This window comes from Radiomyces spectabilis, assembly GCF_025331425.1.
Source record: "Radiomyces spectabilis strain NRRL 2753 chromosome Unknown BYT42scaffold_1, whole genome shotgun sequence".
Taxonomy (NCBI): domain Eukaryota; kingdom Fungi; phylum Mucoromycota; class Mucoromycetes; order Mucorales; family Radiomycetaceae; genus Radiomyces; species Radiomyces spectabilis.
In genome coordinates this window covers 2141991-3075038 of record NW_026251926.1, presented here as the reverse complement: position 1 = coordinate 3075038, position 933048 = coordinate 2141991, and the positions used below count along the sequence as shown (strand labels likewise).

Here is a 933048-nt window from a genome sequence, read left to right as displayed (position 1 = left end):
TCCATCTGCATTTACAGAAGCCAAATGCAGACACGATCGTCAATACGTTGGGAATGGCGCTCATCAATATCCAGCCGCAAGTCAAGAAACGGTTGATGATGAAAAGGCAGGAAAACGGTAAGAAAAAAAGTGGAAAGAAAAAAAACCAATAGAATACCCGCATAAACAATGCGTGCAGATTTATTTGCATCACTTATTGAATGACAGTCGTTGATTCATTCCAACCCTCCTTATTTTTCCCAGGCGCACCTCACATCCCCAACGAAGCGCTGTATTCCCTTTTACAACGTCCTGATGAAAAAGAACCGCCTCATGTCGACCCATCTTCGCCCCAGCAACTCGAACGCATTATTGACGTGTACTGCCTCATGACCAGTTTTATGACAATCTATCTCCTCTTTATCGAGATACTGCTGCAAGATCTTATGGATGGTCATGCCCACACATTTGAAGGTTACATGCAACTCTTTTCCGTGCAAGACGATGTGTTTTACCACCAAGACGATATGTTTATCTGGTACTACTTGTACGCACGAAAGGAGACATCCATCCTCCATGATATTCGTACCAGCATTCGTAAAACCGGGATTCAGTTTCGGTCGCTGACGCTTGTCGACACCATCTTTTCCCGCTTTTATACCCATCATTTTCTGGAATTGGCCGCTCAGAAACATCAAAAAGACCATGGCCAGTTTTATACGCCGCAAAGTGTCGTCCAATTCATGTGGAATCGGTGCCTCGATAAGCAGCAATTGATGCAAAGTGCAAGTGCTGGTCACGTGCCACGGGTCTTTGATCCATGCATGGGCATCGGCTCCTTCCTGTGCGAATTTCTTGCACGACAGGTCGAAAGCTGCAGCGTGATCTGGAATCATGCCGATGTATTGCTACGCTTACTGACCACTGTGATACCCCAGCATGTTTGGGCAGTAGAAATCGATCCGTTTGCTCATCATCTCGGTAAACTGAACGTCATGGTCCATCTCTTTCCATTCTACCGACGTCTCATTGAACTCAAGACACCTCTTACTCAGCGCATGATTGATCGATTACGTCTTTTTCGCAACGATACCTTGAAACTCGATACCACACTTCCAAATATGGATGCCTGGGAACAGCATCAGCTCCACCGTTTACGCGACGCGACCGAATTGAAGTTCGATTACATCGTAACCAATCCTCCCTACATGATTCGCAAGACAGGCTTTATCACCGTCCCTGACGCCGCCTTGTACGATGAACGTGTGTTGGGTGGACGAGGCACACAAGCCTACCTGTATTTCATGTGGATTTGTCTTCAACGGATCGACGATCACCATGGTCAGTTATGTCTGATTACGCCCAGTCAATGGATGGTACTAGAATTTGCTGAACATCTCAGGTAACCCTGTCAATAGCGAATGCTTTACATTTTACCCACCATACTGATGGATTCGCGCTGTTTCTACGACGAAAAAAAAAAATCGTTTAGGCTTTGGATCTGGAAGCATTGTAAACTCTTGGAAGTTTTCCAGTTCGAGCCATACAAAGTGTGGCGCAAAGTGCAGACCGACTCGCTCATCTTTTTACTCTGCAAACGATCGTTTATACCACGACAAGGACACACCAATACGCACGCAACATTATTCTTGCGTCACTTATCGCGTCGAATAGGGTTGGAAGCCATCTTGCACTCGTATGAAGCATTTGATCGTCTCATTCCTTACACCCAGGACCCATCGATCGCCTCCAAGATTGTACCGACGGATCCACTCGATCGGATTCATGAGTCACCCCACGCTTCGTTTGCTTTTTTGTATCCATCCACTTCCGTTTCCGATCAACTGATGAAGTCCACAGCTCACTTTCCGCGTCTCTGCGATGGCGAATCACGACTTTCCGATGTAGCTTCTACCCACATCCCGCTTATCTGGAACCGTGGTCCCAATACCAACCCTGTCTATGCACTCGTTGTTCGAACAAGCTGGGCTATTCGAACTTTTGGTCAGGCTTGCTGCGATCGTTGGTTACGACCCGTCTTTTACTGGAATGGCAAATCGTCAGCAAGGACGGGAAAAGAAACATCCGTGAGCAAAGAAGTGGCGTTTTGGCATAACCGTGACTCGGGTCGTCTCACAAAAAAGGAGAATTCGCCTGCAGAAGCGTACGCTCCCTTTTGTCGCAAGGATCCAGAAGCGGGCGATTCTTTTTTCTCCTTCTACTCATTGATCCTCGTGGATAAAGAAGGAGCCGAAGAACTGGAAACCGATCAGCGGACCTTGGGTGAAAAGGCCACAACCTGTGCTTTGTATCACTATCTGAAGGAAGCACGTCAAGCCCTTCAGCCGACGAAAAACGACCGTACGCTAGCTTGGTGCCATTACAACAAATGCGGCCTTCAGATTCCGGTCAAAATCGTCCACCCCATCAATTTTGGCTACTTCAGTCGAACTCAACCGCGACAGCGATTCTTTGTCGACCGCACCTCCCAATGTGTCACCAACCAATGCATCTATTTCACGATCAAGCCCGACAGTCCGTGGCAATCGGCTGATTATTTTGCGGCCTACTGAACTCGAGCACCATCCAGTATTTTAATTCGCGCTCACTGTTATTACGATCAGCAAGGTCGAACCCGATTCTTTGGAAAAAACATGTCCAAAATCCCATTTGCTCCTCCGATCCACGCCGATGATGTGGATACGATGGCCGCGTTTGTCCAGGATCTTACCGTGACACGCTTATGGATCTACGAAATCATTGAAAAAACACGGTTACGGACGGTCATGGACAAGGTGCGTAACTGCATGTGGGATATTTCGACGACCGACCAAATGCTACTGAAAGAATATGAGAAACACCAAGGTGGAGATTGGTGGTGGGATCGCGATCCACACTCGGATCATTGGGTCGATGCGAAGATACGGAGCATGCGACCACGAAGTATCACTCTGTGCGTTCTTTTGACGCGACTGCTGATGATGGCTTCCTTACTGCAATGTTGCATCGACCATCTCACCTATTTCATGTACGGTATTCCACCCCAGTTTCAAAAGGAGCTTGAGCTGGAACTTGAGCTCTCATTGACGGAAACATGGTATACCCTACTTGGTGACGATGTCTACCTCTTGGAAAAAGATCGTGAAAAATGGCAGCAGAAAATGACTTTCCTTCTACGGTCTCTGTGCACGGATGGCCATTGTGGGGCGTCTTTTGCGACTACAACTTTTGAACCATCATAAATTTCTAGACTCTATAGTAAAATTAATGTATTAGTCGATAGGCAGACTTGAAAAAATGATAATAAGATGATGATAAAATAGGCTCTCTAACACGGGGGATGAAAACAAGGGTAAAAAAAGATATCAATGCACATGGAATATGAAAGGTATTTTCAAGAGTATCGAGGTGGCGAAGAAGAAAGATGAGAGGATGATTCGATCGCAGCGGAAGAGGGTGAGGTAGTCGCTTCCGAATACGTGAGTTGAGGAGTGTCGTGTGATGCTTGGGATGCGTCAAAAAGGATGGTATCTCTAATGTGGCCACCGTAGGCGGGAGGTGGCGGCAGTGCGTCTTGTCTGGGTGCAAATGCAGCTTCGCGTAGATTGGCTAAACGCACAAAAATAAAAAATATTAGATACTTTTTGATCTGGGATAGTCATCTTGACATAGGCAACTTACCGGCCGCATAAAGGAAATCTATTTTGGTATAACGCGATCTCAAAGTTAGACACGATTGGATTTTCTTTTTCCAAATAATCTTAATTACCTTGTTGGCCAAAATTGACTGATACTTGGCATGTTCCTCGAGCCCCTATGGCTGGATAAACAGGAAACTTGAATCCAATCAATGCTTTGCCAAGATTCTAAAAATATAAAAGAATGAGGAAACTCATTAAAAGTTTCATCGCATTCGCTAAATGCGCCAAAAATCCTAGATCGTACCTGTCCGTTGTGCGTGAAAAACACGCAAGCAAACTGCGAAAGAAAACCAACACCAACCACATCACCTTGCTGGATGCAAGGACCATACGGCCGACCTGTCTTTGGGTTACTGGCATGCACTGCGCCTGTGTGGGAGTGATAAGCGACCGAATGCCGGTAACATCCTACTCATTGTGGATCCCAATATTAATCTATCAACGGCCTACTTGCGGTGATTGTATTTCTAAGCGACCGTTTCAGTTTACCTGGCAAACACCACGTTGGATAAGGTTTGGTTGCCAAGCCGATCGCCAAATGGTCTTGGTCAGTGAGTTGCAATATCTTGACTTCCCAATAAACGAAATCTTGTAGAGGAATAGGAAGATTGGTGAGAATGCAGCCTTGACCGTCAGCAAAGACGATTGTAGTGCGATCAATCACGGCAACATTGCATTCTTCCTCCGCGTCCTCTGTGAATTCGTCCTCTACAAATGTCCATGCTGCGACTCCGCGTTCAGCGACCAAGGCGATTTGACTGGCGTCCACCCAGGTGGTGGTGTTCGGAGGATGCTTTCGTTGCCACCCTGCCAAGTAACAAATAGCCAGGAATTAGATCAGCTCGCGTCACAGTAAATGCAAGGTAGTTCCATTTGTACCTATTGTTCTGTCGTTGATTTCATGTGTGTCTGGCGTAGGTACGCTTGGCGAGAACATGGAGTCCATGGGTTGCCATTCTTGCTGGATCGAGGTTGGATTGCCAGGCACGGTAGCTCGACGATAGATGCGAATGCCGAGACCGCATACGATGGCAGCCAAAACAATGATACAAATAATAATCACAGCATAAAATTCCTGTCCAGCCATAAAATAGGGGATCACACGCACGCGTTTTTTGTCTGATAAAGTGGTGGCAAATACAAAAAAGAGGCCCACTGCCAAATTGTCATCCATTCTTTCCTTTTCTGTCTTCCTCATTTTACTTTTTGGGATGCCGCTCAGAAACACGGCCTTGGCCTTAATTACGATGATTATGCAATTTCAATCACCACGATGCTTACTGCGCGATACCCAAGCTCACCTATACGTATCATATGAAAATAGCATACAGCAGGAGCTGGCATTTATAAAAGTCGTCATGTTACTTTTTTTGTACTTTACCTGTATCATGAACACTCGACTGCAGAAAAAGCTGTCATTTGCAGGAGTGTGGGGAATAAAGTCACTGAAATATTATTTGCGGCATATTCGCTAACCGGAAGAGACCATTGGGTATATAAACGTTCGGCTAAAACCGAGCATTTGTTGCGTTCCTTCAGACCTCGGTGAACCTTGCAAGTGTCCATCCAAAAGATATGCTAACCAGCTTCTGCAATAATGAAGAATAGTATACCATACAGGCAGTAAGTGAATGGGTAGCAATATGGAAGATCTAAGGATGAGTTCGCCAGTGTAGCAGCTGAGCAGAGCGTGCAGAAATTATATGCGGTGGTGAATGTTTCGGTATGTGCCTTATACCCCATATGCCTCGGACCCATCGCTCGCATATAAACCCTGAAGATCATTCTTTGTAATTCACCATACATCATGCCGGAATGTACACGGATCCATCCATTATCAAAATATTTGCTTTGCCATCCATCGTAACAGAAGCTATGCTATAAATGATCGATTTTTCCAATACTTTGGATTTTTTTTGGATATTTGAGCCGATTGTAATTGAAAACATTACAATCGTCACAACCAAAAAGGTCCAAGCCGTACCAAGGCTTACTTGCAGTTCTATTTGCTCAATGCCGATGGGAAGACATACTTTGGTAGAGCGGCCCATCTTGATTGGGAAGATCCGTTTGATTTTTTAACGGGTTTGGCGATCGGCAGCTCTTTCCGATTTCATACGGAGAATGGTTTCGGACAGCAATGTTTCATGCATCCAAGCAGCCATGAGCAGCGATTAGGTACAAACTAAAACCAGTATATGGTTACTGTAGCATAAATTGATCCATGCAGCAGCAACATAAACTGAGATCCGCGGGACATTGTGATATGACATTTGACTTCCAATTTGTAGTTTCAAATCTTGCTTCCCCATTTGTTGCAAAGGTAGCAAGCCCAACAATACAGGATTATCTTTTCAAACCCTTCCCAGCCGCGCCAACTAAACTAAGGCCAAAGTGGAACGGGTAAATACAGCTGGGAACCATCCCATGCTTGTCTCTTCAGTCATGTATATCGTTAACTAATCTTTGGACTTCGAACGATCGAAGAAAGGACGATCCTATCGGTCAACTCTAATGGGTCAGATACATCGCTTTCGTTGTAAGATAGAGTGCTTTTCACTTTTTCTAGAGAGGTACTGGGATTAGTAGCCCCCGTGATTCCTTAAAAATTATCATTTTTTTCTTCTTTACATTTAACAAGCCGTACACCCGCTGTGCAATGGATGCCACCTGCTACTGGATGCCGCACTCTTACATTGAGCGACATTCGTCAGACAAAAGCCTAACGCAATACGGCATAACCTGGGCGAGACTCTTGATGGAACTTTGGTATATTAATGTCAATACTCTGGCATACCATGAAACACTTTTAATGAACAAAGCAGCACTTATTGACCCCCTCCGTTCTGTCCCGCCCAAGGTTATGATAGATCTACAAAGATGTGTGGGAATGTTGGGTATTTAAAAAAAATGAGTTAGTAAGCTCTTTGGTTGATTCAAATTTCGTTGAGATATTTTACCTTTGATGTTTGATGCAGCAGATACCGAGGGCTTCCCGACCGAAATAAAGAAAGGATACAAATATAAAAAAAAAGTAAATACAATAGGTACGTCTGTAAAAACCCCCTAAAAACCCTGTGGGAAAAAAAAGGAGGAAAAGACTGCAAGAAGACTATTCACTAAAATACAAAATACATACTACAACTACAAAATAAAATGGTCGGGAAGAAATATCGAAGGCGATACCACGGGCAGCAATCCATATGAGAGGAACCTGGGGAGGACGCGTCAGCGTTTCCCGATGAGAAAGAGAGCCACACGACCGAAGATGTCCTTTGACGACAAAAACCGGATTGGCCACAATCTGGTGCCCGAACAAAGTAGAAAGGTTTTGGAGGGATGGATGACTTGCCAAGCGAAAAGAAAACCGGAGAGAAAACCAAAAGCTAAAGAAGGGGTAGAGAAAAAAGAACGTGAGTTTTTTCTTGTCGAAAAACGAATAGTCACATCACACAAAAGGTACCTTTTTTCATAATAATCGAATCGACCGGATCAGATACACGCCATAGTCTGGATGATGGATGATGGATGCAATGATAGTGAGGGATTTCCAGGCAAACAGAAGAGATGCAAAACTAAAGAAGAAGAAAAAATTCGGACAAAAATATGTGATTTTCCATGGATGAAACAATAGTCACCTCACTGATGCATGAATGATGAGCTACACAGATCGAAGCATATCTGCTCCATGTATCATTCGATTACTGAAGAGAATGAAAGGGCATATACAGTCTAACTGACAGATAACCCAAATTAAATGATGCTACAAAACACCAGATCGTCGTATCGTCAATCACCTTTCTTCAAAAAAGAGCTCCACTCACAATTTATGTGAACGGCGACGATGCTCTGTTTAACCACAACTGGCGCAAACGGCATCTTGCTGCTGATTGTTTCGCCTATTATCGTGAAAGTGGGCAGCGAGGCATGGTTGAAAGATGAAAAAAAGGTTTAACAGGTCTTGATAACTTAGTGTAGATCATGTGATTTACAAAATCGCTAATTTTTCAAAGATTTTAATTATTAGACTAGGTGGAGCCCGTGATCTTCAAGATCACAATTGGGGATATTTATTGGTAGACTCAGGGTATGCTACCATGGGTGTGGTTAGAATGGCATGAAGGTGTGCCAGTTCTAACGTATGAGGTAGAGGACGCAGGTGGAGCCCGTGATCTTCAAGATCACAATTGGGGATATTTATTGGTAGACTTCAGGGTATACTATATTTTTGGTGAAATGTTCATTTGAAGTTTGTAAAAATGAACTTTCTTTTTTAAGCATTACCTTTAGTGCAGATGGTTTTTTGACTCTGGAGAAAGCAACGTACAACTGTCCATGGGAAAATACTGACGCCGGCAAATATAGCCCAACAGCATCCAAGGTCTGACCTTGTGCTTTGTTAATTGTCATTGCAAACGCTAATCGCACTGGAAATTGGCGTCGTTGAAATTCAATAGGAGATTGCATTTCTGTGGGCTTGAGCTTGATTCTAGGTATAAACACCAATTTTCCTGCATGTTTCCCGGTTGCAATTTCTGCCTCGATCACAAACTGTTGGAATGAGCGGCATATAAGCCTCGTTCCGTTGCAAAGACCGTTGGATGGATTGAGATTGCGCAGCAGTATGACAGGACAACCTATTTTTAGTAGGAGTCGGTGTGGTGGAAGGCATCCAGGATTGATCGAATTGAGAACCTCCACGGTATGCAGCATTTGTTGACTTTCATCACAGACGCTATCTGCGCTTAGATACTCTGTTGCCTCACCTGGAAACTGTTCCAAAAGGAGATCATTGATTGTCTCAACGTCAGAGTTTTTCGGTGTAAGGATAGCGCGGGATGTAAGGTACTGCGAAGAAAGATTCTCTTCCCGAAAGTCATGAAATATAGCTGAAGTCAAATTTTGCAAGTTTTCGCCAGGAATTACCATGCTTTGGGGGATGCTGATATAGCTTGTATTCAAGCGTGTAGGCTCTGTCCCATTACCGATACGTAGCAAGTATTCACTGAACTGTTGAAGTTCCTGTGGACTTTCGTTTTGTTGTGGTCTCTGAACTCGCATATTGGTCGTCAGGCGTAATGTTTGCACATGCGCCCAAGAAGCAGAGCGGTTGATACACATATTGACGATATCGGGACGCGACCCTCGGGGAACCACAGGCAGGACTTGTCGAAAATCACCTCCAAACACTACCAACTTTCCTCCAAACGGTACGGATTCCAGACGTGGGTTTTCAGCTTTGAAGAGATCTCTAAATGTTCGATCTACTGCATCAAATGCAAACCGGTTTATCATCGATGCTTCATCCCACATGATTAGCTTAGTAAGTTTCAGTAAATGGGCAAGCTCCGTTCTGTGAGACACGTTACAAAAGGAATGTTCGTGCGTAGTCAATGGTATCTTAAACCGTGAATGGGCGGTACGACCACCATCCAAAAGAAGAGCAGCTGTTCGACTGGATGCGACGGCTAAAGCAATTTCTCCATTACGACGGACATGGGAAAGTAGGGCATTGAATAAAAATGTTTTTCCAGTTCCTCCAGGTCCATCAACAAAATATAGCTTGCTCCTTGGTGATGCATCGTCAGCTGCACGGATGATAGTGTCAAAGATGATCTGCTGGTCATGGTTAAAGTCCAGATTGGCTGGGTTTGGTAACCTTTGTGCTTCTTCGTTAAGTGACAGCTGTTCTTGAACTAAACGTGGTAGACGTGGTAAAGATATGGAAGTTGGACGGCTATCAACCTCAGGAAGAGAGAATCCAGCAAAATTTTGCAAAGACAATGACTGTGATTGCAGATAATCCTCGATATCCATGATACAGCGTCCGTACATTGTTTCTGTTGGTTCCAGAGATGCATCATTCTGTTCAATTCTATCAGCATGGAGATGATCCTCCACCATATGTTGTCTGTGGCGAAGCCAAAGTGCGTAAGGGTCAGACGGTTCACAGAAAGCCAAAATTGTGCCAAATAGCATCCTCAAGGAGCTGGGTGCTTGATAGATCTCGGCATTTTCCAAACAGTGGTCCCATTCGTTATCGTTGGTAAGCAATCCACGCCTGCGTGCAGCTTCTTGGAATGTCAAACAAAGTTGGCCGTTGACCGTTCGCAGATCCTCAAAGCTAGTTGCTCCAGGAACATGATAGAGAAGGAGGCGAAGATAATATTTTTCCGCTTGCCGCGGCGAGATGTTATATATGCGCCCAATAACAGTATTGTGTCCTCTAACACGAACTGTCCATCTTCTTCTTCCACTTGTATTCCAAACGTAATGTCTTGGGAAATCAGAGTATAAGATGGTTCTTGCTGATGGATCAATCTGGTTTGTTTCGAACCATGCTGTTAATGTCGTCAAAGGTCGGCGGCTTGCAACATTTTGAGGACTCTCATCCTCATGGAAAAAAATTATCTCTTCTCCTGGAAGATGTACTGCAAGTCTTTGATGTGCTGGAAACTCGTGATGCATAGAGAATGAAAAGATTCTCCAACAGGCTTCAGACGCTGACACGTACCGAGAATCAAGATACTGACGGATTTCATCATGGTTTTCGGGCTGGAGTACAACGGATGCACGGTCGTGTCCTTTGAAGACATATTTGTAGATATACTTGACTGATTTAATGGTTGTGCATATTTCGACATTGATGTGTGCGTCATATTTCGAGCAGAGGTAAATATTATGCGGCACAACCCATCGGTTGTCAAGTAAAATCCCATTTTTGCGTACGGTTCTTCCGTCATTGCGCCTTCGGTACAGAGGATACCCATTTTCGTTGCACGTTGTCTCTTCTTGAAATGCACGCGGGAAGTGCTTTGTGCACCGACCGTTTTCCATGCATGGCGATGGATGCGAGGCTGCTATTCCACATGGGCCATGCATCATATGGTTCGTGACAGTTGCATGAGCAGATGGGAACTGCTGTGGATCAGGTATCTCCGCCGATACGATAGAATCGTAGTGCTCTGGCGTCACAGGTTTATCGGCTTCTTTTAAAATGAGTAGAATATGCGCATGAGGCAATCCTCTTTTCTGGAACTCGACGGTATAAACGTAGCCAATTACTTTTCCAAGTGTATGATTTTTTGTCAGATCCTTCAAAAGAGCTCTGAGCTTGAGGTTGAAAACTCGTGCTGTCAAATCTGGCCGATCAGATACTGTCTGTGAAGCAAGAAGCTCATTCCGAATTTCTGGCCATTTTGGATTACACGTGAATGTAATGAAGAGGTCAGGCTTTCCGAAACATCTGACGATACTCATTGCATCTTGGTACAGCTGTTGCATGTTTCGAGGGCTGCCAATGAATGACGACGGAAGGATGACAGGCTGACCGATGGAATTCATATTCATATTGTTGTCGTCAAGTTGGAGAGCATCTTGTACGCCTGAATACACATCAGCACGCAGTCGGGCCTGGTTGAGGCGAAGGTAATTGAGGCGGTTTTGTTCCATCTTGGCATACATATCTACGATATACTGCTGAAAGAGTCGGCCAAAGAGGTGCAAGTGGTGTCCATCATTTCGATACATCAATCTGAAACTGTAGTAGTTCATCACGGTGACTTTCTCGTTTCTGGTCGATCGAGTTTCAATGTTCCACCCAGGGTCGCCTTCAGGAAACATCAGCACGTAATGGAGTGGGTCATACAGGCGATGCATCTCACTGATTGATGTCAGTTGGTTACTACGCGTACAGATCACAATATCCCTTCCAGAGGCCTCTGCGTTTTCACCGATAATGACACCAATTTCAGAAGCATTTGGTGCATTATAGCGTCGTGGATCTGGGACATCGTCAGCTCGAATAATCATTCTGATGTTGGAAGCACCACCATTATCCTGTATGTATTGGGCCATTGTCTTGAAAAGATGGACGAAAGGATTGGTTTCATGCATTAATTGCTGAAGTACTTCCAAGGTGTCTCGCGCGAGATGGCTTGCAATTGCATGTCGATTTGATATTTCGTTGTCAGTATCATGGACGTATATTTGTGCAAATGCAGGTCGTTGGCCATTAGCAGGAAGTAGCGATCCCATCAAATGGTAAACACTTCCATGAATACGGAAGCAGTAAGCGCCCCGTCTGCCATTCATTACACTTTCGTCTAGATTTATACCAAGAGAAGTAAAACTGAGAGCACTACAATAAGCTCTGATCTTGAGCCGGAAATCTTTTGCTTGCGCCCCAGTCCCTGTCAAAAGCGAGGCAATCAAAGGAGGGGTGGGTTTGAGAGGAGAAAGTACAAATTGACCATTTCCACAACAGAGCTGAAACTTAGGATCATTCATAGTACTTCCAGCAGCTTTTTCTCCACTCCACATTCGTGCCTGACAGTGGCTGCAGATGACATTCATGGCTCCTACATTATGAAGATTTGGCATCGAGACATTGGGATCGCGAGCCACATTGGTGAAATTTTCTGTATTTCCGTCTTGATTATGAAGGGGACAATGGCGGTTTGAGCGACGACGATGTCCTGTTTGACCACAACTGGTGCAAACCGCATTTTGCTGCTCATTGTTTCGCCCATTATTTATAGTAGTGTTTCGTGGAGAGAAATTTGGGCAACGACGATTGGTAGAACGCTGGTGATCGTTGCCGTTGCAAGATGGGCAGCGAGGCATGGTTCAAAGATGAACAAAAAAAAAGGCACCAATCGAAAGAATCGAAAGAATTGAGATTCTAATGACTTGGTGTATTGCAAAAAGATATTAAGAAGTTCTGATAGCTTAGTGTAGTTGAAGAAGAAAAGAAGGCACAAAAAAAAAAGAATAATAAGAGGTTCTGAAGAGAGAAGGCACAAAAAAAAGGTTCCGATAGCTTAGTGTGCAAGTCATGTGATTTACAAATTGCTAATTTTCAAAGATTTTAATTATATAGACTAGGTGGAGCCCGTGATCTTCAAGATCACAATTGGGGATATTTATTGGTAGACTCAGGGTATGCTACCATGGGTGTGGTTAGAATGGCATGAAGGTGTGCCAGTTCTAACGTATGAGGTAGAGGGCGCAGGTGGAGCCCGTGATCTTCAAGATCACAATTGGGGATATTTATTGGTAAACTCAGGGTATACTATATTTTTGGTGAAATGTTCATTTGAACTGCTGTGGATCAGGTATCTTCGCCGATACGATAGAATCGTAGTGCTCTGGCGTCACAGGTTTATCAGCTTCTTTTAAAATGAGTAGAATATGCGCATGAGGCAATCCTCTTTTCTGGAACTTGACGGTATAAACGTAGCCAATTACTTTTCCAAGTGTATGGTTTTTTGTTAGATCCTTCAAAAGAGCTCTGAGCTTGAGGTTGAAAACTCGTGCTGTCAAATCTGGCCGATCAGATACTGTCTGTGAAGCAAGAAGCTCATTCCGAATTTCTGGCCATTTTGGATTACACGTGAATGTAATGAAGAGGTCAGGCTTTCCGAAACATCTGACGATACTCATTGCATCTTGGTACAGCTGTTGCATGTTTCGAGGGCTGCCAATGAATGACGACGGAAGGATGACAGGCTGACCGATGGAATTCATATTCATATTGTTGTCGTCAAGTTGGAGAGCATCTTGTACGCCTGAATACACATCAGCACGCAGTCGGGACTGGTTGAGGCGAAGGTGATTGAGGCGGTTTTGTTCCATCTTGGCATACATATCTACGATATACTGCTGAAAGAGTCGGCCAAAGAGGTGCAAGTGGTGTCCATCATTTGGATACATCAATCTGAAACTGTAGTAGTTCATCACGGTGACTCTGTCGTTTCTGGTCGATCGAGTTTCAATGTTCCACCCAGGGTCGCCTTCAGGAAACATCAGCACGTAATGGAGTGGGTCATACAGGCGATGCATCTCACTGATTGATGTCAGTTGGTTACTACGCCTACAGATCACAATATCCCTTCCAGAGGCCTCTGCGTTTTCACCGATAATGACACCAATTTCAGAAGCATTTGGTGCATTATAGCGTCGTGGATCTGGGACATCGTCAGCTCGAATAATCAGTCTGATGTTGGAAGCACCACCATTATCCTCTATGTATTGGGCCATTGTCTTGAAAAGATGGACGAAAGGATTGGTTTCATGCATTAATTGCTGAAGTACTTCCAAGGTGTCTCGCGCGAGATGGCTTGCAATTGCATGTCAATTTGATATTTCGTTGTCAGTATCATGGACGTATATTTGTGCAAATGCAGGTCGTTGGCCATTAGCAGGAAGTAGCAATCCCATCAAGTGGTACACTTCTATGAATACGGAAGCAGTAAGCGCCCCGTCTGCCATTCATTACACTTTCGTCTAAATTTACACCAAGAGAAGTAAAACTGAGAGCACTACAATAAGCTCTGATCTTGAGCCGGAAATCTTTTGCTTGCGCCCCAGTCCCTGTCAAAAGCAAGGCAATCAAAGGAGGGGTGGGTTTGAGAGGAGAAAGTACAAATTGACCATTTCCACAACAGAGCTGAAACTTAGGATCATTCATAGTACTTCCAGCAATTTTTTCTCCACTCCACATTCGTGCCTGACAGTGGCTGCAGATGACATTCATGGCTCCTACATTATGAAGATTTGGCATCGAGACATTGGGATCGCGAGCCACATTGGGCCTAGAATTGAAATTTTCTGTATTTCCGTCTTGATTATGAAGGGGACAATGGCGGTTTGAGCGACGACGATGTCCTGTTTGACCACAACTGGTGCAAACCGCATTTTGCTGCTCATTGTTTCGCCCATTATTTATAGTAGTGTTTCGTGGAGAGAAATTTGGGCAACGACGATTGGTAGAACGCTGGTGATCGTTGCCGTTGCAAGATGGGCAGCGAGGCATGGTTCAAAGATGAACAAAAAAAAAAAGGCACCAATCGAAAGAATTGAGATTCTAATGACTTGGTGTATTGCAAAAAGATATTAAGAAGTTCTGATAGCTTAGTGTAGTTGAAGAAGAAAAGAAGGCACAAAAAAAAAAAGAATAATAAGAGGTTCTGAAGAGAGAAGGCACAAAAAAAAAGGTTCCGATAGCTTAGTGTGCAAGTCATGTGATTTACAAATTGCTAATTTTCAAAGATTTTAATTATATAGATAAATCTATTCCTTGTTAAGCGGCAGGTTCTCGTCTGTGCATATCCTCCCCCCAAAAAATAATGGATTGCAGTTATGTGACCTCTAAAGAGATGATGGATTTATTACGTAACTGTAGAATATCTTGGTTGAGGCAACAGAAAGAAGGAAATCCGATGTGACACAGCGATATTCATGCATCATGGGCGGGAAAGAGTACAAAACACAATGGATGTGTCTGTAAATGACACGGCGTGCTCTGATAACAAATCTTGTCTATCCTTTGGATATTCTATCTGGATTGCATGTTTTGTCTGCAAGTCATGTCTCGTTCTTAGTTATCGACGACGGATTTGACCACTTTGGCAGGATTGCCGAATGCTACGACATTGTCCGGGATATCCTTGGTCACCACAGCACCGGCTCCAACCGTAACACCGTTGCCAATGGTCACACCAGGACAGATAGTAACACGACCACCAATCCAGCAATCGGTACCGATCTTGACGTCTTTACCATACTCTAGTTGTTTCTTTCGCTCTTCAGGGTCCAATGGATGGTTGACAGCATAAATATGGACGCCAGGTCCGAATACGGAGCGATCACCGATGGTAATTTTTCCAACGTCGAGGAACACACAGTCAAAGTTGATATCGACATCGTCGCCCAAGGAAATGTTGTAACCGTAATCGCAGCGGAACGTGGGACGCACATTGGAGTTTTTACCGACATGACCTAATAACTGCAGCACTACCTCTCTTCGAGATTCGGCATCGGGAATGACATTGAGTTTCTCCTGCAATTCAGCAGCCCGGTCACGGTCAGCATCCAATTCGGAATCATAAGGACAGTACAGTTGTCCAGATAACATCTTCTGCTTTTCGGAAGCCATGGTTACTTTTAGTTGAATGAAAGAAAACCAGGAAAAAGCTCACAGGCATTTTGCACAGGTAGAAATTTCGGTAGAGCTCCGTTTGCCAAGTTAAATCGGAGCTTCCAATTCTCGTACACAAAAATGAAGCTGAGCTGCCTCTGCCATTCGCCACAAATGACGGCCAAGATGAAGATATGGCAATTGACGTTTGGGTTACAGAATATAAACATCAATATGTGAGTAAAGTGCCCTAGATGGAGCGCCATTCCTGTATTCTTTGTATGCGCTTATGTCTGGCATCGACACTCAATCAAAAATTCTGCACATGAAATTGTTCTGTATTCTTCCAGTTTCCCTGACTGGGACGAAATTTGATAGCATGCAATAGGGATCGTAAGCTGAAGGATGATTCAATAATAGAGCTTTCAGATAGTGAAATTCGTAAAATTAAAATAAAAAAGAAAGAGTGAAAGTTCTCGATGCGTTCTACTATCTTGTATCCAAAACTCCTATGGTTGCTCAAATCGCTGAAGGCTTTAAGAAAAAGAGTATAGTTTCTATATCAGAGATGGACGAGAGAAAATGTATACTTTATTGTTGAAATCGAATAAAAAAATTTACAGTGTGCAGAGTCTTAGCCTACTCTGTTTTTGCAGAGTAGTTCCCAGGAACCACCACGTGGAGGTGCTCTGCTTCGGTTCCCGCCACCCTCGAAGGGTCGCTTCCATATAGTATATGGGTCCGCAGTAATCAATCATACGGGTTTCAAGCCAAGTTACGGAGTCGCAGTCGGACAAATACACATATCCCGCGCCTCAATGTCAGGGAAGTACCATCATAGGGTACCTTCAACCAAATTACAGAGTCGCTGCCCAAAAGTACAGTACACAACGCAGACATCCGAGATTAGGCGAAACAACATCTGCAAAGCAGAACGCAATATGGACATATTAGTTGTCAAGACATTTTCATGCACAATCCATACACCAGTGCTCTAGCGAGCAACTGTCACAGTTGTTCCTGTGGTAAAAGACAACGTCTCTCCTCAAGTCAAAACCGATCGGAAATCGGGACTTGGGCATCGAAAAATAGGGCGATAGGCAGTTACATTGGGACGACGCCAGCTAAATATAAAAAAAAAGAGTTGAGCTTCGAGTTCCAAGCATGTTGAAAAGAGTTCCTTTTTACTAACCTGGGCCCGAGAGTCAACGTGGGCGGCTGACAACTGAATGTTGACATCTCGCTGCCAAACCTCTGAGTATTCAGCTTTTTGGGTAAACCCGACAGAGTCAAGACCGCCTTTCATCAACGCGACGCGGGGTAAGCTTCTCCACAGTGCCGGGAGCAAACCAAGGAGAGTAGCCATGGGCAGCCATTCGGATCTTCTCTGATACATTCAGGCCATAAATACCACGAGCAGAGCGATAATCTTCCCCTTGCTTTAAAATATGCTGATCAGCACACTTGTGAAATTGACAACTGTAATACTTAGTACTTACCACCAATCGACCGTACGAATAATGGGTCACACCATCGGTGAGGCAAACGGGGTGGGTTGAGGCGGTTAGACCCGGATCTTCTGCCGTGTTGGCCGACGTGCCTGGACCATTTATAAAACCGAGTATTTTCGCTGCTTCTTTTCACCGCCCACACCCAAGGTGCTGGCCATCTGGATAGTTTAAGCACATGGGCCCAGGCATGCTTCGGTCACAAGCTTCAAAGAGAATGTTAGCCGGTTATTGGACCATCGCAGCAGCGTAAAAAGAGGGAGACCAAATTTCCATGGGAAGACCCTGATGGTCGACGAGCACAACAGATAATGGCGGGATTAATTGGCCGTGAAAAAGAGGGTGGCTGGAGCGGGATGTTCAAAGTAGAGAGAAATGGGAAGAAGGTGGATGTTGAAATTGAGTGAAGAACTTCCGGCTTTTTATATTTGGCTCTTTCTTTTTCAAAACCATGTCTGAGAGACAGTCCTGATGTCGGTTCTGATTTGGCGAATATTTGTGCATTTTTGATTGGTACTGAGGTCTGACACCATATGCAAGGTGATATTTCATTGTTTTTGAGTTTCTTATATCCAGTTTGTTGGTCGTACTTTTGTGTCACCTTCATGCACAATAAAGGAATGTGGTAATGATTTATCAAGTAACTCAATAATGAATCAATATATCAGTCATTGCTTTCGAATCCAAAGTATTGGTGTTCTTTTGAACAGGTTGTTAAACTGATCGCTTTTCGGATATGACCTGTGGGAAGCATCAAGCAATCAATTGCACGGCAAAAGAAAAAAAAAGGGGGGGGGGGGTTGAGGGAGAGACAAGGGCGGTAATACAGCAGAAGTACAAAGAGCAAACAAGACTCGAACGAGAATGTTTTGCTACTTCCAAATGAGAAGCTTGAAGACACCAATTGCAACGCACAGTAAAAATAGGGTTGGACATTGAGTAGAATCCTTAGACCGAACAGACATCATTGTTTACATTGGGAAGGTACCTGATCCAGGCAAGCTTCCAGATAGAGCTTTTCAGCTCCCAGGATTTCCTTCTGCATATGCCAGCGAGCATGAAGAAAGGAGGCCAGCATTATCCATCACCCGACTCACAAAGTTGGCAAAATGCGTTTGTTTGGTAATTCGGCATTTGCCAAAAGGCATCCCGGTATGTGGTCTTGCACTTGTGGAAAACCTGATAAATTACGTCAAGTTCGACAACAATCCCGCTTGGACTTTTTACCGCACACGAGAGGTGATGGTGAATCCTACAACGGTCGTTTCCTGGAATAAAAGCATTATCATGGAGTTACTCTGGACAAATCGCTCAAGGCTATGGATCCATCAGTTGGGGGATCTGATGTTTCAATCTACTTACAGCACTGCCGATGATCACACAGCGTAACAGGTTTCATCACCATCCCCTTTCTTTATCATTATGATTATTCGTCTATGAGATCGTGTATATACAATCAATCTTGCGTCAATAATGTTTCCGAAACTGGATCAACCGGCTTGCTGTATGAATTACATAATGAGATTCTCATCGATCTTTTCGCTTTCAAATTGATGTTTGAACGTTGTGTATGAGAAAAAAGCGAGATGGTTACACTGACGAATCCACATATCGTCACCTTTTTCGCATATAGGTAGTAGATGTTATGCCCGTGCAGGAAGCCCATAGGTATTATTTTATTTTTTAGTCCTGTACAAATCTGTCGACAGGATATCTGACGTACCTCTACTCCTTCTCTAATGCTAATTCTTTTTATGACCGATACTATTTTCATTTCGGTTTTTTTATTACCTTGTCATACGGAAGTAATCACTTAATCAGTTTGTTTTTCGACGCTAATCATTGCAATTAAACTATGTGGAGACCTAATGTGTAAAAGTTTTTGTGTCATGTAATATCTACAGCATTACAGGATAAGCTATAAATATGAATTACAAGGAAGACATAAACGATAAAGTTGTCAAAAGTAAAGAAACGTCACACGAAGAATGGCATCATTCGGCTAAGATTGAATGAAAAAGGCAACGTATTTGAGTGAAAAAGTTGATCCATGTAGTTGGAAGACAGACGATCCCAAAGATATCCACATTGTAAGGCAAATCCACATCCTGATTCCCGAATATAACATTTGACAACGCAATGTCGATTGTTTGAGCATGTGGCGTTGACTAGTGGCTACATGGCACTCCGTAGTATGTCCCGCCCACTTGGTTTCCTTCTGGCAACAAGGACCCATCCTCGGGAAATTCCAACTGTCCTGATCTACTGACATAAGGACCAGACTTACTTCTACTTTTTCGAAAAAAGGCAAAAAGCAAAAACAAAAAAAAGTTTTCACTACGACTTTGGTATTATTAGAAGCGTTTAGCAGATCGGGTGCTTTGGGTGATTTTTTTCTTTCTCCCCTAAAAATCCGGCTTTCAATGACCCACTGATCCCAGAAAATGAAATCGCTCCATAGGTACATCGAGGCCTAAAATATCAGCTCTCTCGGCACTGTTCCGAGGCACAAACTTTGGGTAAGTGGTCATATATTTTGCTCTTAGGCTCAGGTAGGTTCTTGAGGGATTCATTAGACTCGGTGACCCGGTAGTTGCAATTAACTATCTTCCCTTCTTTTGAAACAAACATCAAATGAGCACATAGAAATGTTTAAATCAAAAAGCAATATTTGTTCCTGTCACAAAATTTAGTCAGGAATATTTACTATCTTTTTTTTAACTATATATTCATACAATGATTCTTTCGATACAGCACATGCATGGATTGTGAATCATTGACAGGGGAGCAGGACTCAATAGAGGAAGGGTGGTGGTGGTGGTGGTGGTGGTGGTGATGATGTGGGCCAATTGGACCGAGCGGATGAGGTTCACTGTGGAGGGGATTATGCCGTCCCACAAACGGGTGGGATTGAAGAAAGGTCAGGTTGGACGACGATTGAGGAGGATAAAGAACGGGATCAAAAGGCGGGGTGATCGAAGGATATACGGATGAAAAAGCAGCAGGAGAGGATGAAGTGTATCGCGAAAGCGGATCATAGCCAGAGCTCAACAGATCATGTCGGGGTAAGATATCCAATTCCAACCCTGTCGAAAAGAGCGAGTATCGACTTGGACACTTTAAACCATGATGTGATGGTTGCTGAGCAAACGTAGGCGGGTCCTCTGATAACAAAGAAGGCGAACTTATATCTGTACCTTCATCATCGCTGCTGACAAGAGTGGATGAGTTGTCTTTTTCTTCCGGTGGCATATCGGTGTGAATTGCTTTGTCATGGTAGTGCGTGGATATCCGGGCAGGAACAGGGGACGCTCCCTTATTGGTGGAGTGTGTTTCGGTGGGGAGGGAAATGGGTGGATTCGTGTTACCAGGAAGAGCATCTTCATCTAGCGCTTTATCCGTGGAAGCGTCTGTATTCGTATCCGCAGCAAGAAGGGCTATATTATTATTTACATGTAATCCCGGATTCCCGAGAGAGGGCGGAGTACAAAGGATCGCCGATGAATGATCAGAGCTCTCCTCCTGGGAGCGCTCGATGGCCACCGGTGAAGCTTTCAAATAGTGATGATCCGCGGGTATCCGTTGCTTCTTCTTTGGCTTTTTGTGTTTCTTGTTGATTATTGGAGCGTCGGCATCGGCATCGGCTGTTGGCGGCTGGGGATGATGCCATTTCACGAGCTCCGCCATTTTATTCCGACAAGCACGAATGGTCTGGATGAGCTGTCGTTGAATCGATTGATATTTTTCCACATTAAGCTGTGTCAGAAAAAAAAAATTAGATGTAAGCATCTCTGATCAACCAGCCAAGAAAAAAAGGAAGGCACTGGCACTGGTCGTCATTTTTTTTTTTTGTTTTCTCTCCCTGCTGTCTCCATGGTCATTTAATCCTTTCTTCCCCTGGCATGTTTTTCTTTTCTCCATTTCGGTAGTTGATTTTGCCGCCCAATGCAGATTTTTTCAAATAATTTTTTTTTCAGGCGGAGTGAGCGATCCCCAGGCCACTTTATACTTTTACGCGGGTGGATCCCCAAAAATAGTAAAAGAGGAAATGAATGGTTATTTACCTTTTGAAAAGAAACGGTTAAAACAATTGAGCCAATGACATATGTCCAGGGCGAATATCGCCACAGTGTTCGATCTTTATGTGAGCTGTCGGACCATGGCAATGGGCTAGTGTGGGGGTACGTGACGGTAGTCGTGGTCGTTGCGGTTGTGGCCGCTGTGGCGAATCTGCTCATGGACCGGTGATGCATAACCATCGGTTTACTGTAAATGCCGCACCATTGTTTGAGTTGAGAGACAATGGCGATGGTGAATATGGTTGTCAGCGATAACGCGATGAGAAGGATAGGCGAAAGAACCACTAACGATGTGATTCTGACACGAGACGTTCGCATATGAACAAAGGAAAAAGGAAAAAAAAAGACAGGATAAGAAAAGAAAGATGTGGAATATCAGTAATCGAAAGGGCCAAAAAAAAAATTGGCGCTAGTTAAACCATGCTGTCCCTGCTTTGAATTTTTTTTTCCTTATGTGGGAGGTCAACCCCAATCCTTTTGGCTTTCCGCTGCCTATGTGTCATGTTCACTGTCGCACCAAGATCGCAAACCATGCCATATAAGCTTAACACATGAACGTTCTTTTTTCATTTAAATGGGAGGGCACTCGACCTAGATCATCTTTCACTTCACGGATCGGGTAGCATTAGAATCTATCTTGTTCAATCCACTGTCTGAAACGCCCCGTCACATCATCGGAGGAAATCTATTTTACGAAAGGAACTCCTCAAGTCCTCCCCATTTTATGGGTAGACAACTCACTAAGCAACAAGGCGGATTCCTCGAGTTTATTTCATTAATCATCCAATGTACTTTCTCACCAACCAAGTATCACCGAAAAACAAATTAGCATCCATCGTTAATGAAGTTGCTATTATTATCCTGCACCCACATCATGGTTCCCCCATTTTCACATATTGAGCTGCGGAAAATGTTACTTGTTCTATTTTCTCCGCTGTGCATTTTGAATGTTGTTTTTATCGTATCCATGAATGCAACACACTTGTCACCTTGATATTCTCCGGGCCGTAGCACAGACTAGCTTGGATATGAATCAAAAGGGCTACTGCTACCTTGCCAATGGAATGGACCGACAAATAAAAAAGAGGTACACAGCGAGAAACGTTTCGCCTTGGAAAGCATGCTGTATTGACCATAGATTGGCTTCTGTCTCATTCTCCGCGTCCTTATGCTTTTACCGTGGTGACACCTTGCCATGATGTACTTGGTTAGGCTAATCACATGTAAATCCCCATCATTCCACGATTTTTTTCATGCTTATACCACAAGAGATAAAAAATTCATACCGCTGTTGAAGATTTCACAAGTTTGCAAAGACACAAATAAAAAAAAACGCAATCAATACCATAAAAAAAAAAGTCATATTGTTGTGTTTGCATTATCCTTATTTTCGTCTTTTTTGTTTTGTTTTGTTTTGTTTATGCATAAATGTGAATTCAGATTGTTGCTATAGTAAAAAAAAAAAAAAAAACGGTTCGGTGATGAGTTAGCTGTGATCGATGGAAGGTTCGTCCATAATCCAAGCACCATATTTGTGATGATCCATTGGAAGATCGCTGCGAGAAAATGCATTCTCCGAAAGCGGCAAAGGTCCCCCGTAATCCACTGCTGTGGAATCCTGATTTGCATCAGTCGTCGCCACAGGAGCAGTATACAACGAAAAAGGATCGCCTTTGTCGAGATCGTCATATTCAAATAGTGGGCTCATGAAAATGTCTTGGTGCAGTAACGGAGCGCTCACGGCAGTCGGTGAAGGTGTAGTACAGGGAGAGGATGGATGGGAGGAAGAATGTTGTGACAGATCATCACTCAATGACTGTTTGTATTCACGAATGAAGTTTTTTGTTTTCTGGTTAGCAAACCAAGGAGAGCAAAGGATCTGCGCAAAACATAGAAAAAAGGAAAACGAAAGCAAACCTTGGATTCTAGTAGAGGCGAGATAAGAGCGTCCATGACGGTGTCCAAAACGGAGGGAACGATGCATGTACGTAGTCGTTCATACACTTGCATGTCTTCCGAATCGGTGGACTGACTTAGCTTGGCCATCATATTGTACTTGGCCATGGATAGATTGGCTCGCAAATATCGACTCATATACAGGATATCGGCGGCGGAATAGGGAATGGAGGAAGGTGGAAGATCGGATGCATGGGTGGTCTCGCCATCGGGCGAACAAAGTTGGATGAGGGAGGAGGTATCATGATGATGAGAAATGCTAGTATGGATGTTTGTGTTTTTGGGTGCAGATAATTTTCCCAAATCGATCTGCCGACTGAGGGCCTTTAATTCATCGACGGTCATCTTGACCGTCTTGGCTTGTTTGGGTTGGGGGCGGGTGGCGTGTTTTCTTATCCGTCGACGGTTGGGATCACTTCGCTGGGATCGTTTTCGGTAGGACAGTGCTTGTTCCATGTTACGAGGTCCAGTGACTTTGGAACACGAGGCCAAGCGGGTATTGGTTGACGACTGAAGAGGAGGCGAGGATGGCTTGTGGCTTTTGAAAACTTTTTTAGGCTCAATGCATAGCGGAGTATAGTTTTCATCAGGGATAGGCATAGCAAAGGTTAGATCCCTGGCATGAGGATAAAACGACAAGAAATTGATAAAAAAAAGGTGAGCAACATGGACAATGAACGGTCAGGCTATCGTGGGTCACCCTGAGATCATTTTTTTTGGTGTCATGCAAACGTGTGGCTTTACCTGACAGGCGATTGGAAAAACTGCAGCATGGACAATAATGAAGCTGGAGGAACTGATGCATGTTGATTCATTTGTATGTATGATGTATGTATGTAAGTGAAAGATCAATGAAGAAGAAGTGTCAAGAAGAAAAAGAAAAGCAAACAAATGAAAAAAGAAAAAGGATCAATGAGGGAGAGGAGACAAAGAGGAATAAAAAAGTGAGCAAAAAACACAAATTTATTTTATTGCGAGTGGAGTCTCAAGAGAGTCGGGACATCCCCGAAATGGATAAGCTTTTTTGAATTCACGAATTCCTGGTTGCGGGACGCATACATCATTTGATGTGGAATGAGGATTTTCAATTGATGCCGATGATGGTATCCTTGATTGGTTTTCTGAAAAATAAAAAAATATTTTTTTTCAGTGCTGCGGTAATATTTGTTGGATTCACCCGGTTGCCATGGTGATTGTCTGAGCTTCGTCCTCGTGTGCCCTGACTGCTTTTTTTTTTCTCATCTCTTGCCATAACAGTGCCCTGGCAAAACCTAAGTAATCCCGATGAATTCATTGACTTTTCTAATGTTTATTTTCATCTTTCAATACACTTTTCTCGGAAAATGAAGAAATGATAATAAAATAAATTGCAAGGAAACAAAAAATCATGACTTGGCCCTTTATTGGCGGGAGTGAGGTGGATCCTTCATATTACTTTGGCTTTGTAGAATAACTGCGTAATCTAATGGGGAATTTCGCTGAAACTGACTTTATTATCAAAGAGAGGTCGTCTTCTCGAGGATGACTTCTATTTTTCAATAAAGTTTATCACACGAGGTGAAAGATAGTTTAACGTGCCAGTCATTACTTCTGTACCAAAGCTATGTGCACCTGCACCTATGTATCCGACCGGCCGATATATGGACACTTGAATAATGACATCCCGATCGATCTTTAAGCGTACCTATCTGAGACCTACTTCATGCAGCTATTTCATGCGATGAGGCCACATTTTGTTATCAATGGATAAATATGACGTGAAGCGATGAGAAAAGACACATGGCGTCTTTTTCTTGCTTGATTATTGGACAATAAAGGTTTTAGCTACAGTCGAGGGATCGCCTCTTTCATGTCTATGAAAAACGACGCATCTTCCATCCGTTTTATTTCCTCTTCATCGCTCATCTATTTTCTTTTTTCTTTTCTTGCGAAAAACCACCCATCTATCGCGATATATATTCTCATTGCTTATTTTATCAATTTTGCTCAAATCACTCATCCTGTACGTATACTCATGATGACCACAACTGTGATATCAAAACGACTGAACCTCTACATATGGCTTGCGCGCCGAAACCCTTTTTTTTTTTTTGACGGCAACAATAAAAGCTTTTTTTTGGCAAGGTAATGTATTTGTGCTCAAGTGCCCTTACTTTTTTGAACGTTATGCCGAATCACTCACTTGTTGTGTGTGCTTCTACAGTTTAAGAACTTGTACAAAGCCCATGCCTTGGCGGTGTGCGGTGGCGGCTCCCACAGTGTGGTGACAACAGATTTCTTGTAAGTAAAAACAAGAGACGAGTAAGTGTGGCTTGTCTAATGCACCCATCTTTCTTTTTTGTATGTCTTTGTCCTTTGGTTTTTTCTCTTATTTGATTAACTTTAACTTAACTACATTACCTTGTCTCTTTTTATAATTTGATTTGTAAATATTTTTATCCAGAATTTTTCAATTAAACTGTACGAAATCGACTCCGCTTCAATTCTTTTGCATCCATGATCAGTCGCCATAGAAAATAAAAAAGTAACCTGCGGACAACTCTAGTTGAAGCGGAGGCTCTCTGATGCGCTATTTGATGGATAAATGACAGGACGAATTGGCAGCTCCCTGGAAAATAGTCTAACTGTGATAAGCGTAGAAAGGTGATATCGGCCTTTCATCTATTTATCCATCAAAACTTGATAGTCTGTATTTTGCAGTGATCCTTTGCAAATATTGTTGGCATATGAACTGCACAACAGCATTGTTTGTCATATTTGCCATTACAGTTTTAGAACGTAAACTTTAATTTCTCGTGTGAATATATCCATGTTCCTTTGGACAAGTGACAATGATGGCATAATTTTTGCTTTCGCTGCTTCAGAGCATGCACCATCCATGTACGTTGTGTTTACAGAGGGACATTTTATTCCATACCTTTTAGACGTTGGTGGAAGGATCACAAGCTATGACTTTAGCCTCAATTTTTTACGCCTTTGAGGAGTGGGCAAGCAAGATTGCGACAAATAAGCTCTATGCATCCATTTTTTCCAAGTGTAACATCACCCCATTCTATCGTGCAACAGACATCGATGTCAATAAATATCGCTTGTGCATCTCTCCTATTTTTTATTTTATTTTTTATTGTACACCTTGGGTGTGTTTTTTTCTTTTTTGATTTCACATCACTATGATCAAAATCACTCTTTGCAGGGCATGCCAGTATTGAATTTTACCGGAATGATAGACCCTTCAAGTATTATTGATGGCAATTTTGATCACGTCTGGCAGCGCCTTTGGGATGTGGAGATAGAAAATCATCAGAGCTCTGTTGTTGAGATGTGACCAATTTGATATCCATCCATTGTTTTCAAATTTGTGTCCTGGCTTTTGTCCACATTGATTGACTTTGCAAGATAGAGAGATACGGTTGCCACGGTGAATAAAAATTCAGTAACGTGTTCCATGGGGTTGGCTTGGCAAATGATGCACTCACCCCACCTTGACGATGGGTGAATGACCCTTACAAAGTCCGATATGCAATTCTCAATCAAAAAAAAAGGTCACCTTTTAGGTCTTGTTGGTATGGATGGGACATGTTAGCGCAGGCGATCTGGTTTGATATTTTTTTAAAAAAAAGTAATCAAGATTAAAACTGATCCGACCAATGGGAAGGATGGATGGCGATCATCCCTTCAGGCAAAGTGGAGCAAGTCGTGACTGTGAGCCGTAGAAAATCCTCCGTGTAACTTTGTGGGCAGCCGCTCAATTGACAAAGCTGGGCCCACGTTTCTGGGATTCGGCCCTTGATTTGACTATTCTTTTGCATCCCACAGAGAACTTGCCCTTTCTTTTTGACCGCCCCCCCACCCCTCAGCCCTTGATCAAGATGAAGTCGAACCTTTTAAATCGCATTCATTTCCTTTCTTCGTTCCTTCCAAGTTGCCCACATCAGCCTCAATGGATCTGTCCAACTTTGAATTAGAGGACGCCATTCACTCCATAGACGTGCTGGCTTCCTTGCAGGAAAAATCGCTCCCTCAAATCGATCCGACACCGGAACAGGGTTTCAATGAATTTTCTGACCTCTTTGTTCCATCCAATCATACCGCTGATCTGTCCGTTTTCTTGCCATTTCATGCTCCCGCACCTGAAATGGCGCAAAAAATCAATTTTGCAACGCAAATGTGTGAATCTTCACCTCAACCTACCCACACTGTCTATCCTACTTCGCATTATTCTTCTCAGCAGTTCACTCCAACCTATTATGCAAGCTGTTCCGATCTCACTGAACAAGAGGTACACTTTTTTTTTCAAAACAATATGCTTTGTCTTTAATGCTGACTCGAATACTGATCCAACAATGTCTTTCGTTGATATTGCGTTTAATCGTTGAATAGCAAGAAGTGTTTACTCCGTTAATTTCGCCGGCCATGACACCTTCGTTTGGGTTTCAAGGGCAATCCAAGTTTTCTCCATGCGAATTGGACTTCTCCCCATTGACTTCGCCTGCCATCATGCCTCATTTTGATCGTCGATATCACGAGCGAAGCATGTCGTCCTTGTCTGGCCACAGTTTTTCTGGCTCGCTGACCCCCGGGCAAATCTGTCAGCAGTATGAACAGCTCGAACAAGTCAAACGTATGATCACACGTAAACTTTCCGAACTGCATCAAGATGATCACCACGAACAGACCTCGCCTCGGCCTTCCAGTAACAATACAGTCTTGCAGTCTCAAATGTCGCCATCCGCTGAAAGTTCAGGTATTTTTTTTCTTCACAGTACCTTTTGGAAGAGGATATAATAATCTGATCCACATCCTTATGAACCCAATCAGATACAAAGAGATTGCCGACTCGAACGGGCTATGGGGAGAACCCTCCGTTATCGGCTTCCGTGAAACGTGCCCATGGACCTGCGTCGTCGTTTTCCGCGAACCCTGCTCCACTTTCACCAGGGCAATCGCCTTGTCTTGCACCAGTGACCCCTGCGTCATTGATGAAAATGAGAGTCGTGAATCCTTGTAACAACAATAAAAAACTTCCATTGACCAAAATGTCAGCCCAAGTGACACCGCCGCTGGATTCCCAGCCCGACTGGGATTCTCCTGTTTCTGTATCGAAAGCATTACCTGAAAAAAGAGCTCATGCGCGGAAAAAGGAGAATCGCTCCACCCATACCAAATCTCATCCTGCCAAACGAACCCGTCGCGAATCCTCTGCGGCTCAGACCTACGCTTCCTCACGTGCATTGAAGCCGCTACTGATCAGTCCTACCCTTGGACCAGGGGTGAATGCGAATCAGGAAGCCGAGCGTATCTTGGCCACTCGATCCAACTATCAGAACCTGATGGAAGGAAAAGCGGCCGCTCTCGGGATCGCTTTCTCGCCTCAGATCCGAAGCGGGATTGAAACGCGACGTACGGCTCACAAAGCCGCTGAACAAAAACGGCGCGATTCACTCAAGCTGTGGTTTGAAAGACTACGCTGTGAAGTTGAAGAAGGCTACGTGAAGAAAAAAGCCTCGTTGACTTCCAAAGTGATTCGAGAACAAGAACGTGAAGCCAACCACAAGTCTTTGCACGATGACGATGATGAAGATACTTCTCTCGCGGACAATTCCTCGACTTCGCCTGTCTCTATGCATGAGACCGACGAGATCAGTCATGATAATCAGCATTATGCCAGTTCTTCAAGCCCGGCGGCCAAGGAATTGAAACCGTTGTCCAAAGTATTGCTTCTTCGTTATGCCTATGAATACATTACCATGTTAAAGACCACCCTCAACGAAAGAGACGAGCGTATTGAAGCCTTATCGAAAGAGAATCATCAACTTAAAGACCAATGTCACTGCGACTAATTATTTTCGTGCTTCATGACGTCTCGACCCACGCAATGCCCCTTATGACCATCATTCTATACGCTTGCTGCCACTACTGCTAATCCTCCCCTCTTCATGCCATGCTTTTTATGACTAATCTTTTTTTTTTTTTGTGATCAAATTGTCATTTTTAAATTAATTTATGCCCCGGACCCCTCGCTTCCATGCTTCCCTATGTTTCAATCACTTTGGTATGCCTCCATTTGTTTCTCTTTGTAATCCCTCTGTTCTATATACGTTATTCTTCATGTATGTATGTATTGGAGGCTTTCTTGACTGCGCCCATTAGTACCCTTTGCGCTTTTTTTCCATTCCCTTTCTTTAAATAAAAAGATTACTATACATATAGCTTATGACTTTATGTGCAAAAAAAAATCTGATTATTTGTGTGTTTTCTGTCAAAGCGCTTTCAGCAGTCCCACAGATAAATCGGTCTATGTGAAAAACGAAGCATAAACGTACATCCGAAGAAGCAAGCTGCGCACGCTGTTACTGCGTCCGTCTGCCTCATTTGTTTTATTGACAATGCTGTTTGTCTAGACATGTTGCTGACAATGGGTACCAGTGGTGTGCCAACGCAATAAATTTCATGCTTGAAACTTTGCGTTCCGTTGCATATTGTGCCGTATTTTCACATGGTTGATTTGCTTCACTTGAAATTGTTTTTTTTTTCTCTGCCCGAGACACCAGCGACCCCAAAAGAGCAGAATCGTCGGTGATCGATCGAATTGCTGCTCTTAGAGTACCAGGTGCTCCTATGGGAGGATGTCTTATCACTGGACGAATGATTCAATAGCAATTTCTGATGGCCCATTTAAACAGGCATCCAATCCCAAGTATTTCATTAAAACATGTGCATGGGCGGATCTTGGGGATCTCACCCACTGCAAGTTGCGGATCTTGCGGATTTGGCTCATTGTGCATGTGCGGATCTTGCGGATCTCACCCACTGTGACTTGCGGATCTTGTGGATCTGGCCCACTGTGAGTTGCGGATCTTGGGGATCTGACCCATTGTAAGTTGCGGATCTTGCGGATCTCACCCATTGGGAATTCGACTGACACGTGGCCGTGCCAGTTCGTTCCGCTTGTTGTATATCGCTTAACCGTGTCCATTTCAACACGCGTAGCTCCACAGCCTATAGATGATTTCATTATGCATCTGTGTACTTACTATTGCTTCACAATCTACCTTATATTCTCGACACAAAAAGGATGAATGGTCGTCGTCAGATTAGTTTTCGTCATATAATGATTCACTTTAAGCTATATCCCAATTTCTTTCGTCTCCTATTTTCTCGGGTTATTTCATGCAAATTTTCGTCTTCCCCTTTTTCTTCATCTCGGGGTTTGTAAATAGGCGGTCTACGATAAGCTTCGCAGGTATCTGAATGCTTACAAAACCTATAATTTTGCATTCTTGATTCATGAAATGGCGCGCGCGCTATGTCTCTCCTTTCTAATTAGGCATATTTTTCACATTGGTTCATCATTCGATTTTTCCATTTCTCTGGCATTATAACTGTATCATGAGCAACAAAGTAAAATATTACATTTCTTTTTCGTCTGTTATCCCGCGTCTTCTGTAGGAATTTTCAAACAACTTTGTCCAGGTTCCTTTTGCTTTTTTTTCTTTGCCTGATTGCGTTTCACGTCCATCTATCATGTTGAGAGAAATCATTGAAGACCCGTCCGAAAATTCAATAGTAACCATGAGCCTTTTACGTACGATGGATAAATTATCGGAAAAACCAATGAATGGTCGCCAAGCCCACTCGCAGCGGGTACTGCGCGTGAAAGATCCACCCATGTTCACGGGAAAATTGGAACATGTGGCCAGCTTCATTACGCACGTCAAACTCGCCATTGCTATGAATCGCGATCAGTTCCGGGATGAACTGGCCAAGATATGCTATATGTGCTCCTTCATGTCCGACGATGCGTTTGATTGGGCTCGAATCTATCTGGACGAGATGGTTTCCGACGAGATGCACCCAGACAAGATCTCATTTCCGGCTTTTTTGCAAGAATTTCGCTCGGCATTTGGTGAGCTGAATGATTCCGTCAATTATGAACATAAACTGTTGCATCTTCGCCAAAGCTCCTCGCCCATCATTGATCACGCTACCACCTTTCGACGGTATGCAATGCGAACCAAGTTCAATGAAGCCGCATTGATTGCTATCTTTCGGGAAAGTCTATCGCATCGACTCAAAACTGAACTCGCTGCGCACAAGATGCCTATTACGCTTCGAGATTATTTGACCAAGACCATCGAAATTGACAAGCATATCCGTGAACACGAAGAATCCCATCGCGCTCACACATGTCAGCACCAGAAACGGTCTATGACGAAATCCACCTCTTACCACACTTTAGCTTTGAACAAGTCCGATCCGCAATCGGTGTGTCCCGACGAAAACAAATACTCCAAATTCTCCCCATCTGTATCTGAAGAAAAGCCGCGTCACCATCGACAGTTGTATCTGTGTTCCTACTGCGGCATCACCAACCACCCCACCTCCAGCTGCCCCACCAAAGACAAAGAAAACCATCGGCGCATGTAGTCATACACAGCCATTCTATAAATTTTAAATTAACAAAAAATGAAAGTGCTTGGTAAAAAATACATGACTAGTTCCCATTTTTTCTTTTTGCTGAAGCTTCTTCCGTGAACAGGTGTCAGATTTGAGTACTCCTTTAGAGTTCCGTTTAAATCTGTAGTTTTGTTGATTGATTTATTTCTACCATAACATGGTCATATTTATATTTTCTATTAAGATACGTTTTTATGTCTACAATCTTCAGGAAGGTTCTCGCCAACTTCCTGCACAGTTTTCTACTATTCCGAAACATAACCAATCAAGAAGTATTACTGTCAGATTTGAGTACTCCTTTAGAGTTCAGTTTAAATCTGTAGTTTTTTTCATTCTTTATTTCTACCATAACATGGTCATATTTATATTTTCTATCAAGATCATTTTTATGTCTACAATCTTCAGGAAGGTTCTCGTCAACTTCCTGCACGGTTTTCTATTATTCCGAAACATAACCAATCAAGAAGTATTACGGACCACTTTAATGCTAAACGGATTCGGTCTATATTTCTTCCGTTTTCCAGGCAATACCTTTGGTATGCCTCGTTCATCCATTGGTCCTTCATACCTTCTCGAAGGTTCCTCCAGACATCGATCTGCGGACGAGCCAATGCGCTGTCTTCCGTATTTGCTAAACTTTGGTATAGCAAATCTAATCGGCGCAAAAGAAGAACCGGCGTAACTGACAATACCCCCCCTCTTGCCTGAAGTCCGTCCTCGGGCTTCGTTATCGAAAGAGGCATCCGAGTCAGAAAGGTGATACTGGTCAGGAGGTGGCACGGTAGAAAGATCCATAGGGGCATCGATGGGTTCGTCCAGCGTAGGATCTTGTTCCAACGGTTCATCCAATGAGGGTGCCATCTCGGTATCGTAGGGAGTCATTTCTTTGATCGGTTCTGTCGTCTGCAGTGGAACTTCGTTAACTGCCGTGGGTTCAACGGTGTCAGCTTCGTACATAGCGGGGACATCTTCAAGTTCGGTGGAAACCACGTCGTCAGTGATGTCGGGATCGTTCATGAAGTCCAAAGCGGGTTCATAATCCGAGCGGTCATGTTCGTTAGGGTCAATCGACTGAGACATTGGGGACATCGGGTCTGTCGATATATCAGTGTCGTCGAGATCTTCATCACAGATTGTATCCTCTTGATCGATTGTTGCGTCGGGTGAATCGATAACTTCGTCAACCATAGAATTTTTGGAGTCATTTGGCAGGGCAGGTGTTTCGACGGCATCTTCAACCATGGGGTTTTCGGGAGCAACGATTTCTTGCGCATCGTGAGTGTTGGGCTCGTTCACGATGGCGTCAACCTTTTCGTGAAAGTCGTTAGATGGCGGCGAATCGCGTAATGCACCAGCAGGCCATTGGGAACGGGACGTTCGCACATCGAACCAGGGTCGCGTTTCGAGTAACTGTTCGACTGTGTTTGCTTGCTTCAGGCGATCGACATGTATCCAATCAGGTCGAACCACGCCATCGAGACTTTCCAATAAATAAACATCGTTGTCGTCGTTCTTGCGTCGTACACGATAAGGTCCTTCCCATGAAAATTCCAATCCAACTTTCTGTTCCACACGCAACAAGACTAAGTCACCAATTTCGAACGTAATGGGCTTAACCGTAGCATCCCATCGAACTTTGTCACGTTCGGCTTGCGACTTCAGTTGTGTTTCGGCGTCTTGACGGGCTGATTCTAGCTTGTCCAGCTCTTCAGAAGGTCTGTTCGGGTCCACAGGAACATCAGGTTCAGCTAGATAAGGTCGTAATGGGTCACCAGGGAGCACAGGTTCTCGACCGTACACCAAGTAGAATGGGCTATGTCCAGTAGTAGCGTGTTTACGAACACGTAAGGCCCATACGGCTGCGTCCAAGTGTTGATCCCATTCATGAATTCGTCCACGCAAGTACTTGATGAGCATCGACTTCAGGGTTCCATTCAAGCGTTCGACTTTTCCGTTCGTTCGAGGATGATAAGCCGACGTAAATCGATGCGTTGCCTTGATTCGTTTCGTGTATCGCTGCAAGATTTGGGACATAAAGGCAGCACCACGATCCGAGAGAATCTCCTTGGGGCAACCAAAGCGCATGACGATTTCTTCGTACAAAAAGTCTGCTACCGCTGCTGCAGACGCCACTGGGACAGCTCGAGCAATTGACCAATTCGTCAAATAATCCACGGCAACAATGATCCAACGATTGCCTTGACGAGTCGTAGGTAATTGACCAATGAAATCCAGATGCCATCGTCCAAACGGTTCCGGGACGTTAAGAGGATGCATCGGCGCTTTGCGAACAGATCTTTGAGGTTTACCGGCTAGTTGACACTCTTGACACTGCTGTAACCATTCTTCGATTTCCTTCTTCATCTGGGGCCACCATACACGGGGTTGTAATACGTGTAACATGGTTGATAATCCGGCATGTCCAACGGAATGGTGATAACGAGCAAGCAGGTCGGCACGTTCAATGTAAGGAACAAATCGGGTCCAGTGTTCATCGTTTCGGTGGTAGATTACGTCGTCCTTGATCATAAACGTATCGCGATTTTCCTTCAGCTGTTCTCGTACGGACTCAGGAATGGCTTCTTCGGCGTACATGTAATAAAGAGGCCAATCTGTATCATGCACCACAGGCATCACCGTGTCCATTAAGTATAAGTATTCGGGCACTACGGGCTTCTCATCATGGTCATCGTCAGGGTCTTGAACGATCCGAGAGAGTGCATCTGGTACTACTTGTTGTTTGCCTGGTCGATACTGAATATCGGGGTCGTACAGTTCCAGCTCGTTAATCCAGCGTACCAGCCTAGGGGTCGGAGTCTTCTGCGAACGTAGGTACCGAAGTGGCAAATGATCCGTGTATACCACATACTTGGTACCGTCCAAAAAACATCGCCACGTGCGCAAAGCATGAAGGATAGCAAATAATTCCCTTTCTTGAGCAGGATAATTTTGCTCAGTCTTGCTAAACTTCTTGCTCTCATAGGCGATCGGATGTTCCAAACCATCGTCGTCATCTTGAACCAGTACAGCACCACAAGCGAAATCTGAAGCGTCTGTATACACCTTGTACGGACGATCGAGTCGAGGAGCCACCAACACAGGAGCAGAGGCTAACTGTGTCTTCAATTCTTCGAAAGCAGCTTGACATTTCGGCGACCAAACGATCTTTCGGCGTTTCGGTCCAGCACCTTGCGTGAGGTCGGTCAATGGTGCGGCGATGTGGGCGTAATCCTTGATAAATCGGCGGTAATAACTTGCCAATCCAAGGAACTGTCGCACCTCCTGGACATTGGTGGGAGTGGGCCAAGTTTGCAGCTTCGCAATCTTCTTGTTATCCGGCAGGATACCGTTCTTAGTCACTCGAAATCCAACGAACACCAATTCGTCGACACCAAATTCGCATTTGTCCGGGTTCAGAAACAGCTTGTGTTCACGCAATTTTTCCAACACCATGTGCAAGTGCTTCTTGTGTTCTTCCTCGTTACGGCTGTACACCAGGATATCGTCGAGATAAACCAACACGAATCGATCGATATATTCTCCGAGAATTCGATTCATCATTGCTTGAAACATTGGTGGAGCGTTCGTTAAACCAAAAGGTAACACCTTGAACTGATACTGTCCATATCGAGTGTTAAACGCAGTTTTCGGTCGATCCTCGTCACGTAATCGTACTTGATGATATCCGCTTTTGAGATCCAAAGAAGAGAAAATACGTGCGCCAGCCAAGCGATCCAAACATTCGTCAATTCGTGGCAATGGAGAAGTGTTTCGAACCGTCAGTTTGTTCAAAGCTCGATAGTCAACACACATACGCATGCTACCATCCTTCTTTCGTACGAACAATACTGGAGCACCCCACGGTGACTTGCTGGGTTCGATCAAGCCTTTGTCCAATAACGCCTTGATCTGTCGCTGAAGTTCATCTAGTTCACGCGGACTCATCTTGAAGGGGTTTTTCGATACGGGTGTTGCGTCGCCGACGTTGATCACATGCTGTACGTCGCGTTCTGGAGGCAAACCAGGTAACTCGTCTGAGAATAGGTCTTCGTATCCCTCGATCCACTTAGCAGCTTTCTTCGATAAATCGGACACCACCTTGATGTCGTTCTCGCTGTTGACCAACAACAGGACTACTTCTTCTCGCTGCTTGATCGACTTGACCACTTGCCTCGGGCAACACACAAAATTCAGTTCGTCATCGTCCGTTCGTTCGTTAGGGGAGAGCACCATCTCGCCCTTTGCCGTCTGGATCCGCCATGTTTTCGTCTTCCAGTCTACGGACGGGTTAACCGTTTCAAGCCAATCCATGCCCAAAATGAGATCGAATCGACTGGGAATCACCAATGCCTCGATGTGATCTTCTTTCTCGACTTGTCCAAAGGAGAAAGGCACCTTGACCACCGTATCCACCATGATCGTCTTGTTACCAGCAGACTTAACTGGCAGAGCGCATTTCAACTTGCGTTGCGGCAAACCTTTTGCCAGACGTTTGGATACATAGTTCGCTGAGGCTCCCGAGTCGATAATAACTTGCATAGATTCTCCGGCGATATAACCTTTATATGTCGGCAAACCAATTGCACCACGTCCTTCGTTGGCCAAATGCTGTAATTCTTCCAAATGGTCGCGTTCCTTTTGCCAACGGTCGTGAGTTTCCTTGTCCTGGTACCACTTGAAAGGGGAAGAAGCTTTCGATTTCTTGACACCACCGCCCTGCTTCTTCCCAGCACCCTGATCCTTGCTTCCAGGACCTAGTTCCGGTAGAGGGGTGGTTACATCTTCTTTGCGCAATACGGCCCCCTCTTGACCTATTGCGCGTTGACTTTTAAAGCAGCTTTGGCCGCTTTAACCACTGGGCAATCCTTCACGAGGTGACCTTCCTGGTCACAGGCATAGCACTTCGGGGTCTTGACGTGCTTCTTGCCGTTGGGACGTCGTTGTCTCCTGGGACGATCCAATTCATGCAAGTCCAGATCCATCGGTTCGGGTCCATTGAACCGACGTTGAGCTTGCTGGGGACGGAATACGGGACGGAAATTACCACGGCGAGCATCTTCGTAGTCCATAGCCAACTCGATGGCACGATCCAGAGTCTCCGGTCTATAAGTGTACACATATTCCTGGATCGGAATACGTAAACCACGAGTGAAGCGGTCCAAAGCTTCCGCTTCCGAGACATCACCAGCGATCGCTCTCAAGTCCTGGAATTCTTCGGCATAACGTTGCACGGAACCAGTTTGTCGTAGGTTGTGCAACTTTCCACGGACTTGTCGGTACACACCAGTTGGGACAAAGTAGTGCCGAATGGCATCGCATAAATCTTCCCAGTTATCGATCGTATCGTCACCACTAGTCTGCTTGTGACGTCGCCACCACATCTTCGCCTTGTCTTCGAGGAGCATAACAGCAAAGTTGAACCGCTGTTCCTCCGGCATTTTTGTAAAGGTGAAGTATTGGTCGACATCATCGATCCAGTTTTCCACGACGACGGGGTCCTTGACACCTCGGAACTTCGCAGGCAGAGGAACCTTGACTTCTGCACCTTGGGTCTGCTTTCCGGCGTTTTCTTCCTTCTTCTTCTCGCGTTCCAGAAGGTAAGCCAAAGCTTCGGTGAGAGTCTTCATTTGTGCGTCCATAGTTCCGGTTTCGTCGTAATAGTAATTGGGCTCAGGTCGGGTTTCTTTTCAGCCGCTACCAGTTGTCAGATTTGAGTACTCCTTTAGAGTTCAGTTTAAATCTGTAGTTTTTGTTCATTCTTTATTTCTACCATAACATGGTCATATTTATATTTTCTATCAAGATCATTTTTATGTCTACAATCTTCAGGAAGGTTCTCGTCAACTTCCTGCACGGTTTTCTATTATTCCGAAACATAACCAATCAAGAAGTATTACGGACCACTTTAATGCTAAACGGATTCGGTCTATATTTCTTCCGTTTTCCAGGCAATACCTTTGGTATGCCTCGTTCATCCATTGGTCCTTCATACCTTCTCGAAGGTTCCTCCAGACATCGATCTGCGGACGAGCCAATGCGCTGTCTTCCGTATTTGCTAAACTTTGGTATAGCAAATCTAATCGGCGCAAAAGAAGAACCGGCGTAACTGACAAGGATGGTTGTACTTAGCAAGATGCTAAGCTGATTACCATTTTCGGACGTTATCCGCTTCAGCCACGACAATAGATTCAGCAAACCCCGAAAACGACACAAAAAAGGTTACGACACAAAAAAATGTTATAAAAATGATTCCTGCCAGATTCGAACTGGCGACCGTCTGTGTGTTAGACAGACGTGATAACCAACTACACCAAGGAATCACTGGTTATTCCGTTATTCATCACTTTTCTCGCGGATAAACGTTTAACCGGATTTAGTAATTACCTTGACAACTACAGAGAAAGACACAACAACCGAACCTCCCGATATCCTACCTCCAACGCACTGCCCACCACCAGCTGCGCAAGATCTATTAGAACCGCAGAGCGAAATAGTGCATTTCTGCCCCGCCATTCCGACATCCGGCCATCAGCCTAAAAAATATTCTTTAAACAAACGGCGGCGGTCATCGTTACTCCCATCTCGCATTTCCCGTATCCCCACGAAAAAACGTACCCGCGTCACCCTTCCTGAACTTATTAGCTTCACTACCAAGCGTGAACACACTATGGGTGCGGTCAAAACCATCAAAAAAATTGAAAAAAAAGCCCAAGACCCAACGGGGGCATCGAAACCTCAAAAAAAGATTTCTCCTGAAGCCCTGGAACAATTGAACTCCGACTTTGAGAACATGCGCAACACAGATCTCAAATGTCCCAAATGCCACACTCTAGGCCATATTCGTAAAAACGGCCATAATAAGAGCGATCCTCCCATGCCTCTTTTTCTTTGCCGCTGCGGAGAACGGTTTACGCATCTTACGATGCAATTTTTAATCGCACAATACCGCGCACGAAATATATCTACCCTAGAAAAAACTGACATGCTGATGACCGATGATTCAGAAGCTGACATCCCTGCTCCAACTACCCCTAGCACTCCGACTATTGAACCACCGGCTACCTCAGGAGAACCCCAGCAACCTGCGCTTCGTTTTGAACATCACGATGCGCTCCCGGATTTTATGAAAACTGTCCTCCATGAGCTCAACACCCTCCGTAGTCGTATGGATAAATACGATGAGTTGATCGCTGAAAACCAGCGATTAAAAAATTTCAACCAGCAGCTCCAAGACTCTCTGACTGCTGCTGAAGCTCGCATTGCTCAGCTTGAATTTGTTTCATCTCCTGCTGCACCCACTGGTACCATGGCCTCCAAGTATGCCCCAGACACACCTATTGCACCCCCCCCAACTCAGGATACATGGGCTGCCCGAGCCAGCAAACATCGCCCCAAGAAGCAACAGCCTTCTGCTAAACGGATGGCCACTACCGCTCGCGCTTTCGATACCAGTGGAAATAGTGGCTTCCAGTACGTCTATATCCCAAGCAAATTCCGTATGAAAACAAAAGAGCTCCGCCAACGTCTTCGCATTCTGGGCTTCGACAATTCACGCATCCTCGATGTACACTATCCTGACCGTCAGGTAGTTGCACTTTTGCTCCACAATGATTACCATCCTGCTTTTCTCCAAAACCTTGAACGTCACAAAATTACTTTGATCTCTGATTTTAATCCTCGTAACCCTGCTCATCTCCGCGATCCCAAATTTGCAGACTTGCCGGCAAATGAACGTCAAACCAAGGCTAATGAGATCCATGCACAACGCCTTGAACGAGCCCTACGTTTTATCCGACCACCGGTCAAATACGCAGTTGCTCGTTCCTTTTACCAACAACAATGGATTGATGAAGACACGCTCCGGTCAGTTCTTACCTCACCTCAACCTGATACACAACCCTCTCAGCCCACCAACCCCTTCGTCACCGATGATGATGACAATGATGTTGAAGATACCGACATGGTTACCGGCAGCACCCCTCCCACCAGCACTACCCCCACCAACCTCCCTTCCCAATGAATAACACGATTACACTGACATTATGGAATGCCAATGGCTTACAACGCCATCTCATTGATACAATACTCTCTTTCACTGCCGAATCCTCCCTACTTTTTATTACTGAAACCTGGCTCCTCCCCCCACACTCTTTTCCGACCCATTGGCCCCAACACCACAACTATGGAAAACAATTACCAAACGCATATGCTGGTAGTATGGGCATCTCGCTTCTCATAAATCCTGCATATCCATACCCAGTCACCGTCCTGCCACCCAACTCACCCTATGTCTTGTCATGTACTACTGCCGACCTTCTTCTCCATTGTCTCTACCTTCCACCATCTCTCTCTGCCATAGAGGCATACACCATTATCTCCGATCTCCCGCTCTCTACACCCAACACCAGCAATACCATTATCTGTGGCGATCTCAACGCTCGTATTGGCTCCTTTGTTGGCGACCACGAAACTACCAGACGGGGTACCTTATTTCTAGAATGGATACATGAAAATGGTCTCACCCTCTGGAATGCCTCTTTGGCCTATGCGTCGCCCACATACATTAGAGGCAATGGCTCCAGTATTATTGACTGGTTCCTAAGTCCCCTCCCCCTCATTTCACCTTCCATGCGCATTGACTCAGAAAATTCCCTTGGCTCTGATCACAAACTCATCCATCTTACTTTCATCACCTCCCATCCTACACCTGCTCCCGGAAGTACACACCCAAGACAACTGTGGCATCTCAGTAAGCTGACAGACCCTAACACATTGGAAAATCTCAACGACAAATTCCGCTCCTTACTCCAACCACTTGCCGATGACCTTCCTAAACTCCTCACATCCAACATCCCACCCTGTTTCGAATCCCTTCACACACGTCTGTCAAATACTATATACGATGCTTTCGACCATGCAGTTGGCCGCCGGTCTCCTCCACGCCGCTCTTGCCGTTGGTTCTGGACTCCACAATTACAGACAGCCTTTGATCACCGCGAAAAATGCTACAGTGGCCATCAAAAGTGGCTCCATGTTTGCGATTTTTAGGTTTACATCATCATATCTCAGCATCTACCAACTATAAAAGGGTCATTTTAGGCTCATTTGAAAGCTCTTTTAATTCTCTATTAACATGCCAAATTTCATGCAATTCCAATCATTGGTTGCTGAAAAATCTGAGAAACAAAAATTTCGGTACATGGAGCCACTTTTGATGCACAGTGTCAATTTTTAAAAAAACTTTATTTAATAGTCTGTCCAACTACCTTTAGCCTTTATAACTGCTTGACAACGTGCAGGCATTGTTTCTATATACTTCTGAACAGTTTCTTTGGAAATTTCTTTATACCAAGTATCATGGGTACGTCTCCATAGTTCAGTCATACCCTTGGGTACAGTTTCATACTGAAACAACTTCTTTTTCAGTAGTGTCCATACATTTTCAATGGGATTAAGATCAGGAGACTGTGGAGACCACTCCATAACCTTAAATGGCTGATTTGCAAGCCATTCCATCACCAAATGAGACTTGTGTTTTGGATCATTATCTTGCATAAACTCCAGCTCGGTAGGATTCAGATGGTATTCATTGATTGTCATCCACAATTCATCCCTCAAAATGTCTCTGTAGAGTTCCTTGTCCATGATAGAATCAATTTTGGCCATATAGCCAACTCCTTCCCAAGTGATGCAGGACCAGACCATGATATTACCACCGCCATGTTTTACTGTTTGCTGAACATGCTTAGGTTGTAATGATTCTTGAGGCTTCTTCCAGTAATACTGACGACCATCTGATCCATAACGATTGATTTTGACTTCATCAGACTAAATCACCTTCTTCCAATCATCCATAGTCCAGTGTTTGTGTGCTTGAGCCCACTGGAGACGCTTCTTTCTGTTGGCTACACTAAGTGCAGGCTTCTTTGGTTTGACATATGAAGCCAATCCAGCCTCCTTGAGTACTCTACGTACTGTACTGACACTTATAGTCACTCCAAGATCTTCCTTTAAGGCCTTGACCACCTGGGCAGCATTCTCAAGTCCATCCTTGGTAACAGCACGCACATAATATGCTTTTGTGCGCTTATCCATAAGTGAAGGGCGACCTGTTTTTATGATATTGCTAGGAAAATCATACTTGGCTCGGATTTTACCAACTACTTTACGACTGACAGAGAGTTCTCTAGCAACCTGGCGGGCTGACTTCCCATTCTGGAGATGCGTGACAATGCGATTTTCGAGATCATTGCTGATGCGATGCATGATGTTGAGATTGCGATGCGGAATTGCAGATGTAGTGAAATCAGGAAGTAAAAATGTGTGAGAGTAAGTAAAAATGAAAGAAGAATTTGTCTGAAGCAAAACAACCGCCATAAAATTTATTGTGACGGTTTTTTGGCCACTTTTTAAAAAATTGACACTGTGCATCAAAAGTGGCTCCATGTACCAAACTTTTTGTTTTTCAGATTTTTCAGCAATCAATGATTGGAATCGCATGAAATTTGGCATGTTAATAGAGAATTAAAAGAGCTTTCAAATGAGCCTAAAATGACCCTTTTATAGTTAGTAGTTGCTGAGATATGATGATGTAAACCTAAAAATCGCAAATATGGAGCCACTTTTGATGGCCACTGTATAAGCTCTGGCGTAGGGCTTCTGGCACTAGTAAAATAGCCCGTTGGATTACCCATCAAGAAGCTGCTGCAAAATTCCGCCGCCTGACCAACCAACGTAAACGCCAAACCTGGCGTGAGTTCTGTGACAAGATGGGCCAAGGCGATCTCTCGGTTGCTGCAGCAACCCTGGGAAAGCTACGACGTAATCGAAAAACTACTGTTCAGTTTACTGATCCTACTGGACCCTCTGCTGCTGCTGACCGCATTGCCGCTCACCTGCAACAAGTGTATGATGGTACTCTCCTACCTTCCTCACCGCCTACCAATGCCCCACCATCCTCTGTTCCTTTTACGGAATCTTGCCCCATTACTGAAGCACAAGTCATAGCAGCCATCAAACGTGTCGCACCGCGCAAAGCCCCTGGGATTGATCATGTGCGCGCTGAAATGCTGCACGCCGTTGCTGAACCATTGACCCCAGTGCTCACTCTCATCTTTGCTCTATGCTGGAAATGGGGAAATAGTCCCTCATGCTGGCGCATTGCCCAGGCTGTTCCTATTTACAAAAAAGGCGACCCCACCGATCCTGGTAACTACCGCCCAATTTGTTTGACATCCATGTTCCGCAAAGTCCTAGAATACTGTCTTGCCTCACATCTGGAAGCTGCTACACCCCCCCTCGATATAGCTCAAGGAGGATTTCGCCATGCCCGCAGTGCCATGGACCAGGCACTATGTCTCCATGAGCTTAGTGCCATGCATCGAACCATCCATGGTCAACCACCAGTAATCGCATTTCTGGATATTAAATCCGCTTATGACACAGTAGACCGGACAGTCATATGGCAAGAGCTTGAGTCCACCGCTCCCCTCCCTCTCCTTATCCTCATCCAGAACCTATTTGACCATGTTTTCATTGAAGTCATCCTTTCCGGTGCTACTTCCACCCGCTTCCACCCAACCACTGGAGTCCTTCAAGGCTCAGTCCTTTCCCCATTTCTTTATTCCCTCTATATCAACACCTTACCGGGAGTCCTACGACTAGCCGAAGAAGCGTTTCTCAATGACGATGACGATTTTGCCATGCCCACGGACTTCCTGATCAACCACCAACGCATCAACTGCCTCCTATACGCAGACGATGTTGCCATTATCGGTACCTGGGATACCATGCCTACTCTTCTCGCTGCATGTGAACGACACAGCCGTCAACTAGGCTACCGCTGGAACCCTGACAAATGTGTTCTCATCTACAATGGCTCACCTATATCTAGCCCCTCCCACCGTTTGACCTTGTATGGTACCCCACTCCCAGGCGCTGACTGCTTTCCTTATCTTGGAATCCCATTCAACAACAAAGGTATGATTGATGCTGATCGCCTTCTTCACCAGAACAGTCGGGGCGCCCTTGCCACCATGCGTACGTTACATAGCCTAGGCGTTAGCCCTACTGGCTTTCCCCGTCTGCTTTCTGCCCGCATTTACCAACAATTTGTACGTCCTAAATTTGAGTATGGCCTTGGCCTCCTCCGCCCCTCCATGAAACAGCGTGTACAACTTGACCGTGCTCAAGACCAATGTTTACGGCTGATCTTTGGTGGCCACCGTACTGCCTCAACTGTTGTATTTCGTCATTTGACCCGGCTCCCAACCATGACCCAACGCCAAATCATTCTCCAGGCGAAATATCTTCATCGCTCCCACCATTTACCAGATGATTGTCTACTGCGTACCCTTCAACCACACATACGCCGCTCCCACCATCATTGGATCATGCTTCATAAAAACCGGATCTGGATTAATCTCTCACGACCGCGTGCTGAAGCTACCTCCCAAGATCTCAAGGCGGCCATACAAGCATTCCACAAAGAAGAATTTGAACTTCGCCTTAACTCCCGTAACAGCACTCTCCTCCGCGCGTGCCGCCCCACCCTCGGCATTGATCCGATCATGTTTCTGCCCATGACTAACAAGGAACGCAGCCGCTGTATCCGATGGCGTATGGGTTGGCTCCCCGGTCGTCCTCACCCATGTTGGTGTCAACACGATCATACCAGTAGACGCCATTTAATTTGGTGCCTGAACATGCACCACCGTCTTCGAGTTCCCCTCGATACTGACCATCCTGATCCTTTATCTTTCATTCTGAACCGTCTACCTAAATCGCCTCCCACCTCCCCTTCACGCATCACATACTGGAAACATACCTGGCCTGTGGTCTGTTGCATCCTTCTTGAGGTAGACCAAGCTTGCCACCCTGATCCTGAATTCCTTCTTTTCCGCGACCCTGATCCTGGCCGTCCTCTCTTGAACTGGCTCTCCCCACCACCACCACCCTCATTGCATTCTTCAGAATCATTGAGTAGCTCCGACTGAAAGTAACTCAGGCTACCCTTCCCCTATACCTTTTTCCTGCTTTGCAGGTTTTTCATGACCCTCCCTCCCTTCGATCTGGCGAGAGCAATAGTCCCCATGCGGACAAGTGTTCATAGCCGCCTTTTATCCTTCTTTAATAAAACTTTAATCTACACCAAGGAATCACTGGTTATTCCGTTATTCATCACTTTTCTCGCGGATAAACGTTTAACCGGATTTAGTAATTACCTTGACAACTAGAGAGAAAGATACAGCAACACAACCTACCGATACTTCGCCTCCAAAGCATTGCCCAGTGCCCCGCCAACAAGTTCCGTTAGAACCGCCAAGCGAAATCGAGCATTTCCATCCCGCGATTCCACCATCAGGCCACCTGCTTAAAACATATTCCTTAAACAAACGGCGCCGGTCATCTCTGCTTCCGCTACGCATTTCTCGCCTACCTATTCAAAAACGCACCCGAACCACACTTCCTGAACTCATTACTCCATCCACTGAACGCGAACCTCAGATGGGTGCGATAAAAACAAACAAAAAAATAGAAAAAAGCCAAGAACCGGCTGGGGTGGCCAAATCTCTTAAAATTTTTTCACCCAATGCCCTGAAAAAACTGAACTCCGATTTTGAGGCCTTGCGCCACACTACCCTCAAGTGTCCGAAATGTCTTGCGCTTGGCCACATCAACAAAAATGGCCACAGCAAAACTGATCCCGCAATGCCACTTTTTCTCTGTCGATGTGGACACCGCTTTGGTCATATCGATATGCAATTTCTTATCGACCAACATCGTGGTCGCGCCGACTCCGCTTTGCTACCATTGGACTCCCAAATGTCTGATGTGCAACAGGATGGTCCTGTGCCTGACAACGCCTCTGTCACACCTTCTGCCCCTGGTGAATCCTCAGTTTCCCAACCACCACCTGCCCTTCGTTTCGAACACCATGAAGCCCTACCAGAATTCATGACGACCATCATGGCTGAACTTAACCAGCTTCGCAGCCGCATGGATCAGTACGACGAACTGATCGCCGAAAACCAGCGATTGAAACAATCATTGGCTGCCGCTGAAGCCAAAATCGCCCAGCTCGAGACTCAGCGCTCACCTCCCACTCCTTCTGGTGCCATGGCATCTAAATATGCTCATGAGAATGATTCGACTCCCGTTCCAACCACCACCTCACCTTCTGACGAAGACACTTGGGCAAAGCGTGTTCAGCGCGCCAAAAAACTAAAGGTGTCCCCCAAACGCATGGCAACCCTCGCTCGAGCCTTCACCCCCACTAGCGAAACTCATGGTTTCCAGTATGTGTACATTCCCAGCAAGTTCCGCATGAAAACCAAGGCACTTCGCCAAACTCTCCGCACTCTCGGTTTTGACAATTCCCGAATCCTTGATGTCCACTATCCGGACCGTCAGGTGGTCGCCTTGCTCATCCACAATGACTACCATGATACACTGGTTGCCTCTTTTGCTCGTCACAACATTAACCCACTCAAGGACTTCAACCCCCGCGACCCATCACACTTGCGTGACCCCAAGTTTGTTGGTCTGTCCTTAGAAGATCGCCAGCGTGAAGCCAATCAGATCCATCTTCAACGTCTCGAACGCGCACTCCAGTTCATTCGTGAACCTGTCAAATTCGCTGTCGCTCGCTCCTTCCACAGCCAACAGTGGATTGATGATGATATGCTTCGCTTCTTCCTCCAATCGCGCACCCAACCCACTAACACTGGCCTCACCAATCCTTTCGGTACCAATGATATTGAAGATGAACACATGAATCTCAATAACAGCACTCCCACCAGCACCTCTACCCCTGAAAACTCTCATCAATGAATGATCCTATAACTATCACTTTATGGAATGCCAACGGGCTCCAAAGATACCTCATTGATAACCTCCTCTCCTTTACACCTGATTCCTCACTCATTTTCATAAGTGAAACCTGGCTCCTCTCACCACACTCATTTCCCACCCATTGGACCCAACACCATAATTATGGCCAACGCCTCCCCAATGCCTACGTTGGTAATCTAGGCATCTCACTCCTTGTCAACCCTTCCTTTCCCTATCCCATCACAATCCTTCCGATCACCTCACCCTATGTCCTCTCATGTATTACCGCCGATCATCTAATCCATTGTTTGTACCTACCTCCATCACTCTCTAATGCCGATTCCCTCACCATTCTCACTACCCTCCCTTACTCCGCACCTGGCACCACAAATACCATACTGTGCGGCGATTTCAATGCTCGTATCGGTTCCTTTGTTGGTGACCATAACGTTAATTCCCGCGGCACTTTATTTTTAGAATGGATCCATGAACATGGACTTACATTATGGAACGCTTCCCTGGCCTATGCCCAACCTACCTACCTTCGTGGTAACGGATCTAGTATCATTGACTGGTTTCTAAGTACCCAACCGCTCCTTACCCCATCCATACACATCGATCATGACGTTTCCCTAGGTTCCGATCATAAACTCTCTCATCTCACGTTTATTCCCACTATGCCTCCTCCTCCACCCGCTACCAACCATCCGCGTCAATTATGGAATCTTAGCAAACTTGCTGACCCTACCGATCGGGACCGCCTCATTCACTCATTTACCTCCAATGTACGCTCCCTTCGCCATGAACTGATCGCACTTTCCGATTCCCCCACCGTTCCTTCCCTTGACTCTCTCCATCATCGCCTATGCGATGCCATTTATTCCTCCCTCGACACCGCTGTTGGCCGACGCAATCCCCCACGACGTTCCTGCAAATGGTTCTGGAATTCACAACTCCAAGATGCCTTTGATTACCGTGAACAGTGCTACCAAAAATGGCGCCGTGCTGAAGGCCTCAGCAAAATGTCCCGCTGGATCGAACACCAAAGAGCCTCTGCCCAATTCCGCCGTTTAGTCAGCCGACGCAAACGACAAACCTGGCGTGAATTTTGTGATAAGCTGACCACTGGCAATTTTAGTGATGCCACTGCCATGATGGGGAAATTACGGCGCAATCGTAAAACCACACCTCAGTTCACCGACCCTGCTGGCCCCACTACTGCTGCCAACCGCATTGCTTCTCATCTCGAGCAAGTATATGCTGGTAACCTTCTCGCCCACTCCACTCCTTCCGACGATCCGTCTAATGTTTCCCTTATTCCCTCTTCTCTCGTTTGCCCCATCACTTCCACCCAGGTTGCCGCCGCTATCAAACGCCTTGCCTCCCGAAAAGCTCCTGGTGTAGACCACATTCGCGCTGAGGTACTCCAAGTCCTCATTGATCCACTCTCTCCACTCCTTTCCCACCTTTTTGCACTCTGTTGGAAATGGGGGACTAGTCCCTCTGACTGGCGAGTTGCACAGGCCGTACCGATTTATAAAAAGGGCGATATTACTGACCCAGGAAATTATCGACCCATATGCCTCACCTCCATGTTCAGAAAAATCCTGGAATATTGTCTTATGCCAGAAATCGAACGTATTGCCCCTCCCCTCGACATCGCCCAAGGTGGATTCCGCCCTGCACGTAGTGCAATGGACCAAGCCTTATGTCTCCACGAACTTTCCGTCATCCACCGTACCATTCATGGACAAAGTCCTGTTATCGCTTTTCTAGATATCAAATCTGCCTATGACACCGTTGATCGGAACGTCATATGGCAAGAAATTGAATCTACGGCCCCACCTCCACTCCTTTCTCTCCTCCGTAATTTATTCGACGATGTTTCCATCGAAGTCCTGCTCTCAGGCACCAACTCCTCTCGTTTCCAACCTAAAACCGGTGTCCTTCAAGGTTCCGTGCTCTCTCTATTCCTTTATTCCTTGTACATCAATACCCTCCCTGGTGTCCTCCGTCTTGCCGAAGCATCACTCTTTCCAGATGATGATGACTTTGTTGCTCCTTTCCAATTCCTTGTCCGCGGTCAACGCATCAATTGCCTTTTGTATGCTGACGATGTTGCGATCATTGGTACTTGGAATACCATGCCTACTCTCCTTGCCGCCTGTGAAAGGCATAGCCAACAACTAGGCTATCGATGGAATCCGGAAAAGTGTGTCGTTTTATACGATGGTTCACCTTCGGTTTCCCCCTCCATTCCTTTAACACTTTACAATGTTCCCCTTCAATCCGCCTCCACCTTCAAGTACCTCGGTATTCCTTTCAACAGCCAGGGCTTGATCGATCCGACTCTCCTCATCCACCAGAACAGCAGCGGCGCCTTGGGTACCATGCGTGTCTTACGTGGCCTGGGTGTCAACCCACATGGTTTCTCTCGTTTGCTTTCCGCTCGCTTGTACCAACAATTCGTCCGTCCCAAGTTCGAATATGGCCTTGCCCTTCTTCGCCTTTCTGTGAAACAGCGTATTCAGCTCGATCGTGCTCAAGATCAATGCTTACGCATGATTTTTGGTGGCCATCGCACCGCATCCACAGTTGTTTTCCGTCACTTGACCTGCTTGCCCACAATGGCTGAACGATACAGCATTCTCCAAGCCAAATATTTATTCCGATCTTACCACCTTCCTGACGACAGTCTTTTGAGTGCTCTAAAGCCTCACATTAAACATACTCCACACCTTTGGCCTTCCTACTACAGGAATCAAATCTGGGTTAGCCTCCCTCGACCCCGCTCTCACACGTCTGCAAAAGACTTTAAATCCGCCCTCTGGACGTTCCTTCAAGACACTTTCCAGCATCGGCTGGATAGTCGTAACAGCACCCTCCTTCGCGCCTGCCGTCCCCGTCTGGGCATCGATCCCATCATGTTCCTGCCAATGACCCACCATGAACGAAGTCGTTGCATCCGATGGAGAATGGGTTGGCTTCCTGGCCGCCCTATTACCTGTTGGTGCAAGCATGACCACACAAGCCGGCGCCATTTAATCTGGTGTTTGAACATGCACCGTCGTCTCAACGTTCGCAATGATCCTGATCACGCTGATCCACTCTCTTGTATTTTGAACCAGCTCCCAAAAACCCGCCCCACCTCATCCCATCGCATTGCTTACTGGCGCCGTACCTGGCCGATTGTTTGTCAAATCCTCCTTGAGGTAGATCAGGCTTGTCATCCCGATCCTGATTTCATTGCTTACCGTGATCCCGATCCTGATTTCATTGCTTACCGTGATCCCGCTCCTGGTTGTTCCCTCGTGAACTGGCTTTTGCCCCCACCTGTTTCTGTTTCTTCGGAATCAGACATTAGCTCCGTTTAGATTTTTTTTTATTTTTATTTTTTATTTTTTATTTTTCATGCATTTGTTTCCTTTTTCGTTTTTTCCTGCTGTCTAGTACAGTAGGTTTTTTCATGACCTATCTCCCCCCTCGATCTGGCGAGAGCAACGTTGCTTCACTCCAGAAGTCTGTGCTCGGCTTCGCCTCGCTTTAATAAAAAAAACTTTCATCTACACCAAGGAATCACTGGTTATTCCGTTATTCATCACTTTTCTCGCGGATAAAAGTTTAACCGGATTTAGTAATTACCTTGACAACTAGAGAGAAAGATTCAGCAACACAACCTTCCCCAAATTTACCTTCCACGCGTTGCCCAGCACCTGCTAAGCAAGATCCATTAGAACCGCCAAGCGAAATAGTGAACTTTTGCCCCGCGATTCCGACATCTGGCCGCCAGCTGAAACAATATTCTTTAAGCAAACGGTGCCGCTCATCTCTGCTCCCGCTACGCATCTCCCGCCTACCGATACAGAAACGTACCCGAACCACACTTCCTGAAACCGTTACTGCATCCGCCGAACGCGAACTTCCAATGGGTGCGATTAAAACCACCAAAAAAATAGAAAAAACCCAAGAACTAGCTGAGGGGGCAAAACCTCTTAAAAATTTTTCGCCCACTGCCCTGAAAAAACTGAACTCTGATTTTGAGGCCTTGCGCCACACTGCCCTCAAATGCCCGAAATGCCTGGATCTTGGCCACATCAACAAAAATGGCCATACCAAAACTAATCTCGCCATGCCCATTTTCCTTTGCCGTTGTGGCCACCGCTTTGGTCATATAGATATGCAATTTTTGATCGAACAACATCTCGGTCAAGCTGCCTCTGCCTCCCAAACCATGGACTCCCAAATGGGCGATGCTCAACAGGAAATTCCCTCCATTCCCACCACCACGGTTACACCTGCTGCCGCTAGTGCAACCGCGACCACCAAGCCATCCTCTGCTCTCCACTTCGAACACCACGAAGCACTCCCTGAGTTCATGACCGCCATCATGGCTGAACTCAACCAACTCCGCGGCCGCATGGATCAGTACGACGAACTGATCGTGGAAAACCAACGGTTGAAAAAATCATTGGCCGATGCTGAGGCCAAAATTGCCCAGCTGGAAACTCAGCACCCGTCTTCTACCTCGTCTGGTGCCATGGCATCCAAGTACAGTATGCCCATGACAATTTCCCGTCCATCACCACCACCGCTCCCTCCACCATTGTGGAAACTTGGGCCCAGCGTGTTAAGCGCACCATAAAATCCAAGGTCTCCCCCAAATGTATGGCTACTCTCGCCCGCGCCTTTACTTCACCTAGTGAAAACCATGGTTTCCGCTATGTGTATATCCCTAGCAAATACCGAATGCGAACCAAGGCCCTTTGCCAAACTCTTTGTACACTCGGTTTCGATAATTCTCGCCTTCTTGATGTGCATTACCCCGATCGCCAGGTCGTCGCTTTGTTGATCCACAATGACTACCACGAAACCTTGACCAATTTGTTTGCTCGTCACAACATCTCACCCCTCAACGAGTATAATCCCCGTGATCAATCGCGTCTGCGCGATCCCAAGTTCGCTGAACTATCCACGGAGGACCGTCAACGTGAGGCTGATCAGATCCACCTCAAGCGCCTTGAACGTGCTCTCCAGTTCATTCGTGAACCGGTTAAATTTGCCGTTGCCCGTTCCTTCCACAGCCACAAGTGGATCGACGATGAGATGCTCCGTTCTTTCCTACAATCGCGATCCCAACCCACCACCACCCCTGCCAATCCTTTCACAATGAATGATGATCATGACGAACCGATACAAATCGCCAGCTCAGACTCCACCAGCACCTCCACCCCCGAAAATATCCATCAATGAGTGACCCTCTAACGATCACTTTATGGAATGCCAACGGGCTCCAACGTCAACTTATTGATAATCTACTTTCCTTTACCTCAGATTCCTCACTAATCTTTATTACTGAAACCTGGCTTCTCTTCCCACACTCATTTCCCACCCACTGGTCCCAATACCATAACTATGGCCAACGCCTCCCCAACGCTTACGTCGGTAGCATGGGTATTTCACTCCTTGTAAATCCTTCCTTTCCTTACCCCATCACAGTCCTTCCAACCACATCACCATATGTCCTCTCATGTATTACTGCCAATCATCTAATTCACTGCTTGTACCTTCCCCCATCCCTCTCCGATTCCGACGCCCTTGCCACCCTTAATGCCTTACCTTACTCTGCACCCGGCACCACAAATACCATACTGTGCGGTGATTTCAATGCGCGTATCGGTTCCTTTGTTGGTGACCACTATGTTAGCCCTCGCGGTACAATATTTTTAGAATGGATCCACGAACATGGCCTCACCCTATGGAATGCTTTGCTGGCCTATGCCCAATACACCTACCTCCGTGGTAATGGTTCCAGTATTATTGACTGGTTCCTAAGTACTCAGCCGCTCCTTACACCTTCCATGCACATCGATCAAGACATATCCCTGGGTTCCGATCATAAGCTTTCCCACCTCACTTTCGTTCCCAACATACCACCTCCTTCCTCCACCACTCATCATCCACGCCAATTATGGAATCTCAACAAACTTGCCGACCCCCATCATTGCGATCGCCTCCTCCAATCATTTACCATCAACATACATTCATTACAACAAGACCTGATCGAAATATCCGATTCCCACACCACTCCTTCTCTCGATTCCCTCCACCACCGCCTCTGTGATGCCATTTATTCATCACTTGACAGCACCGTTGGACGGCGCCGCCCTCCTCGACGATCCTGCAAATGGTTCTGGAACCAGCAGCTCGAAGATGCTTTTGAGTACCGTGAGCTCTGCTACCGTAAATGGCGGCGAGCTGAAGGTCTCAGCAAAATGTCTCGCTGGATCGATCACCAACGAGCCGCAGCCCAATTCCGCCGTTTAGTCAGTCAACGAAAACGACAAACGTGGCGTGAATTTTGTGACAAGTTGACTGATGGTGAATTTAGTGCCGCAACCGCCATGATGGGTAAATTACGCCGCAACCGTAAGACATCCCCACAGTTCACCGATCCTGCTGGTCCCACCACTGCTGCCAACCGCATTGCTTCTCATCTTGAGCAAGTATATGCTGGTAACCTCCTCACCCAATCCGCTCCTTCTGACAATCCGTCCACTACCTCCCCTGTTCCATTTAATCCTGCCTGTCCCTTTATCTCCACCCAAGTCGCTGCTGCCATCAAACGCTTAGCCCCAAGAAAAGCACCTGGAGTCGACTATATCCGCGCCGAGGTAGACGGATATCTAAGGCTAGTTAATTTAGAAGGTGTGAAAAAATAGGGTAAATTTTAAAAAAAAATCATAAAAAAAAATGACCAAGTTAAATTGGACAATTATTATTATAACACACAGTTTTTATATTTTAAACTCAGATAAATTAATTTAAAATTGAAATTGAAAAATAAAAGGTTTAATAATTTATTATTAATTATAATTTTTTAAATATTTAAATTAATTAAAAATTGAATTAACTTATAAATAAAAAATAAAATATTATATTATTTATGATATTATTATGTATAAGCTAAATTATGAATATGTAAAAAAGAAAAGACGAAAAATTAAAAATTAAAAAAAATAACAGGAGCTATTATCTATATTTAATTAAGATTTAAATTAATTATAATAGATGCTCCACTACGACTTTTTTTAAATAATATAAATAATATAAATTATATATATAATTATTATAGTTAATTAATATATAATAAAATAAATTATAATAGTTAATCTTTTTTAATTCTAAATATAAATATAAAATCTAGAAAAATAGAGATAAATAGAAATAACTCTTTTTATATCTAATTTTTTAAATATATTAGCTATTATATAAATAAATAAAGAGTATTAAAGATTAAAATTATTATTGAATTATATTTTTAAAATGCTTTATAATTATTAAATTTTAAAATTTTAAAATATAATAAAAATTCCATAATAATGTAAAATATTGTAGATGAGTTTAAAAATAGATTACCATATATAGTATCTGTGTTCTATAGTAATATTTGTCCGTTAAATTTAATAATAAATGATAAGAAATAAAAGATTTTAATAAATAAAATATATTAAAGATATTTAAAATAATTTTGGATATACGAAATAATTAAAAAATAATAGAATAGATGTCACACAAAAGAGCAAATATGGATAACCGTCTATATTATTAAAAATTAATAAAAAAATATCAAAAAATGTCCCACCGGGAAATTTCTAAAAAGTATATGTTACACAAATATTTTAATTTTATTCTTCTGATTAATATATCTTCATCATAAAATTTAAATATTTATGAAAAGTGAATTTTAAACTAATTTAAAAAATGTCTTGGCAATATAGTTTAGAAGGTTTTAAATGTTTAATATTTGAATTAATAACTTATCGAAATATATATGATATAATATATGAAAATAAAAATTATATAAAATATAAAATAGATTTTAATAAATATAAAAATATAATTAAAGAAATATATGATGAAAATGAATTTGATAATGAATTTTTTATAATAATTAATAATAATAAAATAGAAAATATTGAATATATAAATTATATAAATATTTTAAAAAATAAAATAAATAAAGAAAATATATTAAATTTATTAATAGAAAGTGATATTAAATATGAAATAAAATTAGATAATTTCTATAATGAAAATATTATATATGTTATTGAATATAAAAATTAATTCTTAAAAATTAAAATTAAAAGATATATTCTTATAATTATATATTTAATTCCCAGTATTCATTTATACATTCTTTTGTATTTATATTTGTTTCTTTTTCCCATGATGGTTCATTATAATCTTTCCATTTAATTAAATAATATAATTTTTTATTTATAATTTTATGTTCTAATATTTTTTCTACTTCATATATTAATTTATTATTAATATCAATATCATCCATTATATCTAAATTTTCTACTATATTAATATCATTATTTTCTAAATTTAAATTTAAAAATTCTCGCTGTAATTTTAATAAATTATTAGTATCTTTTATTTTATCTATTAAAGTAGGAGATTCTAAATAATTATTTGTATCTATTTCTATATATTGAAAATCAAAATTATCGTGTAACCAATATGAATGATAAGGTTGAGGATTTATATTTCCTAATTTAACAAAATTTTTAATATTCATTAATAAACAACATATCTTAAATTGTAAATTAAAAATATTTCTATTATCTGTTCTTATAGGTTTTTTATTATCTAATCGTTTAAAAATATTAATTAAATTTGCAAATATTGTTTCTATTTTAGATCTAAATCCACCAAAAATATTATTATAATTTTTTTCTATATCTGATAATTCTTTATTTTTTTCTTTTCTAATTGGAACAATAAAATTTTTCCATGTTAAGGTATTTGATTCATTAATAATAGAATTTAAAAATAATGTATAACCTCCATCTAAAGCAATACAATCTAATTCATGTAATTTATTTTCTAATTTCATATTTAAAAACATAGTACCATCAGCATTATTTTTACATGGTTCAGAAGAAGATATAAATAAAATCATATTATTAATATCAATACATACTTGCGTTCTAAACCCTGTTTTTTTTAATTTATAAGAATAATATAAACTTTTATCATTACATCTAATTTCTAAACCTCTAGTATCATGCCCATCTAAATATAATGTAACATGAGAAAAATCAGAAGGATTATATTTAATAGCACTATATATTCTAATTTTAATAGTTGAAAACATAGTAGCTAATGCTATAGTAGTTATTTTATTTAAAATACTATATCGTTTTCTAAAAAATTCATTATAAATATCATAAAAAGAACTTTTAGGTATATATGTTTCAAATTCAATCATAGGTATATCAACTACTAAATAATATAATATTAATAAACCTTTTTCTATATTTTTATATGGTCCACAATAATCATATGCTCCAAATAATACTGTTAAGAAATAATATACAGGTATAATACCTAATTTTTCTAATAATATATTTTTAATTTTATTTATATTATCTATATTTTTAATTTTAGTTCTATTAAATCTTTTTTTTTCAATGGTAGGCCAGGTATTTTGAAGAAAACCCCATTGTTCACTTAATAATTTTTCAAATTCTTTTATTAAGTTGGTATCCATTTTAATTATTATTAAAATTCAATTATTAATAGATTTAATTTAAATATATAATGATAGAATAATATAACGATTTCTACCTTTAAAGTCTAGACTTTTAGTTATTCACTTAATAATTAATTCTCTAGACGGATATCTAAGGCTAGTTAATTTAGAAGGGGTGAAAAAATAAGGTAAATTTTAAAAAAAAATCATAAAAAAAAATGACCAAGTTAAATTTAATAATAAATGATAAGAAATAAAAGATTTTAATAAATAAAATATATTAAAGATATTTAAAATAATTTTGGATATACGAAATAATTAAAAAATAATAGAATAGATGTCACACAAAAGAGCAAATATGGATAACCGTCATGCGACTATTGATGTGTAATTGTGTGCTGGGAACATAGTAGTCCCAGTCTTTGCCAGCACCTTCTATCTTTTTCCGCAAGATATGTATCGTTTCCTGTACATGTCGTTCAGCCACACCATTCGCTCTTGGATGGTAGGGTGTGGTCAGCCGATGGTCAATTCCCAGGTGTTCAACAAACTTCTTCATGAACTGATTCTTGAATTCAGAACCATTGTCAGATTGTATAACCTTGGGTATTCCAAAATCACAGAATACTTCGACAAATGCTTTGACGAGTGTATCTGATTGTTTGTTCGGTAAAGCACGTAAAATGCAGAAACGAGTGCAAATATCCACAAGTACCAGAATATAGTTGTTACCGGCATTTGATGTCTTGTGAAAATTGATAAGATCAGCAGCCCAGTGATCTCCAGGAAGGTATGCATAGATTGGTCTCAAGGGATTATAGCCTTTCTGCCCTATGTTGTAGCGTTGACATTCAATACATGACTTGACCAATGTCACAGCATCTTGGAATATATTATTCCAGTGGATACCATCTGCATGGATATGTCGTACGATATGTTCAGCTCCTTCATGACCTCCAAGTAAATGTGCTTTTTCCAAGATACCGTGTCTTTCATTCTCTGGTGGACACATCGTATCATCAGTTGAAGCAACGGATTTAATCCTGAATATTTTGTGTCCATCAGTAGACTTCTTTGATACAACTGGCTTCGGTCCTTTGACGACAATACCCCCCTCCAGCTTGTCATCAGGGATAAACAAGCGAGAAAGAGAGTCAGGGAGAACATTCTGAACACCAGGTAAATGGACAACCGTAAAGGTGTAATCGAGGATAGTGTCCAACCAGGTAAGCATCATGGGGTTTGCAATCTTCTGAGTGTGAAGATAAACAAGCGCCTTATGGTCCGTATAAAGTGTGAACGGATTACCCCAAAGATACTGGTGAAACTTCTGGAGAGCATAAACAATGGCCAATAACTCTCTCTTCGTAGTTGAGTAGTTGCGTTCGGACTTACTGAGAGCTCGAGCCATGAAGGAAATGTATTGTTTCCTTTTACCTTGCATCTGAAATAATACAGCACCAATACCATAGTTGGATGCGTCAGTTGCGACAAGGAATGGCTTGTTGAGATCAGGATATTCCAGCAAAAGCTGTTGAGCCAGTATATCTTTAAGCATCTGGAAATGCTTAGTGTGCACATCGGTCCATAGGTTCGTTAAACTACCAGCCGAACGAAGTGCATCGATAGAAGCACTGATGGTAGCAACGGTAGGAATATGATCGCGGAAATAATTGATAACACCCATAAATTTCTGGACCTCCTTACCAGTACGTGGAATTGGCCATGACATCACATTGGTAAGTTTGCGGCTATCAGGTACGACGCCTTCAGCTGAAATGCAAAAACCAAGTAGGAAGATGCAAGATTGCGCAAAATGGCATTTTGCAGGATTGAGCAGTAAATTCACGTCGGTCAGAGCCTGAATGGCTGTTTGAACATGTGTGATATGCTCAGAAATCGATGGAGAGAAGATAACGATATCATCCACAAATGTCCGCACGAATGGCAGATGTTGATAAATCAAAGACATCACTCTCTGAAACTTGGATGAAATCGGCTTCAAACCAAAGGGACATCCTTGGAACATATATTGAATACCATCGTGAGTGAACGTGGTTTTATGCTGGTCCGCTTCGTGGATCTTGAAACGATGAAATGCGCTTTTTAGATCCAATGTAGTGAACACAGTGTTTCCTCCTAAGGATTGAAAAATTTCCTTGATCAATGGTAAAGGGTAACGATCATCAGGTAAATGTTTGTTGATATGACGGGGATCCAGGCAAGGTCGTTTGCCAGTCTTATTGCCATATGCATCCTTCTTGTCAGCCAAAGTCAATGGACTGTTCCAGGATGAATTCACAGCAGCACGGACAATAATTCCCTCATCCAACCAACCTTGAACAGCCTTATCAATGACTGGTCTCATGGTGAACGGCAAAGGGTACTGTCTTTGGTATGCAGTAACTCCTTCGGGCGTTGATAGATGAATAATAGATTCAGGTAAAGTACAAAAACTTCCCTTAGGTATAGCAGCATTGGCCTTAATAAACGGCTGAACAGATCGCATGAAGTGAACATGTTCTGTTTCTGTACCTGCTGGTGATTCATTGGGTTGATATGTTTCGGCTTTTGGCACGATTGCCATCTCCTCTTTGGCCTGATGGGTTTCTGATGTATCCCAATCAGTCGCGACGCCAGTGAGAGCAATTCCAAGTTGCGGCAATAAATCAATACCCAGAATTAATTCACATTCATCTGCTAACTCCATAACTTCAAAGCTATGACGGATGTTACGACCATTGTAAATAATATCCAGTGGAGCAGTAGTTCCAATGCGCTTCACTGTGTCTCCTCTACTAGCATACAAGATAGATCCTTTGGCATTAAAGATTGGCCATTTATTTAACGAACACAAGTTTTTGCTGACGATGGACATTTCTGCACCGGTGTCCACGAGACCCAAGATTCGTTCATTCTGAATCATGATAGGTGTCTTTAGCATACTTGAATTTTGTTCGTTGCGGATACTGTATAGCTTAAGAGACTTACGTTGTGCAGTTCGGCTGAGCTCTTCTTCTTCAAGCTCGGTCAGGATGGTATCAATAACCTCCTTGGCAGGGTGGTCGTCCTGCATCTGCTTACGTAGTGCTTGCTTAGCACCAACTTTGGCTTTGCCGGATTTTTCATCCAGGCGCAAACGACGGAGACGTTTTTCTTGGCGCTTAATCTTGTGCGCCTCCTGGTAAGCCTCGCAACGGTGGCCTTGAAACCAGGCTTTCTTGCAATACAGGCAAGTCTGTGGCAAATTCGGTCGGCTGTTTTCGACCTTCTCCTTCTTCACGTTCTCACCCTTAAAGGGCCGCTTGCGTAAAATGGGAGACACAGATCGGTGGTAACGCTTACCCGCCTTGTGTTTGTAGTCACCATGGTGACTATCACCCTCCGTTACTCTCTTGTCGACAATGAACGGAGCAATTTGGAGCAAGGCCTCCACAGAAGAGATAGGCTTGGAGCCGTTACGTTGGGTCCAAGTGTTGAGCACTTGATTCTCCATATATGCGGTCATGTTTATCTGGAAAACACCAGCAGCCAGAGGACCGTCAATGAGTTTGCACTCTTTCAAAGCGCGCAAAAAGCGCTCACCAAAACGAGTAAGGGATTCGCTCCCATTCATTTTCATAATGGCAATTTTCTTGACCGCTTTGTTATAATGGTCGGGATTTTCATAACGTTCTTTAAAGAGAACGCATGCCTGTTCCCATCCCAAACCACGGTTCGCCACATTTGCGTTGAACCAATCATCTGCTTGGTCCGGAAGCGCAAACATAAACCATTCTTCCCAATGCTGGTCAAGCTCATAATTGGCTTGAACCAACAGGCGACGGAAATTGGCACAGAAGTGCTCCACCGAAGTGAAAACATCTCTGTTCTTATTCAAGGTCCAGGGACAACCACGCCATTGGAACAAAGGAATGTCCCTAGCAGTAATTTTAGGGCCCTTGATACCCTTCATAGGATAAGAATCCCCAATCTTACTCTCCCAAGCAGAGGACTGGAGCGGATTCCTTATATCCGGAACGTCATAACCGGCCAGGAGTTGACGGAGAGAGTCTCTCTCTGCCAAGAGTTTGTGGGCCTCGTCTCTAACAGCGCCTGCTTTGTCTGCAGGATGTTGCTGAGTACCCAACTGAATAAGTAACTCCTCCAGTTCCTTTTGGCAATCCTCTAGACGGCGTTTGAGCGCGGCAGTCGGAGAAACATGCTTGGATGCCCAAGTTGACTGGGCCATAGGGGAACCCTGATCGGTGGATGCATCCGATGCATCCGTCATTGGCACGTCCTTGGATGCGTGCATCTCGGTCAAATTCTCGTTGGCGGGGTTCATCTTGGTAGTATTCACCGTAAAAAATGTGATATAGATGGATCGAGACGTTGAGTACGGTGAGACTGTTGTTTATTCTCGAAAGAGATGATCTCTTTAGTATCTGGTATTCAAAGATAATAACTGGTATCGGGATTTGAATGTACAAATAGTGTGTAACTACTCTAGTGTCTCTTATCTGCTTAAACCGAGGTAATTCTTATGTAGTGGTATATGAACCCTATCTATACGACAAAAGCAGCTACAGTTTTCTTTAAGCTTTTGCCATTCAAAAAGATATACTTTAATGCTGTTAAGCTTATCTTCAGTTAGTTTTTGGTGCATGTTATGGTCATAATTATAAAATGGTGATTAGAGAAAGGTGGATTCAAGAATGCTAGTATAAGAATACGTTTTAAGGACTTCTGTTTTACTTACTATATCAAGATGTTGTTATTTATCCATTTTTAAAAAAAATGTTCCTATGTTTTGTGTGTGCATTTCTGTAATAACATTTGCATCTCCACTAAAGATACTGTAAGAATGGTTCTCGAGATGCCTCCATGAAATAATTGAAATGAAGATGAAAAGAACTGACATGAGATGACTGAAAATTCACACCATAGTAAAAAAGAGCTCGCTGATTATGGGAATGGAAAAAAAATTGCAGATTTTATGTGGAAAATCCGCCCAGCCATAAAAACGTCAAAAAATCACAATTTCGAGAATCATTTTTACCTCCACTGTAGATTAATCATAGATGACTAAGTGATATGATGGAGTGATATCATATAGATGAGAGATACTGTAGAGATGGTACAGTATACAGTAATGATATGTATAATATGACAGGTCTGACCTGATCTGATCGATCCAATTCTATGAGGAACCTCTTTGCTAGAATATACTTCGTTATTAAAGTTTATCATAGATGATAGACAAGCACTACTGTAGCATATCACAATATCATAATGATAGAAATGTACTACAGTAAGCACTTCTTTTCTTCCTCCAAAGATCGGACACCTGAAAAATATTGCCTTAAAAGATTTCCAGCCTGTTACTTTGATTAGATACACTTCTTTACTAAACTCTATCATATATGGTGACCCTTTCAAGTGTACAGGGATGTTATGTCAGTTAAGCGGGAATAGAGCTCCTTAACAGGTCGCCGCGTCAGTGATCCAAACTAGCTTGAACCGATAAAAACTGAGTCGGGTCGACTATTTTTGAACTGGTAGACGGTTCGGGTCAGAGACTGACCCGAACCAATGACCCGACATCTGATTCAGCTGGTAATGTGAGAAGCGCAAGGTGTCATGCGGATGAGAAAACGAGATGCGAAAATAGGACGTGTAATAAGAAGTGAAGTATAAGCGAAGCAGAACACGTTCAGGTGAAGTGACAACCGTCATACAGTAGGAAGAAGCAAAAATATTCGCGTCATTTGAGCATCGTTCCTAATGACGATCACAAGCAGAATTGGCAATGGCAGTGGAATGAATTGGAGTACGATGCCCCGAATTTCGGGACAGTGTATAGAAAAGAATACACTTTTTATGAATAGCAAAAAGTCGCGGCACTATGAAAAACATGCTCAAAAAAAGTTGCAGTGTGATGGCAGTCTCCAGCTCCACCCATTATGCACTGAATGCAAGAAGATGCTAATTGAGCTCATGAGTTGCACGATTCTGCCCGAAATGCTTTGCATATATGTTTTAGTGGACGTTGCCATAAAGATACTTTATTTCGCCAGCGTTTTTCATATCGGCAAGGAAGAAAAGTGGGTGAACAACGCTTTTTCTTATTTTCGGATTTACCGAAAATATTGTCAAACCGACCGCTCATGTTGAAATGGTGAATGCAATGAGATAAATTGCATTGCGATCACCGGGATTTCGCGACAATGTAGAAAAGAGAATGTACTTTTCATACAAAAAAAAATGGATGGAACATATAGCAAAAGTCACGGTATTAATGAAAACGTTAAAAAAACAGCATAGGTTTGGACCATTTTTTCACCACTGTATCATAAAAAAAATGATGTGACAACTTACAGAGCCAAGATGGTGTGTTTGAAGGAACAGAATGCATAACTGTAAGCATTTACATAAAAAAAATCGAAGGAAGTCCGGTTAGAATGAAGCTGAACTGGCACAGCTTTTGACTGACCCGAATGACCCGACCTGAACTGAAATGCTCGTCGAATCGGTTCAGCTCAGTTCACAGGTCGTTTTTAACAGTTTGGGTTGGTCCAGGGCCTGACACGACCAGACCCGACTCGATAAGGAACCCTAAGCGCGAGTTTTTATCCAACAAATATTGGGCGACTCAGTGTGCCACTTACCGTAAATGAAAAAATTTCTTTTCAGAGCGATGCAACTGGTCCCAACTTTTGATATCATACGCTTCTTTACGCCGACATAAATGATGATCATTATGAGTGCATCGCAATTCAATGAAATTGACCATAATACTAAGCGGATTTCTTTCCAACAACATCATAATTCAACAACGCCAGTTTCGTTTAATAAATTTCATTCCCAAGGCGATTCGACTGAGCAATTACCTTGATGGCATACATTTTTTTTACTCCTCTATCGAAGAAGTACTGTACATCAGCAAAGCGAAGTTCATTAAAAGGTATCGCTCACAAATTCGCTGCCCATATTCATGAAGATCCACCATGAATCGATATTGCTCCCGTCCCTCAAGGAACTGATCCACGCTTCCGGATAAGTTGTGACTGCAGCCTTCATTGCTGCCGATGAAGTGCTTTACAAAGAAGCGACATTCGATTACTTCCACATAGCCATTCAGTTATTTTGGAAGGGATTCGAACAAAAGCAACACTGCCTGCATATGAAGTGGATGGTCCGGTGTTTGAGCATAAATAGCAAGCTGAATGGTTTGGCGATGGAAAAGATGGGGAGGCTCAGTTGACAGTGGATTGTTCGAAAGAATAAAATCGGTATGAACGGATGCGAATTAAAAAAAGTCCGTGTCCAATGAATAAAGGAAAAGTGCGAGTCAATGGAGTTAACAAGGCGATGAAGCTGTCTTTATTGTGTGGACCGCGATAACGGAAAGAAGAATATATAGCGAAAGGAACCAATGGGACTAAAAAAAAAAAAAAAAAAAAAAAACGAAGAACAGCTGTTCATGTGACAAAAGATGAATTTTCGGTAGTTTGCGTGATTTTTTGGCGAACTGAGGCCCCGTTGTCTTTCTCTTTCGCAAGCGCTTTCGAACGATGATTATTGTCGATGCTACTTTTTTCTTTTCTTACTGGTGCTCTTCTCTCTCTTTTCGTGTTGCCGAATGGAAGCTTCGGTAAACTTCAAAGTCATGTGATGAACGACGCTCCTTTTTAATTTTATCCGTTTGTTATGTTTCCCTTGGCCTTTTTTTGCTAATTACGTGTCATTCTAGGCCGACTGTTGAAATTCTTTCGTCAATGCTGCCCACGAAGGCGTTTTGTACTGAATGTTATATGTAAGTACTTCTTCATAAAGTGAAGAACTGGATACTGATGTGCTTTTTTCTTTTTAGTCAATTCAAAGCGGAAAAGCTCACGCGTTCGACTTGTGTGGCAATCTCAAACTCTAGATAAGTCCTTTGCTCATTTCGTTGTATTCTTTTCTTTGCGGACAAAGAGTTGTTTGCTGCATCCCTCTGGCTCTACGACGATGGTGACTAGCTGGCGCAGGTGGGAGTGATCTTTAAGGGTTGGGTTGGCATCCCTGGTCGTTTCCACGCTGTTCAACTGAGAACGCAATCGCAATCGGTGTTCACATATAACGTCGAGCTGGGGGAGTCAGGTTGTAGTAGGTTAATAGCCTCTCTTTTGTCCGCTTGCTTGTTCTTTTTCGTTGCAAAGACTGACTCCGGGAACTTTCTTATTCTTCCAAACCGAGAACCTTTTTGCTTCTTTTTTTTGGATTCGTCCAACGGTCTTTCCCATCGGCTGTTTTTTTTTTGCTAATCAGTTGTTCTATCTTAGGTCGACGCTGTAATTTACGTGTGGTCTTTTTGCTCATGAAGCTGCAAAGAGCATGCGGTAAAAATAAAAAATAAAAAAAGAGGAAGGTGAGAAAGGTGGGCAGAGTAATTAAGAATGAGTTTTGTGCTTGGATATTTCAGCGGACGTTTACCTTTTCCATTCGTCTGTTCGCCTTCCTTCTGCTCTGATGTTGGCATTATCGCCATTGTTCCATGTGAGCTGATTAATTTCTTCGGAAGCGCTTCCACCATTTCGGTTAAGTTCCTTCAATGTTGCTTCAATACTTTGCTTGGATGATGTTGAAGGATTCATCGTCCTAGTCTAGATGCTTTTCCTAGACAAAAATTTGAGAGGAAGAATTTGCAGATGGCCGTTAGAGGGGAACTTCTGAGGATGCCGGTCACCTATGCAACTAGATCCTATGAACTTCAAAGCACTTCTTATTTGCACAGGTCGTTATGCGCACATATCATTTGCCTTGCCTTTTGCCTTCTTATTTTATTTTCCACCTGCAGATCAACGGAAGGAGCATTTTTGCCTTTGCAATCTCAAGATCCGCTACGGACATTTTCATCGTACCAACGCGTCTGTCGTATGGATAGGGCTTACATGCCACTACATAAGAATTATCGCGGTTTAAGCAGAAAAGAGACACTTAGAGTAGTGACACATCATTTGTACATTTAAATCCCGGTCCCGATTATTAATTTTCGATAATAAACAACAGTCTCACCGTACTCTCAAGTCTCTACCTACTCATTCTTATCCCACTGCTGCATCAACACTGGATATTCCCAGATTCCTGGATACTGCTTTTGAGATGGCCGCTGAGATTGGTACACATTATTTGGTGTTCTGATTATCCAATCTATTGTTAATCCTTGCTGTTCTTTCAGATCCGTCCTTCGATGTAGTCCGGGAAGTGGTGGAATCGGTGGAACATGCCAGCACCCATGAGCGAGGTAAATACATGGCACTTATCCATTGTGAATACACTAATAAAATGAAGCTATATGATAGCTGTCATGTCTCTGATGACTCGTCAAGAACGCACATCTGCAATGGGGATGGGTGAGTAAGTCGAAGAAGTTGTCGAAACAGTAAACTTTGAAGACTTCGACTTCTGTGAAGTTCTGCCTTCTTTAGCCGGCGAAAATCTGTTCCGTGCTGCCTTCCTGGGTTCTTACCCCGATGCTTCTGGGTTCCTCTCCGTCGGCACTCCAGTGTCGGAACAGCCAAGTGAGTTGCGATATCATTTTGATATTGATTCTGCTCACTTGGTTGGTGATCATATCCCGTCCATTGGTCCGTTGGCTTTGTTTACGCTGGCCAACTTTTCCTTCACGTTATAGAAGCCCAATCACTTTGGCGTTCCCGTTGCTAGCCTACACGAAACTGTAGAGTTGTGCAAAATTCCCAACTTCCGCTTGGGTGAATTTGGCTTCAACGGCCGTTGGAAGGTAATATTCCGATAAAACTTTGCTTGATCATTGCATATTGATCCACCTATTAGGTCAGCATTTTTTTCCCTTTGCTCGGTGGTTCTGCCACCATGCTGCCTTCACAAGTGGCTACCTTCGTCGACTGCGTTCTTTTGCCCGCGATTGAATTGGCATCTCCTTTTGAGTGTCAAAACTTTGGCCTCGATTATCAAGCTGAATCAGAACGCCTAAGAGATGCAAACGGCCGAATTGTAGCCAAGCCAGCCATGCTCGATACCATGAGTGTACCTGCTCTCATTGAGGGTATGCGTGCACTGGTTGCTGAAAGCCAGCGTCTGAAAGCACTTTTTGGAGACTTTTTTTTTGACACCTGGTGTATGGGCATCAAAGGCCCATTCAGGGAGTCTCCACAGACCTCCCTTACTGATATCAACTGGGATTTGGTAACTGTCATCTTTGTGATATATTAATAAACTCTTTACTAACTAACGTTAACATAAGGTCGATCCAAATACCTCCTACATCGATGTGGGTGCAGAAGTCCTGCCGGTTTCTGATGAATTTTTGGTCGGTGTACCGACAGACAGCTCGCATGAAGAGCTTATTAACCAGCTATCCGGTCCCTTGGGTTCGTCTGCTTATCAGTACAGGTATGGTTATGATACAAGTCTTATTTATGTTGGCTTCCGTTAATCATCTTTTTGCACTTTTGATCACCATCATCATAGATACGATCGACTTTCGCATTTGCGAGGCGTGGGTGGTTTTGCGCTGTACCTGAAAGATAATACACCAACCAATGACTTCGGAGCCGTCTACGCACAGGTATGTACTGCGATGAAAGGAAAGGATACGTAATACATATCATTCATCATATGATTTTCAATCCAGGCGTACAGCAAAGTAAAAGTCCCTTTTTACAACCTTGCTGCAAATAAGGACCGAAGTGGTATTGCCATATCTCCTTCCCAAATTTTCTCAAATTCTTTCTCAGGTTTTAAAGTAGGTTAGCTTGAAAATTTTAGTTGGTGCAGACCTGATTCAGTAACACTGCTAATATTATATAGACCTTTGTAAATGCAACAATGGCAGCTCTGCCACATAAATCTTTGGTGTCCGTTCAGAAGTGCGTGTCAACCTCTTCAACTTTATTGACACCCAAGATATCGTACTATTTGTTATGCGGTATGCAAGCATATTATATTTTGATTTGTGAATTTGATTATTTTGACAGCCTTTACAGACATTACCTTGAAAGCAAGGGCAACATCTGCTGGCTCAGATCGTCTAATCTCGCTTCTCTTTGGTCTGGTTTGTTTGGTGGCCTTTCCTGGGCTGCGAACCATATTGAGCCCTCAGATGGTTCCAGCCGACAATCCTATATGCGACGGGCATCTCTCGCTTGCCTTTTGGCTGTCCACGTCTCTGGTTGGTTTGCTCGTCCTGAAGACAACCACCGAGGCTGGAAGCAAGCCTACGAGACCTTTGCTCTGAGTAGGGATATGCAGTCAGCTTTCTTCCTATTTAATAGAAAATTGGTTTTGACTGTATTGAACTATGTCACGACGCGACAATGCCTTCAGGAAGGCATTGTTGAAATGTTGTTGGGTGTGTCATTTAAACCCCCACAAGGTTCGCGGACAGTTCCTGCCCAAATGTTGGCCAGGAATCGAAGAATTCAGGTCGACCTCCCCGTGCGAACTTTGGCGACACCTCTACTTTCCATCCCAACAGAGTAAGTTCAGTCGATAAAAATAATGACGTGACTGTATTTACCAACTCGTTTTTTCTTATAGGCAACAATCAACTTGCGTCGGCCATCCAAATGAACATCCATTCCAACTTCGGAAGTGAACTCATCAATCACCTTTACTCGTTTCTTTCGTCGTCGCTCACAGATTTCGCTGTACAAACAGCTAGTCTATTTGTTCAAGAAACAGCGCAAATTCTGTGCAGCCAAGCTGCTGGATGGCTCACAGTGGAGCAAACTCGCGAGGTTAATCTGTAACTATTGCAGATTTCACTTCGAAGAATGCTTTGTGTTCCAAACTTGATGTAAGCTTTTTCGGTTTATTCTTGATTGTGGTTTTTAATGGGTTATTGATTTATTCTTTAGCCGACCATCATCCAGTTCGGAACCTCTCGCTCTGGATCTGGCGTTAATTTTGTGGTGGAGTACCTGAGGAAGCATAGCTTTCCATCTGTGGTGGAAATTCTCGCTGCAGATGATCTCTCAGCCTTGGTAAACAAGCCCCAAACTGGAAGATGTTGAAGTTCTGAAGAACTTCAACTATTGTACTTGCCAGGGCCTTGGGTGAATCTGCTAGTTCTGAAGCAGCCACCGAGCTGTATTGTAAGGAATTGCGACCGAACTCTATGTGGGAAAGAGTTGTCATCTCATGAAAGTGCTTATTTTAAATTGTGTTTCAGAGGATCGCAGATATCCAATTGGCAATTGTATAATATAAACCGTTCGTGCAGTGTGTTTTATACAGGACAAAATCTACAGTGGAAGTTAGGATGTGACGCGTGATATGATCCAACTTTCATTTGAAATTAGCATATATGCCTGCCTACATATGATTTTTCATTGTCTGGATTAATCGTTACGATGAGATACATTTGACAATGGCATCTTCAGGATCAAATACGAAAGAGGAATGACAGTGGACTTACTCATGCTTATGTTATTTGGGATTACCAGTAGCAGCTGTTGAAGAATGTATAATCAATGGTCATTTGATTTGAGAGGGATATTCATCGATGGAAAATCTTGAAGCGCTATTGCGGCGTTGTGGAAATCGATCGCCAAGTTTGTGTGCCTGCCCTCATGCACAGATGTCCCTGTTTTCAAGTCCTGAACACCGCACCATCGTGCCTTGCTATTTGGTACTTCAGGTCTTGTTGGTCGCTATTTCTTATCTTAATGTCGCTCCCTCCTGCTCTGATTCTCACTGGCACTTTTGATTTCTTCCATTCACCTGGCGATATTTGATTTTTAGTATAAATACCCTCAGTTTCCGATCCAAAGAAACACAGTCAATAACATATCAACATATCTCCCCTACCTTTCGATGCTTAGAAATATTGCACTTACTTTCCCTTCCTTTTTCTGATTCGATTTTAATTCCGACGCAACGTGTCTATTTTTTTTTCCTTTTCCTTCCATTTAACGAACGATACGCATAATGATCTGATATATGTCGATCTTAGAATATCTGGTGCTCACGCAACAAATTAGAGCAGGTTCGGCTGCCTTGCTCAAAACCGTCAATGGCCCTAACGACAGGTATGGTATTAATACGACATAACGTGAAACAGAACAACAACAGGAATATACTGTAATAAACTAAATAAATGAAAAGCAGAGCGCAACATGAGGCAAGGGTGGATAACTGAAAAACAACGTTAAAAAAGGCGTGAGGACAAGCATAGCATGTAAGCGCATGGAGCAGCATTGCAACTGTAGGTGCGTGCTTGGACCAATAAACGCACATGGTCGTGCACTATGTCCAAGACAACCTTTTTTTTTTTGTAGGGGGCAGGTAGTCCGAGGTTTTATTTGCACGAGTGTCAAAAGTATGGCCAAGACAACGTGCGTGGCCTAACTAACAGCGCCGCGTGGGGAAAAAATGGCCTCCTTCACATATATCCTGTATCTGCTCCAATGTTTACCTTCTGCATTTGTGGCGATTCGTAATCAAACCCAGCTACAAAGCCTTCAGAGCCACCAAGAAAAAAAAAGGAATCCCATTGATACAGCAATGTGTTAACTTTATTCCTTTTAAATTACAGTGTTTCCTTACAACATGACATATTTTTTTGCTTAGTAAGTTCGATAGCAACAGTTGTTGCTATAATATAATATTGGTAGGGGAAAAACAAAAAAAAGGAACAAAAAGAAGATTTGAAAGAAATAAATAATATGCACGAAAAATAAAGGAAAATAAAAACAACAAATCACCTCATCGTAGCTCAGCGAGAAGGACAGATACGAATGTCATTGTTAGGCGATGCTAGCGTACGAGGCACTCAGACAATACCGAACAGACGGGAACTTGCTTACAAGTTAAATTAAGAACTGATCCCATGGCCTACTGTATGACCAATTCTTTTTGGGGTGATGAATGGAAAGGATGGATGACGAGTATAAACAGTTATAGGCTACGTCTGCGGTAATAGTTTGGGTTGATTCATTTACAGTAGATAGTACGAATAATTCGATATGCAGAGTCAAATCTTTCGTAAATATCCAGCTTCATTGCGTACGTTGATTACCAATGTGAACTTTGTCGTAATCTTTTATTGAAAATCCATAAAAGAGTGGTTTCGGATTCGATATGAGTTGGAATGGACATGATATGTAAAACGAATAAAAGTGAGCGAATGGGTTCATATAGTGTACTTCTCTTCGCCTTTTGTATTTCGGCTACACTCAGTACATTACAAAATTCATTCCAAACATTAAAGAAATGATTCCCAGAGAACGTAGAAGGAATTTGCGTGCTGGCAGTAACGCCATATTTGTGCTTCAAAGCGGGCCTTCGTTCTTGCGTTGTAGATAGGCAGGAGGGTTCGTTCCGATCCTTTTCAGTGGTTGAATGACCGTGCCTACGAAGGCGCAGCAACTAAAGCAGGAAGGCGAAAAAGGAGACGCGCGGCCAATGATGACGTGCGCTGGCAAATTCATTGTTTCTTGAAGGAAATTGGAGTGAGTTTTGGAGTGTACCAAATGTTGGCCTTTTTTATTTTTCAAGTTAAAAAAAGAAACCAATTCCCTTACCGTACTCTTGCTTTGCTTTCTTAACATCAGTCTCCGAGCAGTTGGCCCTATTTGCCAGCTATTAGGCTTTCCTTCTGGTAACTTCTTCGGACGATCATCGGCACTCACTATCAACTTGGGCCGCCTCATCCTCTGGAAATTCAACACCGGTGGTTAACAAGGTTACAGAGGGAGATACTTCAACACTTATGGACAAAGAGGTCACAAAAAAGGTCAAGGACGCCAAAAGACGGTCGATGCGTGCTGAAAAGGTGAGCTAATAACGGTCAACTTGCAGCAATGTAACTTACCTCCTCCATAGAAACACGACTCTTGTAAGCATCCTTACGGATGAAGAAGCAAAGGAAGTGCTTTAGTTACTTAACCGTCATGACTCAATTTTTTTCGATCGTTTCCGGCTGCAGTCAGTATTCCCAAGCCCATGAAAATGTTTGCTGGTCTGTGTTCTTCTATGCATAAGCATCCACTGGGGCTCCTTCGTACTCTTCTCTGTGCGCATCAAATACGGCCAGCATCGTTATCACCTGCAGCGTCAAGCTATATGGTGACGCTAGTTTCCGCATCACTGATGAGAAACACAGGCTTACTGGTGTCCACCGTCGTTGCGATTGCAAGCCTTCTCCTGGACCACGGAAGGGTCAATACAACGTTGATTGTCCGAGGTAAACAACCACTCCACGTTTTAACACATTGATCGTTTTGCCAAACTAATTACAAAAATTTAGGTGACTCCAGTGTCAGTTCTTACATGAATGACAACAACCGTACGAAAACCCACATTACTATGACACTGAATTTTATTCGCGAAGGCTTCGCGATGAGAACTGACGGGTCTGTAGTCCTTCCCGTCAGTCGGCCTCTTCCGAGGTCCTGTACATCACGAGGGACGCCCCTTCTACCATGAATTTTGTGTTGATACATATCAGCGGATCTCGCATCTTCCAGACGAAAGACTGCTGTTATCCGGAGGGCTACGATGAAGAGCTTTCGGTCCTTTGTTAACCAAAAGGCATGCAATTGGATGGGCAGCCGCCCGGCAACTCGTGAAGAGGATGCCTCTGTGGAGGACTCCTCCTCTGATGCCAGTTTCAGCTTACTTTCTCAGCAAGTCTGGACCGCAGAACGCGCCGCACGGAGTGCGCAAGATGTGACCGGGCATGAAGAAAAACTATTCCGCCATTTCGGATGTTGTTTGACAGACTTCTGGTCCACGTGTTTTGCTTTGGACTTCTGCAAGGAAGAAGAGAGGTTTTTCTGGGTGGAAGGTGTTGTTCCACTTTTTAAATATCTTGGAAACACCTCGGGCGTTGTGTTTCTTGTTAAGTAGCTATTGCAGAATATGGGTGGGTCATAGATCCTAAATTGACCATCTTAGTTCTGTAGGTGCGAGGACCGGGCTTTAGCCCAACAACAATGTCAGCGTACTCCGGATATTTGGAATGAGACATCTGCTTTGTACGCGGATGGCCTTGGACGTTTGAAAGCCAAAGAACTCATTCACATGGAATCGTCGTTTAATGACTCTAAGGGAAGATTATCAGCATTCCATGGATGACACGGAAAAGCTCATTGACGAGATGGCATCGACACTGAAAATGGATTTGCTGCGCAATCAAAATGCAAAGGCGGTCACGGCATATCGATAAGCAACGTATGGCGTCCAGTGCGTGCGAAGCCGTGTGACACTGATCAAAACCACTGTCACCCCGGCCAACAAATACCAAGTGCTATACATGCGGCCTGCTACCATTCCTGTCAGTTGAGAACAGCGACACAATTTCATTAAGGTCTTTGAGCTGCTGACTTGTTTGCTTGTGAGTGGGAAGTGACAAGATCAAGAAAAAGGCATTTTGTTGACCCTTTCATTATCAACCCTAGGTGGAACTGCATGAACAAGACCAACTGAATCGCCAGATTCAACCCCAACAGAATCAACTCGAACCAGTGGTGTTTGAAGAAACTTTCAAACATGCATTAGACAATTTCACTTGGAAATGCTGGTGATGCTTGATCGGTACTCAAATATCGAAGTGGTTAGCCACTAAAATAAATATCATGCCGTCGCGCTCTTGACCATACATGCTTTGTATTGATATTTCTTTTGATGCCACCATCAGTACCCTCTTTGTACTGTACGTACAATAACAGGGAGGTTCCATCGGAAAAGGGCTCACTTCAGGTTAATCTTGCATTTTCGGTTATAAAGTTGCGTCATGCAATTTTTCCTGATGCTTAGACTGGCAAAGCCGCTTCCGTCAAATTTATTTCTACTCATCTAGCACACAAAGCTTCTGTCTGAATTGATAAACCTGCTTATTTCACATTAATTTACGTAGAGAAAGATTTAGACATTTATTATTCAGTTTGCGAGACGATATTGTATTTGAAGAATGTGCTGTAAGAAAGGACAATGGATGATGCTCGCCCCTCCAAAGGCAAATGATCTGCTGAGTGGTTGAAAAATTGAGCTGCGCTTAAAATCACAGACTGTGTTATGAGACTGCGATCTGTGTTATTTCGCTCCAGGCACCATTCTTGTCGAAACTGAAGCAGCTTGCCGTTCTACAAACGTTTCTTTTCTCATGAAACCGGAGGCTTCGACTGATTTGCCACCGGAAATCCTGGAAAAACTTCGTAACCTCGAATTAGAGCTTGAAGAGGGCGATATTACACCAAAAGGCTTCGAAAAGAAAAAGGCAACCTTACTGGAGCAATGTAAAGCACCATCTACCGCAGAAGAAGAGGAAGAAATCGACTATGGTCCAGAGCCGAGTGCAGCCGATGTCGTCGATTTCTTAGACTATTTGCCATCACCTACTCATTCACCTCCACGACCTGCCAGTGGTGCTTCTTATATGGAAAGGAATCATCAACAAGGCGGAATGGCTACAGCATCTCCTGACCCATCCATTTACAATCATCCTTCATCTGCCGCCCCTCGACCGCAATTCACCTATCGTCCATATCCTTTACAGCAACCCCAAACACATCCTCAGCACCTACCTTTGCAACACCAACGTCAGCAACAGTATGATGGCGCGTATGGTTGGCATGGCGCTCCTCCAGTATCTGATAATTATTATCCTGCAACGATGGCATCTCAACGGCCTAACCGCCCATATATGGCTCCACGGGGTGTTTTACAGGGGCAACCAATCCAATCATCATCAGGTGCTCGATACCCGTATCCTCCTAATTATCCAGCCCGACCTACTATACCTATTCAGACGCCAACCACAGCACCCTACAGAGCGCCATATCCAACGAGGCCAGTCTATGGAGGTAATCCAGCTTTGCAACACACTGAAATGCATAGACCGGTATATAGACCCGTATCTCAGCATCAGCATATACCGATGAGGCCACCACCTAACTATCATCCAGCTGGTGCTCAGGTGACGCCTGGTCATTCTGCGCCAGGTCAGCACATACGAACATCTTCCTTGGATGCCCGAGCAGATGTGCATTATGTGAATCGTGGTCCCAGTTTCAGATATGCAAATGAGCGTATGTCCAACGAAAATATGATTCATCGGCAACAACATGAATAAATACTGTTTGTATGACAATTTCATTGGTGCCAGCATTTGGTGACGGCTTTATGAACTTCAATAATCGATCAATGATTTTTTGATCAAACCAAGTAGAGCAACTATGCGACCTTATATAGACTGTTTACAGATGAATGAACCTGAGAAATGGTAAAGTGTTTGTCACTGTGTCGATAGTATATTTTTTGGCATTCCCTGTTGTGAAATGAATTTTATCATATTTTGACGACACCAATTTGTTCACGTTGTAAATATGACACGCTTTTTGATCCAAAGCACATCTGACTTAAGCAACCGATAATGACAACCGCCTGATTCTTCGATAGAATCAAGATTTTTAACTAATGTTGTCGACCCCTTAAACACCCGATAGTATGAAGATCAAAGCATCCGTCTTGTTGAGAATATTTTCACAAAACCTTGAAAGATAACAGGGATACTCATAATCGTGAAAAAACCATGTGGGACACCCGCTGATTTGTATAAACTTTCATTAAGATAAAAAGCACTATGACTCGTACATATTATACTGAATCATAGAAAAGAGCATCTGAGCAATGGCCCAACAAAGCGAGGGTACAGTTTAAGATGACTTGTCCACAGTTTCCTTGTTTGATTTTTCCAAAAATTTGGCCGCCTTTGTCGCGTCCTCTGCTTTTGCCATGCGGTCAAAGTAAACGTACGCGAGAGCAATGGCAACAACGCCTGACCAAAACCAAGGATTTCTAAACATGACACTGTGTGAACAAAGGTCAAACGTTTGGGTCGTCTTTGCAGAATTTACCGGAATGGGCTGTCCACTTTCAAGCATTCAACGTCGTAAATTACCGCTGTATTTGCTAAATAGAGTGTGAGTACGGAGCATCAGTCAAATATCGATATACATACCTGGCACTTGACCTGGAATGCCAAAATCTCCAAAAGCTACAGGAAATGGTCAAACTTTGCTGCCTTGCTCCATTTTATAACAAAACTCGTACCCAGTTCGGCCGGAATAAGCAATCGTCGCACTTCGCCGACACACATACCCTGAATGCCGTCCTCAAGTCCTAGAAGCTCACGGTCAGCATTTTATTTGCTGTTCAATTCAGCCAAGGGTACCTTTCATGATTTTATCACGTCCTGATATCAGGGTCAGTTATGATGGAAGCTGCAACGAGATACTCTTACACCTACCGAGATGATACTGCACTGGTTCACCGCCATAAGTGTTCTCAAACACCTTTTCACTACCCCAAAGCCGAGCAGTATAATGTAATTTGACTTTTGTATTGGTCGACACCGTTGATGAGCACTTGGAAGGTTTATGAAGGACACCTACATATGGATTAGTTACGGTATGATGGCATTTTGCTAAACATGGACGCGACAACTGTACCTCCCATAAGCTTTGTCGGTGGTTCGGGCGCTGATTGCTGTAAGGAGCTAGAGACGAGAGCTATGCACAGTAATACTTTGAACCATAAGGAAGACAGCATCGCGAAATGGTGGAGTGAAAAGTCAACTGGAACCGTTTTCGGAAACCTCAACCTTTATTTTGAGCGGACTGAGCTTTTTACCGCTTTGGGAAATTTTCGCCCGATCCGGCATGATGTCCCAGGTTGTAATTTTCTTTCTTTTGACATTCGACTTGCGCATAATTGGCCTTTTTATTGCTCAATAAAATTCTCAACATTGGAGTGAAGTTCAGTTTTAACACATTACTTGTTGGGTCGCCGCTTTTCGGGCAAGCAGAGATATATAATGTAGCGTGTGGAGCTAATGAAGGTTGAAAGAATGGGCTGACCTACAATAAACGTTGCAGCATCGTTGCCGTACGAAGCAATAATGCAGTGTATCCAACGGCGACAGGACTCTTTCATGGGTTCGCTTGTTTTGGGGAAGGCCATCCAGAGTACAGGGTTAGATTCAACGTTTTAGAATTTGCAGGAACCCTCAGTCTTGAGAACCAGTAATGAATAGGCGAGATTCGCTTCTGTTGTTATGACACGTCAGCATTAGAATATCTCGAGCTAGCTCTACCATGGTACATGCGAGGAACTACAGTGGAAAAAGGGAACCACACCGTGGCATTTTCTTCGACGGATCTACAAAAGGGTCGAGCACAAATCAACAGGTACGAGAATTACGGAGTTTCATTGTGCCGGGCGACCATGTAATCCATTACAGGTCTTCCGTTATTTTGACGTTTCCCACATGAGCACAATCAAACTCGGTTCATTACTGATACGGTATGTATTTGGCGTTTTGAATCTCATCACATATATCTAAACTAAAGTTATCCGAAGAACTTTGGCAAAACCCGTAGCCAATTCTATCAAAACACAAGCCAAGCAGCATCCTAAGTTTCGAGAATTTTGCATCGATGTGGCGCAGGTAAGTTTGTCAGATGGCACTATTTCGCAAAGCATGTTTTCACACCTTGCTAGAAATCGCATCGCTTAGAAATGACCCTGAAAATGAAATTCCTCGGTTACAAGAAGGAAGTCATTCGACCTCTGAATGACGCAAAGTGAGTCAAACCTCTGTACTTGCTATTTCGGAACGCTACTTTAACATATGTATAGAGCCATCGAGAGTGGAGCGAATTTTCTAAGCGAGTCCTTTGTTTTTGGGGTGGCAGCAAGTGTAATTCTAGCCGAGAGCTGGCGGTAACTGTGGAAATTGACGTCGCAGATGTGATTTATTCCTGACTTGCTTTGATACCCGCAGATCACGATATACAGCGAAAAATCGACGCAATTATGTGGATGATTCCCTGGAGAAACTGGAATCCGAGAATGCGAACTTGAATGAAGCGCTGGAAAACATGCGTCAAACGCAGCAACTCACCGAAGAACGGATAAAGCAAGTGGAGGATGATAATTTGCAACTGCGAAAATTACTGGACGATGTAATGTCAGATACGCACTGTGGCAAAACCATATCTAACGTTAATTCTTCATAGATCTTGAACATTAGCCTAGGTCTGGCGCGGCATACCAAGTAAAATACTATACGCAATCTCTATAATATAGAAAGATTATGGAACGAGGCGGGAAAATATGTCTCGCTGTAGCATTTGACTGTAATTAATTTTGTGTGGAATGATTGCAAGTAAAAGATCATGACGGGAAGAGTTCTAAATCTAATGGATGACCTCTTGTAATCACGCATGATGATACTCTTTGGAATCAGGAAACGGTTCAAAAAATAGGCCGAACAATTCTTATGGTAATTTACAAAATACGAAAGCGCGCTATTTGATCTTCTTTTCTTATCCGCTCTCTGTGCTTTGGTTTCATATATGATGTTTAAATGTCGTTCGATGGTTGAAAAAAGTTTAATAAAGAGAGCTTTTTTGACAAAGCGGTAGGGCAATATACTATTTTTAAGCGAGGTATGTTGGTTTTATTCTGATGCATTAGAATACCCAATAGACCGATCTAGATCTAATCATAAGCTGGGCGGAAAGGAACGGTGGGGGCCAATAAGTACTTGTTTGTGCATTTTGCATGTTGCATTGTACCCAGCGTATTGGTAATAATATACACCAACTTTCTGCCAAGATTCAAGTCATGTTTCATACGCGTTAGACTTTATCTGATACAAGGCAGTCAATGCAAGAGTCTGATTCCAGGAATGGGTGTATGGCTTGTTAGCGAATATTGGAGACCGGAAAAAAAACAAAGCGACATAGCAATACACAGTGTTTCACAAGTATAAATATATGAAGGATGCGGTTATCATGAAGTCTACAAGAGAAAAGACATGATACTATTGAAAAAATCATACTTCAACGGTCATATCTCCGCCCATGGAAGTTATACTAGCTAACTGAACGACGGACGACGAAATAGGTTCGCTGTTTCCATGCGCAGAATTACCGCCGATCACTGAAGATGTAAATTTTGATGACAATAACCGCGAACGTCCTACTTCAAGAACAGCTTCTTCAGGAACGGCCTCCAGAAACTCTTTCCGTATGGCAGGAGGTGCATCCAATAACATATTGGATTTCAATACTGATCCGTAGTTGCGAAACATAAAATCGAGTACCAGTAATTTCAGCCCAGTTTCCTCGGCAATAATCGCTTTTTCGAAAATGATACTGCAGCTGTCCACCGTCAAATGCCGACGGTATAATCGTTCGCAGCACATTTTTTTCAGTCGGCTGAGCATGTACATGTTTGCCATTACAAGTACTTCACAAATAATGGTCCATGGCTCGTTTTCGTCCAATTGATCGGTGTACAGATACCTGAGGAATGCAATCACCACATCAAAGCTCTCCGGTAGCTTCATGCAACGCTCCATGACCTCCAGCATGCCGCTCTGGTACATGTTCCGAAAATGTGCCCAACGAGATATCAGGATCACTTGGTGAACATAGATGGGCCGGCCATCTGCAGGGATAATTTCAAAATCGGAGAACTCGGGATTGTTCAGCAAGTGAGAAAATTCGCTCATTCTCCGACCGCATGGAACATCGTATAAACCAAGAGATTCGCCATCGATCATTAAAGCGTCTCTAACATAACCGTATGCAAGCTCACTTTAGATTCCTGTAGTGATGATTCTTTTTCAAATATGGTTACCTGAAGTGATCGTAGCCCTGTGGCCGATATGGATCCGTGTTTCCAAGGAATAGTAAATTGTTGGTCCGCACTTCAATATCCTTTCCATCTACGGAAGAATACGTTTCATCACTGATTATTGTGAAATAATTCCATCCGCCGGTGTCGAATTGAGCATCGCACTCCTGGCGTTTCCATTTCAAGGTATCTAGATCCAGCATCCATAAGCTGTAAGTGGACTCGGCATTGCTTCCTGCTATTAAGCCTTTAGCAAGATAGCGTCCGAATACGAGAAGCTTGCCACAGGCCGTATCGCAGAAATGCTGACTTTTTAAAAGGATCATCTTGGCGTTAATGCTTGACTGAGATCCGCTGAGCACAAGATGTAGGGTATATGGTTCCGATAGCAAATTAACAGCAAATAGATCTGATACTGTGTTTCCGTGCTCGTCCTTGCCGGCATAAATATACATTTTATGACCGACAAGCGTCGCTGAGTGATTGTATCTTGGAGGCACCTCATGATATTTGGACCAACGCATTGACTTTAAATCAAGAACGTTCAGTTCATCCAACACATATGTGCCTTGAAAAATAAAATTAGAACCAGCTGTGATACTTGATACATCAGGCTTACTTACAATCTGAACTTTTCGCAAAACCGCCGTAAATGAAGAGCTTGTCATTGAAAACGACGGCGCTATGTAAATAACGTGCCGAAACGACACCGGTAATCTGGGGCTGGCTCCAGGTAAACGTTCGCAAATCGAAAATATGGACGTCGTTGCAATAGTCTTGAAACTCGTTACAGCCACCTACGAGATAACGAAGATTATCAGCACATAGGTCTTCGACCATTTTAGCAGGCAAAACTTGCCAAATAAAACGATGGAATCGTTCCATCGGGTAGCGGTGTGTCCATATCGCTTACTCGGCGGAATTCCGGAAGATGCCTGTATATATATATGTATTTTTTAGTTATAAATTTACAGAAGACTAAAATGCTGTTACCTGGACACTGTCCCACCGTAAAGTAATGAGATCGAGTACATGAAGATCGTTGATGACATTTCCGCCACCGCCAAACGCAAACAAGCGTTTATCGACCTTGACGAACGATGGCCTCCAGAGGCCCGCTAAATTCTTTCCAAATGTTTGAACAGCTTGACCTGATTTCAATAGCGTCATATAAGGCGTAGAAGAGAGCAAAAGAAATAAGAAATGAACGAGAAAAACTTACGATGAATGTTCTTGAAGAACAAGTAACAAAATTTCCGTAAAGGTAAGGAGCCCATTTGATTATTCTTATAATTATCCGATGATTTACCACGGCTCATCTTAGTGGAAACGGGGAAAAGTCTTGCTGTCATTGTAGTAGACAGGTAGATGCAGTTCAAAGCCATAGATAGGGAAAGTTCAGACTTCCTTTATCAACGGAGAAACTTTTCATTAGCAATGGTGGGGGCGCTGAAATTTGGGATGTCTGTTATGAAAGCATATGCCATCTGTTTGTGTCTTTGACAAGTTTTATCATAGGATCCACGATTTTTGCCCAGTGCAGATTGAACACGATGCTACACATTACTTTGCTTTTGTCCAAGATGCTAATAGAACCGTCTACTGTAGCTCCACAAGGTATACAAATTATTGCAGCATGGAGCTTCAGCAATTTACAAGCAAATACTGAAACCGCGTGGCATATGACATGTTTCAAACGTATACTGAGTTGCTACGACGTGATCTGTGTGGATCTCACATAATCATCGAGGTGCATAGCCTCAAAGAGCAAAGAGCTTAGAATTTGTAGAAGAAACCAACTATAGCTGTTCAAGTTCGATATTTAAGTTTTTCGATTTTGCATGTTACTGTAACGACCGAAAACCGATCGCATTAACTTGCGATATTGCAAATCTCGCATTGGCTCAAGACAAATATCGAAGCTACTCTTCGTAATATAACACGCTGCAACATAAGAGAATCAACCGGAACCTGATTTTCTGGAATTGAAGCAAGTCAAGTGGAAGAAAACCTCACGTATCAACATCGGTTGCTTAGGAAACCACCATTTCCCCCAAAACCGTTGTTGAATCGGCATAATTGTTGCTGAAAATTGTAAAGCACTATGGAACAGAAAAATGCTTTACAATAGCTCCAATAGCAAAAATATCACTAATTTCAGATCAAGCCCATTTGCCGGTATCGACGTCCGGTGAACGGCGAAAATTTTCCGTCGCTTACTGAAAACATCTTCCTGGTCCGCAGCAACAGTAACCTCGCACTATTTTGGGAAGCTTTTTTTTCATTGAAACTTCATATATCAGGTTAAGCATATACAACATTTCGCGCTGTACAACGTTTCAAAAAACATTGTACGCTTAAAATCGGTCCATGTCGACTTTCTCTTTTTGAAGGAAATCATCGATACACTCCACGGATGTCGGAGGATGATACTGTCTAGAATTCAAATTGATATTGAACCAATAATAGCTGGTAGGGAATTTCAATTTGACAATCTCACCATAAAGGGTGAATTGTGGGATACCAGAAGATGTTTGACCGATAGTTATGGCTAATTGCTTCTATGTGGGAATCATGCAATACATCACTAAATAATACGCACATTTTCAAAGCTACTGAGGAAACAAGATTTAGCAATATGAATTTCCCTTATTATTTATGCCGAAATCATTGCGAGTCGATACGAATCCTCTATAACACATCATATCGCAACAGATGCTTGCTCTACCATCAGCGCTTCCGATGTCTTTATGTAATCTATTGAGCAAAAATCGAAGTCCATGGTTTTTGGCAAGTGATATCCATTATGTGCAGGATGAACCGCCATTCTATTATTTTGAGAATCAGCATAAGGTACAATAACATTGTGGCTTAGCCTCTGGCAGAGTTCACAGAAGGCAGAAATATGCATTGAAGGACGATTTTTCATAGACTGCTTTATCAGAATGGTCAAACTTGCTCTTGAACAGCTGTTAAATAACAGTAAAAACTCCTCATTTATACTTATCAATGACAGCGTCCAGTTTGGCGCACTTCCGCTATTGACGGAATTTACCCGTTGCAGTCTAGCGAACAATGGCACAGTTGTAGTACTTCTGACCGAGACATCACCTACTGCGTGGTTACAGCGATTCACTACATCAGACACTGGCAGAATGCAAATCATCGATGCTTTCACGGATCCTGAGGGTTGGGATGAACCGACAACCAATGTGCCCAATATCCATGTTGTACGCGACGTCCGTAACGTTATGGGTTCACTATTGTCCACGCTTGCCGAAAAAGTTCAAAATCAACCTCAAACTCTGATCCTGATCGATTCATTAACGCCTCTTGCTCAAATATCACAATATCAGACATACCAACTTGTGAAAGTACTAGAATCGCTGACTTCAGGTAAGTCTAAATGAGCAATGTTTATGCCCACCGTTATGCTAAAGTCATGAACAGACGCTTGTCGCCTGGTCATCGGTTACCATGCTGATATCTATTTACCCTCAACAAATGGCATCATGCTGCAAGGAGCATTGAATCGCTTAGCATCCGTAGTTCTCAGTTTGGAAGCGTTGAAAGAGCATTCGTATCATGACACACAGGCGGCGCTCACTGGCTTCGTTATCCAAGATGCCTTTTCCTATATGAGGCCCACCAACAACGTTATCTCAAAAGGAGCGCTGGCAAAAATTGAATGGCGACGAAAAAGTGGAAAAGTACAATATGAAACGAACGGTTTCTTCGTGGATCTCAACAGTAATACCCTGAAGATTGTGCCTGGTAGCCAATTGACAGGCAAAGAAGTCGAGGAAAAGGAAGAGTCAATTGAGAGCGATCTGCCGCAAGGCATGGCCAACCTATCCTTCAATTTATCATTAACCGAAGAGCAAAAGAAAGCCAAGGAAAATCTGGTGCTGCCGTATATGAAGGTGCAAAATGCGGATGCTTATTCAATAGAAGTGGATCAAACGAAAAAGGCCGAAGGTACTATTTATTACGAACCGGATGCCGCTGATGATTTCGATGATGAAGATCCAGATGATGATCTTGATATTTAGCTTTTATGTTTTGTAAATAACACGTTGGAATGATTGACAAAAGTACAGCAATTTTGATGTTTTTATGTTGCGTAAATTTTGTGAAAAAATGGCATTGGATGCGTATTGGTTATTGTGATTAAGGTTTTACAAGGCTGATGGTCAGCTCGCCGGGTTCTCGATTATCGCTCTCCTTGTCGGAAAGGTGGACGCCCACGATGCCTTCCAGTTTTTGGTATACAAACTGTAGCACTGTCTGTTCGTTTGCTTCCGGTTTTATGACGACTTCAATGGTGCCGATGCAATTCAAGTAAGAATTCTGCCAGAAATGAACGCGATCAATGCTTAAGACATCCGGATTATGGCGAATCTACCGACGATTACTGTGTTAAAACAGGGCAATGACGTACTCTTATAAATGCTTACCTCGCGTAATCGACTTTCGATACCAGTACAGACTGTGTCCGGTGTTGTTTGCAGCAAAATCTTTGCTAAGGCACTCGCAGTAGGTCCACCCAAGTACGCCATCATCGAGGCTATGCCGAAAGCCATGAACTTATCAATCGCAGGGGTGACAAAACCCAACATATTGAACAGGAACACGATGCTGCCACAGACGGTGATGGAAAAGGAGTAAATGTTGGACATCAGCACATGGATCGGATTGCCACGAGATCGATTGATGACATTGTACGAAAAACCGTTCGCTGTTGTTAGAGTACCTCGGAAGACTATAATATGATAAGATTCATATGATTTTTATGCATGCTGCAATGCCATTTCTTACTTCTGACAAGGTATTCATGATTTTTCAGCCCAACGCAGGATACAAAAGTAGCTCCAATCGCCAACAGTAAGATAAAGAACGAGCCGAAACCCATTTCACTACAGTTTATGAGATGATGAGCTCGTGTTCCACTTTTGCAACCTCCCGCTACATACTTTTCATGATGATCGTCCCCTTCCTCATCGCCTTCTAATAGTAAATGCTCCAACGACTCCTTTGTCGTGTACATGGTGGCAAATAGTAAATAAATAATGATTGCCATAGCGACCACAATTTCCAGTCTCTGTGCTCTACATGACGCGTGAGATTGCTATTCGCATGTATTCATTTGTGCTCACATACCCAAAAGGTCTTTTCGTATTCGAAGCCAGGTAGGCAGGATTAAGGCGCACAATGCTCGAAATAAAAGTGTTGAAAACTCCCAGCGCATCAAAAATCACAAAGTATGAGAAGGCAACCGTAGCTACGAAATGAATCATTCATCAGCTCGCGGCACATTACGTAACGTCAACATTCTTTCAACTTACCCAAATTATCACTGGACGTGCCAATCCACCACACAGTTAAACCGATCAGCATATGAATAACAAACCAGGTGAATAATGTCTTTTGCATGGGTAAAATATTAGTAAATGTCTCGGACCAGGAGGGCAGTGGCGGGACGTAAACCGAAGGAAAGGAATGATGGTGGCCGTGATGATGGTCGTGGGCATGGTCATGGAAGGAGTGACCATGAGCATGGTCGTGATGGTCTGGATTGTGAGCGTGTGTGCCGTGCCCGTGATGGTCGTGGTGGTCGTGATGATGATCGTGATGACGATGATGACCGTGATGACCGTGATGGTCGTGGTGGTCGTGGTGATCGTGGGGAGCGTTATAGGATGGCGCATAAGTATTATAGCCATGAATATGGGTATCCACTTGCGGCACGTATCCATTTGTGGACAGTGAAGGGTCCGCAAAATTATTCGTTATGCCTTCGGCTGACTAGAAAGTGAGATACATATAAGGAACAGATAGCGAGATAAGAGTTTTGCACATCTTACAGCAGTGTCACCAAGACCGGGAACCAAGTGCTTGTCAGCATGACCTTGCCAGTTTTCGTGTGTATGCTCGTGTGCGCCGTTCATGTTGTTCAGCAATGGTGAACCTTTGTTACTGACATGCTGAGAAAGGAGCGGAGCTGCACTTTGGATTGCAATGCCAGAGCGAGCAGTTGCGATAGAGCTCAAGGGTGAGGGGGCGGCAGGCTCGGTGGAGTTGACCTGCTGAGGAAGAGGCGACTGTGGACGTCGCTTGACAAATTGATTCGTGGACATTGGGCGGAAAGCTTCCAAAGAATAACAGGCAACCAAAAGGAACAAGGATGTGACGTGCTGCCGAAAGATTATTTTTTTGTGAAAGATGATGGCGCTGGTTCAAATCGGATCTTCCCACAGGACGGGACGAGTCCAAGATATTCCAAAGTTGGAAATTGATGAAAATCACAGACAAACTCTCAGTCCTGGTCCAAAGGAACCGGGGATATGCGGTAACGGCTCAATTTAGAAATCGTCTGTGCCTATTCTCTCAAGTCTCCCGCCAACGATTTCTGTCATTAATGGAACTGACACAGAACCGGTCGGTACACTGATATCGATAGATGCATGGGTCTACTACTTGTAAGCGCATATGATAAGATGGTAGCTTTGCCATGATAGCGTGCTATGCTCATTTGACACATTATACTATCGGCAAGTGAGCCTCTTAGGTTACGGATATGAGAGTTCTGCTGTAATCCATGTGCAACTCTTAAAATATCTTTTGAAGACTGTGGAAATTTTTCCACCAGGCGGTAAAAAATTCATTTTCAGTGGGGGGGAGCGACCGAAAACAAAAGAAAATAGGAATATGCTTGGATTAGCAGCACGCTCTCCTGTATTGCTCCGATCGTTACGCTCAGGCTTGCCGCGATTGACACACACAATGTCAATGGACAGACGAACGGAAATTATTGAGAATCTTAACGATGTACGCGCCAGGGTAGCCGCTGCGCTAGATGGTGAACGAACGGTTGGTGTCACTTGCCTATTTCTGTGTTCATTTGGCAGGCTATTCATGCATAGCATTAGGCGCGACTCGTGGCTGTAAGCAAATATAAGCCAGCGGAAGATCTCATGTACGCTTACGATGCAGGCCAACGCCATTTTGGTGAAAACTATGTACGTTAGTCGAGATGGCCGAGGAGAATGTTGGGATTGACAAGGATGTTATTAGGTGCAAGAATTAGTAGAAAAAGCAGGCAAGGTAAGTTATAGAAACCACTTGGCTAAGGATATACAATATACTCAAGAAGCTCTCCAATAGTTGCCTCGGGATATTCAATGGCATTTTATTGGCACTCTCCAGAGCAATAAATGTAAAGCCGTGGCAGGTAACTGATTTCGGCTAACGTGAAATGAAAATGTGTTGTCTCATAAAATCCCATCTTTGAATATCTTAGCTATTCCAAACTTGTTTGCTGTCGAGACAGTAGATAGCGCGAAAAAAGCAGACACGCTCAACAAGGCATGTGTCTCAGTAGAAAGAACCGAACCTTTACGTGTGTTTGTCCAAGTCAACACGAGTGCTGAAGAAGGTATACAGGCTTCATTCCTGTATATAACTTAGCAACCACTAACTGATTCAGTTTGACAGTTAAAGGAGGCATTGCTGCCGCTGACTGCGCCGAAGTGTGCAAACATATCATCGACAACTGTCCGCAGCTGAAATTATGTGGATTGATGACCATAGGCATGTTCGGCCGTGATCCAACTCAAGAAAACCCTGACTTCCAAGTATGTTTGTAAAAGATCTCAACGAATACGTCAGGCTGATATTTTTGGTTCTTTCTAATATAGTGCTTGGCGGATTGCAAGGCCCAAGTGCAAAAAGTGTTGCCTGATCTCGATTTGGAATTAAGTATGGGCATGTCTGAGGATTATGAGAAGGCTTTGAAAGCTGGCTCGACGAACATACGTGTTGGCAGAACCATCTTTGGTGAAAGACCAAAGAAGACTACCAAAGCATAGACATAGAAAAAAGAAAACTTGTTATTTTTAGTATGATGTTCAATGATAAATGTACAAAAAGTATCACCGTTGACTACGTGGTGAGGAATGTCAAATCTTTGCCAACACTTTGCCAGATGTTGTTGTTAATTTTAGAAAAACCAGAAGAAGTGTTCCACTTAAATAAGCTACGCCCGTGAATATTTTGTAGGTATTGAAAGCAGTAGATGCTATGGCAGCTTCCATGGCTCCTGCAATGTTCGGACCGAACATGGATATCACTGTAATCAGAAGAAATAGTGAATAAGCTGATGCAAAGTTCTCAGTGCCCGAGACGATCATAGTGATAGAAGGACCTAAAGACAACAGTTATTTTGCGTGGTAAATATATCAAATATTGCTGCATACCAAGGGCAATAAAAACGCCTCCGAAAAAGCCAAAAACAGCAGCGAATATGCAAAGGATCGTGAAATCGTGCGCCATAGTCCAGAGTAATAGCGCACTCATTCCACTGACGAAGCCTGTGATGATAACAGTATTTAAGTGGCCGATCTTGTCCGCGGTCCATCTACACACAGGTAAGATGAGACTGAACGACTTGTAAAATTTTAGCTGTGGTTGAAGCTACCCTGCCAGGATCCGGCCCATCGAATTTGTTGCCGACGCGATAGAAATAAGTGCTGAACCGTACGAGTCAGACAATCCGAGATAGGTTGCATAGGCTATACAGGATAAATGTGAGAATACCATACTCCGTTTCATCGATGATCGGATCTTACATGGCAGGAAAAAATATGGTACGTAGTAACCCATCTCCATCAGGATGTCAGCAGTGCACCAAAGCGCAAATTTTGCATCCTTCAATATACTGGTCTTGATGATTCCCCTGATCGTCTTGCGCTCCTGTTTCCGTTCAAGGTATTCTTCTTTTTCTTTGAATAGCAAACAGGAGATGACACACACGACGAAACTCATGTATCCCATGATGCGGTAACACCTATTTTATCAATGAGAAACACTTCCAATAGATCTAGCATTTTGTTCGATTTTTGCACCTTACCATCCTGAACCGAGGGATCGATTTAAAGCTGACATGAGGAAAGGAATCAACAGCCCGCCAACACAGGCGCCACTGGAGACGATTCCTAAGGCAACCCCTCGGCGCTTATCAAACCATTCAGATACGCTGCTCATGCCAACCTGAGTATAACATCAATGCACATGCTCTTCAAAACATTCATGCCTGCGACTCACGTAAAAGATAATGGAACAACCGGCACCGAAGAGGACGCCTTGCGTAAGATACAAATGCCATATCTGATAGCATAAATTACTAATGGTCACAACAATCGCATAGTCAGGGACTCACTTCGGTGCTCAAGCTGGCCAATTCCAAACCACCCGTACATAAGATGCCTGCAATGAAAATACCAGAGCGCAGCCCAGTGTATGAGATGAGAATCTGGACAAAGATCCCCAAGAGATTCAAAACGAAATTTGCGATAGATCCAACAAAGCTGAGATAGATTACAGTGGCCGGATCTGTGCCAAATCTGTGTTGCTCGTAATAATCTTGCATTACACCTGATTTCATGTGAGCCCATAATAGCAACATGGTAATCCGTATCGTTCCTTACCCCTTTTAATTGGGTCAGTTTGTTTTGCATCTGTTGAATAAAACTTTTCGTCATTCACTTACCAACTAGTGATCGTCCCCAAGCCAGTCACCTGAATCAAAAACGCAGCCAACACAACGAGCAATTTTCGGCGATCGCATCTTTCTGCAATTGTACGTTCTCCATTGCTAGAGACATCATCTATATCTGCGCTCATCAGCGTCAGTAAAGCCAGAAATATATTCCATATAAAAACCTTTCTTCGTTGGCGATTCTGGATCCGTAGGATATTCGATATTCAATTGAGGATGGTTGATGCTTTGTTTTTTCTCTATATCGATGGAGGATATGGAGAAACTTTTGGTATCAGTGAAGGACGTACAATTATCATGATTAATAGATAGTGGCATCAGGAATAAAGAAGTAAGAAGAGGAAGCGTAAAATAAAACACAGCATTTTAACTAATCCGATGCACTGCAGAATTCGGTAATTTTTTTTCTGATTTTGTGTGGCTCCATGCGCGGCACAGTAATGCATTGAAGGAAAATTTTGCATTCCGGAAGCCCGAATCCTCTGCAGATCATGGTTATTGAAGCTCACGGATACACTCTTTTCCGAAATCAACTTTCGGCCCAGCCGATCTTCAGCTTCCGCACCTAGCAAAATAGATTTTATCAGAAAATTGCATTTTTACTATATTCTGCAAAATCAAGGCTCCTCACTCTGGACTGATTTGTAATCAAATACTATGACGATGCTTATTCGTAGGCCCTTCGCTATCCATATCGGGAAACTGACCCTGAAGCTCGCATGGAATTCGGTCCACTAATTCCGTATGCAAATACATTTATCAGTTTAAGATAAGGTTGGGATAGGTGCCGGTATTGGATCGTTGAAAACGTTCAGAATGTGTCACTTGCTGCAAAGCAGCCGAAAGTACATGGTATCGCCACAAACATTCGTGTTTACGGGACAAAAAAGTTCCCCACGGTGTTTTGCAAACTAACAACAAAACAAAGATTGACTGGACCTGGTTTATGCAGAATCCAAGATAAAGAGTCCAGATCCTACACACCTTTCCAGAAGTTCTATACTGTAGAAACTTGAAGAAAAGTATTGACTTCTTTGATTGCGCAAGAAGAAAACGTAGGTCACATCCATCACAATAGCGATCGCTTCAGTTCCGACCTCGGACGTGGCTTTAGGCTTCTGCAATTGATTAATTTAATTAACATAAATGCGCCACCTGTCGCCTTCTTCCATGAATCAGTATTCATAGTGGTATCGGCGCGCTTAAAAGCGGTAGTCGTTCGTTGTGATTGCGCACCATGAACGAAAAGCTGGACCGAAGCCTATAACATGTCCGCTCCACGTCTCGTACTAGATTTGTGGGCGGGATATAAACGCGGCATTAATATGGGACGTATCCTTGGCTTACGTCAACTCTGATTGCGAGGTTAGCTCTCGCCCTGTCTCTCTAGTTGGCCCAAGCAGCATTAAAAACCTGCCCAGCGGTCAAATACTCCTCAATTGAGCATTTCGATCTATGCCTGGTAAGCTGTGCCTGAAAAAAAAAGCAGTACAATTGGCCATTGAAATTAAGGGCGTGGATGCAATCCAGAAAACCTCAGCAAAAACAGCATTATTCAGGTTGTCTGTCTCCACTATAAAAGAAACTACGATCACAGTAACAATAAGTACGAAACCATGGCGAACAAACTCTTGTACTTTACGGCCAACGCGCAAACATCATCAGCTCCATCGACTGCTATTTTCTTTGGCACTGCCAATTCAGTGGGTGCTTTGACCAATCGCTACCGTAACCTACAGATTCCTTATGTAAGTGTTGCAAAGAAGCCGTCTGTCAAGCTCATCAATACATCCAAATTAACGTACACGCTATCCAGCCGGGAAGGCGAAGCCATCATTTACGACCGTCAATAGAAGAAGGACTTTTCACGTTACATTGGCAAAGGCCCTCGCCATAAGGCCAAATATTGCTCAAACGTCGAAGACACAAGCCTTATTGGGAAAAGGTAAGAGGAGTAGGAACTGGAAGGCCTACTGTCTAAGAACCCTTGATACTGAACAAACATTAACGCGTGATCAAAAAAATGCAGGTTATGCTAAGGAGACCGGTAACGATAGCCGCCAATTTCACACAGTGAGAGGATTTAAAAGAGCGGAACAACAGTGGGGTAGCCGAAACAAAGGGCGATAACGAACGTAGCCGAATCCAGTGAAGTCACGAAAGAGAAGAGACTAGGCCCTCTACTCCGTGACTTATGCAAGTTGTGCCGATCGACATATGGAAGACCATGTGATCAAGTAATAGAGATAATGATATATCGGTACCGCCAGTCATCGCAATCTACAAAAGAATTGCGAAGGAGTTATAGATGGAAACCGATATCGGAATCAAAGCCAAGTCTCAGCGTGCAAGCATCAGTTTCAGCCAGACACAGCCGATGATAGCCAATCATGCGATCATACAAAGCACACAGCAAAGACAAGTTTTGATGACAAAGAATCAAAAGTTGACCGAACGAGAAGCGATGAACACTTCGAATTGACTCCGAACCGACTCGAATATATCCATTTCTGAGGAAGACGGTTTGAAAACCACGAAATCCAGAGCCATCACGACTGGGAAGGCTTGACACCATTTGTCATACTTGGCAACCAGTGAGAAGCGGTCGCGGATACAGGAGCGTGTGATCTTAGTAATCAGCTCGCAGTTGGTAAAAAAGCTGTTATCCATCGATTACGAGAAGACCTACACAATAGGAACATGAATGAAACCTCGACGATACCCAGTGGGATATGCAAAGAAATCCCTATCTGTGTTTTTGCTCTGAGACGAAAAGGAAACTTTCTTGCGCAAGAACGAGTCGACGAACTATAGATTCTCGATATATCATGATTGAAGCAATACAAAGCGGTAGCCTTACCGAAGTAAGAATATTCGAGTACTTAGTCAAGGATTACGGCTGTCCCAGCTATTTGTTGAATGAACGGGGCAGTAACTTTACGAGGTCAAATACTTTTTGAAACGGTTTGGTTGCCGCCATCTCGCGACGACCACATTCAGGCCCTAGAACAATGGTATGGTAGTGGAGAGAACGAATCAATTGTAAATATAATCGTCTAATTCTCCACGAGACAGGGGCGATCTTAAGAATGGGACGAGAAATTTGTCAGAAGCCGTTTTAGCCATAGGTAGGATACCTAACGATTCATTTGCTTAGGGGAGTGGGATTTTTGTGATTGATGCCTATTGCAGTTTATAGAAACTTCGAGAATTTGTTATTACATTCTCTACCAGAGATCGACGATCCGAATGAAGATGCGTTATAGCAGACCGAGATCGCTGAAGGGGATGTTATGTGCGAATATCACTTTAAAAGCTGATCAAGCATGTCAGTGTTTTCGTCGCAGTATTCATCAAGTTTTCAAGTAACCTATCCGATCTGCTCGAGCGATTCACAACCTGACGATGCAGATCTAGGCTGCGACCTTTGCCCTCATCCTAGCTCGTTTGTACACGCAACGTCTGCTTCGCAAGAAGAATGAGAACGTCAAATACGTTTCCGATTGGGACATACCGTGCGTCTCGTCATACGCATCGACGACTGAATGGTGGGCAATACCTTGCCCGGAATTTTTGAAAATGGTGCCTTCATCTTGGTATTACCATATAATCCACGCATAAAGGTCTTCGAACACTATCGCCGACTTCGAATCTCGTCACTCCTACCAGAAAGTAACTGGATCCTTCATCATCCAACATCACTTCGGCCAATGATTCCGCTGATATCCACAGCACACCAAGTGATCTGTTTCCGTTCGCTTCAAATAAGGTGAATATTGGATCAGAGTGGTAGACATTGTATTAAACAAACACGCAATTTTTTAGCTAAAAGGCAAAAGCTTGAATGAATGCCGATGACCGCCGAGCCATCAAATCTTTTCTGATCCGGTCATGACCGTCCATACGATTCTGACCGACCCTGGCTAAGCATTCAAATGAACCAGTGAAGCAGCCGACTGGTGGTAACCCCTTCCACGTATCGTGCATGTTGACGTCCTCACAACGTCATAATACCACACCCATAGGTAATGTTTAATATTAACAAGAAGAACTGCCATTACAACTATCTTACCAGTCGTTTTTGCTCTTATCTTCTGCAGACCCTGCTCCACCTTCGGCAGATTTTGCTCCATCTTTAGTTGATCCTGCTCCGTCTTCGGCTGATCCCCTCCATCTTCGGCAGGTCCTGCCCGTCCTCAGCAGATTCTGCTCTGTCTTCCACAAATCCTGCTCCATTTGTGGATGTCTTGCTTCAGGAAGTATATCTGAAAAAAGGTCAGGAAACTGCAGCGGGACGGTCGAAAATCAGAATTGTTCAAGGCACTCTTCATGCTGGAGATGAGGTAAGCAAAAGTGCTGCATGGCTTTAAGTTTCTTGCTTTCTTAGTCTGATTTTTCTTGCTCTCCAGCGTTTTTTATCTCGATCAGCCATTTTCAAAGGCATCCTCAGAGCAAACCTGTTACCGACGATTTGCTATGTTGTTGGACATTCTGTTTTCAGGCACTGACATCGTCATTAAAGAGTAAATGTGAGAATGCAGTGATTTTTTTTCTCGTACTAACCTGATTTGCACTACCGTCACTGCTAGTGGCGAAACAGTCTGCGAAGCAATCAAGGATGCCATGGAACTGTCCATGTATGGACAAGATGATCCCACTTTTGGGCGCAAAATTGACATGCTTTTGACTCTGGAGGGTTCATGCGAAGAACTATCATCCAATGAATGGAAATCGCTGAAGACGGACAACCAGCGCTTCATCCAGCAGTCAAAAAATATTCGTACCAACTGCGCCATTTTAAACAAATTGCAAATTGACATGGATGATGCTGAACAAGTTCTTGCTATGGACATGACCGGTAAACCATAATGCTGACTGATTCATTAACCATGTGACTAAAAGGAGCCATTCTTATATAGGTGACGTTGGTTATATTTACCGCCTTCAACGAACGGGTGATGTGGACCCTGCCACAGTCAAATCGGTCTTTATCTTGTCGAGGCCCACCTTTATCAAACGTCCAAAGACTAGTCGGGTTGAATGGAAGAAAGATTCGACCTTCGTCCACCCTTCTTTCGCCTGTGGTCTTGCCAAGCGACACCAACTGAAGCTTTGCTCAAATGGAACGGATTTCTAGGGCCCAAGTTGAACGAGTCAGGGTCGCAATGGCCAAACAAAGGATGACGAATGTTGCTGTGCCATCTGGCTTGACCCCCTCGCCAGATTCTGTCCTCCCGCATGTCTTCTTCGGTCCAAGAGCCATTCCCACAAAGAAAGCGCTCGGATTTGAAATCGATGAGTAGCTGCTGCTTTGCCTCATCTATCGAGATCTTTTAACTTGTTTTTACAATTGTATATTTTTTCTTTTCACGTCTTTTTTTTTATTCTTCATCGCAAATATAAATATCTTATCTTTTCACGTCTTTTTTTTTGAATCCAACATCTTCCGTGGTATGGGACCGCTCATTCCCAAACATTGACCATAAAAGGAAAAAAAAGGCATATCTTCTGACAGAAGGGTCGTGAATATTTTGTGGCAGTATAACAATTTTAAATCAAGCAGAATTGGGAAAAAAACCTGCTCGCGACCGTGCACCCAATGGAATTCTTTTTGATTTTTAGTCAGAGAGCTTCTGCCCAAATCCAAAATACGTGGGTGTTACTGTAAGTGATTCCTATCCTGATGGGTTTCCGCTCAGTTCTGAAGTTCCACAGGTTGCGTTCAAATTGGATATCTTTGAATTGATTGATTGCTATAGAAATGGTTTTATTTTTCATACGAAAAGGAAAAAGGGTTTGCAGAGCATTAGCGTACTCAGTTTTTGCAACAGAGCGTTCCAGAGGAACAACCACGTGGTGGAGCTCAGCTTTGGTTGTCGCCCACGCTCGAACATCAGTCAACTCCATACTCAGGATGAAACTTACACGGGCTTCTCTGCCAGTTGACTGGTAAGATGGTACTACACTCAGACAAGCCGGGACCATGGCACTTGAGTAATCATCCGTTGCTAAGTTTTTTATTTGCAAATTTCGTCTCTGCTTATTTCGCAAGTAATTGATAGGTTTTCAGTATTATGATTTCAACAGCACCTTGCTTATGATGATAATAAAGTGATATAAAGAGTCTATATTGTTCCTCCATCCATTATTCTGATTCAAATTTGTTTCACCAGTGAATATAAGCCATGATACAAATAATGATACAGTAAGAGTGATAGAGATATTTTAACTAGATCTTTGCAAAAATGTTGCGGTTGAGACGAAGCTTGAGAAATGTAAGAATACATGCACCGACAAGGTATGCGACTCCGGAAAAGAGCTTATAAGATAAAAATGGTTCGGCCGAGACACCATTTTCGATAGCACTGGCGATATTGGGTCCGAAAACCGCTATCACGTTGAACAAGAGGAGCACTGACAGACCAGAGGGGAATTTTTCCATGCCGAGAATGAACGCAGTAACAGGAGAAAGAAGGGCAAAGTAAGAACCACAGAAGAGACCAAAAACAACGGAATATGCCATGAGTGAACCATAGTTGGTAGCAAAGGTCCAAATCAACAATGAACTGAGACCGCCAATGATTGTAAAGATAATGTTGGTATTGAGTTTGCCAATATGATCTGCGCAGATACCCGCCAGAACACGTCCAATAAAGTTCATGGCTGAACTAACAGCAACCAATGCTGATCCTTGAGACGCCGACAGTCCATGGAAAGTAGCATAAGCTATAGACATACATTTCAGGTTAGAACAAAGGGATATAAAAAAGAGCTATAAAGGAAGCGAGATGCAACAGAGATACGTACATGGCAAAAAGAAATATGGCACAAAATAGCCTAGCAACATGATGACCGAGCCAACACACCATAGAATAAAGTTGAAATTGCGCAATACGTTGAGCTGCACAATATCGCTCAATTTCTTGCGGCCCTTCTTGCGAGGGAACTTTTCCTTGACGAGAACCACAGCAACCAGATCACATGCAAGACAGATGAAACCAAGAATTCGGTAGGTCCTATAGTCATGATGAGTTTATTACCGTTGCAACGGAAGATTTATCATATATAGGTACTTACCATGCATATCCAAGGCTACTGTTGATAGGGGTCATAATAAAGGGAATCACCAAACCCCCGATACCGGAGCCACTGGCCACCATACCAAGCGCGAGACCTCGGCGGCGAGTGAACCATTGCGGAGCCACTCCCATGATGGTCTGACAAATACAAAACCAATTAGTGACTCCGCTGAATCAGATCAGCCAAAAAAAAAAAAAAAAAAAAAAAAAAAAAACCACAAAGTAAACACTTACCACATACATCATCGACGCACCGATGCCAAACATAATGCCTTGGGTTAGATACAAGTGCCAAATTTGGGAGCTGAACCCTGCTACGATTAATGCAAGCGTAACCAACACGGTACCCGTCATTAGCACAATACGGGAGCCAAACATCGAAGTCAGGATTTGAGTAAATGGACCCATTAAATTGGTGAACACAAGAGCGAGTGTTCCGACAAAACTAAGCTCCAATGCGGAATTGGGGAACTTGTTTTGCTCAAAGTAATCTTGCATGACACCTGCGAGACGAAATGTCAGTAACTGTCCCGGGAAACCGAGATCGAGTTCGAGATCAAGAATATAGACTTACCCCTACATATGTGAAAAAAAAAATTATTAGCACATCAATCGTACGTCGATCGCTACACTTACCAGCTGGTTGCGGTACCAAAGCTCGTCACTTGCACCATGAACGCACCGAGAATAATAAACCACCCGTAACCACCATCAGGAAGGTCTTCTTCTGGGGTGGGTAATCCATGTGCTTTTTCATGGTCACCTTCAACTATCACAAATTGAGTTAGAAAAATAGAAAAAATAATTTTTCAGCAACGGTTTTAGTGTCTTGGAGCAAGCATACCATTGGTGATATCGGTTAGATCAGAGTGACGATCATTTCTTAGATCTTCACTGGTTTCATATTTCTCGGAATCATCGTTGGGAGTCCTGACTGTATGAATTGCATGCTCGTTTATCTTGTTTCCTTCTTGACTGATCATGATGATGTTCACTTTTTGTAAAGTAAACAGAGAAAAAAAAGGTAACCTACGCGGGCAAAAATATTTCGACTTGAAAAGGTAGCAACACCGTTCTTCAACAAGTAGGGAAGAGGAAAATACAAAACAAATAGGAAGAAGAAGAAGAAGAAGAAAGAGATCCTGGCGATGCTCGAATTGAATTCAATTTAAAGCGCTTAATTCTATTTCCGTTCTCAAGCAAATGAAACAGCGGAAATATTTATATGGCCAAGAAACCAGACGTAATTCTCAGGCTTTCATCTCTCAATGCGGAAATTCGTCTAATTTCTCACATTGACAGCCCATTTAAGTAAACTAAACATAAAAATGTAACATTCCCTTACCTTTTTCTGCCTATTGCATGAGGAAGATGTTGTGAGACATGGCTATTTTTCGGGATTTTATTATTCCGAAGTCAATGTCCTGCCATTTGCAGATCAAAAAAGCCAAAAAAAGTTGATGGCAGCAGAATATGTGATGCGTCGGATCAATTTGGGAAATGAGATAGCTGGGAAAATTACCCCGCCACCTACGGGATTCTTTTCCAAGAAGGTATAACGGCAACGATAAGCAATATCCGAGAAAGCCGCGGTATTACAATTCGAAAAAAAAGTTGACATTTTATACCATTGTGTGACAATTGGCCAAATTTGGAAACATATCCAAACGCCGACCTTTATCTCCAGAATTATATAGCTTGTGGGGATGACACATGACATGAGTGAAAAGGAAGAATTGTTTTTATTTGCAGATGAGTCAATTAGGTGTAGTATGTACAATGAAGAAGGAATTAGATCTTGGCAAAGATATTCTTATTAAGGCGCAGTTTAAGGATGATGAGGACTACGCCACCTAAAATGAAGGAGATACCGGTGAATAATTTGTAACTGAGGAATGGTTCTGAATCCACTGCGCCTTCAATGGCTGAGGCAATGGATGGACCAAACACGGAAGCAACATTAAACACCAGTAAGAGAGAAAGACCAGAGGGAAACATCTCCATTCCTAAGATGGATAACGTGACGGGTGATAAAAGGGAGAAATAGGTACCAGCAAAGAACCCAAGAATAACAGAGAAAGCGACAAGAGTACCATATGAATAGGCAAAAGTCCAAATCAGCAAGGAGCTTAGTCCACCAATAAAGGTAAATATGGTATGGGTATTGAGTTTGCCGATACGGTCAGCTAAATAGCCAGCAAAGACACGACCAAGGAAGTTGCAAGCTGAACTGATAGCCACCAGTGAGGATCCTTGAGAATCGGACAGACCAATATGAGTGGCATAAGCTACACAGCGCAATCAGTCAATGCGCAATGGAAAAAAAAAAAAAACGTGCCAATTTCGTGTAACTTACATGGCAGGAAAAAGTAGGGAACATAATATCCCAAAACGCATAGATCAGCTGAGATCACCCAAATGATGAAGTCCACATTTTTGAGCACCTTCAATTGAATAATGTCTTGCAGTCGCTTGCGACCTTTGATTCGAGGGTATTTATCTTTCACCAGAATACAGGCGACGACATCACACAGTAGGCAAACAAAACCGATCACACGGTAAGTCCTGAACAAAAATCATTAGCGTCTGTGCAGAAAAATTCAAATTGCAATAAATGGTGTAAAACCTACCATGGCGCACCAAGCTTCGCATTGATTGGTTGCATGATGAATGGCATAATGAGACCACCGACACCTGAACCTGAAACAATAATACCGAGAGCTAAACCTCTTCGACGGTTGAACCATTGAGGAGCAATGCCCATGATCGTAACGTATAGCATAGATGCTCCGAAACCAAAGAGCACACCTTGGCTCAAGTACAAATGCCAAACCTGATTATATGTGTTAAAGAGTTGTAATTCTGGAATGGAGTAAGCATACTTACTTGTGAGCTAAAACCGGCCATTTCCAATGAAAGAGTGATGCAAAATGTGCCAAGCAGCATCACAATTCTGCTGTCGAAGATCGAAGCGAGAATCTGACCCACAGGGCTCATTAAATTGAAAAAGACGAGAATGATGGTTCCAACAAAACTAAGGTTGAGAGCAGCATTTGGATCATCATAGAAAAGGTTCTGCTGGTAATAATCCTGCATCACACCCCTTTGAGATCGTATTAGAGATAGATGTTCTTTCGTAGCAAGTCTTTAGAAGAAGATAACGTACCAACTAATAGATACACCAAAAGTGGTAACTAAAACCATGAAGGCACCGAGCACGACGAACCAGCCATATCCGCCATCTGGCAAATCATCTACATCTGGTAGAGACTTTACAGATTCATCGCCCACTGAGATAACGATGTATTAGCGGAAGCGCTTCAACAGATCAATGATGGAGGCTTACCCTCTGTTGAGCCATTTACGCTGACGGTGGCATTGGAATTTCTCCAAGGACTGTTGTTCTTTTCATAATTTGGGTATTGTTCGTTTTCAATTCCTGCCGCACGTTCATCAATGTGTAGAGAATCAGCGGTCATGCCAATAGATCGTGTATATATGTGTATTATTTAGGCGACCTATACCAGTGGATGTAATGGCGGACGCCTGCAAATCACTTTTTTATATGGCAGGAAAATTTTTTGACTCTCAGATGATCCGAACATTGTCAGGTTTCAATCTGAAGAAAGTATATCCACTGCAGCAAACTTAATCGCAAATTTTTACACGTCCGTTGCTTCGGGCCAACTAGCGACTTGCTTTTTACAGAATTGTGGACGCCAAAATAGATGCATAATTGAAATTCCGTTGCTGCGGTGAGCAGAGCCGATTCAAACATAGATCAAGCCAGAGCATATGGTATCCTTTGCAAGGATGAGAATTTATGGCAGCATATCATCGCTGAAAGCCAAACTTTTACTGTGAGAAAAGCCATCGCCTCGTAAGGTATACAATGAAGATCCTTATGAGCACGAATTACGCAGTTACCAAATTTTACATGTCTGAGATTAAATGCGTGGGAAACCAACGGTGACTCAGGTCCATTCATTCCGGTTGAAGAAGCTGCACGATCTATTGAGAGAGCCAGAAATTTATCCTCTGATTGGTGATGGCGGAATCTGGAATCCACGTTTTTTTTTTCTTACCCAAGCCGTAGATCCGGAGGCAAAAGCCTATCGTATCTGTGCCCAATTAAAACAATTAGATCGTCCAATTAGTGATCGTACCAAGTCATTTTAGGAGAGAGCTGATAAATTCAGTTGAGCAAAGCCTTGGAGGTTTGCATGGATTCTCATCGGATATGATTCAGATTTAGCGTAATACTACGCTGAAATAACCGCATATGAAACCATCATGTAAAGATCATCAGCTTGCATCAACCTCAATGGCATCCTCTTCTCTGATTTGCATAGAGCGAGGAATATTTTATTATCTAATCCAACTCTTTTGTCGCTTGATGTTGCATCTAATACCAACAAAATGTTGGATATAAAGGAACAGCTCTCGTTGAACCTCAAATGGATTCTAGATGATAGCAAGATTTTTCGATAAAGTTCAAGATATTCCACATGTAGCAAATACTGTTGGTCTTTTTGCCACCCATATCTTTTTAATAAACTACATAAACTAAGTTTTAAAGATCTTCCAGATTTTATGACTGTTTCTAAGCTATGGTTGAAACAATGTGAAATGATTGATGTGTGATTTGCCGACTTTTCGGCCTTCCTGTTTGACATTAGAAAATTTCGGCCCGAGACAACGAGCAGAGTGTATGAGTGAGTCATGATATAAAACAACTTAGACAATTGATTGCGGAACTGCAGAAGAACTTTGTTTATGGTTCTGGATCCTAATGTTATGTGATGAGAGAAAACCGGTATAGCCCGACTGCATATCTTTGAAAATAGCGAGCATGCAAGTGTCACATTTACAGCCAATGCAGAAGCTTCTTAATGTTTTCGAGATGCTGATGGATACCCAATGCTGGATGCATGATCCTGGGAACTTTTGACAATGTCGCATGCAGGTTGAAACTTCTCCCGGAATTCGCAACATCGCCTGCTTTCGGATCAGATACAGACATTCCCGAAAAGTAAATTCGCTGGTGTTGCAGCAATAAAATGTCCAATCAATCCAGATCCAGAAATAAGTCATTTCCCCCAAGTTGGATGAATTTTTGTTTACTTCCTCATGTCGGATGTGCAATATTCTTACAAATGTTGTTGATGAGGATGGAGCTGTGGCCATGGGCCTTTGTTGGAGTGAAAAGCTATCTATCGAGACAATAAGTTTTTGTTAAATGGATAAATCCCCAGGATGATTTATTCCTACAATGATCCCGTCAGGACGAAAAAATGTGAAATATGTTGATATGACGTTATGCAAGAAGCGACAATACACATTCACTCTGATGATGAGTTAACTAGATCTCTTTTATTTATTTTTTTAGAAAATGGTAGAGTGGCTATGCTACTGCAAGAACACCTTATTTTCGCGTAAGTTACATCTCAATATTTCAGTGAGGCTCATGTCTCCATCACAGCATATCAATTGTGTCAAATCGATTCCATTTTCTACTTGATCACGGTCAAGTAGGAGTACATTAGCAACTGATGGCGATACGTAAATCTTGGAGCAATAGTTGTCTCATTTAAGTCGGTAGATCATTCTTTGCAAGGGTCGTTTCGATAAGGTTTGCTTTCCTCCTGAGCGCTGTCCGAATCAGTGGAAGAATCACTGCTCCATTCGTCAGTCTCTTCGTTTGGCTTGTCTTTCGGTGTCTTATATTCGGCTGTATGCATGTAAGGTACGTAAGATGACTGCCGTTCCATTTCTACTCTGCTTATAGCTGATGGATGTCGAGGATCACCATTGGCAGTTGGCAGGGTGTCAATCCAGCTGCTTCCAATCGTGGCAACGCCAATTTGGTATTTTCATCGTTAATGACATAGCCATAAATCGCACATGCTGCTTGCTCGTACGTTATAAACTGCATTTGGTGAACAAAAAGAAATAAAAGGTAAAAGAAGTGTGGTCAAATCCAATACCGTATCCCTGCTGTATGTTGTCAAATTATTATCGCGGCGAAGGATCACATAGTCGGTAGCGTATTCTTGCTGGAAGCAGTTGAGGAGGATATCCCAACCGAATTGCTTAGCGTGAGGTAGGATCTTCTGATTGAAGATAATGCCAGCGCATCCGCGAAAGTGGACGCGCAAAATCTGGGCCTTTCGTCCTTCACAGTGGACGGTGTCCAGGACAGAGACAAGGATCCGAGTGACTCTTGGCAGTAAAAGATATGATAATGCAACGTCGTCGGCATTTCTCCAAAGGAAAGAAGAGTATGATCGGGAGAAACAGTGACCGATGTAATAAAGGGGAGTCGGTGCAAGTCAGATGGTCTAAGAAAGTAAGCCATTCCAAGAAGATAACCATTTGAATTGGAGTCCCGCTAAGGATAAGGTAGAAGTACCGCGCAGGTATTCAAACATTCGGTGTAAACTACTAGTCGGTTGATAGATGCGAACTGGAAGCGAGTTGTGAAGCAGAGTTGCGACGAACTTGTTGATCTCGTCATTGGTGCGAAGCGTACTTGGATTTGGGTGGAGATGAGTTATCGCGGAAGAGTTGAAGAGTGGAAACCGCATAGGCATGTTGTGTGGCATATCACCCGAAAAGATGGTTAAACCAGCTGGAGTTAAGGGAGTGGTGAAAAAGGCGATGAAGCGGGATGGATCGCGGAACTGGTGGAAGTATTTATCTTCGTAGCCTTGAATTTCCATTAATTTGGGACGGTAAACATTGGATTCATAAGGGAAGGCGGATTTCTGGGAACACGAGTTCGTTGTGGGGTTGGTCAATAGTCATTGTTGGTTGTGATTTCATTGTTTGACCTCTTAATGATTTCGGAAAAAACGTCGAAAACTTCTTTTTGGACTTGCTGGATTTGTCGAAAGGTCGTCGTTCTGTTGCGGATAGTGGTTGGGAGTTGTAGAAACTCTTGTTGATAAGATTGAATTGAGAGCTTTCTCTGTACATTTGAGCAGGTTGGTTGGCTGTTAAATTAGTTTTGTCGAAGTGTTTCGTCAGAAGATCGTACTGCTTTAGGAAGTCGGCACAAGACTCGTTTCGTACTCCTTGTCATTTATGGCCTGGCTTTCAACAAGATTTGCTTCAGATAATGAAAGGCGCTGCGTTTCGACAGGGGTTGGTTTTTCTCCTGAGCGATGTTCGAGTCGCTAGAAGAATAACTGTCAATTCCTCAGTTAGCTGCTTGTTAGTACGTTACAAACTGCATTTAGTGGAGCCACTTTGGATAATGCTCCCTCTCCATAACGCAAGACGGCTTTCGCATCGTTCGAGTCATGCCAGCCCCGAAAGGATTCCCAGAAAAGGTCATTCGCATCCTCTGCTTGTATTAACGCCACCATGCGATTCAAATGGGCCCCTTCCTTCTTGCTTTGCTTTGACGATAGGCATGGGCATGAGGCTTGTTACGATCCTTCGTTCGTAATGGCTGAACGAAGGAACACGCTTACGCAGGCGCGAAATCAAAGCAGAAGAAAAAGGAGACGCGCGGCAAAGGATGACGTGCACTGGCAAATTTATGTTTCTCCAAGGAATCTTGGAGCGCACCAAGTGTTGGCCTAAAAAATGTGATCATGATCCCTCATGCAGTGATTCCCCTTTTCTCTCCCTCTGAACATCGCTTTTTCACCTTTTTGGTGTTCGCTCTCTCACACTTACGCGTTCGCTTACTCTTTGATTGCCTTTGTAATAGACTTCATTTAGCCGACTGAATCCTTTAGCATAGATATTTCTGAGTATAATGTCCCTCAGTTCTGATTTAATAAACACAATGGATAGCACCAGCAGCAGCATCTAATCTCATATTTTCAACACTCAGAGTAGCGCACTTGTTTCTTCTTTCTGTTTATTTATCGATTTTCGATCAGACACAGCGTGTAATCTTTGATTCTTCAATTCCCAAGCTTTCTCTCTTGATAGGTTGAAAGCGGCAAGCTAATTTTACAAAGTGGGTGGCAAATATTGTTCCGAAAAGCTTTGCTTTCGCTTTAATCGTTGGCCCTGAAGCAATACATGTGCACAATGGCTAGAACTTTCATGCTCGATAGCCAATCTTCCGGAAAAAAAAAATGAAGTTTTTGGTCTCCGATGTGATCCGATCCATGCCTGTTCCCCGCGCTTCACTTTATTGGAAAAGAACTTGGTTTTTTGGCTTTCATGACAAATTTCCTCTAAACTGGTGCCGTACACCTATTGAGTTCAATTAACCTTTACTCTATGGTTTTTTTAACATGTCTGAGTCTCGATTATTGCAGGTCGTGAAAATCTTCGAAGTAAAAGTTTGTCTGCGTTCACATCCGTAACAGGCCAAAATTCAAGTACCAATGGCAATGAAGCTTGTAGAATAAAGAAGCATAAAGTGCATAATTGCTAGCGGAGATCTATCCCATTCATTTATATTACAAGCTATTCACCACCTTGTACCGAATTTTAGACGATATAGCCACAATCGGACAATGTTACGCTTGTAAATGAAATGTGCCAGCATTAACGTGTTAGTTACACTACCGTGGAGATTCTTTTGTAGCAACGCGAAAAGCATGCTTCTTAGATCGAAAATATGAGCCATGTATCGTGAAGCTAGCAGATATTAATAGGCTTCCGCACGCTCGCCATTTTGTCTACCCAAGACAGCCCGCAGGGCGTTTTCCTTGGGATAACTCTTTTACTGGCTTGAAAATAATTTTCCCTAAAATGGCTTATATAATATGCAGAGGGAATAGTTGCCCATACTAGCTTTGATGGGTTGTGCCTCTGAAAAAGATGGTTCAAGTCAACATCCATTTTCAGAGTCTTCATAGCTCGAAGCGCATCTTACCTTATAATGACAGTTGAAATGATGATATTATGTAGATTGCAAGGAAATCAGTTCTTGCTGCTACAGCTTACTGGTGTAAAATTCTCAAGTATACCGTACATGCATGCATTCTTTTGGAGCATTGTTGTAATGCAGGGAATTCCAGGTAACTAGGTTGTCAGAAACTTTGGCCAAATAACTAAAAGATGTCGTGCCCGTCTCAGCATTTATGATTGGTGCTTCCGGACTAAACTCCCAAATATCGGAATTGGCGGACCCACATGGTTATGTTGGCGATCGAGATGAATCTGTCAATTAAGCATGGGAATTTCGGTTCTAAATTTCATACAATGCCTAAATTTGGGAAGGCCGGATACGTCTTTATATGGAATGTATGTATGGTGAATATATTTTTCTTAATAGATCTGGCAATATTTTGTGTGTCTTTGTCTACAGGCATAAAGAGAACGGTGAAAAGAATAAAGCATACATCAAAGATAATGTGGATAAGTAAAGGAAGTTCAAAAGACTATTGTGGATGTGTATGGTTTGGGTGCATGTAAGTGTGAGTGTATGATTGTATCGATTCATGTGCGTATGCGTGATTTGTTGATGATGTATGTGTAACAGTACCATCTGGTGCATAGTCTAGGCTAAATATAGGCGAAAGAAAAAGGTCAACAGCAATAAAAGAGTGTGTGCAACTTTCGTGATGCATAAAGCTACATGAAAGGGAGAATGATCAATCAATAGAGAAAAGAAAAAAAAACAATGAAAAAGAGCGGATAAAGAGCAAATTCGGTATCAAAAGCGATCAGGTTCAACGAATACACGTTAAAACGGTACAGATCGTTTGGAGCTGACATCCACTGCTTTCCAAGGCCGTCGACAAAACCTAGGCTGCTGATTTTGTTTCAGATTGATCAGATTTTTGTTCTGAAGCGTTTTGAATCGACCCCAGCAGCAACCTCGCGATCGATGTGGTAAGTAAGTCGAGGAAATCATGGCCCAAGATAATCCCTGTTCATATCCTTGCTGCAGCAGGTCGTCCTCAAAAGGTGTCCATGGCGTTCTAGTCTGCACCGACGCATGACCTGCAGCCGATGCCGATCGAGGTCGGCGTAACGAATCATCTCGCATCCAGGCCGTTCCTCGGCCATACGTTTCGCTAATTACTCGTTGTCGTCGCAGTGGTGGACTGGGGGCGCGGATTTGCGTTGGCGAGCCGGTAAGGCTGCCACTGCTTTCAGTGCTGCAGCTGCTGATACTGCTACGACTGCTGCTGGTGCTCATGGATCGCGCGTGTTTCCAAAAATCGAATTCCTGAATGTAGGGTACGTCTTCTTTAACGATGGGAGGACATGGGTCGCATGGTTGACACAGCAAATGTTTGATATCCATGACACCTAAAAGAAAAAATAAAAAAGAAACATCCACCGCGCAACAACGTGTCAATAAACTTGTTGATGTTACTATGTTTGGTCAACTTACTGGGCATGTTACTGATGTTTACTCTGGTAAAACGGCAATAAAGAAAAAAGGTAATAAAACACAGAAGAAGAAAAAGAATAATCCAAATAGTATAGCAAAAAAAAAAAAAAATGATAATACAAAGAGACTGGGCAGCCACTTATTATAATGTCACAGAAAAAAATTATTCGCCATCGAAAGCATCGAGACAGGAGTGAATCAAAGTCTTTATAAAAGTTTGCAAACAGAGTTTTAGGGGGAAGAAGGATCAAAGGAATGCAAAGTGGCCGGAGTTACACTAGTGATATGCATTTGTCCTGATGAATATAAGACCATTTTTGGTGCTTAAAATGACAGAATGAGAGTTTGTCTGCCGCCAAATCTACAATTGGTGACCCCTTTTTCTTTCTTTTTATATAAAATCTCTGTTTTAGGCCATGCTTACTGTCACGAAAATACAGTAACATGACATATAGACTTTGCTAGGACCCGTTTTTTGGTGATTTTGAGGATCCAACTTGTACAAGACTAATTCATGACCGTTATCCCACGTAATGATCTTTATCAATCCACTTTGTGGCACGCCTTATTACGCTGGGATCGTCGAAATAGAATAATATACCGACGACTCCGTGCTGCGTGTGTGACTAGGAATCTCCTGGCGATAACAGCTTAGGCGATAGGTGGATAAGACTTGGTTCTCAGATCATTTATGTGGTTTGTGCTTTTTTTTTTCCTCAAATCCCTTTTTTTTCCTCTTTTTATAACTAGTGTTGTCCTTTTAATAAAGTTTGAAGTATTGGGCAAAAACCACTCAAATGAACAGTCTGTCAGCCAATCGATTTTACCCTCATCATTGCGTTGATTTTATAGAGGAGCTATTCAATGAGAAAAGGTTTCTTCAAACAATTTTAGTGTTTATGGCCAAAAAAAAAAAAAAAAGAAAAAAAAATTCAGATGGATGATATATTCTATGTGATCAAGAATCCCATCATTCCCGGAAGAGATGCGCTCTTTTTTTTGCAGACCGAGAGAATTTATCTTTTGTTGGGTGTCCCTGAAGCTCCTTGCTGCAATCAGACCTAATTTGCCCATGTAAAGATGAACGCCGAACATGGCGCCACCTGGGCCCTTTTGCCGTCATATTGGAAACGTCCGCTGATCTCGGACTTTATTGTGCGAGGAATGCTTTCCAGTCACCGTTCCCAAATGGAGTAACCCGCATTTGAGCGGCAGAATTGTTTCCCTTTTTTTATTTGATTTTTTTTCTCGCAGCCTATCTGCAGACCCAACATGAGCGACGTGGTATGTTAGCATGGCTTTCCGCATATTGCATTCTGCTAATGACCGTAGCATGGTCGAAAACGGGTGAAAGACCCTGAAGAATCCATCAAAGCTCGCCGCGAAAAGGAGGCCAGCAAAATTACGGAATATCGAGATCTGGTACAGCAGTGCCACGAAAAGGTACTTTAGTAGTATACATGGATTCGTTTTTCGTTTTCATTATTGATTTTGTCGGCTTGCACAGATGAACGCGAAAGAATATACCCAAGAAACATTGGCTGTTATCACACAAATCCTACGAAGTAATCCCGATTACTACACCATTTGGAATATGCGGCGCATTGTGCTTTTGGAAGGCATCTTGCCTTTGCAGGAATCTGAGGATCAACGGAGAAAGATTTTTCTCAATGAGCTCGACCTTTTCATGCAACTCATTCGCATCAATCCGAAATCGTATTGGCTGTGGAATCATCGAAGTTGGTGCCTAGAAACTATGCCAAAACCAAACTGGACGGGAGAACTCGAACTGGTGAGCAAAATGTTATCCTTGGATGCTCGCAATTGTAAGTGCACAGGATAAGATATCTACCCTACCGTGAATCGATAAACTGACAATAATCGTTTCAGTTCACGGTTGGGGTTACCGACGTTACGTTGTGGCCCAGCTTCGAGCCTCGGCTGACGAAGCCGAGACCGCGCAGATTTCCCAAAGAGAGTTTGAATTCACCACGCAAAAGATCAATCAGAATTTCAGCAACTATTCCGCTTGGCACCAGCGGTCGAAAACTTTGCCTGAGATTGTAGAAAAGATGAGCACAGAAGAACGGAATGCAGTGGCTCAAAATGGTAGCTAAAATACGTACGTACTCTCTGAATGGATGGCTAAACAGCTTTGGATAGAATTGGATATTATCAAGGCTGCTGTTTACACCGACCCTGACGACCAATCGGCATGGCTATATTACTGGTGGTTGATCGGACGAGGTACGACAATGTAAGGGTGACATACGATGCAAGACTAGTAATAACCATCCTGTGGTGTTACAGCTCCTGAACGCGTGCATTTACTGGGTGCCTACTGTCTCAAGAAGACGCAGCATGTTCTCGTTGCTTTTGACGATGTAGTCAAGTTTATCAAAGCACCTGTTGTGCTGGATCTGCATCAGCGAGCTATCAATGGCCAATGGCATCCTTTTGATTTTTCAGACCAGGGTTCTATTTGGCTCTTTGTTCCTACAGAAACCGATCAACAACCTTCCGTTATACATAGCATGGCGGGAAGTGTTCTATCGAGCGATGGATCAAAAATTGCGACAGATACAGAATGGTCGACAGAGATAATATCGCTGAAGGAGGCACCAGGTAATATGTGCAAAATTACGTAAAATCGGCTGGAAACTCAGTGGCATTTAGATTGGACGGTTGATCGATGCAAACAATGTCAACGGCACAAGTGGCAACCTGCAGTGGTTTTTGTTGATCCGATTGCTTTGAATCAAAAGACGTGGTTTGATCTGGACCGTGTGGCTCTCCTTAAAGATGAAATCAACGCAGTCCGTGAACTGATAGAACTGGAACCTAACAGTCGATGTAAGTTTAAACTATTTTTCCGCGCTTAGGGACATGGTCTCACGTTGGCTGTAGGGGCTCTACAGACATTGGCTCATTTCCTGCAGCAATTAAAGCTATATATGGATGATGCGGAGAGTTCAGAAGCTTTGGATACTGAAACGATAGCAATTTTTGAAAAACTCATGACGCTGGATTCGTACCGCTCAAATAGATACAAGGAGCACAGTATGTAACCTCGCAACTTGTGGGCAATATTCATGGTATTAACGACGCGTGCTTCACAGAGAATAGGATTATGTTTCACCGGGCAACGAAAAATCTGCTTAATGGCGATGGCCACAAGTTAAAAACCGATTGGGTGAGTGAGAGGAGATAACACTTGTGGTATGAATAACAGGCTAACTTTGCAATGCCTAGGTTGAATCTTTGGATTTAAGCAATCTAATCACGTATGATATTGCTGTTCCTTCTATTTTGTTATTCGTTCGTCATTTACGCGTTCAAACAGGATCGCAACAGCAGTCTGACGCTTTGCTCCGTCGATTGCCATTCTTGGAGGGCTGTTCCTCACCATAAAGCCCGCTGTATATAATTATGATCTTCATGTGTTTAAAGAATATAATAGACAGGCTAGCCGTTTTGCCCTTGATGTGGCTATGCAGTCTAGTGCCATATAGCTTACTTTATTTGCCGAATATCTGTGATGTTGGATGTTCCTTGAGAAGTGATTGCGACTGGCCCAAAATGTACACGCACTTATTTGTGCTGTCGGACGAATACAAAAATAGGATATTGCACTTCACTCAAGAATTCCCAAATCATGATCTACATATGCGCGTTATCGTAAATTCATATGAGATGGGTGAAAATCCTCGGAGACGGCTGTTGTGACCAACAGTTTTACAAAGTATGTTAGCTGACAATGGCAGTTATTTATTTGGCTTGCTTCGTTGTATCCCTCTTTGCATGAGCGGTCAAAAAACTAGCTAATCGTTACCGATTTTCACATTGGGTCCTGAAGGGTTACCGGTGTCAGGATCTACATAGTCCTTGGGCTCAACGGCAAGCTTTCCAAGGAGGAAATCAATGAAGCGCTGTATTAACCAAATGTCCTCCATCTCGGGGCCTTCCGTTCTGAGCTTTTCAAGCTGTTCTTCTGCAAATTCTTTGGTAAGGATGCCAGCCTCTTGTCTGATCTTCAATAGCATTTCCACAGCTCCACGCTTATATTCCGGATGACCCTGGATCGTGAGGCACTGATTATCATCAGACACTAATGCATGAATAGCAGTATGCGGAGCTGTTGTTGCCAGACTGTGGAATCCATCCGGCAGATCGGGTATATGATCTTGGTGCACTTGATTCAAACGCTATACGTTGTTCAATCAATTTCACCCCGTAACATTTCTCTGGTCAACCGCAACTTACCAAATAGGCTTTGTCCGTCTTGAAGAATTGTTTTCCGAGTTTCGTCAATTGCACCTGGACATGACCAAACTATGTTCTCCCATATAAATATACCTAACATTCGCTGTGATGGTCTTGCCGGTTTTTTCTTCTCTTTTACCTCCCAACCATTCTTATTCTTTTCGCAGACTCCGCCACTGCTGCGTGCAAGGATTTGATGACCGAAACAGACGCCGATGATTCGCACGGTGGATCGATAAGGCTCCGTTCGCATAAGCTTGACGAAATCCACGAGTTTCAAAATCCATTCGTCATTTTCGTAAGCAGAATAAGCCGAGCCAGTAATGACAATGCCGTCGAATTTGTGATTCTTCAGGTCTTCTAGAGAAGGGTATTGCATCGCGTGAACCACGTCAAAATGTTCCCATGTAATGTCGACATTGGGCTCGCGGGCCTTGTCGAATACTTCGGCAAACATATATGGATAGTCTCCATATTTATCGACAACAGGTTGCTTTGGTGTGTCGCATACTAGTAAAGCTAAGTGTAACTTTTGTGACATGTTGACTTGAGGGATACAGCAAGAGAAACCGGGTGGGATAAAATTCCTCTAATCTGATGACACGTGAGCTTTTTTAATTTTTCCCAGACAATTTGGGCCGACTCTAAAGAAAAATTTTGAAACCATTCATCAGTTCAATTTTCTGGTGCTGAGAGACCTGCTTCAGTAAAGGTAACATAACTATTTTATATCGGCAAGTCTATATTAGAGCTATTACACTATCCAGCAGCCGTTCTGGCATTTAGAGCCATGATAAGGACCTCGCAATGGTTGATGGCACCCCGCTACCATATTCAATCGATTCAGAACAAATATTTTAGTGGCGATTTTGGGCATTTTCAGTCACTATAAGCCAATGCTCATATTGATGTTTGTCATGATCAATTTCTGTTATTATTACCAAGAAATTTTGGAATAACAATTACCCTGCTTTTGATACGTGAGATTCGCCGACATGGTTACAATATTATTTCCGTGATTCGTCGAACGAACCATACATTAACGACGATCCGAGTCAATGAATAGGTCACCAAGCATGCATGTGACAGTGGAAGCGATCTCTCCAGAAAGAGAATAGTAGGTGATGGGATCTATTTAGATCGGCAAAACATTAAAACACAACATCCCGGCCGGCCGAGGTTGACTTATTATTCTCCAGATGGATCTCTGTTCCCGACATGGGAGCAAATGAACTGCTGGTATTTTTATCCCATGTTTTCATGCGGCAACATCCATCGAAAGTTTTACTATGCATGGCAGTGCATCCCTTACATTCCTGCATAATGGCGTAGATCAGTGTCATTGTTTTACAAGCGAGTAGAATGGCTACGCAACCGCCCGAGAACGCACAACCCCCGCCCAGCTCCTGTTGTTGTTTCTATGCTGCAAAAAAAAGGGTAATGGCGGCAACTGTGATGTCTAACAAGACCTCACTTACTTACTTTCAAGGTGGGGCGAAAACGGTGTTCTCATGGTGAAGCTAAAATAGCGGACTGCAGTTTCGGCAATGCTCTTCAAAAGTTCGCTTCAGAGTTTACACATTAGACGGGCCGTTGCTCCTCTGTACATGATCGCCATTGCCATCCTCATACATAGCCTGCAACCAAAAAAGGGCGAAAAACAACAGGAATTAGAACTTAATTCGAATTTGTTCAGTTTCCCCCTTGACAAATAGATACTATCAAATATTTATTTACGGCCCCAAGACATTGAATAGCAATACTCCCAGTTCATTTGAGTCACACTGTAAGATTACACATTATTGGTAAAAAAAAAAAAAAAAAGGCGTATGTAGGCATACAGTTCTTCGTGGTTTTCGGCCAAGTGTGTTAAATTCTGCTGATGGTGGTACAAGCAGCCACGCAATAGCTTTTCGCCATGCAGGCGTTTGCATCGTTGCTTGCTGTGTTGCTTTGTATGGCGGCAGATTTCGTACATTACCCACCCAGACTATGCATCTTTCGAACAATGTGTTTTGTGTGAACCAATGGAGTTCACCGTATCTATCAATTTACGTGTTCGCAAAATCGCTAAAAAAGGCTAGTTCTGTAAAATGCGATGACCCGTCTTTGGGATTCCAAGTGTGTGAACAATTCACTAATGAAAAGGAAGCTAACGAACACAATGGCGGAAATGCAGATGTTTTTGATGTTATCTTTCATCTGTCAAGGTTTGTATGACAAAAAAAAGTGTCCTGATTATGCGACATCTGACGATGAGAAGCACATCGCTCCATTTTTGGAAAAAGGAAAGATTAACCATTGCGCGAAACCCACCCCACGCAAACATATGAATCGAGAATAATGATGTATTCTGAATCCGTGGTTTCCTTGAAAATCATTGAGTGTTCAATAAAGCTTTCTAGTCCATTCAACTTTTTTTTGAGCTAAAACGATGAGCTTTAACCTCCTTCTGCAGGCAGAGGAGTGCAAATATTGAATTTGCTGCATGATGCATGTGACCCGCTTATTTATAACACCCAAACAAAAGAAAAAAATTGCTTACTCATTCCGACAATTTCGAAAAAGCAGACTTGCCGTGAAAAGGATGAACCTGTCAACTTTTTTTTATATCATGCAACAAACAAAGAAAAAACATTCCAAGATGTGTACTTTTTCTTTTCCAAGGGTTTTTTCATCACATATTCCAAAAGTTATTCACTTGCATATACTCGCAACTTCTAATAAGGTAGAAGTACATGAATACAATAAAAAAAAAGAAACAAGAAAAAAAAAAGATACAAGGAGACTTGTTTCTGTAACACCAACAAATATGATGTTGACCGAAAATCCGAAAATCCGAAAAAGAAAAAAGAACAATCAAACACAAAAAAAGACAACAAAAAGATGAAAAAAAAATCGGAAACCGAAAATAATAAACCAAACAGCCCAAAGAAATGCGATGGAGAAAGAAAAAACTATGTGGAATGGAATATGTATATGAGCGTGAATATGGATTTGTATGTGTAGAAGGATCCATTTAAGGGATGTCTCGGGTGTATTTTGCATTGTTTATGCGTGCAAGTTGTGTTGCTTTGTCTGTGAGTGTAGAAGAGTGGAATAAGTGTGGGCGTGAGTGAGTGATGGAGTGATTGGGTGAGTGAATCGATAAACATGTAATATGTGTTGTATATGTGCGGTTTTGAGGGTGATGGAGACGATGACTGTAGATAAACAAAGAAGAAGTCGGGTATTGGGTGGTATAACATTCTGTTCGTGTCGATATGTAAGAGAGGTTGAGAACAAGAACAGAGCGAGAATTATTTGGCGGCTCGACGCTTCAACCTTTTGTTACTGCGTGATTGATCCAAACGTGACAATCGGTAATTGCCTTCTGGTGTTGAAGTTGACGTGCTGTTGCTTGAAATGGACGAGTTGGACGATGCACGTTTGGGGCAGTAACGGTACTCGGGAAATGCTTCCTTGTGAGCCTGCTTTTCCTGGTCCGCTAGTTTGTGCCACGGTCGCTTTTCGACTTCCGTCAGTTTGGCCCAGCGGCGCGAAGCACGTCTATTATGACATGTGAATCACTTTTTGTATATCTTGAACGATTTTACTTTTTCATCATTGATCGTTGCCTTACTTTGAAATTTCTTCAGCACGAAGGGTAGGGTCTTGAGCCTTGAGTGCTTGTCCGTAGTGACAACGGAACTGAAAAAAAAATTTGGTAAATTTGAAATGAGCAATCTGTTTCACTGTCATTTTGTTGCCTGGGAATATTTCGTTTTCCTTACATGGATCCAAGCGTTGCGAGGCCGTTTAATATGCGCATTTTTTGTCAAAAACATGCTAGGCCCGGCCGTGCTAGAGTGGGATTTCCCATGAACCATGAAAGTCGTTCCGGAAAGCGAGCGGTGTGCATCTGCGGAGGCTGAAGCTAGGGCTTCGGCAGCAATATGATCGTCATCACTGTCATCATCCTCCGTAGACGTTACCGTACTATTCATGACAGAGTCGGATCTATCCTCGTTGCCGGTATGGGGTAAGATGGCTACAGGCTTGTTCGTGATAGTGATAGTGAGAGACGATTTTCGCAAACTACGGGGCTTTTCCACCATTTCGGCATCAGCGCTCGGTATCACCGGAATTTTGGGTTGGATCAACGCTAATCCATTTTCCCTGTTTTGCATCGATGACGGTGGCTGTTGAGATAAGCGTCGTGGTATAGGGACATGCAAAGGAACGGCCGAGGGGATCGTTGCCCGCCGATCCATCGAACGTGGCCAAACGTACTGCACTTTCAAGTCAGAAGTAAAGTGAGGCCGAAAGATAGACGAAACATAGGTATAGAGTTGCGGAACAGGTTCAAGAAAAGGCGCCGGTCCGCTCATGGTGGAAGTAGATGAACTCAAGTCATCTGTCGCCATGGCCTCAGAAGAAGCAGGTGACGGTGGTCTATTATCTGGTAGATTTTTTTCATGGAAAAAAAAACGGTTGAGAAGCTTAATTTTTTTTGGTTTAAAAAAGTTTTGAACGAATAAAAAAGAAAAGAAAAAAAAGACAAGCACATACCCGTCGTCGTAGAGGAAGGCGATGATTCGCAAATATCCAAAATTGGCGGTAATTCCACTGGTGAAGCGGATGGTGGTGGGGTGGGAACAGAAAACTGTTGGCATTGGTCTGATTCTGTTTGAGACATCGGAGCAATTGAAGGTTTTTTCAAAGCAGTAGTGGTGGCAAAGTAAGACATGGACAAGAAAAAAAGCAAGTGATAACAATAAAACCAAAAAAGACAAATGAAACAACCAGAAAATAAAGTCAAAAAAAAGGATAAGAGAAATGGAAGCGATCACAGAAAAAAAAAGACACACAAAAAAAATCGATGAAAGCAAACGCAAAGAAATGAAGGAGGAAGAAGTTCAAAAGGAAAACGAAAACGGCAACAGACGTTGATAGCCTTTTGGACTGGGCTCAACTGACTTTCAAAATTTACACTACTTGTACAATGGCGAACACAAACAGAACACGCATTGCATCTCGCAATACAATTATGATCCTCAAGCAAACTATTATTTCATTGTTCTCCAAACTCGCAAAGCGTCGCCACACCAAAGATCAGCATCATTTTCATACATTCGCCGGTCGGTTGCCATCAAGATGTTCTGTGCAACCAATTACGTCCGTTACTCAAACAATGAACTACATTACTTTTTTTTTTTTGTTCTTCTTGATTCGCTTTCAATGCCTATCGTCATAATCAATTTAAATCCTTTGAATCTGCCAATACTTTCATCATCATGGACTCCTCTTATTGTCCTCGTTATCTCTTTCACAACGCCTCTCGAGAAGAAAAAAAATTTTGGGGATGCCCCTGAAAAAATACACCTTATTGAGCATCACAGTCACAACTGCACATAATCCCGATACGCTTTGGTGGTTATGGTAACAGACATTTCATGCATGCCCTTCCACACATCTAGGGTAAATTCAACGCTTTCATCCACCTACTCCATTTCCCTTTGCTTGGTTTATTTCGTGCAATCTGATCCAGTCTGACCCATCGATGTGGAGGAGCTGTGAGTAAGAGCAAAAAAAAAAAAAAAAAAAAAAATAGTAAAAAAAAAAGATTCAATCAGTCCCGCGTTTTTAGCGTCATCAAACTTTGTTTCCTCCAATAAGAATAGCATTTTTCCGTGCGACCACAGGGGGAACATCAATTGTGTCGTTTTCTCCGAAGGACGCGCTTACAATGGCGGCTGACCGTGTATGGGTGTTTAAAGTTCAAAGTGAGGAAGGTCAAGACGAATATGACACACAGTTACGGCGCCATGGATACCATCCCATCTTCATTCCCGTGCTGGCTCACAAAACGGAATCGCACAGTCAACTCCGCGACATTGTCATTCATGGTCCCCGTTACCATCACATCGCTGGTCTAATTATCACTTCTCAGCGAAGCGTGGAAACGCTGACGGAAGTTCTCCATAACCTATCCCTTGATTCCGCCACTGCATCCGAGTGGCATACATTACCTGTATATGTGGTGGGACACAAAACCGCCGAGAAGTTGCAACAATTACCCCTCTTTCAAGGCCTCCATTCCAACTGGATTATTGCCGATCGTGCCGCCGAACTGCATCCCGCCATCATTGCTCAAGTAAAATCTACTATCGGTGACCGTCAGCTTTTATTTTTGGCGGGGGATAAAAGACGGGACGAGTTACCGAATCATCTCGCCAAAGCCAATATTGCAGTGAAAGAGATCCGATGTTACAGCACCTGTGCACACCCGGAATTGGCCCAAAAGTTAGGCGAAATAAAAGTTATGCCAGATGACTGGACGGTATATTTCAGTCCCTCAGGAATTCGTTATATTCAGGAAACTACGCATCCGTTCACCGCAAAAATTGCTGCCATTGGTCCTACCACAGCCGACTACCTGGGAAAGCTTGGCATGAACATAAACGTGGTGTCTCGAAAACCCGATGCTGCGCATTTGGTTGCCGACATGGTCACTTACGATCGATCTTTATCATAAATAAAAAGACGCTGATCACGGCTCTATTCAATGGCAATAAAAATTGTTCTTCTACGTCATTTTGAAATAATGGTTCCTGGCCTGATCACCCTTTTATTTCTAATGAAGTACGTTTCCCATGCTTATGTTATCTGCTCCCTTTTTTGTGCCGGAAGTGGAGTATAACGCCAGGAACCCTCATTATGAAATGATGACAATGGTTTATCAGCAAGAATAAAAATAGGGCATGCGGTTTTCATCTATTCGTGAAATCGGCGAACGAAAAATCCATTGGAATTTGTTCTGTAAATAGATAAATTCTCCATCGAGGGATGGTCTACGTTGAACACGGGTAAAAAAAAACACGACGGTGCACGCCTAATGCTGCACAGACTAATGCACCGCGAAATGATATCACCGGCCAAGCTAACACCGTCCCATAACCTACTTTGCTTTGTGAATAGGAATTGCAGTGTTTCCAGAGTTCCAAACCGGCAATGAACGGTTCTTTCGGCTATAAGGATCTCATCCGGAAGATAGTTAAAAGATTAAATGCACAATTGTATGAAAGCTACGTAACTGTTACTGTCGGCATCCATCAAAATCAGTTTCTGCGTTTTAATGTCGCGATGAATTCAAGCTGAGATGGGCATCCGTCGTAAGCCATTGACCCTGTCTGAAACCTTCTATTTCAGACCCACATGTTCAAATTGCACTCCGGAGCTAAAGCCAGTTTATTATAACGTCGGTTCACAGTTTATAAATATCTAGACGCCTTCTGTCGGCGTTCCGGTTTAACCGACACCTCCATCCATTGAAACGAATATAAAAGGGTCGTCAGAAATCAACCGGGAATTCCACTCCATACAACTGTTACTGTGGTTATTTTTGTTGGACCATGTACTTTTCCTTGATATCGGCCGCGCTCGTTCTCGTAAGCGGTGATTTCGTGTCAGCTCAAAGCGCAACCGCATCAGGTGCCGTCGGCGCTTCTTCCACTTCGCCTTATTTACCCCAGACCTCGCCTGCTTATCTGTCCAACATTACCAAACCATCCGGTGTGGTCGACAGTTACAACTTCGGTCCCTATAACACTTCGGCGACTCTATCTCATGAGCCCCTCAATTTGAAGAACTATCCCAAGCCGTGGGGCAAACCTGACCCCAAGCACCCCGAAGTTCAAGCCGCCATGAAGACCATCAATTGGGACAAGGTTCCCAAAGCACCTACTCGCAAGGGAAAGAGCAATGGCGACTTGATCACCGACAACTATGACGAAGATAAAGATCCTTACTGCTGGTGGTCCGACACTAACTGTGTCAAGCCCAAGGTCAGCTATCTCCCTGAAGATATCTACATGTGTCCCAACGTTGGCGATTGGGGTCTGACCTACGATGACGGTCCATTCAATCCCAATCACGAAAAGGGACCTTTGAACGACGATAAATGGGCCGAGCCTCAGCTCTACAACTGGTTAGCCGAACACGGTAATCAAAAGGCCACTCTTTTCGTAAGTAGGACATTTGAATTCATTATGTCTTGTTAATTGACTCAGCGGTCATTGTTTTTTAGTACATTGGTTCCAACGTCGTTACTTTCCCTGAGGCTGCCAAGCGTGGTTTGAACCATGGTCACTACCTCTGCAGTCATACTTGGTCGCATCCTCAAATGACCACCATGTCCAACGAAGAAGCTGTGGCTGAATTTTACTGGACGCTCAAGGCCATCAAGGAGGCTACCGGTGTCACTGTTAAATGCTGGCGTCCTCCTTACGGTGATGTGGATGATCGTATCCGTTCCATTGCCTGGCAGATGGGTATGCGCACCGTCCTCTGGAATCTCGATACTAACGATTGGGATATGCCCGGAGACGGTGGCGGTGATCTCGCTCCTTCCAAGGTCGATGGCTACTTCCAAGGCTGGATTGACAAGCAGAAAGCCGGAAAGTACAAGACTGGTCACATTCTTCTCGAACACGAATTGAACAACTCTACCGTCAGCATGACCGAAAAGTGGTTGCCCAAGCTTCAACAAGTCTTCAACGTCGTTCCTGCTCTCGCCTGTCAAAACATCACCCATCCCTACTGGGAAGAACAATTCGTCTACCCTACTGAAGCTCACAACACCACCAAATCCCACAACAGCAACAGCTCCCAATCTCAAGTCTCGGCTTCAGGAGCCGCATCTAGCGTACACGCAGCTTCTATTCAACCTAGCGCTCAGGCCTCGGCTCAGCCTTCCTCCCAAGCTTCCGAAAACGTAGACGCCGGTAAAAACAACAACAACGCTGCCGCCCAAGGTTCCGATGTCAAGAATCTCGATTCCGACAGCTCTGATGCAGGATCATTGGTCATGCCAACCATGCTTACCTTAGGTGCAGCGGCCTTTGCTAGCATGGCTATTGTCAATTAAACCCATTTTGCTATCATACATTTATATATTTCAATACTATCTTGTTTCCTTTTTCTTTTCAATGTATACATGCCCTGTGTGAAAATCATCGTTCTAATTGTAAGACTTCATATTTCAATGAAATTCATCGAATCCATCAGGAAAGCCTGAAACATAACCCTGTGAACGCAACGGATAGCTAATTGTGTTTACCGAATTCTCAAAAAATCGAGAAGGTTTTTGATTGCCGAATCATAGAACATTCGATCTTAAGTTTTACGGTGAGCGGTTCTATTACCATAGAAATAAAGTAATCTTTACTGCTATCATCAGATATCCGTTATATTTTACAGATAGTATGTAATGGAAACACTACGTCAAGGGGTCATTTTGCCGCAGCTCAGAGCCAAAAATATCGAATGCTATTGATGCTTATAACTGTTTATCCGGCCATAAAGAAGACTCTATACTGTGTGCTGGCATGACACCTTTAAATAGAATGCCGCCAAGTTGAAAGTAAACTGTTACTATGGTGGCAGATAACGGGGTATTGGTTAAACATTTCGATCTGAGGATTACGGCATACAAACTATCCAATGCAGCTGCGAAAAAGGGGGCAAGCGTTATTCTTGACTTAACCGGTGTCGGGTTCTAGAAGTCCGGTTCAACCATTCAATGGGTATCGCCGACGCGGCGAATATTGCGGTTGTCAAGAAATGAAAGATAACACTTGAAGCGGATACACACTGGTTGTTAATAAAACTTTTTACATAATCTTGATCAGATAATCGTCTCATTCCGGACAAGTTTAGGGTCGATACGCAAAATTGCGATATCAATACCGTCCGCTGATCAGCGTTATCGACGATCGATTAAGAACATGTTGGTCTCTCAGACGTGGTCGTTTCCAAGCAATTGGCTTCTTGCCACTTCTGGATGTGTAACATTAGCAACCATTTCGAGATGTCTCCATGACGAGTTTGAGCATTTAGTGCGACACTTCTCGTAGTGTTACGAAATGCCCACGGCCCATTATTTTGGCAACATGTAAGATATGCTGCAATATGTTACCTATTGCATCTGATCATTAAGCTTATTTTAATATCCATAAATATATTTACACAGTGGATGGTATGACAAAGACTATGAAAAAATTGTGGTTTTCTCCTTGAAGACTCAAAATGATACAATGCGTCGCCCATGACACAGCAACGTTTCCAAACTCAGCTGTGAATGCTCCTGTCTCACGGGCTTCCGACGATTCCTTCCCTTCATCTTTCCGTCTTCCAGCATCATGTCAATAAGCCCATTAAGATCCGAGGTGATTGCGTTATATAAACAAGTATGTCTCTTAAGCTCGTTATAAGTCGTCCAAAGACGTGATGCGCTTTCGCTGTTAGCCATCTGGCGCACTGCTCACAGGACACGATCTGCTAGCTTGTCTACCTTGGCAGAGAATACCCGCTAGGCTATCATAATTTCTTCCGACCGAAACTGAAAGCGGCTTTCATGAAAAATCGCAACCTTACAGAAGAAGCCGACATAAAAAAAGCTCTGGCATTTGGCGAATATATCGTTAAAGGTAATATATAACCTGGATTGGCAAAGGTCCGGAAGGATCATCTCTCAACTGAAATGCAACAGAATTAGAAATGATGTACTACCTCAGGAAATACCGTGCACTGAGAAAGAGATATGTAGCAGGATAAAACCATGTGCAGAAAAGCCATAAAAATGCAAGTGGCAGGCCAGCACAGAATAAACGACCTAATTATGATGCTTGTTACACACATCAAGTTTTTCTGGTTTCATACGATTTCATTTCAGGCATATCACCTAGTTCCTTTTTTTTTTCATTCACCTTCCTCTTCGTTCACCAATATAATACATGTTACCTAATTCCCGTATGATTCCACCCTCATCTCAAGAAAACCGTCCAAGATCTTTATCAAGCACAGCCGTTCCTTCCCTTTACTTATCCTCGGAATGGTCGTCATCCCGATCCTCAAAAACGTTTTTGTCGCGATTCCGAGCAACGCCTCCATCCGTGCAACAACAACGTTCAGTTACTGACCGATCTCTTTCTCCTCCAATCACCAGAACAACGCGTTCCCAATCGTCCTCCACACCGCGCTCAAGTCAAGGTTCAGAGTACCTTGTCACCTCTCAGGGGGACTTGCCCCATATAAGCCATCAACATGAAAATCCGATGGCCCTTAAACGTCACGACTCTAATTCTACACCTACGCATATGAAAACCATCGCATCACATCATTCCTATGTAGAATCACCAGGATCATTCATGGATTATCCCGCTCAACATGGTGCCTGGAAAAAAGTACTGCACAGCAATAGCATCCAATCATCATTTTCAACTCACGCATTGCACTTTCTAGACACCCTCAAGAGGATCCATGAAGAGCTTTGGTAAACTTTTCAAAAAGCTGAGCAAGGTAAAGCCCAAAGTTATCAAGATGCAAACCATTTGATTTGCATCGCGACCGTGACATGCAAAGGGCCATGGCCATTTTCATCTAATTTGGGATATTAGTCATCGGATGAAGATACAGTCGACGATCAACCCCAGATTCGGCCCATATCTGCGAGTAATAGAAGCTCAGGCATCCGTGCCTCGCATAACATACCGCTAGCTCCCCCGCCCCCTCCTTCCGCTACAACCCATCCCTCCTTTCTTCCACAACGACCTGAACCATCCATTTCGCCAGATCAGCTGCTCACTGGTATCCCAGAAGAGCTTTTAGCCAAGCCCGCCTTTCACCGTCCTCATTTACCAAAGCACAGACAAGATGAGGATCATCCTTATAAATCTCGGCATGCGTCGTTTGTCCTTCCATCAACACAGGGTGACGGTGCAGGTTCATCTCACTGCATCGCCAATGCAAAACGTAGCCAATCAGTGCTTCTCTCCAAGGGAACAGATCCATCCAAATCCATTTCCGCCCTACCGCATCGAACAACAGATCCCGCCTACGTTGATCAGCCAAGGCCCAGAATGGAAGAAGAACAAAACTCATCGCGTATCTCGAACGACGGATCCACACGAAAATCATCGGGTTCATATTCAATATACAGCACATTTGGATCCGATTCCCATCATTCGAGTGAAAATGCTCTGGATGTCAGGATACATGACGACGACACAATTCATCATGCCCAGCCTTGGAAACTTATGAGATCTCGCCATGATCTACATGGCCACACTGCGGATCAAATGACATCAAAGGACCGATTATCTCAACATATAGTGTCTTCTGTAAATGAACTACATCTAGGCGGCATTCACCCACCCATCAGCGATCTACACGAGACAGAAAGTGTGGATTCTTTCAACACCGTAGCTTCTACGATGGATAGCGCAATTGACAGGGGCGACGAGGATAATGACGACGACTGTGACGATGCACGATCCATGCTATTGAAGGCGACGATCCCGTACGAAAATTCCTCGACATATCATGATTCGAAAGATGGAAATACAAGTACAGATACAGAAACATATAATGATCAACATACGGTAGACTCTGACGATGACGACGAGGAAGAAGATGATACCGATGGCGCTGTTTTTGTTGACGCCACAGGCCTTTCTCAAGAGGATATTGAACGTGAAAAAGGAGAAGCCAAGCTCAGCAAGCGTTTAAGTGGCGGTCACTTTGGTAGTGCAGGAGGCCTCGTGCTAAGTATTGCACCTCCATTGCCTTCCACCAAGTCACCGCATCGTCGAAGCCAACCTCCGCCCGAAGATTTAGCCCAAGCCATGCTTAACTGGAAACGACATAGCGGCGGAGCAACCAAGAAACACAGCAAGGACTTTTCAACGGTTAAATTCGATAAACAAACAATGGCAGGTTCCATCATTGGTTTAAAGGAAGAAGACGCCGAAGAAAACGAAAGATCACCAGATGATGTACGAAATTTCCGCGAGCAAGCTGCACAAGCGTTATCCGGGCCGCCAGCCAATACCGAAAACCTACGACGGGGACATAAGCCCAGTGAATCTTTGACTTCGTTCACGGATTCGATTTCAAAAGCTCTCGATGCTGCGTGGAACGCACCTACCATCGAGGATATACACGTACAAGATCCACGGCACTTAGAGGATGTGTCTACCAGAGACCATTTGAATGTCGAACATGCGGAGGTGTATCAAGAAGCCAAGGACGCAGCGCATCGGTTGTGGATGGAGGACGAGACCTTTATCACCACTGATAAAATCGCCGAATGGTTAGGCCAAGGGTAGGTATCATTTTCGTCGTTGAAATACATCATACGATTTATTTATTGATTTATTATACATTTTGCTGTATATAGAAAGACATTTAATTCAGAAGCACTAGTTTGGTACATCAAAAACTTCTACTTTGCCAACATGCGTTTGGACAGCGCCTTTAGGTACAATGGACCTTTCCTCCAATCAGCGTGCACCATTCTAATCACAAGCCATCGTGCCTTTAGAAAACTGTGTAGTAAACTCTATTTCCGGGCAGAAGCACAACAGATCGACCGCATTCTAGAAGCCTTTGCCAATCGATACTGGGATTGTAATCCTCAGTCTTTATTCGGAAGTGCAGGTAACATCCACACAAATGCGTAAAAGCTTTGATCGACTCGGATTGACCGTAAAAATTGTGAAACATTGGCAGATGTTGTCTATGCTGTCATTTATTCGTTGCTACTGCTTAATACAGATCTTCATGTGGCACAAGGGAACCACAACCGGATGACGCGGCAGGAGTTCATACGCAATACGATGATGGCCATCCACGACCAGCAGCAATCCCCGAAAGATGGATCCGAACCACTATGGCAGTTTTCCAAAGCATGGGAAATGGAAATGGAAGCTCATTTGAAGGTGAGACATTAACAACGGCATTTTTCTATCTGGCCGTCTCACCCCCATTTTTCGTTGCTAGGAACTGTATACTTCTGTGAAACAATACCAAATTCTGCAACCTTTGGCTCGACGACCGAGCACCAACGGGCAGCATCTTGAAAAGCGTGGCAGTATCCTGGGCGGACGACGCGTAATTGGCCTCAAACGCAGCGTCAATTCGATTATTCGAAAATCAGCAAGAGAAAGTATGCTGATCTCTGAAGAAAATCAGGTAAACCTTGAATAGATGAAATGATCAGAAAAAAAAGTGGCACAGTGTTGACATTAAGAACGACTGCATGTGTAGCCACGAAAGAGCACAAGCTCAGGCCACTCACGACCGTCTTCCCCTCAGACGCGACCGTGTCGACGAGAATCGATCTCTTCGTTAACCTCTGGAAGCTCCTCTTTCTATTCCCGCAGCACGAATCTATCATCACCGCAGCCGTTCAACAACTTTTCCAATTCTCTTGGTTCTGACTCCTTCACTAATCGATCGCCTTATCATAAAGAGGGAATTATTATGCGCAAACATCTATTGGAAACAGCGGATCATAAAGCCAAACACCGCGAATGGCGAGAATGTTTCTTGGTGGTCGGTCATGGGGAGCTCAAGATGTATGCCTTGCATCACCCGAATGAAGTGCATGACCGCAAAAGCATTTTCCGTCCAACAAGCGCCACTTACTCAGACACCGGACACCGCTTCAGTCAACATTGGCCTTCCTTTGCTGATGTACACGAGAGTGACCCTCAATGGATGGTAAAGCGAACAACGTCGGATTATTGTATCGTGCAGTATCTAATGTCTGTCTAAATATCTATATCAGCAATATACCCAACTGATCGGTACTATCGAACTCAAACATACACTTGCCAATGTATTGCCGCCGCCCGGTTACAATCGTCAACGTCCGCATGTATTTGCTATTCAGCAGCCGCACGGTGGTGTGTACTTGTTCCAGGCTAGCTCCATCGAAAGTGCAAACGAGTGGGTATTCACATGCAACTACTGGTCCGCACGTGAAAGTAAAGAACCGTTGCCGGGTGGGGTCAGCAACATGGAATATGGATGGGGTCGTTGTTTGAATGATGTCATTCTGGACTTGGATGCTATGGATAATGGCACTATTCAAGGAAACTGTATCGGAGATCCTGACGCTGTCATCATTTACGAGTGGAAACCCCCCGTGCCTCCTATGGTATCCAGTACGATGGATGAGAAAGAGCAATACGCAGCATTCCAGAAACATCTGCAGGCTTTGAATGAAGAAATCAATGATCACCGAGAACTCAAGTCGAAAATCTTGGTCAAAGTAAGTTGTTAATGCGGATATCAATGTGAAATAATGATATGTTAACATCGAGTATCCTCAGTTCCCTAGTAAATGTGATAATCACACAAAGGTGCTCAGTAACTGGGAAGCCAAGTCGAGGTACCTTCTTCATGACATTATCAAATATCAAAACTATTGTGACGTGCTAGAAAAATCCATGGAGCGGCGCCACCAACTAGAAGAAAAGAGACAACGACAAGAGAAAAAACAGGAGAAGGAACAGCTCACATTTGTGGGAACGCCTGTCGATTTAGTCAAAGAAATTGCTGATGAGCTCCAACTAGCGTTTTAATCGAATGATCCCTCACCATCTACTAGAATTGTACATCCTCCGTATTTTCATACCGATCCCTTATCAACATCATTTGTCTGCGATATATAGCAGTTTTACCATTAATTCATAGATTACCACTGTATTTTTTCCGCCACCTCAATAATATAATAATAGTAAAATCTTTTTGCACACCTTATTATACAACTGCGCCCCCGGTCATCATTTATCATAGCCGAAAAGTTGATGATGTATATCCCGTTGTTTTATGTTACAATCTCGAATAATTAGCACAAACTTTATTATGCAAGGAGGAGGGTGTTTAATGATTCCTCTTTTGATTTTAGGTAGGCTTCATACTTGTGATCGGTTTTACCGACGCCCGTCTAGAGGAGAGCATCGTTAAGAAGTCGTTGGATAGGAAAATAAAATAACATCATATTATCTACCTTCATTCGCAATGCGTTTTGATAAGCGTCTTGCAGTACCAGTGGAGAAATACCGGCTTCTTGCAATGTAGTTATGGCAAAATCTTTCGGACAGTCGGCTCTTTGATAGCAATATTCCTCAAGAATAGGTACAATGAGAACTATAAGCACAAAAGAATTAAGTATACGTTGGAGCACATAGTCGGCTATGACAACTCACGGGTTGAGAACACATTTTCCGATGGATACAACTGCTTTGTAAGTTCCACGAGGGTGGATTGCAACAAGGAGAATGTGGAGGTTTTCTCGGCTAATGCTAACAAGGATGTCAGATTATTCGATTCATACCAGTCATCACAGTAGAACTTACTATTATGGATCAATCCTCGCCATGCCTTGGCGACATAAGGCCAGTCTTTTCTGCCAACCATACTCATCAATATCAGCCCTTCCTTGTAAATGTCGAATCGACGAGCATAATTATCCAAGAGATCACTGGTAGCCACAAGTCGTGTATTCAGTTCGTCAGCAGCCGTCTTTTGTAAAGTATCAGTTGTATCCAAGGCGTTCATAATATGTAACTGAATGTGGGCAACTTCTTTTCGTCGTCTCATGACGCTTGTCTGCCCGTCCAGGATCAAACCTTCTTTCAGAGCAATGGACATGTACTCGATGCGTTGACGCAGATGAACATCGTCGGTGCGTGAAAGTTCGTCCAGACACAACGCCGCTTGGTCGTTATAGCCAAAGTTATGATGGTGTCGCCAGAGACAGTCCAAGCTATCAATCGGTGGTAAATGACGTTGCAGGAAAGGAATGAGATAGGGTGTGTTCAAGCGCAGTAATTCTGCCTTTTTCTCATTGCCGATAAGCCATTCATATAAGAGGTAGTGGAATAGCGTATCATTTGTTCCCAATACAATCGGCAATACCGTGGTGAAATCGTCGTTCAACGTCGCAAAAATAGTTTCATAGTATCGAGATCGGTCTTCGTAGTACCTCGCCCGGCTGTCGTTGAAAGGCTCAGAATCTTCATAGTATTTCAAACCTAATTCCTCGGGGTCTGCCTTTCGAGCTGATTCCAGAGCAAATCCAATGGCGGCGACAAGATCGTTCATTTCACAGAATTCAGAGTAATATTTCTGGAACTGTTCAAAGGATAGCTGATCCGCAATGTCTTTTAGGATAGTAAGCGCCCGCTGAAGCACGGATTTTCTCTCGTTGGATTCGATCGCATGCGCTTTATTCAAGATTTCGATAACCTAGACATCATGTAAATAGCATTAAGAGGGAACTATGACGACGTGCAATTGATGAGAACAAAAAATACCTGGAATAGCGACAGTTCCAGAGGGTCAAAGTAAGTTTGGCACTGATTCTGGAGCAATTCGCTAACAGTGTCGATAGAATTGTGTGCATCAGATGGAGCATGGGCAGCAATAGTAGCAAGAACAAGTTGCTCCGCTAATTTCTTTCCTTCGTTATCTTGCAGCAATTTTTCAATGGTCATCCCGAGAACATCGTCTTTGACGGTGGCCGGTATGCTAAGAGCATGATACAACCGTGTAAGAAACATACTAGTATCACGGCATCGCTAAAAGTAGCACTTACCATGATTCTACAGCACCCGTTCCTACAGATACGACTAGAATGAAAAACGCCAAGAAACCAATGGTGTTTTGCAAAAGTGGGTACAGTTTTTCAATGTCTCCAGGGTCCGTCTAAAATTGCAGATAGCACTGAATTGTCACTTCTTTTGGTTCTGATTTTTCATTTCTTCAACTGCTTACCTCGTTGTCTGATGCACCATGATGGCGGAAGATGTGTTGCAATTCCGGGCGGCTATGATTGGCTTAGACATTGTAAACTTTATAACGCGAGTGACAGCTTACCTTGATATAAATTCTCTCAATTTGGAGAACCGTTTCAGGATGATGTTCATATTTGAGGCAGTACTATCATTAATATACATCATTTAATTCGGTTGTTTCAACATGCCACAGCAGATAGGGAGTGATAGAATACTTTTGCTCGAATAATTTAAGCCGCCACATTGGAGAGATTGTCCTTGAGTAATAGAGAATCATTGTAGAGTCGATGAGTTCACGCTGTTCGACGAAAACCTGCACAGCTTTGTTGATCACTAGGAAGGAAAGGTATCTTTGTCAATACAGATGTCGCGAATTATATATGGATCGCTCGATAGGTTACCAATTTCAGAGAGAGGGTAATCAGCGCAGATGATGCTTAAGGACATTGCGGAGACTTCTGCTACGCCATAAAAGTCGATGATGTCCGCAATATAGGTTTCGTAGGTTTCGGCATCCAAGTCGAAGCGAGCGAATAGCTGTTCTAATCGACTGACAGGAGTTTGTTTGCCGTAGAAGGAGACACCATAATTTGTCAAGACAACAAATGACGGTTTCTTGGTGCTTCTAGCCACGGCGCATACGGTGCCATCCATCTCGACGCTTGCGCTGGATTCCAACAGCTTCTGTTTTGTCGCATCGTTTTCTGAGCATATAACGAATAATGTATCGTGTGTGTCCCGTGATTCCGTGGCAAGGAACACGTTATCCCCATAGAAACAAGTGTGTAATTTTCCTGCAACACTGTACTTTGGCGGTCGTTGCACGTAGATCAGTTTGATAATGTCATCGTTTACACTAAAGTAAAGGCGCGATCCGTTGGCGGTCACGGCCAGCAGCTGTATTTGCTTCGATTCCTCGGGTGAGATCGCGTGCAGTGAAATCACTTCCAAATCCTGTTGCGTATATTCTAGTTTTGACTCTTCAAAATATTTTTGAGCAGCCAATGTAGCATTGCTAAACTGAATCCTTCGAAAATGCGATCCTGAACGTACTGTGGGTCGTAACAGCTGGGCATCGCTAGAGCGTAAGCGTCTGTTTTCATACATTGTTACCTCACAAATTATCCTACCTCGATATCGGATTGCTTATTCAAGGTATACAGGATATGTCGATCATCATCCCACGATAGTGAAACGATTGGAACTAAGCGGCGGCAATATCCGGTATATGAGTATACTGTAACGACCAAGATTTCATGAATGTGTACCTTCAGGCGCCTTGGTCAACCATCGAGAAAAATAGCTTAACCAAGAGCTTGCGGTATGACAGATTAAATGACAGGACGAGGACGGACGTGCATGCTATCAAGCATTTCTTCATATCAGTATTTTCGGACGATGCTGATTAAAAAGATCAAAACGTACATCATAGGCCAGTTCGTAGAAATGACCGTCGTTGCCAATCATATAAATCCCTCCACCTTCCATTCCGACAATATTAGACATATGCACACCGTGGGTCTCGGCATGCATCAATTTGCGTGGTGCTAATACGACTTTGCCGTGCAGTAGGGATAGTTCAAAGACGTTGATATGGCGCGATGTGGCAGTGATAAGGGCGTATTTACGGTCATCGCCTGGACGGCCCACTACAACCAAGCTGATAAGCACTAATACTAAGCATGCACGATGCCCGTTGTCCGCTTACTGAGTGGAGCTAAACCAACATCGACGATCTCTTGATCAAGGCTTTCGTGAATGTATACATCGGTGCTGCAAAAGAGTAATGGCTGTGGTAAGTCTATGTACGTTTGCAACGAAATGCAATATGGTGGACCGGCTATATTACCCTCCAATAAAATCCCATAACAATAAGCAATGGTCATAGATCAGCCAGACGCGTCCGATCTCTGTGAAAAGCCCAATCTTGCACTGACAACCTGCACCTGGTTAATGCCGTTCGCATTAACGTCTGTAAAACTCATAATTATCCCGTGTTGTTGCTTACTGTCAATCTGTTGCACAACAAAGTCAGGGAAGGCAACTTTCTTCTCCTTTAGTAAAGGCGCCTGTGATCCATGACTTTGTAAATAGCGTTGCCCTAATCGGTTGGTGTGAGTTTCAATGCCATGTTCAGGGTCGTGTTCGCTTATTACGTTGTAATGTATCAAGTAGATCTGGCTGAAGAGCAAGATCCTGAATGACTCGGTCGATCGTGTCTGCGATGACCTGCATGGCAAAGCTGTGGCTAATTACTGCTGTCAGAGGCAGGAAAGTTTTGGTTCCTCAATTCAATCAATTTCCCGCGATTTTGTGACATCAGTTGCTGAGTATGAAAGCTACTGTGGCAACGAGGGCCATCCGAAAACAGGTTACCAAGTGCGCAGTAACTTTACCAAGTCAAATTGTGGAAACATACCAATCGTTTTCCTTTGATTGCACTGTTACCGACGCGTGTCGAAGGAAGGACTGAATTGAGCGAAGTCAATTTCAGAGACAATCTGCTTTAGCTTCTGACATTCTCTGTGACTGTCGGTATATCTGTTTTTCACTGGGCATTCTCGTAAGCTTTTTCAATTACCAGTGGATTGAAAATAGAAACATCGTATCAATGCAAAGTTACCAACTCGACAGTAATGCTGTTAACGAAAAACGCTGAAAAGCCAACGGAAATTGAATTAAATGCATCATGTTGTTTTCTGTTTTATATGTATGAGATATCTACGGTTGATCTTTCACTTGAGCTATGTATATGTAAAATTCATTGGGTCATCGATGGAAAAAGAAATTCGCTGTCCGGAAAATACAGGTTTGTAAGGTTAGGGTCAGGGATGTTTTACAGTTTAACCTTGCGTTCGAGCTTGAACTGTCCCATAGGGAGGCGGCTTTCGTCCAATTTGGGGAAGGTGATCTCACCAACGGGAGAGATCTTGTATTCTCTGATCAAGAGCGAGATGATGGTCATGATTTCTTGAAGAGCAAACCAACGACCAGGGCAAGCGTGTCGACCTAAACCGAAGAACAAGTACTCTTCGGAAACCTTGGTGGCCTGCTTGTCTTGACCGAGGAAACGCATGGGCACATATTTGGAATAATCCTCGTTGCTGTTCTTGGAGAAGTTTTGCTTATGGTTTTGCCAAACGTTGATAAGGACCTCCTCACCTAATAAATTAAAAAAGCACATCAGAGATGTCAGTCGAAAGTTGATGAATAAAAGAAGAAGCAGAGATACGTACCAGGCTGAACGAGCACACCGTTGCTCAAGGTGATTTGCTTATCGCCAGTGTACAAATGAGGCAGACCGATAAAGTCGTTGCGCATTCTGAAAGCTTCACGGCAGGCGCTGTCAAGCTTGACAAAGTTCTTCAATAATTCGCGGTTGAATACTTCGGGACCGACGTCTTCAGAGTAACCTTCCTGCTTCAAAACTTGTTGTTGCTCTTCAAAGAGTTCGTCAACCAGTCCGGGAGTATCCAATATACGATACAAGGCAACAGTGCAGTTTTCACTGGTGGTATGCAGAGCGGCAAAGATGAGCTGGGTAATCCAATCCACCAAGTAGGTGGTGTAATCGATACCGGGAGGGCAGCTGAATTCATCCATGATATCTTGCAAGATATCATTGGGCTTGACCCAGTTAGGGTTCGTCGCTTTTTGACGCAAGCGCTCTTCCACAACAGGTTGCATGGCCTCTCTCAACTGCTTGCGGTGTTTCTTCACATTGGGCGAGGTCTTACCAATGAACCTAATAGATTGGATCTGTTTAATGCATTTTCCTTTTTTGGGCCGAGATTTGGAGCTGAGGTTAAAGGGACCAAATACTTTACCACATGCGCCAACGATTGAGACGAGGGAAGGGTTCCAACCATGGTTTAGGAACGAGTTCGGAACCCACTTCCAGTACCATATTCTTGAAGGAGTCGATCAGCAATTCATTTTCGCAGAGCTCGACACCGCAAAAGATGGAAGCACTGGCTCTGGCAACAATGTGTTGCACGAAGGGGTAAACGTGATAGAATACATTCGACTCTCCGGCTAGATTAACGTTACCATATAAGTGATCCATCTTCCAATGTAATTAAGATGGCAAAGACACCCACCTTTCAACTGATTGGTCTGGTCAATGATACCCTTATAGATCTATTTACATAAAAGTTAGCATTTCTTCAATATCTGGATACATTGCTGCTGCTATTTGTAGCACATTACCTGCTGAACGACACGATCTGTGTAAAACTTGAGTTTGGGGGTTAAATGTTTCGTGATAATAACACGGAGATCGTCCACCGCCAGTTTATCTTCACCACAGGTATTAGTCAAAAGTCTGGCATCAAAGACCTAAACGATTTCGTCAGTATTTGGCATGGACGATTTGCAGGGTCAAATGTTATTACATTGTCTAAGGCTTTGAAGAAATTGAAATCGTTGTTTAAAAAGATCTCACGGACATAAGGGCCGGAGATAACCGTAGTAGGCTAATAATAGATCAGTCAACCAACTCTAACAGCAACGTGACGATACTGCAATACCTTGCCAAATAAGTGTGCGCGGAAAACAGGGCCGAGCTGCTTTGCCCACTTTTCAATGAAGGCTTGGGGATCTTCGCGGTATTCGGTAGTGTGTCCAAAGAAGAACGAGGGGTTAGGTACGTCGGGGCATCCATGATTACCCTGTTCAAAAGATAAGCATATCGTTTATCATGCCTTGGCATGGTCACAGAACGTGGGTCTCTCCTTTGTTACCTTGATCGCACGACGGCGATAGGCCACAGCTGACATGAGAACCACAGCGGTGGCAATACCGATGACGCCTTCCTTGGTCTTCAAGGCGGCCTGGCATCGTTCAATGTTTTTGGCGTTGATTTGGTGGGAAAGTTTGTCGAAATATTGGACCAGCATTGTAAGGAAAGGGTTGCTGTTCTGGATATGTATTCTACACCACCTTATATATGAATGAATAAACGACCTCGGTTATTCGGCCGCCGACATTAATTATTGGTCTGCATTCAGAATCCGTTTTACGCCCAGCCATTCGGAAATTGATCCCGAAAGTTGCGTACGGTGGGCGAAATGAATCATGTTGCCGGGGAAACGTTCCATCGGTGATCCTTTACTTGCCGGATCGACGCGAGTTCGCTTGGCTTCTCCAAACGTCATCCATGCGCCTGAAACCAATTGCGTAAAGAGGATTTAGCCAAGAAATACAGTGCAATAACTATCAGCGATATCATGGTTGAAACGTCGAATTGTTGAAAGGAAAATCTATTCTATTTCCCCTTTGAGGAGTTCCTTCGTCTTCAACGCAGCTAAGCACAAAGCCCTCAATACTCCAGGTTTTATCATTGTCATACATCTTTGCCAAGTTCAGGTCCCGCAATTAACGTTTCGGTGATCACGGTTACAATTTTCCCTCCCTCATTAGCCAATCATCGTTCGAATTCTGTAGGATAAGTTCGATAGGTTTCCTTTTTTGGACAGAAATGGCCCGGTCCTTTCTTCTTACTGCAGATTACTGCGCCATCCGGGGCGCATAAGCCCATAAGCAATACCACCATCCGGCGACTGAAAGGAGTGCTTAGATAGATAGTTTTTTGCTTAAAGACGCATACGTAATTCTGTCGCATAAGAAGTGTCTATTAAGCGATTCACATCCGACGTGGATCAATAAAAATCGATATCTCACAAAAACCGTTAAACAACTGATACAAAATGTGATCAATAGGAAGCCCTATTTATAGTTAGTTACGAGCTTCAAAGATCTTTTTATTCGAAGTAGCATTAACACGTATCCGCTCTTGGCATTATCACATAGCAACTGATGATGTGGAAATGTTACGGAACCGCCAATGGTTGGATTAAGCTTACTGAATTTCTTTAGAGACAACGGATTCTGATGGTAAAGGGGGAATGTCAGCAACTATATGTCGAAGCGTTGTCGTCGGGAATACATAGATTATAGTCGTTCAGAACACACAGCTCGTTGGTGGAACAAGTGGTAAATGTCATGCCGAAGAGAATGACGGTGACTGACATGGGGGAGCGCTTAAGGGAATGGTCTGAGGAGAAAGTAAGTCATCGATGTCTCTGGTGAGAAATGTCAAAAGATCTGACTGTTCCCCTTGATCGGACGATGGACTTTTAGGAACACTTCTCGCCTTCGAATTGTGTGAAAGTTTCGGTCGACTAATCTGTGTATCACGCAAATGAGTTGCAACACAATTGCAGTAGTGGACAATGGAACAAGAACATCCGTTGATCGGATTAGGCGCTGAATAAAAGAATTTTGCATACAATGAGACATGATCGGCATTGAGGGAACGACGACTGAGCAACAGCAACTTACCACTGGCAATGGCGCAAGTACATTTCACATGAGTGCCGTTGACTGCTCGTAAATCTCGACAGTGATGACATTGACTGACTTGTCTCCCTCGTTTTGAAAGTGGCACCAATTCTCGATCATGGTGCTGACAACTTTTTACACGGTGACCTCGTATACAGGCAGCACTATCATCATTTTCATTCAGTGTCTATACATTCGATGATATTGTAACTTATACTGCGTTGCTTACCAAGCATACTTTAATCCGTTGCGTTCAATAGCCATTAGAGCAAAGGGAGGCTAGGAACGAGAGAAAAGAAAGAATAGAAGAAACAAGGGAAAAAATTGGACCATTACCCAAATAAGTAAAAAAAAAAAGAGTCAATGGAAACCGAGGAAAAAAAATCATTTGTTATGATTCACGATCACGATAAAGTGAGCTAATTGTCATGGCGACATTTCATGGAGAGAAATAACAAGAGAGGATAAGAATAGTAAAAGCGGAAACAGCGAGAGTATCTATATTATGCCAATGAGGATGAAGATGGTTTTTCGGTGTGGGGTTCGACACCTTTGGATCGAGAGAAAGCGGTCCGTGTTCTGGAAAATAATTCTCTTGTCCATTGTGCCAAACTCTTTTGATCATCTTCCACAGGGTAATTTTCTGATTCCCCATTGCGATCCGCTGCCGTGGTACCAGGCCTTAAGTTCATCATCACCCCGGGAGCCATTCCAGCTGCAGCGGCAGTGTGCGCTTGAAGCTGTTCTTGCAGTACAACGATTTGCTTCTGGGTGTAGGACCATAAACATAGTGCCCAGTAAATCTGATGTAGGTGGTTAATCGAAGTTGTATAAATTATTTCTGCAGCCAGCCAATGATCACTTACGTAACATATTGCGATCATGATGATGACAACGACAGCAAATTTAAGCTCGTCCTGCCACAATTTATGACAGTTGTAGAGATCGGAACCCGCTTGGCTCGGAGTGAATGACAAATGGAACTGGGTGCCATTGAACAGAGTTGTCGATACTTGTTCATCCACCACATCACGAGACTTTCCAACACACCAATCATCGAATGGTTGACTTTGCACACCAAAGACAATGATATTCACGAAAAAGTCCACCAAGAACACCAGTACAATGAGCCATGTCATTCGATGACCTAGTCGTAGGATAACTGGTTTATTCTACAGAGAAAAATACGCTATTACATATCATGGCGACAGAAAAAATTCCTGGCTGACAACAACCTACCACAAATAGAGCGAAGAGCGAGAACAAAGCAACGAGGCAGAATATTAAGCAGATCGTGCCTTGGATCATCAATGCATTGCGGTTCAAATAAGAATAAATTGCTAAGGGTAGGTACGGAACGTTAGACGGAAGCCGATTAGTATTTTTCTGCAACGGTTCACTCACGGCTTCGGGATTGAAACGACATCACTGTTCCGTACAAGTTTAAACCCTATTGAGTATCGGCCGAAGAACATTAGCCATTATCGATGTTTTCAATATGATCCTCAAAAGGACGTTGATTGATGAACACTTACAAGCCAGATGAAACAAGCAAGGACACCTCCACCTCGAAGTGACATACAACCGCACCATTTCCGTACGTAGGCATGTTTCGCATGGAGTGTTCGTGTGCGTAGTTTTGGTTCAGGATACATCCATTGATTGTTCATATTTCCGAGGACTTGTATTATATTGGGATTGCCGAAAAAAAAGAGAAGTATACGAATTCAAAGAGAGAGGTAAAAAAAAGGAAAGCCGAAAGAGACTTATTGTTGGAAATGCGAAAAAATATATCGGATCAAACCACGTTCCCCGATGCAGGCCCATCCAGTTTTCCCGTTCTTGCCTTTTTGTAACACAAAAACATCTTCCCAATGCGGATCAAAGACTGCGTTTTTTCTTCTCACATGAACACAAAATAAGTCAAAAAATCCATGTCTGCCCGTCTAAAAAAGTTTATTTGGCGGATCTAGTATTTCAGTAACGGAATGAGGTAAGTAGGCTCCTTGCTGTTGAACTTTTGACATAATGCTCGCACTTGTTGCTTCAATTCCTCTTCTTCTTGTTGATTCAATTCTTCGCTGTGAACTCCTCCTATAACCATGGCAACATCCAAGCCTGCTGAGGTAGCGCCTAGCACATCGGTAGCCACGTTGTCTCCGATGCACAAGACTCGACGGTCACTGGCATTATGCATTTTTTCGTCCGAGACGTTCATGCGGAGTAGAAAGTCGTAAATACTGGCACAGGGCTTGCCAAAATAAAGAACTTGGCCGCCCATGTTTTCGTACATTTCACCAATGTATCCAGGACAAATCAACAGTTTCTGGCTGCCGTCTGCATTGAAGCCATACGGGGCCCACACATCGGGATTCGCACATAGTAAAGGCAACTGACGGCGTAAACAGGCTTCCAAAAATGGTGTAAAGTAAGCAATCACACTCTTCTCGCTGTATGGATCGACCGTTTTCCCTTCAAACAAAGGGAAATCCATCGTAGTGACCGATCCCAACAGGATAAAATCAACCTCCTCCAGACTGGCCTCGTTCGACGGTTGAATAGTAGGCATGACATTTGAATATAATGGAGCGTGCCAATCAGTGCTACCGAGCAACACAAAGCGACCTGTCTTTAAATAATGTTGTGCAAAACTCAACGGCCCTATGAGCTTATTTCCTTGCATTGTGCCTTCACAATGTTCCTGCACGATATCGCCCGTCCGGAGATACTCCGCACAGTCCTCCAAATAAAGACGAGTTAATTCACCGCTGGATAAAATGGCTTTATACGAGTCGGAAGGAATGTCGAATCCGTCGCTTAAATGCTCGCTGAGGACATGACTCAATCGGGTGGAATTCGACAGTAGGATAACTTGTTCACCAATCGTTACCAGTGACCGCAACGCTTCTTTGGTATATGGATAGGGTTTCTCGCCATTATGAATGACGCCGTAAATATCAATGGCAATAGTATCGTACTGCTGTTGTGCCAATACTTCTGACAGTGATTTGATGACTCGCATGCTGACGCTGAAAAACCCGAAAAAAGGGAAGTTCCAAATCTTTGTGTGCGAGCGAAGTCTGACAATATACAGTGGCTTGGATTTCACTGAATTGATGTGAGACAAGCGATAAATAACCTATGAGCGGCCATTTACGATGAAGCTATGGACAATGTTTCTGAACGTAGTGTCATGTGCCAATGCTTTTTAAGTGACAGTGAAAGAATGTTTATGAGATAACCCCCAAATGTGTTTATTTGGTGGCGTATTTCTTTGCATTCCCGACATGAGGCAAAGACTATCTATGAATGCGACAAGAAAATGCCATGACAAAAGTCCTTTGTCTCAGTTCAGGCCAAAGCCGTTTCTGTTTTGCGTGACAAATACAGTCAATTTTAGCATTATGAAAAGCAACTGGAGAGGTACGATTTAATGATAAATTCATGTATAGACGGCGTTTGATAATTTAGGGAAGGGATCAATATTCGTACGATTTATTGCCCAAAAAAGGTGTATGGGTTTTGTTGGTAACGGGGTGACTGGGGTTGCCTGGATGATAATGATCGGGAGGGATATTGTGAGTTGGCGATGGCCGGTTGCCGACTTGAACTTTGACCATCTTGCAACATCGGTGTTTGCTCTACTCCATTCACAGTAACACGTTGATTTCCGTTGCCATAATCTTCAATTACTTTCGTGCCCTACATTCAACAAATATCAGTTACATCCTTCTTCCTCTCTGCAGTTCAGTGTCTCATCAAACTACCGTGTGTGGATCTTGGATCTTGGTCACGGTGACTGTTTCCGGTCGACCGTTGACTATGCGTGTTGTGGTGGAGACACTTCGAGAACTCATTCCAGGTCCGCCAAACGAAGAGGAAGACATAAAAGATGATCCGCCAAACATATCACCCATCATCGGTGGAAATCCCATAGAAGAAAACGGGTCCCGTCCACCGAAACCTGAGCGGCCTCCCATCCAACCTTGGTTGAAGAATGGATCATGGGCAAACATACTTCCACCGCCGAAACCGCCCCCGAAGAACATATCATCTTTAGATAAGATATATAGTGAGCAGGTACGCCTGATAAAGATAGATATAAACTTAACATACCTAACGGATTGCGTCCGCCGAAAAATTGTGAGAAGATGTCTTCTGGTGAGTGGAACTATGGTTGAAAAAGAAACCAAGTGATAAGGGCCGTTAGAAAGTGAGTAAAACTTTTTTGAGTGCTTCTTTTATCCACATACTCTAAATCCAGCAAATGGATCATGATAGCCATAGTAATCGTCGTTAGCAGTCGAAGCGCTGCCTTGTGTATCGTATATGTGTCGCTTTTGAGCTAAATGACAGCTCGTCAGCATCATCACCAAGCTTGTAGGGAAATCAACTTGTTGTACTTACGATCCGATAAAATCTCATAAGCATGGCTGTGAAGTAACAGTATAACGAATTAGCATTTCCACAATGGCTCTCATGATGGTTAGCTCGTCTTTGCAGTAAAGTACCTTATTTGTTTGAACTATACGATTGCGTTAAATTCTACATACTGATCAAAGTTTTACTGCTGCTTTTTTGATAAATACCTTTTCGGCTGCTTCGGGCGAAGGGTTTTTATCTGGATGATATTTCAGAGCTAGCTTGCGATATGCTTTTTTTATATCGGTTTCTGTAGCTTCTGCAGTGATTTCGAGCACTTCGTAGTAATCGATGGACTCCATGGCCGTGAAAGAGATAACGGTCCAAACGAGGAAAGACACCCAAAAAATTAGTTCATGCACTGAGTTTGCAACTTCTTTCCAAGAAATTCTTATCCAATCAAAGTCAAGAATCTCAAATTATGTCATTCGGAAGGGATATTGAGGCGTTTCATTGATAGTCAAAAAAGCAAACCGCATCGCAGCAAATTTTCACATAATTCATGATTGAGGAACATTGGGCGAAATACGTTAATTCTGGACAATTATTCAGGTCTCGTCAACCCTCAACAAAGGAAACGCGATTCAGATGCCAAACTGCGTTTAGCTCCTATCCATCAGTATTCTGCTTAGAGACATCTAAAGCTGCATCCAACATTCTTATCAGATAACACCAGGGATGCATGATTGAACTTTATGAGCTTTCAATTGTAGCTGTTATGCGGCAGGTATGTGTAAACAATGCATGAAGTGATATTGCAGCCACAGTAGATCCAAGAATCGAGGCAGCACTCAACTAGACAATGCTGATGATGCTTTCAAATGAATGATAGCATATTTCAATGAAGTATAAAATAGTCTGTGAGCCCGAAGATTAGTATGATGTTATCGAATGACCGTCGTTTTTTGCGTCTGTGAGTGCTCAATTTTTTTATACGTAACCTGCCCAACAGCATGGTTGTCATTTCATACGAGAGCTTGGATCTTGTTTCCAAAGAGTTTGCTATAAAAGTTAACTATGGCTTTAGTCCATAGGACAAGCGGAAGTGGATGGCATACAAGGGAGATAGTAAAAGGGAAGAGAAAGTGTTCAAACCGTTTTGCACGCTCCTGGCGGAAGTAGAAATAGCGCATGACCATGTCGGTCTTTAAGTTTACCGGAGGTTCTATACAAAGCACAATCGGCCTGCACTGTGTACGACCGTTTCACATCAAGTGTCCCCAACAAACCACAGTAACCATAACAGGACCAATTTCACTCCGAGCACAGACCTCTTCCATGTGACTCACATCGTGTGTACACCCCCAACGGTCGCGACCTCTGGAAATTCTTAAAAAAGTAAATGCACAGCAACGTGAGAGCATAAAAAATTGGTGTATTAAATTAGCGTAGTAAAGCTGCTAAACGCAAGTATAATGCTAGTAGTGTGTATGTATGAATGGAATAATGAAGCGATGAAAGATATGGATGATAGGATGGAAATGAGAGGGTATGGATGTGGGAAGAACTGATACAAAGGTGCCATTTACGTTACGCACAAGTGTTCATCATAGGTTGGAAGTCGTTCCGACGCCCAGGGCTCGTCTCCCATAGCACAGGAAGCCGCCAAGAGCTGTCGATTGTCCTGTTGTTGACCGAATAGTAATTGAAGCATAAGAGCAGGATCATAAGGCAGCGATTGCCATACTTCTTCGTATGAAGGTAATCCGGTAGTTGTAGGAGCGCAAATAGTGACAGGCATGGAAGCGCGCAATTCGGATGTTTGCCCTTGAGCATTTTCAACGCATAAAGTGAAATTCAGTTTGTGGCGAATCCGCACAATGTCGTTTTGTACATCGCATTGCACATCCTCAATCGACTTGGGCACCGGAACCGTAAGTGTTTTGGACCAGACAAGGAACGAATCATCGCCACTCGCGTTTTGTTTTCCGAATTTATCGTCGCGTATGTTGTAGAGAATACGGCCGTGAGCACGAGGTCGACTGTTGGACTGGTTGGCATGACAAATCATGTATTCTTTAAATACGCATGTTACGTGTCGAAGGCGAAGTCCAGCCACTTGAGGCGTGATGCGAATATTGACAGGAATTTCTTCTCCGTGGCTGTACATTTTTGTAGGGAGTGTAATTTCGTAGTTCAGTTTATCGGACCATTGATTAAAGACTGAAGCCGGTTCCATGAATTCGGCAGAGAAAGGAAGCACTTGGCGAGAGAGATGAATGGCACGACGAGCCGTGTGATTAGGCATAAAAGTAGGTCGTTCCACAACAGCTCGGAATCCGTATTGGACCGAGTAAACATCGGCCATGTGTGTTGATTCAGGGAGGTCACCAGGTAAAGCAAGTTCAAACTCGTACGTGTAGTTACCGGGGCCTAGTTGATGAATTTTGTCCTTGCGAGGTAAAAAGGCCCATGTGTGATCAATGACCTTGCGCTCTTCGCTACACAATCGTTCTTGACCATTGCTCAAGCCTATAAAAGAAAGGAAAGGAAAAGGGAAAAAAATCCCGAAAACATGCAATGAGTCTACTTTATCCAATATAGAAAATATGAATTTATCCAACCACGTACATTCTGTCCAGGCAAATACAACTGTTCCAGTAAAGGTAAGAGAGATCGATTTGATTTTGCTGGGTTCGTTTAGAGTAACATTCAGCACACCGCGCAGAACACAACCCGCCGACTCGTTGGGAGTGCCGTACATGACAACATTGTCATTTTCCAAATGGATCTTCACTTTGGGTGTGCGAATTCGGTCCATTGGTGGGGATAGATGATGGATGAGAGGATTCTGGAAAATGCAGACAACAGAAAGTTTTCAATTGTGGAGAAAGAAGGATAAAGAATCGATTTCTGCCTTATAAATCAATGGCGGACCATGGGGTGATTTAGACGTATAAGGAAAAACTCTGAGCAGAAAAATTTTCTTCTTTTTTTTTTTTATTTTTGGCACAGTTTCAACGTCCGCTAAAACGGGAAAAATTCAAACCGACGATCATTTTCCCTTGGGAAACGACTAGTGAATTATGCATGGATGCACCAAGTTTTGCCAACGGTAACCTCCTTGCTTTCTCAATTCATCGATATTCAACATGCAGTATTACTTCCTTGCCCATTGTTGCCACACAGGACGGGATACTAGGTTTTTTTTTCGGGGCGCTGGAGCAAGAAAAAAAAAAATTAAATAGTTCAACTCGGGTCAACAGAGTCAAACTGACAGCTTGGGCGCCGACCCAAAATGCCAACTATGGAACTTCACAAGGCCTGGAACGTACCAATGGTAAGCGTTGTGCAACAAGTTATGCTGCACAAACTGCACTACCGACATTGTGATGGTGCCAAGTAAACTTTGCTGTATTCGGTGCATTTTTTTCATTTTAGCGGGGGGAAAGCGCAACGAAAAACCCGTTCATTTCATATGATGCCGACAAGACATCATGATTACTGTTGCCAATGTGATGGTGACTCTCTCTGACACATGTAAAACTATCGCAACTTGGCTGAACGTGCTTTCCCGCGTTAATCATTCATATCCCATGTGGTCGGCTATTTTAGCGGCCTTCGTATTCCTTGCATTGTTCCACCGGATCGTCGTGCACTCTTGTTGTAGTTGGATAGTTCAAGTTACACCGGGAACCGAATATCGGTACGAAAAAAAAATTCATCGATATTACAAATGCTATCTTTCGATATCTTTCTGTATGCTCCTTTTTTGTTCTTCTTTTTTTTATTGTGTTTATTTTTTTTCTCAACGATAACATTTGAAATCCCCTGTTCCGACGACATACCCGTGGCTGTTTTCGCTGCAGACCATGAATCACATGGATTGACCAATCGATTCTTTCAAATTTTTTACTCGCATTTCGGAACATGACGGTCATCAACTCATGTTGTTGTCGTGCTATGCGATATATGAAACAACGTTTACGTTTCGCGGTTGTATTGCCGCTTTTGTTGCTTTGACCAAGAAAGGAAAATATGGGTACGCGAGTACATATGGTCCTACCTACAGAACCATACACCTCGAGGATTCGTTGGATCCAGAACTTCACGCTCCTTCCCCTGAATTAACATCTGTTGCCACGCTGCGCATCACGCAGATACTGTGTGGAACGTGAAACAGCGCTGCAGATCAACTGAGATGCCACCCTCACCACCCCAGTTTCATGTCCCATGTTGCGTGCTCGCATAAAGAGGACCCGCTTAATCGATATTCTCGATGTCTCGTTCACTTCATCTGAACTCACGACTGACGGTGATCTCATTATATTAAGCGTTCACAGCGATTTGGCCGACAAGGGATTCTCTACTTGTTACCTTATATCTATATCACATGATACCTAACTTTTTTATCGACTCATTGGCATTGCAAAAGTTTATGGTTATATGAGCGCAAAAAGCATTCGATGTTTTTTGTGGCAATATTTTTAGCTTACGTTCCAAAATGAACCCAACGCCCAATGAGCATATCAAGGTCATCGCAATGTAAAACGATTTTGTACTCAGGTTACAGCGGCAATATCTTAATTCGTGTTAACATAATCTATATTCTGCATGTTTGAGGGAAATGACAACGCAAAGCTTTTTTTTTTTTTTCATTTCAGAAACACTCATGTCGCTCTGCCACTGGCTGTCATTGCCCAAATTGGCAACTTTTTCTATTGGTTAACCTGGTTCGCAGACGTTACACCGCATGGGCCAATTCTAGAAAAACTACAGGTTACGCGGGAAACAAAGTTTGCTTCTTTCAAGGATCACGAACTATTTTGTGAACCCCAGGTCGTCGTCTCATGTTTCTCAGTGCATAGTCGCAGTGCGCGTAATGACACAGCATATCAGCAGAGGGCTCATATCGCAAGTCGCCTCTGTTGGTTAATCCGACAGGTTCGAGAAGTTCATCTCGCATCGTAACAGTTCACTGATGAGTAAGCACGCATAGTATTTAACCGAGATTCCAAACATCCTATAACACTCTTGCTTAAATGCCCTCCGGCGCACTAAATTAACTTTCATAAGTTGCGCACCCGAGATCACTTCGATATTTATTCGCTTTTTTCATGAATCATAAAGTACGCTGCAGCAGGTCAGGGAGAAGCTACAAGCAAACGAAGCTTTATAAAGTAAACAGCAGCTGCAAACTTGGAATCATGCAAACTACGTCTGCGGTAAGGTATTCCGGATATCCTTTGAGATCTAATGAAGCAACGTCGCGGTGTTTGAAGAGATAAGAATGATTGATCTTAATAGAAACGATATAAACTATGTTGAGATTTGGTGAAAAAAAAAAAAAAAGATTGGGAGAGGAAATAATAAAGACATGAGTCGTTAGTTCTACGATCTATACCTGCCTATAGTCGACGACGGAACGTTTATGTATTGATAAATTAAAACCATTTATTCATTATGTTTATTTGGCTGTGTCCTTTGTGATCCTAGCTTGGAATATTGGTTGAATAATTCCTGGCAAGATATTCATGCCAAGATCATCATCACCGACGGGAAGAAGGCCAGTACTTTCTTGGGTGACGGTTTCCAAGTAACAGCCTCTGTTCTTTCAGACAGGTAACAAGATACGCCAGGAGCTCGAAAAAGGCGGTCCACGATGCTCGGCTATTGTAATTCAATGGTATGTCGGCAGATCGTACGTGTGTATGGATGTATGCGTCCGGTCTTCGGAATCCAAAGACGTTGTGGACAAGGTAATGCTTGTCCACACGCATTGCATAGAGAAAGATTGGATCAAACAGAGGCTTGGAAGTGACGCAGACAAATGGCGTCGGATGTGCAAATCGAGGAGTTCGAGGGAAGCGTGAATGATCGTCGTCTTAATGCTGAACGTTTTTCTTGTCAATGCATCGCCTTGAGCCTTCCCTTATGACTTATTGCGGTTGTTGTTGTCATAACCGAGTCCATCATGGAATTTGTTGGAGACACCGGGTTTTTCACATTGTTGGGTTGATCGTAGATCCAGCATGTTTTTTAGTGGGTGCTTCACACCATTGAAACCCTAATGCTTGAAAAATGGTCACAACTCGATCCACCCAGAAAGTTCTTTCGCACTTGGTTGACACTGGCTGTAAACATCAGTGAGGATGCACCGAAGATATTCACGAATATCAAGCGTCACTGTTGGTAATGGCTTAAAATTTCGGGGCCAATACTTGGTAGACTCCAAAAATCGATTATCGTGGACTAGCTGAGCTGCTTTGGATAAGACTCGCTCTCCATAACGCTAAGATGGCCTCCGCATCGTTCGAGTCACACCAGCCCTGAAAGGACTCCCAGAGAACGTCGAAGCAATTCGCGTGCTGGCAGTAACGCCATCTTTGTAATTCAAAGAAGTCTTCCTTCTTGCTTCGACTAGTGGCAGAGATCCGTCCCGAGCTTTCTTCGGAATTGTTGAACGAAAGAAGTCTACGCAGGCGCAGCAAGTAAAGCAGGAAGGGGAGAGAAAAAAAATGGGACGCGCGGCAAATGATGTTGTGTACGCTGGCCAATGATTTTTCTCGAGTAGAATTTTAGAGTGTCCAAGTGTTCGTCGAGGCAAACGCTCAGCAAGCGACATGGTTTATAGAATACGACTTATTCAAAAAGTAGACTTATTTTGATGGCTAGCGACTTTAATTGATTGACCTGCGACATATTGTTTTGATAAACTACGACTTTGCTTGTTGGAAGCACGTATAAACCCTTATGGAAGAGGCACGCATCCAACACTTATACCGTCTCGCCAAGGAAATCCACGACAGACATATGAAGGCGGATGAAAGTCAACTGGCTGCTCTGACGACGATCTGTGAAGCCACTTAGTACCAGTCTGCGAAAATCGCAAATACCATTCGCACGGAATCCACCGAAGCCTCCCAATACGCTGAAGCCGGGTGCTTATACAGCGAACGCAGGAAACGCGAATATGCAGATGGAAGAAAGTGAAGCCTTAATCACCAACGGAGGCACCAGCTGGTATTGTCACTGTGAAGCCACGGAAGCGCGCAGATTTCAGCGAATCCGACGATTCCATCCTCAGTTTCGTCAATGCATTTAAAGAGTCTGATAACGGACGAATGAATTGGAATACTTCCTGACAAGAAGGACGTAACAACGGCTTTTTCAAGGAATACAGCAACGACGCCAGCCTCAAATTGGTTTACCACCGTATATTGAAAAACACTAAAAACAAAAAACAGTAACCTATATCTCTACATTCTTCCCTCTTCATCTCTTCTCCTAAATCATTTCCCATTTAGGCAAATAAAATGGCAAGCATACAATAAAGCAGACAGAATAAGTAGTAAACATCATAAAAAAAATCGTGACCAAATTGGTAACATCAGTGACATTGAGAAGACAACAGTGATGGGGTACCATGTAACTTTAACATCTTTCTTGGGGTTTATGAGCACGGCCGCTCTTATCATTAATTTTGGGAAAATGCACTACGGTGAGCAGAGCACAAATACCTGCTTAACACATCCTTCTTATACTGCACCATCTTTGCTCGAACACTAAACAATGGATCAACACAACAAACCCGTGTATTTTTCAGCTACCGCTTAACCAAAGCGGTAACCCATCGATAAGCGACATTATCGCAATGGCGTTTCTAAATGTTTCCCGATGGGAAATAGATAGAGAAGGAAGTGGAACAGTGCCTCGCGAATATTGTCACGGGCGAATCCAAGACAAAATTTGAGCAAGAGAGATAAAACCCTTTTGGTCAACAATGAACGGATATTGGATCTGGTGAATCCACGCACAAGTTAAATTTGTTGAGTGAATGTCCTTTTTAATGAAAAAATACATGATATCCTGCGAAAAAAGGAGCCTGTTAACGTAAGGCGCTATTATCGTTTATGAGCCTATACACTATGTCAACATTATCCTATAGAGAGATGCCCAGCAGATCAAATAACCAAGCTCATGAGAATGAATAACGTTCCTTCGTTAAGATGTCATGGACGAATGAGATATGCAAGGCCGCTTGTCACTCTCAAGAACTCATTTTCCACCCATGGCAGGATCACGAGAGTTTCCACAAATTTTCTACCGGTTAATCGATATTTGCTTCGACAACGAATGTGGCCTCGTCGGTAACAAGATGCATGGATCCAAACTCATCCGTGTTCATAAGATCGTCGTACTCTAAATCCTTCAGTTAGAATCTCCCCAGCTAACTTGTCAGAAAGTTACATGATATGCACCACTGTTGCTTTCCCCATCCAAGGATGAACAAATTCATGTTCCAAGAACTTGAGATATTTGGACCAATCACACGCGACCTTTGAGATGTGAAAATCACTCTGCACCAGGTTTCAAAAACAACGACCCACTGAATCGTTCAATGAGCGTAAAATGTAATTTCAAATTCAATTGCAGCTCGACATTGTGGAAAGTTCTTAATGAATCCGGTATGAAGACATTAAAAAATAATGAAAGACATTAAATAAAAGAATTATTATTTTGTACATAGAGATATCTTGCAAATAATTGACAATTACGACACCATTTGGTAAGGGAATGGCCATGAGCTGCATGTCGTTACACAGCTTTTTGTCCCAGCTCATGGCCTCCGTTAGCAGCACGGACATAGGCGACCGATGGCTCTGAAGATACCGGTAATACACGATACAACGGCGGAAACAAGAGAATTCAAAAGACCTGATGAGAGAGAGAGAGAAGTTAGTTGGTAAGCTCACACTGCATCTAGTTTCCGGTTGACCTGTTCAGGGACACTTTACCTGCAATAGCACTAACAATGCCACTGATCAGCGATGCCACCGAGGTGACAAGGCCGCTCAAGCATGACATGATCGACCCCATATTAAATAGATAGTTGTAGAACTTGTCAGAGTAATGAAAAACTTGGGGAAATGTCGATCAACATACCTTATATACTTTTTTTTTTCAATATGATTTGAAACTGAGTGGAAAAAAATATAATTTGTGATTCAATACGTCATGACGATGTAAGGATCGTCTCGGAACTTTTGTCGAACCTTTTTTCGGGCTCCGCATGACGCTCGGTTAACTCACACTTGGTCGTTGCTCGTCCCCTGACAATCAACTAAACCGACAAAAAAAACATTCAAGAAAAAATCATCTGATCTATGTCCATGCGTTAACTGTATAAAGAAAAACAAACGTAATAAGAGCATAAATGGGTCAATGTTGACTCTTTTAGGGTAAAAGCAAACAAACTGTCCATCATCATTATACACGATGTCATTTATGTTTCTAATGAAACATTCAATCTTTTTTTTTTTTGGTTTTTTATTTTTGGACCTTAATTCCCTTGGATGGTTGATGATGATGGTAAGAGTCTAAATGGGAGTGATGCAATTTAGGACGTGGAGTTTTCTTCTTGCCCGATTTGACAAAACTACGCAAGGAACTGTCAATGAGCGATTCACATTTTTCCTTGATTTGCAGCGCTTGGTCTTGTTCCGTCACAAAAGTCTCGGGGAATCGCAATCTATGGAAAGAATAACATGTTTCCAAATCAATCACAAACCATATGACGCTAATTGCCAGAAAAAAAAATGGAACTTACGCTAGCCACATGTACAGCATAATGGTTTTATGAGCCAGTTCTAATTCTTGTAAAGATTTCGGCTCGCGTGGAGGTTGTTTAGGCAACGTAACGACGGTATCCAGCGTGCATGTATCGCTGTGGCTGTGCATCTCTGCAAAGCGGGCCACAGTATCCAATAATTGTTCGTTCCGAGTGCTCACTGGGGCTGTGGAAATAATGTACCGGTCCCGCAAATTCAGATCAACGTGATTGATGGCTTCGGCAATTTTCTAATTGCATGGATTCAATACCCGTCCTAAAAAAGGGGGAATGAAACCTCGATCCACCACTTACCTTCTGATCCCCGAAATTACAGAGGAAATAAGAACTTTCGACTGATGCCATTTCTTCAAATTTTTGCTGCAAACTCAATTCAGTGGTCTGTGTTTGAAACCTTTGCATCATCGGTCCATGGGAAAGAAAACCACAGAAACTTACCAACAGATTGGGGAAGGATTCTTGAGGCATCTGAACAGCAAAAAATTCCAACATGTCCACCGTAGGTTGTAACCCAGCCAACTGTTTATTTTCCGTTATTCGCTACTCCTTTTTCTTTCCGTTATAAAAATTAAGAAAACGTACCTTTAGATAATGGATCGGTGCCTTCATGGCCATCTTGACATAGTTTAAATCTTGTGGATACATGCTATTTTATGCATGTTAAATCCATCTCATGACCCAAAAAGTCTCTGTATGCAAACTCCTTACGTGGTAACTTGACCGTTGGCATAAGTTGTACCAAAGCGACCTGCTCGACCAGCGATTTGCTTCAGTTGAGGTATACTCATATAGCGATTGGCATGTCCATCGAATTTCTTGACAGTCGAGAAAATGATACGTTTAATATTTCTGTCATGATTTAATGAGTATCATCATCATCACTATATCCGTCGAAAATCTCTCATTTTCTCCACACTTACAAGTTGAGACCCATTCCTACAGCATCAGAAGCGACAAGCACATTCACATCGCTTTCCGGGTCATTGAAAGACCTGGCTTGCATCGCTCGCGTCTCTGTGTTCACATATCAGCGATCATTTTGATCTTTCGATACAAATACGTTTCATCGTTACCTGGAGGAAGAGCGCCATACGCGACGGCACATTTCAGTCCTGTTTCCTTTTCAATTTTCGTTTTGATCTCAAAAATTTGACTGCGAGAAAATGCAACCACGCAATCGCCTTTACGGATTTTCGTCCAATTGCGATTTAATGATGCTTCGTTGATAGTGACGGGAGTCAAGCGCTCGTACTCGTTGACAACGACTTCCTCGTTGAGAGACTCGCAAATGGATTTGATCAGAGGCACAGCGGCAGGTTCGCCGCACAGATGGATTTCTTTGGCCTTTAAACCTAGTAATGCTTGGGTCCATGCCCAGCCGCGAAGCGGATCGCCTATCATCTGGATCTCGTCAATGACCGCCACTTCCATACGTCGACCAAGATTAGCCATTTCCACCGTCGAACTTGTCATCAGGCAAGCTTCATCCATCACCCGTTTTTCTTCGCCGGTTAATAAATTGCAAGTGATGCCTTTGGCGTTCATTTTTTCGAACACTTCGTGAGCCAACAAACGCAAGGGACCGCAATAAATGCCAGATTCGGCTTCTTCCAGACGTTTCAACGCACGATACGTTTTGCCGCTATTTGTCGGTCCAACATGAAGAATGATTTTTCTAAAGGACGCAGAATACTGTTATGAGATTTCGAGGTCTCCCAAGCTCATCCAATCCTTCCATTGTTTTATACCTCTGCATTTGTCGTGCTTCGGGGAACCATTCACCGGGAAAGCGCAAATCACTGAGTTTGCGCATAGATCGGTAATGTTCAATGACGCTCTCAGGAACGTACGGCTCTGCATATTCATAGAATGAAGCTAAAATGGCCCGATCCACACCCTCTAGAAAGAGATCCAATTGTTAGATTGCAAACAACATTGAGGCGATCATGAGATCTGCTTTGTCATGTCATTGTCACGTACCATGGCCTTGGTGTACACCGAGAGAGGTACGGATATACGAAACACTGCACTGTTGCATTTTTCCAGCCAGAACCGCTTTTTCGAAGCCAGGATAGATCTCGTCAAACAGAGCTTTATCAATGCCCATCACCTTTAACTTTTTCGAGATCCCCGTGTCACGCTTAAATCTCTTTAAGCGATTTTCCAAGACTACACCATGAACGTCAATACCGATCCTTTCATACCCTTCAGCAAGGTCGTACCTTTGATCGTAGCCTCCTCCGATTTTGGTTTTTTTGATAATGTATGGGGTTGTGGTATCCGTTGATCGATCTGCGGTCGAGCAATACGACAGATTGCTGGGGTGGTAGCTATGGATCGTCGTACCAAGATTGACTGTCGTGACCCATGGTAGAATGTACAGATGCTCTGACGAATCGGAATACGGAGGATGCTGTTGCGCAGCATTCTATGTGATCGGTATCGTGCTCAGTGCAGTTTTTTTTTTTGTTCCCGGCTGTTCTTCCTGCCATGAAAATTGACGCAGATATGTCGGCACTTGTGACCGTCTCTTGGGATTTTTCGAGTGCATTTTTTTTTTTAGCCTTGCATGACTCGCTCTCGTATGACAAGAATTTCTGTATTGCTTTAATTCATGACAAAACAAAAAAGAAAATTAAAAAATCCATCTCTCCTGCAGCGTGTCAAAGTAAACATGTAACAACGTTTTTCACGTAGCAACGAGTAACTAGCGCAAATAAGGCAAATGGTTGCATACGAAAAAAAATAAATCGTGGCAACGCTCCTCTTCATCTTCGCCCCTTGAAAATTTCTGTGACTGAGGCGTTACGGGGGGCGGTTTGACATGGAGCTGCAGCTGAGATTCAGTTACCAAGGATCTTGTTAAAAATAGATGTTTAACATCTCGGAATAGATGGATATGGTTTAGGGGAGAAACCATATCGGATTAGGCAGTCCAATGGTAACTAAGCAAGGTGATGCGGATGGAGGTACAAAGATTACTGAAAGGTATATATTCAAATCATCCTTCATGCTAACCTTCTTCTTTTTTCTTATTATAGTCATGCATTCCATTAGCTACTTTACTCTTCTCGCTGTCACGCTTGGTTTCGTCTCGCTTCCTGGAGCGTCCGCCGCTTCGGCCAAGGTGTACGATAAATGTGTTACTCCTGGTACCTTTGCCTTGACCTTTGACGATGGTCCTTACAAGTACTCTTGGTCACTGGCTGAAAAATTGGAAGCCGAAGGCATAGCCGCAACTTGGTTCGTCAATGGCAAAAATTGGGTCAACGTAGCTACCGACAAAGTCGAAGTCAACGGCGAAATGAAGACCTACAAGCAAGTGCTGCAAAAGGTCCACGATTCTGGCCATCAAATTGCTAGCCACACCTACAGCCACAAGGAACTCGCCGGTCAATCGAACCAGGTGATTCGCCGGGAAATGCAGAAAAATGAAGACGTTATCCGCTCGGCAATTGGCAAGCGACCCACCTTCATGCGTCCTCCCGCTGGCAGCCTCGACAAGAACGTTCTCAAAGTCTTGGGTAGCCTCGGCTACCACGTCGTTCTTTGGGATATTGACTCCAACGATTGGCGTACGCACAACTTCGAGTCAGAGCAAAAGGAATACAAGTCTGTGCTGGATAATGAATCGGAAAAAGGAGGTCATATCGCTTTGAACCATGAAGTCTACGACCAAACCATTGATGAACTGGTCCCCTGGGTCATTGATTACGTGAAAAGCAAAAACTATCGATTTGTCACCGTGGCTGAATGTTTGGGTTTCCCCAAGGAAAGCGCCTATAGAAACTAATTTTTGTTTTTTTTCCCCTCAACTATCATTGTACCGGCAAGACGCCATTTTCCCCTCATCGTCTTGTTTCCTACCTTTTCTTTTTTTTAGCCGTTCTCCTTAGTTTTTTAGAAATCGCATCTATTCAGACAATTAAACATAGTATTTATTTCAGTGACAATAATGAAAAGGATGAAAATTTATTCTTGAGCATGCAAAGTATAGTCTACAATATAAGATTGTGTAATAAGATCATCGATACGTTGATAATGGCGATCGGTGTAGGGCAGTAGTGCATCGAGAATCTACCAAAATATGGCGCAAGTCAGAATCAATGTAACATCCCCCATGGGAGCGTGTTATGCAATGCATTTCCCCCCTTACCTCTTTGGCATTGGCGATTTCCACTAATTCTTCTGCACTGTGGGAAGACAGTAATGCATATAATACGGATTGCGCGATATCTGAATGTTTAGCATTGGTATTCCAGTCGCGGATGTAGCCCAGTAATTTCTCGATTTGTTCTTGGGTCATTTCTCCCACGATGGAGTCCACTTGTGAAGAGCCAGTGATACTGCTGTCCCCTTCTGGTCGCGATTCCATCACTTCGCGGAAAATCTTTAGCAGTCGGAAAGGTTGGTTCAATGACAAGGCCAAAAGAATGGCATTCAAGTAATCCTTTTTGCGCATAAAGTTTTGTAATTCTTGTTCTCTATAAAAATGCAATAGTAGAGTAAGCCACTAATTTCTTGCTTGCAAAGAACAAAGAAACGGCCAGCGATTTTTTTTCCCTTTTTTCCCTCGGCTATATGATTCAATTACCCCGTACTTACTTGATGATAAACTCTTCCTTTTCTTTCAATTCTTCCTCCTGTTCTTCCAAGGTGACGTCCTCCCAGAAATTGACAACGGAATCGGCACCACCGGAAACCACAAACTTTTCGTCTTTTCTGGTCGTTAACGCCCAAACTTTCTCGGTATGATTGTCAAGGGTATTCACACACTCATTGGTCTTGATCGTCCATAATTTGACTAAACCATCCGATCCTGCCGAAACGAGCTGAACTCCCATGGTTAAAAAGTTGACTCTCAGAACCGAATTGGTGTGGCCCTCAAATGACTAGAATAGTTCCAAATTGGGTCAGTTCATCATAATAATACGCTATTTATGGTTACCCGTTTATGCCAAATAAAGTTTACCTTTAAGCATGAAAAGTCTTTTAAGCTCCAAATCTTGATCGTCTTGTCACTTGAACTTGTGGCCAGGACCTGATCCACAGGCGAGAACTGCGCACACCAAATACCGCGCTTATGGCCACGACAAGTGCCCACCAATTCGCCAGTGTCGACATTCCAGATCTTGGCCGTCTTGTCTTGCGAACCTGTCGCAAAGAATTTATCGTTGGGAGCTACGCAAATAGTATTGATATCTTTGTCGTGCGCTTGATGAGTGTATAATGAGCGTGGATGAAAGTCGTCTTTAGGCTGATCCCAGTTGATCTCGCGTAAATTCCAATATTTGATAGTGCGATCCTGACTACCGGTGATCATAAAATTTCTCGATCTTCGGGACATTGCTACTGCACCGATAGGGTTGGTGTGACCTACACAAAGACCAGCACAGACATATCTGTTTCCAACAAAAAGAAGAAAAAAATAAAAAATAAAATTAATGGAATGCATATAATCATCTGACATCAGGCATCCATACCGTTCAGTGGGATCTTCTGCTTCTACATTGATCTTCCACACTCGTGCCGTTTTATCCTTTGAACCCGTCACTAAAACTTCGCCGTCGGTTGATCGGGCCAAACATATGATCATATCTTTGTGACCGTAGACCAGATCACAATCTTGCGTTTCCACATTATAGACTCGGAGTTGCTCGCTATTGGTCGCTGCAGCTAAATGGGTCTCGTTGGCGCCAACATACACCAAATCCACAATTTCGTCATTGTAACCGACGATTTGCTTGACACGTCGCATTTGGTTCTGAATGGAGTAGATGAGGATATTCTGATCGTTCGTGACCGCAGCGAGATTTTGTGATCGTCGACAGTAGCTAAGTTACAAAAAATGAAGCCAAATCAGTCGATTGATTTCCCACTCATCACCATGGCAGAAGGTCAACTTTTTTGTCAACACTTACATGACATCTGAAATGGTATGTTTGCTGTTATTTTCCGCGGTTTGCTCCTGAACAAGTTCGCCCGACTTCAAGTCCCATAATCGCACCACGCCCTTATCACCCGCTGTGTAAAAGATTTCGGCATCCAGCCACTTGGCATCGTAATGACTCAAATCCGTATTCTGCGACAAAAAGCCGACTGTTTCAAGCGTCTCGTAGATAGGATGAGTCGCTTTCAACTTGCTCGCTTTCCAATCCCAAACGTTGACAACTTTGTCACGCGAACCCGAAATCAACAAAGATCCATCCGCCGAAAAGTCGAGTCCTCGGATAACGCTAACGTGGCTTCGCAAAACAGCAATGCAGCTAATGCAAGTCAAACAAGTTAACAAGATCGTTTCCCACCATCAAGTGTACACTTTTTTTTTGTTACCTTCGCTTTTGCAAATCCCAGATACGAATCTGACAATCGTCCGCACCGGAAGCCAGGTACCATTTGCCTTCAAAATGATGAAATTTCACAGCCGACACCACGCCACCGTGACCCTTCAAGTTATGCGTACAATAACCCTTATCAATATCCCACACTTTGATGGTAGCGTCTGCCGAACCCGTAGCCACCAATGTAGAGGAGGGATCAATATCCATGACGATGATAGGCGCCTCATGCGCCTTCAATGTACGAACGCATTCTCCGCTTTCCATATCCCAAATACGCATATTTAGACTTCGACTTGCGCTGACGAGATGCTTTCCGTCGGGTTTAACCGCAAGCGTGGTGACAATCTCGGTATCCTACACATCCATGTCAGTTTTCCGCTGGTGCACGATCGTTTTCTCTTCGTAAGCAAATGAAAAACTACATACGCCAGCCAATCGATGCACATTCTTGCCTGTAGCAAGTTCAGTCACTTCGATATCTTCGTTGAGCGTCGAGATAATGAGCTTTTCGTCGGAAGTGATGACCACTTTGCCACCGGTGTAGATCGATTCGATCGTTTTGACCGATTTGAAACTAGATCACAACACAGATTGAATTGGTAAACTTCCCGAGTGACCCTGTCATTTGAGTAGAGTCATACCTTGTCTTCAGCATGGGTTTTTGTGCAATATCGTCCGCCATGATGTTAGAATTCAACAAGTTTGTGCTTCAAGCAAACCACTGCAAGTGAAGTGGCATCCTTTTTCTTTTTGCGAAATACGAAGAAAAGCAGTCATCGCAGGCTTTTCGCTTCCGCCTAAAAGCGGAGATCAAACGTCTCAAGTTCAAGCGTAACATTATCCAATCAAATGCAGCTTTCGCACCCGCAGAGGTTGCGCGGCCCACATTATTCTACGTTGATGCTGCCAGGACGACGAACTCGCTGTATAAAGGTATAGCTCAACTGGCCGAGAGGCAATGGTATTATGATTTAAAACTCAGTCGAGGTCATATCGCATTCTATGTCATTTAGAAAGTAAAGAACGATATTTGTAGCTTGTGAATAAGAATCATTCTGTATCACAGGCAACAACTGCCTTTTTTATCATTGAGGACTCCATGTTTGGATACACACCATCTACGCTGTTGATCTGCTTTATCAATATTAAGAATTCAGTGACCAGATGAATCAAGTTGCTATCGTGCGATAATTGATCTTGGCTGTATTAACGTCGCGTGCCGATTGCCACCAATTGCAGTTCTCTCCTTAACACGTTCGGAACATCAATTAGGAAAGTCCGGATACATGAATGTTTGTTTTGAATGGCAACAACTGAATTCTCTTCGGCAGAATCAATTTAACCGCTAAGGTGAATGAGTTTCTCTCCAAAAAGACTTCATTCTGAGTGACTCGCCAGTTCATATAGTGTCGTGGTAAACATGGATTGCAATACGTCATACTCCTTGTAGCACTTGTGTAAAGCAAGTATCCCAGTCCAGAAAATTGTTTGAATATCTCGACTTTTGTACCATACTGTCTACTTATATTTTCCGGCATTGGTTGGATAACCTGCCGGACGATGGGTTATCAGCAGCAAAATGCCAGCACACTCTAAATAACTCGAGTAAAAAATAATGATAATACAAACGTCTATAAATTAAATAATCGTATGTGTATGTTCAGATGGGTGTCATGATCGAGGGAAGAGCTTCAACGAATGCTGTCGTCGTCGTCCTTGGCAGAAGAGCTGGAATGGTATGAAGGCGGGTGATGTTCCAATGATAATTGGTATGCGGGTGGTGGTGGATTATATTCGATACTGCTTCGTATCGATGGTAAAAAATTGGTAGGATCGTGGACCCTTAGTGTGGAGGGTATGGAACTTGGACGCGGTTGTGCTAGAAAAGAACTCGGAGGGATTCCCATTGTGGATGGATTATACGTCTCCGCAGTGGATGCTCTCTCAATATCTTGGTCCTCGCTATTTTCGTCGCTGTGGTTACTGTTCTCGCTTTTACCATCGTGTTTCGTGTCGCGCAGTGCTCGTACCCACCATATATAAAGAATGATCTTTTTTTTTCATCGTAAGTCTTACTCGTGCAACGGTGTCTCCAAGGGAACAATGACCTACCCAGTAGACAGCGTAAAAAAACAGCAACGTGCCCAGTAGCGTCCATATAAACCACAGAGGAGGATAACCTGTGCGACTGTATAGCAACGGCAGCAATATCGTCAACAGAATGAAAAAGATCACGTATGCATAATGGAGCGGTAAATGCCAGGCAGAACACCGTGCCTTTTTTATCATAAAAAATGACAATAGCAGAGAAGCGAAGAAAGAAACAAAATGAGCATTGGAAAGGAAAAAGTCATATTATCCCCCCAAAAAAAAGAAAAACTTTTGGCATGAAGGCCACTCAGGTTTTTTTCTAAAATCACGAGATCGGCATCTAATATCCTCTTCCTTCTCCTATCCCTCCTTGAATTTCATCAACAGACCGATAGAAATCGTCCGTTCTCCCTTTCAATGCCATGATAAAATATTTCATTCTTTCGCTTTCCCGCTGAGCAAAAGATGTATTTCGGGAAAAATAGGTCGGCCGCCAATATTTCTAGTATGTAATACACTTGTTGTCAACTCGTAGTCGGGGGACGGTCGAACCAAGCCCATCCGCTTGTTTACCAACGGTGTTTTGAAAAAAGATACACAAGTGGGTGAAGCAAGTAAAATACATAGTACAGAATACACAGTCGTCTTTTTCTAACAGTCGTATAAAAATTCACGACACAAGTGTCATAGCAGGGCCAATTTATCGCGACGGCGGCGGTTGGCTGGACGATGAAGGTTCTTCTACTGTGTCAGTGGACGAAGGAAGCAATGGTTGGCGCCACATGGCTGGATTTTGTTGCTGCATTTGCTGCTGATGGTGAAACCAGAATGCTCGCATAGGATCTGTCCATTCGTTATTCCAGGCCGAGGTGGAGGATGAAGGGGGATGGCGACGCAGCCTTCCAAATGTAAAGTGCGGATTATTGGGAGTAAAATAAACAGGCACCCACAACGGTGGCCCTAAAGCGTTTCTATGATCGGTCGCATTCGTCTCATCTTCGTGGTCGTTGGAAACGCTGGCAGAGACACTGGAATCGGTTTCGCCGATTGTTTGTATACCGCGAATTTGTGTAACAATAGCATGTTCGTATTTCGGTGGAGGCGGATCAGGATGGTAATAGGAAGGCGGCGCTTCCTGTTGTGATGAAGGCTGCTGTGATGAGGAGGTGGAATGGCTTAATGAAGGACGGCCCCATGAATGATCGGTTTGCGCCATATCAGGCGCATTGGACGAAAAGGATGGTGGAGCCGTGCTTGGCGTAGATGAAGTGGACGGAGGGCGCTGTGAACCGCCAAACAATCGAACACGTGGCCAGAACTCCGATTGTTTCCACAGTTTGCCGATCCAAATCAGACATCCTACAAATGTGCAGGAACAAGCGATAATAAGTGCAATAGCCGCAGGGGAATGCACGGCGAAATCATAGCCGTGACCATCTTGTCGATGTGGATGGTTGCCATGGTCCGGTCTAGCGTAAGGATGGGTTTGGGTTGGATCCGGCTGGGTGTCGGGCGGCAGCAATTGACCCGGAACTGGAGGAGGCAACCCATGTTCGCTTGCCAGCATACAAGTTGAAGGATCACAAGTGAGGTTCTGCCACGCATAGGTAACAGTTGCGTTGGATGTTTTACGGTATTGATAGCATTTCGAACTGGTAGCACAATAATCTGCATTAAGAAACAAAGGATCAGTGTTGACTTCTCTTCTTCTTTAAGGGCGCAAAAAAACATACTGCCGCTGTTATCATTGCCGCTGGACAGACAATAGTCATACCAAGCATAGATGTTTGTTGTACCGAACTGGGTGGTATTGCAAACTTGATGCGTATTGGAGGAACCGCTTTTCGGGAGAAGAGGTGGGATATACTTGCTTAAAATACAGGAACTTTGAAGACACATGGCACAAAATTTGCAGACATCATCCGCTCCACATGTTTGACTGGAAATGAAAGCGCAGCTATCATCGTCGTTATCGTCTCCATCATCTGCAAAGTCCTCTTGAGCGGCCGCCCCCTTTATCCGAACGATTCCATACAGAAGCATCCATGTTGTGGAACGATAAAAGTCAATGAAGGAAGGCATACGGTGGGGTGAAAATAATGGGAAGGTGCACGGTGGCGACGCCTTTTTACTTTTGGGTCAAGCAAAGAACAAAAAAGAAAGAAACAAAAAAAAGGAGATGAGAATGCTCAAACTGAGATACTATGCATAAAAAAAAAAATTCCTGTTCGCAGCTGAGCGCATATCACGCTAAAAGACTCGGTCCTTTATGTGATATTCCATGTTCACTGGATGACTGGTGTAAGATGAGCAGGGAAAAAGATGAATAGTTGAAAACGTTGCTGTCACCTAAAGTTATTCATCTTTTTGGATCCTTGTTTTTACCAGTGGTCGTGATCAATGGCGGAACCAGTGTTGATAATGTTTCATCAATCAATTATCAAATCAATAAAGGACCACTGTTTGAAAAAAGGTCATATGATTGAACCGATAACGAAGATAAAGAGGTGGACCATCTCATCTCGCTGTCTATGTGTTCGTTATTATTCCTGTGGGTTCATTTTACTTTAAGCTTATTTAGGTAATTGTTCCAAGCGCGACATGACCATGAGATGCAAGGCCTAAAATGAATTCAAGCATGAAAAGGGGCTTGACATACGTTGACCCACCGCATCAGCGATCTATTTTAGCTTCTGATACCATGGCACCCCTCATCTATACGTCGGAAAGTGTCAATGAAAAACCATACCTGGCTTATCTTTTCGTCACGGTGAGTACCAAGATGAAACTTCTACGAATTTGAGTACGATATTTTTCTGATAGATAGAGATGTGGCCTAGAGATAATTAGGTTAAAAAAACCAAATTCGCAAAAAGACATCATCTGTCAACTAAGAACGCACATCAAACAGCGTGCCGGAAAGTGCAATGCAATAAATTGTTAGTCACTCCAGAAATAGCAAACCAAAATTTCAAGGTCTGATAGCCTGTTCTTTTGCAACTTTCACTCACCGGATAAAAAACTCTAAATACAACGTATAATAAAAGTGATGATTGAAATTTTCAGAATTTTGACTCCAAAACTGAGTGGTGAATATTTCTCTAAAGGCAAATTATTGTTGCTTACTTTATAAACTGATTTTTGTGAGACAAGCGTTGAGCGTAACATCATCTCAAGTCGTTTGTGCCACGCTCATGCAAGCAGATTTTAAAAGCTTAAAAATTGATTTCATACAGCAATAATCGCTTCATTACCAGTAATTATCAGCAGATAGTAGCTAACTAACTGACAACTGGTCTTATGAAAGAGACCATGGTCTCCAGGTTAGAAAGTGTTGAAGCCAGACCCCCATGACGGCATGATTTCCGCGGAGTGAGTTTGTGACTACGATCCCCAATAGGGTATGCAACTGCAGAAACGGTGCTCCTTCCTGTGTCAGGTATTCTTCAACTACAGCAGACCATGCACGATGCTTTCCAAGTGACTACGGTGGTCGATAAAGTGAGCCGTATCGAATCTATCTTTGCTCACGGTAAACCCATCATGCAACACCATGCGAGGCACGTTCGCCAAATTCATCCAACTTTCCTTTTAGGCGACCGATTGCTGATTGGCACCGGTCTTGGCCACTTGCTCGTTTACGATATCAAGGAACCTCTTGGTAAGTCCAGCCTGTGATGCATGGCAGCGTTCTCTCAAATCTCATTGTTCCCCCGAAATTCCCTGCAGTGGCCGATGATAACGAAGTGCCCGAGGTGACGTTGGTTCAGACGCATAAGACATTTTCAAAAAAGCCCATCGAACAACTGGATATTATCAAAGAAATCGATATGCTCGTCTCACTCTCCGGTATCTTTTCGAAACCAAAGAATATGGAAGAAAAGATGGAACTTTAACAGAGGTTTCGGTAGACGGTTTGGTCAGTTTACATGATCTTCGCACTTTTGAGCTCAGAATGGCTTTGGGCAAGACAAAAGGCGCCAACTTATTTGCCATACAGACCATGGTGGAAATGAGCCCGCAAGAACATATCCCCATGCTGATTACACGCCTCGGCGTCGCTGTCCGAAAAAAACTACTTGTGTTTGTATGGAAAGATACCGAGTTCTTTGAAACAAAGGTAAGCATCATCCAGGAACGAACCATGTTATTTGAGAAAAAGTGATTAATTCAAATACATCGGCCATCATGGGCATACTTTTTATATATATAGGAACTGAATATACCCGATCGAATCAAAACCATGGCTTGGGTTGGAACGACCAAGATCTGTCTTGGGTTTGCCGCCGAATACGCTCTCATGGATGTTGAGGAAGGTCAACTCACCGAACTATTTGCGCCCACCGGCCCGGCTGAGGCCGGTCCTATGAGCACGCTGAACAGCTTATACAACATGTCCATTGGATCTCGTGGTGGGAAACCGCTGGTCACAAAGATTCCCAATAATGAAATGTTGCTGGCACGCGATCGTAAGTTAACAGAACACTGACATACCCAAAAGTGATCAGAAAAAGTAATTGTATACCACAGATGTCAGTATATTTTTGGGATTGGACGGAACGCCCACACGAAAAGTCGGTATTGAATGGTCGGGAGCGCCCGAGCAGATGGGTAAGCGGTGCCTTGGCTCTGAAATGGATCGCGTAACTTTTATTGATGTCCATCTTTTTTGTTTGTAGGGTATTCGTATCCTTACGTCATTGCCATTCTTCCAAAGCACGTGGAAGTGCGCAACATTCAGACCTTGGCACTTGTGCAGCAAATTGACTTGCCCAATGCAAGATTTCTGAACCAAGGAAAGCTCGTCTATGTGGCAACAACATCCCAACTATGGCGTTTGACGCCTTACAGCTTCTCCTCGCAGATCGACCAGTTGGTGGAAAAGCATGAATACGAAGAAGCTGTAAGCTTACTCGATCAAATCGACGCCGTACTGATAGACAACAAGGAAGAAAAACTACGATCCACTCGTACTGCGTATGCTCATGACCTGTTCCAACATGGAGAATACGATACGGCCCTGAACTTGTTCCAGGAACTCGACACTCATCCAGCCGAAGTCATTGAACTCTATCCTCAAATGATTTCCGGAAGCCTCGCTAGCGAGCCCGCCGGAAAAGAAGATGAAGAAGTGCTCACGGCGCCTGTGCGTAAGAAACGGCCGAATGAAGATCTTCAACAAGAAGACGCAGTGGCACGTCCTGAAAGCCGCTCTTCCATGCGAAGCAAAGCCACAACAGCAACGGCGTTAAGTTCTTCTCACAAGCATGAAGTGGTGCCTCTCACAGGTCTTAACTTGCACGACGCTGTCACTTATCTGATCCGCTTTCTAACCGATAAGCGACAGAGATTGTCCAAGAAATTGATGGGATCCCCTCACTCTTCACAACCCCTCAGTGAAGACGTTCGCAAAGAACTACTCTATCAAGCCTCTCTTGTCGATACAGCTTTGCTGAAATCTTACATGATGACCAACGATGCGCTTGTAGGACCACTGCTCCGTGTCCAGAATCATTGTGATGTCAAAGATTGTGAGACTATTTTAATGGATAAAATGGTACGTGAAAATGCTCGTTTTCGCACGGTTTCTCAATCACTTACCGCCCCTCTTTCAAAGAAATATAAAGAGCTTGTAGACTTGTACAACTGCAAAGGCTTACATGCAAATGCTCTTGATTTGTTGGCCAAGTAAGTACGACGAGTTCATCTCATGAACGAACGTTGGATGATTTACCTTTTCTTTTTCTTTATGAAAAAGGCTTGGACAGCAATCCGATGGTCCTTTACGTGGGGTTTTACCAACGATTCGATACCTGCAACGTCTAGGTCTAGAGCAATTCGATCTCGTGCTGCGTTATTCAACCTGGGTTCTTGAAAAAGATCCCAAATTGGGAATGGATGTAAGTGATGTAGACCCTCCAAAATCCTATGTGCTTCAAATCGTATTCAACGTGATGCTCGTAGATTTTTATTGATGATTTAGCCGAAGTGGAGACGTTTCCACGACAGCAAGTGCTGGAACATTTGGAATCCATATCCAATGACCTTGCCATACAATATTTGGAATATATTATTGATGAATTACGAGATACATCGCCTGATTTCCATAACCGACTCGCCATTGCTTATCTGGAAAAAATCGCTTCAGAAACATCGGCGGGTATGTAGACATGATTTAAAATACAGGCTTGATGCTTAAGCTTACATGTTTTGGGTTTCTATAGAAAACAAAGAAGCTTTGCGTGGCCGTTTATTGGCGTTCTTGACAGGATCAACGTACTATCGTGCGGAAAAAATCCTGTCTCGACTACCAATGGATGGTGAGCGGATTTTGCTATAATGCTGTGAAAACATATAGCTCACAAGTGACTGGACAGGTTTATTTGAGGAACGGGCTATTCTATTGAGTCGGATTGGACAGCATGATCAAGCGCTTGATATCTACGTGTACAAGTTGAAGAATTATGCCATGGCAGAAGAGTACGTTTTCATCCGCGTATTGTTGCTGTTGAATGCATTAACTTATGATTATGTTTATAGATATTGTACAAATATTTATCGCCAAAATCCGGAGCAAGGCGAGAAGATGTACCTGACGCTGCTCCGCGTTTATCTACAGCCAAGTAACCATCAGCAACCGTTACTGGAACCTGCGCTGGATTTGCTGTCTCATCATGGCTCCCACATTAATGCATCCGAAGTTCTCTCTATTCTTCCTTTGCCGACCAAATTGCATGGCCTATTTCCCTTTTTTGAAAAATATATTCGTCAAAGCAATCGAAGCAGAAATATGGATATGGTCGTAAGGAACTTGCTGAAAGCAGAACAAATTCAGGTAAGATGAACGATTTTTTCGCGACTATGCATGATTTTCATCTGGTTTTGTGAAAAAAATTTTGGCCCCCTGGCTTGTAACTTCACAGGTTGAAGAACAACTTATGCATTATCGATCGCGCGCTGTAAAGATCACTGAGGATCGCATGTGTCCGCAATGTAATAAACGCATCGGGAATAGGTAACGATCAGTTAACTTTCATCCACTGCTGCTCCAGAAAACACTAACATCGATTCGTGTTAGTGTGTTTGCGGTGTTCCCCAACGGCATCGTCGTCCATTATTCCTGCAAAGAAAAGATAGAGCAGACACAGTGGAAGCTCGTATAAACAAACAATCCATAATGTCGATTCTAGGTGATCGCACTGTATTTCTTGTAACGAATAATAACGTATCCATATCCTCATATCGATAATTACATTTTCTTTGATCACTGGAAATCCAACCCTCTTCCGAGAGATTGAAGACACTCCAAATAAATAGTGTGGACAACATAATGGTATACAATTTACATTACAAGGGGGGGGGGGGTTTATTAGAGGCATGCATGGTTTCAAAAATAAATGCATATCATTAGATGCGAAAAGTTTTGTATCTACGTTTAGAAAAAAAAAGAAAAAACTATGCTATGTGGTGATGATTTTTACAGTAATAGTACACTTTGTATAAACCCTTGCGTCGTCTTTTTTTTTTTAGTTATCGGACAAAGTTCCCAACAAGTCAACAAGCTCTTCACTGGTATTAATATGCCACTTGGCAAGCGTCTTCTTATCGGCGGGGCCAATGGTGATGGTGAAACTGAGCATGTTCACACCTCCAGCATCGACCTGTTGAAGAGCCCGGAACATGTCTTCATCCGTCTTGTCGTCACCAGCGCACATGGTGAACTCAGCATTGGGATGCTGGGCAACAGCACGCTTGATCACTTCACCCTTATTGATCAGAGTCGGACGCACTTCCAGATTCTTCTTTCCAACCAAGGTCTCAATTGGTAACTTGCCAAGGATACTCTGTTCCAGGTGGTTTTGCAATTCGTTGGCTTGGAAGGCGCCGAAACGAGGTTCGGCCTTGCGATAATGCCATGTCAGCGCACATCGTTTCTCTTCAATGAAACTGCCAGGCGTACGTTCCTTGTAGTATTCAAAAATCTCCTTGACATCATCCTTCCATGACATATCGACCTGATCAATGACACTAATCCAGCGATCGCTACCGGGATCCTTGATGAAACAACCGTGTTCGGCCGACAAGCCCAAGTTGGGAATATGGCCCACCCACGAATCCAAAGTGTCTTGATCTCTTCCAGAAACAACCCACACGGTGTTATGAGGATCCTCACAAAGCTTGGTAAGGTACTTGATCATCTTTTCAGACGGTCTGGCGTCTTCTGGTGTCTCGACAATAGGCGTCAATGTACCCTGGAAAAAAAAAACGTGAGTACAAAGAAGTTTCCCTTCGTCTTGTGTAAAATTCCTCTTACGTCATAGTCAAAGAACAAGAGACGATGCTGGGCTTCCTTGTATTCCACCTTCAATCGTTCTCTGTCGATTTCGCTGGTGGGACCCCAGTTCTGGTTCAAGCTGCTGATGACGAGACCTTTGACCAAGGATTTTGCCCAGTAAGCGGCGGTATGCGAGTACACAAAGCTTTGAAGTTGCTTGTACTTGATGAGTTTCTCTTCATCACTCATGGTCAAGCATTCGGAAATAGCGCGCGCAACACCAGCGTAATCCCAAGGGTTAACAATCACCGCCGCACTCATACTGCGAGCGGTGCCGGTAAATTCGGACAGAATCAAAGGACTGTGGCGTTTTTCTTGCGCGACCACGTATTCCAAGCTGGCGGTATTCATTCCGTCGGTGATGGGCGTCACCAAAGCAATGTCGGCGACTTCCAACAAAGCATAGTACTCATCGCGATCAATGTGTTGATGGAAGTGAGCCACAGGACAAAATTCGAGCGAACCGAACTTGCTATTGATACGGCTCACCAATTCAGCGGCCTTGTTTTCCAAACGAGCAGCATCAATGACGCCAGGGGAAGTGACTTGAATAAGAACAACCTAATGAGAAAATTTCCAGATGGTTAAGAATACAGAGGGCTCGATCCAAAAAAAAAAAAAAAAAAAAAAAAAAAAAAAAAAAAAAAAATTCACACACTGCAGCGTGGTGTTTGGTTTCCCAATTTTTACCTTATCACGCCATTCGGGGTAATCAGTGAGGAACTTTTCAAAAGATTCCAATTTCTGCACGACGCCCTTGACGGGATCGAGTTTATCTCGTCCAACAATGATTTTCTTATCACCGTATTTCTCACGGATGGCCTGGGCCTTGGGAGCGACACCGGGACGGGAACAATTGTACTTTGTACGTTCGACATCAATACCAATGGGATAGATGCCCAGAGCGACCATAACGCCATTGGCATCAATACCGGAAGGTGTGTATTCGTAGCCCAGAATACGAGTACAGTTGGAAGAGAAATGACGAGCGTAATTGTAGGTCTGGAACGCGATCAAATTGGCTCCCAGCATACCTGAGAGAATATCCTTACGACCTACACACAGGACCGAATCCACTTTGTGAATAACCTGTTTTCTTTTTCCTTTATTTACCCACAGAAGAGCAGCACTTACGAGGCAAGCATCTGAAAAGTTCGGAACTTGGGAACGGTGTATGGATGAAAATGCCGATCGGAGCGTCGGGCAATAATTCGCGAAGCATGTGTGGCACGAGCAACAGATGGTAATCGTGGATCCAAACTTGAGATCGATGACGACAAGTTAAAATCGAGCGGAGATTGATCAGTCCCGATAATTATGACAACTTACCAATATCGCCCTCTTCATAGTGTTCGGCAACTTCCTTGGCAAACACCTCGTTGACAGCAACATAGTACTCCCAGAATTTCTTTTCGTTGATAGAATCGTCCCACATCATGTAATGCAAGAGGGGCCACAAAACTGAATGGGTTTCAGGTGAAAATGCGGTCACGTTAGTTACTCCATTCCCCTTGCCACTTATTAAAATTTATTGGATCCAACAAAAATTTACCTTGCTTGCAGTAACCTTCATAATGACCTGCAGCCATATCGCTCTCGAGGAAGATTGGTATCATGTCATGTCTTGAGCGTAACAATTGTCGTAAGCTTTCACGCTGTTGGGGACCCACATCTTCAGCCGGGATAGTATCCTTGTGGTTGGTCAAGATGTTGCCGGTACCGCCAATGTACAAGGTATTGTAGTTCTTCTTCAAAGCGTCCAAACCAGCATACATGGCTGAATGACCTCTTCTTTGAGCGAGTCGCCACATGGGAGATTCTCCCAAAGCTGGTACGGTGGATCGTCGTCTGGCCAAATGGGAAATAGGTGCAGCATCACTGAAATCTTCACTTCCACGTGCGCCCTTGGATTTTAACGCGCCAATCTGATGTAATTTGTCGGCCGCCGTCAACTCTTCACCTTCGGTGTGAAGGATACAATCAAAAGGCACCTGGTTGACCACATGGATCACCTTGCCGGAAATAGGTGGAGCGTCTTCACTTTGCAATTTCAGCACCTTTTGCAGACGATCGATATCGTTTGTTCCCTGAGCCATAATAGCGATTCAAATTAAAAACGAGGTAAAAGCTTGAAGGAAAAAAAACAAGAAGAAGAAAAAAAGGAAAATAGAACTGGAGTTTTGGTGAATCGGATAAAGTAAAAAGACGAATTTCTATGGAAGATGATTATATAAAAAAAAAAAAAAAAAGGGATGACGATGGATTGACAGAATGAAACCCCAAGGGGGCTTCCAATTTCATTCTCCGCATACGGCTGTGGGTTTTTTTTTCTTCGAACGGGATTCATTTGGAAGCCGGCCGAAAAAAAAAAAAAAAAACCAGAACAACAGCGTCCAACCATGATGACCTTTACCAAGACTTGCAAATCATCCTTCATACCATCAATGCTCTTTCGAAACCATGATCTGGTTGTAATCAGGATAAAAGCATGTGTATAAAAAAGAAATCAAGACCCTTTGGTGAGATGATTGTTGCGAAGTAGGCTTATTTCCCCACTGAGTGCATATTGTTTGCCAGATTTCTATGATATGCGTTCCATGAGATAAAAAAAAAAAGAATCTCAGCCCGACATAACGTAATCAGCTCATGCTAATTAAAAAACTCAGTCATCTAAACAAGACGACGGCTGTTTTAGTATGCTCAGCTTCTTGTTTTCATAATGATGTTAATTAATACCAGGCGTAGTTCTGCTTGCACATCAAAGAGAATAAGTATCCTTCAGGCAGATCCGTATACTCGAAATGGGCAGTGATACAACCTGTTATACACATTGTTACACTTTTGTTTAATCCTGTTGTGATCGAAATTAAAAATCAGTGAGTGAACCCTTAAAACACACTCGTTTGTGTCAGGAGTGTAATAAAACCCGCACAAATAGAGCCATAAAAACATCACGTCGGAACAACTTGCAAAAAAGAAGCTTTTTGCGCAGAGGCCACTACACCACTATCATCTCCTCTGTAACATACTGCCTATCAAAACCTGATGTTAGATCCGCCGCGCTCGCGCACACATACACATGCACATAGTAGTAGCCTGGTACCATTTGGGACCTTTCAAACTTAGAATTCTCCCATCATATTTGGATTTGTCTATATGACAGCATTTGTCAATCCAAAATGTACACTGTAACGATATATCAAATGATTGATCCATTTTGATTGGGTGAAAATAAAGGTCACAAAGAAAATCCGAATGCGGAGTTTGGTTTCGCGGTTCATTGTGTTGTGCGTGTGCGTCTGCTGCTTTCATCCTCAGTCTCCTCTTCACCCTGAGCTTCTCTGAACTTCCTTTTTTATTCTTTTTCCAACTATCTATTTCATTCTCCCCCACCCTCCGTCCTTTATACTAGGATCATTGTGTGTTCTTTGACTAGAGGTTAGTTGTGAATCCCTGTAGAGGTGTTTTTTTACATCATTCCGGCTTTGTTTTGTTTTGTGCTTCTGTTTTAGTTGTTTTGTTTCTTGTATTTTTTGTGAAAGATGCCTGTTGTGATGTTGTACCATTATGCTATGGAACAGCTGTAGGAATTTCTTCTTCATTCGACTGTATATTGATTGGCGCACCAACTAAGTGTCGAGGAAGAATAAAAAGAAGAAAAAAAAAAGAAATAGCACAGGGAAAAGCCCAAAGATTCAGAAGCTCAGATTGCTGGCATCGGTCCCTTTTCATTCACACCTTTTTTCTCTACTGTTCTTTCGCTCTGTGCCGTAATCATTCCTTGCTAAGTTTTATCCGTAAAATAGGGCTTCTTTCTTTTTTCCCATAATCTCATTAGTTGGCACTTGCACATCATATTACTATGGCGGACGAATTTGATATTTACGGCGACGACACTTTCGACCAGGTAAAAAAAGAAAAGAAAAAGAAAAAAGATTTCATATACCCCTCCGCACCCTCATTGCAGTAACACTTACATTGAATGGCCAATCTATCATCCTTCTCCACTAGACGGACGATATCCTAGATGAGATTGTCGGAGAACCTTCAGCAAGGGAATCAAAGCGACGTAGAACAGCACAACCTCCTCCTCGTGGGGCCGACGATGATCTTTTCGACGATTTTGGCGCTAACGTAAAGGTAAGTGGATCCGTTATTTGGGCGCAAGGAAAAAAAGGCAAAAAAACTAATATCGATCCTTGTAGGATGACAAGCCCCAGAAACAACACAACGGACGAGCAAACAGTGTACAGTCAGGTATGGAAACGACGGACGGAATCGGACCACGGTGCTCACGCAACCATCGAATAGACGATTACAAACACGAGTATAAACACAAACCGCCACATCACATGCATGATGGTAGCCGATCACAGGACGCCTCACCTCACAAATCTCCAATGTCTTTACCCCATTCCTCCAGCAGTCATCGTAGCTACGTAGATCCCTTATCCGCCAAACGCGAACCGTCACTGGCATTGGCTAACTTGCGAAACGTGGTCAATACACCTACCTCATGCATTTATATCGGTGAATTGGCTTGGGTAAGTAAACCGCCATCCAGAGCAGAGGAAAGCAATGATTCTCCTTATAATTGACCTTTTGCACGGATCTAGTATATTACGGACGAAGATGTGAAGGCTCCTCTGAATAATGCAGGCATCGGGGCAGAAATGAAAGAACTGACCTTTTTCGAACATAAAGTCAACGGCAAATCACGAGGGTAAATGGATGCTTATTTTTGGTCCAAAACATGGATTATAACCATATACTGACATTCTTTATAATCCAGTGTGTGCTTTGCTGAATTCACGAGCGCGGAAGCCGCTTCACAAGCCAAAGAGATTTTGGAGACAACGTAAGTTCGTTACTCAGCGATGATATTCTAACATGGTGCTGACAAAGTTGCTTCCTTTACAGAGAGTTCGGTGGGAAACTTCCTGCCGTTAGTTTCACGACCTCTACCAATCCTTTCAAACATTTACCAAAAGGTACGCTTGGATCATGAAAAGGGACGTGTAGTCTAGAAAAAATGACGAGCTGATTTTTTGTTTTGTAACAGAACCCGTGTCAAAGACTCAAAGAGTGCAGCATACACCTCGTATGAATAATTCGGTACCAATGATGGGAGCCAATGGTGGCTTCAATCCCATGATGGGAGGATTTAATCCTGGATTTGGCGGTGCGATGAATATGGCTTACGGTGGCTTCCCGATGGCTCAAGCTGGATATGGTATGATGCAGCAGAATGTCCGTGGACGTGGCGGCATGCGTGGTGGCAATCCATACATGAATCGTGGGGCCAGTATGATGGGAAGAAGTGGTGGAAATTACATGAGCGAAGGAGCTGGCTTCGGTGGTAAGTGAACTATCTTCCATGACCTGCACATGGCGTCCTTTGCTTCAAATTATTCCCGCTTGCTAACTGTATCCTGTCCCATCTCCACATTTAAAATACAAAAAGGCGGCATGTATATCAATCCCGCCTTTTTCGAACAGCAACAAGGAGGCGGAGGTTTTGGTGCCCAATAAAATTACCATGTTGAATTTGCAATCTCTTTTTTAGTATACTGAAGAGGTATCTGTAAGAATGCAGAGTTCTCTTTCTTTTATGAATATAAGGGCTCGATAGTGAGGATCGTCATATCTTATGGAGCAACAATATGTCCATTCGCAAAAAGCTCTTTTTTTTTTTCCGTCGGATACAATGTCAATCCCTGAAATTCGTCAACAATACTTCTCATGCCCAAGATCGTCAACTCTGCACAGTGTGCATGATGCGCGAGAATCACTTCGGAATTGACTATCGTGATCGATTGCCACTCATTTTTCATTCACACTATTACCCACAGTTGATGAACAGGGATTTGCTTTCCCATTTCGAGTAAAGAGTCGATTTATCGCATGTCGTTGACGCGAGATTTTTCATAATCAAAAAAATTGAAATCGATCATACTGCCGTTGGTCCTTCATCTTTGTCTTATGCTGCTATCGAGTTGTCGAGAAGCGGTACAATTGTCGCGTTCAGGACCTGAGTTAGGTCCTTTAGCGAGTTTTACATGGAGCCGTGTCAGAAAGTGGATAGTGACCCGAGCATACAAAAGCCTTTTCCTCACAAAGTGAACGTAGGGAGTATAAATATAATATGTCAGCGGACGACTACCCCAAATAAAGCCATTAGTAAAGCGAGTTTGATGGTCTTTGGCGATTGCTCTTTCAAAGGACTCTTGATCCGCCACAGCGGAGAAAGGGACTCCATAAATAGTGAGGACGACGATGTGTTACCGTTTACAGGTTCAAAGCAGTAAATGATGAATCCTTGGTGTGGTTTTTACCGAATCGGCTGATGATTTGTGTCTTCTGTGCGACTGATAATCAATAACCGCATTGACCTGTTTTTCCTTGATGATCGGACATGAACTCCGAGCTCGTGTGGTACATCCAAAATCCCCTATTGGCGCGATTATTCTTCGGATAAGAGTCGTCCAGTCAGCTGACGGACGTCGGGAACACGCCATGGGGTAGGAGCTATCTTCTTTTTGTTCAACCTGGATTCCAGCTCAGGGGACCAAAACGTGGGAAATCGCGTGGAAATCATCCTCAGCTCCGTGTGTCCGCAAACCCAACAATTCTATTGTACTGCACCTCTTCCGTAATACGGTCTAGAAACGGTCTTTCCAATGCGGTGGCAAAAGGTCAGAGCTTGCCTTTTGGTTCTCGGCAGAACAAGTTACCAAGGACGACTGGGAAAATGTTGGATTACGAAGCCCACCGAATGTTGCGGGTGATTATCCCTGAATCATTGACATGGGCGCCACACAATTTGCTAAAGAAAAACATTGGGCATTTTACCATAATTCTACTTTGTGGTAGATTGTTCGGGCATATGTGACACACAGACCTAGGGCTATACTACAACTAGGTGATGTCAGCGGTGCATATTTTCAAATGCACAGCAGGCTACTACAATTTTTATAAGATAGAATACGGATAACATGCGAGTTTAAGATATGATGATCTAACAATGCGAATTCAGTAGTCATGATGATGGGGACCAAGTTCACATGATATAAAAAGACAAGCAGCAGCAGATTGGCAGAGGCAGTAGGAATCGGTAAGCAAGGCTGGAATATTCGCAATGAACGGATAATACCAAGCCATTTGCTGCTTTTATCTCATTTTCCTGCTAGCCTCTATTTTGGATCGATGTAGCACCAAGTTCTCCGGAGTCACCTTGCTCGTGGATATGTGCCAGCGCTAGAAATGGACAAGAAAGTTCTTCACAATGTCCGGCACATAGTGTCAGCTTTTCGGCCCCGAGCATGAAAGCGGTGAGAGGGCCATACTGTGAATCGGGAGCCCGACGATAGCCAGGAATAGCTTTTGGAGGGACCGAAGATAGGCCAAGCTTTCATTTCTGCACATGTTTAGATGGTAGAACTCATGTATCAGGGTTTAATAAATTACATACGTTTTCGCCATAGTCTACTTCCCAGATATTTCTAACTCCAAAACACCACTTAATCTTATAACGTTTTGAAAGTTATATCGAATGCTATGTTCAACTCTAGATCCGATCCATGAAGAGCATCACCAAATCTGTTATTTGCAAGACTACATTGAATTTTCCATCCTGCTTTTATATTCTAGAATTTTAATATATATTTGATTCATATCATAGTCACAATTGGCAAGAAAACATATCATACCGTATAATGTCGGTTCGACAAATGAATCAACTGGCGACGCAGTTTGCTGCATCATCGTAGTTTAACTGACGATCATCAAATCATTGCTACTGTTTCTCTGTACCAATGTCGAATAATAATAAAAAAGCAGAACCGGAAAGAGCGAAAATGGCGACGACGTTACCTCCACAAAAACTGCTGTCAATGCAGAAAGTTGCTGGGTTACCACCGACCCCCAAAAAAAGAATGGTCACTCGGATGCGGAAGTATAATATACATTTTAAGAACATTGCAGAAACATGGGGATGAAATCGTGACACCATCATCAAAATGATTAAGAGCTTCCGCACGATAATCTTCATCAAATAAAAAAAAATCATCGACTGTTGTACAAAGAAATAGGATGTCTGCCATGAACATCATCCTCGAATTTACAAGTATCTGTTTTTATACAGTACAGTCGATAATAGTATTCCAATGCTTTGAAGTTCATTTTCTGGGGACCTCCTGGTGAGTGGCCCAATTCTCCTTGTTTATATGTTATAATGACGTACATTTCGGATTGTTATACCCACTTTCATAAGAATATGCGATGTCATCCTGTGTCATGATGTGTAATACCCTGGAAAATGATTGTTCTGACCTAAATATCCGGATATCTTGCAAACAATGACCCCACTAGCATTGACCGCTTTTTCTTTCAGCACTGAGAAAGGTGTGTGGAGGGCATACATGTTCTTAACTATGCGACTTTTAATGTGTTTTAAGACGATATAAGCAGCAGAGATAAAGTAATGCGATAGAAAAAGATGGAAAAAAGCTTGGAGTTTACAAAAGCGGAAAGGGAAGCAAGAGACGATCCATAGCTGATAAATATGAAACAAACCAACCGTTGGCGAGTTTATGTTGCCATCACCACCATCCCACAAAGCTAGTCGATTCCGTAACACAAGATCTTGCCTATTTAAAGTTACACAACCGTGCATTAAATTAACTTTTTGACGCAATGCTATTTTACGAAAGACTAAAATGTTTCGACCCGAGTAACTGGACTATATGTGTTTCTAAAAAGTTAGTCGGACGAAATTCGCTTAGGAGGGTATTTTCCCAAGTGAAAAGTCTATTGGATTGACCAGAAGAAAAAATTTGATGTATAACCATTTTTTTTCCGAAGATTCCATGTACTTTTTTTTATATATAACATCATTCATATGTATTCAAAATTTTCATAGAATGAGGTAAGTGATGATATTATGGCAGGCCAAAAGACTAGAAAAGGGTTAGTGGACAGATGGATTATTCTGGCATTGGAGCTTTATTTTAAAAAAGAACCAACTCCGTCAATGGTTATTGGTAAAAAAAACAAAATAAAAAAGGTATAGAAAATACCAAAGCATCAAATGTAACAATAGAAGGGGAAGGTTACAAAAAGGGTTCGCAAATGAAAATGCTTCATGCGAAGTAGAGTAGTGCCAGAATTCCGATTTTCCTAAAAGAGCAGGAAGTATGATGTCAATGTTGCTTCGCCTGATTTGACAAGGGGAGCACACTGAACCTAATTTGGATGACCCAACTTGGATATTAAAAGGGTGCAGCAGTTTTTTCGGCCATTGTCGTATCGCTCACTCTTCTTTATTTCAACTGGTCTTGTTGTTGTCTTCTTTTTCTTTTATTGTCTCCAACTGTCTCTCCATTTCTCTCGCATTATACCATGCCTAACGGTTATATGTCTATTGACGCACTTGTCTCCTCCTCGTGCAATAACGATCCATCGCCATCGTACTCCCATCTGTCATCGCCAATCTACCAAGATTCCTTCGACCAAGCCTCGACGTTACCTTCGCCACCCGCTGAACATTCTTCTCTCCCAAAGAAATTATCCATGTCGTTGGACGAACGACGGCGACGAAACAAAATTGCGTCGGCAAGATACCGCGCCAAAAAGCAGGAAAAGGTCAAAGCAATGTCGTCCAAAGTCAATCAGCTCATGGCTGTCAACGCCAATTTACAAAAGAGTCTTGAAATTGTTAAACTGGAAAATGGGGCTCTGCGAAGGCTTGTGCAATCATTGATGGCGCAGAAAGAAGCAAGCACAAAACATTTACCACAATCTTAAATCTAAGTTACTTCGCCACTGCCATCTCCATGACTATCATATACCCCTCTCCCATTTCCTGAATTCATCTTTTTTACGGAAGCAATTGCAACACGGAACAAAAAGAGAAACGAGCTGTATGCTTGTCATTTGCCACCATAAGAAATAGGTCGTCGACTGCGTGGGCCTTTCTTGTCATATGCACGCCTGCTTATCCAACCTAGCCCTTTCAATCATTTTACTTTCTGAATAAAAAAAGGTCACCTCACTTGATGAAGCCATAATATACCATTAGATATCTTTTTTCCCCTCTTATTTTTTGCTATTGTTATGTCACGTCGATAAGAGTACAGTACAATCTAAAAGACCAGAAATAAAATGCTCTTTTCCGCTGTTGAACCTTAACAAAAGTGGAAGGAACCATCGTATCATTACATTCAATGTTTGTCGTTTCTATTTCGCAATCTACCTGACCGTTGACAATCCTTAAAACCCGGCCATTGCAGAATACAATGACTGTGGGAAAGCAGGATTCATTTCGTCAGGTCTAGATGAAGTGATATTCCTTATAAAGTATGATGGTGTCATTGATGACGAGCCGCTTTGTTGACAATGAGTTCAAACTGTACAGAAAAAGGTATGCTGTGTTGCGTCATAGCCGATCGATTTCAAAGTCTATCATATCACACCAACCAAGGTCTACCTCTTCCATCTTCTGTTAGCTTCCATGTATGCATTCTTTTTTTGCAAGATGGACAACATAGAGAACATATCACCAGCGCGCATCACTACCTTGTATTATTATTGAATTCGTACGCCATTTAGTTCTGTACGATGTGTAGCCGAGCTAATGATAACAAGGGAGAAAAAAGTACACTAAAATCGCACCGATCGATCGATGTGATGTGCGTTACCTTAAAAAAAATTGTCAAACGAAAAAAATAAAAAGGAAACTGGAAGAACCGGCTAAATCGGTGGATGTATGTCATCAGAATTTCTTATTTTGAGTGCTGCATACACGGGACGTGTTTTTTTTATTCCATTTGCATTGCTGATATTATGATAAGGAAATGGCAAATGCTTCTTCATACGCCATTCAGCGCCATTCCACAGCGGTTATCATGTTCTTATTATACCCATCCGCAGCTGGATGTTCTACAATATTGGATCCGTGAAGAGTGCCCTTGTGTGGCGTACCATAGACTGTACACAGTACTACATTAAAGAATTACGTCCATCAACGAGTTGAAACCGATTCTTTTGGTTTCTATATCAAAAATTCTACATTGTTCTATATATTCTACGTCTGTCTGGTATAACTGTGAACATGTGTTACTAAAAATTGCAATTTGAAAAAAGCATGTCCCAGATTGGTTGTCAGTTTGACCAGTCAAAATTCTCAGCATGACCAGAAAAGATTGGCATTCGTCGATGTCCTCTTGTTTTTTGAAACGGTCAACTTTAATTCATGTAACCTTTCGATCAAAGCGTCAAGGTTGCACATGGCTAAAACTCCTGCATTTCTCTTCTTGTTTAGAACCACATGGAAAAATCAGGCAAGGAGATTAAGAACCACAAAGACGCATGTACGTTTTACTTTCCAATCACTGGCGTTATCCCAGAATTTTTTTTTCTTACTGCATCTCACCTTCCATCACCATTTGCCCACTGTCCATGTGAACAACAGCCTATCCCCATGCATCGTTGCCCCTCTCCTCCTTGATCAGTATAATGAAATAAAACTTTCATAGTAACTGAAAAAAAAGGATATCATAGCCTCTATGGATGTTAGGTACAAGGTGTAATGCTGACCACTATAATCGGGCGGATCGACCGAAAGCCAGAGAAAACGGATGGCTCAGAATCGGTTACACTTTTTATTTTACGCCGATCAGGATACAGGGCGAGTAACCAGGCAACTATTCATATAACGTTGGTTTGTTATTATTTACGGTCTTGATGAGCTCTGATAAACCATAATGCAAAAGGCGGATATCTATCAGTCGTTATCCTATAAAGTCATAAGCATCGTTTTTAGAAAGAAAAGTGATAACTCCATGAGTTTATTTTTATATGAGTTTTTATAAAGATGATGGTAACTAGGTATCCTGAAAACCGATAAAATCATTTGGTGGTCGCAAGTGAAAGAGGCATCACCTTTGAGTTATGATCTATTCCTCCTCGTCATCAATTCCCTTATCATAAGACAACGGCAGACATCTAAAAGGACGTTATGGTATAGATGTCATTTTCGACGCCTCGATTGCTTGAGGCAGGCGATAGTGGACCATCGGACGTGTAATGTCCAATACCATCATGGTGTCCTATTGTACGATTGTAGATGTTATGATAAATCTTTTGTATTCTTCTTAGTTTGCCGGCATTTTTTCACATAATTGACCTCCCCATTATCCATGCAGAATGCAGCTTTAGTCTTACTACTCAATTACATTTTTCTCTTTCGCCGCTTTTCCAGCACAAGAATCCAGTGATACACACTCTCTGCGCCAATGCTACCCCAATCACTCTCCGGAAAATCCACTGGATCAGACGATTACGAGTATCGATCGTTCACCATCCCTTCAACAATTTCGAGCTGCTCTACATCACACAAGTTCCCCCAATATCTGTGTAGCTGCTTTCCTTTGAAAAAAACCCAAATCATATCTGCATTATTCAAGAAATCAATCAAGGGATAGCTGATAAATTTTGCAATGAAAGTTTTTCAAACATGATGTTGTTGCTTATTCCAAAAGTACATTTAGAATCTAAGCTTGCTGAAGAACCACTTGTTCTTGCCAGTCTGGTAACGTTCTTCGAAGAGCTTCTTGATGGTCTTCTTGGCATCCTCACGCTGGGTGGGTTCCTTGAAGGTTTCAGCAGAAACGGTGCCCTTGATCTGTTCCAACTCCAAGCCGTAACGCGTAGGCATCATGTGGTTGTAGTTAACGATCTTGACGAAAGGCTTGACCTTGGAGCGCTTGGCAACCTTCTTCTTGCCCATGGCCTTGGTGACCTTCAAGGGGTAACGTTCAATGCCAGCAACAACAGCATAACCATAAGGTCTGTCCTTGGTACCCTCATCGTGGTCTATTATGAAAATGGTCGCGATTAGTTTTTTTTGGGTAACCTAATTGGCTTAAGGTGAAATCCATGACAACGTACTTCTAACGACAACGGCCTTCTTGCCAGCGTAACGACCCTGAAGGATCACGACAACCTATAAACGTAACAAATGATGGAGTTAATTCATCAGCCTTCATAAATCTCGAGATTTCGGAGGACGACAGCGATGAACAACGGGATGAAGCTTTTTTTGGAGGATGGTCATGGTTCTTTCATCTTTTGTTTTTTTTCTCGAGTAGGAAAGCTGGGTCATCATCGATCATCCATCCTTGCATCCATCCCTTGAAAGATCGTTTTCGTCGTGGATCAGTACCTTTCCGGCTTTGATAAACTTCACCATGGCTGACTAAATAGTGAAAAGAGAGAACGTTCAATGGCTTCTGGATTCAACAAAGATGGCCACCGGGCTGTCACTTCCCGGTGGCTGTGCCGCGCTCATCGTTTGATTGGCCGATATTTTTCTGCGGTCGGAGCTTCCTTACGGTCCGGCAAACGTCACGACGCCGCACCTTTTTAACTCCCGCTCCGTGTCAACTCGCTTCTATTTCATCCAAAAACGATCGACAGTAAGCTCTTGTAAGGACTATTCTCGTCTCAGCCATCGACCAATATCTAGTCTAATAAAGTCAAGCATGCGATTCCAGGAGGATTTTTAAAAGTCAAAGACAATGATGGGCATACCGCATTATAATGACCCTGCTTCATAATATGAGTATGCAAACGCGCGTTTCGCAGAGTACTTGCTTGCAAGTCTCGCCGCCGATTCTCTTATAATAATTGGAGTCCGTTAACTCTGACCAACGCGCAAGAGCCAAGAGCCACTCTTTAATTGTCGTTGCAAGCATTGGAAGAACTTGGACAGCTATTCATGTATTCCGTCAAAAATAAGCAGACAATTGGACTTTTTTTGGGGAGATTTGCTGTAGGAGCAACTATAGCAAAGATAAGCGCCCACATGTATCCATGTTGTTGGCTCCTTGAAAATACTAGTGGATACGGTCAGTCAGTCCAACTAGGCGCACTTTGTCACAATCGTCCAAAAAGTGGCCGCATTGAGGTGAGGCGGGAACAGGGGGATTCAGGTTAATGATGGCCTGGGTGATTTCATACTCAGACGAAACATAGCCTGTTGCACGATGATGACATTTTTGTCAGTGATGAACCCACCAAACGGGAAATATCTCGAGGCGCAGAACAGTGTGAACTCTATTTTTGCTTCGTCTCCGCGTGTCTGTCATGGACAGATTCTTTTCAAGCACACACGATCCAGCACAAATTTTATACGGTACATCCAAGCCCATGTTTTTATAATTGTGAATGCGTCATAACACTCATTTTTTCTCTTGTTCTGTTGAAAAAAGATTCGAACGATGACGATGATTCCCAAGGCAGCACAACTGAATCGTTGCAAAGTTGGATCACCTGGTTCTGCTCGTTACCTGGACACGAGTTTTATGTTGAAGTGCCCGAGGATTTTATTGAAGACGACTTTAACTTGACCGGGCTCAGTGCTCTCGTACCCTATTACAACGATGCGCTGGAAATGGTGCTCGATCTCGAATACGACGAACATCTCGACGAACTCGAGTATCACGGCGAGGACGATTTTGACGACGATACCGACGAGGAGGATCAGAATAACAACAAAGATGCAGACGACGGGTTTTGGAAAGAAGGATATCATAAACTTCGAAGACGTGGTAATTCCGTCAATCTACGCATTATCGAACCCTATGCTGTCATGCTTTACGGGTTGATCCATCAACGATATTTGTTAACTCGCGACGGACAACGCATCATGGCAGAACGATATATTGCTGGTCAATTTGGTGGTTGTCCGAGATACTATTGTAACAACTGTCCCGTATTACCTTGCGGTCGCTATGACGAAACAGGAAGGGAGAGTGTTCGGATGTATTGCCCAAATTGTTTCGATCTGTACAGTCCTCCCGCTTCAATACATCATTGCATTGACGGTAAGCGAGAAGAAAAAATTTATAAAGGAGGGAAGGGCAATATGACTGACATGTTCAATTCCAAAAAAAGGCGCTCATTTTGGCACATCATATCATCATCTCTTATTGTTAAATTTTTCGGAATTACCGACCATGAAAAACCACATCTATCAGCCTCGCATCTTTGGTTTCAGAGTCAATGAAAAATCCCGAGCTGGTCCTCGAATGCAGTGGATACGAATGCGTCCACCGCTCACCATCGATTATGAGGATGAGGATGAGGATGAAGATGAAGAAGACGACGACGATGAAGAGGAAGATGAACAAGTCCACGACAACAAGTTTCGAAATGTAAATAGTACGGAAAAACACAATCACCAAACATCAAGGGGTTTTTCTGGAAAGGATCCTGCAAGTGTAGTAGTAACCAAGGTAAGTGGGTGGTAAATAAGACACTCCGATGGTCATTTGTATCTGACATTTTGTGTAGAACCAGGCATCGTCATCGCAACGCGTACCAGAACCGACCTCACCACAACCGGAAGAAGCTGAACGGATAGCCAACTTGACACGCCAAACAGAAGGATGGCGTATCCGAGATTCTAGCATCAACAGTTTCTTCCGGCGGTGGTTGTAAACTGGGGCATTGGGTGCGAAATGAGAATCTCATGATAAATTAATAATCTCTGGTGTTTGGTTTAAAAAAAACGACCAAATGCCAACGTTCTATGTATATGAAAATAAAGAAGAAACCCCATTTTGTATTATTATCCACATGTCATACATTAGATCTGTCATTCCCCTCACTCCTCTTAGCTTTCAAGCCCAACCACTTCAAAAAGCTGACACATTTTTTTCTAGTGTTTCTACTGTGCATACATGCCGTACTTTACAGTAAAGATCACCATCCCCCGAGGAGGCAAGGGAACGCCTCCGTCTGTGAACTCTAATGACAATGATGTTTACAGCGGAAGTTGTGCATCTTTGTTTGTTTTGGTAAAACGCTCTCATTACAAAACTTTCCTATGCGCATTTTTCGCGGGCTTTGGGAGAAGGTTTTTATCATTTGACTCTTTTTCCTTTTTCTATTGTTTGCAGCGCTGTGATCCGTTCATTATCTTTTCAGCTTATGATAACGAACTGGAATAAAGGCTGCAGTTGACGCACCCATCGCATACAGTAGAATGCACAGCCTTCTATGGCGCTGATGCATGTTCTGTGTTTCTTACAACACCGGCTGTGTTTGGAAGATGTTTTGCATTGACCTATATAAAAGGTTTACATGAAAAGAGCTCAGAGATCCTGTTCGTGAAATTTAGTTGGCGCAAAAAAGAATCAGTGAACAAAAGTAAAATGATATGAACAACAAAATGGGTTTCTATTAATACTCTGGAGTTGATGTCACTATGAAGATATTATAAAATTAATGATGTGCTTTTCTTTTTTACATGAATTGAAAGATGACAAGTGAAATATCCTTCTGGATCGACGTGCATTATTTAAATTTGATTGATAGATCTAAAGAGGCAAAAATGAATTCACACATTTTTTGCCTAGACATTTCAACTCTTTTTTTACAACACTTACCTAGAAACACTTTCAAAAAGGCGCTCGATATCCTTCGCGCAACGAGTGAATGAATGACTCCAGAAATTGTAGCGTGGATTCTTGATAAGTTCCACAAAGGTGATCAAAAGTCCCCATGGATGCGGTCGATTCACAATAAGCCGCTCCAATAAGACTCGTGTAATCTGCTCCTTGATCCTTTCCTCGGAGCATTCCGCAAACAAATATAAAAGAACGCAGCTAAAGTAATGGGTATGACTGTTGGGGAATCGTAATTGATTCGCGATCCCGCTAATGAAAAAGTATCGACCTGTCCCAACATAAAGATTAGTGGTTTGGTTCGTTTTACGCGTGTTAATATTCATTTTTCTCTCATTACCTTGCGCATTCAAATCGGACAGCAATCTTTGGAATATTTCTTTGGGCGCGCCTTGATTGACGGGAATTCCTTGCTCAATGCCACGCAAACCAACATGCAAGATCAAAGCGTTCAACATCGTGGCGTTGTAGGTCACGGATCCGTCCAACTCATCTTTGGAACAAAAACGTTCTTTCAATTGCTCCAAAAATGCCGCGGGCTGTTGCGAGTCCAGGTAATCATCCAGGTCTTGCTTGAACGTATCGACAGCTAGAGGTTCAAGGTAATTCGACAGAATGCGGGGGGCTTGGTTGATTTCAGGCAAGAGATCGACTTTCAGGTTCGGCGTGAAAGGGTCAGGTAAACGCATGTGTCTTGGAAAGGCGCTGAGGATAAGATTGCGAAGTTGAATACAAGTATGCGGAATCACATCACACAAGCTGGAATAATAGTCGCACAAAAATTCGGGGAAATCATGCAACAGGACAAGCAGAATACGCAAAGTGCCGCGATATAACATGCGTGTCGTATCTTGCAATACTGTTCCCTGCAAAAATGGAGCCAAAAATTGGAATAGATCAATCAACAGACGTTGAAATGCTGGCCATCCCTAAAAAACCGACACAGATCCATTATTTAGCTGATCCGCATAGATAAGCTGTCGCTTTTTGTATTCCCCCCCATTTACCTTTTCATTTTCTGCAAGCAACAGCTTGGGAACGAATAACCGATGAGAGATCAACTGAATCCAGGCAAAGGCAAATCCCGGCAAGTTGGACGGTCGTAATGTGTGGAACATATTGCTCAGTGTCAGTAGTAAAGAGACACCAATGGGTTGCAATTGCTGTTCATTGGCGTGTAAATCGGATAGCAAGCTGCTAAACATTCGCAAAAATGGACGTTGATCGAATGGTTGTTGTCGCTGCTCATGATGATGCGCCAGGACGAGGACAATCACAGATACCACCTTGTCGAAAAAGACGACTTTGTCTGCATACAGACTGCCTTCCATGGGCACTTTCAACAGACCGACAATCAACTTTGAGAAAGCATCAATGGGCTGATAGGCCAATCCGGGTGATTGGCCAGGAATCGGTTTGAAATTTAATGCGTGCTCGATGGACGCTTCAACACATACGCGATAAAATAAGGAGGCAGCATCTTCCACTTTGAAAATGTGCTGCTGGGCGAGTTGAGTGATGAAGGCGACATGGGCTTTCTCTGTGGTAGATGGATGCTGATACAATCGCACCCATTCAGCAAAGAGGAACTGCACACGTTCACGAAGACCAGCTTCTTCTTCTTCTTGCAACGAATGGGAGGGAGTCATCTTGGTTCTTCGTCGCTTCACTTCCTCCAATAACATTATCACACTTTCGGGTGGATTACCAGGCAGACGATGGAACGCTTCTAATGACATCGCATACTCCTTCTCGGTCGCGATTGGTGGTTCTTCCGACAAACAGCTCAGAATTAACCGGGCCGCAAAGTCAATGGCGCTCGCTCGTCCCGCATCGATCAACGTGGCGAGGACTTGATCCTGCTCAGAGAGATCGACCAGGCCTGCCTTGATCAACGTCACCGTCACAGGTACATTGTATTTGCGTTCGTCGTCTGCATGCGTGAGCCACGAAATCACCAAAGCCGCCACGTTTGCCGAGATTTCGCACAGTTGTTCCAAAAGGACCACATACATTTCGCGTCCCAGCTGGGTTTCACTCTTGTACAGCAATTGAACCACTTTTTGCGCAAACGTTCGAGCCGCTTCCGTCTTGTCAAAACTCGATACCGCCAGGACCAAGATTTGTCGTATAATTAAACGGATATCGTGCCGTGCCGGCAGTGATGCAAAGCTTGCCACATTCGTTTGACTCACCAATCCTTCCAGTTCGCTGATGTATTGAGCAAATCGTTCAAGAATTTGATGCGCACTCACTTGGTTAGGCACCCCGTTCATTCCAGTCGCAGCAGCTGCAGGTATCGTCACGGGAGTACCATTGCCACCGTAACCATGACCGTAGTTGGGATATCGATTTTGTCCCGGAGCCTCCGCGTCTGCCGAACCAACGACGGCGGTCGTTCGCGGGATTCTGGCAAAGTCCTCATAAACACGCAACTGAGCCAATTGAAGACCGTTGGGAGCTGCACGCAGAGGACTAGGTAACGCTGTAGGGTATCTTGACATGCTCAACATTTCCATGTCGTAAAAAGCTTGGCCAGGTCGCTGTTCCCGATGTTTCTTGCGCATAAGGAAAGCCGCCATCAACGTTTCATCCACTTCCATCACGGCTCTATCCATTGCCGCCTTTTCAATCACGGCACAAACCAAATCCAAATTGTCCGCCACCGTGATTAACGAGGCTTGTCCAGCCACAGCCTATAAAGATACGAATAAGCATTCTCCAATGAACCATGTCAACTGCACACAACGCGTTTTGGCTTACCTCTGACAGTCCATTCGCCATAAAGATGGTTCGCAAGTTTCCAGTCAAACTGAGACGCAATGGTTCCTTGCAAGTCACCATGGCGAGCGATCCTGCCAAATTTTGAGCCATCAAATGAGCGGCTTTTCTCATCTTGTTCTCATCGCCTTCCATCACAAAGTCCTTGTTCACCAGCTCACGGGTCGATACTGAAGCAATCGCCACGGATCGTTCCACCACAGGATCGATAATCTAGGGTGTGAAAAATACAAAGATCAGTCTTGGTGTTCTTTTTTTTTGCTTTTTAATTCGCTCTTCAAATGCTTACTTCGCGGATGGTTTGGGTAATGGCTTGAAGAACCCAGCGTTTCGATACAGGTTGTTGAGTATAAAAGATGATTTGAGGATTAAACTTGATGTAAGGTGCTAGGTTCGGAAGAGCGATCGGCGATTCTTCCACAGGTAGATTAAGCCCCGTTTCCAACGCTGACACCGAAAGCAGTGGTTTCGCACTGCCCAATGCATTCATGGCCGGCAGACCGTGCACGGGTCCATTGACGAGTTTCTCGTCGGTGGCCATAAAAGTCGCCTTTATTTTATCTCTTGCCGGTCGATCTTGCAGAATGGAGGTCGCGTCAATATCTGTCAAGAAGTAATCAGTCGGTCAGTCGGTCCGCCTAGTTAACACATAATATGGACCACACTCACCTTTGAGCTCGAGACTCAAACTTTTGCATAAAACTTCAATTTCAAACTTGAGATTGAGTTTAAGATCGGCAGACTCGTAGAGCTCCACAAGTAATCGCATGATCGCCATCAACCATGGATTTGGCGGCTTGAACACCCTGCTTTTACTGCATTGCTCCAGCACTTTGCAGACAAAAGGAATCACCACGATCAAACGATTGTAATCAAAACCTTCCAGTAAAAGATCCTAAAGCGAATTAAAAACCGTTAGCTACATGGGGTTCGTGATGGCGGGTCTCTTCTAGTTCATACTGTACCTTGAAGGCAATGTGTTTATGCTTGATAGGCTTGTTCCTCGCGAGCGTCAATGCACCTAGCCATGCACCCAAATTCTTTAGCAAGCTTCGTTCCGAGGAGGAAGAGGCAGTTTTCTCCGAATTCAAGAGGATTTGGATATTGACAATGGTTTCGCGTAAGACATGCTCAAACAAGAGCCGACTGCCTACACCATCGAGTAGCAGCAGATAAAGATCATGATAATTTGGTTCGATGCTAATGCGTTTCACCACGAAGTAACTGCTGAACCACTCATACATGGAATCGGTGAGTGATTCCAGCAAATCGGCTGTTTTGGTTTTCAAGTTGTTTCGGGCCACATTGTTGATGATGAAAAGAACCTTGTCTTGAATAGCTTCCGAGGGGGTAATGTATTGCACATCATCGCTCGACTTGATCTTGGGAGGAACATGCACGGATGCAAATACGACCGTTGGCTGGACCGGAACATCGATGGGTGTTGGCACAGGACTGGCAGTGACAGAAAGATGCGGAAGGCTGGGTAATCCGGGCGAAGCTTCTTCTGACACTGGTTGCTGGGCTTGCAACGCAGTCCGAATTGACTGGAGTAGTTCTGGATCGGCTTGTTGCAAGTTGGGAATCTGCATTAACCGGGTACAATACTGTGGCCATTCTGATAATCGACTGCGGAATTGGGTGAGAGCACCCACGCCAAAGTTGAACATCTTGCTTCCAGGTGGGTTGCGAAGTGCATCCAAAATACAACGCAAAGCGATCCCCAGCGGAACATACGATACCAACTGATGCTGAATCAACTGACCGAATAAAACGCTGGTAATGGCCAATTCTTTCTCTGGGTACTTGGGAAAGAAATGGTATTCGTCAAACAGATTATGAATCATACATGCAAAAACGTCTTGATCGCGCGCGTCGTTGGAAGTGCTCAATGTCTTGAAATGAGTAATCATTTGGTCAATCGTCATTTGGCCGTTATAAATTCGCTCATAGTTTGAATTGGCTTCCTCTTCAACGTCTGGTTTGAACGATACATTGCTGGTGTTTCCATTTTCATCCTTATTGGGCGCCGTGTTCGTAGCCGAAAGCTTGGGTGCATAGAGTTTATGAATCCCATTGAATACTTCGGTATTGTCGGGCGACATGGAGCTACAAATAAAGCAAATGTTAGCAAAATGATGCGACACCTATGATCTGCACACAGTCTCGTCATGAATTTTACCATTCGGATAGAATTCGCAAAAACAAGGTCGCCGTTTCTGGAGCCAAAGGAACGGTCGTCAAGGGGGCATTGGTGTTGTAATGGGCCACTTCGGCTGAATGTTTTTGATGCAAAAATGTCAAACAGGCATAGATAAAGGCATCTTGTTGTGCTTGAATCTTTTCTTTCAGCCATTTTCCCAAGTTCAGATACTCGTACCGAGATGCAAGCGCCGCTAAATCGATATTGAATAGCGAAGCCGACACATCCAGCATCGTTGGCAAAATCTAACAAGTCAAGAGGGGTTGATATCAACGTGAGTTGCTCTCCCTCCCCCCCACCACACATCCTACAATAGCCTTTTACAAAATGATGTACCTTTAACTCGTTTGTGAAATCCAGAATGCGTGTCAACGAAGTGGCATCTTTTGTATACATTTCTAGTATGGTTTGTGTATAAAATTCAGGATTCAGTTGCCAGAGCTTGGTCATGACCAAAAGACTCGCGCCATTGCCGCTTGAAAAAAAATCCAACAATTGTATGACGAACTTCCGATGTAGGGCCGTTGTGATAGGCTAATGATACAACAATAGGTTGATACACATACACAAAAAAAAAGATTACAACAGTCATTCATTGTTGAATAATTTACCTGGATTTGGAAAAGGCTGAGAAAGACCAACTCTGGATGTCGTTTCGCCATCAATTCCAAGAAAACTTTCACGTCGTCCGCGACCACGCTGTCTGCCATGCCCATAACACATTCAAATAGATCGAGCGAGTTCAACTGTTCCTGGACAAGTAAGGCTGCCTGGGTCTGAATGGCGTGGCTGGACGAAGCAAAATTGTCCATGGCGATCACCGGTTTTGAATAGCACGGCAAGGACAAGAGTGTCGAGGAGGAATTGGCGAGCTGATACAATGCACTCAATTGACCTTTGAGATTGGCCCATCGACCGAAAAACACATGCGCAGGAAACGGTTCGTTACCCTGTGATGAGAATCGTGGCGTTGAATGTCAAGATAACTGAAAAAAAAACCCTCCAATTTTCCCATTGCAGATCAAACAAACCTTGGGACTGCATTTCCACGCTTCAAGAAGGATTTCCAAGCCTTTCGCATCGTAGAGAAAGAAATGCTCATAGTCCAAATATTTCATCACTTGCGTCCAATCCAAATGAGGTGCCTAAATTTCCCGGTTGCACCAGCGAGTCAGCACTTCCCAGCAAAAACAAGTAAGACCCTCGATACCGACCTTTTCATTCAGGGCCCCCATAAAATGAGTGATATTCCAACTCGGCTCTTCGCTTGATGGTCCTGTGCCAACGCCACTCATGTTCGTATACGTGCGTGCCATACAACCCAATGTCTCGGCGACATCCGATTCCTCAATTTCTCGTGGAAATTTTGATAACAAATCTTTTGCAGCCGCCACCGAATGACAACATTCGTAACCAGCCTCTAAAACCATCTTACTAATGGCCACCATACTGGATTTTGGGTCTTGGGAACGATCACTGTAACAAAAATGGTTTTTAATTGGGCTGTGGTTTACGACTCTGTGATCTTGGGATACTTACTCTGTCATACTAGGAATGGCCGACGGGTGATCGATTTTGGAGCGCCCCTGAAGATGAATGGTACCGTTATCGATAAAAGATTGGATATCTTGGTCAAGAAAGATGCCTGAATCAGCTGTCTGCTGAATAGCTTCCAATACCCAAGCTAAAGCCACTTCCGGAATGTAGTCAAGCTTTTTCAATAACTCGTTGGCTGCTCGAATGTTCTGCGCAGCAATTATTTTGGCTAAGGTACGGTCAGTCTTTTTCCCTTTTTTCTTATTACACTTTTCCGGGCACCAAAAAAAAAAAAAAAAGAAAAAACTCACCTTGACCTGAGAGATCGACTTTTTCGGAAGTCAAAAGGACTGCTGAAAGAATAAATTTATCGAGTGCGTCGAATTCAAGTGCGTCAAGAAAAGGCTCAAGACGAATATGATGAGCGGATTCCGATTGAGTAAATGCACGTAAAGCTTCACCACAGCTGATCAGGGCTTCGGTTTTTGAACGACCTTGGGTTACAGCGACGTTTTCTTTGAAAAGACGAAATGAAGCTGATGTCGTATCTTCCGTAGGACCTTTTTTATAGCGTTCGGAAAGAATAAATCGTAATAGATGCTGACGAATATCTTCCCCGTGCGTTTCAATAAGCTAATTTCGTTAAAGGAAAATACGATTAACAATGCACAATCGTGACGAGACACATCCATTGAAAGGAAGACTTACTGATTTGATTTCTGCTGCGTTGCGAGTGTAATTGTCGTTGGTTAAACTGGAAAGGAGTAGGATGACTTGAGCTTTTACAATTCGCGTCAGACTTGATTTTTGAGATTTGGAAGTAATGCGTTCAGAGACCGATGACGATCTAGGGGTGCTTGCTGTAGGGGAACTCGGAAACTCTATATCGCTGCTCATACTTGCTGAGCGTTGAGCATGATGGTTTGCAGAGAGGGGAACAATGGTAAAAAAAAAAAAAAAAAAAAAAAAAGACGAATGGGCTAGGCTCAAGTCGTGTTTGGTGCCTTATTCGGAAGAAGCGTACCAAAAAAAAATACGGGCAACGATCCCGTGACGAAAGCATACTCCTACTGGGTTTTAAACGGAGTTGTAACTATGGTCAATTTTCAAAGCATCCACTGGCTGCACAAAACAACGTAATTTACCATTGATCCCATATTGAGCTTCATCTTTTCTTTTGGTGATGAAACAAAAAGACAAATGATGAGGCACCATTATACCATTAGTTTTATTGAAATCATCACTTCTAAGTTTTGAAAATCAGGAGTGTTGGGGTCGGTCAGTTGTGATCCCTTTGACCGTCACGTGGCCGATTGATCAAGGAGGAGAGCAATTGTGGCTTATATCCCGTAACCATCCATGCACGGTGTCTTACATTCACTTTTGCGCGCAACGAATTTTAGTTATCTCAATTTCTTTATCATATACTTCCGTTACCATGTCCGATGCAGAATTGTCAGCAGCTGCCATCAATCGTCATTTCACAGAGTCGGGTCACAAAGCAAAGTAGGAAAACCCTATGTCCCAGCAGCTGGTGGAAGGAGCTGTATTTCTGAACCTGAGTCACTTGTTACCATAGGCTTCTTCAACTCTTGAAAACTCGACTTGTAGAATCCGGTTGGAACGATTCTCTTTATGCTCATTGTCGAGGTTCGGTATTCAAACAATGATAATGTGGACATAGCTTGTGTTTCACTAAAAAAAAGGTGTGCGTGCGTACAGAAACATTGAAGAATCGCAAACTTGAAAATATTACCCTTGAAGAACTCGCTGCAGAAACATCCGACTTTGGGAGAGGTATTTTGTTACATTGTTTGATTTGTTGGATGCGGATATTCACAGCAGAGCAATTCTTTTATTCTAGTCACAGTCAATGAGTCCATTAAGAAGGAACTTTTAACGCAAATCAAGCAGTATCTTGATGATACACTTGAGTAGAGGAGGGTTTTGCAAAGTTTTTTTTGACTGATTTTTTGACTGGCTGTCACCTTTTTCGCTATAATTTTCTGCTTGGACATCAATTCATATCTTTTCATCACAGTTCGCACTATATCAAATTTTTACCACACCCATCACTACGTACGTACGATCATTACTATTCACATCTTTTTATTGTAAATAAAACAAATTTTTATGCAACAAACTACGATTTACAAGGGACAATTTACATGGATAAAAGGATTATTTCTTTTTTTAGGCCATGTAAGTGGATGCAGAGACATCACCACCACGACCGGTCCAATTGGTATGGACCGCTTTGCCGGGATTATCCAAAAGCTCATAGGTGTGAGCACCAAAGTAATCACGTTGAGCTTGCAACAAGTTCGCGGGAAGTTTCTCGTGACGAAGACCATCATAAAAGTTCAAAGCTGTGGAAAGAGCGGGGGTAGGGATACCTAGAACGACAGCTTGGGAGATAACGTGTCTCCATCCATCTTGAGCCTTGGCGATGGCTTCTTGGAAGAAGGGGTCGAATAACAAGTTTTCAAGCTGAGGGTTGTTGTTGTAAGCGTCCTTGATCTTTCCCAAGAAAACGGAACGAATAATGCAGCCACCGCGCCACATCAATGCAATACCGGCGTAATTCAACTTCCATCCGTAATCTTTGGCAGCTTGACGCATCAACATGAAACCTTGAGCATAGGAAACAATCTTGGCGGCGTACAAAGCTTGACCCAGCTGGTCAAGGAATTGCTTCTTGTCACCATTGTACTTGGCATCCTTGGGACCCGCGAGAATCTTGGAAGCGCGGACACGCTCGTCCTTTAATGAAGACAAACATCGAGAATATACAGCTTCACCGATCAATGTAGTAGGGATACCACGGTCAAGCGAGTCGATACCGGTCCATTTACCAGTACCTTTCTGGCCGGCTGTATCACGGATCTTTTCCACCAATGGTTTACCATCGGTATCCTTGAATTTGAGAATATCGCGAGTAATTTCAATCAAGAACGAGTCCAAGTCACCATTGTTCCAATCTTCAAACACGCAGGCCATTTCATCTTCCGAAAGTCCAAGACCTTCTTTCATGATTTGGTAAACTTCGCAAATCAATTGCATATCACCATATTCTACAAGCCCGGGAAAAGATTTCGGTTAAACTAATCTTGTAAATAATTATCGAGATGTGAGTATGTAATCGCTTACCAATGCCGTTATGGACCATCTTCACGTAATGACCGGAACCGGTTTCGCCGACCCAGTCACAGCAAGGTGCACCATCAGGAGCTTTGGCGGCAATGGCTTGGAAAATGGGTTTGATGTGTTCCCAAGCCTTGGGATTACCACCGGGCATGAGCGAAGGACCGTAACGTGCACCTTCTTCGCCACCAGAGACACCAGAACCGACGAAAAGGATTCCCTTCTTTTCGAGATCCTCGCAGCGGCGAATCGTATCGGGGAAGTGAGAGTTGCCACCGTCAACAATGATATCACCTTGTTCCAAGTGGGGCACCAATTGCTCAATAAAGTTATCAACGGCACTACCGGCCTTGACCAAAATGACAATCTTTCTTGGTCGCTTCAATTTGGAGCAGAATTCTTCAACGGAATGGGCGCCAATGACCTTGGTTCCTAAATTGAATAGAAATGGCGTTGCGTTAGCGCGAAATACAATGACAATTGTTGGCAATATGTGGTGTTATGGCAACGCACCTTTGGCTTCATTTTCGAGGAAATGGTCGACTTTGGATGTGGTACGATTGTAAGCACAGACCACAAAGTCGTGATCATTCATATTAAGAATAAGGTTTTGACCCTATTTGAGGAAACCAAAAATTTTAAGTACATCTCGGTCTTTTGTTGTATCCCAATGGGATGGTGATAATTACCATGACGGCCAAACCGATAAGACCAACATCAGCACTAAGAAAAAGAAACAATTGAGTATCCAAGTCATCGGTTCGTTGTCAATTGCTGATATAAAGATTTACTTACGTAGGTTGACTCATTGTTAGAAAATGCGATATATGTTAAAATGTTAAGATGAACAAAGTGAGAAAAGAAGGATGGTTGACTGGGCAGACCTCTTATTGTCTTGGGGAGGGGAGGCAAAGTTTTTTCATGCATTAAGTGAGAATGATGTAAGAATCGCGATGGAAGGGGTTTTGCTTTTTTTTTCTCCGACCGGCTGGGTTCATTGCATGAATTTTAGGCTCCGTGTGGTTACCATGCTTGTTTTTCCATTGACACACGTAAACCCCATGTTTTAGATCTCATAGGATGGGCCTTTTAATGACGCGCAAAAAGCGCAATTGCAACAAGCAAAATAAGAAGGTGAGTCTCTTGAGTAAGTCTGGTTATCACTGTATGCTATTTTTCTCTATGTTATATAAAAGCACGGCAAAAAAAAACTTAATAACGACAAGGCTATTAAAAGTCTCTGGATTTTCCCTTTTTTTTTGATTAGTGATGGCTGACAGATAATCAGGATTTCACATTATACGCAAGGGCTTTTTTGTTTGGAATTATAAACATGTTTTGTCTTGATATTTAAAAAGAAAAAAATAACATAAGCTAAAGATTAAAAGGAAAGACAATAGAACATAGATAGAATAAGCGATTAAACTATAGGCGTAAAATGGGCGGATATGGTTTTTTTACGACCTGAATGATTTGAACTACTCTTTTCCTCCAAAGTTACCGCCCGAATTTGGCAATGGCATAAAGATGGTTTTGGGACCTTGACCGTTACGACTCATGGCTGTTAATGTTTCGAGATAACGGATTTGCATTGCTGCCGGTGTGTTGAGAATATTGGCCGCGTCGCGCATCAATTTGGCCGACTCGACTTCAGCCTTTGCAGTAATTACACGTGATTCACCCAGTCGCTTGGCCTGTGCAGCGGACGACAGTGACTCCTGCAATTGCCTGGAGAAGTGAACGTCCTTGACCAGAATAGATTCAATCTACCGGAAATAGGTGAGTTTCGGGATATTATTTTTGAAAAAGCGTGTGGGTAAGTTTTACCTTTACACCCCATGCTTTAGCAGGGGCATCAATGACTTCCTGAATCTCATTCGAAATGGCTTCTCGATTTTCAATCAGATCTTGCAAGGAATGACCACCACAAACATCGCGAAGTGTGGTGCTGGCTCTATATTAACGGCCATATCAGTACAGCAGAAAAAATCATTGTGAATATTTTATGAGTCTCACCGTTCAATAAGTGCATGATGAACATTGGCTACACCGTAGACGGTTTCATAAGGATCGATCACGTGCCAATACAGAACCGATTCGATGGCGATACTGACATTATCCTGCACAAAAGAATTTAATACCATATGTTTATCGTCATTAAGTAAGAAACGTCGCATGTAACGGACCTTGGTAATGATATCTTGTTTCGGGATTTCTGTGATCTGGATAGTAATGTCGACTTTGGTGATACTTTCGGTCACTGGATTAACCTATTTTTTTTTTTATTTATGGAGCAGAGCGTCAGATCAGCAAAATAAAAACTTGGCTTTTCTGCAAGGGTTTGTTTTATATACCTTGACAAGTCCAGGATCGACGCACTTGTAGAATTTACCAAATCGTGAGACAAGTCCGACTTTGCCTACAGGTCCAACGTTGTTCGATCGTTTAGCAAGCGTACATTTTTTGTCCCGTGAAATCACACAAAAAAGTACCTTGTTTGACACGCTTGTATGGATTAGGAAAGCAGATACAGCAAGGAAACTACGGAACGTGATAAGAAACGTTTTGCCTGCTTATGACGATCCAAATCAAACAATAAAAAATATGTCAGATTATTACCGAACCGAAGAATCCCAAGCATTCGCCGATCGCGTTCATCATGCCTCCGTAAAATCCCTGTATCAAAAATCACATTCTTCGTTAGTTCAACTGCTCAAACTTTTATATCAAGAAACTCTCAAATCATGGACATACGTGAGGGATATCATCACCTAGAGGAAGTTCTCTTGCGTAAGTAGGTTGCATGCCGGCTGTGCCGATACCGGTGTCAACTTCGGGGATGTCTATTTGATCCATATAAGCCTGGTGTATCAAAAGTTTTTGGGGGAAAAAAGGTACCATTGGTATAGGAGGAACTCATTGTTTTATCAAAAGTCTTTGAATGAAATGAGAAGGAAAAAGATGTGAAAAAATCGGAGGCCGTAATTTAGGCTTTTGGATGTCGTGCGGTTCCACACGCTCAGCATCTGCTAAGTTTGCTAAGCTGCTAAGCTACTAAGCCTTTTGTAGACTTTTTAGCTTGTTCTGGAAATTCTTTTTTGCTCAGCCAGTGTGGGCTGTGCAACTCAGATTTAGGTTTTTTTAACCGTCATTCGATCCCACACATAAAACACATCATTCTCTTTTTATTTTCACCACTTTAAATAATCTTATCATGTCGACTTCAGACGATTTTCGCCCACTAGCTCAGCCATCCGTCAATACAACCATTCCTATGAAAAAAGGTCAACTTGGCTCTCAACCAAAGTTCGCTATGGAGTACGATATCAGTACCATCAAGCATGTAAGGCAACAATACCTTGCGCATGAATCATTCATTCGGATACTCATTTACTAATATCATGCAGGGATGGTATGGTACCATGATGAACTGTCTTGGTGATATTTTTGGTGCACTGGGATCGGTAGGACACCTTTTGATAAATGCAAACGTTATCCACTCCGCTATATCTTATCCTCTCTATATTTTTTTCGTAAAGATCCCTTGCTGCGTATGCTGTCCAAATCCATACAAACCTGTAGGTCAAGGAAGTGTCGGTCTGTTGACAAGATTTGGCAAATTTTATAAATGTGTTGATCCGGGTCTTGTCAAGGTACAAAATGAAAAGCCATTCCACCAGCAAAAAAGCGCCCGTCAACGTTTCGTCTAATCAACCTGGATAGATCAACCCATTCACAGAATCAGTGATACACGTGGATGTGAAGATGCAAATTGCAGATATTCCTCAACAAATTATCATGACCAAAGACAACGTGAATGTCCAGATCGATAGCGTACTCTATTGGCATATTGTAGATCCTTATCAAGCTCAGTTTGGTGTACAAGATGTCAAGAAAGCTTTGATTGAAAGGTAAACCTGCCCTCATGCTGTGTCGTCACACATTATTATTACAAGAGGGTTGCTGATGTAGTACGTGTCTTAGAACACAAACCACATTGAGACATATTCTAGGTGGCAAAGTGCTGCAAGACTGTATTGAGAACCGCGAAACCATTGCTCATGAAATTCATGCTGTAACGGCCCGAGTTGCTGCTCAGTGGGGTGTAAAGGTAATTTACGCATGTCCCTATCGATCGACGAGACAGAACCGCGATTGAACGTGTATGCTTTTTTTTTCCCTCTAGATTGAATCGATTCTTATCAAGGATATCCAATTCACCCGCGATCTTCAAGAATCGTTATCCGCCGCCGCTCAAGCGAAACGTATCGGAGAAAGCAAGATCATTTCTGCCAAAGCCGAAGTTGACTCGGCCAAACTGATGCGAGAAGCCGCCGATATCCTGAATACACCTTCAGCTATGCAGATCCGATACTTGGACACAATGACCAACTTGGCCAAGGCTCCACAGACCAAGGTGATCTTTTTACCATCAGAATCCTCCGGCAACAAGTCAGGTCAAGCTACTTTTGGCAACCTTCAAGCAGCCAATTATGATTGGATATCGCAACAATAATCTGTATTGCCATGTCGCATTTCTCCATCACTTACCATCGTACTTTTACGCTATTTTTCACGATTTATGTAATTACTTGATCCCAGTTACTTATCGACGCGATCGCCTATTATAGTTTTACCCAATAAAAACTTTTTTTATGATTTCCACGATGAAACGAATTTGACGAAATGCAGAGAATATGTCGAGGTATGGCTGTAAAATACAAGGGTTAAGGGGACCCGATTTGAAGACGGGTAAAATGGATGTTACTGTATGCGATGTTTTGATGGAACAGTTGGACTTGTGCGTGGACTTGATGGTTTTGAGGTCTTTTTGTTACCCGATCGTTTTTTGATAGCGGCGTTAAGCTCCTCAACGAGGGATTCCATTTCTTGTATCAACTTTGGCCACGGTTCAGTCACAACAGGTGCCAAAGTGGTGAAAAGGTAATCGTAACCTTCAAGTACTGGTTAATCAAAGAAAGAATGGGTCAAAACAAAACGGGCTTTGGAGCAAAAATGGTACCTTTGGGGACATTGGGAAGGAAGACATTTGTAATGGCTGTCTTCAGTCGACGTTTGGCTCTGTTTCGATGCACAGCGAATCTGCTTATGGCTTTTTTTCCAGTGATGATCCCGATACGCTGATCGGGTATGTCTTTCGTATGCCATTCCGGTTGAGGAAACACTTTGACGACAAATGTCTCTTTAGCAAAGAAAAACGGGGCCTTTTTAGTAAACAGTTTCTCAACATTGAACGCAGGTAACGAGCAGATCTTTTTAAATGTCGTCAGCGTTGGAAGCATGCGAATGGCAAGAACGGGTTGTGCTTTGAACAAGCGCCAAAAAAAAAATTACACTGGGCGAAAAATTTGGTCTGAGTGAGTCGCTGGCCCCTCTTGGCTCGCCGAATGAAAAATCAGCTGGCAATGTTGTAGTTGGCTTGGCAAGGAACCAGTTTAGTGTTCTTTATACCGATAAGAAATATTGAACCAATCATACGTCAGTAGCAAAGCAAATAGTATCTATCAATTTTCGAGGACAACAAGCAGCAATATAATGTAACGGGAAAACGGTCGCCTAAAAGCTTCAAGAGTCAAAGAAACTTCTAGATCCATCCGTTCCTTTTTCCCATTCATTTTCCTCCTGCGGGCCAAAAACAGCATTATTCTCATTCACAAAAATCTCGTGCAAACAACAAGAGATAGATTGAGGATCCATTCTCACGTAGTGTTGCAATGGGGTATATTGCTCCTTTCTGTCTACCCTCAATTACTACATATACCAGATTTACACTCGGTTATATCATGCAGCCACTCTGCACACAAATAAAAAGCGACTCCACTAGTAATAGGCGACTCGCAAATGCCACTCATATGCTACCCTAGTTATACAATACCTGAACACTCATGGAAGGGATGCATAACAATCATGAAGCTTGCTCTCATAAGCCGCACGGTATCCCGTTCTCCGATTGTGATGCTCCCTGGTCCTGTTAAGCTCATTTCAGGTCTCGGTAAGAACACGAACAATATATATCAAGTGAAGTGAGGGAAACTCTAGCAATATCCAAAACTTGCATAACATCATAATTGATATTTTTTATCATATCCCAATTAGCTTACCATTTGCTTGTGCTACAAGAATCAGCATTTTTTAAGTTGTGGTTTCGTCCTATTTGTCCAGAGACTTTTTATCTACTGTGACGTGGAGGGTCGCATGGCTATGTTTTATCGGCCCCATTCCATACCCTTCAAAATTGTTTTCCCCCAAAATCCTGGCCAGATACCCTTTTATCATCATGGTAAATAATATCCAAAGAGCAATCGTGGAAGAGTGAACCGGTATCATATACACAGCCTTCAACGTAATCTCTAAATAATTGGCGGTGCCAGTCGTCAGTTTTTCTGCTTTATTATGGACAAATAGACGAGGTTTTAATCTACCAGGAACAGTTTTTAGGTCGAGGTCTAAAAGGTACGATATATCTTCCCATCCATACTTTTCTCTCCATCGCGCATTTTATCTTTTATGCTTACCACAAACTCCAATATTAACCATCTCTCTTTGTTTTCATAAATATCTTGTTTTGTACCTACATTATGCGTTAGTCTAATTTCTTATGCTTAAAGAATCTCTGGACATATACTCGGTATATCCGCCCACTCAATAGGTTGCACGCCAAAGACTTTTTCAAAAAGATAATGTATTGCGCTCAAGTGCCTTGCTCTTTTATGCCGCATCACTCAGTGTAAGTAACCGATATAGCGTATTGTATATAGGTAACAAATCCCATGCCTGGTTTGGTGTGAGGAGGCGTCCCCCCCCCGTAGTGTGGGTGGAAGCGGTTTTTATTGGCAAGTGAGAACCAAGGAGAGTGAAGCCTCGCTTGTGTAATGAATCCATTTTTCCTTTGAATTCCTATCTCCACTTGGGCGTTTCCCGGATAACTTGACTTTACCTTTTTAACTCTATTAAGAATTTAGTTGAATTTTGTATAATGTATAAAATTTTCCAATAAAAATTGTGGGCCTGGATAGAGACAGAGACAAAAGGGAGGGATGGGGTTGGCAATGTGGCTTTTTGCGTAGGAAATTTTTTTTTCCTTATCCATCTTTTTTTTTTCCAGAAAAAAAAAGACTTCTCAATTCTCTCTTTCCTTTTACTCTTTTTTTTTTCTATCTCTTTTTTCCTTTCGTACGGTCAAGGCTTCTTTTTTTAAAAGAAAGTCCATAAACGGCTGAACACTTTTTTTTTACGCAAGGACCACTTCGCGGGAATTTAGATTGAGCTGCCGATTGCTTGATCCAAACCGCAACTCCGCCCTGGTTGGCCTTTTCTCTATTCTTCCGTTCCCAACCTTAGAACAACTCCTTTTTACAGACGCTTCCCACTTCATTTTTACTCTTGTTCATTATATCAGCCATGAATATATCAATAGAATATCCTATGTATCGGCAAGAAAAGCAGGACTGTTTGACCTTGCCTGCTAATCTTCCGTCACCGCCCAACTCATCTTGTGGGGATGAAAGCAAGGAGATGGAAGTCGATTCCCCATCAGACAAGAGACCTAGCCAAACTTTATCTGATATCTCCTTGGCACCGAATAAGGAATCCTTGCCAACCCATTTTGATGCCCTCAGCGTCGAATACTGTTCCTCGCTGCCGGAAAACTACACCATCGATCATTCGTCACCAGCTTCCAATTACATACCCCGCCGCCCAACCCAGTCGCCACAACTCGATACCGCACCGTCCCCTCATTCATCAGCTGAGATCCCCGCTGATACCCACTCCTTTGTTCCCTCTTCTTCCTTGGTGGATTCACAGAGTTCTGATCGACCATCCTCTGCTATCCGTTACAAGTTTTCCCCCGCCAAATTTGACCAAATTCATCGCTGTCAACAGTGCGGCAAAATATATAAGCACCGGAATTGCTTGGCCAAGCACCTCTGGGAACACTCCGAAGGTTGGGAACTTACAAGTAAGCTGATGTTAACCAAACACCAGCAGGTCCAAATGCTGGAAGCGGCTGCCATCCTTATGAGTATGGATCATTCTCACCGTCCACCAACGGATGTGTCCACCTCAAACATGCTCATCGATACCAAGGATGAGATGACCGACGGTCGGTTTATCGACAGCGATGACGACGAAACCATATCCATTGTTTCAGTTGCCTCCCATGATTTATCTGTTTCCGATGAACTCCCCATTCTATAACTCACATCATATACATTCCACAATGCTTTTCACTTCTGATCTATTGTATAATACCTTTATTCTTTTTTTTTTCTAGTTTCCATTGGTGGCTTTTTTGTTTGTCTTCCTTTTCCATTTAAATATGTTCTTTTTGATATCTTTGATTGCATCTTTTTTGATCAGAAAAAGCCGGAATAAAACCTTTCATTTAAATCGAACTCTCTGATAGTTCATTAGAAAACGGAGCTTTGAGTGGAGTAATGCTTCAATTTCATTAAGTTCAAGAGTCTCATCATTTCTGCATTGTGCATGCGCACAAGCAAAAGGTATGAAACTGTATGTCATTAGTAATGCAAGGCATGCATCATCTTTTATTTTGTTGCAAAACAATGGTTCCAGCATGAGCTCAATCACAAAAACACACTCTATGATTGTAAAGTACCGTTGATAAGCTTCATAATAACCAGCTCCATCGAATACGTATTATCCCTATAAGAAAAAGAGGCCGCCTTTCATTCTTTTTGTAAGCTCAAATAATTTTATTGACAAAGTGTAAACGTGTTCAATGTGTAACATAAATATCGAAATCTCCATGTGATGCATTGTTTATAATGATCGACTGCTGGAATGATTCGGGAAAAGCCGTCATCGCCATTCCTTGGAGTAACAAGATGCAATATCCGCATCTGAAAGACGTCTACAATCGCCATTCAGCACCAGGTATCATCCCCCATCGTTGTTTATATGCTTGAAAGTGCTGCAGGCACAATCACTGATACAGCATTTTTTTCATTCCTCCCGTAAAAACCTGATATCATAGAAAAAAAAACCAGTTCTGCGCAACGGTCACCGTTGATGGTTCCCAGGTCTTCATTGCCATGATTGTCGTGGTTTGAATTCCAAAGATTTGGCGTTCTCTTACTAGTGCATATTGTTAACGATCGATGGCAATTGCCTACAGCGTACAATACCATATCTTTTATATTGCTATTACTGCCTCGATCATAAGACTTTTTGAAAAAGTCTTTCCTTCATGGAATAAGTGGGGCCCTTAGAATTTGCTCCCAGACTTGCATATAAAAGTCTTATCCCGGAGTAGGGAGGAGGGGGACAAAAGCGAGCCGTGACTTTTTGGCGCGGGCAATGGAAACGTCAAGGTCCGCCTGTCTCTTTGAATTCGGTCAAAAAAAAAGGGTGCTGTTGAAGCTCTTCTCTTTCGAGATCGACGTTTAGAAATTCTTTTTATTCCCAATCTTATTTGAATCCGCTTCCACTGTTACATCAGCGTCTTGTAACTCTCCTGTTTTCAATTTTATTTTTTACGGATTCGAACCATTGTCGTCATCATGGCATCTGGTTCCTCGACGTCTTCCAAAACGCCATTGCATAAGGGAAAAGATTCACAGTCGTTTCTCTCACTATCCGATTTTCTCTGGCAAACCCCTCTTGTTTACAACTGTCGTCTCGATGAAACTGCCAAACAAACTATCCTCACCCGATGTTACGAATCGCTGTGGCTCGGTAACGACGCGATCATGCAGCAATACTTCTTTCCATCCAGAGACGCCCTGCAGAAAGCCATGACCGCTCAGTTCCATCGTCATGATGGCAAAGAGTTTAACATTAATAAAGATCCCACATCCTGGCACACCAACGGCATAGTCGCCGAAAAAGATCTGGCCAGTCAACGAGGACGACCATGCGGTCACGTCTTTCGTAAAGGAGAACCCGTCTATCGATGCCGGTAAGGCCAGCATAATCATCTCGAAAGGGTCGTCGTAAAGATACTTATTCAAAGGGACGGGAAATCGTTTTGGTTTTAGAAATTGCGGTCTGGACGATACATGCGTTTTTTGCTCCACTTGCTTTCACGCCACCGACCACGATGGTCACGATGTCTTGTTCTCCATTAGTCCAGGTTCCGGTGGTTGCTGCGATTGCGGTGATGCCGAAGCATGGAAGGTTCCTTTGCAATGCAAGGTTCATTCACTTGATGCCGCTGCGGCGGCCCATAACGCGGCTGAAAACACAGGACGAGTTTTGATTGAACCGGCGCTAGTCGACGGCATCCGACACACCATTGCCTCCGTGTTAGATTTCCTTTTAGAAACGTTTGCGCTCGCACCAGATGAAGTGAGTTTACCTTCATCCACCGAAGACCTTCTCAAGGAAAACCGAGAACAACGTCGTGTATTGAGTCGACTCGGTATACCGTCGCAATTACCGCATACCCAACCGCAGCAGGGCATGATGATGGAGAGCGAAGAATACACCGCCATGGATGCTTCCATCATGGACGAAGAAGATGTAGATATGGACAAAGAAAATAGTGAAGCATTCTCAGCCGATGCCGGCGACCCGCAGCAAGGACACAGTAAAGAATCTTCCACCGACGAAGGAGATGGCGATCTTTATGCATGTATCGCTTGGAACGATGAAGCTCATGCATTTTCCCATGTGCTTGAATCCATCATGTCAGCTACCAATTGTGACTTTGAAAAGGCAAAAGAAATTGTCGATGTTATTCATGTCCATGTAAGCGACAGACATCCAAAGATGTTATTTGATTCATCGCATCATCTAATACTGACTTTTTTTTTTTGTAAGGGACGCGAAATCATTGCCACATCCACCAACATTGAGGAACTTCGAAAGATCGCCGCTCCTCTTGCCGCCATTAATCTCGGCGTCACCATTCGTCCCGCTCGAGATACATTCCGTGAACAGATATGTGGACTCTTGGTGGATTGGCTGAAACAGCTAATCAATGGTCGCACTCGCTTCTTCCCGCAAGTTGCTGGAGGCGATGCTATTATTCGAACCATTCTGTGTGAAGAATTATGCGCGGAATGGGAATTGCGATTACCGATGGCTCTGTTAACAACAGGTCCTCGTACGACCCAGATCACAGCCGATGACGTGAGTGATGAGGAGGATTTGATCAAAGAAGATATGACCGTCACTGCGAGCAACGAAGATATCGAGATGTTCGAACCTGACGTTTCTTCCCATGCTCAACAAAAATTCGGGTCGCCGGAATCCTCGAGTTCGAGTCCCGTCATTTATCGAAATCAATGTGACATTGCCAGCATCGACTGGGATCCCGCCGCCATGGTACGCGAATTTCAGCATATTCGAGAGGAGGAAGTCAATCTCGGGGACATGGTATTGGCAATGGCCGATGGCAATAAGACCGCCGGTAAAAAGGCGGTAACCATGCCAAAGGAATCCTCCCGTATGGGATTGACCATTCAAAAGGAATTCGAAGACAAGTTGCGTTTGGACTATTTCATGTTGTATGACCTTAAGCTATGGAAAGAAGTGCGCGTATCTCTGCGAGAACTGTACATCAACTCCTTGATCACCGAACCTGGGTTCAAGAAAATTCTCGGTAAAGTGTACTTCTTTTGGGCCAAAACTATGTCCAAAGAAGGCCAATCACCACTGACAAAGTCGAATGGTATTGACTGCTATTGAATTTTTTTTTAGGCAAACGCCTTGCACGAAATTACGCGCGCTTGGCGGAATCGTTCCTGTTGAAAGATCGCGAACCCGAAAATTCCATAATTCTTTTCTCTGTCCAACTTCTCACAGTACCTACAGTTTCCGATTTGCTCGTCAATGAGTACTATTTCTTTGGACTCATTTGTTCCACTCTTGCCGCCTTCTTCCTCACCGACCATCTTTATCTCCTTCTCCCTTCCGAAAGAGCGCGACTTCCTTCCCGCATCAACTGTGAATCGCGCGCATTTCGTACGCGCCGATACTTTAACGCTTTCCATGACTTGCGTTACATCATGAATGTAGACATGATCAAACGTGTCCTTGCCGAAGATCCGTTATACTTGCGTCAATACTTGGATCTCATCAGTCTATTCCAAGCCATGAATGCTCAGCTGTGCCAAAAGAACACCCACGTGGAATATGAATCCGAAATTTGGGTCAACGCTTTCAATGTCACCTTACAAATCGCCAAGTGCTGTCGCCAATTCGCGGACTGTTACGGCACGCTGCCGGTCGCTACGTTTGAAGAGCGCGTCGCTACGTCCAAGACCCTGATTCGATCCGTTGCTCGTGTACTGAAAACGATTGAGGAATGGGGCGGGGACGAAGATGAAAACATGGAAGCGGCCATGTTGCGTTCGTCTACCACGGATCCTTCGGTTGTAGTGGCCTCGGAGCAAAATTTCCACACCGTGACCTTGCCTGACCTGCCGCCGTTTGAAGTGGTGCAATTCAGTGTACACGCCGAACCTGTTTCTTTCCATCATCCCCTACATTGGCTTCTTGCCGGTCTTTTGGAACATGCCAGTATTTTGGACGAGGAGGTGCTTCACGCCGCTGGATGGTCTCACGGTTTATCGCCCGCCACCTTTCTGGTCAATGAAGGTGATAAACCACCTTCGCAACGACGCTTACTGGCAATCTTGGACTTTCCTATCCGAACTATTGTCTTTTCTTCGCAAATCCGCGCAGGCGTTTGGGTACGAAATGGTTACGGAATCCGGAATCAGGTACAGTACCACTAGGGAATCTCTTTTGACGATCTTTTTGTCACCTTGGACAAAAAGAGGGAAGCGAATTGATACTGATTGGCTAACCGCATCATTTAGGCTCATCACTATCGCGACATCTCGTTGCGTGAAAATACTTACGATGCTGATATCTTCCTTTTGCAATTCGGTTTTATTATGGTGGATCCCGAATTGCTGCTGGTGACACTTCTTGATCGATTTGATTTAAAGTCTTGGTTCCAGGGCGAAACGACCCATGAACAGTACGATACCACCCAAACGGTGTTTATGGTAGAAGAACTTCTCAACTTATTGATCGTGTCGGCGTGCGAACGCGCCAATGCCACGAGCATGTCCATTCAGGAAAAGATTCGTCGTGAAATCATTCACAACTTGTGTCTGGGACCGACGGCATGCTCGGAACTTGTCAAGCGGATCCCTGAACGACTGTCGGAGCATCCTGACTTTGATCGCGTATTGGCGGAAGTGGCCTCCTTTAGACCTCCAGGCGGCATCAATGATCATGGCATGTACGAATTGAAAGAAGAATACCACGATCACGTCGACACCTATTTCTGGCATTACAGTCGCAATAATCGCGAAGAAGCGGAAAATGTATTCAAAGCGCGATGGAAGAAGGCTAATGCCGATAAAAAGGAAGAAGATTTCTTTATTATCCCCAAGACAAGCAAGATCAGCTACGGTCCTTTCAAATATCTGGGCGCTTTTCTGCATACGCGAGTTTTTACTCAGATGATGACTTACGCACTGTGGAACGTAAGAATGATCAACAATCATAAGAGCGACACCATTCTCGATCAAACGCTCTACCTTATTTTATTGGCGTTATTGGATGAAAACAGTGATATTGCGGAACAAGCCAAGCTTCAAGGAAAATACACGGGTGGTTTCTATCACCATATTTGCAAGAGCCACTTTTCACTGTCAAACGGACAGCATTACCAGGAACTGACGCTATTTGAGATATTGACGATCTTCCGACAAGCCGATCAATACAAGGAAGCCCACAGTCAGCTGGACTGGATCTTTGACCGTTTGCAAACGTGGGGAACCGATTCTACTTGCCATATCGTACGCACCTGGGTGAAATGTTCCGGCAGTGCTCCCAATGCCATGGAAGGTCAGACCAACGAATTGTCAGAGTACGAAAAGAAGAAAAAGGCAGCCAAAGAGAGGCAACAACGCATCATGGCCCAATTTGCTCAAGCTCAATCTCAGTTTATGGAAAATAATGAAGGATTGTATGATGAAGATGAGGAGGAACAAGTCGAAACAGGAGCCGAGGCTGGTGATTCAGCTGCCGCCGTGTCCGGCTTGACAGATGAAGACGGTGCCACCCAAGAAGACATTCAGGAGAATGAGGAGATGCAAACAAGGTTCTATACGTACCCCACAGGAACATGCATTGTCTGTCAAGAAGACGTCAATGAACGTTCCTTACCCTATGGCCTGCTTGGATTCTTGCAGACATCCAATGTACTGCGCGAAACACCCATGGACGATAAATCCGTTTTCCGGGATATCGTCGACATGGGTTGCAACCTCGATGTGGACTGGCCAGACAAGCAAATGCTTCCGGACGACGCCCCCTCCTTGACCGGTTTACCGGCCCAGCTGCACAAAACCGGGCTCTACGCATCCACTTGTGGTCATCTGATGCACATCAAATGCTTTGAAGTCTACTGTACCTCTATTGACGCACGCCATTCGGCTCAGCTTACACGCAATCACCCAGAAAATCGTACGCGCAAGGAATTCATGTGCCCTCTATGCAAATCCCTTGGCAATACGCTATTGCCTGTCTTCTGGAAAGGCAAAAAGGAGGTGTATCCGGGTGTGCTTGTCAAGGCCAACGACGCCAGTCACCATCATTTCCTGGAATCCACTGTACCGGAGGCGATTGACAGACTAAAGTCTGCTATCCTCTCCAGTCGACCAGCTTTCAACCAGCGACGTCGTAGTAGTGGTACCAGTAAACTCAAGGAAGCGTTCAATACTTGGATGAAGCCATCCACCTTGCGTCCAACCGCCACGGGACAATCCATGCTTATTGAAGACTTTATGAATCGTGGATCCACTGGATCGAGCAACACACCATCCGATGCGGGTTCGCAGAGTGAGTCATCGTTGCAGCTTCCAGGTACTTCGCCTTCCAACGACCGTTTAGGCCCGTTTGACTCTGAAACCTTGCATGGAACAGCCATGGCCAATGTGACTTCCATTCGCAAAACGTACAGTCGTTTGTTCGACGTGCTATCGATCATCTATCAAGAAATCTGCAGCGACGAATCGCGACGCGAGTTGTCGACATTGAGCAAGAACGTTGATTTGTTGTGGGGATTACTGGGTTACACCATTGCTGGCGTGGAAATTGCTGCGCGTGGCATGGCAAGAAAAGAGCATTTGAATCCCGCCGAATGTGCCACGGGAACGATGTTTGATCAAATTCCACCGCAAACTCAGATTCTTTTGCGTATTCTGAGTGACACCATTATGGCGTATACGAATGTGATGGGAATGCAAGATATGGGCACTTCCGGCGGCATGACGGGCAATTCCAGTCACGTCATGACCCGCGTGAATTTGCTTGCCCTCGGACGTTTGGGCCAGATCTTTGTCGACGCACCTTTGGAAGACATGGCTCAATTCACCAGTTTTGGTCAAGACAAGATCGTATTCTACGAAAACCCCCCTCTTTTGGAAGACGATCCGTTCATGGTGCTCGTCGAGCTTTCGTTACACCTGATACCCGACATGAAATTGGATGTGCATTCGCTCATGCGAACACTGTTATTGGCCGAGTTGAGCAAAACCGTCATCGGACTTATTCAGGGCACCATGGTTCCATTGACTCCGACAGCCCAGCCGACGGCCGTTCCAGAAGAAGTCGAGGCGGCCAACAAATTTGCGTTCTGGATCATGGAGAAACTAAACATCTCGCAGGAGAATGCCTTTGCCAGCTTTGCCAAGTTTGGATCGCAGGAAACCTTCTGGGCGTTGCTGAAATTCTATGCATTACCTTTCCTGCGTCGGTGCATGATACTAATGATTACTCGATTTGGTTTAATTGTGACGCCTTCCGAGGACATGTCCTCCGGTGCCAGCAGCGAAGTAGACCGGTTACTGGATGCATTGCAGTTGCCGCGACTGGATGTTCTGTTGCAGCGAACCGACGATACCGAACGCTTGGTGGGCGGATGGTGTCGCCAGTTTGTCAAGGAATCCGAACGTCGCATGCAGATTCAAGAAACGGTCACCGAAGGATTACCCATCATCGCGTTGGATTTACCGACTCCACTTTACTTGGTAGCGCTTCCACGACGTTTGGATCGATTGTTTGATGAGAGTCTGCAACGTGTGTGCCAAAAGTGTGGTACCATTCCCAGTGATCCTGCATTGTGCCTGTTTTGTGGAACCTTTGTTTGTGCTCAAAGTTTCTGTTGTGCCGAAGAAGAAGACGGCGAATGCAATCTACATACACTCGAGTACGTAAACACTTAGTTCAATTATTGTATACCGGTCAGAACCATGAATTAATGACCTTTTTTTTTTTGAAAACGCGTAGGTGCGGAGGCGAAGTGGGTATCTTTTTATCTGTGAAACGATGTGTATTGATCCTGCTACATAATGGCAACGGTTGGTTTATCAACGCGCCGTATTTGGATCCCCATGGTGAGGTGGATCAAGGTCTTCGACGAGGCAAACCGCAATACCTCAGCCTAAAACGCTACGCAGAAACTCGCAAACTGTGGCTTCAGCACAACATACCCATCTACGTAGCACGACAAATTGAAGCAAATTATGATATCGGTGGATGGACCACACTTTAACTGGATGGCATAGAAAAAAATGCCAATGACTTGTTTGATTATAATGAAAACTACAGTAAAAGAAAATACAAGACTCCTTTCTGCATGTAAAAGAAAAATTCCCAGCGGATCAACCTTTTGTAAAAGTGAAATGAAAGTAGACGGCTTTAAATTTTTCAAAGCCGACGACTACGACGTCATTGGACTTTTTTTTTGCGGGCTTTGCGTGAAATTTCCACTTCCAGCACATACTGTATGCATTTGTATCCTTTTTGCTATTTCTTTTCGTGATCCTGTACCATGAGCTCTATAACCCCTGTCATTCTCGATGAAGACACATATACTGATGCCATTGGCTTCATTATTGAGAGAGATTTTTTTCCGAATCTGGCCAAGATGAAAGCACATACAACTTATTTGGAAGCCCAAGCCCACGGTAGCTTGATCGATCTACAGCAAGCTGGAAAAGCGCTTCATGATCTCGAGACTGGTTCTGGGAGACAACAAGGTATAGTCTCTTCTTCCGATTTCTAACGAAAAACTTGCGTGATTAATTGAGTGGTACGAATGATGTAGGAAAATCCACGAATATCAATTCCCTACAACAAGCTCAGAACTTCTATAATGCAGAAGCACTGGATCTAAGCGAACGAGTGAATCTCAATCTATCTCTGGACCAATTCCAAACACTTTATACGAGGTAAGGGAAAGCAGTAGCTTTGTTCTTGCGATGGCAGGCGAAAACTGATCGGTGTTTTCGCCAATCATTCAGTGAAGACAATGCTTCGTTTGCGGATTTGCTGGAAAAAGCCAATGCGAAACGCAAAGAAAAATACCAAAGGATCTTCCACAAAGAATCTAAACAACTGAGAATCACCGATGCTCCTCACGAACAGAGTTCGGTCAAGCTGGTAGAACCTGGGGATATTGCTCCTGGTACTTGGAAATACAAAGTCAGGAATGCTCTCATGTATTTACCCGAAGGCAAGAGTGAATCTTGGATAAACGAAGAATCAGCGAGAGGCGCACCAAAAGCAATTGCGTACACGAATACCCAGTTTGAAATCGCTGATACAACAGCAGAAGGAAAGAACCTTGCCCCTTCGGATCGAATCATACGACAAGGTGGAACGGCCACGCCATGGCATCAAATTACCAGTAAGCACGCTCAAACGACATAAGAAATATTTGAGTCACTCGCATATTGACATTGGTTCAAGGTACTGGCAATGGTGAGGCAGGATCGACACCAGGATTTCGAGGCTACAGTTTGGTAGAAGCGACACCGACAATCACACCCGGACAGATGGGGACCCCCATGATGACTTGGGGTTCGATCGAAGGAACACCAATGCTTATTTCAGGATCAGAGACGCCAGGTAGCCTAAATGATTACCCCCATCATACCATAGCGCTGCCGTTTGCTTACACCGTGATTGCTCTTTACCTGCAGGTCCTCAGTTTAGTATGCCAAAGACATCGCGGCGTGAAGAAATTGGTATGGCCTTATCGAACAAGGCCTCGAAAGCATATCGCAAAAAGATCAATGACAAAGAACGAGCGGTACGAGGAACACCGCGGACTGGGTAAGCCAATTATCTCCCCATATCACCCAAAGAGGTTCCAATTTTTTATAACATGGGTGAAATTTTCATAGTGCCGGTTTAATGTCACCAGCGGCTCAGCATTTGCTTCGACGAAGTAAAACACCCTACGGTTTCGACGCGGCTCTTCGATCCTCCTATGTTGGTTCTCCAACACCATGTACGTATAATATGCTTGATGAAACACGACCGCAGCGTACTAAACCATCCTATTATTGACCATGTAGCAATACACGGTGGTGCTAAAACACCAAGGACTCCTCTATTTCGCGCCGGTGCAACACCATCTGCTACTCGCACACCTGCCAAGAAGTAATAATTATCCATGTATTCTTACCCAATCTATAATCCTGCATCCAACCTCAAAAACTCGCGTATTATCCAATTTATATTCTCACTCATATTCTCATTCCATTTTTTTTTTTTGATACATTTAAATAGCGTTCGATTTTTGCATCTTTTTGTACACTTGAACGCCTTTTTTTTAAAAAAAAAAGAAGCTGTCAAACTCTATCATTAACAGGCCATTGAGAGTGGTGCCATTAAAAAAAATGAATCTGTATTTAATCCGTTTTCATGTGGTGCAACTTCAAAAAGCTTTTTTTTATATATATGTATACCATCTTCTTGTTGAGATTATGACTTGCGTGTATTATTCCCAGGTAAATCTTGTTTTAGTCTTCATCGCTGCTGTCATCGGACGAATCATCATCATCCTTTGATCCTTCCTTCGTATCCTTCTGTCCGCCAGCCAACGCGGAGGCCAATCCTTGCTCGCGCATCAACTTCATTTGTCCAGCAATAGAGTCATCTTCCGGTTCAGAAATGGTATCGTCTACTTCTTCCTCCGGTGGCAGTTCGGATGGGTCTTGAATCGTCAGTTTAATATCTTGAAGAATATCCGTACCCGCATAGGTATCCGACTTGACAAACAAGGAGAAAGTGTAAGTGCCTGGTTTGGGAGGACCTGCAAATGGGATACGAATCGTCTGTTCGTCAACGATATCGGTCACCTTTCTCGGCGGCACAAGAATACGGTTCACCTTGGGATCACCCAAGAAAATCCACCAATACGGCTTCTTTTCCTGCAAAAATTAAAACCAAAATGCCAACCGTTAACAACATTTGCAAACATCCTCAAAGCAGACGATTGACATTGATGAAAGATACATACGCCAGGATAGTAAGGAGTATGAGCAAAAGGCAGGCTAGCTTCGGGTTCATTTTCAGGTTCAAATTCATCTTCTTCTTCTTCCTTGTCCAATTGTTCTTGAGTCTGTTTTTCCTCCACAACAGCCTTGGCCTCGGGTTCAATACCAACAACGTGGCCATTTTTAAGCTTCAAGATAAACGTGATAATAGCACCCGTGGTAACAATCTTGTCGCCCATCACTGACAAACCCGCGGTTAACATTTTTTTTTCCTTTTTACTTTCGAATGTCAAACGGTATTTTTACCTTTGAATGCAGCTTTCTGGACAGATAACTTGGGAACGCGGTTAGCGACTTCCATGACATCCAAGTATTGAGAATCGGTCAATGGCTTGAGCAATGTTTTGCGTTCGACTTCGGACATTTGCAACAACTGCTGAACGCTGTGAATATGCTTCTTCTTGGATCGGAAGTAACGTCGTAACATAATGGCGGTGATGTGAGGAAGTTCTTTAATAGAAGCTTCGCCAGGGAAGATAGCCTGCATCAAATGTTGTTGCAAATCCATAATGTCCATCGCCACACCCAGCCACTGCTTCACAGTAGCGATTTGTAGCAGGCCCTGAAGGAGATGGATAGATTTTTCCACAATAAAACGTTGATCTGTACTCAATGATTGGGGAGGTTATTGCCATGTTGGGAAAAAAAATGGTCATCATCATCCCACTACTTGCCTTGTAAGATGGCGACATTGTGCGATGCAGTGACCTTGGCTGTCAGATCCAAACGCAACAAGTAAGCATAAAGAAGTGTACGAGCCTTGCGACGATAAGCTGGTACAGTCTGTGTGTACAAAAGAAAATCGTATTAGTGGGCGATTTCCATCACAAGATGGGTATAAAAGAAAAAAGACCATGCAACAATGAAAAAAAAAAAATTACCTTGTCCATGCGTTCGTATTTTTCACCAAATCGATTTTCCATGGCTTCCGCAATCAATCCATCAATTTCTTTCAAAAGTTTGTCTTCGCTGGAGCGAACATCCGCATTTTCCTTGAATTCTTGAGCACCAACAAGGATCTTTACAAGATCTGTGAAAAGGAAGGATCATCAGAAAACAAAAATTTCGAACGCACAAAATTTTACATTGAACTACCTTTGAAACCCGCATCTTCTTTGAGGTTCTTCACAAAACCGGCCATCGTCTGATTGAGAATTTTATCTTTTGTTTGTCTTCTGGAATTGTACCACCAGCTTGCCTGAAATAATAAGAATTTTACCCAAAACAATCGTGAGTGACATGTGCAACATATCAGGTGCCTGAACCAAGAAAAAAAAAATTGGATGACTTACAATGTAATAAGGCAGACCGATACCAAAAATGAGAGCGTAGAAAGCGAGAACAAATTTACTGTTGCTGCCCTCCACCAAGCCTTTAGGCAAAGCAACGCCCATGGAAAAGGATTGCTTTCCGTCAGGATGACCATACTGTTCATAATTTTTTCGAACATCCTCGTCTGTCAATCTAATAAAACAAGTCAATATTCAATAAATATGCATGACATGATAACCGGATTACAAACGTACACTTGATAGGCTTTGCTGATTTGGATAAATTGCTCCTCGTTCTCCTTTTCACTACCAGGCTGAGCTTTATCGGGATGATAAATAAGGGAAAGCTTCTTATACACCTTTTTGATTTCTGCCAAGGATGCACCCTGCAAGAGAAAAAAAAAAAACAACAGGGTAAGAATTAAATAAAACACGGTCTGAGCTCAGAAGGAGTGTGCGGCATGATCACGAAGCACTTTTTCACCGAAAAGAAACTCAGGATCATTGGACAAAGGGGATTGTCGGGGGGGTGAGGGGAAGGATCAAAAATAAAGGACAGACGCCTTCGGGAAGGAGGAGGGGGGGAAAAGGTAGCCACTGGCAGAGAATGCTTTGGGTTATGTATCCCTTACCTCGCTGATGCCCAAAATTTCATAGGGGTCCCAGCTGGCCTTGGGTGCTTCGGCGTGAGAGACCTGGTAAGCCAAAAGAGCAACCGTAACCCATCCAATAATAATAAACAGCGTCCTTTAAGAAAGAAGAAGAAACGCAAAGAACCACCAGGTTCTAGACGTTAATATTCGATTCCTTTTGCATTTCATATTGGCTAGTCATCATTTATGCTATGCTTGAATGATGCTGTCAGCCACTTACTTTGGCTTTGTCAGCTGAGCCTTGACACGATTAGGCTTGACCTTTTGCGCCTTTGTTCGTTCTTTTTCGCATACTTCACAGTGGCAAAGATTGGTTTTGGTGGAGTGTTCTGTATCATGAGTCATCTGACGGTTAATCATACAAGCACAGATGATTCAAGGTGATAACGAGCCCAAGATACTTGCTTGTACAGCTGTATAAACGGTATACTGAGTGAAGAGTGACAGGCACCAGACACAAGGATAAGACTGACAGTAGGAAATAATAGAAATTAAATCCCTGCTCGTCGTACGTATACTGAGCCATGGTTCAGGGAAACGTCTAATTTTTTTATTCCTTCAATCAAAGCTGCCTATTAAAAAGAGATAAAAAAATCTCAGGTTCTTTTGTCATGTTCCGATTGGTGGAAGCCCAAACCCAATTCGTCGTCACGAAGACGTACGTCACATTTTTTTTATAACACTGCAAAGTGTGCGGTTTTCCCACATGAACGGGACATTCCCGACATTGCGTGTTTGCCACTCTGAATTGTTTTTCTGTGCAACTTGGCCACATTGTCCCGTACCGCATTACCAAACCACTGGAAAAAGAGAGAATTGAATCATATTTTCCATATGAATCATTCGATCGCTCTTTCCATTTATTCTTGCTTTCTTTTTTTGTCTTCTTGGATGTTTCCATGACGTCCCTTTCTTCGGCAGCCTTTTCCCACTATACGACCAATTGGAGTGTATATAAACAATGACAGCCAGCAAACGAGACAACACCCATCAAAGAGCTCTTGGCCTATCTTTTTGGGGTATAATGCAGCAATGTTTTGAATCCCACAAAGGCGTGATCGAGAATTCCACAAGGAGTTCAATGATGATGATCATTTATATGGGGAGGCATGGGCATAGCTGGAAAGTTCATAACAATCGTAAAAGGGAAAATAAAAAAAAGAAGAATGAAATGGGTCTTTTTTTTATGTATAGGCATCTGGAAAGCGGAGAACGATGGAAAATCTCTGCATGACATACCTGCATCATCTGCAGAATGGGTGAAAGTCCAACTCCCCAATGTTGGCCAAAGCTGATGATTGGTTCCACTTGAAGGATGTATAGCAAAAAGTTTAAAACAGTTCTGCCTTTTTCATCAAAAGCAGTTCACTTGGTTGCGCCATGCCCATCAAGGAAAAATGACGGTAAAATCCGTTTGGTTCTTTTGGAATGACACAAGCTACACCGTCCGTCTGTGCAAGGTTACTTTCGATGAATGATTGCCTTTTCGTGATTCTCGTTTCTTTTTTTCATTTTGGACGTACAGCCTGCATCCAATCGGATGCATGATAATTGTTAAAGTTGTCATGGAGTTGTCGCAAATTCTAGAAACTCGGCTATTGCATGGCATCGAACCTACACGGTTCCTGGAATAAATGCATCCAGGCCTTTACAGAATGCATATTGTTTGTTTTCTTTCATCTTTTACACGCATATGTATCTCCGCATCTATGCTTTGATGGTCTGCTATGCTTTTATGACGTTCGTTGTAGAAATGTCATCCAAAGTACCGGGAAAAGCTAAAGAACAAGACATCCCATCGAATCGGAAAATTCCATATCCCAATCCAGGCACATGATGATTTCATATTCCTATTGTATAAGCCGATGTCATGGATGCCGTTTTCAGCCATTGGAACCTCTTGTCATCCCCTGTAGAAATTACCCCGACGGTAATGCAACCATGTAACATCCCTAAAATAGCAGGTTTTCCTGCCATGGCTTCCGCTTCCTAACAAGCATCAACTACAAGATATTTGCATTTGCGGCAAAAAAATATAAATGAGTCAAGGCGCCAGGCCTAAAGATAAATGCTTTAACAGTTACTATGATACAGGCAAGATATGTATGGAAAATAACGACGATAAAAGAAAAGATATAAGAATTATGGAGTAACAAAATGTGATGTGAAAAAAAAAAAGAAAACGATCAACGATTGAACATATTGCAAAGTAAAGAGGGCCACTAAACAGTATTCAAAGGGCTGTCCTTTCCTCGTGAGTCTCTCTTGCACATAGGGCATCGAGAGTTTAAAGCCAGCCATTCATGAACGCAAGCTTTGTGAAAGTGATGCATACACCTACGATGAGGAAATGAAATAGGGAACCCCATGTATCAGTGTCTTGAGAACGGAAGACCACGTGAGATGCAAACTTACCATAATCTGCAAAGAATATCTCCATCTTCATAGGTGGACAGACAAATGGCACACACTTGGTCCTGTTCGTTGGAAATCTTTAATTCTTCGTAATCGGATTCATCCGTTCGACCTGAAGGTTCTGTGAGCCCTAATCGAAGCCACAGTTTATCAAGAAATCCAAGAGGAGGATTAGGAAGATTTTTCAATGCCGTTTCGGAAGGAATAGTGTGGAGTTCTAGATCAGTCTCTGGGAGATTCGGACGTTCGGACGGATGGGATAAATTCGAAACAGAAGTGGCTCGGTCTTTTTTAAATCGATAGCATGGAATCCTCGCAATTTCTTCACTGGTGGCTCCGCCCATATCAATGCCCTCGCTTACGTGAAGTAAGCGCATGCCGACTACATACAGACCAGTTTAATTTCATAAAACCAACCTTGTAACATATGTTGCCCCATTCCCACTTACCCAAAACACACGGTAAGCAAAAGATGACAGAGGTGCATAAAAGAATAGGAACAGTAATGATGATGTAACCATAGACAATGATGGCCAGCGATAAGTAATACAATGAAACCGCGGTCTCCGAGCAGGTATTGGATGTAAATATCATATAATTGCCAATGACAAACCATAACACCGCGAACAGGTCAAGAGCTGACTTGGCACTATCCCAATTCCAAATTGATACAATGTGAGAGGGCTTTTGAAGGCTATATTCTAAAAACGTTGTTTTGTCTTACCGATCAATCCAAGCTGTCAGTGTGGTATCGTTGGCAGCCATGGGGTTTGTTATGGAAGGTAATGCGGGACGTGCAGAAGTTATCGTAGAGGGCGCAAAAGCGGGTAACGATGGATTCGTGGGAGGTATCGGATTAGGAACGCTCGTCCGTTCAGTCATGATATAGGATTCGCCTTGTTCGGCCCTCATGATATTGTTGGTGGTTTGGCGGCGACTGGGAATCAAATGAAGATATATACTTAAAGGAGAGGATAAAATAAGGCGTAATATGTACACAACGATAAACACTCGAAGGGGTTTATCGCAATAAGCGTCCCAGGAAAAGGTCAGCACCGCAGCACTAGCGATAATCTGTGGTTATAGTCAATGGACAGTGTCGGGGCAAAGATCAGCTTGGATGGATTACCTGTACGGCCACCAACGTCATGGAAAATGAAAGAATGAATTTCGACGCACGGGAACTTCGACGCCAGTTGAGAGCAAAGTGAGTGAACCAATGTGACCTCACTCGTCTCGATGTCGGTGCTGTACTTCTAGATATATGAACCGCATTGGACGCTGAATGGGTGAGGATCTGCGGTAGAGCGGGACGGGTGGATGACGACGAAGAAGCCGAAGACCCAGTGGATGAGGTTGAAGGTTGATGACGATGGTTCAGCCTTATTGGATTCAGCATTTACGGTAGGCAAAGCATGTACGCGCAAAATCAACTTAATTACAAACAGGGAAAGACAAGGAATAAAGAACCAAACTTCCTCAAGAGGAACGGAAAAAAGGCAAACCGAAATAAAAAGGATAAAAAAGACACAGCTTTTTGAAATCATATTTTTTTCTTGTGTCCATGTCAGTGAAACATTTCTTTCAACGAGTTACTGGTATTTTTTTTTTTTTGCTCTTTCTCTCTGATTTTTTACAAATCACTGATTCATGATACATTTATATACAATATAACAGATAAAATTGTGGGTCGATTTCTCAGATCGACGCTACGCTGTCGATGAATGATCACAAGGTGTACGGTTAAAGAGCGGCCTTACCCTCCTATTGGAGCGGCGCATCATCTATGTGAAAAAAAGGAAGTCTTCTACTGATGGTTTTTGTAAACTTGATGGTTGATAGGTCACTGTTGGCATAGATAATAACGGCAATGCTATTGCGACGAGATGAAGCTTTGTCATTTCTTTAGAATCAATCATGAACCATTGCTAATTAGAACCATTTGCAATTCATGCTAAAAAGCCTGAATTTCTTCGGTTAAACTTGCCCTTTTACGCCGAAATATCTATCGTGGCAGCCTCCGATCCGTTTTGTAAAATGGCGCATTTTCTCGCCTCCCAATGAAGCCGTCCCAGCGCACAAATAATCTATGTATCAGAAATTAAATAAAACTGTATGGTTTATTTATTCACGGGATTATCGCCAACGAATGGTATCGATGAGTAAACCGAACCCAGTGTATTTATCGTACAACTTGGAACAGTGATTTAATTGTAGTGATTTAATTGTTGAAATACTCCAGCGGGTCATCCCTTGACCAGATAGCGTTATCGATCGTGGTATGTAACGCGTAGAATTCGACATTGCCATCAGGATGCTTATGTGCTCTATGCTCAGGTAGCATGGTTAGATTTTTCATCGTCCGCTGTTACGATTAACCCTAACAGTAAGTTACCTAGCATGAACGAATTTGCCTTCGTCTACTTTGATTTTTCCAAAATAGTTGCATCCGTAAGCTGCCGTCTCGACAGCATATTCCTGAAGCTCATAATATCGGGGTTTCTCTAGTTGATCCGTGCGATGCATATTATGGACTCTGTCTTCATGACGCAACTGATGGGGTTGAACCGTGAATGTTTAGTAACAAAACAACACACTCAATGTTGAATCGCTTACTTCGCTCAACTGCAAATTTCGATATCAACAAGTACGCCAAGGAAATTACACTCATCTTGTAAGTTGGATGGCCGGTTGATCTGCTATGACTGCTTCGCTTTTACATACCTTTTTGTAGACTTGGTCTTCCACTTCACCAAAGACCTTATTGTCGGATCGCGCGTCAGTATCATGATACCAATTCGAGTAGGCTCCAAGGCTTACCTGTCTAGCAGTATCATCTGCAGGCTTGACTTCACCCATCGAATTGCATTGTTCGCTCGACATTGGTTATAAAGATTTTAATATCGCAAAGAAGTAAAAGAGATGTATGAGAAAACAACTAGAAAATCAAACCCGCTTAAAAAGGCCGGATTTTGCATCGTACAGACGCATAACCTAATTTAGTTTTTATCCCGCTTTGATAGCTGTTATGGCTGGCGCAACATTTTTTTTTTTTTACCAAACTGCATGATGTTACCGATGGAACTCTAGATTCAACCTTAATGTTGCAAGTAGAAAAAAAAGTGGTAATATTTTCCATTTCTCGACGCTCAAAAGTGAGCATGATGTCAATATCACCAGTTACCAAAATGCCGGTGGCATTGTATCCAACTAGAAAGGCTTACGTGGATTGACATTTTTCAGTGGGTTACTTGCATTTGCTTATGTATACGAACTATAGTATACGACTGAATGATATCATGATGTTGTAGTTTCAATTTTAAATACCAAACTATTTTGTGGCAAAGCATTGTAGGCCTTTCCTTCTTTGTAACTTGTTCTAAGTCATGAGAGATGAACGGGGAGAAACATAAAGAATGAACCGCGTGGTTTGTGGTTTGTATTAGGATGCGCTGCAGATCAGTCGGGCTTGGTTACTATTTCTAAAAGTTGATGGCCAAGCATTCCCGAAAGAAGGGCTTTCTCGACAAATACAAGATGACAGTGTAACACTTTTTACTTGCAAATTTCCGTGGCGATTGTCACCAAAAGAAGTAATGTGATGGCTGTCATTTATTTATTCCAAATGACCAATCGTATGGACAAACTGCCTGTAATGTCACGTTTTTCTCTTTAAGAAAACTTTCCTATCAAGTGTTCAAACCGGTATTGTCTATTTGTCTGGACAAAGCTGACTTTCAAAGGTTGGTCTTTATGTGTTTATCAGAAAGCGCTCATCTGCCATATGTCTGCTTCTGGCTTTTTTTTTCTGCGGTGGACAGAATGGATGAAGATTTCACTTCACATACACAAATAGACCTTTTGTTCTCAAGCCATAGACAGCCCTCGATTATTGGCATGTGCCGCGAAACAAAACACTGTTTTTTTTTCATTTAAGAGATACACTTGATCCATTCCACAACTGACAGAAAAATATCACATTCTAAACAATATCAAAGCTGATGGGAGTGAAAATAACTATGTATTGCGTCCGTAATATTCCGCATAATCTAATATGATAGACGGCTTAACTTTCAGCTCTAGGCAAAACAGTTTCCCAATGCCCGGAAACGGATGGCATACTTTCCCGAGAAACTGGCACGAAATGCACTGGTCTTCAACTATGATACCAGCAACTTCCGTGTTGTGTATCAGCTTTTGAGACCTTGCCTTTGCTCGCCGCAAGCTATTGCAAAAACACACTGAAAAATGCAACTCTTGATATCGACGCAAATTGAAGCGCAAAGTAGGGACTTGAAAAGAATGGGTAAATTATCCAACTCAAGGCTTTGTTGCTTCAAGTGAAAACTCTTTTGGATCATCTCTGCTTTCATACGTAAGGTACTGAGCCACTGGTCGAAACGACTGTGTTGTCGATGGTGAAGATATCACTTTCAGAGTATAGAACAAGAACGGCGCAAAAAGTAAGCACAGAACGGGCGATGGAATATCAATCGTCTGTAACGTACGGGCGAAACTTGCATTTTTAGAGGCTATGGGGCTCAGCGGCGATCCTTATAAAAGTTCTTTACTATCATAACATGTTGATCGAAAAACGACAGATTTGGTTGCTCGTTTGTAAGAATAAACAAATAGTTGCCCTAATCCCTGTATATGGAATACACGGCTTGTCTGACAGACGCCAACATTTTATTCTCTGCCTTATCAAAATGTTTGTCTCTGAGTTGCCATATTTGGATATATGTCACCGTCAAATTGTTTACCGACAAAAGACCGTTGATGATTGGGTAGCTTCAAAGTCAATGAACGTTGATTGGATAAATTTGATGTAATCACATGATTTACGATAAGATCTGAGCGGATGTTGAATTATGGCTCATGATTTGTGCTTCCTTTTGTGAACAGACAGATCGTGTTGTTTTGCATTATCCAGGTCTGTTCCTTTTTTCTTTCTGCTTCTTCTGTAAAACTAATTCAATGTCATCTTCAAACGTTTATTGTGCTTCTTGAAGTTTGCCAGGACATGCTCGCTCCACCAACCGCAACTGCCCCAACAACCCCCGACGTGCCCAACAAAGTAGAATTACTACAACCGAAGGACCAAGCGAAGTTCGTTGCGGAGCTTAGACAAGGTTTGGAATTCCATTGAAAGTTGATCAACGCACAATGTGTCGAATAACGCCATAGTCACCAGCAGTTCTGTTATCGCAGCAGAACACAGTTAATAGTATGGGATGAGGCAACCATGGTCAGCCGACATCTTATAGAAGCTGTCAATCGCACTCCTCAAGACGTAATGAAGATGGTAAATCCGGCTCTTCAGCATGTGCATTTTGGTGGGAAATTGATTGTTTTTGGCGGCGATTTCCGTCAAGTCCCTGTTGAGACACTGTTCAACAATTTGGGGTCTGGTTGCTTTGGGGATCACTGGAAGAACTTGACGGAAATTAGTAGAGCGAGCATGGCCTGCTTGACGGCAACTTGCACAAATTATATTCATCATAAATGGTAGTTGAACTATAAAACATAATCATTATCGGATTCTTCCAGTGATCCCCAAAGCAACCAGGCCCCAAATTGTTGAACAGTGTCTAAACAGGGCCTCTTTCTGGCCATCTGTAAGGGTTCTTCGATTAACGACAAACATGCGTGTAGAACAAACTCGCTTAAGCAGTGGTGTGGATGCTAACATATTGGATCAATTCGCCTCTTATCTTTTGCGCATTGGTAGTGGAACGGAACCGTACACAAATGGGAACTTGGTGTTACTTCCACCAGTGATGCTGGTGCCTTCTTCTAATGTCAAAGATCTGATATATGCAGTATATGGCCATTCTTTATCAGAAATGCCCTCGAGAGAATTCTTAATAAGCCGTACCATCTTGGCTCCAAAAAACAGACATATGGCCTCTCTCAATGAGAAGGTGCTGAACAGTTTCCCTGGAGATGTCTGCGAATACAAAGTGCAGACAGCATGGACACAGAGGAAACTCAACTGGAGCACACTAATTGAAATTTTGAACTCTATAAATTCAGCCAACCTGCCACCGCATTCTCTTAAACTTAAGATTGGCTGCCCAATCATGCTGCTTAGAACATCGATCAAGCAAATGGTTTATGCAATGGCACACGTTTAATATGCCGATCTTTTCATCTGCATATTATCGAAACAGAAATTGCCAATGGAATCAACATTAGAAAACATGTACTGCTATCGCGCATAGCAATTATCAATGATTCTGATGAAAAAGCAATTCCATTTAAACGAGTCAATTTCCTGTACGTCTTGCCTTCGCAATGACAATAAACAAAGCCCCAAGGTCAGACCTTTGACTCCATTAGCTTATTTTTACCGGAACCGGTATTTTCCCATGGCCAACTCTATGTTGCCATGTCCCGAGTTAGAACCCGAGCTCCATCAAAGCCATGGTCTCTCATGCGTCCCATAATATTGGCAACGACACTTATACAAATAATATTGTGTATACCGAAGTTTTGTGATATTCAAGATCACACGCGCAACTAGTTGGAATTTTAAATCTGGGGGAAATTAGCGATTTGTAAATCACATGATCTACACTAAGTTATCAGGACCTGTTAAACCTTTTTTTTATTTTTCAACCATGCCTCGCTGCCCACTTTTACGATAATAGGCGAAACAATTAACAGCAAGATGCCGTTTGCACCAGTTGTGGTCAAACAAAGCATCGTCGTCTTTCGAATAAAAATGTGAGTAGAGCTCTTTTTGAAGAAAAGTGGTTGATGATACGATGGCGTTCTTCTGTAGCATCATTCAATTTGTTTTTTTTTTGTCAGTTATACTGTATATGTCCTTTCATTCTCTTTCAATTTTCAATGAATCGAATGGCGGGATGGAACTGAGGGGGTCAATCAATGCTGCTTTGCGCGTGCTCAGAAACAACTCACCTTGCAATGTATGCCATGAGGTTGTCATTAATATACCAAAGTCCGTCAAGAGTTCTCGCCCAGGTTATGACGTGTATGCGTTAGGCTTTTTGTCTGACGAAAGTCGCTCAATGTAAGGGGGCGACCTCCGGTGGCTGGCGGCATCCATTGCACAGCGGGTGTACGGCTTGTTAGAATTTTAAAGTGCCACAATAGTTTTTTGTTCAAGCATCCTAATGTGTCCACCGCCACCCGTTGATTGGGGTGCCTCTTTTTGTTATTGATAACAACAAACACATAGTGCTAAAACATCATGGAGCAATAATATCATTTCTCAATTTTTTTAAAAAAAAGCTTTTATGATCAGTGAATAATTAACATGGCTTAAACAGGCAATCTCTTTGCTCTGTCCATCAAGGCGGACTAAGCTATTCTCCAAAGCACTGGGGAAGATGGGAGGAGTTTTTTCTTTGGTCAGGGACTTGCGCCCCGCCCCCAAAAAAAATTAAACATTCACGTGCCTTTGTACTACCTGCATGCAGGTCCGGGATTTTGGTGGACAAAGAGAGAAAAAGAAAAAGATACTGAACCTGTTCTGCTTGACGTTCTTCTCGCCTTTTTATTTTTATTTTTGAACATGTCGCAGGGTGAACTACGTCAGCGTAACCCTTCCAAAAGACGTGAATCCGACAGTTCCTCATCCTCCATTAGCAATGACTATAATCTGACCAACGATGTATGCTGTTCTTCTTATGGCAGAACACCCAGCGGAAGAGGTAACCCGATCATAATCGTTCTTTTCTCCTTTCAAAATGCTTAAACGAGATATTTAGTGTTCCGCGTGCCGCTGACGAGAGACATGGTCACTTCACTGTTCAATTTCAAACAAGCCAAAACCTTTTTTGACTGGATAACGCTGGGCATCATGGCGATTGAAATCGCGCTGTTGTATTTCTTGCCATCCAGCTTTAAACGTATTTTCTTCTGCTTCTTGTTCGCGTTTTGGCGTCTGGCTTACAATGTCGGTATCGGGTTTTTGTTGAAATATCAGAGTGAGAGTCGCGGTCTTGTTCGTTGGGTCAAGAAATACAAGATCTTTGATCAAAAGGCGAACCCCAAGATCTACCAGTGGCTCGAATATCAGCTGAGCTTGAAAATGGGTGATGATTACGATTTTGCAGTAAAGTATCTCGCATAGCAAAAAGAGAGAGGGATGGGATGGAAGTTAAAAAAAAAAAAAAACTGATGACGATTTTGGAATTTTAGACATCGCCATTGGAATATAATACGTGGATGCTTTACCGTCAGTTGGTGGATATCATTTTGATGAATGATTTCACTTCTTACATCTGCTTTGCTTTGTCATGGTTCAACCCATCACCGCGTTCCACGTTTTTCATGGGTGATACTCTACGCTGGCTTGGTGGATTGTTTTTGATCGCTTTCAATATCTGGGTCAAGATCGATGCGCAACGTGTTGTAAAAGATTTCGCATGGTGTAAGTTTCGGTATAGGGAAAGATGGGATGGAAAAAAAAATCTCGGATGCTGACGATGGGTCTGACAGATTGGGGTGACTTTTTCTTTTTGGTGGAACAATCACTTACATTTGATGGCGTCTTCGAAATGGCTCCTCATCCGATGTATTCCATTGGCTACTTTGGATATTACGGTATTTCGCTCATTTGCGCAAGCTACACCGTCCTGTTTGGTAGTATTGCCGCTCATGCCCTTCAATTTGCCTTCCTCATCTTTGTCGAAACTCCTCGTAAGTCCACTTTTCTTCAAAAAGCCATCATAACGATTGCTCATCTCTGCGTTTGCAGATATCGAAAAAACGTATAATCCTCCTGCAACGCCGAAACGACAAGTGCCTGCCACCATGGCGGCATCGGCAGATACTCAAGTTTTGGAAACCACCTTGGATCAAACGGCCACCTACGATTTTTACGCAAACTATTTCCGGCGCGATCTGATAGTTTTCAAGAATTTCGACCTGGCCCGATCGACAGACTTGGTTTTTGCCATGGTCATGAGCTACAGCTTGCTGCTTACATTTTTGCTTCCTGGTAAAGCCGGTGTTGTGTTTGCCTTTGCTCAAGCTTTGTTTTGGCGCATCTTCCATTCGTACGGTCTCGGATTCTTGCTACACGCTCAATCAAAAGATAAATTCTTTACAAGACATTTCGTCAAGTGGGGCGGCGGCGTACAGGAAGCATTCCAGAACTGGAAGAGGTATACAATCCTACTTAGAGTCTTTTGCGTTGGAAAGATTGGATGAGTAACGCAAAAATTGGTACTTTTTTTTTCTTATTAGCATCTACAATTTGTCGCTCTGCATGACTTATGTTTCTTTTGCGGCGGTGTGCTGGAAAGTGTATGCTTTACCTGAAGACTGGACTTACGGAACCACGCTCTTGAGACATACCTTGGGTATGGTTTTTATTGGTCTTCACATCTGGACCTCGGTTTCCATTTATGAGGTGCTCGGTGACTTTGGATGGTAAAGTAGTTGGTAAAAAAAAATTGCACATCATTTCAACGGTTTCTAATGGTGAGTTTCCCCAATGGCAGGTTCTATGGCGATTTCTTTATTGACGGTCAACCGTCGGAACTGTTGTATTCTGGCATTTACCGATTCCTGAACAATCCTGAAAAGATCATGGGCCACGCTGCATTTTGGGGTTTGACTTTGCTAGCCAACAGCTGGGCTGTGTTTGGATTGGCTTTGTTCTCGCAGATCTCTACACTGATCATTATTCATTACGTGGAAGGGCCCCATATGCGCAAACTGTATGGTAATCAAATTCGCAAAGAGGCAGGATTAACCAAAGTGTTGAAAACGGCGGCGACGGCCATTCCTTCCAAGATTCCCGATAAACTTCAGCATGAAGTGTCCAAACTCATTCGAGAGAAGCAAGAATTGCAAACGGCCATGAACACGACGAAAAACATGGAACGGATTGTCAAGGAAGCGGTGGAAAAAGTGGAAAAAGCAGTAGAAGAAACCAAACTTCACGTGAATGACATGGTAGATGCAGCCCGACCCAAGTTGCAAGAAGTGTTGGATGAAACACGATCGTTGCTTGAAGTATCACGTTCTCGACTGATTCCTATTGTTGGCAACATTGCCACATATGACCTGTCAAAATATGCTATCCGCACCAACGTCGACGCTTCGGTCGTACTTGGCCATCCGATCAAAGTGAATTGGAAAGCCCCCGATTACCATGGTCCACGTGACTGGATCGGTGTGTACAAGGTATCGGCCAACAAACAAAGGCGCATCACCACGGTCAGTTCACGAGGCTTATGGCGATGGACCAATGCTTGTGTCAACAAAGAGAAACCTGAAGATGCCATCTTTCCACCCGAGATCGAGCTCAAGACCGAAGGGACCATCGAATTCTCCGGTAACTTGTTACCCTGGGAAACGGGAACCTATGAGTTCAGATATCATCACGATGGGAAACATAATGTCATGGCAGCGAGTCAGTCATTTGAAATCATTGGTGAGTTGGAAAAAAAATAACAGCATCCGAGAATGTGATAATCGATTTGCCGGTATTGACGAAAATGGAAAATAGCGCCATCTTCCCAGGATGCACATGACGCAAAGGCGGTTCAACGGACTGTATTAAAGTTTGTGCAGAATGTGCTGGGTAATGATTCCGAACTGATGCCTGTATCCTCCATGGAGGAATTTATTGGTATTGGCGAAAACGAGGCGAAACATCTGGTGCGTCTGATCAAATTGACTTTTGGCGTGGAGTTTGCCTGGGAAGTGGTTCTCGTCGATAAGACGGTTGCGCAATTGACAAAAAGGGTAAGTGCCTCTGGACACAAAAAGATAAAAAGTACTCGTCATTCATCGTTTCTTTTCCACGTCGTACAGATTCAGCATGGTCTAAAGACGTTGACACCCTTTCCGAAAATGCAACCAAGTGTGTCCCTGTCGTTGAGTAACTTACCGTCGAGTGTATGCAACCCATTGACTGCGCAGCAGCTGACAACTACCGAAACTTCTGCGGTTGTAATATAGAAACTTGTATATGATACAAAAATTTAGATACCGGGTAAAAAAAAAAAAAAAAAGACACAGCAACTATGGCTCTACAGTCATATTATTATCGGTGTGAAATAATTGGAAACATGCTTGTCTGGAATACCGTGTAATGAACATGAATACTACGAAAAAAAAAAAAGGTGTGGGCGTCTTTTGATGTAACGAATAATACGGGAAAAAGAGAGCGTGAGAGGATCCAATATGTTAGGAATCGGTGCTTCAAAAACCAAAGGCATCCAACTTGGTGGCGTTTACCGCAAAAATTTGTCATCTCCGGGATCGTTTTTGGGATCAATTGCCCAAAATGTCCGATTTGGAGTGTATCAATTTCCAGGGGAAGTTTTTTTTTTTTGGTTTTTTAATGATATTGAAATTTTGAAGGAGATGGTACGGCTGAATCAAAGGCCGGGGGGTTACACTGTACATTTATTCAACCATTAGGATTGCCCGCTGCTGTTGTTGTTGCTTCTATCCCGTTATACTTCTTCTTCAGGGTACAAAAAGGATTTTGGGTGAAACGATTTCATATTGTCATGTCCTGTTCCCTTGACCCCACACAACTTTTTCTTTTTTCATTTGATCATCGTGTAAAATATTGGTGGAACGTCTGAAAAAAAAAAAAAAAAAAACTAATTATATCTTCAGCGAATGATAGCTTGCTATTTTATGAGCATCATTTGGTGATGCGATGCAGTTTACCAGGATGGTCTCCTGTTTTATGCTTTCACCTTTTTTTTTCTTCCTTGAGTCACTAACTAGAGTATTTTCACAGTAGGGGAAGCACGAGAGGAGGGGAAAAAAGTCCCCATTTTATATAATGCGCACATATTTGATATTGTTACACAAAGCGCACGATCCTACCCATGGCCCACCGAAACTCCTTTGCAGTTATCAAAAACTATAATTTTTTTTAAGCTTCTATCTTTTTTTTTTATTATTTTTTTTATTTTGAACACTATTATTTTTTTTTTGGTTCTCTTTTCTCTCTCTCTTCTTCTTTAGGTTGCTTCTTGGCTGCCTTGTCCTTTTATTTCTTTGTTTCTTTTTCTTTCTTAACTTTGAACCGCTTAAGTCTACGGGCTTTTGGTTATCGGAAAAAGCTTCACAAAAAAAATATACCTTTCAAGTCCATGGTGAACTTAGGCCGTCGTTCGACTTCGACATTCATTGCTCATTTATCTTTGCATGGCTATCGACCCAAAGTTCAACCACGCTCATCCGCAACGAGACACTTTAAACCGTCCCTCATTTCAACCGACTACTTAGAACATGCCTCTATCGATAAAATGGACGCCGAAGCAGGCCGCATTCTCATCCGCCTAGCTCACGATCAGCCCTTCTATGATAATATTGACAACACACCATTAACACTTAAAGTATATATTAGCTTCTGTCAAACGATGACCCTTATCACTCATCTATTTTTTTTTTCTTTCATTTGATTACAAAGTTGGCCGATGACGATAATATCAGCAGCAGTAGCTCGGAAGGAAGCACTGTTAGCAACAACAACAGTCATTCCATGTCTATCAGCAGCTTACTGGACGGTAAGGCAGGGTTCTATTCCAAATTGAGGCGAAATGGGGGAATAGGAAAAAGATTGACTATCCTGAGGAAGAGACTGAACTTTGTTATCATCTTGTATAGCACATTCTCCTTCAACCCCTGCATTGGTATCTGTGAGTTGACGTCCGAAGCTTCTTTAAAAAAAAACGATGATTTGACCCAGAATCGCTCATGATACCAAACACTGGATGTAGCCGCCAAACAGTGCGTTAACAGGCATTCCTAAACGGTCGAGATCTTCTGAATATTCCAATCCTGTGACCACAGAAAAAAGTGGGTTGATCCGAAAATGTTTTTTTTATTATTTTCACTTTTTGGTGCATGCCACTCGGTTTTTCTAATTTTTCTCTTTCTCTCTCAATGAAACTGAAATTTTAGCTGTAGAGGGTCGACATTCTGCAGATCCTATCATGATGTTGGCGGCTGCGGCGGATCTGGTCACAAATGAAGACAAAGAACGAGAATCAAGAACCTCCTATGGTATGAAACATCGTCATTGTTTAGTGTTTTGTGTGACGAGAACTAAAAAAAAAAAAAAACTGGGTGTTTTCTTGCGCTCCCGAAGATGAGTCGTCTGCCACACCAGGGCATTTTTCATCCAAACGAAAATGGCAATCGCCTTTTGAACCGCATGGCCAATCAACGACAGTATCGGAGGGCTATCCTGATGATAGCTATCCCAGAAAACGATATCAAACCGATTCCCTTCTTTCGGGGAAAGACTCATATACCGAAGCTTATCAAGAGGTAAATGCCCCATTCACTTTACCTTACTTTTTTTTCCGTCGCATGCATATTTTTTTTATATGGAGTCTAACCATTTTCATATTTTCCAGAATGACACATTCTCGAAACAATACTTATCAATGGTAAGCATTGGTAGCCCTGACCAGGTTGAACCATCCTGTGCGCTGACACCTCATTACTACTGCTTCAGAAACAAAATCCGAAAATCAAACGCAATGCCATGCACGCTTATATTACTTATATGATTTACACCGATCTGGCTTATAAACACTCTGTAAGCAACGAAAAAGCAAAACACTGCAGCCTCACGCATATTATACTCATTCATGCATCCATTTTCGTTAGCGCTCACATAGTCCGTTGCAATTGACCCCATCTTATGCAACACGTGATTCAGCACCTTCCGCCGCCAATCAGAACACTGTTTATAACCATTTGCCGGGAGTCTATAACCGAGGTAGATATCCAACAAACAGCCAGGGAAAAAAGGTGCCTCATCTAACCCATGCTGCCGCTTTGTCAATAGATATGATCGCTTCTGAATACCAGTCCTCGATTTCTCCTAATCATCCTACATCCTCCATACCACCGGAAAGACCATGGTATTCATCCACCTCGCTTCCCACTGCACCAGCCGATCCTTCAGCTAGCTCCATCATGGCTCGACCACTGACTGCCTTCTTATGGAATGATGCTTCTTCCATGAATCATACCAAACGACGTGAAACGACCACCATGTTACCCCCTCTTGCTTTGGCCCCCTTGCACTGATCGTATCCTATATCCCGTCACCGTTACAGCGAGCCCAAAAGCAGAAAAATGACAAAAATCAAACTATTGTTTAAAAAACAGATTCTCTGAAATACCTTTCATGTACAGTGCCCTGGCAAAATCCCGTGAACAAAATAGGGCAATCGACCTTTTAAAAGATTTGCAATTTCCCTACCTCTTATATTCTTGTTTTTCCTGATTAATGTTAAACCATATGACAAAGTTCACTTGCGGTGAAAAAAGGTCTATACTCAAGGAATGCCAAACAAAAAGAAGGAATGGCTGCGGCACAGATTGGATTGGAACTCGGACGTTCCCCTTTAAGGGGTCTACACCATTTACGTATCGAGAAACAATGAAAACGATGTAAAACCTCGAAAATTGGTTGAACATCTTATGAAAATAACAAGACATATTAGGTCGTTGACGATGATGCGAAAAGACGGAATGGCGAGTGACTCGAGAGAGATCACGAAGGGCCAACCGACGAATGCGACCAAATATCGACAGTTCGACAACCCATTACATAATGCTGGACGGCATAGCAGAGTGGCAAAATCGTCCAGGGACTTGGGAAAGTCACAGAAGTGCATACACATTACAATATACGATGGGTCAATGAAAAGAGGAAATTAATCGACCATGTCCTACCTCGCACCTATTTCAGACAATAAAGACGACGTCTTATCTACAGTATCAGGAATAGTTTTCGGCAGTATTGCCTCATTTTCATGTCTATAAAATACAATGCACCTTCCATTTGATTTTTCTCCATTGCACGTCTATTTTCATATTTTTACAGATCCATTCATTGCCATACATATTTTTCATTGCATAACTCTCAGCTTTGCTCGAATCAAGTGTACTATAATCAAGTTGATTGCAACTGTCATCAGCCTAAACACATCCACAATACAGTATAACTGTATGCCAAAAGAAAATGTCTTTTCTTTTTCTTGTGGTCAAAGTCGGATACATATATTTTGGAAAAAGTGATATGAGATCCTCAGCTGCCTTGCTCCTTGAATATTATGCTGAATCATCCACGTATGATAAGATTTTGCGATCTATAGTTAAAAATTTGTAGAGCCCATGCTGTGATGTTGTGGAGTGTCGTCCCTTTGCAGTGCAGTGACAACAGCTTTCATTGGTTAGTGAAAACAAAGGAAAAGAAGCTCTATTTGTCTAATTAATCCTTATTTTTACGTCTCTTTTTTCATTGGGTTTCTCTCGTCACTAAACTACTATCGACTTGATTATGTGGTTTATTTTTTTCAACGTAACTGTAATGACAGTTAAACGATCTAAAAACACAGCCTTTTTCAGACACTCGTTCTTGAGTTTCGACGAGCTGCTCTTTAGGTATAACAAGTGTTTTCAACAAGGAAAAGGAGACTTCTCTGGAGCCTTTCCATTGTTTTGATTTCTTAGCATAGAATACTGAATTGTTCACAAATGCACAAACAAATTCATCACTGCTAGTGTCTGTATTAAAATTGGCATCGAGACACCACCCCAAAACTAAACGCACTTTCACTCCTCGATTTTGCTTTGATGCATGAATAGCGTTTCAATGAGTTTTCTTCGCACCTACGCAACATATATCCGAATAATTTCCTCAACCCTCACACGCTATTCATACAATCATTCACTCATGCATTGTTCTCTCATTCTTCTATGAGTGAATTGGACCCCTTGAGATCATTTTTAATATTGTTGCAGAAAAAAATACGAATGGTAAGAGAGTAAAAGGGAGTATTTACTCTTCGTCTTCGGCGAGAGTCATGGCGATACGATCCAAATCACGCTGACCATCCTGGGTAATTCTGCGACCACTGTAAAAAAAGAAGAAAAAAAAGAGCGAGTCAATATTCAGATCATTGTCCATTATCACTGTAGGATCCAAAACGTACCCCTTCTTGTCCTTTTCCAAGACACCAATCTTTTCCAAAGACTGGAGAACCTTGCGGTTGACGGAGCCGGAAGCATCAACGTGATGGGAGGGACGGGAACCGTGGTTGACACGGCCACCGTGAACCTTGTTCAAAGCACCAACACCGACGCTCTTGCGGATGTAGATGTGGCGAGCAACGGAAGCTAACGTTCACACATTCATAAGCCACTGATTCATGTATCTATGGATCATATTCGTCGAATGGTTAAAACTTACCGGCACGGACAAAGTACCAGTCGGGGTCATAGGGAGCCAATTCCTTGAAGGTACCGGTCTTGACAAGATCAGCCCACTTGGGGACATCAAGCTTACCGGTACGCTTCAAATAAGCAGCATAGGCCTTGATAAAGGCTATAGAGGGAAACCGCAAATAAAAGAAAAATGGTGAGTATAAATTCGGATATGCCAAGCCACCCAAAAACCCAGTTAACTTCACTCCCCATTTTTCCTTTCCCATGCCACTGAATCCAGCAAACGCATGACCATTCGATCAAAGGAATTCAGACGAGAATAACCGTCGAAAACTAAGGTCAATTGACGATGTTCGATGCACAAGCCAACGTCATGCAAATGTGAAATGGACCGAACACGGGCCTTCCATTTGTCCAACAATCGTGGCTGTAAAAACTCGTTCCCCCATTGCTAGCTTTGCACTCCCCGATCTACGTAGAATAAGGAAGGGAAAAAAACCATACCATGAGCATTGACGTCCTTGACAGTGATACCAGCCATCGTCGAATTCAAGAAACAAAATAAGAGAGGGAGCCACTCGATTGACACGCTTTGTCCATAATAATAGAAAAAAAATTTTGCCCGAAAAAAAAAATTGGAGTCGACGTCACAGTCCGAGCAATGTTCGACTCGGGATTACATGCACCAACGTCGCCAAAAAATCTTGGGCGGACCTTGCTCTGTCTCCACTGACTGATGCACTCATCGGCACGGTGACCAAATCGCCAAAATGCACAGTCGTAATGATAAAGACCCCTTTTTTAATGATGTTTCTGGTATCCACCAAGTAAAGTTGCGAACAAGACAAAAAAAAAAAAAACATTTCATGATCTCGAGGCTCTCGACCGTTTCAAAGAGGTCCAAAGACACCAAGAAAGCAAAAATTGGTTTATTTTGTGATCCAATTTTCTATTCAGGCTTTTGTATCTCCCAAATGCGGACAGCGGCATCTTGACCCACACTGGCGATTGTGAGTTGCTCTGTTTTGTGTAAGAATCTCACACTATTCACAACATCCACATGGGCATTCTTGATAGCGACCTTCTTGAAGGGCTTGTCTTTGTTCCACACATAGATATTGGTATCGACGCTACTGCTAACCAGGAAACAGCCACATGTTGACCAGTCAAGAGCAGTGATACGACCAGAATGGAATACCCACTTTTGATTGACGGTTTCGCCGCTCTCGACGTCGTACAAGTAGATACGACCACCATTGTCACCGACTGCGAGAATATTCAGTTCCGGATGGCTCGCCAGCACAGTAACATTGCCCGCACCATGCACAATTTCCTTGTTCAACGTAAGCTTGCCGTTGTCATTGTCCAATACGCGAATGTTGTTTTGCTATCATTTTTCGTCATCAGCCTCGAACATGAGAAACACACTCTGTCATGCAACTGTTCTGCTTACCCCATCACTTGTAAATACACGTTTGCCATTGGACTGAACATCAACAACAGAGCTGGCGGTATCTTCTTGACCAATCTTCTTCATGTCAGCGTCATACACTTGCATATTGTCACCGGTGGCTACCACTGTGATCGAATTGTCAGCGCTGGTGGCCAACGAACGAGGCAGGCTTCCGGTGGTAACAATCTTGCCACTGGACAAAAAAAAAAAAAAAAAAAAAAAGAAAGAAACACTCAATAACCCATTTACCATAGCATTCTGATCACTTTGGATGAAAACATACTTGTACTTTTTATCGGTTGTGGCACCTTGACGCACAGTATCGTCCATGCCTGCAGAAATCAAGGTATTGTTTTTGATTGCGATCGAAGTGACTTGATTTGAATGGCCGTCTCCTTCCATATGCACAGCCATCGTTTTGTCCCCGGCACTGCCGTAATTCCAAGCATATACACGTCCATCGTAGGAACCGGTAAACAGTGTGTCATCGGATGACACGGCAAGAGCAGTAATGGCTTTCGTATGTCCGTCGATCGATCGCGAGATCGTGCCGCTGTTCTTGTCCAAATAGTTGATCTCGCCTGAAAGCGATACACTTAACAAGTGATCGCCCTGCCACAAGTTGCCGACTTGCTGATTGTCCACGGCATTGGGTGCGGAGTTCATGGTAAAAGTCCTGTTCCCCGAAGCATGATTCAATATTTTTTTTCCCGGATTCCAAAAATTACACATTTTTTGATCCACTTACTGGACAACCGATTTCGAAGACACGTCCCAGATTTTTGCCGTGCAATCAGCAGCAGATGTCAAAAATTGCGTACTGTCAGGAGACCATGCGACCGAAAAGATACTGCCAGTGTGTCCTCCTTCGGTGAATTCGTCAATTTTATCGCCGGTTTTACCGTCGTACAAAAAGATCTGCAAATGGTTCGTCGATCAAGTAAGAAGGGACGCACATCCTTGATACTACCATGTATGCATCGACAACGATGACGTTACCTTTCCATCTGCACCAACGCTGACAAAGTAATCGCCGTTGGGTGAAAATTCCACGGCATTCACGAAACGAGTATGATCTCTGATCGTCTTTTGATATTTGAAAGGCACGCCATGGTAAAAGACAACGGACATGTCGTCGGCGCATGTCACGGCACGGAAAGGACGTTGTTGGCGAATACTGACATGATTCACCACTTTGGAATGACCGGTAATTTCGCCCGTAGAAGATAAAGAATCAAACATGAAAGCGTGTCCGAAACTAAGTAAAAAGTATGAACGTGATTATTACACGTTGTTGTGATTGTTTCATTTCTGAGCAAGTTGGAAGAAAAGAGCAGGTATTACCGTTCCTTGCCTTCACCAACGGCAATGATGCGCTTGCTTTCGGAATCCCAAGCAAGGTCCGAGATTCTGCCCGAGATGGGCTGAATGGTGCTTTTCAAGATGTGTTCCTCATTGACAGTATCCCAGATACGGATGTTGCCGTTGATATCTATCCAGTTCACCAACGTTCATGAGGCTACTGCTCCAGTGGTACTGCAAAAAGCATTTTCATACCTCCAGAGGCGATGTAAAATCCACTGGGAGAGTACCGCGCTACGGTCACTCGTGCAGTATGCTCGGCATATTCCGTGGCAAGGGCAGGATTCTAGCAACGTTTGTCAATTTATATATATATTGTCTTCTCCATTTCCGCAATGACCACCAAGGGGCCTACCTCAATGTCACGGATGAAGACAGACTTTCCGTTGGTATACAGGAACGTCTTGCCCTTTGGGTCAGCACTCAACTTGACAGCTTCACCGCGGTTAGTTTGAGGAAGAGGAGCAAAAGTATATTCTACAAAATGAAGATAAAAGGTCAACGACTATTCTACTAGCTTTTTCTTCGTTGTATATCTACTTTTGGTGTATGACATGGTGAACAACCGGCAAAAAAGTCTCAAGATAAAAGACAGCGATGCGGAAACATCAACCCGACTGGGAAAAATGAGGTCATTTTGGTTTTCGGGCATTGAATTACTTTCTGGCCGCTGTTCACCCAGATCATTGCACTACAAAAAAAAAAAGAAAAAAAAGCTGCAGGAATCTATGCATCTGCCCATTTGTAGTTTGCAGAATTATTGTCACTAGCTATTAAAAAAAGTAGTAGACATATATTAGTAATAAGTATCTGAGGTACTTATACATTTCAGAGGGAAAAAGGGAAACAATTTCTGGTGGAATTTGACCCATAACTCAGCTGAACTGATTTTTTTACTTACTTATAAGTTCAAGGAAATCTGGGGCCGGGCGTCAAGTCTTCGGACCTCTGACACATATTAAAATTGGAACGATACAGAGAAGATTAGCATGGCCCCTGCACAAGGATGACACTAAACTTCTGAGTTGGATTGGTTCTACGGAACCGCATTTTTTTTGTTGGTTGTCACAATAAACGTTTTTTATCCTTTTGTCATAAATTTGTTGTAACGCAAAGCATCTATGGCAGCATAATATGATTGCCTTTCTATTTTCGATAATCAGGCATCGTGGTAGAACATCATGGTTACCACTTGCATGGTGATTTCTATCAAAAAATGACTTCTTATAGTTTGGAATAGGTGCATAGTTCGTCGACGACACTCTCTTTACAGAAAGTCATGGGAGGTAGTAAACTATACGAGCTGTCCAAAGCCTGACTAAATAAATAAGAACCCAAGGCACGGGCCATGATTTGAACCAAGGAAACCGCTTCTTCTCGCGACATTGGGGTTTTGCTTTTCTTGAAAACATATTGCTGGCCCTTTTTTTGAAATTTTATACATCTGCAATTCTTTGGCAACAAAAAAAGAAGATAAGACCTTGATATTTTCGACGGCCACTTTAATTTCAAACAAGCTCAAGAACGACCTTCTGAACCCTGAAGATTATCAATGTATCGTTTGGTAATCACGATATTTCAGCAGAAAAACTGTGAGAAATTAGCCAACTGCTTCTACTTCCAGCGCGCATTACTGTGATCGGCCACTGCATTTTTCTTTTGCCAATTTTGATCATATCAACTTTCATATTATTTTGGGTTAATGATAAGTAAATTTGTGCAGAGATTTAATATTACTGTAGCATTCAATCCGCTCAGTTGTGTCTGATAGAGCAGTGAATAATGGCTGCTGTGGTATAAACAGTATTCACCGTTCTTACATACAAATATTCTCTGCAAAGTAATTGAAGAATCAGCCTCCACATCGATGATTTGAACTTTGTAATTAAAACTCAGTTCGCGTTTGAAATTTGCTCAAAGCCGAAAACGCGTGGGACCGCGTATCACTGATGCCATGTATCTGGAAGAACTGATCATTGAGGGTTTTAAATCCTACGTGTCGCGAACCCACATTACAGGCTGGGATCCGGAATTCAACGCCATTACGGGTCTCAATGGTTCGGGAAAATCCAACATTCTGGACGCTATTTGCTTTGTTCTTGGCATTACCAATCTCTCGCAGGTACCCCACGCCTTTGATCCTAGCGTTAATTCCTAATCATACTGAAACCGACTGTGTTTGATTTATAGGTACGAGCCAACAATTTGCAAGATCTTATCTATAAGCGAGGACAAGCAGGCGTTACGAAAGCATCCGTCACCATTGTTTTCAATAATGAAGACAGAGATAAAAGCCCTTTAGGCTTCGAAGCCTACAGGCAACTCACCGTAACACGACAGGTACAGCACAGATTCAAATGGAATTCGTTGTTTCTTCACATTTAGAATAACTGATATCGCAAAATCAGGTGCTCATGGGGGGTAGAACAAAGTATATCGTCAATGGTCATAATGCACAACAGCAGACAGTGCAGAATCTCTTTCAATCGGTTCAACTCAACATCAATAATCCACATTTCCTGATCATGCAAGGTCGCATTACCAAAGTACTGAGCATGAAGCCCATGGAGATATTGAGCATGGTGGAAGAAGCAGCAGGCACCAAGATGTTTGAAGATCGAAAACATAAAGCGTTTGCCACAATGGCGAAGAAAGAACGCAAAGTGGAGGAGATCAATAACGTAGGGCCCTATTTTCCTGTGAACCGACCGCCAGACATTTATGTAACACTATTCTTTAATAGATTTTGCAAGAAGAAATTATACCACGCTTGGATCAGTTGCGCACCGAAAAGCGAATCTATTTGGATTATCAGAAAACGGAATCGGACATGGAACGCTTGGACAGACTCATGATTGCATACGAATATCATCGGCATCAAGTGAGTCCTATGATTAGTTTTCGAGAAAAAAGAAATGGATCCCTGACAAAATACAAAGGAAAAATTGGATCGTTTTGAAATGGAAAATCATGTGCGGGAAGCGAAACTGCGCGAGATTACACAAGCTATCAATGTCCTCAAGGCTGAAGTGGCTTCCATTCAGGAAGATAAGAAGGCAGCGGCTGAAAAGAGAAAACAGGTAAAGCAACAAAGAGTTTGATGCCCATAGATTAGATTGCAGGTCTAACAAGGATCCATTAGGAATCTTCCAACACAAAATTAAGGGAGCTTGAGCGAACTGTGAAAGAATGTTCGACGCAACTAGTGAGATTGAACACCAAGCAGAACCTGCAACAGGCGTCAACGGCAGATGAACAGAAAAATTTGTCCATGCTCGCATCTTCCAGAGGAGAGGTGAGTGCCTGACAAAGGAATGAAAAGAACGTGAATCTGATATCATATGATGACAGATGGAACAAGCGTATCACGAAAAGAAGGCCAATTACGATAAGATTAATGCCGAATACGAAAAATTCAAGAAAACCTATGACGAGAAATTGCTCGAAATGCAGAAAACGTCAGAACTCATCCAGACATTAACCACCGGTATTTCCACAGAAGAAGGTCATGAAAATGGATACATGGAACAGTTGCAAGGTAGACGATGCTTTTTTTTTTTACCTTACACTTGAGTATGCTTTGATTGGTAACCGAGTTTTTCGTAGTCTCTAAAAACCAAGCCAACGAAGCATCGACAGCAGAAGAGCAGGCTAAGCTCAAGATTGTGCATCTGCGTCAAGAATTGAAGGCAAAAGAGCCCCAAGCTGCCAAAGCAGCTCAGCAGAATCAAGGCTTGGCGCAGGAGCTAGAGACGAAGAAGAAGGAAGTAACGGAATTAGAGGTAAATTTGGTGTATCCGAAACTAGGCAAGGATAACAGGAGGATGAGGGTAGCTAATTGTACACAATAGCGACAGTTGGGATTACTTCACTGGAACGCAGATCGAGAAAACGAATTGCATTGTCGAAAGGCCAAAATCCAGGACGCTATCGATGATCTCACTGAGGTAGGAATGACTGTAGCGAATTTTGTCGATGAAACAAATCAAAGCTAATCAAATAATTAGAGAGAAGGATCGTTATCAAGAAAATTATCGAACTTGGATTTTGTTTACAGCAAGCCATCACCGCAATTTGATCGATCCAAAGTGAAAGGACTGGTGGCCGAACTGATCAGTCTTGATAAGGACAACTACAATGCATCTACCGCACTGGAAATTTGCGCAGGCGGTCGATTGTACAATGTGGTGGTGGAAGATGAAGTAACAGGTGCACAGCTTTTAGACAAAGGGCACCTCCGACGTCGATGGACCTTGATCCCTCTGAACAAGATCCAGAAGTTTAGAGCATCAGCAGAGGTAAAAATAGTCTGCAAAGAGATTATCAATTATAATGGCGGGCTAAAACGTTGGTATTTTCCAATAGAAAGTAGCCACAGCCCAAAGGATTGGCCCGGGACAAGTGGATCTTGCTCTTTCACTCATCGGATACGAAGATGAAGTGGAAAATGCAATGGAATGGATCTTTGGTAATACTCTTGTTTGCGAAGATGCCGAAACAGCGAAGCGGGTGACTTTTGACCGGGCAGTTCGCATGAAATCCGTAACGTTGGATGGCGATATCTATGATCCGTTTGGCACGCTGACAGGTGGTTCGAAACCATCCTCTGCAGGTGTCCTGATCAAAATTCAAGAATTGAACGAGATTCGAAGAGATCTTCAGGATAAGCGACAGCAATTGCAATCCGTGTTGAAGGAGATTGATGCTGCTCAGAAGCTGATCGCTCAATACAATCAGTGCAAACGACAGCTGGATCTGCAATCACATGAAGTTCAGCTTTTGGAAAACCGTATCAGCAAGAGTACACATGCCCAGGTAAAAAAAGATTTTGCAACTAAAAAGGCTGTGAAGGCTGCCCTTCTATTAATTCTCACAAACATATATTATTGGCTATATCATGTAGTTGGCTCAGCGGGTAGATCAACTGAAAGAACAAATCGCAGAACAAAGTACGATTGCTCAGAATGCGCGGGAAGCTTACCAAAAAGCGATGCGAGAAAGCAAACGTATCGAGCAAGAAATGCGTGAATATAATGATAACAAAGACATGAAGCTAAAAGAAATGACGGTAAGATATAGTGCCAAGGTGTTATTATGAGCGCTTTATCATTTATACCTATGCTTTCTTGGGCAGAAAAACGTCGATCATATCAAAACGCAGCTGGGTAAAGACGAACAGAAACTGAAGCATATGCAGCGCGCAGTACAGACCTTGGAACTGGAACTTGGTACGTACAGAACAAACTTTGATGATGCTTGTAAACTAACGTTTGGAGACCTCGTTTCCCAGAACAATTGCAAGGGGACATTAAATCATGTGAACAGGATATGAAACGAGTTCGCCAAACCATTGATGAATATAAGCAAGCAGAAAGAGCGATGGTAGAGGAAATACGACAACTTCAGGTAACAGATCACATTAATGGGACATGTTGTACACTGAGACATTCATACTGAATAAAATGATGCTGACATCATAGACTCATCTTCAAGAAGCGCAGGCCGACCTTCAGCGAGAAGAAGATACATTGAATGCATACAATGAAGAAATGCAGGAATTGGAAGCTATCCATAAACAGAAATCGGCCGAGGTCGTCGACCAAAATTTGGAATTGCAACGTATAACTCATGATATCGAGCGGCATCAAAAGGAACAGCAGGGCGCGCGTCAGATGGTCATTGATCTTGAAACACGACATGAATGGATTGCCGATCAGAAACAGTAAATAATGACAACATGAACATGCTGAAGCTATATGAACTAATTGCATAATGGTAGATTTTTCGGTCAACGGAACACACCTTATGATTATCACGGTATCAACATCAGTGATACTCGAAAAACGTTGCAGCAGTTGAGTCAGAAGCATGATTCTATGCGAAAGAAGATCAATGTTCGGGTTATGAATATGATTGATAAGTAAGTTTGCAACAAAAAGAGCCACGGGATCACTGGCCGATATCATGGGGCACTTACACTGCTGTTAGTGTGGAGAAGAAAGAAGCTTCCTTGAAAGGGATGCTGGCAACCGTACAAGGCGACAAACAAAAGATCGAAGACACCATCAAATCCTTGGAAAATTATAAAATGGAAGCGCTGGAAAGAACATGGACTAAAGTCAACAAGTAAGCAAATGAAACTAAAAAATATACGGGATATAAGTGCACTAATAAAACCATCGCAGGGACTTTGCCGAAATCTTTGGTGACCTGCTGGCCGGAAATACGTGTAAACTTCAAGCGCCTGAAGGCAAAACCATTTCGGAAGGGTTAGAAGTCAAGGTTTGCCTTGGCGGCGTATGGAAGCAAAGTTTAACAGAGCTCAGTGGAGGTCAAAGGTAAAACTTAAAATCTGCTACATTGAGGAATGTTAGACAAACATGCGATGAAATGGATAATGCATTACTGACTTTTTATTTTTTCATTAGGTCTTTGATTGCGCTGTCATTGATTTTATCGTTATTGCAGTTCAAGCCAGCCCCCATGTATATTTTGGATGAAGTAGATGCTGCTCTCGATCTTTCGCATACTCAAAATATCGGGCAGCTACTACGCAACCGATTCAAGGGATCACAGTTCTTGGTTGTATCTCTCAAGGATGGCATGTTCAACAACGCCAATGTACTGTTCAGAACTCGTTTCCGGGATGGCACATCCGTCATTGAGGTAGGGAAAAAAGCAAATTATCGTACAGTATTATGGACTTTTTGCTTAACAATTTGTCACAACATCATAGCGAACAACATCTCAACCTGATAAACTTCCAGTTTCTAATGCCTCCAGTAGCCGTAAACGCGGTCGTGATAAAGAAAATCGACCTGTAGTATCCTAATTTCCTAGTCATTTACTCGCTTGTTTTCCATTTCTCAACCTCCTTCTTTGTTTCAATCATCCTATGACTTACTATGAGCCATTTATCCCCACTATAACAGCCAACCAGCAAATGCATTGGAAGTTTCCTTTTTCGTTTTCATATTACACCTTTGACACTATGGCAAGTAACAGGAATAAAAGCTTCAGTCGCTGAAATTTGAAAGTATAATACCTCAAGACTTTATTGTAAGCTACGAGCAAAGGCAGTTGATATTTCAATGGGTCCATGAGGTGATTTGCATAATGTACTTTTCACTGCATGTCCCACACTACTTGATATTTATTCCGGAGGGGTCAAGGAGAGCTCTTGCATGAACATGATTCCGCAAGAACGCTTGGGAATTTTCGAAAAATTTTGTTAACACTGCTCGCTCTTTCTGATACAATTGGTCAATGGATGTTTGTACACAAATATGATCCGTGCACTAATTGCAGCTTCGGGCTTCCTGCAAGAGTTTTTCTTCTCTAGTCGGACGACCGGACCGAAGCATCCCATACAGCTTGCGAGCTTTGAATCGTCAGTCATCTTAAACAACAGGATACTAACGATGCTGACTCCCAAGTTCTTGTTTGCAAAATTCGTTGTAGCGAGTTCTTTACCTATCTTTGGTATTTAGACAGTTTGAAATTGTGGTCGCATCGTTTTTGAATGCGATACTGTATTGGTGAGTGAGAGAAACCTGCTGTTGCCTCTTGAATTCCGTGGCATGATTGGCTTTATGACGGAAGATTACATTGATACTATTCATAGAAACAGAGAGATAGTAAAAGAAGAGTAGCGTAAAAAAGTTTTCTTGCCTTGTTCTATTTTGTGTGAAACTTAGGCAGCAAACTTATTTTATTATAACAACGAGTCAATTGGCCATATCAGCTACACATATTAAACAACGTCTGCTTATATAATTATTCACTCATAAAAAGGGTTCGCTTTCAAGACATTTCTTTTATGCATTCACATGCAAACGAAGAGATCGACGCAATCGTACGGTTAGGATAAAATTCACACGGTTAGTGTTATTTCGAAATAGACTGAAATAGACTTTTATACGTTATATGGCGAATTCATGCACCATCTGATCGATCCGGAACGTTATCGGGACAAATATAGTTTTGACAAGCAAATAACTAGATTTTAAGCAAGCTTGGAAATAGGGAAAATGTTGTTTTCTATTTCTTTTCCGCAGATATGACACTCGGAATTCATTTTAAAGAGCTCAGCTACGGTTATATTAATCAGCAAAAACGTGAACAAGAAGAAGAACGCGAAGAAACGGCACAGACGGCTATCTCCGAGTCGTTACATGTGTTATGGCAGGAAATTATGGCACGCGGTAAGCTTAGTTTAACCATAAAAAAAAAGATTTTGAAGCTGACAATAAGTTTATATTGCGGGCATATTGAAGGGTTGGATATAGAGGGAATCTTTCGACGTTCTGGGACTGCAGCAGCAATGAAGCAGCTGCAAGGCCAGTTGGAGGATATGAAAAGACGTTCAGGCGATGAAAAGAAGCACGCACAGGTCGATCTTTCAGCCGCACCAATTCATTGCGTAACAGGATTACTGAAACGGTATCTACAACAAATGAGCGAGCCCGTCATACCGACCTATTTACATGATACATTCTTGGAACTGTATGGTAAATACAAAAATTGAAAAGTTTTTTATGGATCATACATTAATCATCTCAATAGACGAACATGACTCGGTGATTGAAAAGAAGCAGAAGCTGAGAAAAGCTGTGACGTTACTACCATTGGAACATTTAAACTTGCTGCAGTTCATCCTTGAGATATGTGATTGCGTCTGTCAGCACCCAAAAAACCGTATGACGCCTCAATCCATGGCCATTATCTTTGCTCCAACGTGTACGCGACTTGATGGGTTGATGAAGATTGCTGAGTATCCAATCAGATCTCGTAATGGTTTGACGAGAAAACTATCTAATCTCCTCGCCACATTACGGCGACGACATCGCTTTGATATGCAAGAAGCAGCTCTTCCAGAGCGATTTTCACGGGATGATCCGCTTCCAGAACAGAACATCATCAAAGCTACGGTAGCATGGGTTGCCCTGTTCACTTTTATGATTGAATATGCACCAACATTCCTCAACTTACAATCAGACATCGAAGTAAGTTCTTATCTCCTCGGCCAACGGAGTTTGTTACTGATGTTTCTTTGTTTGTTTCCATAGGAACCAGAGTTGTGGTCTGTATCGACATCGCCACGCGCATCGGAGGAAAAAGAGCTAAACATATCAGCCTTTCTGGAATCAAGAATTTTCAAACATTGGAAATTGTGGGATCAATCAAGGCGATCCAATCGCCACGTTGCTTCCGTTGTTTTGCATTAAATAACTGTTAATTCGTACAATAAAAAATAAAGAGGAAAAAAGTGCCAATTTTCTTGTTTTTTCCCTGATCCCATCGGAGATGAAACTGACAAGTAATCAGAATCAGAGTCACACCCTTTTTCAGGAATGGGGGAAAAAAAAAGTACTTCCACGGAAAAACACAGACCGCTTTTCCGGTTAGACTTGAATTTTTTTTTTCTTTCTTTTTGGCCACACGATGAACCGCGGACCCGTTGTTCTGTAATTTTATCATGACACGTCTCTATCATAATATAACGAGTTACTAATGACCAACTGTTGTGCAGCACCATTGACGAAGCCGAATGGCTGCTTGACCAAATTCCTCCGCCTGACAAAGATGAAGACATGTTGGTCAAGAAGTTAAGAAGCAAATTAAGTGAATTGCTTACGGAATTGCGAAAGGGTGCTGAAGGTACGTCAACGGCAGTTTGACCATGGTTTTCTTTGTTTCTTACATTTATATTACATGAACTTTCATTTTAGGCACTGGCAAATGATCGAGACTCAAAATTCCATTCAAAAGAATAAAAAAGAAAAAAATGGAACGGTGTTTCCGTTTCCCGCTTGCATAAACCGTTTTGCAAACGATGCGTTTTGATTGGTTAATTTCAGCCAGCCGGCTCCTTGAAAGTAGGTGAAGCCCACCGGAAAAAAAAGAGTCCAGACCCTTATCGCTTCTCGATTTTTTTTTTCCCTGACTGAACAAAAAGTGAGGCTACATTCGACCGTCAGCCACTTCGTCATCCTTTTATTTCGCTTCACAAATCCACTCTTTAACACCTATTCGGTTGTCTATTTTTCTGTTGCTTCTTCTTTTGCTCTTTACTTCTCTTTTTCGTTTTAGGTCGTGAAAACGGGCTAGAAAGACAAATCACAAACCCGGTTTCGCTATCTCCTCTTTTTTTTTTCTCTGTATCAAAATCTTTTCTTTTTATATCTTTTTCTCGTTTGATATGACTCTACTACACTACCTCATTCAAAGCGATGCCATGTTCTATCGCAATTACGCTTTGCCGCTAATTGCGACGCATGCTGATCTGTTTGACCTAGACGAATTCCAATCTTATATTGCTCCCAACGATGACGCGCAAACCTGTCGGTTCAAGAACTTCAACGATGCGTTCGAGCATTTTGAACGAGATACAAGTGCACAGTATGAACTGCACCCGAAATATGGACGATATGCAAGTTGATATTTCCTTTTAGTTGCAGTCATTTAAAGGATGATTTCTTGGGAAGGTCGTCTAATGTAAAGCACAAAAAAAAAAACTTGTGAATCCGTCGATATTTTATTAGGTGTGGGATATTGGAGATCAGTGGTATCAGAAATGGAACGTCGTTTTCTCTCTAGAACACATGTGGAATTGGACTCCTCGACAAAAGCATACCTCGACAAATCATCCATCCCTTTCAACTACTACTTCTCCTTCTTCTTCAACTACCAAATCATCCAACGATAATCATGAGGAACCTACTACCCCCACGCCGCCCGAACGACCACTGACTGTAAGCAGTATTCAACCGTGGCTTGATTTTATTACACTTCGTCATCATATTCGACCCGATCATCGACAGCTATTGGATAAAATTTGCAACTACCTTGTAAGGTGGCATCAGACCAATCGACCGCTTGCCCTCGTCGGTGCCTGTAAATTGAATACAGTGCCCTTCTTTCCGCCTTCGTGGTTCGTCGATAAACAATTAAAAAATCATGGCGACAATGAGGGGCTAGCCCCTTCTTACATTGCACGCTTCGTGCCACCGTACCGCCTGACACATGCAGCCGTCCCGGAACGCTGGGACGTCGTTTTTCTTAAAGGCTTGACAGAAGATCCTGACCATCAGGTGAGTCGAGATCATCGGGTCTATTTTTACCTATTCCTGTCTTGTTTGTCCTCCCAACCAAGCAACCTAGAGTTTCTTCCGCCTTCTTTATTTTTATTTCTTATGCTATTGGGTCCGTGGGTTGTTTGAATGCGCCAGACCATGGGTCCAACTGTTTCATGTGATATCATCCTTTACTTCCTTTTCCCCGCTTAACCCTTCTTTTTTTTTTATCACTTCCTTTGTTTCCTGCACTGCCCTTATTGAGCATTGTTTTTTCAAGCCTTCACTGTGTTGTATATGAGTGACTCATGCAGCTTTTTTTTTGTGGTGGATATAGTTCGATATCGATCCGGGGTTAATCGTTTCATCGATCATGATTTACGGTTTAACGGTCCATTACGACGATAAAACGGGCTACAGTCAACTGATGATGGTAATGAAGAAGGCGACTTATGGCAACCTGGAAACCAGCCTTGAAAAAGAAATCCCCGAAGATTATGCTAAACCTCGGAGACTGGCATTGAGCATCACCAAAGGTTTGAAGGACTTGCACTGGGAATATGTACATGGCAATGTTCATCCGCGCAATATTCTTCTGAACTTTGCGGACTATGTGGGCGAGTTGGTGGATATCACATTTATGCAACGCAATCGGTCGATAAAGAAACGGCACATGTCCTGTCATGGCGGAGGTCGTTGGCCTTATGTAGCTCCCGAAGTAGCATCGACTCACACAAGACTCAGTACAGCGGCGGATGTTTATGCTTTGGGGATCATTTTATGGCAACTGATTTCACGCGTCACTTTCCCTGACAACGTATTGGTCGATCCGTATGTGTACCGTATCGAACCTATACCCGGTGTAATGAAGGAATGGGAAGATCTGTATACGGACTGTCTCAACACCGATCCTTCCAAACGACCTAATGCGTACACCGTTTATCGCCGTTTGGAAAAAATGCCTTCCAATGTCAAATTCGAGCGAAGCACTTTGGATTACATTCAGCAGAGAAGACTGGAAATTCAAAAATTCTTATCGGAACAGCATCGTCAATTCGCCGACGAAAGCAATACTTCCAACCAGATGCCTCGACTGGCTCAGGTGGGCGATCATGTTCTCACCGCGTCTGTCACCCGCTTAGTGAACCAACAGCTTGAAAGTTATCCCACACTCGTTCAAAAATTCAGCTTTTAAATCGTTTCCATTCCTTCTTCTGATGTCTTTTTTGCTTCAAAAAAAAAAAGGCGACCCTTGGTGACTTTTTTAATCCTTCCCCTCTTGGACACCCACACCCTGTTATGATCGGTCCACCCTAAAAACTACTCTATTTCTATCATGTATTGCTTCGTATCGGTTTTTTTTATGGTTTGCTCTTTACTCTTTACATTCTTTTGCACAGTCAAGATTCTCTTTGTGTTCTTTCGGGCATTGCTTTACTCATACGGCAAACAGTGACTAAAAAAATAAACAAGTCAATGACTTCACGTCATCCTTTCATATCAAATCGTTGAATTTGTACAAAAAAGGGGTTTTAGTCCTTTTTACGTTACAATACATCCTGTTGTGTTGCCCTGACAGGGTGATACTTGAACCGAAAAGTTGTCTTTGCAACGCGAAAGTTTGTAGGTATCGCTTTTTCCAAAAGCGTAAATCACCATCCCCGACGGTACCACCTCCATTGGTTTATGACGTTCGCACCATCCAAATAGGGGCAAGCGCTTTCATTTCGGCACTTCATTTTCGGTCAATGGCTCTATCAAGATACACATTGGTCTAATCTGTTTCTTCGCACCTGTCACTGTACCGCCAGGGTGCAACAAAACGTTCATTGACAACCGTTAATGTCGGAGGAACAGACTGAAAAGGGAAACGCTAAATCATTCGATAACGTAATTTGCCATCGACTTGGGAGTCGTTGCTCACGAACTATACCAGAGGGGTTCTTGAAGCCAGAAAGATATAAAAGGGCACCAAGTTAAATGGTCATTGCAACTATCATAATCTATTCACCTACATATTTTTTTGCCAACATGTCTGCTCACGAACAAGCTTACAACGAAATCACTTCTGTCGATGTTCCCGAAGAAGAACACAAGGCTGCCTGGACTCATGAACTCTTGGCGGGAGCCGCTGCTTTTGAAGCCATGCATCTGTATAACAAGAAGAAGGCCGAAGCTGGCGATGAAGATAATCATCAACTCGCAAAGGAACTTCTCGCCGGATTGGCCGCCGCCTCCGTGGACGGTTTTGCTGAATCGAAAGGCTTGGACTGGATCGACCGGCAGAAAGCCAAGCACCGTGCCAAAGAAGAAGCCGAAAAACTATACAGCGAACAAACCGGTTATTCTTTTTAAACGTAGTATTTCCCGTGTTGAAGATTGTTTCAACCAACCGATATCCACTGTTTCTTATTCCCCCAATATCAACCCAATAAAATGTTGATTGGTTTATTTGACTTTCTGGCCCCCATTGGCAGGACGAAGATGATTATGTTCTGAGAAAAGAACGAGACTTCAATTGAATCTTGTTATGCTGGACTTTAGATATACCTAAGCATCAACAGCGTCATATGCAGAGTAGTGTTACGGAAACGCAAGTTTTTTTTATTTTTTTATTTTTTTATTTTACGGTCTAAGATAGATCAAAACCGGCTTCGGCTGTAATTGCATAAACCAACTTCCTATAAATTTCAAGCTCAGTGCTGTTGGACTCACAGACAGGCAATAACAAAAAACTGATGGCACTTACTGTCTTAGGATGCTGTAGGAGCTAAATGGGGGTAATTTAAGCAGATTCACACACGTTGAGCTGGTGGGTAACCGGTTATCATCCGCTTCACCGCGGCGAATACAGAACTGAGGTGTGAGTTCCTTAAAACCCAGGAGTGGAGGCCGAGAACACGAAGTAACAAATTTGACAAATTTCATCCGCTCTTCATTATTGAAGCTGCACAATGCCCTCCAGAAATCTTGTACCACTCGATCCTTGTCTGTATAACCTGCATATACCGTATGTAGGCGAAGGTCTTCCAAGTCAATGGGAACATAGGCACCTCCTAGTAACACTTGCAATTCTTGCTGTAGGTTTCAGTTAGCGTATAATCGCAAAATCGTTCACGAAATTCATGTTACCTGATTAAACATTCGCAACCATTTGATATCAATGATCGTACTAAGGCCTCTATGGAAAGCTTTCGATTGCTTGGCAATCTGCACGTTCAATCGATAATCCGCCACGAGATATACGTATCGGATCCGATTGGTATTGGTGACTGGAATATGGGTTCCGCCGGGAATTAGTTCGACCGTTTCTGATTGCCCGAGTTCTGCCAAGCATCATATAGAATTGAGTCATGGTTCGATGTAAAACGGTTTTTCTATAATTGACACGATCTCAGTCTTACCATCTCTGGTTAATGTGAAATCGAGACACAAGTCTTCGACATCGCCTTGGAAATTCTTCACCTGGATAAGACCATTATAGAGCTCGGGATCCAGCGACGGCAAATCATCCACTATGATATATAATGTGAGAAACAATCAATAGGTTGAGAAAACACCTCATTGTGTCAAATTAGCTTTACAGTAGTTGACTCGTCCGAGGCATCTTTTCAAAAAGAAGTCCGCAAATGCCACGTCCAGAAGCACTCCTTCGTACAACGCCTTGCCGATAATCAGACCCAGAAATTCATAGTAAGCTAATTGATCGGCTGTGGGGAAAAAGTGGTGAGTATTGCATTCCATTTTACTTTCTTCAAGTGGATCTATTACGTTCTGTTGCATATCGACTTGAATTTGGGTAGAGCATCTGATCAGGCGTTGCCAAAAAGAGACCATAGTTTGTGTCAAATGCTTCATGACCGAGACTAAAAATAGAATAGAAAATGGTACAGGGGCGATGAGTAAATCTTTTAGCATTCCATTTTTCTCATTTTTTGATGAGTTATTACCTTGTCAGGAACTCTTTAAACACGCCGCCACCATCAATGCCGGCTTCTTGCAAACCGAATTCGTCCACAAATGTAATTGCAATTTTACGCTTCAGTTCCGAACCTGAAATTTTGATTCGAGGCACAAAAAAATTAGGAACATTATTCCGCAACCAACATCCGTCATGTCTTTTCGTTTACCTAATCCATACAAGCTCGCAAAACCATCTTCAAATACATGATGACGGCGAATTTCTCTGTCGAGGCTTATACGACGAAGATCATCGATACCATTGCGTCTTCGATCATTTTCCACAAACATCCGGAATATCTTGACTCTATCCTCAAACGGAATCACAAAAGGTATATTATTCAGCAGACCCAACCGCGGGCTAATCATCGCCAACTGCGACTTGGAAGGTTGCCGAACATTTGCTGTGCCGTCATTGGTGCTTTCCAGTGAAAATTCCTCTGCTACGGCCTCCGTTGAGAAACTGTCCGTGTCCAAACCAGGAATCAACCAATGGCCCAAGGGGCAGAATACGCGTCGTGAACTGTTGAATCACATGCTATGAATATTCCTTATACTCATCCCTCGTTCGTTACCATCCAGAAAAAACTTACTCCCGCATATGAATCTGTTGTAATAATGTGGTCACGGCTGTCCTCAATTGTCCCAGATGGATCCCCGTGGTTGATAAAGGATGATCCATATCAAGTGCACCAGCACGCCAGAAGAGAACAAAAGCAATATTCTACAGAATTGATTCGATCAGTATTTCCTTGGCAGCATGGACTCCACGGATTTCCTATGCATACCTTTAGTTGGGTGCTCAATTCCACCATTTGGCTCAAAGATAACTGATTGGTTGAGCCGCTTTTGTCAAAAAATTCATCATCGCCAATGGTTAGCAGATGACGAGCGAGAATTTCACACAGTAAGAAAAGCAGGGACCAATGACTTGCAGTCACCTCATCTATTTCCATGTCGCATTAAAAAAATGGGCATTCAACTATGAATTGCTTGCATAAAGCACGTACCTGTCAATTTTTGGGCCGCTTCGTTCAGTTTGGACATGATGGGTTCATCATTGTTAAACATGGAAGAGGTTCCACTGTTCTGCCATGCTTGCCACACAATGGAGGCGAATGATTCTGATAACTGCGGATCAGCGGTTCGCCAACGATGATACAGTAAGCTGTTCAGAATCATGTCCTTCTTGGATGGCCAACGGGTCATGATCGTCTGAAATAGGTTGGCAAATGGACCCACTAGTTCGGCAACATGGTCGTGCGACGATTGTTGGGCTAATTGGTGCCTTAGCCACGTCATTAACGTACCCATACTTTCTTTATCATACAGTGAGAATAATCGACTGGTGATGCCGTCATCCACTTTGATGCTTTCTATCATGGCCACGTCTTCTTCATCGGAATCATCGTCGGAATCACTGTACACTGCATAGCCCGCCCATCAGTTTTTCTTTTTCAAGATACTCCATCCGATATCTTTTTCCCCACTTACTCATTCGCATTTTGTCTGCGGATTGGTGCTCCGGATCCACGAAATAAATCGAAGGTAGAGCGGCCAAGAGCAATTGGACAGCATCTGTATAAATTGACTGACGTGCAAGGGATGAGTGGACGGTGCGCACACCGGATGTCTTCCCTATGTGAACTCACTGGAGAGAAATCGGATTGAATGGGAATCATTTGATTCAAATTGACAAGGAGGAGAGCAATAGAATCAGGATTCATATAATCTTTCCATTCCTCGTTGTTGTATGATACGACGACGGTGTTGAAGATGGTGTCCAAGGTAACATGCCGCAAAATTTGTGTGATATCATCTTTTGGCATACGATCCATCAGAAAAGGAACAGTGAGGATGTGGATGACTAACTTTTCTGCGAGCAACTGTTGTGAGATTTCCGTATGCTTGGATGGTGGTGTGCGGGTGGATTTTGACGGTGTATAGCTAAATAAACCCATCGCCGACGGAGTCGGAAGTGGATATCGAGAAAGGATGGCCGAATGGTAAGTGAAAGGCGGTTGGGCAGACAAGAGATGTGATAAGATAGTTGTGACGGCGTGACAACGTTCTGGTGGTATATTGAATGACAGGAGAAGATGTCGCATTACGTGAAATAGACGAGTGTTGAGAGTGCAGTAGGTGATGATTGAGACAAAAACTTCGTGGCTCGAAAAAGCCGCATCCTTTGATTCGATGGAAGCATATACATCGGGATCCATAATGGTCGATAATAAATGTAAAGCAGGACAAGTATAGTCGGATTCTCTAATAGCGTTTTTTTTTTCATGTTGGTGTTTTTGTGGTGTTTTCCCAAAGATTGGGCTGTGCATACACACAACAAGCACTTACTCTGTCAAGGCCAGCGGCAAAAGTACTTTTTTGATGAGCAATTTGAAAAGCCATAGGGTTGAATCGATTTCTTCATCCTCGTCGTATTGCAAAAAGAGGTGGATAAAGACGGTATCTTGCATTTGCCATCGTTGCAATAAAGCATGAATTAATTGTAAAGCTTGCGCGCAGTCAGTGGGACACTGAACGTCAAAAAACATGAGAAGCAACCGGGTGCTTTTGATAATAATGCGAAGAAATACATCAAGTTCGGATGACCGAGTCAAGCTCGCTATTTGGGATATACTGTCGCCAAATTCGATTCGTTGACGATCGTGTAAAGCAGCAGCCACTTTCCGTCCGCGGTAGAATGACTAGCGAAGATAAATTGACATCAGCAAATCTGTACCATTTATATAGCGGTCAAAATGGAGGTAAAAATGAAGGCTAAACAGAAACGATTAGTGAACAGACCTGAATCTTGGTAGCACCTCGTAAACGTAGACGTTCGCGTTCTCTCAATTTTCGTTCGCTTTGCGCCTTGGCCATCAAGGCCTGTTTATCGGTTTGAGTTCGCACCCCGCCGAGGTTAATATTACGTCTAGGTTTATAGTTTCCTTCAAAGTTGAAATTCATGGCGTTATGCAAAAGGGATCTCTGCCTTGCTTCAGCCTTTCCCCTCTTGACCTTCGAAGTCCCGGTTCGCCATTACAATCGACAGTCACACACTTCGCTTTCCGCCATGCATTGAGCAAAGAAATAACCGGAGACTCAAAAACACCTCTAGTCGGTTGAGAGTCGATCATTTGTCTTATCCAATTGTAACACAAACATTTTTTATCGGCCTTGATGTATACTGCTAAACTCATGCTGTTCTTTTTCTCTGAATGTCCTTGTCACACTCATTGCATTTTCTTCAACTTGATAAAAAGATGAGCACTTGACGTAAAGAGCAAGACTTATCAGGTTCTGCCATCAGAATGACGGTGTCATAGGATGATGAGTTTAGTCATTATTATCCCGTGGTCAAATCGAATTAATATGCTCAGCGTGATAAAATTTGGCATATTCTATTCCCTCTATTTTATGATCATTCGATTTTTCGCTCCAAGATAAAGCTAAAATTTCGACCTCAGATTTTAAGAGAACTTGAGAAAAGCCACAATAACATACTAATAGACACTCTCATAGACGTGGCTGTTATAACGGACGTTGAACATTGCGATGGCACGGCTTTGGATTGCACCGAGTCATATGAAAGCTTAGCACGACCGATGAAGCCGAACTTTTGGGTCCTGAAAGGACAAGGCCCCCAAGGGCAAAAAAAGTCCGACATACGCTGTCACAAAAAAGAAAAATTCCCGTTTTTTTTTCTTTTTTTTTTTTTTGAAGAAACCTCATTGCTGTGCCTCAGCCGGTCCTAATCCATTTGACAGCCCTGCCATGTCCTCAATCACCCAAAGACCGTTTGTGCCCTTGGAAACTTCACAAAACACTCTTGCCGTCAATCGTGCCATGAAGAAGGATTCTCGTTCATACGTTCATTTCGTGGCTGGCGGGTAAGCTGACATTCAACCAAGTTAATAATCCGATCCATATACTGATCGACTTTTGATAAACATGAATCTAGTGTTGGTGGTTTGATTGGTGCTGTATGTACTTCTCCCTTGGATGTGGTCAAAACTCGTCTACAGGTTGGTTGTATGAAAACCTCTTCTTACAATGGCGCAGACACTGATCTAAACTCTGATAGACTACTTTTTATCAACAAGCGAAAGGACGCATGGGTGGTCTGAATCAAACTCGATTCCTGTTAGGACACTTTGTTGAAACTGCGCGTATATTAGTGTATGTATATTGGGCTGTTTAGCTAGGCAGCAATGGTTGCTAACATGCGTTACTGGAAATAGTCGTATCAGACAAGTGGAGGGTATGCGAGGATATTTCAAAGGTCTTGGACCGAATCTCGTCGGAGTTATCCCAGCACGGTACGCATTGGCAGAAAATAATTCCCAGTCGAACCTGTGGGAAGGAAAACGACGAGATCAATAACTTACGGGGGTTTTTTTTTTTTCGTTTGTGTACGTTCTAGATCCATCAATTTCTATACCTACGGCAATGGTAAAAAACTATATACCGAACTCAACCATGGAAAGGAAACCGCGGCGGTGCACCTGGTTTCTGCAGCTACAGCGGGTATTGTGACAAGCACAGCTACCAATCCCATTTGGGTAGTGAAGACGCGATTACAATTACAGGGCAACGGTGTGCGTCGTTATACTAGCAGTTTGGATTGCGTGCTGCATATTCTTAAAGAAGAAGGCGTAAAAGGATTATACAAAGGCATGAGTGCATCGTACTTGGGCGTCGCAGAAGGCACCATACAATGGGTAATTTACGAGCACCTGAAGCGAAAATGGGCTGTCAACAGCGTTGGTACTGTGTCTGGCGAAAAGAGATTTGGCGGTAAAAGTGTCCAAGGTAAATATCAAACGAAGCAAATAATATGTCTGGAGGGAGCCGTTTCTCATCTATTTTTTTTGTTTTTGTTTTTATTCTGTATCAGATTGGATGGGTAACTTGGGAGCAGCCGCAGTATCAAAGTTTGTCGCCGCTTGTGTATCATATCCTCATGAAGTTATCCGCACACGTCTTCGACAACCTGCTGAAAACGGCGTACAAAAATACACAGGATTATGGCAATGTTTACGTCTGGTCGCCAAGGAAGAAGGCGTGGTCGCTCTTTACGGTGGAATGACAGCTCATTTACTTCGTGTTGTTCCAAACGCGGCTATCATGTTCTTCTGCTATGAAGCCATTGTTCACCGATTCGGCAACGAGCAGCAACAACAACAGCACCAATAATCGTTTGAAATATTTTGTCACCTGCTCCTCCAACATACATCGCATCCCAATATTTTCTGTTCTCCCTCGACTGTAGATTCCCCTCTTCTGGCTTTCCCATGTTCGTTTCTATTCTCCCAGAGATGTATTTTTCCCCGTTCTTCCTTTTAATCGCATAAGCTTCTAGTGATGATCTCCTCACTATTCTACATCTTACATTTCTTCTCCTGTTCAAATAGTTCTCCCTTCCCGTAAAACTTATTCATTATCATTCAAATCAGCATTGCATGGATATATTCTCTCTAGTTCATTAAAACAGCTAATTTGCTCATTTCTTCTAGTGGCGCCATTGAAAGTACTTTCGATATTATCATATAAACGCGCTTACTTTATATTGCTCTTAAATACCTTGTATGCGTCACGTTGGCGTTTTCGTACAGTTGTGCATGCCCAGGTCGTCATTACATATGCGAAAGTATAAAATTTTGGAAGGAGTGGTCGGAGTTTACGACAGTGCAGCAGGTCGTTTCGTTTTTCTCACTTTCAGTTTCGATTCGTTTCACTGCTGCTTTTTACAATGCCGTCGACCATTAACTCTGGTTTGCCTTCTACGACCGATGGAAACGATATGGATCTGCAAAAATGGCTAAAGGAAATAGAAAATGCTGAAAACCTTATGGACGATGTTGAAGCGAAAACAAGCTCTTTGCAAGCCAAAGTCGATGCTCTTTTGGCCCAACTGATGAACGACAGCGAATCGTCGCAATCAAGTGACGATGTCACCAAGCAAAACGCATCCGATGCTTAATCGGACCATTTTGTTGATAGCATGTTGCATGGGGATACTGTGCGCAATGCATATTGCATTGCACTTAACTTCCCTTAAAATCTGGTAGTTGACTTTGTTTTTTTTTGTGTTTTGCCATTTTTTTTTCCTTTTTTTTGTCTGTCTCTTCATTCTATTCATTCGCTCCTTCATATCCTATCATTTTCATTCCCATGTCGTCACTACAAAAACAAATATTTCGGAAATCTAGACTTGCTCCTCTTGAAAGTGTTTTGGAAGATGATGCAGCGTCGGAAAGGCAAATAACCTCAAATGACACTTGCCAATTAAGCTGAAATCTCATTACGGAATTTGTGTAGTTCTCAGTCTTCGAGAAGATCGTTCTGTGATGAAGCAAAATATCTGCCCTCATCGTGGCATGATTGTTTTGATACTTTTGTGGACGTGAAGATGAACTCTATGGAAGATATATCCTTTCCACACAAAGTCAGAAGGCTTTTTGACTTTAGGCCTTGTAGAGTAGTGCCCATCGTTTCTATTAGCCTTAACCGCATCTTCACGTCTTTCGCGTATACCTTAGTAATATCGACCATGCTGATACTGTTTTCGCTGTGCATCACGGAGCGGGACATTCCGGCTTGTCTTTTGCGTTGCTTAGCAAACATATAAAGGAACTATCAGGTGGACGATGCGGAGTTGTGGCTCTTGATTGCCGAGGTCATGGTGAGAGGGTACATCAATGTAACGATGTTTCTGACAAATTAATCTGATACCGTCGTATATAAGGTGATACGGTTACCAAGGATGCGTTGGATATATCGTTGGATCGGCTGAGCGACGATTTCGCGAATGTCGTTGGGTATATTCTCCAGGACACACCTCGCAATATCATCCTTGTTGGTCACAGGTATATATTAAAAAAAAAGAGATGTATACAACGATGACACATGGGGTGCATATTTTTACTCTTTGTTTTCGCATGATAGTATGGGCGGTGCCGTTATCGTTGATGTTGCGCGACGAAAAAGACTAGAGAATGTCATTGGTGTGGTTGTCCTCGATGTCGTAGAGGGTTTGTGATCTGGACATTCTTTCTGATGCGAATTTGTTGCAATTATATAACTAATTTTTTATATTCTAAGGTTCAGCGCTGGACTCTCTTCCATCCATGAATCAGTTTTTAAGCACAGTACCAAAACAGTTCAACTCGGTACCGGCAGCGATCAAATGGAGGTAAAAATGAACAGAGCAATAAATCGGATAATGGGACTAAATAAGTCATCGCTCAGTGTCAAGTGCTCCACCCTGAAGAATCTTAATTCAGCGAAAATTTCCATTCCACCAATCATCAAACCAAGTCAGGAGGACGAGAGCAAATGGGTCTGGCGTGTTGATTTGGCAAAAACCGAAGCTTTTTGGCAAAGTAAGATTATCGTACCGTATGCCGAAAAATTGGTGAACTCTATCTCACGTTGATCCTGATAGACTGGTACACGGGTCTTTCCGAGAAATTCCTTTCATGTACGGGTGCCAAACTCCTTATCCTGGCAGGTAATCCTTGGTCAATGAAAGCTGTCTATTATATGTTCTTCTGAATTTTTCTTTATCTTTTTCAGGGACGGATCGTTTGGACAAAACTTTGATGATTGGCCAAATGCAAGGCAAGTTACAGAAAGACATGGTACAAACGATGGGCGGTGGGTAACCATTGATCAACTACGCATATAGGCAAATTCCAATTGAATGTATTTCCTGAGGCGGGTCATTTTCTGCATGAAGATGTGCCAGAGCATACAGCAGAAACGTTGATTAGCTTTTGGGAGAGAAATCAACGTCTCGTTTTGCCTCCTAAAGTGAGATCCTAGATCATTCCAATGTTATCGAGGGACTTTGCCTATTTCAACGCAAATGAGATTTTTTTTTGTTCCATGGAAGGAAAATAAAGCCAACCACTAGTTATTCATTATCGCATCATATCATTACTGTTATATTCAACATGGTACATTTCCGACGCAGATATATGACCTATTCCTCTAACATGGAAATTCATCTTTTTACAGGTCCAAATGCTCTTTCTATTTGTCATCCTCTCCTCAATGTGTCAGACATCTATCACAAGCCGATATCCTGTGAAATGATGAGAACAAGGCATAGAATAGATTGGGCGGAAAGTATGAATGGCATGGGACTTGAACCATTCGCTTTGGAAGATGTCAGGTGTTTCTGGGATGATGAAACGCAGAAACGGACAGAAATTGATCGCGAAAAGAACCGACGAATAAAATTCATTGAGACTGAGATACTTTATTCAGATTATCATTGATCTGACAAATCGCCTGTTCAACAGTTATTTTCTCTCATTAGAAAGAGTTGGTGGAGTTGGCTATTCTTAGACGGAAAAAGTATTACCTTCAAAATACAATTGCAATTCTCATCTTCCCGGGATGAACCGGGTTCCAAAGAATGGATAAAGATTACACATGAAAAGGTAGTGCTATACCACAAGCACGTCAGGGTTTTGGACAGAAAAAGAAAAAAAAACGATCCATCAATACAAAGGAATTGAAAATAAAATTTCAGAATTCGAGCGAAATCTCCGTTTTGTACTGTTTGGTCTCAAGATTTATACTCCCAAGGTACAGAACTGTTCCATAATGGTCTACTCTAACAACACCATGGTGAACAAATTCAACTTGTGAGGGACGACGTCCGTTATACTTTAGGAGTTCGCGTTGGAAATTCAAAACATTGGTAACCTAAACAGTCTGCAAATACAAATATACACACATACCCGGAGTAGAAAGTAAAATAGCAGACCACCTCTGTCGACGACCAATACCTCTGTATGAGAAGTCATATCAATGCTGTAATTCAAGAAACTGGCCCACTCTGGGACCATGTGATGAAGACCGACGCCTTCGCAGCGCATCATAGCAGGAAACTTTCAACGTTTTTGGAGCTTGAATATGGATCTCGACATAGTGTTCCAACCAATTGGGCCAATGCCGAACCTATTCATGCATTGTAATGAGCGGACAAGACTAGAGGGCGCGATAAAAATAAGGGCGGACGAAATAAATATGAAAGCAGACAGAAACAAGACAAATCAAGACAAAAGGCCCGGATCAGGGCTGGAAAACAAGGGCATACAATCATGGCTGACACAAGTAGTCAAGATAATGTTGCAAACAAATCCTCCAACATTGCCTGAATTATACGATTTCCAAGCAGTTGTTGACTTCTTTATCGCCAATAACCAGCTACCTTACCCAACATTCAAGGTACATCGTTCGTCGGTTGCCATCAAGTTCCTACGCCCTCACTCGATATCAATTGGCACATACGCATTGAGCAAAATGTGTTTCAAAGCCAAGATGTGATCACCACTTCCATGCATATGCTGTCTTGGCATGCCCATGTGTATTTGGTCTTGCGGTGTTTGGGAGTCTATAGGGCAGGTGCCTAGTAGCAACAAAATAAAAACAACAGTGTAAGACACCTTTTCAATTTCTCGAGAGAGTTGAGCATCGAAATAGGAAGAAGAATAATTACCAAGAGTGGATATGGACACAAGGTATTTTTTGATGTGAGATGATCCGTGAGAGAATAAAGTGTGATTTGCTTAGCTAATGATCGATACAGATTATTATTTTTTTTATATATACTGGTGAATGGAGCGAATAGATGACGGATAAACTAATAACAGGCTGTGTGTGCAGTATGGGTTTGGAGATGAGCTTGATCCACACGAGAGAAAATGAGAAATAACGCGATAATATCTTGGCCAGAGCCTCCTCTAGAATTCGATAATAGATTATAGAATTCATGCCACCATCATCAATTTTTGTAATGTAGCCAGAGCCCTGTGCAGTTACACAGATACAAAGCATGCAATATTACCATCGCTATACTTGTATATGATTGCGCAAAGGGTTCTCCATTGTTATACCATGTCCATTCCTTTCCATCAGATCCTAATCAGTTTACTTTAGTTTCATCACTGAAGATAACCAGCTTCCAAGCACATAAATTCAATGTTGATGCTTTTTTTTTTGGCGAAAGCAAGACGAGTTTTTCTTACCACTAGCCATCAAAGGGAAGTGCATCACGTTTTTTGCGGAACTGATAACCAGAGTTTTTTAGGTGATTACGGATGGTTTCAGCTGATATATATGATACTCATCCGCCTGTAGCTCCCTGGAGGCGTGGAAAGAGGTTTTGTATTTACCAGAATTGAACTTGTGCAGTATGATATGACCGAGGGTCGTCCATATGGAGCATCAGTGCTGATGCGATCGATGGAGTGCCGTTAGATCTCAAGGTGTCTCGAAATAGACCAAATAGACTCTCCAGAGTTCAAACGAGCCTGACTATTTTTGGTGGGTGGTGTGAGAGATTGCAGACGTGCTGGTAATTCAATGCGAAATTGGGATGACGACTAATTAGACTGCAGACGAGGTGATTGCAAAATCAGGATGCAGTAGAAGGGGCAAAGGTCCCCTAACAGCACTCTTTTTGAGTACCAAAAGTTGGAGTCCATGTATACTGTGACACTGGTGGGAAAAAAATAATTCATTGCTGATCTCATGAAGGTAAAAACTATAATGAGTGTTATCTCTTGATCTACGGCACCTAAAAATCTGCAACTTCTCATGAATGTCTCTATATCAGCTACCATCCTACAAAAATAATATGGGGTGAATGGGATCATCATTTGTCCAGCAATCGATACAAGTGGTACAATAAATCAGCATCTCCTCATCATCTGTCAATGGGATTGCTTTCGTCTATACCTCGGCCATTTCGCAATAAAATAACGCCTTTTTTTCCGCAGTTGCTCACAGCTATTTGTAGTATATTTCATTTAAATTTGGTGTTAATCTCATCATTAGATGTTGAGCTATTGTACAATGCGCTTTGTGGTCACTCATTGATTCAGCGAACGTGCGTAACTCAGGAACCAATGGTTGGATCGGCATCCAAAACTTTCATGCATATAGAAAAGCTCTAAACAGTTTCTTTATGCTGAAATCAACAGTTTGTGAACGGTTGAAAGTTATATATTGATCAGATCTGTATCCCCCTGAAGATATTGATAAGAAAGCCCTCTTACTTGCACTTTTCTATACTTCTGTCAACCGTGACTTTAATAAGCTCTGTACTTTTCTTAACTCACTAATCCTGCTCTCTGCACATACTGCAGGTCTTGATCCAATCCTTTTCCTACCGATGTCTCACCATGAATGCAGCCCTCCCCTTTGCTGGTGCTACGGATACCTTTCTGATACACTACGCCCCATGCACTTCTAGTCACCACCATTTGATATCTTGCTTCTACCTTTTGTGGTGTTTGTGAATAAAAAGAAGTGTAAAACAGAGAAAACCTGAAATCTTTTGAGACTCGGATTTATTGAGAAACAAGAGAAGGGAAAAAAAGCCCAGATTAATTCTTCATTCTATGTCTGCTTATATACAGTACTTTATGACGAATCGTCATCTAATTGATCGTATTATAATAAATTGTTTATCTTGTAGGTATTGCCATAGAACGTACTGTGGATGAATGACAAGAGTATACAGTTGTTCTTATGACTTTTTGTTGACAAGGAGACGGTGAATTTGGGAATGTGAATCGCATGATTGTTTTATGAGGTTTATCTTCACTGATTAGGATTTGGGTGTGGTACAACTTAGCATATTTGAACTGCGAACGTTTTGAGGATGAGAATTATCCATAGCCATGCCCATAATGCGAGGAAGGAGGACTTGATGTATGTGAATACATTATTTATACCGAATATAACACTTTTTATCTTGGCTTATTAATTTCCTCTGGATCCTACTCCAGATATAGTAAACCATCTACTCAACAAATTGCTAAGCAAAAAAAGCTCTCTGTCCTAATAATCATTCTGCTCATTACTTCTGACAGCATAACTGGCTCACTTTGTTTCTCTCTTTGCTTGAAACTTGATAAGTGTTATTCATCCCAAGGATGATTTAATTTGACTTATTTTGCCTCTCCTGCTCTGGGCACTGGTTTTTTATACTGGCTCATCCCACTAAATGATTCTGGATAGTATTGCATTTTTCTTTCTTTTCTCTTTTTCTTTATTTTTTCTCCTACAGTATTTTTGACTACCTGCCACCCTATGCTTCCTGTGCACAATTTTACTCTTGTTTTCTCAAATGGGTTTTTTGCATTAGTACTAGGCCCTATAGATCTCAAGGCAAGCAATAGTCCCCAACAGATGCATTGTCATGACATTAAAACGATGTTTCTAACATGCAAAATCTACTCTAATCACCTCTACTATCCTATTCATTAGTCTCAATATAATTATCTCTCGCAATGTATAAATACTTTCATATAAAAATAACAAATATATTGTCATAAAAATTTATCTTCATGACTGTCATTGCCGATTTCTGCTGCTCTGGTTATTCCTCGAACTCTCTTTAATTTTCCTGCAGCTCTGTTTGAGTTTCATCTACTGACATACTATTTTCTCTCAATCAATGTATTGTTTTCCATTAGTCAATATACTGAGCTCCATTAAGCAATTTATTATTTTCCATTGATCAATCAATCAAAAACCATAGCTAGAGAACAGTGTAGCTTTATGTCATGACCATTCCTACACACACATTGTCTTGGTGATAATGCATGACCATATACATTATTGAGCCAAGCACACTCCTTCACTTTTGCCATGCTGGTGTCATGACCATTCCCGCACACACATTGTCTTGACGATAATGCATAATCATGTGCATTATTAGTCCAAGCACACTCCTTCACTATTGCCATGCTGATCCATGCGCTTGCGTCTATACTTACTCTTATGTTCTTCTCTATCGTTGTCCTTCCTCCTTTTATTGATCTACTATACAGTGGGTGTCAAAAGGGTTCGCATCGTCGTAGAAAATTCAGTTTTTTGCCTGTAACTTTTGAACTACGAATGCTAGTCACAAACGGTCACAACCATTCAATAGACATTGTTTACTTCTATTAGTAAGCCAAATTTGAAGTTCATAGCTTTGTTATTGGATGAGTAAACTCAGATCAAAGTTAATTAGTACATGCGAACCCTTTTGACAGTTATATTAAATGATCAGATTTTCTGAGTTTTCTTATGATAATCTAATCTAAAAAAGAAATACAAGTATCATTATGAGTCATTTAAGTCACAAAAAGATATAAAAAGAGATTAATTTTTGTCTTCTACCTTCATTATCTTTCTTTATTATCTCATTATGAAATCCATCTCTTCTGATCTCAAGAACTCCATTCTCACTCTGCTACAACAAGGTGTTTCGGTTAAGAAGACTGCTACTCAACTTGGTATAAGTCAGGGAACAGTTTCCAAGTATAGAAACAAGCATCTCCCTACTTTACCTAAGGTTGCTACTGGTAGAAAGCCATTAATCTCCAAGAAGACTAAATCTTTCATCAAAAGAAAGATGATTTCTGGTGAACTCAAGTCTGCTGTTGATGTGACTAAACATCTAAAAAGCTCTGGTGATGAAGTCTCTTACTCTACTGTGATCAGAACTTTGAAGATCATGGGTTTTGAAGCTAAAATCAAAATTAAAAAACCATTTTTATCAGCAAGACACAAGAAGGCTAGATTACAATGGGCCAAAGCTCATCAATATTGGACTATTGATGATTGGAAAAAGGTTGTCTGGTCTGATGAAACCAAGGTTAATGTCTGGGGGTCTGATGGTAACAAGTACTACTGGAAGAGGAAGACTGATGCTATGCAAGAGCACCATTTAGATCTTACTGTTAAACATGGCAATGGATCTGTTATGATGTGGGGTTGCATGACTTACTTTGGTATTGGCTATGCTTGTCAAATTCTGGATGATACTATGAAGAAAGAAGACTATATTCACATTTTGGATACTCATTTGAGGCAATCTTTAGATTACTATGGTATCTCCTTTGGTGGTGAAGATAAGATATTTCAGCAAGATAATAACCCAAAACATACTGCCAAATTAACTAAAAAATGGATGGAAGACCATAACTTGCAAGTGTTACCATGGCCAGCTCAGTCTCCAGACTTGAATCCCATTGAACTTCTATGGCATCATCTGAAACTCAAGCTTAGTATGTATGAAACTAAGGCTAAAGGAGTGACTGAGTATGAGAAAGAATAGATACTGAATGGAATCAATTTACAGCTGAAACTTGTAAGAAGTATATAGAAAGTATGTCAGATAGAGTTCAAGTAGTTTTGAAGGCTAAAGGAGGACATACAAAGTATTAAATAAAAAATATTCACATCTGTCAAAAGGGTTTGCATGTACTAATTAACTTTGATCTAAGTTTAGTTATCCAATAACAAAGCTATGAACTTCAAATTTGGCTTACTAATAGAGGAACAGCCACTACCTCTAAAACGTATCATGAATATTGACGACCTCACAATATCATGATACCACACCCATAGACAAGTAGCAACACTTCGTTTATGCTACCCACGTCAGCACCCCCTCTGACCTTTTTAGTTATTTAGCAATACAAACATATCTTTAATGATACAATGCTTTATTTTTAATTTAAATCTTATATTTGTTAAAAAAATAAAAAAAAATTGTATTTAATGATATAATTTACATACTTTTAGGTTATTTAAAGCATACTATAGATATTAATAGTTCCTCATAGAAGTAAACAATGTCTATTGAATGGTTGTGACCGTTTGTGACTAGCATGCGTAGTTCAAAAGTTACCGGCAAAAAACTGAATTTTCTACAACGATGCGAACCCTTTTGACACCCACTGTATGTGTTACCTCATGTTATGCTCTGCATTTTATTTATTTATTTTATTATCATTGTCTCTTCTGTTTTGCATCTTTTAGTATAAATATCTAATCTCTTTTATGAAATAAACCTAGGTTAAGAATTGTGTATTCTCTTATACTATCTTGTTCTTATCTTGGTTCTTTTCCTGTTTCTATTCTTGTTCTGATTTTGGTGGATGCAAGGAAGGAATCGAAAGCAGCTTGGCGGTACGATCGAAGCCAAGAGGGAAGGCGGGGAGGATCATCATCATCCGCAGGGTAGTCCAAGACCATTTTCTGCTGACGGAGATGAGAGAGCAAGGAAAGACGGACAGAAGAAGAAAGGAGCGACAAGAGGCAGTCATCCGGGAGATAGGAGACGCGAAGGTGGTATTTGAGAACGAGTGTATTGGCACGGAAAGACATGGAGGGAAGGTTGCAAATATGGAGGAGAACTTTGGTAGAAGAGGTTCAATGGCCACCGACCAGCATGCGAACGCAGCAATCTTGGACACGATTTAACTCTCGGTAATCGGTTAGGCGAAGAGGGGCAATGGCGAGGCCATATTCCAACTTCGGACGGACAAAAGCAGCATAAATGCGGGCGGAGAAAAGAAGAGGGAAACCATTGCGATTCAAGCCCATTTGGGCGAGTTGAGCCATGCTTGCCAACGCAGCAGAGGAACGAAGTTTGATCAGCACTGGTACCGAAATACCTTTGCTGTCAAAAGGGACACCCAGGTAAGTGAACTCATCGACCGAAGGAAGAACCTCGTCATAGAGACACAACTGGTTGATGGAATGAGAAAGAATGGAAGGGGCATTGAGCACAGCACACTTGGCTGGACTCCATCTATACCCGAGGGTAAAAGAATGGGTTTGCGCAAGGGCCAGCATGTTGGAGACATCCCTAGCAGAACCAACCAGGGCCACATCATCGGCATAGAGCAAGCAATTGATGGGTGTAGGTGTGGGAACTTGGGAAGCAGTGAAGGGGGACTGGCACGGACCATAAGGGAGACCAATAGGTGCTGGCGCAGTATCACCGTGGGATGAACCAGGTGGAGCAGAAGGAGACAAAGAAAGAACGGAGGGGGTTGAAGCTGTAACAGCGGAACGGAGAAGAACAGGAAGGGTGTTGATGTAAATCGAATAAAGGTGAGGACTAAGGACGGAGCCTTGGAGAACACCAGTATGTGGATGGAAGGATGAGGAGGTGTGGTTCTGTAAGAGAACGGAGATGGTGACATCGTCGAACATGTTTGCCAGGAGAGACACAAGAGAAATGGGGGCGGAGGAAACAAGCATGGATTGCCATATGATACGTCGGTCGACAGTATCATAGGCTGCTTTGATATCCAGGAACGCAACAACAGGATAATGATTGTGGTGATCGCAGTAGGCGCGCATCAAGTCATGTAAGCAGAGGGCTTGATCCAACGCGCTACGTTGATGCCGGAAACCGCCTTGGGCTACATCAAGGACAGGGGAACCACGTTCAACAAAAGGAATGAGACACATCTCAAAAAGTTTCGGATGACAGAGGTGAGGGAAATTGGGTGGAAATTTTGAGGAAGGGTGGGATCGCCTTTTTTATGGATGGGCACCACTTGGGCATGGCGCCAGAGAGAAGGAGTGTAGGACTATTGAAGGCAGATTTCGAAAAGTAAGGAAAGGAGTGGGGCCAGATGAGAACGAAGAGGCAGGAGCATTTCTGTATGTAGATGGTCAGCACCAGGTGCTTTACACACAGGAAGTCGTTGCATGGTGGATTCAATTTCATCGGCAGGGAACAAAATGGGAAAGGACTGTGATGGGCCGGTAAACGGAAGTTGGCGCGAGAAGGAGGGAAGAGGTAAAGGTCGGGTGAAAGGAAGAGAGAAACCCGAATAAACCGATGCAAGATGATCGCACATGGCTTGTGCGCCCGCTGCAGGGCCATCTGGATGGGAAAATCCAGCTTGTTGGCGGCGTCTGTTTCGGATCATTTTGACCTTTGGACATAGCGCGGGAAAATTCACCTGTGGCCAGAGTTTCGCAAAATTCACGCCAAGATCGGCACTTGGCTGATTTCACTGCAGCACGGAAACGTTGGTGAGCTTCTTGGTGGTCATCCCAGAGGGGTACCTTATCCAATCCACGAGCACGATGCCATCGACGATACGCTGTATCGCAGGCATCAGCAAGGGCTTGGAGTTCGGTGGACCAGAAACTTTTCCAGTGAGCAGGACGAGGAGGACAGGAACCAACAGAACGATCAAGAGCCGAATGTATGGCATCAATGAGGGATGCATTTAATGAATCGATGTCTGGGCGGGAAGAAGGAGGTTCGGTATGAATGGAAACAAGTTGGTCAAGGAGTGGAGCAGAAAATGAGTGGAAGGAGTCTTGATACAGAGAACGGACATCATCTTCACGCAAGCGTGAGAGATTCCAAAGGCGACGAGTAGAAGTGGAGGGTGGAGGCGCAGGATGATCAACAGGGATCGTGTAGTCAAAAGACAAGGACATCAATTTGTGATCAGAGCCTAGTGAGAGATCGGAGGAGATGGTGATGGTAGGATTGAGGACGCAAGGGATGTTGGTGATGAAATAATTGACAATACTGGAGTACTCTATATTGTTGTGGAAAGTAAGGAACGTGGGGAGGCCATAGGCAAGAGATGAATTTAAGATGTTCAAAGAACGCTCTTCAACCCAGTCTCGGAGAAGGTAACCACGGCTGTTGGTGATAGAATCACCAGTGTCATCACCAAGACGTGCGTTCAAATCACCACAGATGATGGTGTCGTCAAAAAGAGGGAGTGAGTGGAAGATGGAGGCAACTTCATCATTGGGTAATGAAGGCGGGATATATAGACAGATGAGATGGAGGAAGCGACCAATGCATAGCTCTAAGGCATACTTATTGTGGATGGGGAATTGGGTAACAGGAAAAGGAAAGAAAGGAGAAATGAAAGCGGAAACACCTTGGGAACTATGGTAATTACCATCGACGGGACAACCGTATATATGGTGTTGTGGCCAGGTAGTTTTGATTCTGTTGGGCGGTAGCAGCCAAGTTTCGGTAATAAAGATCAGAGAAAAATCTTGGCAGTGACGGAGGAGATCATCAACCAGGGAAGCTTGGAGGCCATTGGCATTCCACAGACCGATGTTGAGAGGGATGGTTGGTGGAAGGGAGGATGCGGTTGGGAAATGAGTGGCAGGAGAAAGTGGGGAAGGAGTGGAAGTATTAGTGTGACGGACCATCATTAGAGAGCATTTGTGACCATGTCAGTATCCTCGTCTTTATCTTTACGGGCAGAAGCATTAATGTCGGGAGGGGAAGCAGGCGCACCACGGCAGGAGCGCAGAAGTTGGAAAACATTCTCCTCAGTAAAGACACCAGCTTCAAGGAAGGAACGAGCAACAGGGGAGGCAAGATGGTAGGGGAGACAGATCACAGCCTTTTTACATCGGCTGAAGTGGAGGGTTTCAGCGAACGTTTCTTGTTCCTCAAGAGGTAGACTCTTGATTTCTGGATCCGCGAGGTGTATAGGATCAAGGGGGTCAAAGTCAGCAAAATGTTTGATCGTATGCTTTTCCAGGGAGGCAAGGACAGTGGGACGATACTGGTTGTGGACAAGAAGTCCAACAACAGAGTGGGCAGGAAAAGTGATGTCGAGGATTCTATATGGGTCAATCCCAAGGCGATGGAGATGAGAACGGGCTTCTTGACGGGTCAATCGGTGGGAATGGGGGATATACAGGTACTGAAAGCCACTAGGGCCTTCAGTCTCCTTGAAAGTGCACACGGATGCAGCCAAGCTGTGCACGGCCCACTTTGGGTGAACAGGTCGGTGTTTTTTGGACACAGCGGCCCAGGTGGATTCATCAGAGCCCAAAGGGCTCGGCGAGGTAGCCTTAGCAGTGGAGGGGGCAGCAGGAGGGGCTGCACTAGCATTGGCACCAGAGGTACCAGCTGAAGCTGCAGCGAGACGGGCTTTAAGAGCAGCATTCTCAGCACAAAGTGTTTCCACCTCAGCGAGGAGCGCACTGAATTGGTCAATTTTCGCAGCATGCTGCGAAAATTGCGTGGTCAGGAATTCAATTTGGGCTTGCATGGCCTCAAATTGTTCATTGGAAAAAGGTGACATAGAGGGAACGTATGCCGCCATCGGTGTTGGAAATAAATTTGGATCGCGATGCGGTCCGGACAAAAGATTCAACTCGGAGTTCGAAGAGGCAAGCGGGGAAGCGGCAGTGGCAGCGAGAAAAGAGTTATTGGTGCTTTCGTTAGTTGGATACACTTTTTGAAAAATGGTAGTATCTCATGAACGAGCAGGTGAATAGGGCTGAAGATTGGTGATGTAGGTCCAGTCAAACAGATGTACGCTGTAGCAAAAGATGACTGATGGATGGAGGGTGTGGATGCGTGAGAAGAGAGCTTTTTTTATGACGGGAAAAGATTTTTCCGATGTATAAAGGGCAAAAAGTTATGGAAACCGGAAAAAGAGGTCCCGGCTTTAGCTCAGTTGGTAGAGCGGAAGACTGTAGTGCTATAGGAATCTTTAGGTCGCTAGTTCGAATCTGGCAAGCCGGATTTTTTTATTTTGTCGTATTGTCATTTGTCTGTCGTATGTCGGACCTGTTAGCGGTCCTCTAAACGTTTTGTCTTAATGACTCACGGTTCGTAAATATCAACAACAAAGCTCAGTATGAGTAATAGTCGATATATCATGAATAGATAGCATTGTCATAATAGAATATAAAAAGAAACCCCAAAACATTGAATAAACATCATCATTCGTTTTATTGTCAATCCTCGTCTATTTACTTTGGTGATCGTGCAGTTTATCAGATCCAGTAAATACGACATTTGGTAGCGGCTGTCACTTTTATTGTTTATGGAACCAACCGATTTGCCTGTGACAGACATCTCCCTGATTACTGAAGACGACAAGAAAAGATTTGAAATCGAAGACCGTGTAGCCAATTTTTTGCCCGTCGATCTTATTGCCGAATATCAGAAGTATCGACAAATTAAACACATCCCCGCCAAAGACAGACTCAAATCGACTCCAGCACGTGAAGAATTCTGGAGTAAGCACGCAAAGAACCTCGCTGATAATTTCAAGACTCGCCTTATCACATCCAAGACCCCTCATCACGAAATGAGTGACGCCGCCCCTTTGACTCCTTCGCAACCCGCCGCCACTTCCTCTGACTCACTGCCGCCCCATGTAGCTGATAGCGTTCCCCATGGTATCAAACTACCTCCGCCTGATACCTACCACGGTGATCGTGTCGCAAGTGTACTTGACAGCTGGCTCCTTTCTATCACTCGATACTTCCAACTCAACATGCTTCCTGCCGACCGATGGGTACCCATGGCTGTTACTTTCCTGCGTGGACGCGCCCTTGTTTGGTGGAATTTGCTCGAGACCCAACGCTCTGCTCCTTCCACTTGGATCGGGTTCAAGAATGAACTGATCGACCAGTTCCGCCCAGCATACTCCCAGCAAGCAGCCCGTCGCCGTCTCCGTGAACTTCGACAAGTTGGCTCCATCTCGGATTTCGTGGATACGTTCCAGTCCATCCGCCTTGAACTTCCCGGCATGACCGATGATGAAGCCACCGACCGATTCATTTCCGGTTTAGAACATGATGTTGCCGCCCACGTCATTCAGACAGACCCGGTCAGCTGCTCTGACGCTATGCGTATTGCCCTTGCGTTCGAAAATGGCCGTCGCCTTGGTTACAACGCTTTTCCCCAACAGTCGATGCGCACAAGCCCCTCTAGTTCAGATGTCACCCCCATGGACATTAGCGCTGTCGTTGCCGCCACCATTGCCCAGTTGAACTCCAACTAACATCAAGGTTTCCCCAATCGTTCTGGTCCTCCCCGGCGTTCCTCGATCAAATGTTACTGGTGTCGCCGTGAAGGCCACATCCAATTCCACTACAAGGAACGTGCTCATGCCATCCGCGAATTAGAACGTGCCCACAAAGCCAAATTTTCCCATAGTTTACATCATATCGAATCGTGTAATGATCATTCTCCGGAAATAAAGGAATCATCTTCTGCCCAGTACTCTCCCGAGATTTTATCTCTCCGCCATGATATACACCCACCTTCGGAACCTGGTCCCGATGACCTCCCTTCATCGGACTTGCCCCCAGTTCCCGACCGTCATGACCCTCCGGAATTTTCTGACTCACAATTCTTCCAGGCTATGAATGCCAGAAGTGTCGACCGCCTACCTCTGTATCCCGTCACCATTCAGGGTCACCGTTTCCTTGCCCTCATCGATAGTGGAGCTAGCACCAACTACGTCAGCCCTCGTGTCGCGCCTTTCGCCTCCCGTTTTACCCCTTTCACAGGTGGTCAAACCGTGGAAACAGCCAACGGCCAGCTCTCTGCTATTGAAGGCCAAGCCTCCATTACGGGTACGCTGTGTGATCTCCCCTTAACGTTCGATGCATTGGTCTTTGACTCTAAGTTCGATGTGATCCTTGGTACCACCTGGCTTAAAGATGCTTCCCCTATTCCCGATTGGACTGATCAGACTTGGACTGTTCAGACGGACGCTCGCTCCTATATTCTTCGCCCTAGTACCCATTCCGAATCCACTGATGGTGCCCATTTGCTCCTTTCTGCCAAGCAAGTCGCCAACCTTCTCCGTCGTAATGAAGCCCGCTGTTTCTTATTGCATCTCAAGCATGACCCTCCGCCGAACGACGACAATTCCGCCTGGATACAGCAACTGACGAACGAATTCACCGAAGTCTTTAGCAACGATATCACTGGGCTACCCCCAGATCGCAACGTGGAGCATATGATCGAAACTGGTGATTCCAAGCCTGTCCATCGATCTCCCTACAAAATGAGCCCACTTGAACTCGATGAACTCCAACGACAACTTAAGGATCTTCTGGCAAAAGGACATATTCAGCCGAGCTCATCACCATGGGGTGCTCCTGTCTTGTTTGTCAAAAAGAAGAATGGCGAGATGCGTATGTGCATCGATTATCGTGCCTTGAACAAACTGACAATTCGCAATAGTTATCCTTTGCCTCGCATTGATGAATGCCTAGATCGACTCCGCGATGCCCGTTTTTTCACTTCCCTCGATCTCAAGTCTGGATACCATCAAGTTCGTATTCGCCCTGAAGACGTTCCAAAAACGGCATTCAACACTCGCTATGGCCAATTCGAGTTTCTGGTCCTTCCATTCGGCCTCACCAATGCCCCTCCTACTTTCCAACGCCTCATGAATTCCGTGCTCAAGGATTGCCTAGACAAGTTTGCCATGGTCTATCTCGACGACATCCTCATTTTTAGTCCGACCATCGAGGATCACCGCGCCCATGTACACACCGTTTTGGAAAAGCTCCGCGAAGCTCAGCTCGTCGTTAACCCGAAGAAATGCCATTTTGCCCAAACCCAGCTCTCGTTCCTAGGTTTCGACATCTCCACAAATGGAATTCTCCCCTCGCGTGACAAGGTGAAAGCCGTTCAAGACTGGCCGGTACCCACCAACGTACAAGAAGTACGCCAATTCATCGGTCTCGCCCAACATTATCGTCGCTTCATCCCCGGTTTCGCCCACATTGCCGCTCCGATCACCGATCTCACTCGAGGCACTGGTGCCAAACAACGTTCGATCACTTAGACGCAAGAGTGCCAGCATAGTTTCGATCTCCTGAAGAGTAAACTCACTGAAGCGCCTCTCCTTCATTCGCCCGATATGACTCGTCCGTTCCGCATCGAAACTGACGCTTCCGATTATGGCGTGGGTGCTGTTCTGCTACAACAGGATGACACTGGTGATTGGCGCCCCTTGGCCTACAAATCGAAGAAACTGTCCCTTGCCGAACGACGTTTTCCCGCTCAAGAATGCGAACTAATCGGTGTTCTTCACGCTCTCCGTACCTGGCGCTGCTTCATCGATAGTCGAGAACGAAACTACTCCGTATTTGTTGATCATCTTTCCCTCAAGTCGCTTCGCTCTCAGAAGAACCCTACGGCCCGCCTGATCCGCTATCTCAACGAATTGGAATCTTACGACCCGGATATCCAGTACAAGCCTGGTGCTGACAACACGATCCCGGATTTGCTTTCGCGTGTCGGTGGCCCAAATTGTGAGCCAGCTCAAGACGATATCGAACCCAAGTACCTGTACACTATTGAGGCCGAAGACCCCCATGTCGACCCACAAAACGACTGGCCTCGTTTCTACACGCTCGATCCTTCCAACTGGCCCCGCCTAATCAAAGAAAAAATGGAAAAGAACAAAGAGCATTTCACAGTTCGGGACAAAATGGTGTTCTATCGTCCTCACAAGACCGGTTCTCAAGAGTTACGTTATGTCATCTTTTCCCGCCGTGCCGATCTCGTCGAAAATTTCCACAAGAGCTTCGGTCATTCTGGTGTCCAGACGCTTTATCACATCATGAAATCTCGCTGGTGGTGGCCAGGCATGGAAGCCGATATTAGATCCTGGATCAAAACTTGCCCTCAATGTCAGATCGTCGCCAATGAAAACCGCTCGATGCACAAGGCTCCGATGCATCCTCTGGATGTCCCTAGTGCTTTTTCCCGATGGCACCTCGACTTTATTGGGGAATTACCCACAACTAGTGATGGTAACCGATGGATTCTCGTTGCGGTGGATTACTCCACCAACTGGCCTATTGCCCGCGCTGTTCCGGACGCCACAGGTGAGGCCATCGTCAAGTTCATCTACGAAGAAATTGTGCTTCGCTTTGGTTGTCCGGATGAAATCCTCACGGATCGTGGCGCGAACTTTATGTCCAACGTTGTCTCCCGTTATGTTCGATTACTCCGTACTCACCACACGTTGACTTCGGCATTCCACCCGCGAACGAACGGTAAATGCGAACGATTGAACCAGACCTTGAAGAACATGCTCAAGAAATATATCAATGGTAACGTCTACGTGTGGGACCAACACTTGAACCAAGCACTGTGGGCTTGCCGCGTACGAAAACATCGGACGACAGGGTATAGTCCCTTTTACTTAACTTACGGCCGACATCCTCGACTGCCAGGCGACACTGCATGCCCTTAGATCCAACCGACCGAAACGGAACTAGCTCCGGAACTATTGGCCGACGATGCATTCACTTACCTCCGAAAGTTGCGTGAAGCCCGCGAGAAAGCCGAAATTCGAATGAAACGTAATGCGGAAGCGGACAAGAAAAAATGGGATGATGCCATGAGGACCGAAACCCAAATTTTCGAACTTGGTGACCTTGTTCTACTACGCCACGAAAATCGCAAGACCCTAGAACCCTCCTGGATGGGCCTGTATATTGTCATCGGCCGGAACCTGGACACCGACACCTATCAGATCCACGAAATCCAAGGAAAACAATATGCATCCTGGGTACATACCGACCGTCTTCGCCCCGCTCATACGACTGACACCACGGCCAACCAATCTTGGTACATCCCTCGAACGGCTCGTGCACAAACCCAAACCTCAACCTAGTCGGCTCTCCAATTTTTTTTCTCTCCTTCTCTTTTCCGTCTCGATCTCCTCATGGTTGTTCGCTGCCTTCTGTTTCTTCTTCTTTATCTTGCTCGAGGACGATCAAGCGTTTGGGAAGGGGATAATGTCGGACCTGTTAGCGGTCCTCTAAACGTTTTGTCTTAATGACTCACGGTTCGTAAATATCAACAACAAAGCTCAGTATGAGTAATAGTCGATATATCATGAATAGATAGCATTGTCATAATAGAATATAAAAAGAAACCCCAAAACATTGAATAAACATCATCATTCGTTTTATTGTCAATCCTCGTCTATTTACTTTGGTGATCGTGCAGTTTATCAGATCCAGTAAATACGACAACACCTGAAAACGACAAAATGATTAAAAAAGTGGGTCTCTCCGGGAATCGAACCCGGGACCTCTCGCACCCTAAGCGAGAATTATACCACTAAACCAAGAGACCCTTATCTTTTTTGTCAGATCGCGATATATCTCCTGGCCCCTATTGGTTCGATATATCCACTACACATAATTAGCGGTATCCACCGGAGGAAACGAGGTGGAAACTGTCAGTATCCACCGTAGTGGCGGAGGAAACTTGCGGTATCCTCCCTTTTTCCACCGGGAGATTCGGCCGGTTTCCACCCCAGTCTGGGGGTGGATACCGTTAAATTCTATTACCGACATCCAATTAAAATGATGCATTAAAAAATCTTTGGTCCATTCACAGACGAGTATTTTCTACTTTGTGTACATGGTCTTCCAATTAAAATGATGTGTTCATGGTTTTTGGTCCATTCACAGACGAGTATTCTTTTCCTTAAATAGCATGGTATTTCAATTAAAATAGTGGTATTTTTTGCTTTCAGATTATGGCTCTGATTACTGCTATTGATTCGGTGGCTTTGAATATAGGATTTATTGCAGTATGGTTGTCAGAATGAATGCTATTTACTACAAACAACAGCTATCTAGTCTATCTATACTACTGGAAGCTTACTAGGTCATGGGAGAATATGATTGTGACGAAATAATATGACTAGCTTAATCACTTATTGTTGACAAGACGTTGCAATACAACATGAAGCGCTGTATAGGCAAGCAGAAAGAACATGATATCACTGCTGAAGTGCTTAACAGAAAACATCGGTACCTGCACTGTACTTGATATTTTCTGTTGAGTATCAGGTTCAGCAATGATATCATATACTTCTGAAGGCTACTGACAGCGGGACACAATCATTCAGAACTTACTTGAAAGATAGCCTACCTGGCGACAGACCAAAATACTGTACTTCTGAAAGCAATTGAGTGCAGACATAACCAACGAGAAACCGACTTGAAAGCATCACCTTCTTGGCAATAAAACTAGAAATAAAGGAAGTTGTGATTAGTCGACAACTCAATGAAGTACTAGAGAGCTACTCACCTGCAACTTGAAGAAAGCAGCAAAGAAGGCATGTACCTATTGATATTTGTGGAAGAAAAATGGTGGATACTTGAATATGATACAGTACGTGCCTAAAAATCATTATTCTTTACAAAAGAAAAAATTTAAAAAGTGAAAAAGGAAGAATTGTTTTGCTTCGAAGCCTCCCCCCTGTTTAAAAAATAAAAAAGACACTGTGCAACCGATCACAAATAATCATAACAGTTACCTTATCGAGTAGAAAAACCGTTTATACCTGATAATCAATTGATCCGGGACTTACCCTTTTAGTTCCCTTAACAAACCGAAAATGCAAGCTAACCTCAACGAAATCCCAACTGTGGTGCAAAGTTTGAAGCGCAAACCAGTGGTGAAAGAGCGCACTCCAGTACATGCTCCAGTGGATCAGTTTGAGCGTCGCTTTGCTGCTCTGGAGCAAGGCTTTTTGCAGCAGCAGAAACGGGCTGACGCTCAAGAAGCCATCATCGAGCAGCAACAGCAGGAGATAACAGCACTGCGCAGTCAATTGCAAAAGGCGTCAGCTTCTGTTATTGACAGACGCGATGACAAATTGACGGTAAACATTATTTCTGCTTCGTTTGATTTCACATATTCATACATCTCTTTACCTGTAGTTACTCCTTCGCAGATATTACAAGGGCCATCTGTCGAAGGAGGAGAAAACAACTTGGGAGTTTGGCGTGTTTGTGAACGATGGCCGAAATCCTACTGTCATTGCGGCCCTTCAGGATTTCATCCGGCAACTCCTAGAGGAGGAAAAAGAGTCGTACTGGGTTGATGAATTTGTTTACATCAAATGCAGAACCCAATTCAAGTCGTTGAAAGCCGAGTACAAGCGCTCTGAGGAAGAGCGCGAGAAGGTGAAGAAGCGAAAAAGGGACTACAAACGCCGTTCCGACATTAGTATTTGGAACTGGAAATGACAAAGACTCGATAAGTGACATGGTCCATTATATAGAAATGCCAGAAGAGGAAGGCTGTATTTCATCAGCAGCCTATCCTGTGGGCTTACTTTGCTGGTGCTGAGCATCTCCTAGATGTCAGCTTGATGTCCGACGAGGAGGACGTCATGGAGGATGACTATCTTGTGGGCAAGATAATTTTGCGGCCTCACTGTCGAAGTGATCGCGTTAGTATTTCATGAAAACAAGCAGTGACAATAATATACACCAGCTCACACACTTCCCATAGGCAAATGCGTTTCTTGAGCAGTTGTCGGTGCTTGGGGAACGGTCGAGAAGAAGCAAACGTGCCAGACAGGTGCCCGTTCCCCAGGAAATTGTCCTTGTCAATAAGGACATCAAGAGATCAGTTTTGGCGCGGCTGCCAGCAGAGGCCAAGCGTGAATAAAAAAAAATCATCATATTCAGTGCAAATACTATGCTAGAGCTACCAATGTTGATGTGTTAGTAGGGACAACATCATAAGCACAAAAGATAGTGATTTACCTTTTCTATATATTGATCTTGCGTGGGAACGGGATGATGATGATTTTATCATCCAACCAGTTGTGGATCCCCACCGGCGAGTAAATCCGATGGATGGGCAGGATGGACCTATGATCCAACGGCTGGAACTGTTTCTTCCACACCGAAAATCCCAATTCGTTGAATGAATTGGGGGGAAAAGCAGCCGGCTCAAACCATCGTACAAAAGCAAATAGATGCTCGAAATCATCCATTTGGTCTTCGCCCTCGACAGGTTGTTTGATACTGTGACGGAAGTAATATTGCACTTCACCTGGATGCAATTCAAAGGTACCATCAGAGCAGCGGAAGTAAGCCTGGATATGGCGTCCCCTTTCGGTTCTGCCAGACTCTTTACTCTTGTAGACTTGCCCAGAGATCGTCACACTACGAAACTTCTTGATGGCGTTCACGACCATCGTCAACTGCATATTGTCAGTGTGGCCATGGGGCCGAATGCCCTCATAGAACTTCTCATAATGGCGGTAGAGGCACATATAGTGCCTGGGATCCATCGTGACAGTGTGGCTCAAGGCAGAAAGACAAACAGAAGAGGGGATAGACTCGTAGCCAACTATATAATCATCTGCATAGATGGCTTCTGCATACTTGATAAAATTGCAAGCGTCCACGAAATCGACTGCTGGGTGGAAGCTGGTAGTCAACTTGTCCAAAGACGGTACCAGTGTTCTTAGCACAGTAAGGGCAGCAGGATACGCTGCAAGAGGCTCGCAAAAGGTGTGCAGTGAATCAACTAAAGGGCATGGTTAGCTTTCAAAAAAAAAAAGCAGCAATTGAGTAGACGGACTGGTATACATACTGTGAGAGTGTTCAATAAATTTCCGCATTAGGGTAACTTCGAAACCATCTTTGCTGTTGACCGCGAAGCTCTTGAGCAAGCCATTCAGGCGCTCGAACCCAAACAACCAAAAGGCGTACACCGGGCCAAAGTCCAGAACCGTCTCGCGGAGATGCATATGCAAATGCATGTTCGCTGTCACTTCTTCGCATTCGTAACGGCCTTCATACAACTCGCAAAATTGGCGAAGTGTTTCATGAGCAGAATTCAGTTGCGATACGGTGATTGAAGGATTGCAAAGCAGTCGAATGGCGGCCACGAATTTCATCCAAATCGACATATCCTCTCCAACGAGCTTCTCCTTCAGTAAAATTGGCGAAATAAAAACCCACGTTCGCAACTCGTCTGACGTCAACGTACTGCAACCAGACCTGATTTTTCCGCTAGGTAAATCATAGCCAGTTGGAAGCAGAGTTTCGGTCATCCGAGTGCTCATTTCTCGAAACTCTCTATCTCCCAGAACAAAGAAGCCATTGGAGCCACGTAATGTCTTCCACAAGTTGATACTGCGCTTGGAAGTGCCCGAGAACAGATTGTGCATGGGGTCGACAATGGTGCATCGGACAAGGTCCAGGTAATGTAGACGGTATAGCTCCGAGTATCGGATGCCATGTTGTCTTTCGATAACCCGCCGTTCTTCCAGTGTGGCCGCCGATCTCCAACGCTCCGCACATTGAACGTTTTCATGCCCATTGCGTTGCGGCCACTGCTCCACATCAACAAAGCCAGTGAAGTCTCGTCTTAGATGATTGCCCGGCAAAGCATCAAATCGGCGGTTACATTTGTAACACGCACGAAAAGAGCCAATACCTAATAGATAATGGATTGTATGAGCTTCTGTAAATAATGCACTCATTAAATTACACACCTGTAAATCCAGACACTTTACGTGCTGCTGGTATATCGCAAGCGATCATCAGCAGAGCTGCGCGGATCCGTCCATCACCGAGAGCGACACCAGTGTAAAGGGATTCCAGTTCGTCAACGAGCGGTCGCAAATAATGATTCATTGCATTTTTTTTGGGCTCGTGACTCCCTGGAATAACGCCGACCAACAGCACATTTTCAGGCTTGAACCTTTCGGTGCGAGGAAGATTGTTAATTGCCAGGTAAATGGCGCCAACGGAATGCATGCGCCCAGTATCAAAGGGTTGGAACCAGTCAACATTCAACGTGAGAAGAAGTGAGCGACGATCCTGATTGAAAACAATGCCATCTGCATCATTAAGTTCGTTCCACATGCGTCCGTCGTAAACATCGTATAAATGGTGCTCTTCATCTGCATCATGAAAGAATTAGTATGGAAAATTTTATGAATAATATAGATGAAAGATATTTCCTACCTGCATTGTGCAAAGCTTCAGCACGATGTCTCCAGAGATTGATTGATGTCTCAAAATTGGGACGTTGAAACATAGTTGCCAAAGTGCTCACGACGGAATTATATGCGTATTCTTTGATAGGAACAACACGGTTTCCGGTTGTACGTTTGAAAAGTACGTTTCCACACGAAGGACGACGCGGAAATTCGCGGTGTGTGCAACGGAGTTGTTCTACCGGATCGGCATATTCTTCAAATCGATAATGATCAAAACGAGTGGTACAGTGGCAGGACGGACAAACGACGAATCTGACAACGGCATCTCTGGCTGACATGCAAACATGGCTGCGAAGTGTCGATATCTTTGCTGGCAAACGAAGAGAGATAGACACCATTTCAAACAAGGCATTCAAAAACAGCATCAACGTCTCTGCTGCCGTCTCTGACAGGAAACGAAGCTGGAAGTAGACAATAAAAATTGCAACAAACCAGTAACGCAAGTCAGTAGAGTTGACGGTCACAGAGTCATCACCGTCCGAAATGATCTCTTCGTTTTGGAAGTAGTAATCGTCATCGCCGAATTCTTCCCACGAGGTCGCCTCGGCGGTATCCACGATGTCTTCCGCGTCGAGAATGTTACCGGCATCGTCCGTCGTTAATACACCAAAGACGTCGTCATCCGTCGTATTGATAACGTCACCTGAGATGACAACACTTTCGCCTTCATCATCGCCCATTTCAACATCAGAAATGTTCTCGAAAACGGGTTCTACAGCATTACACGTTTAAAAAATGATCAAAGCTATTATTATTTATATTTTGCAATACCTTGAACACGAAGCAAATGAGAGATGCCTCGCTCGCGAACATGAGCACCTGATTGCTTGCGTGTCTGTTGCCGATGGTGCAATTGACCAGAAGGCAATTGCTCGGTGCAATCAACGCAGGGACAATCAACGTAATTCAACTTGAATTCAATGTAGCTAAAGTTGGACATTTTAACACAGTTTGGAAGATTGTAAGCAGATGATAGAGAATTAAAAAGAGCAAGAAGTAACGGTCCAAAAAAAAACTTTTTTTCTTTATTGCTTAAAATGGCAAGCGTATGAAAAGTCTACAATTCTTTTTTTTTGGAATCCTCCAAAAAGAGAGGGAGGATACCATTCAAACCGATAAAAGAGGGGATTAAAAATAACAAGAAAGTGAGCGGACCCAAAAAAAATAACATTTAGTGCTTTAAAAGGCAACAGATACCAAGAAATTGGTATCCACCGGAAAAAAGGGGATGGATACCAAAAGTCGCCTACCGCTAAGATACGAAGATACCTCAAATTATGTGCAGTGATCACTACACATAATTGGCTGTTTTTACCGTTTTACCGGTAAAATTTAACAAAAATTTACCGGCGTTTTTACCGGTAAAAACTGCTTTGCATTGCAATATTCTGGAGCTGCGATTGTGATTGGTCAATGTTTAGCCCACCTATTCCCCCCCCTTTTTTTAGTATGCGTTTTTTTCTTCAGTATGGTGTCGTCGTCATGGATACTTGAGCTTATTTTTGGATATTGGCTTGCTTCCTAATTCAAATGCTTACTCAATGATGAATCAATCATATCATGCACTTGTCACTCATACCTAGGGTTCCGCAACTGTACGGGTCGGGTCGGGTCAAGACCTGAACCGACCCGACCCTAGGTCGAGAGAAAAGTGAACCGACCTGATCACGGGTCAATGAGAGAAGTGAACCGACCCGATCACAGGTCATGAGAGAAGTGAACCGACCCGATCACGGGTCAATGAGAGAAGTGAACCGACCCGACCTATAAAGAAGTACGGTTCGGTTCGGTTCGGTTCATACGGGTCAGTGACAGTGAAAAAAGACCTTGGAAAAAATTGGTGGGAAGGCAAGAGGTTTATTTACATCTCTTTCAACTCTTCATTACTTCCATTCCATGTCATAATTAACTGCATGCCCTTCGAGAATATCTTCCTTGCAGTTAAGTAAATAAATCGGCCGCGCAAGCCAACGTTGTTAGTCAGTTTGTTTGCAGAAAGGACTATATGGCTTAATGATGCAAAGAAATGGTCGTCATCGTTGGTCCGTATTTTTTTATTTGGTAAGCGTGGAGATGGATTGAATGTCGCAAGTAAGTTGACGAAAATAAAAAGAAGCGAACGCGTTAAATAGACTAGCGGAAGAAGTGGTCGTCATCGTTGGTCCATAATTTTTTTATTTGGTAAGCATGGAGATGGAGGGAATGTCGCAAGTAAGTTCATCGAAAAACAAAGGGAAAGCGTTCAATAGTGAACTAGCGGAAGAAGTGGTCGTCATCGTTGGTCCATAATTTTTTTATTTGGTAAGCATGGAGATGGAGGGAATTGTCGCAAGTAAGCTAATGACAAAAAAAGGGAAAGCATTCAATAGTAAACTAGTGCAAGAAGTGACCGTCATCACTGGTCTGTATTTTTTTTTTTTTGAATGGCAAGCTCGAAGGCGGAGTGTATTCACAAGTAAGTTATTGGCAGTAGCGAAATGGGCGAAAAGTATTATAGCGAGATGAGATGCCGGCGATACGGCAACTGACCGAAAACATTTTTTTTATAGCGAGATGCGGTAGCGCCGATACCGAAATAGTCGGAGTTCGCTGTAAGTTCCTGGGCCAGCAAAACTATAAAGAAGAGTATACTGACTTAGGGTAAACAGCATATCTTAGGAAGTGGAACTACAACGCAAATCTAGGCACACCAGGAATCATACTTGGGAAAAAATTATGGTAAGCATTGAAGACGGAGTGAATGACGCAAGTGGTTAATTGAAAAAAAGGAAAGCTTCAATAACGAATTAGCGCAAGAAGTAGTCGTCATATCTGCCCATATTTTTCTTTAGTGGTAAGCATGAAGACGGAGTGAAATATTACAAGTAAGCTAATCGAAAAAAAAAGAAGGCGTTCAATAGTGAAAATAGCGTAAAAAGTGATCGTCATCTCTGGTCTGTATTTTTTTAGAGGTAAGGCACTAAGATGGAGTGATGACGCAAGTAGTAGTTAATCAAAAAAAAAGAAGCTAAGCATTAGAATGGCAAAGGGTGCAAGAAATGGCCGTCATCGTCAGGTCGGTAGGGAATGAAGAAGCTAAAATAATGTGGCTAGAACCAAGAAAGGGAAGGCCGAACTTTTTTCCAAAATTCAGTAGCGCGGTAAAATTCTCACTAATCCAATTTCTGTAACTGCTTTTTGTCGTTTGCAAAGACAAAAAAGATATATATATACGGACGAAAATACGATGGTGAAAGGAAAGTATTACTGTATTTTTTACATATAACAACTATCTCACCGCTTGTCCATTCAATCACCATGTCCAGCTTTTCCAGTTCTTTCGATACCGACGTCTCCGTGCTCGCCAGCTCTCAAGAAGAGTTTACTACCGTTGATGTTTTGGAGAGCCAACGAACCAAGCGTAGTTGGATCTTCACCAATGATCTTGCTCGCCGTGAAAACCAGGAAGGCATTCCGCACATTGTCTGCCAGGTAAATTGACTTGATCTTACAGACAACAACTGTCGCTCACCCTTTTTTTTTATAAGGTGAGGGGCTGCCGAAAAGTTTACGTCAACAGAGACTATTCAACTAGCAACATCCGCCGACATTTAAAAAACCAGCATGGCATCACGGAAAGTAATGCTGACAGACACTCCAGCGCAGCTGTCAGTGGACCTTTGGACAATTTTGTTGCTCAAAGTAAGTTTCTCTCAGGTGTTTTTCATTTGACAATTTAGTATGCTTACCTGAAAACGTTCCTGTTGTATCTTTAGGCCAACCTGCGACTGAAATAACGAGAGATACCTGGCGCAGTCTTGTTTCGCGCTTTTTGGTGAAGAGCCAGTCTCCGTTTACGCTTGTCGAATTGCCCGAGTTCCGTCAACTGGTTGCCACTGCTTCTTCGGTGCGCAACGGTATGATTACTGAGCCAGTCAGCGCCGACACCGCCAAGAGAGACATTGCGGCGCTTTACGAAGAGAAGAAGATCGAGGTAATGGAGCTCTTGCAGCAGCAAGTAAGTCTCTCATTTACCCTCGATCTTTGGACATCAGAATGGGGGCAAGATTTCTTTGCAATCACGGCCCATTTTATTGACGACAACTGGCAGCAACGGGAGCTTCTGATTGGGTTTGAACACCCCGAAGATCGTCATACTGGTGAAGATCTGGCTGATATCTTCTTGCGCGTTCTCGAAGATTTTGGGGTGGTGCATCTCTTGTTCACCATAACCAGCGACAATGGCTCGAACATTGCCAAGATGGCAAAGGTGCTGGAGGAACGATCGATGCAGGATGGCAGATTTTTTTTTAACAAGGATCACCATCACTTACCTTGCTTGGGCCATATTTTGAATCTTGCCGTCCAAAGTGCCTTGAAAGATGGGTTGCATGCAGAACCGTTGGCTGACAATGAGGAAGAGCATGGCCAATCCAGCAATGTGGTGTCAAAATTGCGAACCGGGATCAAGATGATTAGGTATGTGGAGTAATACAAAAAATGAAAATGGGCTTTTATCAGAGAACTAATTTTACTTGTAGACGATCGACCTCGAAGTACCGAAAGTTCTATATTGATTCATGCAAGAGTTTGTACCATGAGGTCAAGCAATTGAACCTTGATGTGAAGACTCGGTGGAATTCCACCATGGTGATGGTGGAGCGAGCGCTGGAAGTACGAGAGGCATACAATGAAACGTGCCGTTATTTTTCTGAACTTTCCGAATTTGCGCTCTCAGATGAGGATGTGACCTATTTGCAACGAGTTGTTGTCCTTTTTTCGATGTTTTCGGGGATGACAAAGGCGGTTTCTTCGTCAAGGTATGAAATATAGCTTGAATTTTGACTTTACACGACTTTCTGATGGTTTTGAAAATAGGTATCCTTCGATCAACATCGTAGTCTTTGCATACAATGTATTGCTCGATCAGATCGAGGATTTCCGCGATGAAAGAAATCCGCCTGAACTCTCCGAAGCAGCAAGAAGAGCACAGGAAAAGCTGCAGCAATTTTATGCTAAAACAGACCAAAGCCCTGTGTATGCGACGGCAACAGCATTGGATCCGCGATTAAAGTACGCGTACTGGACGGAACAGAACTGGGAGCCAGAGTTCATTGCCGATGCGAAGTGCAAAGTTCAGTCAGCTTGGGCGGAATGGAAGGGCCCTGATCATGTTGAGGAAGACAGAAGTGACGACGTGCGCGATGTGTACCGACCGAAAAGACGCCGGGTGCTTGACTCGTTGCAAGCATATGTGGAGGCACCTTTGCTGATTGAGGCCGGACCCAGCAATGACGATGAAGACAGCTGTGAGCTTTTGTTTTGGCGAACTGTGGGGCAAGTCCAGTACCCTCAATTGGCGAAGATGGCACGCAAGTATTTTGCCATTCCAGCAACATCGACGCCATGCGAGCGGTTTTTTTCTCGTGCGAAGCATTTCATTCCTGCTGTGCGCAATCGGTTGCAACCTGAGCCGTTGAAGCAGAGTATCCTTCTGAACTCGTGGCTTTAAGCTCCTCCTCCCATTCCCTTCGGTTTTTTTTTTTCGCCTTTGTTCTCCTTTTTCCTCTTCCGTTCACTTTTCTTCTCTTTTCTTTTTTTTTTCCGCTCTTCCATTCTCTTTCTTTTTTTTTCTCTTACGTTCTCTTTTTATTTCCTTTTTTTCTTCCTTTTTATATCTTCCGTTCTCTTTATTTTTTATCCTCTGTTTTTCTTTTTTTGTCTTTGCCATAGATTTTCTTTTCATTCGTAATAAATTCTGATTCTGATTCTGCTTCTTTAATTGCGTCCTCATTTGGAATCTGTGCCATGTCATCACCATTCTAAATCAGATTTACGGGTCACTAACGGGTTACCGGGTCGGGTCAGCGGTTGACCCGTGATGTCAACGGGTCGGGTCAGCGGTTGAACCGTGATGTCAACGGGTCGGTTCAGTCATTGACCCGTAATGTCAACGGGTCGGGTCAAGCCTTGACCCGAACTGGTGGGCGGGTCAGAAAAGGTCAACCCGAACCGTAAAAAAAACCAGTTCGGTTCGGTTCGGGTCACTGACCCGCCGACCCGTTAAGGAACCCTACTTGATACTATCAGAATCCCAGATATTGATCTTCGTCTCATCTGACTAAACAAGTTGCTTTCAGTTGTCAATAGTTCAATTTTGATGGGCTTTTGTCTACTCCAGTCTTGCTTTCTTGTGTCTGGCAGTAAGGGAAGGCTTCTTTATCTTAAAGTGGATTCAAAGCCTAATCTTTCATCAGATTACAGATAAATGAGTAGTGGCAATCAATACTGAGACCAAGGCAGTACTTGTATACCTCAACAGCAATTTTAAGTTCTCTTGTGAGGACTTTTCTATGATTAGAGACGGCCATAGTCTTCGAAAAAAATGATAGCCACCCAACATCTCCATTAGTACAATCAGAGAGTAGTTGTTTCATATACTTTGAAACAATACTAATAGACAAGTGCAAAGCAGCTACAGTTTTCTTTAAGCTTTTGCCATTCAAAAAGATATACTTTAATGCTGTTAAGCTTATCTTCAGTTAGTTTTTGGTGCATGTTATGGTCATAATTATAAAATGGTGATTAGAGAAAGGTGGATTCAAGAATGCTAGTATAAGAATACGTTTTAAGGACTTCTGTTTTACTTACTATATCAAGATGTTATTATTTATCCATTTTTAAAAAAATGTTCCTATGTTTTGTGTATGCATTTCTGTAATAACATTTGCATCTCCACTAAAGATACTGTAAGAATGGTTCTCGAGATGCCTCCATGAAATAATTGAAATGAAGATGAAAAGAACTGACATGAGATGACTGAAAATTCACACCATAGTAAAAAAGAGCTCGCTGATTATGGGAATGGAAAAAAAATTGCAGATTTTATGTGGAAAATCCACCCAGCCATAAAAACGTCAAAAAATCACAATTTCGAGAATCATTTTTACCTCCACTGTAGATTAATCATAGATGACTAAGTGATATGATGGAGTGATATCATATAGATGAGAGATACTGTAGAGATGGTACAGTATACAGTAATGATATGTATAATAAGATAGGTCTGACCTGATCTGATCGATCCAATTCTATGAGGAACCCTCTTTGCTAGAATATACTTCGTTATTAAAGTTTATCATAGATGATAGACAAGCACTACTGTAGCATATCACAATACCATAATGATAGAAATGTACTACAGTAAGCACTTCTTTTCTTCCTCCAAAGATCGGACACCTGAAAATATTGCCTTAAAAGATTTCCAGCCTGTTACTTTGATTAGATACACTTCTTTACTAAACTCTATCATATATGGTGACCCTTTCAAGTGTACAGGGATGTTATGTCAGTTAAGCGGGAATAGAGCTCCTTAACAGGTCGCCGCGTCAGTGATCCAAACTAGCTTGAACCGATAAAAACTGGGTCGAGTCGACTATTTTTGAACTGGTAGACGGTTCTGGTCAGTCTCTGACCCGAACCGATGACCCGATAGTGACCCGACATCTGATTCAGCTGGTAATGTGAGAAGCGCAAGGTGTCATGTGGATGAGAAAACGAGATGCGAAATTAGAACGTGTAATAAGAAGTGAAATATGAGCGAGATACGTTCAGGTGAAGTGACAACCGTCATAGGAAGAAGCAACAATATTCGCGTCATTTGAGCATCATTCCTAATGATGATCCCATGCAGAATTGGCAATGGCAGTGGAATGAATTGGAGTAAGATGCCCCGGATTTCGGGACAGTGTAGAGAAAAGAATACACTTTTTATGAATAGCAAAAAGGCGCGGCACTATAAAAAACATGCTCAAAAAAAGTCGCAGTGTGATGGCAGTCTCCAGCTCCACCCATTATGCATTGAATGCAACATGAAGCTAATGGAGTTCATGAATTGCACGATTCCGCCCGAAATGCTTTGCATATATGTTTTAGAGGACGTTGCCATAAAGATATTTTTATTTCGCCAGCGTTTTTCATATCGGCAAGGAAGAAAAGTGGGTGAATAGACGCTTTTTCTTATTTTCGGATTTATCGAAAAAAATTTCTTCCTCAAAAAGCTATGATAATAGTAAGCGTTGCCCTTACGTTGAGCATACTTGATCGTTGTTGACAGCGTTGTCTTATAATTGTGTCCCAAAAAAAAACCATTGTAAAGTTGAGTGTTTGGACAATTGAAAAGGCTGAACATTTGGTCCAATCATATATGCCCATTTATGATCCGTTAGAAATTCGACCTTGCTTTTTCCCAAACTCGGCACATCCGCTTTGGAAAAAGGCGGGGGCACAAATGGAGCGAAGGATGAAATATTTGGTGGCTGAGCACACAAAATGCTTTTTGCATAGACTTCCCCTTCGCCTTTTTTATTTCTTTTTGAAGTGCTGACATTGCAGTATATTGTGTCCTTTCAAAAACATCCCTATCGTATGCTCAATATGACTCGACTGACATGATATCTTTCTGTTTCGTGGCAAAGGGCCGTAACATTTCGAATCATCGGACTCGATATTACAAGTTGAAGGTACGCCCTCTGGTGTACTGTGCTGAGTTCAGTGACGTCAGCACGCTATTGAGATCAGAGAATGGAGATGATATTTGATTATTGATAATCATATAAGTCTAGTGCCGTACAATAGATTGAATTCCTGTGCTAATTCTCCTGAATTTTCTTAATCGATCCCTAGGCGTTACTTATCATGAGTGATTCAGAATCCTCAAGAGATTCTATCGACGACTTCTCCTTTACTTTGCCTGACAAGTGCAGATCGGGGCGTGATCTCATGAGCAAGTTAATATTAGATGAGAAACGTGTCAATAATATCCTTGTCAATGAAATGATTGGTATGAGCTCACATCTTTTGCCATTGCTTTATCTAATATCTAGTTTTCTTTTCGTTGCTAGGTCAACATGCTGTCGATCAATACGTGTCAAGGCCGATCGACTGGAGGAACTTCTCGGAGTCCAATGTCCTTTACATCGCCTCATCTGCACGACAGGACAAGCTTCTGCCTCCTGTTCTTGTGAAAGTCCTGTACACAGCGAATATGGCATCCTACCGTCGCTTGATTTATTACGGTTTATCTATAATTGAGCGATACTCGGCACCACCAGTTGTACTCGTTATCGTCATTCATAACACCACTACACAGTTGGCCGATCTTGCTGCCATATCGGAGAAGCAACCCTATCTTTTGGAGCTACCTTGCGACGGTTGGGCAAAGTCGTGCAACATACTCAACGCGTCTTCCATTTCTGATCATTTACAACACACTCCTTTGAATCCTCTTGTCGCGCTTGGCCATTTCTTAATCCGACAAAAACCATTGCTACGGGATATTGATCGAAACGACGATATCACCATTCAACAACTTTATAATATCGCGAAAGAAATATTCGGTAATGATTTGCAAACCGCATCAAACACGACGGATGTTCTACGACAAATTTATGATCAGTGCAGCAGGGCAAGAACGGCTCTGTGCGAGGATGTTTCCGATGTTTCCTTAAGAAAGCGGACGATCGATTGCTTAGACCAAATTCTAATTATCATCAACGACCAGCAGGAGCCATCAGCAACTGCATTGCCAAACAACACAAATAATTCTAGGACTAAGGACTGGCAGTTTGTTGAAAAGTGTCTCAATGATCACGGCTCCTGCAACTGGGAGAGCATCTTTCAACTGGGAAAAACAAAAGGGTTATTTAAAAGCTATGCAAAATGGACGAGCGCCAAGTCGGCGTATTATCGACAAAAAAAACAGAAGCAATAGCTTTTCTTCTTCATGTATATATTTGTATTAACTATGTCAATATCATTGTATTTCCTTGTCACTTTTTATGCTGTATGCCAAACTATGGTAATACTGACCAATGATGGTTTCACGCAAACGGTGGATCTGCAGGGTCGAAAACAGCGTCCACTCAAGGTTGGTATCAGCGCGGAAATAAGATTATGGTACTCGTCGGTAGCTATGTTACACAAAAGACGATGTGTTGACTTAATACTAGCTGTTTACCTGTGCAATACAAAAGCAAGGCTTTGATTCTTCTTTCATACTTCGTTGTCCCGTGTTCCTAGGACAAATTCCGCCGGCTCCACTTTTCCGTTCCGATGTGGTTGGTTAACCCAAAATCGAGGAGTGAAGTTTCGAAATATCGGCACAGCACAAACGCAAATGTAGAGGGGAATACTGGCGTAATTATTAGCGAACAAGTGTCAAATAATTCTGTCGTTTGTCGTTGTATTTATCATGATGATAAAAAGTCTCGCAGAGAATAGTATATATATATATCATACTTGAAAGAAAACTAACTACGTATATAGACATGAGGTGAGCTTTTATAGCTCGTTTATTACGAAGGTTTACGCTTTACGCAATCATCCAACTTTGAAGCAGAATAGCCAGAAAAGCTGTTCAAATCCAGTTTTGATTTTGGACCCTCTGGCTGCTATTTTTTTTTTTTTTTTTTTTTTTTTGGAAGAAGGTATTGTTGTTGGGGATCTAATTGATATTTGAACAACACTGAAAGGGGAAATGGCGATCTTGTCTTGGCACTGTTACTGTTCAGTACCTTTAGTTAACCATGTAGAGTTTCGTTTAGATTAGTGCGAAATGCTGATTCGTCAATGAAATCACAGTTGCTGCAAGGATTTCATGTCATTCTTCAACCATGCATCACCCGGTTGAACCTTTCCTCAATCTTAGCAGGTAAATCTCGAGCGATTGATTAGAGATGTACTTTCTTAAAGGTTACTTTGCACTTCCGGTCGTAAAGTTATATATTAGGGCAGTTATCGGACACTTCTAGCCCTGCTCGTTTTCGCTCTCGGTTTTCCTCAACACCCGCTGACACCCTTCTCAGGTTTCTAAGGTGGTTTCATGTACACGTATTCGCTAAAGTTAGTAATAGAATCAAGCGGGTCGGTTTCAAAATTAACGTCCAGTTCGACAACGGCGACTACATCATCTTCATCATCGACCATGTTGCTAGGACCATGTTATCGATAAACGTAGTTGACATCATATTCAAAATAAAGCGACAAGATTATATGACACTTGTGCGTTAATAAGTACGCCAGTATTCGCTGTGACATGCGTCCGGTGCTATGCCGATATCACGCCTCTTACTCTACTTGTGTAACTTCACTTCCGATCCTGAAGATGTACCAGCAATTTCTCAATATCTGAAAAGAAAATCGCGGTTTGCGTTAACCAACAACATCGGGAATAAGGTCAAGTGGAGCGGACGGAGTTTGTCCTAGGAACACAGCACAACGAAGTATGAAAATCAAAGCCTTGCTTTTGTATTGCACAGTATACAGCTGGTATTAAGTCAACACATCGTCTTTTGTGTAACATAGGTATCGAGGAGGTATCATAATCTTATTTTTACGCAATGATACTAACTTGAGTGGACGCTGTTTGCCACCCTGCAGATCCACCGTTTGCGAAAAAGCATCAATGGTCAGTATTACTATAGTTTCGCATACAGCATAAAAGTAACAATGAAGTACAATGATATGGATGATAATTGTCGATAACAAGTTTAATATGCATATGACCAATAATAGACGTTGAAAAATTATTTGCCTTTTTTTTCACGATAATATGCTGACTTGGCGCTTGTTCCCAGTTCAAAAGCGGTTTCCCAGTTGAAAGCGCCGTGGTCTTTGCGATACTTTTCAACAAATTGCCAGCCCTTGGTTCCGGTATCATCGATTTGTTGGATAAAGAAAAAAAAAAATAGCCCAGAGCGACAAGAGGATTCAAAGGAGTGTGCTGTAAATGATCAGAAATGGAAGACGCGTTGAGTATGTTGCACGACTTTGCCCAACTGTCACAAGGTAGCTCCAAAAGATAGGGTTGCTTCTCCGATATGACAGCAGGATTGGCCAACTGTGTAGTGGTGTTATGAATGATGATAACGAGTACAACTGGGGATATCGAGTGATGCTTCAGTACAGATAAACCATAACCAATCAACCGACGATAAAATGCCATTCACTTCCACATAAACAGGGTGTCAGAGGAATTATCATGTCGTGCAAATGAGGCGGTGTAAAGGACATGTGCTTTCAAGGAGTTCATTCATTTTGTGGGCCTTGACACATATTGATCGACAGCATGTTTATCTAGGAACGAAAAGAGAACAGGAATATTAGATAGACCGATGGCAAAAAAAAAGGGGGCCTATGCCATTGATCTCATTGAGAAAGAAATTATTGACATGTTTATCATATTGTATCAGCTTGCTCATTACATTACGCCCGGGGTTGTACAGTACTTGTTAGGCAAAGTGAAGGAGAAGTCGCCGACAGAACTTCTTGAAAAAATCAAATCAAAATATAAGTGACGCCGAGGGGATCGATTGTTTAAGTTCAACGAAAATTTTTGATTAACAACTTTCTGGATGGTGATGTTATGCACTGATTACGGGAGGATCAGTGCAAGCTGGACAAGAGGGTGGTGTTAAGTGCTTTCGCAAGACAAGGACAAGACAATACAAGAAAAGGAATAAAACAGAAATAAGAACGAAATCGGAACAAGAATATAAACAGGAAAAGAACCAAGCCAAGGACAAGACAAGATGGAGAACAAGATAGTACGAGAGAATACACACACACGCACAATTCTTGACTGGGGTTTATTTCATAAAAGAGATCGGGGTATTTATACTAAAAGATGCGAAACAGAAGAGACAACGATAATAAAATAAATAAATGAAATGCAGAGCATAACATGAGGTAACGCATAGATCGATAGAGGAGAACACAAGAGCAAGTATAGGGGTAAGCGCATGGACCAGCATGGCAACAAGTGTGCTTGGACCAATAATGCACATGGCCATGCATTATCGCCAAGACAACGTGTGCGCGGGAATGGTCATGACAGGTGATGTCAGTTGCAAAGCAAAATCAGCGAGGATTCGGCTGTTAATGAATATGGTTGTTAAGACCATATTTGGCGCTGAAGCCAAGAACGATATACACTTTGGCCCACGGGATGGTCTTATCAGACAATACCTGGCGTTTATATGTCCTCAACTTGCAAGAAAGCCAACTCATCACTTGTTCTGATCGTCGTTCAGCATACAAAGCTGATAACGACTTTGTATGGTGCCAACGGTATTAGGGAGGAAATCAGACAATGAGCGATCACTCTGAGCTGGTATCAGCAAAGTGACAAGTGAGGTGCCGCGTTCAGCAAAATGAGCCAATGAAGGCTGGATATCATAGAAAAGCCAACCAATGAAGTTCCGAGTTGCATTTCGAGTTGCATCCAGTGTAGACGTTACACATTTAGCAAAATAAGCCAATGAGAGCTGGGTATCGAGGAAAAACTAACCAATGAAGTTCCGAGTTGCATTTCGAGTGCAGCCAGTGTAGACGCTACACATTTAGCAAAATAAGCCAATGAGGGCTAGGTATCGAGGAAAAACTAACCAATGAAGTTCCGAGTTGCATTTCGAGTTGCATCCAGTGTAGACGTTACACATTTAGCAAAATAAGCCAATGAGGGCTGGGTATCGAGGAAAAACCATCCAATGAAGTTCCGAGTTGCATTTCGAGTTGCATCCAGTGTAGACGTTACACATTTAGCAAAATAAGCCAATGAGGGCTGGGTATCGAGGAAAAACTAACCAATGAAGTTCCGAGTTGCATTTCGAGTGCCGCCAGTGTAGACGTTACACATTTAGCAAAATAAGCCAATGAGGGCTGGGTATCGAGAAAAAACCATCCAATGAATTTCCGAGTTGCATTTCGAGTGCCGCCAGTGTAGACGTTACACGTTTAGCAAAATAAGCCAATGAGGGCTGGGTAACGAGAAAAAACCATCCAATGAAGTTCCGAGTTGCATTTCGAGTGCCGCCAGTGTAGACGTTACACATTTAGCAAAATAAGCCAATGAGAGCTGGGTATCGAGGAAAAACTAACCAATGAAGTTCCGAGTTGCATTTCGAGTGCCGCCAGTGTAGACGATACACATTTAGCAAAATAAGCCAATGAGGGCTGGGTATCGAGAAAAAACTAACCAATGAAGTTCCGAGTTGCATTTCGAGTGCCGCCAGTGTAGACGATACACATTTAGCAAAATGAGCCAATGAGGGCTAGGTATCGAGGAAAAACTAACCAATGAAGTTCCGAGTTGCATTTCGAGTGCCGCCAGTGTAGACGTTACACATTTAGCAAAATAAGCCAATGAGGGCTGGGTATCGAGGAAAAACCATCCAATGAAGTTCCGAGTTGCATTTCGAGTGCCGCCAGTGTAGACGTTACACATTTAGCAAAATAAGCCAATGAGGGCTGGGTATCGAGAAAAAACTAACCAATGAAGTTCCGAGTTGCATTTCGAGTGCCGCCAGTGTAGACGATACACATTTAGCAAAATGAGCCAATGAGGGCTAGGTATCGAGGAAAAACTAACCAATGAAGTTCCGAGTTGCATTTCGAGTGCCGCCAGTGTAGACGTTACACATTTAGCAAAATAAGCCAATGAGGGCTGGGTATCGAGGAAAAACCATCCAATGAAGTTCCGAGTTGCATTTCGAGTTGCATCCAGTGTAGACGTGGTAATAATAAAATAAGGTATTCCACATATACATATTCCTCTTTCATCGCATTATGTGCATATCCACGGATATGTCTCATCCTCAAGACAGTGCAAATGTATCGAGTTATACCACACTCAAATCCTAATCAGTGAAGATGGACCTTATGACCATCTTTATCCAGGGTTCGACCTTTGACATAAAACAATCATGCCATAAAATAATCATGCGATCCACATTCACAAATTCACCGTCTCCTTGTCAACCAAAAGCCACAAGGACAACCGTATTCTCTTGCCGCTCGTCCACAGTCCGTTCTACGGCAATATCTACAGGATAAATGGTTGATTATAATACGATCAATTCAAATAACGATTCATCATAAACTATACAAGCAGACATAGAATGAAGAATTGATTTCCCTTCTTTTGTTTCTCAATAATCCGAGTCTCAAAAGCTTTCAGTTTTCTCTGTCTTTACATTTATTTTTACTTACAAAAACCACAAGCACTACTCAACGTGTGCAACATTCTGTTGCCTTTTTCTTTCAGCGATAAAAGCCACTTGCTCATCAAACCTGTTCCAGGTGCGTAGCGCGGTGGCAACTGGGAGGACAAATCGCTTTTGCGTTTTAAGGCCGGACCCGAAGCCCAAACCCTTCATCAGATTTCGGATTGAGGAGTAGCGGCACGCAATCCCGAGGTCAGGGCAGTAACTTGCGCATCTTGAAAGCGGCCTTGAGTTCTCCTGTGAAGATTCCCTTCGAAGTGAGGCGGCACAAAGGGATGGCCGCCCGCCATCGCCATTAGCGCGATCGGGAGCCAGCTGTTTCGCAGACTTGAGGGCAACACTGACGGATGGGTGCAAGGCAGTGACGGGTTTCTTCAAGCTTTTACCGTCTAGAAGTTGCGGTTGGAGGCTGTTAAACATCTCTTGGGTCAAGCTTTGCTACATGATGAGGTGGCAACTACAGAGAAAGGAGGATTCAGTAAAGCTGGCTTTGAGGTTGCCTTTTTTATGGCTTCTGTTTTGCTTACCATTATCGGTATGTTGTCATCAACCATTCTCAGACGATGCTGACTTGCAATACACGCACACTTTTGCCATGGCGTTCGCCATTCCATCGTGCCAAGAAAAGGTTCTTGGGATGCCTTCAAGAAGTAGTTGGAATGAGAGTGAAATGAATTGACAAGAGATGCCAGAAAATTCGCGCTGCGGTAAAAAAAGAGGTCACTGCTCCCAAAAAAAAAAAAAAAAAGACTGGTCTCTTTATGCAGCAAAATTCGCACACACAAAGAACGCAAACCCCCCCCCCCGTTTTTTTTTTTTTTTTACCACCACTATATGTCGTTATCAATATGGACATTTCATCATACCTTTGGTGACAAGAAAAACACTAGTGATTATGATGGTTCCCGTTGATCCGGGTGATAAACAGCGAGGTGGCAGCGAAAATAGGCGGACTATGGACCACCGAACTGAAATCGAACCTGAACATAGACCCCGATCCTCGAAGGGAAGGGGCTTATCACCTCATTGAAGAAACGGATGCAGTCCAAAGAAGAAGCAGCTCTTTTACTTTCAGATGGTCGAACTTACAATAGGAACAACAACTTTATTTGTCGCTAGACTAGCTACCTCTTGTCTCGTTTCACTTAGACTGAATGAACCCCTACGCTTCGTTTCGGGTCATTCAACAGAGTTCGCATCACCAAGGTGGGTCAAACCCCTGAATCCCCGACTGCCTAATTCGAGTCCGACGAGCGTCGTTATCATTACAGGAACCATGTTTTCGCGATCATGCTTGTTCTCCACCAACGATGATGTTTTCTTTTTTTTTTTTCGTGAGCTGCGACTTTATTACATTGATTTAATATCGAGGAAAAGCCTCATGGTACACAATGTTTTTTCGTTATTGGCATCTCAACGTGTTCGGGTGCCAGTGTTACTTCAAGTTTTGCCCATCATTTACCCGCGAAACTGCCACGTATAACTGGCCATGGCTAAACAATAGCACCGGAAGGTGTAACCCGACTTTACGCAACGACTGGCCTTGTGATTTGTTAATTGTTAGAGCAAACGCCGGATGTACCGGCGTGAAAGCGTAAATGGAGATAGGCCTTTTCATAATAAAGCATGATCCGGGGTATAGTAACTTGCTGACCCACATAATTTCAACAGTTAATGGTGGCCGTCATGAATGTTCATGTAAGGAGTTGAGAATCATGCGGGCATCATTAAAAGTCTAACTTTGGTATCCAGATTGCGCATGAACACCAAAGGCATGTTCACTTTCAGCGTCAGCCTGTGTTCTGGCAATTTTAAATTGAAGGTCAATGTGGTTATTCAGTATGCATAGCGGGTGATGTAGCATACCTGGGAAAGATAGAGCGGCCAAAAATTCTGACTGGATCTTTCCCTGGTTGCAGTAAATGACATACCAACATTACTTCTTGGGATCCGGTATCTTTCTCGTCTTCCCAGCCTTTTGTTCTACAGGAAATACAGACCAAGGCCATGCTGCCATTGTTTATTACTCCATCAAAGCTGACGTTTGAAGCATGAATTGAAGCGCCTGCCTAAAAAAATCTTCAAAGAATATGCGGTTGGTATCGTGGGCTGGCCCAACTAATAACGAATGCAATGTCAAATTTAAGCTTAAGGCCTGCAATCTCAAAAAAGCTTGGAAGAAAGCTAACTGGCCCCAATAAGTCCTTGATGTGGCAACTTACCTTGGGATCGAAAGGTAAGACGACTGGAAATATTGAAAAAGGAAAGGGTACTGTTGTAAACAAAATCTGAAATAAAGCGATTCGGGTTGGCCAACTGCACTGGAACGAGAAGAGGTGCAGCCAACGGAGGTTGTGTTGGGAACACAGCACGGATGAAAGGAAAATCGATGCCTTACCTCTGTATTGCACAGGTACCAACAGCAAATATTCAAGGGTGTAAGAACAGGTATCGAGAGGTTTCACTAACCTTGAGTGGACGCTGTTTGCGACCCTGCAGACCCACCGTTTGCGTGAAAGCATCATTAGTCAATATTACCATAGTTTCGCATACAGCATACAACTAACAAGGAGATACAGTCATACTAATGGTACTCGTGACAAACTTCTTATACAGATGGTAAATAATGATACATGAAATGAGCTATTGCCTTTTTTTTTCGTTTCGATAATATGCCGACTTGGCGCTTGACCATTTTGCATAGTTTTTCAACAGGCCTTTTGTCTTTCCCAGCTGAAAGATGATCTCCCGGTTGAAAGAGCCGTGGTCATAGTGATATTTTTCAATAAACTGCCAGTCCTTGGCCCGAGAATCATCATTACTTTTTGGCAATTCAGTTGCTATTGGCTCCTGCTGGTCGTTGATGATATTTATTATTTCATCCAAACAATCGATCGTACGTTTAAAAAAACATTGGAGACGTCCTCGCACAAAGCCGCTTTCGCCTTGTTGCATTAGTCAAGAATTTGTCGTAGGGCATCTGGACTTCCACAAGCACAGGAGGCAGAGGATCGTCATGTCGTTAGAAGGGGCGGTGTAAAGGACATCGGACTTCGAGAAGTTCATCCATTCGGTGGGCCTCGACACATACTGGTCAACAGCATGTTGATCTAGGAACAAAAAGAAACCGGTATATTAGATAAAGCGATGACAAAAAAAAATCAGATATGAGCACATACCAGTAGTTTCGTTAGTGAGGATATTGCTGACACGTCTGTCATCCAGTATCAGATTGCTCATGAGGTCACGCCGGGTTCGTATTAAAGGTAGCAATGTACAGATCGGCCCCCACCCTTTGACATCGATCACCGCTTGCGTCCTCTTTGGCATCGACTCGATCAGCTTGTTTCAGTCTGGAGGTTCCAAGCTTTCCCAAACTTCCAGGATTACGCGCCGAAATTGCTCCATCGTCATCCCTCCTTCGAACTTTAGACTGACACGGGTCTTCATCATTCGCCACAAGTTCTCGACAGGGCTGAGGCCCGGAGATTGGGCTGCTCCATACAGCTTTTGAATGCCGTGCTAGCTTTCCAAGCTGGGGATGTGTTCACCGAGGGTGGCCAATGCTGCTTTCGCAAAGAAATAGTGCATCTTCCCGATAATCGCCGTTATCGGCTACCTCTTCTGTAAGAAAGTGTCGTGCAATCGAATACAATAACTGCATGGTAGGGTCAGCATGGTGAGGACTGACTAAAAACGACGGATGTTGTTCCGTCAAGAAGGCGGACAAAGCGACAAACGGTACGACCGGTGATGATAACTTCGCCTGTAAGGAGCTGCTGCTTACAATATAACAAGCCCGAGCCCATGGTTCACTTGGGTACTTGAGCAGGAAGTTCAATCTTCTGGGCCGTTTCGTTCTCTTGTTGACTTGATATTTAACGGATGAAATAGCGAACACAATGACGACGGGCAGAATTTTATCGTAATGGCGATAACAGAAATAGCATAGTTCATTAACCGCAAGATAAAGTCGTTGTCGATTGTATGCTGAACTTCTCCTAGGACAGGCGGTAGATTGTTTTCTTCCGACTTGGGTACATATAGAACATCGGAAATTGTCCGCTCAGATCTGCCGACACTCACTTGCTCATGAGGTCCGTTCCATGTGCATAACGCGCTGGCAACTGGAAGGACAAATCGCTTCGTTTAACGCGGGACCCTAAGCCCAAACGCTTCATCAGAATTCGGCTTGATGAGTAGCAGCACGCAAGCCCGAGGTCAAGGCAGTACTTGCGCACCTGGACAGCGGTCTTGAGTTCCCGTGTGAAGATTTCTCTTCGAAGTGAGGTGGCACAAAGGGATGGCCGCCCGCCATCACCGTTGGCGATCAGGGGCCACCGTCTAGAAGTTGCAGTTTGAGGCTGTTAAGCATCTCTTGGGTCACATTTGATGCATGATGAGGTGGCAACTACAGAGAAAGGAGGATTCAATAAAGCTGGTTTGAGGCTTCCTTTTAATGGCTTCTGTTTTGCTTACCATATCAGTATGTTGTCACCAATCATTCCCAGAAGACGCTAACTTGCAATACGCGCACACTATTGCCATGGCGTTCGCCATTCCACCATGACAGAAAAAGGTTCTTGAGACGCGTTCACCGAGTACTGTAGTTAGGTTGAGAATGAGAAGGATTGACATGAGGTGGCAGAAAATTCGCGCTGCGGTGAAATAGAGGTCACTGACTTCCAAAAAGAAAAGACTGGTCTCTTTATGCAGCAAAATTCGCAGACACATAAGAACGTCAAAAATGGAATCATTCCAAATACCGGGGTTGCAAGAACTGTTTTGATTTATTCACTCACTCTGATACATCAATATCCGCCTTTACAAATACCACTTTGAGAAATTTGCGATTACAATCGCTATGGCGGGTTCGAATGGAAAATAGAAAGGTCATTTGTACGTTACGTGTGTTGAAAAAGAGTCATTCGATGCGCTTTTTAACACCAAGCAAAACAAAGAGGAAGGGCGCTCGGCGGGTATTTGTCAAAAAGTATTGGAAGTCGGGTGAAATCGGCCCACGAGCGCAGATCCTTTACATGCGCGTCGAAGATGAGGGATGCTATTCTATCATAACCAAAACTCATTCCCGTGGAATTATCGAGACTATCATCGTTTTTTCCCGAGTGCTTGAAAAAGCTCAATATCTCACCCTTTGGCAAGGTGGTACTCCCGGCTACAACCACAGCGGCTACTCACTATGGTCTCATTCGTACCTCCATCAAAGCCAATGCTTTCGGTCCATCCAGGGCTCCCGATCAATTAATATACTCATGATATGCAAGACTGCAGAAACCGCCTAGCAAGGCTCAATCATCCCACAGAGTGCTCCAGCAATGATCTGCTCATCACAACTTGGTTTCTGCATTTCAAAACATGTTACTGTAGTCTTGTTTCGTCCACCAGCATTTCATCATGGGCAGCTGTATGTGACATCGGTCCGCAAACAAGAGTTGATCATATATAAATCTAAAACTAAAAAGAAAAAGAAAAAGAAAAAGAAAAAAAAAGCAAATACTGCAGGCGGGAATATAAAGCAATAAGTATGTGAATGAAGAAAACTATTTATACATGCGATCAGAATAAGGACGAGAATGGGTCCAAATCACAGATATGCTTCGAGTGGAATTCTTTTTTAGCTTGTACAACTTTGGCTTCAACATGCTATCCGATGGGACATCGACGTTTTCTACGCTATAAATAGCCTCTTCATCTGACTGTCTAAGCTTTAATAAAGCTTGTACACTACGCGCAAGTAAAACCTGAAAGGGTGGTTATGGAGATGTTTCTTGATAAACATGCAACCTCATTATTGATTGCCTTCAAATCCATAAAAAACTTCATGACCTCGATTATGCTTCTTCTGTCTTCAGAGTCCAAATTGATTTTCACTTTCCCGTGTCTTTCGAAGGAAATGAACTCTCCCTGCATCACTGGTCGCATGACCCATACGCGGATGTAATCATCTCTAACAATGTTTGATTCCTTTTTCTAAGCATATGTAGAAAGAAAAGTAAAGACTATATGCTAACCCTTAGCGCTTGTATGGATAAAAATTGTTCGAACGTCGTTCATTAGCGATGTGTCCGCGTGTTGATAAGTAGACAAGATTTTGGCAAGCATGCTATAACAGCCGAATGCACCTTTTAAATGGTCGAAAACATGTCTACTCTTATCTCGCGTGCCATAGGCTCCAGATGCTTCGAGTAACAGAGGTTCAAGTCCGCTCTTGGGGATAAATACGGTGCCATCGGCATCATACTTCCATCCGTCATTGCTCTCAAAAGGGTCTCTCCAACACGAAAGCCACATGTAAGGCCCTCGAGAGCACCCACAGCCAGACTAATCAATGGTCGAAACGTATAACGGCAGTAAGTGGCTTCTGATTCGCCCAGATCGCAAGGTGGTGATCTGTTATGAATGTTCTCCTAACTATTTAGCAATGCGACAGTTGAGAACAATGTAGTCAGATAAACCTCTCTCTCTGCCTCCCAAAAAAGCTTACAAGACATAGAGCATTTGTGAGATTACGTTGAAAGTATCTTTATCGTATCCTTTCGGAAGACCACCGGTGGAAAAATACCGTGGTTGGGCAGTCAAAACGTTCCCTACTTGGAAAAAGTCAATGCATGCATATATTTAATCCCGTGGTTATGCCCATAGATTACATGAATATTGTGACATAGAACTGCCGAAACATAAGGCTTCCAAAGCGAACAGTCCATTTTCCAGTACCACGGCTTCGTATTCAATGAGCCTATACACCTTGTCGGGAATGTATTCCTGTTTCTGGAATGATGACCGCCTTGGATTATGCTGTATTTTTCCAATCTACATGTCAGATCTGTGGTATATCCACGACTTGTCGTATGATCAATCCTAAACATGTGTTCCAAAACAGGATGGATCGGGATATTGACGTGTTCCCATTCTGAGTGAGCTTCTCCATTAGAACACCGATTCAGTTTCTTCATCCATAACTCCTATTGCCGATTGAGCTTCTCCGTCCATAACTTCTCAACACCGATGGATCAGGACATAAGAGTAACGCTGTCACATCGCAGCACATGGATCCTTGTAAATATACCTTGTAAGGGTGGACTGCTCACAGATAGTTATCAGTTCCGATACAAGGCTAAAGTATAAATAAGCAGATTAGATCAATTGAAATAAATTTGTAGAATAAAAGAGACAATAAGAAACCTTTGAGACTGTTCAATATCTTTTCTCATATATTACAAGATCTATGATGATAAATTATCCGTATGTTGGATGTACCTGTAATGGAGCGATTTGGAGAATTCTGTATGCGCCATGGATTCTGCATATGCTTCCAGAAGGGTGCAAGCAACCTATGATGTAAGAAAAATAACGTCAGAGAGCGCTGCTCGAGTAGGCGACATGGTCAAATATTTATTTACTTCTAACGTCGTCAATTGGCGTGAATTGTGATTCGTCCGACCAAGTCACGGATCTCCACTGCTCCAGGTACAGCCGACCTTTTCTTGGCACCATTTCAGGCGGTTTGTCTTTTGCTTGACAGTGAGAGCTGGCTTAGAGTAACAAGACAACCGAGTTCTTTCATTCTTCGGTCCAACGTGGGCCTTGACATCTTTTTCCTCGCAGCAACAAAACGTTGAAGCCGGACCGAAACTGGGTGCAAAGGGTGTAAAGCGGCATGCGCGCACCATCGCACTTTTTGTATACTCAGTGAACACTTTTGGTCTTCCTGTTGTTTGTCTGGGGGGTTCGACACCGTGTTTGGTATTGGTATACTTTTGAACGATGTATGGTGGAAAGTGGGAACACAGGTTTTCATGAAATGTAACCATAACTCTTGTGGCTCTGATAAAGACCGATAACTTGGCCTCTATCGAAGTCAGAAACATGCTTTCTTTTTGCGGCTGTGTTGGAAAGCTGAAATATTGGGTTTCGATGAAGTTGTTCTGAATAAAATGAATGAAAGAAGTGCCAAAGACATTCGAAATTTTCCAAATGGTTTCGGAAAAAGAGTGACACAAGGGGCGTGCCTCCTGAGTTGTTGGAAGCCAGATTTATGATAAATCACTCGAGGTCCAGACCGCACCCATGAGTTCTTTTTATAAGGCAATCCTCATGAAACTTGAACCATCATGAACTACTTCCTAAATCACAAACCCGACGAATATGGCCCCTTCTGGGATTCTCTCCGACTACCGAATAAAGTACCCAGACCTCGACGACGCAGTAATCAACGACAAGTTCAAGAAAGCTCTGGACAAGTTCAAGCGAATGCTTGCAAAAGTCGGACGAAACGAGGCTTATCTTAGAAACTGGAAAATATTCAAGGTATTCACTTGCCATTATAAGAAGCATCAAGTTTTGATAAATATCATGCAGGCCAACAGCTGAAAGGAAAAGAGCTGCTTCTTTTTCGACTGCATCCGTCTCTTCAATGAGATGATAAATCTTCTCTTCGAGGATCGGGGCCTATGTTCAGGTTTGATTTCAGTTCGGTGGGTCCAGAGTCCGCCATCTTTCGTCGGCACTCTCACTGTTTGGATCACGGGGTATCATCAAGGTCAATGGGAACATCACGATCACTTGTGTTTTTGCATGTCAACAAAGGTATGATGAAATGTCCATATTGGTCGACGACATATAGTGGTGACAAAAAAAAGGGGGCAGGGATGGGATGTTTGGCGTTCTTTGTATTTGCGAAGTTTGCTGCATAAAATGATCAATTTTTTTTTTTGGGAGCAGTGACCTCTTTTTTTACCGCAGCGCGAATTTTCTGGCATCTCTTGTCAATTCATTTCACTCTCATTCCAACTACTTCTTGAAGGCATCCCAAGAACCTTTTCTTGGCACGATGGAATGGCGAACGCCATGGCAAAAGTGTGCGTGTATTGCAAGTCAGCATCGTCTGAGAATGGTTGATGACAACATACCGATAATGGTAAGCAAAACAGAAGCCATAAAAAAGGCAACCTCAAAGCCAGCTTTACTGAATCCTCCTTTCTCTGTAGTTGCCACCTCATCATGTAGCAAAGCTTGACCCAAGAGATGTTTAACAGCCTCCAACCGCAACTTCTAGACGGTAAAAGCTTGAAGAAACCCGTCACTGCCTTGCACCCATCCGTCAGTGTTGCCCTCAAGTCTGCGAAACAGCTGGCTCCCGATCGCGCTAATGGCGATGGCGGGCGGCCATCCCTTTGTGCCGCCTCACTTCGAAGGGAATCTTCACAGGAGAACTCAAGGCCGCTTTCAAGATGCGCAAGTTACTGCCCTGACCTCGGGATTGCGTGCCGCTACTCCTCAATCCGAAATCTGATGAAGGGTTTGGGCTTCGGGTCCGGCCTTAAAACGCAAAAGCGATTTGTCCTCCCAGTTGCCACCGCGCTACGCACCTGGAACAGGTTTGATGAGCAAGTGGCTTTTATCGCTGAAAGAAAAAGGCAACAGAATGTTGCACACGTTGAGTAGTGCTTGTGGTTTTTGTAAGTAAAAATAAATGTAAAGACAGAGAAAACTGAAAGCTTTTGAGACTCGGATTATTGAGAAACAAAAGAAGGGAAATCAATTCTTCATTCTATGTCTGCTTGTATAGTTTATGATGAATCGTTATTTGAATTGATCGTATTATAATCAACCATTTATCCTGTAGATATTGCCGTAGAACGGACTGTGGACGAGCGGCAAGAGAATACGGTTGTCCTTGTGGCTTTTGGTTGACAAGGAGACGGTGAATTTGTGAATGTGGATCGCATGATTATTTTATGGCATGATTGTTTTATGTCAAAGGTCGAACCCTGGATAAAGATGGTCATAAGGTCCATCTTCACTGATTAGGATTTGAGTGTGGTATAACTCGATACATTTGCACTGTCTTGAGGATGAGACATATCCGTGGATATGCACATAATGCGATGAAAGAGGAATATGTATATGTGGAATACCTTATTTTATTATTACCACGTCTACACTGGATGCAACTCGAAATGCAACTCGGAACTTCATTGGATGGTTTTTCCTCGATACCCAGCCCTCATTGGCTTATTTTGCTAAATGTGTAACGTCTACACTGGCGGCACTCGAAATGCAACTCGGAACTTCATTGGTTAGTTTTTCCTCGATACCTAGCCCTCATTGGCTCATTTTGCTAAATGTGTATCGTCTACACTGGCGGCACTCGAAATGCAACTCGGAACTTCATTGGTTAGTTTTTTCTCGATACCCAGCCCTCATTGGCTTATTTTGCTAAATGTGTAACGTCTACACTGGCGGCACTCGAAATGCAACTCGGAACTTCATTGGATGGTTTTTCCTCGATACCCAGCCCTCATTGGCTTATTTTGCTAAATGTGTAACGTCTACACTGGCGGCACTCGAAATGCAACTCGGAACTTCATTGGTTAGTTTTTCCTCGATACCTAGCCCTCATTGGCTCATTTTGCTAAATGTGTATCGTCTACACTGGCGGCACTCGAAATGCAACTCGGAACTTCATTGGTTAGTTTTTTCTCGATACCCAGCCCTCATTGGCTTATTTTGCTAAATGTGTATCGTCTACACTGGCGGCACTCGAAATGCAACTCGGAACTTCATTGGTTAGTTTTTCCTCGATACCCAGCTCTCATTGGCTTATTTTGCTAAATGTGTAACGTCTACACTGGCGGCACTCGAAATGCAACTCGGAACTTCATTGGATGGTTTTTTCTCGTTACCCAGCCCTCATTGGCTTATTTTGCTAAACGTGTAACGTCTACACTGGCGGCACTCGAAATGCAACTCGGAAATTCATTGGATGGTTTTTTCTCGATACCCAGCCCTCATTGGCTTATTTTGCTAAATGTGTAACGTCTACACTGGCGGCACTCGAAATGCAACTCGGAACTTCATTGGTTAGTTTTTCCTCGATACCCAGCCCTCATTGGCTTATTTTGCTAAATGTGTAACGTCTACACTGGATGCAACTCGAAATGCAACTCGGAACTTCATTGGATGGTTTTTCCTCGATACCCAGCCCTCATTGGCTTATTTTGCTAAATGTGTAACGTCTACACTGGATGCAACTCGAAATGCAACTCGGAACTTCATTGGTTAGTTTTTCCTCGATACCTAGCCCTCATTGGCTTATTTTGCTAAATGTGTAGCGTCTACACTGGCTGCACTCGAAATGCAACTCGGAACTTCATTGGTTAGTTTTTCCTCGATACCCAGCTCTCATTGGCTTATTTTGCTAAATGTGTAACGTCTACACTGGATGCAACTCGAAATGCAACTCGGAACTTCATTGGTTGGCTTTTCTATGATATCCAGCCTTCATTGGCTCATTTTGCTGAACGCGGCACCTCACTTGTCACTTTGCTGATACCAGCTCAGAGTGATCGCTCATTGTCTGATTTCCTCCCTAATACCGTTGGCACCATACAAAGTCGTTATCAGCTTTGTATGCTGAACGACGATCAGAACAAGTGATGAGTTGGCTTTCTTGCAAGTTGAGGACATATAAACGCCAGGTATTGTCTGATAAGACCATCCCGTGGGCCAAAGTGTATATCGTTCTTGGCTTCAGCGCCAAATATGGTCTTAACAACCATATTCATTAACAGCCGAATCCTCGCTGATTTTGCTTTGCAACTGACATCACCTGTCATGACCATTCCCGCGCACACGTTGTCTTGGCGATAATGCATGGCCATGTGCATTATTGGTCCAAGCACACTTGTTGCCATGCTGGTCCATGCGCTTACCCCTATACTTGCTCTTGTGTTCTCCTCTATCGATCTATGCGTTACCTCATGTTATGCTCTGCATTTCATTTATTTATTTTATTATCGTTGTCTCTTCTGTTTCGCATCTTTTAGTATAAATACCCCGATCTCTTTTATGAAATAAACCCCAGTCAAGAATTGTGCGTGTGTGTGTATTCTCTCGTACTATCTTGTTCTCCATCTTGTCTTGTCCTTGGCTTGGTTCTTTTCCTGTTTATATTCTTGTTCCGATTTCGTTCTTATTTCTGTTTTATTCCTTTTCTTGTATTGTCTTGTCCTTGTCTTGCGAAAGCACTTAACACCACCCTCTTGTCCAGCTTGCACTGATCCTCCCGTAATCAGTGCATAACATCACCATCCAGAAAGTTGTTAATCAAAAATTTTCGTTGAACTTAAACAATCGATCCCCTCGGCGTCACTTATATTTTGATTTGATTTTTTCAAGAAGTTCTGTCGGCGACTTCTCCTTCACTTTGCCTAACAAGTACTGTACAACCCCGGGCGTAATGTAATGAGCAAGCTGATACAATATGATAAACATGTCAATAATTTCTTTCTCAATGAGATCAATGGCATAGGCCCCCTTTTTTTTTGCCATCGGTCTATCTAATATTCCTGTTCTCTTTTCGTTCCTAGATAAACATGCTGTCGATCAATATGTGTCAAGGCCCACAAAATGAATGAACTCCTTGAAAGCACATGTCCTTTACACCGCCTCATTTGCACGACATGATAATTCCTCTGACACCCTGTTTATGTGGAAGTGAATGGCATTTTATCGTCGGTTGATTGGTTATGGTTTATCTGTACTGAAGCATCACTCGATATCCCCAGTTGTACTCGTTATCATCATTCATAACACCACTACACAGTTGGCCAATCCTGCTGTCATATCGGAGAAGCAACCCTATCTTTTGGAGCTACCTTGTGACAGTTGGGCAAAGTCGTGCAACATACTCAACGCGTCTTCCATTTCTGATCATTTACAGCACACTCCTTTGAATCCTCTTGTCGCTCTGGGCTATTTTTTTTTTTCTTTATCCAACAAATCGATGATACCGGAACCAAGGGCTGGCAATTTGTTGAAAAGTATCGCAAAGACCACGGCGCTTTCAACTGGGAAACCGCTTTTGAACTGGGAACAAGCGCCAAGTCAGCATATTATCGTGAAAAAAAAGGCAAATAATTTTTCAACGTCTATTATTGGTCATATGCATATTAAACTTGTTATCGACAATTATCATCCATATCATTGTACTTCATTGTTACTTTTATGCTGTATGCGAAACTATAGTAATACTGACCATTGATGCTTTTTCGCAAACGGTGGATCTGCAGGGTGGCAAACAGCGTCCACTCAAGTTAGTATCATTGCGTAAAAATAAGATTATGATACCTCCTCGATACCTATGTTACACAAAAGACGATGTGTTGACTTAATACCAGCTGTATACTGTGCAATACAAAAGCAAGGCTTTGATTTTCATACTTCGTTGTGCTGTGTTCCTAGGACAAACTCCGTCCGCTCCACTTGACCTTATTCCCGATGTTGTTGGTTAACGCAAACCGCGATTTTCTTTTCAGATATTGAGAAATTGCTGGTACATCTTCAGGATCGGAAGTGAAGTTACACAAGTAGAGTAAGAGGCGTGATATCGGCATAGCACCGGACGCATGTCACAGCGAATACTGGCGTACTTATTAACGCACAAGTGTCATATAATCTTGTCGCTTTATTTTGAATATGATGTCAACTACGTTTATCGATAACATGGTCCTAGCAACATGGTCGATGATGAAGATGATGTAGTCGCCGTTGTCGAACTGGACGTTAATTTTGAAACCGACCCGCTTGATTCTATTACTAACTTTAGCGAATACGTGTACATGAAACCACCTTAGAAACCTGAGAAGGGTGTCAGCGGGTGTTGAGGAAAACCGAGAGCGAAAACGAGCAGGGCTAGAAGTGTCCGATAACTGCCCTAATATATAACTTTACGACCGGAAGTGCAAAGTAACCTTTAAGAAAGTACATCTCTAATCAATCGCTCGAGATTTACCTGCTAAGATTGAGGAAAGGTTCAACCGGGTGATGCATGGTTGAAGAATGACATGAAATCCTTGCAGCAACTGTGATTTCATTGACGAATCAGCATTTCGCACTAATCTAAACGAAACTCTACATGGTTAACTAAAGGTACTGAACAGTAACAGTGCCAAGACAAGATCGCCATTTCCCCTTTCAGTGTTGTTCAAATATCAATTAGATCCCCAACAACAATACCTTCTTCCAAAAAAAAAAAAAAAAAAAAAAATAGCAGCCAGAGGGTCCAAAATCAAAACTGGATTTGAACAGCTTTTCTGGCTATTCTGCTTCAAAGTTGGATGATTGCGTAAAGCGTAAACCTTCGTAATAAACGAGCTATAAAAGCTCACCTCATGTCTATATACGTAGTTAGTTTTCTTTCAAGTATGATATATATATATACTATTCTCTGCGAGACTTTTTATCATCATGATAAATACAACGACAAACGACAGAATTATTTGACACTTGTTCGCTAATAATTACGCCAGTATTCCCCTCTACATTTGCGTTTGTGCTGTGCCGATATTTCGAAACTTCACTCCTCGATTTTGGGTTAACCAACCACATCGGAACGGAAAAGTGGAGCCGGCGGAATTTGTCCTAGGAACACGGGACAACGAAGTATGAAAGAAGAATCAAAGCCTTGCTTTTGTATTGCACAGGTAAACAGCTAGTATTAAGTCAACACATCGTCTTTTGTGTAACATAGCTACCGACGAGTACCATAATCTTATTTTCCGCGCTGATACCAACCTTGAGTGGACGCTGTTTTCGACCCTGCAGATCCACTGTTTGCGTGAAACCATCATTGGTCAGTATTACCATAGTTTGGCATACAGCATAAAAAGTGACAAGGAAATACAATGATATTGACATAGTTAATACAAATATATACATGAAGAAGAAAAGCTATTGCTTCTGTCTTTTTTGTCGATAATACGCCGACTTGGCGCCTGTCCATTTTGCATAGCTTTTAAATAACCCTTTTGTTTTTCCCAGTTGAAAGATGCTCTCCCAGTTGAAAGCGCCGTGATCTTTTCGATAGTTTTCTGCGAATTCCCAGCCTTTGGCGTCAGAATTGTTTGGTTTGTTTGCAGTTGGAGTTGTTGGTGCCTCCTGCTGGTCGTTGATCATATTGATAATTTTGTCCAAGCAATCAATTGTACGTTTCCTTGAAGTGACATCGGTGACGTCCTCGCACAAAGCGGTTCTCGCCTCGTTGCACTGATCATAAATTTCTTGTAGGACATCCGTGTCTGAATCGTGTTGCAAATTATCACCGAACATCCCTTTCGCAATATTATAAATCTTTTTGACGGTGATATCGTCATTTCGAGCGACATCTCGCAGCGATCGTTTCCGTTGGATCAAGAAATGGCCAAGAGCGACCAGAGGATTCAAAGGAGTGTGTTGTAAATGATCAGCAATTGAAGATGCGTTCAGTATATAGCAGGACTTTGCCCAATTGTTGTCGCAAGATATCTCCAAAAGGAATGGTATGTTTCTGCGAGATAGCAGCACGATCGGTCAAGGTTGTAGTGGTATTTTGGATGACAATAACTAGCACAACTGGTGGCACCGAGTGCCGCTTAATGACCGATAAGCCATGACCATCAATCGACGGTAGAAAGACATATTCGCCATGTGCTGTACTTCCACAAGCACAGGAGGCAGAGGATCGTCATGTCGTGTAGAAGTGGCCGTGTGCAAGATTTTTCGGACTTCGAGAAGTCCATCCACTCAGTGGGCCTTGACTCTCAGTGATAATACCAAAGTATAAACGCTGGCATATTGATGTGAGCCATCTTTTATATTATTGGCAAAAATACGTAGAACTTACCAGACACGAAGGCTTTGCCTTTGTATGCAGGTTCTGTCAATGTTCGTTGCCTAACCAGATGCTCCTAATCTGTGCCACGTTGAAGGCGTTCTCAAAGGCGCCGACGATAATGTATTACTGGTCTGGATAAACGTTGTGCTCATCGTGCGAGTATTTCTTTCGTTTTTGTGATCAGAAGAGGGAGGAAGATTGAGAAAGAGACAGGAAAAAAAAACTGCGATGTGAAGACGAGGTCAAAAGATGTATTTATACTAAGGCAATCGAACAAACGAAAGCCACATCAAAAGGCAAAATCCAAGATTAACAAATGTGAGACGATTCGGTCACACGCGTACTTTTTGTCTCAAAAGTAAGGTTATTACAGTGTCTCCTCTGGAAGATGTTCTGGTTACATCCATCATAAGCGCATACTTGCAGTTTCGCTTACTGGTTCCGGACATCCTGATTGCATTCACCAAAAAACATATGATGAACTGGTTTTGAACAACAACTGGCATTTTTGATGGTAGCTACCGTAAAACAAAAAATGATGAAACGGTTTTGGTCAGCCTCTGGTATCTTGATTGAATCATCGAAAGGAGTGGTGAAATGAGTTCGAGAAACCAATCAGTTTAGTACATATTGATTGCAGTCACCACAAAAAAGAAAAAAAATGATGAACTGGTTCTAAACAGCTTCTGGCATCTTGATTTCCTGAACTGATATCCGCATTCGTTTATATTGCTAACGCCCACAGCCAAAAAAGCTGGTGTGAGTAAATATGAGTCGATGTTTGAAGTCAAATCAGGCCAGCAATAACCTGATCGTTTCATGGTGCTGTCGAGCATTTATTCCGAAACTTATGGGGTGACAATGCATGTGTGGTCATCTTTTTTCGTTGGATTGCGCAATGCCGATCATGACCTTCTCACGGGTCCGAAAAAATTGGTATGCTTCCAATACATGGTACAGATCATTTCTCTGATTTGCATTTCGAAAGTTCTAGCAACTTCAAGGTAAAGAAGATACAACAACGGCAACCTATGGATGATGTCGACTTTTCCGATTTTCGAGCGGCCCACAACGGCCGAAGTTTAACTTAACGTACAGGTATGAAACAGATGCTAGGACGCACTTTTGATGCATACTGCCTGCAGTTTGTAGCGAGAGCAACGAGGGTACCGAAGAAGATTTGGTATTCGAGCCTGCACCATTCTGCAATTTTCGGCCTGGCTTCACACGTGGTGGACGACTATGGTCTATACTCCCTGTGGGATTGCATCGAATTGATTAACATCTATTTTGATACGGTATGCTGTTTTGTATAAACGAAACTAGTGCTGTATCTTCAATTCGGTAGAGTCGACACTATTATACTTTATTGGATCCTTCAAGAAGCCATAGTGTCAACAATGAAGAATTACCAAAAAGATTAATGGTAAGGTATACAGTAACCTATCCGTAAAATTAAGAACGGCTTTTTTACACAAACCTGGTAGCGACCTAATGGGATTTCTCGATAGAGATAATTTTGAAAGCAACATCTCCCGGGATGATGTCACGAGAGAAGCTTTTGGGACTATATTTTGATACCGACATCGTTCAGAGAAAACGGCGCAGACATCAAGTACAGTAGATTACATTAATAACCTGATTTGGCTCGACCTAACATTATAATTGTCAAAGAAGTTGCCAATGACCAGAGCCAACTACTCATCCAATTTGTCTCTAGCTTTCAATCCGACGGGGTCATGATTTTCGATGCGCTTTGTTGTCCGTGGACGTTGTAAGAGATATCGATACGCGATCTCTCAAGAGGTGAATAAACCGGACCATTGTTGAATGGTTGGTTTTTGAAACGATGAATAGGCTGACTATTGTTATCTCGACGGATCTCGGTAAACAACAGATGGATGGCTTCTTCATGTGACTTTGACCCATGATCATTTCCAGCATGAAAATCGGTTATGCTTTGTTTTATACTGTGTACATCTTTGTTGTTATCCTATCAGCATGCGAAATAAAAGATACCAAAACTATTTCAAGCAAGATGGCCGTATTTATACTTGTAGTATCTGTCATTCTCAGTTACTACGGCACGACGATATTGTCTCACGGGCCTTTCAGGGACGGGTAAATCGAAAAGATTTCGATATAGATAACCATAAAGCTCATTTCTCTGTTTTAACGATTAGCACGGCCCAGCGTATTTGGTGGATCATGTCATCAACATTTACATAGGCGCCAAGGAAGAGCGTATGCTGATGACTGGAATGCATACCGTGGCCGACATCTATTGTTCCATATGCGAAATGAAATTGGGCTGGAAATATCTTCACGCCTTTGAAGAATCCCAAAAGTATAAAGAAGGCAGATGCATCGTTGAGAAGGCGAGAATCAGCAAAGAAGTCGTCTTCGATTTCTGAAGTAAAATAGGAAACGATGGCAACCGTGTCACGTTGCGCCGCTTCTATTTTCCGCCCCACTGATCGGTTATTGCAACTCCTCATCTTTTTCCTACTTGCTATTTTATTCGCCAATCCTTTATCGCGAAAACTACAGTTAGAATAAAATACATTCATTATATGAAAATGTTTTATCGACAAACATCATAGAAAAAGATATTCTACGATATATACAGAACAGTATGCCGCATTTAGTAGAAGCTAAATTGTTTGTTTCGAAAGCAAATTACAGGAACACTAACGACGTAGCTTTTCGGATTTACAAGTAAACTTCCCCATAACAAGCCGTACATCCGCTGTGCAATGGATGCCACCTGCTACTGGAAGTCGCCCCCTTACATTGAGCGACATTCGTCAGACAAAAGCCTAACGCAATACGGCATAACCTGGGCGAGACTCTTGATGGAAATTTGGTATATCAATGCCAATACTTTGGCATACCGTACAGTCATGATTTCCAAACATGTGTGCAGCAGCACTTATTGACCCCCTCAGTCCCGTCCTGCCCAAGGTTATAGGTATTTAAAAAAAATGAGTTAGTAAGCTCTTTGATTGATTCAAATGTCGGCAAGATATCTTACCTTTGTTATGTGAGGCAGCAAATATCTAGAGCTTCCCGACCGAAAAAAAAAAGATACAAATATAAAAAAAAGTAAAACAATAGCTGCGTCTGTAAAAACCCTCCTAAAACCCTGTGGGAAAAAAAAGGAGGAAAAGACTGCAAGAAGACTACCAACTAAAATACAAATATACATACTACAAACTACAAAAATAAAATGGTCGGGAAGAAGATCAAAGACGATACCACGGGAAGTAATCCAGGTGAAGCCAAGCTGAGAAGGACGCGTAAGCGTTACCGATGAAAAAGGAAGCCACACCACCGATGATGCCCTTTGACGACAAAAACCGGATTGGCAACATTTGGTGCGCGAAACAAAGTCGAAAGATTTGGAGGGATGGATGACTTGCCAGGCGAAAAAGAAAACCGGAGAGAACGCCAAAAGCTATGGAAGAATAGAATAAAGAACAGGTAAGTTTTTTCTTGTTGAAGAACTGATAAAAAACCATTTGATGGTACCTTCTGATGGTGATGGTCGATTTAACCGAGTCAGCTACACGGGAAAGCCATAGTCTGGGCGATGGACGCAGCTAGGAACTTGATGAAATAAAATAGTACCAGGGCTTCTTAGGTGAACCGAAGTGAGAGAATAACGAAGACAAAAAGAAGAAAAGAGCTCCAAAAATAAAAGCTTTAAATATAAAAGCAAAAAAGAAAAAGCTTCAAAAATAGAGCTCCAAAGAACAATGAATTCATCCTTTTTCAGGAAAAAGTCCAAAATAAAAACTGAAGAAAAAGACTGTAAAGATAAAAAGCAGAAAGAAGCTGCATAAAATTTAAAGCTACAAAAGAAGTATGAATGACCATTTTCTAAATGAAAAAAAGCTCCAAAAATAAAATCTGATAAAAACAAAAAGAAACTGCATGAAAATAGAGCTCTATAAGTATGAATGATTACCTTGACACACACCAATGAATGAACAATGAGCAATGTCGCCAGATCAGCTACATTGGTAAAGCATTTCTGCTCATGCACCTTTAATCACCGAAAACTGGAAAGAAAAAAATCAAGGACACACATTTACTGACAAAGACAACTTATTAAATAATGCTACAAAGACGCGAGATCGACATTGACAATAGCCCTTTACAGAAAGTTCTCCCCTTCCATTGAACTTTTCCAACATCTTTGAATGAATAAATAACACCAAGCGAAGTAGCTGCTAAATCCATATGATGAAAAGGAACACCATGTGGCTGTTTTTTAGCTCGCAAATTTTGGCGTGCGGCGACTGGTTTTTAGTTTGGCAAGAATTTTAAAATATTAGAGATAATCGCGCCAAAAGACCCGACTTACAATGTTTCTACATTACTTCAAAGAGAGGAGGGTATTGACAAACTTCTCTATCTTGTCTGCATCTTGTCTTGCCATTTCAATAATCATAAGCAATTTCTTGATACCAATGGCCAATTTTTCGTCCATCTTCGCATCTGACAAGATGGATAAAGTGCGCTTACGTTCCTCGTCGGTAAACAGGCCAAGTTGCTGTGTTGTTTACGTTAGTATATAATCAAATGAACAAAAAATACCAACTGAGCCGCAGCCATACCTGAAGTACAATATCCACACCCTCCAATGAGGTGATGGTAGGCACATAGATCTCAGAATCGAAAGCATCGGCCATATCCATTTGATCCAAGATGTGTCGTTGTGTTGTTGTCGCCAGTATAAGCAAGCGTCGGTCCTATGAATCTCAAATAAGCATACTAATCGTCATATATTCTCGGTGAAAAAGGATCTTACCTTTGGCGGCTTTCTCTGCAAAAGTACCAGCAAGGTTTGCAGGACAGCGTTCGAAAAGCGAGGACCAATAGGTACCCAATCTATCATGCAAGCAATCAGCGTTTTGAATTCGATATACACACATAGGTCATCAACATACCCAATAATCGCTCGATGTTATCGATTACAATGACACTCAGGGGAGATTTATACGAGTCATTAAACACCTGTCACAGAACGAATTATGAGCCAAGGAACGGAAAACAAAGATGAAGAGAAAGAGGTACATACCTTGTTGATTTCGTTGATTTTAGCACTTTCCGTCATACCAACCATGGTTTCCGGCGAGATCAATTTGATGAAGGGGAACTCGCTCTCCATGGCAACAGTAGCTGCCAAAGCCGTTTTACCACTACCAGCTGGGCCATGAAGCAAAAGACTAACAAGAGGTGTGCGAGTCGACTGGCGTACTTGATCAACGTATAGTTTGCCATCTGCCAAGATTTGCTGAAATCGAACCAGAAATTAGGATATGATTAAAAAATATGGTTCATCGCTCCTATTTACCTCAATATGCGGTGCAAAAGGAATGATGCTGTTTTGGACACATTGCTGCAATTCTGTCTCGGAAACACCAAAAGCTGGAGGTACTTCTTCCAAAGCTGCCAAAAAGTCTTCCATTTGGACTTTCATGTTCTCAACATCTGGTGCTACACCTGCGACTGTACCAACCTACGCATTATTGTGCCTTGTGTTAAAATAGCGGTCCTTTTTAGGTCCTCATCCATATTCGAGATAGCTTACCTTGATGTGACGCGAAAATGCATAGGACGATGCTGCTTTGACCACACCAGCAATTTCAGCACCACTATAATTCTTGGTCAAATCGGCCAGCTCTTCCAATGATACATCGCTGTCCAGAATATTATTTTGTCGCATCTATAGATTGGGTGGTTTAGTAATAGTCTTTACAGTTTGTCATCGGCAGTTATAACCTTGTTGGTGTGAATCTTCAAGATTTGTACGCGACCCTTTTCATCAGGCAGACCGACTTCCATGTGTACTTCCAGACGACCTATACAACCAAATCAGTATCTGATATGTCTTTCCGTCATCATGTTGACTGTACCTGGACGAAGTAAAGCCTCATCGATCATATCCTTGCGATTGGTCATACCGATAATCAGGATATTGTTCAGTTGTTCCACACCATCCATCTAACATGTAGTGAATTAGTGATGCCTCGTCTACCATAACCATTACTCCGCATTACGTACCTTGGCGAGCAATTGATTGACGACCGAGTCACCGACACCGGTGCTGTCACCGCGGCTACCACGTTGCTTACAGATAGCATCCAATTCATCGAAAATGATGATATGCAAGCCTGAGTCTTCGCCCTTGGATTTATATTCTGCTTCGGCATCCGCAAAGAGTTTACGCACGTTTTCTTCACTCTGACCGACAAATTTGCTCAAAACCTCAGGACCGCTGACGATCTTTGGATCGCGAGCATTCAACATTTTACCAATCTGTCGAGCCATCAATGTTTTGCCGGTACCGGGAGGACCATACAACAAGAGACCTTTCACGTGCTGCACACCAAGCTTCTCGACAATCGACGGTGGGAAAATACGTGAAGCAAAAGCACGGCGGAAAATTGCGCTGAATTCCGCATCCAAACCACCAATACCCAGATCCTCAAACTTGAAATCGGCTCGAATCAAAGCTTTGGCTTGCGAACTTGAAGCGGTATGAGCTTACATGCATCATTGATGGGATTCATTAAAGTGGTTACTCACCTTTTCTTGGCACCTTTCAAACGGATGGTGGAATCACCGGATTTACCAAAATGAACAACAGTCTGGTTCATCAGTACACCGCGTTCCGCGTTGGAATGGCTCTCTGCTCGAGAATCGATTTCACCCTTGAGACCGCTCTTTAACTTTTCCAATTCTACCACTTCCAGTTCGACAATCTTGCAAGCTAAATTCACGCCTTGATATTCAAAGACAAGCATTTGACCAACGGTGAAAATTTGGTTATGGAAAGTCTATGTATAACACTGTCAGATTCGCAGAAAAGTCCAAGGCCGATTCCTGAAAACTTACCAGGGAGAAAGCTTTAGCCATTTCTTCGGTATCAAAGTCATCCGTCATTTGAGTGCTCTTGCGCAAGAACCCGACTTCCACTTTCAGGGAAGCAAGATAGATATCCATGCCTTCGGAGAATGGATCGTAAGGCGCTACCACCACCTCTTGATTAAGCGAGAACTGAGCCCAGCGACGATGCATGTTGTTCGTAGCCAGGAACCCTTTTTGCATGGTATTATCGGATCTAGGAATATCATTAGCTACTTTGTGCTTACCATCACAACAATCCCTTTCGTACAAACCTGACAGAGAACACAAATTGATCGTTCACAATAACATAGTGATCTTTGGGTTGAATTTGACCGGGAGCAATAGATACATAGTTCGAAAGGGCGAAAGCATCGGTAGAGCACATTGTGACTTTCATGGTAAGCTCGGTTGTGGATGAGCGGCGTGACGCATTGTATGAAGGTGGGCCACGACCATCAGGACCAGAGCGTGATGGGTAATCCATGGTATGAATTAAGCTTAAAAGAGAACTGTTTCAACAGAAGTTGATCCTGCAGCTGCCAAGCATAAGTTTGATTCCCAACGTGCGTCACACCGATGGGGATGGCACTGATTGGATGATTACAGAGTCGGTTGCTGAATTAGTAAACTATTCGAGTTTCACGAATCCGCCCCAACTCGTGATTTCGATCTGAATTGATTTGCATTGTCTGTGTTCTCTTTCGTATTTGGCAACATCAACCATGGAAGAAAGTAAATAGAAGTACTTTCTCATAATTGATATGCGCATTTCCTCAAACCCTTCTAGAAAATATAGACGATGTTCTGCTGTCTTCACAGTCAAGTCGTTCTTCCGAACACGGACGTTCTTCTGCTCCACACCACGTAAGGCCGACTTGTACCACAAATAATACGGCAACCGACACTCTAACGTAATAATCCTATATAGGAGTGCGTAATGGCGATGAATTATCGAGGTGGTTCCTTGGGCTCAGTTTACTACAAAGCAGGTTCCCGTGAACTGCGTATCATGCAAGACATTACCATACGGGACCCATCCGATTACATCCATCAACGTACGTAGCACGGTTAATCAGACTAATATTGACGCTATCTAATTAAGCCAAATATGTCAGTATTGGAACAAATTTGTCCACAACTGCTGATTATATCCTCTACGGGAAACGTTGACTACGAAGCCATTGTTTCGGGTCATGGTAAGCCTTCTTGGTCGATGATTTTTTCACAGCCGACCCGCACCATTTATGTGAACAATAATTGATCATTTTTTCATGCTCCAGATATTATCATTGAGAAAATGCCAAACAAGGATTTTGCTTATAATAAGGGAAGATACTCCCTTCTCACTTGGTACCTCGAAACCATAGACCGACAGAAGCAATCAGATATCCTCGAGAGTTCAACCCAGTCATTACCAAGCACAGTTAGTGCAGATGGAGCAGACAGTGCGAGAAGCATGCAAGCATATTTGCGCCTCAATTGTCATGTGGATTTCAATAGCAGCACAACAGTGAGTATATTCTCTGTACTATATGCATCGGTCATTTTATTGATTAGAGATAGGTCGGGTGTGTTGGTGCCATTTTCAGCTACTTGCAAGGACTGAGGAGCAATACAAACGAAGCGGATTTTTCAGCAAGCAGCTCACGAACACAACCACTACAGCTGCGAGCCTTTTCTATGTATTTGTCTCTTCAATTTTTTTTTTTTTTTTTTTTTTTTGTTGTCCATGCCATTCTGCTTACGAATAATTCTATGCTTGCTTTAGCGACAAAAATCTACAAGCTGTAGGTGACACTATAAGGTAAAGAAAAGAAACAGACCGGTAACAAGATTAGTACACCTTCACTTAATTTTATTCTAGCTCGCTGGATATAATTGATATAAATAGTACGACGACTGCGCAAGAAAAAAAGTTCAACAAGAAAAGTACATTATTTGGTAAGGAAATTCAACACGGACAAAGCGGACCTTCTGATTAACAGGTTATTGCAATAGATGTGCTGAACAAAACCAGCAGCTTACCTGGAAGTCATAAGATGAAACAATGGGTGCTCCAGCCTGTGTACGAAAAAGAAATACTTGAAGAGCGTTATCGTTCGGTGGCATTCTTCAAGCATGACGAACAGAGACAGCTGTCAAAACACTTACAAATATATTTGAAGCAGCTGAGAAACATATCGACTTTGCTGGATCAACTGCAGAATAATCGAGCTAATGCTAATGAGTGGAAGCAGCTACTTCAGGTAAATTACTGATTAGAGCACATATAACGAGAATTTGTATTAAATACTGCTCAGTGTGCATACTGTATGATTCAAGTCTACGGCGTTTTTAATGCATTTTCGGGTGCCGATTTACCAGCTATAGCCGTCCAGGTACCATTATCCACGATAAAGTCTGGCCCACAAACCGTTCTCACATGCTTGCAGTTTCAGCAGCATGCCGACATTGATTTGTTGAAAGAACTCGGAATTGCTGTACATCGCATGGTAAAAGCTTTATATTTTTTTATTCTTCATAACATGGGAGCCTCATTCGAGAACTAGATCAACTTTGAGCTCAGCAACAACGAAGGTCGCATCGTACTGAACAAGCGAGTAGATGATGTAACGTGCACGGATATGTTATTTTACATCGTATATTGACTCGCAATATGACCTAGCAACTGAATGCATTACACGAGCGATATGATGGACTCGATGATATATTGGTAAGTGCTATTCAACACTATTTTTCGAAAGGTCACCTGAGTACTAATGAAATATATAGGCACAAGAAGCCGAAGAAATCAGTCATATGCTAGCTGATCCTCTTGGCTCCACCGTCAACGTCGTTTATTTTCCCCAGCTGGGATACCTGCTGACATGGCCGGTTGCCATTGCTTCCGTTCATATTGTGCCAGAGCAATTCCCTGATTTCACGTTACAGGTAGACATGGCTGGTTACATCACACAATGAACGATTGATTCACCTTATTCAGTTCACATCGTGTGAAAACGCCTACTATAAAAGCGACCATATGCGCGGTGAGTCCCCTACATATTGATCTGCTTCTGCATGCGTATACTAAGCATGAACACTAGAGCTCGACGAGCGGCTTGGTGATATTCACAGCTTAATTATTGGTAGTGTATCGCAGCGGATGTCTGGCTAACGAGTGATTCTCACGCATGTGGTGTAGATCGTGAAGTGAAATTACTTCATGATTTGGCTGAAAAATGGTGTGTCCACTCAACGCTATTAATGGATTTGGCCACTTTACTTGCAGAAATCGATTGGTAAGTTGCAGATACACAATGTAGCAATACGCTGAAAACCTTTGCTTCAGTTACAACGCTCTAGCAGTGGTGGCGAAGCAGAATAAGTACGTCAAGCCTGAGATCACGAATACCAGTGTTCTTCATATTTTAGGCGGAAGGTTGTAGCGTGCCCCTCATAAATCACGTTTCATATTTAATATTGGCTGACTATCTCGTAGACATCCCATGTGCGAGCTAGTGACAGAATCCTTTATTCCCAACGATACATATCTCGTTGGTGGAATCGGAGACAGAGCCGAGAGAAAGATTGAATGCGATTCGTTCAAGAATATGATGTGTCCTCCGGACGGTGATGCGCAGGATTTGCAAGAAGCACGCAGCGTCATGCTGTTAAGCGGAGCTAATGGCTCTGGTAAAAGTGTCTATTTAACTCAAGTAAGTACACCCTCGTCAATTTCATTGGAGCATCTAATTCAAAAATCATACAGGTCGCTTTAATCATCTATATGGCGCATATTGGCAGGTAATTATACAAAATAGGGAATAGATGATAGCTCGGATGGCTCAGTTTGTTCTTTTTGCGGATCCAAGCTTTGTTCCGGCCGATCATGCTTCGATTGGGCTGACTGATAAGATTTTCACAAGGTTGCGAACTTCAGAGACAAGTGCAAAGGTATAGTTTAGCAATGTAAATCGAGTTCCCACCGTAAACTAACCACCGCAAAAGATGCAAAGCGCATTTACGATCGATCTTCAACAAGTACTACAGGCGATTGACTACGCCACCGATCGAAGCTTTCTTATTATGGATGAATTTGGAAAAGTAAGTGATTGCAACTCTAATGCTATGTTGTCCTGTGCGTTATTGAGTACTTTTTTTTAAAAAAAAAATTTAGGGAACCAATGCCGCCGATGGCGCTGGATTGTTTTATGCAGTGTTGAATCATTTTCTATCCAGGAAAGAAAAATGCCCAAAAATCATCGCAAGCACGCATTTTCATGGCAAGTAAACATGGCAAATAACATCTCTTAACAGTACTAACGTTCCAAAAAGATATAATCGCTAGTCGTACTCTTACCCAAAATCACTTTATCAGCCTTTACACAACGGAGATAATGTTCGTTCAGATGGAGCAAAGCTTGCAGGGTATTTCACGCAGCGAAGTTGAAGTGATCGAAAACGAGCAGCAAGAAGTGATTTTTCTTTATCGTGTTGTTCCCGCTACGGATTTGAGTGCCTCATTTGGGATATGCCAAGCCAATGCTGCCAATATGCCTCTCCACCTCATCAGAAGAGGTATGTTTCCGATTTATTGTTTTTTTTTTCTGACTATTGAATTGCCTACAGCTATGTTTCTCTCTGAATGTTTGACGAATCAAACGCCCATACCACTGTCGACTGAAAGCGACGACATGTTTGATCAATTGGAACGCTTAGCTGAGGCGTTTACCGTCACGCCTGCCGATCACATCAGTGAACATCAGTCATTGATGAAATCCGTTCTTCGTGTTATAAAAAATTGAAGCGCATTCGCATTAGGAACGCATGTATACTTCTTTTATGGTTATGATAAAATATTTGCAAAGCTAAAAGAGTACGTCTAGAATATACTATCAGAATAAACCTCTATAAATACCGTGACATTTATGAGCCAAAACTCAAAATCTAATCGAGAAGATGTGAGTCGTCATCATCAAAAAACACACAGAAGGGAGTATCAAGTTACCTCTGTCACAATGCCTGCTGCTACTGTTTCTCCTTCTCGTCGGAGCATGACACGGCCAAGATTTTTGTTGTCTTTGAAGGTCTCCAAAGGAATCGGCCGTAATGGCATGTTAATTCTCACTTTCGCGGTGGCACCTTTAGACAAATGTCGTGGATTCTTTTTGATCATCTCGCCCGTTGACTTGTCCAAGGTCATGAGCAGCTTCGAAATAATTGCCGGCTCATCGGCGCTTTGATGGTGGAGCACCACCTGTAAAGTTTTAATCACTTAGCAAGCCTTTTTTTAAGAATCATGTCCGAGTATTACTTACTGAGAATCCGGAAGTAATAGGCACTTTTATGTCAAACACGACAATTTGTGCAATAAATGAACTTGTCACTGGCACAGGATGCTGAGGCGAACACAGAACGCAGCCGTTGCTATGGTAAAACGTTGAGATGGGCGATTTGAAATTGATAGTCATGGTAAATAATCCGTACCTCAGATTAAGAATATCCAGGTTACTTAAGGTCATGAGGATGGAATCCCCTGCTACACCCCAATTGACTACTTCATCATTGACTTGCATGGCTAGCAGAATTTTTTTTAGCATAACGTTGATAAATTCCTGGCATTCAAAGTGTCACCTTTTACAGCACCAATTTCATTTCCGGGAACCACCATCACTTGTTCTCCCACTTGAAGATGGCCCGAATCTATCGATCCTGCTACAGAGACGCCGCCACTGCTTCCAATACCGCCTTTGAAAAAGTCGGTGACGCCCATACGGAAAGGTCTGTCTACAAGTCGTGTAGGCGTCTCAAAAGCATCTAAAGACAAAATATAGCGTTAAGGATGATACGATGCGATAGGCAAAGTAAACGGAAAAAAGAAGGAGGACATACCGATAGCCTCTAATAAACTAGGGCCTTTGTACCATGCCGTGAGCTCGGCCATAGTGCTTCGCGAGGTCAAGTTTTCGCCTGTCAAACCAGAAACAGGGACAAAGGTCAGTTTGTTTTTCCGGAAACCGGCTTGTACCAGGAAAGCAGTGAGCCTCTGAACAATCTCTTCGAATCGAGCTTGATCCCAGTTCATCTACACAGAGATGGTCAGTTAAGATGTTCTATAACGGCTGATATGGTGAATCGGCCAAAATTACCGCATCCAGCTTATTCACCGCGATGACCAGCTGTTGAACACCTAAACTTCTTGCTAACAAGGCGTGTTCTTTTGTCTGACCGTGAGCATCGAACCCAGCTTCGAAACTTCCTGTGGTTGCATCTGCAACTAGAACTGCAGCGTCAGCTTGTGCCGTTCCCGAGATCATATTGGGGATAAAATCGCGATGACCGGGAGCATCCAAGACCGTAAACTTGTGATGCTCTGTTTCAAAACCGTTCGTCGCAATGTCCATCGTAATTCCACTACCATACATCCGCTGTCCATTAGCTCATCAGTAGCCTCCACCGCAACGCCCAAGTACGACTTACCGCGCTCTTTCTTCCTCGGTTTCATCCATAACCCAAGCAAATGCAAACGATCCTTTGCCAATTTTCTGAGAATCACGTTCATATTTGTGCATTGTTCGATGGTTGATTTCTCCAAGTTGATACATGAGATGTCCTACTATGGTGGATTTTCCAGAATCGACATGACCTATATTACCATGGTTGAGCATATCAGTAATCAAGACTACTACATGCACTGTAATCAAATTCGGTATACCAATGATGCAAATTGTTGTCAAAGGTTTGCCCATGGATCGCTTGGCATATTCTTCTAAAACATTGATGCGTTTCGATGCAGGGATTTTGGCCAAAGGTTCTACGGGTTTTTGTATGACAGATGGCGCTGCTTGATCTGATGGAGATGCTCCATTGGCCACAGTTTCCGTCTTTGTTGATTTGGCCGATCCTAGCCCAAGAGCTTGCATGTCCTCTGACAGTTGATCCCGCGATGAATCCGTATCATTCACCTTGGCAGGTGCCCTTGACGTTGACTTGGTGGCCTTTTTCTTATCAGTCTCTGCGGGATGAGCTGCGACAGTAGAAATAAATCAATAAATAGAGATCATGATTAGTTAGAGAGTGCCTTCATTATTTTGTATTGCTGCCCAGCCTGGAAACAGGATTAGATTTTGAAAAGATTATAGGGAAAGGTAAGCGAGAGCAAATAAAAAGGAAGTAGAGAATAGAATTTGCATGGTATATCGTCGTAAGGCCAAAAAGAAAGTGGAGGAAAATGGGCATGATTTCTTCAAGAAGATGATTTCGACTTTGCACTGCCTCCGCCACGTTGACTCTGAGCTTTCAGCACGATATCGTCCGGACTCGGCACATCGAATGGAAACAGCTTTACATTATGTGCGGAGGATTGCATTGCTTCATAAAAAGCTTGAGAAAGCGATGTTGGTAACGATGATGCCAACTGCTCTGCGTAACGCACTGAATGAGCGGAGGGTTCCGGTTTCATAAACAAGAAAGAAGCGGCTGCGGAAGGAGGAGCGCATAGTGCGTTGGAAGAGACTCGCTTTGGAGGAATAAACGTTATTTCGTCATCAGCAGATACTGTCGTGGTAACTGGTTTCTCAGTTAAGCATGCTTCGTGACGAGGTTGCTTTGGTTGCGAGGATAAACCATCGGAAACGTCAGCATTTCGCGCATTGGCAGAGTGGCCGGACTCGTCAGTAATTCGATCTTGCACTGCAGCGTTCGTCATTGATTTAGCTGGCGGTGACCCATCTTCTTTGCTCTGCCGCGATCGCGATGCTAAAGCAGCTAAACTCGAATGACCCGATGTTGCCTTTGAACGATGTGCTAGTCCTGCCAAGACGGACCCTCCTGTTGATGTGGATTTTTCTTTTCCTTCGTTCTTTGGTTGATTGCTTTGTCGTGATGCTAAGCTCTGTAGAGCGGACACGCCTCTTGGTCCGGATGATTTTTGTGCAAGAGATAACAAGGAAGAGTTTGGCTTGACATTCGCCGCATCTTTTTGATTTGCGGAAGATTGCATGCTGCGCTTGTCGGTACTTTTGGCTGCCAATGCGCTTAAGCTTGAGAAAGTTCGTCTGTCTGGAGAGGCGGATGGCGTATTGTTGTTTGAGACCTCGTTTGGTTTGCGAGCCAAAGAGGCAAGTGAGGATTTTCCGCTTGGAGTGGATGGGCTTGCAGCCTGGTGTGCTTGTGTGGATGCCATCCGTTGTCGAAGTTGTGACAGGCTAGATGAGTCGCCTGGAGATCGCTTATTAGCCATATTGAGGAAAGATGACTTCTGGGCGACTGCTGGTTTCGACTGAGCGGGTTTATCTTCACGATCATCTTCGCTATACATCGGCAACGGCGGTCGTCGATATTTCGGCTGTCGTTCCGCTGGTTTTTCTGTATCTGGATAATAGGATCAGCTTGAGCGTAGCATTAACTAATACTACCTGTTAATACATTTCATTAATAAACAAACAGAGCTTTCACTTACCTTTTGTAACGCGCCCCATTGCATTTCTCCCGCGAAATTGCCATTACAAGTGTATGAACAAAAGTAAAACATAAAAGATTTAAGCAATATGGAGAAGAAGCAGATCGACTCATCTCAATAAGAAAAGAGAAAACTAGCAAAATTGCAAAACTGATCCTATTGACAGGCTTTGGGCAACGGGACAACATTGACTCAAACAATGAAAAACCATAGTTACCTTGTGCAGCGTTTTTCTTGGCTTGTTTTGCTTTTTGCTTCTTCTCTTCTGCTTCATATTTAGCAATTTTCTCTATAGAGAACGTGAGCTTTTTTTGTTTCTATTACGTGGAGGGTTTGCCATTACCGAGCACCCAATTCACGGTTTCTTCTCTGTCGAAATAATAATACCACAGTGCTTCTTTTATCTCTGTGGCGGATACAGGTACGTTTTCGCCCACCACACTGTAAATATAGGATAATCCTTCCTCTAAATTATCGAGGTCCTCGTTGGATAACTGGGTCTCGTCAACTGCAAGTTTTTGATCAGATTTTAGGTCATGCAAGCACAGGCTGTTTCCACCTACGCTCGTTCTCATCGTAATCGTCCACGAATTCATCCTCATCGAGAACCTCTATATATTTTAGGGTGAGTATTATATATTTACTTTGATGCTTGACCCGTTTACCATCGATATCTAGGTTTCGAACGTTGCGATGTCGCGACATTGTAAGTTGTTCGTTCTCGGGGAAACTGGGAACTGCAGCAAAAATATAAAAAAAATGTCGTGACCGAAGGTTACGTCAAAAATGGAACGTTTCATACTCCGATACGGATTGTTCGAAAACCTGGGGTTCAATTTCTCGACTGGGAAAAAGAACTGCACAACCATGAACAAGACGTTTCCAAATAATACATCATGCGATGAAAATGAAAGAACCGGTACAACACGTAAAAAGAATTTATTATGAGCAATTACAACTATAGGAACCCGGTTCAAAATGCCAACTATGTAACTAGCTGCGATCAAGTCATTCCCAAACCCTTTGTGCCACACAAAAAGGATTCGACCGGGCAACAAAATGATTGCGTAAAAGGTAGGTTGCCACCAGGCAGCTTGATAATATCAACAGCCTCGTTTTTTTTTTTGGACACTTCTGAAATATGTTCGGAGCGTGTTTGTTAAGTTATTCTCGTCAACGAGCAACTATCTATTTGTCATTCCAGAAAGGTAGGATAGCTAATCTTCGGATGCTTCTCTGGGTAATTGTAAGAGGCTAACAGGCTACCGGCTCTATTTGTGCAAACCTTGCAACGAAATTGGCTTTCTTGCATGCACCATGGATCGGCACCTAAATATTTCCGCATAATGAAAGCTCAAAAATAGCAGTCACTTACTTCGTAAGACTTGCCATGCCTGAAAGAAGGGCTCCATCAACGCATGCTTTCCGTATGACAGATCCAAGAACTTGGTCAGTGGACCAAGTCTGCGATTGGGCACAGAAAACCTTCAGCGATAATATTGCCCGCCTAATTCGAGGTATAATTACAGTAGTTACGACATATGGAGATGGCTAAAAAGTGATTGCACACAATAGATCATCATATCGATGGGAAGACTCTTGTACATAACGTGCTACATAACCCTCCGTGGTTGTCTCTTACGCTCAATATTAAGGACAAGGCTCTTCGAAAGCGGATACGGACTAGGTTAAGAAGATTAAAGGACAAGTGGCCGGATAATGACGCTACCGCAGCTGTCAACACCGAAAATATTACGCCACACAAAAGTACACATCCAGCTCCCAGTAATCCCTCGTCTTCCGTAAAACCGTCAGCAATGGAATCGTTTTCTCACGATAGAACAGAAAAGAAAACTGATCCGCCATCCAGGAGACACCATTCTACGGCATCGGCTGAAACTTCTTCGCATCATCATACGGAAACAAGTACAAAAAGTACCCATGCGTCATCCAGTACATCATCTTCTACTTCAAAAAAACTGTCTAAACGACCTTCATCTCATGCGGAATCTTCTTCGCCTCGTGTGGAAACAAGTAAAAAAAGTACCCATACATCATCCAGTGCATCCTCTTCTACTTCAAAAAAACTGTCCAAACGATCTTCATCTCACGCTGAAACGAGAAAGACGGTGGACCATCCGCACGCTCGATCTTCAAAAAATGTCAGCAGGCCGACAGTTACAGAGTATATCACTCCTTTTTCGAATCCTCATCCCTACGAATCAAGAGGCAAGAATCGATCCAATTCACCATCAAGATCGCATGCAAACGACGGCAGCAAATCACCAACATATACCTCGAAGCTGTCTTTGGTGAACGACGTAGCTTCACACAACGTCATCAGCCCAGCACCAGCCTCGGATTCTAGTAAAAAGCCTGTGTTCAATGTCGAAACCAGCAGAGCCGCACACCAGCTCTCGCTTCCTGTTACAGATAACAATACATTAGCAACGACCGAGTTCCGAAAAGGGAAGTTGGGAAGACCAATTGACCCACCTCCTCTACAATCGTCAACCTCCCACCTCCCTACTTCTTCGACACCCTCCAAAGAACCAGTGACAAAACCTGATGCGATGCTGCATATCCAGATGGTGGAAGGCGAGTTCCGAAAAGGGAAATTGGGAAAACCAATTGAACCCCCTCCTTTACAATCGTCAACCTCCCACCTCACTACTTCTTCGACACCCTCCAAAGAACCGGTGATAAAACCTGATGCGGTGCTGAATATTCAGACGGTGGAAGGCGAGTTCCGGAAAAGAAAGATTGGAAAACCAATTGAGCCACCCCCATCACGACAGCCAGTGCTGCACGACACTAGCTCTCGGATTCAAGCTAAAGAAGCGGCAACAGAAAGTAGCACGACCTCGAAAGTCCAGACGGTGCAAGGCGAGTTCCGAAAAAGAAAGATTGGAAAACCAATTGAGCCACCCCCATCACGACCACCAGTTCTGCACGACAATAGCTCTCGGATTCCCGCTAAAGAAGCAACAGAAAGTGATGCCTCAACAAAAGCCCAGATGGTGAAACGGGAAAGCGAAAAAGTGCACAGGCAAGACGCAGGGGTAAATGAATCTTCGGCGATCTGGATTGATGACGAAATTGAGGAAAGGAACGTGCAGGAGATTGTGGATGATACCCTTCAAGTCGAAGATATAGACTTTACTACGCCAGTTATCGCGACCAACGCAAACCTACCTGCATTCACAGACGAGAATGTTACCATAACGAAAATCCATAGTCCACCTATCGACAAGAGGGAATCCGAGGCGGCCAAGGATTATTTAGAGTTCGACGAGTTGCACGCGGAATCGCCTTTAAACTATTTATCATTTGACAATTATCGATATCGGTTGGACACTCGTGGTACTAAACGCCGTCGACCCCTGCTCTTATACGACGATGAGAATCCCTCCGATCAAAGAGGGTTGATCGAAATCTCTGTACCTTGGCCCACATCTCTGAAACCCACTGCCGCCACACAACGTCTACCGACCATAAATGATGCACCAGTTCCATCGCCCGAAAGTCACGAGAATAAAAGGTAATAACGTTACATCGATATGTAGAGCGGTTAAACTCATGTCATCTACAGGAAACGTTCTGTAAAGGATGAGGACGAGGCGGTAGAGTTATTATCTCCAAAATTGCGATTGAGTGACATGGCATCGAAGCCGCAACCCGAACCAGAAAATGAACCTGATCCCTGCCCGATCAATCTATATGAACTTTTGCCTGAACGTATCGCCTATATTCATCCTCAGTTGGTCAAGAAGATGAAACCGCATCAGGTGAGCAACAGAGTAGGTAACTCGATGGGATTTTGAAACTGATTGTAGATCACAGCTGGAAGGTGTGCGGTTTCTCTGGAAGCGGCTTATTCGCAAACGCGACGGAGCTGTGCTTGCTCATTCGATGGGACTCGGTACGCTTCTGACGAAACAGACTCGTAGACCGTATATTTAACGTTTTTATAGGTAAAACATTGCAGGCAATTACCTTTGTCACAACTTACCTTCAAGAGATCAAGAATGAAAATCCCAGTATTCCTGAACGCTTAAGGGTTCGTTTAGATTGTACCCATTAGAGCCGCATTTCAACTCATCTAACAAGTGCAAAAACTATAGTCAAATCGGATTCTCATTCTCGCTCCGTTGATCACTTTGACGAATTGGGTGACAGAGTTCTATCGATGGGTGCCGTCAGATCTGGAATCCACGGTTGGACACATTTACAACTTCTGTGGTAAGCTTAAGGAATGCAGTTTTACTTGATCGCAGCCGGCTAAATATTAGTCGACTTTACAGATGTTAGTACCGAAGCTAGAGGATCAATATCAGCGCAGATACATTATTTGAAAAACTGGTTCAACGAGGGTGGCGTACTGTTAATGAACTATGACCGTTTCCGTACTTTACTGGTATCACCAGCTTACATCAATTATCGAGACCAGCTACGGACGATGCTTCTGAATCCTGGCCCAAGCATGATTATCCTTGACGAAGGGCATCGTATCAAAAGCAAAGACTCGCAGATTACGAATCTGGTGAACAGCATTGCCACTTATGCTCGTGTCAGTATGACTGGATATCCTCTCCAGAATAACCTGGCGGAATACTATTACATGATTAATTTTGTGTCTCCTGGTGCTTTGGGCGACATGGAAAGCTTCCGACGAAACTTCCAAAGTCCCATTGAAAACGTATATGCCGAGTCGCCACAATCTGTCCGCATGCTGGCCAAAGCACGTCTGCTGGAGCTACAACTTATGGCAAGCTTCTTTGTTGACCGGTAAGTACTGTCTTCCTACGTCGCTTTATGATAGGCACAATCGAAACTGACCGTTTATCACAGAAAAAATAACACGATTTTGAACCAGGAGCTTCCTGGCAAAACCGAGTATTACATAGCATGTCGATTGACAAGTATACAGTTTGATCTGTATCAGCGATTCCTAGAGTCCGTGTTGAATAGTCAGAGGCCCCTGATTGATATCATCCTCTTTCGAGCAATTTGCAATCACCCAGCAGTCTTTGAAAAGGTTTGTCTATAAAGTTCGAGTTTCTACCCTTGGAGTCGATTCTGAAATTAAATGTTGTTTGCTTATACAGATGCTACGAAGACGTCAACTTATGCTTCAAACACAGCTGGATGCCATCGCAGAACCTACACAGCAAATAAATACCGAGAGTGCCCCCAACCGGCCACATGATGACTTTGATTATAACCCTACCGAGGTGGTGGACGAAAACGAGCTGAAAGCGCTTGAAATCCTGGTCAAAAAATGTAACCTGGAGTGGGCTTTCAAGTTTTTCGAAACTATATCTGGTAATTTATACCTGCGGGCACCTCCGGAATGGAAATTGAATGACTGACTTGAATATCATATAGATGTGGAAAACTGGAAGCATTCTAGAAAAGTACTTGTTTTACTTGAGATCCTCCACGCTAGTCGCGAATTAGGCGATAAGGTCGTTGTTGTGTCTCACAGTATTATATGCTTAGGTACGCCAACTCGACTGTAATGCAATGCAGCTTATTAATCTGCTAATTTGAACTGGATAGACTACCTTCAACCGCTATTAGCCACGTTGAGTTATTCGGTGTCACGCATCGACGGCACCACTCCACAGGAGGTTCGAGAATTGAATATCTGCACCAAATCATTCGCGTACTTAAACCTTCTTTTACCCTTGTTCTCGTCTCAATAGGAAAGACAAACTATCATTGATCATTTTAATGGCCCGGCAGGAGGAAAGCATGTCATGCTATTGTCCGCTAGAGTAAGTTGGAAGACATTGGCGCCATGTGTGAGCACGAGATTAACCAATATCATAGGCTGGAGGTATTGGCGTCAATATCACAGGCGCCAACCGGCTAGTATTGTTTGATCTCGATTGGAATCCATGCTATGATGAGCAAAGTATAGGGCGTGTCTATCGATATGGTCAAAAGAAATACGTTTACATCTATCGCTTGACGACGTATTCTTCCATCGAGCAGACGATCCAAACAAAAAATGTGCACAAACGAGGTATATCAAGGTAAGCGTGTATTCACTCGGTATTCTTGCCGCGGTATTGACCGTCTCCCACAACTTGCATAGTCGTGTCATTGATAATCGTTTGACAACACCTCAATTGCGTAATGAAATGACAAAATACTACCACTTACCTATCGCAGACCCCGTCTCAAAAATCGGAGAGATCGACTTTGAAATCACAGATCCGGTCATGAGAAGATTACTGGAAGATAACAACAACATCGTGGAAGTTTCAACTGGCGACATGGTAACCGATACAAATATCCAACAAATTGAAGAAGACCTGGACCAAAAAACCATCTACGATATCAGAAACCATGTGCTGCAGCAACAAAGAGAACACAACAGACGGTTAAGGGGTTAAACCATATTTATGAAACGACATCTTTTCTTCTCATCGTCATTTCCATCATCATTTCACACCAATTCATACAGCAGCATATCAACTCATTCATCTATTCTATTCTCATTCGTTTATCATTTGCATTGTTCGAATACAGTAACTTTATTTCGAGTACTCGAGCTTCCTATTTGTTATTTCCAATCTATGCTCACTAGCTAATTCGCATGATGTTCTTGCCAATACTGTTTGATCATATCAGCGCATTGATCAGGTGTGCCTTCGGGATGCTGGAGCTGCCAGCGCATCATGACTTGGAGTAGCTCAGCAACAACAGGTCCTGGCCGAATACCCAACAACGCTGCGGTAGCATTACCCTAATGACAAAATTCAGTTATCACCGTTCAAATCAAAGACGGGATCAGCAGTTGTACTAACATCTACTATATGTTTCCAGTCGTAACAATCCTGAATACCGTATGCTTCTGCTTGTTTTGTTAGGGCCTCATATTTTTGACAAATGTCTTGCGCGGAATTTGCTGAGAAGTAACCGAATGAGGATATAAATGCGAATAAAAATGTTGATGCTTGATTGATTACCTGGAAGAGACTCTGGCTGTTCCCATGAGATATCCGCAGCATTATCCAATAAATCTTGTGTAAGCGCCATCTTCACCGCTGTTGGCCACAGTGAGCCTATACGTCTAATGATCATTCCTATTCATTCTGTCAATTTATCACAGTCTATAAGCCATTAAAGTATGGGAGACTTTACCGAGATCGGAGCGCGAAATACACTCTTGCTGATGTCGTTGAGCAGCATCCCTGAATTGAGGGATACCTTGGAATAGCGTGGTAATGGCATTGATATCAACATTTGATGACTGTTGAGAAAATATGTGAGTCCAATTGTTGTGAGCCGACCAGTAGATAATGTTCTCTTACCCTAATAGAATCTCGCAAAACTATTTGAATTGCCGGAATTGGTCGCTTCTTCTTTTCGACCACTAGATCCGAAAAGGGTAATACAGTCGCTCCAAGATAAAGTAGCCTTTGTTCATCGAGTGATTTCGGATATAATTGTGACTCTTTCTTCGAGGTTAACCTAAAGCAAAGCGGTTAGATATCGCCACTGGACACAGGTATAAAATGAAAAGAATTCGTGAGATACCATACCATTGGATGATACCTGCAGCCCTCACACTCATAGAAGAATCCTTGACTGATCCTGACACAATATTTGCAGGTGGGGCGAAAACTACGGGATATAGATCGAGGCTGTATAGCAGTTTCAAGGAATGAAGAGGCGACGGTCCACTGAGCATTTTATCCAGTTCGATGCCGATTCTCTCTTTACTGATTTTGGTGCTCAAAGCGTCTTTGATATCAGGATTTTTGGCAGCTTCCCCAAGTTCAGGCACAATACCGAATCCGAAACGACTTGCGAAACGAATACAACGTAATACACGTAATGGATCATCGCGGAATGTTTCATAGGGTGCCAACGGGGTTCGAATGAGGCCGTTGGTCAAATCAGGAAGGCCCTATGCAGTATATGTTAATGTGCCTGTATATATCATTGGAAGATCAAACTTTGATTGACAAACCTGTTGTGTAAAATCTTCTACTAATTTTTCGCATACATTATAGAATAAGCTGTTAATGGTAATATCTCGGCGATAAGCATCTTCAGAAGGCGTTCCGAATTTCTATGAAAAAGGTTGTTATGATATCGCACAATGATCTATTGTTTCTGCAGAACCGATACTTACGATTTCTGTTGGTATCCTGCTGTTTTCGCTGTATACTTCTGTTCGCAAATTACAGAAATCGATTTCTTGACCATACAATTTGGTTGTGGCAGTTTCCAAGTGCTTTGATTTTGCTGGGTTACTGTTAATTTTGGCGATGTAGTGGGTCGGATATCCATTCAATTCGAGATATGTATTGACTGTTTGCGCAAATTCGTAACCCATAATATCGTTTACTGCGATGTCTAGATCGTGGCACTCTTTCCCCAAGAGCTATACAAGTCTCGTAAATAAGCGTCTGACTCGTAACACCATCGAAATCATATGCGTTACCTTGTCGCGTACCCAACCGCCTGCGATGCGCGGCTCAATACGAGGTAAATCTGGACGTTCTTTCGCAAGATAGTCCGAGACATTATGCAACAAATCGCAGAGTTTGCTTTCCTTTTTTGTGAGAACAATTTTCATCTCGACGCCGTTCTTCGCGACTCCGTAGCTTTTCTGGGCATTTTGTTGGCGCTGAGAGGCCGACGAATGCGTGGTTGCATCTGCCATTCGGGGTCGTTTATACGTTCGCAGGGCCGACACTTTAAACCGAGACGAATAGAACCTACAAAACTGGAAATCAAGAAAGAATCTTGATTGACGCATGCAGATCGCTGTCCAAGAGTTTCCTTTTGGGACTTCCGGTCCTTTGGGCAATCGGCCAATGCGGAGTATCGATTTCACACTTCATTTTTTTTTATTTTATTTTTTTGTCCTGCAAATGATCTGCTTCTACTTGACAAAACATGCCTCACCCTACTAAAAAGCCTCCTGCCACCATCAATATATTATTTACCAATTGGTACATTTATCTCAGCAGCACTTGCTGCTCTTTGCATGGTTGAGGCGCTTTCAAAGGTTCTCATGGGTCAACAGTATCTGCTTTCGGAGTTACCAAATATGGATTCACCTTCAAATGGCGCGGGTGGCTTTGCTCGGTTGCCAGAAAATTGTTTTTTTAATCTGACGGTGGAAGATTCTCTCTTCTGCATCTAATCAAATCATAGTTCAATATGGGTCGCATGGTGTGTTCATTAGTTGTTTAATCAGCGTTTGATTTGTTGCTCATTGCGTTTTTGACTTTTCTCTAGCACACTCCTGGTAAGGGTATCTCTGGTAGTGCCCTCCCCTACCGCCGCACTCCCCCTTCGTGGGTTAAGACCACCACCGAAGAGGTTGTCGACATCATCTGCAAGAGCGCCAAGAAGGGTATGTCCCCTGCTCAGATCGGTGTCATTCTCCGTGACTCCCACGGTATCCCCCAGGTTCGCAGCGTCACTGGTAACAAGATCCTCCGTATCCTCAAGTCCAACGGTCTCGCTCCCGAAGTTCCCGAGGATCTCTACCATTTGATCAAGAAGGCTGTCTCCATCCGTAAGCATTTGGAACGCAACCGCAAGGATAAGGACTCCAAGTACCGCTTGATTCTTATCGAATCTCGTATCCACCGTCTTGCTCGCTACTACAAGACCTCCGGTCAGTTGCCCCCCAACTGGAAGTACGAGTCCGCCACTGCTTCCGCTATGGTCGCTTAAGCGCCTGGAGCATCATTCTAATTTTTGAATGCTACATGGAAACCATCATTTTATGTCTCGAACAATAAAATTGATGCAACCTCACAGATCACATGTCTTTTTTGCTTTGATATTGTATGACATCCTAAGATGAATGTTTCCTATTATGCGCACGTAAAGCAACCATGCTCAACCTGTGTTACGGCTTACGGAATATTTAAAAATTGATTTATATTGAATATGAGAAACCATCCATAGATGCATGAGAATATGCATTGACCAACATTCAGAATTGTAAAGAAGTGAGGACATTTTGGAAAGAAACCATCGATGCTTTCGACGCATTTTATTTTTCTATTTTAGTTAGAATAAACGTCGACTCTTGTTTCTAGTGTCTCGACCCAGTCAAGTCACAGCTCAACATGTTCGATGTCTTCGACAGGAAGCTCGCCACTTTTAGCGATTATAACATCCACCTTAGGCTTGTCACGGAAACTGTGTAATGTGGCAAAATTAATAGCAAGACTTTTAGAGGGCGTTGATATTGTACTTACCCAGTAGCGGTTTTCTCAATCTTGGTCACAACATCCATGCCTTCCAAAACCTTGCCAAAGACGACATGTTTGCCATCCAACCACGAGGTCTTGACTGTAGTGATGAAAAATTGCGATCCGTTGGTGTTCTTACCAGCATTGGCCATGGACAAAACACCCTAATGATAGCTGGTGAGAAAACCATTCAAGATTAGAAATGGGGAACAACTTACAGGACCGGTATGAGTCAGCTTGAAGTTTTCGTCCTCGAACTTTTCGCCTAGCAGATATGATGATCATTTTAGTAAACCGCAATGTTGATTCGATGGCTTGGTCTTAACTTACCATCATAAATAGATTTGCCACCAGTACCATCACCTTTGGTAAAGTCACCGCCTTGAATCATGAAGTTCTTGATAACACGGTGGAAGGTCGAGCCTTCATATCCGAAACCCTTTTCACCAGTGGCTAAAGCTCTGAAGTTCTCGACGGTCTTGGGAACAGTCTATCCATGGTCAACATTAATAACAGCCCGCCATACCATTTGCCTCCTTCCTATTACTCACCTTGCCATACAATCCGATGACGATGCGACCCAAGTCTTTATCACCTTGCTTGATATCAAAATAAACTATAGTTCCATTAGCAAGACGTACAACGGAAGCTTCGGCAGATTTATTTACCTTTGTTGGTAACCAAAGGACCCTTCTTTGCAGAAACAAAGGTAAATGTGGAAAGCACGACCAACAGCGTGATCAAAAAAGTGGAGATTCGGAATTGCGCCATTGGAAATTGGTGAAAGAAGGGAAAAAGACGTGGCAAGCTGAGCGGCCAAGGCATCTTTGCAATTACACAAATTTAAATTCCGACTCTGGGAACACCGAGCTGTTGCCTTTGTCCAACTTCCCATTCAGCGGTTTGTTTGTTGACTTTTCCGCCGTTTGTTTGTACTAGCAAATATTGGCGCCAATATTTGGAGCGGTTATTATTCCTTGACGTGTGCTGCAACAGCCATGCTTTTTTAAGGATGGTGTCGTTGGGAGCCTCATATCGGGGAAAAATTCGTTGTTCTTTATTTACGGAACTGTTGATTCTAGTGAATTTATAAATACAGGAGTTCTTCTATTACTATTTAGCATTCATCGGTGAGCGTTCATTCGCAAGAGCGCACATATCCATCATAATCTTCATGAACTCCTCTGCATCAATGTTCGTAGCTACATTGACTTTGGGAAACGGGAAACGGTTGTAAGTGTCACAAAGCTATATATGACATCGGGTCGAGTAGCATTAGTACACTTCATCTGGTAATTTTTCTGCAATAAAAAGCTGGCTTACAGTTTGTCCCAGAGTAGCACCGTTGTCAGTGATAACGTCCACTCCCATACGTGTGAATTTGAAGAGGTTAGGACAGCACAAAGCAGCCACGGCGCAAGGATCATGAAGTGGAGGACAATCAAAACCAAAAACATCCTTATAGGTCTGTTTAAAGAAACACATCAGCTCCACAATGAGGCGAGAGAATTCGCTGTCATTGCAAGCAACACTTAGGTCGGCAAGAGCTTTTTCAGTCACCCCAGCCATGTGTGTGACCTCAAGTGGCACCATATAAACGTCCAGACCTGAGTGCATGACAATATTAGCTGCTTCAGGGTCGGCTAGTATATTATATTCAGCGGCTGGAGTCCAGTTGCCCTCTCCGACAGCACCTCCCATAAATAACAATTTTTCGATCTTTTCCTTCAATTCGGGAAACAGCGTAATCAACAGCGCGTAATTTGTCAAGGGTCCGGTGGCCACAAGATTGATCTTTTCTTTGGAGCTTCGCAATAGTTCAGCCAGGTGCAAAACAGCATTGGCTTTGAGGATAAGGCTTTCGTCAAAAGCTGGCATTGCAAATGTTCCGTCCAAGCCTGACTCGCCGTGAATACTAGGTGCTTCAATAGGCTCTCGCATAATAGGCTTAAAGATACCAACAGTTGCTTTTTCAGTTTCTTATTGCCGCAGAAATGGATTACAGTTTGTACATACCTTGCTCTGCCCTGGAACAATGTCTACCGTAATTCCAGCTGCTTTGGCAAAACAGACGGCGTTTCGTAGTGTCTTTTCATGACTCTGATTTCCGTAACACTAGAAACTGTCTAAGTAAACATGGCACGCACAGGATTTTTTATATTGTAACATTTACAGTAGAAATACCAAGCAATCTCAATTTTGGGTGATAAGCTGCATCATTTTGGTTAGTTACGCAGACAATCCAAGTAAGTTACATCTTACCTGCCAAAATCATTGCCATGGCATCGTCATGACCTACAGGTTGCTTAACACAAATAGCCAAAACGGATCGTTCAAATGATCTTCACTCACCTGGATCGCAATCTAGCCATACTGGAATCGTGGGTTCGTTTTCAGAGATTTTATCTTGTCCCAAATTCATAATTGCACACTTCAAATGGAAGAGATACTTATCTGCAGAAAGCAATGTCCGGAAATTCATATATCAGCTGCAAAATCGATGTTGCACAAGCTCCGACTGTCGCCCATTGTTTCCCGCAGGCGAAAAAAAATTGAACTTGCGAAGGCATTGCTCTTCAATCGTTGAACGGAAAGGAATCACTCCACAGGGCACCGTCCATACCAATTCCTAATTTGCAAATCGGTTGCCAACTGATTAGTGACGACGTCTTAACTCTAAGCACTGCCTTACGAAACGATCACTTTTTTAGTGTAGCCGCAGCTCCCTCATATCCCGCTATTTCTTCCCCAAACGTTCCTTTTTTCCTTATTGTTCCCCGATCTTGTTTCCGTCGAGCGTGGCAACTAAAACCTTGGAGCCCCGCTCTCCGACATAACTTATTTGTTCCCGTTTCTGCATGTTTTGATAATGTGTGTGAATTTTGAAGCTTTTTTGTCCCTTGATTTGATCCAAGAAACAGGCTGCGTTATTAACGGATATACTTTTACGAGATTTCCCTTCAATTTTTGGATTTGTTCGCAAATGGGGCAATTTCCGATTACCCCACACTGTCACAGACGATTCACTAGTCACCGCGATTATCGACGACCAGTCACATGACCTCGATTTTGCGACCGATCAGGTGACACGCTCACAACCTTGACGACCATAGACCGCCTGCAGCAATGCGAGAATCAGGCCGGCCTTGGTAAAAATGAGTATACTTGTATACAAGTCGGTTTTCACCCTGCTTCTGTACTTACTTTCTGACTTATTTGTGGTGCAATGGATCATCATAGATCTGATAATAACAAGTAGATCCGCTGTATATTTGGTCTTTGAAATCGCCATTTGCTCGAAAACAGATTTGATATCCGTGGGATTTGAAGACAAGTCTCCTCGCAAATATCGATCGTAGTGAAACAGAGCATGTTCGGATCTGCTCGTCTAATCCTTGAGATGGAGATGATGTCGCGGCAGCTGAACTTTCAGCCGTAGAACTTCCGGCAACAGAGCTTGCAGCAACGGACTGCCTGGCTTGCACACTGAGTTCCGAGAATTGATCCAAGGCATTTCTCCAAATATTGATAAAATTGAACTTCTTGTGGTATTTGCTGTGAAAAGACCACGTCGAACACCTGCTCTGTCTTCGATGCCTTGCAACAGTCCTCTGGGCAGATAACTTCTCTGTTGAAAATCAGCGAGTAAGGTCTCTAAAGCCGCCTCATAGCGCTCTACATCATCCCAAAAATCGTCGTCGTGTTTTTCGTTATACTTGATAGCCAGTGTTCTAATACTGCTCAAAATAAACTATGTGGATGCATTTGAGAGAGCTTGCCGTGCTTCTTCAACCGACGAAATGGGTACAATGGTTTGTGGGAGAGGAATATCTTCATCTTGTATGCGGCGTCTTTCAGGGGGCATGAAAAAAAATGAAAATTAAAAGATGAAAATGCGGGAGACATGAGAAAGCCTGGACGGCAGTCGTTTTATATGCCATTCTCATGGAAAAATAATGCCTACTACTGCACTGATGAACAATGAAATCGCTGATGGGATAAAATGATGCATACAGTGCTCCTTTACTGATTAAAATAGCGAACATCGCTGATGGAAGAAAATGCATACTACTTTACTGATTAAAACATGTGAATCACTGATGGTACTGATTAAAACAGTGAGGATCACTGATGGGAAAAGTGCATACTTCTTTACTGATTAAAAAGTGAAAATCACTGATGGGAAAAAAATAATGCCTCTTATTCTTTTCCAACCCTATTTCTTTCCTCTCTGGATCAAGGATGATCCACTTCCAAGCACTGCAGAATTCCCAAACCTCACTTTTTTCACAAAAAAGATCCGGGATTATGATATTTTATTGGATTCTCAAAAAAACGTCCAACGTAGTCTGTTTTGCTCCGCATTGTGTTTACAATTTCCGGCTCACATCTTTCGAAGAACCCTACAAAAATCCTCCTTTGTCAAAGTTGTCCACCACAATCTGAAGATGACGAAGTACTCAATTTCACTTTCAGACTCAGGCTCAGGCTCAGGCTCTTCACTCTTCATCCTGGGCTGTTTGGACCGCTTGACCTGTAGCGTCGTTTGAGAGAGACGGGTTTTCTTCTTCAGAAAAGTGGACATCGAGAAAGATTTGCCTTTCATGGTCTAGCATGCTTGACCGTTTAAACTTCTTCAATACACATATTTTCGCCACCAGTCGGTTGAAATTTACACATTTAATTCACGCATGCAATTGCGCTGATCTGTGGTGAGCAAATTGCCGAGATTGTCATAGGTTGCTTATATAAAGAGTTAGGCTTAGTGCAAGATATTGCTGTGTTGGTGTTTTCATGAGACTGACAATTGATGGTCATGTAGGAGGCCCGGTGGAGGAAGCTGCCTTTTAGGTATGTCGTTGCACAGTAAGCTGAATATAGAGCCAATGAGCTTGACGCGCGGTATATGTACACAGTCACTGTTATGGGCAATACTCACAATCTTGGCTCCAATAAAGAGTCATGCAACGATCGGCAAGACGGCTTTGTTCCATTACATGAATCTCTTCTGACGTAGAGAATGAGGCAATAAATTTACCGGGAAAAGCTTCATAAGCAAGCGAAGCATTATAAAGCAAAACAGCAGCTGCATTATGCAACTTGGAAATCCGTGCAAACTGCGTCTGTGATAAGATATTCCAGATATCCTCTGAACTCTAATGAAATGTTTGGTGAAGAAGTAACAAAAATTGATCGTAATCAGAAAGATATAAATTGTTGAGACGACATTTAGTAAGAACAAAAGAAAAGAGGAGGCTGGATAATAAAGGAATGAATCGTTAGTTCTGTGATTACACCTGCTTATAGTCTGTGATGGATCGTTATATCTGTTGATAAAGAAAACATTTTATTCAATATGCTTTTCAGCATTTGTGACCTCGACTCGTAAATATGGGAATATGTGGACAGATTTCGGCCAATCAAATAATTCGGCGAAGCACTGTCAATAAGGGTATCACCACAATCGGCGCGTCCACATTTTGTCCCATAAAATTTTGTGTCTTTAAGCGTGCAAATATTCTGATCAGTTACGTGCTTGAGAAACGAATATAAACCAAAGAGAACTATTCTTTGTTGTTACGGCTGTAGTGTGGTATGTATCTCTATATGTGTCATATAAATTTCCAAAAAAAAAGGAATAACATTCTACGTGTGACCCAACCGAAAAGCATGTTTGCTGATCACGGCTTCGTATCATTACATTATATGTTATGTATTGGTTACCAAAGAGTCAGCATTTCGTTTGGCCAGTCTCCACTGTTTCTAGCTTCCCAATATCCGCCTTTGTATTGCCACGATTCGCCAGACGATGCTGCAGGATCATTTTGAGGTTCAAACCATAATGGCAACCAAGCCTTGCTTTCCGCCTCGAACACTTTTCTTCGATCGCGTTGCAATTGCTCGACCCGTAACTTTTCATCATCCGCTCTGGTGACTTCCCCTGATCCAGAGATGGTATGAAAATCTATAACATGTTGCATCTCTCCCCTTTCGCTGAAAATTTACCATTTTCAAATAAACGCTGATCCGGCCGATAACGTGTGTCCGTTACAGGAATCATGTCTTTTTCGATTTCTGTTATTTCATTCAATTCCATGGCAAACTGGGTGAACCCATAATACTCTTGATGATTGCTTGAACTCGGTGGATGTGCTCTCCATAATACGATGTACTGATCCTTGTCAATCACTTCTGATAAACTTTCGCTCCATTTTCCTGTGATCTCTCGTAATTTGTTATGCTGGCTATCGAAGAACTGAGCCACAACGCAATCTCGATTTGAAGGTAGTCCACCAAAGAGTCCGCCGCCAGTAGATTCTTTGAAGGTGACGACTGCATACTCGCCAGTTGTATGATTGGTGACTCGCATTTCGCCCACATGTTCCAGGTATTTCGAGCCAGCAATCATATTGCGCATCCAACTTGACGGCTTGTTGTAACTAAAGTCATTCCCTCCCAAGGATACGTGGATGATACCTTCCGATATTAACTCCATCGATTTACCTATAACAAAACATATTGGCTTGAACTATTTTCCATGGCTCATTTGCAGTGACGTTTGTTACCCCAAAATTTCGTCTTGCCCTGACATGTCTGCCAGAACTTGAAATTTTTGGACTCTGCATGACACTGCAATGTATAACAACAAGAATATATGAGAACTTCTGCCAAAAGCGCAATAAAGTATTTGTGCAAAAGATTTCTTACCGCTATAATGTTTGGATTATGGCATACTTTTTCTGCAATAAATCGAAAGCCTCGATCTGGCCGTATGCACTCGTACGTCTCTGACATGAGCGGATTCCAGAATTTGCGACCCAAGCGGTACTGGGAGGAAGCATAGCCCGATATGGCAAATGTAGCAACGTACACCAGTTGATCCATGGACGACTCCATCATAGACGCTTTATCAAGTAGTTCCGAGTATTCCAATTCTTCGCATAGTCGTTGTAACAGGTTGAGTGGCTCATTCAGACTGACAGGCATGGCAATGGTGGATAAATCTTTGCCGATATTTTTACGAAGTATCGATAACGCCGAAACGCTGTGTCCTGCCACAGGATGAGGAAGATGGGTACGTCGTTGCACTTGCTGTCCCTTTGAAAGGGACATAAGCTGTAATGAATGCATAGATGGCAATGGATCTATCCATACACATACCATAAGAATTTGCAAGGTTTGTAACCCTCTGTGTAGTTTTTACGTTACCATCAAATGACCCATCTTCGTCATCTTCGCCGTCTGTGTCAATGATGCTTCCGTGCACATTGATTGCTTCTTCGTCCGCATCTTCGTCGTCATCATGGCTCAAGATAAAATCCTGCGCGTCGTAGAATAAATCAGAATGCAGGGACGCACAAAAAGAATAAGCGCTGCTGGATGGGTGTAACGTGAAATCGGATTTGGAGTTGTTTGTATAGCTGTGATAACTGCATTCTATGTGCACGTGTTAGCTATTGCATACATTGTGTGCTCGTTTTTCCTTGTAAGTACCAGAGCTGTCATAACTGCATGTATGCTGAGAATTGATACGCTGTTGTAAAATATAGCCTGCTAGCAATTCGTCCCGGGATCTTGCAATAACTTCGATTGATTTCGTAAGCATGTCCATCAAACTGGTCTGCGACGAGATATCGCCATTCTCTGCTTCAAGGCAGGTGTTATTTGAAGGGGGCATCACACATGGCTGTGAGACGTTGCGTTTAAACGGAAATCGTCGCTTTGGTACGGTTGAAGGTCCTACTGGGCTCATAGTTGCAGTAGATGGATGAAGGTCGCCCGATGGACTGGTGGCTGCCCATTGTTTGAGTTCTGTCAGCACCCTCAGCTCGGCCACCGCAGTACGCATTAGCTTGAGTTCTTGATCTATACTCTCCAAGCTTTTCATAATTGTCTTGTCAGCGTGCGCTCTTTCGCTTTTATCCGATAACGATTCCGCCATTAACCACGCTTCGTCGACTACGATATCCGGTGATGGATTACACGACATCGTCCGACATTGGCGCAGACCTGTGACCCACATATCGAAATTTTCTGCCGATAAAGCTTTCAGATGGTAAATAGTAGCGCCGGAATCCACATGTAACGTTCTTTGTCGAGGATAAATAGAAATGGTGGATAGCATGGTTTGAATGGATCCACGTTTCATATCGTTTGGTCTCATGGAATATGACAAGACACCGGACGGCGATAATTCAAACCAACGTTTCGCCCATCCTGAAAGAAGAGTTAGTATTAGCTCTTGTACCGTTTATTGCATATGTCATGTAGTACTGTATTACCTTGCATACGTTTTCTACGTTTCTTCAACAGCCATCCAGATACATCGCAGGGTTCACCTGGTTTGAATGCCTCTCTGATGGTCTCGTCACTTGTTACTGTAAATGACAATATCTTTGAGGTATTTTTCGAATAGGTATTGTCTAATTTAAATTATTAGCTCGGTTTTTTTGCATCCCTTGGTAAAGCAGCTTACCAAACAACAGTACATAATTCCCAGGTTCTCCCACAGTATATATGCCGACAATTTCCTCGGAAGCCGAATTCACATGCTCAATAGGCAAAATTTCTTCGAAATCCTTGTCTCGCAAATTGATGGATGCCACCGATTTACGCCTTCTTGCCGCTGCAACTGCTGCAATAGCATGCGTTGGTGATATTGGTGTGGAACTACGCCGCCGTTCTCGCATGGCAGCCTGAGTATCAAGGGAAGGGATACCATTGGCGCTGAGTGGATCCTGCAGGGACTCCGAAACAGGCGATGAATCTCGCTTGTCGTCGCTCGAGGATCGCCGCCAAGTAGAGACCGTAGATAACTGACCGTCAACTTCGCATAATGTGAGTCTTTTTTCTTGTGAGGTTACGACCGATTCAAGTTCGGCATTCTGTAAATGGGTCACGGGCGGCCCTGGTCGAAAAAATAAACCGAAGGATATATTCTTTTTCTTTGTAGAGAATCGCCACTGCAAAGTGGTATTCTTCCTCTCCACATACACATAATGCTCGTAGACATCACGAGGTTGTATGCGAATCTCTGGCATAGTATATGCTGGTTTGGTAAAATATGTGAAAAGAAGGGTGCATAATGGTGGGCAACCGTGATTCCAGTTTTATTTTTATTTTTTAGGAGAGCTGAAATACCCGCATTTGACCTTGAAGTGTGCGATTATCACCTGAACACTGTGGCACAGTTCCACGATGTGTGCCAATTGTGTAAACAGATTTCCATTGATGTCGTCATTCCCTCAAGCTTTAGAATTACAATTTTAAAGCTTAAATCCGTTGATACTCTCCTTTGATCTTCTCCTCTGTCACCCCATTTCGGCTGTTCCTCGGATTGCGGTGAAAGCAAATTTCGGTCTACATATACTGCTCCGCAATTCAAGGAGCGTTTTACTGTAAATACCTGAACACGCTTTGCTATACCCTCCGTTTTCATCTCGACAGCCAATAAACGGGAATTCTTCCATCTACCATGGTACGTACCATAGCACTTGTGAAAGACATTTGCGATCACGGTGACGTTGGAACCGATGGCTATATTACAGACAATAGGAGTCATGCTCACTATCTAACTCGCACCTTTTTCAGGAGAAACTGCGGCGTCCCTTGAGCCGCTGCGGAAGTGCTGCAGACGGTGATAACGAACGCCAAAAGTTTGATAACGCGTATTCCGCTATCCCCTCAACTTCTCGCGAAGGTCCTTTTAAATACGAGACCGACGAAGAGTGGGAAGAAATGATTGGAAGAGAATTATTGTATGACGAGCAACATGATAATAAGAAGACGATGGTTGAACCCTCGAGCAAGAACATGGACCGACCTCATTCCTTGCATTTGACTCCCAGTATTTCTTCGAGCTCCGACGGCAACCTGAGCGTTCTCTTAACGGACCATTCGGAAGCGGACGGCTATTGTTGCGACTATTCACATGCTATCATCCCTCATAAACAAGACACATCGATCGGCTTTGATCGCGAACGGTCTTCTACACCTATACCCTTGAATTCCGCTGCGCAATGGAAGCCAGGCTTCGAACTAGGTTTATCTCGTAGTCTCGATTTGTATGAAGATCTCTATCAACCACCTTTATACGCTTCATCGGCGCCAAGTCGTTACGATTGGGAAGGCCATTCCTCGGATACTTCTCTCCATGATGATTACAACGACATACTCTCGACTATGTGGAGCCCCAAAGCTTGCTCGCCACCGGTGACGATTTCGTCAATGGTAGAAAGCAAATCGCTGCATACCACTTTGATAAATCTCGACGCTATGCAATTACGAACGCGCTCTAGCCCCTCAGAAAAGACCCCGGTTCAGAAACCGGCTCTCGTTACCGCGGTCTCTGATTCGAGAAATATCAATCCATCATACGCAGATAACCATATTTCGCCTTTGATACTGCCAGCCGGCTCCACCAGCAATAATTCTCGACAGTATGGTAAAAATGAGCAAGTAAACGGTCGAACCACCAGTGGCAAACGTGTATCGCGACTGTATCAACGTCGAATTACGATAGATCATACTCCGTATGTCCTATCTACGCGTCATCCGAGAGATCATGAACGTTCAATGGCTTTGATGGATCCGCCTGAAGAACAATCTTATGCAATGAACGCACAGAATGCGGTAATTATGTTGGTGCAAGGTATCAGCCCAAACGTCAGTTTCAAAGAGTTGCAACAGCTATTTTATCATCTTGATATTCTGGTAAGTCAAAATACGGCTTGACATGCGTGTCATAGAATTTGGAGTCTTTAAATCGCTTCCTTCTTAGCAAATTCGTTACCTTCGATCCGTTCATCAAGCTTACATCACTTATCGCACTTACGAGTCTATGATCAAAAGCATATGGCAATTTAATAACACAGGCTCGTAGAATAGAGTATCACGATGAACAATTGATCATTTTCTCTGACCGCACTATGTTGAATAGCATTCCGTGGAAGTATCTTGCGATGTATTCCGTTTGTGGTAAGTGACAATGCAATAAGTATCAGACACGCAGCTAATGTGTATCATATGCCTCAGCCTAGCACACCATCACCACCACAGCAAGTCTCATATGGATATTTCAGCGAAGAAGAAAGACCAGAAATCCATTCCGGTACATTGGCGAATGTCACAGTAAGTCTGTTCGTTTTGATGGCATGATAAAAGAGTTATTTTGGCTGACACGTGTTGTTATCGTCCAGAAAACCGATAATGGGCAGTGTTTGCCCAAACAGATGGTCGACTACACAAACGCGCCAGCTTGCATGCAATCAGGATGGTACCAACAGGGCTACTATGTATGGCAGGATAGCTCTGCGGCTCCGACTTACGGTCCCATAATGGCAAATTGGCCGAGCTACTACCCTCCCCGAGTCCGATACTTTGTCCTGAAGCCATGGGCACCACAAGATTTAGAGCACAGCATACACATTGGTTATTGGTCAATCCCACGCTACAAGATGCATATTCTTAACTCTGCATTTGAGGTAAACCCGCTCTTAGGCCTCAGTAGTCACAAAGGTCTCTTTAATTTACATGATCCTTTCGATTTCACAGTCGAGCATGGAAGTGTATCTAATTTTCAGCATTACAGGCAGCGGTGAATTCTGCGGCTATGCAAGGTAAAATAATCCTGATTATTACCGAAACGAAATAACAAGCCATCTATTTTTTTTTTCGATGCAGAATGCTCAGCCCTGTTGTGGATGTTGAGGCACAGTCCCTGAGTGCTGGGAAAGACGCACTCAAAGGTACACCATTCGACACAAGACGCCATCGAAAGCCTCGTAGGCGGATTCTTCCAGAATATTTGGGCTGGAACGAAACTTCCGACAAAAGGAATCTAGTGAGTAACATTCACATATATGAAGAAGATCGAAAGCCGCGATCTTGGAGATTTGTATTCCGTCTTCAGTGGGAGAAAATGTAAAGCATCCATTCATCTCTCCCTCCATACCACATTATTGAACGGAGAATAACCCAAAAATAGTCACAGGATCCCTTTTCGACAAACGAAAGCCATCATCAACGCGTGGAATTATGGCAATACCGTGAGAGAATCCATGGACTGCACCGAACTTGATGGCGTCGCGGGTGAGCAACTTATCCACATTTTCCACCGGCGTAAGTGATGAAACAGTGAGTCGACATGTGAATTATGGGAATGTCGCCTACGCGAAAAAGAGCATCTTCTCTATCGAAATGCACCTAGCATAGTATGGGAATATAATCGATTAGGGAGTTACATCATTTAATCTAGCTTCATCAGTAAGTCATAGTTGGCTCTGTAAAAATTTCACCAACATGGTATTTTTTATTTCTCATGCTAACCAACATGGAATCATGTTTTTATGATGTATTGATCATACCGTAAATGTATTTTCTATACATGACGTGAACAATTAAGTAACAACCGGAAAACTGTAAGCCCGGCTGGGTCACAGATGCGAAGTGTCTAACATGTCAAATGAGGATGAACCAGCGGAATTTGAACGAGAGCGTTCGCTCGAGGTTATGCTTCCCACACCTTGCCAACTTTCTTCAGAATCAGAATTGGAATTGTGCTGAGCACTTTTTGGATACCGGAGATGGAGTGAATTGTCTTCGTCGTTGTCCGTATCTGCCCAATATTCGTCATCCAAGTTTTGTATTTCTGTTTCTGGTAAAATTGGTTTCTGCGGAGGGTTCCCAGGAGCAGACACGGCTGCATGGTCCGTAGAGTCAAAAAGCGTAAAGTGATTGGGTTCTGGTTGCAAACCACGGAAAACATCATCACCATTCTCTTGATATTTTTCCTGTTGCGGAGCAGGAACTTCGGTCATGCTGGATTCGAAACTTTCGTATTTATCGTCGAAAGGATCAGTAGCACCTGCAATGTTGTCCATCCGATTTTGAAGGTCTTGTTTTCGCCTTAGAAACTCCAGTTCTGCCTCAGCCAGTCGTTGCTGCTCTGCCTCCAATATCTTTTTGCGATGGTGTATCGATCTTTCAAGTTCCTCAAGTTCGATGTCCGAAGAACGGTCTTCCTCTTGCCTGTTGGAAAATGGGCGTCTTTGGCTCGTATTCTTCTCTTCTCTTCTCGCCGTCGTATGGCTTTCTTCATGATGCTGATAGTCATGATTCCACTCATTTTCTTGCGAGTGCTGGCCTTCGTGATGGTGTTCATGGCAATACTGTTCATACTGTTTTCTGTCGGCACGCTGCTGCCACCAGTCCTTGGCCCAGCCGCAGCCGCCCCATATAGCGATGATGCTTACTACAATCACTGCGGCAGGTACTGCAGGATGTACCATGAAGAAGGAAAAAGTGCGAGAAAAAATGGAAAGAGAGCAATCAAAGGGGTTTGCATGTGACCATCTATCATTCAAAAGAAAAAAAAAACCCGCATCACAGGTGGCGGTCACTGGGTTGTAGGCAATGGTGCTGAATTTTCTTATCTCCGGAATGGGGCTTCAAGTGGACTGACTTTTAATTTTGCATTGTGAAAACTCTCAGAAATTTTCATACAAAAGTCACTAATCATTTGCGTTCAAGTTGATGGTGTATGCAATACTATCTTTTTGTATAGAATCGTTGTTTTGACACATGTTTGACTAAGGTCAAGTTGGGCATTGGCGCCCCAGTGCCACGTAATAGGAGGGTTACTCAACGATTTATTACAAGGTCCGATCACAAATAAACCTAAATAACTGCAGTTATAACTACTGCTATTTAAGCTGTAGAGATCATGTTAAATTTCAATTGCCGAGTTATTAACAGCAGAGAATTTTGTCTTGGCACAGATGTGAAGGCGTTGAAAAAAAAACGTCGTTGGATGCGCATTATGGTGCTTTCGAGTTACTTCATCTTTACAAAGTACCTCCCTAAAATGGCAATTGGCGTTTCCAAACTCAGTGCGAACGGATGATGAAACGACTCCCAGGTTTCTGATCAACGTCGCAGAAACTCCAGTCGGGCAAAATGAACGTCGCTTGGCGGTGGATATTGATTGCATTCATCGCTTGTCACAACAAAGTTCATGGCTATCAGCAGTTTTATATGGAATCCTCAGAGACTTACTTGACTTACATTTCTGGCACTTTACCACTTATTATCGGGGCTCCCCACGGGGGAACGTTGAAACCCGCGGATATACCTGATCGCAGACATAATGGCAGTTCCTTTGTGCGTGACATGTATACCGCAGAAATTGCGTCGTCAGTAGCGGGAATTGTGGCCAACCATTACCAGCAAAGGCCGCACTTAATCATGTGCAATGTCCACCGATCGAAAGTTGATCCCAATCGAGCCGTCGATGTTGGTGCCGATTCTGACTCAGGAAGAGACATATGGAAGGTATGGGCTGAATTCTGAAACCACGTAGTTGAAGTTTTTGCATGATACTAACGGATCCAAAGCAATACCACGATTATATCAAATCCTCTATTGTCACTGTGACAGAGGCGCATACGTATGGCTTATTGGTGGATATTCATGGTAGAGCAACTTTTTTTTCCCACCTGTGGATCTTGTTACTTATATAAAGAATATCTGACTGTCAGGACAAACACACTCTCACGAGAAGGTGGAGCTCGGTTACCTACTGGAGCAACCGGATTTGGCGCTGCCGGAAAATTCGTTGAACCATGCGATAAGGACTCGATCATCCATTCAGTCTTTGGTGTCGCGATATCCTTATATCAGTCCTGTTGAATTTGTCGCAGGAAAAAAGTCTTTTGGCATGTTTCTTTCCAGTTTTGCCAGTGATGTCAATGTCATGCCGTCGCCTGCTTTCTCTACAGTTGGATATAACGAATCGTTTTACAGTGGTGGATATGTTACCGAGACATACTATGCCAAGGCCAACCAGCCCGGCGTAGACGTTATCCAGATTGAAATACCAAAGCATCTACGTTTAGTGACCGAAAATCGCGACAAGTTCACCTTTACTCTTGCTCAAGCAATTATCCACATGCTAGATCATCACTATGTGAACCGTCTAAAGCTCTGATAGCATATACCATGATAACAAATAAAACTTACTACGTGCCTGAATTATTAGCTTGAGAATGCGTAGAAGGTTTGTGAAGACGAAAGCACAAGGTTTTCTATTGTTGATGTAGTCGGATTGTCATGCATACTGTTTACACTAAATATGAAGGGCGTCGTCAAGCCATCATGTCGAGTAGCATGTGCCACTCGGTGTTTGGATTAAATTAGGTGCATATGTTTGTGGCACGGCCCACCAATTCTTAGATTTTCCAGAAGAAAAAGATAGCGCGAAAAATTTGGATGCGAGTAAAAAACACTTGTTATGCTTCCTTAGTTTGAACCAGCCAAAAGGGAATTACAGGATGTTAAAATGAAAAACTAACTACATTGACGAATGCTCTGCATATCGTTCAATCAAAAAGTTTTAATGCTAGAGTATGAATCTATTCAAATCGCCATTTAACCTTGAGAATGCCGGTGTCAAAGTCGCCAAGTTTGGCGAAAGCAGCAGGCGAAAGATCGAGATGTTCATCAGAACATTCCGGGCAACCATCAGCGACCTTGACAGTGATTGTATTACCCTTGGGGCCTTCGATTTTAATCTTCTTGCCGCACAACTTGGATTCGCTATCCATATCACCATAGACACCAGGTCCGAGAGCAGCAATCATCGAATGATCATCGTCCCACCAACCGCAGGCACCTTGATTGGGAGTGAAGAAAGTAACCTTGCCCTTGACCCAGCCGCTGGAGGAGGAAGAGCCGCTATCCTTGTCATCATCGTCGTCGTCGTCGTCGTCGTCGTCGTCATGCTTCTTGTGCTTCTTATCATCATCATCATCATCATCATCATCATCATCATCATTATCGTCATCATCGTGCTTCTTGTGCTTCTTATCATCATCATCGTCGTCGTCGTCATCATCGTGCTTCTTGTGTTTCTTATCATCATCGTCGTCGTCATCATCATCATCGTGCTTCTTGTGCTTCTTGTGCTTCTTTTCATCATCGTCATCATCATCATCATCATCATCATCATGCTTCTTATGCTTCTTATCATCATCGTCGTCGTCATCATCATGCTTCTTGTGCTTCTTATCATCGTCATCGTCATCGTCATCGTCGTTCTTCTTCTTTTGATTCTTCACTTTGTGATCGTCACCACTGTGCTTCTTCTTTTCATGATCATCATCATCATCGTCAGAGTTGTTGGAGTGCGATGGGGTGGAAGGGGAAGATTTGCCATCAGCAAGTTCGATGATGGTCTCAGAGGTCAAAGGCAAATACAACTTGAGTTTCTGGGACTTCTTGACAGGGTAAAACCAGTGAGGCACGGTGATTTTGAAGTCATCGCCCTTGTAAGTCTTCTTGGAGGTATCCTTCAGGGTCACGGTGTTCTTGGTATGGACGCGAATGATACTGGCGGGACGCGATGTCACGTCCCAGGCGAAACAGTCTTCGTTGCTCACAGCCGATGTTCCTTGGAGGGTCAAGAAGGTGCGAGTCGAATGCAAGTTGGCGTTTCTGAATTCCATGATACAGTTCTTGGGATTGCTATCCGAGCCAGCGCTCACGGTGGCGGCAGCAAGAGCGATAAGTGCGATGCCTTGGCTAATCAATTGCATTGTTCCAGCAATACAATGGGTAAGGAGTGTGATTGAGAAAGGTAAGGTAAAAGTAAAAGAATGGAATTGAACAAATGAAGATTGCTGAGAACGTACCGAAGCTTGCAACAAACGGTGCCCTATTTATTATGTTTGTGAGGTTTTCTTTTTTTTTTTTTCATCTGATTATCGAAAAATGTCAGCAGCATACATTCTTATTTTGTGTCACCATATGCTTGCCTACTATACAGACACCGTTAATTAACAGACTCGTACAATGTTACACCTAACGCAGCTTTCTGTAACCCCGTTCGGCGGCGGTCCTTTCTGTTTTGGCTCGATCACCTCACGTCGAAAGGCAATATTTACTGAAACGGTTGAGATATAGACCTTTGATACGGCCAAGGGGATTGTTTCACGCTATAAAACCCTGTTCCAGACCCATTGTAGCAATTGCATTTAACATGACCGTCCAACACTCCATAACGACGATACATGGTAAGTTTTGTTTGCTCCCCTTGATGATCAGGAGCTGAGTAAGTTTCTCTGCAAATTGGTGCGGGATCCAATCATTCGCTGAGTTAAAATTTCTGGCATCTGTTTTCTCAATTGCGCGCTTGGACAAGGTAAGCAGAAAAAGAATGGTAATCTTGAGGTAGGACGAACATTAAGCCCCAACAACTTGTTAGGTCCCGACCATCTTACCAATGGCATTCTTCCTCTTTAATTGGCATGGTTCCTCTTTCCTACAATGTCCGAACAGGGCTCTTTTTTCTGGTTTGGATGTCGGGGAGCGCCTTTTCGGGCAAAAAACTTTATTGCTATCCGATTCGTCCTTCCTAAGCAGAAAATTTTTTACCACTTCGAACCAGATGCAATTATCTCCACTCAAATCAAGGGGGGAGTGGGGTGGGGGAGATGCTCTTAATGCATGACTCTTATGTAGAATTTAGAAATCCACCCTGCGCTTTTGTTTTCTGCAGGTACTGTCGTCTCAAACAGCCGACTCCAGAACAACCGAAATACTCTTTTCCAGACAAAAGTGGTCTAGTACTTCGCGTAACAGAGCCATTTTTCATATAAAGTTTTTTCGTTGGGTTTTCAAAGCCAGTTCTCATCAGTAGAACACTGTCAACTTGACGGGCGCATCTACCAAATATCTGGCAAGTATAGTTTTTCTCTGAATATTAAATGAGGAATATTGTTGGACCGATCAAATTGGAAGGCAGTCCGCTTTTTAGAGGGGTGCATATGTGTCCTTAAGCAAAAATGGCGCGCTCACTCTACGGGATTCCACATGAACGTTTTACTCATCTTTTTCAAATCTTGAGACGGCAGGCCCTTGATCCCAGCGCCATTTTCTGACACCGACCCTCCTCCGAAATGTATTCAGATCTTTTGATACAATAACCGGCAAAATGGAAGTAGGCCCGTCGTTTGCGCATCTTTTGTTCTTTTCTGTTACCGTTGCACCGCAGACCAGCATTGTACTCCGTATCGAATCCGCTACAGTGCTGGGGATTACTTGATCCGATCCGACGACCGAGTCAAGTTATCTGCACCAAGGTGCCGGGATCAAAATAATGTTTGATTTCCAAAGTCGCTTCCATGGAAATTTGGGGCCTGGGCTTTTCGTCGTTACGCTAGAAACTCCTCATTCAGTAGACCTATCCTCGAAGCGTGTCTGCAGGCAGACAAAAAATCCCGTTTTCTTTTTTTTTAGTTCCACCAACACATATTCAAGTCAATGGTTTTATCGGCGATCTCAAAAATCTCAAAGAGCTACAATGACTTCCCTGAGGATATCCTTAGAAGCGGCCACGAACACCCCAACTTTTGCTAAGGCTAACTCTTTGTAATTTATTTATTTGCAATTATTTTACAAATTGATTTCTATCGAAAAGACAATGTCCTTCGATCCTCGTCCTTCACGTCGCTGCTTGTACGGTGATATTCCGGCTGAATATTTCACCTCGTCCCATCGGCAACAATCCGCTCACACGTGCTTGACGAATTGAGCTGGCACCAAACATTTGTTATACCGGATTCTGATCTGATCAGAAAAACGCTCAAGGTAGGCTCAGCTATATGTTGATGCTGGCTAAACGCATCCATAATTTCTCTTCTTTTTTTCCCCTTCCCTCAACGATTTTCGGGACGATCTCATTGACGGTCTTGAATCACGTATTTCCCTCTTGCAACTTGCCAAGTCCAGAAAGAACCCTCAAGAAATGTCATCTTGGCCATTGAATCCTTGTAAGTGGTTTTGCGATTTAGACCAAATTATACATTACTAATGCATTCTTGAAGGATTTTTGCGCGTAAGGACTTGGATTTGCCCAAGATATCCTCGGAAAACGATCTAACGGCCGCTTACGCCCATCCTGTGATGCAGCATCTCTTCCATTACAATCCCTCGCACACTGGACATTAGGAAGAAGCTTGCAGTGGCGCTCATTAAGTTACTCTTTTGAGTAATTGACTCATCACATTTTCCTTTGGTTTTTTTCCCGACAAAATGACGAAAACAGACGAGCAGATTACGCTGTGAATTTGTACAAAGAGTGCCAATAATACGCCCCCTCTTTCTGCTTCGATTAGGTCAAAAGGCAGCAATCCACAGAAACTGCGAAATCAAGCACTATTACCGGTTGGCGTTGCTTGCCAAAGCAGGATTAGATAAGCATTCTTTCAACGAGGTGATATACTTTCGAACCGTCCGAACATGTCCAAACGGCAAAGCGACATCGACAAAAAAGAAAAGCTTTCCTCACACTTGTCGACATGGTTGTTTCCATTGTCATTCCCATAAACCGGCTTTCATTATGCATGGTTCCGCTAGGAATTTAAACTCCATATCTGTTCTGCCCCATACATAATTTCATTCCCTGACCCCAGCTTTTTTTATTATATGCGTTTCTGTCGGGCATTTTCATATTTGATGATCGATCGGTCAGTTGCCGGTTTAAAAAAGTGCATAGGCTATTCACAACCAACAACGATTGCCGTGACAATTTCAAGACGACTGGGGGTTTCACCTGATTCGGGCTTCGTTTCACAATGAGTAGCGTTACATATTCAGAGTCACTTTTGGTCGAGAGAGTTGCGAAGGCGTAGAGACAGTTGCCGAGGGTGATGGAGATGACATGGATTACAAATGGTATCGGATAATAATCAACGGCATATTAAGACTGAGGCATACCTATAGCCAAGTTGCCAGTCATGATGGTTTCCATGTGAGCACGACGATTTACCACCTTTTTTTTCCTGACTTCTTACCGTCATATGAATAATTACTTTGCGCGAAGTTCTCGATTATCGTCTGTATGACAAAGCAATTGAGGCGTGTGATATACGGCGTTTTCTGGGAAGAGTCTTATGCCAATCGATGTAATGGTATGGAAGTGTTGGGAATATGGAGTTGTTGGCATCATTTGTCTTCAAGGAAAGGTGGAGAACCGCTAGGGAAAGGAGATCATCCACATGTGTTGAGAGTCCCATCGCATTCTGCTCCTTGTCTGGGATTACGATCGTTGTCAATTCCACAAATACCAGTACACCTGGCTTTCGAGTCATATAATAGTATGTAATTGACGTCCCTATGAACTGTACCGAGGTATCGTAGATGCGGTAGAACTCGGCGACAATGACCTCCAAAACGTCGGGCAAAGGGTCATTCTCCCATCCACCTTCATTGGCAGCCCGAGACACATGCGCCAACTTTACCATGATGCAATGAATATCGTACGTCGATGCGGGCAGCCGGATCTCTTTATTACTTTCACTTGCAATCCTCAGTGGATGGAAATTCAGGACGAGTTGGCTCCACTCCAGACAGCTGTTGATCGGCCCGACCTTTGCGCTCGAGTTTTTAACATGAAGTGTAAAGCTCTCATGGAAGATTTGACCAAGAAGCATGTTTTGGGTAGGGTGGTTGCCCATGTCCATACTGTGGAATTTCAAAAACGAGGATTACCGCACCTCCATCTGCTTTTGGTGTTACATCCGGACGACAAGCCACAAACGCTCGATGATTACGATAATATCGTGTCAGCTGAATTGCCGGACAGAGAGAGATATCCAGATCGCTATAATACCATTAGCAAGTGGACGATGCACGGTCCGTGTGGAATAATGCATCCCAGGGCTCCATGCATGGAAAACGGCTCCTGTAAGAAGCGTTATCCGCGTTCCTTCAACAAAGCAACTATCGAAAATCACAGGGGTCACCCTTTATACCGTCGCCGCGACAATGGTGATTTCGTGGTCAAGAACCATGTCGAACTGGATAATAGATGGGTTGTTCCCCACAATCCATACCTCTGTGCAAGGTATAACACTCACATCAACGTCGAAATCTGCACTTCTCTGGAAAGCGTCAAATACCGGTACAAGTATGTATACAAGTGTCACGATCGTGCATCAGCAGCAATGCATCGTGTTGATAACAATCGAAATGCTCAAGAGCAAGTGGACGAAATCACACGTTTTATCGATGCACGTTAGGTTTCAGCTGCCGAGGCTCTCCATAGATTGCTTTCATTTTCGATGGACCGTGAAGACCCAAGCACGCAACGCCTAGTCGTTCGTCTTGAAAACGAGCAGGCTGTGCAGTTCCGAGAGGATGAAACCCCTCAAGTCGTTGCCGATCGCCAGCGCGAAACAACGTTGACTGCATGGTTTGCACGAAATCGAATGGATCCTCAGGCACGACTTCTCCTGTATCCCGACTTTCCCGCTCAGTACGTTTACCATTCGAGATCCCGTAGATGGGAACCCCGACAGCGTGGATTTGGTGATACGATCGGGCGCGTGTATGCGGTTTCACCTCGCCAAGTAGAGAAATATTATCTTCGGACGTTGCTCTATAGTGTCCCCGGAGCTCAAAGCTTCGAACACCTCCGAACAGTGAATGGTGTCGTTATGGCAACTTATCAAGCAGCTGCACGACGGTTAGGACTTCTCGGAGGGAATGAAGAGTGGTACAACTGTCTTCAGGAAGCGGCCACCTACCAGATGCCGTACGCTCTTCGGTTTTTGTTTGCCGTCGTTGTCAGTGAATGTCAGGCACCCAATCCTTTTGAACTATGGATGCAGTTCCATCAGCAATTGGCAGAGGACTACATTGATTTCTGGAGAACCCAAAATCCGGGCGACGTCGATCAAGTGGAGGCACCGCAAACCGTGTACGGTCGCGCGTTGCTTGACATTGAAGATCATCTCAACCGTCAGTCAAGTTCTTTGCTCAATTATGATGGTTTTGTTCTCCCTGATCGCCAAGAAATTGACAGAATGGGACGCCGTTCTCAGCTTCGACTCATAAGAGAACAATACGATCTTATCGCAGATGCCGCCAACGTAGCTGGAAGTCATGAACGCTTGAATGAAAACCAACGTGCCACGATGCAATCATCCACAGTGTCTCGCATGGAAGCAATGCATCAGCCCGATTGTTCTTCGTTGACGGTCCTGGTGGCACAGGCAAGACCTTCCTCTTCGACAGTATCCTTACTGCAGTACGTCAACAAGGCAGAATAGCTCTTGCTGTGGCTTCAAGTGGGACTGCTGCATTATTGTTGCGTGGTGGACGAACTGCTCACTCACAGTTCGGCATTCCGTTGAAAGTAGACCAGCATTCAATGTGCCATATCCCGCGACGATCCGAAAAAGCAGAGTTGATGTATCAGGCAGAGTTGATTGTCTGGGATGAAGCTACAATGATGAGCCGACACGTTTTCGAAGCCGTTAGCCGTACATTGCAAGACTTGATGGCAACCAGAGATCCCGCTCTGCAGCATGTTCCATTCGGAGGAAAGACTGTCGTTTTTGGTGGCGATTTTTCGTCAGGTTCTTCCGGTCATTCCGAGGGCAACGCGTCCACAAACTTTAGAGCAGTGCTTGAACAAAGCTTCTTTTTGGTCTTCGGTCGAAATCCTACGCTTAAACACCAACATGCGCGTTCAACAGGCACTTGGTCAATAACGAGGATGCAGAGATTCTAGAGAACTTTGCCACATACCTTCTGCGCATTGGCAACGGACTGGAACCGAACCATGGAAACAGGGGCATCCAAATCCCAACAGAAATGTTATTGCCATCCTCCGATTCGAGCGACCTCATCAGGGCAGTATACGGCGCCAGCATTCGAAACGTTCCGGCAGCCGAATTCTTGATTGAACGAGCTATCTTGACACCAAAAAATTCAGACGCAGCTTTTCTGAACGAAAAAGTTATCGAGAGGTTTCCAGGTGAAGTGCGTATCTATCGAAGGGCCGACAGCATGGACTCTGAAGAAGAGCAATTATTTCACCAAGTGGAAATTCTGAACTCCATGAGTCCGGCGAGCCTACCACCCCATCGATTGATCCTCAAAGTCGGTTGTCCTATCATGTTGCTACGCAATATCGATGTCACAAAAGGGCTCTGCAACGGAACCCGATTGATTTGCCGTTCATTCCAACGCCATGTCATCGAAGCAGAAATCGCAACTGACGTGAATGTTGGAAATCGCGTGTTCATCCCTCGAGTCACTTTGACCAACGAATCGGACGAAAATGGACTTCATTTCAAGCGGCGCCAATTTCCCATCCGCGTCACATTTGCAATGACAATAAAAAAGGCACAAGGACAAACGTTCGATGCTATCGGACTATTCCTACCGGTTCCGGTGTTTGCCCATGGGCAGCTATATGTTGCTATCTCACGCGTACGTAGACCATCAGCGATAAAAATCTTGATCGTTTGGGATGCAAACGATCGATCTACAGAAGTATGCACCAAGAACATTGTCTACCGCGAAGTGTTTGACAGCCAACAGCTGGATCGTTAAGTCCTTGAATCACGCACTGCGCTATGATCCTATTTTGTATCCTCATTTATGTATTTTATGTTTCTTTATGCCTTTTATTTTGTGTTTTTCATTATTTCAGTACGTTCTATTGTATGCTTTTTTTGCCTCATGTTCCTTTACTTCTATCCTTATGTCTATGTTTTTTTAAAAATTATCCTTTACCCCTATGTTGTGTTTCTATCATTCTTTTATGTTTTACTGTATGCTTTTTGTCCTTATGTTCCTTTTGATTTTATCCTTATGCTATGTTTTTCCCAGGTAATGATTTTTCTGTTATCTATTGTTGTCTCTTCCATTTAATATTATATGATGTCTGACTATTTCCGTTCCTGACTTTGCATACATATTGTTGTTCCTCTGTCGTGGATGAAGAAAACGATCGTTATGTGGCGGTGGGTCAGGGAGGGCAAGCCCCCCGGGAAAAAGGAAAAGAGACTGAGCTTCATTGAATGCGCAAAGATGTATGAGCAGATCAACTAAATCTCACCGAAAAATCAACCCGAATGGAGGCTTATTGACAAAAGATTAGAGTTAAGAGAACACCATCAAGCGGGACCTTTGGATACACAAATTCGAGTGCGGAGTTTTGAATATTGCAAATGGAATATCCCATTCCAAACACATCTTTAATCAGCTACTATTCCCACTTCCCTAAGAGCAACATCCCTACTACACATCCAAAGAACCAAACTTTGTGATCTTCAAGAACACACGCGCAACTAGTCTATCTATATAATTAAAATCTTTGAAAAATTAGCAATTTGTAAATCACATGACTTGCACACTAAGCTATCGGAACCTTTTTTTTGTGCCTTCTCTCTTCAGAACCTCTTATTATTCTTTTCTTTTTTTTTTTTGGTGCCTTCTTTTCTTCTTCAACTACACTAAGCTATCAGAACCTCTTAATATCTTTTTGCAATACACCAAGTCATTAGAATCTCAATTCTTTTGATTGGTGCCTTTTTTTTTGTTCATCTTTGAACCATGTCTCGCTGCCCATCTTGCAACGGCAACGATCACCAGCGTTCTACCAATGGTCGTTGCCCTAATTTCTCTCCACGAAACACAACTATAAATAATGGGCGAAACAATGAGCAATAATAAATAAGTTTTAAAATAACTTCATCTCTATATTCGAGTGTATGCGTTAGGCTTTTTGTCTGACGAAAGTCGCTCAATGTAAGAGGGCGGCCTCCGGTGGCAGGCGGCATCCATTGCACAGCGGGTGTACGGCTTTTTAGAAATGAAACATTGTTGAAAAATAGGGACAGGGGAATCGACAATCACGAACCGTGGCAGTAATTTTCACGACGACGTTGCCAGATTCACCATTTTATCGTTTCAGATTTCTGAACTCATATTACACTTTTATTAACTCTACCCATATTCACTCAGGCTCCTTCTCAACACATTGGTTTGTACAAACAATGCGTCCACACCGCATGAAATTTCAGAAACATTTGTTCCCAAGTTGAAGAGAATTTTAGTAACCCGAGGATTATTTTCCCATTCGTTTTTAAATTAATAAGTTGAGTGACCCTTAGCTTAATAGCAGCCCGTTCATCCAAACCAGAAGACAGTGAAAGACCATCTTCCACACTTCACACAGTCAGATTGTTGAGCTTGTCGTCCATACTCGCCCCAATTCTCAACAAGTTTAAGATATCAACGCCGCCCCCTTCTCAGTCTCGCCTACTATAGTAATTACAGAATGAAATGAATGTTGGGTGAAGGTTAATGAGTGTTGAATTGTTATGCACAGACTATGGGACGGTCAGTGTAATTGGACAGGAGGGTGGTGTTAAGTGCTTTCACAAGGCAAGACAAGAAAGAAAAGACAAGGATAAGGAGAACAAGAAATTAAGATAAGAAGCACAATTCTTAACTGAGGTATATATACTAAATGATATGACGATAAAATAAATTTATTAAATGCAGGGCGTGCCATGAAGCAAAGCATGAATCAACAAAAGGGAGAGAACAACGATAGAGAGAAATGAGAATAAGTGTAGAGGTAAGGGGCATGGGAAGATGGATGAAGGAAGGCGGAATTTTGGATGAAGGAAGGCGGAGTTTTGGATGAAGGAAGGCGGAGTTTTGGATGAAGGAAGGCGGAGTTTTGGATGAAGGAAGGTGAAGGTGGATGAAGGAAGGTGAAGGTGGATGAAGGAAGGTGAAGGTGGATGAAGGAAGGTGGAGGTGGATGAAGGAAGGTGAAGGTGGATGAAGGAAGGTGAAGGTGGATGAAGGAAGGCGGAGTTTTGGATGAAGGAAGGCGGAGTTTTGGATGAAGGAAGGCGGAGTTTTGGATGAAGGAAGGTGGAGGTGGATGAAGGAAGGCGGAGTTTTGGATGAAGGAAGGTGAAGGTGGATGAAGGAAGGATGTAGGTGGGCTAGGCTTGGCCAAGGTTCCCAATCTTTGGTTATGGATGTAGGCTTACTGAAATTTTTGTGCTCTTCCCAGGTATCAATTTCAGGTCTGTATCCTTCTTCATATCTCTTTTGGGATCTATGTTTTCACCTTGTGTTATGAGACTGAGTCGATATGGTGGATACTCAGGACTTTGACTTATATGTATAATGTCATAAGTGTTTGGTCGGAATTTGACTATTTTCTTTTTATAAACAAACTTGCCCTTCTGTTGTTTGACGACCGCTTCAGTTTATTTCTATTACAGCCTGGAATAACGCTGTCCTGACATGTGCTCTGTTCGCTTGAGCAAGTCTTTGCAGCTCATTCGTAGTATTTTCTCTTCTTCCGTGCTGTAGCCTCGGAAATCATTAATTTTTTGCTCACGAGCACCAGTGGGAACAGTGGTGCGTTGGGAGTCTTCTGGCACTTTTAGTTCGCAGCCAGCTGAACATTGGGTACATACATGTCCCGTTCTTGATGGCTCCTTTAATGCTCTTTTTTCCAATACTGAGTATGGCGATTTGCATACATTGTGCAACGCCATTAGCGTGTGGATGATAAGATGTGAGAGTCGATGTCCGAACCCTGAAGCTTCTTATTTTTTTCATAATTGCATTGACAAACTCTGCGTCAGATTGCACACGCGCGAGTAGTCAGTGTCCACCAGTTGTACTTGTACGATGGCGTGCCATGGTTATCAAGTATAGGGCGCAAAATGCAGAATTTTTTGTAATAAATGTCGGGCAGGACCAATATATAAAATTATTCCCATTGTTGTGGTGGTTAGACTACCTCCAATGGTCAACGGTATATGATCACGAGAAGTCGAAGTGGATGGTATCCTTTTTGTACAATATGGAATGTGATGTTTCATTTTTCACATTGGTCCAGTGAAGTCCATCATTTTTGGGTTTTTCTTTTATTTGATTATGGCTTTGACACCGAAAATGACCGAAGAGATGTATATTTTCTCCAGATGTCTTTTTCTCCCTTCTTCGGGTGGTTCCATTTTGATTTGTCGCATGTACAAATCTTCTTTGGTTGGACTACATTCTCATGGGCTATGTTTAGTATTTTGGTTAGTATGTTTGTCTTTATCCCCCTCCAGCTTGTTTGCCACGAAAATCGGCACTGAAGACCAGCAGTCAAGTGGGCAATCTCAAAGGCATAGTCCAAGATGGTATCAAGTTGATTATCATAGCGTTGAGATGTTTTTGGATATGTATGCACACAAGAACTTTGTGATCGGTATCTAATGTAAGCGTTGCACCCCATAGATACTCGCGGGATATTTTCAGAGCAAATAAGAACCACTACAAACAGCTACTGTAAAAGTTCTCTTTTATAATGGAATATAGTCACCGCTCGATTTTGGAATCAGCCCTGAAAGAGCGAAAATTGAATTTTTATCTTCGCATACAAAGCATTCGGGAATTCCAGAAAATGATTCCAAAATTGAGCGGTGACTGCAGTTAACGCTGATTTGGTGATTTCCCGGGCCATAAAACCGTTGAGATAATTGTGTCCGTCATTTTTTAGTATAATTGCATTCATTTGGAACATAAAAAGGGGAACGAACCGTATCACATGCTTCAGAGCAGGTACCCTAACAACAAAGCATTTTAAAAAAATTTCAGCATTGGGTGTGGTTACGGGTCCCTATAGAAAGTAAGGAATGCGTTACGCAAAGCATCCAGTGGTGCGGTCAATCGGGACTCATCGGATATATGGTCTTGGAATTAGCTAATAGCTTTGAGGAATATTTGCACATCTTTGCCTGTGCGCGGTATAGGCCGTTCTTGAACCTTTGTCACTTTGAGAGGATCAAGTGAAATGCCTTGTCCGAATACAGAGAAACCAATAAGATACACAGATTGTTGTGCGAAGTGGCATTTTGTCTGGATTTAAGATTAGATCGACTTCAGTGAATCTGTCAGTCACCTCGCAGACATGATTTTTGTGATCTTCTGGGTCTGTCTAGTACACAGCAATATTATTAACGAAGAGCTGCTGCACATGAGTCATCTTCGAATAACTGTCTCAACGCTTATTCAAATTTGGATGATATTAGTTTTAGACCAAACAGAAGTACCCAGCCAACATCGACAATATGTGGAATAGTCCGCTGATTTTTGCGCCAATGGAAATAAGGTTGGTCATCGTTTCTGCCTTGATCTATGATCCATGCTAAGTCAATCGATACTTGTCATGCCACAAGTATCCGCTTACCATTGGTTTGAAATGTTTCCGCGAAGTTAGCTGGATTTTCCTTTTTTTCCTTCCGGCAAGGATTTTCAGGGTGATCGTATTGGCAACCTTGACTCACGTATTGCGCTCTTGAAGCGTGCCAAGTCCAGAGAAGAGCCCTCAAGAAATGTCTTCTTGGCCACTGAGTCATTGTAAGTGGTTCCATATTATATAATTCTAATGGATTTTGCTGAAGGACACCGACGCTTAAGAACTTGGATCTTCCCACATTATCATCCGAAAGTAATATAATAGCGGCTTACGTCCGTCCCGTTATGTAGCATCTCTTCGGTCACAACCTCTCGCACGTTGGACATTAGTAAGAATAACTTGTAGAGTAGCGTTCATTAAGTGTCTCTTCTTTAATTAGCTCGTCACGTTTTTCTTTAATTTTTTTTCCGATGTAAACATTCTCCACAAAATGAGGAAACGAGACGAGCAGATTACGCTGTGAATTTGTATAAAGAGTACCAATACGCCCACACTTTCTGCTTCGCTGAGGTCAAAAGGCAGCAATCTACAGAAACTGACAAACTCATGGACTAGTACCGGTTGGCGTCGTTTGCCAAAGCAGGTTTGAGTAAGCATTCTTTCAATGGGATGATATGCTTTCAAACCGTCCGAGCTTGTCCAAAGGGGCCAAGCGACATCGGCAAAAAAAAAAAAAAGCTTCCCTCACATTTGTCGTCGTGGTTGCTTCTATTTTCATTTCCATAACCTCATCTTTCATTATGCACTGTTCCGTTAGGCATTCATATATATTTCATCAACGCGCTTCTATCTGTTCTACCTTCCATACATCTTTTCCATGGAATCTTTTTTCTTACATGCATTCTATTGCGAATTTATATATGATAATCGATTTCGATCTGTTCTGCCGGGAAAAATTGCTGTGGACACCCTTTCCTAGACAGCTGGGAATTGATCGTCTGACTCCAAGTTCGTTCGATAATGAGTGGTGTTTGAATATTCAAGGCCTCCATTGGTCGGCATGGGTTGCGAAATTGTGGAGACGGTTCTCGAAGGTAATGATGTGGAATTCGTGGTGCTATTTGTTTCCAATAAAAGGTGCAGAGCCGCTAACGAAATGAGCTCATCCAAATATGTCCAGAGTTCAATCGCATTCTGTTTCTTGTTTGGGAATACAAATGTCGTCAATTCCACAAATACCAGTACATTTGATTTTCGAGTCATGTAGTAGAATGTAGTTGACATCCCTAGAAAGACCAAAATCAAAATCAGGAGAAACATTCAGTACCAATACCTCACCTGATCCTACCGATGGTTTGAAAGCATATCACCCCATTCAAAGAATGCTTATCCAATTCTGCTTTGGCAAACAACGCCAACCGGTAAAAATGCTTGATTTTGGCAGTTTCTGTGGATTGCTGCCTTTTGACCTTACCGAAGCAGAAAGGGCAGGCGCGTTGGTACTCTTTATACAGATCTGTGGCGTGATCTGGTCGTTTACTGGTTTCGTCACTTTCTGGAGGAATATTTGCACTGGAAAAATGAATCAATAAAAGGGGAAAGTGATGAGTTAAAAAAAACCACTTAATGAACGCTACTCTACAAGTTATTCTTACCAATGTCCAACGTGCGAGAGGTTGTGACCGAAGAGATGCTGCATAATGGGATGGACGTAAGCCGCTATTATATTGCTTTCGGATGATATCTTTGGAAGATCCAAGTCCTTAAGCGCTGGTATCCTTCAAGAATGCATTAGTAATATGTAATATGGTCTATATCGCAAACTACTTACAATGATTCAATGGCCAAGGTGACATTTCTTGAGGGTTCTTCTTTGGACTTGGCAAGTTGCAAGAGGGTAATACGTGATTCAAGGCCGTCAATGAGATCGTCCCGGAAATCCTTGAGGAAAGGGGAAATAAAAGAAGAGAAATTATGGATGTGTTTGCCAGTATCAGCATATGGTTGGGCCTACCTTGAGCGTTTTCCTGATCAGAGCAGAATCCGATATATCAAATGTTTGGTGCCAGCTCAATTCGTCAAGCACGTGTGAGCGGATTTGCTGCAGATGGGACGAGGTGAAATATTCAGCCGGGATATCACCGTACGAGCAGCGATGTTGTAGGACGAGAATCGAAGACATGGCCTTTTCAATAGAAATCGATTTGTAAATCAGTTGGCAAAATAAATAAAACTACGAGTTAGACTTATCAAAAGTTGGTTGAAAGACTGATCCAAACTCGTGTGTTCATGGCCGTTTCTTATGACATCCTCACGGAAGTCACTGAATCTCCTTGAAACATCGAGATCGCTGATAACCCATTGACTTGAACAGCTGTGCAGTGTGTTGGTGAAACTAAAACAACGAAAGCACACGTTAGCAAAAGAGGGACGACACGTAGTTGTGTTGTTCGTCAATATGCTCTCGAAGCACTGATTTATCATCCAATAAGTCAAGACAACATGGGCACTTGAACTTCACTGGAATGTCTGGAAATGCCGTGTAATGCATCCGTATACTTTTTCGAGTGTCTTCGTGGTTGTTCATTGGAGCGCGAAAGTAAAAGAACGGAATGTTTATGCCTACTGACGTTTGAATGCCCGTATGACAAAACATGCTTTAAAAAACATCCATGCCAATCCTTTCCAGATCCGGTCTTCTTCCCTATCCTGATTTGGTAACACATAAAATAGTTATTGGACACACATACACAATTTATTTGTTTGAATAATATTCTAAAAAAGAGAAAGAGAAACACACACTATAAGACTAGAAGAGATATAAGAAGAAGAAAAATAAGAGATGCAAAAAAAAGATAAGAGAAAATTAAAGGAATTTACTGAGCCAATGCAACGGCTACGCTGTAGGCCCCACTATGGCTGATGGAAACGTTGACAGAGTTGATGCCTGCAGATTGAGCGGCAGCTTGGGCCTTGCCAGACAACTTGACTTCAGGAGCACCAACATCGTTGGCTACAATTTCGATTTCTTTGAGGGGAGCAGCAGCACCTTCCGAGGAAATACCACCGTAGGAGGAGATAGCCTTGAAGACGGCTTCCTTAGCAGACCAGCGACCAGTGAAGCTTGCTTGGGGATCAGGACGAGACAGACAATATTCGATTTCGGCAGTGGTGAAGTTACGTTCCACAAAGGTATCATTGTCAATGTTGACCGCCGATGTGAGTTCGACGTCAACACCCACACCCTTCTTACCAGCTTGCTGTTCAGCCAACGAGCTCAACACCGTTTGAGTGGTTTCGGCGTCGCCAAAAGCGGGAGAGGCGGTAGCAGCGGACTTGGCACTGAACTCCCAGGTCTTCTTCTCCTTGGAGTACTCGGCACGAGCGTTGGGGTTGAGATAGACCTTGTGTTCAAGTTCTTCGGTGTATGGGGGAGCATTCTTGACCTGGATCAAGTCATTCACACCAGTCAAAGAGTCGTGCAAGTAGCGGTAAGCCTGAGCGTAACGTTGAGCATTCTTCTTCTTGTAAGCTTCGTACTCGTGTTCTTCAAGAGCTGCGAGAACGTAGTCGGGATGGATGATAAGAATTTCACCACCAGCTTGACCGAAACCGAAGGACTTGAGAAGACCAGCCTTCAAACCATCGGTTTGAATGCTGCGAGAGGGATACACAATGTACTCAAACTCCTTGAGCACTTCATCAATGTTGTCGGCGTTACGGTTACCGGGAACGATACCACTCAAAAGAGTCTGCATCACACCGTTGGCCATCCAGGAAGCAGCAGGACCCTTGGGGTGACCTGTCAAGTATTTCTGAGTAATGGCAAGCAAAGCGTTACCCTTGGAGCGGCCAAGATGCTTGAGCTGTTCATTGAGCACACGAGATTCGTTCTTGTCGTTAGCCTTGGTGGAAGTTCCGTGGAAGGAGGCGACGTTGATATCATCAACAGTAAGGCCGTACACAGCGAGAGCACCGCGGAGAGGAGCGATGGTAGAATCTTGTTGATAGAAGTTCATGCCCCAGGTGGACAGAGCTTCCTTTTCTTGACGTTTGGCTTCCTTGTGGATGAAGGTGGTGCGCTCGGCAATCCATTCCTTCTCGTCTTCGATTTCACCGGCGGCCTTGAGTTCGTTGAGCTCTTCATACAAGGCATCATATTCTCCCTCGACCCAGCTCTTGATCTGAGCACGGCGCGACTTGAGCTGTCTAGCACGGTACTTGATGTTCAAAAGGGGCGAAGCATTCTTGGAGGATTCACGAGCGGTGGTCAACACACCAGCACCAGGAGCGGGCACGGATCGGCCTTCCTTGTCGGAAGCAGTGTTGGTCAAGGCAATAATACCATAGATGGGAGCACCGATTTCAAGAGCAGTGGCAGCCGTCATCAAGATGTGATTAGCAGCACCATGGGCTTCCATGAAACCGTTACGGCTGGTAGTAGCAGGACGAGACATCTCAGCAGGAGTACGGCCATGTTCCATTTCATCGACAGCGTTCGAGGTAGCCTTCATGTTGGCAAATTCATAGCTGGATTCTTCGGTAATGTCTTCGGTAGCACCGGCAATCATGATCTTGGCCTTGCCGCTCAGAATAGAGTCGACAGCCAATTCAACCGAAACGGCAGAAGTGGCACAAGCGTTGACAGGCGTCTTGATAGGACCCGAGGCAGAAAGCAACAACAAGTTGATCCAGGCAGCCATCGTGTTAATGAAAGATTCTTGAAGGACATCCTTCTGGACAGGCTTGTCAAGGAGACGATCACGGAACAAAGCACGCTGAGAAAGCTGACCACCGACACCGGAACCAGTAACGTTACCCACTTCGGAGACGTGGACGTACTTGTAGAACTCATAGGGATCAGTGATACCAGAAGAAACAAAGGCTTCCACCGTAGAAACGAGGTTGAACAATGTCACAGGATCCACTTGATCAATGATGTCCTTGGGAACACCATAGCGAGCAGCATCCCAGCCAGTAGGAATTTGACCGGCAACGAGACGGTCGAAACGAAGAGCCTTGGGCACATAAAGAGTGGCACCCTTGCGGAGAACCACAATCCAGTCACCAGTAGTAGATTCGTAGATATCGGCCTTGTCACCTTGCTGATGCTTGAACTGCTGAGCTTCTTCTTGACTGCATTCGAAAGGCTCCAAGTCGTGGTCGACAACGATTTCTTGCATCAACATCTTCTTCTCGGGATCGTAGCCGCGCATCACAGTAGGATCTATATTTTATCACCATTAACTTTTACTGAAATCATCCATGGCGTATAACCAACTATACTTACCAATCAAACGGATACCGGAGTGTTCCAAGATCTGCTTCTCGTACTTGGCCTTGACATCCTTGTCTTCGACGGGTTCGTTGGTCTTGGCGTCCACCCAGCCAGAGTAAGGAACGTTCTTCAAGTTACCGTGGTGATGCTTGATGTAACCCATGATCCAGGCCATTTCAATGCAGCCTTCCAACGAGAATTCGCCATAGGCTTCCATCTCCCAACGGGTACGGGCGTTACCCCAAGGAGACACTTCACCGAAGCCGGTACAGACAATCACCTTCTCAAGATCGAGCATACCCTTGAGATGATTCAAGTGCTTGAGAGCTTCATAGGGCTTGAGCTTGGGGAAATCGAACTTCATGTTGGCACGAGGAGTGACCTTGTGAGGCTTGTTCTTGCGCTCGGCTTCCTCACCGCAAACAATCTTGAAATCCAAAGCGTTATCAGCAGCAACGGCGCTACGAATTTCAGCAGTTTCACGGATTTGTTGACGCAAGTTGTTGCTGACTTCTTGTAAGTTGGGAATGAACTGAAGACCACCGTTGAGATCGGCCCAGACGGGTTCGTTCTGACAAAGTTCAACAATGCTGGGATGCATAAGACCCAAAATGTTGAACGACATCTCGACAGTGGAGAAAGTACGAACACCGAAAGCTTCGATACCCTCAGCAACCATGTTGTTGGCGCTCATCAAACCGGTACCACGAGTCCAGCTGTAAAAAAAAGTTTGAAAAATTAGCACCACAAAAGCAAATGACAAAAGACAGATGAAAATACGTACCCGATGACAGCACCAGCAATCACAAGATAGCTGGACCAGCTTTCAGAGAACCAACGGTTGAACAAGGTTTCAAGAGAAATCTTGGATTCACCATAAAGACCATCAGCACCGAAGGTACCGTGGTTAGGAGACAATGGCAAGATAACCTGAGCAGGACGAGTGTCGGAGCCAATGGCTTGCTTGTGAGTCTTCACAGCACCCAAAAGACGCAACAGGTTAGTCAACATGATACGGTGAGCCAATTCGGACTTGGAGTCGATGGAATCGATTTCACGACCATTCTCGGGAATAGCGGCGAAAGGAATGACAAAGTCGAGATCCCAGTTCAAGCCCTTGACATCGTAAATGTAGTCGAGAAGACCTTCGACATCTTGCTTGGAACCTTGGTTGAAGGGAACAACAACCAATTCGGAACCACGGGAACCGTAGGCTTGATAGATACCTTGGAAGTATTCAGTGACTTGACGGCTGAAGCGCGAAGTGGTCACGATAACCTTGGCACCACCGGACACGAGACCCTTGAGGACTTCGGCACCAATCGAGTCCTTACCAGCACCAGTAACCAAGACACACTTGTCGGCAAAAGTGATACCTTGCTCAGCAATTTCGTTAAGCACATCAAGGTAAGTGCTGGTCAAACGGTTGCTGAATTCCCAGCCAGTAGGATCGTTCTCGTTTCTCTTCTTAAGATGCAAGAAGGGGATGGTTTCCGACTTGGCTTGCTTGGCAGACACACGCTTGCGATCAGGGATACGGCCGGTGGTGCTGGACAAGCGACGTTGACGGCTGCGGGGTTCCTTGACAATAGTACTGGACATGGCCATGGAGCGGAGAACATCGCTGTAAAGTTCCTTGATAGCGACCTTGGTGGTCTTCTTCATCTTGTTCTGGCTGCGGATGATCTTATAGATACGACCCAAGTTTTGTTGCACCTTGAGGCGGTTAGAATATTCAGACAAGTGACTGCCTTGAGTCATATCCTTGACGTAGTGCACCAACTTGCGGCAGCCAGGACGAGGAACTTCCTTGTAAAGGATGTCACCCTTTTCAGTCACAGTCGTGCTAGGACCCTTGGGGAAGGCAACTATAAAAAAAAATACAACGAAAATCATATGAGTATATATACATTCGCACTGAATCATTCAATTGTCGCAACTTACCGTCCTTGTAAACAGGGCTTTCAGCGAGTACTTCGACACAGTTCTCAATGAGAGCTTGGCCGAGTTCCTTAGCCAAACGGTAGGTTTCACCCTTGTCACCAGCGCAGTTTTCGACGTTGTAGCGCATGTAGTCAACCAATTGAGGATAAGCACGGTTCATGATACGCAAGCACTTGGCAGTAACTTCACGATCAACAATGGCCAACTTGCCAAAGATAATATCGTACCACATCTCGAGAGCATCTTGGCGGACCCAATTCCAGTACGAGTCGTAGCGACGAGCCTTCAAAGGAGTGAAGACAGGCTTGATACCTTCAGCGTAGATATCACCGTGTTCAATGAGCCATTGATCGAGCTCAGCTTGCAACTTGGCAGTCATGGTCTTTTCTTCTTCATACTTCTTGTGACCATCGCGGAGGTCCTTCTGCAAGTAGCGAGCATACAAGTTCAGCTGCTGGTAAATGAGATTATCTTGCTTGGCCTTGAGAGCATCGAACTCTTCAGAGTTGATGACAGCCACAGCACCGCCAGCAGCACCGCCAGCAGCACCAGCACCAGGAGCATTCAAAGAAACACCGGCCTTCTTGGCATAAGCCTGAGCAACGGAATCCAACCAAGCCTTGGCATCGGCTTCGGCGCCCAAACGAGCAGCAGGTTCCATGGTAAGACCCATCAACAAAGCACCGTCGATGCGACCGGGACCGAGACCGTAAGAAGCAGTAAGGTAAGATTTAGCATTAGCCAAGGTGAAACCACCGGGCATCTTGCTGGAGATCATCTTGGCCACCATGGAGCTGGAGTGTTTACCAAGAGTACCGCTGAAAGAGCCATCGAGCGAAGCACCGAGTTCATCCAAAGGAGTCTCTTCAGCCTTCTCGGGAACGCCATTACCGAATTCCTTCTGCAAGTCACCGAGGATTTCGTTCTGCAAAGTGGATTTGCCGCCAACCAAATCCTTGATCGATTTGGACAATGGAACTTCATCCACGGTCTTCTTCAACTTTTGAGCAATCACCACGTGAATGACTTCCATGGCCGTGACAGGCGCATCACTAAACAAGAATAAAACTGAATTAGCAATTGCGAAAGGCAAAAATAAAGTATACTTAAATGACGTACCTCAAAGGTGCAGCAGGTCCAGCAGAAGCCGCGGGAGCGGCAACGGGAGCGGCAACGGGAGCAGCAGCTGCAGCAGCCGGTGCGGGAGCAGAGGCGCTGGGAGCAGCAGCAGCAGAATCACCAGCAGCTTCTTCCTCGGCAGCGTTTTCAAACTCGTAGTAAATCTCCTTGGAATCCTTGGCGATACACAAGTTCTGACGTCTGTTGCTCAGAGCGTTATCATATGCCTGATATTTGAGGTTGAGAGTACGTGTAGCCATGCCACTGAGAGTAGGAGCAGGACCCACTTCGATGAGACGTTCAATCTTGAAGTGCTTGAAGAGTTGATCTTGAGTCTCGATCCAACGAACAGGCGAAGCGAATTGATAAGCCAACAATTCAACGAGCAAAGTGTAACCAAGACGTTGTTGCTGAGCAGCCGAGACGTACTTGTCATCACTCCAGTTCTTCAACACCTTGCCGAGACGAGGGCTGGAAGTCAAGTTGTACACACTTTCAATGTACTCCTTCTTGGTACTGAAAGGCTGGGCGGTCAAGTTAGGAATGTACTTGCCGGTCAATTGAGCCACATCGATATCAGTGGGATTGAACTTCTTGGCCAAATAGGTACGGAAAGGAGCGACACCGCTGAGCAAGAAAGACGAGTGGAAAGGCACATCAATACCGGGCAAAGGAACAGTAGCGTGACCACGTTCAAGTTGGATACGGCCCTTGGCCTGCTTAGCCTGGGTCTGCTCCAAAGCACCATCGATGATTTCGGACAAATGCTTCTTGACATCTTCAAGAGGCATGGTTTCCATCAATTTCTGCAAGTCAATGTTGGAGACCTTCAAATAGTTGAGTACATTCGTAAGCACATCCAAGTTGGGGATGGAACCGGCAGCGACGTATTGCCAGTTTTCGACGTTGAAGTTGACAATTTCCAAAACATCGCCACTCTGGCGAGCAATCGAATCAACCACGTAACGCAAGGCGGTGTCATTGAAAGACTTGGAGACACGGGCAGGGTTGACGGCAGCCATACCATAGTTGGAGCGACCTTCAGCATCACGCTTCACAGCAGATTGCATGGTCATACCACGATAGAAAACGACATCCACCAAAGATTCCAAAGGCAAGACATCGCCGACGGAAGCCAATGCGGCATATTCACCAAGAGAGTGACCAGCGAAAGCACAGTTGGCTTGGATCAATTCCTTCGAGCGCATGTCTTCGAAAGCGGCATTTTCCATAAGGGTCAAAGCAGGCTGAGTGAACTGAGTAGCCGACAAAAGACCAGTGGGCGATCGGAAAGTGTAGAAAGCAGTACGTTCGGTGATGGTAGGGAACAAAGGCAAAGTCTTGATGCTACCGTCAGCATCGACGACATCGTACGACATGCTCATGTATTGGTTACGAATCTTCTGACCGCGGGGACCACCAAAGTGCACCGTCTTGGCCTTGGGATTTTCGCGCACAATTTCCAAGATGGAGAAACCGTAGTTTTCCATGAAATGCTTATCGGCTCTGTCCCAGATATTCTTGGCAACAGGAGAGCTAGCGTACAAAGCCATACCCATACCCTGTTCTTGAGAACCTTGACCAGTGAACACATAAGCACTGACAGGCTGTTCGACTTCGGCCGTGCCTTCAACCACCTTTTCGTTGTTCTGGTTCACGGTTTCGATCTTGATGATCTTGCGACCATTCTTCATACCAGTGTGGGATAACTTGGTTTCGAGACGATCAGAGGGCAAGACCATACCAACAAACTTGACGTCATAAGCGACCACACGACGAGGGGCGTTGTCGGCAGCGAAAATTTCGACAAACTTGCGAGTCGAGGCGCTGGTCCACATACCGTGAGTAATGGTACCAGGAAGCAAAGCGAGATCAGCAAAGTAAGGGTTGACGTGAATAGGATTGAAATCACCCGAAACGTTGGCATAGGGTTCGTTGGATGCGGGAGCATGCACGACCGACGAGTAAGTGGATTGGCTAGGCATGACAGAGTAACCACCATTTTCGAAGAAATGAGCCTGTTCGATCTCTTGACCGTTGCGCTTCAAGTATTCAATAACAGGGTTGCCATGGCTCTCACCAGCTTCGTAGGACACTTTGCCAACTTCGACAAATTCCTTGGTGGAGACCTGCATGGTCACAGTACCGACTGTCTTGACACTGGAGAACACCTTCTTGTTCTTATACTTGAGTTCGGTGTTCAAACGGAAGATAAGGGAGGAGCCAGGAGCCAACTCGTAGTTGTCCAATTCCTCGGTCCATTCGATCCACTTCTTGGATTTCAAAACAGCGATGTCCTTAACAGCGTTCAACTTGACTTCCATAGGAGTCTCCATCTTGCGCTCGAAAGTGTGTTCAAAGTCATCGAACTGACCGCGGTACAAGAACTGGGAAGTCACTTCCAAAACGGGCTTGTTATCACGGACGATAACACCCTTGACTTCGATGAGCTTGCCAGAGTCGGTGTTGACAATGGCATTGATCTCGGCGTACGTATCGACGACATCACCAACGGAAAGAAGATCACCGCCTTCCAAAACACGGAATCCATTGGACAAATGCACAAGCTTGAGCAAATCACCATCAATAACCTTGGGGAAGATGGCCTTGATAATAGCCTTCCAGCCAACAACGATGGCAAAGTCCATGGGAGCATTGACCTTTTGACCACGATCAACGTAGATTTCCGCTTGGTTACCGACAGCTTGGCAGAATTCCTTGATCTCTTCAGCCTTGACGACCTCATCCTTGCCCATGAGTTTCTCGGTCACAGGAATGCTCAAGAAATCATCCTTGTTATCCTTGCCGAACCACAACTTGTAGTAGAACTCCTTGATGCGGTCGTTGCGACCCTATTAAATGGAATAGAAAAAAAATTGAATATCTCAATGTTGGAAGCAAAAAAAGTTAGCTCCTGCTACATACCTCCATGATCTCGTGAATGGGAGCATAGCCGAGTTCAGGCTTGTACTCGAACTGCAAGTTCAAAGGAATAAGATCATCACCGCGTTTCTCATACAAGGTGGTGCTGATCTTGTTGCCGGAAACGGTGGCTTCAACAGAGACAACAAAGTCCTTGGTCTTTCCGGTAGCGCTCCAAAGACGCTTGTCTTCGACCTTGATAGCACTGATCTCGTCACCCTTCAAAGAAACTGTCACCTTTTGACCAGCACGGGGACGGAAGATACGCTTGAGCGGGTTATCAATGAACTTCTTGCTTTGCACGACAAAGGTAGAAGTCAACAAAGCGCGCAACCAGGTGTACTTGGGACCACTGATGGCCTGGAACCAAGCATCTTCCTCGGGAACCTTGGAGCCGACCTCGTAGACTCTTTCAGTAGCGGAAGAGGAGGTTTCCTTCACATGAGTAGAGGCGATCTTGACACCGCCGAGGTACTCGATCTGAGGAATTTGGTCGTCAGAGTTGTTGTAGTAACGTTCCTTCAAGCTCTTGATGTGGCTCTCGTAGATATCGCCAAGAATTTCACCAACGGGTTGATCAATGCGGTTAGCATACTTGGCAGCGACGGGACCGTGCAAGATACAGGTACGTTGGACATCCTGATCGACAACGGCGGCGAGATCTTCGGATTGCCAAAGGGAATCCTTCTTGAACCAAACGTCAAAGTCCTTATCCATGACAGGAATGAAAGGAACGGGCTTCTGGCCACGGCGCTGGCACAAAGTGACAAAGTGCAACACATCAGCAGAGGTCAAGAGCTGTTCATCAGCTTCGGGGAATTGAGCCAAGAATTCTTCCACAAAATCGAAGGGAGGATCGAGCTGAGCAAAGTTTTGAAGCTTCGAGGTAGTCTCTTCTGTGGTGAAACGTTCTTCAATACGGCGCAAGAAATCACCGACAAGGTTACGCAAAGAAACATCGATCCATCGGCATTCGTGCTTGATATACAACAACTCCACCATGCGGTTGACGACTTCGGCGTAGGTCATGTCTTGCAGATCAACGACATCGCCATTCTTCTTTTTACCGAACCAAACCTTTTGGAAATCAGCATTAAGGCGTTTGATGATGTAATCCTTCTTCTTCAACAAAGCAGGAAGACGCTTGTCCTTTGGCAAATTGAAAATGCTTTCGTCGAGTTCTTTCCAAAGACGAACACCGCGGGTAGCGACCTTGTGAATGGGTTCACCAAGTTCCGAACGAACGGTAATGATACCACCAGCAGGACCCTTGTAAGTTTGTTCCCAATCGGCATCGTCAACACCGGGAGCATCCACCATAGCTTGCTTGGCAGCTTCGGAGGCCAAACCTTCCTTGGAAACCATCATACGAGAACCGAAGAGGATACCGTCGAAGGGCATGGGAGGATAGTCGAATTTAAGAGACCAGTCACCAGTGAGATAAGGAAGAGTATCGTCGGCGCCACCGAAACCAGAACCTGCAACAAGAACAATGTTGGGCTGACGACGAATAGAAGCGTAGGTCTCGAGAATGGGTTGATGAATATCTTCGAAACTGTGATGGCCACCAGCGCGACCACCAGTCCATTGCATGATAACAGGCATGGTAGGGTTGGCTGCAGCAATAGAGACGACCTGTGCAAATGATAAGGTGAGCATTTTTCAACATAATGAAAAAAGACCATGTCTCTACTATCAGACTTCTGATACAGTTATGTGAAAAAAAATTCTGTGAATGAAAATAATTACCTGACGGATGGTGTCGATGCTACCTGGCTTGAAGGCAACGTGGCGAATACCAGCGGCCTGCAAGTTGGCCAAAATCTCATTGGCGACGTCAAGACTGGGAACACCAGCAGCCACACAAGCACCTTCCATTGGCAAACCTTCTTGGCGCATGATTTGAATCAAGGGATACTGGAATCCCCACTGACGAACGTTCAAGAAGAGCATGTTGAGGGTGATACCTTCACCGGGACGAGTCAAAGCCATGATCTTGTCGACCTTGCTGCGAAGGGCCTTTTCGTTATAATGGCCACCACCAGCCAATTCGATATGGTAACCGGCGTTCATCACAGCGGAAACGAAGTTTTCATTGACAGTCGAGGGAGTCATACCAGCCACCATCAACGGAGGCTTACCCAACAAACGGGACATACGAGTATCAACATGGATGCGGTTGTTGCTAGATAAAACGATAAAAAAAAAATCAATCAGTACACCGTAAACATCCCAGAAGAGTACAAAATCGGATCTGTGGAAGCACAAACATACCATGTCGTCTTGACCAACTGGGGCTGGAACATCTTGGCCCAGTTTTGAGAGTAAGTGACAGCACGCAAGTCGGCATCGAACAAATCGGCCTTGTAAGACAAATCGCGGTTATTGCCTTCCAAAGCACCCGCCAACATGACCTGAACACCCGTTCCTTCCTTGTTGCGATGAGTCAAGCCACCGATACCGGAAGTGGCGCCGGGGCCGAAATCGATGATGTGAGTAAGATCCTTGGGGGCAATAGCCTTTTCCCAATGGACATGGCGTTCACAGATAAGCGAGATCAGGTCCAATGTGAGGTTGGTGGATTCGCGAAGATCAACGCCTGCGTAACACGTCAGTCAGTAAATCCGGTTGCCATATTGCCCCAACGCCCCATCACCCAAAACATAAACTCCGCTCCCCATACGTTACCTGAATCGGTTGCATACACAGGAACTTGCAAATCCTTTGCGTTTACAAGAAGACCGCAGCGCTCGGCATCGCTTAACAAAATCTGGGTAGCAGCCTTAAGATAAGTGCTGTGGAAAGGAGCGGTAATAGGCAAGAAGCGAGATGAAAACTTGATCTTGCGCTGAGAGAAAGGCACGCGTGACTGTTCCAAGCCGGTCGGGGCTTTCAATTTGCGCAAACTGAGATTGAGACCATACAATGATTGTGGAGGGCCAGTGCAAACAAAGGAACGCGGTCCATTATGCAAGGTGATTTCGATTTGACGATCGGGCGAAAGATGAGCATTGGTAGCCTCGAGATGCTTGAGAACCTGGGCTTCCCTCAGACCAGTAACCGCCAACATGGGGGTAGGAGTACCCTCGTTATTCAACAAGGAATCTTCGAGAACGGTGGGGTTCAAGGTGGTAGGAGGGAACACCTGTTGGGCGCGGGTACCCATCCAGAACAATAAACCAAGTGCCTTTTCGGTATTGCTAATGAACTCTTCCTCGGTAGCGGAAGAAGCAATGACCACCGATGAAATAATACCCTGACTGTGACCGGTAGAACCTAATAAAACAAAAAATTGGTTATTCATCAGTCAAAGAGTTCGATCTTCCAAACACAAAAGGAATTGTGCGGATGTAAACCAAAAACGTACCTGCAATGAGTTGTCGGATATCAGCGGGAGAGCGATCCAACACACGCAACATCACATAGTAATGCAAGAGTTGAGTAAGACCGATCAAAGGGAAACTGACGGGAGCCGAGACGAGGTACTGAAGATCGGGTCTCTGTTCGGGATTTTCGAGCCAGCGAAGAATATCCAAGCCTTTGGAATGGAAGACACTAGCTTCGGAGCTACGTGCGTAATCGGCGAGAACTACAGCCATACGTTCGACAAAAGGCTGGACAAGACCTCGGTAGATGGTCCAGATATCAGCCAATTCATCAAAATATTCCTCGATATTGCCCTGACCACCAAAGATTGCAAAAATTTTAGTATCACCACGGGCAGCGGCAGCAAACAAAGCGGACTGAGCGGGTTTCGCTTCCTCGGGTGTCAAAGCACGTTGTTCCTTGAGCACCACCAAGGCTGTAAAGTATGCTTGAATGACAACAGTCTTGGATTCAGATTCCAACGAACGGGTGATGGCGTGAACATCGTTTTGCTTCAAGTACTGATCCCGGAAATTCAAGAACACCGTTCTCGCCACAGGTAAAAATTGGGATTCCTTGGCAGCTCGTTCAGCTGCAAAGTTCATGAACCGTGCGGCCAACTCTATTTCGGACACTTCCTCGGATTCATTTGATGTAGGGAACTCTTCCTTCAATTGCTCGGCAGATACCCAAATATCGGCGGGAACGAGGACCGAGACTTCGGTCTGGTTTTGCTTGACGGACAAGGGACGCAAAACTTGTTGGGTTTTTTGATCCATTTTGATGTATAAATGTATGAAAGTTTTGAGTGAGGGTGAAAAAATTATCTAAAGGAATCATGTTTGACATCGTTAGCCTTTTCTCATGATTCATAACCACAGAAACCGATAATATCAAACATTGACAAAAAAATGCCAGCTTACAAACCTTTGTGGGTGTAATAGACAGATGAAATGTATAAAAAACAGAGAACGGAAGGCTTGGATATGTGTGTGTGTGTATGTGTGTGTGTGTGTGTATCCAAATGTAAAAGCCTTTATGATCTCTAAATGATTATGTATTCGTCTAGTGGTCTTTTCCCCCAACAAAGAAAAAAAAAAAATTGAAAAAGAAAAGAGCAAAAAACCAAGAAAACAGAAACCGCAGAGTCACCAAAAGTCTTGCTTGAAAGAGTTTTTTTTTTTTTTTTTTTTTTTTTCTTTAGACCCCCATTCCTAATATCTCGACCCATTTTTGGCCTTTTCGTAGGGGCGGATGTGGTCGGTGTGACTACTATAAAACAACGTCCTGTTTGTATAATTGTATTGTAAAATATTTGCTTCCAAGATTTTCACCCCAAAAAACTACCAAGACAAAGACACCCAGTTCAACTCAGCCTTCATTCACCTTGCAAGTTGGCTCACCTTTCTTTGTCCCCAAAATTGTATTCCCGCAGTACGGTCATTCACTGAAGCTGGTCTTCAACAATTGTCTGGAAAAAAATAAAAAAAACTTTTTTCAAACTGAGCTCTTCTCTGAAACATGAAACAAAGTCAAAGATATCAACCCTCTTTTTTTTTGCTTTCCAACATTGTTCTAACCCACTGGGGGAACGGTTCAATCAATATAATTTTAGCATTGCCTTTTATTTTTTTCGTTTCGCTGCAAAAAGACTTTCAAAGTGGTGTAGTTGATCTTTTTCGGAAAAGCTTAAACAACAACAATGTGTAACAATTCAATGCAAAGATAGCTTTTTGTTTACATTGAAATAAAAAGCACTGCAAAATATATTCCCAACTTTTCGCGTCAATTGATCTTGCTACAACCTCTTGAATAACCTGGATCAATCCTGTAAGAATGGTTAAATGCGCTATTTTGCCATCGTTGCTGCTACCTTTCATTGCCATTTCTGTTATTGAGAAACAAAGCGTTTCAAACACTTTGCAATTTACCAACAATTTCTCAGTCTTGATGAATGAATGCAATAGCCCATTGTCTATTCATAGTAGATGTCCTCATAAACGAAAGCTTCGAGCGATACGCGCATGCGCTGTAAATGGTTAAGGTTGTCTGCTCTTGTCCGACAACGCAAACAGGCGCTCGCACAATGCCCGCTGGTGGTTGCTCAGATTATTCTGGGTTTGAATTATTGGCTTTCGTATGGAAACTTTTTTTCTGAATAAGCAACCCTTGGATCTTTTTTGTCAAAGGCAAATTATTTAACCGCAACAGTGCTTGGGTCGGCAACTTATGGCTGCTCAACGCAAGCACTCCTAGAAATTAGACAACAGCACCCCGTTCGATCAAGCTTAATGCATAGCCTTTTTTAGAAGTAGTGATACCGAATTCTGTAACTTGGATGCAACTCTGATTCTGATAGTTCGAGCTGATTTGTTCTGTGGCAAAAAAGAAGGGTCTGTGAATTTTCGAAAAAAAAAAAAAAAAGGTCGCCAGCCTTGATACAATGCCTTTCGGTTTTTGAGACACCAGCAATCTTTATTTCTTCATTACTTCTATACCAGTTCCCATGGTTTTTTTACGATTGATTACTCTTCTCCTAGTTTTTGTTGGTCATATATGCTCAATAACTGTTGCGGACCCTGATAACGCTGCTTTTTGGCAGGCTGATGTGGAACTCAATGTCTCTCAAGCCGCCATGACCGATACCGAAATCAAGAGCCAGGAATACGTTTTTTCACAGGACTTCCAAGCGGTTCAGATCAATCCCAACGCCATTGTAGAGCATGCCAATCCATCCCTCCTGTTCGATTTCTCGTACTGCTGTTCCTCGACGAATACATCTTACTCCTCACTTCAGGAACTGAACAACTACGCACTGTCACTTCCCGTTACCCAGAATAAGTACAAGGTCGCTCTCATCAAGCGCGGTCACTGTTCATGGAGCGAAAAAATGTCACTTTTAGCCAACATATCCGATTCCCACCATCTAAACGTAACCTATGCAGTAATCTACGACAACAATGTTTACAATACCTCTCGACCAGTTGATTACGAGCAACCATCGTACCATGTCTCCTTTCGCTCTTATCAAGACCCATTACCCCACGACCAATTAGCGGCCAACATGCCCGACAATGACCTCGATAACCCGTCGTCCCGGTCCGTTTACTTTGTTTCCAACAGTTACGGTGAAAATTTATTATCCAAGGTGGTGTCGGCAAAAAATTCCACCCACGGTGATTTAAGAACATTCTGGCTTCTACAAGTTCACCTGAAGAGTTACCACGATGGGAATAAGGATGGAAACCCCTTACTTAATGCTCTGACGACCGGTCCCTATTATTTATCATATTTGATTGCCTTATCAGCCGTTTTTCTTATTGGTAATTTTAACAACACGGATACAACAGAAAAACAGCTACTAAACGTACTCGTCATCTCCTAGGTATCGTGTTTTTACGTTGGTGGCGTATTCGCCGGATGCGGGAGGGTATGGAGGATCCTTTATTTGCTGCCAATGTTTATGTGTTGCAACAACGTAATCGCCCGGAAGCTAATCCTCTCCCTGTGGATATCGTCAATTCCTTGCCTACCGCAAAATACAGTATTGAAGCTGTGAAGAACTCCAGTTGCGTTATTTGCCTCGATGACTTTGTGGAAAACAAGACAGATATCCGTATTTTACCTTGTGGACACGGTTTTTGCGTCTTGTGTATCGGTAAGTTAAAAAATTAAATTTATCCAGTCGCGTAGGAGAACATACCTAACTAGTACATCAGATCCTTGGTTGACTCAAAAGTCCACTCTCTGTCCGATCTGTAAATGGGATTGTCTGCCGGCAGAACGACGAGAACAAACGGCGGCGGACCAACCCGCCGATTTACCTCCGGCAGGGAATCCAGCCGTGCCAGCAACTGGTCATGAGGCACCTGAAAACAGCACAGAACGCAGCCCGCCAGAGCATTTGGTTCACAGAGAAACATCAGCAACAATCACTGCAAACGATGAATCAGTGCAGCGAAATCCCCGAGATCCTCATGATACTAATGAGACTCTGTCAAATCCTACAACAAACTCAACACCATCTCCGTTAACGGATAATATCTCCACATCACCGTCAGGTCATACGTCTGCACAACATGCGAAGCATCAATAGACAATGGTTTTATACGTGGATCATATACTACGCATAATAGATCCACAGTTTCGCCGAATTTTGCAGGACATATTCGTGCAAATATTCACCACTTCACTATTTATATTATGCTGCTAATTCTCCTTATTAGTGTCTTTGTACAAGTCTTTAATATTCTTCTATTATACTCTTTAGTAACTGTATTAAACTCTAAACCTATGTATCATAGCATGTGTATTCTGGATGTGATTTTTCAATGATAGGTTGAAAAATCTGGCTAGTCTTTTTAGAAAAAGACAAAAGGGTCGTTTGAGAGAGAAGAGAAAATAAGCTTGGTTAAAAGCGAATGACAGAAATCAAAATTTCACATTTTCTTCATCTGCTATTCGTAACCTGGCTGAAATGAACGCGATACTGGTATTTGATAAAACACCACCTTTCTGCTTAAGTAAACTCTCCGGCAGTCCGCTACATTTCCAGTGATTCGATGTATCATCACTTTTTATTCACTTTATTTCACGCCTTTGCTCGATTATTTATCATTATTATTTATTAATCGGCTGGCAAACTCTCTTTTTCCTTTCAGTTCACACAATAAAATGAAAAAAAAATCTCAATCAACAATTATATAGCCTCATTTATCGGTAGAAAATGAAGAAGGCATCGACTGAAAATTATATGCATCTATAGAAATACACTCAATGAATATCCACTATAGTATTAAATATCTAGCAAATCCCAGCTTGAAATAAAGCAACGAGTTATTGTTCCTTTTATTAACCTATATTCGATCCCTTGTTTTTGGTTGTCTGTGTCAATCTTTTCTCATCGATTCCATTATTCTCATCTCTAGCAATATTTATCTTCTTTCTGCACTTAATACGGTTATAAACACCTAATGACTTTTCATACGGACCACCCCAAATGTACTTAACTGACTACATGCCTTTACAAAAGACGTTTTCTATGAACAGGAAGTCGGGATAAGCTCCTCAGCCCGGATATTGTTTTGCGACGAAGCGTACAAAAGATCAAGGCGTCCCGGTCCGCACCTAGCACTTCAGCCACAACAAATCACATAAGAATCCGGTCCGGGCTGCGCTGTTTGATGATATAATTCAAGTCGGTTTTAAACAAAAAGATTCCTTGGTGTAGATGAAAGTTTTATTAAAGCGAGGCGAAGCCGAGCACAGACTTCTGGGGTGAAGCAACGTTGCTCTCGCCAGATCGAGGGGGGAGATAGGTCATGAAAAAACCTACTGTACTAGACAGCAGGAAAAAACGAAAAAGGAAACAAATGCATGGTAAAAAATAAAAAAAAAATCTAAACGGAGCTAATGTCTGATTCCGAAGAAACAGAAACAGGTGGGGGCAAAAGCCAGTTCACGAGGGAACAACCAGGAGCGGGATCACGGTAAGCAATGAAATCAGGATCGGGATGACAAGCCTGATCTACCTCAAGGAGGATTTGACAAACAATCGGCCAGGTACGGCGCCAGTAAGCAATGCGATGGGATGAGGTGGGGCGGGTTTTTGGGAGCTGGTTCAAAATACAAGAAAGTGGATCAGCGTGATCAGGATCATTGCGAACGTTGAGACGACGGTGCATGTTCAAACACCAGATTAAATGGCGCCGGCTTGTGTGATCATGCTTGCACCAACAGGTAATAGGGCGGCCAGGAAGCCAACCCATTCTCCATCGGATGCAGCGACTTCGTTCATGGCGGGTCATTGGTAGGAACATGATGGGATCAATGCCTAGACGAGGACGACAGGCGCGAAGAAGGATGCTGTTACGACTATCCAGCCGATGCTGGAAAGTGTTTTGACGGAAGGTCCAGAGTGCAGATTTAAAGTCTTTTGCAGACGTGTGGGAGCGGGGTCGAGGGAGGCTAACCCAGATTTGATTCCTGTAGTAGGAAGGCCAAAGGTGCGGAGTATGTTTTATGTGAGGCTTGAAAGCACTCAGAAGACTGTCGTCAGGAAGGTGGTAGGATCGGAATAAATATTTGGCTTGGAGGATGCTGTATCGTTCAGCCATTGCGGGCAAGCGGGTCAAGTGACGGAAAACAACTGTGGATGCGGTGCGATGGCCACCAAAAATCATGCGCAAGCATTGATCTTGAGCACGATCGAGCTGAATACGCTGTTTCACAGAAAGGCGAAGAAGGGCAAGGCCATATTCGAACTTGGGACGGACGAATTGTTGGTACAAGCGAGCGGAAAGCAAACGAGAGAAACCATGTGGGTTGACACCCAGGCCACGTAGGACACGCATGGTGCCCAAGGCGCCGCTGCTGTTCTGGTGGATGAGGAGAGTCGGATCGATCAAGCCCTGGTTGTTGAAAGGAATACCGAGGTACTTGAAAGTGGAAGCGGTTTGGAGGGGAATATTATAAAGAGTTAAAGGAATGGAGGGAGGAACCGAAGGAGAGCCATCGTATACAACGACACACTTTTCGGGGTTCCAGCGATAGCCTAGTTGTTGGCTATGCCTTTCACAGGCAGCAAGAAGAGTAGGCATGGTATTCCAAGTACCAATGATCGCTACATCGTCGGCATACAGGAGGCAGTTGATGCGTTGACCGCGGATAAGGAAATGTGGGGGAGCAGCAAAGTCATCATCATCGGGAAAAAGTGATGCTTCGGCAAGACGGAGGACACCAGGGAGGGTATTGATGTACAAGGAATAAAGGAATGGAGAGAGCACGGAACCTTGGAGGACACCGGTTTTAGGTTGGAAACGAGAGGAATTGATGCCTGAGAGCAGGACTTCGATGGAGACATCGTCAAATAAATTACGGAGGAGAGAAAGGAGTGGAGGTGGGGCCGTAGATTCAATTTCTTGCCATATGACGTTCCGATCAACGGTGTCATAGGCAGATTTGATATCTAGGAAAGCTATAACAGGACTTTGTCCATGGATGGTTCGGTGGATGACAGAAAGCTCGTGGAGGCATAAGGCTTGATCCATTGCACTACGTGCTGGTCGGAATCCGCCTTGGGCGATATCGAGGGGAGGCGAAATGCGTTCCAGTTCGGGCATAAGACAGTATTCAAGAATTTTTCTGAACATGGAGGTGAGGCAGATGGGTCGATAGTTTCCTGGGTCGGTAATATCGCCCTTTTTGTAGATGGGTACAGCCTGTGCGACTCGCCAGTCAGAGGGACAAGTCCCCCATTTCCAACAGAGTGCAAAAAGGCGGGAAAGGAGTGGAGAGAGTGGATCAATGAGGACTTGGAGTACCTCAGCGCGAATGTGGTCTACACCAGGTGCTTTTCGGGAGGCAAGGCGTTTGATAGCAGCGGCAACCTGGGTGGAATTGATGGGGCAGATGGAGGAAGAGGGAACAAGGGAAAAATGAGACGGATCGCCAGAAGGAGTTGAATGGGCGAGAAGGTTACCAGCATATACTTGCTCGAGATGAGAAGCGATGCGGTTGGCGGCAGTTGTGGGGCCAGCAGGGTCTGTGAACTGAAGGGTGGTTTTACGATTGCGCCGTAATTTCCCCATCATGGCAGTAGCATCACTAAAATTGCCAGTGGTCAGCTTGTCACAAAATTCACGCCAGGTTTGTCGCTTGCGTTGGCTGACTAAACGGCGGAACTGGGCAGAGGCTCGTTGATGGTCGATCCATCGGGACATTTTGCTAACACCTTCGGCGCGGCGCCATTTCTGGTAACAGGATTCACGATAGTCGAATGCGTCTTGAAGTTGTGAGTTCCAAAACCATTTACAAGATCTTCGAGGAGGGGTGCGGCGGCCAACGGTGGTGTCTAAGGAAGCATAAATTGCATCACAGAGACGTTGGTGGAGGCGATCAAGAGAAGGAGCGGTGGGAGAATCGTAGAGTTCGATCAGGTCATGGTGTAGGGAATGTATGTTCGATGTAAAGGAGTGGATGAGGCGGTCGCGGTAAGTGGGATCAGCGAGTTTGCTGAGGTTCCATAATTGACGTGGATGTGGGATGGCAGAGGAAGGAGGAGGTGCTGATGGGATAAAGGTAAGGTGGGAAAGTTTGTGATCGGAGCCCAAGGAAATATCGTGGTCAATATGCATAGAAGGTGTAAGGAGTGTGTGGGTGCTGAGAAACCAGTCAATGATGCTAGATCCGTTACCGCGGAGGTAGGTGGGCTGAGCGTAAGCCAGTGAGGCATTCCATAGGGTAAGACCATGTTCATGTATCCATTCCAAAAATAATGTGCCGCGGGAATTAGTGTTATGGTCACCAACAAAGGGACCGATACGAGCATTGAAGTCGCCGCACAGTATGGTATTTGAGGTGCCAGGTGCGGAGAAAGGGAGGTTGTTAAGGATAGTGAGAGCGTCGGCAGAAGAGAGAGAGGGAGGAAGGTACAAACAATGTATGAGATGGTCAGCGGTAATACAGGAAAGGACATAGGGTGATGTGATCGGAAGGATTGTGATGGGATAGGGAAAGGAAGGATTGATAAGGAGCGAGATACCCAGATTACCAACGTAGGCATTGGGAAGGCGTTGGCCATAATTATGGTGTTGGGTCCAGTGGGTGGGAAATGAGTGTGGTGAGAGAAGCCAAGTTTCGGTAATAAAGATGAGTGAGGAATCTGAGGTAAAGGAGAGAAGGTTATCAATAAGGTGTCGTTGGAGCCCATTGGCATTCCATAGAGTAATCGTTAAAGGGTCACTCATTGATCAGATTTTTCGTGTTGGGAGGTGCTGGTGGAATTATTGCCAGAAAGAATCATCTTGTCATCATCATCATCCGTGGTGCGGAAAGGAATGGTGGAGGTGGCAGCATTGGATTCTGTCTGGGTACGGGATTGTAAAAAGGAACGGAGCATATCATCATCAATCCACTTTTGGCTGTGGAAGGAGCGGGCGACAGCAAATTTCACAGGTTCACGAATGAACTTGAGAGCGCGTTCAAGCCGTTGGCGGTGGATCTGATCGGCTTCACGCTGACGGTCTTCCAAGGATAAAGTATTGAACTTGGGATCACGCAGACGCGATTGATCGTGGGGATTGAAGTCTTTGATTGGGGTGATGTTGTGACGGGCAAAGGAAGCAAGCAGCGTATCGTGATAGTCGTTGTGGATCAACAGAGCAACGACCTGACGGTCTGGATAGTGGATATCAAGGATTCGAGAATTGTCGAAACCAAGCGTACGTAAGGTCTGTCTAAGGGCCTTGGTCTTCATACGGAATTTGCTGGGGATGTACACATACTGAAATCCGTGAGTTTCACTAGTGGGGGCAAAAGCTCGGGCGAGTGTGGTCATGCGCCTAGGGGACACTTTGGGTTTTTTTGCGTGTTGCGCACGCTTAGCCCATGTGTCATCAGTCGCGGGGGCGGCAGGGGTGGGCGGCGGAATGGTGTCATGGGCATATTTCGATGCCATGGCACCGGACAGAGCAGGGAAAGAGGTCTGAGCTTCAAGTTGGGCGATTTTGGCTTCCGCAGCAGCCAATGACTTTTTCAATCTCTGATTTTCAGCAATTAGTGCATCATACTGGTCCATGCGGGTGCGCATTTGATTAAGTTCAGCCATGATAGTGGTCATAAATTCAGGCAAGGCTTCATGGTGTTCAAAACGCAGAGCAGACAGCGGCTGGAAAATCGGAGTTTCACTGGGAGCAGAAGGTGGCACAGAAGCCTGTTCAGCTTCGGTCATTTTGGAATCCTTGGGGAGCAAGGCAGAGACAGAGGCAGCACGACCATTGTGTTGGTCGATGAGAAATCGCATGTCGATATGGCCGAAGCGATATCCACAGCGGCAAAGGAAGATGGGCATGGGTGGCTCCGTTTTAGTATGGCCATTCTTGTTGATATGGCCAAGATCCAGGCATTTCGGGCACTTGAGAGCAGTGTGGCGCAAGATCTCGAAATCGGAGTGGAGTTTTTTCAGGGCATTGGGTGAGAAAATTTTAAGGGATTTGGTCACTCCAGCCGGGTCTTGGGCTTTTTCTATTTTTTTGTTGCTTTTTATCGCACCCATCTGAGGTTGGCGTTCGGTGGATGAAGTAAGGAGTTCAGGAAAAGTAGTACGGGTACGTTTGTGAATTGGTAAGCGTGAAATGCGGAGCGGGAGCAGAGATGACCTGCGTCGTTTGTTCAAAGAATATTTTTTAAGCAGGTGGTCAGATGTTGGAATCGCGGGGCAGAAATGCACTATTTCGCTCTGCGGTTCTAATAGATCTTGCGCAGCTGGTGGTGGGCAGTGCGTTGGAGGTAGGATATTGGGAGGTTCGGTTGTTGTGTCTTTCTCTCTAGTTGTCAAGGTAATTACTAAATCCGGTTAAACGTTTATCCACGAGAAAAGTGATGAATAACGGAATAACCAGTGATTCCTTGGTGTAGATGAAAGTTTTATTAAAGCGAGGCGAAGCCGAGCACAGACTTCTGGGGTGAAGCAACGTTGCTCTCGCCAGATCGAGGGGGGAGATAGGTCATGAAAAAAACCTACTGTACTAGACAGCAGGAAAAAACGAAAAAGGAAACAAATGCATGGTAAAAAATAAAAAAAATAAAAAATCTAAACGGAGCTAATGTCTGATTCCGAAGAAACAGAAACAGGTGGGGGCAAAAGCCAGTTCACGAGGGAACAACCAGGAGCGGGATCACGGTAAGCAATGAAATCAGGATCGGGATGACAAGCCTGATCTACCTCAAGGAGGATTTGACAAACAATCGGCCAGGTACGGCGCCAGTAAGCAATGCGATGGGATGAGGTGGGGCGGGTTTTTGGGAGCTGGTTCAAAATACAAGAGAGTGGATCAGCGTGATCAGGATCATTGCGAACGTTGAGACGACGGTGCATGTTCAAACACCAGATTAAATGGTGCCGGCTTGTGTGGTCATGCTTGCACCAACAGGTAATAGGGCGGCCAGGAAGCCAACCCATTCTCCATCGGATGCAACGACTTCGTTCATGGTGGGTCATTGGCAGGAACATGATGGGATCGATGCCCAGACGGGGACGGCAGGCGCGAAGGAGGGTGCTGTTACGACTATCCAGCCGATGCTGGAAAGTGTCTTGAAGGAACGTCCAGAGGGCGGATTTAAAGTCTTTTGCAGACGTGTGAGAGCGGGGTCGAGGGAGGCTAACCCAGATTTGATTCCTGTAGTAGGAAGGCCAAAGGTGTGGAGTATGTTTAATGTGAGGCTTTAGAGCACTCAAAAGACTGTCGTCAGGAAGGTGGTAAGATCGGAATAAATATTTGGCTTGGAGAATGCTGTATCGTTCAGCCATTGTGGGCAAGCGGGTCAAGTGACGGAAAACAACTGTGGATGCGGTGCGATGGCCACCAAAAATCATGCGTAAGCATTGATCTTGAGCACGATCGAGCTGAATACGCTGTTTCACAGAAAGGCGAAGAAGGGCAAGGCCATATTCGAACTTGGGACGGACGAATTGTTGGTACAAGCGAGCGGAAAGCAAACGAGAGAAACCATGTGGGTTGACACCCAGGCCACGTAAGACACGCATGGTACCCAAGGCGCCGCTGCTGTTCTGGTGGATGAGGAGAGTCGGATCGATCAAGCCCTGGCTGTTGAAAGGAATACCGAGGTACTTGAAGGTGGAGGCGGATTGGAGGGGAACATTGTAAAGTGTTAAAGGAATGGAGGGGGAAACCGAAGGTGAACCATCGTATAAAACGACACACTTTTCCGGATTCCATCGATAGCCTAGTTGTTGGCTATGCCTTTCACAGGCGGCAAGGAGAGTAGGCATGGTATTCCAAGTACCAATGATCGCAACATCGTCAGCATACAAAAGGCAATTGATGCGTTGACCGCGGACAAGGAATTGGAAAGGAGCAACAAAGTCATCATCATCTGGAAAGAGTGATGCTTCGGCAAGACGGAGGACACCAGGGAGGGTATTGATGTACAAGGAATAAAGGAATGGAGAGAGCACGGAACCTTGAAGGACACCGGTTTTAGGTTGGAAACGAGAGGAGTTGGTGCCTGAGAGCAGGACTTCGATGGAAACATCGTCGAATAAATTACGGAGGAGAGAAAGGAGTGGAGGTGGGGCCGTAGATTCAATTTCTTGCCATATGACGTTCCGATCAACGGTGTCATAGGCAGATTTGATATCTAGAAAAGCGATAACAGGACTTTGTCCATGAATGGTACGGTGGATGACGGAAAGTTCGTGGAGACATAAGGCTTGGTCCATTGCACTACGTGCAGGGCGGAATCCACCTTGGGCGATGTCGAGGGGAGGGGCAATACGTTCGATTTCTGGCATAAGACAATATTCCAGGATTTTTCGGAACATGGAGGTGAGGCATATGGGTCGATAATTTCCTGGATCGGTCATATCGCCCTTTTTATAGATCGGTACGGCCTGTGCAACTCGCCAGTCAGAGGGACTAGTCCCCCATTTCCAACAGAGTGCAAAAAGGTGGGAAAGGAGTGGAGAGAGTGGATCAATGAGGACTTGGAGTACCTCAGCGCGAATGTGGTCTACACCAGGAGCTTTTCGGGAGGCAAGGCGTTTGATAGCGGCGGCAACCTGGGTGGAAGTGATGGGGCAAACGAGAGAAGAGGGAATAAGGGAAACATTAGACGGATCGTCGGAAGGAGTGGAATGGGCGAGAAGGTTACCAGCATATACTTGCTCGAGATGAGAAGCAATGCGGTTGGCAGCAGTAGTGGGGCCAGCAGGGTCGGTGAACTGAGGTGTGGTTTTACGATTGCGTCGTAATTTCCCCATCATGGCAGTGGCATCACTAAAATTGCCAGTGGTCAGCTTATCACAAAATTCACGCCAGGTTTGTCGTTTGCGTCGGCTGACTAAACGGCGGAATTGGGCAGAGGCTCTTTGGTGTTCGATCCAGCGGGACATTTTGCTGAGGCCTTCAGCACGGCGCCATTTTTGGTAGCACTGTTCACGGTAATCAAAGGCATCTTGGAGTTGTGAATTCCAGAACCATTTGCAGGAACGTCGTGGGGGATTGCGTCGGCCAACAGCGGTGTCGAGGGAGGAATAAATGGCATCGCATAGGCGATGATGGAGAGAGTCAAGGGAAGGAATGGTGGGGGAATCGGAAAGTGCGATCAGTTCATGGCGAAGGGAGCGTACATTGGAGGTAAATGAGTGAATGAGGCGGTCCCGATCGGCAGGGTCAGCAAGTTTGCTAAGATTCCATAATTGACGCGGATGGTTGGTAGCGGGTGGAGGAGGAGGCATAGTGGAAATAAACGTGAGATGAGAGAGTTTATGATCGGAACCTAGGGAAACGTCATGATCGATGTGTATGGATGGGGTAAGGAGCGGTTGGGTACTTAGAAACCAGTCAATGATACTAGATCCGTTACCACGAAGGTAGGTAGGTTGGGCATAGGCCAGGGAAGCGTTCCATAATGTAAGTCCATGTTCATGGATCCATTCTAAAAATAAAGTGCCGCGGGAATTAACGTTATGGTCACCAACAAAGGAACCGATACGAGCATTGAAATCGCCGCACAGTATGGTATTTGTGGTGCCAGGTGCGGAGTAAGGGAGGGTAGTGAGAATGGTGAGGGAATCGGCATTAGAGAGTGATGGAGGTAGGTACAAACAATGGATTAGATGATCGGCGGTAATACATGAGAGGACATAGGGTGAGGTGATCGGAAGGATTGTGATGGGATAGGGAAAGGAAGGGTTGACAAGGAGTGAGATGCCTAGATTACCAACGTAGGCATTGGGGAGGCGTTGGCCATAATTATGGTGTTGGGTCCAATGGGTGGGAAATGAGTGTGGTGAGAGGAGCCAGGTTTCACTTATGAAAATGAGTGAGGAATCAGATGTAAAGGAGAGGAGGTTATCAATGAGGTGTCTTTGGAGCCCGTTGGCATTCCATAAAGTGATAGTTATAGGATCATTCATTGATGAGAGTTTTCAGGGGTAGAGGTGCTGGTGGGAGTGCTGTTATTGAGATTCATGTGTTCATCTTCAATATCATTGGTACCGAAAGGATTGGTGAGGCCAGTGTTAGTGGGTTGGGTGCGCGATTGGAGGAAGAAGCGAAGCATATCATCATCAATCCACTGTTGGCTGTGGAAGGAGCGAGCGACAGCGAATTTGACAGGTTCACGAATGAACTGGAGTGCGCGTTCGAGACGTTGAAGATGGATCTGATTGGCTTCACGCTGGCGATCTTCTAAGGACAGACCAACAAACTTGGGGTCACGCAAGTGTGATGGGTCGCGGGGGTTGAAGTCCTTGAGTGGGTTAATGTTGTGACGAGCAAAAGAGGCAACCAGTGTATCATGGTAGTCATTGTGGATGAGCAAGGCGACCACCTGACGGTCCGGATAGTGGACATCAAGGATTCGGGAATTGTCAAAACCGAGAGTGCGGAGAGTTTGGCGAAGTGCCTTGGTTTTCATGCGGAACTTGCTGGGAATGTACACATACTGGAAACCATGAGTTTCGCTAGTGGGGGTGAAGGCTCGAGCGAGGGTTGCCATGCGTTTGGGGGACACCTTTAGTTTTTTGGCGCGCTGAACACGCTTTGCCCAAGTGTCTTCGTCAGAAGGTGAGGTGGTGGTTGGAGCGGGAGTCGAATCATTCTCATGAGCATATTTAGATGCCATGGCACCAGAAGGAGTGGGAGGTGAGCGCTGAGTCTCGAGCTGGGCGATTTTGGCTTCAGCGGCAGCCAATGATTGTTTCAATCGCTGGTTTTCGGCGATCAGTTCGTCGTACTGATCCATGCGGCTGCGAAGCTGGTTAAGTTCAGCCATGATGGTCGTCATGAATTCTGGTAGGGCTTCATGGTGTTCGAAACGAAGGGCAGGTGGTGGTTGGGAAACTGAGGATTCACCAGGGGCAGAAGGTGTGACAGAGGCGTTGTCAGGCACAGGACCATCCTGTTGCACATCAGACATTTGGGAGTCCAATGGTAGCAAAGCGGAGTCGGCGCGACCACGATGTTGGTCGATAAGAAATTGCATATCGATATGACCAAAGCGGTGTCCACATCGACAGAGAAAAAGTGGCATTGCGGGATCAGTTTTGCTGTGGCCATTTTTGTTGATGTGGCCAAGCGCAAGACATTTCGGACACTTGAGGGTAGTGTGGCGCAAGGCCTCAAAATCGGAGTTCAGTTTTTTCAGGGCACTGGGTGAAAAAATTTTAAGAGATTTGGCCATCCCAGCCGGTTCTTGGCTTTTTTCTATTTTTTTGTTTGTTTTTATCGCACCCATCTGAGGTTCGCGTTCAGTGGATGGAGTAATGAGTTCAGGAAGTGTGGTTCGGGTGCGTTTTTGAATAGGTAGGCGAGAAATGCGTAGCGGAAGCAGAGATGACCGGCGCCGTTTGTTTAAGGAATATGTTTTAAGCAGGTGGCCTGATGGTGGAATCGCGGGACGGAAATGCTCGATTTCGCTTGGCGGTTCTAACGGAACGATTCCTTGGTGTAGTTGGTTATCACGTCTGTCTAACACACAGACGGTCGCCAGTTCGAATCTGGCAGGAATCATTTTTTGCCTCCGGCGAAGGGGAGTATGAATTATTTTTCAACCAATCAGTGCCTTTCTTTTTTTTTTTTTTTTGGCTACAATGGGTTTGCGGACGTTATAAACATCACCACAAACTTAGACTAAGGATAGAGAGATACCCTTAATTTTATTCCATGAAGTATTCTCTTTTTGTCATTTTTTTTAAAAGGTAAAGTAAAAATATCTCGTACCAAAGGTGAGCGAACACACATCTGTTGCAGGCTATTATTCGTCCAGGGATCAATGGAAAAAAATGTCCAGTTGTTCGACACGAGAGAAACAACAAACGTAAAAACAGCGCGCAGAAAAGAGTGAAGCGGCAGACAGGTATTTTATTCTAAAGTTGAGACACGAAATAACGAAGATGTTCGACGCGGTCACTGCCACATTACCTGACTAATAATCTGCCAAGAAGTAACATTTGATAGTTCGTTTTCTTCCTATTTTTTTGAAGACGTTAAGCTTTATAAAAGAAAACGCTGCAAGTTCTACCACCGGCGGACACAAAAACCTTGCTTTGTGACATTTCGAAGGGCCTTTGTATTGATTGGTTCTTAGTACACATCAATAACGAATAATCGTGAGGTATTATGGTAGAAATCAAGATACTTTTTTGTCTAAGCTGACACATTTTGAAGTAGGACTCTAAAAAAAAAGTGGGAGAGACAAATAAAAACTGCGCCGAAATCGGCACACTTAAAAAATATCCCAAACTCAAAGCTTTGAAATACTCTATACTTCAACAACCAGAAGCCCTATACCCAGAAAATACTGGAGCTAAAAAGTCAAGATGCTAAGCTTTTGATTTATATACGAGTAGACCATTCATTTGTTTATCTAAGTTTTGAGAAAAGTGAGTGTTTTTACTGTGCGATTTCGGCACAGTCGGACCACATTCCACCCATTTAATAAACGCTTACTTTTTTTTTTCGAGTTGGTTGGAACATGCGGATCATGGTTTAACGTAATACTTTTCCCTACATCAACTTTCCGCTTTTTTTTATTTTTTTATTTTTTTTATTTTTTTTATTTTTTTTTTGTTTTTTTATTTTTCTTTTTTTGGTTGAGATCCATGCTGCATATAATGTAATTCTTCAGCCATTGCGGCGAAAATATCACTGTATCAATATAGTCGGACACGTCAACGAGTCCTCTGATTCTTCCTTTTTTTGGCGGGAAGAGACTACAGAGCTATCAAATTGTGCTCAGTAATACCAAGTTGAAGGAACGAAAAACCAAAGATGTGATACTCACGCGCGTACGGTACCACTTCTGGCAATTATCTTTCTTGCATCATTTTTTAATTTCCCTTTCCCCTTCTCAAAAAAGATTCCTCCGCCCCCTCCCCCTCGAATTGGTAAATTATTTCAAACCTTTAACTTGGAAAGATATGAGAAAAGAAAAAGCTTATTGTTAGCGTTATTAGCTGAGATGAGGTTGTATCGCATGTTTGGCATTCGTTCCATCAACAATGGCATTTTTAGTGTGAGGATTTCAATATCCGCCATCGCGCGAATTGTGTCATTGGATAAGATCACTTCGGATATTACACGCAGCAGTAATCGCCATCGATCATCGTCTCCGTTCACTTGCAACCGTAATGACAGAGCAAAACCTATCGTCAATTATGCTATCTGTACAAGAGTGGGATATGAACCAAAAGCTAGCCATTGCTCGCTTGGCAGGCGAAGCATTGACTGTAGTGGAACCGATCGTGCTGCCGAGTTGGGGTCGAGCATGGTGGTCGCGAATGCTTGCCTATATGAATTTATCGCAAAGCGATTGTGGTTAGTAGTAACCTGGTTCTTGAAATAAGATAGTCTTGGTAACATTTTTACAGTTGCTAGACCACTGGACCATGATACTGCTGTGGCAATCCTCAGCGATAAAAAGGATATCCGTATTGCCATACTGATCGACCTATTGGCAGTTTCCATGAACCTCGATAAAACCAGCGATGATCCTATGTTTGTCATCAAAAAATTCTACTGTATCAATATTTTCGATGTTCATACCATGACATTGTAGAAAATCGTCGTCCGATAATCTCACCATAACATATGATGCGCGGGCGCGTCGGTTTCTCTTTGAAATGACTCGTCAACTCGGACTGCAACCTTATGATATGACCGCGGTTGAAAGAAGTATCAGCCAGCAGATGTATTTTGCAATTCAGCAGAACAGTCTCGACGGTCAATCCTCACATGAAGGGCGCACAGCAAAAATGGATGCTTCAGCTCGGCATACGATTCAAACTACAAACAGCAAAAAGAAAGCCATGCGATGGCTTGCTACCGGTGCAGGCGTTCTCGGTGGAGGAGCTATCATAGGTAAGAAGAAAGTGTTAACGAATGATTAACATGCTAATCCGGTTTACAGCGTTGACCGGGGGACTGGCAGCGCCTCTTCTCGCACCTTTGATCGCTGGTAAATACCACTTTCTGTTGTTTGCTTTTCGTGATCGCAGCTGACGCCATTTTTTACAGGATTAACTGGTGCTACCTTTTTTGCAACCGCTGGAGGAGTTGCTCTCGTCACGAGCTTGTTTGGTTTAACAGGTAAGTAGACTATGTTCAACATTATCTGCCATGGTATGGTACTTACATTGTGCGTACTATGTAGGTGGCGGTTTGACAGGTATGGCTCTATTCTTTTTTAGTACCCCTTCCCCCGCTCTTGGATTCATTCAAAAGGACATTTCGTGAAATATTGAACGGTGACTTAGGCTGGAAGATGCATCGACGAATGAAAGGGTTACATGAATTCGAGTTTAAGCAAATATTGAATGACGCTGATTTACCGCCTATACCCGCATTGCAGGTAAGGCTTACGGGTTGACCTGGGTCACTTTATATTGATATTAATTTTTTATAGTGCAAGATTTGTATTTCTGGATTTCTGTTGGAGAGCAAAGATGAAACCCAGGTACGTAGAAAGGTTTGGTTGCTATTCATAATCGCTTTATCTCATACTGTTTAATGCCAGACCCCATGGGAGGATGCCTTTCATGAATCCAAGACTGTCAACGACATATACTGCCTTAAATATGAGAAGGACGCATTATTCGATCTTGGCACTGCATTTAAGCGGTTCATCACCACTTATGCTATACGTTACGCCGGGTTAGAGGTGGCTAAAAAGACGGCTTTGCATGCCTTTTTCGGTAATATCGTTACTCTTGATCATGCTTTGACAATTTATTTAATACCTAGTCAAACAGCTGCCGTCAGCTTGCCGGCTACGTTATTAAAAGTATCTGACGTTATTGATAATCCCTGGCAAATCGTGGCTGATCGGTCGGCAAAGGCGGGAATCGTAATGGCTGACGTATTAGAACAACGTGTGCAAGGCAACCGTCCGTGTACTCTAATAGGTTACAGTTGCGGGAGTTTGGTCATCTGGCATTGTTTACAGGAATTACATCGGCGTGGCTGCCATGGTATTGTGGACCACGTGGTTTTGATGGGTGCACCCATATCAGTTGAAGATCTATCAGAATGGCAACATGCAATATCAGTAACCTCGGGACGTTTTGTCAACTGTTATACCTCCAAAGATTGGGTTTTAGGTAAGTTTTCGAGTGTCTTTTTAGGAAACTCGAGCATTTACTCATTGTAAAAAAAGCTCTTGTATACCGTATGCACTCTCTGGCTACGTCAGTAGCAGGACTGAGCCCGGTGCCACTCGATCGTGTTGAAAATATCGAGCTGGAACTGGAAGGACACACCTCTTACCCGACGGCAGTTAAAGACATCATCGCTCGTATCAATCTTCAGTAAAAATTGGTAAGTTTTTATTTTTGAAAAATTCATGAACAAGTTGAAATGTGTTATTTCGGCATGTGTAACAATGTAATGATGCTTGCTTGTTTTCATGACAGGGAAGAAAAAATTGCGTATGTGTGAGAGTCGTCATCGACGTTGAATGCATTTGGCGTGCTTGTGTCGTACATGTGTATAAATAAAGAAATAGTGCTTTGGGAGTGAAGTGCGAATCAATGAGGAAAAGAAAGAAGAATCGTGTGGGCTGCAAGAATCATCTACAACATGAGAATTAAAAAGTCGCATGGGTTGATGGAGTAAAAAAAACACAATACGTATAGGATAATAGAATAAATAGAAGAATGCATCAAAATTAGGTGATAGAAAAAGGAAACGGAAAAGAGATGTCATATGTGATCATCGCTTCTTCCACCGAAAGCTTGTTGAGGCCGAGATTATTGACACAAACCACAGGTCAGTTTGGCCAAAAGGCCCTGCTTCTGACGAGGGGCTTGATTCGCTCCATGAGTATCTTGCCTTGCTGTTTGGTTAGCCGTCGTATCTTTAGGATGATGCTGGTGAGCTTGTTGGCTCTTGTCAGCGATTCTTTTAGCAGTAGCCCCAGTAGCTTGATGATGACGTGCCGGTTGACGTTTTGACATCGTCTCCCAGCCTTTTCCGTTGTTGAGCAGCATCCAATCGTATACACCATCTTCCTTCTCTCCAGTGTTCTTGAGAGCTTTCGTGAACAGCTCGCGCAAAAAGTCGTAATCGGGAGTTTCTTCAAAGCCTAACCTCCGTACATACTGCAGATAAATTCCGAATTCCTCTAGATAACCCTTTGTAGTTAGAATAATAATACACTTTTTATCAGGTAGACAACCATCATGGATGATCGATGATCGAGGGTAGGGTTGATGACGCTCAAAAAATCTCGTCGTCCACCTTACCAGGGTAACCATCGCACAGATCTTTCACGGCTGTTGTTTGTTTCTTTTCTCCAATTTTCTCGTACTTTTGTTTGTTGGTGGCGGCCTTTAAACCTTGCCACGGAAGCGATCCACGGATAAAGTACATGAACACATGGCCTAAAGCCTCGAGATCATCGCGACGAGATTGTTCTGAGAAAATTTTTTCTGTAAGTCAAAAAAGTTACGTTCCGGGTGTCGTAGTATCTGTCAACCTACCGCGACCCAAGTGGGTATTTATGCTCATGTAGCGTGCTGTACCCGATAAGCTTTTGCGTTCTCTATAAGGAATGTGCTGCTTGGTCTTGGGGTCACGGTAAAGCTTTGCCATGCCGAAATCCACCACAAAAATATTATTAGCCATTTTCGTCCCAGGTCGACCAATGAGAAAATTGTCAGGTTTGATATCGCGATAAATGAGATTTTTCTCATGGATCGTTTGTACACGCGTTAACTACAATGATAATAAGCATCCATGGATCATATCCATTTCGCATCGCCGATTTTTACCATCTGCTTAGCCAGCATACAGGCCGTCTTGACTGAAAATTTGCGACCACAGATATCAAACATATCTTCCAAGCTGGGACCTAGCAAATCGATGACAAGAATATTGTGTAGTCCTTCTTGACCAAAATAATACGCCGTGGGGATTCCAGCTATGCAAGCGCCAGACAAACGTTCAGTATATCATGCTAAGAAAAGAGAAGGCACACACAGCACCCAAAGTACGTACTGGATCCGGCCATGATCTTGTACGTTCGATATTCATCTCGCAACTGTGGAGCATCACTCTTCCTGGGCTCAAATTTGATAGCCACCTGTTGATTGTTCAGCAGATTGGTTCCTTTGAACAAAGACATGAGCTTTCGTGATGACATTGGACTTTTGCTTTTTCGTACGGCGGACTGAACATTTACCCTCATAGATAATGCCGAAACTTCCTTCGCCAATCTTTTTGCCCACTCTGTAGTGAATGCCAACAATATTGTGCGAAGAGGAAGAAGGATGATTGGAAGCAGCACTGGCGTGATGGGTCATAGGGCAAGGGCAGAGGTATTGTATTTCGACGGAAAAAAAAAGAGCAAACTGTCGGAGTGAAAGATTTCTTTTTTTCTTTCGGTTGTTCTCCCGAAGGGATTACCCTGATTGGATGTTTTGGACCGCCTATCGAATGATAGACAGAAACAGCAGCTTCATTCCCGAAATGGAAACAGAAAAGGAGCTAATCAATCATGGTCAAACGGGCTTCATCCATTGAGGAGTTCTTGTACTTTTGACACGCATAGAAGATGGAGAATGATGAAAAAAATACAATAGGAGTTAAATCTAGGAGATTGGTGAAAAAGGGGGGCATGGTTGGGGAATTTCTCTGAAAGCAAAAAGTTCAAAGGCAGGCAAAACAGCAGTTGCTTGTGCCACGGCAGTAAGATAGTATTGCAGAATCTACTTACTGATAAATCAATGCCTGTCATTATTCTATCAAGCAGCAGGTTAAACGGCTAACGCCAATTCTTTGCACTCATTTCTATGCTGATAGATATGCTCTTCCGAATGAAGTCAAGAAGCACAGGTGGCGGGACAAAAATAACAAAGTATCAAACCCAAGCAAAAAGGTTAGTCATTCCGATAAAGATTTTAGGAAATGAAGTTTCTGTGTATTCACCGTCAATGGATGTTTATACCACTTGTCAAAACCATCCCACTGGTTTCCTACTATGGTATGCTACCCCTTTTGGTATGAGTTTTTTTTATCACTCAATGGGTGCTTCTCTCTATCATCATCTCTATCGAAAAAGATTGCAGAGCAATTTGGCAGACGCTTTGACCGGGATAATGGAGGAGAGAGCCATTCAGTAGTTGTAAGATAGCGAGTTTCCGTCGTAAGCACTATAGGTGAAATCCTGTTAAAAGCATGTGCGTAAGCCGTCCTTGGCAGATTCACTTACGGTTTCTCACACGCTTGCATGCAGGCTTGTTTCACAGTCGAGACAATCAACACGAAAATCTTTATCTTTGCCACACTTGGGACATTGTAATACTGCATCCTATTTTGCGTCTTTCAATACATAACTTTTTTTTTATTTAGACTGAAAAAATGATAACTGTTGAAAGCAGGTCAGAATGATACTTTAAACGTAGCTTAGTTAGTAACCATGGGTTGCTGTGTCTCAGTTAATCCTCGTTTTCGAGCACCCCTGGCAAAATCGGCCATTGGGCGTCCGATTCTGCAATATGGTTTTCTTGAGAGGCTTGGAATTTTTCGGATGTGTCCATGATGGGGGTACTCATATGGATGGGCGAATGTTCTTCTTCGTGCTGTGGTCCTGCGTTAGGAAGTGACATGGGCGAATCTCGGCTACTATCAGAATAGGACGACTGGTTGTCATTGTCTCCGTTACTGTCATCGTTATTCGCCAGTCCTGGAAGATCAGGATAGTTTTGCAAGTCATCGTATTGTACTCCTGTAAGTCCACGTTTGGTATCCCGTGAATATTGTTCCTCCTCTTCTTGCTCTGCTGCTCTGTATCCGTCATACGACGATGATGATCCTGAACCAGATGCAGTATTGAAGTCGTCGTGCCTTACACCAGTCAACGTCCCAACATTGAGCAAATCCTTGACCGGTTCTTCTCGGTAGTAATTACCACCTTCTGGAACAATGCCAACCAGTGAGGTTGGAGACGATCCACCGCGTTCTTCCATATCCTCCATTTCTGGTGAGTAATAGTATTGTCCTTCATCGTTTTCCTCTTCGATGTCGCTTTCTTGTTTAATGGAACCCTTGATACCTGTTAATGGCAAGTTCTCAGAGGTGAAGTGGATACTTTTAACGCCAGTGAGGCCGCCTGCGAAAAGCGTAACGGGACTGTCATTCGCCACACTGTCAGTCGTTTGTTTGCTGACGCCAGTAAGGTGAGGTTGTAATGCCATGGGTGCTGAAAGCGAAAGGGAGCGAATGTGCTGAACTTGCTCCAGAATAAACGAAGTATACGATCTCGGTAATTTTTGCAGGAACCCGTTGATATGATCTTCGAGGGAAACAAGCGTCTTTTGAGGAATTTTTATGCCGGATTCGATCAAGGGAATTTTCTTCTTCTTGTTGTTGCCCGTGTTTTCAATCGCTGGTCTGCCGGTGTTGCTTAACCGATAGAACAAAGATCCCTATGGTTATCATCACTTGAGACACTGCTTGCTTTTCAGAGCTTTTTTGGACATACGGAAACGGAAAGCAAATCCTTACGTCATATGCAGCACGCACGTCTTCCTTTCGTAGAACACCCTTTTGCCCAATAAAAAAATAGGCTGTGCACCACTCCAAAATAGCATTCGTCCTAGCTTTCAATGTTGGTTAATCCATATCACCCTCCTTGTTAGAAAATTCTGTCATACCATGCGGTAGGGTCTTTTCCGAGATTCATATTTTCGTTTGTCATCTGTAGTAATTCCTTGAAAGTGATGGTATTACCGCTAATATCTGTTCTTGCATACTTGGCGAACAGTCGTTCAAAGTTCTCAGCCTCGAAATTGCCGTCAGCGTCGTAGATACCGTTAGCATTTGGCTTTTTCTAGATAATTGGATATGAATAACCCAATACTAGTCGAGTTTTAATCAGATATCCAACCTGTGTATGTTGAATCAGTCTATTTATGTCTACCCGACAGCGTGGATCGGGTAACCATGAATCTTGCGATGCGTAAGAGAATACCACGCCGAGAAAAGTGCCAATGGTAACACTGAACAAGATACCATAACCTAAATTCATGAAACCTGTGCAAATGACTTGGTAAATAAAACGGTCATGCGGTTTAGTTGTCTTGTCGCAAATTACCTGCAACCGAATCCATCGGTGTAATGTAACCTTTCTTCCTCCTATCCCAAAACTGCGTATGTCCTTGGATCGCCTGGCATACCAATGTTAGCTTGACAGACGACTGAGCAAGGTGAAATATTATATTACATGTCGAGGCGCTGAATGGTTTACAATACTGATAGCAGACATAGTGATCAATGACTGCACGCCCTGTCTTTGTCCGGGTTTTTTTTTTTTTTGGTTTTGTGGAAAATGAAGGGAAGAACACGAATTTTAGGGCTTTTAGAAGCAAACAGTTCCTTTTATACTAGTAAGGAGCTTTTTTTTTGTCCGGACTTTTTTTTTTTCGCATCATGCTCATTTGAAACAACAAAGTTAAAAACTTTTACAGCTAAAGCCTTGTTGACATGCAATATCGTTAACAAATAAAGCCATAAAAGTAATTATACCAGTCAACGCAGATTTGTGCATCGTGTAACAGTCTGATGTCCGCTGATCGTACACTCGAAAAGACGAATGTCTTTCTTACCTGCCGATTCCCTCCTGAAATCGACAGATCCAGATATCATTTTTATAATTGCAAAAAAAAAGACCAAAGCAGTAAAAAAAAAAAACTAAAAAACTATTGTGACCTTTGCTTCCAAATTATGCTTTTTAAAAGCTGAAAGGCCGGGTCATAACAATACTGTAAAAAATTGGAACGTCGTCAATGACGGTTGTAAACATTCTATAGACTAATGATGCATGTCATTCTATGAGCCGTTTATTATCGCTTTCACATGAAATATTTTCCTCGTGAGGGACCCTTTTTATATACATTGTTGTCTTCTTTTTTTTTCCCGTTTCCCCCTTATTTTTTTCTAGAACATCTGGACGACTTTGAAAGCTCAACGACGCCGATACAGAACGGAAAAAAAGATTGAATTCTGACAACTCTGATGCAATTTCGAGTTTGTAAAAGTGTATTATGATCGAATGGAAGTCTATACTGAAAGATGATGTACAAAATGTTGCTTACTTCTAAAGTGCATGAATTTTTTTACCGTGAGACCTGTTGTTCAGTCATCGGTAGATCGAGAACGGGAATCTTTCCGTCAGGTAGACAGCCAATAGGACAGGCGTTCCATTGGTCAGCATCATATATTCTCCAAGTGCAAGTTTCTTCGGATGCGGACGCATCAGAGGATGCAAAGTTTGTCTGTGTAACAAACACGCTAAGTAAAATAAGCAATTTGGTATGCAAGTTTTTTTTTACCTTCTGTTTCAGAGAAACCATTTGATTGGCGAGATTTTCTAATTCTTGCTGTAACTGATCCTCTGTTCCATGTGCCATTTGTGAAGTCTCCTAATCATCATATAAACAATCTCGTAACGATTAACATTTTCACATGCTTGGAAACGTACAGGGCTCTGACTATTCCTTAACAGGAGGTCGATGTATCGTAAGAAAGGCTTAAGGGACTCTGCAAGTTCAGGTTGGTTGCTTAAAATCGTGTTCAAAACAATACGCGTGCTAATACGATAAAGTTAGTCTTAGGATTTGCGAAAATTTCGGTCATGACTCACTAATAAGTTGGTTTGCGCAGACATAATTCCAAGATATCGTCAACCAAAACGTCTTCAAAGGTGCAATCGAGGGTATTGCATTCTTTGACGAAATACTTTAACCAACAAGCTAGTCAAAATATCAGCACCACATATCCTTTTTTTTGATTCTTCTCTCTCTTGGTTCCAACTAACCTAATGTTAGTAGATAGCTGGCGCTGTGGGTAGGGCTATTCAACGGCTCCACAAAGGAATTCAGCTAAACCATTAGTCAGCAAATGTCCCCCTTCGAAATTAAAAGCATGATTCAGTCTTACAAACATAGGCCTCGGTTGAATAAACTTTTCGTCCAGAGTAAATGCTGTAAAGTTTTCCTCGTCAGTCCTGCAGATTTCCAGATGGTTACCAGTTTTTGATGCACTTACAGTCTTGAACTCCGATTGTTTGTACTATCGCTGCGATCAAGTCATTACCAAAGCCAGGAAACGCTTTATCCAATTCTTTGAGTAACGGTGTCCACAGTTGGATCAAATCATCCGAGACGGATAAATGGTCTAATGTAGCATGCTTTCTGTGGAGAGAAACCGCAATGTGAGAATCCAGATAGAGCTGAACATATTTGACCATTGACCTTACTTTTTCCCTACAGGCACCAGGCCTCCAACATTGAGCAGCAGCGGTATCACACCATCGCGGATAATTTCAGGTGAAATGCTGTGAATTATCTTTTGTATAGCAGAAATGTAAATCCCTCGGTTTGAATTTGCCGATGCTTTGAGGTCTATATGATACGAAAGTTTAGAAAGAGCAATATGTAGGATGCAGTTTTTGACCTACCCTTCAGATATGATTTTCTTGCGTCTTTATAGTTGCTGACCAACGATCTAATAGTGTCCATGACTTTAGGATCCACCACCGCGTAGCCTTCCGGCTTTATGGACGCTGACCAGAAAGAGTCGTGTAACCAGTCGATAGCCTAATCCAACATTGTCAGCTATTCTACAATTGTTATCATGAAACAAGGTGCACCATACCTTTTGGCTGGCAGATCGTAATACAGCAAGACTAGGCAAGTGTTCGTGAGTGCCGGCATGACGAAGTTCGACAAACCAAAGAGGCAAACCAAGTCGATCGGCTAATCCAGCAATAGATACAGCAAAACTGCCTGTCTGCTCAGGATCAACCATGCCATTAACGAATCTGCAGAAAACGCAGGCTTAACAAAACAGCTTGACAAAGATGATGAGCTTTTTTTTTTCTTTTACCTTACGATGGCCATCGCATACATGAGACGCAACTCTTGATGTGAAAGCCAGCTGCCGCCAAGCCCGCTATGATCACGTAGTTGAACTTGCACAAAGGCAGCCGTACTTTCAACGGCTCTAGGAAGTTTTCCTCGGCTGGTCCAGGCTTTGACCTAGGGTGACAGGTTTAGATCAGAAATACCATCGAGTGTCTGCGACAAGAAAAAGACCGTACCCGATCGATGCCTCGCTGTACTAATTCTGGGCATTCGTCCACATCAGCATGAAGCCAATGATAAACTTGCTCGAATTCGTGGTAGTCTGTCCACGGAACTATGCGAGGAATACGCGGCATAAAGAAAAAGATGGGAAATCGAAGCAGGAAAGCGGTGCCAGTTTCATGGATTTTCGCAAGCCACATCAAATTTGGCCTGAGCTCGATATTTTCCCTTTTCTCATCTTTATTCCTGCATGTCTAAACGAACAAACACAGACGATCCCGTCGCCGAAGGTGCCACAAAACGAATTCGACGTGCTGATGCTGATAATCACACTGCCGATTGCAATGATCCAGAATGTGAAGGTTGCGATATTGGCGATATCGACATTTCCTTTGTGCGACATGACAAAGATGGAGTAGGAAGCGCGGTGGAACCAAATGGACACGATCTGCTAGCGATGGCGCTTGACGAATGGGAAGACGGTGGAGAAAATAGTGAAGTGGCGAAACGTCTCTTTGACATGGCATTGGAGAAATTCAAGGACGACGACGATCGTCTCGGATATGCCTGTGGCCTGGTGCAATGCGGTCGTTGTTTACGAATCCAAGAAAGCATAAGAGAAGGATTGGATATTTTTAGACAAGAGGTCAAGAACAATCCAGATCAAGAGGTGCTCCTTCGATTAATCCAAGCTGCGTTGACATTGGCTGCCGATATCCGAAAGCAGAAGATTGCGACATTTGATTCATTACAGGAGGAACTTGAAAGCGATGAGGAAGACGAAGTTGCATATACCGAACTTTTGCAAAAGTTAGATCTAACGAAAGAAGAAGTAAAACTTTGTGGAGAAGCTACTATCAACGCCGATAAGGTAGATACAGACAGAGGATTTCCATAATTTCCTACATCTAATACTTCCCTAGGTATTCAAAGAAGCAGACAAGTTACCAATTGGTTCAGCATGCCGGATTCTCCAGGATATGCGAGTATACGCTGAACTATTAGATCAGCCATCACACTCAGAACATTGTATGTCGATGGTGAAGACGGCAATTCGCTATATCAAGCTACTCGAATTTGAGAAGAATGAGGAACTCCTCACTATTTGGGCCGCTTTTATTTTAATGGAACTAAAACTGTTCGAAGACTTTGACAAGCAAAAGGTAGGTCGGTACATTGATCCAAAATGAGTGGTTTGCTAATGAAGCTGGGTGTTTCAAGCCATTATGTCAAGAGGCAGAACAGTTGCTCGAAAAAAGCAAGCAAATTCGGGAAGAGAAGGGATTAGACGATGATCCATGGAGGATGCAGTTGGTAAGTTACTGTCATTTCAATTTTTAGCAATGAAGTAAAAAGACCCGAGACTAATATCAATTTTCAGGAGGGTTCTCTGAAACTCACATTATCAAACTTGGAAGATGACGAAGATAAAGTTTTGGAATACTACGACCAAGCCTCTGCGATATTACAAAAAGCTCTGGAACTGGCTCCAGGTAACTACAATATTTGAAATACATGGAAATATCTACTAACAATCTTTGCATCCAGATAATAAACCCTTGAAGGATATGGTCGATATGCTGGCTGCAGTTACAGAAGAAGAAGCAGAAAATCTATATAATTAAAATATGTTGCCATGTCCCGAGTTAGAACCCGAGCTCCATCAAAGTCATGGTCTCTCATGCGTCCCAAGATACTGACAACGACATTTACACAAATAATATTGTGTATACTGAAGTTTTGTGATCTTCAAGGTCACACGCGCAACTAGTCTATATGATTAAAACGAGAACACTTGATGACTATGATCGTATCGTGTGTAGGTTGTCTATGAATACGCAAAGATTTATGCGCACATCAACTAAATCTTACCGAAAAATCAACCGCTTATTGACAAAAGATTAGAGTACCATCAAGCGAGACCTTTGGATACACAAATTCGAGTGCGGAGTTCTGAATATTGCAAATGGAGCATCCCATTCCAAACGCATCTTTAATCAGCTACTATTCCCACTAGCCTCAGATTAACAACAAACTACAGACCGAAAGAGCATAACTTTGTGATCTTTAAGATCAACAGGCGCTACTTGTCTACATAATTAAAATCTTTCGGAAATTAGCGATTTGTAAATCACATGATCTACACTAAGTTATCAGGGCCTGTTAAACCTCTTTTTTTATCTTTCAACCATGCCTCGCTGCCTACTTCCACAATAATAGGCGAAACAATCAGCAGCAAGATGCCGTTTGCGCCATTTATGGTCAAACAGAGCATCGTCGTCTTTCGAATAAAAATGCGAGTAGAGCTCTTTTTGAAGAAAAGTGGTTGATGATACGACCGGCGTTCTTCTGTAGCATCATTCAATTTGTTTTTTTTGTCAGTTATACGTATATGTCCTTTCATTCTCTTTCAATTTTCAATGAATCGAATAATACATAAGCAGACGTGCTTCGATCTATGAATTCATGCATCAGTGGGGTGACTATTGTTTCATCCATGGAAAACCATATATTCTTGTCTTCAATTTTATCTTTCTTCTTTTGATTTTCTCTCTCTCTTTCTGTTTGCTTGATAAACCCTCACTATCATTGTATCAAGATCCCATCCGCATCCATCATCCAGACCATTCTTATCCCGTGTATCTAACTTGGTTAAATCGACCACCATCCTCAAAAAGGTAAGCGTCGAGTGGTCTACCATCGATTTTGCTCCGGCAAAACAGACTTACCTCTCCTTTACTTCCATCCTTCTTCCAGCTTCCGGTTTCCGTTTTCTTTTCGCCTGACAAGTTCTGGATACTACAAGTTGACTTTCTCTCGCCATCCATCCATCCATCTGGCGAAATCGGATGACGTCAAAGGCCATCGTCGGTGGTGTGCTCTTTTTAATCAGCAACGCTTACGTGTCCTCTTCATGTTCCTCTCCTTTGGATTGCTTCTCATCATATGGTATTCGAGATGTCTTCCCGATTATTGTATTTTTAGTTTTTAGTTTGTTTTGTATTTTATATTTCATGTACATATTCTTTTCGCAGTCTTTCAAGATATTTTACCTTTGTTATTTGAGTTTTCGATAGCCATTGATCGCTTGACATGACTTGGATTATATGACATTGAAAAATTTTTGAATTAGTATACGTTTATTACATCATAGCAAAGGAAAAGAAATTGGACTTGCCTTTGAACCAAATGGTGTACCGGAAAAAAAAAAACGATGAATACGGACCGCCAGGTAAGCTTCTTCTTCGATGCGGAAAATAAAATTGCTTCCAGGGACAGTTAAGCGATGGATCGGTGGTGTCAGCTTGAGCAGGCAAAAAATATTGACGTGGCCAGAAGTGACGGTAATTTCGAGTTGGATTCCAGATATCGAGAGTCCCCCGAATGGAAAGAAAGAAAAACAAATAAAGTACATGATGATAAAAAAAAAAACAATGGTCGCGTCAGTAAAAACCTCATAAAAAACCCTGTGGGAAAAAAAGGGGTGACGAAAATTTGAATCAATCAAAGAGCTTACTAACTCATTTTTTTAACTACCCAACATACCCACACATCTTTCTAGATCTATCATAGCCTGGACGGGATGGAACTGAGGGGGTCAATCAGTGCTGCCCTGCGCGTGTTCAGAAACAAATCACGTTGCAACGTATGCCATAAGGTTGTCATTAATATACCAAAGTCCGTCAAGAGTTCTCGCCCAGGATATGCCGTGTATGCGTTAGGCTTTTTTGTCTGACGAAAGTCGCTCAATGTAAGAGGGCGGCCTCCGGTGGCAGGCGGCATCCATTGCACAGCGGGTGTACGGCTTGTTAGCTACTGATCACTTTAATAAACGAGCATGGCATTTTTTATCTTAACCCGTATACATGTGGTATTATAGTTGCTACAGATCTATCGGGTTACTACGGTAGAAATTACAATCATAGCCGGGCGAGGTATCATGCCACAAAAGGGTATGTATGGATAAGTCAGATGTTATGGTCTCAGACCTTGGGGGTTTCTTCATCATGCCATTCCCATACTTTGGTTCGCATATCCTCCATTTGAACATCGCATGCAGTACGGACCAGACCGTCTTTCTGTAATTTTCTCAAATGAAGGACAATGCCTCCTGCAGCTGGTAGATGTAACGAAGGTGGGTAATCCTTGTACAATTCTTCAACGATATCCATGACCGTCCAATTACGATCACGATTTGTCTTCATCAAGTGAATAACTTGTTGCTCTCGGTATTGTCGATGTTGGATATATTCGTCAATCTTTGCAACGCCGTTTTCGATAACAGGACCGTGACCAGGATACAATTTTTTCGGTTGTAGTTGTCTCAGTTGTTGCAAACCGTCCATATAACTGGAAAGATCCTCAAATACTGCGCTGCCATGACCCAGTACACAATCGGCAGTAAACAAACTCTGTTCTTCTTCCAGCCAAAAAGTGCAATGGTCCTTTGTGTGACCCGGTGTGTAAACGACACGTAAGGTGACTCCGTCTGCAGTGAATATTTGACCATGGTGCATTGGCTGCAAATCGATATCGGAAGGAAAATGTTCCATGTGACCCGAGCAGCTCCCTGTCGACAAAGGGAACTTGTGAACTCGGATATCGTTATCAGGATTCAAATCAACGGAAGACAGGATATCACGGATTCCGCCCCAATGATCCCGATGACCATGGGAAATAATAATGTCTGAAATGGCGGCATCGGGAGAAGACTCTTGCAATGTCTGTTTCAAGAGCGAAACATATTCAGGCACACCTTCTCCGCTGTCTATCAGTAGCTTTTTCCTGCCTTTACCGAGTAAATAAGTGTTGGTCCCTAGATGCCATGACAGTGAGCCACTTCATTCATACATTGCGAGCAGTATATTGTTCCTGCCTTGAAGAGTAAATTTTCCTGGGTTAAGGCCTAAAATTCGCCAGACACACTCTGACAATCGAACCGAGGAAGGTAAGGTTAGCAGTGCCTCTGTCATGAAAAAACTAACGACGCTCTACTTTTGGAAAGCGAAGAACAATGAAGTCAAATGCATAACGCGAAACAGCCAATCAAATCGCAGATTGGTCGAATTGATGACGCAAAACGGGGCGGGCGGGGCGTGAGCGCGCGGGAGCGATCAAAAAAATTCCTAAAGAAAAAAAAAGGTGGGCCTTCTGAAATTGCTTATGCCACAGCTTGCATGACTTCTTCTCATTCCATTCCCCAACGGCAATCGAGTACGTTATGAGCTGTGTATAATGCCCGCAGTTAATTAATCGTTTTGATAGTGCAAATATCCCACGAAGAATCTGGACTTCCAGTTCGGAAACGCATTCGAGGGCCTGCAGAGGGTCGATACAGCACATTAACGTCCGCGGCATTATCGCCTTTACCGTCAACCAGATCACGTCCCCGCCATTCCGTTTTAAGTCACGATGATCGTCAACTTACGCAAGATCGCTTTTCCATGGTAACGGAAGCCTTTAGCGAACTCGAATCGTTTCTGGAAGGCTACGTTCCTGCAAATACAACAGATCAAATGAGATTTTATCGCCAACTAGAACGCTGCATCAAACACTTGAAAGGCAGACTTATTGAAGCTTCGCATCAAGATGTCACATCGAGCAGTGTTATGGAAGAAGTTAAAGTTCAAATGCTCGAACTACACTCGCGGGAACAGAGAGCCGAACGACGCGCATCACAGTTTGCTTTGGAACGCGACGAATTGGATAAAAAAATGCAAGAGTTGAGCCGCTCTCACAACAATCAACTTTCTACGCTTATCGAAAAGCTTGCAAAACAAAAAGAAATCATGGCGGAATATGATAAACTCGGAGGGTTGGAGTCGTTACACGAGGAAAGAATGCGATGGAAGAAAGAAACCGAACAGCGATCCAAGGCGGATGCCGATAAAATAGCCCAGCTTGAAGAAGCGTTACGTGCCAAAGAGAAGGAACTGGAAGAATATCAGTCAAAGGTGTCGGAAATAGAGCGAAAGACAGCAGAGCTGATGTTATCAAACGATACCGAGACCCAACGTATGCAAGAGGTGCGAGCAAATCTTGCTGAAAAGGAAGACTTACTGGCGGAACAAAGTCGCGAACTGAACAACGTGAAATCAATACTGGAAGATACCGAACAACGTTTATTGGATGCACAAGATCAAAATATGAATTTGGAAGATTTAATCAATGAAGCGAAAAATGAAATTCAAGTGAAAGCAAAGGAGAATGAACGATTGCAGTCATTGATGACGGACAAAGAAGCTATGATCAAGGATTTAACGTCAGCGCGATCCAATCTGGAGCACAGCATTTACGAAAACAGAAACAGTATGTCATCCGTTGAAAGGCAACTGCACGATAAGGATGCAGCGCTGCGTGATTTGCAAGACAGACTGTCGCAAAAAGAGAAGACGATCCGCGACCTGAAATTCTCACAAGAGGATGCAGCAGCTGAGTTGGAGATGGTGAAAACACGGCTGATCTCGACGGAAGAAAAATTACGAGACAGCCAGTCATACGTCACGGTGTTGAAAAACGAAATTAAAGAGAACGAGAACACCATCTTCCAACTCAAGAACACCCAGAGCGAATCTTCTGACGAGATTAGCAAGATACAAGAAGATCTGAAATACGTTGAAGATCACCTATTGCAGAAAGACTCTAAGATCAAAGAATTACGCGACACGGTAGCCAAGCAAACAAACACGATCAACGAGATGACGGATTCGCGAACGCATCTGCAAGCCGAAGTCGAGACGTTGCGAGAAAAAATAACCACATTACGCCAGGAAATCGACGACAAAGACGCGAAAATCAGCGATTTGAATGTCATCATCCGGAGCAATGATAGCAAGATTCGCGATATGGAGCAAACTTATCAGCATTCTGAACATGATTCGGTGGCTCTCAATAATCAGATGCGCAATCTACAAGGACAAATAGAACAGAAGAGTCGCACGATCGACGAGATGATAGAATCAAAGGCCCATTTACAAGCTGAAGTGCAGACGTTGCAACAGGAATTAACGACACTACGCCACCAAGTCGACGATAAAGACGCGAAGATCAGCGATCTGAATGTCATCATCCGGAGCAATGACAGCAAAATTCGAGATATGGAGCAGAGTTATCAGCATTCCGAGCACGATACAGCCGGTCTCAAGGATCAGTTGCGCAGTCTACAGGAGCAAGTTGATAATAAGAATGGGATGATCAAGGGATTGCAAGAAGAGATTGCGGAGAAATTGAAGATGATCCTGGATACCGAATTCCTCGTTTCCAATGCCCAGGACGAGATCGATAGCGTGCGCGGCCAACTCCATACGCTGGAAAACGAAATCGAAGACAAGAATGCAATGATTCAAGATTTGGAGACCGAATTGCGTAGAAAGGACCATGCGATTGAACAGCTGGAGTTGACGCAGAATACTTCAAAATCCCTTGAACGTCAATTAGCCGAGAAAGACTCGTTGGTAGCGTCGCTAAGATCCGAATTACGCATTACCAAGCAACGCTTGGAGTCAGTACAGTTGGAATTGGAGCGCAATCAAGAGCGTATGCGACACTTGGAACAGAAAGATGACATTATCTATGATCTCAAGGAATCGAAGAGCACACTTTCGCATGAACTCCACGATGCAGGTCGACGTTTGACGAAGATGGCAGATGAAGTCGCGGTCAAAGAACGTCACATCGAGGAACTGGAGAGCATGCGATCCAATGTCCGTCACCGTTTGGAAGAAGCACTTGGCCAGAAGAAGGCTTTGGAGGAAATGATAGATACGATGAAGGTTGATATTGAAACCAAGGAACACGCCATCACGCAGCTGGAAAAAGACCGTTCCGACTTACAAAAAGGATTTGATACTGCACTTTCCCGCGAACAAGAATTGGAGGCGACATTGGTGGTGCTGAAGGAGGAAATGGCCGTGAGAGAAGATCGGATGGGCGAGCTGGAGCACGCGCAGTTGAACCTCGAGTATCAACTCAATCAAGCATCGACACGTGAAAAAGAATCAGAGCAGACAATTGGACAGCTGAAACAAGACTTGGACATGAGCAAGAAGCACATTGCAAGCCTCGAAGAAAATCAATCGAATGACCAAGCACGTCTTAACGAGATGTTATCACGAGAGGAAGCATTGTCAACTGCGAACCATCAACTGGAGGAACAAGTTTCACAAAAGAACGTCATGCTGCAAAAGCTGGAAATCGTATCGGAAACGTTGGAGGATACCACGGCGCATATGCAGGTGCTGGAAAATTTATTGCGTGAACGGGATATTCAAATCAACGAGCTTCAGCAACAGCATGGCACCACGTCGCAGCGGCTGCAAGAGGTCCTTGCCGAAGCCAATGCCAGGGAAGACAAGCTTGCGGATCTCGAGCAGTATGTCTCGCAAATGGAATCCAACCAGACTCGATTGAATGGACGACTGAATACGGCGAATTCACGTCTAGAAGAAAGAGAGAACGAAATGCAGACATTGCAGGATTCGTTGACGAGAAGAAATACGGAAATTGTTCGATTGAAGCAGTTACAGTCGGATGCAGTGGCTCGATTGGAAGACGCCGAAAGAGAACTTCATTATGCACGATCCGAAATTGTGTCGCTGGAAGCTAAAGTACGAGCCAATGCCGACGCTAATATGGTAGTAGCAGAACGAACGGCGCGCATCACTCAACTGGAAGCAACCGTGAAGCATGTGCAAAATGAACTGGACGATGCGGTTCGCAAACACGGAGAAATTGAACATAGACAAACTCAGGAAGTGGAAGATTTCCGTAAATGGGCGAGAGAATGCGAAGCGACCCTGGACAAAGAGCGACGCCAGCACGACGAGGAAATTTCGCGCGCAAACAAAGAAATATACAAGTTGGCGGAAGAGATCGATCAATTGAACGAGAAAATCAATCAACAATCGAATGAACTCAAAACGGTTCAAATTGAATTACGCGACGCCGAAACAGCCTTTGAAGCCGAACACCATGAAGTCAAGCGACTCAAGGAAGCTTTACATCTCTTGCAACAATATTCACAAGAAGCCCTAGGGGAGTCTGGTTGGATGTAGTTTTAATGTACATACTTCTTTGATAGTTTTAAATGGCCCTCTCCCTATGAATACTTATACCCTTGCTAAGCAACGCCACAAAATTTGCAGCGTAACCCAACTCCCCAACGAATTTCATGCAGCTAAGCTACGGCCAGCACAAATCTTTTTAGCTCTTTTTTTTCCTGGGCTTTTAAATCCCCTTTGATTGGCTCTTTTAATTTGCAACGATAAAGGCTGCAAGCCACCGTCAATGCGCCAAATTCAGAGTCGAGCCTCCGCGATTTTTCGTTTTGGTATTTGATCGTTTCACAGCGAAAACTGTAGCTGAGCGTCATGGCAACCGTAGCAGAACCTTCTAAAGAGGCTTTCATCAACCTTCTTTCACAAATCAACGAGAATGAATTTCATGACTTTGATGCCTTTGTACGATCGGCTTTAGGTCTGTCTCGGGATTGACGTTGAGTTGACCGACCTTTTTACTTATATTGATTGATGTAGACGAGTATCATGGTCAGTTGCATCACCATGGTGACGATAATGCCGAGGATATCGAAATGGAAGATCATGACGGTAGCTTCCAACCTGTCAACGATCTCAAGATGGTCCGTTTAGGCCGTATCATCAAGGAGTTGCGTACCAAACTGCCTCTTTCCGCTGAAGCGCCCGAGGAAAAAACCATGATACCCGACAGCGAAGAAGTAAGACAAATTTACACCTCTATGGAAAATATGCACACGGGTTATTGATGCCAATGGCTTACAGTTTAAAGATTTCACTGAGAAAAATACTGTCCATGTCGATGGTTTCTTATTCTCAGAAGAAGATGTTGACGAAATTTGCGACGAAGGCAAACTTTCCCGCAATTATTGTCTGGATTGTCAATCACGTAACGTGGCGCCTTTGAGTACGCATTTAAAACGACATATAATGATAGCATGAAAAGGTTGACCTATTTGATCACCATAGATTTCATTTCGCATTCTGCCTCGGTATTGCAGTTGCAGTTCCTGTACCAGGTGGCTTTAGCCGATAAGACAAAGGGCAAGGTCATTGTTGATGTGGGATCTCGACTGGGTGCTGTTTTGTATACCGTAAGTGATATGCTCCTTCATCCGCATGGTACGATGCTAAATGGGAAGCTTTTTTTTAGGGCTATTTATTTACGGCAGCCAAGAAACTTATTGGCGTCGAGATCAATGATTGGTTCTGTAACTTGCAGCGAGATATGGCTAAAAAATACAAGATGGACGACCGTATTGAGGTATGTTTCTCCCATTTATGATGTATGATTTATGATGGTTATTTTATTTTATATGGTATGGTATTCTCATGCAATGGATGTATCATAGGTGGTTTCCAAGGATATACAACAAGTTCCGGAACTGTTGCAGCAGGCCGATATTGTGGTGATGAACAACGTTTTCCAATTTTTCAACGATCTCAGCACCCAACAAAAAATTTGGAAGTATATCCGAACAGAGACAATGAAAAAGCCCGGGCTTTTATTAGTGACACTGCCTTCACTGCAAGAGCAGCTAAAAGAAGCAGGCTTATCGCAAAAGTTGTTGAAGGGATGGGTAAAAGAGGTCAAGTTGAATTACGAAGCAGGCTGGTTCCAGGACATCCACGAAGATGAGTTGGAAGAGATCCGACAGGTCCATTTGTATAAAATCCTTTAATAGCATAGAGAGTTAGAATTCAGCAATAGACAATCAATATCAATGTTCACGGTACCCTTTTTTTTTTATTCGTATGTACAGAGAGATAACTAGGCATGTTTAACTTTTTGATGAGCTCGACTGGGCTGTTTCGCATGTCGATATATGTAGACGACAATGTCGACGATGACGGCGATGGTGATCGGGGCAAGGATAGCTACGGCAAGGTATTTGGCAGTCGTTGACAGAAACGTAACCATCAACCCCACAATGCTCCAGGCATCGAAGGTCAAAGAGTCTGCCATGGCGGATTAGATTTATTTCAGAAAAGAGGAAGGGACATCTTGCGGTTGATCAAATCAACCGTGCTGTTTTCAAAGTCAGTGACTGTCGGGTAAACTTCTTCGATGAGGGTTCCCCGATACGCTTTCCGAAGCAAAGAAATATATCATCTACAGCAATCAATCTAAAGTGAAGATGAAAGAAGTTTGGGTGTCTCTACGATAAATTTTCGGGCCTAGTCGCTATTATTATGATGCCAGCAAAGCAATTATTTCACAGGTACTGAAGTAACCAAATGGCCACAGCATCATTTTAATCGAAAGAAGAGTTAGGTTATCACAGTTTATTAAAAAGAAAAAAAAGTGTAGCTTGTGTCCAACAGAACGCAAACCGAAATGATATGGGTCGTCAGAGATGGTTAACAGCATCGACAACCGGGAAAAAGTTCTATCATGTAGAATACAAGATATCTAATGATCTTTTGATCGATTAGATTAGATGGCTGAAAATCATAGAATCTTACTTTCTGGATAATTACAAACATAAAGCATCACAAACCGAGCCATGGGCGCCTCGGAAAAACAATCTTAGGGCGTTTACGCGGCACTTTCATCAAAAGACGCCAGTAAGGGAGATAGCATGACGTCCACATTTTCATATGCCACGTTACAACACATGGATATCAACCGTTTGTATTCTTGATACCGTTTTCCGGGCGTTTGTGCTTTCATTTTCATAATGTCCTTCACAAGTTGTTGCCGGTTCTCTTGCAGAGTCTTCAGTGTTTGTCCAAGTTTGACGACGTCGTCGATCAATTGCTGCTTTTTTGCCGCGTCATTTTCCGGTTTAGGTCCATCCCCGCCACTCATTTTTGCGTTCTTTTCTTCCGAGTCAATCATATGTGACAATTTTAATCTTTGATGCTCGTGCGTTAATTTACGTAGACGGAGCTCAAGATGATCAGCTTCTGCATTGGATTTGGTGAGTGAGGAGGGATCGAATTGAATATGGTCCAGCATATGGTGGGTGCTTGCTAAACGTTTTCGGTTGAGATCCAGCTCGGTTTTCTTTTCCTTCACAAGTGTTTCCTTCTGCGTCAAATCGCGTTCATAACTGCCGGCAAAGCTGTCGAAAAGCTGGGATACCGCCGGTGTTGAGCGGTCATTGGCAAGCATCTGCTTAAACATGGATTCAACGCGCTGACGGAGACGTGCCCGTGTGGCGTGTTCGTTGCTGGATGCCGTTTTGGGCGATACTGCATCACGAAAAGGTCTCGTTCGTTCGCTTTCGGCAAGATAATCTTGGGAAGTCATTCCTTCTTCATTGGCAATCTCTGTACTGGCACCCGCGTCCATCAGTAGACGCACAAGCTTCTTGTTGCCAATCCGCGCTGCGATGGTGAGGGCCGTGTCACCGTACACATCCTGGACGTTGAGTATGGAAATAAGTTCCGATCGGTTATACGCCAATTTCTCAATCAGACATTCCATATAATAACGGGAAGCATGCACTTTGCCCTTCCAACTTGCGGTGGCCGCGACGTGGTGAAACACGGTTTGATCTTTCTTGTCGATATTGAAAATGGTTCTTTGCAGCATCTCCAGCAATTGATGAAACGATTTGATATCAAAGTTATTGGTAAACAAGACGCTGCGCATCAGTGCTGTTTGCCCTTTGTAGTTGACACGGTAGATGTCCGCGCCGTGATGAATCAACAGTTTAACGACCTTCAACCGTCCCATGGCGGCGGCCCAGTGAAGACTGGTGTGTCCTTCATCATCAATGATAACGTTCACGTCGAGATCACGCGGTGGATGAAGTAACAGACTCGGAACGTCAGGATCATCAGCTACGAAATGTTGAAGCAGTTTCTGTGCATACGGTTCGCGATTCTCGAGTTCATCACCCATCGCGTCGTCCACTTCAACTTCATCCATATATAATCTAGACCGTTTTTTTCGTCGTCCATGGGACGTATGCGGCGTTCCCATATCGTCAACCATCATTGTATCTCCAGCCGTCATCGACCGATACAAAGTGGAAGGAGAGGCCGAATTCCGAGTGGTTGTTACCATCGGGATATCGTTGTCCGCGACTTCACTGTACTGGGAAGAATTCTCTGAAAACTCGTCGTCGTATCGTTTGGGCTTTTTGCGTCGTGTTTCTCGTGCTTCACGTGGTTCGCGTACTTTGCGTGGCCGTGTAGACGCTGCCGTCACATGTTTGGGTGCAATAGGTGGGCTGGTGTCGCCTTTGACAAAGTCAAACATGGGTTTCAGTAAATGGTCAACATGGTACTGTTCTGCCAACGCAACGCCTCGTTCAAAGGGGACCCACGTTCCTATACAACTGGGAAGTCAGTACTGCGCCATTGCCATGGAGAAAGTGAACACGTTACCTTGGTATTTTCCGTAGCCGCCTTGAACTTTTTCGTGTTCGCCAGTCTGTACTTCTCGTTCCAAAATGCGGGTTCGCTGTGGTTTATCGAATTCGGCCACTTTTAGGATCTGCGTGGCATTTAGATAGGAATCGGAGCGTCGTCTCATGACAGCAATGCCATTGCATTGCATTTCATATACGGGGACTCCAGAGTAGGTAGCTTTAAATATTTGAGCTTGGGCCATGGATGTAGTAGATGCATAAACCGCGCGTAACAAATCCGTAAGCTGAGAAAAACACAGAGGTAAATTTTAAGCGAGCACGTGGAAATTATTTTTGTGGACGCAGCACAACCAGTCGACATATTTAGCATACTCAGGTTTTTTTTTTTTTGGCTCCCCTTCTCCGTACCCGCTTCTGTCTCCTTTTTTTTATATACTTTTCCACCTCTTCCCGGTCGTTCATATACTTGTTCATGTCATCTGAAACTGAACCCATTGGTGTCATTTCCTCCGCCACCGCTGGCAAAGCGATCCAAGTGAAGCTCGTGCTGTTAGGTTTGTAGATTGAAAACTTGACAGGAATTAACCATTGCAATGTGACAACGACGTGCTTATAGTCTTCAACAACAGGTGAATCCGCTGTCGGGAAATCGAGCTTGGTGCTACGCTTCGTTAATCGTGAATATCAGGAAAATCGGGAACCCACTATTGGAGGTAGGCAAACTGTTACGCGCCGTCTGTCACCATGCTTTTTTTTTTTTTTTTGATACATTATTCTAACGGCTCTCTTTCTTCTTACTGCCTGTTTTGAAGCCGCATTTTTGACTCAAAAGTGCTTTGTCAACAATCGATCTATCAAATTAGAAATCTGGGATACTGCCGGCCAAGAACGTTTCCATTCGCTTGCTCCAATGTATTATCGCAATGCTCAGGCGGCTGTGGTTGTATACGATATCACCAAAGCGGTGAGTGGATTATAAAAAAAAAAAAAAAAAAAAAACAAAGAAATATGCAAAAAAGAACGCTAATGACGTACAAACTTAGTCTACGCTGGAGAAGGCTAAATCATGGGTGAAAGAGTTACAACGCCAAGCCAACCCGGACATTGTGATCGCTTTGGTCGGCAATAAACTTGATCTTGTGCAAGAACACGATGCAGAGAGCGATGTAGAAAGACAAGTTCTCACAGAAGATGCACAGGCATATGCAGAGGAAGCAGGCTTGATATTTTTCGAAACAAGTGCCAAATCGGCAGAAAATGTCGACGCCGTCTTTACAGCCATCGGTAATTAGGAACTTGATTTTGATTACTGTTATCAGTCACTCACCACGCGCTTTTTCTCTTTTGCTCTAGCTCAAAAAGTTCCCGTGGAATACTTGCTGTCATCCGGAAGAAATACAAGTAATATGCGTGGCCCAGGCACGAATGGTCGATTGGATATAACCCAACCTTCATCAACATCAGCGTCGGGAGGATGTGCTTGTTGAATGATTTATACCCCCAACCTATGCTCTATCGCATACCCTCGTTTGCTCTAACAAGTAAATATTGCTGACCAAAGCATAAAAATACTTCCATGATTTTTTTCTGCCCTATCGTCAGCACTCTGTTTATTTCCAGCTGTGTATATTGTCCCTGAACGGAATTGTGTTTGCAACAGAGCATAAATATAAACGGTTATCGCTGTCTGATTTGCACGTTGAATTCTGGAAATCTGAAGTTACATCGTTAAAGGGGACACCCATCCAATCTAAAGTCAAAATTCGCGTAGACCTGTTTGAATCAAGATGACGCCCCAACTGCAAACATGGTCCCGTTCGCAACGTAGCGACGGCTGTTGTCGTGAGACATCTTGTACACTGTCATTATACAAAAAGTTTCGGTTTCGCAATTTCCAATTGTCGAATAGTACATTCCTACCTATTCTATTTGTTTTGCGTAGCTTAGCTTGCGGGGAAAGCAGTCTGTATTTCCGAAAGTTCAGTAGCAATGTGGTTGCCAAAAAGTAAAACTGAAGAAAAATTTCACTGAAAATACAACAAACAGATCATCTTTAGCATAATACCATTGAGATTATATAATATTTATTGATCGTATTCCTTGCTACTCAAGGCGTAGTAACTAGCGCATTAGTATTTTACTGGCGCGATCTGAACATTGGGTACTTTCTGGTTAAAGATAACATAATGATTCTTCAAAAAGACGTCGCCCAAAATTGCAAAAGGTAAACCTGCGTAACTGAAGCCTGCAATGCATTGACCTTGGAATTTAGCGTAAATAAGATCGGAAGAAGGAATGGTGAACTTAGTGCCGCCAATCGTCAATACCAGAGGTGGCAAGGAGGCAGTGTCACAGCTGATGGTGAACGTGCCGTCTCGGTTGTCGCGAGCGCCGTACAGAGAAGCTACTTGGCGAGCCATCGAGTCCGTGAAGATCATGAGCGTGGTACCGGTGTCAAGAATACCATGGAATGCACCGGCCACTTTTCTGTTGCCTGAACTTAGGCCGTCGACAGTGATACCCCAGAAACCTTGAGACTTGTCGACACTCACTGTAGTCAGAGCACCGCCAATGTGAGCTTCATTGTAGCCTCCGAACACGTATTCTATGCAATACAACTCGTAAGTTATAAATCACATTCAATCAAAATAATTGACTTTGTCCTTACCTCCGCCACCGCCTTGAGATTGCTTGCCCAAGAACACGCCAAATACAGGCTGGCTCACTACTCCCTGGCTAATGAGGTTCGACATTGGCGTCTTGATGTCTGAATAGGCGGCAATTGAATCAAAGCCAAGACCCAGCAAGCCGTCAATTGGATCACTCTGAAAGGCGGCCGACTCCTTCTTGGCAAGTTCGATCGCCTGCTTATTAATCTTGAGGCCACCCAAGTCCACAACGTCATAGCCAATCACACCACTGGCGGTCGAACCATCGCCGTAGGAAATAGACCAGGGACGACCATCTTGCTGATAAGTGCTCGATTTCGAAGGATCGAATTTGGTCTGCGTGGAGCTGCACGTGCTGCACAATGTTGAAGCTACAAAACAGTGCGACATGGTCAATCTCAGTCGTCGTCGATCTCTGACGTGAAATCAAGTCCCCAGCTTACCGAACCACATATCCGATGAACCAGTGTCGAAATCAAGTTTCAACGATTGAGGAGGCGTGCCGACCTTCACGACGCCGTAATATTCCACGTCATACAAGTAATCCGTCATTGACACGCTACCAGGTTTGATGCTCTTTGTTTGGATAGTGTACTTGGCGTACTTTCTCTGGGCCTTGATTACAGCATAGGTAGCGTTGGCATGGAAATCAGGGTTTCTCTGAAGATCCATGCGCACTACGGGTGCCGTGTTTTCGACAGGGGCAGCGGTGGAAACCATGGCCATGGCCGCGACGGCACAAGCATACAACGAGAGTTTTACCATACTAAAGGTTGAGAAATGAGAATTGAAAGAAGAAGGAGTTTAACCAATGGTTAATTGATTGAAGGTTCTTGCCGTGAGCTAACGAGAGCCTTTATATATTTGATAGGCGTTCGATATTCAGGCACCAAGTTCCTCTCCGCCTGAGAACATTTCACATTCACTGCAAATGGCGTCAGCATCCCATTTCAATAGATTTTTGCCATAAAGAGTGACGAGGGCTTTCGAAATGAGGATGACTGAAGCCGTAAATCACCGATCCATGCATTCCCGCTGGTACAAGACGGTAGCACAAGAACAAGATAAAGCTCCGGAAGTAGCGAATAAAGTATGAGAATATGTAAAGAGCGTGATTGTTGTAACCAGATAATTTCTGACCAAAATTGTCTGTATTCCCCTATAAAGGAAGGCAACACCGTGATCTTCAAGCGTCATTTGTCTCTCCCTTTTGATTTTCGTATGTGTCCAAGGTGACACTGCAAGCTTACTTTGGCACTTTTGGCTCAATATGTTTAATGCAACAGTTTTTCCGAGAATGAATAAAGCATAATGCATGAAAATAATGATATATATTTTTGTAACGGTCGACTATTCTAGATGATCTGTATTCTAAAGTATTTTTGCAGCTTGTTGGACTGAATTCCCACCCGTGTTCGGTACTCATCGTGAACGCGAGCATCCTTGAACGCTTCGGTATGTCGCACATTAGCCTTACGCCCGTCCGTAATCAATAGGCGTCTGTTGCCCGACGATCGAAGGGATTGATAGACATTAGATTCTGAGTACTGGCCAATCAGCTTGTTAATTAATACAGAGTCTCGCGTCTAAAAAGATGACAAAGTACAAATACGATCAGCAAAAAAAATAATCCCGCATTATCCAATTGAACTCAAAAATTGCCCATTTGCATGTGTCGTAACACAACCATTATGCATCTGTATAAGGGCAGACATACCTCTTCGGGTTTCAAGCTCTGATCATAGTAACGCTTGAGCGCGCGGTGCCCCACGATCGCACCACTTGGGAGTACCAGGGACATCTCGTCATCTGCCAGTTGCAAGGATTGTGTTAATGCACTCAAATCGGCATCCGCATCCACTTCCTCGCCATCCAATTGCGGGTAGGACGAAGAGAAATCGTAAAAGTCGACTAGTTCAGCCGCATCGTCATCTTCTTCATACGCAATCTTGCAGTGTCCCTTGTCAATCTACGAATGATGCAACCTGTGATTCAGCAAAAGACATTCAAAAAAATCCAAGATACGCGTTTTCGTCTTACCATATGGGCCCGAACAGCTTCAAGCGACCGTAATCCTCGACCTTTGCCGTTACAGTATAAACACAGGTTACCGACACTGATTTTTTCGCCTAGATATCGCACCAATCCTCGTAAATCGACCAAGAACTCAATATCGGGTATAAAAAAGCTGTGTGTGGTCGTCATATGGGTCATGTTATCCTCGAATGTTTCGGCTTTATGAGTACAGAAAAGACAATCGGTTTCTTCCAAGCGTTTTGCCGACTTGATTTTTTCATCGATTTTCGCCAACATTTCTTCTTCAGTGGTTTCATCAGTAATTGTAAGATCGATCGGGCTTTCTCGCTCGATTTTTTCCTTTTCTTTTGCTGCAGGTGCCTTGACACGATTGGCATTTTTGGCCTCCATTTCTTTATGTTTCTTCGATTGCACATGATTGTTGTAAGTATTCTCGGTGGCAAAGGATTTTCTATGAGTTTCACATGAGCCGCTGTTTGCTTGAGAGTCTATATAAGGCAAGGTGATCTTTTTACCTGCAAACGTCACAGTAGCCCTTGAACTGTTGAGTCTCCGTAACTCGAGTCTCGGCTTCCTGCTTTGCTGTAACAAATTTTGAGTTGGCCTAAAGGGATTACCGACTGTAACTCTGATCGAATCTTACCATTGACTTTCAACTGAAACTGTTCGTTGCTGATCGGTGGCAAATTCGCCACTTTACGCTTCAAATTGTAACGATGCCAATCAGATCGATAATGAAGTCTCTGACTATCAGCCGACTGAAATGCAACTTGACATGATATACAGGTATACAATCCAGAAGAAGGAACCGCAGCTTCTTGATCACTCATGATAACCTTTTTTTTTTAATCGAGGGATGAATGATCTTTGCTTAAAAAGAAAAAAAAAGCTGCGCCAGAAGAAAAGGCGTCCCAAAATCCGAACGGCAGTCACAATAATGGTGAGCCGTGAGCGGAGTTCAAAAATGGCGGGGTGCTTGGATGTGATTTGAGCCGTCAAATGCAGTAATTCATACAGCAGCGAGCACAGAGTGATAGAACACTTTGATGATGATCAAATTCAAATTATCACAGGAGCTGACACACAGTAGTGTGACACCGTTAAAATATCCACTTCATGAATAAAGAGCGTTTCGTATCATGCGATATATCAGTTGTCGATGAATTCATTTTGCTATCCATGTGAGATGCAGGAAATTAAAATTCACACACGAGTATATAAACAACATCTTTTGAAATGTTTCCTGAAAAAAATTGAGGCTCTTTCTTCTTTATACCATTATCACACACATTATGAATTATCTCGAACCCAACCAAACTGACAAACAGCATATGAAGGACACTGATGCGTCACTCAACAGTGACTACAAGAAGGAGTTTCTATCGTATCCAGCTTTGCAGCGTAAAATCGTACCATTGGATATGCTCATTAAAGGAAAGAAGTGGTTTAAAATGCTCAAGCAAACCTTTCGAAGCAAACACATTGGAGCTATCCAGGCGGAGTCGAACCAAGTGAACGATATCACGGCCGAGCTTCAAGTCCTTCACGATCAAAAATATGCGTTTCTGTTTGAACAGATCAAATGTCCTACAGCATTGCGCTGCATCAATGTTGTTACACGTGCGCTGCAGCATTTTGATGATAGTATTCGGTATCATTTTACACCATCAAGCGATGATAAATACTGGACCGAGGGCGCCCATGTTATGGCTCGACAGATGCATCATTATGTATGCAAGAATGAACCAATATTGGCGGTACTGCCTGCGTTCCCCTGCAAGTCACCAAATGCGCAGTTGAAGGTTCTGGGCACCCTACCTGATCGTGCCGAGGAGATTGCGCTGAAGAAGCTCCACGCATTTTGTTCCGAAGTCTCGCAGTATTATCCAAAGGGAGCTCAGCTTACCATCGTATCTGACGGGCGGGTGTTTGCCGATCTTGTCGGTGTGGATGACGAATTGGTTACCAAATATACCGAGTTTTTGAAAACGCACATTCACGGAGAACATCAGTTGAATACTCTACGTTTCAGTAATCTTGATGAGCATTTTGCCAACAACCTGACCGAAAATGGTACGCAGTCGGTGCATGATCGGCAAAGGAGTCGGCTGATGAAGTCTTACTGCTCGGTGACTCCAAGTAACGATGTCGTCATGGTCGGATTTGTTCGGTATCTAGCCGACGATCGGGTGTGGCCGCCAGAGATGAGTAAATCGAAAATCAAGAAGGAGTGCCGCCTCATTGCCAAAGAAATGATTGCCCGTAATGTAGCCTTTTCGCAGCTGGTGGAAGCATGTTATCCGAATCACGTACGGTTCTCGATCCATGGCTATGACAGCAGCGGTCCCAAATTCCCTATCAATGTTGCTCCCAATCGTGGAGGCAGTACACCTTGGCATTCAGTGGCAATCGACTTGAAGGATGGAAGACAATTATTTGTCCGGCGTACAGTTGCTGATGAACTGGTGAACGAAGGCCAGCTTGAACTGTATAACCACCCCATACACGGGCGTCCTTGGGGATATCGTCAGATATCGAATCAAAAGCTTTTAATTGCTTAGATCTATGCATGCTTTTGTTAAGGTTATGAAGATGTATCATAGCAATAAAGCCTTTCTCAAGGTACTTTGTGTTAGAATAGGAAACTTTTGTTCGGTAAAAATACTATATGCTTCGATTCTACTGAAATTAAATGCAATAAAGAAGTATTATACTGCTTTCATTTCTCATATTTTTTTCGAGCGTCCTGCAAAGTCGTATTGACTTGGCAAAAAATCATCTCTTTTTTTTTTTCTTCTCTCTTGCATAAGCGTTGCACAAATGCGAATATATCAGAAAATAAAGTTAGATTCCCGCCCATTTTTCGTTGTGTGCAAGGATCTTTCCAAATTGGGCATGTAAGGAGGCGTTGGACATTCGACCCTCTTCGGAAATATCCAGGGCATACCATTCAATGATATTACAGTCGTCTTTTACTTTATCAGTTTGCCAGCCCAAGAACCTTTAAAGACTCTCATCAAAATCGCAACCATCAACATGCCATATAGTATTCAAATTTTGACCGTCCTTATGTTTGTGCCTGTCAAAACCGAGACAAAAAACAATGAAAAGTTTTCGAACACAGATTGTGAAACGATGCAGCATGATGCGAGCTCAGCTGCGCTACATGAAATGAATGCGACATACTCATGACAGTGGCTCCCCTCCTATAATGACATTTGTAATCGACACGATCCAGCCTTGCCTATGACCCGGAGCAAAAATCGTTAAGGCACAGTGCAGCCTGGCGTTTCAGAATCGACCCAGGATTAGCAACAAGAAGGTTTGTGCCTTCTTGCGAAGACTCTGAAGTCTAACATTTTCATCGTCAGTCGGTCACCTCTTCTGTTAGACTATCATATCCGTTACTGGGTCTATCCTATCCCCTTTGATATGTTGCCATGGCCATCTTCCATTGCCTTTGTTACGCTATTTGAATCCGACCAGAAACACGTTTATACATGTGTACAAGGGGTCAATGCAAGGCTATCATCGTTTATCATTGGGAAATGTGTCAGGTGCCGCCTCTTCGCAAGAGATAAAATTGTGCAATGTATGCAAAAGCCATCAAAGACAGTTGTACATGCGTGCGAGGCTGAGGCTGAGGCTGATACATCATTTTTCTTATGCACCCTATATAGACTTTGCATGTGGGACCGATGCAAAGCCGTGCTTGAGCTGTTCGTCGATCATAAATCTCCCTGTCACAACGCCACCACAGTGCGTTCACATTCTCTGTTCAAGTAACACATGTAACACTAGCTACCAAAATAAAGTTAACATCGGATCCGCATTCTAACGTGTTTGTCTGCTCTGAAAACCGAGTAATTTATGGGAGTATTCGTCGAGCACCGGGTGTATAGCTGACCAATGTATCACAGTACGTCGCCAGAATTGATTCTTGATAAGAATCTTAAAGAGTCACATCGAGGTTTTTCCTATGTTGTCCAACGGATATAAGAAAGTACGTCACCAAAACGGCTTATAGACTTTATCGAAGAAGGCGGCAGTTTTTCTTTACTGAAAAGAACCTTAATCTTGGAATAGGCGCTTTACCGAACTCTGAAAAAAATTATGCAGATATGCGAAATCGAGATCGATTCTAGCCCATCATTTCCGTCCGGTAGTCTATCACTTTTATTCTTGCGTGTAGGGGGCCGATGCAAGACTGGCATCAGTATTTGGCTGGACTGTCCTCGAACCCCTACACGAATGCAGATGTTTCCAAGGAAAGATATTATTAGACGTCTTGGCTAATGACAGACGGCCTTAACATAGCGTCAACCCCTGTAGTGCATGTACATATGCACAAATCTTTCCATGGTTTCTGCCAGATAGACTAGCAAACAAAAACGTTGAAAAGATAGGCTAGCAAATGCGGAAATGGTACCTATCAAAAAGGCAGAAATGGCAGCCTCTTAAAAAGAGAAGGGCTACGCCAGTAAAGAAATCTGTAAAAAAATACTAGGCAAGCAAAATTCTATGATCGGCTGAACTGGGAGATGCTAGACTATCGCCGACCCGCGCGCGCTTGCATGAATGTAAATTTTTTTTTATCTGACCTTATTTGACAATCTAACCCTCATCCGCGGCTCCGCAAAACATGTAAGTTTATTTTTTTATTGCTGTTGTTTTGTCGTTTTTTCAAGTTCCTGGCTGCGTTGTTGCTTGCAATTTTGGATTTGGATCGCACCAAGGATTGGTGATTTGCTAAATATCATGGCGGGGCAGCATAGACACTTTTTAGGCTGCTGTGTCTAACCACTTGATGACTGGCATGAATACAAAATGTCCTTCCAAGACTCGTATGAGGGAGATCTTTGTGCACTTTGTTAAGGGCGTAAGCACAATATTGTTTATGGAATGGGGAAGGGTTTCATTATGACTTTATAAATAAATAGCGACTTCCAATTTTAAGTAGGGCGACTTCTATTTTAGATCTATCAAAAGAAATCTGAGTTCAAAAATTTGTCACACAGAGTCATGTGATCCAGAAGAAGCTGAAACTTCTGGCAAGATTTCGCTTGTGGCGTGTGTCTCTTCAAGTGCTCACATAATGGCTGACGGAGAGTGGCATACGGTTCCAACCAAGAACGGAAGCCATGGTTCTAAACACAATGAACGTAGAAAATCCAAGCAAACTGGTGCCGCCCACGTTAAACCTAAATCGATGAACGAAAAGCATAAGAACGAGAAACTTGGCAGTAGTGTGCCAAAGGACAGTTATTTAGAAGCTAATCTAAGCCAACGAACCAATCCATATCACCTTCCTGACGATGACGACTCTACTAGCGAAGACGAAGAAGAAGACGACCGTCCTGATCCTGTCGATATGCCTGTGCCGCCGTACCATACCAACATTGTCATCAACTGTCCTTTTGACAACTGCGACTTGGTCGCGCCCATCGTCGATACTACCGCGTTGATCAAGCACATAAAAGACGAGCATAACATCGTGTTCAAGAACCTGCACCACATGTATATGGCATTGGACTCTTATTTGGCTCGTTGGGCGACTGAGCTTCGACAACAACCTTTGGCAACCTTCGCTTCCAAATGCCCCAATGAAGATAATGGTACGCGGATCAAAAGGCATGACATGATGAGCCTATGGTCTGACGCTGTTGATTCAATAGTTTATATCATTGATCCCGCGCACTGCGAGCTTGACAAAAAAATTCGAGAAGAAATGCAAAAGAACAAGCTGGTGAGCAATGGACGGGTATGATTTTTGTTTCCTGATCTCGTTGTTTGACCATCGTTCCCCATAGGATGAAATATTAGAAATTCAGCAACGAGAGCGTGAGACCGATTCCAAGCTCCCCAGAAAGTGTCTCTTTTGCAAGATTGTTTGCGATAACAGGTACTAGTCAATATTGCCATCGATGTACAACGTTGTGCTGACGTCGAATTTTAGAACTGTGCTATTTAAACACATGTTTTCCGAGCATAACTTTAACATTGGTCTACCCGACAATCTTGTGAACGTCAGTGAGTTTCTGGGTATACTGGAATCACATTTATCAAAGTAAGTGATTCGTAGCCTTGCTTCACCAAATGAAATATTCACTCAATCGCGATAGATTGCAATGCCTTTACTGTGAAAAGACATTCACCAGCCCTGCTGTGTTACGAAAACATATGCGCAAGAAGAAGCATTTCAAAATTGCGCCCAAGAATCGCCAGTATGATCGCTTCTATGTCATCAACTATCGTGAACCTGGTAAAAACTGGGAAAACCTCGAACATGACAACTACGAAAGTGATGACGAACGTGAGGACGAGTAAGTGGATCAGTACCGTTTACTGGTGGTGTCGGTCATCTAACGTGTTAATTTGACTGAGTAGATCGTGGGCAGATTGGAAGGAGGAAGAATCCCAGTCTACGATGTGCTTATTTGATAATCAGATGTTCCCATCGCCAGAAGAGGCTCTAAACCATATGCGAGAATCCCATTCCTTTGACCTGGATAAGATTCGCAAAGAAAAAGGTGGGTGCACAATTCGGGTGAAAGAAATGATGATCACATCTAATATCTCGGACCCATAGATCTTGATTTCTACAAAATCATTGTGTTGATCAATTATATTCGTCACCAGTCTTCGCTGAACCAATGCTTCTCTTGCGGAACCACCGTGGATGACTTTAGTCTGCTTGCTCCTCATTTAGAGAAAGAAGGTTGCGTTGGCAAGTTTGTGCCGATGGATGCGGAATTCTGGAAAGATCCAAAGTAAGGGATATCAATTTAGTTCTCATAATTATCATTCTACTGACTTTTTAACCCCACGTGAAGGTATCTTCTTCCGACCTACGAGAATGATCCGTTATTGACCGGCGTGGATGATGAAGAAAGTGATGTTGACGAAGATCTCCGACTTTCTGACCGAGATGCCAACAGAAAGTTCTCTTCTCAAATTCTCAAAGAAGTGGCTGCCAACGAGGTGGAGAAACTTGAAAGAAAATAATTTCGTTGAAGAAGCGTTCAGGGAAGGTTATCAGTGGATAGATAATATCTAAATAATAGAAGTGGCAATTTAGAGAGCTATGTAACATATGAGTAAACCGTTTTATTTTATTTCAACAATATCATCTTGCTTTGCCATACAGCCATATTTGCCGATACATCATCCAATTACACAACAAGCTAAAGTTTGACATTGCAGTGGCCGTTTGTTGGACTGCCAGCAGGGATGAGTTTGTTGTTCCATGAATGTCATAAACCCAATCAAACAGTGCAAGACGACACGCAGCTGAACATGGTAAATAATAAACCACGAGGAGAAAGAATCTGTACACAGAAATTGAATACAATATGATATTGGGGATAGATACATTAAAATTAGTTTAACTTTGATCAAATTTGTCGGAAACAAATCCACTCTACAAGAGGTGCTGATAAATTTGGTACCATGCAGTTACTTGGCAACAACAATGATGAGGGCTAGAACACATGCCACTACGGCTACAATAAGAAGCAAACAGCACATATTCTTTCTCGCGTTCTTCTGGTGACGGTTGGCTACAGTAAGTTCATCCGCAGCTTGTCGGGTATTCTGAGCAATGTTGAGCACATTGCCATAAATGCTTTCTAAAAAGTGGGAAAAGAAAAGTCAGCTCGTGTAACTTTTGGTTGCGTCGGACATGACTTACGAATGCCGCTTTCTTGTTCGTTGACCAACATGCCAAGATCACGGAAGATTTCGTTGAGCTCCGTGATACCCTGCTCAATGCCTTGAATTTCTCCTTCTCTTTCGGAGATCAATACTTCATTATATTGAATTTCGTTATCCAGAGCTTGAAGCTGAATCCTTCTTTGTGTGTCATCGACAAACGGTGATTCCTCTTGTTGTTCGCGTTCCAACTCTTCGTCAACCCTGAAACAAACAAGAAATCTCTGTCAATCACGGCTCAAAAAATAAACGAAGAACAGCGCTCGAGTCTCCCCATATTGAGAGTACTACCAATTCTACTTACGCAGCTTGGTTCTGTAGTTTTGCCGCCGTGGCTTTTGCTTTGTCGACGTATTCTCGTTGCTTGCTTGCCGATAACCGTTGAACCTTTTGAAAGTCTGCCAAGACCTTTTGAAAGTCCTTTGATAGCTTCTGTTGTTCTAGTTTCCGTTGTCGCTAAAGGGATAAAGGTTGAGTGACTACGAGCCCAAAATCCATTCTTTTTCCTTAGTGCGTACCGCTTTTCGACTATCCAAGGATTGATATTGTGCCAAATTCTTGATATCACTGGTGGAATCCTTAATGAGTTCTCTCGTCGCTTCCGTTACATCGTGTCTAACAAAAATTAAAAAAAACAAGTGTCAGTGATGCATTCGCTCGACCGGTGAGAATATTTGGTGACACTTTACAATTTGCTGCGAATGTCGGCTGTGTCTCGTGGTCCTCCAAGGAATCCGACCAGTCGTTCAATACTTGAGATATTTCCGTTAATATGGAACACTTGTTGGGAAACTCGCTGTGTTAAAGTTTTGTATTCTCTGTCGTCATCGTCTAACAGTTACTCATGAGTGTCATTGCTTCCCGTCGTCGAGTGTATCCTGATATCATACCTTCAGAGCCTCCTCCCAGTCGAGCATTTCTCGGACTGCCAGAAGCACCGAAACCTTGCTCCAAGTCGTTGAATGACATTACTTATGAGGACAAAAAAAAAGATAAAGGGAAATTGGATGATGATGTGCGGTCATTCGTTTCAATTTGGGTACAGTGGAGTTTCAATCCGATTTTTTTCAAACCGAATTTCGTCGGAAATAATTTCAGAAATGTCGTAATTCACTCACCCCACACCTGCTGCCGGGTTACTTGCAACCTGCGCTGAACATTCAAATCTATCAGGGCATCGTTGAAGTAATCCATAGCACACTTTTCAAAGTGAAGATTGAGAAATAAAAGCATAAAAACATAACTTCAAGTTAATTAAACCGGACATCATCAATGAAATGGCAGCAGTGACAATAATAAACTAGTGCCTCACAAAGCACTACTTTGCTCTTTCTACAATAAACAGATGCGCGTTTTGAACGCTTGAACCCGCACACGCTGCACTGAGCGTTTGTACAAATTGTCTGCTCATTCCCGTCGGACTACATCTTATTATTTAACAGGCAGCAAATGGATGTATTTAGTGCAATAACTCAAGGTAAAAAAAAAGATAACGAAGTGTTCACTTTCAAATACTCTGAAAAAAGAGCCCTGAGGTGCTGCTCTATCATTCTCCGCTTCTTTTCCCTGTCGTTGGCGCAGCAACGAAATGATTTTCGATCTGGAGTGACATTCTTTTCGGAAAAACCAGGACTCCGATCAGTGCGTGACTCGGTATGGAATTACAATTTTTCTTGTTGTTTTTTGACGCATAGTTCTTTTTTGTGTATCAACGACTATTTCAATTTGACTTTTTTGAACCATGGCACCACCGATTCGTCCTTCCGAACTGAAGAACAAGCATAAGCGTGAGAAGCTTTATCAAAAGCAGAAGCTTGAAAAGCAAAAGCTCAAATCTCAGAAGCGAAAGGCTCTTGCCAAAGAGGAAGAAAAGAATCCCGAGCTGAAAGAGGTAAGGCACTCCCGATCGGTTCGTATTCACAGCCAGATCTTGCTCAATTTTCCCTTTTGGATCCTTTTTAGAAACGTCTTCAAGAAAATGTACCAAAAACGCTCGATAATACCAGAGAAGCTGATGAAACTATGGTGGACAATGACGACGAAGTTGCTCAAGATGAAGCTTTGGACGAATTGGCCAGCTATTTCAGCGGCAAAGCTCCCAAGATCGTGATCACCACAAGCAAGAATTGCACCATGGTATGTCATTCAACTGATAGCTTGATCAGGGCATATTTGGCTAATTACATTGTAGGCTTCTTATGAGTTCTGCGCTGAATTAGTCACCATGCTTCCTAATGCTCAGTACGCGAAACGTGGATCCAATCACGAATTACGGCATGTCATCAAGCAGGCAAAAGCGAAGGAGTTCACTGATCTGTTAATTGTGAACGAGGATCGCAAGGTGCCCAGTAAGTATTGGAAGGGTGAAAATTCCTTATGAAACATTATTCTGATCTGTGGTTGTTCGATGGTGGCTAGATGCAATTACGCTGATCCATTTACCTGACGGTCCCACAGCATACTTCAAGCTTACCAGTTATACTCCAGGCAAACGTATTGCAGTAAGTTTCGACCTTGGCGATAGCTTTTCCGAGAAATTTGTTACTGAGCGAATATGTAGAATCACGGTGCTGTTACTGCTCATAATCCCGAAATTATCCTCAATAACTTCAATACCAGACTTGGTCATACAGTTGGCCGTATGTTCCAAGCATTGTTTCCCCAGCTTCCCGAATTTCAAGGTAGACAGGTAGTCACCTTTCATAATCAACGTGATTTCATCTTTGTCCGTCGTCATCGTAAGTTTTCTTTTCCGTTTTTTTTTTTCTCGCCTTGTCCAGTCTTATTCATATTATCTATTCAGGTTACGTGTTCAGGGATACAGAACGAGTTGGATTGCAGGAACTGGGTCCTAGATTCACTCTGAAATTGAGATCGCTTCAGAAGGGCATTTATTCTCGTAACGGTGAATATGAATGGGTGTTCAAACCCGATATGGAAACAAGCCGCAAGCGCTTCTTCCTTTAACCTTGTCATCTTTTATTGGTTTGACATACTGTAAATATATTTCCTCTGCATTCCTTTTTGAAATCGTATCCGGTTTATAGAGATTCATTATTCATGCTTACAATCAATCCACCGTGTCATGGACAAAAATATCAAGATATCAAATTTTACCACAGTCGCGATGAAGGATGTTTTGCTGCAGAATTGCACATGAAAGTCTTGGGTGTCTATTTGAATTAACAAGTTTGGGAAGTTTTTGGTATTTTCTTTACAATTACCCATTAGCGATGGTATTTCTGTTGAATACCGAGACGATCAATTACATAAGTTGGCATACAATAAACAGGGTTCACAGGCTTAAGACCGGGATAGCCCAAAAGAGATAAACCTGCCACTCCAAAGACAGTGTGAAAGACATCCACCATATCACCTCGACGATCAGAAATACCCCCATTTTCAGGATCCTACAACAATGATATGCTTTCAGTATGCGCGATTACTACGCTTTGGCATAGAAAGACTCACTTGTGCAGAGAGAATAAAACTGGCCAACTTGTCCTTGTCAATCCAGTGTATCCGATCAAGGATCGACAAAGCTGACATAACCCACCAAGAGTAGCATACCTAGCAGCAGTAGCGTACGAGAGTCAGCAAAATGAATAAAGTGCAAGGTCACCACAGTATGCATACTTACGTCTTCCAATTTTTCAGGGCGACCATTCAAACCACCGCATTTGAGTTGACGCTCGCATAACCACCAACCGAGAAGATCAGCGTCCACATGATGAAGGGCGTCGGCAATAGCCAAAGCTGCTACACAGCAGAAAATTTGACCTGCATGCGATTCGCCTCCCGGTTGATTCCCGAAACCTCCATCATAGTTCTTGCACCGTAAAATCCACTCCACGGTTTTATTGACATCAATCGCATCCAGCCGTTTCAGCAAAGAAAGGGCCGACAGAGCTATGTACGAAAACCGTGAATCGACTTCGCCCCAGTCGTCGCCTCGGAAAGAACCGTCTTCATTTTGTTTACTTGCAATATCTATTCACCAGAATAAGTCCATTACATCAGACTTTCGAAAGGTGAAATGCTTACATTGTACAACTTTGTCGACATCAATGGTATCAATGGCATCGAGCATAATTAGGACCTGAATGGCCGAAAGAGTGTAGAGAAGATGCGGGTCGTGGTTTACATGGCCGCCAAAACCGCCATTAGGATGCTGTTGGCTGCTAATGTACTTGACGATCTCGTCCCTTGACAGAGCATCAATATGGTTCATGAGATCCAGTGCAGTTAACCCCCAGTAAACACCGTTCAGTCGCAAATGTTCGGTGAGCCAGTATTCCAGGTCTTCCTGCCGGGTGTCCAACGACTGAATATATTTTACGTGAAGAGGAATGAGGAGCTCTTGAGGTGCATCAGATGCCATGGCGAGACGAGTAAGAATTGACAAGCGGTTGGGTATGGCAAACAAGCAACAGCTGGTGGCACAGGGCATCCGCTGATTTAAAGCATAAAATTCGCCTGACAGTCACTGCGGTTTATGCTCTCTTCTCTTTTTTCTTAAGACATATACGAGCCATGGCCACCGAAGAAGACCGAGAGCACAAATTAAGCCAAGTGCTAGAGACATACTTTAGCGATGCCAATTTATTGTGGGATAAGATTATGCAAGCTAAAATCGCGGCGGACGTGAATGGATGTACGAGCATTGAACGTGACATGGGCCCTTTTGAACATTGTGCTTATGAATCTTTTGGTAGACGTTCCTTTTACGAGTCTTCAATCGCTCAAAAAATTCAAAGCGTTGGACGTTACTGCTGAGGAAATAAAATCTGCTGCCGAGAAGTATTCACTGAATAAGCTGGAGGTAAGTGGACCAAGATTTGGGTGATAGAACCAATGGGCTGAAATATCACTAGTTGAGCAGTGACAAATCAAGTATTCGGAGAATCAAGCCCTTTGTACCCAATAAAAAGGAGGAATTGGATGATTGGTCTATCTACGTGGTAGGATGCTGTCGATCCATTGAGTTTCTATGGTTTATTGATTCAAGTACTTGATGATGTTACAGGAAGGTTTACAGAAACCTTATGATCAAGAGCAGAATATCCGGGAACTCTTGCGCAAATGGATCGGTCACATCTCGTTTGTTCGTTATCCAGCAGATAAAGTTGGCAATACTCGATTTTGGGGCTATTGCTTTGTTGAATTCGACGACCAGGCCAACGTTGACAAAGCAGTTCGCTTATTGAACCGATACAACGTGGATTCCGAGGCCATAGATGAGGATTTGGATCCAGCCGACAAAGAACAAATCGACAAATTGAACTTGCGTGTCATGTCAAAGTAAGTATCCTGTACCGGACGTTGTTTTCCGCTTCAATCTAATGCACTATGCAGAAATAAGTGGAATGATTTCAAGGCGCAATACCTTCGACATCAGAAAGAACGAAAGGCCGATATCCAAAAACTTTGGTCCGAGTATAAAGAAACACAAACAGTTCCTGCCACATCCAACAAAAGAGCGGTTGACGCGGATGATCGCTCGGCCGTGCAAGCGAATAAAAAGCAAAAAGTAAACGAGAATCCCGGCGAAGCTGCACCAGCGTTCCAGAAAGGAGTCATTGTACTGGTTACCAATGTCCATGTGAAGAGCTCAAAAACAGTCGTCAAAGTATGGACCTCTTTTTTAGTTCGTCTGGTGATGCCTATGTTTGTCTAATGGTTGATTTCATTGCGACAATGTATAGCAATTATTAGAACAGGCAGGGGTCTCGGTTGCATTTCTCAATTACAAAAAAGGCGTCCCTTCGGTATGACCCTGTTGATATATTTGATAAGCGGAAACCACTGACATTTGCTCTATAGGTTCACGCACGACTAGAGAGCTCAGAAGACGCACAGACACTGGCATCTTATTATGAGCAGCATAAAGTTATCCAGGAACACGGAAATGATGCCACAGGAAAAGAAGTGGACCCTTCTACTGCAGCACAACACATCAATGTGAGGGTGATATCCGGTATGTTCTCGAAACCATTCCATGACTACAAATATGAGACTGGTGGTGCTTGAACTTAAAAACATTGCTGTAGGTAAAGAGGAACAAATTTATTGGGAACAAGACGAACAGCGGAAAAAGAAACCACGATCCTCCAAAGCGTCTTCATAATTTCTGACCCAGAGAAGCCAAAAAAAAAAAAATACAATTCACGGATTACAGCGCGGAGCCCTCAATTGATGACGTCCCACAAGCTGAATTTGTTATGCCAGCTTTTTGCATTTTTTTTCCTCTTCGTTTGCATAAGAAAAAAAAAAGATCTCTTTATCACTGTTGCACGAGAATTACCTGGTTAAATCTGCGAATAATGAGTGCAATACAACGGAAGAATGGCAGTATCCATGTGTTTCGCGTAACAAACCGCAAGCCGACCACCAATAGCTCGAACCTTCCTACCTTTGTCAGCAAAAGTCGCACGAGCTTATCGGCTGAGACCAAGCGATGCATTTGTCAAGAATATGAACATGATCCGAAAATCACACAAGAAGCATTAGCGAGGAAATACGGATGCAAAAGAACCACCATTGCCAAAGTTAGTTCCCCTTTAGAACCTTGCATCAACCTGTCTCATGTGATTAATTATGCCTCTTGCATTTTTCTTTTGACCTTCTTTTTGTTCAATGGTGGGTCTCTTCATTGGGTCATGACTTCTCGTTCAGATCGTAAAACGAAAGGATCTGTGGTTATCTGTGGATCCCAAAGACGCAGCTGCGAAGCGATTGCGGCAACGGAGTGCACGCTATCCTATCATTGAGAATGCTTTAATATTGTGGTTGCAACAAGAGCAGCAACATACCATAATTACCGATCAAATGCTACAAGAAAAAGCAAAACAATGTGCACAGACTTACAGTACAGGTGGTGGCGAAGAATTCAAAGCCTCGAACACTTGGCTTGCCAAGTTTAAACGAAGATACATTGACGAAAATGACAGTCAGTCGGGTTACAAGATTAATCCAGCAGCATTGAAACTGCATCAGCAAGAATGTGAAGTATCCTGCGACGATCAACGGTTTCGATCGGAATTAGAGAGTTACCAGTCCGTATTTTCAGTCGATTCGGCATCTTCGAGCGCGGCTCCGGTGGCACTTCCCACCCTAGACCACTCGACCGAGTGGGAAACACGAACTACCAGTGTTTCCAGTCTCCAAGCGGACACAACCGAAGAACAATCCCATTCTCATAGTAATAATTCTTTGACGAATCGAACGAATGGAGACAACGAACGGGAGCAATACATGATACCAAGAGAGTCCGAAGACGGATACAGACGACCGTCAGCGACACAACATACTGAAAGCTTATCAGGATATCCGAGTGATCAAGCCGAAAATGAAATTGATTCCATGGAAGACAGCGACAGCTTTTCAGAGCAAGATATGAGAAGAGCGAAAGCCAAGGAACAGTTGAAGGAGGTCTTGAAATACTATTGCGATCAAGGTCTGGGGCATTCCATGTCCAGCCAACTGATACAGATGGTTCTACATCACGACTTTTCATAGGAAACCCCCTCATACATACCAGTATTATTATCTTGCGCATCAAGTGAACCTTTGTTTACAAATACCATTTTCAACTCATCATTATCACACACGAATCCACACCTTTTGCCAGTTTTTTCCTTTTGTTGTACTGTACTGCTTTGTTCTCTTGGGTATTTTTTTTAGTACCTTGACCCCATCCATTACCATGTACTTTTCTTCAAGACACGATACATTTATTTTATAAAATGGATCCGTTATCTGACATCGTAGCTTCAGATTACCCCCTATTGCAAGTCCACCAACAGCCAATATGGGGCTAGCCGTTGATAGGCTGTTCGACGTTTCAAATAAGCAATGCCATGTGAATATAGTTGCTTTTTTATTTTCTAAAATTCTGGATGCGTTCTAACAAGCGCTGTCTGGCCGTCGTACTCGTGGCCTTTTTACTTGCGGCAAGGCTGGATAAGGACGGCCTTGACGGCGTTCGTTTGATCTTCTTGGACGTACCCAGGTCATCTTCACTGCTACTCGCAGAATCGTATGCAGGTGCCGTATAGGTTTCCTTTACGCGGCTTCTTGAAGCGGGTTTTCGATTATTTCTTCTTTTCCGAGATGCGGATGGTTTCGCTTCTTCATAATCATCGTCATCACTGTCCAACGGTATATCCTCTACCGCGTCAATGGCATCGTCATCCTCCATATATTCATCCGCGTCTGCCTCTTCGGCGACATATTCATCATCGCTTATACGATCCTCTTCGACCTTCTTGGCGCTCAGTTTGAGTGTAATCTTTGGATGGTCTGTTTTCTTGGTATTCACCAGTTTTTGTTTCTCTTGAGGTTCCGTGCTTTTGTTACTGCCTACTTTCAATTTCACCTTCAATGTAGTTTTTGTCGGAGGTTCCACTTCCGGTTTTGCCGCAGGTGTGGGTGGATATTTCTCGGTGATGATGGTGTCAATGCTGGTAATAAGATGCACCGGTAAATCGCGCGCTTTCTCGAAAGGCAGTGGAATCATGGCTCGTAAGGATTTGCGTTCTTCCGCCGAGGATTGGCTATCCGTATTCGTGATTTTAGCTATATCATTTCCGAGCCAGTGAGCAAGTTTCAAGATCCCCTGCAGTTCGTTTAGCGACAACTGAACCGGTCGTTCTAAGTTAAATCTTTTATTAGTAAATTCATTGCTATACAAAAGTGAAAGCATACCGTGACCGAGAATTACCTTTTAAAATCTCACAATATTTAGCAGCAGCGTACCAGTTCAACGTCTTGAAGAAAGGGAAGCGAAATTTGGATGGAACATTGGTCGCCTTTTCAATCTCATCTATCCGCAGCTGGACGGGTATATTGAGACCATGGAGAAAGTTGCCTCCAATGACAATAGCATCTTCTGGCGTATAAACGGCATGAATCCAACCAGTAGGAATAATCCTAAAGAAGTCATTCAGCCACCGCGGATTGATTAAAAATTTGTTGCACTAGCCTAACGTATGACAAGCCGCTTACATGGTGTTTCCTGCTTTTAAATGAACGGCCGTACATTGCTTGACTTCATCACCAAAAAAAGTGGTCGTTTGATCTGGAGATGAGGTCCATTTTTGATACTTTTTCAGGTTGCGAGAAGATGGTTCGATGAAATAGAATGTCTTGCTTCCTTTGATGATATGGTAAAACACCGAGCTTCCTCCGAAATCGATATGGCTTTTGGGGGATAGATTCATCAATACCAAGATGTTGAAATGGGAAAATGGTGATACTGCAACTTACAAATCTGTATATGAATCTCTTGTGCCCATCAGACAATATAACTGCACTTTGGGATATTCTTTCGGTTTTAATTCACTTGGCCACGCTTGATCAATCCAGTCGAGGTCTCTGTGGGGTAGATGTCAGAACCTTACACAGTCTGACATCAAAACCATCGTGGATTAGCCTACCTTACAATTTTTGGTCGGGTAATACTTGCAGCGAAATCGGTCCCACTGATTTCCAAGCTGATCACGTTTCGGATCCTGTCACGTTCTGCGCTGTGATAATATGCGGCCCAACGACCCATGGTCCATCCCGGTTGCTCCGACTGTGTTGCGACATCTGGATACAATCATGCTGATTTAGCCCTGTGTCACAAGGACAAAGGTTTTCTACGAAAAAGTTTACCAATGACTTCTACAGGATGATTCTCTCCTACAGATCGTCAAGCTTGTTTTAATGGAGACAGTATTTGCGACGATATTGGCAAGATTTTCCCGATAATTACCAACAGCATGTGCTATATCGTACACATTGATATCGTTTGGCGGCATTTGCATTCCGAGACCTTCATTTTTCTCCACGATGAACGGCTCCTTCATACCGGTTCGTCGTAGTAGATCCAAAGTCACCTCCTCGCCTTTGTAACGAGGAAAGCAGTCGGTTGCAAAAGTTTTGGCATTGAGCAGTTTCCCCCAAATCTTCTCGTCGCCTGTCTTGCCTTCATTGAGATCTGCATAATTCAGTTTTATGTGGTCTCTGTTTGACTTTCGTCGTTTGGGTTTATCTTTTGTTGTTGTGTTTAGAGTTATAATATTCGAATAGTAACGTACACTCCAGACTTACAGGTGGTCGGCCCGTGAGTTTTGGTACATGATGGGCAGTGGTAGGTTTCAATGCTATCGCATTCCTTGGCGGATATTTTTAAACATTCGGAATGGTACCATGTTGAACAAACGTCGCATTGCAGCCAATTGTCGTACTGTTCGGCATGGACGTCTGTATCGGATAGATTCCCATTAATACAAAGCGGGCAACGTTCAATAGTTTGGTCCATGGGATTTATGTGCTGTCGACCTGGAAAATAAATAAATCAGTTTTGATCAAACTGAAGCCATACTTTTGCGTCGGTCGGAGTGCATATTCACCCAAACAGATTTGCAGCCCTTTCAACAGCCGGATTCAGGAGACAATAATCCGCATTTGTCACAATACTCTTTTCTGTCATGAGCACATAAAAATCTGATATATACCGGTTTTTTCAAGTTTAATTGTCTATTTTCTTCTATAGGATTACTAGCTACACGCTTATGTTGACCAAGTGTCTTGTCATCCGGGCTTGGACAGTTAGGACAATCCCACCCAGACAATGTCACTTTGCGGTCCCGTATAAAATCTGCAACGTTGAAGCCAACAATAACTGGACTGATTGTTAACAAATCCAATATGTCATTGTCTTCATGTATGAATGAAAAGAGTTTAAGGTAACAGCTCCTTTCGGATTAGGACGCAAAAACAAAAGGTTTGCTGCAAAAAAACTTGCATAAGGGCACATCGGTTTGTGAACAATGAGAAATATCGCTCCTGCATCCTATCATTTGCTGTAAGTGGACACTCAAGCAACATCTGAATCAATGATATATGAAAGTATAAGTTTGTACTGAGAATAACATGATCACCGTGTCACCGTATCTGTTGTGTTCTCATTTTATTTGATGACCCTGTATTGTTCAAGTAGCGGATCATGCGAATTATATCAAGATAGTTGGCCGTCTTGCATTTGGTTGTAAAAGGTCGCTACATACTACCAAGTAGCCTGATAGAGGAAGCAAGAACCATCCCACCTATTGGAAATTAATACTGAAACGAAGCTCACAATTACCGTATAAATGAAAGGACAATAAAAGAATTGAACAATGGAGTACAGCATAAATATGCTGATTCATCATGGATAAAATTCACACGAATCTTGGAGAAAATTCACGTGTGACAGCGATGGGTGGGGAAAAATGTAAATTTGATATGATCATTTGGATTCTTTCTTTCGCCGCTTTTTTTTTTCAATATGCATAGAAGTCAGCCACCAACACCACAAGCAACTGCGGATACTGGGTTTCTTCAGGTGCCTACGAATATAATAGCAGTAGATATCGATATTCAGCTTATCATCATCGAATAAACGTGATTTCCGTTTTAGGATCCCCCACAACTTATAAATCAATATGACGACGACCTTGTTTTAAAGAACATACTCAAGCGCCTTCTTCCGGAGGACGTTTTGCGAACTATTGAGCCTGATCTTCACCAGTTTGGAGAACGCGTCATCAATGGCATGTATCAAAAGCGACTAATTATCACTCAAAAAGTTTATAATCTTACCGTGCATAATCTGTTCGTGTGATCAGATATTGCTGCCATGGGTGACAACGTTGAGGACCCCAACAATCACCCTCGTCTTAAGCAATACGATGCGTGGTGTCGGTAGGATGTCCCCCCCCCCCCATTATTATCTTCACAAGGCGCTCAATGATAGATATACAGGAGAGTCGATGAAATTACGGTCGCCCAGGGTTGGAAGGATCTGAACGATGTTGCAGCCGAAGAAGGGTAAAACACAGAATTTTCTGATATGGTTACACCGACATCTTAAACTTTTTTTTCATAAACCACATACAGATTGATCGCCATTGCGTATGAGCGCAAATTCCAGGAATATTCTCGCATTTACCAATTTGCTAAGCAATACTTGTACATGCCATCCTCTGCGATGTACTCTTGTCCTTTATCTATGACAGGTGCGATCGGGATCTTTAATCCAGCATCATCGTACAATGGCTCATATAGAAGCATTTCTGTATTGCAGATGGCGCTGCTCGTGTTTTAGAACTCATCGGCACAGACGAAATGAAGAAGAAATATTTCACGCGTTTGACGAGGTTTGCTTGTCTGTTACTCCAATGATACAAGAAAACGAGAAGTTAATATCAGGAAAAACTTTCAGTCGGGATCCAAAGAAGTTTTGGACGAGCGGTCAATGGATGACTGAACGGCCCGGAGGAAGTGATGTTGGTAAGCCTGAATTTTCCAAGAATTATACAACAGATAAAAAAAAGGGTCTCAATTTACCATTGTAATTTGACATGTTTCTCCAGGTCGAACGGAGACCCAGGCAGAATCCATCGACCCTCAGAACAATAAATGGAGTGTTAGCGGCTTTAAATGGTTCTCTAGCGCTACCACAGCTGACATGACCATGCTTTTGGCGAGAACGATTGATCCGCAGACAAACACAGTCGTGCAGGTAATATAGACATGCCAAGAGAAGAGTTTCCTGTCACGGCTTCTGATACAGTTTTCATGATTCCTAGGGAAGTAAGGGCTTGTCACTTTACTTGGCTGAAATGAGGCGTACCGATGGGTCTTTAAATGGTGTTCAAGTGCACCGGCTGAAGAACAAATATGGCACCAAAGGTTTGCCGACAGCGGAACTGCAGCTGAGCGGCATGGAAGCGTACATGGTAAGTATATCATAAACGCGATGTTGATATATATATATTCAACATTGAGTGACGTACAATGATGATAGCTGGGAAGGCCCGGCCGTGGTGTCCCTAATATTGCATCGATCTTGAACATTACCAGAATCTATGCTGCATTAGGTGTAGTCACGGGCCTGCGTCGATCACTTGCTATAGCAAAATCCTTTGCTTCACGTCGCCAGGTAAAACTACACCTTATCATTATCAGTATTCCCGGACTTATATTTTGTACGGTCATATTTGTTACAGGCTTTCGGCAAGCAATTAGACAAGCTACCTCTTCATGTTGCTACACTTGCCGAACTCGAAATAATCTTACGAGCCACCAGTCAGATATCATTCTACGCTGTTGCCTTGTTGGGTCGCACAGAATGCTTACCTGACAATGACGAGCGAAAGGAGGATTTCCAGATGCTGCGATTTGTAACACCGGTTGCCAAGGCTTACGTGTGCAAAATCGGACTAAATGCCTGTAGTGAAGCCATGGAAGCACTCGGTGGGCAGGTAAGAGGATCTGTGAAAGGTGTTTTACCGAATCAAGCTAATCAATTGTATCGATACCTGTACAGGGCTACATGGAAGAAATAGGTGTTGCACGACTGTTGAGAGATGCGCAAGTGAACACGATCTGGGAAGGAACAACAAACGTACTCGCCATGGATGTTTTACGAGTGCTTCGTGAAACAAAGGGTCAAGCGTTGCAACACTTTAAAAAGGTACGGTGCCTAGCAACTCAAGCCGGACATTTTCGTATTCACCAATATGTATTTTGCAGGTGCTTTCGCAAAAAGTGGCCGATGCCCTCAACATTTCGCAGGATCGACTGAAAGGTGCCGCAGCCAAAATCCAACAAGCTTTCACCATCATCGATCGATTCATCCAAAATGCGAAATCACAACTTCCCATGGAAGTTGGTGCACGCCAATTGACATTTGCATTGGGACGTGTATTGGCTGCCGTTCTGCTGTTGGAACAAGCAGCTTGGGCTATTCAAACCGGCAATTCTAATTGCGAGAGCGATCTTATAGCTGTGAATCGCTGGTGTAACGATCCAGCTTTCCTGAAAGATATTATTACGGCTACCGATATCAGTGTTAAAGAAGGTAAAGACTAACAGGCAACACCATTGGGTATCTCTTTTACTCAACGTTTACATTAGATGCGGTCATTGTTTTTGGCAGCCATTCCAAATTGTAATTGTGAAGATTTGAAATTGTTGTCAATATACATAAAAGAAGTTGAAATGACGAGGAGACTGTATCCTTACAATTATTTGAGGTTTAAGCAGCCAATGAGGACACATTGTATTGAGGAAGAAATCCAGGCGTGTTCCTCGGAGTCGAACTTCTGGAGAAAATGTGTTTCATATTTTTATGATTCATGTGTTTGTTTATACGCGATGTGACGATGTTCAGGAACTGCATAGGATTACCTTACATAGTAATTACAAGGAAAGGACGTCGTGGCCAGTGCGGGGGTCGGTGCATAAGATGTAACAACCGGCGACTTGGTGGTCAAATTGAATAAATGATAACTGCATAGATGTCATGATGACGATTGGCTATGAATTGCCAAGTGGGTTTTCCACGTAAAAAAATTATCGCGGGTCAGCTCAAATTCCCCGACGATAACCCGACAATCGCTCATCAATAAATAGAAAAAAAATTGTCTGTAATCACTATCCGAGCAAGTCAAACAGCTTATACTCTTGATGTCTACAATACTTTATATTAAAAGGAGAGCAAAGTTAAAGTATTGAAACATTGGCAACCGCAAAACGAGAGGCGAAAGTGTGCAGAAGCACTACATCATGACGTTACAAAATTTTTAGCCAATAGAGCCGGCCCGCTGGCTTTAGTCGCGTAATTATGACATCAATCTTTGCCAATGCATAAAAATGCATATAAGACGATCAGTTTTTCTTTCACGTTGTATTCACACATCTCATTCTTTTCTCTCACAACAAAAATGTCGTTCACCAGATTCAATGCTATTGCCACAACTGCCGGTATGGCTTCTCGTCGTGCCATGATGCCTTCCATGGTCGCCAGAGCCAACAATGTCCCCGCTGCTATGCTCCACAGATCTGTCGTCCAGGTAAGAAGAGATTATATCTATAGCAATAACGTTATGAATACTCAATCATCGTTTTTCTTCAGAACCGTGACGTCGTTGATAAAGCAAAAGATCTCGGTCATGAAGCAAACATGAAGGCTGGTAAGGGAGCCGACAAAGTATTGGAAACCGCCGAAGATGCTGCTTCCAAGGCAAGCGAATTGAAGGACCAAGCTGCCCAGAAAGCCTACCAAGCCAAGGATAAAGTCGCAGAAACAGTATGTTATTTAGAAAAGCAAGGCGGTATTGCATTTGATCATCCTAACGTCCAACCTTCTCTTTTAGGACGCTCTTAATGCAGCCAAGTCTGTTGGCCAACAAGCCAACTTGAAGACCGGTGAAGGTATTGCCAAGGGTATTGACAAGGTTGAAGACCTTTTGAGCAAGAAGCCTGCCGAAACCATTAAGGAAGTTAGCCACGAAGTCAACATCAAGACTGGCCAAGGTTTGGCGGCTGGTATCGACAAGGTCGAGAAGGTTGTAGAAAAGACAAAGGAAGCCGTTGGCCTTGGTTCAAAGACTGCTCAAAGAGCTGCCGGTGACGCCAAGAGTGCTGCTGAGACTGCAAAGGATACTGCTGAGGGTGCTGCCGAGAGTGTCAAGCAGGCAGCTGGTGAGAAGTTCCAAGAGGTCAAGGGTGCCGCCAAGGGAACCGCCGAACACGCAAAGGGTGCTGCCAAGGGCACTGCTGAACATGCCAAGGGCTATGCTCAAGGTACCGCTGAACAGGCCAAGGGTGCCGCCAAGAGTACAGTTGACCAAGCTGGCGAGAAGATTAATGAAGCCGAACATGGTGCCAAGCGTGCCGCTGAAAACCTCAAGAACAAATTGTAAATGTATACTTGTATATTTCACCACATACATATCATTCTTTTCTCAATGTAATAATATTTTGAATTTACCTCTTTTACCACTCAATTTGCGTGTTGTGATGTAAAAACTTGTTGCGATCAATTGGATATGGCAGGCAGGGTGGTTTTTTTTTGTGTGTTCTTTAATTTAAAAATATCAACTCTGGGAAAGGAGCAGCGGTCCAATACAAAGTCCGCCAAAAGGACACGCAGCCCCACGAATAATAGCGCCATTGGCGAATAGACGACATAAACTGTGGTACATTCTTCGCCCTCAAAGTTCGAATTTCCGTTAATAACCGTTTCGTGAAAGATAACGACGCTCTTATTATTATCAAGTCGAGGTACGACCGGAATGCCCCAGCCCTGAACTTCCTGGGGAGGACTATTGGTCGTTCCAGTGTGAATGGGAAAGACCTGTACGACGTCATTCCGGATGAAGTAGCCAGCATTACAATGCAGTTTCCAGCCGGTGGCCTGAAGTATGTAGGGCATGTTGGTAACAATACACCGACGCCGCGTGTACGAGCTACACCCACAGCTGTCGAAAAAGAGCAAGAGGATTACCTCGAAGATGCGGTGGAAGAAAGCATTGAAGAAGGGATCGCAGATCTTACTGGTTGAACCAACTTCAAGACGAGTGGATTGCAAGCGAGGTTTATCACGACAAACATTTAGTCAGTAATAACGGGTATAAGAGTGACAAGACCATTATCACTTTGAACAACCCGAAAACAGCATCGCCATGCGATTATTTCTTGTTCTTTTTACCGCTTGATCATATGGAGAATGTCATTGACAAGATCAACCTCCATGCAAGGGGTTGCTGTGACTGGATGGAGCGATCTCACCTTTGTGGATGCGAACGGCAACCAACGAGTTTCATGATGGTCTGGGATATGATATCAATGGTCGTAGTCGTCTCGTCATAGAAAGGTCAAGCAATAATGTTACCAAGGAAAACATTGAGCACACCCAGGACGACACTGTCTAGACACTCCATGCGTCAATCGAGATGCTGATCTCGTTCGTCCGTCGCCATACCGCTGCGTTCTTCGCGAGCCTTTGCTCTGTTGCCTCATTTTCTTTCCAGTGCGTTTGCGCGACCATTACCCTCTCTACTACCACCATGGGCCACGACAATGTTGGTGCATATGTACGCTCAGACGTACGGTCAGCGGATGTCCCGCTCATATTTCAAAACCGCGCCTCATGGATGGATGTATTCGAACTCATTGCCTATCTTTATACGTCCCTCCGAGAGCAAGAGACCATCTTGGAACAGATAATGAAAGAAAGCTCTGGTCTCATTCCTGTTGATGACCAAGATCGTGGATTATGCGTTCTGGCTGGAACATGAATCGTTTACTTTTCATATTTATGCTACTATCCATTAGCTATGGCTTACCGTGAATGCAAGGAATGGCATATCGAAAGTGTAGGTCGTTCACTTGCGATGGGTTTAAACCCTGCTGCTATATGTGTATTAAAGAGTTTGATAATGCTTGCAACGCGCAACAAGAATAAGAATATTGTCGCTAGCAATATTGAGTCGCCTGGGTACATAGGACGATGAACACGCGTTGCGAAAGTGAAATGTGCTTTAATGGGATGAGAACATTTTCTGTTGAAGGTCCTGCGAGGGGATGTGGTTTTTCAGCCGTTCGAAATCGGTTCATTATGTCAGCCTGCTCAACATGCATCAATGTGCTTTTTTGTTAAGTAAAGCTTCCTCCAAAGCTTCCTCCAAAGCTCCTAGGGATTCCTCGGCTTTTCCGGTAGAAAATACTCGCTTTTTTATAAGCACAGGAAGCAGAGTAGGGGTTTTTTTCAGTTGTTAAGTAATTAATGGAACGAGGCATGGAATCACCGCTGAAGGAGCCTGAGGCTTGAATTATCATCGGCGAAAGTCTCATATTCCACTCAGATTTACTGTACCTGCGCATTCTGCGCAGGTCGTTATAGAGAATTTGACTATCTTTGAAGAACGGTTACGCGGAAATATGACTCGGGTGCTACGCGCAAAAGAAAGTTTGTTCACTTCCGTAACGCGTCTTCATCGCCGTATGAACCCAAGCGACTCAATATTGCTAGCGACAATATTCTTATTCTTGTTGCGCGTTGCAAGCATTATTAAACCCTGTAATACACATTTGGCGACAGGGTTTAAGCCCATCGCAAGTCAACGTCTACACTTTCGACATGCCATTCCTTGCATTCACGGTAAGCCATAGCTAATGGATAGTAGCATAAATATGAAAAGTAAACGATTCATGTTCCAGCCAGAACGCATAATCCACGATCTTGGTCATCAACAGGAATGAAACCAGAACTTTCTTTCATTATCTGTTCCAAGATGGTCTCTTGCTCTCGAAGGGACGTATACAGGTAGACGATCAGTTCGAATACATACATCGCTGAGGTACGGTCTTCAAAGGTGAGCGGGATATCTGCTGACCGTACTTCTGAGTGTATATATGCACCAATGTTGTCGCAGTCCATGGTGGTGCTTGAGAGAGCGATTGTAGCGCAAACACACTGGACCGAAAATGAAGCGGCAGAGCAAAGACTCGCGAAGGACGCAGGGGGATGGCGACAGACGAACGAGTTCAGGATCTCGATTGACGCATGGAGTGTCTTGACAGTATCTTCCTGGGTGTGCTCAATGTTCTTCCTTGGACATTATTGCTTGACCCTTCCATGACGAAACGACTACGCACATTGATATCGTATCCCAGACCATCGTGAAACTTGTTGTTGCGGTTCGCGTCCATGTGTTGGGGTCAATGCAAATTCGACGTGCTCCTCTGTCGGAACTTCGCACCATCGGAAGCCAATCAACCGAGTGTGATCAGCACAACTGGGTCAATTAAACGATGCCTGCGGGGAACGTGGAGCAGGTTACAGCGCAGAATTTGGCGGGAGAGACTTTGTCTGGGTGACATCGTAGAGCAGAGGTTTCCTTCTTGGATTACGTATTCACCCGTAAGATCTTGTTCTTTATCCCGCCTTGCTCCGTCTATCTTGACCATATCTTTCCTTGAAGGTGACTGCACCTTCCAGTCAGACCTTCCCATCTCGGTGGTTGTCTTCAGAATGAGCAAATCGGCCATAAATGTGGATCCCCCAAAGGGCAGCCAGAGATGCCCGCCGCAAGTAGACTTGTCTGCGAAAATCATCTGAGAACTCAAGATGGTTCGCAGCCCTTGAAAAACCGTCAAAAGACATCATGCTCCCCTTCTTGAGCAAGAGTTGCTTCGATCAATCATCGTCGTCGCACCCTGTAATCTTCCGTAAATTCTTGTCTTGCAGAGTTGCTGTGCGTCACCTCAGGAATCATGACACCAGTCCAAATAGAGGTCCGAGGATCTGAGAGGCGATATGGTAATACCATCTCAATCTTTGTCGGCAGCAAAGTCGTAAAGAAAACTTTGACTTTGCTGTATATCTGGAAATAAAAGCATATAATGAGCGATATGTATTACGTATCCTGCTTTCATCTCAGTACATACCTGTGTGTAGGCCATCACCAAGTCAGTGCTTGGCATACCATTTTCAGGTACAAGGCCAACCAGAAAAATCTTTTCCATTGCAGACTTGCATCTTACAAGGGTTGGCAAAAGTAAAGAATCGTCTCGCCAGCAAGCTGGGGTCGCTTCGGTGTATGCAACGATGAGGACGCGTCGCGGAACTGCAAGATGTCTTTCTTTGTTTTGATGGGAGCGTGGACAATAGTTCTGCTGAATTACGTGCGATGGGATGTGGTTCTTCAGCCAGTCGATATTGCGGGAATAAGTCCAAGTCATCATTCACCAGAGTTATTCCTTCTAATGGGTAGCTACCATCTGGTTCTCGGGGCGGTATTATGTGGATTGATATGGTGTGGCGTCGTAAATTATAGTGCGAGCTGAAGTCCCTTTCACACAGATGACAAGTGTGTTTCGGACAGATTCGAGTCGTTCCAGTGGACATTTTTTAGGGAATGTGGAGAAGATAAAGTGAACTTGCCTCTCCGTGAGGGAGAGGAGGGTCCTTGTTATGCGCTGATTACGGAAGGATCAGTGCAATTGGGCAAGAGGGTGGTGCTGAGTGCTTTCGCAAGACAAGGACAAGACAAGACAAGAAAAGGGGTGGGTGTTTTTTTGGGGGGCTAACACTTGGTAGACTCCAAAATTCAATCCAAAAACCGAAGAGAACGTCGAAAGAATTGCGTCTTCTGCTTGCATGAGCGCCACCTTATGATGCAAAGTGGGCCTTTCTTCTTGCTTGGACGATGGGCATGAGTTCGTTCGAACCGTCTTCGTAATGGTTAAACGAAAGATGTCTTACGCAGGCGCAGCAACTAAAGCAGGAAGAAGGAAAAAGAGACGGGCGGCAAATAATAACGTGTGTTGGCAAATTCATTGTTTCTCGAAGGAATTGGAGTGAATTTTGTGAGTGTCAAGTGTTGTCCGTTTTTTTATGTGTTTTTAAATTTAAAATACTCCTTGTATCTCCATTGAAACGTATACTGCAGTTGGTTTGCATGTATAATTGCGAGTATATGAAGGTTAATTAATCTGTGAAGAGTTGTGAATGTGGTTCATTATGCCAGCGTGTTCAACCTCGCGTCAGTGAGCATTTTACTGAGCAGAAGTTCCAAAATTCCTGGGGATTCTTAGAACTCTGATGGCCGGGTTGGCTGTTAATCCTTCCTCCCCCTCCCCCAAAAAGTGGACGACAGTCACGGCTTTCTCCAGTTTGGAAATTCTCGGCTTTTAAAAAATCACAGGAAGCGGAGTGGGGAGGATCCTTTTCGGTTGTAAAATAATAGAAAACGAAACCATGGAATCACCGCCAAAGGAGCCTGAGGCATCATCATCCTCATCGGCGACAATGACAGCCTCTGATTCTACTCACAGCAATTTACCCGCGCATTCTGCCCAAGTCGCTTACAGAGATCTGGTTATCTTTGAGGAACGGTTACGTGGGAATATGACTCGGTTACTACGGCGCAAAAGAAAGTTTGAAGGTAATATCCGTCAACGCTTCGGTGATACCTGTACGTCTTTCTCATATGTATTGCTAGCGTTGCTATGCGGGCTGTTAGTGACGCTTGCATATTTCTTCTATGCTGTATTTGTTGATCCAAGCAAGGTAATAGAAAACCCGGCTTTTTTGATTCAGCGTCAAGAAAAGAATGGCTCATGAACCTATCGTAGATATTCTTCATCCATTTACTGAATACGGCAGCTTTACTCGCTGCGTCAGGCAGTCTTGTATTCTTCTATCGATCTGGAATGTATTCTGAAAAAATTGTATACGCATCAGAGTATGTACCGTTTGGCTAGCTATTTCTGTCACGATTATCTCACTTTGCATCCGTTAGATTCGTACCCCATTGCAACCGTGCCTTGCAGTTCTTCAACTTACAGTTTCAGCGCCACGGCAGTACAGGCGAACTAAACTTTTACAGAAAGATACCCAAAAGTTTTCAGGAAGGATTCGAAGCCTATCGCAAACGCTATTATGCTAGGAAACGAGCTCGACAAGCCAAACTAAAAGCCGCATAAGGTTGCAGAGTATCTCCCCCTATTCATGGTCCACTTTTTGTATATATATTATTTCAATCGATTATTTTTGCTTTATTCTAAATCATAAACATCGTAAGTACAAGGGAAACTGCAGTGCGGAATCGGTATTATTGATCTGTGATGGATGGCCTCAGCAAAATTTCTTATATCTGAAAATGACATGAGCTAGATGAAGGATAGAACACTACCGAAACTTCGATCAACGGTCATTAGCTAATGGAACGCATCTGTAGATGGGAAAGCCTAGGCGAAAAGACTGACCTGTGCCACCAGAAGAGTGGCAATCTTTTGCTTTTTGCCCTCGATCTGTTGCTATCGCATCAATAGTATTGAGTTACAGTATAAATTCCAGGCTTCCATTGCCAAGCCAATAAATTCACCACAGTTAGACCGCAACACTGAAAAAAAAATGTTGGAGAGATGAATGTGAAGAATCTATTATTGAATGAAATAAGGTATGCAAAAAAAAAAGAAAAAAAAATCCGTATAAAGTTGATAGTCCACGAGCAGGTGTCGCTGGGCTTGTTATAGTATGCTGTAATGAAGGTCGATGATATCCACGTCTAGAATTTCTTACTACTCTACTGTTGCCGGCAACCTACAGGGGTTCCCTCAAATATGTCTTCGTTCATGGCACCAAAAGCTTCACCCACAGGATCATAATAATGTTCCTCATATCCGTGGTCGTAGCTTTCATCATCGTCACTGAAATTCGGCTCGTCATGATCCATGCTTTCCGCTTTTTCAGAATTTTCAAACTAGATAGCTTTTTGAGTAAATCTGATAAATCATACGTATCCAATGTGGTAAACTTACATTAACAACAGGGGCGTCCAATAACGCACATTCTTCCACCGAGGTATCAGCATCCGCTGCAATGAGCCGGGAACCATCGGACTCAATTTTCTCGGTAGGTTGCAGTAAATTTCGAAGTTCGTTGTTGGACGTATCTGTCAACGTAATCGTGTCCGGAAATTCGACACGGAATTGGATATAAAGATCGCCACGGTTGTCTTTGTTGCCTGCAATAGGCATGCCTTCGTGTCGAATAAGCTTGTAAGAGTCTGGCTTGATGACTTTGCCTGGTTCATATCGAACCTTGATAGCGCGTTCATCCAGATGTTGGAAAAGAACCTTATCGAACCCGGTCAATGCTTCAAACAAGGTGATTGATACTTCCGTTCGCAAGTCGAAACCATAACGTTGGAAAATAGGATGCTTCTCTTCTTCAAGCTTCACAATCAGATTTGAAAATTTCTTCGAATGTAGCTATGGGCAGTTAAAAGTTAGATGACTGTTGGCCGACACGAATACTAGGGTGCCCATCGCTTACCATCTGATGACCTTGTTTTTTCATAATAATGCGTCTCTCTTTCATGCCAGGGATGACCTCGACGGATACACTATCTTCAACCTCTACCATGTTCCTGCCATGGCATGTTTTGCAACTTTGTTTCACTTTGATCTTTCCAATGCCTTTGCATTTATGGCAAGTCTTGTCGCGAGATGGCATTTTTCCAAGCGTCCCTTTACCGGCGCACAGAGTGCACGGAACTCTCTTCACCATTTTACGCCCTTTGCTGTTGCTGTACGTTAGTATATGATATTCACTCGAGACGAGTAACACCGCCAACACTCACCCGTGGCAGCCACTGCATATGATATTTTTTACATAAGATAGCTGCAATTGGGTGCCAAAGAACAATTCCTTGAGCGAAATAGAATGCGTGATCTCGATATCGTGGTTCCGGGCTACGAAAACATCGCATTAATCCACAGAACGAGTTGACAAAGAGCGTTTTCCCCAGACTCTTACCGTTATCAAAAAAGAAGTCATTGAAATAAAAGCCGGCAGGGTGACCATATGCTTCGTACATATGATCGTCCTCTTGAGATTCGTCTCCTCGATCATACTTTGCACGTTTCTCGGGATCACAAAGGATTTCATAGGCATGCGATATCGTCTTGAACTGGATCGAAGAAATTTTAGCAGTGATACAACTCATATTTACCAAAGACCGCCAAAATTACCTTTTCAGCGCCTGCAGGATTCTTATCCGGATGATATTGAATGGCCTATGGAAAGAAGTTAGATTTCCTTGTAATACCGCGAGTGGCATATATAGTTCAAAAGACTCGTACCAGTTTTCTGTAAGCCTATGAATAAGATGTTAGCTGCGGTGATCGAAAACGTTACTTGATCGATAAGAATGTACCTTTTTGATTTCGGCTTCGGTCGCTGAAGAATCAACTCCAAGGATCTCGTACAGATTGCTGCTTGTCATTGACGATCAAAAGCCAATGGAGGTTATGGAAAGTGATGGAAAACGGTTGAACGATCGCAGGTCCGAACAACCAGCGATCAAACAATCAATTCGTGTCGGTGTTACAAATTCCGCAGCAGCGAAAAATGAAAAGGTTTTTCTGGTTCCTTCATTTCACCCAGTGATTCACCGACCTCAGTCCAAGAAGAACGCGGTTGCTATTTACGATTTTTATCCAACCTCCCTATCCAACCTCCCGAGCACAACGAAATAATGAATTTGGCTGCATATGTCGTACGACCTCAGTATTAAGCTCGATCGACTTTGTGTATGAGCCTGTATTTCTATTTCTCCTCGACTTATGGTACATTAAACCTTATCACAAAACGCCTTCTCGTCAAGAACCAATCCTTCTCTTTATTCATCCATCACGTCATTAATATGCACCCATTTTGATTCTTCGCAGAATGAAACGAAAAAACAAATAGCTTTCCAAATAGGGCAGCAGTACTTAAGTTACGGCTGTGAGTGAGTGTACCAATTTTGGGCGCCGAATACCTGTCATCCCTGATCTGTTGAAGAGCAACCTTCACTTTCCCAACTGGTCCATATCGCCACTGACAGGTCTGATATGTCACGAAGTTTTGGGTTTCATGCAACACTACACATATAAGTCGGATAGCACAAATCTAATACCTCACATTAGATGCTTAGGAATGACCATTCATCCCCACAAGTTCGTATAGGGAGGGATGCCGGAATGACGCCTGTGGAAAAAAAAAGAAGTCGCTTTGGACCGCACAAATTCATTTTATCTTGGCTTTCGAATTCGCTTGACATCAAATGAAAATAACCGTAGCGTAAAGGAAAAGCAAAGTGTTTTTCATTTATTTTTCTTTTTATATGAAGTGGTGTAGTTCGTCCACAGGACATTAAGCCCACTTTTTTATTACATTATTCAACCCACAAAGGGTTGAGAAATAAGGCAAAAACCTTTTTTTTTCATTTACCTTTGTTGCGATTAAAAAGCAAACCCACCGACATACCTTCCACAATGACCGCGCTGATGACTAGTCAGGCGCCCAAAGGGAAGAGCCGACGGGAACGAAAACAATCTTCTTCAGAGGATGGCCAATCCTATCATTAGAAGATGGTTTTCGGATTTTTCGCCATACCCCGAATGCTTTACCAAAAACCGGAGCGTTCATCATTACCAGTAACCACCAGCCTAGCAGCCCCTGATTCCGAACTGGCGCACAAAAGAAAAAAAGAGATGAGAAGAAACGCCCCCTTTTTATATCTTTTTCAAAAATCGTTCGAGGACCTTCGATTGTGACCTTGCTTTATGACCGCGAATGCACCTCATTGGCTCGATTCTCGCAACAAAACTGGCGAAATTCATAGCCTCACACTTCTTTCGCGTAAGCCATGCAAAGAGGGGACTGCGCCATGTCACTCATGCTGCCATCAGCACCAATTGTACGCTACAGTAACACTATAACGTGAACTATAGCCTATGGTTGAACGCTGATGCGACATGCTTAAGGCTTTACGCACTTTTTTTTTTTAGTCTTGTTGTATGCTAGGAAGTTTTCCCTACCTTGCCCTGCCCCTTTGTATCAGTTTTGTTTCTAAAACCGTGTATTCAAATTGTTATGACAATAAAAGCTCACTTACTGGACAATACCAGGATGCCATTCCCATGGTGCCGTGTTGCAATGGCGATGGAACGCCGGCGAGGCATTTTCAAAACATATTCAAGATTTGCTAGGCTGCGCCACTAGTGCTCACGAATACATACAGTGCCTGTAACTAGACGAGACATGCCAACGCAGCAACAGCATGTGCAGTTTGGACTTCCTTATGCGTGCTGCGCTGTTCTTTCGCATTGATTTGTTTGCAGGACTGGGGAACATCTCCACTTGAAAATGAAGTTCACTTCTCCGCTCGATGCGTCGGTAGCTGAAACCGTTTGTGATCCAACAAAAGTAAGTCATGCTTTAGATAAGAATGAATTAGCCAAAGCTCTACGTTTAACTCTTTCATTTAATCCTCTATCAGAACATAACATTTAGATAACAATAAAGAATCTTTGCAATCCATATAGGCGCGGATCGTTTTGGACAACGGTATCATGGAGTTGAGATTGTATTATGGAGTGACCCGGAAAGAGAGAAGAAAAGAAGCCATACACTAACACCATGTTCTCCTTCCTTTTTTAAGAAGCTTAACATACAAATTCCAAATCGACGTCAATAGGATGAGATGAACTTAGTTGAGGTCGTTGCGCGTATTTATCGCTGAGGATATTTCGAACGCTGTTGAGAAGTTGCTGGTAGGACTGGTTGGGATTCTCTCGTAATGTCGCTTGAAAAAAAATCGGATCAGCACTGGTAATCAACACAGACAGTACTTATATACTTACAGGTAAAGGCATAGCTCATAGCACCTGTTGCTTTGCCTGCTTCATGTGCATCGGCCGAAGTTTGATCGTCCTTGCATCTATGACTTATTGTCAGTGATTGTTGGGTTCTGCAAGCGAATGTGAAAACCTTACCCGGAAAACATAATAACGTCGGCAGGAGAACTATGCTTCTCTCTGATTTCGTCTTCCACATCACGCGCGCTGAATAATTTCTGGCCAAGAGATATCAAGCTGGACAAAGCACCGTCCCGATCGCCTTGTGCATACGCAACACCGGCAGAAAGCAATCCCATTCCAGCATCTTTGAAAAGATTCTTTGATTTAATCTCGCCACGAGTGGAGTAAACATAGGGAAGATCCAATGCAGTTCCAGAGTGACAGCTGTCAAAGATGGCAGTCAATCGGCAACCGTGACACAATGGCTTCACTAAAAGCTGATGCATATCCTATGGTGTTCCCCTGTTTCAATACTCGCGCGCATTTATAACCCAAAACATGGAGCACGTACATCATCCTTCAGCTGTCCTGATTCTTCAAAGTCTAATGGGTATATTGTTTCGTCGTGGGAATCGTCTTCGTCGCCGCTGTTATCGCTGGACTATATCGTAACATTTTTCGTAAATAATTCAATCTCACTGTTTCTTAATCAAGATCGCATACTCGTCCACCGTGTCCGCTGTAATGGAAAAAGAACGAATCGTTGGGCTGGGCGTCATTCACTAGCCACTGCATGCCGGAAATAATGTTGGCACGGGTAGGAAGGAATTTGGGATTGTCATGATCATCTGTCAAAATCACCATATCTCTCTACAAACATGGTTAAATCATGATTTTGCACGCTTTTAAAAGTATGTGGAATAATACCTCTTCAAACCCATACAAAGTGGTAATAAAATCCTTCACATTATGCACGTCATTGATGCATCCTACAATTCCCGCAAGGTCAATGCCAGTCCCTGTTTTCAATACTATGGTGACATACCTTTCAACTCATTGGGAGTATTGAAGTAGTTGATACCAATTAAAAGAGCGCGCTTTCTTCCTTTGCCTATTCAATTCCGATTCAGACCACTGATGTTGTGTCACAATAGTGCCCTTTAGCATCACTTACAGTTGGAAAGCTCAAATGATGGAGCTGGCTTATTCTGCAAAGCGGGATGGACGTGCAAATAAAAGTTATTATCACCGGAACCAGTGGGAGTATAGTTGTTGCCGTAGGGGACTGGATGAAACGATTTTTTTTAAGTTGGAAAGCACACTCGGAAGCTTGAGTGTAACTTACCGGGGTTAGGGGCCGGATTATACTGTGACATTGGAGGCTGAGGGAAGTTTGGATTAGGATGTGCATAGTCTTCGGCCGTAAAGTTGGGATCATTCTCATCGCCACTTGAGGAACGGCGATAGTGTTGTGAAGTAGCGACATAGGAAGCGTGGTCCTAAGCTCAAATTTTGAGTCCATAGTTCCGGGTATTTTGGTTCAACATGTGGATTTACCGTGTTTTGGTACCCATAGTCATTGCTTTCGTTCTCTTCCGAGGGGGAATCGTTGCGTGGATACTGATATTCAGGGTTGTTAGGATGAGAATATCCTTGAGTCGAGTAATATTGGTTTTCCTCCATGGTTGCAGAGCAGTTAATGGAAAAGAAACGACGCTTTCCCGAATTTGCTTCTCAATTTAAAGTTGGAACGCAGACGCCGAGTCACAAACTGGGTCGCGCTTTGTGAAAAAAAAAGTTGACATCTTTTCCATGAGTAAATAAATAATCGACGAACTGCCACCTCATTATTATACGTTAGAACATTCTTTAAAGAGGCAACTTGTTCATTGATCTGGGAAAGAGAGAAACCTAGGATACGGCGCTCATTTTAAAAATGAGTGTAACGGTTCGGGAGAAAGTCACTATTATGAGCAAGACGGGCGGGTCACGTCCGCACACTCTTCGAATATGTTTAGTATACCAAAAGGTAGAATTACCGTTTATCATGAAAAAGCCGAGCGACAGCAAATACGAGGTCCTCATCGAGAATGAGTGTCGTCAATTGAGACGTCTGGGATTCAAACTGATGTTCTTTTGAGATCGTTCCGTTCGTACGACGTCGATCGTTATATGACACAATGATATCACCACATTGACATACCAAAATATCAGTGCAAATGTTTATTTATGAAGTGAAAAACCTATATCGAATTTATGTTTGCTGTATCTGGTTAATTTGTTCAATGTTTATAAGTGTGTTTAGTATATTCATCTTTGTGTAAAAAAAAGGCGAAAAAAAAAGGTCAGGGAAATTAAAAGGTCTACGAGACGACATATTAATATCCCCATTCCATTGGCATTAGTAAATCTTTAGATCTTACCCATTTGGCATCCACCGTTTGTGCCCATCTGAACTTTTCCAGCAATGTTTTACTGAACACCTTTTCCAGAGGTACATCATTCTTCTTACACCATGCAACACTGATTCTAGGATCAATATAATTCATCTTGGATGTACCTAGCGCAATTTCCTTATTTTCCTCCTGTAATTCATCAAGCAAGTAAAAAAAAAGCGTCAATAAATATTTGGATGCAGAAAAAAGAATTAAAAGTTTACCTTGTCCGTTGCTTGGATCTTTGCCGCATTGATTCGTTGATCCATTTTTTCGATCTGCGTAAGAATCTTGTCGACCGTCATGTTGGGTTTGGGGGTGATCGCACCAGTTTTCCGTTCCTTCTTTAGTCGCGCCTCCATTTCGTCTACAGCTTTCAACTTGTCTTTCAGATCAGATTGCGGTAGCGGTTTTCCACCCTCAGCAGCCAGTTTCTCGTTTTGTTTTTCAAACTTGGTCTTGATCTTTTCTCGTTCCTTCTCAATCAGATCATTTTCATGCTCAACAATCCAGTCATCTTCCAGATCTGATTCATCCTGCTTCAAGTCAGGTCTCTTCTTCTTCATTCCCGGTTCCATTTGGAAAAGCTGTTTGCGAAGTCTCATTCTTTGATATTTCAGTGCTCGAATCTAAGATAGGGTGGTGTGAGTCCTGGGCTTCGGCGCCTTTTTTACAGCCACTACTTTACCTTGTTCTGCATTTTAGCCATTTGCTGAACATGGGTCTTTGAGGCGGTACGTTGATGGTTACAAAGAACGGCGACTTCTCTATTAGCACGGTTGAACGACAGCATCTTGTCCGGCAGTGTGTCTTTCGGATTGGTCAGTTTATCCAATTGTTGTTGGAATGTATGCGAAGCGTTGTAAGTACGAAAAACCTTGGCCGACAGTCCTTTCATACAGTTATTCAAATGCTTATTCAGTCCTGTAGTCTGTTATTGAATGGATCAATCAGTTGGTTTCCGTCACTGTAGAAAATAACAATTGATGTTACCGTCAAGCGATCAAAGATCATATGACCAGGTCCGACTTGGTTTTTGAAGATTTTGATATTCTTAAAGACCTGTGGCTCCACCTCCACCGAGTTCTGATAACGAATAGAATCTTTACCGAGGAAATCAAAGTGTAAGGTATTCGGCGGTTCAAGTTCAACGTGTTCATATCTCAGCGAACAGCAACCGACCGTATCGGCCTCATCATCGCCCTTCTCATTGCCGGCTCTGAGAGCCAGTCGATCAATTAGATACATGGCCGTAGCGCGCTGTCGTGTTTCGCTCAGTTTGTCCTTCAAATCGGCAGTGTAATTCGCGCGTATTTTTCCAACATGATTCTACAATAATATTGGAGTGGGTTCCACACGATAATTGCATTAGCCTTCCGGCTTTTTCGGCTTACCTTTAACTCGCGTGCTTTCTCGAATTTCTGCATATCGCTCTGGCCCTTCCAAGATGAAGAGGCCGCCAAAAACACATACTTGAAGGATCCATTGACATTTTCCTTCCAGGTAGCAAGCCATGTCGCTGTCTGATCATGAACAATGCCACCCCACTTATGACCAGCTGGAGGATCGGGTATTTTGGCATGCTCATCGATATTCAACGTGACTTGTTCAGGCATCACTCGTTTCTAACCCAAGTTTTCTTCGTTTAGTTCAAGAGCCAACACCATCTACGACTGTTCGTATTTTTACTTTTAACTTTCCAGTCTTTGGATGGTCGCCACGGCCACGGAAGAGACCTGGAGGTTCGATTCTGAAGTTGCCGACCTTTTCTTTTCTGCCATCCACCACAGCATAAAGGAACGGTTCCTCCATCTTGGTTCTCTCCTCTTTCTTTTGCTGGTGTCGCCAAAAGAGTATAATCATGAGCCCAACATTAGAATCGGTCATTTAAAATGTAACAAAACTTACCAGTTTCTCTTCCTTGGTCATTTGCTTCTTCTTTTCTTTGTCGGCTTCGAATTTCTCCCAAATTGGACGGAAGTCGCATTTATCAAAATCAGTGATTTGAGGATTCTACAGTAAACAAGGCATGAGAACCCATATTCAGAGGGATGGTTTGATGAGTTTGATAACTTACACGAGGATCTTGTTTCAAAACTTCTTTCCAATCATTGAAAAAGTTCTTTTGGAAGGTTGGATTTTTGGCATGATCTGTCTCCAAAAGTGCGGCAAAGAAACTGGCGACTTCTTCGGCCTCGGGTGTGAGAGTAATTGGTTTACCATTATACCTCATCTTGACACCGTGAGGAACGTATTCCGGAGGAAATAATACACCGTTGTGTTCCAATTGCGTCCATTTAATTGTACCATCGGCTTCTTCGTCTCTTTGACGTTCCTCTTCCCACCATTTATAAATTTCTTCTTCCTCCTCCTTGGTTTTCTTTTTGGGCTTGGCTTCTTTGGTTGCTACGGCGCCATCATTGGCTTTGGATCGCTTGGGTGATGAAACCGATTCAGACTCTTTTCCCATGGCGCGCTTTTTCAAATTCTTCTTCACTTTCTCATCGATGTCCATTGAATCGATATCCTAGAAAACAAGTCATTCGTATGCCATTCAATGATCAAAAGACAAAAAGATCGATAGGGAGTTTTTACCTCTTTCTTCACTTTGGCCTTTTTCTCTTTCTTTTTATCGCTCTTTCTCTTCAATTCGGGGGATGAAGACTAATAAAATGAGAATTTTTTTTAATTATATTTCCTTGAAGTCAATGGAGACGATGTTGTCTTCTTACTTCGCGTTTAACAATGCCGTTCTTTGGCCGCTGAGCCAATGGCATGTCGTCGTCCTCATCAGGAATGAACGACTTGGTGCGTGCTTTAGTAGGATCTGGCGTTTCGTTTTTCACGGGAACTGGCAAATGATGATGCGGGTTCGCTAATGACGTAAACGAAACGTGTTACTGACTACCGGTCTCACACCAAAAGATCATGCCAACACTTACGATGAGTGCCAGAAGGATTGATTTGCGCCATTCTCTGCGCAAGAGGAATTTCATCTTCAGAATCAGACATGATTAAAAGTGGATGTCGCGATCAAGCAAGAATCACGCGTAAAAATAAAAAGTTTTATCAACTGAAAAAATAAAAAAAAAAAACTCAGGAGGAGAGAGGAAAGGACACAAATTCAAAGGCATTTTATGCGGGTGATCGTTTATAATACAAATATACAGAGGTCCGGTGAAAGGATTTTGATTGGCTCATCAGTAAAATGGATCAATGATCCCAAGCGGGGCCACTCACACTTCGTTTCTTCTCTGCGCGATTCTGCAAATTGTCAGCCTGTGTATGATGAACGGCTTCAACCATATGTTTTAATGATCACCATCATCATTCATCACCCAATATATGTTTTCGTCTATAAGAAGACGCTGTATGTGAGGTATTGCTGGAATGAACTCTAGCTACAGCAGATTCATCCATCGGTAAAAGTCAGGGACAACCAATCCATCTATTGAGCGATGGATGGATGTCATATCATAGAAAGTAGAAAAGAAAGTGATGCATCATACAGCGAGGGAAAAAAAAAGAGTGAGAGAAAAAAAACTCAAAATCCTAAAGGAGCGTTCGGGAGATTGTCCTTTTTCGTTTCGTGAGAAAGTCATACCAAGCGTTAAAACTGACGTAACAAGATAAGGAAAGAAAGCCATGTTTAGGGTGAATTTTATTTTGATGGAAATGGTAGTATCATTTGTCAGCATGTAGTACGGCTTATCAAGTTTACCCTTATGCAGTAAATGAAAGGATCTCTTCTGGACCATGTGATATGAAATTTCCTGATAAAGTTTGAAGGTGTTGGCGCCTAAAGATGTCATAAAAGCAGGACGTTCTGTTGACTTTGCCCTGGTTTTGATTCTCTAATTCAAAAGTTGAACAATGTCATCCAATAATATAGAGTCAACGGTACAGCCTAATTATAATTTTATTTTTGCTTGATTACATTGGCTAAATATTCACTGAATAGAAGGAGAAATCCGACAATGCCCTTGATGGTCAACAAATTGAACACATCGAAACCAGCTCCCTGGATTACGATGCACAGAGACTCCAGGATCTCGGTTACAAGCAAGAATTCAAACGTGACATTAGTTTATTCGTACAAGCAGGATTCGCCTTTTCCACCATGGCCGTACTGCCTAGCTGGTATGCATTTTCAAAGTGAATTGTCCCTTTATATATTAACCTTTTTCGGATCACAGGCTAGTTGGTTTCGGAGGTAGTCTTGCTGCTGGTGGTCCCTCATCCTTATTCTGGGGTTGGGTCGTCGTCGTTCCCTTTGTCACTTGTATTGCTCTGTCCATGGCCGAAGTCATTTCCGCCTATCCACTGGCAGGAGGCGTTTACTCTTGGAGTTATGTACTGAGCAACAAAAAATGGGGTCCTTGTAAGTAAAAATATGATCTGCATACGACAATTCCATGGAAAACGATATTGAGACAGCCGTTTTACTTTGTAGTCATGGCCTGGATCACTGGTTATATGTATGTTGCGGGACTTATTGCAACGTGCATGACATTAGCCTGGAGCAGCACACAGTTCATTTTCAGTATCGTGAGCGTGATGAATGACAACAAAACGGCACCCACAGGCGCATACGTCGGCGTTTATTGCGGCATGTTTATCATTGGCACCGCCTACAATTACCTGGGAATGAAATTCAGTAGCTGGTTGAACAAATTTATGGGTAAGTTTAATTTTCTTGTACGCCTTGATTTTCCTCTGTTCTGAGATGTATATTCAGTTATTTGGGTCGCCATCGGTACCATCATTGTCATTATTACCGTTCCCGGTAAGTTAATTATCACAGTAACCTACATATCAGTTACATGACTAAATTGACGATGTAGCTATGGCACCATCGCATCAAAGCGCCAAATGGGTGTTTACTTCATTCGGAAACGAAACTGGATATAAAAACCTTGGTTTGGTATTTTTCCTCGGATTGCTGCAAGCCGGTTGGACTCTGGTAGGATATCCGACGATCTTTTTTTTTTTTTTTTTTTTTTTTTTTTTTTTTTTTTCGCTAACTGTTTTATGACAGATCGGATACGAATGTGCTGCTCAAATTGTCGAAGGAACGAAGCGTGCCGATATCACTGCGCCACGAGGCATTGTTATTTGCATCGCTTGCGCGGTAGTTCAGGGTTTCGTCCTTATTATTGCTGTTCTGTTCTCAATTCAAGATGTGGACGAACTTATCGGCTCCGAGATGCCCGTGGCTGTCTTGTTCCTTCGCGCTACCTCAAAAGAAATCACCACCTTTTTCTTGGTTATTTTGCTCGTCGCTCAGTTTGGTTCTCTCAGCAACTGTATCTTGGCCACCGGTCATCTCTTCTGGGCCATGGCTCGTGATAGATGCTTACCTTATTCCAACTTCTTTTACAAGCTGGATAGCCGCAGCATTCCCGTCCGCGCACTCATGTTGCAATTAGGCATTGCTATTGTCGTTATTATGCCGGTAATTTTTTTTCAGCAGACGATGGCTTTGGCATGATTAGCTTATAACGCTTCTAGATCTTTGGTACCATGATTTACTGGGAAGCAATTATGAGTACAGCCGTGATCTGTGTCAACATTTCTTATGGTAAGAGACGACCTCCAGCTTACATTGGAAATATGGCTAACCACTTGTTGTTGTACAGGTCTTCCTCTCATGTGTCGCATCATTTGGGCTGGAAAAGACATGCCCAAGGTAAGTAACTCTCATCGCCTGGCGCAGATTCCTTTTTAGCTGACATGATGTTGTACTAGGGTCCTTTCAATCTTGGAAAATTCAGTTTACCTCTCAACTACATCAGTGTAGCCTGGATCTGCTTCTTTGGTGTCATCCTGTGTATTCCATCCGTATCTCCCGTAGATGCAGTGACCATGAACTGGGCAAGTTTAATGATTGGCGCAGTAGTAATCTTTGCTATGTGCTTCTGGTTTGTGTCAGGACGCAAATTCTACAAAGGTCCCATGCAAACTGCTATGGACTAAAACCCTATTTATTTATTGTATCATTGTATATGTTTCCCTGTAATATTCCCATTATTTTTTTTTTTTATAAAAATTGCCAGCAACAGGCCGGTACCTGAAAGTACTTTTTTTTGTCATTGTCTCAGTCTATGGGACCGACAGTGTTTGGGATTTTAATGTGAATTTGGTAGCTCAAAAATTAATGACCCACCTTGTCACTGGTTAAGACCATGGTAAATGTAACAAAACGAAGATATGAATGACAAAAAACTAGTAAGCTTGAATCTTACCGAGTTTGTTTTTGTGTGGAATGTTACAGCTGCTTGGGGGAGATCCTGTAACGAACAGTCGTTTGTTTGACAAGAACTGGTTTTTCCGCTATAAATTCTTCAATGATCAGGAGAATGTCCGCTGTTGCAACTGCATCTGTTGCATCCTTGATATAAAAGACCGCAGTCCACCGATAAATTATCTCTGCTTGTGGACCACTTCAGATCACGACGTATAATAATCAATTCGAGTCAAGACCCGATACATATATGCGGACAAACATCAAGAACACTCAAAAAGATAGATATTGTAATGGCCTGACAAAGGCTTGGTACTACATCTAATTGTTGCCATTGGTTGCGTTCATTTTCGTACCAAAAGCGGATTGAACGTTTTTGAACCAGTGTTAAGCATGATCTCAATTTACAAGTAAATCGAGCGCTTCAACCCATTTTTATCATCTGATTCTTTCTTTATCGGTAATGAACATAGCGAACAGACGGAATTGTCGATCCTGTATCATTCGAACGGAACAAACAAAGTTTAAGTAAAAGAACATCAAAGCAGCTCTGTTTTTAGTTTCCGAATACAAAAGTTACACAGCCACACCCACAGACGACGTGCTGCATAGTCTCGCAAATGGAATGACTCCCATAGCTGATTTCTTCAAATGAGCATTAACGATCAGTCCCAGATCGTCCCCTTTTTCCATGATCCTTCGGTCCTTTTTTATCACCTTATATCCGACTCACGCTGATATAGAGTAAGGAAACCAAGCTAAGCCTACATTTCACCTTGGGAAATTGATATATTTATCTTAGGTATTGCGGCCATTTGAGGTCACAAAGCTATGATCGTCAAGTTTATTCCAGCGTGACATGAGCCTGTTGCACGTATTTTTAACGTATTCCTTTTTCAACTCAATCTCCTTTTGGATGGTCAAAGCCTGTTATATGGTAAATGGTTTTTATTTCTCATCAGCAATTCACTTGTTTAATTCGTTTGCATAAATCGTCATAAAAGTGCTGTGTAACTATTTTTCCATCGGCCGCAATCTCTTACTGCGCATATATAAAGGCCGATCTACGAGATCCATTTTTCAATGCTCCAAGTATATTTCACCCATGAATGCCACAGCTGGAAGTTATCTCGGTAATCCTGCAGAAGATCCCAACGCGTCGTTGAGAGACGTGTTTGCCAAGGAAGAAAATCACCCTGACGCTGTTGCCTGCATTTTGAAGTATTGTGAAAACGAATCTGGTTTTCATAAAGGAAGTCGTGACTGGGCAAAATTTGCCGAGTTGCTAGGAAGTTTTAAAGGAGTGCTTGATCCGGTATCGACGAAACCATTCATTACCCTTGGTCCAAAGGACTATGCCATGGCACACATCAACGACTTCTTTTCTGACCTGCCCGATAAATCAAGACTCGAAAAGTTTGCCGCGAGCCTTCCGCCGGGCACATTTGATTACTCACTTGTGCATTTTTGCATCCAACAGCAAGGCTATGACATTTCTCTCTATATTGCTGGTGTATTGGCCGCCGGCAATGATCAAACCACCTACGGCGTTGCCGTCCTGAGCAAGTGGGAGCTGAATTGTAACGAAATGATAGCTCGCGCAGACGAATTGGTAGTAAAAACAAAGTTGAAGGAGCAACTGGATAACTGGCTTGATGGCATCACCAGCAGCGGATATGAATAGTATACCGTCCGATATTGATCCTAGACATTTACTGCATTTGGTGTCGCGTGTGCTGTTGAGACCAAAATAAAGTATTACATTATCGATGTATAGGTTCCATGCATGTTATAAGTCAGTGAAATCTGTATTGGATAACAGCAGCGCTTCAGCTGTGCATATCATAAACGCTGCATTTTCTCGGAGGGTTGCTCTGACTAACCGTTTTCATGTTACTTTGTTCACGATATCTCAATTTCGCAAATATTTAACATAAAAAATACGGTAAATATATTCAAATTTTATCAGGCGATGCAATTCAACTTCCGACCATGAAGATGTTGCTTCACGCCATCCCTTTTCCTTAAAGACGCCATTATGGTCATAACCAACCAACGTGGTTATTACTAGGGAAAACCACTTCACTCGGTTTCGGCCGCTACTGGCGTTACACAAACGGCCAAACGAGCCAATGGGGGTTGGACTTCGGGCTCGGTGTCAAGAAAACTCGACTTCGCCATCAACCAACGTGGTTTTTATTAGGGAACACCAATTCACTTGGTAGCAGCTGCTACCATCATTACACAAAAAGCCAAACGAACCCATGAGCGTCGGTCTCGGGGCAAAATTAAAGTCTCGCTGTTACCAGTGTTACACAATTCCGCAAACGAGCCAATGAGCGTCGACTCTGGGATCGGTATCAGGAAAACACTTGATTGTCTTCCTAATTCCATCTTTACGCAAGGCTGTATTACTTGGACATTTTTTGTGGATTTCTGACCTGCCGCAAAATGTGGCATTGCCTGAAGCATTGCTTTTATGCTTTGATTTATAGCGACCCCACAGAGTTCTTTTTTTTCTGTACGTCTGTTTTTGATTGTTTGATGTAAAGTTTCGTATCTCACCTGCAAGCTTATCGCTTATCGTGCAAATGCGCCACATACAAAGGGTTACTACAGTATTACATGAAAGCCTCATCACATTTGCACGTGAATACAGTCATTTATGCTTGCTGTCATCAGCATTTTTTTTGGGCAGGGTATATAAAAGAATATTCTATGCATAAGTTTAATGAAGGTTGATCCAAATTAAATGAGTCTTTTTTTTTTCTCAACGGAAAACAGAAAAAGGTATACATCCGGACATTTGATGTGGAAATAATGCGAAGCATATTAAAGAAAAACGAAGAAAAAAGAAAAAAGGTAGCTAGATTGTGATCATACGTCATAGCTGTCAGGTAAAGGTTTGCGTTTTGTCTTGCTGGCATTATCTGTACGCGCTGGTTCAGGTTCCATCTCTGAAAAATCAATAACGTGGCCATCAGAGGCAATCTTAAAATCAAACAAGTAGTCTTCCGAGGGCAAGGTATGAACAGTATTCCTCAACCGGCGTGGCTTCATGTTGCGAAACGAAAATGACGGTTTCTTGATGCTCTTTTTCGTCTTCGAACGCGGTTTTTCGTTTTGTAGTACAATAATATTGGACCGATTAGGCATTCCTTGAGGTGGCATGGGTGGCATCATACCCGGAGCGTTGCCGTTTCCGTTGAATTGAGCAGGCATCATGGGTGGAGGAGGCGCAGGCATAGCCCCCGCAGCGGCCGCCATGGCAGGGTCTCCCATGCGAGCTGCGGTAAACCGAACAGCACCCTTTTTGTGACTGAAAGAATAGATACAGGCAGCCCAATATACCTACGTAATCAACACGCAATGGAAATAAGATTATTGTCCTATCACAGCCATCATTATCCTACTTACATAAAGTACCATCATTAAAATAATGGCCATAAAACTGAATTTCAGTTCATCCTGCCAAAGTTTATCGCAGTTATAAAAATCGCCGCCTTGGTAATCGAAATTCGTGGAATCGGTACTGTTCGGCAGTAAATGCTGAAGATGGTTGGAAGAGGCCGAAATACACCAATCTTGAAAATCGTTGCGTACAGTGATGAAAAGAATCACGTTGACTAGACCGTCGACAAGGACAAGGAAAATAGACACCCATACTGCATGTGAAAACCTTCGTACCACTTCCCATCGGTCCTGTATTAAAGTGAGCCGATAAATTATCATGCACAAAAACCGTTGCGGTAACCAAAAAATTGCTCACCATAAATAAGGCAAAGAGTCCGCCCAAGGAGACCAGAGTAAGAATGAGATTGGCGACACCAAATACCAGTACGGGCTCTCGTGGCATGTAAGAAAAGAAAGCTAAAGTAATGCTTAGGTTAGTGACAATGTTTTAAAGGACGTCATAACGTGTGCTTACGGCTTTGATCTTGGAAAGATATGATGGCAAAGTACAGCGAGAGAGCCTATCACATTTCATGAATAACGGTCGGATGTTTTGCGCACTGAGTTTCCAGCAAAAGATATGCTTACCGCCCAAATAATGCAGCTAAACACGGCGCCCACCCGAAGATGGATACATCCACAGCATTTACGCAGAGCTTGGTTGCTGGTGTGAACGTATCTGTTTTTAATTTGTGGCTTCAGAAGGTTGAAATCCATATCCATGGCGAGCAAAAAGAGATGAAAATAATTTGAGCCAAAATCCGATAAGATATAGCTGCAAAGTTGTAAAAGGCAAATGTTATTCTGAGGAGTTTCCATATTCCATATTTGGAAAGATGTAGCGACAATGTTTCCGGGAAACCTGCCCAAAACCAACTCACATTTATGGTAAGTATCGAAATCATCGATAAAATGTATATACAATTATTTTATGAGTTTCTACAGATGCGATTTTGGCAGTATTTGCTTGCCGTATTAGCTGTTGTTGTCTCAAATGTGACACGGCCGGGTATGTCAGGTTGCGATAATAGCCATTCGCCCAAAAGTTTTTTGTAACAGCCCTCATCATCATCCCTCGTCGAATAAGCTTTTCTATCGGCGAAATAGCTTTTTGCCCACCGTCGATGACACGGTCTGACTCTGTTTATATCTTCGGTGTGCTTCCCGAAGATGCTCCGGTCGGATGGCACCCGTATCTCCCAACTCTTCCATAACCTCACGTGCTGAAAAAAATGGACGCATTAAATTCGCTGTCCCAAAATAATCAAGCTGAATCCTACCTTTTTCAATAATTTCGCCAACGTATACTTTTGAGAAACCAGCTACAACAAATGCCATCGTCTGTGAACATTGCTGGTTCAGTACCTGACTTACAAGCTACCATAACAATCATTTAGAAGCCGGAGTTTTTGAAATATATGTGATCGCCCTTCTTACTCTTTTCACGTTGGTTCGATTCAATGCCGAACGACGATATCCTTCGTACCGTTGAAGCTGATCATCGGTGAAATTTTCTAGTAGCAGCCTAACAAAAAAAGTTGTTTTAGTTTTCATGAGCGAGTCTCGTTTCTCTTGCTGATAACGAATGCTTACTTCATATCTTCTTTTGCTTTTTCCATCTGTGCCTGCATATGCGCATCCATATCCATGACCAAGTCTTCCTTGTTTTCATCATCGTCTTCGTTATCTTCCTGTTGTTGTTGCTGTTGACTCGTTTCGGCCTCGTTCGGCGTTTGTTGTTCTTGTTCCTCATCAGCTACTGTATTCGGCACGCTACCTTCACGATCAGTTTCCACCGAGCCTTGGCGCGATGATGCTGCCGTACCGCCACTGGATCGTCTTTGTGCCCAGTTATTGATGCTTGTATTGGAAGCGGTGCGACGAATAGCTGCTGCCGCGGCGGCGGCGGTGGTCATGGGCCGTCCGTGAGATGGACTGCTGGACAATAACCCGTGCGATGACAACGAATGGGAGAGACTGCTAGATGATCCCTTCTTTGGCGGAGGAGGAGACGCTGCTTGTGAAGTTGATTTCCGTTTCATGGGCATGATGAATTAGATTTGTAATGGGTGAAATCGCCACAGGCACATAAACGCATATAATCTATTCACTCGAAGCGTCGCCGATGACGTGCTTGGAAATTTTTGCTGAATGGCAGCGTGACGTCAAATTGGCAAGTCCGACTTTAGAAAACCCTCAAAAATTTTTGCTCAGGCCTTTTTTTTTTCTGTGCCGTGACCGAATTTAGGCAGTGCTTTAACTTTTGGGTGCTGTACTTTTATTGTATGTCTGAGTGAGTGTGTGTTGCACTCCTTCGTTTATATTTGGTTTCCCTTTTCTGTTAGCAACTTTTAATTCCTACATGGATTCTTCAACCTCCACCATTTACGTCGGCAACCTTGATCAGAGGTAAAAATTCGATAAACATGAAGCTTCATCCAATGTCACAAAATCTGAAAAAAGCTCATCGAAATGCTTCATTTAGGGTCACCGATGCCATGCTCCAAGAAATTTTTGCCACCGTCGGCCCTGTTGTGAGCGTCAAAATCGTTTCAGTAAGTTTGGCAAATAGACACACAGTAGAAAAAGAAAAAAAAAAAGAAAACCTTAATTTAAGTAGAATTGACAATAACACGTTCCATTTAGGCTAGACGTCAAGGCTCTTATTCCTATGTACGAGTTTATTTTTTCCCATCTATGATGAACGTGTCTTATTAATCTTGAACTACAGGGCGGTGTCAACTATGGTTTCGTCGATTATGCCGATCCTCGTGTGGCAGAACAGGCCCTCATGGCCATGAATGGTCGCAAAATTTTCAACTATGTAAGCCTCTGTCTTTGACGTGTGAAATTTTCTCCCCCTCGTTGGCCGGGCAACACTGACCAGCAACACAACAGGAAATCAAGGTCAACTGGGCTCAGCAAGGCGGACCTGTAAAGGAGAACACCGCCGACCATTTCCACGTATTCGTTGGCGACTTGGCACCTGAAATCACAAACGAAATGCTCCAAAAAGCCTTTGCTGGTTTTGGTACCTTGTCGTGCGTATCTTTTTTTGGATGAAAGACCCTTCTCCCTTGGCATAAACAACGCTGTTAACACGCTTTTTTTTTTTTTTTTTTTTTTTTTTTTTTTTTGATAGTGATGCTCATGTGATGTGGGACAGCGTATCTGGCAAATCGAGAGGATTTGGATTTGTTGCTTTCAGAGACAAAGCCGACGCGGAGCAAGCCATTGCTACCATGAATGGTGAATGGCTTGGATCGCGCGCTATTCGTTGCAATTGGGCCACCCAGAAAGGTGAGAAAAACATATTGAAAAGAGAAAGAGAGGGACAAGTGATTTTGATATATGGATCATTGTTATGATTAGGTCAAACCGCTACTCCTCCACCCCAACCTGGTCAGCAGTTACCCTATGAAGTGGCAGTTCATCAAACCCCTGCCTATGTAACGAGCGTTTATGTCGGCAACCTTCCTCCTACCGCCACGCGTAAGTTTCGATGAAAAAAGTGTGTCGAGGGTTCATTTCATCTTATATATAATTTCGTAGAAAACGATATTATGGCTCCTTTCCAAAGATTTGGCTTTGTTCAAGAAGTGAAGCTGCAAGTGGATCGTGGTTTTGCCTTTGTCAAGTAAGTACCCTATCATTTACCCGCTACAAACAACAGCGACACTCACATAAACACTTGTGTTTTGCTAGGATGGATACGCATGAAAACGCAGCCAATGCCATTGTTCAATTGCAAAATATGGATGTTCATGGACGACCTGCAAAGGTAAGCAGGACAGTAGACAAAGGACGTGATGAAGTATAAAAAATTGACCCGGACCGGTTTTTTTCTAGCTTTCGTGGGGTAAAGATCGTCCTCCGGCCGGATGGCACTCATATCCTCAACAGCACTGGAACAACGGACATCAATTGTATGCTGGTCGCGTCAATAACCGCCATGACGATTCCCGATCCCAGTTAACGAACGGAAGTCCCTTCATGTCAGCTGCTCCCAACTCTTTGGCTAGTCTTGATCCTCACGCCGGAGGCACCCAAGCTGCGCAGTGGGGTCAACAACAACCGCTTTACGATCAATATCATGCTGGTGCATCCAACGTCTAATATCTAGGGAGATCATTTCGTTCTGTTATTGTTTTGTTTGATTTCGATCCAGTTTTTATATTTAATGTTGATGGTATTTAAGCCTTTCGAAGCAATAGGTTGATAAAGTATATGTTTGCACCATTGACCTTTTTTTTTTCTTTTTTCTTTCATTTCAAAATGGGATGGCGTGAAATAGGTGGACGCTTTTAAAAAAAGAAAAGGTATATGTACGTTTGGTTTCCTTGGAACAGCCACTTTTCGATGTGAGATAAAAAAAAAAAGCTAATGATAAAAGCAAGAGTTGACGCTATGCGGGACCGTTTCAAGATTCAATTATGCCGCCCAAGGAGCTCCCCAGGTGACTGCACTTCCGATTTTTGGGCGAGTAAGGAGGGAAAAGCGAACCACAGAATTCCTGCTGCTGGCCTCGGAATCCCTCTTCTTTTTTGTTCGAAACAGTTATGAATTCATTACACCAAGTGGATGAACTCGTCAAAGAATATCTTCTAGTAAGCCTCTCCGCTTCTTCTTGTCGCCTCTATGACCGTGGCAGCATGCTCCAACTACCTGTAGTTTAGAGGCTTTACCAACACCTTTCGAACGCTGGAGTCCGAAAGCCGGCAGGACAAAGATAAAGGTTTCCAGGTACGAGGAGAACGCCACTTTGGTTCTTGCTTCTTTTCTTTGCCACTCAAAATTTGTCCGAGAAGATTGATAAAATAATCGAAGAACTGCTGGGATGCATTGTCAACGGAGATGTCCAGAATCTCATCGATTATTACCGCTACCTCGATTTACGCTTCTTTTCTCGTCTCGACAGTCGCTTCCAGCGTACCGTCAAAAAGTTTGAACTTTGTCTTTTACGACATTACCTGATTCATGGCAAGTCGTTTGCGCTTTCATAACACTTGTCGCCTGGCTCTAACGACCAATAGCTATCCAACATAAACGACGTGACAAGGTTATCGAGTTCTTTGACGTTTACGGTGCCGAGTTGCATGGGAAACCAGAGTGGTCGCAATGGTTCGGTAAGCAAGGCAACCGTTGAAGAAAGCAAAAAAATAGGACTGATATAAAGCCGCACTCTAGCCTTACCGTATGTGAAGCAACCAGCGACCGATCCTCAGTTCGAAATGTATTTCTCCAAACAATGGGTTGACAACTATACAATTTCGCTGCACAATTTTTTAGCCACGACATTCCAGAATATGCGTAAGGCGACATGTACGACTGGGATGCGCGTCGTGTGCAAAATCACTGATCCACAGGAAAAAAAAAATAGCCTTACCAAGCTTACTATTGTTTAATATTGATCGTCTCCAGCGAAAAGCGCAACAAGCCGAAATTGAGACACTCAAAACCACGATTGATTCCCTAAAAGCATCTATACAAGCACGTGAAAATGAAATCGCGAAATTAAAGCACGAACTCATAGAAACAAGAAAGGAAGTGACCGACGGTATCAGTCTCATTCGACAGCGAGCCGCTTCCATGACGCTTGAGCCGAAAAACGGGGCGAAAACCAAAGCTGTGGTGGAAAAATCGGAGGATCCGAATGCATCGTCCGAAAACGTAACCTTGGAGAAAGCACAGCAGCTTAGCGTGGATGAACCTTTTGTTGTCGTCAGTCAGGTAATGTCCGGAATCCCGATAGTTTGTTGGATGGTGATGGAGTGGTGACAATTGGTATTGAACAGGAAGAATTCTCGGAGCATGCGTCTGCTATCACTCATGCCAAGTTTTCCACCCGAGGAAACTTGATTGCCAGCTGTGACATGGACAACATTGTGCGGTAGGTGAACAACAACATCGGAAAGGGGCATACAGGAACATTCATTTACCATTACACAGTATATGGAGTTACAAGGGCCAGTCGTTCAATCCAATGAAAATTAGCAATAATACGTCTAATATTTTGTCCATGGAATGGGATGCACGATCCGACCGCTTCGTAAGTCATGGATCAGTTGATAAAAATCATAATCATGTAGCATAGAATAACCGCTGGTGAATGTTCTAGCTTTTCCTTGGAACGGATACCGGCTTCATCAGAGCCTATAATCTGGAGCAAAAATCGGTGGTACAAGAACTTGCCATGAATGAGAAATACCCATGGTCAGTTATTTTGTTTGTGATCCAGCCACCTACTGTGAATTTCTAACATGAGCTATAGGATCACACAGTTGACCTACAGTCCTGTCGAGCCCATTCTAATTTGCGCAGGTTCCAGCAGTCGAATGTCGACCGACAATGGCAAAAGATACGGTGCTCTGGTGGCATGGAATTTGAAATCTATGTGTGCAACAGTAAGTACAACGAGTTTGAGTGGCTAAAAACATCGCTTATTGAGGATAATGTTTTTATGTAGGGTACTTTTAAATTGGATGCCGAAGATAGCTGTACGGATATCAATACGATCAAGCTCAATCACAATGGACAAATGCTGGTGGCTGGCGATCAAAGCGGTTTAATACGCATTTTTGGTAAGATGAAACCTGATGAAAACACTTCATCTCGAACTCCGTCAAACACTGAAGTTTTGTACAAGATATACGCACCATGAAATCCATCATGGAGTGGACAACAGGGTCCAGCCAGCCTCCATGCATGGCCCAATTCAGTTTTGATGAAAACTCTATTTTCACCGTCGACCATGGTGGACAGGTAAACAACAGAGAGCTGAACTGAAATCCAGTTTTCAATACAATTAATCATGCTTGCTTGATAAAGATGGCGCAATGGTCCATGCACAAACCCGGTGTGAATCTCAACAGTATTCGTCTCGAAGGCTTCCCACCGCCACCTCCATTTTCGCCACCCAAACCATTCAGTTCACCTAAACCACCTTCTCCTTCCGAGCCACCTCGCCCAACCTCTAACCCATCTACTTCCTCCCTTTCCAAATTATCCATCTCATCAGGACGATCCGGTCGATTCTCCAGCATTGCTATCAATGACAATGTCACCCAGTCTCTTTTGTCCATGGCAGCAAGAGCTCAGTTAGTGGCTTTCAGCGCCGACACTGAGTACATTTTTTGCGCAGCTACAGTACCCGATTCACCGGCCTCCGTCTCTTCCTCGTCTTCTGTGGTTACCGATCCCACAGTATCCGAAAGCGTCAACAACAACAACCGTGCAACCCATGGAACTATATACCATATCCCGAATGAAAAACCCGCCCTGAAACTAGTTCAACAGCCATTCTATCAAAGAATCACCGCCGTGGATTGGACCACTTCATCCAATGCCTGCCTGGTGGGCAGTATTGACGGAAGTGTCAAGGTCACCAGCCTTATCAAAATATGATAGATTCCGTCATTTTGAAAATAATTTGATTGCACTTTTTTTTTTGCAGCTTCTTGATCCTTCGAATACCATTTTTTCATTTGGATGCTTTTTTCAACTTGGTTTGTTAAAAAAAGCCCAAGACAATAACTGTGCAATGTTGATTAGTGGCTAGTTAATGGATATCCTGTTTTTTACTCGCGACATTTATGCTCATCTTGCAAAGGGGAACGGTCCTTCGTTACTGCGCGAACATCCAGATCAATGGCAATCCTTGTCCAGTATTAATCGAGTTCTGACGGGGGACCATTGGTCCATTGGAAGAAGGGGACGTGGTAGTCCCGATCAAGAATGACCAATAGAAATTAAGAACCAATCAATGTCACAAAACTTTCACTCCGCCCACGGTCGGATACAATATAACTCCAAACCGCAGTTTGTTTTTTCTTCCCGTTGTCGTTCATTCCTTCAAGAAGCAGTTAATCACCATGTTCCAGCGTCTTGTGAACTTTTGGCTTTCTTCCTTTGTCACTGAAAGATTATTGGCCAGTCCGTTGTTCCACCGCATGGCACAGAAAACTCATCAGCATGTGTCGTCCATTACCGATAAAGGTAAATTGTTGAAAAACATGAACAAAAAAAAACCTGGGGTCGGACTGCTCATTGTCAATAAATTTATTATAGGCACCAAAACCGGCAGTGAATTCATCAAGGCCTTCAAGGAAAACTTGGAAAAGGAGAGCAAGAATGTCCGTATGAAGTGATGCTGCTTCCATTCACAATCACCACTTGCATAGTCATATTTCCAGTCTAATCCCCAATTCCCGCCTAAATACATCTTTTATTTTTTGATCTTTCCACCAATAGAGGTCTAAAATGCAGCGAAACATTTATCTCTGTGAAAAATTTGATCAGCTTTTCACCCATTGTGGAAAAAAACCTGGTTTCTTTTTTTTTCAGAGAGGCAGGTGGTTCCCAAAATGACGTAATTTGATAGGCCACTCAAGGCATGATCTTTCCTTTTTCCACAAAAGTCTTGTTTTTAACCCTCTTCAAGTCGTTATTATGAAATCAGCGACGGATTCGAACGGAGAAGCGTCTTCTTCACGAGCGAATATGGAACCGTCGTCGTCCGAGCGACAGCCACTGTTATCCCGGTCGTCGAAGCAACGGAGAAACAAATACCCTGTTGACAATGAGAACTCTCACCATGGATCTTCCACTTTGGCTGATCCCGATGCGTCTTTGGACAACCATCTCTCAGATTACTGTCGACTTCGCTTTTGTCTCGTCTTTATTATCCTTGTAGGACTGTGCTTCCTATTTGCGATAGTTCTGTTGCTGTCCGCCCCTGGATTCGCTCAACGATCGTTCGACAATGATGTGCAACTTTCATTCCAGCAAGCCAATATCATTAACATAACGGAGCAAGATGATACCAACATTATTACAATGCATGTCACAGGCGATCTGTATCTTAGGGATACCGCTTACTACCTGAAAAACAAGGCCAACTGGCTTTTCGGTGACGTTGGTATACATAATTCGACGTTGGAAGTCTATCATGAATCCAAGGGCGCCAAAAAAGATCAAGTGTATGGACCGATGGGTGTTATCCACTTACCACCCTTATCACTCAGTCGAGAAGCCGAGAAAACAGAGTTTGATTTTGTGACACGTTTCGTCGTGGATGATGTCGACGCTCTGACCGCCTTTTGCAAAGATGCAGTGAAAGCCAAGACGGTCTCTTGGCGAGTCATGGGCCCGATGAAATTAAGCATGGGATGGCTTCCTTTTGATACCAAGTTCAATCTCGATAAAATGATTGCGTTGGACGGTAAGTCAATGGCATGGGCTCCCTCCTTTGCAAGTGAATTGATGTACCGATTTTTCTCCTACTAGGTATGAATGGCTTAAAGACAGCCGAGCTCAAGTCAGTCAATTTTCCAGGCCCTCATCGTCTTGGTGGCATTGCATTAACGGGTGCTGTCGGCATCTATAATCCATCCGCTATGCTTGGACTCAGCATCGGCGATGTCGATTTTGCCATTTTTTTGCCAGCGAAAACGGAGGATCAAAACGATACGCTGATCGGTGTGGTGCGAGCTCACGAGGCCAAATTGATGAGCCAACGCATGAATTACTTTAATATATCAGGTCGATCCTTTTTATTGGATGAAGATGACCCGTGGACGCAAAAACAGATGGGCGATTTCTTGACGGCTTACCTTCACGGAAACAGCTCAGTCATTCGTGTGCAAGGCAGTCCCTATGGTCCCGACGATGAACTCGGTAAACGGAAACTGTCCAGCGTACCTGAATGGTTGCGTAAAGCGCTCGCGTCGATTGCTATTGATATTCCATTTCCTGGCACCAATCACACGGATCTGATTCAGTCGCTGGAACTGGAAAATATCAAAATGGATTTCTCACGGTCAGGCAACCCACTTATTTCGGGTGATGCGGTGGCCATGCTGAAAAAGCCCGAGGAAATGCAATTCCCAATGGATGTCACCCAAATTCATCCAACCGTTTTTATCTATCTGCGCCCTGATTCGGAAAAACCATTTGCACGACTGGCTCCCGAAGATCCGTCTCCGGCCACGACACTGGATGGAGATAGTGCGGATAATGATCTCCCGTGCGGTACCATGAAGGTCATTTCCAAAGTTCACCGGGCTCCCTTCAAAGTCGAACCGGGTGGCGAGAAGGAATTCGAGCAGTTCTTACACAAAGTGTTTTACGGCACGCGTGCCAAGGTTTACATACGAGGGGTCAGCGACGCGTCTGTGGACAGTGCTTTCGGTCATTTAGTTATCAAGGACCTCGAGTTCAACGGCACCATTGATACGAAAGGTATCTGATCTTGATTTGATGTTTAAAAAAAAAATAGACGGATCATGATCCTCGAAAAAATGTGTCTGTTGGCCACTAAAAGAGAGATGGAATATCAATAACACTTGTCTCTTTTTTTTTCAAGGCATGGAAGGAATGGTTGATCCTCCACCTGCTGTATCATCTATGGAAATAATTAAAGGATATCCTGACGCTCTACATGTACAAACGCAGTTGATGATTGAGAGCCCAGCGGATGTCAACATCAACCTGGGTGCTTTAAACATTTTATTGCTTTATAAGAATGAACCAATCGGAAATGGTTCAATCGCGGAATTTAAGCTTGCACCTGGCCGCCAAAATCGTCTTACTTGCTCCGTTTGGTTACACGGTGATGACCCGCACTCGCGAATGAACGTTGTCGATTTCGTCGGACAATACCTTGGCAGTAAGTGGCCATATCAGATCCAATCTGTCGAGAATTCATCCATGTCTGAACCTTTTGTTTTTTAGATGATGGCAATACGAGCTTAACTATTTCAGGTGATCATCCCAATGCCACGCAAGCTCCCCTGCTGCGAGCTTTTTTCAAACAGTTGAGATTTGTGGTGCAGCCGCCACCTTTCCATGAAAGTCCCTTGCTGAAGAACGTCCAGATGAACATTTTATCATCGACCACCGTGATGTATCTACAGAACCCCTTCAACGGTGTGCAGCTGGAAATCGTCAAGCTGAATGCGTCAGCAAGTTACGGTATCCATGAAATTGGCACGGTCAAAGCGAACTTTGCCGACAAGGGCGAAGGTTGGGACGGACCGATCGTTTTGCCACCCCCTTCCTGTGAAAACAGTAACTGCACCGAAGTGGTGATTGAAACGCCAAAGATTCCTGTCGTCACGAAGAAACTCGGCATGGACGCGATTAAGAAAGCCCTGAACGGAGAGATCACCGTCTCTGTCGATAGCAATGTGACCGTTAATGTGGACGCCTTTGTACTGCAAGATCTGAAATACAAGCGCGACAACATCACAGCCAAAGTCAGAAAGGGCTTCTAATATACCCTACTTGTATATTTCTCTGAATTCCACAGCATGCTTCTTTGTAATTTTCAGCTGTATCTCTTTGTCTATAAAATCGCTTTATAATGTGTTCCTCATACTTTAGTGCAAACGGGTAATCCGATAATATATTCTTGACAGCATGTGCTGTGTCGCCATACTGTGGCCATCGTTGATGATCAAATTATTAAAGGGAATTGGCAAAGGTCTCAGAGCAGTGTCTACTGCCCTGTCAGATCAGTTGATGCTACGCGTTACAATATTTTGGTTCAGTTGTTATCCAAGGCTGAGATCTACGCTATATACGTGAAGTTCTCCATAGAGCGATGCTCATATCTCTAAAACTATAGCCCATTAATATCCAGTAAATTACATTGCTAATATGAAATCCTTTAAGGTAGTGTTTTTGATGCCAATCACTCAGCAGCTGTTAAGACTAATACTGGTTTTGACTGTATTTTTGGGTCTCATTATGATGGACATTGGATTCAATGTAGAGGATTCCACCTGTTAGCAGTGGCATTCATCCCTAATGCATCATGCAAGCACGCTTTTATTGGGCGAGAGACTTGCAGGTTCATATCTTTTTCATCAAGCTGCTAATCTGACGAATACACAATATCATGGCTTGTGTGTATCGCAGAGATTAGGACATTCTTGGATCCTTAATCTATCAATATATAACATCAGGAGATTACGAAATATCTGGCCTCTCTAATTTACTAATGATAATACAGTACATGATGGATTATATGATGAATCATGGCCTTTCACATAAACATCCATACTAAAAATACAAAGTCGATTCACATTATTAATTGCAAGCAGCAAAATGCTTATAATAAAGTTGTTGTATGCGTGCCAACTTTTTTTTTATCAGACATTCTACACCTTCTTTAAGCACAGTGCGTTTTTTTTTTTTCGGTTTGATATGGAATCAAGGGAAAAGTGATACATAATCTGACGGACATTGTAGAACATGATCTTCCAAAAGATGCATAGCTTACTGCTTTTATCAGGCTAGTGAAAAAAAAAGGGTTTTCTTTCGTTTCTCTGGACATGATCTGGCAACGACTCGTTTCTGACTCTTCTTTTGCTTGCCCATTACACACGCTTTTTCTTGTGGTGTGCCACCGATCATGATCGCACTTGATCGCTTGCAAATAATGAATGGCATCAAATACATCAGAAAAAATGTGTAACCGTCACTGATCTGTCAGATTACTTTTTCCGGAATCAAAGCTGAAAATGGGACGATGGGTAAATCATCTTAATAAGTTTAAATTGCTTTCCCTACAAGATGATAGTAGGATACGGACCGTGATTTGTGGCCCAAGGTGGATTCAGGAGCTGAGGTGGATCGGGGATTCCATATTTCCACCGCGATTTCCGCGAAAAAAAAAAAAAGCAAATGGATCTAAGGTTGAGTTTCTGCAAGTTTGTGCAACCGTAAAATTTTAATTTGTTTCGCGCTAGAACTTCACGATTTCATTCATCCATGTGAAAGGTGACAAGGAAATGAAAAACTCAATAGCACTATGGTATGTTCGTGGCACATTGAGTGAGTTCTCAGCAACTGGGACGCGTGCTCAGTTTCTGCAAATGAACCTTTTTCTAGTTACCTATGCGTACTAACCGACTCGATTCCCTCTCGATCTGGGTTTTTCTCCTGTTTTGTCCTTATTGTTATTATTCTATTTTTATTCCTCCTGAGATTTTCATTATGTTCTGTTTTTTTTTTTCCTCTTCTTCTTCTTATTTATCTATTCCTTTCCTTTATCTGAGATCATGCGCTTGAAGCAGATTTCCTTCCTTTGGCTCAGCGTTCTGATCTGCTTATTGTTCGCAACTCAAGCGCAAGCTGGTTTTTTGGATTGGTTAACCGGCGGTAAAGATGAACCTTCCTCTACATCATCCGAGCCTTCCCCTTCCTCCAGCTCTGCGGAACAAAGTACGCAACATTCATCGGTCCCAGTCCCCACCTCCAGCGACGACGTGCCTAAACCTACCAGTTCATCGGCTTTACCACCTAAAACTTCTTCGAGCAGCCCTCAATTACCTCCCTCCACTCCAGCTTCGTCCATCGTCGCTTCTTCTTCCCATCCTGTGTCTTCGCGTCCTCCCAAAGAATCGGTTCACTCTAGTTCCGCCATCTCCTCTTCGGCTAAACCTCCATCAGATAGCGTGCAGAGTAGCAATTCGCAAAGCAGCAGCTCTTCTGCCACGCCCTCTGCACAGCCAACGGATGCCAATTCCAACGATAAAGGAGGAAATAATAACACTGGTGTCATTGTTGGTTCGGTCTGTGCATTCGTAGCGGTTCTCGGAGCTGGTTTTGGTTATGCCTTCTTTTCCAAAGTTCGACGCAACAACCGTAAGAAGCGTCTCTTTACGGATCAACCCTCCAACGACTTCCCTTCGCAAAACCCATATGCCAGCACCGTGGATTACGAAAATCGACCTTCACCGGCCATGACCGCAGCGGCTATCGCCGCAGCTGACAGTATTCACGCTAGCAAACACCAAGGATGGGAACATGAACAACCTCCTCCACCACCTATGGCTCAATACGGCAACTACGGTCATGGATACATGTCACCGCAAATGCCTCCTGCGACTCGTGATGCCTACTATTCACCGCCCATGCCCGCGCAAGCATTGAGTCCAACCATGAATTATCCCGATGCGGCCATCTCGGGCGCTTACTATGCAGCTCCTCAAGGTTATCCATACTATGATCCATCCTATGTCCATTACGGCGATCCTTATGCAACTCATCCAAATATGTTGCATACTCCTAGCATCCCTGCTGTACCAGCCGATCCGATTTACTCTGCTCCTAACGCCTACGACGAACCGGAAACAGCTTCCACACAACAGAGACCTCAGAATCCGAACCATCGATAAAGAAGAGTCGTCAAGCTTCCTTCTTACAAACCTGTATACAGATATTGGTAGTATCTGTGCCATACGATTATATTTTTATCCTTAGTGTTTAAGCCGGGGTTATCATTTACACATGCTGTATATTTTACCCCATTGTCCGACCATCATCTACCGAACCGGATTAAAAAACACAGTAATCATATATAATTTATTCGTTAGCCTATTTTTTTGTATAACTTTTTTCTTTTTATGATAGATCATATGTATTTGTAGACCATAGTAAATATTTTTTTTTTTTTTTTTTTGGTTGTTCATTTGTTTTTCTTGCCGGCCTTTCGAGCACGGAATTCGGCAATATCTTTTTCGACCTCGGTCCTTACTTCCCTGTACAATTGAGGGCGATATCCGCATGCAAAGAGAAGCTCAAAAAAGACAAAGTAAGGTGCTGACACACAGGCTGTAATGGAAATTAAGAAAATCATTATCCCACGGTCCATGGTCCAGATGACATGTGGACTTTCCCTACCTTGCACAAGATTGTCCAAAACCTTTGGGCTCCTCTTTTCGGCTACGCCGTGACCCAGAAACTGGAAAATCCAAGCAGCAATGTGAATAGAGAGTGCAATCTTGATGGCTTGAGGATTGGTCTTTAAGAAATTCGTTGCATGATAGCACGCAGCAAACAAGAGTGGGGAAGCCAATGCCTGTGGTTGAGTAAAAAAAAGTGGAATTTAGTCATGGCCGTACTCAAAAATTAATCAATGGTTCAACTTGCCGCGGCAACGGGGTCAAGAATCATGTAGTAAACACTGTATAAGCACATGGTGAAGAAGCTCAAATTAGGACCAAATAGCTTGAGCCATTGCAACGAGGATGGTAATGCATTCATATCGACAAGAGGTCCCGACTTGGCTCCAAAGACAAGAGCTATGAGGACCATAAGCTTACAATATCCCGATACGAAATGTCCAAGCCGAAAACGTTACCACTCCACAGAATAATGGGGACAAAGATCATGTGTATAATGACATTGACTTTGTTGTTATGATGCGCTCCGTATATGACCAATTGCGATTTCAAATCAAAGATTCCACTGCTCATGATGGGTTCAGAGGTACTATTGGAGAAAAAAATAAGAAAAATTAAATGCCTTACACAACTCTATTCAATTGGCATTAGACAACAGTCGCACCACGTGAATTCAGTCAACACTCTTTTCCTCCTTTTGACTCAGCTTACAGTAACCCTTTTTTTCCTCTTTCGGATTTAAACTATGGTAAGTCTAATGCCAAAAAAAAGCCCAAGACAACAAGATCAAGTGTGCGAGTCATCAAAACGATACAGTTTTCTCGATTTTCACGAGAACATGGCAAAATTCGGACGTTGGATTTGCGTTGGAAGCGCATACAGCAGTACTGCCCCGATTTGTTCATTCCTGCTTACCCACATACAAGTGCCTCTGCCGGATCATCAAACTCACCATCATAATTGTATTTAAAAATGGCTATATATTATACTCTCATGTACAAGGCTCATGCTTTTCAATTGGAGGCAACGCAATGAGAAAGTGAGATAATGACCCGTAAAGCAGCTTATTGATATATTACAATCGCAAGTAACCGCCAGTTCAAAATATTCCGAGAAGGGGGGACTCCAAGAATACATATCAAAAAACCACGAAATATTATTTAATGCAAATTATCTATAAACATGAATTAAATCTTATTCAATCGACATGCTTTCTACCTGTCAAACTTGGTGGATCCAATTACTGCGTATGTTGATATGTTGTGTGTCCAAAATTTCACTCCATTCCTTTTGCAGTTGTGCAGAAATTTCAAGTCAGCTGCATCCTGCCACTGCTGATTTTAAAGTTCATGTGAAACCATGGTTGCTGTGGACCAGGTATCTTCCCGCTTGTTCTCAGAATGGGTAATTCACATTCGTTGGATCATGCCGTTGATAAGGGCATCAAGATATTCAAAGAAATCAAGCACTTGCGCGACGAGTTGAATCATTCCAGCTCGAATGATGTTGGCAGTTATCAACACCAAGACATTGGCCCTTCGTATCAACAGGTACAGGAGGAACACGACGATGACGACTATAGCCGTTTGCGAGCATTAGCTCACGAAGAAGCCTTGAAACGCAACGATTGCTACGAGAGAAGTCAAGCCGCTTACCGCGATGGCGATGGTGCCCTGGGTATGAGATGCCGGTTTTGGTGGGGTTGGTACCAATGTTTAAGAATGGACTGTTGACTGCTTTCTTCCGTTTAGCCAAGGAACTTTCTGTTCAGGGACACGAACACGATGATCGAATGAAACAGTACAACCAACAAGCGGCTGATCGAGTCTTTGAACGTAAGAAGCTTTCAGGTACCAATCTCCAACCACAAAGGCTCACCACCGTTTAGAAAAAAATCAGGATCGTCCTTCCAACGAGATCGATCTCCACGGTCTCTACGTAAGCGAGGCCTCTCAAAAAGTGGAAGAGGCAATAAGACGATGCCAAAGCGAAGGTCAAGATCATCTCGTTATCATTGTAGGCAAAGGTTTACACAGTCCTAGTAAGTGTTTGCGCCTCCTGGGCCAATGGGATCTATCAAATAATGTATCTATCATTGCTAGATCATATTGCCAAGCTGAAGCCCGCTATTATCGATCTCGTAAAGAAGTACAACGTCAATTGCCAGCCAAATATACCTAATCCTGGATGTCTCTACGTTGAATTTGGTAAAGGTACCGGTGACCTGTCGTGGCTTGATCGCTTTATCAACGGGATGGACCAAAATCGAAACAGTGACAATTGCGTCATTATGTAAAATAAATGGTATTGGTTCTTTTTTAATATCTCTTGAGAAAGCATTTACAAAACGGAAGTGGTGTCAAGTGTGTGAAGTGGAAGAGTTGAAATAGAAATAAAAATAAAGTCAAATGAACACAAACAAAACAAAAAAAAAAATAGCAGTGAAGGAGGTGGGGAATAAAGAGGGTTTACTGTTTCGATGGAAGCGCGCCCGCAGCGACCAAAGAAGCTTCCAAATCTTCCAAAAGATCCTCAACATCTTCGATGCCGATGCAAAGTCGGATCAGATCTTCAGGTAAAGCACGTTCCGCACGGATGTGAGCAGGAATGGATGCATGTGACATTCTGCAAGGCATACTGATCAATGAATTGACACAACCGAATGATACAGAGATACTCCACAATTTGGCAGCTTCCACAATACGCTCTGAAATTCCGATATCCCCTGTCTCAAAGCTGAGCACGGCTCCTGGACCTGATGCAATTTTCTTGTGAAGTTCGTACTGGGGATGTTTCTTGGATCCGGGATAATGGACTTTGAAGCCTTGTTCTTCCAAGTAGTCGGCGATACGAATAGCCGATGCCTGCTGTTTATCCATGCGAACCGCCAAAGTTTTGACACCACGAAGCAGTAACCAAGAATCAAAAGGACCCAAACCACATCCCGTAGCATTGATCACATAGTAGAGTTGCTTTTCAAAAGAAAAAAAAATAGCCTTGTTAAAAGCGAGAACTCTCTTATCCATTAACTCACTACACCTACCTCGGCAATAGCTTCATCACGCGTACCAATGACACCGGCCATCAAATCGTGATGACCCGAGAGATACTTTGTTCCGGAATGATAGGAAATATCGGCGCCGAGTTCGAGTGGACGTTGAAGGTAAGGGCTCATCATGGTATTGTCCACCACCACCAAAGCGTTGGGACACTTTTCATGAACGTAATTGGCGATCGTGGGAATATCGGCAATTTTGATCAATGGGTTGGTAGGCGTCTCCAGCAAAACCAGTTTCGTTTTGACGGGATCCAAATAAGGCAAGATAGCTTCGGCTTTGGTGGTGTCAATGTGATGGGTCTTGATGTTTTGTGATTTTGCGAGGAAAGTCAACAATCTGTTGGTACCACCATACAGATCATCACCAGCAATGATTTCTTCGCCCGCATGTACGAGACGAGTGATGACATCCAATGCACTCATACCGCTCGTCACCGCCAAAGCTCTTTTGGCCCCCATGATTTTTGCGAGATGGTTTTCTGTTGAAAGAACACCATTAGGAAAACCCCACCTCTGCGCACCTCTTTATCCTGCTGAGTGCTTGCAAAAACTTACCAAGATGGGTACGTGTTGGGTTACCACTGCGTGAATAGTCATACTCGCCACCAGCTGTGGCACTCTTTTGTTTGAAGGTAGCTGATTGGTAAATAGGAACCGATGCAGCATTGTGAGGGTCGTCATTGTTGTCGACAGTGACCACTTCAGTAGCGAAACGATAGCGTCGACCAGCGACGGAAGGCGAAGGAGAAGCAGGAAGAATATCGGTCATAACAAAATACTAGGGGCTATAAAAAACACTAATGAAACCGCTAAAGAAAAAGAGAAGAACTGAAATGGTTAATCTTAATATATCATGCCAGAAACGAAAAAAGCAGATGGAGATGCCCAAATGGAGCGATCGTTGCAACCAATCAGCAGCAAAGTAAATGATTCAATTGGTGTGACTAACCATGAAACATTCGCCGATTGAAACCATGGATGTGCATGTTTTCACAGACAGATTCGAGCAAGCTAAATTATCATTTCGTTTTTTTTCTGTGCAGCATGGTCATTTCGCTTCTTAACAAGATGTGCCATGCATGGTCTGGCTTTTTGCCGGTTTGGAGTGGATGAACTGTCATTTTGCTTTGATTTTTCCCCTTTATAAAACTTCCGACGTTTTTCACAGTCAGATACTGACTGTATCAAAATGTCAAAAGTTGGTGTTCCTGTGAAAGCGTACGTGGCTAACAACCAGTGTCTCGTCTTCTCTTCTTATTGCTGGTAGTGGATTGTAGGTCAGGCTTTGTTTTGCACCATTTAATAAGGTTTCGGTCAATAGTTTCTTTTGTGCAACTGCTTGGTTGGCCAAATAAAACGACACATTGGTGTCTTGTGCCAGGTGAACGTATTTTTGAAGTCAACAAGCGTATTTCATAGACCAGAGTCATACAGTAAAAACGCACCGCTGAACGCTTCAAACACATTGCACATTTTCTTTACAGGTTACGTCGATTGCCCTCTGAACTTGCTTCAAATGATTGGCGGACAATCAATTGCGAGAATGACAATCTGCCACCCAGATGTGATTCATTCAGATCTTTGCACTGGAAAACAGTCCGCACAGCCAGTCGGCAATTACATGGTAGATCATATTGTGTGGACTTTTTCATCATCACCAACTTTTTGTCTTCATTTGAATCCCCAAGTCGTGGCCCATCATCAAAAAATAAAGCAATTTATTGAACACCCGCGTAACCATCGTTTCAACCTTTAATTCCTCGCAGTGTCCAAGCTATCATGAAGCTTAAAGAATGAGATTAGAGGAGGTTTATAATACATAAAACATCACTGTCCCAGGCTCGTCCTAAATTCAATAATCTCATTCTCTCTTTTAAGACAAAAGAAGAGGTTCCTCGATATTTTCTGTGATTTGGCGTCATCTAGATAATTCCCTTGAATCCGGGCAAGGTTAGAAGGGGTCACGCATAACGGAACAGGCGCAATTTCTCTGAGATTCCCGTAGATCCAGTAAACTCCGGATGTGGATACATACAAGAAGTAGAAGGATTGTGAAGTTAATAATATTATGAGACAATGGTAAATGTAAAGCTTTCTTGAGCAATGTCCACCGTTAAGTCAGGTACATCTTGAAAAATGTGAGGAAATTTCCAGACTTGCAATGTAGAGAGCGGGCAACACAAGGGCGCACCTCCTAAGGTATAGGAAACTAAATTTGACATTATGTTCACCAGAGGTCCGACCGCGCCATGAGATCTCTTTGCATCTTTGATCTGAACTGTCATGGATTACTTCCTAGATCACGATCCTGAAGAATACGACCGTTCCGGCATTCTCTCTGCCTACCGACTAAACATACGCAGACATCGATGATGCAGAAATCAAAGACAAGATCAAGAAGTTGTTTTTCTTACATCACAAGGTTGTTCGCGCCACTTCAAGGCGCATACAGACTATTCAAAATCGCACTTTACAGATACGTGCAACAGGCATATAACACTTATCACCATAAATCTGACATTTGGAATAGAGTGGAAAATCTCGCATAATCCAATATGATTATCAGTTTCAGAAACAGGGACACGTTCCCGCTGAGGTATTGGAAATGGACTGGTCGCTTTGGAAGCCTCCCGATGGTGATGTAAATTATGAGAAATCACAGGGCGAAAGTATGCATGCGTCGACCTTTTTTTTTTTTTTTTGGCAAATAGGGAACGTTTTGGTAAGGCACCGATATCATATGTGACTTTTCGTGTGGGCGAGACATCTTTGAGGGCAATGACATATGGAAAGGACGATGCTGATGACATTGTGTTTATCGCAAAGAGTGGGCTCGAAATTATTACTCAAAGCATGTGGACCCTATGGCACGCGAGACAAGAGCAGGCATGTTTCCTATTATAATGAGGTCTCTCTCGTTCATGATAAAAACACGTCCAAGTTAATGGCCATCTCTGTGAACCGATCTTTACAAACACGTGGTCTACGACAATGAGTTCCATTCTCGCCCAATTCTCTTTAACCTAATCTTGGACTCTCTGCTCCTTCGTATCATTTATGATCCACCCTACGGCGCTCGCTGACGCTGGGATTACCGAATATTATGACGCGACCCATACTCACGCCGTTACTTATCTGGGCTTCCCTCTCACTACGTCTCGTGCTCAACTGTAAGTTTTTCTCGATTCCTTACTACATACAGTAAAAATGGCATGTTTACATTCTGAACGGCAACTATCTATCCGCGGCCGAGCCACAGTTCATAACACACTCATACTCTCGAAAGTCTAGCATGTGCCACGTCTGTCGGCGCTGCGCCCACTACCTTTTTTGCCCAATTGAAGTCCATCGGCGGTAAGTTCATGATGCATCGCATGTTCCCCAGGATTAAATATGAGACCTTGTGCCAACCACGGAGCTGCGGCGGCGTGGGCGTCCTGGACCCGTTACTGCAACAAGCGGCCCTGCGAATTCGCTGGCTAGAACCTCTGTTCCATCTTTTCTCCGATTCCTCGTACATCACCGCATATTTAGCCCACCACCTGCTTACCTCGACAAACATGTATACTGACCCGCGTTTTGCTTTGGTCTTCCCTGCGTTCCGACCCACTGCTCGACGAGATCCAGGCAAAACCCTCAGCCTCTTTTATCGCGCCATGAATACGCTCAATCTCAATTGGGCTGCAGCCCGCTTCTCAGCAACTACGTACCTGCATCTTCCACTGCCTCACATCTCGTCCACCAATGGCACCGCTTCTGGGGCTGGAAAAACGAGGAAGCGATTTGATTGCTTCGATGTGGCCGCACGATGATGGAGAGAAGATGATGTTCACAACTGGAAAACGTTCGAGAAGGAGTTTAAGTTGCAATTCGTTCCCAAGTCTGCAGAAGACAGTTGGTGGGACGAAATTAACAACCGAAGACAAGGTCCGGGTGAAACGATCGACGAAGTGGCCTTTCATCTGTTGGAGTTATTCCAGCTACTTGGTCTGAAGAATGACCGAATGCGCATCCATTGCTTTTTGAAAGCAATCAAGAAGGATCTGGCATATAAAAGCGGACAATGTGGAGTTCCGCAATCTTGGTCGAAAACCATAGCCATGGCGAAAAATATCGAAACGGTGGACGAACGATACAGTGACCACGATGTCTATGAAGAGACGGTGTCAAGATTATCACCACCACATTCAGATACGAAGTCATTGAATAACACGTTGAACGGGCTGGCTGAAGGCATAAAAGCCATCAAGATGCATTTAGTGAAGACCGAGGAGGGAAAACCTCTTACAAATGGAGCGCAGCCTCTTTACCGGCAATCTCTTGACCAATCCTGATCGCAAACGACTCATTGAAGCCTACCACTCGATTGATTTCGTCAATTAAACTGCACCGAATGCCGTTCCTGAGGCGTAGCAGGCTATGAATAACCCTCAAAAACGAGAAGATGCTTCCCTCAAAACCATTCAGTATCAGGTGTCGGTCATCCTTAGACCTTTAGACATTCTGGCCCACGAAGGGAACCGCTCTGGTCCACGCCGATAAATCTTTCGGTACGCAGTGAACATTTATGACATGTATGGCCAATTTCCGGTACTCCTTGTCATCGGAATCGGGAGGACGGTAGCCCGCATTGTAACGAAAAATGTCCGAAAGACCATACTTGTGGTCGTTTAAACTTGGCTTTTGGGAGACGAAATGTTTCATTATGGCAAAAGAATTTATGCCAAGTCACGTAAATCAAACGCCCTTGCCATCACTTGCGGGGATCGGACATCTCTGTGAAGCGGTACGCGTGTTTATGGTTTCGCTCCATTCGTACCAGGTGACCTACGACGGCCGCAAGGCACGGCATCCTTCCACACTCCTTTCCCAATTATATCTATCCTCTGTGTCGCGCCTCGATGGATACCTTAGCTCATTTTTGCGTCACCTGTCCAGTCCGCTGGCCAGTCTGGACTCGTACTTGGGGACCTTGACCTCTATTTTTATGGATGATTTACCCGTGCGCTTCTTCCAGGCTCACCTGACCCTGACGACATGGATTCATCCGACACATTTTATGACGCCCAAGGCCTGCTTCACCGAAAACTCGAATCCTTAGGCTGGTTAATCAACTATCGGAAATCGTTCTTGAAACCTCAACAAGCCCTGGAGCACCTTGGCTTCCTGTTAGACACCATCACAATGACGGCCCGGCTACCGGGTAAAAAAACTCCGCGATCTTCGATGCAGTGTTCAACAAGTTCTCAAAAAACCTATACAATCAGCTCGTGTATGGTCTGGATTAGCAATCATATTTCCCAGTTGGAAACCTAAATTGGTAATATTGAGATTCACAAATGTCATATATGCGAATAAATCAGGGCTTTTACCTCAAACAATACTTTCATTGTTAACCGTTTATTACTAAAAAGCACCACAAACTACCTTGAATTCACTTTCAACTATCAAAACACGAATTCACCTTTTAACGACATTTTCCAGTACATTTCAAACTTGCGACTGTTTACGACACAGGGTCCTCTATTTTACCAAGATCCACACATGGAAACACGGCTTATAAGTTCACTCAATGGAATAGCATGTAATAGTCATTCTATGTATCCAGTGTCATTTACACAATAAACGATAAGCGATCCGACCTGTAAGCTGTGTAATTTAACGTCAAAAGCCATATTTACTCTATGTGACGGCAATTGCCTGCATATTAGCGTAACGCTAAACCATACGGATCAAATCACTTCTCTAATTTATGCCATCAATGAGACCTATTCATTGACTGAGCTATATATGTAGGTACTTTATTTGTCAGAATGTTGTTTTATGCCAACAGCATCTGGTATCAAATGCAACATATCAAGCAAAGTAAGCAGAGCTAATACACCATCCTATTCATATCCACTGCTTGTGATACCATTCAGCCAATCATCCAATTGTTCCTTCAACTTTGTCTTTTCTACCAGTTCGTCTGCACGAGCAATTGTTTCGTCCCGGTTCAGTTCCCACTTGCTGATGACGGCAACACCGATGGTTATATAATCATCACCATTCGCTAATACAGTAGCAATATAGAGGAAGAGGCGATAGCCTTGCTGTTGGATGCAAAAATGCACGAGTGAGGAATCAAATGGACCGGGTGGAAGGCTTACGGTGAAAGTTTCGAGTTTTGATTTGTCAGGCAAATCAGACAAAAAGTTGTTAATGCTACCCATGACCGAGTCCTTGCTGCCGCTCGTAGAGTAGGGCATCATTGATTGTTGATCCAGCACGCCTTGGAAGCTTGCCAGCAATTCGCCAAACTTTGACGTGTCGCGGTCGCCGACTTTGAAACCCGACTCATTTTGACAATATTTTAAAATGGAGGCAAGAGCGTCCGGGTGGTTTTCTTCCTTGGCAAACACGTCTCTCAACGACGCATCAGGATCTTCGGCGGGTTTACCAAGATAACTTCCAGCTGTGGCGTTCATGGGAGAAATGGTTGAAAAAGCAGTTGTAGATGGTTTTCTACCGCCAACTCTTATTTATACGCAGTAACAGCACGTTGCGTTCTGTGGGAAAATAGGTGATACTAATGGAGCAGCGATTTATGCAACTTATGATGTAAGCGAATGATTCGCCATACAGCATTTTCTTTGATCATCCAAAAGGAGATAGCGTCAAAAAAGGAATATGATAAAAATAAGTAATACAGGTTTATGCCATGCTGGAAAAAAGATTTGACGACGTATACTTCTTGATCTCAAAATGGTTGGAACGCAATATAATGATATAACCTCAAATACAGTTGCAGGAATAATGGTTGGAAGCTGTCTTAATCCTGAATCATGCAGCAGTTGAATGCTGGGTCTGTGTCACTTTCTATTCGAAAATAGCGAACGGAAACTGTTTTTATGTCTATTTTTCCTTCCTTGAGACTTTGCTTATTTTCGTCGAATCAATACATGATCGACAAATCTAGCTGCTCTTTGTGGCTTATTGCCAACAAAGAAAGAGATGCAGATGCATTTTGCAGGACTCTATTGACGTCTCCCGTTGCTACCACAATGTGAGATAGCAAAATGGTCATGACAATTTGATCTTGCTGAATAAATTACTGCGGTAGGGTAATCAGCTTTTCTCAAGCACGAATCGCGCGGTTCCTCGAGGCTGGAAATGGAAATGCAAGTCACATCACTTTTTTTTTTCTTGATCCATTATTGGACGCATAACAATTAAAGCAGAAAACGCCAGAGAAAGCCGGAATTCTTTTTCCTTCCAACCGATCACCAGATGCAAGAGTCGAGTCATTATAGCAAATCAAAAGCGGCATCAAAAAGCTCAAACACTTCTACGCCAACGAATACACAAAAACCCAAGTCCAGTTCAAAAAAGACTTCCAAAACTGCCACTCCGGTTTTACTAGCTTTACCCGATGGTGAATTAGAAGAGGCAGACGATACCGATGTTTACACAACAAAGCTCGGTGGTAAACCAGTAGGTTTTATAACGACACTTGGTTTCGTTCGATTCACATAACAACTAAACTTGGCGAATTGCCGTTTAGATTTGGCTTCAACCAGATCAGCCGCCGTCTTCGAGCATTTGCCGGTGTGATATTTGCCACGAGTGGATGTATCTCGTATTTCAGGGCTATGTTCCTCTTCCCAAGTCAGCTTTCCATAGAGTATTGTATTTGTGGATATGTAACCGTCGATCATGCATGCGAAAACCTGGCAGGTAAATAAGATCTCCAATGAGAGACAGTACTGCGACGAGGAATAGTCAAACCTAAAATTTGCTATCGTTGTTGGCAGTTTCAAAGTACTTCGGTCACATCTTGTCGACCCACAATATCTGAAAGCACAACGCAAAAAGGAGGAAGAAAAGCGGAAGCAAGAAGCAAAGAAACTTGAACAACAGCAGAAAGCAGCCAATATGTTTGGCGCAGGGCAAGGTTTCCAGGTATGAGAAAAACACAGAATGGCACGCTGTCATTGGAGAATACTTTGACTAATACAGCTCGATTGTATGTAGCTGGGTGATTTGTGGGGCGCTGATAAAGGATTCTCGTCAAGTAAGCCTTTTGGCACACCAACGTTTGGTGCGCCAAAGAAGCAAGACATCAAAGAAACCTCAACGGCGGAACCGACATTGGCAGAAAGATTGAGTCAACTCCACCTGCAAGACACACCTTCCACAACGTCGGCAGTACCGGCAACAGTACCGACCATTGATGATCCAGTGGATGCCTCATTGTTGCCCAAATTCGACGCCCAGTACTTGTATATTGCCGAAGAAAATCTGAACCAGTACGAGAACTTGGGCATGGATGTGCAAAAGTACAAAAAATACCTGGACATGGAAGCGGAACTACTGGAAATGGATCAGTTGGCATCGGAAGGTGGGGAAGTGTGGGTAGGCGAAGCATACGAAAAGCAGCAATTACCGCGCGGCGTCGATAAACAATTCAAACGTTTCATGGAAAGAATTGAGTGCGAGCCAAGTCAATGCGCGCGATACGACTGGGGCGGCGCGCCATTGTTATATCATCAACAGGACATCGCAGCAGGAAAATGTAAATCATGCGGCGGACGACGGACGTTTGAGTTTCAACTCATGCCCAACGTATTGTCACTGCTTCCTACCGCGGAATACGCTGCACGAAATACTAACGAACCCACTCCCGCTCAGAATAAGAAAGCATTACTTGACAGTTGGAACGTGGGCATGGAATTCGGCACGGTGCTGGTGTTTGTTTGCGAACGTGATTGCCATCCAGGGGATATCGAACAAGTCAGTTACGTAGAGGAAGCGGCGTTTGTGCAGTATGAAATGGATTAGACATTGTTTATTGAAGAGAGAAAAAAAAAAGAGCCGTAGAAAAACTTTGTATAGAACTTGTGTTTACATGAAAGATAAAGAAAAAAAAATAAGGTAGAGACAAAAAAAAATGATAAGAAAGGTATTGATGAACTGTACATTCGTCTGAATAGCGAAAGAAAAATACTTTCGCATATACAATAAATGAGATTGTCGTCGTTTTCTTGCAAAAGATCGAAATGATTCGAATGCCAGAAAAAAACAAACAAAAGATATGATTAAGAAAAAAACATAGCAATAATGATCCCCTTGAAAACCCGAATTCTAGTTGATACCGTCCGATAAATTGAGCAACAGTTGTGCCAGACATCGTTTCGTAGTAACATCATCCTTGAGAGCCGCATGAAACGTGGAATCCCTCAGCGGTTCGGGAAGACATTGACGAAGGGCTTCTCGTGCTCTGCAGCTATACATCAGTATCTCTCATTAACCCAACAGTTTCCCATCCATTCCAACCTACCTAGGATTATCCGAAAGTCTCAAATAGCATCGAATAACATGCTTCAAAAGACGCATGGCTTGTGTTTCTACCAATTGATTCACCATGATATGAAGTACTGTAGCCACAGCGTAGAAACGTTCGTACGTCTGACAGATGTAATACTGATGATCATCCATGTGAGTCTCTCTCCAATCAACAATAATAATCATCCCTTTTCTTCTCGCTTACCAAGCCTGTATCATCCAGCAAGATTTTCTGCACGACGAAGATAGCCACCGTTTTGGAGAGTTCACTGCCGGTTTCCATGATTCTTAGGCACAAAGGAATGATTTCGGTCGATAACAAAAAGCTGATGACTTCGGGATTATCGTTTTTCACCAAAGCTCCAATCACACCCAAGCTCGTCAGACGCAAATATTCAAAAGGTCTCGTCTTGCTGGTCGTATTGAGGAATGGATACAGATAGAGTGGAATATGGGCTACCCATGAAAATTCACATTAGTCCAAAGTCATCAATTTTTTTTCCTTTTTTTTTTTTTTTGCTCACGGTTTGCCCTTGTCATACATACCACGCAAAAATAAAGTCCGAGTTTCATTGTGATTTGCGACGCATTGAAGCAAAGCCAGCGCATTGCATACTCTGTTGGAGGCTCCTCCGCTCAGCGTGGGCGGTGTCAACAGAGGATAAGCTGCCACAATTTCTTGCAGCAAAATGGACATGACGCCTGTGAACGAGAAAGCGCAATTTAGTCTTATTTTTTCTCCAGGCTCCTGTCAAAAGAGAAAAAATGAATACATACCATATGAATACCAAAGAATAAGAGCAAGATCTTCGTATTGCTCACGCTTTTTGCTCAGATCTAACAAAGCTTGCTCTCGGAGAGCTGGATTCAGTAATTCGAGAACTAGCGTGTAGATCTTTTCTTCATCCAGCTGGGCGAGCTTTTGCTGGACCTGTTGCTCTTGTTGAATAAAGGGGAAATTGATGGGAAGATTGGGATTCTGAGAAGCGGGACTGGCGGCATTGTTGTTGACAAGAGCGGCATAGGCTGCAAAAGGATCGCCAGAACCACTGGTGGGCATGCGTCCAGCTAAAGCGGCGTGTTGCTGTGGAATCCCCGGATTCACCCCCACATTGGGATACTGTTGCGAAAGCGTATTAAAGTTCACATTGCCAGTGCCTGCACTAGCCGATTGAAGGACTGCTGCAAGAGGATTGGATGACGAAGTCGCCGGCATGCCGGACTGTTGCAAGTAGTGATGAAGTTGCGAATTCGACCTCATTTCTCGTAATTCGACAGGTGGATGAACGATAGGTAGTGAACAAAGGAACCGATGTTGTCGTAATGGATACGATGGTGCCTTTCTCTATGTATAAACCTTATCTTTCTTTCAGACCACTTGTGAAAAAAGAGAGAGAAAAAAAAAGGCAAAGACGATTTCAAAGCTTCCAAAGGAAATTCGCCCAACCGGCAGAGATGACGTATGACGACAAGCTTTTCTGAAAAAGTCGGCCAACCAATTATTTTCAGTGTCCGGTCCCGTGATTTTTTTGCTTCCTTTGTCCATGCACGTTTCCTCCTCCTCCTCCTCCACGATATCCACAGACGCATTGTCGAAAAAGGCAGAAGAGATGGATGCGGTAGTGCCTACGGTTACTACACCACCGCCACCTCCGCCTCCACCTCCTCCAGCAAAATCGTCGGCCATGGTGGTTCAAAAGGTGAGGGGTTGCATTACAAGTGCAATGGTTCTTTTTTTTTTTTTTGGCACACAGACTAATATGCATAGTTGTATAACAGCTCGAGGAGTTACTGTCGAAGCTTAATAAAGAAATTAAAATGAAATCGGGCGTAGAGAACATGCTCGAAGCGTATTTTCAAAAGCCGGATAAGATTAAGGAAAAAAGGGATCTAGAAGCCCAATTAGAAGGATACAACGCGGCCATTGAGTCTTTGAATCACCAAATTGAACAGATTAGAACCAACGAAGGTGGGTGTGGCTGGTCTAATACTACATAATGACGGTTTCTAATCCCTTACCATTCACCATTCACTCTAGGCGCAGGCTTACCTGAGGTGGCCCTGAAACTGAGAGAACACAACTACACGGGCAACACTCCTTTTCCCGTAGCCTCTTCACAAATCGCTTCTCGTTCTCGGGGGAAACCCAGATCCAACAGCACCCCCAATTTCAAAGCTAAACAGAAAGCCGCGCAAGAAAATGTTTCGTTTCCTGACGATGGTACACACTCAATTCCACTTTCTTTGTTGTTGCCATGGTCTCATGATATATGCTTTGTCTGTAGATGCATGGCCATTGGGCAAACGCATGCACCACATTGTCCACCATTTGAAAATCGACGAATGGAAAGCAGTCAAAGCGTCCATTGTCACTGACGCCGTCACACTAAAAGAGTCGAAACTGGAGAAATTAGATACGCTTATACGGATATTGAAGAATACGACGGACATTGATGCCTACTATCCAAAGAAAGAATTGGTTGCATGGTAGGATTCTACTTTGTAATGTTTTTGTATGGGGCAACTTAACCCATGCTGACACTTTATTGTAGTCTTCGACAGTGTGTGGCGAGCCCCAACAGAGAAATCCGCGTGGTGGCGATCCGAGCTCTGCGTCATTTGGTAGATGATGCGAGCGATGTTGAACTTATGATGCAGGCACACATGGACGTATTTATTATTCGGTAGGACGGAGGATGAACATGATACAGTGGGGCTCTGACTTACCATAAGTTCAGAGCATTAGCACGCGATTCGGATATTCATGAACCTGAGCGGGAACAAATCATCAAACTGATACGAGCGTTTATCGAGTATGGCGGCATTCAGCACGTGCATCAGGGCATTGTACGAGCAATTGTCGCGATTGCCGAACAAACCGATTCTCGTCTAAGGAACATATGTCTGGAAACGTTGGCCGAACTGAGTATGTGTTTTTTTCTTACTCTATGGGAATTGGAGACTCTTATTGACCAGCTGGTGTTTTTTCCCCCTTTTGAATAGCTGTGCTGGATGTGGCAGTGACGGTTCGTGCGGGCGGTTTGCGGGTACTCATGCAAGCACTGTTGGATGGCACGTTAAACATGGCGGAATTGCTTGTGCATGCGCTGGTTTATGTTTTGGATACCCCGAATCGGCGTTGTTACCTGCGACCAGGTGTTGAACTGGAAACCATCATTGCACCGTTTACTGAATCCAGCAAAGGCCCCAATTATGAAGAAAGATTAAAGAACAGCGCCAAAGTGGTGACACTGCTGTTAAAAAGTTGGGCAGGCGTGTTTTACATGTGTGCCAACGATATGCGCGCAGCCCGATCCGTGGTTCAAGCGCTACGACTGCCTGTGCCTGAAACCCAGGTAAATGTTTTTGCAGACAAACAAGACAAATCTGTGTGAATGACCGCAACTCATGTCCCCTCCCTCAATGTAGAAAATGGTCCTGGACATGTTCTTTGACATTTTTCGGGTCAAGTTACCTCAGGAATACAACAACTTTCTTTACGGTCGTCAACATACGGTCCAAATTGCACCTTCTCCCGATACAGAAATCAGCCAACCAATGTACAAGCCGGGGCCTACTCTCGGCTTGACTACGACTGTGAGGAGCGATTTGTCATCGGTAGGCGCATCGGCCAGCGACGGCGCCTATATCGGCAGCGGACGCACCACGGCTAGTAACTCGGAACGATTGAAGATGCTGGATCATCATCTCAGCATCATCCTTATTATTTTCATTGACTCGGATATTCTGATGGCTCTAGTGGACATGGTGAAATCAGACGACATTTATCTTTCTCGAAAAGCGACCCTGTTGATTGGCGAAATATTGCAGTTATCGACGCGGCTGCTTCCCATGCGCATGGGGATCCAAGTTCAATCGCTACCTAAATTGTTCGCGCTTGCTTCCAACTTTGACGACGAACAAGTGCGCCACAATGCCACTGCCGCCCTCGCTCACATTGACAAACTCACACGAGCACGCACACGGTACGCCAATCAAGCGGCCACAGCGAATAAAGGCCAACGGGCCGACAACGCCACACGGTCTCAGGAAAAAGTGCACGAAGTCAAGCTGAAAATCGGATACGCCATCGATGACATTCATTTCCGACAACTCTTGATGGACAGTCAAGTCTTGAACACCAAAGATTATACCAAATGGAGCTGGGACAGTATATTGGAATTACTGCAGGGACCGCTTCTGAATCCTCGGCGACTGGAGGAGGCTATGCGGGGGAAAAAGTTTATCAAACGTCTGCTGGCTTTTTATCGTCCTTTCAAAATGCAGTTTTCAATGCGACCAAGGCGAATGTGGCTCGCTACGTGAAAACGGGCTGCACCCTCCTTTCGACGCTACTGAGTAATCCCGACGGGATACGGTACCTCAGCGAAAACAAACTGCTTGCGCAGGTGGCCGAAGCGTTGAATGAACTGGATCCACTCAACGGCGATCCGGAAACGGAACCCATCTTTTCGAAAGAGAGGATGGAAAGTACGCTGAGTAGTGGCTACTTTACGCTTTTGGGCGTGTTTAGCAAATACAAGGACGGGGTCCGGATTATGGAGAAATTCAAGATTTTCAGTTTATTTTATCAGTTGTCCGAATTGCGAAATCGCGACGATCTCAAAATGGCGATTATCACCAATATGGATTACACCTTGGACGGCCATCCGCGCGTCCTATTGTCGAAAATTATGACGTCGGGATACAATCCGATCCGACTCTTTGCTACCCAGTTCCTGGGCATCATTCTACAGCAATCCGAAAGCGAATGCAACGACTGGATCATCCGATTACTCGTCACTCAACTATACGATACCCATTTGGATGTTTGCCAGATGGCGGTGAACCTGCTGGATGAAGCATGCGAAAAGCCGGCCAACTTGGAACTGCTGGTGAAATTCCGTCCCAGTTTGGGCCATCTTGGCGAAATTGGCAACCCTTTGCTGCTACGGTAAGTGCCCGTCTAATTTTTGCACCACCGCCCCCAGTTTCTTTGCGGCCCCCGATGATCACACTCACGGATATTTTAGGTTTTTATCAACATCTACTGGATTTCGATACCTCAATGATTTGGGATATGTACATAAGGAAATGGACGATTGGTTCGAAGTAGGGATACAAATGCGGTCTTCACATCAGTACTATGGATTTAACCTGCGAAAAATTCTAGTTTCGAAATCAGCAGTATGTCACACAGTTGGAGCTTTCGCTGGCGAGAGCTTTGGTAAACACCCCTCACAAAAAGAGCGTCAAACCGTTTGAAGAACGTGTAGATAGCGAAAATGATTTTGAAGTTCTGTAAGTTTTTTTTCCGGTTCTTTCTTTCACACCGCAAATGCCCCGACGTCCACTGACTTGCAGATTTCAATCTAGTCAACCGGGAGACGGCTTAACTCCACCGCATTTTTACGGCGAACTGACCAAAACCGAAGAAGGATGCAGTCTGTTACGCGAAAAGGGACATTTTCAACTGTTCGCCAATTTTGTTCGCAACTATTCGGTCAAGGATCATGATGCAGGCAATCTCCAGCGTCTCAAAGCGGTGTTGTGGGCCCTCGGTAATATCGGAGCCACCAAAAACGGACTGCCCTTTTTGGAACAAGAAGAAATTGTGAAAGATATCGTCTACATGGCGGAGAATAGCGAGGTTTTATCGTTGAAAGGGTACGTTCACTGTCTCATGAAAACCGCCATCACATTCAACCTTCGTTCCAACATGTTCTGATTTCTCCGTAAAAATTTTAGGACATGCTACTATGTGTTGGGACTTATTGCAAAAACCCATCAGGGTATCGAACTTCTCGGAGAATTTGGATGGGAGAGTATGATTGCGCCTAATGGGGAAGCGGAAGGGCTCTGCGTGCCATTGAATCTTCGTGACTTTTTAAGCGTAAGTATAACTGGATGATGTTTCTCTGGCTGATGGACGATGGAATCATTGATGTCACTTTCCAAAACAGATCCGTAACTGGAAATATACACCCGCACTGTCCGATCCACCCCAACTACCAGCAACAGCGAAAAGCAATGCCATCGCAGTAGAGATTCTGAAAAACACTGGAGATATGAGCAATCACATTCTGGCGAATGAAGCATCCAAAAATCTGGCAAGGTAAGGAAAAAAAAAAGAAGGCATACCCATCCGGATCAACCGACGATATTTGTGGATTAGGTTACGACAGAGATACCCAGATCACTTTAAACGAGTGGATCTATATTATTCCGTATGCCAATTGCTCGGCAGTTATCATTTCCGATCCCCAGTACGCAAATATGTACTTGACATTTTCGAGATGCGGTTTACACCTGAACAGTTGCTAGTCCTCGATGAGGTTGCTGGATCTATTGGAACCCCAGGCACCGGGGAAACCGCCAATACGAATGAAAATCCAACCACGAAAGACGAGGCAAACGAGGATGTAAAAAAGTCAAACTTAGGGCTGGATCCCCAAGCAAAAGTGCAGCAGGAAAAACTAGAAGCAAGAAAAGTCCAATTGGGTTTTCAGATAAAGTAAAAAAAGCAGCAATTCTTTTTATACAATAACGCTTAGTATAAATCTATTGCTTCCTATACCACTACCTATCCATCCCGTCTCACAGTACTGGACCTAGAAAGTCATCGTAGAATCATCATCCGACGTCCACTGCATGTTTCTTGCATGTTGAGAATGCAAAATCCTATATTCGTGCATTACACTGCAAGCTTTTATGATGGCATTCTTTTGTCAGCGACAATATCCTAGTTGTATTATTCAGAGGTTGACTTGCATGAAAAGCATAAAATTTATGCCTGAAAAGCAGAGATCCCTGCTGGCAGATACCAAACATGCTACTGTAGTTCTCAAATGACCTTGTCAGGCAAGGCTAACGCTTGCGATAAATTCGAACAACAGCAATGGTCATTTGTCAAAAGTGTTGCACAAAACACGGAGATGCTTTTTCTGGAATTTTCGCAATGGACATCAAAGCATCACCAGTGATTCGGGGATACAATTAGCAAACAAGGGACACTGCTATTGGTTTTCGCTTGTAAGCTGCAACAAATAAAAAACAGACTCAAAAAAATCGTAACAAGGACAATTTGCTACGCTTCATCACTAATATCAAACTTCTATAATGCTCTCCATTCGACACATCTCTCGACGTGCTTATACCTCCCTGAATCGTCCCGGTCCTATTCCTCTGGGTAATAAGAAGCAACAGCAAGAAATGCTGGATCTCATTCGTAAAAAAAACCAGCAAGACATGAAGGATTCCGGAGCCTTGCATGACGATGCAAGACTGCAACTTGAACCTGAATTCGAGGGCAATGTGAATCCCAAAACTGGTGAAGTCAACGGTCCCAAGAACGAGCCTTTACGTCACGGAGACTGGAGCTTTAGTGGAAGAGTCACCGATTTTTAAAATTCCTGCGTCAAGATATGGTGCCATTGTATCCTCCTCTAATGCCAATGTTGAAATTCATGCATGGCCCTCCATTGTGACCCTTCGAAAAGAAAAAAGTTTCGAGGACATGAAAGGCAATAAGTTCTTCTCATATTTTTTTTTAATACAGTAAAAAGTTCAAAAGGCTGTGAAAACTTATCCAAGACTGCGCATTTAGTATTCACAGATTCGGACATCGACAAGTTGCGGATCAAACTCTACCTGTATTGAACTTGTAATATATGGAATAAACATAAAATTGATGTTACAAGTTATGAAAAGCCTTCTATTCACATTTTTGCAAAGGCTCGATCGAGTTTTTGCTTTGTAGCAATCTGTCTCACTCAGCGAGTGTCAATTTCTTGCTTCGAGAAGAAAACCATGGAGACACACAAGTATAAAATATCGAGAAAGGCGATATAAGTATGAAAAGGAATAACAAAAAAAATAAACAATTATATACGATCAGAAAAAAAGGTACCAGCAAAATCATTTACAACCGCACATGTCCTTCCATGGCAGGGTGGCCCAATGGGGACCTGGTACCCCATTTTGTGCAAGCAACATCTAATTAAAACAAACGCAACAAAAACAAAAATTACAATGGGAAAGCGGTGGAGGCGGGGTTTCAGTCCTCATCGAGTTCCTTCAGATAAGCCAACAGTCGTCGCTTGTGGATGATACCCAGGAACCGGCCATTGGACTGCGTCACGCACACATAACGCGCTCCCAGTTTAATAAACATCTCCATCAGTAATTCCATGGAAGCATGCTGGTTGATCGTTAACGGTGCCTGTAAAAATTACAGGTCAGTATGCTATTGTTTCCAATTTTTTTCGTCAGGTTCAAGGAATACTTGCCTGATCGACGTATTGTGAAAAGTCATTCAAGGGTTGATGACCCGTGTAATCTTCTTCTTCTTCCATGATGGATGCCACCAGAGCGCCAATACCAGTTGGCTGTTGTTCTTCGGTTGGATGACGTCTTGATTTTCGGAAGTAAACCGGCAAGTCGTTCTTATCTTGATCAGAGATCATGGGAATACCATCAAAGGATGACAATAACTGGTCAAGCGCATGGGTCAATTCACTTGTTGCAATGTATCCCTCGAGTCCATTGGTGCTGCTCAAAATAGGAAACCCGCCGTCTTCGCGATATCCCAACGAGGCAATAATGTCCATCTTTTGACGTATTTTCTCCACGGTAATGGTTTGATCCACATCAATCACCGGTAAATATTCGGTCAGATCCGGAATCGTCAATGTATGCACATATTCCTTGCGTGCTTCCAAATAAGGATACTGCCCCAAGTCAATCAACAGATCGTAAATTCCTTCCACAAACATCGCATCTGCTACCCATTTCGCCACCTAACATATTCAAAAAAAAAAAAGAGAACCCGTGAATATTTGGATACTGACCAATGGATGCTTCCATTATACAGAATACTGCTAATAATGGAGATGCCGACAGCTCCACTCCCTTTATCATTCAGATAGTAACCAAACTACTTACCATCACTGCAATCATAATAGGCTAAAATAAACCGTGCATGAATTACGTTGGGTGAGTGTATGAAAGCATGGATGTCCGCGCCAGAGCTTACTTACCAGAGCATAAGTCAACGAATAAGTCAGTTCAAACATAATCACGACCAGAGAGACTGCAGAAAAATATATCAATGTCAGACATCACTACTCTATTCTGCATGCAAGGGTCAATGTACCTGTGGTGCGAGTGACTCCTGCCAAGCCTGCGGCCGCGCCTACCATCGCATAGACGCCCGGAATCACACATTCACCACGCGTGGCCAAATCTTCGGCACACACCGTAAAGGGCCACAAGTTGGGATAGGTCAAGGTCAAATACTGCATAATTAAACCGATGATGCGACCGGTGACTGCCCCAATAACAAGCGCCGGCAGAAAGATACCACCGGGGACGCGGCAACCAAACGTAATAATCGTAAGTCCCATTTTGATGATCAAAGCGGTAAATAACAGATACAGAATACGTGGAATCTCGCCGGTCGTCATCCTATCCAACCCACCACCCATCTCCAATGTGAATAAAAACGCAAGAAAATCCCCCATACAGAAACCAAAAGAAAAATGGTATCACGCATACACATGCGCACATACACATGATGCTTTTGTTTTTTTGTGCCTGTAGCCATGCTGGTACTTACACACAAAGTCCGGCATTATCATTGTTAGGAGAGCATTCCGAAAAGAGGTTAGCGGCAAATTCGCTGAGACTTAGTCTATATTTGGGTAGAAGAAAGGGGATATACGGTGAATACCATGATTTTTTTTGGGATCCTATAGATTTCCATTATACCTTGTAAAAGGATTCCAGAAGCCGCTGATGGCTGTCAGCAACATGATACCAAGGACTTCGGCCACGGGCCATTTGCCGATGACGGTGGATCTGCGGAAATGTTGATACTTGATATTGAAATACGTCATGAATGCACCAAAAAATCCCTGATTCACATGATTTAGAATATTTTTTTCTTTTTTCTGTTTCTTGTATCATTCAAACCGTTTTAGGCTTACTTACCGCAAAGGCACCACACAAAATGAAAGGAACCATTTCAAACAAATGATATTCTTTATCGTAATGGACTTGAAACAACACAATTTTTCCCGTACCAAATGGGTCCGCAATCTACGAAACACGGTGTAAATCGACACGCCTAAATTTTCTGCATAGCCCTTCCGCGCATGTCCGCTCCCCCCAAATATCAAATCCACAATAAAGCTACCTTTAGCATGGTGGCGGCTACCATAGCACAACAATAACTACGAATCATGGTCTTGATAGGAAAGTAGTAACTGACTTCTTCCAGGCTAAACAACACGCCACCAATGGGAGCCCCAAAAGCCACGGATACACCGGCCGCCGCCGCAGCAGACAGAATCTCGCGACGCTTGCCTGAGCAACAAAAAAGAAACCGGTAAATTTTTCGCTTCATCTAAAAAGTCTCGGGGGATGACACCTGCAAGATACTACTTACTTTCATTTTTGTTAAACTTGGCAAACAGACGGCATGCGATATTACCGGCAGAACATGCGAGATGAACAAAGGGACCTTCTTTTCCGCAGGTGAGGCCGGCTGATGTAGAAAATATCTGAATAAGGTTACTTTAATCTGCTGGTCCCTCATGTCAGGCGAGCGGAGTTTACCATGCCAACACTTTTCACCATCAGGGTCTTGATCCCTAAAAAGCCTTTGATAACAAACCCGCCCAGAATCACTTTGACTTCAGGAATGCCCGAACCCGCACTGTAATAAGCAATTTTTGTCTCCGTCTTGTACTCTGGCTCGTTGGATTTCAACATCGTCGGGGTATTGTCCACATAGATATCACGTGGCATTGAGGCGAGCGAAGGCGATTTCGAAAATGGAGCCGGTTTGGATGGAACGCGGGTCGTTACCTTTTCCGCAGAGTACTTGACCATCAGGGCCGCCACCAGTGAAAATAGCAACTAACATAGTGCATAATTCATATTTTTTTAGTCCATTTCGCCTTTTTATACGCACGAACCATCTATCAGTTCACTGGCTTCTTACACCAAATCCCGTATACATGAGAAAGGACACATAAATCCCATAGCTCTTTGTCTCCACATTGAATACTTCTGACCAACTCTTCCAGTCGGAGCATGCTTCATATTCTATATATAAAAAAAAGACATAAAAGAAAAAAAAAATGGAGATCAAGTGACAAGTCAGTTAATTCACTGTGGAATGATTGGTCGCATGAACTAAAATAGCCGGATTTGGATTGGCGGGGATTATTTTTTTTCTTATCTTTTTTACATGTACCTGATTTGTCCCAGCAGCAGAAGTTATGGTTATAGCGCCAGTGAGTGGTGCAATAGCCTTCTTTGAGATCCGACATCCATTCCTGCACGACATCAATGAACCATGCAAAGGCAGAAACCGTGACTCCAATGATCGTGACCAAAATCCACGCTTGCGATGCATCTTTGGCCTTCTCCCATTGACCTCGCAATCCCGGTCCATCGCGCAATTTTCGTAAACGAACCCCTTCCTTGATACGATCGTGGATCCAATCTATGCAAAAACATATTAAAACATCCATTTCAATGGACCGCAGTGGTCGTTCACTGGCTGCCAACGAGCATAAAGGGGGAGTCTGTGGCACTTGCCTATACTGGAGTAGGATTCGCTCCATACTCTGACACCTGTGTTCTCTTTCACCAATCCTTGACGATCGTCGTCATAGTACCCTGTGCGTTTATTGAAGATTCTGAACCGATGTTCGCCTCGTGGACTGACGGCGGGAGTGCCCTGAGACGATGTGTGAAAAACGGTGGCGGTCGGTGGGGCGGAGTTTGGTAAATCTTCAAAGGGTGGGGGTAAAGGGACATTGAGAGTATTATAAGTGTGATTATTGCTCGTTCGGCGTCGATCGAGTAGACTGGATCGTTCCGTCATCACAAAAGAGGATTATGGAAGAGCAGAAAGAAAAAAGGATTAAGAGAAGAAATGAAGGAAAAGAAAAAAAGATTAGAAATAAATTTCCCTCCGTATTATTTCTTTATATTGTTAGATTGATGATGTTGCACAAAAAAAGGTCCCCACAACTGATAGATTGTCACGGGACGTTTTGTCTCCCGGTTGATGATGAAATCTATAAGAAAAACTCTAACCTTGATTTTCTTGCTTTTGAAACACAGTTATCCTATCCGCATCACGGCTTCAGTAGCCCAAAAAAAGATATTCTCGCCCATTATCCCAAAGAGAACACCAGATAACTGGTGAGAGGAGTCTTCTCTCACCGTCGGGGTTCGTCCTACTCCGCGCTTTTTCTCAATCGTGGGCCGCGCCAACTCACACTTCCCACAGTACTTCTTTACCTGAATGACGCACAACAGTAGACCAAAGTGGAAGCTCTTGCGAAATTTCAAAACAAGATGACGTACTTTACAAAAGCACGAACCGAAACAGTAATACAGGAGTAAAGAAACATAGTAAATTCTCGGATAAGCTTCCTCTCAAACGACTTTTTTTTTTTTCTTTTTCATCCTGTCATAAGGAACATGAGGTCTTGGTAAATTGGCAACCAAAACGTGTCGATGCAAACATTCAATCTATCCTTCGCAATCGATTCGCCTATGGGGTTTTTCCTCGTTGTATTAATTTGTAGTTATGTTCTTGATATTTTATTTGCATTCTGCTGAACCTTTTCTCCTTGACAGTTCATTGAAAACCCATAAGGAGTGACATGATTCTGCAATGATTCATACGTTGGATATGTGCCTTGTTCACCAAATCTTGGACGACATTATAATGTTCTCTATAGTTTCCAATCATCGTCCATAGGCAAAGTCTAGCAGCAATAGAAAGGAGTGAATGTATATTGCAGATCGGTGTTTTCATCGGCTAACCACTTTTATGCGCCATAAAAATGATAACAATCCATTTTTGTAAAATTGGAGCTACGGTAACTTTCTTTGATGCACTTTCACATTGATTATATTGGATTATTGAATTGCCACGACAAATGTCGCGATCAATAAGAAAAACAGGCCCATTTTGTTAAAGTAGGGCTTGACACGCATGCGCTGCTGTGATCTTTAACGGTGCAAGGTTGGTGAACCAGTGGAAGAATTACGTCAGTCCATGTGAGCGAAATGACAGTGTAAACCAATAAAAGAGGCGGTAAATATTGCCGATCCTGACACATACTAAAGCCAATGCTGAATTCCTTTGTGTTTCATCTGTGCTTTTTCTGGTCTGTGCACTAAACCAGTAAGTTGCATCCTCGCTTAGCTCAGATCGGCTTTTGTGTACTTTTTTATCATCTAAAGTCCAAAATATCAAGGACGATGCAGCTGCGAAGAATTATACTTTGGCTTTTTTTTTTTTTTGTGGCATGATGGTTATTTCTTGATACAAAATGGTTTTTTGAGAAATGAGGTAGTTGATCTCCAGAGTATCTCCAGTTCATAACCTAAACGTGATTACCGCATAAAGTTTTCCTTTTTACTATTAGCATGACTAATAACGTGGATACTCACAGCAACCTAAACAAGATTGCTTCTTGCCAATCGATGCACAAATAAATAAGAAATATATTGCAATTTATGGTTTTTTCTTGGCCATAAACCTTTTTTACTAGCTATTGGATAAAACAAAATCGGTCGCTATTCTTGGATGACAAACCAAGACATCATTAATAAGAAAGTAATAGTACTCAACCTATTACAACAGAAGAAGAGAGGTCATACGACCCTAATTTTGTGCGCCACTCACTCTTGTAAATCAAAACTATGTGATTCTCAAGTTGGGAGACCGATGAGATCAATGACAGTCACAGCTGTTCGCCCGTTCTCTAGATCTTGCCGCGCGACGTGCCATTTGGCGTCCATGCTGATCATGCAATGAAGGAGTTTCCATACGATGTAAGCATGGCCTTAAATTACGCAAAGCATTATTAAAGCGACTAAGCTTTTGTCTCTTTCAGCTTACGGCATTGACCTGGACGAACGATCACCAACAGAATAAAGAGAATGAGTACTGTTACTGCGGAGGACCTTTGAAAAGGTACAAGGCAAAATGAAAATGGTCCAACGTCCAAATTTGTACTTACAAAGAAATTACATCAGCGATCAGCCTATGGTTCAATGTGATTCTTGTCAGCAATGGTTCCATGCAGGTAAGGAAAAAAATTTTGGCGGGCAAGTGTCGTCTTGAACGGACATTTCAGTGTAACCTGTTGCATAGATTGTATCAACTCCCTACCGAAACGGTTACTTTACGGTGATACGTTTATGAACTTTCGTTGCTCAGTATGCTCCCAAGGTCCCGAAACGTATGAACGGACCAATATGAGCTGGGTGACCATCGTGCATCTGGTCATTTATAATCTCATGAAACAAGCGGATCTGTCCAAAGACCGCGATCACAAATACTTTCGCTGGAAAGAAGACGTGTGTGCCTTTATTGACGATTACTGGGAATACCTTGCTCCTGGTAAACAACGTAAGTAATGCAGTGTGTCCTTGTCAAAAAAACTTATCACTGAACGTCGATATTTCTCCCTGCAGGATCTGTGACTTGGCATAACACCATCGCCAGTGTCTTGTCCACCCACAGCAGCATCTTCTTGTCTGGGTTTGAAAAATTCCACCAGTCTGGTAATTATGCAAAATGCTGTGCAGCTGTCAATTCGATGATAGGTTCTTACTTCGAATTTTTTGTGTGTTTCCTTAGCTTGGTGGACGTTGCATAAAGAAGAACCGCCTGTCAAAGGTAAGGATATGGGTTGCCTGTATGCTTGAACTGGTAGCTGACTCGATGCGTTTCGATAGATACCAAGGCGAAACCTCCGCGCATCAAACCCACCTTGAAAAAACCACTGAAGCGAAATCGAGCAACGGAACCTTCAGGAGAACAAGACAGTGCTGACGCAACCAAAAAGCGACCAAAACGAAAAGAGTCAACCACCGAAGTTCAGTCTCCTGCACAGGTCAGGCAATCGTCACGGCGGAGTAGTTTACGGCAGAACAAACTGAAAACCCGCAAAGAATCGGCACCTCTCACAAAAGTAAGTGGTAGATGTTATCAAAGACTCGGCGAGATATGAGCTGACGATCGGTGTATTAGGAAAAAGAAGGTGACGCGCTGGATGATGATCTGAGTTCCTTGTCCGAGTTATCATCAGACGAGGAGCTATTTTCTGCGGAAAGCGATAATGAGGTATCAGTTGTATTGAATAGTGCCGAATTTATTTATGGTACAACATCAAGAGAAATCGATGCTAAACTCATCATGACAGACGCCGGCCGTTTCATTACCCAAAAGTCAAGCAAGTACGAAAAAGAAAGACGATACCCACAAACCGTTGGATAAAGTGAAACATCACCAAGCTAGCGTACCATCCGCGACATCTGCAGCCCATTATAAACAAGATTCAAGAACAAACACAGATAGTGTCAGTAAACGAAAAGCACCGATAGAAGCCGATGGACAAAAAAACGAAGCAGTTACATCAAAGCAAGCAACGCCATCTGCCTCCCCTATCGACGTATCGACCAAAGAACATACCCCCCAACTTCCACCGGTCGCTCCGTCAACCATTGCAGGCGCTCAGACAGAGGTAACGCGTATGAATGATTTTTTTCACGATGTGGGCATTCAGCTCATCAGAGGTGATAGGTGGTGGAGAAGGCGAAAAGTAAAGAAATCGCCAAAGACGGCAACATGAGCGATCAAGTGAAAGAAACCAAAGATTCCAAGGAAATCAAGGATGCCAAGGAACCTCCCAGGGACGAGGTACTTTGATACGATTATCAGCTGGCAGTTTTCACTTGATACTAATGTGAAAAGTATAGAAACCGACCCCCAAGAAACCATATACAGCGATGCTCACGCAACATGATGAATGGTCGCTGTTACAGAAATTAGATCATGCCTCCAAACCGTTACCTTCCTTTGCGGTGCGTTTCAAAAGAAAGCTGGCTGTACGACGTGTAAGTGAAACTCTTTTCTTCGTCCCAATTGATCAGGCAAGATGGGTATCTGATGCTGTATGATCTAGTTGAAACGAAACCTTGGTATGAAAGTGTTTGATCTCGATGCAGTGGTGGCCGCTCAATTACGCTCCAAAACGGACATGGCAGTCATGTCGAAAACATCTGTCATTAAACCTGCTATTAATCAGGTGGAAGATGGGGATGACCTTGCCACACCCGATGTATCAAAAACATTGGTTCCTGAAATCCCCTTCACACCTTACCGGCATTCCTTTGCTTCGAGATTGTATGGATTACCGCGGAAAAGTACTACGATCACACGCGATGATCCATGGTTATCCCCGTGGAATGGACGGAAATTACGACCATATATTCGCCGAGATTTTGAAAGCAAGCCGACCCGGATGAAATTGCTGCTACAAATCCAAGAAGCCAACGGGAAACCCAAACGACGCTACCATGAGTCCGTGGATCACCTTACGCATCGAGGTGCTAGCATTGATTACGTCTATTTCCAGTCGGAGCATTTGGAGCAAGTGAATCAGATGCTTTGCCGGTCGTTTTGGGATGGCATTGATGTATCCGAGTCTCTGCAATTCCCGGAATTCAGCATTGTAGTACTGTATAAACGATGCGTTATTGCGTGTGCATTTATGACCCCTGAAGCCTATATTACTTATATTGCTGTGTCACCTGGCTGGGAAGATGCTGGTATCGGACAGTAAGTGGGGTATACAAATCATATTATGACGAAACGCTCATCAAATGTCGCTTTCCAAAAAAAAAAAAAAAAAAAAAAAAAAAAAAAAAAAAAAAGGTTTATGCTGTATCATTTATTTCAGGTAAGCAATGGAATTTTATTTATGTCACAGTACATCATTTCTCATCATTGCTGTTGTTTTCTTTTTTTGTTGTTTTCAACAACCACAGACGGCGATCAGCAAGGACGTCACGTTGCATGTATCTGCCAACAACAATGCTATGGTAAGCTATAATTAGGTTGTTGTATCGTGTGCACATGATTGACATTTTCTTGGGGGATGGGGGAAAATGCAGATTCTGTATCAAAAATTCGGTTTCAAACCAGAAGAATTTATTGTCAACTTTTATGATAAATATCTGCCTTCCGACAGTCCTTTCAGTAAGAACGCATTTTTTATGCGTTTAAGGCGGTAGCAAGAAACGTCGCGGCAAATTGTATATATCTTTCTTGGTTGTTATTATATAAAAAAATGGTAGTATAGTTTTTGGGTTATGAATGGCGAAATCGTTCCCGAAAACGGTTATTTTCAAATGCTTCCACTTGATCCCAGTGTTTGGGTCGCAAATTGTGGGGTGAAATCTAATTGGAAACAGTGGATTCTCAATGCCGGGTTCCATGACTCTTTTCTTTATCCACACGACCCAGTGTCGAATGGGTGCAAAAGTTTATCATGTCGGCCACTTACCCACATCAAGTGGTTATTGTTCTTGTAGACAATCTGATATTGCACTTTTCCCGATTCGCTCACACGCTTATTGACTACGGCTTTCAGATCCTCGATCTCGGTCGATTCGTCCTCCGAAGATTCACTCTCGGACGAAGCGAGATTATCCAACGGTGAATGGTATCTGCTAATGTCATGAGGTCTACTAAACTGGGATCGCAGAGCGATAGTTGAAGCCGGAATGACGACACTTCGTACTTCGTACAATGCACCGGCAGGAAGAGACCGATGAGGGATCTAAAGAACGACGGCATGTCTAAGTTTGTATGTTTAACTGCGCGGACAATAAGATTCCGAGATGCGAACCGTCTGTTCCTTATTCTTACGAGCCATAGGCGCTCTACAGATTGCTGTCCGGTTCGAGCGTCAGGGAGTCCACAAAGAAAAAAAAAAAAAAAGACAGGAACAACGAAAAAGCTCGATGAATTTGAAGACAAAAAAGTAGAAAAAAAAAGGGAAACGACAAAAAATAACAAAAAATAACAAAAGCGAAAGGGACTGGATCATCTCGATTATACCCAAACCATGACCGGCTTGTCGAATTTTCTCCGTCCATTTTCATTCATGGCCAATGGTTGTTCAAAGCAGTAGGGCCAAGTAGAATATCAACGCAATATCTTTGGAGGGATCAACGACATGTTAACTATAGTACACCCTTGTTAGATGATATTTATGATAGTATTGTAACAAAGATAAAAAAAGTGTCAAGTTTTCAGGTAATTAACTCCTGGTGCACGTGTGGCACGAATACAAGACAATCTGTCGCCGAATTGACTGCATTGAATTGCTCTCCTTGGGTAACATCAGTCAGTAGTAAGGGGCTCAACTTTTTTTTTCTTTTTTGAAAGGAGAATGGGACTAATCTGATCGTCCGAGAGCTCTTGTATGCAACGTTCCTTGTTCTTTCTGTTGTTTCTTTTTTTTTTTGACCTCTTCTTTTTTTTTTTGTTTTTTTTTTGACCGATATATTTCTGATGACCAAGCGAAAGGTAAACTATGAGGAATTTAACTATTATTTCTGTGTGTGAAGGTAACCCGTTGATGCAAGAGCTATTTTCATGCTCTTTTCAAATCTCGGAAAAATAGCTTGCATTTTAAGCCCAAATCTTACAGCATTTATTTGACATCGGTGATATTCAATGATCGTGGCGAACTGTTGACGACGTCCGCTGGGCAATTGCCGACATGGCCCATCCTCTTGAACAACAAGTCGGCTTATCACGATTTCACCACCAGCAGCGACCGATTCGCAAAAGTGATGGAAGAATCGTTATCATGGTATGCCTTGGGGTGCACGGATGCATCCGAAGCCTTTGGCACACTCGCCTATGTAAATGTATCCGGTCAATTCAGCGATCGTCAAGAGAATAACGGGGGAGAGGACGATGACTTTTATAAAAGATTTTTGGCCGCGGTTCGACATTTGTCCGAGATATTAGGGTGCCATTTAGGCGAACTTTTCCATCACATTGTCGAGTACGACCGTCCGGCTTTTAAGCTACTCGTCACTTTGCAACCGGCCTCAGCCAGCTACCAGATCAGAGGCAACCTCCATTGGCAGTCGCCCTGCAAGCTCCATTCCGTGTTTCGTCTCAGACACACACCTAGCAATATTTGGACTTCCGTACGCGACATTGTACAAGAACAGTCGTGTCAATTGGACGACGGGTTGTACCTGGCGTTATTTTGTGTGCGCGCGTCGTCTCGATGTGGCATGCGAGTTTTATTACCCAAACATCGCGAGCAGATGCTTCCCTGTGTTCGTTTGCGTCGAGACGCCCGTTTGACAAGTCAGGAATGGGATTGGTTTCAGAAACTGTCGAAATACGGCGAAAAGGACCTGGAACATGAGTACGACTTTCTCACCAAGGAAATGCAGCAAATGTACCGACAACAACAAAAAGAACTTCGCCACCAAGCGCAACCTTTTGAGCGTCTGTTGATGCAAGGATGCTCCGACTTGCAAGGTATGACAGGGATCGATGTGCAGCTGAAGGATATCTTTTTTGAAGATACGGTGTGTATTCAACGGTCCCCGTCCGGCGTATGTCACAGCGCTGAAATGTCGAGCGATATCACGGATGAAGATGTCATGGAAACATCCCAGCTGTCGTTGCCTGTACCACCAAGCAGCCGGCATTTTACAGACACGGACGATGAACTGGAAGACATGCACGTCTGTAAAGAAAAAGAGAAAATGACCCTCGTGGATATGTTCTCCCGAGAGGCCCGCCGCCATCGTCACGCGTCCTGGGATAAACCCGTTTCGGTTCGACTGCTGGTCATTGTCAAGCCCATTGAAACTGAGCCATGCGTTCTTTTACCGCGTCCGGATTATGACTTTTATCCTTGTGCACTTCACAACTTGCTTCATCAGCAAGTGTACGATCTGCGATCTCCAAGAGATAAAATCGATGCTTCCCAATTCAGACACAGCTACGCGCATTCCATATCGGATTTGCCCACGCTTTCACAACCAGTAGAACCCCAGCTCGACGATCGCAATGCTCGAAGTCTAACGGACCGCCGCGGATCGTATGGTCACGGATGGGACTACATCTACCCAGTGGACGGTAACAACAGCCAACCATCAGACACGCAGAGTGCTGACGATCACTCGCTTTTACTGCCAAAAAACGGCACGCCCAATACGGAAAGTTCTCTCATCACGCCCGCCAGCAGTCTCACGTTGTTGGAAGAGCCGAACGTATTCAAAAGAAAACCAACGCGAAGCTTTGAAGGAAAAAAAGCTCTCAAAGCATCATGGGTCGGCAGATTGGTGGATTTCAATCATCGACGGCAAACACGGCTATATTCGTCTGTCTACTTGACGTCGGACGAACATCATGATTTATTGGAAACCGTGCATCAGAGATTTTCCTACCATTTCGGTGCTTGAAAAATTCACCATAGATAGTTTTTTCCTTATTCGTTGGACGCTGAAAAGAACAGCGTCGCGTGTGCTTGTATATTTCCTTTTTTTTTTAATTATTTCTTTGCTTTCTTGGTAAATTCGTTCCCCAATCGGTTTATCTCGATGAATGATACAGATCCTGTTAGCTGGACTTCCGAGGAACAGTGGGAGCTAGCCTTCGTTTATGGGTTCGTCAGCGTGTTCGGATCGGCGACCGATCTGACAGGCGTTCACGGATTTCCTCCGTTTCAACCCGATGTACGTTGGAATATGAGCGATAACTGGGGAAATTAAACAGAGAGACAGTGAGAGCGTAGAGAATAGGATCAAAAGGAGAATCATCCAACGTTTTGCGTGTCTTACGTTTCCATGATCAATTATTAGATGCTTGAAAATGCTCTTCTTCGCAACAACCCGGATCTCATGGATGAGTTATTGTGCGCCTTTGTTAGCAACGCCTTGAACCGAAAAAAGGCGATAGAGTAAGTGGACATGACTCAAGGACAATGTGGCGGGTTACGGATCCTTTTTAACACGGGATGTACAGAGGCAATCATTACAATCGTGCATTATTCGATCTCATCAACACCAAACTGAAATCGTTTGATTTCGATCTGAATGCTAATCCGCTGGCAGGAGGCACAGATTTTCACTCACTAACACCCAACATCAAGGTAAATAACAGCGTGGACTTTTATTGTCGAAAAAAAAAGAAGTCGGTATTGACTAAAATGGAAAATGCCTAGCTCAAAATTCTTCGTTCGCTGGTTGAGTGGCAGCTTCAAGATTGTCACGCTGTCCGTGCAGCCATTGATCATTTCTGCAAAAATACAAGCAAAAATGAAACTAATCCGGCAAGAGGCATTCCAATGGGTACAGATAACAAAAAACATACTTATTGGCAATTTGATGGTAACGTGCGACAAGTCCCGAGGTTACCCTACGAATGCTAAACATGCGGGTTAGATTCACCATGGTTATGGCGTGAGAAACCAAGCAACAAACCTAAATATCAGTTTGAAACAGGTGAGCCACCCCGCCAATAATGGTTCATACCTTTCATATGTCCATGCTGATACGGGCTGTGAAAAAACTCAATAGTATGCAAGAGCATGAACGAGCTACGGGATTTCGCAGAGGATTTAGAGAAATCAGGATCACGAACGGACCGGCAACTCTTGCAAAGGATCCATGATGATGTGATACCGCGAGTGGAACAGTATCAACGTGCACAGGAAAGAAAAGATCGAGCCAAGGCACGGCAAATTGCCATGGAAATGGCCATCACACCACGCGAATTACGGCCGCGCGACCGTAGAAAAAATGTACGGTATACTTTCGACGATCCACTAGACGAAATGGATGAGTCGGATGAATACGAGGATCCCTCTTTGGAGTCACCACCTGTCATGCCGGAGCGCTCAAAGCCTACGCGTTCTAGCCGCCGTATCCATGCTAAATTAAATACATCGGAGGAAGATGTCCCCGATGTGGAAGATAATGCATGGCATCGACCAGAATATCATCCCGAAGACCATACGATGACGGAGAATATCGTGATGACAGAGAATACCGTGGATAGTCCCGTGACTGATGTAGATATGCATCCTTCCGACATGGAAAATCGTACGCTGATGATTGCAAATGAATCACCGGCGGAAGGCATCGAAATCGTCGATATTTAACCGCTCCATTCAAACATATGCTTTTGCTTTTTTACTGTTTATATATGCTTGCGTTGACCCTCCAGATAGGAGAGATGGTCTGTAATTTTCGCTTTTTTATTTCTTTTGCACATAGATGATCACGATTCCCTCATTATATAGAATATTAGCATTCTTGTCTGATACAATTGTACAATAAAAATTGACTAGTAGATGGTTATTGCACGAATGGCAGAAAGTTAACATATTCATATGCACCATGTGATGAAGAGGATGGATTCTCTGCTGGCTAGTGCTGTTTCCTTGTTCCCCAATCACTGGCTGCAATGATGACGAATGATGTCAGTTCCACGATATCATATGAGCTAGTTTCACTCTGTTGTTAATTCTTTCGATGGGCTCAGAAGTGAGGACCCTCATGCTCCGCCATTTTTTAGCGTGACATTGTGGTTTCAATCTCACAGAGCGATTAAAGGTTATCGTCCATTTGATATTAGATAATTTTAGTTCAAGGCACCGCTGAGCGTCAGTGATTATAATGTACACCTAGTATCTAAAACCTTTGCACAGGAAAGAAAAAGACAATAGCGAATACGAATTTACACATAGAACTTTTTTTTTTGTTTTTTCACCAGCTTGATCTATCGAAATTTTGCGGATTTTTTCGACAATAAGATGATGGATGCCGGGAAATGATATTTGCTATTGCTATTGGCGCTTGTTTTTTTGTTACTATAAAGTACATTCATTAATGGATATATATATCGGCCAAAGAGGATGTCACGGGAGAGAAAAAAAAAAGTTGTGTCGCTTCAAAAAACGGAAAAGATGGTGGGATTAACCCCGTTTCGACGTCGTCGATAGATTGCTTGTGGATGGACTGGGATAACCTTGGGGGCGTGAGGATGAACGATGAAGCGAGTCCGCTGATGGCATCGAATCAGCAGACTTTGAAGCTAATAGATCTGGACAGTTGAGGGAATGAGCGGCTAAAGCAGGATGAATCGCGTTGGACGTGGTTAAGGGATAAAGTGAAGCATGATAATAAGTGTCCGATGGAGGGCGATAGGATGGAGGAGGAGGAGGGTATGCACAGGAAACCACTTGTTCTATTGAATTAGAAGGCGTAGAACGATGCAATCCCATGGACTGAGGAGGTGACAAATAGTAGGTAGAATGAGATGGTTGCTGCTGCTGCTGCTGCTGCTGTGGCGATGGATGGTGTTGTATAGAGTGTGTAGACGGTGGGTGCTGTGTATTTTCATTGTTATCTATGGTCAATTTACAGAAAGGCGAGAGAGAAAGTGAGAAGAAATATGAGCAGTGAGCGAAAAGCGATTTACAAAGATTTTCATGGAAGATGTAATAGCAAAATTTACCTTGTCTGCGAGTGCCGTCGTCGGAAGATCGGCCCGTGAGTGGCGTCCAGGAAACAGTATCTGGGGTCTTGGCAGCAACGACGCCCCTGGAAGTGGAATGGATTGGGTTATTATGAACAGGATTGATGCTAGGTCTATCGGCTTTCAACGGATAGCATGGATAATAGGCATGGACGTCCGGTGAGTAGGTGCTTATACGAATATCGGAGGCGGGAACAGAGGAAGAGGATGTGTCTCCCACAAGGTGGCGATGGGATACTTCAGAACCTGGGTAAAACGAGGAACTGGAGTGGGAAAGATTGGAGGCGGTGTGAGTGGTTGCAGTTGGAGTGGATGACGATGCCAAAGACAGTGCACTGGGAGTGGAATGAGCGGATTCAGCATCGGAAGAGATGACTGGGGTGGAAGTATCGGATAACGTCGTTGCCTGCACTAACATATCAGCCGAGGTCGATCCAGTCTTTTTTATACGTTTGCCGACGGCTTTGCTGTCGAGATCGATAGGATTCGGGGAACTTTCTTCAGATCCCTTCCGTCGACTGATTTTACGTCGTTGTCGAAGTTCTTTTCGGATACGGATTTTCAGACCTTGGTCTGCAAACGATCGTGACAAAAACGTAGATTCTTCCATCCCGGGAAATCTAGATAACGTGGCCGAAAAAGAAAAAAAGTAAGCAAAGCCAACTCTAATATAATACAATGCGTTCCAAGTTAGAATTGAGAAAAAAAAAGCCTACTTTTTCGCGGAATAGACGACAAACACATCAGAAATGATGGACTTGCAATGGAATACTTCTTTTCTATACATCAGAAAGAATGATGCCCGTAGAAGGAAAATAAAAGAAAAAGGGAGAGAACGAAAATGAATGAGTAATGATGGCTCGCACAGACTTTTTACACCCTGCATATTTATCGTACCCGATAATTTCGAACAAGCTTAGTTTTAAGCGATAAGTGCCTTCCATGCGTACAGAGAGATCGGGAAAGACAAAGAAACCGGCATCTGTGTTGTCGATATCTTTTAAATGATACAGGGACGAGACCACTGAACCTGTCGTACTTCGTGTTTTCCCATCTCCCAACAAATGAAGTTCTTCATCCAGATCAGCAGCCATAAGCGAAGCGTACATAAAATAATACGGATTTTGCAGATAGGCACTGAATGGACACAGCAAAACACATTAGATAATTATCCAATGACAAGATTGGAGGCAATTCCGGGAAATAGCTTACTTGCGATCGGTGTAGCTGGTAGACGGATCGTAGACCTTCAATTGAACAATGGCTAGCAACTGTGCGTTAATACTCTGCTTCAATCCCCCCCCCCCCTCTAAAAAAAAAAAGAAATGTATTATCTATGCCAGCACTCACGCGGTGGATCAATGGGTCTTCTATCCGCTGTTATCGAATTAATAAATAAACAAAAAAGCCAATCAAGACACAATTAGTACATGTTCTTTTAATATTCAATCCATTGAATTGGACCGTATATCTTTCTATTGTTTCTTTTTATTCAAACACATACCTTTCTCGCCCACACCGCACATGCGAGACTGTTTAGGCTGTTGTCGCAATGCTAAGTGGTACTCACTGAATGAACAATGAAGAGGTGGGGTGCGTTAATATCAAAAAACTAGTGTGACGAACGCGAAAATAAGGCAATACGACGTACATTTCATGTCTGTTCTCCCGCCGTTGCTTGACCGTGGCAAAGTGATAGGAGACTGAGTCGTCCATTGAAGGAGGAATCGATGAGAATGATTGAATACCGAGTTGACAGTGATTCGAGTAACAAGGAAATAAGGAAGAAGTCGTGCAATCGTTGTATTAAGAGGCGAGTCGGTCGGTCACTGAATGAGAAACAAGGATAATAGACGCAGGACCCAGAAAATTAGTTAGCTTGATAAGCAGTGAGATTGGTGTCTATGAAGGAATGGTGAAGCTGAGGTTCATGTAGGGAGACGAAAATGTTGGTTTTACAGCTTTATCTTCCTTTTTTTTTTCGCTCAGAAAAATAATTTATTTTTTGTGACGTTTCAAGTATTTTTTCTTATGCTTTTGGATTTTTTTTTTCTTTTTTTTTGTTTTACATTTTTTTTTCCACTAAAGCTAAAAAGGTATTATAACCCTCACCATCTCATCTTCTGTTCTCGGTATTTTTGATGGTGACATAATGTTATGTCAGATATCGAACTTATCGGGCAATTTCAGGTATAACAAAAAGTAAATGTTCCCCTCCTTCTTCCGCAGGTTGGGCAGGAGGGGGAAAACTCAACATTCTGATCTCATGAACGGAAAAAGAAAAACCAGCAATTACGACATTTAGAAACACCGACCAAAGTGTCGGTGAAAATCTGATCCTTTTTGACGTGTTCTTTTGAAATCGAAAGTTTTCCACCGACTCGCCAAATAAAAGATAAGCTCAAAAAAAATTTTATTCTAAATTTTCTACTTTTACCACATGAACCGTTGCCATTCCTGGGGTACACTGTCCCAACGGAATGGACGATACAAAAACATATACATCGTCAATCCATTGAGTATCAGGTACATGCTGAGACCAAGGATAAATCGTCTTCCCCGGTAAGCAGGAGCTAAATGAAGGGTATAAAACATAAAAGGAAGAATAAAGTACCGGAACTCCAGTAATGGCGATGGAATTAAAGTGAGTATGATGACACACCCATACCCAACCATAAACAAGATAGTGGCGTGGCGCCCTAATTGTTGAAACTCAGCATCCAATAAACTTGCTCCCCATTATCCGGCACTTACTGAGATGTACCATGTTCAGCCATCCACTGACCATGTAAACAGGAACAAGGAGATAACGAATGCTCCAATGCCGCCGATAGATGTTTTTCCATACGTAGAATGAGTAATGACGATTATCACTGAGCAAGAATGGGTGCTCGTAACTGAATGATGGAAAGGGTTCAATCACCCGGTTATTTCTGCAGAAAGATCAACTCAAGCATTCTTACGTGAAATAATAAACAAAGTACACCATGATGCTTGCCGTCAGTAAACTCCTCAATCTACGGGAATAAAGTGACTTTAGAAACACAATAAACAAACCATTTGTATCTCCGCCGAAAAGAGATGATTTTTTACCTGTCATGGGCAAAGCACCTCAGACATGTTGATATGGAGGTGACCTTCAACGTCCACGGAAGAAGGAAAAAAGACAGAAATGAAGAAAAGTAGAACAATTGGGGAAAATGCAGTCCCGCAATATGATTGGATCGATCGCCTGGTATATATTTGTCGTTTGTTAGTCTTGATTTTTTTGTTTTGGAAACTGCCACTGTTTTACTGTTTTCATGATTTTTACTGACCGAGAACAATGCCATTGTTCCAAACGAGAAACACCGCAAAGCTGACCAGAGCCATCATGAACAGGAATATTCGAGGGGCGATCGCGGGAAATGATCGCCAGGTTTCAACCATCAAACTCCACAGAGCCCTCACAATATCGACTAACCAGAAAGTTCTCGATTTAGCCAAGCAAGTTTTGATTTGCTCAAGTTTTTGGGGAAGTTTACCAATCGAGGTATTATCAGACCACAATGGATTGTATAATGTCGACCCACTGTCTTTTTTCTTGGGTTGCGCAGACACTATGTCAATGATGGATAACACCATGAAAAAAGCTAGCCAGATAACGTTGGTTTGCCTAAAGGTCATGGCTATGGTTCCCATCTGTACATATCACACTGTTAGATGAATGATTTCTTTGAAGCGTCCAATGTCAAGACTTTACCAGAGCAGCGAGGGCATAACAGTGTTGTAGGACAAATAGATAAGATAGTAGTACGAAGAACGTGGATGCAGTATCTGTATAGTAGACAAAGTTGAAAAAGTAGCCAACCGGGAACCAACACAGGGCTAATGCATAAAGCGCTCTTGAAAGAGTGCTTGTCGTTTGATGAAGCTGAGTTAAAAGGCCATAAATGACCGGATAAAGTCCCACAGCAAAGACAAGATTCACCATGCGAAGACTGTTCACATCGCACAAGTTCAGGCCAACTACGCGGCCCAAGAGAAATAAACCATGACTGATGATATAACTAGAGAAACAGGCATCGCGTCAATGGCATGAAACACGTGTTAAAAAAAAAACAAAAAGAGATCAAGCACATTACAGGCCTGGAGGTGTTGTCAATTTTGGATCCCAGGTTGCATAATCACCCAAACAGTATCGTTGTGCTTGCGGAATATGGAAAATTTCGTCCTGATCAAAAAGACCAAAAAAATCATCAATGGGATGGCAGATATAAAGCAAGCATAGGCTAGCCAAGTGGACAATAGTAGGAATACACTCTCATCAATGTTGTATATCATTGCTTTACCATATAAGGCTGTGGCACATTATGCTGGACGAGCTTGGCCATCCATGCCAGACATGCGGCATGGATGGCCATGGGGATGATGACCACGGGTTTGGACATCGTCAGTGTTGGGTGTGTGGATGATAGAAAAAAAAAAAGGGTTGCAATTTTTTCAGACTCAGGTGAATAAGTTTGGTGAAGCCACGTTCCGATTTTTTGCACCACCCAACGACTTATCGCGCAACGATTGGGCCGCAAATTTTAACCCTTTCTTTTCTTATTTTCCAGCCCAACCACTCTTGAGCAAGGAAAAAGGACCAAAAAGAAAAAGAAGAAAACGCTATCAAAAAAGTTTATCTTTGTTTTCTTGGTTTTTTTTTATATTCTGAAGCAACAAGTATTTCTTTGGTGAGCAAGCAGAAACCCTAGTTTGAGCCTACCTGTCCTTTTCTTCAAAAGAACCTTGTCAAATTTTCGCGTAATTTATCGTCTATATGGACTCTACTGAGCAACAACAGCAGCCGGTTTTGGAATCTTTGCCGCCATCCGCCCAGTTGGCCCTTCGTCATGCTCAAGCTGAAGCAGCCCATGCCGGTGTCGACACCACCACCGTCGATGAGCCCGTGGTCCCTAGCGCAGATGATCCCGTAGTGGTCGACAATACAGCTTTCGCTGATCCTCTCATCGCCGGTGACTATCCTACGCCTATTGGCAAACCGGTAGCCGTGGCTCCCGTGAAGAAGGAAAAGAAGAAGGATGCCAAACTCGACTTATCCTCGGAATCCGCGTTCCCATCTCTGTCTTCTGCTGCTGCTCCTCGAAGCCCCGTCGTGTCCGGATGGTCCACCACCGCTTCGCGTGTGAAGTCCCAGCCTGTCTCTGGACGTACTCACTCTCCTGCTGCTGGGTCTCCTGGAACCGGAAAGAAGGCCGCCACATCCATCACAGATGTTTTGGAATTGCCCGCCAACCAACAAATTGTGAATCAACCAAGCAAGCCACTCGGTTTCAAAAGCAGTGCTGATGTGCTTCAGCAGGTCATGAGCAAAACAAGCACCAACATCATCGCTTCCACCAATCGTGTCGGTACTACCACCTTCCTCATCCAAGGTAACCCGACCGATGTCGCCAAAGCCAAACGAGAGTTGGTCGCTGGTCTCGTTGTCAAGGTAAGAAAGTATAGATGGACAATGGAAAAAAAAAAAAAAGGGTTCAGGCGGCTGATGTAAAGTCCTTTTTTTTTTTCCTTCTTTTCTTTGGCACAGCGTACCGTCGAGGTCATGGTGCCCTCTTCCACTCGTCGTTTCATTATTGGTACCAAAGGCAGCACCTTGAAACAAATCGAAACTAAATCAGGTACTCGTATCAATATGCCTCCTCGCAAGGAAGGCGAGGAACCTTCCCATGAGACCGAAATCGATGAAATGGTGCCCATCACTATTGTTGGCGATGCAGCGGGTATCAATATCGCTAAATCAGAAATCGAAAAGATTGTGGGAGAAAAGGTAAGATAATACCTGTGATAAGTATCATGAATATTGAAATAAGCGGTTGATCTCACCATGGATACCCCTTTTTTTAGGCTGCCAAGCAGACCATTCGTGTGGACACGATTGATCCTTGCTATCATCTTTTCTTGGCAGGTCCTCATGACAGCGCTGTCAAGAACTTGGAAAGCGAGCTTAATGTCAAGATTCAAATGCCCGCGATTGGATTAATCCAGGGTACTACGACGGATGACGGAGAAACGAAGCGTGAGACCGGAATCCTTATTACAGGTGATAAGGACAAGGTGTTGCAGGCCAAGCAGTCCCTGGAGGACCGCTACGCTGAGTTGCAAAAGACCCATCGTAGCGCGGCGATTGGCATCCCGAAACGCCAGCACAAGTACCTCTACGGTAAGAATGGTGCTACATTGAAGGAAATTTTGAACGAGTGTGGTTGTACCGTCGAGTTGCCTCCTCTGGATGATCCTTCCGAGAACGTCACTATTCGCGGTCCCGATGAACGCTTGATCAACGGTTTATCGCTTGTGATGGAGAAAGCGCGATCGGTCCATGTCAACGTCCTTGATCTTGCCGAAATGCACAAATCCGCTCCCAACTCGTTGCAGCACGGTCAATGCATGTTGAAGTACTTGCTGGCCAAGGGAAGTTTGAAGACGATTGAAAACGAGCAAAAGGTCCAAGTCGGTACTCCTACCGCCAAGGAATTGAAGAACTCGGTTCCCCTTGAATTTGTCAGCAAAAACGAAAAGGATGCTGCTGAAGGCTACAAGGCCGGTTTTGAATTGTGTCGCGCATTGACGCCTGAGCTCTTTGCCACGGTCAATATTGAGCCTCATCTTTACCGTCATATTCGTGTGCGTCACGCCAAGGCTTTGCAGCGTATCAAGTCGCGCCACGGAGTGGAAGTTATTGTTCCCAAGGATAACGAAGAAGAAGATCCCATTTTTGTCGTGTTTGAAAGCAAGGACGAAGCTTTGGATCGTCAACAATCTCTGGAAGGCGCCACGGCTGAGCTTATGAAGATTGCATCTGATTTGGTAATTGTTGGCACCGGGGGGGAAGATAGATCAGGATGGATAGATTGGGATCATTGTACTGACAACAAAAAAATTTCCTGGTGACAGTCTGATTTTGTAAGCAAGACCATTCAGGTGCCCAGTGAATATCATCGTCTGATCACTGGTCCCAAGGGTACCACCTTGAATGCTATTATTGGTGGCGACGAATCCACGGCCACGGTTCGTTTCGGCGGTGCCTCCAAAGATGACGTGATTGTCCGTGGTTTGACCAATGAAGTCTCTCACATTATTGCTGAAATCAACAAGGTGTATGAAGCTGCCAAGCATGAAGAGGTAAGGAACATTGTAGCCAAACACAAAAGAGAGGAGTGGAAAAGGGATCAGAGTAACAGAGTGGCTGACGACTGTAACTTTTTTTAAGTTTGTCAACTCTTACACCACGGAATTCAGCATTCCTGCCAATTATTCCGCTCACGTGATTGGAAAGACTGGAACCAACATCAACAAGTTGAAAGAAGATTTGGGCGTAAAGATTGATATTGGCGATGCAGCCAAGGGTGGAGATGGGTTCGAGTCGGCATCCAAGTCTGGCAAGAAGGGCCAGCAACAGGTCAAGGTCGTCATTCAGGGTATCAAGACCAATGTGGAAGCGGCCAAGGAACGCATTTTGGCGCTTGTCAATACTTTGGCCGATCAGGTCACCCTTACATTGAATGTTCCCAAAGAATTCCATCGATTCCTTATTGGTCCCAACGGTCGCTACGTGAAGAAACTGGAAGACAAATACAATGTGTTTGTCAAGTTCCCTCATTCCAAGGGCGATGCCAGTCCTTCGACCGATACTTCCGGTGCTATCACTATCCGTGGACGCAAGAAGGACGCTTCATCAGCCAAGGAAGAACTGGTGGAATTGTATGAATACGAAAAGGAGGAACAGGAAAAGCGTCGTGAAAGAGAAGCGAAGCATCGTCAGTACGAAGAGAAGAGGGCTGCTGCGGCCGCTGCTAAAGAGTCCTCCACAGCAGAGAGCAGTAATTAAAAATTGGCAGACTGTAGAAGTATATCATCCCTTTTTTTTTCGTTATCCTGCTTTAGCTTGTTATATTTTTTCTACTTTCGCATTTTTTTTTTTTTTTGTTATCTCCTACCTGTAACTAGTTAGACAACCTCTTATTCTAAAATCGCAATCTCGTCTCAAAACATCCACCCTTTTCTTGGAAATGCATAAAACCATGGCTTGATTGATGTTTGTATTAAAAAAACTTATTTTCTCAAAAGAGCAAAACCTAGTTGTGTACAAATTTGCTCAGAGACCAAATCAATGTTATTTTAGAAAGACGGGTTTCCAAAAGTTTAAGAGCATACCTTGTCGAATTGATTTACCATCTCTCCATTTCAAAATACAATAACATGAAGCAGCACTAGAACAAGAAGAATGTCCTGAATTTACTGTGCACTAGGTGGTTCTTCCTCAAACTCATCGATGATACTGTAGAATGCATTTCTTTACTTCTCATTATGAATGCTCAAGAGTGTCGTACTGTATGATAAAGTATTATGCCTTGGGTAGCAGTTTTTGTTCACTTATGTTTATGTCCATATACTACCCATAGATTGAGTAGCCACTATGTTTACGTTGTAAAGCGAGAGCTTAACAGTCTCGTTCAAAACAGTCTCCCTAGAACACAAGGCCAGAGCAAAGTGTAACTAATCAAGGCGTACACAGTTAAAACAAATACACAGTGCAGTATTGGTCTGGTGAACCGGCACTCAGGTTAACAGATTGTCAGCTTTTTTTTTCCTTTGCCTTAGTGATGTTAGTAAGTCGGCCGTTCGATGGTTCATTATCGTCTTTTGTGTAATAATTTGAGCATAGCCACAGAGACAAATGCTTTTTTTCGTTTAGGATGGCTCTCATCATTATTAAATACAGTGACACCAAGCAATCACACCGAGGGCGGTGGAGACGAGGATGTGGACCTTTGGTTAGACGAACAGTTCTAGGTTTCTCACGTTGCGTATATTTTAAATTCAATCTCACTTTTGTATAAGGCCATGTTGCTTTTGCGGAAAATCTATCGTAACGAATACTGTATGTGTAACATCTCTACCAGTGTTTTACGACATATATATCAAAGTTTTTGTATCGCGTACCGACTATACACATTACGGCACACTGAAAGTGGTATATATACCGTGATAGACTTTTCCTGGCATGGCCCAAGAAAAATCTAAATAATAGCGTTGTGAGCTGTCGGATATAGCCTGGACTGCAAGATAACATAAGGAACGGATACGGTGACTTAATGGTCATATGAGGAAACGTAAAATGGTGTGCTTCAAGGCTGAGTGTGTGTGTGCGTGTGTGTGTAGAGAAAGCATGATTAGGTCAACCAAAATCCGTTGATAACTGGTGACTTGTGATTGACAATCGATGCGTGATGAAATTGACGTAACCACACAGCGTAAGGATGGTCGGGAAAAAAGTTCCGATACGGTCTATTTCTTTAGTAAAAAGGAAAACAGATGTGGCGAAAGAACAAACATTTTTTTTTTTCTCGTTTGGGGGTTGGGACAGGTTTGATTGATGGATCTGCATGGATCAAGGCTCTCTATCCATGTGCCGTGAAGCAGCTGATGATCTGGCGACGAGCAGAATATAGGATGGTCCAAGCGCACTAACGATCAAAATACACGCAGGATGGACAAAACCTGCGTGGTTATTCCAAGAAGGTAATCCTTTTGTCGAGTTCCACGTGCCACAGTATATTTACTTTAGGGTTGACGTATGCGCTACCATAGTCAGACAACCGGTGTATCGCATAGATAGAAGGTATGCAGAAACCAACAAAAAAAATGCATGAACGAGATTTATCATAACGATGACTACTGGATGTGACGTACAGCGTATTTATTTACAGGTTATACAGTAAAAAAACAGAGATTGGCATGATGAAAATAAAGTCCGTGTTCCTTGATTTGGTTATTACATGTCCAAAATGTAGAAGTGAGTATTTTAGCCAATGACCTAAAGTAGCCTAGTGTTGTTTTGACTTGTGTAATAAGTTGGATGAGTGGCGAAAGGTTGTAAGCTCATTAATTTAATAAGAAAAACACACAGAGATCGTCGATGTAATAAATAAAAAAAGGGTACTGCGAACTTGAAGGGGACCATGATGTAATACAGTCTTTCAAGACTTGTTTTCACCGGATGTGTTCGATCACAACCCACAAGGTCCAGTTGGAAGCATGGTTCTTGACAAGTTTGAGAAAAAAAAAAGGGTCAGATGATGGCAAGATAGTCTGTTTTTTTCCAAACGCAAAAAGTCATGGATAAATCAAGAGCTCATTAAATTGCGTGATTGGAGCACAGCACGATGTCATACATTGACCCACAGTTGTCTGATGAAGAGTTATTGTTGCAAGATAAAAAAAATATATATTACTCATTTTGCATCATAACAAATATACGAAAGAGAAGGATAAAAAAACTATATACACAGCACGGCGCCAGTTGCTTTGAGTACCATGAAAGAGGGAATAAGACTATACTGGGGGGGGCTTTTACATAGAGAATGAGAGAGCTAAGTCAATAGAAAAAGAAAAGAAAGAGGAAGAAAAAGTGTGAAATGGATAAAGAGAAAAAAAAAATGTCGACATAATGGTAATGAAGCAGTAGAAAGGGTTTTTTTTTTTTACACCAGAAAGCGAAAATGTCAGAATGGATAAGTAAATCGATAAATTTTTGGCGCACTTGGTGAGAAATCAAACGAAAGTGGAAGTATGTAAAATTAGGTTGGATGTGGAAGATAGGGGGTTAAGTTTTCTGGTCCGCATTTTTGCCGTCTTGGGTCGTTATCATCAGTATTTTTGCGCATTTCTGTTGGGACTAAAAAAATTTTCGGGCTTCTTGGCGGTAGGTTTATCCTTTTTTTGTTGGTGATCGATCGGTAATTCATGGCGGAATGCGAAAAAGAAGCTTGTAGAAATTCGCTGTCACTGGAGAATAGAATGGATGATGATGATGCTTTCGGGGGAGACTTGTTTTTTTTTTTTAACAGGTCGATTGGGTAGCAGCTTCCGGTAAAGTGGTTTGAGAAAAGTAGTCCGCTTTCATGGCCGCTTGATTGATAAAGGGGGTCCAGCCAGTGGACTGTTCCGGGGCCTTGACCATATTGGAGAAGTTGTGGTTGGTTGTAGGAGGGACAGGTACAGTGGTTGTCGATTCAGCGGCGGCCGAAGCTACTGAACTTGTGATTTGAGCGGATGTTTTTCGCAAGTAGGATTGCTGTAACAGAAAAAGAAAAAACGACATGAGCATTTGTCATTCATTATAAATTAACCGGAAACTGCGGAAAAAAGTGAAAGTGATGTTTACCACGACGGTGCAATCGCAGTTGCCGTGGGCCAATAGTTGATTGCGTAAATACATGGTTTCTTCACGAAGCTGTGATACCAGGTCATGGAGTTCCTTGTTACGGTTGGCCACTTGTTCGGACCGTTGTTCCAACTCTTGCATCCATTTCTTCTTTTTCTGTCGGCACTTGGAAGCTAAAAGAGAAAAATGTGCAATGAATATAGACTGATACATTTGAGATGAGGTAAAGTGATGAAATTTACCTGCCACACGGTTGCGTTCGAGGAACTTTTTGCGTTCATCTTCAGCGTCTTCACCTTCGAAAATGATGCGTCGTTTGCGGCCACCTGAATGATTGGCGGGCTCGGCCGAGCTTTCTTTGGATTCAGACTGCCGTTTGACACTGCCTCGGCGAAACATGGAAGTGGAAGAAACGGATGGCTGATGTGATTGATCTGCGGGAGGTTGTGACTGGGATACAGATCCATCCATCATGGTATCGGAAGGACTGATACTCAATGGACTGGGTGGAGTCAATGGTGGTTCGGTAGGATGTTGTGGCGGTGATACCAGTAAATGTTTCTTGGTGGCGTTGGCGCTGGGTGGAGTCACCGGATCGGATTTGGAGGTAGGACGGGATCCTTGGAACTGAACTTCAAAAGGGTTGATTTCATTCACGATGGATCCAAACGTTGGCGTAGGATTCCATTCGCCACACTCCATGAGAAAACGCGTCGGGGTGGAAACGACGGCTCCGGAAGTGGATGTGACAGCTGTGGTTTGATCTAAACAATTAAATGCTGGTCAGAATCGTGATAATCTTCTTTTTATTTTTCGCTTTTTCGGATGCATGTTGATCTTGCTTCTTTCGGATTGTATCGGGCCAGCAAGAAACAACAGTGGAGAGATTGATTGAAAAGAGATGGGAGTACCTTCAAACATTGTTACTTGATTGATTTAACGAAGGAATAAAGGTAAAGATGAAAAAATTTGATATGTAAAGTTTTTCTACTCTTATTTAAATTGGATTTTGTGACTTGTGTAACCAAAAAAAAATGATGTGTGTGTGGAAGGATCAACGGGGGTCGCAATGCAATGACAACCCTTCCTAACATGGTCTAGGTTTCATCCTGGGTCGGGTGGACTTTTTTTTGGCATCAGTCAATGATGTCATATTATTAGCGGAGTTTAGCCCTTTTGGCTATCCAATTCGCATGATATCATGCGCTGGGTAGGTTTTTTAGCTTTTTTCAGCATGCTATTTTGCCTGTCAATGAGAGTTGGATATTGCTGAAGGACTGGAATGGGCAAACAATCTAGCGGAAGCTAGAATAAGATTTTTTGAAAGCCAAAATAAAACCAGATGTAGCCAAAACGGGATAATCTATCCCACTACTGGGGGCAACTAAGGATTTATGGAATCAATCTTTTCGTCTTTACACTTTTCCCATGCGGGACCATCGTATATTTCTCCACATTTCCTCCCCCCACCCAGCCCGACCCCAATACAACTATCACAGTGTTTTCTCACCTATCTTGCTATTCGTCCCGCTTTTTTTTTTCTCGGAAATAATTGTATGTATTCGACAATCGACTATGAAAATACATCCGACTTTGAATTTAAATTTCCCGTTGTGAAAAAGACGAGAAAAGGAAAAAAAAAAAAACCTAGTAGAGCTTCCAAAGTCGTATATAATGTGAATGAAAAGATAAGAGGTTCTTTGCTTTTCTGTTTCGTCCCCCAACGTAGTGCAACCGTGCCATTGAAAAAAAAAAAAAAAGAAAGAAAAACATCAATAACACAAAGTGACACAAGTTCGTAAAAAAAAATTTCCAGCTTCCTAATATGTCAACCGTCATCCATTTGCCGGGTCTGCGGTACTTGCGCAACGGCCAAGTTGATGGCCTAATCGAAGAACATTCGGCCGATAAATCTGCACGATTTCTACCACCCGGTTGGAATAAAGAAGCAGAAGAACCTAATTTCCACGTGGATTATGATCATGATCAGCAACAGCAGCAGCAACAACAACAACAACAACAATTCTGTGAAGGGCTTCTCAAAGTTCGGCAAACCATTCCGCAATTTACGCAAGACCATTTCATGCAACCATCCACTTCCATGTACCATCCCTCCTATTATTTACCTCCGCAACAACAAGTCCCACCACCCCAACTACAACAGCAACCATCTGTGCATCATCATCATCCTCATTTACAACAACATCCTCCACCGCAAGAACAGCAGCACCACCGGGAACAAATGCTCTCGGAAGTGCTACAAAAACGCCCGGTTCGCAAGAGAAGACGACCCCCACATTCCTACGCATCGTTAATAGCTCAAGCCATCCTTACCTCGGACGAGCAAAAACTTACGCTTCGGGAAATCTACGAATGGGTCCAAACGAGGTACCCCCACTTGTACGAATCTAATGAAACCGGCTGGCAGGTAAGCTCTTCCATATACGGCATAGGCTATATGTATGAACCCGATCACTCATTACTCATCTTTTTCCAAAAAAAAAAAAAAATTTAGAACACAATCAGACATAATCTGTCATTGAATCGCTGTTTCCGCAAACTTCCACGGATGCCGCACGATCATATCGGCAAGCATCATAAATCGTCCAAAGGCGGTTATTGGATTGTCGATATTGAGCAGTTGAACAATACGACTTTTGGCCGCCAAATTCTGGACAGCGGATTCTTGAATAACATTGAATACTGGCAGCAACAGCAACAGCACCAATTAACGCAAACCACGCCGGCGCATCATCCGTTGGACTTGACACATCAAACGACCATGCGCCATGGGGCCTTAGCTGAAACCGCGGGCGTCGATGAGATGGATTTCAACCTTGTGTCCTCGTTTTACAGTACGGATCAGCGAGATTACACGGCCGATATGAATGAGCAAGCTAAAGTCGCTTCTTTCTTATCGAGATTAAAGCGCCCAATGTCCGCTTTCTCGGCCACTTTCGGAGGCGTCCCTAGTAGTCTGGCAAGTGAAAGTTCGAAAACAAGTTCCGTTCGTGGTAGTTCGTCTCCTCACTCACCTGCCACCGATATGAGCACCCCCACCATGCTTCAACATCATCAACAGTCGTCACAATCATCCACTTCACCGCAGCAACATGATCCGCAATGCATGCATTCCGATCCTTCTAAAAAACTCGAACTAGATCCTGCCGCTTTTCTTAATCCATCGCTCATGCGGGTGAACAATATTTTAAACTAAACAATTTCGAATCTCGTCGACATCATGATCGAATCTAGTTCGTATTTCAGTCCGATCCCCTCGCAATCTAAGAATAGTTAAATTGGGTAAAATGCCATTTTTCAAAAAGATGGCATTTTGTTTTTGGAAAACATCGCGTTTTGTTGATTTTTTTTTTTTTCGCTCGGCTTTAGAAAACCCCAATTTTTTTTTCTTATTTCCCTGTGTTTTTTTTAATCCAGCCAAATAAAGTTCATCTTCCCATTTCACACCAAAAAAATTCCATCCGATTCTATGACCCACAATGCGTAATAGAAAAAATTGTCATTTCTTGATCATCTGTCGTACAATGATGCTAAAATAATTAGGGTTGTTCTCTTTTGCAACAATTCCAAGATTCTTTAATGTGCACATTTCGTTTAGGTTTTTTTTTCTCCCTGCTTCCATGGTTTTTTCACACACAACGAGAAAAAAAAATGCAGAAAGTTATACTAGACTGATTTGAGGAATAACCATCATGACATACCGGGACATGATCGTATTTTTAATTGGTACACAGCATGGCACTAAGAGCAATAGTACCGTGGGGGCGATCCTGTGCGGCGACACAGCAATCGAGATCTCGGCTAAAGGTGATCTATTTTTTTCATCGACCATTGTAGTGGTTTCTCTTTTTTCCAACGCCCGATGGTGCATCGTCGCCAGATGAAATGTATGCATATTTTCTCTGTACAGCGATTGGTGTAGATTGGAGGATCATGACATAAAAACATCCCTTAAACTTTATTTACGGCACCCCCGGTTTCTCATTCGATGGTTCCCTTTTCCTTTTTTAGACATTTCTGCAAAACCGCAATATTTGAAATCGCATGGTGGCACGGACCGATGATCTCATACAATGTGGTTTAAACTTGGCTCGGGTTCAGTCGCTGTTCACTTTTCACTTGTTCTGCACAAGTGAAGCTAACAGCCCTGATTTAACACTAATCATTTTTTAGGTCTAGTTTTTTTCTTTTGCTTATTACTTTTTTTAGTCAACCACTGTTTCGCTTTTCCGTTGTGCCTTTCCCCCCAAAAAAATCTCCTACTTTTTTGTGAGGGAATGCCTGTTTATCAATTTTTTTCCCCGACTTTGTCTATCCCGAGTTGGCCATTTTTAGCCCTGAAAATACACGCAAGACAAATAAATCCCATTTTTTGCTGACTTGCAATTTTTTTTAAAACGTACAATATGCTAAAACAATTCCCTGTTGACATCATATCACCAATCTATCATCAATCGAAATCCCCATTCTATCTCCTTGCATATCTCTAATGAGTCGCCATTCCGCATTATGCTTTAATCATTTTCCCTTGGTGCTGGCACTCTATGCTCCCTTGCCCAGAACCAAACAATTTTCCCTTATCTCAACCCATCAGGTTGTATCACTGTCACCTCTCTTATCAGCACTGTGTCATGGCAACACACACGCAGGGGCGCTGCATGCCGTATCTCGATACTGTAAGCATGAGCGTGCATGAATTGGATGGAGGCCGTGTCGGCCTGGCCCTTGAGCCTTTTGACTTGATGCCGTTCAGTCTTTTCTAGATGGGAACCTGAGAGCCCTTGAACATTGAGTTTCCTCATTCAGCTTTTTTTGTTTTCTCAAAGCGTAAGAGTCATATTTTTATTCCAGGAACAAAAACAAACATATTTTCAACATTGAAAAGAAAGTAATAGTGATAAGAATAAGAAACATGGAAAAAAAAACAGTATATCAGCATAATAACAACAAAGAAAACAAAAATGATTAAGCGCCAATCTTCATCTTGGCAAACTCTTCAGCCACCTTCATTGCCTCGGGCAATTCGCTGATCTTATCACCAGAACCTTGAGCAGCATCATCTTTGCCACCCTTCTTGCCACCGACCTTTTCGGACACTACACCGGCCCATTCGGAAGCCTTCAAACCCTTCTCGATAAAGTTCTTGCCAACAACGCAGTTGTGAGCCACACGACCGCTGTCAGTATCGGCACTGAACAAATACAACGCCTTATCCTTGAGATGGCTCTTGGCATAGTTGATCGCACCGGCCAATGCCTTGCTGTTGTTACCCACATGAAGTTCCACAATGTAGTAGTTGGCTTCGGGATGTTCCGCAAAGTAAGACTTGACGTTTTCCGTCGCTTCCTTTACTTGTTCGGCCTTGCGAGCCTTCTCAGATTCGTCAAATGCCTTCTTGATCTTATTGAAACGATCGCGGAATTCGGCCTTGGTCACGGCAGAAACCACCAAAGCATCCAATTCTTTGGAAACCACCTTCAACTGGGACTCCAATTCGGCGCCCTTGAGATGTTCCAGATTGTCCAACTTGCTGACGAAAGCCTGAGCCTGACGTTGCGTGGCAGCGGCTTCTTCACCGGTCACGGCCACAATACGACGGATACCCTTGGCAATACCGGATTCTTCAAGAATGGCAAAATGCTTGATATCGCCCGTCTTGGCCACGTGAGTACCACCACAGAATTCCACACTGGTAGTAGCCCACTTGGGGTTGGACACATCTTGGGTAATCTCGTCCACATCGTAACCAATGGAAATCACACGCACAGGATCGGGGTAAGTTTCACCAAACACAGCTCTTAAACCGTGGATGGCCTTAGCAACAGGCAAAGGCACTTCCTTGGAATACACCTTTTTGTTCTCGGCAATGAACTCATTGCAAATCTTTTCCACTTCAGCCAATTGCTTGGTGGATACAGCCGTCTATACGTTTTTGTTCCTCATTAGTCATTGTCCTGATGAAAAAAAAAAAAAAAAAAAAAAAAAAAAAATGGGCATGGAAACTCACTTTGTAGCTGAAATCGAAACGCAATTTCTCCGGAGCCACCAAAGAACCCTTTTGATCAATGACATCGCCCAACACCTTGCGAAGAGCAAAGTTAAGAATATGGGTACCGGTATGGTTATTCTTCAAAGGAGAGCGACGCAACTACAAAACAAAGTGGCGTATGAGCATGCATCCAATGAAAAAAAAAAAGGGGGTCCCTGCTTTGCTGATCTGCGAAATCAAAATTAAAAAGGACACTATTTCAACTTACATCATCGAAGCAAAGCTCGACTTGATCCTCCACGGCCAACTGACCGTACTTCAAGTGACCAATGTGCAACACGTAACCACCGAAGCTCTGACAATTCTCCACCACGAATTCACTGTTGCCATCCAAAGTGATGATGCTGCCGGTATCGTATTCCTGACCACCGGATTCGGCGTAGAAGTTGGACTTGTTGGTCAACACACCAAATTCGCGATCGGCAGGAATAGCAGATGTATCCTTGAAGAACTTGTGTTCAAAGAAAATGCTCTTGACGCGACCTTGAACGTTGCCAGCCACTATACAAAGCAAACAAAAAGCAGATACGTCAGTATGGAGCAATTGATCGGTAAAACTTTCCAAGCGCACTTACAGTATTTGTATGCATCGTCGGTCTTGGGAACTTCGTCATTGGCATCCAAAGCGGCAATGTCGTGGACATCCAAAGCAACCACGCCTTGATCACCCTGACCGCCCTTGACCTTGCGAGAGGCGTTCTTGGCAGCTTCCTGACACGCTTGGAATTCGTTTTCATCCACTTCCATGCCGTTTTCTTCCGCCATGATACGGGTCAAATCCACAGGGAAACCATAGGTATCATACAAGCGCCACACATCGGCACCGGAAAGGGTCTTGGAACCGGCTTCCTTGGCCTTGTTCATGTAGTTTTCAAACAACTTTTCACCACGATCCAAAGTCTTGGAGAAAGCCACTTCTTCTTCGTCCAAAATGGCCTTGACATCATCCACCTTTTTGTGAAGCTCAGGGAAAGCTTCACCCTTTTGAAACCGTAAAATCATTAACATGACACCATTTGGAAAATGCAGAGCATCATGATAAACTTACCATTTGATTGACCAAGGTATCGACGAGCGAAGAAAAGAAATTACCAGCAGGCACATTAAAGTACTTGCGAACGTAGCGGGCACCACGACGTAAGATACGGCGCAAGACGTAACCACGACCTTCATTGCTGGGAACACCGCCATCGGAAATGGCGAAAGTCAAGGTACGGATGTGATCGGCCACCACACGGTAAGCGGTGTCAACACCATCGACATCTTCCGCTCCCAATTTGCCGGCGTAATCTCTGGCACCGGTCAATTCCTTGATCCTGGCAAAGATTGGAGCGAAACAATCGGTATCATAGTTGGAATACTTGTTCTGGAGAATAGAGACAAGACGTTCGAGACCAAGACCCGTATCAATGTGCTTGTTGGGAAGAGGACGAAGTTTGCCGTCGCTTTCACGGTTGAATTGAATAAACACAAGATTCCAGATTTCAAGCACGTTGGGATCATCCATGTTCACAAGGTGAGCAGCATTACGTCCACCAATACGATCGTAATGAATTTCCGAACAGGGACCGCAAGGACCAGTTTCACCCATTTCTGATCAAAACAAAATTCGTTTTGAGCACCTCACATCCAAATACCGACCTGTGTGTGTGTGTGTGTGTGTGTGTACTTACCCCAAAAGTTATCCTTTGCATTACCGGGAAGCAAATGATCTTCGGCCACACCAATATCCAACCAAATTTGCTTGGCTTCATCATCAGCAGCCAAACCCTGCTTCTCATCACCACCGAAATAAGTCACGTAAAGACGATCCTCAGGCAAGTGAATCACTTTGGTCAAAAATTCCCAGGCATACTTGGCAGCTTCAGCCTAGAACCCAATCAAGATTCGATTCCACCATGTGAGTTCTCCCAAATCAGGAATGACATGAAAAAAAAAGAAAAACAAAAAAAAGTTTTACCTTGAAATAGTCGCCAAACGACCAGTTACCCAACATTTCAAAGAACGTGTGATGGTACGTATCTTTACCGACATCGTCCAAATCATTGTGCTTACCACCTAAATACTGTGAGTTAACTCTCTACGAAAAAAAGGAAAAATCGCTTCACCAGCAAAACGCGACAATCAATTTGCGCAGCCGGTGACAGCGTATTGGTTCCTTACCTGCACGAATACACTTTTGCGAGTTGGCAGCACGACGAATGCTGGCCAAAGGAGAGTTGCGATCGACGGTACCCAAAAAGACCGACTTGTACTGTAGAAATGGATTGGGTCGTTAGTGCATCGAGTTAAAGAGGTCATTGAAAGACGGCCTTGTATTTAGACTTTACCTGATTCATACCCGCATTGGCGAACAACAAAGTGGGATCGTCGTGAGGAATGGTCGATGAAGAAGGCCAGTAAACGTGATCATTTTCTTCAAAATACTTGATAAAGGTCGATCGGACCTTGGTGGTCGGCCATTCCAATTCCTGTGCCATGCTTGTTCTTTTTACTTTCTCACAGAACTGTCAAAGAAAAAAAAAGTTACCAAAAAAAAAAAAAAAAAAAAAAAAAAAAAATTGGAAAAAAAGTTAAGATCGCACACCAATCATTTTTGAGTTAAGTTGTGACGTCAAAGTTCTCCCACTGCATTTTTTTTTTTAATGCCACGGATTATCTTGATTGGTCATTGTCTTTTGGGCCATGTTCGCTTGATTGTATAGTTCTGGACGGAACGTGATAGGTGGCCGATTGACTGGTGCCTGATTTGGATATCCTTGGTCTGACCACATCATATACTGAGCTGTTTTTCCAAACCCATGCATGGTTCTTCCCCGATATGGACCTGCCACCATGCATTCAATTAGATACGTCCGTAACGTTTTTCCCGGTCTCTCTTATCACTCGAATTGTTTAGTAACATTCAAATTGAAAGTGGATAGCAACAGCCGCCTTAGCGCCGCTGTGGTAAGAAAAGTATCGTCTCCAAATATTTATCACGTCAGCGGCTCATCTTCTCCCATCACGTGCACACTGCGGTAATTCATTGCCAGACCAGCCGGACAGTTGTGTCTGTGAGAGGCGGTTTTGCTGCACTGCGCTTGATTTGAATGTTGCAACGGCACGTTTTGCGCTGCAGGTCATGGCAAATATTAGATACCCATCGTTAGCAGAGGTATCTAAAGACACTGAATACAATGGTCTTCACCTCACGGCTAATACCCTTCCAATCTGTTTTAGCTCAATATAGCTCTTTATGCAACGGATGCACACAAATATCAGCAGCCAAAAGTAAATATTGACAATGCATTCAACAATGTTGTGTCTCGATCTAACGTCTCATTTATATAGTCTATTCAACTCTGTGAAAATGCATTCGATATCTCACGGAACGATCTTTATGAGGAATGGTCGAAATTGCGCCGGGTCTTTTGGACCGATCCTTCACCAGCAACCGAGCAGATACCTCACGTTGCGAGTCCAGAACGACCCGCCGAACATTATTCACCTATACAACCCCTCTCACCGGAGCCATTGGGACAGCCCATGCTCGTAGATAATGAAAATAAACTAACAGGTGAGTGCAAGTATTCAGGCAGCAAAATGCCCAGTCTTCTAGGTACTGACTTGTTGACAGACGTATCCACACCATTGACGCCGGAAACCGCAACAACAAGCATGAAAACGAAAAAGACACTTTCTACCATGTGGCCACTAAAATTACAATTAATTCGATTGCTTACAGCAGCCAATACCCGTAAGTTATCAAGAAGTCGCGATCAAAAGATTGGGGGCATTATTAACGTGGATGACAGAATATGATGATGCAAAGATCTTGGCAATACTGGCCGAATGCGATCGACGACGGACCAAAGTCCAGAAGCGGCATTTAGCACTGTACTTGTTACCTATTGCCCGTGCTATGCAATGCGGACCAGTCGTCGACGTCCTGAATCGCTGGTGCACTTGATGTGTCCATTTTTCCTTTAATGCCATATAACATTTTTTAGCATGATATGATTGTACATAGTAAGAATGGAAATTTTAGACATATCGACCCATTTGCCTGATAACTGAAAGCATAACTCATAAGGTGCTTTACGAAATAGTTTTCTCCACTATCTGAAATGAGCTTGATCGTAAGAATATGTCTGCCGGCTGTTCATTCAGCATTTGCGATTTTACACGGTCAATTTTTCTACTCTTTAAACAGCATACTGTAAACGATCAATGGATGATTGTACGTCACCCATATGCTATTGCTCCTCAGGAGCTTCTGCAAGGACACATTTATTGTATGGTCACTATCGTCATTTGGGCGTTCCTAGAAATGAACTCCATTATAAAACAGTAATAGGCCGATCCTTCAAACAAAGGGCACCTTTCATTTTGGTCTATCACACGAAAATCCGTATTTTCAAATGAAATATATCAATATATAGCAAGTGTGGCCTATGTACAAAGATAAATAGAGGGGAAAAAAACCAGATAACAGCTAAATGGTTCAAAATAGATGAATGATAGATAGAATAAAGGCAGGTTAACATGTCCTCAAGGAAAGCCATCAGCGAGCGAACCTAGGCCGTTTCTTCGTTGGCTTCCAACACCATGTTCTTTAAAAACTTTTGCACCACATGACGCAGTTTCTGCGGGGTGAGTTTGGGCGAATACCGTCGCATACGATGCTCCAGACACCGAAGGATAAGATCGTTTGAGATCACTGGTCGCTGCATCGACTCTAAAACGCCGACATCGTCAGTCCCAGTATCGTCTTCGTGGGAATGGGATCGCTTTTTAGGTATGACCGGCGCGCCTTCTTCGCGACTGTAATAGAATGAAGGTGACATCCAATTGTTGTGAAGATTCTTTTGCGTTGAAGCCGTGTACCACGAAGGCGACATACTCATGCTCGGCAACGAAGTATCCGTAAACGAGGGTTTATACATGGGCGGTGGACGTGGCGCGACGGCTTGATCCGCCGATAATGGCAATGTACGTATGGAGGGAAGTTTACGTGACTGATGATCTTCTATACGGTCATGGTCATGATGGTGATGTTCACTGTTGGGAGGAGATGCAGGCGTAGGCAAAGGAGAGGTCGGCAATGACGAGGTGGCAGATGAGGATGAAGGATGGATAGGGTGGTGATTGGCCGCTAGATTACCGGGAGCGGAAGCAGAAGCGGAAGAGGCAAGATGACGGTAACTACTACGCAGGGCAAATTCTGGTGGAATGATATCAAACATAACGGCCTGACGTTCATGCAGTTTTTTGATGGTGTTCAAAATATCAGGCACTAACGATAGAAAAATAAGGTAACGCAAAGCACGTTAGTTTCCCGCGTTCATTCACTTGTGCCCCTGTTTCACCAACCCTATTGTTGTTGACTTACCGTATACATATTCTAAAAATACGCGATTTCTAAATGTGTGCTTTTCACACATCCGTTGAACGATGCGTTGCCAAAAATTGGTTCGTGAACTCCAGTAAGGCCAGCCTATTTGCATCAATACCATCATCGCGCCCGCATTGCTGTCCCATCGCATCGCTGAATCAATCGATGCCATTCCTCCACGTTGGGCCGAAGCGCTGTCGAGACTGACAATGAGATGCTTGATACACCGCACTACGAGTCCTTCGCGTGATACTCTCATCATGCCGAATTCATGCCCGTGAAAGATCGATGCGGCCGTATCACAATCCATTTCATCCATCAAAAAATCCACTTCACTGAGTTTGTCCGAGATGGGGAACACCGAAAGAATGATGGCGATTTCTAAAGTGGATTGCTGGTACACGTACAATTTGTTTGTCAGCGCACTCACCTCCCAGTCTTCAAAAAAAAAAAAAAGATCACATCATTGATACATACCTGTAGACTACCAACGAGCAAATAAATAACGCCAATGTTATATAACACACGGAAAGCAAACATGAAAGGGATGTCAAATTCTTTGCTTTGCTTGTCGTGCTCCGATCGCTCGCGCCGTCGTTGAGCCTCGATTCGATCACAGATCATCTGTGACAGTTTTAATGCCTTTGACAAGTTGCCGGTGATAGAAGGCTGTGCGATTGACGAATATAATAAATAAACAATGATCACCTAATCTTTTCTATCTTTCACTTACCGAAGACAAGGCCAGATCACTTCTGACCAAAAGTACGGCATTGTAAATATCAAAGGGTAACCGATAAGTATCGATCACGCGGCATAATTCTATTACAAAGCCAAAAGACCCAAGAATAAGTATGTAACCTCAATCACTGTGTTCATTTATCAAATTACCTTGTTCCCATCCACCAAAAATACTCTCCCAGTTGATATGTGAGGAGGAGCTCACCGCCCAATTCCATAACTCCACCACATGGCGCATACAATCGGCGGCTCGACTGAGCAGCTGTAGGGCTTCATCGACGCCACGCATGCAATAGGCATTCAATCCTTCGCCACGATTCGAAATCTTTACATCCGTATCCAACAACGGCTTGATATCGGAAAGGACATCATGAACAAGCTGTGGCACGGTTAATTTTCCTTTCTTATCGTGAAGGTCGGATTCGCGACGATGGCTGACACCACTGCGACTCTCAGTAGTCTGCATAGCGTCAGTTCCAGGTTGCGTTTCAACACCATTTTTCATGTTCCTATGAGCATGCGCCGGGTGCATTGTATCGATCAGCACCGTTTTCGAAGTCGAAGGTGAAACGAGTGAAGGTTGGATTGTACATATTGGAATAAGACACGTCTTTTCATTGTCGCTAGCATCCAATGCACATACAGCGCGATAATATTCGTAACTGAACTGGACAAATTGAGCCGTGACCGCTTTAAATTCGCACATGAATACAATCGACGTCGCCAATTCGTTGGTTTCGGGCGAACTACTTCGTTCCTGGTCATCCTCACGATCCAATCGAATATTCGATCGCTGCTCTTTCAAGTGCTGAAATCGATTCGTATGAGGTAAGAAGCCGAGTCGACCAAGCCCTTTGTATCTGTATGAATAGATGATGAGTAAGAGACGACGAACAGAAAAACATAGAGGGGAAGAAAACAAAAGTGTCGAAAAGTTGTACACTTACCCGCAGCATTCCAACATATTACAAGTAAATTTGTTCAGTTCGTCCCATTGACGTCGCTCAATGTAATACTGTTGACCCAAAAGTAGATATTGCTCGAACAGACTGTAGGGAATTACGATAAAATGCTTGCTGTCGGTCGATTTCACGGATGGAATTTTATCGCCCTTTGTCAACAATATTCTTGTCTTCCAGAGTCTTGGAAATAGCTCGGTAACTAGACCAAAAGATTAAACGCACATTCAGTCAATGCTCCATTCCCTCTTTCGGTAGCAAATGATCGCTTACCTAATACTTGCATGCACTTTCTGTGGTCGTCCTGTTTCATGTTTTGAGCACAGGCAAGTAATAATTTGATGGCACGAATCTGCAAAGAAAAAAATAATAATAAAAACAATAAGATGCCACACTTATTAAACCCCCTGATTCGCATTTCAGTGACAACATTACCAGATATTTATATGCATGACGAGGATAAGCTTGAGTGTAATCGAATAACACTTGAAACGCTCGTAATCCATCCGTTTCCTCCAAAATGTCTGTTGTTTTCCGTTATCAGTATTACCATCAACGAATTGCATTGACGATATAGTGATCGATTGGTGTGTTATGCCTTACCTGTAACATTTTCAATGATGGTTGATTGGATCAAAGTAGGAAGCGTGGCAAAGAAACCTATCCATCCAATTCAGCATCAGTATCAATTATCATTCTTATAAAGTGCTATATGGATGTAACGTACGACTCATATTGGTATCTCGGGATGGGTCGATGTGATCGGCTAGTTCGATCAGATATTTTTGGAAAGTCTCATTTTCAGGACTATTTGTTTGCCTAACATCGACAATGGTTCAGTCACTACACGAGTTGATTCCCCACTAATAAACCCTCCAATACCAATAGAGTATACTTACAGCATGACAAAACTGTGCAAAGCTTTGTCGATATTGCCTTCGCTTAAAGCCGTACGATGATTAGCGAACTGCAGCAATGCCAAAAGGTCATTTAGTTTGGCGAACAATAACAATGGTTTATGCGGGTACGCTTACCTCGGTCTCAAACACATAGGAAGAATTGGATGGTTGGTTTAGTTCCTGGTGTGGCTCGTTATCCGAATCACTTCCTGTGGTTGACAATCGAAACTCATGGGTTGTATAGGCGGCTGTGTCAGGACGTCGGCTCTCTAAATCGTCTCCAGATACCTCCGGTGTATGGGACATGGAATTACAAGAAGACTTAACTAATTAACAAAATAGCAGAAATAGGGATAAGAATATCAAATAACTTTGTGGGGGACGGGATTAAGTAAACGAATAAGGAAAAGTTAATGGTGACAAAAGAGAAGAAAAAAAAAAAAAGTGGAAGGTGTGGCAAGTTCACCCGAGGCTTGCTTACCTAAATCGAATTCAAACGCCGCCTAACCTTGGATGGGATGAATGATGACCTGAGCAAAAAAAGAAAAAAGGAAATTCCTTAATATAAACAATGGCAGGTAAAATGCATGATTATAACTTTTTGCCAATTAGACCACTGTTCCCTTACAATAATAAGCTGGTTTAACATTGCTCATCCTCTATAAATATAACTTGCCTTGAAACATTTTATTTGAATTGAAGATCCTCAAATTATGCCATTTGATTGGTCAATTCATTGGACTTTATATATATTTTTTTTCTGCACAGAAAAGGGCCCACAGGTTTCTTGATTACGTTATCGCTTCCCCCACAAAAAAAGAGAAGATCCACTCCGATGAGATAGCATGTGAACATGTTATACCATCTTTTAAAATTTCATCATTTTCTGATAAATTTGCGCAAAAGATCATCCCTGTATATGATATTTACCCTACACAGTTTATCAACTTGAATTGTTAGATGAGTCTTGGATTTTCTGCTTTATCACTTCATTAACCAATAGTTAAATGCATTATGTTATGACCATTTTCCTCACTGGACAAAACGTTTAAGCGGTTTAATCCAGATCCGAAAAGGATCCCCTGTATGATGATTAAGCAGTTTTTATAAAGCAAACAACTTGGCAACCTAGCAGGCTGAAGTGACTAGATTGACTACGATTTTTAAATGGGAACAGTAAAAGAGAAATCACTTTTGGCTTGCACACAGAAATTCATCAATGAGAAAAAGGTAGTTAGTTCGTCGATTATAGGTCACTCATTTCCGAAACAACAGAAGTTAGAATCCCTGTCATTGTGCAAATTCGTCCGCGGAACCAACCATGGAACAAAGACGTATGGGACGCTTTTTTAGTCTGCCCATCAATTTGTGTAAAGCTATAACACCAAAGGTTGGGTTGTAGCTATAGGCACCTGTGACTTTTTATACGGCTTCTAGCTTGTTCTCATCCTTCATCCAGCTTTGGAAATGGCAAATACAAAATAGAGAATAATACCAAAATCTTGTTTCGATCCAGAAAAATCGTATCATGTTTTTTTTTGAACTGCCGCATTTAACAAAATAGCTTGCCAAGGGCCATTCTTTGTTCGCTTGCCAAAATTCATTTCAAACAAAAATTCAGTTCTCGACCATGTCATCATGACCAACATGGGTTCTTCATTTACGTTGCAATCGTGGTCTTTTCGAGCTGTGATGCTGCTATTCTTGGTAATGTTGTCTTGCACCTCCATTGCAGCAGCACCTGTACGCAAAGTTCGAGACTACTTCATCACAGCCGAAGAGATCGTTTGGAATTATGCGCCTAATCAATGGGACAACTTTCGAGATCAACCTTTGACCGAACTCCCCTCTGCATTATATACTGTAAAAAACGAGACCCGGATCGGTTCAAGCTACGTCAAGTGCGTCTATCGTCAATATATGGATAAGGAGTTTACCTTGCCTTTGACTCATGACGGCAGCCTGGGCCTGTTGGGTCCCATCATCCGTGCAGAGGCAGGCGATCAAATTCGAGTCTTGTTTTACAACAAGGCTACCAAACCCTTCAGTCTTCATCCTCATACGGCCACTTTCACCAGCGTCCCTGGACAATCCATCCAGCCGGGCAATACCTACCAATATATCTGGGACGTGCCTGCCGATTTTACTTTTCCAACCAACCAATCGTCGGTGCTCTGGACCTACATATCCCGCGCCGATCCTTTGGCCGATCTTAATGCCGGTCTTCTCGGGCCCATTGTCATCTACAAAGCTGGCACCTTGGCCAAACCGTCGCCGGGAAGCATGTTTGAAAAACCTCAAGGCATCGACCAAGAAATCTTTACCATCATGATGACAACCGATGAAGGACACTCGAAATATCTAATTGACTCGGCGGCCGCGGCGGGCATCGACGAGGCGAATTTACAACATCTCACCGATACCGATCCGCTGTTTCTGGAATCCAATCGCATGTATCACATCAACGGCTATGTCTACAATAACAATGAGGCTATTCGGCTGTACTATGGTCACGCCGTACGATGGTATCTGATTTCGTTCGGTCTTGCAGATGATGATGTTCATACCGCCCACTGGCACGGCGCTACCCTTTTGCAACACGGCCATCGAGTCGACGTAGTGGATTTGATGCCCGTCAGTTTTGAAACGCTTGATCTCATGCCTGATAATGAAGGTCAATGGCTCTTCCATTGCCACGTCGCACAACATTTTGAAGCAGGCATGACCGCCTTTTATGAAGTAGAAAAATTAGAATACACAGGCGATGAAGGCTGGGGTTAGACCTACAAAAATAACATCATCTCTTCCTTGGCTCATTCATCATATTACTCTGTCAACCCATGTAAAATTGTACAATACATATTACAACTGAAAAAAAAAATTACTGTCAGCCGCATATGGCCCATCAAAGATGGTCGATTAGTAGATATGGATGAAAAGTTCTATTTTTCAATGTCTAGGAAACTAAAATAAGAAAAAGCAAATGGAATTTAAAAGTGTTTAGATACATTATCGGGCGACGCCAAAACAAAAATAGCATCGGTTTCCTTCAAAATGAGCGACGGCACCGGGTTCGTATATACAAAAGGGAGTTCGTTTCCTAGCTCTTCGCCAGGCGCTCGTAGCAGACCGATGGGAAGCACTTCGTAGTCCAGCAAGAACGCTTCAAACAATTGCGCAAAGGTCGATCCTACGAATGCATCTGGCATAGGTACACTTTGCAGATACGGTGTATTCGACAGAGCTTTATGGCAACTACGATGGGACCAAGAACCCGGGATGCCACACAGTGCTTTGATGATTGAGACCATATCCGGCTTAAAGTAAGTTTGACTCAGAAGCGCGTTGCTGATAAGACTGTCGACCACGACATCGCCCGCAGCATAGGCTGGAGCATAAAGAACGTCAATCTCCTCGGCTACATCCTTGCCCTGCAGTAGATGCATAAACTTGATGTTCGATTTATCCACTAAAAATACATGTGCTTTAGGATGGCTGTTTCGCTTCTGTTTCGTTTACCAGTCCTCTTCTTACCAAGATTGACAATGCGAAAACCGCGATTGACATTATTTTTGAGCAATAGTTCCATGATATGACTCGCCATACTATCTCCTCGTATGAATACGATGATCGCGCATTTTCATCAGATATCTAACTTACATCGCCGGACTGTCAGACGACTTTTCGTACTGTTCCAAACATTCTTTCTCACTAAGTAATATATAAAAAGGTATGGTGAAAAAGCTGAACTCTGTATATGATCGGAAACCTTGGCACGTACCTCATCACGACGACTTGTCGAGCCCGTTTCACACCAGCGCGAAGCAAATCATCCGGCCGTCGACAATCGCCCTATATGTATGGTGAGAAAATACAGAATCGTACACGCTTTCTGAAGAGCACGCGACTGACCATCATGTAATACACTTTGGGAAACCGATCTAAAAGTTCAAACATTTTTGGTGTAGGTGGCACGGTGCATAACAGGACGATTTCCTGCAATTCTTCAGGGGCTAAATGCGGAGATCTGATGCAAAAAATAGAGTTGGTTCCTCGGTGTGTTTGCATTGGAAGCAGCAGTAGCTTTTTTTTTTTTTGGTTTGTACACAATCCATACCTTAAATTATAAATAAACTTGAAAATATTAGTGAACCGTCGATGAAGGCAGACGAGGATGTGGTCTTCCATGCCATCGGCGTTTTCCAGCGTGACATCATCTAGCGTCACTGGATGATCCAGCAGGTAGCATCCCAGGCGTTCACGGTCCACCGGGGTACCATCACTCAGTTGACCAACGATGGACGAACTTCCGGTCATCAAGGCGTGACGAGACGTGGGTAAATAGGACAACTGATAAGGAAACCGGCCGCTGTGACCTGCCGTGGACACGGTGGACGATGAAATACTTGATGCTCGACTTCGCGAGGTGGGACACGGTGAAGGATGCTGTGAACCGGCACCGACGGTGAATTTTTTCTTCAGCTTGTTAGGCACTTGCAACTTGGCCGACAACGTTTCCCCGCTCATGTCGGATGCGTTTTCCAATGCTTGTCGCGCATGCTGCACATACGAAGGTTTCTAAATAAAAACCAATAACATACGAGGTCAATTGGACTGGATAGGGAGCCGAGACGCTGATTCGACTCTTACCAATTGATTAATATCTTTAATTTCACTGGGACTTTCGGCCATGTATACGCAAAGATCCGTGTCTTTGATGATGTAATGATTGCCAGGGTTCAGCATGATTTCTTCCGACCCTTCGCGTTTATGCTGTCTTTTGATCGCAAATAAAATCACTTGGCACTCTCTGAAGACGATCTGCGCAAGATAGTAACTCATTCAACGTAACGTCCCACAAAAATTGTGTAGCAAAGCAAATATTGCTTACCAAAGCCGCATGACCAAAGTGTAGCCCAACAAGACATGCCGGGGGTGGCGCGATATAGATTTCGTTGCATGAGCCGTCATCTACCAATATTTTTAATGAAAATGTACAGAGAATCCATAGTAGAAATGTGCGAATTTTACTAACCATATTGCGCTTGCCAAGGTTCGTCGTATCGATTCATGGGTTGTCTTTGATGCAGTAAGTTAGTCAGTAATGTGGAAGATCCACGGCAGCAACAGTTCATGGCCAGTAAATATTGTTTAAATTCGCGAACACAAATGATTTGTTTGGCCATTTTCTGATAGACGGCAGTATCGGGCGACAGGTTGTAGCTGTAGATGGGCACATTGTATCCAACAGTATAGCAGTAGAGTGACCACAGTCGAACGGTATTACGCTCATCTTCTTTGGCTGGATCGGCAGCATAATGATCTGTAACAAAGCGTTTTAGCTAAAGATTCCATATAAAATTTAATTCTACGTACCTGCCATTGTGAAGATAGCTTTAGCATATCGAGCTCGCTGTTGAACCAACGCGCAAAAGAGAAAATTAGTTTTCACGGAAAAAGATGCGCATAGTTTAAAGATGTACTGACCACTCGTTTCAATGTTTCAATATTCTGAGATTTCCAGGTTAATCATCCCATTGATCAGCTGCGTATCAGGTATTTTAGAATCACTTACCAATGCCGAGCCATGAAGGAACTGGACGCGATGACCCCAGATGGAATTTCTCTCATAAAACTTGAGTTCCTCGTTGGGTGAGTTTATGTCCAAGAACACCACATTCAAATAAGCTTCTTTGTTTTCCTTATCATCCGACAATCTAGTCTTTAGCAGAAGGAACGAAAAACCAGGACTCTTTTTTTCTGTACCCACCCTGTTGAGAAAGCCTTCCAGTATGTCATTGACCTGGTCCGGACGGAAAACACCGACAATTAAGATAAATGGCATGGCCCCTTTCGAAACACATCCTCCGCCCTCTATGTGCGTATTAGTTTTGCCTGCAGTGCGCATGACTGATATTCGCTACCCACCGCGTCGTTTTCGTAAGGTGCTCATCACATCAGTTAATAAACCAGGCAAGACCGCGAGCGAAATAACAATGAGCAGCATCATCACTACACGACTGCCTTCCGTACGTGGCGTGATATCTACGGGAAAAACTCAATGTCAGACACGAATACCTTGGGAAGCCCTCTGCAAAAAAAAAAAAGAACATCATAGAACGCACCTCCGTAACCTACGGTGGACAATGTCACCATGACTACATATCTACGGAAACGAAATGGAAAAAGGTTTAGATATCTCCATCTAGTCGGACCCGGTGCTCCTTTGCTTACAAAGAGTCTAGTATCGAATAGTTGATATTGGCAAAGGTCACTTCGCAATATTGAAATGCCGAGACGCCGTTGTATAATAAAACAATGAGCATTCCAACGAGGTAAACGAGTTTGGTGTTGAGTGCATCCACCGGTTTATCTAAACCAATCTATTACCAACATGGATCAAAGGTCTTGTGTTTTACCAGCTCTTACCGGTGATTTGGAGATTCATTTTGATTTTTAAAGCGCTTTTGATCCTGAGGAGCAAGACCCAGCTTCGCAAAAAATAAGGGACTAATCATCGAAATACTGAATTAGTTTTGCCCGTAGAAGCAATGATTGAATCGTAGAGTGTGTGCGACATACCGTAAAGAAATTGACCGTGTTCAAGGAAATTGGAGATGAGAAAGGGAATCGTGGTGAAAAGCTCGATCAGGAAGCGGAAACTGAGGAAGACGGATAGAGGATGAATGGTCATATATACACCTAAATATCCATGTCAGACTCATCGTGTGGAATCAGAATATCTTGGTAGCAAAAATTACGCATTAAATAAGAACTGAGATTCCAAATTGATAGTATTCGACAACATAACCTTTGAAGCTGTGCGTCAGTTTTTTTCTACGCAAGTTAACACAACCTTTTGTCATTTGCTTACCAGAGGTCATAGGAGCGCCATTTGTACAGCCATGGTGGATCAAGATTCACGCTCACTTCCTGCTTCATGTCTATAAGATAGAGGAAGCATAGCAATAGATCGACCATCACATCCGCTTTGACCTATCCGATGTAATCATGATTTTTTAGATGACCTTTCAGCGAGCGATTTGATGAGACTGTGAGACATACAAACAGGATGATCGTGCTATTGGCATACATTGTCTTTTTGATGGTAGCCATGCAGGTATCATAATAAATATATTGCTTGATGCGACGGAAGAAACCTGGTGATTCCGGTTTTCCCATACTACATTGGATGATAATGAGGGGTAAGTCATCAGCACACAGCGTCTCGTTCCACAGGGAACCTACTGTAGCTGGGTATGGGTGGCTCGATAATTTTGACGAATGGTGCTGAAATTGATGTTGGATCGTGTATTGAACCATTGATCCAAGGATGCCTGGGAAGGAGCCGAAGCCATGACTTCTTGTGCACTATCGAATAGATGTCAGTACTTTTTGTCCATGTAAGTCGTTATTGTTTTCTGTGATCTACCTTGGATCCAGTGCTGGTAAGACCAAGTCCGGATTATCCTGGCTCGCCAGGCGATCAAGCCCGCTTCCGAGCACAAGACTCGAAAGACGATTGGCCAATTTTCGACGCGACGTGTGGCGCCGTTGGAGTCGTTCCCGTTTTCGTTGGGCAAGACTGTCCCAGTCGTTCGTATCGTAACAATGACCATTGATGGCGGACATGTCTATCGGCATAACCGCCTCGGAATGCGAAGTCGCAGGATCGTCATGCGCCGGGATAGCCCCATAATCTCGGTCACTGTGTATAAACGCTGCGTTCTCCTCGTCTTCCGAGGGCTGGCCTTTCAAGAAGCCATACATGATCCGAGCGGAATGAGGAAACGATCACGACAACTTTTCTTTATAACGCTTGCTTATTGTGGACTTTGAAAAAACGTCACAATGCCAGCAAAAAAATCGTTTGCTGTATTTGGCAACTCCTTTTTGAACAGAAAAAGTGAAGAAGGTGAGGATTTTCGATTGGTTGACATGACGACATCAATTGATTGCTGAGACAAACAACTCGGATCACATGCATGTTCTATGACAGCTACAATGTTATTGACATCTCAGGGTTCAGAAACTCCAATTGACAGCCGGGTTAAAAAAAAAAACCTCGCATGTTTGTGATGAAGTGGGTATTTGTTTGCTTAATTTGATAAACTGTAAAATACAACATCACTCAACCAGCCATTGGGGCCGGTAGGTTTTTCTATTGTTCCATGTCTTTTACCGCATCTACCTTTAGAAAGCAATGACTACAGCTGTCCAGCTGTATTCTCGTTAGACCAATGGCAATTACTCCAAAAAGCACTAATGCTTTCCCATTAGCAAGATATCAGCGCACTGATGCTTATCTACCTTTTTCCAATCAGTAGCCCAAATATAGAATCTTTGAATAATACAGTTGATGTTTTTTTCTGTGTTTTCTATTGCATTGAAAAGTATGACAAAAAGAGAAAAGAGCCACACCCATTATCTTTTTAACCGGGGATAATCCGACAGCGATGTTTTGATTCTCACGCTCCCAATCCATCTGTCGGAGTTTAATCTCGAACGGCACCGAAATTGCAAGTGGGCTTGTGCTCAGGGAGACCGAAAATACAACCTCATTTAGTGACGTTCAATAACGGGTGGATCCTTATCTTCGTGCTTTGTTCGTTGCGCAGAACAAATTGACAATGAATTGGGCAAGCCATCGACATTGGCTACTGCGTAGGAGCATCGTCGGTTCTTTCTCTTCTTGTCCGGTAATATAGAAAACTATCCGAGATTGACTGTGTATACTGGCTGGCAAGATGGCTAATTTAGCGTAATTCAGCAGAAGGTGCATCGGGCAGCTGTACAATCGCCGTCCTTGTTCGCAGTGAATAGTAAAAAACCTGCTGTTTCTGACTTTCTCACCGATACCTATCGTCGGCAACACAACTATTTACGCATCTCATTGACCGAAAAATGCAATTTACGATGTAAGTATTCTTTCTTTCTGTCAGCATCCGCCGTTTTCTGACACCAGGATAGGTACTTACTGCATGCCAGAAGAGGGCGTTCCCTTGACGGCGCATGACAAACTCTTGACAACAGAAGAAATTTTATCGTTGGCCAAATTATTCGTAGCTCAGGGCGTCACGAAAATCCGATTGACAGGTGGAGAACCCACGATACGACCGGATATCATCGATCTCGTACAGGGAATTGGCGAACTGAAAAAATCCGGTTTACAAAGCCTTGGCATGACATCCAATGGTCTTGCTTTGAAGCGAAAATTACCCGCACTGCGTGATGCTGGACTCGATTCACTGAACCTTAGCTTGGACACCTTGGATCCCCACATGTTTGAAATCATGACTCGCAGAAAAGGTAATATTTTTCCAGTGGTAGTAGTCTGTGTATGTCCATCGTAACAAGAGGGTGGTGTTGGTTACAGGATTTCATGCAGTGATGAATACAATCAATGAAGCTATTGATATCGGGATTCCACACGTGAAAATCAATACGGTGGTGATTCGAGGCATGAATGACGATCAGGTACTGAAGTTTGTGGGGTTCACACAGAATCGACCGATCAACGTCCGATTCATCGAATACATGCCGTTTGATGGCAATCGATGGAACAAGGAAAAGCTGGTTCCTTATCAAGAGCTTTTGGACCGTATCCAATCGACTTTTGGCCACCTCGACAAATTGCAAGACGATGCAAACGATACCACAAAGGTAGGCCTTTCTTTTTACTTCACGCGTAGTAACCGTCTTCTGAAATATCTTTTTTATTCTTAGGCCTGGCGCGTGCCTGGTTATCAAGGCAAAATTGGCTTCATCACGTCCATGACCCAACATTTCTGTGGTACCTGTAATCGGTTACGTATTACTGCCGACGGCAATATTAAAGTGTGTCTTTTTGGTGATGCCGAAGTGTCTTTACGTGATCTGCTACGGCAAGGTTGCTCAGAAGAAGAGCTGTTACGCATCATTGGTGCAGCTGTCAAGAAGAAACGGAAACAGCATGCAGGTATGTTCGAGCTGGCTTCAAGAAAGAATCGGCCCATGATCCTCATTGGAGGATAAACACTTTTCTCCCCCTCCCCGTCCCGCTTTTTTCGTGTAAAAAAGAACATATATCCTTTGTACATATCAAACGCTTTGATTGTATTTTTCCTTTGTAATTTTTATGTAAACACATATTTATATACATATACATACATATATTTCCCTCGGTTTGACGGATTCCTGGTGTGTATTGAACTTGTGAGTGGCAGATATCTAATGCTGTATACATGTAGGCATGCGAGTTCTGGGACCTTTTGGGCGTGCTGGGGTTGATCACAAGAAAGTGCCACTCCACATGCTTCCTTCCACCAGCTATACCCCGGCTGGGGTTCATGCTCGATTTTACTCAACGACAAGAAACACGGATGATGTGCGCTTAACTCATACAGATCCTGATACGGGTGAAGCTCGCATGGTATCGGTTACCGACAAGCAAGTCACCAAGCGACAAGCAACCGCGGTAGGACGGATTGTGATGCCCAAAAAAGCGTATCAGTTGTTGAAGGAAAATCACCATCACACGGCCAAAGGCAACGTGCTTGTGGTGGCCCAAATTGCCGGGATTCAAGCGGCCAAGGCAACCAGTCAGCTGATCCCGTTGTGCCATCCTTTGCTTCTTGGTAAAATTGATGTCCAACTGCAACTGAATGACAAAGAATGCAGTGTGGAATGCGAATCGATGGTTGAATGTTCCGGAAAAACAGGCGTTGAAATGGAAGCGCTCACGGCCACCAGTGTCGCTCTTCTTACTGTGTATGACATGTGCAAGGCCGCCACCAAACACATGACCATTGAAGGCATTCGTGTTGTAGAAAAAACAGGTGGTAAAAGTGGTCCTTGGCAGTGGAAGGATCAATAATTCGCTTTCCTTCCACTCCACTCATAATAAATCCTCCCATTACAATCATCTCACCTACAGACTCAACCAACAAAAAGACGCAAATGTGCAATTCATTCCATAAATACATGATGTGACAAGCGAATATTTTTTATTTTGACAAAGATAAACTGTGAATTGTCAAGATTTATTCGTCATCGGATTCGGCACCAGCCTTGGTCTTCTTCTCATCACCAGTGGCACGAGCTAAACGAAAGGAGAATTAGGACACTATTGAAAGAAAAAAAAAGGGGAGTCAATGAACTTACTGTAGATGATCTGAGCGTGGTGACGGGAGATGGGCTTGATGAGACCCTGGGACTCGAGTTCGCGGATAGCGATACGGGCAAGAGAACCGTTCAAACGAAGACGATCCACCAAGACAGATTGGGAAATGAGCTTGTAGGTGGGGACTTCCTTGAAAAGACGCTCGTAGGTGGGCTTGTCGAGAACAACCATGTTGTTGGACTTGTCCTTGACCTTCTTAGCGGACCACTTCTTCTTGGCCTTCTTTCCTCCAGAAGAGGAGCTTGGCTTAGCAGCAACGTCCTTCTTTGCCTAAAGAAAAAAATCCGTTCGTCAGTACAACGATATTCATCAATCTTGCTTCCAGGTTGAATCAATAAAGGCAACAAAGTCAAAGGCAAGTATCGTGGGAAGAAGGGTAATGTTCAGCGTCATCGAACCAAATGAAGTCTTTGGTCGATCCATCCCATTTCAGCTGACCCCCCGGCAGGTGCCCAACAAATTGTCAAGGATGGACGATTGTGATGTGTTTGAAAAAGATGATATCCATCCGCGTATTCATCAGATGGTATCGAGAAAGGATGCGTATGCCCCATCTGTTGCCCTTTGATCAACACTGTTAGATATGGATGCAGATCTTACCATTGTGAATAAAGAAAGAGCGAACAAACGCTGGCCAGAGTCGACTTCTTTGCTAACTCTGTACCCCCGCACCGCTCACTCCGGCACCCGGATCTTTCATTCTCCGATAGTCGGAAGGAGACGTGTGGCCGTTTTCGCTGAATGCAATTCGAGGTGGCTTTTTTTTTTTCCTCTGGCTGTCGCCTTCCATAATTCCTATATGCCCGATTTTCATTCTTTTCCTCACCGTGAAACAACCCTTTGGAAAGCACAGGATATGAATAAATTGAATTGTAATAGGTGCACCAGAGTCAAAAATTTACAATCATGTGTCCTATACGGTATCCCAGACATATTGACGTCTGAGAAATTAATAGGTTCGTTCTCCAAAATTCAGAGAATTAGCTGATGCCACCATGGCTGAGTTCAAATGGTTTCCATATCAAACGATATCTTTCATTTGCATTGCATGATTCAAGTCATAATCGATTTGCGTCCGCTTTCTGGACTATTCGTCTAATAATGTAAAACGCATTTATCGAGACGGTCAACCAATCATGCATGAAATCATCAATCCAAGAGTCTGTATTTACATATTTATGCTTTGGGCGATACACTATGGGGGAAACAAGCCCCAAAGCCGGCAAAAGGAGTCCATAAATGAAATTCGTTTTTCCATCCAACGCGCAAGTGAACTTGGTGAAACAAAACCGATTTGAAGAAACGGAAACCGAGGTCACAATACGTACTGAAACTGATACTGAAGTTAATGCAACTTGTCTGTTTGACACTGACAAAATATGATATGTGTAAACGACAGCGAGACTCCCATGGATCGTAAATTATGGACAGTTACGATACGGAATAGGATGCATCAGCAACATATTGACGATTAATAGGATCGGGAATACGCCATTGCGGGAAACCGGGGAGGTGGGTATTCATAACAACATGCTTGAAGCTCGTTTGCTTTTTCGATTGAATCCATGATCCTTTTCTTACCCGATTATTACTGAAAATGTACATGATCACGTACACTATCGTACCGGTTTTTTTTTTTTCAGCTGTTTGCATCTAATGGGGGAAGTTAAAGGGTAGAACTTTTTTTTCACTTTTCTCCATTTTCCTGCATCCTTGGATCTCATCGTCAGCCAAAGACAGGTATATTTTTAGGGACGTTACATTTCGGTTTCTTTATACCATCATGTATGAGGTCTCTTTGTCTTACGCCATTTGACATCAATGGGGTCATCTGTAAATTTGATTGATCTCTCCTTTTGTGAGATATAAAAACCACTCCATCTTTCAATAAAAATTGACCAAAAAAAAAAAAAAAAAAAAATTATGTATCATTGATCATGCACAATTCTTTCATCCAGCTACTCCTCCGCTACATCCATTCCCACAAAAGACTGGTTAGTACCTTATGGCTGCAACAGATATTAATGAGATTGACTATTGACTGTTGACTATTTCTTTCTAGGCCTGGTCAAATCCTCCTCGTCGCCGACGACCAGGTGGACAACGACAACGTAGAAGACGCCGCTAACAGGCGGTCTTAAACCGTCAAACAATGGTCCGGGGCCCTGCCCCGAGAGTGTCGGCATCCCCTCTTCACACTGTGTCGGCGTTCCCTCTCGATTCTGGCGGTTCGGTTTCTGGGCCCACTTCGGCTCCTGGGGACCCTTTCGATTCCTGTCGGCTTTTCGGGGCCGACTGCTGCCGGCCTGCAGTTCGGGTCTGTCACCGTTGGTGTTCGACTTGTCCGTTCGTCATCCTCCTCCTTCACCTCCTCCATCGGAGAAGATGATGGAGGAGGAGTAGGTTTTTTTTCATCAATAAAAAACTTGCGTTTCAAGAAAAAACTTGGTCCAGTTGGAAAGGAAACAGGTTGGCAGGCCCCGGGGTGAGGAACTGGGAAGCAACCCAAGAGACAAGGAATTGCTTAGAAGGGTAGGAGATTACAGACAGCATACTAGCTTATTCTACCACTGAGGAAACCGATTACGCAAAAAAAATCATCAACAGATTCGAGCGAATTGAAGAATGTCTTAATGAAAGATGAATTCGTTGTTGTGTACACTCCTGTTCAAAAGTCACCGTAGAAAAAATCGAAAATGTAATGATATGTTTCGATGGATAGTGTCCATAATAAAAGGCCATCCGAACAACTACAAAATTTATAGATGAGATATTCGATAACCTGTAAATGAATAAATGTATAACAAACAGTATTTAATACGACTTTTGACCGTCTTCTTTCTCTATTACGGCAAGCGGCACCTATTGGGCACCTAATCACTACGGCGCTTGCAGGCACCCTTCCTTTTCCGCATTCTTTCTAGTCCTGTCCTGCTGAAGATGCCTTTTTGATGGTGGCCCCCGTCACGAAGGTTTTTTCGTTTTTTTTCCGTTGTCCGGGTTGCTTGCCTGTCCCTAGATATAATTTTACTGACGACTCTTATTTTCTTTGTTTTCTTTATGTCTTCTCTCCCTAATCTGGTCATTTTCCAACTCGCGAATTAATTTTCTTTTACTTGACTATGTTTGATTACTCTCATCATTTGATGTTTATGCTCTTTTATGTCTTTTTCTTGTATTGCCATTTCTCTTTTTTTTGTCTGTATCATAATTTTGCGATTTTTTTTTTTTCGGTAATTTTCAAATTCCTACGGTGACTTTTTGAAATAAACAGTAATGTCATTACAGTCCCAATTTTTTGGTTCCTGACCGATTCCCGCCCTTCAGCTGAGAAAGGAAGCGAAAAAATATGAGATTACTGGTTCTTGCGGTTCTGTGAGAAGATTTGTTAGCGTACCTTGTAATTTTGTGAATGTAATTCTTGTTTAAAGAAGTTAAGTCTCGATGCTATCCCAAGTTATAACAAAGTACGCAGTCGAAAAAATTTTAACTGATTTTAACACATCTGTTATTCCCAAAGTGATAATAAATGTATGCAGTAAGATATGTAAGGAGCGGGTGCGTTATGTACAAATGCAATGAAATTTGAAGAAAACAAATCTACTTGAAACCTTTGGTCTTCTTCTTCTTTTTAACTTTCTTGGCCACGGGTTGCCGGCTAGCGAAAGCGCCAGGAACCGGTTGCGTAGAAATGTCGCCAAAAGACATGAAATCCATCGACGGCTCTTCCTGATCAACAGATGAACTAGTTTGACCGACTCGGGATGTCACAAAGGATGAATCCTCTGTCGCTGAAAGTCGGCGTTTACGGACCGACTTTTCAATTGCTTTGCTTGTCACGGAGATAGAGGGCGGCAAAACGAGGTCCACAGACCCTTGAGCATCCGCCGCAGATACCACCACTGATTTGGAAAAGGCTGTTTTTCTCTGTTTCGATCGACGAAATGGAAACAGCGGCGGGGTCTTTTCTGGCAACACTCGCTCGTCATTAAAAATTAACGGCGCACTCAGCGGCAACTCCAGGTCCCATTCTTGAGCGAGAATTCGCGCGGCAGGTGTCAAGGTGAATCCCTTGTTGGCCGGTAACAGATAGCTCAACTTGGTCTGACCGTCATGATCTGGCAGCGGGAGATACGTGACCCGATTCGCTTGTATGTCACGACTCAAAGCATCACAAATGATAGTACTTGTTTCGATCCTTGCTTCCTTCAAGTTAGGATCTTGTTTTTTTGAGGAAAATACAACAGATATTTAGCATGGCATGCGATGAGAGATACACCCTTCGAGATATATTACCATCAAATGGGGTGTCCTGCAAGGCACCGATCACAGGAGCAGCAGGCAGCATTGCATCGTTCCTTATCTCCACATGCGCGTACACACTTCGCACACTGTTTTCGCCTCCAGTGGTTAGACGCTGCATCGATTGTTCGCTTTCCAAAAAATGGTCCGCTTCCAATACAGCCTTGGTTGGTAGATTGGAATGCGATTGTACGTCATCAATTATAGTTTTCCTGCCATAACAAATGAGTATATCAGTCTACTGTAAATGGTGCAAAGCAAAAGGAAAGAATGGGGAGGGTGATCTCTTACAGTGACACTGGCATCCGATGCTTGGCACTGTTCTCGGCCATCTGTTTGAATTGCTCCGCCGCCAATTCCGACACTGATTCGGGGTTGGACAAGATGGGAGAGGTGACATAGCGATCGCGTATGTCTAACAAACGTCAATGAGTATATTGTCGATACCGAATCGAAAGGAACCGCTAGCTTACATTTGACCAAGTCGCCCCACGATTTGAGCTCCGTTGTGCCACAGCGGATAGCATAGTCCTCGGTACGTGCCGTGTCAATGACGTCGCGGTTAAAATGGTCATCCTCAACTTGGTAAGACGGCCATTGAGTCACCGAAAAGCTCTGACGCTGCTGTGCTATGGTAAAAGGAAGAATGGAAAAGGATCCGTCACCGAGAAAGCGCAAAAGGAAATAACAGTAACCGTTGGTGCCATTGTCCGAGTCGGCATGCATAGGAACGCCAATAATCTTGATCCCGTCCGTGCGGATATATGTATTGACACTGTCTGCATCCATAAAAGGGCCTAGTTTTCGCACATGGCTTTGACCATACGGACGAGACTCGAGAGAAAGGAATTTGAGAGTGCTACACTGGATTGACCGTTCCAACGAATGGCTTCAGATCGGTGTATAAGTCATTCTATTTTTGAGAAGCGTCTTTCATACCCTTTTTTCACTTACGTCTGCTCAGAATAATATAGCTCAATCACAAGAACGCGATCATTGCGCGAACTCCAGGCATACAACAGGCCTAAACAGACAAAAGTTTCCAGGGCAAAAATGATCAGCTGCGTACCAAAGCTATTTTCATGGCACGTCACTTACATTGGCGGGAACCGGCCTTGGATCCTTCATCGTCCGGCAAAGCGTCACAAAACTCGACGTTGGTTGGTGGACAATCAATCATTTGATGCGACCAGGAGAGAACCGGTCTTTGGGGACGCCGAATATCCAAAAGGAATATCGTAGTGCTTGTGACCACTGTGAACTTGAACTGCGAAAGAGCGGATGCCTGATCAAGTCCGTAGATTCTATCGTCTCGTTCACATTGAAATAAAAGCGTCGATTGTCGTGTCTGGCGGAAACTACACATCAGTAAACTTGCGCTACCCCGGCCATGTTTCCCTTTTTTACCAAGACAAACTTACTCGACAATCGATCATTTCCACCTTGGTACTCGAAGCTGCTATTAAGGATTGCCGATGAAAACCAAATAGGCAGGATCGCCAGCGATGGCTGTAGGATGGTTCCTCAGAAATGGACAGTGCACATTCTGCCTGAAATCTGGTACAACGTGTGAGATTCCCATAGGGAGACAGACAAGTCGATGGTACATCTACCTTTTCCGTGACGCTTTCACATTTAAAACCACAACGTGACCACTATCACCCATCACAGCAAACTCGTCACTGTCAAACGGACTAAGCGTCATATGCGACGGAGCGCACCGACGCGGTCCGCTTCGTTCACGCATTGGGACATAGTCGTAAAGTATGGTAGCCACCAATTGCCCCTCTGTATCCCCTTTTGTGCTACTTTCGCGCATCCATTGAACCTCCACCAATGAGGCGCTGATCGCTGTGCGAACGCCGAACAAAAAGGTAGGATCTGCAGGTCGTCGATGAATAAGTAACCTAATTCAATGACATACAACACGTCGTCTTACTGCGTATATCCGCGGATGATGAATATTGTGTATGATAAGATCGAGTGACTTGTAGAATCGGTGTTGAAAACTGGAGGAAAGTGCTTGATCTAAGCGTTTCCCACGGAGCGGACGACGTTTCAAAGTTGGTGTCATTCACTTTGAAAGCGAATCTACCCGGAATGGCCCATGCGATATCTGCAAAAACAAAATCAAAAAGATGAGATTTCTGGGGCACACGACCCATCATGACGGCTAGTTACATACACAAGATAGAGGAATCCTTGGCAGGAAATGCCATGATATAGTCATTGTTAAAGGTATAGTAAGCGATCAGGCTGTCTCGCAAGGGGTTATACTTGAATGTAGTCCAACTTTGCTCCACGTCCTGAGCTACTATCTCTTTAAATACATCACGAGGAACAACCGCCATCTCTTTCCATACGTTGGGTAAATTCGACATCTAGGGCAAAAATCGCAGTTATATTTAAGCTTTAACCCTCGTTCAGTATGCAGTGACAGCAACGATAAGACACTACCTTCTCGATGACGTCCTCATAAACATTCAGAATTTCATCCCAATAATTCAAGGTATGCGGGAGAACGGTACGTTCACCTGCCACAGGCGCCAGAATACCTGTGACATTAACATCGTGAGCTTGTACAGTCCCAATTTCCCGAGCAGTGACTAATAATTACCTGGTTTTACGTCCTGATTGTCAAGGTGGTCGAGTAAAGCAATGTCAAGGTTGGCGCCTTTGACACGAGGACCGTTCGTCGGGTATATAAGCGAATTTTGAAGTCGAAAGCATAATGGAGGCCATAGCTGGCTTGTTTCCTCGTCGACTACGGGATCATCGTTACGATCGTGCTCAAAGCGTTCTTTGGGCATTGCCAGCGACGAATCTTGACTTTGAATAAGACGGAGATGTCACTGATAATGAACAAAAATACGATACGAGATCTGGGAGATGACAAGCAACATAACTCATTAGTATATATTAGACAATGGAATACTTCCTATGCAAGAGAACTTGTTGCACTGTACCTATAAACCGCTCCTCAAAGTGAGAAGAACAGGTTGTATATCGAGATCGCACTGATCGTCAAGGTTGAACAGGTTTTTTTTTACCCTTTTTGATACGGACAGACATCTCGATTCGCAGCGGCGGAGAATGAAAAAAGTGGTCACTCGACGGTGCCCGAGCATCCGTGGCAGGACATTCCGATGACTTGTCTGCAATTGCGATAATCAAAAATAGTTTTATACATTTTATACGTACAGACCTTATTAACTACGAGAAATAGTTCTTTGTCAGTTTGGCGCGCATTTCAAAGGAGAAAGGCGTGCCCAATACGTATACTTTTCTTGGCCTAGTCCTATCGAATTACTCGATCCATATATGTACAACTTCTCTATCATAGATCACTATTAAGGATTGTTGGTTTTTTTATCATACAAAGTGCCCACGATAAACAGTTGCTTTTTTTGAATTGCTTTTCTGCCCGGTTCGATGTTGCCAAGTCACACTCACGGAGCTCTCGGTGTTACAATCATCCGGCGGCGCGTTGATTCCTTACTTTGAAGGTTCTGCCATCCGTGATAACAAAAGTATGAAAACTGATTATCTTGCTTTATTTTCCATTGATATGAACGGAAAAGACCGGTTGTTGCCTCTATTCAAGTAACAATTTCGAAGAACAATGAGAACAGTGAGAACGGTGAGAACGGTAATAAGGTTCTACTTGTTTGTTGCTTCCCCTTGTTTCTTGGCGTCAAACAATTGCTATACGTGGCGGGTTTCCGTAAAATGATCGGCTGGTGGAACCATCTAATATCCCACTCAAAAGTCATGACGACGCAATTTTTTTTTTCCATTTCAATCGGTAGGAACGGAGACCAATTGCGGAACAGTATGAGCCATCCATTCTTTATTAAGACCCACATTGTATGGTTCGTTCAATACGATGCTGCAGTATGTCTTACAAAAATTTGCTGATAGCGCCATATGCGCCCTCATTAATTGCGGTTATTGCTATTGTCATTGTTATTGTTATTGTTATTGTTGCGCTGTCAGTGGCACGTGCGTTGGATTGAAACTACCCACTGTCGAACCATGTGTTGGAAAAACAAGAAAACGCAGTATTTACGGAATAGTTTGTTTTCTCAACATGGCATCGTCCAGTCCATGGGCGCTGTGAAAGGGTGAAGTGCATCTTAGATAGCAATATGTAATTTTAGCTTTGGATGTTTTGAAATGCTTCTAGACGTAACAAAATGGATCTCCATGGTGGCATGACCATCTAAGCAGCTTAAATATGCGCAGTGCATAAACATCACACCGTGGTAATCCTGCGTATCATAATGGAGTTTCGCCATCTAGTAAGCCCAGCGTCATGCTTTTGCCTTTTGCGCTCCTTACTGTCGAATCTAGGTGTCTGGAACTTTTGTTCGAAGAAGAAAGGATACTTACAATGTATTCTAAAAAAAAATGATGTTAGTCGTATGGTTTCTATTGGAGCCATTTGCCAAGAGAGGGGACGACGGGCGGGCAGTAAGGGCACGTTTTCTTTTGCTTGGTCCGTCATGATTAGGGAGATAAGGTAAAACAAACAGTTCTATTCCAAGTTTCTCGTCTAAATAAATCGACCAAGTAACGGTTTGAGAACGTCCCAAAAATCTAAATCGAAACATGTTCCATAAGGAGAGGCACGAATGATTGACATGACGACAACGTCTTTTTGGTCGAATGGTTATTATTAACTCTATTGTGGTCTCCTCATGAGATTGGTTCGGTGGAGAAAAAAAAATGGAATGAAAAATTAAGGGGTCTTTTTGTGACTGAACGCTAATTGCTTCGGTAATATAAATAGCTTCATCACTCGCCCTCATGATGATTTATTCACTGGCTTTTTCCTGATTTTCCTCTCTTTTTCTTCGTGATTTCCTTCCAATCGTCGCTTGTCCTCTCCTTTTTTCTTGTTGGCGCATCACTTCTTTTCCACACTGAAACAACTTGATTAGTTATGAAGATCGCTGGTTTATCTTTGGTTGTGTCAATGGCCGTTCTCGTGGCCGTGTCGCTGCCTTCGACTTTGGCAGCTCCAGTGCCCGACCCTCTGCGTCAAGATTTCCGATGTGCTGAAGTTTCCACGGGTGTTTACAGCCCTTACTGCAAGGTGCCATGAAAGCAGATCCTTCTGTTTCTACATTCACTGTGGCCTGTTGCTTGTGTATTTCTCGTTTTTCCCAAATACATTTTACCTATTTGAGAAGCGAAAAGCCATTGTATTGATGTTTGTACTTATAGAACCTCCTCTCAAGATTTTCAGAATGAATAAATCCTGTACCAGTAGTCTATTCTTTTCATAAATAGCTTGACCCCAAAATCCCAATCACCCATTCCTAAATCCATAAACCTTACTCAAGCTCTTTTCAGAAATCGGATGGCGAGTGCCGTAAACATTCAAAACTTAGGCATCACGACGTGCCTCGATCCTTGACATTTCAACCTTTGTAGAAGATACACATGCATATGATAAAAAGGTGAAGCATCAACTGGGCATCGGTAATGTCACAATCAAGCCATAGACGTTTATTTATTCATTGCTAAATTTATGCTGGGCAAAAGCACCTGAATGTGCTTTAATAAGTAGCTGGACTCGTTCACTATGACAACCTCAGTTACGCGATAAAATATCGGTTTACAAGACGCTCTCTGTCCTAGCGAATGCGATTGAGATATGAGAAAAAGTGATCGTAATAGAAAAATATATCGCGAAACACTCTAATTTGTTGCCCATTATTGTTCACGTTTTTTGCTGTATAATACATCTCGAGTTTCCGAGAAATTTTCAGTACACTAAGTGTATTGGAGAATGCAGCAAACATAACTGGTGCTAACTGAATGCGATATGTGCATATCTGGAAACACGAAACATGACGCCAGACATATATGAAGTTTCCACAAGGAAACTAAAATTTCATGTTCTTTTTTTTTTAACTCAAGAGCTGTCTGATGCGCAACTCCTATGCATTATGTCAAAATATGGTCAATGCAGGCTTGAGGGTGGTATTCCATGTAGAGGTAGGAGACTTCCCACAGCGCATTTTTAACCTGTCACGATTTTGCAACAGTTGAAACGTCTAGCAAGAGAGGAGCAGTCTACAAGTACGGGGGAAAGGATGGACGAAAATCCAAACAGGGTCTTGTCAGAAGGAACTAAAACATGTAAAACGGTGGTCTCCAGGAGAGTCATGGCTATGGAGATACCAACGATCCTACCCAGAAACACGTGGATCACAAACTGCTGGTGGATGTTCACCGCAAAAATAGGAGAGACGATCATGATAGAATGATTTTTCTCAGTGCAAATAAAGACATGGTAATGGTCCAGACCCATCGGTTCCCGGTCGATAGAATCTTCGAAAAGGACACTTGAACAGAGCCTTATCTAGAGAACCAACCACAGATCTCAGTCGCCCTGGATATTTGATCGATTTTACTTTAACAGGAAAAAGGTGAACACCATATACATACATGGAAAATGAAGCAACTGTGTATACAATAAAGCCGCTTCACTAGTGGTTTTTCTACCCAAAAGAGATTCTTTCATAAAAACAACAGATAAATATCCTGACGCGAAATTAAGATCGGTAATGAGTTTTTCGAATCTTTGGGGTGATTGGAGGACCTCAAACCCTCTCCATCGCTTTTCGTTTCAATGTGGTTTTATTTGAATCACTCGTTAAAGTGTACTCCATCTTATGGAGTGCTTGCCGCACTGTGTTCTCATGAACATGCTCAGCTGCAGTGTGCTTGAGCTCAGCAAGGTACTCGTTCGGTTTTTTTCGTCGCATACAAATTGATGTGACGGTATCATCTTTTGTTAGCTTCCTGGGCCGTTCTGATGAACAATAAGATAGAAATTATAGCATCTATGCCTTGATTTGTTCATTGTATTTCTGGATAAAAATCTGCCAAGATTGATCAAGTCCGAGTTTGGTTTTTGTGTTTCTGAACCTCTACATGCGCGGATGGTGTAGACGAACAATATAACGCAAAAAGCAATAAAGAATTAACAGTAAGCATATATTAAACTGCTGCCACCGTTGTATGTACCTTCAAAAGATACGAAGAACACCCGTATCATTTGCAAAATTGTGTGGGCATCCACATCATAACATCACCCTTGGAAACTCGATTACCATATATGGTAATCGTGACATCACTTTTTGTTTACCGCGGTGTCGTGGTTCACATTTGCCGTCGTCTTGAAGATCAAGGACGGAAGGTCATAATCAAAGAATAACTTACTATTTCGGTCGGTATTCGTGGTAAGTTGAACGGTTGCTCTTTATGTTATGGGTGAGGGTATGTTATGCCCATATTATATGCTGGGTTCGGGAGTTTTTTTAAACCGGCATGGGGGCGACATTGGCCATGCCAAGCTGCATCTTTCATGGTGCATAAAGCAGGATGAAGTCATGGGTTACAGCTAATTTGGTTGGATCTCTTCACTGGGAATGGAATACGCAAGTTTAATGTTGTGGATGAAGGGTTTTTGAGGATGGATGGGATGGCCGCATGATGAAGTGGCTTGGGTCCTTGATTGTGAGAGTGAAGCGCGACTTACCCACTCCCTTTTTTATCACAGGCTCAGCAAAACCGACACCTGATCAAGCGCATTCAACTGGGGTCGTAGCTGTTATTCTTTTATTTTATCTTTTCAGCCTTTGAATACTATTGCCAGTCGCCGGTTCAGCAGCAGCCGTAATCTTCTTCCTGTTTCCTGACTCTATACGGTCAATCTGCTTGTTCAGTGACTGAAGACACTCCAGCTCGAACCCTCCATCAACCTGGCTGGACCAGTGTATTGACACCACTACGATCTTACTACCGTTAATCCCACCTTTTTTTTTATCCGCGTAACTTATTTTATTTCCTCAAACTCGACGACACGGACGTTTCTCTGCATATGTGGTAGATTATGGCTACAGATATCCCAAACAACACATATACAGGACAGGAACGTCCATTTAACCAAACAGTCACCGATAACTCTCCAGTGGTATGTACAGACAGACATCACCGACGCTATTATTGACACATAAATGATATGTCATTCGTGTCTAATTTCTGGTTCCTTTACAGGTAAACATACAAGAATTACGCATGAGCGCTGAAGAAGCAAGGCGAGAAAAGCTAAAGTAAGTTTACACAACCAACGATCCCGGATGATGTATAAATACTGACGAGTGATGGGCGATAGGTTGATCGCTGGTCACCGCGAGGATCTGCTCAAAGAACTCTTCCTTATGATGGGGCAAGCGGATGACGGAGGAGACCATTTGATGGAATTTCTGGAAGAGGGCGATCTATCCAAACTCAACATGGAAAAATGGAATGCATTTCTGGAAAAACATAAATTAAGGTATCACTGGGAAACGTGCAGGTAGAATGAAGAATCGTTTGACTTAGAAAAGTGCCCATGGATGGATGTGTAGGATGGTACCACAGATCAAGAAGGAAGACGGCACAGAGATGGAAGATTTAGCGCCCACCCCTCACGTCGACGATATATCACCAACGACCGAGGAAACAACCCAATCTGTATCAACGAGTCAACCGCCTTCCCTCCATCCACAACAATCGCAACAAGGTGATCCTACAAAGAAGATGGTACGTCGTATTCCACCTCCCCCCGCCCGAATGGTGACCCGTGGTGTGAGTGGGGCTATTCGTCATAGAAGCGTAGAGGAGATTTTGGCAGGCATTGATGTATGTACTATTGTACGGTGGGACACAAAAGATGTAACTGATATCTCGGCTCTTTCGACGCTTTTTTTTTTCTTTAGAACAAAAATCTCGTCTCTCCCGTATCACCCAAAGAAAAAGACACGACGACATCTCCCATTCCCAGCGAAACAATTTCGACGCCCGCGTCCACCCCGCTTCATCGCGTCATGCCCAGGCATCCTCCACAACGAACGACGACCCCTATCATGAAGAGATCGGATGCCAAACACTACCCGATGCAGGTTTACAATGGTCATAAATTTACGGACCATCGAAGCGATAAACCCGGTGGGATGGATTTGTATGCTTGGCAGTTGAGAGCCAATGCCCAACCTCTCTTCAAATCACTGCAAACAGCGCGTAAAGTGCTTACTACCCATGACTGGATCGTACGTGTCATGAAAATGGAGGAACGATTCAAGTACGATATGAAACTAACGATCGAATGTTTAGTTGGCACGCGATGAACTGAAATCCATCAAAGCTATTCAAAATATTGAAGAACTCAAGAAAAAGAACATGTGGAGTTTGAAGCAGTTACGGCGACAAAAGTCGGTTCCTCGCACCAAAACGCACTGGGATTCATTACTGGATGAAATGGTAACTCGAAAAAAAGCCCCTTTTGACGAGATGAAATCACTGACCGGGGATTAAACATGACAGAAATGGATGCGCACTGATTTTAAAGAGGAACGAAAATGGAAGGTCGCTAGCGCGTACATGCTGTCTAGGGCGGTGATGGCATGGCATGCTGCGGAGGATAAATCTACGGTTTGCGTCAAGGTAAGCGGTCCCAGGTGCCACTGGAAAATGGAGGAGATTCATGAACTCACCACCATCCTTCATGAATATTTAGACGGTCATACCCGCTACACCAACGGCAGAAAAGAACGAGGCGGAAAATATGGACGTTGACTCCACGATCGACGCACCAGCACCATCCACGGAGGCAGACACTACCGAAGCGACGGCTATGGACGAAGATATGCCTGTAACGGATCATAACATGGATGCGACATCTGCGACTCCGGCGGCAACGGAAGAGGGAACACCAGCGATGGCTATGACAGAAACGTCTTCACGCGCCGACAGTGTTCAACCTACGGTTGACAATAACAAGGAATCAAATACAGCCGAAACACCGTCGACTCGAGATGATACTCCCATTCATGCTTTACCTCACCAAAGATCCTCTGAAACGCCGCTTGCGCAAACGCCCATGTCGGGTATGTCCGAGGCTTCGGCCGTCGAACCATCGTTATCGGCGAGCATCATCCGCGAATACCGAGCATTGATCAGAGACCTCGATCCATCGTTGACAGTGTTTACGCTGCCTATGGAAGAATTTGAAAACATCAGCATCCAAGCATTATTTCCGGATATGCTCCGCTATGAACCGCCCAATCCGGACGCCAATGATCCTTACTTTGACGAATCCGAATACGGACGAATTTTACCCATATCGAAGTTATCTACTCGCAAGTTGACGTTTGAAAAACCATATGCTGTGAGTCGTAAGCGCACCGTCGACGGTCAATTAATCCCGATGCGTGATGAGTCTTTGGACAAACCTGCGGTAAAGACGTTGCCAAGAAACGAACGATACGATTCGACGCCGTTGATTTCGCGTAAGTGAAACCATAAATATCAAAACGAAAAATTAATCACTGACAGTTTTGCTTTGTCGCGATAAATTAGCTCTATTTGCACCCAAAAAACTAAAGGACACTCCTGCTGTGCAACCTCCGATGCCGCAACCACCCAGCAATCCTCGCACATTCAGTGGCTGGACAGAAGACGACGACTTGTGTTTGATCACGCTCATTGTACAATATTCATTCAACTGGGATCTGATCTGCGATGCGTTGAACGCGATACGTGGTCCTATTAATGGAGAGCGAAGAACACCATGGGAATGTCATGAACGTTGGCGACAGAATAACCTTACTTCACTGTCTGGTCAAGTCAATTCAGGTAAAATGGAATTTATTTCTTAGAGGATGGATTGTTAAAAAGGGGGGAAAAAGAAAAGGAATCAGTTCGTGATCCTGTCTCGAGACCAATGTTCCCCTGAAAATGGAAACTGACGGGTATTATCCTTCTTTTTAGCTTACATATCTCGACTGAAGAAGGATATGACCAAGCGACCGCCTGCGCTATTCAAATTCGATTCCGCCAAGAAACGGCAACGACAATACAACATCTTTGAAGCCATCAAGAAAACGCAAAAGAAACGTGAAGAAGCTCAAAAGTCTTCTTGTAAGATACCACAGACATCTGCCATGGTTAACCGATGGGTCTATTTTTTTTTTGATTTCTAACATAATGCACCCTATTTACAGCCACCTCGGCGCCTCCGCGTAGTACTATCGAGACGCATGGCATGAGTACGGGTGGTCAGCGATTACCCACTGCCATGGAAATGAGTATGCACAAGGCGCAACGCGATCGTCAAATGGCCCAAGCATTGTTGGAACAACGACAGCTTTCGGCCACCTATGGTTTGGGATCGCAACCTGCTGCTGTAAGTTGAAAACACAGGATAGTGTTGATTTTGCTATTGAAAGCTCATGCGATGGAATCATAATTCTAGGGTGTTCCTCGTGCGGGTCATCCTGTGGGCGTACCAATGAACCATGCCCAGATGGCGACGCCAACAAGACCTCCAGCGGCGGTAACCACCACAGCTCCATCCAATTCCATAGCGGCGGCCGCGGCTGCGGCAACCACGAACCGTGTCATGTCCGCTACTTCCTCTGGCGTGGCACGACCGTTGCAAATTCCTGCCAACCAAAACACAGGATTGCCTCTTAACAGATACCCGGCTGCCCAATTACATTTATTACGGCAGCACCACATGGCACTCATGGCAGCCGCTCAAGCTCAAGGTCAAGCACGCCCACCTGTATCAGCGCCTATTCAACGGTTCGGTAACGTTGTGCCTGTATCGCAACCGCAGAGTATGTATTCATTCATCATGTTGATGGGAAGGGGAAATCATTGTCTCTGATACGTGTCCATTTTTTTTTCTTTCTACATTAGTGGCGACGCATTCACCGGTCACGACCACGGATGGATTACCAGCTCAGCAGCAGCAGCAGCAGCAGGCGACGCCTCAAGTTGCTTCACCGGCTTTGCCACAGCAGCAAGCTCCACCTCAAAATCTCACTTCGCAGCAAACCCTAGCTCAGAACGCAATGCATTCGAACCCGGCTAATACGTTAGCGGTGGCGGCACAGTTGGCGCAAATGGGATATCCAATGCCGCAGTTAGCTCCCAGTCAGCAGGCGCAACTTCAAAGGTACCTGGCCCAACTGCAAATGCGTAACGCTGCGAATCAAGTTCAAGCTCAAGCCCAAGCCCAGGCGCAAGCGCAAGCGCAAGCGGCAGCGGCCGCAGCTGCAGCAGCCAATGGAGGTAACGCCGGTTCGCCTCAACCTCCTCAAATGATGGGAAGTCCGGCAGTGAATCAGAATACACCTTCGCCACAGCAATTAGCAGCGGCAGTGGCAGCGTCCAACAGTGGATTATCGGCGGCTATTCTTGCTGCTCAGCAGCAACAACAACAACAGTTGCAGCAACGGTTCCAACAAGCCGCTCAGTTGCAGCAAGCTTTTCAGCTTCAGCAGCAATTACAGCAGCAGCAGCAGCAACAACAACAACAGCAGCAACAACAGCAGCAACAACCTCTTCAAATGCCCCAAGCTGGTCAACAGCCTCCGCCGCCATCGCAAGGCTCACCTTTACTTCATCGAAGTCCACAAAACAATAATATGGGCCATGGTCCTGTGGGATGATAATATTTGGGTAGTGGATATTGTTTTTTTTTTCTTCTGTTTCTCCATTCTGTTTTTGGTATTGATCCCTTATTTTTTCCTCCTTGTTTACCTCCGTTTCCCCTTGTACATTTTTTTCATTCTATTATTACTCTCTCGCCGAACTCTTTGTAGTTATTCATCTGTCATGCTTTATGTGCTTTGCCTAAGCAAAATATACATTGTTCTTTGCATCGATCGATCCTTTATATCATCGGTGTGGGGTTTTCTTTCCACTGTATATCCTATATCTAGTATTATCTACAATTGGGGTACATCATTTTTGATGGCTCTTGTATTCGGAATCGACATCATCCCTTGGTCCTCTGGATGGTTGTCTTCAGACAATGGAGCGGGTTTATCGTTGAGGGACGTGAAAGAGGTAATGGCTAAGCAAAAAAGTGTAAGTTACTCACCGAAATTTAGTGCCAAAAATCCCCAATTTTACCTTGCCGAATACCTTGTTCCCCCAATGCCAAGGTACCTTGGGGCAACTTGTTGTTACCGGACAAGGTTTTCAGTTCTTGAATCAGAGCGGGATAGGTTTTAAGGACGGTGAATGTACGCGACAAGCGACCAATAGCGATGACTTTAGCCTTGATAATATGACGACGTCGGTTGTCGACTAGGAGACCAAATTGTTCGGGAAGCACTTCGTCTTGAGGACGGACATTGAGAACGGCAAGCGACATGCTGAAATGAAAAAGATGAACTGAAAGAAAGAGAAGAAGAAATAACTATACGGTAGAATGGAATCCAAGAAATAGATATAAGAATGTGTAAAACCGAGAGGGGAAACGAGATCAAATATGCTGAATAAAAATAAAATAAAAAACTCAAGATCGAAATGGATTTTGGTCGTCGCCTTTATATCAGAAAGGGATCATTCAAGAAAAACAAAAAACAAAAATAAAGCATCACACAACCATTGTACAAAAACTGATTATGCGAAAAAAAAGAATACTAGAAAATGCAGAAGTGACTCTTCTGTCGGCTTTTTTTTTTCTTTTTTGCATCATCGAATGTTCCTGCAATTCTGGCTCTGCCAACATTAAATACAAAAACTTGGCCTATTGCCCCTTTCTCAAAATATGTGCAAGGACTCACTTCATGGGGATTCAATCATAGTCAAACAACTGTTGCGATGGCTACTGTATCGGTTCTGAAACCAGAGACAAGGTTTTGCAATGAGCGTCAGTGTGCATAAACGATCCGGAAAGCAAGGAAATTGTTTACAGGGTGACCGTCGGAGCATGTCAGTGCTCGCGTATGTCGCATGAGGCAGGCTACGGAGTCGTTTGATGGTCTGTTTGTTGTTGTATTGGTCTTATGCATTCAATCCCTGCGCTGGTTTCGAGTCTAGCATGATCCTGCCCGACGGCTCTCTTTCGTTCTCCTTTGCTTCGACCCACCGTTTCACGCAGCATAGGTTTTCAAAACAGAGAATCCTCTTTGTGTTTTGTGTCTGAACTCATGATGTTTATCAAACAGGACGATCTCAAGGGTAGTTACCGTAATGAAATATTTGCATAATAAACAAAATGGAAAAAGAGAAAGAAGGGCCACTGTATTCACACGATACCCGATGGAACCGAAAGAAACTAGGAATTTTTTTTTTTTCATTTGCACGCCTGCCACAGTCACGGGACATACAACCTGTAATGGCTCCATACCGGTTTCACTCGGCTCTTTCCCGCAAGTTATTGAAACTGAGCTTGTCATGGAGACATGGATACCCGATCAGTCAACAAGAGAGTTTTACAAAGATTACGTTGGCATCAGCGATCCTCAAGAGTTGAAGGATCACTTGGAAACCATTCAACAACAGTTGCTACAGGTAACATGGGTGATGTGAAAAAACTGGTGCCAACTTAAACACTGACAATGACGTAGCACGGCCCTCCGTACAAATGTATAGAACGGTATAAATTTGCTTATTCGCGGATGTGTCGTCGTTTCTTTTACGACCAATTGCTGGAGATTGGTCGAAACACAAAGGACCCTTGGTTGATTGATATTGGCTGCTGCGCAGGTAAGGAAAAAAAATTTATTGCATAAAATGCCCAAACAAAGAAAAATTTCCCTTTGCAAGCAATCATGTCCAACCTCACCAGAAACTAATTTTAAAATACCTTTGATTCTAGGAATCGATTTGCGACAATTACAATTGGACGGTTATCCTGGTAAATACCTGGTGGGCACCGATATATCGCAGTATTACATCGATTACGGTTACGCTTTATGCAAAGATCGTGGACGATTTCCTGCCCAGTTTGAAGTGGGGGACCTCTTTGACGACAGGTTCCTGAGTTGCCAGACAACGGCATCGCCAGCTGTATCGAGGCAAGGGCTGAATCGATTCGTTCACCAGGCGATCGCTGTTATATCTGGAAGCGTGCTCCACCTTTTCGATTCATTGGACACGGTTCAACAGTTCATTATCCGGGTCAAAGCCCTGTTGCGTCCTGGCGGTCTGTTTGCTGGTGCCCATGTGGCTTCCAATCAAAGTATGGCGATTTGGCGAGCGAACCGGGGTTCAACCAAACAGTATACTGGTATTGATGATTTTCGTCGAATGCTGGAAAAAGAGCAGTTCACAGATATTGTCATGCAAACCGAAGAGCGAATGCTGGAGAATGACGATGACTTTGGGTCTACCCTTGTTTTTTGGCTGTCTTTCACTGCCATTTACAATCCCACCTAAAGCTCACATTATTCACATCCGACTTTTTTTTTCATCCTTGTCATGCAAATCTTCTTTCTCTTCCACATACTTCCCCTTTCTCAACTGATTCTTTGTTGGTTTTTATTTTTCAGCCTTTTTTTTATATTTTTTTCCTGGAAAAGAATTGTATCCTATATGTGTGTAATATATGTAATGCGTGTAATATCTAGTCTCCACTTGCACATCCTCTGCATCCACAATGAACGCATTCGACCGTTTTGCCTTCTTCCAGCTTTTCCTTCGGAACACGACAGATACAGGTGGTGCCAAAGTTGGTATCGCGAGGTTGAATGCAACGAAGACAACATAATTTTTCGAATCCAGGCTATATTATATGAACATCAAAAGTGAGCATACAACACACTGCTGATCCTCTTGATTCCCATTTTTACCTTTTTCCACTTGGCGATGAGATTAGCATCTGCGTATTTGTTCTTTAGTAAGTAATCATATAACTCTCGCGAGATGGCTTTTCGTTTATAGTACAGATCGTAGATATAACGTGTGCGTTGATGATGAATACGGAAGACGGGCCATGTGCTTTCCACAATACGTTTTCCTTCGTGAGGTTCATTCTCCACTACAAGTAGCATCGGGTTAGATCTTCGCTTTGCATTCATGGGCTGTTTGTCATTCATTACCTTCTTTCATTTTCTTTGCAAATTCTTCCAACGTCGGCTCAATATCGTCAAAGCCTGCCGGCGGTCGCTTGGTTCGTTGTGTTCTGATTTTCGGCATGTTACAAAGGAGAGACACTGAATGATAGAGGAAAGAAAAAAAAAATTCAGTGACGAAAAAAAACGCAGTGTGAAAAAAAGACAAGTCGACGAGTCTGGAAAATCGGGTGGGCAGTCACCCTCACTGCCTTCGAAAACCGAACCCTACGACGGAAAACGTTTTTCTATTACGGTTCAAGGTTCCGCAGCACTCGATTTCATGGGAGACGTGGATGGCTATTATTTATTGGCCTCCAGCGTAGCAGCTGTCACTGCTCGTATATGTACTCATCCAAGTAAGCTTTTTTAAATCTTTTGTTCTACTGCTGTTATGAGCAATGCCGTTTCACATGTCACGCAGTTGATACGATCAAAACTCGGCTACAGGTGGCCAATGTGCCATGGCAGCCACAGCACTCCCGATACCAATGGTTCCGTCAAGCGGTATTTCCAGACATGGTTTCCACTTCCCGGACGTCTGCCTTTTTATCTCTCTACCGAGGTTTACCGGTGACGCTCCTGTTCAGTGTCCCTGCTTTATCGGTATATCTCTCATGTTACGAGTTGACGAAAAATTGGCTCGATATCCATGCTCGCTGGCTCAAACGTGATGCTATCGGGAACCATTTAATATCGGGCTGTGCCGCCGAAGTCACGGCAGGGATACTGTTTACGCCTATGGAAGTGATGAAAAACCGCCTTCAAACCGATCGCCATCCAACGGTCCAGTCGCGCATGGCAGGTCGTTTAGCACGGCATATACTTCAAACAGAAGGGATTCCAGGTTTCTTCAAAGGGTATTGGATGGGACTGGCTGTTTTTGTCCCGCATACAATGACCTATTTTGCCACTTATGAAGAGTTGAAACGATGGGCGGGAGGACGAACCGAATCCGTCGCACAGCAACTACCCTTTGGTACCTATTTGTGGTGTAGCACCGTCGCAAGTGTCGTCTCCATCACTTTATCCACCCCCTTAGATATCGTCAAAACACGATGGCAGATATCAGCCGCTGAACAGGGCACGGCTTATCGTCAAGGCCCTTTGGCTATCGCCCTTCACATGTGGAAACACGAAGGTCGCTGGCGTTCCTTGGCTCGTGGACTATTGGCCCGTATTGCATGGGGCATTCCCACTACTGCCATCAGTATGACCGTTTTTGAATGTTTAAAAGACTGGCGCGCAACCAAATCTATGTAAAAAACGCATATTTCCCGCTTTCATTTGCGGAATTTTTTTTTTGTTTTTCTTTTTTACGTTCATAGAATTTTCAATCACATTCACGCCATTTTTCCATCTTGTTGCATTTACCACTCATTACTTGCCCTTTCGTTCTCTCGCCACTTGTTTGCAAAAAATTATATCATTCAATAATACGTGTTTTAGATTCGGTTTTCAATTTTTTTTATTTTTTAGCATGGTAATAAAAGTTATCTCTATAACATAAATGTTGGATCATATAAAGGCATGAAAGGAGCAAAAGAGGTCAGTATATATCTAGAAAAGGAAGGCTCCAGCGCAGACCATGGCTACCATAGAAACAGCTACACTGATTTGGGTCATGGAGGCACCCGAAGTTCCACGGGAAGTAGTGGCACGTGCAGTGGGTTTGCGCGACACGGATGAAGCGACCTTTACGGTGTTGGAAGCACCGGCCGAGGGAGGCATCGTAGCGGGCTTGCTGGCAGCAGCGGCTCCGGTAGCCGAAGCAGAAGAGGGAGCAGCACTTGAGGCACTGGTAGCCGAAGCAGAGGAAGCCGATGCGGAAGCGCTAGAAGTAGACGAAGGTTCAGCCGACGAAGACGACGAGCTGGAACCATTGTCAGCGGCCGCCACTTCATCCGCTTCTTCAGCATCCTTCTCCTCGGGTGAAGCAGTGCTGGCCGAAGGCTTTGCATCGTCAGGTTTGGTTTCGGTGCTCTCGTTCTTTTGAGCCACCGGCTTCTTGTTCTCATCATCGTCTTCGGCTTCTTCTTCGGAGGTTTCGACCTCCTTTTCACGGCTGTTTTGAGCAGAGGGATTTTGCTTGGGCGCGTCATCCTCATTTTCTTCAGCTTCTTCACGAGCGGCTGCGAGGTTTCTATTGCCACGTTGGCTTCTTGACATACGCATTGGGCCGGGTTCTTCCACAGCTCGAACAAGGTTCGTCTTGGTTTGCCACACTGTCACAGTCACATCCTCTTCACTGACTCTCTGTGCACAGGCTGTGAAAAAATATCACCATGGAATTCAGGTAAGCTTTCTATTGCATCGTTTTATCCTGTACAAGTCCCAATCATTTACCAAGAGAAACCAGGGACAGCATGCAAACAGCGTAAAGGTATGAAGAATGCATTTTCGCAGTAAAAGAAGAAAACAGAGAAACAAAAAAAGAGAAGGATCATATTTGACAATATCGGGATATTATATATTTATTTTTACCATATCTTCAAAATGTTTAATGGCGATCCTATGTCATGGTTTGCATTACAACAGCGTTAATCGGATATTAAAATCAGCCAGAAATGCTTGCCCAACGACTTTTAACGACAGCACTTTCCATATCTCTATCGTTCCGGCACTACAATATAATATGGGGCAATTGTATTGTACTCCTTTAGGAACCACCCATATATTTATATGGATTGCAAAAAATATTAAAGAGCTAGCTTTGAGAACCGAAATTCTGTATTCGTAATGGATCATGATTATTTTTAATGATGCTTCAAGGTGAACATCGCCATAGCACCGGATTCCTGTGATAACTTCAATTTGTCCAAGCCTGCGAATAAATAACTGCCATCCGAGGTTTGGATAGCGTACTAAGACGGTCCGATCAGTCTACCTTGAAACTTTTTTAATTTGACTTCCCATCCCCGTTGTCATCCTACCTCATTTGGCGCCACCTGCTTTACAAGTAACTCCTTCTTATCAAACGTAACATGCGTCTTTCCATCTTCCCCTGTTAAATGGTCGTCCTGGGTGACGTTGAACAATGAACCGAATGAAGCCAATCCATTGGCGGACTCTGACATGTCATAGTTGGTATCTTCCTTGAGCTCGTGGTTGTCGTTCATGCAGAGGTAACGACCTCCGTGTGTGGCGACTGTTGGTATTGTATATGAGTGCCTGCTCAAACCAATCACTTCATGTTGGCCACTTACTTTTAAATACCATACTGTGCGAAATAAAAAGATAATGATAAGCAAGGAAAAATTATATTAATTTTTTTCTGAATATGCAGCTCAGGCAACCTTTTATACCCTTGTCTGATGGAACATGACTTCATAATGACATCGGCGTTGGAAAACTATCTAACTTGGCAGGCGGCCTACCATTGAATGTTGTGCTGTTTGGCGAATGCGCATATTTGTGATCAACATTTTACTGGAACACCAGCCAGTTTACAAAATCCGTAACATTGCGGTGTGTCTTTCTACATCCTTGCAAAAGTCTTTCTGTATTTCAATTTCGGGATCTGGCGTATATGCAGCCACCATCTGCATTGCTCAACTCAGTTATTTCTTGACAGTTCCGTTACGAAATTCTACAGCGATGAGCCGTCATTTATGCTGTGAACTTTTCCGAAGTGGCCATTTCCATTTAAGATATCGGCTTTGGGACATTGACAATCCTGATCTGATAAGAAAAAATCCTAAAAATATCGCTATTAGTGGTCGGGCTTTTGGAACCTTCATTTTTATCCAATAACAGCGCGCTTATTAAGCGAAAACGTCATATCTTAAAAAGGCAGGCGCCGTTCAATCCACGATATATAAAGTATCAACCTCTCCCCCAACCGTCCTTTTCCCATCCGCAAGCCCCCAACTGAATAAATAACATAATGAGCGATACACCTACAGAAGTCGATAATTTCTCAATCCACGGAAACGCTGTCAGCGAAGTTTATGATATCCCTATGTCATGCATCAACCGACCTATACCTTCGCAGTTGGATCGTGACAAAGTGGAAGAAATGAAGCGTGCGCTGCAGGACGAAAACCATAACCAAGACTTGACACCGATCGACGTTCATCATGTAAAATACAAAGGGGATGACTACTATTTCGCTTTTGGAGGTTGTCACCGATGGGCAGCGCATAAAGAACTCGGTCGAGAAACCATTCGAGGCAAGCTGATCAACACACCCCCGGGCGTCATCAAAACGTATCTCGGTTCATCATCACCTTTCAAAGATGCTTAAATATATGTTCTCGAATTTCATTTGGTAGAAAACATAAATTGATGTACATAGTTGTTAGTTGTGACAGTGATTTTAACAATTTTTGTAACAATGATAAATGGGAGAAAACAGCATTCGAAATATGTAAAAAAAGAAATTAGCGGGTATTGAGCCGGTCATCATTTGTGGGGCAATATACAGGATAATCCTCGCGGAAATTCGCCACTCTTTGCTTTCGAACCAATGGCTGAAACATGTCTTCCCATAACAACTGTATATTATCAACCCGTTAGAAAAAGAGTCATCAGCGGCAGTGGATATCGTTCCATTTTTTACCTTTGTCATAAAAGCAAGACCTTTGAGATTAGGATGGTATCCGTCAATGTTACTGAGTGCATCTGGCGGTACGCTATTAGGATTGATATCGAACGGCTGGAACCGAACGATGAATGTGTCAGAGGCCAGATTATTATAGCCTAATGCGGCGTCCAGTTTCGTTGTAAGCAACGGTCGAACTCGAGGGTTGTATCGGTTGGCAATCCTTTGTAGTGCAGCGTTGTAGAGATCCACTTGGCGTTTAATCGTCTCAATCCCACCAGGTTTCTTGCAGCATCCGCACTCGTAATCGCGTGTATCGATCGTACTATTCTGGAGATGTTTACGATATCCCGGCTCCTTATCTGTGATGTAAACGAATTCTTCAAAGTGGAAAAGCCCAACTAAGAGAACAGACAGCATAAAGGAGTTAGATGGAAAACAATGCAGAATGACTTTTTACTTCAACTCACTGAGATTTACAAAGGCTTTATCTACATTTTGTTGCAATTTTTGTAGTCCAGCTTTGACATTTGCTTCATAGCCTTGGGAGTCCCAGCCAGGCATGCATGACAGGGCAAGATCATTAAAGCCCATAAAGACGTTGATCAGCTTCCATTTATCACCAAGTGCGGTACCCTTGCCAATTCGCTCGACCAAGTAATCGACCTGGTTCATAAAATCACGGCTCGTAGCCAGAGGCAAAGCCGCGTTAAGATTATCTGTTTCGGGGCTGGATCAAAAACTGTTAGTGACGAATCCTGGTTATCATTGTGAACGGCTCTTTTCGATCACTTACTTGTGTTTAAAGCCTGTCGTCCCAACGGTGCCGTTTGAATCTAAACATAGGCGTTAATAACAAATCCTGAATTGTGGATGCAAAGGAAAAAATAAAAAAAGCAGTTCTGATATTTACTGATGAAAATGCTCGATTCTTTCACGCCCATGGACGCACCGACAATGTTGGGTGAGTATGGTCTCAGAAAATTGACAATGGAAACTGCGTTTGATTCCTATTGATGCCATTGCAAGCTTTAAATAAAAAGAAACAAAATGCCATCATGATGAAAAGATAGTTACTCCACCCATGAGCCAACTAAGGCCGCGAAATTCTCTCAGTTGATCGGGGCTAAAATACGGTGTATCAACATTAACAGAAGCGAATCCGGAGGTGATACTGGAAAAAAAAAAAAGTGGTTTTGTTGAATTGAACCAATGGTTAATTCTAGCTGTCGTTAGACATTATCTGTATAGATATCGTTACCTGTCACCAATAGCAGCAATGACTTCAATATCATCTGTTCGTAAATCACGGACGCTTTTGGGTGGATCACGCCGTGGGGCTAGGGCTGGACAATCCTGCCTAGCATGCATAAGTGGAAACAACAGAACAATCCAGCATAGTGAGGTAGTAATAAAGGGTATCATTATTGGGACAGTAGGAATGGAAGAGCATTGTAGAAAAAGAGGCGTCTGTCTCTATTTATGATATGAACGCAGTATGCGATAACGGAGATGTCTTTTGGTTTAGGGGATGAAAAACTCAAGGAGTCAACATCACGGAGTAATTTTCCCTGTTATTCTCTCTTTCTCTTCACTCAGTCTTCGTCTCAGATATATCAATTCTTGGTTTCAGGGGTAAGGGTGGCGCGTCAAGCTAAGAACGGTTTACCCATATAATCGTACTATAAATACAAGTATATGCGGTGTACGAGAATTTTCTTGAAAACAGCTGGTTGAACCTTATATGTAGTAATCCGAATTTTTCTAGTTGTTGAGGGATGCAACTTCGATTTTGATCCGTTTGAGCGAGCTTCAATATACTGATACCAATTATTGACAAAGATAAACATATGCCTCTCAACGCCACTTACACAACATGGCAGCATATGATTGACGTAGGAACTCTTCTTGCCAGTAGCTTTAAAAGAAATATATCATCATGGATGGCCCCAAAGGCCAGACGTCTTATCAGCTTAGAAAACCTTACATGCTCACCCTGGTGCAATAAACTTTGTGTACCACACATGCTCACCTATCGAGATTCGACGTCAATTAGAAACGTACGCCACCTTTTTCAATTAAGTTGACAACATACTGGTCATGCAATTTGAAGAGATCAAGCTCTATCATGAAGCGGCGACTTTACATAATTACTTTTATGTTAAACCATGTTGTATATCCTGTTGGTAATATATGATTATCGATATATCCAATGAAAAGCGATCCCTTTCAGAACATATGAATACGGTAGTGGGTTCCTCTTCACCAAAAAGGGTACAGAACGCATTTATAGCATTTTCACCCGGCGACCAACGGCAATCGATGAGAAGAAGTTGATCAAGGAGTAACTTGTCTCGCCGGAAGAACTTCCTTTTGTCTACTATAGTTTGTCTAATAAAAAGCATAAAAAATTGACTTGTTGAAGCGTGTTATCGCACTACCTAATGCCAATAAATATATGATACCCGGGCGTTTCATCAATAAACAGCTTCACAATGCTTTGCATTTAACAGCATTTGAGCATACAACACGTGCATTACTGCTTGCATATTGCAATTGGTCCTTATTCCTATATCGAAGAAAACGGTAGGGGATATCGCACAATTAAAGATAAAACTTCTTGATTCTATACGAAGCCCGTTTTTAAATAGTCGTTGCAGATTCTAACATGTCCAAAATAGCATGTTCACATAAAAGCATACAACAGAATAAGATTTGTGACTTACACGCAAAGATATCAATAAATAAAAGAATACAATACTCGTCCCAACGAGGATTCGCCACGTTGGCGAGATGCCTCGTGAAGATGGCTTTTAAATTTGATTTGTTTCAGGTCTTATAAGCAGCATCTTTGCCGATTGAGTTGAAATAAGAAAGTCTCTGAGGAGTTATGTGAAGAATTGAAGCTTTGCTGTTGCTTCCTGTAAACTTTTATGCACCTATTGTTTTTGCAGCGCATTTTTTTTCGCATGCTCACCCAAAAAGGTTAATATCATTGGTGTATTTGTTTATTCGCCTCGTATTGACACCATGCCTTGCTATTATTTTGCAATACTTTTACATAACGCTGATAACGAGAACCTGGAACTAAAAAGGTTCCTTTACAACAACTATCGCTCTGACGAATTTAAATAACAATCAGCTGGCGGGCTCTGAACTGTCCGATTTAAATCGATGTAAAACTGAGGAACGAGGAGTATTGGTGATTGGAATTACACCTATATTATGAAAGTTGCAACGTTGTATGCGATGTGTTGTAGGCTCTTCTGAATGCCAAAAAAGTGCAACTAACCATCGCACTGTTTTGTGATGCGGATACGGATGGAACAGGTCACGTGATTAGGTAAGAAGCAGTCCTATTGGTCTTTGGAAACCGGGTGCGAAACCATTGTCCGAGGAAGGGGATTCCAAGAATCGCACTGCCATCCGTTTCCTCCCTTCTTTTGACCCATCATGGTATGTGTTGCATCCATCCATCCATTATTATTGTCTAGTTCATTCTTTACCTGCACAAAAAAGATACATCAAGTCTCTACTGTGCAATTTTGTTGAGAATTAGCGCGAAATTTTTGACACAAAAAAACGACCTTGACGAACCATTAAGCTCATTGCTCGAATTTTCTTTTTCTTTTCATGGAATCCATAGGCTGACCAGCAAGCTAGAAAGAGAACTTTCCGTAAGTTCAGCTACCGCGGTGTTGACCTCGAACAACTTTTGGACTTGTCCTCTGAACAGGTAGGACTAAGAGTTGCAATTGAAGATTTTCTTTTGAATGGGGGATTTTGGCTAAATGGCGCTTTGCAAAATAGTTCATGGAGCTCGTTCACTGCCGTGCTCGCAGAAGATTCCAGCGCGGTTTGAAGCGCAAGCCCATGGGTCTTATTAAGAAGCTTCGTCAGGCCAAGAAGGAAGCTGCTGCTGACGAGAAGCCCGCCGTTGTCAAGACTCACCTCCGTGACATGATCATCGTTCCCGAAATGATCGGTTCCGTTGTCGGTATCTACAACGGTAAGACCTTCAACCAGGTTGAAATCAGACCCGAAATGGTCGGTTTCTACCTCGGTGAATTCTCCATCACCTACAAGCCCGTCCGTCACGGTCGTCCCGGTATTGGTGCCACCCACTCTTCCCGATTCGTTCCTCTTAAATAAACAGATCGCAACGAGCCAAACGAAACAAAATTCACCACAAAAAAAAAAACAATCGCAAGCAAACGTAACCTTGTATTTCTTGTTGTTTATTAGATATTTGTGTGGAAACGAGGCTGTGGAAATTGAGTTTTTATGTGGATGGAATTGAATGGGACCTTTTTTATTCAGATGATTGTCTAAGGGATACTTGTTGCTGTCGATTCAGTTGTTCAATAACCGCTCGCGTTAGAGATGAATTGGCGCGTCCGGTTGTATTGATACGCGTGCGCGGTTGAGATGTGGTGGCTGGACTCATCATTTGCGTGGCAGTGTAGCTGGGGTTATCGATGATGGCGGATGGTTTGGGCTCTGCTGATGTTGATATGGAATCGGAGGTGGATGACGTGGTACGAGTGATAAGGGTGAGCGGTGGAGGAGGAGGAAATTTACGATGAGGTTGATTAAAGTGAACTGCAGCCCACGTAGGATATTGGCGTTCGATTTCGACGAGAATATCTTCCAGGATTTTAATGCGTTCAAAGACAGAGAAAGGCGGTGTGGCACCACGCTCAAATTTGATATTCAAGTGTTCCTGCAAATTCCGCAATCGTTCTTCTGTGCCTTCTTCGGGTGCCTTATCCGATTTACCATAACGAACGTGTTCGTTCGATGACAGAAGCGATCGTGCGAGTGGCTCGTCTTCGTTGTTGGCAATATCAAACTTCATCTGTATATTTCGATTGATTTCACGTGCATCGGTTCTCGCGCACGTCACGTCTTCTCCACTGGGATCGTGTCGATTCAGAAACTCGGTACGATTACTCGCGTCCACCTCGTTCTGTTTCGCTTGAATGTACGTTTGTATCCGCTGATTCACATCGGCATTTGTGCCACGGATCTGTACCTGTTCGCTGTCGAACTGATGCACACGGTCTTTGGCATCCTCTTCCAATACTTTCTCTTCAGTTTCGGTTTCCGAACGTTTGCGCTTTTTGTATAATAAGCCAGGCACATTGGTACCTTCCGGGGCATCTAGTGATGTCTCTTTGGCCTCTACATGCTGCTCCAGTGATTGCAGCAGTTTGTCTACAAGTTTCTCCAGCTCCGTCGGTAATCGTGCCAGCTCGTGCCGTGACAAGACCAAAAGTTCGGTGGTGAAGCATTTACTGGTCTCTATCAATCCTATGCCTTGGAAGAAAGAGCTCATCTCTTTCTGCCATGATACAGCCGCAGTCATGGTTGCTTTGGATCGATGAGAGGGTTGTTTGAGACTTTCGTTGCAACGGGAAACGTGCCAACGAATGAAATTCGTGACTGTGATTCCTTGAATTTCCAAACTTGTTCTTACGGAAGAAGGGGCGGTATGGGAGTACAAGGAAATGCTGATCTTTATTATTCTATTGAGCAATGATATAAAAGCAGTATACCAACGGTAAAATGATGTGCGATGATTGGAAAGAAATGGTCGTAATAAGGACGTCGGTTGGAGGATACGGTGGTCAATGTAACATGTTCCGCGATCAGAATTGGATGGGGAATAAGGACATGTTTATAACCAAGCAGGTTGGTATTTTGGATCGTAAGGAACTTTTTGATGGTCAAAGATTTCAATAAACTAAAAATATCCATTAACCTTGATCAGTTGTTTGATTGCTATCATGTCATTATGATAAAATCTTACCTCTTGATCGGCCAAAACTTTTGTGCCAGCAAATTTGCGATATTCATCAAAGATGGATGTCATTGACCATCGCTGAATTTTGCGTAGGCAACCTACCAGGCAACCAATACGGTGCTATTGACTTGGTTAACTATCTACACAATGAACCCAATTCAGGGCAATATGTTACCTTGCCCTTCAAACAATGGATCAAAACTAAGACGGAACCGTTAGCAGGAATGCCTTTTGCACAAAGGACCCTTTTGTAAAAACGCTACCAGGATGACTGCGTTCGTCGAGCAGTTTTACTAGGGCATGTGAGATATCGTCCGGATTCATTTCAATAAACGGTTCTTTGTTGCCTTCCATTCGATAGTGAAAAACCTCGATTCCCTCACGTTCGATGAAGTGTACCATTTCAGGCGGATAATCTTCCGTGGCAAAATACCTATGCAGAGCACCAGGTAACACTCATTAGACATACGTTTGTATACTGTTCCGTGGCTTCTATTCTTACATGATAGTTTTCAGTCCCAATTTGCGTAAAAAGGAGAAATTCTGTTTGTTGGGATGCCCTGATCGATAGACACCTGGTGCAATCATGGCAAAATTGAGGGGTGGCACGAGCGGAAAGCCAGGCCGTTCATAGCAAATGCTGCAAGTGTCGTAATGGTTGTTCGAGTGGTGTACGTTGCGCCGTGATCGAAGCTTATCATCCGTTGTGGTTAGCGATGTGTCGGATGCAGTGAGCGGCATAGCGAGAGAGAAAAGAGAGGTTGGGGTCTGAAAGAGACAATTTTTCAAGGACGAAAAGTAAGCATTTTTCGGGATTCCAAGCGCAGAATTTCCTTTTTTTCCTTGTTGCCTGAAATTAGCTCTAGACTTTGTATTTAATAATGGCCAAAAAGAAAGAAACGAAGCTCCATTAGTATTATTTCAACAGACGCGTCGTCTTGATCCTACAATAAAGAGTAAATGCGCAAAAAAAAAAAAAAAAATAAGTTAACCGATTTTTCTCATAAGAGTTATCGGACGAAACAGCATCAGGCCCATCCATTCCAGATGAATCACAGAAAAAAACTCACACATCATATTATATAGTGTGTTTGAAAAAATCCTGTATTTACATAAAAAGACAATAATGATGCAGCTTTGGAATATCACTGGCCCTCGCGTCTTGCTGCATCTCTAGCTGCTTGGATGAGAGGGGCAAGGGACGGTAATGGATCGGCGCACCTCAAAAATGGGTGTTTCAACATCTCTGCAGCTGAAGGTCGTCGGTCGACCTCTACGGCAAGACATCTAGCAAGGAAATCTCGGAACACGGGACTCAGTGCTTCTGGATTCTGCAATTTTGGCGTACCATTGGTAGCAATCAGATAAAGCGCCCTCAGAGGATTCTCATTCAAATACGGGGGCTCTCCTTCCACCATTTCAATGGCCATGATACCGAGCGACCATATATCGACTTTCGGTCCATATTCTTTACGTGTTACCACTTCCGGTGCCATCTAATACGAGGGTCAGCCACGACATCCCAGCCTCCGTCTAACGCAGCACTACCACTTACCCAATAAGGCGTGCCAACCATCGTGGTACGTTTGCTTTGCATGTCATTCAGTTGTGCGCAAAATCCGAAATCAGCTATCAAAAGTTGCTCGAGGTGAGCCCATGGGGGAAAAAAAATACATAAAGGAAATTGGAATTAACTAGAAAACTTACTGAGTTTGATGTCACCGTGCAGACTCAACAGAATGTTATCACTTTTGATATCACGATGAATGACACCTTTGGAGTGAAGATGCAATAAACCTTCAAGCACTTCACGACACACGGCGGCAATTTGTCCTTCCATCATCATATTGTTGGTCACAACGTCCGTCAAGCTTCCACCTTCCATGTATTCCATGATCACCCACAAATCGCCACGCCACAAATATGAATCGATGAAATTGACAATGTTCTTGTGTTGCGATTCTTTCATCACCAAGATTTCATTGATGATAAGCTCTTTCTTTGGTTGCTGTTCGAGATTCATCTGCTTGATCGCTACCGGTAAATCGCTTCCGGCTGCATACGCTGTATATACACCACCTGAAGCACTAACGAATTTACAAGCATTATCATCAGTGGGGATGCACAAAGCCTTGGCAGAGCAAGCTTTTTTTTTTTTTGGCCCAAATTTACCCTTGTCCAATCTTGGTCATATTTCGATACACTAAGCCAGGATCCGTCTCAGTACAGATGGCTTGCAATTTGGCGATCACTTCGGCATCCTTCATCGCATTCTTTCTCTCCTTTGGTACACGTTGCTTTACCGTGCCCGGTGAAGCCGTCAACGTCTCATGGACCTTGGGCTTCTCTTCCTTCTTTTCGCGTTGTTTGGTGCTGAGTTTTCTTTTAATGTCATAGTCTCGTGCGGGGTGAGATGAACCTTTGTGCGACGGAGAAACTCGGGGAGGCTCAATCCCCATTTCGGCATAGAATCGATCGTGTGTATTGGTGGGAGATTGTGGCTGATGATAGTGATGGTGGTTATGAGGATGATAATGCTGATAATCTACTGTGAGCACAAGAGAGACCGTGTTAGCTAATGAATTTTGGTCCAATACTCGATAAATTTTGATGACTGTAGCTTGTCTTACGTTTATCATGAGACACTTTCTTGGTGGGCGGTTTCTATAGATGACAATGAATTTAAGAATCCGCAATTCCTTCATTCTGATCCTTCATTCGTTCTTAATTTTACCACGTAATTGTTGTTGTCATAGCGTGCAAGATCAGGGGTTGGCTTTGGAGATTCGCGTGATAAAAGAGAATCGAAAGGTCGTTCGATCTGAGATGGCGATGGCGTGGGTGCCAAATGGTCGTGATCAATGTGTCCAGTAGAAATTTGCAATTTCGGTGACGCATGCTCACGTTGCGCGTGCGCTTTTTCCATTTTATGATAGACCGATTCATCGTGATCGCGTGTTTCTTGATAGAAGCCAATAGCATCCAAAACCGCCTAAGAAAAGGAAGAAAAAAAAATGCAGATGTTTTTAACATTAGTCGAACGGTAACCTTTTTTTTTTCTTTTGCTGCAGCTAAGATTCGCATGAGCTTTTTTCCTTACTTGAGGATTCTGATACTGTTCTCGCTTGGAAATGCCACTGTGTTGCAATAACACCTGCCATTCATAAGGCAAACCTGTAAACTCTCCTGTGGTAGCGTCAAACCCGACATGCGTGACATGTTTGGCGTTGTAAGGGCCGGAAATCTCCATTTCCTTCTCTACTTGTTTTGACGTATTATCCTTGTTCAACAGATCTATTGATAGATAATAATTTCAAGGAAAAATGGGCAAAAAAGAGAAAAAAGTCAATTGGTGCTTCCTTCATAAAGGTTCTTTTTGGCTCTTACCTGAAAAACTTCCTTTGACTTTATCAAAGACACCTTTGAAGGTGGTTCGATCTCTAGCTTTTCCAAAGGATCCATTGGAGGAAGTAGCGTCCTTGGAAGGAGACCCCTGCGGTGTACTCGAGCCACTACCAGAGTCATCACTTTTGGAGCTAATTCTGTTTGGCTGCGAAGAATGAGTTGTTTGAATGATGGGTTGCGGATGGTGCTGTGCGTGTGAGGAAGATTCAGATCGGTGAAGAAGAGGAGAACTGGTGGAGACTGGTGGAGAGGAAGGACGTGCTTTGCCAAAGGAATTGGATCGCTCACGTTGAGATGACAGCTTGCGAGATAAAAAGGAACCAGGTGAACCAGATATGGTTTTCGAGTGGCCGGGTAGTGAGATGGGACTCGATGCTGTGTCCGTGCCACTGCTTTCAGCGGTTGCTGAGCGTGAAAGCGAGGGTTTTTGTGACAGACTGAACGAATGTTTCCGAGAGAAACCTAAGTTGCAAGAAAAAGAAGAAGCAATAACATGAGTCACAAAGGAAGGAGAGAGATGAATTCGAGAACAAATAAGGTATTACCTTGCGACTTTTCGGAGAAATCCTGAGGACTCGGTGGAGCACTTGGATCTTGGTGACGAATATGCAGTCTCTGTAGATGTCCTGAAAGGGATCGTTGAAGACTCGACGAATTCTTATTGGAGGACGACATGGAGGGTAGAAACTCGTAGAGGGCTTTTAGAGGAACGATTCGCACGGACAGATGAAGCCAGCAGAGGCAAGGTTTGTCAGTTAGGGTTTAACAAAGAGACGAGAGAATCTGCAAAAACGGGCTCTTTTGTCGGGCACGAAGGAGGGAAAAAAGAAGAAACGGGACGATTTGGATATCCAGGAATAAGTTGTCTCCTTAAGACTTTTGAGGGGACTCTACCAAACACCAGCAACGGAAGACTGAATAAGTAGTGCCACACAAAAAAAAAAAAAAAAAAAGCTATCTCAGAGTGGGCCCCAAGAATCCTCTGCAAAAAGGAAAAAGCAAGACGTCGCTACTTTGAGGAGGTGCAGTCACGCATTTGTTCCGTGAGGAAAATCAAAAATCCCCGCCTGAATCTCTTTATTTTTTTGGTTCTTTTCAAGGACACCGGCATTGCATGCGTAAAACTATGGAGATATCATCAATGACCCTTTCAGCGAATCGAAGCTTCATACTCATGATGCCCAAACCATGGCGGTGTTCTTATCAGACCAACTTACAGATGTGAGCGACAAGATAAGCAGCACTGTTAATTAGGACTCAGCAGCCAAAAAAAAAATGAAACTCGAGGTTTTGCTGACCAACAAATTTCAGAGACAAAAATAGACATGGTCCCATCCAACCCATTGTTGTCTATTCCTCTTACTATTTGGTGAGTGATAAAGAATCAATATAGACTAGAAGCAAGCAATCCTATCCTACTAAATCAAGAATGCCACGCGATTATGACGCCTATATAGTAGTTTGTGTTACCTGTTTACCAACTTCCGCTCATCTTCTTTGCCACTCCGCGTTGGAAGAACTGCGCACAGACCGTAATAAGCTATTGCATGATATGAGGGATCCTTCACATTCACATCAAGCAGTCAATCTTGCCTCTATTACTGTATACTCAGAATAGGAGGCAAACTTTGATAATTAAGGTTGCGCCTTGATTTATGGACACAGTGAAGAAAAAGAGAATGATATGTTAAAACCTCATACGGACTGTCATTTTTTCTTTTTTGTTCTCAGAATTGTTGACGAACCCTTTCTTTAAAATCATTGATAAAGTGTAAAATAGTAAGTTTGGATATATGGGTTCTTTTTTTGCATATTGCCCATCGCCGCGTTTGCCGCTCAAAGGACTCTTGATATGGGAGATCGTCTGTAGGCGCAAATTATTGCGAGATTTGTTATCACGAAACAAAGGTATTTCACATGGATCAAACGATTGCTAGTGTGTACCTTCCCGTTTCCATACCAAATCAAACAGTGCGTCAGTAATTATAAAAATATAAAACCTTTAATATTAACTTTCAAGCTAAGTGTTGCTGCAGGCTTATCTCAGACGTTAAAATATTAATGCGTGCATCTAGCAGTACGATCAGTAATACGTTTTTATTCGAGACCAAAATGGCGACAAATAGATAACGACTGCAGGGGAAGGACGGTCATGTTCATCAATATTTAGCCATTCTTTCAATGTCAGAATGTGATAAATCGTGTTAAAGCGAACCGGTCATCCGAAAAGCAGGCGCCATTGACGTACGTACAGTGCCACAGCGAGAACATGTGAGTGACAACCCAGCATGTGTTTGCAAAACCGGGTCATCAAACACCGGTTGCATTTTGTTGGTTTACAACGCTTCCTAATAGAAGCCATCAATCTAATCCGTAATGTCAAACGATTCTTTCCATATGGTTGTTTTTGTTCGGTCCCCTGTTTTTTAGTCTTTGTTGATCTATTTGCATCATTGCTTCCAATAAGGAAGTGATCACCCTTGTGACATGGTCTGTCACAAAGCTAATGTAAGAAGAAAACAGAACTTTACAACTAATTTAGAATGGGAACTTTTTTTGGTTTTTTCTTTTTTTTTGCATTATGTATAAATAGATGACTAATTTTTGGTGAGAACTTTTTTTCATGGAGGATTTTGTGAAGTGCATCACGCGGAAACATGCCGCATCGTCGAAGGACGCAACTCAACAACAGAGTTATTTCGTTCCTGGAGCGTTGGTGACCGTCCTCTTCTTCTTGTGGGGATTCAGTTACGGTCTCCTGGATACACTCAACAAACATTTTCAGAATGTTCTGGGAATCAGTAAGCTTAATACTCACCTGTTTCCATGTCCCACGTATCACCAGGCGCCGCTCTGATTTTCCTCTTATTTCCAGCAACCACTCAAACCACCTTTATGCAAGTGGCTTACTTTGGCGCATACTTCGTGTTCAGTGTACCGTAAGTAGCATCAGTCAAGCTGTTCTTACTATGAAGCTGACCACAACACATGATAGAGCGGGTTTGTTGTCCAAGAAATTTGGTTACAAGAAGACGATTATTTTCGGACTTTTGTTATACGTAATTGGCGCCATCGGCTTTTACCCTTCGGCCACCTCCATGAAATATGGCGGTTTTGTCGCCTCCTTATTCGTCATTGCTTGCGGCTTGGCAACGTTGGAAACGTGTAAGAAGCACTTCATACCGGGACCATTTCTCGTAAAAAGCTGAAAAAAAAATTGCGAATCCCTTATGCAAAGGTGCCAACACTTACATCACGATTATCGGCTCCAGAAAGTGGGCTCCTTTCCGTGTGAACTTTGCTCAAGGCTTCAATGGTATTGCATCGGCCGTCGCACCTGTGGTTGCATCGTATGCTTTTTTTGGCGGCGACGAGAACCAAATACAAAATTTGGAATCAGTGAAATGGACCTACGTTGGTGTTGCCGCCGGTAAAATACCCAATCGTACAATTGGCCTTTGTTTTTATTTCTTGTTCACGCGAAAAAAAAATAGAACCGCTGACATGCTTGTGAAATCATTCCAGGAGTGGCGGTGATTGCTGTTCTGTTCTGCTTTGCTCCCATTCCAGAGGTCGATGAGGAAGCACTGATGGCGGCGGAAGCGGAAGAAACCGGCGAAACGGTACGCCGAGCATCCCTGTTTTCACCCCATCTGCTTCTGGGCGTATTTGCGCAGTTCATGTACACTGGAGCCCAAGTGGCGGTGGCTTCCTTGTTCATTTTTTATGGCGCAGAAGTGGGTCATTTTTCCGACGCATTCAGCTCACGACTTCTCTCCTATGCGCAAGTGTGCTTCACTGTCGGCAGGTTTATCGCAGCTGCACTCTTGCGAAAAATTCGACCGCAACTGTTAATGGCAGCGTTCGCCGCCGGCGCGGTGATTGTCAACATATTCCTTATCGCAATGCATACACCTGCAACCACCTACTGCCTGCTAATTATTCTGTTCTTTGAAAGCGTCATGTACCCAACCATTTTTGCTCTGGCAACAAGGGATCTGGGACGGAACCATAAGCGGGGGTCATCCTTTGGTAGAGTGATGGTTGGAACTGGGGATCAACCGCTGGTTTGTGTAACTCACACAACTTTTTTCTTGATTTAGTAATCATGGGTGTATCGGGTGGCGCGGTTTTGCCGCCTATACAGGCAGTGATCAAAGACCATACAAATGTCAACATCTCGTTTATCGTTCCGCTCATTGCTTATTGCTACGTATTTTTCTACGCGGTATGGGCAAGTCGGTGGATCCGTTATGTAAAGGATCCTCTGGATCTCGAGTTGGTTGACGAGGGATCGTGCACAAAACAAGAGAAGAACGATGAAACAAAGGTGCCACAATTGATCAACTGACAGCTCGCTTGTCATACCGATTTTTCCGGTTTTGATACGGACTTTTTTATCGTCTTTAGTACCCTCGCTCACTATTTGTTAGTATCACATTGTAAACATTGTTTCCCTTTAGGAATAATCGAGATGATTGCTTTTTATCGCATTGATGCCGCGGCTTGGTTCCTTTCTTGCCAAAACGCCTTCCAGGAATCATCATTATACCCGCCGTTGGCCAGTCAGCACGAGCTCAAGATCAACAGGATCTGCATAATCATGGATATCTATCAAATGCTGAATTACAGTGGAAGCATGCAATAAGTTTATCCGCTGATTTCATCTCTGCGTTCACACGATTTTACTTTGCAAACTCTGACTCCATTGTTTACCTAGTACGGACATACATTCGAAAAGAAAAAATGGATTGATCTATCTTGACACCTTAGTTTATCTCATTCCATAAAGCACATACTAGCTACGATAAGTCACGTAACAGTAAAATTAAAGCTCACAATGCTTCATCTATTTATTTTCCCTAATCATTGAAAGCCCTTTGTCCATGCTGCGATCTCTTTGGAACAAGTTCGCTGCCCAGCATTGACACGAAGATTAATCCCCCAAGACGCAAGTACCGCTAAAGGTAAGAAAAACAAAGACCCACGAGCCTCAAACGTGAATGCAGTTGATGTTGGATGGTTGTGGCCGCGCAGCGATGAGTACGCGATGTGAGGATGACTTCATTTCTGGGGCCAGGTTGATCATTTTGTTTGGAATCGCTTTAAAATACCCAAAAAGGCAATTTTGAGTTTTTGAATCGCTTGTGACCAAAAGTAGAAATTCGGATGGTTATAATTTTCCCATCAAGAGAACGGAACACCTAAAGGTAGCGAAATTTAAAGTTCATCATCCAGATATGATTTTGGTTTGTACGAGGATGGGCTTAAAAACCTAATCGTGGTTTTTTCACATAGGAAACCGGTTAATTTTTAAAGCATAAGGGGGAAAAGAAAAGAAGAAAAAGAAAAAGCGCATAACGCATGCATCACTCAATATTTACTGATCTTCCCTTTTTTTAATTGTCTTTTTTTGCTTGTTCTCTACTTGCTTTCTTATGCCAAATATTCCGCCCCCTCCTCCTGCATCAGAAGTTGCGGGTCTTTTCGTACAAGAGCTCACACCCATAGGCGGTAGTCTGGTGGGGTCTTTCTTTGTTGGGCTGATTCCTTTACTACTGGTCCTCGTGCTACTGGGTGTCTTCAAAGTTCCCGCCCACTATTCTTCCTTTGCTGGTCTAGTAACATGGTATGCCTAATGATATTATCTCCTTGTCCCGCCGTTTCTTGACCTTTTACCATCACAGTATCTTTATCGCTATTTTCGCATGGCATATGCCTGCTCAACAGTGCTTTGAATCCATCGGTTACGGCATGGTTTTCGCCAACTGGCCTATTATGTGGATCGTTGTCAACGCAATGTGAGAATTATTTAATATCTACCATCTCCGGCTCATCTTGACGAAATTCCTCATTTTATCTGCAGGTATATCTATAACATCACCGTACGATCCGGCATCTTTGATCTCTTTCGCCGATGGATGTTGACTTATACACCACCGGATAAGCGCATCATTCTCTTAATTATCGGTTACAGTTTTGGCGCTCTACTCGAAGGTCTGTAACCATGCCGCTGCGTCGTGATTTACCATGTTTTAATTTTGATATGTTATAGGAGTCGCTGGATTCGGTACTCCCGGTGCGATTTGCAGGTACGATTAGTATAAGCTTATTAGGATCTACACCGTGATGGATTTTCAAATTAACCATATTGATGACGCATCTCTCAACTTCAGTTCGCTTATGGTGTCGTTGGGGTAAGACAAGAAATTGTTAGTAACTATTTTTTGGTTCGCTAAATGGCGCATCACCTGTCACCCCAGATTTGATCCGTTAGACGCGTTAACTTATACATTGATTTTCGATACAACTCCCGTCGCTTTCGGTGCTTTGGGTATTCCTGTCACCACACTCGCCTCCATTACGGGTCTGCCTGTGATGAAGCTTTCAGCCATGATGGGAAGACAACTCCCGTTACTCAGTCTGTTCCTTCCCATGTATGCTTTGCTGTTTTATGCAGGTACGAGGCAAAATACCCGAAGATGGGTAAAATATGGATTGTCATGGTAAATCATTGAACTAATCAGAACGCTCCGTCTTGGGTTTTTTTCTATATTTTTGCCCAAACAGGACCGCGAGCGGGGTTGCTTGAATGTTGGCCAGCTGCTCTTGTGGCAGGTCTGTCATTTGCAATTATCCAGGTGAGTTTAGTATATGGTAACGCGGTTACGAGAGCACACCTGCCCAAATCTCACACGCGTGTATTCCTAGGCAATTTTTGCAAATTTGGTTGGTCCCGAACTTCCTGATTTGATCGCTGGTATTGTATCCCTTGTCAGTATCGTCGTTTTTGTGCGATTTTGGAAGCCAAAGTATCGACCGGAATTCCATGCCAACTTTGTATCTGCTGCTGAGGATGTGGAGAAAGGTCAAAATCTACAACATGCTCATCAACACGAAGAAAAAGTACAACAGGAGATCGAAAAACACCATGATTCCCACGAAATCCGCCATGAGGAAAAAGTGCAGCAAGAAACTGAAGAACGGCCGCCCAGCAGTCCCTCGAGTTTCGAAGGCAGTAAAGACTCCAAAGTGGACCCTAATGAATACGACGACAAGGAACAGCCGCTTAATATGGACCCGCCTACGTTAAAAGAAGCGCTGTTGGCATGGAGTCCATGGGTGATCATCGTTGTCATTGTTATCATGTGGGTCAATTTTTAATTATCCTTTCCCACGATCCACCATGACTCATTTATTACCTTTGCACTCTTTGCTTTCTTAGATGGACCTTTGCCAAGGTCTCTGAAATAGGACAAGTCAATGTCAAATGGCCGCATTTGCATCAAGAGGTAAGCGGAAGAACCGGATCAACTGTATATGAAAGCTCATGGCTAATACCTGTTTTGCGGTTTTCCAAGGTGTATCTGACGCTTTACGGAAAGAAATACGACGCGATTTGGGCTTTCCAACCGTTAGCTACGGGAACCGCAATTTTAGTAGGAGGTGTGGTCTATGCTGCGCTGGTTCTCGCATGTGGCTACAAGCCATGTATATTATATCAAGCCTTCTTCGACACATGCAAGCAACTCTTTTTCCCGATTCTGACTGTTTCTTTCATCATGGCTTTTGCCTATTTATACAACTATTCTGGTATGTGAATGGCACCTGATGGTAAAGAGAACGCAGCTTAATTCATTCTCTCCATTTTTAGGCATTGTCTATACGATCGGACTGACACTGTCTTCGGTTGGTAAAGCATTCCCATTCTTGTCTGCATGGTTAGGATGGTTTGCCTGCTTCCTTTCCGGTAGCGACACGTCGGCGAACTCGCTGTTTGGTAATCTTCAAGTGGTTGCAGCAAATCAGATTGGTTTATCTGCCGTCCTCATGGCCGCCACCAACTCCAGCGGCGCCATTACTTCCAAAATGATTTCACCCCAGAATCTAACAACCGGCGTATCCACCATTGGCATGCAAGGCCAAGAAGGTCGCGTACTTCGACGCACCATACTTCACTCCATTTTTATGGTCTGTATCGTTGGCGCCATGGCTTGTGTCCAGCAATACGGTATCCCTGGAATTATTCCGCCCTAGTTCCGTTCAAAGTTGATCTGGGACAAAATCCACTTTAATTGGTTTATCTAATCTTTATTCCCAACCTGTAACATAAACACCAAAAACCCCCATAATAATCACTTTTTTATCCCCATCGATGTGCCATATTTTAATGATTATTTGTATCTGATACTTCAACTTTACGTCTTGCTTTGAAAGAGTATCAAGAAGGATTAATTTTTTTTCCCTTTGCATCCATTAGACTTAGATGTCTAGGCTCGATTACCTCGGCGCTAACTCGTCCCACTGACAGATTCCTTTTATATTTCGCAAATTCTTTTTTAAAGCATGCGATCAAATATCATAAAAAAAGGAGGGTATGATGATTGGCCGCCAAACGAAAGGTAAAAGCAAAAAAAAGCAAAAGAAACAGCCCGACGGGGGGCTCGAACCCCCAACCTTGAGATTAAGAGTCTCACGCTCTACCGATTGAGCTAGCCGGGCTTTTTTGGTCCGAAAACCAATCTGTTTTTGGTGGCACAAAAAATCACGTGACTATGAACCCCTTCTGATTGGCTGGGTGCTTTATTCGGTGCGGACTTTTTATGGATTTTGATTGTTTCGAATCCGCGCGTTCTTTTTCTTATAAACCGACCAAAGTACCAGGAACTTCAAAGCGTAATGGGAAATCCCTTCACCACTTGCCAGAAAATCAAGCTCGCCACGATATTAAGACCAATATATCAAGCGCAAAGATGGAGAAGATCATTCGGGTTTCCAAAGGCATCAAAAATATCATGATCAGAGCGCAGCTTTTCATAAATTATTATATCATCGTGAGTCCAACCATGGACAAAAAGTTTTTACTCAAGATTGCTTCTATTACGTATCACAGTTGATTCTGAAGACCGATCCATCCAATTGAATGGTATGCCTGACGATATACTGCTTCATTGTCCCCATTTCAGTGAACAATACGATGTTACATACCAAGCATACCTCGTTCCTGGATCTGGTCAATCCTTGACGTTTGCGTGTATCGAACAAGCCACTGCATATACGAATATGATTGTCGAGACTTTTGAAAATAGGCTTTCGCCCTATTGCAACGGTTGGTTCGATCTATTCTAAATGAGGTTAGTATGCATTTGTTTTTTTTTTGTTTTTTTGTTTTTTTGGTTGATGTTAGCTGAATAAACAGCTTCGAAAGCAATGAATTTGGGTAAGCGGAAAGAATGTTTCTGCTTGTGAACATGTTCTTCTTCACGAGCCCATGATGGTTTCAGTCTTTACAAAAGGCGATCGAAAAATCTGGACCTTTTTTTTTTCATTCCATTTCTTTTTTTGATGATTCCTTATATCCATTTACAAGACTATTTCTCTCGTAACACTAACACCCACCACTGAAGGTATGTATTTCACTGAAGCTACCGTGGGATGCAAATACTAATTGCTGTTTATCGGTCTATATCGACCAATCATAGATAATGCGAATGTCGTAGAATCGCAAATCAAGGCAGATTTCACCTACAATCAAAATTGGCCTTTTACTACGAATGTTCGCAAGGACATCCAACCGAGCCCCGTCGGCGATAAAACACATACAGTCGCTTGGTCCAGTATTTAGCGTAACAAAACAGCCGAGACTCTGTGCAAGGCAGTCGAAGAATGGTAAACCGCCAAAGATCTTGTCCAAGCAAAGCAGTGCGTTTTCGGGCACAATCCAGCTCTGGAGGAAACGCCATCCTAGCTTCGAGCGGAACAAAGAACTCATCATGGCTCAGAACGCAGCGACTTTGGATTGTGTACAGATGAGTCGACCAATTCATTTTGCTCGAGATTAAATGAAGCTTGTACGACTCTAAGAATGATATCAAGATAACCGGTGTCGTGCCGGAGTAGTAGAGTGACTAAAAGCTGGTTGATTACATTTTTTTGTATGGGTGATAAATTCTAGAAGATCGTTGTTCTTTTATGTAAATCACATTAAAATGATACTACACTCTTACCGATTGTATTCGTGGCTTTTTTCATTACTGAATGATTACGTGATGTGCCAATTCGGACGGTTAGGCTACTTTTGATTCAAGCGATCAAGTCAATATGCCTTGGATCTGCCATAGTTCATGTATTGACGGTGTCACTATTTTTCTAATGAGAACAAAAACCCCCTATTTTCTTGTTTCTTTGCTCTTCTTTTGCCGTTGATTTTTCTCTCTCTTTTCCTTGCGTAGTACTATGATGCTGTATAATATATTTGGCTTGTGTCTGACGAAAGTCACTCAATGTAAGAGGGTGACCTCCAATGGCAGGTGGCACCCAGTGGATGTACGGCTTTTGGAGCAGAAAACAAGATAGCTATCTGATTTTTATTGATATATATGTAAGCGTATTTATAACCTCTGGATGAATAAGAGATAAGCAATATAAATATGCAAATAAACGAAATGATCATGGTGGCAATAAACACCCGACGACCTGATCAAGCCTCATTTGTCCCGGCACGTGACCGCTGTAATCCGTTGTGGGATTTCCCAAAACAATTGTCATGCGACATATCAAAAATACATACTTCTCCCAAACTGAATTATATTTTTGGCTCGCATATTACACCCAATATCTCGTCAATCTTGGTGAAAAGTGATAAATACATTGTCTACTGCTACCCTTGACAGGTAACAGGAAAAGTCATTTTTCATCTTCGTGAAGGTATGCTTATAATTGTCGTTACTACGTAAGCAAATGCCGTTTGTCCAGTAAAGTATGTCGCTTGTTTTCTTATGTAGTGTAGCCTTCATTTTCAAAAATAAGAAGAGCCCGGCTAGCTCAATCGGTAGAGCGTGAGACTCTTAATCTCAAGGTTGGGGGTTCGAGCCCCCCGTCGGGCTGTTCTTTTTGCGCTAATTTTTCGCCGTATTTTTTTTTTTTTTTTTTTTTTTTGCTTCGTGCCTTTTTTTATCTTTGACATGCCATAATCGTTGGCTAACTTGAAAGACTCAGCGGGTATGTAAAAAGAAAAAAATTATTGAAGAGTAAAAAGTAAAAGGTTCGTTAAGGGTGTATGAACACGCGTCCGTTTCGGACTATTTGTTCGCCCTAGACCTTGGAACAAGATTTTATTGAAAAAAATAGCTACTGGGAGAAACAAGGGTAAGATAGGAGGCAGACAGGAATAAATAAGAGAAATAAATAAGAGGAAAAGAAAGGTGCTGTACTAGTCAAGTTCGTTTGATGGTATGAGCCAGCGTAGAAAATCGTTCCTGGAGCAGGGAAACCAAAATGAGTCAAATCATCCTCGGGATGGACAGACTTTTCAAGTTCGAGAAGAAAAGGAGAGACAGAGCTAGTTGAAAGCAATGGGATATCACGGTCATTATGATGGAGAACTTTGCTTTGGGAATTTGTTGCGTTGATAGTCCACTACATTGGGCATGGGGTCGTCGGTGAGCGGACAGCAGCAGCTTTGATTTAAACTATCCAAAGACTGGGGCTTCAGATAAACTACTCTACGAATATTGCCATGAGGATAATTCCGTGCTAGATAGAAACAGATGGCATTTCATGTGCAGTGCGAATAAACGTATTCCCGTTTTAATATTAAACCGTACTTGCTACCAGCTCTATAACCTCGCACGTTATCAGATCGAAAGCAGTACGATTGGCGGTAGCTGGATGAAGTGATGTGTGTCAAATTATCTCTTCCTATATTTATTTTGTACGCTGCCCGTGCGGCTCGTTTAACTCCCATCAAGCCCTATCTTCAACTTATTTTTTCTTTAACAGAGAAAATATAGATAACTCATTGAGCAGTTGACGAAAGGGCATGTCGAGGTTTACAGGTACGTTGATTAGACTCCCATTTCTGATATATTGCCATACTGACTTTGCTATTTTCCCTTTTTTTTTTCTATCTAAATTCTCATCTCTAGCCTGTCCTTTGTTCCTTGGGGAACCAATCAATCAAGTGTGTGGGGGACAGACCGAGCAGTGCCATGCATCGCAATTAACGTGCAAAAACGCATCGGATCCCCAGATATTGGGCGAGCAAGGTACGTAACGCATGTTTACAAACCACATTTCAAGTTTGCAATGGACCCCTGGTGTTCTCACAGCACGAGCCAGCTGTCTAATGTTCACATTTCACAGAATAACACTCAGGAAATATAGATACAGACAAGAAGGATAATTAAAAATGTGGACAAGAGGCTCTAACCGCGAAGCCTTCACAAAAATCCCTGATGGCCGAATAAGAGCTCTGGTAAGTAAGCTGTGTTTTTATACTGGTCCATAGCAAGCATGTCTGATATTGTGTATAGTGTATGGGATTACTGTTTCGTCCTCGTTGTGTTTCCGAAAAATGTTACTTTCGAGTTCTTGGACCAAGATTTTCATACTTTTCAGGAACAAGGGTTGGATTTTCTCAGGGTGAAAGGGGAGCTGCGTTCTCAAGCTAATAAGGCTGATAAATGTCTTGAGTTTACGGTCGCTCCATTGCTGTGTGTGTGGTGGGCTAGCTTTTTCATTGAACCGACTTTCCAATGCACAAGTTCGAATGTCAAAATAAAATTTTCAAATTAACGGTCTCTGGAGATCATCCAATCAGATACAATTGCCTCATTTGATGACGACTGGGTCAAAAAATCATGGAGGAGCCGCTTCAAATAAGCGCAAGAAAACTCCTCCCCCCAGAAAAAAAACCAGACAATTCACCTCAGGAGAATAGTCGGTTTGTCTAGTAGAGATTTATCTCACGTTGAAAGCGTATTGAGGATTGTGTTGTCCAATCACACCTTTCGCATTTCCTGTCTCGATATATAATGTCAATACCCGGTAGCGGCAATCCACCGCCTTCATCGCCGTCCGCGAGACATTTTGTCCAGTCCTCGTCTCGAGATGCTTCACCTACAACCCCCACCTACGCTGAACATCTCAAACGCTATTACACACTCGAAGAAGTGCGACATTGGACGGAAAATCGAGTGGCAGAATGGCTGGCGCAACAGAATTTGGGTCGCTTCGCATCCAAGTTTATCGGTGCGTTTCGTATTTTTTCCCTCAGTTTTCTTTCATTTTGTTTCCAGATGACATGGCTTCTCACACGATGACCGTTTATATGCAGATAACGATATTACAGGTGCGATACTACTGGAATTAGATTATGAAGCCCTCAAGGACATGAAGATAAAAACCGTGGGCGAACGCGTGCGAATACTCGTGGCTGTCAAAACCCTGAGACAGGATTGTTATGCCGCGGTGGCCATGGCCGCTCGAGCAAAAGTAGGATCAAAAAAGGAAGCGAAAAAAAGAGCTTAGTAGGTTATCATATTCTGATTTCACATTCCTTTTAGAACCCGTTGATCAACGAGCAACAAAGGATCGATTATCGATCTCCTTATATATCGAGTGTATCGATTCCCGTACCGTCCACGATTATGTATAGTTCGCCTTCCCTACATCTCGAAAGCCACAGTAAACATGAAGGCTTCAACATCACCCCTCACACCGATAAAACCTCTAAATCATCCGAAACCAAAGGAATCCTGAATCGATCAAATTCATTTTCCAGATTCTTGGGTCGCGTGGATTCAAAAAAATCGCAGCGCGGTTCACCGCAATCAAGCAACAGTAGCTCGCAAGACGTTCCGGTCATGCCGCCCAGTCCTCGCAATTTACAAAAGGTAGGTAGGTCGTATGCGTTATGTGACCAAATCTCGGGGCTAGTCCATTAACGTGAGTGTAGCGGAATTCTTTGGAAGGAGGTATAATGTCTATGGAGAAAGTGAAACAGGTGAGTGGCAATTTTTGCGTATTGCAACGGATCGGTATTCGGCAAAACAATGATCACCAACAATGACACCTATCAGACATGCGTTAAAGTATTCGGAGAAGACGGGCAAACACGTATCGTGAATGTGCATAATGCAACGGAAGCCAAGGCCATCATGGGCAAGGTGCTACACAAGTTCGGTATCGAGGAGACAAATGCTGATAGTTACTGCATATTCGTTGGATCGAGCACGAACGGAGAGGGTAACCAGATCATACATTGGGATTGATTGGGACAGTTGGGTTGGAATGTTCACCACGACTTGTATTTCTTAGCGCGTGCATTGTCGGATGCGGAATTAACGGAAATCTGTCGATCGGTTGACCGTCCAGAAAAGGAACGACTCATTTTGCGAAAGCGCCACCAATACCCAACCCACGAAGAATTCAAAAGAAAAGGGACCATCAATGCCCGAAGACAGCTACAACGTGCAGAATCAGACGCTATGTCCAACTATAGCCAGTCCATCAAAGAACCCACACTAGCATACCATGGTTGTCTGCCCGACAAGCAGATGACCTTAGATATTATCACAGGTGCATCTGCGAACCATGCTTATCATCCAATATCACCATTGTCGACTCGTCATCCTCATCTTCCTAAACAGTACCAACAGTACCCTTCCGACCCTCATCATGAAACCAATCGATCGATGCCCTCGCATTCCCAAAATAACCCCAAAGTAAAACGATTTTTTGGCGAACGTCCACCTTCCGAAATCATTTCATCCAATCTGCCATCCTTCTTTCCTAACCATAAACGTGAAGCCCTTGAAACGGCTGGCATGAACGCAAAACGCATGTCTGTCACACCAAGAGCTACCGGATCCACCCGTCGTGATACCCGTCACAGTTCTCGAAACAGCGTCTTACCCGAACTGGTCTCAGTTCTGGGTGTCGATCTGGATAAATTTCTCGAAGAGGAAGAGGAAGAAGACGGAGAAGTGGAAGAAGAGGAAGACGGAGATGTTCAACAAGATCAAGACAATGACAGTGATGACAGCAACAATAAAAGCATAGCGCAGACAGAAAAGAGTGGCATTCAGGTGAAAAGCGGGGATGCGTCATCGACTGCTCCAAGAGAAACGTTATCTGAAGATGAAAAAGATCTCGGGTTCGGCGCAAACGATAATGATGGTGATAAATCAGGTGCAGACACTTTAAGCTATGAAAACGTAATACAGCGACGATCTTCCAGCTTACTGCATCTCAGCGGCGCAAAGTCCAAGCCGACAAAGAAATCAGAAGACAGTACGTAAAATAGCGCTTTCATTCCTCGGTAAAACAGGAAATTGACTTTTTGCTTTGGCAGAAGAAGCTGACGCAAAGACGAGTGAAACAGAAAAGCAGCAAACCCCACAGATATCAGGTAATGAATCATCCAATATTTCCTTTTTGGCTAGCGAGAACGGCTGCTTGATTCTCATGGACTTAATGCGTGCTGCTTATCAATAGAAGATACGCCCCTTTCTTGGATGAAAGGTTCTTTGATTGGACGGGGCACATTTGGTGATGTGTATCTTGGACTGAATCCTTTGAACGGTGCATTGATGGCAGTAAAACAAGTGGAACTCCCTGTGGAAAATTCTGCTACCGAAGAACGTAAAAAGTCCATGGTAGAAGCTTTACGACGGGAGATTTTCCTGCTCAAAGAATTGCAGCATGAAAATATTGTTCAATACTTAGGTATGTGTCGAATGAAAATAAGATTCTAGAAGGCGCGATGGATCGGGATATTGATAATGATGATGAATAGGGTCGCAAACGGATGATGCTCATTTCAGTATTTTCCTGGAATATGTGCCTGGAGGATCCGTGGCAGGACTTTTGGCTAGTTATGGCGCTTTCCAAGAACCTCTAGTGAAAAGCTTTGTTCGACAGATTCTGAAAGGATTACATTATCTTCACGGCAAAGATATCGTTCATCGTGATATCAAAGGAGCTAATGTGCTAGGTAAATTTCAAAACTTATGCCAATGAAACTCTCCATTGCGTTTGTCAACCCATTGTATTTCTAGTCGATAACAAGGGAGGCGTAAAAATTACCGACTTCGGCATTTCAAAGAAAGTGGAAGAAGGTAACTTCTATTATACATAAAAAGAAGAGGGTTGCACTGGCTAATTTCGTGTGGTTTGTATTTTACCGTGATGATGATCAGGCATTATGCGATTATCTGCCGTATCTTCTTCCCATCGGCCCAGTTTACAGGGTTCAATATTCTGGTATACCCCAAAAAAGTCGTCATCAAATGATCAGTTATACTTATTTTTCATTCTCGAAATATTTAGGATGGCACCCGAGGTGGTGAAACAGACTCAGTATACACGAAAGGCGGATATATGGTCTCTGGGTTGTATGATGGTGGAGATGTTCACAGGCGATCATCCTTTTCCTGAATTTTCTCAAATGCAGGCCATCTTCCAGGTAAATATAAAATGGTAGCCTGGCTTTTTACTACGACGACGCTAAACCGGTGGATCGTAGATTGGAAGTTACATCGCACCCAATATCCCCGAACACATCAGCGATGCCGCCAAAGACTTCTTGCAGTGTACCTTTAAATTGTATGTTTAAGAAGGGATCCAATATCAAACAAAAATAATAACATCTGCAATCGCTTTTTAGGAAACATGACGAAAGACCAACAGCAGGCCAACTCTTGGAGCATCCATTCTTGTATATTGCCGACGAATAAAAATATATCAACTACAACCACTTTGTATTTTACTACAATAAGCGTGTCGATAGACAAAGCTGTAGAGTAACACAGAATATAGGAAGCTGTTTTGTACTTAATTATGGAACTTTAATATATAGGATGTGTAGAAAACAAGGCGGGAGTGATGGGTGTTGATGGTTGACTGCAACCGGTATTTGTCGATTCACACGTACGAGATGCATTATCTGATTCTAACATTACTTTTGTTGCATGACGCTGATCCAAGTGGCGTAAAGATACAAGAAAGATGGCCAAAAGAGATACAGCAACGACCACTCCTACTGGGGGTAATGGCGCAGCAGATTGATCAGCTTGCTTTTTCGTTTGTACAGTTGTATAACAATGCTGAAATTTATCGTGCTGTGTTGGTTCTCGGAAACTAACCGACCGTGGTCGTTTCAGAGCACTTGTATTAGGGAGACGATGATGGGTTCGCGAGTGCACCGATCCAGATCGTTGATTTCGTGCCTTTTTTGTTGTGCTTGATATTTTTCGCTCAAATTCCTTCAATTGATACATGAGTTCCATGTTGGGATGAATGCATGGCGCTCGTTTCCGAACAAATTCGTATGCTTGTGAAATGGACAACTGAAGATTATCAAGAGGAAGGGGTTTCTTCTTCCCAGCTAAAGTTGTTCGTCGTCGAGAAAGGTAAAATACGTAGGCTATAACCAGTGCGGCTGAGCGTTCAATGCCCTGCTGACAGTGAATCAAAACAGTGGTATTGGCGAGCTGGGCTTCTTCTATAGTTCGTATAGCGCGTGTAAATTCATATTCGGCCAGGTTATCCTGGCTATGTGTCCACGGTAAGTGATGATAACTGATGCGATTTCCTGGGGTCCGTGCATTGTTATAAGGAAATGCACCAAAATTAGGAGTGGAAATTTCGGCTGCAACGTTAATAACACAGGTGATACCGTAGGTATCGAGTATCCTCGGACAAGCATTATGTGACGAACCAAGGTATAGCTGGGGAAGAATTTCGGCCGGTCCTTGTTGATAAAAGTCGGTTTGAGAGGATTCTTGTTCTGGTAAGCAACGGGAGTAGCCAGGACGATCGTTGAACCGCCGTAAAGATGGGTGTCGCGGAGCAACAAAAAGAGAAAGCTTCTTATGGTTCTTTTTCTGCGAGAGCTGGGTATATTTGTATTTTTGCGAATCTAGGATACTGTCGGTTTTCAAGACCATGGTTAAATCAATGTAGTACTTTCTAAAACTCCAAGGCGAGAAAAAAAAGGAAAAGAATAAAAGTAGGATAAAGAAATGTACAGTGAGCGAAAAAAAAAACCCCCCGACTTTTAAATGCTTGATAGCTTAATTTCGCGTTGACCAACCAGATTAATGATATTGGGTAATCCAACATTTTTATATATAAACTTCAGAAAATGAATAAAAGGAGTTTTGCCAAAGCCGTTAGTGTCGTGATCAAGAACGCAGATCATTTACTTATTATTAATGACCCATTTGCGGCTTTTGCAATTACACTCAAATGTAAACCTATTCATTGGTGTGAGGAGGGGGAAACAATTGATAGGTGGATCGATCATGTCGGAATATGCGTTAAGCAGGAAGATGCAATTCCTCATCCATCAAAGTGAAAGCGAAAAAGATATAAATCACCCGACATAAAAAAGTCATTTCCATCCACTTTTTTTTTTTTTTAATGAGATGCATACTTCAGCCAATTCATGAGGATGGTTCCCGTGTTTCTGCCCCTTAGCAATATGCATATATGGGTACATACTTTCGAGCGCTCTCCCTTGGCAATGTTTAACACGCTATCAGTGGGTTCCCAATCAAATCGTGCCACACTCCTTAATCAACCAATCTTTTTCCTAATATAACCATCGAGACAACAAGATATGAAAGAAATATAGAGTTTTACTTTTTATATAGTTTTTGCTCATCCAATGGAGGAAAAAAAAAGGGACATGAAATCTTCGTCAATCGCACTAACCAAAAGAGGACAAATATTTAGGCAGTGGCACCGAGAGAGGGGAAAGCAGCAGTATCCTGAAGGTTGACAACGGGACCGTTGGACTGACGGTTGCCACGGCGACCGTTACCGCGACCACGGCGTTCACCACCACGACGATCGTTACCACGGAAACCACCACGGGTGTTTCTTTCCTGGAAGCGTTGTTCAATTTCGACGAACTGCTTCTCCTTGCGGGGCTTCTCAGCCTTCTTTGCCTTTTCCTGAAGGGAAGTAAAGATACACGCATTAGAATTTCATCGTACACATAACGACCCTAAAATAAGGATATATACCTTGGTGGCGAAAAGCTCGGGTTCTTCAGTCTTGCTGAAGGCAACGGCATCCTTCCACTTGCCGTCATCAGCACCTTCGTTGGGCTTGCGAGCTTCGGGGAGGGAGACCTTCAAGGACTTGTTGGCCTTCTCAGCCAAGTATTCTTCCAAAGTCTTAACAACCTCCTCGGGTTCAGCGGCAGCCTCGGCGGTGGCTTCGTCAGCAGCGGCGGGATCCTTGGGGGAAATAGAATCGGCAGCACTGTTGGTTCTCAATGATCAATACAACAGCCCACGACAATCCAATAAATTTAAATTTCAATCCATTCACTTACGCTTCAGCTTCAGCAGTTTCGGCATGACCCCAACCTTGCTTTTCCTTCTTCTCAGAGTCACTGTACCGAACAAAAAAAGTCGAGATAAATGATGTGTTCCTGAATCACACTCTTCTGAAAGTGATCCACTACACTTACACAAGGCCGGTACCGCTGTGGCGATCGAACTCGCGACGAGGAGGACGGTTACCTTGACGAGCACCACCACGACGGCGGTCAGAGCCCTTACCGGCACGAGCAGCTAAACCAAGGAAGAAATATTAGTTAACCCATTCGCCCAATTTAAGGATTCAGGGACAGAATTTTTCGTCGCTTGCAATAAAATTCACAGACAGACGTGCATTCACATGTTATCCAGAAGAATGCCGAGCTTTTCGAAATGGGAAAATGAAAAAAGAAAAGAATGAAGATGCGTACCACCGGAAGCCTTGGGGCTGGCACTCTTGCCAGAGCGAGCCTTGGGCTGTTCGGCCTTCTTCTCCTCCTTGAGGGGAGCGGCGACGGGTTGAGGACGGACCTCACCATCCTCGTTGAGGAGATCGAAAGGGTTCTTGGAGAAGGTGGCGGTGGTGGTAGACATGGCTATATGAGCTAGATGGTCTATTGATTTGCGATGGATGGCCTCTTTAAGGGACGGATGGATGTCGCAAGAACACAAAGGGAAGGATTCATCTTCGGGCCAATTTTCCCTTGGTTTTTTTTGCTTGTCGGCCTTGCAATTGCCGAATCGAGGCAGGTTCAAAGTCCGCCACCGAGTCGTTTTTTTTCGGTTCCGTTTGGTGTTCTCTGAGCTTTTTAAGATTTGAAGGTCAAAAAGCAGTGATAAAGCCAGGCACCGGTGCGTATAAATAAGCTTACTGCCTGGATGTGCTAGATTGACAGTGCTAGAGGAACAAAAACAAGTTACATCTGCAGGCTGCATGCATTCAGGCTGAAATGAAAAAGAAAAACGAGCCTAATTTTTCTTCCAGCAAATGTGGTTATTTTTATCTCTCCGATGAAGCACAGCGAGGATACCATCACCTGTTTTTCCTTTTTCCTTCATGTTGAGTTACCCAAAAGGAGTGACGTTGGCTTTCAAAATTTAGTCCACGTTTATTTTGGGAAACGATTGCCGTCGATCCGTTCACAACTTCACAAACTAGCTTACAATCTTGGCAAGGGCTGGTTATTTTTGATTTAGACTTTTCGACGAGTGAACAAATGTTTACAATCTTATGTTTTTCTAAAAAGAAAAAACTATCGGAATACTAATACATGGTTTATGCACAATAGAGAAATGAAAGCATTCATTATTGTTGAACAACATTACACAAGAAGCAGGGATGCCAGGGTGAACATCAATAGCAACAGAGGCGATGCCATGACAGCAGTAGCGGCTGAATCTTGATTACTTTTGCCTGACGCTTCAGCCGTCTGATCGCATTGGAGAGGCTTGTCAACATAAGATACATTGTTCAACTTGGCAGCAATAGCCATGGTATCACCTTTGTTGTAGAAATCCACCTCCAAGAAAGTGGGAGGACGGCCGAACGTTTGTGAACAGCTTTGAGCTTGTTTCATCAGAGAATCGGAATTGGTAATATTGGCCGTTCCTTTTTGAGGAATTTCAATCGGGGAGGAACCCAGCGTAAGACTGCCGTACAGAAAGTGGTTCATGACATACATCATGGAATCAGGATCGGCTGGACTCTTGGGACGATCAATCGTACAGCTAAACGAACTCTCGTTCTTATTGTTGTAAGGCGTCTCAAATACATAATCAAACTCTGAGTGCAGCCTATGAAACGAATCGCAATATGGAAATAATCAATCTTCAGCATCAAACCTATTCTTTTCCTTTTTTTTTTTGCCCAAAACAATAATGCTTACCATGGTACACTGGACTGATCCGCACCGACATCCAAAAAGTTCACAACGCGCTTGCCTGATGAAATCATGTCTTGTAAGGTAGGCCAGTTGTAATTGTCGGCGTTTTGGGTGTGAGTGTAATCCAGGATACCACTGGACTTGTAAATTTCTTCGAAATCGGATGCGGCAAAGTCACCCAAATTGTTCCACATGATAGTCACCACTTCGTTAGGATTGCTTTTCAGCCAGCTTGTTAAAGACGTCAATGTGTCCTTTGCTGGGCCAGCATCCAAAATAGAACATGATGTGTGACAGAGGTGAATTTCGGATGCGGAAGAAGAGTTGGACGGTTTTACCGCAGATAGTTTGAGCCCTCTTACACCGTCTGCGAGTTGTGAATTAATAGGACATAGCTGATTGGCCGCAGGATTGGACGTATAACCGTACGAGTTATGGGTTAATACATACGTCAAGCTGTTGTATGTTTTGCTGCAGTGTTCGCTGTAACCGTTGCATTTTTGTTGTGCGGAAACGGTGGTTGCTAGGAGACACCCTGATAAAAGGACGGCAAAGGTCAACGGTGATCGCATAGCCAATAAAGTATATAAAGAAAGAAATAGATTTGTCTAGAAGGAGTTGCAAAGGGTTGAGATAGAGAAGGAGGATTTCAGTTTAGATGGGCGAGGTAGAGGAGAAGTACAAGGGGAAGAGGGATACTTGTACCTTTTTTTATTTTATTTGGTCAGCATTTATATGTCGCTCCAAACCTTACCCAAATAATACTTTATTTATAGTCGCGGCACCCAAAACTTGCCATTCCAGGCAGATTTTGCATCGGATTGTTTTTTTTTCTGATGTTTGGTTTACTGTAGTTCTTTTTTGGTTTGCTTGGCATCCAGCTATAAGCACTGACATCATGACTCATTTTACACTAAATATTAATTGATTCTGGATCGTCACTTTACGTTCTTGCTATGTTTTCCTGTTTCGTTTCTGGTTCTGACGGTTGCCCTGATATGAATTGGGAAGTCCAATTAAGGGCAGGTCTCGAATCATCCTTTATTTGCTGCAACATTACCGATTCAGGTCAATCGACTTGATGTTGCACAAAAGTTTCATGATTTCCCCGAATGAAGGTTCATTCGTTGTTCCCACTGGACCTACCGTAGATCATTTCGGATGCCGAAATAAGCATTTGGACCTGAATCCCAGTTTATTAGACCCATACAGACAAAAACTTTCTTCTCCGCCACATGCATCCATTCTTAATCACGTTGCCGCTTCTTCAGCGCGCAATGGGGATGGAGCCGGTTTTCCATAGAAACCCATTTTTGATCATGATAAGTGATGATCGATTTCAGCTCGGTTGAGTGGGAAGAAGGGAACAACGATACCTAATGGTTTTTGAACGAAAGGGTCCATTGACTCATGACATAGCATCTGAAACGGTATTTGATCGCATGTCTTCCGCAGGAAGAAATAGAAATCATAAAACACTGAACAACGAAAACACAGATGCACTTGCCTGTGTACAAGAAAAAAGTCATTGGTGGACAAACCATCTTATTCACAGGTTCCCCCAGCAACCATAATATCAGAGTCGCTGTTGTACAGCTGTTTTCGGTACACTTCATGTTATTATATATACAAAAATAAATGGCAAACTGGCGTATATCTGCCAGACTTTCGCAAGGTAACGGATACTAGATATCCAATGATGCAACAACAGTGGTAAGCTTTATTGTTTGTTGCTCTACCGGCGGACAAGCATGATAAAAACAATGTAAAGCACTGTTCGGTATCTTATCATCGACGTATGGACTACTATATAATCACCGGCTGACAGAGCCAATCGACCTTGGCCATAGGAATTACCAGTATCTTTACGTGAGTTTTAACCGGACGATGTGTGAATAGCATCATGGGATTGGGTTCTGCCACAACTGAGAAGAAAGAAATAAAGGATGCATTAATGAGAGCGAAGAAAATGTGAAGCAGGTTGCACGAATCAGCCTCTTTCGAACGGCAGTCAAGTTGAATTGCAGAAAGAAGCAGCGCCTCACGAGCGACGCTGTAATTACAGCCATCATTTTTCTGCCTACCCTATATTTCCCTACCTCCTTTCCTTGTCCTTATTCTTTTTTTTTTTCTCTCTCTCTCTTTCTTTATTGATTCTTTCTTCTTTCAAGCAGTAAAACCAGTTATTCGACTCGTGGATATTTTTTATTGCTTCTATTTCGTCTTTTTTTTTTTTTTCATTCTACTTCGTATCCATATATCGTTCTTCGTTTTCCTCTGTACCATAGCTTAGCCACTTATGAAAATATGAACCGATCGTCGAGCTACTACTGTTCCACAATACAATCCGTACCGGAAACCGATGCTTACAATGTGCGACGAGACGATCAGTTACAACAACGGCTGGCCAGAGAATGGATCGAAGCGACGCTGCGACAGAAACTGCCAGGAAACGATCTCCATTCCTGTCTAAAGGATGGCGTCTATTTGTGCAAGTCAGTGAATGGGTTCCATTGCGTGCATGGCGTGGAAAAGAAGATGAACGATCAAAACGAGAGAGTTGGAAGACGGGGCAAAAAGGGGAGAAAAGGAGCATGAAAGACTCGGAGCGTGGAGTCAATTGAAATTATCGTTCTAACGCACGGATCGCCCTCACTTGCATGTTGAAACTAGGTTAATAAATCACCTACAAGCGGGAACAGTGCCTCAGATTATTTACAGCAACCACATTACGGCAAAGGTACGCTTTGTCTCTTCAGGCAACCAATGTATACTTTTGTATTTACTGATATAGAGAGATAGGCCCAAAATATATCGTCTTTTTTGCAGGCAGCCGCTCGGGTATGTAGCTATTATTCTTTTAGGGTACCTTTATCTTCATGCGCGTCTCTTGTTGATCCAACACATTGTTATATGTTAGATGGGTGTCCGTATGACGGATCTGTTCTATGTTACTGATCTATTGGACAATCGAAATATGGCGGCGGTATGTTGTCATGCAACGTGTAAAATTAAATACTTTATTCAATCGCGGAACTAAAAACCCGTTTTTTTTTCAGGTGACCTGGACAATTTTGTCCCTGGCTAAATTACTCGCAAGCAAGGATTTAGCTGTGGAGCATTCTTCGAAACACAATCCTTGGCTGCACCACAACCATAAGCCATGCGATTCTCCCAAACAACCATCGCCTTCTTTCCTTACTGAACGAACGCATCGTATGTGGGAGCAGCAAGAAGCAGACGTTCCTCTTGCCCAGACCTGGGGATCACATACACGTCACTTTACGTCTCCTAGTCATCAATCAGCGACGTACGATTTTTGCACCGCCAATACCATCGTCACATCGCCATCCCACAATACGTCGCCCTTCACCAAAAAACAATCGCGTAGCGTATCATTACCACTTTTATCTTCAGACAACGATTACCAGGGATTTCACGGCACCGGGGATTGGACAATAGGGGAACATTTTAATGAAAAGGAGACATTGTTAAAAGAGGAGAGCTTGGCCGGAAACGCAGCGAGCAACCATCCGTCTATGCACCTGGAATCCGTACCAACTTCTTTTCTGAGTAATGATTTATACCCACCACAACCGAGATATTCCATCGTATCTCTGCCTGACGAAGATGATTTGCTTTGGGAAGGGGACGATTTAGATGCCGCCGTACCGCAGCGCACTCTACCCCTGGGAGCTTTATCACTGGAACGTCTATCCAGTCAACTGACGTGCGATTCGACTAATATTCACCTAAAGTCGCTGTCCATAGAGGAAGAAGAAATATCACCGCGTAGTAACACCTCTTCTGGAGACAGCGGTTATGGTACTACACGCAAGCATCAGCAAGAACCATCATCATCGATGCCACTTCATCTAGCCTCGCTTTTTGACTACCGAGTCAACGATCAATGGGAGAATGATCATCCACACGATGTTTCGGGTGACATGACTGGATCTCATGTTGAAGTTTCCCAACGCGATCGCGCATCGAACACATATTCTTATCAGGAAGACCATACTCACCCGACCAAGACAACCTCGCCTGCATCAACGACTTCGGCCTCATCACGCATTAGTAAATTGGCACAACTTTCCTTTACGAAGAAATTGAGCATGCGTCATAAAATGCCTTTCCATATGCGTTACCAGGAATGGACCGATCAAAAAGTAAAAAGAGAACAACAAACATCGATGCAACGACAGCTCTCTGCCGGCGATATTTCGCTGATTATGCAGCAACCTGAAGAGGGCGACCATATCTTTGACCACGTCGATTACAGCAAACCTAGCACGATTGGTTTTGGTCATTCGGCTCAATATCGCTTACAAAGTAAGACGAACAATGATACCAGACAGACTCCACAACATATACCTTCCGTCAAGCATACAACTGAGGAAGTCTCCAACAGCATGAAAGCGAATGTATCGCAAGAACCCTCTATACCAACCCAATGTTCTGTTCGTTTAACTTCTGCGGACCCTGTTCACAGTTATCCAAGAAAGCAAGCTCATCAGATTAATTATTCCGTGTCTCACGCGCCTTCCATTCACATATCAAACGCTGCGAATGGCCTTGAGGTACCATTGCCTCGACGAAAATCGACAGGAACCCTAATGAGCGACGCTATGAAACCTGTATTAAACACTTCTGATCAAGAAAGTATTGATATGCTCGATGATGCAGGCATGATTATTGCTCGATATGTAGGTGCACATCAGATGGACTTTCTATAGGTAAATGTATATTGATGAAGCTCGATTACCAGAAATTAGGAAATACCATTGGCAAGGGTCATTTCGGCACAGTATACCGGTAAAATGACGGACCGGTTTTTTTTTTTTTTTTTTTTGCGACTATTTTGTATGTTAGATCCCTAACAACAGGACAAATGATACTTGATTAGTGCGCTAGAGCTGTGTACCGGTCGGATGGTTGCCGTTAAACGTATCAAGCTTGATGATGCACGAAAAGAAGATATAGATGATGTACTGGTACGTAAGGTGCTGATCTAGGCATGTCGCACTCCTATTCATAAGAATGTGCTTTTTTTTTTACTAGCAAGAAGCCGAGTTACTGCAATCATTAATGCATCCGAATATCGTTAAATATGAGGGCTTCATCCAAAGTGCCGAACACATCAATATTGTCTTGGAATTCGTAGAAAATGGGTCCCTTCTGAATACTCTCAAGCATTTTGGGAGTTTTCCGGAAAACCTGGTAGCGAATTACTGCTTGCGAATATTGGAAGGCCTGAATTATCTTCATGAACGCGATGTAGTCCATTGTGATTTGAAAGCCGCCAATATATTGACGACTAAAACCGGCGATGTCAAGTTATCCGATTTTGGCGTGTCGCTGAACCTAAAATTAAAAGAAGCCAACGCAGGTGCTGTCGCTGGAACCCCTAACTGGAGTAAGTCCCATTCTTTAGCTGCATTTTTTTCCCGGTATATCCTGGTGACGCTTATGCCAATTTCCTGCGTTTAGTGCCACCTGAGGTGATTGAGCTTAAAGGCGCTTCTACAAAGTCGGATATATGGTGAGTTCTTATTTCTGCGTCAAAAGAAACAAGATGAAAAAATAACTCATTGAGCGGGTTTTCCAGGTCGTTAGGATGTACGGTGATAGAACTTTGCACCGGTAAACCTCCCTACGCTAATCTGATACCAATGACGGCGCTATTCAGGATCGTGGAAGATGACTGTCCACCATTACCTGAAGACGTGTCTGACGTATGTAATTCCCCAACCTTCGTGGATTTTGTGCAAAGAAAAAAGCTCGCTATGGTGTCAAGTTGTAGCTAACACGATACATTAGGAATTGCTCGATTTTCTAAAACTGTGCTTCCGCAAATGCCCTGAAGATCGACCGACAGCAGTAGAACTCCTAAAACATCCATGGATTGTAAAGTATGAATCTGCTGCGCTGCGACGTTTATCCGATATTGGCATGCGAGCCAGTGCTGGATCCTTTCCAAGGAGTCTACGACACATATCGCCGGCGAGCTTGAAGGATGTGGAACCATGGACATCCAGGTCTACACCGCATAAAAAACCATCACGATCGTCGCTTCCGGTCACGGAATTATTGGATTCGTTTAAACTACCTGTTCAAGCCAAATCAGGGTATTCTGACCATCGATTTGTCAAAGGCTCATTTCCGAAAGGTAGGCCACACTTCGTTTTCTCATGTGTAGAGTAGTCTTCTCTATGAGTGCATAGGTTAACCTGTTTTTTTTTCCCGATAGGTGCAGTTCGCTGTAAAGCGTGCCAATTGCCTATTAAAAAGGATGCATTGGTCTGTGAAGGTAAGCTTAACAACAATAAAGCGTATGCCCAAACTTCTTGTTGACGAAAAAAAAAAAAAAGATTGCGGTCACATCTGTCATTCCAAGTGTAAATCAAATAGCGTATGCCATCAGAATATCCATGGCGGGACTCTGGATAAATCCTTTTTCTCAAAGTCAACTTCGGATCTCCCCAAATCCAAAATGTCCAGCATGATGAAAACTGATATGGAGGGATCAACAACTCGCTCTTTGCAACGATCGTCATATCATCATGATGATGCTGACAAAGCTAATTTTCCTCGTCCTACATCGTCCGTGTCGTCTCAACTCCGTCAACGAACGAGGAAGCTTTCGCGTGTATTTACATCGGTGGTTCATCAACCCACTTCCACCACTTATCCGTTGAACAAAAACCGCAGCACCGAAACACTGCAAGACATTCAGGAGAGCGAAGTGTTTCTTCCTCCACTGTCATCTGGAACGAGAGACGAACGTCAACGAAAAACGAAGCGAGACAAGGGCAAACCATCCAGCCCAGATGAATGCATTATCTCTTGAAGTCTTTAGTTGTTCGTTTCATGTGTTTTGTTGGTAGTTATTTTTTTTTAATACGTAATGAGTTATGATACATGAAATACAGCAGATACGCCGATCGTGGGAAATTCGGTCTTATTATAGTTTACTGGTTTGGAGATACGGTTGTTGTTGTTGTTGAGGTTGTTTTGGCAAAGATTCTGGCCGTGAAGGGTTACAGTACCCAAAAAAGATGGGACTTATTATCGCCGAGTCAAACCGATGGGTAGGTGGACAGTGACATGCGGGTATACTTGTACCAAATGCTGGATGGACATTGTGCATTGGAGGTGGTGATCGGGTAGGACGGTTGGTTAAAGTAGGATTTTGTTGTGTGAGTTGACGATACATGGTGTGAAAAAGGTAGAAAGGAGAGCTGCAGATTTGTCTTTTTTTTTTTTTTTTTTTTTTAGAGGCGCATGGTGTTGATGTGACGTATGTCTCAGTGAATTCTTTCCTTTTGCAGAAATGCTTTCCGAAGAAGTAAGCACCAACGGACGTTTTGTTACTGGCAAAAGAACACGGTGAACCAGGTTTAGAAGGGATATGGATCGTCATCATAAGGCTCGTCATCGTAATCCACGTGAATGCCTTCTCGTTCGAGTTCGTCTTCCCACTCGTCCACATAATCGCTAATGACAACTTCGGCCATGTCGAAAAAAAACGCAAAGCCAATAATCGGGAGAATAATGGATGGTCTGACGATCTTTCTGGAGACCTCCATCAATATCTGCCCTACAATCGAAGACGTAAGGACTATTGCGCTTGGAGCGGAAGACATGAATAACGGAAAATAGAAAAAAAACAGAGAAGAAAAAAATCAAGCGGTATAAAGAACAAAAATCGCTTGGTTGATAGGGTTATTGTATGAAAAACAAAAGGTCGCAAGGAAATTTTTTATTTTTTGCTTTGAGATTCAATCTACGCCCTGTTTGCACGTCTATCTTCCTTTGTCTGAGCCTTGAAACCAGTCTTGATGGCAGATACTGATCGGGTAGAACCACATGCTTCACACTGCACAAAGTACAATCGGTTGTCCTTTGTCAAGATAGTATCAGCCGACTTACAAGTCTTACACGTCACATATTCAACTACAAGTGTATGAAATAGTTTAATGGCATTGAACAATTCCAACTTTTTTGTATTCTCTTCCAAGACATGACTTACCAATATAACGTCGTAACACATTTTCAATCTGCTTCTGTTGGAAACGACCCTTGATGACCAATCGTTGTGCACCATCGACGGAACCATTGGTACCCAATTCAGCAAACAAGAACTGAATAACGTGCTCAGGTTGACGATGCAGACTATCAAACACAGTTTAGTTTCATCCTGGTTCTGCATATCGATTCATTGTGATGGGCGGGTATTCATACTCACCGTTTACAGATATCGGCCACATTTGCAAAGATCGTCTTCTTGTTACCTTCACGGTGAATGGAGGGAGGAACAATGGTGTATCGCTTCTTTTCACCAGCCAATTCAGGGTTATTTTTGCGTAAAATGTTAAACACGCGACCAAGAAGCTAGAAAAATAAGAATAAAACGTCAATACAAATGTCCTTGGAACGGGACGCTGTAAAATTTGTGGACTTACTTCGTCATAGGTGTAATCTCTGTCACTCTTCAGCCATGCTTCGTCCTCGACCTTCTTTGTGGCGTCGGTATCTGCATTTGTGTCAACGCTCTCGCCTTCCTGTTCAGCGAGTTCTGCTTCGAATTCAGCCATGTTTTTCTTCTTCTTCTTCTTTTTCTTCAAGGCACCGAAATCTAAATCTTCTTCGGCATTCTCTGGCGCAGCTTCCTCTTCAGGAGCATCCTACAATGAAAAGCACTCATTACCCTTCTGTAACCTTTTTGAAGCATCGTATAATGCTGCCCATTCATACCTCTACCGACTTGGATTTCTTCTTCTTTTTCTTTTTCAAATCAGCAAACATAGCATCGGGATCAGCATCAGCATTATCATCGTCAGCTACAAGGGCCAGCGGTTAGTAATCGCACACTATGTTTTTTCTTGCAGTTTTCAATTCCTACCTGGTGCGTCCTCCGTAGGCTTGTCAGCTTTTTCAGAGGCATCGATTTCAGTATCAAAATCGACCTTCTTCTTGGACTTCTTCTTCTTGAGCTTGGAGAAATCAGGCTACATTGGTAAACACGTCCGTTAGTGGCCATGACGTTAACAATATGATTGCCAAAAAAAGAAAGAGATTAGAAACTAATGGCACAAATATATACCTCTTCGTCGTCGAATTGGTTTACAACAGCCTCGTTTTCTTTGTCGGACATGATGGCCACACTTATAGATCCAAGATGCTTAGGTGCTTTTTTTTTGACTTTATTTCAACAAAAAAAAATCTTTGATACGCGGGGCTACGTCATCATTTTTATTTTCGGAGTCCGCATGTAACCAGAGATTTTTTTTGACGTTTGAGTCTGCAACGTTGCCAGGCTAAACGCGCTGCATCCCGGCCTACTATTAATTCCTCTCGGACTACTTCGTTCGCAAAAGTCAATGATATAACAGTGTACTGTGTAGACGTCCCATTTTTGAGATATAGGATAGCAAGGCACGTCTTCGTTCTTGAGCAGTGGCGTCTATTCGGCCAACGTTGAGTGATTACACCTCAAATATTGGTCAAAAATTAGGTTCACATCGTTGATAAAAATGTATATTACACGATCTGCACACTTCCGTATTATTTGGCACTACAGCACGCCTGGAAGGGGTCCCTAAGAGAATCAAAAGAATTCGCATATTTATATTAGAGCTACCGATAGATTGGTGGATGAAGGCCATTTTCGGTCCTAAGTCGACGGAGCCGCTTCTCTACAGGATACATCGATGTATACAGTATGTAATTCTTCACTGAAATGAATACTCCTGCCCTTCATTGAAAGCTTGGGCAGAAACGGCAGAAACTCGCATCTGAATGCTCTTTATCACTGACATTCTTTCCGAGTTACATGTGTCATCTTAATACCATAGCAGAATTGGTCTTTGAGACCTGTATTTAGCAACCGTTTATTGATTGCAGAAAGATAAACTCCTTGTGCAAAAATGGCCATGCGTTGTCTTTGCGATCCTTTTTATTTTTTATTTCAATTCTGGCGGATGAGATTATTTGTAAATTTACTGTCTAATCCTCACGCGAACATAGGGCACCTATTGAACAAATAAAAGTGGTAAGTATGATTTCTGAGGCTAAATCAGTTTTTGTGCGGTTCGTTTTTCTCACCTCAACGTCTTCGTCTTCAGCATCGTTTGCACAAATTTCGAAAATCAATGCCTTTACATGGTCGGGGATCGGCTTCTTGGATATAGTCTCGACCAATTTAGACAATCTAACAGGTATCATGATCAGTGGATAATTCTATTTTCACATTCAAGACCCGGACTCACTTCATGCTCTTACGCTCATCTGCCTTCTTCTTGGGCATGAAGAACGAATAAAGCATGGAAACGCCAGACGAAACCATGGTAACTTCGAGATTGTGTTCATTCTTGAAATAGTCAATGAATTCTTGAAGAGTGATATCACCATTGATATCAAATCGATCCCACAAACTGAATTCTTTGCCATTGTACTCAAGCTTAGGCATGGCAATGGGTTCAGAGAAACCAAAGAAGGGCAAGGCCAAGTTGACAAAACCATTCTTGTATTGTTCAATATCATCCTTTCCATCAATGATCTAAAAAATCCGATGTATCAGCACACTCCTCCTTTTGCAATAATGTTATAGTCATGAGCTCAGAGCTTACCTTGTATAATTCAATGCACACCAAACCAGTCACTAAAGCAGTGGTGGTAGCAATCGCGGGAATGATCTTGCCAGCAATGAATTTAGTCTTGTGGCGATCAGCAGGCGAAATGCCATAGTTGATAGCACGCAAGTTGGAAGCAGCGGTAATAAAATCGATGTGGAAATTGGTGTCATCATCCTTTTCAAATTCGGCAGGCATCAAACGAAAACCAGCAAGTGTCGATGGCGCAGGAAGACCATTGATAACGTCATCCAAAGAATCTACAAAGAGCATGGAGTTACATTCCATGTCTGGTCAAAAATAGGGAAAGTGGAATCTAATATGCTACTTACCGTTGTTGTTATTATTATCAATAGTTTCACCTTCCTGGACTTGAATCTTGACGCCTTCCTTGGGCTTGAATTCGGGAACAATGACATTCTCCAATTCACGCAGGAAATATTCACGATCGGTTTCACCCTTCAAGCCATAGTTGGCAGCGTGCAGGTTGGCTGCACAGATCACGAAATCCATATGGATCGGCTATCGATGACAAACATGAGTCCTACTTACTTTTTCTCACAAATAGTACAATTAAAAAACTTACATTACTGGGATCGAAAGTGATGGGTTCGGGAGCACGCTTGGGACCCGACCAGAATGCTTGGCCAGTGGAAGTAACCTACAATTTTCCAAAATAAGTAACTTGGCCTGCATATCGTTTTTCTTTTGTCTGTCGAATCACATACCGAATCCTTGGGGAAGTTGAACAACAACTGACGGATATTGTTGCTGTAAATTTCCTCAAACTTGCATCGAGCCCAGGCAACGCATTGTGCGAAAGAAAGAGGCTTTTCGGCAACAAGGTAGTTGTATACACTTTCCAACATTTCCTTTTGGTTGCCACCCTGCTTCAATGTGTTTTCAACAAAATTGGGCTGGGTCAAGTACAAGTTGACATTGTCTGCGGGCTGTTTGAAGTAACCTTCAAACAGATCACGCGCCCATTGAATGGTGTGCTCAATAGCATTGGGGAAATTCTTGAGTGTACAGATGGGAATGGCCTTCTCTGGGGGATCCTGAGAAGAAGAGTAGGATTCGGTCAAGAAAGGAAGCACCACTTGAGTGTTACCCTTAGTGCCAAGGGTGCCGGATTCCAAAAGCGGCTTGCGGTAGTACACACATCGTCGATCCATGTACTTGCGAGCCTCCACATTGTCCAAAGCATTGGTCACACCGGACAACGATTCAAAAAAGTCATCGTCATAGATGTTTTCAGTGTCAGGGCCCACACGTTCCTGATGAACATCAATTTTGCCTTCCAAATCAGGATTCATCTTGCTCACAGCGACGGCCGCACGTTCCGATTTGAGTTGACCGACATCAGCAGGTCGGAAAAGGAACTGTCGGTTCAAGTTGCTCTTTTCAATGGTATCCATATCCGTAATAACTAGGCGACCGTTGGGACCAGCACCAAGACCCATCATGGCCCAGTTCTTTAACATTTCACAACCAATGGCACCAGCGCCTACAAGGAATTCCTTGGTGTTGGCAATCTTTTCTTGGAAAGTACGGCCGAAAACAGCAATTTGGCCATCGTAACGCGAGCCGATCTAAAAGGGTTTGTCCACATCGTTAGATGCAAAGATAGGCAAAAGATATGTCTGACGACACACTTACAGGAGCACATTCTTCTTCTGTCAACTGAACACTGGTGGGCAAGGCTTCGAGAGCATCCATGTACATGTGTTGGTATACGGGATTGAATTTACCAGACACAGCCTGTTGAATATGATGCCGATGTTTAGCAAGCTTTTATGTGGCTGAAATCGTTGCATACCCACCTTCAATACTTCTTGTGCGACCAAACCACCGAAAATGGCCACCATGGGTGCCAATTCACCTGAAGCTTGGTAAGCGAGCTCCTTGATCAATTTTTCACTAAGCTCTGGCTTTTCCTCCACGGTATTGACAAGTGCCTTCGTTAACTCAAACACTTCGCTTGCGTCCTGTTCGTTGCGAGGCTTGGGATAGCGTTGATGCTTTTCCAGAAACTGATGCAAGGCCTGGAAACCGAGGTGGAGCTGCATAGGTCTGTCAAATTTCGCAAAATCGGATACCAAAAACTCGGGAGAAGCGAGCGATTCCTTGAACGATTTCTACAAAAGAGATAGTAAGCTTTCCGCCACCATCTTCACATGAAACAGATACGAAAGGAAACTTACGAAATCGATATATTTAGGCATCTTGACTTGGGTAAAGATCCCGCCTGTCTTGTATTCACCGAATTCCGAGGTGTCACCAATACTGAAAGTGTAAGGACCTAAAGCCATCACCGATAAGTACTCATTTCGCTTCACCCAGGGATAATACAATGTGCATACATACCCAACACTTTCACTTTGCGAGGAGCCGCGTCATTCAGTTCGGTCATGCCTTGAACCTCACGGAATTCAACATAGTCGCCATCCTCCAAACCATGACGAGTCTCATCCAGACATGTCACCATACCATTGGCCTCCTAAAAAATACCTGGAGTGAGAAAATGCTATTTTATTTTTGAACGCTTGCTGAATGTCAGGATCGTTACCTTGGTGACACCGGCAATCATGCCGTGAAGAGGTTCTTCACCAGTGGCGTCAATGACTTCGAATTGCTTACCAAAATCGTTGAACACGCGACTAAGAAAAACGTTAACTCCCCTGCAAACTGCTACGATGCTAACGATGGGACCACTTACCCAAAAAGACCACGAACTTCGGTTGAAATGAAGTGAATGTTGTTGGCATGACAAATGTCGGAGATGGCCAGTTGTTGGGCGAAAGGAAGCTCGGTTGCAACAACCACCTTGTACTTTTTCAAAGTCTCCTCGTTCAATTCGCCTTCAAGAACATGGACAGGCACATAGTTGTTCAATTCTGCCAATCGAGGTTGCGAAACGGCGGCACGGGGTTGGCCGACTTCGTCTGATCGAATATAAAACTTTGAATAGTTTAAGTATGGATGCAATATTATCTCATTCGTAATGACTTTGGTGGTTTACCTGTGCGGACAAATCGGCCAGGGTGGATGGCGTAGGATCATAAAGTGTAACACTCTTGACACCCGCCAGAATAACGTTCTTGGCTATTTGAAAAGGGCATACGATTAGCCTACTTGGACCGCAGTAAACGTCCAACAACTTGATCCACACTTACCAATTTCAACACCAAGACCTTTCAAACCGATAATCAAGACATGAGCCACACTCATTTTTTTCATGGCCTCATGACCCAAAACATAACTGTGAGAGAACAACGAATGCGCAGCACATGGGGGTCAGCTCTCACTTTCTTCTTTTACAGAACAGTACATAGGTTCTGGCAGCTTGTGGTTATTGCTACAAAAATTCTACTTACAGCTGGCGAGAGTACAAGCTCTCATCAATGGTGTTATCCGTATCAATCTTGGCCGACATTCTAAAAGAAGCTGAAGGAACAAGCAGCGGGACAGCTCAGCAACTGGCGACACGAGTCAAACTCGCTGTGCGACGGAGCTTGAAAATTTTCGATTACATCATACGTTGATGAAGCACAACCCCTTGCGCTGAAAGAAAAGAAACTTTGACAGTGTTCCTACGATCTGCTTAAGCTTCTGAATTATTGGAGTACGGAAAATAGCTTTATGAAAAGCCAATGAAATGTTGGGATACCGTACTTCAATAGTGGCATATTGTCTTCCACTATGTGACGATCCGCCTCGAAAAAAGCATATCAGATGATGCATTCCCCGCATGATTGCCATATTAAAAATAATTCGGGATTGAAGGAGTGAACCCAAGGGTTTGGCTTTAGGGAAATCAGCAGAGAAATGAGCTCGATGTTTTTAAGTTGCTTGGAGCCACAAAAAGCATCAAAAGAGACCAAAAACTAAAAAAAAGAAGAACAAACTATGCTATTCGTCTGCAACATTGAAGAAAAAAAAGGGGATTGACTCCAACAATTTTGCTTATTTCATCTCAGTTAGAGAGGATTAAAAAAAATTTACATCATGTTGAAATCGTGTCCTGGAGGCGATACTTGGCCATCATGTTGTGGCGGTTGCTGCTGCTGGTGTTGTTGAGCCTGGTACTGCATGTGCTGCATGTGATAATGATATTGCTGCTGTTGCTGCAAATGTAACTGCTGTTGCAAAACTTGGGGTTGATGAGAATGATGCGGTGATGGTTGGGATGGTGACGGTTGCTGCTGGTGCTGGTGCTGCTGTTGTTGCTGCATATACGCGGAATTTCCTGCCATTTGTTGCTGAATTTGCGCAGGCGTGATTCGATTGGCAATAGCGGCGGCCATAGCACTTTGTTTCCCAATTTCCACATGGATGCTGTCGATCTGCTTCTTTAGAGCCGCTTGATCAAGCTGTAACTGATGTCGTTCACGTTCAAGCAGTCGTCTCTCTTGCTGAGCCATATCTTCCAGCGCCTCATACTGTGTTGCGTGGAGTTGGAATTGCTTTAATTTGACACGAACGTAATCGTACGCAATTTCCCGTAACTGATCATGATCGTCATCATCATGTCCGTCCTTCGCTGCGGATTCTTCCTCCTTTTTCAACTGAACATTCGATACCGACACTTGTCCCGCAGCCGCAGCTACTTGAGGCTCTACTGTAGATGCTAAGAACGCCACCGTCGACATCACAGGATTTTCTGCAGCTTGTCGAAGAAATTGAAGTAAGCCCATTTTTGCTACCGGTAAAAGGTTCAGAGGATCTTCCGTTGGCAGTTGTAGATAATGTAGCACGCATTGATCCCGCGTTCGCGTGCTGACGTGATCGGCAATTTGGTTCCAGTCATCCACATACTTTTCTAACCCTTCCTTCAGCCGTCTTTCTTCTTCCTCGGACCAAGACGCTTCTTCTTGCTTATCCAATAGCTGAATCACAAAGTCTTCGCTGCTGTGATTCTCCGGTAATTTTCCATCCAGATAGCAATTACTACATACGTAGGTATCTACCCGTTTCGTACTGCAGTACTGCTCCTTTGAACATACATCATCACAGATGACACAGGTTTGAGCCTTTATCTCTTTGTCGTCGAACGACACTGGCTTTGTATCTGATGTCTCCATGTCGGTTGTAAGCTTCTCGCTCATCGCGCCTTCTGACTTGATGTGAATGTCGCCGTCCTTCTCATCCTGGTCAGTTTCTGGTAGTGACTGTTTGACCACCTTGTACTGTTCCGACAAATTCGGCGGTGCAGTCGGAGGACGGGACTCGGAGTCAACCTATTATCAAAACAACGGGTAAGTTAAATGATGAAAACAGCAACAGAGAAAAAAAGTCATCATGCGCAGGCGCGTGCCCTCAACAGTAATTATTTACCTGGTAATTGATAAGACCCCATTGTTGCAAGAATGCGTGAACGCGAATGACGGCACAAACATCGCCTGATAAATTACGTCGACAAGCCGTAATGGTCAAGTAATCGAGCGGATTCGTTCGATAGGTATTAATCATAAAGTCACGATAGTTCTTGTAGATGGTAGGTGTTTTGGATTTGTTGCGATTATTGAAGAATTCCGGCACCGAGCGACGTTCGATATCATGGATTTTCGATATATCGAACCAAGCAGCATAAGAGGGAATGACAATCTCGTGTGTTTGCACTGATAAATATTTGCGTTTCGCTTCTTCTTGTCGTAATAAAAATGCAGGGTCCGCCAATTCATCTTTGGCTTCCTGGGCAATCACCGGAGCTTGTGTCATTGATTCTTCATTCGCCGTCGTCGTTGTTACTGTTGTGGGTGTTGCCGTCGTTGTTGTTGGTGGCGGTGTCTTGGGTTTCTTTGCAGGACTCGCAGCGTCTTCAGGTTCAATGGACCGTTTCTGACTGGTACGTGCTAATCTTTTATCTGGACAATCATAATCCGCAGGAGCCATCCATTCGTTATAGGTGTAGCTGTCCTGTACCCAATAGCTCTTCACGTGCCACGGCGGTTGCTGCAAGGCAGGATCGACAGTGACGACGTTCGCGTATTCTCCCTCATCCACCCAGCTATCGTAGGAATTCGGAAGTCCTTGCCAATGAATCAACATGCGTCCATTCTTTTGCTCGAGTACATTCAATTTGTCTTTTTCCATAGGCTGGTCATCCTCATACACGACGTGGGTTGCTGACGCAGCCGTACTGGTGATCTCGCCTGTAAAACGTCTCCATTAGCTCAAATTCTTATTTCATCAGCCATTGCCATGGTTTCCCAAATTACCGCCTAACGATTCCACCATGCCAACGAGTTTTTCCTTTTTTTCGGGCGCCATCTTGTCGTCGAAGTAAATACAAGGTGCTCGATAAACGCCTGTTTCCGCTAATCGCTTTCTAATATGTTTGACAAGATCGAGATAAATATCTTTTTCCTCAGGAGCATCAAATTGCCAATCGCTAATGTCGCTGTCGGACTGAAATGAGTATGCGGCAAGAAGAATGACATATAACGGTGAGGATGTGGTAAGATTTTCTATCCGGAACAGTGACGAAGGTATGCGAGGAGGAAGATCGTGATTGGCCACTTCTGATGCTTCACGACCTAGGGTGTCTTCTTGAAACTTTTGAAATCGCGCTGTGAAATGGGCGAGACCAGGAGCAGTAAAAGTTGTATCGGCTCCTTCACTGGCCAAGTCATGTCGTAAGCTCTCGAGGATCGCGTCAAAATAAAATATCGTGCCTGGTTGCTCATAAAAGTTAAAGTCAACCGTCGGTTTTTCGGGTGGCGGAAGGCTAGTCATGACGCGCCAGTGGTATATATGCAATGATTTCCTTTGCTCGCCAAAACTTTGTGGACAAAATGACCAAGAGATATATTTTTTTTCTTCACTTTTTGCCCTGATGGGCGGAGAATGAATTCAATATCGTTCGTTACAGTCAGTGAGGCAAAAAAACCCAATCGACCGTCAAAAATGACGTCACCCTTTTTTTTTTTTTTTTTTTGGCAGCAGCGGACCGGTGCTGGCTCCTGGAGCGAATTCATTAAGAATGGCTGAGATGCAAAAAGGGGCACTCCACTTCCACTTTTTTCTTTATTAAAACCCCCCACTCTCCACAGATAATATGACCGCCTTGAGAATAATCTCTCACCTTGGTATCGCCGCACGTCCGAGTTTGGCCAGAGGTCAGGATCTAATACGAACTTGCAACAATAACGACAACACCACTGAATATGTTATTATTAGCTATTGTGACGCCCCGATTCGCGGTTGCTCCTCTAGCGAGTCAAGTGTCTCGGTTCAGCACCTCTACTCCTGTTCGTCACGCGGCTCATCATGATAATAAAAGCCACCAGATTTCGGGAAAACCTGTTGGCGCGCTCGATGTCGCTGCTCAGCAATTACTGCTGACGGAATTATTGAGAGGCATGTGGGTCGTTTTGGAACAGTTCTTCCGTCCTCCGTACACCATATTTTACCCTTACGAGAAGGGCCCTCTTTCGCCTCGTTTCCGTGGTGAACACGCTCTTCGTCGCTACCCTACTGGTAAGCGCATGGGAATAATACTTGGGAGCTTTTTTTCAGATTATTGATATGCTGTTGTTGGCTCGGTGCAGGTGAGGAACGCTGTATTGCCTGCAAGTTGTGCGAGGCCATCTGTCCCGCTCAAGCCATCACCATCGAAGCCGAGCCTCGAGAGGATGGATCACGACGTACTACTCGTTACGATATTGATATGACCAAGTGCATGTAAGTGAAGGGTCATTGGCATTGAGTCGGCAGTATCATAATAATCCAACCGTTCCTATAGCTACTGCGGTTTCTGTCAGGAAGCTTGTCCAGGTAAGCATGGAGATCTTCAATATTCATGGGGAGAAAATGTTAATCGAGCGATTTTGCTTTTTGCTGTCTTTTAGTTGATGCCATTGTCGAAAGTCCTAATTATGAATACATCACGGAAACTCACGAAGAGTTGTTGTATAACAAAGAAAAGTTGCTGGCTAACGGAGATAAATGGGAAGTGGAAATTGCTAGGTAAGACTACATCACTTTCATGCGTTACGCTGGGCAACAATGATTAATCCTGCGTTTACAGAAACTTGCAAGCCGATCATCCCTACCGTTAAAACAACGTAGAATCATAGAACTAAAAAATAATAAAAAGAACTAGTTTATGAATACTGACGGTGCCCTTGTTCTGGAGCTTCTTATATACCTCAAAAAGTGTCGTTCCGTTCGCTGTGGCATGCCTACAGCTTTTCGCAGACACACCCTTTGTAAATTGTCGTATATTTTCACCTATTGAATTTATGATCAATAAAAGCATCAAGCTACATATTTCGACAAACTTTTATGAAGCAAATAGTAAATAGGTGTCTCAATGATTCGTACCGTCATTCGAAAGCAAATGTGGTTTCTGATAAAGAGCTGACTTTTTTTTTGTGCTGGATTATTTCTGCTGGCTTGGTCAGTTTGGGAAAAAATCGACGTGACTGAAGTGGAGCACAAAAAAGGCAATTGCGCGCGCTTGAACGCGACAACGCGTGTTTTTTCAGTATCATTCCCCACCCTCCGTTCGACTCCCCACTCCTTCTGTCATGGTTCGCATCACAAGCGTACAATATGAGCAAGCCTACGAACAGATCAAACGTGACTCTATAGAAGGCAGCTGCATCGTATTCGTCGCTTCTGATGTTGACGCTTTGTGTGCTTGCAAGATTTTCCAGGTACAGCCATTACCAGCATTCACGCAAGCATTCACACTGCACATGAAACCAATGCCTTTTTAACACATACCACTGCATTGGTAGGGTCTCCTGAAAAGTGATATCATACAGCACAAAATCGTCCCTGTGGCAGGGTACAAAGACCTCATGAAAGCGAATGAAGAGCTGATCAAGAAAGACCTCGATGTAATTATAGCTTCCTGTCTACTTGCATTACCCAATCCCCCATTGACGATCACTCTTTTGCCAGTTACGCTCGGTGATTCTCATCAATTGTGGTGGGCTCGTTGATATCACACAGTACATCCAAGTCTCGGAGCAAGTCAACATCTATATTATTGACAGTCACCGACCCTTGAACTTGGATAATGCAGTTCACGACAACAGAAACGTATTCGTATTCGATGAAAAGGAAAATGATGCAAAAATGGCTGAAATGATCGAAGCTCACGAAGCACTGATGGTATGTCGAGTGTTTTGTACTGCAGATTCGAATACGATGGATCTTATTCGTTGGAACGTTAGTATAATTCGGATTCGGAAGAAGACAGCGGTGAAGATGATATCATGGGTCGCGATGATGATAATTCGGATATGGACGACGGAGACGATGGTCGAATTCAGAGCGATCGACCACGGCGGCGAAGGCGTCTGGATGATGATGTAGTAAGTATCTCAGGTTGGAGGGAAACAAAGATGGGTGGGCCAAGTAACAAAATGATTGGCGTCTACCAAAAAGGTTCATTCACGAAAAGAGCGGGCTCGAAAACGAAGGCAGCAGAATCGTCTCTTGGCCGAATACTATTCCTCAGGCGTCTACTACGCTAATTCCTCGGCAGCAATCGTCTACTTACTTGCCTCCCAATTATCCAAAACAAACAATGAATTGCTATGGTGAGTCTATTGTTATGGTGACAGTACTTTAGTCGAAACTTATTCCCTATTATAGGCTGGCCATTGTCGGCGTTACATCGCAGTATATCTTTGAACGGAACGATACCGATAAATACATGGAGCAAGTGAATATATTTGCTGACGATGTTTCTCGCTTCAATATCCATATGTCATCCGATATGGATGGGTACTCTCAACCCACCTCTCTTCACACAATCCAATCGGATGATGAATATCGCTTCGTGCTCTTTCGACATTGGAGCCTTTATGACAGCATGTTTCATTCAGGCTATGTGGCAAGCAAATTGGGCGTTTGGCGTGAACACGGTAAAAGGCGTTTAAACAACATGTTTGCAAAAATGGGGTAGCTATCGCGAATCATGACTTTGTCCAAAGGATGAATTTTTACTAATCCCTTTTAATATTTCTCAGATTTTCCTTGCAACAGTGCCAACAGATATATACCCATATGGATAACGACCTGAAACAAATCCTGCGCAAGAAAATAGAGGAAGTAGCACCGCTGTATGGATTAACGGACATTTGCTTTCGAAGTTTCTCGCGTCATTACGGCTGGCGGATGCAGCTTTCGGCGAGTGATGTGGTCTATGCGTTAGCTACATTATTAGAAACCAGTCCAGCTGCAGCCACACGACTGGGAGAAAACGTGCAATGGAATGAAGATCAAGATTGGGACGCTCTTGAAAACGAATCAGGAGATCACGGGGATGGTCTAGGAAGTGTACGCCAGAAATGGTGGATGCGAAACTTTTATACCGCTTATGACGCCGTCAACAGGTAGGAGGTCATCAGAAGGCAGCCTCAGAATACGAATTAATCGGTCGTTTCGGTTAGCGCCGAGGGTCTGCAACGAGGCATTAAATTATGCATGAAAATACAAAAGGCCATTGTGCGACAAGCGACAGCCATTATTGATAAACGTTCTGCGTCAAAAGTGAGAGCCTTCCGCTTCATCGTCGTCAAGGACGGTCCTGATCTACCGCTTTTTCAACATCCTTTAACACTGTCAAAACTCGCATTATTCCTGACCGATGCCTTTAGAGTAAGTAGAATAAGTAGAATACGGGGATGTTTGGTAAGAACCGAAATGGTCATGCTGCATGCTGATCGCTCTCTCTCCACCTAGGAACACGGCAAAAGAAATCTTCCATTCGTTCTTGCTTCTCTGGATGAAGAACACGATTCCTATCTTGTTGTAGGGAAAACAGGCGCTCCTGCATTTGGTGATATTCGTAAAAAGTAAGTCATTTGCTTATTTTTTATAAAGTTTGATGGCTAAACGAGATCCTAACCCTATCATGTTCAGTCCATTTGGCATTGCATTTCAGGAAGCGTCAGAGAGAACTGGAGCCCGCATATCATTGGATAGCTTCGAGACATCCGTGCTTCAGATCCACAAAAATGATCTCGATCACTTTGTGGAAAACTTGTATATTCGCAATATTTTATCTTTCTAGTTACATTCACCAAAGAGTTTCCCATTGTTACTTGCATTTCATAAATATCGTTCTCCTGCATGCTCCAAAACAGAACTATTTAGACCTACATCTTTGCTGTTATAGATAGCTTCCAGTATTGTAATAGTGCCCATATAATACACATAAAATGTCGAATGTTTGCTTTATGCTTAGAATGCAAGGATCTTCATTTGAAAAAATGGATCCAGAAATGTAATTTGTACAGGAATAAGAATATGTAGCTGAAGGCTCATGTCGCGTCTATAGGGTCATCTGTTTACCATCCTTTCATTTCGCTAATCACAGCTCGCTCTCTGTCTTTGCTCATTTCACCATAGCCAATAACACGCATGGAGAATGTACCGCTTCCGCCAGTGAGACTTCGTAATGCACTCGAATAGCCGAGCATCGAACTTAACGGTACATGCGCTTTGATCACTTGTTTTGGCTTGTAACCTTCGACATCGCCTGTGACAGGGACCACGTCTCGAGGGGCGTAAATCTCCACCGAATCATTCGTCACATCCGCGTCGGCAGTGGCCTCCAGTCCAATAATATGGCCACGGCGGGTGCCAGAAATATCACTGATCACCTGTCCAATATCATTTTCGTGCACCTCGGTATAAACTTCCATCATCGGTTCAAGCAAACACGGCGCGGCTTGCTTGACAGCTTCTTGTACGGCATTCGAGACACAGGCGGCTATAGCACCAGGCGTAGATTCCGCAAAGGTCTCCAAATCATACGCTTTCACCTTCAGTTGAGTCAGCGGGAAACCCACCACTGCACCGCGAGCTAGACCAGAAAGCAAACCGGTTTGCACTGCCTGATGAACTTCTTCGGGATTCAAATGGGCTTTATCGGTCTCTTGTGAATTCGAGTCTTTCGAGAACCGCAAGTCCATGCCCAGGTAGTTGCCAGAATTCTGGGTCCACCCTTCCGGCAAGGTCTCTTCTTCGATAGGAGCAATCTCCACTTTGCAATTGGCGCGTGCTCGCTTGCCCATCACTTGTTTATCATAACTAGCTTGCGCTGCAATGGCCGATCGGCAGGTTTCGCGATAACTGATACGGATGCTGCCCATGTCCGCTTTGCACTTGAAATCGTTCAACAAGCGGCCTTTTACGATTTCCAAATGCAGTTCTCCCATACCACTGATAAGCATTTGACCGCTTTCTTCGTCAGTCCAATATTTCAAAGACGGATCCTCTCGTGTCAGATTTTTGAGGGCTTCCTCGATCACTGGTTCCTCAGATACCGAGGCCGGTTCGATGGCCGAGAAAAATGCCGGATGGGGGATATCGATATTGCCAAGTTGCAGACCCGATCGAATAGCGGTTGTATCGTTGGATTGTACAAGCGTGTCACCTGTTCTCGTTTCTTTGAGACCCACAATCACGCCGATATTACCACAGTCCAGGGAAGGAATTTCTTCCACATCTTTGGCGTAGACCTGCAACAGCTTATTGACTCGTTCCTTTGTATTCGTAGTTGTGTTGAAGAGTGTCATGCGACTATTGATCTTGCCTATTTTCCCGGGCATTAGTTCATAAGTTTCCTGTCAAAAGAAGCAATTTTAACAAAAAGACGCGTTACCAGAATATACTTTGACAAAGACCAAAGGTCCGCGCCGTGGATCGTGAGTCACTTTGAAAGCCAAAGCACACAATTTTTCCTTATCCGACAGCGGAACCAAGGCGGTTTTGCCTGTCCTCAGAGTAGCAATAGCCGAGGGACGATCAAGAGGGCTGGGCAGATAATCAATAATGGCATCCAACAACGGTTGAACACCCACATTTTTGAAAGCAGCACCACATAATACAGGTACCGCTTTATTTGCAAGCGTGACACGTCGTAAAGAGGCCTTGACAGCTTCTTCAGGCACAAGCATATGATCCCCGTCCGCTTCATCAAAGAACACTTCCACAATACCATCATCCAATTCCGCCAGTGCTTCAATTAATGCTGTGCGACCTCGTTTCGCTTCCTCCAACAGAGCGAGGTTGCCATAGGATGCCAAAGGAGTGCGTTTAAGGTTTGACCCATCGTCTCGTTCCCATTCGATCACTTCCATGGACACAAGGTCGGCAATGGCTTTGACCCGTTTCTGTTTGTCATCAAAGGCGTCCTCGTTAAATAAGGGAATTTGCAATACGAGCGGTCTAACACGCAATTTCTTCCACATTTCTCGCACCGTTCGTCCAAATGCAGCCCCTGTACGATCGAGTTTATTCACAAACGCAATGCGCGGAATATCGTATCGATCTGCTTGAGCCCATACAGTTTCTGTTTGTGCTTCCACCCCGGCTACGCCATCGAGAATGGTCACCGCTCCGTCAAGGACACGCACAGCACGTTCCACTTCCATTGTAAAGTCCACATGACCAGGGGTATCGATCAGATTGATGCGATGGCCCTGCCATCCAAATGTAATAGCGGCGCTGTTGATCGTGATGCCACGTTCGCGCTCGGCTGCCAAGTAATCCATAACGGTATCACCGTCGTCGATATCTTTCAGGGTTATTCAGTATCTGAGCAATCCACCATGTTTGTCTGCCCTGCCCTCACAAGAACTTTTTGACCTACCACCGATTCTTTTGGTGACACCGGCATAGTACAGCATGCGCTCACTTGTGGTGGTTTTGCCTATTACCATATTGAGTTACAGCGGCCTGTCTCGTGGCCATGGAGGAGCTTATTTATCGTTACCTGCATCAATATGAGCAATGATACCAATGTTACGGGTTTTCGGTGTTGTAAAGTCCTTGGTAGCTGTGTAGATCAAGTTAGAATCCCCTTACTCAACAATATAAATCGGGATACGTACAGGTTGCAAAGGATCGTGAACGGCCGCAGAGTCGGGAAGATAGTACAATGGCCGATCGTGAACACGGAGTACGCCGGATCCATTGCCTTGCCACCGAAGAGACCAGAATCTGTAGCATGATCTTGCACTTGAACAGAGCTTTCTTGGTGGCAGAGGCCCCGAACTTTTTTTCTTTGCCTCACTCAGATTCGTGGTTCCGAGGCTTTTGGAAGTCAGATTTGGTTTTTTCTTTTTCGTCCTGCAAACACGGCGCACGATCTCCCATGCTTGACAGCTGTAGCCATTGTCTGCCAGCACATAATAAAAAAAGTCATGTAGAAAAATAAATATACTTTATTTTATTTGATACAGAAATTCAATTTTCTTTTTTCCAAAGCGTGTTGATGAAGGAACTTTATGATACAGAAAATAAGGCAGACTATATCTGCAGGATATTAAATAAATGAAGCGTACAACAGCATGAGTTGAAGTTTGATATGGTAAAAGTAATATGTGCGCAGAAAAAGTGACAAGTTATCTGTTGCTTAACAAATAACACAGTGGTTCGTAGCATTAGCAGCTGCCAACGGGCAATTATCCGGGGTAGCAAAGTCGCCATAACGGCCACCATTGCCCCACCAATCAGGTACGTAACCTGAGCCGGTGATGACACCGAAAATAACCAGGGTGGCAATGGCGACGCCGGAGTCAAAGGCAGCGGAGGTGACATAGTTGTACTTGAGCCACCAAGCGTGGTGATACTTGCGGATGTAATACATGGAAATGAAACCGCCGAGACACCACATGGAGAAATTGATAGGCATGGCGGGCGGCATCATACCGGTGGCGTTGAAGATCAAGGGAATGTGGACATACTTAACCCAGCTGTTGGGGTACTTCTTGGACAGCAACCAGAAAGGAATGGGCAAGATAAAACCGATCAGGAAGAACCACAACATGGGACGGTAAGGCGAATCAACACCAAACATTTTGCCAGGACCAATGGCACCCCAAATAACCGAAGCGGAATAAAAGGTCTTGGCATTGGGACAGGTGAAGGGATCGGCCGCCGGGGTACAGATATTGGGAATAGAGTCCATTAACCAGCGAGCCGTAGCAAGATTGATGACACCGGCAAGGGCTGTGCCGACCATTTGCACGGCAAACATGGCACGCGGGGGGATCTTCATGTAGTGACCGAGTTTCAGATCAGAGACAAAGGTTAAACTCTGGTACATGGAAATGTAACCGTACGTTTTGAACGTAACGTTGGCAATGGGATGACCAGGCAAAGCATAACCAATAATAAATTCCGTGAGGACGTTCAAACCAGGTTGCTGGTTGGTGATGGCCTGAATGATACCGATAGGCAAAGTGAAGATGATAGGGATAACAATGGAAAGAATGAGACCCCACCAAGGGAGATAGATAGGCCACGCGTAAATGACAGCGAACGAGACAGCAAAGGAGATGACGAACACAGTGATATACCACCAGTGAGGCACTTCCTTGTAAGCACGCATCAGCTTGGCGTGGATATCCTCATCTTCCGTGCGGGCTTTTCTGAATTGAGCAATGATATCTTTTCCGTGATAGAGAGCCGTGTGAGTCAAGATGGAAGTAACACCAGCAAACATGATACCGTAAGTGAAAGCAAAGAAGGGAGTCATTCGCATGGGACCGTATTCCTGATAGGCGGTTTCGTTGAGAATGTTTTCACTGGTCAACACGAGCGAATTATCCCAGAGTTCTCCGGTCTTGGTAAACAATTCCGAGGTAATAATGGGGAAAGTTTGAGCGTCCCAGACATTGGTATAGTACATGGCAGGCACAATAATCCAGGCCACGACACCGAAACCGACAGCAATGTTGACAATAGCCCACCAGGGGACAATCATGGGGGATGACAAGTAAGAAGCAATGGTAGCCCAGTCAAAGGAGAGAGAAAGCATGCCCATACCACCGTAACCACCGGTCAGTTGGGCTAATGTTCGATTGTTTGGCGCGATCCAGCACGCCCACGAGAAGAAAGTCAAGATTTGGAAGAAATAGCCGGGAATCCAATAGTACACGAACATGCCAGCAAAGATCATGAGAAACCAACGGAAACGAGTGATACCGGTCCAATCCCTAGCGAAAGAAAGATACCAAAAGATTTAGTTAAAGGCAAAGCACAACGATTTTAAAATCACATTTTTGATAAATTACCTATCGGCGATATGGAAAGAACGGAAAAGAGAAATGTTGGCCAGATTAGTGGGCCAGACCATGGCGGAAGGATAGACGAGGAACGGACGGAGAACACCGGCCATACCATAGCCGATCAACTGAGTGGTCCAAATAAGAAGGATACCGCCACCCCAGCCGATATCTTGGTTGTAGAATAATTTCATGATGGTAATGATATCAACAGCGTAAGCAGTGGAATAACAGCAGTTGGCCATGGTCGTGATTAAGACGTGCTCCTTGATATTGAAAGGACCGGGATTGAAAAAGCGTGATTTCGGGATCACCATCTCCATGACCTTGCCGATGGGATAAGTAATCAGCTGAATGACGAGAGGCGTCAATTGTAGCGGATTTTTACGGTAAAAGAAAAATTGATTCACAAAAGCGAGAACGCAAGAGAAAACCAAACCAAGGAACCACATTCGGAATGTCCACACAGGCATGGTAGGATCGTCAGTGCTAGGTAAATACAGGTTAGGAAGATGGATCTTTTTGCATAAAAAAAAAAGCACGGCAATGAAAGGATCTTACTTTGGCACAACGGCACGAACTTCTTCGATAGGGGAGTCTTCTTCATCTTCGACGTGTTCCTCTACGGCAATATCGGATTCGTGCAACGATTTACCCTGGTATTTTTCATCGTAAGACGGCACGCTTTGCTTTTCGGGCGCTACGTCCATCGTCTCGTCCACTGCGGCTGTCATTGGTGATATGAAATTACAAATGACCAGAGAAACAGGAAGCGGAGATGTATAAAACTGAAGGTAGAATGGAGGAAGGTTGAAATGTACCAGAAAACACACCCAACGGACCGCTGTATTTATATGCAGCCGACGCAAGGAAAAAAGGAAGAATTTTCCAGGGTGTACGAGCCGTGAAGGAGGACTCGTAGCACGAAAAAATTTGTAACCGATGCGTCGATTGATTCAAGGTAAGGTTTGGCAGTGACCTAGAAATCTTTATCACCAATTACCATTTAAAGAGAATTATGAGGCCAACTGGATTGAAACACAAGAAAAAAAAATGGATGTTACCCAAGGACAAGATATCTAGATATTGATGGCACTTCTTTTTTCCAAAAAACTGATACCTCCCGCAGACAAATCGGATTGCGTCTGAGAGCCGACTGGTGGGAGAAATCCAAGTGACAAGAAGAAAAACCCCTTTTAAGCAAACAAATACCGCATCTGGCCTAGCCAACGTTACAATAAGATAAGGGTCATCTTGTTTATTTTCGGTTTCTGAATTGCGAAACAGCGAAATAAAAAGAAGAGATTTAGGTTCGATGTGTTCAATCGCATCAGGTGCCTAAAGTTCAACGAAAATACCACAATTGGAAATATGATTTTATCCAATCATCAGCAACTTATGCCGCACGGAATGGGCACATATCTCCTTTTTTGTACAATATTGCCCAAAAGGGTATCCGTTCCACTAATGGTGGTTTTCAGTACGCAAAGAGGTAATATGATGACTGTAGCATTCAGTTACTCATGAATTCATTGTATCAAATGAGGTGTTTAAAGTCTGCCGATCGAGGACATGCGACACAGGCTCCTTATACTCGTGGTGCAGCATGGCGAAACACAAAAAAAAGCGGAACAAGATGGCTCTTTTGATTAAGCCTGTCTGTCATTGGATGATGAATTCACCATCAGATGTTGCAATTGCTGCCCATGCGCAAATGGCAATGTTTACCACCACATTTTCCCAGGAGTAACCCTATATCTTGAAACTCAATAATTACACAAATAAGGAAAAAAGCAGCTAGATTGAATTCCAGACTTTCTGCAAAAGACGAAAAATGACATATCAAGCAACTTGAGCCTTTGGCAGCCGCTAAACACCGATTTCGTGGTGACATCCTTTCGATCTTGCTACAAATATGTGTTTTCCGCTCACTTTACTCACAATAATATGACATGTTCTTCAGTAGGCGACCCCCCATCCTCACCGTATTGCTATCAATAAGAACCTGTCTTTGGATGAATTCCTTTTTTAATGTTTATTTTTGCAGAAACGGATTTCTGTCCATCTTATGATCCAAGCTTTTCCGTGAAATCAAGCAACTACTGAATATAAAACCTCGTCATGATAGATGACACGTTGCACTCATATACAGTATGTTTCACCAAGTCGCCAGTGTCATATGATCAAAATTCGTGGTTTAGGGCTTAGGAACACTTGTCATTGCTATAGCAACATTGTGATATTACGTAGTTGGCAGCGAACCACTTATCATAGTTATCACGTGAAATACATTATTACCCAGAAATTCGTGCTCTGCAATGCTTCCGACAGTTCCCTTGAGTCATTAAATCCTTTCAAAAAGAAACAAACCTGGTTCCTATCGGAGTCAATGTCATTTCTACAACCAAACAGATCGATAACAAACCAGAAAAAACGGTTGATTCAGATTGCGTAACTCTATATCACTCTGTTATGTGTTTTCGATGCATTTATTGATGCCATCATGATCATGCTAGTTATAAGGAACGCTGCGGTTCAATACCATACTCTTTCATTCTTTTACCGCTATTGCACATTAGATGGAAAGCTAAAACAAACCCACACAAAGACAACGAGAAACGAACGTAAAGGGAAAAAAAAAGTATTTTACACGGAACAAAGCAATTAAATAGAAGAATGAGAAGGTGGAAAAAGAAAGAGAGCGGGAGAGAGAAAGAGGACAGCATCAAAAAACCCGATGGATACTCGTTGTCAGTCAAAGCAAACTTTTAAGTGGGACGATGACCTCGCCTGATGGATGAATCCACTTCCGGCTGTTGCTGGTCATTCGTCGGTGCCCGTTCTTCTTCTGAATCAACACCAACGGTTGCAGCATCCCTTCTTGCATCGGATTCCTTTAATCGTCGCTGTCGTGCGCGCTGGCGTTTATAATACCCGCCTTTGCGCCGAGCGGTGCGCATCCCATGGCAAAATATTTCATATTGGCAAAACAGACAGATCCATTCATGTGGATTGGCGTTTTGCACAATGGCCAGGTCCGAAGTTTCATTGCCTCTCGAAGAAGCGATTGGATCATCTGCGTTCTTTTTGCTCTGTGGCTTTTTACCCTTTTTGGAAGTTGGCTGTATTGTTGGTGTCGATCGAGCACTGGCTGGTGCTATAGAATGCTCCGAGGCTTCTGTTGAGGATTTGCTTTTCTTTTTCTTCTGTACAGTAATGCTTGATTTCCCTTTCGGGGGCGGACGTGGAGATTGTGGGGTTAAGGGTTTACTAGTGGGTATGGCTGGAGTAGGTTGATTCAAAGCGGTGGATGAGGGTGTCGATCGGGATACCGTTGCTGAGGCAGATTTGCCCATGCTGGAGGGGATGTTCGAGGATGGTACGTTTTCAGGAACGGAAGACGACTTTGTTGGTTTGTGGCTCGGTTTACCGACGTTAAATTCGATGGGTTTATCCAGGAATGGCATGTCCCAACGATCATCCAGCTTTTCCTCCACCCTCGATCGCAGATGATGGATTCGCCTGCTGCAACTTTTTCGGTCGTTCTTCCGTCGATCCCTTGAATTGACCACTGCCCTTTTTGCCTTCTTGGCATTATCTCGAACTTCCAGTTGCGCTGACGGTTCTTGAAATATTTCAAATGTGTCTGTGAAATGAAATTCGGTTTCTTTCATGGACGGGGGGCCATCGTCGACAGATGGATGGGTATTCCATTCGTGGGGATAAAATTGTGAAGTCGTAAGATTGAGTGATGAGGATGGCATAGTATTGGATGAGAATGTGCCGGCTGTGGTGGAACGGGTCATGGAGAAAGTAGTGGAAGGTACGGATAAATGAGATAAACGGAATTCCGCCGAGGTTGGAATGGTTGCTGTTTGTATGAGACTGCTGGATGGAGAGCGTCCATTTCGTTTCCATCGCGGTTTGGGCAAGGGCAATATCTTTCGATGACGTAGGTGAGAAGTATCCGTTTCCGCATCCGAAGAATGCGATTTGGAGAATGATGATACATAATCCGAAAGATCGTCTGGATTCCTGGCATGACCGATCGGTAATTGTTGTATTTCATTGACGGGTTGCGATGGATCGGAACATGAATCGACACAAACGTGCTGTCTATGAGCCATGGAGGGTTTAATTCGATTCTCTACTTCACAAGTAAATCGGATGAGATCTTGCAACGATTGAGCGTAAGTCATGGTTGGGCGTTGAGGGTACGATGACGAATGCGGTTCCATCTTTGAAGGAACTTTGGCTGAAAAGGAAAACTGAAAATCGGAGGATGGGGCGGCAGATGGTATAAAAGTTGAAGAAGACGCAGTCGGATACTGGGATGGATGCGAAGACGTAGATGAATGAATTGTACTAGATGTATGTTGGGTTGCGGAATGTGGAGTGGTCGAGGGTATCATGGAGGGACGGTTGGTCGAGGTATTATTGGACACTGTGTCGAATCCAGAAAACTTAAATATCCGGCTTGAAGTATTCTGCGGTGTCGTGCGGGAAGCACGCTGTGCATAGTTTTTATGCGTCTGGGAGGTATCGTCCGATAGAGTATGATGACTCATCAAGCTGACCAAACGATCCATGTTTGCAGCAGCATCATGATGTAGGCTGGAAGCATTGGCGGTCGTTGCAGGGTAGTTTAGGAAACTCAGGATTTCCTGTAGGCCTTCGGCTTCTTTTGACGCTAAGCGGGATCCATTATCGCTCCTTGTACTTATGCTTCGTGACAATGGTGCTGATGTGCGATTCGTAGATGGTGTCTTTAACAGCGGTTTAACTTTGGCGGAAGGTTTTATCCTGGTGGAAATCGGTTGCGTTGTTGCATGGGCGGAGTGTGCGCCGTGATAGCCTGTCCAATTTCTCCTCGGTACGGCAACGGAAGTTATATTTGAGTCTTTGGGAAAAAAAAATGAATGCGATGAGAAGGCAGACAAATGTTTAGTTGAGATGGAGGTAAGCATCATAGAATGTTGATGGGACCACTCACCTGAAACAGTTGGAGTACTTGAGAATGCAGTATTTTGGCTGTTCGCTGTTTCAACGACAAAGGACATGGAAGGTTCATCAACTGGGTTGATATCGCAGTAATCAAATGCTGTTCTGGCTGACTACAAATGGAATATAATCCAAAAATGTTTTACAAAAATAAAATAAAAAAAGCGTGAGCGGAGCTTTAGTGACGTCGCGCGCTATGCAAAAAATACGCCCCCACGGGCTGTGCCTCTCAAAAAGACAAACTTACTCGAAACGGTTCGGGGGAAGACACTATTGTCGTGCTTATACTCCATTCACGCACATTGTCACTTGTAGCATGTTTATAGTCAAGCTTGCAATGACTGGGTTGGATTGGTTCAGTCTCTTCATCACTGCTACTGTCGGAGCAGGTGCTATTGTCGCCTGATTCAGGCGAATTCACCAACATGCTGCGCACCACTTGCCCCATGGCGGCCGGTTAATGCAAGAAAGATCGAAATCAGGGAATAAGAGAAGGAATATGTGAAATGTGAAAAGGTCGACCGAGAAGAAAAAGAGAAAGAAAGCAAAGAAAACTAAAAATGACAAGTTGACATAAAAAAAAAATCAGAAGGAATACGACTTTTTCTTCCCAAATTTAGTAAAAATCAGATCATCGTTGACTTTTTACGCTTTCTTATATTCGCCATCGCGTTCAAATGTGCACCAGACGATTGTTCATGTGGAGAAACGAGATTAATCACCAAGCTGTTCAACCTGGATCAGAAAACAGAGGAATCCACTGTACCGCATGCTTTCAATTAACTTCTTTCCTGCTATATACATATCCCTGCGGTTGCCACAGTCGTATCAATAAATACGAGTCTCGACATGGTTCATAGTACGTATCTCATTAATCTTGAGAAAGGCTCTTATACAGTTACAGCGACTTACACTTGACAGCGCAGTGCGATCTCTTATGAAGGCTGAATTGATATTAATATTTGGGTGTATCTTCTTACCAACTAGCAATACACGTATGCATCTACAGATGTAAGACATCCGTTATTCAATATGGCTACAGAAATAACTGCTTCACCTCAATGAAAATCAGGCAAGCGCGACATGATGTTTGATTTGTGACAGCGCATTTCGAGGATTCTTTGACCGTGCTCTCTTGGAGCGGAGACATTTCCAGAGTCCGCCTGCCAATTTTCATTGACAGTCCGGATATTCCCACGCATTCTTTTTCCTGAACTTCCTCCGACGCTGATGGATGCGTTTTCTTTCCTTTCCACCTTTCTCACTCACTTCCAAAGGTAGCTACCCAGCCAATGTTTTGTAGTCCTCTTTTTTCTTCGAGCTAAACAAGAGCATCGTTCATTAGTAGTCCTCATTATGCGTTACCTTCGATTTCAGCAGACAGCCAGGTTACTTGGAACAGCCACCAGAACACACTCTCGTCGTGTTTTTCTCACGGTACGTATTATCGAATCCGTAAAAGGACACCTTGGGATCTCACCTTCCTCCTCCTCACAGGCAAACAAAACACCCACCTCTTCTGTATGGAGCATACCACGATCCACTTCTCACCATGCCTCGCCCCGGTTTTTACCCACCACGCGCGCCTTTCATACCTCGGTGGCTGACCAAGCCATCAAACCATTCCTTTTAGCGGATATCGGTGAAGGTATTACAGAATGCGAAGTGATTCAATGGTAAGCGCAAACCGGTAAACATGCTACCAGGAGATGGTTAAGCTGATGGAAGCGACCGTGGTTAGGTTTGTCGAGCCAGGAGCCACTGTTGCAGAATTCGACAAGATTTGTGAAGTTCAATCGGATAAGGCGTCTGTAGAGATCACATCACGCTTCGCTGGCCGTATCGTGAAACTTCATCATCAAGTGAATGATATCGCCAAAGTAGGAGAGCCATTAGTGGATGTGGAGACCGATGAGGAAATCGACGATGGCGGAGTTTCTGCACCCAAAGCGCAAGAACTTGTCACCGAGAAACCGGCATCTCCAGCAGCAGCAGCGTCAGAGACCGTGAAGGACAAGTCAATCTCGTCTCGAGCTGGATCATCAGGTACTTTGGCTACCCCGGCGGTTCGTGGTCTCGCCAAGGAACATAATGTGGACATTAGCCAAATCACCGGATCGGGTGACAATGGACGTGTGCTGAAAGACGACGTCCTCAATTTCATTTCAGGAAAACAAGGTATGCACTTCACAAGACGCCAACGGATTGGAATCACCACGAGGTTATTAAATTATTGTGATGGTGTAGGTCAACCGCAAGCCAGTGCCGAATCCGTATTGAATGTGGCTGGGGCAAACGATCGTGTAGAAACGCTCAATGGTATCCAAAAGGCCATGTTCAAATCCATGACCAAGTCATTGTCGATCCCTCAGCTCGGCTACAAGGACGAGATCGAATTGAACGCTACTACCGATTACCGTGCCGCGTTGAACCGCCATGTGGCCAGCCACCCTCAAATGTATCCATTCACAAAGATGACTTACTTGCCCATCTTCATCAAGTGCTTGTCCATCGCATTATCCCACTACCCCATTATGAATGCCACGTTGACCGGCAGCATTGAAGATATCAACAACATGAAGGTCACGTATCGGGCTTCGCATAACGTCGGAGTCGCTATGGATACCCCACAAGGATTGATTGTACCTAATGTGAAGGATGTGCAATCAAAAACCATTTTTGAAATCGCTTCGGAAATCCATCGATTAACCGAGCTGGCAAAGAAGGGGAGCTTATCCACCGAGGATCTTCGCGGTGGTACGATTTCACTAAGCAATATCGGTAGCATTGGTGGATTGTATGCAAACCCCGTGGTGGTTTCATCAGAATTGGCCATTGTCGCGTTGGGAAGAATCCAAAAATTGCCTCGCTTTGACGCCTCGGGCAACATTGTCGCCAAACAGATTTTGCCCGTTAGCTGGTCAGCCGATCACCGTGTCATTGATGGCGCCACCATTGCCCGCTTCGGTAATCACTGGAAGAACTTGATCGAGAACCCCGCTCTGCTTGCGAGCGAATTACGCTAAAAACATAGAAATACAGTTAATCAATAAACTATTAAAAACACGTCAACATAGCTTTCGTTGCACGATAGCTCATTTGCTGTGAGTATGGAAAAGACGATCACCTGACAAACAACCGCCGTAGCATGTTGAGGAAATCGGGATACACGAATCATTTTGCATAAGGACATGTCCACGCATTACATTGTCTGGTCAAAGACTTTGTCACAAAGTGAGGGGTTTTGTGCACAGATACGTATCCAATTCATCTATCGAAACTTAATCAGTCTGATCAAAAATTCCCATTCTTTGAGTATGGTAAGTAAGCCTTTTGCTCTAATGGAAGTTTTGCTCTTCGTGTTCTTGTTACTGAAGGATAAAACCCAAGGCATCAAAATCTTGTTTTTTAGATCTACCTCTTTTTAGAAAAAATTGGTGACATTGCTAACTGCAACGGTAACAAAAGAAACCACAACGGTCTGTTCATACTGTAGCCTGATCTCACTCAACTCAGGAGTAATCAAGAATATTTCTTTGAAGCAGTTTCAGACTATTAATACAAATTCAACAGAGACCTTTTAGGACACAGCTAGTAAAGTTATTTGCTGTGGACTACTAGCACATCAGACCATCCTATTCAAGAAACAGAGGGTCAGTGACGCAAAATTTTTCAAGTGCATTTTGAGGGCATGCTGAATTGAATTTAGGAATTTTCAACTGCCGCGAATTTTTCTCATATCCTCCACCTTCTTCTTTCACTCTCTCCTCCCGTCCGTTTCGCTTTGCTTTCAACCTCGGTTTTTCTTCCTTATACAAGAGCTGCCAGCTATTCTTGAACAAAAAAAAAACGAGGGACTGCACATAAATTAGTGAACGAAAAAGAAAGACTAGAATGGCCATGGCAGCAGCTGTCAGCACTCCACCCGTAGCAACACCTGGTTCTATAGGTTCACCTACACCTAATTACCATCCTTCACCTCAAATCACCACACATCGAAAGCGTAGGGAAGTGGCTTGTGTCTTTGTTGTTGATGGCACGGCCCGTATGAAGCCGTATCTTGATACACTTTACGAGGCTTATGTTGAACCCATTTTAAGGTAGCTTTTTCCATTCATGGCTGTTCGGGGCATGTCATCCTTGGCAGCAAAACTAATTGGGGTGAACTCTGTAGGCAATTGCGTCAACCGATTATCATGGGCGACGGAGATGAACGACAGTCCAAAGCAAATATAACGGTATGCATGAAAACTTAAGGCTTTGCCTGATCTACGTACATGGTTGCTAAAACTGTCATCGATATAGCCTGTGCTGAAATACGGGTTGGTTATTTATGGCGATTACGGACCATCGTCGGCGGTGACGGTCGATCGAAAGTTCTTCACGTCGGATTTAAGTCTTTTCCAAAAGATATTCAAAAGCATTGTGTGCGCTGATGGCGGCATTGTGCGCAATGCTGTTGTTGAAGGTTTGGTGGCGGCATTGGAGGTATGCATTTGACCCAATCGAGTTGAGTCCATTGGAATGGTGAAGACGTACTCACCTGTCTTTGTGTGTCTCAGATGTTTGACCAGTATAAGGAAGAGGGTTTACAGGCGAATTACGAATCCATGATGCATTGTATTCTGATATCCAACAGCTTTCCTTTGAAACAAGCGGCCCAGTTCAATCTTGATAACAAGTATGATAATTTCTCGTTACATCGCGTTGCCGAGGAGATGAAAAAGGTGGGTATTGTGAAAGCTGGGAACACATGCGCGTCCTGTGGAGAAACTCATATGTTATTCTCAGGAGAATGTCCATTTATCGCTGATTACTCCAAGAAAGGGCTATAAAGAACTTGAAGACCTTGTAACTGAGGTAAGTTGTTTGCGTCTTTCATCTTCTTCGAAGCTTTTCATTTCTTACAGTCTGTGTATCATACATTTTCATTAGGTGAATAAACAAAAGACGGAAATACATACAGTGTCTGATCCGGTCGCCGCCACTCATGTCGTTAAACTCGCCGGGTTCACTTTACCTCCCAAGCAAATTCCTGCAGCGCCAGCAGCCACTGCGACGAATGTAAAACGAGGTAAATGTCTAGGTAGCTCTAGCTATTGAATACATAGTAACGGATGTTATCTGTTTTGGTAAACGGCAACAGAACTCGAAGGCACCTCTGGATTCTTACCGACCGTAGATACATCAAAGAAACGACCCTCCGAAGCTCACGTGTCGGCCGCTTCTCCACAAACCACAGCATCGCCAGATACTATCAAACGACGAAAGAGGGAAAACGTACCGGATATGATTAGTTTGCCTAAACCGACGCTGGATCCCTCAAAATTCGCCGAAGCCTCAGCTCGTGTGGATGCCCAGTTTGGTCAACGACAGCCGAAGAAGGAAGCAGAACCTCCGAGAGGGCCAGCGCCTGCCGCCGCAACAACAGCCGTCAAACCATCTACACTTCAACAAGCATCCGCTGAAGCTACCATGCGAAGTCAACCGCCAGTGGAAGCCAACAAACCAGCTGATATGCGCAATCAGCAAAACCCCATGATGTTGCAACAGCAAGCTCAGCAACAAGCTCAGCAGCAACAACAGCAACCAAGTCAACCGACAGCACCCCAGCAGCAGCAACAACAAGCGCCCCAGCAACAGCCTCCATCTCAACCGCAATCACAGCAACAACCGGCTCAACAGCAGCAACAGCATCCACCGCAGCAATATCAACCACCGCAGCAAGCAACTTCATTACAACAGCCTCAGCAACCCATGCCACCGCAACAAAATCAACCGTTGCGTATACCGCCTAACGTTCAGAACCCGATACAATTGCAGCAATATCTTTTGCAGCAGCGCAATAATTTAATGGCGCAAAATCCTCTCAATCCATTACAGCAACAACAGCTGCAAGCCATCCAAATTGCATTGCAACGTCTGGGTGAACAAATTCGTCGTGCCGAACTTGCACAGCAGAATGCTCTGAATAACACAGGTTCGCCCATGGCCCCCGGAGTTGGCGATGGAAGCGCCGTCAGACCTACAGCCGATATGTCCAAGGGGATGGCGGGCGTGCAGCATAATCTGCAGACGGCAAATACCCAATCGCTCAGTACTTTACAACAACAACGCATGATGCTGGCCCAGATGCAACCTAATCAACAGTCGCCGCAGCAAGCCGGGGTCCGACTACCACAGGATATGGCCGGCGGTATCAATCCCCAGTTGATGCAAATGGCACAGGGCCGAGTGATGCAACCGCCGCAACAGCCCCAACAAGCGCAAGCTCCACCTTCGCAACAGCAGGGTCAGCCACAGCAACAGATAGGACAACAACCACAGCAGCAGCAAGGCATGATGATCTGGAGTGGTCAAATTGTATGGCACATCAAAACGCCGGAAGGTAAACCTGAAGAATTCAGCTGCCATTGCGGTGCTTTTGCCATTACACTCAAAGGGAGCAATATCGTTGGATTGGAAGAATAGTAAGTTCAATTATCTTCATATTGACATTTCTATCCTGAAGTTTCCTAACCACGCCGCAAACATTGCTTTATTTTCTCTTATCTGTCACCTTCCTCGCCATCAGTCGACCGGACATGTGGCCCGCGAGGATTCAGATCGCTGGACGCTCACCTCTTGTCAAGGCACAGATTGTACAACGTCAGGCCATTGAGAACAAATTGCCATTTTGTCAGTTCCGTCCTTTGCCGACCAGCACACAACAAGACCAAACTAATTTCGCTTTGCTCATGCGTAATTTGGATCAAAAGAAATATGTAAGTACTAAATGATGAAGGGCCTCATCCATTCACCTTGATGCTGATATACTATGTTAGATTGCCACGGTGGTCTTTAATGCCGGTTCCACCCCTGACCAGTACCACGGTGTGGTACTAACGCATTCGGCGGGCAAACTGGTGGGCATCGTTTTTACTAGGATTCCGTTACCGGACCTGAACAGCCCTGTGATGCCGAACGCCAATATGGCTGCAGCGGGCATGAACCTCAACATGATGGCTGCGAATAACCCCAACGTTCAACAAATGCTAAGAAATCAGTATTTGCAGCAGCAGCAGCAGCAGCAACAACAGCAAATGTTGATGAATGCTGCTGCCATGGGGACCAACCCGAATCAACCGAATGCTCAAGGTAAAAAAGCGAGGAAAACCAAGTGTTTGTAACAGGACAGGGCTGATACAGTGATGATGGGCTTTTTGTAACAGGTGCTCGACCGGCTGGTTTGAATCCCAACAGCCTATTATTATCCAATATGAATCTCGGTAATCCGCAGCAAGCGTTGCAGAACAATATGATGATGGGTAATATGGGTCAGTTGAATCTAGCCAATTTGACCCCTCAGGCATTGCAAGAACTTCAACGCAAAATTATGATGGCTCAGCGTCAAAACGCACAACATCCTTAATGTTGATTGTAGGATTGGGCAGCATCACATTGACATCATGTAAATATTTGAAAACGCAACAAAAAATTAAATACGATGGAAACGAAGCGAACAGAATCATAAATTAATCATAAAAAGTGTTGTTCCAAGTTTTATTGCAACAATGATGGAAGACCAACTTCTGCAAAAATACAGCATAGCCAAAAAGTTTCATGCTGTTACCGCGTGTGGCACACAGCCTTTATTCATTGCCTGTGACTTGGACGCATAAAATTTTGTGGGTGCGCAATAAGGAAGATAGTTTTTGTGACCATGCCCCGTTCATTGTCATTCGATCGATGCATGGTGCTTTGAGAACGACGCACTGACTTTATGCACTAGCGCAAAGTGTTATTGCTAACATGTACTCCGTCAGAAAATGCTCTTTCGAAGCTTCGCGATATGTTTTCTGGCAGTATCATTTTTAATGAGGTTGTCTGATGACATAAGCTATGTGTAGATGCCAATTCACGGTTCTTCTTTATGGTTTAAATATTCTTCCCTTACTTTTGCTTCCAGAAGGAGCGTGCTCTTTTTTATTTTATTTATCAATTTTTCCTTTTACACCTTTGTATCAGCTTCGTTTACCGTAAGAGCCAACGACGCTTGTGGAAAAAAAAAAGAAATCGCTTTGGATCGCACAGATTCATTTTATCTTGGCTTTTGAACTCGCTTGGCATCAAATGAAAGTGACCGTAATGCAAAGGAAAAGCAAAGTGTTTTTTCATTTTATTTTCTCGTTATATGATGTGGCGTAGTCGTCCACAGGACACTAAGCTCACTTTTTTATTTTTCATTTACCTTTGTTGCGATTAAAAAGCAAACCCACCGACATCCCTTCCACAGTGAGCGCGCTGATTGCTAGTCAGGCGCCCAAAGGGAAGAGCCGTCGGGAACGAAAATAATCTTCTTCAAAGGATGGCCAATCCTATCATTAGAAGATGGTTTTCGGATTTTTATGCCATAACTCGAGTGCTTTACAAAATTCAGGCATCCATCGTCAGCAGAAACCACCAGCATAGCAACCCCGGAGTTTCTTTCTCTGCTATCGTTCTTTTCAACCAGTTTGACAAGATTTTTGATGCCGCAAAAACGGAACTCCAGTTGGCTTCTTGTACACTTCATGCGTTATTACCTCTACTTCTACGGCGCTTCCCCGTTCAATGGTATGATATTAAAAGTCTCAAAAGAACATTAAAAATAGGCAACCGGTCGTAGACGATCTCTTTGTCCATGAATGAAACGGTTCAATTATAATTCGTTACTAAGGTTTAAAAAAATTTGAAGAAAACAGGTAATGGGAAAAGCATAAGTTTCTATCGTGCGTGTAAGAGAGACCGCGGTTGGTTTTTTTTTCCGGCCATTTGAAGGGTGATCATTAAACGTTAAGATATTACATACATCAATCAGTGATTCTATCCAGCAATTTACTTGCCAATTCGGCATTGAGTGCCACATTTGATTTTCCAGCCCCAAAGTTCGGTTCACTCAAGGCGGAAAAGCCCAGCTCGTCCAAGAACGATTGTTGCGTACGTCGAGCCACATGACCACTGTAAAACGCAGGTTCAGAACATGCGGTCAGAAGAATGCCTTTGACTGCTTCAATGAGGGCATGGTTCTGGCTCGTCACGAAAATCTGGTTCATCTTTGGCAGCAGTGATTCGTACCTGTGAAAGCAATAGCATAAAATCAGTCCTCCAGTCCACTATAACATCATTGCATTCTCAGAAAAAAAACTTACACAAGTGTAAAGACTTCGGGAATGGAGACGGCGGCTTCGGATAAGAAGCTGTAGAGGAATAATTTTTCTGCCTCGTTCTCGGTAAAGTTGAGCATGGTCACCAGAAGCGAGACCAGTAATAAAGCCGTGGTGTTATCGGGAATATCGAAAATACCAAACATTCGCACGTATTGATTCGATTCAATGCTTTGCAGATCAATATCGTCCAGCCCTGCTAATCGGAGCACCTCTTTCAGAGCATTGTTCTTGGCCGCAAACGGGAGCAACACCGCCAGGTAGCCCAGCGAATCGGATTCCACCACATTATCCAACATTTGCTTGCAGTTCGTCTCCAAGAAAGCGCCCAAGCAATCAAACACGATTTCCCGAGGACAATGTTTAAGCCCCTTCAATAGAATGGCAGCAATGGCAAAAGAAAATTGGTTGTCAAACGACACCCCGACCTCTCGATCAAGGTCACGAGCAATGTCGGCCAGGGGTTCACGCGCACGTTTCAGAGTGGGTTCCATCGCATGATGGAAGAAAAGTTTTCGAGCGTCCAGCGCACGTAACACGGATTGCAAGAATTGGACCGCGGTGGCAAACGTAGCCGGATGACCCATTTGCACCAGTGATACGGCCAACCAGAACAACGACGACAAGTAGCGTGAATCAGCCGGTAAATGATCAATGATATTGCTGAGACACATCATAATCGAAACAATCAAACTTGGGTTGGTTTCGTTGAATACCGCCAAGGCGCCACGTAAAGCGACGAGGATTTGATATACCAAGTCGTCATCGACTTCTTCCTGTGCGAGACAGCCAAGGACAACAAAGGAACGTGGCTGAATAGCCGGGTTGAATTGAAATGCCGTGCTGGTGACGAGTCCCATCCAGCGGGCCCGCCACATATTACCGATATCCGTGGATGGCGCACCAACGTTGGTAGCTTCTAACAGCAAGCGAACAATATTCTCCAACGACGTCAAGTTCACGGTATCCGCGTAATCGGTAATGGTATCTTTGGTCACGGTCAAAGCATTCGCATGCGGTTTAATCAGTCCAAAATAAACACGACTCTTGCCGTCGCACACATCGTTAAGAAGAAAATGCAATTTCTTCACGTTTTCTTCCGGAAGAGGAACCGCTGTGCAGAGCATATGGATCACGTTGACGACCAGTTCGTGGACTGAGGAACGAATCAAGGTAGGTCCGGTAGCAACAATAAGTGAAACGGTATGGAAGATTTCAGGAAGGTACGGCTTAACAGGACCCGTGTTGCTGAAAGACATCATCAGCATGAAGCGTAGCAAAACCGCAATCTCGGGCCAGGCGGCATGGTCCGTTAGCGTTCGACAAGGTTTGGATGAAGTGCGTTGAATTACCTAGATAAAATGCTCTATTAATAAGCACTAACAAGGCACATGTGAACGCATTTTACTATGCTTACCCTTCGCATGCGGTTGATAACCTTACCGCGTACGGCAACGCTTGACATGGTAACGAATGTATCCGCCATGGCTTCCGCCTGCGGTGAACCGACGCCACATTCAACGGAACATTGAACAAAAGCATCCAGGACTAGGTTGATGATATCATCCACACGCGCCAAAGTTTTCCATACACGCGTTTGCATATGTTTGTAAATCTGTAGAGTGAACCAAAAACATCAGCGAACAAAGCAGCAACTTCCTTTTCATCATCAAACGCCTTACATCGGGCTGGCTGACAGTAAGGTCAATCAGCAATCGCAGCACTTCCTTGGTTTTAGCCAAGCTTCGGTTAGGATCATCATTGACGTTGCGAGCGAAGGTCGCCAAGTTCCGCAGCCACGGTGCCATGTAATCCAAACACAGCAACCGCATATTCTCGGTCGATTTGTTGAATCCCACGAACCATTCGTTCAAGAATTCAAGTGTCAAGTGAGGCTCCGTCGCTGCTATACTTTCGCTGATACTGACGATAAAACCGGTGCTGTTGGCCGGAATACAAAGATCTATATTGAAACAATTGAGCGACTCGTGGTATTATCATTAAAAATGACGTTTATACCTCGTGCGATCAATAGTTGGTTGCCAATATCAAAGCGGAAAGAAATGCTCAATGCGTACAGCAAATTATAAGCTGCAAGACGAAGATCAGGATCATCGCTGCCAATGTTTAACAGGGCCATGTTCAGTAAACGACCAGGCACATCATTCGGCCGGATCGCATGCTCATGCGACCCAGATGGCCTTGATGACTCGTAACGTTGTTTGTTGTATCGAAGCAGCTGTAAACCATAGAACATGAAAAAACGCGATTAGTATGATATGGTAAAGAAGTGTCCTATAATGCTCCACTTACAGAAAGCATGGCTTCTCGCTTAGGCGACGTCAGTACTAGCATCGATTTTCCTCCATCATACTTGATACATAATTCGCCACCAACGTCATTCTTCGTTGTTGGCAATATCGTGACATCGCTTAGTTCAGAGATATGAAAAACATCGTTCAGCACAGTATTCAAGCTCCAGAAGATCTCTTGTTTGCGGTTCTTAAAAGAAGCGGGGCTACTGTGAGCTCTTTTCGTAGTATTTTACACAACCTTTTGTATGAACTTACTGTGACAATCTGCATATGTTCAGGTCCAATCTTGACGGTAACGGGGATATTAATGTTCATGGAAGCGACTCGCGTGACGGGCGTAAAAATGGTACTCAGTTCTTTTTCAAGATCCACTACGAAAGATAAAATGATGTAAGATGAGGGTTGTCGTCATAAAAGTTCACGCTTGATGATCCTATTACTTGTTTCCTTTGGCAAATGAATTTCAGCCGGTGCGATCAATTTCTGCAAGTCAGCCAGTGTGAGAGAAAATCGAGTACGCTTGACGAGCTTGTTCGTCAGGATGAGTGGCAGTTTCCGGATATATTGTTGTAAATGAGTATTTGGATTGAAGATGTGAAGCGCAACCAAGTAATCGTTCATCTCGCTAAATACAAGGCGGAAAAATTGATTCAACCAGTGGATCGGAATTTCGCTTTTCCCTGAAAACCGAGTGATGTCGAACAGCAATTCGAAAGGATTGTTTAGATATGGCTCCATCACCTAATAAAAAAAACCGTTGCTGTCAGTGCCCTACTCCCGTTTTACCAATATCTCTTCTTAATGATTACCCTAAGCATATAATAAACGAGCAATTCAAAATCGAAATCTTCTTCCGGGACGTTGCGCGAGATCAAGTAAAACACCGGTCGTCCACCACGAGAAACACCGGCCTGATAGAAAATATTGAGAGAGTTGATTCTCGACAGATCGCGGTGACTGTTGCGATTAATGAATTCACTATAAATGTGGTTACTATTGGCGACAGCATAGTTGCGCGAAGGTGTGAATTCTGGCTGTGCAATTTCTGGAGGCCGACCGAGCTGGGCCAACAAGTTGGAGAGTTTATCGAGCGTTCTTTTCCACACGAGCATCACCTGAGTGTGATCGCCGGTCTTGATTTTGCGACTGGACAGATCCCGGGACATACGATCTAAATTATCAGAAAGGTATCGGTGCAGTCTGACATATGCTTTTTGATCCATGCGCACGGCGGCAAATTCATCTTTGGAATCCGACAATGGAGGGACCTCGGATATTTCGCGCAAGAAACGCGTGACTTGGTAGATCTTGCTTGTCAAGAAATCGTTGAGAACAATCATGTGCGTTTCCTTGGCCCCAAATAACACATTGTTGGCAAGATTCTGCATTACACGGGTGGCCTGTAGTAACAGTTTTCTGATATTCTTTGTTTTCGGAATCGCTTGCTTGGAGAACCCAGAGCTCTCAGGGGTAAGAATAGCAGGGCCAAACAGACGCAAGAAAACAAACCCACCAACAGCAGTATATTTGGCTTCGGGAAAGCGTTGACGCACAGCATCAGCAATCAACGATAGCTCTTCCCGGAATAACCTAATTGGATAGAGCATCCATGCAAACAGCATCATGATAAATATAGCGTACAATCAAGATACTTTCCACTGCCACTTTTTCAACCGCTCTTTGTCATAACCTATCGACCAACGGATACGGCTCGATCCCACACTCATATATTTCCTAGAAACGAACAAGAAAAATATTTACCTGGGAGCGGTGGGTGGCGAGGCACAAATGGCATCGAGTAAAATCTCCGTAGCCCGAATAACATTTTGGCGGTTCGTAGCTATATCTTCGTCTGGATTCATGATGCGAGGATCGAGTTCCCACGTCTGTTGGGCTTCGGGTAAGTTATTAATCCTTTCAATAGCTGGCTGAAGAGTGATACGGATGTAATCAATACAGCATTGCTTGGCAAAGAGGGATAACAGCCTTGTTGCCATGTTGGTGCTACGGAATAGTGTAGCTTCTTGCTCTACAGATCCCGGGTGGGGGGGGGGTTTAATCATATATGCGAAGCCGTGCCTTACTTATTGACGATTTTCACTCACCTGTCGATGCAACTTCTTTCTTAATGACGGCTTCGAGAAAAGGACTGACCTTGTTCCGAGATTCGAAACAGGTGAGTAGTACCTCAGCCACACCAGTGTAATCAATGGAGGGACAGACTTCACACAGCGACAGCGCGATTTCCAGATCCGACTCGACCAGCAACTGAATGGGATACGGTGTAAATGGCAATATTGACAATGGCATTTTTTGCATGATCATCCATTACTTACGTCGGTCAAACTTTCGTAACGATCCGTCATCACATTTTCGGCCAGCGTCTCAAATTCGGCGCCTTGATTAAGAATGTTTGTCAACACTTGCATAAAAGCGGTTCTCGTCCGCATATCTTCATGATATCCCATGGCCAAAGAATATTTTAAGCCTGCATCGACATTGGCTCGAAGTAAATTCGATATAGCTAGGATGGTATAATCCTTGAGGGCTGTCATATCTTGATTCGAATCCGGTGTTATCGTCTAAAATTTTCAGCAAATGAGTATATTTTTGATTTTTTGCCTAATCGTCTTTGAGATAAGCATGGCAAAACATTATTACCTTGGATGATGGCGACATGACTGTTTCTTTGCTTCGGCGTGTTGACGACGAGTTACTCAGTTCCATTTGATGAAGTGCTTCCGAGCTACGGCAGCGATTCAACAGCTTGAGGAAAAATGTGAAGTATTTGTAAAAGAGTCGATTCTTGAACTGTGTGGTATCGGCTTCGCGTGTTGGTTCCGGCAGCTGCAAGGGTAATTGATGTAAAATAGCCACAATCGTTTTTAAACAAGCCAAATCCAAGTCATTGTGCAGCTTATCGCTTTGCGACATGTCTTGGTACACCGACGAGTATTTTACATCCGGTTTTTGCTATCATCACCAGAACAACCAATGCAACGGTTAGTGATACGGCAAGCGCTACCTTATCCGGTTCCATCCGTTGGTCCAGCTACTTACCAAGGCAAAATCGCTTGTCCATTCGACGATGATTTCCAGCAATTTATTTCTCATTCGCATTTCGTCACGCAGAATGATTTGTTCCTTCTTGAGAACCAACGCTTCCACCAGATGACACATTTTAATTTTGATGCGAAGAGCGGCGTAACTGGAAGGTAATTTACTGAGGTAGGCTGCAAACGGGTTAATCAGCGTACTAAAGTCGATACTCAGCAAGCAATCGCCTGGATCGGTCAAACGGTCAAGAATACTCTTCAGTATAAAGACGCCCTGTTCCACTAAAAGAGTCGTTCTCGGAGAACAGATCACTTCTTTGTCGGCGTCAAAGGATCGATTCATCGCGGCTTCCAGATGACGGAACAGAATGGCGTATAAACCAGGTGATAAATCGCATCCCAAGGTATCCTTTACACTTTCGCGTACGACCACATTATCTGCTGTAAGCAAATCCACCATCTCGGTCATATATCGGTCGATCATGTTGGCCATTTCTCTTCCGGAGATACCGTCTTCTTTATCTTCTTGCGACGCTAAGCAGCATCCGCCCAAGGCGGCCAGAAATCCGGTATAGTTTTGCCATTCCGTTTGTTTCTCCTCATGGATATCCGTTCGACCCATGATGGTCGGTTTGCCCATCGGTGCTTTTGTTTTTTGATCAAGGCGCGGTACTCTCTTTCCGGTGACCGGATCCTCTTCCCACAACTCCTCACCGGAACGGACCACCATCGGTGTTAACACTTTCCATCGTTTCCACACTTCCTCCCAAGCCGCCAAGTTTCCGGGGGTCGCGCGTGACATCATCCTCAACGATTTGCGTACACTTTTCTGTTGGGCTTTCCGACCCAAAAATACATTGTCCTTGGATGCCAGACCGACGTAAATTGGCAAATTGCTTACAAACGTGATCTGGTTCTGATGGGAGTTTTCGTCTTCTTCCATAAGTTGCGCTTCCACGCACAGAAGATCGAAGCATTTCGTGGCTATGGAGCATATTTCGGGTGTCGAAGAACACAATGACACCAGCAACGCAATCTCAAGTGCCACCGAACCTTGTAAACGTTCTCGAACATCTATGCCATCCCTTGCATGTTCCTGCGTCGTTGTCAGTTATCGGTAAATAAATTAGTGTAAGGCTGATTGCATTGCATTTATTTTTCTACCAATGGGTGTTACCTGATTATCACGTAAAAATGCGTTTCGAGTTTTCAACAGTTTCAGTAACAGCGAGAATAGGCCTTTCAAACTGTCATCGTTTTGCTTGATATCGAGAACGTTCTTGGCGAGGGCAAAAATGACCTGAGATGAGACGCGCCAAAAGTTGCGCATATTGCCTGTTTTGGGTCCCCAATGAACAATGCTCGCTGGATCATGCAGTTTGGCCAAACATTCACTTGCAGCTTGTCGTATGAGTGGATCGTTGTGTTGCAGCAACGCAATCATGCCCGTCATAAATGCCGCATTCTGTTCAACTCTATCTTCGTCACTTCCCTACATTTGATTCATGGACGCATAATTAAACACTCGTCTCCTTTACCCCCGCTTATTTCCATCGCAAAGTATAATTCCTACCAATAATGCCAAAAGTGGATCCATTTTGAACAGCCGTAACAGATTTTCGAGTAATTCAAAAGTTTCGCGGGTTCGTATTTCAGGTCGCTTGTCAAGTGAACGTTTTGATGCATTAGGCATTTCAGGACGCTTAGTGATTTCGATACCAATGGTGTGCATAAAAATTTCGCGTAAAATGGAGCAAAGGGAATTATACATGGAAGAGATGGAAGGATTCCAAGGTAATACATCGTCATGCACAATTGAAGCACAAGCGTTGACGAGGGCGGTTCGAAAGGCGACAGGGGCATTTTCATCGGTACAAGTAGGTACAATGGTGGAAAGTGTTTTCTCCGGATCCAAGCGTAAACGCGTCAACAGATAATCCGAAGCGAGCGATCGTAGGCTTGGTACTTCGAGTGATGCATCGACGAATGATCCTCCCGAGAAATCCCAGATCTTTTCCTGCAAATCGCTTTCGATATCGGCGGCAATATGGCGCAAAACCGATTCTTCGGTGGGCGGAACGTACATGGATGCTTTACACAGCTCAACGTAAGACATGGCAGCAATTTCGCCCTTGGAACTTCGTAAGGATTTTCTGAGAACGGTCAAGAAACTGGTTCTTCGATTATTCTGGGCCGATGGATTTTCAAGTAACGCTTGGACTAATAAATCAGGTGATAGGGCCAGTAAAATAGCTTGCAATGGCCATAATACGGCCTTTTTACGAGGTGTGTCTGCTGCAGCATTGCACATATCAAAGAGCACTTCGGATCCACTCAAAAGACGGTCGGTTGTCGCGGATACCTCTGCGAACTCCGATGGATAGGTTTGGATCCAGTTCCAAATGGCGCGTTTCATCATTCTTGAGAACAGCAGCTTGCCTGAATCCTTCATGTGAAGAAAATAGGGGCTTAACTCTAAAACGAGATCAAAAATAAATTGCATTAACAACGGCATAATTCGTTATCGTTGTTGTCCGATCAATGGGCAACTAAAACTAATAAAATTACCAGAGAGGACGATATGTAGTCTGGATCGATTAAGACAACAACATTCGAGCATGCGAATCTCATAGCTGAGGTCGGCTGTTTCGCTCACAGCACCCAATGCATGGACAGCGTTCTTGACTTTGGCGTAGTAAGTTGGCCAATTACTGGCGCTCACGTAATACAGGACCTTGCCTGCGGCGCGATAAATATCGACAGTTAATTCGTAGGTAGCCAGATCGGTTTTGGGTTTCTGAACCTCGGTATCTTCCATATCATCTGCATCCATACGATGGAACATGCTGAGATATTGGCTCATGAGCATGAAGATATATGCGACCAAGGCTTCATCCAGAGGCGGTGGGTCGACGGTATTGACGTCCAGTGAGGTATTCTGAGCGGTATTTGATTGAGAGGGATTAGACGGTGCGGATTGTTTTTGGTGTGAATTCCAATGGTGTTGCAGACATGCTGAGAAAAGTCGGAGAACAAATAACTGGGATTGGAGCGCCTCAAAGGGTATGAATTGATCCACCGAGTTTGTCTATGCCACATGTGCATTATCAATTTCAGCTACTTAATTTAGGAAACTCCAAAGCTTACTTACTTTTGATACATTCTCTAGAACAGTCCCCAGCGCATTCGCCACGGTGGTGAGTTTATGACTTGACAGTTCAATAACAGCCGCCACTGTATCAACCAAATGATGAAGGAAGTAAAGAGTTAGATTCTCATATTTTTCACGGTACAACAAAAAAAACACCCTCTTATTCAAGTCTTCCTGTTCCTTCTTTTCCCCTTCTTTTCTTTTTCGTATACCCCTCTTTTGGTTTCCTTTTTTATCTTTTTCTTTATGAGATGCGTGCCTGTTTGTTGAATAATCGGATCTTGCTCCAAAGTCTCGATTTTGCGGCCGCTGTTGTTGACAGGCAGCTAAAAGAGACGAAAAAAGAGTCATCACGTTAAGCGAATGCGAGGCATGATGTTTTTGTTTGTGATGAAGCGCATGTCGTAATACTTTACTCTTGCAGCAATGCGATTGATGAGACCTAGAATAAGTTTTCGGTTGGAGCGCATTCTAATGGTCACTGTAGGGCTTTCAATGCAGACATGCAAGTGGAGGAGATGGCAAGTCGGAACGAAGAAATGAAAGTATAAATAAAATGTGCTGATGAACAGCCAAAGAAAGCAGTTATATAACAAAAAAGCTTGTTGACACACAAGAAAAAAAATAAAAAATAAAAGAGATAGGGTTTCACGAAAACTTTATCAAGGCACCGAAACTGACCATTCATTTTCCCACCTTTTCCCTTGCGCTTGGAAAAAAAAGTAGGGTGACTGTTCCTTGAGTGAATAGATCTTTACAATTAACGCTAAATATCTTGCTGTGATAATGCACTCTATAGTATGTTACGGAGCAAGGGCTGATGGAAGGGTCTGTAAAAATGCTTGAAATCGACTGACGTGCCCAGCAAGGTTTGTACAAGGGCGTGGTTGGTATATTAAAATCTTTGGCTTTGTGTTATCTATTGAGCCTTGTATGTCCGCTCATGCAGGTTGTTAAATAACATTAACATTGTCCAACCTCTCAGGCACCAGATATAAGGAAAAAGGGCAGGATTCAGATGAGGCATACCATATAATGTAGACATGCATGAAAGACTTAAGATGGATTAAGCTGGCACTCGCAATGTTCATGTCACTATTGATATTATCTTATTGGCGCATGGTCCGAGACATATCCAATCACACATGGTATTAGCGCGACGTTTAAGAGCGCACTAATGACAAGGCGCTCTTTAGAACAGACGTTCATGTTCCACTTTTTGCATCATGAACTGATTATTTTCACCGTATAATTTTGCATTTCGGAGAGCTTGCGGAGAACTCTATTGATGCGGCATGATATACCTCTCCAAGTGTAATAATAGAGAGCAAGAACGGAAAACCCCTTGTCATGTAGCTAAACATCTGCTTCATTTCACATTGGAATCCTTAAAATGAGCCCTTGTGTTACCGAACGAAGCTGACCTTTACCAGGCTGCCGGGACCTGATAGAGAAGCGATCGGTTTACTGTAGACGCGTCCGGTCGAGTTTTGGACGCGTACTTTGAGCTGATGGAAGAAGTATACTGTCGTAATCAATTAACTGCTTCGACAAAATGAACTTCTAAAGACTATTTGTCGGGTGTGACCGATCCAAGTTTTCGTGAAGATAAAAAATGGGTCCGTGTCTCACAGAGTAAAAAAAAAAAAAAAAAAAAAAAAAAAAACTTGACGGCAGCAAAAGCTACAGATTCCAGTCGCCGCGCTGATCCAAATTTTCAAACCGCTCAGTGGAACGTGCAAAATAGGCCTCTGGTCAAATGAGAGCAAAGCGCTATCCGATTTTTTAAATATTAACACTCACCCTCTACAAGGATCCTGAGAACCTGTTATTCGATGCGACAACAGCATCTTTGAAAGCTCAATTTGACATGTCAAATATATTGCAAAAAAGCGCCGACTTCACCTCGTTCAATGTCTGTCACCTCACAATACACTGTGGGAATCATTAGCAAAAACCTGCAGTCACTTAAAAACATCCGACGTGATGTCTAGAGTATTGTACATTGAATAGGATATATTTAAATACGGTGAAGAGATAGGAGCAGGAAGAGGGAAACGGTACAAAGACAAGAGAGAAAAAAACAGAAATAGGGATATGAGTTATATCAAAGGACACTGGCCATTGAGCAACACCTGCGCCACATCAGCCCACAACTTTTCTACATCATCGGCATTTTCATCGTCGAAATGCATGCGACAATCAGCATTGTTGACACTATATTCCAACAAATCCTTCTCGTTGCCAACTTGGCCTGGCTTATATACTTCGCGGAAGGTCCATCCCATATCCGCACGGATGGGGAACGGGGCGGGAGCGTCCGGATCATTTTGGAGATCGAGTGCTTGCAAATCCATCAGAAAGCCAGAAAGACGTTCGCTTTCTCCACCGGGGAAGGAAGCAAACTGCATACGGTTACCACGGATACCGCCGAGTCCCATAGCAGGTACTTTGTGGGACAAACGCAAGCGAGAAGCCACAATAGCACAGGTCGAACCGCAACGACCGTCTGATAAAATCAAAATATCCGACGCTTTCCATTTGGTATTGTTGTATTTAACATTGGAAAGCTCGTCATTCCACGTAGCACAGCTCAAAGAGATAGGCTGCGAAAATTTGACCTGCTCCTTGCCACGAGTGTACGACACGGTGTGTGTATACCAATCAGAACCCTTGTACTTGTCCGAACGATAATCAATCCACTTTGTAGCCTGCGTTTCATAAGCTTTCTTCACCACACGTTCGAGGAAGGGCGAATACTTCACATCCGAAGGATAATCTGGAGTGGAACCGAAAAATGTATTGATCATGAATTCACCAGCACAAGCATCACCGCCGCCATTGGATGAAAGATCTATTGCAATCAACCATCGTTAGTTTAGCCTCATTTTTGAGAAATAACTTATTCGCTGAGGCAATATAAAATCTTACCCAAAATAATCTTTTCGATGCCATCCTTTTCAAACTGTTTCAAGCCGGCTGTAAAGTTGTTTACGAATTCTTGTCGATCTTCGCTCGAGATGGAGAAACTTTGAATATCAATGACACCGACTTTGCTGTTTTCTCCCTTTAACGGAATGAACTGTGCGTAAGGACCTTTGCGGCCACCAACACCGTTAATAGCTTCGGGTGATAAATCAAAAGCCTGTCCTTCGTGAATCATCTTCAGTTCATCCACGTCTAAAAAGTTGTCGGAGCTTGCCAAATTGCGTTTGCGCATATTGGCATGAGACGATTGACAATACTTGTTCCAGTAAGAATTGGCGTCGCTGAAACCTTGCGGAACCTGGGCAACCCAAGGTACTTTTACAGTAAAAGGCTCGTCGTACTCTTCACGATCTGACTGGGTGTTGTTCTTCGGACAGCGAAGGGTATAGGAGTGCATTTCTTGTGCGGGTAAGAAACGATGATATCCGAGATCATCCGCACCATCGTCCCAGCCGTGGAAATAACTCTTTGTGTTCATGATGTTGTTGAGACATGTGTTGACATCTTTGCTTTCACCATTGTTATTGACCGCGTAATCGACGACCATGTCTAAAGCTTCACGTTCATCGATGTGAGTTACTTCGCAACCGGTCCAAGATTCTTTGGCGTCAGGCCAGATATCGGTTTTCACATAGGCTACGTTGATCACCAAGCGACGATGGCGAATAAGAGCATTCAGCTGAATCGGTTGCCAGAATACAAATTGACGGTAGCAGAAAGGCGAGTAAACCTAACGAATCAACAGGTCCAAATGGTGAGTTTAAAGGCTCAAAAAAAAGCAGTCTTCGGGAGTGGTGGTCATTTACCAGATGAGCATCGTGAACTTTATCTAATAATAAAGCAACAGCATCATGGAATTCTTGATCGGAATGCCACTTTGTGTTTTTGATTACGTCGAGTCCGTACGTGATATTAACAGGAACCACTGATAATCCTTCGACCTGGGGAGGCGACGCCGCAATTTCCTATCGGAAATAGAAAAAAAAAGACAATCTCAGGTCAGAAATTGAGTCGAGAACCACCAAGTGTTGAAAGACGAAAAAGTTACATTGAAAACATAAAGATCGGTGGCAACTCTGCGTACAGTATCCAACGTCTGATTTGCCACCGATTCGTCAAACGGAAAGTGTTGCAGACAAGCTTTGGCTTCATGAAAAGTGGCAATGGATTTACCAGCAATGGCGGCACAAGGATCGCTCGGTTTCGCCTGGGTTAACGAGAGACATGCGGCTGTGATGACAGCCACTTTGTAACCATGAAGATTGCGAGGCAACAACTTCATGATGCGAAAGAATGCGGAATGCCGAAGCAAAAGAAGAAAAAAAAAGAGGGGGAAAAGAGGGAAATAGGAAAAAGAGGAAAACCTAAGAAAAAACAATCAGGCTAATCGTCCGTTAATGTGTGGCAGATCGTGGTCCAGAGAGGAGGTTAATCTCGCGGATGTTGAAAACAAAAGCCGTTATTGCCAAAAATAAGCATCGCCCTTTCAAAACACATAACCAACCTTCCGCTCGTGTCAAGAAAAAAGAGATAAAAATAGACACACCATTCACATTGGAGCTTTCACAAGGCTTATTGTGTAGCTGTGCAATCCCGGGTATTATACATGTTGCTTCTCAACCTTCATTTCAAGCCGTTCTCCAACTTTTGACTCGATGATTGTGGGACAAAATAGAGTTCATATCAGGATTAAAAATGAACGCTAATTATTTATTTGCTAGATCGAATGCAACGAACCTTTGTACGGTTATTTGCATTCTAATAGGTTTGAGCGTGTGAATGTTCTATGGAGCGCTTTAAACCATATTTTGTCAACGTTGTTGAGGCTCCAGTGGAGGCTGGGCAGTGCACAAAAAGTTGCGCTGTTGATTGGGCTGAGTTGGGTCCTGTGCCTCATCATAAACACCGGAACTGGGCGATGTGTATACATCAAAGATTTGGTCCACAGGCATAAACTAATTTCCATCCGCCAATGGGTTCATTTTGGATAGCAAATTACACTGCATCTACAGCTTTTTGGTCCATTTATACCACGTCAAGCGACTTCGCTAGATAATGTGGTCATAATATTGGAAAGCAGTTTCCACTTCAAGTAATTGAATATTCAGTTATTTTCTACACTCTTCATTAGGACGAGAGTGACGAATAATAACTTTATAGGACTGGTGTTGTCGTAGCACTTGTGTATACGGCAGAGAGTTACATTTTGGAAGAGTCTGTCCCCCAACAAAATGACACGGTATAGCATACAGTAGTACTCAGGCACATGAAAACAACAGATGAAAGTTTTCGATATTTTATTACAGAACACCCTGAGAGATGCCCTTGGCAAAAAAGTGCGCATTATTATCGAGAATTCGATAGTGCAAGGATTGAGGAATGATTTGATTCGCAGCTTGTGGTAAACATTTCGGACCGTGTATGATTGACAGCTAAGCAAGACGACATCATGATTTAGCAAAACATTTCTATTCATAATCTCTGTTTAGCTGCAAGGATATTTACCTGCCCGTGAACGTCTCTTGCTAATCCGCTTCCGAGTGCCTGCACTTGGAGAACAAGATGAGCCGTTGACAGCACCGATTTGACAAACGCATCCTGCTCGGGATCCTCTGTTCCTTCCTCATCAGCGTGAATAATCGTCATTAATGTGCCGTCCACCGATTCCATCAGCACCCGAAGTTTGTTGATGAACATGGACACAGGTCCAATACCGAATCCGCTCAGCATAAATATGCTGGCATCGTCAATGATAAGAAGAGGATGCTGCTTATCAGTTACATGGCGTTTGATGACATCGTAAAAGGTACGCAAGCATGCATTTTGTGGTATCTTTGATCCATTTAACGTATCGGCCGGTGATGTCGGTGCACGAGCAGGAGGATAAGGGGTGCCGTCTGTGTAGGAAGTAAGGTGAGTTAGGCCGTCAATGAAGCAGAAACGTCCTGATTGTTTGTAAGATTGAAGATTAATTCCCTAAATGCTCAGTGATAAGTATCTGTCCTTAAAGTATCCATTGTAAAAAGTAAAATAATTACCAATTTACGGCTGATCAGAAAATAGTGGTTAAAGATCTGAGCCATGCCGACAAGGACAACGTGCCGATCGCCCTTTAACTGATTGCCGACAAAGTGATGAATCAGAAAGTTGGCATCCGACTTGACGGTGTCTGTGATAACGATATGTTGTCGCATGGGCGGAACGTTCTTGGGAAAGGCCAATGCTGCATCTAAAGTCGCGTAGCCCATTGCTTTTAAACGGTGAAAACAAATAAAAAAGAGGTTGACCAGCAAAACGCATTAACTCGTTCCCGAGAAGGACCGGAAGGTAGTCACCTTGTGACTGTGATATATTTTTCCACGTGGATTTTGCGCTTGGCCGCAAGGCCGCTTTTTTGTCGCAGCTCACTGTTTGAACGAAAAATGATTCTCGATATGAATAATATAGATGACTCGAGTGATATGGAGGTAGAAAGTGACAGTGAAAGCTCTTCTCCGGTTGCGATATCCAGCACGGGTGCGTCTTCAACTCGTGTTACATTTGATAAGCGATCCGAATTCTCACAAACTCCTTCTTCAATGATCACAGATCAAGCATTATCTAACCAGCCTCCACTCAACCATGTCAGTGGTAGAAAGTCCTCTTTCTCAAAAGCGGCGTCATCTTCGAAAGCGAAGGATACCAGTAGCAACACAGATTCAGGCTCGGATAACGAAGAATTCCACGATGCTCCGGGATGGCCACTGACCTTTGGCGAGGAAGCCGATCCTGTCATGGTCCTGCTTCAAAACATCGACGATTATAGAAAGCAGATGAAATTCTTTGATGGAAGAATCAAAAAGCTTGAAGACATGAAGCGGGAAACCGAAGCTGCGAAAGCCCAAGCAATGACACGTTTACTGGAGACGAAAAAGCGAAAAATGAAAGAAAGAAATGAAGCATTGGCCAAACGACGAAAAGTCGAGCACGCCGATTCAACAACGTCTTCTCATCCAATCCATCTGCAATCCTCTTCAACTCCATCCACCTTAGTTCTTACCGATGCTACTAAAGTAGCAGCTCAATCAGCCATATCCCAGTCTTTATCCAGCCAACCGATATCCAGTCAACCAGCAATACGTCATGTGCCTCCATCTACACCCCAGAAACCATCCACGGTTCCTCAGCCAAACTTCAATAATGTACCATTAACGAAGGCTGTCAGTAATATGCCCGATCGTCAAGCAGATAAAAAGCCATCTCTACCGATTCAATCACCAGCAACACCTCATCCCAGTCAATCCTCGACAACAGGCAGGCAAACAAAGGTAAGCATTCGTAGCTTTGGGCCAAATTTTGCGAGGTGGATCCCATACTTATATCTTTGTGGTATTTCTCTGTTCATTCATGGAAAAACAGGAGTCTGAGCCATCTCTTCGACGATCTTCACGTCTCAGAAATAAGCAACAGGTAATTTATAACCAGGGCCCGCCGTGATGATTGAGGCATATTTAGCATGTCCATTTGTGTAGACTGCTGTTCAAAGTTCTTCTCCGGCTCCCAGCAAGACAAACAAGCCTTCTACAGCGGAGAGCTCTGCCACCAGCAATAAGGTAAAACTACATTCCGCTGTCCAGTTGGAAAGAACTGTGACGATGGTTTGCTCATCGATACTGGAAGTTGAAGGAAGCTTTAATATGGGGCTGTATTTTGTAGGGTGCTTTCAAGCCATACCAATCCCCATTGAATATGCTGGGAATTTCTCACATTGAAGATACCACGACATCGTCCAGCTCAGCTCCGACGGATGTGAACAAGCAATTGTGTGCATTTGAAATGGTAGGCGGAACTTGCAATGACCGTACCTGCACTTCCTTGCATTTTCGTGATTTCGCAGGCGGTCATTAAGAGTATTCGAAAACAAAATTCGGAATATGGCGAACATTCAACTGGGAAAGAAAGAAATGGAAAAGATGGATGTAGCATAGTCTTTGATCATTGAATAGCGCACTCAATCTGCAAAAAAAAAAAGGAAAAACATGCACACGCATATATGCAAATTTACAATATTCTTCATAATTCAAGAGCAAGACGCAAAAAAAAAAAAAAACTATTGAATTGTTTACTGTTTTTACAAATGAATAAAGACTGATATTGGTGCTGATGACGAGACTGTAATTTGGAAAATTACTGCATGAAATTCATCAGATTTGGGAATGACGGCTTTGGAACGTTGTCCAAGCGCAGATGGAAAATTCTCGACGCAAGAAAAATTTCGGTTTATAAGCGTATCATTCAAACCATGTCGATCGAAACAGTTCCCTATGTCAGTGTCCAGCCAGACTGGGATCAAGTCGTCAAAGACGTGACCAGTCAAACAGTAGCAGCCGAGAAGTTTTGGATATCTTTCTATTGCACAGGTAGACAGAACATGAATACGCGGTTGTTACATTGTCCTAATGCGATCGTTGACTGGCATAGGAAAGGAATCCGTGCACCATAAAGTTACAGTCACCACTTCGACTTTGGAGGCGGAAGGCGACTTTAGCGTCCAACGTGTCAATTCCGTAAGTATTCATTGGAGTTGGTTTTCTATCTGGCTGAGGTCTGATCAATATTTGCTGTCCAGCGAGCCATGAAAGTGGAATGTCCAGTACTTGGTATCCCTTCAACGACTGTGCTTGCGCCGCGATCGCAGTTCAGTATCAAGCATAGAGTAAGTTATATAGAAAATGGTACAAGCATGCGCCATTAATGTATACGATATGATAGGCAGAATGCTTGGATGTTTCGCCCAGTGGAGAATTATATGCGATTGGACGAGGAGCAGAAATCGATATGGGAAAACTAATCGATGGTGAAAATCAGGTTGGCAATCAACTGGCGCATTGCATAGTTTAACTTGATGAAAAGACGTGTATTAACCGAGTTTATCAAGCGTTTGCTGAAAGGCCATGTGAGCGATGTCAATGTGGTCCAATTTTTCCCCAGCAATCTAGGTATGTGACTCTCCATTTTTTTATGCACAAGCAGGAAGTGATTAACGTACGTCCTTCTCTAGTATTATTGTCGGGAGGTGCAGATTTCCAGCTAAAAATCTGGTCATTGATCGATGGAAGCAATCCAGTAACACTAAAAGGACATACTTCTGGTAATATAATTTTGTTGCTTACTCTTTTCGTTTTCCTAACATTCTCAACCTTGTACACTTGCGGTTTACAGCTGTGACAGATACGGCTATCATTTCGCGCGGAAGAAATATTTTGTGTAAGTTGCATTTGACAAAGCTTCTGCCTCGTTGGCAAGCCTAATAATAAACATGCAACAGCTTCCTCTCGTGATGGTACTATACGTTTGTGGAACTGCGGTAAGCCAGCCATTATATGAAACATGCGCGGTGGTGGCTAACTTTTTTTTGTATCATGATCAGGTACAGCGGATACCATTGCTGTCGTGGGCTCCTATAACTGTTCCGTCAGCAAGATCCTTCTCGCAAAATTACCAAAACATATTGAACCAGCCGATCCAAAAGCCCTCGGTACGCTGCGAATGGCTATATATTTTTCAAAAGAGGGAAGCTAACGTTTAAAAATTAGATGAGCGTGAAGTAGATACGGCTGACTGCATGGTCATTGCGGCTCTTGCTGATGGTTCTGCCAGGTTCATCCATCTGGGTACCAAGCAGGAGGTAATTGGTGAGATCAGAGACAACAGGGATATTGCTTGAATAACACTTTATTTCATGTAGTTATTTTCTGCCACGGGCGACGATGTACCATTGACATGTATTGCATACGACGCCGAAACTGAGGTATTGGTTACGGGCGATCGACAAGGCGTTGTTCGGGTATTTTGTCTTTCGGAATTAAAGTATGTAGGACTTTTTGCCAAATTGAATAACGTCATCGCAAAATGGACTGAGGCCCGAATTTTCCCAATATTTTTAATTAAACAGTGCACCAGTTGTGGCGTGGCAGCGCAACGAACATGCTGTAACCGATATCCAGCTCAAACCGGATGAGGAGGGCAGCAGCACTCTCTGTGTTGCGAATGGTATGGATCTAAAAAACTCGTATATTAGATAGTCATATTGACAATTTGGTTTTTCATTAGCGGATGGAAGCATCTATCAGACAGGCTCCCTTGATGCTATTCTCGAAAAGAAAAAGGTTCAAGTCCTCGCCGAGTATTCCGGCAATGAATTGGAAAATGTACGCGGATTAAGGGTTATGGCATCACCGGCTGGTCAATCAAGGCTTGTATCAACGATCGAAACAGGTCAGATATGTTTGTATTGATGCAGTTTCCAATGAATAAACATCATTCCATGTCAAATCACGTCATTTTCATAAAAACAAATACGGAAGAAGTTGTTTGTATTTCTTTCAAGGTTGATACAATCAACCGAAACTTTCACAAACAAACAAATTAAGAACCTCATTATTGTAATGGCTTGGTGTTCAAGATCGATAAAACCAAAAGAGTCCGGAGAAGCGCGCAGTTAAGAGATGACCTTGTTATACTGAGGGTCGCAATCGACTTCTACGCTCTTGATGTAAGAAGAAATCGAATGATGTTGGCTCCACTGTAAGGGATGGCAAACCATAAGTATCAATTTCTTTTTAGGAAAATAGTAACAAAACAACTTACATCAATGGGGCCATGAGACCATTCCGCAGTACCAGCCTCGAAACTTCCGTCCCATAAACCAAGTTGAATTCGACTATTGAGCAAAACAAACATCTTAGCCTTCTTCATCTCGAAAATCTTTAGGTGAAACTCCCACTTACCCTGGGCTACTGGGATATCTGCATTCATTAGCATCACAAGTATCCTTCTTTTGCACGGTGCGAATCACTTTATCGTCAACGAGCCATTCAATGCGTTCAGGACGCCAATCGACCGTATACGTGTGAAAAGCATCATATACCGCCTCGCCAGGCACTTCGTGAAGACCACCGTTCACGGTATACAGCGGACGCTTGCCATAGAAAAAGTTGGTTCTTGAAAAAAATAAGGTGTCAAAAGACGCAATCATAATATAAACACCCGCGATGACTTACTGCAAATGATGGGGATCGCCGCCCAAGATTTCAAAGTCAATTTCATCACCATCGTCAGCCAGCACAATAAATGCAGTAATAGCGCCACCAACAGGTGCTGATCGCATGGTGGCAGAGAAACGACCGTAACGCATCAGTGTTGACACGTTAAATGTGGGACCACGACCTTCGTATTTATTATAAGGCATATCTTTTTTGCATAAAACGTTAGATCAAAATTATCCAAAATACAGATCAGATCACGGTCCAAAACTTACTGGAATTACTGTCATGCAAGCGCACGTACTGACTTGGTGGAACCAAGCGCATTTCAAGACCATTGGAGGTGATACTGTACGTATCTTGCGCGCTGTTTTCGGCAATCCAACCTTTACTCGCCTTCATGAAATCGGTTTTCATAGAGCGGCATTCAGTCAATGGAATTTCTGCAGGAGCAGCGGCAACCAGCGAGGCTGAACCGAGCAGGCAAGCCATAAACGACGTCAATCGCATAATTAAAAATGACCAAAAGGAAAAAAAAAGATGAGGGAAAAGGAAAAAATTAACGCATGTCTGTCTTATAGTGGCTTCTTATACGTTCATGCTCCATTTGTTTGCTTGCCACCCAACGATATTTTTCCCTTTGTGCGGAGTTTTAATGTTTATTTTCTCTTTGGTTTCCTTTGACCTTCGCTGAAACGGTGTTCATGCGGTTTAGGTCCGTTTCTCATTTCTGACTGGTGAAAAACAAACTGATATCTGCCGTGTCTCGTTTCTTTGACTTCTTATTTGCTTTGTCCTAAGGTCAAGATCGTCAATAAACAGGATGGAACTTTCCATCAAACATAAAATATTTTTTATCAAACCTTTTGGTATTGTTCCAGCAATCGGATCGCCTTTTTAAGTCCCGTCGGAATGGCGGCTGTTTTTAATTCAGCCAATGTCATCCATTGGCCGGTCCCTGCAATTGCACCCTCGAGAATGATCCACTCGATATGGTATACTTTCCGGATGTGAGAAAACAGATGAACAACGTTTCCCAAATCCCGACGTTCGACCTTTCCCGAGTGTAAATCAAGGTTGTAACGATTTTTCAAAAATACGGAAACCTGCTCCGCACGTTCGTTGTACGTTGTTGCTTGATTGCCTAGCTCTAAGCTTGGGAATTCCCATAATCCAGCCAATAAGCCTGAATTTTTTATGAAAGACTTAGCCGTTGTTGGATAAATTAAAATGTCCTTTTTTTTTTACCTGTATTGGGTCGTTTAGATATCAGATACACCGGTTCATTCAGTTTATCCGACGTTTGCTGAATGATACATACAGCACACTCTGCCAAAATTCGGCCATGTTATTTCTCAGATCAGAAATTTTTCAGACGATAAATCTGTAAGATCGTTTGCGCTACCTTCATCCCTTGGTGGCTTTTTATCTACTTTCAGCGGGTATCTGACATGTTACGTTAGTTGATAACTCAAAAAGATGGAACATGTGGCCATGGTTGCAATGAAATGGATGTAAATTTACCTTGTGACTGCATAATCATCCGTCTCCATTGGCGACAAAATTTCTGGGCAGATCTTGCAATCTGTCAGAAATTAATTGCATAATTAGATGCATTTAGGGATAAGGATATAATGTTTGTTGTTCTATAACCTTACCATGATGCCATTTGCGTTTCTTGTTATCTATGCTCCAAAAGGCATCGGCATTTAGACGCTTTTGAATCGTCGCCTGTGCCAAGGCATGGCACTGTTCGCTGATCGGACATGCAGCGCAATTGGGTTTCGACGGTGTACATATTCGCGCTCCCAGTTCCATCAACGCTTGATTAAAGTCTCCTGGGCGGTCTGCAGGAACCAAAGCAGCAGCAATTTCCCTGAAAGCAAGAAGGACATTTAAAAGATATAAAAATAGGGAAATCAGGAAGTAGTGTGGCACGTTTTTACCAGAACAATTCGACAACATTGGTTTTCTTGGGATCACCACCAATGGCTCGTAAACGGGACAACACACGGATTACATTTCCGTCCACCAAGGGGGTTTGGCGGCCGTATGCAATTGATGCTACCGCACCCGCAGTATATCTACCCACGCCTGGTATATGTTTCTCCAATTCCTTGCTGGTTGTCGGTAAACAGCCGTCAAACTCTTGCACCACTTTTCTGGCTCCTTCCCACAAACGTCTAGCGCGTGAATAATATCCAAGACCGGCCCAGAGCTTATTCACCGTCTAAAATTGGAACATCAACACCGTAGTTCTCGCAATTGATCGCTCACTGCTGCAGCAATACCTCTAGATCAGCCGTTGCCAAATCATAAATTGTAGGAAACGCTTCCATCCACCGATTATAGTAGTCAATTACAGTGGCGACTTGAGTCTAAACATTCTCTTACATCAATATCTCAGGCTTGCAAAAATTATGTACAATGTTGCGATATCACTCACCTGTTGCAGCATGATTTCGCTCACCCATACTGTAGATCGTTGGTTTTAAGTAAGCAGTCATGTCACTAAGAAGAAATCAACTCACTTTTATGTACTGACCTTCGTAAGCCCTTTGACCGCAATACGTCCCCGATGGCATGGCTGGTTTACGCCAGGGCATGTTGGTGCGCTGTTCGCGATCAAACCAATCAAGTAATGATCTTCGAATCAATGACACCTCGGCTGGTGTAACTTTATGGTACAGATCATTGTGTATTAAGCGTCTACTTTGCACACAGTCTTCGATGGAAATGACATCCTGCTCCAGCGATTGGCATTCTCTCTTAGGCCGGGCTCGGGTAATTGTCATGATTTAATGCGAGGCAATGAAAAGCTATGCTGGTAATGTTTTTTTCAATCGTGTTTCCCGATCCCTCCTTACCAGTGTTCAGGTGGCGTCTCACGAATGGTCGGACTTGGAAATGGGCACAAACGCGCAGGTGGTGAAAACTTTCAGTGCGCGACATCGATTCTGCCAAATTGAAAGGATCAACTCAATCGAATGAAGTTATAGTGTATTGTTTCCCGTATCAAACAAACGATGCGATTTTTAAGATTCTTCTGATGACAGCACCATTGAGCTATATGTTATCATACTGGCCAGCACGGAATAACGGTTGATTTCCATTGGGTAATCCTAGTTGCTGGTTTTGGATCCATGTCATGGGGATCCGCCGTCCTTCCCCCATTGATACCATTTTCGACGCGTTCCTACTGGTGCTGTCAATCGTGCATAAGCATTCTTTAGTGAGTCACGTTTTGGCGGTGACTGATGCATGATAATTGACCGAAAATCCCTCCCTTTTTTTCGGTACATGATGGACAATAGCCCCTTTCTGATGCGCAATGTAATTTTGCTTGTTCTATAATGCAGGTCATCAGTCGCAATTAAATTTTTGACAACATTTGAAACTGGGCGATTTCTGTAACCTTTGAGTCCGTTTTCTTCAGGATTTATATGAAGACATCAACAAAAAAAAAGCTTGTGCAGTGGCGACCGACGGCCTTGTCAATAAGAATTGGAGATTAGTGCGCAGATAGTATGATGTTCGCTTGATTATCAAGGGCAACGCTTTATAAGAAGAACAGGGTGTGGTGATCTGCATGAATCCGATAATGCTGCAACTGAAACAGCAAAAAATTGGATGGTGGATGTGGCCGGTTTCCTTATTCTGAAACAAGATCGATTTATCCCTTATATTGGATAAAGCTTAAAGAATAGGTGATATTTTAAACTTGAAGAGCCACCTTTTTTACCTTTGCAGTATCGTGGGATTGGTTTCTGCAAGATAATCAAATTTTGCATTCGTATTACAGAAGCCGCCGTTCTCGAGAACTTGCAGTTTTCAGGCACCGAAATGCATCAAGAATCCAGACACGGATGAGTCGCACAAGACAAAGAAAAAAATAATCCCTCGAGAATAGATGAGCTTTTTCGCTATTTAGTCTCCCTTTTCTTTGGGTTACATATACAAACCAAAGAATGGAACACAACGACTGGGTAGTTCCTCTTCCTTCCGATCGTTCACGATTATACCCTTCGTCTTCCATGCTCGGTCACCACCCCCCATCCTCGCCACAACCACTCATTGCCACTTTGCAACAAGGTTCATCTATGCTTCATCCTGCTAATGAAGAAGAACCCGAGTCATTAGAAACATTTGATTTTGAATCAACACCTCACAAGCCTCAAATATATACCTCGTCTGTCACCGATGAAAGTAGTGTACAAACCTTTTACGCTTCACAGTCTCACGAAGATCCAGTACCTCAATCTTCTGGAGTGACTACACTGTCCAATGCGACGACCGACGATAACATGACCCTCATTGGACGAAAAGTACAGCCTGTTGACACAAAACCACTTGCAACGGTTTCCACGGGCAACAAAGACACCACACCGACGAATCCGGTTACCACCGTCGCTGACCCATCACTCGAAGAAAATACCGCATTAAACGCTACCACTCCCTCTGAACGACCAACACCCAAGCGCGTGACGAATCTCAATCGATCTCGAAGCAGAAATTACCAAGTATTTCCCGGCCGCAATAAGTTCTTTTGCGGTGGTCGATTAATGACAAGCAGAGAATATTGGGCATTTTCCGTTGCCATGATATTGCTGGTGGCTCCTTGTGTTGTTTTTGGCATTTTCACGTAGGTGAATTGTTTATATTGTCTGTTATTTTGCGACCCACTCAAAGGTGACACTTTTCGAAATCTACGCAGATGCCCGGTTCTTTGGCGGGAAATGCATCCCGTTGTACCTATTCTTTTCGCCTACTTTTTTGTCCTTTCTGTAGCATCTATGATCAAGACATCATGGACTGATCCGGGGGTACGTTTTAGTACATGGAAAAGTGAACCCAGAAAAAACGTTATGGTGTACTTATTCGTACTTTCAAAAGATCATTCCTCGAGGATTAGATCCTTCCCCGATGATGGAGCTAACAAGTGATCAAGCGTCGGAAGACGAGTCTCTGTGGAGTCGATCCATTCCTGCGCAAAAGATTATTCGTATCAGGGATACAGTGTGGACGTTAAAATACTGCGATACTTGTAAGATTTATCGTCCGCCTCGTGCGAGCCATTGCCGTCAATGCGATAACTGTGTAGGTATGTATCGACCTTTGATCGTTTATTTGTATGAGCAAGCATGCGAATTCATTGTTGCAATACAGAAAACGAAGATCATCACTGTATCTGGTTGAACAATTGCATTGGCAAGCGCAACTATCGTTCATTTTTCACGTGCATTGCCACTTCCACTATCCTTTGTATCTATGTCATCGTCTTTTCATTGGTGGATTTATTGGTGCTTAAAGGGCCCGGCGATGTCCGAACTTTGTTCCATGCTGCGCCTGCGAGCTTTGTGTTGGCCATTTTCTGCTTTGTACTGTTATGGTTAATCGGCGGTCTCACGTTCTATCACTGCTCACTGGTACTGCATGGTCTCACTACGCATGAACGAGTAAGTTAAAACGGAGTCTCAGCGGATAGTTGACTGCACTGTGCTCATTTTTTTTTTGTTTCACTGCTTAGCTACGAGCTTCTATATTAGACACAAAGCATCTAATGGCCAATCCATACAAGAAAAAGAACCCATTCCTGAACATGGCGCATGTGCTGTGTCGGCCGCAACCTAAAAGGTACACTTAAATAATGAAGTGGCGTCCTATATCACTGCATATATTGATCACGGGTTTTTTTTTTTTGGTTGGAAATAGTTACCTCCGAAGGAGAAAATATGCCGACCTTGATGTTTAATAGAATTGTACAGCATGTCTCAATAACATTATATACCCCTCTTTATCCCTTAATGACGTTACCATACACTTTTTCAAGTATTCCCTTCCAGTGAATGATCAGTAAAAAGAAAAATTATCATCTATTATATTCTCGTAATCTGCTACCCTTATGCCTTTGTATCAGCAGAAGATCTTTCGCAGCCCGCTCTTCAAGCAAGCAAAAGTAACCAGCTCTATTTTTGCTCCAGGCTTCTATAATCGGGTAACAAACACCTGGTAGGTCTCAAGCAAAGAGGTGATATTGGTAGGTATCAAGCGAAAATGGATGATACCTGCTGAGTATCACCTCTTTTCGCTTATCACCCTTTTTTGGCTTGATACAGTAAATGAGAAATAGCCATCTGAAATGTTACCAAGAAAAGTATCATTACAATGGTTTAGTCCAAGTCGTGGTATCATTAAAGTTTTTGAATTTTCTTTTAAATGAAGTAGTGTACAAAAAAAAAATGTTTATATGCTGCAGTCTATTACATAAGCACTTTGGAGAACATGCCGGAACCAATGATCTCCTCGAGCCCTTTACCGAGAACTTGATGTTTGATGAAATCCCTCACTTGTTCGGTTGTGATGCCTGATACACGCACCAGACTTCCTCTGCCGTTCAAAAGCGGACTCACGGACCATAATATGTCTTGCCTCGATCGTACATTGACCGGAAGCATTCGTTCCGCCTCTGCTTTTTTCTGAAACGCTTCAATAGATCGATACAAGCTCGATGAGCCGTCACTAACGACAATGAGTGTGGCAAAGCATGTGTATGGGTACAGTTTGGCCGCATAGGATGTCTGCATAGCATCGGTTCGCATGTATTCCTCATCTTCAAGCACCATATGATCACGTAATAATAGTCGATCTCCGTGGTACACATCAATACGGCTGGAATAATGTTTGAACGCCCAAGTCTCGCCTCGTGTCAATCTTCCACTGTTGAACCAGTCCAATAAAACGAGCTGGGACGTCGTGTCTTCTAAACGGTATGCTTGGTGCGATTTGAAAGAGGAATCGCGGAATGAGGTGACAGGGTCGGGCATAATCAGAAGAGTGGCAGAAGAAGCCACAGTTGCTTCGATAAGCTGAAGGGAAGCACCGTCAGTATTGGAACTCGGCGAAGAAGGAGGCGTGGGAGGAAGCAATGAAGAGAATGGCAAGGATGGTCTCGCTTGTTGGGCAATCTTGGCCAACCATTGTCGCTGATGAACACGATCCCGGAACACTTTGGTATTTCCTTGAGTCATCAACAGTAGGATCGCTTCCGGCTGAATTTCCATGGTGATATCAAATCGGTCACCACATACAATGCCTCCGCCGTAGGATATCATATATACAACTGCCAGACGATCGGCATATGCCTTTGTAGGAATAAATTTCAACGGATATTGCGCATGAATACGAACGAATTGGGTTTCTGGGCCCTGACGTTTACATATCAAGGTGCCTCTACCAGGATCATTGACAGCTGTGGAGGCGAACGGTTTCATGACGGCCTCCTGAATTTGAATAAAAAAAAGGAAAGAAGGGGGGAACGAATGAAAATCAGGAACTTTGAAGAACATCTCTTTTGCAAAAAACGGAACTTCAATTCAGGAAAAACATATTCCACCTGGCTTCTTTATGCTTCTTGCATGGATTGCATCGCTTTCTTTACCGTACATTGCAGTCGATGCTTTAAGGCTTCCTCATTTGGGTGCGAACTACCAATTGTTGGCGGTTCCGGCGCTCACTCGCCATGTTGAACAACGATGAAATGTACGGCATAGTCCGCCCTCCCCACTTGGTATGTTCTCCGGGCAATAAGGCCTAAGGCCTGTTGAGGTTTACGGGTAAGTGAATTACATGTAAATCTTTGCCATACTGCCATTTTTCCCCGTTTCCGTTCGATTACACGGCTTTTTGATTTGTGAATCTCTGCACTGTCGTTTCTCCATTTTTTATCACTGACTTTTAGGTTTTGTGACTGAAATTAAACAAATTGCACCAGTAAAAGGCCGCGGGACGAAAAAATAGAGACGCTCCTTTATTCGAATCATATTGCCTGGCGTTGACATTTTCGCTCTCAGATTGATCAGATCAATCTCCACAGGATTTATCAAAACGCCGTTTTGTGCCTTTGAATACAAGCTCAGTCACCATCACAAATGAAAATAAGTACACCAACAAACAGGCCACCGAACAGTAACATAGTTCCATCGATAAGAAATAGGTTCATGGTTTGCATCATTGTATCAACCACAATGCTTGAATTATTTGCTGCTATCTTTTGCTATTCACTCTAACGTTACCACGGTCACAGGGGTTTCTGATGATGTGCCACAACACATTGTTTTTGTTTATATGGTTGGCGTGACAACTGTAACATTATTGCCGTTCTTCTTCTGCAGCAATGCGGTGGAGCCAACGTACATATTTTTTCGGTGAATCTAGTAATTTCGTCTTCCACCTTTATATCGGATCGAGTAACTGATACAAATGACTCCCGAGAGCCTGACACATCATGAAAGAAGCTGTCCAATTCTTTACGGTACAGACATGAAGTAATATGGCACAAGTTTATAGACATCCTCAAGCAGTACACCAAACGAATAGTCATCATTGATTGCTGTCAGTCGACGAATCGCTCCGTTTTTTTTTTTTTTTTTTTTTTTTTTTTTTGGTTTTTTTTTCTTTATTCTTTTTTCAGAGATAGGGTTCTCTCTGGTCACACTCCGCTTTTATATTCCATATTTGGCAAGCGCTCAGCTTCAACAACGTCAATGTGACCGCTAAAATGTAAGCCACTCACGACCTTTTTCCATGGTGACCTGGTGGAGCAATTCCGATTGAATCAAGTAAAAAGACGGTTTTATTACGCTGGTTTCCTCTATTGAACTTTTTTCCACTTGACGTAGTATTGTATACATATACCCATCATGGTGAAGAAGGTTTTTGCCGAAGATGAAATTATAGAAGTGCCTGAAGCACCTTTGCCAGTGCAGAATGCTGTGGCAGATCAGAGTGATTCCGATGACGAAGCACCTGAAGCTGTCTCTACAAGCACTGCTAAATCCATGGCTTTGGAAAGTGTCAAAGCAGCCAAGGAAGCAAAAGCACGGTACGATCGCGATTTGCGTCATTAGCGCTTATGATGAGGTGGATTGTTCTGATCTAATCTCAATATATAGTGAGGAGGCTACGAGAAAGGAAAAGCGTCGACAGCGTGATCAGATTCTGAAGAAACAGAAGGAGGAAAGTAAACAAAGTAAAAAGAAGCAGAGCAAGCCACCAGTGGCGGAAGAGCCAGAATCCGAAGAGGAGGTGGAAGAGGAGATGGAAGAAAAAGACGAAGAGGAGGAAGAACAAAGCGATAAGCAATTATTGCCTGCCGAGTTACTTGCTCAAGCTATGGAAGAAGAGAAAGCGGCAAAGAAGCGAAGCCATTTGACAATGGAAGATTTTGAGCGCATGGAGGAGGAAGAGGAGGAACAACGACGAAACGAAGCAAACCTGAAAAAGCGCCGAAAGCAAACCGAGCGTCAGGTCGGCGAGTACACAGTTAAAGTGATCAATCATCGTCCTCGTCCGCAGCCAGCGGATGGAAAGATTGTTTCTTTCCGTGATCGACATATGGCACGAAATGCCATCCCAAGGAAAGATGCGATTCTCAATACAAGTGCGGGCAGAAAAGGTGCTGCACTGGCTTTCCATCGCAAGTAATTTTGTAAATAATACACTCAATGTAATTGTTACTTCTCGATATTGCACAGATGCAGTCTGTGTAAAAACTTCATACAGCATGATTTCGTTTCATTTTCTCATTAAAAAAAAAAAAAAAAAAAAAAAAAAAAAAAAAAAGCTATTTGGAAAAAGGTGTATAATGGCTTCATTAGGACGCTGCGCCTTAGTCTTTTCGCTTGGTGCGTTGTGCAAGAAGCCTATCAATTGTTTTTCATCACCAACCTTGTCAAATAAAGCATCATGGCGATTCAACCCGTCATTTTTAACGGTAAAGTGCAAAGAATGAAGATTCGGGAATTTTTTCTCTGCCATTTTTGGTAATCGAGTGTCTTTATTTTTGCATTATCCCCCTTTCTTTTTCTGTAGACTTTACGTTTGTCCTCCATTGAATCATCATGGACACTCTGCAATTGACGAGGTCGTTTACGAACTGGTCGCATTGGAAGCAGAAGAAAGTTGCGCCTCTCCATACGGAGTTGATCAAGACCAACAAGCTGGCAGCGGCCGGTCTGACCAAGATCATCACAAATTTTGATACTCCCGTCGTCATTCCTGCGCATGAAAGCAACGTCTCTTTTACCCACAGTACGGTCAGTAGTGAATCGCACACAATCGATAATAACAGTATTAGTCTGGAAGATGAACCCAAGGAGCGTCCGCCTACACCTCCACCCAAAGATCGTCCCCATCATCCACAGAGGCATCATCCGTTACTATCCCGTCCGTTACCGCCGCTCCCTGCCAACCCTATCTCTACCTTGCCTCAACGTCATCATCCGCTCAGAAGAGCAGTGACCTGTTGGATCTCCAAATCTGTTCGCTATACAAAAAGCTTAACATCGCATAATTTAACGCTCAAACAATCAGCATCCATTCATCATCCCCCTCACACATCACTTCATCCTCCGCAAAGTCATTACCAATCTTTTAGAAAAACCATTCTAAGCTGCAAAGGTAAATGCGGTCATGATGCCCCATCGAAATAACTGGCTGATGTAGTATTGTAGTGATGCAGATCACTAATTTGACATCTTCACGAGGTATGTCATAAATTATCATCGTCTGCTTCACGGATAGAAAATTGAATGGACGATCCTAGACTATTCTTATGAACTGGACATCTATCTTAATGACGCAAAAACCCATACGATCGTTGGCAGCATGAAGAAAATTGCCAAAGGTGTCACTGCTGCCACACCGCGGGAAACAGTAGCATTGTAAGCAATGCATTGGATAACGAAACATGGTGATGCGTTTCTCATGCTGGATTATCCGAATGATTCTTATAGCACGGTCAATGAGAAATTTTGTCTTACGTTTGTGCTGAAGGTTCGAGCACATTATTCTTCTGCGTTACGTCGCATGAAGACATTATGGCCATCATTATCTCAGACTATGGATTCAGCGTGCTCGAACTGGAGTTATCAAGTCCGATCTGGCAATCGCCCAGAAGAGGTTTTTGCATCGGATCAAATCACCCGTTACATGCTGTGCAAAGACATTGAACTTGCCGTTGTGTATTCCTTTGAGGACATATCGCAAAGCGAACGGGATCGATCCGACATGGCGCACTGTGCAGCAGGGGATTATTTGACATTTTATGTCCAAGGAGCGAGTATTCCGGTAAAGACTTTATGGCATAATTGTGTGAAACCTATGCTGTACAAATTTCGACTAACACAGAATAGATGTGGGTTCGCTATTGGGTTACGTTGGATACCACGAATCACCGACTTTTGCTACGCCGACTATCCAACGAGGTAAATGCTCAATACGCAACATCGCAAAAAAAAAAAAGAAGAAATAGGTGCCAGTTTGACCGACATATTTTTATTCCATCCTTGTCAACAGCATAAGGCGCCTGTCCATGCCATACCATTAGCTTCGCTTCGATCAGTACATCAGCCGTCCGATGAAACCGCCGAAGAGATCTGTCTGGACCGACAACAGGGACTAGTGCTGCGGTTCAATGTTGAAAAGCAATCAACATCATGTCATGACAAAGATGCGTCACTTGGATATATATATCTATTGGCCGACAGCAAGTTAAATGCCATTATTTGGTTGAATACCTTAAATAGGGTGTCTACGCCTGATGATATTGGTGGAGATACGGCCACTGTGCCTTCATTGTTATCTCTGGTGAAACCCAACACGTTTTCATTGGCCAAGTCGTAGAAAATTTTTCGTAGTTTCCTTTTTTGCCAAAATAAAATAAAATAAAAAAAAAGTGTAAGGGGAACCCAACAGAGATTTTTTTCCTTTCCTTTTAATCTTTCTCCTTCCACTTTTTACTTTTTGAAAGATGACTATTGATCAATACAATTCCGGAGGTCTCGACCAGCAATTTGGTAAGTAGATTGCACATGATCACTGATTTAGTGGAAATATCAGGCACTAATGCTTTGAATCGGTATGGTACAGCTGGAATGGGTTTGAATGATAAGCCCAGCGGTAATGGCGGCCGTACTGGCCCTAGCCGCTATGTCCCCCCTCATATGAGAACCAAACCTTCGTATGATAACGCTCCTCCCGCTCGAAACAACACTGGTTTTGCTGCTTGGAATGATCGTCCTGCAGGTCGTGAAGGGTAATTCTTACAGATGATGACTTTTTTTGGTATTGATAATGGAGATTAATCAGCATTCCTATTTTTACAGATGGAACTCATCTCGATCTGATGTTAACCGCAGCAACAACTGGGGCAACGACAACCGCTCCAACTTTTTCGAACGTGGTTCATATGGTGGTTATCGCAACAACCGTCGTGATGACTCTGGCTATTACGGCGGCGGCCGTCGTGATGAAACTCAAGGTTACTGGAAAGAGGGTGTTCATCACATTGGCACTCGCAATCCTCGCACCGAACGTGATCTCTTTGGTACCGCTGATGATTCTTTGACCCAACATACTGGCATCAACTTTGAAAAGTATGATGACATCCCCGTCGAAGCCAGTGGTCATGATTGCCCCGAACCTATTTCCACCTTCACCACCCCTCCGTTGGATGCTCACTTGTTGTGCAACATCGAGTTGGCTAGATACACCAGCCCTACTCCGGTTCAAAAGTATTCCATCCCTATTGTCGGTGCCGGCAGAGATTTGATGGCTTGTGCTCAGACCGGTTCTGGTAAAACCGCCGGTTTCCTTTTCCCTGTGTTCTCTGAACTTTTCTCCAAGGGTCCTTTAGCCGCCCCTGTTGATGACCAACGTGGTGCTTACCGTTCCCGCAAGGCTTACCCCACCGTTCTTATCCTCGCTCCTACTCGTGAATTGGTCTCTCAGATTTACGAGGAAGCCAAGAAGTTCGCCTACCGAAGCTGGGTCAAACCTGCTGTTGTCTATGGTGGTGCTGATATCGGTGGTCAGCTCCGTCAGATTGAACGTGGTTGTGACTTGTTGGTCGCCACTCCCGGTCGTCTTGTCGATTTGATCGAACGTGCTCGTATCTCGCTTGCCAACATCCGTTACCTTGTTCTTGATGAAGCTGATCGTATGCTTGATATGGGTTTCGAACCTCAGATTCGCCGTATTGTCGAGAAAGAAGATATGCCCGGTGTCGAAAACCGTATCACGCTCATGTTCTCGGCCACTTTCCCTCGCGATATCCAATACCTGGCTCGTGATTTCCTCAAGGATTACGTCTTCTTGTCGGTGGGCCGTGTTGGTTCTACCTCGGAGAACATTACACAAAAGGTTGAATATGTCGAAGACGAAGATAAGCGTTCCGTCTTGTTGGATATCTTGCATTCTACCGAAGTCAACGGTTTGACATTGATCTTTGTCGAAACCAAGCGTATGGCCGATTTCCTTTCCGAATTCTTGTTGGATCACAACTTCCCTGCCACTTCCATTCACGGTGACCGTACTCAACGCGAGCGTGAGCGTGCTCTCGACTCTTTCCGTACTGGTCGCACCCCCATCATGGTCGCTACCGCTGTGGCGGCACGTGGTCTCGATATTGCCAACGTCGCTCACGTTATCTCCTACGATTTGCCAACGGACATTGACGACTATGTTCATCGTATCGGCCGTACCGGTCGTGCTGGTAACACTGGTTTGGCTACTGCGTTCTTCAACCGCGGTAACAAGAACATCTGTACGGATTTGGTCGATATCTTGAAAGAAGCCAACCAGGAAATTCCTTCCTTCTTGGAATCCATTGCTCGCGAGAGCCGTATGTACGGTGGTCGTGGCGGCCGTGGTCGTGGTGGTGGTCGTGGTGGCAGCTTTGGCGGCAGAGATTACCGTCGTCAAGATAACAACTCTTCCTGGTCGCGTCCTGCTCCTCAAGATTCCAACGCTTTCCCTCCCTTCAGCGGTGGTGGCGGCATGGGCGGTGGTCGTCAAAGCGCTCCTCGCGATGCTCCCCTTCAGTATCAAACCAAGACCAGCTGGTTCTAAAGAGAGGAGAAGGTTACAAACACAAAACAAAAGCATTTCTCTTTTCCCTTTTTTTTTTTATTTCATAGATTTTCTTCGTTTTCCTGTTTCTTTTTCTTCCTTTTTTTTCTCTTGACTTTCTTGAACTGTTATCATAAGTCTTTTCTTTCCGTTTTTTCTTGCATCCACATATACTCATTCTGTCAGATAATCATGTCAATATTTTTCGTTTTCCCTTGGTTTCAACTTTTATAGCTTAATTTTAAAGGTTAAAAGGAGGAACCATCTCCTTTGTAGATGTAGAATATTTGAGAAGAAAATACTTTTTAATCTTATCATTTTATCTATGCATATATTCCGGTCTCCTTTTTATAACATGTCAAGTATGCCACAGAAACAAAAGGGTGTGTGTGTGTGTGGAAAGAGATCTAGAGGCGGGTAGGTCGTTGACTATAGAGGGAATTCTTCTTCGGCATGATCCGCGGCGGTTTGTTGTAATGTTTGTCCTATTATCCCAAATCATGAATCAAATTAGTACCATATCAAAGTACTCATTTCGCGGAAACAAGGAATTCTCAGAGCGTTTATTCACCGGGTTTGCCGTTTACAGCGAGTTTTCACCGAGAAAGTAGCTTCGATGATTTAGAGCGTGGATTTATTGCTCTGGCTACCGAGCTTGCAACTGACATGTCAGATCAAACTTTACCGCACCGTCTCATCATCGGTGACGAATCGTCTTTGAGAAGGCCTTGATCGTTCTTAAAGTGGATATCATGTACACGTACATATTCTGTACCGATATGCAATATCGGTCAGAAGTTCACGTTGAAAGGACGTTTAATGCCGCATAGTAGAGGCAAAATTTGCTGCGAAAGCCTTCCGGGAACGGTCGAGGTATTGATGACAAGAAGTCTACTGCACATACAGTCAGCGCTCGATTTAAGAATCACCTCGGAAGCCACGAAAAAGTGATTCCTGAACCAAATTATCCTTGAATCGATTTGGTAACTCATATGCACCAGATAACATAATGGGAAGGAAATTCCAAAAAATGATTCTTAAATCGAGTGTTCCTCGATTGAGCGGCGACCGTGGACCAGTCGTCATCCTTAAGCCAACGATGATCATCATTCAGCACGGAACTTAGCCGAAACTTACAATTTAAGTTCAGTAATCATGGTTTTCTTCACTGAGTTTTGCAGCTTGTTCGTCCTCCTAGTACATACATTTTATTTATATTTTAAAAATTCGTCAATAAACCAGTTATGGGATATATCTCTTAGTATAAGGTGTCTATTTACAAAAGGGCACAAAGATAAATATCAAGTCATCACAAAGGATGCTGCAAAATTTAGAATCTCAGATTCTACCAAGAAAAAAAAAATAGTGAGAAAATAAATGAGAGAGGCAAAAGAGTTGTTGCATGAATGGCCATGCATTTAAGCGCCAGGAGAAATACCAAGGGCGCGATCACGTTCAATGTCTGCCTTCAAGGCGTCAATGGCTTGCCAGCTACCAAAGATAAGACCGACGACACCAAGGATGACGATGAGAAGACACCACAGGAGTTCGTAGATAGGCTTGTTGCGGACACCCGTCAGCTTCAGGTAAAAAATGATGGGGAAGATGAAAATAAGAGCGCAGTTGGCGAAAGCACCAATGAACGACATTAAATTATCGAAATAAGGAACGAAGCAACCAATAATGGCGATCACGACGATAATGGCGATACGCAAGAGAGCACGGATAATGAATTCGCGGAAACGACCGAAACGTTCGACAGTGATGTTCATCATTTCTTCAAGATCAAGAGCGAAAGACGTCACCAAGATAGGAGCTGAGATAAGAACGTGAATAGTCATCAGGACAACGGCGATGATCTGTCCAACACCTGCGGGAATCGAATCGTAGATAGGACTCTTGACAGCATCACCGTAAATGTAATAACCGGGAATAGCCGTCAAGAAGTACATCAGAGCACAGGTCGACATACCGGCAGCCACGACCTTGGGCCACTGCTTGGGTTTCTTCATCGAAGCTTCGACGTTGGGATACACGACGTTGCCACCAAAAGAGAAGGAAATCGTAGAAAGAGCAATAGGGAACTGATCCCAGATAACGGGGTCGTGGTGAACATTGACCTGGTTCTTCTGGTCAATGCAGGCCATGACAAGAACAATAAGCACAACAACAAGCACGGTCAGAGCACCAAAAGCACTCATCCAAGCAACTTCTTTCATAGATTTGACGAGAACAAAGGGAATGAGAACGAGGACGCAAGAGATGATGGTCCAGTTGGTAGCACCAACCACTTCAGCCACTGTGTTTTGGCAGAGATGAGCAAGATTAGCACCTGACAAGACCACGTACAAAACGGGAGCACCGAGCAGAATCCATGCGTTGAAGAAAAAGGTGATCCAGCCACCAATGGCACCAAAAGATTCAGTGGCGATTTCTTTGTACGATGAGATACGATGTTTGCCGTTGGCATAGAGACAACGAATCAAAATAACACCGGTATACTAATCATCGCCAACAAAAGAAAAACAAATCAGCAAAACAGTACAGAAATAAATTTGCAGAAAAAAAAAGTGATGACTTACCACCGACATGGTCCAGGCCAAAAATAGAATAAGCAGACCGATCCAGCCACCCTGCTTGAGGGCATAAGGAAGACCAAGAGTGCCGGTACCCGCAATCACACAAACAATGTTGAAGTAAGCAAGGAAACCGGACCCTGCATGTTCACGGTTGATATCCGCGAATTCTTCGATATTGTATTCATGTTCTGGATTAAACATTTCGTAATTAGTAAGAATCAAAATTTATTTGTGTAAGATGTCATCGAAAAAAAAAAAAAAAAAAAATTACCACTGGCGATGTCATGTTTGTACGCATCAGGAACTCCTCCTGAGTACTTCTTTTCTTCAATCGACATGGAAGAACGGTGTAAAAAAAAGATCGATGGAAAGGTACTGTGAAGGGTAGATGTGGAGAGGGGGAGAAAATAAGGTAAAGGTGGAACCTTGAGCAACCGAGCAGTAATGCCGTTGCCGTAACGAAAAATACCAGGGTTTATATACTGGCAGACAGGCTCCAACGAGGAACACGGAAAGCCAATAGGAGTCGAGATTTCCTAATTTGGCAGAGATACTTCAATTGTAAGTCATATGTCTAGAGGTGGAGTTTAGAATTTTGGCCTCTTTGATTGGGTGTTACAGGGACCATATCGAGGGATTCCCGTTACTCCACCCGTTTACTGGTTGGGATTAATTCCCTTTTCCGACAGGTTACACGATATGGGAGATTGGGTTTTCTCACCTTCCCAAAGGATCTCAGTTCACACGAACCATGATGGAGCCCAGTTTCCAAATAGTCAACTCGGTTGGATCGCAAGTTTTTTCTATTTTCAAACGCCTCATCTTTACAGTTTCCTTTCTTGAAGCCGCACGCCATCCCCACCGATTGCACCACTCTGAAACCTCTTTATCTTTTTAAAACTCCCTCTCTTCCGGCCTCTAACGACGCGCCATCCATTGGTCCGTACAGTGACTCAATAGCCGCTTGCCCAATGAGAACCGAAATATGCCCAAACTTTGCTTCCTCGGCTGCCTATCAAAAAAAAAAAAAAAAAAGAAAAAAAAAAAGAAAGGCACCATTGGTATCCACCGCGAAAGCCAGAGAATTGAATCTTTATTTCATCTGCTATGGTGACTCGGACAACGTGCAAAAAAGAAAGCACACACTACATGCCAAGCATGACCGTGCGTAAAAACCAGGTTCTCACATTTGTTAAGTTTGTTCGTGGGAATCTTCTTTACCTTTGAAAGGTTAATCCCACAATATGGGCACAGATTCACATCGTTATAACCCTGGCAACCATCGAATCTATCCGGTTTAAGGTTTTGAAACTACGATCTATCCAGTTTTGCCAAAAAAAAAAAAAAGAATACAATGAAAATCATGATGTCTTTCTTCCTTTTCAGGTCCCCCCAAATAATGCCACTCTTCAGCCCTTCCTGTGCTTTGAACACTCCCCCCAGTTGGCCCCATATCTCGATTGCCGCTTTGCTCCGCCCTTTCTTTTTTCTTTTTTTGCTGCATGTTTAGAGCGGATCAGGCGACGAATCGGGTTACTTCAAGACGTTTCTTAAAGAAAGGAACAGATAATGAAAAAGGAAAATAAGGTTCGGTTTATTTATGGCTTTTGTAAGAAGCGAAAAACAACCATCGGCAAATAGCTCAGATCTGGGATATGTGGTGATGTTTACCCTGGAATAAAGCTGTTGGAACTGAAGCGTACGCTATATCCAGATTTCGCTGGTGGTTCTCTATTTTTCAACCGCGGGGCATCCGCCAAACTTACAACTCCGATTACGAAGTGAAACGATTTTCTTTTCATTGCCTTCAAAAAGCATTGAAAATTGATTACACAATGAATATTTGCAACTGTGAATGGAAGCAAATCCCATTGTTATCCAGTATGAAGAAATGTCACTTCTGATTTTTCCATGCGGAAGAAAGGACATTTCAACAGTTGCCAGTACAGTAGACGAGATGATGCCGTCATACACACGTTGGTCAGTTTCTTTCGATTCTCAAGAAACTCGGACAACTGGTTTGAGATAAGCCTATGTGAACTGGTGAAACGAGAAGATACAGATGCCCCTTGACAATACAGTACCGTAATATGGCAATGGAATGGTAGTAGGGGACTAATTAAACCTCTGAAGGATACAATAGACGAAATATATCAGTACCGTATATGAAGGGCTGCTGCATAGGTATGAAGAATACTCCTATCGTAACCTGACAAGATACTTGAATATATTGCTCCTTGAGGGTTATTGTTACTCTTATTTGCTGCCTACTGAGCTCAATCCTGTCGAATATTTCCAGTAATTCTGGAGATGGAAAACTCGTTTGGCAGTCATTATTTTGTTATATTCTTCATGACTAACGCCAACATATCCGGGGCGCAACTACATTTTTTTAATGGTGCCTTGCCTAATTTGCTTCGTGCAACCGATAAATCTTAATCAGAAGCTCTTTTTTCCCATCATCTCTGATGCTGTTAAACCTGAATCAACAGCACGCTCCAGCGATCGGTAATTAGGAAATTATCAAAATACATGGCTCACATTCTCGCACTATGTCAAAGAACGGAAGTCACCAAAAGTAAAAAGACATACGAAATGACGTTGCCTGCGCGGTAAAGCAGTACGGTTTTTTGGGTGTAACGTGTGGTAGTTGCTGTCACGCCATGGTAAGGATTACATTGAAGCGCGCGCTTAGCTGCATGCTTCAATGTTTTTGGATTTGCTTATAACAGCTTTGCTTGAAAAAAACAATAATAAAGGATGAAAACTTTATGAAATTGTTGAACAGATGTATCCGTTATATCTGTTTATGCTCACTAACATTATTACCTATCGTACGTTATATTACAAGCTGAATCAGCAAGATCAAACTATTAAGAGATCAATGTGGTCGCGGGCGGGGAAAGAAATAGAAAAGCTGGGGAAAAACCAGCTGGGTCGCCAGTGAAGTAAAAGACTTCAGTCCTACAAGTATCTTTTCGTTTCTTTGTAGTCGATTCAGTGATTGAATATGGCTGCCACGATATCATAGTATTTCACCGAAACATTTTGAAAGGTTGTCTATGATTCGCACTAGTTCTTTCTTTATCAGCCCGCCATAGCATTTTTTGAGGCAACAGGCACTTTAACATATGCTTTTGTAAAACAAAAGAGATTATTATGGTTGGTAGCACATCCGACGCACGGAAAATGTCCAAGTGCGGTATAGTGCTATGTCACGTCAACAAATTGGCTTGTATTGTAAATGGTTATCAATAGGATAGTGATCTCGCACTGACTATTATCTAACACGGCTTGCAACTTTGTGGGGTTCAACAATCACTTGAGCTTTTCTATCTGAGCGGTTCGCCACCCATATTTATTGACAAGTTGTGTTCGGATTTTGGGCAACTCTGGGACAGATCTGGTCAAACCACTTAATATTGCTAACAATGGGAACAATTTAAAAAAACTTTTATGTAACACATGCACAATGAAACGTTGCTCAGCTCGTGAATTATATTATCTTCATTTTCATATCGAAAGGTTTTTTTCTTTGGCGTTCTTCGATTCCCAAAACAGCTGTTCCATCAAGTGCTATGAAGTTTAGCGATCATTGTTACGTTGTGGAAGCTAGTACAGGGAACCATTCGATAACATAGATCACAGGACCTTGATGCCCGAAAAAAATCATCAAGAAGAGTCCATCTTACGCGATTCCTTTTTCATCAAATACCTGTCCATGGCAAGTCTATTTTTGAGATGCGCCAAATTAGATCTACATAGCGTGTATGTTGAATTTTTGCTCACAGCAGCTTGCTTTGGAATACATTGTACTGTAACTTGGTTTATTCACATGTGGTACTAAATTATCTTTGGATGTTGGTTTTATCGGCTTTACGCTGATTTTAACAGTTTCACTATCATCATATCTTATGTTAACTATTTTATTACAGTAGAACAATCGCCTGGTGAGATTGCGAGAAGGGTATAGTAAGTGCAAAAAAAAGGGTTCATTGAAAAGAAAAAGTTCTGCATCGGTTGCTGGAGGATATGGGGCTGTATATGCGAGAGCAATTGTCCGTGGCTTTGCATAGGAGATTCCATGTCCAAAATGTGAGATATAAAGGGGAGACGGATTTAAGATGAAGTTAAGAAGTCTGTCGTGTGGTTGATGTCACAAATCAGTCCTAGCCTGTCTGTACCAAAAAATAAACCGTGAACATGAGCAAATAATACTGCAATGCTTTCGTCAATACCGCAAGCCATGCTGACAGTTTTATCCACACTGTGCATATGATAGTCGATAAATGACACGAATGAAATTGAATGACAAATTCACTGTGAATTATTGACAGCGTGTTGTGTTGACGAAACAATATAAAAAGGTCAAGGTACATGGGAGCTTTCATTATCAGGTAAAAATTTTGGTGGATTTTTCATTTTTGTCACTTGCTCACGTACAAGCACGCCAGACCCAAAGAATCCGTACCGTCTTTGAGGCTATTTGCCTTCTTCATTTGATGATTATTGGTGTTCTCCGCTGGCGTCACGACTTTTGCGCCGTATAAGCCAACCATCGTTTGAGTCAGTTTGAGTAGCCACTGGGTCTTCTTGAGACAGGCTGCATACATGAAAAAGCTACTTGACTAAAATAATTTTCGCATCTGCAAACATTTAAAAATAGACCAGACGTGGCTTTTCGTTTTTAATTGCATAAAGACGCGTTCACCTTGGATAAAGATAACGATAGAATAGGCTCTCGGACCAACCAGTTAAACTTCGTGCACCATTTCATGTGCCATCGAGTAGACACAACACAGATCCGCAGCAGGATATAAAAGTAATGAGTTCGCTATACAAAGTTTCCGTAGAAAAGTAGTCGTTGCGGAAAGGATAGAGTATGTGTTTCAAACCTGAGATAGATGTGATTCCAAGGAGAGCTCGGGTTATGCCCTGGTAGCTAGGCACCGCACAATAATACCCAGAATAGGTAGCAATCATCGCTACCACAAATACAGTTCATTGAAAGTTCCAGTTCCTCCTCATCGAGGTCGTCCATGGGTTCCAGGCCACCATTCTTATCCGCAGGATTTCCTGACCCCATCCTGATATAAAATTAATGACTCAACGTTGCATTCTAATAAGTTTAAACAACATAAGAACTCGAGAAGAAAAAAATCAAATTTTCATAGTTTTTTTTCATGCGCCCACACGATAAGCAATGCAGCGTGATTTTAAAAAAATTTTTCATGAAAGTATGAAATCATATTGGTCGAATAAGACATCGTTTCTGAACAACTGACATTAGTTATTGAAAAGCACCCCGCTTTATTGACTTTTTTGTGTGGCCATTAAATGCACCCCTGTTCTGTGGTTTAAATCACAGACAAAAAGTCCGTCGCCGAACTTTTACTGTGACCACAAACGTACCCCTGATTTTCGGATGGAGGACATCTGATAATATAGCCTTCAGATAGTTGCTGAATCGACTCATTGACAAGGAAGATGTCTTATTTTAATTGATCTGGTATGCTTTGCTTTATTTGGCTCGCTTTGAATAATGAACAGCCGCGATCGATAAGCCGTGAAAGTTGACAGTCATGATCGAAAACTCTGGAAGCCGCTCGTCGGTGGCTGGGCAATAAGTGGTCACAAAAAAAATTTCTCGACCGAGCAAAAAAAAGTTATAAAGGATGGGTGAGCCTTTTTTTTCTAGGCTTTCCTACAATTCCTACAGTTCTTTCGTTTGGGAATTCATTTCATCAAAGGGTAAGTGTCTCCATCGCTGAGATGTTTTTATTCTATCTTTTTTCTTTACGGTACTATCCGTATTCTTGGATGATGAAAATCTACCTTTGTCTTCATTTGTCTTATCGACCATGGTGAAAGAACCCGCTGTGCTTCGCTGAGCGCAGTTGATACTTGCCAGTATACTTTTCTGACTTCCCATCAAATCAATACCATTTATTTGTTATTTTTCATTCAATCCATTGAATAAGTTACTCATAAAATTGTTCAGTTTATTTTACAGGAAATCTTACTTTGGCGTCCATCCCATCTCACTTTGGTTTGGTGGTCATATAAGGTGTGTATCATTTTTCCTTTGACAGTGAATCATATGATGATGAAATCCCGTGTTCGCAGTTTCCACTTGAAGATGTCTCCCCGCAAGGGAAACGTCTATGTAGGAAAGAACTTCCTTGGATGTCTGATGGTTCACATTTACTATGATATCTGTTTATGATCATGTTTTCTCATATATCTTTATCATAGGTTTTTAATATCCAGTAAGTGCTGCTTGTATTAGTGTCAAAGTTTATGGTGAGTTGCAATAAAGAAGCTTTTTCCCCCAATTCCCTTTGTCTTGTTCTGTTGATGTTTGAAATCTCGGATTTCCCTTTTTTCTGGAAACGCATTTTGATGATGATTCACATCGCTCTTCTGGCATCTCTAATACTAGTGTACTTCCGTCTTTTGACCGAGGTATACAATGTATACAACCGTGCTTTCTGAAAAAATGCGTTTTCAATTTTTTTTTTTTTTTTTTTTTTTTTTGTCATATCGGTCAAATAAAAAAAAGAGAAATTTTTTTTCTCGATCAAAGATTTTTATTTCATTTTGAAGATTTTTCATTCAATGCTTTTGTGGTTTTTTTGTCGTTTTGTTCGCAGCTTTTGGTGCTAGTCGATGAAGGACAGTTCGAACGTTACAGTAAATTGTCCGCATGAACCCAAAATGTGGTATGGACGCCATGTGGATCGTCGAGATTAGGAAAATACAGGTTCTTCCCTTCCATCTGTAGGGTGATGATTTCAGTAATGGACGTACGTGCATCCAAGATGGCCAATATGATTGGGAGTTTCGTATTATCTTCCAAAAGAAGGTTAGCGTAATATGGAATGCTTGGATGGGCCAGAAAGGAGAATGGACGTTTGGAATAAACGAGGAGAACGTGACACTGCTTTTGTCCAATGAAACACATGATCTGCGAAGGCGTGTCATTACGATTGGATCAAACGACGATCCATAAGTGGGTGTTTCCCCACAGATGGCAAGGGGTGAAGAAAATCCTCTCTTTCTTACATTTCTCTCAAAAAAAAACAGAAACTATGTGTATATAGCCTACTATTTCTTCCCTTTCGAGTTACAGGTGCTTCATCTGAATCTTAGTTATTTCTTTTCTGTATGGCTTCCTCAAAGCGTAATCATGGTCAAAGCGGCCATGCAGACTCTGTCAAACAACGACGGAAAACTTCGGCTAAACATCTCGCTCCGCCATCGTTGCCTGGACAACCGTCGAGCACTGATGCGCCACCGTCTGGCTCTACCACTACGACAGACAATCATGTTTCCAGCTCTTCTTCCCCTAGCTACCGTCCACCTCCAATATTACCAAAATCGACACCGTCTGTCCCGGTTTCGCATCCAGTCATTTCGGCTTTCTCCCCCTCCCTTGTTCATGTCCATCCTTACACACACATTTATTCTGTACCGTTCCAAATTGTTCCTATGGCCTCATTGTGCCACCCAGCAACGGAGCCACCCATACCCACGATTTCTGAGAAAAGTGCACACCAAAGAGAACAGGCTCGGAAATCATCCCACAGTGCCATCGAGCGACGTCGACGAGAACGCATAAATGACCAAATAATGCAGTTGAAGCAGCTTATTCCTGGATGCAGCACACAAGTCAATGCTCATAAATTGACTGTCTTGCAACAAGCAATTGATTATATCATTTATCTGCAGTCCATTCTCAAAGAATACGAAGAGGATCAGAAAACGAACCCTGCCGCCAAACCTATTAACCTGTCATTGAGCCAAAGCGGTCATGGGAAGCGTCTACCGCTTGATGACACTCAACAGAGGAGAGTAACCGCGCCGGTGTCTCCGTCGTTATCACCAGAAACAATGACCACAGGTCAGTTCACTACCACTGTACTGCGATCTGTTCCTGACGATGAACACGAAAAAATACCGAGAGAAGCTGAATTTACGGGAACAAGCTCTGACAAAGTTGGATTACAAACTACTGGTTCCACTACTACTCTGGAAATAGACCCTTCTCAAAGCGAATGGCCAAACACAAGCATTACACCGAGCTTGGTTGACCAGCAGCGAAACATGAGGTTAAACAATCTGCTCTGCTGAAAAGAGCGTAACTGTAGTCATTGACTCCATTTCTCATGTTTTTCCTTTTTGACTCTTTGTAAATACTGTATCATACAACAGCCATCGTATCAAGTTACATATAAAAATTAAATTTGGCTTATAGCTTTGGCTTATCTGTATCATGAACCTACTCCCCGCTGCAGTATCACCAATACACCGTACAATAAATGCATTGGTGGTTTAAGCTGTACCCATTATACAGTAACATGTATGTGGCTCGCTGAGTGAAATTTATTCGCATGCTTGGCGTCTTGGCTCGACAAAAGCGGATCAGAGGTCATCAGACATGGTTGCAAAGAGGAAAAAAGATCAATCATTCCAGAGTAATAAAACAATCCTATATTAGCACGATAGAAGGATCTAAAACAAAATTATAATTCATAGTAATTGACAAAAAAGAAATGGAAATAAGCAGCTAGGCATGTTGCAAGTAATTAATAACAAGCATGCCGACAAGACCAATGACAATAGGTAAAATAAGCAGAGAGGAATCAGAGGATTTGAGAACGACTTTAGAAGGCTTATAGTTGGCAGCGATCCATTGTTCAATCTAACAAGTATAATATGTGAGTTGAAAGGAATGGTGGTGCACACAAATACTCAAGAGAAACAATACATACTTTGCCAATGGCCATGGAGATCTCCATGAAGTTGGGATCTGTGGCTTCGTTCTTCTGTGAGATGATCTTAATGTAGTGTCTGAAAATGGTGATGACGTTGTCCATGTTGGTGCTGTCCAAAATTAGTTTGACCGCTTCACCCTTTCGAATTTTGACATTGCGTTGATAAATATCCATATTGTTGAACACCAGTGCGAGAGTGGCAATGGCCATCACTTGGGGAATAGCGCAAAAGTTAAACACCGATTGGTTGTGCAAGCGGGACAGATAAGTGAGGACGTCAGGCACATGATGAAGAACGTTCAGGACCATGGCGCTGAGACATGAACGTGCCTATTCAGAGAAAGGGTCATAACGTGAGTTCCAACGAATGCAAAATGGGCCTGGTTTTTTTTTTGTCTGCACTTACATCTTCCTTTTTCTCGGGTTTGATGAAATCAGCAAAATTGTTTGCATATTTACCCCAAATTTCACGAGGCCAGAATTGACGTCCTTCTTCCAAATCCTCACGGTAATCACGGATGATGTTGGTCTTTTGCAAAAACAGACCCATGGAGTTGGACAGCTCTTTATCGTCGGCTACTTGCTTATTTTCCAACTCGGACGCTACAAAGAGATCCGACAAACCATATCCCACCAAACCGGCAACATAATGACAATACAGGTCAAAGTCTTTCACGGTTGCTACCGAGGTATTTTCGCGATGTTCACCCACGGCATAGTCGGCCATGCCATTTCCCATTTTGTGTGTAATGTCGGCAATGACGACTTGGAAACGAGGTTGAAGACGAAGAAATTCCTCAATGACCACATCAAAGTGAACCAATAAATCCCTGTCTTTTTCGTTGGGGCCACCTAGATGATGAGAACGACGACCATCGGTAAGTTGTCAACGTTACTATTCCATGAAAAAAGCGGCGCGTCTTCTTACTTTCTTTGAAAGTCCAGTTACGCTGGTAGATAATCTTGTCAAACGACCTTAAAAGCTCGACCTTTCGGTCCAAAGGCAACGTCATGTCATCTTCAATCGTATCTAAACCGCGCAATACCAGATAAAAGAGACAAACCTAACAAAACGAGTCAATCCATGCCTAGCAAAAAAAGAAAAAGGTACGAGCAAAGCAAGGTTCAGCCAACGTACAGGATCTCTTAAATCATCGTCAAGCTCTTGGATGACAGCGGCAAAGCTACGGGATGTCTATTAATGAGTCAGGAAAAAGGGTGAATGAAAAAAGGAGAGGGCATTAGTCGTTGATGAGGGACATGGGAACAAAACCCAGTTTCGAACCCATTACCATGTTCAGGAAATCATAACAGCGCTTCTTCGACGCGTCGGCAGCGAGAGCCTGTTGATGTCGACGCTTATTCTCTGACTTTGGGGAAAATTTATAGTTGAGAAGCGCTTTAATCTCTGCGGGCTTAGTTATAGAATCGAGAAATGCAGACAACATGATGGTGGTGAAGGGAGAGGAACGGAGTGTCACAGTGAATATTCAAGTTACAAGTTGGGAAATTGAGTGGCAGCTTGGAAAAAGCCACACGGTCCAAAAGTCAGTAATTCCAAAAAAGGCAAATGCGAAGAAAAAGGCGAAAAAAAGATAACATAATGAGAACAAAAAATAATCACAATAAAAATAAAAATAACATCTCCCAAAGTTTTTGTTGTTTCTTTTTCTCTTTTAAAAGTCAATAAACAGATGACGGTATGGGTCGCTTAAACCAGTAACACCGTACTGCTCTTGCGTTTCTTGGTATAATTCAAAATGTCTTGCGTCGCCCAGGCCTTCCAACTGAGGAATATGGGGTGCTCGTTGCTGACGAGAAAGGATGTAGTTGAAATCCACTCCTTCAAACCAGCGATGTCGCTTGATATCTTCACTTCCGCCTTTCAAGTTACCGAATCGTTTTGATAAATCGGGCGTTAATAACCGTTTCAAAAGATCCTTGGCATTGGGATCAAAGTACTGTGGCCATCGAATCTTCCCAGCCAAAATCTTTTCGTACAATTTGACATGATCGTCGTCATAGAAAGGTGGATATCTAAAACAAACCCCACACATTGAATCGATTGTCGTAAGCACCCAATGTAGCAGTTCAACCAATTACTGATATTTACCCTGCCAGCATTTCAAAGATGAGAACACCAAAGCTCCACCAATCGACTGCTTTTCCGTAACCTTTAGATTGAATGATTTCAGGTGCTGCGAGCCATGCCGAAGAAGGAGGTTTTGGTTAATTCCAAACCATCAACTGATTCGGATCATCTATTATATTTTACCTAAGTAATCGGGTGTACCACACAGTGTCCATGTAATGTCAGGCACATATTTGGCGAATCCGAAATCGGTAATTTTGATATGGCCAAAAGCGTCGAGCAGTAAGTTTTCCGGTTTCAAGTCACGATAAATGGTGTCTTTGGAATGCAAGTATTCGATCGCCAAAAGAACCTCTGCGGCATAAAATTTCGCCATCTGATCTGGAAATCGCTGTTTTTGGCGGACATCAAAAAAACGGAAAAAGGATCAGCATCTTGAGAATAAAAACATTTTGCATTGGGAGAACCGTGGGTTTCTCAGTGCAACCCGGATTTCCTTCTGAGATGATTCAATACTTACTTGCATTTTACGAAGGATACTGAATAATTCACCACCAGGAGCGTAGTCCATGATCATGTACAAGTTGATGTCATCTTGGAAGGTGCCCCACATATTCACAATGAAAGGATGCGAGGTGGACTCGAGAATATGTTTTTCATTGTTGGTGTGTTCAACCTGTTTCATTTTAACGACCTGGCTCTTTTTGAGGACTTTCATGGCATAGAATCGGGCATTCACGCGTGATTGGATAAGATGTACTCGACCAAAAGAACCAGTACCCAGGGTTCGGAGAAGCTTAAAATCCGCTAGTTTCAACTTAGGTCGGTTGGCACGCATTTGCATAACGGTTTGCTCATCCACTCTGGGATGCGGTCGCGGTGCCGAACGGGTTTGACGATCTTCGGGGCGACGGGGCGGCGGGGGTGATTGTAACATGGGGGTGGCGCGAGGCATTGGTGGTTGCATGGATAGTTGATGGCCTTGGATCGGTTGTTCTGCTGCTTTCACCGATGGTTGTTGCTGCTGCTGGTGGTGGTTCATCGTGGAAAAATTGGCATTATTTTGGGAATGGCCCATTGACTGAGAATGGGAATAAGTTTCGGCTGCAGTATGTCCATTTTTGGGGACGTAAAATTGATGATGCTGTGGCAGTGACGATGGCTGTGCTTGTGAAGTATTATTCAGTATCGGGGCACCGTGGTAAGATATTTGACTCGCATGATGCATTGATGGCTCCTTGGCAACTAATGAAAGATGAAACGAATGAAACACGGGAAATTAGGGAGACACGTTCATTGAGACGCTTTTTATCTCTACCTTGTTGTTGTTGGGATCGATCTTCTTGGTTGGCTACAGCTTGTGCATATTCTACAAATGCAACATCCTGGTCAGTCTATCCGGCAAAGAGAAGCAAAAAACCGCCAACACCCAAAAAAAAAAAAGGACACGCCCAACATCCGTCAAAAAAAGCGAATGTACTGCCTCTATCCATCTCTCCCTCATCGATGTTGCAAAAAACCCGATAATAACCACTTGTATTCGAAGGCACTGCGCCGGCGGAGGTCTTCTGTAATTTATGTTCTCTCTCGCCCTCTGTCCAAAGCAATTCCCGCTTGTTACCTGGACTATCCACACTCATTCTCGACTCATCTGTGGATCGAGATTCCAGATTAACATAGGGAGTTGCAGCTGCAGATGCCGGGGGTGTCACCAGCCCACTCGGTTCCTGCTTCACCTGGTGATGATTATGCAGAAAGGCCGTAAAAGTATTATGCAAACTTGCAGGATCGTTGGAGAGTGACGGTGACGGTTGTTGCTCCTGTATGGGCTGATCTTGGGCCTGCAAAGGTTGAGACGAAGCTCTGGCTTTGTCAATGAGCTTGTTAAAAAAAGTCATGATGAGGCTGAAGAGACTAGGCTGAACAACAGAAAAAAGGAGAACGTAAGAAAGGGAGCGGGTTTGAGAAAGAAAGAAGCTTTTTTTTACCTTTTTTTTTTGTGTTGCTTTGTTTCCACGTCACCGTGAGCTCAAGCGGAAAGTACGTTTTCGCCCTCCCCCCCCCCTTTTTTATTTATTTAGTCTTCCTTTTTGATTGATCTTGGATTTTTCACTCCGTACTGCAAATATATTAATCGCATTGTTTCTTGACGCTTGGAGGATCGCCACACGCACTTCATTGATCAAGTCGACACGAGCTTGTCAGTCATCTTTTTCTCCTCAACGAGAAAAAAAAAGCTTTACATTCTATTTTCGTGTCAAGCGGGGACTAGGAATGGAAAAAATCATGCAATCATTTCTATTGTTGATGTCTGTGCGATGAGTTATTAACAGCAAAAAAGAAGGAAAAAACGAATCAGGGAGTGTTCATAGATAATGGCAACGGATTGAATGAATGGATAAAAAAAAATGAAGATGGAGAAGGAATACTTCTTCACGGGAGGCAACCAGAGGACGGTGGAAAAAAAGTAATAATAAAAGTAAATCCAAGCGGCTACGGTTAGAATAAAAACAACTCTCATCTTCCTCGTTCAATGTTGGCAGTTCATCTTGAAAAAGATGGATTGGAATTCCGGGTCGGTAAAGCCGAATCGAGTTTCTCTGTTTCTTTTCCTTTTTGTCTCACCCCCTACCGAGAACATGAAACGCACCACTTCCAATAGTGTTACCATCCGTTATAATCCCTGAAATTGGAGGCTGCGGTCAAGGGGTCACCTAATTCGGGCGCAAATCCAGGTTTGACGAACCGACTTGTCCACACCGTGTGTTCATTGCGTTCTTTCACGTGTGAATACAGGTGCGGAGCTCTCGGCAAACTAAAATAATTAGGTGGCGATTGCGCCGGGATCGACGTCATATCATTCACGTATCCCTGGGGCATGTCTTCCAAGGTTGGATCGAAAAACACGGGCGCCTGTTTCGAATCCTCATAGCTTTCGATCGAGCTGAGTTCCGGGACATGTGAGAACTGGCTGTATGGTAAATTGGCAATTCCTATAGGCACACTAAACGTAACGGCTTTCCCGGCTTTGATGCGTAGTGATCCGACCGTGCTGAACTGAATGCTAAAGGAGAGCCTGTAGTAAACGCGGATATATTTGGAAGTAAAACAGGGCGACGTTAACCGTGTGGGTATCTGGAAACGGATAGGAACCGTGATTTCGCTCGCGTTGCCACTCATAGAAATGGATGACTGTAAAACCGTGCGTTGATGCTGACGACGGATGTTGCCAAGTAAGATGCCATCGTACTGTTTCAGTAATGCAAAATTGATACCGGCCACAATCGCTTCCGAAGGGACCATACGCACATTTAACTCCATATCCATGTATTCCTCTGCAAGATTCACACCGTTTTGTCATGAGCTGTCTGAGTTAAAGCAAAATGACTTTTACAGGCTTTACGGCCCCGAAGCTTACCGGGACAAAACGCTTGCTTCGCTAGCTTTAATCGTACTTGAGCTATGGGCACCTTTTTTTCACTGTATAATAATTCGTGATGAGCCCATTCTCGACCAGGCGGCGCACATATGATGGGTCGATATGGAATCACATAATCTTTACTGCGGTGACTGGGATGATGCATCGGCGCATCCAGATACGCCGTCCAAATATATCGTACCCAGAACCCCGGTAAATCGTCTACCGAAGGAGGAAAGTTCACGTTTGGAAACTAAAAAGGGATCACCAGAATTTTCAGTTCCAGCCGATCTCCATCCCATTGTATATACCTGGATCATTCAGCCACACTGTACCTTTAACGCAAACGGAAACTCATGGTCGCCAGGCTCAAGTTCCTCCCATGTATTCAGACAGAATGCTATGGTTTTCTCACCTCCGTCAGAATCCTCGTCTTTAAAACTGCGCCCCATTGATCATGGACGACATTCCCTATACCTTTGGATTCTTCTCCCCAAACAATGCCTGTCACTTCAAAGTAAGTCGTTGTCGCCTGGTCAATTCGATCCACATTGAAATCAAATCCCGTTTCGCGTACTTTCGCAGTGGCCACTTCTTCAGCTCGGAACTAAACCGGGGTCATACAAAAAGGAGGAAAAAACCGAGGAAAACAAGGACTGTCAGATCGAAAAATGCGCATTGTCCCGGTATATGTCCCACTCACTTTAATACGGATTTGAGAAACGCTGATTCGGGTTGCTGCATGCAGCTTGACCACACCTGGATAGACAAAACAATAACGGGCATCAATGCAAGAGCCAGAAAAGAGAAACAGCTGAACTGGTCCTTACCTCGAATGATCCGATTGGTACGCATAATACCGCGTGAAGCATCGGATAAGCAGATGCTTAATTCTGTCTGGTGCCTTTGAACGGATTTGGAGGAGACAGGTGAGTTGTCGCCAGAACCCTGTCGTTCCATGGTTGAACTTAAGGCCGGTGTACCTTCCAGAACATTATTCTGAAACCGTGGAGAAGGTGACGATTTTGGTAAAAGGGAATCCGTATACATGACTATCACGGAAAGGGTAAACGAAAACGAAAGAAAAAAGAAAAATACAGGAAGCGACTGGAGAAAAAATGAAAAGAAACGGTTGGGAAAAGATGACCAATTTCGAAGGAAGATGGAAAAACGCAAGATGGGTTTATGCGGACTTTAAACATTAAACCTTTCGGGACATGTTTTTCATGACAATAAATTCAATAGCCGCTGCAGCTCGTTCATCGTCCGCACCCCACACTGGGGGCGTAATTGGAGATGAACGATCGTGTGGATCTACCGAGTTCCGAAAAAAAAAAGGTTTGTCGTCCGATCCATTGACCGGGTAACTTTTTTCCATGAGAGAATTCTTTTGATGATCATTTTCAGTTGAATAATAGCTGTCACATCATCGTAGCGAATGGTCGTGGGTTTCCCCAAAACCATGTGGCCCATTGGATAAATATGGTTGGCCTAATCTATTGAATAACTGCACTGGAATTGGACAATGTCAGTTCAGAGGTCCGAAGTTAAAAAGTATAGCAGGAGCATTTACGTATACGGCATGGGAAGGAAACGATCCCGATACTGTGCTAAAATGGGTTAGTTTTCGATACATTTTATAATTTGTTCACCAAAGCAACGCGCTACGGTGATCATTTTTGCAAAGCATTGGATATTCCCGAGAATTTCTAGTTTTTCATTCCCGCTTTTTGTGTACAATGAAAACATTGATCCTTGCCGTAACGGGTCTCACCCCGGGGTGCACAGCAGACAATAGCGTCCTTTGATACGGCCAGTCGGAGTTACAGACACCCGTAATTAAACGATGCGATTCATTCTGTTGGATTTACAATGCAATAAGTTGCATTCGTCCTACCGTTGGCCTACCTTTTTAGCGAAGATGGAGGGGAAAAATTCGCTGAATGAAAAATTGCTGACTTTGCAAGTTGATATGACTGTTCTATTTGGGTGATACTCATTTAACTGTCCGCTTAATGATATGCAGCCTGCCAGCTTCTTCGCAGGTGTTATTTTGGATTCATTATTCCTTTGCCCAATCCCATTTTCAGCCACCTCTGGAATAGCCCTTCAAGAAAAGTGGTTGTCCCGTCAAATTTTAAGGCAGGAACTGGGGTAATTATATGGCAAGCTTGGTGGGCGAAGACTAGCCGTTACATGGATAGCCCTCCGAGGTTTTATATACTCTCCAGTTGAATGCTCGGAATTGATCGTTGCCTAGCGCTAAACATTTCCAAGTCAGAAGTTACACCACGTATCCAGCCTGAGTGGAGTCGAATGCAAGTATCATAGAGATGCCTAATTTGAACCGGCGTCTGGAGCTACAAGTGGTTAAATGAAGAAGTGCGATCGCGTTGACGATGAAAAATTTGTGTCCTTACCCCGCTTCTATCACTTTTCGTTTCCTTTTTGCATATCCTTGCTTTATGTTTTTGAGATTACCAGCTGGGTTGGATATCGTCCTCAGACAAAGTTGAGGTGGGTTCGTAAAATAAAGGTAGGATGTTCAGACAGCATTTCATGCACCCAAGTGACCTTCTCCATCGCATTTTTCAATCGTGATTAGCCATGCGGCTTAAAGTGCAAACAAGCAAGAAGAAAAAGAAGGAAAAGAGAAGAGAAGTATTGGCAGCTCCAGTGCATTATGCACCAGTGATGATGAGAATGAGTTTAAAACGCATAAAGCAGCGTCACACGAAATGAATCTGATCTGCAGTAAAACCAGCATGCCAAGTTCTTACTGCAAGGATTCCCAAGTAGGTGGCCCTAATGTATTGAAGCAGCAGCCTATTATCCAACGCCATAATATTTTGCTCTAATTTTTTTCTTGAAAAAATAATTCAGGTATTAATTTTTTATAATATTTAATAATATTTTCACATGTATCTATTTATCTCACGAACTTAGTGTTGGGATCAAACGAAGTAGGTTGGTTTTTACGGCCTTCGTTATAACAAAAGGTGAATAGTATCAAGTCGAACGGGTGTATCTGCATTTCTCGTCGATCCGTACTTTTTACGCCACAAACCATGACATTCGATATATTCCCCAGGCCCCAAAGGCTGTCAGCACGAATATGAGAATGGCTATTACCGTTCGGCTCATAATTCTCATGGAGGATTCTAGCTGGAGAAGTACGTATTTACTCCATTGCGAATATGAATCAGAGAGAACCGCGCGTGTTCAGTATGCACGAAAAAAAAAGGAAATTGCCTTGATGACGCAAGTCACAGAAATTGAGACATTTCGCTTCTGTTTCAACTGCTTGGTTAACACCTTGTTTTCAAACTCATTGGCAGTTCCGCAGTCATTCGCCTTTAAATCCATCGATAAGCGGATTCATGCAAGGTAATGGTGTAATATGCCAAGTTGTATAATAGGATCAAGGCTCACTCCGTTATCATTAGAAAATACTGGCGCAGTCACCTCGAAGTCGCGAAAAAGCCGCTCTTGGTGGAAATCATCCTGTTGCACTCTGGCAATCATACAAAGAAGGGCGCTTCCTCGTCTGATGGTCGGGGTAGATCTGTCTGCTGGACAGCTTTCTGATTTTCTTTACAAGTGCAAGAGTGTTGCTCTTTCCCCAATGGGTATGGAAGGGTCCTTCTCCGTCTGTTGGTCGGAGTAGATCTGTCTGCTGGACAGCCTTCTCGGTATTCGCTTTCGAATCCACCGACAATCGGGTTCATGCAAGGTATATAGTGTGATATGCCAACTTGTATACAAGGGCCAAGGCTCACTCTCTTATCAATAGAAAACCATACTGGCGCAGTCACCTCGAAGTCGCGAAAAAGCCGCTCTTGGTGGAAATCATCCTGTTGCACTCTGGCAATCATACAAAGAAGGGCGCTTCCTCGTCTGATGGTCGGGGTAGATCTGTCTGCTGGACAGCTTTCTGATTTTCTTTACAAGTGCAAGAGTGTTGCTCTTTCCCCAATGGGTATGGAAGGGTCCTTCTCCGTCTGTTGGTCGGAGTAGATCTGTCTGCTGGACAGCCTTCTCGGTATTTGCTTTCGAATCCACCGACAATCGGGTTCATGCAAGGTATATAGTGTGATATGCCAACTTGTATACAAGGGCCAAGGCTCACTCTCTTATCAATAGAAAACCATACTGGCGCAGTCACCTCGAAATCGCGAAAAAACCGCTCTTGGTGGAAATCATCCTGTTGCACTCTGGCAATCATACAAAGAAGGGCGCTTCCTCGTCTGCTGGTCGGGGTAGATCTGTCTGCTGGACAGCTTTCTGATTTTCTTTACGAGTGCAAGAGTGTTGCTCTTTCCCCAATGGGTATGGAAGGGTCCTTCTCCGTCTGTTGGTCGGAGTAGATCTGTCTGCTGGACAGCCTTCTCGGTATTTGCTTTCGAATCCACCGACAATCGGGTTCATGCAAGGTATATAGTGTGATATGCCAACTTGTATACAAGGGCCAAGGCTCACTCTCTTATCAATAGAAAACCATACTGGCGCAGTCACCTCGAAATCGCGAAAAAACCGCTCTTGGTGGAAATCATCCTGTTGCACTCTGGCAATCATACAAAGAAGGGCGCTTCCTCGTCTGCTGGTCGGGGTAGATCTGTCTGCTGGACAGCTTTCTGATTTTCTTTACGAGTGCAAGAGTGTTGCTCTTTCCCCAATGGGTATGGAAGGGTCCTTCTCCGTCTGTTGGTCGGAGTAGATCTGTCTGCTGGACAGCCTTCTCGGTATTTGCTTTCGAATCCACCGACAATCGGGTTCATGCAAGGTATATAGTGTGATATGCCAACTTGTATACAAGGGCCAAGGCTCACTCTCTTATCAATAGAAAACCATACTGGCGCAGTCACCTCGAAATCGCGAAAAAACCGCTCTTGGTGGAAATCATCCTGTTGCACTCTGGCAATCATACAAAGAAGGGCGCTTCCTCGTCTGCTGGTCGGGGTAGATCTGTCTGCTGGACAGCTTTCTGATTTTCTTTACGAGTGCAAGAGTGTTGCTCTTTCCCCAATGGGTATGGAAGGGTCCTTCTCCGTCTGTTGGTCGGAGTAGATCTGTCTGCTGGACAGCCTTCTCGGTATTCGCTTTCGAATCCACCGACAATCGGGTTCATGCAAGGTATATAGTGTGATATGCCAAGTTGTATAATAGGATCAAGGCTCACTCCGTTATCATTAGAAAATACTGGCGCAGTCACCTCGAAGTCGCGAAAAAGCCGCTCTTGGTGGAGATCATCCTGTTGCACTCTGGCAATCATACAAAGAAGGGCGCTTCCTCGTCTGCTGGTCGGGGTAGATCTGTCTGCTGGACAGCTTTCTGATTTTCTTTACGAGTGCAAGAGTGTTGCTCTTTCCCCAATGGGTATGGAAGGGTCCTTCTCCGTCTGTTGGTCGGAGTAGATCTGTCTGCTGGACAGCCTTCTCGGTATTCGCTTTCGAATCCACCGACAATCGGGTTCATGCAAGGTATATAGTGTGATATGCCAAGTTGTATAATAGGATCAAGGCTCACTCCGTTATCATTAGAAAATACTGGCGCAGTCACCTCGAAGTCGCGAAAAAGCCGCTCTTGGTGGAGATCATCCTGTTGCACTCTGGCAATCATACAAAGAAGGGCGCTTCCTCGTCTGCTGGTCGGGGTAGATCTGTCTGCTGGACAGCTTTCTGATTTTCTTTACGAGTGCAAGAGTGTTGCTCTTTCCCCAATGGGTATGGAAGGGTCCTTCTCCGTCTGTTGGTCGGAGTAGATCTGTCTGCTGGACAGCCTTCTCGGTATTCGCTTTCGAATCCACCGACAATCGGGTTCATGCAAGGTATATAGTGTGATATGCCAACTTGTATACAAGGGCCAAGGCTCACTCTCTTATCAATAGAAAACCATACTGGCGCAGTCACCTCGAAATCGCGAAAAAACCGCTCTTGGTGGAAATCATCCTGTTGCACTCTGACAATCATACAAAGAAGGGCGCTTCCTCGTCTGCTGGTCGGGGTAGATCTGTCTGCTGGACAGCTTTCTGATTTTCTTTACGAGTGCAAGAGTGTTGCTCTTTCCCCAATGGGTATGGAAGGGTCCTTCTCCGTCTGTTGGTCGGAGTAGATCTGTCTGCTGGACAGCTTTCCCGGTATTCGCTTTTGAATCCATCGATAAACGGTTTCATGCAAGGTAAATGGGTGACGCGATAAACTGTATACAAGAACCAACTCTAACTCCATTGTCATTAGAGAACCATACTGGCCCAATCACCCAAAAGTCGCGAAAAAAGCCGCTCCTGGTAGAAACCCTCCTGTTTTGCTCTGACAATCATACAAAGAAGGCGTTTCCCGGTCTACTGTTCGGGATAGATCTGTCTACTGGACAGCTTTCCGGTGTTTGCTTTCGATTCCACCGATAAATGGGTTCATGCAAGGTATATATTGTGATGTGTCAGTATGCAAGGGCCAAAGCTCACTAACCCATACTGGCGCAGCCACCCCGAAAGTCACGAACAAACCGCTCTGATAGAAAACATGCCGTTTTTCGGCAATCACACAAAGAAGGGTGCGTTCCCATCGACAAGCGGGTTCATCCAAGGTAAATGGTGTGATACGCCAAATTCTATACAAGGACCAAAGCTCATTTCGTTATTATTAGAAAACCGTACTAACGCAATCACCCTAAAGTCGCGAAAAAAGCTGTTCTTGGTGGAAATTATCCTGGCAATCACACAAAGAAGGGATTCTAGTAACGAGACTCAGGGGCACATTGGTCTGATTACTCCTCACTCTGACACCGCGTCATCCAGCAAGTTACACTATCACATTGGGAAATTGGCAATTTACAATCGCTGTGGCTGGTTGGAATTCAGATATTGCATGTTGTCGTATTACCAATAGCCTTTTCTCAGAAAGCTCTCTTTCAAAGAGTCTGTTTTCTCCATCCGTCTTTTTCGAAATCATTAATAATCCAAGCTCTGTCTCTGAAAAACAAGAAACTCCAAAGATCGAAAGCAAATAGGACAAAATAAAAAGGCAGTTTCCTTTTGTAAATGTTAACAAAATTTGACATGGGAACTTTTTTCGAGCCGACTTTTAATTAGATGTTTACTTTGTGGATAAAGAATCTACTTGTTGGAGGAGATATTAAGGTTACTTTTTCTTAATCTAAGCCAAAGATGTAATATGAAAGTTGAACGGCACCAAAAATAATCTGTCAACCGGAAAATGATTAGAAAGATGTGCCTGAACTTTCCTGCCATAACAACTTACAGGTTGCCACACCACCAGATAACGGACGCCGTCAAGAATATTTAGATATAACTGTTGCTGTGTATCCCATCTTTGAAAAAAAAATAAAGGAAATATAATGTCAGCGCAAAAGCAAGATAACCCATTTGTCCAGCATCAAAATACGTACGGATTCTTCTTGAATTGCTTCAGATCCACTTTCTCTTTGCTATGAAAAAAATGAAAAGAGCAGTTTAGATCGACAGCCTATAATAATAGTAAACAAAAATCGTATTACCAATAGGGGCAAATATCTTTTTTGCCAATCAGACACCATCCACGAATACATTTCTCGTGAAATACGTGTTTGCAAGCAAGTTGATGGACGGCATCATCTTCGAACATGGCACGTTGTGGTGCTTCGGTTAAAGTGCCTGTTGTGGAAGAGGTTGCTTGTCCACACACAGCACAAATGTTCTCGCTCAAATGCTTGCTCGGGAGTCCATCCTTTGAGAAATAGCCAATAGTGGATGCCATGCGGTCCGAGCAAATTTCAACAAAATCTCTACTAAGCACACTGTATAACAACACATTCCAATTAGATCATGGCTTCTTGTTCCTTTTCCAAGTTATTATCCATACCCGAAATAGAGACCATAGCTCAACAGTAAGATGCCTGCCTGCATCAATCCTGGACCAGCCGAGAACAGCGCAGCAAAGCCAAAAAATACGAATAAAATCGTACCGTAGCCTAAAAGGCCCACGAAGAACGAAACATTATAAACAACGGTATACCACTTGTACACCATTCTAGGCGTCATGGCTTCCAATGGTTTTTGAGATGCCTTGTGAATCACTGTATGATGTTGAGTAAAATTGTGAGGTGAGCCGATTCGAGATCACGCTTCGGTTCAGCAGCTTACCGAATCCGTTCAAAAGAGAATAAAGGAGCCAAACTGAAAGAAAGCGATACCACCCATCGTAAAGAGCAAACAGCATGGGAAAGATATAAAGGCCACCCAAGCTGACAATTTGGTAGGATGAATAATGTCTCTTCTTCCAGTAGAGAATAAGGAATTGAGACGCAAACAAGGCAAACAGTAATATAAATGCCATTAATTCGTGCTGTGATTCATGATCTATAGAAGCATTCGTAAAGATGCTGGTGTTGGTAGAAGCGACGATTGTTGCATTGTCTACCTTTATGTTGAAGCAGATATTCCTGTTGCATGTTGTATCTGGATTGCAGGGTCAGATTAGTAGGGTAAAAGAGGCCGGCTGCTTTTTTCATTGTTACTCACCTTTCAAGCTGCTCCTTGGTCAAAGTTTGCAGTTGCTCTTCTGTAAGTTGTCCATTGTGCCATGCTGCATTAAAAGCTGGATCCGTATGTGCATTGTCCATGGTATCTTTATAGGAAAACAATAACAGGAACAAGCGACATCACAATGGCCGCTCTTTTCTCGCACATGACGATTGCCAATGCATTTGAAACGCCGCCTAAGCGCTGGTGGCTCAAACGGCTAATAAGCGCCATTTCTGATAAGCAACATGCTTAACGCGAAATGCAACCTGTACTGCAGAAAACTTTACAATCCAAGCCAGTTTTTCTTGCATATGCCTTCATAATCATGTATTCCTATATGATTTGTGGAATATGTGTGATGATGCAGTGAAGACACACTTTAAAACGTGCATGGTCAGATAGACGTAAGTGATCATTTCCAACGAAGCTTTTGCATCCCACCTGCAAACATGGAAACAAATATTTTCTACGCTGCTTATATATACTGTAATTTATTCTCATATATGTCCAAGAAAAGTGCGCTATTTATACATGTTCTCTTGCTGCAGTATGCTTGTAGTTGATCACCTCGTAGGTGCAGGCGAATTAATGATATCCATGTCCGGTTCTTCAGGCTTATTGCTCCTTGCTTCAACTTTTTATTTCGAGTAATAAAATATCACGCAACAATAAAACAGATCGACAGAAACAGCGAGTTGAACCAAAGAAAACAGACCAGGGACCAGAAATCTGACATTCACCGAATATTTCTGACAGTTTTTGCCTCGCATATCGATGTATCTCTATAGCAACCATGTTGCGTCAATGATAAAAATAAGAAGCTGCGCTACCAAGAAGATGGTGCTAAGATTATAGTATGGCATAAATGGACGATATCCCATAGATGTAAAGCACCAACTTTTTATGCCATTATTTTGAAAAATTTGAGTCCGTGTGAAGTTCAGATCAGTGAAGTCGAGTATCCGCATATCTCGATTGATTTAATGATTATTATCGTAACATTATTCGGTTTCTGTGCGTTTTTCAGGTCCATGTATTATCTTATTATCGTAAAGGAGGATGCAGTCAATATCATTATAACAAGCAGTAGACATCTACTATTTTTTTTATTTTTGTCTAAAGATTACCGCTTTTTATATAGGATATATCGAATTATACGTACAATACAGTGTTGGCTACCTATTTAACGCGAATGATTCTTGTCGGCGTTGATTCCTATAGTATGCTCTTATCAATCGTTATTTTCTGTGCAGTGTTATCTAATCTATGAAAAGATTGATCCCTTAAAATTGCCATATATAATATTGGATCATAGATATCGAAAAACAATCAATTTCAAGGATGAATTCTATACTGCCATTTATCTTTACCCCTTCAACACTTAATATCATTTCCAGTAGCATTGTTTATTCTCTTGATGCTTCAATATTGTTGTCATTGATTAGATGAGAATGACAACAATAACAGCGCCATCTCCCACGGTTTTGATAGAAATGATGAACAGACACTTCTCGCATATACGAAGGGTTCGATCGTCCTGTGTTTCCTTATTATCTCTTGCAATTTATTAAGAAATCGCGCATTGATTAACAATCAAAAGGTGAAGTATACTTGGATTAAATTGCGAAAATCTTATAGCAATTATATGCGGTAAATGGGAGAAAAGAAAAGAATGTTCTGACGAAATGCATCATCCACTTTTCAACCATGTGCTTTGATCTTTGATGAAAAATGCATCTAATAAAAGTGGTTTGCCATGTTGGAGAGAACCAGAGTTTCTTATGCACCTGACATGTCGATCGAACCTGTTCCGTAGCAGCCATGCTTGCCTTGGTTGCCATTCATTCAAAATCACCTGTATTTTGCATTGAAGAAAAATATTGTACATGGTCGTCCGTTCTCCTTGTTTAGTCATGAATGCTTAATCAACGTGGCGAGGCATTCTCAAGAATTTCAGGTCCGAGAAAGCATCTTACTGCAGCGAACAAAGAGAGACGGGTATTATATACGTAAGTCACTTGCATCTACATTTTTGGAAGAAGGGCCTCCTTTTTGTACGTTTTTGGCATGGTTGTAAAGCTTAGTATGCTCATTAGGTCGACGAGACAGATAAAAGTCGCTCCCTTTTTTGTGAAAACCCCTTTTTTTTACCCCATGGCTCTTCTCCGCACTGGGTCACTCCGCTTTTGATCTATCTTACTACCTTCCTTTCTACTCTTCTTTTGATCGCTGTTTCCTTTCTTCCTTCCGTTCTATCCACTTGTTCATTCACTCGTTCAATCAACAGCTTTCTTTAACATTGAACATCATTTTTACTTGGTGCTTTGTTTTCCCCCCTGGATCTCTTTCATTCCATTGTTTTATTTTATTTTTATATTTACTGTTGTGTACTTGTGATTTTTTTTTTCACCTCTCTTTTGAATCATCCTCACTCCCTCGTGTCTCTCCTTTTATCCACAAGTCGCAATGTCATTCGTCGAAAAGCAGTTCACCGTGATAGCTGTAGCGCTCGTGTGTGTCATTCATGGCCAGCTCGTGACTGCAGGTAGAAAACATAATGAAAAATAACCAGTGGAAAACATCTTGTTCATTAGACTAATTCACTGTCCGCCAGATCCGTCCATCGACCATGGCGAACCTACGGCCAACATCCCGATTTGGGCCGTCATTCTTGGCATCGTGGTCATCGCTATCCTGTCACTTACCCTGATCTTTGTTTTCATCCGTAAACGTATCTTCCGATCACCCCGTTCCAAAATCACCGAAGACGGAATCAGTCGAACCGCTACTCCCAACGAAGACGTGCTACGTGAAAAAGATACCGAGAGTTTGGAAAAGCGGCCTTCTTTCGGGTCGCTGCGAACCCTTGTCACCTCACGCGTAGGCGTTGAAAAAGAATTTGAGACGGCCAACGATGCACCTCCGTTACCGTCGTCGTATGTTCCTGCGTTAAAAAAGGATTTGTCACAAACCGAGTATCTGTCACATCCCTTTCAAGAAATGAGCATCGCGTTGCCACTTCCTCCACCTTCATCGTCCCTGTTTGCAGATAAGCTCGAACTAAACTCAAATGAGGCCAACGACATTTTCCAGAAATACATGAATACTGGTCATCATGATGAAGAAAAATCCAAAGGCTTCGTTTCGGTTGATCTCGATATGCCGTATCTGTACGCCAACATGCAACATAAAGCAGCCACTCTTCGTAATACGCTACGGCAGTCACTTCGTCGCCAAAAATCCAATTCCAAACCTGCGCCTATACAAGAAGTGTTTGAGCCTCAGGTACCAGAGGAAGAATCAGTCCATCATCCATCAGGCCGTCGTTCATCCATTGCATCCCGACAAGGGCCCATGTCGCGCCAAGATTTGCATACAGTCTTGGATGCTCCGCTGCCAAAGAAAAAAGTCACCATTGCCCAGCAACCGCAAGTATCTATAAGTGATAAAATCATGGTAGATAACACGGCTTCACCATGTACCTTCGACAAAGAAGAAGACGACGACTGGAAAGAAGATGAAGCGCCGATGGCGTCCCTGCCTTTGAGTGACACGGAGGATCCGGCGGAGCATGAAAATCACGCCAACACCATCCATGCTGCGCGCATGATTATTCGCACAGCGTCCCGAAAATCAAGACGTCGGTCCACTATGGTGGATGATGATACGCTACAAAGGACTGCACTTCAAGCCGCTGAAGACGGCAGTTTTTATTTGTCGCCACAAGCTAGACGAGAAGCGGCAGGTTACTTTTCCAGTGTGCGCAGTCGTGATCCGCGGGTCATGGAAAACTTGACAATGACCACCGGTTCGGCCCGTCGATTGGTTCGTGACAGCATTGTCGGAAACGGTCGTGCCTCGGTTTCCGCTGTTGCCATGCGAAACAAACAAGGCCCTACCGCCCAAGATATTGCCGGTTGGTGGCAGGAAACACAAACGAGTGAAAAAGAAGAAACAAAACCTCGAGATTCGTTATCGGCGAACCCCGCCTTTGCTGGAAAAGAAATGACAAAGCAGAACGGTGCCAACGGTATCAGTCCCATTGCAGCATGGGAAGGGGTTCAACCTCGCTGTTCTCAGCGTGCTGGCACTCTTGGACGGAGTACGCAACGAATGATTACCGATTTGAAAGAGTCCAAGCTTTCGAAACACCTATTCGATTCATCGAAGAAGGAGGAAGCGGAAGACAGTCTCAAAATGGAAGTGTCACCGAATGATGCCGACGAACTGACCAACCCTTCTTCGAACAAGTACGCCGTTACCGAGGACATCAGGTTGAGTACCGACAATCATGAGAGACCATCGATAGACGGGCCTCGCACCAAAGGCAAAAAGAAGAAAGTCGATACTATCCGACGCATGATCCAAGGGTCCTGGACAGGCAACTTAAAACCGAGCGGATCCATGAACAGCCTTGCTTCACTATCGGAACAAACCCCGTCCAAATCGTCTCAATTCTTATCTGTAGCCGGTTATTCTTCCACCAAACGACCGAGTATTCCTGCCGCATTCAATACTGGTAATAATGAAATCCATCCGTGTCCCTACTCTTCCTCGGCATCCAATGGCAAAGGGGAACTGTCAAAGAGGGCATTGATTCACGAGGACAATCGAAGCAGCAGCGGAGATGAAAGCGGTGTAACGATGCTACCTATTGGAAAAAAGAGGGAGACCATGCGCGAAGCAGGAGTAGAATATGGATCAGCTGCCGCGAAGCATCTATATAACGACGAGGGACCTTCATCCAACCATCACAGTAGCAGCAAAAAGAAAGGCTTCTTCGGTTCCCTAAGAGTTACGAACCGCAAGGCTCATACACCTGGTGATTCACCGACGCCGGCCCAAGAAGAACGCGATCGTTATTTACGACAACTCAACGATTTTTATCCAGCCTCTGAACACGACGAAGCAATGGATCCAGCTGCATCTGTCGTACGACCTCAATATTAAGCTCGATCGATGAAGCAAATCGTCTTGCCAAGTCATGGACCAACTATTTTTTTTTTTTTTTTTTTTTTTTTTAGCATGAGCTGAATTGCTATTTCCTCCCGAGCTACTGTACATCCTTGCCACAAAGCGCCTTCTCGTCGAGGAGAGACCAATTCTTCTCTCCTTATTTATCCATTTCACACCATTATGCACCCTTCCTTTGATACTTCGCAGATTGAAACGAAAAAAAAAACCCTAATCTTATTTTTTTTTGCGCTCTTAGCACAACATTGTTTCTTAGTTCTGCATAATGTAAAACTGCAAAATAGATTATATTTTCTTTATTGATATTATACTTCCTTAACGTCGTAAAAAAATAAGTTACAAAGATAGCTCCCAATAACTGACCACAAAGGAAATCTGTGCAGTCATAAAGTCCAATGTCATGGGCAGACGCCAGTGTACTTTCGGTTCTTTTTTCTTATTCCTCTTGTTTGAACGACATATGATCAGATAGATCAACGAAAGTAAACGTTCATTACTGTCACAAAATCAATGAATCCTAGATATCATGCGTGAGGGTATGCATGGCCAGATCGGTCGTTAACCAAAACCAGTACTTTATGCACAGAAGTTCGGGTTAAAGCTCATACTGTAGTTCGAACAGCAGATCCCATTTCCTCTTGGTCATCACTTAAACTCGTTTATCTACTATTGTATTATCTAACAAATCATAAAACTTCAGAACAACAGATGCTTTTTTTGAGATGAAGGTATCTTACAGTATGCGGGTGATTTTAGCACTGATCTTCCTTGAATATTGAGACGGCTACGGAAACGGTATTTATGATAAATCCCAGACAGTAGATCGACCGAATTTTTGTCATGTATGCATTTCGATCCTACAGTCTCTTGCTTGGCATCTCTCATTGGCCGCATTTTCAAGTACAACACGAGGTTACAAGCCTTGTACAGCCCAAAAGTATTCATATGTGTAATCACCATCCGTTTGTTCCAAGAAGTAGGGACGAGCAATCGCAAATAACAAAGAAATGCTGTTATATGAGAAAGTTTTTGAAATAGCGGCAGCATGTCAAAATGAAGGCAGTAATAAGGAAGCACCGCTTGGCTTTCTGCTGTGAGCCTACCAATTTTGGGCGATGAAACGGTTGTTATCTTTGATTCATTGAAGACCAACCTTTGCTCTGCCCCAACTCATCCATATCGGTACTAATAGACTTGATACGCTACAAGCTTCTCAAGTTCAACTCATTTAATCATATAACGAGCCCAATATTATGCGTACAAGACGGATAACACAGAGCTAATACCTCACATTACATGCATGGGAATGACCATTCATCCCCACAAGTTCGTGTAGGGAAGATCCCGAATGAAGCTTGTGGAAAAAAAAAGTCGCTTTGGACCGCACACATTCGTTTTATCTTAGCTCTTGAACTCGCTTGGCATCAAATGAAAATAAAGTGTTCTTCATTTATTTTTCTTTTTATATGAAGTGGCGTAGTTCGTCCACAGGACATTAAGCCCACTTTTTATTTTTATTATTCAACCCACAAAGGGCTGAGAAAAAGAATAATAAAGGCAAAAAGCCTTTTTTATTTTTCATTTACCTTTGTTGCGATTAAAAAGCAAACCCACCGACATACCTTCCACAATGACCGCGCTGATGACTAGTCAGGCGCCCAAAGGGAAGAGCCAACGGGAACGAAAACAATCTTCTTCAGAGGATGGCCAATCCTATCATTAGAAGATGGTTTTCGAATTTTTCGCCATACCCCGAATGCTTTACCAAAAACCGGAGCGTTCATCATTACCAGTAACCACCAGCCTAGCAGCCCCTGATTCCGAACTGGCGCACAAAAGAAAAAAAAGAGATCAGAAGAAACGCCCTCTTTTTATATCTTTTGGCGGACCTTCGATTTGTGACCCTGTTTCTGACCGCGAATGCACCTCATTGGCTCGATTCTCGCAACAAAACTGGCGAAATTCATAGCCTCACACTTCTTTCGCGTAAGCCATGCAAAGAGGGGACTGCGCCATGTCACTCATGCTGCCATGAGCAACAAAATGCTACTACAGTCACTCTATACCTTTCAATAAAGCCTATAGTTGAACGCTGATGCGACATGCTTCAGACTTTACGCACTTCAGTTTTTTATCTTGTGGTATGCTAGGAAGTTTCCTACCTTGCCCTGCCCCTTTGTATCAGTTTTGTTTTTAAACCGTGTGTTCAAGTTGTTATGACAATAAAAGCTCACTTACTACTGCCCATTACCAGGGTGTCATTCCCATGGTGCCATGTTGCAATGGCGATGGAACACCGCAAGTGATTTTGAGAGTATCCTCAAGGAGATTTCCTGCTGCGCCACCGGTACTCATGTAGACTACCGGTGTTAGTAACTATACGAGACATGCCAACGCGTTAATAGCGTGTGCAGTTTGGTTTCCCCGTTGTGTGCTGCGCTGTTCTTTCGCATGAGTTGATCTATTTGCAGGACTGATGCATCTCCACTTGAAATTGATTCACTTCTCCGCCGCAATGGGCTGGGTTGAGTTATAAAAAAATGGGTTCCTTACCCAGAGTTTTACTTGAGGCTGCACATATGGGTCCACAGTCTATTGGAGATATGTAGTTCTGAATAGATAGAAATTTCTCATGATAGTACCATCATTGCTGGAGCGCGGAATCGTTGTTGTAGGAATCAAATAAAAATATCCCATTATAATAATTGCCCGTTCTCTTCGTGGAAGAACTGTGTGTGTGTGTGGTTTTTTTTTTTTTTTTTTTTTTTTTTAAAAAAAAAAAAAAAGAAAAACCGATCGGTTTCCAATGTGCTGTACAAGGAAATAGATAGATAGAAGGATAAGGTATGGGAGCAAAAACATTAGATATGTGTTAGGTAAGGAGAGGGAATATGATACAAGCACTTTTTCTTTTCTTTTTTTCTACTGCGCTTCTTCCTGCTGAATAAGCATGGTCAAACGGCGTAAGCGTTTGAGATTGAGCTACGGAAAGGGAAGATTTCAATAAATTCCCTATCTCACAAAAAAAACCACCAATTACAAAGAGCTTACCCATGCTGGCAAATACATCTGAGGTTTTCTTTGACGTGGAAGAGGAATTTCGAAAGGATTGGTAATATCGTCCAGAGCGACAGGTTCAAGCAGCAAAGCATCACTCTTATCACCACTGACATGAGCCGCCACCGCAGCGTGGATTTCTTGTCGAATGGGATTCTAAGAACCATTGTTTCAATATCTCATATCTTTAACCAGCAATGCACTGCCATCTATGTTTTTACGAACCTCATAATCGGCCACATGGTATTGTGAAATCAGTTTTTGAATCTGGGTTGGGGAAAGGATCCAGCATACATCATAGATGTTCTCAATGTCATCGAGCGTTGCCTAAGCGCGATATAATCGAGTGAGTGGGCCGTATCTCTTTGATGGTGCATAAGGTGACATGTCTTACCTTTTTGAATTGCAATAATTTGGTGGATTGCATCAGGTGTTCTAGTTGAAGCGTGCCTTCAGGGATATCATGGCTCTTGCACCATTCTTCAACACGAGTAATATTGTACTGGATTTGCATGGCTTTGGAGTAAACAAACAGAGTCAGCCACGTGTCTGGTATCGCCATTCATGGCTGGTATCACAAGAGCTTACCTCGCTTCCAGGAAGAAAAGTTTCTGCGCATTAACAGATCGTTGAATGCACTTACACCAATCAGCTTGAGTAATTCAGTCAATGCTTGCGTAGCGACGGACTGTTCAATGAAGTAGCACTTCATGGTACGCCACACTTTGTTCAGGAAATTCAGCAAATCATCCATGCTGTAGCTTGGCTGCGACGAGCCGGTCAAGATCTTGTTAAAGAATCGGCCGGTATCCTGTGTAATGAAGCCAGGCAGCGATTGACCTTCAATAAGAGCCGGGATCACCATCTTGCTCAATCGCTTCTTCAATTCAGCCATCCACGCGTGGAAAATATTGTCTTCCAAACATTGTAATTCAAACTTGATCGTGGCCACTAGCTTCTCAAAATCGTGCCAACCCGCCGATCGTCGACCACCGGAAGTCCCCTTGAAGAAAACTTCATGCTCCATATTTTGTTCGGCTAAACAAATCAAAGACAGTAACTCATGCACATTTGACAACCAGAATGCACAAGGTACAATCGCCTCTTCACCAGTAAAGCTCTATATTAATCGGTCAATCCAGACATGTAAACATAATGCAGTCGTCAAAATGCCAACGTCCTTTGATCTTTTTGCTTACCAAGCATTGTTTTTGGATTGTGTCCATGATGGTGAAGGCCAGTCGTTCGGATTCTTGAATGTAGCCCAAGCGCCACATCTCTGTCATACAGAGACCAATGGTATGTGCTGGGAAGAAAATTTCCTTGGTCTGTGGCGGATTCTGCAGACTCGGCAAAGGCATCTTTAACGCTTTAATCAATCCTTCCAATATTTCTTCTTGCAAGTTCTCTTCATCTTGCAACAAATGTTGAATCTGCAGAAAAAAAATCAGCTACTCCATTGTTGCCTCGTGATGATCATTGCCCGGTTGCATACCTCTTCTTCCGGTGTTTCATCGATACCGCCGGTTAAGCTACCTGCTTTACCGCCCAAGATGGCACTGAACTGATCCACGGAGGTTGGACGAGGGTTCTTGTTGTTATTCAACAATTCGGCTTGTCGGATGTAATCAATGGAAGACTTTGGACCATTCTTGCGCACTTCGGCTGAACTGTTTCTTCTTGCGCGACGATTCAGGACGGCGGTCATACCTGTGGGCGATCGGCTACGTTCCATGGGGGATTCTTCCTTGATATCTTCCAAATCCAAAGGCTTCACAGGCGAAGGTGAAGGCGACGCATTGCGAAGTCCGTTTGGACCTGGTGAAAGGCCGCGCACCGTGGAAGCCGATCGTTGCCGTTGAGGGGCATGCAATACCTGCGACACCTGAGCTTTCAGAGCGGCGACTTGGCTCTTCAGTTCCGCCACTTCCGCTTCATCCGTGGCACGGCTTATACGGTCATTGGCTTCGTCCAATGATTTCTGCAACTTCGCATTTTCTTCCTTTTGGCTATCCAGCTGTTTGGAAAGCTGGGCCAGTTCACGTTCTTGAGTCTTGAGTTTCTCATTTTGCGATTTCTGTTGCGTCAACAACTCATCCCGTGCTGCTTTCAGAACATCAAATTCGGCTTGAGGGACGGTCGGCTCTTGCAATCGTTCTTCGAGGTTCTTCGCTTTGCGTTCCAATTTGGCATATTTATCGGTCCATGTACGAACCTGGGCTTCAAGTTGAGTAGCCCGGTCGACGGCCGATTTCTTCTCATCCTTCAGCACCGTCAGCGTCTGAGTCAATTCAACCACCTTGTTCTCCAAAGCATACGACACTTCCTTGAAATGATTGACGGAACGAGCTTCCAAACGCAGACCCGCCAACTGTTTCCTTGCTGCACGACGACGAATCGCTGATTGCAGTTGAACGACAAACGCACGTTTGGCCTTGTAATGCTTGCGCGCAAACCTGATGTCCCCTAAATTTTAGTCTCTCACATACTACATACGTGGGACAACCCCTACGGGCATCCTATGATAGGCAGAGCACTTACCATCCTCGTACCAAACGCTGAATTTGCGTTGCGGCATTGTTGACTCGCATCGACGAGAAAGCGCGACGTGCATTATAGGCGCGAATAGCTGTAAAAAAAGCCGATAAAATGCATTAGAAAAAAATAGATTCAAGTATGCATTATGAGGATTCCATGAGAGGAAAATGGAGAGGGGCGGCACTTTACCTGTCTGTAGACGCAGCACAAACTGTTGTTGAGCCAAAAATTGTTTGCGTGCAGCATAGCGACGCCAGTGAGACTGAATGCAAATGGCGGCCTTTTCTTCACGCAATCGTTTCAGTTTCGCCACAGCCACCTTACGACGAGCAATGCATTGCAGACTGAGGGCCAGTTGTTGCATACGCAAATAGCGCGTGCGGTAAATGAAACGTCGCATATTCTTTTGAAGCAGAATAGCACACTCGTTGAAACGATCCAATCGTAGTTTTTCCAAGTAGGCCAACTAATCACCAACAATATATCAGTACCAGTACCAGTCCAACACATAAATTTAATGGGATATTTACCTGTCCCGCACGGAAGAAAATCTTGGTAATACCGACTTGATATTTGTCTTGGTCATGAATGCAAGCGTCAAGGATCGTGGAACACAATTCTCTCCCATCGGGCTTGTTACGTGGATCCCAATGTTTCGACGAAACCAGCGCATAATAGCGATCAGCGAATTCTTCAAAAGTCCATCGTGAAGGATAACCAGCACAACTGATACGAATGGTCTCCAGAACACCACATGCACGAAGTTGAGACAGCACCATGTTGGGTTCAAATTCCCAAGCTTTCTTGGCCTCGTTTGGTTTAATACAACGGATGTAGTGGACATTGGTATTGCCAATAGTGTCCATCAGATTGATCAAAGAAAGCTAAAAGCGCAGGGAAAAGACCCAAATCACACATTAGTCGGAGTTATTTCAATAACTAGGCTCAACGAGTTACCTTGAAGATGGAACCAAGCGTAGGTTTTCTGACGACCATACTCATACGTTTGTTATTCTCGGGCTATTGCATTGATGGGAGCGTTTGAGTTGATACATTCATAATGCCAGCAGCGATGAAGCTTACCGTAGGAGCCGGATTATTGGCAGCGGCCTTTTCCAAGATTTCTTTCAAAAAGTCAAATTCTGCGCCTTGGAGCAGACTCAAGTGTTCGTCTGGCACAGTATCCTTATTCTTGTCGATGAAATTCTCTGCTTCATACTGCACATCATGTGCGTAGTGCGCAATTGTGAACGCATTGTTCGAAAAGCGTGGTTTCTTGAAATAGTTCTTGAAATTGGCATTATCAAAGTTGCTATACAACTTTTGACAAAAGCCTTGATCGGAGCCAGAAGGAAGACGCGATTCCTGAAGTACAAAGGAAAAAAAAAATGAGTACACCTGACGCCAAAACACAGAGAAACACGACTGATTTACCTCGTCGAGCAGGGACAGAATACCCAATTTTCCTTCAATGAGTTCGATGCATCTTTGATTGTCACTGAATTCGATAAAAGTCCAGTTGATCTTTTCCCGTACATATTCTTCCTGTTCCAATTTGAAAACGTGTTGATTGAACTAACAAAAGAAGCCTTTCAGTATGAGTGATCTTGTTTATCAGTCGTATGTCCTATTCCCCTCCCCCCAAAAGAAAACACTTACTTGTTGCTGCAGTTTCTCATTGGCATAGTTGATACAGAACTGTTCAAACGAGTTCTTCTTAAAGTGTTCGAAACCGTAAATATCGAGGACACCAATGAAAGTAGAGACCTTTTCGGCGTCAGGACACGAAAGGCTGTCGTTGATGACACTGACAAGCCAGTCAAAGAGATTGGCATAGATGTATTTGGCGACGGAATCTCTAACAACGAGGGCCTGGGTCGGGTTAAGATTGGTGACGATCTTTTCGGACCGCGTGACAATTTGCTTGCGAACGATCCATTTGCGGAATTCCGTAGGATTGATGCCCAACAAGCGTGTAGTGATCAAAAGAGCCGGATCTTGGTCGGAAAGCATGGCATCGCCACGGCCCGAGATTTGCAGGTTACCAATATGCAACAAGGCAGCTAACAGCCTGAAAATTTTCCACTGCAACTGCACCGACAGTCCCACCGTCGATAACGCTCTCTGGGTGACTTCAAATTCCGCGGCATCGTCCACGCCCAACACGGTTCCCGTCCCGCTTTGATTCAGATAGTGAAAAGACGAATAGTCCCCAAGCTCAAATTCTTTCTTCTCCGACAACGGAGCACCTGCGCAAAGCTAAACAAACAAAAAAAAAAAGACGATCCATGGTTACACAACGGAGGCTAAATTCATCAAACCAAAAATGGACAACTGGGAAACCGCCTGATTCTTGTACTTTATTTTTGGCCAAGTTTGCGCTTCAGGCACTTACCTGATAAAAGATGTGATAGTTTCGTTCTGTTTCTGGTTGAAAGATCAAGCGAGATCGTTCCAGCAAGTAAGTTCTTATCTTGGCACCAATAATATTGGCGCCATCATCAAACTGGATTTCAATGTATTTGCCGAAACGAGAACTGTTGTCATTGCGTGTCGTCTTGGCATTACCAAAAGCTTCCATGATGGGATTCGTTGCTTATCATACAAAAAAAAAGTTGTCATTAGGACCTTGTGCTTGATGCTTTTTTTTATCCATCGGCAATACACAAGCGTATTGTATCGTTCTCTTTCCCTTTTCTTTTTCTTTTCCTCCTCATTTTTTCGTTGTTCCCATTGAATTTTATTCGCAGTTCATTGTATTGCTGCATGCATGCAGGAACCTTATATACCTACCAAGAATCTGTTCTTCGACTTCCGTCATATTGCCGTCCAACTTTTGCTTCTTGCCCGCGGATTCTTGATCATCGGCGGTAGCGAAATAACGCATAATGTATTTGGCACTGACTGTTTTACCCGCACCACTATAGAATATAAAACCGCCGTTAATCAGTATGAATGTTGGGTGGATCCAGCTGGCTCCTTTCACCCGCTTTTGGTTTTTTTTTCTTTACCTCTCTCCAGATACCACGATCGTCTGATTAGTCTGTTCGCGAATCATGCATCGATACGCATCTTCCGCAATAGCGAATAAATGAGGTTCCAGTTCCCCTCGTCGTTTACCAGAATATTGCTGTACAATATCTGGCTCATAAAGGGCCACACGATCGAAAGGATTCATAGCAATAAGCACGATACCAGAGTACGTATAAATAAGATGTTGCATGTATCGCGTTCGGATGGTGTTTAGAACTGCCAACAGACAAAGCGAGTTATTACGGCTGCTCACAGACAAAGGCAAACAAGGGTTCTTTTCTTGAGTCCGTGGTGCGTTATTACCTGCTGGTTCGTTCAAATAACTCAAGTTGGTCAAGTCATCGGTATATTCCATTTTTGGAGGATTCCTTAGTGGCGGGAGGGTGGATCCGCCGGTTTTGTCGACTTCGGCGAGGGTGCTTTCGAATACATGTTCCTGTGTATTTTACATTCACTTTTTAGTGTCTGACTGACAAAACGTTCATGATTGTTTCAAATAGCTGAAAATAAATTCAAAGATGGGGATTGGTCGAAAGCTAAAAACAAAACAAAAAAAGAAAAAACGCAAAAGGGGTACGGTGTCAAGGTAGGATCGGAGCTGGGGGAAGTGATGGGCGGAGCCACTCACCTTTTGGTCGCCGTCATCTTCAAAAACTAGCCGAACTTTATCGTCGGTGATATCGCTCGATACACAGGTGGCAGATACCCAGGCCTCTTTCTCATCCGTGAACCAAGCTTTGATCCCCTTGGTATATACTTCAACGGCCTGACGTGCATTTGCCGTACTCATCTAAGCAAATATCATACGTGTGGGTGAACGTTTCGATGCGTGCCTTCACGTGCAGTTTCAAAAAGAGTACCTTTCTTTTTTATATGTAGCACAGTGATTTCTCTCTATAGACAGAATGAAAAAGGGGTATCTTTAGGCGAATATAAACACTTGCTCTAGTTGCTTTGTATCCTATAAGGAAGTTTACAATAAAAGTGATAACAAAACAAGTCAAGAGCAGAGAGAGAGAAGAGAGATGAAAAAAATGAAAAGAGAAACCGACAAAACTCTAAAAAAATTACACTAAAAGTGTTGGTCGCTCCGTACGTGTGACCTGTGATCCAAAAAGTTTCACAATCCCAAAAAGTGAGCACATCCAGCCATTTCAAAAGTGAAGTCACTGTTTTTGGAAAACTGGTGTCGCCGTGAAAAAGTGTGTTGGCTTCAGTTTTTACATGAAGGGAAGCGACATTAAAAATCGTATTCGCGCAGTCCAGTTATGGGTAGAACGGTATCATGAAGATCCTGAAAGTAATCTGAAAAAGAAGAATGAGGTATTGGTTGCCATCGCATTCTTGGAGAGGAACCAGAAGCAATTGCTTTTTAAATTACCTGACATTCCATCTGCTCTTGTGACTGAAATGTAGACACTTTTAAGCTTTGTTGATTATAATGTATCTCGTGGTACAATTTACAACTTCATGGCAACCCAACCTCATCTATCCCATTAAGCAGGCACGGTTCCAGCCTGGGGGAAGGAACAGCAGGGAAAAAACAGTAAAGATGCGAATTTGTCCAAACTGGCGACAGCTGACCGGAACCTCTACAACAAAATCTGGATGAGTCAGCGTTTCACAAAACTTGAAACGAGATATGGCTTGGTGGAAGACGGGAACTTTTGCAGTAGTTACTGTGGGCACACTAAGGCAACGCTACATCGATTTTTACATGCAATACCTGCCACTGGCTTTAAGTAATGTCAGTTTGAGACTTGCAAAGCATATCAAAAGAGAAGATCTTGGATGTGTGGCTGATGATAATTAGCACAGAAACAGTGACAGTTCATTAGTTGAGCTTCGTAAAGGATACTCTCGATGATATGGGCACGTAAATAGAAATGAAGGGGCACTATTCTTGTCGTGGATAATGCTCCTGTCCAACTGATATAGTTGAGTATATTCACTCTCAAGGATACACATGCTTGGCAAGTGCCTTGACAAAGAAAAATTATAAAAATGGTTCAGAAAAAAAAAAGAATAAAGGGGCTTTATTTGGTGAAGAAACAGAGATCATATAATAACAAGAATAAGTATATGACAATCGAGTAAAAGGGCCAGTCGACGTTGTTGCTTTCACTTTTAAAGCCTTGACTGACAATTGGCACCGGTTCCTGCGCCAAAGACATGGTTTGGCAAATCAGTTCTTTACCTGCGCCACTAAGGCCAACAACGCTTCCAGTTTAGAGCCCACTAAGTCGACACTGTCCGGGAAAAACAAGGCTGGAGTCTTTTTGACTCGGCACACGAACGCCGATGGGCGATCCTTGACCAGAGCGCGAAGTTTCAGACCTATTGTCAACCATAGAAACTGGAATGAGACCCTTCAAACAGCTTACATTCACAAAATTCATTTTACCCATTATCACAAACCGGGCAATAGCAAGACTGTATTCTTGATGACGGGAGGCTTGAATCAAGTGACACTATTGGTCTTTCATCATTTTGGGACATTTTAATCCCAATTCGTGCAGCTCTTTGGTGCCATTGTCTCCATCATCTTTTCTTCCAACCTCCGTGCACCCAAGCTCACCCTCAGTGCATTTAAATAACAAATCCGTCTTGTGGCCGTGCTTTTTGCGATGGCTTGCCGATCGGCCTCTGTTTCGGCGATGACTGCTTGCCACACTTTCTTTTTCGCCACTAACAAAAAACAAGTATAATCAATTAATCAAGTTATTAATTTAATTCAACATGTTTTCAGCCCTACCATCTTATGTCGACCTTGACATTGTCGAATGCTGTGTCGATGAACGACCAAATGCGTCGCATCATGTCAGCTTCTGTTTGGTCTGTGAGAGGAAAATAGTTTCCTTGAAAGAGCCGCAACGCTGAAATAATGGAGAATTGCGCCCATTCAAGATCGAAATCTTCATCGAACTCGTAATGACGTTTCCGTATTTGTCGTCGCAAAGCGTCCAATGTTTCCTACACATTGTCAGATAAATGGTAAATAACGAAAAGAAAAGACGCCCTTACTAGATCCGAAAATTTATTCAAGTAATTGAGCAGCTGCTCCGGACAAGGTGGAAGCGTGTGTGCCTTGTGGCTGCTAATTTCATCAATTTCGTCCTTCGTGAACCGGCTTTCCCACAGCGGGTCGGAGGGATCAATGATAAAGCTATGGGACAAGCTATACTACAGCAGTCAGCGAGTCTTACTGCTAACAAGATAAACACACTTACTGTTCGCATTGGCACTGAAGGCCATGTCGAAAGATCTCGTCCTCAACGACCTTGCCCGTCTTTAACCTCCACTTTTTCTCATTGGGCATGTTTTAAAACCGCACTGCGAAAGTTATCCAGGAACTCAGATGTGACAGTCCGTGCAGTTTTACTGCTTCTCGTGGCAGTGCTTCGGGTACTACTGTTGGATGTGCTGGTTGAGCTTGCATTCTCTTGTTCTTTATCAGCCGAGGCTTCTATGGGTGTGGTATTATGATGTTGTGAGGTCGTCAACATGCATGATACGTTCTAGGGGTAGTGGCTGTTCCTCCAGACTAGATAGCTATATCAATAACACAATTTTTTTGCAGAATTTTTCTCTCTATTACCGAAAGGATCTGCGACTTCTCCGAAATCAACACTCTTGGCATCAACTTTCGGCGGCTTGACTTTTAAAAAGTTATTGAAATAGAAGGCTTGGGCTTTTCCGTATCTTGCGGACCACACGGAAGCAAGATCATCCCCTTTTCGGTGATATGCTACAATTACTTGCTCATGAGTTTCAACGAAATCAGCCAGAGTCGGAGAGGTCGTCGATTGAAAATATGGCAAGAAAACTACATAATAATGAGCGTACAAAATAACAGCGTAAACCCATGTGAACAGTTACCATCATAGAAGGGAGGTGGAACAGTTGACATAGTGGGGCATATGTGCTTCGAGAAGTGAGCAAACATCCCATTGGCAACGCCTTTGTCTCAGGAATGTTTACTTTGTGACGTGTAAATTTTTTTTTTTCTGAACGACGTTTTCATGGCTTTTCTTCCTCTCTTTCCAATGCAAGGCATAAGATGAAAGCATGTGGCTACAAGAGCCTACCTTTGTATCGCATCGTGCACTAAAGATTTGGGGGTAAATAACGATCATTACATAACTGGGGCGACCGTCTAAACTTTTCCTAGTTCCCTCATGATGGTTGCGACTGTCTCATTGGTGTTTCGGTTTCTTTTTTCTTATCTTTGTTTCTTAACGAATAGGCCCTACCTTTGTATCGCTTCGTGCCTCTTAGGATTCGGGTCGAGTAACGATCATTGCATAGCCGGGGCGACCGTTTAAACTTTCCCTGGTTCCCTCATGATGGTTGCGATTTTCTCTTTGGGTGTTTCGGTTTATTTCTTTTTCCTTTTCTTCTTTTGTTTCTTCATGAATAGGCCCTACCTTTGTATCGCTTCGTGCCTCTTAGGATTCGGGTCGAGTAACGATCATTGCATAGCCGGGGCGACCGTCTAAACTCCCCTGGTTCCCTCATGATGGTTGCGATTTTCTCTTTGGATGTATCGGTTTTTTTTTTTTTTTTTTTTGGCAGGCCACATAAGGTAAACATTCCCTGAGAAAAAGATAGGCTGGCACATCTCAAAAACCATCTTGTTTCCTCATTGCCACCTGTTCCACCTCCATGTTATAACGGTAAATGTTTACAGAAATTATGGCGTTTTATTTCGTATGCTCATGCTTATGCTAAGTATTTGATCGTATTTTTTTTAATCGGCTACGTCTACGCTTTCAATCGATCGCAGCTCCGACTCAGGCAGGTTCTGTTGGAACCTCATGAACAAACCCCTGTCGCATACCATCTGAACGGTGAAGATGACGAAACCTAATCCGTCCGCGAAACTATGAAGTTGATGACAGAACTCTCTGGCATCGATCAGCGTCTCGTTACTTGGTCATCCTCGCGCAAACGGTGTAGCCGAAAAATGGATTTTGCGTCTCTACAAGATATGGAAAAGCGAGCGTTTTATTCCAGAAACGCTCCAAAGGTTCTAAAACGCAGGCCGCCAAAAGTCAATGCAAAAGGTGTCTTCTCGATATCATTTCGGGAATAGTCATGCAGCTATTCAGTCTGAGGTCTCGGCTGGCTAGGACAAGATGGTGCAACCTCAGCCAGCTCATCTAACAGTAACTCAAGCACTGCCACGAGAAGCAGCAAAAGTGCAGGAATTGTCTCTTCGGTGTCCCTGCATAGGTTTCGCACGGCGTTCGCGAAAATGTCCAATGACAAAAAATGCAACTTTGAAGACAGGAAAAGGTCGTCGAAGATGAGATTTTCCGACGTGGCCTCCAATGCCAATTCGAACAGTAAGTGTTATTCTCCTGCTGGTAGTAAAACAATTGCTGACTGCTTTACGATATCTTGTCCCATAGCTTTATCATTGATCCCGCCGACCCGCTGTGGGAAACCCGATCTACGAAGGATAAGAAATTCGTAATCACCACTCACATGTGCTTCCACCTTGTCGGAGCAGCTGCTGGAGTACTTGAATCAAAATTCTCGGATTTGGTAAGCGCGTATTGTTCTTTTTTTTTATTTTATCAAAACTCTATCTGACAATCTGTAGAAAACATTGGATGCTCTGCTACGTCAAACACGGAAACATCGTTACGATTTTCGATGAAGATTTCGATTTTGAAATGGGCCAAGTTTTCTATGATTTCATTCCAATTGTGCCATTTGATCCAGACCACCCCCAAACCATTTGTGAGGATGGGTAAATATACTTTGTGAATGCAAGTTGCTGAAGGGTATCAACTCATTCCAGTAAACATCGTTGCATAACTGAAGCGACCGTCTAAACTTTCCAGGGCTCCCTCATAATTGTTGCGACGTTTTCATTGCGTTCTGTGCCACTGAGGATTCGGGTCTTCTGCTTGGCTCTATGGTTTGTCTGTTTGGCGCTCTGGTCCTTTCTTCCGGGAGATTCGTCCATCAAAACTCTTGGCTTCCCTTTTATAATTTCTCGTCACTTTACAATATCCGTTCTTTTTATTTTCCCTCGCCCCTTTCGGGAAGTTGTAGTTTGATAGCTTGTTTTTTTTTCTGCCGGCCTTCTCTCCTTTCCCGACCTTCGTCACATACAACGTTAGATTAGCGGCAGACTTGCTTTCATAAAGTGACCGATTTCTATCACCATAATTCCATTTGACTGTCTTTTGAAGTCTTTATTCGCTTTTGAACCCAAGTTTCGTTTCAGTGGTGGAAATTTTGGGTCGGCAATAAGCGTCTGCCTGCAAGTGACGGTGACTTCCAAAAGGGGACAAATGTGATCAACAACTTTGCATTCGTTCATTCTGAAGAGTTGTATCAATGTTCATTCTAACGCTCATCAGTTTAGTAAGTGGCCCATTATTTAGGCAAAGAAAGGCTGTGGGACTGTGCTTGTTTATTGAAGCGGGCTTACTTTCATCTAGTGCTTTGCTGTGTTTGTGGATGCAGGAAAACCTGAGCCACGATTATTCTGCAAATGTTTCTGTGGATCCAACAGCACCGTCTTTGAGTTACCTTTGACGGATCCCAAACCGTGCGCGAATTGTACCAAGCAATTTTGCTTGGATAATGTTGAAGAGGGTATATGCGATGGTATCGCGGATGCCACATGTCCCAGTAACGATTTCAAAACCGCTTGTTTCGGTAGGTGCTTCGTCCTACCCAACTCGTCGCTAACTACGTCAGCACTCATATATATCAAACGACATTTTCATCTAGCGCGCGATTCTTTCAAAGACGAAATGATTATTCGATCTTTCCTGTTCCTGGCTTTTGCTTTGGTCCTTTTTGCAGCTGCCAAGCCATATATTGACAAATGGCGACAGGTAAACTTTGGGAAAAAGACGATATTAGTAAGAAATGCTTACCATGTTATCCGATCATGTGTATAGCAACGTCGTGAACGCAATCAATATCGCGCCGTCGCAAGTACCGACTATTAGCCTTTCTTCCTGCCCCATACCCATGATAAATGAAACAGCTGGCTGTATCTGAGCAACCTTTTTTAATAACTATCAATTGCAGACCTGAATACATGATGCAAAACTTATTAATCTCCTTATTTGATTCAGTGTTTGAGCTTTGCAATTAGCCACGTGAGGGTATTATTTAAAAGCTTGCCATCTCATATAGGATGCATTTATCTACGCCACGTTGGAGCGTGACACAAAAAATTTTTAGAGTTGCTGAATCATGGTCTTTAGTTGTGATCGCGTGGATCATCCATACATGGTTCTCTTTTGTTAATGGAAAGTGGGTGGGGATCAGCGGCAAGGTAGTGTTGAAGGAAATCCTGATCTGCGAAACTGATCAGATAAGAATTGTTTCATTTAGTGGACTTAAAAAATGATTTCTAAAAGTTTCTCATCGCGCTCACACGACGAATCCTTTTGCGTTGCGTTGTATGAGTCAACAGCGTGGGTGTTGAAGCATCAGGGCATGCTTATATATTTATGAGAAAAGAATATTTTGGAAAGGATGACAAAATGGTATAGCTTGTCACGGAGCAGAAAGCTGGGAGAATTAGGTGGATTTAAGGTTACTTAAAGTAGATGGTCAATGGGCAGCGCAATATTGGAATGCAAGATGGTTTTCGAACGCCGGCAGTTGTCAAAAGCCTAAAAATGGAAAAACCTCGTGCTTCCAAGCACCAGATTGTAATTGCAACGACAAGCGTTAGTTAGTTTTTTTTTCTCAGAGTCGGTTGCTTAGCCATGCCACGGCGGTTTCAAACAAGTCTGGAACTTTATTGAACACTATGCATCTCGATGACCACCGGCTGTCGTTGACTGAATTTCACACTAACACCACCCACCCGTCGCCATCCAATAACACCATGGGCTCATCCCCACCCACACATGACGATGATGACCAATACAAACTAGTCAAGGAGGCAAGGACTTCACCAACAACCACCTCAGCCGATACCGAGATGGAACAAGAACTCCAAGCGCCGTTGGATACGGTACAGGATACCGCGTGCTCTCGACGGATATCCGAATCCTCTGCAGAACAATCAGTCCAATCAATAGAACCGGCAACGCCTTTATCTCACGAATCCAATCCAGCCCCTTGCGAGCGATTAGCCGAACAGCAAGATCAATATGACGCCCAAAGAATTTCCAGTGAACAATCGCATCAAAGCAGGCCATCTGATGCAGCAGTACCCATGGATAATACACATCAAGCCACGATTCAACAGACCCAACGAGCTTCACAAGTGATGATCGATCAGTCGCCACATACAGTGTCTAGTACCTTATCGGACGGTCATATGTCTGATATACACCTCAATGCTTCCGACGATGATGATTCGGATTCAAGCGATATTGAAGTCATAGAGTTCGAAGAAGACCAAGCTATGCATGCACGTCAGTTGGATCAGGCATCTGTGACGGACGCCAATGCCAGCGCGACAGCACCGGCATCAACCGAGTCGCAAGCCTCTTCTTCTTCGTCAATGAACGAGTCTTTGAATGATCGTGCAGATTCGTACTTTGATGTTCCTTACAAAATGGATCGAAACGACTCGGCCGACACTGCTGCAACTTCGCCCAAATCGGTCATTCATAAAGACTCCCAGATTGAAGGCCTGTCCGATTACCAATTAATCGAGGAAATGCCGCCCAAAGACCAACACCCTGAGCAGCTTGTCACTCCTGTAACGCGTGATCTTCAAACCATTACCGTAAGCGATCTCAAGGACATTCCGTTATCCGAAGAAACGCCGGTGACAAATGAATCCACCTCCCCCATCAGCGCCCTCACGTCGTTAATCCCTGATTCTCATGCCGCATCCAAACCAGTCACTTCGTCCCAAGTAAGTGATGAAAGCTCTTGTTTTTCTACGTCCAATATGATCTATTTGCATCTATACTCATCAACTAATTCATATTCTTAATTTCCTATTTGTACAGCCCCTTAAACGAATTGATACAGCTGTGGCTACCGCGCCAACCGCCGCAGCAAGTCCACGTAGTTTATTTAATGGGTTGTGGTCCCCATTCAAGAACGTCTCCATGAGTTTACGCGGTACCGCTAGTGCAACGCCAACATCCGCGAGTAAAAATACGCAAAGGCCTTCCAGTACTTTTACTGCACGTCAACAAAAGATGTTGTCGCGTCCGCCTAGTGTTATTGCACCTCTGACAGTGTCACAGGAAGCTTTGCTCGCTGAAATGGAACAACTCAATAGTGCCAATACGAACGATCCGAAAGCTAAAGTGCTTTTACACATCAAGCGGCAATCCATGCGAAGAAGCATAATGGTCGGCAATCCATTGGAGAGAAAAGACGAAAATATGATGACGGATGATTATGACTGGGGTAATATTGTATTCTTGCTTCCATACAGGCCGATGCACGAGGTGGTAACCCTTGCTTTTTTGGTTACCCTTAGAATTATGGGCTAGTATTATTTGCGAACAGGATCTGACAAAACCGATCAAACTGCTGCCCAAACATGTGCAACGTGGTGTTCCGCCCGCTTTACGAGGCATGGTGTGGCAGCTATTGGCTCAATCCAAAAACGCCAACCTGGAGCGTGAATACAGCCAACTGTTAAAACTAACGAGCCCTTATGAGAAAATGATTCAGCGAGATTTGGCAAGAACGTTCCCCGGTCATGAAGTGTTCAAGGACAAAGACGGCATTGGTCAGGAAGGCTTATTCAACGTGATGCGAGCCTACAGTGTGTTTGATCAGGAAGTCGGTTATTGCCAAGGTTTGGCATTTGTGGTCGGTCCGCTGTTACTCAATGTAAGCTGAAAGACTCTTTGCTTGTCTGGCGTACCTTTTCTCAATTCAAAAACTCCAAAAACTCATCTCATGATTATGTTTCTCAGATGCCAGATGAAGAAGCATTTTGTGTATTTGTGCAAATGATGAATAAGTACGGATTTCGTGGACATTTCACCCCGGATATGGAAGGACTGCATTTGCGTCTGTATCAATTTGACGCCTTGTTGGCTGAGCATCTCCCTCACGTAGCTCGACACTTGCAACTTCAAGGCGTACGATCCACTATGTACGCCTCTCAGTGGTTTATGACGCTCTTTGCGTATAAATTCCCGCTGGAGCTTGTGTTTCTCATTTACGACGTGATCCTCGCCGAAGGAGCCAGCGCCATTTTCAAGTTTGCCATTGCGCTACTGAAACGAAACGAAACCACCATTCTCGGCCTGGATTTCGAGCAGCTGCTCGACTTTTTGAAAAACAAGCTCTTTGAAGAATACAAGGTAAGGTGTCATTTACCGACACCATTCGTGACATTATTAACTAACTGTATGCGACATGTTTTTCCCTAGTCCAATGATCGGCGCTTGGTAGATGACGCTTGCGCACTGCAAATTTCACCGAAGCGATTGTTTCAGCTGGAGAAAGAGCATAAACAGCAACTCGCAAAAGAACTCGCCGATGCTAAACTTTTGGATGAATTGCAACAAACAAACATCGCTTTCAAGAAAAAGGCGAAGGATTTAGAGTTCGAAGTTGCAGAACTCCGGAGAGAACATCAAGATGTGTCGGAGCAACTAATCGAGAGCAAAGACAATCTGATTCACTTATATGACGAGCGCGATTCACTCCAAGATCTGGTGGATTCACTTCAAGCGGAAGTGACGGGCTTACCATCCCAAGTGGAACAGCAACGCCGAAGTCAGTTCGATGAATTGTGCAACGAGAACTCCCAACTAGTCCACAAGAATTGTCTACTGGAAGATCAATTGGCATCGATTGAGGCGTTGCTGATTGATATGAAAATGAAATATGCACAAAGCGAAAATCAAAAAGAAGAGTTGCAAAGAACTTTGTTTGAAATCAAACGATCCATTACCACCTAGACGTACGCTACCCTTTTCACCGTTTATCCCTCTCTTTGTCCTATTCTCACTTTGTGTCCTACCCTCACTTATACCCTATCAGTAATAACCCGTATAAAAGCTATAGATAGTTTGACTAATCGTTTCCCAAAGATCTCTGACAGCTGTTTTTGATATTACCATTTTTGGCAGATTGGACTGTGAGTCGAAATCCTCCATCAAACCGTCCAAAAAAAAATGCATTCATCATTGACCCCTTCCCTACAAAGCTATGCTTTCCCGCGTAGAGTCTGTCCAAAAATTTATTATAAACCAGTCAATGTATCACGAGCAAAGTAAGCTCCGTTATTCATGCAAAGTGAACTGACAACGAAAACCATAGTGATGAAAATTTTGACGTAAAACGGGAAATTACAAAAAAAAAAAAAAAAAAAAAAAAAAATAAGCCGGAACGAAAATAAAAACTATCTATGAACAACCAATAACATCATACAGCGGCACCAGGAGAAGGGAGGGCAAAAATTTACAGTTGCTCTTCTTTCATGGTTCTCACGAGATTATCTCGATGAATGACACATTCGGCATCGATGTAACCCAAAATGCCGGGGATTTCGGAACTTTTGCATCGCTTAATTCTCGCCACTTCGCTGCCTGAATAATTCACCAATCCCTTGCCAATGACCACATCGGTGAATTCGTTGTCACTGATCTGTTTTCGGTACACAATCTGAACCGCCTGTTGAGAAACAAAGCTATTCGCCACATCGACAATACCCGCTGCAAATAAACTGGATCGCTGTTTGGGAGACAGAATAGCTCGAGCCGCACCTTCATCGACGTAAATGATACCAGCCGTATGTAATCCGTGAAGAATCCACCATTTGCGGTCCAACAAGGGGTTGTTCTTGGCTGTAAATCGAGTATACATCGGCAATGCCGCCGTTGAGCGAGCCACTTCCAATTCCTTCTCATCTGCCGCATCGGCTTGGATAATCTTGATAATGTTACTGGGCGTGGCACCATGAGCAATTATCGTGGTTACACCCGCCGCAGTCGCTAGATCAGCAGCGATTAATTTGGTCATCATTCCGCCCGTACCCAATGCAGATCCTCGCGATGTAACAGACACTAAGAGTTCCCAACTGGGTATGAGAATCAGTGAATTCCCTCAATTGCATTCACATCACTTTACCTTTCTCTTTGAGAGATCCAATATCGTCGCATACCAATACCGGTTTTGCATCAGGATTAGAACGAGGATTATCCGTATACAAACAATCCACATCCGTCAACAGGAACAAATAATCCGCCTTCACCATCCCTGCCGTAATAGCTGAAAGTGTATCGTTGTCTCCAAATCGAACGCCCTGTTACCTTATGTTAACCCATGTCCCTCTTACTCCTTTCTCTAACTGTTTTGTGACTCTTTGTACTTTACCTGGGTGGAAATGGTATCGTTTTCGTTGACAATAGGCACCACACCCATTGTCAGTAATTCTTCAAGACAATTTACAGCATTCAAGTATTGTGATCGCTGACAATCGAAAAAAAAAGTGAGAAAAAATTTCCAGGGAAGTTTGATGTTCAGATTGATGATAACATACGTCGGCCAGATCGTTTTTAGTCAAAAGAATTTGAGCTACGGGTTGATGGAATTGACCAAATAAGTCGTCATAGAGAGCCATGAGACGTCCTTGACCCACGGCAGCGAGAGCCTGAAGTACCATGGAAAAAGAACATAGAGCTGATCAGCGTAACGGAGAGAGAACAATGAGCTCACACTGCGGCATACCTGAATAGCTGAGAGTTTGGAAGGTTTCTCTGCCATATTCAATCGTCGAAGACCGGTGCCAATAGCTGCACTTGTCACCAAGACAACTCGATGACCGAGCGATTTCAGCTTCAGGACCGCTTCCACCAGGGAAGATAAGTTGGACAGTAACGGAAAGTGGGTCTTCTCATCGCAAATGGATGAAGTTCCCACTTTAATGACAATCGTCAAAGAACTCTTGTTGGGACGAGTGGTATTTTGTGCGTTTTTATGAAGCATGCAATCAATCAAGGGGCAAGAAACGATGAACAAGCATCGAAATACCTCTTCTTTTTTTATTTTAAGAGAGATGACTCACAGTGGCCAATCAGGAAACTCCGCCCTTTGTGCAACGATCAAAAAAAAAAAAGGATACTGCATTTTTTCGCTGGACCTTGATTGGTGTTTCCATGGATGTCTAATATTGCTTCCAGTGCATATACGGCTTAACTTCTTCTTTTGCCCCGTAATAAACTTCATGATAAAGCAATGACGTATCATCTAAAGGAAACCGGTGACTGCGTGAATGTGTCTCCAGGGTTTTGTGGAAATGAACCGAGACATAACCGCCGTTGAATCCCCCGGTTTATTCATCCAAATAAATCGGCGGGATCGCTAGGTTTCATTATACGTGATCACCATGAACAGATCCTTGTGTCGGAACTATTAACCACCATTATATAAGAGGGATCAACTTGCAAATCCTCGAGATTATCACTTTTTACTGTTTGTTGTTATCATCGCAAAGAAAAACAAAATGTACACAAAGTCTTTCATCACAACTGTCTTCGCTGCTGCTCTCTTGGTTATCGCCGTCCAAGCCCAAGACAACGGCAACGGCAATAACGGTAATGGCAATGACAATGGCGGTAAGTTGAAAATGATCAGCTGCATGATATTTGCAAGCAAACACTAAAACTTGTTATCATATTAAGGAAATCTCTCGTCCTTGAGATCCATGTAAGTACAAACGTCAACCCATTGGCACTCATTTAACTCACTGTGGTGATCTGCCTTTTTCTTTAAGTGTCTCGTCCTTGACCGAAAAACATGGCTCCCACACCAACTCCGGTATGGTCTCGTCGACTTACGTTAGCTCGCCGGTGTCGTCCTCGTACGTGAGCGCTCCTTCGTCGTCCTATGTCTCGAGCGTGATTAACTCTGTAAGACCCACTGCCACGGGCAATAACGGTCACCCAGCTAACCCTGGTAACGCCGTCATGGTGAACTCCAACACTGTGATGTTCCAAGCTTCCGCTTTGGTCGCCTTGTTCATCGCCAGCTTCGTTGTCATGCTCGCTTAATCACCAAGGCAATGGCCCATAATAGAGAGGAAAAGACCGAATAACATATTCTACAACTAGTAATTTAATAAAATTCCTCTACTTTTTAATTATACGTCTTGAGCTTTTTACTATGTGACATGAATAATCTGCCTCCAAATGCGCGAACCCATGTGCGGAAAAAAAAAGCTCTGGTATAATCGAGACAAGGGCATGTCAACGTCATATTGAAAAATATGTCTTTTGTTACACAAGTAAAACATGTCCTAAGGTAAGGGTGTTGAGTATTTTCCGTGCAGCGCCTAGAGATGATAGAAAATGCTCTGAATGAAGTGGGGGATCTGTGTGGTCGCTTGGTTTCAAGAAAATGGGGCAAAGCGAAGCATAAGTAATTTACAAAAAAACATGCATCCAAGTTCTCGGGTGCATGCCTTGTTTCGATCGAGGATTAATCAAATAAAGATAGGGCGATTAGAAACTTGATCCTTTACTAAATCATAAGCGAATGCTGGTTAAACTACCCAGAGTGCCAATGAATGGACGTTGGAACTATTGTGTGCCAAGTATCTGTAGATCAATCAATTGAGTTTGGGAATGAAAGAATACCGTTCAATCGATTGGCATGTCGCGCGATCAACAAAATCCCGTTTTGGGATTCCCCGATTTAAGCTATCAATTGCCTTTTTTGGCTATCCTGTCAACGCAGGATTTGTACGACAACCGGGCAGGAATTCGAGTAATGAATGCTGTCATTTATTATATTTTTCTACAATATTTTAAAGCATGATTATAATGGTGTTGCTCCTCAATGTAAGGATTACATTGTAAAATTGAAAACAATGGCGATGATAGGTCCAAGGTGACGACAATTCTGACGGGAGGGGTCTGTTTGCTTCGAACAAAATTTGAGTGCGCGCGGGATAAAAAAGAAGTCAGACTGGCACACAAGTGTGTGGTTTGTTTGAATCACCTTACAGTGGAACGATGATTACAGCAGAACACAGATTATCGGAACAAGGTCTCTCACGAAGAAGTCGACAATCTTTGGCATCTATAGCTCAGGATACATTACCACCACCGGTGCGCTTTAATTCCCTTCGCATGCCCGAAGAACAACTGGCCAAGATACAGAATAAACGTTTAAAAGAGTTTTACATGGTAAGGGTAACAAAAGAAAAATCGACGAGCAATTGAGTCATTGATGAATGGTGTTTCCACAGCATCAGAATGCGATGATTGATCGTTTCATGGAGGTCGATCAAGTATTGGATTTCTTACAACGAGAGATGGATCCGAGATCATATGGCACAACATTGGCACCATCTCATCGGTCGTCTTCGCCTTCGTCAGCACCGAGTGGGATGGTAACCGATGAAGAAGAACAGATTGAGACCAATGGAGCGAGCGCCGAAAACGAGCCACTGATAAGACCTCAACTGCGTTCCAAAAACACACCCAAGTGGATTGTTCAATTGGCTATCAACTTGTCATTTGTGGTCAATATTGTTATGTTCGTAACAAAGCTTTTTCTCGCATTTTATTCCGGCTCCATGTCTATTCTCGCTTCCGCGTTTGAAAGCTTCCTGGATGTCCTAAGCAACGCCATCATCTACTTTACCATTCGCATCATTCGAAAAAAGGATCATTATGCATATCCCGTCGGAAAGGTAAAAAAAAAAAAAAAAAAAAAAAGATTGATTCATGGGAGCCGAGATATCCTGCAAAGTATCTTATTTCGCAATATATTGATGGATTTAGTCACGTATGGAACCATTGGGAATTATTGTATTTGCGGTTATCATCACAACATCTTTCTCTCAAGTGTTGATCACTTCCATTGAAAGATTGACTGATCCGTCCAAGGCCTCCGAGGAGCTGGATCTCAGCCCATTAGCATTGGCGTTGTTGATCAGCAATATCGTATTAAAGGGAATCTTGTGGATTTGGTGTCTTACCATTCGCGGAAGCTCAAGTGTACAAGCCTTGGCTCAAGATCATGGGAACGACGTGGTGTTTAATATTGCTAGCACCATTTTCCCGGTCATTGGTAGGTTAAAATTAATGTACATGTTTTTCATTGCGAGACGATGCTGATCGGTAGTATGTTGGTGTATTCACTAGCTGTTTCGGCTGGAGCGCCATGGCTCGATCCAGTGGGAGCCATTTTGCTATCCATTTATATTATCCAAGAATGGATGGTTGTGCTTTTGGGTAAACTATCTAATACACGAAGAGACAAACATTGTTACTTGATTGGGCTTATCATCTATGCATGATTTACCTCCTTTGTCCTATAGAAAACATTCGACGGTTGACTGGTCAAGCAGCGAGTGTGGACGATGTCAAGCAGCTTACCTATATGGCTTACCGATTTTCAACCAAGATTGAGGCAGTCGATACGGTAAAAAAGAAAAGCTCTACTTGTCGTTATTGAGATTTGCCAGCTAATTGTAATCCATATTTTCCGGTGCCATTGCGATAGGTACGTGCCTATTATATTGGCGACCGTCTACTAGTCGAGGTGGATATTGTCTTGCCTCCAGAATGTCCATTGCAAGAAGCTCACGATATTGGTGAAGCGTTGCAAAATGCGCTGGAGATGATGGAAAATGTGGAGCGAGCATTTGTTCATCTGGATTACACTGCAGAGCATGAAATTGAGCATCGCCGGGTCGTAGAGGGCGTAGGCTTCGGTCATTAAATGGGTTATTATTCTTTGTACACTGCATATATATCATACATTCTTGATCAAACGGTATCTGTTCTGCATACCGTACTGACAACGAGCAAGACTTCAATTGATTCCCTTTTTTTATTGACCAGCAGGGATACCATACCGAATTTTTTTAAATGCATGAACCAGATTACAAAAACTAAAAATTTTCGCACTTGTCCGATTTTGGTATCGTGTGACACCCGACCCTTCTTTCGTTGCATAGTGCCTATTGAACTAGGCACTGTTAAACTAGTAGCTGCCAGCAAATGAACAACTTGTGCAAACGATACGAAATAGCAAGATTATGCAAAAAATTGGCGATCAAATATCTGATCAAATGTGTGGAATTAATAAAGTCAGAATGGATGATCATCAGGGAAGCGCTCGAGCCCTCATTTTTTCCCCAACTCTGGGCTTTTTCGGTTTCAAAATCCGGTTTTCTCCAAACATGGAAACTTTTTTGATTCTCGTCAGGCCCCAACTTTAAATTATTTTTCTTGCTTTATTTACCCGCGTCCACGAACCTATAGTAAATGAGCATCATAATAATTATATCATCAAGGAAGCATGGAATTACGTTGGCCAAGTAATTAAAGAAGATCAGCACCTGTATGTCGGTGATCCTCAATGAATCCCTGCACATGCGGGAGAAAGACACTTTTTTTTTTCTTTTTCGTCTTTTTTATCCGAGCAGCTTTTATGCTTATCCTGTAATGTCGGTTGATGAGTACTTGCAAGAGAAAAATCAGCTGCTCATTGGCGATACAACGTGTGACGATCACTCAAGCTGAATGTGCGGAATTGCTTGAAATTAGCCCTGTTTTTTTTCTCGGAGTTCAATGTAAATGACGTATCACCGGTAGTGGTGATGATAGATCATTTGCGAAAGCAGGATATCCATATCATTCGCTGTACATTGCTATCAGAAGATCAATGAGTTGGCCTCAAATAAATCATTTGCATGGTGAGCGTATGGTTGAACAAGGGAAGGTTATTTTTTTTTTTTTTTGTTTCATTGGATTGACTCTCCTCTCCGATTTCGTACGACAAAATCAGGATCCACTGTTGTAGTGGTCTGAGCGACGGATTTGGAGCATGGTACTTTTTAGCCCATTCAGGGCCAAGTAACTTGTTAAAAAAAGATAGAAAAGAGACAGTGGGAAGTCAAGATAAACATGCTGTTCTCCAGAATAACCATGGTGACATGCAGGTGGAACTTTGTAGGGAAATGTTCCTGTCAATTTGCTCTTTAGCTTTCAAGTCACGCCACTTTTTCCCGATGCAAAATAGGCTGTAATACTATTCACACAGACGATATAGTAGATCAGATCAATCATAGTTAAAGTGCAGTAAAATACCGTGGATGTGGTTTCCCACTGTGGGTTTTCTCTCCACCACCCGTCCTTCTGAGCTGATCAACGTCATTGGAAAACCTGTGTCATTACGGTTGGACTGCCAAATTGTCTGAGATTCACCCCAATCATATCACTGTGGATGCCAACAGAGAGCGATTGATGGAGCACACTTAACCCAATGTGAGCCTCCAGCGAATGGAGAGACAGATCGGCATACAAAGGGACGAGTGGGTATGCTTCCAAGATGATCAAGTGAGGTGATCTGGAAAAGCGCGCAACCTGTATGTGACGTCAGGTCGGGCCTATGGCTCATTATAAATTTGGTTTTCCCCAAATGTCCGCTTTTGCTATTCCTCCTCCAATTTCCAACCTTTCTCACTCTCTTTTTTTTTTGCTTTTCCCCCTTATTTTATCCACTCAAGGACTTGCTCTTTGTTTCGATTTGCCTGTTTCTCCACTGATATTTACACGAACTCAACTGAAAAACGGAATAAAGCAACAAACTCTGTGTTTTTAAACGACAATGGCACAGCCACAGATCCGGAGAACCGCTTGGGATGGGTAAGTTCCGTATAGACGCAACCAGGGGTTGGAACAGCACTGTCTCCATGGGCCATTGCAATGTTGTTATGGCCAATGCTGGAAACAAACAGTGACAGTCGACAAGAAAAAGAGTGACCAAAAGGAGAGTGGAAATAGGAAGCAAAAGAGACAAAAACAAAGCAAAAGAAAAAAAAAAATCGAAAAAGAGCCACGTTATAAAGCGAAAAAGGGTCCATGCCATCCTTCAGAGTTTTGGTCATTGGCGGAATTGGAGTCATGAAGAAGTTCATCCATGAACGGTTATTAATCTGTGTTATTTTTTCTCCTACTTTTTTTTTCCTTGCAGGCAAAATGGTCGCTCTGCAGTAGATGTCAGGGCAACGGAACTCTTGCACATGTACATCTACGATTACTGCAAGAAGAGGAACTTTCACCAGGCGGCTCGGGCCTTTTCTGCAGAAGCTAATGTGCCAACCGACATGACGCCTCCTGTCGATGTGCCTTCCGCCTTTCTATACGATTGGTGGTGTACCTTTTGGGACATATACAGTGTGAAAGGCAAAGAGACTGTATTAAGTAAAGAAGCGGTCGTTCACAACGAGGTAAAAAAAAAAAAAAAAAAAAAAAAAAAAAAAAAAAAAAAAAAAAACAAGGGAAAGGGAAAAAGAAGCGAGGGAAATAGCAAGGCGAGATACAAGAGACAGGCTTGATCTTTCGTTTAGTCTTTTGAGATGGTGTGGTGATGAAACCCACGAGGAGAGGGTGATATGCAAGTCCAGTAGAAGCTGAATTTTTTTTTCTTCATTACCTTGATTCACTGTAGTATCACGAGTTCCTTCGAGCCCGCAGAGAGGAAGTCCTCCAACAGCAAAGAGCGTTCAATTCGCAACAACAACACTTGCAACGTATCGCGGGGCCTCAGAGAGCCGTTCATTCACCACAGCAACGTCCACTCCACCAGTTGCCTCAGCAACAAGATACCGCGCAACAACTTGCGCAGGCACAACAGCCGTCGCAGCCGTCACAACAACAATCACTTGCTAATCAGCGTCCTCAGGGTCAGAATGGACCATCACAGCAAACCCCTCAACAACGAGATGCGCGTGCCTCGCCCGCCAGTAGTACGGCGTCGCTTCCTAATAATGCCATGACGGGTCAACCCTCTTCGAGTATTGTACATACCCCTCAAAGCATGCCAGCAGCATTACCACCTCAACATCTTCAAGGTCGACCCAAAGCATCACCCTCATTTTCCCCACGACAAATGCAACGTCCCGGTGCAGCTGGCGCCGAAGGCATGGCGGCGGGTCATCCATCCATGGACATGGGCACGCCCATGGTCAGCGCTCAAGGCATTCCCATGACAACTCAGGGGCAACCCATGTTAAATCAACAACGGCAACAAGCCATGGTATTTCACAGTGCTCTTGTCCAAGCCGCTTTGAACTCGTTGGGTCTTGGACATCGCGATCCGCAAACCCTCACCAATGAAGAAAAGACAGCTTTGCATGCTCAAATTCGGAAATTGCAGGCCAGCCAACAGTCGATGATGCGCAATGCCAACTTTGCTAATCCAGCTCAAGCCCGAGCTTTGCAACAGCAAGTGGTTATGAACCAACAAATGTTGCAACAGCAACAACATCAGCAGCTTGAACAGCATCAACTCCACCAGCAACAATTGCAACAGCAACAACAGCACCAGGTCCCCCATCATCATCCTCACGTCCAGGGGCAAGCTCAAAATCAAGCCCAGGCTCAACATGTGCAACCTCACCAACTGCAGCAATTGCAACAGTTGCAACAACTTCAGCAGCAACAGCAGCAACAACAACAGCAGCAACAACAGCAGCAGCAGCAGCAGCAGCCACAGCAGCCACAGCACGGCCAACAGCATCCTCAACAGGCTCATCTAGGCCAGCAAGCGCATCCACAACTTCACCATGCCATGGGACAAAATCCGACCATGGCAGCGGACGCAATCGGTCGAGGTGGCATGATGACGGCAGCTGGAACAATGGAGGATACAAATCGCGTGGTAGGAGTTAAAAGAAGGAATCCACAAATGGAAGCGTTTGCTCAAGGAAATGGGCAGTCAAGGTTATCAGGGAATCCGGCGGCTGGCGGTATGCCAGTGTCGTTTGCTTCGGACCAGATGATGACCATGCAAAATGCAGGCATGTTGAATCAAGGCCAGTTTAACGGTGATGGTAACTGTGCAATTGAAAAATTGGTCGCGGACGATTCGGATTTAACTGAAGGATATCCCATGTCTTTTTAGCCATGAATCTCATGATGGCACAACAAATGATGAATAAAAGTCAAATGATGGCAATGAACCTTACGCCGCAACAACAGCAGCAGGTATGTATCTATCTATTTTATCCTCTTATCACAAACAAACGCATAGCCCGGGATGACCATGGGAAATGCCAATCACTCATTGATTGATGTTTCATGTACCTGACAATGGTATTCTTCCTTCGTATTCTTATTCTTATTTTTACTCTGTTGTTATTTTTTAGCTGGCTACACGGAAACAGCAAGAAAAGTTGATGACCCATCGACGCATGATGCAGCAGCAGCAGCAACAGCAAATGCAAGCAAGTCAAAATGTGGGCATGAATATGATGGGAAATGCTGGTACGCAAGGTATGGCAACCATGGGCGAAGGATCACCTCAGGATGTGGAAAAAACGCGCGCGAACATGAGCTTGGCAAATTATCAACGCGGCATGCAACACATGATCCAACAACAGCAACAGGTGCAGCAACAGCAGTATGTAGCTCAACAGCAACAATCGCAGATGCCGAACATGCATCCTCAGAAGAGACAGCGAACGAATCCGTCGGATGCTGACTCAGTCCAGGGTGCCATGCAGTCTCCTCAGATGCATACTATGAGTAGCCCACATGTGATGAATCAAGGACAAGCGGTAGGCATGGATCGCGCTCATTCAGCGTCCATCGGACAAGAAACTCCCACCATGAGCGCCCAGTCAAGGCTTGCCCAGCAACAGCAGGGTCAAGGCGCTCAAGCGTCACCACAGCAAGCGGCGGCTCAGCAACAACCACAATCTGTGCCTTCATCTCAGCAGCAACAGTCGCAGCATTCACCGTTTATTCAAAATCAAACCGTGAAATCCAGCCAATCCCCACAAATGCATCGTGGTAACGCTCCAGGCGTTACTAAACAAATTCAACAACAGCAACAGGTCCCATCCCAGCAACAACCGCCGTCGTCTTCGTCGTCGCAGTCTCAAGCTCCTCCTTCGCAACAAACACCACAAATGTCACAACAACAGCAAGCATCGCAAACTCCATCACAGCATCCTGTACAGCCACAGTTACTTCCTTCCCAGCAACATACCTCTCAAACCAACCAACCGTCCCCGATGCACCCTCAACAGCAACCGCAACGCATGGCCTGGAATGCTGCCAATGACGTGGATCCTTCTCTCGTCCCCAATCCCAACGATGGAGCGCCTTCCCCATCCAATTCAGTGAATCAAGCCAACGCAGGCAACAATACAATGCTGTCATTTGATTTGGAACGATTCATGATGAGCGATGGCGGCGATTTCGGTGAAATTTTTGCTACGGGGGACGACAGTGCCGAACAGAATTTGCTGATGGGTGGCGATAGCGGTGAACTGGATCCGTTTGGTGGTGGATTTTTGGCAAGTATGGGCGGTAATCTTGGCGTGGACAATGCGATGGCGTTATCGACCTCGGGACAGACATTTCAAGTGTACGGTGAATTGCAAGGACATAACAACAAAGTGAGCACGGTCGCCTTCTCAGCCGATGGACGATTACTGGCGAGCGCCGGTCATGATAAAAAGACGATTGTATGGGGCGTGCAAGATAAACGAAGTCGATTGACCCTCGAAGGCCACACCGGGCAAATCACCTGTGCACGATGGAGTCCTGACAGCCGAAATCTGGTAGCAACGTGTTCGTACGATAAAACATTGAGAGTATGGGATGTTGGCAGCGCATTATCAGAGAATGGCAAGACCGCGAAACAGTTGGCAAAGTTGGATTGTAAAGCGCAAGTAACCGCAGTGGATTTTGCCCCGGATCGACCAGAAACTATATGCTCTTTGGACGCGGAAGGTGAACTCAAAGTCTGGAATTTGAACACATCCAAATGTGATAAAACATTACGATTGGTACGTAGTATTACTGTTTATTTTTTTGGCGGGCGCGGATTAAAAGGGCGGCGGTAATGTATCTATGGAGGATCGAAGAATACACAAGACGGAGTCTGTTGATTGTTGTTCATTTTATGGAATCATTTCTTTTGTTTGGCACACGGGTGAATTTTGATATGATTTGACTAACGAACTATGGGCGGTGACAATGATATTAGGCGACGTCAAAATCCAGTTTTTCAGCCAATCCCATGCGATTCCATCCACGGGCGAGCCATATTTTGGCGTGCGCAGTAGCCAATCAACTGTATGTGATTGACATCAACGCTGCCAAGAACAACACTTCGAGCAGTGCAGCCGATAACATGGCGATCCGATCAATCAGCACCAATCATAACAAAAACATTTCATGCTTGGATTGGTCGGCTGACGGTAACTTTTTGGTAACATCCTCAGAAGAAGCACTGTACGTTTACGAGACCTCCCACTGGAAACCGATTTCCATGCAATCGGCGCATACCAAGATTTCAGGCTGTGCTTTCATGATGGTGGATGGTAATGGCGCTGATAAGTTCCGAGTGGCGTATGGTGAATACGAATCTCTGTTCATGTGGCAGTTTGGGATTCCTGGAGCCCAGCCAAGGCTGGTCGGATCTCAGGCAGGCATGGTTGTCGGCATATGCAGTACAAAAGCGAGTGGCCAAACAATGGTGGCCTCTGCAAGTCATCAAAAAGAGAAGAATCTCATGCTCTGGACTCTGTAAAACGGCGATCAAATTGAATTATTATAATTTTTTTTTCTTACTGCTTTATGTCCTTCCTATTCAACAATCTTTATTTTTTTTCCCTTCTATCTCATTCTCCTCTCTCAAAAAGAAAATTGTATATCCATTCATTTTTTTAGTTTCCTATTTTTTCTTCCTTTTCTCTATGTATTATCAATCGAAAAAGAAAATCGTATTTAACCTCGAAAAACGGGCTTTTACCTAGAAGAAGTAAGCGATAGGACTGACAATAACCAACAGTTCAAGAATCGATGGATCGCGCGCACAACAGTCACAGCATCAACGATTGAATACATGATTTGGATACATGCATATCAGCCGATCTAAGAAAAGCGCAAAAGTATCATAGCATAAAGTTTCCGTCCAATAAATAATAATTTTTATGATGCATAGATGGTTTCTTTGATACGATTCCATGTTTTTGGTTTTCATTGTAAGCTGTTGCGCGAACTGCAAGGAAGAAGAGAATGGAAGCAAATTTGGCGCATAAGGGAGCCCGCGTGGAAAATGTGCACAAGTTGGGTGTATGTGGTACGTTTATGTGCTGCCCTGTGTTCAACAAAAACGGTCCTGATTTGTTACTTTGGGAATAAAAAAACCAAGCACGACAACGTTACTTGTGATTATTATCACCCCAATTCCAGATACTGAACTTCTGATTGGCTCAGTACAAAGGAACTGACATAGGTCAGAAGAGAACCAGCCGATCCCATGGAAGGTGGAACAACAATCACTGACTAAATGAAAAAACTAGATCCAACGTTTTATTCGAATCACTATCGTGTAGCTAAAAGACAAAAGAAATGAAAAAGATATAAATCACGGTATGGTAGTATAAACAGGGGAAAATGATACTGTAAGAAAAAAAAGGGTGAGGATAACAATACTGTATTCGACACAATACAGATTATAAATAAATTAACGTCAAATGAATTCAATTGACATGGCAAATGTCTAAATAAATAAATAAAAATTAAAGCGAGAAAAGGGAAAAAGGGAAAAAAGTCAAAAACATGGAGTAATAAAAAGGGATGAAGTGGGAAGGAACATTAATGTGAAAAAAAATGAAATAACATGTATAGGAACGCGCATGTGTATCTCTCTGGGGTACGATGTATTCTTTTTTTGTACTATGGTGCGTGGGTGTATGTACGATTTGCGTGGATTGAGAATGAGAAAATCTGAGCGTGCGTGCGCAGCGGCGGATGAGAAGATAGGAGTCGGAGGAACGGAGAGAGAAAGAAAAATGAAGCAGTAGATGCAGGAGAGTCGTGTAAAACAAAGAACAAAAAAAAAAATTTGGCGTGGACAGAGCAAGAGTGGAAAACACACACACACATAGAGAAAGATTGAAATAAGTGAGGCGCATTTAGGGAAGAGGTTAAGGAAATTCATGTGAACTATGTGTCGAAGAAACCAGCCTCGAAATAAGACGGCTCCCCCTGAAATGATCCATTATGCGTTCCTTTGAATCAATAAAAGGGAGATGGCGATCGATTGCTGACAGGCGTGGTTGCGGTGGTTTCTTTGGGCATTTCCTGGTAACAGGAATCGGTCGGCATGGTAAATGGATGAGGCTGGTATGGTTTTCGCACATAAAGATTGTGTAATGTATCGTACGACCAACATCGAGAACAATATTCTTGTGAGCTCAGGAACCGGTTGCAAGTAGCACACTTTTTATGACAATCGGAGCAGAACCAGTCTGAAGAAAGGGCTCGGTCGCAAGATCCACACAACACCTTGATCTGATCGGCGGCATGCTGAATGGGCGACGATGGAGGCGAAGGAAAGAAGAAATCCATGATAAAAAAACAGGGCAAATTGGATGGGTAAGGTAAATAGTGAGAGACTGGAAATGTCAGAAAAACTATACGCAAAAAGATAAATGAACGGTAAAATGCTCTTGTTAGGCCAACGTGATTATTCTATAAAAAAACTAAAGGGAAAAAAAGCAAAAATAAAGATAGGAAATGGACCATATTTATATATTCATTCAACCATGCTTAATGCACAGACACCAATGTTTTTCTGTCGACCGAAAATAAACCTTGCTTTTTCTTTTGGGTACTTCTCCTTCCTGCCCCTTGAGTTACCCTTTGAATGGCAACGCGGCTTCATTTCATCTGTAAACCGAATGCTTATACACATTGTAAAATTATACACGAGGATATGGAAAAGAAAATGTCTCCAGTTTTTCTTTTCCTTTGCCATTTCATGTGTCTTTTTGTCAATTAAGCATCTTCAGCATCCAATAAGGGGTTAAATGATATGCTTTCAATGCGAAACGAAAATGAAAAGCAGGCAAAAAGTGGATCCTCTTAACTATCCAACATACAAGCGTCAGAACCCACGATTATGATTCACAGTCATATCCCCCGCTTTGCCAACCAGCTCTGCTAAACGATCATTTGTACGGGAGTTATCATATATTGTATGTCTGACATCAATGAAAATATACAGTGTGTAGACACAGTGAACGTGAATGTCCTAACAGGACAGTCTGTCAAGTATGGTTATCAACGGGATTACTACTACAATAACTATTTCCGCCCCTGGTAAAAACACACGTGTTAGAATAAAAAGGTAGTTTAATACAGTGTTTTAGGCCGATGCTTGTTGCACATACACATCCACTTCCTCAGTGGTTGATCTTCTAACCGGAAAAAAAAAGAAAGAAAGTAGAAACCCTGAATTCATAAAGCCAACATGGAGATCTCGTTGTCATGGTATATTTGTATGCTATCTGATCACAGCCCCTAGATGTGTTTCATATAACTAGTCAAAGGGGGAATATTGCTTGAATAGGAGAAAAATGTTGATGAACGACAAAAATCGGTCAGGGGGGCTCACTCTGTAAGAATCGTGGTAACTAGGCAGTTATTGGCCATATCCCTCAAAGTCAAGCCATCATCAATTGCGTAAGCGCAGTCAAATCATATCCTTTCAAAAATAGATCGCTTTCTATTTTGAATCTCGCGACGTCAAAACGTATGAGCCTTGTAAATGGTATTAGTCAATAGTGGAAAGAAAGATGTAAATTGATTATTACAGTTAAAACCTCCTATCCCCTGAACTCCATTTGCACTCTTTTGCCTGCGCAGTGTAGCAACCAACATGACATACAGAACAACCGAATTTAGTCACGACCAGCGTCTTCTCGACCACCGATCTCCGTCGTACGCGCGTTTGATGCCTGTTGACGCCAACGTGAGCCAATCGGAAAAACGAAAAAGGGTAAACGCATCTTCGGCCGACCGTAATGTTGCAATACAGTAGATGCATCATGCGTGGCGATTTTTACTGATGCTGCTTTCGTCCATTTTATTTGACCTTCGTATGGTCAATATGTACCACCACATCATACATCATCATCGTGTACTGTATGTTATGTAACCGCTTACTGGTCACCGCAGCATTTCTGACTTTATCACAACAGAGGGAGACTCATCAAGGTACGCTATGGATTGTATTATTCTGATTTCAAACATGAAAAAGCACTCAGTCATCTAATATCATAACATATCTCCTATTTGAGAGTCCATTAATTTAATAGAATAGATCTTTGCTGAGAAGTTTTATTGTTACAAATGTTGTTGTTGGAGCTCAAAAAATGTAACTGTAGTTGGATGAATGCTGGATCTTTTGATTGGTCGGCATATGCGGTGACGGATACTGAATGGGAATAATGGAGGGAAAGAAAATCGCCGTTTCTTGCATACATTAAACTGTCAAAATCCCAGCATAACTATCTTCCATGATGTTCGAGAGGATGCCTAGAATTGGAAGATGCCCGCGCATTTTGAATGCCGATATGTACAAGCAAATCATTAAGATACATTGGTGTGCATTATTGCTGTTACGACAGGCGGGAAGATTCCAACAGACCATCACTATCGTATGGAAGCATATAATCAATGCACACAGTGAATGTAAGTGACGAGTCAGCAACTTCCCCTGTAGTTATCTCTATAATACTAGTCGAGAAAGGTACATTTTATCCCAAAGCATTGGTAGAAGAGAGAAGAAAACCGGTGCCTTTTTTTTCTTTTTTCAAGAAAATAATTCACACCGTTGCGAAGCTAAAACCGAAACTATTGGCCCCATGGAACCAGACAAAGATAGAACGTGGAACGGTAACATGTCTGTTAAACCTTGGCACGTGCGATTACAGTTGCACAGGCAAAACAGTAAATGAGTATTTGTTGTGCTCTTGAATTGCCCACTTCTTCCTCTCCCTCGAACAGAAAGAGGAGGGGAAAAAGAAGGATGGCCAATAAAAAAATGGAGCGACGCAAAGAGAAAAGCCATGCAGGGCTTCAATGAATGGTTGTTCTTTTCCATCTGCATCCCCCTAAATAACTACCTTTTCATCTAATTTATATATTTCACACATTGCATCCACGCATCTTTCTCACCTTGTCTCCGGCTTTTGTCATACACACATGGTCCGCCATACCAATCACACCCGATTTTATACGGAACACATCATCTCCACCATTCAACCACACATCACTGCCGCATTCGACACATAGAAAGGAAAACGGGCCAAAAGTTTAAGTGAACATCAACACAATGGTTGAATCTATTGAATATATCAAGAGAAAAATATAAAAAAAAAGGATGAAAAGAGAAGAAAAAAAAGGAAAGGGCAAATGTATTTCAAATAAGAGGGTGCAAGGATAAAAGAAAATAAAAAGAAGACAAAGAAAATAACAACATCAAAAGAAAGAAATAGAAAAACAAGTAATCAAGTACGGAAAAACAAAGGGGATATTTACATCAAAGATGGAATGAACATGTATACGAAAAAAAAAGAACGTTAATAGACAAGAAGCAATCGATGCTGTGGAGTACGTATATGGTTTTTTGTGCGTGACACCCTTCACCAACCGCTCAAAGGCTTGGCAAGAGCTTGGGGGCTGATATCATCATCAGAGACTTGAAGCTCAGCAACAGCCTGATGCAAAGGTATGAAGCTCGAGTCGTGAGGCAAAGGATTGGCCGTGCGCGCAATGAGTTGACTGTCGGATTTTGATTGCATTCCCTGATGAGGGAACATGAACTGATGATGCGAAGCTAAAATCTGCTGCAATTCCCGACAAGCGTCTTCCAGGTTATTTAACTGAGTGTCATTGGTGGTCGGTTCGTTGACAGCTTGCCAGTGAAAGCAATGAACCGATGATGGCTTTTGAGGACACGGAGCGACGATATGCAACGACATTGGTAATAGAAAAAGGGGGACAGAAAATACAAACTATGTGACAGATGATAATCAGCGATAAAATGGATATATACACAGGAAGACAACAATGTCCAAGAGAGAAAGGAAAAAAAAAAAGGCACAAGATCAAACAGTCGGCCCGGCCACTACAAGATATACCGACAACGGAAGGATAAAAAAGAAGAGAAAAAAAAGACGACGGAGAAAAAAGAGCAAAGGAAGAAAATCGAAACGAACAAGAACAGGAGAGAGAGTGGAAATATATATTCAGTGGTGATACAATCAATGGTGACACAAGTCTAATCCTATTTTCTGTCCTTTAAAAAAGCACCACTTGTTTTCCGGTGCCGAAACTGCTGATGCCTTGGTCCACAGCGTACTTCATGGCTTCTTCCGTCCATTCTACTTTGGACCACCGAGGTTCAGCCAATTGTCCCTTATCCATGAGATCAATTAATTCGTTCAGCATCACTTGACGCTCTTCTTGACTGTGTTCATCTGACCATCTGGACATCCAGAAACCACGGAACGAGATATTTTTGAAAATCAGCATGGAAGCAGGAAGAGCCAACGGAGCGCGAGCCATGGCACCGTAAGTGACAAACTGTCCATTTGCACTAAGCATCCGACGAATCGAAAATTTTGATTGGTTTATCGTTTCGGGAAACGCACCCGTTAGGACATGATCTCGGTGCGCAGTCATTTTCCAAAAGGGGCAATGGCCCAAAACAAGACTTACCCTAAATAGCGAGCCATTTCTGTAGCCGCCTTGCCGCCCACACAGTTTAAGCCAAGCATGGGCGATTTCTTTCCAACCCACTCTTTGATTTGACTCTTCATGTCATGCTGACCCAACTTGTCGTCTGTCACTACATACGTAGCGCCAAGATCGGTCAACTGTTGACGTAACTCGTCAATTTCTGGTCTATCCGAAAGTATCGGAACGCAAATGAGCGAATTTTTTAAGTTCACAGCAATCAAAGCAAGGGTGCCGCAGATGACATAAGAGTGGGTGTGCTTACCTGTTACGGACCACATTGATGGTCTGAATGCCCCATGCTTTAGCCAACTGAATGACGGCTTGGCCAACGGCACTATTTCCACCATTTTGGATAACAAAATCCCCTATGACGTTGGTTGTCGGTTATCGCCTTGTTGTCACACCCATTTTTGGTTGACGAATAGGAAGTCAGCATTGAAATCGCTCATTCCCTTACCTGGTTGAAGATGGACAAAATCTTTGAGCATACGATAAGCCGTGGAAGGGTTCACGTTTATGGTCGCTTTTTGAATGAGAGAGACGTTTTTGGCAGAAGGAAGCGCTTGGAAATCTTCAGCGGGACCGGCGGCATGGGTACGCCATGTACCGTAACCATTCTTGGTCATCACGACCTGATCGCCCACCTTGAGCGAATTCACATTGTCACCCACTGCAATCACTTCAGCAACACCTTCGTTTCCTCCCACGGCGGCTTCTGTGTCACCCAATTTCTCAAAAGGAGGCTTGATTGGATAAGCACCCTGCACTTGATTTACATCTGCAGGATTGATAGGCGACGCTAGAAACTTGACATGCACCGTACCAGGAGTCAAAGCTGGAAGCTTGTACGTGTGCCAACTGAACAGCAAACAAAAAATCAAGTGAGATCTCATGCAGCTTTCTCGCCCAATCATTATGTTCTTTATTTTTTATTCTTCCTGCTTACCGTAAGACCTCGGAAGGCTTGCCGTAGGACGAATACACCATGGCCTTGACGACGATGTCAGAAGATGCGCTCGAGTAACAGCGACGAGACCATCGAACAGTGTTGGATACTAAGGCACGTGTCAAGATCACCATTCTAATCTAATGATAGCAAACAAAAAAAAAAAAAAGAAAAAAGCCAAAAACAGACCAACGGAAAGGGAATGAGGTCATTCATCTGGGCGAGAGCGCTCTCGTCCCCGAATTAACCGTCACAAACAACAGTCCCATTGAGTCGGACATCTTTATGCCAAATGCGAACCCGAATTTGTGGGCTCTTTTTCCATTGTTAGGAATTTTGTCTTTTCACTCTTTCCAAGGACAATTGTGTCCTTTATTTTCCTTTCTCTCTCTGTCACTGTCACTGTCTCCGTCTCCGTCTCTGTTTCGGTTACGTTAATTCGCTGCTTCGAGTCTGTAGATTGCAAAGGAAGCAGGCTCATGTTGTTACCCAAAAAGAACGCCGTTGTCGACGACGACGAATTCAAGTCGGGCAGTCGTCATGTCCAAGCACCAACATTCTGCGTTGATTACCTTTCTTACAATTTTGACGAAATGGATTTAGCGGCATCGTGGCGAGCTTTAACAAGGCAAAAGAACGATATCGCCAACGGTATTCGCCTTGAAAACGCATCCTGGCGCACGTGGGCCAAACAGAAAAATCAGCTGAAGACCATCAGTCCAGAGACTCTGAACTGGTAAGAATAGTCAGTTAATTCATCGCACCATCAGCTCCGAGCTATTTTTTTCTGATCATGCGTCCACTATTTTTTTTACCGTATATACTTTTTATTTTCCGTATCTTTTTCCAGGTTAAAAGACAGCGATGTCACCTGGTTGTATGGGCCATTGCATACGGTCATTAAAGAGGACCGGTATTCGAGACCCAAGGTAGCGACCACCGAGGATACCTTGGGGTTAATGACAAATAGTCAACGAACCGAGAAGCGACAAGACAAGGTGGAACCGTCTGTGGAACAAACAAACACATCTGAAAATGCACAATCGAACTTTCATCGAACACCACTGAAATCGGCACTAAAGAGAGTGACGCTTTCGGATATTCTCAGACGATCGGCATCGGAGCTTCAAGTCAGTAAACTCGGCGACAATATGGCCGGTCCTGCATCGGATCGATACAATTCACTTTTCAACGACCCGAATACACTTACCGAAGCGAATAAGCAATTGGGGGCTTTTTCGCCTTCCGTCATTGCCACCCATCGTCAACCCAAACTGCGGTTCAACCAGTATGTGGAACAGCGAGTCACCCTCAATCACGGTGACGACAGAAGACGAACCTCTGCACGATTGCGATACAATATGCAGCCGAATCTGTATGAGGAGGACACAAGCAGCGATTCAGACGAGGAAGAGAACGATGGAAAATCGCTGGTCATCCAGTCGTCGATGAAGAAAATTGCTCCTGCGCGATTGAAGAGTAGTTCGCATTCTGAACACGAGACAGACCCAGAGGATGACGTTTCGATGATGTCTACGCCCAAAGGCAAATCTTCACGAAGAAGAACATCGCTCTCCGGGCACGTTTTGCGGGCCGAAGCGCAACGTCGTCGTGATTCAAAATCGTCGTGGGAGGATGGTGATCAAGACAGTTCATCGGACGAAGAGGACGAAATGATACCGTCGTCAGCCGCCCCCTGGCCTTCGGGTACAGCGATTCAATGGGAAGGGCAAGCTTGCATATATGACACAGTGCCACCGATCCGCCCCGAAGATTTTAATCAGCATAACAGTCAGGAAGAGGATGATAGATGGAGCGTCTACAGTGGACAGCCATCCGGAATCTATACTCAAACAAACGCCGTTACCACTCCTCCATCTCCAATAAACCATGCCAACGTGTCCACGGATCCCTCCAGCCCAACGTCTTACTTTGACACTTTATCTCGCCCATCCCCTCGTAGCGCGAGATCCTCATCCTCCTCTGGTCTTCCGTCTCCTCATTCTCCTCGTTCTCCTGGACACCCAGTAAATGCGAAATGCGAAGCTACGAGTCAGCGATTTCCCATCGATGCTGATGCTCCCTCCCTTACTCAAACGTCCAGTTATCACAGTGTTTCAGAGATGCAACGCGTGGGCCACCAACGCCACCATGGGCTGCTTAATCAAATGAAAAACTGGGTATCCTCACTTTGGTGGTCGGATTCACGTTAACATCTCACTGTACTATACTGTATATCTTCTGATTTTTCTTCTTGTAGTTTCCATTGTATGATTTTTCGCCAGATCTTTAATATTTCTCTTTCATGTCTTTTTTTCCTGTATATTGTCCACATTTCTTATAGAAGATTACTTTGAACAAGAAAAAAAAAATTTCTTATTGCATGTATTTTGCTGCATCAATAAATGTATGTTGCACCATCTCTTCTTCGGTTGAATCGATTATTTTCACTGCCCTAAAAATCCTTTCTATCTTGGTAAATGCAAAACAGAAAAAAAAAGGTCAAGAGCAGGCTATTGTTGTTGATGACAATTTCAATAAGTTCAGCTTCAAATTGACCAGGCAAGTGACCGCTTCCCTTTTTTTTACTAACTATGATATGAAAGCCACGAGGCATTAGAATAGGGACCCTTTTCCATATGATTAGTTGCATAGTTTACGTAAATTTATATCCTTACTGTATATGATCGCCGTTTAGTCTACCCACTTTTACTTATCGATGCTATGGCAGATAAGAAACATATTGAGCATCGAAAATTCCACGATCGTGATAAGATTTTTTGAAGATCAATGCCTCTATTTTTGCACAGAGCAACCAAAAAATTCCGGATTCAATAATTCAAAAACAGTTGCCTTTTTTGGATAAAAGAAAGCGCTGAGTTCAAGCCATTGTATGCTGTTTTAATTGCGTGTGTATTGTGTGTGTGTGCGTGTGTGTGGGCGAATCTTTTTTTTTTTTTTTCCTTTTCCTTCTATTGTGATAATTCTCACCTTACCTGAACGGTCTATTTATACGTGTGGCTTTTTCGCCTGACGAGTACTATACGGGTTTGAACTCCATCTCCCATCCCGCGTAATCTTGGTGCATGCCTAGCTCCATTCAGCGAAGAGTAGCCTAGTTTTCTCCGCCATGGATCTCTTCTCAAACATTGGAGGCAAGCGTCGAAAAAGTAAACCACGACCACATAACAAGCATAAGTCCTCTGTATCGCACTCAACAGCCGTCGCTTACGAGTCCACGTCGCCACAGCACCCCCCTCAAGTGGGTCCTTTGCGTCCACCACCGTTGCGCACGAAACTACAGGACTCGAACGGTATAACAAGTCAAACAACGCGATCGTCAACCGATGACGCAAGTCCTACCGCAAAGACACCGCGGACACACGACAAATCTCACAGTCCAAATAGCCCATCTATTCAGTCATGGGATCACGGTAGGATAATCCAGAAAAACAACCGTGTAAAAAGGCAGACAGAGACGACGCTTAACCCATTATCATAGTCAATGCTTCTGTACGTAGTGCTCACTCTGTTCATACCATGGGAAGCGATTATGCTTCGAGTGAAGGCAGTGGGGGTGGTTGGCCCTCGTTTCCAGGAACTGATGGCAGCAATGATCGTCCGTCGGATCAGGAAATCGAACGATTGTTTCAACAAGTAGCCGTAAGTCTCTGGAAATACCTACTACGGTTCCTATAGACTTGATCAGGAACCTTGTTTTAAATGGTTGATATTAGGGTCGTCTGAACCTGAATCTCGGCAATGCCAGTTTACGGGATTTGCCAGCGGATAAAAAATGGTGGATTCTGTGCAATGAAAGTCAGTTAACGAAGCTGGGATCCATTGCCAGTAAAAAAGCAGTGACACGCAACGTGCCTTCAAGCAAATCATCTACAAGCGATGTGCTAGATACCTCCAAACTCATGCCATCCTACTATATTCGCGCTTTCCTCAAACCAGATAAACGAGGGGTAACATTCAAACTTGTATCGGACCTGGCCGTAAGATTGCGTACCATGCCTCTCAGGTAAGCGTTTCAAACATGGGTTCCTACAGAGTGTGTGGTGAGCAATTGAGCGAACGATGTTTTTCTTTATTTTCGGACATGATTAGCTGGGTACGCCAATTTATTGAAGAGCGCGGCATGCAAGTCATTGCAAACGAATTGGGGTTGATCAACAAAAATTCAGACAGGTAAGTGATCAAAAGGGCGGTCAATAAGGCATCAAGTCGAATTGCGGACTGATTTTTTTTCTCGCAGAAACCAGCAACAATGTCAGATTGAACTTGAAATTATCAAGTGCCTGAGATCCATGTTTAACAACGTCGTAAGTAGATCAAGAGAAACTGCGCGATCTGTCTAAGGAAAAATTATTTTAACTATCCATTGCATCTTACTTAGTACGGGATTCAAGAAGCTTTAAATGGGCATTATTGTATCAACAATCTGATCTTATCATTGTTGTCACCGTTTATGCCTGCGCGTCGATTGGCTTGCGATACTTTGACTTTTATGTGTTACTGTGAACAGCCTTCAGGTCATTCAATGGTGTTAAGGGGCATGGATCTATTAAAGGAGCAAGGACACGAATATGGCCGTTTTGATGCATGGCTTGCTTCTTTGCAAGCCGTGCTGGATGGTCGCGGCAAGATGGGATCTTTGGTAGGAGCGAGCAAAGATTGGAAACAAATGGGAATGACAGGCAACCCAGACACCCATATCATGGAATATGCGGTAAGCGAACAGAACTTTTAAATGAATGATTTGAACGATGAGACTGATCTGTGACGTTTACTACGCAACAAGCTTGCCAATCTCCTCTTGATCAATGCCTTAGTGGATCCAGATACGGTAGAAGATCAGGAAGTGCGTGTCACATTACGAAACCAGCTCTATCAAGGCGGACTTGCGCAAGTCCTGAAAAAGATGGAAGCACTGAATAACGAATTGATCAATCGTAAAATCGACGAGTTTCACGAACTCGAAGAAAACGATGCCTCCACCATGTATGGCAGCATGATTTTCAATGACATTTACGATCCAGACGAACTGTTTGACAAAGTCCGCGCATCCACGGAAGGGACCCGTGCCCATGAATTTCTCCAAAGCATTCTTCAACACCTTTTATTAATCCAACATGATCCAGAAACAAGGTATGGTCGTGTGGGTTCCTGAAGAAAATAGGGATCAAACTGATACACAGGTTGTTGTATAGAACGCGGTATTATCAGCTGATTGATTCACTCATCACACAAATTGTGTTGGATCGTAAAGGGGTGCCCAACGATTTTACCAGCATGTATGGCATCAGTGTTGGTAATTTGATTGCCAAGTTTGCTGAAGGAGACGAGTTGGAGCAAGCGCTCAAGGAGGCCGAACATGCCAAAGAAATGGCGACGGTGGCCATGGAACGTGAAGCGCAATTGCGGCTTCAAATAGATCGAAAAGCAGGTAAATACGCTGATGATCGGACTCTTATGGCTGACGGTAGCGTACTGAAATGCACGTCTCATCAGATGGCTTGGTTGGCGAATTGCGTGTGAGGAACGAGGCATTGGAACATAACATTCGCGTGGCCAATCAAACCAACGCGGTGCTTCAGCAAAGGTTGGAGGATCTCGAAATGGAACATCAACACACGTTGGAAACGATGAATTCCCAGATCAAGAGGCTTTATTCCATTGTCCGTCAACTAACGGAAGCCGATCGATCTCCGTGGCCAACCAAAGGCAAACCTGACACCGACATTAAAATGTGGAATATGCAAAACGTCAATTACGATTCGCAAAAACAAACACTGTCTGTAAGTTGCATAATGTAACGTTCAATGCGGTAAAAAGCAGTATGTTCTTATTTTGGTGTTTACAGTCAGAGTCACTTTCCGAACCGATTTTTGTTGCTCAGCAAGCGGCAGGATTATCTGAAACGTTCAAGCAGTCGCTCCGGACCAAGCTGGGATCAAGGATGGGAAGCTTGGTCAAACGCACAGCATCACAACACAAGAAGGACAAGAATGATCTCACTCGCATCCCCAGTACAAGCAGTAGTAGCAGTACTTCCCGTAGCGGCGTTAAAAGAAATACGGACGACCACTCGATACCACGTATTTCCTCTGAGCTTAGCATGCATCCTTTATCAACCGAGCCAGCTCCAACCGTCGCAGATGACAACGACGACGACGCTGCGCCTCATACCCTTAGCGATAGCCCTGAATTATTACCCACACCGACCACCAATCCCCAATTATCCTCTTTACCAACACCATCTTCATCGGATGCCTTGGCTCCACCACCGCCTCCACCTCCACCTCCACCTCCACCTCCACCTCCTCCACCACCGCCGATTCCTCCTTCAGTGGGAGGTCAAGCACCACCCCCACCGCCTCCTCCTCCACCACCACCAGCGTCGGGTCCAAATAATGTTGCAATAGCGCCTCCTCCTCCACCCCCGCCGCCGCCTCCTCCATTAAATGGTGCAATGAACAATCTCGCATCCTCTGCAGGACCGCCTCCGCCTCCCCCTCCGCCTCCCCCACCTTCAGCATCCTTATCCGGTTCAACTTTGCCCGAGACACTTTCGCCAATGACAACAACACCAATAGCTCCAACGCCGCCAATGATGTTTGGTATGGCCAGTCGCAAGACAAGTGCATTTCAAGCCAAGCAAAAGCTGAAGTTCATAGAATGGGAGAAAATGAATCTTGTCAATATCGGGCAAACCGTCTGGAATCACTTGGATCGAGACAAGGAAACTGATGCGCAGAATACGGCTGAAGAGGATCCATTTGAACGTTCCATCGAGTATAAACTTGCCAAAGCCGGTGTGTTTGACGATATTGAAGAAAAATTTGCCCAAAAACCAGCGGTGCAGCTCAAAATGCGCAAGAAACCAGAACAAGTCTACATCATTGACGCGAAAAAAGCGTATAATCTCAGTAAGGAACCGATTGAAGCGCTAAAACGAACAAAGCTAGCAATATATCTAAACAGGCTCAAATTCTTAGATATTTTCTTGACAAGTATCACCAAGAAGATTCCATTTGACGATATTCCGTCGCGTCTGCTGTCCATGGATCCCTACTTTGATGATGAGCAATTGCTTTCCAACCTTCTAAAATTTATGCCTACTTCGAAGGAGATTGAAAAATTAGCTTCCTTTACCAAGGCATCCGATACAGAATTGCAGAAATTGTCGCTCCCCGATCAGTTCTCTGTGCAGGTAGGAAGCATCAACAATATCAAAGGAAAAAGCAATCCCAATTGTTTTTTTTTGTTCATCCGACTTGTTTAGATGATGAATATTCCAAGATTCAAAGAACGTATCGAATGCATGCTATTCAGATCAACGTTTTGGGAACGATATCGCCATCTGCAAAAGGTAAAAATTACCACCCGTCACCCCATAAATTTTATAGAATGAAACTAACCACTTTATAGCAAATGACTTCGGTCGTGGATGCGTCTGAATCACTTTTAAATGCTAAAAAATTCAGGGAGCTTTTACAGGCAAGTCATCGGGATGTTCCGTTTTGCTAAATGCCATGAGCTGGATCTAAAGCTCCACGTCTTTTTAGCTTATTCTGGTTCTGGGAAATTTCTTGAATGGCAATACCTATCGAGGAGGAGCATTTGGTGTCAAAATTGCCAGCATCAACAAGGTAATTATATTTGCATGAATGGTACAACGAAGCGGATTTAATCATACCCCACCATAGCTTATTGATACCAAAGGAGCCGGCAATACAACGACGTTTTTGCATTTCTTGGCAGACACGGTTGAAAAGAACTTCCCCGATGTCCTCAGTTTCTTGGATGAACTAAAAAGTTGTGGAGAAGCATATCAAGGTGGGAGGACAAATGACTGTTGACACTATATTAAGATTATGGCGCTCAAGCAGTTACGTTTTATAAATAGTGTCCAAAGCAGAAATGATGAACGAATTCCACGATCTTCGCACGAGCCTTGTGAAACTTGATGACGAACTTTCTACCCATTATCCAGACGCTTCGACTAGCGATGAAGACGCTTCAGCAGATACCTTTGCGCGAACGCTAAGGCGGTTTCATATAGAAGCATCCACCGAGTTTGCAGGATTGTATGACCTGCAAGATCGAACGGTGGCCAAGTACAATGAAGTCGTGAAATTCTACGGTGAAGATCCGAATAAGATGCAACCCGATGAATTCTTTGATATTTTCAAACAGTTTACCACAAGCTGGGAGGTAAATAAGAATGTCCGTTTTTTTAGACTGACTCATCCTTTACTAATCAGTTTTCTTCGTTTTGGACAGAAATGCTCCATGGATCTCCGAGTGATAAAGCAAAAGCACCAACGCCTCGAACTGCAAAAACAGCGCGAATATGAGCGACGTACACGAACGCGTTCTGGCGCGACCAAAGCCATCGGAGTTGACATCAGCAACTGTAAGTTTTGCTCCATAGGACCTTCAAAGCAGTGAATCTGGATAGATCCATTTACGGGTATTCTTCTCATTTTAGATGCCGACGGTGAAGAAGAAAAAGAGATCATGGATCGATTAATGGAAAAGCTGCGTATGGGCAACCTTCAAGGAAAAGCCAGACGCCGCAGTGAACGCAATCGATATCAACGATCAGACAATGATCAGGCTGAAACACAATCGATTCATTCCGATTCCGTATCGTTGCGCGCCCAAAGAATGCTGCATTCAATCCAAAGCGATGATCAAAGCAGTGTCGAGGAAACGGAGATGGATTATGATGACCGATCACTGAGCAACCACAGTTCCATTTTCGAAGTAGCACCGACAATAGAGGACACCCATGAAAGTGATGCCGACGCACCGCCAGCGCGTCACCCGCCATCGTCTTTACGATCAATCCAAACAAACAGGCTTTTAAGGCCTCGAAAGAGCAGTAAACGGCCTGTTTTCGATCGTTCACTTCAACTACGCATCCGCGCAAGGAAACAACACCTTTCAACGTCGTAAAACAGCACAAACTACACACACTGGAGCGAACCTGTAACTCTTTTTTTAATCACCCACTGAATACCTTACTCCTAGACCCATTTTTAATTGTTTTGCTTTAGTTTCTATTTGTACAGAGGCATTTGTTTCGTGACCTAGACTCACTTCATAATTTCTTTTTCTTCATAATATATAATTGCATACAAACCTGTCACACATACATACAATTCATTCGCACTGAGACGTGTACAGTGTTTATCGTTTCTTTGTAAAAAACAAAAAAAAAAGGTGCATGTGACCAGGAGAGAGGTTTTTGAGACAACTATCAAAAAAGAAGCAGTGAAATTTGCGGCAACGCAATTGAAGGACTTGTTTATATATTTATAGATGATGTTCTATCTGTCATAGTTTTTTATCGGTTATGGATTCTGGCAGACAATTGCCAGATGAGAGGGAATTTACCAGCGAATCAATAAACCCCCCAAGAAAAAACAAAAAGAAAACTATGCAGATTAAATTGACCAATCAACGGCAAGTGCGAATAATGCAAGGTCGTTGTTTCATGTTTATGAGCCGTTGCTGCTAAACTGCCTCTTGCCTCTGCGATAAACTCTTGTTTTCCCAGTATAACAAAGGCAACAATTACAGAGGTTATATGTTTTGTGTATGGCTTTATACAAGGTACAAGAATAGACGCTGGGATGAGATATCGTTGGAGGTAGAGAGACTCACTCCCTGCCTTTTGGACGGCTAAATTTTTCATCAGCCAAGAAAACAGCGTGAATCTTTTCAATCTTACGTCGTTCTTTTGGTTATCTTTGCTTTACCCTTTTTCACCTTTTTATTTATATTTTATTTGGCTTTACCTTTATGCGCTTTGATATAGCAACCTATGCACTAACCTCGACGCTCACATTCACAGTAGCATTCGTTATTTCTCTACGCTTATTTGTCGAATCAGAGTTATACAAAAGCGTCTCGGAATGCTACGCCGCTTATGATGTGGAACCCATCGACAGCACGTTACGCTTACTGCGAGAAGGTGCTCCATTCCCCTTCCGATTTCATCGTCAGATGCCGGCGCCTGCATGTAACGGTTATATTGCCACCTACTTTAACTATGTCGAGTCACAAAAGATCAGCTTATTGGTAATCCGTGACCGGAAAGGCCGAAAACAATAGAAACACACCCGTTGCTTTGTACTAATATGTGGAGGTCTATGTATAGTTCCACACGAATATGGCGATATGTTGTGCTATTGTAATGGGTTCTATTATTATCAAAGTGTTTTTTGGGGAGCTGTGGCCTATGGAGAGTCAGGTAGGTGAAAAGACAAGGAAAAAAGGGAAGGGAAGACTTCAGGAAGTTGTCGTGTGATAAGACAATGACCTTCTTGCTGCTCGTAGCATATGTACGATCGAATGCTGAATTTCCTTCTGTTCAAAGTCATTTTTATTGGTGCGGTCATGGATCCTATTTGGAGACACATCTTGCGATTATCGATATGGATTGGCGTGCTTGGATTCCTGCGCATCTTTTGTTTACTGAGCCGAGATCGCTTTGATAATGTGAGCTGAATACCAGGGCGCTTTCCATCTTTGGAGCGGAAGCCTTCCTACAGCGTATTTGCGAGAAATCTTGTCTGCATAAGAAAAACTTACCCCAAGCTTCCTTTAGTTGGCCACCATTGCTTATACTCCGCCAAAGCAATACTACAAAATCACACTTTTACTGTGCTTTATCTTGCTTGGGGATGTACTCTGGTACATTGGAAGTGCGCTTCTATTCCCCGCCTCACTGACCTTCTTGACCCTCGAGGTAACTTGCGCTGCCTGATATTAAAATGTTACTCGCGTCACCCCTATTCATTGTGAATTTCTTTTTGTTTGTTAGTTTTTACCGGTCATACTCGATACCATTCATGTCATGACTAAATACCTTTCACATCTACTGGATCAATGGCAAGAAAACGGGTTTGAAAACAAATGCCTCGTCAACTATTACACCGAATTGGGGGCCGATGTCCTTATATTAGCATGCACTTTAATGCAGTATTTGCAACTCATGGTAAAAAAAAAAAAAAAAAAAAAAGCCAGCAATGAAAAATGCAATCCAATTTTGGCATGGATAGACCGCAAAGTTTTAACCAAAACCTCTCAAATATTTTTATGTAGTGGATGCATGGTGTATCGTTTGGTCTCGTGGACTTTGTATTATTCCTCAACGTGAGAAGCGTACTAAAAAACCTGCATAACAAAGTGCTGATTCATCGCGAACGATGGCGAGCCATGTCCTACGTTCGAGACAGGTAAAAAGGCTCCCCTTCACAGGCTCAGCAGTATCGCCTGTCTCCATGTAATTCAAACAAATCATTCATAAATTTTAGATACGTCAATGCGACGCCTGCCGAGCTTTCGTTGCACAACGATGATTGTGCTATTTGTCGAGAGAAGATGAAAACGGCGAAAAAATTAGCCTGCGGACATCTCTTCCACCTGTAAACATAAACATTTACAATCAGCTGCTTTACGCTTTAATGGAAGACTCACATATTACATGCGTTATTGTAGGCACTGTCTCCATTCCTGGATCCAGCATCACGTTTCTAAACCCACCTGTCCCACATGCCGGAGGCCACTTTCTCCCTCGGCCAAAGATCCGTCTTCTGTCGGTAATGTATTGAAAGAAATAAATCATGCATCCATGCATATTATTCGTTCTCACGCATGATTTCCTATGACAGACACGCCATCCTAAACCAACGTCCGCCATGGAATCCCTCCATCTACTCTTTTTTTTCCGCAAACTTATGCACAGCGAGAAAAGCTCTTGACTTTGTTATGATTGTCGCATCATCACCGCCCGGCGCGTTGCCTTCTGCTCAGTGCAATTTTTCTCTTGCAAATTGTTTTCTTCCGATAATGCTTCCTCATTTTCCCATTCATCACCCAGTCCCATGTCATGATACGATTCGATTCGATTCGATTCGATACCCGATGTTGTTCTGCATATTTCATCGCTCATAAAGAAAACGTATAAACTGATTGAAATCTTGGGGCATCATGGTCAGATTTTTTTTTTGGTAAACATATTCTAAGCGTCTAAACAAAGTGGAATTTATACGTTTTTGTTGGGGTGGTTTGCTTGGATTTTGTTCCGCAGTGATAATTCGCTTATTGCGAACCAGGAGGTGTCATCTAAAATATAAGAAAAAAAAATCAGAATCTTCGTTTCGTGACTCACCCTATCAGGATAAACTTACGGTTTGGCTGAGCTCAGCAAAGCGGGCACCCACGCGTTCCGAATGCTTCAAGAACTTGTCGGCACATTTGTTCACGCATGCTTCCTAAAAATGTCACCGCCATAATCGTTAACAACCGCACTAAAACCTGGCTTGTTTCACTTCACAATCAATATACCTCTTTGCCAGTGATGGATTTAGTGGTAAAGTCATTGGCACAATCGTCAAAGCAGCGTTGAACGAGACTGCTGTACAAACGAAGGAAATCCTTCATCTATTATAACAAAAAACAAAAACAAAAAACAAAAATAGTATATTGTCAGTTAAATCGATGCTACCAGCGCACACGATCCAATAGTTTTTACCTGCTTGTGCTCAATCATAGCGGCAATTTGCGCTTGTTCTGCCTGATTAAAGCGAGAGAAATCCATAGTGTTCGAATTGACAAAGATCAGGAGCGATAAGCTAATATCTTAATCCATCATGTTTACAGCTGCTCTGCCGATTCAAAAGAGCAGTCTCACTAAAATGACATCGCCCAAAGCCGAAAAGAAAAATGACGTCACCTCAAAAAAAAATTGTGAATTTTTCAACCCGGAGGACTCATCCCTACTTTTTTCGCAAGACACGTTGGTTTTATCAAAGTCAATGAAGTTCATTCCGAAATGAAACCCGATGATGCGTATGATGATATCTATAGAAAGCAGATAAATATAGAATAACGTGTTTTATGGTTCTTGCAATAAATGAAGCATTCTGGCTGATGGGTACTCAGCCATGGCGCGATCGATGTGCCACCATGTTGCTGAAAATGGAATGAGATAAAAATGTCAGAAACACGATCTTTTGTGCCTTCAGATCGATATATCAGTTGAAAGGTCGAAGCCTGTTTTGACCAATTCCCGACGGCAGCGCCATGTGAAACCATTATTGTAGATTTCCCGGATATGGTAAACCGACGTCCGAGCCATGTCAGCGAATTCGACAGGAGCGTACTGTGAAATGAAAGATAAATTATTGTTATCGATGGCCTGGAAGACACGCAGCTACCCAAACAAGAAAAATGCGCTGGCTCACAGGTGTGTTTGTGAGATCCAAAGTCCGATAAATTACATTTGTATATTCCAGTTATTATTTGGATGCTACACGAAAAAGAACGTGCATTCTATCATGCAATGTGGCACACTCCTGGGATGAAGTGATTTTGGTTCCTCGCTGGTTTTTTTCTTGTTGTTCAAAAAATAAACATGGCTGAAAATATAATCGGTTTGATTGGCTGAAAATCGTTCTCAGCCAATCTATTTTTGTCCCGCGGAACGGTTGCTGCTCCTTTGGCACCTATGTCCCGCGGAACGCACGCCGCGGAAAAACGACGCTATATTTGTTGACGTGCATGCGCAATCATCTATAAAAGCATCCAAACGTTGACTCTCGTTTTGCTCTTCTCCTTTGTCCTCTATCATCATCTATATAGTAACATGTGCGGTATTTTCGGGTAAGCTTTCCATAACGATTCCCCCGTCGGCGCGTTCTTTTGATTTTTTTTGTGTCGTCGCTCACCACTGTTGTCTACTTTTCCACTCTAGTTATCTCAACTTCCTCGTCGAAAGAGACAGACGCTTTGTCCTCGACACTCTGATCAAAGGTCTCTCCCGCTTAGAATACAGAGGATACGACTCAGCCGGTAAGCAACCTCTCTTTCTGAACCATGGGACCGCGTAAGCTCATCGTCGTTACCTCTACCTAGGTTTGGCTGTGGATGGTGACACCGAGGATCAAACCTTCATCTTCAAGCAGGTCGGCAAAGTCGCTGCTTTGAAGAAGTTGGTCGACACCCAAGAAATTGACTTTGAAAAGTCATACATTAGCCACTGCGGCATGGTAAGTTACTTTTCTTTTGCCAAAGATACCCTACGGTGGTAGAAATTTTCTCTCGCCCCCCAAAAAAGGCGCAGGCAAACAAAGAAAACAAATACGCAAAGAAGGGAAAACACAAATGCGTCGGGTTCGGATTGTTATGATGATGGTGATGGTGTGGGGCATTGAGGCAAGAAAACGGAAAAGAATAACCAAGAAGATGTTATACGCTAGGCACACACACGTTGGGCTACCCATGGTCAACCTTCACAACTCAACAGCCATCCTCATCGTTCGGATAACCACAATGAATTCACCCTTGTCCACAATGGTATCATTACCAACTACAAGGAAATCAAGACGTTGCTTGAGAAGAAGGGCTTCTCCTTTGAAACCGAAACTGATACCGAGTGTGTTGCCAAACTTACAAAGTACTTGTATGATTCTCAGAAGAACTCAGATATCACTTTCACCGATTTGGTCAAGATGGTCGTAAAGGAGTTGGTACGTGGATCGGTTCCCTTGAAAAAAAGATCACTTTGGGGATTGAATTCTTGATTGAAGGGCAAATTCTCACGCTTTTTTGTATTTTATCATTTGCACTTTTAGGAGGGTAGCTTTGCTTTCATTTTCAAGAGCACCCACTTCCCCAATGAAATCGTAGCCACTCGCCGTGGTTCGCCTCTCTTGATCGGTGTCAAGACTGCCAAGAAGTTGAAGGTCGACTTTGTCGATGTCGAGTTCGGCAATGCACCTGATGCTATTAACAGTAAGTGTTAAAGTGGCGGTGAAGTATAAAACGCCCTATGCCTATCCAAAAAAAATCACGATTCTCATTGGCTCTTCTTTTGTTATTCTCTCCTGTATGAACCTTTTTTTATCCGTCGTTTGCCCCTGACTTTCAGTTCCCGACAAGGATCCTACTGGCTTCATGGACCCTACGGAAGGTGGCCGTCCCCAGATGAACCGCAGCCTTTCTCGTGCTTTCATGAGCGAAGATGGTATGCCTCAACCCATTGAATTTTTCCTTGCTTCGGATGCTTCTGCCATTGTCGAACACACCAAGCGTGTTCTCTACTTGGAAGATGACGATATTGCCCACATTGCCGATGGTGGTAAGTTCATTCGCCTCTTGATTTTTTTTCTTTTGATTTTTCGGTATTCTACGACCTGCGATCCGCCCCTTTTCCATGGGGGTTTTTCTATGCCCTTTGATGGCTTTTTCATCCCCGGGGTTGAAGTGTTATTTTTTGAAACAGCGATTTAATTACGTATTGGATTAGAACTCCACATTCATCGTCTTCGACGCGATGATGGCAACTCCCCTGCCACCCGTTCCATCCAGACCTTGGAAATTGAATTGGCCGAAATCATGAAGGGCTCTTTTGATCATTTCATGCAAAAGGAAATCTACGAACAGCCCGAATCCGTTGTCAACACCATGCGTGGTCGTGTCAACTTCGAAACCCACAAAGTGACCTTGGGTGGATTGCGTGGTTACCTTTCCATCATCCGCCGTGCCCGACGTATCGTTTTCATTGCCTGTGGTACCTCATTCCACAGTTGTTTGGCTGTAAGTGAACTTTTTTTTGTGAAAAACTCCGTTCCCCATTCAGAAACCCGTTGAACTAACAAGACTGGCCCCTCCCCCTTTTTTTTTTCTCAAATGGGTTGAAAATAGACTCGTGCCATTTTCGAGGAGTTGACCGAAATTCCCAGCCAGGTTGATCTCGCTTCTGATTTCTTGGACCGCCGTACTCCTATTTTCCGTGATGATGTCTGTGTGTTTGTTTCTCAGTCAGGTGAAACGGCCGATACCATTATGGCGATGCGCTATTGTTTGGAACGCGGTGCTGTGTGTGTCGGCATTACCAACACCGTCGGCAGTTCCATTTCCCGTGAAACCCACTGTGGCGTCCACATCAACGCTGGTCCTGAAATCGGTGTTGCTAGCACCAAAGCTTACACATCGCAATACATTGCCTTGGTGATGATGGCTATTCAGCTTTCCGAGGATCGTTTGTCCACCACCAAGCGCCGTGAGGAAATCATTGACGGCCTGTACCGTCTTCCTGGTCACGTCAAGGAAGTGCTTGCCCAAGATGCTAACCTCCAAAAATTGGCCGAGGAGACTTTGTCCAAGGAAAAGAGTTTGCTTTTGATGGGTCGTGGTTATCAGAATGCCACTTGCTTGGAAGGTGCTCTCAAGATCAAGGAAATCTCTTACATGCACAGTGAAGGTATCTTGGCCGGTGAACTGAAGCACGGTCCTTTGGCCTTGATTGACGAAAACATGCCTGTCATTTTGATCATGACCAAGGATTCCCTGTATCCTGTAAGTAACGATGGCGACACCTGTTTAAAATTGTTGTCATACTAATACCTTTATTGGTAAAATAGAAAGTGCAAAGTGCCTTGCAACAGGTGACAGCCCGCAAGGGTCAACCTATCATTATCTGTAACACCGGTGACGATAACTTGATCAGGGATTACAAGACCATTCAAGTGCCTCAGACTGCTGACTGTCTTCAGGGATTGATCAACATCATTCCTCTCCAGTTGTTGTCTTACTATTTGGCCGTGTTGGGTAACATTGATGTTGACTTCCCAAGAAACCTTGCCAAGTCGGTCACCGTCGAGTAAAAGAAAAAAAAAACAAAAAAGCCGCGCCCCCCTTTGTAATTCCCATCCTACCCTTTTTGCTTCTATTTTGGTGAAGGAGTTCATTTTTTTTTCTTGCCTTCTTTTTTGTTTCCATTTTTTTTCTCATGTCACATTTCCTTTATGGTGGTCTTGTGGTGGATGATTCCTTTTTTTTATACACTTTTTACAGTTCGCTTTTGCGGTTTTTTTCTGGTTCCTGATTCATCTTCTTATTGATCCCCGACAAATATCATCGTTTCCTTCAATGTCACCCGATATCATTTTGCACCGTACATGCATTTTCTTTTATCCAAAGGAAAAGTATATAAAAAAAGAAAGAACAAGAAAATAAAAATAGCCCTTCTTCCTTTTTACATTGCGGATATCATGACGCCAAAAGAAAAAAGACTGCATCAAGCTGTCGTTGTTTGTTCAAAAAGAAAAAAGAGGACTGCCAAATTAGCTTCACCACGCTTGGCATCATACGTTGACCAGTCACGCGTCATGATTTCATACAATCCATGGAGAGAAAAAGGGCAAAAAAAAGCAGGCAGATGAACCATGCACACCAGGGCAAAAACAGAAACACAGAAGAATGCATGGCGCTACACTGGGCTCCGTCTTTAAATTTTTCTGTATCTTGTCCTTCTTCATCTCTCTCTCTTTCTTTTCCTCTTTCTCTTGCCAACTCTTGTGCTTCTTTTTCTGGTGAAGAAGCACATTTTGAGAACATTTATTTTGTTTCTCAAGCATTATTCACAGAAGTTGATATAATAATTTATTGGGCTTCCCTTTAACCAGGCAACCTCGTTGCCCTGTTTGTTATACGAGCTTTTTCTTTTTCTTCTTTCTTTTTTTCTCTCTTGCCATTTTATATAGGGTATAAGAAGAAGTCGATGCTACCTTTTGCTTCTCGCTCTTCCCCTATAAAGTCCAAGTCTGCATCCGCTTCCACTGAAAGAAATCTGTCACCATCCATTCTACCATCTCCTTCTCGTTCTGCTCAACATCGACCATCTCGTCGTTCACCGCCGCCCTCCTCTTCCTCCACCTCCTCGGATGCCCGTCAACCATTCCGACATGCAGCCTCCCCTCAGCATGTCAGTAGTTCATCATCTACCGCCAACATGACGCATAATCATACTCCTTCAGCAAGACCGTCTCCCAGCTTATCAAGATCAACTTCCTCATCGTCCCTGACGACGAATAATCGCAATAGTAAGCTCGATCAAATTATCCAGGTGAGCACCTGCGGAGACAAGGCGGAGTTTCACTCCGCAGTGAAAATGTTCAGGAGAAAATACCGGAACCATGGCAGAGGTAGTAATGCTCTCTCGACTATAGAACTTCTTCACAAAAACTGCCCATATCGTAATCCAAGCAAGGATACATGATGACATGCGAAAAACCGGCAATAGGCGTGTGAACAAATGGGTAAGCTGAAACCCGGGGTCATTTACTGATTTATTCTGTTATTGGATCACACTTGTTAACAGGACTAATCCAGCACTTGCTCTAGTTCAATATGGCAATGGATGAGATGGAAACCCTGCGTGACGATTTGAGTCACTGGAGAGCCAGTAAACTCCATTTCTCAGGTCCCATTTTTCCACCAATGAAAATTGATATTTATCTCGACACATCACAGCTGATCGACACATCGGGTTGTATGGTCGATGGCCCTACCCGTATCCCCTTGTCTTCGCAACACTCTGTATTGCTTGAACAGTGGACTTTGACCTTGGAGTAAGTGCTGGTAAATAGTTGGTAAGGCTATATTCAATGCTTACGCGATAGACTTTGGTAGAAAAGATGTGTCAGCCGATGGATGCGTGGATTTGCCCAATGTCTATAAGAAATCCATTATCTTTTTCCGTTCTCTGTATTCTTTGGTGCGTCTACTTCCAGGCCACAGATTAGTTCGTCAATTATTGGATGCCCAATATAATGAACTATTCGTTGCGTATCAGATCTCTGCAGCATCAAGGCAAAGTGACTACCACAACGTAAGCTTCAACCATACGGAAAATATGCAGGGTGGCGCGCAGCCATCGACCAAGTTATATCAACTCTCAAAAGTTGTTACGCCACTAGGGTAAGTGATGAACAAACACTTTACTCTCTTCAGATATTCGGCCTTCATTGTTTTTTTAGAGTGTTTCAACTAGACGTGCGATACAGGACCAGCTGCGATATTCAGTTAGACGTACACGAGACACAAACGAGCACACAATTCATTGACATGGACGAGCATTTCTTCACACCAACCATGGCAAAATACCGCGAAGAAGGAAGAAAAGAATATAACTGTGCGTTGAAAACCGATGCTTCATCAACATTGATGGTACTACTTGTCCATGGATCCAGCGACCTACCATGAATAGAACAGTGTCTCACCTAATCCCATTAGGCAGCCCAAGCACCGTCTGTTTCCCCAGCATCCAAGCTGACGGTGGACACACGATCTACTGCGGAAAATCAATTGCAGACATCATCTCATGCACCGCGTCGCGCTTCTAGCTTGCGTGATACCGCATTCTCGTCATGGAGACAATCACCTTTGGTTGCTAGTGACATAGCCCCCTCGTTGTCGACCAATACCCTGTCCAAGCGTGGGAACATCCCCCTGATTTCGCCATTCAAGTCGCCTTCTCTATCCTCTTCTCCTCAGGCAGAAACCATGTGTAAGTCGCCACACACCTGAAAAGGTCCTGATTGAATGCATGATTGAATATTTTGGTATAACTAGTTCTCAATGGGCGATCGTGTGCACCCTCGGACGATAAGCTACGTTCATCGTCTTCCGAAGATATGGGGAATTCCTTTCTATCAAGAAAACCCAAGTTTTCTTCGAGTTTTGAAAAATACAAAGAGCGATCCAGTCCACACCGCAGGGAAAGTAGTTCTCAGCTGAATATGACCCGACAATGGTCAGTCAATGATGATCATGGTTCCTTTGTCCAGGTAAGCTACCGTTACTGATGGAAAAAGGAGGCCGTCTAAAAGCATCGATGACTGATATACGTTGGACATTGACAGAACGATGCCATTGATGCAAGCTTGGAGGAATTTATGCGTCTCGTTCATTCAGACGAACATGCGAAATTATTTGAAAAGCAGTGTACCTTGAATGATGGTGATTATTCTCCGTCGTCGCTCCAAGTCAACAACAGTCAATTATACGCAGATAACGCCGACATGGGATCTATTTATCGCTCAAAGGTACAAACATGATGGTCACTCACTAGGAACGTTGGGCAAATATTGAGTATCCATGGTTTTGATAGAAAGCGTTGTCCTACTATCAATCTTTGAAAGATACTCACACGTCGCTGTCCGAGTCAATGGCCTACAGTATTACCACATCTACCACTACGACTGCTGAGGCTCTCAATACGGGCACTTCTCTAGGTTCCTCATCATCTTCGTCGATGGGTCGTTCCTACGCACCTGCAGTGCCTTCACCACTGCATACTAAGCATCCGGTTCCGCTACCCATGATATCCACACCACGTTCACTGCATCATGTGCCGCTCGATACAGACACCGTAGCATGCTCAACTTCATGCCAGGATAGTCTCGATTCCCAAGTAGCCTCGTCTCAGTTGGATGGTTCGGAAAACAGAGAACTACCGTGGGGCAGCAGGCATGGATCATTCAAAGTAGCCGAAGATGAAGGGCTATGGACTGAAAAGCACCAGCAGAAGGGCTATACCTTTGATACCAGCAGCTTACGTGGGTTGGGTCATGTGGCAAAAGGAAAAATAGAGTTTCACAGTGATGAGCTCTATCGAAGAATAGGAACAACACATGCACCAAGAAGGAAAAGCTTTCTTGATGACGATGACTCGCTCGTCTTTAGAATGACAGAACTTGAAAACGAAGGATTGCCATGTACTCAGTCTGACAGCAGCAGTTTAGTCTTGTCCCGAGGCAATGAAGTCCATCTCTTGAGTGTCCGCGAACGATCTATCTATGATCCTGAATTACGACCGCGGCGCATGAATAGCATGACGAACCTCGCACAAGCGGCTGCTACGATGGAGACGGTGGTAGAAGAAGAAGAGAGAAATATCAGCATCAGTGAAAGCAGCAGTAAAAGCGAAGCATCCAAAATGAAGGATGGTCTCGGGTTTGGACTTACTGATCATCTTTGTAAAGATTGGTAAAATCCTATCATACACTCCTTTATCACCCTTACTTATGTCCAACCACCACCCTCTGAAAATCCATACCTCATCCATCCGACATAACACTCAATTCATTCGCGCCATCAAAAATTCACACTTACCATCACGCATAAATTTCATACACATCTGCTACTGCCTCCATCCTTGTCTATACACTTTTTTTTAACGAACCTTTGCCACCCTTTGTCCACAAGTGATTGATCCTTTTACCCAAAGACATGTTGGCACACGTTCTGAAATGTGTAAATTTATTCTTTTCTTGACAAAGAAATGAACACAAAAAGCTCTCTTTATGTTGTTGATTGGTGAACGCTTTCACTGAGCATACTTTTAATTCACCTGTTTCTTGCGCATGAAAAGGAAAACGTTTGGCACATGAAATATTAGTTATTTCACGCATTTCTTTTATATCCCTTAGTATTAAAGTGAAAAACTCCAAGGTGTCAACGAGAAAGAAAATAGAATTGTTTTATTCACAATGATGTCTTGATCTGAGGAGGAGAATATCTGCAGAGGCAGTTCATTCAGCGCCTTTGACGACCCCAAGGAATCATTGAGGAAGCGTGTTCACCCAAGTCGATACAGAGCTATGGTAATAGAGCAGTTGCGTCATCTTCAGATCGAACCTTCTGCTCAGCTGAACCGACAATACGGGCAACTTTCGTGCAGGTTCCCCCTGTAAAATGTCTACGTTTGGTCCATCGCTGTTTGTACAAATCTTTGATGAATGTCATGTAACATTTCCTTGGAAAACGTCGATCGTTCGTTTCACCATGCTGGTAGAGGATACAGTAACAAGAATATATGTGTTGAAGCGAGGATCTCGTGGATGGATGTTTCAATTTAGAGTAAGTTTGCTCCTGACAATGCCGCTACTTTCTGTTGGAATATGTGAAACAGTTCAGGCACGTTTGATTCGTTGAACATCCACGGTACGACTGCTCTGATATTGATGTCTCTTGATGTGGAAGCAGAGGTTGGTGGTGGAGAAGTCCTGTTGTCTTGCGTGGGCGAAGAGTGGTTGTAGGGTGAAGGCGAGGCGGAAGGCTTACTATGGAAAATATCATTGTCGAAGCCGACCGCATGAACTCTACAATCACAGTGAGATGTCGTTTCCTCTGCATCAACCCATTTCGTTTTCTCCTTTGGCCATCACTTGGTGCCCTCCAAATTCCATTTCAAAATCGATTAGCGTCACAGCACCCTTATGAAAATCGTAGTACATTGTTTAATGAGTGAATGGGCTGTAGGTACTGAGCCTGACGCTGAAGACTGAGACCTTCTTTCTCCAACAATAATAAATAAATGAAGAATGTATGATTCGGTAGCACTTTTCCAGCCAAAGATTTAAAAGGTACTGGGTGGCTGTAGGTAACTAAGGAAACATCTACTATAAGCAACAGTTTCTGAAATAAACGAGAGACCCAACCAATGTCCGAAGATTGTCGTTGTCTTTGCTACACGAACGTTCCATTGGTTCCTATGGCACGATTTCCTAAGCGAGGATCTTCTAACGCTTCCGTGATAATCACCCGCCACTTTATTATTACTCACCTTGCTGTGGCGACCGTAGCGCGTATTTTGATTGCACTCTACGGTACCCCTCTGTAGCATCAAAGCAGAAGATGGTCTGCGCCTCTTCAGGCGCCTTGAAAGTTGTTCATGATGCTTGTTTAATAGAAACGAATCAAGATTCAGACATAGCTCGACGAAAACAATCACTTGTTGCTCATTTATGTTTGGTGAAAATTATGCAGTAGACGGTAATGAAGCCAGCAAAGCACGGTTTATCACAACGTTTTGGGATAACGTAAAACATAGGAAGTAAAAGGAATATTGTTTTGCTGTACATATTTACATCATTAAGAAAAGAGATCATTGTAAAGGCTATGCTGCAACAACAAAAGGTCTGGACGTCGATCATCCGTTTTTTTTGGCCTTTGGCTACAGAATAAAAACGCGTTAAAATATGGCTCTTCAATCTGTTTCGTGAACCCAGTAGCTTACCTTTGCGAGTGGTACTGTAAGGCATCCTGGATGGACGTCCATCCAATCGATCAATTCGTCGCGTTGATCGATGTCCATTGGGTCGTCGATATATTCTTCTTCTTGGAAGAAGTGTTGTTGCTGCTGTTCTCATTCCTCGATTGCTGGCCGGAAAGGGCACCAGCGGGAGCAGAAACCGGAGCAGGCACAACAAAGGAAAACGCGGCAAGGAAAGGCACGGTCACACCAGAGGAGGAAACGAACGCGGGCACAGACGCGGGAACCGACACTGGGAAAGAGGTGGGCACAAATGCGGCCACGGGAGAGGAAGATGAAGCAGGAGCGGAAACAGGGGAAGAGGTGGGCACAAAGGCAGCCACAGGAGAGGAGGGAGGAGACAAAGGAGCAGCCACGACAGCGGGCGAAGGAACGAAAGAAGCCAACAGAAGCGGGCAAAGGAACAGAAGCAGCCACAGCAACGGGCGAGGGAGCAAAAAAAGCGACCGAAGCGGGCGCAACAACGGTAGAATGGACGGGAGGAGAAAGCAGCACGAAGTTCAGCGAATTCAAGCTGGCCCTGGACTTCTTGCTTGAGGCCTTCAAGCTCAGTGATAAGCTGGCGGTTTTCCATCTTAGCGACAACATTGCGCTTGAGCTTGGCAAATATTTTATCGACCGTGTCAAAGAACTTGGCCGAAGCCTCCACAATGAGGGAGCTGGCTTGATCATCGGTCCTACATAATTACACGTCAGTAGAAGGTCACTAACGCAAATAATGGTTCAAACACGTACTGGGTGAGCTTGATGAGCGCCTTCATCTGATTGTTGGTGGCGAGGTGGATTTTGGAAACGTTGGAGTTAGCCATGATAACAGCAGAAAGAACTGTAAATAAAAGACAAATAAAAAACGGCATATCAGCCGAAGTGCGCGTTAATATCAACATATCAATTGCGTCATCAACACCAAATTTCAAAAAACGACATACGCATTGAATTGCTTGCCAGAAAAGCTGTAAGCCTGATGAGCCTGCCACAAATGTGTCTTTCATTCATAATGCTAAGATCTATGTCTGCCGTGATACGGTTATCCCCGAATAAAAACTCAGTGGGTTGGACCTTTTTCCGGGCACACCGGTTTCGGATCTTTGGAAAGTTGTTTACCATGGTCTAATAAGCTTATATATGCATTGGTTTTATTACGGTATTTCGACAAACAAAAACCAATATATGTCTTTGAGCCATCCCATGAAACTTGCGCTGAACTTGATACATGGTCCTGTCACTTAGGTCACACAGTGAAACAACCAGTAAACTCAGGATCACCATATGACGGAATAAATTGAGGTTCCTTTTACAGTGCTCGACACAACTTGTCAGCTTTGATGTATTCTATTGTTACATAAAACGAATTACTACTCCCTGGTTGCGTACCGACTTCTAGACTATATTGTAAGCGCTTCTTATTGTCTGATGTTATGCATGAAGCACAACCCTCCAAACCCATCTCCGTCTGAAATTAAAGCTAAAGGCTAATTTGGCTGTCGATTAATCGCCCATGCTCAGACAAGGAAACCATAAACATATTTGATTACTACAAGCCATTTTTATATCAAGTTACAATTGCATAATGAAGTTCCATCTGTTGAGGCCGATAAGCAAAAGAATGGGGACCATCCATCGTGCACTGACATGCTTTCATATTCGACTTGAGGAAACATATACAATTACTCTAACAGAGATTATACTATATTTGAGCATAAATATTCCATAGAGACTGTTGTCGTTGGCTTTGGCGAGAATGTTTCCATAGCATCGATGATCGGCCAAGACCATGTTTATGCGGCGCATCGAGCGGAGCAAGCGAAACTCAGTTTCAGGTGAAGATGAGACCGGGGTTCTGCAGATCAACATTATGAAAGTTTAGCATCTATTGTGCTTTCACAATCTATTGTGCTTTCACAGTCCATTTCACCCTTGTTCCTCTATATGGTATCTATCCAAAAGAAGTGTGCGCCATTATTTTTTAATCAAGTATCGACTTTTCGGATGAAGCGCACTCGGTTTATTTCTGTGGCTTTCTATATGGCTTATCCAATGCTGAAGCTTCATATTTCTTTTTGTGAATCCAGGTTCACCCCAAACCGTACGATTGGGTTCAGTGATAAAATGGTTGACATTGACATCTCAACTGGTATCTTCAAAATAGAAAGTGAAAGAAAGGCTAGAAAAAGAAATGCTCTTCGCTAAATTTTGACCATCAGCTTTTCTTCCTTGATTATAATCGCTTACTGCTGCCTTTAGGTTATGCCGATGTTATGTATACAGTGTACCATTTTATTTGGATGCATCGGAATATTATCCTTTTTGGATCTCATCGATGGATTACTGGGGCCTAGCTTCAACTCCATGTGCCTCGATCATCTCGATCCCACACAGAGTCACTTGCGGGAATGGGTACCTTGCCCTTGGAATGAACCGGATAATTCTGCCAACATGTTACTAAAAACGGATTCCAATGAATCCGCGCCTTTTGATATCGACTTTCACTGCTTTCACGCCAATCCCGAAACATGTGTGAAAGCACAACGAGCCTTTGAAGAAGCAGGTCGCATCATCACAGATACCATCCTTTTTCGTCAACCCATTCGCGTGAATGCTACCTTGTTATCATTCTGTAAGGCCACTGGCGAGTGCGGTAAAAGTCTGATGACGCTAGGTATACTATGGACCCATTTTGTCAAAACTCTGAAACTCGCTTTATTACTTACAAACCACGGATTAGGTGGATCGTCTACAACACGGTCGATTCCTCTTCTGAGCGATGATGGTATGTTGCGCATGCATCCACAAGCACTGGTGAAGCAATTCGGTTTGAACAGACATCCCACCTTTGCACCTTACGATATTCAAAGTTTGTTCAATGCCGACGCTCCTTTCTGGTTTCAGGTAAATTTTATCGCTGAAATTGACGGCATGAAGCTGTTATGTGAAGATAGATTTGAAATATTAACCAATGCCATAGGATGACGGACGTGATATTGCTCATAACGAAGCCGACTTTTTATTTGTCATCTTGGTAAATACATATACTTACGAATGGGCGGTGATAATGATGCTAAATTTATGTTCCTCCCCCTTGATTAGCATGAATTTATGCACGGGCTCGGATTTTATTCAAGTTGGAATGAGTATTTCCCAGTAAAAGCGTTAACACCCGATCCGACCCCTTTTCTAGCGCGACAACTTTTGCTCATAATGGATGAATCAGGCAACGTCCAAGTGCACCAGTTCCTTGAATCAGCGATGGATCGCTGGATGGTACGGTTGAACAATCCAAAGGGAGACAACGAGGAGGAATTTCAAGGACAATTTACGTCCACATACACCTCCGAGTTGAATACACTTCGAGTAGATACTGTCCGAGAATTACTGCTGTCACCTCAGTTTGCAACGGCACTGGATATGCATCAATACGCCACAACCCCCGATTCGCTAGGTCTCTTCTTAGGGGACGATGGACTCATCTTGGAAACCAGCTTACAGCCGTTTCAAGCAGGGTCCTCTATTTCTCATGTTGACTATGCTCGTTATACCAATACCACTGATTTCTTGATGCGCTTCATGCAAGACAGAGGCGTGACATTAGCTGAAGCCATCCGTCGAGCGGGAGGGGATGGTCCCATAGGCCCAAAACTGTTACGCTTGCTGGAGAAAATGGGTTATGCTACTATTCACAATCCGCAGAACAAGCCTCCTCTTCATGATAGGCATAATAATACAAATGCTCAACAGCTCGATCAGATCATTTCGTTCCGTCACCGTCGCGAGTCATCTTCGCTGGGCATCATCACCACTATGAACTTCAAACTTATCGTCCTATTGTGTCTTCTGAATTTTGCAGTCATACAAAGCCACAAAATTTTTTGAAATCCATGCTGCCATTTAACTTTTTTCCTGCCGCTCAATTGGCACTATTTTTTTATTGTTGTTGATTAGAAGTGGGGATTCGCCATGGGAAAACAGACACATAAACGCAGAAGTATTAAGCATCGCGCCAATCCTATTGGCTCTCGTGTAGCTGCCGGTGTTCAGCAAGGCGTCATGGAAGAAGTACCTCAACCGGAACAAGTGTTACCTGTGATTCAAAAGGTAATATATGCGATCCAGTTTCACGAGAGAATCCATTTCAGCCAGTACTGAATCATATATGTACGTACTGTAATTAGTTGAGTTCGCCCGATTCCACCGAGCGTGCTTGGGCAGCAGCTTGTATTTCCAACTTGATCATGGCCGGCGCCGGGACTCGCAAACTGTTATTGTCCAAAGGCATTCTTCCCAAGCTCATTGAGCGCTTGACGGACGATAACCGGGATGTATTGGAAGAATCTGTTGGTACACTTCGCAATCTGGTGTCCGTGGATCCAGTCATTGCCAAGGAATACTATTCACGCGATATTTTAACTCCTCTCGGCACTTTGCTTCCGCAGGTACGGTGGGAGAAGCTGTGATCGTTTTGATTTGATGGATCCAGACTGACTAACTTGTCGCGTTATTAGATCATTCAAACCATTGATAATATTCTTAATAACGCACCAGTGGCAGATGAAGCTGAGCAGGATCGACGACGTACAGTATGGGATTTGGCCGAGAATTTCATTTACATTATCTGGAGCATTGGGTGAGTTGTTGAACACTGGGGAGAACCCCGGTGATATGGATCCTCTAGTAATATGCACCGCACATACTCATGGAAGTTGGATTGCAGTGAGGCCTCGGATAAATACATCACAGCCATCAACCGAATGAATATTGTGAGCTTCCTTATCTCTTTCTTGACCGTCGCCGATCAATGCCCTAGCCGTGTGGTCATTGCTGCAGGTAAACATCGCACATTTGAAGGAATGGTGCTCGTCCCACAGACTCATCCATGTCTATCTGCTTAATCTAGGACAATGCTTAACAACGTTAACGGATGATAATCAAGAGATTTATTTGGAATTCCAGAACCATCCAGAATATGTGCGTATGCTGTTTGACGTTCTTTCCAAATTTGATGGCACGGAAAAGATTCTTGTTAGAGTATTGACATGCGGTACGTTGCTTTGAACAATCTGGTTGGGCTGGGAAAAAAAGGTGTATTGGACAGGCGACTAATTCGTGTCGATTTTTTTGCAGCCATCTTGATGAATATCCGCGATGTTGTACAAATGTCGAGCTCTTGGGATGAAGATTTTGATGCATTGGGTGAACTTAATAAGAAGTTGCTGCCTATTCTTACGACGTCACTGGATTACGATATTCAAACTGCTGCTGAACAGACAAAAGCAGCTATGAACAGCGGTGTAAGTTTTGGATTGGGCAAGTAAATGGTTCCTTGTATTCGTTTAATGACCATTTCAAATGTGTTTAGCATGTCACGAAACATGAAGAAACTGGAGAAATTACACCGAGACCAAAACAACCCTTGTCGGATGAAGAGGTAAGAAACGAGCCCAGCCGCTCCTTTTTTTTCTGATCTCTCCGTGTGAAGCAACAAGTATGTTAACGGATAAAAAAATGCGTATAGAAATATATTCACAGCGTCGAAGAACGTCTTGCTACTTTACAATTATCTCTGGAAATTCTTGCCGATATTTGTTTGCAAGATGAATCAGGAGGTAAGCGGATGTGGAGACGGTGAAAATGCAGAACATGGTCTCAATAAAGCAACTTTAACGATGTAGATGACGGATGGGAAGACGCCGATATGGATATGGGCGAAGAAGATGCACCTGATAATACGGATGTGATCAACGAAGACAACATTGACGAATTCTTCCAGGATACATCGGCCATTGACGAAAGCAATGCGGCTGCCGTAAATGACAGTTTAATACGATCCAATCCAGTTTTGCATGCATTTACCACTGAAATTTTCCCTCATTTGATCCGTCTTGCGACTCCGACTTCTCTGTCATTCCCTCATGAAGAAGTGGCTCCTTCGATTTCCCAAGCGCTGGCGCTCACCCATCAACGAGCCCTTGAATGCTTCAACAACTTTTTACTGGGCATGAACGAAATTCCGTCCAAGTTTTGGTTCAAAGAACAGAAATCGGATGCCATACAAGGTTGGCGATGGTTGTTCAACACAGCCAACACGGTGGCAGCTGCGCCGCAAAGCGAGGACCGGGACACCGTTCTGGAAAGCATCGTGGGTTGCATGTGGGCCCTTGGTCGGGGTTTAGGTCAAGACATCGTAAGTTTGAACTTCTTTCTCCGTGAATTTTTTCTTTTTTCTTTTTTTTCATATTAGCTAATGGATGACCCTGTTTATCTTTTTTTTCAAAGCCACTGGAACCATCCGATGTGCCAGCCTTGTGTGGTGCTTATGAAGCTTCTTCGTCGACCATGATGAGAGTCAAAATTGTTGGTTGTCTTGGACCGATTGCTATGCGTCGAGGCGATATTGAAACAAATAAGGTAATCAAAGGCAAACAATTTTGCTTCTATATTAAATTTTGGAAAGGGGAGGTAGAAAATAGCATGCTAAAGGTGAATTGTTTTCCATGGTTAGCATATTGGCGTGTTCATTATGAATATTTTATCTCAGATTGGGTCGCATGGAACATCACCTGAAGTGGCGGTTGAAGCCCTGAACTTCCTGTATGATGTTTATAGTGACTGCGCTTTTGACTACGATGATCCTGTTTTCGTTCAAGGCGGATTTCTAGCTCAGCTGAGACAAATCCTCCCATCGGTCCGTTCCATGGTAAGTCGGCGGTTTCACACCTCATGGACTGATTTGGCGGTTGGGCTTTGTTGACCGGTTCTCTCTGACTTTTTCCTTTATGGTTTGATTTTTTTGCACCAGGTGAAAATCACAGATCGACGAAAAAACTTTGATCTTCGTTCAAGAGCAGACGAAGCACTCACCAACCTCGTTGCATTCATCAAGTACAAAGCCAATGAAAGAAGATTATAAATTTATCATAGAGAACAACATAAAAAAAAAGAGCATGCACGTTTACATAATCATTACAAGTTAGGACGAAACGCCTAATAGGGCAAAAATCATACTAGTTTTTCAATAGCATCACAATGGAATTTTTATTTTCTGAGCTCAAAGTAAAAAGGACCTCCACGTTTGATTCTTTGGTAGAAAAAAAGGCGCTTGGTTTGCTCCAAACCATTAGTGAGACTGAAAAAAAGCCGGTACCTAAGAGGATGGATGGCAGTCGTATGATATTCAGAATATTCTGATTGGTACGAGAAAAGGGGTCCTAGGGTCCTTAGGGTCCATTTGAGGGTTGAGTGGCATGATTATGAGATCCCGCTCGAATTTCTCTTCGCGCAAGTTCCACTTTAATGCATGAAACCCCACATCCGAAAAAAGAAAAGAACGAATAGAAATAGAAAAGAGCGGAGGTTTGCCTCAAAGCAAATGGAAAATACGCACGGTTTTCCATGATTGGGTGAAATTGTCTAATGATTTTTTGTTCCTTTTTCTGTGCATGGCTGGAGCAGCAAATAGAAATGGAGCTTTTTCACCTATTCCTCGGTAAGCGGTGCACCAAAAATAGCGTTGTCTCGTAGACCGTACGTCAGCCCTTTTTCCATGGTGTCGTTTTTTTTATCGAGTATGATACTGAATGGAATAAGTGGTGGCGTTGTATAACAGAAGGCCCATGGGCAAAAAGAAAATAAGAAAGTTGAACCACTTTCAACGTCCGTCGTTACCAACGTTATGCGCTTTGAAAAAGAAAAGGGATTTTCTCCGCTGAAACCTCTGGTGAGACACGAAGCAAACGAAAATGCTCGTCTTTCCAAAGTTCTTTTCTCTGGTGGACCCTGAGAATTGCCTGATGTCTATACCTCTGCAAGTATAAATACAGCAAGCGTTTCGATTCAAAGGCTCGGTATCATTCAGATCTTCCCTATTACTCACTTCTCCTTCCTTTAACGAAAATGGGATTCAAGTTGCCATTCCGTTACAACTCTCCTAACTTCCAAGTTTTCTTGGTTGGTTTCATCTGTTTCTGTTGTCCTGGTATGTTCAATGCCTTGAACGGTATCGGTGGTGCTGGTCGCTCAAGCCCCAAGGCTACCGACAATGCCAATACGGCTTTGTCTATCACTTTCACTCTCTGTTCCCTTATTGGTGCCCCTGCGTAAGTGTTTCTTGATAATGGATCTGGTTACTGTTGGATCTCTTATACTAATTGTATGATCTTGATTTCCAGTTATAACATGTTTGGCCATCGTATCATTGTCCCTGCTGCCCTTGCTTATGTGCTTTATGTCGGTTCTTATCTTGCTACCAGCGACGCTTTCACCATTGCTACTGGTGCTGTCCTCGGTATTGGAGCTGGTTTCCTTTGGACTGCTCAAGCTGGTATTATGATGTCCTACCCTCAAGAAAACGACAAGGGTAAAGCCTTCTCTATCTTCTGGATGGTGTTCAACTTGGGTGCTACTCTTGGTGCTGCTATTCCCCTTGGTAACGAATGGAACTCTGTTAAGGGTGATGTTAAGCCCGGTACCTACATTGCTTTCATGGTCATTATGACTGTTGGTGCTTTCTTGGCTCTTGCTCTTTTGCCCGCTTCCAAGGTCGTCCGTGCTGATGGTTCTTATGTCTCGCTCCACAAATTCTCCAACTGGCGTCGTGAAGCCGTTGAAATTATGAACTTGTTCAAGGACTGGCGTATGCTTATCTTGATTCCTCTCTTTGCTGGTTCCAACTGGTTCTATACCTACCAATTCCAGGTCTACAACGGTGGAGGTTACTTCAACCTTCGTGCTCGTGGTCTTAACAACTTGGTCTATTGGCTTCTTCAGATTCTCGGCGCTGGTGCCTTTGGTTGGCTTCTTGATTTGGAATGCCTTGGTAACCGTAGACGCCGTGCTATGATCGGTAACACTCTTGTCTTTGTGTGTATGACTGCCCTCTGGATCGCCTGTATCTTTATCCAAATGAGATTCACTCGTGAATCTGTCAAGGCCGAAGGTTTCGCTCCCACTGATGTGTTCTCCTCTGGCTATGTTGGTCTTCTTATTGAATACGCTGGTTTCGGTCTCGGTGACGCTATCTACCAAGGTTTCATCTACTGGTTGTTGGGTACAATGACCAACGATACCGAACGTGCTGCTCGTTATGGTGGTTTCTACAAGACCGTTCAGAACGCTGCCAATGCCATTGCTGCCCAGATCGATGCTCAACACGTTCCCTATATGACCGAATTGATCATTACTTTCGCTGTCAACACTGTTGGTTTGCTCCTTACCTACGTCGTCTGCTGGACAGTTCCTGACGTGACCGTTGAAGAAGTCGATAACTTGCAAGATGGTCATGCCGTTGGTACCTTGGTTGGTGGTCGTGTTGAAACCGTCGAGTCTGTTGAGGCTGGCAAGGAAACTTACGAAGAGACCAAGGCCTACAATTAAATTTAAGCATTTCTAGATCTATGTATTTTTTATTTTAATTACTATCATTTGTGTTTCGATTGATGGATTAAAAAACATCATTAATTTCCCACTATTTTTCTCTGTTGGCCTTTGACTTCTGTCTTATTGTCTATTAATCGATTTGGTTGACCTTGAAAAGATGCTCGTTTAACGCTGTATCATTCTTTGATTGCATTTACAGGCCCCTTCATTGTATAGACTAGAATGCGGAAAAAATCTTCTTGGCTAGATTTGATATAGTTGTCGTACGTAGAGTTTTTTCGCGGTTATGGGAAGGAGAGAATGAGGAACGCACGTCATTTCGACACTTTTATTATGAGGCTGTGAAGACTTGAGCAAGTTTGGCATGAGAAAGTGATGACGAAAAAACGTACCATTCTACTGTTTTATCATGGGACTTGAAGATTGTTGTCATGGTTTTCAAGTTGAAAGTAAAGGTCAATCATTATAACCAAATGTTGACCTTGATTATACAGCTATGGATTATACTTGCTGTACTGCCGAGAACAGTGCCTGATTGGGTACAATAGGAGGTATACACAACAACATGACAAAAGATTAGTTTAACGGCGAAAAACCAGCTCAGATCATGCTCACATATATACAAATGACGATTATCCTGTTATTCTACAATGGATGAAACTACAACAGCAATATATTTTCCACGGGAGCTTTTCAATATGCAGTATACTGTAGCTCTAACCGCTTGATTATCGACATCAAGCAACGAAAAGCGGTTTGCACACAAACACAAGGTGATTCTAAACTCCGTGCACAGGCGGAACGTCGAAAAGGAAATTTTTCGAAGCGGAACAAAGACAAGCTGGGGATTTTTCCATTCCATTTTTGCTCAGTGCGAACCCCTGACATAAGTGTATCCCTTGAAGAATGAACATAAAATAGCAGTCCTTGCACAAACCGCAATCGAATGCTCTATGGCCACGGACTTCATTGGTCGATACAATAATGCATCATGAACGGTAATACATTAATTAGTCTGTGCAAGCTACCTATGCTTCTTGCATACTACATCATGATTTAGCAGCTGCAGCTTCTTGCTGAGAAACCATCAGTGCTGTGGCTATTGTTTAGAGTCATCCCATTGACATCACTCTGACCCTGTCTTCCATTCCAATGGACGAACACACTAAGGGTTGACCACACACACACATGTATACGCACACCGGATTTAGCTCCGCAGGCACACGTAGAAGCAAACAAATGCATGACCCTTGTTTGCTTACTCTCCTAATCCTAAAACATCAGAATATGATATAAATCATCGTCTTATATTAGTCTCAATAATCATATTTCCTCGTCTCTTTTCTTATCTTCCTTTTTTTTTTCTTTGTTAATTCTGTCTTGTTGAATGAGGACAGTGACTCTTTACTGCATCAGCGTACTGCTGTGCATGTCAAACCTACTATTGGTGAGAGCGCAATGTCCCTTCCACGTTAAAAGAGATTTGGTCCGCAGAGAAGGCGACAATACTCCGAAGCAAGATCAGTTGGATGAATTTGGTGTCACCGATGCCGGCACGCAAGAGACTACCAACTTTGGTGTCAAAATCAACAACACCGATAGCTTGAAGGTCGGCCTCCGTGGCCCTACTCTCATGGAAGATTTCATGCTGCGCGAAAAGATTATGCACTTTGGTACATACCTCATCATCCCACTATCAGAAGCCTTTGTATTGACTTTCAATTTTTTTTTTTTTATTGTATAGATCACGAACGGTTCGTTCACTGCCTAGTTCAAAGACAAGATGAATTTGCAAACCTTACTGATTTCTGATACTCTGTGATAGTATTCCTGAACGCGTGGTGCATGCAAGAGGCGTGGGAGCCCACGGTTATTTTGAGCCTTACAAAGATTGGTCAGACCTCACTGCAGCCAGATTTCTGCGCACACCTGGTAAAAGGACATCAGTATTTGTTCGATTCTCCACCGTGTTGGGATCCCGAGGTTCAGCAGACACTGTGCGGGATGTTCGTGGATTCGCTACACGCTTCTATACAGAAGAAGGTATATTCGATCTCGTAGGCAACGCCATTGCTCCCTTTTTCGTACAAGGTACACATAAAATAGACAATTCTTGCGTTCGTTTGGTGAGATTGTATGCTTACGCATTGGATCATCATTTTGTTTTGTTTTGTTTGCAAGATGCGATCAAGTTTCCTGATTTGATTCATGCGGCCAAGCCGGAGCCAGATACAGAGGTACCTCAAGCAGCTACCGCCCACGATACAGCTTACGATTTCTTCTCCGTCCTCCCAGAGACTCTTCATACTCTTCTATGGGCGCTTTCGGGTCGTGGTATCCCTCGCAGCTTCCGTCAAGTGGAAGGCTTTGGAGTACATACGTAAGTTGTGCACTTCTTTTGTGCTTATGATGAGATGATTGACTTTACTTACATCGGCTCTTCGTTGCTCCACAATATCATAAATAGCTTCCGTCTGATCAACGAAAATGGCAACTTTGTTTTTGTCAAGTTTATTTGGAAACCAAAGCAAGGTTTGTCAAACCTTGTATGGGTAAGTCATCGATAACTGAGTTGGATACTGTCCAATTTCTGATTTAGTTGAACTAATGTTGGGTCTCTTATAGGACGAGGCTCAAAAAATTGCTGGCAAAGATAGCGATTTCCATCGCAATGATTTGTATACAGCCATCAGTCGCGGTGATTATCCCGAATGGGAGTTGGGTGTCCAAATTGTTCCAGAACAAGATCAGCACAAATTCGACTTTGACCTGCTCGACGCTACGAAGATTATCCCCGAGTCACTTGTCCCCTTCACGCCCCTTGGAAAAATGGTACTGAACCGCAATGTCGACAATTTCTTTGCTGAAACCGAACAAATTACATTCCATCCTGGTCACATCGTTCGAGGTAAGATAAAAAAAAAAAAATACCTCTCCCTTAAGTCTATCAATCATCAGACACTTGCATTTTGCTGCTGATTGTCTTTTCACCTCATAAACTGAAAAGGACTCACTGGATCTATTAAAATCAGGTATCGGATTTACCAATGATCCGTTGTTGCAAGGAAGATTGTTCAGTTATTTGGATACGCAGCTTAACCGTATGAGCAGTGCCAACTTTATGCAGCTTCCTATCAATCGCCCCATCAACCCTGTGCACAACAATCAACGAGATGGGTTTATGCAGCATGCTATTCACGAAGGCAAGGTGGCATATTATCCTAATGGCCTTCAGGGAAATACGCCCTCCGTGGTCGATGGTCAGGACGGCGGTTACATTGAATTTCCAGAGCAGGTGGAAGGCCGCAAAATGAGGGGCCGTGTCGACAAATTCTTTGACTTTTATTCACAACCTCAGCTGTTCTGGAACTCGTTGACGGAAGCAGAACAACAGCAATTGGTTAATGGCGCACGTTTCGAAATTGGCAAAGTCAAGTCGCTGGATGTACGCAAAAGAATGATCCACACCTTGAACCATGTCGATAACAGCCTTGCTCGGCGTGTGGCTATCGCTGTTGGTGTCCAACCTCCCGATGCCATTGTCGTGAATCAAAATCGCACCACTGTAGGACTATCGATCGAACGATATCCTAAACCTGATAACATCCGCACACGTACCGTCGCCATTCTCACGGCTCCGGGAACTAACATTGGGGAAGCCGAGGAGATGTTCAACTACTTGGAAGAACAAGGCGCGTACCCCGAATACATAGGCTTGACATTGGGAGTGCACAATGGATTGAATGTTACCAACACCTATATGACTTCATCCTCCGTGCTTTTTGATGCTGTTTACGTTCCGGGCGGACAGGAAGCCATGTCCATCCTCATGGATAATCTCAGCATCTTTCCCTACGAAGAACCGGTGATGTTTGTACTCGACGCTTATCGACACGGCAAACCCATCGCTGTTTCCAGTGAAGGTTCTCAACTTCTCGCCGCGGCTAAGATCAACTTATCGAATCCTGCTGAGCAAGACGGTGTCCTTATCGGCGACGACATGCCGGCGTTACAAGAGCAATTTAGACAAGCTCTCATTGAGCAACGATTTTGGTCGCGATTGCCCTTGGATCCTCCACAATAATGCTCCGCTCCTTTCATTCTAAATAAGTAGTATAATCTTCGCATCTAAGCTGGGGTGAAGATATTATTCATCGTAAGAGCAGATGCACATCCGCCAAAAAAAAAAAAAAAAAAAAAAAAAAAAATCAATGCAATTTAGCGTATTTACACATTCTCAGACTATGTCATACTGCTGGCAAAAATCCAAAGATGCACAATACATTGTGGACGACTTTCTTTGTCACCTAAGATGCAGTAGCAGCGTCGAATAAAGCCTTGAGATCCTTTGCGTATCATGTCCTCATCCTATAAATGCCCAATAAATCCCGGCTTATTTAAGGTCTATCAGCAGCAGAAGTCTCAAATAATGGTGATAAAATTTATTCAATGGTCCGGCTTCTGTTTGATCAGATTCTTCCAATAAAGCCACTATCTTTACTTGACAGTTACTATGAAAGCAACTTTAGGCCCCACAAGCACACCTCTGCGGCTTGCCGTTCTTCGAGCAACGGTCCATAAAGATTTGCAGCGGCAAAGATCACCATTACCCAATGCTGTTGAGCAAGTGGCCATCGTCGTCAGCGGTGACACGTTTGTGTTACAAAACACCTCATTGAGCAACGGTTTTTAGTTGCGATCATCCTCGGCACCTCCGCAATACCATCCCACACTTTATTTATCTATTTCTTTGTTGGTTGTTTTCGCTCAGAGAATTTTATGCATACTAGAACACCCCCCCCCACCAGCATAGTCACACACAAACAGTTGAGTCGTAAAACAAACGACAGCGACGTGTGCAAAAACATCGTCATGCAAAACAACCACTTCAGCTTAGTGTATTTATAGTCTCAGACTATGCAACGACCGGCAAAAAGGCGCGGCTCCGTGATCATAACAAATCACAAGCGAAAAAGCGTTTCCCACACAACAGCAGCAAGTTTCATGTCTTTCGACATTTATCTCTTTTTTCCAAAATGACATTTGGAATTTACGCATTTTTTGTGTATCTGAAGTGCTTCGATAGAACGGACCGATCCACCCTGGAGGTTCAAGCATTGAGCAACTATGAGTTCGTTGTATAAAGTTTATTTGCGTATCACGGCGACTATTGCACCGTCATGAATGTCATCTCCGAATATCAACAGTAAACTTGTAGCCGGTTTCAGAGCACGAGGATCCGACGAAAAATTTAAGCTTTTGGCACCATCTCAGCGTGATCATCCCCATATGCAATGATTATCCCAACATGCTATCAACCTCCCCCACTTGCAAAGAATACTTAGGTCTACGCAGCCGTATTATTTGTTCTAATAAAGCGAACTGGCAGAAGGCAGCTCGGGGTTACAGCTTGTTTCGGAAAAGCCTTTTTTCTGTGCCTGGAATACGGGAAAGAAAAATTTCTAATAAGAGGCAATTTATCCAGCCACAGCGGAGAACGAGTCTAGAAAGGCAAAAATGGGCAGGGACTCCGAAAGCTTTTTTCCATAACTCTACTTTATATGATTAAAACTGGTATTTCCAAGCCAATCACAGCCCTCGCAGCCTATTAATTTGACGCTGGCTGCCAAGAGTAACAAGTGCACCGTTCTAATTTTACTTTATTGAGAGCTTTTTCAGCCATCGTTCTGACATCTCATTCGCCGCTTCAAACACTATTCTCATGCAATACGAACAATTCAAGGTTAATCCATGTGGGACAACAAAGAATCAGCCCAAGATTCATGAAAAATATAAAAAGCGAACCATAACTGAGTACGAGTCTACTTTCAATTTATCTTTTTTACTTGAATAATCGTTACCATGTAAGTTGCTGACCTTTGAAGAATTTGCGCGTGTTTGCGTTGAGATTTGAAAACCGTGATGCTGATGTTGGCGTTTCCCAGGGGACTTTTCGATCACTTTGGCAAGCAGCACGAGGAAGTTCACGCTTCAGAAAGCAGCGAACACAAGGGTTCCTTCACTCACGAACTCATTGCTGGCGCTGGTATGTAACTCGTCACCTTTTTCGCGAAACATCCTCAAACTGACTCTTGGTTCTTCAAATTGTATAGCTGCCTTTGAAGCTGTCAAGGCTTACCAGGCACACTGTGAAAAGGAGGGGTAAGGAACCAGTCGAACTTGAATTTGAAGCAGGGGAAAAAATGATAAAAAGTACTAAACATCAACTTTTTTTTACAGCAAACCCGTCGAACACGCTCGCGCTAAGCAACTCATGGCTGGTTTCGCCGCTGGTGCTTTGGACAAGCTGTAAGTATATGTACCAGGAGAATCGTTGGACGGAATCGTCGCTTCAAACTATTGGCCACCAAGTCGCCATGTAAAGTTGAGAGTTACTGATCATTTGATTTTATTATAGCATCGAAACCAAAGGTTTGGACTTCATTGATAAGCAGAAGGCTAAGCGCCATGCTGAAGAGCAACTCAGCACTTATTATGAAAGCGAACTCCAAAATTAAGAACGTCTGTTCCTCCGTATTCCTCCCATCCTCTTTCAAAGTCCTGTTCAAGGACGCTTCTCTCAAATTTAGTGTACAAAAAATCTAGCACTTTTGCAATATACCTAGGCAGTGCCCCAATAAAAATGGTCGATTTTTGTTTATAACAGTTACATATTTCTTTTGACTCTGGTATGTTTGTGTGTGATCTAAAAAGACCGGTGTGTGAAGCTTTCCTAGCTTCATGTGATGGCATGCGCTTTATTCAAACAAAAAATGCGGTATTTAAAAAATTATACGCGGCCTATTCCCAAACTTATTAAGGAACTTCTGACTTTCGGCTTCCCCACACCTGGTGTGGGGCCTTTATGCCGCTTTGAAAGTCGTCGTCGCCATGGTCACAAGGACTCATCTGAACCCAAAGTTGATTAAATTGCGCATTGAGGAAATCGATTCGTTGAATGGAGTTTTAAAAAAGGCCTCTCAAAGTTTGGTTAAATCGTCAAGTGAATGAGAACACGAGAGCCTTCGATATCATATAATGCACGTACATTTGAGCAACCATCCTCGTCACAAAATCTTTTGAGGACAGTGCTCCCGAAAGGCGCCACATCTCTCCTCTTGCAAACTGTTTTCTCGCTCCTTCGTTTCAGACGACTGACACGGTTATACCAGAAGGTGTAGATGCCAATGCAGCTTCTATCAGATTTGACTGTATTATCTCAAGCGAAGTAAAGATCTTAATAAAATGGCTTCAAAAACGTGTAAATCTCTTATGCTTTTGAAAATTGAGATTCAAGCGTGGGGTTTTGGGTGATGCAGCTTCAACACCCACATTATCCATGTTGGTAGCCTTACTTTCAAAGCAAGGCAATTTTGAAAGTAGTAACTGATTCAAAAATACTGCCGTAAGATTATCATTCTCCAGTTTATCACAGAATACCCTTTCAGCGACAGCGCTTAGGATGGCCTGGCTACTAATAGTAGCAGGTATATAATAGTTTGGCTTTATGATTCTCTGAAAGATGCACGGAAAAATGATGCGCAACATACCATTGAAGCGGAGATTACTCCATCTTACACGCTGTCAACAGCACAACAAACATAGACTCTAGCCAATCGATAAACCCCCTCCGGCAGTATAAACATATTTCAAAATAGATAGACCATAGTCAGACACATAAAATGTGTAATTTATAGTCAATGGATCTAATTGACTATATAGTCGCCCCTTTCCAAATGATAAAAATTTTCTTAGAATCATTTCAGTGTTCATGTGTTGCGGCAAAATAATTTAAGGCGCCAATTGGTTCTGCAGCTGATGAAATTACACGCCCAGCTCAGTTAAGCTTTTGATTCGACATATTTATGTCAATCTTTAAGAATAACACATGGTAATGGGGAACGCAGGCGCGTCTTCTTGTGGAGCGATTTACTATAGGAACGGAAGAAAGGCAGTCAAGATGGATGCTACAATGACTGGTTACAAAAATTCGTCATGACGTTACATTGAATCTTTCGTGCGTGGTAACGTGAAATTTTTTTCCTGGGTGTTGCCAACTGAGCACATACATTTTTTTCCAAAAGCAGTATATGGATTTGTTGCCATGAATTGACAGGGAGGGACGGAAGGCAGACGGATCACGACAAACTCGAGACATCACGCGTAAGAAACAGGAACATCGTTTCCTCGTAACTTTGTGATATGTGGACCATTCGGGTTGCCGAAGAACGGGAAATTTGGCCTATTCACCATGACAACAGATATTTATTTGCAGCCGTGTCTTCCAAGGTTATGCGTCAAGCTTTTGCATATAACTTTTTCGGTTTTTTTGAATGGTATATTGAGTCAATTGCTTAACTAATCATGCATGAGAAAGCATTCACTTGCTATATAACTCAGATTTCCGTTGTTACCATATAATTTCAATCCAAAGCGCTGAAGGTACGTTTTGCCATGGTGGTATTACTTAAAGTTTCGGAAGCGTGATCGCACATTAAAAATTTTTGAAGGGGAACAAAAGTGTCGAACCATATTTTTCAATGATGGAGTCCCTTTTGATTTCTAATTGCCGTAAACCCGACCTCTTTTCTTGTCGATCCATAGATTTTTTTAACGGTCGGGAATATGGACCATTCAGGAACGTTTTAATATCGAAACTGAAACCAACCACCGGAACTTGCTTCCTTTACCTAATCAATGATCGTCGGAAGCAACTGGAACCGAAATATTTCAAGACCCTGCGATTGCGTAATCCGATGTTTTCCCAGGTAATTACAACAAAAGAGACGGTCATTAGAAGGCGCGATATATAGTCATTCAAAACAGGTTATAGTACTGGTAATCCATCCACTCTATTTTAGATGTGACATATTATTGTTCCGCAAGAGCCTATTGCTGAAGGCATTGAGATGCACAATCGGTCCGTGAGAAAATCCCACATGATTCCATGTGCGGAGTTTCGTAATCACGACATTAACCGAAACGCGGGGTAAGCGATCTAAGCATTTACAGGTGGTCTATCCGAATTATGAAGAAATTACTGTTTCTGACAGTCAAATTGTCAAAAAGTAATACACTTGTCAACCCATTAATGTGCTCCGTTTCTGACATGGCAACTTAAACGCTCGCTTGTCTTCCCTTGACATGGTTTTTCAATACTGCTTCTTTTTTACCTGGATATTTCCCGACGCTACCCCATTCGCTTTTTCCATGACCAATTGTTCTCAGACCACTTTAAGTTGCGAGTCAAAAGCCAGCTGTTGCTATGAGTCACACATCAGCCTCCTTGACATCATTTTAATTAATCGTCTACCATTCATCATTCGATCTACCGACAGAAGCTTGATATCTCGCATGGGCCTTTTTCGGTAACTGCCGAAACCTTGCCAAGCCGTATCAGTCGGGACTATGACAGAAATAAAACTGTCAGTGCGTAAAGAATCAAACTTTGCCACGGACGCTGGCTGATCTGCCAACGAATGTTCTTTGGCAAGAATCAGCTAAGCCATAAAGGGGACCATGCACCTGCGGAAGAAAGGGCGCCGGGCTATTTTCGGGAGGACAGGGAAGAATACGGAGCTTGCAACATCCGCATTAGGTGGCAGAAACAAACCATACATGGTTATTCCATGTGATGCTAAAACTGCGGTCTACTCACTAACGTGGGGTTCTCGCAACACAATGCCACACATTGTGTAAGAAAAAAAGTATTCACGACGGATGATGTCTGCTGCACTTCTTTTGGTTTCATTCGGTGCTCATATAGTGATTGGACCATTATTCATCCATAAACGGATCGCTATTTTTGTCGAGCTTTTTTTTTTTTTTTTTTTTTTTTTTACTAATTCTTATCTTTTGCCTTCTGGTGACAAATGTTCTATCTTCTTTCTCCCACATTTTGTGTTTCCTCTTCTTCCAACTTTTCTCTTTTGTGCAAGGAAGATGTCAAATCATCCCCACACAGTGCCTTCATGCTCTAATTTTGAATCCACTGAATCCAACCCTTGTCACTCCGAAGCGGCCAACTCTCGACCTGGTCAAAGCTACTTGGCGCCACACTATTTATCATCATCGCCATCCAACCGAGTATTGCGTTCTATGTCCCCGTTTCCGTCATTTCGTCCAATTACACCGCCTGGAACTGCAATGTCGAGAGATAACATGGGTCCCGATTATTTGACATGCAGGCCACTAGAATCTCGATCTGTCAATCAACCCTCCGTACTGACGCAACAGCAAGATACTACACGCTATACCCCTTCCTACGATCGTCCCGAGTCCGCACGCAGGCCATCTCACAGATCGATGATGACTAATATACCGTTACCAAAAGCCGAGGCTGAAAGACCATCCTATAATTTGGAAGCGCTTGTGGAGCAATACGGCAGTTCACCGGATTTATTGCAACTCATATTATCAAGCAAAGTAGAAGAAGATAAGCGTCGCGCAGAAGAAGCCAAACTACGTAGCAAAGAAATCGATTATATGTTAAAGTGGCGACCGTCAAGCCCACATCCCGGCTTTGCGTCGTCGGCGCTTGACAGTTCCTATTCGCTTCCTGCGTCTCGTAGAGAAACGGATTACTTTTCTTCAAGAGCTATCGATGAACAAAGTTGTGCTGGTCAGCGTTCGCCTCAGTCTTATTACTCTTCAAGTGCGCCTGTTGAATTCACTTTATTGGAACATCGTTGCATGAACGAAGTGCCAAGCAATCGACATACGTTGCAGCCGAAAGCCGACCATTATACCACGACTAGCCGCAGAGAACCTTCGTCTTTTGGAGAGCTTGGCCACGTTGAACCGGATCGCCAAAGATTAAGGGATAAAAATCCTCGAACCTCATGTCCCACCAGCCTTCACGAACATGCCCCACTCAGAAGCAAGGAAACGGGCGCACCAACAAACAGTGAATCGTACCCGCCAACAACGAGCGTATCGCTTCCTTCTATACTCTTCGCCAAACCTCCGGCTCACATTACCCGGAACAATTACTATAGAGACGGTTCTGGTTCTTTCGAATGTTCCTCCGAAGCTTCATCCGACATGCAAGTGGATACCTTCAGTGATAATGGCACTCGTTCCGATAATTTTTCTCGGTATGTCCAGGAACATTTTTTCTTCTATTTTTTGCTTCGTTTTGAACTTGTCATAATCTTGTCATGATTGGAGGTTTTATCCGAAAGCCCCAAGCAAGAAGGATAATGGTTTGGTTCGCTTCTCTTTCGTTTCCGCCTTTTATCATACAATAGAATGCTCTCCTAATGTGGCGAATATTCTTATCTGCTTTTATAAATAATACTATGTAGAGTATCCTCTGAAAGCGAGGTGGAGACGGTCCTTAATCAAAAGGCAAAGCATATCTCATTGGAGGACAATTCATCTCCGGCTGGAGAACCCGTAGAACAACGACAAAAGTCACCCTCAATATTTCGAAATACGTTTCATCACCAACCGAGTCGCACGACTGAAACTATGGCGTCTGCTTCTTCTTCTTCATCATCATATTCGTACGCTGCAGATTTGTATCCAAACAATGCTCGCACCACAACCTCTCCCAAATTACCTATACCTCCAAAACATCAGACCGCCAGTTCCAGTGAAAGTACATCGAAAGCCATGGCACGAAAAAAACGCAAACGAAGAGAGATGCAAGCCGTAACCATGATCATCGAGACTCGCGAGTTCCCTTACAACGACGAATACCTATGGAAAAATAATGGAAATACCGTTCACAAGAAAACAGGCTACCGAAGCATCTATTATAAATGCACCAATAGTCACAAGGTTAGTAAAAATGTCTTTAAAAAATATGCCTCAAATGGGAAACTAACTATAGCTCATTTCTATTTTTTTCTCTCTTCGATTTTTTTCTTTCCGGCATCGACATTATTAGGGCTGCCCTGTGAACAAAACAGTTACTTTTAAAGATCAAGGAGAATACCTTATCAAATACCGCGGTGAACATCTCAACGAATGCAACCGCGTCAAGCACATCAAAGATATCTAGCATTTCAACAAAGCCGTAAAACACAAGAGCGAACTATATTGTCGCACGATATAGGCTTTCCATTTCATTTTTTTTATTCTACGATTGTCACCCGGGAGGTCATCGTTTAACATATGCAAGAGAGCAAATAAGCGCGCGTAGCTGGACAACGTGGCTATGTAGTATATTTTTTTTTTTCAATGTCACTTTATGATCTATAATTTCACAAGAATAACAAATAACAGAACGACACCACTATGATTTCATGGATATATATGTATTTGAAAGGCTACGTCTCTGACAAACAAACAAACAAAAAAATCCCTGCTACATTGAAAGAGTGCAAACCACATCTACTGCTGGAGGAATATCGAAAGCCTTAATCCAAGACCAACGAAATGCTAATATTACAAATGAACATACAACCTAACGTCCGTTTCAGATATCGAAAAGGAGTGCCTTGGTCGTTCTATTATTTTCTAGATGAACGAGTTTTTGGTCCTCCCGTGGTGACCTTACACCAAAAAAGAAGAGAAAAACATATGTTAGGTTTCAGATTTCAAAAAGGGTGCAGACGGATCATGCTTGACGGTCGGTATACCAAAGACACTGCAAGAGCTGTATAAGGGTTTCCGGCAAAAAGCCGCCTTGGGAAAACGCGGGAAAACGACCCTTGTTACCTACAATGGGATTTAAACGGAAAACACGATCTTCCCGGATCCATCAATAGTGACTCCCGTTCAATGGTGGCCATTAGGCGCAATTTTTTTGTTTCTTTTATCGCTCTATTTCAGGTCCCCGTTATTGTATCCGTTACTATTCGGTCGTTCCATCGGGGAACGAATTGTCCAGTACAAAGTAAGTAGTATTTGCCATTCCCGAAGCAATTTTCTTTTTGTGTGCCATTTCAATATTCAGTTGCCTTGTTTGTGTCTGGTTGATTCAAGGTCCTGTTCATCAAAGTAGTCGCTGATTTATAGAGTTGCGCGCCGTTTAGGGAATTATTTGACGGTGCCACCTAGATAACTTTTTGCCACATTCCCCGAAAATAAAATGTTCGGTGATACAGGTGCTCGTAGCCTTCAAGCAGAACCAAGCGCTCCGCAAGTAAATATGTCAGTTATTTTCAATCGTCAACAGTGTCTTGTCAGCCCAGTAAATTAAGGGTTTGCAGTGTGATGTAAAGCCGTTCAAGCTGTTTTTGGCATTGGCCGACATGCTTCTGCCATGGGTCGGGCTCAATGTCGCGTTAGGTACAAGTTTGCCACAACTGTACTCTATCGTTCTCTTTTTTTGGTTGAAGCCGATACGCAGTAGACGTTACCTATCTTTGGGATTGCGACAAGAAGCTCAAGGCAGTAACGGATTTTCCCGTACAGCTGACTAGAACGACAAGTGGCGGTTGACCAAATGGCTAACCGTGAACAGAGACATTCCAAAAGCATAGTCATTGATTTTCATATCATGTTACAACCAAGCTGGAGAATATATTTATCCGTAAAGCTCATACCAACTAGGTCGCAGGACCCAACTTTTACTAAAACTAATGGGCAATGGAAGAAGAGGCTCAATTTCTCAGAGTTTATGCTCTCAAATCCCACTAATCAATTATGACTCTTCGGTCGTTTGATCTTGCTGCGGACCTAGAGGAAGAAAGGGTGCTGTTTTCTTTATATGTCGTTATTTACTGAAGATATATATAAATTTCACTCTGGACTTGTTGCAATACCTGTGAATGAACTGATATTATGGAAAATTGCAATTCAACAATATCCGCTGCCAAAATGGCAATTGTAGGAATGGCTGGGAAAAAGAAAAAAATTTGACATTGATCTGCAAAGATATGGCGAGTAACATGAGGTTTCGCTCAATGCCAGAACGAAGAGCGGTCTATCCCGATTAAACCTGATATTACTGCTGTATGTATGGTTACTGTCATTTTCTTTTTATAAAGCTCACTCTTTTGTACGCTTACGTTAACCTAGATAATGCATGCGAACATGGACCTTCCGCATGGATACTTTGACAAAGGCATTTAACGAACTGGTTTACCCACCAGTAATATGATTTCTCTCCGGATAAACACTTACAAGAAGCAATCCAAAGATCAAAGATTTACAGATATGATAAATAGAACCAAGTCTATGCTCTTTCCCAAATATATTATTTCTTCTTAACATTTTTTCGTTCTCTTGCTTGAACATTTTCCAACAGGTGCTCGATTGAACAGGAATTTGCAAAGAAAATGCCTTCAAGGATTCAGAAAAAAATTCTACTCTTTTTCCGTCCACAGTACCCAAAACTATATGGTGGTTGCTTAGATCATTAAAAAAAAACCAACAAAAAAAATAAAAATAAAAAAAATTAAAACTGAAAAAATATAAAAAAATAACTCTCGGACGGGGAATTGAACCCCGGTCTCCCGCGTGACAGGCGGGGATACTCACCACTATACTATCCGAGATGCTGTTTTTAGTAATGAGTGTCATATGCTTGACATACCATTTCTCTTCGTATATGGTATAAAGTGGCTGGTGGTATCCCTATGAAGTATATTGCGGCTCGTTAAGGTGGGACTGTCAGTTACGCCGGTTCTTCTTTTGCGCCGATTAGATTTGCTATACCAAAGTTTAGCAAATACGGAAGACAGCGCATTGGCTCGTCCGCAGATCGATGTCTGGAGGAACCTTCGAGAAGGTATGAAGGACCAATGGATGAACGAGGCATACCAAAGGTATTGCCTGGAAAACGGAAGAAATATAGACCGAATCCGTTCAGCATTAAAGTGGTCCGCAATACTTCTTGATTGGTTATGTTTCGGAATAATAGAAAACCGTGCAGGAAGTTGACGAGAACCTTCCTGAAGATTGTAGACATAAAAATGATCTTGATAGAAAATATAAATATGACCATGTTATGGTAGAAATAAAGAATGAAAAAAAACTACAGATTTAAACTGAACTCTAAAGGAGTACTCAAATCTGACAGGACAAAGGAGCAATTGTTGAAGCGGAGCGGGGCTTCTCCCCTTAGCATTTTTGGTTAATAGTGTCAAGGTCGTTGGAATGTCTGTAAAATGTGATTATCATTATTGGAAAACAAGTATATGATGGCGTCTCCATTACTTTTACTTGATATACTCTGTATGTGTCTTCTTATATTTCAATGTAGATTTGTCTGCATAAAAGCGTCGGACTTCTTCACGGTTGCACTGAACCCGAAATGATATTGAGCAAAATTCCGATTGCATTTCGAAAGACATATGGCAAAAAACCTGGCGTCATGCTTTGTTAGTAAGACTGTATCCTCTCTTCAATATCTCCTTTGCATATGTCCTACTTTTTATATTCCTTATCTTATATATTCTACTTCAATTTAAATGCCGAATGAAAAAGTGTGACAAAATTGGGATAAATGCAAAGTTCCCATATTTTCAGCTCGATTTTTCACTTATCCCTTTTCTATGACAAAATATCCACACACTGAACCTTATAATACGAGATACTGCTGATCGGTATGAGGGATGCAGTAAATGGCGAAACCCATGGCGGGTAAAATCGGCACTCGATCTTCTGCATTCTACTTCCTTCGGTGGATCACCAGACATGCAGAAGCAGTACCAAGATGCCCTAGCTATTGTCCGCGAATTCGGCAAACCTGATCTATTCATCACAATTACATGTGCTCCCACCTGGATCGAGATCACCCGTGTTTTGAAGCCAGGTCAAACTGCCGCTGATCGTCCTGATTTGACGTCTCGCGTAGTCTCCATGAAGGTATTTGAATCTTGGTCATTGATGGCATACGGATCTTCGTTTTTATTTCTTGCCGAGTTCTATTCTCCTTGCTAGCTCCGTGTGTCAATGGCTGTTTTGAGAACAAAAGTGTATTGGGAATTATCACTGCCCTTCAAGTGGTGAAGTCCGAGAAGCGCAGTTTACAGCATGCTCAGATCTTGCTCATTTTAACTCCTGAGTGCAAAATCAACAGGACCAGCAGTCTACGATCAAATCGTGCCAGCAGAGATCTCGAACTCGCAAGTCCATCCAAATGCAGATGCAACCATGATACAAAATTCGATGCATGAACCCTGTGGGCCGGCGTATCCCTCTTCACCTTGCATGGAAAATGGTCTCTGTTCAAAGCGTTACCCGAAAACATCGTGGATGAGCCTATCGAAGCGGATGAAAGCGGTTATCCTATACAGAAAAGCCGCGATAATGGGCGTACAGTCCAGGCAGGTTCCCATTGCTGAAAACTCCATTGAGAAAACCGGGTTCATGAAGGAAACAAGGAACGCTCGAATACGGTCATGCCATTTGGGTTCACTTCTGCGCCATCTACCTTTCAACGAGTCATATCTCAAGTTTTGCAATCCTTATGTCGGCAACTTCGCATATGTGTTGGTAGATGATATCATCATCTTTTTCCGATCGTGAGAAGAGCATTCCGCAACGGACGCAACGACTAGAGGTCTCGAAGCGATTTTATGGCAAACCTCAAAGGATCGCCCCGAAGAAGAATCATGCATCAAGAAGTCTGCGAGAACCCGAGCTGGATTATCCGCGACACACTGAGAAGCTCTTGGGCTTATTTGTGCCATTGCTCATTTCCGTCACTCCCTAGCCGGAAGAAAATTTATTCTTCGAACCGATCATGCCGCTCTGACATACGTCGTAAATAACCCGAAGCCATCGCCGAAACTTTCAAGATGGGCCGCTGCCGTAATGGAGTATGACTTCACCATACAACACCAACCCGGAAATGCGAATCCGGCGGACGATTTATCCCGCCTGGCTGTACACATTAGATACAACTTTCACCGATAATCAACATGCAGTACCCTTTGTATTTATCCATCGTTTACTATCTTTCTCGAAACGGGCAATTTCCAAACACAGTGGACAAAGGAGTAAAAAAGAAAGTCAAGGCACAGGCTGGAAAGTATTTATTTTTTGGTGACAGGGAGTTCTCCACGGCGAAATACCATGTTGCCAACTACTGCATCGAATCTGTCCCTCCCAGACAGTGAATAACACTATACTAATTTCTTTGTTGGGAGCTAATTATAGGCCCCTCTGATAGCGCAGCTTCTTATTTTCGTTGATAATGAGGAAAGCCCAAACAATTTTTTAGACCCTTTCACGCGCTGTGGGCTTACTTGTCAATCTTTTACCCTGTTTATACGGAGACAACTCCACGCGATCCAGATGGGATTGGCAAAAAGACCCACCACGACGGCCGTTGTCACGCGCAAAAGTCTAACCATAGAAGACGTTCATCAACGTGACGACGGATCCCATCCCTCCCAAATCTCACAGGATTTGCTTATTGTGTGATTTGTCACTATTAACCGCCTGATCCAAAGAATCACAAGCACCATGATATCAATCGAAATACGGATAAATAAGGCTTCTATCTAGCAAAAACCGATGATACTTGGTACGTATCAAGCGAACACGGACGATACGAGGTGTCATGGTTTGTTGGTCAGACCGTGTCGTTTATTCGATATCCCCTTGTATAATATCCCCGATTTTCGTATACTGCCTTCCGCATTATTTGTACTTCGTTTCATATGAATCTCCCACCACTTCAAAATGAATCAGGATTAACTTCTTTCCCACCCACTTATGGTCACTTATTCCTTGTATTTCCTGCCTTAATTTGTCCTGTCCGTCCCCCAGGAAAGTGCCAACATTGCCCTGTTTCTATCAGCTTCCAGGGTTTCACCTTATCGATCCTCCAGCCCTGTATCACCTCTTTCGTTTGATTCTTACGAGGTATCATCCTTTTTTGGCTCCAACACGCTTGGTGAAAGTAATACATTCAGCCAATTAGGAGATTCGCACTCTCACCAACTACTCACTGATGAAGGTGAACTGGTTCAGCCAGTCAACGAGCTTAAATATCCTAATCTTACTTGCCAGGAGTCGGCCGAGTACCGGGAAACAGAATTTTCAAATTAGCTGATCTTGTTTTTCATCAAGGATTCACGATCAAAAATACGGTGAAAGTTGAATCAAAGAGAATCGTAGAAGTCGCCTGCTATTTTTCGGCGAGGACCCCAGAGCCTTGAAATTACCGGGGTTAAAATTATCGAGGGACAACTGTGATACAGCAGAGTGCCAAAGAAGCAAATAAAGAACTTTTGATGTCTTCCAACCAAATGAGAAAGGATCGGCACTACAAGAACATTTTGTGGTCTCTCACATTCGAGTAAGGAGGCATCAAACTTCAGCTGCAATGCACAGTAAACAAAAAGGAAGTCAAGTTAAGCATACCGAACTCTATTTTGTACTCAGTTGCAAAACCCGCAACACAGTGAGGAACAAGGCTGTTATGGCTGCGAGGAAGATCCGATCCAGTTTTTTTTCTTCGTTCATGCAAAGAATCCGCCTTTTAAGCGCCAGCGATACCATCATAGACAACCTTAATCAAAATGTAAATTTTCCCACCGCTACATTAGACGTTGTCCATTAAAACGTGGAACGCCGTCCACACAAATGTGTCGTATTTTGTGTTCACTTGTGGCCTAATCTGGATACAGTTTCCACAGCTAATAGGCACATAATGCAGAATACGAAAACTCGACTTTCGACTAAAGGTGATCAAAGCGTCATTACCAAAAACGAAAGTGTTGCCGTGAACCTTTTTGGAAATACCAAAAAAGGATACGACATCAAACTCCGCAAAAAATTGTGAAAATATGCGCGAACCGGGAATCGAACCCGGGCCCTTCGCGTGGCAGGCGAAGATTATACCACTTAACCATCCGCGCTTCGATATTTTCGAAAATTGTATGATATTGATAATCCAAATATCAATCACGTGATCCACTACACATAATTAGCGGTATCCACCGGAGGAAACGAGGTGGAAACTGTCAGTATCCACCGTAGTGGCGGAGGAAACTTGCGGTATCCTCCCTTTTTCCACCGGGAGATTCGGCCGGTTTCCACCCCAGTCTGGGGGTGGATACCGTTAAATTCTATTACCGACATCCAATTAAAATGATGCATTAAAAAATCTTTGGTCCATTCACAGACGAGTATTTTCTACTTTGTGTACATGGTCTTCCAATTAAAATGATGTGTTCATGGTTTTTGGTCCATTCACAGACGAGTATTCTTTTCCTTAAATAGCATGGTATTCCAATCAAAATGGTGGTATTTTTTGCTTTCAAATTATGGCTCTGATTACTGCTATTGATTCGGTAGCTTTGAATATAGGATTTATTGCAGTATGGTTGTCAGAATGAATGCTATTTACTACAAACAACAGCTATCTAGTCTATCTATACTACTGGAAGCTTACTAGGTCATGGGAGAATATGATTGTGACGAAATAATATGACTAGCTTAATCACTTATTGTTGACAAGACGTTGCAATACAACATGAAGCGCTGTATAGGCAAGCAGAAAGAACATGATATCACTGCTGAAGTGCTTAACAGAAAACATCGGTACCTGCACTGTACTTGATATTTTCTGTTGAGTATCAGGTTCAGCAATGATATCATATACTTCTGAAGGCTACTGACAGCGGGACACAATCATTCAGAACTTACTTGAAAGATAGCCTACCTGGCGACAGACCAAAATACTGTACTTCTGAAAGCAATTGAGTGCAGACATAACCATCGAGAAACCGACTTGAAAGCATCACCTTCTTGGCAATAAAACTAGAAATAAAGGAAGTTGTGATTAGTCGACAACTCAATGAAGTACTAGAGAGCTACTCACCTGCAACTTGAAGAAAGCAGCAAAGAAGGCATGTACCTATTGATATTTGTGGAAGAAAAATGGTGGATACTTGAATATGATACAGTACGTGCCTAAAAATCATTATTCTTTACAAAAGAAAAAATTTAAAAAGTGAAAAAGGAAGAATTGTTTTGCTTCGAAGCCTCCCCCCTGTTTAAAAAATAAAAAAGACACTGTGCAACCGATCACAAATAATCATAACAGTTACCTTATCGAGTAGAAAAACCGTTTATACCTGATAATCAATTGATCCGGGACTTACCCTTTTAGTTCCCTTAACAAACCGAAAATGCAAGCTAACCTCAACGAAATCCCAACTGTGGTGCAAAGTTTGAAGCGCAAACCAGTGGTGAAAGAGCGCACTCCAGTACATGCTCCAGTGGATCAGTTTGAGCGTCGCTTTGCTGCTCTGGAGCAAGGCTTTTTGCAGCAGCAGAAACGGGCTGACGCTCAAGAAGCCATCATCGAGCAGCAACAGCAGGAGATAACAGCACTGCGCAGTCAATTGCAAAAGGCGTCAGCTTCTGTTATTGACAGACGCGATGACAAATTGACGGTAAACATTATTTCTGCTTCGTTCGATTTCACATATTCATACATCTCTTTACCTGTAGTTACTCCTTCGCAGATATTACAAGGGCCATCTGTCGAAGGAGGAGAAAACAACTTGGGAGTTTGGCGTGTTTGTGAACGATGGCCGAAATCCTACTGTCATTGCGGCCCTTCAGGATTTCATCCGGCAACTCCCAGAGGAGGAAAAAGAGTCGTACTGGGTTGATGAATTTGTTTACATCAAATGCAGAACCCAATTCAAGTCGTTGAAAGCCGAGTACAAGCGCTCTGAGGAAGAGCGCGAGAAGGTGAAGACGCGAAAAAGGGACTACAAACGCCGTTCCGACGTTAGTATTTGGAACTGGAAATGACAAAGACTCGATAAGTGACATGGTCCATTATATAGAAATGCCAGAAGAGGAAGGCTGTATTTCATCAGCAGCCTATCCTGTGGGCTTACTTTGCTGGTGCTGAGCATCTCCTAGATGTCAGCTTGATGTCCGACGAGGAGGACGTCATGGAGGATGACTATCTTGTGGGCAAGATAATTTTGCGGCCTCACTGTCGAAGTGATCGCGTTAGTATTTCATGAAAACAAGCAGTGACAATAATATACACCAGCTCACACACTTCCCATAGGCAAATGCGTTTCTTGAGCAGTTGTCGGTGCTTGGGGAACGGTCGAGAAGAAGCAAACGTGCCAGACAGGTGCCCGTTCCCCAGGAAATTGTCCTTGTCAATAAGGACATCAAGAGATCAGTTTTGGCGCGGCTGCCAGCAGAGGCCAAGCGTGAATAAAAAAAAATCATCATATTCAGTGCAAATACTATGCTAGAGCTACCAATGTTGATGTGTTAGTAGGGACAACATCATAAGCACAAAAGATAGTGATTTACCTTTTCTATATATTGATCTTGCGTGGGAACGGGATGATGATGATTTTATCATCCAACCAGTTGTGGATCCCCACCGGCGAGTAAATCCGATGGATGGGCAGGATGGACCTATGATCCAACGGCTGGAACTGTTTCTTCCACACCGAAAATCCCAATTCGTTGAATGAATTGGGGGGAAAAGCAGCCGGCTCAAACCATCGTACAAAAGCAAATAGATGCTCGAAATCATCCATTTGGTCTTCGCCCTCTACAGGTTGTTTGATACTGTGACGGAAGTAATATTGCACTTCACCTGGATGCAATTCAAAGGTACCATCAGAGCAGCGGAAGTAAGCCTGGATATGGCGTCCCCTTTCGGTTCTGCCAGACTCTTTACTCTTGTAGACTTGCCCAGAGATCGTCACACTACGAAACTTCTTGATGGCGTTCACGACCATCGTCAACCGCATATTGTCAGTGTGGCCATGGGGCCGAATGCCCTCATAGAACTTCTCATAATGGCGGTAGAGGCACATATAGTGCCTGGGATCCATCGTGACAGTGTGGCTCAAGGCAGAAAGACAAACAGAAGAGGGGATAGACTCGTAGCCAACTATATAATCATCTGCATAGATGGCTTCTGCATACTTGATAAAATTGCAAGCGTCCACGAAATCGACTGCTGGGTGGAAGCTGGTAGTCAACTTGTCCAAAGACGGTACCAGTGTTCTTAGCACAGTAAGGGCAGCAGGATACGCTGCAAGAGGCTCGCAAAAGGTGTGCAGTGAATCAACTAAAGGGCATGGTTAGCTTTCAAAAAAAAAAGCAGCAATTGAGTAGACGGACTGGTATACATACTGTGAGAGTGTTCAATAAATTTCCGCATTAGGGTAACTTCGAAACCATCTTTGCTGTTGACCGCGAAGCTCTTGAGCAAGCCATTCAGGCGCTCGAACCCAAACAACCAAAAGGCGTACACCGGGCCAAAGTCCAGAACCGTCTCGCGGAGATGCATATGCAAATGCATGTTCGCTGTCACTTCTTCGCATTCGTAACGGCCTTCATACAACTCGCAAAATTGGCGAAGTGTTTCATGAGCAGAATTCAGTTGCGATACGGTGATTGAAGGATTGCAAAGCAGTCGAATGGCGGCCACGAATTTCATCCAAATCGACATATCCTCTCCAACGAGCTTCTCCTTCAGTAAAATTGGCGAAATGAAAACCCACGTTCGCAACTCGTCTGACGTCAACGTACTGCAACCAGACCTGATTTTTCCGCTAGGTAAATCATAGCCAGTTGGAAGCAGAGTTTCGGTCATCCGAGTGCTCATTTCTCGAAACTCTCTATCTCCCAGAACAAAGAAGCCATTGGAGCCACGTAATGTCTTCCACAAGTTGATACTGCGCTTGGAAGTGCCCGAGAACAGATTGTGCATGGGGTCGACAATGGTGCATCGGACAAGGTCCAGGTAACGTAGACGGTATAGCTCCGAGTATCGGATGCCATGTTGTCTTTCGATAACCCGCCGTTCTTCCAGTGTGGCCGCCGATCTCCAACGCTCCGCACATTGAACGTTTTCATGCCCATTGCGTTGCGGCCACTGCTCCACATCAACAAAGCCAGTGAAGTCTCGTCTTAGATGATTGCCCGGCAAAGCATCAAATCGGCGGTTACATTTGTAACACGCACGAAAAGAGCCAATACCTAATAGATAATGGATTGTATGAGCTTCTGTAAATAATGCACTCATTAAATTACACACCTGTAAATCCAGACACTTTACGTGCTGCTGGTATATCGCAAGCGATCATCAGCAGAGCTGCGCGGATCCGTCCATCACCGAGAGCGACACCAGTGTAAAGGGATTCCAGTTCGTCAACGAGCGGTCGCAAATAATGATTCATTGCATTTTTTTTGGGCTCGTGACTCCCTGGAATAACGCCGACCAACAGCACATTTTCAGGCTTGAACCTTTCGGTGCGAGGAAGATTGTTAATTGCCAGGTAAATGGCGCCAACGGAATGCATGCGCCCAGTATCAAAGGGTTGGAACCAGTCAACATTCAACGTGAGAAGAAGTGAGCGACGATCCTGATTGAAAACAATGCCATCTGCATCATTAAGTTCGTTCCACATGCGTCCGTCGTAAACATCGTATAAATGGTGCTCTTCATCTGCATCATGAAAGAATTAGTATGGAAAATTTTATGAATAATATAGATGAAAGATATTTCCTACCTGCATTGTGCAAAGCTTCAGCACGATGTCTCCAGAGATTGATTGATGTCTCAAAATTGGGACGTTGAAACATAGTTGCCAAAGTGCTCACGACGGAATTATATGCGTATTCTTTGATAGGAACAACACGGTTTCCGGTTGTACGTTTGAAAAGTACGTTTCCACACGAAGGACGACGCGGAAATTCGCGGTGTGTGCAACGGAGTTGTTCTACCGGATCGGCATATTCTTCAAATCGATAATGATCAAAACGAGTGGTACAGTGGCAGGACGGACAAACGACGAATCTGACAACGGCATCTCTGGCTGACATGCAAACATGGCTGCGAAGTGTCGATATCTTTGCTGGCAAACGAAGAGAGATAGACACCATTTCAAACAAGGCATTCAAAAACAGCATCAACGTCTCTGCTGCCGTCTCTGACAGGAAACGAAGCTGGAAGTAGACAATAAAAATTGCAACAAACCAGTAACGCAAGTCAGTAGAGTTGACGGTCACAGAGTCATCACCGTCCGAAATGATCTCTTCGTTTTGGAAGTAGTAATCGTCATCGCCGAATTCTTCCCACGAGGTCGCCTCGGCGGTATCCACGATGTCTTCCGCGTCGAGAATGTTACCGGCATCGTCCGTCGTTAATACACCAAAGACGTCGTCATCCGTCGTATTGATAACGTCACCTGAGATGACAACACTTTCGCCTTCATCATCGCCCATTTCAACATCAGAAATGTTCTCGAAAACGGGTTCTACAGCATTACACGTTTAAAAAATGATCAAAGCTATTATTATTTATATTTTGCTATACCTTGAACACGAAGCAAATGAGAGATGCCTCGCTCGCGAACATGAGCACCTGATTGCTTGCGTGTCTGTTGCCGATGGCGCAATTGACCAGAAGGCAATTGCTCGGTGCAATCAACGCAGGGACAATCGACGTAATTCAACTTGAATTCAATGTAGCTAAAGTTGGACATTTTAACACAGTTTGGAAAATTGTAAGCAGATGATAGAGAATTAAAAAGAGCAAGAAAGTAACGGTCCAAAAAAAACTTTTTTTCTTTATTGCTTAAAATGGCAAGCGTATGAAAAGTCTACAATTTTTTTTTTGGAATCCTCCAAAAAGAGAGAGAGGATACTATTCAAACCGATAATAGAGGGGATTAAAAATAACAAGAAAGTGAGCGGACCCAAAAAAAATAAAATTTAGTGCTTTAAAAGGCAACAGATACCAAGAAATTGGTATCCACCGGAAAAAAGGGGGTGGATACCAAAAGTCGCCTACCGCTAAGATACGAAGATACCTCAAATTATGTGCAGTGATCCAACCAATGAGATCCCGTATGTGCCTTCCCCAAAGTTCGCTTAGAATTTTGAACAATGGGCAGTGTCCATAAAAAAAGTTACTCCAGCTTTGATAGATGAGGTATTTGACAGCATCGTACGTAAATAATCCAGATTTTTGAGATCTTTTGGATTAGCCTAAGCTTCAAGACTTACCAATGTTTGCGATGAAGAAGAGGTCATTGATTGACAAGGAAACATATGGAACGCAACTAAAAATTCTTTTATTTGATAAGTTAAAGACGAACTGGAGAGTATCTCCCATATTTTGCAAGAGCAACAGCGATGATTGAGGTGCTCTAATCTAATTGGTAGTATTATGTGTAGCCTTTTGCGAGCAAAACAAATAAAGAAATTCACGTTTTTAACGTAAACGACAAGGTAGGCGCGTTTGTATCATGAACTAGATTTAAAGTTTTTGAGTTGACAGGACATGGCGACCTTTAGTAAAATGCTTCAATAATGATCGGTAGGTCAGCAACAACCCATGAGTGTATCCTTGGAAGAAGGATCAGGTCGATGGAAAAGTAGTTGAGCAATGCAAAAAGTGTTCAATTTTGGAAGAGCGACTGAAAATGAGCGTCACTTTCCTGATTTTTTTTTCCAACCAAAAAAAAAAAAAAAAAAAAAAAAAAGAAAAAGAAATCGAAGATCCATCGCTTGATTCTCTTGCAGCACCATGGCTATTCCCAAATATCAGCAACGAGGAAAAGGTCATTCAAATAATCGGGGCAAATCAAAAGGTCCTGTGCCGGGATCAACGCTTCCGCAATCGATGCGTGAAGAACTTGATATGCAAGGTATCGTTATTCTCGTTGGATGAGTCGCTGCGATGACTGTTACTGGATCAAACCTGTTAAACCATGTCATAGAAGCCGATGATCGCAAATTCGGAAAGAACTATGTGAATAAGGCGGCCAACCGTAAAGAACTTCGGAAGCAAAAGCGGGCCGACAAGGGTAAACGCAAATTAGCGCATCAACAACTTGCCCACATGACCCCGCAGCAACGACAGCAAGCGGCCGAACCACCGAGAAAGAAACAAAAGACTATTGTCCAACCAGGTGTCGTCCCGAAAAAAGTAGCGGAAAAAGCACCACCGTCGAAAAAAGCGAAATCTTCGGAAGAGGCCTTGAAACAATTCTCGAAATCCAACCCGCATCTGTACTCATTGCTGGAGCAGGATGATCTGGTGCAAGGATCCAATAGCAAAACGGCATTTGCGCAGGACGATAAAGAGATTGCTTACTGGGAAAAGAAACTGGGTCTTAACAAGAAGAACGGTAAGTTGGGCAAGGCCTTTGAAGAAGATGGCTTGCTCGATATTCTCGGTGGTAGTCTGTCGGACGATCACGAAATGGACGATCAGGAATATTTGCGCCAAAAGAGACAAAAGAAATTGGCCGAACGAAGCGAAGCGAAACTTGCCGAAGCCGCTGAACAAACTATGGACGATCTATTCAACGATTTCGAAAGCAGTGGCAGTGAGGAAGAAGATGATGAAGAAGACCAAGACGAGGACGATGACGAAATGGAAGGCCTTTATTCTGGTAGTGTTTTTTGAAATCACCATGGTATATGTCTGGATATACTAAAACAGAACACTGTAGACGAAGAACATGACTTGGCAAGTGGAGATGATTTGGATGATGAGTCTGATGAAGAAGAACTTGATGAAGCAGAGAGTGAGAATGAGAGTGATGAAAATGAGGAGGAGGGCGATTCTACATCAACATCTGCGACGACTACCCCATCCAATATACCAGCCGAGAAGCCTGTGGACAGTACACCGGCTGTCGTCACCAAATACGTGCCTCCACATCTGCGAAAGGCGGCATCGTCCAAATCAGAACAGCAAATCCGTCTCCAAAGAACTCTTCAAGGTCTTTTCAACAGATTAAGTGAAACCAACATGGAAAGCATTATGCTGGAAATCGAAAAATGCTACGGCAACTATCCTCGTCACGGTATGTTTCTTGTACAGAACCAGTGAAAACTGTCTGTAACTGTAGCGGATGCGGAGACTCATAAAAAAAATCATAGACGTTACCGCAACCACCTCTGAAATTATTCTTACCTCCATTGCAACCAAGTCCAACTTGTTGGATTCCTTTGTGATTATCTATGCCACAGTGGTGGGCAGTCTATTCCGATTAGTTGGTGTGGAGTTTGGTATGTACTGAATAGGGCTACCAAGCTAATGGTTCAAAACGGGTTTCTAAATCGATGTGTATTGCGATAGCTGCTCATCACGTTCAAGAGTTGGTGGAAATGTTTGAAAAGAATTTCAAGCAATGCCGCGACATGATGGCGGCCGGCGTGGAGAATGATGACGAAGCTATTCCCGGAGCCAGAGAATGCAGAAATTTACTTACGTTGCTGCTGGAATTATATAATTTCCAAGTGATTTCATGCATTCTCGTCTTTGACATTGTGCGCGTGCTCATAAAGCATTTGGATGAATACTGTGTGGAACTTTTATTGAGAATTATTCGAAGTAAGTTAATAACAGTTACTTTTGTTCTTCAGTAACTTACTAGGGATATTCTCTCTTCTCTCTCTCTAGCTGCCGGAGCGCAAATGCGTGCGGATGATCCCGCGGCTCTGAAAGATATTATCGATGAAATTCAAAAGGAAACTGCGAAACGTGATCCTTCAAGCATTTCGTAAGTATCCCATCAAGGGATGATTTTGGGGTTCAACCTAAGCTAATAGAGTCGGGGGTTTTTATAGCATGCGTCACAAGTTCATGTTGGAGACATTGACCAATATCAAGAATAATAAAATCAAGAATGGAGTGACGGCTTCCGGTCAAGGTGACAAGGAGTTGGTGCAAAAGATGAAGAAATATCTCAATGGTCTCGGCAAGAAACGTACCATTAGAACCTCGGAACCTTTGCGCGTGAGTCTGGACGATATTCATCAGATAGAAACCAAGGGTACGTTTGCACAATGGAGGGTGGGCGCAATACCATTAACTTTTTATTCTGGAAATATTAGGTAAATGGTGGTTAGTGGGTGCATCTTGGAAAGACAACTTGGTGGGTACCGAGAGCAAATACGCATCAAGTAAAATGGCAAATGATCTACGAAAAGATCAGTCATTGCAAGAAACCCTGTTGAAGATTGCAAGAAAACAAGGAATGAATACAGATATCCGAAGGAGTATCTTTGTTACTGTGATGTCAGCCGAAGTAAGCCAAATCCAGATTCTATCCAGGACATACAGAATTTTCTGAACTCGTCCAAATTTTTAGGATTATCTTGATGCGTTTGAAAAGCTCATGAAGTTGTCCCTCACGGAAATCCAACAACGTGAAATTGCAAGAGTACTAATCCAGTGCACAGGCAATGTATGTTATAGGATTGCGAATTATATGCTCCGGGTTTATTCACTTCAGTTGCTTTAGGAAAAATCGTTTAACCCATTTTACGTTTTGGTGAGCCGACGATTGTGCGAATCGAACCACTCTTTCAAGGTGACCTATCAATACTGTTTATGGGACTTTTTGCGAGATTGTGGCGAAACCGAGGTCGGAGGTCTGGATCGTAGCAGTACCGAGAGCGCGGGCGATCACAAGAACATTCGATTAAGCAGGATCGTCAATATTGCCAAATTCTACGCATCGCTCATTGCCAATCATGCGTTATCGTTGGCGGTTCTCAAGAGCGTGAATTTCATGACGCTCGGCACCAACGGCCGGATCTTCTTGGAAATCCTATTTGCCAATATTATCCTGCAGTGTAAAGAAGGCGGACCTCAAGCCATCGCCAATGTGTTTGGCAAAATCAACCAGATGCGTACCTTGGCGCAAGGCTGCATTTTCTTCATGCAGGAATCAGTGGTCACAGCAAAACATCTAAGTCTCGATGAACAGGACATGGAAACGGTTCGCTGGGGTTGTAAGGTGGCTCGTGAAGTTCTCAGTAAATAAGGCATTCTCATCATCATCAAAAGCATATTGCATCGTGATTCCATAGACAATAAAAATGTATTACATTCTCGTTTTCTAGTTTTTGTTGATGATTTGTACACTGACATCCTCATTAAAAACATCAACACCTTATTATTGAGCGGTTAAGAAATGGTGACGGTACTTGACATTATCACGAGACATACCCCGCCATTCTCACTGGAAACAAGTCTCCGTTCCATAGTTTAGCTCATCTATTTGCCTTGCAGCAGCAATTGATGATCGTTATGTAATAAGTAAAAGAATCAGACGTGACTGTTGTTGATAACCATGGGCCCGTACGTTCATGTAACAAATGAACATGCATTGTTGGCGCAATTTCGCGGTACGCAGTTCAGGTGACCTTCATCGTGGATTATGTAATAATTGGTATTGGCTCATCATGCTCAACTACCCTGCAGCAAGCTCACATCGACGACAGTCAATGATCATGAGAAAAGGAATGGGTTTTCATCATATGAAAATTATTGGAAATAAATCTTTCTCAGGGTCCAACACTAATGCATTGATCGACGTCTAAGTGTATTACGTAAAAGCTCACTGATGACAGAAGGATTGCCCATCCTTTTCACATGAAGAGCTCATGATGGGCATCTGCATATCTGTGCCAGTGACGACGGAACCACTTCGCATCAAGAAAAAAGGTATTCGCAGTAAAACCTCATCAATTTATTGGAGATCACAACGACGAAACCTATACGTTACCATTCGTAGCAACACATTCTCAGCAAAGATAGACAAAACGAGTCGAGGAACCTTCAAGCGAATCTCAATTGTTTACAGAAGCATAATTTCATATTTTGTCCGCCGTTCCATACTAAAGTCTCCTTATTCAGGGATTGCCTTTTGTGGCAGACATAGGTCAGGGTCCGCAATCAACATGAAAAGATGGAACAAGAGATCATCACATTGGTACCGAATAGAGTTAAATGGTTACTGGCAATAGAGCAAGACATTCGGACATGGGTAAGTCCATGGATGAAGCAGCGATGGTAAGTCGCCAAGGTAATTGCCTAATATTAATGAAATTTGGATCTGGGTAGTATTAATTTGTACCGTGGCCAGGGTAAGCGGTGACATACCGATCCTTGCCGGTCCGATGCTGCACTATAAATACAAAGGGCGAAGACGAGATGACCCGATGTTCCAATCCAAATTTCTCTGTCAAAAAAACTCGCCACAATGCGATTTCGCATTCTGCAGACATTGTCAATTTCCGCGTTCGCAATCATCGGAGTACATGGCATCGATGTAAGGAGACGCAGCTTATACATTGCTCACGAACTTTTGATGATAATCAATCATTTATTTGTAGAATACATGCAATGACAATTTGGCTTTATGTATGTAGGAAAGCAACCGTCGTATGTTTGCCAATGATTAACAGTGTACTGTTATAGACTGGGGTCAAAACTCGTACGGTGCGGCCAATGCAGGTGATCCAAGCGGTTGGCAGAAAACACTTCGATACTACTGCGAAGACGACATCATCGATGTGATTCCTGTAGCGTTTTTAACCACCTTCTTCTCCAGAGGAGGACAGCCTGACATTAATTTGGCCAATGTAAGTTGGATGACAGAAAATCGCAGCCACTGGCCATGCTTACTGATTCATTCATGGATAGATTTGTAACCCTACCGACAATTCGACATTTGCCGGTACCGGTCTCGCCAACTGCTCCAGTCTGGCCAGCGATATCAAGTACTGTCAAAGCAAAGGCAAAGCCATCACACTGTCCCTGGGTGGAGCAACAGGGGGCATTGGATTCAGCTCGGACGCCCAAGCTACGCAATTTGCAGATACGCTTTGGAACGAGTTCCTGGGCGGAAGCTCCGATATCCGGCCTTTTGGTGATGCGATTTTTGATGGGTAAATTATGTATTGCCACTCATATAAGAGATATATACTAACAATTAAACATCATATCCATAGTATTGACTTGGATATTGAAGGTGGCGGCGCTGCTCGTAAGTGTCCTAAACGGTCCTTTCTTTTGCTACCATGCAATTTCAAACTAAATTTTGGCTGTCTTATTGTCTAGATTATGATGCCTTTCTTCACAAGCTGCAAGGCTATTTCAAGCAAAGTGACAAGCGGTATTATCTGACTGCGGCGCCTCAATGCGTTTATCCTGATGCCAATCTTCAAGCGACCATCAATGCTGTAGCTTTTGATGCAATCTATGTGCAATTTTGTGAGTTCCCGATAACATTTCTTTCTCATCGTCATCCATACTCATGATCTGTTCTAGATAACAATCCCTGTGGGCTACAGACGTACGATACTACGAACTGGAATTTTGGCGTGTGGGACTATTGGGCAAGGCACATTGCGCCCAATAAAGACGTTAAAATCTATGTTGGCGCTCCGGCCAGTGCCAGTGCAGCCGGTGGCGGTTACGTTCCTCTGCAAAAACTGAGCGAAATAGCGACGGCCATGCAAAAGAATTTCCCCAGTTTCGGCGGAGTGATGTTCTGGGACGCATCTCAAGCTTACGCGAATGGCCGCATCGACCGAGGTATCAAACAGGCAATGCAAGCCGGCCAACGATGTGGAAACCAACCATTCCAGTACCCCGCTTGCTCGGTGCCAACGTTTCAATCAGGCAAAGGGTATTCTGGCGGTGATCGGGTCGCTTTCGAAGGATACATATGGCAAGCCAAATGGTCTGCGTACAATACCCCGAGTGGCGATCCCAATAGCGAATGGAGCCCCGTGAGTGCATGTAACGGACAAGGTACCAGCTCTGGATCGCCTACGGCGTCTAGTCAACCTCCGCAAGCGACCAATAGCCCGCCTGCGAATGACGCGACGACATGCACAGGTGTGCCAGAATGGTCCAGCAGCCAAGTGTATGTGGGCGGTAAAAAGGTGACGTACCACGGATCGTTGTACAGCGCCAAATGGTGGACACTGAATGAGGTGCCGACCCAAAAAGAAGGACCTTGGCAGAAAGTTGGTCCCTGTGATGGTGTCTCTGGCCAAGAAGACAGCTCGTCGCCTTCCGACCAACCTGTGGCCAAGTTACAAACTATCTCTGTGAACCGTATCATGGTGAAAGAAGACAAAGTTTGCAGCAATGCCACCTTGTGGCAAGTAGGAAAATCGTATGCAGCCGGAAGCAAAGCAATTGTGAAGTAAGGGATTATGCATGCGTCGAACCATCATACTGAGCTTCACGAGACTGACTTTGAATTGTTTGTAGAAATCGTGTCTATACAGCTTCGTGGTGGAACATTGTAAGGCCGTCCGTCAAAATTTGAAGATAAGCATCAATGAAACCAACTGACTTGAAAAAAAATTGGTATTTTTAGAATCAAGCGCCTACGAACAACAAGAATGTCTGGAAACACGACAAAACGTGCAGCGAGCAAGTGACCAGGAATCAACTGGGGGAGGCGCTGTTGCATCACTACGGTTGTTTGCACCCATGGTCGGCTGATGCTATCTATCATGAACATAGTTTCGCAGCCCACGGTAATGAATAGAACCAAAGGCAATAGTGCAGCGCTAGGAAACTGACCTTTTTGTATAAACGTGTAGATGGACAGTTGTACCAAGCTCTCAAGGCATCGATAGCACAAGTTCCTGACGCCGATTCCAAGTAAGTAAGACGTTCATTGTCTATCAATGCCACGGTATCAGAAAAAGCTTTTGAAACTGAAACATGACGGACTTGGTAGCGTGTGGAAGAAAGTAACCACTTGTGCGAATACATCCAATCACAGTGCGTTGGCTGCTCATCTTCTCAATTAGCCGAGAAATCGGTTTCCTCGCATCGGCTCCTACTCCTTCTTTCTTTACGTTTAAACCTTTTCTTTTTACATGCGCATTTGTTGTGAATTATTTAAATAAAAACAAGGGGCACCAACTTCTATTATGATACAACTGTACATGCATTTGATCTTATTCCGATAATTGACCAAGTAAATCTACGACTTGTTCACTACTTTCAACACACCATCCTGCCAAGGTGGGTTTGGAAGAAGGACCAATAGATACGGTGAACGCTTTCTTGTCATCTAGAAGAGCACGGAACATGTCTTCGTCGGTTTGATCGTCTCCAGCGCACATGATGAAATCGACCTCTGGTGTGTCCGTCTTGATCCGTTTAACGACTTCGCCTTTGTTCACCAAATGTGATCGTACTTCCAAATTCATTTTACCGACAAGGATATCGACGCCCGGGATTTGCATTAACTCTTTATGACATAATTTCGATTGTCGGTATCTAAAAGGATTTACAGTCAACAACAAAAAAAGATAAGCAAACGATAAAACAACATCCGCTTGGCCTGAACGTAAAACTTCCCATTTTGCGTTCAACCAAAACCAGCCAAAAAGAAAAAGACGACTTACGCTTCATCACTATCCACAGCGTTTCGGTAATGCCAGGTAATGGACGATTTTTTCTTTTCAATATTAGTGCCGGGTAACTTGGCTGTGTATTTTTCAAAAATTTCCAGAGCGACGTCTTTCCACTGCATGTCGGCATCTTTCAGCATATCGATCCAGTCTTGTTCGCCAGCGATTTTCATAAACGAACCATGCTCTGCGCTGAGGTTCAGTCGTTGAATGTTGCCCAGATATGTGTTCAAAAACACTTGATCACGACCAGAAATGATCCACACCGAATTGGCCTGATCCGTGCACAAATGTTTAAGGTAGTTCAAAAGCGTAGGCGTAGGACATGCATCGGCAGGATTTCGAACGATAGGAGTCAATGTACCCTACATCGGATAACCAAACAGAAAAAATAACAATAAACAAAAAAAAAAAAGCCAAGCATGGCCCGATTTATGATTAGGTTCCTGTGATTTTCTTCCGCTGCCACTTAGCGCCAAAAGTAAAAAAAAAATGTCCACTTACATCATAATCAAAAAGGAACAGTCGCTTGTTAGCCGATTTATAGGCGAGCATCAATGTTGTTGTATTGAGGGGTTGAGCGTGATGTGGTATCAAATCATCTGTGTATTGTTGTGTGACCGAACGATAGAGACCCTGGAATGGCAATCCCATGTTTCATAAGCCCACTTTTTTCTTTTCTTCTCTCTGTTCCTTGTCAGAAAGGTCTATCTGTTTACATACCTCGTAACGTTGTTTGGCTTCTTGCGCCGACATTTGTAAAGCGACATCCAGAGCGTCTGCTACGGCTTCTTTATCTGACTCATCAACCATGATCGCGTGCTCTTTCGCTGCCGCCAGGGGCGAGGCGACATTCGCTGATAATATCAGGGGTGCATGGTGATCACGATGATAGGTAACAAATGCGCGGATCATCTCTGCATCGTTTCCAAAGATCACTCCAATATCGGCGGCGGCCAACATGTTTTCGTAGTCTTCTTTATCCATTTTTTGCTGCTGATAGTGGTAGATACTATCACTGGATTCCACCTCGACGGAGGCATCATTATTGATGTGGACGACCACGATGCGATCACGCCAGTAGGGGTATTTAGAGAAGAAAAGATTATACGTTGCTTGGTAACCGGACGACGGGAGATTTTGACACAGGACAATACGTTTATCGCCAAAATGCTTATGAACGGATTGGCAGCGTGAAGAAGAGGTTCGTTTAGTATCCATCAGGTTGGGTAGTGGATAATAGGCGATAGAAGAAGGCATATTAAGAGAATTTCTCCCAAAAGATAGAAAAAAAACCCGTAACAAAAATGGCAACCCACACATATATATTTGTCGGAGTATCAAAGCATTAGGTAATGGTGCGGAGCCAGAAAAAAAACTGTAGATAGAAAATCTGAACGACAACCGATCCTCCACGCAAAACAACCAAAAAAAAAAAAAAAAAAAAAAAAACTGTTCTTAAATGCAAAACCTGTTTTATCAGATAGAGACTTCATGTTACAGTTCCAACACTCATGAAATTGCCCTGATTAGCGGCTCTCTGCAATCGCCTTTTTTTTTATCATTTCGATGAACCTCGGATTGAAGAAAAAAGAAAAGTCAGATGGCTTTTTTTTCCAAAGTGATGGTGACAGACTATCGGATGCGACCTTTTGATTGGATAAAAAGAATCAGCATAAAGAGATAACACTCTGGTTCAATCAGTGGACGCATATTTATAAAAGTTGCTTTTTTTGGGATAAACATTCATGCCTTATCTCTTTCCGCCCCCCTCTCGCTCGCAGATAACATAGAACATGGGAAATTCAAGCGGTGTGGCGATCTGCCCGGTGATTGTCACGTGAGTCCAGGAAGAGTAGTCACAGACCCCGAGCCCGGTGTGGGCTTACAGGCGAACCAAGTGTGAGATTTAGACCTTCAATCAGTGGACAGGTGCCAATATCCTTTATTTTGCTGGACAATTCAGTCGACATGGCCAAGAATGAAAAGAAGTTTGGCTTTGATAAAGAAGAGAGGGTTCTCTGCTATCACGGACCGTTGCTTTACGAGGCTAAAGTAGGAAGTTTTGCAGGAGAGACTGAGGTGTTGGAGTTAGGAGACTAATGTCAGGACCTTGGATAGGTGATTCGGCGCGAGAAAAGAGAAGATAACGACGACAGTGAAGGAGGACGACACTACTACATTCACTATAAAGGATGGAAACAAACGTAAGGAGCTTTTTCCTTTCTTATTATGCTTCTTTATTATGCTTTGGTTTTTTTCGAGTCTCCCATTTTGGGATTTTTTTTCCTGAGGTTTTTTTTATTGCATATCTGAAAAAAAAAAAAATTAATTAGATGGGACGAATGGGTGCCTGAAGAGCGCGTTCTAAAGTTCACCGATACCAATATTCAAAAACAACAGCAACTGAAAGAAATGCACTCAAAACGTAAACCATCCCGTTCATCGAACACATCCCATCCTGGCAGCAGTGCCCATGACGCCGTCGAATCGCGAGGACGTAAACGACATCGTGACGCCAGCACAGAGAAATCGCGTATGGTTCGTCTCATCTACCATTGATCATCTCATTCCTCCCCTTTTCTCTATTTGCTTTTTGTTTTGTAATGGATTGTGAAAAGTAACGCAAGATATATTTATCTCGTATCATAGGAGGACGATGCCAAACGACCAAGCTTCAAAGTACCCATGCCGGAATCACTGAAAGGACTGCTGGTCGACGATTGGGAGAATATTACCAAAAACCGACAGGTAAAAAAAAAAGAGAACTCAGGGTGCACGATTGAAGACTCGGGCAATGAACGAAGCTTAATGGTAGGTTGTGCGACTGCCATGCGAAATCACTGTGTCCAAAATCTTGGGTCAGTACGCCCAATCCAAGTCCGCAGATGACATGTGAGTGTCGGTGATATCATGGTCGTTTCTCAGAGACATAGAGAAAGAAAGAAACGGAATTGACAGAACGGATAATGATGTGTGTAGGAAAGACAGCGAAGTGTTGAATGAAGTGATCCAAGGTATCAAGCTTTATTTCGACAAGACATTGAACAACCTATTGCTGTACCGAGTGGAACGGAAACAGCACGATGAGCTGAAATCCACTTATCCTGATAAGGAAGTCAGCGATCTTTATGGAGCAGAACATTTACTTCGACTATTTGGTAAGCCTCTATATTTTGTTTTTCCGTCATAGGTCCTATCAATAGATCCAATCACTCTACCAATAACACATCGTTTTGCGTTTGGTGAATGGAGCAAAAGATTAATCCCAATTTCTAGTCGAATTACCTTCGCTTATCACCAAGTCCAAAGTAAATCCTGAGACGCTGGCTGTCCTCAAAGACATGTTTGCAGACTTTTTAAGGTAGGTTTGTTTGCAATTGGGAAAAGAAATATCCAGGTATGAAACGATTGTAGTGTGCTAATGTCATCATTTCTCTCTTTAATACATATAATGGATAAACCAGCTTCTTGCAAGACCATGAAAAGGATTATTTCCACAACGAGTATCGAACGAATCCATATCATCAAGAGCGATAGGGCATGGACGGAAAAAGGAGGAGGGGCATGATGTCAGTCGGCCAATGAGAAGGAATGCTCCCTCTCTTTTTGTATTGTGCCCCAGGTACGGTTTGCGGACATTCGTCATGTTGCATATGAAAAAGACCGATCGTTATCGATAAAAACTTGCTCAATGGGGTTTAGCGTATATAAAACTCTGTTTCTCTATCAAAAAAAAGCTGCCGCCTAAAAACTTCCATTCAAATACAAAAAAGTATTCATCAAATCTTCTTTCTGTCGGTGTTTTCTACTTTCTTTTCTGTTTATTCTCCTTGCTGCTTCTTTATGACTATTCTACCACCGGAAATTATCGATCTCGTTCTCTCTTTTGTGGATCCTTCAACTTTATTTGAATCATGTCAAGTTTGTCATTCGTGGCGTCAGTTATCCTATACCCATCTTCAGCGTTACGCTCAGAATATCACGGTTCGACTGTGGATCTGTCAACCGGGTACCACGTCTCATAAACCGCTAGACTTCGATTGGCAGGCCAAAGAGAGCCGGAGTGATAAGCTGGTCTTTTCGTTCCAACCCAAGAACGGGCCATCTTCATTCACCAAACCATCAGATACCAACCAGTTACCTCACATTGATGGTTGCACTGTCATTGTCCATCATGCCGATACCCGCCGTCGCCAGATCTTTAGTCTATCTTATAATCCCATCGCGTTGCCGTTATCTGCACAAGATCAATCCAGCCAATGGATTCAGTATGAACCCCTGGCAACGTCAAATTTGATATACAAGTATCCATGGCACCTCAGCTATGACTGTGAGCAGGGATCCAATGAAAAGATGAACGTGGTTCCCCGCCAATTCATCTGTTCGATGGATTTTGTGAACCCAATATTATTGGAGGCATCGTCCAGAGGCAATATGGCTAGGATCCCTGTTACCGCTAGTCCTAAACTTCCGTCACCACACCCCTCGAAAGAAGCTAAATCATTGAAATTACCATCTATGGAATCTGCATTGGCAGTGTCATCATCGCCTCCCGTCTCTCCTTATTAAATGTTCAATGTTCATTTTTGGACTGATTTTGAACCGCATACCCATTACAAAATAGCATACGTAGATTGTCCGCAAATGTCGCAGTCTTTTATTGGTTTTACAAATATAATACACATCGAAAAAAAAGAAACGGTTTGCAGAAAATAAAAATAAAGTAAAAGACATGTTGAAGCAATATACACAGGAGTTTCTTTGTGCGGGTCGAAGGGAGGCCGAACCAAATCAGTGAATAGGCCAATTACAGATAAATGCCGAGCACAGACCAATCGGCGTCCGCAGCCAGGTTTTTTCCGTCTTTTGTACGATGATGGTCGTAGTAGGGCTGATGAAGCGGTGGATACAAGGACGGTTGTTGTTGCTTCATCTCATCGTCGAGACCAAACACCTTCGACATGAAAGAAGTGATCGATTTTAAAATAAAAAGAAAGATAATAATGTAATGAAGCGCCATTGTGAAGTAGATAGGAAAAAGAGCGATAGAACGACAGAAAAAAACGATCAGAGACGGCATCCCTTTTTTGATTTTGTTTATTTTTGAACATCCAACTCCATCTAGACCACGTGGCTATTCACATCCTTTTCTTATTAACATTAACAAAAGAGCGTATTATCTCATCAACCAACAAAAAGAGCGTATTAATTAAGAAAGTTATGCCTGAAACATTTCCTTTTTGGGAACTTACTACACCTTACTAGCAATTAGTAAAAAAAACATGATCTACACTAAGTTATCAGGACCTGTTAAACGTTTTTTTTTATCTTTCAACCATGCCTCGCTGCCCACTTTCACGATAATAGGCGAAACAATCAGCAGCAAGATGCCGTTTGCACCAGTTGTGGTAAAACAGAGTATCGTCGTTTTTCGAATAAAAATGTGAGTAGAGCTCTTTTTGAAGAAAAGTGGTTGATGATACGACTGGCGTTCTTCTGTAGCATCATTCAATCTGTTGTTTTTTTTGTCAGTTACACTATATATGTCCTTTCATTCTCTTTCAATTTTCAATGAATCGAATAATACATAAGCAGACGTGCTTCGATCTATGAATTCATGCATCAGTGGGGTGACTATTGTTTCATCCATGGAGAATCATATATTTTTGTCCTCAATTTTATCTTTCTTCTTTTGATTTTCTCTCTCTCTTTCTGTTTGCTTGATAAACCCTCACTATCATTGTATCAAGATTCCATCCGCATCCATCATCCAGACCATTCTTATCCCGTGTATTTAAATCGACTACCATCCTCAAAAAGGTAAGCGTCGAGTGGTCTACCATCGATTTTGCTCCGGCAAAACAGACTTACCTCTCTTTTTTTTCCATCCTTCTTTTAGCTTCCGGGTTTCTTCGTTTTCTTTTTGCCTGACAAGTTCTGGATACTACAGTTGACTTTCTCTCGCCATCCATCCATCCATCCATTCATCTGGCAAAACCGGATGACGTCAAAGGCCATCGTTGGTGGTGTGGCTCTCTTTTTAATCAGAAAAACGCTTACGTGTCCTCTTCACGTTCCTCTCCTTTGGATTGCTTCTCATCATATGGTATTCGAGCTGTCTTCCCGATTATTGTATTTTTAGTTTATAGTTTGTATTTTGTATTTTATATTTCATGTACATATTCTTTTCGCAGTCTTTTCCTCTTTTTTTCCCACAGGGTTTTTTATGAGGTTTTTACTGACGCGACCATTGTTTTTTTTATCATCATGTACTTTATTTGTTTTCTTTCTTTTCATTCGGGGGACTCTCGATATCTGGAATCCAACTCGAAGTTACCGTCACTTCTGGCCACGTCAATATTTTTTGCCTGCTCAAGCTGACACCACCGATCCATCGCTTAACTGTCCCTGGAAGCAATTTTATTTTCCGCATCGAAGAAGAAGCTTACCTGGCGGTCCGTATTCATCGTTTTTTTTTTCCGGTGCACCATTTGGTTCAAAGGCAAGTCCAATTTTTTTTCCTTTGCTATGATGTAATGAACGTATACTAATTCAAAATTTTTTCAATGTCATATAATCCAAGTCATGTCAAGCGATCAATGGCTATCGAAAACTCAAATAAACAAGGTAAAATATCTTGACGAAAATTTGAATCAATCAAAGAGCTTACTAACTCATTTTTTTAAATACCCAACATACCCACACATCTTCCTAGATCTATCATAGCCTGGGCGGGATGGAACTGAGGGGGGGAACCAGTGTTGCCCTGCGCGTGTTCAGAAACAAATCACGTTGCAACGTATGCCATAAGGTTGTCATTAATATACCGAAGTTCCGTCAAGAGTTCTTGCCCAGGTTATGCCGTGTATGCGTTAGGCTTTTTGTCTGACGAAAGTCGCTCAATGTAAGGGGGCGGCCTCCGGTGGCAGGCGGCATCCATTGCACAGCGGGTGTACGGCTTGTTAGTAAAAAAAAGTTCGAAACCTTTCTTTTTTTTTTTTGGGAAGTTACCACCCTATAGTAAAAGGTATTAAAAAGCAGTCTCCGCTTCGTATACGGTAAGGGAACGAAGGGTGGGTTTGGAAAAAGTCTTGCATTTGGCTATTACTTTCTTACAGGCACAACCGCACTGAGCATTTAAAAAAATGAAAAAATGCACATGGCAAACTGCTTGAACATAAAAGCGCTTTGGCTTTGATTTTCTAAAAAACTCACTACTCTACACTGTATATTGCCATTGTAGAAGTACCGATCACTAATAACCACGTTCTCAAGGTGTCCGTTGAAACCCAGGAATAGAATTGCTGGCCGGTTTATTCAACATATTCCACAAGTTATTCTATCTTCGTCCTTACGCATATACTCTTTTTCATTACACCATCGATCACTGGCAGTTATGCGGCTGGCTCTGCATTAACCCAATTGCCAGTAAGTGTTCTTTAACGAGGATGATACCCTAGAGGATGTGCTCTTACACACGGAAAATGACCTGGCAACCCTCAACGCCTATTTTATCCTGAATCGGGAGGTTGAGTCCGCAAAGCCCTTATGTTATCACCAGCTTCCTTCCGAGTTCATTTTTGTCAAGGGTTCCCGGCATGTCCGCGCTCATTGCCGCAGGCGCTAGCGAGGACAGCCGGCAGTTGGCCATGTCTACTTTGTCCCTCCTGTGGATAGAGAACGCTTTGTTGTGCGCTTGCTTCTGCATCATATACCCGGCGCCACATCCTTTGAATACCTCCGGACAAATGAGGGTGACCTATACACCTCTTTTGAAGAGGCTGCCCGTGCCCATGGGTTGATCAATTCCAGTCGAGAGCATTTCCAATGCCTAGCAGAAGCTGCGGCAGTCGTGACCAGTATACACCGTCTTCGTCAGTTGCCCGTGACGCTTTTGATTTGGGCCCACCCTGACGATCCTGGGCTCCTGTGGGATACCTTTGCTGAGCAGCTGTGTCTCGATTATCAATACCAATATCGATCCCGCGAACAGGAGCCAGATATCCCTCTATGTAGAGCCCGAGCTCTCTTGCATATTGATTGTCTCTTCTCCCGCCACGGAAAATCGCTGGCCGATTTTCTGTCAACTTCACTTATACCTGGCACGCAGAACGACTATGCAATGTTCCAGCAGCTCCTCGATACCGGAGATATCGATATCCAGCAGGATGATGACGACTCGCTTTTGGTTGACCAACGCCATCAATACCCAGTAGCAAGTCTGAATCCCGATCAAAAAGCTGCCTTTGATACCATCATCGCTTCACTCAATACCATTCCGTCTACCGCCCGCTCTCATTTGTTCTTTGTGGATGGCCCTGGAGGTTGTTGCAGGACTTTTTTTTTCAATTCCCTTCTGGCACATGTTCGTTCTTCCGGCCACAAGGCCATTGCAGAGGCCTCAACTGTAATGGCGGCTTTATTGCTCGATGGAGGGACCACTGCCCATTCAAGATCCGAGATACCCGTGACTCAGGTCGTTGATGATACCATCACATGCAATTTGGATGTGCATGATGATCGCCAAGTCGGGGAAATCTGCGATGCTGCGTTAATTGTCTGGGACGAGGCACCTCTCAAGAACCGCTAATGCATAGAGGCCGTTGATCGGTCTTTACGTGACATCAGGAGGGTGTCGGATCACTCCGCAGCATTTATACCTTTTGGAGGCAAGATCGTTGTGTTTGGAGGCGACTTTAGGCAGGTCCTACCAGTCATCCGAAAAGGCACACGTTCCCATACCATCGATGCCGCCATATCTTTATCTTCTTTGTGGCCATTGATCCATACCCTGCGCCTTACCATCAACATGCGGCTGCAAAATATTCAAGGCAATGATATCTACGCCATGCAGCAACGTTCGTTTGCATCATTTTGCCTCGCCATAGGCGATGGGAGGACACATAGCCTTCCCGGTCAAGAACATCTACCTTCGCGGGAACATATCCGTCTTCCTAGGGAATGGTGCATGCCCACCACGAACGTCCATCACCTTATCTCCGCTATATACCCGAATTTGGAGAGCGCTTCCCTGGAGGACATGGTACGGTTCTCCAACCATTGCATCTTGGCGCCCACGAATAGAGATACCGATGCAATCAATACCATTTGTACCAACCGTTCCCCAGGCCAGGAAAAGGTATACTTCAGCGCAGACGTGGCCCTTAACCAAGAAAATTCGATGCCACCCGAACTTTTGGCCTTGCTATCATTCCCAGGTAGGCTACATTGCCCGCCATGCGTACTAAATAATCAGTTCCGATAATCACATCTCACGTTATTGGCCATATCGTTACAAATCAATGTCAAAATTTTTCTTTTCTCCAGTCGGTCCCACACACGCGTCTTTGGCAACGGAGACTGCTGGATCGGAATTCTCCATAACGTCAGTTCATTTACAGGTATTGTATAAAACATATTTTTTCATGTATACCTTCTAAATAACGACATATCCAGGAGAAAGCACCTTTATTCCTCTTTGTCCGCACAAAATCGTCTGAGGAAAACAACGCCCATGCTTTCTATACAGACAACGGGGCCTCACAGTCATCTTCCGTGGCTAAAGTGCGAAGTACGACAAGCCGAAAAGGCAAAATGCCAGCGGTCGTCCTCAGCTCCCAATATTGTTTGAAAGTTCTGACGACATTTTTCGAAACGTATCTTGAAAGCTGGGTCACACTTGCCCTCGAAACGAAGAACAAGAAGAAACGAAAAAAATCTCGAGCCAAAAATAAGGGCAAGAAGGCGGTCAAGGTGCAAACCGATGCAATCGATCTTGATTGGCATAGCAAGAATGATGAAGTTGGAGATGACGATGACGATGACGATGACGATGAGAGTGCACAAACATTTACAGCTGATATCAAAACCGAATTGCTGGAAATGGGATTCATCCGTGGAATATACAAAGAGTGCACGGCGCTTGCCGAAAAGGAAATTGATGATCTCAAAGGGGAACAGTTTACAAGAACGCTCATCAAAGAAAAGATTGACTACATGGCACTTTGGCGCGAGTATGTCATGAATCATCTCGACGATAATTTCAACAGTATCCACAGTAGAATCGAAGCATCGAAGAATGAAGGTAAAGATGAACAGACGGACGATCCTGTCACGGATCCGAAAAAATCCAAACAACTTATTCGTACTTGCTCTGTCCCACTTCCACGAGTCATTCCTTCCGATCTCCCTAACGGCGATAACTTTTTACAAAGCATCAACAAGTTTTCAGTTCACCTTACCGGCATCATCTCCAAACTATCAATGCTTACTTATCTCACTTGCTTGAATTATAGCAAATCGCCAAATGGCAACACCCAGACACCACCAGCTTTATCCAATTTTCATCATCTTTTCCCGCCAGCGTTTCAATGGCAAGGGAACTCTCGGGACTTTCAAAATGATACCGATTCCACGATACCTGATGGGTTACAAGATAGGCTGCATGCGAGAGTCAAGGACGGTAGCAGCAAGAAGCAGCTTGATGCGCATGATGATCTTCTATCGTCGCGGCATTTACAATTTTTATATTCGCGTTCCGCAACAACGAAAAAAGAATCGAGCAACTTTCCTTCCCTCTGGTTCGATTGGTGCAAGAGTTTACCAGAAATGGCGCAATCGTTTTCGGATATGCCTGGCTGCTCTCAAACGATCAATGCTGCAATCAAGGAATATTCGACCAACGTCAAACTCTATGGTCCCGCGCAGCACCCAGAAAAAATCTTGGATCGAGTGGTTCGCACTTTATTACGAATCCACTTGGCTCCTGTTCGCGAAAAAGCATACCAGGAAAAACTCAGAAAGTCGACGATTCGTAAAAGAAACGATAAACGAAAATGTCCCCGTGCAACAAAAAAGTCGTTGAAACGGAGAATCAAGCAAGAAATGAAAAGTTTAGCGCAAGCTCCGAATAGCGAAAAGTTCCTGATCAGGTTACGCCAGTTGTATGTGCAATCTGAGCCAGACAGAGAGGTGACTATGCACGATATCACCGATGAAATCGAAAGCTGTATATATCGGATGTGCCAAATGTCGATGAAGAAGATCTGTTGGAGCTCATTGAGGAAGAAGACGATGAAGAAGAAAGATTAGAGGAAGAGGAGGGATAGATATCCCTCAAACCGAAGAACAACAAACTACATTAGTTGACCATCAGGTGAGTCACGAAAAGGGAAGTCCAGTTCAGAATTTGCATTTAACACTTTATTAAAGGATCTGAGCTGTCGTCGTTTGAGCGCTACAAAGGCGGTGGTCAAAAAGTTGATTACGGAATCAAGTATTGATGGAACTGGCACAAAATCGGGTATTGACAAGCACACACCGCGAACTATCTCCTGGACGGACGAGGAATACCGAGTCATTACATTGATTTCAGACCAACTTGCACCTTATTATCCCACAAGAACGGAAAGCTGCAGAAGCACCCTGCCCTCCTCTTACCCTTTATCACACTTTCTAATGTGATCCTTCGTCTGGCGGGATACAGCAAATTCACAAAACAAATACATCCCCCAGTCTCTCCTTCAGCGGAGCATATGCTACACCTTGACGAAACTAGCATTTACGAATTGTTTGGCTCGCAAAAAGGCATGTATGAATTCGTCTCGGACAACGGCCATCCAATCCAATTCCTGGTGGAAGCGCGGAAGTATTCCATTGGTGTCATTGCATCCATATTTGATTTGGGACAGATCCATAAGATATGCAAAGGCTATGGATTGGCATTCAAACATCGTATCTCAACGAATGGACACGTGGCCATTTTGCAAAGAGCACGGATAAACCACCAATGCTACAGCATGATTTCAAGATACGAACAAATGCCATGAACGTAAGAAAGCACAGCCCACTGCCGCGACGGTACAAAACGACGAAACCAAGGAGCAGATCGACTCCTTGAGCGAAACAATCGATGGCCTGCAAAAACGTCAAAAGCAGGTCGTGACAACCAGAATGGATATACTAAACTCATACCGTCATTGTTGTAGTTACAAGAAGATGCAAGCGACACATTGCGTAATTTTTATCATAATCGCAAGTCCAAGAAAATAGCATATACGCAGTCATTGCGTACAAAGCGAGCCTATGCGATGCTGGCGTCAAGCGAAGGGGCGCAAATGATTGATCGAAATGTTCCAACCAACTTAGTGATGTGCATTGGAAACGCTGGAACCGGTGTGGGCTCTCGCATCAGAGGCCATGTACGAAGAGGGGGGAAGAAGATGCTGACAGAACACTCAAGAAACACGACAGTCGCTATAACAAATGAATTTTGCTCATCGAAGACTTGTGTATTCTGTTTCCAACAAACAGAGCTAGCGAAACGAAGGTTACCAGGTGGAAAAACGAAGCAAGTCTCTGGTGCAGTCCGATGCATCAATCCAAACTGCCCTGCCGTGCCAGAGGGTACGCAACACGGAATCGTAATCAGCAAGCTGCTTTCGCCATTGGTTTGGCAGGTGCGGTCAGACTGCTTTCACAAGATAACGTCACTTTGCCGCAATTCGATCCACGGCCCCAAAGCAATGACAATGTGTTATTCAAAATGAATACGATACAAACACTATTGAGGCTATCCGAAGCGATACGCCTATGGTTCCACCCAGCTTGAGTGGATTAACAGTGGGCCAAAGCGTCCAAGACTAGTTAACGTTTAAAAGCTTATTCTTATTAAACCTCGACAGAAGACTTGATCATCTTCCGCGGTTGTCTTTTTATCATACCCACTTAAAAAATATTTTCCTGTATCCGTTATTTTTTGTGACAGAAACATGCAGCGTTATTTTTTTTATTCAGAAGCACAACCAATCTTATTGCTCACAGATATCTTGATCTCTGCCTTTTGCATTTACTCATGGGCGCACTTGATTGTTGACCCCTTTGATCATTTATCGCCATCCTTTTCGCGCATAAATTATGGGTCATTCTGTCAAAGAAAGGCAAGGGCAGCTGGCATATGATATGGCTATAAAGGCATACAAGTATCTACCAACTTATGCTAATTTGGCAGATAACACTGAGCAACTATCGTGGGGGAAAAACCGATCGGTGCTGAGCATGTCAGCTGGCAATGCATTGTGGGGGGTCGGGGAAACAGTTCTGGTTGAAAGTCCGTCGATTCGGTGTGAAAAAAAGCACATAAGAATTGAAAGGTCTGTTTTTCTTCTTTTCCCTGCGGTGTCGCTTTCTTTTATGCCTCCGCACGAAGACGAGATTTCCGAACAGACGCCTTTGCTGGGCGGTCCTTCCGTCGCGGCAGCCAAACCGGCCAAACCGAAATGGAAAGTATATGCCGTGCTTTTAGGCTTTCTCGTGATCCTGACGACGTGGGTGTATAATGTACGAAGACACTTGCCGGTGCCACTTTCTGATCCCGAAGCTCGTTCAAACGATGATTTCCCCGGCATTCACTGCTACAACGAATATCTCAGCAAATTCACTGAACCTCATTCGGCCAATCAACGTAACAATGTAGTAATGAACGAATGGATCGCTTCTTTGGTGAAAGGATTCCAGAAGGACGCCAGCGCCAACAACGTGACCATGGAAGCCATTCTTCGTGATCCCACCACCATCATATCCAAACGTAACAAATTGAGTCAAGGTAAGCCAGATAAAAAATGGCAATAATTATCTTTGACTGATTCATGGCTTGTGACAAAAAATTAGACGAGTATTGGTACGTCGAGTCCAGCAATATCATGGTTCGCCTTCATGGTCGCACGGGTAACACCAGTGAGGCTTTGCTCGTTAATGCGCACTACGACAGTGTGTCCACCAGCCATGGTGTCACAGACAATGGCATGGGCACCGCTGTGGCCATTGAACTCCTACGTTATTTTGTACGCCATCCCCCCGAACAGACCCTCATTTTCTTGTTCAATAATTTTGAAGAGGGTGGACTGATTGGCGCCGACGTTTTTATTCAACATCCTTGGTTCCAAACGGTGAAGTTCTTTGTCAATCTCGGTAAGCGCCGTTCCAAATCATCATTTTGCCGAAGAAGTGTTTTCTAACCAAATAGTCCATTGGGGGATACCGCAGAGGGAACAGGAGCTGGCGGCCGTCCACTTCTTTTCCGATCCAACCATTTAGCAGCCACGCGACAACTGGCAAGATCCAAAGCCAAACTATTGCATGGATCGCCTTTTGGAAATGGTTTACTAAAGTCCAGAACTCTCAGAAGGTAATTGACCGTCATGACACTTATTCTCTTACTCTTATTTTCTTTCTTTCTTGAAACTGATCGTCGCGTTAGTGATACCGATTATACGGTATTTACTGCTCATGGAGCACACGGTTTCGATATTGGATTTTACGAACCCCGTTCCCACTACCATACTCAACGCGATGATTTGGCACACACTACACGAAGCTCATTACAATACATGGGACAAATGGCGCTCGCTGCGGTACGATGTGTCGATGCTAGCGAAAGCTTGACAGAAGATGGTGATGATGACGAATTCATTTATTATGATATCCTCGGTCGATTCATGGTCGTCTACAGTTTCACCACGGCCCAGGTAGTCAACGTCATTGCGCTTGTACTTGTTCCTGTCGTGGTCATGGTGGTGGGTCGAATTCATTCGAATGGCGTGTCAAGGGAGGAGAGGAAAAGACGATTCGTACAAAAAGCTCGATACTATGCACTAGGTTTATCCATGTGCATTATCACGGCGGCTTCGATGGCTGGTGTGGCCGCCTTGGTGTGTCTTTTACTTCTGACAGTGAACCCTCTGGTAAGTTACCATGTCATGTATATTGAGAGCTTCATTGCTTATTTCCTGCTAAACCTATCATGATGGTGTAGATGACTTATGGTGGCATCTATTTGGCAGCCTTGTGCATTTTCCTGGGCGGTTTGTTTGGCTTATTACTATGCCAGTGGATGCTCGAAAAAATACCTGTTGTGGCGAAGCTCGTTCCTGGAAAGCCAAAACAAAGCTTTGATTTCTACTTGTCAGGGCTCACGATGTTGTGGTGGGTTCTTGTGGTGGCTGCGGCCCATCTCACCAGCCATCATGTGACCGGATCTTACTATGGGGTGTACTTCCTTGGAAGCACAGCGTTGAGTTGGGCCGTATATTACTGCATCCCAGAAGAGCATGAATGGCGTTACCCAGTGACAATGGTCGTACAGACATTGGTGCCTACGATTCTCATGGCAGAGTTATGCTTCCTCACCATGGATGCCCTACGCCACACCACCGCTGACGGAACTCCAGAACGTGCAGGTAAAAAAAAAGAAGAGAAAGGAACCTAATGGCCCATGTGTTGGAGCGTTCATTGGCTTGCGTTAGTGTACCTGTTCATGACCGTACCAATACTTCTCATCACCCTTCAACTGTTGCCGTGGATTCAGCTTGCAGGGAACAAGAAGAAGCCGACTTTAATAGCCGATCTGGCATTAGCTGTGGTGTTGGTGATCTGCCTCGCAGCGTCACCGTACAATAGCAGCTGGTCTCCCAATCGAGTCTTATTCAATCAGGAGTACTATACGACCGATTCCTTGGCGACAGTGTCTGTTGTGACGACGGTTGGGTTGCAATCGACGCTGAGACAAGCCTTGTCCACGAGAGAATATGATACGTTGTCATGTGATCCGTTCAATGGTCAGACCAAATGTGTCTACGAAACGTCGTTGACACCTCTGTATGGTCGTAGACCCGGGGAAGCGAGTGTGCACATTCGCGAGTCAGGGTGTGCCAATGGTCGTTGTCAATTGAACCTCACGACGGTCGCTCGAAACAGCTTTATATGCCAGTTACAATTCCGTCTACCAGTGTATAATGCAAGAGCGTGGATCAATCAGCACAGCGTAGCTCCGGAAGGGTCACTCGGTGCTTTGGTAGCCACGTCGCCATCGCTTGGCAAGAAGATTATGTGGGATATCGAGTATCCTGACAGCGAAGGCTCCAACCAAGTCATGCTGAACTGTCTGTACGATGAATGGACCAACGGAGAGATTCCCGCTTTTACCACGTTGCGCAATAACATGCCCGAAAGCAGTTTGCTTACCATGCGTGGCGGTGTAGGTCTCGTCAAAGTACACTATGATCCATGGATCAACCTATCATCGTGATGATGCGTGATGGATGAAAAAATACAATAGCTTGTTTGTTGTTTTTAATGTTTGATGAAAAGAAAAAGAAGATGTGAACTACGAATATATAAAAGAAGGAGGAAAAAGAAAACCCAAAGCAAAAATGTCTATCGTCTATTTCTTGTTGGCCATTTTTTCGTTTTGTTCTTGTTTCCACAGACTTTGCAAGGGTTGGAATGCTTTGCCTGGCTGATCTCTCAAATAATACAATTTCGCACGTCGGAACTTGAGTTCGTTGGGTGCTTGAAGCACTTTGACGCTCTTCAACAGGGGAGAATACAAGGAATACCGTTGTTCGACACCGATGCGCATAACAATGTTACGCAATGTGAAAGAAGTGTCGATGCCTTTGCGTCGAATAGCAATACAGACGCCCATGAACGTGGAAGAAGTAGATTCGCCCGGTCCATTCAAGGTTTCGACCATCAAAATGCTGCCAGGTTTGACACCTTGGGGATTCTTGCGATCGAAGAGCTCAGCTCGTCCGTCGGTATTCGCTTTTTGAATCTGCTGTTGTGTAATGAGTTCCATAACGTTGCCCTTGGTCGAGGCTGAAGTGGCTGTCGCCGCCGTGGTGTATGGTGCTATGGAACGATCAGTATCTGCTTACCCCACCCACTGAAATCCAATTTCTTCCTACTTACATCGAGCCACACATGCAGGTCTTGCCAATGCGAATCTTGGCAGCGCTAATCGTGCCACGGCATTCTTCAACGTATTCATACTAGTCAAGAAATTTAACAAGCACCAAAAACACAAAAAAAGCGGCAAAAACAGGGTCAGTTACGACAGGCCAACGCCCGATGTTGTTGACATGAAAATTTAAAAGTCACACATCCGCCAATTGGTAATTCCCAGCCCGCACTTTGTTCACTCGTGAAACTACCCACCTATCCATACTGTGAATAATATGGCTGAAGCTCAACAAGACCAACAATATGCCCAAATGCAACAATACCAGCAATTCTTACAAAACGATTCCCATTCAGTCCTTCTTGTAACGGCTGGATACGATAATACCGTACGGTTTTGGGAAGCACTGAGCGGCATATGTTCGCGCACCATTCAACATGCAGACTCGGTGAGAAAACCCTAGTCTACGCTTTTAACATGGAATCAAGTTTTTGTTAACGAACCCATTTTTCAATCTTTGGCGATATACAGCAAGTCAATCGCTTGTGTATCTCCCCCGATAAGACCATTCTTGCTGCTGCAGGCAACCATTCAGTGAGACTCTACGATATCAACAGCTCCAACGGCAACCCCGTAAGTTTGGCTGCCCGATGTTGAAACGGGGAAAGCGTCAAAGTGAGCTTGGATTGACGATTCGATAAAACGTTGTGACGACGCAGTTTGTTGTGTTTGGTGATCACACGGGCAACGTCACAGCGACAGGTTTCCATGATGAAGGACGGTGGATGTTTACCGCCAGCGAAGACGGGCATTTGAAAATATGGGATACTAGGTATGTGCTGAACAGGGGGAACCAAAATGCCTTTCTTGAGCAGTAACAGAGCATTAACTCATGATGAAAAGATCTGGACGTACGCCTGTATTGACGCGGGATTTTGATAATGGAGCACCGATCAACGATGCAGTCATGCATGCCAATCAGGGCGAATTGATTACATGCGATCAGAACGGCAGTGTAAAAATCTGGGATCTTACCGCCCATGCTTGTACGCATGAATTGGTTCCTGAAGAAGGAGTAGCGATGCGATCGGTGAGCGTAGCATCGGATGGATCCATTCTCGTGGCAGCCAATAACAAGGTAACTGAGAAACCAAAGCATGTTTGCATAGAGGAGAAAGAAGTCTGATTACATGGAGTTTTTATTAGGGTAACTGTTATGTATGGAAAATGTCGAATAATGCCGAATTATCAGACATTGAGCCGTTGCATAAATGGTCGGCGCATGAAGATTACATCCTACGATGCGTACTGAGTCCCGATACAAAGCAAGTATCATGGTTTCCATGTGAACAAGCTACAAGCTAACCAATCGACAGACTTTTAGCCACATGTTCTGCGGATAAAACAGTGAAAATATGGAATATGGAGAATCACTATAAATTGGAAATGACACTGACAGGGCATCAACGATGGGTGTGGGATTGTGCTTTTTCCGCCGATTCAGCGTATTTAGTGACAGGTAATCTTCCTTACGCATGAAAAATATACAGTAACTAATTCGCGGGTGGTTGATTTTTTAGCATCGTCAGATCATGTTGCCAGGCTTTGGGAATTATCGCAGGGCGAAACCATTCGACAATACAATGGACATAACAAGGCGGCGGTTTGTGTTGCTCTCAACGATCTTTCAGTTGGCTATTCATAGAAACTCGTGCATGCCTGTATCATCAAATCATGTTTTCCTTTTTCTTCAATATATACCAATGTTCTCTCGGAATATGTAGTGGTGAAGCAAGGGCAAAAATGCAGGAAATGCAGAAATAGATGCCTATCTGATTAGTCCATCCATCATGGATGGTGAAAAGAGATCAAAATCAAGGCTAATGAACTCGTGAAGGAAACCTGGAAGATCAAGACGAAGGATGCTGTGTTTGCGCCAAGCAAAACCATGATTCATCCTTGTTTTGTTGAGGAAACTTGAAATTGCGGTGATTTAAAGGGAAACCACAAGAGATACGGTAATAATTCTCCTTAAGGTAAGACGTTTGTGTAATGCCCACTTCATGCACATCTCTTGCTTTGTTTGTCGCTTTAATTCGCGCGTGCGACAAATACATTGTTTGGCTTGACCCCAATGTAAAAAGTACAGCGAATAATCATGGTTCACAAATCAATCAAGCTGAAGCTTGCACCACCACCACGACTCGTCATCAACACCATTCCCAGATTGGGTTGACAATCAAAGATACGGGACGCGGGAAGCAAGAGAAGAGATGGATGTTACAGGTTGTATCATGGTGTAATAGAAGAAAAGAAAGCAGGTAGGTCCAACCGTACCGGGAATGCTTTGGTTGGAAGAACTGGATGAACCTTGTTTTAGTCCGGCGGAGAAATGAGGTGGTTTCCTTTTGTTTTTGGGCGTGGCCGAAGCTTCGGATCATGGTGGGACAATATGACGAGGAAGAAAGTGATAATGACACTTCTCCCTTTTGTTGAGCCCATAGTATCCTTTCCAGACAAGTGCATGATACTCGGCGCAAAAGGTTCATGTAGCATCATTTATTGATTCAGACAACCGACAAACTGTTAAAAATGGTGCCAGGCCATCCTTCATCCTTCTATTTACAGTGTACATACACAGTATGTCTTTGTTTTGTCATTTAGCGTCACAGAATCAGGCGATAAATGATGGCGTATATGATCCGATTTGCACAGTGCCGATCCCACGATAGCAACTTTTTATAGCCTTAGTTATCTTAATTGCTGTTGAATGATGATGGATGGACTGTATGAGTGACGGGCGGTAGAAGTGTTGATTCCGCGGTTGGGATAGTCAGCCAGTATCGCCCTATTTTTGTGTCACACACACACACACAAAAAGAATCGTTGTCTGCCCAACGAACCGTGTGCTGACAGAATGATAAATCTAGACTCTTAACCGGCTTGGATCGGTTCAATATCATATGGCGTCGTCGCATCAGCCAGGATATCATGTAACAAAGAAGTCATCAATACATAGACCGTGGATCATGAGACTTATCTTGAATCCGCGATTGGCATCCGAATGAACCGACGAAAAAAGAGGATGCTTAAATTCAGCAACCGCTCAACCTTTTTTTTTTTGTTCATCAATCGTCATGGTTCTCCGCTTCATTTCGTGCTCGGGACACACCTCAATAGCGTTTTATAGAACGTGCCACTCCTCTTTTTGGAATGTGCCATTGCATACGATTTTTTCAGGGCATGATCTTCTTTTTCCCGACGGGTGAAAAAGCCTTGGCAGATTTAGCAGACCATTGTATCGCTTCATGGTTGCCCTTATTCTCTCCGTACAGTATACTGAATTTTATCAATGATATCATGTAAGATTAGATCGGTGACTAGTGGCGAAACAATAAGCACAATGAGAAAACCCCGCTTCATGATCATCCAACAGAAAATGTGACGCAACGGTGATCCTGGCAATAGATGATTTCCCTGAGACTTCTGGTATGCATGGTACTCGGTTTTTTTAAAGAGCGAATTGGACCGTCTTATTCGTCAGATTATGCCATGGTTACAGTGATTGGGATCATTAGTTGCCATGTCGTGAGCAATAAGAAGAGGATGAGGCCGTAACATAGCCACGGAAAAAGAGTGAGAAGTTGGGTAGATGGGTCCCAGCATGTGATAGGCGTGTGCAATCGATCGCTCAGGTTGGTTCGTTTCAGTAAGGTTTTTGCCTTTTTACTCCTTTTGTACCAAGTTGAGTAATAAGCATAATTAAAAACGGATTTGCAGTGTTGCATGGTGACTCAAAAAGAATGACGCCGATGCTGTCTTCCAACACTCAGCAGCGGGGACCAGCCCCACATTGTTGAGAAATTCAGTGTCATATTGATGCCTTTTGCGGAAACCGTTGAAACACCGCATAGCCATTCTCACGTAATCGTGGCTCGAATGACCGGGCCTGGAGGGAAGAATTGGCGATGAAGCCGATGATTTCACATGAAAATAGTCAGCATTCATGATAAAAAAGAGGATTGAACCATCAATCAGCGTCTTTTTTTCTTAGTAATTCTTCTTCTTCTTCTTCCTCGCTTACTTTGTCTCTGCCACAAAGAAAAGAAAAAAGAGCCTTTTTTGTACCGCTTTTCAATATTCTTTTTCCAATTATTGTCTCCTGACTTACTTTTTTTTTTTTTTTTTTCCAATCGCTGAAAATCCGTTTTATCCGTCGGGATCGCAAAAAAAAAAAAGCGCAAGGGAAAAATCTCAAACTATAAACAACAACCGACATAAATAACACACTCTCCGAGACCTATTTAAAATCGTATCAGATTCGAAAAAACAAACATGTCTTCCAGTTCTTCTTCTCAACAACGTTTGAACCAGCTTACTTCTCATTTAACTACCATGGAAGGTAAGTTTCTGAAATGAATCTTTGGCCCATGACCGCCATGAACATCTCGCACAAAATTTCATAACCGCAAAAATTTATCCTTTTTTTTTTTTGTGTTCCCATTACCATAAAACGCAACACCAGGTTCTTCTGCCTCTATTTTCCAACAAGTCCCTAAAGCCGCCCCGGACGCGATCTTCCATCTGACTGCTCAGTACAAAGCCGATACCGATCCCAAGAAAATCAATGTTGGTGTAGGCGCTTATCGAACCGATGAACTGAAGCCTTATGTATTGCCCGTGGTAAAAAAGGTATGTGTTGTGTTATGTGTGTAAGGATCGGTCGGGTAAAGCGGGTTTACTCATGGTAAACCCTGGAATTTCTCTGATTAGGCCGATGCGATCTTGTTCAATAACAAAGACTTGGATCATGAATACCAACCGATCGCCGGTACCCCCTCGTTTACCAACGCAGCCGTCAAGTTGATCCTCGGTGAAGACAGTGTCGCGATTCGTGAGCATCGTGCCGTAGGTGTGCAGACCATTTCCGGCACTGGAGCCAATCACACAGGGGCTGTCTTCCTTTCACAATACTACAAGAAGAGTAATCACTGCTACATTTCCAATCCTACATGGGCCAATCATCGCAATATATTTTCGATGGCCGGTTTCCAAGTGAACACTTATCCATACTGGAACGACAAGACACGCGGCTTGGATTTTGAAGGCATGCTGCAGTGTATGCGGGATGCCCCTGATGGCTCCGTTTACATCTTGCATGCTTGCGCACATAACCCGACCGGGGTCGATCCCACCATGGAACAATGGCGTGAAATCGCTGATGTCATGCAATCCAAAGGCCACTTCCCCTTCTTTGATTGTGCCTATCAAGGTTTCGCCTCGGGCGATCTTGACCGTGATGCTGCGGCCGTTCGTTACTTTGTCGAAAGAGGATTCGAATTATTCGTGGCGCAATCGTTTGCGAAAAACTTTGGCCTCTATGGTAAGTCATTCTCTCTCGCTCTTTTGGGATTCAATGCCCGATCGTATGATGTCGTGACACATGCTGACACAATTTTTTTTTACTGTTTCTCCTTTGCAGGTGAACGTACCGGTAATTTGACAATTGTTGGAAAATCACCTCAGGTGGCGCAACACATTTTGTCACAGATTGAGATTGCGCAGCGTGCGGAAATTTCAAACCCTCCTGCCTATGGTGCACGTATTGTCGATATTGTTCTGAATGATGCCGCACTGTATGCCGAATGGAAGGAAAACCTGAAATACATGTCCAATCGTATCAAGGAAATGCGCCACGCCCTTCGCAGTCGACTGGAAGAATTACAAACGCCAGGCCAGTGGAATCACACCACTGATCAGATCGGCATGTTCTCTTTCACCGGTCTCAAAGGTAAATCGTTAATCTAATATGGAGATGGGAGAAAAAGCAAGCGTTATTTTTCACACGTTACTGATCAATATTATCAATCATGACAGCTCCTCAAGTCAAGGTGCTCAAGGAGAAATATCACATTTACATGACGGATAACGGACGTGTCTCCATGGCGGGTCTTTCAACCACAAATGTCGACTACTTTGCGAGAGCCGTGGATGATGTCGTCAGAAATGTTTCTGTATAAAAGAACCCCCAATTTTAGCTTGCATGATAATCGTCATTCTTTACATCCAATACATTCATTAATTTACGTGCTTCAAAGTCGTCCTTTGTGAATTTGTTCTTCAGTGCAATGATGCCTTCGTAGAATGGTCCAGATAGTAAATTTACTTTTGCCAAAATCTTGCATGGTTTCCGCAGCTTGTTTTATAATTGTCGCAGTCTGCCCATAGCACATATCGAAAGTTGAAGATGACAGCTTACTGGTTTTCCGACGTCGCAGCAGGCTAATCCTTTAACAGAATCAGACTCTTCTGCAAGATTCATTCGCAAGATTCATTCATATGTGTCCGAGTCGCATGCCTTTGCTAGTGAACATGACTGAATAAGCTGTTCGGCGACAGCCATGGTTTGAGAGTGTCCTGCATTGCCAGGCACTGGTGCGACTTTCCTCTTTTGATCATGACTGTAGAAACAGTCACACTTAGTTTCGGTTGAAATTGAGCGTGCGCCAATGCATTTTCGACCCTTTCGATTCACCCAACGCTCGATATCCCGTCAACTGTGTCAGGATGAAGCAACGATTTAATGCCTTGGACATTCGGGCCACCGTGATCAATCTGCGAGCTAGGTAATATTTGCTTTGTATACATTAAAACCGAAAACACAAAGACACTCATTTGTTCAACTGAATGGCCGTTTTCCTTGCACAGACTCATTGGTGTCCGTCTGCAAAACATTTATGATGTCAATGCCAAGACGTTTCTCTTCAAGTTTGCAAAGGTAGGCTTATCATGTCGGAATGTCTTTCCAAATGCACCTTTTCTTTATACTCATAATCTCGAAGCCCGACGATAAAGAACTTGTTTTGATCGAATCCGGCACACGCATTCACACCACTCAATTTAGCCGAGAAAAGTCGTCCATGCCGTCCATGTTTTGTGCAAAGGTAAAAAGCTGGCGCAGTACATAGTCATGTTGGGATGTTATCGGCTTACGAAAATGTAATTTTAGCTTCGTAAACATCTTCGTACGCGACGCTTGACCAATGTACGTCAACTGGGTGTCGATCGTATCGTTGATTTTGAATTTGCCGGTGGCGAGAAAACCATGGGTTATCACGTCATTGCCGAGTTTTATGCTTCTGTAAGGGGTTCATCGCGAGGATACATGTCAATTCTATGGTTTACTAACGGGATATATAGGGTAATATTATCCTGACGGATCAAGATTACCGTATCTTGGCATTGTTGCGTGTTGTACAGGGCAACGAAAACATAAAGATGGCTGTGGGAGAAATTTACAGCACGCAATCGGTATTGCGTGAGTTCTCCAAAGTGGAAATGCACCATTTGCAGTCGGCTTTGGCCAAGGCAGGCCCAAAGGATACGCTTAAAAAAGTACTTAATATCGCATTCGGTACGTGAAACGATCGCTTGTGGTTTGAGAGAATGAAACCAATCGTAATGCATCATTTATTTTCACAGATTACGGTCCAGCAATGATTGAACATATTATTTTGGAAGCCAATCTTAATCCGAATATGAAAGTAGCTACAGAGTTCGATACATCCGACAGTAAGTGTTTACTACATGCGGCAGATAGGGAGAAATGAATGAGCAGGGTGACTAAAATCGCCAACTTGTTCAGATTCGCCAATGTTGCAAGCTCTGAAGGATGCTTTTGACAAGGGAGATCAAATGGTGGAAGCCACTGGAAGCGCTGTTCCAAAGGTAGGTGCACTAAAGAGTGACGTGGGGCTTGTCATGGTGAGCTCACAAGGAGATCATTTTAGGGATACATTGTCTTGTTTGGCGATAAAAAGGAGCCAGTGGAAGGTGAAGAAGAAGCCATGGAAATGTAAGGATCGTCGATTGCTGCGGCAGGTAGCTTTATGCATTACTGACTGATGCCATATATAGCTACGACGAGTTCCATCCCTATTTGTATAAACAACATGCATCCAGGGCGTATAAGGAATTTCCTACCTTTGATGCCGCAGTAGATCAGTTCTTTTCGGCTATTGAAGCTCAGAAGCTCGAATTAAAAGCACGCCAACAGGTAAAGTGAACCTTTGATTTCTCCATTTCTCTAGGAAATCTCCCCCCAATGCATCTGATAAATGACCATTTTATTGTACGTCAGGAAGAAGCCGCTTTGAAGAAACTTGAATCTGTCCGCAAGGAGCAAGAAAGCCGTGTGGAAGGACTTCTTCAACAGCAAATGACAAATACGCGGAAAGCTCAATTAATCGAGCTGAATCTTCCAATGGTGGATGCCGCCATTACCATCATCCGAAATGCGGTAGCCAGTCAAATGGACTGGAAGGATCTTGAAGGACTGGTCAAGAACGAAAAGAAGCACGGTAATCCTATCGCCTTGATCATCGATTCCTTGAAATTAAAGACAAATCAAATCACTCTTATGCTAACGTAAGCGCGGGTACTTGAAAAAAACTGCAACTAACTCACTGACAATCATCATCATTTTAAAAAGGGATCCTGAAGCACTGGAGGATGAAGAGAGCGATGAGGACGAGAGTGATGAGGAAGAAGACGATGACGACGGAGATACAAGTCGTTCCACGAAGAAAGAACCAGAAGTGTACCTTGTAGATGTCGAGCTTTCACTCACGGCTTTCGCCAATGCTCGCAAGTATTACGAACAAAAGAAAACGACCGCATCCAAGCATGATAAAACCATTGCTGCATCCTCCAAGGTATGTGTCACAGAGTACAGTTTTTTTTATTAGATGTTTTTAATTTCCATGGTTACGGCTAGGCTTTGAAATCGGCGGAACGCAAAATTCGACAAGATTTGAAAGAGACGAAAATTACGGCCAGTATCAACAAGATCCGTAAACCGTTTTGGTTTGAAAAGTTTTTGTGGTTCATTTCCACCGAAGGTCACCTTGTGATTGCAGGCCGTGATATGCAGCAGAATGAAATAATTGTCAAACGTTATCTTGCCAAAGGTGAGTCTTTGCAGAGGGGGATTTGTGCTAAAGTAAAATGGAATATCGCTTACACCAACCGTTTCTTTACACAGATGACGTCTATGTCCATGCTGATCTCCATGGCGCGGCCTCTGTTGTGGTAAAGAATAAACCGCAAGCTGTCGGTCAGCCTATTCCCCCAAGTACGCTTTTCCAAGCCGGTGTTATGTCCGTGTGTCAAAGTAAAGCTTGGGATGCCAAAATCGTTACCAGCGCCTATTGGGTGTACCCGGATCAGGTAAGAAATTGGATCCTATGATAGTTCAGGGCATATTGAGAAGAAACCGAGAGCTAACATTTTTATGCAGGTCTCCAAATCTGCGCCAACGGGAGAGTATTTGACGACGGGTAGCTTTATGATTCGTGGCAAAAAGAATTTCTTGCCTCCTGTTCAATTGGTATATGGATTTGGCTATCTATTCAAGCTCGATGAGTCTTCGGTTGGCAACCATATCAGCGAGCAGAAACGCTTGGAACAATCGGATTCGCCCGCCAATGAACCAGTGACATCATCGTCTCCATCCGCTGTCGAATCTGAATCAGGAATGGCTACGCCCGGATCCGTCACTGAGGAAACCACCACCTCCCCATCGGAATCGAGCCCTGGTACGCCATTGCCAGAAGAAAGCAAGCCGGTCGCTGACGACGCCTCCGGAGAACGTGCTAAGTCCGTCGGAGCTGCAGATGAACATGATACCGAAAGCAGTGAGGAATCAGACAGCAGCGACGATGAAAACGCATTCCCAGACACCCAACTGGCCTCTGGGTTACCGCAAAGCACGACTGAAACACCAGAAGCGGCCTCCGAGGCATGGAATAAGTATGACCTCGAAGAGTACGGCGAAGATAAATCATTGCCCGCGTTTGCTCAACCCCAACCTTCCTCTACGGCCTCACCGGTGAGTCAGCCTAGATATTAGCAAATGCAGGCAGATGAATTGATGTTCTCTTTTTTTTTCTGCTTTTTCATTGACAGAACAAGCGATTTATGTCGGCCAAGGAGCGTCGTCAGTTGAAAAAGGGACAAAAGCCTACTGATGGGTCACCGGATACTGGTTCCTCCAAACCCGAACAGCAGAAAACCACCACCAACAACAAGCCGAAGGATAAGGTGAGAGTAGGCAATCAAGAGTGATAAGATACATAACAGCCTGACTAAATAGACAATGTGTCATGCGCATTAGACAACAAAGCAGGCCCCACCCCCACCCACGCGTGGCCGTCGATCCAAGGCCAAAAAGATTAAAGAAAAATATGCAGATCAGGATGAAGAAGAACGGCAACTTCGTATGGAAATTCTTGGCGTAAGTACAATAACAGCCTTGATTCTCACAAAATATGCACCGAACATGCATGCTCATTTAATCACTATGTGATGTTTTCTAGTCTAACAAGGGACCACAACCCAAGGGCAAGAAGGCAAAAAAGGAAGCCAAAGCCAAAGCCGAAGCTGAGCGATTAGCCAAGACCAAGAAGGAGCAAGAACAAAAAGCGCAAGATGAACGCGAACGGGAGAAGGCCACGGGAGAGCAAGCAGTGGATACGGATCAGCCACAGAACCCCGAAGCAGTAGGGGAAGAAAAAGACACGGAGATGATCCGACAGTTGCTCAAGGAAGAAAATATTACCATGCTGGAAGCTGACGAAATTGTAAGTCGACGGATGCAACTTGCTGGGAGGAGTAGTACGCTCATTTAAGATGGATCCTTTAGGCCAACTTGTCTGTACTGGATTCCTTGACCGCGAACCCTTTGCCTGAAGATATAATACATTTTGCTATCCCCGTCTGCGCACCGTATCAAGCACTGCAAAAATATAAATACAAGGTGAAATTAACTCCGGGATCGCTCAAACGTGGCAAAGGTAGGCAGATACAGAGTCATCACGCATAAAGATGTCAGGAACACTTCTTTAATCGCTTCATTGATTAGCCATCAAGCAAGCACAGTCTGTGTTTATGAATGCACAAGAAGCGACTAATCGAGAAAAAGAACTCATGAAGGGCGTGCCCGACATGGAGGCCATCAATACCATGATGAGCAAGGTCAAAGTTTCTGCTCCCAACTTGGAAATGAACAAACGCAAGAAGGGCAAAAAATAGATTACATTTAGAAATCCGACTATTTTCCACAGTTTTTTGTGTGTATATCATCAAAAATAACATTCTTATTTATCATTATGGGTTTCTTTCTTTTATCAATTTATTAGCAAGTCAAATGGCAAATATGGAGAAGCAATATGGCTAAATATGAGAGATAAAAACTGGCAAAATGATAAATCCCAAATCCATGGGGTGAAACGGAAGAAAAATGGACAAGTAGAACTCAGTATGGCAGTATATCTGTATCAACAAAAGAGCGTATTAATTAAGAAAGTTATGCCTGAGCGTTTTATCCATTCTGTAAACCGTCGTAAAAGGGAAGGTCCGCTGTTTCAGTGAAGCCTTGGCTTTTTACTTTTTATGCTCCGCTGCTTTTTTTACTGCTGTGAGATAGTGCATAATAAAAAAATAGGGTGCTTTTTTTGGGCTTTTTATAATTTCTATCAACTTTACGAGATATGCTCCTCGATCAGTGCCATTAAATACCTATTTAAATACGTCTACAAAGGCCATGATCGCACCATGGTTAGTTTGCGTGCTCAGGAGCAACAGCAACAGCAGCAAGAGGTCGATGCGACAGTGTTTTGCGCAACATCCACTCAAACCAGGTTTTTGTGCGTTTACTTGGAAAATAAAGCGGTAACATAAGACCACAACGGCATTGATGATGGTAATATCTTTCTTTGAAGTTTTTATTTTATACATGATTCTTTAAATACACAAATTATGAAAATGGAAAGGAAGAAAGACAGAAAGAAATAATAGAGGGGTTTGTAAATGAAGAAGAAAAAACGAACTGACTAATCTAGATTTAAGCCGAAGCTGCCTTTTCTCTCATCAAGTTAAGAGCGGAACCAGCCTTGAACCATTCGATCTGACCAGCGTTGAAAGTGTGGTTAAGGGTGATTTCTTGGGTGTTGCCATCGGCCTTGTGGAGACGGAGAGTCAAGGGTTGACCTTCCTTGAAGTCAGTCAAACCAACAATGTCGACCTTGTCAGAGGGGTCGATCTTGTCATAATCGGCGGGGTTGGCAAAGGTCAAGGGAAGCATACCCTGCTTCTTCAAGTTGGTTTCGTGGATACGAGCGAACGACTTGGTGATGATGGCGCAACCGTTCAAGAAACGGGGTTCAAGAGCGGCGTGTTCACGGGAAGAACCTTCACCATAGTTCTCGTCACCAATAACGACCCATCGGATACCTTCGGCCTTGTAGTCACGAGCGGTCTCAGGGACACCCTTGTACTCACCAGTGTACTGGTTCTTGACCTTGTTCACGGCATCATTCTCGGCATTGACGGCACCAATCAACATGTTGTTGGAGATGTTGTCCAAGTGGCCACGGTACTTGAGCCAGGGACCGGCCATGGAGATGTGATCGGTGGTACATTTGCCCTTGACCTTGATAAGGATAGGGACATTGGTGATATCCTGACCATCCCACTTGGCAAAAGGCTTGAGCAACTGAAGACGGTTGGACTTGGGATCAACAGCGACATTGACATTGCTGCGATCGGCAGGGGGAGCCTGGTAGGTGTTCTCACCAGCATCGTAACCGCGAGGAGGCAATTCATCACCGGTAGGAGGCACCAACTTGTAGGGCTTACCGTCAGCACCGGTCAAAGAGTCGGTGATGGGGTTGAAAGTCAAGTCACCGGCAATGGTAAGAGCGGTGACGATTTCGGGCGAAGCAACGAAAGCGTGGGTGGCAGGGTTGGCATCGTTACGACCAGTGAAGTTACGGTTGTAAGAGGTGATGATGGAGTTCTTTTCACCCTTCTTGACATCCTTACGATCCCACTGACCAATGCAAGGACCGCAAGCGTTGGCGAGGACAACACCACCAGCATTGGTAAGGATATCCATGATACCGTCACGTTCAATGGTGGCACGGATCTGTTCGGAACCGGGGGTAATGGTGAACTTGGACTTGACCTTGACACCGTGATCGGCGGCTTGCTGAGCGAGCGAAGCAGAGCGGGCCATGTCTTCGTACGAAGAGTTGGTGCAGGAACCGATAAGACCAACCTTGAGCTCCTGGGGCCAGTCGTTTTCCTTGACAGCATCCTTGAACTTGCTGAGAGGAGTGGCCAAATCGGGAGTGAAGGGACCGTTGATGTGGGGTTCGAGCTTGTCAAGATCGATTTCGATCAATTCGTCATACTGAGCACCTTCATCGGCGCGGAGGTTGTGAGCAAACGATTCAGCGTACTTGGCAATGTCACCACGGTTGGTGGCACGCAAGTAGTCTCCCATACGGTTGTTGAAGGGGAACATGGAGGTGGTAGCACCAATTTCGGCACCCATATTACAGATGGTACCCATACCAGTGCAGGAGATGGAATCGACACCATCACCGAGGTATTCAACGATGGCACCAGTACCACCCTTGACGGTCAAAATACCGGCAACCTTGAGGATGACATCCTTGGGGGAAGTCCAGCCACTGAGTTTACCGTGAAGCTTGACACCAATGACCTTGGGGCACTTGAGTTCCCAAGGGATATCGGCCATGACATCGACAGCGTCAGCACCACCGACACCAATAGCGACCATACCAAGACCACCAGCGTTGGGGGTGTGGGAGTCAGTACCGATCATCAAACCACCGGGGAAAGCATAGTTCTCGAGAATGATCTGGTGAATAATACCGGAACCGGGTCTCCAGAAACCAATGTTGTACTTGGCGGTAGCGGTGGCCAAGAAATCGTAGACCTCCTTGTTGATGTCAATAGCACGAGCCAAATCCTTGGGACCGCCGATCTGAGCTTCAATCAAGTGATCACAGTGAACGGTGGTAGGAACAGCCACGCTAGGGAGACCAGCCGACATGAACTGAAGCAAAGCCATCTGAGCAGTAGCATCCTGGCAAGCCACACGATCAGGACGGAGCTTGAGGTAAGACTTGCCGCGGGCAATCTCTTGGTTTTCAGCATCATCTAAATGGCCATACACGACCTTTTCGGACAAAGTCAAAGGACGGTTCAATCTAAATCATACATACAACCCCTTGGTCAGTCACAGGTCCACCAAAACAGCAATAAAGAAAGGAAAAAGAAAAGTTGATATTATCGAATCACGATTGCGAGCATCGGTCGACCCACGCCCAATGACACTCACGACCGACATGCAAAATGACAGAAAAAAAAAGTCATCTGCACGCGTCTGTGCGTCCCCACCATGAATCGACAAAAAGAAAAATCCAAACAGAAACATGCAGACTGCACGTGAAAAAAAAGGGGAGAAAGGGAAAAGGGCAAAATAAATAAAAATATTGTTTTCTTATATTACCTCTTGCGAACGATTTCCAAGTTATCTTCAATACGTTGGTAGTTGATGAATTTGTCTTGTTCAAGGTTGGACATGGCAACCTTTTGAGCGGCCCAGGTACCGGCAGCATAGTTGCGAGATTGGGATTTAACGGCCGGGACAAATGCCTGAACAGAAAGTAAACATTACCGTGGGTAAGCCAAGTTGTCATTTTGTTGTGAAGTGAAAAAAAAGTGGGGGAGAGGGGAAATGAACGAGGGTTTGTTTTCTTTGTTTTTTTTTTGGAGGGCGTTTATTTACCTTGGCGGCCTTCATGAAAGACTTGGAAGACAACATTGTGTATTATATCGGTTCTATCAAACGAGACGAATTGCGCGTAGGATAGACTGCAAAAATGAAGAGAGGGGGGGAGGGTGTGGGTTTAAAAAGAGAAGGGGGGATTGTTAAGAAAAAGAAAAAAAGAGGCAAAGAAAAAAAAAACAAAAAGAGAAAAGAAGTAACAATTCCAGGTTATGTACGTGATCTTGTTACTCAGTCACCCAAAAAAGGGAGGGGCTACACAAAAAAATTCAATGTTTTTTTCCAAATGATTCATGTGAAATTTTACAACTCCACCTGTTTCAAATGGGTAAAATACATCGTTTATGACAGCTTGTGGGGGTAGATTTAATGCCTTTCTTGTTGCCTATGCTTCGTGTTCGCCCATCAATTCAAGGCCAAAAATTTCCAACCAAAGATGGGGGCAACATCTTCTTTGATGGAAATGATGGATTAGGGTCAATTTGTCATGGAATTCGAGATTTGTCATGATAAAGTCATAAGGTTGAAGGGCCAAGTAAAAAGCATGTATCAATCAAAAAAAGCCGTCCGGGCCATGAAATCCTGATATCACTTCCGACATTGGCCAGGATCATCATTTATCCCTATTCTTCCCCTTTTTTCCGCTTATCAGGGAAAAAAAACACGGCATACCACCGCGATTTTCCGACCTTGTAAGCAAAGCGAACATGAAACCAATAATAGTCATCGTAAAAGATACAAAAGTAACAAGTGAGCATATTTCAACAGTTGCTAGGTGATGAAAAAAAAGGGGTAAATTGAGTAAGCTTTCTCCATGACATGGATTGAGACACCCTGGCAATAAAAAAACATCACAGTGCGTAATCTTTTTTTCTTTTGGTATCTAATTTGAACTCCGCGAGTGCCCAATGAAAATGACTGGTGTCACTGCCCGCGTTTTCCCATTGCGATTGGATCAGCGGGAAAATTTAGAGTGGGCACCAATGTCATCAGCTCCAAAGTCTTCCCGGCTAAAGACCACTCCGCCAGCGGCAAGTCTGCATTGTGTTTTTTTCGTTTTTTTCGGCTCTTCTTTTCTTTTTCTTTTTTTTGGCCAGCCTCCGAATTGAGGACCAGCTTTTGGGACGTGCGACAAGCGCGTGAACCCCGAAGCTCCCACGACCATCTAAGCTGTGGTTGAAAAATCCCAGAATAAAAAGAGGAAAATGTAACCATCCACCATATAAAAGCGGGCCGGACCGTTCCTCTTCACGTCGTATTCGCGCTGTTGCTCGTTATGTAAGCTTAAAAAATAAGATTGAATCATCAGCGCGTGATATCCCCATTTCATCATCCACTACAGTCATCGTATCTGGAGACCTAGTCAAATTATCTCACCTTTCTTGTCACACCATGGACACGAGAAAAAAAAAATACACTTTAAACCATTCATGAACCCCAGTCTGATCCATGATAAAATAAAAAAAAAGAAGAAGAATAGAATCTTGAACCCTTCACAATAACCTCTTATTATGCTTGGAAATAAGCGGCCGCTTTTTTTTTTAATAAATTGGTTACATTATGATTAATTCTAAAAATACAGTGGCTATACGGTTTAATAGAAGATCCGCTTTGGGCGCAAGGTAAAACCCAGAGATCGTGAATGGACGGACAACGCAAATATAACAAATTAGTACGTGACCGATGGCTAATGCTTTTGCTTGGGTGGTTTTTCCTCGGAGGGTTGGGGAGGCAGAACAATGATGTGACGGGTGTCCAGGTCTTGGGAAGTGGGTCCATATAAAAGATGGTGATAATGGGAGCTACTTGCTTCGTTTCTATCGCATGCATCGATAGAAGACACCCAAGGGTCCATCAACACGTCTTCCAGGGTATATCGAGTGGTTGGATCCGGATCCAACATACGGGCCATGACCGGTCGTGCATATCGCGGCAAGACTTTCATCAATTGCGAAGGCCCACGTGGGGTCAGATAATTGGCATATGATTTATCGTGGCTAGGACGAGGTAAACGCCAAGGGAAGCGACGAATCGTCATGCAAATAAAGATGATCGCACAGGACCACAAATCCGACTTTCGCGCATCATACTCCCGTTGTGTATACTGTTCAGGAGCAATATACGGATCCGACCCGCAAATCCCTAAAACCGAAAGAATGTATGAGAAATTGAATTTCAGAATCGTGATGGGACACTGCCAGGTGCTTGCTTACCTGTACTCATATGAACATCCTTTTCAAAAGGATATCTGATGACGGTGGCACAACCAAAATCGATGATCTTGACGATACCCATTTCGTTCAGAACCATGTTATCAAGTTTCAGATCGCGATGAGCGATTCCCATTTGCTGCAAATACGCCACACCACTAAGCAATTGACGCCAACAACACGCAATTTCGAGAGGACACATCTCGGCGGCCATGACGATACTGAACATATCATTGGGAGCATATTCCATGATCTCATAGAATGCGGTGCCTTCTTGTATGATATCAAGAGCTTCAATGACATTGGCATGATGCAGCGTCGATCCAATGCAAAATTCGGCCGTCACTTTCTTGATGTATTCCTTTTCCTTCTCTCCAGGCAACCGTTTTCGAAACTGTTTCACGGCAAATGTCTTGCCATCGGTACTACGACGGATAATTCGCACAGATCCACCAGACCCTTTACCCACAAATTGGCCTGCATAGCAACCATAAATTAGCTTGGATCGTCCCGATTGATTGATAAGTCTCCAACAAAAAAAAAAAAAAAAAAAAAAAAAAAGAAAAAAAAAAACCAAGAAAGGAGGAACAAAGAAAAAATGAAAAGAAAACTCTTTCACTTACCCCACTTGCCGTATCGTTTTCCAAGATCTTTGTTGAATTCGTTGGCAAAGGAAATATCACTGTGCATGGAGACGGAACTGCGGACACTGGTGCCATCATCATCGATATAGCTTTTTCTTGACTTTTTTTTGAAAAAGTGTTTGAGATCGTTGAGAATGGTGTCCTTTTTCTCTAGATGGTGAAAGTGGGTGTGATGGTAATGGCTGTCATATTCTGGCTTTTTGAAAATGAACTGGGAAGGCGTGCAGGTTCGATGGAAGCTGGACGGAGACGGGGAATCACGCATGGCATGGGTAGGTTTGGATTCAGAAGAGGAATAATGCTCATGGCAACTACCATGAGATGATAACGAGGCCGGTGTATGAGATTTAGAGCTACCAACCGAATGACGCGATGAGCTGGACAAGGGTCCTGTCGCACTCACAGCGCCGTCCATGGAAGGATCATGACCTGGGGTACTTGGTAAGGATGGACCTTCAGGAGTGATGTTTTTGAAACGATGCACAGCATGCTTTTCTTGGAATATTTTTGGAGGAATATCAAAGTTGACGGATTGAAGTTGTTCGCTTAACCGTTGAGCCATATCCTGCTGCGACTCACTTAATCCTAGAATGGTGGTCGGTCTCGCTGATCGATAGGAGACATCTTGTAGATGGGCTGCAGGCACACCCGTGGTTTCCAAGTTGGGTTGAGATGACAACATGAATTTACCCCACTTTTGTGAAAACAAACAAAAAAAGGGGTGGGGGAAGGGGAGAATTACGAAATAATTAAAACAACAAAAAAAGCAACAAAAAAAATAAATTTAAAATGAAAGAAAAGTTCAAGCAAACAGGCAAAATAATGTACCATTTCGTCCGGAGAGTTGCTAAATATGGAATTGACATGGTCCACTCTTTTTTTCTTTTTTCAAGAGCCGTTGCCGAATGGTCTTTCGGTACTGGCCGAATTTCCGTCTTTGTAGAGTTTACGATGATCCTGTTCCACATTTTATTGTTTTTAGCTGGCTGTTCCTCTATGATATTTGTATAGATTTCAAGACTTTGGTCCATCATGGGCACCACTGTTTGCCACTGCAACGACAACAAATAAGGTTTCTGGTATCACTATGGTTTGCCGATCATGGGAGTGGCAGCACGGAACAAGTTCAAGTTACACCCGATGGAACGACTTTTAAGAGCAGTGGCACTTCTTTGAGGGTTGCCTTTTCTTTTTTCCTCTGCTCTTCGCTGCCCATGATTGATCTTGTTTCCTTGGCTGTGGTGACTGATTGGATGAGCCACGGGTGAAACATTTCTTAATTATATGTGGAGTGATGTTCCGTAAAATGACGATATGTTGGTTTCAAAGAGGGGCTCTGCTCATATCGGTTTTAGATTAAGAACCGTTGATTCGTGGATTTAATTGAAGCGGCGATGAGAAGGATATTCAACAGGTTGAATGTTTAAAGTACAAATAAAAAAAGTACGGGGTACAACGGGAGGATCGAGATTAATGGTATTAAATTTAAAAGGTGATAATAAGACAGATGAATAAATAGGTTGCTTGAATAAAATAAAAGCTATTTTACAATTGCATTGTAGACCGTTTGATTTTGAGGGAATGGCACCGGCTGGGCGGTTGAAGCGAAGAGGAAGCGGTGCGGGTGGTGGGCGTGACGGGTGCACCGGATATGCCTTGTTCTATGGTGACACTAGGTGGTGCGGACGGTGCATGAATCACGGAGGATGGAACCGAGATTCCTGTGATTTCCGATGCCAGTCGAACATCCAACAAGGTAGGGCGGATGGAACGACCGGGGGGCCCTTTGCTGGGGCGAACACAATAAAGATGGTCACCATGATTTCGCTTGTCCCAATGCATTTGCATGGCTTTCTGTAATGCTGGATCGGCCAGAAAGAAGAGCATCAAAAAGATTCCCTGAGCAGGCACCGTGATGAATGTCATCAATGCATAAAAGGCGCATACTTTTTGGTTCTGGTAAGAATAAATGAAATCAATGACACCCCAAATACGAGTGATCACCAGAGCTAGATAAAAAAAAATGGGGACCATCAGGAAATGAACAAACAAGATGACATCAGTTGCCGAGGCTACGGACGAAAAGTGAAGCTCACGTTGGGCTGCAAATTGCAGAAACTTACCGAGGGGGTACCATATGACTCGGTAGATGGTTTTGGCAAGAAAGGACGGGCGAAAAGCATTTCGACTATCGGTTGATTGAGAGCGCCGGCGTGGACTGTCTGGGCTGGCTGGGTCGTCATTTTCGGTAGCATTGAGGTCAGTAGAGATATCCATGGTAGGACGAAAAAAGAGATTGAAAAACCGTGGTTTGCGGGGTCGAATACGATCCAAGTGCTGGTTGATTAGGTTTTCTTCTCGCCGCATCTTTATGAGGACAAGTAAGAGCGCAATGAAGCAGTAGACAATGGAAAGCAGGATCCACAAGTACAAATCAAACAAGACCCACAACGAAGTGATATGATGTTGGTCGCCCAAGAACCAGCATTCTCGCACGTTTGGATCGTAGCCGTAAACAGGTGTAGGGGATATCAGAGGTGCTACGGCGGCGATGAACGATATGAGGGCACTGACAGTGAGATAAACGAACTCCAAATGACGGCAGCTGCGAATGGAGTGAACGAATACGATCTGGAGATTGACGGCGATACAAGTGATCAGCAGGGTACTTCCGATATCGGAGAAGACGTAGAGAAACATGAGAAACTGGCATGCCGGATCGGATAAGGTCAAATGCGACCGCAATATAGTGGCAACAGCGAGAAGGATATGAACGACGGAAGCATAGAGGAGCAGACGAAGCGAGATACGATCGAGGTCTTTGTTGACGTGGCGTATAAACGCGTAGCCAACAATGACCGCAACGGCACATACGATGGAAACGTAGAATAGGATGACACTCACGCGTGAACTTAAATCCTTGAGGGCGGCGGGAGTGATGCCATGGTCCATCTCCGTTTCATTAAACCGCCTCTGGAAACCGTCCATTTCTCACATGCGAAAGCAAAGAGAAATTGACCAAACAAAAAAATTAAAAAAGGATGATGAACAAATCCATGTGGCCGGTGTCGCCGAATTTTTTTTTAAGGTATTTCACGTAAAATACGATTGTTTTTTCCCCCCGAGTTTTTTTTTTCTGGGTGTTTTGTTTTTGGACCGTTCACGATGTGGGTGTGTGCGTGTGTGTGTATATATGGATTGGAACGAGGATAATCCCCCATCTATGATTGTTCATGTTTTATGCATGCTGCTAACCTTCTTTTTTTTAACCCTCTATGCGTCATTGATCACTCCCCTTGGTGACGATTTGCGTGTCCCTCGTCCACTCGGTCGTCGTTGTTTTTTTTCCTCGCTCTTCATACAATTGCCCTACAGTACACCATTAATTATTTTCTGCGTAGGTGCTAAAATAATAAACAGCATTTTTCACCAAAACCCCCCACACAACCTCCACCCCCATCCCACTCACCAATACATAAAAGTACACATATAACACTCACACACACATACACACACGCACTCACGCACATCTAATACATCACCTTACCCGCATACATAAGACCCGTCTATTATTCCCGCTGCTTCTACCGCTCCTTCTCTTTCCTCGCTTTTTCTTTTTTCTATTCTTTTTTTTTTTTTTGCTCCTGTTCATATCTTCCCTCACTTGTCTCATTCTTTTTTTTTTTTTCCTTTTTTACTTTTTCTGTCCTTTTCTTAGCTGTCAACGTATTTGTTTCACATAGCCACACACACACTACGCTACGTTATGACCAAAGACGAACTGTCAGACGATGAACCGTGGCGATCACTGGATCCCGATCCTGGTGAGTGAGTCACCGCTGGCAATTTCCCCCAAGCCCATTTCACGAGGAATGCCAAAAGTGTAATCTCTTCCTTTATTTTTTATTTTTTGTTCCCCTTGTCAGGTGCATTCACACAATTGTGTCTTCGCATGGGGGTTCGCGGCGTTCAAGTTGAACGACTCCATTCGATGAAGCGAGATTCATTACGAACCTTAAAGTAGGCTGTCCGAAAGAAAAAAGGGACGACTTTCCCTTTTTCCACTGCAAACACAGACGTGAATTATGGCAAGGTCGCTTAATGACCCTCTCTTTTTTATTTATTTATGTATACTATATTCTGTCACAAAGACCGGTATATGGGGTAATTTTATTGGTGCGACAAAAGACGGATCTATCACTCAAAGACGAACCGTCGACGAGCAATGGCCCAATTTATTTTGCGAATCAGGTAAAAATCAATAGTCAGCAGGAAAAATGGATAGATTGTGGTGATCTTATGCATGATGGGTGTGGTTTTGTAGGTAGTCCATTGGGCTTATGCGATGCATGCTCTGCTTAGCGTACTGCTGAACTGTGATGAGATCGAAATTGGTGCGGATCTGGCTCATTTTAAACACTTCACTCGAGATTTTTCGCCAATGGTATTGATTTCCTTTCTCTTTTTTTTCTGTTGTTGTTACTCAACCTTAAAAAATTTATGCATAAAAAAACTCAGATCTCTTCTCCACCCTTTTTTATATGTATTTTTATATTTTTTCCTCTTTTTTTTTCCGTATGATACTCTGAATGGAAAAACAACGAAAGATGAAGGGGTTAAGCTTAACCAATTGCGACAAGCTCAAGAAGGCCCAAAATAGTCTCAGGTAAGACGATCATCTGCCATGATTTTATTATACCCAACGGTTCTCAATCGTTTCATGCTGCCGGGGGTGGGGCACGGTAGCAATTTTCACTCGTCATCGCTGGACGACAAAATCTATCATCACATCAGCTACATATATAACAGTGGTCATCTGTGGGAATTGGATGGATTCAAAAGAGGACCCGTCAAATTAGGTAAAACCTCTCGCTTGTCTCGAACGAGAAAAAAAAATGCATCATTCATTGATTGTCGGTTCTTCAACAGGTTTATGTACCGATGATAATTGGTTGGAAGTCGCACGCACCGAGTTATTACGCAAAGTCGAACTGTAGGCCCCTCTTTTCTGGCAATTTACCAGACCCGTTCCTTGCTGACCATGATTTCTCTTTTTGACAACGTTTTTGTAAAGATATCAGCGTCAACATATTCCTTATTCGATTTGGTCGGTGATGGAAGATCGACGACGAGTGCTGCAACGACGGTTGATAGCCAAGCAATATATCCAGACCGTCATTGAACGACAACTCGATGAACATCATCCATCTTGGCGCATGCTTATGCGTGTACAACAATGGCAAGACGAATACGCTCACGCTATGAATAATGTAAGTAACTATTGACGAAAAAGATGCCATCCTCGGGGTAGGATTACTCATAATCTCATAAAAAGGCAAATAATAAACGGGGTCAAGATGCGTCAACCTATCTACTGAATACATACTGTCGATCCATCCACGATATGCCAAAGGATGAACAAAATGCAATGCACAGTCAATTAGAAACGGAGGTCAAGAACCGCCCAATGGACGAACTAACCACCCTCTGGCTCAAGATACAAGATGACACCTTGAGACTCTACGAGCAATTGGGCCAAGAAGACGAAAAAGAAGAAAACTATAAGGTAAAAACGATTTATTCTATTATTCATTTGAACGATCCCGGTATTGATGAATCGTTTTAAAAAGCATGACGTGGTTCGAAGGAATCATGATTACAAGCCGTTTATTACGAGCTTAATTGACAGTTTGGTGGCTCAAGGATACCTGCAGCAAATGCTTGCAGATGCCTCTTGATGGAGTAAACAACAGCAACACTTTTTTTTTCCAGGATATAATATTCTTTTTTTCTTACCTAAGAAAAAGGGGATGAGGGAGGGGGGGGGGAATATTATACCGCATGCACATGTGATGAACCCCCCTTGGTGAATTTCATACATTTTATGCATCTCGTGTCTTTTTTTTTCCTTCTGTTTTCTTTTCAGTCGTTTTTCCTTTTAGAGTTAATCATCTCTTTGTATGCCATATTTTTCCTTTCACGCTTTTTATCATCATGCACCATCACTTGTCTTGCTAATTTTTTTTTTTCTTTATTCCCTTTTCCATCATCAAATCACCAATTGTATCGCTTTTTAAATACCAATGAACCACTCTTTGCATTCTTTCCTTTGATCTTCACTTCTATTCATGTTCACCGAAATAATGGTTAAAATATAAAGCAAATGATGATTTTTGTATGTATTGAAGAAAAAAAAAGATGATTCTAGAAGTAACCATCAAGATTAAAATAAAATACACGCATTTCCATAGTCATGATGCGTTCGACTGTGTTGGGATGGAGGAGGAGGAGGGGAGGGGGTTGCTGAGAGTCGGGAAGCGGTTGAGGTTATGGTCTAACATTTGTTTGGCCACTGTGTTGTAGTGATTCAATCCAAGAACTTGCCATAGAATGACTAATCCCAATCAGGTATCATTGCAAAGTCGTATCCGGGATACTTGTAATATGCGTAGTAAGCAAGATACAAATGGTAAGCACCTGCATGGATATTGGGTTAGACCACACTGGCCAAAATGATAAGCACTGCGGTACTTGCCTGGAATAAACATGATGCTACCGAGAATGAGGAATGGCAATCCTCGACTGAGCCAAACCTATGAGACATGTTAGTCACTTGATTCATAATTTCACAAGAGTCAACACCGCCAAGATTACCTCAGATGTAATAAAACCAGTCTTGATCAGTGCTCCGATAACGATCAAAAGTGATCCGACACTGAAGAGTAATGTTGCCAAACCAATAGCCTTCCAGGGAACTAGAAATAACGCAGTCAGTACTTGGTGCATAGACTCGCTTTTCCGCCACCATCAAAAGAGGATGGGGGATTATGCAACGCATCGCGATACTTGCTTGGGGTTTCTGGCGTTTCAAATTGAGCCGGGGAGAACCCACGATCGTCTTGGAGTTCGACGAACTGCCGACGTTTACTCTTTGGTTTAAGTGGATTGCGCATTCTCATGTATACTTTTCCCAAGTTCCAAAAGAGCACTCCACCCAATATCAAGGCTTAAAAAAAACTAAGCAGCCCGGCTAATTTAAATGCCGCGCCCATCACATGCTGCATTTTATCCGCTGCCAAGATTTCTGAATACAGTTATACCTTAGAATGTTTATTTGATGATATTGATGAGGATGAGGATGATGAGAATAATAAATACAATGTGAAGGATATGAATAAATAAAAAGGGATGCGAATGGCTTTTTGAAGTTAACAATTTCTATACATCGGGTCCAGCCATGATAACCCTAGCAATTCAAAGGCATGTTTTTCGCTTTTGACTGGAAGCTTTTCTCCTGTTTGGTGTGAAAAGATGCCGTGAGACGTCACTTTAAGACTTTTTTCTCGTTTGGAATAAAGGCGTAAACTGCGTTCAAATTGTTTTGATCCAGTCCAACCCAGGATTGCCATAGGATAATCTTCCCAATGAGCTACCACCAGATCCACACGGCGGAAGACAGGATCGTTCTTGGACCGCCACACGAGTAAAGCTTGTTCGTTCCTACTGCGATCAACAACATTGTTGGAGGATCCTTCTTCTTCATCCGTTGTGGATTCTTCCTCTCCCGTTTGCGCCTCGTTGTCCGCTTCTTTTTCATCATCGGTATCCGGGATCCCACTCGCCCACCGTCGACGTGCACTGACCGACAAGATATCCGCAATATAACCTGTTATCGCATCGCATCATATTGCATATAAGAAACGAACTTCCATGGAAATTAATTATCAAAGGAGCTCTCACCTTCTTCTCTTAATTTGTCCAATAAATCCGACAAAAGAAACGGGGATGTTTGCGGTTCTGGATGAGACATGATAATATCCACATCGCCGGAGGTGGACTTGCCCCGTCTGAGATAGATGACACCATCATGTCAACATGGGCTTATCGATGAAACAAAAAAAGAAGAAGCGTACCTGTAGCTACCGCACACAGTATACTGGCATTGGGGCCAATGTTGACGGAGTACGTTTGAAAATTCGTCAACGATCGTTTCCACTTGCGAACGCGACAGCCGTTGCTTGAAATCGTTGTAATACTGAATACCCAACTTTTGTTCTCTTGACAACGTTTCGTGTTTCACCACATCCTCCATGGTTTGATATCCTTTATGGAACCATTCCCGAGCTGTCGTGGGGCCCACACCTAACGCAGATACCATGGTTTACTAATAGGAGCAACGCTATGCATGATTGGGTCGGCTTACCATGGATATTCCAAAATCGTTCCAGAATTTGGAACTGACTACCTTGCTTCACGAAATCTAGTACGGTTATGAGTTCATGTCCATGATCCGAATCGTCCATGACTCTCATACCTATTTCTGGCGTAATGCCACGTTGAAGAAAATCGTCAATCTACATATTGTCCCATGAGAAAATCGTTCAGCGAAAAACGTGCCAGATCCATTCATTTTGGACACTCACAATTTGAGTTGATTTCTTGCCAATGCCTTTTAATTTCGATGCTTCGGCGGCCGACTTGATCTCGCGAGGATAGGCCTAAGAAGAGAGAGTGAGCACATGTTTCGTGTATATCGATCGAGTCATATTATCCATCTACCTTTACAGCAGCGGCGGCTTTGCGATAGCTGAGGGTATTGATAACATCACCTAAGTTTTGTAAAGTGTAAATATGCTGTCATTGCAAACCTTCGTTGTCCCATGGCACTCACCTTGCAATTCTCGAGCATGTTCCAAAAACTCAAATATTTCGACAAGCTTGCGATTATGATGGTCCAGAGATGTGGGTCGCTGACATTCATAGGCTGGTATAGGCTCATTGATGGGTATCGGGTTTGACAGGGTTGGATTGGCATCATTGGACTCTTGAGATAAAGTGACGTGGGATTCAAACGATGAACTGGACGTCGTTTGATAAGGATCCTCTTCCTCCCTACAAGGATTCGTAAAGTTCGCTTTTCCATGCAAAAAGATAAACAGGTGTAAGGTTGTGATCGTACCTGACACATGATTTTTTGCGACGTGCGCCGTACGTAGTAGGAAAGCTTCGTTTATTAAGTTGCGTACCATATCGTTCTTCGACCATATCGATAATGTCGTCCCAGCGCATTTGTCGAGGAAGCTCTTCATCCGACGAAATCTCAATCACTTCCTTTTGATGCTGTTGACGGTATGCAGACATATCAATGCAAAATGAAAGGTGGTCTATTACCGCTTTTTTCTCCATGCTATTATTCACGCGTCAGCATAACTCCATAGAAACGGTCATATGAATCAATTTCACTTTACCACTGCATGATCCAGTCAATGTGAACAATAGGACAAACACTCTGTGCGCAAGGAAAAAGCGATATAGGTTACGATCAACAGCTCAAATATGCGCAACAAAAGCAGAAACTTACATCCACAATATGTCGATGAAGACGACTAGCGCTTTTCAAAGCGGTGAGAACATAATCGGCTTCTTGGAACGATAATATCCAAGTGCCACCATGGGAACAAATAAACTCCTCCACGGTTTTTCGTAATTGGGCCGGTATTTTCAGAGGCACAAGGTAAAATTTCAAATTCGTAAAAAGTGATCCGTTCATCGCCACAGCCGCCATGACGATTCTTTGCTGTTGCCAAACTGATCGACCCGGATCTCGATCACTATGGAAATGAAAAAAAAGATCCGGCCATTCTGTTTTCTCTGCTGGTCTTATTTTAAAAATAGCAAGACATGAGTGGTTATGTCTTTTGAAAGATCACGGCCAAAAAAAAGGCGCCCGCCACTCAGTGAAACATGATCCAACGGCACGCCATGGCGACAAGCTAAACTGGTCAACTGCTTAACGAGCATGAAAAAGGCTATCCTTATTGAACGTATATATCTTTACAATGCCATGGAAGCACTAGAAACACGTTTTCATGAACAGATGATGACCATGCGCTGGTGCCAAGTCACAGTCATAGGCGAAAAAAAAAAAGATAAAACGCATGGCCACCGCTTTGATCGCCTTTTTTTTTGCAACTCAGCTGATATGGGCAAAGAAGTGACAGAAGGGTGGGTGCAAGCTCAGGGTCCCTTGCAGCGATGGCTGGACCATCTGGTGAACAGCCAGCTTCTTTGGAGCGCTCCCTTACTGACGGTTCTTTTTGCAACGGTCGTACGCTGCATTATCGCGTTGAATCCTTATTCCGGTAAGCACGCGGTTAGTCTAGTCAGCAGTTGATGCACGGTTAACCATGCCACTACAGGATATGCGACGCCACCCATGTTTGGTGATTATGAAGCGCAACGACACTGGATGGAGATCACACAGCATTTGCCGACGTGGCAGTGGTACCGTTACGAACTGAACTGGTGGGGTCTGGACTATCCTCCGCTGACAGCGTTCCACAGCTGGTTATGTGGTATCATGTAGGTGGTCCCTCGATAATATCCATGGATTCATTTTTTATTCACTCAGCGCTGATACGTCCCATCCTGTACAGCGGGTCGAAAATCGATGCGTCCATGTTTGCATTGGATACATCGCGCGGATTAGAGTCCATGTCGAGTAAAATGTTTATGCGGTGCACTGTCTTGGTTTCGGAAGCCATTATTTATATTCCAGCCGTTCTTACCTATTGCCTGATTGTGCATGGATCGCAAGGATTCCGAAAAAAGGCAAGCTTTTTTATTCAAACGAAGTTATGCAACCATCACTTATACATATGAATAGCATATTGCAGCTGTCTTGATCCTGATGCAGCCGGGCCTCTTGATGATCGACCACGGTCACTTTCAGTAAGCAAATTCACCAACAACTAGGAACAATGACTTTGAACCTCACACAATGCGAATCAATTTTTGCAGATTTAACAGTGTGATGCTTGGTTTGACGTTGTGGGCTGTCAATGCGTTTTTAACCGGTCATTGGGTGGTGGGATCCATTTTTTTTTGTCTTTCGTTGCTGTTCAAGCAAATGGCGTTGTATTATGCCCCAGCGGTGTTTGGTTATCTATTGGGTCAGTGTCTGAGCGACCCAAACGGGTAAGATATGCAGTTCAATACTCCCATGGGCTGCAGTCTTGACCCATTACTTTGTTGTAGATGGATCCTTTTTGTCAAGCTTGGAGTTACCGTGATCCTGACCTTTGCGTGCCTGTTCTCGCCCTGGCTGTCTTCGTTGGAGGATTTGCAGCAAGTAATTCATCGGATTTTCCCGGTGGCACGAGGATTATATGAGGACAAGGTGGCCAACGTGTGGTGCACGCTAAACATCTTCATCAAACTTCGGCACATGCTGAGTTTAACCGCCACGGTTCGGCTAAGGTAAACTACAACAGAGTCTCCGTTGCTTCCCTGATGCCTGATGCGCTTGTAGTCTTGTTGTTACTTTGATGGCCGTTATACCAATTACCATCCACACTATGCGATCGCGATCACCGCAGCGGTTTCTTTACGCCCTGGTGAATTCATCCTTGGCCTTCTTTTTGTTCTCGTTCCAAGTGCATGAAAAATCTATCCTTTTGCCAGCACTGCCCGTGACCCTGTTGGTCCTTGAAGAGCCTTTGGCCACGCATGCATTCATCAATACCGCCATGTTCAGGTAATTCGAGTCTTGAGGAAAACAAGCTATAGATGTTAATCTTCTGTTCCGAAAATAGCATGTACCCTTTATTGAAGCGGGAAGATCTGGTGCTTCCTTATTTCGTCACATTGATTCTCTGGAACTGGCTTATGGGAGATGTACGTCATGAAAGCGGCTCTTTGGCTCGTCATGCCATTTCTGTAAGTGTCTCACCATGGGAACGTTGGTCCTATGCTGTACTCATGTTTTCTATCTCTTCCATCCTCTTCACAGGGTATGCATATGGTCTTTGTTGCTTGGTATGTCGCGGATGGTTTTATTGCCGCTCCGGCTCGATATCCAGATCTTTATGCTGTGATCAATGCGGCTCTGAGCTGCGGTATTTTTGGCCTTCTATTCCTGTATTATATGTACAGATCATTCAACCTGGAGTCACAAAAATTAAAAGTTCAATGACGAATCATGGAGAAGCATAGTAAAAAAGAAAATTAGACAATGCAAGAAGCATACAATAGCCAGCTGAAGTATTTTTCGTGAAATTGACCGCTTGAAAAATATGGTCAGTGGATGCCAACACAACCACTCACAGATGAAAGCGCAATAAACCCACATGTGCCTTCATGGCACGGTTAGATATATCACACATGCATTTTGCTTTTTATTTTATGTTGTCTTTTTTTGAGGATAAAAAAATGAAATGAAAAAGAAACAAATCAAGAAGAGGAAGCTGGGGATTGTAAAGAAGGAGGTGCTTGTGAGTAAGGACTACCCTGACCCGGGGGCGGTGGTGGAGGGCCTCCAAAGAAGCCTGGTGGTGGGGGACCTAGAATATAGAGAGATTCGTTAATTTACAATATATGATTCATCTGGCCTAACGGGTGACTTACGATGTCCCGGTGGAGGTGGTCCTGGAGCCATATTTGCGCCTGGAGGAGGCATACCACCCGGAGGAGGCATAGAGCCCGGTGGCGGCATTGAGCCTGGAGGAGGCATTGCACCTGGTGGCGGCATGCCATACGGTGGGAAACCAGCCGGAGGTCGGGGCATCATATGGGGAGGAGGAGGTCGTCCAAACGCATGAGGCGGCGGAGGCATACCAACTAAATGCGAACCCGTTCCCCATTAGCTCATTAATTGTCACCTAAATCGCCATTGCCCTTTTGCCTTCCTTTCTTCCACCCTCTAAACCCAACAACAATACTTACATGGCATACCGGGAGGCGGTACAGCATAGCCTGAATATTGTGGTGGAAGCACTAGACACAATGATTAAGCATCCAGATCAGTTTCACCATCCCACGGCATCAAACACTATTCATTCCTCGTGATCCATTCGTTCCGTACCTGATGCTGAATTCTCGTAAGCTTTGGTGATTTCATCAATGATGGCCTGGGCCTTGTCTTGGCCAATCTCTGTATCCGATCTAATTCAGTACTTTGATTGCTTTCTGATCATTAACAAAGAATTCAATTTTTACCTGCATAATAATTTCGGACGTTCAGCACATGATTCTTTCCTGCATTATGGGCTTTTCGTACAGACGCTAGAAATAAAAATGGGGGTCGAGAACAAACATGCGTGAGTTGGCTGCCAAAGGAACCTTCAAGGGCAAAAACGACGATGCGAAAACTTACAACTGTCGTGTGTCAAGAAGATATCACAGTATTCTACATAACAAAATAGATTCGTCAGAATAAACATACAGAACACCCCATTGGTGTGATCAACGTACCACAGTAATATTTCGGCATCCTCTTAAAGCACGCAACAAACTTGAGAAGGTTCACTTTTTAAAGTCTTTCGTCAAGTCACGTCATCAAAGTAATTTGATTGGATAGCGATAGTAAAGTCACAAGTTATGGCGAAATTTAGCGCACTCAGAAAAAAGGGCGATCATGCAGTTTATGAAATCGCAACTAGCGTTTCATTAGAGTGTAACAACGTATTTTGCACTCGTTCTTGGACAAAGAAAACAATGCAACCTCACTTATCCGTTTAATATAAAGTTCCCGGTGACTAAAATGTGGGGATGATCGGATTAAACCTGAGTATGAGAGAAAATTGTCACTAGGTCAACCAAACGGATATCTTGATCTATGCGATTCCGTGACCATTGCGGGATTGGCATCGGTAGTAGTGCTATTCGCAGCCATCTTAATTTCGAAAAAAATCCTCCAAAGCTCAGCTGTGAATAACTATATTACCACATCTTTCGTATACGCTGAAAATAATAAGCGACCTTTCAGAGGTCATTGTTCGAGTGATAAGTTTATTGAATCTAAGCCGGCGGGAGGAAACCAGCAAATAGAACAATACCCACCATACCATAAAGTACAAGGTAGGACAGGAGAATATTGGCTGTAAGTTTATGGACTGAGGAAGAAGGTTTGGGATTGGATTCGTCGTATCCTTGGGTCCATAGGTGGGCCATGAACCAGTACAAAGGAGGAAGGGAAGTGAAGAAACGAAGAATCACTTGGACATGCATGGTCGTGGTCACATATAATAGTAGAACCCCCCATAAATAGATATAACTGGCAGCTCGAAAAGAGGTAAACGTGTTATCCTCCGATGTGCCTATGCCAATAATAATGATTTGGGAGTCAGTTCAGTTTATGCGGCTGTACCTCATTGTATCCTTACCCAAAGGTCGACGGGATACTGCCCCCAACGTGAGAAATCGTGTCCAATCGTATTGAGCGTACGTCCACAATCCGTAAATGCTGAGACCTATAATAGGCGCAGCAAGTAGAAAATTCGGTAACTGCTTCAACTCATAGTACGCCAGGAACCCATTGTTCCTAAATCAATGACAATTAATCCTTTGCCCCATCATGCCACGAAGACTTTCCGTACCAGTATTCTTTTTGAACAAAACTATACAGCAACGGAAAAGTGGAAGAGCACCATGGCCGAAGTGGTTCGTGAGTACAATGCTGCAAGTAGCCGTAATACTGGAAAGCAAGGAATCCGCTCCAAGTGAGAGCAGTATAGATTACCGTCCGCAGTACACCGAGGATAATGACCTTTTATAAAAATCAGAAACCGTGATCTTGTTTGTTTACCAACGTATTTTTCGGCCGAACATCCATTGCACACGACTTACTTTGAAAGAGAATGGACGGGAAAGGCAAGGTTGGATGATCAGATGGTAGATAAAGAAACCGGCATAAATGATGCCATTGGATCGTGTAGCTGAAGCGAAACTCCACACGATGGAAGCCAGCAGCGGATGACCGCGAGACATGAAATTCATTCCCGAGAAGCTCAGATACGCAAAAAGCGACTCGGTGTAAAATGAAGACATGAAAAGCGATGGAGGCGACACACAGAAGGCTACAGCCGCCAATCCACTCAACTTTACATTATTTGGAAATACTGATCGCGTCAAACTAATCCGTTTCTCCTTTCCGTTATCACCCTAAATTTTCCTCATGCTCTATTTGCGTTTTATTTTTACCTGTATAACGCGCCGGCTGCTAAGATAAACGATACATTGGCGGTGACAATGCCGGAGAGGAGAAGCGTGTATTGTCGGCCAAGGTAGACATGTAGTGGCCTAAATACTAAACCGGATGCGCATTAGTCAATTTAGGGTGGCCGAACAACTGAAGCGAACAAAGGAAACCGACCCGTATTAGCCAATAGACGGGCGACAAGTGGCATGCCCGGAAGAAAGGCATGTTCTTGCTCGTAAATGTAGCCCTTGTCGGCAATATGCAAAAAATAGAGCGCGTCCCAGCGAAGAAACACACTGAGAATAGACCGTCCAACATTGGATACTGATGATAATTGGATACTCGCCGAGGAATCATAAGTGCCGGTCCACAGCCCCGAAATAACGGCAAGCGTAATGGTGATGAGGCGGCTGATGGTGGCTACCGCATACACACCGTGGAGCTTGATCATGGGCGGAGAACGGGTCCTTTTTTTTTGGGCGACACCAAGTCGGTGGGCAGCGATCGGCTCAAAATGCTCACTGCGGGGATCGAAATACGTCGGAGCAGCGATATACCCGCATATCCAACATATAAATTTTCTCCCTTTGAATTGCTTTATCTTTTTTCCTTCTTTTGCCTCTTTTGTACGCCTTTATTTTTTCTTCTTCTTCTCTTTACCTTTGTCTTATCCATCCATCTTTTTCCTACCGTTTACCGCTGTTATACACCATGGAAGGACACGCAGGATGCAGCCACCACGCCGCTGGTCAAATGGGCGATATGGCCAATATGGGTCATATGGGCCATATGGCAATGGGCCACGAAGGCCACACTATGCCGGACATGCCTGATATGTCGGATATGTGTAATATGAATGTAAGTGATCTGTTCAAACGCTTATCCACCACTCATTGGTAGCGTTATGATACGAAAAAGGTAGTCATGGGCGTTCTGGATCAACAAACTCCATGGATACCGCACCAAGTATAGGCATGTATTCTAATGTGTTTGTTTATCTCGTTTTGTCAATATAGATGATTTTCAATTGGCAAGTGAAGAATGTGTGTGTGGTATTTGAATGGTGGCATATTCACACGGCCTTGGGATTGCTTCTGTCTTGTGCGGCTGTGTTTGCCATTGCCGCCGGTTACGAATATCTGCGAGTGTATGCATCTTCCCTCGATCAGCGATACAAGTTGGCCAACGCCAAAAAGCAAGCCGCCGGAAACGCTGCTCGCATCGACTCTTCAGAACCATCAGAGAGTGAAGGACTCTTGCATGGATTTACCAAGGATGGACCAAGGTAGGTCAGCGTGCACGGACTTGTGCAACCCATCGATAATTACATAAAAAATTCATTGTTAAACGAACGTACGTACGGATGAACTAACGTATGCAATTGATTTTTCTTTAGTCTTAGCAAACAACAAGCCATCATGCGATCAGTCATGTATGCTTTCTTGATGGCCATCAGTTTCTGGCTCATGTTGGTGTTTATGACTTATAACGGTTACTTGATGATTGCCACTATTCTCGGAGCTGGTTTTGGTCATTATTTCTTTGGTCAAGGTCGACTGAACGCTAACCGATCCATTTCATGCCATTAAGAGTTTTTAAATGCATTCTGTTGTGTAGCCTTTTTTTTTTTCTTTTGCCTAAACTCTCTTTTTTTACCCTTTCTCCTCTCTCCTCCCCTTTTTTTTCCGTTTCTTGTTGTTCTCCGGCGGTCTGGACTCATCGCTGCGTAGCGTTTTTCATTGCATTTTCTCCTATTCCTTGCATTATCCTTCCATAAAATGGCAGTGCTGGACAATGATATCCCTGGTTAACGAACAATACAGTAGCAGACCTTGAAAACTCTTTTTCAAAAAAAAAAAAAAATCAAGAGGTGAATGGTTCTCAGTTACAAAAGGAAAATTATATGCAAAGCAGCGAATGAGTATAATACAGGAGTAGTAAGAGGAAAAAGATGTCAGTTGCGAAATCGGATGGCATTGTGACGAAAAGGAAAATCAAGTGTGCCAGGAATTGGAATCAGCTTGGTGGTATTGGCTACTTGGATGGGTGGTGGAATGAGTGGACATGGATGCGTAATTGGAAGGGTATTCGTAAAAGCTGCGAAGCATGTGAAACGAGGGTGGATGATGAGGGAAGGATTGATCGTAACGATAGGATTCGTAATTATGGTCGGCCAATGTGGACCCGGATCGATGGACGACGGCGGGGGACGTGGTGAAAGCGGAAAGGGAAGGATCCATTTCAGGGTTCACAAGGAACCGTGTGGGCGCATTGTTTGGTTTGTGGATCGGCCCCTCTTTTGATTCGTCCACATCATGATGGCCACTGTCCGAAGATCGCCGTGACGCCGTCCGCAGATCTTGGCTAGTGGTCACTCCGTTAAACCACTTCACCCATCGATCCAGCGCTATTTGATCCTGCACTTGAAACAAAATCGTCAAGTCATCGTCCGTTCGAACGCGAAATATACATCGATCAATCGTGGATGAAATTGGTTCGCATACAAGGTAATGGTATACTTGGGCTTTATGGCTCGATTGCTACGTTATTCGATGAGTTATGCCAAGCCAGCATCGAAAAAAAAAAGTTGCATTACGGATATACAAGGCGACACTTACGTTCATAAGGACAAAGAACCGTTTCAAGGGGACGAGGACGATGTGCTGAAGTTCCCAGATGGACATGAATCGAAATCGCGCCACCTTTTTGACAGGCAGGACGCCTTCGTGGGCTTGTACCGAGAAATCGAGCAGATTTTTCATGAGCAGGTGCGAAGGATAGGGTCCGCTTGAATGGGAGAGTGCGGTGTCCGGACAAGTGACCGCCGTCAGTTCGCCATGGCTGTCGTTGCCATGGTAGTACCGATCGTGCCACAGTTTTGTGCAGTAATTGGACCAGAGATACTGCATGATAAAAATAAATTTGGGGCTAAACAGGACAACCAAAGTGAATGAAGCCGCAAACAGGATCGACGCCACACGAAGGTAGATCACCACAAAATAACTGTTCAACGGTAAAAAGAACCCGGGCGTCACAAGAATCGCCGCAAGACATGCATTGCTGTAGCGTAAATTTAGTTGATCCGCTCGGGTTGGAACGGCCCAAATCAGTTGACTTACTAGCTCACATAGGCAATTTGATTTGTTTCGGACCATTTACCGCTCACTTTACGTGTCTGTCAACCCCATCAGGTTAGTAATATAGGACGATCGTTCACAGTGATGGTGGGATGTCTCACCTTCCAAGCGAGTATAGCCGAACAGATGATAAGCAGTGCGCCCCATGCAATGACTACGACTTCGGCCGCGTTGAGTGTACCCCAGTCCGCATCGGCACCCGGATACACACATAACCAACAGTAAGTTGACGGGCTCACCAGCACATCTTCCACCTTGATCTCGTAAATAGCGTGCCACACAATGAGCGGACACAGTCCAATAAAGCTGAAAATAGCGACCATCCGCATCAAATACGCCGATTTTAACCGGGAAGTACGAACTGTAAACACATTCTGAAATCTGTTCGACAAATAAGATTAGCCAAAACCATACAGCACCCTCATCGTTTTCTCCACCAATACTTGCATGCGATAAATACTATAAAACAGAAACGCGGCGTGAGTTATGGGACGGTTCGGGAAAGATAAAAGATTGTGACATACCGATAATTTTTGGCGATGATACTTCCTATGACGAGTATAAAGCCCAAAGTCATGGAGATTTGACGCGCAATGCATTTGGCCGCAGTGGGACGGTCGATGTACAAACCAACGGCGACGTAACCCAGCGCCAAACCGAGAAGCTGTAGACAACAAAAGACCGGACTAGCTGCCATAATATACTTGTGATCACGGAATAACAAAATCAGCACAGCCATGATAGCACAGCAGACCAAGCCGATAATACAAATGGCCAGGATCACGGATCCAGCGGCATATTTTGCTCGAGGGTTCAACGCTAGGCGAGAAGAAGAATCGCCTGTCAACAGAACGGTATCACCAACGATTTCCGGGGTATCCGCTTACCATATTTAGCGACAATGTCATCGGGTCGTTGATCGGTTCCACCAGGGTACAAAATTGTTACATTGGGCGTGAATTCAAATGAACCATTTTTCAATGTTGCATACGTAACAACCGATCCATTCAGCATGTATTGCAACGTAAAATATCTGTATCAAAATTTTTTTCATATCAGTATGCTACATCCACTACTGACAAGGACTTTTTTACTCACCCTGCTTTTAAATCACCTGCACAGCCATTAATGAATTTTTTTTAGTTGTGAGAAAAAGCATGTTCTCCCACCAAAACAAAGCATATTGCTTGCGTATTTTGGGTAGCACAAACAGAGAAGAATCTTGTTGAACATTACCTGCTTCATCGAAATGCATGTAGCCTATTTCAATGAATTTAGACAACCTTTCTTTTCCCCCTTTTATCCTATTAATGGGAATCCACAAAATACCTGCTGGTCCGGTATAGTTCATGTTATAAAAGGTAGGCGTCATATGGGTCGAATTGAATTGCCGATTGGCCATGTCGATCAGTCCTTTTTCCCGTCCACCTGGATACTCATTCAAAGCCTGAACAAGGAAATCAGTACAATCCTGCTGCTTCGGTCCCATCTCCATAAATACGTCACCTTATCAAGACCGCGGACTAGCAACTCGAAACAAGCGTAAGAGTTGGGCGCATTGTAAGATAGTCCCGAAGTATTCCAATTTTCGGGATGGATGCTTTAGAAAAAGAATAAAAATCGAGTGAGTTTAACAAGGGGCATAATGACAAGAGATTACAGGATCTTACTATGCCTCAGGAATCGGTTGTTCTTTCCATCTGGCTTCCAAATTATCATAAGCCGGGATACCAGACACTATTATTTTCAAAGTAATGGTTGACAATCGGAGCATGACCTGCGTCAAATGAAAAAAAGCAAAAAGTTTGTGCGACTTACGGTCCCATAATCCGCTAATGAACATGAGGCCATCATACAATCTCAGTTCTTCTTCTGTATCGACCATCGCCTTAATAGCCGGCGACATGTCATTGGTCAAGATCCAACTCCATCCTTTGGATAACAATCCCATGGCCCTGAAGAAAAGATAGAGATCAAAAAATAGCAGTGAGATATTTCGCATATAATGCAAGAGATTCATCGAGTATCATCTTACATTGCTTTCTGCAACACCACTAGTTGATTGCTCGTATTAGAATCCGCAAACACAACGATGCGTGATCCAGAGTTGGCCAGTGTTTCAAGGGAAGCTTATAAACCAGATCCATTCGTCATTTCGTTGCCCTATTTTCCGGACGTAACCATGAGTTTTGCGTACCTTCAATTTTAGAATCACTGAAATCGTATAATGGAATCTGCGTTCGTGCGTCAATGTTGAATAGCTTTGCTTTCTCGAGCATAGAATAAAGGACTTTTTTTTTTTTTGTTGAATCAATGTTAATGCAGCTATCTTTCCCTGGATGAGTCTTTGTGAAGGATGTATGGCGTACCTTGTTGTCCGACGTTGTCGTTTGTGTAGATCAATGCAAACGAGTCCCAGCCCATGTTGCTGACCCAATCGACGAGGGAGCTACCGAATAAGACGACGTTGCCGACGGTTCGAAAAAAGTAAGGAAACGAGTCCTTGTCGGATAAACTGAGCGAAGCGGAGGCCGGTGAACACTGAGGGATATACACGATGCCATTAATCCCTGCGGAAGCTTCTGTCATGGTCGAGATTATGTCACCGATCACTGCACTGGGCAAGAAAATAATATGATCAGTCAAATTTTTATCGCAAAACATACATTTCCTTCCTCGACAACTGAAGCACTGCCCAAGACGTGGCATGGATTTCCAGGTCCACCAGTTACCCGGGAAACATCCTATGGCAAGGATCCAATAACAAAGGGAGATCACGTACTTTACACCCATGGCCACCATTTCCACCGTGGCCCAGGAGGTGCGTCCTGGATTGTTCTCGTCCGATTCACCTCGTACAATTTGAAGGCGGACGTCTAATTTCAAAAATACCATAGATGAAAATCCGGTTACGCAAAGTACGCAAGCCAAAAAACGCTCATTAATTTTTTCGCTTTCTTTTTTTTTCATTTCCACACATCGGGCCGCATAGTTTGATTCAAAGCAAAAATAATATAGTGATGCTGATTTTTTCGTACCTGGAACAAGGTTGGCCGCTTCCACATCGGCTTTTGCCATATGAATAGCGGTTTCGCTGGAAACAATCATGTTATTAAGTGTGGGGTCATGGTTGCGTACGGAAAGTGGATCTGGAAACAGAACACCGATGGTATAGACAGGTCGAGTGTCGTTTGTATTGGTATTATTGGGCGCGGCATGGATCGTCAGGTAAAAACATGTCCAGAGAAAGAGGAGATGGATAAACTTTAGGTTGAATAACCGGTAGCCCCTGCTATCCACTCTCTTGTCAAACGCCACGGCTGGTATCATAAAATGTTGGAAAATAAACTACAGGAGGGAAAAAAAAAGAAAAAAAAAATAGAAAAGAACGACGTAAAAAGCCTAAAGATAGCATTGGCTTAAATAGAATGAACGCTGCCACATGTCCACTATGGTTAGTCTACTTCCGATTGTAATTGTATCTTCAAATTTTCTGAATTAAATAAAGTAACGCTAGCCAATCATCTAGACGCGAGGTGTACAATTCATTCGTTTGACAAACGATCCTGTATTTCAGAACGAGTGCGGATTTATTTTATTTTATTTTTTATTGGGACGTTGCTGTGCAGCGCTTAGGGTTGCCGTAATAACCATGTAGTCACATTTCTGTAGAGATGCATCCACCCCATCAAAAGGCGCGCCTATTGGATGAACTCAATCAAACGTGAGCCATCTTGACCAGGTGTCAATGATCTTTCTTGGAGAAGAAAGGAAAAACCCAGAAGCTTTGGCCCTGGGGATCGATCGTAGCGTGTGTCACCCTCGGATTTCCAATTGTAGGAGTGTCGGTGCAGAACCCATGTCCTCGTGCAGGTTCATATTTTGTCTGCACTAAAAAATTTTGTTGTCAAAAAAGTGCATTTCCTTTCTTGATCCCCGCATCAAATGATGATTTCCGTTTTTGCAATACCATTCTTCTCCATACACTCAATCATACTCCTCCCACTGCCCGCCATGGCCGGACCCTAGCTCCCTTTTTGTCTTCTATTTTGCTTTTCACTGGCCCTGCACAAACCGGCATCAAATAGGTTGACAAAGCGATGGGGACAGATGATGATATTGGCGAATACTTACAAGTATGCTTCATTTTTCTTGACTCTTGGGAGGTGTATCACTTTATTTGATTCATGGCAGACATAAATGGCGACTGTGGCGTTGTTTGAAAAAATAGAGGGAGCGGAGACAAAATCATAAGCGTGACAAAGACCAATCGATTCGAGTTGAAACAAAAGGGGTAAGAAAAAAAGCAACAGGGAGTTCGTCGTCGCCTGGTGATAAATGTGAATCCAAAAAAAAAAGATGCAATTCCGGTTTTTGCATATGAAATGCGTTCATTTCATTTTTTTTTTCTATGATTTATTTGTCTTCTTCTTCTTGAGTCGTTCCTTTTTTTATTGGCTCTATTTTTTTGGTGTTCTTTTTTTTTGGGCTTTTTGATTGTTATTTCGGGTTCCCCTTTTATACTGTTTGCGGTTTATTTTTTTCCATCAATTTTCTTGTTTTCTCTTTCTCTTTTCCATTACCTCCTTTTCCTTTGGGTGAGTTTTGTCGATTATCGGTCATCACCCGTTGCTATGCTTACCGCGGCATTGACTTCGAATCTCAGCGCCCGTCCCATGCCGTCATCTACCGACAATGCGGCTCTGTCGACGCACGCACCAACAAGTTCCCGATCGGAGGCTCCGCTTCATATTCGTATTGTTCCTCATCTGGATTCCCAACGATCGCTCGTCTTTGACATTATCGAACGAGACATTGCCCAAGGCGAAGTGCTGAAAATCGGTCGTTTCACCGACAAGTGTATGAGCCTGACCCGCATCACCTTCAAAAGCAAAGTCGTCAGCCGAGGCCATGCAGAGATATGGACAGAAAACAACAAGGTAAAGAAATAAAAAATAAAAAAAAGAAAGAGTCAACCACCGTTGGCCTCATACGGTTCGCCCATCTTCACACCGCATGCCCATGGTTTTTATTTACCTCTTATTGTCTTTTTTTTTTCCTTTTGGCTAGTTTTATATTCGTGATATCAAATCCTCATCAGGCACTTTTTTAAATCATGTGCGTCTAAGTGCCCCGAATCAAGCCTCCCGTCCTTGTGAACTTAAGGACGGAGATATTGTGCAATTGGGAGTGGATTATCATGGTGGTAGCCAAGGTAAAAGGAAAAAAAGAAACCGAAACATCCTACATGATGTATTTTTAGGTTATTTCATGATGCAAGTAAAGATCATGCATATTGACGGTCCAATTTTTTTCTCTTTTTTATCATTTCCACTGTTTCTAGAAATCTATCGATGCGTACGGATGCGAATTGAACTCAATCGTCATCACATGAATAACAGGATGACATATAGGTAAAGACCATCTCATCTTTGCTTTATCAACATTTTTTCTTGATTCGTGCTAACAATATCGCAATGGACCCGCGGTCATTGCTCGATTTTTTCAGTCTCAACACATTCCAAACGCTTCGAAACTTGACTACGCCACCTAATAATATTAGTGTACTCGATGACGCCATGCATCAAGAAGAAGCGAACCGTACGCAACTACACATTGAAGAATGTTGTATTTGTCTGTACGCCATTGCTCCCTTTCAAGCCCTCTTTGTCGCACCATGTTCTCACACCTTCCATTACAAATGTCTCCGACCGTTACTCGTCAACTATCCTGGATTTCTTTGCCCGCTTTGCCGTAACTATGCCGACCTCGATGCCAGTGTTGCAGTAGAAACGGCTGATGTAAGTTTGCGTAAATCCCCCTGAGGGTTCTCCGGCGGGTTTCGGATGCATAATTAAGCGAGTGACATGGGCTTAGGTTTTGCGTATGCTGCAAGAAAGCAAGGCAGCTGGCGCCAGTGCTGAAATGAAGAAGGATGTTACAAACGATGAAAACAGAGATCCTGAATTATCCGCGAAAGGTACAGGTTTTGAAGATTTAAAAGAAAATTCGCCACGTCAGGGACGAGCACTGATCCGACTTTTTTGTTTTCAGATGATGAAAGATGTGTAGACAGACCGAATTCATTAGGCCCTCGTCCCATTTCCGCTTCCCATCGTAAGTGCGCTTGCAATTTTGATGTGAACAAAGAATTGGAGATTCAATAATTATTGTAGAAACCATACCATCGCCCGATGATCCTAACAACATACCCTCTCATCACGATTAAGACCATCTTGGCAACACCCCACCTTCCAACCTTTCCACTTTTTTTTTTTGTCGCCATGCCTAATTGTGCTTTTGTGATCCTACCTATTTATCTACTTTCTTGTATGTGTATCTGTGCTGTGTCTTTTTTATTACTATTCTTTATTCTGTGCCTTTCTTACCTCTTTTCCCCTTTGCCACTCTCCATCTCAATTTTTTCCCCGTGAAGCTTTGATTGCATCATATCCCTCAATGGTCTCGCCCAAGAAAAAGAACAAAAAAGGTGATTGATTGAAATATTCAGGGCGGCTGTCTCCATGCACACGAAAACAAAGATTATGAGCCTACCTGGTGTGGGCTTCATCCTTTCTTCACGAAAACTCGTCACTGTCTCTCTACCTCACTTTTTTCCTTGATCTTTTTTAAAGACTCATCACTCACAGGCAACTCTCGAAAACTCACAGAGGGTATGTCGCCGGAACCAAGGGACTTTTCTAATCGGCTTTTTTGAGGATCAAATAAATGGGATGGTGATGTTTATTCTGTATTTGTTTTTTACTCCTGAGATCTGAGACGGGCACCGGCGTTGATGACCTTAACGTTAAGCTGAGCAGCACGTTCGAGGATAGCGACACGCTTCTTGGAGGAAACATTGTGAGCAATCTCGGCGGCGTAGGTGCGGTTGTGCATCAACAACAATTCAACTTCACGGACGTTGGAAACGGAGAACTTGCGGAAACCGTTGGGCAACAAGTGACGGGTCTTCTTGTCCGAACCATAACCGATCTTGGGCATGGGAGCCTGACCCTTGAAACGTCTGCGGACGCAAGAATCAATACCCTTGGGCTTTCTCCAGGACTCACCAACACGCATGAAGCGGTTAGACTGGTGGCGCTTGAAGTGAGCGCGACGCTTCTTCACGATGGTGTGCTTAACGGCAGGAGTGACCATTGTTAGAACTAAAATTAAAAGTGATTAATTCCTTTTTGATTTCTCCATCACTCGTTGATTCCCATCCGTCCATTCATAACGAGGAGAAAGTGTGAAGAAATGAAAGTGAATGCTGCGTTCGACATGACAGAGAGCTGATCAATGCAAGGCAATGCTGGGCGAATTGAATGGTGTTATTTTCTCTTTTTCGACGATACTTCTTTTTGTCCGTTCCAACTTTCAGATGTGTGTCTTTTTTAATTTTAGATGTTCCTCCAAGGTTGATTTGCATTATCGTTTCATTGTCGTTGTTGATGGATGGACGGATGGTACTCTATACGGATAGGACTAGTACTTACCCTCAACAAATGGATAGATGCAAAGAGGAGGAAAACTACACCTTGATGGACAGACGATGGCTCTTCAAGATTTCCCGGCTGCCGAACCATGGGCTGACCGAATCAGTCCGGCGGTCCGGTAGCCCGGCTGAGCTTGTTATGTTTTGAGCTGCGTTGCAGAAATGGGGTCCTGTGACGCCCGTTTCTCTACTTTTTTTTTTTTTTTTTTTTGGTGTCCCCCGCGGATCCACATAGCGAGCCTTTGTAATTCACGAAAAAGAAAACCCTTTTTGGGTTTTTCTTCTTTTCTCCAAGTAGAATGAACACATCACTTACGACGAAGCAGGTGTATGTATCGTCTTTGGCGCAGAAAGAGATATACCAAAAAAGATGAAAAGCATAAATCATCTGGCTTTGGATGCTGAGCAGCCGTTAACAGCGGTCTTTTAAAATAAGATTCACATAAAGTTAGCAATGTCAAAAAGTGTGTATTTGAAGCGTATCCCTTTTAAACTTTTATCAACATGATTCTTTTGAATCTCAAGAGAAACAAAAAGCATCCTTTGCGGTTTTTATTAATTCTCTGAGAACGAACAGAGATACATCACAGGAGTGAGCGACGAAACGGGCTTATCAATGTGTCGCAGCAAAGGAAAGGGCAGCCATGAAGCATGCTGCAGGCTCAAACCGATGACTAGTTTTGATGGTGTTTGGGATGCAAATAATGGAAGTGGGCATCAGGATAAAAGGTCATACAAGACCTGGTGGCAAAAAAAAAAAGTTCGGAGAGAGCATCGTCAACACGCTGTTGTTGGGTCGATTGACGAGTTCACAAGTTGGCAAACCTGTACAGTGTGGGATGCTTCGATCCAGTCGTCCGATAAAAGAAGAAAAAACGTTTGGAGGGATCTTAAAAGTGCAAATTGGTATACGAATTATCCTTACGTACCCAACATCCATTGCCCATAATATCAAAAAGGGCGTGCAACTCAAATCAGGATACCCAAGCAGCAGCCTGTATTGCTTTTGCTGGTGTAAGCTTCTTCTTCGACAGGAAAACTTCTGCATCCTCATTCAAGAGATTCAGAGTATATTCTAAATAAAAATTTATTGCCCGTATACGGTAACATGGTGTATTCTCAAACGAATTTGGCGGTGTTATTGACTGTGGAAACTTTTTAGTTTCATATGCTGCGGAGGCTTCTTCCGCTGGGGAAGACACAGGACATGTTACTCCGCGCATCAGAATATAAGCTTTCATCCAAAAATTAGTGTTACAAACTTTTGTAGTTCTGGTAAGAATGATTTATGTATATCATGAAGAGAACACCGTTGACATCTGCTCGAGGTTATTCCTTTTGCTCCTTTTGGTTTTCATTTATTTCAAGATAATGCCTCAGTAAAGAGTTATCTTTTGATAACCCTTCTAATCTAAATCGTGGTCATTGATTCAAAAAAGATAACCGGGAACAGTGTCAACACCATTGGTTCCAATTCTAGTGAACCAATTTGAGTTCACATTTTTGTGGTGGCAATAGCCGGATTTGGAAATCAGCTCATATGAGGCTGCGGATGCTGATAGGTTAATTTTAGGTTACCAACTCCCTGCTCAAGTGGCCAAGGTAGGAGAAAAAAGGGACACCTCAGGGATAAAAGAGAAAATGATTAAATCAAGAAAATTCACCATAGATCACATAAGCGAAACAGCTACTTGGGTCGATTTGTTTATAGCTTTATGGGGACAGCTTTTTCTTTTCTCGATTCAAAGCCCGCTTCATGCATGAGAAGAGTTCGAAAGATGGGACTCGACAAGTAGGTGCATGCAACAAATAAGGCTGTTTCCTGTGATTGATAATAAAGAAATTCAAGATGCAATAACAACAATAACACAACAGGAAATCAAAAAAAGGAGAAGGAGGCAGAAAAAAAAAGGGTGTGACATTGACCGGTTATGGACAACCTCAAAGAAACGGATGATGAAGCTGATGATGATGATCTCAAGGGGCCACACTCTCCACTACCCCAAAGAGAAGTCCAACCCGCCCCTTGATTATCTCAATTGTATAAAAGGTAATTCACTTCTATTTTCTATCTTCTTCCTTCGCTATACCTTTTTCCCTTTTCAACTTTAAATTTTTCTTCTCAAAAACAATCATCCATTTCTTTATTCTTTCAATTCAACATGCCTTCACTTACATCTCGTCTCTTTGGCAACGATAAATCCTCGACCACCACTTGTTCTTGTGGTTGTCATCCTAACTACCATCATAATCCTATCACGACGTTCAGTCCTCCCAAATGGTTCCCACTCATCCGTCGTCGATCATCCGCTTCCTCCACCTCCAGCGCCGAAGTGTCCATGCATGACAAAGAATCACTTTACGATGAACTGCGGAATCTGTTTCGATTAGCAGAAGATGAGGTACGCATCCTTGTTCTATAGAGTCCACCGTCTTTTTTCCTTTTATTGTAATATCTAAACGGTAATCTATTTATAGATGGCTTATGCGATAGAATCACAAGGTTCAATTTATTACAATGGCGATCTTTGCTCGGCAAGGGAAGCCGTCAGTTCATGCTTGAGCCAATATCACCGTCTACACGATCGGCTCAACAAAGTCGACAGCCTTGAACTCGATTCTCAGTGGGCTGATACCCTGGTCCAATTACGCATGCGCCTCGATGCCTTGCCACTCGCTTAACTTGGCCTGATGACCATTTTAAAAAAAGGCCCCTTACTCCACTCTCCAGAATTACTTATTTATATCTCTCCTTTTCGCCTTTTTTTTATTTATCATTGTCATTATTGTTCTCATCATTTTTTTTTTTTCGCCTCATCCGGTTTCTTTTCTTTATCTATTTCATTCTCCTCGATGGTCTTGGTGATCTTTTTCTTTATGCTCTTTTTATTGTTATTATCCTTTTTTGGATGAAGATCTCTCCTTGTTCAGACCGACAGAAAGAATTAGCTTTTGTTTTTTTTTCGCACCTTCATTTGTCACACAAGGGGATAATGGTTTCTCGATCTCAGCGAGTCTGAGACCAAAAAAAAAAGAAGCATACTGACAACTGGAAATCCCATGTGCTTTATCGAAAAAATGTACATATGTTATGCTTTTATTTGTTCAATCCATAAAAAAAGTTTGTTGTTTTTGCGTTCCCTTTTCTTTGTTTCCCAAATTGATTAGAAATGAAGAATAACACGTACAATGACGAGAACACATGATCTACTGTTGATCCCAGACCCATTGCTTGCAAGATTGCATCACCTTGTTTATATGATGAAAGAGCACAGGTGGCTGTCCTTTGTAAATCCTGGGGATTTTTGAAACACAATCGAAATAACCTTGATGTATCCGAGATTCTGGGATCTAACATTCTAGACCCCACGTCTATTTTGATATACTTAAAAAAATTAGCTTAATTTATTTTACCGTGGGGTGATCTTCGATTATCGTATATCGTACAAAAGTGGAAAAAAAGGTTACAGTATAACAAGACATCATAAACAAGTAAAGCAAAAACACGCAGACACACGCACGAAAATAAAAAAGGAAATCTAATGATGAGGAGGTTGTTTCTCAGCGTCTAAATGGATCAAGACTTCTTGGACATTGGAACACTCCGTCTTGATGGCGGATCGAACTTGTTGTTCGATCGAATGAGCCTTGGCGACCGGCAATTGTGGGTTCAACTGCAAGATAAGATCCAGGTGTTGGAATGGTCCCAACTTGCGTCCTCGCACCGAATGGAAATCTACCAGATCCGTTTCTTTTTCCTGATCAAAACAAAACCGGTCCATGTTTTGTCAATTCCATTGAAAAGCTAAATGAGTTGTTTTCCCTTGTTCTCTATCTTTCTTTTTCCTGTTTTTCTTGAATCCGTTTTTTTCCCTTTTGTCCCCCTTCCTCTGCACCTCGTTAATCGCGATTTTTACTTTACCTGAACTTTCCGGATCACGGTTCGGATTTCATCCAATTCAGGCTCAGAGAGCCCTTTATCCATCAACTCCTTGACCGAGCTACTCATAATTTGGGCACCGCTGCGGAAAATCATGCCAGCAACAAGTAAACCTCCCAAAGGATCCAACACAGTCATGCCTGCATAACTGCCCCCTATCGCAACAAGCGCCACTCCGCTGGAATATGCGTCCGATCGGTGATGCCTAGCTCATCGTTGTTGTTGGCTTTTGTTTTCTCTGTTGTCCATCATCCTCACCCTTTTGATCCTGTGACGAACCCCCCCCCCTTTTTTTCCTTGGGGTCACATGGATCTTACCACTTACCAAGCATTAGCGATAAGAACATCACTTTTTTCGCTACGGCCCACTTTGATAGCTGCATTGTTGAAGGAGCAAGAACAAGAAATGCATGAATTCCCACGTCGCATTTTCTTTTTCGCCTCCACATGAACCCAGGAACTTACTGGCACGGTATAACCACTCTTTGACAATGACACTAGCGAGCGCAAACCAAGCGGCGTTGGGATCGAGTAAACCGTCATGATGGTGGGAGTGATGAAGAAGAGACGAAAACGAAGAGTGGGAAGCCGATTCCGTCGCCGCCGCCGAGGATGCCGCCACGGTATCCGCCACCATTTGCGGGGTCGTAGTATGGGTGGTGTCCAAGGCCGCCATCAATAAATCAGACGAATGCAAGCCTATACTGACAGCACCGCCAATCAACAGCGATGATACCGCCAATGATCCCAACGTTTCAAACTTGCCTACAGGAAAAAAAAAAAAAGGCCATCCATGTCCTCGTGTTAAAGACTTCCAATCCGACGTCGCAAATAAATTTCCATGCTGTCAAGTTACCGTAGCCATAGGGATAAATTGCATCCGGGGGTTTTCGAGACATTTTAAAAGTGTAGAGCGTAACGAAATCACTGAGAAGATCTGATAAACGATGGGTTAGTGTTGCACAAGACCATCCGACCGTCCCAAAATTTGGTTTACCGCTGAAAGAATGAGCCGCATCGGCGAGAAGTGAAGCGGAATTCAATAGCCTAAAAGATAAATTTTTGATTGATACAAAAAAGACGTCATTTGGTAATCGAGGTGAGATGAATAAACACACAACCATGGTAACACCCCCATTTCAACGACTCTTACCATCCTGCTACTCCCTTGGATACCGTCAGCCCCACATTGGCCACTAAGCCTATCACTGTAATTTGTATGCCCTTTTTACCTAATCAAACAAAAAGATCATAAAAAAAAACACCCGCCGTTCAGTCACTGGAACAATAACAAGCGAGGTATTTCCTCCTTTTTTTCGTTTTGACGAATTAGGAAAAATCTTACTGGATTGCTTTATGGTCGTCATCAGGTCGGCATGGACGTGACCATCGCCATGGCTGTGACCGTGGCTGTGTCCAGGTTTATGGTTGTGATTGTGGTGTGATGCATGGTGTCGTAGTTGGATGCCTGTTCGGTAGACCGTGGTCCTCGCAAGAGGTTTTCGTTGGGCGAGTCCAATAAGGACGAGCTTAGAAGTACGAGGGTGATTAAAAGCTAGCTGGCGCAGCATGGTGTGTTTCGAAGACTGGACAATCAACATGGATGAACCCCATGGCATGGTTATAAGAATGAAGCAATGGTCCAGAGTCCCTAAATTTTTTTTTGCACATCCGATGTCCCCCACACGCTACTTATCAGATTTTTCTCAAAAATCAGGACCGCCTCATACTTGATTTGTTGCTGAACTCGAAAAAAAAAACTTGGCCTTCTTTTTCCAGCTAACGTTGCCGACCACTTCGTATCAAGGGCAGCGCTCGAAAATACGCTGAGTTACATCCGCTACAGAGCCTCGGGTAAAAAAGAGGCCAGTAGATATTGACGCTTGTTCCAATAATACAAAAGTGGTTTAACGATTGTGTACTATCCCTTTCGGTAGGACAACAGCGTATCCACCGGATCATTGTTGCCGGGGATATTTGCCGACGTTATGCTATTTCTAATCGCAACAAATAGGAGAATACCAATTATACATGTCATTGACGGAAAACAAGCACATGTGAATACAATAGCAAGCGCATAGAAGCATGTAATATATGAAAAAGAGATTGGATCATCTCTAATCCATTTCAATAAATGAATAAAGAATGAGCGAATTAGAATGACGGATGCAGGTGCGAAATATACAGTAAGATCAGATAAACATGTGAAAAATGGATACCCGTGCCTATGTTATTGTAGCCAGGGGATGGCACTGGGTTAAGTGATCAATCTCGTCCGAATGCGCGCTTTCCATTTGGGGCAAGTCGACTTTTCATTCTGTCCTCGTGGACCAGCCACCAAGGCCAAACGTTCCTCTTGCGAGTCCTGAATTGAACATTTTCTTACACATCATTGTCGCTTCCACAATTTGTTTGAATCCGACGGCGAAAATTTATCAAACAACGCTGCCATTCATCTCGATACTCATTATAAAGGTTTGGAAATACCCGGTTGAAAAGATGACTTTTTATTTTCTCACTGCGGATGGACAGATGCAATCTTTATTACTGTCATTATCCTCAATTGTTCGTTTATGACGAAATTATCGAAGAAGGAACATGATTAGTGTCCCTGTCAGCCGTCGTTTATAAGAAAAACAATGGCTTGTTTGAGATTTTAAGACACCAAAATGTTAACTAAAGAGTTGCATGTTGACTATAATGTCAACTCAATTTATGGTTGATACGGCATGGGTATGACTATAGGATAATACGACCGATAAACTGACGGTTAAGCTATCGTACATCGTATTCCACATGTATACCGCATGTCATTTCTGTATTAATTGAGCCAAATAATAAGATGATATCACGTGTGATGTAGTGTAAACAAAGGGATGATAACCAAAGACCGGTAGCCTAGAGATAAAAAGTGGCACCGTCAGATTTGATATTTGACGTTTCCAATTTTCTGGTCCAAGCAAAAAAAGCGAAAAGATTCCCAAGTTCAGTCACAGCCGATCGTTGCTCTTTTTTCTCCTCTTCCCGCTCTTCTTTTTTTTAGTTCTATGCTATAGCCATGTCCAGTCCCAAAGTGATGGCAACCACTCTGAATTCAGAGCATAAACGGTCGCAATCCCTCTCTGGTCAATTCGACGAAGAATACGCATTTCCAAAACATCTCATACCGGAAGTCTTGTCTGGTAACTATACCCTCCCCTTCTCCCCCAAGTTTTGGCCACCCAAGTCATTGCTGTTATTCTAATCAACAGACCATTTCACTCAATGATAAAGACGACTCCAAAATCCCTCTTGTCATTGTTGCATGTGGCTCATATTCACCCATCACCTATCTGCACTTGCGAATGTTTGGTAAATAGTTATTCTAATGACGGGGATTTCAACGAAAAAAAGCGAAGGGGGTACTGAACAATTGGAATTAGAAATGGCCAAGGACCACTTCATGGAGAAGAACGAGTACGAACTGTTGGCGGGTTATTATTCACCTGTATCGGATGCCTATATGAAGGAAGGGTTGGCAAAAGCAAAGGATCGAGTAAAAATGTGCCAATTGGCAGTGGAAAGCACGTCCGACTGGTTAATGGTCGATTCATGGGAATCACGGCAATGCAGCTATCAACGAACAGCCGTCGTATTGGATCATTTTGACGAACATTTGAATCAAATTAACGGCGGCATTGCCACCAAATCAGGTAATGCGCAAAACAGGCAACGATCCGAACTTGGGTGGCGCAAAATGAAGGGTGTGACTCATCATTTTTACGCTTGATTAAGGTGAAAGGCGGAAAATCAAAATCATGCTGTTGGCAGGTGGCGATCTGATAGCTTCGTTTGGTCATCCTGGCGTTTGGACACCTAACGATGTAAGTTCGACTAGCTTCGACTAGAACTGAATGCATATCTGATGGAAATGGGCCACAAAAAAATCGGTTAGCTTCATCACATCGTGGGCCGTTACGGATGTGTGATTATCGAACGCACAGGCACGGACGTGTACGGATTTTTATTATCGCATGATATCCTTTATCAACATCGAGTAAGTCGCGCGGAGATCGGGATCTTGTGAGGGCCATGAGATACTCAGCAATGAATTCTATTAGATGAATGTCATTGTCATCAAACAGCTGATTCATAATGATATTAGCTCCACAAAAATAAGGCAAGTTGAAAATACTGCATTGATTTGATTTGCAAGCGAATAGGACAGAATGACTAAACGATGAACTGCACAGACTTTTTGTCAAGCGCGGAATGTCAATCAAGTATCTTCTTCCGAATCCTGTCATCGACTACATTTATGAACATAGACTGTATTTACCATCCTAGGCACCCTTTTTTTTTTCATGTAATTCTTTTTGTTATATTTATCCTGATGAGTTATCTCGTCCTTTTTTATATAATGCTCGCTATTATCCTCTATCGCTTTAGATTGCCCTAGACTGCCATCCTTATTCAGTAGTGAAAGAATCGCACACATGGCATTTTCTATTCAGTTGCTGGCCTTGCTCACCACTTTTTCAAGCAACTAGAGATAACTGCTGTAGATTTTGAATCTGTTGCGCAAAGCTCTATTGTTGACATGGTTTTAATTTTTTTTTATATGGTATACCACCTACAAGCGATCGAGATGATCTCATGGGCCAATTTGGATAAGGGAAGAAAAGTAAAAAGACAACGGCGATAATAATAATAAAAACGTAGTAATAACAAAAAAAAAATGGCATAAAACGGCATACACGTCAGACGTCAAGTACCAACACCATGAGTCATGAGGCAAGCGTCACACTAATCAATGTAGAAGGGATGCGAGTAGAATTCGCATGGTTCGGTATGCTGTGTAACACCTTCCAGTCTAATAAAGATGAAGGAGGAAGGTCAGTCATTTCGCCGAGTGATTTATTAGTGCTGCTCGTCTTACTTGTAGTAATAAGCAAACCCTTTTCCTTTGGCTTTGTCACCAGGAGCCGAATGGAGTTTGTCCTTGACGTTAAACATGTGCTGCACGGTTTCCTTGCCTTGCCACGAGTTTTGAATCTTGGTAGGTTGGCGAGTTTCAAGATCGATTCGGTACAGATCCAAGTTATTGTAGGTTTCTACGTGAGAGGACGGGTCGCGCTCTGAGAAATTGAAATGAGTCGTGTTATCCATAATTCTCCAGAGCCTGAGACACTTACTGACTTGGACGGGGAACATTTGGTTTCTCTGAACATGTTCTCCCAAGGCCGGTTTTGTAATTTCGATACCAAAGCAGCCTCGGTCAATATTGCTGTCCATGTTATTCAACTGAGTCATTTCTTCATTCGTATGCGTGCCGGAAGTTACTTTGAACACCTAGATATAATCTTATGTCAATAACATGAAATATTTACTGTGATGACACTGACGCAAAACTCACCTTGGATCTCAGCGTACAATCGGGACCTGAGGAATCGAATGGGTTAGCGCTGAATAGCCCTGACTAGCTAGCAAATAACGATCCTTTTTTTCTTTTTTTATATGCATGATATTCTGAAAATAAAATCCTTACCAGCTTGGTTATGAACCCAGACTCTGAAAGACAAAAGATCAACTCGTCAGATTTTATAAGAAATACAGGATGATGGGCGCATGCTCACCTGAATTCAAACTGGGAAGGAAGGTTCACACCTGGGGCTTTGGTGATGTCGACACTAAAATAATAACAAGTTTAGACAATTCTTCTGGTTATTTTTTTCACACGGGATGACGAGTACTTTAGTGTAGCTTGAGTTTTCAGTTCATAGTTGCCCTTCCAAGGCGTGCCGAGGTATCGAGGATTTCCATTTTCGTCAATGGCAAAAATCTGATCAAAGTGCGGGGGTTGAGTATCCATCTCATCATGGTTTCATTTTTCACCTTACATCGACACCATTCACCACTTTGGCTTCAGCGTTTTCCACTCGTGCTAACATATAGATAAAATAAACCGAATCAGTCACCGTTGGTCTTGGTGCTTTTGAAACAACTTACTGACGGTCACGGAAACTTGTTGAGGGTTGCCAAACACTTGCCCTTGGGTAGGACCGGCCAGGTCAATACCTAATTAATAGACCAAGTCATGGTGATGGAGACATCAAATTAATATCTGATAATTATCATGTTTCCGAAGAAGGGAACCAAGGTGAAGAAAAGAAAAGATAGGTTACCGCCGCAGAACCTTTTTGTCGCAGCATCAATTTCATCCTGAAGTTGATCAGCTCCGACGAACGAGCGAGAGGCGGAGAACAAAGTGAGAGCACCAAAAGCAATAAAAGACAATCTCATGGTGTGTGCTGAATGGTTGACAAAGTTGGATGAAGAAGAGGGAAAAAAAAAGATAGGAGGCGAACAAGACGTACTAAAAGATGTATTCTCCAACCCCAGAATATAAACAATACAGAACCGACTCGGGTAACTGTTATATCCTATTTTTATCCAACATAGATTCCCCCGAAAAAAAGCCTCCTTGCTTTTTGGCTGTTGTTGTTGTTGATTTTTTTTTCGTACCCAAGGAGACCCACCATTGGAATGTTAATGGCTTCCATACTCCGCATAGAGTTTACAACAATGTCACAGCAAGAATGCTTTTATTTCTCTCATTTTTTTACCGCTTCTTTTTTTTTCCTCTCTCTCTCTTGTTTTGTCATTGTCGTTTATGACTTTTTTTTTTTTTTTTTTTTTTTTTTTTTTACAATACTTGCTCTATCAGGGCCAGAGCGTAACAGATCAATGCTTGCTTTTTGGCCGAGGCGATTAGGAGAATCATATGACATTTTTCTTCGGCGCGAAGTGGCAGTCCCATGTTGTTCCAATCAAACGCGCCTAGTTGATGGGGGAAACAGCACGCCCTTTTGATGTAATCCTTGCTACGATCGTTCAAATACGCCGCAAAGTCTTCATAATTATAGTCTTCCTTGATCACGCCCAACAACCGCTGCGTATAATACCATATGGCGTGCCGCAACGGCGTGGTGTCAATAGCAGCATCGGTCATATGGAGAAATAGACTGGTCAAAAAAAATTAGTTACGGTCAATGATATTCTGAAACCGACACGTTCAAAATGTTTGAGGCCATCTTTTTAACTGTACCTCCAATCCGTGATGCTGAGAGCTTCGGTGAATTCATCATCTAGGTCATCGCCAACACCGGGTAGAAATTGATTGACAATATCGCATCCATGGTCTTCCCAGCAATAGACGCCCAGCATGAACGGATCATATTGTTCTTTTACTTGTTCGAAATCTTGTCGTTGGATATCCTTGTCGGCCACAGGATCCGCAAAACGAGACAAATCTTCATAGGCTGGGTATCGGACCGGTTCGTTCTCATTGGCATCGGTGTCGTGGCCTTTGTCACTGAAACCTGTCCAGGGTGTATCGTGCTTCCAGGTGAAATTCGGACAAGATTTTGGGGACGAGAGAGACGATGTGTACGATTGCAATTTGGTAATCAAATCGGCTCCTCGCTTTTTCACCAAATCTTCGTTCTCGTCTTGGTCTTCAAACAAAAGAATCGAACTGTCATGCCAGCCCGTGGCACTGGATGCGGCGCGGATTGCTTCTTGCTCTTCTTCAACCATCAGAGTCAACGTTTGATCCAGTTCTCGTTCAATGCCTTCACATGGGTATACATCCAATATACTGTTGCCTGCAACCGTATATCCACCTCGCATGTCGACTTCCGGCGCGATACCACACCCAAGAACAAACGTACTTAACCCTAGCACCGTCGCCATGACAAGGATTGCTTGCACTAGTTCGCCTTTAGACCAGGCATCTTGACGCGGAGATCCTGGCATGCCACCGATAAGCGTTACGATATCTTGAAGCCGCAACCGCCACGGTTGCCGAGCCATTTTCAGCAATATTAGGGAGATGCGTTGCAATTTGACGGGACAATGATGAATGCCTTTCAACCATTTCGCATTGCCTTGCGCCTGAAGAAACTCGAGCTTCAATAACGACACCAGATATTGACATCCATGTTCCGCTGCTGCCTGTGACCAAGAAAAATAAAATAAAACGACCATCAATTTTTTACACGTTCAACAACCCACTTCTTCCTCTTTTTCATGCGCCCATTCATGTCAAGAAGAGGGAGGTTTTTGGAGAAGAAAAAAAAGTAATGTACCATGATGCCTAAATATATTTTCCATGTTGGTGGGAGGGGTCCCGTCGAGGATTTGAGGATTTCTGTGTACGTGAGATGATATATTTCATAAAATGTAGGGAAAAATGCCATTACACGAAACACGTTGGTGATGCGTCCTTCTTCTAGAAACAGCCTTACAAACATTTGTCGAATATAGTCGTCCGTGGGACGACCCCCCGTGGTTCGCCCATCGTCGCAAGTGGTGGTGTCGGTTGCAGGGGAAACTAGGCACGGTTCCCGTGGTTCCGTATCACTCACGGTCCAACTGATTTCGTGTGACCATGACGACCGTTGAAAATTGGAGGGGCGTGGGTACGACATGATTGCACTATCGCAGGGAGTTGATTCCAATGAAAAAATATCTTTCAACGAGATAAAGTATGATGGCGAATGGTGAGCTGGTCGCGGCACCGGGACCGTACTAGCTTCCTATATTTTGATCTGTCAGTTTTTGGTAGCCAAGGGTAAAACGATGACCAGGAAAAAAAACCCTTACAGAGACCGTTTGTAAAAAATGGCTGAGGGTGTGCCGTACATCGGCAAAGGGACATGTTTTCGATAGGCGTAGAATGGTCAGCAAGAAATGCTGCAACTGGTCGTCGGCATTATCTGCTTCCAACTTTGATTCCAAGGCTTGAACGGAAAATTCGTCTTCCGGCGACAGCGGCGGAGACGAACAAGCGGGATCAAAGGTGGCGCGAGCCTCGGAAGAGAAGTAAAAGGGTGAAAACAAGAATTTTCGACACGGCGAAAACGGGGCTCGCGCAATATGCAGATAGGATTGCGCTACTTCGATAATCCGGTCCAGGGCGACTTCCCGTTCTTCGTCCGACACCGTTTGCAGAGGTTTAAACAGAGCAATCCGCAGTCGAAATGACTGCAACTGACGTGCTCGAGTATCACGGGCTAAAGAAAAACCAAAAATCCTAGTTAAGTGTCAGAAGACCAAGGATGATCTCGTGATAAAGTGTTTACCGAGTTCTTCTTCCAATGTGGGGGACAATGTAGAATGAGGTAGATCTGCTTCCATGACACAGCGATGGCCAGACTATAAGGGAAACAAGAAAGCAGCACAATAAAAAACACTTGAAATGACGAGATTTCAACTGAAAAGAAGTTGGTGGAATAAAGTATATTAACGAGTTTTGGAAGGTGGGGTTTTCTCGGTGCCTCGACAAAAAGGGAAGAACCTGAAAGAGATCGAAAAAGCATGAAGTGAAAAATTTACAGGCGGCTCTTCAAAAAATCTCACCAGAATCATGCACCGGCTTTTTTTTTGCCATGCTCCACCTTTTTGGAGCCATCTTGATAGAAACAAAAGAAAAGGGAATAAAAAGGGACCATCTGCAGTCGCTAATATCAGCAAACAAAACCGAGTCAAGGGGCGCCAATTGTCATGACGATAACAAGTTGATGATCCTTGTTTTTTTGGAGTTTGCATTATGCTTCTCCTCTTGTATCTCTCTCGCTGCTGTTTTATGATGAATAAAAAATGACATCATGCCAATTGAACACATTCGCAAGTTTCAATAAACATAGTGTCGAGTGTCAGGACAGAAAGAATGGGTCTCACTCTCACTTTGCATCGAATGTCTTGGCGCAATGACGTTTTTTATGTTTGTCGTGGCACGGTGTGTTGTTGGGTAGCCACTGTTAGCATTCAGATTCCCAATCACGTTCAACGAACAAGCAGACTTTTTTTCATTTTAGGAAGTTTTCGTACCCATGATCCTCATATCTTGTCTGGCCCGAGTTCCTGTTATTTTTTTTACGGGTCCTCCATTACCCGATCCCCTTGCTCGAGTTCTCTTTTTTGACTAGGTGCTGTACCCTCTCTTCTATGTATGGAAAAGATATGACACAGACGAGTAATCGGGTCGTGGCTCGGATGCACGATGAAAGATGAGCAATAATTGCTTGTTCGCTGCAGTATGACACTACCCGATGGCGTTATTTATAGGATGGCTTTTTCGTAATACGTGGATGTCTGTTTTCCTCGGCATTTCCTTTTGGAAAAAGTATAAAACCTAATTCGATGCCTTTTTTGTATGGTATTCGATTGGATGCAACATAACTTGGATCAGAGCTTGAAGCAAAATGGAAGTTTTGGTCTTGAGAGAGCGGCAAGCGCGGCCGGTGTGACTGCGACTTCAAATAATCGGGCCGTCAACGGCGGGCTGACGCATTTTTCTGGGTTCTGGCTGCTTTGTTCCGCTTCATCCACCATGTCGGCCGTAAGTAGGAGTCGACATGATCGCTGTCAAAGATTACATAGAAATAACGCCGATTGACGTGGGTTTCTTTTTTCTTTGGTCTAGTTTGTTCCTGTTAATCCCAAGCCGTTTCTGAATGAGCTTACGGGCAAACCGGTGATTGTGAAACTTAAATGGGGAGGAGAATACAAAGGCTACCTTGTCTCTGTCGATGCTTACATGAACTTTCAGGTAAAAAAAAGAAAAAGTGGCTATTAGGCTGATGTATGGACTGCAATTGGCGTTTTACTAAGATATTTATCGATGGACATTGCTAAACTAGCTGGCCAACACCGAGGAATTTCAGGAGGGCGTCTCTGTAGGCACATTGGGTGAAGTGCTGATTAGGTAAGTGCCTCGATGCGCACATAAAAAAAATGCATGATCAAGTTGACTGATGTGGTTAATAGATGTAATAATGTACTTTATATTCGAGGGGTGGATGAAGATACGGATATGAAATAACATCATGGGTGATTTTTGCCTTGCCGCGCAACAACCGTGATGCTTTTGATTGTAAGAAATTGTAAATAAATAAGACATGACCAAAAAGGAAGGGAAAGAGAAAACGAGAGACACAGATCGATATGAAGAACGATTTAGGATGGCTTTTCGACGGTTTCTACCTTTTTCTGTTGTCTGGGTGGAAGAATGGAGTTTTGGATCAGTTTGGACCAGATGGCCCATTGGATGCGCAACGAGGTCGGAACCCACACGCTTGATTTATCTTTGGTCTGAATAGGCCATGATCGCAGACAACGGAGCTGCCGTTGAACGCCAACCATGGGACTTTCCAGCATCACTTCGTATAGAGCAAGCTGCCAAGACTCGCCCCTCTGTATCCAATCGCGCACATTGATCAACGAAGACGCCAGATCACGGATCTGTTTCATGGTACTGTGAGGGATCGATCGTAAAACGTTGTACGCGAGATGCAATCGATCCATGGAACTAATGTCGAGAGTGTGGCACTGCGATTTCATTTGTCGTTCAATGTTGGTGGCTAAAAAGGAGTAGGCCGGATCCAATCGGACGCAAATCACGAGCGAACTCGTGGGACGATGGACCATGCTGTAGCCTCGAAAAGACGGTGCGGTTAGCCGGGATTGTAATTGCCGAATTTGTTGATCCACGCAGTCGACAAAGGCATCGACGGTATCCCATTTGGTGGCAAAGTCCATGCCACGATTGATGTGGACTCGGCCTAGAATAGACACGTGTGGTTTGGTGTTGTGGGCTTGATTCGGACCAAATCGGCTGAACGATTGGTCTTGAAACGTTTGCAGTGACCGGCCCAGGGAACAGGTTTCTGTCGGCTCGAGATAGAGGGTGAAGGTGCGTCGAGTCTCGCGTAGACGGTGAGGTGATGGCGCGCCATACTTTGTTTTCAGATTAAAAGGATCCAAGTGAAAATCGCTGAAATTCGACACAAGTGCCGCTGCTGATGTCGCTGACGTACTAAGACTTCGTGTCAATGGAGAGCTATTGTCGGTAGAAGTATTATCGGATAACCAAGCATCCGACGCGTCCACATGGCTCTGTGTCATTGGACCGAAAAGGAGGGTAGGGTAATGACTAGTGAAGGACTAGGAAGGGCAGAGGAAAAACAAGGGAAAAAAAACGTGGGCTCCTTTTAATTGCTCTATCATCATACGCTAAAAAAAACCGATTTTGGTTGCTTTCAATTCACCGCCCTTCAAACCTGAAATCTCTCTTTTTAGTTCTCTCTTTTTTCTTTGGTTTTTTCTTGGCACTGGCGCCTTTTCTCTTCATTATATTCTGTAGCATACTTCATTGGCATGATTCATAGATTAGGTTGGCTATTGGATGTCAGCCTCACTTTTGTTTTTCTTTTTTTATTACAAAGGAAGCAAACTGACACATTCCTAATGAACCTGTTCTGATTTTTTTGCCACGGTGACACAAGTTTTCAATCTCAATGATGAACGCATGTGGACAAGAACCTGGAAAGCATAAGGAACAAAAAAGGCCGTTTTTATCGGGCGGCCGTGGCATGTTCCTTTTGGTCTCCTTTACCGACGTAAGCTTTGGCTTTGGCATAAGCTTCATTCATGGTTTCCGTGGCCGCGGCCTGGGTTCTGTGGACAGATTCGCGTATCAGAGTTTCACCTTGCTGAATTCGCGCTTCCACCAGGTCTTTGTTGGTGATGTACAGACGAGGAAAGATGAACGCTGACACAATAAAGATAATAGCAATGATACGACTCGACACATTGACCGCTAAACACCACGTCCAATAGAAAATTACCAACCACTAGTTTGTAAAAAAAGAAGACATCGTTGTCAACGAATACAGACAATCGCTAGATCCGTTTCTCGTTTACCTTTACGGTGGACATGGTATCTTCCACGAGCACGATTCTTGTAATACCACGAACAATGGTTTCGGCCAATTCAACAGCAATGGTACTGACGTGCACGATATTCTTGCGGTCAAAACCACTCAACAGTCGCTGACCCAAAAGCCCACTGTGGACGTATTTTTATCTCACATGTTAGTAAGAGAAATGATCCAATGCCTCGGTGTCACTTACCCGTAGGGATGGGAAACTGTTTCCTTGTCACTAAACACTTTTTGAGTTTCCATAAAACATGTCACATAGACAAGGTTGACAGCCGTAATCACTGTCAAGGCTGCTGTCAACATGCGCAGTACCGAGAAAGTTCGGGTTAAGAACAGAAATCCGACACTCGATATCAAGATGGCCGCCGAACGTAGAGGTCGTTTCCATTGTAAAATATCTAGGATCTCGGTTTCAATTCGCTTGGTCACCTCATTTCGCTGCTGTGCCGTGATTTCTAAAATTCAATCCAAGCAATCAGTGAGCTTGAAACGAAGCTGAAAGGTTGTTTTATAAAAACTATTTGTACCGTATGAATAATTATCGAGTTCCTCTGAAGGCACCTGATCAGGCGACTCTTTGGCTTCCGGCGAAGCATCGGAACCTTGAGCACGTTTACGCAAAGTACTTGCCTCACTCATGATTTTGCAATAGGAAAAAGAGAAAGAAAGCAATAAACAAAAAAAAGTTGTACGCCGCAATCGAGGCGGTAATATATAAGAAAAAAAAAAAATTCTGAAAGTTTTTTACACCCTTGTATTGAACAGCTCAATTCATGCATCCTATCAAATAAATGGCTTCCGCACCAATGACCGCCCGATAATCATATACACGCTCAATGAAGTATCCCGCATTCATTAATCTTCATCCCACAACAAGAAGCCCTCCGAATAAAGCAACGGAAGAGCGGCAAAAGAAAAACCATCCAGACTTTTGCCGAAAAGCAGCCAAAGTTGATCCAAGTTGCTTAAATAGCCGAACAAATTGCCAAATCCATGAACTACAAATAATATCGATTTACTCATAAATCGTTATGGAATCGTTCCTTTCTATCTAAATCGGATGGAGGTCGCAATAGCAAAGGTCACTAGGTATATTTTCACAAGGCTGTTAGGAAATGCACCAGCTAAAGATCGTCAAACGTTGTGTGAGAAGCTTATAATAACAATTTTGCAGAAAAGTGTCCACTTACTTGAACGTAGAGTGAATGGCAGTGATGAGTAGTAATGCACAGAGGTTACGCCAACGCCTTCAAATCAAGCAAAGTCCCCGTACCAACCGCCGAGAAGACATATATCAGATGATATAATTGCCCAATACCTGAACATTGCTCATGCCGTATCCCACGAATTACCATCTTCATAACATAAAAAAGGTATATAATGTGCTTAGTGGAGACACATTTATGCTACTCTTATATGACATGACCTTCAATTGCTCGGGTCCAACGTCATGAATATAGTGTATAGACTAACAAAAGCTTGCATCAGATGGCATTGAGAGGCGTAACTTCACCACGGTTTGAGGTATACAGCACAAGAGAAAAAGAGTTGGCGACAGTACTTAAACAATGGTTGTTGCCATCCGTAATCTACCTCTATAGAAGTGTATGCCCATAACCCAGCAATATCATACACTGCAACTTGCTCGGGTTGCTATTCCCATAACAAAACTTACGTGTACATCAAGCTTAGAACAACAGGCAAACAAACAGACTTTATTTCCGTCTCTAGGTTTCAACTTTATAAAGATAATCCATAAAACCACACCGGTAGTCTATTGTGAAACAGATCCAATCACCGGATACCTTGGTTGTGAAAGCCAGGACCTAGCTGGTAGCAATGCTTGTTGGTATTGCAACCTGTTATACACAGAAGCTTTAGTTCCTTCTTTTATTCTCCCATTGTTTGCCTGTTTTTTCCTTGTTGATAAAGGGAGCCTTGTTTGATGACAGAAGCAAGATAATCAATTTTTGGTACTAGGCCATGGACCGCAGCCATTTGAAAGGCAAGAAAAAAACGCAGTCCGACGGCACGCCGAATTTTTTTCTTTCTTTTTCTGCTGTGTGTGGGTTGTGTTTTGTGCCACTCTGCAGAGTATACCAACCTTCCATTTTCCGAACGAGAAAAAAAAAGTACAATGTCGACGTCAAGCAACAATATGAGAATCGAGCAAGTGAAATCCAACACGCGTGAACAGCGTGTGGCTGCGCATTCTCACATTAAAGGTCTCGGTCTTCGTGATGACGGATCCGCAGAACCGATCATGGCCGGTTTTGTTGGACAAGAAAACGCGAGAGAGGTAAATTCAACTTTGTCAACATTTGCTTCCTTGTTTCCCTTCTATATGCTGGACCAGTGTCTTAATTCATTACGGTGATTGCTAGGCAAGCGGCGTGGTGGTGGAATTGATCAAATCCAAGAAAATGGCTGGACGTGCACTGCTGTTTGCCGGTGCCCCTGGTACAGGTAAAACGGCGATTGCCATGGCCATTTCGCAGGAGTTGGGTCCCAAGGTTCCATTTCGACCTATTGTCGGTTCCGAAGTGTACTCGTCGGAAATCAAGAAAACCGAAGTGCTCATGGAGAACTTCCGACGGGCTATCGGCTTACGTATCAAAGAGACAAAGGAAGTGTACGAAGGCGAAGTCACCGAATTAACACCCGAGGAAACCGAAAATCCTTTGGGCGGCTACGGAAAAACCATCTCTCACGTTATCATTGGATTGAAGACAGTCAAAGGTGTTAAGCAACTGAAGCTCGATCCCAGCATTTACGAATCCATTCAGAAAGAAAGAGTCAGTGTCGGTGACGTTATTTATATCGAAGCAAATACAGGCGCGGTCAAGGTAAATCATTTAATATAGTTGGAAGATTTGTCCATGCAATCGGCTGACGCGGATAAATGGGGCTTTTTTTTAGCGTGTGGGTCGTTCCGACGCGTATGCTACGGAATTTGATTTGGAAGCAGAAGAATACGTACCATTGCCTAAAGGCGATGTTCACAAAAAGAAGGAAATCATTCAAGACGTTACACTCCATGATTTGGATGTCGCCAATGCCAGACCTCAGGTGAGTTCCAACCCCTCCTCAGCCCAATGCAAGATGGGAAAAACTAAACAAGGTTACATCAATGATCGTGTAGGGTGGACAAGATATCATGTCCATGATGGGACAACTGTTGAAACCAAAAAAGACGGAAATTACCGATAAACTGAGGAAGGAAATCAACAAGGTGGTGAACAAATACATTGATCAAGGCATTGCAGAATTAGTGCCTGGTGTTCTCTTTATTGATGAAGTAAGTTAAAATCGAGTGGTGGGACGATGAGTTGGAGGCAAAAAAATCAAGTATGGATGAGCTTATCCTCGGTTTGATTTTTTCTTTTTAGGTCCACATGCTGGATATCGAATGCTTCACTTACTTAAATCGAGCTTTGGAATCTCCCTTGTCTCCCATTGTTATTTTCGCCACTAACCGAGGCATGTGTACTATTCGGTACGTCTGAAGAATTGTCGGTATTTTTCAGAGTTGAAATATTTATGATATGGGTCATTTTGTTTTATTAGTGGTACGGAAGATATCGTGTCGCCTCACGGTGTTCCTGTGGATCTGTTGGATCGTCTCCTTATTATCCGTACATTGCCATACACCATTGACGAGATTAAAGTGATTGTCAATATCCGAGCAAAGACCGAGAATTTAGCCATTGAAGATCCCGCGGTCGATCATATTGCGGATTGCGGTGTCAACACCTCCCTTCGATACGCCGTTCAGCTTTTGACCCCCGCCAGTATTTTATCCCAAATCAACGGCCACAACGCCATTACCTTGGACGACGTAAAAGAAGTCGACGATCTCTTTTTCGACGCCAAAAAATCGGCCAAATACTTGACCGAACAAGAAGCTCAATTCATCATTTAGAATCCCTGATCCTGGATCCAACCAATAAAAATATATGCAAAAACTTTGTACAGACAACAAAAGAAAAGAAGCATTCAGTAAAAATGGAATATGTGTCCAGATTGAAAGGAAAAAAGAAGGTGAGAAATCAGTGTCTATTCATCTCTATGTCTAGTCAAATGCTTTATATACAGTGGAGGTATCCATGTTTTTATGCGTGTCGGTGAATGTTGATTATTTTTCGTTGTATTCAAAGAGGTGGGTAAATGCTTCACCACATCCACGCTCATTCAGCCAATCCTGTAGCATACTTAAACTGTTGTGATTGCCGAAATTGCCATGGATATCAAACATGACTTCTTTCATGTCTGGAAATCGCCGTAAACGATCCATTTCCTCTTTGCCAACGCATTCTTGCTCTTCGCGCCATCTTAGCGTCATTTTGCGGTGCGAGGCAGGGATGTCGGCCCACGATTTGGTTTTGATATCGTTGATAAAGGTCACTACGTTCTGTGCATACATCAAGATGAGTCCATAAAGGACATTGCCTCCAGGCATCCTAGCGTGAATGAACAATAATAATAAGCTTTCGTACCTTTTCTGTTCCTTCCAGACAAAGACATCCGGGTTTGCCGGGACACAGAAAGCCGGTGACTCCGTAACTGGGAGCCCAGTCGACAATATGCCCTCGCTGCCAGATGAAAAAAAGAAAGTTTTAGCATCTACCGGGTCTCCAATCTTGAATTCGTGTAAGGTACCTTTTCGCGAGTATAAATCATGGGGAACCAGATCCATTGACGAACGAAGTGAAGAGGGGTTGTATCGTTGTCATCAGCCTCTGCATTTTCTTGTTCTAGCTGGGTGCACCAGGCCACAGCCAAAGGCACCGCACTCTGCTGCACGTACTCGATGGCTTCGAGCAGCTGGGTGCCTCGGTCGTCGTCGTCGGTCAAAGCGTGCTCTTGCACATAGCAATCCGCTTGACGAGTCAACGATTGATGAGACTCGCGGGACAGCCATTCGTTAGAAGCAAACGGTATGCCGATCCGGAACTCGCGCTTATTCAGGGACAGAATGCACGATATTGTCAGCTTTATATCCTTGTCAGAGTCCGTTTCCAGTGACAGTCGAATATGAAACGCTGTCGTTTCTGGAAGCTGATTGATGTCGGCTTGATCCCAGGTGCCTTGTTCTTCGTAGGTTTGTAACTGTTCATACAATGCTTGATCGTCCACGGTTCGAAACGAAAACTCGTCAAAGTACATGGATCGCAACAACTCAATTATATTGAGTGTTTCGCATACTGTTTCCATCGTACCCAGTGTCATTTGATCTTTCAGGAACCTGGGGAAAATCAAGCGGGCCTTCGACGTCACTTGGGGGGCACCGAAACTGGCCAGCGCGGTCCGAATCGAAGTGATACTGAAATTGGAACAACGCGCAGGTTCTTTTTTCAGCGTCTCTCAGCGTTCGTGCAGCTTTTGTATTTCCACACGTTACCCAAAAACCAACACTTGTCATTGTACTCATGAACTCTGCTGCCCATCTCGGAAATACCGCTCTCAACGTGGCGAAGCTTCGCGAGGTCGCAAGGAAGGAATTACCCGAGATACTAGACAAAGTAGGTCCCCAAGCATAAAACTCAAAAAGGGTTCACGCCCCGAAATGAATGAGCATCGATTAAACAAACTGTTTCAACGAAAAGGTGCGAGGCAAGAAAGGCCTTGTCCTCGATCCTCAACTAACTGGACCTTTGAGTCTTATTGCGGAATTCACCCTTCTCAAGGTAAATAATAACGCCCACAAACGATACGAAACAGAAGCGTCAGGGAACTGAGAATGGTCGGTACTCCACTAGGACCATGGTGTCGAGAAAATATACCACCTAGATTCCGATACGCTCGACACAGACTGCTCAGGCCTTATCTACATTTGCCGTCCCAAACTCAAATACATGCGGTATATTGCAAGTAAGTGCAACCCCATTTGTCCAAGGAACGAGTGACGAGGCTGCATGGTTTGAGGACTGATGAGGATGATGAAAAAGATCACGTCAAAAAGATATCGCAAGCCTCGGGACAACGAGTGGATGTGTGGCTTTTTTTCGTCCCACAGCGAACGATGATTTGTGAACGAGTACTGGAAGAAGAAGGCGTCAAGGGCGATATCACCATTGGCGATTATGCCTTGGACTGGATTCCCTATGAAGACGACTTGATCTCCATGGAACTCGATCCAAGCGTGTGGAAAGAAATTTATCTGGTAAGCTGCCCACTTTGTGCCGACTACTTTTTTACACGGTGACTGATGGTGGTTGACTGTAGGATGGCGACTTGACGTCAATCTACTATTCGGCAAAAGCACTGATGCGATTGCAGAGTATTTACGGCTTATTCCCCAAAATCATCGGCAAAGGTGATGCGGCCAAGGTAAAAAGCGCAGTGAAAACCAGGATATGGAGGATATGAACTTATACGGGAATGATTATGCAGCAATTGGCCGATATGCTGTTACGCATGCGACGAGAACAGACGGTTGTCGATGAAGTGTCCGCGTTTACCTCTGCGCGATCGCCTTCACTTTTGAATACCATTTCAAATCATATTGATCAATTTATCATTATTGATCGCAATGTCGATGTATTAACACCGCTCTGTACGGAACTCACTTATGAAGGATTGATCGACGAGATTATCGGCATCAAACATTGTAAGTCAACGAGGAGGCAGAACCGAGGTGTTGGTAGTGAAAAGGAAAGATTTAATGTGTGAGTATAGGTTTGGTCGAACTGGATGCGTCGCTTGTGAATCCATCGCAACCGCAGACTACAGGTGGCAAACCCAACGTTTCCACAGCAACTCCTACACCGATCACACCAGGTACGGCGGGTCAGCCCGGCAAAAAGAAGAAGTATGTGCTGAATTCGTCGGACAAACTATTCAACCAATTGCGCGATCAAAACTTTGCGGTGGTTGGTGGCATGTTGAATAAAATCGCCAAAAGGATTAATGAGAATTACGAGGTAAACTGCGATGGCTGGATGTGGATGAAGCAACAGGTCCTAATGACCTATCGATGCCCTCCGACACAAGGAACGACATCATGCCAAGACAGTAGCTCAAATCCGCGACTTTGTCGGTCGACTGGGTGAATTACAACAAGAACATCAATCGCTCCGTATCCGTAAGTCGCCCTGGGCATGGACATGAAAGAGATTCAATCAGCTGATGGAAAATTGTCATTAGATACTGGTATCGCAGAACAAATCATGGAACATACGATTACAGAAGAGTTTAATCGAATTTTGGAAGTACAACAAAGTAAGGGCGTCCATCCTCATCCATCCTAAGCGTAAGGAACTTGATGAGTTTAATCCATTATTGGTCACGTTGGATAGATGTGGTGGCGGGAATTGACGGAGCAAAGGAACCGGAATATATTGAAGAAATGATCAACAAGCAGAAACCACTCATCCAAGTTCTCCGACTACTGTGCCTCATGTCCCTAGCCCAAGGCGGCCTGAAAGCCAAACTGTACGATCAGTTCCAACGCGACATTGTGCAGGTGAGTGCGCGGCCAAAGAATGTTGAATAAGATCGTGCAAGGCGGAAAAGAGTGACTTGTTTCTCTTTCTTTCCACAGACCTATGGTTACGAACACATTACCACATTACAACGACTAGAAAAATTGGGATTGCTGACGCGAAGAACGAGTTCCACGCCATCACGAAGCGCGTTTGCACAAAGCCGACGACTGCTACGGTTGATCGTGGATGATGTTGATGAATTTAATCCAAACGATATCTCCTACGTGTATTCAGGCTATGCACCGCTCAGTGTGCGACTCATTCAATGTGCTTTGAAGAAGATTGGAAACACATCCGTCAACAGCGGTGTGAGTACCGCGAGTTTACTGAGCTACATGGGAGGAGGAAGCAGTGCCAATTTCAACAGCGATAAAGGGCCCAATCCTAAATCTCAGGGCAACGGCTGGCGCGGTTATGAAGACATTCTAAAACAACTGCCCGGCAAATCCTTTGAAATTCAACAAACCGTCGAATACGGCCCTGAAACGAATGCCGCCCTGGCACGCGCCAGACGTATGTTTTTTCACAGGTTGTTAGTACAAACCATCTTTCAAACTAATTTTTTTATTGTAGGCCACGGACTGCAGCACGGCAAGACGACGATTATTTTCTTCCTGGGCGGATGTACTCACACCGAAGTTTCTGCCATACGGCTGTTGGCGCAACATGATGAAGGTAAAAGAACAATCGATGACGATGGTGTGGTTCAAAGACTGACGATTTTTATTTATTTATTTGTTAGGGCGTGATTATTTAATTGCAACAACGCAAATGATCAATGGCAACACGTTTCTTGAACCGGTGCTTCAGGGCAGTAAACGGGCGTCTACAGCAAATGTGAATAGCGGCAACGCAGGGATGTAGGCATCTGCGTGATATCAGGCTTTTCAGAAAGTAAAATCACTGATTTTCTATTTGATGTCGTGCATTGGTATTCATGGATGATGTCAATTGATTCAAAATAAAGACGCATTCACGTGCTAGTAATTATCCCATAAACAAGTAAAGAGGATGAGAAAAACGTGAACATATCTTGAGCAAAACATGAGCAAGTCAGAAACATGAACAAACTATGAACAAGCCAGCAAAAAAACATGAGCAAGACATGAGCAAAAAAACAAAAAACGTTTACTGGCTGGTTCATGTTTTGCTCATGCTTTTTGCTGGCTTGTTCATAGTTTGTTCATAGTTTGTTCATAGTTTGTTCATGGTTTGTTCATGTTTCTGACTTGTTCATTTTTTATTATTTCTCCTTCCGCTAAATACGTTGATAAATGTCCAATAAAGAAAGGATATAAAAACGAGCATGACCATCTGTGAAGCCAATAAAAAAAAGGAAGCATGAACAAAAAATGGTAAGCAGAAATATTTTCCACTCTCCCGTCCAAATATGGCCGTAACCTTGCAATACCGGTATAGGGATCGTCATTTGATGCGCTTGGTGTTGTTTTCAAAGAAGTAATGATTGATGATTCTGGTGCTGAAATCGATATGGCGACGTTATCGACGAAGAAAATTTTGGTCCATGGAACAACCTATCCGATGGCGACGACTATCTTCGGGAAGAGCAGATGGAGGAGGGCTACGCTTGAGAACCTTCCTCTTGCCGAAAACCGGTGGTTCGTACAGGGTCACGATGTTTCAACGAAGTTCCATGACTACCGCCAAGCGTGTATTCTTGCATCTCGTACGACTGAATTTGCGATCGAAACCCACTTCAACGAACTTTTGGCCATGTCTGGTGTCCTGAGTTTGCAGCGCCGGGGCGGCTATGAAGATTTGCCGGCTCCTTGTTGACAGCTGGGCGCAACGAAACACTGGCCAGATATAGGCGCGACTCATTCCAGCCGCATATTAGGTCCGCACTTCAGCCGATTGTCCAACAGTTCGTGCATGATAATATCACAGAAGCATGTGCCAGGATCGAACTACTATCACTTTGCGAGCCGGTCCTGATTCCTTCGCCACGAGATTTCACTGACCAACAGAATACGAATCTGCGGTTATCATGGCAGTTGTATCGTTATTACTGTATCTATACGACTGCCACATGAAACCGCTCTCCGAAGCATATTTGGTATCCAGCTGTATCCATCCGTTCATGCAGGGTCTTTTATCAGCAAAGAAGCCCGCGAAATTGGCACACTGCTTGAAGATAGTCCCGGGTGAGTTTGACGAAGCTGTCGATCGAACCAATTACAAGAGTGACGTATATGCTTCATGTGGATACCGGTTATCCTACACAAATGCGAATGGAGAGGTCAAAAAGCACAGCAACGTTTTACGCACCCTGCTCGTCAAGGATTTTTATCGGTTGTGCATGTTTAGCAAAGAAACAATCGATCGTTACAATTTGCGAAATGTCCTTCCTTCCAAAGTCACAGACAACTCGGTGATGTTCTTTACGATGCTACTGGCCTGATCTGGTCACACAAGGTGGACAACATCCAAGGACCTCGGCAAGTGGACGAATGCTTCCTGATGACAGTGGAGAAAAATCCCTTGGTGTTTCCCAACGAAGACCTGCCATCCTTGTTGAGCCCCGAAGGTTCCGCATCTGAGTTGTTTACCCATGAATCAGTATTGGAATTTCAAAATTTATACACTGTAGCAGAATTGGCTCGGTTGAGCATGCCAACTTTAATGGAGTGAGAGAACTTATAGAATAAAAGAGACAATAAGAATCCTTTGAGACCGTTGAATATCTTTATTTCGATTTTTGTGATTTGCCTACAGTATTTATACTCTTAATCTTGTGTCGCAATTGATAGTTATCAGTGAGCGGTTCTCGCTTATAAAGTATATCTGCAAGGAGCCATGTACTGTGATGTACAGCGTTACTCTTATGATTGATCTATCTCGGTGATGAGGAGTGATGGACGAAAAAGCTTATTCAGCAATAAGGAGTTATGGATGAAGAGGCTCAATCGATGTTTTAATGGAGAAGCTCACTCAGAATGGAAACACGTCTAATTCCCGATCTTTCCTGTTTGGCAACACCAATTAGGATGGATAATACGACAAGTATGGATATACCACACCAACGAAGAAAATAGATCTCCTGGATATGATGAGCATGTGGACAACCTACTTTTGTTTGCGTTCTTGTACCGGTACCATTGCGTGGTTACCGAAGATGTGACATCCCGGCGCACCTAGGAAACATTTGACTCTGGACAACTCTTGACTCCTGAACGTTGACTGAATGCTAAATCTGTTCTGAATTTTCCCCATCCCCGTCATCCCACCTGTGGTGAACTTTTTTTATCGTGTGTTTGCTTTTGTTGGATTTTTTTTATTTGCATAGATATTTTTTCCTTCATTGGGGATAGGTAGTTTTCTATTTTTGATTGGCTTGCTCATGATTTTCTGCTCATGCCTTTTTACTGACTTGCCCGATCTTTTTTAGGGGTTGATCATGGTTCTACTGACCGATGTTTTTACTTACTGGCTTGCTTAAATTTTTTATTGGCTTTGCTCATGGCCGTTTTTTATCCTGATTTTTTTATTGGTTGGTTCATGACTGATTTTTATTCCTCATTGTTTTGAGGCTGGATTGACAAATTTACCTTTCTGGTAATGGACTTCACTGCACAGAGACACACCTCTTAACGCTGACACCACCCTGGATACGGTCATAATTCTTTTGCAGCACCTGCCAGCCAACATCGGTGTCATACTCCATTTCTGCGGATTGAAAAGCCCCAGTGATAATTTGCTGGACTTTGTCTCCATTTCTCAAAGGTCATATGCAAGGAAGGTAGAAGACTGATTTTCCATAAAGGCGCTCTTCTTGGAGGAGCACATCATGGTATTGGCAGAGTTGTATTGGACCGCTTCCTTCATAAGAGTCGGGGTTTTCAAGCCTTCATTGGCTTGCTCATGTTTCAAGAATAGAAAGATCAAATTAAATACAGAGCACGACATGAGGCAAAGCATGGATCAACAAATAAAGGATAGGGTGAAACGTAAGGGCAAGCATAGGAATAAGCGCATGGACCAGCATGGCAACAATGAGGAGCGTGCTCAGGTCAATATTTCACATAGTCGTGCATTATAGCCAAGAGTCGCAGGATAACAATGACACATGGAGCCAATAAAAATACTTAGCAAACCGAAAATGAGGAATCAACCATGAGCAAACAAAAAAAAACCAGTTTTTTTGTTGGCATTTTACTTCTCATGGTTGATGATTTTTATTCCTCCTGGTTGATGCTTTTTATTCCTCATGGTTGATTTTTATTCCTCATGGTTGATGCTTTTTACTCCTCATGGTTGATGCTTTTTATTTTTCATGGTTGATTTTTATTCCTCATAGTTGATGCTTTTTATTTCTCATGGTTGATTTTTATTCCTCATGGTTGATGTTTGATTTTTTTTATTCCTATGGTCGGAGTGATTTTGCTGTTGCTTACGGTTGGGTTTTTTATTTCAGCCAGTAGAAGCCAATGAAGAACATTAGCAAAACCGAAAGAAAAAAAAAAAAAGGGCAAAGAATAACAAAAGGTGACTGTTGAGTTTGAAATCCTAATATTTGCATGTCCGAAATATTTTTACAGATCGGAATGAAATTGAATTTCAGTATATCATAAAAGCAAAGATGAATACAAATCATGTTAATGAGTTCGTTTTGAAAATAAAAAGGTCTGTCATTATAGGTTATATGATTACAAATAACATAAATAATATAAATATAGAATATAATAAAGAAGATGAACAAATCCATATAATTATAAAGAATAATGAAAATACTCATAATAAAAATTTTAAAATTCCAAAAAAAAGGAATCAAAAAAAATTCAAAAATAATGACAATGATAATATATTAACATCTGAAAGCACAGATATAGAAGATGACATGAATAATGAAGAAGACAAAAGAATAGAAAATAATATAGATACAATTAATGAAAAACATAAAGAAAGAGAAATAAATACTGAACATAGCGATAATAAAAAGCGAAAATTAACTTCTCATAGCACACCCAACATTGATAAAAAAAGAACAAAGAATAATGAAAATGATACAATAAGTAAAGACATAATAAATTGAGAAGAATATGAAGCATACTCTGACGATGATGATAATAAATATAAAAAGGATGAAATTTGTTTAAAATTATTATATAATATATTAACATATGAAAGAAAGCTTATAAAAGAATATGAATATCATGAACTCGAAAAAGTAAAAATAATATTTGATAAAATTAAAGATGTGTTTATGTCATTTGGATTTGACTTGCTATGATCTCTATTAATTTTTTAGATACATCATTTTTATATCTTTTTCTAAATGCAAATTCTAACAGATAATCCGCATATCCTTTTATATTGTCTTTATGTATTCCCGGCATGAATTTTTGAGTATGTTTCCACCATCCTTCCATTGAGTTTGTATGTGCACCTGTGATAGAATCTTTGAATTGCTTTGAGTGATTAACGGAAAGATGCTCGAATTCAAGAATAGGTTTAACATTGTTATATCCTTTCCAGCAATCAGTTATAATTGTTGTTCCAGGTAAAACGTATTTTTTAATAAGAGGAACTGGAATAAAAATATCAGATATTTATTCTCGAACATAATAGTTGAAATATACTTATATAAAGTTTCTTCATTCCTATTTTCGACAGGTACAAGAAAAAATATTGGAGGGTTACTATGACGTTCATATCCACCAACTATCCATATTCCCTTTCTTCTTCCTACTGTATAAGATATCATAACCATAAATACTTTCATATCATACGATATATAATAATATATTTACCTCCTTTGTTATATTTTCTTTTTCCAAATTTTGCTTCGTCTATTTCAACAATTTTTCCAGGACCTCCAATTTTATGCTGCCATTCATTTATATCATTCAACATCCACTCCGATATCTGTTCTTGAAATATGGAAAACCAGTAGCCGATTTTGTTGATGCTTAATGAGAGTAATTCATAAACTGATTTTCTTGGAAGATCTGTATGTTGTTGATGAATTAAATATATAAATGTTTTCTTTTTAATTTATCTTTTTCCCATAAATAAAGTAGCTCTATCATTTTTTGAGGTGATATCTTGGAGTTTTGAAAAATACTTCCAACAAAAACTCCATTGACTTTGCAACATTTGTAGCATTTCCACCTGTAACTGTTTGACCATTTACATAGTCTCATCATATGTTGGCAATCTGTACAATATCCTTTTGATATGATACCATTATTTAACATCCACAATATGGCATCTTTATCATTTTGGATTTTTTTATACAGATCGGCATAGTTTTTAAATAACATAATGATTGAGGGACATAGAAATAAGGTGCTCAAAATTTGTAGCCTGTATATTCATACTCCGATAAAAACATTTTCCATATTTAGATATTCACCTTTTGTTGTATGCTGCCAAAAAAAAGACATGTGAGAATTTTTTAAAAAAAAACCATGAGCACACCCCAAAAAGACCAGAGCAAGCCAATAAAAAAAAACATTCCTGCGCAACAAAACTTTGTGGCTCCTCTCCCGTCCAAACATGGATGATTCTTCTCATTCTGGCAATATGGGCACTGTCATTCTGTTCAAAAAGGTGTGCCCGGATTGTGAGGAACAATTCAACAGGTTTCAGGATATGAAACGGCACATATTCAGTAAGCATGGCAAGGATCTCACACCACGCACGAACAAAGACCATGGCAAGTCGGTAGACGGATTTCCAGTGCATGTCTACAACGAAAGCAATGTGAAGAAATACACGAAACAAAGGACGACAGTCATCATCAAGTTCGCCTGTCCAAGCTGTAATGGTCTGTTTAACGAGGCTTCAGAACTCTCGCATCATGTCAACAACAATCATATAAAGATACCACCATCGCTTGAGGACGTTCCCCCTGCCGAAAACCGGTGGCTCGTACAGGGTCACGATGTGTCAACAAAATTTCACGACTATCGCCAAATGTGTATCCTTGCATCGCGTACGACAGATTTTGCCATCGAAACCCACTTCAACGAACTTTTGGCCATGTCTGGTATCCTGGTCTTGCAGCGACGGGACAGCTATAAGGATTTGCCGGCCGATGTTTTTCCTCCCTCCTTGCTGACAGCTGCGCGCAACGAAACTCGCAAGCTATAGGCGCGACACATACACATTCCAGCCACATGTTAGACCGCACTTCAATCAATTATCCAAAAGTTCGTGGATGAAAAAATCACGGAAACACGCGCCAGGATCGAACTACTATCACTTTGCGAGCCCGTCGATTCGCCGCAAGATCCTGAAACAACAGAATTTGAATGTGCAGTTATCATAGCAATTGCGTCGTTGCTACCGTATCTATACGACTGTGACATGAACCGCTCTCCGAAGCATATTTGGTATCCAGCTATATCCATCCGTTCATGCAGGGTCTTTTATCAGCCAAGAAGCCCGCAAAAGTTGCGCATTTCTCGAACATAGTCCCTGATGAGTTTGACGAAGCTGTCGATCGACCCGATTACAAAGTTGACGTATATGCCTCATCTGGACATCGGTTCTCGTACACCAATGCGTATGGCGAGGTCAAAAAGAGTAATTCACTCACCGTGCTTGTCAAGGGTCTTTATCGGTTGTGCATCTTTAGCAAAGAAGCAATCAATTGCTACAATTTGCGAAATGTGCTTTCTTTCCAAGTCATAGCCAATTCAGTGACGTTCTTTTCGATGCAATTGAAATTTCCAAACATATACACTGTAACAGAATTAGCTCGGCTGCGCATTCCAACAAAGAAATGTGATCTGCTGGATTTGATGGGGCATATAGACAACCTATTGTTTGTTGCATCATTGTACTGGTGCCATTGCGTGGCTAACGAGGATGATCTGACCTCTCAGCGTTGCGATATGACAAGCGCATGTTTGGATGCATCAAAGACGAGCCTGGCGCCAAGAAAACGGTCGTGTAATTTGACTCCGGACTCCTGACTCCTGAACGTTGGCTGAATGCCAAAATCTGTCCTGCTTGTCCCGCCCCCACCTCTTGACGAACTTTGTTACCGTGTGTATCCTTTTGTTGGTTTTTTTTTTTGATTTCCCAGATCTTTTTCTGGCGCCGTCGGCATACGTTTTTCTTTTTTTTAGTTTCTTTTAGTTTTGTTTTTTTTGTTTATTTTTTTGGCTAGATTTGTGGTTTGATCTTGATTGGCTGTCCTTTTACTGGTTTGATCAAGTTTTTGATTGGCTGACCAATGAATTTTACTGTCTGCTCATGCTTCTGATTGGCTAGCTCATGATTTTTATTGCTTGATCATGTTTTTGATTGGCTAGCTCAAGGCCCTTTGTTCGGTTTGATCATGTCTTTTACTGGTTTGATCAAGTTTTTGATTGGCTGACCCATGAATTTTACTGTCTGCTCATGTTTCTGATTGGCTGTCTCATGATTTTTACTGCTTGATCATGTTTTTGATTGGCTAGCTCGAAGGCCTTTGTCAGTTTGATCATGTCTTTTACTGGTTTGATCAAGTTTTTGATTGGCTGGCCCATGAATTTTACTGTCTGCTCATGTTTCTGATTGGCTGTCTCATGATTTTTACTGCTTGATCATGATTGATTGGCTAGCTCAAGGCCTTTGTTCGGTTTGATCATGTCTTTTACTGGTTTGATCAAGTTTTTGATTGGCTGACCCATGAATTTTACTGTCTGCTCATGTTTCTGATTGGCTGTCTCATGATTTTTACTGCTTGATCATGTTTTTGATTGGCTAGCTCGAAGGCCTTTGTCAGTTTGATCATGTCTTTTACTGGTTTGATCAAGTTTTTGATTGGCTGGCCATGAATTTTACTGTCTGCTCATGTTTCTGATTGGTTAGCTCATGATTTTTATTGCTTGATCATGTTTTTGATTGGCTAGCTCAAGGCCCTTTGTTCGGTTTGATCATGTCTTTTACTGGTTTGATCAAGTTTTTGATTGGCTGGCCAATGATTTTTACTGTCTGCTCATGCTTCTGATTGGCTAGCTCATGATTTTTATTGCTTGATCATGTTTTTGATTGGCTAGCTCAAGGCCCTTTGTTCGGTTTGATCATGTCTTTTACTGGTTTGATCAAGTTTTTGATTGGCTGACCCATGAATTTTACTGTCTTCTCATGTTTCTGATTGGCTAGCTCATGATTTTTATTGCTTGATCATGTTTTTGATTGGCTAGCTCAAGGCCCTTTGTTCGGTTTGATCATGTCTTTTACTGGTTTGATCAAGTTTTTGATTGGCTGACCCATGAATTTTACTGTCTGCTCATCTGATTGGCTGTCTCATGATTTTTACTGCTTGATCATGTTTTTGATTGGCTAGCTCGAAGGCCTTTGTCGGTTTGATCATGTCTTTTACTGGTTTGATCAAGTTTTTGATTGGCTGGCCATGAATTTTACTGTCTGCTCATGTTTCTGATTGGCTAGCTCATGATTTTTACTGCTTGATCATGTTTTTGATTGGCTAGCTCGAAGGCCTTTGTCGGTTTGATCATGTCTTTTACTGGTTTGGTCAAGTTTTTTGGTGCTTTTGCTTGCTCTTGTAAGATGCTTTATTGGTCAAGGAAACATGTCTATGTGGCAAAGGTTAAATGTTCGAGAAGAACCTGCGGATGAAGGCTGCGTGGGCACGGTCTAAGCTTGTAGTATGGATGGCAGACACCAAAGGGAACGGTCAATAGTGCACCGCCAGTGATTTTGCCATAAAATGGAGAACGCGACGCCTGAGAGGGAGAAAGTGTCATTCAACAAAGGCCCGCCGGTGGGGGGGGGGTGGATAGGGCCGTAAAAACGCCCAGGTATACTCTGGAGGTGGGCAGTCATTGGCCAGATTGAGGGTACAGATAATATGCGACCAGTAGAGTCCTTTGAATGGACAAGTAGTTGAAAAATCTTCAATCTCAAGATCGCAAATGCGGCATATGGGATTGTCAAAATGGTGGGGGTTCCACAGATGTAAGCGTTGTTGGTAGCCGATGCCGTCGTGTAAGAGGCGCCACCAAGGGGTGAAAGCTTGGCTGGGCATGTCCAGTGTCCAGAAGAGGTGCCATGTAGCTTGCGGTTGAAGGGGTGAATGAGATAGCCTGAGGAGCAATGGCAGATCCCGATGCCAGTAGTGGCGCAGGTGAGTGGGACTGAGAGTGGCAATGGGCTGGGGGTCCGATCGCAGATAGCCAATTTCCAGTGTTTGCAATAAGGTAGCACAGAGGGAACTGGTGCTCGTGTATTGATAACGCACCTGTCATGGGATGAACCATCAATAATCCAGGGGAACAGGGTCGTGGGCCGACGAAGTGAAGCCCCTGGTGTACTGAGAGGTGGATACGAAGCGCGGTATAGTTCTATTAAAGAGGGTGACAAAATTGTGATGGGCTATAGCATGTCACGGTGAGATAACCAGTTAAAAAGACCAGCGAGAAGATATTTCATAAGTAACTTGGCTCGGAGACCAAGAGTTTGCGCTGTCCTTCGAAGTCCATTTCAGCGGAGAGCAGGGGAAGTTCCAAAAACCATTGACTCGACCAGGAAGGGTGAGGATGCAGTGGCGGGAGCCGAGGCAATAAGGCACTAAAATGTTTCTCGTGGTAAGCCGATATGAAACGGGGATGATAGTCCTTAGGAAACACAAGCCAAGAAAGCACTGAAATATGCCCAGCATATAGAGTTGTACGAAGTCATGGAGTCACAAAGTCAGAAGGTCGTAATGGTAGGAGAAGGCATTGAATGTGAACAAGATGTAGGGCGAGGCTTTGATTCAGGATGTCCACTAGGCCGACGTCATCATACTTGCGCGGTAGGCAAACAGAGGACCAAGCAGGGGCAGGCCAGAATGGAAAGACAAACGATCGAATTAGAGCTTGATCTCTATCGGCCACACTTGTGGTACTGGGGACACGGAGCACATGCCAGAGACGACTGAGAAGGAGGGAGTTGGCTACTAAACTGGTGCTTCGGATGGACAAGTTGCGCGATTTTCAATAGTTGACGATGTTGGAGAATTTTAGATATCAGCAAGGAACGAGGACAGCTGCGTACTATTGAGTATAAAGGGTGACCTAGGTGTCGGACCGCAGAGGGTGAAGAGGTATTATGCCAAGTAGCGCCAAACGAGAGAACAAGACTTTGCCGGATAGGATAAGCAACACAGGAAGATAAAATCGTTTTGTGGAAGTTGACACGAGCATTCGAGGCGCGCGAGTACGTGGAAGAAAGATCTAAGTCATTCGTCAAGCGTATTCAGGAAGACCCCGAGATTATCAGTATAACTAAGAAGTTTGATGGGCGGTGGGGAGCTGCTAATGCAGCATGAACATAGTCCAGGGAGTGGCGATCTTCCACCACAACAGATAGGGAAGCGTGGGAGGATCGGTGACGGCGTGGAATAGACACGGGCCCTAAGGACGCACCTGGGAAAGAGGGGCATATCAGAAGAGAGCGGGGAAACAGTTCAAAAGCTAAGTAAACGCAAGGGCGAGAGAGGGTCACCCTGGAAAAGTTCGCGTTGTTGAGGAAGGGGACTACTAATTCAGCCATTGATCGATACAGAGATTCGTGTGCCAAAGAAAAGGGTGCATAAGCTGGAGACGATCGAGGTAGGGAAACCAAAGCGCAGAAGAAGTTGGCGGAGATATTCTGGGTGTATACGGTCGTACGCCTTTTCCTGATCTAAAAGGGCAGCTATGGGTGGCAATCCGGCAAACCGAAAATTGGTGATGAGGGCTTGGCTATCCAACCATTGTCGGAATTCAGACGGTTAGGCGTGGAGCCGGTTTGGTGAGGATTAATGAGGCGCGGTAGTACGGTATTGAAACGGAGAGCCAGAAGGAGTTTGGCGTTTGTGTTTATGAGGGACAGCGGGCGCCAGTTGGCAAGAAGTTGGGGGTCGCATTTTTTTACTGTACTGTATGATGGTTCATTGATTAATTTTAGACTACATAAGGTGCCTTAAACCTCTTTAGAGTATTGACTACCATTTCTGTTGCCGAGTATATCCGTTCTCTCTCTCATGTTTTTTTTGGTATTGCATATGCCTGTCTTCGTGTTTTTCTTCTTTACGCGTTCGAAAATACGAACCAAATTCACACAAATATAATGGATCTGTTATGATGCGACACATAAAAAAAAATGCCTGTGCTCAGATTCATCTGATACAAGTTTTGATTGTAGCGGACTACGAAATAAAAATTTGTGATGAGGCAAACCAAAAAAGCAGACAAACACACCAAAAAATCCATGCCTCAATAAAAATCATGAGCGAAACCAAAAAGACCATGAGCAACTCAATAAAAAACATGAGTAGTCATAAAAAACCTGCAAGGCGAAAAAAAAAGAATCATTCCTAGGTAACAAATTTTTTAACACCTCTCCCTCCCAAACATGGATGATTCTTCTCATTCTGGCAATATGGGCACTGTCATTCTGTTTAAAAAGGTGTGCCCGGATTGTGAGAAACAATTCAACAGGTTTCAAAATATGAAACGGCACATATTCAGTAAGCATGGCAAGGACCTCACACCACGCACGAACAAAGACCATGGCAAGTCGGTAGACGGATTTCCAGTGCATGTCTACAACGAAAGCAATGTGAAGAAATACACGAAACAAAGGACGACAGTCATCATCAAGTTCGCCTGTCCAAGCTGTAATGGTCTGTTTAACGAGGCTTCAGAACTCTCGCATCATGTCAACAACAATCATATAAAGATACCACCATCGCTTGAGGACGTTCCCCCTGCCGAAAACCGGTGGCTCGTACAGGGTCACGATGTGTCAACAAAATTTCACGACTATCGCCAAACGTGTATCCTTGCATCGCGTACGACAGATTTTGCCATCGAAACCCACTTCAACGAACTTTTGGCCATGTCTGGTATCCTGGTCTTGCAGCGACGGGACGGCTATAAGGATTTGCCGGTCGATGTTTTTCCTCCCTCCTTGCTGACAGCTGCGCGCAACGAAATACTCGCAAGCTATAGGCGCGACACATACACATTCCAGCCACATGTTAGATCCGCACTTCAATCAATTATCCAAAAGTTCGTGGATGAAAAAATCACGGAAACACGCGCCAGGATCGAACTGCTATCACTTTGCGAGCCAGTCGATTCGCCGGAAGATCCTGAAACAACAGAATACGAATGTGCGGTTATCATGGCAGTTGCGTCGTTGCTACCGTACCTATATGACTGTGACATGAAACCACTCTCGGAGGCACAGTTGATATCCAGCTATATCCACCCATTCATGCACGGCCTTTTGTCAGCCAAGAAGCCCGCCAAAGTTGCGCATTGCTCAAACATAATCCCTGATGAATTTGACGAAGCTGTCGATCGACCCGATTACAAGATTGACGTTTATGCCTCATCTGGATACCAGTTCTCGTACACCAATGCATATGGCGAGGTCAAAAAGCATGGCAACGTATCGCAAACCCTGCTCGTCAAGGATTTTTATCGATTGTGCATCTTTAGCAAAGAAGCAATCGATCGTTACAATTTGCGCAATGTCCTTTTCTTTCAAGTCACAGGCAACTCAGTGACGTTCTTTTCGATGCATTTGGAATTTTCAAATTTGTACACTGTGACAGAATTGGCTCGGTTGCGCGTCCCAACGAGAAAATGCGATCTCCTTGATTTGATGGGACATATCGACAACCTAATGTTTGTCGCATCATTGTACCGAGACCATTGCGTGATAAGCGATGATGATCTGACGTCTCGGCGCTGTGAGACGATCTCGAGTGCATATTTGGACGCGATCAAGAAGAACCTGGCGCCAAGAAAACGGCCTTGCAATTTGACTCTGGACTCTTGAGTCCACTAATCTGGCTAAATGCCCAAATCTGTCCTTTTCCTTATCGCTGTTCATCTGTATATTATCCCTCGTCTTTCTATTCGCCATCAGCTCTTATCCTTATTGCTATTTATTCATATTTCTATTCCTCACCTTTTCGTCATCAAGTCTCTCCCTTATTGCTGTTTATTCATATTGCTATTCCCTATCTTTTATCAACTTATTTACATAAATGTACAGCAACCGCCATCGGCATAGGTAGCTTTGTTTTCATGTTTTCATGGTTCTTTTTTTTTTTTTAGGCTTTACACAAATGGCCATGTCGGTTTTTATAACCTTCCCTTTTGTTGAGACATTTACCAAAACATTTGGGCGGAATGAGAAACAAAGCCTATGAAATGACTCACATATCAGCTATTCACATGCTTCCTTTCTGATCTTTTTCCAGGAACTTATTTCGCTTAACTTTTTACTCTTGACAACGGAACAAAAACTGCTCAATCGGACTAAGTACAGAGAAAGGTAGACAAATTAGTACTCTTGAGAGTGAATTCAACCCCTATATCGGTTGAGCAATTGACAGGAGCATTATCCACGACAAGGTAGTGTTCCTTCATTTCTGATTCTCAGTCGTATCATCAAGAGTCGCCTTCACAAAGCTTAATATGACCTGTTACTGTTCCTGTGCTAAATATATCAGTCTCACGTCCAAGGTTTTTTCTTCTGATACGCTTTGGAAATCTCTCACTGACATTACTTAAAGCCAGTGGGAGATATTGAATCTAAAAATCAACTTAGCGTTTGCCTTAACTGTAGCTCTGTAACTACTGCAAAAATTCCTTTCTTTCACCAAACCTATATTTTTGGATCAATCGACCTCCTTCTAAAGCACGAAGGTTTTTTGCACGACATCAAATTCAAAAGCAGCGACTTTATTTCTGAAATGATGGAAAGTCTACCTTTTCTTTATGATGTGGTTCTCACTGATCTTAGACGAGGCGTTCACAAGAGGTTTGATCGAATCAAAAAAGTTTGGACCAGTGGTCCCTACAAAAAAAAAAAAAAGATATGATTCCGAGACCCGCTTTTTTTTTTGGTTGCCCCTTGAAGTTGGGCACCTAAAAAGAACACGCAATGTCCGCCAGAATCACCGCTGACAAATGAGAAACCAATGTCACACCCTGCCAACACTGCCCCAACTGGGAGCGGCGAATGAAATGGCCAGGCAAAACTTTTTCCTTATTATTTTTTTTATTTTTTTGGCGTGGTTCCTTTTTTTTGGTTTTCTTGTTCATCTTCACCATCTATGGCTCCTCTTGTGTTGAAGATTAAAGGAAACAAGTCTTTTCTACCGTTTTCTAACTTAGACTCTGAGGAGGACTTATCAAAGACATGGCGAGTGTGCACCAAAGTCAAAGATTCGCTTGAGAACGGGTCTCGTTTAGAGAACCTGTCGTGGCGGTTGTGGTTTCGACAGCATCTGCTGATGGATAAACCCAACGCTACCTTTCGCAAACTGTCTCGTACCACAACTCGACAACTGGACTGCCAAAACTCGAAATTAGCGCCTTTAAAAACCACTACGCGACCGGCCCCTCGTGCACTCGCTGGAACCTCCAGTGTGAAAATGGAAACCATAGATGCACCTGCACAGCAACAGCAACAGCAACAGCAACAGCCATCCCCATCGTCGTCATCCACTCGCGTAATGCTGTCGACGCCAAATCAAGCATCATCTCAACATAAACCACCTCCAGCACAGCAACAGATATATACGCATCAGACACTATCGACGATGCCACAGCACACGGCTGCTTGTTTACAAGACGGAAATCGAGCCGCCATGTTAAACGGCTCCATGATGGGCACAATGGCGTTTACCAACCATCAGAATACCTTTGCGATGCAGCAGCAACAACAAGAACAGCAGCAACAGCAACAATCGACCAATAATTTCACATTGCATCAGTTTACATCAGATCAAGCGAGCGATCAAATCGTAGAACTAGAAGATATTTTTGGGGCGTTTGGTAGCCCACACGATTTCTTGTCGTCCAACGATACCCACACCATGGCCATGGATGATTCCTGGGACTTTGGTCTGCCCTCACCCAACGATGGCTACTATCAGCCCAACTCCACTACTCCATCCAACCCTTCCAATCCATCCATTCCATCGCCGCAACAACAACAACAACAACAACAGCAGCAGCAGCACCAACAAAATCAACAGCAGCAACAGCAAACCATGCCATCAACGACACAGCCATCGCAACTTCAATCCACCCCACAGGCATTGCAGTCGTCGCAACCATCCTCTCAGCAACCATCTGGGCAAACCATGCTGGCGATGGATAATTCACTTGTCAACCGCATGACATCATCTTATCATGTACGGCACGGTGGAATATCGATGTCGATGCCATCGAGTCCCAATATGCGTCCTCAAGCAGATGCTCAAGTACGCTTGCAGCGTCCTTCTTCTTCATCGTCGGTGTCGTCCGCAGATAATAACAGCGATGCGCTGTATGTATCTGGAGCCGTCATGCCGCCGCCACCTACGGCAACGCTTCGTAACAAATTACTGAACAACGTCCCCATGCGTTCCCTCGGCATCAATCAAAATCTCGTCTCTAACCAGCCTATCATCACCCCACCCTTATCGGTCTCGTCCACCTCTCCTTCCTCTTGCGCCAATGGCTCCTCGCTTCAATTGGGCGCTTTACTCGATGATCAGTACTGCATGTAAGTATTCTAGACCCCCATCCCCCTTGTCATTGATGGTGTGACGTCTAAGCGATAAGATGGAAGATGCTGGTTTTTTTTTCTTTTATCTTTTTTGTCTCACCATGCTTTTTTTAGGACGATGAATGATTATGCCGATTTTGCGGGCCATGCATCATCGATTCACGGATCGTCTGCGCAACATTCTCCGCAACCGACGTTGCAGGCGCATCATCCTCATCATCATCCTCATCATTTCCCTGCGTCGGCTCCCAGTACGCCACCGCACACTGGGCAGACAACGCTGGATTTAGGGAAATTGCCAACGGCACTAGCGGCGACTTCGGGCGATTATTCGTCGCAGTCGCAACCGGTGTGTAGCAATTGTGGTGCCACAAGTACCCCATTATGGCGGCGGTCGGCTGACGACGATCTCCTCTGTAACGCTTGTGGACTGTAGTAAGTAATTTGTTTTTGGGGGTTGAATTTCAAATTGTTCTTGACCAATGTTATTTGGCGGGGGGAAAAACTTGTAGTCAAAAGTTACACAACGCGCCTAGACCAAAGACATTGAAACCGCACAATGCCCGTAAAGAAGCACGTGATGATGAAGCGGCTCAACTTGTTTGCTCCAATTGTTCGACCACGACCACACCACTTTGGCGTCGCGATGATGAAGGCGCACCCCTGTGCAACGCATGTGGATTATAGTAAGTGCAAGACTGGACTGGAATAAGGTAGTTCTTGGTGACTGATGTACCTCACTCCTCCCCCAACTATTTTTTTTCGCTCTTTCTTCGTGGATTGTTTCTTTTCTTAGTTTAAAATTGCACCATGAGCGGCGCCCCTTGTCGATGAAAACGGACATTATCAAAAAACGACAACGGTATGACAGCAATGCCAATGGACGTAAAGTGAACAAAAAGATGAAAACGGATCAACAAGCGTCCGAGCCGTCGTCACCGGAATTAGCGTCGCCCGTGTTGCCGTATCAGGCCCATCCTGGCCCCATCTATATCAATCAACAACAATTGCAGGCCTCCGCAGCAACGGCTCCACCTCCTTCGCTCCTCCCTTCGTCTCTTCCGCCTCACACGTCCGTCGATCCTGCCACCATGAGAGATACCAATCAACTCATGTTCCAGTCTTACCCTGCCGCGTTTACCTATCAACCAAGTGAATGTGAACATGCCGCATCAACGCAGCCATCACAACAACCCACGAAGCCCTCTCCACCGACAGAAACGAATCTTATGGATGGCGTCATGCCCCAGTACTTTTAAAAAAAAAAGGAAAAGACGCGTGATATGTACCATATAATATTCTTTCCTTCTAATGCTCTTCCTCCCATCCTTATTCTTTTTTTTTGTTTTTTGTTCACTTGATTTCCCATGTTAACCTTTTTGCATTTTTTTTATGTTGTTTCTGTTTGTTGTTTGTTTCCATTTTAATTCGCTTTCCTTCAACGTGATTTCTCACCCTCTCTATTTGTAACATATTGAAATCAACCTTTTCCCATTCTCTGATCATCGTACACTACAGGATATCAACCCCCGTCTGGTCTTCTATATATGCATATATAAAAGTTCACGCATACCACCATTGGAGAATCAAAATTAATGTCCGTCTTTTTTTTTGGTATCTTTTTTTGATTTTGTTTTATGATGAGGCGACATGCCGATGAGTGAGATGATTTGTCTCATTTTGTGTCTGTAATTCGACATTTTTTTCGTCATCAAGACGCGTGTTTAGTAATTGGGTGAGCGGTTGAACACGTCGAAACATTAAATCATCTTGCACTTGTCGTTTGAATTCCTGAAATTTGCGTTCAAAATCCATCACTGTCAGTCTAGGTTGCTCGTGTGAAATCCAAAACTCGTTGAATTGATGGTACAAATAGCCTGAGCAAAAATAGGTGTTAGAAAGAAAGCAAAACGTAAAAAGAAAGATATTGACGGATACTTGCAATAAAATTCGCTGTACGTCTTACGGTCGGCTCCGTATTTGAAAAGGAAATGCTGCAATTGTCTGGTACGTAAAGTGTGGACGGCGAAATGGGTGATATTGATACCGACAATAGCGTAAGGATACCATGATACGGGGTGGCGCGAACTACTGAATGTACTTTGCGCAGAAGCGGCATGGGTTTGCGCATAGTAGAGAAGATCATCCAATCCTTGCATGCCCATGCCTCGGAAATCCGTGGCAGGATCATTACCCTGGAAACCAATCTGTACAAAACATTAACATTGTACATTGGGACAATGTGTCACTATGGTAGTACAAACCTCTCCCCATTGTTGTGTCAGACGAGCCTCCAATTGCGTATCAGGCATCAATGCTTCCCATAACTGTGACGAAAAATAAGTGTAAATTGCCTTTGAAGCGAGGATTTCATTTTTCTGGTTTGCCACTGACCTTTAACAGTTTTTGTTCATGAAGAGGATTGGTCGAGTCATACTTGACTTGCGTTCGCTCATTGATCTCGTGAGCTAGCTGATATGTTTTGGCGATGCGTAATAAACATGCACGTAATACCTGAGCAGGCGCACTATTGTGACATTGCATTGTCAGAAGAAAAAACAAGGATGCTTTTGGGGGGGAGGGATAAGCTTTTCTGACTGATTTACCTCTTTGGCGACGCTTGATGAGGAAATTGCTTTTTGGAAAGGATCGCGGATAATACTTGATCAAGATGACAAAACGGTGATTCCAAGTCGCGCCGTTCCAACTAGATAATCATCAAATCCGTTCAGGAACCTGCGATAACAAAACACGTTATGCGGGCATTTCTCATTTACCGAAAGCTGCTTGGAATACAGAATACATCGATCTGCGACGCAGAGAGTTAGTTGAGTATTGGCCGCACTAATTTTTACTCAGTGAGACGGCTGACCTATGCGGTAAATGACATCTTCTGGGATATCTTGGGCCAGAATAGGGCGTTGAATGTCGGCTAGGAGAGGTGTGGTGGCTAGCAAAGGCTGTGTATCGTCGTCTAATGTGTCTCCTTCATCCAGTGCGTTGATGGCGTAGGCGTCACTCTCGTAGAATGCGAGGTCGGCATCGGTGTAGCCCAGTTCTTTGGCGGTGGCTCTGCAGATTCTATAGATTTCCGATGTTCCAGTGGATAGACGTAGGATTAGTTTGAGAAGCTTATAAATTGGAAGTAGAATCGGAGATTGGTAAATCCTGTTGAGCGCTAACAAGATGAGCCAATCCATCGTGGAGATGAAGAAGGGGAAGTTCAATCTAGTGCAGTGTGCCGCTTTGTGCCATTTTTTTCCAATAACTTAAAATCGCACGTGATAATGTCGGAAAAGTAAAACGGGGAGACGATCGCGACAGATAAAAAATTGAGCAATCAAAAGATATGCGCTGCGTATTGATGGACCGAAAGTGTGCTTTATGTATACTATAAATATGTGATGGGTTTATTTGACTGAATGATTGACCTTTTACGATATAAAGATTTGGCTGCGGTAAACAACGCGGTGAAAATGGCCCATTTTTTTTCTTATTTTTCAAGCCGCGCCTTTTTTTGCCCTTGTTCCTTTTTGTCTTGTGGTTTTCCGTCGACTCGTTATTTTATTTTTTTATCTTTTCTTCCAGTGTGTTCATGGCGCTTTCTCAAAGTTCGAGTCATGACTATTCTATTTCTTCTTGGTTATCGCGACAGCGTGCACGGCAAGACTCAATCAATAGTCTTCCCCCCGATTCACAAGAACATCGTGATCTACAAAAAGCACTGGAACTGAGTAAAATCGAACATGAAAACGAACAAAAAAGATTATTCAATCTTCTTTCAACCCAACACTCGTCGTCTTCTTCTTCTCCTTCTAAAGAAAAGCCATTCGATTTCCACTCATCCAATCACCCGAAATCAGCCATGAAGCCCTCCTTCCACCCTCCTTTAGAAAAAGATACCCTTCCCAAGACCCAGCCGCTTCACCGTACTAATGACAACGACGACGACGACGACGATTGGTTTCAAACCATCTCCTTTGTCAAGCGCGAACCACGCTCAAAAAGACAAAAAGAGAAGCAGAAAGAAAAGCCGACGAAAAAATTGTCTCGTAAAAAACGAAAACCGTCCTCGGAAGACACAACGCCGTCTGTCAATACGTCGACCTCTGCCAATGCATTGCTCCCTGGCGATGTTTCCCCCATTTTGATCGCCAGTCAATCGTCAGTCATTAAACAAGAACCTGACAGTGTTGATGAAAACAACGATATCTTGGACATTGGCGATTTATCGGCATGGATTGATGTGAAAGAAGAACATGATTCGTCCGCAGCCAATAATCTACTTGAAATCAGCGATCTGTCTGAATGGATCGATGAACAAGCGTCTTCCGTCCCTATTCCCACCCGTCCGTCCAATTCCCGCAAAAGTAAAGGCAAGCAACTGCTCCACAGCGCAAACAACATCAACAGTGCACACCCATCATCCTATCTACCCACCCCCACCCCCACCTCTGCATCTTCATCTTCATCTTCATCCAAGGTAAAATAGAAAAATAAGAGTGGTCTTTTTTCATGACAAACGCGGCTAATGATTCTTCAATTTTAGTACACCATAGCATCTCAAAGTCACGCAACCATATGCCCATTATGCTCACAGACATTTACCCAAGATACAATCGAATTACATGCTTCTCGCTGTACCGGGCCCGACGCTGTTCGTGCCACCATCGACGATTCTTTCCACTTGATGTCCCAAGACTCGGTCACCCCCATTGACAATCCCTCGCATAACTTGAAGCCATCAGAAACAACACAGTCATTGACAACAGGCAAATGTCCTTTGTGCGGGCAAAGATTTCCGCTAGATCAACTGCAAAGACACGTAGACAATGAATTGGCCCAAGGGACCAATGAACAAGACGCGGCACACGGGAATGATAGCCCGACGTGGATTGAGAATGATTCGGATCCGGGTTCGAATTCGGATTCGGATTCGGATTGTAGTGTGATCGATCTTTGCGCCATTCCCCAACCGCAGCAACAACAGGCCCATGACGATGCAGGAATTGAAGAGGATGATGGATATTTATCGCCACTGGAAGGTTTTGTCAACCTCTTGGACGATCAAAGTCCCAGTACGGATTATCAACAATATTTCCAGCAATTCTCGAGAAACAACAACGACAACAACAACGCCACCATCGCTGAGGGATCGAGTCGATCTCGTGCTCGCAACACACCTGCATCGTCGTCTCGGAACACCTCATCCGGTCGTAACTCCTCGACGTCTCGCAAGCGAGGCGGCGGCGGTGGGGGACGTAGATTCAAAAAGTTTCGAAACTATCGAAAAAAAGGAAATAATGGCTCTTCATCAAAAAAAGGCAAATCGAACAAGAGGCAGAAAATAGCATAAAAAAAACGAATAATAATGACAATAGTTTCTGTCCAAGGGCGGATATAAAACCTGTGAAATGATCCGTAAATTGTTGTGCAACCATCTGTTAAAAATAGACAATCAAGTTGATTGCTATTAGTCTGTGTGCCCTCTTTCTTTTTTTTTTTTCATTCCCTCTCTTTTTTCCTTTTTTTTTCTTACTTGTTTCCTACCCTTTCCCTTCTTTTTTATATTTTTGAATTGCACAGTCGAGGACAATGAAGTTGATTCATCTTTCGCTGACGGCCGGCTTGTTACTGCAAGCAGGCACATTTGTCCAGGCCAGTCCTTTGTTTACCGGCGACGGTCATTGGAACGATGTCGCCAACAATGATCCTTGTCAAGGTAGGGTCCTTGAATTCCCATGACGCCTGTCATCCTAAATTTTTATCTCGAGTGAATCTCCTCGATTAACGTTTTTATTGTGTCTGTGTGTGTTGTGTCTCGGATGAGTTTAGACTTCCGCATTACGTTTCCTGCAAACTCGGGTCTCAGCTTCGAAGAAGACACCAAACACCTCGTAGCATGGCAAGCACCTTCGAGCTTAGAAAACGTCGATATCACACTTGTTGATTCAAACAACAATAATGTCGTTGGCCATATTGGTTCTTATGGTAACCTAAATTTTATTTTGTTCATGCTCCTTTTACGAAACCAATATGTCTCACTGTGCCAAAATTTTTAAATGATTTTTTTTATTCTTCAGGCGCCAAGCGAGGTGTGTCCGACGAAGTGCCGCTGACCTTGAATGGTGGACAACCAGGTAAATAATCATTGAGTTCGTTCATCCTTGATGACCCGTGCGTTGCCAATAACTTGGCTTTTTATTTGGGCTAATTATCTTTTTTTTTTCTGCATTTCCAGGCAATTACCGTTTCCATCTTCAAGCTAAAAGCTCCAATGGCGCTACGTGCGATCTCGATTCCGTTGCGTTCCAGATTACTCAAAGCAGTGACAACGAGAGTCACAGCAATGGCGACGGACAGAACTGGTCCGCGGCATTGAACAATGTCAGTGGCGAGGCGGCTAAATCCATCTCAAGTGAGGTAACCACGCTTTTGAGGGTCGTACAAAAAACGTGCCATTTAACATTAACAGAAATTTAAAAGCCCGAACACTACAATGCAGAGTATTTCACCAACGAAGACCGTCGTACGGGGGCTCACTCGGACAACCACTTGAATGCCAATCTCAAACAAGAGATAGATCAGCTCGGTGAATCCACGCATCCCAACGCGGCATGGTTCACCAACGATGACCAACGTACCGGTCACACCAATGAGCACAACGACATGCCTCACTGGAATGCCGAAGATCTGAGTTGGTTCACCAACGAGGATCATCGCACCACACCCGATCACGCCAATGCTGAATGGGTCGAAGACGCCATTGAAGAACCTCAACACAACGATGCCGAAGGCTGGGAAGTCGAAGAATTCGAACATGCCAACAACGAATGGGTAGATGAAAGTGTCAACGTCCCGGACCACACCAACGAAGGGTTCTGGGAAAGCGAAGAAGCCGACACGGCTGGTTCCGATGATGCTCATTTTAACGATGCTGTCGATTTTGAAGAAGAGGAAGATGACACGTTGCCCGAGGATTATGTGGTCCCTGATCACTCCAACGAAGGACACTGGGATGCCGAGGAAATTGACGTGGCCAGTGAAATTGCCAACGATTCTCAAGCAAACGATGACGATCTTCACTTGAACGAATGGGTGGAAGACTTCGCTTCGATTCCCGATCATTCCAACGATGGCGAATGGGAAGAAGACCAAGTCGATGCTCACTTTGACGGTGACTGGCACCAAGAGGAAATCGACGACCATGAAAACGAATGGACACCTTCCGGCCCAGCCGGTTCTCACGACAATGCGTCAGAATGGCAAGCGGTTGAAGATGATGACAACGTGGACGCTGTGACCCATGGCAACGAATGGCAAGGCGATGATGAAGGTATCATCGTACCTGTGGATCATGAAAATGATTCAGAATGGATCGACGTTGCTGACGCCACCGTCAATCACGACAACGATGTGACCACTTGGGTGGAGGATGTTCCCGCCCATCGTAACGATGGTCAAGCAAGCACCGGTTATGTACGTAACAGCGAACATAACAACAACTGGCAGACGGACACCCCGCCCTCCGTGCATACAGCGGAAAACTATGTTGCCAACTGGTAAAAAAAACCAAAAAAAAGATGAAATGAAAGACTCTTCGATGCTTGCAATTTCCGGTCCCTGCGTACCGGCGGTTATGTTTTCTCGGAAGGTTATCATCATAACATACCATAGGCTGAGCCAATCGACGATGGGCCAGTAAAAATTGAAATAAAGTAAATAAATAAATAAATACTGTCGTATCGGGATAATCACGAAATGTCAAGTCAGCCGACCGGGTGGCGGGGACCTGGATCTCACTCTGTTACCGTACCAGTTCCTTTTTCTATTTATTATTGTTGTTTCTGAGAAATCAACGATCGTCTTGTTGGCGCGCTCTGTTCACCCAATGATCGTCGCGAAATTCGCAAGAAAATGTAGCATCGGTCCAAATAAGAATGGGTGCAGTCTGCTTTATCACTGGATTGGAAAAATGAAGGAGGCGGCGGGACCGAAAAAAAAAATATTTATGTACTTGTCAAACGATGGCGCTAGTTTCCCGACAGGATTATTTATTCCAATGGTAGCGACAAATTATCATGCATTGGACGATGATTTGAACTAAATGAAGTGTTTGTGTGGGAAAAAAAAGATAAGAAATATACGTACGCTCGGGAAGAAGTATCTCTGAACTGTAGCCAACTTCGATGATAAAAAGGTTATCGAGTCCGTCGTTTCTTGACAAAATAAAAAAATGCATCCCTCAGTTACCCAAGCCCTTGATGTTCGTCTGATGTCCTGTTTATCCTCTCTCTTTTGTGTCATCCATCCTGTCCTTTTTCCCCCTCCATATGGCTCCTTGAATGCTTGCCTCCTTGTCCCTGAAAAGATGTGCTTCTGTCTCTCGCTCTTTTTTTTACCCCCTTTATCCCTGGAATTCCTTTGACTGTTCTCCTTGGCGGGCTTATTTTTTTTTTTTTTTTAGTTTATCCCTCCCCAAACCCAATTGCCACAGATGGATGAAGCACCATCATGTACTCATTACGGCGAGTTTTATTTGCTTAATATGAATTATTCATGGCGGACTGGTGTGGCATGCATCTAAGCGCGTACGTCATGTCAGTTTTCATGTGTTATGAAAATAGACCGATGGATTCGGTCCGGGTGCCTGTCAATTGTCAATATTGGACGATGATCGTCTCTTTTTTTTTCTGCAGTTAGCTGGTTTTGGAGTGGAACGAGAAGGTCCAAAAAAGGACAAGGTGTTCATGATAAGATAACGTGGCAGGCGACATCAGATGTGTCTATTCGACGTCAGTCTAGCAAAAGGATGCACTGGCCAACTACCATTTAACCTTGGCAACTAAATGAACTCGGAGGCCCATGCATCGAAATGCAAAATGTTTCTCGGTGTTCACCGAGGGATTCTCATGCTCAGGGAAACGGGGAAACCATGAACCACACAAAAAAAAAGGACTCACCGTCCACTCCCCGCGTTATTTGCCGTTTACCATGAACGAATGACGGTTTTGAGTAAGCTGATTAACAGCAAATAAAGAGAGACAATTTGTTTTACTTTTTTTGGTGAACCAGGAACCAATAAAGCATTTTGTTTTGAGTTTCCTTGAGTCACGATCTTGGTGCTGCTGCTGCTGAGACTACCGCCTTCAATATTGTGTAATTCGTAAAATATATTGACTAAACAAAACGGTACAGCCCATTGTAAACACAGGAGATTCGATAAACAAAACAGGGCACAAGAAAATCAATTTAGGTATCCATGTCATGGGAGACCATAATACGGAGTTCAGGGGATAAAGAACAAGAAAAAAAAATAAGGCAAGGTCCACGCATCATCAAGTTTTCGATGGCGGATATTCCGTTCAAGTAGTAATGAGCTTGACTATCCAGAAGAAACAATTCATATGATTCAACCACTTGTTGAGCATCGTTAATCCCAATATGACTTGTCCAAGCATTTACTGCGAAAACAGACAAGAAGACTCGGGGAAAAAGAAGCTCCATTGTCAATATAGATGGGTATGCTATGCGTTACCCATCTCAAATGTAATGACCATGAACGGTTCACATCCCGCTGCCTTTTTTTTTTCTTTTTGCCTTGCCTTTTTGCAAATGTCTAAATTAACATATCCTCGGTCAAGCAGGTCCCCAAAAAAAAACAAAAGCACTATCATGTCCCCCCCCCCGAAAGCGTCTAATTTTCCCTCCATGTCTTTTTTTTTATTTCCTTTTCCCAAAAAGTCTGCATCCAGTACACACACACACACACACACACACACACACACAACTGTCTATCTTTCATCACTTAGTCACTTGCCTTGCCCATTTTCAACATATACACACACACACATACGCACACACAAATCCCCCCTTTCAACAAAAAGCCCCTTGATTTTTTTTTCACCACTTTCTTTTTTAAAACCCGCCCTTTTCTCGCTTGCTTTCTTATTCTTCCTCTTTCTTTTTTTCTTCTCTTCTCGCAGGTCACTCCTCTCTTTTCATTTTCGGTTCGAACTTTTCAATTATCATCTTTTTTTTTAAACAATGTCAATGATGGATAATATGGATAATGATTGTCCGAAATTTCGACCTTTTTCCCTTCCGACCCAACGTCTACCCAAAGTGAAAAAGGCTAAATATTCCACATCCTTGGATCCTCGGGGCTATATTCCTGGTAAATTATCCATTTCCCAAAACACCCTCTATTCCACCTTGCGTCATCCTTGTGTGGGCGGCGCTAGTTTGTAGCAATTCAACTTCATTACTCATCGTTTTGAAAACTTGATTAGTTTACGAGTACATTATCAACGGGCAACCTATCATGTGGGATCGTGAATCGGGTAAGTTTATATCGCGTATGCATAATGTACTATCAAATCTTAACCTTATACGAAATTCTCTGTTTTTCTTTTTTTCTTTCTTTATTTCCTTTGGGTTCGTCCTGTTCGTTGTCTCTGTAGGTTATGTCCATTTCACCGGTATCTGGAAGTCATTAGGCAACTCCAAATCGGACATTGTCAAGATGGTCGACTCCAACCCGGAACTCAAGGTCAAAAAAATTCGAGGAGGCTTTCTCAAGATCCAGGGAACTTGGTACGTGACCCAAAATTCTCCCTCGATACTTTTTGTTTTTCTATTGTTTACGCCCCATTGAATGATGGCTTTATTCGTTTTTTACGTTGCTATTTGCCACTCAAATCGTTCTGTCTCCTTACTTTTCTTTTTTCTATTCTTGTCTCCTTTGCACAGGATTCCGTATGAGTTCGCATACATTCTTTGCAAGCGTACGGCGTGGAATGTCCGCAAGGATCTCGTGCCCATATTTGGTCCTCGGTTTCCAATTGAAGCCATTGATCCGTCGCATCCCGAGTATGGTTGTCTTTTGCTCGATCCCAAGAGTGCTCCGAATCTCAAGTCGGCCCAACGACGCAGTAATTACACTACGCTGCGTGAAATGAGATCTCCCTACAAACGCGATTATGCGCGAAAATCTCGTGATAAACCCATGCGCTCCACCAATAAACCGGTGAGAAATAACCGGATGTCCGTCTCCCGCTTATTAAACCACCAACAACAAGACCAAGACGACGATGTATCCATGTCGGATGACTTGGAAGACGAGACCGACTTGTCCAAATCACATTCCACTATCTCCACCGTGGCTCGGCCATCTTCCCATCGGTTGTCCCCTTCCTCGGTTGGCTCTACCTCTACCTCTCCCTCTCACCGCTCTTTATCTCACATATATTCAAACCAATCACCGTCTTTTCGAGTCGTTCAAACGTTTCCTCCACCATCTCGCACACCCAGCATTTCATCTATCCATCAACCTTCCTCGTCTTCTTCATCACCCTCGTCTTCCTCCTCCCCTAATCACAGTATCCTGTTACCGCCTATCCAGACCACCGGTCTGTGTTCCCCTTCTTCACCCTCAACGCCCAGTTCTCATCACTCATCCGAACCTAATTTATCACCGATGTCATCACAACTGTCATGGTCTCCCCTTGAATCCTCGCCTTCTCCATCCTTGGTGGCGCAGGATATCATTGAAACCATTCATGCGACCATTCTTCTTCAACGGTTATCACAAGATGATGGTGCGCGGCCTTTCCGACCGATGCAACCCGATGGTGTACCCAGCAAAGTGATTGTCGGGAACCAGGAGTTTACTATTTGCTGGGATTAATTGCTGCCTATTTCATACTTTCTCTCCCTAATTTATCGATCATCCAACAAAACAGAACCAAAAAAAATACCCTTTTGTTCGTGGCGTTTTTTTATTTTCTCATTACCTAAACGCACCATCGACCAAGAAACAATAGATTCGCTCGCAAGCCTATTCGTTCTGTTGCTTGCTTTCATAACTTTTTCTTTCTGTTTTCCTTTTGAATTGTGTATGTGAACGACTTGTTACTCTCATCGAATGATTACTTTCTTCTTAATGGGAATGATTCTATTTAAATGTTACCGCGTGCTTCGTTAGTTTTCTCCGAAACAACGTTACAGGTATAATATTATATTCCTCTGGTTATTTCTTTTTTTTTTTTTTTTTTTTTGGCTCCATGTAATTATGATCATTTTGCTTTCCCCTTTTCTCCTTTTGTCAATGACGTGTATTTGTTTAATAGTAATACTTGCTATGACACTTATCGTTGCTTCTCATGTGCCATCCTATAGAGCATGATTGTTTCATGTTTCATCTTGCGGCGACCTTTTTGTGTTGGATACACCGAGGACAGTTGAAAGGTAAACGACGCCATTGGTTTATCTTGGGGGAAAGAAATGGTCTACCAGTCAGTTTTAGGAATTTAAAACCACGATTCGTTTCCACATCATGTCATGCAACTATTCGTCATATCGTTAAGTCCACATGGATGCTTCCTGAAATTAGAATTCATCATCCCGATTGGGGATCGTCGTCTCAATAAAGTTGGCACTCGGCAGAAAACGCTGCAGATCATGTGTCACTCAAAATGCCAGCAAAGAAAGAAAAAAAAAAATTAAAAACATCATGCACAACGCGCGTACTCCAACAAACGCCTCGTATAGATAGGACCATGACCGTCCTCGGTCATCAAAAAATTTTACCGTTCAGCGATCATCAAGTTTTACACCAGCAGCCAAAAATAACGGCACAATGAAATAGTTGACCAAGTAATCAAGACGCCAGCAAACCATCTAGACGTCGAAAATCAGGATATATTTGAAATTTTCGCTGTTAGTACTAATGGAGACGTACGCGTTGGTGACAAAGAAGAGGCACCATCGATATTCTCGGCAAGTACAGCTCGGATGGCGGATGAGTATTTAAAGCAACTTTTGCTGCCAGAAAAATGGAAATAAAGCAAGATGAATAGATCGCATGTTGATTGTAGAGAATCCGATAGGATGCGTACGACAAAAACAGATCTGTCTTTAGGGATTCTGTGGATTGGGAATAGAATAGAAAACATGCAAATGGATCTACACGCTTTCTTTCATTGGATATAAGTAAGCAACTGAGCAAAATCGGTGCAATCGTTTAAATATAATCTCAAGTGGTTTCTATGACGAGCGCAGGTTTGATGAAATGGTTTCAATCCATAATCCATGTTTATTTCTTGGATTGACGATGTTGATGCCACATCCATTTCTTCAGGCGGTCCCCTCATCGATCGTCACCTGATAGATGAAAAATGATGTGCAAAAAAGTGGGAATTAGAAATTCGTCCGGCTTTGAGATATTGATCCCGGTTTCAGAGGAGCGTTTGTGGCTAGCGATGAATGTAATGTCAGACCGTTCAAGATGCTCAACAGCAGCTAGACGAGATGCTCCGCACGAAACTCGAACAAATTATTGATGGTCCCATATTGCAGCAAGGCTTATTAAAAGCAATCGAACGCTCTGACCATGAAATGGAAAGACCATGTTGATGTGAACGGATCTCGTGCGCATTATGCGAGTTCCATAGTTATGGACAAGGAATCCGTTACCATGTATTTCACTTGACTCAGGTTCAACGAGTTTTAATACGCTCCAAGTAGATAGTTTATGAAGATACGAAATATTGAGGCACAAGGAGTTAACCGTCTTTGCTTTTCTCTCCCCCTCTCACCACTCTCATGAGTCCTCCTTCTGTAAAATAAAGACTCTCACAAAGAATAAAGAGCTGGAAGAAGGGCGCTTCGCTTTTTCCGCAAGTGCGTGCGAGAAC

General features: G+C 43.5%; 330 protein-coding genes and 8 non-coding genes across 338 annotated transcripts; 174 read left to right on the top strand and 164 right to left on the bottom strand.

The window, feature by feature from the left end:
• Positions 1 to 53: 53 nt before the first annotated feature.
• BYT42DRAFT_610081 (S-adenosyl-L-methionine-dependent methyltransferase) lies at positions 54 to 2552 on the top strand (the record flags this gene model as incomplete). Its single annotated transcript, XM_051571357.1, has 3 exons — positions 54 to 117; positions 244 to 1381; positions 1472 to 2552. The coding sequence occupies 3 exons, from the start codon at positions 54 to 56 to the stop codon at positions 2550 to 2552; spliced, it is 2283 nt and encodes a 760-aa protein (XP_051428895.1).
• An 81-nt stretch (positions 2553 to 2633) lies between these two features.
• Positions 2634 to 3221, top strand: BYT42DRAFT_610080 (uncharacterized protein; the record flags this gene model as incomplete). The annotated part of the gene is made up of 1 exon (XM_051571356.1): positions 2634 to 3221. The coding sequence occupies one exon, from the start codon at positions 2634 to 2636 to the stop codon at positions 3219 to 3221; it is 588 nt and encodes a 195-aa protein (XP_051428894.1).
• A 278-nt stretch (positions 3222 to 3499) lies between these two features.
• On the bottom strand, positions 3500 to 4485 carry BYT42DRAFT_482225 (concanavalin A-like lectin/glucanase domain-containing protein; the record flags this gene model as incomplete). The annotated part of the gene is made up of 5 exons (XM_051563697.1): positions 3500 to 3588; positions 3661 to 3678; positions 3749 to 3845; positions 3925 to 4088; positions 4170 to 4485. Coding segments are annotated over 5 exons (684 nt in total), but the record flags the coding sequence as incomplete, so codon positions are not given.
• Positions 4402 to 4972, bottom strand: BYT42DRAFT_41863 (uncharacterized protein). The gene has a single exon (XM_051563475.1). The coding sequence runs from the start codon at positions 4876 to 4878 to the stop codon at positions 4528 to 4530; it is 351 nt and encodes a 116-aa protein (XP_051428892.1). The 5' UTR covers positions 4879 to 4972; the 3' UTR covers positions 4402 to 4527.
• Positions 4973 to 14772: 9800 nt separating this feature from the next.
• BYT42DRAFT_554349 (trimeric LpxA-like protein) lies at positions 14773 to 15724 on the bottom strand. The gene has a single exon (XM_051566573.1). The coding sequence runs from the start codon at positions 15616 to 15618 to the stop codon at positions 15061 to 15063; it is 558 nt and encodes a 185-aa protein (XP_051428891.1). The 5' UTR covers positions 15619 to 15724; the 3' UTR covers positions 14773 to 15060.
• A 577-nt stretch (positions 15725 to 16301) lies between these two features.
• On the bottom strand, positions 16302 to 17192 carry BYT42DRAFT_41736 (uncharacterized protein). The gene is made up of 3 exons (XM_051563467.1): positions 17100 to 17192; positions 16793 to 17039; positions 16302 to 16724 (listed from the first exon to the last, which is right to left on the bottom strand). Exons 2-3 carry the CDS (start codon positions 16994 to 16996, stop codon positions 16569 to 16571), a joined length of 360 nt encoding a protein of 119 aa, XP_051428890.1. The 5' UTR covers positions 16997 to 17039; positions 17100 to 17192; the 3' UTR covers positions 16302 to 16568.
• Positions 17193 to 19843: 2651 nt separating this feature from the next.
• Positions 19844 to 21561, bottom strand: BYT42DRAFT_641379 (uncharacterized protein; the record flags this gene model as incomplete). The annotated part of the gene is made up of 2 exons (XM_051572551.1): positions 21173 to 21561; positions 19844 to 20864 (listed from the first exon to the last, which is right to left on the bottom strand). Coding segments are annotated over exons 1-2 (1353 nt in total), but the record flags the coding sequence as incomplete, so codon positions are not given.
• A 959-nt stretch (positions 21562 to 22520) lies between these two features.
• Positions 22521 to 24243, bottom strand: BYT42DRAFT_554343 (uncharacterized protein). The gene is made up of 3 exons (XM_051566572.1): positions 23888 to 24243; positions 23105 to 23759; positions 22521 to 23003 (listed from the first exon to the last, which is right to left on the bottom strand). The coding sequence occupies exons 1-3, from the start codon at positions 23956 to 23958 to the stop codon at positions 22674 to 22676; spliced, it is 1056 nt and encodes a 351-aa protein (XP_051428888.1). The 5' UTR covers positions 23959 to 24243; the 3' UTR covers positions 22521 to 22673.
• Positions 24244 to 24925: 682 nt separating this feature from the next.
• Positions 24926 to 26051, top strand: BYT42DRAFT_554340 (uncharacterized protein). Its single transcript, XM_051566571.1, has 4 exons — positions 24926 to 25145; positions 25253 to 25267; positions 25347 to 25423; positions 25587 to 26051. Exons 1-4 carry the CDS (start codon positions 24993 to 24995, stop codon positions 25654 to 25656), a joined length of 315 nt encoding a protein of 104 aa, XP_051428887.1. The 5' UTR covers positions 24926 to 24992; the 3' UTR covers positions 25657 to 26051.
• Positions 26052 to 27278: 1227 nt separating this feature from the next.
• BYT42DRAFT_610073 (uncharacterized protein) lies at positions 27279 to 28983 on the top strand (the record flags this gene model as incomplete). Its single annotated transcript, XM_051571355.1, has 3 exons — positions 27279 to 27422; positions 27524 to 27887; positions 27962 to 28983. The coding sequence occupies 3 exons, from the start codon at positions 27279 to 27281 to the stop codon at positions 28981 to 28983; spliced, it is 1530 nt and encodes a 509-aa protein (XP_051428886.1).
• A 92-nt stretch (positions 28984 to 29075) lies between these two features.
• Positions 29076 to 29378, top strand: BYT42DRAFT_41644 (uncharacterized protein). Its single transcript, XM_051563465.1, has one exon. It carries the CDS (start codon positions 29169 to 29171, stop codon positions 29331 to 29333), a length of 165 nt encoding a protein of 54 aa, XP_051428885.1. The 5' UTR covers positions 29076 to 29168; the 3' UTR covers positions 29334 to 29378.
• A 1379-nt stretch (positions 29379 to 30757) lies between these two features.
• BYT42DRAFT_488587 (uncharacterized protein) lies at positions 30758 to 30973 on the top strand (the record flags this gene model as incomplete). Its single annotated transcript, XM_051563884.1, has 1 exon — positions 30758 to 30973. A coding segment is annotated over one exon (216 nt), but the record flags the coding sequence as incomplete, so codon positions are not given.
• A 6873-nt stretch (positions 30974 to 37846) lies between these two features.
• Positions 37847 to 37920, bottom strand: BYT42DRAFT_t9. Its single transcript has one exon. It is a non-coding gene; the product is annotated as a tRNA-Val (tRNA).
• A 1073-nt stretch (positions 37921 to 38993) lies between these two features.
• Positions 38994 to 39473, top strand: BYT42DRAFT_475712 (uncharacterized protein; the record flags this gene model as incomplete). Its single annotated transcript, XM_051563617.1, has 1 exon — positions 38994 to 39473. A coding segment is annotated over one exon (480 nt), but the record flags the coding sequence as incomplete, so codon positions are not given.
• A 5951-nt stretch (positions 39474 to 45424) lies between these two features.
• BYT42DRAFT_487566 (uncharacterized protein) lies at positions 45425 to 46432 on the top strand (the record flags this gene model as incomplete). Its single annotated transcript, XM_051563812.1, has 1 exon — positions 45425 to 46432. The coding sequence occupies one exon, from the start codon at positions 45425 to 45427 to the stop codon at positions 46430 to 46432; it is 1008 nt and encodes a 335-aa protein (XP_051428882.1).
• Positions 46433 to 49930: 3498 nt separating this feature from the next.
• On the bottom strand, positions 49931 to 50561 carry BYT42DRAFT_41557 (uncharacterized protein). Its single transcript, XM_051563460.1, has one exon. The coding sequence runs from the start codon at positions 50525 to 50527 to the stop codon at positions 50054 to 50056; it is 474 nt and encodes a 157-aa protein (XP_051428881.1). The 5' UTR covers positions 50528 to 50561; the 3' UTR covers positions 49931 to 50053.
• Positions 50562 to 51074, top strand: BYT42DRAFT_610064 (uncharacterized protein; the record flags this gene model as incomplete). Its single annotated transcript, XM_051571354.1, has 1 exon — positions 50562 to 51074. One exon carries the CDS (start codon positions 50562 to 50564, stop codon positions 51072 to 51074), a length of 513 nt encoding a protein of 170 aa, XP_051428880.1.
• On the top strand, positions 51009 to 51716 carry BYT42DRAFT_554309 (uncharacterized protein). Its single transcript, XM_051566570.1, has one exon. It carries the CDS (start codon positions 51098 to 51100, stop codon positions 51680 to 51682), a length of 585 nt encoding a protein of 194 aa, XP_051428879.1. The 5' UTR covers positions 51009 to 51097; the 3' UTR covers positions 51683 to 51716.
• Positions 51717 to 55112: 3396 nt separating this feature from the next.
• Positions 55113 to 55337, bottom strand: BYT42DRAFT_487345 (uncharacterized protein; the record flags this gene model as incomplete). Its single annotated transcript, XM_051563793.1, has 1 exon — positions 55113 to 55337. A coding segment is annotated over one exon (225 nt), but the record flags the coding sequence as incomplete, so codon positions are not given.
• Positions 55338 to 65512: 10175 nt separating this feature from the next.
• BYT42DRAFT_41436 (uncharacterized protein) lies at positions 65513 to 66820 on the top strand. Its single transcript, XM_051563450.1, has 5 exons — positions 65513 to 65742; positions 65796 to 66167; positions 66226 to 66374; positions 66453 to 66549; positions 66616 to 66820. Exons 2-5 carry the CDS (start codon positions 65835 to 65837, stop codon positions 66733 to 66735), a joined length of 699 nt encoding a protein of 232 aa, XP_051428877.1. The 5' UTR covers positions 65513 to 65742; positions 65796 to 65834; the 3' UTR covers positions 66736 to 66820.
• On the top strand, positions 66744 to 67731 carry BYT42DRAFT_41476 (uncharacterized protein). The gene is made up of 3 exons (XM_051563455.1): positions 66744 to 66909; positions 66968 to 67459; positions 67521 to 67731. The coding sequence occupies exons 1-3, from the start codon at positions 66905 to 66907 to the stop codon at positions 67576 to 67578; spliced, it is 555 nt and encodes a 184-aa protein (XP_051428876.1). The 5' UTR covers positions 66744 to 66904; the 3' UTR covers positions 67579 to 67731.
• Positions 67732 to 70695: 2964 nt separating this feature from the next.
• Positions 70696 to 72153, top strand: BYT42DRAFT_610059 (uncharacterized protein; the record flags this gene model as incomplete). Its single annotated transcript, XM_051571353.1, has 7 exons — positions 70696 to 70758; positions 70809 to 70821; positions 70912 to 71169; positions 71233 to 71358; positions 71434 to 71830; positions 71891 to 71962; positions 72036 to 72153. 7 exons carry the CDS (start codon positions 70696 to 70698, stop codon positions 72151 to 72153), a joined length of 1047 nt encoding a protein of 348 aa, XP_051428875.1.
• Positions 72154 to 73089: 936 nt separating this feature from the next.
• On the top strand, positions 73090 to 74058 carry BYT42DRAFT_610058 (uncharacterized protein; the record flags this gene model as incomplete). The annotated part of the gene is made up of 1 exon (XM_051571352.1): positions 73090 to 74058. The coding sequence occupies one exon, from the start codon at positions 73090 to 73092 to the stop codon at positions 74056 to 74058; it is 969 nt and encodes a 322-aa protein (XP_051428874.1).
• Positions 74059 to 74455: 397 nt separating this feature from the next.
• BYT42DRAFT_554268 (uncharacterized protein) lies at positions 74456 to 75568 on the bottom strand. Its single transcript, XM_051566569.1, has 7 exons — positions 75437 to 75568; positions 75235 to 75375; positions 75160 to 75180; positions 75039 to 75107; positions 74947 to 74982; positions 74843 to 74897; positions 74456 to 74783 (listed from the first exon to the last, which is right to left on the bottom strand). Exons 1-7 carry the CDS (start codon positions 75534 to 75536, stop codon positions 74642 to 74644), a joined length of 564 nt encoding a protein of 187 aa, XP_051428873.1. The 5' UTR covers positions 75537 to 75568; the 3' UTR covers positions 74456 to 74641.
• Positions 75569 to 76189: 621 nt separating this feature from the next.
• On the top strand, positions 76190 to 77365 carry BYT42DRAFT_554264 (optic atrophy 3 protein-domain-containing protein). Its single transcript, XM_051566568.1, has 6 exons — positions 76190 to 76289; positions 76347 to 76434; positions 76488 to 76570; positions 76626 to 76709; positions 76771 to 76951; positions 77006 to 77365. Exons 1-6 carry the CDS (start codon positions 76255 to 76257, stop codon positions 77045 to 77047), a joined length of 513 nt encoding a protein of 170 aa, XP_051428872.1. The 5' UTR covers positions 76190 to 76254; the 3' UTR covers positions 77048 to 77365.
• Positions 77366 to 78051: 686 nt separating this feature from the next.
• BYT42DRAFT_467647 (uncharacterized protein) lies at positions 78052 to 79721 on the bottom strand (the record flags this gene model as incomplete). The annotated part of the gene is made up of 5 exons (XM_051563530.1): positions 78052 to 78588; positions 78707 to 79200; positions 79256 to 79415; positions 79457 to 79567; positions 79626 to 79721. Coding segments are annotated over 5 exons (1398 nt in total), but the record flags the coding sequence as incomplete, so codon positions are not given.
• A 1856-nt stretch (positions 79722 to 81577) lies between these two features.
• Positions 81578 to 82684, top strand: BYT42DRAFT_610054 (Elongator complex protein 5; the record flags this gene model as incomplete). Its single annotated transcript, XM_051571351.1, has 2 exons — positions 81578 to 82028; positions 82083 to 82684. 2 exons carry the CDS (start codon positions 81578 to 81580, stop codon positions 82682 to 82684), a joined length of 1053 nt encoding a protein of 350 aa, XP_051428870.1.
• A 118-nt stretch (positions 82685 to 82802) lies between these two features.
• On the bottom strand, positions 82803 to 84769 carry BYT42DRAFT_610053 (cation efflux family-domain-containing protein; the record flags this gene model as incomplete). The annotated part of the gene is made up of 7 exons (XM_051571350.1): positions 82803 to 83033; positions 83090 to 83394; positions 83451 to 83548; positions 83606 to 83740; positions 83793 to 83913; positions 83978 to 84437; positions 84497 to 84769. The coding sequence occupies 7 exons, from the start codon at positions 84767 to 84769 to the stop codon at positions 82803 to 82805; spliced, it is 1623 nt and encodes a 540-aa protein (XP_051428869.1).
• Positions 84770 to 85415: 646 nt separating this feature from the next.
• On the top strand, positions 85416 to 86500 carry BYT42DRAFT_487271 (YggS family pyridoxal phosphate enzyme; the record flags this gene model as incomplete). The annotated part of the gene is made up of 6 exons (XM_051563789.1): positions 85416 to 85508; positions 85562 to 85651; positions 85797 to 85863; positions 86011 to 86067; positions 86127 to 86266; positions 86330 to 86500. The coding sequence occupies 6 exons, from the start codon at positions 85416 to 85418 to the stop codon at positions 86498 to 86500; spliced, it is 618 nt and encodes a 205-aa protein (XP_051428868.1).
• A 65-nt stretch (positions 86501 to 86565) lies between these two features.
• BYT42DRAFT_554253 (major facilitator superfamily domain-containing protein) lies at positions 86566 to 88525 on the bottom strand. The gene is made up of 8 exons (XM_051566567.1): positions 88184 to 88525; positions 87850 to 88064; positions 87735 to 87797; positions 87541 to 87680; positions 87260 to 87477; positions 87109 to 87202; positions 86888 to 87048; positions 86566 to 86835 (listed from the first exon to the last, which is right to left on the bottom strand). Exons 1-8 carry the CDS (start codon positions 88311 to 88313, stop codon positions 86591 to 86593), a joined length of 1266 nt encoding a protein of 421 aa, XP_051428867.1. The 5' UTR covers positions 88314 to 88525; the 3' UTR covers positions 86566 to 86590.
• A 3780-nt stretch (positions 88526 to 92305) lies between these two features.
• BYT42DRAFT_41056 (uncharacterized protein) lies at positions 92306 to 93628 on the top strand. The gene is made up of 4 exons (XM_051563434.1): positions 92306 to 92531; positions 92598 to 92711; positions 92778 to 93046; positions 93108 to 93628. The coding sequence occupies exons 1-4, from the start codon at positions 92518 to 92520 to the stop codon at positions 93323 to 93325; spliced, it is 615 nt and encodes a 204-aa protein (XP_051428866.1). The 5' UTR covers positions 92306 to 92517; the 3' UTR covers positions 93326 to 93628.
• Positions 93629 to 94295: 667 nt separating this feature from the next.
• BYT42DRAFT_40933 (major facilitator superfamily domain-containing protein) lies at positions 94296 to 96168 on the bottom strand. Its single transcript, XM_051563428.1, has 6 exons — positions 96112 to 96168; positions 95904 to 96036; positions 95502 to 95843; positions 95266 to 95405; positions 94996 to 95204; positions 94296 to 94914 (listed from the first exon to the last, which is right to left on the bottom strand). Exons 3-6 carry the CDS (start codon positions 95763 to 95765, stop codon positions 94418 to 94420), a joined length of 1110 nt encoding a protein of 369 aa, XP_051428865.1. The 5' UTR covers positions 95766 to 95843; positions 95904 to 96036; positions 96112 to 96168; the 3' UTR covers positions 94296 to 94417.
• On the bottom strand, positions 95644 to 96392 carry BYT42DRAFT_40938 (uncharacterized protein). The gene is made up of 3 exons (XM_051563429.1): positions 96112 to 96392; positions 95904 to 96036; positions 95644 to 95843 (listed from the first exon to the last, which is right to left on the bottom strand). The coding sequence occupies exons 1-3, from the start codon at positions 96248 to 96250 to the stop codon at positions 95786 to 95788; spliced, it is 330 nt and encodes a 109-aa protein (XP_051428864.1). The 5' UTR covers positions 96251 to 96392; the 3' UTR covers positions 95644 to 95785.
• A 597-nt stretch (positions 96393 to 96989) lies between these two features.
• Positions 96990 to 98889, bottom strand: BYT42DRAFT_554232 (major facilitator superfamily domain-containing protein). The gene is made up of 6 exons (XM_051566566.1): positions 98614 to 98889; positions 98434 to 98557; positions 98154 to 98370; positions 97898 to 98100; positions 97624 to 97832; positions 96990 to 97555 (listed from the first exon to the last, which is right to left on the bottom strand). Exons 1-6 carry the CDS (start codon positions 98744 to 98746, stop codon positions 97059 to 97061), a joined length of 1383 nt encoding a protein of 460 aa, XP_051428863.1. The 5' UTR covers positions 98747 to 98889; the 3' UTR covers positions 96990 to 97058.
• A 1663-nt stretch (positions 98890 to 100552) lies between these two features.
• Positions 100553 to 101298, top strand: BYT42DRAFT_40822 (uncharacterized protein). The gene is made up of 3 exons (XM_051563426.1): positions 100553 to 100702; positions 100870 to 101013; positions 101086 to 101298. The coding sequence occupies exons 1-3, from the start codon at positions 100587 to 100589 to the stop codon at positions 101156 to 101158; spliced, it is 333 nt and encodes a 110-aa protein (XP_051428862.1). The 5' UTR covers positions 100553 to 100586; the 3' UTR covers positions 101159 to 101298.
• A 291-nt stretch (positions 101299 to 101589) lies between these two features.
• On the bottom strand, positions 101590 to 102188 carry BYT42DRAFT_40810 (uncharacterized protein). The gene has a single exon (XM_051563425.1). The coding sequence runs from the start codon at positions 101987 to 101989 to the stop codon at positions 101609 to 101611; it is 381 nt and encodes a 126-aa protein (XP_051428861.1). The 5' UTR covers positions 101990 to 102188; the 3' UTR covers positions 101590 to 101608.
• A 2737-nt stretch (positions 102189 to 104925) lies between these two features.
• Positions 104926 to 105589, bottom strand: BYT42DRAFT_610047 (uncharacterized protein; the record flags this gene model as incomplete). Its single annotated transcript, XM_051571349.1, has 2 exons — positions 104926 to 105497; positions 105583 to 105589. The coding sequence occupies 2 exons, from the start codon at positions 105587 to 105589 to the stop codon at positions 104926 to 104928; spliced, it is 579 nt and encodes a 192-aa protein (XP_051428860.1).
• A 1190-nt stretch (positions 105590 to 106779) lies between these two features.
• On the top strand, positions 106780 to 107913 carry BYT42DRAFT_554221 (uncharacterized protein). The gene is made up of 5 exons (XM_051566565.1): positions 106780 to 106866; positions 106915 to 107025; positions 107090 to 107408; positions 107473 to 107691; positions 107746 to 107913. Exons 1-5 carry the CDS (start codon positions 106855 to 106857, stop codon positions 107841 to 107843), a joined length of 759 nt encoding a protein of 252 aa, XP_051428859.1. The 5' UTR covers positions 106780 to 106854; the 3' UTR covers positions 107844 to 107913.
• Positions 107881 to 108601, top strand: BYT42DRAFT_40764 (uncharacterized protein). The gene is made up of 3 exons (XM_051563424.1): positions 107881 to 108207; positions 108259 to 108435; positions 108501 to 108601. The coding sequence occupies exons 1-3, from the start codon at positions 108117 to 108119 to the stop codon at positions 108542 to 108544; spliced, it is 312 nt and encodes a 103-aa protein (XP_051428858.1). The 5' UTR covers positions 107881 to 108116; the 3' UTR covers positions 108545 to 108601.
• Positions 108602 to 109403: 802 nt separating this feature from the next.
• Positions 109404 to 110386, bottom strand: BYT42DRAFT_488101 (class I glutamine amidotransferase-like protein; the record flags this gene model as incomplete). The annotated part of the gene is made up of 2 exons (XM_051563852.1): positions 109404 to 109787; positions 109985 to 110386. 2 exons carry the CDS (start codon positions 110384 to 110386, stop codon positions 109404 to 109406), a joined length of 786 nt encoding a protein of 261 aa, XP_051428857.1.
• A 2758-nt stretch (positions 110387 to 113144) lies between these two features.
• Positions 113145 to 114574, bottom strand: BYT42DRAFT_610044 (uncharacterized protein; the record flags this gene model as incomplete). The annotated part of the gene is made up of 4 exons (XM_051571348.1): positions 113145 to 113394; positions 113468 to 113535; positions 113619 to 114286; positions 114397 to 114574. The coding sequence occupies 4 exons, from the start codon at positions 114572 to 114574 to the stop codon at positions 113145 to 113147; spliced, it is 1164 nt and encodes a 387-aa protein (XP_051428856.1).
• Positions 114575 to 115457: 883 nt separating this feature from the next.
• Positions 115458 to 116569, top strand: BYT42DRAFT_554210 (tetrapyrrole biosynthesis, uroporphyrinogen III synthase). Its single transcript, XM_051566564.1, has one exon. It carries the CDS (start codon positions 115574 to 115576, stop codon positions 116360 to 116362), a length of 789 nt encoding a protein of 262 aa, XP_051428855.1. The 5' UTR covers positions 115458 to 115573; the 3' UTR covers positions 116363 to 116569.
• A 670-nt stretch (positions 116570 to 117239) lies between these two features.
• BYT42DRAFT_487665 (uncharacterized protein) lies at positions 117240 to 118753 on the top strand (the record flags this gene model as incomplete). Its single annotated transcript, XM_051563822.1, has 2 exons — positions 117240 to 117851; positions 117914 to 118753. 2 exons carry the CDS (start codon positions 117240 to 117242, stop codon positions 118751 to 118753), a joined length of 1452 nt encoding a protein of 483 aa, XP_051428854.1.
• Positions 118754 to 119866: 1113 nt separating this feature from the next.
• BYT42DRAFT_554204 (uncharacterized protein) lies at positions 119867 to 120565 on the top strand. The gene is made up of 3 exons (XM_051566563.1): positions 119867 to 120074; positions 120170 to 120314; positions 120377 to 120565. The coding sequence occupies exons 1-3, from the start codon at positions 120027 to 120029 to the stop codon at positions 120439 to 120441; spliced, it is 258 nt and encodes an 85-aa protein (XP_051428853.1). The 5' UTR covers positions 119867 to 120026; the 3' UTR covers positions 120442 to 120565.
• A 17-nt stretch (positions 120566 to 120582) lies between these two features.
• BYT42DRAFT_554203 (uncharacterized protein) lies at positions 120583 to 125424 on the top strand. The gene is made up of 10 exons (XM_051566562.1): positions 120583 to 121070; positions 121129 to 121185; positions 121284 to 122989; positions 123065 to 123145; positions 123209 to 123324; positions 123397 to 123605; positions 123667 to 123858; positions 123934 to 124389; positions 124457 to 124942; positions 125004 to 125424. The coding sequence occupies exons 1-10, from the start codon at positions 120621 to 120623 to the stop codon at positions 125253 to 125255; spliced, it is 4005 nt and encodes a 1334-aa protein (XP_051428852.1). The 5' UTR covers positions 120583 to 120620; the 3' UTR covers positions 125256 to 125424.
• A 112-nt stretch (positions 125425 to 125536) lies between these two features.
• On the bottom strand, positions 125537 to 129707 carry BYT42DRAFT_610040 (Nup133 N terminal like-domain-containing protein; the record flags this gene model as incomplete). The annotated part of the gene is made up of 17 exons (XM_051571347.1): positions 125537 to 125620; positions 125684 to 125823; positions 125883 to 125978; positions 126033 to 126924; positions 126993 to 127206; positions 127274 to 127383; positions 127453 to 127504; positions 127555 to 127617; positions 127688 to 127805; positions 127874 to 128540; positions 128603 to 128676; positions 128741 to 128834; positions 128898 to 129121; positions 129181 to 129245; positions 129322 to 129418; positions 129481 to 129573; positions 129629 to 129707. 17 exons carry the CDS (start codon positions 129705 to 129707, stop codon positions 125537 to 125539), a joined length of 3162 nt encoding a protein of 1053 aa, XP_051428851.1.
• A 601-nt stretch (positions 129708 to 130308) lies between these two features.
• BYT42DRAFT_542434 (cytochrome P450) lies at positions 130309 to 132370 on the bottom strand (the record flags this gene model as incomplete). The annotated part of the gene is made up of 8 exons (XM_051565617.1): positions 130309 to 130634; positions 130709 to 131217; positions 131300 to 131507; positions 131573 to 131612; positions 131682 to 131810; positions 131867 to 131947; positions 132002 to 132142; positions 132215 to 132370. 8 exons carry the CDS (start codon positions 132368 to 132370, stop codon positions 130309 to 130311), a joined length of 1590 nt encoding a protein of 529 aa, XP_051428850.1.
• A 777-nt stretch (positions 132371 to 133147) lies between these two features.
• BYT42DRAFT_40473 (copper fist DNA binding domain-containing protein) lies at positions 133148 to 134197 on the bottom strand. The gene is made up of 3 exons (XM_051563412.1): positions 134044 to 134197; positions 133815 to 133978; positions 133148 to 133739 (listed from the first exon to the last, which is right to left on the bottom strand). Exons 1-3 carry the CDS (start codon positions 134076 to 134078, stop codon positions 133474 to 133476), a joined length of 465 nt encoding a protein of 154 aa, XP_051428849.1. The 5' UTR covers positions 134079 to 134197; the 3' UTR covers positions 133148 to 133473.
• On the bottom strand, positions 133957 to 135622 carry BYT42DRAFT_554191 (uncharacterized protein). The gene is made up of 5 exons (XM_051566561.1): positions 135350 to 135622; positions 135219 to 135264; positions 135054 to 135154; positions 134681 to 134986; positions 133957 to 134617 (listed from the first exon to the last, which is right to left on the bottom strand). Exons 1-5 carry the CDS (start codon positions 135482 to 135484, stop codon positions 134318 to 134320), a joined length of 888 nt encoding a protein of 295 aa, XP_051428848.1. The 5' UTR covers positions 135485 to 135622; the 3' UTR covers positions 133957 to 134317.
• Positions 135623 to 135749: 127 nt separating this feature from the next.
• On the bottom strand, positions 135750 to 137041 carry BYT42DRAFT_554189 (HAD-like domain-containing protein). The gene has a single exon (XM_051566560.1). It carries the CDS (start codon positions 136834 to 136836, stop codon positions 135784 to 135786), a length of 1053 nt encoding a protein of 350 aa, XP_051428847.1. The 5' UTR covers positions 136837 to 137041; the 3' UTR covers positions 135750 to 135783.
• A 237-nt stretch (positions 137042 to 137278) lies between these two features.
• Positions 137279 to 138828, bottom strand: BYT42DRAFT_40177 (DnaJ domain-containing protein). Its single transcript, XM_051563404.1, has 7 exons — positions 138404 to 138828; positions 138326 to 138339; positions 138222 to 138247; positions 138068 to 138159; positions 137931 to 137985; positions 137582 to 137868; positions 137279 to 137516 (listed from the first exon to the last, which is right to left on the bottom strand). Exons 1-7 carry the CDS (start codon positions 138536 to 138538, stop codon positions 137310 to 137312), a joined length of 816 nt encoding a protein of 271 aa, XP_051428846.1. The 5' UTR covers positions 138539 to 138828; the 3' UTR covers positions 137279 to 137309.
• A 681-nt stretch (positions 138829 to 139509) lies between these two features.
• BYT42DRAFT_554183 (uncharacterized protein) lies at positions 139510 to 141149 on the bottom strand. The gene is made up of 2 exons (XM_051566559.1): positions 140808 to 141149; positions 139510 to 140708 (listed from the first exon to the last, which is right to left on the bottom strand). The coding sequence occupies exons 1-2, from the start codon at positions 140995 to 140997 to the stop codon at positions 139762 to 139764; spliced, it is 1137 nt and encodes a 378-aa protein (XP_051428845.1). The 5' UTR covers positions 140998 to 141149; the 3' UTR covers positions 139510 to 139761.
• Positions 141150 to 143652: 2503 nt separating this feature from the next.
• On the bottom strand, positions 143653 to 144339 carry BYT42DRAFT_620873 (uncharacterized protein). Its single transcript, XM_051572365.1, has one exon. The coding sequence runs from the start codon at positions 143954 to 143956 to the stop codon at positions 143726 to 143728; it is 231 nt and encodes a 76-aa protein (XP_051428844.1). The 5' UTR covers positions 143957 to 144339; the 3' UTR covers positions 143653 to 143725.
• A 1947-nt stretch (positions 144340 to 146286) lies between these two features.
• Positions 146287 to 147044, bottom strand: BYT42DRAFT_610034 (uncharacterized protein; the record flags this gene model as incomplete). The annotated part of the gene is made up of 2 exons (XM_051571346.1): positions 146287 to 146378; positions 146975 to 147044. The coding sequence occupies 2 exons, from the start codon at positions 147042 to 147044 to the stop codon at positions 146287 to 146289; spliced, it is 162 nt and encodes a 53-aa protein (XP_051428843.1).
• A 738-nt stretch (positions 147045 to 147782) lies between these two features.
• Positions 147783 to 149620, bottom strand: BYT42DRAFT_488013 (P-loop containing nucleoside triphosphate hydrolase protein; the record flags this gene model as incomplete). The annotated part of the gene is made up of 8 exons (XM_051563846.1): positions 147783 to 148037; positions 148102 to 148167; positions 148246 to 148326; positions 148390 to 148453; positions 148516 to 148656; positions 148728 to 148821; positions 148881 to 149482; positions 149556 to 149620. 8 exons carry the CDS (start codon positions 149618 to 149620, stop codon positions 147783 to 147785), a joined length of 1368 nt encoding a protein of 455 aa, XP_051428842.1.
• A 1181-nt stretch (positions 149621 to 150801) lies between these two features.
• On the top strand, positions 150802 to 151776 carry BYT42DRAFT_554168 (uncharacterized protein). The gene has a single exon (XM_051566558.1). It carries the CDS (start codon positions 150818 to 150820, stop codon positions 151598 to 151600), a length of 783 nt encoding a protein of 260 aa, XP_051428841.1. The 5' UTR covers positions 150802 to 150817; the 3' UTR covers positions 151601 to 151776.
• Positions 151777 to 154882, bottom strand: BYT42DRAFT_554167 (WD40-repeat-containing domain protein; the record flags this gene model as incomplete). The annotated part of the gene is made up of 9 exons (XM_051566557.1): positions 154790 to 154882; positions 154575 to 154722; positions 154141 to 154502; positions 153729 to 154073; positions 153291 to 153641; positions 152780 to 153209; positions 152413 to 152699; positions 151964 to 152291; positions 151777 to 151884 (listed from the first exon to the last, which is right to left on the bottom strand). The coding sequence occupies exons 1-9, from the start codon at positions 154828 to 154830 to the stop codon at positions 151780 to 151782; spliced, it is 2397 nt and encodes a 798-aa protein (XP_051428840.1). The 5' UTR covers positions 154831 to 154882.
• Positions 154883 to 156088: 1206 nt separating this feature from the next.
• On the bottom strand, positions 156089 to 156481 carry BYT42DRAFT_554163 (uncharacterized protein). The gene has a single exon (XM_051566556.1). The coding sequence runs from the start codon at positions 156435 to 156437 to the stop codon at positions 156144 to 156146; it is 294 nt and encodes a 97-aa protein (XP_051428839.1). The 5' UTR covers positions 156438 to 156481; the 3' UTR covers positions 156089 to 156143.
• Positions 156482 to 156485: 4 nt separating this feature from the next.
• On the bottom strand, positions 156486 to 158682 carry BYT42DRAFT_554162 (uncharacterized protein). The gene is made up of 3 exons (XM_051566555.1): positions 157973 to 158682; positions 156922 to 157907; positions 156486 to 156849 (listed from the first exon to the last, which is right to left on the bottom strand). Exons 1-2 carry the CDS (start codon positions 158319 to 158321, stop codon positions 156940 to 156942), a joined length of 1317 nt encoding a protein of 438 aa, XP_051428838.1. The 5' UTR covers positions 158322 to 158682; the 3' UTR covers positions 156486 to 156849; positions 156922 to 156939.
• A 1560-nt stretch (positions 158683 to 160242) lies between these two features.
• Positions 160243 to 163402, top strand: BYT42DRAFT_591640 (vacuolar sorting protein 39 domain 2-domain-containing protein; the record flags this gene model as incomplete). Its single annotated transcript, XM_051570557.1, has 13 exons — positions 160243 to 160359; positions 160453 to 160708; positions 160770 to 160850; positions 160919 to 161389; positions 161411 to 161796; positions 161894 to 161931; positions 161998 to 162139; positions 162204 to 162399; positions 162509 to 162559; positions 162617 to 162719; positions 162780 to 163074; positions 163163 to 163254; positions 163318 to 163402. 13 exons carry the CDS (start codon positions 160243 to 160245, stop codon positions 163400 to 163402), a joined length of 2313 nt encoding a protein of 770 aa, XP_051428837.1.
• Positions 163403 to 163592: 190 nt separating this feature from the next.
• Positions 163593 to 166797, bottom strand: BYT42DRAFT_554158 (glycosyltransferase family 20-domain-containing protein). Its single transcript, XM_051566554.1, has 6 exons — positions 166127 to 166797; positions 165904 to 166035; positions 165709 to 165834; positions 165265 to 165629; positions 164554 to 165135; positions 163593 to 164491 (listed from the first exon to the last, which is right to left on the bottom strand). Exons 1-6 carry the CDS (start codon positions 166668 to 166670, stop codon positions 163766 to 163768), a joined length of 2475 nt encoding a protein of 824 aa, XP_051428836.1. The 5' UTR covers positions 166671 to 166797; the 3' UTR covers positions 163593 to 163765.
• Positions 166798 to 168248: 1451 nt separating this feature from the next.
• Positions 168249 to 170164, top strand: BYT42DRAFT_39884 (uncharacterized protein). Its single transcript, XM_051563382.1, has 9 exons — positions 168249 to 168481; positions 168586 to 168714; positions 168780 to 168831; positions 168886 to 169118; positions 169191 to 169297; positions 169367 to 169432; positions 169495 to 169565; positions 169637 to 169933; positions 170039 to 170164. Exons 1-9 carry the CDS (start codon positions 168437 to 168439, stop codon positions 170104 to 170106), a joined length of 1068 nt encoding a protein of 355 aa, XP_051428835.1. The 5' UTR covers positions 168249 to 168436; the 3' UTR covers positions 170107 to 170164.
• A 3980-nt stretch (positions 170165 to 174144) lies between these two features.
• Positions 174145 to 174378, top strand: BYT42DRAFT_488447 (uncharacterized protein; the record flags this gene model as incomplete). Its single annotated transcript, XM_051563875.1, has 1 exon — positions 174145 to 174378. The coding sequence occupies one exon, from the start codon at positions 174145 to 174147 to the stop codon at positions 174376 to 174378; it is 234 nt and encodes a 77-aa protein (XP_051428834.1).
• A 2740-nt stretch (positions 174379 to 177118) lies between these two features.
• Positions 177119 to 177823, bottom strand: BYT42DRAFT_610025 (ribosomal L27e protein family-domain-containing protein; the record flags this gene model as incomplete). Its single annotated transcript, XM_051571345.1, has 3 exons — positions 177119 to 177447; positions 177523 to 177577; positions 177797 to 177823. The coding sequence occupies 3 exons, from the start codon at positions 177821 to 177823 to the stop codon at positions 177119 to 177121; spliced, it is 411 nt and encodes a 136-aa protein (XP_051428833.1).
• Positions 177824 to 178617: 794 nt separating this feature from the next.
• Positions 178618 to 180362, top strand: BYT42DRAFT_554134 (casein kinase II regulatory subunit-domain-containing protein). Its single transcript, XM_051566553.1, has 4 exons — positions 178618 to 178768; positions 178845 to 179459; positions 179530 to 179870; positions 179929 to 180362. The coding sequence occupies exons 1-4, from the start codon at positions 178720 to 178722 to the stop codon at positions 180073 to 180075; spliced, it is 1152 nt and encodes a 383-aa protein (XP_051428832.1). The 5' UTR covers positions 178618 to 178719; the 3' UTR covers positions 180076 to 180362.
• Positions 180363 to 181021: 659 nt separating this feature from the next.
• BYT42DRAFT_488812 (CCR4-Not complex component, Not1-domain-containing protein) lies at positions 181022 to 187475 on the bottom strand (the record flags this gene model as incomplete). The annotated part of the gene is made up of 12 exons (XM_051563898.1): positions 181022 to 181314; positions 181384 to 181972; positions 182051 to 183739; positions 183807 to 184037; positions 184114 to 184427; positions 184494 to 184719; positions 184790 to 185933; positions 186007 to 186272; positions 186364 to 186561; positions 186639 to 186977; positions 187059 to 187172; positions 187242 to 187475. The coding sequence occupies 12 exons, from the start codon at positions 187473 to 187475 to the stop codon at positions 181022 to 181024; spliced, it is 5637 nt and encodes a 1878-aa protein (XP_051428831.1).
• A 1373-nt stretch (positions 187476 to 188848) lies between these two features.
• BYT42DRAFT_39690 (enhancer of yellow 2 transcription factor-like protein B) lies at positions 188849 to 189629 on the top strand. Its single transcript, XM_051563374.1, has 4 exons — positions 188849 to 189069; positions 189143 to 189213; positions 189286 to 189360; positions 189428 to 189629. The coding sequence occupies exons 1-4, from the start codon at positions 189002 to 189004 to the stop codon at positions 189499 to 189501; spliced, it is 288 nt and encodes a 95-aa protein (XP_051428830.1). The 5' UTR covers positions 188849 to 189001; the 3' UTR covers positions 189502 to 189629.
• A 69-nt stretch (positions 189630 to 189698) lies between these two features.
• Positions 189699 to 191677, bottom strand: BYT42DRAFT_525842 (6-phosphogluconate dehydrogenase, decarboxylating). Its single transcript, XM_051565340.1, has 5 exons — positions 191503 to 191677; positions 191397 to 191430; positions 191221 to 191323; positions 190714 to 191139; positions 189699 to 190637 (listed from the first exon to the last, which is right to left on the bottom strand). The coding sequence occupies exons 1-5, from the start codon at positions 191514 to 191516 to the stop codon at positions 189757 to 189759; spliced, it is 1458 nt and encodes a 485-aa protein (XP_051428829.1). The 5' UTR covers positions 191517 to 191677; the 3' UTR covers positions 189699 to 189756.
• A 326-nt stretch (positions 191678 to 192003) lies between these two features.
• BYT42DRAFT_554124 (uncharacterized protein) lies at positions 192004 to 193849 on the bottom strand. Its single transcript, XM_051566552.1, has 9 exons — positions 193606 to 193849; positions 193462 to 193550; positions 193327 to 193383; positions 193200 to 193248; positions 193062 to 193126; positions 192894 to 192977; positions 192724 to 192827; positions 192535 to 192661; positions 192004 to 192473 (listed from the first exon to the last, which is right to left on the bottom strand). Exons 1-9 carry the CDS (start codon positions 193625 to 193627, stop codon positions 192186 to 192188), a joined length of 885 nt encoding a protein of 294 aa, XP_051428828.1. The 5' UTR covers positions 193628 to 193849; the 3' UTR covers positions 192004 to 192185.
• On the top strand, positions 193832 to 195345 carry BYT42DRAFT_554113 (uncharacterized protein). Its single transcript, XM_051566551.1, has 6 exons — positions 193832 to 194050; positions 194115 to 194171; positions 194247 to 194360; positions 194431 to 194618; positions 194692 to 194818; positions 194894 to 195345. The coding sequence occupies exons 1-6, from the start codon at positions 193922 to 193924 to the stop codon at positions 195221 to 195223; spliced, it is 945 nt and encodes a 314-aa protein (XP_051428827.1). The 5' UTR covers positions 193832 to 193921; the 3' UTR covers positions 195224 to 195345.
• BYT42DRAFT_554111 (uncharacterized protein) lies at positions 195346 to 196244 on the bottom strand. The gene is made up of 2 exons (XM_051566550.1): positions 195731 to 196244; positions 195346 to 195662 (listed from the first exon to the last, which is right to left on the bottom strand). The coding sequence occupies exons 1-2, from the start codon at positions 196008 to 196010 to the stop codon at positions 195472 to 195474; spliced, it is 471 nt and encodes a 156-aa protein (XP_051428826.1). The 5' UTR covers positions 196011 to 196244; the 3' UTR covers positions 195346 to 195471.
• Positions 196245 to 197854: 1610 nt separating this feature from the next.
• BYT42DRAFT_554108 (uncharacterized protein) lies at positions 197855 to 199124 on the top strand. Its single transcript, XM_051566549.1, has one exon. It carries the CDS (start codon positions 198130 to 198132, stop codon positions 198925 to 198927), a length of 798 nt encoding a protein of 265 aa, XP_051428825.1. The 5' UTR covers positions 197855 to 198129; the 3' UTR covers positions 198928 to 199124.
• Positions 199125 to 199839: 715 nt separating this feature from the next.
• BYT42DRAFT_508324 (uncharacterized protein) lies at positions 199840 to 207411 on the top strand. Its single transcript, XM_051565120.1, has 6 exons — positions 199840 to 200650; positions 200730 to 201441; positions 201514 to 202297; positions 202396 to 203420; positions 203520 to 206926; positions 207007 to 207411. The coding sequence occupies exons 1-6, from the start codon at positions 200253 to 200255 to the stop codon at positions 207269 to 207271; spliced, it is 6591 nt and encodes a 2196-aa protein (XP_051428824.1). The 5' UTR covers positions 199840 to 200252; the 3' UTR covers positions 207272 to 207411.
• An 81-nt stretch (positions 207412 to 207492) lies between these two features.
• On the top strand, positions 207493 to 209391 carry BYT42DRAFT_601754 (nuclear protein DGCR14). The gene is made up of 7 exons (XM_051571034.1): positions 207493 to 207758; positions 207827 to 207950; positions 208023 to 208408; positions 208471 to 208629; positions 208704 to 208836; positions 208908 to 209014; positions 209082 to 209391. Exons 1-7 carry the CDS (start codon positions 207551 to 207553, stop codon positions 209168 to 209170), a joined length of 1206 nt encoding a protein of 401 aa, XP_051428823.1. The 5' UTR covers positions 207493 to 207550; the 3' UTR covers positions 209171 to 209391.
• On the bottom strand, positions 209392 to 212596 carry BYT42DRAFT_554104 (Sec63 Brl domain-containing protein). The gene is made up of 11 exons (XM_051566548.1): positions 212395 to 212596; positions 212210 to 212318; positions 211969 to 212083; positions 211592 to 211722; positions 211358 to 211529; positions 211161 to 211263; positions 210947 to 211095; positions 210740 to 210848; positions 210312 to 210668; positions 210029 to 210246; positions 209392 to 209939 (listed from the first exon to the last, which is right to left on the bottom strand). Exons 1-11 carry the CDS (start codon positions 212513 to 212515, stop codon positions 209529 to 209531), a joined length of 1995 nt encoding a protein of 664 aa, XP_051428822.1. The 5' UTR covers positions 212516 to 212596; the 3' UTR covers positions 209392 to 209528.
• Positions 212597 to 214011: 1415 nt separating this feature from the next.
• Positions 214012 to 215962, bottom strand: BYT42DRAFT_554101 (uncharacterized protein). The gene is made up of 5 exons (XM_051566547.1): positions 215534 to 215962; positions 215129 to 215478; positions 214854 to 215053; positions 214405 to 214786; positions 214012 to 214326 (listed from the first exon to the last, which is right to left on the bottom strand). The coding sequence occupies exons 1-5, from the start codon at positions 215801 to 215803 to the stop codon at positions 214212 to 214214; spliced, it is 1317 nt and encodes a 438-aa protein (XP_051428821.1). The 5' UTR covers positions 215804 to 215962; the 3' UTR covers positions 214012 to 214211.
• Positions 215963 to 216795: 833 nt separating this feature from the next.
• BYT42DRAFT_487129 (uncharacterized protein) lies at positions 216796 to 217287 on the bottom strand (the record flags this gene model as incomplete). Its single annotated transcript, XM_051563776.1, has 3 exons — positions 216796 to 216957; positions 217129 to 217164; positions 217225 to 217287. The coding sequence occupies 3 exons, from the start codon at positions 217285 to 217287 to the stop codon at positions 216796 to 216798; spliced, it is 261 nt and encodes an 86-aa protein (XP_051428820.1).
• A 4621-nt stretch (positions 217288 to 221908) lies between these two features.
• Positions 221909 to 225501, top strand: BYT42DRAFT_641328 (phospholipid methyltransferase-domain-containing protein). The gene is made up of 9 exons (XM_051572550.1): positions 221909 to 222086; positions 222144 to 222490; positions 222577 to 222808; positions 222877 to 223077; positions 223136 to 223544; positions 223627 to 223812; positions 223884 to 224821; positions 224897 to 225135; positions 225205 to 225501. Exons 1-9 carry the CDS (start codon positions 221948 to 221950, stop codon positions 225349 to 225351), a joined length of 2838 nt encoding a protein of 945 aa, XP_051428819.1. The 5' UTR covers positions 221909 to 221947; the 3' UTR covers positions 225352 to 225501.
• A 1160-nt stretch (positions 225502 to 226661) lies between these two features.
• BYT42DRAFT_620837 (uncharacterized protein) lies at positions 226662 to 228628 on the top strand (the record flags this gene model as incomplete). Its single annotated transcript, XM_051572364.1, has 7 exons — positions 226662 to 226751; positions 226826 to 226922; positions 227023 to 227054; positions 227136 to 227214; positions 227507 to 227688; positions 228034 to 228145; positions 228215 to 228628. The coding sequence occupies 7 exons, from the start codon at positions 226662 to 226664 to the stop codon at positions 228457 to 228459; spliced, it is 837 nt and encodes a 278-aa protein (XP_051428818.1). The 3' UTR covers positions 228460 to 228628.
• Positions 228629 to 229973: 1345 nt separating this feature from the next.
• Positions 229974 to 231158, bottom strand: BYT42DRAFT_554077 (40S ribosomal protein S19-A). Its single transcript, XM_051566546.1, has 4 exons — positions 231109 to 231158; positions 230630 to 230764; positions 230373 to 230556; positions 229974 to 230294 (listed from the first exon to the last, which is right to left on the bottom strand). The coding sequence occupies exons 1-4, from the start codon at positions 231143 to 231145 to the stop codon at positions 230219 to 230221; spliced, it is 432 nt and encodes a 143-aa protein (XP_051428817.1). The 5' UTR covers positions 231146 to 231158; the 3' UTR covers positions 229974 to 230218.
• A 304-nt stretch (positions 231159 to 231462) lies between these two features.
• Positions 231463 to 234014, bottom strand: BYT42DRAFT_554076 (WD40-repeat-containing domain protein). The gene is made up of 9 exons (XM_051566545.1): positions 233960 to 234014; positions 233775 to 233896; positions 233615 to 233705; positions 233402 to 233549; positions 233057 to 233315; positions 232806 to 232975; positions 232341 to 232733; positions 232058 to 232250; positions 231463 to 231991 (listed from the first exon to the last, which is right to left on the bottom strand). The coding sequence occupies exons 1-9, from the start codon at positions 233973 to 233975 to the stop codon at positions 231554 to 231556; spliced, it is 1830 nt and encodes a 609-aa protein (XP_051428816.1). The 5' UTR covers positions 233976 to 234014; the 3' UTR covers positions 231463 to 231553.
• A 1359-nt stretch (positions 234015 to 235373) lies between these two features.
• On the top strand, positions 235374 to 240251 carry BYT42DRAFT_542405 (RecF/RecN/SMC; the record flags this gene model as incomplete). The annotated part of the gene is made up of 20 exons (XM_051565616.1): positions 235374 to 235541; positions 235610 to 235759; positions 235828 to 236142; positions 236163 to 236300; positions 236359 to 236499; positions 236562 to 236714; positions 236771 to 236957; positions 237026 to 237201; positions 237271 to 237366; positions 237427 to 237717; positions 237785 to 238234; positions 238323 to 238487; positions 238554 to 238647; positions 238710 to 238825; positions 238900 to 239141; positions 239199 to 239339; positions 239408 to 239545; positions 239605 to 239757; positions 239848 to 240085; positions 240156 to 240251. The coding sequence occupies 20 exons, from the start codon at positions 235374 to 235376 to the stop codon at positions 240249 to 240251; spliced, it is 3648 nt and encodes a 1215-aa protein (XP_051428815.1).
• Positions 240252 to 241444: 1193 nt separating this feature from the next.
• BYT42DRAFT_554072 (Rho GTPase activation protein) lies at positions 241445 to 242815 on the top strand. The gene is made up of 3 exons (XM_051566544.1): positions 241445 to 241623; positions 241696 to 241929; positions 241985 to 242815. The coding sequence occupies exons 1-3, from the start codon at positions 241479 to 241481 to the stop codon at positions 242485 to 242487; spliced, it is 882 nt and encodes a 293-aa protein (XP_051428814.1). The 5' UTR covers positions 241445 to 241478; the 3' UTR covers positions 242488 to 242815.
• Positions 242816 to 242863: 48 nt separating this feature from the next.
• On the top strand, positions 242864 to 243164 carry BYT42DRAFT_610008 (uncharacterized protein; the record flags this gene model as incomplete). Its single annotated transcript, XM_051571344.1, has 3 exons — positions 242864 to 242886; positions 242952 to 243079; positions 243151 to 243164. The coding sequence occupies 3 exons, from the start codon at positions 242864 to 242866 to the stop codon at positions 243162 to 243164; spliced, it is 165 nt and encodes a 54-aa protein (XP_051428813.1).
• Positions 242916 to 246082, top strand: BYT42DRAFT_38432 (kinase-like domain-containing protein). The gene is made up of 5 exons (XM_051563322.1): positions 242916 to 243079; positions 243151 to 243297; positions 243718 to 243851; positions 243964 to 244512; positions 244832 to 246082. Exons 2-5 carry the CDS (start codon positions 243255 to 243257, stop codon positions 245687 to 245689), a joined length of 1584 nt encoding a protein of 527 aa, XP_051428812.1. The 5' UTR covers positions 242916 to 243079; positions 243151 to 243254; the 3' UTR covers positions 245690 to 246082.
• A 443-nt stretch (positions 246083 to 246525) lies between these two features.
• BYT42DRAFT_542402 (uncharacterized protein) lies at positions 246526 to 246849 on the top strand (the record flags this gene model as incomplete). Its single annotated transcript, XM_051565615.1, has 1 exon — positions 246526 to 246849. The coding sequence occupies one exon, from the start codon at positions 246526 to 246528 to the stop codon at positions 246847 to 246849; it is 324 nt and encodes a 107-aa protein (XP_051428811.1).
• Positions 246850 to 247126: 277 nt separating this feature from the next.
• BYT42DRAFT_487189 (uncharacterized protein) lies at positions 247127 to 248823 on the bottom strand (the record flags this gene model as incomplete). The annotated part of the gene is made up of 8 exons (XM_051563783.1): positions 247127 to 247175; positions 247244 to 247572; positions 247627 to 247820; positions 247899 to 248009; positions 248079 to 248204; positions 248266 to 248360; positions 248445 to 248547; positions 248625 to 248823. The coding sequence occupies 8 exons, from the start codon at positions 248821 to 248823 to the stop codon at positions 247127 to 247129; spliced, it is 1206 nt and encodes a 401-aa protein (XP_051428810.1).
• A 724-nt stretch (positions 248824 to 249547) lies between these two features.
• Positions 249548 to 251633, bottom strand: BYT42DRAFT_38462 (uncharacterized protein). The gene is made up of 6 exons (XM_051563325.1): positions 251260 to 251633; positions 250807 to 251159; positions 250107 to 250722; positions 249949 to 250045; positions 249765 to 249881; positions 249548 to 249669 (listed from the first exon to the last, which is right to left on the bottom strand). Exons 1-6 carry the CDS (start codon positions 251419 to 251421, stop codon positions 249593 to 249595), a joined length of 1422 nt encoding a protein of 473 aa, XP_051428809.1. The 5' UTR covers positions 251422 to 251633; the 3' UTR covers positions 249548 to 249592.
• Positions 251634 to 252568: 935 nt separating this feature from the next.
• Positions 252569 to 253650, top strand: BYT42DRAFT_487952 (mitochondrial carrier domain-containing protein; the record flags this gene model as incomplete). Its single annotated transcript, XM_051563842.1, has 4 exons — positions 252569 to 252637; positions 252715 to 252773; positions 252878 to 253266; positions 253352 to 253650. The coding sequence occupies 4 exons, from the start codon at positions 252569 to 252571 to the stop codon at positions 253648 to 253650; spliced, it is 816 nt and encodes a 271-aa protein (XP_051428808.1).
• A 500-nt stretch (positions 253651 to 254150) lies between these two features.
• Positions 254151 to 254554, top strand: BYT42DRAFT_554022 (uncharacterized protein). The gene has a single exon (XM_051566543.1). The coding sequence runs from the start codon at positions 254207 to 254209 to the stop codon at positions 254435 to 254437; it is 231 nt and encodes a 76-aa protein (XP_051428807.1). The 5' UTR covers positions 254151 to 254206; the 3' UTR covers positions 254438 to 254554.
• On the top strand, positions 254555 to 256388 carry BYT42DRAFT_554019 (Alpha/Beta hydrolase protein). The gene is made up of 10 exons (XM_051566542.1): positions 254555 to 254714; positions 254776 to 254884; positions 254977 to 255139; positions 255203 to 255323; positions 255403 to 255488; positions 255559 to 255649; positions 255706 to 255839; positions 255902 to 255967; positions 256033 to 256077; positions 256145 to 256388. Exons 1-10 carry the CDS (start codon positions 254629 to 254631, stop codon positions 256279 to 256281), a joined length of 1038 nt encoding a protein of 345 aa, XP_051428806.1. The 5' UTR covers positions 254555 to 254628; the 3' UTR covers positions 256282 to 256388.
• Positions 256389 to 258042: 1654 nt separating this feature from the next.
• On the bottom strand, positions 258043 to 258306 carry BYT42DRAFT_487783 (uncharacterized protein; the record flags this gene model as incomplete). The annotated part of the gene is made up of 1 exon (XM_051563831.1): positions 258043 to 258306. One exon carries the CDS (start codon positions 258304 to 258306, stop codon positions 258043 to 258045), a length of 264 nt encoding a protein of 87 aa, XP_051428805.1.
• Positions 258307 to 266537: 8231 nt separating this feature from the next.
• Positions 266538 to 266747, bottom strand: BYT42DRAFT_478039 (uncharacterized protein; the record flags this gene model as incomplete). Its single annotated transcript, XM_051563652.1, has 1 exon — positions 266538 to 266747. A coding segment is annotated over one exon (210 nt), but the record flags the coding sequence as incomplete, so codon positions are not given.
• Positions 266742 to 267104, bottom strand: BYT42DRAFT_480914 (uncharacterized protein; the record flags this gene model as incomplete). The annotated part of the gene is made up of 1 exon (XM_051563685.1): positions 266742 to 267104. A coding segment is annotated over one exon (363 nt), but the record flags the coding sequence as incomplete, so codon positions are not given.
• A 612-nt stretch (positions 267105 to 267716) lies between these two features.
• BYT42DRAFT_t10 lies at positions 267717 to 267799 on the top strand. The gene has a single exon. It is a non-coding gene; the product is annotated as a tRNA-Tyr (tRNA).
• A 5310-nt stretch (positions 267800 to 273109) lies between these two features.
• BYT42DRAFT_t8 lies at positions 273110 to 273181 on the bottom strand. The gene has a single exon. It is a non-coding gene; the product is annotated as a tRNA-Pro (tRNA).
• Positions 273182 to 286547: 13366 nt separating this feature from the next.
• On the top strand, positions 286548 to 287622 carry BYT42DRAFT_488958 (uncharacterized protein; the record flags this gene model as incomplete). The annotated part of the gene is made up of 2 exons (XM_051563903.1): positions 286548 to 286692; positions 286754 to 287622. The coding sequence occupies 2 exons, from the start codon at positions 286548 to 286550 to the stop codon at positions 287620 to 287622; spliced, it is 1014 nt and encodes a 337-aa protein (XP_051428802.1).
• Positions 287623 to 289199: 1577 nt separating this feature from the next.
• BYT42DRAFT_37841 (uncharacterized protein) lies at positions 289200 to 290257 on the bottom strand. Its single transcript, XM_051563300.1, has one exon. It carries the CDS (start codon positions 289852 to 289854, stop codon positions 289312 to 289314), a length of 543 nt encoding a protein of 180 aa, XP_051428801.1. The 5' UTR covers positions 289855 to 290257; the 3' UTR covers positions 289200 to 289311.
• Positions 290258 to 290491: 234 nt separating this feature from the next.
• BYT42DRAFT_553945 (uncharacterized protein) lies at positions 290492 to 291075 on the bottom strand. The gene is made up of 2 exons (XM_051566541.1): positions 290877 to 291075; positions 290492 to 290783 (listed from the first exon to the last, which is right to left on the bottom strand). The coding sequence occupies exon 2, from the start codon at positions 290699 to 290701 to the stop codon at positions 290498 to 290500; it is 204 nt and encodes a 67-aa protein (XP_051428800.1). The 5' UTR covers positions 290702 to 290783; positions 290877 to 291075; the 3' UTR covers positions 290492 to 290497.
• A 4684-nt stretch (positions 291076 to 295759) lies between these two features.
• BYT42DRAFT_37638 (uncharacterized protein) lies at positions 295760 to 296722 on the bottom strand. The gene is made up of 2 exons (XM_051563287.1): positions 296092 to 296722; positions 295760 to 296022 (listed from the first exon to the last, which is right to left on the bottom strand). Exons 1-2 carry the CDS (start codon positions 296240 to 296242, stop codon positions 295871 to 295873), a joined length of 303 nt encoding a protein of 100 aa, XP_051428799.1. The 5' UTR covers positions 296243 to 296722; the 3' UTR covers positions 295760 to 295870.
• A 2217-nt stretch (positions 296723 to 298939) lies between these two features.
• Positions 298940 to 299224, bottom strand: BYT42DRAFT_487860 (uncharacterized protein; the record flags this gene model as incomplete). Its single annotated transcript, XM_051563835.1, has 1 exon — positions 298940 to 299224. The coding sequence occupies one exon, from the start codon at positions 299222 to 299224 to the stop codon at positions 298940 to 298942; it is 285 nt and encodes a 94-aa protein (XP_051428798.1).
• Positions 299225 to 304214: 4990 nt separating this feature from the next.
• Positions 304215 to 304798, top strand: BYT42DRAFT_553914 (uncharacterized protein; the record flags this gene model as incomplete). The annotated part of the gene is made up of 2 exons (XM_051566540.1): positions 304215 to 304413; positions 304507 to 304798. A coding segment is annotated over exon 2 (199 nt), but the record flags the coding sequence as incomplete, so codon positions are not given.
• A 2868-nt stretch (positions 304799 to 307666) lies between these two features.
• Positions 307667 to 308740, bottom strand: BYT42DRAFT_609993 (uncharacterized protein; the record flags this gene model as incomplete). Its single annotated transcript, XM_051571342.1, has 4 exons — positions 307667 to 308261; positions 308337 to 308478; positions 308598 to 308630; positions 308716 to 308740. The coding sequence occupies 4 exons, from the start codon at positions 308738 to 308740 to the stop codon at positions 307667 to 307669; spliced, it is 795 nt and encodes a 264-aa protein (XP_051428796.1).
• A 1527-nt stretch (positions 308741 to 310267) lies between these two features.
• BYT42DRAFT_553897 (uncharacterized protein) lies at positions 310268 to 311150 on the top strand. Its single transcript, XM_051566539.1, has 2 exons — positions 310268 to 310709; positions 310772 to 311150. The coding sequence occupies exons 1-2, from the start codon at positions 310590 to 310592 to the stop codon at positions 311000 to 311002; spliced, it is 351 nt and encodes a 116-aa protein (XP_051428795.1). The 5' UTR covers positions 310268 to 310589; the 3' UTR covers positions 311003 to 311150.
• A 1819-nt stretch (positions 311151 to 312969) lies between these two features.
• BYT42DRAFT_487206 (P-loop containing nucleoside triphosphate hydrolase protein) lies at positions 312970 to 315903 on the bottom strand (the record flags this gene model as incomplete). The annotated part of the gene is made up of 13 exons (XM_051563784.1): positions 312970 to 313146; positions 313211 to 313345; positions 313405 to 313484; positions 313544 to 313610; positions 313675 to 313890; positions 313951 to 314115; positions 314188 to 314322; positions 314379 to 314458; positions 314513 to 314600; positions 314661 to 315126; positions 315186 to 315436; positions 315495 to 315720; positions 315779 to 315903. 13 exons carry the CDS (start codon positions 315901 to 315903, stop codon positions 312970 to 312972), a joined length of 2211 nt encoding a protein of 736 aa, XP_051428794.1.
• A 308-nt stretch (positions 315904 to 316211) lies between these two features.
• BYT42DRAFT_553882 (muts domain V-domain-containing protein) lies at positions 316212 to 320316 on the top strand. The gene is made up of 25 exons (XM_051566538.1): positions 316212 to 316238; positions 316294 to 316370; positions 316435 to 316561; positions 316622 to 316702; positions 316787 to 317016; positions 317070 to 317188; positions 317275 to 317310; positions 317371 to 317447; positions 317505 to 317752; positions 317807 to 317884; positions 317939 to 317998; positions 318056 to 318115; positions 318172 to 318219; positions 318279 to 318437; positions 318490 to 318535; positions 318593 to 318634; positions 318691 to 318787; positions 318838 to 318927; positions 318988 to 319204; positions 319258 to 319292; positions 319361 to 319442; positions 319497 to 319592; positions 319666 to 319771; positions 319824 to 320066; positions 320118 to 320316. The coding sequence occupies exons 1-25, from the start codon at positions 316229 to 316231 to the stop codon at positions 320291 to 320293; spliced, it is 2640 nt and encodes an 879-aa protein (XP_051428793.1). The 5' UTR covers positions 316212 to 316228; the 3' UTR covers positions 320294 to 320316.
• Positions 320317 to 320487: 171 nt separating this feature from the next.
• Positions 320488 to 322411, bottom strand: BYT42DRAFT_487556 (P-loop containing nucleoside triphosphate hydrolase protein; the record flags this gene model as incomplete). Its single annotated transcript, XM_051563811.1, has 8 exons — positions 320488 to 320745; positions 320807 to 320915; positions 320976 to 321066; positions 321123 to 321305; positions 321381 to 321573; positions 321638 to 321902; positions 321969 to 322134; positions 322204 to 322411. The coding sequence occupies 8 exons, from the start codon at positions 322409 to 322411 to the stop codon at positions 320488 to 320490; spliced, it is 1473 nt and encodes a 490-aa protein (XP_051428792.1).
• A 1534-nt stretch (positions 322412 to 323945) lies between these two features.
• On the bottom strand, positions 323946 to 324654 carry BYT42DRAFT_487140 (uncharacterized protein; the record flags this gene model as incomplete). The annotated part of the gene is made up of 4 exons (XM_051563777.1): positions 323946 to 324238; positions 324293 to 324457; positions 324513 to 324560; positions 324615 to 324654. The coding sequence occupies 4 exons, from the start codon at positions 324652 to 324654 to the stop codon at positions 323946 to 323948; spliced, it is 546 nt and encodes a 181-aa protein (XP_051428791.1).
• Positions 324655 to 325250: 596 nt separating this feature from the next.
• BYT42DRAFT_36894 (uncharacterized protein) lies at positions 325251 to 327788 on the top strand. Its single transcript, XM_051563266.1, has 3 exons — positions 325251 to 325466; positions 325525 to 327490; positions 327558 to 327788. The coding sequence occupies exons 1-3, from the start codon at positions 325340 to 325342 to the stop codon at positions 327574 to 327576; spliced, it is 2112 nt and encodes a 703-aa protein (XP_051428790.1). The 5' UTR covers positions 325251 to 325339; the 3' UTR covers positions 327577 to 327788.
• A 1-nt stretch (position 327789) lies between these two features.
• Positions 327790 to 330536, top strand: BYT42DRAFT_36895 (P-loop containing nucleoside triphosphate hydrolase protein). Its single transcript, XM_051563267.1, has 11 exons — positions 327790 to 327871; positions 327924 to 328009; positions 328074 to 328191; positions 328254 to 328737; positions 328801 to 328987; positions 329058 to 329274; positions 329338 to 329451; positions 329512 to 329582; positions 329658 to 329729; positions 329785 to 329990; positions 330053 to 330536. Exons 1-11 carry the CDS (start codon positions 327862 to 327864, stop codon positions 330351 to 330353), a joined length of 1866 nt encoding a protein of 621 aa, XP_051428789.1. The 5' UTR covers positions 327790 to 327861; the 3' UTR covers positions 330354 to 330536.
• Positions 330537 to 330547: 11 nt separating this feature from the next.
• Positions 330548 to 332305, bottom strand: BYT42DRAFT_487526 (uncharacterized protein; the record flags this gene model as incomplete). The annotated part of the gene is made up of 8 exons (XM_051563808.1): positions 330548 to 330706; positions 330768 to 330868; positions 330930 to 331046; positions 331105 to 331213; positions 331275 to 331417; positions 331501 to 331873; positions 331937 to 332038; positions 332102 to 332305. The coding sequence occupies 8 exons, from the start codon at positions 332303 to 332305 to the stop codon at positions 330548 to 330550; spliced, it is 1308 nt and encodes a 435-aa protein (XP_051428788.1).
• An 833-nt stretch (positions 332306 to 333138) lies between these two features.
• Positions 333139 to 333978, top strand: BYT42DRAFT_641308 (40S ribosomal protein S13; the record flags this gene model as incomplete). The annotated part of the gene is made up of 2 exons (XM_051572549.1): positions 333139 to 333150; positions 333217 to 333978. The coding sequence occupies 2 exons, from the start codon at positions 333139 to 333141 to the stop codon at positions 333658 to 333660; spliced, it is 456 nt and encodes a 151-aa protein (XP_051428787.1). The 3' UTR covers positions 333661 to 333978.
• Positions 333979 to 334987, bottom strand: BYT42DRAFT_553863 (peptidyl-prolyl cis-trans isomerase B1). Its single transcript, XM_051566537.1, has 6 exons — positions 334856 to 334987; positions 334739 to 334803; positions 334518 to 334677; positions 334406 to 334452; positions 334194 to 334351; positions 333979 to 334134 (listed from the first exon to the last, which is right to left on the bottom strand). Exons 1-6 carry the CDS (start codon positions 334956 to 334958, stop codon positions 334050 to 334052), a joined length of 618 nt encoding a protein of 205 aa, XP_051428786.1. The 5' UTR covers positions 334959 to 334987; the 3' UTR covers positions 333979 to 334049.
• Positions 334988 to 335222: 235 nt separating this feature from the next.
• On the bottom strand, positions 335223 to 336691 carry BYT42DRAFT_553861 (Inosine/uridine-preferring nucleoside hydrolase domain-containing protein). Its single transcript, XM_051566536.1, has 6 exons — positions 336540 to 336691; positions 336450 to 336482; positions 336361 to 336398; positions 336204 to 336302; positions 335511 to 336134; positions 335223 to 335435 (listed from the first exon to the last, which is right to left on the bottom strand). Exons 1-6 carry the CDS (start codon positions 336667 to 336669, stop codon positions 335301 to 335303), a joined length of 1059 nt encoding a protein of 352 aa, XP_051428785.1. The 5' UTR covers positions 336670 to 336691; the 3' UTR covers positions 335223 to 335300.
• An 884-nt stretch (positions 336692 to 337575) lies between these two features.
• BYT42DRAFT_609983 (uncharacterized protein) lies at positions 337576 to 338052 on the bottom strand (the record flags this gene model as incomplete). The annotated part of the gene is made up of 2 exons (XM_051571341.1): positions 337576 to 337938; positions 337996 to 338052. 2 exons carry the CDS (start codon positions 338050 to 338052, stop codon positions 337576 to 337578), a joined length of 420 nt encoding a protein of 139 aa, XP_051428784.1.
• Positions 338053 to 338495: 443 nt separating this feature from the next.
• BYT42DRAFT_553858 (uncharacterized protein) lies at positions 338496 to 338800 on the top strand (the record flags this gene model as incomplete). Its single annotated transcript, XM_051566535.1, is given in 3 exon segments — positions 338496 to 338524; positions 338536 to 338643; positions 338761 to 338800. The coding sequence occupies 3 exon segments, from the start codon at positions 338496 to 338498 to the stop codon at positions 338798 to 338800; spliced, it is 177 nt and encodes a 58-aa protein (XP_051428783.1).
• A 1107-nt stretch (positions 338801 to 339907) lies between these two features.
• On the bottom strand, positions 339908 to 343228 carry BYT42DRAFT_609982 (Oxysterol-binding protein-domain-containing protein; the record flags this gene model as incomplete). The annotated part of the gene is made up of 8 exons (XM_051571340.1): positions 339908 to 340128; positions 340194 to 340691; positions 340754 to 340817; positions 340896 to 341332; positions 341397 to 341624; positions 341682 to 342404; positions 342470 to 342610; positions 342664 to 343228. The coding sequence occupies 8 exons, from the start codon at positions 343226 to 343228 to the stop codon at positions 339908 to 339910; spliced, it is 2877 nt and encodes a 958-aa protein (XP_051428782.1).
• A 434-nt stretch (positions 343229 to 343662) lies between these two features.
• Positions 343663 to 346463, top strand: BYT42DRAFT_641304 (YT521-B-like domain-containing protein; the record flags this gene model as incomplete). The annotated part of the gene is made up of 9 exons (XM_051572548.1): positions 343663 to 343710; positions 343779 to 344900; positions 344968 to 345061; positions 345127 to 345164; positions 345222 to 345317; positions 345386 to 345670; positions 345741 to 345805; positions 345870 to 346109; positions 346174 to 346463. The coding sequence occupies 9 exons, from the start codon at positions 343663 to 343665 to the stop codon at positions 346313 to 346315; spliced, it is 2130 nt and encodes a 709-aa protein (XP_051428781.1). The 3' UTR covers positions 346316 to 346463.
• Positions 346464 to 347517, bottom strand: BYT42DRAFT_553838 (uncharacterized protein). The gene has a single exon (XM_051566534.1). The coding sequence runs from the start codon at positions 347474 to 347476 to the stop codon at positions 346622 to 346624; it is 855 nt and encodes a 284-aa protein (XP_051428780.1). The 5' UTR covers positions 347477 to 347517; the 3' UTR covers positions 346464 to 346621.
• A 596-nt stretch (positions 347518 to 348113) lies between these two features.
• Positions 348114 to 349254, top strand: BYT42DRAFT_553835 (uncharacterized protein). Its single transcript, XM_051566533.1, has 3 exons — positions 348114 to 348518; positions 348581 to 348659; positions 348725 to 349254. The coding sequence occupies exons 1-3, from the start codon at positions 348144 to 348146 to the stop codon at positions 349171 to 349173; spliced, it is 903 nt and encodes a 300-aa protein (XP_051428779.1). The 5' UTR covers positions 348114 to 348143; the 3' UTR covers positions 349174 to 349254.
• A 30-nt stretch (positions 349255 to 349284) lies between these two features.
• Positions 349285 to 349963, bottom strand: BYT42DRAFT_553834 (RlpA-like double-psi beta-barrel-protein domain-containing protein-containing protein). Its single transcript, XM_051566532.1, has one exon. It carries the CDS (start codon positions 349823 to 349825, stop codon positions 349598 to 349600), a length of 228 nt encoding a protein of 75 aa, XP_051428778.1. The 5' UTR covers positions 349826 to 349963; the 3' UTR covers positions 349285 to 349597.
• An 18-nt stretch (positions 349964 to 349981) lies between these two features.
• On the top strand, positions 349982 to 350937 carry BYT42DRAFT_553833 (uncharacterized protein; the record flags this gene model as incomplete). The annotated part of the gene is made up of 2 exons (XM_051566531.1): positions 349982 to 350006; positions 350166 to 350937. A coding segment is annotated over exon 2 (620 nt), but the record flags the coding sequence as incomplete, so codon positions are not given.
• A 12016-nt stretch (positions 350938 to 362953) lies between these two features.
• BYT42DRAFT_36122 (uncharacterized protein) lies at positions 362954 to 364866 on the bottom strand. The gene is made up of 5 exons (XM_051563224.1): positions 364214 to 364866; positions 364031 to 364140; positions 363855 to 363977; positions 363548 to 363771; positions 362954 to 363485 (listed from the first exon to the last, which is right to left on the bottom strand). The coding sequence occupies exons 1-5, from the start codon at positions 364379 to 364381 to the stop codon at positions 363175 to 363177; spliced, it is 936 nt and encodes a 311-aa protein (XP_051428776.1). The 5' UTR covers positions 364382 to 364866; the 3' UTR covers positions 362954 to 363174.
• BYT42DRAFT_553801 (uncharacterized protein) lies at positions 364241 to 364903 on the bottom strand. Its single transcript, XM_051566530.1, has one exon. The coding sequence runs from the start codon at positions 364681 to 364683 to the stop codon at positions 364411 to 364413; it is 273 nt and encodes a 90-aa protein (XP_051428775.1). The 5' UTR covers positions 364684 to 364903; the 3' UTR covers positions 364241 to 364410.
• Positions 364904 to 365075: 172 nt separating this feature from the next.
• Positions 365076 to 377607, bottom strand: BYT42DRAFT_609974 (fatty acid synthase; the record flags this gene model as incomplete). Its single annotated transcript, XM_051571339.1, has 10 exons — positions 365076 to 367426; positions 367490 to 368193; positions 368262 to 369345; positions 369422 to 370473; positions 370541 to 373392; positions 373466 to 375097; positions 375212 to 375647; positions 375737 to 376061; positions 376151 to 376738; positions 376830 to 377607. 10 exons carry the CDS (start codon positions 377605 to 377607, stop codon positions 365076 to 365078), a joined length of 11802 nt encoding a protein of 3933 aa, XP_051428774.1.
• A 2285-nt stretch (positions 377608 to 379892) lies between these two features.
• BYT42DRAFT_487303 (uncharacterized protein) lies at positions 379893 to 380924 on the top strand (the record flags this gene model as incomplete). Its single annotated transcript, XM_051563791.1, has 3 exons — positions 379893 to 380151; positions 380214 to 380486; positions 380548 to 380924. 3 exons carry the CDS (start codon positions 379893 to 379895, stop codon positions 380922 to 380924), a joined length of 909 nt encoding a protein of 302 aa, XP_051428773.1.
• Positions 380925 to 385571: 4647 nt separating this feature from the next.
• BYT42DRAFT_488273 (uncharacterized protein) lies at positions 385572 to 386882 on the bottom strand (the record flags this gene model as incomplete). The annotated part of the gene is made up of 1 exon (XM_051563863.1): positions 385572 to 386882. One exon carries the CDS (start codon positions 386880 to 386882, stop codon positions 385572 to 385574), a length of 1311 nt encoding a protein of 436 aa, XP_051428772.1.
• Positions 386883 to 390883: 4001 nt separating this feature from the next.
• On the bottom strand, positions 390884 to 391360 carry BYT42DRAFT_508246 (uncharacterized protein; the record flags this gene model as incomplete). The annotated part of the gene is made up of 1 exon (XM_051565119.1): positions 390884 to 391360. A coding segment is annotated over exon 1 (468 nt), but the record flags the coding sequence as incomplete, so codon positions are not given.
• A 930-nt stretch (positions 391361 to 392290) lies between these two features.
• BYT42DRAFT_t11 lies at positions 392291 to 392364 on the top strand. Its single transcript has one exon. It is a non-coding gene; the product is annotated as a tRNA-Val (tRNA).
• Positions 392365 to 394010: 1646 nt separating this feature from the next.
• BYT42DRAFT_609968 (uncharacterized protein) lies at positions 394011 to 396162 on the top strand (the record flags this gene model as incomplete). The annotated part of the gene is made up of 11 exons (XM_051571338.1): positions 394011 to 394170; positions 394224 to 394350; positions 394412 to 394713; positions 394763 to 394810; positions 394870 to 394941; positions 395006 to 395020; positions 395109 to 395203; positions 395258 to 395308; positions 395369 to 395698; positions 395798 to 395951; positions 396008 to 396162. The coding sequence occupies 11 exons, from the start codon at positions 394011 to 394013 to the stop codon at positions 396160 to 396162; spliced, it is 1509 nt and encodes a 502-aa protein (XP_051428770.1).
• A 437-nt stretch (positions 396163 to 396599) lies between these two features.
• On the bottom strand, positions 396600 to 398281 carry BYT42DRAFT_525746 (kinase-like domain-containing protein; the record flags this gene model as incomplete). The annotated part of the gene is made up of 7 exons (XM_051565339.1): positions 398033 to 398281; positions 397849 to 397959; positions 397623 to 397771; positions 397332 to 397566; positions 397095 to 397265; positions 396805 to 396973; positions 396600 to 396735 (listed from the first exon to the last, which is right to left on the bottom strand). Exons 1-7 carry the CDS (start codon positions 398151 to 398153, stop codon positions 396600 to 396602), a joined length of 1092 nt encoding a protein of 363 aa, XP_051428769.1. The 5' UTR covers positions 398154 to 398281.
• Positions 398282 to 399087: 806 nt separating this feature from the next.
• On the bottom strand, positions 399088 to 401202 carry BYT42DRAFT_553776 (Caleosin related protein-domain-containing protein). Its single transcript, XM_051566529.1, has 6 exons — positions 401075 to 401202; positions 400946 to 401018; positions 400739 to 400884; positions 400506 to 400681; positions 400357 to 400447; positions 399088 to 400277 (listed from the first exon to the last, which is right to left on the bottom strand). Exons 1-6 carry the CDS (start codon positions 401114 to 401116, stop codon positions 399288 to 399290), a joined length of 1518 nt encoding a protein of 505 aa, XP_051428768.1. The 5' UTR covers positions 401117 to 401202; the 3' UTR covers positions 399088 to 399287.
• A 652-nt stretch (positions 401203 to 401854) lies between these two features.
• On the bottom strand, positions 401855 to 402205 carry BYT42DRAFT_553775 (uncharacterized protein; the record flags this gene model as incomplete). Its single annotated transcript, XM_051566528.1, has 1 exon — positions 401855 to 402205. A coding segment is annotated over one exon (239 nt), but the record flags the coding sequence as incomplete, so codon positions are not given.
• On the bottom strand, positions 401855 to 404174 carry BYT42DRAFT_553770 (Las1-like-domain-containing protein). The gene is made up of 11 exons (XM_051566527.1): positions 403952 to 404174; positions 403738 to 403889; positions 403507 to 403672; positions 403310 to 403448; positions 403109 to 403253; positions 402898 to 403043; positions 402790 to 402833; positions 402668 to 402731; positions 402494 to 402602; positions 402183 to 402440; positions 401855 to 402125 (listed from the first exon to the last, which is right to left on the bottom strand). Exons 1-10 carry the CDS (start codon positions 404135 to 404137, stop codon positions 402221 to 402223), a joined length of 1371 nt encoding a protein of 456 aa, XP_051428766.1. The 5' UTR covers positions 404138 to 404174; the 3' UTR covers positions 401855 to 402125; positions 402183 to 402220.
• Position 404175: 1 nt separating this feature from the next.
• BYT42DRAFT_525745 (uncharacterized protein) lies at positions 404176 to 405756 on the top strand. Its single transcript, XM_051565338.1, has 5 exons — positions 404176 to 404808; positions 404861 to 405100; positions 405159 to 405251; positions 405319 to 405430; positions 405486 to 405756. The coding sequence occupies exons 1-5, from the start codon at positions 404188 to 404190 to the stop codon at positions 405560 to 405562; spliced, it is 1143 nt and encodes a 380-aa protein (XP_051428765.1). The 5' UTR covers positions 404176 to 404187; the 3' UTR covers positions 405563 to 405756.
• A 1972-nt stretch (positions 405757 to 407728) lies between these two features.
• Positions 407729 to 409021, bottom strand: BYT42DRAFT_553757 (beta-lactamase-like protein). Its single transcript, XM_051566526.1, has 2 exons — positions 408814 to 409021; positions 407729 to 408753 (listed from the first exon to the last, which is right to left on the bottom strand). The coding sequence occupies exons 1-2, from the start codon at positions 408908 to 408910 to the stop codon at positions 407921 to 407923; spliced, it is 930 nt and encodes a 309-aa protein (XP_051428764.1). The 5' UTR covers positions 408911 to 409021; the 3' UTR covers positions 407729 to 407920.
• Positions 409022 to 413305: 4284 nt separating this feature from the next.
• BYT42DRAFT_609961 (uncharacterized protein) lies at positions 413306 to 414651 on the top strand (the record flags this gene model as incomplete). Its single annotated transcript, XM_051571337.1, has 6 exons — positions 413306 to 413411; positions 413471 to 413670; positions 413735 to 413876; positions 413939 to 414063; positions 414123 to 414233; positions 414322 to 414651. The coding sequence occupies 6 exons, from the start codon at positions 413306 to 413308 to the stop codon at positions 414649 to 414651; spliced, it is 1014 nt and encodes a 337-aa protein (XP_051428763.1).
• Positions 414652 to 415247: 596 nt separating this feature from the next.
• BYT42DRAFT_553753 (uncharacterized protein) lies at positions 415248 to 417597 on the bottom strand. The gene is made up of 2 exons (XM_051566525.1): positions 417311 to 417597; positions 415248 to 417253 (listed from the first exon to the last, which is right to left on the bottom strand). The coding sequence occupies exons 1-2, from the start codon at positions 417534 to 417536 to the stop codon at positions 415509 to 415511; spliced, it is 1971 nt and encodes a 656-aa protein (XP_051428762.1). The 5' UTR covers positions 417537 to 417597; the 3' UTR covers positions 415248 to 415508.
• A 47-nt stretch (positions 417598 to 417644) lies between these two features.
• Positions 417645 to 418931, top strand: BYT42DRAFT_35600 (ras family-domain-containing protein). The gene is made up of 5 exons (XM_051563198.1): positions 417645 to 417848; positions 417924 to 418007; positions 418107 to 418258; positions 418338 to 418578; positions 418648 to 418931. Exons 1-5 carry the CDS (start codon positions 417767 to 417769, stop codon positions 418779 to 418781), a joined length of 693 nt encoding a protein of 230 aa, XP_051428761.1. The 5' UTR covers positions 417645 to 417766; the 3' UTR covers positions 418782 to 418931.
• Positions 418932 to 419423: 492 nt separating this feature from the next.
• Positions 419424 to 420728, bottom strand: BYT42DRAFT_609958 (syncephapepsin precursor; the record flags this gene model as incomplete). The annotated part of the gene is made up of 3 exons (XM_051571336.1): positions 419424 to 419899; positions 419963 to 420334; positions 420407 to 420728. The coding sequence occupies 3 exons, from the start codon at positions 420726 to 420728 to the stop codon at positions 419424 to 419426; spliced, it is 1170 nt and encodes a 389-aa protein (XP_051428760.1).
• Positions 420729 to 421227: 499 nt separating this feature from the next.
• BYT42DRAFT_553746 (C2H2 type zinc-finger-domain-containing protein) lies at positions 421228 to 422928 on the bottom strand. Its single transcript, XM_051566524.1, has 5 exons — positions 422644 to 422928; positions 422516 to 422582; positions 422004 to 422451; positions 421681 to 421932; positions 421228 to 421549 (listed from the first exon to the last, which is right to left on the bottom strand). Exons 1-5 carry the CDS (start codon positions 422828 to 422830, stop codon positions 421319 to 421321), a joined length of 1185 nt encoding a protein of 394 aa, XP_051428759.1. The 5' UTR covers positions 422831 to 422928; the 3' UTR covers positions 421228 to 421318.
• A 330-nt stretch (positions 422929 to 423258) lies between these two features.
• Positions 423259 to 424715, top strand: BYT42DRAFT_553744 (Pyoverdine/dityrosine biosynthesis protein-domain-containing protein). Its single transcript, XM_051566523.1, has one exon. The coding sequence runs from the start codon at positions 423293 to 423295 to the stop codon at positions 424559 to 424561; it is 1269 nt and encodes a 422-aa protein (XP_051428758.1). The 5' UTR covers positions 423259 to 423292; the 3' UTR covers positions 424562 to 424715.
• A 2494-nt stretch (positions 424716 to 427209) lies between these two features.
• BYT42DRAFT_487161 (uncharacterized protein) lies at positions 427210 to 429005 on the top strand (the record flags this gene model as incomplete). Its single annotated transcript, XM_051563779.1, has 8 exons — positions 427210 to 427615; positions 427676 to 427746; positions 427811 to 427902; positions 427957 to 428067; positions 428123 to 428323; positions 428385 to 428530; positions 428590 to 428770; positions 428834 to 429005. 8 exons carry the CDS (start codon positions 427210 to 427212, stop codon positions 429003 to 429005), a joined length of 1380 nt encoding a protein of 459 aa, XP_051428757.1.
• Positions 429006 to 429103: 98 nt separating this feature from the next.
• On the bottom strand, positions 429104 to 430807 carry BYT42DRAFT_553741 (t-SNARE). Its single transcript, XM_051566522.1, has 6 exons — positions 430601 to 430807; positions 430400 to 430541; positions 430229 to 430325; positions 430015 to 430166; positions 429691 to 429914; positions 429104 to 429628 (listed from the first exon to the last, which is right to left on the bottom strand). Exons 1-6 carry the CDS (start codon positions 430677 to 430679, stop codon positions 429456 to 429458), a joined length of 867 nt encoding a protein of 288 aa, XP_051428756.1. The 5' UTR covers positions 430680 to 430807; the 3' UTR covers positions 429104 to 429455.
• A 925-nt stretch (positions 430808 to 431732) lies between these two features.
• BYT42DRAFT_591606 (anticodon-binding protein) lies at positions 431733 to 432677 on the top strand (the record flags this gene model as incomplete). Its single annotated transcript, XM_051570556.1, has 5 exons — positions 431733 to 431846; positions 431902 to 432058; positions 432129 to 432211; positions 432271 to 432448; positions 432514 to 432677. The coding sequence occupies 5 exons, from the start codon at positions 431733 to 431735 to the stop codon at positions 432675 to 432677; spliced, it is 696 nt and encodes a 231-aa protein (XP_051428755.1).
• Positions 432678 to 432937: 260 nt separating this feature from the next.
• On the bottom strand, positions 432938 to 434091 carry BYT42DRAFT_591605 (terpenoid cyclases/protein prenyltransferase alpha-alpha toroid; the record flags this gene model as incomplete). The annotated part of the gene is made up of 4 exons (XM_051570555.1): positions 432938 to 433120; positions 433182 to 433280; positions 433351 to 433700; positions 433755 to 434091. The coding sequence occupies 4 exons, from the start codon at positions 434089 to 434091 to the stop codon at positions 432938 to 432940; spliced, it is 969 nt and encodes a 322-aa protein (XP_051428754.1).
• Positions 434092 to 434151: 60 nt separating this feature from the next.
• On the top strand, positions 434152 to 435970 carry BYT42DRAFT_553735 (uncharacterized protein). The gene is made up of 8 exons (XM_051566521.1): positions 434152 to 434364; positions 434426 to 434532; positions 434585 to 434671; positions 434737 to 435011; positions 435066 to 435339; positions 435416 to 435478; positions 435534 to 435687; positions 435761 to 435970. The coding sequence occupies exons 1-8, from the start codon at positions 434244 to 434246 to the stop codon at positions 435835 to 435837; spliced, it is 1158 nt and encodes a 385-aa protein (XP_051428753.1). The 5' UTR covers positions 434152 to 434243; the 3' UTR covers positions 435838 to 435970.
• A 1438-nt stretch (positions 435971 to 437408) lies between these two features.
• BYT42DRAFT_35203 (uncharacterized protein) lies at positions 437409 to 438656 on the bottom strand. Its single transcript, XM_051563188.1, has 2 exons — positions 438433 to 438656; positions 437409 to 438373 (listed from the first exon to the last, which is right to left on the bottom strand). The coding sequence occupies exon 2, from the start codon at positions 438226 to 438228 to the stop codon at positions 437590 to 437592; it is 639 nt and encodes a 212-aa protein (XP_051428752.1). The 5' UTR covers positions 438229 to 438373; positions 438433 to 438656; the 3' UTR covers positions 437409 to 437589.
• BYT42DRAFT_488454 (uncharacterized protein) lies at positions 438395 to 440016 on the bottom strand (the record flags this gene model as incomplete). Its single annotated transcript, XM_051563877.1, has 7 exons — positions 438395 to 438641; positions 438717 to 438911; positions 438978 to 439085; positions 439148 to 439301; positions 439368 to 439394; positions 439468 to 439746; positions 439806 to 440016. The coding sequence occupies 7 exons, from the start codon at positions 440014 to 440016 to the stop codon at positions 438395 to 438397; spliced, it is 1221 nt and encodes a 406-aa protein (XP_051428751.1).
• A 990-nt stretch (positions 440017 to 441006) lies between these two features.
• BYT42DRAFT_553726 (uncharacterized protein) lies at positions 441007 to 443755 on the top strand. Its single transcript, XM_051566520.1, has 14 exons — positions 441007 to 441081; positions 441157 to 441289; positions 441365 to 441440; positions 441501 to 441566; positions 441636 to 441754; positions 441823 to 441895; positions 441961 to 442028; positions 442112 to 442260; positions 442328 to 442477; positions 442546 to 442680; positions 442748 to 443002; positions 443068 to 443214; positions 443274 to 443601; positions 443658 to 443755. Exons 1-14 carry the CDS (start codon positions 441025 to 441027, stop codon positions 443693 to 443695), a joined length of 1794 nt encoding a protein of 597 aa, XP_051428750.1. The 5' UTR covers positions 441007 to 441024; the 3' UTR covers positions 443696 to 443755.
• A 679-nt stretch (positions 443756 to 444434) lies between these two features.
• Positions 444435 to 445651, top strand: BYT42DRAFT_553721 (uncharacterized protein). Its single transcript, XM_051566519.1, has 3 exons — positions 444435 to 444595; positions 444658 to 444831; positions 444899 to 445651. The coding sequence occupies exons 1-3, from the start codon at positions 444467 to 444469 to the stop codon at positions 445445 to 445447; spliced, it is 852 nt and encodes a 283-aa protein (XP_051428749.1). The 5' UTR covers positions 444435 to 444466; the 3' UTR covers positions 445448 to 445651.
• A 568-nt stretch (positions 445652 to 446219) lies between these two features.
• BYT42DRAFT_34980 (uncharacterized protein) lies at positions 446220 to 446991 on the top strand. The gene has a single exon (XM_051563176.1). The coding sequence runs from the start codon at positions 446480 to 446482 to the stop codon at positions 446822 to 446824; it is 345 nt and encodes a 114-aa protein (XP_051428748.1). The 5' UTR covers positions 446220 to 446479; the 3' UTR covers positions 446825 to 446991.
• A 581-nt stretch (positions 446992 to 447572) lies between these two features.
• BYT42DRAFT_620639 (uncharacterized protein) lies at positions 447573 to 448317 on the bottom strand. Its single transcript, XM_051572363.1, has one exon. The coding sequence runs from the start codon at positions 447964 to 447966 to the stop codon at positions 447736 to 447738; it is 231 nt and encodes a 76-aa protein (XP_051428747.1). The 5' UTR covers positions 447967 to 448317; the 3' UTR covers positions 447573 to 447735.
• A 480-nt stretch (positions 448318 to 448797) lies between these two features.
• On the bottom strand, positions 448798 to 449537 carry BYT42DRAFT_34974 (uncharacterized protein). Its single transcript, XM_051563175.1, has 2 exons — positions 448977 to 449537; positions 448798 to 448904 (listed from the first exon to the last, which is right to left on the bottom strand). The coding sequence occupies exon 1, from the start codon at positions 449434 to 449436 to the stop codon at positions 449020 to 449022; it is 417 nt and encodes a 138-aa protein (XP_051428746.1). The 5' UTR covers positions 449437 to 449537; the 3' UTR covers positions 448798 to 448904; positions 448977 to 449019.
• A 679-nt stretch (positions 449538 to 450216) lies between these two features.
• BYT42DRAFT_553717 (Spo7-like protein-domain-containing protein) lies at positions 450217 to 451171 on the top strand. The gene is made up of 4 exons (XM_051566518.1): positions 450217 to 450475; positions 450533 to 450600; positions 450666 to 450775; positions 450833 to 451171. Exons 1-4 carry the CDS (start codon positions 450289 to 450291, stop codon positions 451014 to 451016), a joined length of 549 nt encoding a protein of 182 aa, XP_051428745.1. The 5' UTR covers positions 450217 to 450288; the 3' UTR covers positions 451017 to 451171.
• A 149-nt stretch (positions 451172 to 451320) lies between these two features.
• Positions 451321 to 453668, bottom strand: BYT42DRAFT_34895 (uncharacterized protein). Its single transcript, XM_051563167.1, has 8 exons — positions 453254 to 453668; positions 453180 to 453194; positions 453069 to 453113; positions 452854 to 453007; positions 452678 to 452789; positions 452371 to 452617; positions 451854 to 452306; positions 451321 to 451795 (listed from the first exon to the last, which is right to left on the bottom strand). The coding sequence occupies exons 1-8, from the start codon at positions 453320 to 453322 to the stop codon at positions 451619 to 451621; spliced, it is 1272 nt and encodes a 423-aa protein (XP_051428744.1). The 5' UTR covers positions 453323 to 453668; the 3' UTR covers positions 451321 to 451618.
• Positions 453669 to 454220: 552 nt separating this feature from the next.
• On the bottom strand, positions 454221 to 454854 carry BYT42DRAFT_553711 (uncharacterized protein). The gene is made up of 4 exons (XM_051566517.1): positions 454833 to 454854; positions 454652 to 454792; positions 454302 to 454550; positions 454221 to 454252 (listed from the first exon to the last, which is right to left on the bottom strand). The coding sequence occupies exons 2-3, from the start codon at positions 454701 to 454703 to the stop codon at positions 454372 to 454374; spliced, it is 231 nt and encodes a 76-aa protein (XP_051428743.1). The 5' UTR covers positions 454704 to 454792; positions 454833 to 454854; the 3' UTR covers positions 454221 to 454252; positions 454302 to 454371.
• Positions 454855 to 455281: 427 nt separating this feature from the next.
• BYT42DRAFT_525710 (caspase domain-containing protein) lies at positions 455282 to 457435 on the bottom strand. The gene is made up of 10 exons (XM_051565337.1): positions 457221 to 457435; positions 457009 to 457162; positions 456838 to 456948; positions 456709 to 456774; positions 456591 to 456652; positions 456387 to 456533; positions 456235 to 456324; positions 455859 to 456172; positions 455727 to 455803; positions 455282 to 455668 (listed from the first exon to the last, which is right to left on the bottom strand). The coding sequence occupies exons 1-10, from the start codon at positions 457344 to 457346 to the stop codon at positions 455529 to 455531; spliced, it is 1287 nt and encodes a 428-aa protein (XP_051428742.1). The 5' UTR covers positions 457347 to 457435; the 3' UTR covers positions 455282 to 455528.
• A 606-nt stretch (positions 457436 to 458041) lies between these two features.
• Positions 458042 to 460613, bottom strand: BYT42DRAFT_488487 (uncharacterized protein; the record flags this gene model as incomplete). Its single annotated transcript, XM_051563879.1, has 8 exons — positions 458042 to 458248; positions 458323 to 458727; positions 458787 to 459029; positions 459092 to 459427; positions 459493 to 459723; positions 459788 to 459934; positions 460007 to 460111; positions 460176 to 460613. The coding sequence occupies 8 exons, from the start codon at positions 460611 to 460613 to the stop codon at positions 458042 to 458044; spliced, it is 2112 nt and encodes a 703-aa protein (XP_051428741.1).
• A 2042-nt stretch (positions 460614 to 462655) lies between these two features.
• BYT42DRAFT_488144 (amino acid/polyamine transporter I) lies at positions 462656 to 464074 on the top strand (the record flags this gene model as incomplete). Its single annotated transcript, XM_051563856.1, has 7 exons — positions 462656 to 462779; positions 462837 to 462884; positions 462943 to 463061; positions 463137 to 463553; positions 463610 to 463679; positions 463738 to 463787; positions 463847 to 464074. The coding sequence occupies 7 exons, from the start codon at positions 462656 to 462658 to the stop codon at positions 464072 to 464074; spliced, it is 1056 nt and encodes a 351-aa protein (XP_051428740.1).
• Positions 464075 to 465323: 1249 nt separating this feature from the next.
• BYT42DRAFT_601697 (uncharacterized protein) lies at positions 465324 to 466123 on the top strand. Its single transcript, XM_051571033.1, has one exon. The coding sequence runs from the start codon at positions 465448 to 465450 to the stop codon at positions 466024 to 466026; it is 579 nt and encodes a 192-aa protein (XP_051428739.1). The 5' UTR covers positions 465324 to 465447; the 3' UTR covers positions 466027 to 466123.
• Positions 466124 to 467219: 1096 nt separating this feature from the next.
• Positions 467220 to 468518, bottom strand: BYT42DRAFT_609940 (uncharacterized protein; the record flags this gene model as incomplete). Its single annotated transcript, XM_051571335.1, has 5 exons — positions 467220 to 467693; positions 467760 to 468044; positions 468112 to 468212; positions 468271 to 468316; positions 468384 to 468518. The coding sequence occupies 5 exons, from the start codon at positions 468516 to 468518 to the stop codon at positions 467220 to 467222; spliced, it is 1041 nt and encodes a 346-aa protein (XP_051428738.1).
• A 369-nt stretch (positions 468519 to 468887) lies between these two features.
• BYT42DRAFT_609939 (hTAFII28-like protein conserved region-domain-containing protein) lies at positions 468888 to 469843 on the bottom strand (the record flags this gene model as incomplete). Its single annotated transcript, XM_051571334.1, has 4 exons — positions 468888 to 469018; positions 469076 to 469172; positions 469233 to 469320; positions 469389 to 469843. 4 exons carry the CDS (start codon positions 469841 to 469843, stop codon positions 468888 to 468890), a joined length of 771 nt encoding a protein of 256 aa, XP_051428737.1.
• Positions 469844 to 470157: 314 nt separating this feature from the next.
• Positions 470158 to 471911, top strand: BYT42DRAFT_609938 (uncharacterized protein; the record flags this gene model as incomplete). The annotated part of the gene is made up of 10 exons (XM_051571333.1): positions 470158 to 470204; positions 470281 to 470350; positions 470442 to 470468; positions 470527 to 470619; positions 470694 to 470836; positions 470938 to 471095; positions 471168 to 471287; positions 471348 to 471432; positions 471501 to 471576; positions 471645 to 471911. The coding sequence occupies 10 exons, from the start codon at positions 470158 to 470160 to the stop codon at positions 471909 to 471911; spliced, it is 1086 nt and encodes a 361-aa protein (XP_051428736.1).
• Positions 471912 to 472354: 443 nt separating this feature from the next.
• BYT42DRAFT_488489 (uncharacterized protein) lies at positions 472355 to 474456 on the top strand (the record flags this gene model as incomplete). The annotated part of the gene is made up of 8 exons (XM_051563880.1): positions 472355 to 472402; positions 472604 to 472724; positions 472983 to 473105; positions 473176 to 473525; positions 473591 to 473685; positions 473745 to 473859; positions 474077 to 474199; positions 474316 to 474456. 8 exons carry the CDS (start codon positions 472355 to 472357, stop codon positions 474454 to 474456), a joined length of 1116 nt encoding a protein of 371 aa, XP_051428735.1.
• On the top strand, positions 474425 to 475432 carry BYT42DRAFT_34676 (uncharacterized protein). The gene has a single exon (XM_051563158.1). The coding sequence runs from the start codon at positions 474624 to 474626 to the stop codon at positions 475197 to 475199; it is 576 nt and encodes a 191-aa protein (XP_051428734.1). The 5' UTR covers positions 474425 to 474623; the 3' UTR covers positions 475200 to 475432.
• Positions 475433 to 475666: 234 nt separating this feature from the next.
• BYT42DRAFT_591598 (uncharacterized protein) lies at positions 475667 to 475942 on the top strand (the record flags this gene model as incomplete). Its single annotated transcript, XM_051570554.1, has 2 exons — positions 475667 to 475790; positions 475863 to 475942. The coding sequence occupies 2 exons, from the start codon at positions 475667 to 475669 to the stop codon at positions 475940 to 475942; spliced, it is 204 nt and encodes a 67-aa protein (XP_051428733.1).
• A 1440-nt stretch (positions 475943 to 477382) lies between these two features.
• Positions 477383 to 479068, top strand: BYT42DRAFT_488593 (uncharacterized protein; the record flags this gene model as incomplete). Its single annotated transcript, XM_051563885.1, has 3 exons — positions 477383 to 478034; positions 478159 to 478461; positions 478527 to 479068. The coding sequence occupies 3 exons, from the start codon at positions 477383 to 477385 to the stop codon at positions 479066 to 479068; spliced, it is 1497 nt and encodes a 498-aa protein (XP_051428732.1).
• Positions 479069 to 480840: 1772 nt separating this feature from the next.
• On the top strand, positions 480841 to 482262 carry BYT42DRAFT_553684 (uncharacterized protein). Its single transcript, XM_051566516.1, has one exon. It carries the CDS (start codon positions 480860 to 480862, stop codon positions 481976 to 481978), a length of 1119 nt encoding a protein of 372 aa, XP_051428731.1. The 5' UTR covers positions 480841 to 480859; the 3' UTR covers positions 481979 to 482262.
• BYT42DRAFT_553682 (uncharacterized protein) lies at positions 482234 to 483239 on the bottom strand. Its single transcript, XM_051566515.1, has 5 exons — positions 483197 to 483239; positions 482944 to 483118; positions 482733 to 482884; positions 482484 to 482661; positions 482234 to 482414 (listed from the first exon to the last, which is right to left on the bottom strand). The coding sequence occupies exons 2-5, from the start codon at positions 483056 to 483058 to the stop codon at positions 482269 to 482271; spliced, it is 591 nt and encodes a 196-aa protein (XP_051428730.1). The 5' UTR covers positions 483059 to 483118; positions 483197 to 483239; the 3' UTR covers positions 482234 to 482268.
• Positions 483240 to 483691: 452 nt separating this feature from the next.
• Positions 483692 to 484788, top strand: BYT42DRAFT_553673 (uncharacterized protein). Its single transcript, XM_051566514.1, has 4 exons — positions 483692 to 484162; positions 484237 to 484320; positions 484374 to 484526; positions 484588 to 484788. The coding sequence occupies exons 1-4, from the start codon at positions 483886 to 483888 to the stop codon at positions 484779 to 484781; spliced, it is 708 nt and encodes a 235-aa protein (XP_051428729.1). The 5' UTR covers positions 483692 to 483885; the 3' UTR covers positions 484782 to 484788.
• Positions 484789 to 486425, bottom strand: BYT42DRAFT_553670 (cystathionine beta-lyase). Its single transcript, XM_051566513.1, has 3 exons — positions 486099 to 486425; positions 485529 to 486022; positions 484789 to 485457 (listed from the first exon to the last, which is right to left on the bottom strand). Exons 1-3 carry the CDS (start codon positions 486310 to 486312, stop codon positions 484954 to 484956), a joined length of 1212 nt encoding a protein of 403 aa, XP_051428728.1. The 5' UTR covers positions 486313 to 486425; the 3' UTR covers positions 484789 to 484953.
• Positions 486426 to 488600: 2175 nt separating this feature from the next.
• Positions 488601 to 489897, top strand: BYT42DRAFT_641257 (uncharacterized protein; the record flags this gene model as incomplete). Its single annotated transcript, XM_051572547.1, has 3 exons — positions 488601 to 488713; positions 488830 to 489340; positions 489398 to 489897. 3 exons carry the CDS (start codon positions 488601 to 488603, stop codon positions 489875 to 489877), a joined length of 1104 nt encoding a protein of 367 aa, XP_051428727.1. The 3' UTR covers positions 489878 to 489897.
• A 1403-nt stretch (positions 489898 to 491300) lies between these two features.
• On the bottom strand, positions 491301 to 492019 carry BYT42DRAFT_553666 (uncharacterized protein). Its single transcript, XM_051566512.1, has one exon. The coding sequence runs from the start codon at positions 492008 to 492010 to the stop codon at positions 491432 to 491434; it is 579 nt and encodes a 192-aa protein (XP_051428726.1). The 5' UTR covers positions 492011 to 492019; the 3' UTR covers positions 491301 to 491431.
• A 725-nt stretch (positions 492020 to 492744) lies between these two features.
• Positions 492745 to 494554, top strand: BYT42DRAFT_34287 (programmed cell death protein 2). Its single transcript, XM_051563127.1, has 4 exons — positions 492745 to 493016; positions 493087 to 493259; positions 493337 to 493484; positions 493557 to 494554. Exons 1-4 carry the CDS (start codon positions 492813 to 492815, stop codon positions 494361 to 494363), a joined length of 1332 nt encoding a protein of 443 aa, XP_051428725.1. The 5' UTR covers positions 492745 to 492812; the 3' UTR covers positions 494364 to 494554.
• A 112-nt stretch (positions 494555 to 494666) lies between these two features.
• On the bottom strand, positions 494667 to 495927 carry BYT42DRAFT_487029 (uncharacterized protein; the record flags this gene model as incomplete). Its single annotated transcript, XM_051563766.1, has 5 exons — positions 494667 to 494802; positions 494863 to 495005; positions 495073 to 495323; positions 495414 to 495569; positions 495645 to 495927. 5 exons carry the CDS (start codon positions 495925 to 495927, stop codon positions 494667 to 494669), a joined length of 969 nt encoding a protein of 322 aa, XP_051428724.1.
• A 487-nt stretch (positions 495928 to 496414) lies between these two features.
• On the top strand, positions 496415 to 501708 carry BYT42DRAFT_553663 (Rapamycin-insensitive companion of mTOR, N-term-domain-containing protein). The gene is given in 15 exon segments (XM_051566511.1): positions 496415 to 496567; positions 496647 to 496836; positions 496906 to 497088; positions 497153 to 497354; positions 497420 to 497551; positions 497606 to 497793; positions 497871 to 498223; positions 498297 to 499137; positions 499155 to 499821; positions 499901 to 499979; positions 500041 to 500168; positions 500244 to 500534; positions 500616 to 500760; positions 500831 to 500982; positions 501043 to 501708. 15 exon segments carry the CDS (start codon positions 496478 to 496480, stop codon positions 501383 to 501385), a joined length of 3984 nt encoding a protein of 1327 aa, XP_051428723.1. The 5' UTR covers positions 496415 to 496477; the 3' UTR covers positions 501386 to 501708.
• A 162-nt stretch (positions 501709 to 501870) lies between these two features.
• On the top strand, positions 501871 to 502580 carry BYT42DRAFT_553661 (uncharacterized protein). The gene has a single exon (XM_051566510.1). It carries the CDS (start codon positions 501987 to 501989, stop codon positions 502272 to 502274), a length of 288 nt encoding a protein of 95 aa, XP_051428722.1. The 5' UTR covers positions 501871 to 501986; the 3' UTR covers positions 502275 to 502580.
• On the bottom strand, positions 502581 to 506856 carry BYT42DRAFT_553660 (chloride channel). The gene is made up of 14 exons (XM_051566509.1): positions 506475 to 506856; positions 506128 to 506379; positions 505873 to 505976; positions 505485 to 505787; positions 505315 to 505429; positions 505063 to 505232; positions 504858 to 504965; positions 504636 to 504781; positions 504484 to 504558; positions 504022 to 504332; positions 503906 to 503958; positions 503811 to 503831; positions 503156 to 503665; positions 502581 to 503088 (listed from the first exon to the last, which is right to left on the bottom strand). The coding sequence occupies exons 1-14, from the start codon at positions 506761 to 506763 to the stop codon at positions 502924 to 502926; spliced, it is 2622 nt and encodes an 873-aa protein (XP_051428721.1). The 5' UTR covers positions 506764 to 506856; the 3' UTR covers positions 502581 to 502923.
• A 2091-nt stretch (positions 506857 to 508947) lies between these two features.
• On the top strand, positions 508948 to 511982 carry BYT42DRAFT_609923 (uncharacterized protein; the record flags this gene model as incomplete). Its single annotated transcript, XM_051571332.1, has 13 exons — positions 508948 to 508987; positions 509056 to 509313; positions 509379 to 509468; positions 509545 to 509583; positions 509643 to 509878; positions 509938 to 510030; positions 510110 to 510430; positions 510490 to 510606; positions 510666 to 510803; positions 510872 to 511527; positions 511624 to 511648; positions 511737 to 511790; positions 511863 to 511982. 13 exons carry the CDS (start codon positions 508948 to 508950, stop codon positions 511980 to 511982), a joined length of 2187 nt encoding a protein of 728 aa, XP_051428720.1.
• A 1228-nt stretch (positions 511983 to 513210) lies between these two features.
• BYT42DRAFT_553640 (uncharacterized protein) lies at positions 513211 to 515233 on the top strand. The gene is made up of 2 exons (XM_051566508.1): positions 513211 to 513282; positions 513342 to 515233. Exons 1-2 carry the CDS (start codon positions 513268 to 513270, stop codon positions 515190 to 515192), a joined length of 1866 nt encoding a protein of 621 aa, XP_051428719.1. The 5' UTR covers positions 513211 to 513267; the 3' UTR covers positions 515193 to 515233.
• BYT42DRAFT_553636 (uncharacterized protein) lies at positions 515234 to 517102 on the top strand. Its single transcript, XM_051566507.1, has 6 exons — positions 515234 to 515465; positions 515592 to 515689; positions 515755 to 515881; positions 515954 to 516119; positions 516174 to 516233; positions 516309 to 517102. The coding sequence occupies exons 1-6, from the start codon at positions 515331 to 515333 to the stop codon at positions 516890 to 516892; spliced, it is 1170 nt and encodes a 389-aa protein (XP_051428718.1). The 5' UTR covers positions 515234 to 515330; the 3' UTR covers positions 516893 to 517102.
• A 207-nt stretch (positions 517103 to 517309) lies between these two features.
• BYT42DRAFT_553634 (velvet factor-domain-containing protein) lies at positions 517310 to 520231 on the bottom strand. The gene is made up of 8 exons (XM_051566506.1): positions 519923 to 520231; positions 519776 to 519840; positions 519622 to 519648; positions 519484 to 519535; positions 519169 to 519408; positions 518988 to 519050; positions 518251 to 518891; positions 517310 to 518142 (listed from the first exon to the last, which is right to left on the bottom strand). The coding sequence occupies exons 1-8, from the start codon at positions 519985 to 519987 to the stop codon at positions 517709 to 517711; spliced, it is 1587 nt and encodes a 528-aa protein (XP_051428717.1). The 5' UTR covers positions 519988 to 520231; the 3' UTR covers positions 517310 to 517708.
• Positions 520232 to 520666: 435 nt separating this feature from the next.
• On the bottom strand, positions 520667 to 522735 carry BYT42DRAFT_553631 (alpha-2-glucosyltransferase Alg10). The gene is made up of 9 exons (XM_051566505.1): positions 522603 to 522735; positions 522396 to 522484; positions 522014 to 522320; positions 521796 to 521952; positions 521589 to 521729; positions 521365 to 521503; positions 521235 to 521288; positions 521026 to 521168; positions 520667 to 520970 (listed from the first exon to the last, which is right to left on the bottom strand). Exons 1-9 carry the CDS (start codon positions 522699 to 522701, stop codon positions 520705 to 520707), a joined length of 1395 nt encoding a protein of 464 aa, XP_051428716.1. The 5' UTR covers positions 522702 to 522735; the 3' UTR covers positions 520667 to 520704.
• Positions 522736 to 522810: 75 nt separating this feature from the next.
• On the top strand, positions 522811 to 526244 carry BYT42DRAFT_525673 (uncharacterized protein). Its single transcript, XM_051565336.1, has 5 exons — positions 522811 to 523750; positions 523847 to 524086; positions 524164 to 525126; positions 525214 to 525441; positions 525530 to 526244. Exons 1-5 carry the CDS (start codon positions 523076 to 523078, stop codon positions 526145 to 526147), a joined length of 2724 nt encoding a protein of 907 aa, XP_051428715.1. The 5' UTR covers positions 522811 to 523075; the 3' UTR covers positions 526148 to 526244.
• A 2677-nt stretch (positions 526245 to 528921) lies between these two features.
• On the bottom strand, positions 528922 to 530423 carry BYT42DRAFT_33904 (uncharacterized protein). Its single transcript, XM_051563109.1, has 3 exons — positions 529729 to 530423; positions 529487 to 529659; positions 528922 to 529396 (listed from the first exon to the last, which is right to left on the bottom strand). Exons 1-3 carry the CDS (start codon positions 530186 to 530188, stop codon positions 529163 to 529165), a joined length of 867 nt encoding a protein of 288 aa, XP_051428714.1. The 5' UTR covers positions 530189 to 530423; the 3' UTR covers positions 528922 to 529162.
• An 888-nt stretch (positions 530424 to 531311) lies between these two features.
• On the top strand, positions 531312 to 532703 carry BYT42DRAFT_542325 (fork head domain-containing protein; the record flags this gene model as incomplete). The annotated part of the gene is made up of 2 exons (XM_051565614.1): positions 531312 to 531914; positions 532002 to 532703. The coding sequence occupies 2 exons, from the start codon at positions 531312 to 531314 to the stop codon at positions 532701 to 532703; spliced, it is 1305 nt and encodes a 434-aa protein (XP_051428713.1).
• A 1560-nt stretch (positions 532704 to 534263) lies between these two features.
• On the bottom strand, positions 534264 to 538117 carry BYT42DRAFT_553618 (alanyl-tRNA synthetase). The gene is made up of 9 exons (XM_051566504.1): positions 537887 to 538117; positions 537720 to 537810; positions 537517 to 537614; positions 537230 to 537425; positions 536605 to 537149; positions 536132 to 536537; positions 535765 to 536057; positions 535515 to 535655; positions 534264 to 535429 (listed from the first exon to the last, which is right to left on the bottom strand). Exons 1-9 carry the CDS (start codon positions 538034 to 538036, stop codon positions 534473 to 534475), a joined length of 2877 nt encoding a protein of 958 aa, XP_051428712.1. The 5' UTR covers positions 538037 to 538117; the 3' UTR covers positions 534264 to 534472.
• A 563-nt stretch (positions 538118 to 538680) lies between these two features.
• On the top strand, positions 538681 to 539508 carry BYT42DRAFT_609913 (uncharacterized protein; the record flags this gene model as incomplete). Its single annotated transcript, XM_051571331.1, has 5 exons — positions 538681 to 538713; positions 538779 to 538829; positions 538890 to 539115; positions 539176 to 539295; positions 539354 to 539508. The coding sequence occupies 5 exons, from the start codon at positions 538681 to 538683 to the stop codon at positions 539506 to 539508; spliced, it is 585 nt and encodes a 194-aa protein (XP_051428711.1).
• A 607-nt stretch (positions 539509 to 540115) lies between these two features.
• BYT42DRAFT_609912 (uncharacterized protein) lies at positions 540116 to 543838 on the bottom strand (the record flags this gene model as incomplete). Its single annotated transcript, XM_051571330.1, has 12 exons — positions 540116 to 540834; positions 540931 to 541327; positions 541411 to 541602; positions 541667 to 541755; positions 541825 to 542534; positions 542622 to 542835; positions 542907 to 542985; positions 543069 to 543157; positions 543237 to 543293; positions 543361 to 543452; positions 543533 to 543600; positions 543668 to 543838. 12 exons carry the CDS (start codon positions 543836 to 543838, stop codon positions 540116 to 540118), a joined length of 2877 nt encoding a protein of 958 aa, XP_051428710.1.
• Positions 543839 to 545055: 1217 nt separating this feature from the next.
• Positions 545056 to 546445, top strand: BYT42DRAFT_553614 (Cupredoxin). Its single transcript, XM_051566503.1, has one exon. The coding sequence runs from the start codon at positions 545171 to 545173 to the stop codon at positions 546311 to 546313; it is 1143 nt and encodes a 380-aa protein (XP_051428709.1). The 5' UTR covers positions 545056 to 545170; the 3' UTR covers positions 546314 to 546445.
• A 743-nt stretch (positions 546446 to 547188) lies between these two features.
• On the bottom strand, positions 547189 to 550226 carry BYT42DRAFT_488398 (uncharacterized protein; the record flags this gene model as incomplete). Its single annotated transcript, XM_051563871.1, has 14 exons — positions 547189 to 547243; positions 547314 to 547384; positions 547460 to 547559; positions 547650 to 547937; positions 548148 to 548369; positions 548564 to 548855; positions 548909 to 548945; positions 549020 to 549043; positions 549108 to 549233; positions 549303 to 549406; positions 549461 to 549544; positions 549658 to 549698; positions 549767 to 549905; positions 550115 to 550226. The coding sequence occupies 14 exons, from the start codon at positions 550224 to 550226 to the stop codon at positions 547189 to 547191; spliced, it is 1695 nt and encodes a 564-aa protein (XP_051428708.1).
• A 176-nt stretch (positions 550227 to 550402) lies between these two features.
• Positions 550403 to 551302, bottom strand: BYT42DRAFT_542319 (uncharacterized protein; the record flags this gene model as incomplete). The annotated part of the gene is made up of 4 exons (XM_051565613.1): positions 550403 to 550528; positions 550598 to 550715; positions 550781 to 550903; positions 550965 to 551302. The coding sequence occupies 4 exons, from the start codon at positions 551300 to 551302 to the stop codon at positions 550403 to 550405; spliced, it is 705 nt and encodes a 234-aa protein (XP_051428707.1).
• Positions 551303 to 552075: 773 nt separating this feature from the next.
• BYT42DRAFT_553608 (uncharacterized protein) lies at positions 552076 to 554510 on the top strand. Its single transcript, XM_051566502.1, has 6 exons — positions 552076 to 552231; positions 552306 to 552450; positions 552503 to 552841; positions 552909 to 553195; positions 553259 to 553490; positions 553762 to 554510. The coding sequence occupies exons 1-6, from the start codon at positions 552163 to 552165 to the stop codon at positions 554385 to 554387; spliced, it is 1698 nt and encodes a 565-aa protein (XP_051428706.1). The 5' UTR covers positions 552076 to 552162; the 3' UTR covers positions 554388 to 554510.
• BYT42DRAFT_553606 (ribosomal protein S25) lies at positions 554492 to 555303 on the bottom strand. The gene is made up of 2 exons (XM_051566501.1): positions 554675 to 555303; positions 554492 to 554612 (listed from the first exon to the last, which is right to left on the bottom strand). The coding sequence occupies exons 1-2, from the start codon at positions 554862 to 554864 to the stop codon at positions 554554 to 554556; spliced, it is 249 nt and encodes an 82-aa protein (XP_051428705.1). The 5' UTR covers positions 554865 to 555303; the 3' UTR covers positions 554492 to 554553.
• BYT42DRAFT_553604 (uncharacterized protein) lies at positions 554797 to 555303 on the top strand. Its single transcript, XM_051566500.1, has one exon. It carries the CDS (start codon positions 555073 to 555075, stop codon positions 555259 to 555261), a length of 189 nt encoding a protein of 62 aa, XP_051428704.1. The 5' UTR covers positions 554797 to 555072; the 3' UTR covers positions 555262 to 555303.
• A 2647-nt stretch (positions 555304 to 557950) lies between these two features.
• On the bottom strand, positions 557951 to 562034 carry BYT42DRAFT_553603 (uncharacterized protein). The gene is made up of 14 exons (XM_051566499.1): positions 561962 to 562034; positions 561613 to 561877; positions 561453 to 561550; positions 561181 to 561376; positions 560935 to 561111; positions 560609 to 560876; positions 560417 to 560552; positions 560094 to 560343; positions 559950 to 560019; positions 559469 to 559884; positions 559287 to 559410; positions 558990 to 559207; positions 558091 to 558913; positions 557951 to 558020 (listed from the first exon to the last, which is right to left on the bottom strand). Exons 2-13 carry the CDS (start codon positions 561803 to 561805, stop codon positions 558294 to 558296), a joined length of 2766 nt encoding a protein of 921 aa, XP_051428703.1. The 5' UTR covers positions 561806 to 561877; positions 561962 to 562034; the 3' UTR covers positions 557951 to 558020; positions 558091 to 558293.
• Positions 562035 to 566708: 4674 nt separating this feature from the next.
• BYT42DRAFT_33290 (uncharacterized protein) lies at positions 566709 to 571926 on the top strand. Its single transcript, XM_051563081.1, has 13 exons — positions 566709 to 566985; positions 567069 to 567124; positions 567187 to 567348; positions 567422 to 567695; positions 567773 to 568102; positions 568167 to 568313; positions 568377 to 568496; positions 568570 to 569341; positions 569412 to 569687; positions 569823 to 569972; positions 570056 to 570237; positions 570307 to 570673; positions 570756 to 571926. The coding sequence occupies exons 1-13, from the start codon at positions 566905 to 566907 to the stop codon at positions 571508 to 571510; spliced, it is 3672 nt and encodes a 1223-aa protein (XP_051428702.1). The 5' UTR covers positions 566709 to 566904; the 3' UTR covers positions 571511 to 571926.
• BYT42DRAFT_609905 (uncharacterized protein) lies at positions 571790 to 572220 on the bottom strand (the record flags this gene model as incomplete). Its single annotated transcript, XM_051571329.1, has 2 exons — positions 571790 to 571917; positions 571977 to 572220. The coding sequence occupies 2 exons, from the start codon at positions 572218 to 572220 to the stop codon at positions 571790 to 571792; spliced, it is 372 nt and encodes a 123-aa protein (XP_051428701.1).
• Positions 572221 to 573248: 1028 nt separating this feature from the next.
• On the top strand, positions 573249 to 574232 carry BYT42DRAFT_609904 (uncharacterized protein; the record flags this gene model as incomplete). Its single annotated transcript, XM_051571328.1, has 3 exons — positions 573249 to 573365; positions 573422 to 573560; positions 573673 to 574232. 3 exons carry the CDS (start codon positions 573249 to 573251, stop codon positions 574230 to 574232), a joined length of 816 nt encoding a protein of 271 aa, XP_051428700.1.
• A 187-nt stretch (positions 574233 to 574419) lies between these two features.
• Positions 574420 to 574991, bottom strand: BYT42DRAFT_542312 (bud site selection-related protein; the record flags this gene model as incomplete). The annotated part of the gene is made up of 3 exons (XM_051565612.1): positions 574420 to 574578; positions 574646 to 574833; positions 574895 to 574991. The coding sequence occupies 3 exons, from the start codon at positions 574989 to 574991 to the stop codon at positions 574420 to 574422; spliced, it is 444 nt and encodes a 147-aa protein (XP_051428699.1).
• Positions 574992 to 575097: 106 nt separating this feature from the next.
• On the top strand, positions 575098 to 576391 carry BYT42DRAFT_553586 (mitochondrial carrier domain-containing protein). The gene is made up of 2 exons (XM_051566498.1): positions 575098 to 575265; positions 575331 to 576391. Exons 1-2 carry the CDS (start codon positions 575190 to 575192, stop codon positions 576167 to 576169), a joined length of 915 nt encoding a protein of 304 aa, XP_051428698.1. The 5' UTR covers positions 575098 to 575189; the 3' UTR covers positions 576170 to 576391.
• Positions 576392 to 576466: 75 nt separating this feature from the next.
• Positions 576467 to 577304, bottom strand: BYT42DRAFT_609901 (uncharacterized protein; the record flags this gene model as incomplete). The annotated part of the gene is made up of 2 exons (XM_051571327.1): positions 576467 to 577173; positions 577253 to 577304. The coding sequence occupies 2 exons, from the start codon at positions 577302 to 577304 to the stop codon at positions 576467 to 576469; spliced, it is 759 nt and encodes a 252-aa protein (XP_051428697.1).
• A 1488-nt stretch (positions 577305 to 578792) lies between these two features.
• Positions 578793 to 579152, top strand: BYT42DRAFT_609899 (ParB/Sulfiredoxin; the record flags this gene model as incomplete). Its single annotated transcript, XM_051571326.1, has 1 exon — positions 578793 to 579152. The coding sequence occupies one exon, from the start codon at positions 578793 to 578795 to the stop codon at positions 579150 to 579152; it is 360 nt and encodes a 119-aa protein (XP_051428696.1).
• Positions 579153 to 579288: 136 nt separating this feature from the next.
• Positions 579289 to 580820, bottom strand: BYT42DRAFT_609898 (uncharacterized protein; the record flags this gene model as incomplete). The annotated part of the gene is made up of 7 exons (XM_051571325.1): positions 579289 to 579402; positions 579468 to 579850; positions 579920 to 580179; positions 580246 to 580285; positions 580363 to 580459; positions 580527 to 580623; positions 580711 to 580820. The coding sequence occupies 7 exons, from the start codon at positions 580818 to 580820 to the stop codon at positions 579289 to 579291; spliced, it is 1101 nt and encodes a 366-aa protein (XP_051428695.1).
• A 729-nt stretch (positions 580821 to 581549) lies between these two features.
• Positions 581550 to 583601, top strand: BYT42DRAFT_591584 (ribosomal protein S19-domain-containing protein; the record flags this gene model as incomplete). The annotated part of the gene is made up of 4 exons (XM_051570553.1): positions 581550 to 581635; positions 581743 to 581793; positions 583113 to 583185; positions 583260 to 583601. The coding sequence occupies 4 exons, from the start codon at positions 581550 to 581552 to the stop codon at positions 583599 to 583601; spliced, it is 552 nt and encodes a 183-aa protein (XP_051428694.1).
• Positions 583602 to 583737: 136 nt separating this feature from the next.
• BYT42DRAFT_553581 (uncharacterized protein) lies at positions 583738 to 584924 on the bottom strand. Its single transcript, XM_051566497.1, has one exon. The coding sequence runs from the start codon at positions 584815 to 584817 to the stop codon at positions 583762 to 583764; it is 1056 nt and encodes a 351-aa protein (XP_051428693.1). The 5' UTR covers positions 584818 to 584924; the 3' UTR covers positions 583738 to 583761.
• A 21-nt stretch (positions 584925 to 584945) lies between these two features.
• Positions 584946 to 586048, bottom strand: BYT42DRAFT_553578 (tyrosine phosphatase family-domain-containing protein). Its single transcript, XM_051566496.1, has 5 exons — positions 585758 to 586048; positions 585519 to 585688; positions 585431 to 585456; positions 585262 to 585375; positions 584946 to 585195 (listed from the first exon to the last, which is right to left on the bottom strand). Exons 1-5 carry the CDS (start codon positions 585994 to 585996, stop codon positions 585130 to 585132), a joined length of 615 nt encoding a protein of 204 aa, XP_051428692.1. The 5' UTR covers positions 585997 to 586048; the 3' UTR covers positions 584946 to 585129.
• Positions 586049 to 586320: 272 nt separating this feature from the next.
• Positions 586321 to 589609, bottom strand: BYT42DRAFT_553576 (kinase-like domain-containing protein). Its single transcript, XM_051566495.1, has 9 exons — positions 589206 to 589609; positions 588643 to 589122; positions 588356 to 588549; positions 587990 to 588247; positions 587886 to 587919; positions 587428 to 587803; positions 586963 to 587342; positions 586811 to 586884; positions 586321 to 586751 (listed from the first exon to the last, which is right to left on the bottom strand). The coding sequence occupies exons 1-9, from the start codon at positions 589333 to 589335 to the stop codon at positions 586401 to 586403; spliced, it is 2277 nt and encodes a 758-aa protein (XP_051428691.1). The 5' UTR covers positions 589336 to 589609; the 3' UTR covers positions 586321 to 586400.
• A 1627-nt stretch (positions 589610 to 591236) lies between these two features.
• Positions 591237 to 592785, top strand: BYT42DRAFT_553570 (major facilitator superfamily domain-containing protein; the record flags this gene model as incomplete). Its single annotated transcript, XM_051566494.1, has 5 exons — positions 591237 to 591461; positions 591536 to 591599; positions 591656 to 591825; positions 591899 to 592090; positions 592186 to 592785. Coding segments are annotated over exons 1-5 (1177 nt in total), but the record flags the coding sequence as incomplete, so codon positions are not given.
• A 1145-nt stretch (positions 592786 to 593930) lies between these two features.
• On the top strand, positions 593931 to 596879 carry BYT42DRAFT_553558 (lactate permease). The gene is made up of 11 exons (XM_051566493.1): positions 593931 to 594289; positions 594348 to 594461; positions 594527 to 594657; positions 594716 to 594752; positions 594837 to 594857; positions 594924 to 595120; positions 595231 to 595301; positions 595372 to 595808; positions 595886 to 595952; positions 596022 to 596253; positions 596315 to 596879. Exons 1-11 carry the CDS (start codon positions 594099 to 594101, stop codon positions 596695 to 596697), a joined length of 1881 nt encoding a protein of 626 aa, XP_051428689.1. The 5' UTR covers positions 593931 to 594098; the 3' UTR covers positions 596698 to 596879.
• Positions 596880 to 597089: 210 nt separating this feature from the next.
• On the bottom strand, positions 597090 to 597162 carry BYT42DRAFT_t7. The gene has a single exon. It is a non-coding gene; the product is annotated as a tRNA-Lys (tRNA).
• A 2311-nt stretch (positions 597163 to 599473) lies between these two features.
• Positions 599474 to 599546, top strand: BYT42DRAFT_t12. The gene has a single exon. It is a non-coding gene; the product is annotated as a tRNA-Lys (tRNA).
• A 1929-nt stretch (positions 599547 to 601475) lies between these two features.
• On the top strand, positions 601476 to 605180 carry BYT42DRAFT_609891 (uncharacterized protein; the record flags this gene model as incomplete). The annotated part of the gene is made up of 14 exons (XM_051571324.1): positions 601476 to 601692; positions 601778 to 601935; positions 602007 to 602336; positions 602399 to 602446; positions 602523 to 602688; positions 602761 to 603735; positions 603797 to 603853; positions 603940 to 604170; positions 604241 to 604438; positions 604503 to 604562; positions 604644 to 604707; positions 604774 to 604909; positions 604970 to 605049; positions 605111 to 605180. The coding sequence occupies 14 exons, from the start codon at positions 601476 to 601478 to the stop codon at positions 605178 to 605180; spliced, it is 2790 nt and encodes a 929-aa protein (XP_051428688.1).
• Positions 605181 to 605690: 510 nt separating this feature from the next.
• On the bottom strand, positions 605691 to 606206 carry BYT42DRAFT_477945 (protein-tyrosine phosphatase-like protein; the record flags this gene model as incomplete). Its single annotated transcript, XM_051563651.1, has 2 exons — positions 605691 to 605819; positions 605865 to 606206. Coding segments are annotated over 2 exons (471 nt in total), but the record flags the coding sequence as incomplete, so codon positions are not given.
• An 861-nt stretch (positions 606207 to 607067) lies between these two features.
• On the bottom strand, positions 607068 to 608736 carry BYT42DRAFT_553547 (uncharacterized protein). The gene is made up of 5 exons (XM_051566492.1): positions 608207 to 608736; positions 607928 to 608030; positions 607790 to 607849; positions 607476 to 607716; positions 607068 to 607403 (listed from the first exon to the last, which is right to left on the bottom strand). Exons 1-5 carry the CDS (start codon positions 608709 to 608711, stop codon positions 607179 to 607181), a joined length of 1134 nt encoding a protein of 377 aa, XP_051428686.1. The 5' UTR covers positions 608712 to 608736; the 3' UTR covers positions 607068 to 607178.
• An 11-nt stretch (positions 608737 to 608747) lies between these two features.
• BYT42DRAFT_553546 (PLC-like phosphodiesterase) lies at positions 608748 to 610357 on the bottom strand. The gene is made up of 2 exons (XM_051566491.1): positions 609662 to 610357; positions 608748 to 609569 (listed from the first exon to the last, which is right to left on the bottom strand). The coding sequence occupies exons 1-2, from the start codon at positions 610228 to 610230 to the stop codon at positions 609098 to 609100; spliced, it is 1041 nt and encodes a 346-aa protein (XP_051428685.1). The 5' UTR covers positions 610231 to 610357; the 3' UTR covers positions 608748 to 609097.
• A 2182-nt stretch (positions 610358 to 612539) lies between these two features.
• Positions 612540 to 614299, top strand: BYT42DRAFT_32782 (uncharacterized protein). The gene is made up of 3 exons (XM_051563056.1): positions 612540 to 612644; positions 612718 to 613990; positions 614070 to 614299. Exons 1-3 carry the CDS (start codon positions 612579 to 612581, stop codon positions 614072 to 614074), a joined length of 1344 nt encoding a protein of 447 aa, XP_051428684.1. The 5' UTR covers positions 612540 to 612578; the 3' UTR covers positions 614075 to 614299.
• BYT42DRAFT_620498 (kinase-like domain-containing protein) lies at positions 614071 to 615465 on the top strand (the record flags this gene model as incomplete). Its single annotated transcript, XM_051572362.1, has 6 exons — positions 614071 to 614364; positions 614427 to 614473; positions 614565 to 614652; positions 614720 to 615074; positions 615149 to 615200; positions 615267 to 615465. 6 exons carry the CDS (start codon positions 614071 to 614073, stop codon positions 615463 to 615465), a joined length of 1035 nt encoding a protein of 344 aa, XP_051428683.1.
• BYT42DRAFT_32709 (uncharacterized protein) lies at positions 615338 to 616565 on the top strand. The gene is made up of 3 exons (XM_051563049.1): positions 615338 to 615393; positions 615479 to 615827; positions 615909 to 616565. The coding sequence occupies exons 2-3, from the start codon at positions 615675 to 615677 to the stop codon at positions 616506 to 616508; spliced, it is 753 nt and encodes a 250-aa protein (XP_051428682.1). The 5' UTR covers positions 615338 to 615393; positions 615479 to 615674; the 3' UTR covers positions 616509 to 616565.
• On the bottom strand, positions 616566 to 617488 carry BYT42DRAFT_32704 (uncharacterized protein). The gene has a single exon (XM_051563048.1). It carries the CDS (start codon positions 617148 to 617150, stop codon positions 616623 to 616625), a length of 528 nt encoding a protein of 175 aa, XP_051428681.1. The 5' UTR covers positions 617151 to 617488; the 3' UTR covers positions 616566 to 616622.
• On the bottom strand, positions 617404 to 618839 carry BYT42DRAFT_553535 (domain found in IF2B/IF5-domain-containing protein). Its single transcript, XM_051566490.1, has 7 exons — positions 618765 to 618839; positions 618564 to 618669; positions 618416 to 618501; positions 618124 to 618345; positions 617907 to 618052; positions 617691 to 617833; positions 617404 to 617614 (listed from the first exon to the last, which is right to left on the bottom strand). The coding sequence occupies exons 1-7, from the start codon at positions 618813 to 618815 to the stop codon at positions 617445 to 617447; spliced, it is 924 nt and encodes a 307-aa protein (XP_051428680.1). The 5' UTR covers positions 618816 to 618839; the 3' UTR covers positions 617404 to 617444.
• Positions 618840 to 619536: 697 nt separating this feature from the next.
• Positions 619537 to 623795, bottom strand: BYT42DRAFT_553531 (ubiquitin-activating emzyme E1). The gene is made up of 16 exons (XM_051566489.1): positions 623670 to 623795; positions 623469 to 623554; positions 623315 to 623397; positions 623012 to 623253; positions 622862 to 622952; positions 622660 to 622792; positions 622497 to 622594; positions 622116 to 622430; positions 621952 to 622053; positions 621021 to 621884; positions 620879 to 620953; positions 620625 to 620814; positions 620290 to 620552; positions 619930 to 620219; positions 619766 to 619871; positions 619537 to 619692 (listed from the first exon to the last, which is right to left on the bottom strand). The coding sequence occupies exons 1-16, from the start codon at positions 623726 to 623728 to the stop codon at positions 619660 to 619662; spliced, it is 3030 nt and encodes a 1009-aa protein (XP_051428679.1). The 5' UTR covers positions 623729 to 623795; the 3' UTR covers positions 619537 to 619659.
• Positions 623796 to 624293: 498 nt separating this feature from the next.
• BYT42DRAFT_542295 (uncharacterized protein) lies at positions 624294 to 627030 on the bottom strand (the record flags this gene model as incomplete). Its single annotated transcript, XM_051565611.1, has 3 exons — positions 624294 to 625532; positions 625630 to 626447; positions 626514 to 627030. The coding sequence occupies 3 exons, from the start codon at positions 627028 to 627030 to the stop codon at positions 624294 to 624296; spliced, it is 2574 nt and encodes an 857-aa protein (XP_051428678.1).
• A 261-nt stretch (positions 627031 to 627291) lies between these two features.
• BYT42DRAFT_553527 (NADH dehydrogenase iron-sulfur protein 8) lies at positions 627292 to 628581 on the top strand. Its single transcript, XM_051566488.1, has 6 exons — positions 627292 to 627413; positions 627475 to 627774; positions 627846 to 627978; positions 628040 to 628071; positions 628146 to 628263; positions 628325 to 628581. Exons 1-6 carry the CDS (start codon positions 627353 to 627355, stop codon positions 628353 to 628355), a joined length of 675 nt encoding a protein of 224 aa, XP_051428677.1. The 5' UTR covers positions 627292 to 627352; the 3' UTR covers positions 628356 to 628581.
• Positions 628582 to 628761: 180 nt separating this feature from the next.
• On the top strand, positions 628762 to 631476 carry BYT42DRAFT_553526 (CDC45 family). Its single transcript, XM_051566487.1, has 10 exons — positions 628762 to 628955; positions 629040 to 629141; positions 629206 to 629418; positions 629481 to 629621; positions 629695 to 629849; positions 629905 to 630213; positions 630282 to 630647; positions 630705 to 630912; positions 630997 to 631109; positions 631177 to 631476. Exons 1-10 carry the CDS (start codon positions 628827 to 628829, stop codon positions 631325 to 631327), a joined length of 1887 nt encoding a protein of 628 aa, XP_051428676.1. The 5' UTR covers positions 628762 to 628826; the 3' UTR covers positions 631328 to 631476.
• A 128-nt stretch (positions 631477 to 631604) lies between these two features.
• Positions 631605 to 633815, bottom strand: BYT42DRAFT_591566 (P-loop containing nucleoside triphosphate hydrolase protein; the record flags this gene model as incomplete). Its single annotated transcript, XM_051570552.1, has 2 exons — positions 631605 to 632854; positions 632924 to 633815. 2 exons carry the CDS (start codon positions 633813 to 633815, stop codon positions 631605 to 631607), a joined length of 2142 nt encoding a protein of 713 aa, XP_051428675.1.
• An 863-nt stretch (positions 633816 to 634678) lies between these two features.
• On the bottom strand, positions 634679 to 637042 carry BYT42DRAFT_488850 (OPT family small oligopeptide transporter; the record flags this gene model as incomplete). The annotated part of the gene is made up of 3 exons (XM_051563899.1): positions 634679 to 636263; positions 636342 to 636821; positions 636894 to 637042. The coding sequence occupies 3 exons, from the start codon at positions 637040 to 637042 to the stop codon at positions 634679 to 634681; spliced, it is 2214 nt and encodes a 737-aa protein (XP_051428674.1).
• A 2008-nt stretch (positions 637043 to 639050) lies between these two features.
• BYT42DRAFT_32407 (uncharacterized protein) lies at positions 639051 to 641971 on the bottom strand. The gene is made up of 3 exons (XM_051563025.1): positions 641581 to 641971; positions 641326 to 641446; positions 639051 to 641232 (listed from the first exon to the last, which is right to left on the bottom strand). Exons 1-3 carry the CDS (start codon positions 641779 to 641781, stop codon positions 639101 to 639103), a joined length of 2454 nt encoding a protein of 817 aa, XP_051428673.1. The 5' UTR covers positions 641782 to 641971; the 3' UTR covers positions 639051 to 639100.
• On the top strand, positions 641897 to 642456 carry BYT42DRAFT_32424 (uncharacterized protein). The gene is made up of 2 exons (XM_051563027.1): positions 641897 to 642192; positions 642255 to 642456. The coding sequence occupies exons 1-2, from the start codon at positions 642011 to 642013 to the stop codon at positions 642346 to 642348; spliced, it is 276 nt and encodes a 91-aa protein (XP_051428672.1). The 5' UTR covers positions 641897 to 642010; the 3' UTR covers positions 642349 to 642456.
• Positions 642457 to 642689: 233 nt separating this feature from the next.
• Positions 642690 to 644359, top strand: BYT42DRAFT_488466 (2-oxoacid dehydrogenases acyltransferase-domain-containing protein; the record flags this gene model as incomplete). The annotated part of the gene is made up of 3 exons (XM_051563878.1): positions 642690 to 643009; positions 643075 to 643511; positions 643581 to 644359. 3 exons carry the CDS (start codon positions 642690 to 642692, stop codon positions 644357 to 644359), a joined length of 1536 nt encoding a protein of 511 aa, XP_051428671.1.
• A 724-nt stretch (positions 644360 to 645083) lies between these two features.
• On the top strand, positions 645084 to 648988 carry BYT42DRAFT_553512 (mediator complex subunit 25 von Willebrand factor type A-domain-containing protein). The gene is made up of 10 exons (XM_051566486.1): positions 645084 to 645433; positions 645508 to 645571; positions 645639 to 645821; positions 645896 to 646060; positions 646125 to 646193; positions 646269 to 646407; positions 646480 to 647803; positions 647908 to 648097; positions 648158 to 648470; positions 648545 to 648988. The coding sequence occupies exons 1-10, from the start codon at positions 645228 to 645230 to the stop codon at positions 648742 to 648744; spliced, it is 2853 nt and encodes a 950-aa protein (XP_051428670.1). The 5' UTR covers positions 645084 to 645227; the 3' UTR covers positions 648745 to 648988.
• Positions 648989 to 649986: 998 nt separating this feature from the next.
• On the bottom strand, positions 649987 to 659680 carry BYT42DRAFT_553510 (uncharacterized protein). Its single transcript, XM_051566485.1, has 20 exons — positions 659457 to 659680; positions 659300 to 659366; positions 659041 to 659123; positions 658458 to 658977; positions 657463 to 658364; positions 657067 to 657381; positions 655894 to 656985; positions 655495 to 655806; positions 655170 to 655415; positions 654939 to 655101; positions 654595 to 654862; positions 653643 to 654423; positions 653274 to 653574; positions 653089 to 653204; positions 652832 to 653020; positions 652538 to 652757; positions 652201 to 652481; positions 651936 to 652133; positions 650504 to 651870; positions 649987 to 650429 (listed from the first exon to the last, which is right to left on the bottom strand). Exons 1-20 carry the CDS (start codon positions 659508 to 659510, stop codon positions 650165 to 650167), a joined length of 7740 nt encoding a protein of 2579 aa, XP_051428669.1. The 5' UTR covers positions 659511 to 659680; the 3' UTR covers positions 649987 to 650164.
• Positions 659681 to 660923: 1243 nt separating this feature from the next.
• Positions 660924 to 663456, bottom strand: BYT42DRAFT_553508 (uncharacterized protein). The gene is made up of 4 exons (XM_051566484.1): positions 663077 to 663456; positions 662835 to 662993; positions 661972 to 662758; positions 660924 to 661894 (listed from the first exon to the last, which is right to left on the bottom strand). The coding sequence occupies exons 1-4, from the start codon at positions 663308 to 663310 to the stop codon at positions 661143 to 661145; spliced, it is 1932 nt and encodes a 643-aa protein (XP_051428668.1). The 5' UTR covers positions 663311 to 663456; the 3' UTR covers positions 660924 to 661142.
• Positions 663457 to 664265: 809 nt separating this feature from the next.
• On the bottom strand, positions 664266 to 665309 carry BYT42DRAFT_553506 (uncharacterized protein). Its single transcript, XM_051566483.1, has 3 exons — positions 665067 to 665309; positions 664534 to 665004; positions 664266 to 664460 (listed from the first exon to the last, which is right to left on the bottom strand). Exons 1-3 carry the CDS (start codon positions 665274 to 665276, stop codon positions 664329 to 664331), a joined length of 813 nt encoding a protein of 270 aa, XP_051428667.1. The 5' UTR covers positions 665277 to 665309; the 3' UTR covers positions 664266 to 664328.
• An 80-nt stretch (positions 665310 to 665389) lies between these two features.
• BYT42DRAFT_553502 (uncharacterized protein) lies at positions 665390 to 667281 on the top strand. The gene is made up of 4 exons (XM_051566482.1): positions 665390 to 666335; positions 666427 to 666477; positions 666540 to 666620; positions 666724 to 667281. The coding sequence occupies exons 1-4, from the start codon at positions 665451 to 665453 to the stop codon at positions 666913 to 666915; spliced, it is 1209 nt and encodes a 402-aa protein (XP_051428666.1). The 5' UTR covers positions 665390 to 665450; the 3' UTR covers positions 666916 to 667281.
• Positions 667109 to 667673, top strand: BYT42DRAFT_32177 (uncharacterized protein). Its single transcript, XM_051563015.1, has one exon. The coding sequence runs from the start codon at positions 667202 to 667204 to the stop codon at positions 667508 to 667510; it is 309 nt and encodes a 102-aa protein (XP_051428665.1). The 5' UTR covers positions 667109 to 667201; the 3' UTR covers positions 667511 to 667673.
• Positions 667674 to 668028: 355 nt separating this feature from the next.
• BYT42DRAFT_488146 (WD40-repeat-containing domain protein) lies at positions 668029 to 669305 on the top strand (the record flags this gene model as incomplete). The annotated part of the gene is made up of 7 exons (XM_051563857.1): positions 668029 to 668158; positions 668336 to 668374; positions 668438 to 668545; positions 668604 to 668695; positions 668756 to 668877; positions 668963 to 669060; positions 669121 to 669305. The coding sequence occupies 7 exons, from the start codon at positions 668029 to 668031 to the stop codon at positions 669303 to 669305; spliced, it is 774 nt and encodes a 257-aa protein (XP_051428664.1).
• Positions 669306 to 669508: 203 nt separating this feature from the next.
• BYT42DRAFT_487870 (concanavalin A-like lectin/glucanase domain-containing protein) lies at positions 669509 to 670544 on the bottom strand (the record flags this gene model as incomplete). Its single annotated transcript, XM_051563836.1, has 5 exons — positions 669509 to 669592; positions 669658 to 669730; positions 669798 to 670010; positions 670071 to 670260; positions 670328 to 670544. 5 exons carry the CDS (start codon positions 670542 to 670544, stop codon positions 669509 to 669511), a joined length of 777 nt encoding a protein of 258 aa, XP_051428663.1.
• Positions 670545 to 670909: 365 nt separating this feature from the next.
• BYT42DRAFT_487183 (DNA glycosylase) lies at positions 670910 to 672847 on the bottom strand (the record flags this gene model as incomplete). Its single annotated transcript, XM_051563781.1, has 9 exons — positions 670910 to 671238; positions 671301 to 671381; positions 671458 to 671498; positions 671577 to 671637; positions 671711 to 671928; positions 672005 to 672282; positions 672344 to 672430; positions 672499 to 672527; positions 672598 to 672847. 9 exons carry the CDS (start codon positions 672845 to 672847, stop codon positions 670910 to 670912), a joined length of 1374 nt encoding a protein of 457 aa, XP_051428662.1.
• A 797-nt stretch (positions 672848 to 673644) lies between these two features.
• Positions 673645 to 676062, top strand: BYT42DRAFT_553493 (DHHC palmitoyltransferase-domain-containing protein). Its single transcript, XM_051566481.1, has 7 exons — positions 673645 to 673709; positions 673795 to 674694; positions 674767 to 674875; positions 674946 to 675153; positions 675219 to 675508; positions 675580 to 675686; positions 675765 to 676062. The coding sequence occupies exons 2-7, from the start codon at positions 674021 to 674023 to the stop codon at positions 675802 to 675804; spliced, it is 1428 nt and encodes a 475-aa protein (XP_051428661.1). The 5' UTR covers positions 673645 to 673709; positions 673795 to 674020; the 3' UTR covers positions 675805 to 676062.
• Positions 676063 to 676129: 67 nt separating this feature from the next.
• On the bottom strand, positions 676130 to 677443 carry BYT42DRAFT_553492 (UreD urease accessory protein-domain-containing protein). The gene has a single exon (XM_051566480.1). It carries the CDS (start codon positions 677396 to 677398, stop codon positions 676313 to 676315), a length of 1086 nt encoding a protein of 361 aa, XP_051428660.1. The 5' UTR covers positions 677399 to 677443; the 3' UTR covers positions 676130 to 676312.
• A 1041-nt stretch (positions 677444 to 678484) lies between these two features.
• BYT42DRAFT_553490 (uncharacterized protein) lies at positions 678485 to 679661 on the top strand. Its single transcript, XM_051566479.1, has 2 exons — positions 678485 to 678933; positions 679004 to 679661. Exons 1-2 carry the CDS (start codon positions 678752 to 678754, stop codon positions 679533 to 679535), a joined length of 714 nt encoding a protein of 237 aa, XP_051428659.1. The 5' UTR covers positions 678485 to 678751; the 3' UTR covers positions 679536 to 679661.
• BYT42DRAFT_553486 (uncharacterized protein) lies at positions 679639 to 681829 on the top strand. The gene is made up of 6 exons (XM_051566478.1): positions 679639 to 680510; positions 680564 to 680596; positions 680656 to 680773; positions 680846 to 681179; positions 681245 to 681316; positions 681408 to 681829. The coding sequence occupies exons 1-6, from the start codon at positions 679952 to 679954 to the stop codon at positions 681732 to 681734; spliced, it is 1443 nt and encodes a 480-aa protein (XP_051428658.1). The 5' UTR covers positions 679639 to 679951; the 3' UTR covers positions 681735 to 681829.
• On the top strand, positions 681804 to 683967 carry BYT42DRAFT_32049 (P-loop containing nucleoside triphosphate hydrolase protein). Its single transcript, XM_051563008.1, has 3 exons — positions 681804 to 681907; positions 681981 to 682146; positions 682217 to 683967. The coding sequence occupies exons 1-3, from the start codon at positions 681862 to 681864 to the stop codon at positions 683958 to 683960; spliced, it is 1956 nt and encodes a 651-aa protein (XP_051428657.1). The 5' UTR covers positions 681804 to 681861; the 3' UTR covers positions 683961 to 683967.
• Positions 683968 to 685118: 1151 nt separating this feature from the next.
• On the bottom strand, positions 685119 to 686974 carry BYT42DRAFT_641200 (transmembrane amino acid transporter protein-domain-containing protein). Its single transcript, XM_051572546.1, has 3 exons — positions 686811 to 686974; positions 686543 to 686727; positions 685119 to 686461 (listed from the first exon to the last, which is right to left on the bottom strand). Exons 1-3 carry the CDS (start codon positions 686875 to 686877, stop codon positions 685379 to 685381), a joined length of 1335 nt encoding a protein of 444 aa, XP_051428656.1. The 5' UTR covers positions 686878 to 686974; the 3' UTR covers positions 685119 to 685378.
• Positions 686975 to 693706: 6732 nt separating this feature from the next.
• On the top strand, positions 693707 to 694672 carry BYT42DRAFT_609865 (uncharacterized protein; the record flags this gene model as incomplete). Its single annotated transcript, XM_051571323.1, has 1 exon — positions 693707 to 694672. The coding sequence occupies one exon, from the start codon at positions 693707 to 693709 to the stop codon at positions 694670 to 694672; it is 966 nt and encodes a 321-aa protein (XP_051428655.1).
• Positions 694673 to 695108: 436 nt separating this feature from the next.
• BYT42DRAFT_591555 (farnesyl-diphosphate farnesyltransferase) lies at positions 695109 to 696764 on the bottom strand (the record flags this gene model as incomplete). Its single annotated transcript, XM_051570551.1, has 6 exons — positions 695109 to 695243; positions 695314 to 695646; positions 695723 to 696168; positions 696245 to 696380; positions 696455 to 696511; positions 696609 to 696764. 6 exons carry the CDS (start codon positions 696762 to 696764, stop codon positions 695109 to 695111), a joined length of 1263 nt encoding a protein of 420 aa, XP_051428654.1.
• A 27-nt stretch (positions 696765 to 696791) lies between these two features.
• BYT42DRAFT_553473 (kinase-like domain-containing protein) lies at positions 696792 to 699052 on the bottom strand. Its single transcript, XM_051566477.1, has 5 exons — positions 698727 to 699052; positions 697929 to 698653; positions 697592 to 697799; positions 697430 to 697514; positions 696792 to 697353 (listed from the first exon to the last, which is right to left on the bottom strand). Exons 2-5 carry the CDS (start codon positions 698634 to 698636, stop codon positions 696993 to 696995), a joined length of 1362 nt encoding a protein of 453 aa, XP_051428653.1. The 5' UTR covers positions 698637 to 698653; positions 698727 to 699052; the 3' UTR covers positions 696792 to 696992.
• Positions 699053 to 700072: 1020 nt separating this feature from the next.
• BYT42DRAFT_609862 (uncharacterized protein) lies at positions 700073 to 701876 on the bottom strand (the record flags this gene model as incomplete). Its single annotated transcript, XM_051571322.1, has 6 exons — positions 700073 to 700743; positions 700827 to 701079; positions 701162 to 701226; positions 701304 to 701433; positions 701530 to 701585; positions 701657 to 701876. 6 exons carry the CDS (start codon positions 701874 to 701876, stop codon positions 700073 to 700075), a joined length of 1395 nt encoding a protein of 464 aa, XP_051428652.1.
• A 1885-nt stretch (positions 701877 to 703761) lies between these two features.
• BYT42DRAFT_641196 (uncharacterized protein) lies at positions 703762 to 707883 on the top strand. Its single transcript, XM_051572545.1, has 22 exons — positions 703762 to 703999; positions 704165 to 704213; positions 704273 to 704385; positions 704511 to 704559; positions 704620 to 704735; positions 704861 to 704909; positions 704970 to 705085; positions 705211 to 705259; positions 705320 to 705435; positions 705561 to 705609; positions 705670 to 705785; positions 705911 to 705959; positions 706020 to 706132; positions 706258 to 706306; positions 706367 to 706479; positions 706605 to 706653; positions 706714 to 706829; positions 706938 to 707003; positions 707063 to 707112; positions 707183 to 707247; positions 707308 to 707411; positions 707472 to 707883. Exons 1-22 carry the CDS (start codon positions 703942 to 703944, stop codon positions 707711 to 707713), a joined length of 1896 nt encoding a protein of 631 aa, XP_051428651.1. The 5' UTR covers positions 703762 to 703941; the 3' UTR covers positions 707714 to 707883.
• A 97-nt stretch (positions 707884 to 707980) lies between these two features.
• On the bottom strand, positions 707981 to 708864 carry BYT42DRAFT_591552 (uncharacterized protein; the record flags this gene model as incomplete). Its single annotated transcript, XM_051570550.1, has 4 exons — positions 707981 to 708155; positions 708234 to 708272; positions 708342 to 708620; positions 708686 to 708864. The coding sequence occupies 4 exons, from the start codon at positions 708862 to 708864 to the stop codon at positions 707981 to 707983; spliced, it is 672 nt and encodes a 223-aa protein (XP_051428650.1).
• Positions 708865 to 711813: 2949 nt separating this feature from the next.
• Positions 711814 to 714297, top strand: BYT42DRAFT_542269 (uncharacterized protein; the record flags this gene model as incomplete). Its single annotated transcript, XM_051565610.1, has 2 exons — positions 711814 to 711892; positions 711962 to 714297. 2 exons carry the CDS (start codon positions 711814 to 711816, stop codon positions 714295 to 714297), a joined length of 2415 nt encoding a protein of 804 aa, XP_051428649.1.
• A 2946-nt stretch (positions 714298 to 717243) lies between these two features.
• Positions 717244 to 723739, bottom strand: BYT42DRAFT_488722 (P-loop containing nucleoside triphosphate hydrolase protein; the record flags this gene model as incomplete). Its single annotated transcript, XM_051563893.1, has 19 exons — positions 717244 to 717303; positions 717373 to 717534; positions 717604 to 717705; positions 717773 to 717894; positions 717967 to 718498; positions 718578 to 718811; positions 718874 to 719834; positions 719920 to 720007; positions 720106 to 720382; positions 720447 to 720800; positions 720874 to 720936; positions 721000 to 721281; positions 721351 to 721491; positions 721576 to 722175; positions 722312 to 722511; positions 722710 to 722837; positions 722928 to 723165; positions 723253 to 723385; positions 723578 to 723739. The coding sequence occupies 19 exons, from the start codon at positions 723737 to 723739 to the stop codon at positions 717244 to 717246; spliced, it is 4839 nt and encodes a 1612-aa protein (XP_051428648.1).
• Positions 723740 to 724235: 496 nt separating this feature from the next.
• On the top strand, positions 724236 to 724977 carry BYT42DRAFT_553442 (uncharacterized protein; the record flags this gene model as incomplete). Its single annotated transcript, XM_051566476.1, has 2 exons — positions 724236 to 724368; positions 724433 to 724977. A coding segment is annotated over exon 2 (167 nt), but the record flags the coding sequence as incomplete, so codon positions are not given.
• Positions 724978 to 725134: 157 nt separating this feature from the next.
• On the bottom strand, positions 725135 to 726268 carry BYT42DRAFT_591550 (uncharacterized protein; the record flags this gene model as incomplete). Its single annotated transcript, XM_051570549.1, has 6 exons — positions 725135 to 725286; positions 725354 to 725382; positions 725422 to 725637; positions 725705 to 725922; positions 725974 to 726115; positions 726180 to 726268. The coding sequence occupies 6 exons, from the start codon at positions 726266 to 726268 to the stop codon at positions 725135 to 725137; spliced, it is 846 nt and encodes a 281-aa protein (XP_051428646.1).
• Positions 726269 to 727834: 1566 nt separating this feature from the next.
• Positions 727835 to 728614, top strand: BYT42DRAFT_609857 (uncharacterized protein; the record flags this gene model as incomplete). Its single annotated transcript, XM_051571321.1, has 4 exons — positions 727835 to 727978; positions 728242 to 728297; positions 728364 to 728499; positions 728558 to 728614. The coding sequence occupies 4 exons, from the start codon at positions 727835 to 727837 to the stop codon at positions 728612 to 728614; spliced, it is 393 nt and encodes a 130-aa protein (XP_051428645.1).
• On the top strand, positions 728463 to 729249 carry BYT42DRAFT_31072 (uncharacterized protein). Its single transcript, XM_051562969.1, has 3 exons — positions 728463 to 728499; positions 728558 to 728707; positions 728802 to 729249. The coding sequence occupies exons 2-3, from the start codon at positions 728611 to 728613 to the stop codon at positions 729086 to 729088; spliced, it is 384 nt and encodes a 127-aa protein (XP_051428644.1). The 5' UTR covers positions 728463 to 728499; positions 728558 to 728610; the 3' UTR covers positions 729089 to 729249.
• On the top strand, positions 729212 to 730132 carry BYT42DRAFT_553423 (uncharacterized protein). Its single transcript, XM_051566475.1, has 4 exons — positions 729212 to 729330; positions 729408 to 729627; positions 729703 to 729809; positions 729876 to 730132. The coding sequence occupies exons 1-4, from the start codon at positions 729304 to 729306 to the stop codon at positions 729924 to 729926; spliced, it is 405 nt and encodes a 134-aa protein (XP_051428643.1). The 5' UTR covers positions 729212 to 729303; the 3' UTR covers positions 729927 to 730132.
• A 1963-nt stretch (positions 730133 to 732095) lies between these two features.
• Positions 732096 to 733823, top strand: BYT42DRAFT_487540 (rab-GTPase-TBC domain-containing protein; the record flags this gene model as incomplete). The annotated part of the gene is made up of 4 exons (XM_051563809.1): positions 732096 to 732309; positions 732383 to 732741; positions 732828 to 733220; positions 733290 to 733823. The coding sequence occupies 4 exons, from the start codon at positions 732096 to 732098 to the stop codon at positions 733821 to 733823; spliced, it is 1500 nt and encodes a 499-aa protein (XP_051428642.1).
• A 424-nt stretch (positions 733824 to 734247) lies between these two features.
• Positions 734248 to 735897, bottom strand: BYT42DRAFT_553419 (glutamate 5-kinase). The gene is made up of 5 exons (XM_051566474.1): positions 735595 to 735897; positions 735407 to 735517; positions 735241 to 735336; positions 734995 to 735169; positions 734248 to 734930 (listed from the first exon to the last, which is right to left on the bottom strand). Exons 1-5 carry the CDS (start codon positions 735850 to 735852, stop codon positions 734326 to 734328), a joined length of 1245 nt encoding a protein of 414 aa, XP_051428641.1. The 5' UTR covers positions 735853 to 735897; the 3' UTR covers positions 734248 to 734325.
• Positions 735898 to 735941: 44 nt separating this feature from the next.
• BYT42DRAFT_553416 (uncharacterized protein) lies at positions 735942 to 736973 on the top strand. The gene is made up of 3 exons (XM_051566473.1): positions 735942 to 736481; positions 736548 to 736572; positions 736640 to 736973. The coding sequence occupies exons 1-3, from the start codon at positions 736370 to 736372 to the stop codon at positions 736914 to 736916; spliced, it is 414 nt and encodes a 137-aa protein (XP_051428640.1). The 5' UTR covers positions 735942 to 736369; the 3' UTR covers positions 736917 to 736973.
• A 699-nt stretch (positions 736974 to 737672) lies between these two features.
• BYT42DRAFT_553412 (cation efflux family-domain-containing protein) lies at positions 737673 to 739986 on the top strand. Its single transcript, XM_051566472.1, has 6 exons — positions 737673 to 738053; positions 738116 to 738562; positions 738654 to 738942; positions 739017 to 739106; positions 739193 to 739296; positions 739378 to 739986. Exons 1-6 carry the CDS (start codon positions 737880 to 737882, stop codon positions 739594 to 739596), a joined length of 1323 nt encoding a protein of 440 aa, XP_051428639.1. The 5' UTR covers positions 737673 to 737879; the 3' UTR covers positions 739597 to 739986.
• A 1257-nt stretch (positions 739987 to 741243) lies between these two features.
• BYT42DRAFT_30909 (uncharacterized protein) lies at positions 741244 to 741803 on the bottom strand. Its single transcript, XM_051562960.1, has one exon. The coding sequence runs from the start codon at positions 741748 to 741750 to the stop codon at positions 741376 to 741378; it is 375 nt and encodes a 124-aa protein (XP_051428638.1). The 5' UTR covers positions 741751 to 741803; the 3' UTR covers positions 741244 to 741375.
• A 101-nt stretch (positions 741804 to 741904) lies between these two features.
• On the top strand, positions 741905 to 746427 carry BYT42DRAFT_609851 (uncharacterized protein; the record flags this gene model as incomplete). Its single annotated transcript, XM_051571320.1, has 5 exons — positions 741905 to 742111; positions 742333 to 743716; positions 743788 to 743870; positions 744032 to 745681; positions 745882 to 746427. 5 exons carry the CDS (start codon positions 741905 to 741907, stop codon positions 746425 to 746427), a joined length of 3870 nt encoding a protein of 1289 aa, XP_051428637.1.
• A 1493-nt stretch (positions 746428 to 747920) lies between these two features.
• On the bottom strand, positions 747921 to 748253 carry BYT42DRAFT_609850 (uncharacterized protein; the record flags this gene model as incomplete). The annotated part of the gene is made up of 1 exon (XM_051571319.1): positions 747921 to 748253. The coding sequence occupies one exon, from the start codon at positions 748251 to 748253 to the stop codon at positions 747921 to 747923; it is 333 nt and encodes a 110-aa protein (XP_051428636.1).
• Positions 748254 to 751065: 2812 nt separating this feature from the next.
• Positions 751066 to 752067, bottom strand: BYT42DRAFT_30803 (uncharacterized protein). Its single transcript, XM_051562954.1, has one exon. The coding sequence runs from the start codon at positions 751670 to 751672 to the stop codon at positions 751334 to 751336; it is 339 nt and encodes a 112-aa protein (XP_051428635.1). The 5' UTR covers positions 751673 to 752067; the 3' UTR covers positions 751066 to 751333.
• Positions 751909 to 753554, bottom strand: BYT42DRAFT_553398 (uncharacterized protein). Its single transcript, XM_051566471.1, has 5 exons — positions 753379 to 753554; positions 752890 to 753290; positions 752695 to 752797; positions 752412 to 752597; positions 751909 to 752289 (listed from the first exon to the last, which is right to left on the bottom strand). The coding sequence occupies exons 1-5, from the start codon at positions 753510 to 753512 to the stop codon at positions 751992 to 751994; spliced, it is 1122 nt and encodes a 373-aa protein (XP_051428634.1). The 5' UTR covers positions 753513 to 753554; the 3' UTR covers positions 751909 to 751991.
• Positions 753555 to 753582: 28 nt separating this feature from the next.
• BYT42DRAFT_30796 (uncharacterized protein) lies at positions 753583 to 755676 on the top strand. The gene is made up of 2 exons (XM_051562953.1): positions 753583 to 754114; positions 754229 to 755676. Exons 1-2 carry the CDS (start codon positions 753858 to 753860, stop codon positions 755589 to 755591), a joined length of 1620 nt encoding a protein of 539 aa, XP_051428633.1. The 5' UTR covers positions 753583 to 753857; the 3' UTR covers positions 755592 to 755676.
• On the top strand, positions 755677 to 756086 carry BYT42DRAFT_30777 (uncharacterized protein). The gene has a single exon (XM_051562950.1). It carries the CDS (start codon positions 755762 to 755764, stop codon positions 755996 to 755998), a length of 237 nt encoding a protein of 78 aa, XP_051428632.1. The 5' UTR covers positions 755677 to 755761; the 3' UTR covers positions 755999 to 756086.
• Positions 756087 to 756336: 250 nt separating this feature from the next.
• BYT42DRAFT_553395 (uncharacterized protein) lies at positions 756337 to 762650 on the top strand. The gene is made up of 18 exons (XM_051566470.1): positions 756337 to 756812; positions 756881 to 757041; positions 757116 to 757405; positions 757492 to 757572; positions 757640 to 757706; positions 757781 to 758113; positions 758186 to 758532; positions 758595 to 758830; positions 758896 to 759182; positions 759248 to 760313; positions 760383 to 760597; positions 760670 to 760756; positions 760816 to 760884; positions 760953 to 761036; positions 761094 to 761223; positions 761294 to 761601; positions 761671 to 761803; positions 761879 to 762650. The coding sequence occupies exons 1-18, from the start codon at positions 756509 to 756511 to the stop codon at positions 762346 to 762348; spliced, it is 4668 nt and encodes a 1555-aa protein (XP_051428631.1). The 5' UTR covers positions 756337 to 756508; the 3' UTR covers positions 762349 to 762650.
• Positions 762651 to 763055: 405 nt separating this feature from the next.
• Positions 763056 to 764034, top strand: BYT42DRAFT_30663 (uncharacterized protein). Its single transcript, XM_051562947.1, has 3 exons — positions 763056 to 763476; positions 763556 to 763896; positions 764006 to 764034. Exons 1-2 carry the CDS (start codon positions 763198 to 763200, stop codon positions 763703 to 763705), a joined length of 429 nt encoding a protein of 142 aa, XP_051428630.1. The 5' UTR covers positions 763056 to 763197; the 3' UTR covers positions 763706 to 763896; positions 764006 to 764034.
• Positions 763750 to 764829, top strand: BYT42DRAFT_488894 (uncharacterized protein; the record flags this gene model as incomplete). Its single annotated transcript, XM_051563900.1, has 5 exons — positions 763750 to 763896; positions 764006 to 764146; positions 764222 to 764395; positions 764503 to 764636; positions 764715 to 764829. The coding sequence occupies 5 exons, from the start codon at positions 763750 to 763752 to the stop codon at positions 764827 to 764829; spliced, it is 711 nt and encodes a 236-aa protein (XP_051428629.1).
• A 672-nt stretch (positions 764830 to 765501) lies between these two features.
• On the bottom strand, positions 765502 to 765843 carry BYT42DRAFT_591545 (mitochondrial import inner membrane translocase subunit TIM9; the record flags this gene model as incomplete). Its single annotated transcript, XM_051570548.1, has 3 exons — positions 765502 to 765525; positions 765591 to 765674; positions 765748 to 765843. The coding sequence occupies 3 exons, from the start codon at positions 765841 to 765843 to the stop codon at positions 765502 to 765504; spliced, it is 204 nt and encodes a 67-aa protein (XP_051428628.1).
• A 1170-nt stretch (positions 765844 to 767013) lies between these two features.
• On the top strand, positions 767014 to 770451 carry BYT42DRAFT_553369 (L-glutamine D-fructose 6-phosphate amidotransferase). The gene is made up of 9 exons (XM_051566469.1): positions 767014 to 767064; positions 767156 to 767253; positions 767317 to 767450; positions 767661 to 767930; positions 768036 to 768195; positions 768332 to 768541; positions 768710 to 768999; positions 769108 to 769761; positions 769827 to 770451. Exons 1-9 carry the CDS (start codon positions 767048 to 767050, stop codon positions 770067 to 770069), a joined length of 2076 nt encoding a protein of 691 aa, XP_051428627.1. The 5' UTR covers positions 767014 to 767047; the 3' UTR covers positions 770070 to 770451.
• Positions 770452 to 770796: 345 nt separating this feature from the next.
• BYT42DRAFT_30529 (autophagy-related protein 13-domain-containing protein) lies at positions 770797 to 774323 on the top strand. Its single transcript, XM_051562937.1, has 9 exons — positions 770797 to 771310; positions 771414 to 771503; positions 771589 to 771815; positions 771877 to 772164; positions 772224 to 772378; positions 772484 to 772753; positions 772819 to 773033; positions 773109 to 773291; positions 773357 to 774323. Exons 1-9 carry the CDS (start codon positions 770966 to 770968, stop codon positions 774236 to 774238), a joined length of 2655 nt encoding a protein of 884 aa, XP_051428626.1. The 5' UTR covers positions 770797 to 770965; the 3' UTR covers positions 774239 to 774323.
• A 1823-nt stretch (positions 774324 to 776146) lies between these two features.
• Positions 776147 to 777124, bottom strand: BYT42DRAFT_30332 (uncharacterized protein). The gene is made up of 3 exons (XM_051562929.1): positions 777038 to 777124; positions 776267 to 776979; positions 776147 to 776203 (listed from the first exon to the last, which is right to left on the bottom strand). The coding sequence occupies exon 2, from the start codon at positions 776972 to 776974 to the stop codon at positions 776396 to 776398; it is 579 nt and encodes a 192-aa protein (XP_051428625.1). The 5' UTR covers positions 776975 to 776979; positions 777038 to 777124; the 3' UTR covers positions 776147 to 776203; positions 776267 to 776395.
• Positions 777125 to 778808: 1684 nt separating this feature from the next.
• BYT42DRAFT_30326 (uncharacterized protein) lies at positions 778809 to 779388 on the top strand. The gene has a single exon (XM_051562928.1). The coding sequence runs from the start codon at positions 778952 to 778954 to the stop codon at positions 779270 to 779272; it is 321 nt and encodes a 106-aa protein (XP_051428624.1). The 5' UTR covers positions 778809 to 778951; the 3' UTR covers positions 779273 to 779388.
• Positions 779389 to 780105: 717 nt separating this feature from the next.
• On the top strand, positions 780106 to 783366 carry BYT42DRAFT_553361 (armadillo-type protein). Its single transcript, XM_051566468.1, has 12 exons — positions 780106 to 780394; positions 780472 to 780732; positions 780802 to 780923; positions 781011 to 781123; positions 781194 to 781337; positions 781421 to 781587; positions 781656 to 781724; positions 781812 to 781902; positions 781969 to 782480; positions 782573 to 782704; positions 782799 to 782993; positions 783096 to 783366. Exons 1-12 carry the CDS (start codon positions 780257 to 780259, stop codon positions 783204 to 783206), a joined length of 2055 nt encoding a protein of 684 aa, XP_051428623.1. The 5' UTR covers positions 780106 to 780256; the 3' UTR covers positions 783207 to 783366.
• A 714-nt stretch (positions 783367 to 784080) lies between these two features.
• BYT42DRAFT_525544 (major facilitator superfamily domain-containing protein) lies at positions 784081 to 785762 on the top strand. The gene is made up of 2 exons (XM_051565335.1): positions 784081 to 784392; positions 784465 to 785762. Exons 1-2 carry the CDS (start codon positions 784190 to 784192, stop codon positions 785666 to 785668), a joined length of 1407 nt encoding a protein of 468 aa, XP_051428622.1. The 5' UTR covers positions 784081 to 784189; the 3' UTR covers positions 785669 to 785762.
• Positions 785763 to 787010: 1248 nt separating this feature from the next.
• Positions 787011 to 789850, top strand: BYT42DRAFT_553355 (catalase-like domain-containing protein). The gene is made up of 7 exons (XM_051566467.1): positions 787011 to 787344; positions 787416 to 787425; positions 787497 to 787762; positions 787853 to 788051; positions 788139 to 788223; positions 788297 to 788579; positions 788704 to 789850. The coding sequence occupies exons 1-7, from the start codon at positions 787059 to 787061 to the stop codon at positions 789753 to 789755; spliced, it is 2181 nt and encodes a 726-aa protein (XP_051428621.1). The 5' UTR covers positions 787011 to 787058; the 3' UTR covers positions 789756 to 789850.
• Positions 789851 to 791487: 1637 nt separating this feature from the next.
• Positions 791488 to 792341, top strand: BYT42DRAFT_553351 (uncharacterized protein). Its single transcript, XM_051566466.1, has 5 exons — positions 791488 to 791535; positions 791617 to 791717; positions 791785 to 791833; positions 791912 to 791980; positions 792090 to 792341. Coding segments are annotated over exons 1-5 (321 nt in total). The 5' UTR covers positions 791488 to 791533; the 3' UTR covers positions 792190 to 792341.
• A 3638-nt stretch (positions 792342 to 795979) lies between these two features.
• On the top strand, positions 795980 to 796201 carry BYT42DRAFT_488449 (uncharacterized protein; the record flags this gene model as incomplete). The annotated part of the gene is made up of 1 exon (XM_051563876.1): positions 795980 to 796201. A coding segment is annotated over one exon (222 nt), but the record flags the coding sequence as incomplete, so codon positions are not given.
• A 543-nt stretch (positions 796202 to 796744) lies between these two features.
• On the top strand, positions 796745 to 797967 carry BYT42DRAFT_553345 (uncharacterized protein). The gene is made up of 2 exons (XM_051566465.1): positions 796745 to 797455; positions 797565 to 797967. The coding sequence occupies exons 1-2, from the start codon at positions 797144 to 797146 to the stop codon at positions 797676 to 797678; spliced, it is 426 nt and encodes a 141-aa protein (XP_051428618.1). The 5' UTR covers positions 796745 to 797143; the 3' UTR covers positions 797679 to 797967.
• Positions 797968 to 800049: 2082 nt separating this feature from the next.
• BYT42DRAFT_t6 lies at positions 800050 to 800121 on the bottom strand. Its single transcript has one exon. It is a non-coding gene; the product is annotated as a tRNA-Asp (tRNA).
• A 4246-nt stretch (positions 800122 to 804367) lies between these two features.
• BYT42DRAFT_t5 lies at positions 804368 to 804438 on the bottom strand. Its single transcript has one exon. It is a non-coding gene; the product is annotated as a tRNA-Gly (tRNA).
• Positions 804439 to 811079: 6641 nt separating this feature from the next.
• BYT42DRAFT_508027 (uncharacterized protein) lies at positions 811080 to 814488 on the top strand. Its single transcript, XM_051565118.1, has 10 exons — positions 811080 to 811233; positions 811306 to 811983; positions 812044 to 812400; positions 812477 to 812605; positions 812676 to 812930; positions 813000 to 813099; positions 813167 to 813372; positions 813434 to 813627; positions 813691 to 813786; positions 813844 to 814488. Exons 1-10 carry the CDS (start codon positions 811113 to 811115, stop codon positions 814366 to 814368), a joined length of 2661 nt encoding a protein of 886 aa, XP_051428617.1. The 5' UTR covers positions 811080 to 811112; the 3' UTR covers positions 814369 to 814488.
• Positions 814489 to 815561: 1073 nt separating this feature from the next.
• BYT42DRAFT_508025 (glycoside hydrolase superfamily) lies at positions 815562 to 818195 on the top strand. The gene is made up of 11 exons (XM_051565117.1): positions 815562 to 815658; positions 815723 to 815750; positions 815808 to 815971; positions 816033 to 816277; positions 816341 to 816375; positions 816450 to 816602; positions 816660 to 817545; positions 817614 to 817647; positions 817723 to 817885; positions 817952 to 818012; positions 818092 to 818195. The coding sequence occupies exons 1-11, from the start codon at positions 815590 to 815592 to the stop codon at positions 818162 to 818164; spliced, it is 1911 nt and encodes a 636-aa protein (XP_051428616.1). The 5' UTR covers positions 815562 to 815589; the 3' UTR covers positions 818165 to 818195.
• On the bottom strand, positions 818196 to 820141 carry BYT42DRAFT_553310 (trehalose-phosphatase-domain-containing protein). The gene is made up of 4 exons (XM_051566464.1): positions 819497 to 820141; positions 819278 to 819409; positions 818768 to 819138; positions 818196 to 818639 (listed from the first exon to the last, which is right to left on the bottom strand). The coding sequence occupies exons 1-4, from the start codon at positions 820031 to 820033 to the stop codon at positions 818315 to 818317; spliced, it is 1365 nt and encodes a 454-aa protein (XP_051428615.1). The 5' UTR covers positions 820034 to 820141; the 3' UTR covers positions 818196 to 818314.
• Positions 820142 to 820449: 308 nt separating this feature from the next.
• On the top strand, positions 820450 to 822559 carry BYT42DRAFT_553294 (MRG-domain-containing protein). The gene is made up of 8 exons (XM_051566463.1): positions 820450 to 820828; positions 820895 to 820980; positions 821110 to 821314; positions 821426 to 821524; positions 821592 to 821668; positions 821756 to 821934; positions 822053 to 822137; positions 822241 to 822559. The coding sequence occupies exons 1-8, from the start codon at positions 820745 to 820747 to the stop codon at positions 822311 to 822313; spliced, it is 888 nt and encodes a 295-aa protein (XP_051428614.1). The 5' UTR covers positions 820450 to 820744; the 3' UTR covers positions 822314 to 822559.
• On the top strand, positions 822560 to 823821 carry BYT42DRAFT_553287 (uncharacterized protein). Its single transcript, XM_051566462.1, has one exon. The coding sequence runs from the start codon at positions 822620 to 822622 to the stop codon at positions 823343 to 823345; it is 726 nt and encodes a 241-aa protein (XP_051428613.1). The 5' UTR covers positions 822560 to 822619; the 3' UTR covers positions 823346 to 823821.
• Positions 823822 to 828194: 4373 nt separating this feature from the next.
• On the top strand, positions 828195 to 830117 carry BYT42DRAFT_29736 (uncharacterized protein). Its single transcript, XM_051562895.1, has 2 exons — positions 828195 to 829931; positions 829988 to 830117. The coding sequence occupies exon 1, from the start codon at positions 828371 to 828373 to the stop codon at positions 829865 to 829867; it is 1497 nt and encodes a 498-aa protein (XP_051428612.1). The 5' UTR covers positions 828195 to 828370; the 3' UTR covers positions 829868 to 829931; positions 829988 to 830117.
• Positions 830118 to 830735: 618 nt separating this feature from the next.
• On the top strand, positions 830736 to 831574 carry BYT42DRAFT_29730 (uncharacterized protein). The gene has a single exon (XM_051562894.1). The coding sequence runs from the start codon at positions 830866 to 830868 to the stop codon at positions 831322 to 831324; it is 459 nt and encodes a 152-aa protein (XP_051428611.1). The 5' UTR covers positions 830736 to 830865; the 3' UTR covers positions 831325 to 831574.
• A 288-nt stretch (positions 831575 to 831862) lies between these two features.
• On the top strand, positions 831863 to 834962 carry BYT42DRAFT_553259 (uncharacterized protein). Its single transcript, XM_051566461.1, has 6 exons — positions 831863 to 832379; positions 832445 to 832744; positions 832820 to 832961; positions 833034 to 833517; positions 833589 to 834012; positions 834079 to 834962. Exons 1-6 carry the CDS (start codon positions 831968 to 831970, stop codon positions 834858 to 834860), a joined length of 2544 nt encoding a protein of 847 aa, XP_051428610.1. The 5' UTR covers positions 831863 to 831967; the 3' UTR covers positions 834861 to 834962.
• A 33-nt stretch (positions 834963 to 834995) lies between these two features.
• BYT42DRAFT_609826 (translation protein SH3-like domain-containing protein) lies at positions 834996 to 835604 on the bottom strand (the record flags this gene model as incomplete). Its single annotated transcript, XM_051571318.1, has 2 exons — positions 834996 to 835465; positions 835526 to 835604. The coding sequence occupies 2 exons, from the start codon at positions 835602 to 835604 to the stop codon at positions 834996 to 834998; spliced, it is 549 nt and encodes a 182-aa protein (XP_051428609.1).
• A 187-nt stretch (positions 835605 to 835791) lies between these two features.
• BYT42DRAFT_609825 (quinon protein alcohol dehydrogenase-like superfamily) lies at positions 835792 to 837219 on the top strand (the record flags this gene model as incomplete). The annotated part of the gene is made up of 7 exons (XM_051571317.1): positions 835792 to 835962; positions 836046 to 836147; positions 836234 to 836346; positions 836418 to 836652; positions 836721 to 836859; positions 836923 to 837033; positions 837095 to 837219. The coding sequence occupies 7 exons, from the start codon at positions 835792 to 835794 to the stop codon at positions 837217 to 837219; spliced, it is 996 nt and encodes a 331-aa protein (XP_051428608.1).
• A 316-nt stretch (positions 837220 to 837535) lies between these two features.
• On the top strand, positions 837536 to 837933 carry BYT42DRAFT_553252 (uncharacterized protein). The gene has a single exon (XM_051566460.1). The coding sequence runs from the start codon at positions 837567 to 837569 to the stop codon at positions 837837 to 837839; it is 273 nt and encodes a 90-aa protein (XP_051428607.1). The 5' UTR covers positions 837536 to 837566; the 3' UTR covers positions 837840 to 837933.
• A 1775-nt stretch (positions 837934 to 839708) lies between these two features.
• Positions 839709 to 841750, top strand: BYT42DRAFT_553247 (aspartate aminotransferase). Its single transcript, XM_051566459.1, has 6 exons — positions 839709 to 839916; positions 840040 to 840206; positions 840288 to 840897; positions 840997 to 841305; positions 841392 to 841670; positions 841732 to 841750. The coding sequence occupies exons 1-5, from the start codon at positions 839850 to 839852 to the stop codon at positions 841532 to 841534; spliced, it is 1296 nt and encodes a 431-aa protein (XP_051428606.1). The 5' UTR covers positions 839709 to 839849; the 3' UTR covers positions 841535 to 841670; positions 841732 to 841750.
• A 299-nt stretch (positions 841751 to 842049) lies between these two features.
• Positions 842050 to 846683, top strand: BYT42DRAFT_553241 (fibronectin-binding protein A N-terminus-domain-containing protein). The gene is made up of 19 exons (XM_051566458.1): positions 842050 to 842140; positions 842223 to 842292; positions 842357 to 842458; positions 842524 to 842655; positions 842715 to 842928; positions 842997 to 843086; positions 843160 to 843242; positions 843305 to 843369; positions 843432 to 843570; positions 843655 to 843941; positions 844006 to 844228; positions 844291 to 844483; positions 844558 to 844742; positions 844813 to 845403; positions 845481 to 845615; positions 845689 to 845808; positions 845891 to 846154; positions 846217 to 846367; positions 846436 to 846683. Exons 1-19 carry the CDS (start codon positions 842082 to 842084, stop codon positions 846603 to 846605), a joined length of 3273 nt encoding a protein of 1090 aa, XP_051428605.1. The 5' UTR covers positions 842050 to 842081; the 3' UTR covers positions 846606 to 846683.
• A 583-nt stretch (positions 846684 to 847266) lies between these two features.
• BYT42DRAFT_641161 (aconitate hydratase) lies at positions 847267 to 850343 on the bottom strand. The gene is made up of 3 exons (XM_051572544.1): positions 850174 to 850343; positions 849895 to 850040; positions 847267 to 849592 (listed from the first exon to the last, which is right to left on the bottom strand). The coding sequence occupies exons 1-3, from the start codon at positions 850207 to 850209 to the stop codon at positions 847417 to 847419; spliced, it is 2358 nt and encodes a 785-aa protein (XP_051428604.1). The 5' UTR covers positions 850210 to 850343; the 3' UTR covers positions 847267 to 847416.
• Positions 850344 to 851860: 1517 nt separating this feature from the next.
• On the bottom strand, positions 851861 to 853589 carry BYT42DRAFT_591530 (kinase-like domain-containing protein; the record flags this gene model as incomplete). The annotated part of the gene is made up of 3 exons (XM_051570547.1): positions 851861 to 852315; positions 852387 to 852860; positions 853007 to 853589. The coding sequence occupies 3 exons, from the start codon at positions 853587 to 853589 to the stop codon at positions 851861 to 851863; spliced, it is 1512 nt and encodes a 503-aa protein (XP_051428603.1).
• A 983-nt stretch (positions 853590 to 854572) lies between these two features.
• Positions 854573 to 856015, bottom strand: BYT42DRAFT_601593 (uncharacterized protein; the record flags this gene model as incomplete). Its single annotated transcript, XM_051571032.1, has 2 exons — positions 854573 to 855036; positions 855151 to 856015. 2 exons carry the CDS (start codon positions 856013 to 856015, stop codon positions 854573 to 854575), a joined length of 1329 nt encoding a protein of 442 aa, XP_051428602.1.
• A 133-nt stretch (positions 856016 to 856148) lies between these two features.
• On the top strand, positions 856149 to 856625 carry BYT42DRAFT_553230 (uncharacterized protein). Its single transcript, XM_051566457.1, has one exon. It carries the CDS (start codon positions 856221 to 856223, stop codon positions 856518 to 856520), a length of 300 nt encoding a protein of 99 aa, XP_051428601.1. The 5' UTR covers positions 856149 to 856220; the 3' UTR covers positions 856521 to 856625.
• A 168-nt stretch (positions 856626 to 856793) lies between these two features.
• On the top strand, positions 856794 to 858765 carry BYT42DRAFT_609819 (uncharacterized protein; the record flags this gene model as incomplete). Its single annotated transcript, XM_051571316.1, has 10 exons — positions 856794 to 856851; positions 856954 to 857047; positions 857179 to 857278; positions 857352 to 857471; positions 857635 to 857693; positions 857774 to 857886; positions 857957 to 858020; positions 858102 to 858297; positions 858363 to 858593; positions 858658 to 858765. 10 exons carry the CDS (start codon positions 856794 to 856796, stop codon positions 858763 to 858765), a joined length of 1143 nt encoding a protein of 380 aa, XP_051428600.1.
• A 539-nt stretch (positions 858766 to 859304) lies between these two features.
• Positions 859305 to 860096, bottom strand: BYT42DRAFT_29242 (uncharacterized protein). The gene is made up of 4 exons (XM_051562882.1): positions 859878 to 860096; positions 859682 to 859782; positions 859559 to 859620; positions 859305 to 859504 (listed from the first exon to the last, which is right to left on the bottom strand). Exons 1-4 carry the CDS (start codon positions 859984 to 859986, stop codon positions 859432 to 859434), a joined length of 345 nt encoding a protein of 114 aa, XP_051428599.1. The 5' UTR covers positions 859987 to 860096; the 3' UTR covers positions 859305 to 859431.
• Positions 860097 to 860235: 139 nt separating this feature from the next.
• On the bottom strand, positions 860236 to 862592 carry BYT42DRAFT_609817 (uncharacterized protein; the record flags this gene model as incomplete). Its single annotated transcript, XM_051571315.1, has 10 exons — positions 860236 to 860693; positions 860768 to 860874; positions 860941 to 861169; positions 861231 to 861287; positions 861342 to 861381; positions 861451 to 861525; positions 861587 to 861636; positions 861699 to 861919; positions 861987 to 862147; positions 862389 to 862592. The coding sequence occupies 10 exons, from the start codon at positions 862590 to 862592 to the stop codon at positions 860236 to 860238; spliced, it is 1602 nt and encodes a 533-aa protein (XP_051428598.1).
• A 375-nt stretch (positions 862593 to 862967) lies between these two features.
• On the top strand, positions 862968 to 865182 carry BYT42DRAFT_596607 (glycosyl transferase). The gene is made up of 9 exons (XM_051570938.1): positions 862968 to 863169; positions 863227 to 863389; positions 863464 to 863638; positions 863694 to 863758; positions 863828 to 864004; positions 864065 to 864286; positions 864339 to 864563; positions 864622 to 864745; positions 864819 to 865182. Exons 1-9 carry the CDS (start codon positions 863010 to 863012, stop codon positions 864999 to 865001), a joined length of 1494 nt encoding a protein of 497 aa, XP_051428597.1. The 5' UTR covers positions 862968 to 863009; the 3' UTR covers positions 865002 to 865182.
• A 678-nt stretch (positions 865183 to 865860) lies between these two features.
• Positions 865861 to 866247, bottom strand: BYT42DRAFT_488351 (U1 zinc finger-domain-containing protein; the record flags this gene model as incomplete). Its single annotated transcript, XM_051563868.1, has 3 exons — positions 865861 to 865958; positions 866024 to 866089; positions 866181 to 866247. The coding sequence occupies 3 exons, from the start codon at positions 866245 to 866247 to the stop codon at positions 865861 to 865863; spliced, it is 231 nt and encodes a 76-aa protein (XP_051428596.1).
• Positions 866248 to 866774: 527 nt separating this feature from the next.
• Positions 866775 to 868473, bottom strand: BYT42DRAFT_553187 (dolichol-p-mannose mannosyltransferase). The gene is made up of 6 exons (XM_051566456.1): positions 868179 to 868473; positions 868007 to 868112; positions 867653 to 867938; positions 867403 to 867572; positions 867190 to 867347; positions 866775 to 867123 (listed from the first exon to the last, which is right to left on the bottom strand). The coding sequence occupies exons 1-6, from the start codon at positions 868453 to 868455 to the stop codon at positions 866825 to 866827; spliced, it is 1296 nt and encodes a 431-aa protein (XP_051428595.1). The 5' UTR covers positions 868456 to 868473; the 3' UTR covers positions 866775 to 866824.
• Positions 868474 to 869854, top strand: BYT42DRAFT_553185 (Ctr copper transporter family-domain-containing protein). Its single transcript, XM_051566455.1, has 3 exons — positions 868474 to 868862; positions 869021 to 869289; positions 869401 to 869854. Exons 1-3 carry the CDS (start codon positions 868716 to 868718, stop codon positions 869591 to 869593), a joined length of 609 nt encoding a protein of 202 aa, XP_051428594.1. The 5' UTR covers positions 868474 to 868715; the 3' UTR covers positions 869594 to 869854.
• Positions 869855 to 869878: 24 nt separating this feature from the next.
• Positions 869879 to 874500, bottom strand: BYT42DRAFT_641151 (periplasmic binding protein-like I). The gene is made up of 17 exons (XM_051572543.1): positions 874180 to 874500; positions 873511 to 874017; positions 873339 to 873431; positions 873177 to 873270; positions 872960 to 873096; positions 872812 to 872878; positions 872648 to 872741; positions 872471 to 872588; positions 872378 to 872401; positions 872240 to 872255; positions 872029 to 872174; positions 871666 to 871960; positions 871589 to 871600; positions 871243 to 871522; positions 871124 to 871179; positions 870623 to 871064; positions 869879 to 870544 (listed from the first exon to the last, which is right to left on the bottom strand). The coding sequence occupies exons 1-17, from the start codon at positions 874469 to 874471 to the stop codon at positions 869999 to 870001; spliced, it is 3219 nt and encodes a 1072-aa protein (XP_051428593.1). The 5' UTR covers positions 874472 to 874500; the 3' UTR covers positions 869879 to 869998.
• Positions 874501 to 875481: 981 nt separating this feature from the next.
• Positions 875482 to 877419, top strand: BYT42DRAFT_553176 (SMAD/FHA domain-containing protein). The gene is made up of 6 exons (XM_051566454.1): positions 875482 to 875739; positions 875808 to 876081; positions 876212 to 876356; positions 876486 to 876555; positions 876651 to 877121; positions 877196 to 877419. The coding sequence occupies exons 2-5, from the start codon at positions 875818 to 875820 to the stop codon at positions 876964 to 876966; spliced, it is 795 nt and encodes a 264-aa protein (XP_051428592.1). The 5' UTR covers positions 875482 to 875739; positions 875808 to 875817; the 3' UTR covers positions 876967 to 877121; positions 877196 to 877419.
• A 484-nt stretch (positions 877420 to 877903) lies between these two features.
• On the bottom strand, positions 877904 to 878299 carry BYT42DRAFT_609810 (50S ribosomal protein L32; the record flags this gene model as incomplete). The annotated part of the gene is made up of 1 exon (XM_051571314.1): positions 877904 to 878299. The coding sequence occupies one exon, from the start codon at positions 878297 to 878299 to the stop codon at positions 877904 to 877906; it is 396 nt and encodes a 131-aa protein (XP_051428591.1).
• Positions 878300 to 880798: 2499 nt separating this feature from the next.
• BYT42DRAFT_542227 (uncharacterized protein) lies at positions 880799 to 881318 on the top strand (the record flags this gene model as incomplete). The annotated part of the gene is made up of 2 exons (XM_051565609.1): positions 880799 to 881038; positions 881115 to 881318. The coding sequence occupies 2 exons, from the start codon at positions 880799 to 880801 to the stop codon at positions 881316 to 881318; spliced, it is 444 nt and encodes a 147-aa protein (XP_051428590.1).
• BYT42DRAFT_553168 (uncharacterized protein) lies at positions 881016 to 881600 on the top strand. The gene has a single exon (XM_051566453.1). It carries the CDS (start codon positions 881328 to 881330, stop codon positions 881547 to 881549), a length of 222 nt encoding a protein of 73 aa, XP_051428589.1. The 5' UTR covers positions 881016 to 881327; the 3' UTR covers positions 881550 to 881600.
• A 575-nt stretch (positions 881601 to 882175) lies between these two features.
• BYT42DRAFT_487733 (cation efflux family-domain-containing protein) lies at positions 882176 to 884147 on the bottom strand (the record flags this gene model as incomplete). Its single annotated transcript, XM_051563828.1, has 8 exons — positions 882176 to 882394; positions 882559 to 882781; positions 882902 to 882953; positions 883042 to 883341; positions 883433 to 883513; positions 883574 to 883623; positions 883730 to 883808; positions 883922 to 884147. 8 exons carry the CDS (start codon positions 884145 to 884147, stop codon positions 882176 to 882178), a joined length of 1230 nt encoding a protein of 409 aa, XP_051428588.1.
• A 1348-nt stretch (positions 884148 to 885495) lies between these two features.
• BYT42DRAFT_28818 (uncharacterized protein) lies at positions 885496 to 887118 on the top strand. Its single transcript, XM_051562872.1, has 7 exons — positions 885496 to 885758; positions 885850 to 885927; positions 885999 to 886268; positions 886351 to 886439; positions 886511 to 886612; positions 886677 to 886735; positions 886809 to 887118. Exons 1-7 carry the CDS (start codon positions 885635 to 885637, stop codon positions 886900 to 886902), a joined length of 816 nt encoding a protein of 271 aa, XP_051428587.1. The 5' UTR covers positions 885496 to 885634; the 3' UTR covers positions 886903 to 887118.
• A 1-nt stretch (position 887119) lies between these two features.
• Positions 887120 to 889049, bottom strand: BYT42DRAFT_28691 (uncharacterized protein). The gene is made up of 10 exons (XM_051562865.1): positions 888741 to 889049; positions 888565 to 888633; positions 888456 to 888499; positions 888309 to 888397; positions 888192 to 888245; positions 888104 to 888126; positions 887972 to 887997; positions 887751 to 887907; positions 887495 to 887693; positions 887120 to 887428 (listed from the first exon to the last, which is right to left on the bottom strand). The coding sequence occupies exons 1-10, from the start codon at positions 888856 to 888858 to the stop codon at positions 887362 to 887364; spliced, it is 846 nt and encodes a 281-aa protein (XP_051428586.1). The 5' UTR covers positions 888859 to 889049; the 3' UTR covers positions 887120 to 887361.
• A 195-nt stretch (positions 889050 to 889244) lies between these two features.
• On the bottom strand, positions 889245 to 891988 carry BYT42DRAFT_553146 (PA26 p53-induced protein-domain-containing protein). The gene is made up of 5 exons (XM_051566452.1): positions 891702 to 891988; positions 891223 to 891632; positions 890706 to 891155; positions 889664 to 890571; positions 889245 to 889580 (listed from the first exon to the last, which is right to left on the bottom strand). Exons 1-5 carry the CDS (start codon positions 891754 to 891756, stop codon positions 889262 to 889264), a joined length of 2142 nt encoding a protein of 713 aa, XP_051428585.1. The 5' UTR covers positions 891757 to 891988; the 3' UTR covers positions 889245 to 889261.
• On the top strand, positions 891870 to 892270 carry BYT42DRAFT_553143 (uncharacterized protein). Its single transcript, XM_051566451.1, has 2 exons — positions 891870 to 891916; positions 891979 to 892270. The coding sequence occupies exon 2, from the start codon at positions 892008 to 892010 to the stop codon at positions 892206 to 892208; it is 201 nt and encodes a 66-aa protein (XP_051428584.1). The 5' UTR covers positions 891870 to 891916; positions 891979 to 892007; the 3' UTR covers positions 892209 to 892270.
• A 774-nt stretch (positions 892271 to 893044) lies between these two features.
• Positions 893045 to 893443, top strand: BYT42DRAFT_488054 (small nuclear ribonucleoprotein F; the record flags this gene model as incomplete). Its single annotated transcript, XM_051563849.1, has 3 exons — positions 893045 to 893170; positions 893262 to 893326; positions 893389 to 893443. Coding segments are annotated over 3 exons (246 nt in total), but the record flags the coding sequence as incomplete, so codon positions are not given.
• A 134-nt stretch (positions 893444 to 893577) lies between these two features.
• On the bottom strand, positions 893578 to 894525 carry BYT42DRAFT_542222 (uncharacterized protein; the record flags this gene model as incomplete). Its single annotated transcript, XM_051565608.1, has 1 exon — positions 893578 to 894525. One exon carries the CDS (start codon positions 894523 to 894525, stop codon positions 893578 to 893580), a length of 948 nt encoding a protein of 315 aa, XP_051428582.1.
• A 271-nt stretch (positions 894526 to 894796) lies between these two features.
• Positions 894797 to 896012, bottom strand: BYT42DRAFT_553139 (uncharacterized protein). The gene is made up of 4 exons (XM_051566450.1): positions 895871 to 896012; positions 895534 to 895798; positions 895324 to 895468; positions 894797 to 895253 (listed from the first exon to the last, which is right to left on the bottom strand). The coding sequence occupies exons 1-4, from the start codon at positions 895980 to 895982 to the stop codon at positions 894975 to 894977; spliced, it is 801 nt and encodes a 266-aa protein (XP_051428581.1). The 5' UTR covers positions 895983 to 896012; the 3' UTR covers positions 894797 to 894974.
• Positions 896013 to 897399: 1387 nt separating this feature from the next.
• BYT42DRAFT_525476 (RuvB-like 1) lies at positions 897400 to 899351 on the top strand. The gene is made up of 6 exons (XM_051565334.1): positions 897400 to 897642; positions 897728 to 898189; positions 898263 to 898412; positions 898486 to 898641; positions 898733 to 898839; positions 898911 to 899351. Exons 1-6 carry the CDS (start codon positions 897481 to 897483, stop codon positions 899263 to 899265), a joined length of 1392 nt encoding a protein of 463 aa, XP_051428580.1. The 5' UTR covers positions 897400 to 897480; the 3' UTR covers positions 899266 to 899351.
• Position 899352: 1 nt separating this feature from the next.
• BYT42DRAFT_553136 (uncharacterized protein) lies at positions 899353 to 900633 on the bottom strand. Its single transcript, XM_051566449.1, has 3 exons — positions 900003 to 900633; positions 899840 to 899935; positions 899353 to 899754 (listed from the first exon to the last, which is right to left on the bottom strand). Exons 1-3 carry the CDS (start codon positions 900570 to 900572, stop codon positions 899479 to 899481), a joined length of 942 nt encoding a protein of 313 aa, XP_051428579.1. The 5' UTR covers positions 900573 to 900633; the 3' UTR covers positions 899353 to 899478.
• Positions 900634 to 900772: 139 nt separating this feature from the next.
• On the top strand, positions 900773 to 903728 carry BYT42DRAFT_591515 (Sec1-like protein; the record flags this gene model as incomplete). Its single annotated transcript, XM_051570546.1, has 13 exons — positions 900773 to 900865; positions 901103 to 901214; positions 901316 to 901506; positions 901569 to 901673; positions 901737 to 901953; positions 902022 to 902266; positions 902337 to 902391; positions 902490 to 902564; positions 902642 to 902808; positions 902887 to 903343; positions 903404 to 903505; positions 903573 to 903644; positions 903676 to 903728. 13 exons carry the CDS (start codon positions 900773 to 900775, stop codon positions 903726 to 903728), a joined length of 1944 nt encoding a protein of 647 aa, XP_051428578.1.
• A 446-nt stretch (positions 903729 to 904174) lies between these two features.
• On the top strand, positions 904175 to 904733 carry BYT42DRAFT_28544 (uncharacterized protein). The gene has a single exon (XM_051562858.1). The coding sequence runs from the start codon at positions 904292 to 904294 to the stop codon at positions 904625 to 904627; it is 336 nt and encodes a 111-aa protein (XP_051428577.1). The 5' UTR covers positions 904175 to 904291; the 3' UTR covers positions 904628 to 904733.
• A 90-nt stretch (positions 904734 to 904823) lies between these two features.
• Positions 904824 to 905045, top strand: BYT42DRAFT_466298 (uncharacterized protein; the record flags this gene model as incomplete). The annotated part of the gene is made up of 1 exon (XM_051563511.1): positions 904824 to 905045. A coding segment is annotated over one exon (222 nt), but the record flags the coding sequence as incomplete, so codon positions are not given.
• Positions 905046 to 909349: 4304 nt separating this feature from the next.
• Positions 909350 to 909946, top strand: BYT42DRAFT_609798 (uncharacterized protein; the record flags this gene model as incomplete). The annotated part of the gene is made up of 1 exon (XM_051571313.1): positions 909350 to 909946. One exon carries the CDS (start codon positions 909350 to 909352, stop codon positions 909944 to 909946), a length of 597 nt encoding a protein of 198 aa, XP_051428575.1.
• A 558-nt stretch (positions 909947 to 910504) lies between these two features.
• On the top strand, positions 910505 to 910849 carry BYT42DRAFT_553130 (uncharacterized protein). The gene has a single exon (XM_051566448.1). The coding sequence runs from the start codon at positions 910513 to 910515 to the stop codon at positions 910771 to 910773; it is 261 nt and encodes an 86-aa protein (XP_051428574.1). The 5' UTR covers positions 910505 to 910512; the 3' UTR covers positions 910774 to 910849.
• A 1351-nt stretch (positions 910850 to 912200) lies between these two features.
• On the bottom strand, positions 912201 to 912769 carry BYT42DRAFT_620333 (uncharacterized protein; the record flags this gene model as incomplete). The annotated part of the gene is made up of 1 exon (XM_051572361.1): positions 912201 to 912769. A coding segment is annotated over one exon (324 nt), but the record flags the coding sequence as incomplete, so codon positions are not given.
• Positions 912770 to 914336: 1567 nt separating this feature from the next.
• Positions 914337 to 914498, bottom strand: BYT42DRAFT_487256 (uncharacterized protein; the record flags this gene model as incomplete). The annotated part of the gene is made up of 1 exon (XM_051563788.1): positions 914337 to 914498. A coding segment is annotated over one exon (162 nt), but the record flags the coding sequence as incomplete, so codon positions are not given.
• A 716-nt stretch (positions 914499 to 915214) lies between these two features.
• On the top strand, positions 915215 to 916624 carry BYT42DRAFT_487579 (uncharacterized protein; the record flags this gene model as incomplete). Its single annotated transcript, XM_051563814.1, has 1 exon — positions 915215 to 916624. One exon carries the CDS (start codon positions 915215 to 915217, stop codon positions 916622 to 916624), a length of 1410 nt encoding a protein of 469 aa, XP_051428571.1.
• A 1285-nt stretch (positions 916625 to 917909) lies between these two features.
• Positions 917910 to 920610, top strand: BYT42DRAFT_609796 (uncharacterized protein; the record flags this gene model as incomplete). Its single annotated transcript, XM_051571312.1, has 4 exons — positions 917910 to 919348; positions 919466 to 919786; positions 919864 to 920037; positions 920148 to 920610. The coding sequence occupies 4 exons, from the start codon at positions 917910 to 917912 to the stop codon at positions 920608 to 920610; spliced, it is 2397 nt and encodes a 798-aa protein (XP_051428570.1).
• Positions 920611 to 920798: 188 nt separating this feature from the next.
• On the bottom strand, positions 920799 to 922748 carry BYT42DRAFT_28468 (ELMO/CED-12 family-domain-containing protein). The gene is made up of 7 exons (XM_051562853.1): positions 922224 to 922748; positions 922129 to 922160; positions 921958 to 922058; positions 921746 to 921878; positions 921616 to 921678; positions 921294 to 921558; positions 920799 to 921228 (listed from the first exon to the last, which is right to left on the bottom strand). The coding sequence occupies exons 1-7, from the start codon at positions 922549 to 922551 to the stop codon at positions 920987 to 920989; spliced, it is 1164 nt and encodes a 387-aa protein (XP_051428569.1). The 5' UTR covers positions 922552 to 922748; the 3' UTR covers positions 920799 to 920986.
• Position 922749: 1 nt separating this feature from the next.
• BYT42DRAFT_28439 (uncharacterized protein) lies at positions 922750 to 924767 on the top strand. Its single transcript, XM_051562852.1, has 2 exons — positions 922750 to 923834; positions 923901 to 924767. Exons 1-2 carry the CDS (start codon positions 922947 to 922949, stop codon positions 924705 to 924707), a joined length of 1695 nt encoding a protein of 564 aa, XP_051428568.1. The 5' UTR covers positions 922750 to 922946; the 3' UTR covers positions 924708 to 924767.
• An 81-nt stretch (positions 924768 to 924848) lies between these two features.
• On the top strand, positions 924849 to 927080 carry BYT42DRAFT_28376 (uncharacterized protein). Its single transcript, XM_051562849.1, has 5 exons — positions 924849 to 925073; positions 925187 to 925342; positions 925435 to 925491; positions 925593 to 925774; positions 925838 to 927080. The coding sequence occupies exons 1-5, from the start codon at positions 924947 to 924949 to the stop codon at positions 926915 to 926917; spliced, it is 1602 nt and encodes a 533-aa protein (XP_051428567.1). The 5' UTR covers positions 924849 to 924946; the 3' UTR covers positions 926918 to 927080.
• A 2336-nt stretch (positions 927081 to 929416) lies between these two features.
• BYT42DRAFT_488113 (transcription regulator HTH, apses-type DNA-binding domain-containing protein) lies at positions 929417 to 930182 on the top strand (the record flags this gene model as incomplete). Its single annotated transcript, XM_051563854.1, has 4 exons — positions 929417 to 929528; positions 929644 to 929694; positions 929815 to 929947; positions 930104 to 930182. Coding segments are annotated over 4 exons (375 nt in total), but the record flags the coding sequence as incomplete, so codon positions are not given.
• Between the last annotated feature and the right edge of the window lie 2866 nt (positions 930183 to 933048).

Coding starts and splice junctions, on each gene's coding strand:
- BYT42DRAFT_553512 (XM_051566486.1), top strand. CDS start 645,228: ATGGCCATGGCAGCAGCTGTCAGCACTCCACCCGTAGCAACACCTGGT. Junction 646,061..646,124: donor TTGCCGAGGAGATGAAAAAG/GTGGGTATTGTG, acceptor TGTTATTCTCAG/GAGAATGTCCATTTATCGCT. Junction 648,471..648,544: donor GAATCAACCGAATGCTCAAG/GTAAAAAAGCGA, acceptor TTTTTGTAACAG/GTGCTCGACCGGCTGGTTTG.
- BYT42DRAFT_553247 (XM_051566459.1), top strand. CDS start 839,850: ATGTCTTCCAGTTCTTCTTCTCAACAACGTTTGAACCAGCTTACTTCT. Junction 840,207..840,287: donor TATTGCCCGTGGTAAAAAAG/GTATGTGTTGTG, acceptor TTCTCTGATTAG/GCCGATGCGATCTTGTTCAA. Junction 840,898..840,996: donor GAAAAACTTTGGCCTCTATG/GTAAGTCATTCT, acceptor TCTCCTTTGCAG/GTGAACGTACCGGTAATTTG.
- BYT42DRAFT_553684 (XM_051566516.1), top strand. CDS start 480,860: ATGCGCTTGAAGCAGATTTCCTTCCTTTGGCTCAGCGTTCTGATCTGC.
- BYT42DRAFT_553558 (XM_051566493.1), top strand. CDS start 594,099: ATGCCAAATATTCCGCCCCCTCCTCCTGCATCAGAAGTTGCGGGTCTT. Junction 594,753..594,836: donor ACTCCCGGTGCGATTTGCAG/GTACGATTAGTA, acceptor TCTCAACTTCAG/TTCGCTTATGGTGTCGTTGG. Junction 596,254..596,314: donor CTATTTATACAACTATTCTG/GTATGTGAATGG, acceptor CTCCATTTTTAG/GCATTGTCTATACGATCGGA.
- BYT42DRAFT_553863 (XM_051566537.1), bottom strand. CDS start 334,958: ATGGCGCAATTCCGAATCTCCACTTTTTTGATCACGCTGTTGGTCGTG. Junction 334,678..334,738: donor TCATCGGATTGTATGGCAAG/GTGAGTAATAGG, acceptor GACCATGGATAG/ACTGTTCCCAAGACCGTCGA. Junction 334,453..334,517: donor TGGCAAATCTATTTATGATG/GTAAGTTAAGAC, acceptor CATATCTGCTAG/GCGAAAAGTTCGAGGACGAA.
- BYT42DRAFT_554111 (XM_051566550.1), bottom strand. CDS start 196,010: ATGCTTCCAACGCTGACGACATTTAAAAAGATCTGCTCGTTACCTGCG. Junction 195,663..195,730: donor CCTTCCCAATGTCCCCAAAG/GTACCATTTTTG, acceptor CAGTACTTGAAG/GTTACGATTACCTTTTCACC.
- BYT42DRAFT_41056 (XM_051563434.1), top strand. Junction 92,712..92,777: donor ACTGACATCGTCATTAAAGA/GTAAATGTGAGA, acceptor CGTCACTGCTAG/TGGCGAAACAGTCTGCGAAG. Junction 93,047..93,107: donor TCTTGCTATGGACATGACCG/GTAAACCATAAT, acceptor ATTCTTATATAG/GTGACGTTGGTTATATTTAC.
- BYT42DRAFT_553757 (XM_051566526.1), bottom strand. CDS start 408,910: ATGACAGAGGCACTGCTAACCTTACCTTCCTCGGTTCGATTGTCAGAG. Junction 408,754..408,813: donor AGGAAAATTTACTCTTCAAG/GCAGGAACAATA, acceptor CATGGCATCTAG/GGACCAACACTTATTTACTC.
- BYT42DRAFT_34974 (XM_051563175.1), bottom strand. CDS start 449,436: ATGTCCACTGGAACGACTCGAATCTGTCCGAAACACACTTGTCATCTG.
- BYT42DRAFT_553618 (XM_051566504.1), bottom strand. CDS start 538,036: ATGGCACAGGAATTGGAATGGCCGACCACCAAGGTCCGATCGACCTTT. Junction 537,615..537,719: donor GCAAAAGTGTATTCGTGCAG/GTAAGGAACCAA, acceptor CACAGTATTTAG/GTGGTAAGCACAATGATTTG. Junction 535,430..535,514: donor GTTTCGATTTCAGCTACAAA/GTGAGTTTCCAT, acceptor AAAAACGTATAG/ACGGCTGTATCCACCAAGCA.
- BYT42DRAFT_30777 (XM_051562950.1), top strand. CDS start 755,762: ATGTATTTTGCTGCATCAATAAATGTATGTTGCACCATCTCTTCTTCG.
- BYT42DRAFT_554183 (XM_051566559.1), bottom strand. CDS start 140,997: ATGGACCGAATTCGCACACCCAAAGTGAAGATCCATTTGGAAAATGAC. Junction 140,709..140,807: donor TGTATTTGCCTGGACAGAAT/GTACGTGGTTGG, acceptor TTTCTTTTATAG/GCTTGAGCAATGGTCAAGAA.
- BYT42DRAFT_553130 (XM_051566448.1), top strand. CDS start 910,513: ATGCAATTGAAATTTCCAAACATATACACTGTAACAGAATTAGCTCGG.
- BYT42DRAFT_30332 (XM_051562929.1), bottom strand. CDS start 776,974: ATGATCAAGCCAGCTCCCTCATTGTGGAGGCTTCGGCCAAGTTCTTTG.
- BYT42DRAFT_34287 (XM_051563127.1), top strand. CDS start 492,813: ATGCAAGAGTCGAGTCATTATAGCAAATCAAAAGCGGCATCAAAAAGC. Junction 493,017..493,086: donor CAAAGCTCGGTGGTAAACCA/GTAGGTTTTATA, acceptor ATTGCCGTTTAG/ATTTGGCTTCAACCAGATCA. Junction 493,485..493,556: donor GCGCAGGGCAAGGTTTCCAG/GTATGAGAAAAA, acceptor GATTGTATGTAG/CTGGGTGATTTGTGGGGCGC.
- BYT42DRAFT_30803 (XM_051562954.1), bottom strand. CDS start 751,672: ATGTCGTTGCATATCGTCGCTCCGTGTCCTCAAAAGCCATCATCGGTT.
- BYT42DRAFT_525544 (XM_051565335.1), top strand. CDS start 784,190: ATGGGATTCAAGTTGCCATTCCGTTACAACTCTCCTAACTTCCAAGTT. Junction 784,393..784,464: donor TCCCTTATTGGTGCCCCTGC/GTAAGTGTTTCT, acceptor CTTGATTTCCAG/TTATAACATGTTTGGCCATC.
- BYT42DRAFT_554210 (XM_051566564.1), top strand. CDS start 115,574: ATGGCGGCTGACCGTGTATGGGTGTTTAAAGTTCAAAGTGAGGAAGGT.
- BYT42DRAFT_35203 (XM_051563188.1), bottom strand. CDS start 438,228: ATGATTCCACTGCCTTTCGAGAAAGCGCGCGATTTACCGGTGCATCTT.
- BYT42DRAFT_525710 (XM_051565337.1), bottom strand. CDS start 457,346: ATGGAGGAAAACCAATATTACTCGACTCAAGGATATTCTCATCCTAAC. Junction 456,653..456,708: donor TACTCCCAATGAGTTGAAAG/GTATGTCACCAT, acceptor CGGGAATTGTAG/GATGCATCAATGACGTGCAT. Junction 456,534..456,590: donor CTTTGTATGGGTTTGAAGAG/GTATTATTCCAC, acceptor CCATGTTTGTAG/AGAGATATGGTGATTTTGAC.
- BYT42DRAFT_596607 (XM_051570938.1), top strand. CDS start 863,010: ATGGGCAAAGAAGTGACAGAAGGGTGGGTGCAAGCTCAGGGTCCCTTG. Junction 863,639..863,693: donor CGCAAGGATTCCGAAAAAAG/GCAAGCTTTTTT, acceptor ACATATGAATAG/CATATTGCAGCTGTCTTGAT. Junction 864,287..864,338: donor ACCGCCACGGTTCGGCTAAG/GTAAACTACAAC, acceptor ATGCGCTTGTAG/TCTTGTTGTTACTTTGATGG.
- BYT42DRAFT_32177 (XM_051563015.1), top strand. CDS start 667,202: ATGAAATTCATCAGATTTGGGAATGACGGCTTTGGAACGTTGTCCAAG.
- BYT42DRAFT_554019 (XM_051566542.1), top strand. CDS start 254,629: ATGTCGTCACTACAAAAACAAATATTTCGGAAATCTAGACTTGCTCCT. Junction 254,885..254,976: donor AGATGAACTCTATGGAAGAT/ATATCCTTTCCA, acceptor CCGCATCTTCAC/GTCTTTCGCGTATACCTTAG. Junction 255,324..255,402: donor ATCATCCTTGTTGGTCACAG/GTATATATTAAA, acceptor TTCGCATGATAG/TATGGGCGGTGCCGTTATCG.
- BYT42DRAFT_525476 (XM_051565334.1), top strand. CDS start 897,481: ATGTCGACGTCAAGCAACAATATGAGAATCGAGCAAGTGAAATCCAAC. Junction 897,643..897,727: donor GACAAGAAAACGCGAGAGAG/GTAAATTCAACT, acceptor GGTGATTGCTAG/GCAAGCGGCGTGGTGGTGGA. Junction 898,413..898,485: donor TCGCCAATGCCAGACCTCAG/GTGAGTTCCAAC, acceptor ATGATCGTGTAG/GGTGGACAAGATATCATGTC.
- BYT42DRAFT_553508 (XM_051566484.1), bottom strand. CDS start 663,310: ATGAAGTTGTTGCCTCGCAATCTTCATGGTTACAAAGTGGCTGTCATC. Junction 662,994..663,076: donor CCGATCTTTATGTTTTCAAT/GTAACTTTTTCG, acceptor TATTTCCGATAG/GAAATTGCGGCGTCGCCTCC. Junction 661,895..661,971: donor CATCGAAAAGATTATTTTGG/GTAAGATTTTAT, acceptor TGATTGCAATAG/ATCTTTCATCCAATGGCGGC.
- BYT42DRAFT_554162 (XM_051566555.1), bottom strand. CDS start 158,321: ATGCCTTCCTTCATTGACTTTTATCGTTCCACAACATGGATGCTTCTG. Junction 157,908..157,972: donor CGGCAATGATAACAGCGGCA/GTATGTTTTTTT, acceptor TTCTTAATGCAG/ATTATTGTGCTACCAGTTCG.
- BYT42DRAFT_554108 (XM_051566549.1), top strand. CDS start 198,130: ATGAATATATCAATAGAATATCCTATGTATCGGCAAGAAAAGCAGGAC.
- BYT42DRAFT_553527 (XM_051566488.1), top strand. CDS start 627,353: ATGACCGCCTTGAGAATAATCTCTCACCTTGGTATCGCCGCACGTCCG. Junction 627,414..627,474: donor ACGTCCGAGTTTGGCCAGAG/GTCAGGATCTAA, acceptor TGTTATTATTAG/CTATTGTGACGCCCCGATTC. Junction 628,264..628,324: donor TGGGAAGTGGAAATTGCTAG/GTAAGACTACAT, acceptor CTGCGTTTACAG/AAACTTGCAAGCCGATCATC.
- BYT42DRAFT_554309 (XM_051566570.1), top strand. CDS start 51,098: ATGGCTACTCTCGCCCGCGCCTTTACTTCACCTAGTGAAAACCATGGT.
- BYT42DRAFT_553546 (XM_051566491.1), bottom strand. CDS start 610,230: ATGCGATCACCGTTGACCTTTGCCGTCCTTTTATCAGGGTGTCTCCTA. Junction 609,570..609,661: donor GATCAGTCCAGTGTACCATG/GTAAGCATTATT, acceptor TTCGTTTCATAG/GCTGCACTCAGAGTTTGATT.
- BYT42DRAFT_553682 (XM_051566515.1), bottom strand. CDS start 483,058: ATGAGCAGTGGAATCTTTGATTTGAAATCGCAATTGGTCATATACGGA. Junction 482,885..482,943: donor CCCCATTATTCTGTGGAGTG/GTAACGTTTTCG, acceptor TGGTCCTCATAG/CTCTTGTCTTTGGAGCCAAG. Junction 482,662..482,732: donor TTCTTGACCCCGTTGCCGCG/GCAAGTTGAACC, acceptor ACTCAACCACAG/GCATTGGCTTCCCCACTCTT.
- BYT42DRAFT_553294 (XM_051566463.1), top strand. CDS start 820,745: ATGGCCAAGAATGAAAAGAAGTTTGGCTTTGATAAAGAAGAGAGGGTT. Junction 821,935..822,052: donor ACATTTACTTCGACTATTTG/GTAAGCCTCTAT, acceptor CCCAATTTCTAG/TCGAATTACCTTCGCTTATC. Junction 822,138..822,240: donor ATGTTTGCAGACTTTTTAAG/GTAGGTTTGTTT, acceptor TGGATAAACCAG/CTTCTTGCAAGACCATGAAA.
- BYT42DRAFT_28818 (XM_051562872.1), top strand. CDS start 885,635: ATGTCCAGTCCCAAAGTGATGGCAACCACTCTGAATTCAGAGCATAAA. Junction 886,269..886,350: donor CGGCATTGCCACCAAATCAG/GTAATGCGCAAA, acceptor CGCTTGATTAAG/GTGAAAGGCGGAAAATCAAA. Junction 886,440..886,510: donor GCGTTTGGACACCTAACGAT/GTAAGTTCGACT, acceptor AAAATCGGTTAG/CTTCATCACATCGTGGGCCG.
- BYT42DRAFT_32704 (XM_051563048.1), bottom strand. CDS start 617,150: ATGTGGACGAGTGGGAAGACGAACTCGAACGAGAAGGCATTCACGTGG.
- BYT42DRAFT_553412 (XM_051566472.1), top strand. CDS start 737,880: ATGATTACAGCAGAACACAGATTATCGGAACAAGGTCTCTCACGAAGA. Junction 738,943..739,016: donor CACCATTTTCCCGGTCATTG/GTAGGTTAAAAT, acceptor TGTATTCACTAG/CTGTTTCGGCTGGAGCGCCA. Junction 739,297..739,377: donor AGATTGAGGCAGTCGATACG/GTAAAAAAGAAA, acceptor CCATTGCGATAG/GTACGTGCCTATTATATTGG.
- BYT42DRAFT_553502 (XM_051566482.1), top strand. CDS start 665,451: ATGATTCTCGATATGAATAATATAGATGACTCGAGTGATATGGAGGTA. Junction 666,478..666,539: donor GTCTCAGAAATAAGCAACAG/GTAATTTATAAC, acceptor CCATTTGTGTAG/ACTGCTGTTCAAAGTTCTTC. Junction 666,621..666,723: donor GCTCTGCCACCAGCAATAAG/GTAAAACTACAT, acceptor TGTATTTTGTAG/GGTGCTTTCAAGCCATACCA.
- BYT42DRAFT_553634 (XM_051566506.1), bottom strand. CDS start 519,987: ATGGACGACTCAGTCTCCTATCACTTTGCCACGGTCAAGCAACGGCGG. Junction 519,409..519,483: donor ACCAGCTACACCGATCGCAA/GTAAGCTATTTC, acceptor GTGTCCATTCAG/TGCCTATCTGCAAAATCCGT. Junction 518,892..518,987: donor GTCGTCTATTCCGCGAAAAA/GTAGGCTTTTTT, acceptor CACGTTATCTAG/ATTTCCCGGGATGGAAGAAT.
- BYT42DRAFT_620873 (XM_051572365.1), bottom strand. CDS start 143,956: ATGCGTGTGGACAAGCATTACCTTGTCCACAACGTCTTTGGATTCCGA.
- BYT42DRAFT_553666 (XM_051566512.1), bottom strand. CDS start 492,010: ATGAACGCCACAGCTGGAAGTTATCTTGGTAAACCCGCCGAAGATCCT.
- BYT42DRAFT_38462 (XM_051563325.1), bottom strand. CDS start 251,421: ATGAATTTCAACTTTGAAGGAAACTATAAACCTAGACGTAATATTAAC. Junction 251,160..251,259: donor GAGGTGCTACCAAGATTCAG/GTCTGTTCACTA, acceptor TATCTTCGCTAG/TCATTCTACCGCGGACGGAA. Junction 250,723..250,806: donor TTGCCGCTGGCCTTGACAGA/GTAAGTGCTTGT, acceptor AAACGCTATTAG/AGAATCCGACTATACTTGTC.
- BYT42DRAFT_553187 (XM_051566456.1), bottom strand. CDS start 868,455: ATGATCAAGCTCCACGGTGTGTATGCGGTAGCCACCATCAGCCGCCTC. Junction 867,348..867,402: donor TTTGTTCAAAAAGAATACTG/GTACGGAAAGTC, acceptor TCATTGATTTAG/GAACAATGGGTTCCTGGCGT. Junction 867,124..867,189: donor AGTATCCCGTCGACCTTTGG/GTAAGGATACAA, acceptor TTATTGGCATAG/GCACATCGGAGGATAACACG.
- BYT42DRAFT_553670 (XM_051566513.1), bottom strand. CDS start 486,312: ATGACCGATATTCTTCCTGCTTCTCCTTCGCCTTCCGTCGCTGGTCGA. Junction 486,023..486,098: donor CCCAACACGTACCCATCTTG/GTAAGTTTTTGC, acceptor TTCTTTCAACAG/AAAACCATCTCGCAAAAATC. Junction 485,458..485,528: donor GTGATGAAGCTATTGCCGAG/GTAGGTGTAGTG, acceptor TCTTTTGAAAAG/CAACTCTACTATGTGATCAA.
- BYT42DRAFT_29736 (XM_051562895.1), top strand. CDS start 828,371: ATGCCAGCGGTCGTCCTCAGCTCCCAATATTGTTTGAAAGTTCTGACG.
- BYT42DRAFT_553746 (XM_051566524.1), bottom strand. CDS start 422,830: ATGAGTGATCAAGAAGCTGCGGTTCCTTCTTCTGGATTGTATACCTGT. Junction 421,933..422,003: donor AAGCTGTTCGGGCCCATATG/GTAAGACGAAAA, acceptor CATCATTCGTAG/ATTGACAAGGGACACTGCAA. Junction 421,550..421,680: donor AGAGCTTGAAACCCGAAGAG/GTATGTCTGCCC, acceptor TCATCTTTTTAG/ACGCGAGACTCTGTATTAAT.
- BYT42DRAFT_40473 (XM_051563412.1), bottom strand. CDS start 134,078: ATGGCTATTGAACGCAACGGATTAAAGTATGCTTG. Junction 133,979..134,043: donor AACGGATTAAAGTATGCTTG/GTAAGCAACGCA, acceptor AAATGATGATAG/TGCTGCCTGTATACGAGGTC. Junction 133,740..133,814: donor TACTTGCGCCATTGCCAGTG/GTAAGTTGCTGT, acceptor TCTTTTATTCAG/CGCCTAATCCGATCAACGGA.
- BYT42DRAFT_40933 (XM_051563428.1), bottom strand. CDS start 95,765: ATGCAAGATTACTTTGAGCAAAACAAGTTCCCCAATTCCGCATTGGAG. Junction 95,205..95,265: donor AGTAGCCTTGGATATGCATG/GTAAGTACCTAT, acceptor TCATGACTATAG/GACCTACCGAATTCTTGGTT. Junction 94,915..94,995: donor GCCATATTTCTTTTTGCCAT/GTACGTATCTCT, acceptor GTATGTCTATAG/CTTATGCTACTTTCCATGGA.
- BYT42DRAFT_554253 (XM_051566567.1), bottom strand. CDS start 88,313: ATGAGCGCAGATATAGATGATGTCTCTAGCAATGGAGAACGTACAATT. Junction 87,203..87,259: donor ACCATATTTTTTCCTGCCAT/GTAAGATCCGAT, acceptor TATCCTGTATAG/CCTATGCAACCTATCTCGGA. Junction 86,836..86,887: donor AGGCGTTTTTATTGCCCTTG/GTATGCAGCAAT, acceptor TGTTGTCTTTAG/GTCCTTCTATCACTATGATC.
- BYT42DRAFT_554077 (XM_051566546.1), bottom strand. CDS start 231,145: ATGGCTGGTATCACTGTCAAGGACGTCAATGCTCATG. Junction 230,765..231,108: donor CAAGGACGTCAATGCTCATG/GTATGGTTTTTT, acceptor TTCCCTCTATAG/CCTTTATCAAGGCCTATGCT. Junction 230,295..230,372: donor TTGGAAAAGGACAAGAAGGG/GTACGTTTTGGA, acceptor CTTTTTTTACAG/TGGTCGCAGAATTACCCAGG.
- BYT42DRAFT_553419 (XM_051566474.1), bottom strand. CDS start 735,852: ATGCTTCATAAAAACGCACAAAATACCACTCGTCCCAACAAGAGTTCT. Junction 735,518..735,594: donor CCAAACTCTCAGCTATTCAG/GTATGCCGCAGT, acceptor ATGGTACTTCAG/GCTCTCGCTGCCGTGGGTCA. Junction 735,170..735,240: donor ACGATACCATTTCCACCCAG/GTAAAGTACAAA, acceptor ATAAGGTAACAG/GGCGTTCGATTTGGAGACAA.
- BYT42DRAFT_553834 (XM_051566532.1), bottom strand. CDS start 349,825: ATGATTGCTGCTCTCGGACCTGGTGTCTATGGTGATATGGATAGCGAA.
- BYT42DRAFT_508027 (XM_051565118.1), top strand. CDS start 811,113: ATGGCTATTCCCAAATATCAGCAACGAGGAAAAGGTCATTCAAATAAT. Junction 812,401..812,476: donor CGGCAACTATCCTCGTCACG/GTATGTTTCTTG, acceptor AAAAAATCATAG/ACGTTACCGCAACCACCTCT. Junction 813,373..813,433: donor TCATCAGATAGAAACCAAGG/GTACGTTTGCAC, acceptor TGGAAATATTAG/GTAAATGGTGGTTAGTGGGT.
- BYT42DRAFT_30529 (XM_051562937.1), top strand. CDS start 770,966: ATGCTACCTTTTGCTTCTCGCTCTTCCCCTATAAAGTCCAAGTCTGCA. Junction 771,504..771,588: donor ATAGGCGTGTGAACAAATGG/GTAAGCTGAAAC, acceptor CACTTGCTCTAG/TTCAATATGGCAATGGATGA. Junction 772,754..772,818: donor TCCTCAGGCAGAAACCATGT/GTAAGTCGCCAC, acceptor TGGTATAACTAG/TTCTCAATGGGCGATCGTGT.
- BYT42DRAFT_36894 (XM_051563266.1), top strand. CDS start 325,340: ATGCCTGAAAGAAGGGCTCCATCAACGCATGCTTTCCGTATGACAGAT. Junction 325,467..325,524: donor TATTGCCCGCCTAATTCGAG/GTATAATTACAG, acceptor TGCACACAATAG/ATCATCATATCGATGGGAAG.
- BYT42DRAFT_40810 (XM_051563425.1), bottom strand. CDS start 101,989: ATGGAAATTCAAGGCTACGAAGATAAATACTTCCACCAGTTCCGCGAT.
- BYT42DRAFT_553492 (XM_051566480.1), bottom strand. CDS start 677,398: ATGTTCTTCAAAGTTCCTGATTTTCATTCGTTCCCCCCTTCTTTCCTT.
- BYT42DRAFT_36122 (XM_051563224.1), bottom strand. CDS start 364,381: ATGTCTTCGATTCTCGTCCTACAACATCGCTGCTCGTACGGTGATATC. Junction 364,141..364,213: donor TGATCAGGAAAACGCTCAAG/GTAGGCCCAACC, acceptor CCTTTCCTCAAG/GATTTCCGGGACGATCTCAT. Junction 363,486..363,547: donor GATATGCTTTCAAACCATCG/GTAGGATCAGGT, acceptor TGGTCTTTCTAG/GGATGTCAACTACATTCTAC.
- BYT42DRAFT_41644 (XM_051563465.1), top strand. CDS start 29,169: ATGCTTCCCTATGTTTCAATCACTTTGGTATGCCTCCATTTGTTTCTC.
- BYT42DRAFT_37841 (XM_051563300.1), bottom strand. CDS start 289,854: ATGGCATTTTATCGTCGGTTGATTGGTTATGGTTTATCTGTACTGAAG.
- BYT42DRAFT_34980 (XM_051563176.1), top strand. CDS start 446,480: ATGCTGATCTCGTTCGTCCGTCGCCATACCGCTGCGTTCTTCGCGAGC.
- BYT42DRAFT_553661 (XM_051566510.1), top strand. CDS start 501,987: ATGCTCTCCATTCGACACATCTCTCGACGTGCTTATACCTCCCTGAAT.
- BYT42DRAFT_553473 (XM_051566477.1), bottom strand. CDS start 698,636: ATGCATCATGCGAGTCAAATATCTTACCACGGTGCCCCGATACTGAAT. Junction 697,515..697,591: donor TGGTACACCCGATTACTTAG/GTAAAATATAAT, acceptor CATGGCTCGCAG/CACCTGAAATCATTCAATCT. Junction 697,354..697,429: donor ATCTTTGAAATGCTGGCAGG/GTAAATATCAGT, acceptor GGTTTGTTTTAG/ATATCCACCTTTCTATGACG.
- BYT42DRAFT_554349 (XM_051566573.1), bottom strand. CDS start 15,618: ATGGCTTCCGAAAAGCAGAAGATGTTATCTGGACAACTGTACTGTCCT.
- BYT42DRAFT_554124 (XM_051566552.1), bottom strand. CDS start 193,627: ATGAGTTCCTCCTATACCAATG. Junction 193,384..193,461: donor TAGGTGATGATATCCCTCAC/GTATGTCCATGA, acceptor TTTTTGATACAG/GGATTTTACGGAGGCATGAT. Junction 192,474..192,534: donor CTAAAGCATGGGGTGTAAAG/GTAAAACTTACC, acceptor TATTTCCGGTAG/ATTGAATCTATTCTGGTCAA.
- BYT42DRAFT_553355 (XM_051566467.1), top strand. CDS start 787,059: ATGAGGACAGTGACTCTTTACTGCATCAGCGTACTGCTGTGCATGTCA. Junction 787,763..787,852: donor TGCTCCCTTTTTCGTACAAG/GTACACATAAAA, acceptor TTTGTTTGCAAG/ATGCGATCAAGTTTCCTGAT. Junction 788,052..788,138: donor GAAGGCTTTGGAGTACATAC/GTAAGTTGTGCA, acceptor TATCATAAATAG/CTTCCGTCTGATCAACGAAA.
- BYT42DRAFT_28468 (XM_051562853.1), bottom strand. CDS start 922,551: ATGGATTGGCTCATCTTGTTAGCGCTCAACAGGATTTACCAATCTCCG. Junction 921,559..921,615: donor TGACACAACAATGGGGAGAG/GTTTGTACTACC, acceptor TGTTTTGTACAG/ATTGGTTTCCAGGGTAATGA. Junction 921,229..921,293: donor GACGTACAGCGAATTTTATT/GCAAGTATCCGT, acceptor ATTTTTGCTCAG/GCTATTTGTACCATCAATTC.
- BYT42DRAFT_553423 (XM_051566475.1), top strand. CDS start 729,304: ATGTTCATTCTAACGCTCATCAGTTTA. Junction 729,628..729,702: donor TTTCAAAACCGCTTGTTTCG/GTAGGTGCTTCG, acceptor ATTTTCATCTAG/CGCGCGATTCTTTCAAAGAC. Junction 729,810..729,875: donor ATATTGACAAATGGCGACAG/GTAAACTTTGGG, acceptor TCATGTGTATAG/CAACGTCGTGAACGCAATCA.
- BYT42DRAFT_32782 (XM_051563056.1), top strand. CDS start 612,579: ATGGGTGTCCGTATGACGGATCTGTTCTATGTTACTGATCTATTGGAC. Junction 612,645..612,717: donor ACAATCGAAATATGGCGGCG/GTATGTTGTCAT, acceptor TTTTTTTTTCAG/GTGACCTGGACAATTTTGTC.
- BYT42DRAFT_553770 (XM_051566527.1), bottom strand. CDS start 404,137: ATGTGGCTTGCGAAAATCCATGAAACTGGCACCGCTTTCCTGCTTCGA. Junction 403,890..403,951: donor TACAGCGAGGCATCGATCGG/GTACGGTCTTTT, acceptor CTGTCACCCTAG/GTCAAAGCCTGGACCAGCCG. Junction 402,603..402,667: donor CAGCTATCTACTAACATTAG/GTTAGTTGGAAC, acceptor TATTTTGACTAG/CTTGTTGGTTAAAGTATTTC.
- BYT42DRAFT_553287 (XM_051566462.1), top strand. CDS start 822,620: ATGACTATTCTACCACCGGAAATTATCGATCTCGTTCTCTCTTTTGTG.
- BYT42DRAFT_553369 (XM_051566469.1), top strand. Junction 767,451..767,660: donor ACATTAGCCACTGCGGCATG/GTAAGTTACTTT, acceptor GTTATACGCTAG/GCACACACACGTTGGGCTAC. Junction 769,762..769,826: donor CCAAGGATTCCCTGTATCCT/GTAAGTAACGAT, acceptor TTGGTAAAATAG/AAAGTGCAAAGTGCCTTGCA.
- BYT42DRAFT_31072 (XM_051562969.1), top strand. CDS start 728,611: ATGAAGATTTCGATTTTGAAATGGGCCAAGTTTTCTATGATTTCATTC. Junction 728,708..728,801: donor CAAACCATTTGTGAGGATGG/GTAAATATACTT, acceptor TAAACTTTCCAG/GGCTCCCTCATAATTGTTGC.
- BYT42DRAFT_30909 (XM_051562960.1), bottom strand. CDS start 741,750: ATGGCATGGACCCTTTTTCGCTTTATAACGTGGCTCTTTTTCGATTTT.
- BYT42DRAFT_553351 (XM_051566466.1), top strand. Junction 791,718..791,784: donor CGAACTCATTGCTGGCGCTG/GTATGTAACTCG, acceptor CAAATTGTATAG/CTGCCTTTGAAGCTGTCAAG. Junction 791,834..791,911: donor GCACACTGTGAAAAGGAGGG/GTAAGGAACCAG, acceptor TTTTTTTTACAG/CAAACCCGTCGAACACGCTC.
- BYT42DRAFT_553835 (XM_051566533.1), top strand. CDS start 348,144: ATGAACGTCGCTTGGCGGTGGATATTGATTGCATTCATCGCTTGTCAC. Junction 348,519..348,580: donor CAGGAAGAGACATATGGAAG/GTATGGGCTGAA, acceptor ACGGATCCAAAG/CAATACCACGATTATATCAA. Junction 348,660..348,724: donor CTTATTGGTGGATATTCATG/GTAGAGCAACTT, acceptor TCTGACTGTCAG/GACAAACACACTCTCACGAG.
- BYT42DRAFT_40177 (XM_051563404.1), bottom strand. CDS start 138,538: ATGGAGTCCATCGATTACTACGAAGTGCTCGAAATCACTGCAGAAGCT. Junction 138,160..138,221: donor TTATGAGATTTTATCGGATC/GTAAGTACAACA, acceptor GCTGTCATTTAG/CTCAAAAGCGACACATATAC. Junction 137,517..137,581: donor AGATCCAAGATCCACACACG/GTAGTTTGATGA, acceptor TGTTGAATGTAG/GGCACGAAAGTAATTGAAGA.
- BYT42DRAFT_553486 (XM_051566478.1), top strand. CDS start 679,952: ATGGACACTCTGCAATTGACGAGGTCGTTTACGAACTGGTCGCATTGG. Junction 680,511..680,563: donor AACCATTCTAAGCTGCAAAG/GTAAATGCGGTC, acceptor GTAGTATTGTAG/TGATGCAGATCACTAATTTG. Junction 681,180..681,244: donor TCCAAGGAGCGAGTATTCCG/GTAAAGACTTTA, acceptor AACACAGAATAG/ATGTGGGTTCGCTATTGGGT.
- BYT42DRAFT_553526 (XM_051566487.1), top strand. CDS start 628,827: ATGGTTCGCATCACAAGCGTACAATATGAGCAAGCCTACGAACAGATC. Junction 630,648..630,704: donor GCTTATGACGCCGTCAACAG/GTAGGAGGTCAT, acceptor CGTTTCGGTTAG/CGCCGAGGGTCTGCAACGAG. Junction 631,110..631,176: donor TTTGGTGATATTCGTAAAAA/GTAAGTCATTTG, acceptor TATCATGTTCAG/TCCATTTGGCATTGCATTTC.
- BYT42DRAFT_553146 (XM_051566452.1), bottom strand. CDS start 891,756: ATGGAAGCAGATCTACCTCATTCTACATTGTCCCCCACATTGGAAGAA. Junction 891,156..891,222: donor ATTTTTTACAAACGGTCTCT/GTAAGGGTTTTT, acceptor ATCAAAATATAG/GAAGCTAGTACGGTCCCGGT. Junction 890,572..890,705: donor AAATATATTTAGGCATCATG/GTACATTACTTT, acceptor TCTTGGTCACAG/GCAGCAGCGGAACATGGATG.
- BYT42DRAFT_554191 (XM_051566561.1), bottom strand. CDS start 135,484: ATGAACAATCAATGGATGTATCCTGAACCAAAACTACGCACACGAACA. Junction 134,987..135,053: donor CGCTCTTCGCTCTATTTGTG/GTAGGTTGTTGT, acceptor TTTTCTCTGTAG/AATAAACCAGTTATCCTACG. Junction 134,618..134,680: donor TCATGATCGCAATATGTTAC/GTAAGTGATCAT, acceptor CACCTACATCAG/ATTTACTGGGCACTATGTTT.
- BYT42DRAFT_41557 (XM_051563460.1), bottom strand. CDS start 50,527: ATGTGGCCAAGATCCAGGCATTTCGGGCATTTGAGGGCAGTGTGGCGC.
- BYT42DRAFT_553660 (XM_051566509.1), bottom strand. CDS start 506,763: ATGACGGAACGATCCAGTCTACTCGATCGACGCCGAACGAGCAATAAT. Junction 506,380..506,474: donor CGAATCCTACTCCAGTATAG/GCAAGTGCCACA, acceptor GTTTTTGCATAG/ATTGGATCCACGATCGTATC. Junction 504,333..504,483: donor GATAATGCCGGACTTTGTGT/GTAAGTACCAGC, acceptor TGGGTTGGATAG/GATGACGACCGGCGAGATTC.
- BYT42DRAFT_553361 (XM_051566468.1), top strand. CDS start 780,257: ATGGGAAAACAGACACATAAACGCAGAAGTATTAAGCATCGCGCCAAT. Junction 780,395..780,471: donor TGTTACCTGTGATTCAAAAG/GTAATATATGCG, acceptor TACTGTAATTAG/TTGAGTTCGCCCGATTCCAC. Junction 781,124..781,193: donor CCGTGTGGTCATTGCTGCAG/GTAAACATCGCA, acceptor TGCTTAATCTAG/GACAATGCTTAACAACGTTA.
- BYT42DRAFT_553252 (XM_051566460.1), top strand. CDS start 837,567: ATGCCCACTTCATGCACATCTCTTGCTTTGTTTGTCGCTTTAATTCGC.
- BYT42DRAFT_553547 (XM_051566492.1), bottom strand. CDS start 608,711: ATGCAGCCTGCAGATGTAACTTGTTTTTGTTCCTCTAGCACTGTCAAT. Junction 607,850..607,927: donor CACAGCGGTACCGGCCTTGT/GTAAGTGTAGTG, acceptor TGTTCGGTACAG/TGACTCTGAGAAGAAGGAAA. Junction 607,404..607,475: donor CCGAGCTTTTCGCCACCAAG/GTATATATCCTT, acceptor ACTTCCCTTCAG/GAAAAGGCAAAGAAGGCTGA.
- BYT42DRAFT_554232 (XM_051566566.1), bottom strand. CDS start 98,746: ATGACCGCTGATTCTCTACACATTGATGAACGTGCGGCAGGAATTGAA. Junction 97,833..97,897: donor GCGAAGCTTGGTGCGCCATG/GTAGGTTTTACA, acceptor ATTTTTGTTCAG/GACTTACCGTGTGATCGGTT. Junction 97,556..97,623: donor TCCCTACTTTTTCCTGCCAT/GTAAGTTACACG, acceptor TGCGCTGTGTAG/CTTATGCCACTCATATTGGT.
- BYT42DRAFT_553576 (XM_051566495.1), bottom strand. CDS start 589,335: ATGTCGTCCTCCAATAAGAATTCGTCGAGTCTTCAACGATCCCTTTCA. Junction 587,804..587,885: donor GAAAGTGTCTCATGATAAAC/GTAAGACAAGCT, acceptor TTGTGCTCACAG/TAGATTATCAGCATTATCAT. Junction 586,885..586,962: donor GCACGGTGACATCAAACTCA/GTAAGTTTTCTA, acceptor AACTTTTGATAG/CTGATTTCGGATTTTGCGCA.
- BYT42DRAFT_554343 (XM_051566572.1), bottom strand. CDS start 23,958: ATGAATCAACATGCATCAGTTCCTCCAGCTTCATTATTGTCCATGCTG. Junction 23,760..23,887: donor TTTTTCCAATCGCCTGTCAG/GTAAAGCCACAC, acceptor TCCTCATGCCAG/GGATCTAACCTTTGCTATGC. Junction 23,004..23,104: donor CGCCTCTACTAGAATCCAAG/GTTTGCTTTCGT, acceptor GAATACAAACAG/TCATTGAGTGATGATCTGTC.
- BYT42DRAFT_553801 (XM_051566530.1), bottom strand. CDS start 364,683: ATGATAAATCAGTGCTTCGAGAGCATATTGACGAACAACACAACTACG.
- BYT42DRAFT_553510 (XM_051566485.1), bottom strand. CDS start 659,510: ATGCGCTCCAACCGAAAACTTATTCTAGGTCTCATCAATCGCATTGCT. Junction 657,382..657,462: donor ATCCACTTTTGGCATTATTG/GTAGGAATTATA, acceptor AATCAAATGTAG/GGAAGTGACGAAGATAGAGT. Junction 652,134..652,200: donor TTACTGTCAGCCAGCCCGAT/GTAAGGCGTTTG, acceptor TTCACTCTACAG/ATTTACAAACATATGCAAAC.
- BYT42DRAFT_554189 (XM_051566560.1), bottom strand. CDS start 136,836: ATGCGAGTCATCAAATCACTGTCAGAAGTATTGGCACAACAGCAGTAC.
- BYT42DRAFT_525673 (XM_051565336.1), top strand. CDS start 523,076: ATGGACTCTACTGAGCAACAACAGCAGCCGGTTTTGGAATCTTTGCCG. Junction 524,087..524,163: donor AAAAGATTGTGGGAGAAAAG/GTAAGATAATAC, acceptor CCCTTTTTTTAG/GCTGCCAAGCAGACCATTCG. Junction 525,442..525,529: donor AAGCTGCCAAGCATGAAGAG/GTAAGGAACATT, acceptor ACTTTTTTTAAG/TTTGTCAACTCTTACACCAC.
- BYT42DRAFT_553897 (XM_051566539.1), top strand. CDS start 310,590: ATGCGAAATAAAAGATACCAAAACTATTTCAAGCAAGATGGCCGTATT. Junction 310,710..310,771: donor CACGGGCCTTTCAGGGACGG/GTAAATCGAAAA, acceptor TTTAACGATTAG/CACGGCCCAGCGTATTTGGT.
- BYT42DRAFT_554134 (XM_051566553.1), top strand. CDS start 178,720: ATGGACAGATTCTTTTCAAGCACACACGATCCAGCACAAATTTTATAC. Junction 178,769..178,844: donor TCCAGCACAAATTTTATACG/GTACATCCAAGC, acceptor TGTTGAAAAAAG/ATTCGAACGATGACGATGAT. Junction 179,871..179,928: donor CAAGTGTAGTAGTAACCAAG/GTAAGTGGGTGG, acceptor CATTTTGTGTAG/AACCAGGCATCGTCATCGCA.
- BYT42DRAFT_553673 (XM_051566514.1), top strand. CDS start 483,886: ATGGGTAATTCACATTCGTTGGATCATGCCGTTGATAAGGGCATCAAG. Junction 484,163..484,236: donor CGATGGCGATGGTGCCCTGG/GTATGAGATGCC, acceptor TCTTCCGTTTAG/CCAAGGAACTTTCTGTTCAG. Junction 484,321..484,373: donor GGCTGATCGAGTCTTTGAAC/GTAAGAAGCTTT, acceptor ACCACCGTTTAG/AAAAAAATCAGGATCGTCCT.
- BYT42DRAFT_641161 (XM_051572544.1), bottom strand. CDS start 850,209: ATGTTGTCTTCCAAGTCTTTCATGAAGGCCGCCAAG. Junction 850,041..850,173: donor CTTTCATGAAGGCCGCCAAG/GTAAATAAACGC, acceptor CTTTCTGTTCAG/GCATTTGTCCCGGCCGTTAA. Junction 849,593..849,894: donor TTGGAAATCGTTCGCAAGAG/GTAATATAAGAA, acceptor TGTATGATTTAG/ATTGAACCGTCCTTTGACTT.
- BYT42DRAFT_641196 (XM_051572545.1), top strand. CDS start 703,942: ATGAGAATGGCTATTACCGTTCGGCTCATAATTCTCATGGAGGATTCT. Junction 705,086..705,210: donor TTCCTCGTCTGCTGGTCGGG/GTAGATCTGTCT, acceptor TCTGCTGGACAG/CCTTCTCGGTATTTGCTTTC. Junction 705,260..705,319: donor GACAATCGGGTTCATGCAAG/GTATATAGTGTG, acceptor TCTTATCAATAG/AAAACCATACTGGCGCAGTC.
- BYT42DRAFT_553176 (XM_051566454.1), top strand. CDS start 875,818: ATGCCGTCATCTACCGACAATGCGGCTCTGTCGACGCACGCACCAACA. Junction 876,082..876,211: donor TATGGACAGAAAACAACAAG/GTAAAGAAATAA, acceptor CCTTTTGGCTAG/TTTTATATTCGTGATATCAA. Junction 876,357..876,485: donor TTATCATGGTGGTAGCCAAG/GTAAAAGGAAAA, acceptor CACTGTTTCTAG/AAATCTATCGATGCGTACGG.
- BYT42DRAFT_554076 (XM_051566545.1), bottom strand. Junction 232,251..232,340: donor ACAACCGATAAAAAGTACAA/GTATGTTTTCAT, acceptor TTTTTTGTCCAG/TGGCAAGATTGTTACCACCG. Junction 231,992..232,057: donor GTGTATTTACAAGTGATGGG/GTAAGCAGAACA, acceptor GAAAAATGATAG/CAAAACAACATTCGCGTATT.
- BYT42DRAFT_553398 (XM_051566471.1), bottom strand. CDS start 753,512: ATGGTGATCTTGACACGTGCCTTAGTATCCAACACTGTTCGATGGTCT. Junction 752,798..752,889: donor TTTTGTCCATCTTCAACCAG/GTAAGGGAATGA, acceptor CCAACGTCATAG/GGGATTTTGTTATCCAAAAT. Junction 752,598..752,694: donor ATCAATGTGGTCCGTAACAG/GTAAGCACACCC, acceptor ACTTTCGGATAG/ACCAGAAATTGACGAGTTAC.
- BYT42DRAFT_32407 (XM_051563025.1), bottom strand. CDS start 641,781: ATGGGGCAAGTGGTGCGCAGCATGTTGGTGAATTCGCCTGAATCAGGC. Junction 641,447..641,580: donor CTTCCCCCGAACCGTTTCGA/GTAAGTTTGTCT, acceptor TTCCATTTGTAG/TCAGCCAGAACAGCATTTGA. Junction 641,233..641,325: donor AAGTACTCCAACTGTTTCAG/GTGAGTGGTCCC, acceptor TTTTTCCCAAAG/ACTCAAATATAACTTCCGTT.
- BYT42DRAFT_553143 (XM_051566451.1), top strand. CDS start 892,008: ATGCTCCACCTTTTTGGAGCCATCTTGATAGAAACAAAAGAAAAGGGA.
- BYT42DRAFT_601754 (XM_051571034.1), top strand. CDS start 207,551: ATGAGCTCTATAACCCCTGTCATTCTCGATGAAGACACATATACTGAT. Junction 208,409..208,470: donor GCCATGGCATCAAATTACCA/GTAAGCACGCTC, acceptor CATTGGTTCAAG/GTACTGGCAATGGTGAGGCA. Junction 208,837..208,907: donor CGAGGAACACCGCGGACTGG/GTAAGCCAATTA, acceptor AAATTTTCATAG/TGCCGGTTTAATGTCACCAG.
- BYT42DRAFT_553636 (XM_051566507.1), top strand. CDS start 515,331: ATGAATGATACAGATCCTGTTAGCTGGACTTCCGAGGAACAGTGGGAG. Junction 516,120..516,173: donor TACTTATTGGCAATTTGATG/GTAACGTGCGAC, acceptor CATGCGGGTTAG/ATTCACCATGGTTATGGCGT. Junction 516,234..516,308: donor TAAATATCAGTTTGAAACAG/GTGAGCCACCCC, acceptor AAAACTCAATAG/TATGCAAGAGCATGAACGAG.
- BYT42DRAFT_39690 (XM_051563374.1), top strand. CDS start 189,002: ATGTCCGATGCAGAATTGTCAGCAGCTGCCATCAATCGTCATTTCACA. Junction 189,214..189,285: donor TCTTTATGCTCATTGTCGAG/GTTCGGTATTCA, acceptor GCGTGCGTACAG/AAACATTGAAGAATCGCAAA. Junction 189,361..189,427: donor AACATCCGACTTTGGGAGAG/GTATTTTGTTAC, acceptor CTTTTATTCTAG/TCACAGTCAATGAGTCCATT.
- BYT42DRAFT_525745 (XM_051565338.1), top strand. CDS start 404,188: ATGTCTAAACGAACAAACACAGACGATCCCGTCGCCGAAGGTGCCACA. Junction 405,101..405,158: donor AAGACTTTGACAAGCAAAAG/GTAGGTCGGTAC, acceptor GGGTGTTTCAAG/CCATTATGTCAAGAGGCAGA. Junction 405,431..405,485: donor AGCTCTGGAACTGGCTCCAG/GTAACTACAATA, acceptor CTTTGCATCCAG/ATAATAAACCCTTGAAGGAT.
- BYT42DRAFT_601697 (XM_051571033.1), top strand. CDS start 465,448: ATGAATGCCACAGCTGGAAGTTATCTCGGTAATCCTGCAGAAGATCCC.
- BYT42DRAFT_28544 (XM_051562858.1), top strand. CDS start 904,292: ATGATTGATGATTCTGGTGCTGAAATCGATATGGCGACGTTATCGACG.
- BYT42DRAFT_40764 (XM_051563424.1), top strand. CDS start 108,117: ATGGCGGGAAGTGTTCTATCGAGCGATGGATCAAAAATTGCGACAGAT. Junction 108,208..108,258: donor ATCGCTGAAGGAGGCACCAG/GTAATATGTGCA, acceptor AGTGGCATTTAG/ATTGGACGGTTGATCGATGC. Junction 108,436..108,500: donor ACTGGAACCTAACAGTCGAT/GTAAGTTTAAAC, acceptor GGGGCTCTACAG/ACATTGGCTCATTTCCTGCA.
- BYT42DRAFT_36895 (XM_051563267.1), top strand. Junction 328,010..328,073: donor GTATTCCTGAACGCTTAAGG/GTTCGTTTAGAT, acceptor CAAAAACTATAG/TCAAATCGGATTCTCATTCT. Junction 328,192..328,253: donor ACACATTTACAACTTCTGTG/GTAAGCTTAAGG, acceptor TCGACTTTACAG/ATGTTAGTACCGAAGCTAGA.
- BYT42DRAFT_37638 (XM_051563287.1), bottom strand. CDS start 296,242: ATGCCAAAGAGGACGCAAGCGGTGATCGATGTCAAAGGGTGGGGGCCG. Junction 296,023..296,091: donor CCTCACTAACGAAACTACTG/GTATGTGCTCAT, acceptor TTTTGTTCCTAG/ATCAACATGCTGTTGACCAG.
- BYT42DRAFT_554340 (XM_051566571.1), top strand. CDS start 24,993: ATGTCTATGAAAAACGACGCATCTTCCATCCGTTTTATTTCCTCTTCA. Junction 25,424..25,586: donor GTGGTGACAACAGATTTCTT/GTAAGTAAAAAC, acceptor ATTTTTATCCAG/AATTTTTCAATTAAACTGTA.
- BYT42DRAFT_28691 (XM_051562865.1), bottom strand. CDS start 888,858: ATGAGATTGTCTTTTATTGCTTTTGGTGCTCTCACTTTGTTCTCCGCC. Junction 888,398..888,455: donor AAGTGGTGAATGGTGTCGAT/GTAAGGTGAAAA, acceptor CACTTTGATCAG/ATTTTTGCCATTGACGAAAA. Junction 887,908..887,971: donor ATTGTACGCTGAGATCCAAG/GTGAGTTTTGCG, acceptor GATTATATCTAG/GTGTTCAAAGTAACTTCCGG.
- BYT42DRAFT_34676 (XM_051563158.1), top strand. CDS start 474,624: ATGGCGCAATGGTCCATGCACAAACCCGGTGTGAATCTCAACAGTATT.
- BYT42DRAFT_553631 (XM_051566505.1), bottom strand. CDS start 522,701: ATGTCCAAACCCGTGGTCATCATCCCCATGGCCATCCATGCCGCATGT. Junction 522,485..522,602: donor ATGTGCCACAGCCTTATATG/GTAAAGCAATGA, acceptor CTTTTTGATCAG/GACGAAATTTTCCATATTCC. Junction 521,289..521,364: donor AGGTGCTTTGCCCATGACAG/GTAAAAAATCAT, acceptor TTATTCCCGTAG/ATTGAGGAGTTTACTGACGG.
- BYT42DRAFT_39884 (XM_051563382.1), top strand. CDS start 168,437: ATGGCGGACGAATTTGATATTTACGGCGACGACACTTTCGACCAG. Junction 169,298..169,366: donor GTCAACGGCAAATCACGAGG/GTAAATGGATGC, acceptor TTTATAATCCAG/TGTGTGCTTTGCTGAATTCA. Junction 169,566..169,636: donor TTTCAAACATTTACCAAAAG/GTACGCTTGGAT, acceptor GTTTTGTAACAG/AACCCGTGTCAAAGACTCAA.
- BYT42DRAFT_553531 (XM_051566489.1), bottom strand. CDS start 623,728: ATGTCGGCCAAGATTGATACGGATAACACCATTGATGAGAGCTTGTAC. Junction 623,398..623,468: donor AGGTCTTGGTGTTGAAATTG/GTAAGTGTGGAT, acceptor CTTTTCAAATAG/CCAAGAACGTTATTCTGGCG. Junction 619,872..619,929: donor GATGAGCGTAAGAGCATGAA/GTGAGTCCGGGT, acceptor GATACCTGTTAG/ATTGTCTAAATTGGTCGAGA.
- BYT42DRAFT_32709 (XM_051563049.1), top strand. CDS start 615,675: ATGTGGAACCATGGACATCCAGGTCTACACCGCATAAAAAACCATCAC. Junction 615,828..615,908: donor CAAAGGCTCATTTCCGAAAG/GTAGGCCACACT, acceptor TTTTCCCGATAG/GTGCAGTTCGCTGTAAAGCG.
- BYT42DRAFT_29242 (XM_051562882.1), bottom strand. CDS start 859,986: ATGAGAATGCGCAATCCACTTAAACCAAAGAGTAAACGTCGGCAGTTC. Junction 859,621..859,681: donor CTGGTTTTATTACATCTGAG/GTAATCTTGGCG, acceptor CATGTCTCATAG/GTTTGGCTCAGTCGAGGATT. Junction 859,505..859,558: donor ATCATGTTTATTCCAGGCAA/GTACCGCAGTGC, acceptor ATATCCATGCAG/GTGCTTACCATTTGTATCTT.
- BYT42DRAFT_508324 (XM_051565120.1), top strand. CDS start 200,253: ATGGCATCTGGTTCCTCGACGTCTTCCAAAACGCCATTGCATAAGGGA. Junction 200,651..200,729: donor GAACCCGTCTATCGATGCCG/GTAAGGCCAGCA, acceptor TTTTGGTTTTAG/AAATTGCGGTCTGGACGATA. Junction 203,421..203,519: donor GTTACGGAATCCGGAATCAG/GTACAGTACCAC, acceptor CGCATCATTTAG/GCTCATCACTATCGCGACAT.
- BYT42DRAFT_554101 (XM_051566547.1), bottom strand. CDS start 215,803: ATGCTGAATCCAATAAGGCTGAACCATCGTCATCAACCTTCAACCTCA. Junction 215,054..215,128: donor CTGACAGCTTGGATTGATCG/GTAAGACAAAAC, acceptor GAATTGGGATAG/TGCCAAGTCAGCTCTTGACC. Junction 214,327..214,404: donor GATATTCTTTGCAGATTATG/GTAAGTTTGCAT, acceptor TCCTCATCGTAG/GTGTATGCATCACTTTCACA.
- BYT42DRAFT_553506 (XM_051566483.1), bottom strand. CDS start 665,276: ATGGGCTACGCGACTTTAGATGCAGCATTGGCCTTTCCCAAGAACGTT. Junction 665,005..665,066: donor TTCTGATCAGCCGTAAATTG/GTAATTATTTTA, acceptor CTGAGCATTTAG/GGAATTAATCTTCAATCTTA. Junction 664,461..664,533: donor CAAGAGACGTTCACGGGCAG/GTAAATATCCTT, acceptor CGTCTTGCTTAG/CTGTCAATCATACACGGTCC.
- BYT42DRAFT_641151 (XM_051572543.1), bottom strand. CDS start 874,471: ATGATACCAGCCGTGGCGTTTGACAAGAGAGTGGATAGCAGGGGCTAC. Junction 872,742..872,811: donor CAACCGATTCCTGAGGCATA/GTAAGATCCTGT, acceptor CTTTTTCTAAAG/CATCCATCCCGAAAATTGGA. Junction 870,545..870,622: donor GGTTCTTTGTCCTTATGAAC/GTAAGTGTCGCC, acceptor CGAATAACGTAG/CAATCGAGCCATAAAGCCCA.
- BYT42DRAFT_30663 (XM_051562947.1), top strand. CDS start 763,198: ATGCGCTTTGATATAGCAACCTATGCACTAACCTCGACGCTCACATTC. Junction 763,477..763,555: donor CACAAAAGATCAGCTTATTG/GTAATCCGTGAC, acceptor GTCTATGTATAG/TTCCACACGAATATGGCGAT.
- BYT42DRAFT_553838 (XM_051566534.1), bottom strand. CDS start 347,476: ATGGTACATCCTGCAGTACCTGCCGCAGTGATTGTAGTAAGCATCATC.
- BYT42DRAFT_620639 (XM_051572363.1), bottom strand. CDS start 447,966: ATGGACTGCGACAACATTGGTGCATATATACACTCAGAAGTACGGTCA.
- BYT42DRAFT_554268 (XM_051566569.1), bottom strand. CDS start 75,536: ATGCTGTCTTCCTTATGGTTCAAAGTATTACTGTGCATAGCTCTCGTC. Junction 75,376..75,436: donor ACCGACAAAGCTTATGGGAG/GTACAGTTGTCG, acceptor ATCCATATGTAG/GTGTCCTTCATAAACCTTCC. Junction 75,108..75,159: donor ACGTGATAAAATCATGAAAG/GTACCCTTGGCT, acceptor GTGAGCTTCTAG/GACTTGAGGACGGCATTCAG.
- BYT42DRAFT_30796 (XM_051562953.1), top strand. CDS start 753,858: ATGTTGTTACCCAAAAAGAACGCCGTTGTCGACGACGACGAATTCAAG. Junction 754,115..754,228: donor AGTCCAGAGACTCTGAACTG/GTAAGAATAGTC, acceptor ATCTTTTTCCAG/GTTAAAAGACAGCGATGTCA.
- BYT42DRAFT_553744 (XM_051566523.1), top strand. CDS start 423,293: ATGAATTATCTCGAACCCAACCAAACTGACAAACAGCATATGAAGGAC.
- BYT42DRAFT_553581 (XM_051566497.1), bottom strand. CDS start 584,817: ATGACTGCGGCTGTATCATGGCAGAAAGAGATGAGCTCTTTCTTCCAA.
- BYT42DRAFT_508025 (XM_051565117.1), top strand. CDS start 815,590: ATGCGATTTCGCATTCTGCAGACATTGTCAATTTCCGCGTTCGCAATC. Junction 815,751..815,807: donor CAATGACAATTTGGCTTTAT/GTATGTAGGAAA, acceptor GTACTGTTATAG/ACTGGGGTCAAAACTCGTAC. Junction 817,648..817,722: donor CAGCTTCGTGGTGGAACATT/GTAAGGCCGTCC, acceptor TGGTATTTTTAG/AATCAAGCGCCTACGAACAA.
- BYT42DRAFT_553717 (XM_051566518.1), top strand. CDS start 450,289: ATGGAATCACCGCCAAAGGAGCCTGAGGCATCATCATCCTCATCGGCG. Junction 450,476..450,532: donor GCGCAAAAGAAAGTTTGAAG/GTAATATCCGTC, acceptor ATGTATTGCTAG/CGTTGCTATGCGGGCTGTTA. Junction 450,776..450,832: donor AAAATTGTATACGCATCAGA/GTATGTACCGTT, acceptor TGCATCCGTTAG/ATTCGTACCCCATTGCAACC.
- BYT42DRAFT_29730 (XM_051562894.1), top strand. CDS start 830,866: ATGCTGGCGTCAAGCGAAGGGGCGCAAATGATTGATCGAAATGTTCCA.
- BYT42DRAFT_641200 (XM_051572546.1), bottom strand. CDS start 686,877: ATGTCGATTGAAGAAAAGAAGTACTCAGGAGGAGTTCCTGATGCGTAC. Junction 686,728..686,810: donor CAAACATGACATCGCCAGTG/GTAATTTTTTTT, acceptor TGTTTAATCCAG/AACATGAATACAATATCGAA. Junction 686,462..686,542: donor TGGCCTGGACCATGTCGGTG/GTAAGTCATCAC, acceptor GGCGATGATTAG/TATACCGGTGTTATTTTGAT.
- BYT42DRAFT_554163 (XM_051566556.1), bottom strand. CDS start 156,437: ATGATAAAAAAGGCACGGTGTTCTGCCTGGCATTTACCGCTCCATTAT.
- BYT42DRAFT_553614 (XM_051566503.1), top strand. CDS start 545,171: ATGACCAACATGGGTTCTTCATTTACGTTGCAATCGTGGTCTTTTCGA.
- BYT42DRAFT_553711 (XM_051566517.1), bottom strand. CDS start 454,703: ATGAATTTCGCCAGTTTTGTTGCGAGAATCGAGCCAATGAGGTGCATT. Junction 454,551..454,651: donor GCCAATGAGGTGCATTCGCG/GTCATAAAGCAA, acceptor TTTGTGCGCCAG/TTCGGAATCAGGGGCTGCTA.
- BYT42DRAFT_33904 (XM_051563109.1), bottom strand. CDS start 530,188: ATGGAGTGTGGCGAATGGAATCCTACGCCAACGTTTGGATCCATCGTG. Junction 529,660..529,728: donor CGAACGCAACCGTGTGGCAG/GTAAATTTCATC, acceptor TTTCTCTTTTAG/CTTCCAAGTGCCGACAGAAA. Junction 529,397..529,486: donor ACTGCGATTGCACCGTCGTG/GTAAACATCACT, acceptor TTTCTGTTACAG/CAATCCTACTTGCGAAAAAC.
- BYT42DRAFT_38432 (XM_051563322.1), top strand. CDS start 243,255: ATGCGTTTTGATTGGTTAATTTCAGCCAGCCGGCTCCTTGAAA. Junction 243,298..243,717: donor AGCCAGCCGGCTCCTTGAAA/GTAGGTGAAGCC, acceptor TGTTTGACCTAG/ACGAATTCCAATCTTATATT. Junction 244,513..244,831: donor CAGAAGATCCTGACCATCAG/GTGAGTCGAGAT, acceptor TGGTGGATATAG/TTCGATATCGATCCGGGGTT.
- BYT42DRAFT_553139 (XM_051566450.1), bottom strand. CDS start 895,982: ATGAGTGAGGCAAGTACTTTGCGTAAACGTGCTCAAGGTTCCGATGCT. Junction 895,799..895,870: donor ACTCGATAATTATTCATACG/GTACAAATAGTT, acceptor ATTGAATTTTAG/AAATCACGGCACAGCAGCGA. Junction 895,254..895,323: donor ATACCATGTCCACCGTAAAG/GTAAACGAGAAA, acceptor TTTACAAACTAG/TGGTTGGTAATTTTCTATTG.
- BYT42DRAFT_553490 (XM_051566479.1), top strand. CDS start 678,752: ATGGTGAAGAAGGTTTTTGCCGAAGATGAAATTATAGAAGTGCCTGAA. Junction 678,934..679,003: donor GCCAAGGAAGCAAAAGCACG/GTACGATCGCGA, acceptor CTCAATATATAG/TGAGGAGGCTACGAGAAAGG.
- BYT42DRAFT_32049 (XM_051563008.1), top strand. CDS start 681,862: ATGACTATTGATCAATACAATTCCGGAGGTCTCGACCAGCAATTTG. Junction 681,908..681,980: donor AGGTCTCGACCAGCAATTTG/GTAAGTAGATTG, acceptor GGTATGGTACAG/CTGGAATGGGTTTGAATGAT. Junction 682,147..682,216: donor CGTCCTGCAGGTCGTGAAGG/GTAATTCTTACA, acceptor CTATTTTTACAG/ATGGAACTCATCTCGATCTG.
- BYT42DRAFT_28439 (XM_051562852.1), top strand. CDS start 922,947: ATGGCGCTTTCTCAAAGTTCGAGTCATGACTATTCTATTTCTTCTTGG. Junction 923,835..923,900: donor CATCTTCATCTTCATCCAAG/GTAAAATAGAAA, acceptor CTTCAATTTTAG/TACACCATAGCATCTCAAAG.
- BYT42DRAFT_553606 (XM_051566501.1), bottom strand. CDS start 554,864: ATGGTTGTTCTCGACAAGCCCACCTACGAGCGTCTTTTCAAGGAAGTC. Junction 554,613..554,674: donor CCACGCTCAGATCATCTACA/GTAAGTTCATTG, acceptor CCTTTCGTTTAG/CTCGTGCCACTGGTGATGAG.
- BYT42DRAFT_553586 (XM_051566498.1), top strand. CDS start 575,190: ATGGGAGACGTGGATGGCTATTATTTATTGGCCTCCAGCGTAGCAGCT. Junction 575,266..575,330: donor TCGTATATGTACTCATCCAA/GTAAGCTTTTTT, acceptor CATGTCACGCAG/TTGATACGATCAAAACTCGG.
- BYT42DRAFT_553776 (XM_051566529.1), bottom strand. CDS start 401,116: ATGTCTGCTATCAGTATTGTAAACCATTCAGCGCCTCGACAT. Junction 401,019..401,074: donor ACCATTCAGCGCCTCGACAT/GTAATATAATAT, acceptor TTGGTATGCCAG/GCGATCCAAGGACATACGCA. Junction 400,278..400,356: donor ACGTGCGTGCTGCATATGAC/GTAAGGATTTGC, acceptor TGATAACCATAG/GGATCTTTGTTCTATCGGTT.
- BYT42DRAFT_553604 (XM_051566500.1), top strand. CDS start 555,073: ATGTTCAGCGTCATCGAACCAAATGAAGTCTTTGGTCGATCCATCCCA.
- BYT42DRAFT_32424 (XM_051563027.1), top strand. CDS start 642,011: ATGTGCACCAGACGATTGTTCATGTGGAGAAACGAGATTAATCACCAA. Junction 642,193..642,254: donor GAGTCTCGACATGGTTCATA/GTACGTATCTCA, acceptor TACACTTGACAG/CGCAGTGCGATCTCTTATGA.
- BYT42DRAFT_553861 (XM_051566536.1), bottom strand. CDS start 336,669: ATGAATTTCCGGACATTGCTTTCTGCAGATAAGTATCTCTTCCATTTG. Junction 336,303..336,360: donor GATTGCTTGGTATTTCTACT/GTAAATGTTACA, acceptor GACAGTTTCTAG/TGTTACGGAAATCAGAGTCA. Junction 335,436..335,510: donor GTGCTACTCTGGGACAAACT/GTAAGCCAGCTT, acceptor TGTCATATATAG/CTTTGTGACACTTACAACCG.
- BYT42DRAFT_554221 (XM_051566565.1), top strand. Junction 107,026..107,089: donor TACAGCAGTGCCACGAAAAG/GTACTTTAGTAG, acceptor CGGCTTGCACAG/ATGAACGCGAAAGAATATAC. Junction 107,692..107,745: donor GAATGCAGTGGCTCAAAATG/GTAGCTAAAATA, acceptor AGCTTTGGATAG/AATTGGATATTATCAAGGCT.
- BYT42DRAFT_525842 (XM_051565340.1), bottom strand. Junction 191,324..191,396: donor TTATCGGTTTGGCCGTCATG/GTAATTATCACC, acceptor TTCCTCAAATAG/GGTCAAAACCTTATTCTTAA. Junction 190,638..190,713: donor GATGGTCCATAACGGCATTG/GTAAGCGATTAC, acceptor CCGGGCTTGTAG/AATATGGTGATATGCAATTG.
- BYT42DRAFT_553493 (XM_051566481.1), top strand. CDS start 674,021: ATGGAACACAACGACTGGGTAGTTCCTCTTCCTTCCGATCGTTCACGA. Junction 675,154..675,218: donor TCAATGCGATAACTGTGTAG/GTATGTATCGAC, acceptor GTTGCAATACAG/AAAACGAAGATCATCACTGT. Junction 675,687..675,764: donor TGTCGGCCGCAACCTAAAAG/GTACACTTAAAT, acceptor GGTTGGAAATAG/TTACCTCCGAAGGAGAAAAT.
- BYT42DRAFT_553345 (XM_051566465.1), top strand. CDS start 797,144: ATGGCGTCTGCTTCTTCTTCTTCATCATCATATTCGTACGCTGCAGAT. Junction 797,456..797,564: donor AATGCACCAATAGTCACAAG/GTTAGTAAAAAT, acceptor CGACATTATTAG/GGCTGCCCTGTGAACAAAAC.
- BYT42DRAFT_553603 (XM_051566499.1), bottom strand. CDS start 561,805: ATGCCCAAAGAACGCTTTGAGCACGATCGTAACGATGATCCCGTAGTC. Junction 561,551..561,612: donor CAATCAGGACGTAAAACCAG/GTAATTATTAGT, acceptor TTAATGTCACAG/GTATTCTGGCGCCTGTGGCA. Junction 559,411..559,468: donor GTGGGGCGACTTGGTCAAAT/GTAAGCTAGCGG, acceptor GACGTTTGTTAG/ACATACGCGATCGCTATGTC.
- BYT42DRAFT_41736 (XM_051563467.1), bottom strand. CDS start 16,996: ATGTATCAGAGAAGATCCGAATGGCTGCCCATGGCTACTCTCCTTGGT. Junction 16,725..16,792: donor ACGTTGACTCTCGGGCCCAG/GTTAGTAAAAAG, acceptor TTTTATATTTAG/CTGGCGTCGTCCCAATGTAA.
- BYT42DRAFT_554158 (XM_051566554.1), bottom strand. CDS start 166,670: ATGGCTCAGGGAACAAACGATATCGATCGTCTGCAAAAGGTGCTGAAA. Junction 166,036..166,126: donor TGAAGGTTACTGCAAGCAAG/GTAAATTTTTGT, acceptor AAACCCATTCAG/TTTTGTGGCCCCTCTTGCAT. Junction 165,835..165,903: donor CTATGAAGAGGGCGATATTG/GTAAGTTGTCAT, acceptor ATCGATCTCAAG/TTTGGATCCACGATTACCAT.
- BYT42DRAFT_554203 (XM_051566562.1), top strand. CDS start 120,621: ATGTTACCTAATTCCCGTATGATTCCACCCTCATCTCAAGAAAACCGT. Junction 123,146..123,208: donor CGTTTGGACAGCGCCTTTAG/GTACAATGGACC, acceptor TCGTGCCTTTAG/AAAACTGTGTAGTAAACTCT. Junction 123,859..123,933: donor TGATCTCTGAAGAAAATCAG/GTAAACCTTGAA, acceptor CTGCATGTGTAG/CCACGAAAGAGCACAAGCTC.
- BYT42DRAFT_553753 (XM_051566525.1), bottom strand. CDS start 417,536: ATGGCCCAAGCTCAAATATTTAAAGCTACCTACTCTGGAGTCCCCGTA. Junction 417,254..417,310: donor CGGCTACGGAAAATACCAAG/GTAACGTGTTCA, acceptor CCAGTTGTATAG/GAACGTGGGTCCCCTTTGAA.
- BYT42DRAFT_553259 (XM_051566461.1), top strand. CDS start 831,968: ATGCCTCCGCACGAAGACGAGATTTCCGAACAGACGCCTTTGCTGGGC. Junction 832,380..832,444: donor ACGTAACAAATTGAGTCAAG/GTAAGCCAGATA, acceptor ACAAAAAATTAG/ACGAGTATTGGTACGTCGAG. Junction 832,962..833,033: donor AAGTCCAGAACTCTCAGAAG/GTAATTGACCGT, acceptor TCGTCGCGTTAG/TGATACCGATTATACGGTAT.
- BYT42DRAFT_553185 (XM_051566455.1), top strand. CDS start 868,716: ATGGAAGGACACGCAGGATGCAGCCACCACGCCGCTGGTCAAATGGGC. Junction 868,863..869,020: donor CGGATATGTGTAATATGAAT/GTAAGTGATCTG, acceptor TTGTCAATATAG/ATGATTTTCAATTGGCAAGT. Junction 869,290..869,400: donor TTTACCAAGGATGGACCAAG/GTAGGTCAGCGT, acceptor ATTTTTCTTTAG/TCTTAGCAAACAACAAGCCA.
- BYT42DRAFT_553663 (XM_051566511.1), top strand. CDS start 496,478: ATGGATGCGGTAGTGCCTACGGTTACTACACCACCGCCACCTCCGCCT. Junction 500,535..500,615: donor GAGGTTTTATCGTTGAAAGG/GTACGTTCACTG, acceptor TAAAAATTTTAG/GACATGCTACTATGTGTTGG. Junction 500,983..501,042: donor GCATCCAAAAATCTGGCAAG/GTAAGGAAAAAA, acceptor TTTGTGGATTAG/GTTACGACAGAGATACCCAG.
- BYT42DRAFT_553136 (XM_051566449.1), bottom strand. CDS start 900,572: ATGACACTGGGTACGATGGAAACAGTATGCGAAACACTCAATATAATT. Junction 899,936..900,002: donor TGATTTATACTCGCGAAAAG/GTACCTTACACG, acceptor TTCATCTGGCAG/CGAGGGCATATTGTCGACTG. Junction 899,755..899,839: donor GTCTGGAAGGAACAGAAAAG/GTACGAAAGCTT, acceptor ATGTATGCACAG/AACGTAGTGACCTTTATCAA.
- BYT42DRAFT_641328 (XM_051572550.1), top strand. CDS start 221,948: ATGTCGCAGGGTGAACTACGTCAGCGTAACCCTTCCAAAAGACGTGAA. Junction 222,087..222,143: donor CAGAACACCCAGCGGAAGAG/GTAACCCGATCA, acceptor CGAGATATTTAG/TGTTCCGCGTGCCGCTGACG. Junction 223,545..223,626: donor GCATTCCAGAACTGGAAGAG/GTATACAATCCT, acceptor TTTTCTTATTAG/CATCTACAATTTGTCGCTCT.
- BYT42DRAFT_553726 (XM_051566520.1), top strand. CDS start 441,025: ATGCATAGAAGTCAGCCACCAACACCACAAGCAACTGCGGATACTGGG. Junction 441,290..441,364: donor TGGAGAACGCGTCATCAATG/GCATGTATCAAA, acceptor TCGTGTGATCAG/ATATTGCTGCCATGGGTGAC. Junction 441,755..441,822: donor TTGTCCTTTATCTATGACAG/GTGCGATCGGGA, acceptor TCTGTATTGCAG/ATGGCGCTGCTCGTGTTTTA.
- BYT42DRAFT_554022 (XM_051566543.1), top strand. CDS start 254,207: ATGCCGTCGACCATTAACTCTGGTTTGCCTTCTACGACCGATGGAAAC.
- BYT42DRAFT_30326 (XM_051562928.1), top strand. CDS start 778,952: ATGACGCTAGGTATACTATGGACCCATTTTGTCAAAACTCTGAAACTC.
- BYT42DRAFT_553310 (XM_051566464.1), bottom strand. CDS start 820,033: ATGCCTTCTTCTATCGCCTATTATCCACTACCCAACCTGATGGATACT. Junction 819,410..819,496: donor AAGCCAAACAACGTTACGAG/GTATGTAAACAG, acceptor TTGCCATTCCAG/GGTCTCTATCGTTCGGTCAC. Junction 819,139..819,277: donor TGTTCCTTTTTGATTATGAT/GTAAGTGGACAT, acceptor TATCCGATGTAG/GGTACATTGACTCCTATCGT.
- BYT42DRAFT_553230 (XM_051566457.1), top strand. CDS start 856,221: ATGGATTGGAACGAGGATAATCCCCCATCTATGATTGTTCATGTTTTA.
- BYT42DRAFT_554113 (XM_051566551.1), top strand. CDS start 193,922: ATGTCGACTTCAGACGATTTTCGCCCACTAGCTCAGCCATCCGTCAAT. Junction 194,051..194,114: donor ATATCAGTACCATCAAGCAT/GTAAGGCAACAA, acceptor AATATCATGCAG/GGATGGTATGGTACCATGAT. Junction 194,819..194,893: donor CTGCTCAGTGGGGTGTAAAG/GTAATTTACGCA, acceptor TTTTCCCTCTAG/ATTGAATCGATTCTTATCAA.
- BYT42DRAFT_40822 (XM_051563426.1), top strand. CDS start 100,587: ATGCAAGAAGCGACAATACACATTCACTCTGATGATGAGTTAACTAGA. Junction 100,703..100,869: donor CAAGAACACCTTATTTTCGC/GTAAGTTACATC, acceptor TTAAGTCGGTAG/ATCATTCTTTGCAAGGGTCG. Junction 101,014..101,085: donor TTCGGCTGTATGCATGTAAG/GTACGTAAGATG, acceptor CACCATTGGCAG/TTGGCAGGGTGTCAATCCAG.
- BYT42DRAFT_553578 (XM_051566496.1), bottom strand. CDS start 585,996: ATGCCGCTCACTGCATCCGACACATCGCTAACCACAACGGATGATAAG. Junction 585,457..585,518: donor CGACGAACGCAGTCATCCTG/GTAGCGTTTTTA, acceptor GTTCCGTCTTAG/TTTTGATCCATTGTTTGAAG. Junction 585,196..585,261: donor AAGTTTTGGCCGATCAAGAG/GTAAGATTTTAT, acceptor GGATATTTTTAG/TTTATTGAAATCTTTGACCA.
- BYT42DRAFT_33290 (XM_051563081.1), top strand. CDS start 566,905: ATGGCTACAGATATCCCAAACAACACATATACAGGACAGGAACGTCCA. Junction 568,314..568,376: donor ATTCATTACTGGATGAAATG/GTAACTCGAAAA, acceptor TAAACATGACAG/AAATGGATGCGCACTGATTT. Junction 568,497..568,569: donor AATCTACGGTTTGCGTCAAG/GTAAGCGGTCCC, acceptor ATGAATATTTAG/ACGGTCATACCCGCTACACC.
- BYT42DRAFT_553395 (XM_051566470.1), top strand. CDS start 756,509: ATGGATCTCTTCTCAAACATTGGAGGCAAGCGTCGAAAAAGTAAACCA. Junction 757,042..757,115: donor GATTGTTTCAACAAGTAGCC/GTAAGTCTCTGG, acceptor GGTTGATATTAG/GGTCGTCTGAACCTGAATCT. Junction 760,885..760,952: donor AATTCAGGGAGCTTTTACAG/GCAAGTCATCGG, acceptor ACGTCTTTTTAG/CTTATTCTGGTTCTGGGAAA.
- BYT42DRAFT_553945 (XM_051566541.1), bottom strand. CDS start 290,701: ATGGCCATGTGCATTATTGGTCCAAGCACACTTGTTGCCATGCTGGTC.
- BYT42DRAFT_554168 (XM_051566558.1), top strand. CDS start 150,818: ATGCTAACCTTCTTCTTTTTTCTTATTATAGTCATGCATTCCATTAGC.
- BYT42DRAFT_553721 (XM_051566519.1), top strand. CDS start 444,467: ATGTCGTTCACCAGATTCAATGCTATTGCCACAACTGCCGGTATGGCT. Junction 444,596..444,657: donor TCCACAGATCTGTCGTCCAG/GTAAGAAGAGAT, acceptor GTTTTTCTTCAG/AACCGTGACGTCGTTGATAA. Junction 444,832..444,898: donor AGGATAAAGTCGCAGAAACA/GTATGTTATTTA, acceptor CTTCTCTTTTAG/GACGCTCTTAATGCAGCCAA.
- BYT42DRAFT_35600 (XM_051563198.1), top strand. CDS start 417,767: ATGTCATCTGAAACTGAACCCATTGGTGTCATTTCCTCCGCCACCGCT. Junction 417,849..417,923: donor AGTGAAGCTCGTGCTGTTAG/GTTTGTAGATTG, acceptor CTTCAACAACAG/GTGAATCCGCTGTCGGGAAA. Junction 418,579..418,647: donor CGCCGTCTTTACAGCCATCG/GTAATTAGGAAC, acceptor CTTTTGCTCTAG/CTCAAAAAGTTCCCGTGGAA.
- BYT42DRAFT_553168 (XM_051566453.1), top strand. CDS start 881,328: ATGACCATTTTAAAAAAAGGCCCCTTACTCCACTCTCCAGAATTACTT.
- BYT42DRAFT_41476 (XM_051563455.1), top strand. Junction 67,460..67,520: donor CTACTTTCCATCCCAACAGA/GTAAGTTCAGTC, acceptor TTTTTCTTATAG/GCAACAATCAACTTGCGTCG.
- BYT42DRAFT_553416 (XM_051566473.1), top strand. CDS start 736,370: ATGTACACAAAGTCTTTCATCACAACTGTCTTCGCTGCTGCTCTCTTG. Junction 736,482..736,547: donor TAATGGCAATGACAATGGCG/GTAAGTTGAAAA, acceptor TATCATATTAAG/GAAATCTCTCGTCCTTGAGA. Junction 736,573..736,639: donor CTCTCGTCCTTGAGATCCAT/GTAAGTACAAAC, acceptor TTTTTCTTTAAG/TGTCTCGTCCTTGACCGAAA.
- BYT42DRAFT_554072 (XM_051566544.1), top strand. CDS start 241,479: ATGACACTCGGAATTCATTTTAAAGAGCTCAGCTACGGTTATATTAAT. Junction 241,624..241,695: donor GCAGGAAATTATGGCACGCG/GTAAGCTTAGTT, acceptor GGCATATTGAAG/GGTTGGATATAGAGGGAATC. Junction 241,930..241,984: donor TACATTCTTGGAACTGTATG/GTAAATACAAAA, acceptor TCATCTCAATAG/ACGAACATGACTCGGTGATT.
- BYT42DRAFT_553608 (XM_051566502.1), top strand. CDS start 552,163: ATGAATTGGGCAAGCCATCGACATTGGCTACTGCGTAGGAGCATCGTC. Junction 552,232..552,305: donor GTTCTTTCTCTTCTTGTCCG/GTAATATAGAAA, acceptor GTAATTCAGCAG/AAGGTGCATCGGGCAGCTGT. Junction 552,451..552,502: donor CGAAAAATGCAATTTACGAT/GTAAGTATTCTT, acceptor ACACCAGGATAG/GTACTTACTGCATGCCAGAA.
- BYT42DRAFT_554264 (XM_051566568.1), top strand. CDS start 76,255: ATGAGCACAATCAAACTCGGTTCATTACTGATACG. Junction 76,710..76,770: donor ATTCTAGCCGAGAGCTGGCG/GTAACTGTGGAA, acceptor TGATACCCGCAG/ATCACGATATACAGCGAAAA. Junction 76,952..77,005: donor TGCGAAAATTACTGGACGAT/GTAATGTCAGAT, acceptor AATTCTTCATAG/ATCTTGAACATTAGCCTAGG.
- BYT42DRAFT_41863 (XM_051563475.1), bottom strand. CDS start 4,878: ATGAGGAAGACAGAAAAGGAAAGAATGGATGACAATTTGGCAGTGGGC.
- BYT42DRAFT_554104 (XM_051566548.1), bottom strand. CDS start 212,515: ATGGCTCAGTATACGTACGACGAGCAGGGATTTAATTTCTATTATTTC. Junction 211,723..211,968: donor AAATTTTGGGCATCAGCGAG/GTAAGGGATACA, acceptor TTTCTCTTGCAG/GGTGCATCCTTGGCAGAAAT. Junction 211,096..211,160: donor AGAAGATGCGGGTTTCAAAG/GTAGTTCAATGT, acceptor TCCTTTTCACAG/ATCTTGTAAAGATCCTTGTT.
- BYT42DRAFT_554204 (XM_051566563.1), top strand. CDS start 120,027: ATGTCAATAAGCCCATTAAGATCCGAGGTGATTGCGTTATATAAACAA. Junction 120,075..120,169: donor TGATTGCGTTATATAAACAA/GTATGTCTCTTA, acceptor ACGATCTGCTAG/CTTGTCTACCTTGGCAGAGA. Junction 120,315..120,376: donor TGGCGAATATATCGTTAAAG/GTAATATATAAC, acceptor GAAATGCAACAG/AATTAGAAATGATGTACTAC.
- BYT42DRAFT_28376 (XM_051562849.1), top strand. CDS start 924,947: ATGAAGTTGATTCATCTTTCGCTGACGGCCGGCTTGTTACTGCAAGCA. Junction 925,074..925,186: donor CAACAATGATCCTTGTCAAG/GTAGGGTCCTTG, acceptor GGATGAGTTTAG/ACTTCCGCATTACGTTTCCT. Junction 925,343..925,434: donor TGGCCATATTGGTTCTTATG/GTAACCTAAATT, acceptor TTTATTCTTCAG/GCGCCAAGCGAGGTGTGTCC.
- BYT42DRAFT_41436 (XM_051563450.1), top strand. CDS start 65,835: ATGCTGCCTTCACAAGTGGCTACCTTCGTCGACTGCGTTCTTTTGCCC. Junction 66,168..66,225: donor CTGATATCAACTGGGATTTG/GTAACTGTCATC, acceptor CGTTAACATAAG/GTCGATCCAAATACCTCCTA. Junction 66,550..66,615: donor TCGGAGCCGTCTACGCACAG/GTATGTACTGCG, acceptor TTTTCAATCCAG/GCGTACAGCAAAGTAAAAGT.
- BYT42DRAFT_40938 (XM_051563429.1), bottom strand. CDS start 96,250: ATGATCAGTCAAGAAGGAAACAAGATAAACGAGCATGCAATTCATACA. Junction 96,037..96,111: donor TCTAACCGATATCACCAATG/GTATGCTTGCTC, acceptor AATTTGTGATAG/TTGAAGGTGACCATGAAAAA. Junction 95,844..95,903: donor TTTGGTACCGCAACCAGCTG/GTAAGTGTAGCG, acceptor TCACATATGTAG/GGGTAAGTCTATATTCTTGA.
- BYT42DRAFT_553735 (XM_051566521.1), top strand. CDS start 434,244: ATGGCCACCGAAGAAGACCGAGAGCACAAATTAAGCCAAGTGCTAGAG. Junction 434,672..434,736: donor ATGATTGGTCTATCTACGTG/GTAGGATGCTGT, acceptor ATGATGTTACAG/GAAGGTTTACAGAAACCTTA. Junction 435,012..435,065: donor AACTTGCGTGTCATGTCAAA/GTAAGTATCCTG, acceptor TGCACTATGCAG/AAATAAGTGGAATGATTTCA.
- BYT42DRAFT_553535 (XM_051566490.1), bottom strand. CDS start 618,815: ATGTCCGACAAAGAAAACGAGGCTGTTGTAAACCAATTCGACGACGAA. Junction 618,670..618,764: donor ACCAATTCGACGACGAAGAG/GTATATATTTGT, acceptor TTACCAATGTAG/CCTGATTTCTCCAAGCTCAA. Junction 617,834..617,906: donor GTGGCCGATATCTGTAAACG/GTGAGTATGAAT, acceptor TGTGTTTGATAG/TCTGCATCGTCAACCTGAGC.
- BYT42DRAFT_553241 (XM_051566458.1), top strand. CDS start 842,082: ATGAAGCAACGATTTAATGCCTTGGACATTCGGGCCACCGTGATCAAT. Junction 842,929..842,996: donor AGTACTTAATATCGCATTCG/GTACGTGAAACG, acceptor TTATTTTCACAG/ATTACGGTCCAGCAATGATT. Junction 845,809..845,890: donor TTCGTATGGAAATTCTTGGC/GTAAGTACAATA, acceptor GATGTTTTCTAG/TCTAACAAGGGACCACAACC.
- BYT42DRAFT_34895 (XM_051563167.1), bottom strand. CDS start 453,322: ATGACAAGCAGCAATCTGTACGAGATCCTTGGAGTTGATTCTTCAGCG. Junction 453,008..453,068: donor ATCCTGCAGGCGCTGAAAAG/GTAATTTTGGCG, acceptor TCTTCGATCCAG/TTCAAGACGATATCGCATGC. Junction 452,618..452,677: donor ATATGCAGTGGCTGCCACGG/GTGAGTGTTGGC, acceptor GTACAGCAACAG/CAAAGGGCGTAAAATGGTGA.
- BYT42DRAFT_553882 (XM_051566538.1), top strand. Junction 316,703..316,786: donor AGCCATTGTTTCGGGTCATG/GTAAGCCTTCTT, acceptor TTCATGCTCCAG/ATATTATCATTGAGAAAATG. Junction 318,536..318,592: donor TAAAAGCGACCATATGCGCG/GTGAGTCCCCTA, acceptor CATGAACACTAG/AGCTCGACGAGCGGCTTGGT.
- BYT42DRAFT_553741 (XM_051566522.1), bottom strand. CDS start 430,679: ATGTCATTCAACGACTTGGAGCAAGGTTTCGGTGCTTCTGGCAGTCCG. Junction 430,326..430,399: donor GCCGACATTCGCAGCAAATT/GTAAAGTGTCAC, acceptor AATTTTTGTTAG/ACACGATGTAACGGAAGCGA. Junction 430,167..430,228: donor CCTTGGATAGTCGAAAAGCG/GTACGCACTAAG, acceptor TTATCCCTTTAG/CGACAACGGAAACTAGAACA.